This window comes from Lissotriton vulgaris, chromosome 7 (assembly GCF_964263255.1).
Source record: "Lissotriton vulgaris chromosome 7, aLisVul1.2, whole genome shotgun sequence".
In the NCBI taxonomy this organism is placed as follows: domain Eukaryota; kingdom Metazoa; phylum Chordata; class Amphibia; order Caudata; family Salamandridae; genus Lissotriton; species Lissotriton vulgaris.
Genome location: NC_141695.1, coordinates 1,416,860,385 through 1,418,013,817, shown reverse-complemented (window position 1 = coordinate 1,418,013,817; position 1,153,433 = coordinate 1,416,860,385). Strand labels below are relative to the sequence as shown.

At 47.1% G+C, this 1,153,433-nt stretch overlaps 1 protein-coding gene and 1 pseudogene across 7 annotated transcripts; both read left to right on the top strand.

Moving 5' to 3' along the window:
- The first annotated feature begins 231,890 nt into the window (after positions 1–231,890).
- LOC147705753 (eukaryotic translation initiation factor 3 subunit C-like) lies at positions 231,891–870,131 on the top strand. Of its 6 annotated transcripts, XM_086932195.1 has the most exons (23): positions 231,891–232,004; positions 240,610–240,716; positions 241,910–242,003; positions 267,021–267,149; positions 310,280–310,345; positions 342,313–342,502; positions 344,679–344,804; positions 345,178–345,232; positions 365,830–365,924; positions 432,252–432,373; positions 432,761–432,926; positions 433,361–433,464; positions 433,582–433,723; positions 492,488–492,613; positions 492,893–492,986; positions 531,384–531,571; positions 532,018–532,242; positions 581,021–581,384; positions 724,620–724,779; positions 725,399–725,464; positions 729,875–729,962; positions 839,714–839,879; positions 869,429–870,131. In XM_086932195.1, the coding sequence occupies exons 4-23, from the start codon at positions 267,049–267,051 to the stop codon at positions 869,515–869,517; spliced, it is 2,733 nt and encodes a 910-aa protein (XP_086788321.1). In that variant the 5' UTR covers positions 231,891–232,004; positions 240,610–240,716; positions 241,910–242,003; positions 267,021–267,048; the 3' UTR covers positions 869,518–870,131. The 6 variants fall into 6 exon arrangements, with proteins under 6 accessions (XP_086788321.1, XP_086788319.1, XP_086788323.1 ...); XM_086932197.1 differs by lacking the exons at positions 240,610–240,716; positions 241,910–242,003 and adding an exon at positions 236,244–236,390 and having other exon boundaries at positions 231,924–232,004; XM_086932194.1 differs by lacking the exon at positions 241,910–242,003 and having other exon boundaries at positions 231,927–232,004.
- On the top strand, positions 452,690–455,592 carry LOC147705754 (uncharacterized; annotated as a pseudogene). The gene has a single exon (XR_015297135.1). The product of XR_015297135.1 is annotated as an uncharacterized LOC147705754 (transcript).
- Positions 870,132–1,153,433: the final 283,302 nt, after the last annotated feature.

Here is a 1,153,433-nt window from a genome sequence, read left to right as displayed (position 1 = left end):
ACTTACTCCTTTATTTTTTTTTTTTTAAATTGGGGTTAGCTCCCGGTTCGGGAACCGGCGAGCGAACCGGAAAGCGAACTAAAAAAAAACAGCTTGCCAGAGTGTTACACATTCTAGCAATTTTTGTAAAAAGGGGAGGTAGTTCTGAAAATAACTTTTTTTTTATTTTTTTGTTGTTTTATATTTTTTTTTCTTTTTTGAACATTATTTGTTTTTTTGTATTTTTTGAACACTTTTTTGTTTTTTTGTTTTTTTTCAAAGGGAAAGAACAAAAAGAGGCATTGAAAAGGGCTCAACAGGAGCAAAAAAAAAAATTTAACCTTGGGGCGTTTGGAGCATCGGTGTTTCTCGAATGCTAAATTAATTAATTTCACACTCATGTTTGCGCATGAAATTAAAGTCCCACAATGTAAGCAAGTGAGCTTCATATGGACAAAATTTCTTTGAATATTGGGCACTGTTTCGCTTGCCTCTGCAACTGTGAGAGAAATATCAGTAGATGTTCTGGCCACCGAAGTTGGGAGGTTCTCTTGTAGTTCACGCATCTCTGCCCGACTATAATTTAATGGATGCCACCTCTGCATATGTTGGTGCATCGTGTGGTTTCCATAGCTGTATTTCTTATCTGTGCCCCTGGATAATTTATCTTTGCATATAAGGCACGTAGCATATCGTGCATTGACTTTTTTCTCTCCAGGTGGAATGGAAAAAAATTGCCAAATAAAGCTATTTTTGTGATGAGATACCCGGGGTAACTCTTTGACAAATTGTGGTGCCTCTTCTTCCTCTCCCTCTTCTGGATCTTCTTCCTCCTCTGGATTGCCAAGAAACTGTGCAGGTGGTCCTCTCTTCCTATGAGGAGATGGTGGTGGTGCACCAGCTGAAGCTACTATTGAAGCCATTTTTTAATCAGAGCAAATGATCAGGTCTTCCTTTCTCAAAGTTGAAAGTCAGAGTGAGAAAAAAGGTGGGGGCTTTCATCATTTGGGAAAAAAATAGTTCTAAACCAATGAAAAGTGTTATTTTTAGGTCACATGACCTAGTCTTACATCATTAGGAAACCAATAGTGAAATGAACCAATGAAAACTTTTATAAACAAGTCACATGACCTGTTCCGCTCACGTTACGCGGTGCGCGCCGCGCACCGGATCGCTTCCGGTTCGTGGTCCGGAGCACTTCCGGGAGCGCTAACGCGGCACGTCATAAGACGCATTACGCGACAACGTGATATGTCGCGTTTCCGCGACGCGTCACGATGTTGATTTCTGATGCGGTAGTTGCGCAAACGGAACGTTTACCGGTTAGCGGACCGGGTCGCGGCATCAAATTGAGCTAACGGAAAGCTTCCCGGTTCGCGAACTAGGAGCGAACCCAAAAAATATTTTTTTTTAAAATTAATCATAAACATATAAAATATAATTTGGGATATAAAGAAAAAGACATTTTACAGCTACAGATATTAGCATTTAAAAAACCATTGAAATTCAATGAAAAAACCATAGGTTATAGACCATATATAGTTAGGAATTAGCATTTACAAAACCATATTTTACTCACACAAAACCATTGAAATTCGCATATATAGTTAGTTGCACTAACTATATATCGCGCACCCGCAATCCACTGCTGATGATGTCACATATTACATCATTCATGACATGGTCAGTGACATCACTGATGACATCACTGATGACATCATCCAGTGACTGTATGTTTCTGTAAAGTTAAAATACTCGCCAGTAGGTATATATAGTTAGGATTTTTTCCCTATGGGATTTCTGAAAATTCTATGTCTAATAACTTTGGCATTTGTGGACGGAATTGGCTGAAATTTTCAGGAAAATTGCACATATTGTTTCTGAGCAGCCCCTGAAAATGTGGGGGGTGTTCGGCAAGGGGGGGCTGAGAAAAAAGGGGGGTCCCAAAACGCGTTTTTCCCATGTTAATTTCCATAGGGCGGTTGGCCTCACTTTTAGCCCGAACGGCTGAATGGATTTGCACGAAACTTGGCAAAATTGTAGGGACTGTTAGCCTGATGTGCCTTTGCTAGGTCTCAATATATGTGCTCCAGTGGATTTTGAGAAATTAACGTTCAAAGTAAGATATATATCTGTAACAGCGCTCCGGGTAGCGATCCGGTTCGCGTACTTTTCGCGTAACGGAACTTTGCGATGCGAAGCTGATTGGCTTTCCGGTGTCTGTCAACATTCTAAACAGTCCGGAGCGGCTGCCATCTTGTCTCTCGGTAGGATCGAGAGACAAGAGGAGGCCAAAATAAAGGGGGAAATTACCATAAGGGCGCATAGTAGATCCTCGTTGACCCCCTAGGTTTTATGTGGAGGTTTTAAAAGGTCCCAGCAGGGCAAAAAAAAAACATTTTTTTTTTTTTGCGTGGTGAGCGCCTAGTACGCGAACCGGAAAGCGTTCTGGGCAGCGTACTATAAGGAAAAAAGAATGATAGACTTTTCAAATACTGTATGTTAATTGTTTGTTGTTTTTGTTGTTTTTTTTTGTTTTCTTTATTTTTAAAGTATTTTTTTTTATTTTGATTGTGTTTCATAATTCATTAAACTTTCTAACATTTCAGTGTCAGAAATTTCATAATTGAATATAGGGTGTAACATGTCCTCATTTTGAAGCAGGTTATCCACTGCTTCAACACATTGTAGCAGTTGCTGGTCTCTACTTTGATCCATAAAATCATCAATTTTGTCTTGGCTGCTCTCCTCCAGTACAATTGTAAATTTAACTTGTTGCTCGCCTTCCATTTTGCCTGAAATTATGATTAAAAAAATATATATTAGTAGAGATAGGGCACTGTTGGGAATAATTTTGGATAGGCAGTTTTTATCAGTGAATTTTTCTTTTGGCAGTGTATAGTATCAGAGTGGAAATAGGACTATAAAAAAGTGTATGTGATTTAACCAAGACAAGCCTAATTCCATTCATAACTATAACAGAGAAGTCTATCTAAATCCATAACTACTACAGAGGGATAGTGTATATCTATCAGAAAAAGTCTACCATATTAAGTTATAGTGCACAATATACTTCAGTTTTAAAAATAACAACTTACCTTCACAAACAAGTTGAAGTGTTTGGTAGCTATTCAAATGTGATGTACAACAAGAAGTAGTAGTCAAAATGGCTGTGTTTTCTTCTCTTCCTTTATATATATTCAGGTATATAACCAATCAAATGTCAGGTAATATAAGTAGAAAATGAAAGTAACATTTTCATTGGCTGTCAATTCCAACACTTCAGATGTGTTTTGTGAAGTAATTTACCTCACGGTATTTAGAGAGGTCTACAGACTTAATGGCTAAATGGAATTTCAATGAAATTTGTGAAAATGAAAGGGATTGTTATGTAGTATAAGCTAATCTATATTTGGTGAGAGTGTCTCCAGTCTTTTTTCTGTGAATTACTTTCCCACCTTTTTTTTTGGACTGCTTCCCGGGAAGCGGTCCGGTCCGCGAACTAGGAGCGTAACGGGAGTCCACCATTTTGTGTTTCGGTCGAATTAAGATATAAAATGGAGGGCAAATAATGTTCAGAATGGGTAGAAGGGGGCACAGTACAAGTATTTTGACCCCCTAGGTTTTCTGAGGGTGGCTGAGGAGGACCATATGTGCGGAGAAAAAACATTTTTTTTTAAATTTTGCGCGGTTAGCTTCCAGTTTGCGTACCGGGTAGCGCTCTTTGAGCGTAGTTTGTTGAAAATTACAGAAAAAAGTTAGAGAAAAATAATAATTGTGAGTGATCAGATGAAGGGTAGCTCTGAGAAGAGCTTTTGGGTTTATGGTACATTTAGGTACTTATAAGTAGGTACCAATGCACAGTCTTAAATTCAGAATGGAAATTCTGTTGCCCTCATCTGAGAAGTGAACTCCATCTCCTCCGTAGATATCTTGCATGTAGTAACGGAAGTTATTGTTGTACAAGGAGCCCATTCCATGGTCTCTCATGTAAGCTGAAAACAGATTTGTTTACATGCTTCCTCGCTTTCTCAATTTGTGGACAAAATTGGTTGGACCACCTCCATTTCTGTCTTTGACATATATTGGAATATACCAAGGCAGTTTGAGGAAAAAGTGCCATTAATTGCTCAAAGGTGTCCTTTAAAAGCATTTCCAGACCTACCCCAGTCAAAGTGCCCAAATCATTACCTCCACAGTGCACTATTAACAGGTCAGGTTTTGGCAAATGCATAAAGGTTTTCACCAATGGTATCAATTGGTGACATTTTAATCCTCTTTGGCCCAACCATTTAATTTCCACATCTTGTAAATTGAGGTTAGGTAAATTTCTGTTCTCAGCATACCTTTGAGCCCAGTGGATGTAACTATGTCCAACAATCCAGACCTTAAACATTGTGGGAGAAGGTTGTGCTGCAGTCAGATGAAGTGTGGTAATGAAAGGGCAGTTGAAACAGTAGGAGTTTGTAAAGAAAAAAAAACTGTGGATTTCCAGTGCTAATGATTCATTAGCAGTGATTGGTGCATTTCCATTTCTGAAAACAGAAAGTTAGGGTGCATGGATGTGTTCTTTGAAAGATGTAATTTGAATGGTCAAGGAAGAAACATTTAATGAAAGATTGCACTGGATACGCAGGTGCACTGAGAGTTCAGAGTTCAATTGAAACATTGTTGTGTGAACTTGCAAACATGAGAGGTCTTCCAGGAGGTGGTTGCTATGGAAAAAAGGCAGAGAGGGCAGAGGGGGGAAGGGTTTTGATTTGAAAAAAGTGAGGGAAGAGTTATGATTGGCTAATATGAGAGATATGTGAAATGAATATCTGTATTTCTGTGCTTTCAATAGCTGCAGCCTCTGGAGTGCATCCTCTTTCTTCTGCTGAAGACAATTTGGTGTATTTCTGAGACTGTTTTCAAAACTCAAAAAGTATTTGCTAAGGTGAGAAAAGATTTATTTAATTTAGATAGAGAATAGTATGATTTAAGGAGAAAATGATGAAGAAAGCTGTGTTTTTAAAATGTGACTTTGTCTCTAGTGATATACAAATAGATTTTGGTTTTAAATTTTAATTGCATATTCGGTGTAGCATTCTGGCATGCAGTAACACAAGTTATTGTTGTACATGGAGCCCATTCCATGGTCTCTTATGTAAGCTGAAACAGATATGTTGTTTTTAAAAATGATTTTTGAAAACAATTACATTTCGGGATATGTACTGCTAGAGCTTCATAGGTTGTTTTGGGTCATATTTATAAGGCATTTGAGTGTCTATGATGTTATTTTTCCCTTTCTAAATGGAAAGCGTTCCTCATGGTGCAAGTTTCTTGTAAATACGCTCCCACCTGTGCTTGGCAAATTTAGATTTTGATTATGGGAGTTACATAGCCATGTTAATAATGTCTCATAAATGGTGCTAGGGCATTCCACAAAACACTTTCATGTGTCTCAAGGACATTTTCAGTCATTTCCTCTTGAATGCAGGTATACAATTGATTTATATGCTGTGTTTAAAAACGATTTTTTGAAATCAATTACATTTCTGGATATGTACTGCTAGAGCTTCATAGGTTGTTTTGGGTCATATTTATAAGGCATTTGAGTGTCTATTATGTTATTTTACCCTTTTTAAATGGAAAGCGTTCCTCATGGGGCAAGTTTCTTGTAAATACGCTCCCACCTGTGGTTGGCAAATTTAGATTTTGATTATGGGAGTTACATAGCCATGTTAATAATGTCTCAAAAATGGTGCTAGGGCATTCCAAAAAACGCTTTCATGTGTCTCAAGGACATTTTCAGTCATTTCCTCTTGAATGCAGGTATACAATTGATTTATATGCTGTGTTTAAAAATGATTTTTTGAAATCAATTACATTTCTGGATATGTACTGCTAGAGCTTCATAGGTTGTTTTGGGTCATATTTATAAGGCATTTGAGTGTCTATGATGTTATTTTTCCCTTTCTAAATGGAAAGCGTTCCTGATGGGGCAAGTTTCTTGTAAATACGCTCCCACCTGTGCTTGGCAAATTTAGATTTTGATTATGGGAGTTACATAGCCATGTTAATAATGTCTCAAAAATGGTGCTAGGGCATTCCAAAAAATGCTTTCATGTGTCTCAAGGACATTTTCAGTCATTTCCTCTTGAATGCAGGTATACAATTGATTTATATGCTGTGTTTAAAAACGATTTTTGAAATCAATTACATTTCTGGATATGTACTGCTAGAGCTTCATAGGTTGTTTTGGGTCATATTTATAAGGCATATGAGTGTCTATGATGTTATTTTTCCTTTTTAAATGGAAAGCGTTCCTCATGGTGCAAGTTTCTTGTAAATATGCTGCCACTTGCGGTTGGCAAATTTAGATTTTGATTATGGGAGTTACATAGCCATGTTAATAATGTCCCAAAAATGGTGCTAGGGCATTCCAAAAAACGCTTTCATGTGTCTCAAGGACATTTTCAGTCATTTCCTCTTGAATGCAGGTATACAATTGATTTATATGCTGTGTTTAAAAACGATTTTTTGAAATCAATTACATTTCTGGATATGTACTGCTAGAGCTTCATAGGTTGTTTTGGGTCATATTTATAAGGCATTTGAGTGTCTATTATGTTATTTTACCCTTTTTAAATGGAAAGCGTTCCTCATGGGGCAAGTTTCTTGTAAATACGCTCCCACCTGTGGTTGGCAAATTTAGATTTTGATTATGGGAGTTACATAGCCTTTTTATTAATGTCCCAAAAATGGTGCTAGGGCATTCCAAAAAACGTTTTCATGTGTATTATGGATATTTTAAGTCAATGAGGAAACACAGGTGATGTAATTCTGAAATGAGGAAAAGAAACTCCACATTTTTCAATTACATCACTAGTGTTTCCTAGGTTTATGAATGACATTGTGCAGATGAAGTTTAGGTGTGACCACAGATTCAAAAGAGGTCTGCCCTTTGTTCAAGAGTGAAGAGGACATGACTTACTTCATTGGTAGGCCTTCACATGTATTATCTCCTTTGTTTTCTTCAGTGAAAATCTTATCTGCAACCATGTGTTGGCCTCACCTCAAACAAACAAAACAGGTGATGGACCGAATGTGGATCAATGACACACATTCACCCCAGTCCAAAGATCTGGGCCTAAACAAACCTTTAGGTAGGCCACACCTTTTCATCATCCTGAATTAATCATTTAAAATGTTAGGGAGAGATTTATGATAGGTGTATGCCTGTTTTGTACCACTGTGTGTCATTTTTGTGACGCAGTGCTGGTGCAAAAGATTTGCTATGTTAAATAATAAGTAGGGCGTTAAGTTTTTGATGACTGTTATTCATTTACTGTTTGGTAATAGTGGTTAATAACATTTTTTATTATATTTTTCCACAGATTCAACTGCAGATCTTTTCTAAATTTGAAAAATGCCAACTAAAAATCGAATTAGAAAGGCTAGAAAACGTCAAAGACAGCAGGATGATCTTTTATTGCAGCAGTCCTCTTCCCAAAATACTTTTGAAATCACCAAGAAAGCTCCGGGTAAGAGCACGAAATCATTCTTAAGAAATATTTGTAGTAAAAAAAGTATTTATCCAAAAAATGTTTCAGTTCAGAAAAAGAAAAGCAATTTAAGTGGTAAGGAAAGACCAATCAAAAATGTTACTGGTAGAGCAAGAGATAACTCTGTGCATGATAGTAGAAGGAAACAACAGTTTAGGGACATTCGAAAACGAATGTTCCGCAATAGGATAATAGTTAATTTATTAAAAAATATTAAGAAAGGCCAACAGAAAGTGGCATTTTATAAGAAGAAGAAAAATGTAGAGAAAATTATTGATCATGCTTTTGAAATTAAGCGAAAGTTGTTTATTTTGGTAATCAATAGAATTAGGAAACTAAGCAAGGTAATTTTTGATTTCAAAACAAAAAGTAGATGGAAGAGAGTACTAAATCGGAGTAACTTTTGTGAAGTTTTTTCCGGAGAATGGATGCATAGTTCAAGTTGTGAGGCATTTTTTAATGAGGAGAGTTATTTTCAGGATAATGATTTGGTGTTTGCAGTTGACACCAGTGGTGGAGCTTATGAAGTGAAGGATGGTTGTCCAGTTGAAAAAGAAAAACTTGTGACAACAGAGACAGAAGAGGCGCTAAGTGATGAGGTTTTAGGAAGACGTCCTAAGGGTCCTGTGTACATTTGGAAGTGTAGTTCTATTTGCAGTGTGCGACAGGTTTCCATCAATTTGCTTTGTGATTTTATACGGACATTTAATACGAAAAGTTTGAAGCAGAAAATGAAGTTGTTGCAAGATTTAGATCCTTGCAGAGTGAGACAAATGACAGGTTTGCGTGGTCATTCACTGGCTTGTCTTTCCAGGAGAGTATGCCAGAGTGTTTTTCATCATTTCAGGATGCTAGCAGTGCATCATAATAAAGTGAGAAAATTAGTGAGAATGTTGTATTATGCTAAGAGTCCAGCAATTATGCTTAAACAATTATGTGCTGCTCTTTTGCATGGTTCTGAAATAGATGTGAAGAATATTTATGAAGAAATTGAGTTTTGTTACTTTGGTAATAAAGATGAGAATGTTCAAATTGACCCAGAAGTAGAGGGTAATGTTGAAGATAATGTACAGGTTTCCAGTACAGATAATTTTCAGAAGGAAATTGCCACGTTTCAGATGAAATCAAGTGAGAGGCCTAATTTCACTTGTGTGTGTTGTCGACGCACTTATTACAAGAATCAGATTAAGTTAGTGGATTTATATGCAAAAAGTGAAAGGGAAAATAATAGTGAATGGAAGGATTTTGCCACATACTTGATGGTAGAAAATTATTTTAATTTGGGATCGGATCAACGTGTGTGTACTTATTGTTGTAACAAATTAAACAAAAAACAGATGCATGCTAGGGCGGTTCATAATAATCTTGAATTGGTTGAGATTCCTTCTCAATTGAAGGATTTAAATACTTATGAATCTATTTTGATTCAAAGTATCCATCCCTTTCAGGCTATTGTAAGAATGGAGCCAAAGACAGGGAAGTTGCCTCCAGCAGATTTACAGAGAGGATTAAAGGGAAGAGTTGTTTATTTGCCTCTAGATTTGAACAAAAACATTAACACAATTGGAGTAGAAAAAGTGGAAGAGGAACCTTTGGTTATCTTGGTTAATGGTGTTCCGACAAAGAATAAGAAAATATGGCAAGATTTAGTGGATGTTAGGAAAGTCAAAAAGGCAACATTGTATTTGAAGAAAAATAATAAGTACTATATAAATGTATATGTTGCAGAAGAGGAAGTAAGTGATGAAGAGGATAGCGATTTGTGTGCTGGCCAAATTGAGAAAGTAGAGGCCTCTAAAAGTGAAGAAATATATGAACATTATAGTGTTCATCCTTTGCATTCCAAGGAAGTCATGGGGAATGCAATTGAGTTGTTTCAAATGAAACAAGCCAAAGGGAGTCCCATTAGTGTTTGGGAGGAAAGTTTGGAAGCTCGGTGTTTCCCACAGCTATTTCCCACAGGTCGAGGAGGAAGATATGATGAGCGACCTCATCAAATTCCTGCGTCTGAATACCGGACTTTACGATTGTATGCAGAAGATCCTAGGTTTCGTCAATGCATTCCCTATTTGTTTCATCTCCTGTTTGAAAGCGATCTGTCTGGACTGTCATATGCAGTGAACCACATCTTAAAAAGTGGTATACAGATGCGAAACATCTCGGCAAGTGACTTTATGCATAAAGTCAATGTCCAAGACAGTATTTTGGATTCTCACTTAATTAATCTCATGGCGTGTCAGCGTGGTACTAATGAGTACTGGTACCGTCGTCATGGTGATTTAAAATGTATGCTGAGGAACTTAGGAACTCCAACATGGTTCCTTACTCTGAGCTGTGCCGAGTATGGCTAGGAAGACTTACTTGAATTTCTACGAGAGGCATATGGAAAAATTGAAAACATTGAATTCAAGACACCTGGAGAACTGTGTTCTTTGGATCCAGTGAATGTATGCAGGTACTTCAATCATAGATTTGAAGCTATGATGTCTTTTATCACAAATAAGAAGAATCCACCTCTTGGAGAGGTGTTGGATTTCTTCTGGAGAAAGGAGTACCAAGCAAGAGGTGCTCCTCATATACATATGTTGTTGTGGATCAAGGGTGCACCTAAATTTGGAACAGATCTGGATGACTTAGTGATGAATTTCATAGAACAGTATTCTACGTGTGCTGTTCCAAACACAACGGAGAAGAAAAGCCTAAGAGAACAAGTTCTACGTTTCCAAAGCCATCGTTGTGGAAAGTACTGTCGTCGTAAATTCAGAAACAAGGACAAGTTCTACACCAAATGTCGTTTCAACTTTCCACGACCGGTGATTTCAAAAGGAAGAGTGAACAGTTTGATGTCTTCGCTGCGACATAATGTGACGAGGAAATCACCCAAAAATACATACAATTTGAAAAGGAACGAAGAGTCCATGTACATCAACGACTACAACCCAGTGATTTTGTCCATGTGGAATGCTAACATGGATATACAGTTTGTGGCTGACAACTGTACGGCTGTGGCTCGGTATGTGACATCTTACATCACCAAAAAAGAAAAGACAGAATTGAAGGATATGTGGGAGGACATATCCCATGAAAAGAGCCTCAGCAAGAAGTTGTACAGTTTCAGTCTGAAGATGTTGTCGCATCGAGAAATCGGAGCTTACGAATGTTGTGACCGGTTGTCTTCAGCAAGTCTCTATGCCAAATCCAGGAGTATCGTTTGGGCGAGTCTTGGTCTTGCTGCAACGCGAAATCGAGTTCTAAAACCTGTCCGGGAAATTGAGTATTTTTGCAGAAAAGGAACCAAACAGTACCGACATTTTGAAGACCAACATGTTGGATACATATTATCCAAATCGAAGCAGTCACCTTGAGAATGTTTGTCTATATGCGGTTCTACAAAATTATATATTCAAGAGGAACATCAAAGAAGATATTGAGAAAGGAGTGTATGCTGTAATTGGAAGTGAGGGATGTCTGGTCAAGCAAAGAAAATGCCAATTAGTAAACCATCGAAAATTGAGTGGCGAATCTTCAGAAAAAAAGGAGTTCTTCTATTTAGCACTTTTGCAACTTTTCAAGCCTTGGCGTGCAGAAGAGGAACTGCTTGGAGATTTCCTCTGTTACGAAGACTCTTTCACTGCTGCTAAGGAGACCATAGAATGTCCTGCTTTTCCCAAATATCAAGAAATGTTGACTTTGGAAATTGAGCAGGAAGCAACAATTGCAGCCGAGATTGCCAGAGACAGTTCTCAGGACAGTCAGAGTTCTGTTTCATTGAGTCAGGATCCACTAGGAGGACCTATTATCGAAAATGAAGCTGCCACTGCTATGAATGAAGTGGAAAGAGCCATGGCACATGCTCAGGAGGATGCAGTTAACTTAGAAGACTTGGAAAAACAACTCAACGTTGAGCAGAGGAAAATATATGAAGAAGTTTCCAAGCAAATTGAGCATGGATTAAGTCATGAGAAGAAAGAGTGCTCATGTACATCGTTGAAGCCTGTCCGACTGTACGTGAGTGGAGAAGCGGGAACTGGAAAAAGTTTCCTCATTAAAGCAATTTCTTGTTATTTGCAGGAAAGGACTGAGACATTGTTGTCTTGTGTTGTTACTGCTCCTACTGGATTGGCAGCACATAACATTAAAGGGATTACTTTGCATCGTCTACTGATGCTGCCGGTGGAGCATGACAACAAATTACAATACCACAAGTTATCTGGAGATGCTTGTTGTGAAGTTTCAAGAATCTTGAGGAAAATGAAACTTCTTATCATTGACGAAGTAAGCATGGTTTCCAATGTCATGCTTGCCTTTGTGCATTTGAGAATGCAAGTAGTTCTTAAAACTGAATATGATGTGTTATTTGGTGGCAAACACATCATTGTTTTTGGAGATCTTCTGCAGCTGACACCAGTGAAAGGACAACCTGTGTTCAAAATACTCACGCATGAAGATACCAGGAAGTGCCTAGGGAGCATTGGCAACGTTAATATATGGTTAAATTTCAATTATGCTGAACTGCATGAAAATATGCGTCAGGCGAAGGATGAAGATTACAAGAATATTCTACAAGATATTAGAATTGGAAAAGTGACGGAGCATGGGAAAGAAGCTTTAAATGCACGATTACTGTCAAATTTATATCCCGAACAAGACATTGTGCCTGAGAATATTTTTCAGAAAATTACTGAGAAGAAATCCGGAATATGTTTGATGCCAACTCTTGCAGAATGTGCCATCTTCAACAACAAAATGTTGAATTTAGAAAAGCAAGAGATTGTAAAACTTGAAGCTATTGACAAAATAGAGCATATGGGATCAACAATTATTTTGTCTGAGAATTTGAAATCAAAATTGGATTCATTAGAGAAGACTATATCTAAAACAGCGGGTTTTGAAAAGACTTTGAATGTGTGTTTAAATTGCCGAATCATTTTGAGAAGGAATTTACATGTTGAAAGAGGTCTGGTAAATGGATCAATGGGTAATGTTGTTGATTTTGAGAAATACAGAAGTAGAGATGGTATTGAATTTTTAAAAATTAAATTTGATGGCATTGAGGAAGTACAGCTAATTGGTCGTTGTTCTGCTAGGTTTTTGCTTGTTAAAGATTTATATGTTCGCCGTAAACAGTTTCCTGTTTGCTTGGCATATGCGGTGACAATCCATAAATCGCAAGGTTTAAGTGTAGATACTGCATTGGTGAATGGCAGTTCTGTGTTCAAGGAGGGTATGGCATATGTGGCATTGTCACGAGTTAGAACTTTATCGGGATTGTACCTGATTGACTGTGATGTCACAAACATTTGTGCGGATCTAGATTGTGTTAAGGAATACAATAGGTTAAGAAAAGAGTATGCGCCACATTTGCCTCAATATCCTTTGTTTGAGAAACGTGTGGTAGGCCTGAAACGAAGAAATATCAGTAATAGTAGGGAGGTTGTAGCAAAAAGCCCAAAAGTCGATGAGCCGAAAATTGTAAGCAGAAAGAAAGTGGATTCTGTTGAAGATGTTGTCGGTTTTCAATTTGAAAACAGTTCTGGTGTCAACTGCTATGCAAATGTAGTGGTTAATGTTCTCTTTTCACTAGAGACTTTAAAAGAACAGATTGTGTTCAATTCGGAACAAAGTTTATGCTGCTTGTTGAATTCTGTGTTAGAGAAATGTAGCACTGATCAAACAAAAGTAGAAAGTGTGTCTGAAGTTCGTTATCTGTTCAGGTCAAACAGACTTTTCTGAAAATAATCAGCAGGATTGTCAGGAGTTTTTAATGTATATGCTTGATGTATTGCAAGATGAGGGTGTAGATGTAGATCACCTGTTTAGGCTTTCTTATCAATGGCAGCATGACTGCGAGAACTGTATGGTATCAAGTACTACTAGTGTAGACTCAGAAAGATTTATATATTTAACTTTGCCAGACAGTAAATCAGTCTCCTTTAATAAGCTAGTAAATGCAGCGGATCACAACATGGAGTGTAGCCAATGTAAATCTAAAATGATGTCAACATTATTTATACGTAGATATGGCCAGTATGTCATTTTAATGATCCAACGATGTAGGCCTGATGGATCAAAATTGTCAACTTTAATAAAACATTTTGTGGCTTCTCAGCTGTCAATATCAGGAAGGACTTTTGTAACTGTAGCAATTATCTATCACAATGGTCCTTCAACAACATCAGGACATTACACAGCTTATTTAAAGTCTCGAAACGGCTGGTCATTCTGCAACGATTCTGTTGTAACTTTCAAAAAAAAAATGCAGTTTGACCTTAAAAATTCTTACCTGGTGTTTTTAAAACCAAAATTTTAAGGAAAGAATCTCGGGATTTCCTCTGAGGAATTGCAAAAGGTTCATGCAGTAGAGGGAATGTAAGTCTGCAATACTATCTAGATTATTGGTCCAAAACTTTTAATTATAATGTCAATTTAAAAATCCAACTATATAAACCTGATGCAAGTAAGTCTGCTTCTTAGTAAGCAGTATCAGTGTCATAGGAAAAGGAGAACATGAGTGAGAAAGAAGGGTAAGATATTAGTAGTCCAGGATTGTGAAAATAATCTTAAATGTTTTCTTTTTGAAAGTTGCGAAAATAGTAAATGACGGGATTTGATTGGAAGAATTACAAGAGTTGTGAATCGCTGCAACATGATTTGGCCAAGTGGAAACATGTGGTAGAATGTGAGAAGTCTTTTATCGTATGTAACATATTTTTCAAAACGATGGAGGTTTTCTTTCAGAAAGTGGCCGGCTGAAAATATTTATAGCACAGCAGAGTGAACGCTGTTCATAGGACATCCTTCGACGTTATGGAAAGTAAGTTAATTTTAAGGAGTTTTGAATTCAGATTTCTTAGGTTTTATGGGTTTTTTAAACACAATCATTTTGATTGTGTTTTTTTTTCCCCGCTGTTACATGATGAATACCTTCAAGTCACTGATTTAAGTGAAATTTGATACATTCTGAGAACAGCAAAAATAAACCATTTAACATGTATAATTAATGTTCTACTTTTTGTACTTATGATATACATTTAGAAATGTGAGGTAGATATGGAGAAACTGAGGCTTCTGTAAGTGTCAAAGTTAATGCTTACAGTGCTGCACTTCTGGGTACTGTTTTTTTTAAAAAACTGAATAGGCCTCACCTCAAAGAAACCTCTTGAAAGGACACATCTTATTTGCATCATGAAACAATCATTTACAATGTTAAACACAATTTTATGATGGCTTTACATCTCTTTTGCGCTGCTATTGCATCACTATTGTGAGACATCAGCAGTGCAAAAGATGCACCATGTTCCAAAAAAGGCCTCACTTCATCAGCATGAAGATACTGTTTGTTTAAAATATATATCTTTAGGATTGTGTAGGGGACGTAGAGAAGCAGAGGCTTCTGTAAATGTCAAAGTTGTTGAAAAACTGTTTGTTTTTGAACCTTTTCCCTTCTCTTTTCTAATTTTTAAATACATGTTTTAATATTTTTGGAAATGTTTGTTCTCTCTTTCACAGATTGAAAGTATGAAAAAAGAATTGAAAAAATTAACAAGAATTATAAGGTAAATGTTTTCTACTCTTTTTGTTACATTTCAATCACATTCACCTACTTTAGGGCTTCAGACTATAGAGCTTTAAACAAAGAGTATTTAAATGTGCAAATTTGGAGCTGTGCCCGTGGGTTTTGGTTCAATACACAAGTGCATTGACGTAAAATGCGTGGCACATTACCAAATCGCCGTCTGTTTCCTCAGGCATACTCCTCCCACACCTTTGAAGTGAAGTTTAGCTTCACTATAAACGCCCCGGCTGCTTTACCTTCTCATTCTACTGTCCTTGCTTCGTCCCCTCTCCTGTCTGCCGTGTGCATTTCTCCTCTCCCCCCCCATCACAGTAACGTCACTCACACACGCAACGCCATTCACACACGCAACACCATTCACACACGCAATGCCACTCACACACACAACGCCACTCTCACATACAACGTCACTCACACACACTATGCCATTCACACACGCAATTCATCCACGCAATGCCACTAATCCACGCAATACCACTCATCGACGCAATACCAATAATCCACACAACGCCAATTATCCACGCAATGCCTCTCATCCACACAACGCCACTCATCCATTTGCAAAACCAAACAAACAAACTCTTCTATTGTGAAACCTATTGCATTTTCAATGCTTCATTCTTTCACTTCCTTATGTATTTTGTTTTCCACAAATATATCTTTTTACTTCTCTTCTTAGGTAAATAAATCTATTAAACACCATTTCTGGTTTAAATCCTATAGCTGTCTTTCTTTTTACATCACTCTCTGTTTTCTTCTCTTGTACTTACTCCTTTATTTATTTATTTTTTTAATTTTGGGGTTAGCTCCCGGTTCGCGTACCGGCGAGCTAAACAGAAAGCGAACTAAAAAAAACAGCTTGCCAGAGTGTTACACTTTCTAGCAATTTTTGTAAAAAGGGGAGGTAGTTCTGAAAAGAACTTTTTTTTAATTTTTTTTTTTTTTTTTTTTTTTTACTTTTTTGAACATTATTTCATTTTTTTGTATTTTTTGAACACTTTTTTTTTTTTTTTTTTTTTTTTTAAAGGGAAAGAACAGAAAGAGGCATTGAAAATGGCTCAACAGGAGCAAAAAAAAAATTAAAACTTCTTGCGTTTGGAACATTGGTGTTTCTCAAAAGCCAGATTAATCAATTTCACACTCATGTTAGCGCATGAAATTAGTGTTCCACAATACAAGCATGTCAGCTTCATATGCACAAATTTTTTTTGTATGTTTGGCACTGTTTCGTTTGCCTCTGCCGCTGTCAAAGAGAGATCAGAAGATGTTCTAGCCACTGAAGTTGGGGGGTTTTGTTGTAGTTCGCGCATCTCTGCACGACTATAGTTAATTGGATGCCACCTCTGCATATGTCGGTGCATCGTGTGATTTCCAAAACTGTATTTTTTATTTGTTCCCCTGGATAACTTCTCTTTGCAGATAAGGCACGTAGCATACCGTGCATTGACTTTTTTTTCTCCAGAAAGAATGCTAAAAAATTGCCAGATGAAGCTTTCTTTCCGATGAGATACCCGGGGTAACTCTTGGAGAAATTGTGGTCCCTCTTCTTCCTCTCCGTCTTCTTCTTCCTCTTCCTCCTCTATGTTTCCAATAAATTGAGCAGGGGGTCCTCTCTTCCTATTAGGAGATGGGGGTGGTGGTGGTGGGGGTGCAGAAGCTGAAGCTACTATTGAAGCCATCAGAGAACATTTTCAGGTCTTCCTTTCTCAAAGTTGAAAGTCAGAGTGAGAAAAAAGGTGGGGGCTTTCATCATTTGGGAAAAGAAATAGTTCTAAACCAATGAAAAGTGTTATTTTTAGGTCATATGACCTAGTGTTACATCATTAGGAAACCAAAAGTGAAATGAACCAATGAAAACTTTAATGAATAAGTCACATGACCTGTTCCGCTCACGTTACGCGGAGCGCGCCGCGCTTCGAATCGCTTCCGGTTCGCGTTCCGGAGCACTTCCGGGAGCGCTAACGCGGCGCGTCATAAGACGTATTACGCGACAACATGATATGTCGCGTTTCCGCGACGCGTCACGATGTTGATTTCTGATGCGGTAGTTGCGTGAACGGAACGTTTACCGGTTAGCGGACCGGGTCGCGGCATCAAATTGAGCTAACGGAAAGCTTCCCGGTACGCGAAAAAGGAGCGAACCCGAAATTTTTTTTTTTTTTAAATAATCATAAACATATAAAATATAATTTGGGATATAAAGAAAAAGACATTTTACAGCTACAGATATTAGCTTTTAAAAAACCATTGAAATTCAATGAAAAAACCATAGGTTATAGACCATATATAGTTAGGAATTAGCATTTTCAAAACCATATTTTACTCGCATAAAACCATTGAAATTCCATATATAGTTAGTTATATATCGCGCACCCGCAATCCACTGCTGATGATGTCACATATTACATCATTCATGACATGGTCAGTGACATCACTGATGACATCACTGATGACATCTCAAATGACATCACTGATGACATCACTGATGACAACATCCAGTGACTGTATGTTTCTGTAAAGTTAAAATATGTCTTACATATTGAAGAATGAGTGGATGTATAAGTGTCTGGATGAAGGATTTAGTAGGTGTATCACTGACTGTTTGAGTGAGTGATTAAATGTGTCTCACTGAGTGCATGGGTTAGTGACTAAACTGTCTTAATTTGTGCATCATTATGTCTGTTGTACTGTAAACTGCTGCATGTGTTGATCAGTAGCTTTATGATTAAGTATATGGGTTATTGATTGGTTGCCCAAGTATTTGTATGGGAGACTGAGTGTGTGTGTGGGTGGCTAGGAGGGGTATGACTCTGTGCATTGATGTGTGAGCAGTTGATTCACTAGATGTATGGGTTCAAAAGTGCATGTGGAAACAGCTGTATGAGCGGTTGACTGTGTGCATGAGTGTATTGGTGAGTGAATGGATATCTCAGTGCTACATGTCAAAGTAAGTACATATGTAAAACACAGTACATGTGAGAGTTGACATATATAAATAACTGTGCATAAGAGCCAGTGAATGTGTGAGCGGCTGTATGGATCATTGTGAACTTGTATCAGGGATTGTATAAGAGAGTAAATATGTGTTAGTATATGTTTGAATAAGTAAAGTTTGTATAACTGTATAGTTGAGGAAATGGAGGTGTGATAGATTCTTTGCATGACTGACTAGGTGTGTGAGTAACTCCTTGGATGAGTAACAGTCTGTGAGTGTCTGTTTACACTGATTGTATCTAAGGTTATATTAGAGTCTGAAGAGGTTCATCGTATTATCACATGAATGATATCATCAGTGATGTGATCAGTAATGTCAAATGAGATGTCATCAGCGATGTCATCAGTGATGTCATTTGAGATGTCATCAGTGATGTCATTTGAGATGTCATCAGTGATGTCATCAGTGATGTCACTGACCATGTCATGAATGATGTAATATGTGACATCATCAGCAGTGGATTGCGGGTGCGCGATATATAGTTAGGGCAACTAACTATATATGGAATTTCAATGGTTTTATGCGAGTAAAATATGGTTTTGAAAATGCTAATTCCTAACTATATATGGTCTATAACCTATGGTTTTTTCATTGAATATATATATATATATATTACCTACTGGCGGTCGCCAGTAGGTAGTTATAGTTAGGACCTAGTTTCCATAGGAAATCCTCAACATTCTATTTGAAATAACTTTGGCCCTGGTGGATGAGTCTTTGCGAATTTCTCAAAGAAGATGGCTCGGTCCGCTGCGCTCCTTCCCTGAAAGTTTGGGGGGGATTGGGCAAGTGGGGGCTGAGATATAAGGGGGGTCCCAAAACGTGTTTTCTCCATGTTATTTTCCATAGGACCTTTAGACTCGGCTACAGGTCGAACGGCTGAATGGATTTATAAGAAATTTGCCAAAACTGTAGAGTCTTGTTCGCAGATTACGCTTTTTTTGGAATGGTGTAAATCCGTTCAGTAGTTGTTGAGAAAATAAAAGTTAAAGTCAATTATATATCTATAGGCGCGCACACGTGCGCGCACCCAAGCGGCTGCGCGTGAGCGGAATTTTTTTTGGCTGCGTGACGTCTGTTAACGTTCGATTCGAAGGAAATCAGGAAGTTTTGTCCGCCATTTTGTCATTGCGAGTAAATATATTGTTCATTTCAAAGCGTTGAAACATGGAAAGGGGAGAAGGTAGAGATTGTTTTGCTGCGTAGCTTTTCTCGGGGTGTGCAGTAATGTCCTTAAACGCGAAAAGATATAATTTTCCCTCGAAAAAAAAATACGGGGTGCGCGCACCCGGTCGCGCACACCTATTTACAAGAGTGTGAAAATGGAGATAAATCAGAAGTTTGAGTGCTTAGATATAAGGTGGCTCTAAAAAGAGCCCTTGTGTTACTTGAGTGTTTTCTGCATTTATAAGTAAGTACCGATGCAGAGCCTGATGTTGCAGAGGAAGATTCTGTTTCCCTCATTCGTGAAATGAACACCGTCTCTCCTATAGACGTCTTGCATGTGGTATCGCAAGTTGTTGTGGTAAATAGAACCCATGCTATAATCTCTGAGGAACGCAGAAACAGATTTATTTACATGTCTCCTTGCTTTCTCAAATTGTGCACAATGTTGATTGGACCAATTCCATTTCTGTCTTTGGCATATATTGGAATATACCAAGGCAGATCGAGGAAAAAGTGTCATCAATTGTCGAAAGGTGTCTTTTAGAAGCATTTCCAGACCTACCCCAGTGATTGTGCCTAGATCGTTCCCACCACAGTGCACAATTATAAGGTCTGGTTCTGGGAGATGCATAAAAGTTTTCACCAATGGAATCAATTGGTGACATTTCAATCCTCTTTTGGAAATCCATGTTATGTGTACATTTGGTAAGCTGAGGTTGCAAATTCGTCTGCTTACTGCATATTTTTCACTCCAGTGAATATAACTGTGTCCTATTAGCCAGACCTTCATTTTCAAGGGATTTGTAGTCGTCCTCCGATCGGTTCTGGAAGTGGAATGGTAGTTAGAAGTTGAAATTCTAAATAAAGAAAAAGGAAGAGGCTGGGTGTGGTTTAAAAAATAAAAATGATTGGTTGATTGTAACAAGTGGAGATTGAACAGGTTAATGTTTATGTTAAAGGAAAAGTACTATTGGGTGTGAAAAAACAAGATATGTAACAGAGCTGTGTATTGGCAGGTGTTTCTGGAGGGAAAATAGTGTTCTTAGTTTGTTGTAGAACGTTAAGACATGAACTTTTGACCTGTGCCTTCAGCAAGGTGCAGAATGAGGTGTAACCATGGAAACAGCCGGAGATGGCAGTTGGTGATGGGTTCACTCTTTGGGGCCTCTGCATCTGAGTCTGTTCTCTGGTGGCAGGCGGACAACTGTTTGTTATTGTGGAGATGAAAGGGTGATAAGGAGAGAAATATGACATAGCGTCTGGCCTGTAGAAGCGTGGGAGCAGTGATTAACTCTGAGTGAAGCGGAACTGTGTCGGTGCTTAGTAACAGAAAAAAAAAATGTTAACAGTGGTATAACTGTCTTTACGGTGCGCGACCTACTAAGAAAGAGATCACGGGCCGTAATTGGCTTGCAGGTTCTAGTATCAGTAAGTTAGGTCGAGAAAAGAAAACACTCAGGACTTTATTTATGAAGGCCTTGCGCCACCGGTGCGTTACTTTTTCCCATTTTAAAAAATGAGGCACTGGCGGCGGAAGGTCTTCATAAATAAGGTCCTCAGTGACTACAGTTAAGGTTATGTGGAATCCATGAATAGTTTTTCAATATGAAATCATTTCAGTTGAGATTATGGATTAAAAGAGAAACCGTGAATATTTGAAATGTTATTTAGAAATGTACTGTTTTAAAGGCAAATCATTATGTAATAAGAGTACAGAAATTGCAAAAAACACAGTAATTGGTATTGTCAGTAGTACATGGAATACAAACGCTATAGTTGAAGAAAAATGAATATAGTTGGAAAAAAACATTGTACAGTCTTATAAGGAAGTATATTATATTTTAATAAATGGAAGAAGGTTTCTGGCCTTTCAGTTTAGGAACGATATATGAAAATGCAAGTGGTTATACATCATTACTTTATGAATCAGCTGTCAAACAACACGAAATTATAATGTCCACTGTTAGTAAAGCAAATAGGTCTGTTCTTCAAAAGAAAATATGGAAAAGAACGTGAAGAATATAGAAAACCAAAAGGAAATGAGGACGTCAATGGCTTGTTTGAGAGTTATTGAAGCATTGTTTAGGCAAAATAGGTAGCTTCTGCTTGTAACAGGAAATCAGTTTTATCATTTGAAAGTATGTCAGCTATCCAATGGAAAAGAGTAAAGCAGTACTGATAATCTGTTATAATCGGAGCCTCTTTTACCATCAGACTGCAGGTCGGTGGGTTTTCGATGTAGCTCGCTGTTAGGAAAGAGTTAACCGTCCATTGTGTAGGAAAAGTATGCAGCAAGTGCCTCTAACATGAAATCATTGTTATCATCTGAAAACATGTCAGCCATCCAATTGAGAAGATCAAAGGAGCATTCATGATCTGTCATTATTGGAGCGTCTTTTACCATCATTGGGTAGCTCGGTGGGTTTTCGATGTAGCTCTCTGTTAGGAAATCTTGCGCCGCTGCGAATATATTCCAATGACCCAGAACTCCTTGTATCGCTGCAAAGGCCATAAACCCTCCGTTGTAACAAAGCTGTTCATGATCAAGTAACGGATTCATGAGGTGATTGTAATTCGGTTCAGGAGGTACCAAATTGCAGAGACATAAATCCAGGGCCCACGTGAAATCACAGCTCAGGCAATGAAATACAGGCTGCACACAGGTGAAATACGAATATCGAAATGATAATCGATATGAAGTATTCAAAGTTGAGAGTGGTAAGGTGCCGTAGTACAGAAGCATTCTCTGTCGAAATAGTTCTAAGTGGCCCGGCTTGTTTGCGAAGGCAGGAGGGACTACCATTTTGAATTTCCCAAGATGGTAAAGGAAACGGCGCAGCACCGCTGGTTGTATAGCAACTCCACAGAATTAGGTCGCCGTTATGCAGTGGAGAGGCGCAGAATGACTTGATACATTTTCTAGGAGTCTAGTCACTTATATATTGTTTAGTAGTTATCCAAAAAGTAGCTTTTTTTGAACTGGAGGATGCGTTAAAAAATAAGGGAGTGATTTGAGGGAGTTGTAAAGCAAGGTCAATTTTTTTTTAGATCAATGCTGTTTTCTGTGAATGTTAGCTTAGTGAAAGATATGTGTGTGAGCAGATGCAACGTTCAGTTTTAAATGTGACAATGGCGGTCTTGTTCATGTCTTCCGATTCAAGGTCGGTATTCGCTGCCAAATACAAAGATTAAGAAACGCATGCGTGGGGTACATAGTGTGCATTCTTAAAGGAAAGCAAATGAAGGGTTATTTTTACCGCGTTAGCATTGTCGTTTAAAAAGTTATAGTGATTTCTATTATATGTGAAGAAAGTGTCACTGATGAAGACTGAAAATAAATCCTTATAAATGATAGGGACTGGTGTATTTTAGAAAAGGTGTGTAACATTACATGAATTGTGGAAAAAAAAATAATGTAATTGAAAGTGTATGGTTTGAAAATGAAGAGTAGAGGTTTATAGTTCATGTTTTGAAAGTAGTTCTAGAGGGTCAGATGAAAGTGTATGGTTTGAAAATGAAAAGTAGAGGTTTATAGTTCACGTTTTGAAAGCAGTTCTAGAGGGTCAGATGCATGATAGATTTATAAAAAATAGAACATGTTTTTAAATAGTATTTTGGAAAAAGTATGTGCCTTTATGTACTATTTACATTATCTGCCTGTTGCGTATTCTTTGAGTTTTAGTAATGCTGTGTCTTATAAGTTTTCTAGGGGCGGTTTGAGGTTCATGGTGGGTTTGGGCAGGGAGGGTAGGTTGGGGGTTTGTAATAGGGGGTTCGGGTGGGGTGGAGTGCGGAGTTTAGTGAAAAGTGAGGGGGGCGGGGAGTTACGGTGTTTGGTAATGGAGCAGAGTCAGAGGACGCCACATTTGTGTTATGGGGTGCCACGGAAATATGTATTTATTCTCAGAGGTTTATTATATTAAGGATACATATCAGTATGGTGGCTCTTGTCGTTTTGTGGTTCTGTGTATGTTTATAATGCTGGCCCTGTAGTTTTTGTTTATGGACCTCATTACGACACACAGGGGAGCTACGTTGCACAGTTGGAGATCAGAGACTTAGGAAATAAAACTTTATAATTGTAAGGGCTGTAAGGGATAGAAATCGCCCGTTATCGGTGTAAAAAATATCACCGCTATTGGTGGTATTTTCTACGGTGTTAGTATTCGAAGGAGAATAGTAACATATATGTGAAATAAAATTATGTAATAGGCTCAGCATTTCACATTATCGCGTGAAAACAAAAGTTGCTTTTACATAGCAATAAGTCTCTTATAATTAAGGGACGGAGTGTATATAGTGCTATTTAGTACTCTGCTATGTGATTGATGTCGAATATTTCATAAGAGGAGGCTTTAAAAGTTTTTCGATAAACTGGTTTTCTAGGGAAGTGGGTGGAGTGTTCCGTGTAAATTGCAGAATAGAAACTAGTAAGAACCAATTGGAAGTGTTGTTTTAAAGTCACATGACTGCACATGCGTGTCTCGACGCGATAGGTGGGTGCGCGCACCCGGTCGCGCACTATAAGAAAGCGGCGAGAAAATATCAGCTAATATGCTCTTGAAGCTTGTTTTGGTACAAAGAGTTAGTTCTGAAAAGAACTTTTTTTTTTTTTTTTTTTTTTTTGGAAACAAGTGTTATGATGCTTTTGATTTCTTAAAGTTGCTACAACATTTTTCAGTATGTTATACTATCCAAATAAAGTGAAGAAATTTAACTTTTCTTGGAGCATTTATGACTGTCAATTTTGTGTTTAATTAGAGTAAAGCTTTGCTCTCCGTATACAAGAAGTTCTCCACAGTTGTTGCATTTTATGTGCACCTTCGCCAGACATGGTTTCAAGTCCATTTCAGCACTCGATGGAGATACAGGTCGTCCACCGGAAGATGTGCTGATTACTTCTGATGGTAATAGCGTGGCCTCCGTTTTTCTTGTCAAAGGTGGTCGCTCATCTCCTTCAGATTCGGAAGATGAATGCGGAACGGTAGCCATTGTACCGAAGTCTTCGGGAAGATGTTCGACGTTGTTGTCTCTTGAGAGTAGAAAAGAAAGTGATGGAAGTGGGTGGAGTGCTGTGTGTAAATTCCAGAATAGAAACTACCAAGAACCAATTAGAAGTTTCGTTTAGAAGTCACATGACTTCACATGCAAGTGTCAGGTCCTGTACGCGATAGGAGGGTGCGCGCACCTGGTCTCGCACTAAAATAAAGCGGCGAAAAAACATCTTACAATATGCTCTTGGAGCATGTTTTGGTGGAAAGAGTTAGTTCTGAAAAGAACTTTTTTTTTTTTTTTTGGAAACAAGTGTTTTGATGCTTTTGATTTCTTAAAGTTGCTACGACATTTTTCAGTATGTCATACTATCCAAATAAAGTGAAGAAATTTAACTTTTCTTGGAGCATTTATGACTCTCAATTGTGTGTTTAATTAGAGTAAAGCTTTGCTCTCCGTATACAAGAAGTTCTCCACAGTTCGTGCATTTCATGTGCACGTTCGCAAGATATGGTCTGAAGTCCATTTCAGCACTCGATGGAGATACAGGTCGTTCTCCGGAAGATGTGCTGATTACTTCTGATGGTAATAGCGTGGCCTCCGTTTTTCTTGTCAAAGGTGGTCGCTCATTTCCTTCAGATTCGGAAGATGAATGCGGAACGGTAGCCATTGTAGCGAAGTCTTCGGGAAGATGTTCGACGTTGTTCTCTCTTGAGAGTAGAAAAGAAAGTGATGGAAGTGGGTGGAGTGCTGCGTGTAAATTCCAGAATAGAAACTACCAAGAACCAATTAGAAGTGTTGTTTAGAAGTCACATGACTTCACATGCAAGTGTCAGGTCCTGTACGCGATAGGAGGGTGCGCGCACCCGGTCGCGCACTACAATGAAGCGGCAAAAAAACATGTCATAAGATGCTCTTGGAGCATGTTTTGGTAGAAATAGTTAGTTCTGAAAAGAACTTTTTTTTTTTTTGGAAACAAGTCGTATGATGCTTTCGATTTCTTAAAGTTGCTACTACATTTTTCAGTCTGTAATACTATGAAAATGAAGTAAAGAAATTTATCCTTTCTTGGGGCATTTATGACTTTCAATTTTGAGTTGAATAAGAACCAGGCTCTGCTCTCCGTACAAAAGAATTTCTCCACACTCGTTGCATTTCATGTGCACCTTCGCAAGATATGGTCTCAAGTCCATCTCAGCACTCGATGGAGATACAGGTCGTCCACCAGAAGATGTGCTGGCCACCTCTGATGATAATAGCGTGGCCAGGGCTCTTGTCGATGCTTTTGCATAATGCTCAGGATGCCTTTGTTTAACATGCCGCAGCATGGTGTGTATAGAAAAGGAATATTTTCTATTTGGATTTCCCCTTGAGAGCTCCGAATTGCATATCGTGCAGGTTACTTTTGGCGCATTCACTTTCTTTTGATCTTCAGGATAAGTAAAAAATTGCCAAATGAAAGATTCCTTTTTTCTTCCTAACGGTGGTCGCTCATTTCCTTCAGATTCGGAAGATGAATGCGAAAGGGCAGCCATTTCAGCAAAGTTTTCCGGAAGATGCTCGATGTTGTTGTCTCTTGAGAGTAGAAAAGATTGTGAGGAAAGTGGGTGGAGTGCTTCGTGTAAATTCTAGAACAGAAACTACTAAGAACCAATTGGAAGTCTTGTTTTCAAGTCACATGACTTTACATGCGCTTCTCAGGACGTGTAGGCGGTGACACTATCTAGTTACGAACGTGATTTCATACTTAGGAACTAGCATTAAAAAAAACTATGAAATTCACTGAAAAAACCATAGGTTTTACACGCGTTATAGTTAGGAAATAGCATTTGAAAAACCTATGAAATTTACTGAAAAAACCATAGGTTTGACACCAGTTATAGTTAGCTGGAAATTTTACTGACAGAAAACCAATGAAATTCCACGTTATAGTTAGTTGGACTCACTATAACTTGCGCGTGTAATGCACTGCTGATGACATTACATATTACATCACTCATGACATGGTCAGTGACATCACTCATGACATCACTGATGACAGACCTCCTTTAAGTGTAATGTAACCCTTAAAACACATATTGGAAAATAGAAATTAACATTTTCAAAAAAATGGAGATACCCATACCAGTTACAACAACCAATTCAGTAATTCCACCATCTATATACACATTCTCTCATTCACCAACAGTTCTATATAGTCACTCATACATATACTCACTCATCATATGTAGTGATACACCTATACATCCTGTTACACACCGACAATCATCCAAAAGTTACTCACACACATACTCACACATGCAAATAAACTATTGAACATCCATTTATTTGCATATACAACTATACACACACTACCACGTTACTTCTAAGGAAACTTATATATACTTACTCTCTTAAACAATCTATAGAAACACATACTTATTTAAACATGAACTCTTTCTATCTCTTAGTCTCACATATACTAACTTATATATATCAATACTCACATATACTAAATTAAAACATATCTCGTTACTGATAAAGACACTAGTGAGGCAGGCATTCACTCACTAACACACACATATACACACTCATCCACCCATACAGTCCTGCACATATGCTGTCTTCAAAAAATATAGAAGCAGTGAGTCAGTCATTGATGGATCTATATGATAAGAAACACCCCCACCAAACCATAGAGACACTCATACTGATACTAAAAAACATCTAATAACCCATATACACACACATGTAGGTACTCATGAACCCATGCAGCCACTTATTCACAAAGTGAAACACTGATACATATATTTAAATATTTTAACATTACTCGCTAATATATGTATTCACTAAGATACACTTAATAAGCCAGTTAACCAATCTTTTTTTTTTAAAAAACATTCATTAAAACATTTATTTAAACATTTATTCTTCCATCGACCTTTACATATACATATATAAAAAATATTTATTTTTCAGTAAGATACACATTCACTGGATGGTGTCATCAGTGATGTCATGAGTGATGTCACTGACCATGTCATGAGTGATGTAATATGTAATGTCATCAGCAGTGCATTACACGCGCAAGTTATAGTGAGTCCAACTAACTATAACGTGGAATTTCATTGGTTTTATGTCAGTAAAATTTCCAGCTAACTATAACTGGTGTCAAACCTATGGTTTTTTCAGTGAATTTCATAGGTTTTTCAAATGCTATTTCCTAACTATAACGCGTGTAAAACCTATGGTTTTTTCAGTGAATATATATATACATATATATTACAGGTAACTCCTTTGCCATTTCCTCGTGGCACGAGAAAGAAAAGAGCGCGGACCACGTTAGCTGGTTATCTTCAAGTTAATTTATTTCCATCCGAGGTGCAACAGCAGCCATGATGCGTTTCGTCCCTCCAAGGGGACTTGATCACATGACGCGCTCATGGTAGCACAATTGGTTTAAATACTTTTTAATTTTTTTCAACTTTTTTTTCCCCTGCACAAACCATGTGACGGAGATATTAAAGTGACAGTGCATAAAACATAATAAAAAGTGCAAAATACCATATATACATGGATTGGTGTCAGTACAACGCATGTTATTACAACGCATGCTTTTACATCGGATTTTTTACAACGCAACTGTTATTACAACGCGTTTTTTTTACAACGCATGCTATTACATCGTAAAATAGTGTTACTGATTCAAAAGTACTATTACAACGCATTTTAATACAACGCATACCATTACATATATATATATTTTTTTTTTGTAAAATAAAATCTGGCACGGGATGCAGGGAAATTAGGGGTTTTGGGTGGGTAAGTGTATTAAAAAACGGGTCATTAAACTACTATAATATTACGAAATCGGTTTATTTATTTAATAAATTAATACCCGAGTATTAAAAAACAAATTTATTTATTTAATAAATTAAAACCCGAGTATTAAAAAATAATACATTTCAAAGCATACCATTACATATATTTTTTTTATTTTTGTAAAATAAAATCTGGCACGGGATGCAGGGAAATTAGGGGTTTTGGGTGGGTAAGTGTATTAAAAAACGGGTCATTAAACTACTATAATATTACGAAATCGGTTTATTTATTTAATAAATTAATACCCGAGTATTAAAAAACAAATTTATTTATTTAATAAATTAATACCCGAGTATTAAAAAATAATACATTTCAAAGCATACCATTACATATATATATTTTTTTTTTTTGTAAAATAAAATCTGGAACGGGATGCAGGGAAATTAGGGGTTTTGGGTGGGTAAGTGTGTTTAAAAACGGGTCATTAAACTACTATAATATTACGAAATCGATTTATTTATTTAATAAATTAATACCCGAGTATTAAAAAAATAATACTATTTAACATCGATGACTGTAAAGAAACACCAAAAAATAAATACATAAATTTTATTAAATAATACGTAGAACTGCTTACATGCAAAATAGAGTTTAGGGGTGGCTAAATATGTTTAAAAATGGGTTCAAAAATAAAAATAATAACACGATACCGATTTAGACCATTAATAAATTAATACTCGATTACATATAAAAATACTGTATACCATGGAATTCTTTAACAACGCAAAAGAATATATATATATTTTAAGAATATAAAGAAGAAATAAGAGTTTCCAATACTCGATAGACAAAAATAATGACCTTACGAAGAAATGAACGCCATTTTAAACACAGCAATGAAAAATAATGTCCATCTACTATGTCAATGCCCTCCAATGTCAACAAGACATTCAAAATGGATGCTAAAACGGAACGAAAGTTTGTTGAGCATACTTTTAAATAAAACAATTTAAATTATAGGTTTCCTCATGAAATGAATCCCCAAAAAAAATGAAAGACAACAATATAATTTATGAAAAATATAATGCTATTTAAGAAAAGTTATAAATAGACGTAACCCACCATTTTGAAAACAGTTGATTATCAACTAGCAGAGTAATCAGACGTGAAAACCTGACCCTCTGACCTCTTGTGATAAATATCACCGAAAGCGACCGTAGAAGCATTTCTATTTCATAGAACAGTAAGTTATTTAAAACGATTTAGTAAAATGATGTAGGTTAACATATTATTAGCGAAATATTTCCTAAAACTGTTTCAATTTTGTATTAATTAATATAGTAGTATACATTAATTTAGTAATACTTAGAACATAATATGTTAGGTTGATTCGTTTTTTTGTTAACATAGTGAACGGTAATAAGAGTTAAAAAATATTTTAAGAGAAATAAATGTATATAATGAACGATAAACAAAATATAATTAATTCAACGATTTAAAATATTTCGTGAAGTAATAAACTTTTAAAAAATTTATTTATAGAAACGCCAACATTTCTAAACTAATGAGAGATGGCTTAAAAGTAATATTTCTTAAATTCGTACATCCAAATGCATGATAAACGATTTAATAATAACTAATACATATATTTCAAAAGAGGAACAACAATTACAACGCAACTATTATTCCATTTCAAAAATTTCTTGAAATAATATCTCAGCCAGACCTAACTGGAAAGCAAAAATTGATAATTGCATTAAATAAAGTGGATTATTGAAAAATATTTTCCATATAATTGGAACATTAAATGTATATTAAAAAAATCGTAATGAAATAACTGCTTATAAAAATATAAATGGTTTGTTTAAATTATTTTATTTAATCGAAAATAACAAAGCACGTAAAAAAAGAACAGTCTATATACCCCCACTCAGTTCATTAAATAACCTGAAATACTAAAAATAAATATGATTAAACGATAAAGGAAAAACAGTGTAAAGAGTTTGTATATATGTATATATAAAAAAATAAGGTTCCATTCAATCGGAAAAAATTAAAAAGCTAATACAAAATCGTACGATAATGTGCAGTAATATATTATTTTTCAAATTATAAATGATTCAAAAACACCACATTTAATTTAAACTTGTGAAATTGTATTATTTATAGCCAAACTGAAGAAGTAGCAAAACTCACAGAACGTCGAAAAAACAACCAAAATCGAGAGTATTTTGAAGAATTTCCAAAAAACCACCTTCCAAAAACAAAGGTAATTTCCATGAATATATATATTGCATTTACAGATTTCATAGCAAATAAAAAACAATGTAGTAAAGATTATAAGTGCAGTATAATAATAATATTTACCATATTTCTAAACATCCTTCAAAGTAAATGTTTTTCCCCCACATATATATATAGAACAGCCAAAAAAATGGTACATTTTCTAAGCATTGAACACCTTTTGTACTTGTTTTCTTCACAGCCTACCAGAAACCACTGCAAGGCAGATATCGACAAAAAGCCAGCCTATTCCACAACTACATACAACAGTTTTTCGAAAAGAATCTTCCGAAACCCAAGGTAATTTTCGTAAATAAACACATCTGCGTATCATATTTCTCAACAATTAAAAATCATTGTAAAACACATTATAAGTGCAGAAAAATAACTAGAAAAATTTTTCAATTTCTATCCCAACTCTGTGAAAGTGCAAGAGTAGGGAAAGTGCAGGATAGTGTCCAAGTGCCATTTACTATTGTAACTCCAGGTGAGTGCATATTCAGAGAAAGTGCTGGTTAGTGAAAAAGTGCCAATTACTATTTCTACTCTGTTAAAGTGAAAGAGAAGGGAAAGTGCTGGATAGTGTCCAAGTGCCATTTACTATTCTAACTCCAAGTGAATGCATATTCAGAGAAAGTGCTGGTTAGTGAAAAAGTGCCAATTACTATTTCTACTCTGTGAAAGTGCAAGAGTAGGGAAAGTGCTGGATAGTGTCCAAGTGCCATTTACTATTATAACTCCAAGTGAATGCATATTCAGAGAAAGTGCTGGTTAGTGAAAAAGTGCCAATTACCAAAGTGCATGTGTAGGGAAAGTGCCGGATAATGTCCAAGTCCATTTACAAGTCTAACTCCAGGTAAGTGCCTATTCTGAAAAAGTGCTGGATACTGAAAATGTACCCCTTACTATTCCTACTCTGTGCAAGTGCATGTGTCGTAAAGTGCAGAATAGAGTTAAAGGGCCTCTTACTATTTAAACACCACATCATTGCATATTGAAAGAAAGTGCAGTTTAATGATAACATGTGCCATATTTATAAACATGCATAAAGGTAAATGCTTTTTCCCCCACATATATGTAGATCAGCCAATAAAATAATACATTTTCTAAGCATTGACCACCTTTTGAACTTGTTTTCTTCACAGCCCACCAGAAACCACTGCAAGGCAGTTATCCACAAAAAGCCAGCCTATTCCACATCTATATACAACAGTTTTTCGAAAAGAATCTTCCGAAACCCAAGGTAAATTTCCTAAATAAACACATCTGAGTATCATATTTCAGAACAATTAAAAATCATTGTGAAACGCATTATAAGTGCAGAATAATAACCAGAAAAATTATTCAATTACTATCCCAACTCTGTGAAAGTGCAAGAGTAGGTAAAGTGCAGGATAGTGTCCTATTGCTAGTTACTATTCTAACTCCAGGTAAGTGCATATTCAGAGAAAGTTCTAACTCCAGGTGAGTGCATATTCAGAGAAAGTGCATGGTTAGTGAAAAAGTGCCAATTACTATTTCTACTCTGTGAAAGTGCAAGAGTAGGGAAAGTGCTGGATAGTGTCCAAGTGCCATTTACTATTCTAACTCCAAGTGAATGCATATTCAGAGAAAGTGCTGGTTAGTGAAAAAGTGCCAATTACCAAAGTGCATGTGTAGGGAAAGTGCCGGATAATGTCCAAGTGCCATTTACTATTCTAACTCCAGGTAAGTGCCTATTCTGAAAAAGTGCTGGATACTGAAAATGAACCCCTTACTATTCCTACTCTGTGCAAGTGCATGTGTTGGAAAGTGCAGAATAGTGTTAAAGTACCTCTTACTATTTAAACACCACATCATTGCATATTGAAAGAAAGTGCAGTTTAATGATAACATGTGCCATATTTATAAACATGCATAAAGGTAAATGCTTTTTCCCCCACATATATATAGATCAGCCAATAAAATAATACATTTTCTAAGCATTGACCACCTTTTGAACTTGTTTTCTTCACAGCCCACCAGAAACCACTGCAAGGCAGTTATCCACAAAAAGCCAGCCTATTCCACATCTATATACAACAGTTTTTCGAAAAGAATCTTCCGAAACCCAAGGTAAATTTCCTAAATAAACACATCTGAGTATCATATTTCAGAACAATTAAAAATCATTGTGAAACGCATTATAACTGCAGAATAATAACCAGAAAAATTATTCAATTACTATCCCAACTCTGTGAAAGTGCAAGAGTAGGTAAAGTGCAGGATAGTGTCCTATTGCTAGTTACTATTCTAACTCCAGGTAAGTGCATATTCAGAGAAAGTTCTAACTCCAGGTGAGTGCATATTCAGAGAAAGTGCATGGTTAGTGAAAAAGTGCCAATTACTATTTCTACTCTGTGAAAGTGCAAGAGTAGGGAAAGTGCTGGATAGTGTCCAAGTGCCATTTACTATTCTAACTCCAAGTGAATGCATATTCAGAGAAAGTGCTGGTTAGTGAAAAAGTGCCAATTACTATTTCTACTCTGTGAAAGTGCAAGAGTAGGGAAAGTGCTGGATAGTGTCCAAGTGCCATTTACTATTCTAACTCCAAGTGAATGCATATTCAGAGAAAGTGCTGGTTAGTGAAAAAGTGCCAATTACCAAAGTGCATGTGTAGGGAAAGTGCCGGATAATGTCCAAGTGCCATTTACTATTCTAACTCCAGGTAAGTGCCTATTCTGAAAAAGTGCTGGATACTGAAAATGTACCCCTTACTATTCCTACTCTGTGCAAGTGCATGTGTTGGAAAGTGCAGAATAGTGTTAAAGTGCCTCTTACTATTTAAACACCACATCATTGCATATTGAAAGAAAGTGCAGTTTAATGATAACATGTGCCATATTTATAAACATGCATAAAGGTAAATGCTTTTTCCCCCACATATATATATAGATCAGCCAATAAAATAATACATTTTCTAAGCATTGACCACCTTTTGAACTTGTTTTCTTCACAGCCCACCAGAAACCACTGCAAGGCAGTTATCCACAAAAAGCCAGCCTATTCCACATCTATATACAACAGTTTTTCGAAAAGAATCTTCCGAAACCCAAGGTAAATTTCCTAAATAAACACATCTGAGTATCATATTTCAGAACAATTAAAAATCATTGTGAAACGCATTATAACTGCAGAATAATAACCAGAAAAATTATTCAATTACTATCCCAACTCTGTGAAAGTGCAAGAGTAGGTAAAGTGCAGGATAGTGTCCTATTGCTAGTTACTATTCTAACTCCAGGTAAGTGCATATTCAGAGAAAGTTCTAACTCCAGGTGAGTGCATATTCAGAGAAAGTGCATGGTTAGTGAAAAAGTGCCAATTACTATTCCCACTCTGTGAAAGTGCATGTGTAGGGAAAGTGCTGGATAGTGTCCAAGTGCCAATTACTATTCTAACTCCAAGTGAGTGCATTTTCAGAGAAAGTGCATGGTTAGTGAAAAAGTGCCAATTACTATTTCTACTCTGTGAAAGTGCATGTGTAGGGAAAGTGCAGGATAGTGTCCAAGTGCCATTTACTATTCTAACTCCAGGTGAGTGCATATTCAGAGAAAGTGCTGGTTAGTGAAAAAGTGCCAATTACCAAAGTGCATGTGTAGGGAAAGTGCTGGATAGTGTCCAAGTGCCATTTAATATTCTAACTCCAGGTAAGTGCCTATTCTGAAAAAGTGCTGGATACTGAAAATGTACCCCTTACTATTCCTACTCTGTGCAAGTGCATGTGTTGGAAAGTGCAGAATAGAGTTAAAGTGCCTCTTACTATTTAAACACCACATCATTGCATATTGAAAGAAAGTGCAGTTTAATGATAACATGTGCCATATTTATAAACATGCATAAAGGTAAATGCTTTTCCCCCCACATATATATAGAGCAGCCAATAAAATAATACATTTTCTAAGCATTGAACACCTTTTCAACTTGTTTTCTTCACAGCCTACCAGAAACCACTGCAAGGCAGATATCCACAAAAAGCCAGCCTATTCCACAACTATATACAACAGTTTTTCGAAAAAAAATCTTCCGAAACCCAAGGTAATTTTCCTAAATAAACACATCTAAGTATCATATTTTAGAACATTTAAAAATCATTTGGAAACGCATTATAAGTGCAGAATAATAACTAGTAAAAATATCCAATTACTATCCCAACTCTGTGAAAGTGCAAGAGTAGGTAAAGTGCAGGATAGTGTCCTATTGCTAGTTACTATTCTAACTCCAGGTAAGTGCATATTCAGAGAAAGTGCTGGTTAGTGAAAAAGTGCCAATTACTATTCCAACTCTGTGAAAGTGCATGAGTAGGGAAAGTGCTGGATAGTGTCCTATTGCCATTTACTATTCTAACTCCAGGTGAGTGCATATTAAGAAAAAGTGCATGGTTAGTGAAAAAGTGCCAATTACTATTCCCACTCTGTGAAAGTGCATGTGTAGGGAAAGTGCTGGATAGTGTCCAAGTGCCAATTACTATTCTAACTCCAAGTGAGTGCATTTTCAGAGAAAGTGCATGGTTAGTGAAAAAGTGCCAATTACTATTCACACTCTGTGAAAGTGCATGAGTAGGGAAAGTGCTGGATAGTGTCCAAGTGCCATTTACTATTCTAACTCCAAGTGAGTGCATATTCAGAGAAAGTGCTGGTTAGTGAAAAAGTGCCAATTACTATTCCCACTCTGTGAAAGTGCATGAGTAGGGAAAGTGCTGGATAGTGTCCAAGTGCCATTTACTATTCTAACTCCAAGTGAGTGCATATTTTGTGAAAGTGCTGGTTAGTGAAAAAGTGCCAATTACTATTCCCACTCTATGAAAGTGCATATGTAGGGAAAGTGCAGGATAGTGTCCAAGTGCCATTTACTATTCTAACTCCAGGTGAGTGCATATTCAGAGAAAGTGCAGGTTAGTTAAAAAGTGCCAATTACCAAAGTGCATGTGTAGGGAAAGTGCTGGATAGTGTCCAAGTGCCATTTACTATTCTAACTCCAGGTAAGTGCCTATTCTGAAAAAGTGCTGGATACTGAAAATGTACCCCTTACTATTCCTACTCTGAGCAAGTGCATGTGTCGGGAAAGTGCAGAATAGTGTTAAAGTGCCTCTTACTATTTAAACACCACATCATTGCATATTGAAAGAAAGTGCAGTTTAATGATAACATGTGCCATATTTATAAACATGCATAAAGGTAAATGCTTTTCCCCCCACATATATATAGAGCAACCAATACAATAATACATTTTCTAAGCATTGAACACCTTTTCAACTTGTTTTCTTCACAGCCTACCAGAAACCACTACAAGGCAGATATCCACAAAAAGCCAGCCTATTCAACAACTATATACAACAGTTTTTCCAAAAGAATCTTCCGAAACCCAAGGTAATTTTCCTAAATAAACACATCTGAGTATCATATTTCAAAGCAATTAAAAATCATTGTGAAACGCATTATAAGTGCAGAATAATAACCAGAAAAATTATTCAATTACTATCCCAACTCTGTGAAAATACAAGAATAGGGAAAGTGCTGGATAGTGTCCTATTGCTAGTTACTATTCTAACTCCAGGTAAGTGCATATTCAGAGAAAGTACTGGTTATTGAAAAAGTGCCAATTACTATTCCAACTCTGTGAAAGTGCATGAGTAGGGAAAGTGCAGGATAGTGTCCAAGTGCCATTTAGTATTCTAACTCCAAGTGAGTGCATATTAAGAAAAAGTGCTGGTTAGTGAAAAATTACCAATTACTATTTCTACTCTGTGAAAGTGCAAGAGTAGGGAAAGTGCTGGATAGTGTCCAAGTGCCATTTTCTATTCTAACTCCAAGTGAGTGCAAATTCAGAGAAAGTGCTGCTTAATGAGAAAGTGCCAATTACTATTCCAAATAAAGTGAAAGTGCATGAGTGGGGAAAGTGCAGGATAGTGTCCAAGTGCCATTTACTATTCTAACTCCAGGTAAGTGCATATTCAGAGAAAGTGCTGGTTAGTGAAAAAAAGCCAATTACTATTCCAACTCTGTGAAAGTGCATGAGTAGGGAAAGTGCTGGATAGTGTCCAAGTGCCAATTACTATTCTAACTCCAGGTAAGTGCATATTCAGAGAAAGTGCTGGTTAGTGAAAAAGTGCCAATTACTATTCCAACTCTGTGAAAGTGCATGAGTAGGGCAAGTGCTGGATAGTGTCCAAGTGCCAATTACTATTCTAACTCCAAATGAGTGCATATTCAAAGAAAGTGCTGGATAGAGTAAAAGTGCCACTTACAATTCCAAGTAGAAAAAAGTACATTTCAAACTTAAAATCAACAGTAAAAGCAAATAAATATTTTTCAAATTATGTTTAAATAAGAAACTTCAAAAATGTGTGTATCTTAAATAGAATATAATTTATATTTCCTTTTTTCAACAGGAAATGGCAAGCCAAAATACTGCAACTTACACCAAATCTCGAAAAGGGAACAGACTCCTGAAACATTGTGGGTATATATACTGTAATGAGAGGCTAAGTGAACCCAGGAGACATTGGAGGTGTGTACAATATTATACCGCCCATTGCAGCGGCAGAGCGGTTACTGTTGGTGAGATAGTGGTAAGAACCACAGAACATAACCACTCTGCCTCTGCAATGGAGATTGAGATACGCGATACTATCAATGAAATGAAAGATATTGCATCCACCTCCAATCAAACTCCTGGTCAGATTTTGAGAGAGGTTGCTCAACATGTCCCTGGACATGTTGCTTGTAATATGCCCACAATCCCAAATTTGCGTAGAATTATTCAAAGAAAAAAGCAGGCAAGTAACACCCAAACTGTTACTCCTCAAACTTTTGCTGACATTGTAATTCCTCATGATTTAACCCTTTCCTTCTCTAATGAACCTTTTCTACTGTATGATAACCAAAACCCTCTCAAACGCATGTTAATATTTAGCACTCCCCGTAACCTTTTTAAATTAGAAAATACAGAAATTTGGATGATGGATGGGACGTTTAAAAGTACGCCCCATCCATTCACCCAAATTTACAGTATTCATGCTCAAATTAATAATAATGTAGTACCTTTAGTATACAGTTTATTACCAGATAAGCAATCAGCAACCTATACTGAGTTTTTATCAGTTATTAAAGAAAAAACTTCAGGAATAAGTCCTAGGAAAATCATATTAGATTTTGAATTGACAATGATGAATGTCATCAACACATTGTACACGGATACCCAAATTCAGGGATGTTTTTTCCATTTTTCCCAGGCATATTGGCGTAAGCTTCAAAAAACATCCCTGGTTGCTGATTACTCGTCTGATAGCAAATTACAAGTCGAACTTAAAAAATTAACTGCACTTTGTTTTGTACCACCTGATAGTGTAGATGACTACTACACAGCAATTTCAGAGTCAGAATATTTTGTAGAACATGAGGAAAAATTGGCACCCATTTTAAATTATTTCGAAGACACATGGATTGGACGTCTAGGCAGATCGGGTCGCAGGAGGAAGCCACGTTACCATGTGGAGTGGTGGAATTGCTACTCAACCTGCTTAGAAGGTGGTGCAAAAACAAATAATGCCATAGAGGGATGGCATAACTCCTTCAGTCACACGATTGGCAAACACCATCCTAATTTCTACTCTTTCCTGAAAACTTTGAAGAAGGAGCAAAGTTTTCAAGAAATGAGACTTGCTCAGGCATTGTCAGGTATTCTAAACCCACGTCCTTCAAGGCAAACAAAGGAAATGTCTGAGAGACTATTGGGTGTACTACAACAATTTTCGTTGTGTGTGGCTTTGGATTACCTAGAGAATGTTGCTAATATTTTACATTTTTAACTATTTTTTATTTAACTTACTTTCCTGCTTTGCCCTAAATTAATTTTTCAATATTTTAATTCATTTGAAATTTTTTTAAAAATTTTTAAATTATTACTTGTCGGGTTCCCTTACCTTTTTTAGATTTTTTTTTCTCTAAGTACACCTGTTAAAAATAAGAAAAAATTATTTTCTTATCTCTTTCAAAAGAAGAAAACCCTAACATAATAGTTGTTAAAAATCTTTATGACAACTAAAATGGAAATAATTTGCATTCCATTTTTTTTTTAAATGTTGTAAACATTCTGAACGTACCAATAAAATTTATAGAATACAAAATGACACCCCTTTATTTTAGAAAATTGATGCTGGCTTGTGATAAATTATATTAGTAAACTGGTATTATTATAGAAAAAAATATCTGTTTCTTTATTATATTTTGCAAAAATTTCTGTGCTATTTCAAACAGAAATATTTTTTGTAAAAGATAAAATACTTTATTTTTCTAAGCTTAAGTTAAAAGCATTATTTTATGTGTTTTATCAAATTTACCCCTATAAATTTGACTTTTTCATTATTTATTTCACACCAACCTAACTGCAGTTTTTCTCGCTAACTAAACAACCTAACTGCAGTATTTCTCACTAACTAAAAAATTCAAATTGGCATTTTTTCAAAAAATAATTACTCCTTTCAATGAAAATCCTTTTTTTCCCAATATGTAAACAATTTATTCTAAAATAACGGACCTCGATATCAACTTTCTCAAACAAATCGATAACATCAAAATGTAACCAAATCAATCAATTATGAACATTTTTCTAAATTCTCAAAAAAGCAAATAAACGAAACCTTGCATGGTATTTAAACAACGAACTGTCTTTTAAATTCCAAAAAACCAGTTTTCTCTTATACAAAACAAGCCAAATGCAATCAGTTTTCCAAAACATTGTTTCTAACATTTCCTATCTGTGTTCATCTAATGGAAAGAATCCAAACTATTCTACCACTACACAAAACATATTACGTTCAAAATGTATACAATATAAATCATCACTCTATGTATTTAAACATATTTACCCTTTATTTGTCCCGAAAAATAAACCCGACAATGGCATATAACAGTGAAATGTTCGACGACATGTTGTAATATAATCAAAACAACTATTAGTTTAATAAGCAACCTCTACTTAACCTCTCATTACATTATATATATCTATTTAAATATGTTTTAGTGTAAAATAAGTTCGAAAAGTTTCCTACCTTTAGCGCAGATCAGCTTCCTGCTACTTCCAGCAATCGGAAAATCCAAGATGGCGGTTTGCGTCGACGTTAACGTGAAGACGTCATCCAAAAACATCAAAATAGAAAATGGACAATTACATTATAATCTATTATATGTTTATATTTTTTTCAAATTCATTTATTTGTTAATAAAAAAAATATTAAAAATATTTGCAATTGAAATGAAAATATATATATTTTTTTACATTTAATATCATCAATAAACAAAATTTGAATCGAACTAAATGTGGTTTCTACTTTTATTATTTTTAATTTAAACGTTATTAATTACAATAAACTCATTAAAAATTATCTTTTTTATCACTTACCTTTTGCCTACCCTTATTTCCTTCTTCTCCCTCCTGCATCCGTTGTTTTAAAAGCATAGCAAACTGTCCCGCGGATCCCATTCAAGACGTCAACGAAATAAATGAAGGACAAAACGCTTCATTGAAATCAATAGAAAAGCGTGGGAAAAAGTATAAATATGAATCTATAAATAGTTTTAAAAATATTTTTATTTCATTAAAAATATTATAAACACTAAACAATATTAAATAGATTTACTTATTACTAATGTACCATTTTACAATATTAAATTCTTTTTTTAAATAAAACCTGAGTATTAATACTTGATTTTTTAATCTTCTTTACTTTTTTAAATGAATTAATATTTAATTTAAACTACCAAAAAATAAAGTATTAACAAACATGATATTTATGTTGTAAAAAGTACCTGAGTATTAATACTTAAATTTTAATTTTTAATAAATAATTACCTAAATATTAATACTTCCTACATTTTTTAAATTTTAATACACTAAATATATATATATATATATATATATATATATATATATCTAAAAAAATTAATGAAATTATTATAAATAAATGTTTATCTTAAAACCCCCATATTCATTATTTAAAAAAAAATATATATATAAATATCTATATATCTGTAATAATCACTAAGTATTATAAATAATTTAAATAAAAAATAATGTAATAACAAACATGATATTTATCTTGTAAAAAGTACCTGAGTATTAATACTTAATTATTTATTTATAATACATAATTTCCTAAATACTAATACTTCCTACATTTATGAAATACTAATACACTAATTCAATATATATATATAAATATTAATACTTTCTACATTTTTTAAATTTTAATAAACTAAATATATATATATATATATTCACAGAAAAAACCATAGGTTATAGACCATATATAGTTAGGAATTTGCATTTACAAAACCTTGAAAATTCACTGAAAAAACCATAGGTTATAGACCATATATAGTTAGGGATTAGCATTTAAAAAACCTTATTTTATTTGCACAAAACCATTGAAATTCCATATATAGTTAGTTGCACTAACTATATATCGCGGACCCGCAATCCACTGCTAATGATGTCACATATTACATCATTCATGACATGGTCAGTGACATCACTGATGACATCACTGATGACATCTCAAATGACATCACTGATGACATCACTGATGACATCTCAAATGACATCACTGATGACATCACTGACATCTCATTTGACATTACTGATTACATCACTGATGATATCATTTATGTGATAATACATCTTCAGACTCTAATATAACCTTAGATACACTCAGTGTAAACAGGCATTCACAGACTGTCACACATCCATGGAGTTACTCACACACCTAGTCAGTCATGCAAAGAATCAATCACATCTCCATTTCCTTAACTATACAGTTATACACACCTTACTTATTCAAACATATACTAACACATATTTACTCTCGTATACAATCCTTGATACAAGTTCACAATGATTCATACAGCCACTCTCACATTCACTGGCTCTTATGTTCAGTTATTTATATATGTCAACTCTCACATGGAGTGTGTTTTACATATGTACTTACTTTGACATGTAGAACTGAGATATCCATTCACTCACCAATATACTCATGCACACAGTCAACTGTCCATACAGCTGTTTCTACATGCACTTTTGAACCCATACACCTAGGGAATCAACTGCTCACACATCTATGCACAGAGTTATACACCTCCCAGCCACCCACACACATACTCAGTCTCCCATACAAATACTTGGGCAACCATTCAATAACCCATATAGTTACTGATATAGCTACTGATTTAAACATGCAGCAATTTACAGAAGAACATAAATAATGATTGCCAAATTAAGACACTTTAATCACTAACCCATGCACTCAGTGAGACACATTTAATCATTCTCTCATACAGTCAGTCATGCACCTACTAAATCCTTCATCCAGACACTTATACATCCACTCATTCTTCAATATGTAAGACATATTTTAACTTTACAGAAACATACAGTCACTGGGTGTTGTCATCAGTGATGTCATCAGTGATGTCATTTGAGATGTCATCAGTGATGTCATCAGTGATGTCACTGACCATGTCATGAATGATGTAATATGTGACATCATTAGCAGTGGATTGCGGGTCCGCGATATATAGTTAGTGCAACTAACTATATATGGAATTTCAATGGTTTTGTGCAAATAAAATAAGGTTTTTTAAATGCTAATCCCTAACTATATATGGTCTATAACCTATGGTTTTTTCAGTGAATTTTCAAGGTTTTGTAAATGCAAATTCCTAACTATATATGGTCGATAACCTATGGTTTTTTCTGTGAATTTCATTGGTTTTTTAAAAGCTAATATCTATAGCTGTAAAATGTATTCTTTATTAAGTGACGTATCACGTAGCCCGTGAGACGCCTCATGATGCATCGCATAACCGTGACGTATCGTCTCTGCAGCGCAAACCAAACCCAAAACGTAAGCGCGCCAGAACACGCTTAAAGATATATATATATTTTTTTAACCTTAATTAGACAAAATCCACACGTGCACATATCACAAACGTTCAAAAAACACAATATGTCGGACTCCCGTTACGCTGCCGGTTAGCTGCCTGGTTAACGTACCAGGAAGCACCTTTACCGCGAAAAATCGCAATTTTTTTTTTTTCACCCCCCAGGGAACTTTAATAGCCCCCTCATCAATCCTAGGGGTTCAGGAGGGGTCTGCCTTACCCCTTTCATTCATTTACACCTTTTTTTTTCCACCTCTTGTCTCTCGATCCCACAGAGAGACAAGATGGCGGCCGCTCCAGACTGTTTACAATGATAACAGCCAATCAGCTTCTCCTCAGACTCCCGTTACACTGCCGGTTAGCTTCCCGGTTAGCTGCCCGGTTAGCTGCCCAGTTCGCGTACCAAGACGCGTCTCTACGGCGAAAAAATCGGATTTTTTTTTGTTTTTTTTTTGGCCCCGCGTGGCTTTATAATATCCCCCTCATCAATCCTAGGGGGTCAGAAGGAGTCTACCTTGCCCTCTTTCCTTCATTTCCCCCTTTGTTTTGGCCTCCTCTTGTCTCTCGATCCTACCGAGAGACAAGATGGCGGCCGCTCCGGACTGTTTACAATATTGACAGCCAATCAGCTACTCCTCAGACTCCCGTTACACTGCCGGTTAGCTTCCCGGTTAGCTGCCCGGTTAGCTGCCCGGTTCGCGTACAAAGACGCGTCTCTACGGCGAAAAAATCGGATTTTTTTTTTTTTTTGGGTTACACTGCCGGTTAGCTTCCCGGTTAGCTGCCCGGTTAGCTGCCTGGTTCGCGGACCAAGACGCGTCTCTACGGCGAAAAAATCGGAATTTTTTTTTTTTTTTTGGGCCCGGCGTGGCTCTATAATATCCCCCTCATCAATCCTAGGGGGTCAGAAGGGGTCTACCTTGCCCTCTTTCCTTCATTTCCCCCTTTGTTTTGGCCTCCTCTTGTCTCTCGATCCTACCGAGAGACAAGTTGGCGGCCGCTCCGGACTGTTTACAATATTGACAGCCAATCAGCTACTCCTCAGACTCCCGTTACACTGCCGGTTAGCTTCCCGGTTAGCTGCCCGGTTAGCTGCCCGGTTCGCGTACCAAGACGCGTCTCTACGGCGAAAAAAATCGGATTTTTTTTTTTTTTTTTTTTTGGGTTACACTGCCGGTTAGCTTCCTGGTTAGCTGCCCGGTTAGCTGCCCGGTTCGCGAACCAAGACGCGTCTCTACGGCGAAAAAAATAGGAATTTTTTTTTTTTTTTTTGGGGCCCGGCGTGGCTCTATAATATCCCCCTCATCAATCCTAGGGGGTCAGAAGGGGTCTACCTTGCCCCCTTTCCTTCATTTCCCCCTTTGTTTTGGCCTCCTCTTGTCTCTCGATCCTACCGAGAGACAAGATGGCGGCCGCTCCGGACTGTTTAGAATGTTGACAGACACCGGAGAGCCAATCAGCTTCGCTTCGCAAAGTTCCGATACGCAAAAAGTTCGCGAACCGGAGCGCTGCCCGGAGCGCTGTTACAGATATATATCTTGTTTTAAACGTTAATTTCTCAAAATCCACTGAAGCACATATATTGAGACCTAGCAAAGGCACATCGGGCTAACAGTCCCTACAATTTTGCCAAGTTTCGTGGAAATCCATTCAGCCGTTCGGGCTAAAAGTGAGGCCAACCGCCCTATGGAAATTAACATGGGAAAAACGTGTTTTGGGACCCCCCTTTTTTCTCAGCCCCCCCTTGACGAACCCCCCCCAAATTTCCAGGAGCTGCTCAGAAACAAAATGTGCCATTTTCCTGAAAATTTCAGCCAATTCCGTCCACAAACACCAAAGTTATTAGGCATAGAATTTTCAAAAGTTCCATAGAGAAAAAATCCTAACTATATATACCTACTGGCTATCGCCAGTAGGTAATATATATATATATATATATCTAAAACAATTAATGAAATTATTAAAAATAAATGTTTATCTTAATACCCCCATATTAATTATTAATAAAAAAATAAATATATAAATATCTATATATCTGTAAAACCCAAAATCTACTAATAATCACTAAGTATTATAAATAATTTAAATAAAAAATAATGTAATAACAAACATGATATTTATCTTATAAAAAGTACCTGAGTATTAATACTTAATTATTTATTTATAATACATAATTTCCTAAATACTAATACTTCCTACATTTATGAAATACTAATACACTAATTCAATATATATATATATATATATCACTTATTAATAATTAAATAAATAAATAAATAAATAATTCTATATATATCTATAATACCCAAAATCTACTAATAATCACTAAGTATTATAATTAATTTTATTAAAATAATAATAATTTTATAAAATAATTATATAAATAACTATCTATCTAGATACACAAAATAAATTAAAAAAATGAAAATACGATGTAAAAACATGCGTTGTAATAGCATTAGCGTTGTAACACCATGCGTTGTAAAAACATGCGTTGTAATAGTAATTACGTTGTAATACCTGCGTTGTAATAGCACTACGTTGTAATAGTTGCGTTGTAATGGATGTTCCCCATATACATATATCCCTGAACAATAATCTGCCGAATTGAGAGATCATGACATAAATTAATGCTATATATATATATATTCACTGAAAAAACCATAGGTTATAGACCATATATAGTTAGGAATTAGCATTTACAAAACCTTGAAAATTCACTGAAAAAACCATAGGTTATAGACCATATATAGTTAGGAATTAGCATTTACAAAACCTTAATTTACTCGCACAAAACCATTGAAATTCCCATATATAGTTAGTTGACTAACTATATATCGCGCACCCGCAATCCACTGCTGATGATGTCACATATTACATCATTCATGACATGGTCAGTGACATCACTGATGACATCACTGATGACATCTCAAATGACATCACTGATGACAATATCCAGTGACTGTATGTTTCTGTAAAGTTAAAATATGTCTTACATATTGAAGAATGAGTGGATGTATAAGTGTCTGGATGAAGGATTTAGTAGGTGCATGACTGACTGTATGAGTGAGTGATTAAATGTGTCTCACTCTCACTGAGTGCATGGGTTAGTGACTAAACTGTCTTAATTTGTGCATCATTATGTCTGTTGTTCTGTAAACTGTTGCATGTGTTGATAAGTAGCTATATGAGTAACTATATGGGTTATTGATTGGTTGCCCAAGTATTTGTATGGGAGACTGAGTGTGTGTGTGGGTGGCTGGGAGGTGTATGACTCTGTGCATAGATGTGTGAGCAGTTGATTCACTAGATGTATGGTTTCAAAAGTGCATGTGGAAACAGCTGTATGGGCGGTTGACTGTGTGCATGAGTGTATTGGTGAGTGAATGGATATCTCAGTGCTACATGTCAAAGTAAGTACATATGTAAAATACAGTACATGTGAGAGTTGACATATATAAATAACTGTGCATAAGAGCCAGTGAATGTGTGAGTGGCTGTATGGATCATTGCGAACTTGTATCAGGGATTGTATAAGAGAGTAAATATGTGTTAGTATATGTTTGAATAAGTAAAGTTTGTATAACTGTATAGTTGAGGAAATGGAGGTGTGATTGATTCTTTGCATGACTGACTAGGTGTGTGAGTAACTCCATGGATGAGTGACAGTCTGTGAGTGTCTGTTTGCACTGAGTGTATCTAAGGTTATATTAGAGTCTGAAGAGGTTCATCGTATTAGCACAAAAATGATGTCATCAGTGATGTGATCAATGATGTCAAATGAGATGTCATTTGAGATGTCATCAGTGATGTCATTTGAGATGTCATCAGTGATGTCATCAGTGATGTCACTGACCATGTCATGAATGATGTAATATGTGACATCATCAGCAGTGGATTGCGGGTGCGCGATATATAGTTAGTGCAACTAACTATATATGGGAATTTCAATGGTTTTGTGCGAGTAAATTAAGGTTTTGTAAATGCTCATTCCTAACTATATATGGTCTATAACCTATGGTTTTTTCAGTGAATTTTCAAGGTTTTGTAAATGCTAATTCCTAACTATATATGGTCTATAACCTATGGTTTTTTCAGTGAATTTCATTGGTTTTTTAAAAGCTAACATCTGAAGCTGTAAAATGTATTCTTCTTTAAATCCAAAAATATATTTTAGATGTTTATTAATAATTTTTTTTAAATATTTTTTGCTTCGCTTTCGGTTCGCGAACCGGGAAGCTTTCCGTTAGCTCATCTTAATGCCGCGACCTAGTCCGCGAACCGGTAAACGTTTCGTTTGCGCAACTGTGACGCTTTGCGGAAGCGCGACGTATCACTTTGTCGCGTAATGCGTCTTATGATGCGCCGCGTTAGCGCTCCCGGAAGTGCTCCGGACCGCGAACTGGAAGCGATCCGGGACGCGGCGCGCACCGCGTAACGTGAGCGGAACAGGTCATGTGACTTGTTTATAAAACTTTTCATTGGTTCATTTCACTTTTGGTTTCCTAATGATGTAATACTAGGTCATGTGATCTAAAATTAACACTTTTCATTGGTTTAGAACTTTTGCTTTTCCCAAATGATGAAAACCCCTCCTTCTTTCCTCACTCTGACTTTCATCTTGGTGAGAGAAAGACCATTTACCTATAATTGAGCAATGGCTTCTGTACTTGCTTCAGCTGGTGCACCCCCACCACCACCTCCACCTCCTCATGAGAAGAGAGGACCATCATCTCGGTTCATCGCCAACACAGAGGAGGAGGAAGAGGATGAACTTGAAGAAGAGGAGAGAGAAGAACAAGAGTTCTTACAGGAGTTGCCCCGTGTTTCCCGTCGGAAAACTAGTTTTATCTGGCAGTTTTTTTCAATCCCTCGAGGGGAGAAGAAAGTCAATGCAAAATATGCCACCTGCCTTATCTGTAAAAAAAGGCTATCAAGAGGCACTGAAAAAAAGTATAGCATGGGAAACTATACCATGCATCGCCATATGACCAGGTGGCATCCACTCAACTACAGCCGTGCAGAGTTGCGTGACCTGCAGGATAATCCCCCAACAACTCCTGTGGCCAGGTCAACCTTGCATATCTCTTTGACTGGAGGAGAGGCACAGGAAACCGTGCCAAACATTCAAAAGAACTTTAAACACATGAAACTAACCTGCTTGTATTGCGGGGCATTACTTTCATGTGGGAACATGAGCATAAACTTAATGAACATTGCTTTCGAAAATCACAATTGCCCTAACCAACCCAGACAATAATTTTTTTTTTTGCTCCTGTTGAGCCCTTTTCAATGCCTGTTTTTTGTTGTTTCCCCTCCATGAAAAACAAACAAAAACATAAGACTGTTCAAAAAATACAAAAAAAACAAAAAATGTTTAGAAAAAAAAAAAAAAACAACAAAAACATTTTAAAAAGTTCTTTTCAGAACTACCTCCCCTTTCAAATAAAATTGCTAGAATGTTTAGCACTCTGGCAAGCTCTATTTCTTTTAGTTCGCTTTCCCGTTCGCTGCCCGGTTCGCGAACTAGAAGCAAACCAAAACATTTTTTTTTTTTTAAAAAGAAGAGTTAGTATAAGGGAAGTAAACAGAGAGTAATGTTAAAAGAAAGACAGCTATAGGGAGTAAACCAGAGATACTGTTTAATAGATCTATTTAACGAAGAAAAGATGGAAGAGGGTATAATTGCGAAAAACAAAATGGATAAGGGCGGTACTCTAGATACGGAGAAAATCTTTGGCACTTCAGAATAAATACGTTGGTGAAGACAAGAATAAAAACATTGGTGAAGACAAGAGAGCTCAGATCACCTTGACCAGTGATCTATATTGAGCAAGATCGAGTGAGGCGAACAAATATAAATTACGGACATCACAGATACCAGAATCGCCCCTGATGAAGGCACCGTAGAGGCGCCGAAATGCATTGGGCTCATATGTTAATCAATGTTCATTGTATGAAAATATATAATGCCAAAGTACTGAATATGTAAATAAGTACCAATGTTTGTAAAACTGAGTAAATGAATCATGTGCTTGTGTTATGACAAATGAAAATAATATACAAGTAGATGAAAAGGATGAAAACCTTAAAATAAGAATAAAAACATCAATAACAGCAAAAAAGTGTGCGATGAATAATTAAGGTGCGGAGCACCAAGTGAACAGTGCACGATTAGGTGGATCTAAAAACCCATCATAACTACCATTAAATCACAGGAGTGACTACCCTGATTAATCGTAGCACCAGTGGATAAAAAGGACAATTTGACAAAAAATAACGGAGTGCTCCTCACGCTCTCCATTTTCTCATATGAGCCCTTTTCAATGCCTGTTTTTTGTTGTTTCCCCTCCATGAAAAACAAAAAAAAACATAAAACTGTTCAAAAAATACAAAAAAAACAAAAAATGTTTAGAAAAAAAATAAATAAATAAAACAACAAAAACATAAAAAAAGTTCTTTTCAGAACTACCTCCCCTTTCAAATAAAATTGCTAGAATGTTTAGCACTCTGGCAAGCTCTATTTCTTTTAGTTCGCTTTCCCGTTCGCTGCCTGGTTCGCGAACTAGAAGCGAACCAAAAAAATTGTTTTTTTTAAAAAAGAAGAGTTAGTATAAGGGAAGTAAACAGAGAGTAATGTTAAAAGAAAGACAGCTATAGGGAGTAAACCAGAGATACTGTTTAATAGATCTATTTAACGAAGAAAAGATGGAAGAGGGTATAATTGCGAAAAACAAAATGGATAAGGAAGTGAAAGAAAAAAAAGAGAGTAGAACAATAACAAAGAAGAGTTTCTTGGAGAATGTGAGTGAATGTTCAAAATAAGATTAAAACATGTGGAATAACAGAGAGAAAAAATAGAAAACAGAAAAGAAAAAATAACAGAAAAAGATTAATTGAAACAGCAAAGAAATGTAAATAAGATAGAGCCATATCATCAACATAGGCAATAAAAGTTTTGCATTTTTTATCAGCAGAAATATGTCGCCAAAGCATTCTAATTAGCTTGATACATATGACCCCAAGTGAGGCCTGTCTTGCAACATGGTGCATCTTTTTCATCACTGCTGCATCGGTTTCATGTGGCACGGTTTTAAAACAGCATGACACATTTGCCTAGATGCATCAATTTGTAATTTTGACGTCTCATAACATATCTTTTGCACCGCCACTACGTCACAAAACTGATGCACAGTGGCGCAAAAGAGGCATACATATATCATAAATCTGTCCCTAACATTTTAAATAATTAATTCAGGATGACGATAAGGTGTGGTCTCTCCTGAGGTTTGTTTAAGGTAAGACCTACTCAGGGTTACAGATCAATTTTACACTTGTTGAAGAATACAGAGGAGATAATACATGTGAAGGCCTACCAATGAAGTAAGTCATGTCCTCTTATTACATCATTCATGACATGGTCAGTGACATCATCAGCAGTGCATTGCGGGTAAAAAGAGTAGAAAACATTTACCTTATAATTCTTGTAAACTTTTAAAAATATTTTTTCATACTTTCAATCTGTAAAAGAGAGAACAAACATTTCCAAAAATATTAAAACATGTATTTAAAAATTAGAAAAAAGAAGGGAAAAGGTTCAAGAAGAAACAGCTTTTCAACAACTTTGACATTTACAGAAGCCTCTGCTTCTCTACGTCCCCTACACAATCCTAAAGATATATATTTTAAACAAACAGTATCTTCATGCTGATGAAGTGAGGCCTATTTTGGAACATGGTGCTTCTTTTGCACTGCTGATGTCTCACAATAGTGATGCAATAGCAGCGCAAAAAAGATGTAAAGCCATCATAAAATTGTGTCTAACATTTTAAATGATTGTTTCAGGATGCAAATAAGATGTGTGCTTTCAAGAGCTTTCTTTGAGGTGAGGCCTATTCAGTTTTTTTTAAAAAAACAGTACCCAGAAGTACAGCACTGTAAGCATTAAAATTGACACTTACAGAAGACTCAGTTTCTCCATATCTACCTCACATTTCTAAATGTATATCATAAGTACAAAAAGCAGAACATTAATTATACATGTTAAATGGTTTATTTTTGCTGTTCTCAGAATGTATCAAATTTCACTTAAATCAGTGACTTGAAGGTATTCATCATGTAAAAGCGGGGAAAAAAAACACAATCAAAATGATTGTGTTTAAAAAACCCATACAACCTAAGAAATCTGAATTCAAAACTCCTTAAAATTAACTTACTTTCAATGACGTCGAAGGATGTCCTATGAACAGCGTCCACTCTGTTGTGCTATAAATATTTTCAGCCCGCCACTTTCTGAAAGAAAACCTCCATCGTTTTGAAAAATATGTTACATACAAGAAAAGACTTCTCACATTCTACCACATGTTTCCACTTGGCCAGCGATTCACAACTCTTGTAATTCTTCCAATCAAATCCCGTCATTTTCTATTTTCGCAACTTTCAAAAAGAAAACATTTAAGATTATTTTCACAATCCTGGACTACTAATATCTTACCCTTCTTTCTCACTCATGTTCTCCTTTTCCTATAACACTGATACTGCTTACTATGAAGCAGACTTACTTGCATCAGGTTTATGTAGTTGGATTTTTAAATTGACATTATAATTAAAAGTTTTGGACCAATAATCTAGACAGCATTGCAGACTTACATTCCCTCTACTTGATGAACCTTTTGCAATTCCTCAGAGGAAATCCCGAGATTCTTTCTTTAAAATTTTGGTTTTAAAAACACCAGGTAAGAATTTTTAAGGTCAAACGGCAATTTTTTTTTTAAAGTTACAACAGAATCATTGCAGAATGGCCAGCCGTTTTGAGACTTTAAATAAGCTGTGTAATGCCCTGATGTTGTTGAAGGACCATCGTGATAGATAATTGCTACAGTTACAGAAGTCCTTCCTGATATTGACAGCTGAGAAGCCACACATTTTTTAATTAAAGTTGACAATTTTGATCCATCAGGCCTACATCGTTGGATCATTAAAATGACATACTGGCCATATCTGTGTATAAATAATGTTGACATCATTTCAGATTTACATTGGCTACACTCCATGTTGTGATCCGCTGCATTTACTAGCTTATTAAAGGAGACTGATTTACTGTCTGGCAAAGTTAAATATATAAATCTTTCTGAGTCTACACTAGTAGTACTTGATACCATACAGTTCTCGCAGTCATGCTGCCATTGATAAGAAAGCCCAAACAGGTGATCTACATCTACACCCTCATCTTGCAATACATCAAGCATATACATTAAAAACTCCTGACAATCTTGCTGATTATTTTCAGAGAAGTCTGTTTGACCTGAACATTCATCTAACAGATAACGAACTTCAGACACACTTTCTACTTTTGTTCGATCAGTGCTACATTTCTCGAAAACAGAATTCAACAAACAGCATAAAATTTGTTCTGAATTCAACAGAATCTGTTCTTTTAAACTCTCTAGTGAAAAGAGAACATTAACCACTACATTTGCATAGCAGTTGACACCAGAACTGTTTTCAAATTGAAAACCGACAACATCTTCAACAGAATCCACTTTCTTTCTGCTAACAATTTTCGGTTCATTGACTTTTGGTCTTTTTGCTACAACCTCCCTACTATTACTGATATTTCTTCGTTTCCGGCCTACCACACGTTTCTCAAACAAAGGATATTGAGGCAAATGTGGCGCATACTCTCTTCTTAACCTATTGTATTCCTTAACACAATCTAGATCCGCACAAATGTTTGTGACATCACAGTCAATCAAGTACAATCCCGATAAAGTTTTAACTCGTGACAATGCCACATATGCCATACCCTCCTTGAACACAGAACTGCCAATATTCACCAATGCACTATCTACACTTAAACCTTGCGATTTATGGATTGTCACCGCATATGCCAAGCAAACAGGAAACTGTTTACGGCGAACATATAAGTCTTTAACAAGCAAAAACCTAGCAGAACAACGACCAATTAGCTGTACTTCCTCAATGCCATCAAATTTAATTTTTAAAAATTCTATTCCATCTCTATTTCTGTATTTCTCAAAATCAACAACATTACCCATTGATCCATTTACCAGACCTCTTTCAACATGTAAATTCCTTCTCAAAAATGATTCGGCAATTTAAACACACATTTAAAGTCTTTTCAAAACCCGCTGTTTTAGATATAGTCTTCTCTAATGAATCCAATTTTGATTTCAAATTCTCTGACAAAATAATTGTTGATCCCATATGCTCTATTTTGTCAATAGCTTCAAGTTTCACAATCTCTTGCTTTTCTAAATTCAACATTTTGTTGTTGAAGATGGCACATTCTGCAAGAGTTGGCATCAAACATATTCCGGATTTCTTCTCAGTAATTTTCTGAAAAATATTCTCAGGCACAATGTCTTGTTCGGGATATAAATTTGAAAGTAATCGTGCATTTAAAGCTTCTTTTCCATGCTCGGTCACTTTTCCAATTCTAATATCTTGTAGAATATTCTTGTAATCTTCATCCTTCGCCTGACGCATATTTTCATGCAGTTCAGCATAATTGAAGTTTAACCATATATTGACGTTGCCAATGCTCCCTAGGCACTTCCTGGTATCTTCATGCGTGAGTATTTTGAACACAGGTTGACCTTTTACTGGTGTCAGCTGCAGAAGATCTCCGAAAACAATTATGTGTTTGCCACCAAATAACACATCATACTCAGTTTTAAGAACTTCTTGCATTCTCAAATGCACAAAGGCAAGCATGACATTGGAAACCATGCTTACTTCGTCAATGATAAGAAGTTTCATTTTCCTCAAGACTCTTGAAACTTCACAACAAGCATCCCCAGATAACTTGTGGTATTGTAATTTGTTGTCATGCTCCACTGGCAGCATCAGTAGACGATGCAAAGTAATACCTTTAATGTTATGTGCTGCCAGTCCAGTAGGAGCGGTGACAACACAAGACAGCGATGACTCAGTCCTTTCCTGCAAATAACAAGAAATTGCTTTAATGAGGAAACTTTTTCCAGTTCCCGCTTCTCCACTCACGTACAGTCGGACAGGCTTCAACGATGTACATGAGCACTCTTTCTTCTCATGACTTAATCCATGCTCAATTTGCTTGGTAACTTCATCATATATTTTCCTCTGCTCAACGTTGAGTTGTTTTTCCAAGTCTTCTAAGTTAACTGAATCCTCCTGAGCATGTGCCATGGCTCTTTCCACTTCATTCATAGCAGTGGCAGCTTCATTTTCGATAATAGGTCCTCCAAGTGGATCTTGACTCAATGAAACAGAACTCTGACTGTCCTGAGAACTGTCTCTGGCAATCTCGGCTGCAATCGTTGCTTCCTGCTCAATTTCCAAAGTTAGCATTTCTTGATATTTGGGAAAAGCAGGACATTCTATGGTCTCCTTAGCAGCAGTGAAAGAGTCTTCGTAACAGAGGAAATCTCCAAGCAGTTCCTCTTCTGCACGCCAAGGCTTGAAAAGTTGCAAAAGTGCTAAATAGAAAAACTCCTTTTTTTCTGGAGATTCGCCACTCAATTTTCGATGGTTTACTAATTGGCATTTTCTTTGCTTGACCAGACATCCCTCACTTCCAATTACAGCATACACTCCTTTCTCAATATCTTCTTTGATGTTCCTCTTGAATATATAATTTTGTAGAACCTCATATAGACAAACATTCTCAAGGTGACTGCTTCGATTTGGATAATATGTATCCAACATGTTGGTCTTCAAAATGTCGGTACTGTTTGGTTCCTTGTCTGCCAAATACTCAATTTCCCGGACAGGTTTTAGAACTCGATTTCTCGTTGCAGCAAGACCAAGACTCGCCCAAACGATACTCCTGGATTTGGCATAGAGACTTGCTGAAGACAAGCGGTCAGAACATTCGTAAGCTCCGATTTCTCGATGCGACAACATCTTCAGACTGAAACTGTACAACTTCTTGCTGAGGCTCTTTTCATGGGAAATGTCCTCCCACATATCCTTCAGTTCTGTCTTTTCTTTTTTGGTGATGTAAGATGTCACATACCGAGCCACAGCCATACAGTTGTCAGCCACAAACTGTGTATCCATGTTAGCATTCCACATGGACAAAATCACTGGGTTGTAGTCGTTGATGTACTTGGACTCTTCGTTCCTTTTCAAACTGTATGTATTTTTGGGTGATTTCCTCGTGACATTATGTCGCAGCGAAGACATCAAACTGTTCACTCTTCCTTTAGAAATCACCGGTCGTGGAAAGTTGAAACGACATTTGGTGTAGAACTTGTCCTTGTTTCTGAATTTACGACGACAGTACTTTCCACAACGATGGCTTTGGAAACGTAGAACTTGTTCTCTTAGGCTTTTCTTCTCCGTTGCGTTTGGAACAGCACACGTAGAATACTGTTCTATGAAGTTCATCACTAAGTCATCCGGATCTGTTCCAAATTTAGGTGCATCCTTGATCCACAGCAACATATGTATATGAGGAGCACCTCTTGCTTGGTACTCCTTTCTCCAGAAGAAATCCAACACCTCTCCAAGAGGTGGATTCTTCTTATTTGTGATGAAAGACATCATAGCTTCAAATCTATGATTGAAGTACCTGCATACATTCACTGGATCCAAAGAACACAGTTCTCCAGGTGTCTTGAATTCAATGTTTTCAATATTTCCATTTGCCTCTCGTAGAAATTCAAGTAAGTCTTCCCAGCCATACTCGGCACAGCTCAGAGTAAGGAACCATGTTGGAGTTCCTAAGTTCCTCAGCATACATTTTAAATCACCATGACGACGATACCAGTACTCATTAGTACCACGCTGACACGCCATGAGATTAATTAGGTGAGAATCCAAAATACTGTCTTGGACATTGACTTTATGCATAAAGTCACTTGCCGAGATGTTTCGCATCTGTATACCACTTTTTAAGATGTGGTTCACTGCATATGACAGTCCAGACAGATCGCTTTCAAACAAGAGATGAAACAAATAGGGAATGCATTGACGAAACCTAGGATCTTCTGCATACAATCGTAAAGTCCGGTATTCAGACGCAGGAATTTGATGAGGCCGCTCATCATATCTTCCTCCTTGACCTGTTGGAAATAGCTGTGGGAAACACCGAGCTTCCAAACTTTCCTCCCAAACACTAATGGGACTCCCTTTGGCTTGTTTCATTTGAAACAACTCAATTGCATTCCCCATGACTTCCTTGGAATGCAAAGGATGAACACTATAATGTTCATATATTTCTTCACTTTTAGAGGCCTCTACTTTCTCAATTTGGCCAGCACACAAATCGCTATCCTCTTCATCACTTACTTCCTCTTCTGCAACATATACATTTATATAGTACTTATTATTTTTCTTCAAATACAATGTTGCATTTTTGACTTTCCTAACATCCACTAAATCTTGCCATATTTTCTTATTCTTTGTCGGAACCCCATTAACCAAGATAACCAGAGGTTCCTCTTCCACTTTTTCTACTCCAATTGTGTTAATGTTTTTGTTCAAATCTAGAGGCAAATAAACAACTCTTCCCTTTAATCCTCTCTGTAAATCTGATGGAGGCAACTTCCCTGTCTTTGGCTCCATTCTTACAATTGCCTGAAAGGGATGGATACTTTGAATCAAAATAGATTCATAAGTATTTAAATCCTTCAATTCAGAAGGAACCTCAATCAATTCCAGATTATTATGAACCGCCCTAGCAGGCATCTGGTTTTGGTTTAATTTGTTACAACAATAAGTACACACACGTTGATCTGATCCCAAATCAAAACAATTTTCTACCATCAAGTATGTGGCAAAATCCTTCCATTCACTATTAATTTCCCTTTCACTTTTTGCATATAAATCCACTAACTTAGTTTGATTCTTATAATAAGTGCGTCGACAACACACACAAGTGAAATTAGGCCTCTCACTTGATTTCATCTGAAACGTGGCAATTTCCTTCTGAAATTTATCTGTACTAGAAACCTGTACATTATCTTCAACATTACCCTCTACTTCTGGGTCAATTTGAACATTCTCATCTTTATTTCCAAAGTAACAAAACTCAATTTCTTCACAAATATTCTTGACATCTATTTCAGAACCATGCAAAAGAGCAGCACATAATTGTTTAAGCATAATTGCTGGACTCTTAGCATGATACAACATTCTCACTATTTTCCTGACTTTATTATGATGCACTGCTAGCATCCTGAAATGATGAAAAACACTCTGGCATACTCTCCTGGAAAGACAAGCCAGTGAATGACCATGCAAACCTGTCGCTTCTCTCACTCTGCAAGGATCTAATTCTTGCAACAACTTCATTTTCTGCTTCAAACTTTTCTTATTAAATGTCCGTACAAAATCACAAAGCAAATTGATGGAATCCTGTCGCACACTGCAAATAGAACTACACTTCCAGGTGTACACAGGACGCTTAGGACGTCTTCCTAAAACCTCATTACCTAAAACCTCGTCTGTTGTCACAAGTTTTTCTTTTTCAACTGGACAACCATCCTTCACTTCATAAGCTCGACCACTGGTGTCAACTGCAAACACCAAATCATTATCCTGAAAATAACTCTCCTCATTTAAAAATGCCTCACAACTTGAACTATGCATCCATTCTCCGGAAAAAACTTCACAAACGTTACTACGATTTACTACTCTCTTCCATCTACTATTTGATTTGAAATCAGAAATTACCTTGTTTAGTTTCCTAATTCTATTGATTATCAAAATAAACAACTTTCGCTTAATTTCAAAAGCATGATCAATAATTTTCTCTACATTTTTCTTCTTCTTATAAAATGCCACTTTCTGTTGGCCTTTCTTAATATTTTTTAATAAATTAACTATTATCCTGTTGCGGAACATTCGTTTTCGAATGTCCCTAAACTGTTGTTTCCTTCTACTATCATGCACAGAGTTATCTCTTCCTCTACCAGTAACATTTTTGATGGGTCTTTCCTTTCCATTTAAATTGCTTTTCTTTTTCTGGACTGAAACATTTTTGGGAGAAATACTTTTTTTACTACAAATATTTCTTATGAATGATTTCGTGCTCTTACCCGGAGCTTTCTTGGTGATTTCACGAGTATTTTGGGTAGAGGACTGCTGCAATAATACATGATCTTGCTGTCTTTGACGTTTTCTCGCCTTTGTAATACGATTTTTAGTTGGCATTTTTTCAATTTAGAAATGATGTGCAGTTGAATCTGTGGAAAAATATAATAAAAAACTGTTATTAACCACTATTACCAAACAGTAAATGAATAACAGTCATCAAAAACTTAACACCCTACTTATTATATAACATAGCAAATCTTTGGCACCACCACTGCGTCACAAAAATGACACACAGTGGTATAAAACAGGCATACAACAATCATAAATCTCTCCCTAACATTTTAAATGATTTATTCAGGTTGACGATAAAGTGTGGCCTATCTAGAGGTTTGTTTGGGCCCAGATCTTTGGACTGGGTTAAATGGGTGTCATTGATCCACATTCGGTCCATCACCTGTTTTGTTTGTTTGAGGTGAGGCCAACACACGGTTGCAGATGAGATTTTCACTTGTTGAAGAAAACAAAGGAGATAATACATGTGAAGGCCTAGCAATGAAGTAAGTCATGTCCTCTTCACTCTTGAACAAAGGGCAGACATCTTTTGAATCTGTGGTCACACCTAAACTTCATCTGCACAATGTCATTCATAAACTTAGGAAACACTAGTGATGTAATTGAAAAATGTGAAGTTTCTTTTCCTCATTTCAGAATTACATCACCTGTGTTTCCTTATTGACTTAAAATGTCCTTAATGCACATGAAACCGTTTTTTAGATTGCCCTTGCACCATTTTAGGGTCATTTTGAACATGGCTATGTTACTCCCATAATCAAAATCTAAATTTGCCAACGACAGGTGGGAGCGAATTTACAAGAAACTTGACCCATGAGAAACGCTTTCCATTTAAAAAGGGAAAAATAACATCATAGACGCTCAAATGCCTTATAAATATGACCCAAACAACCTATGAAGCTCTAGCAGTACATATTCAGAAATGTAATTGATTTAAAAAAACGTTTTGAAACACAGCATATAAATCAATTGTATACCTGCATTCAAGAGGAAATGACTGAAAATGTCCTTGAGACACATGAAAGCGTTTTATTGAATGCCCTTGCACCATTTTTGGGACATTATTAACATGGCTATGTAACTCCCATAATCAAAATCTAAATTTGCCAAGCACAGGTGGGAGCGTATTTACAACAAACGTGCCCCATGAAGAACGCTTTCCATTTACAAAGGGAAAAATAACATCATAGACACTCAAATGCCTTATAAATATGACCCAAACAACCTATGAAGCTCTAGCAGTACATATTCAGAAATGTAATTGATTTAAAAAAAACATTTTGAAACACAGCATATAAATCAATTGTATACCTGCATTCAAGAGGAAATGACTGAAAATGTCCTTGAGACACATGAAAGCGTTTTATTGAATGCCCTTGCACCATTTTTGGGACATTATTAACATGGCTATGTAACTCCCATAATCAAAATCTAAATTTGCCAAGCACAGGTGGGAGCGTATTTACAACAAACTTGCCCCATGAGGAACGCTTTCCATTGAAAAAGGGAAAAATAACATCATAGACACTCAAATGCCTTATAAATATGACCCAAAACATCCTATGAAGCTCTAGCAGTACATATCCAGAAATGTAATTGATTTGAAAAAATCGTTTTTAAACACAGCATATAAATCAATTGTATACCTGCATTCAAGAAGAAATGACTGAAAATGTCCTTGAGACACATGAAAGCGTTTTATTGAATGCCCTTGCACCATTTTTGGGACATTATTAACATGGCTATGTAACTCCCATAATCAAAATCTAAATTTGCAAAGCAAAGGTGGGAGCGTATTTACAACAAACTTGCCCCATGAAGAACGCTTTCCATTTAAAAAGGGAAAAATAACATCATAGACACTCAAATGCCTTATAAATATGACCCAAACAACCTATGAAGCTCTAGCAGAATATATCCAAAAATGTAATTCTTTTCAAAAATCGTTTTTAAACACAACATATCTTTTTCAGCTTACATGAGAGACCATGGAATGGGCTCCATGTACAACAATAACTTGTGTTACTGCATGCCAGATTGCTACACAAAATATGCAATTAAAATTTCTCAAAGAAACAAAATCTATTTGTATATCACTTGAGACAAAGCCACATTTTAAAAACACAGCTTTCTTCATCATTTTCTCCTTAAATCATACTATTCTCTATCTAAATTAAATAAATCTTTTCTCACCTTAGCAAATACTTTTTGAGTTTCAAAACAGTCTCAGAAATACACCAAATTGTCTTGAGCAGATCAAACAGGATGCACTCCAGAGGCTGCAGCTAGTGAAAGCACAGAAATACAGATATTCATTACACATATCTCTCATATTAGCCAATCATAACTCTTCCCTCACTTTTTTCAAATCAAAACCCTTCCCCCCTCTGCCCTCTCTGCCTTTTTTCCATAGCAACCACGTCCTGGAAGACCTCTCATGTTTGCAAATTCACACAACAATGTTTCAATTGAACTCTGAACTCTCAGTGCACCTGCGTATCCAGTGCAATCTTTCATTAAATGTTTTTTCCTTGACCATTCAAATTGCATCTTTCAAAGAACACATCCATGCACCCTAACCTTCTGTTTTCAGAAATGGAAATCCACCAATCACTGCTAATGAATCATTAGCACTGAAACTCCACAGTTTTTTTTCTTTACAAACTCCTACTGTTTCAACTGCCCTTTCATTACCACACTTCATCTGACTGCAGCACAACCTTCTCTCACCATGTTTAAAGTCTGGATTGTTGGAAATAGTTACATCCACTGGGCTCAAAGGTATGCTGAGAACAGAAATTTACCTAACCTCAATTTACAAGATGTGGAAATTAAGTGGTTGGGCCAAAGAGGATTAAAATGTCACCAATTGATACCATTGGTGAAAACCTTTATGCATTTGCCAAAACCTGACCTGTTAATTGTGCACTGTGGAGGTAATGATTTGGGCACTTTGACTGGAGTAGGTCTGGAAATGCTTTTAAAGGACACCTTTGAGCAATTAATGGCACTTTTACCTCAAACTGCCTTGGTATATTCCAATATATGCCAAAGACAGAAATGGAGGTGGTCCAACCAATTTTGTCCACAAATTGAGGAAGCATGTAAACAAATCTGTTTCAGCTTACATGAGAGACCATGGAATGGGCTCCTTGTACAACAATAACTTGCGTTACTACATGCAAGATATCTACAGAGGAGATGGAGTTCACTTCTCAGATGAGGGCAACAGAATTTTCATTCTGAATTTAAGACTGTGCATTGGTACCTACTTATAAGTACCTAAATGTACCATAAACCCAAAAGCTCTTCTCAGAGCTACCCTTCATCTGATCACTCACAATTATTATTTTTTTCTAACTTTTTTCACTAATTTTCCACAAATTACGCTCCCCGGGGCGCTACCCGGTTCGCGAACCGAAAGCTAACCTCGCGGAATTTTTTAAAAAAATGTTTTTTTTCCGCACATATAAGCCTCCTCAGCCACCCTCAGAAAACCTAGGGGGTCAAGATAAGTCTACCATGACCCCTTCTACCCATTCTAAACATTATTTGTCCTCCATCTTGTATCTTAATGCGACCGAAACACAAAATGGTGGACTCCCGTGACGCTTAAAGTTCGCGAACCGAGCCGCTTCCCGGGAAGCGGTCCAAAAAAAAGGTGGGAAAGTAATTTACAGAAAAACGACTAGAGACACTCTCACCAAATATAGATTAGCTCATACTACATAACAATCCCTTTCCTTTTCACAAATTTGATTGAAATTCCATTTAGCCATTAAGCCTGTAGACCTCTCTAAGTACCGTGAGGTAAATTACTTCACAAAACACATCTGAAGTGTTGGAATTGACAACCAATGAAAATGTTACTTTCATTTTCTACTTTTATTACCTGACATTTGATTGGTTATATACCTGAATATATATAAAGGAAGAGAAGGAAACACAGCCATTTTGACTACTACTTCTTGTTGTATATATCATTTGGAATATCAGTAATCACTTCAACTTGTTTCTAAAGGTAAGTTGTTATTTTTAAAAATGAAGTATATTGTGCACTATAAGTAAATATGGTAAACTTTTTCAGATAGTTATATACTATCCCTCTGTAGTAGTTATAGATTTAGATAGACTTCTCTGTTATAGTTATGGATGGACTTAGACTTCTCTTGTATAATTATGAATATACTTACGTTAAATCACATACACTTTTTTATATTCCTACTTCCACTCTGATACTATACACTGCCCAAAGATAAATTCACTGATAAAAAATGCCTATCTAAAATTATTCCCAACAGTGCCCTATCTCTACTAATATATATTTTTTTAATCCAAATTTCAGGCAAAATGGAAGGCGAAAACCAAGTTTCTTTTGAAATGGACCTGCAAGAGAGCAGCCAAGAATTGATTGATGCAATTGATCAAATTGACATGGAATTTATGGAAGAAACTTTGGATAAAGAACTGCTGCAATGTGTCCAAGCAGTAGATGACCTCCTTGAAAATGAGGACATTTTACAACCTCACAGATTGCAAACAATATTCCAAGAAAATAATGACATTTCAGACACTGAAATGTTAGAAAGTTTAATAAATAATGAAAAACAATTAAAATAAAAAAAATACTTTAAAAATAAAGAAAACAAAAAAAACAACAAAAACAACAAACAATGAACATACAGTATTAGAAAAGTCTATCATTCTTTTATCCTTATAGTACGCTGCCCAGAACGCTTCCCGGTTCGCGAACTTTGTGCTCACCACGCAAAAAAAAAAAAAACATTTTTTTTTTGACCCTCCTGGGCCCTTTTAAAACCTCCACATAAAACCTAGGGGGTCAACGAGGATCTACTATGCCCCCTTATGGTAATTTCCCCCTTTGTTTTGGCCTCCTCTTGTCTCTCGATCCTACCGAGAGACAAGATGGCGGCCGCTCCGGACTGTTTAGAATGTTGACAGACACCGGAGAGCCAATCTGCTTCGCTTCGCAAAGTTCCGATACGCGAAAAGTTCGCGAACCGGAGCGCTGCCCGGAGCGCTGTTACAGATATATATCTTGTTTTAAACGTTAATTTCTCAAAATCCACTGAAGCACATATATTGAGACCTAGCAAAGGCACATCAGGCTAACAGTCCCTACAATTTTGCCAAGTTTCGTGGAAATCCATTCAGCCGTTCGGGCTAAAAGTGAGGCCAACCGCCCTATGGAAATTAACATGGGAAAAACGCGTTTTGGGACCCCCCTTTTATCTCAGCCCCCCCTTGCCGAACACCCCCCAAATTTCCAGGAGCTGCTCAGAAACAAAATGTGCCATTTTCCTGAAAATTTCAGCCGATTCCGTCCACAAACGCCAAAGTTATTAGACATAGAATTTTCAGAAATCCCATAGGGAAAAAATCCTAACTATATATACCTACTGGCGACCGCCAGTAGGTAATATATATATATTTCAACCACTCCTGACTTCCTTCTCAGTAATCGGACTCCGACACAGGAATGAGCTTTGCCATTAAGCTTAGTTTATTTTCTTCAGCTTGACGCGTTTCGGCACACCTGTCTTTTCACACACACACACACATATATATATTACCTACTGGCGGTCGCCAGTAGGTATATATAGTTAGGATTTTTTCTCTATGGAACTTTTGAAAATTCTATGTCTAATAACTTTGGCGTTTGTGGACGGAATCGGCTGACATTTTCAGGAAAATGGCACATTTTGTTTCTGAGCAGCCCCTGAAAATTTGGGGGGGTTTCGTCAAGGGGGGGCCGAGAAAAAAGGGGGGTCCCAAAACGCATTTTTCCCATTCATTTTTCCATAGGGCGTTTGGCCTCACTTTTAGCTCAAACGGCTGAATGGATTTACACGAAACTTGGCAAAATTGTAGGGACTGTTAGCCCGATGTGCCTTTGCTGGGTCTCAATATATGTGCTCCAGCGGATTTTGAGAAGTTAATGTTTAAAAAAACAGATATATCTGTGACAGCGTCCCAGATAGCGCTCCAGATCGCGTACTTTTCGCGTAACGGAGCTTTGCGGTGCGGCCGCCATCTTGTCTCTCGGTAGGATCGAGAGACAAGAGGAGGAGAAAAATGAAGGGGGAATTTAATGAAAGGGGGCAAGGTAGACTCCTCTTGACCCCCTAGGAATGATGTTGGGGTTATTAAAGGGTCCCGTGGGGCAAATAAAAAAAATTTGATTTTTCGCGGTAGAAGCGCTTCTCGGTTCGCGAACCGGGTTGCAAACTGGTAGCGAAACGGGAATTTTGTCATTTTGTGTTTCGATTTAATTAAATTACAAGATGGAGGAAAAGCAATGTGAGTATTGGGTATAAGGGGGTGTGGGAGACGTATCCTGACCCCCTATGTTTTCTGAGGGTGGTTGAGGAGGCTCATATATGTTGATACTTGTCTTCCGGCGGTTGCGCGTGAGCGTTTTTTTTTTTTGCCGCTTGACTTCTGTTAACGTTCGATTCGAAGGAAATCAGGAAGTGTTGACCGCCATTTTGACACTGCGAGTAAATATATTGTTAAAAATAATTGTTATAAATTAATTCGTATTGATAAACATTGTCTGCGCCATCTTGCTTTTTTTCCAATGCCATACTTTTGTCGTGCACGGCAGCCATTTTAGATGCCTTGACCAGACCCACTCTCTGCACGCCGCCGATCCTCAGCATGGCTCCCCACCCTCGCAAGCATCTCCCCCACGCACTGGTCACCCCCGCTCTCTGTCTTATGCATGGGCCATAAACCTCCCCCATCTGCGCTGCTCTTCCCTGAGAATCACACCCTGTGCCCGCCCGACACCACCCTTTCACCCTATTCACTACCGCACCCTCTGACACTCCTCTTCCTCTGTGTCCGATTGTCCAGGCCGGTCCCAGGCTATCACCTAGCCCTGCGGATGTAGTTTATGGCCCCAACTGTAAAGAATCACCCCTGTTCAAAGGAGTTACAGTAGATCAAGGCCCCCACCTCATGAGATCCGTCACACCACACGCGTTCCTACTATCTGATAACGATCCTGTATTGTGATTGGGGAGGGGATTCTCACTGTAAGGGTGTGTGGGACCGAGCCTGAAGCGGAAGATTCCAGGGATGCCTTTTTGTGCATCAAAGTCTTCACAATTATGTGTCACATTAAAAATATATAGCACTCCAACAAAGTAGTAGTATTATAACACTTTAATAACTTATAAATATATACAACGCTCCAACATAGTAAACACGTTAAAAAAAAACTTTTTAAAGAACTATTTACATGACATTGCTTTAACCAGGATAGACAAAGAAATGACACAGTGATGTAAAAGTTTCTGAAAGAAATGCCAAGAACGTCCCATGTGAAAGTGAATTTTATCTGGCAATTTTTTTCTTTTCCTTCTCATGAAAAGAAAGTTAATGCCAGGTTCGTTACCTGCCTCATCTGCAAAAAAAAAACTCTCGAGAGGGACCGAAAAAAAATATAGCTATGGTAATCATACCATGCATCGGCACATGGAGAGGTGGCACCCTCTTAATTATTCTAAAGCACAACTTCGAGATTTGGTGGATAATCCCCGACCGGCAAAAACATCCACCAATGACTTAGCAATAAGTGAGTCAGAGGCAAGGGAAACGGTCCCAAATCTGTAAAAGAACTTTAGGCAGATGAGATTGACTTGTGTAGCATGTGGAAAATTAATTTCATGCGGAGAGATGAGTATTACTTTAATAAATAGATCATATGAAAATCATCAATGTCCAAAACGTCCTAGAAAGTAATTTTTGTCATTTTTGAGGAAGAGAGATAACCTACAGTGGTACGGGGTCGTTTTCGTTCGTACTAGGGGGGGCCAGGTGACATTCGTTCAGGGTGGTTTAGGGGCATTTAAAACAACTTCCCTGATACAGGTAGCATATAAAGTAGAGGCTAAATACCAGGATCTTTATCGATTGCTTTATGCTGTACAAAAATGAAAAACACATACAACAAACCTGGACCATTCATATTTTCAATGTTTCTGCGTACTATACTTTTTAACCCTTAACTAATTGAGCTGCTTCATTTCACCTGCGTTTTTAAAAAAAAAAAAAAAATCGGAAACAGTGGCCATTTATTCGAAACTTACCAATCTACGCGTTACAACTACGTTTGCTTTTTCAAAAACCTTTAATAAAAATGTTGGTGCCCAAATACGGGCCTACAACCACGTGGGCCGGCCACGGAGCAGGCTGGAACTGTAAATGGGGGGGGGGGTATTTATTTGTGGAAAACATAACAGAGAGTCAGTGGTCGTTGATTTCATAGTAAAAAGTGCGACAAGTGCAACAAAATCATATCGATAATTCATTGTGAGCAAGTACCAAAAGTGTCGACAATTCGAACCTTCAATAATAAATACAGTAATCAATGATGCATTAGAACTTAATATCAATTCATTGTTCGAACGTGTAATCAGTACCCGTCCCATGTCAATTCATTGTTCGAACGTATAATCAATACCCATCCTGGATCAATTCATTGTCCGAACATATAATCAGTCTTATTCCATATCAATTCATGTGCTAAAAACTGCATACATATCTCATGATATCAAGGCTGAGCAATCGGGGCACAACAAGGAGTTGAGAGTTTCATTTGTACCGGCGCTATTTTGGGTGAGGTCAGGAAGGTCCAAGTATAGTCAAAATGTCTCCACCAACTCGTGGTTGGACCGGGACCTCTTTCGGCAGTCCAAAAGTTTTTGTTGAAGGGTAGCAGAGGGGACTGCCGACATGAACCATCAGTCAAAGTGGGGTGGGAGGCAACAATCTCTCCTACCGGGTCATACTGGTGTCCCACCGGAACTGATCAAGTTGGTAGTCTTGCAGGATTTTGGTCATTTCAAGACTGAGGCCGGCGCCGGCTTGAGCGCGCCGACGTCCCGCGGCTACATCGTGGTCGTTCCGTGGGTGATCATGGCAGTCATTTCCCATCGGGGGTGTCTGCGGGGGTCGGGGGCCCCCTTGGCTCTTATAGAATCTTCAAAGTTGAGGAGAACATTTCTGGACGCAGGACTCATTTTATAGTTGAACTCAGAAGCGTCATTGCACCGGAACAGTGGACGAGACCCCCGCTGGGTGAGCGGAGCATCATTGCCTCGCAATAGTGGACGAGACCTTTTGTTGGGTGAGTGGAGCGTTGGGGGTGCAGCTGAGGGGCCCCCACCTGGGGGGGTGGGAGAGGCCCGTTCGCGCCGCCTCTCCCTCCCAGCGCACCCCACGCCGATACCTGGTGTTGATATCCGTGATGTCCGGACCAGGCGATAAGAGGGGGGGGGGTCGGAGGCAGAGGCAAGACATCCCCCGTGGCCTGCAGGGCGCCGCTTCAGGACTGAACGGGGAGCTCATACCAAGCCGGGGCCAGACCAGGAGATAGGAGGGGAGGGGGGGGGTCGGTGGCATGTGCAAGACATTCCTCTCCAGTGTTGTCGCAGCCAAAGATCCCGTCGGCCTCGCCTCCTCTCCTGGTGCACCTTACGCGACGACCCTTTTGATGGGTGAGTGGAGCGTTGGGGGTGCAGCTGAGGGGCCCCCACCTGGGGGGGTGGGGGAGGCTCGTTCGCGCCGCCTTTCCCTCCCAGCGCACCCCACGCCGACACCTGGCGTTGATATCCGTGATGTCCGGACCAGGCGATAAGAGGGGGGGGGTTGGTGGCATGTGCAAGACATCCCCCCCCAGTGTTGTCGCAGCCATTATTGAAGAAAGAAGAAGATACCGTCGGCCTCGGCTCCTCTCCTGGTGCACCTTATGCGACGACCCTTTTGTTGGGTGAGTGGAGCGTTGGGGGTGCAGCTGAGGGGCCCCCACCTGGGGGGGTGGGAGAGGCTCGTTCGCGCCGCCTCTCCCTCCCAGCGCACCCCACGCCGACACCTGGCGTTGATATCCGTGATGTCTGGACCAGGTGATAAGAAGGGGGGGGTCGGAGGCAGAGGCAAGACATCCCCCCGTGGCCTGCAAGGCGGCAGAAGAAGGGAATCGGAAGACCAGTACATTTCGGCCCATCCACGCCATGGCTGATGGCGGTTAGCTGGGCCCCGCCCTGCACGTGTCGAGGCCTCATCTTCCGGATGGGCATAACCGTGGCCCTGTTGCACTTCGGGAGTTTCCGGAATGGGGGTAGGTATCTGCTGATTTGTATCTATTTCATGTTACCATTAATGGGCGTGGCGGGCGGTGGGACAGACATGCTTGGAGCAGTGGGGGGGTGGCGGAGCCTAGCTACCTCATGGCTGCCGTAACGTCAAGCTTGGCTTCTTTCACTACTTTCATGTTTCTTATTTCTAGCGAAGTCAAAAACTCATCAGTGGCCTACTGATTTTGTTCGATTTCTTTCCCTTCCTTTTCAAGTGTGTTTCATGCTAAAGTTTCTGTTTAACAGGATACAGTGATTACTTCGTTTTTTACATATGTCTTCTTTATTAGGGGTACTCTCCGGTTGAGCCAGATGATGTACCTCTAATAAATGGTCCGGGTGGAACTAGTTTCTCAATCAGTGGGGAGTAGATGGGCATGACAGATTACAACGGGGGACAAAGGTCCGCATTACCCACCCTTCACTACTTGCAAAGACTAGACAGAATATTTCTATTCCACGTTATTTGCAAACAGAGAATACCTCGAGAGAACTATTCCTTGAACAATAAATGTCCAGCCAATCAATCAATCAGTGGGGAGAAAAACAGGCATGACGGATTATAACGGGGGACAAAAGTCCGCATTACCTATCCTTCACTCTCTGCAAAGGGAGACAGAATATTCCTATTCTTCTCTGTTTGTAGACAGGGAATATCTCAAAGAGCAATAATCGATAAAAAATTAGTAGGATTATAACACTTTAATAACTTATAAATATATACATCGCAACAAAAACAGTAAACACCTTAAAACATTTTTTATTAAAACAGAAGCAAAAATGACAACTAACAGTAGTGATATCCTGGGCGGGTGATGGAACTGGGATTGTTAATGGAAAAAGATCTACAGAGAAAGGTATTGGTGAATTATACTTCTCCGGAAATTTAAAACTCACAAATGTTTTATTTGTGTAATCGTTTCAGGTCAAACGGATTGTGGGACAATGTTCAGAATGGAAGAGTCACCAAAAGGCAAAAAGTTCCGCTTGACCCCGGGAGCCGGCCGCCTATGTCGGGTGCGATCTCAGGCCACACCAGGGCAACAAGACTTGGGGAGGGGGTCGGAGCCAAGCGCCTTCTCCGAGTCCGCGCCATCACACCGCCCCTCGGGGGACTCCGTCAAGCGGTTTAGGGAGGTACCGTATCACATTGTTTTCAAATGCAGTCAGGTCCACAAACGGCCCCCACTTACTTTGAGAATAGTGAAGCGGCAGCAGGTGAAAATAAGCTTTAGACAGTGTTACAAGCGCTGCTCAGAACTCTGAACTATGGCACCCAACATCCAGGACTTATGCCATTTGTGCAAGGCAGTGATATCGAAGCAACTCAGGGACCAAAACCATGAACGTACACTCATGTATGAAAATCTTACTATTGATGCTTGACTGAGGCCAAGGAGATCAGAGTGCATGAGTCTCATGCTCGATCGATTGAGCTAGCCGGATCGGGCAACTAAAAGTATAAAATAGTTATGTAAATAGTTATTTAATAAAATGTTTTACCCTGTTACTTTGCTGGTGTGTTGTATATATTTATAATATTTGCATAGGGTTTGTCGTTATTTTGGGTGGGGTGGGTGGCGGAGCCGAGCTGTCTTGCAGCCATCATCGTGTGGAGCTCAGTTCATATCACTAGTTTCGTATTTCTCATGAGGGGTTGTTCTTAATATTTCTATTTTAGCGAGGTCAAAAAGAAATCCCATTAGTGGCCTACTGATTTTGCTCGATTCCTTTTGTTTTTTTAAAACGATTTTTCACTATCTGCAAAGACTAAACAGAGTATTGCGACTCTGTGCTTGTTTGTAAATAGAGAATGAACCAAAGAGAACCAATTCTAAAACAGTAAATGCTTGGATAACAATCAATCAAATGGAGAGAGAAGCAGGCACGACGGATTACAACGGGGGCAAAGGCCTGCGGTAAGTACCCTTCACTATCTGCAAAGAGAGAGTGCTCCTAAGAGAAAAGCGGGGGGGGGGGGGCAGCGTTCAAAGTACATCAGCGTGCATAAACACGAAAATGTCATGAATTATGTAATATGTGACATCATCAGCAGTGGATTGCGGGTGCGCGATATATAGTTATTGCAACTAACTATATATTCGAATTTCTATGGTTTTGTGCGAGTAAATTAAGGTTTTGAAAATGCTAATTCCTAACTATATATGGTCTATAACCAATGGTTTTTTCAGTGAATATATATATTACCTACTGGCGGTCGCCAGTAGGTATATATAGTTAGGATTTTTTCCCTATGGGATTTCTGAAAATTCTATGTCTAATAACTTTGGCGTTTGTGGACGGAATTGGCTGAAATTTTCAGGAAAATGGCACATTTTGTTTCTGAACAGCCCCTGAAAATTTGGGGTGTGTTCGGCAAGGGGGGCCGAGAAAATAGGGGGGTCCCAAAACGCGTTTTTCCCATGTTAATTTCCATAGGGCGGTTGGCCTCACTTTTAGCCCGAACGGCTGAATGGATTTGCACGAAACTTGGCAAAATTGTAGGGACTGTTAGCCCGATGTGCCTTTGCTAGGTCTCAATATATGTGCTCCGGTGGATTTTGAGAAATTAACGTTCAAAATAAGATATATATCTGTAACAGCGCTCCGGGTAGCGCTCCAGTTCGCGTACTTTTCGCGTAACGGAACTTTGCGATGCGAAGCTGATTGGCTCTTCGGTGTCTGTCAACATTCTAAACAGTCCGGAGCGGCCGCCATCTTGTCTCTCGGTAGGATCGAGAGACAAGAGGAGGCCAAAACAAAGGGGGAAATTACCATAAGGGGGCATAGTAGATCCTCCTTGACCCCCTAGGTTTTATGTGGAGGTTTTAAAAGGGCCCAGCAGGGCAAAAAAAAAAATTATTTTTTTTTTTGCGTGGTGAGCGCCTAGTACGCGAACCGGAAAGCGTTCTGGGCAGCGTACTATAAGGATAAAAGAATGATAGACTTTTCTAATACTGTATGTTAATTGTTTGTTGTTTTTGTTGATTTTTTTTTGTTTTCTTTATTTTTAAAGTCTTTTTTTTATTTTGATTGTGTTTCATAATTCATTAAACTTTCTAACATTTCATTGTCAGAAATTTCAAAATTGTCATTGAATATATTTTGTATTCTATGAGGGTGTAACATGTCCTCATTTTTAAGCAGGTTATCCACTGCTTCAACACATTGTAGTAGTTCCTGGTCTCTACTTTGATCCATAAATTCATTTTGATTTTCATCAATGTTTCCTTGGCTGCTCTCTTGCAGTACAATTTTAAATTGAACTTGCTGCTCGCCTTCCATTTTGCCTGAAATTTGGATAAAAAAAATATATATTAGTAGAGATAGGGCACTGTTGGGATTAATTTTAGATAGGCAGTTTTTATCAGTGAATTTATCTTTTGGCAGTGCATAGTATCAGAGTGGAAATAGGACTATAAAAAAGTGTATGTGATTTAACCAAGACAAGCCTAACTCCATTCATAACTATAACAGAGAAGTCTATCTAAATCCATAACTACTACAGAGGGATAGTATATATCTATCAGAAAAAGTCTACCATATTAAGTTATAGTGCACAATATACTTCAGTTTTAAAAATAACAACTTACCTTCACAAACAAGTTGAAGTGTTTAGTAGCTATTCAAATGTAATGTACAACAAGAAGTAGCAGTCAAAATGGCTGTGTTTTTTTCTCTTCCTTTATATATATTCAGGTATATAACCAATCAAATGTCAGGTAATAAAAGTAGAAAATGAAAGTAACATTTTCATTGGTTGTCAATTCCAACACTTCAGATGTGTTTTGTGAAGTAATTTACCTCACGGTATTTAGAGAGGTCTACAGGCTTAATGGCTAAATGGAATTTCAATCAAATTTGTGAAAATGAAAGGGATTGTTATGTAGTATGAGCTAATCTATATTTGGTGAGAGTGTCTCCAGTCGTTTTTCTGTGAATTACTTTCCCACCTTTTTTTTGGACCGCTTCCCGGGAAGCCGTCCGGTCCGCGAACCAGGAGCGTAACGGGAGTCCACCATTTTGTGTTTCGGTCGAATTAAGATACAAGATGGAGGGCAAATAATGTTCAGAATGGGTAGAAGGGGGCACGGTACAAGTATCTTGACCCCCTAGGTTTTCTGAGGATGGCTGAGGAGGACCATATGTGCGGGGAAAAAACATTTCTTTTAGAAATTTTGCGCGGTTAGCTTCCAGTTCGCGTACCGGGTAGCGCTCTTTGAGCATAGTTTGTTGAAAATTACAGAAAAAAGTTAGAGAAAAATAATAATTGTGAGTGATCAGATGTAGGGTAGCTCTGAGAAGAGCTTTTGGGTTTATGGTACATTTTGGTACTTATAAGTAGGTACCAATGCACAGTCTTAAATTCAAAATGAAAATTCTGTTGCCCTCATCTGAGAAGTGAACTCCATCTCCTCTGTAGATATCTTGTATGTAGTAACGCAAGTTATTGTTGTACAAGGAGCCCATTCCATGGTCTCTCATGTAAGCTGAAACAGATTTGTTTACATGCTTCCTCGCTTTCTCAATTTGTGGACAAAATTGGTTGGACCACCTCCATTTCTGTCTTTGGCATATATTGGAATATACCAAGGCAGTTTGAGGAAAAAGTGCCATTAATTGCTCAAAGGTGTCCTTTAAAAGCATTTCCAGACCTACCCCAGTCAAAGTGCCCAAATCATTACCTCCACAGTGCACTATTAACAGGTCAGGTTTTGGCAAATGCATAAAGGTTTTCACCAATGGTATCAATTGGTGACATTTTAATCCTCTTTGGCCCAACCACTTAATTTCCACATCTTGTAAATTGAGGTTAGGTAAATTTCTGTTCTCAGCATACCTTTGAGCCCAGTAGATGTAACTATGTCCAACAATCCAGACATTAAACATCGTGAGAGAAGGTTGGGCTGCAGTCAGATGAAGTGTGGTAATGAAAGGGCAGTTGAAACAGTAGGAGTTTGTAAAGAAAAAACACTGTGGATTTCCAGTCCTAATGATTCATTAGCAGTGATTGGTGTATTTCCATTTCTGAAAACAGAAAGTTAGGGTGCATGGATGTGTTCTTTGAAAGATGTAATTTGAATGGTCAAGGAAGAAACATTTAATGAAAGATTGCACTGTATACGCAGGTGCACTGAGAGTTCAGAGTTCAATTGAAACATTGTTGTGTGAACTTGCAAACATGAGAGGTCTTTCAGGAGGTGGTTGCTAAGCAAAAACAGGCAGACAGGGCAGAGGGGGAAGGGTTTTGATTTGAAAAAAGTGAGGGAAGAGTTATGATTGGCTAATATGAGAGATATGTGTAATGAATATCAGCATTTCTGTGCTTTCTATAGCTGCAGCCTCTGGAGTGCATCCTCTTTGTTCTGCTGAAGACAATTTGGAGTATTTCTGAGACTGTTTTGAAACTCAAAAAGTATTTGCTAAGGTGAGAAAAGATTTATTTATTTTAGATAGAGAATAGTATGATTTAAGGAGAAAATGATGAAGAAAGCTGTGTTTTTAAAATGTGGCTTTGTCTCAAGTGATATACAAATAGATTTTGTTTTTTTGAGAAATTGTAATTGAATATTCGGTGTAGCATTCTGGCATGCAGTAACACAAGTTATTGTTGTACATGGAGCCCATTCCATGGTCTCTCATGTAAGCTGAAACAGATATGTTGTGTTTAAAAACGATTTTTGAAAACAATTACATTTCTGGATATGTACTGCTAGAGCTTCATAGGTTGTTTGGGTCATATTTATAAGGCATTTGAGTGTCTATGATGTTATTTTTCCCTTTTTAAATGGAAAGCGTTCTTCATGGGGCAAGTTTCTTGTAAATACGCTCCCACCTGTGCTTGGCAAATTTAGATTTTGATTATGGGAGTTACATAGCCATGTTAATAATGTCCCAAAAATGGTGCAAGAGCATTCAAAAAAACGCTTTCATGTGTCTCAAGGACATTTTCAGTCATTTCCTCTTGAATGTAGGTATACAATTGATTTATATGCTGTGTTTAAAAACGATTTTTTGAAATCAATTACATTTCTGGATATGTACTGCTAGAGCTTCATAGGTTGTTTTGGGTCATATTTATAAGGCATTTGAGTGTCTATGATGTTATTTTTCCCTTTTTAAATGGAAAGCGCTCTTCATGGGGCAAGTTTCTTGTAAATACGCTCCCACCTGTGCTTGGCAAATTTAGATTTTGATTATGGGAGTTACATAGTCATGTTAAAAATGTCCCAAAAATGGTGCAAGGGCATTCAAAAAAACGCTTTCATATGTCTCAAGGACATTTTTAGTCATTTCCTCTTGAATGTAGGTATACAATTGATTTATATGCTGTGTTTAAAAACCATTTCTTGAAATCAATTACATTTCTGGATATGTACTGCTAGAGCTTCATAGGTTGTTTGGGTCATATTTATAAGGCATTTGAGTGTCTATGATGTTATTTTTCTCTTTTTAAATGGAAAGCGTTCCTCATGGGGCAAGTTTCTTGTAAATACGCTCCCACCTGTGCTTGGCAAATTTAGACTTTGATTATGGGAGTTAAATAGCCATGTTAATAATGTCCCAAAAATGGTGCAAGGGCATTCAAAAAAGCGCTTTCATGTGTTTCAAGGACATTTTCAGTCATTTCCTCTTGAATGTAGGTATACAATTGATTTATATGCTGTGTTTAAAAACGATTTTTTGAAATCAATTACATTTCTGGATATGTACTGCTAGAGCTTCATAGGTTGTTTGGGTCATATTTATAAAGCATTTGAGTGTCTATGATGTTATTTTTCCCTTTTTAAATGGAAAGCGTTCTTCATGGGGCAAGTTTCTTGTAAATACGCTCCCACCTGTGCTTGGCAAATTTAGATTTTGATTATGGGAGTTACATAGTCATGTTAAAGATGTCCCAAAAATGGTGCAAGGGCATTCAAAAAAACGCTTTCATGTGTCTCAAGGACATTTACAGTCATTTCCAACTGAATGTAGGTATACAATTGATTTATATGTTGTGTTTAAAAACGATTTTTGAAATCAATTACATTTCTGGATATGTACTGCTAGAGCTTCATAGGTTGTTTGGGCCATATTTATAAGGCATTTGAGTGTCTATGATGTTATTTTTCCCTTTTTAAATGGAAAGCGTTCCTCATGGGGCAAGTTTCTTTTAAATACGCTCCCACCTGTGCTTGGCAAATTTAGATTTTGATTATGGGAGTAACATAGCCATGTTCAAAATGACCCAAAAATGGTGCAAGGGCAATCAAAAAAACGCTTTCATGTGCATTAAGGACATTTTAAGTCAATGAGGAAGCACAGGTGATGTAATTCTGAAATGAGGAAAAGAAACTTCACATTTTTCAATTACATCAGTAGTGTTTCCTAAGTTTATGAATGACATTGTGCAGATGAAGTTTAGGTGTGACCACAGATTCAAAAGAGGTCTGCCCTTTGTTCAAGAGTGAAGTGGACATGACTAACTCCATTGGTAGGCCTTCACATGTATTATCTCCTTTGTTTTCTTCAACAAGTGAAAATCTCATCTGCAACCATGTGTTGGCCTCACCTCAAACAAACAAAACAGGTGATGGACCGAATGTGGATCAATGACACACATTCACCCCAGTCCAAAGATCTGGGTCCAAACAAACCTCTAATTAGGCCACACCTTATCGTCATCCTGAATCAATCATTTAAAATGTTAGGGAGAAATTTATGATAGGTGTATGCCTGTTTTGTACCACTGTGTGTCATTTTTGTGACGCAGTGGTGGTGCAAAAGATTTGCTATGTTAAATAATAAGTAGGGTGTTAAGTTTTTGATGACTGTTATTCATTTACTGTTTGGTAATAGTGGTTAATAACATTTTTTATTATATTTTTCCACAGATTCAACTGCAGATCATTACAAAATTTGAAAAATGCCAACTAAGAATCGAATTAGAAAGGCTAGAAAACGTCAAAGACAGCAAGATCATCTATTATTGCAGCAGTCCTCTCCCCAAAATACTCGTGAAATCACCAAGAAAGCTCCGGGTAAGAGCACGAAATCATTCTTAAGAAATATTTGTAGTAAAAAAAGTATTTCTCCAAAAAATGTTTCAGTCCAGAAAACGAAAAGCAATTTAAATGGAAAGGAAAGACCAATCAAAAATGTTACTGGTAGAGCAAGAGATAACTCTGTGCATGATAGTAGAAGGAAACAACAGTTTAGGGACATTCGAAAACGAATGTTCCGCAACAGGATAATAGTTAATTTATTAAAAAATATTAAGAAAGGCCAACAGAAAGTGGCATTTTATAAGAAGAAGAAAAATGTAGAGAAAATTATTGATCATGCTTTTGAAATTAAGCGAAAGTTGTTTATTTTGGTAAACAATAGAATTAGGAAACTAAACAAGGTAATTTCTGATTTCAAATCAAATAGTAGATGGAAGAGAGTAGTAAATCGTAGTAACTTTTGTGAAGTTTTTTCCGGAGAATGGATGCATAGTTCAAGTTGTGAGGCATTTTTTAATGAGGAGAGTTATTTTCAGGATAATGATTTGGTGTTTGCAGTTGACACCAGTGGTCGAGCTTATGAAGTGAAGGATGGTTGTCCAGTTGAAAAAGAAAAACTTGTGACAACAGAGACAGACGAGGTGTTAGGTAATGAGGTTTTAGGAAGACGTCCTAAGGGTCCTGTGTACATTTGGAAGTGTAGTTCTATTTGCAGTGTGCGACAGGATTCCATCAATTTGCTTTGTGATTTTATATGGACATTTAATAAGAAAAGTTTGAAGCAGAAAATGAAGTTGTTGCAAGAATTAGATCCTTGCAGAGTGAGACAAATGACAGGTTTGCGTGGTCATTCGCTGGCTTGTCTTTCCAGGAGAGTATGCCAGAGTGTTTTTCATCATTTCAGGATGCTAGCAGTGCATCATAATAAAGTGAGAAAATTAGTGAGAATGTTGTATCATGCTAAGAGTCCAGCAATTATGCTTAAACAATTATGTGCTGCTCTTTTGCATGGTTCTGAAATAGATGTCACGAATATTTGTGAAGAAATTGAGTTTTGTTACTTTGGAAGTAAAGATGAGAATGTTCAAATTGACCCAGAAGTAGAGGGTAATGTTGAAGATAATGTACAGGTTTCTAGTACAGATAAATTTCAGAAGGAAATTGCCACGTTTCAGATGAAATCAAGTGAGAGGCCTAATTTCACTTGTGTGTGTTGTCGACGCACTTATTATAAGAATCAGACTAAGTTAGTGGATTTATATGCAAAAAGTGAAAGGGAAAATAATAGTGAATGGAAGGATTTTGCCACATACTTGATGGTAGAAAATTATTTTGATTTGGGATCGGATAAACGTGTATGTACTTATTGTTGTAACAAATTAAACCAAAACCAGATACCTGCTAGGGCGGTTCATAATAATCTGGAATTGGTTGAGGTTCCTTCTGAATTGAAGGATTTAAATACTTATGAATCTATTTTGATTCAAAGTATCCATCCCTTTCAGGCTATTGTAAGAATGGAGCCAAAGACAGGGAAGTTGCCTCCATCAGATTTACAGAGAGGATTAAAGGGAAGAGTTGTTTATTTGCCTCTAGATTTTAACAAAAACGTTAACACAATTGGAGTAGAAAAAGTGGAAGAGGAACCTCTGGTTATCTTGGTTAATGGGGTTCCGACAAAGAATAAGAAAATATGGCAAGATTTAGTGGATGTTAGGAAAGTCAAAAAGGCAACATTGTATTTGAAGAAAAATAATAAGTACTATATGAATGTATATGTTGCAGAAGAGGAAGTAAGTGATGAAGAGGATAGCGATTTGTGTGCTGGCCAAATTGAGAAAGTAGAGGCCTCTAAAAGTGAAGAAATATATGAACATTATAGTGTTCATCCTTTGCATTCCAAGGAAGTCATGGGGAATGCAATTGAGTTGTTTCAAATGAAACAAGCCAAAGGGAGTCCCATTAGTGTTTGGGAGGAAAGTTTGGAAGCTCGGTGTTTCCCACAGCTATTTCCAACAGGTCAAGGAGGAAGATATGATGAGCGACCTCATCAAATGCCTGCGTCTGAATACCGGACTTTACGATTGTATGCAGAAGATCCTAGGTTTCGTCAATGCATTCCCTATTTGTTTCATCTCCTGTTTGAAAGCGATCTGTCTGGACTGTCATATGCAGTGAACCACATCTTAAAAAGTGGTATACAGATGCGAAACATCTCGGCAAGTGACTTTATGCATAAAGTCAATGTCCAAGACAGTATTTTGGATTCTCACCTAATTAATCTCATGGCGTGTCAGCGTGGTACTAATGAGTACTGGTACCGTCGTCATGGTGATTTAAAATGTATGCTGAGGAACTTAGGAACTCCAACATGGTTCCTTACTCTGAGCTGTGCCGAGTATGGCTGGGAAGACTTACTTGAATTTCTACGAGAGGCAAATGGCAATATTGAAAACATTGAATTCAAGACACCTGGAGAACTGTGTTCTTTGGATCCAGTGAATGTATGCAGGTACTTCAATCATAGATTTGAAGCTATGATGTCTTTCATCACAAATAAGAAGAATCCACCTCTTGGAGAGGTGTTGGATTTCTTCTGGAGAAAGGAGTACCAAGCAAGAGGTGCTCCTCATATACATATGTTGTTGTGGATCAAGGATGCACCTAAATTTGGAACAGATCCGGATGACTTAGTGATGAATTTCATAGAACAGTATTCTACGTGTGCTGTTCCAAACGCAACGGAGAAGAAAAGCCTAAGAGAACAAGTTCTACGTTTCCAAAGCCATCGTTGTGGAAAGTACTGTCGTCGTAAATTCAGAAACAAGGACAAGTTCTACACCAAATGTCGTTTCAACTTTCCACGACCGGTGATTTCTAAAGGAAGAGTGAACAGTTTGATGTCTTCGCTGCGACATAATGTGACGAGGAAATCAACCAAAAATACATACAATTTGAAAAGGAACGAAGAGTCCAAGTACATCAACGACTACAACCCAGTGATTTTGTCCATGTGGAATGCTAACATGGATATACAGTTTGTGGCTGACAACTGTATGGCTGTGGCTCGGTATGTGACATCTTACATCACCAAAAAAGAAAAGACAGAATTGAAGGATATGTGGGAGGACATTTCCCATGAAAAGAGCCTCAGCAAGAAGTTGTACAGTTTCAGTCTGAAGATGTTGTCGCATCGAGAAATCGGAGCTTACAAATGTTCTGACCGGTTGTCTTCAGCAAGTCTCTATGCCAAATCCAGGAGTATCGTTTGGGCGAGTCTTGGTCTTGCTGCAACGCGAAATCGAGTTCTAAAACCTGTCCGGGAAATTGAGTATTTGGCAGAAAAGGAACAAAACAGTACCGACATTTTGAAGACCAACATGTTGGATACATATTATCCAAATCGAAGCAGTCACCTTGAGAATGTTTGTCTATATGAGGTTCTACAAAATTATATATTCAAGAGGAACATCAAAGAAGATATTGAGAAAGGAGTGTATGCTGTAATTGGAAGTGAGGGATGTCTGGTCAAGCAAAGAAAATGCCAATTAGTAAACCATCGAAAATTGAGTGGCGAATATCCAGAAAAAAAGGAGTTTTTCTATTTAGCACTTTTGCAACTTTTCAAGCCTTGGCGTGCAGAAGAGGAACTGCTTGGAGATTTCCTCTGTTACGAAGACTCTTTCACTGCTGATAAGGAGACCATAGAATGTCCTGCTTTTCCCAAATATCAAGAAATGTTGACTTTGGAAATTGAGCAGGAAGCAACGATTGCAGCCGAGATTGCCAGAGACAGTTCTCAGGACAGTCAGAGTTCTGTTTCATTGAGTCAGGATCCACTAGGAGGACCTATTATCGAAAATGAAGCTGCCACTGCTATGAATGAAGTGGAAAGAGCCATGGCACATGCTCAGGAGGATGCAGTTAACTTAGAAGACTTGGAAAAACAACTCAACGTTGAGCAGAGGAAAATATATGATGAAGTTACCAAGCAAATTGAGCATGGATTAAGTCATGAGAAGAAAGAGTGCTCATGTACATCGTTGAAGCCTGTCCGACTGTACGTGAGTGGAGAAGCGGGAACTGGAAAAAGTTTCCTTATTAAAGCAATTTCTTGTTATTTGCAGGAAAGGACTGAGACATCGTTGTCTTGTGTTGTTACCGCTCCTACTGGACTGGCAGCACATAACATTAAAGGTAATACTTTGCATCGTCTACTGATGCTGCCAGTGGAGCATGACAACAAATTACAATACCACAAGTTATCTGGGGATGCTTGTTGTGAAGTTTCAAGAGTCTTGAGGAAAATGAAACTTCTTATCATTGACGAAGTAAGCATGGTTTCCAATGTCATGCTTGCCTTTGTGCATTTGAGAATGCAAGAAGTTCTTAAAACTGAGTATGATGTGTTATTTGGTGGCAAACACATCATTGTTTTCGGAGATCTTCTGCAGCTGACACCAGTAAAAGGACAACCTGTGTTCAAAATACTCACACATGAAGATACCAGGAAGTGCCTAGGGAGCATTGGCAACGTCAATATATGGTTAAATTTCAATTATGCTGAACTGCATGAAAATATGCGTCAGGCGAAGGATGAAGATTACAAGAATATTCTACAAGATATTAGAATTGGAAAAGTGACCGAGCATGGGAAAGAAGCTTTAAATGCACGATTACTGTCTAATTTATATCCCGAACAAGACATTGTGCCTGAGAATATTTTTCAGAAAATTACTGAGAAGAAATCCGGAATATGTTTGATGCCAACTCTTGCAGAATGTGCCATCTTCAACAACAAAATGTTGAATTTAGAAAAGCAAGAGATTGTGAAACTTGAAGCTATTGACAGAATAGAGCATATGGGATCAACAATTATTTTGTCTGAGAATTTGAAATCAAAATTGGATTCATTAGAGAAGACTATATCTAAAACAGCGGGTTTTGAAAAGACTTTGAATGTGTGTTTAAATTGCCGAATCATTTTGAGAAGGAATTTACATGTTGAAAGAGGTCTGGTAAATGGATCAATGGGTAATGTTGTTGATTTTGAGAAATACAGAAATAGAGATGGAATTGAATTTTTAAAAATTAAATTTGATGGCATTGAGGAAGTACAGCTAATTGGTCGTTGTTCTGCTAGGTTTTTGCTTGTTAAAGACTTATATGTTCGCCGTAAACAGTTTCCTGTTTGCTTGGCATATGCGGTGACAATCCATAAATCGCAAGGTTTAAGTGTAGATAGTGCATTGGTGAATATTGGCAGTTCTGTGTTCAAGGAGGGTATGGCATATGTGGCATTGTCACGAGTTAGAACTTTATCGGGATTGTACTTGATTGACTGTGATGTCACAAACATTTGTGCGGATCTAGATTGTGTTAAGGAATACAATAGGTTAAGAAGAGAGTATGCGCCACATTTGCCTCAATATCCTTTGTTTGAGAAACGTGTGGTAGGCCGGAAACGAAGAAATATCAGTAATAGTAGGGAGGTTGTAGCAAAAAGCCCAAAAGTCGATGAACCGAAAATTGTAAGCAGAAAGAAAATGGATTCTGTTGAAGATGTTGTCGGTTTTCAATTTGAAAACAGTTCTGGTATCAACTGCTATACAAATGTAGTGGTTAATGTTCTCATTTCACTAGAGACTTTAAAAGAACAGATTGTGTTCAATTCGGAACAAAGTTTATGCTGTTTGTTGAATTCTGTGTTAGAGAAATGTAGCACTGATCGAACAAAAGTAGAAAGTGTGTCTGAAGTTCGTTATCTGTTAGATGAATGTTCAGGTCAAACAGACTTCTCTGAAAATAATCAGCAGGATTGTCAGGAGTTTTTAATGTATATGCTTGATGTATTGCAAGATGAGGGTGTAGATGTAGATCACCTGTTTGGGCTTTCTTATCAATGGCAGCATGACTGCGAGAACTGTATGGTATCAAGTACTACTAGTGTAGACTCAGAAAGATTTATATATTTAACTTTGCCAGACAGTAAATCAGTCTCCTTTAATAAGCTAGTAAATGCAGCTGATCACAACATGGAGTGTAGCCAATGTAAATCTGAAATGATGTCAACATTATTTATACGAAGATATGGCCAGTATGTCATTTTAATGATCCAACGATGTAGGCCTGATGGATCAAAATTGTCAACTTTAATAAAAAAAATTGTTGCTTCTCAGCTGTCAATATTAGGAAGGACTTTTGTAACTGTAGCAATTATCTATCACGATGGTCCTTCAACAACATCAGGACATTACACAGCTTATTTAAAGTCTAGAAACGGCTGGTCATTCTGCAACGATTCTGTTGTAACTTTCAAAAAAAATTGCCGTTTGACCTTATAAATTCTTACCTGGTGTTTTTAAAACCAAAATTTTAAGGAAAGAATCTCGGGATTTCCTCTGAGGAATTGCAAAAGGTTCATGAAGTAGAGGGAATGTAAGTCTGCAATGCTGTCTAGATTATTGGTCCAAAACTTTTAATTATAATGTCAATTTAAAAATCCAACTATATAAACCTGATGCAAGTAAGTCTGCTTCATAGTAAGCAGTATCAGTGTCATAGGAAAAGTAGAACATGAGTGAGAAAGAAGGGTAAGATATTAGTAGTCCAGGATTGTGAAAGTAATCTTAAATGTTTTCTTTTTGAAAGTTGCGAAAATAGAAAATGACGGGATTTCATTATAAGAATTACAAGAGTTGAAAAACGCTGCAACATGATTTGGCCAAGTGGAAACATGTGGTAGAATGTGAGAAGTCTTTTATTGTATGTAACATATTTTTCAAAACGATGGAGGTTTTCTTTCAGAAAGTGGCGGGCTGAAAATATTTATAGCACAACAGAGTGTACGCTGTTCATAGGACATCCTTCGACGTTATGGAAAGTAAGTTAATTTTAAGGAGTTTTGAATTCAGATTTCTTAGGTTGTATGGGTTTTTTAAACACAATCAGTTTGATTGTGTTTTTTTTTCCCCGCTGTTACATGATGAATACCTTCAAGTCACTGATTTAAGTGAAATTTGATACATTCTGAGAACAGCAAAAATAAACCATTTAACATGTATAATTAATGTTCTACTTTTTGTACTTATGATATACATTTAGAAATGTGAGGTAGATATGGAGAAACTGAGGCTTCTGTAAGTGTCAAAGTTAATGCTTACAGTGCTGCACTTCTGGGTACTGTTTTTTTTGAAAACTGAATAGGCCTCACCTTAAAGAAACCTCTTGAAAGGACACATCTTATTTGCATCCTGAAACAATCATTTAAAATGTTAGACACAATTTTATGATGGCTTTACATCTTTTTTGTGCTGCTATTGCATCACTATTGTGAGACATCAGCAGTGCAAAAGATGCACCATGTTTCAAAATAGGCCTCAGTTTTTCAGCATCAAGATACTGTTTGTTTAAAATATATATCTTTAGGATTGTGTAGGGGACGTAGAGCAGCAGAGGCTTCTGTAAATGTCAAAGTTGTTGAAAAACTGTTTGTTCTTGAACCTTTTCCCTTGTCTTTTCTAATTTTTAAATACATGTTTTAATATTTTTGAAATGTTTGTTCTCTCTTTTACAGATTGAAAGTATGAAAAAATATTTGAAAAAGTTAACAAGAATTATAAGGTAAATGTTTTCTACTCTTTTTACCCGCAATCCACTGCTGATGATGTCACTGACCATGTCATGAATGATGTAATAAGTGGACATGACTTACTTCATTGGTAGGCCTTCACATGTATTAATGCATACACTGCTGCACTTCTGCGTACTGTTTCATATGCTGGACTACATCTGCACTATGAGATACCTAAGCAAAGGCAACACAGGTGATGTGATTGTGAAATGAGCAAAAGAAACTCCACATTTTTCAATTACATTACTTGTGTTTTCTAAGTTTACGAATGACATTGTGCAGATGAAGTTTAGGTCTGTCTATGGACACAGAAGAGGTCTGGCCGTTGTTCAAGAGTGAAGTGGACATGTTTTACTTCAATGGTAGGCCTTCACATGTATTATCTCCTCTGTATTCTTCAACAAGCATAAATTTGATATGCAACCCTGAGTAGAACTCACCTTAAACAAACTTTTGGAGAGGCCACACCTTATCGTCATCCTGAATCAATCATTTAATCTATCACATTTAACATCTATTAGTTCTACTGCTTCATTTCTTTAATCCTTACTTTCCTGCGTTTGCTACTTCCCTCATTCCTTTCTCTATTACTTAATTATTCTACTCCTTCCAGTATTTTTCTCAGTCCCTCTCTTCTCATACTTCTTCATTCTTATTTACTCATTCTGTCTCTATTAATGTTACTGTTTCTGAATGATCTCAAAACATTTTTTAAAACAAGAACAGTAAGTATAAGGGTAGGAAACAGACAGTTATGTTACAAGAAAGACAGCTATAGTAAGTAAACAAAAGATACTGTTACTCGCAATCCACTGCTGATGATGTCACTGGCCATGTCAAGAATGATGTAATATGTGACATGATCAGCAGTGGATTGCGGGTAACAGTATCTTTTGTTTACTCCCTATAGCTGTCTTTCTTGTAACATAACTGTCTGTTTCCTTCCCTTATACTTACTGTTCTTTTTTTTTAAAAAAAATTTTGGTTCGCTTACGGTTCGCGTACCGGAGTGCGAACCAGGAGCGAACTAAAAAAAATAGAGGTTGGCAGAGTTTCAAAAATTCTACCAATTTTTTTTATAATGGGGAGGTAATTCTGAAAAGAACTTTTTTTTTTGTTTTTGTTGTTTTAAATTTTTTTTATTATTTTTCTGAACATTTTTTTATTTTTTTGTATTTTCTGAACATTTTGATATTTTTTTGTTTTTTTGGGGGGAGGGGGGAAACAAAAATGATTCATTGAAAAGGGCTCAACAGGAGCAACGAAAAAAAGAAGAATTTATTTTTTGGGGCGTTTCGGGCAAACATGATTATTGATAGCTTTCACTATTAGAGTAATGCTACTTTCTCTGTAGCAAATTATTTGGTTACACCGCACGCACACTTGCTTTACTTCCCCAAAGTTCATTTGAATGTTCGGGACCACCTCCCTCGCCTCTGGTCCCGACACTTCTTGGACAACAGATCTTCTTGCCATCGCAGGGGGATTTTGCTGTTCATCACGAAGCTGGGCAGCACTATAATTGTTTGGGTGCCACCTACTCATATGCCTGTGCATCGTGTAATTTCCGAAGCTGTATTTCTTGTCAGTCCCCCTTGACAGTCTATCGTCGCAAATACGGCAAAACACATATCTTGCATTCACTTTTTTTTGCCCTTCAGGAAATTAAAAAAATTGCCAGATGTAGTTTTCTTTTCTATTGTACCTCCTGGGCTCCTCTGGCAAAAACTCAGGCTCTCCCTGCTCTTCCTCCTCTTCTTGATCTTCCTCTTCTTCTATGATTACTTGAGCAGGTGGTCCTCTCTTCCCATGAGGAGGTGGAGGTGGTGGTGGGGGTACACTAGCTGAAGCAACTACTGAAGCCATTGCTCAACAATGAAAAAGGGTCTTTCTCTCACCAAGATGAAAGTCAGAGTGAGGAAAGAAGGAGGGGTTTTCATCATTTGGGAAAAGCAAAAGTTCTAAACCAATGAAAAGTGTTAATTTTAGATCACATGACCTAGTATTACATCATTAGGAAACCAAAAGTGAAATGAACCAATGAAAAGTGTTATTACCGAGTCACATGACCTGCTGTGTTTACGTTTCGCGCTTTGCTCCGCTTTCCGGTCCGCTTCCGGGTCCGCTAACTTGGCGCGTCCAATGACGTATTACGCGACAACGCAAAACGTCATGCTAACGTAACAGTTACGCTAAAGGAACGTTTACCGGTTCGCGGACCGAGCCGCGGCTTTAAATTGAGCTAACGGGAAGCTGACGGGTTCGCGGACTGGGAGCGAAACATAATTTTTTTTTTTTAAATTGTATAAAAAACATGTAAAATATATTTTAAGATTTAAAGAAGAATACATTTTACAGCTACAGATATTAGCTTTTAAAAAACCATTGAAATTCACTGAAAAAACCATAGGTTATAGACCATATATAGTTAGGAATTTGCATTTACAAAACCTTGAAAATTCACTGAAAAAACCATAGGTTATAGACCATATATAGTTAGGAATTCGCATTTACAAAACCTTATTTTACTCACACAAAACCATTGAAATTCCATATATAGTTAGTTGCACTAACTATATATCGCGCACCCGCAATCCACTGCTGATGATGTCACATATTACATCATTCATGACATGGTCAGTGACATCACTGATGACATCACTGATGACATCTCAAATGACATCACTGATGACATCACTGATGACAACATCCAGTGACTGTATGTTTCTGTAAAGTTAAAATATGTCTTACATATTGAAGAATGAGTGGATGTATAAGTGTCTGGATGAAGGATTTAGTAGGTGCATGACTGACTGTATGAGTGAGTGATTAAAGGTGTCTCACTGAGTGCATGGGTTAGTGACTAAACTGTCTTAATTTGTGCATCATTATGTCTGTTGTTCTGTAAACTGTTGCATGTGTTGATAAGCAGCTATATGAGTAACTATATGGGTTATTGATTGGTTGCCCAAGTATTTGTATGGGAGACTGAGTGTGTGTGTGGGTGGCTGGGAGGTGTATGACTCTGTGCATAGATGTGTGAGCAGTTGATTCACTAGATATATGGTTTCAAAAGTGCATGTGGAAACAGCTGTATGGGCGGTTGACTGTGTGCATGAGTGTATTGGTGAGTGAATGGATATCTCAGTGCTACATGTCAAAGTAAGTACATATGTAAAACACAGTACATGTGAGAGTTGACATATATAAATAACTGTGCATAAGAGCCAGTGAATGTGTGAGTGGCTGTATGGATCATTGTGAACTTGTATCAGGGATTGTATAAGAGAGTAAATATGTGGTAGTATATGTTTGAATAAGTAAAGTTTGTATAACTGTATAGTTGAGGAAATGGAGGTGTGATTGATTCTTTGCATGACTGACTAGGTGTGTGAGCAACTCCATGGATGAGTGACAGTCTGTGAGTGTCTGTTTACACTTAGTGTATCTAAGGTTATATTAGAGTCTGAAGAGGTTCATCGTATTATCACATAAATGATATCATCAGTGATGTGATCAGTAATGTCAAATGAGATGTCATCAGTGATGTCATTTGAGATGTCATCAGTGATGTCATCAGTGATGTCACTGACCATGTCATGAATGATGTAATATGTGACATCATCAGCAGTGGATTGCGGGTGCGCGATATATAGTTAGTGCAACTAACTATATATGGAATTTCAATGGTTTTGTGTGAGTAAAATAAGGTTTTGTAAATGCGAATTCCTAACTATATATGGTCTATAACCTATGGTTTTTTCAGTGAATTTTCAAGGTTTTGTAAATGCAAATTCCTAACTATATATGGTCTATAACCTATGGTTTTTTCAGTGAATATATATTATAGTTAGGATTTTTTTCAATGCAAAATCTCAAAATTCTATTGTGAATAACTTTGGCGTCGGTTGACGAATCTACCTGAAAATTTCCTCAAATTTGCCTCGTCGAGCCCCGGTCCTTCCCTGACAGTTTGGGGGGGATTTGTCAAGCGGCGGCCGAGATAAAAGGGGGGTCCCAAAACGTGTTTTCTCCATGTTAATTTCCATAGGGCGGTCGACCTCACTTTTAGCCCGAACGGCTGAATGGATTTCCACCAAACTTGGCAAAATTGTAGGGACTGGTAGCCCGATGTGCCTTTGCTATGTCTCAAGATATGTGCTCCAGTTGATTTTGAGTAATTTAGGTTCAAAAATATATATATATCCATGGCAGCGCCCCGGTACGCGCAGCGGGGAGCGCATCGGGCGCGCCACGCGACTTGCACACGGAAAACTGATTGGCTCTTGGGTGTCTGTAAACATTCGAAACAGTCCGTAGCGGCCGCCATCTTGTGTCTCGGTAGGATCGAGACACAAGAGGTGGCCAAAACAAAGGGGGAAATGACCATAAGGGGGCAGGGTAGACCCCCCTGACCCCCTAGGTTTGATGTGGGGGCTTTAAAAGGACCTGCGGGGCAAAAAAAAGATTTTTTTTCTTTCATTTTGCGCGGGGGAGCGCCCGGTACACGCACCGGGGAGCGCACCAGGGAGCGTACCATGGGGAAAAAAGAATGACAGACTTTTCAAAAATGGTATGTTTATTAATTGTTCTTTTTGTTGTTTTTTTTATTTTTATTAAGTACCAACATGTAGGTACCAATGCAGAGTCTAAAATTTAATATACACCGTCTCCTTTGTAGATATCTTGCATGTTGTTACAGAAGTTATTGTGGTATATGGAATTCATACCATAGTCTGTCAGGAAAGCAGAAACAACATGGAGGCAGGAGATGATAAAGAGATGTTAAATACACATTGGAGATAATATGGTGGGAGAAAGGAAGTAACTATGAGCAAACTTACTATGTAACACAAAAAAGTTGCACAGTATATATAAGTCTCACTTAATATTATAAACATTTTGGAACTACTTGATGAATTACATATAAAAATGAATAATGTCTCAAACAATTTTTGATTATCAAAATGTAATAAAACTTCTAACAATATATTGTCTGGAATGTCCTCATTTTCATTATGTGATTCTATTGATTCCACACACTGAACTAATTGATGGTCCAGAGACTCATCCATAAAATCAAAGTTACCATTCTCAGCAATTTTTTCTTCAGGGTTGTTGTCCAAAACTATTTCGAAAGAAATATTCTGTTCTCCTTCATTTTGTTGCTGTAAATTGCATAAAAAATAAATATATCAGTAGAGATAGGGCACTGTTGGGTTTAAGTTCAGACAGGTACTTGTGAATTTTTAACAGTGAAGTTATCTTTGGGCAGTGTATGGTTTCAGGCAGGAAGTAGAACTATTAAAAAGTGCCTGTGATGAAGCCTAAGTAAATTCATAATTATACCAGAGAAGCCTAACTCAATCCATAATTATAACAGAGAAGCCTATCTCAATCTCTAACTCTTACAGAGGGACAGTATATAACTATCTGAAAACGTTTTCCCAAATTAATTTAAAGTGCATAACATAGTTCTCCTTTCAAATTAACAACTTACCTATTTCAAAGTAGTTGAAGTTTTCTTTCAAAATTCTTTCCAAATGTACCTTAGGTAGTGTTAGTCAAAATGGCTGTGTTTCCCTCTAATTTTTCATATATATTCATGTACTTAACCAATCAAATGTCAGCACTTAAAAGTACAAAATGTAAGTAACATTTGAATTGGTTGAAAATTCAAACAGTTTCATATGTGTTTTTGTCATGTAATTTACCTCAGGATATTTAGACAGGGCCACAGCCCAAATGGCTCAATGGAATACCACCAAATTTGGGTAAATGGTAGGGACTGCTATGTAGTAGGGCCTATTCTATAGTTGGTGTAAGTGTCTCCAGTAGTTTTTATGTAAATTACTTTCCCACATTTTTGGGGGAGCGCTTACCGGTGCGTGCCCCGGTACGCGCACCGGGAGCGCTACGGAAGTCCGCCATTTTGTGTTTCTGTAGAATTGAGACACAAGATGGAGGACAAACAATGTTGGGAATGGGCGAAGCGGGCACGGTAGACACTTCCTGACCCTCTAGGTTTTCTGAGGGGGGTTTAGGAGGCCCATTTATTTCCCCCCCCCCCCAAAAAAAAACATTTTAAAATTTTTCACGGGGTGAGTGCCCGGTACGCGCACCGGGAAGCGTACCGGGGAGCGTACTCTAGTGAAAAACAGTGAAAAAAGTTAGAAAAAGAAAATCATTATGAGTGATCAGAGGTAGGGTAGCCCTGAAAAGAGCTTTTGGGTTCTGTGGCTGATTTAAGTACCTACAAGTAGGTTCCAATGCACAGTCTTAAATTCAGGAGGAATATTCTATTCCCCTCATCTGAGAAGTGCACACCATCTCCTCTGTAGATGTCTTGCATGTTGTAACGCAAGTTATTGTTGTATATTGAACCCATTCCATAGTCTCTCATGTAAGCAGAAACAGATTTATTCACATGTTTCCGTGCTTTCTCAAATTGTGGACAAAATTGGTTGGACCAGTTCCATTTCTGTCTTTGGCATATATTGGAATATACCAAGGCAGTTTGTGGAAAAAGTGTCATCAATTGATCAAAGGTGTCCTTTAAAAGCATTTCCAGACCAACCCCAGTCATAGTGCCCAAGTCATTTCCACCACAGTGCACTATTAAGAGGTCAGGGTTTGGCAGATGCAAAAAGGTTTTCACCAATGGTATCAATTGGTGACATCTCAATCCTCTCTGGCCAATCCACTTGATTTCCACATTTGATAAATCAAGGTTGTGAAAATGTCTGCTAGCTGCATACCTTTGAGCCCAGTGGATGTAGCTATGTCCAATAATCCACACAGAATACATGATGAGAGAAGGTTCTGGTGCAGTCAGATGAAGAGTGGGAATGAAATGGCAGTTGGAACAGTAGGAGTTTACAAAAAAATAAATGTGGAGTTTCTCTGCTCTTGAATCACAAGCAATGATTGGTGGATTCAGATAGTTGAAAATTGAAAGTTAGGGTGCATGGTTGTGTTGTGTGAAAGAAGCAATTTGAATGGTTAAGAAAAAGTCACTAAAAGCAATAATGCCCTGGATAAGCTGGTGTATTGAGAGGTCAAACATCCTTGCTGACTTAATTTGCAACATTGTAGAATAAACTTTTGAACCTGAGAGTTCAGTTTGGAGGGAGTTGCTATGGTAACAGATAGAAAGGTCTGAGAGGGGGAAGGGTGTTGGTTTGAAAAAAGTGAGGGAAGAGTTTTGATTGGTTGAAATGAGGCATATCTGTGTAGAATTAGAGGTTTTCTCTGCCAGTCTTGGTTTCAGTGTATTGAGTGCACACCTTTTGCTCTGCTAAAGAAAAATTGGTGTGTGTGTCTGACACTGTTCTCAATCTCCCAAAGCATTTGTAAAGGTAAGTAATAATTCATTTAATTTAGATAGAGACTTGTTTGCTCTATGGAAAATATTTGGAAGCAGATAGTGAAGTTTCAGTAGTAAAATTGAATGCTTGTACATAGGACTTGTGCTGTGTTTGTAAAAAGTTATTTAAAAAACGATTTTGGGGTAAATGGATGGCTTATATTTTTGAGAAGAAATTAATAGTGTTTGCCCCATCAAATAAATATATTTGAACCTTTTAGAATGATGTCACTTGCATTACCTCAGATTTGGAAGCAGATTGAGATTCTTTCTTATTGGTTTGTGGCATGTTTTTTGGAAATGCTTGCTATGAATATTTGCAAGATAGGGGATTTGTATTTTGTGAAACAGTGAGGTTTCAGTAGTGAAATTGAATGCTTGTACATAGGTCCTGTGTTTTGTTTCTTAAATGTTATTCCAAAAACGAATTTAGGGGCAAATCAATGGTATTTACATTTGGGTGTTATTTATGATTGCCTTGTGGCGCCGGTGCGTCACTTTTAACATGGGAAAAAAGTGACGCACCGGTGGCGCAAGGCCTTCATAAATAAGGTTCTGAGTTTCTTTGCTGTTGTTTTCTTTCTTACTTTTTGATAATGCTTGCTATGAACATTTGCAAGATAGAGGATTTGTATTTTGTGAAACAGTGAGGTTTCAGTAGTGAAATTGAATGCTTGTACATAGGTCCTGTGTTGTGTTTCTTAAATGTTATTCTAAAAACGATTTGGGGGGCAAATCAATGGTATTTACATTTTGGCCTTATTTATGATTGCCTTGTGGCGCCGGTGCGTCACTTTTAACATGGGAAAAAAGTGACGCACTGGTGGCGCAAGGCCTTCATAAATAGGGCCCTGAGTTTCTTTGCTGTTGGTTTGTGTCTTGCTTTTTGATAATGCTTGCTATGAACATTTGCAAGATAGGGGATTTGTATTTTGTGAAACAGTGAGGTTTCAGTAGTGAAATTGAATGCTTGTACATAGGTCCTGCGCTGTGTTTCTAAAATGTTATTCAAAAAACGATTTTGGGGGCAAATCAATGGTATTTACATTTTGGTCTCATTTATGATTGCCTTGTGGCGCCAGTGCGTCACTTTTAACATGGGACAAAAGTGACGCACCGGTGGCGCAAGGCCTTCGTAAATAAGGCCCTGAGTTTCTTTGCTGTTGGTTTGTGTCTTGCTTTTTGATAATGCTTGCTATGAACATTTGCAAGATAGGGGATTTGTATTTTGTGAAACAGTGAGGTTTCAGTAGTGAAATTGAATGCTTGTACATAGGTCCTGTGCTGTGTTTCTAAAATGTTATTCCAAAAACGATTTTGGGGGCAAATGAATGGTATTTACATTTGGGTCTTATTTATGATTGCCTTGTGGCGCTGGTGCGTCACTTTTAACATGGGAAAAAAGTGACGCACTGGTGGCGCAAGGCCTTCATAAATAAGGCCCTGAGTTTCTTTGCTGTTGGTTTGTGTCTTGCTTTTTGATAATGCTTGCTATGAACATTTGCAAGATAGGGGATTTGTATTTTGTGAAACAGTGAGGTTTCAGTAGTGAAATTGAATGCTTGTACATAGGTCCTGCGCTGTGTTTCTAAAATGTTATTCAAAAAACGATTTTGGGGGCAAATCAATGGTATTTACATTGTGGTCTCATTTATGATTGCCTTGTGGCGCCAGTGCGTCACTTTTAACATGGGACAAAAGTGACGCACCGGTGGCGCAAGGCCTTCGTAAATAAGGCCCTGAGTTTCTTTGCTGTTGGTTTGTGTCTTGCTTTTTGATAATGCTTGCTATGAACATTTGCAAGATAGGGGATTTGTATTTTGTGAAACAGTGAGGTTTCAGTAGTGAAATTGAATGCTTGTACATAGGTCCTGTGCTGTGTTTCTAAAATGTTATTCCAAAAACGATTTTGGGGGCAAATGAATGGTATTTACATTTGGGTCTTATTTATGATTGCCTTGTGGCGCCGGTGCGTCACTTTTAACATGGGAAAAAAGTGACGCACTGGTGGCGCAAGGCCTTCATAAATAAGGCCCTGAGTTTCTTTGCTGTTGGTTTGTGTCTTGCTTTTTGATAATGCTTGCTATGAACATTTGCAAGATAGGGGATTTGTATTTTGTGAAACAGTGAGGTTTCAGTAGTGAAATTGAATGCTTGTACATAGGTCCTGCGCTGTGTTTCTAAAATGTTATTCAAAAAACAATTTTGGGGGCAAATCAATGGTATTTACATTTGGGTCTTATTTATGATTGCCTTGTGGCCCCGGTGCGTCACTTTTAACATGGGACAAAAGTGACGCACCGTGGCGCAAGGCCTTCATAAATAGGGCCCTGAGTTTCTTTGCTGTTGGTTTGTGTCTTGATTTTTGATAATGCTTGCTATGAACATTTGCAAGATAGGGGATTTGTATTTTGTGAAACAGTGAGGTTTCAGTAGTGAAATTGAATGCTTGTACATAGGCCCTGTGCTGTGTTTCTTAAATGTTATTCCAAAAACGATTTTGGTGGCAAATCAATGGTATTTACATTTGGACCTCATTTATGATTGCCTTGTGGCGCCGGTGCGTCACTTTTAACATGGGAAAAAAGTGACGCACCGGTGGCGCAAGGCCTTCATAAATAAGGTTCTGAGTTTCTTTGCTGTTGTTTTCTGTCTTACTTTTTGATAATGCTTGCTATGAACATTTGCAAGATAGAGGATTTGTATTTTGTGAAACAGTGAGGTTTCAGTAGTGAAATTGAATGCTTGTACATAGGTCCTGTGCTGTGTTTCTAAAATGTTATTCCAAAAACGATTTTGGGGGCAAATGAATGGTATTTACATTTGGGTCTTATTCATGATTGCCTTGTGGCGCGCGGTGCGTCACTTTTAACATGGGAAAAAAGTGACGCACTGGTGGCGCAAGGCCTTCATAAATAAGGCCCTGAGTTTCTTTGCTGTTGGTTTGTGTCTTGCTTTTTGATAATGCTTGCTATGAACATTTGCAAGATAGGGGATTTGTATTTTGTGAAACAGTAAGGTTTCAGTAGTGAAATTGAATGCTTGTACATAGGTCCTGCGCTGTGTTTCTAAAATGTTATTCAAAAAACGATTTTGGGGGCAAATCAATGGTATTTACATTTGGGTCTTATTTATGATTGCCTTGTGGCGCCGGTGCGTCACTTTTAACATGGGACAAAAGTGACGCGCCGTGGCGCAAGGCCTTCATAAATAAGGCCCTGAGTTTCTTTGCTGTTGGTTTGTGTCTTGCTTTTTGATAATGCTTGCTATGAACATTTGCAAGATAGGGGATTTGTATTTTGTGAAACAGTGAGGTTTCAGTAGTGAAATTGAATGCTTGTACATAGGTCCTGTGCTGTGTTTCTTAAATGTTATTCCAAAAACAATTTTGGTGGCAAATCAATGGTATTTACATTTGGACCTTATTTATGATTGCCTTGTGGCGCCGGTGCGTCACTTTTAACATGGGAAAAAAGTGACGCACCGGTGGCGCAAGGCCTTCATAAATAAGGCCCTGAGTTTCTTTGCTGTTGGTTTGTGTCTTTCTTTTTGATAATGCTTGCTATGAACATTTGCAAGATAGGGGATTTGTATTTTGTGAAACAGTGAGATTACAGTAGTGAAATTGAATGCTTGTACATAGGTCCTGTGCTGTGTTTCTAAAAAGATAATTTCTCTATGCAGCAAAATGTTTTAACCAAGCATTATCCAAAAATATGAGTAATCTGAGGAAACATAGATGACATGATTGTGAAATGTGTTAATATATTTCTTGAATCATGCATATACTATCTAATCAACCTTTTTCTTTGTAATATTCTAGCCTTGAGTTACTCTCTATTACACCTTTTGTCTGTTTTATACCGTCTCTCTTTCTCTTTCTGACTTTTTTTTCTCTCTTCCTGTTACACCCTCTGTCCGTCCTATTTCTTGTAACATCCTGTCTCTGATTTACTTCCTCTTACACCCTCTCTGAAACTTACTCTCTGTCTCTTCCTTTACAGGCTCTCTCTGTTTTTGTCTCTTTTACAACCTTTTCTCTTCTAACACCCTCTCTCTGTGTTAGTTCCTGTTACACCCTTTCTCTATTTTATACCCTGTTACATCCTTTTTCTGATTTACTCCCTTTTTTTGACTGACTCCCTTTCCCTATTACATCCTTTTTCTGACTTTCAACATATTATACACTCTCTTTGTCTTAGTCCTTTTGTATGTTTTATTCCCTCTACCTGTTTCTTTGTCTGAGTCTCTCTGTGTTTTTGTGTTACTCCCTCTAGCTGTTTTTCTGTGTCTTACTCCTAGTTATATAGTTGCTGTGGTATAAACTTAGATATGTTGCAAATTAGTGTTTATATCGTTTGCTTATTGTGATTGCTTTGTTGTTTGCTAATAGTGGTCTATAATGTGTTATTTTTTTCTTTACCACAGATTGAAATCAACATTTAAAAAGTATGCAAAAATGCCGTCAAGGCAAAGGAGAAGAAAAAATACCATACGGAAAAAAACTAAATTAGCAACGGAAGTAAAGGAATCCTCTACAACAAGTACTTCTAAAAACACCCAAAAAAGGCCCTGGTAAGGCAACTAATTCTTTTTTTTGCAACATATGTAAAACAAAAACAAATGTTAACGGTAATGTGAAGATTCAGAAGGAGAGAGCAAATTTGAAAAGGAAGGAGAGGCCCTCAAAAAATGTCTCCATTGGAGCAGGAGAGAAGAATATGGATAGCAATAGAAGGTTAAATTAATTTAGGGACATTCGTAGACGAATATTTTGCAATAGGGTAGTTTTAAATTTGCTAAAAAATGAAAAGAAAGGTAAACAGAGAGCTGCTTTTTACAAGAAAAAAAAAAGTGTAGAGAAGATTGTTGATCAGGCTTTTGAAGTTAAGAAAAAATTATTTATTTTAGTAATCAATAGAATTAGGATACTCAATAAGGCAATTGATGTTTTCAAATCGAACAGTAGATGGAAAAGAATAATTAATCGGGCTAATTTTTGTGAAGTATTTTCTGGAGAATGGATGCATAGTTCAAGTTCTGAGCCATTTTTTAATCAGGAAAATGATTTGGTGCATGCAGTTGACACCAGTGGTCGAGCATATGAGGTGAAAGATGGTTGTGTGATAAAAAAAAGAGAAACTTGTGTCTAGAGATACAGAAGAGGTGTTAGCTGATGAAGTTTTAAGGAGACGTACTAAGGGTCCAGTGTACACATAGAAGTGCAGTAGTGTTTGTAGTGTGCGACAGGATTCAATCGATTTGCTTCGAAATTTCTTACGTACACATAGTAAGAAAAGTGTAAAACAAAAAGTGAAGATCTTGCAAGAGTTAGATCCTTGCAGAGTGAGAAAAAACACAGGTTTACATGGGCATTCACTGGCTTGTCTTTCTAGAAAAGTATGTCAGAGTGTTTTTCATCATTTAAGGATGTTAGCAGTGCATCATAATAAGGTGAGGAAATTAGTGAGAAGGTTGTATTATGCAAAAAGTCCAGCACTTAAGCTTAAACAGTTAAACAGTGCTCTTTTGCATGGATCTGAAGTAGATGTGAAGACTATTTGTGAAGAAATTGAGTTTTGTTATTTTGGGAACAAAGAGGACAGTGTAGAAATGGATATAGTAATGGATGGTAATGTGGAAGACAATGTACAGATTTCAAGTACAGAAAAATTTGACGAGGAAATTACCAAGTTTAAGGTGAAATCAAGTGAAAGGCCTAATTTAACTTGTGTGTGTTGTCGACGGACTCATTATAAGATTCAGACTAGGTTAGTTGATTTATATGCAAAATGTGAATTGGAAAATAATAGTGAATGGAAGGATTTTGTAAGTTATTTGTTGGTGGAGGATTCTTTTGATTTGAGTTTTGATCAGCGTATTTGTAATTATTGTTTGAAAAAATTAAATGAAAATAGAATGCCTGCTAGAGCTGCTCATAATATTCTTCAGTTGATAGATATTCCTTCTGAATTGATGGATTTAAATACTTATGAATCAATTTTGATTCAATGTGTCTATCCTTTTCAAGCTATTGTTCGCATGGAGCCTAAGATAGGGAAATTACCTCCTACAGATTTACAAAGAGGATTTAAGGGAAGAGTTGTTTATTTGCCTCTAGATGTCAAGAAAAATATTGATACAATTGGTGTAGAAAGAGTAGAAGAGGATCCTCTGGTTATTCTAGTTAATGGGGTTCCGACAAAGAGTAAGAAATTCTGGCAAGATTTAGTGGATGTTAGGAAAGTCAAAAAGGCAACGTTGTATTTGGTCAAAAACAATGAGTACTATAAAGATGTAAGTGTTGGAGCAGAGGAAACAGCTACAGAAGAAGACAGTGATTGTTCAGTTGGCCAAATTGAAAAAGTTGATGTGTCTAGAAGTGAAGAAACATATGAACATTATACTGTTCATCCTTTGCATTCCAAAGAAGTAATGGGGAATGCAATTGACTTGTTTCAAATGAAAGCAGCAAAAGGAAGTCCTATTAGTGTATGGGAAGAAAGTTTGGAAGCTCGTTGTTTTCCACAGTTATTTCCAAAAGGTCGAGGTGGACGATATGACGATCGGCCAGTTCAAATTCCTGCAGCTGAATACCGGACTTTAAGATTATATGCTGAAGATCCAAGGTTTCGTCAATGCATTCCGTATTTGTTTCATCTACTTTATGAAAGTGATTTGTCTGGGCTTTCTTATGCAGTTAATCATATACTGAAAAGTGGAGCTCATCTGCAAAATGTTTCGGCGAGGGACTTTATGGAGAAAGTCAATCTGCAAGACAGTATTTTGTAATCTCTGCTAATCAATCTCATGGCATGTCAGCGTGGTTCCGTCGTCATGGGGAATTGAAATGTATGCTAAGAAACTTAGGAACTCCTACATGGTTCCTCACTCTTAGCTGTGCTGAGTATGCATGGGATGACTTACTTCAATTTCTACGAGAGGCAAATGGAAACATACAAAATATAGAATTGAAAACACCTGGAGAACTGTGTTCTTTGGATCCAGTGAATGTTTGCAGATATTTTAATCATAGATTTGAAGCTATGATGTCTTTTATTACCAACAAAAAAAATCCTCCCCTTGGAGAGGTTTTGGATTTCTTTTGGAGGAAGGAATATCAAGCGAGAGGTGCTCCTCATATACATATGTTGTTATGGATTAAAGATGTACCCAAATTTGGAACTGATTCGGATGACACAGTGATGAGTTTCATTGAAGAATATTCAACATGTGCTGTTCCGAAAACTACTGAAGAAAACAGTTTAAGGTAACAAGTTTTACGTTTTCAATCTCATCGTTGTGGAAAGTACTGTCGTCGAAAATTTTCAAACAAGGAGAAATTCTTCACGAAATGTCGTTTCGCGTTTCCACGACCAGTCATTTCTAAAGGAAGAGTAAATAATTTGATGTCTTCTCTGTGACATACTGTGACAGGGAAATCACCCAAAAATACATACAATTTAAAAAGAAATGAAGAGTCCAAGTATATCAACGACTACAACCCAGTGATTTTATCCATGTGGAATGCTAACATGGATATTCAGTTTGTTGCTGACAACTCTATTGCTGTGGCTCGATATGTGACATCTAACATCACAAAAAAAGAAAAGACTGAACTGAAGGAAATGTGGGAAGACATTTCACATGAAAAGAGTATAAGTAAAAAATATACAGTTTCAGTCTGAAGATGTTGTCGCATCGAGAAATTGGAGCATATGAATGTTCTGATCGGTTATCATCAGCAAGTCTCTATGCCAAATCAAGAACAATCATTTGGGTGAGTCTAGGTCTTGCTGCAACACGAAACCGAGTTTTGAAATCTGTACAAGAAATTGAATATTTGGCGGAGAAAGAACCAAACAGTACAGATATTTTGAAGACAAACATGTTGGATACATACTATCCAAATAGAAGTACTCACCTTGAGAACACTTGTTTGTATGAAGTTCTGCAAAACTACAGTTATAAGAGGAACGTCACAGAAGATATCAATAATGGAAAATATGCTGTCATTGGGTATGAAGGATGTCTAGTGAAGCAGAGAAAAGGCCATTTGAATAATCATCGAAAATTGAGTTGCGAAGCTCCAGACAAAAGAGAATTTTACTATTTAGCTCTTTTGCAACTCTTTAAGCCATGGCATATAAAAGAGGAACTACTTGGAGATTTTCTTTGTTATGAATACTCTTTTAACCCCTTCGCTGCTAGGCCTTTTCCCCTCCTGTGCTAAGGCTTTTTTTGGCGTTTTGTGGTAGTGCGCGCTTAGGCCCTTGTAACTTTTTGACCACATAAGGTATCCACGTCAATTTTGCGTCCTTTTCTTCCAACATCATATGGATTCTAAAGGCGCCCAGGGTTTGTGGATTCCCTTGGAGGGGTCCCAGAAATTAACCAAAATATAGTGATTTTTTTGTTTTTTTTCAGACAAATGGGAAAAACGGGCTGCAAATGAAAGCTTCTGGCTTTTTCCCTGTAAATGTTATCAAAAAAGGGTTTGTGGGGCTGAAATCTCCATTTTCTCAGCTTTTAGGGAATGACAGTCTTTTGTCAGAGAACCGACATTTTTCACACAGTTTTGGCATTTTTCTGGGACATAGCCTATTTTTGCTATTTTTAGAGCTTTCCACCTCCTTCCAGTTAATGGTAGAAATGAGTTTGAAAGCAATAATGGATCATAGAAAGCTGTACATTTTCGAAAAGTAGACAAAATTATAAATTCAGAAAGGGGTCATTTGTCTGAATCCATGAAGGTTTCTTTATATAAACTAACAGTTAAATATTGGAATATTTGAAAATTTGTTGAAAAAAACAGCCTTTTGTCTCAACGTTTTCACCTATAACTTTTTCTAATTTTGACAGCGCTTGGAAAGCAATATACCGTTATATCCGTTAGCCCTTCCTGGTTGTGGGGATATATAAGACTTGTAGTTTCACCAAGAATCCGATGAACCCAGATCCAAAAACTGAGCAGCAACTTGCAATGGTATTTTTTCATTTACTGGGTATAGAGCACTTTTTCTTGGAAAATGTATACATGGAAAAATCTGTATGAAAGACACCTATGTATTTATGAATTGGGTACAAATTATAGAGTTCAGAAACAGTATATAATTGCACATTTTCAAAATTGGGAATACTCATACTAGCATGAGAATCATTGGTCATTTTTAAAAAATATGTTTTTTTTACACAATGTCTTTCATTGAAAGGGAGAAATGCATTAAAGCCTAATTGGTAATAACATTTGATTTACAAATCTGAATTACCCCAAGTCTCCTGCTAAAAACGGTACCTCACTTGTGTGGGTCGGCCTTGTGCCTGCGACAGGAAACGGCGCAAAATGCAACGTGGTCACACCTAAATTTTGCAGTTACAAATTGACCCTTTTTTGGTAAAGTGCCTACCTGTAGTTTTTGCACCCTAGCTCTGCCGGCACCTAGGGAAACCTAGCAAACCTATACATTTTTGAAAAGTAGACATCCAGGGAAATTTGAGGATGGGGTGACTCGACTGCCTACCACCAGGTTTTGTTACCCAGAATCCCTTGCAAAGCTAAGATTTTGACCAAAAAAAAAACCATTGGAAAGTTCTGGAATCTGCGTGGATCAACAAATTTCCACCGACCCAGTGTTTCCCCAGTTCTCCTGAAAAAAATGGTACCTCACTTGCGTGGGTAGGCATAGTGGCTACGACACGAAAGAGCGCAAAACGCAACGTGGTTGCACCTCAATTTCCCAGTGAAATCTTGCGCTCTTTGGACAAAGAGACTACCTTTTGTTTTTGAGCCCTAGCTCTGCCAGCACCTAGGGAAACCTAGCAAACCTATACATTTTTGAAAGGTAGACACCCAGGGGAATTCAGGATGGGGTTAATCGACTGCCTACCACCAGGTTTTGTTACCCAGAATTCCTTGCAAAGCTAAGAATTTGACAAACAAAAAACACATTTTCCTCACATTTCTGTGGTGGAAAGTCCTGGAATCTGTGTGGATCAACAAATTTCCACCAACCCAGCGTTCCCCCAGGTCTCCTGAAAAAAATGGTACCTCACTTGCGTGGGTAGGCATAGTGGCTGCGACATGAAACAGCGCAAAACACAACGTGGACGCACCTCAATTTCCCTGTGAAATTTTGCGCTTTTTAGACAAAGAGACTACCTTTTGTTTTTGCGCCCTAGCTCTGCCAGCACCTAGGGAAACCTAGCAAACCTATAAATTTTTGAAAACTAGACACCCAGGGAAATTCAGGATGGGGTGTCTCGTCTGCCTACCCCCAGGTTTTGTTACCCAGAATACCTTTCAAAGCTAAGATTTTGACAAAAAAAACACATTTTCCTCACATTTCTGTGGTGGAAAGTTCTGGAATCTGCGTGGATCAACAAATTTCCACCCACCCAGCGTTCCCCCAGTTCTCCTGAAAAAAATGTTCCTCACTTGCGTGGGCAGGCATAGTGGCTGCGACATGAAACAGCGCAAAACGCAACATGGTCGCACCTCAAATTCCCAGTGAAATCTTGCACTTTTTGGACAAAAAGACTACCTTTTGTTTTTGCGCCCTAGCTCTACCAGCACTTAGGGAAACCTAGCAAACCTATACATTTTTGAAAACTAGACACCCAGGGGAAATGAGGATGGGGTGACCCGTCTGCCTACCCCCAGGTTTTGTTACCCAGAATCCCTTGCAAAGCTAAGATTTTGACAAAAAGAACACATTTTCCTCACATTTCTGTGGTGGAAAGTTCTGGAATCTGCGTGGATCAACAAATTTTTACCCACCCAGCGTTCCCCTAGGTCTTCGAAAAAAAATGGTACCTCACTTACGTGGGTAGGCATAGTGGCTGCGACATGAAACAGCGCAAAACGCAACATGGTCGCACCTCAATTTCCCAGTGAAATCTTGCACTTTTTGGACAAAAAGACTACCTTTTGTTTTTGTGCCCTAGCTCTACCAGCACCTAGGGAAACCTAGCACACCTATACATTTTTAGAAACTAGACACCATGTGGAATTCAGGATTGGGTGACTCGTCTGCCTACCCCCAGGTTTTGTTACCCAGAATCCCTTGCAAAGCTAAGATTTTGACAAAAAAAACACATTTTCCTCACATTTCTGTGGTGGAAAGTTCTGGAATCTGCGTGGATCAACAAATTTTCACGCACCCAGCGTTCCCCCAGGTCTCCTGAAAAAAATGGTACCTCACTTGCGTGGGTAGGCATAGTGGCTGCGACATGAAACAGCGCAAAACGCAACATGGTTGCACCTCAATTTCCCAGTGAAATCTTGCACTTTTTGGACAAAAATACTACCTTTTGTTTTTGCGCCCTAGCTCTACCAGCACCTAGGGAAACCTAGCACACCTATACATTTTTAAAAACTAGACACCATGGGGAATTCAGGATTGGGTGACTCGTCTGCCTACCCCCAGGTTTTGTTACCCAGAATCCCTTGCAAAGCTAAGATTTTGACAAAAAAACACATTTTCCTCACATTTCTGTGGTGGAAAGTTCTGGAATCTGCATGGATCAACAAATTTTCACCCACCCAGCGTTCCCCCAGGTCTCTTGAAAAAAATGGTACCTCACTTGCGTGGGTAGTCATAGTGGCTGCGACATGAAACAGCGCAAAACGCAACATGGTTGCACCTCAATTTCCCAGTGAAATCTTGCACTTTTTGGACAAAAAGACTACCTTTTGTTTTTGCGCCCTAGCTCTGCCAGCACCTAGGGAAACCTAGCACACCTATACATTTTTTACAACTAGACACCCAGGGGAATTCAGGATGGGGTGACTTGTCTGCCTACCCCCAGGTTTTGTTACCCAGAATCCCTTGCAAATCTAAGATTTTGACCAAAAAAACACATTTTCCTCACATTTCTGTGGTGGAAAGTTCTGGAATCTGCGTGGATCAGCGAATTTCCATGCACCCAGCGTTCCCCCAGGTCTCCCAAAAAAAATGGTACCTCACTTGCGTGGGTAGGCATAGTGGCTGCGACATGAAACAGCGCAAAACGCAACATGGTCGCACCTCAATTTCCCAGTGAAATCTTGCACCTTTTGGACAAAAAGACTACCTTTTGTTTTTGCGCCCTAGCTCTGCCAGCACCTAGGAAAACATAGCACACCTATACATTTTTGACAACTAGACACCCAGGGGAATTCAGGATGGGGTGACTCGTCTTCCTACCCCCAGGTTTTTTTACCCAGAATCCCTTGCAAGCTAAGATTTTGACAAAAAAACACATTTTCCTCACATTTCTGTGGTGGAAAGTTCATGAATCTGCGTGGATCAACAAATTTCCACCCACCCAGCGTTTCCCCAGGTCTCCCAAAAAAATGGTACCTCACTTGCGTGGGTAGGCATAGTGGCTGCGACATGAAACAGCGCAAAACGCAACATGGTCGCACCTCAATTTTCCAGTGAAATCTTGCACTTTTTGGACAAAAAGACTACCTTTTGTTTTTGCGCCCTAGCTCTGCCGGCACCTAGGGAAACCTAGCACACCTATACATTTTTAAAAACTAGACACCCAGGGGAGTTCAGGATGGGGTGACTTGTCTGCCTAACCCCAGGTTTTGTTACCCAGAATCCCTTGCAAAGCTAATATTTTGACAAAAAAACACATTTTCCTCTCATTTCTGTGGTGGAAAGTTCTGGAATCTGCGTGGATCAACAAATTCTACCCACCCCGCGTTCCCCCAGGTCTCCCAAAAAAAATGGTACCTCACTTGCGTGGGTAGGCATAGTGGCTGCGACATGAAACAGCGCAAAACGCAACATGGTCGCTGTGAGAAGTTGGCCTGGTATATAATGCTCACTAATTCTTAGTGATAACTTTGTACCATGCCAAGCAAGCCTTATGATGATGGTTGTAATTCAACCTTTGTGACCAGTTATCCTAGTGGTAACGTGGACAAAGCAGTCTTAGGCTAAACTCTGAAAGGCATGTGAAGCCAGCTGTTATACCATACACAACCCCCTTGAATACCAAATGAAAGGGACACCACACAGATGTATATTGAAAATATATATTGATTTATTAACTATAAAATCCCCTGGACTCTTTATGAGCACAGAAGCACAAGCGTTAAATCACAAGAATTTAAAATACACAAAAGTTGCACAATATGGATGAGCCCTAGGGGCCACCTAAACCATATACTAAGAAAGTGGTATAAGAGGTACCAATAGGAAAGGGAAGAGGCCTAGGGCCTTGGGAATCGCTGGAGCTATTCGAGACTGGCAATGATTAAGTCGGGAAAGGCCCACGGGACTCGGGTGCAGTGTTCAAAGTGCACGCACTTTCCAATGCAAAGTCTATGGTGCGTAAAAAGTACAAAGTTAGGAAGTTAGGAACCTTCCGAGTGACCTACGGAGTTAAAACTTAAGACACAGGCCCTTGAGATGTGTAGCAGTGCAGGAGCGCCGGCAGAGCTGAGTTACCTCACCCACAGGAAGCGGGTGCACAGGGTCGAAGTAGTGTCGGGTTTCGTCACGCTGGTCGATGGTGCTTGGAGCTGAAGATGCTGCAGGCGGCTCGATGTGAAGAGTTCCGGTGGATCCAAGGGTGGATCTGAAGATGTGAAGACCTGAAAGCAGAGGGGACAGTGTTCAAAGTCACTAAACAGTGACTACCGTGGAACCAGATTGGAACCAGGCGATGTCGGGTGCAAACAGGCGTTGTCGGGTAGCTTCTTTCTGCAGCCACGTGGATACCCGGGGTCGAGGACGTCCAGGAGTCGGTCACGAGCTGTCCCACGCAGGCTTCTCGCTGTTGGCGGTGTCGGCAACTTGATCGGAGCAAACAGGCCTTGGCAAAGGCAAGCCAGGCAGAAGTTGAAAGATGCTTAACACTCGGACCAGCAAGGTCAGAGCGGGTGCTCCTTTTTACAGGGGCTTGGGTAGGTCTGGAGCAACCAGACCTGCTGTGTAAATTGTCGGTTTCGTCGCCAAGATGGCCGCTGACCACGTGGCTAGTGGCCGAGATGGCGCGTCGAGTGGCACAATGCAAAAGGGCCCCACGCAGATCGTGGAGATGCTGGAGGGCTGATCTTCGGTGCAAGAGCTGCTCGGTGGTGGGGGTTCTCAGTCCCCAAAGCACAACGTCGAGGATGCCTCAGAAGCTGCACAGTCAGCTTTTCGAGTGTCTTCCAAGAGGTCCGGTCCCACGTCACTCGGTGCCTCCACGGGTCCCTTCTTTGCAGGGACCGTGGATCGGGCTCTGAGAGGTCTGGGAGTCTGGTTCTTGTCAGGCTCTGTGCTCGGGCTCTGGCGGGAGGCGGCGGCAAAGCAGACGTCGAGTTGCTGGTTGGTACCTGTGTTCACAGGGTGGCCACTCCTAGGCCACAAGGGAGATTCTCTTCAGTCTTCTGTGCAGCAGAATGTCGAAGTCCAGTCTTCTTCTTCGTGTAAAGTTGATTCAGGATGATCTGCTGTGCAATGGCACTGCTCCCACTCTTATTCCCAATCTGAGGTGTGGATCACCTACTAGGTCCCTCCTCTGGGAGGAACCAGGAAGGGGGGCGGTTACACCCCCTTGCCTTTGTCCAGTTCCGCGCCAAGCCTGGGTCTGGAAAGTCCCAGGACCGGTTTGGACTGGCCTATGCACGGGGACACCTTGTGTGCCCCGGGCATGTCTGATTCTATTCAGCCCTGTCCTACCCAATACACAAAACCCTGTCTGGGGTGGTGCTCGCACCTCCCAAGGCAGGAAACCCTTTGTCCAGGCCACCATCTGCCGAGTTTCGGTCAGCAGCAGGAGGCCAGACTCGTGTCTGTGGTGGCAGCATCCATTTTGTGATGCTGAGGCTCTGTTTAACTTTAACCGGGGTTAAGGCTACACACATGTCGTGTCCCTCTAGAAGGGTGGAATGCTATCCCCGTCGCCAGAATTGGCGAGGGGATAGTATTCCAATTCGTATGACACCTTACTCGACATGTTTTGATAAAGCCAAACCAAAGATAGCAAATAACCGCGAGGATTATAATGCACTTAAGAGTATATGGTATGGCAATATCCCGGAACAGCTTAGGGAGTTGTTCCCGACAGCTGCAGACAGGCTCAGCTCGTGCCAGAGCACCATCTCACATATTTCCAAGCACTCTGCCTCCAGGATTGATGAGGCCTTCCATAGGAGTGGCTGATAGGAACATATGTGTCCAGTTTAGGGTTAGGCACAGACATACTGTACCTAAGTAAGAGGTGATTACACCAACTTACCCCAGCTGAGTGATCAGCCAGTTGTGTCAAATATGGAGGCCAGGCCAGGGGTGGCATAATACATGCTGCAGCCCCTGGTAGGCCTTGGATACACCTATGCCCTGGGCACCTATGGTGCACTGATACAGGGGCTCACAAGGTGAACCAGTTCCAATTCGTAATGCACCTAAAGTGCATTGGCAGTAATTTAGAGAGAGAACAGCAGGCTGTGGGTCTGATTAGCAGGCCCACAGCCACATTAAGTCAGAAACCAGTGAAGCAAAAAGCAAAAATTTGGGGTGACCATAGGATAGCAGACCCTACTCTCCTACATAACCCCCCCAAACGCAGGGACATTAGACTAACCTTGACCAGTTGTGTCTTCATGTTCTAAGTGGAAGTACCTGGAGAGACCATCTGCGTTGCCATGGTCAGTCCCTGGGCGGTGCTCCACTGTAAAGTCCATCCCCTGTAGGGAAATGGACCACCTGAGTAGTTTGGGGTTTTCACCCTTCATCTGATTAAGCCATAAGAGGGGCTTATGGTCGGTCTGAATCTTGAAGTGAGTACCAAACAAGTATGGCCTCAACTTCTTCAGGGCCCACACCACAGCAAAGGCCTCCCTCTCTATAGCTGACCAACGTTTCTCTCTGGGGGTCAGCCTTCTGCTAATGAAAGCAATGGGCTGGTCCTGGCCATCTACATTAATCTGTGAAAGCACTGCTCCCACTCCCAACTCAGAAGCATCTGTTTGGACAATGAACTCTCTTGAGTAGTCAGGACTCTTCAGGATAGGTGCAGAGCACATGGCCTTCTTCAGGTCATCAAATGCCTTTTGACAGATTTCTGTCCACTGAACCTTTTTGGGCATCTTCTTGGATGTCAGATCATTAAGAGGAGTCACAATGGACCCATAGTTCTTAACAAACTTCCTGTAGTACCCAGTCAGGCCCAAGAAAGCTCTGACCTGAGTCTGGGTGGTTGGAGGGGACCAGTCCTTGATGGTCTGGATCTTACTCTCCAGTGGTTGAACTTGGCCTCCACCTACAAGGTGGCCCAGGTATACAACCTTACTCTGCCCTATCTGGCACTTGGTTGCCTTGATAGTGAGGCCTGCCTTCTGCAGAGCCTCAAGCACTTCCTTCAGGTGGACCAGGTGATCCTCCCAGGTGGAGCTAAAGACAGCAATATCATCCAGATAAGCTGCACAAAAGTCATCCAACCCAGTGAGGACTTGATTCACCAACCTTTGGAAGGTGGCAGGTGCATTTTTCAAACCAAAGGGCATCACCACAAACTGATAATGCCCACTAGGGGTAGAAAATGCTGTCTTGGCTTTAGACTCCTCAGCTAACCTGATTTGCCAGTAGCCAGCTGTGCTCAAATATTTGGCAGAAGCCAACTTGTCAATGAGCTCATCGGCCCTTGGAATAGGGTGTGCATCTGTCCTGGTGACAGCATTGAGTCCTCTGTAATCCACACAGAACCTCATCTCTCTCTTGCCATCTTTGGTGTGAGGTTTGGGGACCAGAACCACTGGGCTAGCCCAGGGGCTCTCTGAAGGCTCAATGACACCTAATTCCAGCATCTTTTGCACCTCAGTCTTTATACAGTCCCTGACGTGGTCAGGTTGCCTGTAAATCTTGCTCTTTACAGGAAGACTGTCACCAGTGTCCACCACATGTGTACACCAGTTAGTCTGACTGGGTGTCAATGAGAACATATGCCTGTATGCCTGTAGAACTTGTCTGCAGTCATGTTGCTGATGTTCAGTGAGGCTGCCACCTAAGGCCACACCATCAACTGAGCCATCCTCAGGGTTCTGAGTGAGCAGGTCTGGGAGAGGATCACTTTCTTCCTCCTGTCCCTCATCTGTAGCCATGAGCAAGCCCATGTCTGCCCTGCTGACATATGCCTTCAATCTGTTCACATGGACCACCCTGTGGGGGCTCCTGGGAGTTCCTAGGTCCACCAAGTAGGTAACCTCTCCCTTCTTCTCCAGAATTGTATGGGGTCCAGACCATTTGTCTTGGAGTGCTGCTGGGGCCACTGGCTCCAACACCCATACCTTCTGTCCAGGCTGAAATTCAACAAGGACAGCCTTTTGGTCATGCCAAGCTTTCTGTAATTCTTGGCTAGCCTCAAGGTTTTTGGATGCCTTTTCCATGTACTCTGCCATCCTGGAGCGGAGACCAAGTACATAGACCACTATGTCTTGCTTAGGCTTTTTGAGAGGTAACTCCCATCCTTCCTTCACCAGACACAGGGGTCCTCTTACAGGGTGCCCAAACAACAATTCAAAGGGGCTGAAGCCAACCCCCTTTTGAGGGACCTCTCTGTAAGCAAACAAAAGGCAGGGCAGTAGGATGTCCCATCTACGCCTGAGCTTTCAGGTAATCCTTTAATCATGCCCTTTAGGGTCTTTTTAAATCTCTCAACAAGCCCATTGCATTGTGGGTGATAAGGAGTGGTGAACTTGTAGTTGACACCACATTCCTTCCACATAGCTGTCAAATATCCTGACATGAAGTTGGCACCTCTATCAGATATTACCTCCTTAGGAAACCCCACTCTGGAGAAAACTCCAAGTAAGGCCCTGGCCACAACAGGAGCTGTTGTGGTCCTAAGGGGAATTGCCTCTGGGTACCTGGTGGCATGATCCACTACCACCAGTATGAATCTGTGCCCAGATGCTGTAGGGGGATCCATTGGACCAACAATATCAATCCCCACTCTTTCAAAGGGAACCCCCACCACAGGTAGTGGTATCAGGGGGGCCTTTGTTGTTCCACCTGCTTTACCACTGGCTTGGCAGGTTTCACAGGAGCGACAAAACTCCTTGGTGTCTTCAGACATGTGAGGCCAGTGAAAGTGAGGGACAAGCCTGTCCCAGGTCTTGTTCTGGCCTAAGTGTCCTGCTAGAGGAATATCATGGGCTAAGGTGAGAAGGAAACCCCTAAATTGCAGAGGTATAACCAACCTCCTGGTTGCACCAGGCTTGGGGTCTCTACCCTCTGTGTAAAGGAGTCCTTCATCCCAATAAACTTTATGGGCACCTTCAGCATTCCCAGCAGCCTCAGCAGCAGCCTGCTGTCTGAGGGGTTCAAGAGAAGGACAGGTTAACTGAGCCTGCCCCAAGTCTGCCCTAGAAGGTCCCCCTGTCCCCAGAAACTCAACCTGATCAGGTTCCAGTTCTTCAGAGACAGTTCCTTCAGGGGTCTCAAGATCAGTTTCCTGTGAAGCCTGATCCTCACTGGTAGGCAGTTGGGAAGGCGCAGCCTTAACCCTCCTGTTCTTCTTCTTGGAAGGTACTTGGTCCATTGTTCCAGGATCCAAGACCTGAGGTTCAGAGAGGCACTTTTTGGCCTGTGACCTGGTCACAGCAAGGACATGTGATGATATCCCTAACATCTCTGCATGAGTCCTGTACTCAACTTCTGACCATAGAGAGTTCTCCTGGTCATTGCCCAACAAACATTCTACTGGGAGATCAGCACTAACCACAACTTTCTTTAGGCCAGTTACCCCTCCCCAGGAAAAGTTAACAAGTGCCACACTATGTGCAGTAGTGACATTGCTGGCATTGGTCACCAGGTAATCATCGCCTGGCATGTATTGTCCAGGGTCCACAAAGTTAGGTGTCACCATAGTGACACTGGCACATGTGTCCCTGTAAGCTTGAGCCACTTTATTGTTGATCAAAGGTGTCTGTCTGTATTTGCCCAGGTTACTGGGACTTATGTCAGGGGTCAAATCTATGTCCCCTTCACAAACCAGAACAGCCTGTGTAAGGGTTCTGACTAGGTCAGAATCTCCTTCAGTTCCCAAAGTGATACCCACTAATCCCTTGGTTTGAGGACCAGCACTGCTAACTGTACTAGTGGGTGCAGGTGCCTTAGGGGCTGCAGTGCTGGGGGCTCCACCCTTTTTACACTCACTTGTCCAGTGAGAGGTGTTCTTACAAGTTTTACACCAGGGTTTCTTCTGACCTTCTTTCTTCTTCTTCTTGGAAGTTTGGGACCCACCCTCTGTCTCAGTTTGGGGCCCTGTTGAAGACTTCTGGTCTTTAGCTTTCTGCTCCCCACCCTTCTGGTCTGTTTTCTTCTGGTCACCACCCTGGTTCTGGTTCTGGTTCTTTTGCTTAACTCTGGTTCTTACCCATTTATCTGCCCTCTTTCCCAATTCCTGGGGAGAGGTCAAATCTGAGTCAACCAAATGTTGATGCAACTGCTGGTTCTGACAATTATTTAAAATGTGTTCTCTCATCAGCAAATTATACAATCCTTCATAGTCTGTAACCTTGCTTCCCAGCAACCATCCCTCCAGAGCCTTAGTGGCACACTCAACAAATTCAGACCAGTCCTGAGTCTGTGTCTTCTGGGTATCTCTGAACATTAACCTGTACTGTTCAGTGGTTAAGCCTAACCCATCAATCAGAGCACTCTTCAGGACCAGGTAGTTTCTAGAATCCCCATCACTAACTGTGAGGAGTCTGTCTCGGCCTCTACCTTCAAAGGAGAGCCACAAGATTGCTGCCCACTGCTCCTGAGGGATCTGCTGTACTCTGCAGGCTCTCTCCATTGCAGTAATCCATGTATGGATATCATCCCCAGCTTTGTAGGGGGGCACAATCTTACTCAGGTTTCTGTTATCAAAAGACCTGTCTTTATCCTTGTGGATATTGCTGCCACCAGTGGGTTCTATTACCCCACTCTCTCTAGGCTGTCTTGCTCTAGCAAGTTTCTCTTGGGCCAGGGCAATCTCTAACTCTTGTCTCTGGACTCTCAATTCAGCCTCTCTAATTTGAGATTCTCTCAATTTGGCCTCATGTTCCCTTCTCTGAGGGCTAGTCATCCTCCTTCTGGAGTGACCATGAGAACCTCTAGAAGCATGGGAGTTGTCGGAGTCACCTGAGTGAGTCCTTCTCCTCCTAGGCTCCTGGTTAAGTCCACCTGGGGGTCTGAATGGGTTGTTACCTGATTCATTCCCAAGTAAGCTTAAGTTAGCCTGGTTCAGTCTACTGACCAGCACCTGACTATTTCTGTCATCATCTGACTCACTGCTTTCCACCTCCTCCTCTTCCTCTTCCTCTTCCTCCTCATCTACCTGAGGAGCTCCAGTGGTGGAGGCTTCCTCATCTACCAGGATGATAGGGGCAGGGGTGTCTACAGTGTCATCCTCTGAAGGATGGCCTCCTTCAACATTCCCTGTGGGGTTTGCTTTAGAGGGCTTTAGAGTCTCAGACTGGTCTAAGAGCTCTCTTAGGTGGTCTGTAGTAGGGGAAGGCCCTGTCTTGAGACCCCTTAAGACACAAAGCTGTCTTAATTCCTTAAAGGAAAAAATAGCAAATTTGGATGGTGCCCTTGGAGGGTCACTCTCAACAGGAGTAAGTCCATTGGACCCCTCTGCTCCAGACATTGCTCTAGTGTGGGTGGATGTGTTGCAATCTACCTACACTGGTGTTTACCTACTAAACCTATCTAGTAGTTGTAGCTAGGGTGTGCTACTCCATTTGCTCTACAACAACTAAGTTCAGTAGAACTTAAGTATACTAGTCTTGTTTTATATGTACCTAGCAGGTACCTGTATGATCTTTCAAATGATAATCTCAAAGATTATAATGGTAAAACAACAGCAAGCTCAGATCCCAATCCGCTGCTCACCAATGTGAGAAGTTGGCCTGGTATATAATGCTCACTAATTCTTAGTGATCACTTTGTACCATGCCAAGAAACCATTATGATGATGGTTGTAATTCAACCTTGTAGACCAGTTATCCTAGTGGTAACGTGGACAAAGCAGTCTTAGGCTAAACTCTGAAAGGCATGTGAAGCCAGCTGTTATACCATACACAACCCCCTTGAATACCAAATGAAAGGGACACCACACAGATGTATATTGAAAATATATATTGATTTATTAACTATAAAATCCCCTGGACTCTTTATGAGCACAGAAGCACAAGCGTTAAATCACAAGACAGTTTAAAATACACAAAAGTTGCACAATATGGATGAGCCCTAGGGGCCACCTAAACCATATACTAAGAAAGTGGTATAAGAGGTACCAATAGGAAAGGGAAGAGGCCTAGGGCCTTGGGAATCGCTGGAGCTATTCGAGACTGGCAATGATTAAGTCGGGAAAGGCCCACGGGTCTCGGGTGCAGTGTTCAAAGTGCACGCACTTTCCAATGCAAAGTCTATGGTGCGTAAAAAGTACAAAGTTAGGAAGTTAGGAACCTTCCAAGTGACCTACGGAGTTAAAACTTAAGTCACAGGCCCTTGAGATGTGTACCAGTGCAGGAGCGCCGGCGGAGCTGAGTTACCTCACCCACAGGAAGCGGGTGCACAGGGTCAAAGTAGTGTCGGGTTTCGTCACGCTGGTCGATGGTGCTTGGAGCTGAAGATGCTGCAGGCGGCTCGATGTGAAGAGTTCCGGTGGATCCAAGGGTGGATCTGAAGATGTGAAGACCTGAAAGCAGAGGGGACAGTGTTCAAAGTCACTAGCCAGTGACTACCGTGGAACCAGATTGGAACCAGGCGATGTCGGGTGCAAACAGGCGTTGTCGGGTAGCTTCTTTCTGCAGCCACGTGGATACCCGGGGTCGAGGACGTCCAGGAGTCGGTCACGAGCTGTCCCACGCAGGCTTCTCGCTGTTGGCGGTGTCGGCAACTTGATCGGAGCAAACAGGCCTTGGCAAAGGCAAGCCAGGCAGAAGTTGAAAGATGCTTAACATCGGACCAGCAAGGTCAGAGCGGGTGCTCCTTTTTACAGGGGCTTGGGTAGGTCTGGAGCAACCAGACCTGCTGTGTAAATTGTCAGTTTCATCGCCAAGATGGCCGCTGACCACGTGGCTAGTGGCCGGGATGGCGCGTCAAGTGGCACAATGCAAAAGGGCCCCACGCAGATCGTGGAGATGCTGGATGGCTGATCTTCGGTGCAAGGGCTGCTCGGTGGTGGGGGTTCTCAGTCCCCAAAGCACAACGTCGAGGATGCCTCAGAAGCTGCGCAGTCAGCTTTTCGAGTGTCTTCCAAGAGGTCCGGTCCCACGTCACTCGGTGCCTCCACGGGTCCCTTCTTTGCAGGGACTGTGGATCAGGCTCTGAGAGGTCTGGGAGTCTGGTTCTTGTCGGGCTCTGGGCTCCGGCGGGAGGCGGGAGGCGGCGGCAAAGCAGACGTCGAGTTGCTGGTTGGTACCTGTGTTCACAGGGTGGCCACTCCTAGGCCACAAGGGAGATTCTCTTCAGTCTTCTGTGCAGCAGAATGTCGAAGTCCAGTCTTCTTCTTCGTGTAAAGTTGATTCAGGATGATCTGCTGTGCAATGGCACTGCTCCCACTCTTATTCCCAATCTGAGGGGTGGATCACCTACTAGGTCCCTCCTCTGGGAGGAACCAGGAAGGGGGGCGGTTACACCCCCTTTCCTTTGTCCAGTTCCGCGCCAAGCCTGGGTCTGGAAAGTCCCAGGACCGGTTTGGACTGGCCTATGCACGGAGACACCTTGTGTGCCCCGGGCATGTCTGATTCTATTCAGCCCTGTCCTACCCAATACACAAAACCCTGTCTGGGGTGGTGCTGGCACCTCCCAAGGCAGGAAACCCTTTGTCCAGGCCACCATCTGCCGAGTTTTGGTCAGCAGCAGGAGGCCAGACTCGTGTCTGTGGTGGCAGCATCCATTTTGTGATGCTGAGGCTCTGTTTAACTTTAACCGGGGTTAAGGCTACACACATGTCGTGTCCCTCTAGAAGGGTGGAATGCTATCCCCGTCGCCAGAATTGGCGAGGGGATAGTATTCCAATTCATATGACACCTTACTCGACATGTGTTGATAAAGCCAAACCAAAGATAGCAAATAACCGCGAGGATTATAATGCACTTAAGAGTATATGGTATGGCAATATCCCGGAACAGCTTAGGGAGTTGTTCCCGACAGCTGCAGACAGGCTCAGCTCGTGCCAGAGCACCATCTCACATATTTCCAAGCACTCTGCCTCCAGGATTGATGAGGCCTTCCATAGGAGTGGCTGATAGGAACATATGTGTCCAGTTTAGGGTTAGGCACAGACATACTGTACCTAAGTAAGAGGTGATTACACCAACTTACCCCAGCTGAGTGATCAGCCAGTTGTGTCAAATATGGAGGCCAGGCCAGGGGTGGCATAATACATGCTGCAGCCCCTGGTAGGCCTTGGATACACCTATGCCCTGGGCACCTATGGTGCACTGATACAGGGGCTCACAAGGTGAACCAGTTCCAATTCGTAATGCACCTAAAGTGCATTGGCAGTAATTTAGAGAGAGAACAGCAGGCTGTGGGTCTGATTAGCAGGCCCACAGCCACATTAAGTCAGAAACCAGGGAAGCAAAAAGCAAAAATTTGGGGTGACCATAGGATAGCAGACCCTACTCTCCTACAGTCGCACCTCAATTTCCCAGTGAAATCTTGCACTTTTTGGACAAAAAGACTACCTTTTGTTTTTGCGCCCTAGCTCTGCCAGCACCTAGGGAAACCTAGCACACCTATACATTTTTGAAAACTAGACACACAGGGGAATTCAGGATGGGGTGACTCGTCTGCCTACCCCCAGGTTTTGTTACCAGAATCCCTTGCAAAGCTAAGATTTTGACAAAAAAAAAAAATCCTCACATTTCTGTGGTGGAAAGTTCTGGAATCTGCGTGGATCAATAAATTTCCACCCACCCAGAGTTCCCCCCTGGTCTCCCAAAAAAAATGGTACCTCACTTGCGTGGGTAGGCATAGTGGCTGCAACAGGAAACGGTTCAAATCGTACTGTGGTGAATTTACAATACCCAATTGCAAAACAACCTTGATTTTTGGGGGGGGCACCTGAGTTTTTGGTCCAGGGCTCGGTGGTATTTTTTGGAAAGTACCAAACCCGAACAGTTCTGAAAAGTAGACACCCGGGGCAGTCCAGGGAGGTATGGCATGTGTGGGTCCCCCAATGTTTTCCTACCCAGAACTCCTTGCAAACCTTAAAATTAGGTAAAAATATCACTTTTCCAAACTTTTTAGCGTGGGATCTCCGTGCCGGCAAAAATGTCCTACCACCCAGCGTTCCCCTTGTTCTTCCGAGTAAAAGGATACCTCACTTGTGTGGGTGCCCCAAAGCAGAACAGGCCAAAAATGAATTTTGAAAAAAGTAGTATTTAAGTTTTACAAGTTAAGCTCCCCTGCCTTAGTCACAGGCCTTTGGCCCACCCACACAAGTGAGGTATCATTTTACTCGGGAGAACAAGGGGAACGCTGGGTGGTAGGACATTTGTGCCGACACGGAGATCCCACGCAAAAATGTATGGAAAACTGTTTTTTTAACCTAAATTTATGGTTTGCAGGGATTTCTGGGTAGGAAAACATTGGGGGACCCACACATGCCATACCTCCCTAGACTCCCCCGGGTGTCTACTTTTCAGAACTGTTTGGGTTTGGTAGTTTCCAAAGATGCCCGCCGAGCCCCGGGCCAAAAGCTCAGGTGACCCCCCCAAAAAATAAGGTCATTTTACTAAAGGTAATTTTTAAGTCTCCACCGTAAAAATTGGGCATTTTCCTGTTGCAGCCACTATGCCTACCCACGCAAGTGAGGTACCATTTTTATTGGGAGAGCTGGGGTAACGCTGGGAGTGTGGAAATTTGTGTGAGCCCAGTGATGCCACGCTTTCCCACACAAAAAAAGTGTGAAAAACTGATTTTTTCTGCAAAAATTGAGGTTTGCAAGGGATTCTGGGTAACGGAACGTTGGAGGATCCATACAAGCCATACCTCCTTGGAAGCCCCCAGGTGTCTACTTTTCAGAAATATGTGGGTTTGGTAGGTTTCCCTAGATGGCAGTCTAGCACGGGGCCAAAAACCCAGGTAACCCCTCTTGCAAAAGCTGGTGGTATTGACATTCAATACCACCAGTATGTCAATAAATAAATGCATGAAAATCGTGAGCTGTAAAGCCACAACAAGGCACCAACCGTTTTACAGGCCATTCACTCACCTTTCATACCTGATACACACCAGACCATTGACACCATCCGGAAGGAAAAGTAACACATTACAACATTCACAAAAAGGGACAAGCTACACCCTACTTCTGAAAGAGAAAAAAAACAAATATTACTGGACAGCCACCTAAACCGCAAGCACACACACATACTGGTTGGATTTGGCACGAGGATGAGTGATGATTCAGTACATACAATTTTATTTGCAAGTAATTTCACAAAAATGAAATACACTGCGTATAATTGAAAGTATGATAAACTGAACCACTGACTCACAGCTCGTGAGCTGTAAAGCCACGTCAAGGCACCAACCTCTTTACAGGCCATTCATACACCTTTCATACGTGTGAAACATACTAAATATTCACACCGCCAGCCGCGGACCCATCACATTACAACACTCACACCAGCAGACAGCGCCATTCAAGGGCCCATCACTTTCACACCCCCATGCATCTGCCACAGCAACTACACAAAATGATGGACTGCGTAGAGTGTCACTCAACTAGCAGTGTGTGTAGTGACCAACAGAAAGTTAGTACTCACACACCGCCAGCCGAGCGCCAGTCCACCCATACCACCATCCAAGCACCAGACCATGCACACCGCCAGCCAAACACCACTCAGCGCACACCGACAGCCAAGTACCACTCCACACACACGGCCAGCCAAGCACCACTCGTGCACAGACAGCAAAGTACCACTCCACACACACCATCCAGCCAAGCGCCACTTCACACACACCGCCAGCCAAGCACCACTCCGTGCACAGACAGCTAAGTACCACTCAACGCACACGACCAGCAAAGCGCCACTCCACACACACCGCTAGCCAAGCACCGCTCCACGCACACTGCAAGCCAAGCGCCACTCCAGGCACACCGCCAGCCAAGCACCACTCCACGCACACCGCCAGCCAAGCACCACTCCGTGCACAGACAGCCAAGTACCACTCCACGCAAACCATCCAGGCATGCGCCACTCCACACACACCGCCAGTCAAGCAGCACTCCGTGTACAGACAGCCAAGTACCACTCCACGCACACCATCCAGCCAAGCGCCACTCCACACACACCACCAGCCAAACACCACTCCACACACTACACCAGCCAAGCACCACTGCACACACACCACCAGCCAAGCACCACTCCACACACAAGACCAGCCAAACACCTCTCAGCGCACACCGACAGCCAAGTACCACTCCACGCACACCATCCAGCCAAGCCCCACTCCACACACACCACCAGCCAAACACCACTCCACACACTACACCAGCCAAGCACCACTGCACACACACCACCAGCCAAGCACCACTCCACACACCACAAGCCAAGCACCACTCCACACACAAGACCAGCCAAACACCACTCAGCGCACACCGACAGCCAAGTACCACTCCACGCACATCATCCAGCCAAGCACCACTCCACACACAAGACCAGCCAAACACCACTCAGCGCACACTGACAGCCAAGTACCACTCCACGCACACCATCCAGCCAAGCACCACTCCACACACACCGCCAGCCAAGCACCACTCCGTGCACAGACAGCCAAGTACCACTCCACGCACACCATCCAGCAAAGCGCCACTCCACGCACACCGCCAGCCAAGCACCACTCCGTGCACAGACAGCAAAGTAGCACTCCATGCACACTACCAGCCAAGCGCCACTCCACACACACCGCCAGCCAAGCAGCACTCCGTGCACAGACAGCAAAGTACCACTCCACACACACCACCAGCCAAGCGCCACTCCATGCACAGACAGCCAAGCACCACTCCACGCTCACTGCAAGCCATGGCGTCACTCCACGCACACCGCCAGCCAAGCACCACTCCACGCACACCGCTAGCCAAGCAGCACTCTGTGCACAGACAGCAAAGTAGCACTCCATGCACACCACCAGCCAAGCGCCACTCCACACACACCGCCAGCCAAGCACCACTCCATGCACAGACAGCCAAGTACCACTCCACGCACACCACCAGCCAAGCGCCACGCCATGCACACCGCCAGCCAAGCACCACTCCGTGCACAGACAGCAAAGTAGCACTCCATGCACACCACCAGCCAAGCGCCACTCCACACACACCGCCAGCCAAGCAGGACTTCATGCACAGACAGCAAAGTACCACTCCACACACACCACCAGCCAAGCGCCACTCCACACACACCGCCAGCCAAGCACCACTCCATGCATAGATAGCCAAGTACCCCTCCACGCACACCGCCAGCCAAACACCACTCAGCGCACACCGACAGCCAAGTACCACTCCGCACACACCGCCAGCCAAGCACCACTCCATGCACAGACAGCAAAGTACCACTCCACGCACACCATCCAGCCAAGCGCCACTCCACACACACCGCCAGCCAAGCACCACTCCGTGCACAGACAGCCAAGTACCACTCAACGCACACCACCAGCCAAGCGCCACTCCACACACACCGCCAGCCAAGCACCACTCCACGCACACTGCAAGCCAAGCGCCACTCCACGCACACTGCAAGCCAAGCGCCACTCCACGCACACCACCAGCCAAGCACCACTCCACATATACCACCAGCCAAGCGCCACTCCACACACACCACCAGCCAAGCGCCACTCCACACACACCACCAGCCAAGCACCACTCCGTGCATAGCTAGCCAAGTACCCCTCCACGTACACCGCCAGCCAAACACCACTCAGCGCACACCGACAGCCAAGTACCACTCCACACACACCGCCAGCCAAGCACCACTCCGTGCACAGACAGCAAAGTGCCACTCCATGCACACCATCCAGCCGAGCGCCACTCCACACACACCACCAGCCAAGCACCACTCCGTGCACAGACAGCCAAGTACCACTCAACGCACACCCCCAGCCAAGCGCCACTCCACACACACTTCCAGCCAAGCACCACTCCATGCACACTGCTAGCCAATCGCCATTCCACAAACACCGCCAGCTAAGCGCCACTTCACACACACCACCAGCCAAGCGCCACTCCACACACACCGCCAGCCAAGCACCACTCCGTGCATAGATAGCCAAGTACCCCTCCACCCACACCGCCAGCCAAATACCACTCAGCGCACACCGACAGCCAAGTACCACTCCAATCACATGCCAGCCATGCACCACTCCGTGCACAGACAGCAAAGTACCACTTCACGCACACCATCCAGCCAAGCGCCCCTCCACACACGCCGCCAGCCAAGCACCACTCTGTGCACAGACAGCCAAGTACCACTCAACGCACACCACCAGCCAAGAGCCACTACACACACACTGCCAGCCAAGCACCACTCCATGCACACTGCAAGCCAAGCGCCACTCCACGCACACCGCCAGCCAAGCACCACTCCATGCACACCGCCAGCCAAGCACCACTCCATGCACAGACAGCCAAGTACCACTCCACGCACACCATCCAGCCATGCGCCACTCCACACACACCGCCAGCCAAGCAGCACTCCGTGCACAGACAGCCAAGTACCACTCCACGCACACCATCCAGCCAAGCGCCACTCCACACACACCACCAGCCAAACACCACTCCACACACAACACCAGCCAAACACCACTCCACACACAACACCAGCCAAGCACCACTGCACACACACCACCAGCCAAGCATCACTCCACACACAACACCAGCCAAACACCACTCAGCGCACACCGACAGCCAAGTACCACTCCACGCACACCATCCAGCCAAGCGCCACTCCACACACACCGCCAGCCAAGCACCACTCCGTGCACAGAGAGCAAAGTACCACTCCACGCACACCACCAGCCAAGCGCCACTCCACGCACACCGCCAGCTAAGCACCACTCTGTGCACAGACAGCAAAGTAGCACTCCATGCACACCACCAGCCAAGCGCCCCTCCACACACACCACCAGCCAAGCGCCACTCCACACACACCGCCAGCCAAGCACCACAATGTGCATAGATAGCCAAGTACCCCTCCACGCACACCGCCAGCCAAACACCACTCAGCGCACACCGACAGCCAAGTACCACTCCACACACACCGCCAGCCAAGCACCACTCCACGCACACCAACAGCCAAGCACCGCTCCATGCACACCATCCAGCCAAGTACCACTCCCCACACACCGCCAGCCAAAAACCACTCCTCACACACCACCAGCCAAGCACCACTCCGTGCACAGACAACCAAGTACCACTCCATGCACACCACCAGCCAAGCGCCACTCCACACAAACCGTCAGCCAAGCAGCACTCCGTGCACAGACAGCAAAGTAGCACTCCACGCACACCACCAGCCAAGCACCACTCCACACACACCGCCAGCCAAGCACCACTCCGTGCACAGACAGCAAAGTAGCACTTCACACACACCACCAGCCAAGCGCCACTCCACACACACCGCCAGCCAAGCACCACTCCGTGCATAGATAGCCAAGTACCCCTCCACGCACACCGCCAGCCAAACACCACTCAGCGCACACCGACAGCCAAATACCACTCCACACACACATCGCCAGCCAAGCACCACTCCACGCACACCGCAAGCCAAGCGCCACTCACCGCCAGCCAAGCACCGCTCCATGCACACCATCCAGCCAAGTACCACTCCCCACACACCGCCAGCCAAACACCACTCCGTGCACAGACAACCAAGTACCACTCCACGCACACCACCAGCCAAGCGCCACTCCACACACACCGCCAGCCAAGCAGCACTCCGTGCACAGACAGCAAAGTAGCACTCCACGCACACCACCAGCCAAGCGCCACTCCACACACACCGCCAGCCAAGCGCCACTCCACACACACCGCCAGCCAAGCACCACTCCGTGCACAGACAGCAAAGTAGCACTCCACGCACACCACCAGCCAAGCGCCACTCCACAAACACCACCAGCCAAGCACCACTCCGTGCACAGACAGCCTAGTACCACTCCACACACACCACCAGCCAAGCACCACTCCACATACACCGCCAGCCAATCACCACTCCGTGCATAGATAGCCAAGTACCCCTCCACGCACACCACCAGCCAAACACCACTCAGCGCACACCGACAGCCAAGTACCACTCCACACACACCGCCAGCCAAGCACCACTCTACGCACACCGCAAGCCAAGCGCCACTCACCGCCAGCCAAGCACCGCTCCACGCACACCATCCAGCCAAGTACCACTCAACACACACCACCAGCCAAACACCACTCTGTGCACAGACAACCAAGTACCACTCCACACACACCATCCAGCCAAGCACCACTCCACACACACCGCCAGCAAAGCAGCACTCCGTGCACAGACAGCCAAGTACCACTGCACGCACACCATCCAGCCAAGCGCAACTCCACACACACCGCCAGCCAAACACCACTCCACGCACACTGCAAGCCAAGCTCCACTCCACACACACCGCCAGCCAAGCACTACTCCTTGCCCAAGGGGTCGCTTCCTAAAAACTAAATTTAAATTCCCTGGTGCTAGTGGGTATTTTCTGCCCCCCCCCCCCCGGGGGCAAAATGGCAAAAACAACAGGCCGATTTGCCCCCAGGGTGGACAGAAAAACAAAAACACAATCATGGCCACCTGGAAGCGACCCTTACCCAAGGGGTCGCTTCCCAAAACAAACACAGTGCCCCAACAAATATCCATGGTGCTAGTGGGAAATTTCTGCCCCCCCCCCCCTGGTGGCAAAACGGCCAAAAAACAGGCCGATTTGCCCCCAGGGGGGGCAGAAAAACAAAAAGTTAAGTGTGAGGCCACCTGGAAGCAACCCTTGCCCAATGGGTCGCTTCAAAAGCTAAAAACAAAATCCCTGGTGCTAGTGGGCATTTTCTGTCCCCCGTGGGGGGGAAACAGCAAAAAAAACGGGCCATTTGCCCCCAGGGGGGACAGAAGAACATAAACAAAAAATATGGCTGCCATCTTGGCTCCAAAAAATAACCCTGGTGCTAGTGGGGAATTTCTGCCCCCCCCTGGGGGCAAAACGGCCGAAGAAACGGCCGATTTGCCCCCAGGGGGGGCAGAAAAACGAAAACATTATCAGAGCCCACCTGGAAGCGACCCTTGCCAAAGGGGTCGCTTCCTATAATCTAAAATTACATCCCTGGTGCTAGTGGGGGCATTTCCGCCGCACAATCGCGACGCTGTGCGCGATCATGAGACAGAAATGCCCTGCAAAGAGACATCAGGGGAGAGGAAAAACTCTTTCCTCTCCCCTGATTTCTCTTTGCTGCCCCAAACCCCCGCCAGACACTAGAAACCTACCTTTTCCCCAGACGCGCAGGAAGCAAATGGCTTCCCGAGCCCTGGGAATCCCTGATGATGTCAGCGCGCGCTGTGCACGCTGATGTCATCTGGGATTCCCATGGGGGGGGCGGGGCGGCAGCGGAAGGTCTTCCGCTGCCGCCCCCAGCAAAACAACGAAGATCGGAGACCCTCGGGGGGAGCGCCAGCGCTTCCCCCGAGGGTGGGGCTGATGACGAGCTGGCCTTCTTATCAGCGCACGGCAGGTAAGCGCCATGACGAGCCCAGCTCGTCATTAGCCCCGAAGGGGTTAATGCAACCAAGGATACCATAGAATGTCCTGTTTTTCCAAATTATCTGCAAATGTTGAACGAAGAAATAGAGCAAGAAACCACAATTGCTGAAGAGATTGCTAGAGACAGTTCTCAAGACAGTCAGAGTTCTACTTCATTGAGTCAGGATCCACTAGGAGGACCAATTATCCAAAATGAAGCTGCAACTGCCATGGATGAGGTGGAAAGAGCTATGGAACAAGTTCAAGAGGATGTAGTTAACTTAAAAGATTTGGTAAAGCAACTAAACGTTGAGCAGAAAAAGATATATGACGAAGTCACAGAACAGATTGAGCATGGATTCAGACATGAGAAAAAAGTGTGCTCATGTACATCATTTAAGCCTGTTCGACTGTACGTAAGTGGAGAAGCGGGAACAGGAAAACGTTTTCTAATTAAAGCCATTGCAACTTATTTGCAGAAAAGGACTGAATCACCGCTGTCTTGTGTTGTAACCGCTCCAACTGGACTGGCAGCATATAACATTAAAGGGATTACTCTACATCGTTTACTGATGCTGCCAGTTGAGCATGATAATAAATTGCATTACAACAAGCTATCTGGAGATGCGTGTTCTGAAGTTTCCAGAGTCTTGAAGAAAATGAAACTTCTTATCATTGATGAAGTAAGCATGGTCTCAAATCTAATGCTTGCTTTTGTGCATTTGAGAATGCAAGAAATTCTTAGAACAGAGTATAATGTGTTATTTGGAGGAAAACACATTATTGTTTTTGGAGATCTACTGCAGTTGACTCCAGTAAAAGGACAACCAGTGTTTAAAATGCTTATGCATGAAGATACCAGGAAGTCCCTTGGAAGCATTGGAAACGTTAATATATGGTTAAATTTTAAATATGCTGAACTGCTTCAAAATATGCGACAGGCAAAGGATGAAGATTATAAAAATATTCTACAAGATGTAAGAATCGGAAAAGTAAGTGAGCTTGGGAAAGAAGCTTTACATGCTCGATTAATTTCAAATTTGTATCCAAATGAAAACATTCTTCCAGAGAATATTTTTTTAAAAATGACTGAGAAGAAATCTGGGATATGTTTGATGCCAGCTCTCCAATAATGTTCCATCTTCAACAACAAAATGTTAAAGTTAGAAAATGAAGAAATTGTGAAACTGGAAGCAATAGATAAAATAGAGCATATGGGTGCAACAATTCTTTTGTCAGAAAATTTGAAAACAAAATTGGATTCATTAGAGAAAAGTATTTTTAAAACAGCTGGTTTTGAAAAGACTCTGAATGTGTGTTTAAATTGTCGTATCATTTTGAGAAGGAATTTAAATGTTGAAAGAGGTCTGGTAAATGGAGCAATGGGTTATGTTGTTGATTTTGTGAATTATAGAAATAGAGATGGAAATGAATTTTTAAAAATAAAATTTGATGGCATTGAACAAGTACAACAAATCAGTCGTTGTTCTGCTAGATTTTTGCTTGTAAAAGACTTATATGTTCGCCGAAAACAGTTTCCTGTTTGTTTGGCATATGCGGTGACAATTCATAAATCTCAAGGTTTAAGTGTAGATGGTGCTTTGGTGAACATTGGAAGATCTGTGTTTAAAGAGGGCATGGCATATGTGGCATTATCACGAGTCAGAACTTTATCAGGATTGTACTTGATTGAGTGTGATGAGACAAAGATTTGTGCAGATCTAGATTGTGTTAAAGAATGCAATAGGTTAAGAAGAGAGTATGCTCCACATTTGCCTCAATATCCTCTATTTGAAAAACGTGTAGTAGGCCGAAAAAGAAGAAATGAGAATAATTGCAGTGAGGTAGTAGCAAAAAGACAAAAAGTAGATGAAAATGTAATTCAAAACAGAAAGAAAAGGGATTCTGATGAAAATGTTGTTGGATTTCAGTTTGAAAACAGTTCTGGTGTCAACTGCTATGCTAATGTAGTGGTTAATGTTTTTTTTCTTCAAACTTTACAAGAACAGATTGTTGAAAATCGGGATCAAAGATTGTGTGGTTTATTGAATTATGTGTTTGAGAAATGTAGCAGTTATAGAGCAAAAATAGAAAGTGTAACAGAAATTCGAAATATTTTAGACATGTGTTCTGGTCAAGATAAATTTTCACAGGACATTCAGCAGGATTGTCAGGAATTTTTAATGTATATGTTTGGTGTTTTGGAAGATGAAGGTGAAGATGTAGAAAATCTTTTTAGCCTTTCTTATCAATGGCAGCATGACTGCCACAACTGTAGTTCATCAAGTACTACTAGAATAGACACTGAAAGATTTATAAATTTGACTTTACCGGACTGTAAATCAGTGTTATTTAATAATCTAGTTAAAGCAGCAGATCATAATATGCTGTGTACCCAATGTAAGTGTACAATGCTGTCCACATTATTTATACAAAGTTATGGTCAATACATCATTTTAGTTTTCCAACGATGTAGACCTGATGGAACTAAATTGACAACTTGTATCAACAATTTTGTGGCTTCTCAGTTATCAATTTCAGGAAGAACCTTTACAACTGTAGCTATTATTTAAGATGACGGTCCTTCGACAACATCAGGACATTATACATGCTACTTAAAATGTCAAAAAGGTTGGAGTTACTGCAAAGATTCTCATTTGACTTATAAACAACGTTTGACTTATGACTTTAAAAATTCTTACCTAGTGTTTTTAAAACCAAAGTTTTAGTAAAGGTAATTGGCCTTTGAAGACGGGAGTAGTTAATAAAAGTTAGTTAGTTAGTTAGTCTAATGTTTACAATTATTTATCTCATATAGGTACTGTAAGTGGATCTCATAGTAAGTGATATCAGTTTTATAGGAAATGTTGAACATGAGTGATCAAAAAAGAGAATATGAATTTTAAAACATTGTGAAAATGTCATATGAGCTTTTCTTTGAAAACTTCGGGTAAACGGTAATTTCAGAGTTTAATTAGACAAAATTCAAAATATACTCATATATCTGGCACTATTTGGCCGTAAGGAAAATTCAAGGTATGAGTAATAAGTCATAACTTAACACAAGGAGGAAAATGAAAAAGTTGAGAATTATTTCAGATGTTCTTAGATCTTTTTTTCATAGGAAATCGATGAAATGGAAGTTTTAGAGAACAGCAGACTTTTTTTCTACCAAAAGGACCTTCACTATCTACTATTTGGCCTCAAGGAAAAGTACGTGAATCAGCGATTAGTGTACATATATGATTTGTAAGTTTATATGTTTTTTTTTAAACACAATCTTTTAGATTGTGTTTTTTTTCCCGCTGTTATATGATGAAGAGTTTGAACTCACTGTTTTAAGTGAAATTCAATATATTCTGATAACAGCAAAAATAAACAATGTAACATATTGTATAAGTCATTCTATATTTTGCATTGTGTAATTTATATTGTATTCCCATTGTCTCACACTCATTTTCCCTTTTCCACCCTTATTCAGCTCTCTTTACTCACTTACACTGCCTTTCTTTCACTTTGTTTCATCGCTGTTCCTTTACTCCACTTCTTTCACAACTCCTCAATCCAATTTCAACTGTCTGCATTTCCTCTCTCCCTTGCACCACTTTTCAGCTTTCTCACATTCTCTCAGTACCACTGCTTTAGTTCTCTTCCCCTCTCTTTCCTTATTTTGCTCCTTTACTCTTTTTCCTTTCTTCACTCATTGTACTGCAGTTCACTCAGTCCTTCCCTTTGTCTTTATGTGTACTTACTTCCTCACTCCTTTTTCCTCTATTGTTCTATATTAACCTCATTCCTTTCATCCCTTCACTCTGTGACTCCCCTTCACTCACTCTCAGTCATCTTCCATTCCTCTTTCTTATTAATGGATCCTCATTTAGACTCCTTTCCCTTTCACTCATTTTCCTTTTACTTTCTTCTCTTTCCTGATTTCGTTTTGGTATCTCACATTCTTTTAGTATCTTACTTATCTTCAGTAATTTGTTCTTCTTCTATTTCTTTTTCCCTCTTTTTTGTCTTTCTACATTACTTTATTTCTGTTTCTGTATCCTTCACTCTTGCTTTATTTCTTAGTACACTTTTTTTGATTTTTTACCTCTTGACCTGTTTCTTCTATTTTAAAATATATATTTTACTAATTATAACTTGTTTTTTCTTTTGTCTTTCACAGATATAAAGTGTAGTTTAAACATGCAATTAAGTTTTCATTAATTATATGGTAAGTGTGACTACAAAATGTAGTTTGTCATCACCCTTTGCTTTAACCTCACTACTTTTCTCTCACCCTACCTTCCTACCACATTCAACTTCTTTCAGTGCCCCTGCTCACCCACACCCCCTCACTTTCCTTTTTTTCTGGTTTACTTAGTCCCTTTCTGACACTCCTTCCTTTATTCTCTCTGTTCTTTCTTTCTTTCACTCCCCACGTCTTACCCTTATTCACTTTTATCCACCCTCTTTCACTCCTCTTTACTTACACTCACTGCTATTTTCTTTCCCAGCGTCACCGCTGTTCCTTTTCTCTGTTTCCATCACTACCCGTCATTCCCCATCCTTTACTCTCCTTCCTTTTACTTTCATCACCCATTCACATTCTCCCAGAACCTCTGCTTTAGTCTTCTTCCTCTTTCTTCTCTTCTTTTGCTCCCTTATTAATTTTCCTTTTCTCAGTTACTTCCTCTTATACCTTTTCCCTGTTTTACTATCTATTACACAGTCCCTCTGTGTTCCTCCCTCTAGCTCTCTTTCTCTTAACACCACTGTTTCTGTCCCCTTTGCTCATGCTCACTCCTTCATTATTTTTTTTTATTTTTTTTTTGGGTGCGCTAACGGGACGCGCCCCGGTACGCGTACCGGGGCGCGCCGATGTACCATAGGTTTCACACCAGTTATAGTTACCTGGAAATTTTACTGACATAAAACCATGGAAATTCCCACGTTATAGTTAGTTGGACTCACTATAACTTGCGCGTGTAATGCACTGCTGATGACATCACATATTACATCACTCATGACATGGTCAGTGACATCACTCACGGTTGACTTATTATTTGTTGGTGAACCCAGGGCCCCCACAACTCCAGCCAGCTCTCCAGAGCAGCACCAGTCCTCTGGTCAGCACAGTTCTGGGAGCTCGTGCTGGGCAAGAGGTGGACTACAGAGATCTAGCCCTCCGCCTTTCTTCTAGCAAGCCTGGCTAATTATCAGATACTCAGATACAGACTTTCTTATTAACCCCTTTCTTTTACAACAACTAAGTCACTCACTGTTGGATTCTCATTTTGTGTGGTGGGGTCTATGTTCCCTTGGCTGGGTAGCAAGGTAAATGACTTGCCCCACTTGGTTGGGGGGTACAAAGGCTTGGAATCTCATGAGTCAGGTTGCATGAAGACTGGAAATAAGCAACAGATTAGTAAATAATACATGGCAAAATAATTGATGCTCCATTTGCATAGGATTTCTGATCGGATTGTGAATGTAAAGTAATAAAGATTCAAGGTGCCAGAGTACCGCCCAGCACCCATATGCAACATGTAATGTTGCAGATATTCACTGCAGACCAACATTGAAATGGGTGAATTTATAACCTGCACGCACACACGAAAAAGTTCCGCTTAATTGACTTCAGTGGACTAAAAATCACTTTCTCACCCTGCTTGGAGTCTTGAAACGTTGGACAGCTGACAGTTAAAACACAAATTCCTGCTTTTATTGATGACCTATCTACACAGAAAGACACTGCCAGGTAAGGAAGGCACCAGTGATATCCCTAGCAATTACCAGCACTTCTCTATTAACAAATAGTCGACAAGCATGATGTGCGACGTGTGCTTTAAGAATGAACTGAAAACACATGCCTGTAGATGTACTGCCTTCCATTTGTTAATAGGGCAAAGCTGCAGGCCACTTGTGTGCCTTTGTTAAAGTAATCATGTTAATTGCAGCGCATGATGGGCGCTGCGATTAACATGATTAATTTAACATAGGCGCACAATCTGACTGTTTTTGCAACGCACGCATTTTAAAAGTGGAGGCGCAGCGGTCCTCAGTTGCCTGTGTGTGCTTTGTAATTTACAATGCGCGTGCCAGGAGACATAGGTGCGTACCCGCGAATGCGCGTACATTAGAGGTAACAGTGGTCAGAACACAGCCCTGGTGCACACCCCTCCTGACTGGAAACTTATCTGTAAGCTCCCCTCCTGTGCCCCAACGTACCTTGGCGAAATTGCCCTCATGTAACCTTATAATTTGATTTAGGATCTCCTCTGGCACTCCCTGCCCATCTCCTTTGGGATTGCAAGCACCTACAGCAATATTGGTCTCAAATCATAGACGAGTTTGACGAGCATCTTGACACAGAACTCCCCAGATTTCCGGTTTATGTTCCTTTGGGTGTCCCGAACCCCCTCACATACCCCCTAACGTCCAGAAAAGGACAACAGATAGCAATCGCACTGGGCACAGCCACACAAAACATACTACAACATTGGAAGACGCCTAGGCTCCCCATACATACAGGTTGACTTCAACGTCTGTGGCACATATTAGGGATGGAAAAGATTTCACTCATGCTGGCAGGGAAAAGCTCGAAGTTTAGCGAGCTCTGGCAACCATTCTCTACTCTCCCGGCCCAAGAATTTTGAGAACTATCCTGCCGCAGATATCTCAGTTTGCTACGCCTTACCTGAACAGGCACGAAGGTCCAGCCGGACCTGCCATTGCTGAGACACCACGCAACGCAACACTACTCCCAACAAGCAATGGACCGGCGGTGGGGGGATCGGGGGTAGGGTATGTTATTATTTACCTTATGTTTACATTTTCGGAATAAGGCCAGCGCTATATGTCCATTTCTGGTCTCTGCGCAGCCCTCATGATGAACCTGTTTGCATAACATACAGCTTCTTTAGCAGCTGAGTGAATACAAATATTTAAACCATAAAACCTTCCCAAGGTGGATCAGGTGATCCCGCCAGGTGGAGCTAAAGACGGCAACATCATCTAGATAAGCTGCACTACAGGATTCCAATCCAGCAAGAACTTGATTCACCAACCTCTGGAATGCCAATATGCCAGTACACTGCAGTTAAGTAAAGGTGCTTAGAAACTTGGCTGCACTTACTTTGTCTATCAACTCATCTGCTCTTGGGATAGGCTGAGCATCTGTCTTGGTGACAGAGTTGAGCACTCTATAGTCCACAAAGAACCTCATTTCTCTCTTTCCACCCTGTGGATGAGGTTTGGGGACCAGAACCACTAGGCTGGCCCAGGGACTGTCAGAGGGTTCAATAACCTCCAACTCCAGCATCTTGCTGACTTCATCTCTGATGCTTTCCTTGACTTGATTTTAGTGTAGTTCCTATTTTCCCAATAGGCTCTGCGCATTGGAATAACATAAACAACAGTGTAGACGTAGGACTGAGGTCATCTAGGTCTCTACTGACTATGTTAAACTTAATTTAGGTTTGCGCCAGCTAGCTCAGAGGTCACTGGAAACTTTCTTGAATGAATAGGGAGGGACAACCTCCCCTGGCTCAAACAAGAAGGGATTCAGTTTCCGACAACCGCATAAACATGACAACTTTGCTCCCTCAGAATAAGAGTATATCTCTAGAGTCATGTGAAAACAATAGACAGACATTTCACTCAGTCAGCAGTGCATACTTAGTTTCACCAGAGTGCAGAGAAATAGAGAGACGGGGGTTTTCAATAAAAAGGTGTTATTTATTGAGCAGTCTTCCTTCTCATGCAAGAGAAATGAATTGCCACAATTGCAATACTTAAAGTATGGTAAAGTGCGTACAGTAAAAGTAGTATTATGAAATAATACTGTAAAAGCATTGATACGGTTTCTTAGCCATATGATACTTTAAAATGGATAAAATATATACATACATAAATACATTGACTAAAAGGCTCAACTGGTGCTTCTAACTACGCCTACCCCGGTGTACCTGACCTAAGCCTAATACGTGGGAAGGGACAAGTAAGTAGCGATGTTAAGTTCAGTTGGTTAAGATAATTTTGCCAAGAATCTGCATCAAGAATTCTCCTAAGGGTCTAGTCAGCTCCGTACCTTGGCAATAGAATGTGGGAGGTCTGGTATATCTTTCCTCAGGACTCGATATCCCAGCAACCTGCAAGGGTAGGCTGGAAACACCGGAGCTGGATTTTCTCGGCTGGAGAAAAAGACAGCGTCTCTCTCAGTGCGACAAACAGGAGGGGCGGCTTCCCCGGGCACTCGCATCAGCTGGGCTCTCGGGCAAGTAGATGGGCACTCTGCTCCAAACCACCGTGTGTTTGCTTAAGGCAACTGTTGGTATTTTATACCTGAAAGGTGCCGGGTTTGACGTAAGGTTGGACATAAGACTTCACCAAGAACTAACAGTTCTTGCAGGACTTTAGGAGTTCTTGTTCAAATCAAAACAAAAGTAGGGGGGGTTTTCCCGGGCTGCTCGAGGCTTGGTTTGTTTAAAGTACGCGTTGTGCTTTCTAGGAGTCGATGGGAGTAGCTGTGCTGTGCTTTGGATTGCATGGGCTATTACTGAATATGAATCTGATTCTTATGCCTTTGTCAGGACATTATTGATTATAACCTCACAAGGGCATAAATCGGGAATATCGAATTAGGTTCCTAGATAAGAACACGACATGATCAGACTGTCAATACATTTTGTTTTTGACAGGTCAACTGTCACCAGTGTCCACATCATGGGTACACCAGTTTGTCTGACCAGGGGTCAAGGAAAAGAGCTTTGCACACTGCTGCAAGAATTGCTTGCAATCAGTCTTCTGCATTGAGGGTATTTGAAAAGACAACCCATCTTTGGGGCTGCATGAGAGGAGGTCAGGGAGAGGTTCACTCTGTCTCCTGATCCTCATCAGTCACCATCAGCATGGTGATGTCAACCCTATCATGGAAAATCAGTTTTCTTCTCTAAGATGGGGGTAAGGGCCAATCCATCTGTCCTGGAGAGCCCTTGGTGCCACTGGCTCCAAAAAATCCACACCGTTTGCCCTGGTTAAAAATCTGCCAGTGTAGCTTTTTGGTCATGCCATGCTTCAGAAACTCTTGGCTGGCTTAAAGATTCTTGCATGCCTTTTCCATTTACTCATCCATTCCGGACCTTAGGCCTAGCACACAGTCCACAATATCTTGTTTAGGTTCTTGGAGAGGCTTCTCCCAACCCTCTTTTCATGACAAAGTGGTCCCCTCACAGGATGGTGAACCAGATGTTAAAAGAGGGAAACCCCTACTCCCTTCTGAGGCACCTCTCTGTAAGCAAAAAGCAAGCATGGCAAGAGGACATTCCATCTTCTTTTGAGCTTTTTAGGGAGCCCCATAATCATGCCTTTCAATGTCTTGTTGAATCTCTCAACAAGACCATTGGTTTGTGAGTGATAGGGTGTAGTAAACTTGTACTCCAATCCACATTCTTTCCACATGTGTTTTAGGTATACAGACATGAAGTTGGAACCTCTGTCTGAAACCACCTTCTAAGGAAACCCTACTCTGGCGAAGACACCAATGAGGGCCTTAGCTACTGCAGGAGCTGTAGTAGTCCTAAGGAGAATTGCCTCAGGATACCTAGTGGCATGATCCACTACCACTAGAATTGATCTGTTTCCTGATGCTGTGGGAGAGTCAAGTGGACCCACTATGTCCACACCTACCCTTTCAACACACCGGCTCAGGGATATCCAGCATTGCTGCATGGGTTTTCAATTCTACCTCAGCCCATGCTGAGGTTTACAGGTCATTGTCAAGCAGACATACAGCTGGAAGCTTTGGAGAGACCACTACCTGTTTCAGGCCAGTAACCCCCCCCCCTCAAGTCTATAGTCACTTTCGGCATTGAATGGTTAATGGTAACATTGTCAGCATTGGTGACTGGTTAAGTTCTCCCTATCAAGTATTGCTCTGGGTAAACCAGTTTATCTCTCACCATAGTGACACTGGCACCTGTATCCCTCAGGGCTTCTATCCTAGTTCCATTGATCCAAGGGTATTGTAAGTATTTCTTTAACTTGGGTGGCCACACAGCTAAAGTGGCAAACTCAACTTCCCCTTCTGTGACTAGAACTGCTTCAGTGACCAACCCGATTTGCTCTTGGCACACTGTTGATCCCTTCTGAAGACTGGCTACATCAGGAGTAGCTGTAGTAAGACTATGTGGCTTCTTGTTAGGACAGTTAGCATCTCCAGTTAAGTGTCCCTATTTTCTATAGTTATTACACCAGGCCTTTGCAGGATTAAAGTTCTTTCCCTGTACTTAGTAGTAGTTTGGGAAGGGTTTTGGGACCTACCCCCCCTGTGCAGGTTTATGGGGCCCTTTTGAAGTCTCAGGCTTTTTAACTTGGGTATTCTTACCACCTTTACCCTGGGGAGGTTTTGTAACCCCTTTCTTTTGGTCACCCCCAGTGGTTGTTTTTGTCACCCTTGTTGTTCCCAGGGGTTTGTGGTAAACTTTTACAACGCAGTTCGGGAGATCGAGATCGAGGACTCATGGAGACTGACGCGTTCGATTGATCAAGTCTGGACATCTGAGAACTCTATGCTCTAAGCTCTTGTTACGGATGCGAGGAAGAGCCGCAGCAGTGGGGGGGGGCGAGCAGCGACAATAGAGAAAGACGGAGGCGGTTAGCCCTTGAGATGCGGAGCTCTGGGGAGTCCGTCACTGAGCTGGGAGCCATGAGTTCCTGAGCAGCCTAGGTATTGTTAGAGCCCCCGAGTGACTGGGAAAAGACCCTCACTCAGTTACAAGGCCCTCACCCCACGTGTATACAAGTCATGTCCTAGCGGATCGAGTAGAACCTGCTAAGAGCAACGGAGCAATCGAGGGAAACGGAGGTGAGCTGTCTGCCCCTATTCAGTAGACTGTTGTGGACTGCTGTGTTAGGTGTAAGTTGTGTCAGTTATCCTACCCTTTCTCCACTTTACTTCTGATTGGCTGTCTGGCACAGGTTAAACCACAGGTTACCTTAGCCCTTCTTGTCAACAGCAACTGCACAGCAGACCCCTGCAGTTATGGCCTGTGTCTCCACTGCTGCCGCCACCGCCACAGCCACCACACCCAGTGCCACCTGCAGCACCCTCCCTGTCCCAGGGGATGTCCAGCCCAGACCAACAACTGTGAACGGCAGGGAGAGTGTGCGGGGATCCACAGTGGCGAGGCAAAAGGTCCATGGCAGCAGGGCAGGTGAGAGGGCCAGGGTCACCCCCAGACCTCAGGAGGTTGGCACACCATCCCTGGACAACTTCACTTGAGTCATCGGGGCCTTCGAGCAGGTCCAGGGACAAAGTGGCCGGTCTGACAAACTATTACGTGAGCTCATCCTGCTGATGAGGCCCATCGACTCCCGCATGGGACAAATGGTGGACCTCATGACCCAGCAAGAGGCGTTACTGAGGGACAGGCCTGCGTCCCAAACAACACCCCTGCCCCCCTCTGTTGTGCTGCAGGATAAGAGTGCACCATCCTCCCCTGCCGCCACAGAGAGGGGTGAGTCCTCAGACACTGCTGGCCATGCAGCAGGATCCTCCCTGCCCAAGCGACCAAGGGGGTGTCCAAAGAAGAGCTTGGGAGTCTATGGTGGCAAAGCACCAGCCAAATGCCAGTCACGGAGCCAGCCATGATGGCAACCCTCTTCCCCACTGCATTGACTGTTTGGACTGTCCTTCCCCACACTGACTTGTGAATGGCACCTGTCTGTTGGACTGGGTCACCACATCCGTGTGGTGTCTACTCTTACATCTCAGTTACCATGACTGTCAACTCACTGCTCCATCCCCACCTTCATGTAAATCTGCCTACAGCCCTCACATGTCAACTTTGTAAATAAAATACCTCATACACTTCAATTGGTGCATATTTGTCTTTAGTGCAATATATACAGTGTTCTAAATGTCCATGATGTATTCCAGAAGATGTACAGTACGTAGGCCTGGAACATTTCGAGGCACCTAAGGAGACACAACAGAACAATAGTCATTGGCGTCAGTGTGGCATCACAGACATTACACTACACCAACCATCCACACAAGTCAATAGGCAGACAACACAATGTGGAACACTTGTCAACAAACAAACAGAGTTCTGTATACGATCAGCAGTGAAATGTCACTGCCACATTTCCACACACAGGTGACTCCACATATGCCTGTCTGACCCATCCGCACATAGGCCTTCACGACAACAGCAATCACACCAGACAATGTACAAGTTGTACCTCGTCACACACCTTCAAGTGAAGTAGCGGTTGATGAGCTGTTGCGCATGCAGTATTGGACCTAGTCTGTAATAACCCTAACATTTCTAAAATAGCAGCCCCCGTTGTCAAATATTGCCCGCTGTGTTTACAACATAACCCTGGAGGTAGAGAATCTGTTCTGAGTGGCAATTTTGCCCCGCCATCCTTGCCCTTTGAAGTCCTACAGATAGATTTTATACAAATGGAACGTGTGAATAACTTGAAATACGTATTGGTGGTGGTATGTGCTTTCAGTAAATGGGTCGAGGCCTACCCCACCATAGATGCCACTGCAATTACCACTGCTAAAGTCCTAATTAAGGAGTTTTTTCCTAGATTCTGTTTGCCCCGAATTATCTGGTCGGATAACGGGCCCCACTTTAATGCCCTACTTGTACAAAGTGTCTGTGACGGATTAAAAGTAAGGGAAAAATTTCACGCTGCTAGACACCCACAATCAACAGGTCTGGTCAAAAAATATAATGGCATCTTGAAGCTCAAAATGGCCAAAATCTGTGCAGACACTAGATTGAAGTGGCCTGATGCCCTCCCATTAGCTTTACTATCCCTTAGAATGACTCCTCATTCTAGGACTGGTCTGTCTCCATATGAAGTTATATTTGGCCGTCCAGCGAATGTGTGGGGAGTCCCTAGGCCCAGATCTTTAGGGATATGGATTATCCTTTGATGACAGATTACTTTCATGCGTTGACTAAAGATCTGCGTTCTATTCATCAACAGATATTGGACACATTGCAGCCACTACCGGAGGGTCCTGGACATCGTTTGGAGCCTGGCCAGTGGGTGCTGGTGAAGAATTATCAACAGACATCGAGTTTGGAGCCCAGGTGGTCCGGGCCCTCCAAATCCTCTTGGTGGCAAGGACGGCGGTGAAGGTGCATGGCCGCAAGCACTGGATTCATGCGAGCCACGTCAAGCGCCTCCCGCTGCCCCTGACCCCTGACCGGCAGAATAAAGACGGAGTGCTGAGTCAGGAAGGAGAATTAATCCAGAGTTTTGTGCCCTTTTCGGATGCTCAAGAAAAAGGGGAATCAAGTGGAGTGTTGCCTGAAGGGGAAGGTGAGATAGCTCAATCAGAAGCAGATGCCAGTCCCGAGGCAGCACAAGAGGTGACCGAGTCTGTTACCCATGCCACTGAATTGTTTTCGGACCAGGAGCAACCTGGCCATTGTCGATACGATCTGCGGCCCCGAAAACAGCGTGATACCCCACTCTCTAATGGAAGGAATTAAATCAAGACTTTGTGATAAAAAACATCGAGTAGAGTGATTGGGGTACTGAGCGAGACACTGGACTGGAATCGTAGAGAGCTTGGAACATTGTGTCATAGGCTCTGTTCAGAAAGACTGAGATAAGGGCCGCGATCGTGTTTTTGGAATCTGAAAGTTTGCTTTTTCCTTGGATGAGAGATATAAGGGTCTGCCTGTGAGGCTCTGAAAAATGGACACAGGAAAGAAGAAACCCTCTGGTGGTGTGCGTGCTTTGTGGATACGAAGATTCGTTGTGGACTTTTAGCAAGGGACCGAAATAGATTTAAACTTTTAGAGAGCATGTTTCCCTTTCAACTTATGATGGAAGATGAACGACCACTTGCCCCTCGACGTCATTTCTATAATATGCTATTGTTTTCCGGATGGCCCACCAGAGTGAAGGTGGCATTCGTTGCTTGTATTGTTCTAATCACTGTAATAATGATGTGTGTGTTCATATATCTGGAAATTCAACACCCAGTGCAAAAATTGTTAAAGACCATTCCTGCCCCAGAAGAACACCTCTTTTATTCTCTGCCTCCGCATAAGGCTAGGCACAGGGAAACGTAATCGAAAAATGTCTTCATTGAAATGATACACCAAACCCACAGTACCACGAACAAAACAAATTGCTGGGTTTGTGGTCTGCTACCGTCAGTTATACATCAGCATGAGTTTTTCAACTTTCTCCCTTTATCGTATTTAGCCAGTTGTGAAGCCTGGTGGCAACTGCTATCGTTAATGTATTCCCACTATGTTGTAAATCCTAAAATATATTCTGAAAGGGATTATGAAGCCATTTTAAAATATATAGAGCGACACCAAGGATTTGATGCTGAAGGAGATGAAGGACAGGGTTCCCTAAATACAAACGCTTGTATGAATGTATATATTGATACAAAAAATGATACCTGGTTGCAAAAAGAAATGCAGGATTTTGAACTTTTCAATTCTACGTTGTATTTCCAGCATTTTAAAGAACGCAATGTTACCAATGATAGAGCCCTGCCAATCCCCATCATAAATTCCACCTCTTTGTTTTGTATTAGGGGGCGAGGTCATATTAAGGTAGGGAGTAATAGATGTAATTACACTTATACGTTGCAGACTGACAGCACTCCCCCGATGATCACTCCCCCTAATGTATATTTTGTGTGCAGAGAAAGTGCTTATACTTGGCTCCCACGAGGATGGGCAGGACGGTGTTATCTGTCCTTTCTTTATCCCCCTGTCTATATTGCTCCTTCAGACTACCATAAAAATCATCAGCTAATGAAGAGAGAAATAGAATCTAAACAGACTATTAGGATCTATGACACTGATAGTACTGACCAGACAGATGCCTCACTACAGCAATTCGAAGACATCTCCAAGGGCCTAGTCCCATTCTGGGGTCCGATTATTAAAAGCCGAACTATAAGGCGCTTGTCCAGAATAGAGGAAAATGTGGTTCAAACCACTACTGAAATTTTGACCAATCTCACTGTAGAGCTTCAGGCTACGAGACTTGTTTCTCTTCAGAATCGGATGGTGTTAGACGTCATCCTGGCAGATAGGGGCGGAGCTTGTCGCGTGATCGGCAGCTCTTGTTGTGTTTTTATTCCTGATTCGGCCCCTACTATACATCTCGCTATTAAAAAATTACATCGACTAGCTAGTGAGTTGCATGAAGAGAACGGTACTTGGTCCCTTAGTGGGTGGTTCTGGGGCCTTTTAGCTACATGGGGTTGGAAGATATTCATGATCTTGGCAGGAGTGTTTGGAATAATTTTTACCTGCTGCTTAGGCCTCCATTGTGGTCCGGCATGCTGTTCCTTTTGTGCTGCTAAGATAACGTCTGCTCTGACCCTTTCTCGATGAGAAAAGGTAGAAAAACAAATGATTCAAAAGGAAGTAACAGGGGTGTAAGGGGCAAGATGGCCGCTGCACCGTTGTGCTGAGAGGTCGCACTTTTCCTCTCTCCCACAATGAACTAACATATTGAGAGAAATGCCGTGCTACCCATGAAGGAGATTCTTTAATGGAGACCGGGCTCAGTTGGATTAACAGAGTATCCCCTAAGAAGCAGGCATTGCGGATTGGACAGGCTTGGGTCCGTATAAGGGAAGCAGTATTGAGTTTCTTAACCAAGCATCACCATATGGCTCCTAAACCACCCACTCGCGTGGTTAACCAGGAGAAGGGAAGCGAGAGGGGTAAGAAACTACCTGACACCCCTGCGCTAATGAAGATAGGAGCTGCTGGTAGCTCAAAGGCGGACACCTTAGCAGGAAAGAATACCGGCGCGATCAGAAAGATAATCCCCCCCCCGGCGGAGAAAGTAAAGAAGGGAGAATTGCGGAAACAGAGCGTGAATCCCAAACCAAGCCAAACAGGCGAAAGCCGATGTGCGAGCAAAAGCAACTCATCGAAAGGAGACGAGCAAAGGTCTCGTGAAATGGGAATGCGCCAACCTACTATGACGGAGATCCTGTCAGTAAAACTCCCCGAAGCAGGTATAGTAGAGATGCCAGATTCCCTCAGCGAAACAGACGCTGTCACTCTGGTTGCTGGAAACGTCCTCGAGGACGTAGCTGACGGAGAAGACGCTGTCAGGGCGGTTGCCAGGCAACGGGCTGAGCCGGCGCGGAGAGCAAGTCAGAGTATTGCAGCATCGCAGGCTGACGGAGCACACGCTGGAGCAGAGCAGCTGGCTAGAGACGAAGGTAAAGGGGAGAGCGAGGGGGAGCTCGACACTGGAGGCATTGGAGAGGGGAACACAGGCACAATTGGAGGCACTACAGCGGATATGCTCGGAGCCCTAATGCAAGTAGAAAAGGAGATAAATGATTCAAAAAAAAAGACTGGTTCATGGGGCAGCCGAGAAAGCTTAGTAAGACAAAATCTTCTAGGAGAAGTAAATAACACCAAACATCCCCAGGGGGGGGGAGACTGCACTTCCCTAGAGGGGGAAGGCGAGTTTTATTCAGTAAATGAAGATTCAGAGTCAATATCATCGTCAGAATCTAACACAGAGGAGGATGAGGGCACCGAATCAGGTATAAGTACGTCTGGCAAAGAGTCTACAATGAGGAAGAAGCATGCCAAAATAGAGAAACGACTCCTATGGGACTACTCAGCGACCTCACAAGTATACCAGGAGGAGGACGCACACGCAAGCATGACGGAGGGAGCAACTGCTGGCAATACCCCCTCCCAACGAGACCCTTTCCATACTCTATTTGTGACTCTTAAACAGATGCAAAGCGAAGCAAGAGCAGAGAGTCGCAGAGCGAGGCAGGCGTCAAAGAAAATTCAGAACAGTCTAAGGAAGGTCAATAAATTATATGATGAACCGGTGGACCGGGTGACAGAGGTTGAGGAGCGCACAGGCAAGCTGGAAGATGATGTTGGGAGATGGCAGTCATTTAAGTCAGAGCAGGAGAAAATGGCAGAGGACATGCGTTGGAAGATGGAGGACTTTGAAAATAGACAGAGGAGGAATAATGTCCGTCTGCTGGGTGTGGCAGAAGGGTCAGAAGGGCAGGATGTCAGACAGTTCGTGATAAATCTCTTGAGGGGCGCATTTCCAGAATCCCAGTGGCAGTGGGAAACAGAAATACAGAGGGCGCAAAGGTTCCCATTCACAGTAAGGAAAACGGGGGGTACAGGAGGAGCAGGGAGAGACGGGCAGAAAAACCACCCGAGGGCAATACTAGTGTATATTGGAAACTTCTTGCTCAGAGAGGAGATTTTGAGTAAAGCAAGGCCAGAGAATAGGAGGACCTTTGAGGACAACATCTTTTTTGCCAGGCCTGACTTCTGTCACTTCACTGTAGAGAGGAGGTGGAAGTTAAGGCAGTTGATTGCACCCTTTCAGGCTCTCGGTATGGAGGCATATCTACTCTATCCTGCTAGACTTAAAGTAATTGTGAGAGGGAAAACCTGGATGTTCACCTCTGATATCAAAGCAGAGCTCTTTTTAGAAGAGATGAGAAAGCAGAAAGGGGGGTAAGAGGTACAGACACTAATAATGAATCCGGATAGGAGATAGTGGGATTTACGGGTGGCACGGCAAGGTAACTGATTGGGGGAGGGAAGCGACTTGCACAACATAAGGCGGGCACACATAGGTCAGTTGACCTATTTGCCTGTAAAGGGGAGGGGAGGGGAGGGCAGAGCAGGGGTGGAAAGGGAGGGAGGGGGTGAGTGTGGGGGGGGGGGGGGGGGTGGAATGGCAACAGTTTCTTTATGATTTTGCACATTGTTATGTTTTTGAGAGTCATTGAAAGTATACAGTCTGGTTTGTTGATGATAAATAATGCTCATCATGTGTGGTATCTACCGATGTTAACACAATGGCATGTAGGATAGCATCAATTAATGTATGTGGTTTAAATGACCCAAATAAGAGGATGAGAGTGGCTGCGTACTTAAAAACTTTGCGATTGGACTTGATATGTTTGCAAGAAACCCATATAGAGCTAAGTAGGGTAAATCTTTTGGAGCAACTGGGGTTCAAGCTATTGGCTAGCTCCAAACAAGAAACTAGGACCAGAGGCGTAGCAATTCTAGGTAGACAAAGGGATGTGGTAGTAGGGAAGACGAAGGAAGATAAATGGGGAAGATGGGCCATCGCAGAAATATGCTTCAGGGGTCAGAAATTAACACTAGTTACAATCTATGGATCTAACGAAGATGACCCAGAGGTATTTCAGTTTCTAGATGCAGAGTTAGCCCAGTGGCCTGAACCCATAGTTTGCCGTGGAGATTTTAATATTCACGACCTAGAGAGCTCATTCACACGAACAGATGCAGCCCATAGAGGGAGGAAAAGGAAAGTGTTTAGGGCTCTGGCAGATATGGTTTTGCATAATGCCCTGATTGACCCTTGGGTAAAACTACATCCTCACCTTGATGGAAGCACCTTCTTCTCTGCCCCACATAAAGTATTGGTTAGGCTTGACTATTTTCTGATAACTAGCTGCTTATTATCTGAGACACAAGTGGAGAAGCTTCCCAGGGTGATTTCAGATCACAGTCCAGTGATTCTTACCATTAAAAGTAATCAAACACCAAGAACACCCACACAGTGGACTTTTGAGAGAGGTCTGTTAAAGGATCCTATATATAGGGAGCACATGACGGAGTGGATTAAATGGTTTTGGGATATTAATAGGGGGACAGCAGCCTCAGGAATAGTCTGGGACACATTCAAGGCGGGAATAAGGGGAAAAACAATTAGCTTCGTCCTAGGAAGACAAAAAAGAGAAAAGGAAAGGAGAGAGGTGGTAGAACATAGACTAATAAGAGAGGAAGGAAACCTAAGTAGGGCTATAAGACACAATCTACCCCTAGAGGATTGTCTGCTTAGAATTATAGCTCTAAAAGCTGAAGCAGTGGAAGGACTGGCTAGGCAGGCGGCAGACAACTTTTTGACTAAAAAGGAAAAAACATACGAGCTTAGTGAGAAGGTGGGGCGTGTGTTGGCAATTAGAACTAGGCAGAGAGCAGCTGAAGCGGGAGTTAAAGAAATACGGGATGCACAGGGAAATTTGGTCATGGAGACTAACTTAATAAGAGATGCCTTTAGGAAATTCTATGCAGACTTATATACTCCAGAAGATCCACCGAACCTAGAGGAGATTGACAAATATTTGAGCGATATATCCCCACTGATGTTATCCGAAGAGGATAGGGAAATATTAGATGGACCGATACAGCTAGAAGAACTGGAGGAAGCTCTTGGTAGCTTGCGGATAGGTAAAGCGGCAGGGTCAGACCAAATTCCGCTCGACTTTTAGCAAATATTTAAAAATGTGATCCTGGCAGATATGTTTTTAATAATGCAACAAGCACAGATAGGGGAACCCAGTCCGGAGTCATGGGGAGGGGCTGATATAATAGTTATGATGAAAAAAGGAAAGCCACCAGAAATTCCGGGGTCGTATAGACCAATTACATTAATGAACTCGGATATCAAAATATATTCCAAAATTTTAGCAAAAAGACTGGCTGGGATTATCGAGCAGCTAGTAACCCCTATCCAACATGGATTCATTCCTGGAAATGGGACTACGCAGCATGTAAGTACTGTGATTACGATGCTTGATTCTGCAGACATCTTAGGGGACCCTGTCGCAGCACTCTTTCTTGATGCCGAGAAGGCATTCGACAGGGTCGCCTGGGAGTATCTTTGGCATGTTATGAGGTGGTGTGGGATGGGAGAACCTTTTATAAAAGCTATACGGGTACTCTACAACAACCCAACAGCAAGAATAAGAGTGAACGGGGGGCTCTCTGACAAAGTAAAAATTGCTAGGGGGACTAGACAGGGATGTCCCTCCTCTCCTCTGCTGTTTGCGCTATATTTGGAACCATTACTGCGAAGGCTGGAAGTTAATGAAGAGATACCACCAATGAGGATAAATGGCTGCACGGTGAAGTCCTTAGCCTACGCAGATGATGTAGCAATTTTAACTCCTAACCCTACTTCAGCTATAAAAGAGGTGGAGATAGAGGCTCAGAGGTTCGGAAAGATATCAGGGTATAGTTTAAATAGAACAAAAACTCAGATTATTAAGAATAGATATACTGCATGTGCTGATGACAGGGTGGTTAATTCAGCAGTATATCTAGGAGTGTTATTAACTGCGAGCCTGGATAGGATAGTAGAGATGAATCTGGCCCCTCTAATAGATAAAGTCAAAAAAGACCTAGAGAGGATGAACAACTTGCACCTCTCTCTCATGGGATGCACGAATGTTATCAAAATGCTAATCTTGCCTAAATTTTTGTATTTTTTTCGCACTATCCCTTTAGTTTTTGAGGTTAGATGGTTTAATTTGTTAGAAAGGGTGCTCAATAGATTCATCTGGGCACATGGAAAAACCAGAAGAGCTTACAGATACATGACCCTACCAAGAGAGAGGGGGGGGTGGGGGCCCCCGACTTTAGGCTGTATCAGATGGCCACAGCATTGCAGTATAAGCAGGGTTTAATCGGAGGTGGAGGAAGCGATATAGGGGTTACGACTATGTCCACAGAAGTCTATGCTATCATACTGGGGGCAGAGGCAGAAAATAATTTTTTTAATAGGGTTGAGTTTGGATAACATAAAAGGACTAGGTTCAAGACTGTAGTGGCAGCATGTAGGATATGGAATGCATTCCTTAAAAAAATGGGGCTGGGAAGATATAATAGGTACGTTAGGCTTTACAAGAACAAATCTTTCCCGGCAGAAGTATTTGCAGATTCAACAATGCTGGGTTGGACACAGAAAGGGATAGAACAGATTGGGGATTTAATGGATGGGGACGGGATAGTCCAGTTTGCAGACCTTACTGTTAAGTATGGGATTGAGAGGAAGGACTTCTTTAAATACCTGCAGGTAAGGAGCTTCCTCTGTCATAAGCAAGGTGGTAGTGTGGGGTTTAATAGTAATGAAGTATTGGAAAAGATAAAAGTAGGAGGGGACTGTACAATTAGATCTTTTTATGCAAGTCTAGCAAAAGGGAAGATGGATGACTTGGAGAAAGTTAGCAACAAATGGGCCGGAAAATTGGGTGGGGAGCCCGGAAGCCTTCAAGAATCCTTGGATCTGGGATGTAATATTTTATGTTCGGGTCCCCTGCAATCGCAGCATTACAAGACATTATTTTCGCTGTATCATACCCCCGCCAGAATAGCTAAATGGGGAGGCACCACTGGCACTACCTGTCCACGCTGTAATGCAGGAGATATTATTCATATGTTTGCTACCTGCCCTCAGCTTTACACCTTGTTTAAAAGCGTAGAAGATTTTCTTAGTAATACTCTTGATATAGGAATTAAACTGACACCTCGGATGATATTGTTTGGGATAGACAATCAAGATGGATTTGACCAGAAAGAATTTATGTTTATAGCTATTGCAGTTCTGAGATTGACAATAGCAAGAGCATGGTTAGACATGGTACCCCCTGGAATGCAAGTCTGGTTGGCAAACCTACTAGCCAGCTACAACCTTGAGAAAGCTATATATGCACGGAAGGGGAAAAAGGGAAGGAGACTTGGGCTGAAAATTTGGGAACCAATAACCAAATGGAAAGAAAGGATGGCATTATAAGATAATGCAAAAGAATAATGAATCTTAAATTGTGCTTCATGATACCTTTATATTGTTTATATTGTTTTGAAAACTTCAAACCAGAGACATGCAAAAATATTGGATGTAATTTGCAAAATGTATAAAAGTATGACGTGTAATACAATGTGCATGTTAAGAAAAAATAAAAAATCTTTTAAAAAAAATTTAAAAAAACAAAAGGAAGTAACAGACCTCATGCAGATAGATGAAGGGGTATTTGTTGAGTAGAATAGTTATATTGGCCATAGTGGGCCAAAAAGGCCGTCTGTTGAGATATAAAAATATATATTTTTATGATTGGCCCACTATGTACCATATAACCTTATATCAGTATGAATAACCGCAGAATATTAGACAATATATTTAGATTTAATAATAGGTTCATGTAAGCCCGTTTAGACCTATTGACATAGTCAGAGCCGCTTTGTTTCGTTTCTTCTTCTTCATGTACGGTTTCCCTGAAGTCACGTGGTTCAGTTCGTGGTACGAAGCCATGCTAAATTGCTTTATCTGCTTCTCTGTACTTTTGTGTGTAGCTCAGGGAAACCCAAGGTCACACCTGCCTTTCTAATGGGATGCGCACATTCTAGCAGGGCCCGTTCCTGACTCCCCGGGTCTAAGATAGACAAGAGGGCGCCTTACTGACCTACCCCCGTAATAGCTTTTAGCTTAGCCACTGACAATTAGTAAGTACCTTATATGGGCTTTCCTGCTGGCCAACTGACAACTTGTGTTCTTCCTTGTAGGGTGTTAACCTGAATATGTAAAACGTATATATGCTTTGTATCATGCGTGTTTCGTTAAGTCTCCTCTGCGTACCTCCATGGGTCGTGTAGACCGAGGCTCCCCTGTCAGGGCCTGTATTTGATTTGAATAAACGATTCGACCTTCTCCATTGCCGACTGCCTTATTATTCCTTTATGATATGTGGGCTATTGGTAAGTATAGTCCGGGTTTGTACATTTTGGTTCCTTCAGTTGGCGACTCCGCCGGGACTCCGCGATAGGGTCGCCCCCTCCTGTAAACAGGAGTAGAAGGGACAGGGAGGAGTTCTGGCCAAGTGGGTGGACACGACGTATTTTGATCCAAATCACTCGCTAGCGGTTAGTCAATTGGAGAGTCCGCCCTCGAGCCCAGTATTCCTCCCAGCTGCTGAAGACCCTACGCCGGAGTCCTACGGGCCTAACCCGAGAGAAACACAGACTGTGTTGGTCTGTTTAGAAATCGGCAGTGGAGAAGTTGGGATCGGCCTGAGTGCACCAGGTGAGTGAACCTTTTGAGTAAACTTGGAAACGGACGCTTGGAAGAAGTGTCCATTTGGAACTAGAAACTTGGAAACGGATGCTTTGAAGAAGTGTCCATTTGGAAATAGCAGTCTGCTTTTTGAAGGTGGTCGGGGAAGCCGGTCCACAAGGGAATCAAAGGGTCTGACGCTGCGGTGCAGGGGCTGCTCGGGCAGACACCTTTTTGGATTTTGCTTTGAGAATAATACTTGGTGCCCTGCGAAGCCTGGAGTGCTCGCTCGGCCAGATTCACTCCAGGGAAACCCTGGGAACAGCTGGGTAAGATAGGGTTCGAGAGCCTTTGCTCCGAAACACCGGCCCAACCAGAATGCGACCAGTGGAGACCTAGGGAGTGGGTTTGTGGTTTTTCCTACCAAGTGGTTTATTCATGGTTGAATTTCGGATTGGTCTGGAATTCTTTTTGAATTGATTCTCCAAGCAGGAGTCGACGGGCTCTGTTCGTATTTGAAGACATGTCATTTGCATTTGCATTTGAATTTGTATTGAGCTCATTTTGAAACCCTGATGCACTTGCAGCACTTTATATGATCAAAGGAGTAAAAGAGGATAAAAGAATGACTGGTGAAAGGGCGCGCCCACATGAAAGATATGATTGAGTACGTGTAGATGAGAATTGCAAACTTATTGTCAGTATGTCCTGTTTCAGCAAAATATGTTTAGGGTACTGCTGTCGGAGAGGTGCTCGGCTGGAAGAAAGACAGCCCGCCCCTCCCGAGGGAAGCCCCAGGTTTGATATGTATGTCAAACATGGTCTTACACCCATTTTGTTTAATACTTTGTGGCACAAATACACAAAGGATAATACTGAATTGCAATGGCCTTTAACAGGGTCGTTTGATGAGAAAAAGATTAATTATTTGCAAAATAAAATGTTTATGAAGAAAAGTCGCCAGTCAATGTTTGACTCCCTGAATCTATGGCTGAAGGAGGCTAAACGACGGCGAATAAGGGAAGAAAAATTGGGAAAGATTAAATCTGGACAGACTGTAACCCAAAAAGCCATAGCTTAAAAATAAAAAAAAAGTGGAGGAAAATATTGTTCAAATGGACAGACAGTTCCGTTTGGAAACCGATAAGAGTTATGTGGCCCGACCCGATACAGGAGATGAGATAGAGGATTTATTGGAAACTCGTCTGCCTCCTCCATATGCTCCACAGGGTTTATACCCAGCAGTACCCGTGGCCCGAATAGATCGCCCGGGAGCTGCATCGGTCCTTAAGGACCCTGCGGGGGCAGCGGCTACAGCCCCGCCGGACGGGCCTGTACGGAGTGCGCTGCTTCCCCCTCCCTCACTCCGACCATCTACCTCACCTCTAATTACGCTACAGCCAGATTCTGTTGTCCCTTCTGTTCTGCACCCAGTATTTCTCTCCCCTCCGGCTCGAAGAGCTATAGATCCTCGAGCTTTGGCCACCTTAGATACTACGCCCAAGCGCTTTGGGTCTGATTAGAAAGACCAACGGATCTTCACTAGATCCTCGTTAGGAATGGAAGAGAGGAAGGCTATAGTAAACCAGGCATCCCAATGGAGGCGGAATGCTATATATACAATGGAGGATATTTGGAGTACAATGAAGGATTTTGAGCCCGTTGCTCAGCAACTGGCCTTAGAAAATATGGCTATTTGATTGATTTCATTATGGGAACAGTGTTTTGAGGAAGGGTTCGCTCCTCAGATATTAAAAGATATAAGAGATCGAGCCCACAAATTCCAATTACAAACTGACGAAGTATATCAAAACGTAGCAACCCTTTTGCAGTATCGAGAGCGAATGCATCGGAAATGTGCTGATTGGGGAACGCAGAATCCTATGAGAGAGGTATATCCTCTCTTCTTCCCAGAATTACCTGAAATTAAGGATAACGGGGGCAATGTAACCAGAGCAAGGGTGGACGCAAGGCTTCAGGAACAATGGGTTTATACCCCTTGGAAACGAAGTGAGGTCCTTACATTAAAAGTCCAGCTCCCAGACCCTCGTAAAAACCCAACTGCTTATTACAAGGAATTGGCAGAGGCTGCCAATTCCGCAATTATGATTATACCTGACATTGAGTTATTTTTCGGCCTTTTGATCCCGGTTGATATTTGGAGGCAGATACATGATACGGATCACGCTCCCGAGTTAGGAGGGACCTGGACTCAACTGAAGAATTGGGATAAGGAACGTAAACCTGGAGAAAAGCTGCAAGATGAAGTTTTAGCGGTACCAGATAAAATCATTACATGTATGAAAACCCTCCTGCCTCCTAGGAAAATAGATTGGGATAAGCTAGCTGCATGTAGACAGAAGAAGGATGAGAGTGTCTCAGATTTCTTCACCAAGTTTGAAAAAACATTTATAGATTTTAGTGGACAGGATTTATCCACAGATGGGGGAATACGACTGTTTGTAAATAGGTTTGTGACAAATCTGTTACCGGAGATTATGTCTCGCCTCCAGGCAGCTGAGAGTATGTGGACTACGGCCACCCCGTCCGTGATCCTCAGTATGGCTCAGTACTATGAGCATCGAGAAAATGAAAGCAAAGAAAAGAGTGAAAAGAAAACAAAAGACTTAAAGACTAGAGTCTTGTTGCAGCAAGTTAGTAGAGGACGGTAATTTAGAGAAAAAATGCGCATATTGTGCTTTCACCGTCATAAGAAACCTGGGATCAAGACATAAAGGGAAGATATTGAACCTGGCCTTACTAAATTACAGTTCCCTAGGTAAACACAAGATGGAGGTGCACGACTACCTAACTGATGGTTGAACTGATGCCCTCTTCCTCACGGAAACGTGGCTAAACGCCACTTCGGCACCTGACATTCTGATGGCCCTCCCACCAGGATACGACATCAAAAGAATAGACAGACCAAAGGGAAAAGGGGGAGGAATCGCTATAATTCATAAACAGGACTTGACCTGCACGCTAGAGGGAAGGGATCTTGACAAAAGCGAAACTGGCCTCTTCTCCATCTCAGTTCACCAGGGATACTGCATTAGGGGATATCTTATATATCGCCCCCCTGGCCCCGTAGCCACTTTCCCCACCCAACTGCTGGAAAAGCTTACACTCTCGGCTCTAGAACATGAAAGACTTCTTCTGTTAGGGGACTTAAATTATCATTTTGATGACCTCAAGAACAACGAGGCCCAGGAAATTAAACAGGAATTAGCTGGCATCCAGATGCTACTCAAATCAGAACAACCTACTCACTGTCAGGGACATCTCTTAGACCCCATCTTTGCCAATTGAGATGCCTTAACCATAGACCCTCCCACGCCAGTTATATGGTCCGATCACCTCCTTGTAACTTTTAGGGTGTCGGTACCAGATGATGGACTACACAAGGAACCCGCCTACTCCAATAAACGCAGGAAATGGGATAAATTTTCCACAGAGGACTTCAATAAAATTATAACACTCGAAGCTCCCCCTGGAGACAAAGATATAGAATCCGCCTGCTTAAATCTTAATAAACTGATCGTAAAGGCGCTGGACCATACAGCACCATGGACATATGAGGCCCGGGCAAGACGAACCAAATCCTCTCCTTGGTTCAATGGTGAACTCCGAGACCAAAAAGCTAAATGCAAAAATTACAAGAGGAAATGGTGGTTACACTACCATGAGGCAGACAGAATTGAGTACAAGAACAGGCTCAAAATATACCACGCACTCATTCGGAAAACTAAGAAGGCCTACCTCTGTACTAGAATCAAAGACACTGACAATTCCATGATGGAAATGTTCTTAGTGTACAGGGAACTCTCTGATCTCACTTCACTAGCCACCCCCATGACGGGATCAGTCAAATCGTGCGACCTAATAGCCGAGTTCTTTGCTAACAAAGTGGACAAAATTTACGCCTGCTTCCCAGACAAGGCCAGAGCCGGCAGGGAACAGGCAGACAACCACTTACAGATACAGGAGGATAAATGCCTCTCAGCATTTATAGTTCCGCCCAAAGAAACCCTATGCAGTATAGCTAACAGCATCAAATCTGGATCACCGAATGACCCAGCAACACCTAAAAGACTCTATGGCAGCATCACCAGCCTGGAACCCCATATCAGCCACCTCCTGGCTCTCTCTTTCAGTACAGGGCAAGTCCCCACCACATGGAAAAAAGCGATTGTCCTACCTCTGAGGAAAAAACCCAATATTAGCATTGACAAATTGGATAACCTCAGACCCATCTCTCTCCTTCCCTATTTCGCTAAAATCACGGAGAAAGCTGTAAATACACAGCTTTCAGCATTTTCTGAAGCTAGTGGACTCCTCCATCCCTCTCAGTCTGGTTTTCGAGCCCATCACTCGACCGAGTCAGCCCTGTTGTCCTCAACAGAAGCCCTACAAGGATATGCTGGCAAGGGCCAGACGGCGGCATTAATTCTCCTTGACCTTAGTGCCGCTTTCGACACTGTAGCCCATCACACTCTGCTACAGTGCCTGAAAAAGGGAGGAGTGAGAGGAAAAGCCTGGGAATGGATGAAATCCTTCCTAACCGACCGAACCTTCCAGGTCGCCCAGGGACAGTTCAAGTCTAAGGAAATAGAACTCAATCAGGGAGTGCCACAGGGCTCCAGTCTCAGCCCCACTCTTTTCAATCTCTATGTAGCCCCCATAGGAGGAATTACAGAGATGTTTGGGGTTGATATAGTGTTGTATGCGGACGACACACAACTGACTGTAACCCTTACACAACCTGAGAAGCAAAGCGCCTCCAACTTTGCAGCTTGCATGCAGAAAGTAGCACTCTGGATGGCAGACAATTGCCTACGTTTGAATGGCAACAAAACAGAGGTACTGATTATAGGCAAGGCTCCATCAGTATGGACTTCAGCGTGGTGGCCGGAAGAGCTGGGTGATCTGCCAACACCTAGCCATTTAGTAAAGAACCTAGGGGTCTGGCTAGACAAAAACCTCACGCTCGATCACCAGACCAAACAGGTAGCAGGAACCCTTTTCGGGATACTACGAGTCCTTAGGAAAACGCTTGACCTTATGCCTGTATCAGTGCGCCAGACCATAGTCCACAGCCTAATAACATCTAGACTGGACTATGGGAACGTTCTGTATCTTGGAGCCAATGAAAAAAGCCTTTCTAGACTCCAACGAATACAGAACGCAGCGGCCCGTCTGATCCTACAACTACCCAGGAGCGGTTTCATCTAAAAGAGCTCTGAAAACCCTCCACTGGCTCCCAATTAGGGAACAGGTGACTTTTAAGGCCTTATGTACAGGTCATCGCATTCTCCATGACAAAGGTCCGAGATACCTTCGCAGTCTTCTGCAATGGTATGAACCCACCCGACAACTGAGATCATGTGGGACGGGACAGGTGCATGTCCCGAGGGTCCAGACAGCCAAAATGGGCGGAAAATCCTTCAGAGTCCAAACGGCCAAGAAATGGAATCAACTGCCAGTGGAACTGCGTACTGAACCCTCAGAAGCTAAATTCAGGAAAGACCTGAAAACAATACTTTTCCCCAAAAACTAAAATCGTAGGAAGCATCAGCAACGAACAACTCTATTAGCATTTACAGCGCGGGGACACACTTGCTAGTGTAACCAGGCGCTTTACAAAATACTAATAAATAAATAAATAAATAAAGTACGGGATGGGGTGGGCGTGGTTCCTTCCAAAGGGGAATAGCAGGCAAAGGAAGAGGAGGTCTCCCGAATATTGGTTTAAATCAATGTTCGTACTGTAAGCAGGAAGGGCATTGGAGGGCGGACTGTCCTCTGTTAATGGAAAGTAGCGGCCCTAGTAGAGGAAGAGGACGGGCCGGGGAAATATTGATCGAAATAGCATACGGTGGAATTATGAGGATTCTAGGAAGAACTATTTTGATAGTCCGCAGAATCGGCAGTACTATAATGAGGATTACAGGGACAACGGTACGATGGACAAGACTATGCATGAGACAGCCAAGGACAGAGAGGGGGCCACATTACAGTACCAGTTGACCAAGAGGGACCTTATGTACAAGGGGAACTGTTGGGTGCATCGGGAAAATTCCTATTGGATACTGGAGCAATGAATAGTTCAGTTGCTCATACAATGGTCCCAGGGGCTGCTCTGTCTGGCCAAAATAATGTATCGGTAGGATTCTCTGGAATACCTGTGGTAAGCCCCGTTTCTAAACCCTTGCCTTTCACCGTAGGTCCTACTTCCATACAGTCACCTTTCCTGTTCACATCCAATTGTGGTGAGAACATATTGGGTTTAGATATTTTGAAAAAATTACATGCTCTGATTTATTGCTCACCTGGTGGTGTATATTTGACAATGCAGAAACCTTCTTTGACGGACGCCCAGTATTTTACGAAAAATGAGCGTCTTCCCCCTGAATTCTCTACGATTTAGGTATGGGCGGAAAATCCGTTCCGCTCGCGGATTTTCGGGAAATTCGCAATCCGCGAGATTCGCGAATCTCCCGCAAAATCTGCAAATCCGCGAGCAGCGGATTTTGCTCGCACTGCTCGCACTGTTCGCGTGAGTTCGCGGCTTCCCAGTACAACTTCGCGCCCCGCGAATAAGTGCTAAATTGCAGAAATACGATCTTAGCAAAACTGAAACTACTTACCAGGTTCAAAAGTTCAGGCTCATCATTAGTAGCCATTTCCTGTAGTGCTTCCTGAGGGGCCCCTCCAGAGTTCAGTTGCCAGTTGCAACTATTATGTGACCCTGCTCTGAACCTTAGAATAGTTACACATATGCCACAAAGGTCCTGAATTACAGCTAAGGGAGACAAGCAGGAGCCAGGCTGGAAGTTAAAATCCATTAATCAGCCCCTAATTCATTATTGTCAGTTGGGGCAGGGCAGGTGTTGTAACTAATTTTGCAACAATGAAAGCACTTAGCAAGTGCAAAAGATCACTAATCAGGGCGCACTAAGGAAGCAGGTGCCAGCTAAAAAAATATTCTGTGACACATTAATCAGCCCCAAATTAATTCAGGTCACTTGAGGCAGGGAAGGTGTGCTTTGCTTTGCCGAAAATAATGTACACTGGACAACCAGAGGGTGTGGTGATGAAACAGAGGGTGGCATGGGTGGGCCAGAGGGTGGCATGAGTAGTTAGAGAGTGGCAGTGGTGACAGAGAGTGGCAGTGATGAAGAAGAGTGTCCCAAACAGGCTGGACACGTAGAAACAACAGGTTCGCAAAACTTGCGACCCGACAGGTAAGTTCGCAAATTGCGAAATTGTAAAAACCCTCGCGAACTGGCAGAAACACGGGCGAACACAAAAAAAAAAAAATCCGCAAATTCGCGGGAATTCGCGGATTTTGCGGATTGCGAGTTCGCAAATCAGCAAAATTCGCGAACGCGAGATCCGCAAAATTCGCCCATGGCTACTACGATTCCTCAGAGGTTGTGGGCAATGGGAGACACCGATGTAGGTCTGTTAAAGATAGCCCCCGTGTCCATTACTCTGAAACCTAATGCGCAGCTGCCTCGCATTCCACAGTATAAAATTTCACCTGAAGGTGAACGGGCTATGTTAAACATTATTCGAGACCTTATTCAAAAGGGGGTAGTGGAGGAAACGGCAGCGAATACTTGTAATAGTCCGATTTTACCGATCTTGAAGAAAACACCAGTTGATGGTGCCCCAGATTATAAGAATACATATCGTTTCGTGATTGAATTGCGGGCAGTTAATAAAATAGTAGTCCCACAGTATCCTGTGGTACCCGATATAACTGCCATTTTGACAATGATTCCCCCCACAGCCCAGTATTTCTCTGTAATAGATCTGAAGAATGCCTTCTTTAGCATCCCGATTCATCTAGATAGCAGGCATATCTTCGGATTCTCATTGGCTGGCCAAAGTTTTAGATTTACACACGCTCCCCAAGGCTATACTGAAAGTCCCAGTATTTATAGCCAAGCTCTAAAAGCAGTTCTTGACGAATTAATTCTGCCAGCCAGAAATACCATCATTCAGTATGTCGATGATATACTAGTGGCCTCTGATACTAAAGAGGGATGCAAAGAGGCTACGGTCAAATTGTTACACCATTTGGCTAAGAAAGGGAATAAAGTATCTCTCTCTAAATTTCAATATTGTCGACAGGAAGTGACCTACTTAGGCCATTTTCTGTCGAAAGCGGGGAGGCGATTAACTCCTGAATGAATATCTGTTATTACTAACATGTCTGTACCTCGTACTCAACGTTATGTTTGTGCTTTTCTTGGCATAACCTCTTACTGTCGCCAATGGATTCCTAATTATTCACTTCTTTCTAAACCCTTGTTGCAATTGACAACCAAAGATGTGCATGAACCCCTACCCTGGACGGACGAATGTCAAGAAGCCTTTGAATCTTTAAAGTCTGCTCTTTGTTCTGCACCTGTGTTGGGAACTCCAGATTACCGAAAGCCTTTTTCACTTTATGTGCATGAGGTGGACGGTTGTTCATTATCTGTGTTAACACAGACTTTTGGTGGAAAACAGAGACCTTGTGCATTTTTCTCTTCAGTTCTAGACACTGTTGCCCGAGCTCTCCCAAGTTGTCTGAGGGCCACTGCTGCAGTAGCACTGGCCATCCGACAATCAGAAGGGATAGTTCTGAACACTGATCTCACAGTCATGGTACTGCATGCTGTGGATATCCTTTTGAATAGAACAAAGACCCAACACCTTACGAGTGCTAGATTGACAGGATATCAATTGACATTGTTTGCCCCTCATATTACTATTAAAAGATGCACCACTTTGAATCCTTCCACGTTATTGCCTCTCCCTGAGAAAGATGAAAGAGTTGATGTCCATGATTGTGTATTTAGAACAGAAGAGGAAACAAAAGGGCGTGTAGATTTAACTGACACCCCTTTACTTGAACCAGATGGTGAATTATATGTGGACGGCTCTTGCTTTAAATTACCAGATGGTACTGAAACAGCTGCATATGCCATTACTACTTTGAAGACCGTGGTGGAAACCGCAAAGATTTTACACCACTCAGCTCAAGCAGCTGAACTAATAGCTTTGTTAAGAGCCTGTGAAATGAGTGAAGGTCTGAGGGTGAACATTTTTACAGACAGCCAGTACGCTTTTGGCGTCGCCCATAGTTTTGGGAGGCTGTGGAGGGAGCGGGGTTTCTTTACTACACATGGCCAGAAAATTCAACATGGTCCCTTGATTGATCGATTGTTATTTGCTTTAACTTTACCAAAGAAGTTAGCTATTATTAAATGCAGTGAATACAAGAAAGTCATAGATTCCACTGGGAAGGGGAATGCTTTGCCGATTCAGTAGCAAAAGAAACGGCTCAGGCTAAAGGAAGTCCCATGTTTCCTAATACATCTGCCAGGTGGCCCACCGAAACATCCCTTTTTGATAAAACCCTTGAAAGTGTGGAAGAGTTGCAGAAAGAAGCAACTATTGAGGAGATGCAAAGGTGGGAACGGGAGGTTGGGAAACTGGATGAGAATGGATGTTGGATAGACCAATCTGAGAAGCAGCGATGGTTGCTCCCTAATGCATTGGTATATGCAGTAGTTACTATGGCGCATGGCCCGGCCCATATTAGTGCTAAAGGAATTAGTGCAGTATTAGACCCAGTCTGGGATAACCCTAACATTTCAAAAATAGCAGCCCACGTTGTCAAATATTGCCCGGTGTGTTTACAACATAACCTTGGAGATAGAGAATCTGTTCTGAGTGGCAATTTTGCCCCGCCATCCTTGCCCTTTGAAGTCCTACAGATCGATTTGACACAAATGGAACGTGTGAATAACTTGAAATACGTATTGGTGGTGGTATGTGCTTTCAGTGAATGGGTCGAGGCCTACCCCACCAAAGATGCCACTGCAATTACCACTGCAAAGTCCTAATTAAGGAGTTTTTTCCTAGATTCTGTTTGCCCCGAATTATCTGGTCAGACAACGGGCCCCACTTTAATGCCCTACTTGTACAAAGCGGCTGTGACGGATTAAAAGTAAGGCAAAAATTTCACGCTAATAGACACCCACAATCAGCAGGTCTGGTCGAAAAATATAATGGCATCTTGAAGCTCAAAATGGCCAAAATCTGTGCAGACACTAGATTGAAGTGGCCTGATGCCCTCCCATTAGCTTTACTATCCCTTAGAACGACTCCTCATTCTAGGACTGGTCTGTCTCCATATGAAGTAATATTTGGCCCTCCTGCAAATGTGTGGGGAGTCACTAGGCCCAGATCTTTTAGGGATATTGATTATCCTTTGATGACAGATTACCTTTATGCATTGACTAAAGATCTGCGTTCTATTCATCAACAGATATTGGACACATTGCAGCCACTACCGGAGGGTCCTGGACATCGTTTGGAGCCTGGCCAGTGGGTGCTGGTGAAGAATTATCAACGGTCATCGAGTTTGGAGCCCAGGTGGTCCGGGCCCTACCAAATCCTCTTGGTGGCGAGGACGGTGGTGAAGTTGCATGGCCGCAAGCACTGAATTCATGCGAGCCACGTCAAGCGCCTCCCGCTGCCCCTGCCCACTGACCGGCAGAACAAAGACGGAGTGCCGAGTCAGGAAGGAGAATTAATCCAGAGTTTTGTGCCCTTTTTGGATGCTCAAGAAAAAGGGGAATCAAGTGGAGTGTTGCCTGAAGGGGAAGGTGAGATAGCTCAATCAGAAGCAGATGCCAGTCCCGAGGCAGCACAAGAGGTGACCGAGTCTGTTACCCATGCCACTGAATAGTTTTCTGACCAGGAGCAACCTGGCCATTGTCGATATGATCTGCGGCCCCGAAAACAGCGCGGTACCCCACTCTCTAATGGAAGGAATTAGATCAAGACTTTGTGATAAAAAACATCAAGTAGAGTGATTGGGGTACTGAGCGAGACACTGGATTGAACTCGTAGAGAGCTTGGAACATTGTGTAATAGGCTCTGTTCAGAAAGAAAGACTGAGATAAGGGCCGCGATCGTGTTTTTGGAATCTGAAAGTTTGCTTTTTCCTTTAATGAGAGATATAAGGGTCTGCCTGTGAGGCTCTGGAACACAGGACACAGGAAAGAAGAAACCCTCTGGTGGTGTGCGTGCTTTGTGGATACGAAGATTAGTTGGGGACTTTTAGCAAGGGACCGAGATAGATTTAGACTTTTAGAGAGCATGTTTCCCTTTCAACTTATGATGGAAGATGAACGACCACTTGCCCCTCTACGTCATGTCTATAATATGCAATTGTTTTCCGGATGGCCCACCAGAGTGAAGGTGGCATTCGTTGCTTGTATTGTTCTAATCACTGTATTAATAAAGTGTGTGTTCGTATATCTGGAATTTCAACACCCAGTGCAAAAATTGTTAAAGACCATTCCTGCCCCAGAAGAACACCTCTTTTATTCTCCGCCTCCGCATAAGGCTAGGCACAGGGAAACGTATTTGAAAAATTTCTTCATTGAAATGCTACACCAAACCCACAGTACCACGAACAAAACAAATTGCTGGGTTTGTGGTCTGCTACCATCAGTTATGCATCAGCATGAGTTGTTCATCTCTCTCCCTTTATCGTATTTAGCCAGTTGTGAAGCCTGGTGGCAACTGCTATCTTTGATGTATTCCCACTATGTTGTAAATCCTAAAATATATTCTGAAAGGGATTATGAAGCCATTTTAAAATATATAGAGCGACACCAAGGATTTGATGCTGAAGGAGATGAAGGACAGAGTTCCCTAGATCCAAACGCTTGTATGAATGTATATACTGATACAAAAAATGATACCTGGTTGCATCCGATGATCACTCCCCCTAATGTATATTTTGTGTGCGGAGAAAATGCTTATACCTGGCTCCCACGAGGATGGGCAGGACGGTGTTATCTGTCCTTTCTTTATCCCCCTGTCTATATTGCTCCTTCAGACTACCATAAAAATCATCAGCTAATGAAGAGAGAGATAGAATCTAAACGGACTATTAGGATCTATGACACTGATAGCACTGACCTCACTACAGCAATTCGAAGACATCTCCAGGGCCTAGTCCCATTCTGGGGTCCGATTTTTAATAGCCGAAATATAAGGCGCTTGTCCAGAATAGTGGAAAATGTGGTTCAAACCACTACTGAAATTTTGACCAATCTCACTGTAGAACTTCAGGCTACGAGACTTGTTTCTCTTCAGAATCGGATGGTGTTAGACGTCATCCTGGCAGATGGGGAGGAGCTTGTCGCGTGATCGGCAGCTCTTGTTGCGTTTTTATTCCTGATTCGGCCCCTACTATGCATCTCGCTATTAAAAAATTACATCGACTAGCTAGCGAGTTGCATGAAGAGAACGGTACTTGGTCCCTTAGTGGGTGGCTCTGGGGCCTTTTAGCTACATGGGGTTGGAAGATATTCATGATCTTGGCAGGAGTGTTTGGAATAATTTTTACCTGCTGCTTATGCCTCCATTGTGGTCCGGCATGCTGTTCCTTTTGTGCTGCTAAGATAACGTCTGCTCAGACCCTTTCTCGACGAGAAAAGGTAGAAAAACAAATGATTCAAAAGGAAGTAACAGACCTCATGCACATAGATGAAGGGGTATTTGTCGAGTAGAAGAGTTATATTGGCCATAGTGGGCCAAAAGGGCCGTCTGTTGAGATATAAAAATATATATTTTTATGATTGGCCCACTATGTACCATATAACCGTATATCAGTATGAATAACCGCAGAATATTAGACAATATATGTAGATTTAATAATAGGTTCATGTAAGCCCGTTTAGACCTATTGATATAGTCAGAGCCGCTTTGTTTTGTTTCTTCTTCTTCATGTACGGTTTCCCAGAAGTCACGTGGTTCAGTTCGTGGTACGAAGCCATGCTAAATTGCTCCGTCTGGTTCTTTGTACTTTTGTGTGTACCTCAGGGAAACCCTAGGTCACACCTGCCTTTCTAGTGGGATGCGCATATTCTAGCAGGGCCCGTTCCTTTACTCCCCGGGTCTAAGATAGACGAGAGGGTGCCTTACTGACCTACCCCCGGAATAGCTTTTAGCTTAGACACTGACCATTAGTAAGTACCTTATATGGGCTTTCCTGCTGGCCAACTGACATCTTGTGTTCTTCCTTGTAGGGTGTTAACCTGAATATGTAAAACGTATATATGCTTTGTATCATGCGTGTTTCGTCAGTCTCCTCTGCGTACCTCCATGGGTCGTGTAGACTGAGGCTCCCCTGTCAGGGCCTGTATTTGATTTGAATAAACGATTCGACCTTCTCCATTGCCGACTGCCTTATTATTCCTTTATGATATGTGAGCTATTGGTAAGTATAGTCCGGGTTTGTAAATTTTGGTTCCTTCAGTGCCATGGACACTGGCCCTGTGGTTATGCATTGTTGTGCTCTCCCTGTGCCATGGACACTGGCCCTGTTGCTCTGCTGTGTTGTGCTGTAGAAGCTCAGTATTTAACTGTGAGAATAAAAAGGTCAATGACAACACTGCAATAAACAATTTGCTCTCAGCACATTTGTTTGCAAGATTTATTGGGAACCCAATCAGAATGCAATCACAATGCAATATACGTGCAGCACGGAGACCTCAGCAAAGCTTACTGAGTGTCCAATTGGCATGACAGTGCAGAGACATTTTATAGGCAGAGAACTCTACTGGATGGGCATCATAGCATACGTAACCTAGATCAGAATATGTCCTGCTGGACCAATCAATGAAGGGCGACTGTGGCATGATACCCTTTTAAGGCTCGAAGTATGTCTATACCCTAGTGTTGCTGCCCACGTGTCATCTACAAGAGCAGATTTGGGTTTTCCCCTAAAGGTGAAATCTGTGTCTCAGGTATACGTGGACTTGGCACGTACGTACGTGACCGGCCAGGCCTGCAGGTCATGTCGACATGATTTACTGAAAATGTGCGGTTTTGCAATAGCTAGCTGGAAGCGGGCATGTTTATTCTCGGAAAAGCCTTGCGTTGCTTGCACGTTGCAGCTGACTGAGACTGACTGACACACAAAATGGAGCGTGCAACCATTTTGTGGATTTCTGCTGGTGTCTTTCTTTAGTAGCTCAAAGAAGACTATAGGCCTGAAAACATATGTATTTGGTGTCATAGAAATGTCCGCTTCGTCATCCCCAAATCTGATACTAAATCATATGTTAATCAGAAGTCATCCATCCTTATCATCTCCTGTCCCTCATCCTCATCCTTATGGGTGTGGTGTGGTGAATCACCTTTCCTGAATATGCAGTTGACACAGGAGCTGGAAATTGCTGCACAACAAGAAGGGCATATTTTTATCAGAAGGCACAGTGTTAAAAAGGCTGCTACCTCTATTATAATTGCCTCAAGTATCCAAGAGCCCCAGTCTGTGAACCAGTTTATCACATCTTTACATAGGCCGCCTGTGTGTATACCGTGGGCCTCATCTCGAATGTCTTTAATCTTTTTTTTAGCTTTGATTATATTCCCACTGTTATTCGGAATAAATACACAGCATTGGCTCTGAGCCAGGGAAGATGCTGGGGAAGATGCCTCATGGAGGACGGAACAGACTCCTCCCTCCTTGGCCAGAATGATATCGAGAGCAATCCTGTTTTGTATTATGACAGCCCTCATGGAGGTGAGCTCTTCTGTTATATTTCCTAAGGCATCAGTGGTAGAGTCCGCTAGATCCTCAATCATCCTGGATAACTGGCGTATCCTTTCTGAGGTATAGATATTGCCTAGTACTGGGATCATTGCCCCAACACCTGTTAACATTTGTGAAGTGGGTCATCTGTGGGATGATGGATGCCAGGTAGCAACTTCCATACCATCCTGGGGGCAGGTAGAAGTATGCCCACGGACCACAGACAAAGAAAAGGCCCTTGTAACCTACCAGACCTGGTGACGGCTCATCACGACTCCTAACTCGAGTTAGTCTGGTTGTGTGGTTACAGCTGCTCATTCCCATGTAAATCTGGGGCACTGCCTTGGTGGGTAGTATGCCTTTTATCTTGTTTATCCTGTCCTCACAGTCAAATAAACCCTGCTCTCCTCGAGCAACTTACTCGAAGGTGCATCCAAACGAAATGCACTAAAACCAGTTGTCTTTGGACAGCAGTTCTGAAAAAGTGCATGTTCTGGTAGCTCCTTTCGGAAAAACCGGTATTCTTTTGGGTGTTACTACTTCATCCTTGAGGATGCAGGAGGGGGCTGAAACTTCCCCTACCCTGAACCTTGGTATTTTCAAGTGGCCTGTTTCTATGTCATCCCAGCCTGCTCAGCCTTTCCATTCTTCATTTCTAGAAGCCCTGTCAAATCCTTTTAGCATCTCCAAGTCTCCCTTAGTTGGCTGCATATTCATACAAGGGATCCTCTTAGATCAGAGAGGATGGTCTGTTATTTTTCTGCTATAGCTATAGCCACTGCTACCGCTGGGATCAACAGTCAGTATTTCAAATGAGGGTGTACCTATCGATACTGACACAGACATGCTGTGTTGACTTTGTAACATGTCTCGCAACAGGACACAGCCTACATATTTGGATACTGGCAGAACGTGGTACTTCAAACTATGTGTGGCGTCTGTGGGTAGGTGTGTGCAAACATAGCAGTTAGATATATTCAAAATTGTCACATACAGTTTCAGCATTTCTATGTACTGGTTTCCTTCGTATGTATCCCACAATCCTTCTTGGTCCCCTTTATTCACATCCACCCCCACATCAGTAATGTTCATTGTTATATTTTGTTCATAGTCTCTTGTGAGTTTTGTTGGCTCAGTTCCATCACTACCATCCCCCACCCTTCCATTAAGATGTGGTATTTCAAGCTCAGCTGAATACACTATTATTATTGCTGTTACTATAATCGCTGGTACTGGTAACAATATTGCAAGAATCACTGCTCTCCAGTTACATGTGTGTCTTTCAGTGGACTGCATGACTCTGTACAAACCTTTCCCTTCCCTATGCTATGCAATCTTCTTGTGAATAGGCCCTAAGTTTATTCTTGGTCCACTCGGGCTTGTGAATAGGCCCTAATTTTGATCTTCTTCCTCTTGGCGCTATGCTAGCTGTCCCTTAGAGCCAAGCATTTAACCACTGTTCTTCTCTTATTTTTAATGTCTCGAATAGGTCTAGGACCAGTGACCTCTGTTGCAAAAACGGCACAATGGATAATGTTCAAGGTTTTGAATAATGCTAGAACCAGTACTTTCTATTGCAAAAATTGCACCATTGAGAATGTCAAAACGTAGATCTGTTAATTCTTGCTCAGGGACTTGCTCTGGGCCAGTTGGAAATGCAATGTCATTAAAAATTAATCTTATTAGCTCACTGAGCAATAGTGGCCTCGGGACAAGTAATGTTAGAGTTGCAGTTATGTCTCTTCCTGGGCACAAAATGGTTAATCGTATCCTGGACCGTTGTCCGCAGGCTTGTATTGTCACAGATCGAAGTCTGTCTGTCCGGAGCATTTGCATTTAGCCAGCAGTCCGTTAATCATTAGTCTATTTCTTCAGCTTTCTGTTTGCTGGAGGAGCGAAGGTTATATCCTTGGCCAGGCTCTGCTGCTGGTATCTGAATCGGTGGGGTCCTTTCTCCGTCCCCGGGCATCACTTTTTTCGTGTGGGACGCGTGGATCCACGAAGTTAGACCCGTCACACTTGACTGCTGTAGCCGTTGTCAGATGACCTGCCTTGGCCCCCTCCATCTGGGCTGCAAACAATTCCTCCGTGTGTGGGCTTTGACCCAAATCCAGTCCCCGGGCTGCAGATCGTGGGCTGGTGGCGTTGCGGCCTCTGGAAGGGATTTCAGCACCTGACAATGGAGGTAACATAAAATATCGGTTAACTTCTTACAGTAACACAATAATAAGTCATCCGTTACTGACAGTGGAGCTGTGGACATATGTTCTGGTATTTGCATGGGTCTGCCAAATATGATGTCATGTGGGCTTAACTTTGTTACTCTGTCTGGTGTACATCTCATTGCTAGAAGCGCTAAAGGCAGCGCATCTACCCATGAGAGGTCTGTTGACGCACAAATTTTGGCAATCTTATTTTTCAAAACTCCATTTTTCCTTTCGACAGTGCCTGCTGCTGGGGGATGATAAGCACAATGTAACCTTTGTTTTATGGCACATCCCTTGCATAGTCCCTTTATGACATTGGAAATTAATGCAGGCCCATTGTCGGACGCCAGAAGGGAGGGTACCCCAAACCTTGGCAGTAGATCCTTAAGTAGACACTTGGCCACGCTCTGTGCATCACAATGTTTGGTGGGGTAGGCCTCTGTCCATTTGCTAAAAATACAGACAATGACCAAAACATATTTATATGACTGGGTGGGGGGCATGTCTATAAAATCAAGCTGAAGGCTTTCAAATGGCCCATGGGGAGGTGGGAAGTGGTCAGGCGCAGTTGGGGTACCTTTTCCAGTGTTATACTGGGCACAGACAGAACACTGCTTGCACAGCCTTTCTGCTGTCTGGCGGAATTTTGAGTTATACCAACACTGGGAAAACAATCTGATCATGCCATCACGTCCTACATGTAAGGGCCCATGGAACAATCTGGTCATTGAAGGGAGCAAGGTGGAAGGCAAGCATATCCTGCCGTTAGGCCCTACCCAAAGTCCCTCCTTTGTTTGTGTGCACCCCTGTTGCTCCCACTCCTCTTTTTCGTTGTTAGCTGTATTCCTCTGAATATGTATTGGGTCAAAATGCAGTGAACCACTATCCTCTTTTGTGTCTGTCCTGTTGTCTACTAATTGTACCATGGCTCGCTGGTAGCCTGTAAGTGCTATTCTCTTCGCCTCTTGGTCAATGAAAGCATTGCCTCTGGAAATGGGGTCTTTTGATGAGGTTTGGGCAGCACATTTTATAATAGCCACTTTGAGAGGTAGTAGCAGAGCTTGGAGGAGGTCATAAATCAATTGTGCATGCTGTATCTGCTGGCCTGCTGATGTAAGGAACCCCCTCATTGCCCATAGCTGGCCAAAGTCGTGGACCACCCCAAAGGCATACTGGCTGTCCATGTATATATTCACTTTCTTTCCTTCAGCCCACGCACATGCCCGTGTAAGTATCATGAGTTCAGCTGCCTGTGCACTCTTTGCTGCTGTCAGCCTTCCCCCTCCAATAATTTAGTAGCTGTGCCCACCGCATAAGATGCTTGTAATACTCCTGTGTCATCCCTTAAGCATGACCCATCTACAAATAAATCTCCTTGAGCATCTGGGAGTGGTGTATCTTTAAGGTCTGGGCGTATCTTAGTATGCCTATCTATGGCCAAGGCACAATCATGAAAGGAATCATCTGAATTGACATCCACAAGCATGCAGGGTTCAAAGTTGTACATCTCTTGATGATAATGTGCGGTGTCAAGAGTACCAACTCATACCTGGTGAGGCGTGCATTGGTGAGGTGCTGTGTCTTAGTGGATGTGAGAAGTGTGTCCACGGCATGTGGAACGTGTAGTACTAGTGTGTGTCCTAATACTAAGTTGTCTGACTGTTCCACGGCAAGTGCTGCAGCTGCCACCGCTTTCAGACACGGTGGGAGCCCTGCAGCCACTGAGTCTAGCGTGGCAGAGTAATATGCCACGGGCGGTAGAAAGCTCCATGTTTCTGAGCCAAGGCCCCCATTGAACACCCACCCTTCTCGAGGCAAAACAAGTGAAAATCTTTGGTATAATCTGGTATGCCTAGCGCTGGTGCTTCCTTCAATCCTCTTTTCAGCTCATTGAAGGCTGTCTCGCATTCTTGTGACCAGGGTACATTATCAGGTATACCTTCGTGTGTCAGTGCCTGTAGGGGTTTCGCAATGAGAGAGAAATTCGGTATCCAGTGACGACAATATCCTGCAACCGCTAGGAACGCCCTAACTTCCTTCTGAGTGCGGGGTCTGGGAAAATGTGTTATTGTCGAGATTCTGTCTGGCAACAGTTTTCTTGTTCCTTTTGTCAACTCATGGCCTAAGTATTTCACAGAGGTGAGGCAAAACTGTAACTTCTTTGGGGAGACTTTGTATCCCTTTAGTGCTAAGTGGCATAGGACAGCGATGGTGTCCTTTACACAAGCCTTCTTTGAAGGCGAGGCCAATAGCAAATCGTCAATATACTGGATAAGTGTTGACCCCTCCTTCAGTACCAGGGAGTCTAAATCTGTTTTTAGGGAATGTGTAAACATTGATGGTGACTCTGTATAGCCCTGCACCAGCCTTGTCCAACAAAACCTCTTCTGTCTAAAACTAAAGGAGAAGAAATGTTGGCTGTCAGGGTGCAAGGGGATGGTAAAGAAGGCGGAGCTAAGATCCATCACTGTGAAGGTGGTAGCTGACACTGGTATATTAGATAATATTGTTGCTGGGTTTGGGACCACCGGTAAAGATGGCAACACAATTTTGTTCAATTCTCTCAGGTCTTGAGTGAATCTGTAGACAGGGGCCCCGTTCGGGCCCTTGGAGGCTTTCTTCACTAGAAGAATTGGGGTGTTACATTGACTGTATTGAATCTCTCTTAAAATTCCTTGCTTCAGGAGGTCTTGTATCACTGGTGCAATGCCTTCCTCCCCCTCTTTGGAGATCTTGTATTGTGGCACTCTTGGGAGAATTGCCCCTGGCTTCAGTTTTATCTGTACCGGTGGGTAGTTCAATACCCGCCCTACGTCATTGGCACTTTTTGCCCAGACCTCAGGCGGCACACAATGGCATAGTTCTGGTGGTATTTTGGTGTCTGTGCATTTCATGAAGGCCTGTACCATCAGGCCATTTGCCTTGCTCTCCAGAAGGACTCCTACTGGTGAACAGTGTATGGTGCATTGCAATTTGCATAACAAATCTCTCCCCAGCAAATTCACGGGGCAAAACCTGCTAAAAATAAACTGGTGGTGCACTGTTATTGTGCCTACTACAAACTGTAGTGGCTCAGTAAGGTATTCTGTAATAGGTTGGCCAGTCATGCCTACTGCGGTTATCGTAGTCCTAGAAAGTGGAGCTTCAGGCGTTGTTAGTGCCTTCAGCATTGATCTTTGAGCCCCTGTGTGAATTAGAAATGGAACAACCCTGCCCAATATCTTTCCCTCTACATATAGTCCGGATTGATCTACTGCTATTGCTGGTGCTATCACGCAGTTTCCCACTCTCAGGCATCCCTAGAATGATGCTGGGGGTGGGGGTGGGGGCCAGTCAGTCATTACTGGAGTCCATCCTTCCCCCCCTGTCCAATAATGCTGGGACTCATTTTCCTGTTGCGGGTTGTCTCGGTACCCTGTGTGCCGAGTGTAGTTGGCGTGCTGATGTCTGCCCTCTTGCCCGCTGTTCTGTTTGTACCTACTGTCCTCATTTCTTTTCTTTAATATTGGACAATCTGCTTTCCAATGATTGGGGTCCTTACAATAGAAGCATGCTGTTCCTTGTGGTGGCAGGGAGGTTGATCTGCGGGATAAGGAAGGTGTCCTACTGGTCTGCTGTCTTCCTATGCCTCGCACCCCCCTCTGCTCCTTTCCCTACCCCTGATATTGCTGTAAAACCGTTCTTGTGCTACCATTAACCTCACTTTTTCTTTCTTTAATTTTTCTGTCTCCATCGCCTGCGCACTAGACTGGAAATCTGAGCAGTACTTGGCATTCGAAAGCACCTTCTCTATCGGCTCTTGTTGCCAGTAGACAAAAGAAGTCTGCAAGTGTGTTCTGATGGGTGGTGTGATGTTTTGTACAAATGTAGTTACCAGGGCTGGCATTGCATCTCCCATAGGATCTTTCAATCCACTGTTCTGCCTATATACTTGCAGGAGGCGGTCAAAGTATGTATTCACACTTTCATCTTTCTCCTGTTTGGTACTTGTAATTTTGCTCCAATCAACCCTATCTTCAGGTACCTTCTCCTTCAAGTGTTCCACCACTTTTTTGTATAACTCCTCTACTTCTGGGCCTGGCGTCCCTCCTTTGCCCCTCCTTGGTTCCACATATGGCCAATCAACCTTTCTTTTACAATCTTCCCAAAGGTCCTTTGGGATGATGATATTGAATAACGTGTCGAGGTCTCTCCATAATAAACCTCCTAACGCTGCCATTCTACTAAGCTCTTCATACCATCTTCGCGGTTCTTCTCTAAGCCTGGGAAAGTCTCTGCTGAAAGTGCTAATGTCCTGCCTTGGCCATGGGACATAAACATATACTAAATCATTTGGTGCGCTGCCAGGTGGTGGCAGTATCTCTCGTAGGGGCATGATAAGTGATGGGAACTCTGTTGTCGTAGAGTTGCCTGTTGTGTTGGCTGTGGTGATGGAGTGGGCAAGAGAGTGAGCTACATCAATTACTGCACATGTGTGTATTAGCTGCTTCCATTGTTGTAATTTATCTATAGCATATTTAAGCGTGTCCTGCAACTTAGACTCCTCCCATGTTATTAAATCTGAGTCTGTGAATCCGAACTTCCCTACTTCCCAATCATATTTTTCTGGTAGTTGGGCACAACTGCCTGTGGTTGTTTGGGCGTCGGCTTGCCTAGCATATGCTAAGTGGGCCTGGGGTGCTTTGTTCATTAACTCTGCTCATGCTAAGGTCAGTGTTTTCTCTAATTACCTCCTATTCTGTGATTGTATAAAGGAGTCCACTGTTAGTGAGCCCTCCACGAGCCGCTGTAGTAGCGCTTGACAATTTAAAGAATCACTCTTTAACATCAATTTTGGTGAGTTTGGATTGGATGCAGAAGCTCCTCCCACCATTCCCCCCAAACTTCCTCTTCTTTTGCTCTCTGGAGCTGACTCTGTTTCTGCCAAACACTGCTCTAGTGTTGAAATGTCGTGTTCAGTGTGATGGACATATGTAAATGCATCCCATATTAGTGAGTGCCACTGTTGCTGGCTGAATGAGTCATCCTGTGATTCATCGTCAAATAATTGCTGCCACGGTCTGTCTATTAGTTTCGGTGTTTTAACCTGTTTCTTAACACATTCTTTGAGAATACTGTGTTTATTCTCGTTGTAGTCTGAAGCGGCTTTGACCGCTGTTTCTCTCATTAGTTTCAGAGTACCCAGGTCTTGGATAGACTCCAATTCCAGTCTTGCAACCTTATCTTTCAATGCTCTGTGTACAAAGGTTATGGCTGCCTCTCGTTCCCCGGGAGTTAGCTCAGTGTGTTCTGGCTCAGGTGCATGCAGTGGTGAATCACCACCCAGGCATCCCAAGAGAATATCTTCTAAGAGTTGGTCTTCCACCCCTGCCCCACCTTCTACCTTCTCTTCTTCTTTAACTTGGACGCATGGGAATGCGCCTACTGTGTCTAACTAATCTTTTCTCCATCTGCCCTCCAGTTTTGCCTGTAATACTTTCTTTTTAATGTCCATAAGTTCACTGTGGACCTTTGATTTGACTGCCCTTGTTGAACGCATCTCGCTTAACACAAAGTCCCAATTATGGAAAGCCTCCCACTCCAAACTTCTAATCTTCTTTCCCTTTATATTTAACATCTGGTGCAAGTATGACAGTTTTGCCATGTCATATGTGCCATTACATGGGAACTGGAGATCCGGGTTTTTAGATGTGAGATCATGCCACTTGTGTGTGTACATAATTGAGCTTAGGCCTCTTTTTATAGCCACATTATATGCAGGTGAGTTCTTGGGTGGGGCTGGCTGAGCCGCATATAAATTCTTTTTACTATTGATGTTTCCCATGGTTGAGTCGTGTGTAGCAGCTAGTCCTAAACGCCTTACAAATAAATGTTCAAGTATACCAGACAGATGGGTTGCAGGGTAGATTTCAACACGGTAACATGTGACACAATAGGTTGACAGAAATACTTCACATATATATTTCAGCCGCACAGTATTTGCAAGAGGGCAACAAGAAAGCCATACATCAATCACCCCAACAGGTCATGTAGTGCCAAATCACCAAATAATGTTCACAAGGAAGAAAGAAGCCAGATCCTGGTTTGTTTGTTTGAGCCTTGACGGCCTGTGAAACAAGTAAGATAGAAAAACAGACCCTGTCTGTGGCTGTGCCACAGGGTGCTGACATTCAAGAATAGAGCAAAAGTGGTGAATTGCTTCGTGCAGTTCAGACAATCACATAAAACATCTAGGACAAATACTGGGGATCCTACGCGGCAGCGCTGTAGAAAAAACCCTTTGTGCAGAGAATGTGTGTGGGTCTGCTGTACTTAACCCCAAAGGAGTGAGGGGAATAACAGAAATTCTATTTAAGGTTTTGGAAATTTAGAGAGGTGCACTTTAACCGGTCTTTCCAGCCAGTCCCTTTCCGAGGCCAGAGAGTATTATGGGCGGGACTACTTATTTGGCAACGTTGGTAACTGGGTATGTGAGGTGAAGGTTTTCTACCAGATTTCCGTCAAGTAACGTTCTAATACCCAGATTAAATGAATAAACTGGCAAAGGTAACCTAGAACCTAGCACTAGGCAAAAATACTCCACATGCCTAGCAATATTTGGCCACTACATAGGCCAAGCACATCACAAGTACACAATAAAAAAATGTAATGAAACCTATAATGATGGAGAAAAGAAACACTGGTGTACCAAGCGTCACACCCCCCTCTTCGTGCCGAGAAGAACCCCTAGGCACGAACCTAGACTACTCTGGCCCCTAGGTGGACGTCTCCAGGGGAGGGTGGAGGCGGAACCCAGGCAGGGCGACGGGTGTCAGACAAAGAGCCAGGAGTGCCCGGGGCGTTCCTCATAAATGCCAAAATATTTGGCCAGCGGCGCGTTGGCGATGGTGCTGGACCCAAGTCAGAGCTCATGAGAACAAATAAAATCACGATCAACAAATACACAGTAGAAACAACAAAATCTAGTAGCCAACCTGGCCACTTGTATCGCAATACCAAACAGGCACAAACACTATGTGCCAATCTGGGGAGCGAAATTGCCACACCCTAAAACGGCGTGCTACCTACTACCACCCACAGGGGAGCAAACACTGCCACAGCTCAACAATGAGGGGCCAACTGCTACAACCCAATACCGGAGGATGAAAATCCCCCCCCCCCAAGTGTACTCACCGGGCTTCGTCCAGTCAGTTAGAGCATACCGACGTCCGCTACACCCGATGGGAATGGTCTGGCGAGGGTATCCCGCATCCCAGCGGCCGGTGACTCTCTGTGGCGGGGGGAGGGTTGCAGACCTTCGCCCTCAATGGCTGGCCAAGGGCCTACTGATACCAAAATCACCAAAGAGTTACTGCCGGCCAGGAATCCTGCAGAAGCTCGCCCTCACCAGCCAGCCAGGGAACGCAGGGGACCAAGGCCAGACCCTATAGAATAAAAAAAATGTATGTGAGAAAAGGCAGCGGACTTCAGGTAGCAATGACAGAGGCGAACACACGCCCGTGGCACAGGAACTAAGAAAGGTCAACAGCACAGAGAGCAAGAGAAAGAGAGTGAGAGAGAGAGCTAGACAGGAGTTACCTCCTGGGCCGTGTGGTGACAAAAACAAAAATAAACCATCAGAGCCAAGAACAGCAGAATGAAGAAAGCGATCAGAAAAGGAACCACGAAAGACATGGAATCTGAACAAGCTGTGTAAATATCCCCAGGACACAGGCACACTTGGTCAGACATAGAGAGTCAAGAATAAGAAGAGTGAGAAGAGGCAGAAGCACAACACAAGCGTGCCGAGAGCAAAAAGAGCAGGACAACACCAAAGACAACAGAGAGGCCACAAACAGACCATCCACCGGATCCGACCCCCTCCAGCAACCAACAAGACCGGGGAGAGATAAACAAACAGAACGTTATCACCTCAAATCCCCGCCCTCAGAAGGGTGCCAAAGGGTCCGAACACCTGTGTCCGCTCCATCGGTGTAGCCAGTCAGTTGTAATGGGTCAAGAGCAGATTTGGGTTTTACCCTAAAGGTAAAATCTGTGTCTTTGGTATACGTGGACTTGGCACGTACGTACGTGACCGGCCAGGCCTGCAGGTCATGTCGACATGATTTACTGAAAATGTGCAGTTTTGCAATAGCTAGCTGAAAGCTGGAAGCTGGCATGTTTATTCTCGGAAAAGCCTTGCGTTGCTTGCACGTTGCGGCTGACTGAGACTGACTGACACACAAAATGGAGTGTGCGACCATTTTGTGGATTTCTGCTGGTGTCTTTCTTTAGTAGCTCAAAGAAGACTATAGGCCTGAAAACATATGTATTTGGTGTCATAGAAATGTCCGCTTCATCAGTGCTATCACCTGTGCCATGGACACTGGCCCTGTTGCTCTGCTGTGTTGGACTCTCCCCTGTGCCATGGACACTGGCCTTGTTACTCTGCTGTGTTTGACTCTCCCCTGTGCCATGGACACTGGCCCTGTTGCTCTGCTGTGTTGGCCTATTCCCTGTGCAGCCTCTCATGTACTTGCTGTGCCACCTGCCATGGACACCGGCTCTGTTGCTCTGCTGTGTTGGACTCCCCCCTGTGCCATGGACACTGGCCCTGTTGCTCTGCTGTGTTGTGCTTTCCCCTGTGCCATGGACACTGGCCATGTTGCTCTGCTGTGTTGGACTTAACCCTGTGCCATGGACACTGGCTCTGCTATGTTGGACTTTCCCCTGTGCCAAGGACACCGGCCCTGTTGCTCTGCTGTGTTGGACTCTCCCCTGTGCCATGGACACTGGCCCTGTTGCTCTGCTGTGTTGTGCTCTACCCTGTGCCATGGACACTGGCCCTGTTGCTCTGCTGTGTTGTGCTCTCCCCTGTGCCATGGACACTGGCCCTGTTGCTCTGCTGTGTTGTGCTCTCACCTGTGCCATGGATACGGGCCCTGTTGCTCTGCTGTGTTGGACTTTCCCCTGTGCCATGGACACTGGCCCTGTTGCTCTGCTGTGTTGGCCTATTCCCTGTGCAGCCTCTCATGTACTTGCTGTGCCACCTGCCATGGACACCGGCCCTGTTGCTCTGCTGTGTTGGAATCTCCCCTGTGCCATGGACAATGGCCCTGTTGCTCTGCTGTGTTGTGCTCTCCCCTGTGCCATGGATACTGACCTTGTTGCTTGCTGTGTTGTGCTCTCCCCTGTGCCATGGACACTGGCCATGTTGCTCTGCTGTGTTGTGCTCTCCCCTATGCAATGGACACTGGCCCTGTTGCTGTGCTGTGTTGGACTATCCCCTGTGCCATGGACACCGGCCCAGTTGGTCTGCTGTGTTGGCCTATTCCCAATGCAGCCTCTCATGTACTTGCTGTGCCACCTGCCATGGACACTGGCCCTGTTGCTCTGCTGTGTTGGACTCCCCCCTGTGCCATGGACACTGGCCTTTCGGTTTGTAGTTAGCCTGTGCAGATTATCATGCATTTGATCAGCATTTTATGCCTTGCTCTTGTCTACTGTTGTTTTATTTATTTATTTATTAAAGTGTTTTGTATAGCGCGAACAAGACATGTGGGTATCAGAGCGCTTTACAATAAGTGGTCCGTTCAAGAATAAACATGTATAGTAACAATTTAAGAGCAAACAGATATGCGGTAGATAATTATATGGCTTTAGGAGGAGAGTATATAAATATATATACATAACATGAGCGTTTACATTATGAGATAGGTTAAAGGTTAGCATATATAGAAGATGGTTTTAAAGCAAACAAATATGAGGTAGGTAATTATAAGGCATTCAGGCGGTGAGTATATAAATATAAGTATTCATATTAGCATGAGGTAGCAGTAAGGATACAACTAGGTCCCAAGGAGTGACTCCTGTCCTGAGTCATCGTTTGCATTTATCTTTGTTCAAGTCGGCGTCTTTCCGTTCTAGCGACGTAGATGCTCTGTATCAGGGCAACAATAGATCCTATCTGTGATCAGCAGTCTTCACTATGTGAGGTATTTACTCATGTAAATGTAAATGTGGGTGTACTTGTAAAGCGCACTGCTACTCCATCGGAGTGTCCTGGCGCTGAAGACCGCTGGGGAACCCGTCCTGGTTTTCCCTGTGAGATGGTCCCTTTCTGGGTATCTCCAAGGTGAATTCAGGCATCCCCGGCGTCTGTGGGGGGCCGTTGTAGAGATGAGGCAAGCTTAATGCCCAGAGTTGCCGAGTGTGTTCCCTGGTTAGAGTAGGCACCGAGGCGAGAATTATCAAGTCCGTTGACCCTGGTCCACGACCCTGCCGCGTCGGGAATTGAATCCTGGTCCCGGGCCGTTCTTGGCTTACGGGTCTGCCGCCTCTAACCAGTGAGCCACACCACTCCACTCAAGATGCTTTTCACTTCCCTCTTAAATGTTGCTGTATTTTAAATCTTTCTAATGTTTGGAGGGAGTGAATTCCAGATTCTGGGGGCTGCTCCCGAGAACGCACGGTCGTAAGTTTTTTTTCTTCCGGAAAATGGCTGGCCGCAACAGCAGCTCCTTGGCACTCCTGGCTGGTCTGTTTCCTCCTGATAGTTAAATTTTCCCAGTCTAGGTATCTTGGTGTGTTGTAGTGGAGCGCTTTATGGGTGATACACGCTATTTTTAGTTGAATTCTGGCTTCATAGGGTAGCCAGTTTAATGCTTTCAGGTGAGGAGAGATATGGTCGAATTTCCTCGATCCAGTGATAAGCCTTGCCGCTGTGTTGAGACATGCTTTTAGTGGTGCTGTGGACGTTTTGGTAAACCGGCTAAGGTGGTGCACCCATATTCAATCCTTGAGATAACTAAGGATTGGACTGCCAGTTTAAGATCCGCCTCTGTGATGAATGTAGTTCAAGTGGAAACGGGCACTTTTAGCCATTGATTTAATGTGGGCTTGCATGTCGAGGTTCTCATCTAATGTGATTCCTAGCGATTTCGCTGAGTTGACTAGGGTTGGGGTGCAGCTTAGCGCTGTCACCAGCTTGGTCCATTCCTTCATTTCCGTATGGCTCCTTGGTGATGCAATTAATAGGAACTCAGTTTTGTGGGCATTCAGCTTCAGATGATTGGTTGTTAGCCATTGCAATGTCATTTCTAACGTCTCATTCATTAGTTCAATGTCTTCCAGGGACGCGATCTTTATGTATATTTGCGTGTCATCCGCGTACATGGAATAAGATATCTGTGAGTTACGGAGAATTTCTGTAAGAGGTTCGACATACAAGTTAAACAGATCTGGGATAATGTCGATCCTTGAGGGACTCCAATTGAGTTAGGGCCTGATGGTGAGAGTGATTGGTTGACCAGGAATCTCTGTGTTCTGTTTCGCAGGAATGATATAAACCATTTCAGCACATTTCCAGACATTCCCATCCTATACTGCAGCCTGGACAGTAATGCTTTGTGGTTTACAGTGTCAATGCAGAAGATAGGTCCAGGAGAATCAGTAGGCATGCTCGATTTTGATCTAGGGCCTGTAGTGCGCCGTCAATAATATGGAGGATTGCTGTTTCCCTGCTATGTCCTGCTCTGAATCCTGATTGGTAATTGTCTAGTAGGGAGAAGTTGGTGATGTGTTGGCTCAGTTGGCCTTGCACGCATTTCTCAATTAGTTTGGCAAGTAAAGGGATGTTGGTCACTGGGGGAAAATTATTCGGATCTGTTGCATCCGCTGTAGGTTTTTTGATTATGGGGACAACTTGTCCTGTTTTTAGGCAGTCTGGGAGGATCCCTTGTGATAGCGATGCATTTATAATTTTGGTCCAGATTGGAACCACAATATGGCTGATTTCTTTTAGGCATTTCGTGGGTAGAGGGCCGTGATAGTGGTTATTAGATTTGATATCCGAGAGCGTTTTGGCGATGGTATTCTGGTCATATAATTTGAAGGTATCCCATTGTGCCTTGTTTTTGGCCTTATTACAATCTGTTTTCAAGCTGGTATCGATTGTAGATACTGGTTGGGTGGGTAGGTTATCCGAAGTGCTTTTAAGCTCTTTCTCAAGCGAGTTGGCCTTCTCCGTGAAAAATGTTGAGAATTCTTCGCAGCTTAGTAGAGTTTTCGTGTTCTCTTGGGCAGATTTTGCTAGTTTATTTGATTGTTGCTTTAAGATTCCTTGGTCTGTTTTTGGCATTTTCAAGTTCTGATCTTATAAATTCCTTTTTGTAATTGATGATCTTTTTGTTATATTGGTTTCTGATTTTTCTGAGGGATTTCAGCTTGGGGGCTGATGGGTGTTGTCTCCATTTTCTTTCAGCTTTTCTCAGTTTTCGCCTTTCTTCGTTCAGTGACCCATTAAACCATGGATTTTTTATCTTCTCTGAGACTCTTTTCAGTTTTAGTGGCATGGTGTTGTTGACAATTTCCGAAACTGATGTTGTGTAGTGATCTGTCAGATCATTTACATTCTGCAGGTTGCTAGGAAGCTTTAGGTCTCTCTCACAGCAATCTACTAGTAGCTCAATATTCTCCTCTTTTGTGTCTCCTCTTTTGTTGTTCTACTGTTACATCTGTGCAATTTGTGAATAAAGACAGTTACTCCTGTTGTGTGGTTTGTCTGTGTCCTTGCTGATTAAAGTTCTTTTGATGTGTGCATTTGGTTGCCTGTGCAAAATGCTCTGTGTGTCACTTCAACATTGCCAAGATCTTTGCCCGCATCACAATTTTATACTGTTCCTGGTTGTCGACCGGTCCATTCAGACACTGATACTAGTGTTATCTGTGATGGCTATTGTTCCTGTCATGCAGTTCTCTTTTCATTGTTTTGCTATTGTTGGCTACATTGTTGCCATGTCAGGTTGGGTGTCACTGCCAGCACAGGGTGTGATGCTGTGCACAGGTTTGCATGCAGGCTGGCCAATGTCATGATGTATGTGTGTTATTCCTTTATGTGTTCCCAGCTGTGTGTGTGTCTGTTCATCTTGTGTTGGCCCTTAGTCCTGGTCCCATGGCCTACATGAGATGTGCGGTCTTGGGTGGTCAAGAGGTGTGCAGAGTGAAGGGTGTGACTTTGTAGTTAGTGTGGATTGTGATAGACACACATGTGTCACCCAGGAGTTGTGTGCCTGTTGTTTGGATTGTCCTGCCCTGTGTAAATGATTGTATGCACATGTGTGAGTTGTCTGTTGTGCACTGTGCAGTGTGTTGGTGTGTCCATGCAGTTCTGTCTGACTCCTCCTTGTAGTTTTGGTCACTTAGAAGTGTGTAAAGTGTGTGAGTTGCACATCAGTGTTGTGTTTGTTTGATCATCAATGTGTCTTGGGTGTGTTTGTGTAGACTGTGTGGCCCTGCTGCTCCACACTGCCATTGTGGTTGTGTTTGTCATGCATTGCAGGCACATGGTGCCTTTTATCCTCCTGTATGGCATGGTATTTGTGGTGTAATGCCATCCCCTATGCGTGCCACTTGTGCCTAGCCATTGTGGGTCTGCACTCCCTCTATTTGTATATGGTACACCCCTTACATGTCTACTACTGACCTGCAAGTCAGTTCACTTTGATGTCAGCTGTCCCCTTGGTTGCCATGTGTGTGTGCCTCCCCATCACTTCATTTGTGACACTGTGCTTTGTGGTGCAGTTCTTGGGCCAAGAGTGATGGTCCACTCTGGACATTGCCCCAATGGTTTATGTTTGATGTTCTTGTGCTATTAGTCATTCAGGGTTGGTCATGTGCACTTCAGCTGTGTGTGCTGCCCAGTGCTCTGGTGAAGATGGTTGTACTCTTGTGTCCCAGAGTGGTGCATCTGTTGTTGTTGTGTTGGATGTATGTGTGTTGTCTGTGGTATTACTACACTTCCTGGGTGTGCTGTTGTATTTGTGCTGTGCTGATTTGTGGTGTGTGTGTTGAGGTTGTGTCAGTCATGTCTGTGTGTGGCTGTTGTGCTTGGTGTGCACACACTGCTTGTTGTGCATACGGTGCTGTGTGCATGTGGGCTTGGCATTGCCTGATGTGCATCCCCTAATGTCCTGTGGTGTTTGTTGATTTCAATTTCATGTGCATCTGTGGTTGGTTTGATGTGGCAGTGTAGGTCTGTGCTGGTGCACTTCTTGTGGGATTAGTGTTATGTTGTGTGTGTTTTATTCCTGAGTGATGAGGTTGTGCACTCATGTTGTGTTTGTGCTCCCATTGCCTTTCCACAGTTTGACTGACAGGGTATGTCTGTTTCTGTTGGGGTTCTGTGTGTGTTCCTGTAGTGTTTGTGTGTTGTTTTTGGGCAGGCATCTGTTCAGGCTTCCCTGTGTGTGTGTTATGGTTGTGGCTACACCCAGGGTGTGTGTTTGTATGTGTGGGTATGTGCTGGCAAGGATTGTCAGACTTCAGTGTGTGTGGCACTGGTGTTGTGTGTTCCTTGTCAGCCACTCCTGCAGTGGCTGTTTCCCTGGTTGTGTGTTGTGTGGTGCAGGGTGTGTATTGGTCTTGCTTGTTGCAGTGCTTGTTGCTGTGCATGGGGTTGCACAGGATGGGCACCTGGCCTGTGACTTGATGGGATGTGTTGATGTGTGGTTGCGGGGGTGTGTCCTTGTGGTCTTTGTGCCCTGCCCATGCCTTGGACCGGCCCAGCCTTCTGCATTGTGCGCATGTGTTGGCTGCTACGGTGACGTGACCGGGACATTGCTGCAAGTTCACAGTGGATGTGTGTCCGGGATGCAGTGGGGTGACTTCTTGGCAGGTGGGTCATGTGTGGGTGCCCTTGTGGATGTGTTGTACCCCCCAGCAGGGTGTCTGTGGTAGAATTGTACCCTGTGGCGGCCCGTGTGTTGTGTGTTGTATTTGTGTAGTTGCGTACCTGTGGCGTCGTCCACGGCAGGCCATCTGATGATAATGGTGTAGCAGGTACAGCACCAGAAACACATGTAGAGCTGGGTCCATGGCGGTTGTGACCGGGTGGTGTGGACCGGGACTCTGGTATCGCGCACCGCTGTCGAGTTTCCGCCGTGTCAGGTTGGGCGGTGTCTCCGCTGCGGTGCGTCTGCTTGTTTGGGCCATCCTAATTTGTGGAGCGGGGCGGACGTCATTCCGCACGGCGGTGAGTCTCCATTGGCTCCCACCTCCGCTGTGGCAAGCACACTTTGATGGCGGTGCGCGTTGCTCCGTGGCGGACGGGAATTGACCTATGTTTTGCTATACTAATATGCCGGACGTGATTCCGGCTGCTCGCGGGTGGAAAAAGACCTTTTTCCGCACCGCCAGCACCGCGGTGGTACCACCGCCCGACATCCTAATGGACCCCTATATTTTTAACATCGATATTTTTGACAACAATATTTTTTTCTCAATATTTTTGTACTTACCTTTATGTAGATTGGACTTCGATATTTTTGACTTCGATATTTCTGTGTTGATATTTTTGTAGGTCGATTTTCTGTCCGTCTATATTTTGTCAGACATTCGCCACTGGGTTGTGGGAGCAAAGCTCCTGGACTTAAGCGCAGGGCAAATGGGGGTTCTAGCCAGCACAAAAGATACACCCTCATTGGCGCTGGGGCGGCTGGGTGCAGAGTGCAGTTTTCCCATCAGGGCACCCTGTAGCTTACAATGGAGAGTCTCCGGTTTGCAAACAAATTGCAGGCTCGGAGACAAAGGTTTTCTGGCACCGTCGGTTGGGCCACCCAAGGCTGTGGGTCGTCTGGTGTAGGGGTGCCTTTTAGGGTCGGATCTTCTTACCAACTCTTGTTCGCGGTTGGGGGGACCTTCTGGTTTGAGGCTGCAGGCCTCGCTGGAGGCTTGAGGCAGGTCAGGGGTCACCGGATCTCGGGTCAATCAATCAAATCAATCAAGGATTGCCGGGGAGACCTCCTCTTAGTGTTGGGCCACTCAAACGCGGGCCGGGGTCGCTGGGTGCAGAGTGGTGCAGACTCGCAGACTTTGCCGGACCTGGAGTCTATTGGTGAAATAATCCGGTGTACACAGGTGTCATGACGCCCCCTGCATCACCACATGACATGGTATGGTGCTCCTAAAATAGCTTATCCCATCATGAAACCCACCCTGTCCTGTGCATCCTAAACACCAAATTTGTATAATGTGATAGTCATATAGTGATTGAAATACAATTTGATTTGTGCCTTGAACATATGTGAAATTCCATTGACCAATGGGTAGAGAAACGTTTTTATCGATGTATAACTTTATTAATAATTCGTATTAGTTTAGGAATTGGAAAAGTGCAATATGTAAGTAATTTGCTATCAAAACATAGGTTTACAGTTCAGATCGCAAAAGCGGGAGAACCTCCTTTGTGTACCATGATTACCGGCATAATGAAAGCTCAGACGTAAGGCGCACGTTGTAGAAATGTGCGCGATGCGTCAGCGACCGTTTGGGTGTGGCAAAGGTATACATAGCCACACCCAACAATGCAGAGACGTTTTGCCTTCCACCGCACACCCTGAAGACTTACCTGAGTTCCTGATTCCCGTCGGAGGATCCATTCATCATTTCAACGACACTGGATTCTGCCGAAACTGCTGAATTTTCTTCATGAAACTGCAAGAAAAAGAAGAGAATGCTAAGTGAACGTTTTTCCTTGTTCAAAGACAGGCGCCCACTACAAGCAAGTTGCAATGAAGTATTAATATACTTACTTGGCAATGAAACGACAGCAGTCATTTGGAACTGAATCTGAAAGACAAAAGACATTTAAAAGATTTGAGAACATAGCGCTTGCAAGATTTTTGACAGATAACATTTCTTGCACGTACAGAGATGCTTAACATTCTTGATATTCTTTGGTGTATGTTTTATTATTAATTTTTTATACAAAAATACAGTTTGTGAAGATAAGAAAGCTCGAGATTGAAAGGAGTAAGTGAAACAGGAGTTAGAAGGTAATAGTTATCTAGCACAGAAAAAAACATAGGAAAAATCAGTAACTTATTCTAATGTTTAATTCTTCACATAGGTGATCACAACTTATTCTACAAACTGTTCTCCTCTGATCACCAAGAAGACAGTCTTCACTTCACAACGACAACAAGGACGCAACGTAAGACATTCCTAGATCGCAGGTAGGGTACTCTTTGAGTGAAAACAAAGTAATAACTGTATAGAACTTAGTGAAGGAAGTTAGCTAGATAGGAAGTTTTGTTATCATAATCTTCTTTCCTTGTTGCCTCGCAGGTCGACAACCAGGAACAGGTAGCGTCCCCGATCCGGCCCTCCTCCCTAAATTCTACCTACTAACCTTAGTGTTTAAAGTACATCACAGGGTGTTAGAGTGAAGGAAGTCGGTCCATAACGTCTCTGTGAAATCTATCAGCAAGCAACCAACAGGTAAGATTGCTTCTAATACTGACAGAAAGCAAAGCCCACGTACATAAATTTTGCCCAGGTGTTATGGATCAGACAACCCCAGTTTCCTTGCAGGATATAGCGACTATTTTGGCTGACATAAAATCTGAAAATGCAGCCCTTCGGAGAGATATTACGGCCCTACAAACTAGTGTACAAAATCCTAATGTTCCAAGTCCAAGCGCCTGGAGTTTCTCAGCCACACAAAAACCTGTGGTAAAACCACCCACGTTTCAGCCAGGGTTTCAAACTTTACACAGTAGTTCTACAACTTCATCCACCCAAATTCAGGTTTTGAGTCCTGTCACAGTTCCTTTGGCACAACCAGAAAGGTTTTATGGGGATAGTAGTAAGTTCTCTATCTTTTTGAACCAATGTAATTTACACTTTATAGCCAAACCTACGGCTTTTCCAGATGACTCATCTAAGATTGCCTTTATACTATCATATTTAGGAGGTGATGCAGCTCTTTGTTTTGTACCAATTGTTGAACGAGACGATGCAATTTTGTATGATCTCAGACGATTTAAAGGTACAATGAAAAAATGATTCGCTAAACATGTATTTGTACAATCTGCAGATCATGAACTATTACATCTTAAACAAGGTTCGTAAGATTTACTGCATTATATTTCTCAGTTCAACAGGTTAGTGATAGATGCAGAATGGCCAGAAGAAAAGAGGGTTTCTCTTTTTTATGAAGGGCTAAGAGAAGAGGTAAAGGATATGATTACACAGATTCTAGATCCCCTGAAGATATTTAAGAATTCATTGACCTAGTAGTAAAACTTAATCACTGTTTATCTGAACGTAAGGGTGAAAAAGGAAAATCCGACCATAAAGTGGTTTAATTTAAAGGAAGGACTAGTTTTAAATAAAACCTACATCAAAGTTAGATTTAGGAGAACCTATGCAGATAGGTACGATTAAAGGGCCTCTCTCTAAGGAAGAGAAAGAAAAAAGAAGAAAGTTAAATCAATGCCTTTACTGTGGTAAAACAGGACATTTCGTAAAAGAATGCCCAACTCGTCCCAATAAACCTAAAGGTAAATCTAATGACGCAGGTTTAATTCAACAGTCGGAAAACTGATGTGCTCGACAAAACAAGAGGTCTGTTTTTCGGGTGAATTAACTAGTTTGGCCTCCATGACTCCTGACATAGTATTTCAACATCTCAGTATAAAAGTGACATTACAGTCTAAATTTAAAGAATGAAAAAGCTGGTCAGTTGATGCTCTAATAGATTCAGGAGCCACAGGTAACTTTATTGACACACTTTTTACAGGAATTAGGTTTAAAGACAGAACCCAAACTTCATCCTGAGGTCGTTAGAGCAGTTGACGGTGAGGAATTATCTTCCGGACTGATACAACACCATACCGAAAACCTTGTTATGACATGCTCTACAATACATAAAGAAAATATAACATTTGTCATTATAGATGCTCCACAATTTCGCCTTATTTTAGGAGTCCCTTGGCTTGTGAAGCATAATCCAAAGATCGATTGGGTGCAAAAAACAATTTTATTCAATACTGATTTTTGTCACTCTACTTTGCCTACCACATCAAGTGTCTGAACTTTTAGTTCAAGGATATGATTTCCAAAAAACTCTAACAATGTTTTATTGTTGGAAGGAGTCCCGCTAGAATAATCAGATCTCATTGATGTATTTGATAAAAAAAAGGCAGATACACTACCTCCGAACAGAGATTTTGATTGTCGGATAGACTTAATGCCAGGAGCTAATTTACCATGTAGCAAAATATATACTCTCACAGAGAAGGAAAACAAGGTATTGTGAGATTTTTGAGACGTTTGTTGTGTTGTTTACATAGATGATATTCTAATCTATTCAAAGAGTACTACAGAGCATGTAAAACAAGTAAGAGCGATTCTTTTTTTAAACAATTCTTTTTATTGACAAGAAAAATCAACAATACAATTCACAAACATTGACCAGGGTGTATTGAGTGACCACAGTTACTAATATATGTGTGCAGCTCCCAACAATAACAGCGAGAGATTAAGAAGAAGGAAACGGGCCTTGGCGTCCTCCCGGTTCACATCTGTAGGTTCGAGTTCCGGCGGTTCACATATATCACCACGATAAGCATTCCAGGTTCCCCAGATCTTGACCCATTTGCGGGTTCGCCCCTTGGAGACATACACTGACTTCTCACGAAACATACACTAATCAAGATCTTCCACCCATTTTCTTACCCGAGGCGCCCGAGAGGCACCCCAGAGCTGCGCTATATTCTGTTTGGCAATCACACACGCGAGAGCCACCCAGAACTTGCCATGACTTGGCAGGTCCGTAGGCTCCCACACGTTCAACAAGCATCTCCTTGCCTCCAGCTCGACATTCACTCCCCAAACTTCCCTCATTTTTGAGTGTATCTTGGTCCAGAAGTCACAAACCCACTCACACTCCCTCAATATGTGCATGAACGTTCCAGGCAGCCAGCACCCTCTTCGGTAGTCAGCAGACCCAGCCAAGCCCATCATCTGCAATCTCGGACCCGTGACATAGGAGCGATGCAGAATTCTAAGTTGAACCAAACGGAGCCTCATGGGGACCGCGACTTCCTTAGGGGACGCCGCCGCCTCCCTCCAATCCTCGTCATCAAAGACAAAGCCACCAGCAACCCACTGCCTACGTAACAACACCAAAGGCTCATCGGTGTGGTTGATCAACTTACTATACGTTAAGGAGATCGCCCTAGTGGGTACTAGACCATCGAGCAGACGATCCTCCAGTGGAGAGGCCACTGGAGGCGTCTCACCTCTGGGAACAACGGCGCTCAAAGCGTGACTGACCTGAAGGTACCTAAACCGTTCTGTCTCATTCAGCTGGTATTTAGCTTGCAATTCCTTGAATGTCAGCAACGTATTCTTACCCCATACGTCTCGGACTTGCGTTATACCGATCAGGTCCCAACGGTCAAACCCCTTAGATTTCCAGAGCATTCCCAACATCTCAGAACTCCACAAGGGAGTAGCCAATGTCAAGTGTCCAGCCCATTTGAGGTCTTTGTTGGCCTCATGCCATACTCTAGTAGAGATCGAGGGAGGCCCCACCAACGGGAACCGACCGCGCTTTGCATACAGGACTCGGGTGTACTCTCCCCCCGGCACCTGACCGCGATCCATCGCATATCCGGGGTCCACCGGCGAGCCATATATAGCATGGTTTATGGGGGCCAGCTGAGACGCCCAATAGTACTTCCGAATGTTGGGCAGACCAATTCCTCCGTCGTACCATGGCAGCATCAATTTCGACAGAGCAATGCGTGGCCTCCCCTCTCACAGGAGGCTACACTGTAGAGACTCAATTTCGCTGAAGTACGACTGCGGCACAGGGTCGAAGGAGTTCTGTAATGCATATAGGAATCGTGGGAGAGCCATCATTTTGAAAAGGATGGCCCGGCCCAGGAGGGAGAGTGGGAGCGTTTTCCAACGCGCAACATCTGACCGGAGTCTAGCTAAGGGAGGCAACAGGTTCAACCGGAAGCGCACCTTGGGATCTACAGAAATCTGGATCCCGAGATAGCGAAAGCTAACTGACTTCAGTCGTACAGGACAGTTCTCGGGTACTCTAGGGGGGTATCCGCTCAACACAAAGAGGACGGACTTCGCCCAATTAATCGCAAATCCCGAATACCTGCAGAAGATGGCCAGAACATCCATGAAAACAATAAGGGAACTGCGTGGGGAGGTCAAGTATAGCAAAATATCATCAGCATAAAGCGAAATCTTGTCCTCCCAGTCCGCAGTCCAACGCAACCCTCTGATAGAGCGATCCCACCGCACCCAGGCCGCAAGTGGTACCATAAGAGCGATTCTTCAACAGCTTCTAAAAAACTCTCTATTCATTGAGTTAGAAAAAAGTAGTTTTCACACCACAAAAGTGGAATTCCTAGGATATGTCCTCAGTCCTGAAGGAATAGAAATGGATCTGAAAAAGATTCAGGCAGTTCTTGATTGGCCCTGTCCATCCACTGTGAAACAAATCCAAAGTTTTTTGGGATTCGCCAATTTCTATAGGGGGTTAATTTGTAATTTCTCCCAGATAAATACACCTATTACCCAATTTTCACGATTTTTTTTTAAATTTGAATGGACAAAAGAAGCAGAATCAGCTTCTCAAAATCTAAAAGATCAATGTACTTCTGCTCCAATCCTAATGCATCCTGATCCTTCCGTTCCCTTCATAGTAGAAGCTGATGCTTCTCAATTTAGTATTGGAGGAATTTTGTCTCAAAGACACAAAGATACTGGTCAGATGCTTCCAACAGCATATTACTCAAGAAAATTACCCTCAACAGAACAAAATTACGCCGGAGATAGAGAGTTATTAGCTATCAAAGCTGTGTTTGAAGAATGGCGTCATTACTTGTTAGGAGCTAGACATCCTGTAACAATGTATACAGACCATCAGAATTTACAGAGTTAACGATCTGTTAAAGCTCTTACTCCATGGCAATTGCGTTGGACACTCTTTTTAATGACTACAATTTGGTTATTACTTATCGTCCAGGAAAAGAAAATCAAAAGGCTGATGCTTTGTCTCGTATAGGGATTCCTAATGAAACATGTTTTCTACCTGATGTTGTACGTCCTATATTATCTGAACAATCTTTTCAAATTGGAGCTATTTATACTGATTTTTTTATTGATATTAAGAAAGAATTACAAGGAAAACAAATGCAAGAGTGGCAAAAGAAATATCCTTTATTACAATATAATGATGAGCTATTATTCATGAATGAACACATTTTTGTACCCACTGCATCTTTGCAATCACAAGTGATACAATTACACCCTGATACAATTATGTCAGCACATCCTGGTATAACAAAAACCTACCATTCAATCAAAAGAAAGTTTTGGTGGCCTTCTATGTTAGTAGATGTGCAAAAATATGTCGAAACGTGTCTTATTTGTATTCAGAATAAGTCACAACATCAAGCACCTAGTGGTCTTCTACTCTCACTTCCAATACCACCTCAACCTTGGCATACCGTCTCTTTAGATTTTATAGTCGAGCTTCCTAGAACCAAAAATGGTTTCACCGCCATTTTAACTGTTGTTGAGCACTTTTCTCGTATGGCTCATTTTGTCCCACTAAAAAAATTACCTTCAGCAAAAGAATTAACTCAAATATTTTCAAGAGAAGTGATTCGTTTACACAGAATTCCCTCAGTGGTGATTTGAGATAGAGGCCCCCAACTTATTTCTCATTTTTGGCAACATTTAGGAAAAACTTTAAACATGGATGTGCGTACCTCTTCTAGCTATCACCCTCAAACTGATGGTCTTACAGAAAAAAACTAATCAAACCATAGAACAGTTGTTACGATGTGTATTAATAGATGATGAACTAGAATGGTCAGAAGTGTTATGGGTATTGGAGTTTGCTTATAATAATATGGACAACTCCTCTACTGGTCTGTCTTCATTTTTAGGTCTCGTAGAGAGACCTATTGCAGTCAAACCAGAAAGCTGAGGATTTGTAGAAGTTCACGTGCTCGTGAACGCGCTTCTATCTCCCTGCCTTGCTCTTCAAAGGCTCCCCCTACCATTTCCTTGCTCCTGCCTCCCCACCCACTGCTTCACACTTCACGGCCACCAGGCCGTGACTCGCATTTCTGCACAGCAGCTTCAAAGGGATCTGGTTCCCCGCCCACTGCTTCACACTTCACGGCCTGGCGGCCGTGACTCGCATTTCTCCTTCCCCCTCCCCACAGCAATGCCAAGAGCTTGTTTTTTCTTCTGTCTTCTGTGATTTGCAGCAGACACAGCTGACTATTGTTCTCTCAACCATCGGCATGTCACCAAAGGACTGCGGTGACAAGACGCCGGGGTGAGAACTTGACTCCAGCGCACACAACCTTGTCTGCAGCGCTACTGTAAACACAATTCACTCTTCCAGCATTGCGTTGCAAAAGGGGGTTCGTGCGCGGTTTATCAACATTCCTATTTACCCACTTTTCTGTAGGTGTCTCTTCAGCTCGCTCACTTGAACCAAACCATTCAACCTTTTGCAGCAGCTAACAGAGTAGAAGTAAAGCCTTTTGTTTTTTATCGCACTCCATCTATCCTTTCTCTCCTCCTTCAGAAGCACCTACCTATATACATTCTTCCATCTATTCCTCTCATTTACTGTTTTCTTCTGCATTTGCTCTCTTTCTCTCTTCACTCATCTGTCTCTTGTCCCTCTTAGCTCTTTCCACCATTGTTCGCCTCCTTCTTCAGCCTCCCTCAGCAGCTGCCTGCCCCCCTGTCTCTATCTCAGATCCTTAGGTCTGCTGATAAGAGTCCCCCAGCCAGTAGTAGGGCGTCATGCCAGACACTGTCCAATGAATCATAGATGCTGCCTCGGCGCTGGTTGTTCTCACAGTCTGAGTACTAAGAATTCCAGACTCACGAGAATAATAAAATATTTCCGCCTTCTGTGCCTATGACCTTCCAAAGAGATCTGTACACCTAGGCATCATTCTAAAGGAGCACAGTACACGAAACAATCACCAGGTCAGCGTACACAAAATATCTCTAAGAGTACTGACTTCACTGAGCTCTGAACACCAGAGCGTCTACAGGGAGCCGTGCATCCAAGTATCTACAGGGCTCTGTACGTCTAAAACACACAAGCATATTTATAGGGCTTCTCAACCTGCAGGGCCCTGTACACCATGCAGCCTTGGTAAACATTTACAAAACACACACATGTACATACATATCTAAAAGGCTGTCTACACCAACGCATCTATTGGGCTCTGTACACCAAAGTAAATAAAATCTGCTGGTCCCCTAAACAAAGAAACCACTATAGAGCTCTGTACGCCTAGAATCTATAGAGATCCGCACACTTGAAACAATCATTCACAAATCTCAGTAAAAACACACACACATACAATAATGTACACCAAAATATCTCTGGGGCACTATCCAACAAATATCTATAGGGGTCTTGTCTTCTATACCAGGCCAGTCCGAGGGCTCTGAACCAAAATATCTATAGGGCACTATACAACAAATATCTATAGGGTTCTTGTCTTCAATACCCGGCCAGTCCGAGGGCTCTGAACCAAAATATCTCCAGCAGAGAGTAGAGTAGACTCGCTTAACCCAGTTCTCACAATCCAGCACCTTTCGCCAGCACCCAAAACAAACATCCAATTCACAGAAGCGCCTAGTGGGAAGTTGACAGGCCGAGGCATGAGATGCAAACACTGTCTCTGAAAGGACATGCAGTAGCCATTTTTAGGTCTCGCGCCTAGCGATGCACTTCTCGCGCAGCTAGAGTCCTTTTGACCGGGGTTTCATAACGGAGCCTGGACTACCAGCTTGTGGAAAAAGGTAGGGCCGATGACCTTTTTCAGAGTTGCCCGGCGTTAACCGCCTCTATACCCACTCAAGTTACCAAACAAAGAGGCAGGCGCTGGAGACTGGAAGGCAGGAAACAGAAGTTTAATTCCGACGGAGCAGAACACATCAAATCAGACAACAGGGTATCTTCTCGAGGTGCTCTAACCGCATCTCTGAGGCCTGGCCTCTTATACACAGGTTTATGATTCTTTATTGCATGTCACACATTCTTGTAATGCTTTGAAGTATGAAAGGACATCCTCGGAATCCCCGCTTCAGGCCCGTTCCCACACACATTTACAGTTGAAGTCCCCCCCCCCCTGGTCACAACAGGTGATGATTATCGCGCAGCTGGACATTCCGCCGATTCACGGAATGTATGTGGTTGATCGGATCTCATGGGGTGGGGGCTTTGATCAACTCGTGGATCCTTTGATGGGGGAAGCTTCCTACTGTATAGGGGGCAATAAACAGTATCCGCAGGGCCAGGTGGCGGCCTGGGAACGAGTAAGACAAACGGGCACAGAGGAAAGGGGTTTTATCAAAGGACCCGGGATCATGAAAGGAATGAAGGGAGGTGTCGCGATGGGAACAGGATGGGGTTCTGAGGCAGAGTTGTGCTGAAGAGGGGTTTATGGCCCAAGGTATGTGAGAGCGGGGGCCGTCAGCGCGGGGGGGATGCTTGCGAGGTCAGGAGAGAGGGAAAAAGACGCGCTGGCTGTCGGCGATGGGCAGAGAGGCCATGGTACTTAAAATGGCTGCCGCTTACGCGCACGAATGGGCTCGAAAAGGGGGCAAGATGGCGCCGATAATGTTGACACTGCAGTCTAGGTTTTAACAGTCCTCCCTTTTCAACATATCTAGCCAGCTTGCCTACTCAACGTCAATCTGCATTAAATTCCTAACCTCAGCATCATATAATGCTCCCATGCGTTCCTTTCCAAAGTCCACAGTCTTAGGGCAAATACAATTCGCACATAATGAACACAAAGGCGGCAGGCATTGAATTCCTAAGCATAACCCACATATTATAACTACAGGAATCAGGATAATGGTAAACAGTCTCCAGCCCCAGTTCTTAACAGTACTCCAGAACCATCCACCAAGCGACCATTCTTCCTGCTCCTGGTGAACTTCTGAGGAGAGTCTGTGGAGATGTTCGATGGCCTTGTACACTGAGGGTGAATTGTCCGGTATATATGCACAGCAGCTGGACCCAATAATGCGGCACGCTCCACCACGGTCCGCTAGAACCACATCTAGAACAAGGCGGTTCTGGAGAGCCACCAGGCGGACCGCTTGAAGCTCGGCTGTGTTGTTGGCAAGGATACCAGCTGTAATGTTCATTGTTGTCTCGACTGCCTGAGTCAGATGTCGGATGGCACGGCTGTTTGCCATCAGGCCCCAGAGTGGGACAAGTCCCTTCATAGCATCGAGGAACTGTGCTCCTGTTGAGTCGGCTTGTTCAATGTCCTTGGCTCGTTTTTGTCTATGGTGATTCGCTGGAGCCACATAGGTCGGAGGAAGGATGAAGGAGATAAAATAAGTGCCCCCCCCAGCCTTTGGGGAGCCAGGTGTAAGCCTTTGTGCCGCAAACAAAGTACATGTTTGGAGAGGATACGAAGGAAGGTGGATCGGTAGAGTCCAAAGTTCTGGTGAAGCGGCACGCACTTCGGCCCACCAGCTGTGTCCCAAGCCCTTCTATGCACATATGGCCTGTGACGTTGATGACAGATAGAGCCACAGTCAGAGTGGCAGCTGTTCGCTTCCGTAGGTAGGAGAAGGTGGGTCTGGTTGGATTGTTGAACACCTGCATTTCAATTTGTTCTTTAGCAGGGATGTCCATGTGGATAGAGTCGTTGGAGGTCTGCGGGCAGAAGTGTGTCTTTGTTTTGTTTCGCCAGACCTCATGAAAGAAATGTGTCATGGTTTTGCTGGAGGTGGCATTGTCCTTATAGCTTTCTTGCAGGAGGATCAGCCAAGCAAGGCAGGAGCCGTGAATTGAGAAGGGTGAAGGGATGAAAGGTATCGAATGTCCAGTGGCGTGGAGTATCAACCCACAGATCCAGCAGTTGGTGGCATTGGTGGCAAGATTGTGCTGGTGCAGCAGCTGCACAAAGGAGTTGTTCCAAAACTCCTTTCGCCTTTCTCTGAGTTGAGGAGAGAGCGAGATCAGATAATGTTCCTTCATGGTGGTAGGCTGTGCAGTGGTCAGGAATGTTTCATGGGCAGGTGCATTTTCTTCCACAATCCAGAGCGTGGTCATGAGGAGAAAGCAGAAAAGGATTGTGATGAAAAGTGCAATTGTCTTTGAACTGTGGAGTCTGTCTGTCTTTGGGTTTCTGTAGCGAATTTTCAGATGTCCGGTTGCTTCCATCACCTTCTTATCGGGCGCTCCCATCACCTTCTTATCGGGCGCTTCCATCACCTTCTTATCGGGCGCTTCCATCACCTTCGAGGGAGCTCGGTAGCGGGCAGAACCAAAGACCTCGTCTGGCTTTCTCTCCTGACAGCCCTTGTTGTGTTAGGCCACCGATCTGAGAATTATGACTTAGTCAACGGTCTGCTTAGCCGAAACTCTCTCCTTTCGTCGCAGGTTATACCCTTCTTTGGATGGCACGGTGGGGTCAGGAATCTTTGAAAGTTCAAGTGTCTCTGTGTCTGGGTAGCAATCCAGCGATGGTCGATCTTTGTTCAGGAGCTCTTCCTGGGTGGTCACGTCTTCGGTTGTTATCAGGGTCGGGGGATCTTCTTACAATGGTGAGCATGCACCCAGGTCCACTTTCCTTCCACTCGAAGAGCTGTTCGGATGGTGAGTAGGACTTGCCAGGGGCCCGTCCACCGGGGTTCCAGACTCTTGGCGCGCTGGAAGTTCTTTATGAGAATAAAATCCCCGGGTTGCAGGTTGTGTCCGGGACCCCTGGAAGCGTCAGGGATGGCATGCAGCACCTGTTGGTGAATGACAGACAGAGTTTCAGTCAACTTATACAAATAATCAGACATTAGGACGTCCGGGACGTCATGAATGGAAGTCGGTTTTGGTGCAGACCAGATGCTCATGGGTCGGCCGAAAACGACCTCGTAAGGTGTCAAATGGTGTTTGGTAGGGGTGGAACGCATTGATAACAATGCCAGTGGGAGAGCGTCTGGCCATTTCAGTCCTGTGGTAGCCACTATCTTGGCTAGCTTTAGTTTTAGTGTGGCATTGTGTCGCTCGACAAGTCCAGCAGACTGGGGGTGGAAGACTGCGTGGAACTTTTGTTTGATACCCAGCCCCTTTAAGATGAGCTGGAAGACTTCGGCTACGAAGTGGGGGCCATTGTCGCTCCATAAAATTCGACAAAGGCCGTAGCGAGGGAAAAATTCCTTTAACAGTACCTTTGCAGTGGCCATAGCAGTGTTATCACGGGTTGGGTATGCTTCCACCCATTTGCTGAATGCACACACCACTACAAGTACATATTTCAGGCCTTGGCATCTGTCTAGTTGGATGTAGTCCATCTGCAGGACTTCAAACGGGTGATTGGGAACCCCAAACCCTCCCCGGGGAACCACAGTTCCTTTCCCGGGGTTATGTTGTAGGCATATCAGGCATTGTTGGACCAGACGTTTGGCGGAGTCTGTGATTTTGTCGTTGTGCCAAACTCTGGAGACAAGTTCAATCATGGGGGCTGATCCTATGTGAGCAGGGGAGTGTGCCATAGTCAGTATGGGAATCAGGTATGAGTCAGGTAGCAACCATTTGTTCGTGTCTTTTGTCCGCCAGCAGCCTTCATCGTCTTTCAGTCCCACCCGCTCCCATTCAGTTAATTCGTATTGTGTGCTAGCCATTTGAATGTGTCTAATAGTGTCCCTAGCGTCAGTCCATTTCTCTGCTTGTGACCTGGTCACGTACATGCGTGTCGTCGTCCTATTTTCAGCTGTGGTTCGAGCAGTGATGTCGGCTAGTGCATTTCCCTGTCCAATAATGTCTGTCACTTTCTTGTGTGCCTGGCATTTGATGACCGCAAGTCTTTTGGGGAGAAGGACAGCTTCGATCAGGGCGGAAACTAGATCTCCATGTAAGATGGGAGTGCCGTGTGAGGTCAAGAATCCCCTTTCCTTCCAAAGGAGCCCAAAATGGTGAACCACCCCGAAGGCATACTGGCTGTCAGTGTAAATGTTCGCTGTGGTTCCTGCTGCTAGGATGCACGCTCGTGTCAGGGCAATCAGTTCTGCTGCCTGTGCAGATCGTTGTGTAATGCGGGCTGTCTCTACTACAGTTCGGGCCGTGGTGACTGCATAGGCAGCTGAAGTGGTGCCATCGGGGAGTTTGATGCAAGAGCCGTCCACCCACAGCTCTCCGTCAGGGTCAGGAAAAGCTGAGGTCAACTCTACTTCTAGTCTGTTCGTCCGTGAGGGTCACACAGTCATGTACAGGGGGCACGTTGGGATCGTTTTCCGATAGGGGCAACAAAGTTGCTGGGTTCAGTGTGGTGCATCTTTTCAGGGTGAGGTGGGGTGCGAGCAGAGTCAGTTTGTATCCAGTCAGTCTTGCACTCGTCAGGTGTTGCGTCTTGGTTTGGTTCGGGAGAGTGTCAACTGCATGGGGTACTAGTACCGTGAGGGAATTCGAGAGCACGATCCCCTCACTCTGTTGGATAGAGATAGCAGCGGCAGCTACAGCTCGAAGGCAGGCAGGCAAGGCTCTGGCTACGGGGTCAAGAGTGGCAGAGAAGTAAGCGCACGGTCGTTGCTTTGGGCCAATGGACTGGGTCAGGACAGATAAAGCACACCCCTCCCTTTCGTGAGTGTAGAGGGAGAAGGGCTTTGTGTAATCGGGGGTACCTAGGACAGGGGCTGAACAAAGGGCATCTCGTAGCTCAATGAAGGAGGATTGGCATTCAGGGGTCCAAGGGAGGGGGAAGGGGACATCTTTAGCTAGCAGAGAAAGCAGTGGTTTCACAATGAGGCTGAAGTTTGGCAACCACTGCCGACAGAAGGAGGTGAGGCCTAGTAGGGAGCGGACCTGTTTCTGAGTCTTAGGGACAGGGGTTTCAAGGATGGTTTGGATCCGGTCGGGGGTAAGTTTCCTTCCGTCTTTGGACAAAAGGTGGCCTAAGTAAGTGACCAGGGGTTGGCAGAATTGCAACTTCTTCTTGGAGACCTTGTGGCCATTTTCCGCAAGGAAGTGCAGGAGTTGAATGGTGGCTGTGACTGCTAGTGGAGTGGTGTCGGCCGCCAAAAGGATGTCATCGACGTATTGTATTAACACCACTCCATCGGGTAACTGGACCTGATCAAGTTGTCTCTTGAGGGCCTGGCTGTAGATGCTGGGGCTTTCTGTGTAGCCTTGTGGTGCTCGGCAGAACCTATATGAGCGGGCTTTTAGGGTGAAGCCGAAGAGATATCGGCTGTCTGGGTGGATGGGGATAGAGAAGAATGCGTTTTTGAGGTCAATGACAGTGAAGGTGGTGGCAGTAGAAGGAATCAAAGTCAGGATAGTGGTGATGTCTGAGACCACGGGGTACTGGGGTACAACCACTTTGTTGATCTCTCGAAGGTCAATGATGAAGCGGTATGCTTTCTCATCTCCCTCTCCTTGTTTCTTGATGATGGGCAAGATAGGGCTGTTGCAAACGTTGCTAACCACTTCCTCTACCACTCCTGCGTCTATCAGTGACTGAATAATCTTTACCAATGCCTTCTCGCCCTCGGGCGATATCCGATATTGTGGAAGTTTTGGGAGTATTGCGTCCGTTCGAACAGTAATGTGCACTGGGTCAATCATCATGCGTCCTACGTCCGAATCTGTCTTGGCCCACAGATACGGAGGCAGAGTGTCAAGCAGGGACGCATCAGCGTCATTGATAGAAAACATGCGTTGGGAAGGGCAATGTCTAAGCAGAATGGGGTTGTCGTACAGGAAAACTCGAACTCCGTCCTGGGAACATCTAATAGTCACTCGAAAGTGTTTCAGTAAGTCAAGTCCCATAATGGCGTCAGGAGTATTGGCGGAAAGCAAAAACGTCGTGTCAGTGGTATTGTTCTCTAAGTCAAAGGGGATCGGAGTGGACAAAGGGTTAGTGGTGGAGGGCGTTCCATCGAAACCTATCGATGTCACAAGTGAGCCAGACAAGGGTGCCCTTGGAATCAGTCGCTTAGATAACGCACTACGTGTTGCGCCAGTGTCTACCAGAAATGGAGACTTTGTACCCAGGACGTTAGCAGTGACATAAGGGCCTTGCTGGTCAACATAGAGCTCGACTGGATCCCTCCCTTGCCCTTGGCAGTCCTATGCGAAGTTGTGGGCATCGTCGCAGTCAGACTGTTGGTATTGATTCTGTCTGGGTCGGTCAAATGTATTTGGTCTGTTTGATTTATCGTTAGCTGTGCCATTTGCGGGCCCTCGTTGCTGTCCTCTATTTCTCGGTCCACCCGCTACGTCCTTGGGGTCCCTATTTCTGATCATCTCCAACAGGACCGGGCACTGGGATTTCCAATGGCCGAATACTTTACAGAAGGCACACTGGTCCTCGCTAATGTCTGTACGTCCAATGTGGGGTGTCGAGGTGCGGTCTTTAGGAGGTGCGTTCCTAGGGACATTTGTCTGGTAGTTTCCTTTGTATTGCTCTCTTCCTATTGTCACCCCTTGCAGTTGTGCAATCATCACCCTCTCTTTTAAGTCTTTCTTCTTTTTCTCTGTTGCTCTATCGTTTTCATTTTTCTGGTGTTCGTAATATTGGGCCATCTGAAGGATAGCCGCAGGTTTGGAGGCCGCCCAACTACTCTCGCTGGCCTGCAGTTTCTGGGAGACCTCCGGTGACAAACCCTTAACATAATTCTGGACAAACAGATGGTGTCCGGTTGCAGTGGTCATGTCCTGGCCGCTGTAATCGGAGAACAGCGTTTCAAACCGGGAGAAGTAGTCCGATACATCTTCCTGGGGTTTCTGACGACAAGCCGTTACTATCGACCAGTCCACTTTCTTTTCTGGAATCAGGGTTTTCAATTTCTGTACAATTTTATCTGGGAGGTCTAAAATGGATTTCAAAGGCTTCTGTCCAGGCTCTCGTTGTTTATCTATGCCATCGAGTTGTGACCAGGTATGTCCGAACAGCTCAAGGTGGTCGACTTTCCGGATTTGCTTCCACACATCAGCTGGTAGACATAACCCGAAAAACAAGTCAATATCAGCCAGGGTCATAATCGTTGAACCTCGGGCTGTACCTAATTCAGTATAGAAGGCAGTGGGGTTTTTACGTAGATCAGGCAGAGATTTCCGGAACGTCAGAATCTCTTGGCGATCCCATGGCTGGTAGACCCAGTTGTACACTACCCTCCCTCTTGCGTCTTGGTGGTTGACGTCATCGTGTGTTCCTTGACCTCCTGGAGGAACCCAGTAGGGGGCAGCCTCTCTTATTGGCATCATGGTGCTAGCTCGCTCAGTTTGTGTTTCGGTCGCTACGGGTGTCGTGGGTTTAGCTTCCGATTCCTGTTCAGTGAGGTGGCGGAAAACCTCAAGCGTACGCGTAAGGAGGTCCGCCACATCACACTCGCCCTCATCCCCGATATCGACCTTCCTGTACAGAGTTGTTAGGCTCTCGGGACCTTTATCTCGATATCGGTCCTCGTACGCATTCAAGACATGATAACACAGTCGAACGGCAAAATGTCGTCTGTGGCTCCCTGCATACGAGTTGAACATATCCGTGATGTACTCTTCACTTTCCTTTCTTTCTACCAATGTCCTCACTATCTTGTCAATCCCTGCTCACTCATCCTTGCTTAATCTGTTTGTTCTAGCGGAATCAGCCTTTTGGGTCTCAGGGTCATCTAACACTGTCGCTTGTGCTGTATCTAATACAAGGGGTTCGGCAGGCACAGAGGCCATGGGGGCCGAAGCTCTGGTACTACTCTCGTCTGTGCTTGGGGGTGGTGGGTGCTGTGCTAAGGGTTGGGAAGGGGTAGGTAGCGGGTGTTGTGCCAAGGGTTGGGAAGGGGCATATGGAGGGGGCATGTAGATGATCGGAGGACCTAACAAAAGATCATTGTTGGCTCGCTGTTTCAAGGGTAATTCAGGATACAGCGTAGAGGGCGTTCTAACCGGACACTGGCTTGATGTTTCTACCTCTATTTTCTGTTTGGCTTCCTCCTCTTTCCTTAATCTCTTCTTCTAATTTCTTAGCAGCTAGGTGGGCTGCCTTTCGCAGCTCTTTTCCCAACCTACTCTCATTTCTCTTTTTACGCTGTTCGGTTTCTTTGCGCCACATGCCGAGACTATCAAGCATAGTGGGCGTTGTCTTGTGTTTCCCAAGGGCTGTTTCTAGCGCGCTTATTTTATCCTCGTCGAAGGATCCTATCAGTGGCCACTGACTTTCTCGATCCTTTTTCGTATATTTATGCCACCGCTTGCTATAAGCTATAGCGATCAATCCATGCTTCATGAACATGTCCTTATTAGGGGTGCCTTCCAGTGGAGCCGGATGGTTCATCTCTAATAAGCGGTCCGGGCTAAACAGGCTACCAATCAGTGGGGAGAAGATAGGCATGACGGATTACAATGGGGACAAAAGTCTGCGTTACCTATCCTTCACTGCTTGCAAAGAGAGAGCCTATTGTTTCTCCGTTTGCAGACAGTGAATCTCCAAACAAATCAACAAAAGAGTAATACTAGTATTTTCCAAACAATCAAACAATCATTTCGCAATTTGCCGTGTTTACACGACCTTACCCGGACCGCATGGACAGTTTCTTGTCTTCCGAATCCAGCGCCCGATTGTCCTCTATTCTTCGTGATCTTCGCGGCACTCCTGATGGTTCCCAGTCAGGACCGTAGATCACTCGAGAGAGGTCTGTTCGGAACCAGTGAAGTTCGGATGATCGGCTGTCAGATGAGGGTCTATCGGACAGGAGCTCTCCCGATCGTTGCAGTCGTTCACTCTGTCGTCAGGACCTCTCCCACTGGATCCCCGAATCGCTGATGGGCCCCACGTTTGGGACGCCAATTGTGGAAAAAGGTAGGGCCGATGACCTTTTTCAGAGTTGCCCGGCGTTAACCGCCTCTATACCCACTCAAGTTACCAAACAAAGAGGCAGGCGCTGGAGACTGGAAGGCAGGAAACAGAAGTTTTATTCCGACGGAGCAGAACACATCAAATCAGACAACAGGGTATCTTCTCGAGGTGCTCTAACCGCATCTCTAAGGCCTGGCCTCTTATACACAGGTTTATGATTCTTTATTGCATGTCACACATTCTTGTAATGCTTTGAAGTATGAAAGGACATCCTCGGAATCCCCGCTTCAGGCCCGTTCCCACACACATTTACAGTTGAAGTCCCCCCCCTGGTCACAACAGGTGATGATTATCGCGCAGCTGGACATTCCGCCGATTCACGGAATGTATGTGGTTGATCGGATCTCATGGGGTGGGGGCTTTGATCAACTCGTGGATCCTTTGATGGGGGAAGCTTCCTACTGTATAGGGGGCAATAAACAGTATCCGCAGGGCCAGGTGGCGGCCTGGGAACGAGTAAGACAAACGGGCACAGAGGAAAGGGGTTTTATCAAAGGACCCGGGATCATGAAAGGAATGAAGGGAGGTGTCGCGCTGGGAACAGGATGGGGTTCCGAGGCAGAGTTGTGCTGAAGAGGGGTTTATGGCCCAAGGTATGTGAGAGCAGGTGCCGTTAGCGCGGGGGGATGCTTGCGAGGTCAGGAGAGAGAGAAAAAGACGCGCTGGCTGTCGGCGATGGGCAGAGAGGCCATGGTACTTAAAATGGCTGCCGCTTACGTGCACGAATGGGCTCGAAAAGGGGGCAAGATGGCGCCGATAATGTTGACACTGCAGTCGAGGTTTTAACAAGCTGAATGCTCCGCGTTGCATCGACCTTAGGAAGAAAATGGGCTGAGTCAGCCCTACAACAGACTGAACGCTTTGCAGATCTTTGCAGCTGGTGCTTAACCCACCGAGCGATCTCACCAGCTGCTCCAGGCTTTGGAAGCACAAAAGAAATGTCCGTCCTGAGTTTTCTATAGAAAAAAGCGTGCTTTATGGACATTATAGGTAACTTTCCACAGCTTTGACAAACAAAACACAGTTTTTCTGTGCACTGCAAGGAAACCTAATCTCCGTGCCTGCCTGCTGCAGTGAATTGTGTTTGTTGTTAAGGTGTTGACTAACACCCGCCTTGTTTATAATACTACCCTCTATGCATTTGGATTAGATGAGTATTGAAGAGGCCTGTCAGTGAAGAGAATCACGCAGTTCTCTGCTCTCTGTGACACATCTCTAACAATCGCAAATAAAGAATATTGTAGAATGATGTTTTGTTTGATGATGTCTGCCAGGGTTTTTTAATTGATTGTGACGTCGTTCAATGGATAGTTCATAAAGACACATTTCGCTCTAGAAAGACTAATATCCCGAAAAGCACAAGGGGCTAATTGCCAAATATCAATGTTCACAGCAAAATGATCATACTTAGCAACCTATTGTATGTTCAACTGCTCTAGCAATTTTACTGTTTGTTGGATATCAAAGTACGTGGCCTTTAACTTTTCTAAGCTATGTATACCCATATTACACTGACAAATAGGTAAAGTTTGTGATCTCTGCTATCAAAAACCTAAATACGTTTTAAGCAGAAAAACCAGGCTTATTTAAAGCAGCAAAATACAGAGGCCAAAAAATATATTAGAAAAAAGCAAAGCATTTTTCCCATTGACCAAATACAGGGCACGAAAATATAATCTAATGAAATATGTCACAATGTTATTTATTTTCACAGTGAACTACATAAATCATGAGGATATACAAGATCTAGATCTCCCTATTAATGTATATATTTTTGCATGATTGTTACCCTCGTTTATATTTACGTTCGGTTTTAGTGGCTGCTAGGGTTGCTTTGGGTTTACACTGAACAGCTCAGTGCTGGCATGGAGTGGTAAGGTCAGTCAACTGCCGGGTTAAGTTTGGCCAAAGACTATCTCAGGCTGTTAGAGCTGGGAGGAGCCAGTGATGTCAGCCCCATGAGGAAATAGAAATTTTTAGGTAGTCAGTGTGACCCCCACTCGCACCCTAACCATGCACCCGTGCCCCATGTATGTCATGTAATTTCCTTTCCGTGCCTGCAATGAAGACGCATTTGCATTTCCGTCTAACGTTAACATGTCAGTTATTCAGTCCTCCATGATAGCAACGTTAATTTGGCTTTTAGGCCTACGTTTCCAATGCATTTACATGGTGCATATTAAAATAACGCGAAGCACACGTTTTTCTGGCTCAGTCGAGCCAGGCCCTTAATTGAGGCTCCGAGTCTCTTCTGTCTCTGAAAGCTGCAGTTTAGGTATGCATCCCTGACCTCTACCTTACTTCCTGCTCAGACGAGCGGTGCCCGGCTCGGCCTGGCCTGCCTGCCAAGACGGTATTTTGCCTACAAGTTATCTGTTCAGCCTCCGCAAAAACACATTCGAGTTCAGTGAAATAGGTAAACATATTCCAGCCTGCAGAGCAAAGGGCCCAGCTTTCCTGTCTCCTTGCACGTAATTTACTGCACCCGTTACCATGGTAGGCCCATGGCCCCCGCGCATTGCATGAAGAACTATAGGCACGCACTAGCATTCAGTATTGAACGGCCTCTGCCCGAGAGACCTTTTACTTCAGACAACACATCCTCCAAACATAAGATACTAGATATGCTATAGGTGCAGGTCGTTCCGACATCCCAGACACCAGACTCCTCTACTAGTGCTAAAGTCAAGCCCCCCAGCTCTCCCCAGTTACACGTCATGCTCAGTTGCGCACGCATCCAGGGTAAAGGTTTCTGCTGACCCTGCAGAATTTCTCTATGCATCTACCCACGTATGATACTTCTGTGATGCTTCCAGCACACACCTCCGTGTACGCCCCTGTACACGCCTTCTTTTACGCACATGTGTTCTTATCTTCTCTCTTTTTCACTCGTTACGCCTACTGTATTCATTTCCATTATACAGTTTTACTATATATAATGTGTGATGTTAATAAAATGTTGAATATCCCTTCCTGAACCTTAGTGGTGATGGAACCCGATGTCCAGTGTCTCGAGCCACTTAAATAAAGTCCGTATGACTCAGATACCACGGACTCTGCCTCTCATTTTATTGAGCTATTCCTATTGTCATTTAATGCAAAGAAAAATAGTCCCGGTAATTTTATTTACCACATAATCTGGCGCCCGAATAGGGACCCCTCCCCTTCCCCTTCCCCACGCGCCGGCGATGTAACGCAGGCCCCTGACCCCTTCTACAGCCATGACGGACTCCTGTGCACACCTGCGGGTTTTCCTGCTATCTCCCTCAGGCCCACGGAGGAGACGGAGACTGCGGTCCGGCATCCAGACGAGGAGGTGAGGAATGCGGAGAGTCCCGACCAGAGCCCAAGCCGAGAGAGCAAGGTCCGAGGTATCTGGAAGCCCACCTGTTCCGAAGCGCATGCGTAGTAGCAGCCAGACGCCGTAGCAGTCCAGTCCAGTGCAGTGTCGAGTTTCCGAGGCCTTCATTTCTGCTTCCCGGTGAGTACCGTTGCTGGGGCGCATCTAGACGGGTTCATTAATTTGTGCCCGGTCAAGACGGGTCTGGGTACACAGACCCGGTCAAGACGTGTTCACTTAGGTGGATACGGTATGACGTGTCTCTTTATGGGACCGGTATGTCTGTACTGTTTTAGCAGTGCATCTAGTAATCCAGTATTCTAGTATTGTTTCTCGAGATTTTCAGAATTTATGTTTTTCTATGTACCAGGTAGTATCAGTCTGAAATGTTTTAATGTGTTTAATGTCGTGGTATGAATGATTGTTTGCTATTCATTACTGTGTTTATTGTGTTAACGCTCAAGTAAAGTCCAAATATGCCGCTGTTTTCGAAATTACGTCAGATAGGAACCAGGAAAGGGATACTCGAAGAAGCAGTTCCCGTCCCGCCTAGGGACAGTCCCGGACATTTTATGTACCATAAGCATGGCTTAGATGCCATACTGTACTTAGACTTATGGGTTGATTATACCAAAGATCTGGAAGAGAAATATAGATGGCCTGTCTCAGGGACATGGGATGCTGATTGCATCATGAGAGTAGAAGAAGCATTGTGGAAAAAGAAAGCCAGACAATCCCAGAAAGATGCCATAGAATTATGGCGTAAAGAAGCGCATAGAAGAACAGAGAAAGAACTTAGGAAAGCAGAGAAACACAGAGAATCAGCAGAAAAAGCCCAAGAAAAAGAATTACTAGAAGAAGGTGAACGAGTTAGAGCAGAACAATTAGACCGACAAAGAAATGCCCTTATGAAAGGCATGTACCCCCTTCTTGCCGAGGGCCTACCTAAGGCCACCTCGGAAGTACCCAGTAATTTACCGCCACCACTGGTTCCAACTAAACTCCGTCATAAACAGACCGCAGCGGAAATTTTCCTTTCTTCTTACTTAGATGACACTGTCCCAGAATATGCAAATACAAATCCTCCTCGAAATATTAATCCTCCCAACCCTGTTCAAGACACGATTGCCCCCACTGTCCCTCCTGCCACTGGTCCTGGTAATCCCTTTAATGCGCCAGCAGCCCAGGGCCAACCTACATTGCCTACACCTACTTCTACTACACCTACTTTACCAGCTACACTACCACCAGCGACAGCACAACCAGTAATAGTTGACGATCACACTTCAGGAGGAGCAGTAGGAGGTACCCCTATCACCCCGCCTCAAGTAAAACGAACCACACTAAGAGAAGCAGCATTACAATGTACACCAAAAGTAACTACATACGCAGCCCTTAAACAGTACCTCACTGATTGCAGATATGATCTAGTCCCAGGCGAAGACCATATGATTCTATATTCAATACGTCTGCGACGTGTTACAAACTATTTGGCTATTTTACCAGATATGCGGGAACATTTAGACAACATATATCATTTTATTAGAACGGGGGAGAGACCAGAAAGTATTCACGAGGCTATGGCACACAGGAAGGTGGAGACTCAAAATATGATCTTACAGTTTCTGATAAATTGTTTGATAAGGGAACAAGACCAGCCCGGTTATAATAAAGAAGAGATGGATGTCCTGACAAAATGGAGTGATAACATAGCTGATGGTAAACATAGTAGACAGACTTGTATAGAAGCCATGTACAGAAAGATTCGTAAAGTAATTATAGACATACACGAGAGAGAAAGAGCAGCGAGAGAAGCCGATAAAGCGGAAGATGAAGTCTCAGAAGACGATGATATAGAAACTGAAACCCCAAATAGAATAGCGTACGTGGGTAGGGCGAGACCCTTTGACAAACCCATATGCCTAGAATGCAAGAAAAGTTTTCTTTCTCCCATACCAGAACAATGTTCTCTTGAGCATCTATTCCAAGCCACTGATAAAATACTGAAACAACGAATAGGTTACAGTGAACTTAGCTCCATGCATGAACAGGAACTAGCCCGGTCAGCAGTACAATGGGCTGGCAATACTAGTGTATATAAAGATGATTCAGTAGCGCAAACATTTTTGAACCTTTCCCCAGACGAACAGCGATTAGCTGGTATGTACATGATTCAACATCTCATTACATTGTATGAAAATCAACATTCTGATCCAGATCCCCTATATAATATATTGGAAGGGTTACTCCTAGGTAGATGGAGAGGCCTAGGTACCGATTTAATTAATATCATTCTAGAACAGCGACACAAATACAGGACTTTCCTGACTCCACATTTTGTTCCCGTTCCACCCCCAGTACGGAAACCATTTTACATAGACAGACAGAACCCCTTACGAGAAGTTCATCCAGTCCGGAGGACGGATGGTGAGCTTGAACGAGTATTCGTATACACACCCTTAACGAAAATGGAATTATTGGAAATGAAAAAATTAGTACCCTGTCACGATAAAGATCCAGCAGGGTTTCACCGTGAATTAAAAGACATGCTCCGCATGGGGGAGTATACGTATCCCGATATCATTAAAATGCTGAAAGTTCTGTTGCCTGCAGGGATTTACGAAAAACTTAAAGAAAAAGAATGGGAGGTGGGTGAGAAAAAGATTGATTGGGCAGAATTAGAACACGAAGAAAATACGCGAGTCCCTGGTACTGGTCTTGGGGGAAAAGCTAAAGGTTTACCAGAATTATTAGTACAGGTCTTGCCGAGGTTATTGACAACTAAAAAGGAAGACTGGGATGCAATCTCAGCCTGCAAACAGAAACAAGACGAAGACACTAGCGATTTTTATTCCAGATTCGAGAAATGTTTTATTATTAATAGCGGCCTGAAAACAAGTAGTGAATCGTACCCACATCTTTTTGTGACCAAATTAGTAGAGAATTCCTTACCACAGGTTAAAAATAGAATACTAAAAGTAGAGAGTACTTGGCAAGCTAATACCCCTTCCCAAATGTTGCAAATGTTACAGTACCATCAAAACCGAATTAGAGAAGAACACGAACACGAACAGAGACGCATGAAAGACACGAAAATAAAAGTATTAGTTGCTCAGTCTGTCCCAGCTGATGGTCAGAAGAGGGGTACGACACCGACCAGTCATTCTGCAGCTCCTGTTAAAGGGAACTGCAACTACTGTAAACAGCCAGGTCACTATATAAATGAATGTGCCGTTCTGAGACATAATATAGCTACTGGCAAAACGAAAGAAAGACCGCGTCCACCTAGACAAGAACATGTTCCACAAAATATTCCACAGAACACGCAACCTCCACAGAATCCACAACAGACAGTAGCTGTACCCCAGCCCCTACCCATAGCTGCCACACAACATGTTACGCAACAAATGTACCAGTATGCACAGTCAGACTACCCAGATTACCAGCAGTACTCATGAAACAGCCTAGAGAGGGAGGTTGGCTTGCCCCTTATCGAAGTTCCTGTAGATCAGGAGGGTCCCTATGTACATAGTCAGGTATTAGGGAAAGACAGAAAAATTTTGATTGACACAGGGGCGAGCAGAACTACCATCAGTCATGACGAGGTTCCAGGGGCACCCCTCTCAGGCTCACAGAATGTTTCCCTGGGATTTTCAGGAAAGCCTATTGTTAATGAAGTGTCAAAACCAGTCCCCCTAGAAGTTGGTCCGTTATCTCGAACTACAGACTTGTTGCTTGCGAAATCATGTCCTGAAAACTTGCTTGGTATAAAAACGTTGAAAGCACTAGGAGCAGTGATTTGTTGTTCTCCAGAAGGAGTGAGATTGTTTTTACGTGATTTTAAAGGTCATTATGTTTTGAGAGATTTTGATCCCAGACTGCAGAATGTTCCACAGCATTTATGGGCACAAGGCCCAACTGATGTAGGTTGTATGCACATTACACCATACCGTGTCACTCTCAAACAAGGAGTTGTACTACCACGAATCCGGCAATACAAGTTACCACCTGATGCTGTAGAGGCCTTACTGAAAATTGTTGACGAGCTCATTGCACACGGAGTGGTTGTAGAAACTGACTCCAATGTATGTAATTCCCCTATCATTCCTATTCTTAAACGAACTGATCCGAATGCACCACCGGTCTACAGATTGGTGATTGATCTCCGAGAATTAAACAAATGCATAATACCGCAGTACCCTGTGGTCCCAGACATTTCATCACTATTGACTGCTATTGACTCAGAAGCTGCGTTCTTCACTGTAATCGATCTCAAGAACACCTTCTTTAGTGTCCCCATTCACCCAGAAAGCCAGTATCTTTTCGGATTCTGTTTAAATGGCCGAAGCTTCAAATTTGCACGTGCTCCTCAAGGATTCACAGAAAGCCCTAGTATCTACAGCCAAGCTTTGAAACGACAACTTGACAGTATTCACATGCCTACTGACACTGCCCTACTCCAGTATGTTGATGATCTGCTGATCACAGCACGAACAGAACGAGATTGTGAACGTGCATCACTGACAGTCCTATATTTTCTGGCAGAAAAGGGGCACAAAGTGTCCCCTTCAAAGTTACAATTCTGTGCCCAGCAAGTGGTATACCTTGGACACTTGCTGTCCAAGTGGGGTAGACAGTTGACACCTGACCGTATCCAGTTAATTGCACATCTTCCACAGCCCAAGACACAAAAGGAAGTACGGGCCTTCATTGGCCTCACTTCTTACTGCAGACAATGGATTCCTCAGTACGCATATCTAGCAAAGCCACTCATACAGTTGACAACACAGGAGGCAGCGACTTTGACTGTCCTCCCTTGGACTCAGGAACATACACTTGCTTTTGATGAATTGAAGAAAGCCCTATGTCAAGCACCTGTTTTAGCGACACCATGTTACAGCAAACCTTTTACACTTTTTGTCACTGAACGCGATGACACAGCATTATCTGTTCTGACTCAAGATCAAGCAGGAAAACACAAGCCTTGTGCTTATTTTTCTAGTACATTGGATCCAGTAGCCCAGGCTCTGCCTGCGTGCCTAAAATCAGTTGCAGCAACAGCTCTAGAAATCAGACAAAGTGATTCCATAGTATTAGGACATACCCTGACAGTACAAGTTCCCCATTCCGTGGAAGTTCTCCTAAACAGGACACAGACTCAGCACTTGACCATAGCACGACTGACAGGATATGAATGGACACTGTTTCAGCCACACATTGAGATCAGACGTTGCAGTACATTAAACCCTGCTACACTTTTACCCTCGAGCACAACAGACCCTACACCACATGACTGTGTGAACGTCATTAACACAATCACGAAACCAAGACAAGACTTGACAGACATTGCATTACCCGACCCGGACCTGACACTTTATGTGGATGGTTCATGTATGAGAACAAGCACAGGAGAGTTAGTGGCCGCATATGCAGTGACTACTGACACTGAAGTCATAGAAACACATCGTATTGACACACTGTCTGCTCAAGCAGCAGAGCTCATTGCTCTGACCCAAGCCTGTATACGAGCCAAGAACCTGAAAGTAAACATATACACAGATTCACAGTATGCATTCGGAGTCGTACACGACTTCGGCGTTCTCTGGCAAGAGAGAGGTTTTTTGACCTCCCACGGAACCAAGATCCAGCATGGTCCCCTCATTCAAGCTCTGTTAGAAGCAATACATTTGCCTACAGCCATAGCCATCATGAAGTGCAAAGCACATACTAAAGTTACTGACACTATTTCCCAGGGTAACGACCTGGCAGATCGAACAGCCAAGCTTACAGCCCAGACTCAAACAGACATATCGACTGACATGACAAAGACTGAAGTCACTTCACTGACGCATTGCATGACAGTCAGGGATCCCACACAAGATGTACTCGACATACAGACACATGCCACTCCGGACGAAATCAAGAAATGGACTGAACAAGGAGGGGTCCAGACAGATCAGGGATGGTTGCCGAAGGGAAAAGCCACATGGTTTCTCCCCGACTCTATGGTTCAAGTTATCATTAATACAGCACATAGTCCAGCACACTTAGGAGAAAAAGCCATGCTAGATAGCATCCAGAATATTTGGTTCAACAAGCATTTACGTGCAGCAGCAAAACAGAAAGTACGTACCTGCATGATCTGTTGCCAGTTCAATCCAGGCAAAGGCATTCCCGTGGAACAAGGTGGATTCCATCCTCCTGACCATCCTTTTGAAGTCCTCCAGATGGATTATATCCAGATGGACAGATGCTGAGGATTCAAGTATGTCCTCGTAGTTGTATGTGCCCTTTCCAGATGGACAGAAGCGTATCCAGTCCCAGATTACACTGCTGTGACCACTGCCAAGCATTTGGTTCGTGAATTCTTCCCACGATACGGCTTGCCCCATGTCGTGTACTCAGATAATGGACAGCCATTCTCGTCCGAACTCATGAAACAGGTATCACTCCTGTTAGGATATCAGTGGAAATTTCATTGTGTACGACACCCCGAAGCAGCAGGTCTCGTTGAGAGACATAATCAGACCCTGAAAACACGGTTAGCGAAAGTCTGTGCAGAAAAAGGTGTTGATTGGATGGTAGCCTTACCGGTTGCCCTCTTTTACATGCGTATGGTAGCTCATTCCAGAACAGGGCTATCCCCGTACGAAGTGGTCTTTGGCAGACCACTGAATATGTGGGGGACGCCTATGCCGCGTAAGATCACAGATGTTGACAGTAATATGCTGACAGATTACCTGGCTTCCTTGATGTGTGCACTACTATCTTGTCGTTCACAGGTCGCGGCTGCCTTCCCGGACAGCACCCAAGTGAAACCGCATGAAATCGTCCCGGGAGATCTGGTACATATAAGAAATTTCGACCGTTCAAGCCCTCTGGAGCCCAGGTGGAAGGAACCGAAACTGGTGTTGATGACCACGAGGACCGCAGTAAAAATAGAGGGAAGGAAAGGCTGGATCCATTCCAGCCACATCAAGCGTTTTCATGGACTGAGTCCAGAGACTTTACCCAAGGACTGCCCCGTTTCCGATACGGACTCTAAACTCCCTCTGTTAGAGAAAACTCCGCAGCAGGAGTATAAAACAAAGTTGAGGTCTAGTAAGTCAGACAGCGTTTAATTGTTTAAGTCCCCCTCGGGTGAAGCGGTTAGACAGGTTTCTGACATGTATGAGATAGACCCAAATAGTGAGAGAGATAGACAGAAAGTCAAGAAAATGAAATACTGTAAAAGTCTACATAGTAGATGCATCATAACATTGCTTTTTATGTTTTTCTGAGTATTACGATCATATGTATAAGCTGGACGTTACATGTTTTCTTTCCTCCTCTTGGCTCACATGTACATTCTTCTTCCAATGACACCATAGAGCATACTTTCAGTGACCTGCCACCACACGAATTGTCCTATCGTCTAGCACTGCGCAACAACACTTTTATCCGTATGTTACACCATTCTCATCAGACCAGCAATGCCACGAATTGCTGGGTATGCGGCCGACTCCCTCCTTATCAGAAATACAAGGGAGCTCTGCCCCTTTTTCCCTATCCGTTTACACATAATGGTTCGTGGAGTGCATGGTTTACTTTAATGTCCTCCTTAGACAGTGAGTCCAAAGTTTCCCAAGGCAATTGGATATGGGGGAACCTGAATACAGTTATGAATAAAGCATGTTTTCCAGACAAGGACGTTCTTCCCCAAAGGACAGGGACCGATCTAGAAAATGAAGTGTATGGATTAGGAAATTTTACCCTTAACCTCATGATTCTGAACGTCCAGTCCGAGACTAATTCGGACTTACCGTTTATAACAGTATTACCAGTAACAGGCGAATTATGCGTTAAAAAGAATGGTTCAGTACATCTAGGACACAGTGATTGTAATACTGTGGTCGAATTCAGTGATAAAGGAAAGTCTACTTTCAAAGCCTCCCGCCATTCTTATTTTATTTGTGGTCAGACAGCCTATGTACGTCTGCCCTTAGATTGGGATGGAACGTGTTATATTGCATTCCTATTACCACCTGTTTTCCTAGCCCCATCCGATTATCATCGAAATTCACACCTTTTACATATAAGACATAGAAGGGAGATTGAGTCCCCAATTGTCGATCAGACTGAGACAGCGTGGGAACAATATACAGATTTCAATAAAGGATTCTTTTTCTTTGTGGGTCCTGTCCAAAACAGTAAACTGATACGCAAATTAACCAGAACTCTTGAAGCAGTAGTGAACGAAACTACTTCTGCCTTAGGTAACTTAACGGAAGAACAGTCTGCTATGAGACTTGTTGTTCTTCAAAACCGCCTTGTCCTTGACGTCATCCTGGCCGATAGGGGCGGGGCTTGTAGAGTGATCGGATCCAGTTGTTGTGTGTTTATTCCTAATAACGCACCGTCAGTATACAAAGCAATAACAAGACTCCATAAGATTGTTCACCAGATACACCAGAATCCTGGCTCCTGGACATGGTCCGGTTGGCTCTGGAGTGTGATATCCGCCTGGGGATGGAAAGTACTGTCATTCCTAGGAATAATACTGCTCATAGTATTCAGTTGTTGTCTCTGTCTGCAATGTGGGCCAGCGATTTGCGGCTTGTGCGCCACGTCTTGTATTCCCCGTCCAAGTCCACGTTCCCGTTCCCGAATGAAGAAAGATGAGCAAATGATGTTATATGAACAGATAGATGGTCTCATGAAAATAGATATATCCTGAAGGGCGCAGTAGGGGCCAAGGAGGGAATGAGGAAATAGAAATTTTTAGGTAGTCAGTGTGACCCCCACTCGCACCCTAACCATGCACCCGTGCCCCATGTATGTCATGTAATTTCCTTTCCGTGCCTGCAATGAAGACGCATTTGCATTTCCGTCTAACGTTAACATGTCAGTTATTCAGTCCTCCATGATAGCAACGTTAATTTGGCTTTTAGGCCTACGTTTCCAATGCATTTACATGGTGCATATTAAAATAACGCGAAGCACACGTTTTTCTGGCTCAGTCGAGCCAGGCCCTTAATTGAGGCTCCGAGTCTCTTCTGTCTCTGAAAGCTGCAGTTTAGGTATGCATCCCTGACCTCTACCTTACTTCCTGCTCAGACGAGCGGTGCCCGGCTCGGCCTGGCCTGCCTGCCAAGACGGTATTTTGCCTACAAGTTATCTGTTCAGCCTCCGCAAAAACACATTCCGGTTCAGTGAAATAGGTAAACATATTCCAGCCTGCAGAGCAAAGGGCCCATCTTTCCTGTCTCCTTGCACGTAATTTACTGCACCCGTTACCATGGTAGGCTCATGGCCCCCGCGCATTGCATGAAGAACTATAGGCACGCACTAGCATTCAGTATTGAACGGCCTCTGCCCGAGAGACCTTTTACTTCAGACAACACATCCTCCAAACATAAGATACTAGATATGCTATAGGTGCAGGTCGTTCCGACATCCCAGACACCAGACTCCTCTACTAGTGCTAAAGTCAAGCCCCCCAGCTCTCCCCAGTTACACGTCATGCTCAGTTGCGCACGCATCCAGGGTAAAGGTTTCTGCTGACCCTGCAGAATCTCTCTATGCATCCACCCACCTATGACACTTCTGTGACGCTTCCAGCACACACCTCCGTGTACGCCCCTGTACACGCCTTCTTTTACGCACATGTGTTCTTATCTTCTCTCTTTTTCACTCGTTACGCCTACTGTATTAATTTCCATTATACAGTTTTACTATATATAATGTGTGATGTTAATAAAATGTTGAATATCCCTTCCTGAACCTTAGTGGTGATGGAACCCGATGTCCAGTGTCTCGAGCCACTTAAATAAAGCCCGTATGACTCAGATACCACGGACTCTGCCTCTCATTTTATTGAGCTATTCCTATTGTCATTTAATGTAAAGAAAAATAGTCCCGGTAATTTTATTTACCACACTTATGCTACTTTTCGTGTACATCACCATCTATAATTCCCTGGCAGTCAGCGCCCACCCAAGCCATGTCCACATCTGGTATTGTTTGTTACTGCTAACTCTTTCACAAGTACGCACACACGCATACACACACACACACACATTCACAGGAAGATTTTTCTGTGTTTGAAACGCTCGCTGCTGACATCTTCATCTATGTAAGAAAGGTCATCAGTTCACATCCTGGCAGGACCAACTCACACACGTGCTATTTAGTGCTAACTCTTTCACACGTACGCACACACGCATACACACACACACATTCACAGGAAGATTTTTCTGTGTTTTAAAAGCTCGCTGCAGACATCTTCAGTTATGTAAGAAAGGTCATCAGTTCACATCCTGGCAGGACCAACTCACACACGAGCTATTTAGTGCTAATTCGTTCACACACATGCACGCACGCACACACATACACACGCACACACACACACACACACACAGCAAGATTTTTCTGTGTTTTAAACGCTCGCTGCTGACATCTTCAGTTACGTAATAAAGGTCATCAGTTCATATCCTGGCAGGACCAACTCACACACGTGCTATTTAGTGCTAATTCTTTCACACACATGCACGCACACACACACACACACACACACACACACACACACATTCACAGCAAGATTTTTCTGTGTTTTAAACGCTCGCTGCTGACACCTTCAGTTATGTAATAAAGGTCATCAGTTCACATCCTGGCAGGACCAACTCACACACGTGCTATTTAGTGCTAATTCTTTCACACACATGCACGCATGCACGCACACACACACATTCACAGCAAGATTTTTCTGTGTTTTAAACGTTCGCTGCTGACATCTTCAGTTATATAATAAAGGTCATCAGTTGACATCCTGGCAGGACCAACTCACACATGTGCTATTTAGTGCTCATTCTTTCACACACATGCACGCACACCCACACACGCACACACACACACATTCACAGCAAGGTTTTTCTGTGTTTTAAACGCTCGCTGCTGACATCTTCAGTTAGGTAATAAAGGTCATCAGTTCACATCCTGGCAGGACCAACTCACACACGTGTTATTTAGTGCTAATTCTTTCACACACATCAACGCACACACACACACGCACACACACACTCACTGCAAGATTTTTCTGTGTTTTAAATGCTCACTGCTGACATCTTCAGTTATGTAATAAAGGTCATCAGTTCACATCCTGGCAGGACCAACTCACACACGTGCTATTTAGTGCTAATTATTTCACACACACACACACACACTCTCACAGCAAGATTTTTCTGTGTTTTAAACGCTCGCTGCTGACATCTTCAGTTATGTAATAAAGGTCATCGGTTCACACACGTGCTATTTAGTGCTAATCCTTTCACACAAATGCACGCACGCACACACATTCACAGCAATATTTTTCTGTGTTTTAAATGCTCGCTGCTGACATCTTCATTTATGTAATAAAGGTCATCAGTTCACATCCTGGCAGAACCAACTCACACACAAGCTTTTTAGTGCTAATTCTTTCACACACATGCACGCACGCACATACACACACATTCACAGCAAGATTTTTCTGTGTTTTAAAGGCTCGCTGCTGACATCTTCAGTTATGTAATAAAGGTCATCAGTTCACATCCTGGCAGGACCAACTCACACACATGCTATTTAGTGCTAATTCTTTCACACACATGCACGCACACACTCACACATGCGCACACACACACACACACACACACACACATTCACAGCAAGATTTTTCTGTGTTTTAAACGCTCGCTGCTGACATCTTCACTTATGTAATAAAGGTCATCAGTTCACATCTTGTCAGGACCAACTCACACATGTGCTATTTAGTGCTAATTCTTTCACACAAATGCACGTACGCACACACACATACGCACACACACACACACACATTCACAGCAAGATTTTTCTGTGTTTTAAATGCTCGCTGCAGACATCTGCAGTTATGTAATAAAGGTCATCAGTTCACATCCTGGCAGGACCACCTCACACACGTGCTATTTAGTGCTAATTCTTTCACACACCTGCACTCACGCACACACACATACGCACACACATTCACAGCAAGATTTTTCTGTGTTTTAAATGCTCGCTGCAGACATCTGCAGTTATGTAATGAAGGTCATCAATTCACATCCTGGCAGGACCAACTCACACTTCCAGCTTCTAGGGTGGATGAATTGAGTACTGTTACATTGGGTAATAGAGGTTCATTTTCATTGTGTTGTGAGTGCGCCTGCTGGCCAAAATAGACTGCCACGTTAACGCATGCATGCAACACATAGAGCCAGTGGTTCAAAGGCTACGGCTAAGGGGGGATACATTTATCACTTTGTGTACAGACTAATTACTGAGATTCATGCACATCAGCAAAAATTGAGGCCTGCGGGTCTTCAATTCTCATCACATTCTCTGCCTCTCTCGTCATACCGTCACTGTAAATTGCCTGGAATGCGGCTCACACAAAGCCTCCCTTTACCTGGGGAATGCTTCAGAGGACTACGCTGCCGACATCAGAAAATTATTAACTCACTCTATCTGTCTATCCATCGCACTCACTCTATCGCCAGCACTCTATCTATCTATCTCCCTCTATCTATCTATCGCACTCACTATATCGCATCCCCACAGCATCACTCAGCACCACCACAGCATCACTCAGCACCACCACAGCATCACTCAGCACCACCACAGCACCACTCAGCACCACCACAGCACCACTCAGCACCACCACAGCATCACTCAGCACCACCACAGCATCACTCGGCGTCACCCCAGCACTACTCAGCATCACCACATCATCACTCAGCGCTACCCCAGCATCAATCAGCACCACCACATTATCAATCAGCACCACCACATTATCACTCAGCACCACCACAGCACCACTCAGCACCACCACAACATCACTCAGCACCATTACAGCATCACTCAGAACCACCACAGCATCACTCAGCACCACCACAGCACCACTCAGCACCACCTCAGCACCACTCAGCACCACCACAGCACCACTCAGCACCACCACATTATCCCTCAGCACCACCACAGAATCACTCAGCACCACCACAGCATCACTCAGCACTACCACAGCATCACTCAGCACTACCACCGCATCACTCAGTACTACCACAGCATCACTCAGCACTACCACAGCACCACTCAGCACCACCAAAGCATCCCTCAGCACCACCACAGCACCACCACAGCATCACTCAGCACCACCACAGCATCACTCAGCACCACCACATTATCACTCGGCACCACCACAACCTCACTCCGCGCCATTACAGCATCAATCTGTACAACCATTCAACAACAACTGGTTCAATTATGTTCTCTCAATGTTTCAAGCTTTATTACAAATGTCACAAAAAGATGTTAATATTTCACTTCTGTTCTTGGATTTTCATCACAATAAAATACACTGAACATAATCTTCACAAAAGTTATTTACAAAAGTTTAAGCTATTGCCCTTATAAATTACAATCACTTTTATTTAAGTATTAATTATTTAAAAAAATTAAAAGCTGTGGTTATTTGTAATATCAATACATCTAAGACACGTAAATACAAAACATGGTGCATTACAAATGCTATAGGTGTCACATTTGCGAAAGTTATAACTATTGGCATTGTAAATGACAAAGCTATTAATTTAGCTATTTTCAAAACCAACACATAAATAATAAAATTGTCATTTACAAGACCAATAGCTCAAACTTTCATAATGCGAGACCTATTGCATTGCAAATGCTTGTTTAGTACTTATGGTTTTCATCCTAAAAACAATCCCTGACCAATTAGTTCTCCTTTTATTATACCTTTAATTGATAAACATATAAAAAAATTGATTCATATTCAAACACACGCTCAATATCACTTAGCACAAGCAAAAGAAACCCAAAAACGTATTTCTGATTCACATCGATCAACACAACCTGAGTACTCGGTTGGGGACAAGGTGTGATTGAAATACAATTTGATTTGTGCCTGAACATATGTGAAATTCCATTGACCAATGTGTAGAGAAACGTTTTTATCGATGCATGACTTTATTAATAATTTGTATAGTTTAGGAATTGGAAAAGTGCAATATGTAAGTAATTTGGTATCAAAACATAGGTTTACAGTTCAGATCGCAAAAGCGGGAGAACCCCCTTTGTGTACCATGATTACCGGCATAATAAAAGCTCAGAAGCAAGGAGCACGTTCTGGAAATGTGCATGATGCGTCAGCGACCATTTGGGTGTGGCAAAGTATAAATAGCCACACCCAACAATGCAGAGACTCTTTGCCTTCCACCGCGCACCCTGAAGATTTACCTGAGTTCCTGATTGTAAAGTTGCTATACCTCCAATAAAGACAGGACGCTGTATATAGTTGTACGCTGTATTTATTTAACTTCTTCTATACAGAGAGCTCCGAGCCCGTGCAACCGTGCTCCAGGGTTCGCGCCGTTTGCCACACTGGATGGGCGCGCATCCTCTAAGATGGCCGCCGGCACGTCGCGTCGTGACGCGACGTGCAACCACTAAAACGCCAACACTACACTGATTACCGTCGGAGGATCCGTTCATCATTTCGACGATGCTGCATTCTGCCGAAGCTGCTGAATTTTCTTCATGAAGCTGCAAGAAAAAGAAAAGAAAGCTAAGTGAACGTTTTTCCTTGTTCAAAGACAGGCGCCCACTGCAAGCAAGCTACAATCAAGTTTTAGGATACTTTCTTGGCAATAAAACGAAGGCAGTCATTTGGAACTGAATCTGAAAGACAAAAGACATTTAAAAGATTTGAGAACATAGCGCTTGCAAGGTTTTGGACAGACAACATTTCTTGCATGTATAGGGAACTATAGAAGCTTAACATTCTTGATATTCTTTGGTGTATGTTTTATTATTTTTTTTATTAAAAAATGCAGGTTGTGAAGATAGGAAAGCTGGATATTGAAAGGAGTAAGTGAAACAGGAGTTAGAATGTAATATTTATCTAGCACAGAAAAAACATTGGTAAAATCAGTAACTTATTCCAATGTTTAATTCTTCACATAGGTGAACACAACTTCTTTTACAAACTGTTCTCCTCTGATCACCAAGAAGGCAGTCTTCACATCACAACGACAACACGGACGTGACGGCAGACATTCCTAGATTGCAGGAAGGGTACTCTTCGAGTGAATACAAAGTAATAACTGTACAGAACTTAGTGTAGGAGGTTAGCTAGATAGGGAGTTTTGTTATTATATTCTTCTTTCCTTGTTGCCTCGCGGGTCGACAACCAGGAACAGGTAGCGTCCCCGATCGGCCCTCCTCCCTAAATTCTACCTAATAACCTTAGTGTTTTAAGTACATCACAGGGTGTCAGTTAGAGTAAAGGGAAGTCGGTCCATAACGTCTCTGCGAAATCTATCAACAAGCAACCAACAGGTAAGATTGCTTGTAATACTGACAACGGGAGACAGAGTCTTTTCTTTTGAAGGCAGGGCAAGTCTGTAGGGTTCTTGAGGCTGCAGGCTGCAGGGCACACCAGAGTTTCTCTTCTGCAGGTTCGAAGTGGGAACAGGCCGGTAGGGCTGGGGCAAAGTCCATGGGTGTTCTCCTCTTGTTAGCTTCGGCACAGATGTTTGGTCCTTCTTCTTCGTTTCTTCTTCTGATTTCTTGTCTGAGGAAGCAAGGTTCAGGGTTGCCCCGACTAGATTTAGGGGCTTTACAGGTAGGTGACAGGTTGGGACCAATGAGTCCCTTCCCTGTGGTAGGTACACCCCCTATTATGCCACCCTCCAGTGGGAGGGAGGCATATGCCTCACCTTGGTTGTCTGGGTCCCCAAATCTGCAAGATGGTGGGGACTGAGAGTTGTGCTTCACCTTTCCTCCCCCACCTGGGAGGTGGAGTTGGCAGAGGTGGACACACCTCCCTTCCTCACTCTGTTTTCCCACCATTTCTACCGCCCAAAGTGGGGGTCAGAACCGGTGGGGACCAGTTGCTGACTGCAGCAAAAGGTTTGGGGAAGCTCGCAAGCCTTAGAAGATTCCCCTTCGGTACCCTGCCCATCCTGGGGGAGTAGGCTTGGCACCTCGTCCCAGGATGTGCATAGTTTCAGGCCTTGGAGAGCAGCAGGCTCTCGACCCAGGGGTCGAGATACATGTCTGGTGGTGGCAGCTGAAAGCAGCCACTCAACCTGGGCACGAGTGGTTGGTCATTTTTCAGGGGGCATCTCTAAGATGCCCTCTGTGTGCATGTTTCGTTAAATCGCACACTGACATCAGTGTGGGTTTAATTTGCTGAGAAGTTTGAGACCATGCTTCTCAGTTTTCAGTGCAGCCATTATGGTACTGTGGAGTTCGTAATGACAAACTCCCAGCACCATATACTCTTAATGACAGCACTGCACTTACAATGTCTAAGAAAAGGCTCATGCACCTGTACCCTCACCACTGGCATATTGCACCCAGCTAGAAGGGGGGGGGCTGATCTATGCCAGGGCAGTGGGTTGTAGGCATGGCACACGGGGATGTGTGCCATGTCAACTCTTCACTTTGTTCGGCACCAAAACACGCAGGCTGCAAAGTCAGTGTGTGAGTGTAAAGGCACAGGGCCTCTAAGGGTGGCAAAATAAGTGCTGCAGCCCTTTGAGGCCTTCCCTGGTCACAGTGCCCTGGGTACCTGTGGTACCATTTACTAGGGACTGACCTGTGGCCAGAGATGCCAATTGGAATTTGTTTTCAATGCAGTTTTAGGGAAAGAACATAGGCCCTGGGTACCTGACTCGCAGGATCCCAGGGCACACTCAGTCAAAGCACATCAACAGTTCAGCAAAAAGTGGGGGCAACCATGCAGAAAGAAGGCATTTTCTCACAGACCCGACTAGGGCTTATTGTCATGTTGGCGATCTCCCTGTTGCGTGCGGTTGCTACTAAACTCGTGGGGAACAATGCCTAGGGAATGTAACGGGCAGTTAAGAATGTTTGGTGTGATGACAGTTGTACTGCTGCTGACTCAGTTGAGCCTTTGCCGCTCTCCCTTATCCAGGAAAAACTGGGTTTACCACTACACTAAATTATTGGAGTCATACTTGCTGCACTTTGGCGACATCTGGACCTGTGAGCCACGCATGCAGTTTTGGTGGTTTTCGGCTACACAGTATCGGAGGGCCACGTACGCTGCAGGGAGAATTCCTTAATTACCACAGCTTTGTTGCAGTAAGTGGATCCTGTTGACGTCCAACCCCACATTTCGCTTTGGTGTCACCGCTGCGCAAGAGGGAGAGTGGAGAACTTTAGAGGTACTTTCTGAAATTTTTGGGCACTGAGCTGAGGGAAGTTACAGAGGATGTGCTCGTCAGTACATGATACTCCAGCCATATTCTTCAAGCTGTGGTTCGGCCGTTGTGGGTCTGCATGTGCACTTAGCTTCCAGCACCAATGTGGGTAGCAGCTGAAAAGAGTAGGCCGCACATCATCACCAGTACACCTGCAGCCTTGTGGAAGTCCGTTACTTCAGGCCTTGGGTGTCAGGGTGATACGCACACCTTGAGAGGAATTTTCCTTCTTTGCAACATGCTGAGGATTCAGTGACGTGCACATTTGGGGGCGTATTTTAACATTTCCTATACGTGGACGGCTCCCAGTGACGCGCACACCGTAGTGCGTATCTGGTAGTCGCTCACTTGTGGGAAGTTAATGGTGACACACACACCCATTGCTTATTTGGGAAATTTGCAGAGATGCGCAAACTTCAACATTATTAAGAAGTTTACATTCAGGCACGCTCCTCAGATAACTTTCTATTGCACAAGCGGAATATTGTGTTCTTGTTCCCGGCTTATTCTTGTGCGGTCAGTGACGTACACATATCTTCGTGGAGTATATATACATTGTGTGTCTGGGTCAACTATGTGCACCCAAATATGCTCACTTACCCCTTCCTTACCAATTTTACCTGGTCCAGGGGAACCACAAATGAAATGGGAGGAATGGAAGGACTATTTCATGAACTATTTGTCGGCAAAGTTTTACTTCATAATTTAGGTCCTGAGGGATACGTATCTACCTTCAAATGGAGAAGAAGGCCTGGGCAGTAGAAGAAGAGGATATTTTTGTGAATGCTCTAGACGACTTGAATCACTATTATCAACACACAGTTTGTGCAGCCATTGACAGGTTAAACTTCTTTCAGAGGAAGGAAGGCAAATCATAGCCAGTGGAAGACTATGTGCCGGCCTTAAAAAAGTTAGCGGTTACATGTTAATTTGGCAATTTACACGTAATATAATTAGGGATCAGGTCATCATGCATACTAATGACTCCAATGTGCAAGAATGACTTTGAGTGAGTGGAGACTCATTACTCAAGGATGTTATAGCCCTAGTAAAAAAGAGTGAGCTATCTAAAAGGTGTGCCAAAGTAGCTCATTCCTCGTCCACAACTTATGTGGGGGAGTTTAAAGAGGGTGCGGAAGTATGTAAAGTTTCTAAAGAAATGAATTTTAAAAAACTGGCATTTCTGAGACCAAAAGGAAACCTGAAAGTGGTTGGAGAGGCAAAGTTCTGAGTTGCTATAGGTGTGGTAGTAAAGAGCACCTAGCCAGAGACAAGAGCTTCCCTGCTGTTAAAGTGAAATGTTTGTTCTGTGGAGTATGGTAGCTATGCTAAGGTGTACAGGAGAAAAAACAAAGGTGTGCAGTCTGTTAAATTGGTGGATGATAAGTCAGGCTCTGAATAGTCTGATGCTGGCCAAGAAGAGAAAGATGTGGGGCTGCTGTGCATCAAGTGCCCCGTTCTGAACCCAGGCAATTTAGCAAGGAACAAACAGATGTGTGATGTAGATATTGGAGGTGTGACGATAAGCATTATGGCAGACTCGGGTCTACCGTTTATTATTATTATTGCATTTATTGAGCGCACAGCTACCCGGAGGTTTCCCGGCGCTTGCCTTGGGAACCCGTCCTGGCTTTTCCCTGTGAGATAGCCCCTACAGGGCATCCCCAAGGTGAAAGCCAGGCATCCCGCCGCAGGGGGGCCGTTGTGGAGATTAAGCAAGCTTAATGCCCAGAGTTGCAGAGTGAGAACCCATGATTAGAGCAGGCACCGAAGCGAGAATTATCGGGTCCGTGGACATTTGAGCTCAAGACCCTGCCGCGTCGGGAATTGAACCCTGGTCCCGGGTCTGACCTCAGCTTCTGGGTCTGCCTGCTCTACACCGTGAGCCACACTTCTCCACCACACTTCTCCGCTTTGTTCACAGTTTACCACTGTGAACAAAGCTGTATGGAAAGTTAATTTGTGAACGTTGTGGGGATGCAACTAATTGATTCAGACATCCACCCTGTCACCTTCACGGGTGAGAAAATACCAATGTGTGGATATTGTGTGTTACGTTTTAAATTCAAAAGTAGAGTGACAGTGGGAAAACTTTATGTATCTGAGGTTGGTGCTTCGGTATTGGGGTGAAAAGATCAAAAAGCCTTAAACGTTATATTAAACCCTAACAGTGTGGACCAAGTACTAGGAGTAGAAGACACTGAGTTGTGTTTTAAAGACAAGCTTAAGAGACAGTATCCAGAAGTGTTTTCAGGGACAATTGGGAATCTTAAGAACTTTGTTCATAAGATTGTCTTAAAGAAGGATGCTGTACCCATTACTCATTTGGTGAGGAATATTCCTTTCAGAGTGAGGGAAGAGGTAACGAAGGAACTGGAGAACTTAGAATGTAAAGGGAATTTAGAGGCAGTGTAATGTGCAGAGTGGATGGCACCACTTGTGGTGACCTAAAAGAGGAAGAGTAAATTGAGGTTATGTATAGAGTTGAGGGACCTCAACAAAAAATATTGTAGTGGACAAGTTCCCGGTGCCCAAGAGAAATGAATTGCTTGGTCTCTACAATTGATTTAGCACCAGAGTACCACCAGGTGACCTTACATCCTGACAGCAGAGATTTAACTGTGTTTATAACGCCAGTAGGGTGTTTCAGATTTATTTGCATGCCATTCGGTCTGGCCACAGCAGCTACAGACTTCCAAAGACTTATGCATAGACTTTTTAAAGACCTACCATGGGTAGCCTACTTCCAGGATGACATATTGATTATGGGCAAGAGCGTAGGCTGTATTGCGTCTTAGAAAAAGTGAAAGGCTGTGGTTTAACTGCAGAGGTAGACAAGTGTAGGTTTGGGAAACAATTGGTGAAGTACTTGGGGCACAAGTTGTATGGTAGTGGTATCACACCCAATAAGAATATTCTGGAATCAATTAGGTATGCCCCAATCCCATCAAGTAAAGATGAAGTGAGATACATTTTTGACGTAGCCCAATTTTACTCCAAATTTGTTGAATGATTTGTAGTGAAAAGGTATCACCTGAGGCAACTCCTATGCACTAGGCAAGAGTTTGAATGGAGTGAAGTGTGTCAAACGCAATTTGAGCTGGTTAAACATTGCATTTGTGAGGCAATACCTTTAAAAGGATTTGATCTTAGGGCTAAAACGATGATTACCACTGATGCCAGCGGGTAAGGACTTGGTGCTGTCCTGTCCCAGATTTCAAGTGATGGGGTAGAGAGCATCATTTTCTTTGCTTCCAGATACTTGACCTCTCCTAAAGAAAAATATTCTGTAGTAGAACAGGATGTTAGGATGTGTCTGGGCCACAACTACGTTCAGACAGTTTGTGTGGGGTAAAGAGTTCACGATAAGTATGGACCACAAGCCACTGGTGAAGGTGTTAACCATAGAGGGGTCAGGCATTGCAACTCCCCATATAGCTAGAATGTCCCTTCGCTTACTTGATTACGCGTATAATGTTGAGTAATCCCAGGGAAAAAGAACAGAGTAGCCGACTATCTCAGCAGATCGCCATTACAAGGAGATGGTAATGAAGTGTGTGAGTGGGATAGTTGTAGTGTTGCAAGTGTGGAATGTGATGCTGGGAGTATTGCTGAGGCTGATTGGGAAATTGGTTACAAGAAGGACTCTACTTTGAGCAAGGTCAAAGATTACACATTGCAGGGTTGGCCAGATAACCAAATTATTGAAGAAGAATGCAAGAGTTTTGGGGAACTCAGAGGTGAAGGTCATTCCGCTGCAGAGTCTGCGGAAGAAAATACTGGTGTTGACACATGAGGGTCATCAAGGCGTTGTTAAGTCTAAGAATAGACTTAAGAATTCGTATTGGTGGCCCGGTATGGACACTGCTATGGAGAAATTTGTCAGAACATGTTAACATTGTAGTAATGCTGATAAGTCTCTAGGTGCTGAGACCACCCTTGGGCACTAGAGAATTACCTTCAGGTCTGTGGGAGGACTTACCTATTGATATTCTGGCTCCCGAGTTGGATGGTAGGGGTGTGCCTAAATACCTCTTGGCATTGTTATAAACACAGTTAACACAATAACCATCTCAAATTGAATCCCGAAAAGACAGAGTTGGTTCTTTTCGGCAAAAGCAAGCTCTTCTGGGGACCACATTACTGGCCTCCCAAACTCGGCTCACCTCCTAATCCCTCCAAATCAGTGAAGATCCTAGAGGTACTTATTGATGATGAGCTTTCACTGAAGCCTCAAGCCAATGCTGTGGTGTCATCGTGCTTTTTCCAACTTCGGAAAATAAAAAAGATTAGCCGACTGCTCACCCACTCTGCCTTGACCCAGGTTGTAATGGCCTTGGTGCTGTCGCATCTAGACTATGCCAATGCCATTTACCTGGGCCTTCCGGCTGCTTTGAGCAAGCGTCTGCAGCTAGCCCAAAACCAAGCAGCCAGACTCATTTATCGTCTTCCCTGCTGGCAATCTGCAAGACCATTGCTCGGGCAACTTCATTAGCTTCCTGTTACACAACAAATTCTCTTCAAGGTCGCATGCATGACGTTCAAAGCCCATTTCTTACGCAGTCCTAGGTTCATTCAGGAACTGCTGCCCAAATACACACCCTCACGCAATCTTTGGTCTGCCTCTCAAATCCTCTTGACCGTCCCTCGCTTCAAGCTCCAACGTATGGGAGGACGTAGGTTCACCACGCTTGCCACCAAGCTGTGGAACACCCTCACCCTGGACATTCGCTCTTCCACCTCCCTTCTCCAGTTCAGTTAAAACGTGGCTGTTTGTGCAGACACTGGCGTAGTCTTCCTGTTCCCCTCTGAGCATAGTGTTTAAGACCGCTCGGTTAGCGCCAAGAAACTTGCGAGTGAACGTGCGCTATACAAATTTCGGTTAAGATAAGATAAGATTGTTTGACATGTATTCTAAATGGCCTGAGTTGAGTGTCTGTGAGACTTCTGATGCTGCCACTATTGTTACGTTTTTAGAAACTGTATTTCTGAGAGAGGGCATCCCCAAGGCACCTTTGAGTGATAATGGACCACAATTTATTGCTGAGAAGTTTACTTGTTTTTTTAACGAAATGGAATCAAGGAAAAGAAGACTCCTGTGTATCATCCCGCTTGTAATGGTGCTGTTGCTAGGTTCAACTGAGTCATCAATGGGCAGTATTCAAACAGCTAGCAATGCTGGTAAGAATTAGGAGCTGGAATTTAATAAGTTGGTGTGGGCCTATTGCATCCCACCCATGGTAACTGGGTAGAGCCCTTTTAAAATTTTGAGCGGTAGAGATCCTCTCACTAGAGACAATTTGGCATGGAGGACTCAGGAATGGCAGTGCAAATGGTCGCCAGAGGTTGTCAAAACTAATCTTGTGAAAGCCTGCAGCACGTACAAGAGATATTTTGACAAGAAGAAGACTGTCATAATTGTTCCCTTGTGTGAAATTGAGTGCTGGTTAAGTCTTGCAGGTTGGATAGGAAAGGCAGCAGCCACTTTTCAGAACCATTGAGAGTGAGGCTGATTGAGAAATTGGTTACAAGAAGGACTCTACTTTAAGCTGGGCTCCCCAATTAACAAGGACTATTACCCACACTGCTTCTATCATTGGTTGCGCCTCCTTGCATTGCCACCATGAGTTCTGGTAGGACCAGACAAGAGATGAAACCAGGGGGAAAAACCTGCTTGAGGAAAAATAAGAGGGCCCTAGAGATACTTACTTATGGTCTCAATCAGCTCCCACTACTGAAGCTCAAACAACAACACCTTCAGCAACTACAAAAAACTTGATGGGCAGGAAGGTGAAAATCATCGGTTTCCCAACCTCTCCAGGTCCCCAAAATACAGATTTTGCAACATGTCGCTCATTAGCCTCGCAAACTCACATGTTGCCACATGACAACACTAACAACTCTAACATCACTAGTCAACAATTACTTATGAAAGCACAAGTGCATGCATGGAAAACCCAACAACAAATTGGGAAGACATTGCCACACTTTTTCTTGGAGAACACAGTAGTTGGAAGCCGGTCAGCCAATCGAATCACATACAGTCAAGACAGACAAGATAGCGGCCCACTAGAAAGGCTAACATTTGCCTCAATAGAATGGCAGGATTTACTTCTTAGTCCGTTAGAATCAATTCCTGAAGTGGCCAAGGAAACGAACGTGGCACAAAACACCACCATGAACTCCAGGCCCTCCCATGACTTCAACATTCTTCTTTCACTGATAAAGGTCCAGTTGGGGCACAGCAACATTCCCCAACAAAGCAGTCCTCCGGAAAAGGTGCTTTCAGAGGTCAACCTGAGTAACCTAAGCAATACATTTCATCCAAAACAAAGCAATGATATTCAGTACATGGAAGACAGTCAACCACTCTAGGCGCCCTTATGGACTCCATTCATAAACACCATGGAGACCATTTCAACTGCACTTAACTTTCATTCAGAAAAACTAGAGCTCCAAGTAGATATAGCGCATGTTCTAGCCACTGAGAAAGGGTGAATCTTGACCCTTTCGGTCAGTGGTCACCACCTCGAGTGTGGACACAAATCACCAATACAGCATTCCATTGAGAGAGGAGGAATAAAGATGTAAGATACCAGAATTTCAAGTTGGAGTGGCACGTTTATTTTTAGTTCACAAGCAGAAAAATAAATGCATATCAGTTCAGGCTACAATGCAAATTCCTACAAGAGATCCAGACTTCGCCCTGTCTGGAGTAAATGCTAGATGACAAATGCTCAAAATATCGCATGGCAAAACTGGAATAAAAATGTATTACAAAGAACACGATCACAGATGATCAAAGATCCTACGCTACTGAGTACATTGATAGAGAACTCTAGTGCCTAAGGACAAAATATCTAGGACAGATCTATTCTCACAGATTATACACTTCTATCAGGACCCTGAATTATGGGGTCAAGGCAAGGAAGGCACAAGTAGAATTAGCTCAAAATAGAACATTTTGCTATTAAATTCAGTGTCTGGTGGTATCTAGGAATGAGACCAGTCACCTAATGTCTAAAAAGTCTACCATACAGGGAACTAGCTATAAAGAGAGATAGCTAAAGGGTCAGAGATCTAGAGAGAGAAAAGGGTTATCTGCCCTGGGACATCCACAACCTGAGAGAGGCGTCGGTGTCCCAAGTCAGCTATTCGGCTAGCCGGAGAACAGACCACGCTCAATGCCAGGCATCCGCAGGAAAGTTCTGCCTTAAAATCGGACGGTTGGGTCTGATATACCTGAAATTGAGGAACCAAGGTTCTATGGTGACACACTGGCCTGCTGGCCTACGCCCATTCAGTGCAGGCGATGTGACCACATGTGTTCTAGGACACCGGAAGGACATCTTTAAAGAACATTTTGTTACGTACATTTTTAAAAGAGAACATTTTGTACATTTCTAAAAAAAGAACATTTTGTTACGTACATTTCTAAAAAATATCTGCAAGTGCGAAACTTATGATAGGTACTGATTATTGCGAGAGGTTGCTGCTTTTACTTTGTGCAAGCTATGTTTCATAATATTACTTTAGCAATGTTTTCAGGAATCTGTACCAACGTGCACCAGTCTGTGTATGTGTGGGTGTTGGTCTTGAAGCTGGCTGTGGAACTAACTAATCTCTGAAGGCCTAATTTCGCCTTGGTTATTTCAATGCACAGAAACGCATGTTTTTTTTAAATCCTTAGGCCTAGCGGAGTTTAATGTGAGAGGCTGTTATCATAAGATGGTAGCCCCTGGACACGTTTTAGGCCTAAGCATGGTGGGCTCTTGGGCTTTTATTTACTAATGGTGCATGATGAGAGTTAGTCATATTAGCACATTTTCAGATTTCTATCATGCAGGGCCTACATCAGACCTTCATCTTACCAAGGCCGATAGAAATATCCTTTTTGGTGATTTTAGATGGTAGAACGGGACCCTCCATCACCACTCACGTCTCTGGTATCACGAGGAAATTCCAAGATCTAAATTCACTAAATGAACGGGTGCAAAAAAGCTCTAACACTTCATATCATGTGTGTCAATGCACGAGTACCTTAGATCACTTAAAATTAATTCCCATCATTATGACGGACATCTTAGTAGAAGTAAAACCCCAGACCACTACTTCATCAACCAGCACCTCTGCCTTAACAAGCCTGAGTACATTGACCATTTCCCCTAAAAGGAGGACGCCGGCAAATGAAATCGAAGGAGATGGCACATCGGGCCACACAGACAAAATCCAACTACCATTGATGACTTGCATCCTGCAATCATATCAGCTAATCAGCTACGTGGAGGGCCTTCGCCCATAGCATTTTTTTAATGGTTGTGGTTCAGAACAGTACGTCTGTCTCTGAAATGGCAAATCTGTGAGGTTGTGTCTTTGAAACAGCACTTTGTATGCTTTGAATCTGTGTCGATAAAAGCATGCACACCATATTCCAATGCGATTAGTTTAGTGTTGCTGTATCTAGGCTGGTTGAATTTGAAGTAAAAAACTTTTTTACAGCATCGCTGTTTTCATTTAACCTGAACAGATCTGTTGCAATATTGTTGTCAACATGTGAGAGGCATATGCATGGCTGGTGTGGTCATGTGATTTATGTTTCCTTTTGGTCATGTGTGGTATACATGTTTGTGACGAAGCCTTATCTGTCACATACCTGACCATCAAGAAAGCTCAGTGGGCCTCACAAGAGGTAGGACATACTCAGATAGCAGTAAAACACAATGCATCTATCCTGGACTGCAACGTGGCATTAACCCAATGTACATGAAGTTTTCTAACTTGCCATTGGGCTCAGCAGCAAGCACTGTTGCTTGTAGCACTTGGCTTGGCACTCCCAGCTCTGTCACTACAACCTCATTGAGTGTGTCTACACAGGCTGCCAGCAAGTGCTCAACCTGAAGGAAACAGAATGGCACATGCATAAGAACTGTGTGCAGAGATCGCTAGCATCTGCGACCATGGCTGCTGCTTAGTACTGCAACAGAGGGACCCGCAGGAATTTGACAGCTAATACATGCGTGTGGGCATGGCCCTGTAGTGCAGAAACTAAGCCCTGTAGCTCGTGTTTAGAAGAGACTGTACCAGGCTGGCATAAGTCTAGGCATAAGTCTCAGCTCTACAGAGTGAGGTGAGGGTAAACATGGGGTAGGAAAATCAGCTGTCATATGGCTCGTCTCTAAACAGCCACCAAGAACCTAACCAGCAGGAGCACCCCTTTGAGGTAAGTGAAAAAATTGCTTTCTTTGTTTGGAATTTTCTATCCTTTTAAATGTTACTGTTGCCTGTTTTGTTATTAGCCCAAACTGCTGACTAAGCATCAGACTTACAGTATGCCAGTATGCCTGGCATTCGTTTTTTACTTTCTCAGCACATCATACAACTTTATAATAAACATGAACGTTGATGGGATGAGATCCAGACCCAAATCCATGTTAGATCATTCATTCTTTCTGATGTGTTTCTGTTTCAAAAAGTAGTGTCATTATACTGATCTCCAGCCATGAATAAATACATAAATACAGTATTACCTCAATAAAATCTCTTTTGATATAGTCAACATTTTTATATCCCGAAGAGTGGGAGAGATGTGATCTGTAGGTTACTTACAGAAAAACAACAAGTCCAGTTTAGCGTAGTGATTAAACTGTGTGATCCCAGCCAAATCACTTTATTTCCGTTTCTCGCTTCTATAGCTGCATAACTGGCCCTGCCTTAAGGTGGTTCCAGTGCTTAATTGTTCCAACAGGTGACCCACTGACACTCATTCCTGAGAACCAGGACACTTTCACTTTCATAGCAAGTGGGTTTTACTGGAAAATGCATCATATAGGCATTTACTTTCATTTAGCTATATTTTTTCCTCAACTACTCTTGATGTCGTTACACTAGCCAGAAGCTAGTCCTACATCCATTGCTCATCCAGCTGGGAAAGCAATGCTGTGTGAGGTTGTTCTGCTGACACCTGAGCCTCCCTCCATTGGCTAGACAGACTCAGTTGGGGTGGGCCAGGCATTGTCAGCGTAGCACAATTCTTTGTGCCATGTAAGCGCCCTCATTTTAAGCTGTCTTTCCCCATGTGACGAAGTAAAAATGTTGCCCCCCCCCACCCCCTGGAAAAATTTCTGCGGCCGCCCCTGGGTGTCAGCCCTCAGGCTGTTCGCTCTCCACTTCTGGTCTAGCTGCTATCCCCGCTAGTTCTCCTAAACTTTTAACCACAAAAAAAATATTCTGTGAAAGAAGCCTCAGCCCCATTTGTCTCTCCTGAAGTCTCATACCTCCGTGCTGTCCCCATTCTGAAGGAGGGGGAGTGAGACAATGTGTATGTTCTCTTGTACCTTCTCCCTCTGCTCCCCACCTCTTCCCCGCGCGCCTCCCTTCCCCTGCGTGCGACAGTGAGGTCACTAGCTGGAATGTTGACAGCTCGGTGTTCTACTGTGACAGTTTACATGACATTTGCATCTTACAGTTATTCAGTCTTATCGCTTCCCTTGCTGAGCACACCTGCTTTTGGTCTGTTGTCCTAATAACCTAATAAATAACTTATTCTTATTAACTGGTTCGAGTATTACTACTTTACAACAATGGCGACGAGGTACATGGACAACACACCGAAGAACCCACGAGGATAATTTAGAGAAATTACATATGAAAATAATTTGAAGTAAAAAGAAAAGAGAAGAATATTGCAGACCTTCGCAGAAGTAAGAATCATCTGAACACATCATAACGAGGAAGGAATAAGTAAAGGCGAGCTGTTTGAATGTGGAGATGATAGTGAAAAAATATAAAGAAGAATGAAGGCTGTGCAGAAGTGTAGAAGCTTAAACAAGCGGTATCGCTAACCAAAGAATAAAGATAGTAAGAGTGTGCTTATCTGTTTAAAGTACTTATTGACATTGCAGATAAATTTAATTAAGAGCACATCACAACAAGTGTGAGGCTTCACCAGAGGTTGGTTGTGCGAGTTTGAAGACACGATGTGCAGAAGGTGAAGAATACTGCAGTAATCCTTGGAGCTGTGTGGAGCCTGCAAATCCAACGGCGAGGTATTAAATGTGGCAGTGGATGTTTCCGAAGCGGAAAGCTGGTTGAGGTAATCAGTAACTGTGGAAAAAAAAATCTCTTCAGGAGTGTGGCGCATTCGCGAAGGAGCATATGTGAAGTCAGACGCCGGCGTTGGAAGTTAAGGTCGATGGACTAGTTTTTATTTTAGTCTCACGCACAGGAAGCGTGCGTGCCGCCATTTAAAGGAAATCAAAACAAAGTATTGAGGTTACCGGAAAGCTAACCGGAGTACAGAACTTAATCGATGTTATCACACGCTACTTAGCAGAATGAACTGGCAGGCATTCACATTAAGCAAGTATAATGGAAGCGTTTTGAAACAAAGAGGTAAGGATTTGAATAAATGTTCAGCAAATAAAATGTTTTTTTTTTTATTCGAGAAGGAATAATTTATAAGTACAGTTACACCAACTTAATATTGTAATACTGTAAATCTGAGGAGTGTATAACACTTCTAGTGGATTATTTGACTATGGCTTCAGGAAATATATATAATTTGCAGCCACCTGAAGCATTTTTGAAGGGAGCAGGAGTACATCTGGTCAAATGGGAGGACTGGAAGGTGTACTTTTGCAACTACATTTCTACATTTGATAGGGAAGACAAACCACTAAAACCAGAGGAGAAAAAGAAAATACTTTTACACTGTTTGGGAGCAGGTGGGTTAAACGCGTACAACAATATCACAAAAAAAGTGAGAGAAGGAGGTGAAAGAAATGTATTTAATGAAGCCATAGAGGACTTAGATGGCTATTATAAACCTGCCATCTGTGTTGCTGTACACAGATATAAATTTTACAGAAGGAAACAAGGTAAGGAGGAAAGCATAGAAGACTATGTGTCAGCCTTGAAGAACTTAGCGCTCACGTGCAAATTTGATAACAAGTTATTGATATTGTTAAGAAGGCAGAATTGACTGGCCAATGCGCTAAAGAGGTTATAAACGAGAATAAAAATAAAAATGAGGGAGAAAGTGTAGTGGCTAAAATAAGCGGAACCAAAAAGAAAGTTGTTGATTACAAGAAGAAAGAGAAGGAAGAGCAAAGACTGAAAACGTATGAAAAATCAAGATGTTACCAATGTTGTAGCGAAAAACATCTGGCTAATGACTTGAAATGTCCGGCTAGGAATAACAAATGCACTCAGTGTGGTTGTATAGGGCATTTTCAAAAGGCTTGTTATAAGAAAATAAAAGCAAATGTAAAATATGTTGAGAATGAGGAAGAGGACGAGGAAAACTCATAAGATGACTCTGACTACAACTTATGTGTACTGGATGTGACTGAAGTAAAACATAATGGAGAAACAGAGAAAGACAAAATGAAGAAACCCATGTGCATGGTAGAAATAGGAGGTGTGAATATAGAGATAGTGGCTGACTCTGGTTCACCGTGCACGATAATCAACCGTGAGGTGTGGAGAGACAAATTCAAAAAAAAGTTTGGGATGCAAATGGAAAAAACAGATATCACACTTAAAACATTCACGGGCGAACCTATTGAACTCATGGGTTTCAGAAAACTAATGTTTACATTCAAAGAGAGAGAAACTAGCAGCAAGTTGTATGTTGCTATCACGGGCCCCTCTGTGCTTGGATGGAAGGACCAAGGTAAACTAGGCATTACTCTTAACCCGAACAGCTCAGAACCATGAGTTATTGAAATAGAAAGGGCTGTAAAGAACTGCATACAATGTGAGCATTCAGACAAGACTCAGGCAACTTTCAGTCCCCCACTGCAACTGTTGAAATGCACAAACATGCCATGGGAGAGAGTAGATATCGATATAATGGGACCCATAAGATGGAAGGAGGAACAGGTACACGTGATGGTATTTAATTGATCAATTCTCAGAGTGGCCTGAAATAAGGGTTTGAAGGAAGGTGGATGCAACTGACCTAGTCACATTCGTGGATGGCATATTCACGAGAGAAGGCATACCAAAGACTATAGTTAGTGGTAATGGGAGTCAGTTCACAACGGAACATTTTTAAGCAATTCATTGACAGGAATGGTTTTACCCACAAAACCACTTATGTTAACCACCCGGCTGGAAACAGGGCTGTGGAAAGATTTATTAAGGTAATAAAAAGAACAATTCAACTAGCTAACAACAATGGCAAATGTTGGAGGAAGGAAGTTAACAAGATGATTTGGGGGTACAGAATAACAATGGGAGAGGAAACATTAGTAAGCCCTTTCGAAATTATGAGAGGAAGGACACCAAATGCCAAGGAAAATACAGGAGGGATCAAGGCAGCTGGAAAAAGTGAACGGTTGGCGGAAACGGACAGGAAAAGAATCCAAGAGACACAAGCACTGTACAAAGAGAAGCTTGACTGTAAACTTAACTGCAAAGAAATCAACATAAAAGAAGGAGATATGGTGAGAGAGAGAAAGAGTGGACACTTTGTCAAGGGACAGAACAGGTTTAAAGCACCAAAGTCGGATGTTATAAAAAAAAACACTACAGAGCCTAAGCCCAGGGACGAAGGAAAGGATGTGGTAGAACAGGACATCTATAGATGTTTGCGTCAAGGAACATATGAATCGGAGGGAGATGGCGATAGTATAATTACGTCAATAGGCAACAATGGCACCTGTGATGTTCAGGAGAACAAACTTATTGAGTCTATTGATGAATACAGAAACCCAAGTACAGGTGCCTCAGAAGTATCACCTGGCGCAAGTAGTTTTACCACATCAAGATGCATTGAAATTCACATGCGAGAAGAGAGACCTCATCACCAGAGAGACAAGTGGCTCATCAGGTTCGGAAGCTAGCCCTTCACTTGAACCTGAGCAGATGACAGATAGAGACACTATGTTAGAAGAGGCCAACACTAGTAGGGTTGGTCACAGCTTGATTAAACCAAGCAAATACAAAGACTTTGTTTACGACTAGTTAATCTGTTTACTATACTGTACTTCCCCCACTTTAGGTTCCTTTCCCAGGGACTTGAGGGAGGGAGATGTGTTGTGCTCCTGTTTATATTTCAGTACTTTTTCAATTATGGTTTCCTCCTTTGGGGTCCTTAACCCCATCCCACGCTGGTGACGGAACCGCTCCGACACGCCCCTCGGGTGGGCTGTGCTGGTGATGGAACGGTTCCGTCATGGCCTGCTCGCCGCGACCTGCGCGGCGCTGATTTCGCACCTGCGTGGCGCGTTCTATTGAGCGGGCGGGGCTGTGACGGAACCGTTCCGTCACAAGCACAGCTCACCCGAGGGGCGTGACGGAGCAGTTCCGTCACCAGCGTTGGAGCGCCACGCGGCCCCCCCGCCCCTTAGCACTGCGGCGGAATAGCCGCCGCAGCTAAAGGGTTAAGGGAAGGAGATGTGTTTTGTTATAATAACGATGCCTTTTATTTATGTTTTAAAAAACGGAAAAAAGGCATTGTCATTTACAATGCCAATAGCTCAAACTAGCGGAAATGCGACACCTATTGCATTGCAAATGCTTGTTGTTTTGAGAATCTGGTCACCCTATGCTCCTACCTAATCGGCCTTTGAGGGCGGTGGAATGTGCCAGTTAGACCTTCTGTGTCCGTGGTTGTTGTCAATGTAGCAGACATGCCAACCCTCCCGATTCAGGCGTGAGACTACCGATTTCAAGGCTAGTCTCCCGCCTCCCGATTCCTGCAGGCAAAAACCCGATTCCTCTGGGTTTCAGCTGACAGGGCATGGTATTGTGTAAAGTGCCAATTCTTCCAGCAATAGTCAGAGTGGCCATGCAGGGGCTCTAGAAGGGGTGAAAAACCAACAAAGCGTAATTAACTAGGGAATGGTCTTTTAAAGACCTGTGAAGTATTGGTTGGGGAGAGTCTGTGCGTGTGCACAAGAAGCTGTTTTAGCCCGGGCTGTCACACGGGGGTGGGGGGGGCGGGGGGAGCATGCACTGCCAGCAACCTACCAGGCCAGTGCACAACACTGCCTGCTATTGCGCTCCATGCTTCTGAAAGGTATGAAAAAAACGTGCATTTGTGTTTCAAATGCCAAATCCTGCAGCAGCACACTTCCAAAGCCCATACATGCCAGTAACCCGATTCAAGGCCCCATTCTCCCGATTTTTTTTTTTAAATCTCCCTCTTCGCTCTTTTCAAATGTTGGCATGTATGATGTAAGTCACATGCGAGTCGTGGGTCAACAGTCCTACTTCTATGTTGGTGACTCTCGGTTTTTAAGTCAAACTTATCTTCAACTCAATATATACATGCGTTTGATATTTTTCAAATATGTTCCTTTACAAATAACACATTCAACACCACCAGCTGCGCTCGTACTATGATTGATGGTCAGCAAATCACATGCCACCCAAACCGCAAAGTCTCACGCAATTTCCTTAAACCATATGCATCTCATACTCAGAACGCACTACTTCTCCCAGAGGTGTCTGTGAGTTGTCGTAAACGACAGACAAACTCGTGTAGATTATAGCTGGGTTTTATAGTCCACTTGCTGCTCTATCCTTGCCCACTCACGTGTTTTCTGTTTGCTGATGGACTTCAACTACCGACATGCCTCGAGGTGGTTTCGGCTGCCATTTTATGTAGGAAGCAGGGGCGCGTGCGCGCAGTGAATTGTGTCCCCTCCGTTTACGATTCTTTTTCTCGCTCGTGGTCACCGGCGTCGGAGGGAGAGCACAGCAGGTGAGAGGGGGAATGATCCAGGGGTATAGGGAGTGCTTTTTAAGAGTCGCTTGGGCGGGGGAATGTAAAAGGCAGGTGATCCGCAAAAGAGAGAATATGTGAGGGTGGCGGGTCCTTAGGCGAAAAGAGCGCATTTCCTGAGCTGCGTTTTCACTTTTAACCTAGCACCCTTGCCCACCCTGTTACAGTTACCCCTTTCAACAGTAAAAGAGCATGTTGCCCACTCGGGCATGCTGTGGTTCAGTTCCCTTCAGTTTATAGAATGATTCGAGTATGTTTTATTTTTCTAGTTTTCCTCGTTGGGCAGCTTTTTAAAGAAAGACTATAAATTGTTATCAGAACTCATACACAGATGTGTGAAGAGAGTTCACCCAGACCACCAGGTACAACTATCAAAGTAGAATGCTTCAACGTTCTATTTAAGTCGCGATGGATGAAAGAGTGAGGATGTGGCCTAACGGCCAGAGCCGCCAGCTTTTGGGCTGGGGCTCAGCGTCCCGTGAATCTTGAAAAATCATGTAATCTCCCCTGCTTACCTAAAATTAACGTGTCCTTGTGTTACGTAACTGGTGCTCATGTTCAGCTCTCCAATTCCCTGGGTCGAGTTTGCGCTATATGAATCTTAAAGAAAAGGGCAACTGATGAATGGTACGGTGTAAACAGTTATGAAACATAAGCATAACCAACCAACCATTCATCGTGTCCAATTTGTTCTAACTATACTGCTTCCAAACCACAGGCATTTACTGTAAGGGCATTGGGTATGTTGTTCTTTTTAAAATTGTGAACTTGTTCCTGCTCGTATTTCAGCTGTGATCCTTGCCTTTGCGTAGAAACTGCCAAAGAGATTCCATAGTAGTTGCAAAATCTTGCCTGGACCTTGAGTAATATTTGTGCAGCCTGCATGACAGCAAGTGTTCTTTATCTATTTTTTTTATTTTACTAGTTTTATATAGTGCTGGCTAGACCCGGAGGTATCGGTGCGCTTTACATGAGGATCAGAGTTACAAGTTACATTTGTTCCAAGAGCAAAATCAAACATAGGATAAAAAGCAAAGTTACAGAACTTTAGTCAGGGGAGGGGGAGGAAGGGGGGACTGGGAGAAACTGTGCCCAATGTCCCACTGGTTAGGTGATGGCAGAGTGGATGAACCAGGGCCGATCTCTTCTATAGCTGAACAAGGCAGCTCCACTGGGCATCGGACATAATGTTCGGATTCTGCAGGCGGGATAATGATCAGGACCACTCTGAGAATGTCATGATAAAGCGGGGGAGTTGGAGAGATAAGAAACCGCAGTCCGAACAAAATCCAGACGTCGTCTTGAGGTTAGGCACAGTCCTGAGGGGGCTCTGCAAAGAATATTTTGACTTCGAACAAAGTTCCCGGGCCAGATTGTTAAGTCAGGGGGGTTTCCCAGAGATTCCTCCACTGCTATCACATAAATGATGAGATGTGACACAGCAGAGAGGGGAACTCTCATTCCGGACAGGCAGAACTCCACCATTGGATTGTGCAGTGCCCAAAGGAAACCAAGGGAGGATGACAGGCTTTGGGATCCAGCTTTGTATCGGGAGGTCATGCTGCCGTTTCTCTCCCACTTTTTTTTCTTTAGAACCATTAAGTGTGTCCCTTACCTTCGATGGACAGACGTCTCGTTGGCCGTCATTTTAAAGTCAGGCGGTTCGCTTTGGTATCTTGCGCCCAGATATGCAACCTCCAACACCATTTCCTCCCGGCGCGGGTGCTTGCGTTTGCGCTCTGATTCACTGTAAACCACTGGAGAACAAGGATCCTTTCACTGCAGCGGCACTCCGTATGCCGTTTGCAGGGGGCTTACTCCTGATTATGCAGCCCCTGCTCAGTAATACAATGTTAGATTATGTTCTGTATTCATAAAACACAACCTACCCCAATTTCCTCTTTCCATTTTAGTGACCTTTTCTCAATGTCGTCTTCCATCAATGAGTTAAAAAAAATAGTAATTTACCCATACAGACAGGCCTCAGTTATCTACCAATTTCTCAATTATGTCATTTCTGGAGAATCCTATTGGTCAGCTACCTTTATTGTTTAGAAAATCCCTTACTTGGAGGTATTTATAGAAATCTCTTCAATCTATCTCTAAGCACTCTGAGATTTTCGAAAGAGACCAGATCGATTGGCGAGAAAAAAATCCATAGTTTTCAGTCCAACCTCACCCCCACTTCTTAGTCGTGTGAGTTTTAAAAATTTCTGGTGATATGGATTATTTATAAGTGGTGTATAGAAATTGAGCTGACTGACTCCTAATAGTCTTCGAACAGACTTCCAGACTTTAAACCCCCCTTGTAGTGTTTTAAAACTGACTTTTTTAGGTTTTGCCTGGCGAAAGATGCGCTCTGCGCATCTTTTTCGCGCAGGCGAAAACCTAATGAGAATTGTACGGGAGACAGGAACGGCCCCCGTCTTTCATTGGCTAGCTCCATAAATGGACGCTAGCCATTGGAAGACGGGCCTGCCCGTCAATGCCGGACCAGATTCGGGGGCGTTCCCGAGATTTTTTGGCTTTTGGCTACGTCACGCTACGTCAGCCAAAAGCCCTTGGGAACGCCCCCGAATCTGGTCCGGCATTGAGCCGGCACCCGCCTTCCTGCTTGCGTGAGTGCTTTTTGCCTTATGTCCGTGTGTGTCTGTTCCCGCTCCCCCCCCCCCCCCCTCCGCTGTCAGTGTGCGGCCGTTCCCGCCCCCCTCCTGCTGAAGACCTTACCGTCCCCGAAGAAGCGGATGGTGCGAGGCCTGAATACGGGGCGAGCATCAGAAACACTCTTCATGCGAACTTTCTTAGAAAAAAAAGGTACTCGCTCACCCCCGCTTTAAAAATGAGAAGTACCGCACAGCAGTGGCTCGGTTCCTCGCTTTATTAACACCGTAAGCACCAGTTGGAGCCCAGGGAGAGAGTGCTAATATGCTGCTCCATCAATCGTGCGACTTCCTTCCACACCCATAGCTCACTCCTCACCCTAGCAAAAGCCTCCCAGTTTCATCCCAACACAACCTGCCCAGAGAAAGGCCCTTTAACTGCAATCGGACACAATCGTGTACTGCATCCAATCGCCCTGTCGCATTTAATTACTCCGCCCCACTCGCTGCCCCCATCAGACCCAAAAGCACTTCTGTTCCCAGTGGAGCCCTGTTCCTTGTGAGCCCGGTGACGCCCACCACTGGGGAGTTGGAGGCAGTGGATTCCGTCACGGCCCGAATGGTTCACCCTCACAGATAGAACGATAGTTCCAGTGTGGACCCAAATTGACTCCTTTTAGCCACTAATTTGCGTCTTTTTACGTATTGATATGAGGCTTGTTTACCACCGCCCATTGTTAAGTGCAAATTCATGATCGACGTAGGATGACCAGGCAGTTTGCAAAGTTCCTTGTTTGTTACGGAAGGGCCTATTTGGAGATGTGGGCGTCTGCCCTGTTGTTGTTTTGCTGAAGTAGGAGTCGTTATTTATTGGAGTTTGATGTTTTGGAGGTAATCTTACAATTCAATAAAAAATATGGGGAAAGCTTGTACTGTCACCAGTTTCATGAGCGGGGGCGGGTGTGTTCTGGTTTCGCCTCCTTTGTTGTAAGGCTCGCAGATGCAGCTTTTCTTTCCGTTTGGTGGTGCGGCCGTTCATTGTCTGTCCCGGGGGTGTAAGGGGGCGAGGGGAGTTGGCCTGTCCATTATTTCAAAACTGTGTTCTCTCTCTAATAGTCTTCTTCTTTTTTTAATTATTATTATTATATGTATCAACCTGCTGTGATTAGAGGGAATCCCACGCACTATCGATTATTTTATGCTATACGCAACGTTTTTAAAAATTATATCAGAACTGCCCTGGTCATACGCAAACAGATGTGAAGCATTTAAAAGAGCGATTTTCATTCAATGCTGACGTATGGTAACCTCCATTTTAACGCACTTGGTGAAATCTAATTATAACATCCCATGTGCGCTTACAGGCATTTGCATGAAAAATCCCTTGGTATGAATAAAAACAAGCTAGGAAAAGGACCGTGCATTGACTTTCACCCGCCTTTGTCCCATTTCAATTTACAAATGTGGGAGAAACTTCATTGTTTGAAGGGTGCTGAGAAAGGAACGACGTAATTTACATTGCAAATGTAAATGACACCCATAGCGGATTCCGAAACCCTGTGCGTTGTTTTTCTATAGACTCTTATACGTCTCTGACACTACATTTCCCATCCAACAGAGACGTACCGGGATCACGTCATCACGCTCTCTTGCGTTATGCGTACCCGGACATGATAGACCCTCGTAGCACCATATTAGCCTGCTCCTGAATGGCTCTGTACCTTCCCGATGGCTCGGATGACCGTGACGATGTACCGACGGTCAGGTAAGCTGATTGCATGGAGTACGGGAGGTGGTTGTGTGCACTAGTTTGTAGGTAGCAACTTATTTTTCCCCTTTGAATAGACGCGTAAGAAGGAGCTTAAGCGTCAAGAGATTGAGAATGATATTAGACCAAGAGTCCACTGTCCCACAAACGCAATATTGCCCCAATCTGAGTTTAGATGAAGAGCGATTTTTCATTTGTAATAGCACACGTGCAGTTACAGACCAGTATGGGAATGTTTTTAACGTTTATACAGAGCAGGATGTTGCTGGAAGCAATACACGTCCAGATAGAAATCGGGACGTACTTAATAGAGAATTAATAGTTATCAAGATCGATGACTCATCAAAATAAAGAGCTTATAGTAAATTGGGTCATTTGGTACCAAGACCAGTTACTACTTAACCCAGAGTGCATTATACCATACATAAATGCACACAAATCAAAAATTAAAGAGACATAGTGTAAAATTCTGTTGTAAATAATGTGCTCAGGTATGTGTGTATTTGGTAAATTGACCAGTATGGGAATGTTTTTAACGTTTATACAGAGCAGGATGTTGCTGGAAGCAATACACGTCCAGATAGAAATCGGGACGTACTTAATAGAGAATTAATAGTTATCAAGATCGATGACTCATCAAAATAAAGAGCTTATAGTAAATTGGGTCATTTGGTACCAAGACCAGTTACTACTTAACCCAGAGTGCATTATACCATACATAAATGCACACAAATCAAAAATTAAAGAGACATAGTGTAAAATTCTGTTGTAAATAATGTGCTCAGGTATGTGTGTATTTGGTAAATTGTTATAATAAGCTAGAAGACATTAGGAGAGGCAGGGCTTCAAAAAACATGATGAGTTAGTCTGCTTTTTAGGTTTTGACTGTTCTGTTTAAGGAAAGCAAAACAAGTGATGGGTCGACTTCATGAAATAATGTCAGCCACCAGTAATCGTGTGCCCCTGTTGCCTGTGTGTGCCTCCGTGTGCCCCTGTTGCCTGTGTGTGCCTCCGTGTGCCCCTGTTGCCTGCGTGTGCCCCTGTTGCCTGCTTGTGCCTCCGTGTGCCCCTGTTGCCTGCTTGTTGTAATTATTGTCATTTAGGTGCCGCCAACCCCATCCCCAAGCTTCTTCCCCCATTATAAGTTCCAGGGACGTCGGAACCTCTTTATTATCTCTACCATTCAGTTTCTCTTGTATTAATACTAGGTTATGTAGTGGCCCAGTAATAAAGTCTTATATTCTGTAGAGCCCACCCCCCTCTTTCCCTGGGTAATGTAAGGAATTTGTGAGCCTTTCTTGGTTTGGCGTATGCCCAGATGAATCTGGAGAAAAGGTCTTCTATTTTCTTCAGTGAATCAACTGAGAGTTCCAGTGGAATTGCATGCATAAAATACAAAAACTTGGGGGGAAAATAACATTTTGATAATATTTAATCTGTCAATAATAGAAAAATGAAGATTGTGTTGTCTTGACAGATCCTGTTTGATTTTCACTAATAGGGGATCAATATTATCTTAAAGATGTTATACATGTTAGCCAACGATTACATTGAACGCTCTCAATAACTGTTGCAGAAGGCTCTGCAAAATAAAGCTCCACACAGTTTTTACAATGCAAATCAAAACTTGTAAATTCATACACGTTCTTCAAACTATCACACATCTCATTCATTAAAGTTAGAGAGCTCTCCTTAAATGGGTGACAGCTTCTCTCAGTAAATTGTCACTTCTTTTAAAACGCCCAGTTCTTGTAACTCAGTGCATCCCTAGACAATCTATAAACATTTTTTTTTAAACAAGGAACCACGCTGATTGTAGGCTCTTTGGTTGAGATGCCTCACCTAGTCCTTCCTCAATCTAAAGCGGTGGGATCAAATGCAGTTCCAGTTATTCTCGCTAGCACAGTCTTTCTGGACAGTGGCTCACCAACAATATTTAAGGTTCTGCGATGGGTTTGTGAGTGTTCAGAAATGTTTTGGCGCACAACAGGTAGTGGATCGGTCAAAAGAAATGTTAGCTTATGGCTGGTGCAAATGGATCAGAGAAAACCCTAAACTCTGAGAAGCAGGGATGGCGGAAAACCTTCCCTGTAGTTAATTGTAAGCAAAATGATAAGGATGGCGTAACACAGATGTGTTCTTTTTGTGTCGTTTTTTTATTGGAATGCATATATTGAGAACGGCTGGTTTCATGTTCTCAATATATGCATTCCAATAAAAAAACGACACAAAAAGAACACATCTGTGTTACGCCATCCTTATCATTTGTTGGTGATCATTCATATCGCACTGATTTGTTGTGTGCATCGGATTTTGCTTACGGCTCACCAACAATAACTGAAGCCAGAAGCAGGACATTTCGAACATCCACTTGCGTTTGTAACGTTCTGGGAAAAGGACAGGTTAAAAGGTTTTACCTATCTTCCTGAAAATTCACACAAACAGACCAGCAAAGACAGTGTTCCAACATCCTGCCAGGCGCACCAACAGTTCGATGAGTCACATCTAACTAAAGCAGACCACTAATAACAAAATGAAAATGCTGTACTTTCAAAGCCTAATAGAAACCCAAGTGGACAGCTCATCTTGCCCTACTGCGTAACTTGGATTGAAAAATCCTGGAGGAAATCTTGGCATCAAGACTGTAGGTGGTTTTGCCTAAGCAAGTACAACTTTACCAAAACCGGTTTGCACAGAGGACACCTTTTCACACATATGAAGGCTTTTTTCCACTTCCTCAATAATGCACTTGAGACAGTCACGGAATGGTCAGTAGTCTCCATTGGCAGGGAGAAAGCCTTCGACTACATCACATGGTAGTACCTCTTATGTGCTCTAGGGAAGATAGGATTCAAAGATCATTACATATATTAAGTTTGCTGAAATGGGAGGTCTGATTTAGAGCTCCTGGTCTGTGCGACACTAGAGCAACCTTGTTGCCCCTACTATTTGCAACGACCTAGGAGCCACCAGACAGCCACATAGACCAACCATATAATTCCAGTCTTTTCAAGACTGTCCGTGAATTGTGGCGGGATACAGCACCCCCCCCCCCCCCCCCCCCCCCCCCCTCCCGGCAAACTCAAATGCAGAGCTAAAACACATCATTAGATCCATATGGGGTTTTTCAAAGGAGGGTCCCGATGATGATCACACACTACAGACACTACCAGGGATCGTGACCAGCACATGGTAACTCATCTTTGTTTCTCTGAGCCACTCACTCGGTGGGATTGTCTGTTCTTAGAGTTTGCTGAGGAAGCGATTTGGGTTTAACCCTCACAGATATGGAATTGGTAACCACATTAAATATGTGGGAAAGGCTCAAGAATAGACTGCATGAAGTTTCTACAATTTAATTACCTTCATCGCACGTACGTGTCCCAAGCCACAATGCATAAACTACTCCCTGTAGTTCCTAATGTGTCCCAGATGTGCAGGCCCAGATGCCACATTTACATATATGGTTTGGTCATGTACAGCTATTGAGAATTACTGAGTTAAAATTACAGACCGGCTTTCAACCAGGACGAGTAAACAGCAATTATTAGATGCCAAGGCCTACCTTCTGGGTTTTATGCCATGGCCAGAGCGCAATAACATTTCAACTCAATTTCTAGATTTAGCGCTGCTGATACAAACAAGGCTAAAGCAATAACCTGTAAGTCATCTCAGGCACCTCAAACATAAATGGATGCCAGAACTTTTCAAGTGCCCACAGGCAGAGGATGCTACAATCAGTATATCTCGTTTCTACTAGAGGAAACCAGTGGAGCTGACGGATTGGGTCACGAACCTACTCCAAATCAAGCCAAAAATTCGGACAACAAACCATCATTGGATGGTCTTTTTTTCCCGTTATCCTCAACATTAGCATACAAATGTACTTGTACTTAAACCTTTTGTCTCTGATTCAATAATCATTACAATGTAATACGTATCTCTCACTCAACTTGCTTATGTGTTATTGAAGGCATATGTAAAGTTATGCAGCACTATGTCACTCACACGTGTTTAATGGTTCTTTGGTTCGCTTGACAACCTAATGTCTATAGGCTAACCCATAAGAGTACTGTGTGATTTACGTGAGCTACACTTTGTTGAATTTTGAAAAAAAAGAAAACGCATTTTAAAAAAAGTATGTACAGTAGGCTTATTCCAGAATTTTGTTTGTAGACCAAAAGTTGGACTCCTCTTACCCTCTCTTACTACATAGAGCTAAATACTGATGGGCTGGATTCCTGATACATACAAGATTCCTCAAACACACAACCACCATCTGTGACGCAGAGGAACACAAGGAGAAGTGGGACAATGATCTAGGTGAGGAACTAACTGATCAGGTAACTTTTAGTAGCCCAAATAGGTGTAGTCAAGGTATCCAGAAAAGAAAGACTCAAACCAACTCAATTCTATATATTGCACCTACCTAACATCGGGAGGGCTGCGTAAAACGGATCTCTGGGCTGCTCATAACTGCCACAGGTATGGGCATGTCCTCCAATCCAATTTGTTTTGCGGAAAAAGTACCTAATCAAGTAGCCAAATAGATGAACACAGAATTTAAGTAAACCCAAAATCGTTTTTATTAGGAAGTTCTAGTCATCATATATTTGGCACTTTTGCTTGCTAAAAGAGTAATAGCAATGAATTGTAGGTAACTACATGTACCCAGCACAATGTACGTATGTCTTACCGTCTCAAGTTGGCAAGAGCAGAGGATATGGTAAACAGATCATGTCGCCACAAAAGCTGGCAAAAAGACAATAACCAGGGTTTGGAGTGCATGGGTATTCCAATTAGCACCCAAACCAGATGATAAACCACCATGCATACGCTAACACATGGTTGCTTTTATGACAACAGCATGCCTTAAAGAAGTCTTGCTATATCTTTGAAGTCTGTTGCTATATTGAGGCACTCATAAAACGGAATTACTCTGATTTGTACCTGCGAGAGTAAATGATAATAGGTACAGATTAACTTGCACCCAATGACTCACTAAGGTTGTTATTTCACATTTTGCTGACACTGCTTACATTAACACACTGGGCAAACGGGGATCCAATCTCATTTGTTGTTCCACTTAAAAAAAATGTTTTACAAAATACATAAATAGAAGCATCTGGCTCATTTTGCTGTTAATGTGCAAATAGACAACGACAAAGTTATAGGTCTAAATATTGTTTAGCCAGTGCCATCCAGATAGCCCCACACTATGATACTGACGTTTTGCTGACATTCTCTTTCATACCAGAGTGTAGTTCTATTTTAGGGGTTTATGAAAGGCATGACATATCACTAAAACTGCAAAGCACCTGATCAAGATGGGTGAATAAAAGAAGTAACAGTGTAAAGACGGATGAAACATTATAGGTAACTGAAAGTTTCTAGAAGAGTAATGTCTTCAGATTTTTATGAAATGTGAGGAGAACTTTAGTGAATCAAACTTTGAGGAAGAGAGTGCCAAATATAAGCCCAATCAATTGAGAACCTTTTATCTTCCATGACTACAGACCTGAAGGATAGAGGATCTAAAGACTTCCACTTGGATGAATAGAGTGGTCATGCAGTGAGGTCGGCTGGATGAGATCTGAAACTTATTTGGAGGTATGTAGTGCTTTGTGGCCAAGAAGTAGAATTTTAAATCCGCATATTTCTTCAACTGGTCACCAATGGAGAGCTTTGAGACTTAGTTGGATATAATTCTCATGGTCACTATTGGCGATGAGCCAAGTAGCTGCGTTTACAGGATCCTAAGAAAAGAGACACTCGTAGGTTCAAGGAGTGAGCTGGAAAATAACTGATTGACACAATCAAGGCCAGACAGAGCAAATACATGTTTCTCATGGCTGGGTTTATGGAAGATGACTTAATCTCTAAATCAGACTAGGGGTAAAGTTGCCAAAGGCAACCATGCTATTGTGCTCTTCAAGGCAGATCAGAACAGGAGAAAGAGGGTTGGTGGGGGCAGTGCAATCTCTAGACAATTGGCCTATTTTGTGGCAAAGGCTATTGTCAAAAAAACACTGGAATTAAACCGGAAGCTTGTATGATTGAGAGAGAGAGAGCTGGGGCAGCCAAGTATGCAAATCTTTGCATGTGCAATGTAAACACAAAGTAAGTAGTCATTCATAAATGCATTATCCGAACAACCAGCAATCAGCTGGGCTCTGTCTACAGAGGTGTGAAAACCATCCCACAAGAAATGAGGTCTCGTAGGTGAATTAAAAATACTACGGAAAATGGAATAAAGGACTCCAGATAGCCGCCACGCTAAAAACAGATTTTGAAACCATCAGCAGTACTGTCAATTTTAAGTTTATCAACCAGTTTAGGGACTGATCGGATAGTCAGCACCAATTTTGTAGTGTAGTTCCTATTTTCCCACTTTAAAATGGATAAAATAAATACATACATATATCTACATTGGCTAACGTGCTCAACTGGTGCTTCTAAAATATGCCTACCCCGGTGTACCTGACCTAAGCCTAATACGTGGGAAGGAGTAATTAAGTAGCAGTTTAAGTTAAGTTGGTTTTGCCAAGAATCTGATTCAAGAATTCTCTCTAAGGGTTTAGTCAGCATCGTACCTTGGGAATAGAATGCAGGAGGTCTGGTATCTCTCTTTCAGGACTCGATATCCCAGTCACCCGCAAGGGTAGGCTGGAAACGCCGGAGCTGGATTTTCTCGGCAGGAGAAAAGACAGCGTCTTTCTCAGCGCGTCAAAGAGGTTGGGCAGCGTCCGTGGGCTTTTCGCATCAGCTGGGCTCTCGGCAAGTAGATAGCTGCTCTGCTCCAAAACCCCACTGTGTGTTTGCTTAAGGCAACGTTGGTATATTTATACCTGAAAGGTGCCGAGTTTGACGTAAGGTTTGGACATAAGACGTAAATAAAGATGTCACTAAGAACTGGCCGTTCTTACAGTGCTCGCAGGAGTTCTATTACAAATCAAAACAAAGCAAGTGGGGATTTCCCAGGTTGCTGGAGGTTTGGTGTGTTGAAAGAACTCATTGTGCTTTCTAGGAATCTAAGGAAGTAGCTTTTGCCGTGCCTTGGACTGCAAGGGCGATTTACTGAAATATGGATCTGATTCTTATGCCATTATAGGGATATTATTGATTATAGCCGTACAAGGGCATAAAATAGTAATATTGATTCTGGTTCCTAGATAAAAACACAATACCCACTCCACGATCTAATGTCCATCATTACTAAAAACTAAGCAATAGTAAACATGTAAAGGTGCATGTGTATTCCAACCCACCCCAAAATACATTTTTGCATTCGAAATGGTGTATGCGAAATACACGAAAGATTATTGGTACTGTACGTTTTTTAAGCAGTGTAATCATTCAGTAAAAAAAGGATGCATATATATATTTAGCTAAACGATTTGCGAAAATTACACATGAAATGTCTCTTAATACAGAAAAGAAGGTCGAGACTATTTCATCACATATAAATGCAATTGCTTGTAAGTGTGCTAGAGGCTGAGGTAATATTTTGTCTCTAGAATTACTAAAAATAGAAGCTCTGTTCTTTAAGAATAGTTCTACTTTAAGCAGAGTACATGTGCCAAAAAAAGGAAAATATTTTGGAATTTGGAAAAAAAAGAATTTCGTTTTCAGGGGAGAAAATGGTTCCAAATGTTTTCAGTAGCTTTTGTTTATCAAAGCTGAAGGCCGAATTCAGAGTTCAGGGGAACGCTGTGTGCCGGTTTGCTTAAAAAATTATTCTTTCTGTTCAGGGGAGAACATTACTTCAGACAGATGTGCAAAAAAACAGCCTACAGCTTCAGGTGAAAGTTCGACCATGGTTGAAAATGCTGTAACCGGGCTGTCGTGAGAATGATTGCGATCATCGATGTCAGGATCAGCAATGCTCATAGAAGGTCCTACCTGGGTGATGTTGCTCTCGTTTCTTGCTTCACTGCCACCTAATCGTAGTGGTGAAGTTTCAACGAATGCCGTCATCAGGATTGGTAACCGCTGGGGACAACACGATGCATGAGCCGTTACAGGACTTAGCAATGTATCAATATCCATTGGTACTGCTGATTGTAGTGTAAGACAGGAGTCAAACACGCCTTCTTCTCCGCATAGCATACATCGAAGCACAGGTAAGATGCAGTTCTGCCATATAGGTCTGAATGAAAGAAACCTTGGCACAGAAGTATACCGCTTAGTGATTGTTTACAATTATTACCACTAAGAAATACATTCTGGTTTTTGTCACTAACGGGTGTGTATAAGGTAATTTCCATGATGACTTAATGTACCCTTTACCCAACCTTTCATACTGGCCTGCTGGTATATACTCTTGGCAATTTTTAAATTGGAAAGTTGTTATCGGAATTGTGATTATTCCGTGTATTATCCATTCAATGACAGGTCTTTCTGACATTGTCAATGGTAATCTCTCAAGTTTTTCAATGCTCAGAATCGTATAGTCTGCTCCTTTTTGTGCCAAACTGATTTGTTTATCAGTAAGGTTAAAGATAGAGAACAATGACGTTGTGTTGATTAAACGCCATGGCACATAACCTGAACGTAGGTTTTGCAACGTCCAGCCTAGCTGTACAATAGAACGTAATTGGGACTGACCGTGTTGTAACATTAGCAAGTCCTGATCTATTATATCGATAGCAGATGATACAATACTGTCCAGTGAATATATTCTGGAGGACCGAGTCATTAACCCATTGTCCACAACAAAGCGATTTTTCTAAATTAATACGATCAATTTCTCGTATTTTCTCTGCTGTCTCAATTTGAGTCACTTTCCAAGCTTCGTTGTACGCAGTGTATATACTGGCCGCTATGAAACGTTTTTGACGCTGTTTGCGTGCTCCCATTATGAAATCGCGCAAGTCAGCACCGTCTTTAAGTAAAGTCAAGTGTTGCTTCATTTCTGCCAGTGTGGATGTCTGTAGCCATTCAAGGCATAGTTTCCCTACACTTTATGTTGTTACTATCCCTGGATGTTGTCTCTGGGAGTATCTAGGGTCTGGTCATTTTTAACCCCCAGGAATCTATCTTGACAGTTATTTGTGTCTGTTGGCCAGATTAACCACTTTTTCCAATCAGGATGTGTTCTGCTGTTTTGATGTAAAATTTGGGATACGTCTATCTCAATATCTGTGGATGTATTATCAGGTATTGGCTTTGGAATAGACGGTTTGTTTAAGTCTTTAATCTTGGCTAGGCCAAGACAAGTAGTCTGTTGAATGGTGTCATTCAAGAACATTATTTGTTCTGGGATCATGCAGGCTCGAAATAATGCTTCTAAACCTTGGACCTGCCATTCTTTTGTACCCCAGATGGTTTTTGTTGTTTTTCCAGAAATCAAAACCAAATGTAATCATTTTTTCGTAAAATGTTTCCGAATAAATCAATTAAGTATTTGTCAGCATAGTTTTTGTCCCTGTTTTATCTAATAGTTTATAATAGAATGTTTCTGCATCACTTGTTAAACCCTGAGAAGTATGGGAATTTCTCATAAAATGTTTTCGAACTGCTTTTAGGTGGAGTTGCACAATGTTCCCATTGATTATATTTAAAAACATTTCTAGGTTGAGCAGATTTATGCAAATAGTGATGTGCATAGTGGTTATAGCAGTACATCTGTTCATAGTTCGATGAACCCTGTAAATAATCATGTTCTGTAAATTTTGCTGACATTACTAGATCTGACATCATATTATTTATGCTTTCAAAGTCCCAATCATCAGAGAATGTACTTGGTTTTACAAAGTCACTTAACGAAACCTTGAACTGGTGTGGATATTTCAAGAGTTCGACCGGGCCATAGATTTCGTAATCCGTTTTGTCCCAAACTACCCCGCCGGGTATTGGAATGGCTGTGACATTCACTGATGATGGTTCTCTTTTCTCAATGTGAGATGACTTGTGTGTCTTTAGGACCAAGTTGATGTTCTGACTTGCTGTGTCCATTGTACTGTAATAAATTTTCCTAAAATTAGAACTAAAATTAGACCGAGAAGGAGTATGAGTACGCCTAATATAATCCAAAATTCAATCAATGGTGCATTCAGATATGCTTCTTTGAGTTGATGAAAGAGTTCTTTTGCTTTGTCTTTTAAAGTTCTTGTTGCTGGCGTTTCTTCCGGTTCGCTTGGATCTTAAGAAAAGTTATCGAAATTGATGAACTAGCCAGATGCAGTTCTGTCAATTGTTGGAATTGCTTTTTCAATTTTTCTTTCATTAGCATAGTCTGAGGCTACATCGTTGTAGACTGGTGTTACTTGGCGAACTGTTTCAAGAGGCACAAGTTCCATGGCATTGTTGCATAGTCCTTTTTTATTCACTGCAGGTTTATCAAATGTGATTAGTCTCTCAGTTTGAACCTCTTGGATTGTAGCAAATTTTGGTATTCTGCTATTTCTTGGGAGTCCACTGGGCCTACTACTTATTATTGGCCACATGATTGTGGTTTTACCAGGTCGAAGGATACAACTCGGTTCTCCTTTTTACCAGCAAGGGGCGGTAGTAAAACTGATCTTGTTCCGCTGACAGCTAAGACAGGTACTGCTGTTCTGTAAGAAGGCCCAAATTCCTTCTTCACCGCTATCTTCTCTCTGACCAGAGCCCCAATCTTTGGAATCCAGACAGGTCGTGCTGGGACAGGGGGTGTATCTTCAGTGGTTGTTGGCTGTTGTTTTAACTTTATGTTGCTCAGGGCTTTTCTTGTTTCATTTAAGTTCTATAAAACAGCCAAACGATCTTTGATGTTAAAGCATTTTTTCTTCTCTTCTACCACTGAAGTCTAAATCCTGAATATACATTCTAGTTCCGAACAATAGTTTGTTCGGACTGAAACCTTTTAGAGAATTTCTTGGCAGATTAAGACTACGTTGGACACTTGTTAAATGTTGGACCCACCCATCACCCGAACCTAACACCTTTGCCGTTATAGATTGCTTTATGTCTCGGTTTTTTCTTTCCACAATCCCATTTCCCTCAGGATGGAAGGGGCAAGTGTACCGCAACGCAATGCCCATGCTGGTCATGGCCTCCTTATAAGCTCGAGAGCTAAAAGCAGGACCCTGGTCAGAATGCAGCATGCCAATTGCGTATGTGCCGATAAAGACTCGCAAATCTTTTATAACAGTTCTGGCGTCAGCCGAGCGCTGGGGCCACATTTTTAAGTGAATCTAGTCTTAAAAGGAATTAATGGGACGCTGGATTTTACGTATAGATAGCCTTATGCTAACTACAGAAATGGCCATGGCAATACTCCAGTTGGCTTGTTACTGTGATCTCTGTTGCAGTTTGGACAGCTCTTTGCAAATTTATAATGTTGCAGGCTCATCCCCGGCCACCAGTATTCTGATTGTAATTCTGTCAGATATTCCTTGATCTGTTTGTGCCTTGGACCTTCACCCATGTGTGCGTCTGCTATTAATAAGACTCTCCTGTTCGTGTTTGGAATTACTCTATCCCCCACTCCAGGGATTTGAGCAAAAGGAACGGAGCTTGCGTCAATTACGTATGTATAGTTGAGTGGATAGTTTACGGGTAGTGCTGCAGTCGCCTTTTTGAAGACTTTTTTACCGCCAGCATGGTTTCCCCGTCTATGTATTTTTCTGAATGCTTTTTTGTGGCTACGGAAGCCGGTTTAGTTGCTTCCGCTGTGGCTGTATTAGCCAATGAATTCCCTGCAACGTGAACGCCATCACGTTGATGACTCAGTGTGTGTATCACGTGAGTCTTCTGTAGTTCTTTCTGTAAAAGAACTACTTTTTCCCAAAGCATTTTATGCTTGATTGTGGCACCTGTGTCATCTTTGTAATTGTTTTGAACCCAGTTCTGCAAGTCATTATTGTAAGATTTTACGCAGAAATGCGAATTGCACACTATTAGTATCAGGAATTCTCGATCGGCATTTTCAAGCGCCATCTTTAAGGATCTGATTTCAGCTCGCTGAGCCGAACAGTTTCTCAGTGATTCAGTTTTTGTTCTTTTTGGTCTGAATTTACCACAACGCCAGCGACCTTTAACAATCGCGCATGCTGCATTGTAGGATTTATTATCCACATCGTAATGTTGTACAAATCTGTCCGTATAGATTATACAAGAGTATTGTTGGAGAGGCAGAATTTCGATTGGCAGAGGATATTCTTCTTCATATTTCAAATCATTCAGTTTTTTCATGTTCGGGACAAAATAGTATGTCACGTCTTCTGCAGCAAGAGAATTTTCCCACTGTATCCATTTTGGATCTAGTGCCACCGTTTTTTGCCTTGGGCTCTTTCTTTTGCTACAACAGTCTGAACCGCCTTTACAGTATTTTCTGTAATACTGAATGTTTTTTCAGCTTGTGTGTACAAATGTGATTTGTAAGCTATTGGTACCGTTTCTCCCTCATTAGAGGTCAGGTACGTGAATCCGCATCTTCCTGGGATGACTCTGATTACAAGGTTGCGTGTATTGTCGCGAGTTTCTAATTTTGTTTTAGCTAATATGTCTGTTTGCAATGATCTCAAAATTTCTGTGTTTCTGAGTCCAATTGATTGGTTTAAAATCAGGGTTTATTAATTCGTAGAGAGGTTTAACCCTCTGCATAATTTAGAATGTAAGTTCTTCCGAAATTCAGGAAGCCTAGTATTGATTGTAAGTTCTTCCGCGTTTTTGGTGCTTGGAGTACAGCGCACTTCTCTAAGAAGTTGTCTGCTAGGCTTTTGCCTTCACTTGATAATTCATATCCTAAAAATAGGACAGTTAGATGGGCAATTCGTGACTTTTTAAAGTTGAATTTGTAACCCTCTGCTGCGAACCCAAGTATTATGGTGTTCACTTTTTTCAAGTGAGTATCCAGGTCCTCATCTGTGAGATAGATGTCATCGACATAAGATACTGCCTCATCATCGTACATTTGTAGTAACTCTGTTACTCTTGCTGAGAATAATCCTGGGCTATTCTTCAATCCCTGTGGGAGTCGACAGAAATTTTTCTGTGACCCCATTATTGAGAAAGCGGTTAAATACCTGCTTTCCGGTGCAATATTTTGACAAAAGAACCCATTCGAAATGTCTAATGTTTTGTATTTTTTGCGAACTGTTATTCATTAGTGCCGCACTGTGCGAATTTTGTACCAAAAATGTCTTGCAACATGAGTTAAGGTGTCTGTAGTCCAAGACTAGACGATATAAATCGTCTGGTTTGGAGACAGGAAACAAATGATTGTTCATTTGAGAGGTGCATGTTTCAATCACCCCTTGTGTAGGTAGGTGGCTACCTGACTATGGCTACCCCAGATTTTTTGCCTTGTGTTAAGCTGGTTTTCGACTTAGCCTGGGGCCCTGATTAGCAGGGAACCAGGCCAACTATCTGCTCTCTCCTTAAAATGGACTCCATGCACCCTAGGTGCATAACCTGATTGGTACAGGACACCTTGTCAGCCCCTATATAGTGCACTATAGGTGCCATGGGCATAGGTGCATCCAAGGCCTACCAGAGGCTGCAGCATATCTTTTGCCACCCCTGGCTGGTTCTTAATTTGACACAACTGGCTGATCACTCAGCTGGGGCAAGTTGGTGTAATCACCTCTTGCTTAGATATAGTATACCTATATCTAAACCTATATCGGGACACATATCAACCTGTGAGCCACTCCTATGGAAGGCCTTATCAATCCTGGAGGCAGAGTGCGTGGTTTAATGTGAGATGGTGCTCTAGCATGAGCTGAGCCTGTCTGCAGCCGTCGGGAACAACTCCCTAAGCTGTTCCGGGATAATGCCATACCATATACTATTAAGTGCATTATAATCCTCACGGTTATATGTTAACTTTGGTTTGGCTTTATCAAAACATGTCGTGTAAGGTGTCATACGATTTGGAATACTATCCCCTCAACAGTCCTGTCGACGGGGATAGCATTCCACCCTTCTAGAGGGAGAAGACATGTTACTTTACTGAAACGCTGTTGATTTTAAAAGAGCCTCAGCATCACAAAATGGACGCTTCTGCCACCGACACAAGTCTGACCTGCTGCCGACCGAAACTCAGCACAGAAGGCCTGGACAAAGGCTTTCCTGTCGCGGGGAGGTGTCACACCACCCCAGACAGGAGATAGTGGATTGTAGCAGGGAGGTTTGAAAGAAACCAGACATTGCCTGGGGAGCACAAGGCATCCCCTTGCATAATCCGGTCAAACCGGTTCTGGGGCACACCAGCCCCAGTCCCAGCGCGACCTGGACAAAGGGAAAGGTGTGTAACCACCCCCTTCCTGGGTCCCACCCATAGGAGGGGACCTAGCAGGTAATCCAGCCCCCTAGATTAGTATAAGAATGGGAGCAGTGCCAACGCACTCAGATTATCCTGACTGAAACTTATGAAACAAAACTCTGGACCCTTCGACATCCTACTCGACGTAGAAGACTGAAGAATCTCCCTTGTGGTCAAGGAGTGACTACCCTGTGCAAACAGGCACCATCCAGCACCTCGACTTTTGCTTTATTGCAGTTCCCGCCGGAACTCGAGCGACAGAGATCGACTAGACCAAGCGAGCCTGCCTTCTAACAGCCCGATCCACAGTCCCTGCAGAGCTGAGACTCGTGGAGGCGACCAGAAGCGTGGGGCCCACCATCTTGTAAAGACCACGAGACGCTGACCGTGCAGCCCATGAGTGACCCTCGAAGCTGTACATCGGGGTTTGAGAAGCCCCAGCCCTGAGCCACTCTTGCACCGAAGCTCACCCCTCTACACTCACCGAGTGCTGCGTGGGGCCCTTCTGCATCTTTTGGCTCAACGCGTTGGCCCAGTCACTTGCCTGTTGGCTTGTGGCCCCTGTGCTGACGAACTACGAAATCTTACTTGTGATTCTGGTTGCTCCAGACTTGCACTCGCGCCTCTGAAAAGGAGCACCTGCTCTGACCCTCCTGGTTTGAGTGAGAAGCAATCTTCCAGTCCTGCGTGGATTGCTCTTGCCAAGTGTTTGCTCCAATCCTGAAGCCGACACCGCCGACGGCGAGAGTCTTCGTGGGACAGCTCGTGATCCACTCCTGGACTTCGCAGATGCCCTAGAGTCCACGTGGCAGCGGAGAGCAGCTCCTCGACAACCACCTGATTGCGCCCGACATTGCCTGGTTTCACCCTGGTCACTGCTGAGTGACTCAACTCTGTCCCCTCTGCTTTCAGGTACTCTACAACTCCGATCCACCCCTGGATCACACCGGACACTTCTCCTTCACGACGCCTGCAGCATTTTCAGCTCCAAGCACCATCAACCAACGTGACAAAACCTGACACTACTTCGCGCCTGTGCACCCGCTTTCTGTGGGTGAGGTAACTCAACGCCGGTGTTACCACATTGGTACACACCTCTAGTGTATGTGTCTAAAGTTTCATCTTGCTAGGTTAAGCGGAAGTCTCCTTAAATTATAACTTTATAACTTTTACGCACCATTGACTTTGCATTGGTGCGTGCGTGTGCTTTAAGCGCTGCATCCGAATCCCGTGGGCTTTTCCCGACTTCAGCATTTCTAGTCCCGACTGCTCCCAGCGATGCCCTAGGCCCTAGGCCAAACCACTGTTAGATTGGTATCTCTTATACCACTTTTTTAATATATGGTTTGCGTGGCCCCCCGGCCTCATCCATAATTGTGCAACTTTCATATGTTTAACTGTGCTTTTGTTTTAACGCTTGTGCCTCTGCACTCACAAAGAGTACAGAGGATTATTTTAGAAATAAATACATATATTTTTATATATAACTTGTGTGGTGTCCTTTCATTTGGTATTTCAGGATTGTGATTGGTAGAACAGCTCGCTTAACGCGACCTCTTGAGTTTAGCCTTTAAGGCTGCTTAGTCCATGCTACCACTAGGATAGCTTGTCTATAAGGTTGACTTACAACCAGACACCAAAAGGGATTGTTTGGACTGATACAAGGCGGTTCCAGAATTGGAAACATCACATATCAGGCCAACTTCTCACACCTTGGTATTCAAGTTGATCTAAGATCTCCCTGACCTGTTTTTTAGCTTCTTGCTTAATTGGGTACTGTCTTTGTGCAGTTGGTTGACATTTTAACTGGATTTTGTGAGGAGGAGAGTCCTCATCCCATCCTACATGATTCTTATATAATGCAGGTGCTTGAGCTACTGCCCATTTTTTCCGCATATATGTATTTTCTATGTATTGGAATATGATTTGAGAAGGCAGGCATAATCATTTCTTCGCCATGAGGGCACTCCCTGACAAACTCCGGTGGCCAGTCTTTCTCAGCTAATAGAATGTCATAGCCTTTTTGAGAGGTTATCCCAAAACAGACCCCTTACCATCCTAGTCGTATCTCCCTCTATACGTAATGTTATTTAGTATATTTTATGAGGTTCGCTAACTCTGGTATCTGCAGTTTCCACCTGAATGTATTCATTCGTGTCCACTGTCTCCAGATGATTCATCAGGATCTTGTGAGCTATGGTCACTTCTGCTGCGCTGTCTAGCATGGTCTGTGCCCACTCTCCGTTTTTCAGCTGTGTTCTCAGGATCCTCGGCATGTTTGATTATTTTAATACTGGCTACCTTCTTTCTTGGAAATCGTAATTTTTTTATTTTGAGCAGGTTCCTTGTCTTTGGACTTGACGTGCTCTTCCCTGTGTTCTGACCGTCCTCTTCTTTCCGATTTCTGCGAGGAAGTCTGAAAAGATCGAGAGTGACGTGTATCAATATCTTGATATCTATCAGGCTTTTTCAAATTATCCCTATTTCTAAGGTGGTATCTTTTCTCAGAGGGCTCCCTTTGGGGAGACTTGTGTTCTCGGTTCGGAGTTCTTTCCCTCCGCCGAGGAGACCTTCCTCTGGACTGGAATCTTTTTTTCTTTGGGAGTGGATTTTTTATTTCCATCCCAGCTCTTTTTAGGAATGTTTAGATTATTTTTAATAAATATCTTTTCAGGATTTTCAAGTAGTTGGGGTTTTACCGGTTTCCCACCCAAACTATCTCTACCTAGTTCTTCGTAGGATTTTTCTATGATTCTGGCAAGTTCAATTGGTTGATCTGCTATATCTGTTTCTTTCAATTTTTGGCGGATCGCCACCGATGCTGCTTCTCCTTTTATGTTGGCTAGTAATATAGCCGAGACCAGCTTGAAGTATTTCAGTAATTTCATACCAAGAGTTAAAGCAGGTTCTGGACCGTATTCATTTTGAATCTGTCTTAGTGCATCTGGTATCACCGCCAGAGACGGAACACCATGTGTTTTTGTGTAAATGGAAGCAAAGACTGTGCCTCAAGTGTCACAATCCTCCACATGTGGTGCGACTCAACTTCCACCTGGAGAACAACAAGGACCGCAACACCGTTACCCTGCTGAACAACCTCGCCAACCTCTGACTCAAGCAACTGGTCAACACCCCCACCCACTACGCCGGCCACATGCTAGATCCCGTCTTCTCATCCAGCAAGCACATCGCCTTCAGCCACTCCACCGGACTGCACTGGACAGACCACAGCTGCGTCCACTTCAGCTTCAGAAAAACCACCACCCACCACCACCCGCAGAAGGTTCCTCACAGAAGCTGGAGCAAGATCACCTCCGACCAACTCACCTCCTCTCTCAGCCACCGGACCCCAACGAAGCAGCCCGCAACTTCACGCAGTGGCTGACCGCCTGCGCCAACGACCTCGCACCACTGAAGAACCCTCCCAGCAACCCCAGAAGCAAGAAGGCCCCCTGGTTCACCGACTAACTCAAGGACTCCAAGAAAACCTGCCGCACCCTCGAGAAAGCCTGGCTCCTCGACCAGACCGCTGACATGACCGCCCTCAAACACGCCACCCGCAAGCACCACCAGCTCATCCGCGCCACCAAGAAGAAATCACTGAAGGATCGACTGGACAATAACGCCCGCGACAGCAAGGAACTCTTCAGCATCGTCAAGGAGTTCTCCAACCCCAGCACTGGCAACAACGACATCACCCCATCACAAGATCTCTGCGACTCCCTCGCCTCGTTCTTCCACCGCAAGATTGCCGACATCCACAACAGCTTCGGCGCACCACCCTCTCACCCAACCGTCGAACCTACGCACCCCACCGCCTCCCTCCGCACCTGGACCGCAGTGACCACCGAAGACACAGCCCGCACGATGAACACCATCCACTCTGGATCTCCGACTGCCCCCTGCCCCCACCACGTCTTCAACAAGGCCGACTCCACCATCGCACCCCAACTCAGACGTCATCAACACCATTGAATGGAGTGGCAGGGCCAATGCAGAATTGGGTAGTGACATGGAATAGGCTTTATACACTGGAAAGAAACATGCCAGGGAAAGTCAGTGTGTTTTACTGTGTTTTCACTTCATTATTCCCCTATGGGGATGTGGTGTCCATGGCTAGAATGACTTCCACAAGGCCTACAGATTCCAGACACGCACTAATATCCCTTGAAGTGGAGGTGAAAAGCAGTATTCTGCTGAGTCCAAAGTCCTATTTGTACTGTTTTTGGGTCGTCCAGAAATGCCATCTTTCTTTGAGTCCCTGGCTGGGGTCTGGCCCTGGCAGGTTAGATTAATTACTTTTTTCCCAGAGCGAAGATCTTCCCTCTAAGGACAAAAGATAGGTGGAGCTACAAGCCAATCCATCAACTGCTGTCGCTGGGTGGCAGGCACCAAGCTTAACCACGGGGAAGGCAGTGAGGGGGGAAGGAGTTGGGTTTCAGAGGCCATGTGGCCAGAGACACTGAACGACGCCATTTTGAAAAAACCCAGAGGCTGGACAAGGGGGGGAGCAGGGGCCGGGAAGTGATGTCGCTGTGTGATGGGACACACAGACTTCCTGCCAGCCCCCTACTCACCTTTTAAAAAGTACTTGCACAGAAAGAGAAGCTCTCTCTGTGGTGTGGTCTGCTGAGGCGGAGGGTGCTGGAGCCTGGCAATAGGCAGTTGGAAGGAGAGACCCCCTGACTGTCACCCAGGCCCCTAACTGTAAAAGAAGAAGCGCCCAGGACCAGTGCTCAGAAGCAGGGGCCTCTGCGCAGGGAGAAGAGAGGCGCAGGGAGCCAGTGAAGACCGCTCCCTGCAGAATGCACCTTGTTAGAGACCCGGAGGGCGAAGGAGAGTACTACCAGGAGCAAGAAGACGCAAAAATGGGGCAGATCGGACCCCCAGGGGCTGAGATATGGCCCCCGAAAGGTAGGCAACCGTGTGGGGTTCTGCCGCCGTTCTCCGAGATGCCCCCGGGGTGGGTCAGGTCCCGAGGGCTGCCCCCCCAAAGAAATAAAGCCGGGGTATGCTGTCGCACACCCCATGGAGCTGCCCCCGCGGGGTGCCAGGTGTGGGAGGAGGGGCCCGGGAGCCCAACTCCGGGCCCCGTGTGAGTAGGCGGGGCGGGAGGCACTGTAGTGTAGTTCCTATTTTCCCAATAGGCTCTGCACATTGGAATAACATAAACAATAGTTTAGACGTAGGACTGAGGTCGACTAGGTCTCTATTGAGTATGTTAGTTAGTTAGGTTTGCCAGCTAGCGCAGAGGTCACTAGAAACTTTCTCGAATGAACAGGGAGGAGTTAATTTCCCTGATTAGACAAGAAGGGATTAGCTTCTGACAACTGCATGAACATGACAACTTTGCTCCCCCAGAATAAGGAGTATATCTCCAGAGTCGTGTGAAAACAATAGATAGTTATTTCACTCTGTCAATCGTGCATACTTAGTTTCACCAGAGTGCAGAGAAATAGAGACGGGCGTTTTCAATAAAAGGTGTTATTTATTGAACAGTCTTCTTTCTCATACAAGAGAAATGAATTGCTATAATTGCAATACTTGTCATAAAGTAATGTGTGTGTATAGTAAAAGGAGTATTATGAAATAATACTGTAAAAGCGTTGATATGGTTTCTGAGCCATGATACTTGAAATGTATAAAATATATACTATTACATACAATGATAAAAGTTGACTAAACGTACTCAACTGATGTTTCTAAATATGCCTACCCCAGTGTACCTAACCTAACCTAAGCCTAGTATGTGGAAGGAGTAAAGGAGTTTTTAACCCCTTTACTGCTAAGGCATTATTCTTCTGCTCATATAATTTCCATTGAAATCAATGGAAAGTCCATGACGAGTTACCCTTGTCATTAGCGGCGAAGAGGTTAAGTTAAGTTAGCTTTGCCAAGAATCTGACTGAAGAATTCTCTAAGGATCTAATCCGCTCTGTACCTTTTTTGTTTTAGAACGAAGGAGGTCTTGTATCTCGCTCTCAGGACTCGATCTCCCAGTAACCTGCAAGGGTGACAGGAAACACTGGAGCTGGATTTTCTCGGCAGGAGAAAAGGACAGCGTCTTTCTCAGTGCGTCAAATGGGAGGGACTGCTTCCTTCGGCACTCGCATCAGCTGTGCTTCGGATAAGTAGATAGCCGCTCTGCTCCAAACCACCGTGTGTTGCTTAAGGCAAACGCTGGTATATTTATACGTGGAAGGTGCCGTGTTTGACGTAAGGTTGGACATAAGACGTCAATAAAAGATGTCACTAAGAACTGCCCGTTCTTTCGGACTCGCAGGCGTTCTAGGACAAATCAAAACAAAAGCATGGGGAATTCCCAGGTTGCTGGAGGTTTGGTTTGTTGAAAGAACTCTTTGTACTTTCTAGGAGTCTAAGGAAGTAGCCTTGACGTATTTGGACTGCATTGGCTTTGACTAAATATGGATGTTATTCTTATGCCTTTATAAGGATATGATTTGTAAAAACCACATAAGGGCATAAATCAGGAATATTTATTTAGGGTCCTAGATACATTCACAACAGCGCCGTCGCGGCCCCGCGAAGAAGACTGGTGGAGGGGCCTGGGACCCCATCTCTGGGCCCCGAAGTGACCAGGATGGAGGGGGGAGTGCCGTTGTGCCCCCCCCCCCCCAAGATGTCTGGGTGCCCGGGGCCCCATCCCCGGGCCCTGAAACGGAGGAGGAGGCCGAGGGAGTGCCGCTGCACTACCCCCGAGGTCCGGCGAAGCCTCGAGCGTGTGCCCGCCAAAGCGGGCAGACCAGAACTGAGTGGCTGGCTCCCGCGGCAGCACGCGAGGGTGCTGGCTGGCCGGCCGGGGAGCCGGCGGGGGCAGCTGGGGGGTGGGCTCCCCGGGCTGCCCTCCAACGTATGGGCATGCGGGGTCCCGGGTGAGACCGGGATCCCCATCGGGAGAAGCCAGAGAGCTGCATGGGGCCTGGGTGAGAGTGGGCCCCCGAACACCAGCAGAGCGGTCGGGGGCCACCCGAGCAGCATCTCCTTACCTGGGGGTCCGGGTGCCAAGGCCCCAGAAAGCAGCGAAGCGCCAGCGCGTCTCTCCCCGGCACAGGCAGAGAGCCGCTCCTCTATTATTCAGGAAGAGGAGCACAATCTCCCCATAATGCCTTGCCAGGCATTTGGAAGTCTGCTGTTTTCGTGCTTGTCACTCCTGCTAGGGTGTCAGACTGTATTTACTGAGTCCTGTCACCTCCCTTGGGTAAGCCGCAGACTGCTCGGCAACGCTACCCTCTGAGAGTCAGGCGCTACAATAAGGTGTTTGGTTCCCAGTGAAGGACAAATGTAGTCCTGTTATTTGTGCAGGCCTCACAGATGCTGCCTCGTTTTCCAACACCTACCCATCCCACTCTTCGTACCATGATAATCTCTTGATGTTTGACACATTGAACCTCTTATTTTTGGACAGCCAATTCACACATTTATTGCACAATTGATCATTATTTTACTCTCTGGTCCTTCTTGTGGGATGGTACCCCTGCCAACACCAAAACATAAGGGCATGCTGCCGGTGGCAGACCCAGCACGTCTGTATTGGGCCGGGGATGGGTCCGACTTGATGGATCAGGAATGATACTAGATGTGCCTGAAGGGTCCTACTCGATGGATCAGGAATGATTTTAGATGTCCCTAGGTTTGGACTTGATCCCGCTTCCATTTGGGTGCAAATAGAATGTCTGGAGTTCCTACTTGACACTGGACCTGAAGTACTGGCACCAGGTGATGATGATTGCATCTAGGAAGACAAACAGTAGTGGGAGGAGCTAGGACGTGGGGGCGGTTTCCTTTTACTGCAGACAAGCTTCCCACGTTTCCTTTATGTTTAGTGGTCGCAGCAATAGCATTTTGAGGGCTCATAACTGGCTGTGTCCTAGACGTGGCATGCACTTGAGCACCGAGGGTGCCTCCACTGGGAAGCAGGGCGTTATTAGAACCAGCTGTCTGGTAAAAGAATTTACTGGGTATGATAGTAGGTGGTAAATCAGCTGATGCCTCTCCAGGTGTCCCTCCATTGTAAACTACCTCATTTTCCAAGGATAGTCTGTACTCCGTTCTATTTCAGAAGACACAATGCTGACCACCCTTTCCACCATACTATCCAGGGTAATGGCAGGACGTGCCGGTGGTTAGCCAGTGCGTTTCCCCATCATGGGTTTTAACCAAGCTATTGCCAGTCCAGTTATTGAGTATACACTCAATTCAGTCCTCCAGGCCTGTAGCGTTTGAAAGAGGATGGGCCCAACCCAGCTGCTGATGGGTGCAGGTACGCCTGCCAGCGTGCGTTTGGCACTGCGGGAAACAGATGTGGTATTTGTTGGAGGGAGGCCCCTCCTCTGCCCTCAAAGGAAGCGAAGCAGGCTGGGGGACAGAGTCCCACCCCAGCAGGCTGCGGCAACGTGTGTAGTGGTGCAGGCTAGCAGAGCCTGGAGTTCCTGTTCAGCGCGTACTTCTGCTTTTAACTGGTAGAAAATATATACTCAACTTGATCTTTGAAAAAGGTCCAGTTGTCAAGATTCCGTACCAGCCCGTTGCTTTCCAAGCTCGAGCCGACTGGGCGAAGAATCTCTTAAAGTTGCGTGTCCTTGGGTTAGACAAGTATGTCCTATCGAAAAAATCTAATTTTATCGTCCCAAGTCTTTAAGTAAATAGTACATGGCTCGCTGAAAAAACAAAGCTGCTAACCTAACCTCCGCTATACTGAAAGAAGCTGAATGGTAGGAGGAAGGCAGTTAATGGTTTAGAGTCCTCCACTAGTTTCACCTGTTGATATGCTTGCCACTGATCACGCATTGGAAATATAACTCCTACATCAAGTAGGGAAATTAGTTCAGTCACTCAGCAATGGATGTTTGAGTGTTTCAAGTCAGGGCTATGAGAGCTACACATGGACTGGGACTTCTTTTGTTCTTCCTTAAAACTGTGTGATACCCATTCCAATGGTTGTCTCTTTAATTATTACTTTAGATAGTAGTTCCTGAAGTAGTTCTTGTAGGGCCGTCCATGTGCATAATGGGGCAAATTTCAGTCTGTTTTACAGGTATGGAACCTTGTTTTAAATTGATTCGGTGCATAAATCCTGCTCGTTTACCCTAAGTACTGCAGAAAGTCTGGAAATTCTTTAACAAATTTTGACCATACAGCTAACTCTTCCTTTTGAAAAGCTAACACTGAGTCAGTAACATTGGGGTTTAAAACCTCTAGTAATTCCAATCCTGTACACAAATACCCTTGTATGTTACATACATTTTGATGGATTCCTTCCTTCATTTGAAGCTCACTTTGATGTTGGAATATGGTGTGTATTGGATTGTCCTTCCATCGAAGGCTACTTCCGTGATGGCAAGGTTAGTGCATTAACTTAAGGTGCAAAATGTAAATCAAAATTTCAAATTATGGTGATTTACTGTGATCCAGATTATATCTTTACTCTTGATTTTAGTACTTGCACAGTGCACTTTGGTGGTTTTTCTTCCTCTTCATTGTTTTTTGATTCTTATATTGGCTTATTTTTATATATAATTCTATACTCTAATTCTTATAGTGACTTAGGTCCATGTTCCAAATTTTTATCCATGTTTTGGTTGGTGACAAACAAAATCTGAGTGCAGCTTTGTCTCTGTGGGTATTGATCATCCTTACATACTCAGCCTAAATGCCCCATACACCCCCAAGTATTAGTAGAGGCTTGGCAGTACTTCTAAGATTCAATCTGTGAGCTGCTGCCACACCTGAAGCAGGCAACTTTGTTTAATTTTTCTTCTGCCTGAAAGGTTCTAATTTTCCTGTCTTCTTGACTACACCACAGTACATATTTCCTTGGTTTTGTTCACAGGTTGCGCTTTGTTGACTTCTCACACGCATGAAATGTATTGCTAATTGCTTTTGGGGATTTAATCTCTTCATCCGGTGTGGGATCTCATGTAACCCACAGATACTCCTGGATGTTTGTAATTAGTGTTGGCCATCAATAGGTCACGTATCATCTCTTCAGTTGCCTCTCAGAAATTGCAGGCGGTTGACAGTCCACTCAATTCTGTAGTCAACAAATCAAAAGATTTTCCTTTGTTTGGTAGTATAGGAATCATAGTGCTCCAGCGTTATGCTTATTGCAGGTTTTAACCTATTTTCTAGCCTCATTAAAGCATCTTTAATGTTATCATAGTTTTCTTCATCTTCAAATGCCTCGGGTTTCAGCAACATGTGGAAATTAATGCCAAGCAAGGCAGAAAGATGCCCTTTCTACATTACACGGACATCTTATTGGCGTTCATGTCTTAAGAAATACGTTAGGAACTCTTCTCCCAACGTTTCCAAGGACCAGGAAGAGCTCCCTTAACTATCTATATATCTAAAAACGAAAGTCTGTCTGTTTGTCCTTTATGCATTACTACACCATTCATCTGATCGCCATGAAACTTAGGGAAGATGTTGAGTATACTCCCGCGAAGGTTTCTGTCAAATTTCTTTTTTTAAATCTGCCCCCCAGGGCCCTCATAATCTTTCAAATACTGAAATAGACAGCGAATTTGCGAGCATCGTCCCAAACGGATATCGATCGGTCAATCTACATCAGAAGCACGAAAGAAAAAGGCATTACGAGCTTCAGAAACAGACAAGCAACGGTAAGTAAGATTAGAAGCTGTTCGAATACAAACTGCTCAAGCCCGTTCTTCTCAAACGAACAAGCAGCCAGAATCCAGATTGGAAGCCAATCTGGGACGCACTGCTCAAGCCACACTTAGAAATGTTTTCAAAAATAAAATGAATAAGTTTCAATAACAATGACACAATGTAAATTTAATGAATTTATTTTTTGGGGAAGTTTTGTATAGCGCTATCTGGATCCAAGGGTATCAGAGCGCTTCACAGCAGGTACAGTTATGAGCAATTTTTGGCAAAGACAAACATCTGCAAGTTACCAGCATATGAGCATTTACAAACAAAGTTACAATACAGAGATCTTCAGGCTGCGGGGTATCAGCAAAAGTAGTTAGTTGTCTTTCCTAGAGTCAATTGTGTAATTCACGTTGCGGTCAAGAGCGCTCAAGGAAGAGGGCTTTGAGAAGGATCTTGAATTTCGGGAAGGAGGTGGTCGTTCTGATGTGGGGGGGGGGGGGGATGGAGTTCCAGATCTTGGGTGCATTTCCCGCAAAGGATTTGTTTGCAGTTTTGAGTTTCCGTGATTTCAGTGAGATGAGTAGAAGTGTGTTAGAGCTTCTGAGGTTTCTGGACTGGCCACCCCTTTTGAGTTTGGCGGCCAGGTATTCTGGTTTACCAGTGTGCAGGTATTTGTGGGTGAGACAGGCTGTACGGAAGTTGGCTCGATGGTCAATAGGAAGCCAATTCAGTTCCTTGAGTGCCTTAGAAAAGTGTTTGAATTTCTTGGGTCCTGTGACCATTCTTGCTGCGGCATTGAGTGTTGAGGTCAGGGGACCCAAGTAGGATTTTGCTGTCCTGGTCAGTGCTGCGATTCCATAATCAATTCTGGGGAGCACCAGTGCCTGGGTGGCTTGTTTAAGATCTTTCGGGGGGAGGAAGGGTTTTATTTTGTATAGTAGTTTCAGATTTAGGAATGCACTTTTGGCAGCTTTTGAAATGTGTTTTTTCATGTCCAGTTTGGGGTCAAGGGTAAAACCTAGGGATTTCACCGAGTCCTTTGGCGCAAGGGCCCCATTGAGGGCATCAATGGCTTTGAGCCATTCTTCGATTTGGGGGTTATCATCTCTGTTAGAAATGAGGAGAACCTCTGTTTTCTCTTGGTTGAGTTTGAGGTGGTTCGCTGAGAGCCAATGTTGGACCTCTTTGAGAGTGACATTTAGTCTGTGTATGTCTTTGATCGTGGTGTTTTCCAGATAAAGTTGTATGTCTGCATAGAGGTGGAAGGGGATGCTAGAGTTCCTGAGAAGAGTGGTGAGGGGTTCCATGTAGATGTTGAAAAGTTGGGGAGAGAAGTAACCCTTGGGGAACTCCTCTGTTGACGGGAAGGGGGTCAGACTCGGCGTTATTGATTTTGATTCTTTGCGTGCAGTTGCGAAGAAAGGAGGAGAACCAATTTAATACAGTCGATTCAATGCCCGCTCTTTCCTGGAGGACTTTGAGGAGCAGGTTGTGATCAACCGTGTCGAACGCGGCCGATAAATCCAGGAGAATGAGAAGGCTGCATTGGTCTGAGTCAAGTGATTAGTGGAGATCGTCTAAGACGTTTAAGATTGCGTCTCAGTACTGCATCCCTTTCTGAATCCTGATTGAAGAGGGTCTAGTAGCTTGATATTCTCTAGGTGTTGGGTTAGCTGTGGAAGAACACATCTCTCAAGAGTTTTGGATAAAAGAGGAAGGTACGATACCTGTCTGAAGTTGTTCATGTCCTCCGAGTCTAGTCTGGTTTTTTTTTAGTAGCGGCGTGACCTGTCCTATTTTGAGGCAGTCTGGAATGATTCCCGAGTTCAGTGAGCTATTGATGATTTTGCACCAAATTGGGGCTTGGGTAAGCTTTAGGGCGCAGATTTATGATGCCCTTGCGCCACAATTGCGTCGCTTTATTTGACGCAACGGCGGTGCAAACAATGCGCCCTATTTACAACGTGACGCATCTAGGAGATGCGTCACGTTGTAAAGCCCTGCGCCATAAGGAGGCGTTCCTGCGCATGGGGGGGCGTTCCTGTGCAGGAACGTCTCCTGAAAGTGGCAGAGTGAAATCTGAGATTTCACTCAGTCACTTTCAGGCCAATGCTGCGTCAAAACCCTGCGCCTGCTTGAAGCAGGCGTAGGTCTTGACGCAGCATTGTGAAGATGGGGCCCCCCGAGCCTTGCTGGAGCTGCGTCGCGATTGCGACGCAACTCCAGCAATGCGCCACATTTCCTGCACAGATGCGTCACGCATCTGTGCCGTTTTTGCACCATGGGTGGCGTAGCTGTGGCACACATTAACTGGCGCATCCCTGGGGATGCGCCAGTTAACATAAATCTGCCCCTACGTCTTTAGCCAGGCTCAAGGGCAGCTGGTCTCGGGAGTGAGATGAGGGTTTCGCAGAGGCGATCAGATTGACTATCTCTTCTACCTGGATAAGGCGGACCAGGTAGTGGGTGTGTTCACTGGGGTGTTGCAGTGTGTTATTGGCCTCAAGTTCTCCATGGGAGTGTCGGGGAGTGTGCTGAGAGAGAGGTCAATTTTGGCGATGTTTTTTTTTTTTTTTTTTTTTTTTAATTTTTTTTTTTTCGTTGAAAAAGTTAGCAAAATTGCTGCAGTGATCTTTGGACGCCACTATTTTAGTGGCTGCCAGTTTGGATGTTTGGTTCCTAATGATGTTAAAGAGTTCCTTGGGGCGTTTTTTTGCATTGTCTTAGGTGGAGCAAAAGAAAGTGGTCTTGTTGTTCCTAATGTGTTTGTTGTAGTTTCTACGTGCATCCTTGAGTTGAACGCGGTGGAGGGCGGAGGGCTTGTTCCTCCACAATCTTTCTTTCTAATGATCAGAGGTGCTTTTTTTCGTCATTGATCTTTGTGGTGAACCAGGACCTGGAGGGGGTCTTTTTAGTTTCAAGGGCGCCAGAAGGTCCAAGGTGAGCGTCATGTTGGAATGGTAGAGAGAGGTGAGTTCGGTGGTTGAGAGAGTTCAGTTTTGCTTGGGAGGAGCGTGCTAAGCCCTTCTATTGCCGCCCGGGGGACTCAAGCTGTGTTCCTGACCCATTTGGGAGGGGCCTGCATCGGGGGTTGAGATATGGCCGGTTGGTTTATGTGGAAAAGAATAATGTGGTGGTCCGACCAGTCTACAGGAATTATATAATCCATAGTGATTGTGGTTCTGTCCGAGATGATTTCGTCTAGTATCGCTCCTCTATGGTGTTTCTTCTAATCAGTGCTGGGTCAAATCGCTATCCAGCAGGAGATTGTTGAGAGATTGGATGAGCGGGTTTTTTTGTTTCGTTCCAACATAAGTTGAGGTCTCCCAGAATTATACTATAATTGTCACTGAGTGCGCATTGGGTGATCAGATCAGAGAGCTGAGTTCCAAATTCGTTGGCGTTGCCTGGAGGATGGTACAGGAGATGGCAACAAACCGATCTGCTCGTGAGCGATTTGATGTTGACCGACAGGCATTTGAAGGTTTAAAAAGGCCCGAGGGGCATTCTGAGATGGAGAGATCACTTCTGTGAATGATTGCTAAGCCCCTGCCTTCTATGTTCATGTCTGTCTTTGTGGATAATTGAGAACCCGGGTGGCACCAGCAAGTCCATGTTGGGGAAGGACAGGGTGTTGAGCCACTTTTCCGTGATGAAAGCTACATCTAGGTCATGGGAGAGGATAGGATGGTTCTGCTATTTCAGTTGCATGTTTAGACGCAGATCTACTGTTGATGAGCATGCAATTGATGGAAGGTTGTTTTTCTAGTTTTGACTTGCTGGGCGGGCTCTAGGTTTGGAGGATAGGTGCACTGGGAGTCTGGTATCTCTCCGTGGGGGATGGTCCCTACCCACTCCAGTGATGACTTGGATCTAGGATTTAGGGGTAGAATTCAACGGCGGGGCCTGTGCTGGGATGTGTGGAGTCGCATAGAGAGTAAGGTTATATCTAACTTTAACCTCTGCCAAACTTCTGGGGTCTGTGGACTCTGTGCGCACTGTACCTATTTTGGAACAGTATATACAGAGCCACTTTCTCACATATTACAACTGTCACAGTATAACGCTGCAATTTTCCATGGAACGTACCAAGTTGTGAGGCACTGGGAAAGACAGGAAAGGGAGAGAAAATGGAAATAAAAAGGGAAGCTTTTAATGGTATAGTGTACTTAATTAGAGCACTTTTACAATAGGATAAACTGTAAATACAACAACTGTAGAACTTCATGAGGCCGAGCCTATTATTGCTGTGTGTTATGCTGATCTATGTTCACATGGGGTAGATGGTCTGAATTCTGAGTTGTGTGATGTAGGTCCGTCTTGAGTGAAACCCCAGCACACTCTTATGGCTTGGTTTCAACCACTGCGCAATTTGTATGGGTGAGACTCCTTAAAACGTCAACCCTTCATGGAGGCTACTTGAGTGTACATCTTCTCGTAAGTAACTCCAGCCTATTGCACAGGTTTAAAGGGTGAGGCTTGCGTATCTCAGTCTCTCTCCAAAGCTTTATAATGTTAATTGTAACTAATTTGGATATTTATTATGCCACTAGAAATGGCGTCACAAAACCATTGCCATTGATTCTGTTGTATTGACGTCATTTAAATTCTAAAAATACAAAAAAACCTAATTAACACTAAATGTAAAATGGTTACAGTTGGTACCAATGCCTCACTAAATAAACTAAGACAAACCGGTACCTGGATACTATATGAAAGTTGTAAGTGTGCCAGAGGGTAGACCTGTAGCCTTATGTGTCTGTCCAGCTTGGCGCTTCCCATTAACCAAAGGTGCTTGAAGACGGTGTCCTCCTGTTGGGGGAAGGTATTCCCACTGTTTGTCCTTCACAAGTCGTTCTGCACATGACTTAAGTCTGAGTAAAGTCAGATGCAGAGTTCTGGTTTTAGCCTTCCTAACAGGTTTGAGTTTAAGCCTGGATTGGGAGATCAATGCAGCCTCTGAACGTGAGTCATGCTTTTGATGAGGGAAACTTGGAGTGTTTATATTTCCTACGCTCTGAAGACTGTCCTACCCCTTGCACCTCATGTTGATTTGGGAAGAGAGACATCGCTTTTTTCCAGCAGTCTGAATAAGCAATCAAAGCACTATGTAGGGTTGGGCCAGATCTGTAAAACATTTTTTAATCTGTATCATGAAAACCTAACTGCTGGTGGACCCTCTAAGTTATTCCAATGAGAGAGCTATATTCTTGATCCTCGCAGTGCTCCAGCAGGAGCCTCTCGTTTTCAAGGAACCAAGTTTCATGGTGCCATGGCTCAGTACTTGGGTGTACTTCTGAAGCTAGTATTATCTTTAATACAGTAGTATCTGAGCTCATCTTTCATTTTGTAGTTCCTGTTTTTTAGAGACTTTTTGTATTTATTTATTTAAAAAGTGCTCGATTGATTTCTTCTGCTGGTGTCAGCCACAAAAACGTAGTTGTCTGCCGCAACAGAAGTTCTCACTTGATAAGTTCTGACTGTTTTCTACTCTATTCCTGTGTTGTATTATCTTTGAAGGATAAACATGCATGATTTTGCAGATTTATTGTTTCTCGTTCTCGAACCATCCTCCTTTCCCATCTTGACCCATGTCTGTCCTTTTATTGCCCTTTTCTGCCTTTCTCTTCCACCTGTCTCTTCTCAAGACTCATGTTTGACTTCTGCTACACCAGAGTTGTTAAAAGTTCTGATTCTCTTATGCGTATTATTTTGACTTTTCTTTTCCTTTTTTTTCCAAGGTTGGCATAGAAGAGTCCTCCACTCAAGATGTCACGTTTTTTTGCTACCGGCTCTGACAGTGAGTCTGAGGAGTCAATCTCCGGAGATGAACTTGTCCCAAAACCTGTCGGAGGCACTTATTCCAAGCCGTAAGTGTATTTCATGTTTGGGATAGTGGATTTCCATGCCTCGACTGTATCCTCTATTGAAGAGGAAGTTGATCACTGTCGCTAGCCATTTGATGATATGTTTCTATCTTTGTTTTTTTTTTTTTTAGCTTCTCTCTGTTTACTAAAATGGGCTTTTATTGGTTCATTGTCACACATGCACAAATAAGTATTGCTGTTCTATAAAAATTGCTTTAAATTATGTTTTGTGTTCTACTTTTTAGTGTCGAATAGGAACCTCCGGAAATATCACATCTAAATTTGAATAATATTGTATCGTTCCTGGTCTATAAAACAGACTTGTTAATACACTACATGATATGCCATATGCTAGCGGTAAATGGTGATATGTGACACCTTATGCTACTGAAGCTGGTAATTTTATACATACATAACAATCACTAATTTCCAAAGTGTCTACATACTGAAACAATAACTTGGTGAAAACATTTAAAGCTGTGTTATCGGTTACCGTGTGATGTATTTCTGACTCATCTGATGCTTCTAATTCTACTCTATCTTTTATGTTAGCTAACTTTCCATTAGTGTCTGTATTATTTTTCTTTTCTACATTCATCAAAAAAGGTATTGCTATGGTTAAAAATAACAAAACTACCATCACTAATACAAGGCTACATACACATATTCTACAACACTACTTTAAGCTATTTCGTTTCGGTCTTACAGCAACTCTTTCTCTAGCCATTTTAAGAAGATTTCGCTTTCTTTCACTTTGGTTTTTTGTAATTTAATTTTTTCTTTATTAGTTCAAGGGGGTCTCACTTCTCCTTTGTCAATCTGTTCAGCAATTATTTCCTCATCACTTTCTTCTTTTAAATCTAAATTCTCAAGTTCTTCTAGAATCACAATGGTCCAGTCAGGGCCTTTGAATTTATTATTCACTATTTTTTGTCTTTGACTTCTTCGTCTGTGTTTCTCAGCTGATGGTCCTGATCGACTAGTAACTTCATTCACTTGTTCAGGTTCTTCATCTATTGTCTTTAGGTGATATTTTAATCTTTTGACACAACTAGGCCAGTTATCACCTTTTCTCACCATTTTTCCTTCCACCGTACTTCAACTATCCTTGTCTCTCTCAAGGGTTATTTTATTTTTGTTAAGTTGTGGCACATTTTGATTTTTAGTCTTCTGAGTCCCTCTCTATTTGTCCTGGTTTAGGGCTTATTTTTGTGGCACCATTCGACTGAACGTGTTTTATCTGATTCTGTTCAGGTTTTACTTCAACCGTTTCTTGTTCTTCCTGAACTTGTTCTTCTTTTCCTAACTGGTCCTGCTCAGGTCTTACTGCTCTTTGCTTGTTTGCATCCTGAATGTGTTCTTCTAATCCTGTCTGTCCCTCCTCAGATTTGTGAATATTTTGGTTCACCTCTGTCTTAGTATGTTTATCTTTCCCTATCTGTTCCTGCTCAGGGTCTCCAACAATCTCTAATTTAATTTCCTGAGCTTGTTCTTTTATACCGGTCTGGTCCTCTGGTTTCTTGTTTTTCTAATCTGGTTCTGTTTCTTGTTTTGATATTCACTGTAGGTACGTCACCATATCCAAACCTCCTGACTTGTGCTTCATTGTTCTTGATCAGCTACTTCAGAGTCTGTTATTCTAGACTCCTCAGCTGCACAACCTTCAGCACCCTCAACTGCTGCTATCAGTTGTGAACTTTCTTCCTCAGGAGCTGGTACTTTCTTGGTAGGACTGGTGTGTATCCAGTTAGGCAAACCTGCACATTTCACTGCTGCTGTTGTAACCAGTATAACCTGTTTTGGGGTATCCACCTGGGTGCTAGGCACTTCTCTCGGGTGTGATTCTTCACACTACCCAGTCTCCAGGATTGAGATCATGTGCTTGATCCAGCTGCCTGGCAACTGCGCCTTCTCCAACCTGATGAGTGGCAGAACGCACCAGTTCAACCAATCTTTTACAATAGTCTAATACCAGATCATCAGTTATACTTAACAGTTTATGTCCTGGTATAAAGGCTAATCTCATTGTTCTTCCCATGAGTATTTCATGGGGACTCACTCCTGTGTTTCTAGGATTGTTTCTGAGTCCCATCAGAACAACGGGGAGTGCATCTGGCCAACAGTGATGTAGATGCGCACACCTTTGCCAGTCTTAATTTTAGTGTGCCATTTAATTGTTCTACCACTCCAGAAGCCTCTGGACGGTAAGCACCGTGCAATTTTTTTCAATTTAAAATGCTTCACCGATTGAGAATTATTTCATTATTAAAGTGAGATCCTCTATCTGATTCCACAGTTACTGGAAAACCAAAACCTGGAATCAGTTCTCTCTAAAGTATTTTTGCAACTGTTATGCTGTCCTTTCTTCTTGTAGGATATGCTTCTACTCATCGCAAGAATAAACATACTATGACAAGAACGTACTTCAATCCTCTCCATGGTGAAAACTGAATAAAATCAATCTGCAAGCCTACAAATGGTCCCTCTGCCTTTCCAATTCTTCCCCAACTGACCACTGTTTTCCTGCTTGGGTTGTTTTGTTGAGCAATTAAACGTCTCTGGCAAAGACTCTCTGCGACAGTCCTAAACTTCGGATTATACCAATTTTGTCTAAAGAGTCTGATCATGGTGTCTCTACCTATGTGATCTCCATGGTACATCCTGGCCATTTGTGAGAGCAAGCAGTCTGGCATGACTGGTCTACCATCAGGATAAATCCAGACATCATCTTCTGCACACCTGTGACGCCCTGTTTTAATTCAACCTTCCTTTTCACTCCCTTCCACCTCATCTTGTAAATGTTTCTAATGCTGAGATTACCATAAGTTGGCATCTGATTCCACTTGTTTCAATTTTGATTACTGCCATTTTGGTTTTGGCACAGTACTGGGCAACTTGGTCAGCGTATCGATTACCACCAGTCACAGTCCTCTCCAGACTGATGTGCAGCACACTTGACCACTGCCACTTCTTTTGGCAATTGTATTGCTTCTAAAAGCTCTTTCACAAATTTCCATTTTTACTAGAGGTTCTTGAAGAAGTCATGAAATCCCTTTGCATCCAGAGTCGGCCAAAGTCATGCACAACCCTGTAACCATACTGACTATCCGTGTTAATGGTTGCTCTCCAATTTTTCCAAATTTAACAGGCTTTAATTAAAGCCATCAATTTGGCTATTTGTGCAGACTTGACTCCTGGTAAATAGGATGCTTAGACTATTCCAGCCAATGTACAGACAGCATAGGCAGCACTTAATCCTCCTTCCTCATGCATGAGCCATCCACAAAAAGCTTGTTTTCATTCTTTCAAAGGCTCTTCCTGTATGTCTGGGCGAGGTTTGGTACAATATTCAGTAACATCTAGACAATCTTGCTCAAAGTCATCCCTCACTTCTTCTCCATGTACATTGGGCAATAGGGTAGCTGGGTGTAGGATTGTACACCTGATTACTGTCACATTTTCTGCTCCCAAAAGAATTCTCTCATACTTAGTCATTCGGCTTGGGGTAAGATACTGAGTTCTTGTTCGAGTCAAAACAATTTCCGCTGAATGCGGGACATAAACTTTCAATGGGTGTCCCATGTAGGAAGGTACCTCCTGACTATGGTTGCCCCCAACTTTTTGCCCTGTGTTTTAGCTGGTTTTGGACATAGTCGACCTGGGACCCTGCCAATCAGGACCCCAGGCCTACTGCTCTCTCTTTAAAATGGATTCCATGTACCCTAGGTGCATTTCCAATTGGTACTGGGCCACCCTATCAGACCCTGTAACTCAGGGCATGGGTGTACCCAGGGCTGCCAGGGGCTGCAGCATGTATTATGCCACCCCTGGCTGGCCTCCTAAATTTGACACAACTGGCTGCTTGACAGCTGGGGCAAAGTCGTGTAATCACCCTTTGCTGTAGATATAGTATACCTATATCTAACCCTAAAATGGACACACAGATTCCTATCAGTCACTCCTATGGCAGGCCTTAACAATCCTGAAGGCAGAGTGCTTGGAATCGTGTGAGATGGTGCTCTGGCATGAGCTGAGCCTGTCTGCAGCTTGCGGAACCAAGTCCTAATAGCTGTTCCATGATATCGCATACCATATACTCTTAAGTGCATTATAATCCTCGCGGTTAAATGCTATCTTTGGTATTGCTTTATCAAAACATGTCGAGTAAGGTGTCATACGAATTGGAATACTAACCCCTCGCCAATTCTGGCGACGGGGTTAGCATTCCACCCTTCTAGAGGGACACGACATGTATGTAACTGTGAACCCCGGTTAAAGTTAACTGAAGCCTCAGCTCCACAAAATGGATGCTGCCACCACAGACACGAGTCTGACCCCCTGCAGCTGGGAGTCCTTCCAGCGAGGGGAGCCTGGACAAAGGGTTTCCTGTCAGGGGCGGTGCTAGCACCGTCCCAGACATGGTTTTGTGTATCCTGGGTAGGCAGGGCTTTTCAGGAAGGTGACTGCTGAGTGGCACCCCGGTGCTCACTACGCATAGGCCAGTCAGAACCAGTTCCAGGGGCACACCAGCCCCTGGCCTGGGGAAGTCCGGCAGGAGAGAGGGGTGTAACCACCCCCCTCCTGGTCCCACCCATAGGCAGGACCTAGTCACCGGGTCAGCCCCCTTTTTTAGTATAAAGATAGGAGCGGGCCCCCTGTTCAAATTAGATCATCTTTGGAATCAAGACACGACTTTCTACGAAAGGACATCAAGATTTCTTCCTCAAGATTCTCCCTTGTGGCTAAGGAGTAGTCACCCTGCATCAAGCGGGCACCATCCTAAAGAACCACTGCGGTCTGCTGCAAGTCCTTCATCACGAATCCGACGACCCAGCTCGACGAGACCCGGCTTCCCTGGCACCTCTGACCTCTACTCACCTCTACAGCAAAGCTGAGAACCGTGAGTGCGACGAGACCTCGAGGGACCGACGATCGCCAAGACTGCACGACATCTTTACTGCAAGCCCACCGTGTCCTCCACTGGTGAGTGCTTTGGGGTCCGAGAAGCCCCGACCCTGCGCAGCTCCAGCACCCAAGGTCAGCCTCCCTGCATCTCCACGATCTGCGTGGGGCCCTTCTGCTGTTTGCTGTGCACCGCGTTGTTTGGCTACTAGCCGGCTGGCTTGTGGCCTTCTGAACGACGCCCGACGACATCTCTGCTGCTGGTCTGGTTGCTCCAGGCTGGCCCTTGCTTCCTTCTTCAAGAGAGGCACCCCGGACCCTCCTGGTCCACTCCAGACGCCATTTTAGGTCCACCGCGTGGGCTTGAATTTGCCAAGGCTTTGTTGCCCAATCCTGGGTCCAGCGACGCCGACAGCTTCTATCTTCGTGGGACAGCTCGATCCTCCATCCTGGTCGCCGACCACGCCTCCTGGTCCGTGAGATCTTCGAGCACAGCGTCACCCACTCACCTTGTCAAGGTGGCTACCATCCGGTGCCCTCCTGGTGCCCACTGACTACTGGCTAGTAGTCTCGAACTTGGTCCCCTCTGCTTTCAGGTGTCATCCATCTTCAAGATCCAGGCTTGGATCCGACTGAACTTTCTTCACTGGTCACCGGCCAGCATCTTTTCTTCCGGCTCCTGGTCCGTCTACGAGGATTCCCGACTGTTATGATGTTAGCACACTAGTAGTTGGGAGTGGGAGGAGCTAGGGGGCGAGAGGAAGAGGAGTAGAGGCAGGATATAGTTAGTTAGAGTAGGGACAGGGGACAGAGAAGACACGTTAAATAAAGCTCTAATTAGTGATCATCCCAAGCGTCTGTCTTTCATTGTAGCTGGACGCTACAACTGGCGACGAGGGTGGGATAGGTGTGCCTGCCACCCACTGAAGCCTGCAAGCCTGCAGGAGCGTCCTGTCCCGAGCAGCATCGAGAAAAGAAAGGTGCTGCTGTAACGAGTGAAGCTGCCGCCTGAAGTGAGAGGCCAGCAGCAGGGGGACCTGCTCACCAGTCAGGAGCGCTTAAGAAGTAAAGCGCTCGTTGGCGCCAAAACGCGAATCACGCGTGATGCGTGAGAATCGGTGTGCCCTGAAAGAACAGAAGTCGGGAGCCCACTCCGACTCTGCCTAGAGCCCTGTCGTGGCGAAAATCGCCGTGGAGAAGAGCGCTGCCCCGGGGAAGCTTTGGCGCGCTGTCGCCGAGTTTAGGAGGCCATCGGCGGAAGAACGCGGGACTGCTGAGGCAAGTCGGGAGCCCACCCCGATCTCACCTGATGTCCGTGGTGATGGTGGAAGAAAAAATCCTGGCGTGAGCTGCCCCAGAAGCCGACCGCCGGTGAGTCCTGAGTGCCCCAGAGTGAATGAGTCTGGAGAGCCAGCCTCGTGTGTGCCTGCAGGAGCGGCGGCCATCTTGAAGCCAGGCGCCTAGTAAGGACAACTCTGTGCAAATCAACGGCGGCCATTTTGAAGTCAGGCGCTGGTGAGAAAACAAGCATTGGCACAATAAACAAGCATTGGCGACTACAAGAAACAAGCATTGGCAAAACAAACAAGCACTGGCGACTACAAGAAACAAGCATTGGCAAAACAAACAAGCACTGGCGACTACAAGAAACAAGCATTGGCAAAACAAACAAGCACTGGCGACTACAAGAAACAAGCATTGGCAAAACAAACAAGCATTGGCGACCACAGGAACCCAGCATTGGCAATACAACAAGTGAGATCGCTGCAGAATGGCAGACGAAGACGCTCAACTTCCACCCAGTGGATCGCTTTTGCGAGCACCCGCCCCTCTCAAGGTAACAACGGAAGGAAGCATGGGCCCCAAATGGCAAGAGTGGCTGGAAGAGTTTGAGGACTATATTGTAGGTTCAGACGTCACTGATGAGGCAAAGAAACTGGTTATCCTGCGCAATTTGGCAGGGCGAGAGATAGTCAAGATACTCAAAGACCTGCCTGCGGCTGACGTAAACACTTATACTAAAGCGTGTGAGGTCCTGAACAAAAAGTTTCTTCACAAGAGAAATGTAGACTATGAGCGACACACCTTTCACTCCGCCAGGCAAGGGAAGGATGAGCCCATGAGTGCCTTCATGGTGCGTCTGCGGAGACTAGCCAAGTACTGTGAATTCGATTCTTTCTCCACTGACGCTGCTATCAAATCCCAAATAATAGATGGATGCCATTCGGATCAACTTAGGAGGCGACTACTGAGGAAACCACATGGATTGGACGAAATAGAGGAGATGACACGAGCTTATGACCAGGCAGAGAAGTACGCCGCCGTCATGGAAACGGAAAACAAAGGGAGTCATGAACAGGCACGACGTGTACACGCCCGGAATGACAGTCGAAGACACTCCAGAGACAAACAATGGAGGTCGCACGCATCGTCACGTCAAGAGCAATCAAGCTATCAACGTCAAGAACCATGGAAGAAGGAGAGACGACAGGAAAAAGTGAGAAAGTGCTACCGATGTGGGTATGATTTCCCTCATGCGGGCAGCTGCCCGGCCTCGGGCCAGAGATGTCGAAAATGTGGTCGCACTAACCATTTCGAAGCGATGTGCGGGGAGTACCACAAAGAGCAACGAAGTGGCCACTCGGGTGCTACACGATCTGACACCCGAAGCAGAGCTCCAAGAGTGTCGCGGTCTGACACCCGAAGACATCATGCGCGAGCTGTCCAAGATCAGACGGAGCGGTCCCCTGAATCGTCACCCTCCAGCAGAGAGTCACGTCGGTCTCGGTGGGAGAGGAGGTCGCCGTCCAGAGAATCCAGACCCTCGTCCCGAGACTGTTGATACCATTAAATACCTGAATTTGGCAGCAGACCCGGACCAACTTAAGAGATACCCTCGGCTGGACATCAAAGTCGGAAATCACGACTCAAAGTTTGTACTAGACTCTGGTGCCTCTCTAAACTACATTCCAGTTACTGAATACGAAAGAATGAGTCCGCGACCCCCCTTGACATTTGCACCTGTGAGAGTCTACACGTGGATGGCTAAGAAGCCCCTTCCTTGTCTCGGGAAATTCTCTACGACGCTTACACACGACGGCACAACCATATCAGCAGTCATCCATGTCATCAAGGGCCCTGAAGCAGACTGCCTTCTGAGTCTACCAACTGCTGAACGACTCCACTTGGTGGAAATTCTCTTCAAAGTCAGCGACATCCGAGACGTGACCTGCCTATTTCCCAGGTTGTTTCAAGGTCTGGGCAAGTTGAGAGACTGTCAAGTACGACTACATATCAACGAACAAGTCAGGCCTGTAGCCCAACACCCTCGGCGAGTACCATTTCACCTACAGGCCGCTGTAGAGGAAGAACTCCAAGATCTATTGGCTGCGGACATCATCGAACGCACTGATGGCCCGACTCCATGGGTTTCGCCGGTCGTCATTGTTCCCAAAAAGGGCACGGCCAACAAAGTCAGGCTCTGTGTGGACATGCGGTTGCCCAACACTGCGATAGAACGAGAGCGGCACCCGGGGCCACACTTGAGCGACATGATCGCAGCACTGAACGGAGCCACTATGTTTTCCAAATTGGATTTGAACAAAGGTTATCATCAACTGGAATTGGAAGTGGGGTCTAGGTACATCACTACTTTTGCAACTCACATGGGGTTGTTCAGATACAAAAGACTGAGCTTCGGTGTGTCCTCGGCAGCTGAGATCTTTCAGGAAATGATCCGGCAAGTCATTCAAAATATTCCAAACACGCTCAACTATAGCGATGACATTCTTGTCTATGGTTCTGATGTCAGAGAACACGACATTGCACTCAATCGTGTCTGCCATGCCTTAGTAGCAGCCAACTTGACTTTGAACAAAGAGAAATGCGAGTTTCACCAGGCTACGCTGAAGTTCTTCGGTCACATCTTCTCGGGTGCTGGCATGAAACCTGATCCCGACAAAATCATGACTCTGAACAACACCAAGAGTCCCCAAGACGTCAGCGATCTCAGATCGTTCCTGGGAATGGCCAGCTATTGTGCTCGCTACATTAAGGACTACGCTACTATCAGCTACCCCCTCCGCATGCTAACCAAGCAGGGTCAATCGTTTGAATGGACTCCCCAATGTGAGCAGGCATTCAAGGAAATCAAGAAAGCGGTAGAATCGGCAAATCACTTGTCATATTTCAACCCGAAACGGAAAACTGAGAACTGTCGATGCGAGTCCAGTGGGACTAGGAGCGATCCTGGCACAATATGAAAATGACTCTGATCAACGCCGCATCATTGCCTACGCGAGTCGTAGTCTGACTGAGCCGGAACGAGCCTACTCCCAACCTGAAAAAGAAAGCTTAGCCGTGGTATGGGCATGTGAACATTTTCACGTCTTTATCTACGGGAAACATTTCACTTTAATCACAGATCATCAAGCCCTCATCACCATCTATGGAAATCCAAGATCCAAAATGCCCCCAAGGATTGAAAGGTGGGGTCTACGGTTACAGGAATATACCTTCACCATACTTCACAAACCAGGGAAGTCTGAAAATCCAGCGGATTACATGTCCCGGCATCCTCTCCCATCATCAGCTTCCAGATCCTCCATTGCGGAAGAGTACATTCACTTTGTAACAGATCAAGCTCTTCCTCCAGCTATCCCTATGGAGACCATTCGGGAGATTACAGCTCAGGACGTCATATTGCAGAGGGTCCTTCACAAAATACGCAACAATCGATGGAGGCATGATCCTCAGGACGGTGAAACTGATTCATCGACTCAACGTGAACTACAAGCCTTCAGACATGTGAGTGGTGAGCTCTCCGTCACGACTGATGGTATATTGCTGCGTGATCAGAGGGTCGTGATTCCTACTCAACTGAGACAGGGAGTGGTCGCTCTTGCACATGAAGGACATCGAGGAATAGTATCGACCAAACGAGCACTAAGGGAGCGAGTGTGGTTTCCGTTCCTTGATCAACTAGTGGAAGCCACCTTGAAAGATTGTCATCTCTGCCAACTCACCAGCAAGAGTGATCCTCCCGCTCCTTTACACATGACCAACTTGCCTGGTGGCGTATGGCAAGAAATCGCCATAGACTTTTATGGACCTTTAGCGTCTGGTAAATATGTGCTGGCCATCATTGATGAGTATTCCAGGTACCCCATTGCCTGTTTTGTGTCGTCCACGAACACTGCCAGTACTCTCAAAATTCTTGATGAAGTCTTTGCAGCATGGGGAGTTCCCAAGGTCGTCAAATCAGACAACGGGCCCCCTTTCAACGGAAATGACTTTGCTGCTTTTGCGAAGCACCTTGACTTTCATCACCGCAGGATCACGCCTCTCTGGCCACAGGCAAATGGGACAATTGAGAGGTTCATGGCCACTCTTAAAAAGACCTTCCAACATGCCACCGTGGAAGGGAAAGACTTACAGACAGCACTCAATGAAGTCCTTCGAGCTTATCGTACAACTCCTCATGCCACGACTGGCCAATGCCCGGCGACCCTCATGCTGGGACGTCCCATGAGGAATCTCATTCCCACATGGGATGGAGCCCTGGAAGCATCATTATCTGAGATGGACTCGCGGGAGATGAGAGCCACTGATGAGCGCAACAAAAGGAAAATGAAGGCCTATGCCGACAACAGGAGGAGAGCACGGTCATTATCATTAAGTGAAGGGGACAATGTTATCGTCAAGCAAGAGACGCAGAAAAAGACCGACTGTCCATTCAAGGATGAACCGCTGGTAGTCACCCGAAGAAAAGGGACTATGGTAACTGCGGAGTCCGAGCAGCGGCGAGTTACGAGAAATATCTCGCACTTCAAGAAACTGCCAATAGACACCTCGAGAACCATGATGAGTGACCTAAACAATCCCTGAGTTGGGGAAACCCAACCAAATGGTCAAGAGAACATTGCTCCAATCACTGATGCAGTGAGCACTGATGGTCCGAGAGCCAGGTCGCCACGACCTCATCGGGACATACGTCCACCCAAGAGACTGATCGTGGAGATGGACTAAGAAGTCAGTATGTTCTGTTTGTTTCTGTTACAAAAGGGGGAGATGTTATGATGTTAGCACACTAGTAGTTGGGAGTGGGAGGAGCTAGGGGGCGAGAGGAAGAGGAGTAGAGGCAGGATATAGTTAGTTAGAGTAGGGACAGGGGACAGAGAAGACACGTTAAATAAAGCTCTAATTAGTGATCATCCCAAGCGTCTGTCTTTCATTGTAGCTGGACGCTACACCGACGTCTTTTCAGACCTATGCAGCTGCAGCCCCTGGGCTAGGTAACTTCGGCATTTCGGTGCCCCAGCATAGCCTCACTATCTAAGGGTCAGGATCCACTGTCATTTTCTCCCTACCAGGTCGGGTTCGCCCGAGAACACTAACTTTGCAATTTCTAGCTATCATAGACTTTTGTCCGCATCTCGCGTGAGAGTGCACACACTGCACCCGAGTCCCCTAGGCCTCCTAGAAGTAATCTAACGATTCCCTAGTCAAGTCCTAGCGATTCCAAAAGCTATTAGTACTGTACTTACCTGCTAGTAATTTCGCATTCCACTTTCAGAGTATATGGTTTTCCGTGCCCCTCGGGCATTTGTATATACTGTGCTAACTTAAGTATTTTTGTAAGAGTTTTGGTTTGTGCTTAGTACCCTGTCCTCATAAAGAGTACAGGGCTGTTGTGATTCTTAATAAATAACTGTTTATTTTCATAACACTTGTGTGGTGTCCTTTCACTTGGTGTTCACGGGGTATATGTGGTATAACAGCTGGCTTAACACGCCCTCTCGAGTCTTTAGCCTTAGACTGCTCGTATCCACGCTACTAGGATAGCTGGTCTATAAGGTTGACTTACAACCAATCATCAATAAGGGTTGCTGGACTGATACATAGTGTTCACTAGAATAGTGACCACTGCATATCAGGCCACCTTCTCACATCCCATCACTATAGACTCGCTCTGTTCTAGACTCATGTAAGCAGCAGCTACTGCTTTTAAGCAGCCTGGTAATGCTGAAGCTACAGGGTCCAAAGTAGTAGAAAAATATGCAACCGGACGTCGCATCAAACCATGTCGCTGTGTTAGTACTGACAAAGCACAATTTTCTCTTTCACACAACCAAATAATGCAAATTCTTTTGTATAATCTGGCATACCTAGGGCAGGTGCTTCACATAGACAATTTCGTAGTCTCACAAAAGCCTCCATGCTTTAATCATCCCAGACTATTGGGTCCTTTGCGCACTTTCTTGTCATTGTATTAATGGTTTGGCTAGTAAGGAAAACCCTACAATACCCTACCACACCAAGAAACATTCTGATTTCCCTCTGGGTTTGTGGTAACAGCATTTGTTTTATTATTTTTATTCTTTCAGGTGTCACTCTTCTCGCTCCTCTTTCTAATCGATGTACCAAATATTTAACTCTAGTCTGACAAAATTATAATTTCTCTGACACCTTGTGTCCTCCATCCGCCAAATGATTTAATAAAGCAGTGGAATCCGTGACACAATCATCTTGTGACTTTGATGCAACTAGCAAATCTTCAATATATTGCACTAAAGCTGAACTCCTGGGCATTACTAGTGTTTCTAAACACATTTTCAGAATCTGAACACAAAAATACAATTTTCATATTTGAATGAAAAAAGATACTGGCAGTCTGGGTGTAATGGGATGGAGAAAAATGCATGACCTAAATCAATTACAGTAAACCATCCTGCTTTCCATGGTATTTGATACAGGATTACTGCTGGGTTCGGCACTACAGGACAAGGCGCCACAATTTTATAAATTTTTCTTAAATTTTGCACTATTTGATATTTCCTGTTCGGTTTCTTAATGTCAATTATAGGTGAATTACAAGGACTGCTTATCACTTTTTTAAAAATGCCTTGTTCAATCATTCCTTCTATTTCTGTCATGACACCTGCTTTAATTTCGGGGCTCATTTTGTATTGTCTCGTGTTTGGGTAGACAGCACCTTCCTTTACAGTCATTTTCACGGTATCTACATCTGCCATCAACCCTACTTCTTTTCCTGTGAAGTCCCACACTTCTGGATTTACTGTTAATTTCATCAGGTAAGTCATCTTTTGTCATCATTGAATACATCTCTTCTACTTCTGTACCTTGTTTGCTAGCATTATTTTATAAATACCATCTTCATCAGGGGTTTGAATTGCAACAACATCCGGTGTGCAATAAATTGTACAATTCATCTTGCACAACAAGTCTCTTCGAGCAAGTTCACTGGACTAGATTTGCATACTACAAATTTGTGCATTTCCCTAAAGTTACCAATGCATACCTCCATGGGTTCTGTGATTGTAGTTCTAATCTTTTTGTTTGAAACACCTACTACTTGAATTGCTTCTCCGAGAGGGGTAGGTTTGGGACATCTGCTGTTCTCAAAGTAGAACGGGTAGCACCAGTATCCAGTAATAAGGTAATATCTTTTCCTTCTACTTTCCCATCAATATGTCGCCCTGATTGATCTACCGGTAAGAGAGCACCAAGTACATACTCCCCTTCCTCCCCCCTTAGGCACCGTCATTGATCGTCTCCAAAAGAACAACTGTTTTGCAAAACAAATTTAGTTCTAGAATTTATCTTACCACTTTCACCTGGAAATCCGGGGTCCACACTGTACTTTGCTCTGTTCATAAAATTTGGCATAGGGGCAGGTGGTAACTGACTTTGTTGATTAACAACCTGTTGATTAACAACCTGTTGCGGTTGACTAATTATCACCTCATTCTGCGCCTTAGATTTAAATTTTGATTTGGGCCATTATTATTTTGAATTTTTTTACACTCTTTTCCAATGCCCCAATTTTTCGCACCTGTGACTAGGACATTTCTTCTTTGCTTCCTCTCTACTCCTTTTCCCGTTCCCCCATTAATTTCATGTTGTCCATATCCTTTTGCTTGATCATTAGTCTGATTATTTAATTCAATCTCTTGCTGTTCTGCTAATTTTACTTGTGCCCACATTACTTTTTCTTTTAACTTTTTACGTCTATTTTCAATTTCATCTCCACAGTATTTTGCATATGTAAGTACCTCATCTAATGGTTTTACTTTCCAGCATAAAATATGGTGCTGAATCATCTGACAAATCTCAGGTCTCAATCCAGATACAAGTAGATACACAAAATGCCCCATCCTTCTTATTTTTTTTTTTTTTTTTTTTTTTTTTTTTTATCTCCAATAGTCTCAAATCCACTATACTGCTTGAACACCTGTAACAAGCGTTCATAATAAGCATGCACAGTCTTATTCTTTTATTGAGTTGTTCTGTCTATTTCTATCCATATGTTTCTTTTGGAGTAATTGTCCCTTTCAAGAAAGTGATCACTTGGTGATATTTCTTCATTACCTCCTCTGAGGGTGTCCCGTTTTCTCATCTCTTGAGTATTCATCACTAGGCGAATCTACTGTAATTTTACATTCAGTCCATAAATCTGTAGGCACTACTATGTGAAATACACCATCTAAATCCTTCAACAAAACTTTAGAAACTTTCACAAACCTTTCAACCTGTCTATACCATTCAACTGGCTTTTCTCTTAATTTCGGGAAGTCATTGGTAAATGACAAAATATCTTGTCTGGTCCATGGAACATGTCAATATCCTCCTATTGGTACCTCTCATTGGGCATAATCTGTCTTTTTGATTTCTCTTAACAAATATTCGGATGAAGTCCTATCTGTGCTTCCTCCTTTTTATTTGCCCACCTAGTTTTCCACCTGTCCAATTCTCCACATATCTGCAAAATTGTCATTAATTCCTTAATCTGTAATTTTCTTCCGGACATATTCATATTTTCTAAGTCTTTGTCAGTAAAATCTGCTCTGTATGGTCTCTGTAATACCTTTGATCTCCCTATTTCTATTCCCGAAGCAAACTCTGTAATTTTTTCATGACATTTGTACATTTCTAGTTCTGCTCCTGCTTATGAACAACAATTCCTCTTTACTGTACAGATTTAGCCTGTCTATTCCTACATTTCCTGCTATTTCTTCCAATTCTACTTTGAATTAAGAAATGTCTCAAATCTTAGGTTGTTGATTCGGTTTGTCTATTACCTGTGCCCACCTTTCTAATTATTCTGGGGATACTATTGTGGCTCTTTTAGCTCCTGTAGATTATTCTAATCTTATTTATTTTGAACAACTGGGAACAACCCTTCTCGGAGTTTCACTTACTTCTTCTCTCGTCTGTAAATCCATTCGAGATATTACCGATTCGCATTCACTGACTTGATCTTCAATTATTATGTTCTCCTTTCAAGGTTCTAATATAGGAGTGGCTATAACTGGGGGCTTTGGGCAATTTCCCTTATCCCCATACAATGGGACAACGGGACCTATAGTTACGGGTATAGTCAAAGCTTCAGGGTGTGCACTTAATTGGGTTATTTTCTGTATTCTTTATTTTTGTTTATTGCTTCTTTATTTTTCCTGTAGTATCCTTCCATTTATTGAGTCATGCTAATCTGGGGAACTAATGCTTTGATTACTGGGGGTAATCTCCATTACTCTTAGTCCTACTCGTCCTCGACCCAGTCATAACACATGAGGTATTCCACACAACAGGAAACAAAACAGGAAACGCTTTTTGACTCCACCCACCCTCCTGTCAGGTGCTATAACACACCTCACCACCAGAAGCAAATCCTGCTGTACCACGCACCAAAGGCCTGGAAAGGGCGGCGGGATGTATGACTGGGTCGAGGACGAGTAGGACTAAGAGTAATGGGGATTACCCCCAGTAATCAAAGCATTACCTCTACGTCCCTCGTCCTCGACCCAGTCATAACACATGAGGCATACCGAAGCAACCCCAAAAAGGCCTTTGGCACACCACAAACAAACAGAATAGACACAAAGGAGTGCAGCAAGACAGAGTTTAATAATAAACAGAAACAAACTGAATCAAACAGAAGGGGGGACCCCCACAGCTTGCAATACACCAGAACCAAAATTAGGGCGGCCAGACTGAGCACAATTCAAGCGATAATGTCGCACAAAAGTTGACTGACGCCCAGGTCCCCGCCCTACAAATCTCCTCAAGGGGAACCCCATGGAAAGCAGCCCAAGAAGCAGACACACCACTGGTAGATCTTGCCTGAACACCAGACGGGCAAGGCAAACCAGAGCCCAGGTATGCCAAAGAGATCACAGCCTTGATCCAACGACCCAAAGTAAGGCGAGAGGCAGCTTTACCCCTACCAGCCAAACCAAAGGTCACGAAGAGGGAGTCAGAAGACCGAAACCCTGCAGAACGTGCAATATAAACAGACAAAGCACGCCTCCCATCCGAAGAATGAAGCAAGATGTCAGAAGGCGAGGAAGGAGAAGGACAGAGAGAAGGAAGAATCAATTCCTGGGAGGAATGGAAACGTGAACGAACCTTAGGCAAAAACCCGGGGTCCAAAGAAAGGACCACCGCGTCGTCCATAAACCTCAAAAAAGGGGGAGAACAGCGCAATGCCGTAAGCTCGCCCAACCTCCGAGCAGAAGTAAGTGACCAAAAAGGCCACCTTGAAAGACAGGAATTTCAAGTCCACGGACTCCAAAGGCTCAAAGGGAGGGGACTGCAAGGCCCCCAAAACCAAAGAAAGATCCCAAGGAGGAACCTGAGAGCGGACAGAAGGAGCAGAAAGAGAGAAACTCAGAAACAGACGGGAAACCAACAACCCGTCCGAAGGCAGAAAAGAAGCCGGATCCCGAAAGGCCCGGATAGCAGCCCACTGACCCTTCAAAGTGGACAAAGCATAGTGTTTTTGAAAGCCATCCAAAAAAAACTGAAGAACAGAAGAAACATCACAGGAGGCAGGGGACAGGCCCAGGGAAGCACACCAAGAAGAAAAAGAACCCCAGTGCTTGGAATAATAGGAAGAGTGGACTTCCGACGAGAAGCCTGCATCACAGTGATGAGGTGGTCGGGCAAACCCCGGACACCAAGAGACAGCCGTTCAACCTCCAGACCGCCAAGGTGAGAGGAACCAACAGAGAGGACGACGGGGAACCCAGAGGAGACGGGTAGCTGGGCAGGATCCACGGAGGGCCCACCGCCAGACTCAGCAGCGAGGCCAATAAGGGAGAACAGCCACCACCTGAGCCCCCACCCGGTGAACCTTCAGCAAGAAAGCAGGGATCAGAGGAAAGGGGGGGGAATGCATAGAGGAACCAGGAAGGCCAAAGGACAGACAAGGCATCCACTCCCCAAGCCCCGACTCAGGAGTCCTGGAGCAGAACAGGGGAAGCAGGGCATCGGTCCGGGAGGCAAACAGATCCAGCACCGGAGTCCCGAATCTCAGGCACAGCAACCTGAAAATCTGAGGGGCCAGACACCGGGAGAGAGAGGACGGGAACCTCCGACTCAAGGAATCTGCAACCACGTTGTCCACACCCTGAATGTGCTGAGCAGAGAGGGCCACCAGATGACACTCGGCCCAACTCGCAATTGCACACACCACCAAGTTCAGGGAAAGGCAGCGGGTACTGCCCTGGTGGTTGATGTAGGCCACGGTCACAGTGTTGTCCGACCTCACCAACACGTTGCACCCCATAAGACGATCCTTGAAAAGGCGAAGAGCCCTCTCCACCGCAGACGGCTCCCTCCAATTCGAAGAACGGCGTGACTCCGAAGGAAGCCAACGCGCCTGCACCGCTGAAGGGCCTAGAGTTGCACCCCATCCGGAAGCGCTGGCATCCGTCGTCAACACCAATGGGGCGGAGGTTGGAACCACATGCCCCGCGACAGATTCGAAGAAACCAGCCACCCCTGGAGAGCAGACACCAACTCCGGAGACACAGGCACAGGAATCGAGAAGTCCCGGTCAGGAAAGGGCACCCACCGCTGAATATGCCACAACAGAGACGGAAGATGAACCCTGGCCCAGGGCACCGTGAACACAGTGGCAGACATGTGGCCCTGAACCACCAGCCACTGCAGGAGAGGAGCCGCCGCTCTGGAAAGCAACTTCCTCAGCAAAGATTGAAGACGCAGAATCCGGGACTCCGGGAGAAGCACAGAGTTGAATACCGCCCCAATGAAGGTCCTCCGAGAAGCAGGATCTAGGTGACTCTTCGGCAAATTGACAAGGAAGCCATGATCCTTGAGCGTACGCATGGTCAAGGAAAGGTGGCGGGACATGACCTTGGGAGACTGAGCCTGCAGCAGCCAATCGTCTAGGTACGGAAACACGGACACCCCCAGGAGATGGAGATGAGCCACCAAGGGAGCAGCCACCTATGTGAACACCCTGGGGGCGGACCGGAGACCGAAGGGAAGGACACAGAACTGCCAATGACGACCCTCCAGGCAGAAGCGCAGGAACCGCTGATCCTTCAAGGCCATCGGAACATGCAGGTGGGCATCCTGGAGATCCAGCAAGGTGAACACCCAACCCTCCTGGACCAGGGGAATCACCTTCTGCAAAGTCTCCATCTTGAATAAGATTTTCTGTACAAATAAGTTCAGGGCCCGAAGATAGATGACAACACGGAAACCCCCCGTGAACTTCGTAACCACAAAAACAACGGAATAAGTCCCCAGTCCACGTTCCAAGGGGGGAACCGGGACAATCGCCCGTTTGTCGAACAGTAATTGAACACCCTCCAGCAACGTTAGACGGCGAGCACGGTCCGAAGATAAAGAGGTCACTACCACACCCGAGGGAGGAGGAGGAGACAGGAACTCTATCCGGTAACCCCAGGAAAGAACATTCAGCACCCACTGGTCCGAGGTCGTCAGCAGCCAAGCATGTAGGAACAGCCGCAGTCTCCCACCAGCCGCGGGCTGACCACCAGCGAGAACGGGCACTGGAATGGCTTAGTCAGGAACGTGGAGCGCCAGACCCACCATCCGGCTGGGGCTTCTTCTGGAACCTCCGAGGAAAGGACCTACGAGCACCACGCTGGCCCTTAAAAGAGGACTGCTGAAATCTGGAAGGCTGGCGAAAGGACCGGGCATTTGAGAAGGAGGACCCCCTTTGAGAAGGAGTATGACGGAATGATAACGAATGCTTCCTCTCCTTGAAGACCTTATGAAGTTTGTCCTCCAGGGCGTCCCCAAAAAGATGAGTACCAGAAAACGGCAACCTCCAGGCAATAGAAAGCTGTGCAGCATCCGTCTTCCAACCTCGCAGAAGTAAGTTCCGACGGGCAGCAACAGAGGAACCACAAGACAGAGCTGAAGCCCTGACTGAGTCAAAGGCGATGTCTGAAAGGAACTCCGATTGACCCTCCATAGATTCCAGCAACTCCGGACAATTGCCCCCCTCTTGCATAGTAGAAAACAAAGTCTTGAAGTCAGCCAACAAAGACTGCGCAACATATGCACCATACACCCCAGACCTAAGAGCCAGGTGAGAGCCAGCATAAGACTTCTTCAGAGCAGAGTCAATCTTTTTATCAACGCCATCCTTGAGGATATTCTCATCAGCCATGGAAGGCCGACAAACCAGAGAAGCAACCACAGAATCCACCTGCACTGAATCAGGCAGGGCAACCTCCATATCCTGTAAAGGATACAGTTTAGACATGAATCTGGGCGTAGAAATATGGTCCGGGTCCTTCCACTCCTTAAGGAGGACATCCATGACAAAGGGGTGGATGGGCAAGGAGGAAGACACAGGCTTCCGAAACTGCGGCAGTACAGTGTCCTGGGAGGTACTGGGCACAGAGTCCATAGGGAAACCCATATTCTCCTGAACATGAGAAAGATCGGGCAGCAGGTTTTTCGAAATATACTTGCCCTGCAGATCCAACGCACCCAAAGTGGACTCATCAGAGAAAGCAGAGGAAGAAATATCCGAATATAGGGGAGCAGCAGTCTCAGAGCGACCCCCAGCACCTTTCCCGGAAGCCTTGATACCGGACAACGTCTCCAAAATGAGGCGCTTCAGCCGCTTAGAGCCACCCAGACCAGCACCCCGAGCAGCAGGGGCAGAATCATCCTCATCACTGTCGGAGTCGGAGTCGGAGTCGGAGTCGGAGTCGGAGTCGGAGTCGGACAACCACCTAACAGGAGAGACATGCTTTCTCTTCCTGTGATTCCGGACGCACTTGAACAGTTGCGTCTCCTGTTGGAGCACCTTGAAACCAGTTACCTTATTCTACCGGCCTTGAACTTGCCACACTTACATCTCTGTAGTGCGCCGTGCCTATTTCACTTGCTCATAGTGCCCTCACTGTTCACGGGGCAGGCAGCACACAAGCTTCAAAATGCAATACGAAGAAATCTCCAAATCGACAGAAGCCCGAGCAGACACACTAGCATTCGACACCGAAGCAACAGAACGAATTTATGCCCTAATAGATGAGGATTTGACTCAAACCACAACCAACAGATCCAAAGAGCAATGCATCAAACAACTTTTGTACTTGTCAAAACGGCGCATTAACCAAAGACTCCACGCCAATACTTTGGTTAAATACCACAAAGTTCTCCGCATTCCCCGAGGCCTACGGATTGCCCTAAAACCGTCGTTATGCAAAAATTCCAAAGCATTCGTTGAACGATGGAACGCCATCCTCAACAAGTGTAGCCTGGATCTCATACTATTAATCGTTGAGGAGCTGTCAGGAATCCTCACTGAACTAACACAAGAAATCACCACCATTGAGAATGAACTTAAAGACTCCATCTCACCTGAAGAATTGACTGCAACCCTCGAGGATATCCAGGCGCAACTAGAAAGACATACCAAAGAGATCAATGACCGCAAAATTCGAAAATTTCGTCGGGACACCTTGGACTACAAGTTAGGGGAGGTATACACGTGGGCGGATGTGTACGCCCAACGTCGTAGGAATAAACCCTTCAACCCTAACACTGACACCTCATCCTCTGGGAGTGACACTTCCAACCGTCCAACCAAGAGAACACCAGCTGGAACCTCATCTTCTTCGACTACACCTAGGAAAACACCCTCAACACTGAATGTTGAGTCAATCGTCACGGAGCCTTTTTTAGAGGTAAGCCCAGACAGAACCGACGACCCAGACGGGGCAAAAGGGCAGGAAAAAGACAACCAAGGTACCCAACAACCTCCAAAAACCAAACCGAAGAGGAATCGTTAGTGATTAACATTTCTGATACTTTGTTAACAAACCATGAAACCCAGATTCTACAAAAGGGAATGTCATTTGTTCCCACAAGCAACACGAACTTACTTGAACTGGAAGTCAGTACTTTTAAACTCACAAGGAAATTACGTTTAAAACACTTCTTTGAAAAAGTCTTAGAACCTCCCAAAGATCCTAAACCAGACTTACTGTTGGGCTTACGACCTTTTAGCTCTTTCATGCCTCCCGCAAGCCGTAAGAGCATCGATACCTTCGAGACCTTGGTGAAACAAGATATCGCCAAAATTAACTACCGGAAGCAATCCCATAAAAACATCACCAACAAGGATTTGGATACCCTAAAGAACATAGCCAGGAATCCCTCCATCAAATGCCTGAAAGCAGACAAGGGGGGCGCCCTTGTCATCCTTAACACGCAATTGTATGACCAACGGATCACAGAACACGTCACGGATCCTAACGTCTATTTACTTCTAGAAGGAAATCCCACCAGGGAGTTCAAAATAGAACTTGGAACAATCATTGATAAAGCGGCATCTGATGACATCATCGATGAGAGGACGAAGAAATACCTGTCAGTAGAACACCCCAGAAGCCCCACCATCACTATGCTTCCAAAAATACACAAGAATTTGATGGACCCTCCATTTCGTCCAATTGTTTCCACTCGAGGTTCGATACATGAGCCAACTGGTAAATTTATAGACCGTTACTTACAACCCATGGTCTCACGTTTACAAAGCTACATAAAAGACACCACAGAGTTTATCAACAAACTGTCTTCCATACAAATCAATGAAAACGAGAAGCTAATCTTGTGCACAGCGGATGTCAAAAGTTTGTACACCTCTATCCCCCACGAAGGTGGGATTGTCGCAGTGGAACAAGCTCTACTTCAATCTGACATTAACGATCCTTTGAAATCCTTCATCCTTGAGTTGATGATATTCACGCTATACCACAGCTACTTTACCCACGAGCAGAAATGGTACCTACAAATGTCCGGGATGGCCATGGGCAATTGTGCGGCTCCCACCTATGCGAACCTGTATATGGGTAACTTTGAATCCAATCACATCTATGGAGAAAAAACCTGGACCGACAATCTCAAACTTTATGTGCGTTACATAGACGATTTGTTCTTCATTTGAAAGAATTCACAGGAGAATCTTGAACTTGCTCTTACTAATCTCAACACCAAAGATGATCGAATAGAGTTCACATGGAACATTAACTCCCAAGAAATCACCTTCTTGGATGTCCTAATCAAGATCACCCCCGAGGGAATTCAGACTTATTTATTCCGGAAACCGACGGACCGGAACAACGCCCTGCTATATAGCAGTTTCCATCAGAACTCCCTGAAAAGACACTTACCCTACAGCCAAATGTTGAGAGTGACTCGTATAGTTTCTGACCCAGACATTAGACTGAACCAAATTCAAACCATGGCGTCACGATTTCAAAAGAGGGGGTACCCGGATGAAATATTGAAGGAAGCAATCAAAAGAACTGTAGCTACGCCTCGCCCTGACACTCTACGAAGTGTTCCCAAAACAGACTCACAGAGGATGGTCCTCGTATCTAGATACTCCACCTCCAGTAAACAGTATAAGAACATTATTCTGAAGCATTGGCGAATTTTGGCATCCGAACCAGACTTTGACGATCTTTTCAGGGAACCTCCCATTTTCGCATACACACGACCCATGAACATCAAAGAAATTCTATCTAAAACCACTCTCACAACTGGCTCTGATCAACACACAGGTACACGTCCGTGTCACCATTGCAACAACTGTAATATCATCATCCAAGGAAATAACATCAACCATCCCATGAGAGGCTTCAATATCAAACTTAATGTGGATGCCACATGTGACTCCTCCAACCTCATTTACCTCCTGAAGTGCCCATGTGGTAAGATCTATGTGGGCAAGACGAGCAGGAAGATAAAGACTCGTTTGAACGAGCACAAATCTAATATTCGCACTAAGAACACTAAATCCAGCGTAGCCACCCACTTTAATGAAGCCAACAATGTGGCTCAACTAAAATACATGGTACTTGAAATTGTCCCCAGAACTGAAGGACGCGACAACAACAAAGTTCTCCTACAAAGAGAAACATCCTGGATTTGTTGACTACAAGCGCAGAAACCATTCGGTCTTAATGACCGGACCGAACTGAGTTGCTATTTATAATGCCCATGTGGCACCTTTTTGATGCTTTGTATCATGTTTCTGTTGTTTGTTTAAATCGCATGACGTTTATTGCCCTCTTCCTAATTTACTTGGTATTCACCTTTTCCCTCTCTAAGATGGCCACTCCACCGACTTATTTTTGTTAGTCCTTTTTTCTTTTCTAGTCTCCTTTGTTGATTTTTACCACTCCGCGTTCATCTCGCGGCGTTTCGAACTTCTGAGCCAGCACCCTGCATGCGGACATCACCAATCCACTCCGTAAGTCACTTCACCGGTTTTCCCGGTTTACTTTCACGATCAGCTCATAACCCGACCCGGGTTCTAACGCTCTGCTGCTCCTTTCAGGACAGCTTCCGCCACCTTGGCGAAAACAGCCACGTAAGCCTCTCCGAGGTTTTCCGTTATTTTCCCCATTACCACGCACGAGCCCCCTTGACACTGCCGGCACGTTTCCGCTCCACTCCCGCACTATACCTTTCACTGTTTACTGTATATTTCAGTCACTTGTCATCTACCACAGTTCACTTTCTCCTTTCTTAGATCCCACGAGCACACTTTGGTTCATCACTTCGGTAAATAACGCTTGGAACTGCACTACTTTTTGTTTATGAATTCTGGGCAGCATGTGGTTGACCCACCGTTCCACTAATGCATATAAGTTATGCCTGTTTAGCCATTCTTTTGATTTGGGCTATCTTCTATTTCTGTTGCAGTGCTCCTTGAAAAAGGACTTTGCCAGTCCGAAATGCATTGGAGCGATTCAGACTTCATAATGCAGAGTTTAATCGATGATCTGATGTCTAAACTGAAATAATAATGAAAACTGAGAGGAAATCAGTTTAAAATAAACTTCATAACGTTTCAACTTGGAACCTGTTTTTGAACTTTATTGGGAATCTAGAGTGTGATTCATCACACAGAGCCCGCATAAGTGTGCCCACCACAGGGATGCGCCTACACTTCTGTAGCGCACTCAACCACTTGGATTCCGGACGCACTTGAACAGTTGCGTCTCCTGTTGGAGCACCTTGAAACCAGTTACCTTATTCTACCGGCCTTGAACTTGCCACACTTACATCTCTGTAGTGCGCCGTGCCTATTTCACTTGCCCATTGCAAACAGTCCACGAGGTACAGCAAATCAGCATAAAGCCACATGGAACGCACAGCAACTCAACAAGCGTCACAGGAGAGAAAGAACACTGAATTCCCGCCATAAATAGGAGGAAAACACTCAACCCACAGCTGCAGCCCCGTTGAAAATCGAGGAGGAAGGAGGGACCGAAAACCAGCATCCCAGGAGCGGCCATCAAAGGAAACAACCAAAGTCACCCAGGCCGAAAGAAGACTAGGACGTCATCGCCACAAGCCGTCCAGCCAATCAGGAGAGTAAGGCAGGGAACCCGGAGACCACCCGGGCGCCCGCCCAGGCAAAAATGAGGAGCTGAAGCCGGGAACTGCTTCCTGCTGACGTCCGACATCCCAGCCCCCTGCAACCTTTGAAGAAACGGCCCCCGCAATCCAGGGGCAACCAAAACTGAAGGGAGGACGTCCCCGAAGCCACTGAGACGAGCGCGTCCAGCCAACCAGAACCGGTAAGGGCAGGACTCGCGGGGCAGCAGCGCGCCCGTCCCAGCAGCAGCCAGTCCACCGGAGCAAGCCGCCAAACAAGGAACAGCGAATCGGGCAGAAAGCTCCGGGGCGCCCCGCAGAATCCAGCGCACCAAACAGCAAAGATCCAGGAGCACAAAGAAATCCACAGGAACCCGAGAAGCCCCGCAACCCAGGGCCCCCGTCAGGAGGAAAGCACAGGAAGCCCAGCAGCCCATCTTTTAAAGTCCCACGGATGTCCACGAGCACCCCCAAGGCCCAGCAAAGGAGGAAACCACAGGACAGTCGTAGCAGGTAAGTGCCTGGCACTCACCCAAGCGTCACCCATCAGTAGTCCAACCGACAGGAAATAAAACAGGATTTTCTTCTGGTGGTGAGGTGTGTTATAGCACCTGACAAGAGGGTGGGTGGAGTCAAAAAGCGTTTCCTGTTTTGTTTCCTGTCGTGTGGAATACCTCATGTGTTATGACTGGGTCGAGGACGAGGGACGTAGAGGTAATGATGTTTCTGAAGTGGTGGCACTTGGAGTAGTTCTACTAGGTTCCTCCTGGTATGGTGGAGGATTGTTTGTTAGGATATCTTCCATAAAGTCATCTTCTGATTCCCCACAACCTGTCATTGTTAAATGCTTAGTTTTTCCGGTTCATTTGCCTCCTGACTGTTCCTCTAACATTAATACAGGATATAGTTCTTCTGTAACCGTTGCCTGTCTCCATTGTTTCATCTGATCTTCATGTGATTCCCGCACTTGTTTAGGATAGAATCTTCTATAACTCCTGGTACTTCTAGATCTGTCCGGTTCAAATGCCTCTGTTTCCCATATTTCTAGAGCTTCATACTGTGTCAACCTAGGTCTGGGCTCTAATTCATTCATCCTTGTTCTTAAATTCTGAAGAATTCTCCCACTGAACGTACCATTTTCTGGGAAAGCTAATATTCTGTCACTATTTGTATATTTAATCCAATTTTCTAACCACACACTGGTAAGGTAGCCTCTTTCCATCATCCTAAATGAGGCAGGAGTTTTAGGAGGTGGGATAAGAATTCCCTCTCTAGTTCGAATAGGTTTATCTTGGAATTTTTGATTTTCTGCACAAGTGACATTTTCCTTTTCTCTCTGTACATTTTAGGAGTAGAACCTCTTATATATTGTTCTCTTGCAAAACCTAAATATCTTCTATCTGGCCATTTCCCTATTAATTTGGATCGTATTTCCACATACAAACTCCACTGTCTAGTACTATTGCTGCTTCTATTTTATTAACCAATTAATCCTTTTGTTTTCACTCTGGTTTCTCCAATCCTATGGCGGGTTTTATTCTTTTGTCCAATCAAGCTAAAATTCACAAAATGTACTCCGCCAATACTAGCAAAGCTCTTTTGTGACGTCAGTATCACTCCTTACTACTGACCCCTCCTTTACAAACCATTGTAGAGCACACACCCGCTTTTTCAACCAATTCCAGCGCAGCACTTTGTGACAGCAGCGCAACTCCTGCAGCTGACCCTCTCTTCTCGAGGTAATACGAAAACTTTTTTTCTTTTAACCTTTCATCAACATTTTCATTAATAAAATAAAAACATTTGCTACTCTGTTTCACTAAACTAATGAATGGTTGATTTCTTTTACTACGAGTAAAATCTTCTGCTTACTCTTCATACACTGCAAGTAAAACCTTTCCTGCTTATTCTTCACCCAAGCTCAGAAGAACCTGCTACTCCTATAGTGTTACCCTTTCTAGGTGATATAACCCCAAAGTTTCACCAGCGAACTCTTTGCTAACAACCACTCTTACTTAAACACAAAACTTAATTACTAAACAGACGAGTAACCTCTCTGCAGTGTGGCTTCCATTCACCACCCGCTATACATTTCCCGGGAATTTCCAGACATGTAACAATATACAAACGGGTTTGTTAAAACATAAATCGATTACCAATGATCACCAAACTAATCAAAAAAAAATATATCTTTGCTACCAGCAAACTAATCCAGCGGGCCTCCAACCTGCGAAAATCTATCACTATACATTCATCCATATACACATTCACTCATATAGGCTGGCTAACACTGCTGGGGGGGGGGGGGGGGAAGTCCATTGTTTATAAATGCTTTAATTCATATCCGTTACCTATCATTGCTCTAATCTTTCACTGATCATAAAGCTTCTCTTTAAGTCAATTGATCTATTTAGTTGAATAGTAATTGATATGACAAAGGTTCGTTTATCTTTACCCTACTAAAAATAACCACAGATTCAGGAAAGTTTTAAATTTTTATGTAATTATTATATGAGCAAAGCAAATTACAGTGTTCACTCCATCTCTCTGAGGAAGTAAGATCTTTACCAAAATTTGTATTGTATTCAACGAGATTATCCCAACAGTACCTTAGGAAAAAGAGAATAGAGAGAGAGAAGTACATTGACACAATACTCGGAGATATATTTACCTAGGATGGTGTGAAAATCAGACCCCTCTGGCATAGAGTTTAATCTTTTCTCTGGGAAAAGACAGTTGACAGGGACTTCAGGGCAGGATAGATGACCTCTTCTGGATTAGACACCTGCGTCTCACCCCTCTCTGAGACTAACTTCCTTCTCGATTCTCCTGCGATCTTCTAATAGTTCTATTACCTCCAAGTTTTCCGTGATCTTCTAATTTATCTTACTCTAAATTTCTAAGTCTTTTTCTTCAGGTATTTGATCAGCATTTGGACAGCATCTCTGTCTCTCAGCATTCTTGATACGACTGCCACAACCGTTCTATCTAAACTACCACAATTATAATTTCCTAATGATATGAACCACCCCTACATGTTTCAACTTTTTTAATCCCTACTTTTGATTGGACACTATAAGGGAATGATCATCACACCATGCTAAGTTTTAATGATTTTCTTTAGTTCATTGTTTTAAGTTCCCACCCATTAATTTGTTCCCCCAAGCTTTATTTCCCACCCATTTTTGCTAATTTTATCAACAATGTATACAATTTTCAGTTGTCCATTGATTCTTCAGGATGCTCAGTTGGTTCCCAGGGCATGTACTGAGAACGTCCTTGGACGAGTTTAAAGATATGTCGTCACTGTTTCGCAATTGTCATTTCTGCGCAAGCAGGAGAAATAACGTGGGTGGTGAACTTTAGCACCGTTCAGAGGCCCAAATATGAACGAATAGAAAAGTCAAAAGACAAACTCTAATCTCATTTACTTATAAAGACTCATCAAGCATTAGCATTTAGTATATAACTCACTTTAGTTTCAGCAAAGCAGATGCTTAGCATGGGAGTTTCCAAGCGGCCATTTTAAATGCATTTGCGCAGAAGCAAAGTTTTCCCTCCAAGCGTAAAGTGCCAGGCTGCGTAGGTGTAGCCTACGCATGCGCAGTAGATTTTCACGCGTTAGCAGCTGTTTTAAGTTACACTCTGGTTACTCGTTAGTTGAACACATATGCAAGCTTCCCCTATTTGTAAAATATATGAAATGCGGTGCATATTAGTATAACATTACATTATTAATACTTTGTTACGGGTTCATATGAGAGGATTGCTTCCAAGCAAGTCTTTTATACGAGTCCTTGCTCCATCAAGTCCGGGGTTGTCTCTCGGGACTGTTTCTCTCCCGGGGTGGTTCTGCTTGTTCTGTGGTGCACGTTTTTTCCTCCTGTGGCTTCTGTATTCCTGTGGTTTGCTGGGATCCTTGGTTACGGTCTCGGGTTGGGTCACCACTGGTGGTCTTGTGCTTCCTCGACCGGGGTCCTGGCTTGGCGCTTTCCTCTGTTTCCTTTGCTTACGAGGGCCCTGTGCTTGTTTTGCCTGGACGGGGCATTAAGCCTGTTGGTGGTGCTCTCCTGAGTTCCTGTCCCTTGGTTTCCGCAACTGTGGGTTTTCCGGGGGTACAGGGTTTTTCAGGGTACAGGGTTTTCCCGGTTCTTCTTTCCCCTTTGCGGACCCTTGCTTCCTGTGAGGATTTTGCATGTTCTTCTTCTTTATCTCTCTGGGGTATTGGTGCCTGCTGACTGGGGCTTGCTCCCTGGTGGTGTTGGCATGTCTTCTGGCTTGTTTTGCCATGATCTTCTTTCCTTCTCCCCATTGGGGTGTTTCTATCTTGACCTTACCTCCCTGTATGCTCCTGGGCCTGGTTAGCGGCCGACTGGGTGGCCGCTTGGGTGCCTGCTTCGGCGGCCTGTGTACTAAAAGTGGGTCGTACAGGTGTACTACAAGTGGGTCGTACAGGGACGGTTTGCTTGAACCCTGCACATGGTGGTCGTGCACTTCAAGCAGCGTTCTTCGTGCTTCTCGATGCTCTCTGCTTCCTTGTGCATGTTAGCCCAGTGTTGGGCCTTCACTTTCCTTTCTGGTGGCTTGGCTTGGGCCCGATCCCTTCTGTTTTCAGGCTCCTTGGGCGGCCTTGCAGGCTTTCCGCAATTTGTCGCATTGGTTCCGTTGGTGGCTGGGTTGATTCGTAGTTTTTCCTGTGGCTTCCGGGGGTGTTCTCTTGTGCCTTCCTGGAGTCTTTTGCTCCCTTCCAGGGGGGGGTCCATGGCCTGTCTGCTTTTTCACAGTGTTGGTGGTGTTATTGGCCTTCATTTCTGCTGGTTGGAGGGGTGCTGGGTTCTTTTCTGCGTTCTCCTTCGTTCTTGCGGGTCCTGCTGGTCCCTCTTGGTTGTGTGTGGTTTCTGCCCTTGGTTCCCTTAGTTGTCCGCCGGTCCTGGTGGGCTGTCCGTACGTTTTTTGGATTTGTGGTGGTTTCTGTTATCTTGCTGTTGGTGGTCCGTTGTACAGTGTTGCTCTGTTTGGGTCGAACTGCGTCTTTTGGTTGCTGTGGCATCTGGTTGTCTGAGTTGCCCTCTTTTTTTTTTTTCTTCGGTTCCGGAGTCTGGGGCTCATGCTTACCTCTCTCTTTGGGCTAGCTGTTGGGCAGATTTGGTGTTTTGGGGCCTTCTGGCCTTTTGTTGCATTATCTCTGTGTGGTCTGTTTCCGTGCCTACTCTGTCCTCCCTTGGTTGTTGGTTCGGGAGGATTTCTGGCGGCCCTACTGGTCTTGAAGGTCCAGGTTTTCGGCCCTTCTGGGGTCTCTGTCCCGGGCTGATTCTTCCTGCTCGTGGTTGCCTTCCTCTTGTGTGTTTGTTTCCACTTGTCTGTGATTGTTGGGTTTACCATGCTTCTTTAGCAACCTCTTCTGGTCCATTTGTTTTTTTTGTGAGTTTCCATGAAGCCTCTTGGCTTTCGTATGTTCTTACTTCGTTATTCATGTGGCGAATAAGAATTACGAGGAGGTAATGCCCCTGTTACCTACTGGTAATCTTCATTTCTCGGAGTATATTCTTCTTTGCCACATGAGTTCCCATCCCTCCCTCCCTGTGAGGCGGAGCCTAGGCTTCAATGCACTGAACACCGCAGGAGCGCAACGGACGCGCCGGCGGACCACCAAAGGCAAGCCCGTCTTCACCCTGAAGGGCCTAGGGACCAGGCACCACAGCCATTTTTTAAAATATTCCTCTGAGGAACTTAGATCTTTTGCTAAACAGTGCTTATCCCTTGATGCAGCCGCCTGTAACCGCATAAGGACTAATGGTATTTTTCAAATACATAGCCCTTACCCTACCCCTACCTGCACTCCTCACCATTCCCCCACTCTTGACCTAACCATTGTTAAACACTCCGCCCTTCGCATCCTGTACCATAACACACGTTCCTTAGTTAAACATCAGCTCAATATTTTCTGATTGCTTTCAGCAGATAAACCAGATGTACTTTTACTCACTGAAACCTGGTTGTCACAGGACTCTATCCCTGATGTTTTGGCCGCCCTACCACAGGACTACTATAGTCTGATCCTCAGGTAGGCCTGGTGGTGGAGTTGCCGCTATAAAAAAAACACAAATTTACTTCTGTATCTCCGCTGGTTCTGCCTGCAGTGGAGAATATAGTCATCAAACTTGATTTCAGCTCTGGAGCTCTTATTTTTGTCTTGCTTTATCGCCCCCCCCCCCCCCCCCCCCCCCCCAGTCCATGCCTAATTTTCCTATGGGAACAGCTGGCCAATCTTGCCATGAATTTTACCAATATCCTCATAGGTGACCTGAACTACTGGTTCAATGACTCCTTAGGCGGGCCTCATGCTGCAGAATTACTGGACCTACTTCCGAACCTGAATTTTGTCCAACATATCTACTCTACCACCCTCATTAAAGGCCACACACTGGACCAAATATGGTCCACTAAACTCACGCTGACCGAACTGACCACCTCTCCATGCATATGGTCAGACCATCATTTAATACAATTTAATGCTTAATAAGACCTAGATCTTCACATCTGAGAGTGGAGTGACAAGAAAATGGGATTAGATAAACAAGCTTTTGTTGAAACACTGGCCAGCTCAGTTCCCACCCACAATTCAGATGTTAACTCTATGGAAGCGAATATTTCTACATGGTTGTCGGCCTGCAATACCCATGCACCACTCACTAAGTTTATCCGTGCCCGCCATTATGACTCCCAAAAATGGTTCTCAGCTGAGCTAAAAAAACAAACTTGAGCTCCGCCACAAAGAATGGAAATGGAGATCATGATATTCCCCTGAAGACAAACACCAGTTCTCATTAGCCCGCAAAGAATATAAAATTGCCATTTTGGAAGCTAAAGCAGCCTACTTTTCACACAGAATACTAGGCGCCCCGAATAAGTCGAAGGAAATCTTCTCAATAGTCAACGACCTATGCAACTCCGAGAAGATCCTTCCCGAACAGACACCCACTCAAGACCCTTGTGATTCTCTGAACAATTTCTTCCTGGGCAAGATCTCTACTATCAAAGCCAGCATTCCCACCATATCGCATAGGGAACTCTTGGATAACCCGATAATTAATGTATCCACTTTGGCTAATTTTTCCATCATTTGACCTCTGACCTTCTCAGATCTACTTACTTGTGTCAAATCCTTCTCCCCTAACGATTGCTGCCCCCCATATTATGAGGGACGTTCTCTCTGCCCTTCCACATAGCGTGTTACCCTTTCTCAAGGAGTCACTCAGGCAGGGCAGGTTCCCTTCTGCCTTTAACCGCATCGCTGCGGCGGGTATTTTTCCGCTGTGCGTCATTTTTAAAAATACCGCGTTACATGACGAGCTCAGCTCGTGATCAGCACACGACCACCGTGTGAGCTCGTCATCAGCAGCGAAGGGGTTAAGAACGCTATAGTCAGACCCCCCAGGATATAGCGGCATGGATTAGCAAATTTAGCGGCACAAAAAATGGAAATTTTGCGGCAATTTTGTGGCATTTTATTTGGCCATTTTTCCTACTACAAACACAGATATCTTAGTTTTTTTAGTTATTTAACAACATGAAGCTATGTATGTATACTAATGTAAGCATTCCTCCATAGAAACACTCTTGATTGTGGGTTTAAGTAATTCCCTTTTCCTACAGCTTGACAGTTACACGAAATGAATGTCCACAATGTAGTGGTAAAGCTCTGGTTTAGGGGTTACTTTTTGTTAAAACCTGAACTCCTACTTGCATACATTGGGAATTTTTGAAAGACGAAAAATGACAGAATTAACTGCACAAGATGCGTTTTTTTTCAAGAAATTATTTTTTTACATTTTCTGTTTTCGACCCTCTGCTCCAGGGGAGAGGGCGGGGCCTCGCCCAGTCACCGGGAGGGTCTCCAGCGGGGAGCCAGACGCGGGAGGGGCACTTCAAAGCCCGTCACAGTGAGCGGCATCCTCCTCCCACTTGGCATCTCAATGTCGTCTTTGCTCAACTAATGAAGGCGCCATTCGAGCCTGTCCATAGGGTGGACTTAGTTTCTGACCTGGAAGGTAGCCCTTCTCCTTGCTCTGACATCTCGTCGTGTGAGTGATCTTCACGCTTTCACTATTAAACCTCCTTTTCTCCAATTCAAATCTGACTGTGTGGTGCTTCGCACCAACCCAAACTTTTTGCTAAAGGTGCCTACGGATTTCCATCTAAATGAACCTGTTTTCTTAAAGACCTTCTTTGCTGATCCTCAATCTCCGGCAGAGCAACGACTGCACTCTTTGGACATCAAAAGGTGCCTTAAATTTTACATCAACAAAACAGCCCCCTTTCGCAGGTCCGATCAACTGTTCATTGCCTATGGACGCATGCGTAAAGGGCGCCCTGTTACCAAACCAACTATTGCATGTTGGATTTCTTAAGCCATTGTCTTCTGCCATCAGCAAGCCGGCAAGCCTCTACAATGTTCAGTGAGGGCTCATTCCACTAGGGCGATGTTTTCCTCTGCCGCCCTGTTTGCTGGTGTGCCGCTTCATCGGATCTGCCGAGCAGCCACGTGGTTCAACAGGCACACGTTCACGAAACACTACTGCCTGGATGCCATCAACGAGGCGGGTACAGCAGTGGGACAGTGTGAGAAGTTGGCCTGATATGATGTCTCCAATTCTGGGGGCACCTTGTATCGGTCCAAACAATCCCTTATGGTGTCTGGTTGTAAGTCAACCTTGTAGACAAGCTATCCTAAGGGTAGCATGGACTAAGCAGCCTTAAAGGCTTAACTCAAGAGGTCGTGTTGAGCAAGCTGTTTTACCAATCACAATCCTGTAATATCAAATGAAAGGAATCCACACAAGTTATATATTATAACAATATATGTATTTATTACTAGAATAATCCCCTGTACTCTTTGAGTGCAGAGGCACAAGCGTTTAAACAAAAGCACAGTTAAACATATAAAAGTTGCACAATTATGGATGAGGCCAGGGGGCTACGCAAACCATATATTAAAGTGGTATAAGTATCACTAATCGAACAGTGGTCAGGCCTAGGGCCTGGGGAATCGCTAGGAGCAGTCGGGACTAGCAATGCTGAAGTCGGGAAAAGCCCGCGGGATTCGGTTGCAGCGCACACACATGCACCAATGCAAAGTCAATGGTGCGTAAAAGTTACAAAGTTACTGTTAAAGGAGTCTTCCGACTAACCTAGAAGGAAACACTTTAGACCTAGACACTAGAGGTGTGTACCAGTGCAGGAGCACCGGCGTTGCTGAGTTACCTCACCCACAGGAAGCGGGTGCACGGGTGCAAAGTAGTGTCGGGTTTCGTCACGCAGGTTGATGGTGGCTGAAGATGAAGAGGCTGCAGGCGTCGAAGAGAAGTGTCCGGTGCCATCCAAGGGTGGATCGAAGCTGTAGAGGACCTGAAAGCAGAGGGGACAGAGTCTGGGTCACTCAGCCGTGACCAGGGTGGAACCAGGAAGGAACCAGGCAATGTCTGGTGCAATCAGGTCGATGTCGTGAAGCTTGTCTCCGCTGCAACGTGGATTCTGGGGCACCAAGGATGTCCAGGAGTGGATCACGAGCTGTCCCACGCAGGCTCTCGCTGTCGGCGGTGTCGCCTTCCGGATTGGAGCAAACAACCCTCGGCAAGCGCAACCCACGCAGGATTCGAAGGTTGCTTCTTACTCGGACCAGGAGGGTCAGAGCGGGTGCTCCTTTTCAGGGGAGCGAGGGCAAGTCTGGAGCAACCAGACTCACAAGTCAAATTCAAAGGTTCGTCGGTACTGAGGCTGCTGGCAAGCGACCGGACCAACGCGTTGAGCCAAAAGATGCAGAAGGGCCCCACGCAGCACTCTGTGAGTGTAGAGGGGTGAGCTTCGGTGCAAGAGTGGCTCAGGGCTAGGGCTTTTCAAACCCCAATGCACAGCTTCGAGGGAGCCTCGGAAGCTGCACGGTCAGCGCCTCGTGGTCTTTCCAAGATGGCCGGCCCCACGCTTCAGGTCGCCTCCACGGGTCTCAGCTCTGCAGGGACTGTGGATCGGGCTGTTAGAAGGCCGGCACGCTGGGTCTTGTCCATCTCTGTCGCTCGAGTTCCGGCGGGAACTGCAACAAAGCAAACGTCGAGGTGCTGGATGGTGCCTATTTGCACAGGGTGGTCACTCCTTGCCCTCAAGGGAGATTCTTCAGTCTTCTACGTCGAGTAGGATGTCGAAGGGTCAATCAATCAATCAATCAATCAGGAGTTTGTTAAAGCGCGACTACTCACCCGTAAGGGTCTCAAGGCGCTAGGGGTGGGGGGGGTGCAGGTTCCATTCCATCAAGGAGGGGGGTATGTCGAAGAGCCAGGTTTTGAGGTTTCTTGCGAAGATGGGTGTGAGAAGGTGGCCTGATATGCAGTGCTCACTATTCTAGTGAACACTATGTATCAGTCCAGCAACCCTTATTGATGATTGGTTGTAAGTCAACCTTATAGACCAGCTATCCTAGTAGCGTGGATACGAGCAGTCTAAGGCTAAAGACTCGAGAGGGCGTGTTAAGCCAGCTGTTATACCACACATATACCCCTTGAACACCAAGTGAAAGGACACCACACAAGTGTTATGAAAATAAACAAGATATTTATTAAGAATCACAACAGCCCTGTACTCTTTATGAGGACAGGGTACTAAGCACAACACAAAACTCTTACGAAAATACTTAAGTTAGCACAGTATATACAAATGCCCGAGGGGCACGGAAAACCATATACTCTGAAAGTGGAATGCGAAATTACTAGCAGGTAAGTACAGTACTAATAGGCTTAGGAATCGCTAGGACTTGACTATAGAACCTTCAGATTACTTATAGGAGGCCTAGGGGACTCGGGTGCAGAGTGTGCACTCTCACGCGTGATGCGGGACAAAGTCTATGGTAGCTAGTAATGACAAAGTTAGTGTTCTCGGGCGAACCCGACCTGGTAGGAGGAAAACGAAAGTGGATTCTGACCCTTGGATAGTGAGGCTATGCTGGGGCACCGGAATGCCGAAGTTACCTAGCCCAGGGGCTGCAGCTGCATAGGTCTCAAAAGACGTCGGGAATCCTCGTAGACGGACCAGGAGCCTGGAAGAAAGAAGTTGCTGGCAGGCGACCAGTGGAGAAAGTTCGATGGATCCAAGCCTGGATCGAAAGAAGATGACACCTGAAAGCAGAGGGGACCAAGTTCGAGACTACTAGCCAGTAGTCAGGTGGCACCAGGAGGGCACCGGATGGTAGTCACCTCGGCTAGTTGAGTGGGTGACGCTGTGCTCGCAGATCTCACGGACCAGGAGGCGTTGTCGGCGACCAGGATGGAGGAGCGAGCTGTCCCACGAAGATTGAAGCTGTCGGCGTCGCTGGACCCAGGATTGGGCAACAAAGCCTTGGCAAATTCAAGCCCACGCGGTGGACTCAAAATGGCGTCTGGAGTGGACCAGGAGGGTCCGGGGTGCCTCTCTTGAAGAAGGAAGCAAGGGCCAGTCTGGAGCAACCAGACCAGCAGCAGTGATGTCGTCGGGCGTCGTGTAGAAGGCCACAAGCCAGCCGGCTAGTAGCCACACAGCGCGGTGAGCACGCAAAAGCAGAAGGGCCCCACGCAGATCGTGGAGATGCTAGAGGGCTGATCTTCGGTGCTGGAGCTGCTCAGGGTTGGGGCTTCTCGTACCCCAAAGCACTCACCAGTGGAGCAAACGGTGGGCTTGTTGCAAAGAAGTCGTGCAGTCTTGGCGATCGTCGGTCCCTCGAGGTCTCGTCGCACTCACAGTTCTCAGCTTTGCTGTAGAGGTGAGTAGAGGTCAGAGGTGCCAGGGAAGCCAGGTCTCGTCGAGCTGGGTCGTCGGATTCGTGAAGAAGGACTTGCAGCAGACCGCAGTGTTCTTAGGATGGTGCCCGCTTGATGCAGGGTGACTACTCCTTAGCCACAAGGGAGAATCTTGAGGAAGAAATCTTGATGTCCTTTCGTAGAAAGTCGTGTCTTGATTCCAAAGATGATCTCATTTGAACAGGGGGCCCGCTCCTATCTCTACACTAAAAAAGGGGGCTGACCCGGTGACTAGGTCCTGCCTATGGGTGGGACTAGGAGGGGGGTGGTTACACCCCTCTGCCATGCCGGACTTCCCCAGGCCAGGGGCTGGTGTGCCCCTGGAACTGGTTCTGACCGGCCTATGCGTAGTGAGCACCGGGGTGCCACTCAGCAGTCAACTTCCTGTAAAGCCCTGCCTACCCAGGATACACAAAACCATGTCTGGGACGGTGCTAGCACCGCCCCTGACAGGAAACCCTTTGTCCAGGCTCCCCTCGCTGGAAGGACTCCCAGCTGCAGGGGGTCAGACTCGTGTCTGTGGTGGCAGCATCCATTTTGTGGAGCTGAGGCTTCGTTTAACTTTAACCGGGGTTCACAGTTACATACATGTCGTGTCCCTCTAGAAGGGTGGAATGCTAACCCCGTCGCCAGAATTGGCGAGGGGTTAGTATTCCAATTCGTATGACACCTTACTCGACATGTTTTGATAAAGCCATACCAAAGTTAGCATTTAACCGCGAGGATTATAATGCACTTAAGAGTATATGGTTTGCGATATCATGGAACAGCTATTAGGACTTGGTTCCGCAAGCTGCAGACAGGCTCAGCTCATGCCAGAGCACCATCTCACACGATTCCAAGCACTCTGCCTCCAGGATTGTCAAGGCCTGCCATAGGAGTGACTGATAGGAATCTGTGTGTCCATTTTAGGGTTAGGTATAGGTATACTATACCTACAGCAAAGGGTGATTACACGACTTTGCCCCAGCTGTCATGCAGCCAGTTGTGTCAAATTTAGGAGGCCAGCCAGGGGTGGCATAATACATGCTGCAGCCCCTGGCAGCCCTGGGTACACCCATGCCCTGAGTTACAGGGTCTGATAGGGTGGCCCAGTACCAATTGGAAATGTACCTAGGGTACATGGAATCCATTTTACAGAGAGAGCAGTAGGCCTGGGGTCCTGATTGGCAGGGCCCCAGGTCGACTATGTCAAAAACCAGCTAAAACACAGGGCAAAAAAGTTGGGGGCAACCATAGTCAGGAGGTACCTTCCTACAATGAGGAGCGATGTTGTCTGTCTGAGGTGGAGCGGAAGGGCGTTCCATGCTTTGGCCGCGAGGAAGGAGAAGGAGCGGCCTCCTGATCTGGTCTTTCTGGTGCGGGGGACCACGGCGTAGGAAAGCTGGGCTGATCGTAGGGTCCTTTGGGGTGCGTGGAATTTGAGTCGGCTGTTCGGGTATGCTGGTCCGGTGCCGTGGAGGGCCTTGTGTGCGTGGGTGAGCATCTTAAAGGTGATTCTCGCCTCGACGGGGGGCCAGTGGAGTGTGCGCAGGTGCTGGGAGATGTGGCAGTGTTTTGGCAGGTTGAGGACCAGTCTTGCGGCGGCGTTCTGGATGTTCTGTAGCTTGCGGATGAGGTTTTTGTTTTTTCCGGCGTAGAGTGCGTTGCCGTAGTCGAGTCTGCTGGTGACCAGGGCGTGAGTGACTGTCTTTCGGTGTTTGAGGGGGATCCATTTGAAGGTCTTACGAAGGAGGCGGAGGGTGTGGAAGCAGGAAGCTCAGACAGAGTTGATCTGTCGGTCCATTTTGAGCTCAGAGTCCAGGATGATTCCCAGGTTGCGTGCGTGGTCTGTGGGGGTTGGCGGGTTTCCGAGGGCGGTGGGCCACCAGGTGTCGCTCCAGGCGTCGGGGTTTGGGCCCATGATGAGTACTTCTGTTTTGTTGGTGTTTAGTTGAAGGCAGCTGTTTTTTATCCATTTGGCGACGGCTTCCATGCCTTCTCGAAAGTTGCGTCTGGCGGTGTTGGGCTCGTTGGATAGGGAGAGGATGAGCTGGGTGTCGTCTGCATATGACACGATGTTGAGTCCGTAGGTTCTGACGATGGGGGCAAGTGGAGCCATGTAGACGTTGAAGAGCGTCGGGCTGAGGGAGGAGCCCTGGGGGACTCTGCAGGTGATCGGTGTGGGGTCCGAGAGGAAAGGGGGGAGTCTGACCCGCTGCGTCCTGCCGGAGAGGAAGGAGCAGATCCAGTCGAGGGCCTTGTCCTGGATTCCTGCATCGTAGAGTCTGCGTATTAGGGTGCGGTGGGAGACTGTGTCCAGGGTCCAGAGTTTCGTTTCATAAGTTTCAGTCAGGATAATCTTATGTGCGTTGGCACTGCTCCCACTCTTATACCAATCTAGTGGGCTTGATTACCTGCTAGGTCCCTCCTATGGGTGGGACCCAGGAAGGGGGTGGTTACACCCCTTTCCCTTTGTCCAGGGTCGCGCTGGGACTGGGGCTGGAGTGCCCCATAAGCGGTTTGACCGGATTATGCAAGGGGAAGCCTTGTGCGCCCCAGGCAGTGTCTAGTTTCTTTCAGCCCTCCCTGCCCCAATACACTATCTCCTGTCTAGGGAGGTGTAGCACCTCCCTGCGACTGGAAACCCTTTGTCCAGGCCTCTTCTGCCAAGTTTCGGTCAGCAGCAGGAGGTCAGACTTGTGTCTGTGGCAGCAGCATCCATTTTGTGATGCTGAGGCTCTGGTTAGGATTAACCGCGTTTTAGTAAAGTAACATGTCTTCTCCCTCTAGAAGGGTGGAATGCTATCCCCGTCGCCAGGACTGGCGAGGGGATAGTATTCCAAATCGTATGACACCTTACACGACATGTTTTGATAAAGCCAAACCAAAGTTAGCACATAACCGCGATGGATTATAATGCACTTAAGAGTATATGGTATGGCATTATCCCGGAACAGCTAAGGGAGTTGTTCCCGACAGCTGCAGACAGGCTCAGCTCATGCTAGAGCACCATCTCACGTAAAACCAAGCACTCTGCCTACAGGATTGTTAAGGCCTGCCGTAGGAGTGACTTATAGGTATATATGTGTCCAGATATAGGTTTAGATATAGGTATACTATATCTAAGCAAGGGGTGATTACACCACCTTGCCCCAGCTGAGTGATCAGCCAGTTGTGTCAATTTAAGGTCCAGCCAGGGGTGGCAAAAGATATGCTGCAGCCCCTGGTAGGCCTTGGATGCACCTATCCCCTGGGCACCTATAGTGCACTGTACAGGGGCTGATAAGGTGTCCAGTACCAGATTGGTTATGCACATAGGGTGCATGGAGTCCATTTTACAGAGAGAGCAGATAGCCTGGGGCCCTGATTAGCAGGGAACCAGCCCAACTAATTTGAAAACCAGCTAAACACAAGGCAAGAAATCTGGGGTAACCATAGTCCGGTGTCCACCCTCCTACAGACAGGCAGTACTGCGTCATCTTTTTAACTAAGGTGAGCCTCTGTCTTCCCTCCTCCATTATGGTTTTATATGATTGCTATCAGTTCTTGCATGACTAATATTGTCTCATTGACTTTCCTCATGCTGTTGCATGGCAATTTGAGCCTCTTCGGCTGTTACTGCTCTCTATTGTATTCAAGCATGTGCATCTATGAAAGATACCCTAAAACTGGAGAAGAACAATTGCTACTTACCTGTTAACAGGTGGTTCTCCAGTATTGGTGTCTTTCATAGATTCACATGCGACCCACCCACCTCCCCTCAGAGGCAAGCTTCTCCTCATCGACTTTTGTCACTCTTGTGCTATGAAAATCTGAGGGACTGAGCTCTGAGGAGAAAGTTCTGGAAGGGTGCTGGCGCCTGATTGGCCATAGTGTGGACTAACATAATGACAGGAATATGTTCCTAGTGTTTTCTCTCTCTACCATGTATTCCTATGTAGGAATTGTTTTTTGAGTATTTGCTATGTTTTTCTAGTATATATTTTGTGTTATGTATTCACCTACATATGTTATTAGTATGTTATTGCTATTTAATTTACCGTGGGACTCCCACTTCGACGACGCAGAGTATTCAAGCATGTGAATCTATGAAAGACCAATACTGGAGAACCGCCTGTTTACAGGTAAGTAACAATTGTTCTTAATTCACAAGCAACCTAGATGGCTATCTGCTAGACCTTTGTTGGACAAACTTAATTGGCTGCCTATTGCCCAATGCGCTGCCTTTAAGTCAGGGTGTATAATCGTAAAGCCCTATACTGCAGGAGCTCTAAATTTATCAGCTGCCAGATAGTAAGGCACGCTCCTCTCCGCAACTTACTGTCAGTGCGCCCATCTTCAGCTCTTGTCTACTCACACCTTCTAGCTCAAACGCCTGGGAGGGCGCTGGAGTTCTGGACTTTTTGGTTCCGTCCAGAGGTGTCAGGGAACAACACCCAAAGACCCCGGAGTTCCACCTGCCTTGGTGCGCAAATGAACAGAAACACGGGCTTCTCGATGGTGGCGTCAAAGACCAAAGGTTTATTACTGCAGGGACACAGAAGTCACAGAAACTACGCATGGGCAGTAACTAGGAGCCTGTTCAAATTGTACAAAGAGGGTTGCTCCTTATATACTGAATTTTGGCCTTCAGGCGAATTCTTCACATGTTGGTACATTCCCAAAACCTTTGTGTCACAAACAATAAATATTTGGCGTACACAGGAACCGTTGATAAAATCTGATACAAAACATCTACGGAGAGGGGTTCCCACTAGTTCATCACAATCCCTTGTCAATATTGCATTCAAGAGCCGGACCGCCTCATCGTAAATTTCGTTACCTCCCCCTAATAAAGATTCAGAAAGAAAGGAACGGAGCCAGGTGTGGAAGATAGAAAAGCGGGATAAGAGATGTTTGTGGGTCGTAAATGGGCAAGGCTACCGGCTTCGGCCACCTAATCGTGATCAGGACAATGGACACGAGAACCAGTTCAGTTGGGCTGGCCTCGGGCAGAGGAGGCAGCCTTTGTCGAGTCATGTAGCTACAGCGTGATCTGGTTTAAGGTGCACGTGTCATGAGAGAGGTGAATCTCCGGCTAAGGCTACGTGTCCTTAATCGAAATGAAGTGATCAGAGGTTATTGCGTATGTGAGGGCAAGAAACACAAAATGGCGGCCATGATCTAAGATGGATGCCGTGGGTAGATCAGAAATGTGTTCATAACAGGAGTGCTCTTGCTCGTAGCATAGCGAAAACACTAGGATATGCTAAATGGATCATTTGCGGTTCGCTGATACCAATATTATGTATTTCCGACAATATTGAAAACACGGGTTCAAATCGTCACGGAACCTCAGCGCAGGTTCTCTTACCTCGCCCCAAAATTCTGGAACTCTTTGCCACTAGCTATCCGGCTGTGCAACAACCTCCTGGGGTTCAGAAGACTGCTTAAGACCTGGCTGTATGAGCAAGCTCTTGCGTAACCTCTCTTCGATGTGACACCTGCCTGATCAGCGCCATGAAACCTCTGGGTGACCGTGCGCTCTATAAATTCCTATTAAGATAAGCTAAGGAAGACTATACTCGGAGTAATGAAGATTACCGGTAAGTAACAGGGGCAACAACAAATCTCTCCATCCAGCATCCACGTTTATATGTAAATACTGCTACACTACCATAACTGTGACAGTTGCGTGCTGTGCAAATGAATTAGGGCAAGCTAGCTCTTTTCTGTACATACCACCACCAAACACTTAGTACCTGGTTGCATCAAATGAGAGATTAAGTAATGTTTAGTAAAAAGAACATAGTACTGTGCTCACATAGCATTCAAGTTCTAACAAACTAGAACCAGTAACAAAGAAATTTCAATCTTGCACTGCATTACAAATCCATTGGTCATTTGTGACTAGGGAGATTGAGAAGAAAGGCATTTCACCCAGGATGTTAAATTAAACTGCAGAGTGCTGTACTAGTAAGACCAATGTATAAATCTGATATTTTAAACTGCTCATTCCTCTGTTCTTGTGCAAGCCCATCCTTTTGTCTGGTGTGTATTGGCCTGCTAGGCTCAGTTTTAATGGCAAAGTAAAGAACTTACCATTGTTTGGTGGTCAACTTGTTATTTTGCATAATTAATGTCTACTGTTGAGCATTTCCATCGGCAAATATCCTCCATGACAATTGAGAGATCTATTTCAGTTTTGTTTTCCATTTGCTCAACCTCACACTCCCAGTCCTGGAATGTCCTCTGTCTTTTTGCTTGGCGTAAGGTTATTGCTGTAACACTAAGGTAAAAAGTGAACAGTTAAGCTTTTATTATTTGAGTCTAGTTTCTCATTTGTGTACTGGCAAGGCTCTCCATTTTGTTTTGGCCTTTATGAAAGTGCCATAAACCAGTTGTTCTATACTATTCTCTTGCTGTGTTAATAAAGTTGAACCACTTACGCAAATGCCAGTTGGCACCCTTGTCTTGCTCTAGGTGCAGTATTGTGACGTATAGGAGCAATCGCTAACCTTGCCGTGAAATTGAATTGTATGCCACACATTGACATTAGATATTCCAGCGTTTACATGTAAATTGCAGAATCTATTTTATGAACACTGCTCCTTCTAAATCAAAGATGAAGTGTTGGCCAATATGTTAATCCCTTTCTGTTTTTCTCCCCAGTCATTTTAACCACTTTGTTTCTTCCTTCGTTTCTCTTTAACTCCTAACCTCTTGCATGTTTGTCCCCAGGCCTGTCCTGCTCAGTGATGATGAGGAGGATACCAAACGGGTTGTGCGCAGTGCCAAGGACAAGAGGTGAGAGCTGTGTGTATGAAGAGCTGTTTCTGCTCTGTGTAAGGAGCCCTTGTCTGAAGCTTCTTTATATGCAGCCTAAAATGTGATCTAATGCGAAGTGCAAAAACGCCCGCAACCTCACACCATACCAGCTGAGACTACCCCTTAAGCAGAGGAAACGTACAGAGCCCCACAACCCCATCCACAACAAACTCCGATGGGGCGATTGAGGGTGAAAATGAAGAGGGGAAATGCTGGCTTTGGAAGCACCTGTGGTTGCATGTGTCTTGTTGGGATCAAATAAAACCCTGTTTCAATTAAATCAGTTTTTAAAACTTATTAAGTTCTAAATTCTAAATTGCTTATTAGATGTTTTTGGAATAAAGTAAGTGTATCGTTGCCCAAGAATTAATCCATGCTGGATCCCTTTTTTAGCAGGGCTTGAGTCCCCTGAGTGACAGGTCCTATTGAATTGTATAGTGTGAGAAAGTGAGTTACTGTTGTAGTACCCCCGGACTTTTTGCCTGATCCCTGATGCACTTTTTCTTGGTGTGCCCCGGGTCCCTGCCAAGCAGGTACCCAGGGCCTGTGTTCCTTCCCTAAAAACTGGACAAAGCCTAAACCCAATTGTGATCTCTGGCCGCATGTCAGCCCCTAGCAAATGGTACCCAGGGCATTGTGACCAGAGAAGACCCCTAATGGCTGCAGCACTTATTGTGCCACCCTTAGGGGCCCTGTACCCTGACGCACACACGTACACGCATATACACACACTATACTCCAGGATCTTTCTGGTACGCAAAAAGGACAAAAACGAGTTCAGGCCCATTCTGGATTTGCGACAAGCAAACAAATGGATTCGCAGGGAGAACTTTTGCATGCTGTCCTTGCACCAGATTTATCCTCGGCTGCAACGAGGAGACTGGCTTTGCGCAATAGATCTGCAGTATGTGTACTTCCATGTGCCCATTGCACTGAAACACCGGAAGTTCCTGCGCTTCCTAGTCGGAACCTATCACTATTGGTACACCATAATACAGTTTGGTCTGAAGTCTGCACCCAGGACTTTTTCAAAATGCGTGGCAGTGGTGGCAGCGTTCCTGAGAAAGAACAATGTGTTTGTCTATCCGTATCTGGACGAATGGTTGATCAAAGCCTCCACCTTCCAGGAAGCAAACTTGAATTTCAACAGGACGGCCGTTCTGTTGAACCAGCTGGGTTTGCACATCAACCTGTCCAAGTCCGTTCCGACTCCTGTTCAGTGCCTGCAGTACTTGGGAGCCTCCAGCAATACACTCAGAACAAGCGTCATGGACAAAGCAGTCTTAGGCTAAACTCTTTTGACATGTGAAGCCAGCTGTTTTACCACATATAACGCCTTGAATACCAAGTGAAAGGACACCACACCGGTTGTTATGAAAATAAACAAGATCTTTATTAACTAACATACACCTCTGAACTCTATGAGATCAGAGGGCTAAGCACATGACAATCTCTTAGGAAAAATACGTTTAAGTTGCACAAATTACAATGGTGCCCTAGGGGCACGACAAACCATATACTAAGTAAGTGGAATGTGAAAGTCGATAACAGGAATGGAGCTGTCCTGAGGCTGTAGGATCGCTGGGACCACGCTATACTAACTCTAGGTAGGTAATAGGAGGACCACGGAACGCGTGTGCAGTGTGAACTCACACGCGAGATGCGTAACAGTGTCTATGGACAGTACAGTTCAAGAAAAAGGTGAGTATGGACAACCCTGACTAGGTAGAACTAAAACGACTGTGGAACTGGACACTAGGAGAGTCAAGCTACCCTTAAGCACCGAAATGCTCGTGTCACCTCACCCACAGGCTGCGGGTGCATAGGTGCCAAGTCGTGTCGGGGTCCGGCGTTGAATTCTATGGAGCCTGGAAGAAAAGATGCTGCAGGCGATCAGGAGGAAGATGTCCGGTGTAATCCAAGGGTGGATCAGTGAAGAGAAGAACCTGAAAGCAGAGGGGACAATGTTCAAAGTCACTAGCCAGTGACTGGAGTGGAACCAGGAGTGGAACCAGATGTCGTCGTCTCGATCAGGTGAGGGTGGACGCATGTCTCTGCAGCCACGTGGACCAGGTGGTGTCTTCGACGACCAGGATGGAGGCACTAGCTGTCCCACGCAGGCTCTCTGTCGGCTTCGGATTCGGAGTCAACAGGCCTTGGCAAAGGCAACCCACGCGGTGAGTGGAAACTGCATCTGGAGTGGACCAGGAGGGTCCGGGGTCCTCCTCTTTTGGAAGGGAGCAAGGGCCAGTCTGGAGCAACCAGACAAGCAGTGAAGATTTCAAGGTTCGTCGTCTAGGAGGTCACTAGCCAGCCGGCAAGTGACCAGACAACGCGTCGAGCAGCAACCAGGCAGAAGGGCCCCACGCAGATCTCGTGGATGCTGGAGGGCTGATCTTTGGTGCAGGAGCTGCTCGGGGTTGGGGCTTCTCAATCCCCAAAGCACTTGGACGAGGTTACCTCAGAAGTCGTGCTGGAGCGAAGTGCTGCTTCTTTCAAGATGCAAAAACAACAGGTGATGGACCGAATGTGGATCAATGTCACACACTCAACCCAGTCCAAAGATCTGGGCCCAAATCCATCGTTTTTTTGCACTCCACACCACCCCGGGTTAGACAATGGCGATATGCAAATCAGCTCTGACCCTGTGCCCCATGGGAACAGTCCAGTCCGAACTACAAAAGCCATGTCCTTCCCAGAACGGAATCAAGCATCCGAGGACCGGACCGGTTTCGAGGTAACACCTCTCATCAGCCCGGCTAGCTTGACTCCAGTGGTGTGGAGTGCCTGGGACCCACGTCTGGGCATCCCCAGCGCACTTAGGGCGGAATTTGCAAAAACAACAGGTGATGGACCGAATGTGGATCATTGTCACACACTCAACCCAGTCCAAAGATCTGGGCCCAAATCCATCGTTTTTTTGCACTCCACACCACCCCGGGTTAGACAATGGCGATATGCAAATCAGCTCTGACCCTGTGCCCCATGGGAACAGTCCAGTCCGAACTACAAAAGCCATGTCCTTCCCAGAACGGAATCAATCCATTTTTGTTTGCAATTGCCGCCATAAGTGCGCTGGGGATGCTCAGACGTGGGTTCCAGGCACTCCACACCACTGGAGTCAAGCTAGCCGGGCTGATGAGAGGTGTTACCTCGAAACCGGTCCGGTCCTCGGATGCTTGATTCTGTTCTGGGAAGGACATGGCTTTTGTAGTTCAGACTGGACTGTTCCCATGGGGCACAGGGTCAGAGCTGATTTGCATATCGCCATTGTCTAACCCAGGGTGGTGTGGAGTGCAAAAAACGATGGATTTGGGCCTAGATCTTTGGACTGGGGTGAATGTGTGACATTGATCCACATTCTGTCCTTCACCTGTTTTGTTTGCAATTGCCGCCATAAGTGCGCTGGGGATGCTCAGACGTGGGTCCCAGGCACTCCACACCACTGGAGTCAAGCTAGCCGGGCTGATGAGAGGTGTTACCTCGAATCCGGTCCTCGGATGCTTGATTCCGTTCTGGGAAGGACATGGCTTTTGTAGTTCGGACTGGACTGTTCCCATGGGGCACAGGGTCAGAGCTGATTTGCATATCGCCATTGTCTAACCCAGGGTGGTGTGGAGTGCAAAAAACGATGGATTTGGGCCCAGATCTTTGGACTGGGGTGAATGTGACATTGATCCACATTCTGTCCATCACCTGTTTTGTTTGCTTCTTTCAAGATGGCCGGTTCCACGTTTCTCGTCGCACCCACGGATCTCAGCTGTGCTGCAGATGTAGGTAGAGGTCGGAGAGGTCTGGGAATCCGGGTCTCGTCGGGCTCTGAAGTCTGGATCCTCGAGGGAAGGCGACAAAGGGAAGCCGCTGGACGCTGATGGTGCCGGCTTGTGCAGGGTGGACACTCCTTGCCCACAAGGGAGATTTCTTCCGTCTTCTGTGGAGCAGAACGTCAAAGTCCAGAGTTTCTTCTTGTAAAGTTGTTCAGGATAATCTAATTTGGAATCGGACCAGCTCCTACCTTTATTCGGCTAAGGGGGCTGTACTACGACTAGGTCCCTCCTCTGGGTGGGACCAGGAAGGGGGGTTGTTACACCCCCTATCCTTTATTTATTTATTTTGAAAGTTTTATATAGCGCGAACAGGATCTTTGCAGATATCAGAGCGCTTTACACGGCTGGGAATGCCAGCAAGAGATTGGGGTTACACATAGGTAGAACAACACATCAATAATACAAATATAACAGTTAAATGTGTGCATAGATAGTCAGTAGCATCGATAATACAGGTGAGATACTTAGTCATAAAGTTCGAACAGCGATTTAAATGTGTGCGTAGATGGTAGTAGCAACAATAATTCAGGTGAAATACATAATCATACATGTTCATACATGCATAGAGTTCGAGCAAAGTAATACAGGACAGAGTAGGGTCTTCCGAAAACCACGCTAATCGGTCAAGTGTATTTGGCCATAAAAATGGCTTTTACTTCTTTCTTAAAAAGAGTGAAGGAGGAGATGAGCCTGGTTTCAGGGGGGAGTGAGTTCCAGATCCTGGGTGCCATTCCTGAGAAAGAGCGTTTATATGTTTTTACCTTCCGGAATCTTCGAGGTTTTAGCAGAAGATTGTCTGTGCCTCTACTGATTCTAGAGCCGCCAGAGATTGACAGCTTCTGAGTGAGGTATCTGGGAGAGCTCAGGTGTAGAGCCTTGTGTGTCATGCAGGCGATTTTCAGATGTATTCTGGCTTCAAAAGGCAGCCAGTCCAGTGTTTTCAGATCAGGGGTGATGTGTGAGTGTTTTTTTGATCCAGTGATGAGTCTGGCTGCAGCGTTTAGAGAGGCTCTTAGGGGTTCAGTGCTGGTTAACGGGAGACCGCAAAGGGCGGTGCTGCCGTATTCAATTCGAGGGATAACTAGAGCTTGTACTGCAGTTTGGAAGTCTTTGGCTGGCAGGAAGGGTTTAAGCTTCCTCAGTGTATTGATTTGGAAGTTCGCTCCCTTAGTAGCCTTGCTGATATGATGTTGCATGTTAAGGTTGGAGTCGAGGGTTATGCCTAAAGATTTCGCTGAGTCCACTATGATGGGTTGGACATTGAGTGCAGTTAACTGTTTAAGCCAGGTTTGCGTGATGGGGATCTTCGCCGGGGGTGAGATCAGCAGGAATTCTGTTTTCAGAGCATTGAGTTTGAGATGATTATCAACAAGCCAGGCTTGGGTGCTTCTGATCGTAGAGTTCAGTAGTAAAATGTCGTTGGGGGATTGTAATTTGAGATATAGTTGGGTGTCATCTGCGTACATGTGAAAGAGTACATTGGATGCTTGGAGCAAGGTGGTGAAAGGTTCCATAACTAGGTTGAACAGGGTTGGTGATAGGGAAGATCCTTGTGGGACGCCTAACGATACAGGTATTGGAGAGGACATCCGGTTGTTACTCTTGAATTTCTGCGACCTGTTGTGTAAAAAGGAGGTGAACCACTTGAGAACAGTCCCAGAAAGACCCATTCTTGTGCTCAGAAGCTCGTAACTTCTCGTGTTTGACAGTGTCGAATGCTGAAGAGAGATCAAGCAGGATGAGGAGGCAGGTATCACCTTGATCTAGAATTTGAAGGGCGTCGTCAATTATGTGCGTCATAGCTGATTCAGTGCTGTGTCCTGCACGGAAACCTGATTGATGCGGGTTGAGGAGATCAAACCGGTCGATATGTTTAGTCAGTTGTAGTTGAGCGCATTTTTCCAGTAATTTGGCGAGAGTGGGAATATTGGTAATGGGACGGTAGTTGTTTAAGTCGGATGGGTCGGCAGTAGGTTTCTTTAGCAACGGTGTGACTTGTCCAATTTTGAGGGAGTCAGGGAAAGTTCCTTCTTGGAGCGAGCTGTTGATGATTTTAGTCCAGAGGGGAAGGAGCAGTGGGATGAAATCTTTGACAGCGTTGGCAGGGTGGGGATCCGAGAGGTGATTGGAAGGTTTCAAGGTGCTGAGCAGTTTGCCTATTTCTTCTTCGGAGTAGGTTTCAAAGGTTGACCAAGTTGCATTGTTTTTAGGTTCGGTGGGTGTTATGCAATTGAGTGCTGTGGAGTCTTGCGTCCGCGCGGAGGTCATTCTTTATGTTGTCAGTTTTTTGGGTAAAGAAAGTGGCGAAGTCATCACATGAGGGTGCTTCGTGCAAGGTACTGAGAGGTTGGGGTTGTTCCTTGGCTTGTGTTCTGATTAACTCAAACAGTTTTCTAGGGCGGTTTTTTGCTTGGTCAAGCTGGAGGCTGAAAAAGTTTGCTTTCGAGCGCTTTATTTTCCTGAAGTAGGCGTTTCTCTTTGTCTTCAGGGTTTTTAGGTGTAGTGCAGAGGGAGCTGTCCTCCAGGTGCGCTCTGCCAGTCTCATGGCTCGTCTATCTTCATTGAGACTCCCGTCGTACCATAGTTTAGAGATTTTAGCGGGGACTCTTTTTAGCTGCATGGGAGCAGCCTCATTAATTATTGAGGTCACTGCACTAAGATAGTGGTCAGTCAGAGATTGGACATCTGTAACGCCAGTAGGGGGGGGGAGTAGGAGGTCGCGACTGTTCTGAGGTAAGGATAATGGGTTGAGTCTTTTCAGGTCTCTTTTCCAGACTTTAGGTCTGGTGGGTTGAACAGAGTTGAGTTTGACTTTTTCATTGATGTGAAATGTAACAATATGATGGTCTGACCAGTCACAGGGTTGAATAGCCTCAAGTTGAATAGCGCCCTCTTTGGCGATGATGAGGTCGAGGATGGAGCCTTTCACGTGGGTCGGGCTGTTGCATAATTGTGTGAGGTCCAGGGCACTGAGGAAGCTTTTAAGACTATTTACCACCGCATCGTTAAGATCGTTCCAATGGAGGTTGAAGTCGCCCAGGTATATTTGGGTGAGCTGGCGTCCTGCGTTGGTTGAAATCAGGTCCATCATTTGCTGGGCGAAGATGAGGTGGTCTCTGGGAGGGTGGTAAATGCTATGGAGAGAGCAAATCGGTTTGCCATCACTGATGATATCGAGGCAGATGTATTCGTATGAAGTTGGAGAGGGTAGGGACGGCACGGGGACTTTCAGAACAGAAAGGCTGTTCCTGTATATGCATGCGATTCCGCCACCTATCTTGCCAGACCTGTCAAGCCTAATGATGTGGTAGTTAGGGGGGACCAGAATGTCCATTATAGGTGTAGAGGATTCGGTTAACCAGGTTTCAGTCAGGATGATTAGGTCAAGGTCTAATCTGAGGATGAGATCAGCGATGGCGGCGGAGTGTTTAGAAGCCGATCTGCAGCTTACTTTGTCCGGTCTTGCGCCAGAGCTGGGGCTGGAGAGCCCCAGGAACTAGTTTAGACCGGTGTATGCACAGGGACACCTTGTGTGCCCCAGGCAGGTCTCATTCCTTTCAGCCCTGTCCTACCTAATACACAAAATCCTGTCTGGGGTGGTGCTAGCACCTCCCAAGGCAGGAAACCCTTTGTCAAAGCCTCCCTCGCTGGAAGGACTCCCAGCAACAGGAGGTCAGACTTGTGTCTGTGGTGGCAGCATCCATTTTGTGATGCTGAGGCTCGAGTTAACTTTAACCGGGGTTCACAGTTACATACATGTCGTGTCCCTCTAGAATGGTGGAATGCTACCCCCGTCGCCAGAATTAGCAAGGGGGTAGTATTCCAATTCGTATGACACCTTACTCGACATGTTTTGATAATGCTATACCAAAGTTAGCAATAACCGCGAGGATTATAATGCACTTAAGAGTATATGGTATAGCGTTATCATGGAAACTGCTAAAGGACTTGGTTCCGAAAGCTGCAGACAGGCTCAGCTCATGCTAGAGCACCATCTCACATAATTCCAAGCACTCTGCCTTCAGGATTGATAAGGCCTGTCATAGGAGTGACTGATAGGAGGATATGTGTCCATTTTAGGGTTAGATATAGGGATACTATATCTAAAGCAAAGGGTGATTACACCACCTTGCCCCAGCTGATTGATCAGCCAGTTGTGTCAGATTTGGATGGCCAGCCAGGGGTCGCGTAATACATACTGCAGCCCCTGGTAGGCCCTGAGTGCACCTATGCCCTGGGTACCTAAGGTACACTGTACAGGGACTGATAAGGTGACTCAGTATCCAATTAGATATGCACCTAAGGTACATGGTTGTCCATTTAGAGGGAGACAGCTAGGCTGTGGGTCTGATTAGAAGGCCCACAGCCAGGGAAAGTTGTAAACCAGTGAATCAAAAAGCAAAAATCGGGGGTGACCATAGGATTGCAGACCCCACTCTCCTACATAACCCCCCCAAACTTAGGGACATTAAACTAACCTTGACCAGGTGAGTCTTCTTGTTCTAAGTGGAAGTACCTGGAGAGACCATCTGCATTGCCATGGTCAGTCCCTGGTCTGTGCTCCACTGTAAAGTCCATCCCCTGTAGGGAAATGGACCACCTAAGAAGTTTGGGATTTTCACCCTACATTTGATTTAGCCATAAGAGGGGCTTATGGTCGGTCTGAATCTTGAAGTGAGTTCCAAACAAGTATGGCCTCAACTTCTTCAGGGCCCAAACCACAGCAAAGGCCTCCCTCTCAATAGCTGACCAACGTTTCTCTCTAGGGGTCAGCCTTCTACTTATAAAAGCAATGGGCTGGTCATGACCATCAATATTCAGTTGAGGATAGAACAGCTCCCACACCCAACTCAGAAGCATCTGTTTGGACAATGAAAGGTTTGGAGTAGTCTGGACTCTTGAATAGGTGCAGTGCACTTGGCCTGCTTAAGGTCATCAAATGCCTTTTGACAGCTAACTGTCCACTGAACTTTCTTTGGTATTTTCTTACTTGTCAGGTAATTAAAAGGGGTCACAATTGTCCCATAATTTCTGACAAATTTCCTGTAGTAACCAGACAGGCCCAAGAAAGCTCTGACCTGTGTCTGGGTGGTTGGAGGAGCCCAGTCCTTTATGGCCTGTATCTTGCTCTCCAATGGTTGAACCTGGCCCCCACCTACAAGGTGGCCAAGGTAGACAACCTGACTCTGCCCTATCTGGCACTTAGTAGCCTTGATAGTGAGGCCTGCCTTTTGCAGGGCCTCCAAAACTTTCCTCAGGTGGATCAGGTGATCCTCCCAGGTTGAGCTAAGACAGCAATATCATCTAGATATGCTGCACAGAAGTCATCCAGCCCAGTGAGAACTTGGTTCACCAACCTTTGAAAAGTGGCAGGTGCATTTTTCAAACCAAAGGGCATCACCACAAATTGGTAATTACCTCCTGGGGTAGAAAATGCTGTTTTGGCCTTGGCATCTTCAGCTAACCTGATTTGCCAATAACCAGCTGTCAGGTCAAATGTACTCAAGAATTTGGCAGAAGCCAATTTATCTATGAGTTCATCTGCTCTTGGTATTGGATGGGCATCTGTCTTAGTGACAGCATTGAGACCCCTGTAGTCTACACAAAACCTCATCTCTCTCTTACCATCCTGGGTGTGAGGTTTAGGCACTAGAACTACAGGACTAGCCCAAGGGCTCTCTGAGGGTTCAACGACTCCCAATTCCAACATCTTTTGTACTTCTTGTTTTATGCAGTCCCTGACGTGGTCATGTTGCCTGTAGATTTTACTCTTTATAGACAGACTGTCACCAGTGTCCACCTCATGGGTGCACCAGTTTGTCTGACTGGGTGTCGGAGAGAACATTTATCTGAAGGACTGAAGAACTTGTTTGCAATCATTTTGCTGATGTTCAGAGAGGCTGTCAGAAAAGACTACACCATCTACTGACCCATCATCCGGGTTCTGAGTGAGCAGGTCTGGGAGAGGGTCACTCTCTTCCTCCTGTCCCTCATCTGTAGCCATGAGCAAGCCCATGTCTTCCTGTTGACAAATGCCTTGAGCCTGTTCACATGAAGTACTCTGTGGGGGCTCCTGGGAGTTCCAAGGTCTACCAGGTAGGTGACCTCCCTTCTGTTCAATGATAGTATGGGGTCCAGACCATTTGTCTTGGAGAGCTGCTGGGGCCACTGGCTCCAACACCCACACCTTCTGTCCAGGCTGGTAAACCGTAAGGACAGCCTTTTGGTCATGCCAAGCTTTTTGCAGGTCTTGGCTGGTCTCAAGGTTTTTAGATGCCTTCTCCATGTACTCTGCCATCCTGGAGCGGAGACCAAGTACATAGTCCACTATGTCTTGCTTAGGCTTTTTGAGAGGTAACTCCCATCCTTCCTTCACAAGACACAGGGGTCCTCTTACAGGATGCCCAAATAGAAGCTCAAAAGGGCTGTAGCCAACCCCCTTCTGTGGTAACTCTCTGTAAGCAAACAGAAGGCAGGGTAAAAGGATGTCCCATCTTCGCCTAAACTTTTCTGGTAACCCTTTTATCATCCCTTTTAGGGTCTTGCTGAATCTCTCCACAAGCCCATTGCACTGTGGGTGATAGGGGGTGGTGAATTTGTAATTGACACCACACTCCTTCCACATTGCAGTCAAGTATCCTGACATAAAGTTTCCACCTCTGTCAGAGACAACCTCCTTAGGAAACCCCACTCTGGAGAAAACTCCAAGTAGGGCCCTGGCCACAACAGGAGCTGTAGGGGTCCTAAGGGGAATAGCTTCTGGGTACCTGGTGGCATGATCCACTACCACCAGTATAGATCTGTGCCCAGATGCTGTTGGGGGGTCCATTGGTCCAACAATGTCAATCCCCACTCTTTCAAAGGGTACCCCCACCACAGGTAGTGGTATAAGGGGGCCTTTGTTGTGCCACCTGACTTGCCACCTGACTTGCCACTGGCTTGGCAAGTGACACATGAGCGACAAAATGCTTTAGTGTCTACAGACATATGAGGCCAGTGAAAGTGTGGGACAAGTCTTTCCCAAGTCTTCTTCTGGCCTAAGTGACCTGCAAGGGAAATCTCATGGGCTAAGGTAAGAAGGAAACCTCTAAGACAAGGGGATAACCAGCCTCCTGGTAGTAGGGGTCTCTTGCCTCAGAGTAAAGGAGTCCATCATCCCAGTACACCTTGTGGGTACCTGTGGCATTCCCCGCAGCCTCAGCAGCAGCCTGCTGTCTGAGGGGTTCAAGAGAGGAACAGTAACTGTGCCTGCCTCAAGTCTGCCCTGGAAGGTCCCCCTGTCCCAAGAAACTCAACCTGTTCAGGCTCAAGCTCTTCTAGGACAGTTCCTTCTGGGGTCTTTGGGTCAGCCTCCTGAGAGCCTGATCCTCACCTTGAGGCAGGGGGGAAGTCACTGCCTTAACCCTACTGCTCTTTCTCTTGGGAAGTGTCTGGTCCATTGTTCCAGGATCCAGCACTTGTTCAGCTGGGCATTGTGTGGCCTGTGACCTAGTCACAGCAAGGACATGTGCTGACAAACCTAACATTTCCACACGAGTCCTATACTCCACATCTGACCATAAGGAGGATTTCAAATCATTGCCCAAAAGACAGTCCACTGGGAGGTCTGAACTAACTACAACCCTTTTGAGGCCAGGTACCCCTCCCCAGGAGAAATTAACAAGTGCCATACCATGGTTGGTAGTGACATTGCTAGCATTGGTCACTAGGTAGTCTGAACCTAGTATTACCTGTCCAGGGTCCACAAATGCTGGTGTCACCATAGTGACACTGGCACAGGTGTCCCTGTAGGCCTGAGCCATTTTTCCATTGATTAAAGGCGTTTGCCTGTACTTGCCCAGAGTACTGGGACTTATTGTAGGGGTCATATCCATGTCCCCAGTACAAACAAGAACAGCCTGAGTAGGTATCCTGACCAAGTCAGAACCCACCTCAGTTCCCAGGGTTAACCCCACCATAGCCTTGGGAGGAGCACTACCACTACTAACTGTACTAGGGGGTGCAGGTCCCTTAGGGGCAGTAGTTGTAGGAGTTGGGCCTTTCTTGGTGCACTCACTAAACCAGTGAGTTTTACTTGTACAGTATTGGCACCATGGTTTCCTCTGACCATCATCATTCTTCTTCTTCTTTTGGGAATTCTGGGACCCACCCTCCGTAGATTGTATCGGGCCCTGTTGAAGACTTCTGGTCATTTTTCTCATTACCCTTCTAGTCTGCTTTCTTCTGGCCACCACCCTGGTTCTGGTTCTGCTGCTTGACCCTTGTCCTGACCCATCTGTCTGCCTTCTTTCCCAATTCTTGGGGAGAGGTCAGATCTGAGTCAATAAGGTGCTGATGCAACAACTGATTCTGACAATTATTTAAGATTTTCTCTCTCATAATTAGATTAGACAATCCTGTGTAATCAGTAACTTTACGTTCGCGGCATATGGGCTGCAGATGGTACATTATGAATAGATCGCCATCTGGTGTTGGGCTCGGATGATTGCACTTTGTTTTTCTCTTGGAGAGTCTTTTGTATCTTGGTGACTCCTCCTTTGGTTGGTAGTGCGCATGGGCATCGGCTCCATCCTTAGATTGTTTTTTTCCGCCATCTGGTTCGGATGAGGATTGAGACGCTCCAGATCGACTTCGAAAAGAAGTGACTTATCGGCGCGTATTCCCTTTCCAATTCGACGGTATTGTTATCGAACGCTTTCATTTCCATTCCGGCGCGTTTCGACTTCAACATCGAAGAAAAAAACTTTGATCTACGTCGACTAACAGGAGGCCTTTCTCGACGCAGTCAAGTCCGGAGTCCATGGAAAGGACTCCATTCAAGAAATGTCCAGCGTGTGGTGCTAAGTTCCCACACAAGGACCTACACGAGGTGTGCAACCTCTGCCTATCGCCTGAACACGAATCCAGGGACTGCGAAGCCTGAGCAGCATTCTCCTCCAAGTCGACGATTAGAAATCGTCGAGCTCGAAGACACGAGGTTTCCAGAATGCAGTCGGAGGCGATCCCGGAGCTGTTCGGAGACTAGCAACTTGAGGAAGAAGAGGATCATGAGGAGCAGTCTGGGTCGGAAGGGGACGAGTCGGATGTCGAAGAACTCGACATGCAACAAACCGTGAGTGACGACGTCCCCTTACCTAAAAAAACGACCCCGTGTGGTAACGACCCCGCCTTCGAGCCCGGTCAAACTGCAGAAAAAAGTTTCTGACGCCCCGCCTTCGGGCCCGGCAACGAAACCGAATCTGAAACCGAAACACTCGGTCTCCCACCATGTCGGATCCGAGAAACGGTCGACATCGACTTCGACACCGAAGCTTCATGCAAGGGAAAGCTCAGCATCGAAACATTCCATGTCGAAACAGAAACATGATTCGACGTCGAAGACTCACTCGACACCGAATAAGTCGGAATCGAGTAAACACTCGGTGCCGAAAACACAGAACATTGACGATCGAAAACAAAAGCACCTTTCGGAACCAAGGCCTTCGGTACCGATACAGGAGCAGCAGACAGATCCCAAACAAAAGATTTTGTTTATCGATCCGCAAACTGGCAAAGTAGTGACGAAGAAGAGGAAGAATGAACAGATAGAAGACAAATCTCTTCCTTCAAAAAAGAGAACACTGGGGACAAATACAACTCCTCCTACTTCTCCTCGACCTAAAGTCACACCCTCTTCTCCTATTCCTCACACTATGCCAAATATTCCTGCACCTTCTACACCAAGACCATCTACACCTCAGTCTGATGTAGACAGTGGTCCAGGGGAGGGAGAACCTCAAGGGGATGATATAACTATACCAGATGAGGATGACCCATGGGGAAATTATAACGTAGGGTCAGATGATAACAACGACCCAGAGTTATATCCCTCAAAGCCTTCACCACCTGATGATAACACAGGGTTTGTACAGCTCATTAATAGGGCAGCAAAATATCATAAGGTAGATATACATACAGAACCTCTAATAGAGGACTTCCTATTAGAGACTCTACCTAATGCACAAAGAACATCAGGTACTCTACCTATGCTGAAGGGTCTTCTCCGTCACACAGAAGAAATATTTAAAGACCCAGTGAGGGCTAGGGTGTTAAACCCAAGAATTGATAAAAAATATAAGGCGGCTCCAAAGGATCCAATATTTATCAAAGGGCAGGTACCTCTGGACTCGCTTGTAGTTTCACACGCTCGTAAAAGAGCGAACTCATTATCTACAGGAGAGGCTCCTCCACCTGATAAAGAGTCGAAATTAATAGAAGCATCAGGCAAGAGAGTAGCATCACAAGTGGCAAATAGCTGGCGTATAGCCAATACACAGGCACTACTTGCACGTTATGACAGGGCACATTATGATGAATTAGAAAAACTCATCACACATCTCCCCAAAGAACATCAAAAAAGGGCAGATCAGTTAATACAGGAAGGAAAGATAATAACTAATACTTCCATTAAGTGCACCCTAGACGCAGCAGACACTGCAGCAAGATCCATCAACACCAGTGTCATGTTAAGGAGACATGCATGGCTTAGAATCTCAGGATTCAAACAGGAAGTACAAACATCCTTATTGAACCAACCCTTTGATCAAAAAACACTTTTTGGCTCAAGCACAAATGAGACCTTAGAAAAAATGAAAAAAGATACAGAAACGGCTAAGTCAATGGGAGCATTGCAACAGCCAACACAAAGAGGTTCCTTTTGTAGATCCACCTATAAAGGAGGCTCAAAAAATACAGGAACAAATCAGCAATCCACCTCTTTCACACCTACATCACCCAAAGGTAATTCAAGAGTTAGTTACAGGGGTAACAACAACAAAGGTAGAGGCCGTGGAAACAATAACAACCGCAACGCCTCAACCCCAAAACAGTGACTTAATAGAACTTCCCCCAGACCACATAACACCGGTCGGGGGACGTCTATCACAGTTCCTACCTGTCTGGGAAAACATCACATCAGACAAGTGGGTGAGACAGATTATCCAACATGGTTATTGCCTAGAACTCACAGCTACCCCACCAAACATCCCCCCCAAACAGCGTCCAATGAGTCAAGATCATCTGACATTATTAAAGGAAGAAGTACTAGCACTGCTACAAAAGCATGCAATAGAGAAGGTTCCAAAACATCAACAAGGGACAGGAGTATACTCTCTATACTTCCTAATCCCCAAAAAAGATGGGTCCCTAAGACCAATCTTAGACCTAAGACCTCTCAATGCATACATAAATTCGGAACATTTCTACATGGTCACGCTCCAACAGGTACTCCCTTTACTGAAGAAAGGGGACTTTCTTTCTACACTGGATCTAAAAGACGCTTACTTTCATATCCCAATTCACAAAGCCCACAGGAAATACCTAAGGTTTGTAGTGGAAGGACAACATTATCAATTCAAAGTCCTTCCGTTCGGGGTCACAACGGCACCAAGAGTGTTCACAAAATGCCTAGCTGTGGTGGCAGCACACCTAAGAAGACAACAAATACATGTCTTCCCATACTTAGACGATTGGATAATAAAGGCCAAGTCACAAGAAGAATGTCTTCACAACACACAGAAGACAATTCAATTGCTGCACCACCTAGGGTTTACGGTGAACTACAAAAAATCACACCTGCAACAAAACAAAATTCAGCAATACCTGGGGGCTACTATAGACACAGAAAGAGCCATAGCATACCCCAATCCGATCAGGATACAAACAATGGTCGGGTTAATACAAAGATTTCAACCACAACACTCACTACCAGCACGAGTGTTTATGCAACTGTTAGGCATGATGTCCTCCTGCATACTGCTAATACCACATGCCAGACTACAAATGCGTCCACTACGGGAGTGTCTAGCGACACAGTGGAATCAGGCTCAAGGTCAGATTACAGATCTGGTGTTGGTAGACGACCGTACGCATCGCTCTCTGAAGTGGTGGAACACAACAAACATTTCCAAAGGACGGTCGTTCCTAGAACCGATTCCACAAGTGATAATAACAGGGGACGCATCGCTCTCCGGATGGGGAGCGCATATGGACAAATACACAGTGCAGGGGAAGTGGAGTGTGCAGCAAAAGAAACTGCACATCAACTACTTGGAACTATTCGCGATATTTCTAGCGCTAAAAGCTTTCCAAATGCAAATAACAAACAAGGCAGTCCTGATCAGAACAGACAACATGACTGCAATGTATTATATTCAAAAACAGGGGGGACACACTCTCTCCAACTATCCAAACTAGCACAGGACATTTGGAGATGGGCCATTCCTCAAAAGATCCATCTGTTAGCAGAACACCTACCAGGAGTTCAAAATCAGATAGCAGACATCCTAAGCAGACAGTCAGAACAAGTACACGAATGGGAGCTGCACGACCAAATACTGCAGCCATTCTTCCAAAGATGGGGGCAACCAGAGATAGATCTGTTTGCCAATCATCAGAACGCAAAATGCCAAAACTTCGCATCCAGGTACCCACACCAACTGTCCCAGGGCAATGCACTATGGATAAATTGGTCCAACAAATTTGCTTACGCTTTTCCCCCTCTCCCACTAATTCCATTAGTGGTTCGGAAACTGCAGCAGCACTCAATGACAATGATACTAGTGGCACCCATGTGGGCAAGACAGCCGTGGTTCACCACGCTACTACAACTCTCACAGGTGCCACATCAAAAGCTAAGATTATTACCCATGCACCTTACACAGAACCATGGAGAAATAATGCACCCAGATCCCAAACAATTGAACCTAGCGATCTGGCTCCTGAGGTCATAGAGTTTGGATATTTAGATTTACCACCAGAATGTATGGAAATCATTAAACAAGCAAGACGTCCTACCACCAGAGCATGCTATGCAGCAAAGTGGAAAAGGTTTGCTATACACTGGAACAGTAAGCACATCAACCCTCTGGACGCATCCACTAAACAGATCATTTGCTATTTACTACACTTGCAGCAATGTAACTTAGCATACACCTCTATCAGATTTCATCTCGCAGCTATAGCGGCGTACCTACAAAACAGGCAACATCTTTCCCTGTTTAAAGTACCGGCAATTAAAGCTTTCATGGAGGGACTCAAAAGAGTCATTCCACCAAGACGACCACCTTCCCCAGTCTGGAATCTCAACATAGTACTTACCAGACTAATGGGGCCACCATTTGAACCTATGCATAGGTGTGAAATCCAATTCCTCACATGGAAGGTGGCCTTCCTTATAGCTATCACGTCACTTAGAAGAGTAAGTGAGTTGCAGGCTTTTACGATTCAAGAACCATTCATGCAGTTACACCAAAATAAAGTGGTTCTTAGAACAAACCCAAAATTCCTACCAAAAGTAATTTCTGCATTCCACATCAATCAGTCAGTGGAATTACCGGTTTTCTTTCCAAAACCACAAACGGTAGCGGAAAGGGCCTACATACATTGGATGTCAGAAGGGCAATATTGTACTATATAGAAAGAACACAAACTTTCAGAAAGACAAAACAGCTATTTGTTGCGTTTTCTCCTACACATAAGGGCAATCCCATCTCTAAAGCGGGCATTGCCAGATGGATTGTAAAATGTATTCAAATATGCTACTTAAAAGCAAAGAGAACATTAACTGTTCCTCCTAGAGCTCACTCTACACGTAAACTAGGAGCATCTATGGCATTCTTAGGAAACATTCCACTAGATGACATATGCAAAGCAGCTACCTGGGTTACACCGCACACCTTCACAAAGCACTATTGTGTAGATGTGCACACAACACAACAAGCTAGAGGGGGACAAGCTGTATTAAAGACTTTATTTCAGACAGTTGCAACAGACACGGGCGACCACCGCTAGGGAGAGAACTGCTGTATAGTCTATTCATAATGTACCATCTGCAGCCCATATGCCTCGAACGGAATATGCTACTTACTAGTATGCATCTGTTCTTGGCATAGAGGGCTGCAGAGTGGTACATGCCCTCCCAGCCTCCCTGGAAACCTGTGTCTGCTCCAACATTATCTTATTTAGATACACTTACATGGGCATCCATATCTGTATTCTATCATACTACTCCATCTAACCCTACTATGGCAAAACAATCTAAGGATGGAGCCGATGCCCATGCGCACTACCAACCAAAGGAGGAGTCACCAAGATACAAAAGACTCTCCAAGAGAAAAACAAAGTGCAATCATCCGAGCCCAACACCAGATGGCGATCTATTCATAATGTACCACTCTGCAGCCCTCTATGCCAAGAACAGATGCATACTAGTAAGTAGCATATTCCTTCCCAGTAACCAGCCTTTAAAAGCCTTAGTGGCACAATCAACAAAGTCAGCCCAATCCTGAGGCTGAATTTTCTGGGTGTCTCTGAACAGCAACCTGTACTGCTCAGTTGTTAAGCCAAACCCATCAATCAGTGTATTCTTCAGGACTTGGTAATTGTTAGCATCCTCAGCTCTAGTAGTGAGGAGCTTATCTCTACCTTTACCTTCAAAGGAGAGCCACAATATAGCTGCCCACTGACTCTGGGGGATGCACTGGACAGTGCAGGCCCTCTCCAGAGCAGTCATCCATTTGTGGATGTCATCCCCTTGCTTAAAGGGGGGCACTATTTTACTCGGGTGTCTAGTATCAAAACTCCTGTCTCTATCTCTAGGGATAATGCTGCCACCAGTGGGGTCTGCCCCACTCAATTTCTGCTCTCTGGCAAAGGCAAGTCTTTCTTTGGCAAGGGCAAGTTCTTCCCTCTCAATCCTCAGATTGACTTCCCTCATCTTAGCTTCATGCTCACTTATCTGAGGGGATTTCATCCCTCTCTGAGAAGATGCCTGAGACATGGGTGTGAATAGATCTGTTAAAGCCTCTGGAGTGAGAAATAACTCGTCTATTCCCAAGGTTAAGCCTGCCTGAGGATGGGCCTGGGGCTCCCCCAGTTCCATTCTCATGTATGCTTAAGTTGGCCCTGGTAAGTCTGCTGACTCCTCCCTGGCCATGGTTTACCTCTCCATCAGATGAGTCTCCTTCTTCCTCCACTTCTTCAGTTTCAGGGAGATTAGAGTCCTCCTCTACTGGGTGTATGCTTCCCTCTGTAGGGTCAGATGGGCCTGGATTAGAAGCCCTTCTGGCATCAAATGTCTCTAAGAGACCTATCAGGAAAGGAAGGGTAGGGTTTGAACCTGTTTTAGCTTCCTGGAGGTACACAATTGTCTCATCTCCTGGAAGCTAAGGGCTGCATATCTTGACATGACCTGTGGACGGTCAATATCACCAAGGGGAGCCACTGTGTTCTCTCCTGTGATAGACATGCTTTTCTAGTGAGGTCTAAGTGGTGCACTTACCTACACTATGCGTTTTCCTACTGTTCCCTTGCTAAGAGTTGTAGTCGGGGTGTGCTACTCCCTTTCTACTACAACAGCTGGTTCAGTAGAACTCAGAGTATTTCTAAGCTTGTTAAATGTACCTATGGTACCTTATGTGATCTTTCAAATGATATCTCAAGATTATATTTGGTAAAAACAGCAAGCTAAAATCCCACCGCTGCCACCAATGTGAGAAGTTGGCCTGATATATGATGCTCACTAGTTCTAGTGATCACCTTGTATCAGTCCAAACAACCCCTATGGTGATTGGTTGTAAAGTCAACCTTATGGACCAGCTATCCTAATGGTAGCATGAACAAAGCAGTCTTAGGCTAAACTCTTTTGGCATGTGAAGCCAGCTGTTTTTCCACATACAACCCATTGAATACCAAGTGAAAGGACACCACACAGGTTATGAAAATAAACAAGATCTTTATTAACTAACATACACCTCTGAACTCTATGAGATCAGAGGGCTAAGCACATGACAATCTCTTTGCAAAAGTACGTTTAAGTTGCACAAATTACAATGGTGCACTAGGGGCACGACAAACCATATACTAAGTAAGTGGAATGTGAAAGTCGATAAAAGGAATGGAGCTGTCCAGAGGCTGTAGGATCGCTGGGACCACGCTATACTAACTCTAGGTAGGTAATGGGAGGCCCAAGGAACGCGTGTGCCGAGTGAACTCACACGCGAGATGCGTAACAGTGTCTATGGACAGTACAGTTCAAGAAAAAGGTGAGTACGGACAACCCTGACTAGGTAGAACTAAAACGACTGTGGAACTGGACACTAGGAGAGTCAAGCTACCCTTGAGCACCGAAATGCTTGTGTTGCCTCACCCACAGGCTGCGGGTGCATAGGTGCCAAGTCGTGTCGGGTTCTGGCGTTGAAGTCTATGGAGCCTGGAAAAAAAGATGCTGCAGGCGATCAGGAGGAAGATGTCCGGTGTGATCCAAGGGTGGATCAGTGAAGAGAAGAACCTGAAAGCAGAGGGGACAATGTTCAAAGTCACTAGCCATTGACTGGAGTGGAACCAGGAGTGGAACCAGATGTCGTTGTCGCGATCAGGTGAGGGTAGACACTTGTCTATGCAGCCACGTGGACCAGGTGGTGTCTTCGACGACCAGGATGGAGGCACGAGCTGTCCCACGCAGGCTCTCGCTGTCGGCGGTGTCGGCTTCGGATTCGGAGTCAACAGGCCTTGGCAAAGGCAACCCACGCGGTGAGTGGAAACGGTGTCTGGAGTGGACCAGGAGGGTCCGGGGTGCTCCTCTTTTGGAAGGGAGCAAGGGCCAGTCTGGAGCAACCAGACCAGCAGTGAAGATTTCAAGGTTCGTCGTCTAGGAGGTGACTAGCCAGCCGGCAAGTGACCAGACAACTCGTCGAGCAGCAACCAGGCAGAAGGGCCCCACGCAGATCTCGTGGATGCTGGAGGGCTGATCTTCGGTGCAGGAGCTGCTCTGGGTCGGGGCTTCTCAATCCCCAAAGCACTTGGACGAGGTTACCTCAGAAGTCGTGCAGGAGCGAAGTTCTGCTTCTTTCAAGATGGCCGGTCCCACGTGTCTCGTCGCACCCACGGATCTCAGCTGTGCTGCAGATGTAGGTAGAGGTCGGAGAGGTCTGGGAATCCGGGTCTCGTCAGGCTCTGAAGTCTGGATCCTCGAGGGAAGACGACAAAGGGAAGCCGCTGGACGCTGATGGTGCCTGCTTGTGCAGGGTGGACACTCCTTGCCCACAAGGGAGATTTTTTCAGTCTTCTGTGGAGCAGAACGTTGAAGTCCAGAGTTTCTTCTTGTAAAGTTGTTCAGGATAATCTAATTTGGAATGGGACCAGCTCCTACCTTTATCCGGCTAAAGGGGGCTGTACTACGACTAGGTCCCTCTGGGTGGGACCAGGAAGGGGGGTGGTTACACCCCCTATCCTTTGTCCGGTCTTGCGCTAGAGCTGGGGCTGGAGAGCTCCAGGAACTTGTTTAGACCGGTTTATGCACACCTTGTGTGCCCCAGGCATGTCTCATTCCTTTCAGCCCTGTCCTACCTAATATACAAAATCCTGTCTGGGGTGGTGCTAGCACCTCCCAAGGCAGGAAACCCTTTGTCAAAGCCTCCCTCGCTGGAAGGACTCCCAGCAGCAGGAGGTCAGACTTGTGTCTGTGGTGGCAGCATCCATTTTGTGATGCTGAGGCTCGAGTTAACTTTAACCGGGGTTCACAGTTACATACATGTTGTGTCCCTCTGAAAGGGTGGAATGCTACCCCCGTCGCCAGAATTGGCGAGGGGGTAGTATTCCAATTTTTTTGACACCTTACTCGACATGTTTTGATAATGCTATACCAAAGTTAGCAATAACAGCGAGGATTATAATGCACTTACGAGTATATGGTATAGCGTTATCATGGAAACAGCTAAAGGACTTGGTTCCGAAAGCTGCAGACAGGCTCAGCTCTTGCTAGAGCACCATCTCACATAACTCCAAGCACTCTGCCTCCAGGATTGTTAAGGCCTGCCATAGGAGTTACTTATAGGAGTATATGTGTCCATTTTAGGTTTAGATATAGGGATACTATATCTAAAGCAAAGGGTGATTACACCACCTTGCCCCAGCTGATTGGTCAGCCAGTTGTGTCAGATTTGGATGGCCAGCCAGGGGTGGCATAATACATGCTGCAGCCCCTGGTAGACCCTGAGTGCACCTATGCCCTGGGTACCTAAGGTACACTGTACAGGGACTGATAGGGTGACTCAGTATCCAATTAGATATGCACCTAAGGTACATGGTTGTCAATTTAGAGAGAGACAGCTAGGCTGTGGGTCTGATTAGCAGGCCCACAGCCAGGGAAAGTCGTAAACCGGTGAAGCAAAAAGCAAAAATGGGGGGTGACCATAGGATTCCAGACCCCACTCTCCTACACTCGGCTGCAACGAGGAGACTGGCTTAGCGCAAGAGATCTGCAGGATGCGTACTTCCATGTGCCCATTGCACTGAAACACCGGAAGTTCCTGCGTTTCCTAGTCTGAACCAATCACTATAGGTACACCATAATATTGTTTGGTCTGAAGTCTGCACCCAGGACTTTTTCAAAATGCATGGCAGTGGTGGCAGCGTTCCTGAGAAAGAACAAGGTGTTTGTCTATCTGTATCTGGACGAATGGTTGATCAAAGCCTCCACCTTCCAGGAAGCGCACTTGAATTTCAACAGGACGGCCGTTCTGTTGAACCAGCTGTGTTTGCACATCAACCTGTCCAAGTCCGTTCCGACTCCTGTTCAGTGCCTGCAGTACTTGATAGCCTCCAGCAATACACTCAGAACAAGCGTGTTTCCTTCATAGGAGCGACGCTTATCGATCCTTCAGAAGGCTCAGGCTCTCATGTCCGTTCCATCAACGACAGTGAGGACGGTTTCTTCACTTCTGGGGTCCATGGCCTCTTGCATCTTCCTCACACCACATGCATGCCTCCACACACCACGTGGAGTGTCAATGGTGAGAGCGGCAGACCCTGATGCAGAGGTCTAGCCCGGGACCAGGGTTCAATTCCCCGCCTCGGCGGGTCTTGGGCTCAAAAAATCCACGGACCTGATAATTCTCGCCTCAGTACCTATTCTAATTATAGAGTCCCACTCTGCAACTCTGGGCAATAGCTTGCTTAATCTCCACAACGCCCCCCACAACGCTAAGGATGCCTGGCCTTCACCCTGGGGGTGCCCAAGAGTGTATAATCATGGGGATGGGGGAGGCAGAGTGAGAATCCTTTCAGTCTCCGTAGTTAACTTTCTTAATCAGAAGGGGGAAAGGATCACTTGTCCTGCTTAAACCTTGGGTTCACAAATCGAGGAACTGGTATCTCCCAACAAATATGACCCTCATACACGTGTATGTTGGTAATTTCTCTTCAGCAGTATATACTGTGTCCCCGCTTTTCTACACGTGCGTGCGTAATCATTGAGTCATTTTTTGTCTTGTGCACCCTCCACCAGGAGGTTTTGCCTTAGGTTTAAGGCAGTAGTGATCGTGGAAAGTGGGGGGTCTAGTGGTGGTGTCGTTATTAAAAATCCGGACAGCCAGACAGAGGCAATTTAATAAGTCTGGATTCGGACTATGAATAAAATTTCTGGTGCACTCTTCGAATTGGTAAGGGATTCAAGTGCACTATATATATAAAGTTTAAAAAGAGGTCAACATGTTTCAGCCTTTGGTAGTCAGAGGATCTATCGGCTTTCGTCAGGACCAATGGGAGTGAGTAAGTAGTGAAAAAATTGTGAGAAGAATAAAGGGTTATTGACCTGAATCTTCGTGAGTTAAGGTTTCATTGTACCTTATTATTTCGGGAAATTGCTTCCTCGGGGATTTAGGCTGATCGAGAGAGGCCTTACTTAGTGCCTTCTTACTCGGTCCTGGCAGCATGTGCTGACTCGGTCTGTCGTCACCCGGAACTACCCAAGAGTGGACACCTCACAGGGAAAGCCAGGACGGGTTCCACAGCGGTATTCGTACAAGCACCTTGAGACCCTTGCGGGTGAGTAGTGTGATATACAAGTATCAATTTACATTTACATGCATGCCTCCACATGAGACCGCTGCAGGAATGTCTAGGATCAGTGGGACCAGAAACGAGGGAGCTGGGACGACAGGATCCAACTGTGTCTATACGCTGAAGCTCAAAAGTCCTTGAGATGGTGGTGTTCAGCAGAGAATCTCCTCAAGGGGGGTCCATTCCACAAGGACATTCCCATACAGACTATTGTGACGGATGCTTCTCTCCACGGCTGGGGAGCGCATTTAGACCAAGGAACGTGGTCCCAGGCGGAATCCACTTTGTGAGAAGGTGGCCTGATATGCAGTGCTCACTATTCTAGTGATCACTATGTATCAGTCCAACAACCCTTATTGATGATTGGTTGTAAGTCAACCTTATAGACCAGCTATCCTAGTAGCGTCGATACGAGCAGTCTTCGGGCTAAACTCTAGAGGGCGTGTTAAGCCAGCTGTTATACCATCACATATACCCCTTGAACACCAAGTGAAAGGACACCACACAAGTGTTATGAAAATAAACAGTGTATTTATTTAGATCATAACAGCCCTGTACTCTACTCTACTAAGCACACAACAAAACTCTTACGAAAATACTTTAGGTTGCACAATTTACACAAATGCCCGAGAGGCACCATATACTCTAAAAGTGGAATGTGAAATTACTAGCAGGTAAGTACTGTACTAATAGGCTTTGGAATCGCTAGGACTACGTTACTGAACCTTCAGATTACTAGTAGGAGGCCTAGGGGACTCGGGTGCAGAGTGTGCACTCTCACGCGGGATGCGGGACAAAGTCTATGGAGGCTAGTAAAAGCAAAGTTAGTGTTATCGGGCGAACCAGACTAGATAGGCTGAACAACGAAAAGGATCTGGACCCTTGGATAGTGAGGCTATGCTGGGGCACCGAAATGCCGAAGTTACCTAGCCAGGGGCTGCAGCTGCATAGGTCTGAAAAGACGTCGGGAATCCTTGTTGCAGTCTATGGAGCCTGAAGAAAGAAGTTGCTGGCAGGCGACCAGTGAAGATAGTTCGATGGATCCAAGCCTGGATCGAAGATGGATGACACCTGAAAGCAGAGGGGACCAAGTTCTTAATCACTAGCCAGTGATTGTGTGGGCACCAGGATGGCACCGGGCGAAGTCACCTCGACCAGGTGAGTGGGCGACGCTGGGCTCTGCAGTCTCACGGACCAGGAGGCGTTATCGGCGACCAGGATGGAGGTGCGAGCTGTCCCACGATGGTTGATGCTGTCGACGTCGCTGGACCCAGGATTGGGGCAACAAGTCTTGGCAAATTCAAGCCCACGCGGTGGACCTAAAATGGCGTCTGGAGTGGACCAGGAGGGTCCGGGGTGCTCCTCTTTTGGAAGGGAGCAAGGGCCAGTCTGGAGCAACCAGACCAGCAGTGGTGATGTCGGTCGTCGTCGGGAAGGCCACAAGCCAGCGGGCTAGTAGCCAGACAATGCGGTGAGCAGCCACAAAGCAGAAGGGCCCCACGCAGATCTCGTGGATGCTGGGGGGCTGGACTTCGGTGCAGGAGCTGCTCAGGGTCGGGCTTCTCGGACCCCAAAGCACTCACCAGAGGATCCCTCGGCGGTCGTGCTGGATGGAAGTCGTGCAGTTCTGATGATGGCCGGTCCCTCAAGGTCTCGTCGCACCTACGGTTCTCAGCTTAGCTGTAGAGGTAGGTAGAGGTCAGAGGTGCCAGGGAAGCCGGGTCTCGTCGAGCTGGTCAGTCTGATTCCGGAGGAAGGACGTGCAGCAAACCGCAGAGTTCTTAGATGGTGCCTGCGGATGCAGGGTGACTACTCCTTAGCCACAAGGGAGAAATCTTGAGAAGAAGTCGAGAGTTCCTTTCGTAGAAAGTAGTTTCTTGATTCAAAGATGATCTAATCTGGAAGGGTCCCCGCTCCTGCCTTTATCCTAAAGAAAGGGGTGGGTACGCGACTAGGTCCTGCCCTAGGGGTGGGACCAGGAAGGGGGGTGGTTACACCCCTCTCCCATGCCGGACTTTCCCCAAGCCAGGGGCTGGTGTGCCCCTGGAACTGGTTCTAGCCGGCAGATGCGTAGTGAGCACCGGGGTGCCACTTGCAGTCACCTTCCTGTAAAGCCCTGCCTACCCAGGATACACAAAACCCTGTCTGGGATGGTGCTAGCACCGCCCCTGACAGGAAGCCCTTTGTCCAAGCTCCCCTCGCTGGAAGGACTCCCAGCTGCAGGGGGTCAGACTCGTGTCTTTGGTGGCAGCATCCATTTTGTGATGCTGAGGCTTGAGTTAACTTTAACCGGGGTTCAAAGTTACATACATGTCGGGTCCCTCTAGAAGGGTGGAATGCTAACCCCGTCGCCAGAATTGGCGAGGGGTTAGTATTCCAATTCGTATGACACCTTACTCGACATGTTTTGATAAAGCGATACCAAAGATAGCATTTAACCGCGAGGATTATAATGCACTTCAGAGTATATGGTATGCGTTATCATGGAACAGCTATTAGGACTTGGTTCCGCAAGCTGCAAACGGGCTCAGCTCATGCCAGAGCACCATCTCACACGATTCCAAGCACTCTGCCTTCAGGATTGTCAAGGCCTGCCATAGGAGTGACTGATAGGAATCTGTGTGTCCATTTTAGGGTTAGATATAGGTATACTATATCTAAAGCAAAGGGTGAATACACTACCTTGCCCCAGCTGTCGTGCAGCTAGTTGTGTCAGATTTAGGTGGCCAGCCAGGGGTGGCATAATACATGCTGCAGCCCCTGGTAGGCCCTGGGTACACCTATGCCCTGAGTTACAGGGTCTGATAAGGTGGCCCAGTACCAATTGGTAAATGCACCTAGGGTACATGTTGTAATTTAGTGAGAGAACAGCTAGGCTGTGGGTCTGATTGGCAGGCCCACCGCCAGGGATGGTCGTAAACCAGTGAAACAAAATCAAAAAATCTGGGTGATCATAGGATTGCAGACCCTACTCTCCTACACACGTATCACATCAATTTTCTGGAACTCGGAGCTGTTCATTTGGCGCTGAAAACCTTCCATCCGTCTTTCCAGACCAACTCCTTGCTTGTACAGACGGACAATACGACCACAATGTATTACCTCAACAAGCAGGGGGGTTCTAGATCGCGCACACTATCCCAGGAAGTGCAGGCGAATTGGCACTGGCTGCTAGCCCGAGGACTTACGGTAACGGCTACCCATCTACCAGGTGTGCAGAATGCTCAGGCGGACGCACTCAGCAGGCTGGTCCTGGAAAGCCACGAGGGAGTCCTAAACGACGAGGTGCTAGGAAGATGGGGCACGCCAGAAATTTCTGTTCGCCACCGCCGAAAACAGAAAATGCCGAGACTTCGACTCCAGGTTTTACCAACCGGGGACTCTGGGGAATGCGCTATGAATCAGCTGGTCGAACAGCTTTCTATACGCTTTTCCACCCATTCCCCTGATTCCGGCAGTACTCATCAAGCGGTCTCCATCCAGAGCACGAATGATCCTCATTGCTCCAGAGTGGCCTCAACAGTGGTGGTTGACGGACCTGCTCCACCGGTCTCTCCAACCCCATCTGTAGCTTCCATGTCGGCCGGACCTTCTCACGAAGTTCTGGGGGTAGATGGTGCACCCCAACCTCTCATCGTTGAGATTGGCGGCATGGCTCCTGAGATAGTATAGTATGGACACTTGAACTTGCCTGACAACTGCATGGAAATACTCAAGGAGGCTAAGAGACCATCCGCCAGGACTTCCTATGCCTACAAGAGGCAAAGGTTTTTCATCTGGTGCACGTCCAAGAACGCTGATCCTACCTCTTGCAAGGAAGATGTCATCCTTCCATATCTCTTGCATTTAGCTCAATCTGCCCTTAATTTCCATTCTATTAAGGTTCACCTCGCAGCATTAACTGCGTATAGGAAATGCCCTTCACAAACATCCTTCTTCCAAATTCCTGTAATTAAAGATTTTTTGGAGGGATTGAAGAAGGTATTTCCCCCTGTTAGGCGTCCGTCGCCTTCATGGGAACTGAATGTGGTGCTGTCACGGTTGATGAAGTAACCTTTTGAACCTATTCATAAGGCTTCTCTACAGCATTTATCCTTGAAGGCGGCCTTCCTTGTGGCTATAACATCGGCCCGCAGGGTGAGTGCGATCCAGGCCTTGTGTTGCCAAGAGCCTTATACTGTATTTCATGCTTCTAAGGTTGTCATGAGGACTCACCCTAAGTTCCTTCCTAAAGTGATTTCTGATTTTCATGTCAATCAGACAATACCTTTACCTATGTTTTTTCAACATCCTTCCTCTCCGGTGGAGAGGTCTCTTCATTCCCTGGATGTGAGAAGGGTGTTGAAATTCTACTTAGATAAGACCTAGGACATTCGTAGGTCAGACCAATTGTTTGTCAATTATGGTTCGGTCAGGACTGGTCTCGCCACATCTAAACAGTCCATCTCTAAGTGGATTGTGTCCTGTATCCAGTTATGTTACCAAAAGGCTAACAAGACCTTAGGGGGTAAGCCTAAGGCTCAATCCACCAGGGGAAAGCGGATAAAACGGCTTTGCTACGTAATGTTCCCATTGCAGATATCTGTAGGGCTGCCACCTGGAAGTCGTTCCATACCTTTGACAAACTTTACTGCCTGGACTCTGAGGCCAGAGCGGACGCTCAGGTTGGGCAGGCTTTGTTGAGAAATCTGTTTGCACAGTAGTGGTTTTGTCCGTTTCCTCCACCGCTGGTTTGTTGGGATGGGCTTGCCATTCTATTCACATGATTGACTATACACAGAGATCTGTAACTCCAGTTCTGTAGTAGGGGTATCTCTGTTTTAGTCATAAGCGCCCGCCCTCCTCCCCGGTGGATGAAACGATAATGTACTGAATGCTACAAGCCTGGCTTTATACACCTAAAAAAAAAACTGAAAGTAACTTGCCTTTGGCTGTGCATCCTGGGATACCGAGGGTCTCTGGAGAGTTCTTAAAGGCACGGTATCCCTTTTCTAGACACATAATGGCCGCCTATGGGGCTTGTCTGTCCAACCCTTCCTCTCTATCATGACAAAGGATTTTTGTGAAGGGGAGTTTCTCTTGGTGTGAAACTTAAAGTGTGTAAAATGTTATATTATTGGACTATCTTTTTCACTTTGAGATGAAGTGCTGGCCAATGTAGCCTTGTAGTTTGTAGGCTGCAATATTTGTATTGGATTTTCTCTTAAGTGTCTATGCAGGACTGCAGATTCATACAGCAGTATCTGGGTGCGACGATAAACACTCTGGCAGCTACAGCACTGCCGATTTCAGTGAGGGTCAGCAGCATTCAATCGCTGATACAAAGATTCAGACCTCAACACTCGCTTCCAGCGCGAGTGTTCATGCAGTTGATAGGCATGATGGCCTCCTGCATCTCCATAGTCCCGCACGCGAGACTACATATGCGTCCGCTTCAGGAGTGCTTAGCACGTCAGTGGACTCAGGCTCACGGACAGTTGAAAGACCTAGTGTTGGTGAGCGGTCGGGCATAAAACTCTGCATTGGTGGAATCCACAAAACCTTTGCAAGGGACGACCGTTCCAGGACCCTGTGCCAAAGATCATCCTGACGACGGATGCTTCTCTCCAGGGATGGGGAGCTCATGTACTCCACTACACTGTGCAGGGACTATGGACACCGCAGCAAAGGAAGATGCACATCAATGTTCTAGAACTGATGGCGATCTTCATGGCACTAAAAGCCTTCAAAGTACATCTGTGCAACAAGGTCGTCTTGATCCGGACGGACAACATGACGGCCATGTACTACATTCAGAAGCAGGGAGGAACACACTCTCCACAGTTGTCTCATCTGGCTCAGAGCATGTGGAAGTGGGCCATTCAGAGAAACATCTTCCTCATGGCAGAACACCTCCCAGGCAAGGACAATCAGATGGCAGACCTGCTCAGCAGGTACTGCTACCAAATGCACGAGTGGGAGATGCATCCATCAGTACTCCAACCGTACTTCCAAAGGTGAGGTCATCGAGAGATAGACCTGTTCGCCACAAAGGAGAATGCAAAATGCCGAAGCTTTGCCGCCAGGTTGCCACACCCACTCATGCAAGGCAATGCGATATGGATGAACTGGTCAGGCAAATTTGCGTACGCTTTCCCCCCAGCACCTCTAATACCGCTGGTGTGGCGCACAAGCTGAAGCAGCACTCGATGACTCATCCTGGTTGCTCCGACGCGGGCTCGCCAACCATGGTACACCACGTTTCTGGAACTGTCCGTGGTACCGCATCAAAGGCTGCGCCTCACACCCAGGCTTTTGACGCAGAGCCATGGCGACATTCAGCATCCAGATCCGCAACAGCTCAACCTGGCGATCTGGCTCTTGAAGTCCTAGAGTTTGGCTACCTAAACTTACCTCCTGACTGTATGGACATCATCCGGGAGGCAAGGAAGCCCACCACCAGAGCATGCTATGCGGCGAAGTGGAAGTGGTTTGTCATTTATTGTGCAGACCACAACATTAACCCGCTGGATGCATCTATTCAAAACATAATTTGTTATCTCTTACATCTGTACAAATGTAATCTGGCCTATTCTTCCATTCGTATACATTTATCCGCAATGGCTGCTTATCTCCAAAACAGATGGCACCTCTGACTTTTCAGGGTGCCTGCCATTAAGGCCTTTCTGGAAGGACTCAAACCAGTCATTCCTCCGCGGACGCCACCAGCTCTGGAGTGGAACCTCAATGTGGTCCTCACCAGGCTGATGGGTCCCCCTTTTGAACCACTGCATTCCTGCGAGATTCAATTCTTGACGTGGAAAGTGGCTTTCCTTATAGCGATCACGTCGCTACGACGAGTTAGTGAACTCCAGGCACTATCTATCCAAGAGCCTTTTATTCAAATTCATTCTAACAGGGTGGTGCTTCGCACTAACCCTAAATTCCTTCCTAAGGTAGTGTCTCAGTTCCATATCAACCAGACTATAGAACTACCTGTGTTCTTGCAAAATCCTGAGTCACTTGCGGAGAGAATGCTCCACACATTTGACGTCAAAAGGGCCCTAATGTACTACATTGATAGGACCAAAGATTTTAGGAAGACTAAACAACTATTTGTTGCCTTTGCGCCACAACACAAAGGTAACCCCATTTCCAAGGCTGGTATAGCCAGGTGGATCGTTAAATGTATTCAGATCTGCTATCAGAAAGCCAAGCGCACTCTCACCATTCCACCACGGGCCCGCTCCAACCGAAAGTTGGGGGCCTCCATGTCTTTCCTTAGAAATATTCCTGTGGAAGACATATGTAGAGCAGCCACATTGTCTACCACACACACATTTACAAAACACTACTGTGTGGATGTGCACTCCAAACAGCAGGCAGCTGTAGGGCAGGCTGTTCTCAAAACACTTTTCCAAACTGCTGCAGCTGGCACGGGCGGCCGCCGTTAATGGAGGGACTGCTATGTATTCTATGCACAGATATGAATTCAGCAACCCACATGCCTCGAACCGAATATGCTACTTACCAGTATGCATCTGTTCTTGGCATGTAGGGCTGCTGACATTCATATCGCCCGCCCTCCTCCCTGGCGCCTGTAGCGGCTGCAGCATTCACACATACTTCTGGCATGGTCATCATTCACTTAGTTTCACTCCATCTTGGCCACAATGGCTAAAAACAATCTGAGGATGGAGTCGATGCCCATGCGCACTGTAGTCCATGGAGGGAGCCACCTATCTCGTGATACTTTGAAGAGACTTCCAGGACAACAATGTGCGATCATCCGGACCCAACACTAGGCGGCGATCTATGCACAGATATGAATGTCAGCAGCCCTACATGCCAAGAACAGATGCATACTGGTAAGTAGCATATTCGTTCTGGCGTGGAAAAGCTGTGTATAAGAATGGACGTCAGCGCGCGGAGTCGGCGTCTAAGTACTCCGACGTCATCACGGCGCCGACGACTGACGCGGAGCCGCGGGCGACGCCTACCGACGCGCATGGGTACTGCTACGCAAACATTTCCGGATCCAGTCTGACGCCTGGGGATATTCTAAGGTAAGAAATGTAATACTAACTACTGTTTCTTGCAGATATATCGTTACCGAAGGTAAGTAACTTGTACATCTGGAAGACTTTGTGTCCCCAGTGCAAAGTGCTAGTTGCAATCTCTGGTAGTACTTGAATATTATGATGTTGGGCTCTAGGAAGCATCTTGAATCCTTCCCTGTTTGTGTATTTCTTTTCAAAATAGGTTTGATGAGCTGTCTAACCTGATCAAGACGATCCGCAATGCTATGAAGATCCGGGATGTCACTAAGTGCCTTGAAGAATTTGAGTTGCTGGGCAAGGCATACTCCAAGGCCAAAACTATTGTGGACAAGGAGGGTGTCCCTAAATTTTATATCCGGCTCTTAGCAGATCTGGAGGACTACCTCAATGAGGTAAGTGATTAAGTTCTTCTAGATCAGCTGTGAGCTAGCAGGGCTGGCAAAAGACCTCGGATAAGGTCTGCCTCTGGACTCATTGGTGGAAGGCTGCAGGTTTTGTCAGTGGGGTGAAGGATATCATGGAGGACCTTTTCAGTGGCTTGATGAAAACTGGAGTATTTGGTTAATGACCAAGGGAAACTGATTTCTTCAAGATATTCAGTTTTGGTTAAGTGGACAAAATTCTTGGGAGATTTACTCCACGGTGCAGAAGAGTTACTAAACCTACCTTGAGAACATTGTGAGATCACATTGATGAAGAATGCAAAGAGTCTTCTGTGGTTTCCAGGGTACAGGCAGTTGGTGAAATGTTCTCTGTACTGTTTTCATGCATGTATATGAAAGACGTGTGCATGTTTTTTTTTGTTTTTTTTTAAAGGAAAGTGGCCAAAATTGTCTTCAACGAGTTTGTTCACCTATTTCTCCAGCAGTGCCACTGAGTAGGCTGCTTCTTTCAAGATTTCTGTATCGTGTAGAGGCTATTGCAAACTCTTAATTTGAACAAAGGTTCTACATTAACATTTGCTTCAACCCTCTCTTTTTAGGTCTCAAGCTAGTGTGGCTGTGCAAATGCGCAGCTCGCTCGGCGAGATTTTGTTTTTGAGTAGCTTTCAGTAAAGGGCTTTAAGCCGCGCCCCTCTTTTCCATTGGCTGGCGTCACCGTTTATGCTAAACGGTGGCCAGCCATTGGAAAAGAGCTTTTTGTCACGTGTAGTTTCGGCTTTATCAGATGGCCCACTTGGACGGGCTGGTCTGCCATCCATGCATCATGAAAGGTTTCTTATCTTTATGGGGCCATGTGTTTCAAACACATGGCCCCATAAAGACAAGAACTCGTTTTGCTCCAGACGAAAGTGAAAGCGGAGCGTGCTTGTTATCCAAGGGTTTCCCAGAGGCCAGGCAGAGACTGCAAATGCTCAGCGACCATTTGCATTCCGACAGCTTCTGTTTCTGAACTTGCCCGGAGGTTAAATCCCCAATATCAAGCACTCTGCTGAGAGCAGGTTATTACCACATATAACAATCGCTGATGCTTTACGAAGTGTGTCAATGTATTTTTTTATTTCTCATACTCATGATAAGCGAAAAAAGTACAAATCCCTACATGCAAAGCGCTGTTGGCTTGCGCTGAGCAGCAGCCAGGATGCTTTAAAAGTCCCTATGTATATCTAGTCTGACAACATAAGAGTGTCAGCAACTCGCGCACACACTCCTCCGGGTAAGGCGAGGTATGCAGAGCTCACTGAAGGGTCAGGTCATTCCCACACAGAGGAACACACCATGAGGACTCGAGGGGCACAGCGATCAGGCTGCGGAGCTCTCACTTATATATGCAGACCTTTTCTTTTAAAGACGGACAATCCCAAATATATACAAAGGCAATTTTATTTTACTGGATTACTTTCTCCTTCTTAAACTAATCCTCACTCTAATACGATTTAATAGATCAATACAATTTGTAACTTCCCCCAACAAGTCGCAGTGTCCTCCTTACCCTGTGCAGGAACGCAGCAAAAACATTCTGACCTGTTACATGGCGTAGGGTGGGCATACACAGGTACCCCAAGGGTAAGACTGGCAGCAACAGTTCACACCAGGGCACGAGCCTCCGCTTCCAGTGACACCTCCCTGCGTAGCTGTAACACACTGCCTGATTGGTTCCCCCTGACATCTTCCCCTGATCGGCCAGTCTCCTACCCACCTCCCGCTTGCTTTCACTTGTATGCTTGAGGCACTTGGCTGTGCCCGGGTCACGTGCACCTGGTGACACTTGTTCGTCTCAGGGTGACAGCACAAAACTACGTAGGGACATTTGCACCTGGTGGCATTTTGACACACTGTGGGTGACAGGGAAGAGAATAGTGTAGGAGCAGAGGTTCGGGCCACTGGTGGCAGCTGTTGTACACCCAGGCTGACAGAGGCATAAGAGTGCCTGTTTTCTTTAGGTTGAGAAAATCGGTTAATTTTTGCCTCTGTACAACTTTGCTAGTCCTAAAACAACCTGCCGTGATCTTGCTAGATTATTCTTCAGTTGATCCCTCCCACTCCACATTCATTCCTCGCATATTACTGTTATGTACGCAATTGTCAATTCTTGTTTTCTCTGCTACAATTTATTTACTTTTGGCAGATCTGGGAGGATAAGGAGGGTAAAAAAAAGATGAACAAAAACAATGCGAAGGCCCTGAGCACTCTGCGTCAGAAAATCCGGAAGTACAACAGGGACTTCGAAGCACAGATCACTGCTTATAAACAGGTGAGGTGAAAGGCACTACTGCACTATGAGGTATTGATTACTACAGGAAAGGTCTGGTTGTGGTGTTGAGGTTTTATGCTTGGTCATGCTGGATGAACATTAGGTTTACAGCTGGAAAATAAAAGTGTTGCTCAGTATAGGAGGACAAATAAAAAGCTGGACTATTGAAGTTAAATGCTGACTGCTAGGATGACACCATCTTAAGTTTAAGATGTTACTGCCGTTTGCAAATGGGAGAGATGCTGCTGCTTTTCCAAGTTTGGGTAATACCATTTCTTAGATATTAAATAGATATTGTTATATATTCATTTATTGCACTTCACTAGTTTTTGGATCACCTGTCAGTCTGAGTCATTTATTTTGTTTCTTCAAGAATCCAGAAGAGTCTGCTGATGAAGATGAGGAGAAGAATGAAGAAGATTCTGAAGGTAATGGAGAATAGTTTGGTTATTGCAGAGCTCTGGATCCCACCCACATATGAAGCAAACAATCGGAAAATGCTTGCTCCTAATTAAATCTGGAATTTAGGTAGAGGAGAATGCTATTTATTGACTGGCTTGCACACAGGACTTTTAAACAGTAAATCAACATAGGCTGTATGCCCTCCCTATACCGAATAAGCTGCCCACGGATTTTGATATAATCTCCAGAATATCTGTATATGTTTAAGCCCAACTTTAACGGTGTAAGACATTGATACATGTGTTGGGCCGTAGGATGAATATTCCTTTGTGATTCAGAGTTGCTGCTTCCGTTGTAGGACCTGTCCATCTCGCTGCAATGTGCACTTATTTAATTCACTCTACCAATGTCCTTGGGTCTAACATCATTGTCCCTTTATTCCTTCTCTGAATTTTTCTTTTCCTAAGGCCTCTTTTTATAAACCCTCATTCTGATTCTGAAGTTTGACTGAACCAATCTTTCTCACTTCCCATTACTACACTTTGGGAGAATCATTTGGTTTCGTCTTAAATATTTTTTCTTACAATTAGTTCAGTACAGGAGGTGCAATAACAAAATAGGTACTTACCAATTGGAGTGTGTTTTTTGGGGTGGTAAAAACACTTATTGATTTTAACAAACCGCTCCCATAGAAGGCCTTAAGGCACACGAAACAGTGTCTTTTTGTCAACTTAGCAGCCAAACATTAGGGCAACAATGTATAAAACATAGTACAACGACACATGACTGCATGATAAACTGAGCCCATCTCGCCTGAGCCAATGCGCCAAAACGGCTGCGGAACGCATACAGTTCATGTGATCTATGCACGTGCACACCACCGCCAGCCACATAACACACCACAATTTGTCTGTACCTCGGCATCAGACTTCAAACGCTGCCGTCCCCGCATGCACATAGCACACCACCATTTGTCTGTGCCTTAGCATCAGACTTCAAACCCCCCCCCCCCAGCATTGCCGAGAGCTTATTTCTGGCCGAAAGTGAAAGCCTATGGTGCTTGTTTACTGTAGCCTTGCTCCTCAAATGCTGTTGCTGTGTTGACATCTCTCTAGGACCCTCAGCTTGAAAACACTTGACTTGCTAGCTGCAATGCTACATCCGCTATGCTTTGCCTCTAGACACGTTGATCCCTCGCTCTACACCTCCTGATTCTGAAACGGACCAACGCAGTCACCACGCAGTCTCTTCTCTCTGTCTTATGTCTGCCCTCCCACCATTTACTTCGGACCCTCACAGACCATCACACACCCTCACACACCCTCACACACCCTCACAGACCCTCACACACCCTCACACACCCTCACAGACCCTCACACACCCTCACCCTCACAGACCCTCACACACCCACCCCCATCACCCTTACCCCCATCACCCTTACCCGGCCGGGGGTTCGGTTGACACCGCCCACGCGGCTACTTCGGAGTCGTGGGTGTCTTCGGGCCCAGCGGACCCGTCTAGGGGCCCTAGCGGGTTGGGGGCTTCGACCCCGACGCAGTCGGGTGCCTCGGCCTGACGCCGCCGGCGCCTTCGGGCCCGGCGCCGCAGGGCCCCACGATCCGGACACCGCCGGTGCCTTCGGACCCGGCGCCGCAAGGAACGGCGGCTCTGGCGCCGCCGTCTCCTTCGGGCCCGGTGCCGCGGGACGCCGCTGGCCCTTTCTCGGGCTCTGGATCGTCACTGGTGGACCTTACGACCCCCGCGGTGTCGGTCCGTCAAGTGTCACCTCCGGCGCAGTCCTAGGGCGGCGCCGCCCCCGATGCCTCCTTTGCTTCGGTTCCGACGTCGGAGAGGCGCCGCACCTGACGCCGTTTGGAGATTTCCACTTCTACGAACCTAACCCATTCAATTACAACCCTGAGTCTCAGGAGATGGGTGAAGAGGAGGATTGGGAGGGGTCTGAGGACCCTCTGACCAAGGAGTGTCAGTCTCATGAGGACTGGGCAGGAGACCTTGGGGAGGCCAGTGGCCTGGACACCTCTCCAGACACTGGTTTTGTCTCTTCTCCTACCGTGGCTTCGGAGGAGGGGGCTACCTATGGTGTGGTGTTGACGAGGGCTGCCAAGGCCTTGGGCCTTGAGCTCCCCGTCGCGGCCGTGAGGACTAACCTCCTCACAGAGGTCCTTAAACCGCAGTTTGGGGCACTTGGTCCAGGCCCGCTACGGGTTCGCCCGTAGATAGGAACGTGGCCAGAAGCCACCGCCCGGCTCCGGGCGACCCATGTTTCCTGTCCTCCCACCCCACCCCGGGAGTCTGGTCATCCAGGCCTCTAATTCCCAGACTGCATTCCCGACGGCTCCGCCGGACCGGGAATCCAAGAGGTATGAGAATTATGGTAAAAAGATATTCTCCTCCCTTAGTTTGGGACTGCGGTGTTCCAACACCGCATGCCACTTGGGCCGCTACACACACTCTCTGTGAGAGACGGTGGTGGAGGTGCTGCCAGAGTGTCCGTTGGAGGTACGGGCCAAACTCTGCCAAGCCCTTGTGGAGGGCCGAGATGCAGCCAAGTATTCGATCAGGTGTGGGCTGGATACCACCGACTCGCTAGGCAGAGCGATGGCTACGACGGTGGCGGTGAGACGCCACGCCTGGCTAAGATCCGCCAATTTTTCGGCAGATGTCCAGAACACTCTGATGGACATGCCATTCGATGGCCGTCGCCTTTTTGGCGACAAGGCAGACCACGCGCTTGAGCGCTTTAAGGACTCCAGGGCTACGGCCAAGTCCTTGGGCCTCTCGGCCCCGCGCCAGCAAACGGGTGCCTTTCGCTCCTTTCGTGACCAAGGAAGGGGCGTCCCCACACGTGCCGCCAGCCACTCGCCGCAGGCTGTCATCCAGCGCGGCGGCGACGGCGGCCGTGGAAACCGCCGTGGAGGCGGTCGGGGAAACCGGCGAGGTCAGTCCACACCTTCCCCCGCAGCATCCGCCTCTAAACCCTCGTCGTCCGTGCTTTTCGGCCCATGTGACGCCAGTGGGAGGCAGGGTTTGCCATCACCACTCTCACCACTCTCACTGGCGCACTGTCACTTTGGACAGGTGGGTGCTGCAGATCGTCCGGAGGGGCTACTCCCTCCTGTAGGAGAGTAGGGTCTGCAATCCTATGATCACCCAGATTTTTTGCTTTTGTTTCACTGGTTTACGACTTTCTCTGGCTGTGGGCCTGCTAATCAGACCCACAGCCTAGCTGTTCTCTCACTAAATTACAGCGTGTACCTTAGGTGCATTTACCAATTGGTACTGGGCCACCTTGTCGGACCCTGTAACTCAGGGCATAGGTGTACCCAGGGCCTACCAGGGGCTGCAGCATGTATTATGCCACCCCTGGCTGGCAATCTAAATCTGACACAACTGGCTGCACGACAGCTGGGGTAAGGTGGTGTAATCACCCTTTGCTATAGATATAGTATGCCTATATCTAACCCTAAAAATGGACACACAGATTCCTATCAGTCACTCCTATGGCAGGCCTTGACAATTCTGAAGGCAGAGTGCTTGGAATCGTGTGAGATGGTGCTCTGGCATGAGCTGAGCCCGTTTGCAGCTTGCGGAACCAAGTCCTAATAGCTGTTCCATGATAAGGCATACCATATACTCTTAAGTGCATTATAATCCTCGCGGTTAAATGCTACCTTTGGTATTGCTTTATCAAAACATGTCGAGTAAGGTGTCATACGAATTGGAATACTAACCAATTGTGGCGGCGGGGTTAGCATTCCACCCTTCTAGAGGGACACGACATGTATGTAACTGTGAACCCCGGTTAAAGTTAACTCAAGCCTCAGCATCACAAAATGGATGCTGCCACCACAGACACAAGTCTGACCCCCTGCAGCTGGGAGTCCTTCCAGCGAGGTGAGCTTGGACAAAGGGTTTCCTGTCAGGGGCGGTGCTAGCACCATCCCAGACAGGGTTTTGTGTATCCTGGGTAGGCAGGGCTTTACAGGAAGGTGACTGCAAGTGGCACCCCGGTGCTCACTACGCATCTGCCGGCTAGAACCAGTTCCAGGGGCACACCAGCCCCTGAGCTGGGGAAAGTCCGGCATGGGAGAGGGGTGTAACCACCCCCCTTCCTGGTCCCACCCCTAGGGCAGGACCTAGTCGCGTACCCACCCCTTTCTTTAGGATAAAGGCAGGAGCGGGGACCCTTCCAAATTAGATCATCTTTGAATCAAGAAACTACTTTCTACGAAAGGAACTCTCGACTTCTTCTCAAGATTCTCCCTTGTGACTAAGGAGTAGTCACCCTGCACCCGCAGGCTCCATCTAAGAACTCTGCGGTTTGCTGCACGTCCTTCCTCCGGAATCCGACTGACCAGCTCGACGAGACCCGGCTTCCCTGGCACCTCTGACCTCTACCTACCTCTACAGCTAAGCTGAGAACCGTAGGTGCGACGAGACCTCGAGGGACCGGCCATCATCAGAACTGCACGACTTCTATCCAGCACGACCGCCGAGGGATCCTCTGGTGAGTGCTTTGGGGTCCGAGAAGCCCCGACCCTGAGCAGCTCCAGCACCGAAGTCCAGCCCCCCAGCATCCACGAGATCTGCGTGGGGCCCTTCTGCTTTGTGGCTTCTCACCGCGTTGTCTGGCTACTAGCCCGCTGGCTTGTGGCCTTCCCGACGACGACAGACGACATCACCACTGCTGGTCTGGTTGCTCCAGACTGGCCCTTGCTCCCTTCCAAAAGAGGAGCACCCCGGACCCTCCTGGTCCACTCCAGACGCCATTTTAGGTCCACCGCGTGGGCTTGAATTTGCCAAGACTTGTTGCCCCAGTCCTGGGTCCAGCGACGTCGACAGCATCAACCATCGTGGGACAGCTCGCACCTCCATCCTGGTCGCCGACGATGCCTCCTGGTCCGTGAGACTGCAGAGCCCAGCGTCGCCCACTCACCTGGTCGAGGTGACTCCATCCGGTGCCATCCTGGTGCCCATCTGATCACTTGCTAGTGATTCAGGACTTGGTCCCCTCTGCTTACAGGTGTCTTCTATCTTCGATCCAGGCTTGGATCCACCGAACAATCTTCACTGGTCGCCTGCCAGCAACTCCTTCTTTCAGGCTCCTGGTTCGTCGACTAGGATTCCCGACGTCTTTTCAGACCTATGCAGCCGCAGCCCCTGGGCTAGGTAACTTTGGCATTTCGGTGCCCCAGCATAGCCTCACTATCCAAGGGTCCAGATCCACCTTTGTTTTCAACCTACCTTATCGGGTTCGCCCGAGAACACTAACTTTGCTTTTACTAGCCTCCATAGACTTTGTCCCGCATCCCGCGTGAGAGTGCACACTCTGCACCCGAGTCCCCTAGGCCTCCTACTAGTAATCTGAAGGTTCAGTAACGTAGTCCTAGCGATTCCAAAGCCTATTAGTCCAGTACTTACCTGCTAGTAATTTCGCATTCCACTTCCATAGTATATGGTTTTCCGTGCCCCTCGGGCATTTGTGTAAATTGTGCAACTTAAAGTATTTTCGTAAGAGTTTTGTTGTGTGCTTAGTACCCCGTCCTCATAAAGAGTACAGGGCTGTTGTGATCTAAATAAATACACTGTTTATTTTCATAACACTTGTGTGGTGTCCTTTCACTTGGTGTTCAAGGGGTATATGTGATGGTATAACAGCTGGCATAACACGCCCTCTAGAGTTTAGCCCGAAGACTGCTCTTGTCCATGCTACTAGGATAGCTGGTCTATCGGTTGACTTGCAACCAATCATCAATAAGGGTTGATTGGACTGATACATAGTGATCACTAGAATAGTGAGCACTGCATATCAGGCCAACTTCTCACACCTCCCCTTCGAGACGACTCCTCAAGCCATGCCACCGCAACACCACCGCGTGTCGGGGGATCACTTGGGGCTCCTGCAGGAGGAAGTTTCGGCCCTCTTGGCCAAGGGGGCCATCGAGCGCGTTCCTGGGCCAGAAGTAGGACGTGGTTGCTACTCCCACTACTTTCTAGTACCCAAGAAGGGCAAAGAGGGCCTACGCCCTATCTTGGATCTGAGGAACGTCAACGGCTTCCTCCGGTAGGAGAAGTTCAAAATGCTGACTCTGGCTCAGGTCTTAGCTGCCCTAGACCCAGGAGACTGGATGGTAGCGTTGGACTTGCAGGACGCGTATTTCCACATCCCAGTCCTGCCGGCCCATCGGCGTTACCTGCGGTTCACGGTAGGCCACGAGCACTTTCAGTTTACCGTGCTCCCCTTAGGCCTTACCAGCGCCCCACGGGTGTTCACGAAGGTGATGGCGGCGGTCGCAGCTCATCTGAGCAGGTTGGGGGTCTCAGTCTTCCCCTATCTCGACGACTGGTTGTTGAAGGCGGGCTTGCCCCAGACAGTCGTCAGCCACCTCCAGACTACGGCGGATCTCCTGCACCAGCTGGGGTTCTCCATCAATGTGCCGAAGTCACACCTGTGTCCCTCTCAGAAGCTCCTTTTCATCGGAGCGGTTCTCGACTCGGCGCAGTTTCGGGTTTATCCGCCCGAACAGCGGGTTCGGGATATACAGGCTCTGATTCCAATCTTCCGGCCTTTATCCCGGGTTTCGCTCAGGTTGACGCTGCGGCTTCTGGGGCTGATGGCCTCCTGCATCCTTCTGGTGCATCACGCCAGGTGGCGGATGCGGGCTCTGCAGTGGGACCTGAAGTTTCAGTCGCCCCAGCATCAGGTCAACCTGTCCAACCATGTCCTGATCTCGGAGGGCACTGCGAGACAGCTGCAGTGGTGGCTCACGGACCGCGATTGGGTCAACGGCAGATCCCTCTCCCTTCCCCAACCGGAGCACGTAGTTGTGACGGACGCGTCCCTCCAGGGCTGGGGAGGCCACATGGGAGAGGCGGAGATCAGAGGCCTCTGGTCTCCGGCGGAGTCCCGGCTCCATATCAACCTTTTGGAGCTGCAGGCGATTCGTCTGGCACTGAAGGCATTCCTCCCGTCAGTCCGAGGGAGTGTAGTGCAGGTGTTCACAAACAATACCACCGCCATGTGGTACTGCAACAAACAAGGCGGGGTGGGGTCGTGGACCCTTTGCCCGGAGGCTCTGCGCCTCTGGCAATGGCTGGAACATCAGGGTGTGACTCTGATGGCTCAACACCTGGCAGGCTCTCTGAATGCCAGGGCAGACTAACTCAGCCGTCGGTGCATGATGGATCACGAATGGCGTCTGAACTCGGACGTGGCGCAAGGTCTTTCTGCAGTGGGGAGAGCCTTGGTTAGATCTATTCGCCACCGAAGAGAACGCGCAATGTCATCAGGTCTGGCAGTGTTTGGGTGTCAAGGTACAGGGCCCCTAAGGGTGGCACAATAAGTGCTGCAGCCCTAAGGGGTCTTCTCTGGTCGCAGTGCCCTGGGTACCTAGGGTACCATTTATCAGGGGCTGACCTGTGGCCAGAGATGCCAATTGGGTTTAGGTTTCAACACAGTTTTAGGGAAGGAACACAGGCCCTGGATACCTGGTTGGCAGGAACCCAGGGCACACTCAGTCAAAGTACATCAGCCATTCAGCAAAAAGTGGGGGCATACCATGCAAGAAAGATGGCACTTTCTCAGACTCATGCACTCCGAAGTCCTTATGTAATGTAACTGGTCCTTTTGTAAAGCGCTTTGACACCTTCGGGTAAAGTTCCTGCTATATAAAATCGCTTTAAATAAATACTCAGGCCTGATAGATCCGGATTAAATCCCGAGGGGTGGCCACCTCTGTGTACCTTCCAGGGGTGCCCTTCAACTTTCATTACGCCACTGCATGGGACTGTAAAAGATGTATTTTTTTCACTCCCTTTTCTGTGCTGACAATTCCTTCTTGCCCTGCGCGGCAGAGACCCGGAGTTGCTCCTCGCCCTGGTGACTTGCATTTTGGCATTGCTATTCAGTCTGTGTTGGGCTGTATCCCGTCACTACTGTAAATTCCATCTCACCCGAGCGACAACCCTCATCTGCCAGACCAGGGTCGTGCTGGGACACGAAATAGACGCATGCATCCAAATAAAAATGACCCTCATTAGTGAAGGAGTTAGCTAAAAAATCAGGTCAAATGGGGACTCAGAAAGACACACTGTCTGGGTATTTTGCAAGGTATGGGAGTCTGCATGCACATGTTTGCTGCTGCCAATGCTTGTAGTAATAACAAGGAAATCAAAAGTTAAGAAGTCTATTTGGTCCTAAAACATGCCCACCAACTGCAAAAAGCCGGCTGACACACTGACCTGTCAGACCAGTCCGCCTGACACTGCCTTATTGCCCCATAGGCCACTCCAACCCTGTACCGGTTTACAACTCCTCAGTTAATAATTTCTTCTTCTGCTTCGCTTTCCCTCTGTGCTGACGATGTTCTGTGGCTCAGAAGCAGCAGGGGCTGCTGCACTCTCTCCCCACACTGCTGCCCAACATTAATAGGTCTGCGCTGTGTTTAGATTCCTCCCAGCACTCAGATTCCTCTCAGACGGCTGCAGCCCCACACATAAGAACCCCCCCTTCTTTCCATGACTTGTCTTTTAATATTAATGTAATTATTGTGGGAGGAGCTCACTTCTTTAGTTGCTGGCACCTTGCAGCAGCAGGGGGGGTGGAGCTCCCTTATGTAAGGCGCTTTCCAATGTTCATTTAACTGGCATGGGATGTGTGCAGTTTTTCTTGGTGCTGGCACCTTCTTTCAGGTTGTACCGGGGCCGCAAGTGCCCCTCACTAGCATGCCCTGTGCATGTGCCATTCATATTGTTTAGAATCCATTTAATGCTGTCTTTTGATCCAAAATCCTTCAGCAGCAAAGTTGGAGGACTCTGCTTGGCTCGTGCTGCCCCTTCCAATGGGACCTGCAGGATCCCAGCGCGCACTTCAACGCCACGACTTGTCTTGTGATATTAATACAGCGTCTCAGTTGTTTAGTTTGCTCCTCCACTTTCTCCCGGATCTGCAGTCTGGCAGGCGGCTCCTCTTCAGGAATGGTAACATTTTTCTTATGAAAGCATGACGGCGAGAGTACACTTCGAGTTTGAAATGTACCTTTAGTCTGATGGGTAGAGAAGCTGGGATTGGTGCCCCGGGGCAGGAGATGCCCCAGAGGAGCCTCCCACTCTGCCATGACGACTGCCAACCCCGCAGGCCACGGCTGCAGCACACATGGCTCCCCTCCCCCTTTTATTAACAGTCCACCTTAGTGAAACCGTGCCCTTCAAGTGACTTACTAATAGTGCACTTTAGTGAGTTACTCACTTATTCCAAAAGTGCCTAAATGGAAGGCTTTCTAATGGGGAGTGTCAGACGCTTCATGTTTCATTCATTGGCTGTGTCCCTGCATCAGACCAGCCTTTGGTGACCAGACAAAATGGTTGAGTTGATATTCATGCAGTCTCATAGCTGTGGATTCTCACGTTTCAAGTCCTGGAGAATTTGCGTAATTTTTGGCTGAAACATTCTTGTTTATCTTTTCGCTACATGTCTGGAATTCCAGCTTTGGTGTGGGACACTAGCGTCCCTCTGAGTCTTGTAAGTTGTTCCGGTTTGCAGTTCATGACATATGACCCAAGGCCCCTCTCACTTGCATCCTTTCCACTCCAGGTGCAAGAGGCATCCTTTTACCCCTCTGCTGCCAGAAACAAGGTGGCTAGACATAGCTTCATCTCTGGTTCTTCTGATTCCCTGCTGTCTAGTTCTATTCAAAGGAGGGTATCTCAACTCAGTGACCTCAGTAGGCCCACCTTAATTTTTCTCTCATTGGCTGAGCCTCGGGCAATCTGCAACTTGGAGTCACTCTGTGATTAGCTGAAACTGTGACAGCCTTAAATAGCTACCTCTGTGCACAAACTAGACTTACCCCAGGGCACAGTCAGACTGGCGCTGGACAGATGATGGAACTAAGACCATCCAGGACACTCCGGAAGGTAATTGATAATTATCAGACCGTTTTCAAATAATTATTTTGGTTTTTGTGATACATTGGCTATACTCCTAATGTGTAGCATTGCTTCTGTAGTAGGGGATGTAGGAGAGTAGGGTCTGCAATCCTATGATCACCCAGATTTTTTGCTTTTGTTTCACTGGTTTACGACATTCTCTGGCTGTGGGTCTGCCAATCAGACCCACAGCCTAGCTGTTCTCTCACTAAATTACAACGTGTACCCTAGGTGCATTTACCAATTGGTACTGGGCCACCTTATCAGACCCTGTAACTCAGGGCATAGGTGTACCCAGGGCCTACCAGGGGCTGCAGCATGTATTATGCCACCCCTGGCTGGCCATCTAAATCTGACACAACTGGCTGCACGACAGCTGGGGCAAGGTGGTGTAATCACCCTTTGCTTTAGATATAGTATACCTATATCTAACCCTAAAATGGACACACAGATTTCTATCAGTCACTCCTATGGCAGGCCTTGACAATCCTGAAGGCAGAGTGCTTGGAATCGTGTGAGATGGTGCTCTGGCATGAGCTGAGCCCGGTTGCAGCTTGCGGAACCAAGTCCTAATAGCTGTTCCATGATAACGCATACCATATACTCTTAAGTGCATTATAATCCTCGCGGTTAAATGCTATCTTTGGTATCGCTTTATCGAAACATGTCGAGTAAGGTGTCATACGAATTGGAATACTAACCCCTCGCCAATTCTGGCGACGGGGTTAGCATTCCACCCTTCTAGAGGGACCCGACATGTATGTAACTGTGAACCCCGGTTAAAGTAAACTCCAGCCTCAGCATCACAAAATGGATGCTGCCACCGCAGACACGAGTCTGACCCCCTGCAGATGGGAGTCCTTCCAGCGAGGGGAGCTTGGACAAAGGGTTTCCTGTCAGGGGCGGCGCTAGCACCATCCCAGACAGGGTTTTGTGTATCCTGGGTAGGCAGGGCTTTTCAGGAAGGCGACTGCAAGTGGCACCCCGGTGCTCACTACGCATCTGCCGGCTAGAACCAGTTCCAGGGGTACACCAGCCCCTGGCCTGGGGAAAGTCCGGCATGGGAGAGGGGTGTAACCACTCCCCTTCCTGGTCCCACCCCTAGGGCAGGACCTAGTCGCGTACCCACCCCTTTCTTTAGGATAAAGGCAGGAGCGGGGACCCTTCCAAATGAGATCATCTTTGAATCAAGAAACTACTTTCTACGAAAGGAACTCTCGACTTCTTCTCAAGATTTCTCCCTTGTGGCTAAGGAGTAATCACCCTGCATCCGCAGGCACCATCTACGAACTCTGCGGTTTGCTGTATGTCCTTCCTCCGGAATCCGACTGCCCAGCTCGATGAGACCCGGCTTCCCTGGCACCTCTGACCTCTACCTACCTCTACAGCTAAGCTGAGAACCGTAGGTGCGACGAGACCTCGAGGGACCTGCCATCATCAGAACTGCACGACTTCTATCCAGCACGACCGCCGAGGGATCCTCTGGTGAGTGCTTTGGGGTCCGAGAAGCCCCGACCCTGAGCAGCTCCTGCACCGAAGTCCAGCCCCCCAGCATCCACGAGATCTGCGTGGGGCCCTTCTGCTTTATGGCTGCTTACCGCGTTGTCTGGCTACTAGCCCGCTGGCTTGTGGCCTTCCCGACGACGACCGACGACATCACCACTGCTGGTCTGGTTGCTCCAGACTGGCCCTTGCTCCCTTCCAAAAGAGGATCACCCCGGACCTTCCTGGTCCACTCCAGACGCCATTTTATGTCCACCGCGTGGGCTTGAATTTGCCAAGACTTGTTGCCCCAATCCTGGGTCCAGCGACGTCGACAGCATCAACCATCGTGGGACAGCTCGCACCTCCATCCTGGTCGCCGACAACGCCTCCTGGTCCGTGAGACTGCAGAGCCCAGCGTCGCCCACTCACCTGGTCGAGGTGACTTCGCCCGGTGCCATCCTGGTGCCCACACAATCACTGGCTAGTGATTAAGAACTTGGTCCCCTCTGCTTTCAGGTGTCATCCATTTTCGATCCAGGCTTGGATCACTTCGAACTTCAACACTGGTCGCCTGCCAGCAACTTCTTTCTTCAGGCTCCATAGACTGCAACGAGGAACCCGACGTCTTTTCAGAACTATGCAGCTGCAGCCCCTGGGCTAGGTAACTTCGGCATTTCGGTGCCCCAGCATAGCCTCACTATCCAAGGGTCCAGATCCTTTTTCGTTTTCAGCCTAACTAGTCGGATTCGTCCGATATCCTTAACTTTGTGAAATCTAGCTACCATAGACTTTGTCCCGCATCCCGCGTGAGAGTGCACACTCTGCACCCGAGTCCCCTAGGCCTCCTACTAGTAATCTGAAGGTTCAGTAACGTAGTCCTGGCGATTCCAAAGCCTATTAGTATAGTACTTACCTGCTAGTAATTTCGCATTCCACTTTCATAGTATATGGTTTTTCGTGCCCCTCTGGCATTTGTGTAAATTGTGCAACTTGAAGTATTTTCGTAAGAGTTTTGTTGTGTGCTTAGCACCCTGTCCTCCTAAAGAGTACAGGGCTGTTGTGATCTAAATAAATACACTGTTTATTTTCATAACACTTGTGTGGTGTCCTTTCACTTGTTGTACAAGGGGTATATGTGATGGTATAACAGCTGGCTTAACACGCCCTCTAGAGTTTAGCCCGAAGACTGCTTGTATCCACGCTACTAGGATAGCTGGTCTATAAGGTTGACTTACAACCAATCATCAATAAGGGTTGTTGGACTGATACATAGTGATCACTAGAATAGTGAGAACTGCATATCAGGCCACCTTCTCACAGGGGATCTCTGTGTATAGTCATAATCTAGTGAATAGTCCCGCCCATGTGCGTGGACTCCGGACCAATCAAAAATAATCTCTTAAAGTGTCGAAAAAATGCAGAACTGCCCAGACACTGAAGAGAGAATTTAAAGACATATAATGCAGCCTATAACAGGCTACACTGTCCAGTACTTCATCTAGAAATTCCACCACAAATCCACAAACAGCAAAGCCTGTCCAGATTTCCTTTGCCTTCGGCAAAAACCCCTCTGGATGATAGAGAGGAAGACATGGACAGACAAGCCCCATAGGCTGCCATTATGTGGCTCAGAATAGGATACTGTGCCTTTAAGAGAACTTTCCAGAACTTCACAGTATCCCAGAATGCCCTGCAGGTCCCTCTTACTTTCAGTTCTTTTTTCCGGCTCCTGCTAGCAGGACCCTGGAGCATTGAGCTTTCCCTTTTTTGGACTTATTTGGTGTTTTTTCACTGATTTTCGATGTTTTAGTACTTTATTGTGCTGTGGGGCCTTTCTTCTTGGTTTTCTCACTCTGTTTTTGTCGAAGATGCCTGCCTTATTCGACAAATGCCCGGAGTGCTCCAGGAAAAAGGCCAGGTCGAACCACCATTAGGTGTGTATGCTTTGCCTTCCAGCTTCTCATGTTCCAGAGGAGTGTGTTATCTGCCAAAGCTTCTCTGGAAGGACCCTGAGGGAAAGGAAGAAGATCAGACTTCAGGGTCTCAAGGAAAGAAGACTGAAGGCTCAAGGTGGGTCTGGAGTGGCTTCTTCTGCCCATGCTGAGGCCCCTGGGGGGCTCCCCAGGGGCAGGAAGACCAGCAAACGTCACCATTCTCCGCCGGGGTCCATTGCGCCCACTACGGCGTTGAGAGGAATGACTGCGGTCTGTTCCCCATCGTCTGAGACGAAACGTCGTTGAGGCTCGGCGTTGAGGGATGTTACCAGACATTCGGAGTCTCCGGTGTCTGTGTCATCGTCGGCGCTCGCCGTCGAGGCGATACCGCCGTTCGCCGTCGAGGTGATACCGCCGTTCGCCGTCGGTGAAGAGGAGGCGGGCGTCGTCGGTGAGTTCCTCGCCGTCAAGGTCGCCGTCTAAGCCCAGGTCGCCGTCGAGGCGCTTGAGGTCGCCGTCGAGGCGCATGAGGCCGCCGTCGAGGCGCATGAGGTCGCCGTCGAGGCGCATGAGGTCGCCGTCGAGGCGCATGAGGTCGCCGTCGAGGCGCATGAGGTCGCCGTCGAGGCGCCAAAGGCGTTCGACGCCGAGGAAGAGACGCTCTACGTCCAGGGGCCGACGCTCGCCGTATGGTCGCCGTTCTTCGACGCCGAAAAGAGGCGGAGGTAGACCTGACACCGTGGGAGGTTCGCCTACGTCCCAGGCTGGAAAAGAAGGGGGTTCGCCGCGCTCGGTGTATTCCGAGGTGTATACCCCTTCGGGGAAGATGACTCCCCCCTTCCCCCCCCTCCTCAATTACCGAGGGGTCCCCGTCCAAGGACTCCTACGCCGCCTCCGTTGCCTCCACCGCAACCTGGATCTGGGTTGCCTAAGGGAGCCACCTCCGGTTCCTCCGAGGTCGACCTCGTTGCCTAAGCTTCCGACGCCTCCGAAGGGTACGCCTAGACCAAAGACTCCGTCTAAACCCAAATCACCCGTTCCGGTGTTCCCGGTTGATCGTCCTCGGCCGAGGAGGTCCCGTTTACGCTCCGGACGGAGAGGAAGATCAAGGAGTCGCCATAGATCCTCCACCAGATCAAGGCGCCGCCATAGGAGGAGGTGGTCCAGGTCACGCGCGGACTCTTACAGGACCCATACTTCCTACTCGCCGACCTTATCGGACTCTCCAGAGACCAGGATCTCTCCAGTGGACGACATTGCCACGTTCCAGGAGGTTCTCCTGAGGGGGGCTGCGAAGTTTGGTATCACGGTGACGGCTCCAACACCTACGACGTCCGTGATATTCGAGACGCTTCACAAAAAGCACTTGTCTCGCCCTCTTCTGCCTCTGGTGCCTGGATTGAAGGAACCTGCGGAGGAGCTGTTCCTCACGCCAGCGGTGGTGAAGGCTGCTCCGTCCCGGCTTCGGAAGAAGTACAGGGCCCCGGATTCGGACCCTGCATTCCTGAGGATGGATCCGGTACCGGATTCGGTGATTGTGACGGCGGCCAGGAAATTACATTCTACCTCCCCGTCATTCACTGTGCCGCCAGATAAGGAGAGTCGGTGGATCGACTCAGCAGGAAGGAAAGCGTGTGGGACCGCTTCCGCAGCCATGAAAGCTGCCAGCGATACAGCTCTGCTAGGCCGTTACGACCGGGCGCTGTGGCACTCCCTACAACAGTTCGTGGAACTGCTTCCGAGAGACAAGAGGGAGGACTTCCAGGAGATCCTCAAGGAAGGGATGCTGGTTTAAAACCAGGTGATCAGTGCAGCGGCGGACACCTCCCTGTTGGCCGCACATGGTTACTGCCATGGAATCAACCAGGGCCGGCATGCCTGGCTACGGCTCACGTCACTCAAGCCGGAGGCCCAGCAGCGGGTGGCCTATCTGCCCTTTTCCGGAGAGACCCTTTTCGGTAAACGCGCAGATGAGATGGCCCGCATGAAGGCAGAGACCCTGACGGCTGTGGGCTTGGAGAAGCCCAAAGAGAAGAAATCAGTCAGGCCTTTCCAGAGGCACTACGGCGCACAGGGAAGAGGACGGGGCAGTCTTCGGGACAGCAGCAGCAACAACAGCAGCAGTTCCGGAGACCCTTCCAGAAACGTCAGAAGGGTAGAGGTGGACAACAGTCCTCTACCGCGAACAAGGGTCCGGCTGGGTCTCGACCCTGAGCGGTTACTTCCCCGTCATCCGTTACACGCTCCGGTGGGGGGGGGGGGGGGGGGGGAGCGAGTGTTAAATTTTTTCTGGCAGGGTGGAGAAAAATTACTCAGGACAAGTGGGTGCTGAATATTGTTTGCAATGGATACAGTCTTCGGTTCATCAGCCCTCCTCCAGCGATCCCTCCGGTCAGCTCGCAGTATCAACTGCGCCAGCTCCAGGCGGAGGCCGATATCCTGTTAAGGAACAGGGCGATAGACGTACCTCTGTCTCAAAGAGGAAAAGGTCTGTACTCCTGGTTCTTTCTGGTTCGCAAGAAGGACAAGAACGAGTTCAGGCCCATTCTGGACTTGGGGCAGGCAAACAAATGGATTCGCAGAGAAAAGTTTTGCATGCTGTCGTTGCATCAGATTTATCCACAGTTGCAACAGGGGGACTGGCTTTGTGCCATAGACCTACAGGATGCGTACTTCCACGTGCCCATCGCGTACAAACACAGGAAGTTTCTGCGATTTTCAAGTCGGCACCAACCATTACCAATACACAGTGCTGCCTTTCGGGCTGAAATCTGCGCCCAGGACATTCTCGAAGTGCATGGCAGTGGTAGCGGCACACTTCAGGAAGAACAAGGTGTTTGTCTACCCGTACCTGGACGATTGGTTGATCAAGGCCTTCTCCTTCTCGGAAGCTCAAGCAGACTTCCAGAAGACGTGCGTTCTCTTGAACAAGTTGGGGTTGCACATCAACATGTCCAAGTTTGTTCCGATCCCGGTCCAGTGCATTCAATACTTGGGAGCCACCATCAATACGCTGTCAGCAAGCGTGTCTCCTTCGGAGGAGCGACGGCGATCGATCCTTCGGAAGGCTCAGGCTCTTATGACCACTCCATCTACAACAGTGAGGACGGTGTCTTCTCTACTCGGGTCGATGGCCTCTTGTATCTTCCTCACTCCTCATGCACGACTACACAGGAGACCTCTGCAGGAGTGCTTGGAGGACCAATGGGACCAGAGGAGAGGATCTTGGGACGACCGAATACGACTGTCTCTGCATGCTCTTCAGTATCTGAAGTGGTGGTGTTCAGCGGAGAATCTCCTCAGAGGGGTTCCCTTCCACAAGGACATTCCTACTCAGACTATCGTGACGGATGCTTCTCTCCAAGGCTGGGGAGCGCATTCGGGAGACTTACAGATTCAAGGAACGTGGTCTCAGACGGAGTCCACGTACCGCATCAATTTCCTGGAACTCCGAGCTGTTCAATTGGCACTGAAGGCCTTTCATCCGTCCTTCCGGACCAACTCTCTGCTTGTACAGACGGACAATACGACCATGATGTATTACCTCAACAAGCAGGGGGGGTTGAGATCGCGTACCCTGTCTCGGGAGGCGCAGACGATCTGGCGCTGGCTTCTGGCCAGAGGATTGACGATAACGGCTACCCATCTGCCAGGTGTGCAGAATGTTCAGGCGGACGCACTGAGCAGACTGATTCAGGAAAAACCACGAATGGGTCTTCGAAAGGTGGGGGACTCCAGACGTAGATCTGTTCGCCACCGCCGAAAACAGCAAATGCCGAGACTTCGCCTCCAGGTACTACCAGCAAGGGACGCTGGGGAATGCACTCTGGATCAACTGGTCGAACAGCTTTGTTTATGCTTTTCCGCCCATTCCCCTGATTCCAGCGGTGCTCAACAAGCTGTCCCGGTCCAGGGCACGGATGATCCTGATTGCCCCGGAACGGCCCAGACAGTGGTGGTTCACGGACCTTCTACACCGGTCCCTCCTTCCACACATACGGTTGCCGTGCAGGCTGGACCTTCTCACGAAGTTCGGGGGGCAGATGTTGCACCCCAACCTCTCGTCCTTGAGTTTGGCGGCATGGCTCCTGAGAGAGTGCAATATGGCCATTTAAATCTGCCCGAAGATTGCATGGACATACTGAAGGAGTCTAAGAGACCTTCCACTCGGACGTCCTACGCTTACAAGTGGAAGAGGTTTTGTATCTGGTGTGTGTCCAGGAACTTTGACCCAACGACGTGTAAGGAAGATGTCATCCTTCCTTACCTTCTGCATTTGGCGCGGTCTGGCCTTAATGTTCATTCCATTAAGGTTCATCTCGCTGCATTGACTGCCTACAGGAAAAGCCCTTCACAGACTTCCTTCTTCCAGATCCCTGTGATCAGACTTTTTGGAAGGCTTGAAGAAAGTGTTCCCTCCTGTCAGGCTTCCTTCGCCTTCATGGGAATTGAATGTGGTGCTGTCCAGTTTGATGAAGGAGCCTTTTGAACCCATTCATGAGGCTTTGTTGCAGCACCTGTCCTGGAAGGCGGCGTTCCTCGTGGCCATTACATCGGCCCGCAGGGTGAGTGTAATTCAGGCGTTTTGTTGTAATGAACCTTATACTGTATTTCATGCTGCTAAGGTTGTTATGCGTACTCACCCTAAATTTCTTCCCAAGGTTATTTCTGACTCTCTTGTCAACCAAACTATAACTTTGCCTACGTTTTTTCAGAATCCTTCATCTCCAGCGGAAAGGTCTTTACATTCCCTGGATGTTAGGAGGGTGTTGAAATTTTATCTGGATAAGACCAAAGGTATTCGTAGGTCAGACCAATTGTTTATCAATTATGGATCGTCAGGACGGGTCTTGCGACCTCTAAGCAATCCATCTCTAGGTGGATTGTGCCCTGCGTACAACTATGTTACCAGAAAGCTAATAAGACCTTAGGAGGTAAGCCTAAGGCTCATTCCACCAGGGGCAAAGCTGCCACGACAGCCTTGCTCCGTAATGTGCCGATTGCAGAAATTTGCAAGGCCGCCACTTGGAAGTCGGTTCATACCTTTGCTAAGCATTACTGTCTGGACACTGATGCCAGGGCGGATGCTCCGGTTGGACAGGCTTCGCTGCGGAATTTGTTCGCACAATAGTGGTGTTTGTTTCTTTTCTCCACCGCCGCTTTGGTGTGGGGATGGGCTTGCCATTCTATTCACTAGATTATGACTATACACAGAGATCCCCTACTACAGAAGGAGTAGTTTCTTTTCTGTAACTCCAGTTCTGTAGTAGGGGTATCTCTGTTATAGTCATAAGCGCCCACCCTCCTCCTCGGTGGAGACAGATATTTATGTAAGGAATGCTACAGGTCTGGCGTGTTACGCCTTCAAAAAGAACTGAAAGTAAGAGGGACCTGTAGGGCATTCTGGGATACTGTGAAGTTCTGGAAAGTTCTCTTAAAGGCACAGTATCCTATTCTGAGCCACATAATGGCAGCCTATGGGGCTTGTCTGTCCATGTCTTCCTCTCTATCATCCAGAGGGGTTTTTGCTGAAGGCAAGGGAAATCTGGACAGGCTTTGCTGTTTGTGGATTTTTGGTGGAATTTCTAGCTGAAGTACTCGACAGTGTAGCCTGTTATAGGCTGCATTATGTCTTTAAATTCTCTCTAAAGTGTCTGGGCAGTTCTTCATTTTTTTGACACTTTAAGAGATTATTTTTGATTGCTCCGGGGGTCCACGCACATGGGCGGGGACTATTCACTAGATTATGACTATAACAGAGATACCCCTACTACAGAACTGGAGTTACAGAAAAGAAACTACTCCTAAATACTTATAAGGTCCCAAAGGTGAGACCTATTGGGTATGTCAATGCTTGTTCTAAACTGGTGTGGTGTCCATTTGTAGTGTTTTCACTATTACTGTACGTGTACACAAATCCTTTACACTCTGCCTCTGAGATGAGCCTGTCTGCTTGTGCCAAGCTACCAAGGGGGTGAGCAGGGGTTCTTTTAGGAGTTTACTCCCCTTAATCGGACTAGAAGAATGGGTCCCTATTTGGACAATGGTGCAAACCATTGCCAACTAGAGACCCTCATTTCTAACATATGCATTTTGTGAACGCCCTTGGTGCTTATTTTATGCCTAAGGGGTAGCACCCTGAACTGGTAGTGTACATTGTCTAAGACAAATCCAATGTTCCACCTATGTCTTTGGTTGTTTGGTATGTATAGATAGGCATCCATTTGGTCCATGGTGGCAATGTGGTCTACCTTCCTTAGGAGTGGGATCATCTCTTGTAGTGTTGTCATCTTGAATTGTTGCATTCATAAAGTTTGTTCAAGTATCCAACATCTAGTGTATGTCTTACTGTTGGGTCCTGTTTTGGTACAAGGAAGGACACAAAGTAGATGCTGTCTCTGGTCTTTAATTGCAGTACTGTTTCTATGACTCGTTTTCTTTTCAGCTCTTTGACTTCCTGCTGCAGTTGTATGAGTTCTTGTTCCCGGAATGATTTTCACTTTGTGGAATTGGTAGGCGGTTACTTAATGACTTCTATGCTGTAATTGTGTTTTGATATTTAGTGTTCAATTGTCTTTGTTTATTGACTTCCAATCTTAGAGAAATCCTGCAATTAGCGGACCCCGCCCACCCCAGCCCTCTGCGTTCAAGTTTGAAATTCTCCCTTTTCTTTCTGCTTTACATGTTACTGCCCACAAAGTCAATCCTCTGGCTGTCTTTTCCTAGATGTTGCTGCGATTATGGAATCTGCTGCCATGTTTCCCTCAATCTGAGGATCTTTTGAGGAGTAATTATTTCTTAAACTCTGTATTCTTCATGCCTCTGCGATCCCCGGCCACGAGGTATTCATTGGTGGCTCTCCCTTCAGGGTTGAGAAGGCTCTGCTTCTCTTTCCTTCAACTTTTTGTGTCTTTTCAGTGATCTTTAGTGTGTTTTTGGTTGGAAAACTTTACTGTTAATCGGGACTCCTCCATCATACTTCCAGACCCAGTAGCGGAAAAAAGAATCTCAAGATGGTGAGCATTCACAGGAACTTCTGAGGTGCAGTTCTGACGTCGCACATGGGATGGATGTGCTACCAATTGGTGGGCGGCGATGCCAGAGGGTGGTGGGGGGAGTGTGGGGTGGAAGAGTAAAGAGAAGAAACATAATTCCAGACATAAACAGTAGATGGTGGAATAGATGCACAGCATGTGAACCCAGAAAAGCATTCATGCTGCAAAACCTAATTTCTCTTTCTGTTTTGTTTTGGCCAGCTTCTTCCTCAGATGATGATGCAGGCATAAGCGCCACAAACTTCTTGAAAAAGTCTGGCCCCACTGCAGCTGAAACAAAGAAGAAGAAGGTGGAGGTAAGACATTTGGTAAAGCACAGCTGTTTGCGATTCCTGATGGTATCTGTGAGGTACGTTTTTATTAAGTAGATTCATTGGCAGTGATGCATGCCATAATCTCTCTATGATGTAGAGTGTGCTTTCTTGGGCCATGGTTCACCGTGAACTTTACAAAGAACTGTGCATTAGTCAATCAATCGGAATTGAGAAGCACACTACTCGCCCGTGAGACTGTACCCAATCGGATGAAAATTCACTGACCCGGTTAAAACCGAGTGCCACTGATTTTCATAGTTTTTGCGCCACTTGGCCATTTGACCGAGCCTAAGCATTACAATCATTGGCCTACCTGTGATGGCCTGGCGCGGTGGTGTCGGGGTAAAACACTGCTTCTGCACATGGGGAGCTGCGGTGTGAATGGCCCAAGGGACAGAGCAACACCAGGCCCCCTGCCTGGCTCACGTGGGGGGAGAGGAGCTGTTGTGGTCTGCCTTATGTCTTACTGCGGCTGCACCCGAGTACTTCACAGGTCTTTAAAAAGACCCTTTACTTTACAAAGCTTTGTTGTTAATAAAGGAGTGGGCGACGTGGGACGGGCACCGGAGAAAAATGCGGCACAAGTTTTTTGCTTGTTTTTTAAATGTGCTGTATATTTGCTATTATCTCCACATTACAAGCTTCCATGACATATTCTGCCTATCAATAATGGAGACTGGAGAAGGAGTGTAGTAGTTGTAAAACATCACTCAGAACAGTAGCCTCATTACCATGGAGTTAAAATACTATTTAAAGAGACAGCGAATGTACAATGCTCGGACACACACACACACGTCTAAAAAAAAAAAAAAAAGAAATCCCTTGGAAAGAGTCTATCTGAAATGTTGACAAGTGCAAACTGACTTTTAATGCATCAGTTTTTCAAGCAACACATTCCTCACAATTCTGTAATTACACAATTTTTTTTCCTCAGTGCAATTAATTTCGCTTCTCCCATTGACAGGCTGACTTCGAGTCATTAAACCGCTTCCTTGCGCGGTCTTGGCCGTGTTTGTGTAAATTAGGTGAACACTATAAATATTCAGGACAACAATGTGCAATCATCCGGACCCAACACTAGGCGGCGATCTATGCACAGATATGAATGTTAGCAGCCCTACATGCCAAGAACAGATGCATACTGGTAAGAGGCATATTCCTTATATGTGCCATATATATATATATATATATATATATATATATATATATATATATATATATATATATATATATATATATATATATATATATATATATATATATATATATATTACCTACTGGCGGTCGCCAGTAGGTATATATAGTTAGGATTTTTTCCCTATGGGATTTCTGAAAATTCTATGTCTAATAACTTTGGCGTTTGTGGACGGAATTGGCTGAAATTTTCAGGAAAATGGCACATTTTGTTTCTGAGCAGCCCTTGAAAATTTGGGGGGGTTTCATCAAGGGGGGCCCGAGAAAAAAGGGGGGTCCCAAAACGCGTTTTTCCCATGTTAATTTCCATAGGGCGGTTGGACTCACTTTTAGCCCGAACGGCTGAATGGATTTGCACGAAACTTGGCAAAATTGTAGGGACTGTTAGGCCGATGTGCCTTTGCTAGGTCTCAATATATGTGCTCCAGTGGATTTTGAGAAATTAACGTTTAAATCAAGATATATATCTGTAACAGCGGTCCGGGCAGCGATCCGGTTCGCGTACTTTTCGCTTATCGGAACTTTGCGCACGGAAAGCTGATTGGCTCTTCGGTGTTTGTCAACATTCTAAACAGTCCGGTGCAGCCGCCATCTTCTCTCTCGGTAGGATCGAGAGACAAGAGGAGGCCAAAACAAAGAGGGAAATTTCCATAAGGGGGCATAGTAGATCCTCCCTGACCCCCTAGGTTTTATGTGGTGTTTTTAAAAGGGCCCAGCAGGGTCCAAAAAAATATATATATTTTTTTTTTTCGCGATGAGCGTCTAGTACGCGAACCGGAAAGCGTTCTGGGCAGCGTACTATAAGGATAATAGAATGATACACTTTTCAAAGACTGTATGTTAATTGTTTGGTTTTTTTTCTTTTTTTTTTTTGTTGTCTTTATTTTTAAAGTTATTTTTGTTATTTTCATTGTTTTTCATACTTTATTAAATTTTCTAACATTTCATTGTCAGAAATGTCATAATTTATTATAGGGTGTAATTGTTTTTCATTTTCAAGCAAGTTGTCTACTGCTTCAACACATTGTAGAAGTTCGTGGTCTCTACTGTCATCCATAAAGTCATCAAGTTTGTCTTGGCTGCTCTCCTTCAGTTCAATCGAAAATGAAATTTGTTGTTCGCCTTCCATTTTGCCTGAAATTTTGAATAAGAAAATATATATTAGTAGAGATAGGGCACTGTTGGGATTAATTTTAGATAGTCATTTTTTATCAGTGAATTTATCTTTTGGCAGTGTATAGTATCAGAGTGGAAATAGGACTATAAAAAAGTGTATGTGATTTAACCAAGACAAGCCTAACTCCATTCATAACTATAACAGAGAAGTCTATCTAAATACATTACTACTACAGAGGGATAGTGTATACGTAGCAGAAAAATTCTATTATATTAAGTTATAGTGCACAATATATTTCGTTTTTAAAAATTATATCTTACCTTCACAAAGAAGTTGAAGTTTTTGGAAGCTATTAAAAGGTGTTGTACAACAAGAAGTAGTAGTCAAAATGGCTGTGTTTTCTTCTCTTCCTTTATATATATTCAAGTATATAACCAATCAAATGTCAGGTAATAAAAGTAGAAAATGAAAGTAACATTTTCATTGGTTGTCAATTCCAACAGTTCAGATGTGTTTTGTGAAGTAATTTACCTCACGGTATTTGGAGAGGTCTAAAGGCTAAATGGCTAAATGAAATTTCAATCAAATTTGTGAGAATGAAAGGGATTGTTATGTAGTATGAGCTAATTTATATTTGGTGAGAGTGTCTCTAGTCGTTTTTCTGTAAATTACTTTCCCGCCTTTTTTTTGGACCGCTTCCCGGATAGCGGTCCGGTCCGCGTACTTGGAGCGTAACGGGAGTCCACCATTTTGTGTTACGGTCGAATCAAGGTATAAAATGGAGGGTAAATAATGTTCTGAATGGGTAGAAGGGGGCATGGTACAAGTATTTTGCCCCCCTACGTTTTCTGAGGGTGGCTGAGGAGGACTATATTTGCGAAGAAAAAACTTTTTTTTGAAATTTTGCGCGGTTAGCTTCCAGTTCGCGTACCGGATAGCGCTCTTTAAGCGTAGTTTGTTGAAAATTACAGAAAAAAGTTAGAAAAAAAATAATAAAAGTGTGTGATCAGATGAAGGGTAGCTCTGAGAAGAGCTTTTGGGTTTATGGTACATTTAGGTACTTATAAGTAGGTACCAATGCACAGTCTTAAATTCAGAATGAAAATTCTGTTGCCCTCATCTGAGAAGTGAACTCCATCTCCTCTGTAGATATCTTGCATGTAGTAACGCAAGTTATTGTTGTACAGAGAGCCCATTCCATGGTCTCTCATGAAAGCTGACACAGATTTGTTTACATGCTTCCTCGCTTTCTCAATTTGTGGACAAAATTGGTTGGACCACCTCCATTTCTGTCTTTGGCATATATTGGAATATACCAAGGCAGTTTGAGGAAAAAGTGCCATTAATTGCTCAAAGGTGTCCTTTAAAAGCATTTCCAGACCTACCCCTGTCAAAGTGCCCAAATCATTACCTCCACAGTGCACTATTAACAGGTCAGGTTTTGGCAAATGCATAAAGGTTTTCACCAATGGTATCAATTGGTGACATTTTAATCCTCTTTGGCCCAACCACTTAATTTCCACATCTTGTAAATTGAGGTTAGGTAAATTTCTGCTCTCAGCATACCTTTGAGCCCAGTGGATGTAACTATGTCCAACAATCCAGACGTTAAACATGGTGGCTGAAGGTTGTTCTGCAGTCAGATGAAGTGTGGTAATGAAAGGGCAGTTGAAACAGTAGGAGTTTCTAAAGAAAAAAAACTGTGGATTTACAATGCTAATGATTCATTAGCAGTGATTGGTGCATTTCCATTTCTGAAAACAGAAAGTTAGGGTGCATGGATGTGTTCTTTGAAAGATGTAATTTGAATGGTCAAGTAAGAAACATTTAATGAAAGATTGCACTGGATACGCAGGTGCACTGAGAGTTCAGAGTTCAATTGAAACATTGTTGTGTGAATTTGCAAACATGAGAGGTCTTCCAGGAGGTGGTTGCTATGGATACAAGGCAGACAGGGCAGAGGGGGGAAGGATTTTGATTTGAAAAAAGTGAGGGAAGAGGTATGATTGGCTAATATGAGAGATATGTGAAAAGAATATCTGTATTTCTGTGCTTTCAATAGCTGCAGCCTTTGGAGTGCATCCTTTTTCTTCTGCTGAAGACAATTTGGTGTATTTCTGAGACTGTTTTCAAAACTCAAAAAATATTTGCTAAGGTGAGAAAAGATTTATTTAATTTAGATAGAGAATAGTATGATTTAAGGAGAAAATGATGAAGAAAGCTGTGTTTTTAAAATGTGGTTTTGTCTCTAGTGATATACTAATAGAATTAGTTTCAAAGAGAAATTATAATTGCATATTTGGTGTAACATTCTGGCATGCAGTTACACAAGATATTGTAATACATGGAGGCCATTTCATGGTCTGTTATGTAAGCTGAAACAGATATGTTGCTTTTAAAAACGATTTAAGAAATCAATTACATTTCTAGATATGTACTGCTAGAGCTTCATAGGTTGTTTTGGGCCATATTTATAAGGTATTTGAGTGTCTAAGATGTTGTGTTCGCCTTTTAAAATGTAAAGTGTTCCTCATGGGACAAGTGTCTTGTAAATACGCTCCCACTTGTGCTTGGCAAATTTAGATTTTGATTATGGGAGTTACCTAGCCATGTTAATAGTGTCCCAAAAATGGTGCTAGGGCATTCCAGAAAACACTTTCATGTGTCTCAAGGACATTTTTAGTCATTTCTTCATGAATGCAGGTATACAATTGATTTATATGCTGTGTTTAAAAACGAATTTTGAAATGAATTAAATTTCAGGATATGTACTGTTAGAGCTTCATAGGTTGTTTGGGGTCATATTTAGAAGGCATTTTAGTGTCTTTGAAGTTATTTTTCCCTTTTTAAATGGAAAGCGTTCCTCATGGGGCCCTGAGCAGTTCTTAGCCATGTTATTTAATAGGAAGTGGATAACATGGCTAAGAGCATTTGCTGGGAAATGCATGAATATCGTTGATTTTTCTGCTATATTCATGCATTGTGGCCGTTTTTTTTCACATTGCTTCATAGGTTGTTTGGGTTCATATTTAGAAGGCATTTTAGTGTCTTTGATGTTATTTTTCCCTTTTTAAATGGAAAGCGTTCATCATGGGGCCCTGAGCAGTTCTTAGCCATGTTATTTAATAGGAAGTGGATAACATGGCTAAGAGCATTTGCTGGGAAATGCATGAATATCGCTGATTTTTTTGCTATATTCATGCATTGTGGCCGTTTTTTTTCACATTGCTTCATAGGTTGTTTGGGTTCATATTTAGAAGGCATTTTAGTGTCTTTGATGTTATTTTTCCCTTTTTAAATGGAAAGCGTTCCTCATGGGGCCCTGAGCAGTTCTTAGCCATGTTATTTAATAGGAAGTGGATCACATGGCTAAGAGCATTTGCTGGAAAATGCATGAATATCGCTGATTTTTTTGCTATATTCATGCATTGTGGCCGTTTTTTTCACATTGCTTCATAGGTTGTTTGGGTTCATATTTAGAAGGCATTTTAGTGTCTTTGATGTTATTTTTCCCTTTTTAAATGGAAAGCGTTCCTCATGGGGCCCTGAGCAGTTCTTAGCCATGTTATTTAATTGGAAGTGGATAACATGGCTAAGAGCATTTGCTGGGAAATGCATGAATATCGCTGATTTTTCTGCTATATTCATGCATTGCGGCAGTTTTTTTTCACATTGCTTCATAGGTTGTTTGGGTTCATATTTAGAAGGCATTTTAGTGTCTTTGATGTTATTTTTCCCTTTTTAAATGGAAAGCGTTCCTCATGGTGCCCTGAGCAGTTCTTAGCCATGTTATTTAATAGGAAGTGGATAACATGGCTAAGAGCATTTGTTGGAAAATGCATGAATATCGCTGATTTTTCTGCGTTATTCATGCATTGCAGGCCTTTTTTTATCACATTTGCAAGCACTTCTTAGCCATGTTATCCAATGGGAGGTGGATAACATGGCTAAGAGAATTTGCTTCAAAGGTTGTTTGGGGTTATATACCATTTTTGGGAAATTATTAACATGCCTATCTAACTCCCATAATCAAAATCTAAATTTGCCAACCGCAGGTGGGAGCGTATTTACAATAAATTTGCACCATGAAGAATGTAAAATAGCATACTAGATACTCAAATAACTTATAAATATGATCCAAAACATCTTATGAAGCACTAGTAGTGCATATTTCCAGAAATGTATTGGTTTTCATTTAATGATTTACTTCATTGGTAGGCCTTCACATGTTTTTTTACCTTGGTTTTTTTTCAGTGAAAATCTTATCTGCAACCATGTGTTGGCCTCACCTCAAATAAACAAAACAGGTGATGGACTGAATGTGGATCAATGACACACATTCACCCCAGTCCAAAGATCTGGGCCTAAACAAACCTTTAGATAGGCTACATCTTATCGTCATCCTGAATTAATGATTTAAAATATTAGGGAGTGATTTATGAGTGTTGTATGCCTGTTTTGTACCATTGAGTGTCATTTTTGTGATGCAGTGCTGGTGGAAAATATTTGCTATGTTAAATAATTAGTACGGCATTAAGTTTTAGATGACTGTTATTTATTTACTGTTTGGTAATAGTGGTTAATAACATTTTATATTATATTTTTTCACAGATTCAACTGCAGATTCTTTCATAGTTTGGAAAATGCCTTCCAGAAGTCGAATACGAAAGGCTAGAAAACGTCAAAGACAGCAGGATGATGTTTTATTGCAGCAGTCCTCTTCCCCAAATACTTGTCAAAACACCAAGAAAGGTCCGGGTAAGAGCATGAAATCATTCTTAAGAAATATTTGTAGTAAAAAAAATTTTGCTCAAAAAAATGTGTCTCTTAACAAAAAGAGAAGTAATTTAAATGGAAAGGAGAGACCCATCACAAATGTTACTGGTAGAGGAAGAGATAACTCTGTGCATGATAGTAGAAGGAAACAACAGTTTAGGGACATTCGACAACGAATGTTCCGTAATAGGATATTAGTTAATTTATTGAAAAATATTAAAAAGAAAGGCCAACAGAAAGCGGCATTTTATAGGAGGAAGAAAAATGTAGAGAAAATTATTGATCATGCTTTTGAAATCAAGCGAAAGTTGTTTATTTTGGTAATCAATAGAATTAGGAAACTAAGCAAGGTAATTTCTGATTTCAAAACAAAAAGTAGATGGAAGAGAGTAGTAAATCGTACTAACTTTTGTGAAGTTTTTTCTGGAGAATGGATGCATAGTTCAAGTTCTGAGGCATTTTTTAATGAGGAGACTTATTTTCAGGATAATGATTTGGTGCATGCAGTTGACATCAGTGGTCGAGCTTATGAAGTGAAGGATGGTTGTCCAGTTGAAAAAGAACAACTTGTGACAACAGAGACAGAAGAGGCGCTAAGTGATGAGGTTTTAGGAAGACGTCCTAAGGGTCCTGTGTACATTTGGAAGTGTAGTTCTATTTGCAGTGTGCGACAGGTTTCCATCAATTTGCTATGTGATTTTATACGGACATTTAATAAGAAAAGTTTGAAGCAGAAAATGAAGTTGTTGCAAGATTTAGATCCTTGCAGAGTGAGACAAATGACAGGTTTGCGTGGTCATTCACTGGCTTGTCTTTCCAGGAGAGTATGCCAGAGTGTTTTTCATCATTTCAGGATGCTAGCAGTGCATCATAATAAAGTGAGAAAATTAGTGAGAATGTTGTATTATGCTAAGAGTCCAGCAATTATGCTTAAACAGTTATGTGCTGCTCTTTTGCATGGTTCTGAAATAGATGTGAAGAATCTTTGTGAAGAAATTGAGTTTTGTTACTTTGGTAGTAAAGATGAGAATGTTCAAATTGACCCTGAAGTAGAGGGTAATGTGGAAGATAATGTACAGGTTTCCAGTACAGATAATTTTCAGAAGGAAATTGCCACGTTTCAGATGAAATCAAGTGAGAGGCCTAATTTCACTTGTGTATGTTGTCGACGCACTTATTATAAGAATCAGACTAAGGTAGTGGATTTATATGCAAAAAGTGAAAGGGAAAATAATAGTGAATGGAAGGATTTAGCCACATACTTGATGGTAGAAAATTATTTTGATTTGGGATCGGATCAACGTGTGTGTACTTATTGTTGTAATAAATTAAACCAAAACCAGATGCCTGCTAGGGCAGTTCATAATAATCTGGAATTGGTTGAGATTCCTTCTGAATTGAAGGATTTAAATACTTATGAATCTATTTTGATTCAAAGTATCCATCCCTTTCAGGCTATTGTAAGAATGGAGCCAAAGACAGGGAAATTGCCTCCAGCAGATTTACAGAGAGGATTAAAGGGAAGAGTTGTTTATTTGCCTCTAGATTTGAACAAAAACATTAACACAATTGGAATAGAAAAAGTGGAAGAGGAACCTCTGGTTATCTTGGTTAATGGGGTTCCGACAAAGAATAAGAAAATATGGCAAGATTTAGTGGATGTTAGGAAAGTCAAAAAGGCAACAGTGTATTTGAAGAAAAATAATAAGTACTATAAGAATGTATATGTTGCAGAAGAGGAAGTAAGTGATGAAGAGGATAGCGATTTGTGTGCTGGCCAAATTGAGAAAGTAGAGGCCTCTAAAAGTGAAGAAATATATGAACATTATAGTGTTCATCCTTTGCATTCGAAGGAAGTGATGGGGAATGCTATTGAGTTGTTTCAAATGAAACAAGCCAAAGGGAGTCCCATTAGTGTTTGGGAGGAAAGTTTGGAAGCTCGGTGTTTCCCACAGCTATTTCCCACAGGTCAAGGAGGAAGATATGATGAGCGACCTCGTGAAATTCCTGCATCTGAATACCGGACTTTACGATTGTATGCAGAAGATCCTAGGTTTCGGCAATGCATTCCCTATTTGTTTCATCTCCTGTTTGAAAGCGATCTGTCTGGACTGTCATATGCAGTGAACCACATCTTAAAAAGTGGTATACAGATGCGAAACATCTCGGCAAGTGACTTTATGCATAAAGTCAATGTCCAAGACAGTATTTTGGATTCTCACTTAATTAATCTCATGGCGTGTCAGCGTGGTACTAATGAGTACTGGTACCGTCGTCATGGTGACTTAAAATGTATGCTGAGGAACTTAGGAACTCCGACATGGTTCCTCACTCTGAGCTGTGCCGAGTATGGCTGGGATGACTTACTTGAATTTCTACGAGAGGCAAATGGAAATATTGAAAACATTGAATTCAAGACACCTGGAGAACTGTGTTCTTTGGATCCTGTGAATGTATGCAGGTACTTCAATCATAGATTTGAAGCTATGATGTCTTTCATCACAAATAAAAAGAATCCACCTCTTGGAGAGGTGTTGGATTTCTTCTGGAGAAAGGAGTACCAAGCAAGAGGTGCCCCTCATATACATATGTTGCTGTGGATCAAGGATGCACCTAAATTTGGAACAGATCCGGATGACTTAGTGATGAATTTCATCGAACAGTATTCTACGTGTGCTGTTCCAAACGCAACGGAGAAGAAAAGTCTAAGAGAACAAGTTCTACGTTTCCAAAGCCATCGTTGTGGAAAGTACTGTCGTCGTAAATTCAGAAACAAGGACAAGTTCTACACCAAATGTCGTTTCAACTTTCCACGACCGGTGATTTCTAAAGGAAGAGTGAACAGTTTGATGTCTTCGCTGCGACATAATGTGATGAGGAAATCACCCAAGAATACATACAATTTGAAAAGGAACGAAGAGTCCAAGTACATCAATGACTACAACCCAGTGATTTTGTCCATGTGGAATGCCAACATGGATATACAGTTTGTGGCTGACAACTGTATGGCTGTGGCTCGGTATGTGACATCTTACATCACCAAAAAAGAAAAGACCGAACTGAAGGATATGTGGGAGGACATTTCCCATGAAAAGAGCCTCAGCAAGAAGTTGTACAGTTTCAGTCTGAAGATGTTGTCGCATCGAGAAATCGGAGCTTACGAATGTTCTGATCGATTGTCTTCAGCAAGTCTCTATGCCAAATCCAGGAGTCTCGTTTGGGCGAGTCTTGGTCTTGCTGCAACGCGAAATCGAGTTCTAAAACCTGTTCGGGAAATTGAGTATTTGGCAGAAAAGGAACCAAACAGTACCGACATTTTGAAGACCAACATGTTGGATACATATTATCCAAATCGAAGCAGTCACCTTGAGAATGTTTGTCTATATGAGGTTCTCCAAAATTATATATTCAAGAGGAACATCAAAGAAGATATTGAGAAAGGAGTGTATGCTGTAATTGGAAGTGAGGGATGCCTGGTCAAGCAAAGAAAATGCCAATTAGTAAACCATCGAAAATTAAGTGGCGAATCTCCAGAAAAAAAGGAGTTTTTCTATTTAGCACTTTTGCAACTTTTCAAGCCTTGGCGTGCAGAAGAGGAACTGCTTGGAGATTTCCTCTGTTACGAAGACTCTTTCAATGCAGCCAAGGAGTCCATAGAATGTCCTGCTTTTTCTAAATATCAAGAAATGCTAACTTTGGAAATTGAGCAGGAAGCAACGATTGCAGCCGAGATTGCCAGAGACAGTTCTCAGGACAGTCAGAGTTCTGTTTCATTGAGTCAAGATCCACTTGGAGGACCTATTATCGAAAATGAAGCTGCCACTGCTATGAATGAAGTAGAAAGAGCCATGGCACATGCTCAGGAGGATTCAGTTAACTTACAAGACTTGGAAAAACAACTCAACGTTGAGCAGAGGAAAATATATGATGAAGTTACCAAGGAAATTGAGCACGGATTAAGTCATGAGAAGAAAGAGTGCTCGTGTACGTCGTTGAAGCCTGTCCGACTGTACGTGAGTGGAGAAGCGGGAACTGGAAAAAGTTTCCTCATTAAAGCAATCTCTTGTTATTTGCAGGAAAGGACTGAGTCATCGCTGTCTTGTGTTGTCACCGCTCCTACTGGACTGGCAGCACATAATATTAAAGGTATTACTTTGCATCGTCTATTGATGCTGCCGGTGGAGCATGACAACAAATTACAATACAACAAGTTATCTGGAGATGCTTGCTGTGAAGTTTCAAGAGTCTTGAGGAAAATGAAACTACTTATCATTGACGAAGTAAGCATGGTTTCCAATGTCATGCTTGCCTTTGTGCATTTGAGAATGCAAGAAGTACTTAAAACTGAATATGATGTGTTATTTGGTGGGAAACACATCATTGTTTTCGGAGATCTTCTGCAGCTGACACCAGTAAAAGGTCAACCTGTGTTCAAAATACTCACGCATGAAGATACCAGGAAGTGCCTAGGGAGCATTGGCAACGTCAATATATGGTTAAACTTCAATTATGCAGAACTGCATCAAAATATGCGTCAGGCAAAGGATGAAGATTACAAGAATATTCTACAAGATATTAGAATTGGAAAAGTGACCGAGCATGGGAAAGAAGCTTTAAATGCACGATTACTGTCAAAATTATATCCCAAACAAGAGATTGTGCCTGAGAATATTTTTCGGAAAATTACTGAGAAGAAATCCGGGATATGTCTCATGCCAACTCTTGCAGAATGTGCCATCTTTAACAACAAAATGTTGAATTTAGAAAAGCAAGAGATTGTGAAACTTGAAGCTATCGACAAATTAGAGCATATGGGATCAACAATTATTTTGTCAGACAATTTGAAATCAAAATTGGATTCATTAGAGAAGACTATATCTAAAACAGCGGGTTTTGAAAAGACTTTGAATGTGTGTTTAAATTGCCGAATTATTTTGAGAAGGAATTTACATGTAGAAAGAGGTCTGGTAAATGGATCAATGGGTAATGTTGTTGATTTTGAGAAATACAGAAATAGAGATGGAATAGAATTTTTAAAAATTAAATTTGATGGCATTGAGGAAGTACAGCAAATTGGTCGTTGTTCTGCTAGGTTTTTGCTTGTTAAAGACTTATATGTTCGCCGTAAACAGTTTCCTGTTTGCTTGGCATATGCGGTGACAATCCATAAATCGCAAGGTTTAAGTGTAGACTGTGCATTGGTGAATATTGGCAGTTCTGTGTTCAAGGAGGGTATGGCATATGTGGCATTGTCACGAGTTAGAACTTTATCGGGATTGTACTTGATTGACTGTGATGTCACAAACATTTGTGCGGATCTAGATTGTGTTAAGGAATACAATAGGTTAAGAAGAGAGTATGCGCCACATTTGCCTCAATATCCTTTGTTTGAGAAACGTGTGGTAGGCCGCAAACGTAGAAATAGCAGTAATAGTAGGGAGGTTGTTGCAAAAAGACCAAAAGTCAATGAACCGAAAATTGTTAGCAGAAAGAAAGTGGATTCTGTTGAAGATGTTGTCGGTTTTCAATTTGAAAACAGTTCTGGTGTCAACTGCTATGCAAATGTAGTGGTTAATGTTCTCTTTTCACTAGAGAGTTTAAAAGAACAGATTCTGTTGAATTCTGAACAAATTTTATGCTGTTTGTTGAATTCTGTTTTCGAGAAATGTAGCACTGATCGAACAAAAGTAGAAAGTGTGTCTGAAGTTCGTTATCTGTTAGATGAATGTTCAGGTCAAACAGACTTCTCTGAAAATAATCAGCAAGATTGTCAGGAGTTTTTAATGTATATGCTTGATATATTGCAAGTTGAGGGTGTAGATGTAGATCACCTGTTTGGGCTTTCTTATCAATGGCAGCATGACTGCGAGAACTGTATGGTATCAAGTACTACTAGTGTAGACTCAGAAAGATTTATATATTTAACTTTGCCAGACAGTAAATCAGTCTCCTTTAATAAGCTAGTAAATGCAGCGGATCACAACATGGAGTGTAGCCAATGTAAATGTGATATGATGTCAACATTATTTATACGTAGATATGGCCAGTATGTCATTTTAATGATCCAACGTTGTAGGCCTGATGGATCAAAATTGTCAACTTTAATAAAAAATTTTGTGGCTTCTCAGCTGTCAATATCAGGGAGGACTTTTGTTACTGTAGCAATTATCTATCACGATGGTCCATCAACAACATCAGGACATTATACAGCTTACTTAAAGTCTGGAAACGGCTGGTCATTCTGTAATGATTCCGTTGTAACGTTCAAAAAAAAATTGCCGTTTGACCTTAAAAATTCTTACCTGGTGTTTTTAAAACCAAAATTTTAAGTAGAGGGAATGTAAGTCTGCAATGCTGTCTAGATTAAAAATCCAACTATATAAACCTAATGCAAGTAAGTCTGCTTCATAGTAAGCAGTATCAGTGTCATAGGAAAAGGAGAACATGAGTGACAAAGAAGAGTAAGTTATTAGTAGTCCAGGATTGTGAAAATAATCTCAAATATTTTATTTTTGAAAGTTGCGAAAATAGAAAATGTCGGGATTTGATTGGAAGAATAACAAGACTTGCGAATCGCGGCAACATGATTTGGCCTAGTGGAAACATGTGATATAATGAGAGAAGTCTTTTTTTCTATGTAACATATTTCACGTATCGATGGAGGTTTTCTTTCAGAAAGTGGCGGGCTGAAAATATTTGTAGCACAACAGAGTGGATGCTGTTCATAGGAGATCGTTCGACGTCATTGAAAGTAAGTTAATTTTAAGGAGTTTTGAAATCAGATTTCGAAGGTTGTATGGGTTTTTTAAACACAATCATTTTGATTGTGTTTTTTTTTTCCCGCTGTTACATGATGAATACCTTCAAGTCACTGATTTAAGTGAAATTTGATACATTCTGAGAACAGCAAAAATAAACCATTTAACATGTATAATTAATGTTATGATTTTTGAAATTATGATATATATTTAGAAATGTGAGGTAGATATGGAGAAGCAGAGTCTTCTGTAAGTGTCAATTTTAATGCTTACAGTGCTGTACTTCTAGGTATTGTTTTTTTTTAAAAAAAAGAAATAGGCCTCACCTCAAAGAAAGCTCTTGAAAGCACACATCTTATTTGCATCCTAAAACAATCATTTAAAATGTTTGACACAATTTTATGATGGCTTTACATCTTTTTTGCGCTGTTATTGCATCACTATTGTGAGACATAAGCAATGCAAAAGAAGCATCATGTTTCAAAATAGGCCTCATTTCATCAGCATGAAGATACTGTTTTTTTAAAATAAATATCTTTAGGATTGTGTAGGGGTCGTAGGGAAGTAGAGGTTTCTGTAAATGTCAAAGTTGTTTAAAAACTGTTTCTTCTTGAACCTTTTCCCTTCTTTTTTCTAATTTTTAAATACATGTTTTAATATTTTTGGAAATGTTTGTTCTCTCTTTTACAGATTGAATGTATGAAAAATTTGCTTGAAAAGTTAACATGAATTATAAGGTAAATGTTTTCTACTTTTTTAACCTACATTCCACTACTGATGATGTTACTGACTATGTTATGATTGATGTAATAAATGGGCATGTTTTACTGCAATGGTAGGTCTTCACATCTATTATCTCGTCTGTATTCTTCAACAAGCATAAATTTGATATGCAACCCAGAGTACGGTTCACCTTAAACAAACTTTTAGAGAGGACACACCTTATCGTCACCCTCACTCAATCATTTAATCTATCACATTTAACATCTATTAGTTCTACTGCTTCATTTCTTTAATCTTTACTTTCCTGTGTTTGCTACTTCTCTCCTTCCTTTCTCTATTACTTAATTTTTCTATTCCTTCAAGTATTTTTCTCAGTCCCTCTCTTCTCATACTTCTTCATTATTATTCACTAATTCTGTCTCTATTAATGTTACTGTTTCTGAATGATCTCCAAAAATTTTAAAAACAAGAACAGTAAGTATAAGGATAGGAAAAGACATTTATGTTACAAGAAAGACAACTATAGGAAGTAAACAGAAAAAACTGTTACTCGCAATCCACTGCTGATGATCTCACTGACCATGTAAAAAATTATGTAATATATGACATGATCAGAAGTGAATTGCGGGTAACAGTATCTTTTCTTTACTCCCTATAGCTGTCTTTTTTTGTAACATAACTGTCTGTTTCCTTTCCTTATACTTACTGTTCCTTTTTTTAAAAAAAATTTTTTGGTACGCTCAAAGTACGCGTACCGGAGTGCGAACTGGTAGCGAACTAATAGAAATAGAGCTTGGCAGAGTTCAAAGAATTCTACCAATTTTTTTAATAATGGGGAGGTAGTTCTGAAAAGAACTGTTTTTTTTTGTTTTTGTTGTTTTAAATTTTTTTTATTAGTTTTCTGAACATTTTTTATATTTTTTTGTTTTTTTCTGAACATTTTGTATTTTTTTTTATTTTTGGGGGGGAGGGGGGAAACAAAAATGATTCATCGAAGACGGCTCAACAGGAGCAACAAAAAAAAAAAGAATTTACTTTTTGGGGCGTTTTGGGCACACATGATTGGTGATGGCTCTCATTATCAGGGTAATGCTACTTTCGCGGTAGCAAAGTGTCTGGTTGCACCACACACAGACTTGCTTCACTTCTCCCATGTTGATTTGGATGTTCGGGATCACCTCCCTCGCCTCCGGTCCCGATACCTCCTGAACAACAGATCTTCTTGCCATTTCTGGCGGATTTTGTTGTTGGTCGCGAAGTTGTGCATTGCTGTAATTGTTAGGGTGCCATCGACTCATGTGCCTGTGCATTGTATGATTGCCAAAACTGTACTTTTTGTCTGTGCCCCTTGAAAGACGATCGCCGCAAATGCGACAAAAGACGTATCTGGCATTTACTTTCTTTTGGTCAGCAGGAAATTTAAAAAATTGCCAGATATAATTTTCTTTCCTATTATATCTTCTGGGCTCCTCTGGCAAAAACTCGTCATTTTCTTGCTGTTCTTCCTCTTCTTGATTTTCCTCCTCTTCTATAATTAGTGAAGCAGGTAGTCTTTTCTTCCCATGAGGAGGTGGAGGAGGTGGTGGGGGCACACTGGCAGAAGCAACCATTGAAGCCATTGCTGATGAATCAAAAAAGGTCTTTCTCTCACCAAGATGAAAGTCAGAGTGAGGAAAGAAGGAGGGGTTTTCATCATTTGGGAGAAGGAAAAATTCTAAACCAATGAAAAGTGTTAATTTTATATCACATGACCAAGTATTACATCATTAGGAAACCAAAAGTGAAATGAACCAATGAAAAGTGTTATTTTCGAGTCACATGACCTGCTGTGTTTACGTTTCGCGCTTTGCTCCGCTTTCCGGTCCACTTCCGGGTCCGCTAACTTGGCGCGTCCAACGAGGTATTACGCGATAACGCAAAACGTCATGCAAACGTAACAGTTACGCTAAAGGAACGTTGACCGGTTCGCGTACTAAGCCGCGGCTTTAAATTGAGCTAACGGGAAGCAGACCGGTTCGCGGACTGGGAGCGGAACAAAAAAAAATGTTTTAAAAAAATTGTCTAAAGAACATGAAAAATATATTTCAAAATTTAAAGAACAATACATTGTACAGCTACAGATATTAGCTTTTAAAAAACCATTGAAATTCAATGAAAAAACCATAGGTTATACTCCATATATAGTTAGGAATTAGCATTTACAAAACCTTATTTTACTCGCATAAAACCATTGAAATTCCATATATAGTTAGATGCGCTAACTATATATCGCGCACCCGCAATCCACTGCTGATGATGTCACATATTACATCATTCATGACATGGTCAGTGACATCACTGATGACATCACTGATGACATCTCAAATGACATCACTGATGACATCTCAAATGACATCACTGATGACATCACTGATGACATCTCAAATGACATCACTGATGACATCACTGATGACATCACTGATGACATCTCAAATGATATCACTGATGACATCTCATTTGACATCTCATTTGACATTACTGATCACATCACTGATGATATCATTTATGTGATAATACAATGAACATCTTCAGACTGTAATATAACCTTAGGTACACTCAGTGTAAACAGACAGTCACAGACTGTCACACATCCATGGAGTTACTCACACACCTAGTCAGTCATGCAAAGAATCAATCACACCTCAATTTCCTCAACTATACAGTTATACAAACTTTACTTATTCAAACATATACTAACACATATTTACTCTCTTATACAATCCCTGATACAAGTTCACAATGATCCATACAGCCACTCACACATTCACTGGCTCTTATGCACAGTTATTTATATATGTCAACTCTCACATGTACTGTGTTTTACATATGTACTTACTGTGACATGTAGCACTGAGATATCCATTCACTCACCAATACACTCATGCACACAGTCAACCGCCCATACAGCTGTTTCCACATGCACTTTTGAAATCATACATCTAGTGAATCAACTGGTCACACATCTATGCACAGAGTCATACACCTCCCAGCCACCCACACACACACTCAGTCTCCCATACAAATACTTGGGCAACCAATCAATAACCCATATAGTTACTCATATAGCTACTTATCAACACATGCAACAGTTTACAGAACAACAGACATAATGATGCACAAATTAAGACAGTTTAGTCACTAACCCATGCACTCAGTGAGACACATTTAATCACTCACTCATACAGTCACTCATGCACCTACTAAATCCTTCATCCAGACACTTATACATCCACTCATTCTTCAATATGTAAGACATATTTTAACTTTACAGAAACATACAGTCACTGGATGTTGTCATCAGTGATGTCATCAGTGATGTCACTGACCATGTCATGAATGATGTAATATGTGACATCATCAGCAGTGGATTGCGGGTGCGCGATATATAGTTAGCGCATCTAACTATATATGGAATTTCAATGGTTTTATGCGAGTAAAATAAGGTTTTGTAAATGCTAATTCCTAACTATATATGGAGTATAACCTATGGTTTTTTCATTGAATATATATATATATATATATATATATATATATATATATATATATATATATATATATATATATATATATATATATATATATATATATATATATATATATATATATATATATATATATATATATATATATATATATATATATATATATATATATATATATATATATATACACCTACTGGCGATAGCCAGTAGGTATATATAGTTAGGATTTTTTTTCCTATGGGATTTTTGAAAATTCTATGTCGAATAACTTTGGCTTATGAGGACAGAATTGGCTGAAATTTTCAGGAACATGGAACATTTTGTTTCTGAGCAGCCCCTGAAAATTTGGGGGGTTTTCGTCAAGGGGGGGTCCCAAAACGTGTTTTTCCCATGCAATTTTCCATAGGGCGGTTGGCCTCACTTTTAGCCTGAACGGCTGAATGGATTTACACCAAACTTGGCAAAATTGTAGGGACTGGTAGCCCGATGTGCCTTTGCTATGTCTCAAGATATAGGCTCCAGTGGTTTTTACGAAAATTAACTTTGAAAAATATAAATTGGGCTACATTGGGCTATATATATGTTGGAGCCCAAATGTAGCCCAATGTAGCCCAAAGATGGCCACCAGAGACAAAAAACCAAATGTAGCCCAAATATCAGCCAGATGTAGCCCAACTATAGCCCAATGACAGATTGTCCCAGAGTGTTCTAAAGAACAACTAGAGTGCTAACAGTCCTACTTATTACAAAGGTATGGCACACCTGAAGCCATCTTGATTGGAATAAAGTGGTAACTCTTAAAACATTTAATTTAAAAAGGAACAAAATGAGGGGGTTCATTTTGCCATAGAAAGTATGATTAGCGAATATATGACGAAATCCCGCATACCATCAGTCCGTAAAAAAAATCCCGCATGTACTATTAGGCCGCAAATTAAAATAACGAAAACTTTTAGAACGAATATGCCTTTAGCATACACTAAACAACTAAACTACCCTAAACCCTAAAACACTACCCCCAGCATGACCCTACACTACACAAACAGTACAACACTACCCTAAACCCTAAAACACTACCCCCAGCATGACCCTACACTACACAAACACTACAACACTACCCTAAACCCTAAAACACTACCCCCAGCATGACCCTACACTACACAAACACTACAACACTACCCTAAAACACTACCCCCAGCATGACCCTACACTACACAAACACTACAACACTACCCTAAACCCTAAAACACTACCCCCAGCATGACCCTACACTACGCAAACACTACAACACTACCCAAAACCCTAAAACACTACACCCCAGCATGACCCTACACTACAACACTACCCTAAACCCTAAAACACTACCCCCAGCATGACCCTACACTACGCAAACACTACAACACTACCCTAAACCCTAAAACACTACCCCCAGCATGACCCTACACTACGCAAACACTACAACACTACCCTAAACCCTAAAACACTACCCTCAGCATGACCCTACACTACGCAAACACTACAACACTACCCAAAACCCTAAAACACTACCCCCCAGCATGACCCTACACTACGCAAACACTACAACACTACCCAAAACCCTAAAACACTACCCCCAGCATGACCCTACACTACGCAAACACTACAACACTACCCTAAATCCTAAAACACTACCCCCAGCATGACCCTACACTACGCAAACACTACAACACTACCCAAAACCCTAAAACACTACACCCCAGCATGACCCTACACTACGCAAACACTACAACACTACCCTAAACCCTAAAACACTACCCCCAGCATGACCCTACACTACGCAAACACTACAACACTACCCAAAACCCTAAAACACTACACCCCAGCATGACCCTACACTACGCAAACACTACAACACTACCCTAAACCCTAAAACACTACCCCCAGCATGACCCTACACTACGCAAACACTACAACACTACCCTAAACCCTAAAACACTACCCTCAGCATGACCCTACACTACGCAAACACTACAACACTACCCAAAACCCTAAAACACTACCCCCAGCATGACCCTACACTACGCAAACACTACAACACTACCCAAAACCCTAAAACACTACCCCCCAGCATGACCCTACACTACGCAAACACTACAACACTACCCAAAACCCTAAAACACTACCCCCAGCATGACCCTACACTACGCAAACACTACAACACTACCCAAAACCCTAAAACACTACCCCCAGCATGACCCTACACTACGCAAACACTACAACACTACCCAAAACCCTAAAACACTACACCCCAGCATGACCCTACACTACGCAAACACTACAACACTACCCAAAACCCTAAAACACTACACCCCAGCATGACCCTACACTACGCAAACACTACAACACTACCCAAAACCCTAAAACACTACCCCCAGCATGACCCTACACTACGCAAACACTACAACACTACCCTAAACCCTAAAACACTACACCCCAGCATGACCCTACACTACGCAAACACTACAACACTACCCAAAACCCTAAAACACTACCCCCAGCATGACCCTACACTACGCAAACACTACAACACTATCCTAAACCCTAAAACACTACGCCCAGCATGACCCTACACTACGCAAACACTACAACACTACCCTAAACCCTAAAACACTAGCCCCAGCATGACCCTACACTACGCAAACACTACAACACAACCCTAAACCCTAAAACACTACCCCCAGCATGACCCTACACTACGCAAACACTACAACACTACCCTGAACCCTAAAACACTACCCCCAGCATGACCCTACACTACGCAAACACTACAACACAACCCTAAACCCTAAAACACTACCCCCAGCATGACCCTACACTAAACAACCACCACAACTCTACACTACACTAACACAACACTACACTACACAACACTACACTACACTACACTACACAATCACTAACCCACGAAAAAATTAACACAAACCCACTTACCTCTCTCGTCATCGTGGTTTTCACAACGCAAATGCATTTACCATACATGCCTTTAAAACGTAATTCTTTGTAAAGGCATGCGCGATAAATGCACATGCGTTTTGAAAAAATGCCGGATAATGGTATGCGAGCTCAATGACCTTGCGGGATAATGGTATGCGGACTGAAAGCCTGCGGGATAAAAAATGCGGGAAAATGGCTGCAAACCATGATTAGCAGCAGACTTCCCTGGTGAGCACTAGCTTTACTACAGTGATCTAATGAGCAACTATAGTGCTAACATTCAGAATTTATGGCAAATGTGTGACACATCTGAATGCCTTCTTGATAGAACCAAAGTAAACAAGCATTGAAAATGCAATAGATCTCGCCCTCGTTTAAGTTAAAGCCATTCTGTTTGTAATGAGGTGGCTTTTTAGCTTTGCTTTTATTAGTGTTTTTAAAACTTTCATGTAAATACCATGCATATGTATGCATATATGTATATGTATGCATGCATTTATATTTATATAGATATGCAGATTACATATGTTTATATATGTATATTACCTACTGGCGATAGCCAGTGGGTATATATAGTTAGGATTTTTTCTCTATGGGATTTCTGAAAATTCTATGTCTAATAACTTTGGCGTTTGTGGACGGAATTGGCTGAAATTTTCAGGAAAATGGCACATTTTTTTTCTGAGCAGCCCCTGAAAATTTGGTGGGGTTTCGTCAAGGGGGGGCCGAGAACAAAGGGGGGTCCCAAAACGCGTTTTTCCCATTCATTTTTCCATATGGCGGTTGGACTCACTTTTAGCTCGAACGGCTGAATAGATTTACATGAAACTTGGCAAAATTGTAGATATGGTTTGCCCGACGTGCCTTTGCTATGTCTCAATATATGTGCTCCAGTGGATTTTGAGAAATTAACGTTTAAAAAAATATATATATCTGTGACAGCGCTCCGGTTAGCGCCCCGGTTCGCGTACCTGACGCGTAACGGAACTTCGCGAAGCGAATCTGATTGGCTCTCCGGTGTCTGTCAACATTCTAAACAAACCGGAGCGGCCGCCATCTTGTCTCCCGGTACGATCGAGAGACAAGATGTGGTGAAAAACGAAGGGGGAAATGAAGGAAAGGGGGCAAGGTAGACCACTCCTGACCCCCTAGGATTGATGAGGGGGATATTAAAGTGCCCCGCGGGGCAAAAAATTTTGCGATTTTACGCCGTAGAGGCGCGTCCCGGTACGCGAACCGGGCAGCTCACCGGGCAGCTAACCGGGCAGCTAACCGGCAGCGTAGCTGTCAACATTGTAAACAGTCCGGAGCGGCCGCCATCTTGTCTCTCGGTAGGTTCGAGAGACAAGATGTGGTGAAAAAAGAAGGCGGAAATGAAGGAAAGGGGGCAAGGTAAACCCCTCCTAACCCCCTAGGATTTATGAGGGGGATATTAAAGTCCCCCGCGATTTTTCACGGTAGAGGCGCTTCCCGGTACGCGAACCGGGCAGCTAACCGGCAGCGTAACGGGAGTCCGCCATCTTGTGTTTTTGGAGCGTCCGGTTCGCGTACCGGGTAGCGTCCCGGTAAGCGTAACAAGGGGAAAACCAAGAGAAACAGTAAAAAAAAAATTAAGGGAATAGATTTCCAGCAAACTTGGCAAAATTGTAGGGACTGTTTGTTTGATGTGCCTTTGCAAGGCCTCAAGATATGTGCACGTGTGGATTTTGTCTGATTAAGGTTAAAAAAAATATATATATCTGTAAGCGTGCTCCGGCACGCTTACGTTACGGGTTTTGTTTGCGCTGCAGAACCGATACGTCACGGTTATGCGACGCGTCATGAGGCGTCTCACGTGGCTACGTGATACGTCACGTAATAAAGAATATATTTTACAGCTATAGATATTAGCTTTTAAAAAACCAATGAAATTCACTGAAAAAAACCATAGGTTATAGACCATATATAGTTAGGAATTTGCATTTACAAAACCTTGAAAATTCACTGAAAAAACCATAGGTTAGAGACCATATATAGTTAGCTGGACATTTTATTGACAAAAAACCAATGAAATTCCATATATAGTTAGTTGCACTAACTATATATCGCGCACCCGCAATCCACTGCTGATGATGTCACATATTACATCATTCATGACATGGTCAGTGACATCACTGATGACATCACTGATGACATCTCAAATGACATCACTGATGACATCACTGATGACATCTCAAATGACATCAGTGATGACATCATGACACACCAATACCAGTTACTACATACGCACTCACTGATTCCTAAGTCTACACACACATTCACTCATTCACCCATACAATCACTCATACATACAGTCACTCATTATCACACTATCATATGCACTCATACACCTATGCAGACACTCACACACTGCCACTCATCCATGGAGTTACTCACACACCTAGTCAGTCCTGTAAAGAATCAATCACACTTCCATTTCCTCATCTATACAGTTAAACACAGAACACCATACTTCAGTGACATCACTGATGACATCACTGATGACATCTCAAATGACATCACTGATGACATCTCAAATGACATCAGTGATGACATCATGACACACCAATACCAGTTACTACATACGCACTCACTGATTCCTAAGTCTACACACACATTCACTCATTCACCCATACAATCACTCATACATACAGTCACTCATTATCACACTATCATATGCACTCATACACCTATGCAGACACTCACACACTGCCACTCATCCATGGAGTTACTCACACACCTAGTCAGTCCTGTAAAGAATCAATCACACTTCCATTTCCTCATCTATACAGTTAAACACAGAACACCATACTTCAGTGACATCACTGATGACATCACTGATGACATCTCAAATGACATCACTGATGACATCTCAAATGACATCACTGATGACATCATGACACACCAATACCAGTTACTACATACGCACTCACTGATTCCTACGTCTACACACACATTCACTCATTCACCCATACAATCACTCATACATACAGTCACTCATTATTACAACACTATCATATGCACTCATACACCTAGTCAGTCCTGTGAAGAATCAATCACACTTCGATTTCCTCATCTATACAGTTAAACACAGAACACCATACTTTTCACACATATACTAACACATACTTACTCTCTTATACAATCACTGATACAAGTACACATTGATATGCACAGAGTCACACACCTCCCAGCCAGCCACACACACACTCAGCCTTCCATACATCCACTCATTCTTCAATATGTAAAACATATTTAAACTTTACAAAAACACACAGACACTAGATGATGTCATCAGTGATGTCATTTGAGATGTCATCAGTGATGTCATCAGTGATGTCACTGACCATGTCATGAATGATGTAATATGTGACATCATCAGCAGTGGATTGGGGGTGCGCGATATATAGTTAGTGCAACTAACTATATATGGAATTTCATTGGTTTTTTGTCAATAAAATGTCCAGCTAACTATATATGGTCTCTAACCTATGGTTTTTTCAGTGAATATATATATATATATATTCACTGAAAAAACCATAGGTTTCACACCGGTTATAGTTAGGAATTAGCATTTAAAAAACCTATTAAATTCACTGAAAAAACCATAGGTTTCACACCAGTTATAGTTAGCTGGAAATTTTACTGATATAAAACCATTGAAATTCCCACGTTCTAGTTAGTCGGACTCACTATAACTTGCGCGTGCAATGCACTGCTGATGACATCACATATTACATCACTCATGACATGGTCAGTGACATCACTCATGACATCACTGATGACACCATCCTTGTGACACAGTGACAGACCTCCTCTCAGTGTAAAGTAACCCTTGAGACACATATTCAAAAATAGAAACTGAAATTTTTAAAAAATGGACATACCTATATCAGTTACAACAAGCAATTCTGTACTTCCACTATCTATATACACATCCACTCATTCACCAACAGTTCTATATAGTCACTCATACATATACTCACTCATCATATGAAGAGATACACCTATACATCCTGTTACACACCGACATTCATCCAAAAGTTACTCACACACATATTCACACGTGCAAATAAACTATTGAACAACCATTTATTTGAATATAGAGTTATACACACACTTCCACCTTACTTCTATTGAAAATTACACATATTTATTCTCTTAAACAATCACTTATAGAAACACATACTTATTTAAAGAGGAAATCTTACAATCTCTTACTCTCACATATACTCACTTATATACATCAATATTCATATATACTAGATTAAAACATATGTAGTTACTGATAAAGACACTAGTGAGACAGTCATTCACTCACTAACAAACACATATAGACACTCATCCACCCATACAGTCCTGTACATATGCTGTCTTCAAAACACATACAAAACAAAGAGTCAGTCACTCATGCATCTATGTGCTAAGTAATACCCCCACCAAACCATATAGACACTCATACTGATACTAATAAAAATATCAAATAACCCATATACATATGCATGTAGCTACTTATCAACACATGTAGCCACTTATACACAAAGTGAAACACTAATATATGTATTTAAATATTTAAACATAACTCACTAATATTTATTTTTCAGAAAGACACATATTCACTGGATGGTGTCATCAGTGATGTCATGAGTGATGTCACTGACCATGTCATGAGTGATGTAATATGTGATGTCATCAGCAGTGCATTGCACGCGCAAGTTATAGTGAGTCCGACTAACTATAACGTGGAATTTCATTGGTTTTATATCAGTAAAATTTCCAGCTAACTATAACTGGTGTGAAACCTATGGTTTTTTCAGTGAATTTAATAGGTTTTTTAAATGCTAATTCCTAACTATAACCGGTGTGAAACCTATGGTTTTTTCAGTGAATTTCATAGGTTTTTTAAATGCTAATTCCTAACTATAACCGGTGTGAAACCTATGGTTTTTTCAGTGAATTTCATAGGTTTTTTAAATGCTAATTCCTAACTATAACTGGTGTGAAACCTATGGTTTTTTCAGTGAATTTCATAGGTTTTGTTAATGCTAATTCCTAACTATAACCGGTGTGAAGCCTATGGTTTTTTCAGTGAATTTCATAGGTTTTTTAAATGCTAATTCCTAACTATAACTGGTGTGAAACCTATGGTTTTTTCAGTGAATTTCATAGGTTTTGTTAATGCTAATTCCTAACTATAAGTTTCACTTTATAAATAAGACTGTTAGCACTCTAGTTGTTCTTTTTAACACTCTGGTACATTCTGTCATTGGGCTACAGTTGGGCTACATCTAGTTGAAATTTGGGCTACATTTACAATTTTTGGTCTCTGGTGGCCATCTTTGGGCTACATTGGGCTACTTTGGGCTACATTTGGGCTACATTTTGGCTCTAACATATATTAAGCCCAATGTAGCACAATACATATTTTTCTAAAGTTAATTTTTTTACAAACCACTTCAGAATAGGGCTACCTGTCCCTACAATTATCCCATTTTTTTTTTTTTAATTTTTGGGGGGAGCGCTCCCGGAGCGCCCCGAAAAGCGTATTTCTGAAAAGCGCCCCGGGGAGCGTCCCGTGAGCGCCAATATCGCGAACGAAAACATGATCGTGACGTATCGCGTAGCCGCGACCGCGTGATACGCACGGCGTAAGCGCACCCGGAAGTACTCGAGCGAATACGATCGCACAACGTAAACTTCCGACGCGCTTACGCTAAGCGCGTCGGGTCATGTGAGCAGAAAATAACACTTTTCATTGGTTCATAACAGTTTTAGTTTCATAATGATGAAGCCCCTGGTCTTGTGACCTGAAAATAACACTTCTCATTGGTTCAGGACAGTTTTTTTTTCTAAATGATGAAAGACCCCACCTTTTTTCCTTATTCTGACTTTGTCCTTTGACTGAGGAAGACCTGTTTGTTGCTCTCTCTACTTTTTTGCTCCAAATAATGGCTTCAGTAGTAGCATCAGCTGGTGCATCTGCCCCACCACCACCACCACAACCACCAAGAGGACCAGCTCCAAATTATATTGGTGGTCAAGAACAGGAGGAGGAGGAAGAGGAAGAGGAGGAGGGGAGAAGAAGATGGCTGCCAGAAGAAAATACCCCTTACAAACCCAAACCACACATTGTATGGCAGTTTTTTTCAATCCCAGAGGGGAAAAAAAAGGTGAATGCGCCCAAGGTGACTTGCCTCATCTGCAATGATGAACTTTCACGGGGCAACCCAAACAAAAAATATTCTTTTGGTAACTATACCATGATTCGGCACATGACCAGAAAGCACCCAAACAACTACTCTTGTGCAGAGTTAAGGGAACTGGCCAGTAACCTCCCCCAGTCATCAAGGACCCCCTCCCAAAGAAACCAACCCACTTCATCAGAACCAGAAACATCCGAGGTGATGCCTTGCATTCAGCCGAGATTTGCTGATTTTAAAATCACTTGTTCTGCATGTGGCAAGCTTATCGCCTATGGCGAAAAAAGCGTTAAGCTCATCGTCCTTGCAGGTGATAATCACAAGTGCCCCAAAAAGAAGTAATTTTTTGGGTTTTTTGTTTTTTTGCTCCAGTTGAGCCAGTTTCAATTCCCTTTTTTTGTTTCTCCCCCTAAAAAAATACAAAAAAAAATAAAACTGTTTTGAAAAGCCAAAAAAAGTTCAAAAAGTTCAAAAAACACAAAAAAAACATAAAACAACAAAAAGAAGAAAAAAAAAAGTTCTTTTTAGAACTACCTCCAATTTCTAAATCAAAACTTCATTTTTTAAAAACTCTGTCACCTTTTTCCTCATAGTACGCTCCCAGGGCCGCTCCCCGGTGCGCGCACCGGGCGCTTCCCCCGCGCAAAACGAAAAAAAAAAATATTTTAAATGCCCCGCGGGGCCCTTTTATAGCCCCCACATCAAACCTAGGGGGTCAAAGGGGTCTATCCCTGACGCCTTATGGTCAGTTCCCCCTTTGTTTTAGCCACCTCTTATGTCTCGATTTTACCGAGACACAAGATGGCGGCCGCTCTGGACTGTTTCGAATGTTTACAGACACCCGAGAGCCAATCAGCTTTCCATGCGCACCTCGCGTCACGCGCCCGGAGCGCTCCCTGGTGCGCGCACCGGTGCGCTGCTATAGATATATATATTTTTTGGAACCTAAATTACTCAAAATCCACTGCAGCACATATCTTGAGACATAGCAAAGGCACATCGGGCTACCAATCCCTACAATTTTGCCAAATTTGGTGGAAATCCATTCAGCCGTTCGGGTTAAAAGTGAAATCGACCGCCCTATGGAAATTAACATGGGGAAAACGCGTTTTGGGACCCCCCTTTTATCTCGGCCCCCGCTTGACGTATCCCCCCCAAACTTTCAAGGAAGGACCGGAGCTCGACGAGGCCATTTTCAGGAAATTTTCAGGCAGATTCGTCAACCGGTGCCAAAGTTATTCCAAATAGAATTTTGAGATTTAACATTGAAAAAAATCCTAACTATAACTACCTACTGGCGACCGCCAGTAGGTTATTTTTTTATATATATATATATATATATATATATATATATATATATATATATATATATATATAAAAATAACCTACTGGCGGTCGCCAGTAGGTAGTTATAGTTAGGATTGTTTTCCATAGGAAATCCTCAACATTCTATTTGGAATAACTTTGGCCCTGGTGGATGAGTCTTTGCGAATTTCTCAAAGAAGATGGCTAGGTTCGCTGCACTCCTTCCCTGAAAGTTTGGGGGGGATTGGTCAAGTGGGGGCTGAGATATAAGGGGGGTCCCAAAACGTGTTTTCTCAATGTTATTTTCCATAGGACCTTTAGACTCGGCTTCAGTTCGAACGGGTGAATGAATTTATAAGAAATTTGCCAAAACTGTAGTCTTGTTCGCAGATTACGCTTTTTTTGGAATGGTGTAAATCCGTTCAGTAGTTGTTGAGAAAATTAAAGTCAATTATATATCTATAGGCGCGCACACGTGCGCGCACCCAAGCGGCTGCGCGTGAGCGGAATTTTTTTTGGCTGCGTGACGTCTGTTAACGTTCGATTCGAAGGAAATCAGGAAGTTTTGTCCGCCATTTTGTCACTGCGAGTAAATATATTGTTCATTTCAAAGCGTTGAAACATGGAAAGGGGAGAAGGTAGAGATTGTCTTCCTGCGTAGGTTTTCTCTGGGTGTGCAGTAAGGCCCTTAAACGCGAAAAGATATAATTTTCCCCCGAAAAAAATAACGGGGTGCGCGCACCCGGTCGCGCACGCCTATTTACAAGAGTGTGAAAGTGGAGGTAAATCAGAAGTTTGAGTGCTTAGATATAAGGTGGCTCTGAAAAGAGCCCTTGTGTTAATTGAGTGTTTTCTGCATTTATAAGTAAGTACCGATGCAGAGCCTGATGTTGCAGAGGAAGATTCTGTTTCCCTCATTCGTGAAATGAACACCGTCTCTCCTATAGACGTCTTGCATGTGGTATCGCAAGTTGTTGTGGTAAATAGAACCCATGCTATAATCTCTGAGGAACGCAGAAACAGATTTATTTACATGTCTCCTTGCTTTCTCAAATTGTGCACAATGGTGATTGGACCAATTCCATTTCTGTCTTTGGCATATATTGGAATATACCAAGGCAGATCGAGGAAAAAGTGTCATTAATTGTCGAAAGGTGTCTTTTAGTAGCATTTCCAGACCTACCCCAGTGATTGTGCCTAGATCGTTCCCACCACAGTGCACAATTATAAGGTCTGGTTCTGGGAGATGCATAAAAGTTTTCACCAATGGAATTAATTGGTGACATTTCAATCCTCTTTTGGAAATCCATGTTATGTGTACATTTGGTAAGCTGAGGTTGCAAATTCGTCTGCTTACTGCATATTTTTCACTCCAGTGAATATAACTGTGTCCTATTAGCCAGACCTTCATTTTCAAGGGATTTGTAGTCGTCCTCCGATCGGTTCTGGAAGTGGAATGGTAGTTAGAAGTTGAAATTTTAAATAAAGAAAAAGGAAGAGGCTGGGTGTGGTTAAAAAAATAAAAATGATTGGTTGATTGTAACAAGTGGAGAGTGAACAGGTCAATGTTTATGTTAAACGAAAAGTACTATTGGGTGTGAAAAAACAAGACATGTAACAGAGTTGTGGATTGGCAGGTGTTTCTGGAGGGAAAATAGTCTTCTTAGTTAGCTGTAGAACGTTGAGAGATGAACTTTTGACCCGTGCCTTCAGCAAGGTGCAGAATGAGGTGTAACCATGGAAACAGCCGGAGATGGCAGTTGGTGATGGGTTCACTCTTTGGGGCCTCTGCATCTGAGTCTGTTCTCTGGTTGCTGGCGGACAACTGTTTGTTATTGTGGAGATGAAAGGGTGATAAGGAGAGAAATACGACATAGCGTCTGGCCTGTAGAAGCGTGGGAGCAGTGATTAACTCTGAGTGAAGCGGAACTGTGTTGGTGCTTAGTAACAGTAAAAAAAAAAATGTTAACAGTGGTATAACTGTCTTTACGGTGCGCGACCTACTAAGAAAGAGTTCACGGGCCGTAATTGGCTTGCAGGTTCTAGTATCAGTAAGTGAGGTCGAGAAAAGAAAACATTCAGGACTTTATTTATGAAGGCCTTGCGCCACCGGTGCGTTACTTTTTCCCATTTTAAAAAATGAGGCACTGGCGGCGGAAGGTCTTCATAAATAAGGTCCTCAGTGACTACAGTTAAGGTTATGTGGAACCCATGAATAGTTTTTCAATATGAAATCATTTCAGTTGAGATTATGGATTAAAAGAGAAACCGTGAATATTTGAAATGTTTATTTAGAAATGTACTGTTTTAAAGGCAAATCATTATGTAATACGAGTACAGAAATTGCAAAAAACACAGTAATTGGTATTGTCAGTAGTACATGGAATACAAACGCTATAGTTGAAGAAAAATGAATATAGTTGGAAAAAAACATTGTACACTCTTATAAGGAAGTATACTATATTTTAATAAATGGAAGAAGGTTTCTGGCCTTTCAGTTTAGGAACGATATATGAAAATGCAAGTGGTTATACATCATTACTTTATGAATCAGCTGTCAAACAACACGAAATCATAATGTCCACTGTTAGTAAAGCAAATAGGTCTGTTCTTCAAAAGAAAATATGGAAAAGAACGTGAAGAATATAGAAAACCAAAAGGAAATGAGGACGTCAATGGCTTGTTTGAGAGTTATTGAAGCATTGTTTAGGCAAAATAGGTAGCTTCTGCTTGTAACAGGAAATCAGTTTTATCATTTGAAAGTATGTCAGCTATCCAATGGAAAAAAGTAAAGCAGTACTCATGATCTGTTATAATCGGAGCCTCTTTTACCATCAGAGGGCAGCTCGGTGGGTTTTCGATGTATCTCGCTGTTAGGAAAGAGTTAAGCGTCCATTGTGTAGGCAAAGTATGCAGCAAGTGACTCTAACATGAAATCATTGATATCATCTGAAAACATGTCAGCCATCCAATTGAGAAGATGAAAGGAGCATTCATGATCTGTCATTATTGGAGTGTCTTTTACCATCATAGGGCAGCTCGGTGGGTTTTCGATGTAGCTCTCTGTTAGGAAATCTTGCGCCGCTGCGAATATATTCCAATGACCCAGAACTCCTTGTATCACTGCAAAGGCCATAAACCCTCCGTTGTAACAAAGCTGTTCATGATCAAGTAACGGATTCATGAGGTGATTGTAATTCGGTTCAGGAGGTACCAAATTGCAGAGACATAAATCCAGGGCCCACGTGAAATCACAGCTCAGGCAATGAAATACAGGCTGCACACAGGTGAAATGCGAATATCGAAATGATAATCGATATGAAGTATTCAAAGTCGAGAGTGGTAAGATGCCGTAGTAGTCAAGCATCCTCTGGCGAAATAGTTCTAAGTGGCCCGGCTCGTTTGCGAAGGCAGGAGGGACATCTATTTTGAATTTCCCAAGATGGTACAGGAAACGGCGCAGCACTGCCGGTTGTATAGCAACTCCACAGAATTAGGTCGCCGGCTATGCAGTGGAGAGGAGCAGAATGACTTGATAAATTTTCTAGGAGTCTAGTCACTTATATATTGCTTAGTGGTTATTAAAAAAAGTAGCTTTTTTTTAACTGGAGGATGCGTTAAAAAATAAGGGAGTGATTTGAGGGAGTTGTAAAGCAAGGTCAATTTTTTTTTTACATCAATGCTGTTTTCTGTGAATGTTAGCTTAGTGAAAGATGTGTGTGAGCAGATGCAACGTTCAGTTTTAAATGTGACAATGGCGCTCTTGTTCATGTCTTCCGATTCAAGGTCGGTATTCGCTGCCAAATACAAAGATTAAGAAACGCATGCGTGGGGTACATAGTGTGCATTCTTAAAGGAAAGTAAATGAAGGGTTATTTTTACCGCGTTAGCATTGTCGTTTAAAAAGTTATAGTGATTTCTATTGTATGTGAAGAAAGTGTCACTGATGAAGACTGAAAATAAATCCTTATAAATGATACGGACTGGTGTATTTTAGAAAAGGTTTGTAACATTACATGAATTGTGGAAAAAAAATAATGTAATTGAAAGTGTATGGTTTGAAAATGAAAAGTAGAGGTTTATAGTTCACGTTTTGAAAGCAGTTGTAGAGGGTCAGATGCATGATAGATTTATTAAAAATAGAACATGTTTTTAAATAGTATTTTGGAAAAAATGTGTCTATGTACTATTTACATTATGTGCCTGTTGCGTATTCTTTGAGTTTTAGTAATCCTGTGTCTTATAAGTTTTCTAGGGGCGGTTTGAGGTTCATGGTGGGTTTGGGCAGGGAGGGTAGGTTGGGGGTTTGTAATAGGGGGTTTGGCTGTGGTGGAGTGCGGAGTTTAGTGAAAAGTGAGGGGGGCGGGGAGTTACGGTGTTTGGTAATGGAGCAGAGTCAGAGGACGCCACATTTGTGTTATGGGCTGCCACGGAAATATGTATTTATTCTCAGAGGTTTATTATATTAAGGATATATATTAGCATGGTGGCTCTTTTCGTTTTGTTGTTTTGTGTATGTTTATAATGCTGGCTCTGTAGTTTTTGTTTATGGACCTTATTGCGACACACAGGGGATCTACGTTGCACAGTTGGAGATCAGAGACTTAGGAAATAAAACTTTATAATTGTAAGGGCTGTAAGCGATAGAAATCGCCCGTTCTCGGTGTAAAAAATATCACCGCTATTGGTGGTATTTTCTACGGTGTTAGTACTCGAAGGAGACTAGTAACATATATGTGTAATAAAATTATGTAATAGGCTCAGCATTTTACATTATCTTGTAAAACAAAAGTTGATTTTACATAGCAATAAGTCTCCTATAATTAAGGGACGGAGTGTATATAGTGCTATTTAGTACTCTGCTATGTGATTGATGTCGAATATTTCATAAGAGGAGGCTTTAAAAGATTTACGATAAACTGGTTTTCTAGGGAAGTGGGTGGAGTGTTCCGTGTAAATTGCAGAATAGAAACTAGTAAGAACCAATTGGAAGTGTTGTTTTAAAGTCACATGACTGCACATGCGAGTCTCGACGCGGTAGGTGGGTGCGCGCACCCGGTCGCGCACTATAAGAAAGCGGCGAGAAAATATCAGCTAATATGCTCTTCAAGCTTGTTTTGGTACAAAGAGTTAGTTCTGAAAAGAACTTCTTTTTTTTTTTTTTTTTTTTTTTTTTTTTTTTGGAAACAAGTGTTATGATGCTTTTGATTTCTTAAAGTTGCGACGACATTTTTCAGTATGTCATACTATCCAAATAAAGTGAAGAAATTTAACTTTTCTTGGAGCATTTATGACTCTCAATTATTTGTTTAATTAGAGTAAAGCTTTGCTCTCCGTATACAAGAAGTTCTCCACAGTTCGTGCATTTCATGTGCACGTTCGCCAGATATGGTCTCAAGTCCATCTCAGCACTCGATGGAGATACAGGTCGTCCACCGGAAGATGTGTTGATTACTTCTGATGGTAATAGCGTGGCCTCCGTTTTTCTTGTGAAAGGTGGTCGCTCATTTTCATCAGATTCGGAAGATGAATGCGGAACGGTAGCCATTGTATCGAAGTCTTCGGGAAGATGTTCGACGTTGTTGTCTCTTGAGAGTAGAAAAGAAAGTGATGGTAGTGGGTGGAGTGCTGCGTGTAAATTGCAGAATAGAAACTACCAAGAACCAATTAGAAGTGTTGTTTAGAAGTCACATGACTTCACATGGGAGTGTCAGGTCCTGTACGCGATAGAAGGGTGCGCGCACCCGGTCTCGCACTAAAATAAAGCGGCGAAAAAACATCTTATAATATGCTCTTCGAGCATGTTTTGGTGGAAAGAGTTAGTTCTGAAAAGAACTTTTTTATTTTTTATTTTTTGGAAACAAGTGTTTTGATGCATATGATTTCTTAAAGTTGCTATGATATTTTTCAGTATGTCATACTATCCAAATAAAGTGAAGAAATTTAACTTTTCTTGGAGCATTTATGACTCTCAATTTTGTGTTTAATTAGAGTAAAGCTTTGCTCTCCGTATACAAGAAGTTCTCCACAGTTGTTGCATTTCATGTGCACGTTCGCCAGATATGGTCTCAAGTCCATCTCAGCACTCGTTGGAGATACAGGTCGTCCACCGGAAGATGTGTTGATTACTTCTGATGGTAATAGCGTGGCCTCCGTTTTTCTTGTGAAAGGTGGTCGCTCATTTTCATCAGATTCGGAAGATGAATGCGGAACGGTAGCCATTGTACCGAAGTCTTCGGGAAGATGTTCGACGTTGTTGTCTCTTGAGAGTAGAAAAGAAAGTGATGGAAGTGGGTGGAGTGCTGCATGTAAATTCCAGAATAGAAACTACCAAGAACCAATTGGAAGTGTTGTTTTGAAGTCACATGACTTCATATGCAAGTGTCAGGTCCTGTACGCGATAGGAGGGTGCGCGCACCCGGTCTCGCACTAAAATAAAGCGGCGAAAAAATATCTCATAATATGCTCTTGGAGCACGTTTTGGTAGAAAGAGTTAGTTCTGAAAAGAACTTTTTTTTTTTTGGGGGGGGGGAAAGAAGTGTTATAATGCTTTCGATTTCTTAAAGTTGCTACTACATTTTTCAGTATGTAATAGTTTGAAAATGAAGTGAAGAAATTTATCTTTTCTTGGGGCATTTGTGACTGTCAATTTTGAGTTTAATAAGAACGAGGCTCTGCTCTCCATATAAAAGAATTTCTCCACACTTGTTGCATTTCATATGCACCTTCGCAAGATATGGTCTCAAGTCCATTTCAGCACTCGATGGAGATACAGGTCGTACACCAGTAGATGTGCTGGCCACCTCTGATGGTAATAGCGTGGCCAGGGCTCTTGTCGATGCTTTTGCATAATGCTCAGGATGCCTTTGTTTAACATGCCGCTGCATGGTGTGTGCAGAAAAGGAATATTTTTTATTTGGATTTCCTCTTGAGCTCCGAATTGCATATCGTGCAGGTTACTTTTGGCGCATTCACTTTCTTTTGATCTTCAGGATAAGTGAAAAATTGCCAAATGAAAGATTCCTTTTTTCTTCTTAACGGTGGTCGCTCATTTCCTTCAGATTCGGAAGATGAATCTGGTAGGGCAGCCATTTCAGCAAAGACTTCCGGAAGATGCTCGACGTTGTTGTCTCTTGAGAGTAGAAAAGATTGTGAGGAAAGTGGGTGGAGTGCTTCGTGTATATTCCAGAACAGAAACTACTAATAACCAATTGGAAGTTTTGTTTTCAAGTCACGTGACTTTACATGCGCTTCTCAGGACGTGTAGGCGGTGACACTATGTAGTTACGAACGTGATTACATACTTAGGAACTAGCATTCAAAAAAACTATGAAATTCACTGAAAAAACCATAGGTTTTACACACGTTATAGTTAGGAAGTAGCATTTGAAAAACCTATGAAATTCACTGAAAAAACCATAGTTTTGACACCAGTTATAGTTAGCTGGAAATTTTACTGACATAAAACCAATGAAATTCCACGTTATAGTTAGTTGGACTCACTATAACTTGCGCGTGTAATGCACTGCTGATGACATTACATATTACATCACTCATGACATGGTCAGTGACATCACTTATGACATCACTGATGACAGACCTCCTAGTGTAAAGTAACCCTTAAAACACATATTGGAAAATAGAAATTAACATTTTCAAAAAAATGGACATACCCATACTAGTTACAACAACCAATTCAGTAATTCCACCATCTATATACACATTCTCTCATTCACCAACAGTTCTATATAGTCACTCATACATATACTCACTCATCATATGTAGTGATACACCTATACATTCTGTTACACACCGACAATCATCCAAAAGTTACTCACACACATACTCACACATGCAAATAAACTATTGAACATCCATTTATTTGCATATAAAACTATACACACTCAACCACCCATACAGTCCTGCACATATGGTGTCTTCTAAACACATACAAAGAGAGAGTTAGTCATTCATGCATCTATGTGATAGTAATACCCCCATGAAACCATAGAAACACTCATACTGATACTAAAAAAACATCTAAGAACCCAAATACCTACACATGTAGGTACTCATCAACCCATGCAGCCAGTTATTCACAAAGTGAAACACTGATACATATATTTAAATATTTAAACATTACTCGCTAATATATGTATTCACTAAGGTACACTTAATAAGCCAGTTATCCAATCATTTCTTTTTGAAAAAAACATTCATTAAGACAATAATTTAAACATTTATTCTTTCCTCGACCTTTACATATACATATATAAAACATATTTATTTTTTAGAAAGACACACATTCACTGGATGGTGTCATAAGTGATGTCACTGACCATGTCATGAGTGATGTAATATGTAATGTCATCAGCAGTGCATTACACGCGCAAGTTATAGTGAGTCCAACTAACTATAACGTGGAATTTCATTGGTTTTATGTCAGTAAAATTTCCAGCTAACTATAACGTGTGTAAAACCTATAATTTTTTCAGTGAATATATATATATATATATATTCACTGAAAAAACCATAGGTTTCACACCAGTTATAGTTAGGTGGAAATTTTACTCGCATAAAACCATTGAAATCCCCACGTTATAGTTAGTTGGACTCACTATAACTTGCGCGTGCAATGCACTGCTGATGACGTCACATATTACATCACTCATGTCATGGTCAGTGACATCACTCATGACATCACTCATGACATCTCAAATGACATCACTCATGACAACATCCTTGTGACAAAGTGGCAGACCTCCTATCAGCATAAAATAACCTTTGACACACACATTCAAAAATAGAAACTAACATTTTCTTAAAAAAGGAGAAACCAATACCAATTACAACAACTTATTAGGTAATTCCAACATCTACATACACATCCACTCATTCACCAACAGTTCTATATAGTCACTCATGCATGTACTTACTCATCATATGTACTCATACACCTATACTTCCTGTTACACACTAATACTCATCCATATAGTTACTCGCACACAAATTCACACATGCAAATAAACTATCAAAAAACCATGTTCGAGGCATGTGGGCTGCTGAATTCATATCTGTGCATAGATCGCCGCCTAGTGTTGGGTCCGGATGATTGCACATTGTTGTCCTGGAAGAGTCTTCGAAGTATTACGAGATAGGTGGCTCCTCCCCTGGACCACAGTGCGCATGGGCATGTTCACGCTTCAGGTCCAAGAAGACGCTTAAGCTCCGAAGAGCTGAGCGCCAGGAGGCCCAGCAAGCTGCACCGGCGCCTGTGGACATCTTCGATGCAGGGGATGTCAAGGACGAATCTATCTAGGACATTTCTGGGTCAAACCCCGCGTCGGACGTAGACTATGACTACGACGCGGATGCCGAGATGTTCGAGGGTGAAGAAGTCGTCGACGAGGTAGGGGACGACGACGGGGCCCTCGGGGCCATGGAGGATAGCTCGGATGAGGAGCTTCCTCAAACTGACTCTGGGGCCGTACCAATTTATAAGGCCCAGGTCGAGGGATCGCCTTCGGGCCTTACCCAAGATCTCGCTATGGGTTCTACGGCCCGCCTTCGGGCTCTGCCATGGACATTGCTGCCTAGCCACTTCCTGGCAAAACGAAACCGAAAGCGAAACCTACGGTCTCGACGCCAGATATTGCGCAGGTGCCAGCCTCGAAACCGAAAGTGCGCATCGCTTTGGTCGGCTCCAAGGCCTCGGAGGCTTCGGCGCCGAAGAAGCAGAAGGTGGCTGTCGAACCGAAGGCTCAAGTCAAGGGCGTTGAGACGAAGTCTGCCGCGCCGAAGACTAAAGTGAAGGTGGTGGAGCCGGGCGCGTCTGCGCCGAAGATGGTCGACACCGCCAAAAGCCTTGGCGACCCGAAGAAGACTGTCGGCGACCCGAAGAAGACTCTCGGTGACCCGAAGAAGCTGCTGGATGACCCGAAGGTCCTCACAACCCCACGTCCGCAGGAAAAGGCCAAGGGCGCTGCACCCAGAGAGTCGACTCCAAAAGTGACCTCGACGGATCCCGTTGAACCGGCGCGCCCATCCGCCGCGTTCACCAAGAAGGTGACGGACTCCCTGCAGCGCATCAGGGACGGCACCGCGTCGGTCGGTCCGAAGGATCCTCCGTCAGCGAAACCTGTGGAGAAACCACTTAAGGCGCGTCCACGCCCATCCACTTCACATTGCCGCCGAAGACGGCGCCGAAGGCCTTCGCTCCTAAGGCTGTGGCCGGCGTGCCCGAAAAGGTCTCATCGGCGCCGAAGGCGTCATTGGTGGTCCCCGGCCCGCGACCTCGACGACCTTCGGGGACGAGAGTCAGGAACACTTCATCGACGCTGAAACGGGCAAGCTTTCCCTCCTCAAGCGGAAAATCGCCCCAGAACGCCCACTGGAGTCCTACAAGATCCCTCCCAAGAAAAAGGACTCTGCTTGCTCTCCCGTCTTGGTGGAACCACTTTCCCCACAGACTCATGTTTCCCCCACTTACTCGGATGTGGACGCTGGTGAGGGGTATGATGAGGATGAATACAGTTATCCTGTCTATACAGACCCTGAGGATACCAATGAACCCTGGGCAGCTGGTGGTGACCCTGGGGATCCCCAATCAGGACAAGACCCTCAACTTTTTTCTGCTAAACCGTCCCCTACAGAAGACTCTGCAGCTTTCAATGCCCTCATTGAGCGGGCAGCTAACAATCACAACGTCCAGCTACATACTGACCCTGTGGATGTCGATTTCCTTTTTGACACCTTTTCAGTCTCAGAAAAAACTGTTAAGACTCTGCCTATGCTGAAAGGTGTTTTAAAGCATGCTGCTGAGATCTTTAAAGAACCTACCAGGGCGAGGGTGATAAACCCTAGGATTGACAAAAAATACAAGTCGGCGCCTACTGATCCTACCTACATCAAAGGAAAGTTGCTTCTGGACTCCCTTGTCGTCTCGAATGCCCGGAAGAGTGCTAATTCTCAGACTTCGGGTGATGCGCCTCCCCCAGACAAAGAATCCAAGGTCTTTGAGCCTTCGGGGAAGAGGGTAGCAGCACAGGCAGCCAACATCTGGCGCATTTCTAACACACAAGCGCTTCTGGCGCGCTATGACAGGGCACACTACTGGAGACCCTGTTGCAGCACCTGCCTGATGAATACAAGGAGGCGGCTGAGATGCTGATTCAGGAAGGGAAGCTCATCTCTAACGCTTCAATTAAGTGCGCTCTGGACGCAGCGGATACCGCTGCCAGAGCTATAAAAACTAGTGTTATGCTACCGCGACATGCCTGGCTGAGAATCTCTGGATTTAAGCCACAAATCCAAACCACCATCCTTAACCAAACAGTCAACCCAGATCACCTGTTTGGCCCAGAGGTCGACACCACCCTAGAAAAGATAAAAAAGGACACTGAGACTGCAAAATCCATGGGTGCCTTACAGTCCCAGCAGTTTCGAGGTGGGTCTTTTCGTCGCTCCAGCACTAGAGGTGTTTCCAGGGGCCAGCACTCCCAGTCCACGCAGTACTACAAGGGCAACACTCAGACCACTTACACCAACAAGAGTCGAGGTGGATATCGTGGCAACGGCGCCAAGGGCAGAGGACGTGGAAACAACAACTCCAGATCCTCTGCCACCAGCAAACAGTGACGCCTTGTCACTGCCCCCCGACCACACAACAACAGTCGGGGGGGAGACTCCAGCTGTTCCTGCCCGTCTGGAAGTCCATCACCACGGACAGGTGGGTCAGAAAACTTATCCAATACGGTTATTGTCTGGAGTTAACATCCACTCCACCCAACATGCCCCAAGACACCGTCCTATGTCGGACGAGCACTTGCACTTATTGCAGCAGGAGGTCCCCGTCATGCTGCAAAAAGGAGCAATAGAGCTCGTGCCAGTGCAGGAAAGAGGCACAGGGGTCTACTCCCTGTACTTCTTAATACCGAAAAAGGACGGGTCCCTCAGGCCCATCCTGGACCTCAGGCCACTCAACTACTACAGCCTGTCGGAGCACTTCCATATGCTGACCCTGCAGCAAGTGCTCCCGTTGCTCAGTCAGGGGGATTTTCTTGCAACTTTAGACCTAAAGGATGCGGACTTTCACATACAAAACCAGCACTACCAGTTCAAGGTTTTGCCTTTCGGAGTCACCACGGCACCCAGGGTGTTAACAAAATGCCTGGCGACAGTGGCGGCGCATCTCAGGAGACGTAACATCCAGGTCTACCCTTATCTGGACGACTGGCTCATCCAAGCAAAGTCAGCCCAGCAGTGTGCCGCCCACATGTCCCACACCATTCACCTCCTGCACGATCTGGGATTCTCACTGAATTACCCAAAATCCCACCTCCAGCCTGCCCACATACGGCAGTATCTGGGTGCGACCATAAACACTCTGGCGGCCACAGCACAGCCGAATTCAGTGAGTCAGCAGCATTCAATCGCTGATACAACAATTCAGACCTCCACACTCGCTTCCAGCAAGAGTGTTCATGCAGTTGATAGGCATGATGGCCTCCTGCATTTCCATAGTCCCGCACGCGAGACTACATATGCGCCCGCTTCAGGAGTGCTTAGCACGTCAGTGGACTCAGGCTCACGGGCAGTTGAAAGACCTAGTGTTGGTGAGCGGTCGGGCATACAACTCTCTGCATTGGTGGAATCCACGAAACCTTTGCAAGGGCCGACCGTTCAAAGAGCCTGTGCCACAGATCATCCTGACAACGGACGCCTCTCTCCAGGGATGGGGAGCTCATGTACTCCATTACACTGTGCAGGGACTATAGACGCTACAGCAACGGAAGATGCACATCAATGTTCTCGAACTGATGGCGATCTTCATGGCACTCAAAGTACATCTGTGCAACAAGGTTGTGTTGATCCGGACGGACAACATGACAGCCATGTACTACATTCAAAAGCAGGGAGGAACGCACTCTCCGCAGCTGTCTCATCTGGCTCAGAGCATGTGGAAGTGGGCCATTCAGAGGAACATCTTCCTCATGGCAGAACACCTCCTGGGCAAAGACAATCAGATGGCGGACCTGCTCAGCAGGCACAGCCACCAAATGCACGAGTGGGAGATACATCCATCAGTACTCCAACCGTACTTCCAAAGGTGGGGTCATCCAGAGATAGACCTGTTCGCCACAAGGGAGAACGCAAAATGCCAAAGCTTCGCCGCCAGGTTCCCGCACCCACAGTCGCAGGGCAATGCGATATGGATGAACTGGTCAGGCAAATTTGCGTACGCTTTTCCCCCAGCACCTCTGATACCGCTGGTGGCACGCAAGCTCAGGCAGCACTCGATGACTCTCATCCTGGTGGCTCCAACGTGGGCTCGCCAACCATGGTACACCATGTTTCTAGAACTGTCCGTGGTACCGCATCAGAGGCTACGTCTCACACCCAGCCTTCTAACGCAGAGCCATGGCGACATTCAGCATCCAGATCCGCAACAGCTCAACCTGGCGATCTGGCTCCTGAAGTCTTAGAGTTGGGCTACCTGCACTTACCTTCTGACTGTATGGACATCATTCGGGAGGCAAGGAAGCCCACCACCAGAGCATGCTATGCAGCGAAATGAAGCGGTTTGTCATTTATTGTGCAGACCACAACATTAACCCGCTAGATGCGCCTATTCAGAATATCATCTGTTACCTTTTCCATCTGTACCTATGCTTCCATTCGCATACATTTATCTGCGATGGCCGCTTATCTCCAGAATAGGCAGCACCTCTCACTCTTCAGGGTGCCTGCCATTAAGGCCTTTCTAGAAGGACTCAAACGAGACATTCCTCCGCGGACTCCACCAGCTCCGGAGTGGAACCTCAATGTGGTCCTCACCCTGCTGATGGGTCCTCCCTTTGAACCACTGCATTCCTGCGAGATTCAATTCTTGACGTGGAAAGTGGCTTTCCCCATAGCGATTACATCGCTACGGCGAGTTAGTGAACTGCAAGCCCTCACTATCCAAGAGCCATTTATTCAAATTCATTCTAACAGGGTAGTGCTTCGCACTAACCCTAAATTCCTTCCTAAGGTCGTGTCTCAATTCCATATCAACCAGACTATTGAATTGCCTGTTTTCTTCCAAAATCCGGAGTCATTGGCGGAGAGAATGCTCCACACCCTTGACGCCAAAAGGGCCCTGATGTATTACATCGACAGGACCAAAGATTTTAGGAAGACTAAGCAACTCTTTGTTGCCTTTGCACCACACCACAAAGGTAACCCTATTTCCAAGGCTGGTATTGCTAGGTGGATCGTTAAATGTATCTAGATCTGCTATCTGAAAGCCAAACGTACTCTCACCATTCCACCTAGGGCCCACTCCACCAGAAAGTTGGGGGCCTCTATGGCATTCCTTGGGAACAATCCTTTGGAAGACATATGTAGAGCAGCCACATGGTCTACCACACACACATTTACAAAGCATTATTGTGTTGATGTGCTCTCCAAACAGCAGGCAGCTGTAGGGCAGGCTGTTCTCAAAACACTTTTCCAAACTGCTGCAGCTGGCACGGGCGGCCGCCGTTAATGGAGGGACTGCTATGTATTCTATGCACAGATATGAATTCAGCAGCCCACATGCCTCGAACCGAATATGCTACTTGCCAGTATGCATCTGTTCTTGGCATGTAGGGCTGCTGACATTCATATCGCCCGCCCTCCTCCCCGGCGCCCGTAGCAGCTGCAGAATGCACACATACTTCTAGCATGATAATCATTCACTTAGTTTCACTCCATCTTGGCCACAATGGCTAAAAACAATCTGAGGATGGAGTCGATGCCCATGCGCACTGTAGTCCAGGGGAGGAGCCACCTATCTCGTGATACTTCGAAGACTCTTCCAGGACAACAATGTGCAATCATCCGGACCCAACACTAGGTGGCGATCTATGCACAGATATGAATGTCAGCAGCCCTACATGCCAAGAACAGATGCATACTGGTAAGTAGCATATTCCTTTCGTTCGGTGCGCAATCCCTCACCAGTTTCAGACTTTGTCTTGAACGCGTTTCCCATCTCCCCGCAATCTCAATATTTTCAAAGTCTTCGATTCCGGTCGTCGACAAAGGCCTTAGGGACTACCTAGGCTTTATCTTCTGGCTCATGGAAAGGACGCCATTCAAGAAGTGTCCTAGATGTGGGTCGAAGTTTCCCCACACCGTTCTCCATGAGTTGTGCAACCTTTGCCTCTCACCAGAGCAAAAGGCCAGAGACTGTTCAGCGTGTGCCTCTTTCTGCCCCAAGAAGACCATTCAGGATCGAGCTCGAAGAACTATGGCTCGCTCATCAGCTTTGATCCCAGACTACCTCTTTGAAGAGGGCGTCGACTTGACATAGCAGCGGGCCGAAGAAAGCGCCAGCTACTCTGATGCCGACGACTCAGACTTCTAGGACATCACTCCAGCTCAGTGGGTCGTAAGTACACACGTCGGCCCCACCCTTCCTCGATGCCCTCCAAAAAGGCTTTGATCACACTCTAACCTTCGGGCCAGGGTGCACACGGAGAGACAGCTTCCCATGCCCTGCCTTCGGGCTCTGCAAAGAAGCCTACTAAGCCTTCGGCGGGTCGGGCTCGAGTCAGCCTACTCCCGGTGCCGATAAGTTAGCGACACCGAAAAAGAAGTGCTCCTCCTCATCCACGCCGGCTGCTGCTTCGTCACCCAAGCACTCGGCGCCGAAGACTGGCACCGGCTCATCAACCCCAAAACCGCACCTAGGAGCCGATCAAAAAACTGCCTAAAGGCCCCAGCTCCCATGCTTCAGAGCCGAAAAAGCCCCCGGAACCGAAAAAACACGTTCTGTCCAAGGACTCCGCTAAAAGTCACGGTTCTAAGCCAAAAGACCCTAGAGCAGCTACTGAGTTGGTGCCGAAAAAGCCTTCAGAACCGAGAACTTCGACACCGAAGGATCTGCCTTCCACAGAAGAGCTTTTTACACCAGATCCTACTCAAAAGAGGCTGCCGGTTGCAGAGCATGCTGTTTCGACGTCGGGCGCCCTGTGGTTTCCAAAGGAGAACCTCCCGTTTGCAAAAGCACTGCAGGCAGGGAGACAAAGGTCTTCTGGGTGCGACCACCACTTCGAAAGGTAAGTTGGGAAGTTATGGGTTGGTTCAGCACTGTTGGTTTGGGCTCACAAGGTCATGGAGCGTCGGGTGCAGGAGTGCCTTTTGGGGTCTGATCTCCTTTTTCGTGGTTAGGGGTGGCCTGATGGATTTAGGCTGCAGGTGTCTGCAGGAGGCTTGACGCAGGTCATGGTTGTAGGAAGGTGGATACCTGACTATGGTTGCCCCCAACTTTTTTGCCTGGTGTTTTGCTGGTTTTCCGACTTAGTTGGCCTGGGACCCTGCCAGTCAGGACCCCAGGCCTACTGCTCTCTCTCTAAAATGGATTCCATGTACCTTAGCTACATTTCCAATTGGTACTGGGCTTTATCAGACCCTGTAACTCAGGGCATAGGTGTACACAGGGCCTACCAGGGGCTGAAGCATGTATTATGCCACCCCTGGCTGGCCATCTAAATCTGACACAACTGGCTGCACGACAGCTGGGGCAAGGTGGTGTAATCACCCTTTGCTGTAGATATAGTATACCTATATCTAACCCTAAAATGGACACACAGATTCCTATCAGTCACTCCTATGGCAGGCCTAGACAATCCTGAAGGCAGAGTGCTTGGAATCGTGTGAGATGTTGCTTTGGCATGAGCTGAGCCCGTTTGCAGCTTGCGGAACCAAGTCCTAATAGCTGTTCCATGATAACGCATACCATATACTCTTAAGTGCATTATAATCCTCGCGGTTAAATGCTATCTCTGGTATCGCTTTATCAAAACATGTCGAGTAAGGTGTCATACGAATTGGAATACTAACCCCTCGCCAATTCTGGCGACGGGGTTAGCATTCCACCCTTCTAGAGGGACACGACATGCATGTAACTGTGAACCCCGGTTAAAGTTAACTCAAGCCTCAGCATCACAAAATGGATGCTGCCACCACAGACACGAGTCTGACCCCCTGCAGCTGGGAGTCCTTCCAGCGAGGGGAGCTTGGACAAAGGGTTTCCTGTCAGGGGCGGTGCTAGCTCCATCCCAGACAGGGTTTTGTGTATCCTGGTTAGGCAGGGCTTTACAGGAAGGTGACTGCAAGTGGCACCCCGGTGCTCACTACGCATCTGCCGGCTAGAACCAGTTCCAGGGGCACACCAGCCCCTGGCCTGGGGAAAGTCCGGCATGGGAGAGGGGTGTAACCACCCCCCTTCCTGGTCCCACCCCTAGAGCAGGACCTAGTCGCGTACCCACCCCTTTCTTTAGGATAAAGGCAGGAGCGGGGACCCTTCCAAACTAGATCATCTTTGAATCAAGAAACTACTTTCTACGAAAGGAACTCTCGACTTCTTCTCAAGATTTCTCCCTTGTGGCTAAGGAGTAGTCATCCTGCATCCGCAGGCACCATCTAAGAACTCTGCGGTTTGCTGCACGTCCTTCCTCCGGAATCCGACTGACCAGCTCGACGAGACCCGGCTTCCCTGGCACCTCTGACCTCTACCTACCTCTACAGCTAAGCTGAGAACCGTAGGTGCGACGAGACCTCAAGGGACCGGCCATCATCAGAACTGCACGACTTCTATTCAGCACGGCCGCCGAGGGATCCCTTGGTGAGTGCTTTGGGGTCCGAGAAGCCCCGACCCTGAGCAGCTCCTGCACCGAAGTCCAGCCCCCCAGCATCCACGAGATCTGCGTGGGGCCCTTCTGCTTTGTGGCTGCTCACCGCGTTGTGTGGCTACTAGCCCGCTGGCTTGTGGCCTTCCCGATGACGACGACATCACCTCTGCTAGTCTGGTTGCTCCAGACTGGCCCTGGCTCCCTTCCAAAAGAGGAGCACCCCGGACCCTCCTGGTCCACTCCAGACGCCATTTTAGGTCCACCGCGTGGGCTTGAATTTGCCAAGACTTGTTGCCCCAATCCTGGGTCCAGCGACGTCGACAGCATCAACCATCGTGGGACAGCTCGCACCTCCATCCTGGTCGCCGACAACGCCTCCTGGTCCGTGAGACTGCAGAGCCCAGCGTCGCCCACTCACCTGGTCGAGGTGACTTCGCCCGGTGCCATCCTGGTGCCCACACAATCACTGGCTAGTGATTAAGAACTTGGTCCCCTCTGCTTTCAGGTGTCATCCATCTTAGATCCAGGCTTGGATCCATCGAACAATCTTCACTGGTCGCCTGCCAGCATCTTCTTTCTTCAGGCTCCTGGTTCGTCAACGAGGATTCCCGACGTCTTTTCAGACCTATGCAGCTGCAGCCACTGGGCTAGGTAACTTCGGCATTTCGGTGCCCCAGCATAGCCTCACTATCCAAGGGTCCAGATCCACCTTTGTTTTCAACCTACCTTATCGGGTTCGCCCGAAAACACTAACTTTGCCTTTACTAGCCTCCACAGACTTTGTCCCGCATCCCGCGTGAGAGTGCACACTCTGCACCCGAGTCCCCTAGGCCTCCTACTAGTAATCTGAAGGTTCAGTAACCTAGTCCTAGCGATTCCAAAGCCTATTAGTACAGTACTTACCTGCTAGTAATTTCGCATTCCACTTCCATAGTATATGGTTTTTCGTGCCCCTCGGGCATTTGTGTAAATTGTGCAACTTAAAGTATTTTCGTAAGAGTTTTGTTGTGTGCTTAGTACCCTGTCCTCATAAAGAGTACAGGGCTGTTGGGATCTAAATAAATACACTGTTTATTTTCATAACACTTGTGTGGTGTCCTTTCACTTGGTGTTCAAGGGGTATATGTGATGGTATAACAGCTGGCTTAACACGCCCTCTAGAGTTTAGCCCGAAGACTGCTCGTATCCATGCTACTAGGATAGCTGGTCTATAAGGTTGACTTACAACCAATCATCAATAAGGGTTGTTGGACTGATACATAGTGATCACTAGAATAGCGAGCACTGCATATCAGGCCACCTTCTCACAATGGTTGTAGGAAAGTGGCTATATATATATGTATATATCTATCCAAAGTATGGTACAGTGTGTATAGAGTCCCCTGAGGTTTGGCAGAGGCTTAAGTTAGGTGTAACCTTACTCTCTAAAGGGGTAGCTTGGTCGAGCAGTAAGGCAGTATCAGAGGACCGTGTAAAACATTAGTTGTACACACTCAGTCAGCAAATGGTCTCACACACTCAAGAACTAAACTCTAGGCCAATAGTTTTATATCAAAAGATATAGTAGTTTTATTTTAGAACCAACAAGGTATCGAAATATACTTTCTCAGAATGAGTTACCTTAGTTGAATACTTTTCAAATAGACATTAGACTTTTGGAATCCAATGGTTAGAGGTTGTTGCAATTGGATGTTCAAGATTAGAGAGGCGTAGCAGCCGGACGTATCAGGGGCACATGACCTCATGGAATTCTGAGGCCAGTAGGAACAACAAGGGTTGCCATAGCTCTGCATATCTGGACCCCTCTCCCGCTAAGGTCAGTGAAATCTTCTCCATCCCCAGCACATGTCATAGACGATGAAGCCAGCCATTGAACGTAGGAATACGTGCGGTTCGCGAGTGTGCAAGTATATTCTGCATTGCAGATTCCAGCGCGATACCCTCTACGCTCTCGCAGAGGTCGTCTGATGGCTATGTCAAGGAATTTGGGAGTCCCAGAAGGTCATATGAGGGAAGGCGCGGAATCTGTCTCAAAATACGTGTCCATCTCGTCCAGTATTTGCTTCTAATAGGCTTGGAGATGAACACAATCCCACAGTAAGTGGACCAATGTACCCACTTGCCCGCAACCCCGCCGGCATGTTGCCTCTTTGGTGTGATCCATTGCTTGGAGAAGCGCAGGTGTGTAATACCAGTAGGTTGCGATTTTAGTGAGTCAGTGAGCCCCATGTGATACGCGGAATACCCCCTCCCATTCCTTATGGCTAAGTTTCCTACCCAACTCCTTCTCCCAGCGCTCCTTGCCGGCACTGTAGGTATGAGCGTATATTTTATATATATCTGAGATTAATTTCTTGTCTATCGTACGTGCAATCAGCCAACGTTCGTAGGGCAGGAGTTGTCTATCAGCCGCTGAGTGCACCTGCTCGTTGAGTGCCCAATGTCGCATTTGAAGGTAGCGCAGCCTCTCAGTCTACGGCATCTCGTATGTTTGCCGGAACTGGGTGAAAGGAATCACCCCCTCCACTGAATACATGTGGAAGAGATATCGGCAATAAGCGGCTGCCATCTCGCGTAGGCCACTGAATAGTTAGTACGATTTTTAAAGAATATTTGTAGTTTGCAAACATCGACACAGAAGAAATTTCACAGAAAATCAGTCAATGGTTTCCTATGGAAGAAAATTCAAGTTACTGGTAAGTACGGTAAAAATTACTTTTAAGGTTTTGTGCTGGGCTAAAAGATGCAGCAGTGTTGTCTCTCCTGATAACAGGTGAGTAAATCGGAATTAGTTGTTCGCCTGATTTTAGGTGAATATTTTAAAGTTCCAAAACTCCACACTTGGAATTTCTGAGTGAAACCAGTCAATGTTAGCCTATGGAAGAAAAGTGAATTGGCGTATTTTAGGCAAGCACTCGACTGGCAGAGTTAAGGTTCTGGGCATGGACTCGGGGGGGGGGGGGTCTCCCAGGGTCAGGTAGGTACAGTTGGTTCACCCTCAGCAGCACAGGGACTCCCACTGACTTGGCCCCAGCCCTACAGGCCTGTCTTCCCTCGAACCTGCTCCTACCAAACCTCGGTGTGTCCTGCAGAAAGCTTCCTCAAAAACCTTGGAAGACCTGCCTGCTTTCGCTTCCAAAGACTGCTTCACCTGTGAACATCAGATTTGTTCAACTGCACCATCTGGCAGCGCCGTAAACTGCGAATCCAACCCACTCTCCACCCGGCCCGAGCTTGAGTATAGAGCGCACTGTCACCAGACAGTCACCTTGCGGTGTCCCCTATTCGGCTTCCTGGCGCTGATACTCATACCGCTGTGGAACCCCTCCTGGCTTTCCCTGTGAAGTGTCCACTCCTGGGCACCCCCAAGGTGAAGCCAGGCATCCTTAGCGCAGTTGGGGCCGGTGTGGAGGCTAAGCAAGCTATTGCCCAGAGTTGCAGCGTGGGGCCCGTGAATTGAATAGGCACCGAGGCAAGAATCAACAGGTCCGAGGAAATTGAGCCCGATACCCCACAGAGGCGGGAATCGAACCCTGGTCCCTGGCCAGAAATCAGGGTCTGCCACTCTAATCATTGAGCCACACAGCACGAGATGGTCACCCCGGCGATCCTGTACGGCTTCGTCGACGGCGGCTTCGTCAACGGCTGTGGTTTTGCCATAGACTGCTTCGTCGGCGTTGGTTGTCCCGTCGACGGTGTTACTGTTGTCGACGTCTACCTTCGCATCATTGCCTCTTGTGCCACTTTCTTCATACGGTTCTGCGGCTCCTGCTGTTGACCCTCTACACCAGCGTTGACATGTGCCTTTGGATCAGCCTCCGATTCCACGCCACTCTCCGCCTCAATCACTTCTTTTGTGCCACAGGTTCGGAACATGACTGCTTCTGATGAGGAGCAAGATGACAGATTCCGGGCAGCTCGAAGTCCTTCGGAGCTGTTTATTAAATGTCAGGACTATGAGGACGATCAGGAAAATCTTTACTTCCATGAGGAGGAACTTTCAGCACAAATACCGCTCTTCCTCATTTCTAATCTCCAGTACATGTTGGAGGATTCTAATAGAAGATTTCCACCTTATCACCAGGGGTCTCCTCAACCTAAGGTGCCTGTCACTACAGCAGCTCCTCACTCTACTGCACTGTCAGAACCATCTGCACCATCTACAACAACTATTCAGGTCCATGCAACTGTTTAGGAGGATGACGTTGTTCGCCCAGATCGGGAAGACAGCTAAGTTGATGATGATGATGCCAACATGGCGGATTGGGATGATAACCAGATCCAGACACCGTCGCTGCCACCTTCAGGTCCAGGCGATTCCCCTCCTCTGGATATAGCTGGTTTCACCAACTTATGGAATAAGCGGTGCTGCGCTTTAAACTACCTATGGGTCTGAAGGATGAGGACTGTTTTCTTTATGATTTCAACAGTCAACCTTTTAAACAGGTCCGGACAGTGCCCATAATTGACTTGATTTGGAATGAGGGTGTCAAACTGATGCAGACACCAAATTCTATTCCGGCGCTGCTTCCTTGTTTGGAGAAGAAATATAGGGCGCCCAGGGTTCTCCAGCTTGCCTGGTGTCGCAGCCTAAACCAGATTCCGTGATTACCCAGGCTGCACAGCGCTGTTCCAGGAATCCGTCTTCTATTACCGCTCCTCCTGACCTTGAGGGACGTCGTCTTGATGCCATTGGACGAAATTTCTCCACTATGGCTTCTACCACCGTGAGGGCTGCAAATTCTCTGGCCATTCTGGGGCGCTACGACCACCAGATGTGGTCGGATATGTCTTCTTTTATCGACCTCATTCCTGAGCCCTCCAGAGCAGTAGCTCTCAAAATTCTTCAGGAGGGTGAGCGAGCGTCATCAGAGATTGACTTCTCTGTGGGCATTGCGTGCACTGGTTTTCGTGGTTTTCGTCCGCTTTAGTCAGCTTGCGAGGGCAGCTGTTTTACGTCGACAGAGCTGGCTTCGTTCCACCTCTTTTTGCCAGGAGGTTCAGGCGAAGAGCCTCGACATGCCCTATGACGGCAAATCGCTCTTTGGCCAGCATGTGGATGACTCACTTCAAACCATAAAGGATACCGAGACAGCTCGTGCCCTAGGCACTTTGCAGTTTCGCAAGCAGCCTTTTCGTGGTGAGCGCGGACACAGCACCTCCTTTTCGCGGCGGATCTAACCAGTACCGTTCATACGGCCAAGGAAATCCGAGATAATCTGACCAGTCACAGCAGTCCTATCAACAAGTCTTCCAAGTAGTACAGGGGAAAGTCTTCCCTCAGAGGCTCTGCCTCTAAGAAGCAATGACCTTCCTTCCTCGCTCAAAGTTGGAGGTCGAATCTCCCTTTTCTTTTCCAATTGGTCTTCAATCACCTCGGACCGTTGGGTGCTGGACATAGTATCAGAATGCCATGCTTTGCAGTTAGTCATGGTCCCTCCGGCTCACCTCAAGGAGCTTTTTCAACAGATTCGACTCGTGATTCAGAAAGGTGCCATCGAAGTGGTTCCCAAGTTTCAGAAGGGGATGGGATTCTATTCCCGTTTTTTCCTCGTCCTCAAGAAGTCTGGCGAATGGCGTCCGATCCTCGACTTAAGAGCCCTATACAAGTACCTGAAGTGCCAATCCTTCCGCATGCTCGCGGAAATTCTTCGCCTTCTCTCGAAGGACGATTTCATGACCACCATCGATCTCCAGGACGCTTATTTCCACGTGCCGATACTTCCAAGACACCGGTAGTACTTGCGCTTCCGGGTGGGACGCAGAGACTTTCAATTCAAGGTTCTGCCTTTCGGCCTTCGCTCCGCCCCTTGAGTCTTCACGAAAGTCCTGGCTCCGGTGGTGGCATATCTACGTTTGAAGGGCGTTCAAAACTTTCCCTACCTGGACGACTCATCAAGTCGCAATCTTGTCATCAGCCGTCTCTGGACTCTCGATTCTGTCAAACTCTATTCCACTCCCTCGGTCTGTCCATCAACACCGAGAAGTCTCAGGTTGATCCAGCTCCCTGCAGGACCTTTCTAGGCGCCACTCTGGATACTTCGTTGGCAAAGGCATTTGTGTCTCACGAGTGTCAGCTGCGGATTCTACACATAGTGGCTCTCATCTCTTATCACAATGGACAAGGGTCAGATCTGCCATCCGGACCCCTCCTCTCTCAAATTATCGGCCTGGAACCTGAGCACCTTGAATTTGCCCACTTGAATATTTCACCAGCATGTAGAGACGTTCGTGCCAATGCAAGAGCTCCGTCCACAGTAAAGACTTACAAGCTAAAGTGGAAAAGTTTCTGTCACTGGTGTGCATCTGCCAACATCCATCCCGTGCACTCCTCTCCTGCTCAGCTTCTGCCGTTCTTTCTGCAGTTGGCTCATTCAGGACTTTCCCACTCCACTTTGAAGGTCTTCCTAGGGGCAATATCTCGTTTTTGGCAGGATGGGTCTTCCTCTCTCTACTCTTCCAGAATCATTCAACAGTTTTTCAAGGGGCTATTCAGGATGTTCCTGCCCATTCAGCGTCCTCCTCCTACCTGGCATGTTTTGGCGCAATTGATGAAGGCGCCTTTTGAGCCCATCCACAAAGCGGATTTAACATTTTTGACCTGGAAGGTGGCCCTTCTTCTTGCCTTGACCTCCTCACGTCGTGTGAGTGATATCCACGCCTTTACCATTCATCCTCCTTTCCTTCCATTCAAATCGGACTGTGTTGTACTTCGCGCCAACCCGGCATTCATGCCTAAGGTGCCAATTGATTTTCACCTCAATAAACCAGTGTTTTTAAAGACTTTCTTCGCTAATCCCCAATCTCCGGCGGAGCAACGTTTGGATTCTATGGATGTTAAAAGATGTCTTAAATTCTACATCGACAGGACAGTGCCACCAAATAATGAACCAGACATCCTTGATCTTCAGTACTACCCAACAAAACCTTCCCCTACAGAGGACAGTGTTGGTCTTAATCATTTGTTAAACAGAGCTGCACTTTACCATGGGGTTCCCATGCACTCTGATGACATTGAGGAGGACTTCTTGTTAGACACTTTCGAACAGTCACAAAGGTCTACTCAAATATTACCAATGATTAAGGGAGTCATAAAACATGCTCCAGAGATTTTTAAAGATCCAGTAAGGTGTAGGGTGTTAAATCCTAGAATCGAGGCCAACACCAGCTGATCCAGTATACATTAAGGGTCATCTGCGACTAGACTCCTTGGTAGTGTCTAATGCCCGCAAAAGGGCCAATTCTCAAACTTCTGGGGACACACCCCCGCCGACAAAGAGTCCAAGATCATTGATGCGTCAGGGAAACTAATTGCTGCACAAGCAACAAACATATGGCGCATAGCTAACACACAGGCTTTACTCTCGCGCTACAACTGGGCCCATTACGATCAACTAGAAAAGTTAATGGAACACCTACCAGATCAACACAAGGATCTAGCAGCGGAGCTTTTACAAGAAGGCAAATTAATTTCAAATGCCTCAATTAAATGTGCACTAGATGTAGCTGACACAGCATCCAGAGCAGTAAACACTAGTGTTATTCTCAGGCGTCACGCGTGATTACGCATCTCAGGTTTTAAACTAGAGGTACAAACTACCATTCTAAACCAGCCCTTTAATCAGAGCCAATTGTTCGGGCCGGAGGTAGATAACACATTAGAAAAGATGAAGGACACCGATACCGCCAAGTCTATGGGGGCGTTACAATACACCCAAGCTAGAGGTTCCTTTCGCCGCTCCTTTTAGGGGAGGCTCCAAGCAGACCGGCGCTGACACATCTTTTAAAACACACACGCAGACCTCCTCTGATAGAGGATTTTTTAGAGGAGGATACAGAGGCAATAACAACAAAGGAAGAGGTAAAGGTAGTAACACCAACCGCTCCTCTTCCGCTCCTAAACAATGACTTCCCTCTGCCTCCCCTACAGCACTCCACTCCTGTGGGGGGCAGACTCTCACAGTGCCTACCTGTCTGGAACTCCATCACAACAGACAGGTGGGTAAGACAAATTATCCAACATGGCTATTGCCTAGAACTCACAGCAACCCCCCCAAATATACCACCCCGGCAGCGTCCAATGTCTGCAGAACACATAACTCTGCTTCAACAGGAAGTTCTAGCACTCCTACAAAAAGATGCTATTCAAGTAGTTCCATTAGAAGAACAAGGAACAGGAGTCTACTCCCTGTACTTCCTAATTCCAAAGAAAGACGGGACTTTAAGACCAATTCTCGACCTCAGGCCACTCAATCACTACATTCAATCAAATTATTTTCACATGATCACTTTACAACAGGTACTCCCGTTACTACAACAGGGAGATTTACTGTCCACACTAGACCAAAAGGACGCCTATTTTCACATTCCAATACATCCTGCGCAAAGGAAGTATTTAAGGTCTGTCATACAAGGACAACACTATTAGTTCAAAGTCCTTCCATTCGGGGTTACAACAGCACCACACGTGTTTACAAAGTGCTTAGCAGTAGTGGCAGCACATCTCAGAAGACAACAAATACATGTCTTCCTCTACCTAGACGATTGGCTCATAAAAGCAAGATCGTACAACCAGTGTGCACAACACACAAAGCAAACAATTCAAACACTGCACAACTTAGGGTTTACGATAAACTACACAAAGTCGCACCTAGAGCCTTCTCACGTTCATCAATATCTAGGCGCTACTATAAACACATCAGTAGCTCAAGCCTATCTCAGTCAAGCCAGGATTCAAAGTATTAAGAACCTAGTCTCCCTTTTTCAATGCCAGCACTCTCTACAAGCCAGAGTGTTCATGAAATTAATAGGGATGATGGCGTCTTGCATCTTCATAGTTCCCCACGCAAGACTGCAAATGCGTCCACTACAGGAATGCCTAGCACAACAGTGGAATCAGGCTCAAGGTCAGCTTACAGGCCTGGTGTTGGTGGACAGCCGTACATATCGCTCTCTACAATGGTGGAGCTCCAAAAATTTGACAAAGGGACGGCCGTTCCTAGAACCTGTTCCACAAGTAGTGCTCACGACAGACGCATCCCTCACAGGATGGGGCGCACATCTACTGCATTATACCGCACAAGGTCAGTGGAACAATCAACAAACAGTTCCACATCAACCACCTAGAGCTGCTAGCAATTTTCCTAGCACTCAAAACTTTTCAAGTACAAATCCAGAACAAAGCTGTCTTAGTCCGAACGGACAATATGACAGCCATGTACTACATACAAAAACAGGGGGGGACACTGTAGGAGAGTAGGGTCTGCAATCCTATGATCGCCCCAGATTTTTGCTTTTTGCTTCACTGGTTTACGACTTCTCTGGCTGTGGGCCTGCTAATCAGACCCACAGCCTTGCTGTTCTCTCACTAAATTGACACGTGTACCTTAGGTGCATTTACCAATTGGTACTGGGCCACCTTATCAGACCCTGTAACTCAGGGCATAGGTGTACCCAGGGCCTACCAGGGGCTGCAGCATGTATTATGCCACCCCTGGCTGGCCATCTAAATCTGACACAACTTGCTGCACGACAGCTGGGGCAAGGTGGTGTAATCACCCTTTGCTTTAGATATAGTATACCTATATCTAACCCTAAAATGGACACACAGATTCCTATCAGTCACTCCTATGGCAGGCCTTGACAATCCTGAAGGCAGAGTGCTTGGGATCGTGTGAGATGGTGCTCTGGCATGAGCTGAGCCCATTTGCAGCTTGCGGAACCAAGTCCTAATAGCTGTTCCATGATCACGCATACCATATACTCTTAAGTGCATTATAATCCTCGCGGTTAAATGCTATCTTTGGTATCGCTTTATCAAAACATGTCGAGTAAGGTGTCATACGAATTGGAATACTAACCCCTCGCCAATTCTGGCGACGGGGTTAGCATTCCACCCTTCTAGAGGGACACGACATGTATGTAACTGTGAACCCCGGTTAAAGTTAACTCAAGCCTCAGCATCACAAGATGGTTGCTGCCACCACAGACACAAGTCTGACCTCCTGCTGCTGGGAGTCCTTCCAGCGAGGGAGGCTTGGACAAAGGGTTTCCTGTCAGGGGCGGTGCTAGCACCATCCCAGACAGGGTTTTGTGTATCCTGGGTAGGCAGGGCTTTAGAGGAAGGTGACTGCAAGTGGCACCCCGGTGCTCACTATGCATCTGCCGGCTAGAACCAGTTCCAGGGGCACCCCAGCCCCTGAGCTGGGGAAAGTCCGGCATGGGAGAGGGGTGTAACCACCCCCCTTCCTGGTCCCACCCATGGGCAGGACCTAGTCGTGTGCCAGCCCCTTTTCCTAGTATAAAGATAGGAGCGGGCCCCCTTCCAAATTAGATCATCTTTGAATCAAGAAACTACTTTCTACGAAAGGAACTCTCGACTTCTTCCTAAGATTTCTCCCTTGTGACTAAGGAGTAGTCACCCTGCACCCGCAGGCACCATCTAAGAACACTGCGGTTTGCTGCACGTCCTTCCTCCGGAATCCGACCGACCAGCACGACGAGACCCGGCTTCCCTGGCACCTCTGACCTCTGCCTACCTCTACAGCTAAGCTGAGAACCGTAGGTGCGACAAGACCTCGAGGGACCGGCCATCATCAGAACTGCACGACTTCTATCCAGCACGACCGCCAAGGGATCCTCGAGTGAGTGCTTTGGGGTCCGAGAAGCCCCAACCCTGAGCAGCTCCAGCACCGAAGTTCAGCCCTCCAGCATCCACCAGATCTGCGTGGGGCCCTTCTGCTTTTTGATGCTCACCGCGTTGTCTGGCTACTAGCCCGCTGGCTTGTGGCCTTCCCGACAACGACCGATGACAACAACACTGCTAGTCTGGTTGCTCCAGACTGGCCCTTGCTCCCTTCCAAAAGAGAAGCACCCCGGACCCTCCTGGTCCACTCCAGACGCCATTTTGAGTCCACCGGGTGGGCTTGAATTTGCCAAGACTTGTTGCCCCAATCCTGGGTCCAGCGACTTCGACAGCAGCAACCATCGTGGGACAGCTCGCACTTCCATCCTGGTCGCCGACAAAGCCTCCTGGTCCGTGAGACTGCAGAGCCCAGCGTCGCCCACTCACCTGGTCGAGGTGACTCCATCCGGTGCCATCCTGGTGCCCATCTAATCACTGGCTAGTGATTCAGAACTTGGTCCCCTCTGCTTGCAGGTGTCTTCCATCTTCGATCCAGGCTTGGATCCACCGAACAATCTTCACTGGTCGCCTGCCAGCAACTTCTTCTTTCAGGCTCCATAGACTGTAACGAGGATTCCCGACGTCTTTCCAGACCTATGCAGCCGCAGCCCCTGGGCTAGGTAACTTCGGCATTTCGGTGCCCCAGCATAGCCTCACTATCCAAGGGTCCAGATCCTTTTTCGTTTTCAGCCTAACTAGTCGGATTCGTCCGATATCCTTAACTTTGTAAATTCTAGCACCCATAGACTTTGTCCTGCATCCAGCGTGAGAGTGCACACTCTGCACCCGAGTCCCCTAGGCCTCCTGCTAGTAATCTGAAGATTCAGTAGTCAAGTCCTAGCGATTCCAAAGCCTATTAGTCCAGTACTTACCTGCTAGTAATTTCGCATTCCACTTTTGTAGTATATGGTTTTTCGTGCCCCTCGGGCACTTGTGTAAATTGTGCAACTTAAAGTATTTTCGTAAGAGTTTTGTTGTGTGCTTAGTACCCTGTCCTCATAAAGAGTACAGGGCTGTTGTGATCTAAATAAATACACTGTTTATTTTCATAACACTTGTGTGGTGTCCTTTCACTTGGTGTTCAAGGGGTATATGTGATCGTATAACAGCTGGCTTAACACGCCCTCTAGAGTTTAGCCCGAAGACTGCTCGTATCCATGCTACTAGGATAGCTGGTCTATAAGGTTGACTTACAACCAATCATCAATAAGGGTTGTTTGGACTGATACATAGTGATCACTAGAATAGTGAGCACTGCATATCAGGCCAACTTCTCACAGACACACTCTCTGCAACTGTCCCAACTTGCACAGAACATTTGGAGATGGGCCATTCCTCAAAACATACATCTGCCAGTAGAACACCTTCCAGGGATTCACAACCAGATAGCAGATCTGTTAAGTTGTCAATCTCAACAGATTCACGAATGGGAGTTGCACCCACAAGTACTTCAACCATTCTTTCAAATGTGAGGGCATTCACAAATAGACCTGTTTGCCACCCATGAGAACTCAAAATGCCCAACCTTCGCCGCCAGGTTTCCACACCCACGGTCGGAGGGGAATGCAATATGGATGAATTTGTCAGGCAGATTTGCGTACGCTTTTCCGCCTCTCCCACTCATTCCACTAGTAGTACGCCAGCTCAGACAACAGTCCCTCAAGCTGATACAGGTGGCCGCCTCTCCCACTCATTCCACTAGTAGTACGCAAGCTCAGACAACAGTCCCTCAAGCTGATACTAGTGGCCCCTACATGGGCACGTCAACCGTGGTTCACCACGCTACTAGATCTCTCAATGGTTCCACATCAAAAATTACAGCTCACGCCATACCTGTTAACATAGAACCATGGAGAAATAAGACACCCAGAACCGAGCCAACTGAATTTGGCAATCTGGCTCCTGAAGTCCTAGAGTTTGGTTACTTAAACCTACCACCAGACTGTATGCTGCTAAGTGGAAACAATTTGCAATATACTGTAACAACAATCACCTTGATCCTTTGGACGTTTCCATCCAAAATATGATTTGCTACCTTCCACATTTACAAAGGTCCAATTTGGCTTACTCTTCCATACGCCTGCATCTAGCAGCTATTGCAGCATATTTACAAAATAGACAACATCTATCTCTATTTAGAGTACCTGCAATAAAAGCATTTATGGAAGGATTAAAGAGGATAATCCCACCCAGGTTACCGCCTGCTCCAGTATGGAACCTAAATGTAGTCCTTACAAGACTCATGGGACCCCCCTTTGAACCGTTACATATATGTGAACTACAATTTCTAACATGGCAAACTGCTTTCCTTGTTGCCATTACCTCTCTCAGAAGAGTTAGTGAAATCCAAGCATTCACAACATGTAGAGCTGCAGAATCCTACATGCCATCCCGCCTCCCCGGGACTTGTATCCGTTCCACTTGTCTGTGGTTATTTTTCTCCACTCCTGGAGAAAAAATCTCAGCCTGCCTCCTACTGGTGTTACATGTTCTTTTGTGTCTTGTCCGTGTAGCCCTCTCCTCCTTTTCAATACTCTCCGCGCGTGAGTCCTCTCTATGCCGGCTGTGTGAGGCAGCCTGGGTATTTAGAACGCGGAAATGCAATATCGTCTATGGCGGCATCCTGAAGCACCGTGAGGCTCAGATGTTTATACGGTCAATTTACCGAACAAATCGGCACCTTGAAAAACGAGTAGGAGTATCTTGTATCATCGGCTTGCCTGTGAAGAAGTAATTTTAAATCCAGTGATTTGAACCCAGGAGTAGGAGTCCGAAAATTAGGACCCACCCATTTAGGTGCATTGAATTCACCACTACAAGTGACCTGAAATCATCAACAGGAACTCTTGATTAAAGACATTTACATCAAGGTACCTATTCGCCATGTTATATACATGAAGTATCGGCTTCCTTACATGGATGAGGCTATGGGCTCAAGGATATCTGTTGGGAAGTTGCAAATTTGGATCTACTCCCACCGCTTGCTCTAGTTTGAAGGGGTTATTAAAAATCCCTTGGTTGCCCCTGTTTGTTCCTATGGTCCTGATGAAGACTCGCAATCCCCAGGTCTAAATCACCGTTCGGGTATAAGTCGAGTCGAAACGTCGACATCTTCATTACACAACCTTGGACCAATTGTTCATCAGCATTGTATACAGTCCAAAATATAGGATATATAGGCCCATGTATTACAATGTTTGTGATTGCAATAATATAAACTATATTTTTGGCCAGGTACTCAATACGGCAAATTATATGTCCGATATTGATTGCAAAATAATGTGAATAATTTCTTGTCCACCGCTGTGTATTTCCTTTCCTTTCACTTGTCTCATTTTCCTGATCACATCTTTTCTTTGCACGCTCCTGTTTAGGGGCAACCTATGTGTTTTTTACCTACTTGAAAAAAATATATTGTTAAAATATGAATACAGAAATGAAATTTAAAAATAAAATAGGAATATATTTTCTTTAACCGCGGTGTAAGGTTTCTCTCAGTATAATTAAGTATTTGAGTACTATAGAGCAGACTGGACAGTGTTATTGATTCATTATTGATTAAGTCTCCTGCATGTTCAACTGCTTCAGGACCCTCACCAAACCCACTTCCTCCACACACATCTCCGAACCCAACCGCCTGAAATGCATCCTACTGAACACCCGCTCGGTCCACAGACATGCAACAGAACTCTGGGACCTAATCGACACTGCGTCACCTGACATCGCCTTCCTTACTGAAACATGGATGAACGCATCTTCTGCTCCCGACATCGCCATAGCCATACCGGACGCTTACAAGATTATCCGAAAAGACCGCACCAATCAAACTGGAGGAGGCATCGCCATCGTCCACAGAAACACCATCAAAATTACAACCAGCTCCGACGACAATCTTGCATCCGCCGAACACCTCCACTTCCAGATCCACACCGACCCCAGGACCACCCTTAGAGACACCCTCATTTACAGGCCTCCAGGCACCCGCACTCAATTCAGCGACGACATCACAGACTTCGTCAGCCCGCACGCCCTCGCCTCAGAGAACTACATTCTTCTAGGAGACCTCAACTACCACCTTGAAAACATACTCGACAGCAACACCACCACCCTTCTGGACAACCTGGCCAATCTTGGACTCAAACAACTGGTTGACACCCCCACTCACACAGCCAGACACACGCTCGACCCGATCTTCACCTCCAGCAAGCACATCTCCTTCGATCGCACTACAGCTCTCCACTGGACGGATCACAGCTGTGTTCACTTAAACTACAAAACCACCCTGATCCACAACAGTCCACAACCCATTCCCCGGAGAAACTGGAACAAAATCACCATCGACCGACTCCTCACATCACTCAACCAAAACCCTCCCGCCCTCTCAATGGACCCAGACCAAGCGGCCACCAACCTCAGGCAATTGATTACCCACAGTGCGGACGAATTAGCACCCCTGAAAAAGCACCAGTTGAAATCAGCCAGCAAAAAGGCTCCCTGGTTCAATGATGAACTTAAAAAATCCAAGAAGCTGTGCCGCACCATCGAGAAGAATTGGAGAAAAAACCCAACCTCAGACAACATGGCCTCCCTCAAGACAGCCACCCGCAAACACCACCAACTGATTCGATCCGCCAAGAAATCAGCATTCAAGGACCGTCTCGACAACAATTCTCATAACAGGAACTCTTCAATATCGTCAAAGAATTCACTAACCCCACCGCAGCATCCAACGACATCACTCCCTCCCAAGACCTCTGCGATGCGCTATCCTCCTTCTTCTACAACAAAATTGCCGACATCCACAACAGCTTCAAGCATACTCCCTGTGATCAACCCGCCCCACCCCCTTCAGATCCCACTCCTCCAACTAACAACCTCAGTGCCTGGAACCCAATCACCACTGAAGACACCATTCGCATCATGAACTCAATCCACTCTGGCTCGCCTTCTGACCCCTGTCCCCACCACATCTTCAACAAAGCTGACTCCATCATCGCACCCCATCTCCGAGATGTCATCAACTGCTCTTTCAACTCTGCCACCTTCCCAGAAATCTGGTAACACGCCGAACTTAGTGCCCTGCTGAAAAAACCCACAGCAGACCCCTCAGAACTGAAAAACTACCGACCCATATCCCTCCTCCCTTTCCCGGCCAAAGTCATTGAGAAAGCCGTCAACAGCCAGCTCGCCGCCTTCCTTGAATCCAACAACTCCCTTGATCCATCTCAATCCGGATTTCGAGCCAAACACAGCACTGAAACCGCCCTCATTGCAGCGACCGACGACATACGAGCACTCTTGGACAACGGAGAAACAGTGGCCCTCATCCTACTCGACCTCTCTGCCGCTTTCGACACAGTCTGCCACAGCACCCTTATACAAAGGAAAAGCCTTGGACTGGATCATCTTGTTCCTAGCTGGGAGAACTCAGAGAGTCCGACTTCCCCCATTCTACTCAGAGGCCACCGAAGTCATCTGCGGCGTACCTCAAGGATCCTCACTCAGTCCCACCCTCTTCAACGTGTACATGAGTCCTCTCGCCTCTATCGCGCGTCAACACAACCTCAACATCATCTCTTACGCCAACGACACCCAGCTAATCCTTTCCCTCACCAAAGACCCCAACACCGCCAAAACCAATCTTCACGAAGGCATGAACGAAGTAGCCGAATGGAGGAAACGGAGCCGCCTAAAACTCAACTCAGACAAAACAGAGGTGCTCATCCTAGGATCCTCCCCCTCAGCTTGGGACGACTCTTGGTGGCCTTCCGCTCTGGGCACAGCACCCACACCCACAGACCATGCACGTAACCTTGGCTTCATTCTAGACTCCTCTCTCTCAATGTCCAGACAAGTCAACGCAGTCTCGTCGTCCTGCTTCAACGTCCTTCGCATTCTCAAAAAGATCTTCCGAAAGATCCCCCTCGAGACAAGAAAGACTGTCACCCATGCACTGGTCACGAGTCGTCTGAATTATGGCAACACACTTTACGCCGGAATTACAGCAAAATTACAGAAAAAACTCCAGCGCATCCAAAACGCGTCTGCGAGACTCATATTAGACATCCCGCGCCAAGATCACATCACCGGACACCTAAAAGACCTCCACTGGCTTCCCGTCAGCAAAAGAATTACTTTCCGCCTTCTCACCCACGCACACAATGCCCTTTATAATCTAGGACCCGAATGCCTCAACACTCGACTGTCCTTCTGCAAACCCACACGCCAACTAAGATCATTCAATCAAGCCCTCGCCGCAGTCTCGCGCATCCGAAAATCCACCATGGGTGGCAGATCCTAAGGACTGTGGTCAGTGTAGTTTAGTATTCCGCAATGTATCCTTCTTCGCCATCCCTGGACACGTGTTTCGGGGTATTTACCCCTCATCAGCAGGGAATAGGCCATCTTCTTATCTTCTGGGGTTGCCGGTGGCTGCCAAATATTGCCAGGTCTAGTACCACTCAAGCGCAGGTGCGGGGTCCCAGGCTCATCAGCCCGACAGCTCGAGGGAGCTTTAAACATTTCAAAAGGGGGTGGGGTCGCACACCACTCACGCACCAGCGGGATCGCCCCTAAGGACTGTGGTCAGTGTAGTTTAGTATTCCGCGATGTATCCTTCTTCGCCATCCCTGGACACGTTTCGGGGTATTTACCCCTCATCAGCAGGGAATAGGCCATCTTCTTATCTTCTGGGGTTGCCGGTGGCTGCCAAATATTGCCAGGTCTAGTACCACTCAGGCGCGCAGGTGCGGTGTCCCAGGCTCGTCAGCCCGACAGCTCGAGGGAGCTTTAAACATTTCAAAAGGGGGTGGGGTCGCACACCACTCACGCACCAGCGGGATCGCCCCTAAGGACTGTGGTCAGTGTAGTTTAGTATTCCGCGATGTAGCCTTCTTCGCCTTCGCGAAGATAGCAAGATCAAAAGATGATGCATCGCGAACACTCTACTACAATGACCAGAGACCTTAGGGGCAACTTCCGCCGGTGTGTGAGTAGTGTGCGACCCCACCCCCTTTTTGTAACTTTAAGCTCCCTTGTGCAGCGGGCTGACGAGCCTTGGATCCCGCACCTACGCGCCGGAGTGGTACTATACCTGGCAGATATTGGCAGCCATCGGCGACCCCAGAACACTGCCTATCCCTGCTGACGAGGGTTGAAAACCCGAAACACGTGTCCAGGGATGGCGAAGACAGCGAAGATAGCAAGATCGAAAGATGATGCATCGCGAACACTCTACTACAATGACCAGAGTCCTTAGGGGCAACTTCCGCCGGTGTGTGAGTAGTGTGCGACCCCACCCCCTTTTTGTAACTTTAAGCTCCCTTGAGCAGCGGGCTGACGAGCCTGGGATCCCGCACCTACGCGCCGGAGTGGTACTATACCTGGCAGATATTGGCAGCCATCGGCGACCCCAGAACACTGCCTATCCCTGCTGACGAGGGTTGAAAACCCGAAACACGTGTCCAGGGATGGCGAAGATAGCAAGATCGAAAGATGATGCATCGCGAACACTCTACTACAATGACCAGAGTCCTTAGGGGCAACTTCCGCCGGTGTGTGAGTAGTGTGCGACCCCACCCTCTTTTTGTCACTGTACCTATTGTGTTTACAAAGTTCATTGCCTTCCTGCAAAGTACTAATCTGAGATCACGCATGCTGAGAAAGGTATATTTTGATACCTGTTGGTTCTAAAAAAACAACTATATCTTTTGATATAAAAACAATTGGCCTGGAGTTCAGTCCTTGAGTGTGTGAAACCTTTTGCTGACTGAGTGTGTACAACAAATGCTTTACACTGTCCTCTGGTACGGCCTTACTGCTCAACCAAGCTACCACTTTAGAGAGTAAGGTCACACCTGGCTTTAACCTCTGTTATACCTCTGGGGATTGTGGACTCTATACACACTGTACCTTACTTTGGTCCAGTATATATAGTGCCACTTTCTCACACCTACTTTAAGTCCTGAAGAACAGTCCTGAAGAGTTATTGATAAGTGGTCCTATGCAGTGTATGTTGTCCCCATAGGTTCACATTACCCAAATACAGTATTGTCTATGTAAATACTTAAAGTCTATCTTAAAAAGTACTTATCTGATCAGGAAGATCTTGGTGCCTAAAATAATATAAAAAACAGTTTATACAAATTGGTGTCTGATTTCTTTGAGCGTGTTCCATTTGAGTGTGTACACAAATGCTCAAAACTACCACAAATTAGAGCACTTGACATTTTTGAAGAAAGCCCTGTAAACCAATAAGGGATGCCGGGACACTCTACAGTGTACTTTGTTTTAGTGCACTATAGAGAGCCAGCTTCCTACAGCATGGGTGCCACCAGGTCTCTGAATTGTGTGGGACACTACAGATGCAGACCAATGGCTCCTTCACCATGCATCCACATAGCTGTGCAGTACCCACGTCACAGGCACTGCCATCTACTCACTCTTGGCGCCAGGGGCATCTTCTGCAACGCCTCGCCTCCATCAGCTGCAGTCTGTCTCTCTTCAGTCCAAACCAAACACCCACCCACTCCACTTCTCCACTGTATGGGGTCTCCCCACCACACTCCTTCTATGGCTTCAAGGGTAGGGAAGGCACCCTCCGGTGTGGTTCGCAACGTTCCTTTGCAGCCCACCACAGCCCCCCTGCACCAGCCAAGGACACTGTGTGCTTCTTCCAGAGCCACACCTGGCAAGCCCCGCAGATCTCCTATGCAGCATATGGGGGACTCTGCCAGATGCAGATCACTTGTGAGAGGCTGCAGCTTTTTCAGACGAACCAGGTATCCTCTCTCCTAAATGTGCATCCACAGCCATGTCGCTGTTTTTGTGCTCCTGACAGTATATTTTTATCCCCATAGCGGTTCTCCAGCCGCAGAATGGCGAGGAATACTGGGCAGGCATCTGGGAGCTTAGGTATATGCAACCCTGTTTGTGCGCGGCTAGGCAGATCCCCTGCACAGCATTGATTTTTAACCTATTTTGTAAAGAAAATTAATTGCAGAACAAGTGATCTGTTTACAGATTTGCAGAAAAACAAAGATTCTACCAACATCTCCAAATCTGGCAGGGTAGACTTCCATAGAGGACAAAAAAAAAACTGTATGGAAAACCTACGCAGTCTGAAAATGGCAGCTAAACAATGATGATCTAGGATGTAACCACTGGCGAACTCATTCCACCCAGATTGTTAATGTTCACGCATCAAGACTATGCAAGCCTTGCTGAAAAATGAAAGATAGAATTTCCCACAAGTATTTCAAATGTTGGTTGATGGGTATATGGTTTGTAGTAGCTCATTCTCATTAGGAAGGTTAGCCCTTCTCATGTGCGTTGAGCTCAGTGGTGGATTCTATAACCTATTACTCTTCCCCCCCCAGGAAGAAGATGAGGAAGAAGAATCTTCTGATGAAGATTGGGGCTCTGAATCGGATGAATCAGATTCCTCCTCTGATGATGAAGAAGGCAAATACGCGTCTCTGGCAGTCAAGTTCTTGAAAAAGTATGTTTCCTTTTCTCCTTTCATTAGGATTTCTTTTTCTCATTTAATCTCCAAGAAAATGCATTTGAACACAAGTGGTTTTGTGGTGGTGAGGTGTTGAGATCCCCATACTGATGAGTGGATTCAGGAAATTATATAAATCAGGTAATTGGCAGAGGCTGAGAAATAGGCTCCAAATACCTTCTATTTGAAGTTGTCCTGCTTCTAAAGTTACACCGTAAAAGTTGGATACCACCCACCTAGTCACATTGCCTGCTGTTACTGCTCCCACTTCCATGGAGTTGAAGAGCAAATTCTCTTTTGCAGCCTGGTTTTCTCACTCCTTTTACGTTAAATTGAAGGATCCCTGTTTAATTTAAGGAGCCTGTGTTTTCATCCCACCCCTAGGCCCATGACAGAGGAGGGCAAGAAGGCTGTCGAGAAGAAGAAAGAAGAAAAAGTTAAAAAGAAGCATGACCGAAAAGGTAAAAAGACTCAAGATGAAGAAGAGGAGCATGAAGAAGAAGCAGGTGGCGAATGGGAGAAAGTTAAAGGTGGTGTTCCATTAGTCAAGGTAAGCTTGTGAAGAGGGGTCCCACTATATCATTCTGCTTTTCTGCCATTGCAGTATCATTCTTGGACTTATCTCTACTACTGACATCTTTCCCAAATGTTAAAGGGTTTGTTCACTTATGTAAATTTCTTTCATTGTTTCTTCTCACTTCCAGGTCACTCTTGCCAAGTGTGTTTTTCGTCCGTGCTATTCCCTTGCCCTCCCCCTCTCTTCATAGATTTAATTGCTTAGATCCTGTACTCTGGTAATGGATCAGGCAGATACTTGCCTCAAGTTGAAGATTAGTGCTTAACGGTGTGCAACCCTAGTAAAAGTACCAGTGCTAGTTATACAAATTGGTAGTTTTCCCTTTTTCCTCTTCTCCCTAACCACATTGTCTTCTCTTCTTACCATGTTTACTGATCATTAGGCTGATGCATTTGTTCCTTTTTTAGGAGAAGCCCAAAATGTTTGCCAAAGGAACGGAAATCACCCCGGTCATAGTGGTAAAGAAACTTAATGAGATCCTCCAGGCACGAGGCAAGAAGGGGACTGACAGGTGTGTGTGTGTGTGTGTTCACCAGACTCGAGACCTATGACCTTGGGAATTCTTCCTCTGAGAAATGCAAAAAATGTACACCAGTGAACAGTCTCATATAATATCTTCCTTCCCTAGGGCGGCACAGATTGAGCTGCTTCACCTTCTGGCCAACATAGCGGCGGAGAACAACCTGGGCGAGGGTATCTCTGTAAAGATCAAATTCAACATTGTGGCTTCATTGTACGACTACAATCCCAACCTGGCAACCTTCATGAAGGTAAGCACATCTACCCCCTTTTTTAACAGACCATATCCTAGTGTTTTTCTGTCTACATTTTGTCTTCTTCACCCATGCTGCTCCTTCTCCCTGCAAGTCATCTACTTCTCCTTCCTTGTCCCTAAAAAAAAAAAACAGCTCCCCAACTTTGACAATTCGCTGAAGGTGTTCGATGGTCTTTGCTCTTTGAGCACTTTTGTTTGTCAGATTTATATAATTGTGTTTTATGTTTTTTAAAAACCTTAATGAGCTTCTGCATACAGTACGCCTAGTATTTTTACTACCTTTAAACAAAACAATCCAATATAAAAAAGCAGAATGCCGATAGATCTCAAAAGCCTTTCAAAGAATGCTTAATCATTGCAATGTTTCCTTTATCTTCTACCTCCTTCCTTTATGGATAAACATTTTATTGAGTAATGTGCACAATAAACTATAAAACTGAACCAGTCAAAAGCCCTACTTCAGTGTTTTTCCTTCTCTTGCTGACTCATTAGCACCACCTTTTCTCATAAACAAAATTCTATGACATTTTTTTCCACCCACTCTTGGTGTACTATAGGTTGAAGCTATTGTGAAGATGTTTAGTACTTCAGAGTACTTGACATTATGGATGTTTCTCTGTTATCCTGATAACTGTACCAAAGCCAGTTGATGAAAACCCGTCTCTGAGAAAGTATTTTTAGAACCAACAGGTATCAAAATATACTGTTTGAGGCATGTGGGATGCTGAATTCATATCGGTGCATAGATCGCCGCCTAGTGTTGGGTCCGGATGATTGCACATTGTTGTCCTGGAAGAGTCTTCGAAGTATCACGAGATAGGTGGCTCCTCCCCTGGACTACAGTACGCATGAGCATCCTCTCCATCCTCAGATTGTTTTTTTCCGTCATTGGGTTTGGATGTACTTTCGATACTCTGAGTTCGGAAATAGATTAAAAACTTTCTAAAGGCCTACGGGGCCTACGTCTGTATTGTTCTTCAATCGGTACCAACTACTTATTCCTGTTCTTTCTACTCAGGACGTCGAATCGGGCCGCGTGGCCTTCTCGACACCAGAGCCAATCGTCGATGGAACAAAGTCCTTTCAAGCGATGCCCCAACTGTAATTCAAAATACTCATACATTGATAAACACCCAGTCTGCAACAAGTGTTTATCTCCAGAACACAACGAAGCCGACTGCTTAGCTTGTGCTCAATTTCGGTCCAAGAAGACACTTCGGGTTCGACGAGCAGCGAGGCAGACGATGCAGAAGTCAGCGCCTGAGCCAGAGATCATCTTTGAAGACGACGAAGAAGTCGTCGAGCCTGAAGACTCGGATCAGCAGGCGGAGCAGCAGTTGGAACATGACTCCAACTACTGCGTGGATGACTAAGAAGACACCGTCGGGGTAGGGGACGACGATCCAGGCATTGGAGCCGTCGAGGACGACTCCGGGGAGGACGCTGGGCCAACCGTGAGTACAGAGCCCAATATATTCGCAGGATCTGAAAGAGACACGTTAGTGATAGATACCTTACCTTAGAATATCCCCAGGCGCCAGACTGGATCCAGAATTTTTTTGCGTAGCAATACCCCTGCGCGTCGGTAGGCGTCGTCTGCGGCTCCACGTCAGTCGTCGGCGTCGTTAGCGCCGGAATGACGTCGTCGGAGTACTTAGACGCCGACCATGCGCGCTGACGTCAGTTCTTCTTTTTTCCGCGCCAGCTAGCGCAGATCCGGAAGAAGCTCTACCCCCAGTCAATTTTTGACTGAACTTTTTGATCTTTTGATCACTCTGTTTCTTCGAGGCTTCGACTCTATCGGTGCCGGTAGGGATGCCCGGGTACAAGCCCTGCTCGAAGTGCGATCGACTGATGTCGGTCACGGACCCCCATCGCCGGATCCTGAAGTGCTTAGGCCTCGACCATGACGATCGAACCTGCTCCTACTGCCGGGCCCTGACGTCGAAGGCTAGGCGGGAGCGGTCCCGCAAGCAACTCGAGCTGAGGCAGTCGGCCCGGCGCCGCTCCAGGTCCCGGTCCCAGTCCCACGGGAGGTCGAGGGACAGGTCGCGAGGTCGGAGTCATCGAAGCTCCGGGAGTGGACACCGGTCGTCAGGTTCCAAGTCCTCAGATAAGAGGCATAAGAGGTCGGAGCGACGTTATCGTTCCTCCAACCCACCCCGACGCTCTCACGATGCGGCCGGGGGCTCGGGCGACACCGCCCACGCGGCTCCGCGGGAGTCTCAAGCGTCGCCGCCTGCCCCACACCTTCGGGTCCCTGGCGCCGGAGGAGATCGAGCGGTACCTCATGGCCATGAGGACCCTCCCTCCTCAGTCGGTTTCCGTGATGCCTTCGGGCCCAACGGTTCCGTCTGGAGGTCCTAACGGGTCGGGTGCTTCGGCCCCGACGCCGTCGGTTGCTTCGGCCCTGGCGCCGCCGGCGACTTCGGTCTCTGCGCCGCGGGGCATCGCCGGTCGACCTTACGACCTTACGACCTCACCGGTGCCGTCTCCACAGGTGTCGTCCCCGGCGCCCATTGTGGGTGCCGTCCCCAATGTTTCCTGCGGTCCGACTCCGGCGTCGGAACGGCGCCGCTGGGCGCAGATTCCGTCGGCCTTTGGAGATTTTTCTCCATGAGGAGGCCCTGTCTACTAATCCTGGTTTACAGGACACAGGTGACGAGGAGGATTGGGAGGGGTCCGAGGACCCTCTGGCACAGGAGTGTTAGTCTCAACAGGACTGGACATATGAGCTTGGGGAGGCCAGTGGTATTGACACATCGCCAGACACTGGATTTGTCTCCCCTCCGACTGTGGCTTCGGAGGAGGATCTAGATATAGCGTAGTGTTGACTAAGGCAGCCAAGGCCTTAAACCTTGAGCTCCCCGTCGCGGCCGTGAGGACTAACCTCCTCACTGAGGTCCTCAAACCGCAGTCAAGCTCGGCCGAATCTCTGCTGCTGTTCAATGAGGCCTTGTGTGACGTTCTTGTGGGCACTTGGTCCAAGCCCACCACAGGTCCGCCTGTGGATAGGAACGTGGCCAGACGCTACCGCCCCGGGCGACCCATGCTTTTTGTCCACCCATCCCACCCCCGAGAGCCTGGTCATCCAGGCCTCCAATTCCCAGACCGCATTCCCGTCGGCCCGCCTGACAGGAAATCCAAGAGATATGAACAGTTCGGGAAGAAGGTGTTCTCGTCCGTTAGCCTAGGGCTGCGGTCTGTTAATACCGCCTGTCTCTTGGGCCGCTACACCCACACTTTGTGGGACACGGTTGCGGACGTGCTGCCACAATGCCCGGAGGAGGTCCGGGCTAAACTCGCCCAAACCCTTGCGGCGGGACAAGATGCAGCGCGTTATTCCATTCGGTGTGGGCTGGATACAACGGACTCACTGGGCAGGGCAATGGCAACGACGGTGGCGGTTCGACGCCACGCCTGGTTGAGGTCCTCCAACTTCTCGGCCGATGTCCAGGCCACTCTTCTGGACATGCCGTTCGATGGCCGTCGCCTCTTCGGCGACAAGGCAGACCATGCGCTGGAACGTTTCAAGGACTCCAGGGCTACGGCCAAGTCCTTGGGCCTCTCGGCCCCACGCCAGCAATCGGGTGCCTTTCTCTCCTTTTGTGGCCACGGAAGGGGCGCCCCCACACGTGCTGCCAGCCACGCGCCGCAGAATGTCCAACAGCGCGGTGGCGGCCGTGGAAACCGCCGTGGCGGCGGTCGGGGACAACGGCAAGGCCAGTCCACACCTCCCTCCACAGCACCCGCCTCAAAACCTTCCTAGTCAGTTTTCAGGCCCATGTGACACCTGTGGGAGGCAGGGTTCGCCATCACCTCTCCCACTGGCGCACTATCACATCGGACAGGAGGGTGCTGCAGATCGTCCGAAGGGGCTACTCCCTCCACTTCGAGGCGACCCCTCCATCCATGTCGAGCAAAGATAGACTAGGCTGTTCCTACAAATTAGAAGTTAAGAAAAGTTAGATGAGATTAAGGTATGGTCACAAGGAGGGTAAGGGTAGTGCTCTGTGGAGGACTACTCTGGGTATCCAATATGTTGGTAATAATGGCCTCACACACCCTTGCGAGTGTCATGCTTCATCATTGGCGTTTGCTCCTCGTTGGGCAGGCGGTGCAATACCCAACGGGCTCACCTCAGAGAGGGGCTCTTTGGCGGAGATCTTTTTACCAACTGCCTAAGGGTGAAGTGTGGGTGAGGGGCCAGAAAGGAAAGGATAGTGTAAATACGTGAATTAAAATGTGGCACAAGGTACCGGAGACCAATTTATTCTGGTGGTCCCTTGCCACATGTAAAAACAGTGGGTAGCCTATGATTGCTGGAAATTATGATTCCTTATCACGATCTAGGACTACAAGACTTATCGTGAGGTCAACATGTTTCTCGCCTATGCACACTGGCTGCGATTCTTCAGGACCTAGTGGTTACATCTATCTCTAATATAACGTGACCTAGACTAGTGTCAGTTAAAAATAGTTGTACTACCTGAATGGGACAGCTCTTGCCTACGGTCAAGGTGTCTAGGTGTCAACAGTACCCGGTAGGTTTTACATCAAGGGAAAAGAACCATAGGGGTTTAAGGTTCAAGAAGCCTTGGTAAAAGCACGATTTGCCTACCCATCTCACCCCTCCATCCATGCCACCGCGTGTCGGGGGATCACTTGCAACTTCTGCAAGAGGAAGTCACGGCCCTCTTGGCCAAGGGGGCCATCGAGCGCGTTCCTGGGCCAGAAGTAGGGTGTGGATGTTACTCCCACTACTTTCTGGTACCCAAGAAGGGCAAAGGGGGCCTACACCCTATCTTGGACCTACGGAACGTCAACGGCTTCCTCCGGAAGGAGAAGTTCAAGATGCTGACTTTGGCTCAGGTCCTAGCTGCCCTGGACCCGGGAGACTGGCTGGCAGCGTTGGACTTGCAGGACGCTTATTTCCACATCCCCGTCCTGCCGGCCCACCGGCGTTACCTGCGGTTCACGGTAGGCCAAGAGCACTTTCAGTTTACTGTGCTCCCCTTCGGCCTTACCAGCGCCCCACGGGTGTTCATGAAGGTGATGGCGGTGGTCGCAGCTCATCTGCGCAGGTTAGGGGTATCAGTCTTTCCCTACCTAGGCGACTGGTTGTTGAAGGCGGGCCCGCCCCAGACAGTCGTCAGCCACCTCCAGACTACTGCCGACCTCCTGCACTTGCTGGGGTTCTCCATCAATGTGCCGAAGTCACACCTGTGTCCCTCTCAGAAGCTCCTCTTCATCGGAGCGATTCTCGACTCGGCGCAGTTTCGGGTTTACCCACCCGAACAGCGGGTTCGGGATATACAGGCTCTGATTCCCATCTTTCAGCCGTTATCCCGAGTCTCGGTCAGGTTGACGCTGCGGCTTCTGGGGCTGATGTCCTCCTGCATCCTTCTGGTGCATCACACCAGGTGGCGGATGCGGGCTCTGCAGTGGGACCTGAAGTTTCAGTGAGCCCAGCATCAGGGCAACCTGTCCGATCATGTCTTGATCTCGGAAGGGGCACGGCGAAACAACTGCAGTGGTGGCTCACGGACCGCCACTGGGTCAGTGGCAGATCCCTCTCCCTACCCCACCCGGAGCACGTGGTTGTGACGGACGCGTCCCTCCAGGGCTGGGGAGGCCATATGGGAGAGGCGGAGATCAGAGGCCTCTGGTCTCCGGCGGAGTCCCGGCTCCATATCAACATGTTGGAGCTGCGGGCGATTCGTCTAGCACTGAAGGCATTCCTCCCCTCTGTCCGGGGGAGTGTAGTGCAAGTGTTCACCGACAACACCACAGCCATGTGGTACTGCAACCAACAAGGCGGGGTGGGGTTGTGGACCCTATGCCAGGAGGCTCTGCGCCTCTGGCAATGGCTGGAACATCAGGGCGTGACCCTGGTGGTTCAACACCTGGCAGGCTCTCTGAATGCCAGGGCAGACTAACTCAGCCGTCGGTGCATGATGGATCACGAATGGCGTCTGAACTCAGAAGTGGCGCAAGGTCTCTTTCAGCAATGGGGAGAGCTTTGGTTAGATCTATTCGCCACCGAAGAGAACGCGCAATGTCATCAGTTCTGCGCGTTGGAATTTCCAAGGCGGCACTCGCTCGGAGACGCTTTTCGTCGCGAGTGGAGTTGCGGTCTATTGTACGCCTTTCCGCCTATACCACTTCTGCCCAGAGTGCTGAAGAAGATCAGGCGCGACCGGGCCCAGGTTATCCTTGTGGCTCCGGACTGGGCACGAAGATACTGGTATCCCGAGCTACTCAGCATGTCAGTCGATCCCCCGATTCGTCTGCCTCTTCGGGAGGACCTTCTGTCGCAGCAGCAGGGGACGGTGCTGCACCCGAACCTGTCCAGTCTCCACCTACAAGCTTGGAGATTGAGCGGCGACAGTTGAGGCCATTTGACTTGCCTCCTGAAGTCTGTGATATCATTCTGGCAGCCAGGCGTCCCTCCACTAAGTCGGTATACGCCTGCTGGTGGAACAGATTTGTGGCATGGTGCGCAGCAAAGGCTGTGGATCCTCTCTCTGCACCCCTTTCGGAAGTGCTGCTTTTCCTTCTTTCCCTGGCCCAGCAGGGCTCTGCTCTGGGCACTCTTAAAGGGTACCTTTCTGCTCTTTCCGCCTTCTTACGGCTACCTGATCAGCCTTCCTTATTCAAGTCCCCCATTGTAAATAGGTTTCTGAAGGGCATCACACACATGTTCCCTCCTGTTCCCTTCGTGATGCCCCAGTGGCACTTGAATCTTGTTCTCACTTATCTGATGTGTGCTCCCTTTGAGCCGCTCCATAACTGTCCTCTCCGTCTTCTCACATTGAAGACTGCTTTCCTGGTCGCCATCACCTCTGCCAGGAGGGTGAGCGAGCTCCAGGCTCTTTCTTCTACTCCACCTTTCCTATCTGTTCATCCAGACAAGGTGGTGGTGCGTACACGACCTTCCTTTCTGTCCAGGGTTGTCACGGCCTTCCACATCGGGCAGTCCATTACTTTGCCCACCTTCTTTCCGCCTCCGCATCCCACGCAAGAGGAAGAGAGGCTCCACCGGCTGGATCCAAAACGTGCGCTCTCCTATTACCTAGATCGCACACGCCAATTCCGGGTGGATGACCAACTCTTTGTTGGTTACGTGGGCGCGAAGAAGGGAAAGGCAGTACACAAGAGGACCATTTAGCGGTGGATCATCTTGTGTATTCAGGCATGTTACTCCATGGCGAAAAAGGAGCACCCTGCTGGATTGCGGGCTCATTCCACTCATGCCACGGCAACGACAACTGCCCTGGGCCGAGGAGTCCCCTTACAGGACATTTGCCAGGCAGCGACGTGGGCCTCGCTGCACACGTTCGCAAGACACTACTGCCTGGAATTCAAGCCGGAGGGATTGCTTCTTTGGCCGTGCCGTTCTCCAGGACTTTCTGGTGTGATATTGGTTCGCAGACCCACCACCGGGGTTGGTATTGCTGGGGTATCTATTCTAAGGTAAGGAATCTATCATGAACGTGTCTCTTTCAGATGCACAAGTTACTACTTGTGTAACGATATATCTGTAAGAGACATTAGTTAGTGATAGATTCCTTACCGACCCACACATCCTCCCCGTTCTCCGAACCGATATCTAGGGTTAAGGTCATCCCCTTTCAGGGCCCTAGTTTCGTGGCACCAGTGTTGGTTCTATCATGGCTCTGCGTATCTGGCGTGGAAAAGCTGTGTATCAGAACTGACGTCAGCGCGCATGGGCGGCTAAGTACTCCGACGTCATTCCGGCGCTGCCGACGACGGACGCGGAGCTGCAGACGACGCCTACCGACGCGCAGGGGTATTGCTACGCAAAAAAATTCCGGATCCAGTCTGACGCCTGGGGATATTCTAAGTTAAGGAATCTATCACTAACTAATGTCTCTTACAGATATATTGTTACACAAGTAGTAACTTGTGCTTCAGATCCAGAGGCTCAGGTCGAGGCATCGCCGGAAGGCCTTAGCCAAGATCAAAACGACGATTCTAGAGCCCCACAGTTAAGCCCGGTTAAGAATATAATACAAGAGCCATCGGTGCGATATTACCAAACTTTGGGGATATCGAAACCGAAAGTGATAGAACCTAAACGGAAACCGAAACTGATCGACATCCCATTCTTCGGACCGAAAATGGGGGATCCGTCGAAGCCGACCAAACAAAAACAGGTCGTTGACCCGTCGAGGCCGCATGTAAAGGTTGTCGAGGCCAGAGCCAATACACCCATGTCCGCAATTAAGCTGAAGGCCGTCGAGCCGACAACATCTACGTCGACGCCAAGCAACACAAATAAAGGACTCGAACGGACAACGGTTGTCGATCCCAAAGGTCGAACCACCGAGGCAAGTGCACACAAAGACACTCAAGCCAAAATAAAGACTCTAGTCGACGGACTCCGTCGAAACAAGGCAACAAAACATCGCTCCGAAGCAGCAAGCTCTGAAGTAGACACCGGGCCACAGAAGGGTTATCTAACAACCAAAAACAGTTGGATCGATAACCACGGCTTGGAAAACAAAGAGGAGAGTAAGGAGTTGCGTCCGTAGTCGTCGGACGGGGAATACTCCTGATTCCCTGGTCAAGGTTCAGAAGAACAAAATGGAGGAGTACTACCCGATGAGGGTAACAGAAGGCTTTTGTCTACACTCAGGAAACATTGTTCCTTTGTTAGGAAACCCCTCACTCACCACCTAGTGGTGACTTGCTTCATCATCGGGCCCACCCAAGTGGCCTAGCGTCACTTGGGTGTGCTTCAACACCTGCAATTGCAGTGGAGCTGGTAGTGAAGTGTGGGGTGCGAACAAAAAAGAGTGTAAATGTTAAAATTGTCCTGGTTAATGCTTTTATACAATGTTTAATAAAAAAGTAACTGGACAAAATTAAAAATATAGGTGAGATGATAGTAGGGAAGTTACGATCTACTTATCTCTGTTTATGTGTTGGTCGACATGTTTCTACCATAAGGGGAAAATCCCCGGTATTCCTCAGGACCAAAACAAGGAAGTGGGTGGTATGTGCCCCCTAAAAGACACACCCAGCCCTAATTCCTTGGACATCCAGAAGAAAAATATATACTTCTGGGTAAGCACGCCTAGGGTTAAGGGTGCTAAAAACAATGCTGGGGCTCTAGTCGAGCTGCATCAGGCAGGAGTAGGGCGCTACACCGGTTACAACATAATAGTTACGTGTGGCGAAATCAGGCGGATCACCTACTTCTCCGTACTCGCTGCTAGGTAGCAACCTTCGGGCTCGAAGCATGGAGTGTCTAGGTCTCCCCCACCTGAATACAGGACAGCTTCGAGACTATCAATGTAGGAAGGTAACTCCTGACTATGGTTGCCCCCAACTTTTTGCCCTGTGTTTTAGCTGGTTTTTGGACATAGTCGACCTGGGACCCTGCCAATCAGGACCCCAGGCCTACTGCTCTCTCTGTAAAATGGATTCCATGTACCTTAGGTACATTTCCAATTGATACTGGGCCACCTTATCAGACCCTGTAACTCAGGGCATAGGTGTACCCAGGGCCTACCAGGGGCTGCAGCATGTATTATGCCACCCCTGGCTGGCCTCCTAAATTTGACAACTGGCTGCATGACAGCTGGGGCAAAGTCGTGTAATCACCCTTTGCTGTAGATATAGTATACCTATATCTAACCTTAAAATGGACACAGATTCCTATCAGTCACTCCTATGGCAGGCTTTAACAATCCTGAAGGCAGAGTGCTTGGAATCGAGTGAGATGGTGCTCTGGCATGAGCTGAGCCTGTTTGCAGCTTGCGGAACCAAGTCCTAATAGCTGTTCCATGATAACGCATACCATATACTCTTAAGTGCATTATAATCCTCGAAGTTAAATGCTATCTTTGGTATCGCTTTATCAAAACATGTCGAGTAAGGTGTCATACGAATTGGAATACTAACCCCTCGCCAATTCTGGCGACGGGGTTAGCATTCCACCCTTCTAGAGGGACACGACATGTATGTAACTGTGAACCCCGGTTAAAGTTAACTCAAACCTCAGCATCACAAAATGGATGCTGCCAACACAGACACGAGTCTGACCCCCTGCAGCTGGGAGTCCTTCCAGCGAGGGGAGCTTGGACAAAGGGTTTCCTGTCGGGGCGGTGCCAGCACCATCCCAGACAGGGTTTTGTGTATCCTGGGTAGGCAGGGCTTTACAGGAAGGTGACTGAAAGTGGCACCCCGGTGCTCACTACGCATCTGCCGGCTAGAATCAGTTCCAGGGGTACACCAGCCCCTGGCCTTGGGAAAGTCCGGCATGGGAGAGGGGTGTAACCACCCCCCTTCCTGGTCCCACCCCTAGGGCAGGACCTAGTCGCGTACCCACCCCTTTCTTTAGGATAAAGGCAGGAGCGGGGACCCTTCCAAATTAGATCATCTTTGAATCAAGAAACTACTTTCTACGAAAGGAACTCTCGACTTCTTCTCAAGATTTCTCCCTTGTGGCTAAGGAGTAGTCACCCTGCATCTGCAGGCACCATCTAAGAACTCTGCGGTTTGCTGCACGTCCTTCCTCCGGAATCCGACTGACCAGCTCGACGAGACCCGGCTTCCCTGGCACCTCTGACCTCTACCTACCTCTACAGCTAAGCTGAGAACCGTAGGTGCGACGAGACCTTGAGGGACCGGCCATCATCAGAACTGCACGACTTCTATCCAGCATGACCGCCGAGGGATCCTCTGGTGAGTGCTTTGGGGTCCGAGAAGCCCCGACCCTGAGCAGCTCCTGCACCGAAGTCCAGCCCCCCCGCATCCACGAGATCTGCGTGGGGCCCTTCTGCTTTGTGGCTGCTCACCGCGTTGTCTGGCTACTAGCCCGGTGGCTTGTTGCCTTCCCGACGACGACCTCACCACTGCTGGTCTGGTTGCTCCAGACTGGCCCTTGCTCCCTTCCAAAAGAGGAGCACCCCGGACCCTCCTGGTCCACTCCATACGCCATTTTAGGTCCACCGCGTGGGCTTGAATTTGCCAAGACTTGTTGCCCCAATCCTGGGTCCAGCTACGTCGACAGCATCCACCATCGTGGGACAGCTCGCACCTCCATCCTGGTCGCCGACAACGCCTCCTGGTCCGTGAGACTGCAGAGCCCAGCGTCGCCCACTCACCTGGTCGAGGTGACTTCGCCCGGTGCCATCCTGGTGCCCACACAATCACTGGCTAGTGATTAAGAACTTGGTCCCCTCTGCTTTCAGGTGTCATCCATCTTCGATCCAGGCTTGGATCACTTCGAACTTCAACACTGGTCTCCTGCCAGCAACTTCTTTCTTCAGGCTCCATAGACTGCAACGAGGATTCCCAACGTCTTTCCAGACCTATGCATCCGCAGCCCCTGGGCTAGGTAACTTCGGCATTTCGGTGCCCCAGCATAGCCTCGCTATCCAAGGGTCCAGATCCTTTTTCGTTTTCAGCCTAACTAGTCGGGTTCGCCCGAGAACACTAACTTTGCTTTTACTAGCCTCCATAGACTTTGTCCCGCATCCCGCGTGAGAGTGCACACTCTGCACCCGAGTCCCCTAGGCCTCCTACTAGTAATCTGAAGGTTCAGTAACTTAGTCCTAGGGATCCCAAAGCCTATTAGTCCAGTACTTACCTGCTAGTAATTTCGCATTCCACTTTCATAGTATATGGTTTTTCGTGCCCCTCGGGCATTTGTGTAAATTGTGCAACTTGAAGTATTTTCGTAAGAGTTTTGTTGTGTGCTTAGTACCCTGTCCTCATAAAGAGTACAAGGCTGTTGTGATCTAAATAAATACACTGTTTATTTTCATAACACTTGTGTGGTGTCCTTTCACTTGGTGTTCAAGGGGTATATGTGATGGTATAACAGCTGGCTTAACACGCCCTCTAGAGTTTAGCCCGAAGACTGCTCGTATCCATGCTACTAGGATAGCTGGTCTATAAGGTTGACTTACAACCAATCGCCATAAGGGTTGTTTGGACTGATACATAGTGATCACTAGAATAGTGAACACTGAATATCAGGCCAACTTCTCACAGCTCGCACCTCCATCTTGGTCGCCGACAACGCCTCCTGGTCCGTGAGACTGCAGAGCCCAGCGTCGCCCACTCACCTGGTCGAGGTGACTCCATCCGGTGCCATCCTGGTGCCCATCTAATCACTGGCTAGTGATTCAGAACTTGGTCCCCTCTGCTTACGGGTGTCTTCCATCTTCGATCCAGGCTTGGATCCATCCGAATCTCTTCACTGGTCGCCTGCCAGCAACTTCTTCTTTCAGGCTCCATAGACTGCAACGAGGATTCCCGACGTCTTTCCAGACCTATGCATCCGCAGCCCCTGGGCTAGGTAACTTCGGCATTTCGGTGCCCCAGCATAGCCTCACTATCCAAGGGTCCAGATCCTTTTTCGTTTTCAGCCTAACTAGTCGGATTCGTCCGATATCACTAACTTTGTAAATTCTAGCATCCATAGACTTTGTCCCACATCCCGCGTGAGAGTGCACACTCTGCACCCGAGTCCCCTAGGCCTCCTGCTAGTAATCTGAAGGTTCAGTAGTCCAGTCCTAGCGATTCCAAAGCCTATTAGTACAGTACTTACCTGCTAGTAATTTCGCATTCCACTTTTGTAGTATATGGTTTTCCGTGCCCCTCGGGCACTTGTGTAAATTGGACAACTTAAAGTATTTTCGTAAGAGTTTTGTTGTGTGCTTAGTACCCTGTCCTCATAAAGAGTACAGGGCTGTTGTGATCTAAATAAATACACTGTTTATTTTCATAACACTTGTGTGGTGTCCTTTCACTTGGTGTTCAAGGGGTATATGTGATGGTATAACAGCTGGCTTAACACGCCCTCTAGAGTTTAGCCCGAAGACTGCTCGTATCCATGCTACTAGAATAGCTGGTCTATAAGGTTGACTTACAGCCAATCATCAATAAGGGTTGTTGGACTGATACAAAGTGCTCACTAGAATAGTGAACATTATATATCAGGCCAACTTCTCACAGTTACCCTATTAAATAGAAAAGCCAGACCTGACACTAACGTTGAGTCTTACAGAATACCTCTAAAAAGAAAGACACTTCAACATCTCCAGTTCTTTTTGAGACTATCACACCATATGTGCAGGAAACCTATACGTACTCGCCCACATGCACAGATGACTATGGGGAGTATGAAGACAATGAACAGTACAATTATCAAATGGATAATGACCAGGACATACAAACTCAGCCATGGTCTGACCCTGTGGATCCTGGAGACTCTCAGACAATTCCTGACAATACTGCAAACCCTGTTAAAACATCGCCTACAGAGGACACAGCTGCCTTCAACGCTCTAATAGAAAGGGCAGCATATAATCACCATGTGGAAATGCATGCAGATCCCATTGATGAAGACTTCCTCTTTGACACTTTCATCACCTCTGAGTAGAACGTCAAAACATTGCCAATGCTAAAAGGGGTGCTTAAGCATGCAGGGGACATATTTAAAGACACAACCAGGGCACGGGTTATTAACCCTAGGTTAGAGAGAAAATACAGCCCAGCACCGGTTGACCCTACATACATTAAGGGACAACTGCCTTTGGACTCTTTAGTCGTCTCCAATGCACGTAAATGTGCTAATTCTCAAACCTCTGGCAAAACTCCACCTCCAGACAAAGAGTCCAAAATTCTGGAGGCTTCAGGCAAAAGGGTGGCTGCTCAAGCAGCTAACATATGGAGAATTGCAAACACGCAGGCCCTGTTAGTCGGGTATGACAGGGCGCACGATGACACACTGGAGCAAATCTTCCAACATCTACCAGACCTTTATAAGGAACAGGCAGAATTCCTTTAAGTCACAGGTAAAGTAGGTTCTCGTTACTTTTGTAATCCAGGACGGGACTCCTAGGTTCAGTACTTGGGTCTCTACCTTAGACAGGTAAATAATTGTTTTAGTAGTTGGTAGCAGTTTCTGCAGAATTTAAAGGGTCTGGAGCCCTCAGAACACGAAGAGGAAGAGGACCTCTATTACACAGAGGGTGAATATGGGGAGCAGCAGCCAAGCTACGGCTCGGGATCCTCGACGGCCCAAGACCAGGAATGGCAGGACATCGAGGCCGAAAACCCGGAGGAGGCTGTGGAGACCTACCCCTCGAGGCCTTCGCCGCCGGATGACATTAGGGCATGAGGTTGCCAGGAAGGCAGCAGCAGCTTATGGGGTTAAGCTGGAAGAGGAGAAGCCTAAAGCAGACTTCCTGCTGGAAACATTGCTCCCCACGCAGACAAGAAGCCAGTTCTTGCCCATGCTGAAAAGTATCACGGACCAGGGGAAGGAAGCGTTCAAAGACCCGGCTACATGCAGATCAGTCATGCCGAGGACAGAGAAGAAATACAAATTCTCCTCCCAGGACCCTCCTACATCAAGGGGTCCGTCACAGCAGATTCAATAATCGCTGCAACGGCCAGAAGAAGGGCCAACGTCCCAACAACATCTGGGCCACCACCTGACAAGGAAAGCAGGAGGATGGACCGGACGGGAAGAAAAATTGAGGAACGCCGCAATGCACTGGCGGATGGCTAACTCCAACGCCCTCCTGAACATGCACCAATACCAGCATTGGGATGAGATCAGCCAATTGCTGAAACACCTCCCAGAGCAATACCTTCAGAGGGCATCACACCTTGTGGAAGAGGCGAAAAGCATTGCTAACTCGTGCCTGAAGACAGCCTTGGATGGGGCTGAAACATCCAGCAGACTGATGGCTATAGGCATCACAGAGAGAAGGCAAGCCTGGCTCAGGATGTCAGGCTTCAAAACTGGGGTTCAGAACAACATCATGAACACACCTTTCAATGGAGAAACACTGTTCGGAGCCCCATTTGATGAGAAACTCACCCAACTGAAGAACGACAACGAGACGGCAAGGTCCATGGGGACCCTACAATTGAGAAGAGGCACTCCTACGCGGAGATCGAACGGAAGGGGTGGAAACCAGCAAGGACAATCACACCAGGCGTTCCACCAGAGTCAACAGAGTGACAACCAAGGTCACCAGGGCCAGCAGAAGCAAAACTGGAACTATCAGAACAGGGACCAGTCCTTTCGAGGAAAAGGGAACTGACTAGGCCAGAGAAGGAGAGGTGGTGAACAACCCCCCACTAAGTGACTTCACACGGAAAAAGGTGCTCACCCACTCAAACCCTCCGAGGGAGGAGCACGGGAAAACAAAGAGGAGAGAGCTACACGGACAAGACACAAAAGAACATGTAACACCAGTAGGAGGCTGGCTGAGATGTTTTCTCCAGGAGTGGAAAAAAATAACCACAGACAAGTGGATACTCAACATCATACAGTTCGGATACTGCATAGAGTTGGAAAAGAGACCACCAAAAACAGAAAGCCAAAGAAAAGAGCACTCGGGAAGAGAGCTGCAATTGCTACAAGAGGAAGCTCAGGAACTCCTCCTCAGAGGCAACCGAACCTGGATCTACGGTTCCTAAACAAATATGTAAAGACTTAAAATTCAAGATGACGTCCCTACAAAAGGTCATCCCACAGATAAAGGTCGGGGACTTCTTGTCCACCGTAGACCTCAAAGATGCGTACCTGCACATCCCCATGAATAGGCAACACAAGCACATGCTAAGATTCACAGTAAACAAGGATCACTACCAATTCACAACCCTGGCATTCGGTCTAAAGTCCGCACCAACGTTATTCACCAAATGCCTCGCAGCAGGCCACAGGTCACAAGAACGCTAACAAGCCTGGGATTCTCCATACACTGGGGAAAATGCTCGATGGAACCGGAGCAAGTGAAGATCTTCCTGGGAGCTCAAATCATCACCGTCCAATGCAGGCTGTTACCCAGCGAAAAAAGGACACTCAGCCTACTGAGGAAGAAACGTCACTACCAGAAGGGGCGAGCTCTGACAGTGAGGACAGTGAGCAAGATCTTGGGAATGATGGCGTCATGCATACACCTGGTCCCCAATATACGCCTACAGATGTGACCACTCCAAGAGTGGCTGCAACAGCAATGGTCACAATCTACAGGAAGTTGGGAGGATCTAGTGGTTGTAACGCACAAGGTGCAGGAAGAAATGACGTGGTGGATCAAAGAGAGGATAACAGTAGGTAAGCCTCTAACGCCACCGGACCCAACAGTGACCATCACCACAGACGCATCCCAGAAGGGATGGTGCCCACACACAGGCTCAGAGTGAGGGGTCTGTGGAGCCCAGCGGATGTGGTCAGACACATCAATTACCTGGAGCTGAAAACAGGGTTGCTTGCCCTCAAGGCCTTTCAGAAACAACTGTACAACCAGAAGGTGCTGATACAAACAGACAACACCACAACAATGTTTTACATCAACAAGCAGGGGGGGAACTCCATCATTCCCTCTGTCAAGCTTGGCACAGAAAATCTGGAGATGGGCAATACCACTCAAAATAGACCTGCTAGCCATGCACCTGCTCAGCAGGCAGACTTCAGCATCCCACGAGTGGGAACTCAACATACAGGAAACAGAGAGACTATTCAGGAGGTGGGGCACTCCGACAATAGACCTGTTTGCAACACGCCAGAATGCAAAATGCCAGTACTTTGCATCCAGACAACCAGAGGCACTATCCCAGGAGAATGCCATATGGATAAGCTGGTCAAAAACATTTGCCTACGCTTTTCCCCCGATACCACTGATCCCCAGGGTTCTCAACAAATGCATGACGAGCAACATGACACTCATCCTGGTGGCACCACAATGGGCCAGGCAGACCTGGTACTCACAGATAATGGAGATGGCGCAGGGTCAACCCCACAAGTTCTCAAAAAGAGATCTATTCTCCATGGAAAAGTTCTACACCCATAGCCGGAGAGCCTCAACCTCTCAGCCTGGCTCCTGAGGACTTGGAGTTCGCACATCTAAAACTACCAGAGAGCACCCTGCGGGTGCTGCGAGAGGCAAGAAGGCACAGCACACGCAAGTGCTATGGGGAAAAATGGAAAAGATTCACTTAACGGTGCTGCAAGAAAAAACTCCATAGAAAGCTGACCAGGGAATCAACGGTGCTAAGATACCTCACGCACCTAATAAAAGCTAAGCTCATCCTCGCTGAGGGTACACTTGGCAGCGATTGTGGCATACACAAGAGGAGAAAGAGGGAGAAGCTCCTTTACATCTCAAGTAGTAAAAAGATTCTTGGAAGGAGCGCTCGGGCCCTTCAATAGACAATGCAATTTCCGCACAGGAATGGGTCCAACATTTCCAGGCACTCTACAGTATCACTGTTCCCTTAGACGATCCTATCCTTACAAGATGTACAATGTACACAGACCAAGAGAGGCCTACAAGATGCGGTAAACACATTTTCCCAATATAGGAGTAAAAGTGGGCTTCTTATAAATGTCTCCAAGACCTTCACTATGTCCTGTGGCCCAAAGAAAACCAGAGCACCATGCAATATAATTTTGGAAAATAAACGTGTTGACCTAGCAGATATTTTCTGTTACTTAGGGGTCCACATGGATAGACGACTTAATTGGAAACCTGCAGTCACAGCGAGAGCTTTAGCCTTTACTAAAGCAACAGAAGCACTTTTAAATTTTTCAAAAAAGATAGGATCAAGGCCACCCAGGGAGCTCCTTCAAATTTATAAACCCAAATGCGTTTCCATTGGCACCTATGGTGCAGGGTTATGGGGGATGCAGTCTCTGGAAACTATTCAACGAATAGAGAATACATTCTTAAGGTATGTTCTGGCAATGCCTAACAGCACATCAACATATGTACTGCACGCTGAGCTTGCCATACAACATATCTCCGATATCATTAAGATGGCACCAATTTTACTGTGGCATAACATATGGACCAATCCAGCCACAATATTGAATAGAACGGTAATAGAGGACTGTTTGCTATGCAATGGGGTAAAACGTATTGCTTGGCTCGCCTACATTAAGAACTCCTTTTCTGACATTGGTCATCCAGAATATTTCTCTAATCCAACCATAATGGATTCTGTTTCCAGACCCAGTTTAAAAAGAACACTGTTGGAACACTTTGAATCGATCAGATGGAAAAATGAACGGTCCAAGATATCAGTCATAAACCATGACTAAGTGACATTACATAGAAACATCCAGCTGTATCTTGTTGTTGACCAACCTTTTTTTTTTTATTGTAGAATATGAACATCTTTTCGATTTGAAACGTTTTTTAGATTTATAACTCTCCCAAGGTGTAACAATTGGTCCAAGGATAAACTTATCTGCCCCTGTGATGAGACATCAACTCAATCCCATATCCACTGTACTTTATATTGCACTTTATATTCTTACCCAAGGCGTCAAATACTAAGGCCTCTCTTGCTAACATGGGGATTAAGAAATTCAAGAGAGGCCTATAATAAACTACGGGCTTTGGAAGATCATTACACGATCAATACTGTAACGATGTACTTAAGAGCAATAATGAAACTAAGACGGACCATTATATTCGAAGAATTTTTTGTACCCCTGATGAAATAATGCTATGTACTTGCCGCGTTTAAACCTATTTGCCCCTATTTTAATGTCTAGTGTTATCTGTTTAAAAACACTGAATATGGATTTTAAAATTGGTTATTCGTGTTTTTTTATAAAAATGTAACCATAATGAATTTTAATGACTGTGATTGTAGTGTATGCTTTTATGAATTGTTTTTACACTTCGAATAAAGCTTTTTGAACTTGAAACAACTGTTTGTGTCCTTTTCACCTCCACATAAAGGCAATCCTATTTCTAAATCAGGCATTGCAAGATGGATTAAGTGCATACAAGTTCGAGGCATGTGGGCTGCTAAATTCATATCTTAGCATTAGATCGCCGCTGGAAGAGTCTTCGAAGTATCCTGAGATAGGTGGCTCCTCCCCTGGACTACAGTGCGCATGGGCATCGGCTCCATCCCCAGATTGTTTTTTTCCGCCATTGGGTTCGGATGCGGTCTCGACGTCTCTCTGTCGGAACCGAGAAAACATAACTTTAATCGGCCAAAAAACCTTGTATTTATTACGTCGGTATTGTTTGCGTGCGGTCTCGAGTTCTTCCGTCTCTCGGAGCCGGAATCAGCGGAGTTTGGCTCTTCGGACATCGAGGCCTTCTCATCGCGACTCGACAGCGACTTTTCCAGCATGGAGCGGAGTCCGTTTAAGCTCTGTCCGCTCTGTGGGGCCAAATACCCACATATAGACGTGCACCCGGTCTGTAACAAATGCCTTTCACCAGACCATAACGAAGAAAACTGCAGGGCCTGTGCAAGTTTCAGGTCCAAGAAGACACTCAAGATTCGGCGCGCGGTGCGCCTTGAGGCCCACCAAACGGCCCCGGAACCGGACGACATCTTCGACGAGCAAGAAGAGGAGGACCAGAGCCATCATCTTCAAATCTCCCCGCCCGAGACGGAGGTCGAGGCGGATCCGGAAGACGACGACGGAGTCGTGGATCAAGGCCTTGAAAACGTCGACGAGGTAGGGGACGTCGAAGAGGTTTATGGGGCCGCGGAAGATAGCTCAGGGGATGAGCTATGCCCCGAAGTTTACGGACATACAGAACGGGTCACGGGATCGCCTGTCGGCCTTACCCAAGACCCCGTCGCGCAAGCCACGGCCCCGCCTTCAGGCCCGGCCACGGACATACTTGCTGCGCAGACGGTATCAAAACCGAAACTGAAACCTGCGGTATCGACTACACCTAAAATGGCCGAACCGAAAACGAAACTGAAACTTAAGGACTCCAGCGTCCCTAAGATGGCGGCCGTACCACCAAAAACAAATAAAAACGCTGCTTCATCGACTCCCTCGACCTCCGGTCCACAGAGATCGAAGAAATCTGTCGATTCCACAGTGTCGAAATCGGTGCCAGAGGGGGGATCCTCTAAGAAGGGCGGCACGCACAGGTCAACCGCTGCGACGCCGGTAAAGCCCGCCAAAGACAGCGGCACGGCTCCGACTGGGACGTTGGTCGGACGCGTGGTAGAAACAGAGCCGTCGAAGTCACACGGATCGAAGGCTGGCACATCTGCGTATCGATCCAGGGCCTCTGGGTCGGCGGACGCGGCATCATCGTCCAAGACTCAGAAGGGCCAACAGAACGTCGGATCCGAAGGCAAAGTCAAGGATTCCTCGTCGGTGCCAAAGGCCACTGTGAATGAAACGCCCCTCGTCGCTTCTTCACTACAAAGAATTAGCGAGAAAGCCGCTGTTTCGTCAGCGCCGACGCCATCGCCACTGAAGGCGATAGACGTTCCGGTCAAGTCTGCCAGTAAACTCCTCTTCCTTCTGCCGCCAAAAGAAGCGCCGAAGGCCTTCTCAACAAAATCGACACCAAAGAAGTCTGATTCTTCAACGGCAGGGGCACTTTCAGGTCGAGTACTCGACTCAGAAGAGGATTTGGAGTGTTTTATCGACGCTGATACAGGCAAATTGACCCTTTACAAAAGGAAGATAACTTCACAGCCGGTGGACTCCTATGTCATCCCCCTGAAGAAGAAAAAGTATCCACAGGACGCCTCAGGCCTCATGGAACCTATCCAGTCCCCTCTAAGAGGGAGCCCAACTCCGTCTCCAGACCCCTCTGAGGGTGAGGGATATGGTGAAGATGACCAATACACTTTCCCAGTCAATGAACCAGATGCACAGCCGGATTCATATGATGACTTTGGTGACCAAGACACCCATAATGTGGGACAAGACCCACAGCCTTTCAGTACACGTGCATCCCTAACAGAGGATTCTGCAGGTTTCCATGCACTCATTGAAAGGGCAGCTGCTAATCATGATGTGGACATGCATGCTGACCCTGTTGAAGAGGATTTTCTATTTGACACTTTTTCAGTTTCCGAAAGAACTGTAAAAACACTGCCTATGCTCAAAGGGGTCCTCAAGCATGCGGCGGACATCTTTAAAGAGCCTACCAGGGTGAGGGTGGTCAATCCACGTATTGAAAAAAAGTACAGACCAGCACCTGCAGACCCTGCATACATTCGGGGACAGTTGCCGCTTGACTCCCTGGTGGTCGCAAATGCCCGAAAGAGGGCCAACTCCCAAACAACGGGTGAAGCTCCTCCCCCGGATAAAGAGTCCAAAGTGCTAGAGGCAGGAGGCAAAAGGGTAGCTGCGCAGGCTGCCAATTTCTGGCGTATTGCAAATACACAGGCACTATTGGCACGTTATGATAGGTCGCATTACGACACCCTAGAGCAAATTGTGCAACACCTTCCTCCACAGTTTCAAGAGGGCACCAAAATGATTATACAGGAAGGACAACTGATCTCCAACGCGGCCATAAAGTGTGCACTTGATGCCGCGGACACAGCCGCTAGGACCATTAACACTAGCGTCATGCTGAGACGACAGGCGTGGCTCTGCATATCGGGGTTTAAACCTGACATTCAGACAACCATACTTAATCAACCAGTCAATCCTGATAGACTGTTTGGTCCAGATGTTGACACCACCCTAGAAAAAATTAAAAAAGACACCGAAACTGCCAAATCTATGGGGGCCCTTCAATCACAACAGTTTCGTGGCAATACTTTTCGTCGCTCAGGTGCACGTGGAGTCACCAGAGGACAGATGGGTCAGCAGTCACAATTCTCTAGAGGTGGAGCACAATCCTCGTACCCCAAACAGAACAAGGGGGGCTACAGAGGAAACAGCACCAGAGGACGCGGTAAAGGGAACAACAACTCACGCTCCTCTACCCCAAGCAAACAGTGACTCTCTGTCACTGCCCCCCGACCACTTAACACCTGTCGGGGGGAGACTACAGCAGTTCCTGCCCGTCTGGTTCAACATCACCACAGACAGGTGGGTGCGACAACTTGTCCAGTACGGTTATTGTCTAGAGTTAAAATCCACTCCACCCAACATTCCACCAAGACAAAGGCCTATGTCCGCAGAGCACTTGCACTTATTGCAGCAGGAAGTGGTGGTAATGCTGCAAAAAGGAGCAATCGAGCTCGTGCCAGTGGGGGAGGAAGGCACGGGGGTATATTCCCTGTACTTCCTTATTCCAAAGAAGGACGGATCTCTCAGACCGATTCTGGATCTCCGTCCACTCAACCTGTATATACTGTCAGAACATTTCCATATGCTTACACTGAAACAGATTCTTCCCTTGTTAAACCAAGGGGACTTCTTAGCAACCTTAGACCTCAAGGATGCTTATTTCCACATTCCACTACACCCGTCCCACAGAAAATACCTCAGGTTCACTATCCAAGGCAGGCATTATCAGTTCAAGGTCCTACCCTTCGGAGTCACCACGGCCCCAAGGGTGTTTACCAAGTGCCTGGCGACAGTGGCAGCGCACCTCAGGAGGCAGAACATCCATGTCTACCCCTACCTGGACGACTGGCTCGTTCAAGCCAAGTCGGAACAACAGTGCGCCGCGGACATGTCGACTACCATTCACCTCCTTCACGACTTGGGTTTCTCGTTGAATTACCCAAAGTCGCATCTTCAGCCGGCACATGTCCGGCAGTTTCTAGGTGCGACAATCGATACCCTGACGGCCAAAGCTCAACCAAACCAAGTCAGGATAGAGAGCATGCAGTCTCTAATCCAAAGGTTCAGACCACAACACTCACTTCCAGCGAGAGTGTTCATGCAGTTGATAGGCATGATGGCCTCCTGCATCTTCATAGTCCCTCACGCACGGTTGCATATGCGCCCGCTCCAGGAGTGCTTAGCAAATCAGTGGACACAGGCTCAGGGACAATTGACAGACCTAGTGTTGGTTACCAGTCGGGCATACGACTCTCTGCATTGGTGGACTCCACACAACCTTTGCAAGGGCCGACTGTTCCAGGAGCCAGTGCCACAGATTATCCTGACAACGGACGCATCTCTCCAGGGATGGGGAGCTCATCTGCTCAATTTCACAGTGCAGGGACTATGGACGACGCAGCAACAGAAGATGCACATCAACTATCTAGAACTGATGGCGATCTTCATGGCGCTCAAGTCCTTCATTGTACATCTATGCAACAAAGTGGTGTTAGTCCGGACGGACAACATGACCGCGATGTACTACATCCAGAAGCAGGGGGGCACCCACTCACCGCAGCTGTCTCATCTGGCTCAGAGCATGTGGAAGTGGGCCATTCAGAGGAACATCTTCCTCATGGCAGAACGCCTCCCAGGGAAGGACAATCAGATGGCGGATCTGCTCAGCAGATACAGCCATCAAATGCACGAGTGGGAGATACATCCATCAGTACTCCAGCCGTACTTCCAAAGGTGGGGTCATCCAGAGATAGACCTGTTCGCCACAAGGGAGAACGCAAAATGCCAAAGCTTCGCCGCCAGGTTCCCACACCTGCAATCGCAGGGCAATGCGATATGGATGAACTGGTCAGGCAAATTTGCGTACGCTTTTCCGCCGACACCTCTGATACCACTGGTGGCGAAAAAACTAAGGCAACACTCGATGACACTCATCCTAGTTGCTCCAACGTGGGCGCGCCAGGCCTGGTACACCACGTTCCTCGAACTCTCAGTGGTACCGCATCAAAGACTGCGCCTCACGCCCAGGCTTTTGACGCAGAACCATGGAGAAATTCAGCATCCAGATCCGCAACAGCTCAACCTGGCGATCTGGCTCCTGAAGTCTTAGAGTTTGGATACCTCAACCTACCTCCTGAATGCATGGACATCATCAAGGAGGCAAGGAAGCCAACAACCAGAGCATGCTATGCGGCAAAATGGAAGCGTTTTGTCATTTACTGCACGACCAATGACATCAACCCGCTAGATGCATCTATCCCTAACATCATTTGCTAGCTGTTGCATCTTTACAAGTGCAAGCTAGCGTTCACTTCTATTCGGATACATCTATCCGCTATCGCAGCTTACCTTCAGAATAGGCAGCATCTCTCTCTCTTCAGAGTGCCTGCCATTAAAGCTTTCCTTGAAGGTCTGAAACAAGTCATTCCCCCAAGAACACCGCCAGCTCCGGTGTGGAACCTCAATGTGGTCCTCACCAGACTGATGGGACCACCATTTGAGCCACTGCACTCGTGTGAACTACAATTCCTAACGTGGAAAGTAGCTTTCCTGATTGCTATTACGTCACTGAGGCGTGTTAGTGAGCTACAAGCGCTCACAATACAAGAGCCATTCATTCAGATTCATCCAAATAGGGTAGTGCTACGTACTAACCCCAAATTCCTTCCAAAGGTGGTGTCACATTTTCATCTCAACCAAACTATAGACTTGCCGGCATTCTTCCAAAACCCACAAACGGTGGCGGAAAGAATGCTCCATACGTTAGACGTGTGAGAAGGTGGCCTGATATGCAGTGCTCACTATTCTAGTGAACACTATGTATCAGTCCAGCAACCCTTATTGATGATTGGTTGTAAGTCAACCTTATAGACCAGCTATCCTAGTAGCATGGATACGAGCAGTCTAAGGCTAAAGACTCGAGAGGGCGTGTTAAGCCAGCTGTTTACCACACATATACCCCTTGAACACCAAGTGAAAGGACACCACACAAGTGTTATGAAAATAAACAGTTATTTATTAAAGATCACAACAGCCCTGTACTCTTTATGAGGACAGGGTACTAAGCACAAACCAAAACTCTTACAAAAATACTTAAGTTAGCACAGTATATACAAATGCCCGAGGGGCACGGAAAACCATATACTCTGAAAGTGGAATGTGAAATTCCTAGCAGGTAAGTACAGTACTAATAGCTTTTGGAATCGCTAGGACTTGACTAGGGAATCGTTAGATTACTTCTAGGAGGCCTAGGGGACTCGGGTGCAGTGTGTGCACTCTCACGCGAGATGCGGACAAAAGTCTATGGTAGCTAGGAAATAGAAAGTTAGTGTTCTCGGGCGAACCCGACCTGGTAGGGAGAAAACGAAAGTAGATTCTGACCCTTGGATAGTGAGGCTATGCTGGGGCACCGAAATGCCGAAGTTACCTAGCCCAGGGGCTGCAGCTGCATAGGTCTGAAAAGACGTCGGGAATCCTCGTAGACGGACCAGGAGCCGGAAGAAAAGATGCTGGCCGGTGACCAGTGAAGAAAGTTCAGTTGGATCCAAGCCTGGATCTCGAAGATAGATGACACCTGAAAGCAGAGGGGACCAAGTTCGAGACTACTAGCCAGTAGTCAGTGGGCACCAGGAGGGCACCGGATGGTAGCCCCCTCGACAAGGTGAGTGGGTGACGCTTGACTCGAAGATCTCACGGACCAGGAGGCGTTGTCGGCGACCAGGATGGAGGATCGAGCTGTCCCACGAAGATAGAAGCTGTCGGCGTCGCTGGACCCAGGATTGGGCAACAAAGCCTTGGCAAATTCAAGCCCACGCGGTGGACTTAAAATGGCGTCTGGAGTGGACCAGGAGGGTCCGGGGTGCCTCTCTTCAAGAAGGAAGCAAGGGCCAGTCTGGAGCAACCAGACCAGCAGTCGTGAAGTCGTTGGGCGTCGTTCAGAAGGCCACAAGCCAGCCGGCTAGTAGCCAAACAACGCGGTGCACAGCAAACAGCAGAAGGGCCCCACGCAGATCGTGGAGATGCAGGGAGGCTGACCTTGGGTGCTGGAGCTGCGCAGGGTTGGGGCTTCTCGGACCCCAAAGCACTCACCAGTGGAGGACACGGTGGGCTTGCAGTAAAGATGTCGTGCAGTCTTGGCGATCGTCGGTCCCTCGAGGTCTCGTCGCACTCACGGTTCTCAGCTTGGCTGTAGAGGTGAGTAGAGGTCAGAGGTGCCAGGGAAGCCGGGTCTCGTCGAGCTGGGTCGTCTGATTCGTGATGAAGGACTTGCAGCAGACCGCAGTGTTCTTTAGGATGGTGCCCGCTTGATGCAGGGTGACTACTCCTTAGCCACAAGGGAGAATCTTGAAGAAGAAATCGTGAAGTCCTTTCGAAGAAAGTGGTATCTTGATTCCAAAGATGATCTAATTTGAACAGGGGGCCCGCTCCCATCTTTATACTAAAAAAGGGGGCTGACCCGGTGACTAGGTCCTGCCTATGGGTGGGACTAGGAGGGGGGGTGGTTACACCCCTCAGCCATGCCGGACTTCCCCAGGCCAGGGGCTGGTGTGCCCCTGGAACTGGTTCAGACCGGCCTATGCGTAGTGAGCACCGGGGTGCCACTCAGCAGTCACCTTCCTGTAAAGCCCTGCCTACCCAGGATACACAAAACCATGTCTGGGACGGTGCTAGCACCGCCCCGGACAGGAAACCCTTTGTCCAGGCCTCCCTCGCTGGAAGGACTCCCAGCAGCAGGAGGTCAGACTCGTGTCTGTGGTGGCAGCATCCATTTTGTGGAGCTGAGGCTTCAGTTAACTTTAACCGGGGTTCACAGTTACCTACATGTCGTGTCCCTCTAGAAGGGTGGAATGCTAACCCCGTCGCCAGAATTGGCGAGGGGTTAGTATTCCAATTCGTATGACACCTTACTCGACATGTTTTGATAAAGCAATACCAAAGTTAGCATTTAACCGCGAGGATTATAATGCACTTAAGAGTATATGGTATGCGATATCATGGAACAGCTATTAGGACTTGGTTCCGCAAGCTGCAGACAGGCTCAGCTCATGCCAGAGCACCATCTCACACGATTCCAAGCACTCTGCCTTCAGGATTGTCAAGGCCTGCCATAGGAGTGACTGATAGGAATCTGTGTGTCCATTTTAGGGTTAGGTATAGGTATACTACACCTACAGCAAAGGGTGATTACACGACTTTGCCCCAGCTGTCATGCAGCCAGTTGTGTCAAATTTAGGAGGCCAGCCAGGGGTGGCATAATACATGCTGCAGCCCCTGGCAGCCCTGGGTACACCCATGCCCTGAGTTACAGGGTCTGATAGGGTGGCCCAGTACCAATTGGAAATGTACCTAGGGTACATGGAATCCATTTTAACGAGAGAGCAGTAGGCCTGGGGTCCTGATTGGCAGGGTCCCAGGTCGACTATGTCAAAAACCAGCTAAAACACAGGGCAAAAAGTTGGGGGCAACCATAGTCAGGATGTACCTTCCTACACAACCCCCCCCCCCAAACGAAAGGAGATAAGGCTATCCTTGTCCAGGTAAGCCTCTATTACCTAAGTGGCCATATAAGGAAGGACCAGCTCTGGCTTGGTTTCCCCCTGTGTCATGGTCCACTAGGCAACCCCTCACCCTAAGGGTATCTGAGGGTCTCCACCATAGGGAATCTCTGTCTCTGGTGTGTCTGGGGAAAGAAGAAGGCTGATGCTGGGATGGAGTACTGAAGTGAGGCTCCTCTACCTTTGGGCTCAACTGCCTCCAATCACCATCCATCATGTGTGCCTTTCTTTCTTTAGCTGAGATGCACTGAGCTCTCAGGGTCAGCCTCTGGCTACCTAAAGCTGGAGGCTGAGTCCCTCTGTTTGGCTTACTGGAGGGACAGGTCAGGTCTGGGGTTTTTAGGCCCCATGTTTGGCTGTGCCCAACAGTGTCCAGCTGTGGGAGTTCCCTAACTACTTTTAAGGGGGATCCCTCAGGAGTATGTTCTATTTTCACTTGGCTAGGGTTACTAGCTTCAGTGATCCTAATCTGCTGATTAAGGGGTTCTTTTGGACAGGGGGCCCTTTGGGGTCCACCACTGGCCTCCCTGTCCTCTTCAGCCCTGGGCTGACTGAGGCAGGGTAGAGAGGTGCAGGTTACCTGCTCCAGACTGGGTCCCACCTGGGAAGGTTCCACTGCCATCAGGGGCTCTGCCAGGCTAGGCCTGACTACCTCTGGGGCAGTTCCTTCAACAGGGGTAGAGTCAGTTCCCTGAGGAGGCTGGCTCTCACCTAGTGTCTGGGAGGGGGAAGACTCTTCTTCCTCCTCAATGCTCTCTGTTTGAGTGGAGTGATCCATTGTTTCAGGCTTCACAACCTCACTATCTGTTTGAGTAGAGGCTGAGACCATTTCAACCTTGCCAACCTTTTCAGGAGGGCACTCAGTTTGTGTTTGGGCTGTGACTGTCACAGCCCTCCTATCCTGCTCTGGAAAGTCTGTCTGAGCCTGGGCAGTGGCTACCACTGCCCTTCCAACCTTTTCAGGGAGGAATGGTGCTTGGACTGGGGCTGTAGCTATTACTGCCCCACTAACCTGTCTGGATAGGCCTATCATTCTGGAGTGAGTTTCTTGCTCCACCTCAGCCCATGCTGAGAGTTCCAGGTCATTCCCCAGTAAGCAATCTACAGGTAGGTTATCTGTCACTGCCACCCTCATGGGCCCTGTGACATTACCCCAACTGAGCTTGACTACTGCCATGGGATGCCTTCTCTTCACTCCATGAATGTCTGTCACCTGATAAGTAAAACCAGGGGTCAGTTGAGCAGAGGGGACCAGATGGTCACTCACCATGGTGAGGCTGGCCCCTGTGTCTCTGAATGCCTCAACTTTCTGACCATTCACTAAAACTTCTTGTCTATACTTTCCCAAAATGTGGGGTCCAGTAGTGAAGTTGGCAAACCCCATGCCAGTCTCACAGACAAGAGTGTGGTCAGGGAACCTGGCTAGGCCATAGTCCTCCTGATTGCCCAAAGTAATGCCCACCACATTCTTGGGGGCACTCCCATCACCTGGGGGATTACCACTAGTGGTAACAGGAGGATCTGAAAGAAACACGTTAGTGTTAGATTCCTTACCTTAGAATATCCCCAGGCGTCAGTCTGGATCCGGAAACTTTTGCGTAGCAGTACCCCTGCGCGTCGGTAGGCGTCGTCTGCAGGCGTCCCCTGCGGCTCCGCGTCCGTCGTCGGCGTCGTGCGCCGTGATGACGTCGCTGGAGTACATAGACGCCGCCTCCGCGCGCTGACGTCAGTTCTTCTTTTTTCCGCGCCGGTGGACGCAGATCTGAAGAGCAGTACTCCGGTCTTTGACCAAGTTTTTCAATTGTTTTTTCCTCTACGGTGCCTGATAGGATGCCTGGGTTTAAGAATTGCGATGACTGTGAGCGCACGATGTCGGTCACAGACCATCACCGCCTCTGCCTCCGGTGTCTGGGCCCTGACCACGACGTGGACTCCTGCGTCGACTGCCGGGCCCTTACCAACAAGGCTAGGCGGGAGCGGTCCCGCAAGCTGCTGGAGCTCCGGGTGTCGGCCCCACGTCGGGACCGGGAGCGGTCCCGGTCCGGCCGGAGGTCGAGAGAGCGTTCGAGGGAGCGGTCGCGGAGCCGCGCCGGGCGCTCCGGAAGTCGACACCACTCGTCAGGCTCGTCAGGTAAGAAGCACAAGAAGTCGGGGCGTCGTCATCGTACCCCCGACTCCCCCCGACGCTCGCGCGATGCGGCCGGGGGCTCGGGTGACCCCAACCCCGCGGCTCCGCGAGAGTCGCCGGCGCGGCCTGCCTCATACCCTCCGGTCCCTGGGCATGGCGCGACGCCTGAGGAGATCGAGGCGTTCCTCATGGCCATGAGGGCGCTCGCTTCTCCGACGGGGCCTACGGCGCCTTCGGGCCCAGTGCTACCGTCTGGGGGCCCTAGCGGTTCGGGTGTCCCTGCCTCGGCGCCGTCGGGTGCTCCGGCCCCGGCGCCGCCGACGGCTCCGACCCCGGCGCCGCAGGGGCCTTCGGGATCGGCGCCGGCTGGTCTTCCGGCCTCCCCGGCGCCGTTGCCATCGGGGTTACCCCCGACGCCGCCCCCGCGCGGTGCCGGTTCTCCACTGCCGGTTCCGGCCGGCGGTGGGGTTCCGGCGCCGGCTCCGGGCGGCGCCGTCCCCTTACCTTCTCCGACGCCGGACGCGGCGCCGGACGGGCGTCGCACGACGCCGGTCCCGGCGCCGATGGGGCCCATGAACCCCGAGGAGCCGGTCTTCATCATTGACTCCGAATACGGAGAGGATGAGGAGTACGGTGAAGGTTGGGAGGGGTCCGAGGACCCTCTGGCTCGCGAGTGCCAGTATGACCCGGACTGGACAGGTGACTTGGGGGATGCCAGTGGTTTGGACGACTCCCCTAACCCTGGTTTGATCTCTCCTCCAACCGTGGCATCGGTGGAGGGAGCTGCCTATTCTGTGGTGCTGATGAGGGCTGCCAAGGCCTTACACCTTGAGCTCCCCGTCGCGGCCGTGAGGCCTAACATCCTCACCGAGGTTTTCAAACCGCAGTCATGCCCAGTGGAGCCACTGCTGCCGTTTAATGAAGCCTTGTCTGACGTTCTGTTGGGCACGTGGTCCAGGCCCGCTTCAGGTGCGCCTGTTGATCGGAACGTGGCCAGGCGCCACCGTCCTTGTCCGGACGACCCCAAGTACCTGTCTACCCACCCCACTCCTGAGAGTCTGGTGATCCAGGCCTCGACCTCCCAGTCCGCATTCCCGTCGGCCCCGCCCGACCGGGAATCCAAGAGGTATGACCAGTTTGGCAAAAAGGTCTTCTCGTCCATTAGTTTGGGCCTGCGGTCTTGCAACACCGCCTGCCTCTTGGGCCGCTACACCCACTCTGTGTGGGATACGGTCGCGGAGCTGCTGCCAGAATGCCCCATGGAGGTGCGGGCAAAGCTCGGTCAGGCTGTGGCTGAGGGCCGAGATGCAGCGAAATATTCAATTCGGTGTGGTCTTGATACGACCGACTCGCTGGGCAGGGCTATGTCTACGACGGTGGCGATTCGTCGCCACGCCTGGCTGAGATCCGCCAATTTTTCGGCTGATGTCCAGAATGCCCTGATGGACATGCCGTTTGATGGCTGTCACCTGTTCGGTGACAAAGCGGACCACGCGCTGGAACGCTTCAAGGACTCCAGGGTCACGGCCAAGTCCTTGGGTCTCTCGACCCAGCGTCAGCAACCGGGTTCGTTTCGTCCCTTTCGTGGCCAAGGAAGGGGCGCCCCCACACGTGCTGCCAGCCACGCGCCGCAACAATCCTTCCAACGCGGTGGCGGCCGTGGAAACCGCCGTGGTGGCGGTCGGGGACAACGGCGGGGTCAGACCACACCTTCCCCCGCAGCATCTACCCCAAAATCCTCCTAGTCCGTGCTTTCGGCCCCATGTGACGCCAGTGGGTGGCAGGGTTCGCCATCACCACGCTCACTGGCGCACGATCACTTCGGACAGGTGGGTGCTGCAAATCGTCCGAAGGGGCTACTCCCTCCCCTTCGAGACCTCTCCTCCAGCCATGCCACCGCAGAACCACCGTGTGTCGGGGGACCACTTGACGCTTCTGCAGGAGGAAGTTACGGCCCTCTTGGCCAAGGGGGCCATCGAGCGCGTTCCTGGGCCAGAAGTAGGGCGTGGTTGTTATTCCCACTACTTTCTGGTGCCCAAGAAGGACAAGGGGGGCCTACGTCCTATCTTGGATCTAAGGAACGTCAACGGCTTCCTCCGGAAGGAGAAGTTCAAGATGTTGACGTTAGCTCAGGTCTTGGCTGCTCTAGACCCACAAGACTGGATGGTAGCGTTGGACTTGCAGGACGCCTATTTTCACATCCCCGTCCTGCCGGCCCACCGGCGTTACCTGCGGTTCACGGTAGGCCAGGAGCATTTTCAGTTTATCGTGCTTCCCTTCGGCCTTACCAGCGCCCCACGGGTGTTCACAAAGGTGATGGCGGTGGTCGCAGCCCATCTGCGCAGGTTGGGGGTTTCAGTCTTCCCCTACCTAGACGACTGGTTGTTGAAGGCGGGCTCGCCCCAGACAGTCGTCCACCACCTTCAGATGACGGCAGACCTCTTGCACGACCTGGGGTTCTCCATCAATGTGCCGAAATCACACCTGTGTCCCTCTCAAAAGCTCCTTTTCATCGGAGCGGTTCTGGACTCGGCGCAGTTTCGGGTTTATCCTCCGGAACGGCGGGTTCGGGATATTCAGGCTTTGATTCCCATCTTTCAGCCGCTATCCCGGGTTTCGGTCAGGTTGACGCTGCGGCTGCTGGGACTGATGGCTTCCTGCATCCTTCTGGTGCATCACGCTCGGTGGCGGATGCGGGCTCTGCAGTGGGACCTGAAGTTTCAGTGGGCCCAGCATCAGGGCAACTTGTCCGACCACGTCTTGATCTCGGAGGGCACTGCGAGACAACTGTAGTGGTGGCTTGCGGACCGCGATTGGGTCAGGGGCAAGTCCCTCTCCCTTCCCCAACCGGAGCACGTTGTCGTGACGGACGCGTCCCTCCAGGGCTGGGGTGGCCACTTGGGAGAGGCAGAGATCAGAGGCATCTGGTCTCCGGCGGAGTCCCGGCTCCATATCAACCTGTTGGAGCTGCGGGCGATTCGTCTGGCACTGAAGGCATTCCTCCCCTTTGTCAACGGGAGTGTGGTGCAGGTGTTCACCGACAACACCACCGCCATGTGGTACTGCAACAAACAGGGCGGTGTGGGGTCGTGGACCCTTTGCCAGGAGGCTCTGCGCCTCTGGCATTGGCTGGAACGTCAGGGCGTGACTCTGACGGTTCAACACCTGGCAGGTTCTCTGAACGCCAGGGCGGACGAACTCAGCCGTCGGTGCTCGATGGATCACGAATGGCGTCTGAACTCGGACGTGGCGCAAGGCATCTTTCTGCAATGGGGAGAGCCTTGGTTAGATCTATTCGCCACCGAAGAGAACGCGCAATGTCATCAGTTCTGCGCGTTGGAGTTTCCAAGACGGCACTCGCACGGCGACGCCTTTCGGCGCGAGTGGAGTTGCGGTCTGTTATACGCCTTTCCGCCTATACCACTTCTGCCCAGAGTGCTGAAGAAGATCAGGCGCGACCGGGCCCAAGTTATCCTTGTGGCTCCGGACTGGGCTCGAAGATACTGGTATCCCGAGCTACTCAACATGTCAGTCGGTCCCCCGATCCGCCTGCCCCTTCAGGAGGACCTTCTGTCGCAGCAGCAGGGGACGGTCTTCCACCCGAACCTGTCCAGTCTCCACCTCCATGCTTGGAGATTGAGCGGCGACAGTTGAGGCCATTTGACTTGCCTCCTGAAGTCTGTGATGTTATTCTGGCAGCCAGGCGTCCCTCCACTAAGTCGGTATACGCCTGTCGGTGGAACAGATTTGTGGCATGGTGCACAGCAAAGGCTGTGGATCCTCTTTCTGCCCCTCTTTCGGAGGTTCTTCTGTTTCTTCTTTCTCTTGCCCAGCAGGGCTCTGCTTTGGGCACTATCAAGGGCTACCTTTCTGCCCTTTCAGCCTTTTTAAGGCTTCCTGATCAGCCTTCTTTGTTCAAATCCCCGATTGTAACTCGATTCTTGAAAGGCATCACTCACATGTTTCCACCTGTTCCGTTTGTGATGCCTCAGTGGGATTTGAACCTGGTTCTGACCTTTCTAATGTGTGCTCCCTTTGAGCCCCTTCATTCTTGTCCTCTCCGTCTCCTGACTTTAAAGACGGCTTTCCTGGTTGCCATCACCTCTGCCAGGAGAGTGAGTGAGCTCCAGGCTCTTTCTGTCCAACCTCCTTTCCTGTCCATTCATCCTGATAAGGTGGTTCTGAGGACTAGGCCTTCTTTCCTGCCCAAGGTTGTTTCGGCCTTTCACATCGGGCAGTCCATTACCCTCCCTTCCTTCTTCCCGCCTCCGCATCCTTCGAAGGATGAAGAGCGGCTCCATCGTCTGGACCCAAAACGTGCGCTTTCATTTTACATGGATCGCACACGCCAGTTCCGGGTGGATGACCAACTGTTTGTTGGCTACGTGGGTGCGGAGAAGGGACGGGCGGTCTGTAAACGAACCATCTCTCGATGGGTCGTCCTCTGCATCAAAGCGTGCTACTCTTTGGCTCGGAAGGAGCCTCCTGTTGGGCTGAGGGCCCATTCCACTCGGGCCACGGCGGCTACCACTGCCCTGGGCCGGGGAGTCCCCTTGCAGGACATTTGCCAAGCGGCTACGTGGGCCTCGCTGCACACCTTTGCGAGGCACTACTGCCTGGACAGCCAAGTCCGGAGGGATGGCTTCTTTGGCCGTTCTGTCCTCCAGGACTTTCTGGTGTAGTTGTATTGGTTCGCAGACCCACCACCGGGGTTGGTATTGCTGGGGTATGTATTCTAAGGTAAGGAATCTAACACTAACGTGTTTCTTTCAGATGAACAAGTTACTTACCTTCGGTAACGATATATCTGTAAGAAACATTAGTTAGTGTTAGATTCCTTACCGAACCCACCCATCCTCCCCGTTCTGCGAACTGATACCTAGGGTTAAGGTCATCCCTTTCAGGGCCCTAGTTTTTACATGGCACCAGTGTTGGTTCTCTCATGGCTCTGCGTCTCCTGGCGCGGAAATGCTGTGTGCAAAGAACTGACGTCAGCGCGCGGAGGCGGCGTCTATGTACTCCAGCGACGTCATCACGGCGCACGACGCCGACGACGGACGCGGAGCCGCAGGGGACGCCTGCAGACGACGCCTACCGACGCGCAGGGGTACTGCTACGCAAAAGTTTCCGGATCCAGACTGACGCCTGGGGATATTCTAAGGTAAGGAATCTAACACTAACTAATGTTTCTTACAGATATATCGTTACCGAAGGTAAGTAACTTGTTCTTTAGGAGTATTACCTGGGGGTATGTTTCCCTTATTACCATTTTTAGGGCAACTGGCATCACTTTTGTAATGACCCACCTGTTTACAGGTATGGCAATAAGGTTTCTTCTGTTCTGAAGGAGTGTTCTGGGACCCACCACCCTTGTTGGAGTTTTGGGGCCCTTGGGAAGTCTTCTCTGTGGATTTATCCCCACCCTTCTCTTGAGGCTTGGTTGATTCCTTTTTCTGGTCACCACCCTGGTTTTTAGGCCTAACCCTGGTTCTGACCCATTTGTCTGCCCTCTTACCCAATTCCTGTGGAGAGGTCAGATCAGAGTCTACCAGGTGCTGATGTAATAACTGGTTCTGACAATTATTTAAGATTTGCTCCCTCATAATTAGATTATACAATCCTTTAAAATCAGTAACCTTACTACCCAGTAGCCAGCCTTCAAAAGCCTTAGTGGCACAATCAACAAAGTCAGTCCAATCTTGAGACTGAGTTTTCTGGGTGTCTCTGAACAGCATCCTGTATTGTTCAGTGGTTAAACCAAACCCGTCAACCAGTACATTCTTCAAGATTTTGTAATTGTTAGCATCCTCCACCCTTGTGGTGAGGAGCTTATCTCTACCTTTACCATCAAAGGAGAGCCACAAGATAGCTGCCCACTGACTTTGGGGAACACCCTGCACAGTGCAGGCTCTCTCCAAAGCAGTAATCCATTTGTGGATGTCATCCCCTTCTTTAAAGGGGGGCACTATCTTATTCAGGTGCTTTTTATCAAAACTCCTTTCCCTATTGCTAGGATTATTGCTGCCACCAGTGGGCTGTAGCCCACATAATTCTTGCTCTCTAGCAAGGGCGAGTCTCTCTTTGGCCAGGGCAAGTTCTTCCCTTTCAATCCTCAGTTTGACTGCCCTTTCTTCAGCTTCATACACTCTCCTCTTAGGGGAAGACATTCCTCTGTGAGAAGAGTTGAGAGAGCCATTGGTTCGAAAGGATCTGTTAGAGCCTCTTGATAGAGACCTAACTCGTCCATTCCCAATGTTAAGCTGACCTGAGAGTGGGCCCAGGGGTCCCCCAGTACCAAGCTCATGTCTGCTTAAGTTGGACCTGCTTAGTCTACTGACTTCTAGCTGTCCCTTATCTGCCTCATCCCCAGACAACTCATCCTCAGCATCATCGGCCTCATGGAGGGGATGGATATCAAAGGGACCCTGTAAGGAGGGCATACTTCCTTCTGGATTAGAAGGGTCTGGGTTACCAGCCCTACTGGCATCATAAGCCTCTAAGAGACCAATCAGAAAGGAAGTGGTGGGGTTAGACCCCTGTTTTAGTTTCCTGAGAGTACACACTTGTCTCATCTCATGGAAGCTAAGAGCAGTATATTTAGAAGGGACCTGTGGAGGGTCCACTGACACAAGGGGATACTCAGAGTTTCCTCCTTTGTCCGACATACTGTTTCTAGTGTGGTGTAAGTGATGCACCTACCTACACTATGTGTTTTCCTACTGATCCCTTGCTAAGAGTTGCAGCCAAGGTGTGCTAAGCCTTGAGGAGCTACAACAGCTGGTTCAGTAGAACTCAGAGTATTCTAAGCTTTAGTTATATGTACCTAACAGTACTTATGTGATCTTTCAACAAGATATTCTTAGGATACGTGTGGTAAAACAACAGCAAGCTCAAATCCCAACCGCTGCTCACCAATGTGAGAAGGTGGCCTGATATGCAGTGCTCACTATTCTAGTGAACACTATGTATCAGTCCAGCAACCCTTATTGATGATTGGTTGTAAGTCAACCTTATAGACCAGCTATCCTAGTAGCATGGATAAGAGCAGTCTAAGGCTAAAGACTCGAGAGGGCGTGTTAAGCCAGCTGTTTACCACACATATACCCCTTGAACACCAAGTGAAAGGACACCACACAAGTGTTATGAAAATAAACAGTTATTTATTAAAGATCACAACAGCCCTGTACTCTTTATGAGGACAGGGTACTAAGCACAAACCAAAACTCTTACAAAAATACTTAAGTTAGCACAGTATATACAAATGCCCGAGGGGCACGGAAAACCATATACTCTGAAAGTGGAATGTGAAATTCCTAGCAGGTAAGTACAGTACTAATAGCTTTTGGAATCGCTAGGACTTGACTAGGGAATCGTTAGATTACTTCTAGGAGGCCTAGGGGACTCGGGTGCAGTGTGTGCACTCTCACGCGAGATGCGGACAAAAGTCTATGGTAGCTAGGAAATAGAAAGTTAGTGTTCTCGGGCGAACCCGACCTGGTAGGGAGAAAACGAAAGTAGATTCTGACCCTTGGATAGTGAGGCTATGCTGGGGCACCGAAATGCCGAAGTTACCTAGCCCAGGGGCTGCAGCTGCATAGGTCTGAAAAGACGTCGGGAATCCTCGTAGACGGACCAGGAGCCGGAAGAAAAGATGCTGGCCGGTGACCAGTGAAGAAAGTTCAGTTGGATCCAAGCCTGGATCTCGAAGATAGATGACACCTGAAAGCAGAGGGGACCAAGTTCGAGACTACTAGCCAGTAGTCAGTGGGCACCAGGAGGGCACCGGATGGTAGCCCCCTCGACAAGGTGAGTGGGTGACGCTTGACTCGAAGATCTCACGGACCAGGAGGCGTTGTCGGCGACCAGGATGGAGGATCGAGCTGTCCCACGAAGATAGAAGCTGTCGGCGTCGCTGGACCCAGGATTGGGCAACAAAGCCTTGGCAAATTCAAGCCCACGCGGTGGACTTAAAATGGCGTCTGGAGTGGACCAGGAGGGTCCGGGGTGCCTCTCTTCAAGAAGGAAGCAAGGGCCAGTCTGGAGCAACCAGACCAGCAGTCGTGAAGTCGTTGGGCGTCGTTCAGAAGGCCACAAGCCAGCCGGCTAGTAGCCAAACAACGCGGTGCACAGCAAACAGCAGAAGGGCCCCACGCAGATCGTGGAGATGCAGGGAGGCTGACCTTGGGTGCTGGAGCTGCGCAGGGTTGGGGCTTCTCGGACCCCAAAGCACTCACCAGTGGAGGACACGGTGGGCTTGCAGTAAAGATGTTGTGCAGTCTTGGCGATCGTCGGTCCCTCGAGGTCTCGTCGCACTCACGGTTCTCAGCTTGGCTTTAGAGGTGAGTAGAGGTCAGAGGTGCCAGGGAAGCCGGGTCTCGTCGAGCTGGGTCGTCGGATTCGTGATGAAGGACTTGCAGCAGACCGCAGTGTTCTTTAGGATGGTGCCCGCTTGATGCAGGGTGACTACTCCTTAGCCACAAGGGAGAATCTTGAAGAAGAAATCGTGAAGTCCTTTCGAAGAAAGTGGTATCTTGATTCCAAAGATGATCTAATTTGAACAGGGGGCCCGCTCCCATCTTTATACTAAAAAAGGGGGCTGACCCGGTGACTAGGTCCTGCCTATGGGTGGGACTAGGAGGGGGGGTGGTTACACCCCTCAGCCATGCCGGACTTCCCCAGGCCAGGGGCTGGTGTGCCCCTGGAACTGGTTCAGACCGGCCTATGCGTAGTGAGCACCGGGGTGCCACTCAGCAGTCACCTTCCTGTAAAGCCCTGCCTACCCAGGATACACAAAACCATGTCTGGGACGGTGCTAGCACCGCCCCGGACAGGAAACCCTTTGTCCAGGCCTCCCTCGCTGGAAGGACTCCCAGCAGCAGGAGGTCAGACTCGTGTCTGTGGTGGCAGCATCCATTTTGTGGAGCTGAGGCTTCAGTTAACTTTAACCGGGGTTCACAGTTACCTACATGTCGTGTCCCTCTAGAAGGGTGGAATGCTAACCCCGTCGCCAGAATTGGCGAGGGGTTAGTATTCCAATTCGTATGACACCTTACTCGACATGTTTTGATAAAGCAATACCAAAGTTAGCATTTAACCGCGAGGATTATAATGCACTTAAGAGTATATGGTATGCGATATCATGGAACAGCTATTAGGACTTGGTTCCGCAAGCTGCAGACAGGCTCAGCTCATGCCAGAGCACCATCTCACACGATTCCAAGCACTCTGCCTTCAGGATTGTCAAGGCCTGCCATAGGAGTGACTGATAGGAATCTGTGTGTCCATTTTAGGGTTAGGTATAGGTATACTACACCTACAGCAAAGGGTGATTACACGACTTTGCCCCAGCTGTCATGCAGCCAGTTGTGTCAAATTTAGGAGGCCAGCCAGGGGTGGCATAATACATGCTGCAGCCCCTGGCAGCCCTGGGTACACCCATGCCCTGAGTTACAGGGTCTGATAGGGTGGCCCAGTACCAATTGGAAATGTACCTAGGGTACATGGAATCCATTTTAACGAGAGAGCAGTAGGCCTGGGGTCCTGATTGGCAGGGTCCCAGGTCGACTATGTCCAAAACCAGCTAAAACACAGGGCAAAAAGTTGGGGGCAACCATAGTCAGGATGTACCTTCCTACAAGACGTACGGAGGGCGTTGATGTACTACATAGACAGGACACAACACTTTAGGAAAACAAAACAGCTTTTTGTTGCCTTCTCACCACAACACAAAGGCAACCCGATTTCCAAAGCAGGAATAGCCAGATGGATTGTTAAGTGCATCCAAATTTGTTATCACAAGGCCAAGCGCACTTTAACAATACCCCCAAGGGCGCACTCCACATGCAAATTGGGGGCATCCATGGCTTTCCTAGGGAACATTCCTGTAGAGGACATTTGCAGAGCAGCCACGTGGGTTACACCACATACCTTTACAAAACACTACTGTGTTGACGTGCATTCCAAGCAGCAAGCTGCTGTAGGACAGGCTGTTCTCAAAACACTTTTTCAGGTTTCTGCAGCTGGCACGGGCAACCGCCGCTGATGGAGGGACTGCTATGTATTCTATGCTAAGATATGAATTTAGCAGCCCACATGCCTCGAACTGAATATGCTACTTACTAGTATGCATCTGTTCTTGGCATGTAGGGCTGCTAACATTCATATCGCCCACCCTCCTCCCCGGTGCCTGTCGCAGCTGCAGATATACTATTGTATTCAATCATTAGCATGGACATCATTTACACTTTTCACTCCATCTTCTGCCACAATGGCGAAAAACAATCTGGGGATGGAGCCGATGCCCATGCGCACTGTAGTCCAGGTGAGGAGCCACCTATCTCAGGATACTTCGAAGACTCTTCCAGCGGCGATCTAATGCTAAGATATGAATGTTAGCAGCCCTACATGCCAAGAACAGATGCATACTAGTAAGTAGCATATTCAATTTGTTACCAAAAGGCAAAACGCACACTATCCATTCCTCCTAGAGCTCATTCTACTCTCAAATTAGGAGCATCTATGGCATTTCTAGGAAACGTACCATTAGATGACCTCTGTAAAGCAGCTACATGGTCTACTCTGCACACATTTACAAAACACTACTGTGTAGATGTGCAAGCAAAACATCAAGCTAGTGTGGGCCAGGCTGTACTCAAAACATTATTTCAAACTACTGCAAAAGATACGGGTAATCTATGCTATTGTGTGTGGTGTGCAGCCCATATGTCTTGAACGGAAAATGCTACTTACCAGTAAGCATCTGTTCTTGGCATGTAGGGCTGCAGAACCGCACACGCCCACCCTGCTACCTGTATCTGTTTCCAGTATTATCTTATTTAGATACACAACACATGGACATCTTTACCTGTATTCATCCAAACTCCATCATTTGCCCACTGGCGAAAACAATCTGAGGATTGAGTCGATGCCCATGTGCACTATGATCTAAGGGAGGAGTCACCCAACAGACAAAGACTCTTCCAAGACAACAATGAATTATAATCATCCGGGCCCACCACCAGATGGTGATCTAATGCTATAGTGTGTGGTTCTGCAGCCCTACATGCCAAGAACAGATGCATACTGGTAAGTAGCAGTTCGAAGCATATGGGCTGCAGATGGTACATTTATGAATAGATCGCCATCTGGTGTTGGGCTCACCGACACAGGAGCAGCAGACAGATCCAAAACAAAAGACTTTGTTTATCGATCCGCAAACTGGCAAAGTGGTGACAAAATTACCTAAAAAGAGGAAGAATGAACAGCTAGATGACAAAGCTCTTCCTCCTAAAAAGAGAACAATGGGGACAAATGCAACTCCTCCCCTTCCTCCTCGACCTAGAGACACACCCTCTTCTCCTCTTCCTCACACTATGCCAGCTATTCCTCCACCTTCTACACCAAGACCATCTCACCTCAAACAGATGTAGACAGTGATACAGGGGAGGGAGAACTTCATGGGGATGACGACACTGTCCCAGATAAACCAGACCCATGGGAGAATTATAATGCAGGGTCAGATGATAACGACCCAGAATTATACCCCTCAAAACCTTCACCACCTGATGATAATACAGGTTTTGCACAGCTGATTAATAGGGCAGCAAAATACCATAAGGTAGATTTACACGCAGAACCTCAAATAGAGGATTTCCTTTTAGAAACGCTACCTGCTGCACAAAGAACATCAGGAACACTACCTATGCTGAAGGGTCTTCTCAATCACACAGCAGACATATTCAAAGACCCTGTGAGGGCTAGGGTATTAAACCCAAGAATTGATAAAAAATATAAGGCAGCCCCAAAGGACCCAATATTTATCAAGGGACAGGTACCTCTGGACTCTTTTAGTCACAAACGCTCGTAAAAGAGCAAACTTATTATCTACAGGAGAAGCTCCGCCTCCTGATAAGGAGTCCAAGTTAATAGATGCATCGGGCAAAAGAGTAGCATCCCAAGCAGCAAACAGCTGGCGCATAGCTAATACACAAGCATTACTTGCACGCTATGATAGAGCGCATTATGATGAGTTAAAAAAACTCATTACACATCTCCCTAAGGAACATCAAAAGAGGGCAGACCAGCTCATACAAGAAGGGAAGATAATAACCAACACTTCCATTAAGTGCGCCTTAGACGCGGCAGACACTGCAGCAAGATCCATCAACACCAGTATCATGTTAAGAAGACATGCATGGCTTAGGGTCTCAGGGTTCAAACAAGAAGTACAAACATCCTTATTGAACCAACCTTTTGATCAAAAAACACTTTTCGTTTCAGGTACAGATGAGACTTTAGAAAAGATGAAAAAAGACACAAACGGCTAAATCAATGGGAGCATTACAACAGCCAACTCAAAGGGGTTCCTTTCGTAGGTCCACCTATAGAGGCGGGTCAAAGAATACAGGCACAAGCCAGCAATCTACCTCTTTTACACCAACATCACCCAGAGGTAATTCAAGAGGCAGTTACAGAGGTAACAACAAGGGTAGAGGTCGCGGAAATCACAACCGCAACTCCCCAACCCCAAAACAAAGACTTCATACAGCTCCCCCCAGACCATATAACACCGGTCGGGGGACGTCTATCACAGTTCCTACCTGTCTGGGAAAACATCACATCAGACAAGTGGGTGAGACAAATTATCAAACATGGTTATTGCCTAGAACTCACAGCTACCCCATCAAACATCCCCCCCAGACAGCGTCCAATGAGTCAAGATCATCTAACATTGTTAAAACAGGAAGTACTATCACTGCTACAAAAGCATGCTATAGAGCAGGTTCCAAAACATCAGCAAGGGACAGGAGTATACTCTCTATACTTCCTAATTCCCAAAAAAGACGGGTCTCTAAGACCAATTTTAGACCTCAGACCTCTCAATGCATACATAAATTCGGAACATTTCCACATGGTCACGCTCCAACAAGTACTTCCTTTACTGAAGAAAGGGGACTTTCTTTCTACACTGGATCTAAAAGACGCTTACTTTCACATCCCAATTCACAAAGCCCACAGAAAATACGTCTGGTTTGTAGTAGGACAACATTATCAGTTCAAAGTCCTTCCGTTTGGGGTCACAACAGCACCAAGGGTGTTCACAAAATGCCTAGCAGTAGTTGCAGCACACCTAAGAAGACAACAAATACATGTCTTCCCTTACTTAGACGATTGGCTAATAAAAGCCAAGTTACAAGGAGAATGTCTTCAAAACACACAAAAGACCATTCAATTGCTGCACCAGCTAGGGTTTACGGTGAACTACACAAAATCCCACCTACAACCAAACAAAGTTCAACAATATCTAGGGGCTACTATAGACTCAGAAAGAGCCAAAGTATACCCCAATCCAATCAGGATCCAAACAATGATCACGTTGATCCAAAGATTTCAACCACAACACTCACTAACAGCTCGAGTGTTCATGCAGCTGTTAGGGATGATGTCCTCCTGCATACTGCTAATACCATATGCCAGACTACAAATGCGTCCACTGCAAGAATGTCTAGCAACACAGTGGAATCAGGCTCAAGGTCAGATTACAGATCTGGTGTTGGTAGACAACCGCATACCTCGCTCTCTGAAGTGGTGGAACACAACAAACATTTCCAAGGGGCGGTCGTTCCTAGAACCGATTCCACAAGTGATACTAACAGCGGATGCATCGCTCACCGGATGGGGAGCGCATATGGAGAAATATACAGTGCAGGGAAAATGGAGTGTACAGCAGAAAACACTGCACATCAATTATCTGGAACTACTAGCAGTGTTTCTAGCATTAAAAGCTTTTCAAATGCAAATCCTCCACAAAGCAGTCCTTATCAGAACAGACACCATGACTGCAATGTATTATATTAAAAAACAGGGGGGACACACTCTGTCCAACTATCCAGACTAGCGCAGGACATTTGGAGATGGGCCATTCCTCAAAAGATCTATCTGTTAGCCGAACACCTACCAGGAGTTCAAAATCAGATAGCAGATATCCTAAGCAGAGATTCAGAACAAATACACGAATGGGAACTGCACAACCAAATACTGCAGCCATTCTTCCAAAGATGGGGACAACCAGAGATAGATCTCTTTGCCACTCATCAGAACGCAAAATGCCAAACCTTCGCATCCAGGTACCCACACCACCTGTCCCAGGGCAATGCGTTATGGATAAATTGGTCCAACAAATTTGCTTACGCTTTCCCCCTCTCCCACGAATTCCATTAGTGGTTCGAAAACTGCAACAACATTCAATGACAATTATACTAGTAACACCCACGTAGGCAAGACATCCGTGGTTCACCACGCTACTGCAACTCTCATAGGGGCCACATCAAAAGTTAAGAATATTACCCATGCACCTTACACTGAACCATGGAGAAATAATGCACCCAGTTCCCAAACAATTGAACCTAGCGATCTGGCTCCTGAGGTCATAGAATTTGGATACTTAGATTTACCTTAAAACTGTATGGAAATCATTAAGCAAGCAAGACGTCCTACCACCAGAGCATGCTATGCAACAAAGTGGAAAAGGTTTGCTGTATACTGTAACAGTAACAACATCAACCCTCTGGACGCATCCACTAAATTGATTATTTGCTATTTACTACACTTGCAGCAATGTAACCTTGCTTACACCTCTATTAGAGTACATCTTGCAGCTATAGCAGCGTACATGCAAAACAGGCAACATCTTTCCCTGTTTAAAGTGCCAGCAATAAAAGCTTTCATGGAAGGCCTCAAAAGAGTCATTCCACCAAGACTACCGCCTACCCCAGTCTGGAACCTATGCATAGGTGTGAAATACAATTCCTCACATGGAAGGTGGCTTTTCTTATAGCTATTACTTCACTCAGAAGAGTAAGTGAATTACAAGCATTCACAATACAAGAACCATTCCTGCAGTTACACCAAAATAAAGTGGTTCTTAGAACAAACCCAAAATTCTTGCCTAAAGTAATTTCAGCATTCCACATCAATCAGCCAGTGGAACTACCAGTCTTCTTTCCAAAACCACAGACGGTAGCAGAAAGGGCCCTACATACATTAGATGTCAAAAGGGCGATATTGTACTACATAGAAAGAACACAAACTTTCAGAAAGACAAAACCACTATTTGTAGCGTTTTCTCCTACACATAAGGGCAATCCTATCTCTAAAGCAGGCATTGCCAGGTGGATTGTAAAATGTAAACAAATGTTACTTAAAAGCAAAAACGACATGAACTGTTCTTCCTAGAGCTCACTCTACACGTAATCTAGGAGCATCTATGGCATTCTTAGGAAACATTCCTCTAGATGACATATGCAAAGCAGCTACCTGGGTTACACCGCATACCTTCACAAAACACTACTGTGTCGATGTGCAGGCAACACAACAGGCTAGAGTGGGACAAGCTGTACTAAAAACTTTATTTCAGACTGTTGCAACAGACACTGGTAACCACTGCTAGGGAGATAACTGCTTTATAGTCTATTCATAAATCTACCATCTGCAGCCCATATGCCTCAACGGAATATGCTACTTACCAGTATGCATCTGTTCTTGGCATAGAGGGCTGCAGAGTGGTACATGCCCTCCCAGCCTCCCCGAAAACCTGTGTCTGTTCCAACACTATCTTATTTAGATACACTTACATGGGCATTTCTATCTGTATTCTATCATACTACTCCATCTAACCCTACTATGGCAAAACAATCTAAGGATGGAGCCGATGCCCATGCGCACTAGCACCCAAAGGAGGAGTCACCAGTCTCGTGACGACAAAAGACTTCTCCAAGAGAAAAACAAGTGCAATCATCCGAGCCCAACACCAGATGGCGATCTATTCATAAATGTACCACCCTGCAGTCCTCTATGCCAAGAACAGATGCATACTGGTAAGTAGCATATTCCTTTTCCTTCCCCAGCTACGAACTGCCTGTGATGTAAGGGAAAACTTAACTGTTGCTGAAAACAGCCTTTGACTGTGCTGGCTTAGTGCACACGTATTCTCAATGGTGCTCCTGTCAGCATAGATATTTGTTCTCTCATTGGTGCTAGTGCATTTAGCTTTGTGAGGTTAGCGATAGTGCCCTGGTATATTGAGTACCCATTCTCAATGTTGATCCTAGCATCACAGCAATCTGTGCGCACTCAGATGTGTTTGCATAGCACTCACTGCTTTATATGGTGCTAGTGTGTTGCTGATTGGCTTTCTAAATTCTCTGGTGGCAATGTGCTGGGATAATGTAAATTTGCTCTGAATGGTGCTCAGTATCGTTATGTTCGAGGCATGTGGGCTGCTGAATTCATATCTGTGCATAGATCGCCGCCTAGTGTTGGGTCCGGATGATTGCACATTGTTGTCCTGGAAGAGTCTTCGAAGTATCACGAGATAGGTGGCTCCTCCCCTGGACTACAGTGCGCATGGGCATCCTCTCCATCCCCAGATTGTTTTTTTCCGCCATTGGGTTTGTATGTACTTTCTCGACTCCAGTTCGGAAACTTAGTTATAACTCTTTACTAAGGCCAAAAGGCTTTCGGGGCGTCGGTATTGTCGTTCGGTGCCTGTTTTTCTCCAGTTCTTCGAACAGGACGTCGAAGTTAGCTCTTGACTTTCAACACCAGAGGCCCAAACTACGACAACGATGGAACGGAGCCCGTTCAAACGATGCCCCGTCTGCAACTCTAAATACCCTCACATTGATGTGCACTCAGTGTGCAATAAATGTTTATCCCCGGACCACGACTAGGCCAGCTGTATGGCCTGCTCGAAGTTCCGGTCCAAGAAAACGCTTCGAGTTCGACGCGCAGCAAGACAGTCAGCGCAGAAGTCGCACCAGAGCCGGACAACATCTTCGAGGCCGGTGACGAGGAAGGCGCTGACTAAGAAGATCCTGACCAGCAGTCGGACCCAGCGTCGGAGCATGACTCCAACTTCGATGTGGACGAAGAAGATGAGGACTACGTCCATGAAGACGTCGTTGAGGTAGGGGACGACGCAGAGGCCACCGGGGCCGTCGATGACGACTCCAGTGATGAGCCAGGCCCAACCGCAGTAGCGGGGCCTAATAATGACATTCTGTAGTAGGGGATCTCTGTGTATAGTCATAATCTAGTGAATAGTCCCCAACCATGTGCATGGACCCCGGAGCAATCAAAAATAATCTCTTAAAGTGTCGAAAAAATGCAGAACTGCACAGACACTGAAGAGAGAATTTAAAGACATATAATGCAGCCTATAAACAGGCTACACTGTCCAGTACTTCAACTAGAAATTCCACCAAAAATCCACAAAACAGTAAAGCCTGCCCAGATTTCCCTTGCCTTCAGCAAAAACCCCTCTGGAATGATGGAGGAAGACATGGACAGACAAGCCCCATAGGCTGCCATTATGTGGCTCAGAACAGGATACTGTGCCTTTAAGAGAACTTTCCAGAACTTCACAGTATCCCAGAATGCCCTGCAGGTCCCTCTTACTTTCAGTTCTTTTTTCCGGCTCCTGCTAGCAGGACCCTGGAGCATTGAGCTCTCCATTTTTGGGACTTATTTGGTGTTTTTTCACTACTTTTCGAAGTTTTAGTACTTTATTGTGCTGTGGGGCTTTTCTTCTTGGTTTCTCACTCTGTTTTTTTGTCGAATATGCCTGCATTATTCGACAAATGCCCGGAGTGCTCCAGGAAAAAGGCCAGGTCGGACCACTATGAGATGTGTATCCTCTGCCTTCCAGCTTCTCATGTTCCAGAGGAGTGTGTTATCTGCCAAGGCTTCTCTGGAAGGACCCTGAGGGAAAGGAAGAAGATCAGACTTCAGGGTCTCGAAGAAAGAAGACTGAAGGCTCAAGGTGGGTCTGAAGGGGCTTCTTCTGCCCATGCTGAGGCCCCTGGGGGGCTCCCCAGGGGCAGGAAGACTAGCAAGCGTCACCATTCTCCGCCTGGGTCCATTGCGCCCACTACGGCGTCGAGAGGAATGACTGCGGTCTGTTCCCCATCGTCGGAGACGAAACTACGTCGAGGCTCGAAGTCGAGGGATATCCTTAGACCTTCGAAGTCTCCGGTGACTGTTTCATCGTCATCCTCGTCGGCGTCTAGTGATCGACGTAGACGAGCCAGGTGTGGGTGATGGATACGGTCAGATGGCATTCACTTATCATACTGACACTGACACTGACCAAGAAGAACCTCAGCAATGGACTGATGCTGCAGACCCTGACGATCCACAAGCTGCACCGGACATTCAGTCCTACTGAAGACACAGCGGCGTTTAACGCTTTACTAGAAAGGGCGGCCCTCAACCATGACGTGGAAATGCACGCAGAACCAGTGGAAGAAGATTTCCTATTTGATACTTTCTCCACCTCTGAAAAATCGGCAAAAACATTGCCTATGCTGAAAGGAGTCCTCAAACATGCTGCGGACATTTTCAAAGAGCCCACAAAGGCAAGGGTTGTCATCCCAAGGATTGAAAAGAAGTATAGACCTGCGCCTGTGGACCCTACCTACATCAAGGGCCAGCTCCCATTGGACTCCCTCGTAGTGGCCAATGCTCGTAAGAGGGCGAACTCGCAAACTAGTGGTGATGCACCTCCTCCGGACAAAGAATCAAAGATCTTGGAGGCTTCAGGGAAGCGGGTGGCAGCACAGGCTGCTAATATTTGGAGGATTTCAAATACACAGGCCCTATTGGCTAGATACGATAGGGCTCACTAAGACACATTAGAACAGCTGTTGCAACACCTGCCTGATGTTTACAAAGAGGGAGCAGAAATGATCTTACAGGAGGGGAAGTTAATTTCTAATGCATCCATCAAATGTGCTCTGGATGCTGCAGACACGGCAGCTAGGGCCATTAACACTAGTGTAATGTTGAGACATCACGCCTGGCTCCGCATCTCTGGGTTTAAACCAGAGATTCAAACAACTTTGCTCAACCAGCCTGTTAACCCTGACTTCCTTTTTGGTCCCGATGTAGACACGACCCTCGAAAAAATTAAGAAGGACACAGACCGCAAAATCCATGGGGGCTCTGCAGTCAAAGCAGTTTCGGGCAGTTCCTTTCGTCGCTCCGGTAATAGGGGAGCCTCTAGAGGACAAGCTTTACAGCAAGCCCAGTACAACAAGGGGAGCAGGCAAACCACCTATACAATAATAACAGGGGTGGATATCGTGGGAACAGCGCCAAGGGCAGAGGACCTGGAAATAACAATGCCAGATCCTCCGCTCCCAACAAACAGTGACGCCTTGTCACTGCCCCCCGACCATTTAACACCAGTCGGGGGAAGACTCCAGCAGTTCCTGCCGGTCTGGGAAGGCATTACCACAGACAGGTGGGTGGGACAACTTATCCAATACGGCTATTGTCTGGAACTAACCTCCACTCCCCCCCAACCTACCCCCAAGGCACCGTCCTATGTCCGCAGAGCACTTGCACTTATTGCAGCAAGAAGTACTCTCCATGCTGCAAAAATGGGCAATAGAACTCGTGCCTGTAAAAGAGCAAGGTACAGGGGTGTACTCTCTGTACTTCTTAATCCCAAAAAAGGACGGTTCCCTGCGGCCCATTCTAGACCTCAGACCCCTCAACCAATACATACTGTCAGAACACTTTCATATGTTAACCTTACAGCAGGTCCTGCCATTGCTCAGTCAGGGCGACTTCCTAGCAACCCTGGACCTCAAGGATGCATATTTCCACATTCCCATTAACCCAAGTCACAGGAAATATCTCAGATTCACCATCAACAACCAGCATTACCAATTCAAGGTCCTGCCTTTCGGGGTCACCACTGCCCCCAGAGTGTTCACCAAGTGCTTAGCAACTGTGGCTGTGCACCTTCGGAGACAGCACATCCATGTCTATCCCTACCTGGACGACTGGCTTGTTCAAGTAAAGTCGACCCAGCAGTGTGTCAGCCACATGTCCCGCACAATTCACCTCCTACACAGTCTAGGATTCTCACTAAACTACCAAAAGTCGCACCTTCAGCCCGCTCACGTGCAACAGTACCTGGGGGCGACAATAAACACTCTAACCGCAACAGCGCAGCCAAACTCTGCCAGAGTCATCAGCATGCAGCTGCTAATTCAGAAATTCAGGCCTTAACAATCGCTCCCAGCGCAAGTATTCATGCAGCTGATAGATATGATGGCCTCCTGCATATTCATAGTCCCGCACGCGAGGCTACACATGCGTCCCCTTAAAGAATGCTTAGCACGACAGTGGAACCAGGCTCATGGGCATCTGAAAGACCTAGTGTTGGTGACCGGTTGTGCATACAACTCTCTGCATTGGTGGAACACACAAAACCTGTGCAGGGGACGACCGTTCCAGAAGCCTGTCCCACATGTAGTGCTGACAACGGACGCATCTCTCCAGGGCTGGGGGGCCCATGTCCTCCATTACACTGTGCAAGGACTATGGACTTCACAGCAGCAAAAGATTCATATCAATCTTTTGGAGCTGATGGCAATCTTCATGGCAATGAAAGCGTTCAAGTTGCACCTGTGCAACAAGGTCGTGTTGATCCGGATGGACAACATGACTGCCATGTATTACATACAGAAACAGGGAGGCACACACTCCCCGCAGCTATCTCACCTAGCCCAGAGCATGTGGAAGTGGGCCATCCAAAGGAACATCTTCCTCATGGCGGAACATCTCCCAGGCAAGGACAACCAGATGGCGGACCTGCTCAGCAGGCACAGTCATCAGATGCACGAGTGGGAGATTCACCCCTCAGTGCTCCAACCATATTTCCAGCAGTGGGGTCATCCAGAGATAGACCTCTTCGCCACAAAGGAGAACGCAAAATGCCAAAACTTCGCCGCCAGGTTCCCACACCCGCAGTATCAGGGCAATGTGATATGGATGAACTGGTCAGGCAGATTTGTGTACGCTTTTCACCCAGCTCCGCTCATACCGCTAGTGGCACGCAAACTGCGGCAGCACTCCATGACGCTCATCCTGTTGCTCCAACGTGGGCATGGCAGGCTTGGTGCACCACGTTCCTGGAACTTTCAGTGGTGCCTCACCAGCGGCTACGCCTCAAGCCCAGTCTCCTCACTCAGAGCCATGGAGACATACAGCATCCAGATCCGCAACAGTTGAGCCTTGCGATTTGGCTCCTGAGGTCATAGTTTGGCTACCTCAACTTGCCCCCTGACTGTATGAACATCATCAAAGAGGCAAGGCGACCTACAACTAGGGCGTGCTATGCAGCCAAATGGAAACGTTTTGTCATCTACTGTTCCAATAATGACATTAATCCGCTAGATGCGTCCACACAAAACATCATATGTTACTTGCTGCATCTATATCGATGCAATCTAGCGTATAGTTCCATTAGGATACATTTGGCCGCCATAGCAGCTTATCTTCAAAACAGGCAGCATCTTTCCCTCTTCAAAGTACCTGCCATTAAAGCCTTCTTGGAAGGACTCAAAAGAGTGATCCCTCCCAGACACCCTCCTTCACCTGTCTGGAATCTAAACATCGTTCTCACCAGGCTCATGGGGCCACCCTTTGAGCCTCTTCATTCTTGTGAGATACAGTTTCTACATGGAAAGTGGGTTTTCTGATAGCCATCACATCGCTACGAAGAGTTAGTAAGCTTCAAGCCCTAACAATTCAAGAGCCCTTCCTACAAATTCATACTAATAGGGTAGTGCTGCGCACCAACCCCAAATTCATGCCTAATGTGGTCTCGCAGTTCCACATTAATCAAACCATAGAACTGCCAGTTTTCTTGCCAAACCCAGATTCAGTGGCAGACCGGGCACTGCAGACCTTAGATGGTAAAAGAGCTCTGCTGTGTTCGAGGCATGTGGGCTGCTGAATTCATATCTGTGCATAGATCGCCGCCTAGTGTTGGGTCCGGATGATTGCACATTGTTGTCCTGGAAGAGTCTTCGAAGTATCACAAGATAGGTGGCTCCTCCCCCAGATTGTTTTTTTCCGCCATTGGGTTCGGATGTGTTTCGGTTCCCTCTGTCGGAATCGATAGTTGTTTAACTTTCCTTACTTGAGACCAAAAGGTCTTTAGGACTCGCGTCGGTATTGTCCATCGTTCGGGTTGGTTTATTCATTGGCTCCGAACACTTGCTGCCCTTCCGCGTGCTGTCGGCGCGGACGGGCCTACACGACGCTCCAGACTATTCAACATGGAACGAACTCCGTTTAAGAGGCGCCCAGTGTGTGCCTCAAAGTATTCACACCTCGACGTGCACCCAGTGTGCAACAGATGCTTGTCGCCGGACCACGACGAGGCCAGGTGTATGGCCTGCTCCAAGTTCCGGTCGAAGACTCTCAAGCTACGTCGGGCCGCAAGACTGCAGGCCCAGTTATCGGCACCCCCACCAACCAACATCTTTGAAGAAGACGTTGAAGACGACACCGTCCTACAAGTTTCGGACTCTGACCCGGCGTCTGAGGATGAAAACTCCGACGCGGGAGATGAGTTCGAGGAAGTCGTCGAGGAGGTAGGGGACGACGACGGGGCCATTGCCACCGTGGAGGATAGCTCGGAAGATGAGCATCCTCCTACTGACTCCAGGGCCGAACCCCAGCATAAGGCCCAGGTCGAGGGATCGCCTTCGGGCCTTACCCAAGACCTCAATATCCGTCCCTCAGCCCCGCCTCCGGGCCCGGCCACGGACATTGGTGATGCGCCACTCCCGGTACAGAAACCGAAAGTGAAACCATCAGGGTCCGCACCATCTGTATCGAAACCGAAAGTGCAAGTCGCAATGGTGGGATCAAAGGCTCCAGAGGCCTCGGTGCCGAAGAAATACAAAATGGCCGCCGAGATCAAGAGCCACGCCAAACTGGCCGACCCGAAGAGCACAGTGTCGAAACCGAAGGCAAAAACGCCGGACGCGGCTGCGTCGGCGCCGAAGCTGGCCGACGCTCTGAAGAGCTGCGTCGACGCCAAGAAGGTCGATGACCCTAAGAAGGCCTCCAAAAAGCGTCAGGACAACCCCAAGGCTCTGGCTGCACCGATCCCGGTCGACAAAGCCAAGGGCGGTGCTGTGTCGGCTCCGAAGACTGCTCCTTTGGTCGCCGAACCGAATCCGGACTCTGAGGACTCGCTCGAGCCAGTCCAGCCCTCCCCGTCCTTTACCAAAAAGGTCACGGAGTCCCTTCAACGTATTCGGAAGGAGGACGTGGCTCTCGGGCCGAAGAATGTGGCGACGAAGCCTCCACAGAAACCGGCGAAGGCGCAGGCTCCGATCCACTTCACGCCGCCACCGAAGACGACGCCAAAGGCTTTCGCTCCAAAAGATGGGGCCGGGGTGCCCTTGAAGCTGGTGTCTACGCCTAAACCATCCTTGGTGGTGCCGAAGCCACAGCACCAACCACTAGTGGAAGAGGAGCGTCGAGAGGTTGTCATCGACGCCAACACAGGCAAGCTCTATCTCCTTAAAAGGAAGATCACCCCGGAGCCGGTGTTGGAGCATTTTCATATTCCACTTAAAAAGAAGTTGGACTCTGCGGGCGCTTCTGCCCCTATAGAGCCTGCATCTCCACAAGGTCTGGGACTCTCACCCACTCACTCGAACGCTGGGGAGGGTGACGACGACGAGGAGGAGGAGTACAATTATCCAGCGTACGCGGATCCAGAGGAGGTAAATGAGCCATGGTCTGCTGGAGGCGACCCTACGGACCCTCAGACAAGGCACGAGCCGCAGCTTTTTGCTGCAAAGACTTCACCAACGGAGGACTCTGCAGCCTTTAACGCTTTGATTGAAAGAGCTGCAGCCAACCATGATGTCGACCTCCACGCCGACCCAGTGGATGTCGATTTTCTTTTTGACACTTTCTCAGTGGCTGAAAAGACCGTCAAGACATTGCCAATGCTCAAAGGTGTGCTAAAGCATGCGCCAGAGGTTTTCAAGGAGCCCACCTGGGCAAAAGTCATCAATCCTCGCATTGATAAAAAATACAAGGCGGCGCCCACTGACCCAACATACATCAAGGGACAGTTACCACTGGACTCTTTGGTTGTCTCCAACGCACGTAAAAGAGCCAATTCACAGACCACTGGTGATGCTCCTCCCCCTGACAAAGAATCAAAGTTGTTTGAGGCATCAGGGAAACGTATTGCTGCGCAGGCAGCCAATATATGGCGCATATCAAACACGCAGGCGCTACTTGCACGCTACGATAGGGCGCACTATGACACCCTAGAAACACTTCTACAGCACTTGCCAGATCAGTATAAGGAGGGTGCAGAGATGCTGATTCAGGAGGGTAAACTCATTACCAATGCCTCCATCAAGTGTGCTCTAGATGTGGCTGATACCGCCTCGCGAGCCATCAATACTAGCGTTCTGCTTCGCCGGCATGCGTGGCTCAGAATTTCAGGCTTTAAACCAGACATTCAGACCACCATCCTCAACCAAACAGTAAATCCAGACCACCTGTTTGGACCTGAAGTAGATGCCACACTCGAAAAAATGAAAAAGGACACTGACACCGCTAAATCTATGGGTGCCCTTCAGTCCCAGCAGTTTCGGGGTGGTTCCTTTCGCCGCTCCAATAGCAGAGGCACCTCAAGGGGTCAAGTGTCACAATCCACGCAATTCTATAAAGCTAACACCCAAACCTCATACACCAACAAAGGTAGGGGTGGATACCGTGGCAACAACGTCAAGGGCAGAGGACGTGGAAATAACAGCTCCAGGTCCTCCACCGCCAGCAAACAGTGACGCCTTGTCACTGCCCCCCGACCACACAACACAGGTCGGGGGGAGACTCCAGCAGTTCCTGCCCGTGTGGAGGTCCATCACCACGGACAGGTGGGTCAAATCTCTTATTCAGTACGGTTATTGTCTGGAACTCACTTCCATCCCACCAAACATACCTTCAAGGAACCGTCCTATGTCCGGCGAGCACTTGCACTTGTTGCAGCAAGAAGTTCAAGTCATGCTGCAAAAAGGGGCAATAGAGCTCGTTCCACTGCAGGAACGGGGAACAGGGGTTTACTCCCTGTACTTTTTAATCCCAAAAAAGGACGGATCTCTCAGGCCCATCCTGGACCTCAGACCTCTCAACATGTACATTCTGTCAGAGCATTTTCATATGCTTACTCTGCAACAGGTTCTCCCACTGCTCCAGCAAGGGGACTTCCTGGCAACTCTGGACCTCAAGGATGCATATTTTCACATTCCTCTGCATCCTTCGCACAGGAAGTATCTGAGGTTCACCATTCAAGACCAGCACTACCAGTTCAAGGTCCTGCCCTTTGGGGTCACCACAGCGCCCAGGGTCTTCACAAAGTGCCTGGCGACAGTGGCGGCGCACCTAAGACGTCAGAACATCCACGTATACTCCTATCTGGACGACTGGCTCATTCAAGCAAAGTCGTACAAACAGTGCGCCGACCACGTGTCCCAAACCATTCACCTTCTGCACGATCTGGGATTCTCACTGAATTACCCAAAGTCCCATCTCCAGCCCGCTCACATACGGTAGTATCTGGGCGCGACCATAAATACTCTGGTGGCTACAGCCCAGCCAGATTCAGTGAGGATCAACAGCATTCTATCGCTGATTCAAAAATTCAGACCTCACAACTCACTTCCAGCACGAGTGTTCATGCAGTTGATCGGCATGATGGCCTCCTGCATCTCCATTGGCCCGCACGCGAGACTACATATGCGCCCGCTTCAGGAGTGCTTAGCACGTCAGTGGACTCAGGCTCATGGGCAATTGAAAGACCTAGTGTTGTTGAGCGGTCGGGCATACAACTCTCTGCATTGGTGGAATCCACAAAACCTTTGCAAGGGCCGACCGTTCCAGGAGCCTGTGCCACAGATTATCCTGACGACGGACGCCTCTCTCCAGGGTTGGGAAGCGCATGTACTCCACTACACAGTGCAGGAACTATGGACACCACAGCAGAAGAAGATGCACATCAATGTGTTGGAACTGATGGCAATCTTCATGGCCTTAAAGGCGTTCAAAGTACATCTGTGCAACAAGGTCGTGTTGATCCGGACGGACAACATGACAGCCATGTACTACATTCAGAAACAGGGCGGGACACACTCTCCACAGTTGTCTCATCTGGCTCAGAGCATGTGGAAGTGGGCCATTCAAAGGAACATCTTTCTCATGGCTGAACACCTCCCAGGCAAGGACAACCAGATGGCGGACCTGCTCAGCAGGCACAGCCACCAGATGCACGAGTGGGAGATACACCCATCAGTACTCCAGCCATACTTTCAGACATGGGGTCATCCAGAAATAGACCTGTTCGCCACAAGGGAGAACGCAAAATGCCAAAGCTTTGCCGCCAGGTTCCCACACCCGCAATCGCAGGGCAATGCGATATGGATGAACTGGTCAGGCAAATTTGCGTACGCTTTTCCCCCAGCACCCCTGATACCGCTGGTGGCACGCAAGCTCAGGCAGCACTCGATGACCCTCATCCTGGTTGCTCCAACATGGGCTCGCCAACCATGGTACACCACGTTTCTGGAACTGTCCGTGGTACCGCATCAAAGGCTTCGCCTCACACCCAGCCTTCTGACGCAGAGCCATGGCGACATTCAGCACCCAGATCCGCAACAGCTCAACCTGGCAATCTGGCTCCTGAAGTCCTAGAATTTGGCTACCTCAATCTTCCCCCGGATTGCATGGACATCATTCGGGAGGCAAGAAAGCCCACTACTAGAGCCTGTTATGCGGCCAAATGGAAGCGGTTTGTCATTTATTGCGCAAACCACAACATCAATCCACTAGATGCTTCCATTCAGAACATCATTTGTTACCTGTTTCATCTGTACCAGTGTAATTTGGCTTATACTTCCATCCGCATTCACCTGTCTGCGATGGCCGCATACCTACAAAATAGACAGCACCTTTCACTTTTCAAGGTGCCTGCTATCAAAGCTTTTCTGGAAGGACTCAAAAGGGTCATTCCACCACGGACCCCTCCAGCCCCAGAATGGAACCTCAATGTGGTTCTTACACGGCTGATGGGTCCTCCCTTTGAGCCACTACATTCCTGCGACATTCAATTCTTGACTTGGAAGGTGGCTTTCCTAGTAGCAATTACATCGCTACGGAGGGTGAGTGAGCTGCAGGCCCTCACAATTCAGGAACCTTTCTTCCAGGTCCATGCTAACAGGGTAGTGCTCCGCACTAATCCTAAATTTCTACCCAAGGTTGTGTCTCAATTCCACATAAACCAGACAATTGAGTTGCCAGTGTTTTTCCAAAATCCTGAGTCACTGGCAGAGCGGATGCTCCACACCCTTGACGTCAAGAGGGCACTAATGTATTACATTGACAGAACCAAAGATTTTAGAAAGACTAAGCAGCTTTTCGTTGCCTTTGCGTCACACCACAAAGGTAACGCTATTTCCAAGGCTGGTATTGCTAGGTGGATCGTGAAGTGTATTCAGATCTGTTACGCAAAAGCTAAACGTACTCTTACAATTCCACCAAGAGCCCACTCCACCAGAAAGTTGGGGGCCTCTATGGCCTTCCTTGGAAACATTCCCTTAGAGGACATATGTAGAGCAGCCACATGGTCTACCACACATACATTTACAAAACATTACTGTGTAGACGTGCACTCTAAACAGCAGGCAGCTGTAGGGCAGGCTGTTCTCAAGACACTTTTCCAAACTGCTGCAGCTGGCACGGGCGGCCGCCGCTAATGGAGGGACTGCTATGTATTCTATGCACAGATATGAATTCAGCAGCCCACATGCCTCGAACTGCAAATGCTACTTACCAGTATGCATCTGTTCTTGGCATGTATGGCTGCTGACATTCATATCGCCCGCCCTCCTCCCCGGCGCCTGTAGTAGCTGCAGTGTTCATGTATATGCTCATAGCATGGTCATCACTCACATAGTTCACTCCATCTCGGCCACAATGGCTAAAAACAATCTGGGGATGGAGGCGATGCCCATGCGCACTGTAGTCCAGGGGAGGAGCCACCTATCTCGTGATACTTCGAAGACTCTTGCAGGACAACAATGTGCAATCATCCGGACCCAACACTAGGCGGCGATCTATGCACAGATATGAATGTCAGCAGCCCTACATGCCAAGAACAGATGCATATTGGTAAGTAGCATTTGCAATTACATCGACAGGACAAAAGACTTTAGAAAGGCTAAACAACTGTTTAATGCCTTCTCTCCACAACACAAAGGCAACCCTATTTCCAAATCAGGTATATCCAGATGGATTGTTAAGTGCATACAAATCTGTTATCAAAAAGCTAAACGCACTTTAACAGTTCCCCCAAGAGCGCATTCCACACGCAAGCTAGGGGCATCCATGGCTTTCCTAGGTAACATTCCTCTAGAGGACATATGTAGAGCAGCCACATGGTCCACCATACATACATTTACCAAACACTACTGCGTAGATGTACACTCCAAGCAGCAAGCCGCTGTAGGACAGGCTGTTCTCAGAACTCTTTCAGACTGCTGCAGCTGGCACTGGCAACCGCCGCTAAGGAGGTAACTGCTATTTATTCTATGCACAGATATGAATTCAGCAGCCCACATGCCTCGAACGGAATATGCTACTTACCAGTATGCATCTGTTCTTGGTATGTAGGGCTGCTGACATTCATAGACCAGAGCACATAGACTTCACAGGTTGGCGCCTTTGCACCTTCCTACTGTCCTCCCTAAGGGAAAAAACAATCCTGAGGTGAAGTCCGTGTCCAGCTACATTGTCTGTTTTGAGGGAGGTGTCAGGTCAACTCAGAACCTCTTCTATGAAGAAAAAAAAACGTGTAAAATATACACCCAAACTAGATTGTAAGAGTGTGCAGAGCACATACATCAACAACTCAAAAAGCTGCAATCCAGTTGTGACCGGTAATGTTATATTTATTTCTCTGGATCTTGTCAAAACCTATTTCTAATGTATTTGTGTTTATACACAATCAGTGGACAGAAGGAATTCACTTGGGAACTGGCATGCATGTGTTGTTGTGGTGTGAAAGTTTTGGTGACATTTTATTAAGCCCAAGGAGAAAAGGTGTTGCAATAGAGTAGCAGATGTCCCTGATGATTGTGCTCCTGAAACTTTTCATATTACAATAGATGCATGGAGGCTCACATAAAATTGGTCCTTACTTTTTCCTTATGAAAATCCTCAAGCTGCTAATGTATCTCATTAGTTTTGTTCTGCTTGTCGAGAAAGCAGAGCTCAAATCCTATTAAGACCTTTCTAATAGTACTGTGGATAGTATTCAAGGTGTGTACTTGTAACAGTGCAAATGGAATGTGTGCTCCGCTTTTTGTTTATAGGAACCTTCCATGAGATGGACATGCAGTTGAAAATCCTCCCAACTTTGTAGAATGAGGATAACTCCCTATCTGCCGTAGAACACTCTGCCCTTACCCATCCCTTTACTCCTTCCTAATCAAAATGTGTTGTTGTGGGTCTGAAATGGACTCCTTTTCCTCTGCCTTCCTCTCCTTTTAATACATATTGTCTCCTGTCCTCGTTCCCTTGCTCTGCTGTCTTCCCCATTTGTCTTTGCATCTTTCTTGTGCAGTCTAAAGCCAGGTACAATCTTTTGGTTTCTGTCAACAGCCCGAAATGTGGAAGAAATGCCTGGACTGCATTAATGAACTGCTCGACATTCTCTTTGCCAACTCCAATATGTTCATTGGAGAAAACATCACTGAGGATTCGGAGAACTTGACAAATATGGAACAGGTAACACCATGCAAGAGTGTATGCACGGCTAGTACTAAGGTGAATGCGTAACATATAGGTCATAGGGGCACACAAAGGAAGTGCAAACAAATACCATACAGCTGAATTGCTAATGCTTTAAAAAATTACATTTGTGGAATCCTTATAACATGGCAGCAACTAAATGCTACAGGAATGGTGATTGCTTAATATTAGCATTTGTTACAGGTATGCCCATATGCATTCGAAAGCTGTTAAAGACTTCCTGTACTCATTGATTGTTTCTCTTGTCTCCTGCAGCCTCTGCGTGTAAGAGGTTGCATCCTGACACTTGTGGAGCGGATGGATGAGGAGTTCACCAAGATCATGCAGAACACCGACCCACATTCTCAGGGTGAGTTGGAGGTCTTGTGGTGCTATAGTATTATTTTTTAACCATTTGTATTGTTTTATTACAGCACAGCACAGGTTTATGCATGCATTCAACACACATCACCACAATTAGATCCTACTTATAGGCATTATGCATAACTTGTGTGGCATCTGGGTTAAAAGGAGTCATTGATTCATTAAGAAGATAATCAAAATGAGAAACTTAGGAACCTGCCATGCCCACTACATCTATGCTCTAAAGGGCAATCTCCAAAGAAAGTAGTTCTCCCCATGTCAACTATCCTCAGCCTCCCTTCCCAGAGTCAGAAATGTGTATGTAAAGGGCCCTTGTTTTCATGTCCTGCATACCTACCTATTCACACCGCCAGTCCAACAGTCCCGAAGAAAGGGGAGGACCGTTGATGTCACCCTTGGTGCTACCCTCTAAATAGCTAATTGGAAGCTTCATTGATGGTTAAAGAAACACTGCTAGGCCATCTGTAACTCATTCAAGAAGCCCTCCCAGTGTACTACGGTCAGCATCCTACGCAAACCCTGTGCCTCCTCACCATGAAGCGCCACTGCCTCAGCCCTACCCAACTAAAGTGTTGCTGTTCCAAGGCGGGCAGCACGACTGCCTTCCAGTTCATGGTTATTAATCTGCGCACCATCAACATCACCAGTCAAAGAAGCGAGTTGCAGCACTTCCTGCATTCCTACCTCTAAACAACCCTGTGAGAAAATGGGGTTCTGTTGCAGCCCTCCACCCCACCACTTTGCCGGGCTTTTGATGCATCTTTGACTGTGGAGTACCGGGTCCCTGCTGTCCAGGTTTCCAATAAAAGTGCTCTTTCCCCAAAACAAACCCCCAATTGATACTTCTGCCAAAAGTCCCTGGTAAATGTTACCCTGGGTACCTAGGGCCTGGGGACTGAAGAGGGTCCCTTCTCTTGGAAAATGCCACTGCCCTTGCAGCCTGTGTGTCCCTGTGAAACCGACAGTCAACATGGCACGCTCCCTGGGTGCCGTGGAAGCCACCTATGCTTGACAGCATAGGTAAGTCACCCCTCTAGCCAGCTTCACAGCCCTGACTCTGATACACATACTACAGGTGAGGGCAGATCTGCATGAGCAGATACGCTTCTACAATATTAGGCCCCATTGCCTAATGGAAGTGCAAGTGAAGCCGTAAGAGTACATGGAATGGTAACTCAATAACTTGAGTTCCACAGCACCACGATGGCCGCCCATCCCCAACTGGTTTGGTTAATATGACTCCGATGCTCGGAGGCACCCCTACACTGGAATCCCCTGGGTCTTGGTGAGCTGAACAGACTGTGCTCCTATGACCCCTTACATCCCAACTTACCTTTGCTGTCATTGGGCTCCCTCGATTGCAGGGGGTACGCCTGCAGCCTCTTGGCCGAAAGAATAATTGATATGCATTGAGCGCCCAACTTTGATTTGGCACCCTGGACCTGGCCACCCTTGTGCCGCTGGTGGTGTATGTTTATGGCAGCTGTCTGCCCCTGTGCTTGTGCTAACTATTAAAGCTTGGACCCTGCAACCGATTTACTTACCTGCAAGCATTGTGGCTCCAGGCACCCCTGGTCTCCATTGGAAAGCATTAGGTCGAACTGCGATTTCTACCTCTGCACCCAGCTGCCACTGTGCCACTGGTGGTGTAGTTTGGTACTTACCTGGCCCTTCCTGACTTGTAAGTTGAAACTGTATAACCACAATATTGTTTTCCCCATAGGATAACATTGGACTGTGTTTTTTCAAAGCGAAAAGCTTTTTTTATTCAAAACGTACTTACCTGTTTACGAAGATGTGAGTCTTAAAGTACAAAGTAATTTTTTTTTATAAAATTGGTCTGGATCACCTTGAGCCATGTGGCGATTATTGATCACTGTTGTGTAATGAGTGCCTTACACTTCTCTGTTAGGCCTAAGGCTGCTCGCCCACACTACCACTAACAAAGCACTTTGAGTTTTACATTGGGCCCTGGACACTTTTGCGAAACCTGTGGACTGTGCACTGTATTACCACCTAGTGGCAATATCTAATACAGAGCCAGCTTCCTACAAGCTCCAAGAGACCGCTTGCCATGGAATTAAGGTCAGTTCTCCCCATTATGCCAGCTAATGTATTTGTTACCGCCTGCCACGATTCCACACCTACAGGGCAAAGGCAGAATATATGTGCCATGTCAGCATCTGGGGCCTGACGCCTCTCGCAATTGAAGCAAGAACCAAATATTCTGTGAAGTCTGGATGGGGTGATATACTCCCTGTGTAATATGTTGTGCTGGACATATTGGAATTTAGCATTGCCAGCAGGGGGTTCTTGTGACGTTAGCGACAGTGCTCGCCTGAGCCATGTGATCAAGCAGGGACCATCACCTATGGTATTCAACGTGTGCATCAGAGGGTGTTGCTCTGGTTCAGTATCAGTGATGCGCCACAAGCGGCCGAGTTCAGCCACTAATCTGCCCTGATCCAGAAAGTGACCCACTGGGAGATCATTGTCAATCTGCAGCTTTTCAAAGGGGATGAGTGCTCCATCCCAGAGCAATGATTCAGAAAAGGGGGTGGTGATGAACAGAGTGTCTGAATTAAGCAGACCACTCTTTCCCAGTCCAAAGATCAGGGCTTGATCCATCACCGTTATTTAGCTCACTGCACCATCCCAGCTCAGAACCTGGCTACATGCAAATTAGTCTGTTCCTGTCCCAGTGCATGATGGGAACAGGGCAAACCAAACTACCAAGCCAATTCTTATACGGGGAAGGAAACAAGCTTCCGGGGACCGGTTTCTGGCATTTCAGCCGTCGTCGGCCCGGCTTGCTTGAATCCTGATGGTGCAATGAGCAAGGGACTCACATCTGAGTATACCCTTCCACGCTTATGGTGGACAAAATGATTCAGAAAAGGGGGTGGTGTTGAACAGAGTGTCTGAATTAAGCAGACCACTCTTTCCCAGTCCAAAGATCAGGGCTTGATCCATCACCGTTTTTTAGCTCACTGCACCATCCCAGCTCAGAACCTGGCTACATGCAAATTAGTCTGTTCCTGTCCCAGTGCATGATGGGAACAGGGCAAACCAAGCTACCAAGCCAATTCTTATACTGGGAAGGAAACAAGCTTCCGGGGACCGGTTTCTGGCATTTCAGCCGTCGTCTGCCCGGCTTGCTTGAATCCTGATGGTGCAATGAGCAAGGGACTCACATCTGAGTATACCCTTCCACGCTTATGGTGGACAAAATGATTCAGAAAATGGGGTGGTGATGAACAGTGTCTGAATTAAGCAGACCACTCTTTCCCAGTCCAAAGATCAGGGCTTGATCCATCACCGTTTTTTAGCTCACTGCACCATCCCAGCTCAGAACCTGGCTACATGCAAAGTAGTCTGTTCCTGTCCCAGTGCATGATGGGAACAGGGCAAACCAAACTACCAAGCCAATTCTTATACTGGGAAGGAAACAAGCTTCCGGGAACCGGTTTCAGGCATTTCAGCCGTCGTCGGCCCGGCTTGCTTGAATCCTGATGGTGCAATGAGCAAGGGTCCCCGGAAGCTTGTCTCCTTTCTGGTGAAGAATTGGCTTGGTAGTTTGGTCTGCCCTGTTCCCATCATGCACTGGGACAGGAACAGACTAATTTGCATGTAGCCAGGTTCTGAGCTGGGATGGTGCAGTGAGTATAAATCGGTGATGGATCAAGCCCTGATCTTTGGACTGAGTAAGAGTGTTCTGCTTAATTCAGACACTCTGTTCATCACCACCCCCTTTTCTGAATCGTTTTTGGCCCCTATAGGTGTGGCAGGGTATACTCAGACATGAGTCCCTTGCTCACTGCACCATCAGGATTCAAGCAAGCCGGGCCGACGACGGCTGAAATGCCAGAAACCGGTCCCCGGAAGCTTGTCTCCTTTCTGGTGAAGAATTGGCTTGGTAGTTTGGTCTGCCCTGTTCCTATGATGCACTGGGCCAGGGACGGACTAATTTGCATATAGCCAGGTTCTGAGCTGGGATGGTGCAGTGAGCTAAATAACGGTGATGGATCAAGCCCTGATCTTTGGACTGGGTAAGAGTGTTCTGCTTAATTCAGACACTCTGTTCATCACCACCCCCTTTTCTGAACCATCCCAGAGCAAGGCACCCAGAGTCTCAATGCCAGCAGTCTCCCACATCTCCCAGCCATTCCCTGGATTTCTAAAGTACCAGAGGGAGTCCAGTCGAATCTCAAGCATGTACAGGGGTATAGCTGGGATGATGAGCAGTTCTCTTAGGACGCTGGCATGTGCCTCGCAAAAGGCTGTTGGGCCCTTAGGGGATCTTCCCCCATAGCAGAAAGGCCTTCCTCAACAAACACTTTACTTGATCTCCGGCAGGCGCACCTAGCTCCCCCTCCCAGTCACACTGCCTACGAGCAAGCAGGCTACTGCAACTGTGCTGCCAGATAGTGTTTGAAGAAGTTGCTCGCAGGCCCTCTTTCTCTTCCAGGGGATACTCATTAATAGTCATAAGCACTGAATTATCTCCGCCCATGAGCGGGAACCCGGAACACAAACAATATACATATATATGTGTAAATATAACCAAAAGTACATAGTACTAACTAATTATACACATGTATAATAACCATAATATGCAGCCTAACATATATACATAGGCTAATAAAGCCAAACCTTACACACGTTCTGAAGCATGAAAATATGCTATATATAAATGCAATAAACAGGCATGAGCCTAAAGTGCATTTCATAACCATGAAAACCCCTTTATTTTCACCAACGAACCTGCTGTAAACAGTTATTAGCCTACAAGGCTGCATATGAAAAAATGTCTGTGCACAGAAAATCAGACTGGCACCCTGCCTTTAAGGCCCCAGAGAATCTGCACACTTTGCCTTTAAGGCCTCCAGGAGAACTCTGTTCCCATCATGCACCATAGGTGACAGTTAGATCAGTTCTTTTTTCTGGCTTGTTCTGTGAGGAACCTGGAACTTGAGCTCTGCTCATTTGTAGTTTTTTCTGTCAGAAATTGGTTTTTCTTGTTTTTTTGACAATATATTACTTTGGTGGTGGCTTAATATCTTTTTCTGACTGAACTGTTGGTGTTTTTTAGTCAGAATGCCACCTTTATTTTACAAATGTCCCTCCTGTGGGAAGAAGATGTCAAAAACGGATCCACACTCTGTTTGTGTGGTTTGTCTTCCAGCTTCTCATAAGGTGGAAGAGTGTTATCACTGCCTCAACCTTTCTAGCAGGACTTTGAGAGAAAGGGAGAAAATTAGGTTGCTGGACCTTTTGGAGAGAGAAAACCGTGGTGAGAAGAGTTCCAAGAGGTTCGAGGCATGTGGGCTGCTGAATTCATATCTGTGCATAGTCCGCCACCTAGTGTTGGGTCCGGATGATTGCACATTGTTGTCCTGGAAGAGTCTTCGAAGTATCACGAGATAGGTGGCTCCTCCCCTGGACTACAGTGCGCATGGGCATCGCCTCCATCCCCAGATTGTTTTTTTCCGCCATCGGGTTCGGATGTGTTTCGGTACCCTCTCTCGGGACCGATAGTTTGTTCTACTTTTCTCGAGACCAAAAGGTCTTTAGGCTGGGCGTCGGTATTGTTGCGTTTCGGGTTTCCTTACTGACTCTCAGCTCCGATCTCCTACTGCCCCTCCACGTGCTTCGACGCGGACGGGCCTACACTACACTCTTGCTATGGAGCGGACGCCATTCAAAAAGTGTCCGCTGTGTCACTCAAAGTATTCTCACCTTGACGTGCACCCCGTGTGCAATACATGTTTGTCACCGGATCATCGTGAGGACACTTGCATGGCGTGTTCAAAATTTAGGAGCAAGAAAACTTTGAAGATTCGCCGGGCTAATCGGCTCCAGGCTCAATTGTCGGCTTCGGCACCCCCACCTGATGATATCTTCCAGGAATCGGTTGAGGGAGAGGACGACGTACAAGAATCGGACTCCGGCCCCGCGTCCGAAGAAGAGACCGGCGACGCGGGTGATGAGGCCTATGACGAAGTCTCCGACGAGGTAGGGGACGACGACCGGGCTTGTCCCGCAATGGGTGATAGCTCGGACGAAGAGCATCCCCAACAAGACTCCGGGGTTACTCCCCGTTATACGGCCCAGGTCGAGGGATCGCCTTCGGGCCTTACCCAAGATCTAACGACCAGTCCTACGTCCCCGCCTCCGGGCCCGGTCACGGACATTTCTCACAAAAAACCGAAAGTGAAGCCAACTGGTCTCGCACCCTCGGATGCGAAAACAAAACCAAAAGTGGCGCTGGTGAAGAAGGTTCTGGAGGCGTCAACTTCCAAGAAACCCAAAATGGCCGACTTGAAGAGCCACGCCAAAATGGCTGACCAGAGGAGCCGCGCAAAGGTGGCCGACCCAAAGCCATCTGGGTCGGCGCCGAAGGTGAAGGCGTCCGACGCGGCTGCGTCGGCACCGAAAGGGGTCGCGGACCCGAAGACGGCTTCTAAAAAGCGTCACGCCGACAGTGCGCCAGGCCATGGGGCGTCGGCGCCGAAGAAGAGGCTTACCGTCGAACACGCTCTCGAAGACGAAGATTCGCTCGAGTCGTTTGAGCCCTCGGCGTCCCTTACCAAGAAGGTGGGAGAATCCTTACAGCGGATCCAGCAGTCTGTGGTTCCCAGCCAGGACCCTGCGGGGCCTAGGCCCTCGACGAAGCCTGCCAAGGGGAAAACGCCCATTCGTTTTACCCTTCCTCCCAAGTCGGCGCCGAAAGCCTTCGCGCCTAAGCAGAGCGGACACTCTCAGGACATCTTGTCGCCGAAGGCTGCCTTGGTGGTGTCAAAGCTTCGGCTCCAGCCGCTCGCGGCGGAAGAACGTCGGGCGGTGCACATCGACGCCAACACGGGAAAATTGTCGCTCCTCAAGAGGAAGATTACATCGGAGCCGACCTTGGAACCTTTTAAGATTCCACTCTAGAGCAAAAAGTACTCTGCGGACTCTTCGGCTCTGATGGAACCACTGTCTCCACAAGCCCTGGAACACTCGCCGGCCCATTCCCCCGTGCCTGACGTCGACGAGGAAGAGGCCGAGTACACTTATCCTGCGTACTCGGATCCGGACGAGGAGCAGGTGCCCTGGACAGCAGGCGACGACGCAAACGACCCGCAGTCGGGGCAGGACACTCAACTTTTTGCCGCAAAGACGTCCCCGACGGAGGACTCGGCGGCATTCAATGCACTGATAGAGAGAGCTGCGGCGAACCATGACGTCGAGCTCCACTCGGATCCAGTGGATGCGGACTTTTTGGTCGACACCTTCTCAGTCGCCGAGAAGCAAGTCGAGACGCTTCCAATGCTTAAAGGAGTGCTGAAGCATGCACAGGAGGTGTTCAAGGAGCCCACCCGGGCGCGGGTGGTCAATCCTCGCATCGACAGGAAGTATAAAGCGGCGCCCACGGATCCCACTTATATTAAGGGACACTTGCCATTGGACTCCCTGGTGGTTTCCAACGCTCGAAAGAGGGCAAATTCGCAAACGACTGGTGACGCTCCTCCCCCTGACAAAGAGTCCAAAATCTTTGAGGCATCAGGCAAACGCATTGCTGCACAGGCAGCAAACATCTGGAGGATCTCTAACACTCAAGCCCTGCTCGCACGTTATGATAGGGCCCATTATGACACATTAGAGGCCATCCTTCAACACTTGCCTGACCAGTATAAGGAGGCGGGGGAGATGCTCATTCAGGAGGGTAAACTTATTACAAATGCGTCCATCAAGTGTGCCCTAGATGTAGCTGACACTGCCTCAAGGGCCATCAATACAAGTGTTTTACTTAGACGTCATGCCTGGCTTCGTATTTCAGGGTTCAAACCCGACATACAGACCACAATATTGGGGCAGACAGTGAATCCTGACCATCTGTTCGGCCCAGAGGTGGATGCCTCCCTAGAAAAAATGAAAAAAGATACTGAAACTGCCAAATCTATGGGAGCTTTACAAAGCCAGCAGTTTCGGGGTGGTTCTTTTCGACGCTCCAACTCAAGAGGCACCTCAAGGGGCCAGGCATCCCAATCCTCGCAATACTATAAGAGTGGCTCCCAGTCCTCGTATAACAACAACAAGGGCCGGGGTGGCTACAGAGGCAACAATATCAAAGGCAGGGGACGTGGAAACAATACATCCAGGTCCACCACCACCAACAAGCAGTGACGTCTTGTCACTTCCCCCCGATCACACGACACCTGTCGGGGGGAGACTCCAACAGTTCCTGCCGGCGTGGAGATCCATCACCACGGACAGGTGGGTGAGGTCTCTTATCCAGTACGGGTACTGTCTAGAACTTACATCTATTCCACCAGACATACCGCCAAGAAGCCGTGCTATGTCCGACGAGCACTTGACCTTGTTGCAGCAAGAAGTTCTGGTCATGCTGCAAAAAGGGGCTATAGAGCTCGTTCCATTGCAGGAACGGGGAACGGGGGTTTACTCCCTGTATTTCCTAATCCCCAAGAAGGACGGATCACTCAGGCCGATCCTGGACCTCGGGCCGCTGAACTGGTACATCAACTCGGAGCACTTCCATATGCTCACATTGCAGCAGGTGCTTCCCCTGCTTCAACAGGGGGACTTCCTAGCGACGCTGGATCTGAAGGATGCCTATTTTCATATTCCCCTGCATCCTTCCCACAGAAGGTTTCTCAGATTCAAAATTTTAGACCAGCACTACCAGTTCAGGGTCCTGCCGTTCGGGGTCACCACGGCACCAAGAGTTTTTACAAAATGCCTAGCGACGGTGGCGGCGCATCTCCGTCGCCAGCACGTCCATGTCTTTCCATACCTGGACGATTGGCTTATTCAGGCAAAGACGGAACAGCAGTGCGTAGACCACGTGTCACGCACCATTCACCTCCTGCACGATCTGGGATTCTCTCTGAACTACCCAAAGTCCCATCTCCAGCCCGCCCACGTGCGACAGTATCTGGGCGCGACTATCAACACTCTGGCAGCCACTGCGCAGCCAAATTCAGTGAGAATCGCCAGTATCCAGGCGCTGATCCAACGATTCAGACCCCAACACTCGCTTCCAGCGAGGGTGTTCATGCAGTTGATAGGCATGATGGCCTCCTGCATCTCCATTGTCCCGCACGCGAGACTACATATGCGTCCGCTTCAGGAGTGCCTTGCACGTCAGTGGACTCAGGCTCATGGGCGACTGACAGACCTAGTGTTGGTGAGCGGTCGGGCATACAACTCTCTGCATTGGTGGAATCCACAAAACCTTTGCAAGGGCCGACCATTCCAGGAGCCTGTCCCACAGATCATCCTGACGACGGACGCCTCTCTCCAGGGATGGGGAGCGCATGTACTCCACTACACTGTGCAGGGACTGTGGACACTTCAGCAAAGGAAGATGCACATCAATGTGTTGGAACTGATGGCAATCTTCATGGCCCTAAAGGCGTTCAAAGTACATCTGTGCAACAAGGTCGTGTTGATCCGGACGGACAACATGACGGCCATGTACTACATCCAGAAGCAGGGAGGTACACACTCTCCACAGCTGTCTCACCTGGCTCAGAGCATGTGGAAGTGGGCCATTCAGAGGAACATCTTCCTCGTGGCAGAGCATCTCCCGGGCAAGGACAATCAAATGGCAGATCTGCTCAGCAGGCACAGCCATCAGATGCACGAGTGGGAGATACATCCATCAGTACTCCAACCGTACTTCCAAAGGTGGGGTCATCCAGAGATAGACCTGTTCGCCACAAAGGAGAACGCAAAATGCCAAAGCTTCGCCGCCAGGTTCCCACACCCCCAATCACAGGGCAATGCGATGTGGATGAACTGGTCAGGCAGATTTGCGTACGCTTTTCCACCAGCGCCTCTGATACCGCTGGTGGCACGCAAGCTCAGGCAACACTCGATGACGCTCATCCTGGTTGCTCCAACGTGGGCTCGCCAACCATGGTACACCACGTTTCTGGAACTCTCCGTGGTACCGCATCAGAGGCTTCATCTCACTCCCAGCCTTCTGACGCAGAGCCATGGCGACATTCAGCACCCAGATCCGCAACAGCTCAACCTGGCGATCTGGCTCCTGAAGTCCTAGAGTTTGGCTACCTCAATCTTCCCCCCGATTGTATGGACATCATTCGGGAGGCAAGGAAGCCCACTACGAGAGCTTGTTATGCGGCTAAATGGAAGAGGTTTGTCATCTACTGTGCGAACCACAGCATTGACCCGCTAGATGCTTCCATTCAGAACATCATATGTTACCTCCTTCACCTGTATCGATGTAATCTAGCGTACTCTTCCATCCGCATTCACCTGTCTGCCATGGCAGCATACCTCCAAAATAGGCAGCACCTGTCACTCTTTAAAGTCCCTGCTATCAAGGCCTTTCTGGAAGGACTCAAAAGGGTCATTCCACCAAGGACCCCACCAGCTCCAGAATGGAACCTCAATGTGGTTCTTACAAGGCTGATGGGTCCTCCCTTTGAGCCACTGCACTCTTGTGAGCTCCAGTTCTTGACTTGGAAGGTTGCGTTCCTAGTAGCAATTACATCGCTGCGGAGGGTGAGCGAGCTGCAGGCACTCACTATCCAAGAACCTTTCTTCCAAATACATGCTAACAGGGTGGTGCTCCGCACTAACCCTAAATTCTTACCCAAAGTAGTCTCACAGTTCCACATGAACCAGTCAATTGAATTGCCAGTGTTTTTCCAAAACCCAGAGACGCTGGCGGAGCGCATGCTCCACACTCTTGATGTGAAAAGGGCCTTGATGTATTATGTGGACAGGACAAAGGATTTCCGCAAAACCAAACAACTCTTTGTTGCTTTTGCCACACAACACAAGGGAAATGCAATATCCAAAGCGGGGATTGCTAGATGGATAGTCAAGTGCATTCAGATCTGTTATGCTAAAGCTAAGCGCACTCTTACTATCCCACCTAGGGCCCACTCCACTAGAAAGTTGGGGGCCTCTATGGCCTTCCTAGGTAACATTCCCTTGGAAGACATCTGTAGAGCAGCCACATGGTCTACCACACATACCTTCACTAAGCACTACTGTGTAGACGTGCATTCCAGACAGCAGGCAGCTGTTGGTCAGGCTGTTCTGAAAACGCTTTTTCAAACTGCTGCAGCTGGCACGGGCGGCCGCCGTTAATGGAGGGACTGCTATGTATTCTATGCACAGATATGAATTCAGCAGCCCACATGCCTCGAACTGCAAATGCTACTTACCAGTATGCATCTGTTCTTGGCATGTAGGGCTGCTGATATTCATATCGCCCACCCTCCTCCCCGGCGCCTGTAGCAGCTGCAGTATTCATTCATATACACATATGCTCATAGCATGGTCATCACTCACTTTCTTCACTCCATCTCTGCCAATGGCTAAAAACAATCTGGGGATGGAGGCGATGCCCATGCGCACTGTAGTCCAGGGGAGGAGCCACCTATCTCGTGATACTTCGAAGACTCTTCCAGGACAACAATGTGCAATCATCCGGACCCAACACTAGGTGGCGGACTATGCACAGATATGAATATCAGCAGCCCTACATGCCAAGAACAGATGCATACTGGTAAGTAGCATTTGCACTTCTCTGCGAAGCCATCTTCTCAACCCAAACGTCGAAGAACAGCTTCTCCAGAAGGTAGAACTAAAAAACATCGACTCCAGGGAGCGTCGCCGTCAAAAAAGGTGCGCTCGACGTCGAGATCCAGATCGCCGTCAGTGTCGGCGTCGAAGAGAGCTCCATCGACGTCAAGGACTTCGCCGGTGAGGCAAGGTTCGACAGTCGCCGTCGAAATCTGTTTCGACGTCGAGACATCTGGTGTAGATTGCAGTAAGGACGATGTTGAGGGCTCAACGTTTGACGTCGAAGGATCGTATGAGATCGACGTCGAGGGAAGAGAGGCGTCCGACGTCGAAGGATCGAGTGTCGACGTCAAAGGGTGCAACGTCGAGAGGGAGTCATTGATCGACGTCGAAGGAAAGACTGAGGTCGAGAGAGAGACGTACGTCGTCGTCGAGGAAAAGGTCGACATCGAGAGGAAGAACGACATCGAAGGATTTGACGTAGAGACCTAAAAGGAGAAGATCAAGGTCTCCATCGCGACGTAGGTCGACGTCGAAGCTTGCTTCGGGCTCGAAGCATGGAGTGTCTAGGTCTCCCCCACCTGAATACAGGACAGCTTCGAGACTATCAATGTAGGAAGGTACCTCCTGACTATGGTTGCCCCCAACTTTTTGCCCTGTGTTTTAGCTGGTTTTTGGACATAGTCGACCTGGGACCCTGCCAATCAGGACCCCAGGCCTACTGCTCTCTCTGTAAAATGGATTCCATGTACCTTAGGTACATTTCCAATTGATACTGGGCCACCTTATCAGACCCTGTAACTCAGGGCATAGGTGTACCCAGGGCCTACCAGGGGCTGCAGCATGTATTATGCCACCCCTGGCTGGCCTCCTAAATCTGACAACTGGCTGCATAACAGCTGGGGCAAAGTCGTGTAATCACCCTTTGCTGTAGATATAGTATACCTATATCTAACCCTAAAATGGACACAGATTCCTATCAGTCACTCCTATGGCAGGCTTTAACAATCCTGAAGGCAGAGTGCTTGGAATCGAGTGAGATGGTGCTCTGGCATGAGCTGAGCCTGTCTGCAGATTGTGGAACCAAGTCCTAATAGCTGTTCCATGATATCGCATACCATATACTCTTAAGTGCATTATAATCCTCGCGGTTAAATGCTAACTTTGGTATTGCTTTATCAAAACATGTCGAGTAAGGTGTCATACGAATTGGAATACTAACCCCTCGCCAATTCTGGCGACGGGGTTAGCATTCCACCCTTCTAGAGGGACACGACATGTATGTAACTGTGAACCCCGGTTAAAGTTAAACGAAGCCTCAGCTCCACAAAATGGATGCTGCCACCACAGACACGAGTCTGACCCCCTGCAGCTGGGAGTCCTTCCAGCGAGGCGAGCCTGGACAAAGGGTTTCCTGTCGTGGGCGGTGCTAGCACCGTCCCAGACAGGGTTTTGTGTATCCTGGGTAGGCAGGGCTTTACAGGAAGGTGACTGCTGAGTGGCACCCCGGTGCTCACTACGCATAGGCCAGTCAGAACCAGTTCCAGGGGCACACCAGCCCCTGGCCTGGGGAAAGTCCGGCATGGGAGAGGGGTGTAACCACCCCCTCCTAGTCCCACCCATAGGCAGGACCTAGTCACCGGGTCAGCCCCTTTTCTTAGTATAAAGATAGGAGCGGGCCCCCTGTTCAAATTAGATCATCTTTGGAATCAAGACACGACTTTCTGCGAAAGCCCTCAAGATTTCCTTCTTCAAGATTCTCCCTTGTGGCTAAGGAGTAGTCACCCTGCATCAAGCGGGCACCATCCTAAGAACACTGCGGTCTGCTGCAAGTCCTTCTTCACGAATCCGACGACCCAGCTCGACGAGACCCGGCTTCCCTGGCACCTCTGACCTCTACTCACCTCTACAGCAAAGCTGAGAACTGTGAGTGCGACGAGACCTCGAGGGACCGACGATCGCCAAGACTGCACGACTTCTTTGCAACAAGCCCACTGTGTGCTCCACTGGTGAGTGCTTTGGGGTCCGAGAAGCCCCAACCCTGAGCAGCTCCAGCACCGAAGATCAGCCCTCCAGCATCTCCACGATCTGCGTGGGGCCCTTCTGCTTTTGCGTGCTCACCGCGCTGTGTGGCTACTAGCCGGCTGGCTTGTGGCCTTCTTCACGACGCCCGACGACATCACTGCTGCTGGTCTGGTTGCTCCAGACTGGCCCTTGCTTCCTTCTTCAAGAGAGGCACCCCGGACCCTCCTGGTCCACTCTAGACGCCATTTTGAGTCCACCGTGTGGGCTTGAATTTGCCAAGGCTTTGTTGCCCAATCCTGGGTCCAGCGACGCCGACAGCTTCAATCTTCGTGGGACAGCTCGCTCCTCCATCCTGGTCGCCGACAACGCCTCCTGGTCCGTGAGATCTGCGAGCACAGCGTCACCCACTCACCTAGTCGAGGTGACTACCATCCGGTGCCCTCCTGGTGCCACCTGACTACTGGCTAGTAGTCTCGAACTTGGTCCCCTCTGCTTTCAGGTGTCATCTTCCTTCGATCCAGGCTTGGATCCATCGAACTTTCTTCACTGGTCGCCTGCCAGCAACTTCTTTCTTCCAGGCTCCTGGTCCGTCTACGAGGATTCCCGACGTCTTTTGAGACCTATGCAGCTGTAGCCCCTGGGCTAGGTAACTTCGGCATTTCGGTGCCCCAGCATAGCCTCACTATCCAAGGGTCAGAATCCACTTTCGTTTTCCTCCTACCAGGTCGGGTTCGCCCGAGAACACTAACTTTGTCTTTACTAGCTACCATAGACTTTGTCCCGCATCACGCGTGAGAGTGCACACTCTGCACCCGAGTCCCCTAGGCCTCCTAGAAGTAATCTGAAGATTCTATAGTCAAGACCTAGCGATTCCAAAGCCTATTAGTACTGTACTTACCTGCTAGTAATTTCGCATTCCACTTTCAGAGTATATGGTTTTCCGTGCCCCTCAGGCACTTGTATATATATACTGTGCTAACTTAAGTATTTTCGTAAGAGTTTTGTTTTGTGCTTAGTACCCTGTCCTCATAAAGAGTACAGGGCTGTTGTGATTTTAATAAATACACTGTTTATTTCCATAACACTTGTGTGGTGTCCTTTCACTTGGTATTCAAGGGGTATATGTGTGGTATAACAGCTGGCTTAACACGCCCTCTCGAGTCTTTAGCCTTAGACTGCTCGTATCCACGCTACTAGGATAGCTGGTCTATAAGGTTGACTTACAAACAATCATCAATAAGGGTTGTTGGACTGATACATAGTGATCACTAGAATAGTGAGCACTGCATATCAGGCCAACTTCTCACATTGGTGAGCAGCGGTTGGGATTTGAGCTTGCTGTTGTTTTACCACACGTATCCTAAGGATATCATTGTGAAAGATCACATAAGTATTTAAGGTACATATAACTTAGCTTAGTATACTCTGAGTTCTACTGAACCAGCTGTTGTAGTTTAACAAGGCTTAGCACACCTTGACTACAACTCTTAGCAAGGGATCAGTGTGAGAAGGTGGCCTGATATGCAGTGCTCACTATTCTAGTGAACACTATGTATCAGTCCAGCAACCCTTATTGATGATTGGTTGTAAGTCAACCTTATAGACCAGCTATCCTAGTAGCGTGGATACGAGCAGTCTAAGGCTAAAGACTCGAGAGGGCGTGTTAAGCCAGCTCTTATACCACACATATACCCCTTGAACACCAAGTGAAAGGACACCACACAAGTGTTATGAAAATAAACAGTTATTTATTAAGAATCACAACAGCCCTGTACTCTTTATGAGGACAGGGTACTAAGCACAAACCAAAACTCTTACAAAAATACTTAAGTTAGCACAGTATATACAAATGCCCGAGGGGCACGGAAAACCATATACTTGAAAAGTGGAATGCGAAATTACTAGCAGGTAAGTACAGTACTAATAGGCTTTGGAATCGCTAGATCTTGACTATAGAATCTTCAGATTACTTCTAGGAGACCCAGGGGACTCGGGTGCAGAGTGTGCACTCTCACGCGTGATGCGGGACAAAGTCTATGGTAGCTAGTAATGACAAAGTTAGTGTTCTCGGGCGAACCCGACCTGGTAGGAGGAAAACTAAGGTGGATTCTGACCCTTGGATAGTGAGGCTATGCTGGGGCACCGAAATGCCGAAGTTACCTAGCCCAGGGGCTGCAGCTGCATAGGACTCAAAAGACGTCGGGAATCCTCGTTGCCGGACCAGGAGCCTGGAAGAAAGAAGTTGCTGGCAGGCGACCAGTGAAGAAAGTTCGGTGGATCCAAGCCTGGATTGATGGAAGATGACACCTGAAAGCAGAGGGGACCAAGTTCGAGACTACTAGCCAGTAGTCAGTGGGCACCAGGAGGGCACCGGATGGTAGCCACCTCGACTAGGTGAGTGGGTGACGCTGTGCTCGAAGATCTCACGGACCAGGAGGCGTTGTCGGCGACCAGGAAGGAGGAGCGAGCTGTCCCACGAAGATTGAAGCTGTCTGCGTCGCTGGACCCAGGATTGGGCAACAAAGCCTTGGCAAATTCAAGCCCACGCGGTGGACCTAAAATGGCGTCTGGAGTGGACCAGGAGGGTCCGGGGTGCCTCTCTTGAAGAAGGAAGCAAGGGCCAGTCTGGAGCAACCAGACCAGCAGCAGTGATGTCGTCGGGCGTCGTGTAGAAGGCCACAAGCCGGCCGGCTAGTAGCCAAACAGCGCGGTGAGCACGCAAAAGCAGAAGGGCCCCACGCAGATCGTGGAGATGCTGGAGGGCTGATCTTCGGTGCTGGAGCTGCTCAGGGTTGGGGCTTCTCGGACCCCAAAGCACTCACCAGTGGAAGACTCGGTGGGCTTGTTACAAAGAAGTCGTGCAGTCTTGGCGATCGTCGGTCCCTCGAGGTCTCGTCGCACTCACGGTTCTCAGCTTTGCTGTAGAGGTGAGTAGAGGTCAGAGGTGCCAGGGAAGCCGGGTCTCGTCGAGCTGGGTCGTCGGATTCGTGAAGAAGGACTTGCAGCAGACCGCAGTGTTCTTAGGATGGTGCCCGCTTGATGCAGGGTGACTACTCCTTAGCCACAAGGGAGAATCTTGAAGAAGAAATCTTGATGTCCTTTCGAAGAAAGTCGTGTCTTGATTCCAAAGATGATCTAATTTGAACAGGGGGCCCGCTCCCATCTTTATACTAAAAAAGGGGGCTGACCCGGTGACTAGGTCCTGCCTATGGGTGGGACTAGGAGGGGGGTGGTTACACCCCTCTGCCATGCCGGACTTTCCCCAGGCCAGGGGCTGGTGTGCCCCTGGAACTGGTTCTGACCGGCCTATGCGTAGTGAGCACCGGGGTGCCACTCAGCAGTCACCTTCCTGAAAAGCCCTGCCTACCCAGGATACACAAAACCATGTCTGGGACGGTGCTAGCACCGCCCCTGACAGGAAACCCTTTGTCCAGGCTCCCCTCGCTGGAAGGACTCCCAGCTGCAGGGGGTCAGACTCGTGTCTGTGGTGGCAGCATCCATTTTGTGGAGCTGAGGCTTCAGTTAACTTTAACCGGGGTTCACAGTTACATACATGTCGTGTCCCTCTAGAAGGGTGGAATGCTAACCCCGTCGCCAGAATTGGCGAGGGGTTAGTATTCCAATTCGTATGACACCTTACTCGACATGTTTTGATAAAGCAATACCAAAGATAGCATTTAACCGCGAGGATTATAATGCACTTAAGAGTATATGGTATGCGATATCATGGAACAGCTATTAGGACTTGGTTCCGCAAGCTGCAGACAGGCTCAGCTCATGCCAGAGCACCATCTCACACGATTCCAAGCACTCTGCCTTCAGGATTGTCAAGGCCTGCCATAGGAGTGACTGATAGGAATCTGTGTGTCCATTTTAGGGTTAGGTATAGGTATACTACACCTACAGCAAAGGGTGATTACACGACTTTGCCCCAGCTGTCATGCAGCCAGTTGTGTCAAATTTAGGAGGCCAGCCAGGGGTGGCATAATACATGCTGCAGCCCCTGGCAGCCCTGGGTACACCTATGCCCTGAGTTACAGGGTCTGATAAGGTGGCCCAGTACCAATTGGTAAATGCACCTAGGGTACATGTTGTAATTTAGAGAGAGAACAGCCAGGCTGTGGGTCTGATTAGCAGGCCCACAGCCAGAGAAAGTCGTAAACCAGTGAAACAAAATCAAAAAATCTGGGTGATCATAGGATTGCAGACCCTACTCTCCTACAATCAGTAGGCAAACAAATAGTGTAGGTAGGTGCGTCACTTACACCACACTAGAAGCATGTCTAACCAAGGAGAGTCTTCAGAGACCCCTCTTGTGGTTGTGGACCCTCCACAGGTCCCTTCCAGATATGCTGCTCTTAGCTTCCAGGAGATGAGACAAATCTGTACATCCAGGAAGCTAAAACAGGGTTCTAACCCTACCATTCCTTTTCTGATTGGTCTCTTAGAGACTTATGATGCCAGGAGGTCTGCCAACACAGATCCTTCTCATCCAGATGGGAATCTGCCCCCCTTAGAGGGACCCTTTACTAACCCTGACCACCCCTCCAGGCAGCAGATGATGCTGAGGAGGAGGAGGAGGAGGAGGAGGAAGAGGAGTTATCAGAGGATGAGGCAGACAAAGGTCAGGTAGAAGTCAGTAGACTCACTAGGACCAACTTAAGTAGGCATGAGAATGGATTTGGAGGACTCCCAGGGCCACTCTCAGGCAGACTTAACATTGGGAATGGGCGAGTTAGGTCTCTATCTAGAGGCTCTAACAGATCCATTCGAACCAATGGCTCTCAGACCTCTTCTCATAGAGGGATGTCATCCCCTAAGAGAAGGGAGCATGAAGCTAAGATGAGGGAAGCCAATCTGAGGATTGAAAGGGAAGAACTTGCCCTGGCCAAAGAGAGGCTTGCCTTTGCTAGAGAGCAAAAGTTAAGTGGGTTAGATCTCACTGGTGGCAGCATTCTCCCAAGAGAAAAATACAGGGGTTTAGACACTAGACACCTGAGTAAGATAGTGCCTCCCTTTAAACAAGGGGATGACATCCACAAATGGATGACTGCTTTGGAGAGGGCTTGCACTGTACAGTGTGTCCCCCAGAGTCAGTGGGCAGCTATCTTGTGGCTCTCCTCTGAATGTAAAGGTAGAGATAAGCTCCTCACTACTAGAGCTGAGGATGCTAACAATTACCAAGTCCTGAAGAATACACTGATAGATGGGTGTGGCCTAACCACTGAGCAGTACAGGTTGCTGTTCAGGGATACCCAGAAAACTCAGTCTCAGGATTGGTCTGATTTTGTAGATTGTGCCACTAAGGTTTTGGAGGGCTGGTTGCTAGGCAGTAAGGTTACTGATTATACAGGATTGTACAATCTGATCATGAGGGAAAAGATTTTAAACAATTGTCAGAACCAGTTGTTGCATCAGCACCTTGTTGACTCAGATCTGACCTCTCCCCAAGAATTGGGAAAGAAGGCAGACAGATGGGTCAGAACAAGGGTTAAGCAGAACTAGGGCCAGAACCAGGGCGGTCAGAAGAAAGCAGACCAGAGGGGTAAAGATACAAAAGGTGAACAAAATGACCAGAAGTCTTCAACAGGTCCCCAACAAAACAAAGATGGTGGGGGTCAGGCTTCCCAGAAGAAGACTCAAGAAGGCCAGTCAAAAAGGTGGTGCCAATGCTGTAAAAGTAAAACTCACTGGTTTAGGGAGTGCACCAAGAAAGGAGGGCAAACTCCTGCCACTGCAGCCCCTATGGCAACTGCACCCCCTAGTACAGTCAGCAGTGGTAGTGCACCTCACAAGGGATTAGTTGGGTTAACCTTGGGTTCTGAGGGGTATGACAACTTAGTTGGCAAACTCACTCAGGCTGTCCTTGTCTGTACAGGGGATGTGGATATATCCCCTGATGTCAGTCCCAATACTTTGGGCAAATACAGGCAGACACCTTTGATAAATGGCAAAATGGCTCAGGCCTATAGGGACACTTGTGCCAGTGTCACCATGGTGACACCTAACTTTGTGGACCCTGGACAGATCATGCCAGGTACAGATTTCCTGGTGACCAATGCCAGCAACGTCACTACCAGTTATAATATGGCGATTGTTGCTTTCTCCTGGGGAGGGGTAAATGGCCAAAAGAAGGTTGTAGTTAGTTCAGACCTCCCAGTGGATTGTTTGTTGGGCAATGATTTGGAGTCATCACAATGGTCAGGAGTGGAGCAGAGGACTCACATGGAAATGTTAGGCTTGCCAGCACATGTGCTTGCTGTGACTAGGTCACAGGCCAGAAGATGCCCCACTGAACAGGTGCTGGATCCTGGAACAATGGACCAGACACCTTCCAAGAAGAAGAGCAGTAGGGTTAAGGCATTGCCTTCCCCCTAGCCCCAGGTTGAGGATCAAGTCTCAGAGGAGGCTGACCTACAGGACCTGAGGGAAACTGAGCCTAAAGAATTTGAACTTGATCAAGTTGAATTTCTGGGCTCAGGGGGACCCTCCAGAGAAGACCTGGGGAAGGAACAATTAGACTGCCATTCTCTTGAACCCCTCAGACAGAAGGCTGCTGATGAGGCTGCAGGGAACGCCACAGGTACCCACAAGGTATACTGGGATGATGGACTCCTGTACACTGAGGCAAGAGACCCCAAACCTGGTTCAACCAGGAGGCTGGTTACCCCCTTGTCTCAGAGAGGTTTCCTTCTTACCTTGGCCCATGAGATTCCCTTAGCAGGACACTTAGGCCAGACAAACACTTGGGACAGGCTTGTCTCACACTTTCACTGGCCTCACATGAATGGAGATACCAGGGAGTTTTGTCGCTCCTGTGTCACTTGCCAAGCCAGTGGTAAGTCAGGTGGCACAACAAAGGCCCCCCTTATACCAATGCCTGTGGTGGGGGTACCCTTTGAAAGAGTGGGGATTGACATTGTTGTTCCAATGGAACCCCAGACAGCATCAGGGCTCAAGTTTATACTGGTGGTGCTGGACCATGCCACCAGGTATCCTGAAGCTATTCCCCTTAGGACCACTACAGCACCTGTTGTGGCAAGAGCCCTAGTTGGAGTGTTCTCCAGAGTGGGCTTCCCTAAGGAGGTTGTCTCTGACAGAGGTGCAAACTTCATGTCAAGCTACTTAACTGCTATGTGGAAGGAATGTGGTGTCAACTACAAGTTCACCACACCCTATCACCCACAATGCAATGAGCTTGAAAGGGATGATTCATGGACTACCTGAAAAGCTCAGGCGTAGATGGGATGTCCTGATACCCTGCCTTTTGTTTGCTTACAGAGAGGTCCCACAGAAGGGGGTTGGCTTCAGCCCTTTTGAACTTCTGTATGGGCATCCTGTGAGAGGACCCTTGTGTTTGGTGAAGGAAGGATGGGAGAAACCTCTCAAAAAGCCTGCAACCAACATAGTGGACTATGTACTTCGTCTCCGCTCCAGGATGGCTGAGTATATGGAAAAGGCATCTGAAAACCTTAAGGCCAGCAAAGAACTCCAAAAAGCTTGGCATGACCAAAAGGCTGTCCTGACTGTGTATCAGCCTGGACAGAAGGTGTGGGTGCTGGAGCCAGTGGCCCCAGCAGCACTCAAAGACAAATGGTCTGGGCCCCACACAATCCTTGAGCAAAAGGGAAGAGGTCACCTATCTGGTGGACCTTGGAACTCCCAGAAGCCCCCACAGGGTGCTTCATGTGAACATGCTCAAAGCATATGTTGACAGGAAGGACATGAGCTTGCTCATGGCCACAGATGAGGGACAGGAGGAAGAGAGTGACCCTCTCCCAGACCTGCTCACTCAGAATCCTGATGATGGATCAGTAGATGGTGTTGTCTTTTGTGGCAGCCTCTCTGACCATCAACAGAAGGATTGTAAACAGGTTCTTCAATCCTTCAGACATATGTTCTCTCTGACACCCAGTCAAACCAATTGGTGCACCCATGAGGTTGACACTGGTGACAGCCTGCCAGTTAAGAGTAAAATCTACAGGCAGCCTGATCATGTTAGAGACTGCATCAAAACAGAAGTGCAGAAAATGTTGGAGCTAGGAGTCATTGAGCCCTCAGATAGCCCTTGGGCTAGTCCAGTAGTTCTAGTGCCAAAGCCTCACACCCAGGGTGGTAAGAAAGAGATGAGGTTTTGCGTAGACTACAGGGGTCTCAATGCAGTCACTAAGACTGATGCCCACCCAATACCAAGGGCAGCTGAGCTTATAGATAGATTGGCTTCTGCCAACTACTCAGCTCACCACACCCTCAGATTCCAAACCGCGCTCCGACCCCAACCATCTGAAGTGCATCCTGCTCAACACTCGCTCGGTCCACAGTAACGCCATCGAACTATGGAACCTACTTGACACCACAGCGCCGGACATCGCCTTTCTCACAGAAACATGGATGAACACATCCTCAGCACCCGACATCGCCATTTCCATTCCGGACGGCTACAAGATCATCCGAAAAGATCGCACCACCAAACAATCAGGAGGAGTCATCGCCATCGTCCACAAGAACACCATCTGCATCTCTACCAGCTCCGACGATAACCTCGCTACCGCCGAACACCTCCACTTCCAGATCCACACCGACCCGAATTCCACACTCAGAGGAACCCTCATCTACAGACCACCAGGATCCCGCGCACAATTCTGCGAAGACATCACTGAATTCATCACCCCTCACGCCCTCCCCTCCGAGGACTACATCCTGCTAGGAGACATCAACTTCCACCTAGAAAAGAACAATGACAGCAACACCACCACCCTCCTGGACAACCTCGCCAATCTCGGACTCAAACAACTTGTCAACACCCCCACTCACAACGCAGGGCACACGCTCGACCCAATCTTCACCTCCAGCAAGCATATCTCCTTCGACCACACCACAGCCCACCAATGGACGGACCACTGCTGCGTACACTTCAGCTACAAAAAGACTACAACCCACAACCTCCCTCAACCAATTCCGCGCAGAAACTGGAACAAAATTACTACCGACCAACTCTTCACATCACTGCAACAAAACCTCCCTGGAAAAACATCGGACCCAAACCTTGCAGCAACCAACCTCAATCAATGGATCGCCCATAGCGCGGATGAATTAGCACCCTTGAAAAAACAGCAATCCAAACAAATCAACAATAAAGCCCCTTGGTTTAATGAGAACCTCAAAAACTCAAAGAAGACCTGCCGCACCCTCGAGAAAGCCTGGAAAAAAGACCGAACCTCAAGACAACCAAGCAGCCTTCAAGAACGCCATCCGCAAACACCACCAACTGATCCGATCCACCAAGAAATCAGCACTCAAAGACCGACTCGACAACAACGTCCAAAACAGCAAGGAACTATTCAACATTGTCAAAGAATTCACCAACCCCCCCGCCGGCACGAACGACATCACCCCCTCCCAAGACCTCTGCGACTCCTTAGCCTCATTCTTCCACAACAAAATCGCAGACATACATAACAGCTTCGCAAATGAGACCGGAATCCAAGCCCCACCACCCTCACCTGAACCTAAACACCCCTCTAACAACCTCTGCGCCTGGAACCCAATCACCACTGAAGAAACTATCCGTCTGATGAATTCCATCCACTCAGGATCACCAACCGACCCATGTCCCCACCACATCTTCAACAAAGCAGACTCCGTTATCGCACCCCATCTCCGAGATGTCATCAACTGCTCCCTAAACGCTGCCACCTTCCCAGAAAGCTGGAAACACGCCGAACTCAGCGCCCTCCTGAAGAAACCCACAGCAGACCCCACCGAACTCAAGAATTACCGACCCATCTCACTCCTTCCTTTCCCTGCCAAAGTCATCGAGAAAGCCATCCATAATCAGCTCGCCGCCTTCCTTGAATCCAATAAATCCCTCGACCCTTCACAATCCGGCTTCCGAGCCAAACACAGCACAGAGACCGCCCTCATCGCAGCAACGGACGACATTCGAACACTACTGGACAATGGAGAAACAACCACACTCATCCTACTTGACCTCTCCGCAGCATTCGACACAGTCTGCCATACCACCCTTATCAAACGCCTTAGCAACGTCGGGATACAAGGTAAAGCACTAGACTGGATAATCTCGTTCCTCGCCGGAAGAACTCAGAGTCCGCCTTCCCCCTTTCAGATCAGAGGCCACCGAAGTCATCTGTGGCGTACCACAAGGATCCTCACTCAGCCCCACCCTCTTCAACGTATACATGAGTCCCCTCGCATCCATCGCACGCAAACACAACTTCAACATCATCTCCTACGCAGATGACACACAGCTCATCCTCTCCCTCACCAACGATCCCAGCTCCGCCAAAACCAACCTACACGAAGGAATGAAAGAAGTAGCCGAATGGATGAAAGACAGCTGCCTAAAACTAAACTCGGACAAAACTGAAGTCCTCATCTTAGGGTCATCCCCCTCCGCCTGGGACGATTCTTGGTGGCCACCGGCCCTGGGAAATGCACCCACACCTGCTGACCACGCACGCAACCTAGGCTTCATCCTAGACTCCTCCCTCTCAATGACCAGACAAGTCAACGCCGTCACCTCATCTTGCTTCAACATCCTACGCATGCTTAAAAAAATCTTCCGCTGGATCCCCACTGAAACAAGAAAAACGGTCACCCACGCACTGGTGACCAGCCGACTGGACTACGGAAACACACTCTACGCCGGAACCACCGCCAAACTCCAGAAAAAACTCCAACACCAACGCATCCAAAACGCCTCAGCCAGACTTATACTGGACCTCCCCCGCCGAACTCACATCTCCGAGCACCTAAAAGACCTCCACTGGCTTCCCGTCAACAAGAGAATAGCGTTCCGCCTCCTTACCCACGCACACAAAGCTCTCTACGACCTAGGACCCGACTGCCTCAACACACGCCTGTCCTTTTACACCCCCCCGCCAACTACGATCATCCACACAAGCCCTCGCCGTTATTCCACGCATCCATAAATCCACCATGGGTGGAAGATCCTTCTCCCACTTAGCGGCCAAAACCTGGAACTCTCTCCCCACCCATCTCCGCCTTACCCAGAACCACCTCACCTTCAGAAAAGAACTAAAAACTTGGATATTCGACAAATAAACTTCCCCTTCCCCAAGCGCCTTGAGACCCTCTGGGTATATAGGGCGCTATGCAAATGCCAAACTTGAACTTGAACTTTAAGTACATTTGACCTGACAGCTGGGTATTGGCAAATCAGGTTAGCTGAGGATGCCAAGCCCAAGACAGCATTTTCAACCCCTGGTGGGCATTATCAATTTATGGTAATGCCCTTTGGTCTGAAAAATGCACCTGCCACCTTCCAAAGGCTGGTGAATCAAATTCTCACTGGGCTGAATGACTTCTGTGCAGCATATCTTGATGATATAGCGGTCTTTAGTTCCACCTGGTCCACCTGAGGAAAGTGTTAGAGGCACTGCAAGCAGCAGGTCTCACTATCAAGGCCACAAAGTGCCAGATAGGGCTGACACAGGTTGTATACTTGGGCCACCTTGTAGGTGGAGGCCAAGTTCAGCCACTGGAGAGCAAGATACAATCCATCAGGGATTGGGCTCCTCCAACCACCCAGACTCAGGTTCGAGCTTTCTTGGGCCTGACTGGTTACTACAGAAAGTTTGTCAGAAATTATGGATCAATTGTGACTCCACTTAATGAACTGACAAGTAAAAAGATGCCAAAGAAAGTTCAGTAGACAGCAGGCTGTCAAAAAGCATTCGATGACCTAAAGCAGGCCATGTGCACAGCACCTATCCTAAAGAGTCCAGACTACTCCAAACCATTCATTGTCCAAACAGATGCTTCTGAGTTGGGTGTGGGAGCTGTTCTATCTCAACTGAATTTTGATGGTCATGACCAGCCCGTTGCTTTTATAAGCAGAAGGCTGACCCCCAGAGAGAAAAATTGGTCAGCTATTGAGAGGGATGCCTTTGCTGTGGTTTGGGCCCTGGAGAAACTGAGGCCATACTTGTTTGGCACTCATTTCAAGATTCAGACCGACCATAAGCCCCTCTTGTGGCTAAATCAGATGAAGGGTGAAAACCCCAAACTGCTTAGGTGGTCCATTTCCCTACAGGGGATGGATTTTACAGTGGAGCATAGACCTGGCACTGATCATGGCAATGCAGATGGGCTCTCCAGGTATTTCCACTTAGAGCAAGAAGACTCACCTGGTCAAGGTTAGTTTATTGTCCCAAAGTTTGGGGGGGTCATGTAGGAGAGTAGGGTCTGCAATCCTATGATCACCCAGATTTTTTGCTTTTGTTTCACTGGTTTATGACTTTCTCTGGCTGTGGGCCTGCTAATCAGACCCACAGCCTAGCTGTTCTCTCACTAAATTGACATGTGTACCTTAGGTGCATTTACCAATTGGTACTGGGCCACCTTATCAGACCCTGTAACTCGGGGCATAGGTGTACCCAGGGCCTACCAGGGGCTGCAGCATGTATTATGCCACCCCTGGCTGGCCATCTAAATCTGACACAACTGGCTGCACGACAGCTGGGGCAAGGTGGTGTAATCACCCTTTGCTTTAGATATAGTATACCTATATCTAACCCTAAGATGGACACACAGATTCCTATCAGTCACTCCTATGGCAGGCCTTGACAATCCTGAAGGCAGAGTGCGTGGAATCGTGTGAGATGGTGCTCTGGCATGAGCTGAGCCCGTTTGCAGCTTGCGGAACCAAGTCCTAATAGCTGTTCCATGATAACGCATACCATATACTCTTCAGTGCATTATAATCCTCGCGGTTAAATGCTATCTTTGGTATCGCTTTATCAAAACATGTCGAGTAAGGTGTCATACGAATTGGAATACTAACCCCTCGCCAATTCTGGCGACGGGGTTAGCATTCCACCCTTCTAGAGGGACACGACATGTATGTAACTGTGAACCCCGGTTAAAGTTAACTCAAGCCTCAGCATCACAAAATGGATGCTGCCACCACAGACACAAGTCTGACACCCTGCAGCTGGGAGTCCTTCCAGTGACTGCAAGTGGCACCCCGGTGCTCACTACGCATCTGCCGGCTAGAACCAGTTCCAGGGGCACACCAGCCCCTGAGCTGGGGAAAGTCCGGCATGGGAGAGGGGTGTAACCACCCCCCTTCCTGGTCCCACCCCTAGGGCAGGACCTAGTCGCGTACCCTTTCTTTAGGATAAAGGCAGGAGCGGGGACCCTTCCAAATTAGATCATCTTTGAATCAAGAAACTACTTTCTACGAAAGGAACTCTCGACTTCTCAAGATTTCTCCCTTGTGGCTAAGGAGTAGTCACCCTGCATCCGCAGGCACCATCTAAGAACACTGCGGTTTGCTGCACGTCCTTCCTCCGGAATCCGACCGACCAGCACGACGAGACCCGGCTAAGCTGAGAACCGTAGGTGCGACGAGACCTCGAGGGACCGGCCATCATCAGAACTGCACGACTTCTATCCAGCACGACCGCCGAGGGATCCTCTGGTGAGTGCTTTGGGGTCCGAGAAGCCCCAACCCTGAGCAGCTCCAGCACCGAAGTCCAGCCCCCACCAGATCTGCGTGGTGCCCTTGCTCCCTTCCAAAAGAGGAGCACCCCGGACCCTCCTGGTCCACTCCAGACGCCATTTTAGGTCCACCGTGTGGGCTCGAATTTGCCAAGACTTGTTGCCCCAATCCTGGGTCCAGCGACGTCGACAGCAGCAACCATCGTGGGACAGCTCGCACCTCCATCCTGGTCGCCGACAACGCCTCCTGGTCCGTGAGACTGCAGAGCCCAGCGTCGCCCACTCACCTGGTCGAGGTGACTCCATCCGGTGCCATCCTGGTGCCCATCTAATCACTGGCTAGTGATTCAGAACTTGGTCCCTCTGCTTACAGGTGTCTTCCATCTTCGATCCAGGCTTGGATCCACCGAACAATCTTCACTGGTTGCCTGCCAGCAACTCCTTCTTTCAGGCTCCATAGACTGCATCAAGGATTCCCGACGTCTTTTCAGACCTATGCAGCCGCAGCCCCTGGGCTAGGTAACTTCGGCATTTCGGTGCCCCAGCATAGCCTCACTATCCAAGGGTCCAGATCCTTTTTCCTTTTCAGCCTAACTAGTCGGATTCGTCCGATATCCTTAACTTTGTAAATTCTAGCTTCCATAGACTTTGTCCCGCATCCCGCGTGAGAGTGCACACTCTGCACCCGAGTCCCCTAGGCCTCCTACTAGTAATCTGAAGGCTCAGTAACGTAGTCCTAGCGATTCCAAAGCCTATTAGTCCAGTACTTACCTGCTAGTAATTTCGCATTCCACTTTTGTAGTATATGGTTTTTCGTGCCCCTCTGGCATTTGTGTAAATTGTGCAACTTAAAGTATTTTCGTAAGAGTTTTGTTGTGTGCTTAGTACCCTGTCCTCATAAAGAGTACAGGGCTGTTGTAATCTAAATAAATACACTGTTTATTTCCATAACACTTGTGTGGTGTCCTTTCACTTGGTGTTCAAGGGGTATATGTGATGGTATAACAGCTGGCTTAACACGCCCTCTAGAGTTTAGCCCGAAGACTGCTCGTATCCACGCTACTAGGATAGCTGGTCTATTAGGTTGACTTACAACCAATCATCAATAAGGGTTGTTTGGACTGATACATAGTGATCACTAGAATAGTGAGCACTGCATATCAGGCCAACTTCTCACAGGCGCCTCCAAGACCACTGGCACAGACACTTCTTCCACTTATAAAGCCCCACTCAAACTTCCCCTAACAGAGGATATTTTCAAGGGACTTAAAGAGGCAATAACAACCGGGGCAGAGGACGTGGTTTTAACACCCGCAACTCCCCCCCACCACAAAACAGTGACTTCCCACTACTCCCCCCAGACTACTCCACTCCAGTCAGGGGAAAACTATCACAGTTCCTACCTAACAAATTATCCAGTATGGTTACTGCCTGGAACTTACTTCTACCCCCCCCCCCCCCCCCCCCCCCCTCCTCATACACACACTCTCCTCCCAAAGAACGTCCAATTTCCACAGAACATCGAACGCTTATCAAGAGGTTCTCTCTCTTTTGCAAAAACATGCAATAGAACTGGTTCCCCACGCCAGCAAGGCACAGGGGTTTGCTCCTTTTATTTCCTCATTCCCAAAAAGGACGTCTCTCTCAGGCCAATATTAGACCTCGGACCGTTTAGAATGTACATACAATCCAACCACTTCCACATGGTCACACTACTAACAAGTCATCCCGCTGCTTCAACAAGGCAATTTACTTGCCACTCTAGATCTCAAGGACGCCGATTTCCACATTCCTATTCACCCTGCTCACAGAAAATACCTACAGTTCATGTTGGATGGACTACAACACCAATTCAAAGTCCTTCCATTCGGTGTCACAACAGCACCCAGAGTCTTCACAACATGTCTTGCAGTGGTAGCAGCCCAATTAAGAAGACAACATATTCATGTTTCCTTACCTGGACGACTGGCTCATAAAAGTCAAGTCGCGCATTTGTGTGCAACAAACACAACACACAATCCAGCTGCTGCACAACTTAGGATTCACAATAAACATCACCAAGTCACATCTCCAACCGTCTCTTACTCAACAGTATCTAGGCGCAACAGTAGATACTTCCAAAGCCCTAGCATACCCCAATCCAGCCAGGATAGCCAGTATGCTAGCCCTCATAACAGAATTTCAACTACAACACTCGCTACCAGCTCGAGTGTTCATGCACACAAAATCTTTCCAAAGGGCGGCCGTTCTTCGACCCGGTTCCACAAATAGTACTAACAGCGGATGTATCGCTCATCGGCTGGGGAGCTCATCTCTTGAACCACACCAGTCAAGGTATGTGGACCCCTCAACAAAACTCCTCCACATCAATCACCTGGAGTTACTAGCCATATTTCTCGCCCTAAAGTCATTCCAGAAACATCTCATAGGCAAAGCTGTCCTTATCCGGACGGACAACATGACAGCAATGTATTATATACAAAAGCAGGGGGGGACACACTCTCTGCACCTATCACGCCTAGCACAGAGCATTTGGAGATGGACCATTCCTCAAAAGATATACCTCTTATCAGAGCATCTACCTGGGATACATAATCAAATTGCGGATCTGCTCATTCGTCAACAGCAGATTCACAAATGGGAACTTCATCCGTAAGTTCTTATCGTTTTTTAAAATTTGGGACCACCCAGACATAGATCTGTTCGCCACACATTTAAACACAAAATGCACAAACTTCGCCTGCAGGTATCCACACCTTGTCCAAAGGCAATGCAATATGGATAAACTGGTCAGGCAGATTTGCGTACGCTTTTCCGCCTCACCCACTCATTCTGTTACTGGTGCGCAAACTCAAGCAACAGTCACAAACGATGATCCTAGTTATCCAACATGGGCCCGACAACCATGGTTCACGACACTGCTAGAACTCTCTGTAGTTCTGCAGCAAAAACTGCACCTCTCCCCAAAGTTTCTCACACAGGACCATGGATAGATCAGACATCCAGAACCAGCTCAACTGAACCTAGCAATCTGGCTCCTGAAGTCTTAGAGTTTGGTTACCTCAATCTCCCACCAGCCTGTATGAACGTCATTAAAGAAGCTAGACGGCCTACCACTGGAGCATGCTATGCTATAGCAGCTTACTGACAAAACAAACAACACTTCATCAAAGCATTCATGGAAGGCTTTAAAAGAATATTCCTCCTAGAATTCCACCCTCTTCAGTATGGTATTTAAACGTTGTCCTTACTAGGCTCAAGGGTTCCCCAGTTGAACTTTTACATAAATGTGAATTGCAATTCCTCACATGGAAACTGACTGTTCAAGGCATATGAGCTGCAGATGGTACATTTATGAATAGATCGCCATCTGGTGTTGGGCTCGGATGATTGCACTTGTTTTTCTCTTGGAGAAGTCTTTTATCGTCACAAGACTGGTGACTCCTCCTTTGGGTGCTAGTGCGCATGGGCATCGGCTCCATCCTTAGATTGTTTTTTTCCGCCATCGGGTTCGGATGAGGATCGAAGCGCTCCGGATCGACTGCAAGAAAGTGATATTTTGGCGCGTATTCCCTTTCCAATTTGACAATATTGTTATCGAACGCGATTTCATTTCCATTCCGACGCGTTTCGACTCCAACAATAAACATTTTCTTCTACGTCGACGAGACCGGGAGGCCTTTCTCGACGTAGTCCAGCCCGGAGTCCATGGAAAGGACTCCATTTAAGAGATGACCAACGTGTGGTGCTAAGTTCCCACACTAGGACCTACACGAGGTGTGCAATCTTTGCCTATCACCTGAACACGAATCCAGGGACTGCGAAGCCTGCGCAGCATTCGCCTCCAAGTCGACGATTGGAAACCGTCGAGCCCAAAGACACGAGGTATCGACAATGCAGTCGGAGGCAATCCCGGAGCTGTTCGAGGCCCAGCACCCTGAAGGAGGAGAGGAAGATGAGGACGAGTCTGGGTCGGAAGTGGACGAGTCTGATGTCGAAGAAATCGACGCTCAACAAACCGTTAGTGACGACGTCCCCTTACCGAAAAACCGACCCAGTGTGGTACTGACCCCGCCTTCGAGCCCGGTCAGACTATCGAAGAAAGTTTCCGACGCCCCGCCTTCGGGCCCGGCAACGAAACCGAAACACTCTGCCTCCCACCATGTCGGATCCGAGAAACGGACGACATCGACACCGAAGCTCGATACAAAGGAAAGCTCTCAGTCGAAACATTCCATGTCGAAACCGAAACATGCTTCAACGTCGTAGACTTACTCGACACCGAAAAAATCGGAATCGAGCAAATTCTCGGTGCTGAAAAAGCACAGCACATTGACGGTCAGAAGCAAAGGCACCTTTCGGAACCAAAAACTTCGGTACCGACACAGGAGCAGCAGACAGATCCAAAACAAAAGACTTTGTTTATCGATCCGCAAAGTGGTGACAAAATTACCTAAAAAGAGGAAGAATGAACAGCTAGATGACAAAGCTCTTCCTCCTAAAAAGAGAACAATGGGGACAAATACAACTCCTCCCCTTTCTCCTCGATCTAGAGACACACCCTCTTCTCCTCTTCCTCACACTATGCCAGCTGCTCCTCCACCTTCTACACCAAGACCATCTCACCTCAAACAGATGTAGACAGTGATACAGGGGAGGGAGAACTTCATGGGGATGACGACACTGTCCCAGATGAAGCAGACCCATGGGAGAATTATAATGCAGGGTCAGATGATAACGACCCAGAATTATACCCCTCAAAACCTTCACCACCTGATGATAATACAGGTTTTGCACAGCTGATTAATAGGGCAGCAAAATGCCATAAGGTAGATTTACACGCAGATCCTCAAATAGAGGATTTCCTTTTAGAAACGCTACCTGCTGCACAAAGAACATCAGGAACACTACCTATGCTGAAGGGTCTTCTCAATCATACAGCAGACCTATTCAAAGACCCTGTGAGGGCTAGGGTATTAAACCCAAGAATTGATAAATATAAGGCAGCCCCAAAGGACCCAATATTTATCAAGGGACAGGTACCTCTGGACTCGCTTGTAGTCACAAACGCTCGTAAAGGAGCAAACTCATTATCTACAGGAGAAGCTCCGCCTCCTGATAAGGAGTCCAAGTTAACAGATGCATCGGGCAAAAGAGTAGCATCCCAAGCCAAGGTCTTGGCTCTTGAGTTCCCGGTCGCGGCTGTGAGAACTAACCACCTCACTGAGGTGCACAAACCGCAGGCAAGCTCCTCTGAGCCTCTACTGCTGTTTAACAAAGCCCTCAATGACGTTCTAATGGGCACCTGGTCCAAGCCCTCTACAGGGCTTCCTGTGGATCGGAGCGTGGCCCGACGCCGGCTCCGGGCGACCCCTGCTTTCTGTCCACCCACCCCACCCCTGAGAGTCTGGTTATCCAGGCCTCAACGTCCCAGACCGCATTCCCGACCACTCCACCGGATCGGGAATCTAAAAGGTATGATCAGTTTGGGAAGAAACTGTTCTCCTCTGAGTTTGGGGCTGCGGTCTGTCAACACCACTTGCCTTTTGGGCCGTTACACCCACTCACTGTGGGATACGGTTGCGGTCGTGCTGCCGCAGTGCCTGGAGGAGGCCCGGGTAAAGCTCGCCCAAGCCCTTGCTGAGGGGCGGAATGCAGCACCTTACTCCATTCAATGTAATCTGGATACCACAGACTCGCTGGGCAGAGCGATTTCCCCGACGGTGGCGGTATGTCGCCACGCCTGGCTCAGGTCCGCCAATTTCTCGGCTGATGTCCAGGCCACGCTCATGGACATGCCCTTCGATGGCCGTTTCCTTTTTGGTGGCAAGGCAGACAGTGCGCTTGAGCGTTTCAAGGACTGCAGGGCTACGGCCAAGTCCTTGGGCTTGTCGGGCCAGCGCCATCAAACTTCTGCATTTCGCGGCAAAGGAAGGGGTGCCCCCACACGTTCGCTTAGCCACTGGCCGCAAAACCAACCTCAACGCGGCGGTGGACGTGGTAACCGCCGTGGCGGTGCCAGGGGACAGAGGCAAGGTCAGTCCACATCCACCCCCGCAGCATCCGCCTCTAAGCCTTCCTAGTCCGTGCTTTCAGGCCCATTCGATGCCAGTATGAGGCAGGGTTCGCCATCACCTACTCCACTGGCGTACCATCATGTCGGACAGGTGGGTGCTGCAAATCGTCCGAAGGGACTACTCCCTCCCCTTCGAGGCGACCCCTCCAGCCATGACACTACAGTACCGCCGCATGTTGGGGGATCACTTGCAACTTCTGCAGGAGGAAGTTATGGCCCTCTTGGCCAAGGGGGCCATCGAGCGCGTTCCTGGGCCAGAAGTAGGACGTGGTTGCTACTCCCACTACTTTCTGGTACCCAAGAAGGGCAAAGGCGGCCTATGCCCTATCTTGGACCTCCGGAGCGTCAACTGCTTCCTCCGGAAGGAGAAGTTCAAGATGCTGACTTTAGCTCAGGTCCTAGCTGCCCTGGAGACTGGATGGTGGCGTTGGACTTGCAGGATGCGTATTTCTATATCTCTGTCCTGCAGGCACTACTGGCGCTACCTGCGGATCACGGTAGGCCACGGGCACTTTCAGTTTACCGTACTCCCCTTCTGCCTTACCAGCGCCCCTCGGGTGTTCACAAAAGTGTTGGTGGTGGTCGCAGCTCATCTACGCAGATCAGGGGTTTCAGTCTTCACTTATCTCGACGACTGGTTGTTGAAGGCGGGCTCGCCCCAGACAGTCGTCTCCCACCTCCAGACTTCAGGCGGCCTCCTGCATTTGCTGGGGTTCTCGATTAGCGTGCCGAAGTCGCGCCTGTGCCCCTCTCAGCAGCTCCTTTTCATCAGAGCGGTTCTAGACTCTGCGCAGTTTCGGGTTCCCCCCCCCCCTGAACAGCGGGTTCGGGATATTCAGGCTCTGATTCCGATCTTTCAGCCTTTATCCCGAGTTTCGGTCAGGTTGACGCTGCAGCTCCTGGAGCTGATGGCCTCCTGCATCCTTCTGGTGCATCACGCCAGGTGGTGGATGCGGGCTCTGCAGTTGGACCTGAAGTTTCAGTGGGCACAGCATCAGGGCAACTTGTCTGACAACGTCCTGATCTCAGAGGGCACTGCGAGTCCGTTGCAGTGGTGGCTCACGAACCGCGATTGTGTCAGCGGCAGATCCCTCTTCCCTACCCCAACCGGAGCACGTAGTTGTGATGGATGCGTCCCTCCTGGGTTGGGGGGCCACATGTGAGAGGCGGAGATCAGAGGCCTCTGGTCTCCGGCAGAGTGCCGGCTCCATATCAATCTTCTGGAGCTGCGGGCGATCCAGCTTGCACTGAAGGCATTCCTTCCCTCTGTTCGGTGAAGTGTAGTGTAAGTGTTCACGGACAACACCACCGCCATTTGGTACTGCAACAAACAGGGCGGGTGGGGTTGTAGACCCTATGTCAGGAGGCTCTGCGCCTCTGGACATGACTGGAACATCAGGGCATCACCCTGGTGGTTCAACACCTGGCTGGTTCCCTGAACGCCAGGGCGGAAAAACTCTGCCGCCGATGCAAGATGGATCACGAATGGCATCTGAACTCGGACGTGGCTCAAGATCTTTCAGCGGTGGGGAGAGCCATGGTTAGATCTATTTGCCTCCGAAGAGAACGCACAATGTCATCAGTTCAGCGCGTTGGAATTTCCAAGGCGGCACTCGCTCGGAAACGCTTTTCGTTGCGAGTGGAGCTGCGGTCTGTTGTACCCCTTTCCGCCTATACCACTTCTACCCAGAGTGCTGAAGAAGATCAGGCGAGACCGGGCTCAAGTCATTGTTGTGGCTCCGGACTGGGCTCGAAGATACTGATATCCCGAGCTACTCAGCATGTCAGTCGATCCCCCCGATTCGTCTGCCTCTTCAGGAGGACCTTCTGTCGCAGCAGCAGGGGACGGTCCTCCACTCGAACCTGTCCAGCCTCCACCTACATACGTGGAGGTTGAGCGGCAACAGTTGAGGCCATTTGACTTGCCTCCTGAAGTCTGTGATGTGATTCTGGCAGCAAGGCGTCCCTCCACAAAATCGGTATACGCCTGCAGGTAGAACAAATTTGTGGCATGGTGAACAGCAAACCCTGTGGATACACTCTCTGCCCCCCTTTCAGAGGTTCTCCTTTTTCTTCTTTCTCTTGCCCAGCAGGGCTCTGCTCTGGGCACTATTAAAGGCTACCTCTTGGCCATTTCAGCCTTATTGAGGCTTACTGATCAGCCTTCTCTTTTCAAGTCCCCTGTTGTAAATAGATTCTTGAAAGACATCACGCACATGTTTCCTCCTGTTCCTTTCGTGATGCCTCAGTGAGACTTGAACCTGGTACTGACTTATCTGATGTGGGCTCGCTTCAAGCCACTTCATAACTGTTTCTACGTCTTCTGACTCTTAAGACTGCTTTCCTGGTTGCCATCACCTCTGCCAGGAGAGTGAGTGAGCTCAAGGCTCTGCCTTCTAAACCTCCTTTCTCTCTGTTCATCCGGACAAAGTTGTTCTGAGAACTCGTCCTTCTTTCCTGCCCAATGTGGTTACAGCCTTTCAGATCGGGCAGTCCATCCTTCTTTCCGCCTCCGCATCCTTCGAAAGAGGAAGAGAGGCTCCACCATCTGGACCCAAAACGTGCGCTCTCCTATCTTGATGGCACGCGCCAGTTCCGGGTTGGCGACCAGTACTTTGTTAGTTACGTGGGCGCTAAGAAGGGACGGGCAGTGCACAAACAAACCATCTCTCGGTGGGTCGTGTTGTGCATCAAGGTCTGTTACTCCTTGGCGAAAAAGGAGCCTCCTGTTGGGCTGAGGGCTCATTCCACTCTGGCCACGGCGGCTACTACTGCCCTGGGTCGGGGAGTCCCTTGCAGGACATGTCAGGCAGCTACGTGGGCCTTGGGCAAACGTTTGCTAGGCACTACTGCCTGGACAGCCAAGTCCGGAGAGATCTTTTTCGGCCGTTCCGTTCTCAGGACTTTCTGGTGTGATCTTGGTTCGCAGACCCACCACCGGGGTTGGTAATGCTGGGGTATCTATTCTAAGGTAAGGAATCTTAACACTAACCTGTTTCTTCCAGATGCACAAGTTACTTACCTTTGGTAACGATATATCTGTAAGAAACAGTAGTTAGTGCTAGATTCCTTACCGCCCCACCCATCCTCCCCGTTCTGCGAACCGATATCTAGGGTTAAGGACATCCTTTTCAGGGCCCTAGTTTCATGGCACCAGTGTCGGTTTCTATAATAGCTCTGTGTTTCCGGCGCGGAAATCTATGTACAGAACTGACGTCTGCGCGCGAGGGCAGCGTCTAAGTACTCCGACGTTATCCCGGCGATCACGTCACGGCGACGGACGCGGAGCCGCAGACGATGCCTACCGACGTGCAAGGGTACTGCTGACTAGAACTTTCCGGATCCAGCCTGACGCCTGGGGATATTCTAAGGTAAGGAATCTAACACGGACTACTGTTTCTTACGGATATATCATTACCAAAGGTAAGTAACTTGTGCATCTATTCTCCCTAAAGTGCATTCCACATGCAAAATAATAGCATCCATGGCATTCTTAGGAAACATCCCCATGGATGACATTTGCAAAGCCGCAACATGGTCTACACTGCACACTTTCACAAAACACTACTGTGTAGATGTGCAGGCAAAACAACAAGCTAGTGTAGGCCAGGCTATACTAAGAACACTTTTTCAAACTACTGCAATGCATACCAGGTAGCCACCGCAAACAGGGGAACTGCTGTATAGTCTATGCAAAAGTATGTGACCTACAGCTCTTATGCCTCAAACGGAAAATGGTACTTACCAGTAAGCATCTGTTCTTGACATGTAGAGCTGTAGATCCACATACACTGGCCCACCTGCCTGGACACCTATGTGTTGCAGTACTATATTACTTCGATACATTTCACATGGACATCTTTCTATTTTTAACTAACTCCATCACCCTTAGTGGCAAAACTATCTAAGGATGGAGTTGATGCCCATGTGCAATACTAACCAGATGAAGAGTCGCCTATCTCGTGACTACAAACACTTCTACAATAACAAAGTGCAAAGATCCAAGCCCAACAGATAGCGAGCTATTCAAAAGTATGCAGATCTGCAGCTTACATGCCAAGAACAGATGCATACTGGTACGTAGCATTTTCCTTTCTGGCTGTTCATCGGATAAGGTTGTCCTCCGAACCTGTACTTCCTTCCTTTTCAAAGTGGTTACTTCTTATTGGACAGACAATCACTTTGCCCACCTTCATTTCGCCTCCACATCCTTCCAAAGAAGAAAAGCTCCACTGTCTGGTTCCAAAACATGCGCTTTCATTTTATTTCAATCGCACAAAACAATTCCGGAGCAATTAAGGGTGGATGACCAGCTCTTTGTTGGCTACGTTGGCCCCCAAAAAGTTTGACCGTGCACAAATGGAACATCTCTACATCGGTCGTTTTGTGCATCAAAACCTGTTATTTCTTGGTAAAGAAGGAGCCTCCAGTGGGGTGATGCGCCCATTCCACCAGGGCGACGGCAGCTGCCACTGCTTTGGGACGTGGAGTCCCCCTTAATGACATCTGTCAGGCAGCGAATTGGACATCGCTGCACACGTACACAAAACACTACTGCCTGGACAGCCAAGTCCGGAGAGACCGCTTTTTTGGCCGTTCAGTTCTCCAGGACTTTCTGGTGTGAACTAGGTTCGCAGGCTCACCTCCGCGGTTGGTATTGCTGGGGTATCGATTCTAAGGTAAGGAGTCTAAAACTAATTGTCTCTTTCAGATGTTTAAGTTACTTACCTTTGGTAATGATATATCTGTAAAACATAGATTAGTTATAGATTCCTTACCGCCTCACCTATCCTCCCTGTTCTGAAAACTTATTTCCAGGGTTAAGCACTCCCTTTAAGGGCCCTAGTTTTGAGCACCAGTGGTCAGTGTCTTGCATGTCTCTGCTCTTCTGGCGTGGAGAGTCATGTACAGAACTTATGTCCGCGCATGAGGGCGGTGTCTAAGTAGCTACTGTGACGTCATCCCGGCAACCACGATACCAATGACTAACGCGAGTCAACCGATGCCACCTTTCAACGCGCAGGGGTACTGCTGACGAAAAACTTTCCATATCCAGTCTGACGCCTGGGGGTAATTCTAAGGTAAGGAATCTATAACTCATCTGTCTCTTACAGATATTGTTACCGAAGGCAAGTAACTTGTTCTTCTGCTTCCCATTCTAAGTTTCTGTAGTTGTACTAGCTTTGACACTCCTTGTTCAGGATTGAGAACACTTTCTCATTACAGAGTATGTGGATAACCTGAAGGATGAGGCTTTAGTGTGCCAGGTGATTGACCGTGCACTCGAGTACCTAGAGGAAAAAGGCACAACTGAGGAAATCTGCCGCATCTACCTCCGCCGCATCATGCACACCTATTTCAAATTTGACTACAAGGCTCACCAACGCCAGCTTGCCAAAGCACAAGAGTCTAAGGTATGTAAGCTTGCACAAGTGTTTAGCTTGGGAATTGGGATCAGGTTGGTTGGGATGATACTGTGTGAAAATTGACGGTCCGTAAGTAGGGCCTGTACAAGCCACTAGCAAGGGGATGTTGTATGGCAGCCTCGCCCACGTGTTCAGTTGTGTTTTGCAGGGGTTCAGTTTGGGCTTCTGTGTCGATATCCTCTGCCAGGTTGAAGTCCTCTGGAGTGGAGCCCTAGCGGAGTCCTGTTGCTGGATTTCGGCGTATACCAGTTCTGCTTCTGACTCCTTCGTTTTAATAGCAGTTCTCACTAAATTTTCCACTAGCTGATGCTGGCTTATTACAGTAACTGGTGACCCACTCTATTAGGGCCATAAACTCCTTTAATTTCTTGAGGACATTAGGGTTAGAGACGTTGATTGTTAAAGAAAAGGTTTCACATCTTCTTTTGTCTTAGTCTGAACAGGATCAGGCAGAGAATGAGGCAGAGGACAGTGCTGTGCTGATGGACCGGCTTTGCAAGTACATTTATGCCAAGGATCGCACTGATCGTATTCGTACATGTGCTATTCTGTGTCACATCTACCACCACGCCCTTCACAACCGCTGGTTCCAAGCACGGGACCTCATGCTAATGTCCCACCTGCAGGACAACATCCAGCATGCTGATCCCCCTGTGCAGGTAAGGTTGCTCTTTCTTCTGTATAGGTAATTCTAGAATTCAGGATGCAAACTCTGCTTGGGCCATCCATTTTAGCTTTCCTCCCCTTGTGTCATGTGTGAGAGTGCCCTCTTTCTGCATGGTTGCCCCCACTTTTTGCTGAACTGCTGATGTACTTTGACTGTGTGTGCCCTGGGCTCCTGCCTATCAGGTACCCAGGGCCTATGTTCTTTCTCTAAAACTGCATTGAAGACCAAACCTAATTGGCACTCTCTCACCACAAAATAGCCCATGGTAAATGGTACCACAGGCACATAGGGCACTGTGACCAGGAAGGCCTCTAAGGGCTGCTGCACTTATTGTGCCACCCTTAGAGACCCTGTACCTTTACACTCACACAGTGCCCTTGCAAGCTGCATGTTTTGGTGCAGAACAAAGTGAAGAGTCGACATGGCTCACATCCCTGTGTGCTGCGCCCACAACACACTGCCCTGGCATATCTCAGGCAAGCCTCTAGTTGGGTGTACCATACCAGTGGTGAGGGTACAGGTGCAATTCTTAGCAGTAATGCAGTAATGTCATTAAAAGTATATGGTGCTGGGAGTTTGTCATTAGGAACTCCACAGCATCATAATGCTTTACTGAAAATTGAGAAGTTTGTTATTAAACGTCGCAGCACATTAAACCCACACTGATGTTAGTGTTGGATTTAATGAAAAATGCACACGAGGGCATCTTAAAGATGCCCCCTGAAAAATGACCTAACACTAGTGTCCAGGCTGAGTGTCTGCTCCCCAGCTCCTGCCACCAGACCTATTTCTGGACCCCTAGGTCGAGAGCTGTAGGAAAGTGGGTTTCTGTTGTAGTAACCCCCCCCCCCCCCCCCCCCCCCTCCGAACACATACATACATACACACACACACTTTTTGCGAGATTACTGATGCACTTGTGACATGATGTGCCCTGGGTCCCTGCCAATCAGGTTTCCAGGGCCTGTGTTCTTTCCCCAAAACTAACCCAATTGGCATCTCTGCCCACAGGTCAGCCACTGGTAAATGGTACCACAGATACCCATGGCACTGTGACCAGGTAAGACCTCTAAGGGATATAGCACTTATTGTGCCACCCTTAGAGGCAGGCTGCATGTTGTGGTGCAGAACAAAGAACATTTGACATGGCACACATTCCTTTGTGCCATGCCCACAACCCACTGCCCTGGCATAGATCATTCACCCCTCTAACTGGGTGCCCTATGTAGGAAGGTGGATACCTGACTATGGTTGCCCCCAACTTTTTGCCTGGTGTTTTGCTGGTTTTCCGACTTAGTTGGCCTGGGACCCTGCCAATCAGGACCCCAGGCCTACTGCTCTCTCTGTAAAATGGATTCCATGTACCTTAGGTACATATCCAATTGGTACTGGGCCACCTTATCAGACCCTGTAACTCAGGGCATAGGTGTACCCAGGGCCTACCAGGGGCTGCAGCATGTATTATGCCACCCCTGGCTGGCCATTTAAATCTGACACAACTGGCTGCACGACAGCTGGGGCAAGGTGGTGTAATCACCCTTTGCTCTAGATATAGTATACCTATATCTAACCCTAAAATGGACACACAGATTCCTATCAGTCACTCCTATGGCAGGCCTTGACAATCCTGAAGGCAGTGCTTGGAATCGTGTGAAATGGTGCTCTGGCATGAGCTGAGCCCGTTTGCAGCTGGCGGAACCAAGTCCTAATAGCTGTTCCATAATAACGCATACCATATACTCTTAAGTGCATTATAATCCTCGCGGTTAAATTCCAACTCTGGTATGGCTTTATCAAAACATGTCGAGTAAGGTGTCATACGAATTGGAATACTAACCCCTCGCCAATTCTGGCGACGGGGTTAGCATTCCACCCTTCTAGAGGGACACGACATGTATGTAACTGTGAACCACGGTTAAAGTTAACTCAAGCCTCAGCATCACAAAATGGATGCTGCCACCACAGACACAAGTCTGACCCCTGCAGCTGGGAGTCCTTCCAGCGAGGGGAGCTTGGACAAAGGGGTTCCTTTCAGGGGCGGTGCTAGCACCATCCCAGACAGGGTTTTGTGTATCATGGGTAGGCAGGGCTTTAGAGGAAGGTGACTGCAAGTGGCACCCCGGTGCTCGCTATGCATCTGCCGGCTAGAACCAGTTCCAGGGGCACACCAGCCCCTGAGCTGGGGAAAGTCTGGCATGGGAGAGGGGTGTAACCACCCCCCTTCCTGGTCCCACCTGTGAGAAGTTGGCCTGATAGCAGTGCTCACTATTCTAGTGATCACTATGTATCAGTTCATACAACCCTTATTGATGATTGGTTGTAAGTCAACCTTATAGACCAGCTATCCTAGTAGCATGGATACGAGCAGTCTTCGGGCTAAACTCTAGAGGGCGTGTTAAGCCAGCTGTTATACCATCACATATACCCCTTGAACACCACGTGAAAGGACACCACACAAGTGTTATGAAAATAAACAGTGTATTTATTTAGATCACAACAGCCCTGTACTCTTTATGAGGACAGGGTACTAAGCACACAACAAAACTCTTACGAAAATACTTTAAGTTGCACAATTTACACAAGTGCCCGAGGGGCACGGAAAACCATATACTACAAAAGTGGAATGCGAAATTACTAGCAGGTAAGTACTGGACTAATAGGCTTTGGAATCGCTAGGACTACGTTACTGAACCTTCAGATTACTAGTAGGAGGCCTAGGGGACTCGGGTGCCTAGGGGACTCGGGTGCAGAGTGTGCACTCTCACGCGGGATGCGGGACAAAGTCTATGGAAACTAGTAAAAGCAAAGTTAAGGATATTGGACGAATCCGACTAGTTAGGCTGAAAACGAAAAAGGATCTGGAACCTTGGATAGTGAGGCTATGCTGGGGCACCGAAATGCCGAAGTTACCTAGCCCAGGGGCTGCGGCTGCATAGGTCTGAAAAGACGTCGGGAATCCTCGTTGCAGTCTATGGAGCCTGAAAGAAGTTGTTGCTGGCAGGTGACCAGTGAAGATTGTTCGGTGGATCCAAGCCAGGATCGAAGATGGAAGACACCTGTAAGCAGAGGGGACCAAGTTCTGAATCACTAGCCAGTGATTAGATGGGCACCAGGATGGCACCGGATGGAGTCACCTAGACCACACAACACCGGACCTACATACCTCAACGACCGACTCAGCTTCCAGACCCGCAGCCTCCGCTCTTCCAACCTCGCCCTCGCCTCAGTTCCCCGTATCCGGAAAACCACCGCCGGTGGCAGATCCTTCTCCTACCTCGCTGCCAAGACCTGGAACACTCTTCCCTACCAGCCTACGACAGACCCAGGACTTCAGAAGACTTCTCAAGACCTGGCTCTTCGATCAGTAGGAACCCCCCCCGTCCCCCCCCTTCCCCAGCGCCTTGAGACCCTCACGGGTATGTAGCGTGCTTTAGAAATAGTGATAGATTGAAAACAGCACCCAGCACCCAAATGCCACTGCGGGTGCACTTTGTATGCTAAACTGGATCCCCTTTGCCTAACACTGGGAGCTTGCCTCCCACAACCTCTTGGCCTGCTGATCCGCAACCACCATTCGGAGGCCCCCTATCCCCCATTGGATAACATTGGGCCTCAACACTCTGCATTGAACCACAACAATTACTCCAACTGACCGTGTGATTGTCAATCCGAAATGCACTTAGATGGGGAGAACTAAAGCTTATAGTGTGTGAAGGAAGGTGTAGCTTAACCACTCGGTGAGGAAGGAAAGCGTTCCTTTTTATTTAGTTACCTCACACACCCTAGTGGTGTCATGCTTCATCATCGGGTCACAGAACACCTAGAAGTCTGGGTGGGCTCAACCACAGTGTTGGGAGCTCTTTGAAGTTTGTAGAAGACCAGGGGGGCTAAAGATGTAAAAAAAACCTGTGACAGAACCCCAGTTTCCCTTTATGTTAGAGGCATGTGGGCTGCTGAATTTAAATCTGTGCATAGATCGCCGCCTAGTGTTGGGTCCGGATGATCGCACATTGTTGTCCTGGAAGAGTCTTTGAAGTATCACGAGATAGGTGGCTCTTCCCCTGGACTACAGTGCGCATGGGCATCCTCTTCATCTTCAGATTGTTTTTTTCCGCCATTGGGTTCGGATGTTATTATCTTACCTCAAGTTAGGAAAACTTTCTACAAAGCCAAAAGGCTTTCGACGGCGTCGGTATCGTTTCGTTCGGTACCGGTAACTTTGTTTCGAGAGGACATCGGGGAATCGGACCGTTTTCTTTCCACACTTGACCCGATCTTCGATCTAAAATGGAAACAAGCCCAGTCAAGAGGTGTCCACTTTGCAATGCAAAATACCCGCACATCGATGTCCACTCGGTGTGCAACAAGTGCCTGTCCCCGGATCACAACGAAGCCAACTGTATGGCCTGTGCTCGGTTCAGGTCGAAGAAAACTCTCCGGATTTGACACGCGGCTCGATTGGAGTCGAAGAAGTCAGCGCCTGTTCCCGAAAACATCTTCAGGACCGAAGACTAGGAGGTCGTTTATCTGGAGGATCAAGAATACCGCTCCGATCCGGCTTCGGGCCATGACTCAGAGTATGACGCCGAAGACGAAGAGGTGCAAGAAGAAGACGAAAACGTTGTCGAAGAGGTAGGAGATGCCGCAGAGGCCCTTGGAGCCGTAGAAGATAGCTCAGGGGAGGAGCTAGGCCCAACCGGCTATACGGGGGCCAAAGATGACGCATTCAATAAGGCTCGGATCGAGGGATCGACACTAGGCCTTACCCGAGATCTACAGTCTCGTTCTACAGCCCCGCATAACATTACTAAAGAGCCATCGGTTTCAAAACCGCCATCGGTCGATCCAAAGAAATCGAAACCGAAAGCATCACTGCCGAAACCGAAAGTGCAACTAACTCTGGTTGGCTCCAAGGCCTCAAACCCCTCGGAGCCAAAGAAAAAGAAAATGGCCGTCGATGCCGAAAAGCTCAAGAAGGTCATCGAACCGACGGTTGGGGCACCGAAGACCAAGGTCAAGGCTGTCGAACCACCAAGGCCGACGCCAAAGGGAGTCGACACACACAAAAGACTCGAACCGAAAGACGGGATCGATCCTCAGTCGAGGCCTGCGGACAAGACGAAGACTGGCTCCAAGGACCCTGTCGAGTCGACGCGGCCCAGTCCATTCATAGCCAAGGAAGTGTCGGAGTCACTCCAACGCATCAAGGACAAGGCTACAGCGGTCGGGCAAAAGAAGGCTCCGACACCAAAGCTGGTCCAACACGTTCAGACCGCGTCAACGCCGATCAAATTCGGGTTGCCACCCTCAGTGCGTCCGAAGATGTTCGAGCCAAAACAAGGTATCAGCGCCATTAAGAAAGTGTCGACTGAAATGGAGGCTACAGAGGAGCCTGAAGAAGAGGAGTCGAGGCAATTCATCGACTCGTAAACTGTCCATATATAAAAGGAAAATAATACCAGAAACACCCATGGAGTCATATAAGATTGCGTGCTAGACTCAGCTGACACTGCAGCCAGGGAATAACACTAGCGTTATGTTAAGGAGACATGCCTGGTTGAGAATCTCGGGATTCAAACCTGAAATACAAACTTCTATCCTCAATCAACCAGTTAACCCGGACTTCTTATTTGGACCTGAGGTTGATGCCACCCTTGAGAAAATTAAAAAAGATACAGAGACTGCAAAGTCTATGGAGGCTCTGCAGTCACAGCAGTTTCGGGTTGGCTCCTTTCGTCGCTCCAATACTAAAGGCCCCTCAAGAGGCCAGTCCACACAACAGACACAGTACAATAAAGGAGGTACACCATCCACCTACAATAAGAACAACCGGGGTGGATATCGTGGAAACAACATTAAGGGCGAAGGCAGAGGAAACACCAGTTCCAGATCCTCTGCCAATAACAAACAGTGACTCCCTGTCACTGCCCCCGACCATATAACACCTGTCGGGGGGAGACTACAACAATTCCTGCCAGTCTGGAAATCCATCACCACAGACAGGTGGGTGAGAGACATTGTCCAGTACGGGTATTGTCTGGAATTACCATCCACTCCACCAAGACACCGTCCTATGTCCGCTGAGCACCTACTCTTATTGCAGCAGGAGGTCGTCAGCATGCTGCAAAAAGGGGCCATAGAGCTCGTGCCTGTAGAAGACCAAGGCTCAGGGGTGTACTCTCTGTACTTTTTAGTACCCAAGAAGGACGGGTCTCTCAGACCTATACTGGACCCCAGGCCTCTAAACAGTTAAATTTTGTCAGAGCATTTTCATATGCTCACCTTTCAACAGGTTCTGCCGTTACTCAGTCAGGGAGACGTCCTCGCAACGCTGGATCTAAAAGATGCGTATTTCCATATACCCATACACCCATCACACAGACTGTATCTCAGGTTCACTATCCAAAACCAACATTATCTGTTCAAAGTCCTCCCTTTCGGAGTAACGACGGCACCCAGGGTGTTCACAAGGTGCCTGTTCACAAAGTGCCTGGCGACAGTAGCAGCACACCTAAGGAGACAGCACATACATGTCTACCCTTATCTGGACGACTGGCTTATTCAAGCAAAGACGGCCCAGCAGTGTGCCAGCCACATGTCCCACACCATTCATCTTCTTCACAGTCTGGGATTCTCGCTGAATTATCCAAAGTCACATCTCCAGCCCGCCCACGTGCGACAGTACCTGGGCGCGACAATAAACACTCTGGCAGCCAAAGCTCAGCGAGAATAAACAGCATGCTCTTGCTGATACAAAAATTCAGACCTCAACACTCGCTTCCAGCAAGAGAAGTGCCAGAAGAAGGGGTAGACACATACCCTTCGAGGCCTTCACCACCCGACGATATAGGGATTTGCAATATGGTGGTTGTGAGAAGTTGGCCTGATATGCAGTGCTCACTATTCTAGTGATCACTATGTATCAGTCCAAACAACCCTTATTGATGATTGGTTGTAAGTCAACCGTAGACCAGCTATCCTAGTAGCGTGGACAAGAGCAGTCTTTAGGATAGACTCTAGAGGGCGTGTTAAGCCAGCTGTTATACCATCACATATACCCCTTGAACACCAAGTGAAAGGACACCACACAAGTGTTATGAAAATAAACAGTGTATTTATTTAGATCACAACAGCCCTGTACTCTTTATGAGGACAGGGTACTAAGCACACAACAAAACTCTTACGAAAATACTTTGTTGCACAATTTACACAAGTGCCTGAGGGGCACGAAAAACCATATACTCTAAAAGTGAAATGCGAAATTACTAGCAGGTAAGTACTAATCTCATAGGGTTTGGAATCGCTAGGACTGGACTACTGAACCTTCAGATTACTAGCAGGAGGCCTAGGGGACTCGGGTGCAGAGTGTGCACTCTCACGCGGGATGCAGCACAAAGTCTATGGTTGCTAGGAATTACAAAGTTAGTGTTCTCGGGCGAACCCGACTAGGTTGGTCAAAAACGAAAGTAAATCTAGGCACTTAGAGAGTTGTTCTACGCTGGAGCACCGGGGTACTCGGTTTACCTAGCCCAGGGGCTGCGGCTGCATAGGGTTCAAGTGTTGTCGGAAACCCTCGTTGACGAACCAGGAGCCTGAAAGAAGTTGTTGCTGGCAGGCGACCAGTGTTGAAGTTCGAAGTGATCCAAGCCTGGATCGAAGATGGAAGACACCTGTAAGCAGAGGGGACCAAGTTCTGAATCACTAGCCAGTGATTAGATGGGCACCAGGATGGCACCGGATGGAGTCACCTCGACCAGGTGAGTGGGTGACGCTGGGCTCTGCAGTCTCACGGACCAGGAGGTGTTGTTGGCGACCAGGATGGAGGTGCGAGCTGTCCCACGATGGTTGCTGCTGTCTACGTCGCTGGACCCAGGATTGGGGCAACAAGTCCTGGCAAATTCAAGGTCACGCGGTGGACTCAAAATGGCGTCTGGAGTGGACCAGGAGGGTCCGGGGTGCTCTTATTTTGGAAGGGAGCAAGGGCCAGTCTGGAGCAACCAGACCAGCAGTGTTGATGTCGTCGTCGTTCGTCGTCGGGAAGGCCACAAGCCAGCGGGCTAGTAGCCAGACAACGCGGTGAGCAGCAAAAAGCAGAAGGGCCCCACTCAGATCTGGTGGATGCTGGAGGGCTAAACTTCGGTGCTGGAGCTGCTCAGGGTTGGGGTTTCTCGGACCCCTAAAGCACTCACTCGAGGAACCCTCGGCGGTGGTGCTGGGCAAGAGTCGTGCAGTCTTGAAGATGGCCGGTCCCTCGAGGTCTCGTCGCACCCACGGATCTCAGCTGAGCTGACGATGTGAGTAGAGGTCAGAGGTGCCAGGGAAGCCGGGTCTCGTCGTGCTGCTCAGTGGGATTCCCGGGGAAGGACATGCAGCAAACCGCAGTGTTCTTGGATGGTGCCTGCGGGTGCAGGGTGACTACTCCTTAGTCACAAGGGAGAAATCTTGAGAAGAAGTTGAGAGTTCCTTTCGTAGAAAGTGGTTTCTTGATTCAAAGATGATCTAATTTGGAAGGGGGCCCGCTCCTATCTTTATACTAGGAAAAGGGGCTGGCACGCGACTAGGTCCTGCCCATGGGTGGGACCAGGAAGGGGGGTGGTTACACCCCTCTCCCATGCCGGACTTTCCCTAGCTCAGGGGCTGGTGTGCCCCTGGAACTGGTTCTAGCCGGCAGATGCATAGTGAGCACTGGGGTGCCACTTGCAGTCACTTTCCTCTAAAGCCCTGCCTACCCAGGATACTCAAAACCCTGTCTGGGATGGTGCTAGCACCGCCCCTGACAGGAAACCCTTTGTCCAAGCTCCCCTCGCTGGAAGGACTCCCAGCTGCAGGGGGTCAGACTTGTGTCTGTGGTGGCAGCATCCATTTTGTGATGCTGAGGCTTGAGTTAACTTTAACCGGGGTTCACAGTTACATACATGTCGTGTCCCTCTAGAAGGGTGGAATGCTAACCCCGTCGCCAGAATTGGCGAGGGGTTAGTATTCCAATTCGTATGACATTCTCACAGACATGTTTTGATAAAGCGATACCAAAGATAGCATTTAACCGCGAGGATTATAATGCACTTCAGAGTATATGGTATGCGTTATCATGGAACAGCTATTAGGACTTGGTTCCGCAAGCTGCAAACGAGCTCAGCTCATGCCAGAGCACCATCTCACACGATTCCAAGCACTCTGCCTTCAGGATTGTCAAGGCCTGCCAGAGGAGTGACTGATAATCTGTGTGTCCATTTTAGGGTTAGATATAGGTATACTATATCTAAAGCAAAGGGTGATTACACCACCTTGCCCCAGCTGTCGTGCAGCCAGTTGTGTCAGATTTAGATGGCCAGCCAGGGGTGGCATAATACATGCTGCAGCCCCTAGTAGGCCCTGGGTACACCTATGCCCTGAGTTACAGGGTCTGATAAGGTGGCCCAGTACCAATTGGTAAATGCACCTTGTGAGAAGGTGGCCTGATATGCAGTGGTCACTATTCTAGTGCCCACTATATATCAGTCCAGCAACCCTTATTGATGATTGGTTGTAAGTCAACCTTATAGACCAGCTATCCTAGTAGCATGGATACGAGCAGTCTAAGGCTAAAGACTCGAGAGGGCGTGTTAAGCCAGCTGTTTACCACACATATACCCCTTGAATACCCAGTGAAAGGACACCACACAAGTGTTATGAAAATAAACAGTTATTTATTAAAGATCACAACAGCCCTGTACTCTTTATGAGGACAGGGTACTAAGCACAAACCAAAACTCTTACAAAAATACTTAAGTTAGCACAGTATATACAAATGCCCGAGGGGCACGGAAAACCATATACTCTAAAAGTGGAATGTGAAATTCCTAGCAGGTAAGTACAGTACTAATAGCTTTTGGAATCGCTAGGACTTGACTAGGGAATCGTTAGATTACGTCTAGGAGGCCTAGGGGACTCGGGTGCAGTGTGTGCACTCTCACGCGAGATGCGGACAAAAGTCTATGGTAGCTAGGAAATGAAAAGTTAGTGTTCTCGGGCGAATCCGACCTGGTAGGGAGAAAACGAAAGTAGATCCTGACCCTTGGATAGTGAGGCTATGCTGGGGCACCGAAATGCCGAAGTTACCTAGCCCAGGGGCTTCAGCTGCATAGGTCTGAAAAGACGTCGGGAATCCTCGTAGACGGACCAGGAGCCGGAAGAAAAGATGCTGGCCGGTGACCAGTGAAGAAAGTTCAGTTGGATCCAAGCCTGGATCTCGAAGATGGATGACACCTGAAAGCAGAGGGGACCAAGTTCGAGACTACTAGCCAGTAGTCAGTGGGCACCAGGAGGGCACCGGATGGTAGCCACCTCGACAAGGTGAGTGGGTGACGCTGTAGCTCGAAGATCTCACGGACCAGGAGGCGTTGTCGGCGACCAGGATGGAGGATCGAGCTGTCCCACGAAGATAGAAGCTGTCGGCGTCGCTGGACCCGGGATTGGGCAACAAAGCCTTGGCAAATTCAAGCCCACGCGGTGGACCTAAAATGGCGTCTGGAGTTGACCAGGAGGGTCCGGGGTGCCTCTCTCGAAGAAGGAGGCAAGGGCCAGCCTGGAGCAACCAGACCAGCAGAAGAGTTGTCGTCGGGCGTCGTTCAGAAGGCCACAAGCCAGCCGGCTAGTAGCCAAACAACGAGGTGCACAGCAAACAGCAGAAGGGCCCCACGCCGATCGTGGAGATGCAGGGAGGCTGACCTTGGGTGCTGGAGCTGCGCTGGGTCGGGGCTTCTCGGACCCCAAAGCACTCACCAGTGGAGGACACGGTGGGCTTGCAGTAAAGATGTCGTGCAGTCTTGGCGATCGTCGGTCCCTCGAGGTCTCGTCGCACTCACGGTTCTCAGCTTGGCTGTAGAGGTGAGTAGAGGTCAGAGGTGCCAGGGAAGCCGGGTCTCGTCGAGCTGGGTCGTCGGATTCGTGATGAAGGACTTGCAGCAGACCGCAGTGTTCTTTAGGATGGTGCCTGCGGATGCAGGGTGACTACTCCTTAGCCACAAGGGAGAATCTTGAAGAAGAAATCGTGAAGTCCTTTCGAAGAAAGTGGTATCTTGATTCCAAAGATGATCTAATTTTAACAGGGGGCCCGCTCCCATCTTTATACTAAAAAAGGGGGCTGACCCGGTGACTAGGTCCTGCCTATGGGTGGGACCAGGAGGGGGGTGGTTACACCCCTCTCCCCTGCCGGACTTCCCCAGGCCAGGGGCTGGTGTGCCCCTGGAACTGGTTCTGACTGGCCTATGCGTAGTGAGCACCGGGGTGCCACTCAGCAGTCACCTTCCTGAAAAGCCCTGCCTACCCAGGATACACAAAACCATGTCTGGGACGGTGCTAGCACCGCCCCTGACAGGAAACCCTTTGTCCAGGCTCCCCTCACTGGGAGGACTCCCAGCTGCAGGGGGTCAGACTTGTGTCTGTGGTGGCAGCATCCATTTTGTGGAGCTGAGGCTTTGCTTAACTTTAACCGGGGTTCACAGTTACATACATGTCGTGTCCCTCTAGAAGGGTGGAATGCTAACCCCGTCGCCAGAATTGGCGAGGGGTTAGTATTCCAATTCGTATGACACCTTACTCGACATGTTTTGATAAAGCAATACCAAAGATAGCATTTAACCGCGAGGATTATAATGCACTTAAGAGTATATGGTATGCGTTATCATGGAACAGCTATTAGGACTTGGTTCCGCAAGCTGCAGACAGGCTCAGCTCATGCCAGAGCACCATCTCACACGATTCCAAGCACTCTGCCTTCAGGATTGTCAAGGCCTGCCATAGGAGTGACTGATAGGAATCTGTGTGTCCATTTTAGGGTTAGGTATAGGTATACTACACCTACAGCAAAGGGTGATTACACGACTTTGCCCCAGCTGTCATGCAGCCAGTTGTGTCAAATTTAGGAGGCCAGCCAGGGGTGGCATAATACATGCTGCAGCCCCTGGCAGCCCTGGGTACACCTATGCCCTGAGTTACAGGGTCTGATAAGGTGGCCCAGTACCAATTGGTAGATGCACCTAGGGTACATGAGGTAATTTAGAAAGAGAACAGCCAGGCTGTGGGTCTGATTGGCAGGCCCACAGCCAGAGAAAGTCGTAAACCAGTGAAACAAAAGCAAAAAATCTGGGTGATCATAGGATTGCAGACCCTACTCTCCTACACACCTAAGGTACACGTGTCAATTTAGTGAGAGAACAGCAAGGCTGTGGGTCTGATTAGCAGGCCCACAGCCAGAGAAGTCGTAAACCAGTGAAGCAAAAAGCAAAAATCTGGGGTGATCATAGGATTGCAGACCCTACTCTCCTACAGTGGTCAACAATGCTGCACAGACATATGGGGTAAAATTGGAGAAGGAGAACACCAAGACTTGCTTTCTCCTGGAGACTCTTACCCACACAAACAAGAAGTCAATTCCTGCCCATGCTCCCTAGTGTGCTGGACCAGGGCAGAGAGGCTTTCAGGAAACCAGCTATATGTAAATCTGTGACCCCAAGGACAGAGCAGCACAAGCACTCCTCAAAGGACCCTGCATACATTCAAGGATCGGTGCCAGCGGATTCAATAATTACTGCAACGGCTAGAAAAAGGGCCAATGTGCCCACAAATGCAGGACCACCTCCTGACAAGGAGAGTAGGAGAGTAGACCTCTCGGGGAGGAAAGTAGAACGGAGTGCGTCAATCCAATGGCTCATCGCCAACTAACGCCCTAATCAACAGAAATGCATACCAGCACTGGGCAGAAGTAGGGCAAATCCTGAAGCACCTACTGGATCAGTACCAGCAAAGGGCAACCCACCTGGTAGAGGAGGGAAAAACATGGCAAAGACATGTTTAAAGTCGGTCTTGGACGCAGCAGAGACGCCCAGCAGGCAGATGATTGGGGTGACCGAGAGAAGGCACGCATGGCTTAGAATTTCGGGCTTCAAGTCTGAGGTACTGTATAACATCATGAACACGCCCTTCAACGGAGAACAACTTTTTGGGACATTGGTTGACAAAAAGTTAACTCAACTGAAGAAAGACGATGAAACTGCAAGGTCCATGGGAGCACTGCAGTTCAAAGGAATGAGAAGGGGTACGCCCTCAAGAAGGCCAAATGGTAGGGGAGGCAACCAACCAACTACCTCACACCAAACATTCCAACAAGGTTATCAGGGAAACGGCCAGAGACAGCAGCAGCAGAACTGGCAGTACCAGCCACAGGGCCCGTCCTTTCGAGGTCGCTCAAAAGGACGAGGACCGGCACGGAGAGGAGGTCAACTACCTGCCTCAAAGTGACTTTGCCAAAAGGCAGTCTCCCACCTAAATAACGCCTCAAGGGGGCATCCTAAGAGAAAAAAAAAGTCCAAGAACAGGTTTCACAAGACAAACAGTTCCCCTAACATATAACGCCAGTAGGAGGCAGAATAAGAGACTTCCTCAAAGAATGGAAGGTCACAACGGACAAATGGATACTAAACATCATATAATACGGATACTATATAGAACTAATAAAACAACCTCCAAACAAGAAGCCAAGCAACAAGTCCTACTCGGCAAAAGAACGTTCACTCTTGCCACTAGAGGCACAGGAACTGCTCAACAAGGAGGCAATAGAGATGGTACCGTACAGGGAAAGAAACAAGGGTGTTTATTCCAACTACTTCCTCGTACCAAAGGTAGACTAAACACTAAGGCCTATCTTGGACCTAAGGTTCTTTTTTCTTTTTCTTTTTTTTAAATTTCAAGTATTTTATACATTTTTATAAACCAGTACATTAGCATTTCTGTTACAAGGTTCCAGCCAAACATGGTTGGTGTTGCAGTAATTACAGGTTCGAGGCATGTGGGCTGCTGAATTCATATCTGTGCATAGATCGTCGCCTAGTGTTGGGTCCGGATGATTGCACATTGTTGTCCTGGAAGAGTCTTCGAAGTATCACGAGATAGGTGGCTCCTCCCCTGGACTACAGTGCGCATGGGCATCGACTCCATACCCAGATTGTTTTTTTCCGCCATTGGGTTCATATGTCTTTGGTTCCCTATTGTCGGAATCGATAGAAATTAACTTTACTTGAGACCAAAAGGTCTTTAGGACTTGCGCCGTAATTGTCTTGCGTTCGGCTTCGCAACTTTCCTCGGCTCCGAACCGAGATTGTTCTTCCGCGTGCTTTCGGCGCGGATGGGCCTAGTCGACGCTCCAGACTCTTCAACCACCCATCATGGAACGAAGTCCATTCAAACGATGTCCGGTGTGTGCCTCAAAGTACCCACATATCGACCTCCACCCGGTGTGCAACAAGTGCTTGTCGCCGGACCACGACGAGGCCAAGTGTATGGCCTGTTCCCGGTTCCGGTCCAAGAAAACACTCCAGCTCCGTTGAGCTGCGCGCCTGGAGGCCCAGCAATCTGCACCACCGCCTACGGACTTTTCCGATGCTGGGGAAGTCGAGGACGACGATATCCAGGACATCACGGAATCTAACCCCGCGTCGGAGGTCGAGGATGACTACGACGCAGAGACCGAGGATTTCGGTGAAGTCGTCGAGGAGGTAGGGGACGACGACGGGGCCCTTGCCACCGTGGAGGATAGCTCGGACGAGGAGCTTCCTCAAACTGACTCCGGGGCCGTCCAAATTAATAAGGCCCAGGTCGAGGGATCGCCTTCGGGCCTTACCCGAGACCTTGTTATGAGTTCCTCGGCTCCGCCTACTAGCCCGGCCACGGACATTGGTACCGATTCACTCCCGGTAACACAGAAACCGAAAGTGAAACCAACGGTCTCGACACCAGAGATATCGAAACCGAAAGTGCGCATCGCACTGGTCGGATCGAAGACTTCGGAGGCCGCGGTGCCGAAGAAATCGAAGATGGCTGTCGAGCCGAAGAGCCACGTCAAAATGGCCGACCCGAAGGCTACTACATCAAAGCCGAAGGTTAAGGGGTCGGACGCAGCCGCATTGGCGCCGAAGACTGTCGACGCCAGCAAGGGTCGACTCGATCACAAAAAGACGGTCGAAGACCCCAAGAAGTCTCTTACCGACCCGAAGATGCGGCCAGACGACCCGAAGTCCCTCTCTGCCTCGCTTCCACACGACAAGGCCAAGGGAGCTGCGCCGAGTGCGTCGATCCGAAGGGAACATCGTCGGTCTCCGCTCCGAAACCAGCCGCTATGGACTCTGTTGAATCGGCGCGTCCATCCGCCGCGTTCACAAAAAAGGTTACGGAGTCCCTACAGCGAATTAGGGACGGCACCGCAGCAGTCGAGCCGAAAGACCCTGCGCCAACCAAGCCTCTGGAGAAACCGGCGAAGGCGCCCACGCCGATCCTTTTCACCTTGCCGCCTAAGACGGCGCCGAAAGCTTTCACTGCTAAACCGGGGGCCGGCGTGCCCGAAAAGGTGTCTTCGACGCCGAAACCGTTGTTGGTGGTCCTCGGCCCACGGCATCGACAACTGGCAGAGGAGGAGAGTCAGGAGCATTTCATCGACGCCGAAACTGGCAGACTTTCCCTCCTGAAGAGGAAAATCACCCCTGAGCCCCCATTGGAGTCGTACAAAATCCCACTCAAACGAAAGATGGACTCTGCTGGTGCTCCTGCCTTGGTGGAGCCCATTTCGCCACAGGCTCACAAACTCTCGCCCACTCATTCCAATGTCGACGCTGGTGAGGGTGACGACGAAGATGAGTACAGCTATCCCGTCTACACAGACCCAGAGGATGTCACTGAGCCCTGGTCTGCTGGTGGCGATCCTGGGGACCCGCATTCTGGACAGGACCCTCAGCTTTTCTCAGCCAAAACTTCCCCCACTGAGGACTCTGCGGCTTTCAATGCCCTCATTGAGCGGGCAGCGGCCAATCACAACGTTGAGATGCATGCTGACCCTGTGGACGTCGACTTCCTATTTTACACCTTTTCTGTCTCTGAAAAGACTGTAAAAACTCTGCCAATGCTGAAGGGTGTTTTAAAGCACGTGGCTGAGGTCTTCAAAGAACCCACCAGGGCGAGGGTCATCAACCCAAGAATCGACAAATACAAAGCAGCGCCCACAGATCCAACTTATATTAAGGGACAGTTGCCTCTGGACTCCCTGGTTGTCTCCAATGCCCGGAAAAGAGCCAACTCGCAGACTACGGGTGATGCTCCTCCCCCAGACAAGGAATCAAAAGTCTTTGAGGCTTCGGGGAAGAGGATGGCAGCTCAGGCAGCCAACATATGGCGCATCTCCAACACGCAGGCGCTCCTGGCGCGTTATGACAGGGCACACTATGATACTCTAGAGACCCTTTTGCAACATTTGCCCGATCAATATAAAGAAGCGGCTGAAATGTTAATACAGGAGGGGAAGCTAATCTCCAACGCTTCCATAAAGTGCGCTCTGGACGTGGCTGACACCGCCGCACGCGCAGTTAACACTAGCGTTATGCTTCGTAGACATGCATGGCTGAGGATATCTGGGTTCAAGCCAGACATTCAAACCACCATCTTGAACCAAACAGTCAACCCAGATCACCTGTTTGGCCCTGAGGTTGACACCACCCTTGAAGATTAAAAAGGACACCGACACTGCAAAATCTATGGGTGCCATGCAGACCTAGCAGTTTCGGAGTGGGTCCTTTCGTCGCTCCAATACTAGAGGCACCTCAAGGGGGCAACTTTCGCAGTCAGCGCAGTTCTACAAAGCAACACCCAGACTACTTATACCAACAAGGGTCGAGGTGGATACCGCGGCAACAACCCCAAGGGCAGAGGACGTGGCAACAGCTCCAGGTCCTCCACCGCCAACAAACAGTGACGCCTTGTCACTCACTGCCCCCCGACCACGCAACACCGGTCGGGGGGAGACTCCAGCAGTTCCTGCCCGTGTGGACGTCCATCACCACGGACAGGTGGGTCAGAAAACTTGTACAATTCGGTTATTGTCTGGAGCTCACATCCACTCCACCCAACATACCCCCAAGGCACCGTCCTATGTCCGGCGAGCACTTGCACTTATTGCAGCAGGAAGTCACAGTCATGCTGCAAAAAGGGGCAATAGAGCTTGTGCCCTTGCAGGAAAGAGGTGCGGGAGTTTACTCCCTGTACTTTCAGATTCCAAAGAAGGACGGATCCCTCAGGCCCATCCTGGATCTCAGGCCCCTCAACTTTTACACTGCTTCAACAGGGGGACTTCCTAGCGACTCTGGACCTGAAGGATGCGTACTTCCACATTCCGCTACATCCTTCACACAGAAAATACCTCAGGTTCACCATCCAAAACCAGCACTACCAATTCAAGGTTTTGCCTTTTGGGGTCACCACGGCACCCAGGGTTTTCACAAAGTGCCTGGCGACGGTGGCGGCGCATCTGACGTCAAAACATCCACGTATAGCCCTATCTGGACGACTGGCTCATTCAGGCGAAGTCGGCCCAGCAGTGCGCCGACCACGTGTCCCACACCATTCACCTTCTGCACGATCTGGGGTTCTCACTGAATTACCCAAAATCCCATCTCCAGCCCGCCCACATACGGCAGTATCTGGGTGCGACCATAGACACTCTGGCGGCCACAGCACAGCCGAATTCAGTGAGAGTCAACAACATTCAGTCGCTGATCCAAAGATTCAGACCTCAACACTCGCTTCCAGCAAGAGTGTTCATGCAGTTGATAGGCATTATGGCCTCCCGCATCTCCATTTTCCCGCACGCGAGACTACATATGCGTCCGCTTCAGGAGTGCTTGGCACGTCAGTGGACTCGGGCTCACAACCAGTTGAAAGACCTAGTGTTGGTGAGCGGTCGGGCATACAACTCTCTGCATTGGTGGAATCCACGAAACCTTTGCAAGGGCCGACCGTTTCAGGAGCCTGTGCCACAGATTATCCTGACAACGGACGCTTCTCTCCAGGGATGGGGAGCGCATGTACCCCAATACACTGTGGAGGGACTATGGACGCCGCAACAGGGGAAGATGTACATCAATGTTCTGGAACTGATGGCGATCTTCATGGCACTAAAGGCTTTCAAAGTACACCTATGCAACAAGGTCGTGTTGATTCGGACGGACAACATGACGGCGATGTACTACATTCAGAAGCAGGGAGGCACACACTCTGCAGCTGTCTCATCTGGCTCAGAGCATGTGGAAGTGGGCTATTCAGAGGAACATTTTCCTCATGGCAGAGCATCTCCCAGGCAAGGACAATCAGATGACGGACCTGCTCAGCAGGCACAGCCACCAAATGCACGAGTGAGAGATACATCCATCAGTACTCCAGCCGTACTTCCAAAGGTGGGGTCATCCAGAGATAGACCTGTTCGCCACGCAGGAGAACGCAAAATGCCAAAGCTTCGCCGCCAGGTTCCCACACCCACTGTCGCAGGGCAATGCGATATGGATGAACTGGTCAGGCAAATTTGCGTACGCTTTTCCCCCAGCACCTCTGATACCGCTGGTGGCACGCTAACTCAGGCAACACTCGATGACTCTCATCCTAGTTGCTCCAACGTGGGCTCGTCAACCATGGTACACCACGTTTCTGGAACTGTCCGTGGTACCGCATCAAAGGCTACGTCTCACACCCAGCCTTCTGACGCAGAGCCATGGCGACATTCAGCACCCAGATCCGCAACAGCTCAACCTGGCGATCTGGCTCCTGAAGTCCTAGAGTTTGGCTACCTGAACTTACCTCCCAATTGCATGGACATTTATTTATTTATTTATTTATTAAGCAATTTGTATTGCGCAGACTAAACCCGAAGGTATCAAGGCGCCTATCAAAATCAATATCATCATTATCAACATCATTCGGGAGGCGAGGAAGCCCACTACTAGAGCCTGCTACGCGGCAAAATGGAAGCGGTTTGTCATTAATTGTGCGAACCACAACATTAACCCGCTGGACGCTTCTATTCAGAACATCATTTGTTACCTGTTCCATCTGTACAAGTGTAATCTAGCCTATACTTCCATTCGCATTCATCTGTCTGCAATGGCCGCGTATCTCCAAAATAGACAACACCTTTCAATCTTCAAGGTGCATGCCATCAAAGCATTTTTGGAAGGCCTCAAACGAGTCATTCCGCCACGGACTCCACCAGCTCCTGAGTGGAACCTCAATGTGGTTCTTACCAGGCTGATGGGTCCTCCTTTTGAGCCACTGCATTCCTGCGAGATTAAGTTCTTGACATGGAAAGTGGCTTTCCTCGTAGCAATTACATCGCTACGGAGGGTTAGTGAATTGCAAGCCCTCACAATCCAAGAGCCATTTATCCAAATTCATTCCGCACCAACCCTAAGTTTCTGCCCAAGGTTGTGTCTCAGTTCCACATCAACCAAACAATCAAATTACCTGTTTTCTTTCAAAATCCTGAGTCAGTGGCGGAGCGGATGCTCCACACCCTTGACGTTAAACGGGCCCTAATGTATTACGTCCTTTCGAGGTCGCTCAAAAGGACGAGGACCGGCACGGAGAGGAGGTCAACTACCTGCCTCAAAGTGACTTTGCCAAAAGGCAGTCTCCCACCTAAATAACGCCTCAAGGGGGCATCCTAAGAGAAAAAAAAAGTCCAAGAACAGGTTTCACAAGACAAACAGTTCCCCTAACATATAACGCCAGTAGGAGGCAGAATAAGGGACTTCCTCAAAGAATGGAAGGTCACAACGGACAAATGGATACTAAACATCATATAATACGGATACTATATAGAACTAATAAAACAACCTCCAAACAAGAAGCCAAGCAACAAGTCCTACTCGGCAAAAGAACGTTCACTCTTGCCACTAGAGGCACAGGAACTGCTCAACAAGGAGGCAATAGAGATGGTACCGTACAGGGAAAGAAACAAGGGTGTTTATTCCAACTACTTCCTCGTACCAAAGGTAGACTAAACACTAAGGCCTATCTTGGACCTAAGGTTCTTTTTTCTTTTTCTTTTTTTTAAATTTCAAGTATTTTATACATTTTTATAAACCAGTACATTAGCATTTCTGTTACAAGGTTCCAGCCAAACATGGTTGGTGTTGCAGTAATTACAGGTTCGAGGCATGTGGGCTGCTGAATTCATATCAGTGCATAGATCGTCGCCTAGTGTTGGGTCCGGATGATTGCACATTGTTGTCCTGGAAGAGTCTTCGAAGTATCACGAGATAGGTGGCTCCTCCCCTGGACTACAGTGCGCATGGGCATCGACTCCATACCCAGATTGTTTTTTTCCGCCATTGGGTTCATATGTCTTTGGTTCCCTATTGTCGGAATCGATAGAAATTAACTTTACTTGAGACCAAAAGGTCTTTAGGACTTGCGCCGTAATTGTCTTGCGTTCGGCTTCGCAACTTTCCTCGGCTCCGAACCGAGATTGTTCTTCCGCGTGCTTTCGGCGCGGATGGGCCTAGTCGACGCTCCAGACTCTTCAACCACCCATCATGGAACGAAGTCCATTCAAACGATGTCCGGTGTGTGCCTCAAAGTACCCACATATCGACCTCCACCCGGTGTGCAACAAGTGCTTGTCGCCGGACCACGACGAGGCCAAGTGTATGGCCTGTTCCCGGTTCCGGTCCAAGAAAACACTCAAGCTCCGTTGAGCTGCGGGCCTGGAGGCCCAGCAATCTGCACCACCGCCTACGGACTTTTCCGATGCTGGGGAAGTCGAGGACGACGATATCCAGGACATCACGGAATCTAACCCCGCGTCGGAGGTCGAGGATGACTACGACGCAGAGACCGAGGATTTCGGTGAAGTCGTCGAGGAGGTAGGGGACGACGACGGGGCCCTTGCCACCGTGGAGGATAGCTCGGACGAGGAGCTTCCTCAAACTGACTCCGGGGCCGTCCAAATTAATAAGGCCCAGGTCGAGGGATCGCCTTCGGGCCTTACCCGAGACCTTGTTATGAGTTCCTCGGCTCCGCCTACTAGCCCGGCCACGGACATTGGTACCGATTCACTCCCGGTAACACAGAAACCGAAAGTGAAACCAACGGTCTCGACACCAGAGATATCGAAACCGAAAGTGCGCATCGCACTGGTCGGATCGAAGACTTCGGAGGCCGCGGTGCCGAAGAAATCGAAGATGGCTGTCGAGCCGAAGAGCCACGTCAAAATGGCCGACCCGAAGGCTACTACATCAAAGCCGAAGGTTAAGGGGTCGGACGCAGCCGCATTGGCGCCGAAGACTGTCGACGCCAGCAAGGGTCGACTCGATCACAAAAAGACGGTCGAAGACCCCAAGAAGTCTCTTACCGACCCGAAGATGCGGCCAGACGACCCGAAGTCCCTCTCTGCCTCGCTTCCACACGACAAGGCCAAGGGAGCTGCGCCGAGTGCGTCGATCCGAAGGGAACATCGTCGGTCTCCGCTCCGAAACCAGCCGCTATGGACTCTGTTGAATCGGCGCGTCCATCCGCCGCGTTCACAAAAAAGGTTACGGAGTCCCTACAGCGAATTAGGGACGGCACCGCAGCAGTCGAGCCGAAAGACCCTGCGCCAGCCAAGCCTCTGGAGAAACCGGCGAAGGCGCCCACGCCGATCCTTTTCACCTTGCCGCCTAAGACGGCGCCGAAAGCTTTCACTGCTAAACCGGGGGCCGGCGTGCCCGAAAAGGTGTCTTCGACGCCGAAACCGTTGTTGGTGGTCCTCGGCCCACGGCATCGACAACTGGCAGAGGAGGAGAGTCAGGAGCATTTCATCGACGCCGAAACTGGCAGACTTTCCCTCCTGAAGAGGAAAATCACCCCTGAGCCCCCATTGGAGTCGTACAAAATCCCACTCAAACGAAAGATGGACTCTGCTGGTGCTCCTGCCTTGGTGGAGCCCATTTCGCCACAGGCTCACAAACTCTCGCCCACTCATTCCAATGTCGACGCTGGTGAGGGTGACGACGAAGATGAGTACAGCTATCCCGTCTACACAGACCCAGAGGATGTCACTGAGCCCTGGTCTGCTGGTGGCGATCCTGGGGACCCGCATTCTGGACAGGACCCTCAGCTTTTCTCAGCCAAAACTTCCCCCACTGAGGACTCTGCGGCTTTCAATGCCCTCATTGAGCGGGCAGCGGCCAATCACAACGTCGAGATGCATGCTGACCCTGTGGACGTCGACTTCCTATTTTACACCTTTTCTGTCTCTGAAAAGACTGTAAAAACTCTGCCAATGCTGAAGGGTGTTTTAAAGCACGTGGCTGAGGTCTTCAAAGAACCCACCAGGGCGAGGGTCATCAACCCAAGAATCGACAAATACAAAGCAGCGCCCACAGATCCAACTTATATTAAGGGACAGTTGCCTCTGGACTCCCTGGTTGTCTCCAATGCCCGGAAAAGAGCCAACTCGCAGACTACGGGTGATGCTCCTCCCCCAGACAAGGAATCAAAAGTCTTTGAGGCTTCGGGGAAGAGGATGGCAGCTCAGGCAGCCAACATATGGCGCATCTCCAACACGCAGGCGCTCCTGGCGCGTTATGACAGGGCACACTATGATACTCTAGAGACCCTTTTGCAACATTTGCCCGATCAATATAAAGAAGCGGCTGAAATGTTAATACAGGAGGGGAAGCTAATCTCCAACGCTTCCATAAAGTGCGCTCTGGACGTGGCTGACACCGCCGCACGCGCAGTTAACACTAGCGTTATGCTTCGTAGACATGCATGGCTGAGGATATCTGGGTTCAAGCCAGACATTCAAACCACCATCTTGAACCAAACAGTCAACCCAGATCACCTGTTTGGCCCTGAGGTTGACACCACCCTTGAAGATTAAAAAGGACACCGACACTGCAAAATCTATGGGTGCCATGCAGACCTAGCAGTTTCGGAGTGGGTCCTTTCGTCGCTCCAATACTAGAGGCACCTCAAGGGGGCAACTTTCGCAGTCAGCGCAGTTCTACAAAGCAACACCCAGACTACTTATACCAACAAGGGTCGAGGTGGATACCGCGGCAACAACCCCAAGGGCAGAGGACGTGGCAACAGCTCCAGGTCCTCCACCGCCAACAAACAGTGACGCCTTGTCACTCACTGCCCCCCGACCACGCAACACCGGTCGGGGGGAGACTCCAGCAGTTCCTGCCCGTGTGGACGTCCATCACCACGGACAGGTGGGTCAGAAAACTTGTACAATTCGGTTATTGTCTGGAGCTCACATCCACTCCACCCAACATACCCCCAAGGCACCGTCCTATGTCCGGCGAGCACTTGCACTTATTGCAGCAGGAAGTCACAGTCATGCTGCAAAAAGGGGCAATAGAGCTTGTGCCCTTGCAGGAAAGAGGTGCGGGAGTTTACTCCCTGTACTTTCAGATTCCAAAGAAGGACGGATCCCTCAGGCCCATCCTGGATCTCAGGCCCCTCAACTTTTACATCCTATCAGAGCATTTCCACATGCTCACACTGCAGCAAGTTCTCCCACTGCTTCAACAGGGGGACTTCCTAGCGACTCTGGACCTGAAGGATGCGTACTTCCACATTCCGCTACATCCTTCACACAGAAAATACCTCAGGTTCACCATCCAAAACCAGCACTACCAATTCAAGGTTTTGCCTTTTGGGGTCACCACGGCACCCAGGGTTTTCACAAAGTGCCTGGCGACGGTGGCGGCGCATCTGACGTCAAAACATCCACGTATAGCCCTATCTGGACGACTGGCTCATTCAGGCGAAGTCGGCCCAGCAGTGCGCCGACCACGTGTCCCACACCATTCACCTTCTGCACGATCTGGGGTTCTCACTGAATTACCCAAAATCCCATCTCCAGCCCGCCCACATACGGCAGTATCTGGGTGCGACCATAGACACTCTGGCGGCCACAGCACAGCCGAATTCAGTGAGAGTCAACAACATTCAGTCGCTGATCCAAAGATTCAGACCTCAACACTCGCTTCCAGCAAGAGTGTTCATGCAGTTGATAGGCATTATGGCCTCCCGCATCTCCATTTTCCCGCACGCGAGACTACATATGCGTCCGCTTCAGGAGTGCTTGGCACGTCAGTGGACTCGGGCTCACAACCAGTTGAAAGACCTAGTGTTGGTGAGCGGTCGGGCATACAACTCTCTGCATTGGTGGAATCCACGAAACCTTTGCAAGGGCCGACCGTTTCAGGAGCCTGTGCCACAGATTATCCTGACAACGGACGCTTCTCTCCAGGGATGGGGAGCGCATGTACCCCAATACACTGTGGAGGGACTATGGACGCCGCAACAGGGGAAGATGTACATCAATGTTCTGGAACTGATGGCGATCTTCATGGCACTAAAGGCTTTCAAAGTACACCTATGCAACAAGGTCGTGTTGATTCGGACGGACAACATGACGGCGATGTACTACATTCAGAAGCAGGGAGGCACACACTCTGCAGCTGTCTCATCTGGCTCAGAGCATGTGGAAGTGGGCTATTCAGAGGAACATTTTCCTCATGGCAGAGCATCTCCCAGGCAAGGACAATCAGATGACGGACCTGCTCAGCAGGCACAGCCACCAAATGCACGAGTGAGAGATACATCCATCAGTACTCCAGCCGTACTTCCAAAGGTGGGGTCATCCAGAGATAGACCTGTTCGCCACGCAGGAGAACGCAAAATGCCAAAGCTTCGCCGCCAGGTTCCCACACCCACTGTCGCAGGGCAATGCGATATGGATGAACTGGTCAGGCAAATTTGCGTACGCTTTTCCCCCAGCACCTCTGATACCGCTGGTGGCACGCTAACTCAGGCAACACTCGATGACTCTCATCCTAGTTGCTCCAACGTGGGCTCGTCAACCATGGTACACCACGTTTCTGGAACTGTCCGTGGTACCGCATCAAAGGCTACGTCTCACACCCAGCCTTCTGACGCAGAGCCATGGCGACATTCAGCACCCAGATCCGCAACAGCTCAACCTGGCGATCTGGCTCCTGAAGTCCTAGAGTTTGGCTACCTGAACTTACCTCCCAATTGCATGGACATCATTCGGGAGGCGAGGAAGCCCACTACTAGAGCCTGCTACGCGGCAAAATGGAAGCGGTTTGTCATTAATTGTGCGAACCACAACATTAACCCGCTGGACGCTTCTATTCAGAACATCATTTGTTACCTGTTCCATCTGTACAAGTGTAATCTAGCCTATACTTCCATTCGCATTCATCTGTCTGCAATGGCCGCGTATCTCCAAAATAGACAACACCTTTCAATCTTCAAGGTGCATGCCATCAAAGCATTTTTGGAAGGCCTCAAACGAGTCATTCCGCCACGGACTCCACCAGCTCCTGAGTGGAACCTCAATGTGGTTCTTACCAGGCTGATGGGTCCTCCTTTTGAGCCACTGCATTCCTGCGAGATTAAGTTCTTGACATGGAAAGTGGCTTTCCTCGTAGCAATTACATCGCTACGGAGGGTTAGTGAATTGCAAGCCCTCACAATCCAAGAGCCATTTATCCAAATTCATTCCGCACCAACCCTAAGTTTCTGCCCAAGGTTGTGTCTCAGTTCCACATCAACCAAACAATCAAATTACCTGTTTTCTTTCAAAATCCTGAGTCAGTGGCGGAGCGGATGCTCCACACCCTTGACGTTAAACGGGCCCTAATGTATTACATTGATAGGACCAAGGATTTTTGAAAAACTAAGCAACTCTTTGTCGCCTTTGCGCCACACCACAAAGGTAACCCTATTTCCAAGGCTGGTATTGCTAGGTGGATCGTTAAATGTATCCAGATCTGCTATGCAAAAGCAAAACGCACTCTTACCATTCCACCAAGAGCCCAGTCCACCAGAAAGTTGAGGGCCTCTATGGCTTTCCTTGGAAACATTCCCTTAGAGGACTTATGTAGAGCAGCCACATGGTCTACCACACACACATTTACTAAGCATTACTGTGTTGATGTGCACTCCAAACAGCAAGCAGCTGTAGGGCAGGCTGTTCTCAAGACACTTTTCCAAACTGCTGCAGCTGGCACGGGCGGCCCCCGCTAATGGAGGGACTGCTATGTATTCTATGCACAGATATGAATTCAGCAGCCCACATGCCTCGAACCGAATATGCTACTTACTAGTATGCATCTGTTCTTGGCATGTAGGGCTGCTGACATTCATATCGCCCGCCCTCCTCCCCGGCGCCTGTAGCAGCTGCAGTATTCACATATATACTCATAGCATGGTCATCATTCACTGAGTTTCACTCCATCTTGGCCACAATGGCTAAAAACAATCTGGGGATGGAGTCGATGCCCATGCGCACTGTAGTCCAGGGGAGGAGCCACCTATTGCGTGATACTTCGAAGACTCTTCCAGGACAACAATGTGCAATCATCCGGACCCAACACTAGGCGGCGATCTATGCACAGATATGAATGTCAGCAGCCCTACATGCCAAGAACAGATGCATACTAGTAAGTAGCATATTCGGTACTTTGGTATATGGGTTTAGCTGAACCCCTCTACATTGACTTGCTGGGAAATTAGGGACAGGATGATGGAAAGAGAGGGGATAGGAAAGAAAGAGTGGAGATGGGATACAAGAAGTGGTCTATAGAAATCCGCCTTGTCTGGGTTTGTGGCCTTGTGTGGAAACAGACTGGGCAGTAGAAGATAAGATGTGCTAGGGAGGTATGTCAATACCGGCACCAGCTGCGGTAGAGATTAAGCAAGGGACCCGCGCTGCGGGGGCCCAAAGATGGTTTTAAGGCGCCTCCTGGCGCTTGTTGATCACATATTAACAACGCTAGCCAAAAGCAAAAAACCCTTTTTTCTATAGTTAAATCCTTTACCAAACCCAAAGCACTTCAACCGGAAATCCCCCCCTCCCAAGAATTCTGTGACAAAATTTCGGACTATTTTGATGACAAAATCACTCTCATCCACAAAAATTTCCCTCCCCCACCCCCAGCTCCTTTACCACGGGACCTGGACCATGTTAACCAGCCTACAAATAGTTTCAAAAGCTTTACTCCGGTTACCTTGTCCCAGACCAGAGACGCGATCCTTGCTTGCAAATCTGGCTCCCCCTCTGACCCCTGTCCACCTAGGATTCTCCACCTTATCATCGACGAAATTAACCCTTCCATCAACACCATAATCAATCAATCAATCTCTCTCATCCGGCTTAGTACCATGCTCCTGGAAACAAGGGGTGGTCAAGCCGCTCTTGAAAAAGTCGAACAAACCCCCCTCCGACCTGACCAACCTCCGTCCAATCACCCTCCTACCTGCACTAGGTAAAATAACGGAACAGTTAGTCCATAAGGAGCTCAAGACCTTTCTGGACTCAAATAATTTACTTCACCCCCAACAATCCGGTTTCCGGCCGAAACATTCCACTGAGACGGCCCTGATCGAGCTGACCGACACAATCAAAACCCTTCAAGATCAAAGGAAGAAGGCTATCCTGATCCTTCTTGACCTCACGGCAGCTTTCGACACTATTTCCCATTCCATCCTGATCAAGAGACTCTCAGATATCGGCATTTCCAACTCTGCCCTATCTTGGATCAGCTCTTTCCTCAGTGACAGGTTCCAGACCGTCTCACTTGGCCCCTACCAATCCAAGGAGAAAAAGGTGTTCTGCGGCGTCCCCCAAGGTTCCATCCTGAGTCCCCTCCTCTTTAATATCTACCTTATCCCTCTCCTTACCCTCATTGAGTCGTTCGGCATAACGGTCACTTCTTATGCCGACGATACTCAGCTGATCATCCCCCTTGATGAAAATACCAACACGGCTGAGCTCAACCTGAAACACTGCCTTACAGCAGTCTTCCAATGGATGGACACCAATCACTTGCGCTGCAACTCGAACAAAACCGAGATTCTTCCCATCGGAAAAAATGCATCCTTCTGCCCTGCCCTGTGGTGGCCGGACAACTCTGCCGCCCCTCCTCAAACAGTCTCATCAGCTAGGAACCTCGGTGTCCTCTTCGACTCCGAGCTATCCTTCGACCTCCACGCTTAGAACACGGCAGGTAAATGCTTCGGCATAATAAAGTCATTAAGGAAATTCTTTGACTTCCTCCCGCTCGAAGCGAGAAAAACGGTAGCGGTAGCCCTCATTCTGTCCCGAGTCGACTACTGCAACGGACTCATGGCAGGGACCAAAAAATCGACCCTTGCCAAATTGCAAAGTGTCTTGCACACTGCCGCCCGGCTTGTCCTGAAACTTCCACGAAAATCTTCCATCTCCGCAGCCCTTAAGTCCCTGCACTGGCTCCCCCTACACAAGAGAATTCTCTTTAAAATTCTCATTGTAGCTTTTCGAGCCTTCAACAAAACCGGCCCTTCCTACCTAACCAAACGTTTCCCCCATTACACTCCGTGCCGATCCCTAAGATCTGCACAAGACAACCTCATGACCTTGTCTAAATTCAATCTAAAATCCAAAGGCGGAAAAACTTTAAGCAACCTATCCATAAAAGCCTGGAACAGTATGCCAAGGCACCTCAGGCTTCAAACATCTGAGAAACCATTCCGGAAGCTGCTCAAAACCTGGATCTTCACGCTCCCTGACGACTGGTCCAAAGCCGCCATTTAGCCTCCCCCATTCCCCTCTGACTGGAATCAGGACCTACAGCGCCATGATGCTCCTTCCGGAGCGACCGTTTGCGCTTTATAAATACCACTCCAAATTTCCAAATTTCCAAATAGAATGCGGGCGTCGCGGGGGGACTCTGGGAAATGGAGTCCTCACACCCGCTACTTCCCCAACAGAAAGCGTTGCCACAAGAATACGGCGCATTCCCCGCAGACTGTTTCAGGGAGGTATGTCAATACCGGCACCAGCTGCGGGAGAGTGAGCAAGGGATAGACTTGTTAACTTTCTAATCAAATCCTCTTGAAGGTAGACTAACAGACTGAAATGCTCTGATTTACAATAGCACTTCCAGTCTTAAAGCTGTGACTTTTACTTGTTTTTCACTACTTGACATATTTTATATTTAAACCTAAAGATTTTGTATTGTATATTGGATTTATATAGCGCCTTATCACCCAGGGGTCTCTAAGCGCTTAGCAGAGGATGAGCACAGTACTAATAGGGGAGAGAGTTGGACATTACCCCATGCCTCCTGAAACAGCAGTTTTTAGCTTTTTCCTAAAAGGTAGTAGGCTTGTTTCTTTGCGCAGGCTCTCTGGCAGTTTATACCATGCACTGGGAATTGTATGGGAAAAAGTGCGCCCTCCCAAAGAGGATAGTTTAAATCGCGGACAGACCAACAGTGCAGCATCTGTTGATCGTAAATTCCTGCTGGGAGCGTACGGGACTAAACGTTCCTTGATGTATTTTGGGGCATGCCCGTACAGGGCTTTATGCGTAATGCATAGGCCCTTGAATTTGGCCCGCTGTTTCACCAGCAGCCAATGGAGTTTGTGAAGGAGAGCGATGGCGTGGGTCCTTCTGGGTTTGTTGAAGATTAGCCTGGCGGCAACGTTCATGACTATCTGAAGTCTGCTCAGCAATTTTTGAGGGATACCGACATACAAAACGTTGCCGTAGTCCAGACGTGCCAGGATCAGTGCTGATACTGCTTGTGAGAAGTTGGCCTGATATGCAGTGCTCACTATTCTAGTGATCACTATGTATCAGTCCAAACAACCCTTATTGATGATTGTTTGAAAGTCAACCAATAGACCAGCTATCCTAGTAGCATGGACAAGAGCAGTCTTCGGGCTAAACTCTAGAGGGCGTGTTAAGCCAGCTGTTATACCATCACATATACCCCTTGAACACCAAGTGAAAGGACACCACACAAGTGTTATGAAAATAAACAGTGTATTTATTTAGATCGCAACAGCCCTGTACTCTTTATGAGGAAAGGGTACTAAGCACACAACAAAACTCTTACGAAAATACTTTAAGTTGCACAATTTACACAAATGCCCGAGGGGCACGAAAAACCATATACTATGGAAGTGGAATGCGAAATTACTAGCAGGTAAGTACTGGACTAATAGGCTTTGGAATCGCTAGGACTACGTTACTGAACCTTCAGATTACTAGTAGGAGGCCTAGGGGACTCGGGTGCAGAGTGCGCACTCTCACGCGGGATGCAGGACAAAGTCTATGGAGGCTAGTAAAAGCAAAGTTAGTGTTCTCGGGCGAACCCGACTAGTTAGGCTGAAAACGACAGTGGATCTGGACCCTTGGGTAGTGAGGCTATGCTGGGGCACCGAAATGCCGAAGTTACCTAGCCCAGGGGCTGTGGCTGCATAGTTCTGAAAAGACGTCGGGAATCCTCGTTGACGAACCAGGAGCCTGAAAGGAGGAGTTGCTGGCAGGCGACCAGTGAAGATTGTTCGATGGATCCAAGCCTGGATCGAAGATGTAAGACACCTGTAAGCAGAGGGGACCAAGTCCTGAATCACTAGCCAGTGATCAGATGGGCACCAGGATGGAGTCACCTCGACCAGGTGAGTGGGCAACGCTGGGCTCTGCAGTCTCACGGACCAGGAGGCGTTGTCGGCGACCAGGATGGAGGTGCGAGCTGTCCCACGATGGTTGATGCTGTCGACGTCGCTGGACCCCGGATTGGGGCAACAAGTCTTGGCAAATTCAAGCCCACGCTGTGGACCTAAAATGGCGTCTGGAGTGGACCAGGAGGGTCCGGGGTGCTCCTCTTTTGGAAGGGTGCAAGGGCCAGTCTGGAGCAACCAGACCAGCAGTGGTGATGTCGGTCGTCGTCGGGAAGGCCACAAGCCAGCTGGCTAGTAGCCAGACAACGCAGTGAGCAGCCACAAAGCAGAAGGGCCCCACGCAGATCTCGTGGATGCTGGGGGGCTGGACTTCGGTGCAGGAGCTGCTCAGGGTCGGGGCTTCTCGGACCCCAAAGCTCTCACCAGAGGATCCCTCGGCGGTCGTGCTGGATAGAAGTCGTGCAGTTCTGATGATGGCCGGTCCCTCGAGGTCTCGTCGCACCTAGGGTTCTCAGCTTAGCTGTAGAGGTAGGTAGAGGTCAGAGGTGCCAGGGAAGCCGGGTCTCGTCGAGCTGGTCAGTCGGATTCCGGAGGAAGGACGTGCAGCAAACCTCAGAGTTCTTAGATGGTGCCTGCGGATGCAGGGTGACTACTCCTTAGCCACAAAGGAGAAATCTTGAGAAGAAATTGAGAGTTCCTTTCGTAGAAAGTAGTTTCTTGATTCAAAGATGATCTAATCTGGAAGGGTCCCCGCTCCTGCCTTTATCCTAAAGAAAGGGGTGGGTACGCGACTAGGTCCTGCCCTAGGGGTGGGACCAGGAAGGGGGGTGGTTACACCCCTCTCCCATGCCGGACTTTCCCCAGCCCAGGGGCTGGTGTGCCCCTGGAACTGGTTCTAGCCGGCAGATGCGTAGTGAGCACCGGGGTGCCACTTGCAGTCACCTTCCTGTAAAGCCCTGCCTACCCAGGATACACAAAACCCTGTCTGGGATGGTGCTAGCACCGCCCCTGACAGGAAACCCTTTGTCCAAGCTCCCCTCGCTGGAAGGACTCCCAGCTGCAGGGGGTCAGACTTGTGTCTGTGGTGGCAGCATCCATCTTGTGATGCTGAGGCTTGAGTTAACTTTAACCGGGGTTCACAGTTACATACATGTCGTGTCCCTCTAGAAGGGTGGAATGCTAACCCCGTCGCCAGAATTGGCGAGGGGTTAGTATTCCAATTCGTATGACACCTTACTCGACATGTTTTGATAAAGCGATACCAAAGATAGCATTTAACCGCGAGGATTATAATGCACTTAAGAGTATATGGTACGCGTTATCATGGAACAGCTATTAGGACTTGGTTCCGCAAGCTGCAAACGGGCTCAGCTCATGCCAGAGCACCATCTCACACGATTCCAAGCACTCTGCCTTCAGGATTGTCAAGGCCTGCCATAGGAGTGACTGATAGGAATCTGTGTGTCCATTTTAGGGTTAGATATAGGTATACTATATCTAAAGCAAAGGGTGATTACACCACCTTGCCCCAGCTGTCGTGCAGCCAGTTGTCAGATTTAGATGGCCAGCCAGGGGTGGCATAATACATGCTGCAGCCCCTGGTAGGCCCTGGGTACACCTATGCCCTGAGTTACAGGGTCTGATAAGGTGGCCCAGTACCAATTGGTAAATGCACCTAAGGTACACGTTGTAATTTAGTGAGAGAACAGCTAGGCTGTGGATCTGATTAGCAGGCCCACAGCCAGAAAAAATCGTAAACCAGTGAAACAAAAGCAAAAAATCTGGGTGATCATAGGATTGCAGACCCTACTCTCCTACACTGCTCTCCTGAGCGTGTCTACCGACGTGATAGGGGAGAGTTTACGCAGTTGTCTCATTAGGCCCACACATGTGCCCACTACGGTTGAGACCACGGCTGACATAGTGAGGTTGGCATCTACGATCAGACCTAGGCTTTTCACTGCTGCTGGTACTGGCAATGGCCCTAGTTCAGTGGGCCACAAGAGATCGTTCCAGGGGCTAGATGCCGTTGTGATCGCCAGCACCTCGGTCTTGTCAGGATTTATTTTTAATGAGTTGGCCGTCATCCAGTTCACGGTGAATTTTAAGATGTTTTGCATTCTCTGATATGCCAATGGACAGTTGTCAATTTGGATGATGATCTGCGTATCGTCGGCGTAGTTGTATATACTGCAGTCCATCTGATTTAGTGTTGAAATAAGAGGTTGCTGGTAAGCATTAAACAGTAGGGGTGATAATGCTGAGCCCTGAGGGACTCCACATGTGATACCTGCTGCCTCCAATACCAGGTCAGCCAATTGCACTCTCTGAACCCGTTCGCCAAGGAAGGAGGTCAGCCAGGCATGGGCGGTGCCCTGGATACCGAGATCCCACATCCCCACATCCCACATCATTGAAATTATTAAATCTCTCTTACTATGTAAATGTATGTTATTATTTAACTGCCATATCATCTTTTAGGAATATGGTGTTTTCCAAGGCATTACCAGGGGCAGACTTGTTGACTTGTTAATCGAAACCCCTTGAAGGCAGACAAATGAATTGAAATGCTCTTCTGTACAGTAGCCCTTCCAACCTAAAGCTGTGACTCTTACTCGTTTTTACTATTTCTCATATTTTAAATTGCATAGTTTTATTATTGGAATTATTGCCTTACTATGTAAATATGTATTATCTAGTACAACTTGTATTGCAATGGTTTTAAGTAGCCTTACAATTGTTTAAATAAACTTTAAAAATGGTGACCTAGTTCACTCAGATCGGTACCTGATCGAAAGGTCCTATCCAGTCACAAATGCTCACAATGTCACCAGACTCCATCCCATTGCTATTGTCACCTTGGACTGGGTCGCGAGTATTTGGACAAAAAAATGGTTGTGTCCGCTCATGTTCCTGTAGATTGTCTGCTTGGAAATGACTTGGAGACTTCTCCTTGGATTTAAGCCGAACTGAGGACCTATGGCAGCATGACAGGTCTCTCAGGATGGGCTTGTTTCACAACCTGAGTGCAGAGCTCTGAGTGAAAGAGATGCTGGACCCTGGTAGAATGGACCAGCCGTACAAGAGAAAGGGCAAGAAGACTGGGGACCAGCTTCTAAACCGATCCCAAGTCAGAACCCCTCCTCTCAGGCAGATGACTTGGAATTCCCAGAGGGAACTGAGCCTGAAGTTATTGGGCCTTACCAGGCATCTCTTGGGCCCAGGGGGCCATCTAGGATGGATCAGAGCCGGGGGCAAGAAACCTGTCTCACTGTTGAAATTCTGAGGCAGTAATCTGTTGCACAGGAAAAGGATGATGTCCTTTGCACCAACAGGGTCTGTTTGGGAGGATGGTCCCCTATGCACTGAGGCCAGAGACCCTAAACCTGCTGCAACCAGGGGAAAGGTAGTGCCTCAGAGGTTTAGAGTTTCTCCTTACTTTGGCCCATGATATCCCCTTAGCTGGGCACCTTGGCCAGGATTAAACTTGGAATAGGTTAGTTAACCACTTCTACTGGCCAGGGGTGTCTCAGAAGTTGAAGGACGTTTACCATTCCTGTGGCACCTGCCAAGCCAGTGGCAAGGCAGGGGACCACAGAAAGGCCCCCTTAATTCCACTTCCAGTGGTTGGGGTACCCTTTGAAAGGGTAGGGGTCTACATTGTTGACCCCCTGGATCCTCCAACAACGCCGGGACCAAATATATTTTGGTGGTTGTGGATCATGCCACCAGGTACCCTGAAGCTATTCCCCGAAGGGCCACCACTGCTCTAGTGCTGGCAAAGGCCTCCTTGGTGTAGTCACCAGGGTTGGTTTCCCAAAGTAGATGGTATCAGACAGGTACAATCTTCATGTCTTCATACCTAAAACACGTGGGATGAGGGTCGAGTGAACTATAGATTCACCATACCCTATCATCCTCAGACCAATGGCCTGGTGGAGAGATTCAACCAGACATTAAAAGGCATGATTGGTGGGCTACCTGAAAAACTCAGGAGTAGATGGGATGTATGTATTAAAGTGGGTTTCTGTTGCAGTAACCCCCCACTTTTGCCAGACAATTGATACACTTTGACTTGATGTGCCCTGGGTCCCTGCCAGTCAGGTTCCCAGGGCCTGTGTTCTTTCCCCCAACCTAACCCAATTTGCATCTTTGGCTACTGGTCAGCCCCTGGTAAATGGTACCACAGGAGCCCAGGGCACTGTGACCAAGAAAGACTCAAAGGGCTGCAGCACTTATTGTGCCACCCTTAGAGGCCCTGTACCTTTACACACACACACACAACCTTTGCAGGCTGCGTGTTTTGGTGCAGAATAAAGTGAAGAGTCAACATGGCACACATCCCTGTGTGGCATGCCTACAACCCACAGACTTGGCATAGATCAGTCACCCCTCTAGCTGGGTGCCCTATACCAGTGGTGAGGGTAGGATCGCTGGGGGGAGCTCTCTGGATTATTGGGCCACTCGGGCCGTGGGTGTCTGGTGCAGAGTGGTGAGGACTCTCAGATCTTGCTGGATCTGGAGTCCTGGTTTGGGTTGGTGTTGGACAAATCATGTGTTCAAATGAGATAGGAGTTCTTTAAGAAGGTAGGGCAGGTCCCCAAGGTTCTTGGAGGCTTCAGGAAAGGCTGGGTTAAGCTGGCAGGGGTTCAGAGTAGGAGATAGGCCGGTAGGGCTGGGGCCAAAGCAGTTGTCCTCTTCTGGAACAGGGCTCTTCAGTCCTTCTAGTCATGTCGAATCTGAAGAGGCAAAGTTCAGGGATGCCCCTAAATACTAGATTTAGGGAGTTATTGGGTGTGCAGGTTGGGCCAATGGGTCTTTTCCCTGGGGCGTCTACACCCCCTATTGTGCCACCCTCCAGTGGGAGGGGGGGGCATAGGCATCTTCCTGATTGGAGGCCCCCCCCCCCTTCCACAAGATTGCGCTGACTGAGATGTGTCACCTTGCCTCCCCCACCTGAGTGGTGGAGTTGGCAAAGGTGAGCACACCTCCCTTCCGGACTAGGTTTTCCAGCTGGTTCTCGCACCCAAAATGGTGTTCGGAACCAGTGGGAGCCAGTTGCTGATAGCAGCAAAAGGCTGGGGGTAGCTAACCTAGGCAGCAGGCCTTTGAAGCTCCCTCTTCGAGGACCCTCTCCATCCTGGGGGAGTAGGCATGACACCTTTGCCCAGGATGTGCTTTGTTCACGGGGAGGAGAGGGCCCCCTACCCAGGGGTCCAGAAATCTGACTGGTGGTGGCAGATGGCTGGGAGCCAGTCAGAAACCACACCAGAGTTGGTTGTTTTTCAGGGAGCATCTCTAAGATGCTCTCTGTTAGCATTTTTCATTAAATCCAACAATAACATCAGTGTAGGTTTAATGTGCTGGGAAATTTGATACCCAACTTCCCAAACTTTGGTAAAGCCATAATTGAGCTATAGAGTTTGTGTTGAACTCCCAGCCCTTGTATTCAAAATGGCTTCACTGCACTTACAATGTGTGTTAATGGCACAGACACTGTAGGGGCATATTGCTCTTGGAGCTATGCCGTCACCTGGACATGGTGCACCCTGCCTTTCGCACAGTAAGGCCTGCTAGAGGTATGACTTACACATGCCACATGCAGTGTTGGTGGGCATGGCAAACGGGGATGTGTGCCACGTCGACTCCTTAGTTTGTTCTGCACCAAAAACACCCAGCCTGCACTGGCAGGGTGGGGTGTTAAGGTGTGGGGTCTCTGAGGGTGGCATAATACATGCTGCATCCCTCGGAGGCCTTCTCTTGTCACAAAGCCTTTGGTACGAGGGTACCTGTTACAAGGGACTTACAGGTGGCCCAGAGGTGTGCCAATTGTGGGTGCAAAGGTACAGTTTTAGGAAAAAACATGTGCTGGAGCATTGTTAGCAGGTTCCCAGCACACACTTGGTCAAATTCAAATACAATGAGTTAGTAGTGGTTACGGCAGTGGGGTAGTAGTGGTTAAATTATTGCACCGGGTTAATGTAACATGAGAACAATTGTTGGGAAAGATAGTCGGTGTTTGAGGCATGTGGGCCGCTAAATTCATATCTTGTGCATAGATCGCCGCCTAGTGTTGGGTCCGGATGATTGCACCTTGTTGTCCTGGAAGAGTCTTTGAAGTATCACGAGATAGGTGGCTCCTCCCCTGGACTACAGTGCGCATGGGCATTCTCTCCATCCTCAGATTGTTTTTTTCCGCCATTGGGTTCGGATGTGTTCTGTGACTCTCGTTCGGAACCTATAGGAAAAACTTGTTTTTCTTCAGGCCAAAAGGCCTCTTTAAGCGTCTGTATTGTACTTCGTTCGGTTCTGAGTTAACTTATCCGGTTTCCCGGATACTTGAGTACGTATGCTCCCAGCTTTTTAGGCCCGATCGAAGATTGACATCGACGATGGAATTTCAGGTCCCGTTTAAACGTTGCCCAGTGTGTAACGCGAAGTACCCTCTCTCAGACGTGCACCCTGTGTGCAACAGATGTCTGTCTCCAGACCACGACGAGGAGAGTTGCTTGGCCTGTTCGAAATTCAGGTCGGAAGAGGCGCTCGCTCTTCGACGTGAGGAGAGGCTACCGGCGCGGAGAGCGTCGGATGTGAAGGTTATCTTCGAGGCTGGGGACGACGAGGGCGTCCAAGAGGAGGAACCGGAGCACTTCCCCGACCCGGCCTCCTGTCAAGAATCTTACTACGGAGAAGAGGTAGATGATGAGCACATCGAAGACGATTAAGTTGTCGAGGTAAGAGGCGACGGTATGGCTATTGGAGCCGCAGAGGGCGGCTCCAGCGATGAGCAAGACCCAACCGAACATTTGGGGGTCGAAAGTGACACTGTCTTGTCAACGGCTCAGGTCGAAGCATCGCCGGAAGGCCTTAGCCAAGATCTTTATACTCATTCTACAGCCCCGCAACCTGGCCCGGCTAAGAATATTTCAGAGCCTTCGGTGGGTACGCCTTCGAAACCGAAACTGACTAAAGACATATCGAAACTGAAACTGGTCAAACCAGTCTTCGTTTCGCAAAGCCTCGTTCCATCGGATCCTAAGAAGGCTCAGCGTGTCATTGCCCCTTCGGGGTAACAGATGGGTGCCAACCCAAAGATCGGTACATCCAAGAAGGTGCCCAAAGAGACGAAGCGATGTCATCTAAGGCTGCCCTCGGGGGAGTGGACACTGAAGACGGACTTGAGTCGCAGCAGCCCCTCAATCTGAATGCATACAAGTTGATGCTGGTGAAGGTTCTCGAAGACAAGCACAAAATGGCCGCGCTGGGACGTGAAGCATCAAGCCGCGGCCATTTTGGGAATCCCAGCGCAACACCTGGCTCGAAGTTGGCGATGGCCGTGAAAAAAGTCAAACAGCCATCGGGGCCTCCGCCTATAGTTTTTGGACTGCCTCTGACTGCAAGACCTAAAACATCTAAGCCGGCACAGGGCACCGACCCTGGTAAAATGATGTCAAAACTTAAAGGAACGACCGCCACCCCTGATGGCGTCGGTTCCACTCCACCTTCTTCTGAAAGCTCAAAGAAGTTGTACATTGACTCTGCAACCGGAAGACTCACCCTTTTCAAACGGAAGATCTTGCCGGAGAAGCCAATGGAATCCTATCAAATTCCACTCAAAAGGAAAAGAGACTCTGCTTCCTCGCCAGTTCTTTTCGAGTCCGTAAGGCCTTATGGACAAGCCTTTACTCATTCCCCCACACGCACTGAGGATGGTGGGGGGGGATGACCAGAATGACTAGCAATTCAACTATCCTGATGAATCTAATCCGGATGACTTGCAGGATGTGCTCGACGATCAAGGCACGGTGGACACCCAGTCTTACCAAGTACAGACAGCCCCCGCAGAGGATACTGCGGCGTTCAACACTCTAATTGAAAGGGCAGCGTTGAACCATGATGTGGTCATGCATGCAGACCCAGTTGAGGAGGATTTTCTGTTTGATACCTTCTCTGCGTCGGACAGATCAGTGAAGACGCTGCGGATGCTGAAGGGTGTCCTTAAGCACGCCAATGACATTTTCAAGGACACAACCAAAGCAAGGGTGGTGAACCCACGTATTGAAAAGAAATACAGGCCTGCTCCTGTGGACCCTACGTATATAAGGGGTCAAATGCCATTGGACTCTTTGGTGGTCTCCAATGCCCGGAAGAGGGCGAACTCACAAACAAGTGGTGATGCTCCTCCCCCAGACAAAGAATCTAAAGTATTGGAAGCCTCTAAGAAGCGGGTTGCTGCGCAGGCAGCGAATATTTGGAGAATAGCCAATACACAAGCTCTACTGGCTAGATTCGATAGGGCTCACTATGATACCCTAGAGCAATTGTTGCGACACTTGCCTGATGCATATAGAGAGGGGGCGGAAATGTTGATACAGGAAGGAAAACTGATATCAAACGCTTCTATCAAGTGTGCCCTAGATTCAGCAGACACTGCAGCCAGGGCCATTAACACTAGTGTGATGCTAAGGAGGCAGGCATGGTTACGAATTTCAGGGTTTAAGCCAGAAATACAAACAAGTTTGCTCAATCACCCCGTTAACCCGGATTTCTTGTTTGGGCCTGACGTTGACACGATTCTTGAAAAGATCAAGAAGGACACCGAGACGGCTAAGTGGGGGCCTTGCAGTCTCAACAGTTCAGAGGGGGTTCTTTTAGTCGCTCAGGTAATAGAGGGCCGTCAAGGGGGCAAACATCTCAGCAAACACAATACAATAAAGGTGGTGCACAGACCACCTTTAACAAGAACAATAGAGGTGGATACCGTGGTAACAGCACCAAAGGCAGAGGACGCTGAAATAATAAAACCAGGTCCTCAGCAAATACCAAACAGTGACGTCTTGTCACTGCCCCCAGACCATATAACACCGGTCGGGAGACGACTCCAGCAGTTCCTGCCAGTCTGGGAAGGCATTACCACAGACAAGTGGGTGAGGCAACTTATCCAGTACGGGTATTGTTTAGAACTGACATCCACTCCACCCGACATACCACCAAGACACCATCCTATGTCCGCAGAGCACTTAACCTTATTACAGCAAGAAGTGGCCAGCATGCTGCAAAAAGGGGCCATAGAACTGGTGCCTCTAGAGGAGCACGGAACAGGGGTGTACTCTCTCTATTTCTTAGTCCCAAAGGACGGGTCTCAGACCCATTCTGGAACGGAGACCCTTGAACCTATACATCATTTCAGAACATTTCCACATGCTAACTCTGCCATTGCTCAGTCAGGGGAATTTCCTGGCAACTCTGGATCTGAAGGATGCATATTTCCATATACCCATACATCAGGCACACAGGAAATACCTCAGGTTCACTATACAGAACAAGCATTACCAGTTCAAGGTGCTACCCTTTGGAGTGACCACTGCTCCCAGAGTGTTCACCAAGTGCTTGGCGACAGTGGCGGCACACCTTCGGAGACAACACATTCATGTCTACCCTTACCTGGACGACTGGCTTGTGCAAGCGAAGTCGGCCCAGCAGTGCGCCAGCCACGTGTCCCGCACAATTAATCTTCTGCACAGTTTGGGATTTTCTCTGAACTATCCCAAGTCGCATCTTCAACCCGCTCAAGTACAGCAATACTTGGGAGCGATGTTGGGCACTGTGACAGCTACAGCCCAGCCAAACTCAGTGCGAATCGACAGCATGCAACTGCTGATTCGCAAATTCGGGCCACAACACTCACTACAGGCGCGTGTGTTTCTGCAGTTGATAGGCATGATGGCCTCCTGCATCTTCATAGTCCCGCACGCGAGACTGCATATGCGTCCGCTCCAAGAGTGTTTAGCACGACAGTGAAATCAGGCTCAAGGACAATTGAAAGACCTAGTGTTGGTGACCGGTCGTGCGTACAACTCTCTGCATTGGTGGAATCCACGCAACCTTTGCAAGGGACGACCGTTCCAAGAGCCTGTACCACAAGTAGTGCTCACGACGGACGCATCCCTCCTGGGGTGGGGGGCGCATCTCCATTATACAGTGCAGGGACTATGGTCGGATCAACAGAAGAGGATGCACATCAATCTGCTAGAATTTATGGCAATCTTCATGGCACTGAAGGCTTTCAAGATACATCTGTGCAACAAGGTCGTGTTGTTCCGGACGGACAACATGACGGCCATGTATTACATTCAGAAGCAGGGAGGTACTCACTCTCCACAGTTGTCACACTTGGCTCAGAGCATGTGGAAGTGGGCCATTCAGAGGAACATTTTCCTCATGGCGGAGCACCTCCCGGGCCAGGACAACCAGATGGCGAATCTGCTCAGCAGACACAGCCATCAGGTGCACGAGTGGGAGATTCATCCCTCGGTGCTGCAACCGTACTTCCAGCAGTGGGGACATCCAGACATCGACCTGTTCGCCACAAACGAGAACGCAAAATGCCCAAACTTCGCCGCCAGGTTCCCACACCCGCGGTCTCAGGGCAATGCGATATGGATGAACTGGTCCGGCAGATTTGCGTACGCTTTTCCGCCGGCCCCGCTCATACCTCTGGTGGCACAGAAACTCAGACAGCACTCGATGACTCTCATCCTGGTTGCTCCTACGTGGGCGAGGCATGCATGGTACACCACGTTCCTAGAACTTTCTGTGGTGTCTCATCAAAGACTGCGTCTTACACCCAGTCTTCTCACCCAGAGCCATGGCGAAGTTCAGCACCCAGATCCGCATCAGTTAAACCTTGCGAAATGGCTCCTGAAGTCATAGAATTTGGGTATCTGAATCTGCCTCCTGATTGTATGGACATCATCAAGGAGGCAAGACGGCCTACCACTAGGTCCTGTTATGCTGCCAAATGGAAACGATTTGTCATTTACTGTTCCAACCATGACATAAACCCGCTGGATGCATCAACACAGAACATTTGTTACTGGTTACATTTATACAGATGCAATCTGGCATACAGTTCTATACATATTCATTTGGCGGCAATAGCGGCTTACTTACACAACAAGCAACACCTTTCACTGTTCCGAGTGCCAGCCATAAAGGCTTTTATGGAGGGGCTCAAACGAGTCATTCCACCCAGAAGACCACCTTCACCGGTCGGAATCTTAATATAGTTTTGACCAGACTGATGGGACCTCCTTTCGAACCTCTCCACTCTTGTGAGATACAGTTCCTATCTTGGAAGGTTGCCTTCTTAGTAGCGATTGTCGCTGAGACGGGTTAGCGAGCTGCAAGCCCTAACCATTCAAGAACCTTTTATACAGGTTCACGCAAATAGGGTGGTGCTACGCACTAACCCTAAATTCATGCCCAAGGTAGTTTCTCAGTTCCACATTAATCAAACTATTGAACTGCCAGTTTTCTTCCCTAATCCAGACTCAGTAGCAGAAAGATCACTGCACACATTAGACGTCAAACGAGCTCTCCTGTACTATATAGACAGGACGAGGGATTTCAGAAAGACTAAACAACTCTTTGTTGCTTTTTCACCACAGCACAAGGGCAAACCCATTTCCAAATCAGGTAGAGCCAGATGGATTGTTAAGTGTGTTCAGATTTGTTATCAGAAGGCTAAATGCACACTAACAGTCCCCCCAAGAGCGCATTCCACACGCAAGCTAGGGGCATCCATGGCTTTCCTGGGTAACATTCCATTAGAGGACATGTGTAGAGCAGCCACATGGAATAACATACATACATTCACCAAACACTACTATGTTGATGTACATTCCAAGCAGCAAGCTGCTGTAGGACAGGCTGTTCTTAAGTCCCTCTTTCAGGCTGCTGCAGCTGACTCGGGCAACCACCGCTAAGGGAGAAACTGCTATTTATTCTATGCACAAGATATGAATTTAGCGGCCCACATGCCTCGAACGGAATATGCTACTTACCAGTATGCATCTGTTCTTGGCATGTAGGGCCGCTAACATTCATATCGCCCGCCCATCCTCCCTGATGCCTGTCGCAGCTGTAGTAGTCAGAACTATTTGTAAGCATGGTCATCTTGTATTGTATTGGACTCCAGCTCTGCCACAATGGCGAAAAACAATCTGAGGATGGAGAGGATGCCCATGCGCACTGTAGTCCAGGGGAGGAGTCACCTATCTCGTGATACTTCAAAGACTCTTCCAGGACAACAAGGTGCAATCATCCGGACCCAACACTAGGCGGCGATGTATGCACAAGATATGATTGTTAGCGTCCCTACATGTCAAGAAAAGATGCATACTGGTAAGTAGCATATTCCTACGAGACAATTAAAAGTTTGGCAGTGCTGTAATGTTTAGGACACCTACTTGCCAAGATGCAATTATATACACCGACAAAGTAAATGAATCTTAATGTAAATTATACAAAAACTAAAGCACTCTCCAATGAATGTAATATCCAGACAGTAAGGGCTTTCCTTAAATAAACAAATTTCTTCCGTTTATTATAGCATTTATATGTTAAAACACTGGCACATTTAAAAAATGTTCAAGATATGATATAGAAGATGAAACGCAGCCTTCGTTCATGTTGAGACGTCCAGAGGAGGCATAGCCAACACGCATATCCTCATATCATGACTTTCTCAAGGCTCATAAGTAGTAGTGAGGCTAGTACAGCACCCTGCAACCGGACGTCCCAGCGCCGCTGTGGGTGCAACGTTTGTTCTAAAGTAGATCCCCCTTTGCCCTGAGCTTAAGTCCAGGAACTTTGCTCCCACAACCTCATGGCCTGCTTGTAAGCAGCCACCAACTGGAGCCCCCTATCCCCCATTGAATAGCATTGGCCCTCAGTACTTTGCACCCGGCCATGCTAGTGCAGCTGAGGATATCCTCGGCCCTGAGGGAACCCTGGTTCTAACCCCCGAATACCAACTTCCCAAAGAAGTACCTATCTGGAAACCGTTAACTTCATTTGTCTCTATATGCATATGAATTAAAAGTGAATTAATTCCCTTTTGTCTAGGAGATATCTCAGTGTAATATCTAGGCATATCACACTGGTTAGCAAAAGTAATCTGGAAAATAACGTACAAAATAATCTGTAAAGTAACTGAAAAGTAATTTGACTTACCTAAAATTCAACCAACTGCATTTCAACTATATATTATTGCATAAGATTTTGCAAAGTACTATTTCACTTACCTCCACCAGACTAGGCTTGGTTCTAGAAATAAAAGAACAAAATATTTTGATACAAACAAATTGCTTTGAGCTGTCTTAGAGTGTAACATTTGCTGCCTGTGTGTACAACAATTGCTTAACACTACCCTCAGATAAAGCCTTACTGCTCACCCAGACTACCACAAATAGAATAAGGTGATTTTACCACTGCCTACCTTTGGGGTTCCACTGGACTCTGCAAACTATACATAAGTTTGGTATAGTATGTACAGAGCCAGCTTCCTACATTGGTGGATCAGCGGTGGGATATGCAACTATGCATTTGTTGGACTGACGTGGTCCGCACCTGATCACACAAAAGAACTCTTAAATTGTCTTTAGATTACTGATTTTTGAATTAGACAAATCTTTCCAAATTACTAAGTCTTGTTAGGGTCTTGGTTAAGTCCCTTTAGAATGTTAGAAAAATACAAGCTCAATTTAGTTAGGGGTAAGAAGGGTTAGAAGGTTTTCTTTTCAATGACTCTTAACAAGAATCCAGTTAGTGTAAATATAACAAATGACCTAGAGGATAGAGTTGAGTAGCTTGACCTCACCCCTTATCTTCACTTACAAATCAGGAAGTTATGGTCTCTATGTAAACTTAAACATATTAACATGGGGTTCCATCCTTCCAAACAAAAGCTCCGGGAGCTGTTGGCAGAGTATGCTAAGGAGCATCCCTCTGAGAATGGTGAAGCCCTCTCAGAGGGGGAAGAAGATGGAGGGGGGATAGGCATACCTTTCACACCCCACCCCCGCCCCCACCCCTCTCCCCACTTCTTAAGGAGAAAAGGGCCCCAGTGGCCCTGACTTAAAGAATGCACCCCTCAGCACCTAGAGCCAACACAGGTGGGTCAGGTGCTTCTGAGTCTATTGAGGACAGACTCCATGAAGAGTCTTGCTAAAAGATTAGACCTAGAGACCAGACTCCTGGCTCTAGCAAAAAAAAGAGCAGAGATGGGCCTAGCTCCCTTCAATGGTGGTAGCAACCTAATAAATAGGGTCAGAAAGCAATCTTATGATCTCAAAATCCCTAAAGGGATTGTCCATAAATTTGAGGATGGTAACGAAGTCACCAAATGGTTCACAGCCTTTGAATGGGCTTATAGTCAGAAAAGTGAAGAGAACTCACTGGAGGGCACTCCTCTGAGAACTGTTCTCTGGTAAGTGCAGAGACATAGTTCGGACCCTTAGTGGAGCAGAAGTAGAGTCCTATGAACTCATGAAGGGCACTCGGATTGACTAATCAATGAAAACACTAGATGACTGGTTGACTGGAAGTAAAGTGCAAGATTATGATGGTCTTCATTATATTTATGAAAGAGCACATATTAAGTAAGTGCATTGATGAAAAGTTGCATCAATATCTGGTAGATCTAGGTCCACATTCTGCCCAAGAATTGGTAAAGAAGGCGGACCACTGGGTCAAGTGGGTCAAGACAATGGTGACCAGGACATCCACAGGGGGTGACCAAAAGAAAGGGGTTACTAAACCTTCTCAGAGGAAAGACCGTGAGCATCCTAAATGGAAGATGGGCCCAAAAGGTGAATTGGAGATTCCAGAGGGGAGTATACTTCCACAACCTACTGGTGAATGGAATCCCAGCCACTGCCCTGAGAGATACCTTTGTCAGTCACACTGTGGTGCATAACAGGTTGGTACTCTAAAACCACTATGTCCCAGGGGAAACAAAAAGTAAGGGCTATCCCAGTGAACCTGAGGTGCACCTACGTCCCAGAGCCCTTCAACCTACCTGCCCAGCTGTTGTTTCCTCCTGAAACTCTTCCTGGACCGAGCCTGCAGACAACAGCACCCTGCACCCAGCCGCCCTTGCGCCACTGCAGGTGCACCTTGTGTGCTAACTCTGATCCCCCTTTGCCCGAGCCTAACACTAGGAGCTAGGCTCCCGCAACCTTGTCACATGCTTGTAAGCAGCCACCAACTGGAGGCCCCCTATTCCCTATTGGATAACATTGGGCCTCTGCACCCGGCCACCCTAGTGCCTCTGAGGGTGTTTCAGGAGTGCATCTTTGACCCTGGGAGAAGCCTGGTTCTAAACCCAGAATACCAACTCCCACAATCTTGTACTTACCTGCACACCTTTAATTTCATTTTTCTCCATAGGAATACATTGACTGTTTTTCCTTGAAAATGGTTCTAAGTGTGTAGTTTGTTTGTATGAAACACTGAAAAACTGCAAATGTACAAAAACTGATTTACTTACCCTTTCACTAGGAAATGTTGCATTGTGATATCTAGGCATATCCCACTGAGTAGAATAAGTAACTTAAAAAGTTATGTACAAAGTAATTGTAAATTATCTCAAAAGTAATTTCGAAACATTGACATAATAATTCAATCAACTGCGTTTGAAATTGCATTCATCTGTAAAACATTGCATAAGATTTTGCAAAGCATTTATTTCACTTACCTGCCCCAGACTTGGCTTGGTTCTAGAAATATAATAACTTCATATATTTTATACAAATTGGTCTGAGCTCTGGGTTCGGGTGTGTGACATTTCCTGCCCAAGTGTGTACAACCAATGCTTAATGCTACCCACTGATAGCCTTACTGCTCGCCCAAACTACCACAAATAGAGAGTAAGATGCTATCTACTTTTACCTCTGTCTACCTTTTGGGGTTCCAATCTACTCTGTGCACACTATACCTCATTTTGGTATAGCATATACAGAGCCAGCTTCCTACAAGGGGTCCCTCATCTTCAAGATGGCGAGGACTGAAATGTGTGGGTCACCTCACTTCCCCCACCTTAGGGGTGGGGATGGCAGAGGCGGGCAGACCTATATTTTTCAAAATTTCCTGCTGGCTTTCTTGCACTTGTGATGCCAGTGTGGGATTTAATGTAAAATGCACAACAGCGGGCATCTTAGAGATGCTCCCTGAAACTCAACCAACTTCTAGTGACCTGACTGAGTGGCTGCTCAGACTGCCACAAACAGACATGTTTCTGGACCCCTGGGTCAAAAGCCTGTTGCTCTCGGGGACCTGAAGCAAAGCACACCTGGGGACGAGGTACCAAGCCTCCTCCCACAGGATGGCCAGGGTTTACGAAGGGGAAGCTTCAAAGGCATGCCGCCTTCGTGAGCCTCCCCAGACCATTTTCTGCTTTCAGCAACTGGTCCCCACTGGTTCTACCCCCCATTTTGAGCGGGAGAACCAACGTGAAAAAACAAGTGAGGGAAAGAGGTGTGCCCACCTCTGCCAACCCCACCCCTCAGGTGGGGGAGCAGAGGTGAAGCACAACTCAGTCCCTGCCATCTTGAGGATGGGGGGACCTAGCCAACCAGGGACAGGCTCCGGCCCCCTCCCACTGGAGGGTGGCACGATAGGGGGTGTACCCACCCCAGGGAAGGGACCTATTGGTCCATGCCCTTACCTACCTGTAACTCCCTTAAATCTAGTATTTACGGGGGCACCCTGACAACAAGAAGAAAAAAAGGACCGAACAGCCGTGCAGCCAGCCAACAAGAGAAAGATGCCCACTGACTTGGCCCCAGCCCTACCCCCCTCAAACCTGCTTCTGCGAAATCCCACTGTCCTGCAGCCAGCATCCTCAAACCATGGAGGACCTGCCTGCCTTAACTTCGAAAGACTGCTTCTCCCGTGAACACCGGATTTGTTCAACCTGCAACCTCTGGCAGCAGCCAGAGACCGCGAATTCAGGCCACTCTGCACCCGCCGAACCAGGCTCAAGCTCGAGTGGAAAACACCACGAGGAGGGCACCCTGGCGATCCTGACCTGAGATCCGGCGATCCCTGACCTGCCTCAAGCCTCCAGCCAACGCCTGCAGCCTAAATCCAGAAGGCCCCCCTAACCGCGACCAGGAGCTGGTAAGGCGATCCGATCCCAAAAGGCACCCCTGCACCAGACGCCCCACTGCCTTGTGTGCCCAAACTGACGGTACCTAACCAACCCTTAACTTCCCAGCTTACCTCTCCAAGTGGTGGTCGCACCCAGAAGTCATTAATCTCCCTGCCTGCAGTGCTTTTGCAAAAACCGATGGTTCTCCATAGAAAACAGGGTGCCCGAAGTTGAAACAGCACTCTGCAACCGGCCGCCCCAGTGCCACTGAGGGTGCAACAGTGTATCACTGACCCTAGGGGACCCTTGAGTCTAACCCCAGAACCTTAACTCCCACCGTCGATTACTTATCTGTGAACCGATAACCTATTTCCCCTCCATAGGATAATATTGACAATTTTCCTCCAAAAAGTTTGTGTGGAGTTTTGATATCTAAACATTTTCTTTAAAAATCGCACGAATAACCAAAACTTATTTATTTACCTGTTTACAGGAAATGTCCCAGTGCTGAGTCCAGGTATCCAGCACTGAGTAAGAAAAGTAACGTACAAAGTAACTTACCTGTAATTTACTGAAAAAGCCTGTTCATTTGAATGTACTGTATTTGTGAAGTGTTGCAACCAACTGCATCCCCTGTAAATCAAACGAAGAACAAGTTTTATTGCATTTTCAAACTATTCTACAATCTGCTACTTAATAATGAAAGTATTTAATGCATACCTGTGCCAGGCTTGCTTGGCTCTAAAAATAAAACAGTATATATTTTCATACAAAAACAATTTGCCTAGAGTTCAGTTTTTGAGTGTGTGAATTGATTTGCTGACTGATTGTGTACATCAAATGCTTAACACTGTCCTCTGATACTGCCTTACTGCCTGACCACTCTACCACAAATAGAGAGTAAGGTTCTATCTAACTTTAACCTCTGCCTACCTCTGAGGTCACCTCAACTCTATACACACTATACCTCACTTTGGTGTAGTATATATAAAGCCAGCTTCCTAAAGTATTGTCTATGGTCAGGTTGATAATTGCCTACACTACTAAATCATTGTGTTGTGGATAAAATGAGTAGCATATGTCAGTTTTCTGAGTTGGTGGAAGCTGCAATTGACTAAAATAGGTTTGCTGGCTTATAGAGGAATGAGAATCAAAGTGGCCACCAGAATGAAAAGAGCAGGGTGTACGGGGAAGGAGTCTCTCCCTTTGGTAGCAAAAATGTGTAGTGCTGTCAGCGTTGTGGAATCCTGGGTAAATTTAATGTATACATATCCATCATCAGCTTTGGCTTACACAAATGCTTGCTGATCCAAAAATTCTCAAATATGTGGGTCCAGTATTTACCAAATGGCATTGGAAACAGAAATAGGATCCCTATGTTAACTACCCCACTAAAGAGGGTGACCTTGTTAGCACGAAGGTAGCCAAGAGGGACTATCCAAAAGTGGCTGTCTAAAAATGGTTGGTTACTCTTCCCTCACCATATCTCTGCTTCTTTTCTATTTAGATACTGTACAATCGGACCATGGTGCAACTGGGCATCTGTGCCTTCCGTCAAGGCATGATCCGTGATGCTCACAATGCTCTGCTGGATATCCAGTCCAGTGGCCGAGCCAAGGAGCTCCTTGGCCAGGGCCTGTTGATGCGTAGCATGCAGGAGCGCAACCAGGAGCAGGAGAAGATTGAGAAGAGGCGACAAGTGCCCTTCCACATGCACATCAACCTGGAGCTGCTTGAGTGTGTCTACTTGGTGTCTGCCATGCTCCTTGAAATCCCCTACATGGCCGCCCATGAGTTTGATGCCCGTCGTCGAATGATCAGCAAGCAGTTTCACCACCAACTGCGAGTGGGAGAACGGCAGCCGTTATTAGGTGAGAGCTTTTCCTATGCTTTAGTGGTGGTGAGGGAGGGGGGGCAGAGGTTTAGCTGCTGCTGCATGAGAGAGAAATAGTACAAAATCAAAACATTTTAAAGAAAACTCAAGAAAAATGCAAGTTTGAGGCATATGAGCTTCAGATCTCACACTGAGCATTAGATCGCCACCTGGTGTTGGGCTCGGATGATTGCATGTTGTTGACTTCTTGGAAGAAGTCTTTGTAGTCACGAGATAGGTGACTCCTCCCTTGGACAATATTTGGCATGGGCATCGACTCCATCCGTAGATTGTTTTTTTCCTCCACTGGGTTCGGATGAAACTTTTCTGCTCTGGTTCGAAATCTACTTTTCAAGTAATTTGACGTGTAAAAATGTATTCAAACTTCACCAAACAACTTTCGATATCAACAAACATCGACTCTACTTCATCAGCTCGATTCCGGTCGTCGACCCGGGCCGTTGGTCCTATCCACGCCGTGGTAAGGACACCATTCAAAAGATGCCCGGATTGTGGAGCAAAATTTCCACACAGTGACCATCACGAGGTCTGTAACCTTTTGCTTATCGCCTGATCATGACGTGTACAGCTGTACAGCCTGTGCTTCTTTTCGATCCAAGAAGACCATTCGGGATTGGAGGGCCTGTCGACACGATATGCAGAGATCAGCTCCGGACCAGTGGATGTCTTCGACGAAGAACCATGAGTTCCAGAAGAGGATTCAGACGATCTCCAAATCGTATCCGAGACAGACTACTCAGATGACTCCATACCTTCGGGCCAACGAGTGAGTACCACTGCCCCAGCACCAAAATCGAAGGCAAAGGTCAACACTCTGCCTCCGGGGCCCAGTCGCGACCGAAAAACTACTTCGAAAGCCCCGCCATCGAGCCCGGCTCCGAAGACAATAATGAAGCCTTCCGGTAGCTCCATACTGAGCAAACCGCATTTGCTGATACTACCAGCCCCCTCGGCACCTAAACCGAAAGAAGTCACGTTCCGAAAGACACTTGCAAACCGTCGACTCCGAGAGACAAGATAGCTCCGAAAGCGATAAAGCCTGCTCTGATGCCTCTAAGCTGACAGCTTTGACTTAGAAAACAATACCTTTGATACCGAAGCCCACAAAGCCTGCTCCCGACGATACCGAGTCCTCGAAACAGGCTTCGGCTCCTACGACAATACCTCCGGTGCCGAAATCTACGCAAAGGGACTCTACACTGGCTCCTAAAGCGAAAAACAAGCAAAAACCTTGCCCGGAACTGAAAAAATCGGCACAGAAAGTGGTTCCTCAACAAGAAGAGCTTTTTACACCAGATCCTTTACCAAAAAAAGGATCTACATTGATGCAAAAACAGAACATGTCTCTACTTTACCCCACAGGAAGAGGAAATCAGACACAGCGCCTACACCTCAAGTGCCTGTCAAGAAGAAACATTGTGCCACATCTCCTATGCACCCTTCTTCTACTCCTACACCTCCTTCTCCTTCACCTCCTATTCCCTCAGACCTATCACCTCAAACTTCTCCTCCTCATTCTTTACCACGTACACATCCTCAGAATGAGGACGAGTATAGCCTAGGGGGAGGGGGAGACCCAGATGAGCCTTTTCCATACCCAAGCGTCACACCAGACTGGGAATACCCAAACCCTAAAGATGTACCAGATATTCCTGACCCACATATTTATCCATCCAAACCTTCCCCTCCAGAAGACAACATTGGGTTTGGACACTTTATAGGGCTGCCATCTATCACAATGTCAAAATGCATTCAGGTGAGGCAGAGGAAGATTTTTTATTAGACACTTTTGAACAATCACAAAAATCTGTTCAAATACTTCCAATGATTAAGGGAGTCATTAAGCATGCACCAGAAGTGTTTAATGATCCTGTAAGGGCTAGACTCATAAACCCAAGGATAGAGAATAAGTACAGGCCTGCTCATTGGGACCCTGCCTATATTAAGGGACAGCTACCCTTAGACCTAGTCGTTTCAAATGCTAGGAAAAGAGCAAATTCCCAAACATCAGGCAAAGCACCACCTTGTGGTAAATATTTGATTTACCGTCCTAATTTCTATGCAGGTAAGTACTTAATCAATAATAACTCAATCGGAAAGAAAGAGACAGAGTCCGTGGTGTTAGAGTTCTTAGGGGTTTTATTCCTTAAAAAGGAATGGTTCTTGAACCGGATATCATATTCCTGCCACCACAGGGGTGCAGGAAGGGATAGAGCAATATTTTATTGACAATACATAGCTTATATACTTAAACCGTATTATAGAAACCAATACAGTAGGCGTAACAGCTGAGAGAAACAAGATAAAACACACACGTGGTAGTGATACGTAATTAGAAGGCGTGAACTAGGCGTGAACATAGAGGTGTGTACTAGAAACGTCACATGTAAGTGTCATAAGTGGGTGGCAACAAAAGCAGAATCTTGCAATGTCAGCAGAAATCTGAGGCCTGGATGCGCGCGCAGCTGCATGACGTGTGATTGACGTGAAGCTGGAGGGTGCAGGGGACTTGACATTTACACTAACGGAAAGAGACAGAAGTCTGGCATGTCAGATCAACTTGTACCATTATCATATCTGATATCTGATGTTTAGGAACCATATTATCTGGACGGAAAGGTCTCTGGGGCAGAAGCTATTCTATACTGACTGTGAGTGCGTGTATAAGCGTCTAAGTGTCTGCATGAGAAGCGTGGGGGCATGGGCCTTCCATGGTAACAGAGGCTATGAATTACTTGCACGGAGACAGTGAGGCCGAGCCCTTTGCTCTGCAGCTGGGGGAATGTTTACTTAAACTAGTAGGCAGGAATGTATTTTCGAGGAGCGGAACAGATAATTCGAAGGTTGAATACAGTCTTGGCAGGCAGCAGGCTGAGCCAAGCGCGGTGAGCCGTGCAGGGAGTAAGACAGAGGTCACGGGTACAGAGACAGCCTGGGCTGAGGCTTTCAGAGTCAAGAGGCAGAAAAGAAGGCTCGATGGCAGAATTCAGGGCCTACATCGCCAGAGCTGAAAAACGTGTAAAGTACACCACAAAAAGACGTTGGCATGGCATACTTAGAAACTGAATATGGAACCCGTTCATGGCGGGTCTGAAAGAGGACATGTTAACGTTGAACGCAAATGTATTTGCGTCTTCATAGCTGGCACAGGAGGGAAGTTACATGCACTTTAAACTCGTACATGGAGACGGTGGGGTACACGCTAGGGAACATTTCTTGACCATAAAATTTATATTTCCTCATTCCCTCCTTGTTCCCTACGGACCCTTCATGATATATCGATCCTCATGAATCGATCAGTCTGTTCTTGTAACATCATTTGCTCTTCTTTCTTCTTTTTGCGTTTTGAGTGAAAACTGGAATGTGCAATGCACGATGTGGCGCACAGTCCGCAAATCGCTGGCCCACATTGTAGGCACAGGCAGCAACTGAATACTATGACAAGGGCAACGCCTAGGAAGGATAGGATCTTCCATCCCCAAGCAGTCAACGTTGTCCAGAACCAACCGGACCAAGTCCAGGTGCCTGGATTCTGATGTATCAGACCTGCAATTTTATGAAGACGTGTAATAGCTTGATATACCATTGGCGCGTTTTCTGGAATGAAAACACAGCAACTTGACCCGATGACCTTACAAGCTCCGCCTCTATCTGCCAAGATGACGTCAATAACGAGACGGTTTTGAAGAACAACAACCCGCATGGCGGACTGCTCCTCTGTTAAGTTGCCTAGAGCGGAGGCAGTTTCATTCACTACTGCTTCGAGTGTTCTAGTTAATCTTCGTATTAGTTTACTGTTTTGGACGGGGCCTGTGAAGAAAAAGAATCCCTTATTGAAATCTGTGTATTGCTCCCATGCCGTTTCAGTATAGTCGACAATCGGGAGATCTCTTCTGAGTCTACTCTTTACTAGATTTGTATTTCTGTGATAATCAGGAGGGGCTAGGAAAACAGGTGGCAGAAGGAAGGCAATTTAACAGGTACCATCCCAATCTGGAGGTAAGCGTATGTATGCGGTATGGCCACAAACAAAATAGGAATGACGAGTAGCTCTAAAGGAAGACTTGCCATGATCACTGAATTCGACCACGGTAGTACATTTGCTATGACCTAAGTGTACTGAACCCTTCTTTCTGACACATAAGTCACCTGTGACTGGTAATACTGACATAGCAGGGAGAACTGGTGCAGCTTCGGATTCAACAGTAAGAATCATGAGGTTAATTGTATAATTACCTAATCCATATACTTCATTTTCTAGATCAGTTCCTCTCCTAATGGGGAGTCCCTTTTTGTCAGGGTAGCAGACGTTGAGCAGAACTAGGTTCAGGTTTCCCCAAATCCAATTCCCCTCGAAAACAGCAATATCAGAATCTAAGGAATTAATTAATCTAAACCATGCACCACAGGAGCCATTGTGAGTGAACGGGTACGGAAAGAGAGGCAGAACTCCCTTATATTTCTGATAGGGAGGGAGTCGGCCACATATCCAACAGTTGGTAGCATTGTTAGTCTGATGGGAATGATGTAACATACTAATGAATGTGTTGTTGCGCAGTGCAAGTCTGTAGGACAGTTCGTGAGGCGGTAATTCACTAAAAGAATGTTCAGCAGAAACATTGTAAGCAGATTGTTCACGCTTGAAGATAGGGTAGTATATCGGCAATAGTATACTAGCAACAATAATCAGAAGACTTAGGAAAAACATAATAATGTCACTATACAGTGACTGCGGAGTGATTTACAGTATGTACGTTTCTTGAGTTGTCTCTCTTTCTCTCTATCTCGATCTAGGGGATACATGTCAGAAACTATTTAACCGATTCACCTAGGGGAGGACTTAAACAATTAAACTGTCTGACTTGCTAGATCGGAGTTTCTTTCGGTACTCCTCTTGGGGAGTTTTTTCTCGCTTAGGAATTTTACAGTCACTAGATTCGAGGCAGTCCTTGGAGGGGGTGGACGAGTCTGTTTCTGGCATCAGTTCGTTGCATTTTTTAATATGACTCGTGTGGATCCACCCCTTTCGGCCTTCCACCTTGATCGCGGTCCTCGTTGTAAGAAGGACGGTTTTCGGCTCTTTCCAACGGGGCTCCAGCGGGCTTTTCCTGTCGAAGTTCCTAATTAGGACTGTATCCCCAGGGCGGACATCGTGTGGCTTTACATCAGTGTTGTCAGGGAAGGCTGCAGCAACCTGTGAACGACATGATTGGAGTGCAGACATCAAGGAGGCAAGATAATCTGTCAGCATATTACAGTCAACATCGGTAATTTTCTTAGGCATGGGCGTCCCCCACATATTCGGTGGTCTGCCAAAAACCACTTCATACGGGGCTAGCCCTGATCTCGAATGAGGAACCATCCTCATATAGAACAATGCAACTGGCAGGGCGACTATCCAGTCGACCCCTTTCTCTTTACAGATCTTTGCAAGGCGTGTTTTCAATGTCTGGTTGTGCCTTTCTACAAGGCCAGCTGCTTCGGGATGTCGGACACAATGGAATCTCCACTGGTATCCTAGCAGAAGGGAAACCTGTTTCATGAGTTCGGATGAGAACGGCTGTCCGTTATCTGAGTACACGACACGAGGCAAGCCGTACCGTGGGAAGAATTCTCGAACCAGCTGCCTGGCAGTGGTCGGGGCAGTGTAATCTGGGACTGGATATGCTTCGGTCCAACGGGAAAGTGCACAAACAACTACGAGGACATACTTAAATCCTCGACAACGGTCCATCTGGATATAATCCATCTGGAGGACTTCAAAAGGGTGATCGGGAGGATGAAATCCACCTTGCTCTACAGGGACGCTTTTACCTGGATTGAACTGAAAACAGATCATGCAAGTACGCACTTTCTGTTTTGCTGCTGCTCGTAAGTGTTTGTTATACCAGAGATTCTGTAAACTGTCTAACATAGCTTTCTCTCCTAGATGTGCCGGACTATGTGCTGTATTTATTATGACTTGAACCATAGAGTCAGGGAGAAACCATGTAGATTTTCCCTTCGTCATCCATCCTTGATCTGTCTGAATCCCTCCTAGTTCAGTCCATTTCTTGATTTCATCTGGAGTGGCATGTGTCTGAATATCGATTACATCTAGTGTGGGATCCCTAACTGACATACACTGTGTCGGTACTATTGTCTTTGTCACATCAGTAGTCTGGGTGTGAGTCAATGCTGTATGTTTTGCTGTCTGGTCTGCCAGGTCATTACCCTGGGAAACAGAATCCGTAACTTTAGTATGTGCTTTACACTTCATGACGGATATGCCCGAGGGCAGATGTATTGCTTCCAACAGTGCTTGAATGAGGGGACCATGTTGGATCTTGGCACCATGAGAGGTCAAAAAACCTCGTTCTTGCCATAACATTCCGAAGTCATGTACGACTCCGAACGCATAGCGGGAATCTGTGTATATGTTAACATTTCTGTTCTTGGCTAGTATACAGGCTCGGGTCAGAGCGATGAGCTCCGCCGCTTGAGCAGACAGTGTGTCAATACGATGTGTTTCTTTAACTTCAGTTTCAGTGGTCACTGCATACGCGGCCACTAACTCTCCTGTACTTGTTCTCATGCATGAACCATCCACGTAAAGTGTCAGGTCTGGATTTGTCAGTGGAACATCTGTTAAGTCTCGTCTAGGCTTTGTTACTGCATTAATGATCTCTATACAATCATGCGGGGCTGGATCTGTCATACTCGAAGGTAACAATGTTGCGGGGTTTAGGATGCTACAGCGTCTGATCTCTATGTGTGGCTGGAATAGTGTCAATTCATAACTTGTCAATCGTGCTATAGTCAAGTGTTGAGTCTGGGTTCTGTTTAAAAGAACCTCTACAGAATGTGGAACTTGAACTGTTAATGGATGTCCTAAAACAATTGAATCGCTCTGTCTGATTGCTAAGGCTGTCGCTGCAACTGACTTTAAGCACGCAGGGAGTGCCTGGGCTACTGAATCCAATGTACTTGAAAAATAAGCGCAAGGCTTATGTGAACCAGCTTGGTCTTGAGTGAGGACAGACAATGCTGTACCATCACGTTCTGTAACAAAAAGTGTAAACGGTTTGCTGTAACATGGTGTCGCTAGAAGGAGTAGTTTCTGTCCTGTAACTCCAGTTCTGTAGTAGGGGTATCTCTGTTATAGTCATAATCTAGTGAATAGTCCCACCCATGTGCGTGGACCCCGGCAATCAAAAATAATCTCTTAAGTTGTCAAAATCATGCAGGAACTGCAAAGACACTTAGAAGAGAATTTAAAGACAAATAATGCAGCCTATATCCACAGGCTACACTGTCCAGTACTTCAACTAGAAATTCCACCAAAAATCACCACACACAGCCCAGCCTGCTAGTTTCTACCATAGAGAAACCTGCCTCCCCCAGTCCAAGACTCAGGAATGATAGAGAGGAAGGTAGGGACAGACAAGCCCCATAGGCTGCCATTATGTGGCTTAAATAGGATACTGTGCCTTTAAGAGAACTTTCCAGACTTCTCCCAGTATCCCAGAATGCATAGCAGGTCCAACTTACTTTCAGTTCTTTTTGAAGGCGTATAAAACGCCAGACCTGCAGCATTGTTCACATAAAGAATTCTCCACCGGGGAGGAGGGAGGGCGCTTATGACTATAACAGAGATACCCCTACTACAGAACTGGAGTTACAGGACAGAAACTACTCCTTCTGTAGTAGGGGATCTCTGTGTATAGTCATAATCTAGTGAATAGAACGGCAAGCCCATCCCCACAACTAAGCGGCGGTGGAGAATAAATACATAATGCCACTATTGTGCGAACAAATTCCGCAGCGAAGCCTGTCCAACCTGAGCGTCTGCCCTGGCGTCAGTGTCCAGGCAGTAATGCTTAGCAAAGGTATGAACCGACTTCCAAGTGGCTGCCTTGCAGATTTCAGCAATCGGCACGTTACGGAACAGAGCCGTCGTGGCAGCTTTGCCCCTGGTGGAATGAGCCTTAGGCTTACCTCCTACGGTCTTATTAGCTTTCTGATAACACAATTGTATGCAGGACACAATCCACCTAGAGATGGACTGCTTAGAGGTCGCAAGACCTGTCCTGACCGATCCATAATTGATAAACAACTGGTCAGACCTACGGATATCTTTGGTTTTATCCAGATAAAATTTCAACACCCTCCTAACATCCAGAGAATGGAGAGACCTCTCCGCTGGGGATGAAGGGTTCTGAAAGAACGTAGGTAAAGTTATAGTCTGGTTGACATGAAAGTCAGAAATAACCTTGGGAAGAAATTTAGGGTGAGTACGCATAACAACCTTAGCAGCATGAAATACAGTATAAGGTTCATTACAACACAACGCCTGAATTTCACTCACCCTGCGGGCCGATGTAATGGCCACGAGGAACGCCGCCTTCCAGGACAGGTGCTGCAACGAAGCCTTATGAATAGGTTCAAAAGGTTCCTTCATCAATCTGGACAGCACCACATTCAATTCCCATGAAGGCGAGGGAAGCCTGACAGGAGGGAATACTTTCTTCAATCCTTCCAGAAAATCTTTGATCACGGGGATCTGGAAAAAGGAAGTCTGTGAAGGGCATTTCCTGTAGGCAGTCAATGCAGCCAGATGAACCTTAATGGAATGCACATTAAGGCCAGACTGCGCCAAATGTAAAAGGTAAGGAAGGATGACATCTTCCTTACAGGTCGTAGGATCATGGTTCTTAGACTGGCACCAGATACAAAACCTCTTCCACTTGTAAGCGTATGAAGTCCGAGTGGAAGGTCTCTTGGACTCCTTCAGTATGTCCATGCAATCGTCGGGCAGATTCAGATGGCCATATTGCACTATCTCAGGAGCCATGCCGCCAAACTCAAAGACGAGAGGTTGGGGTGTAACATCCGTCCCCCGAACTTCGTGAGAAGGTCCGGCCTGCACGGCAACCGGATGTGAGGAAGGAGAGACCGGTGAAGTAGGTCCGTGAACCACCACTGCCTGGGCCACTCCGGGGCGATGAGTATCATCCGAGCCCTGGACCGGGCCAGCTTGATGAGCACCGCCGGAATCAGGGGAATGGGAGGAAAGGCGTACAGAAAGCTGTTCGTCCAGTCGATCCATAACGCATTCCCCAGCGTCCCTTGCTGGAAGTACCTGGAGGCGAAGTCTCTGCACTTGCTGTTTTCGGCGGTGGCGAACAAATCTACGTCTGGAGTTCCCCACCTTGCGAAGACTTCTCCTAGTACTTCGTCGTTTATGACCCATTCGTGGTTTTCCTGAAGCAGTCTGCTCAGTGCGTCTGCCTGAACATTCTGCACACCTGGTAGATGGGTGGCCGTTATCGTCAGTCCTCTGGCTAGGAGCCAGTGCCAGATCGCTTGCGCCTCCTGCGACAGAGTGCGCGATCTCGAGCCCCCCTGCTTGTTGAGGTAATACATTGTGGTGGTATTGTCCGTCTGTACAAGCAGAGAGTTGGTCCGGAAGGACGGAAGAAAGGCCTTCAGCGCCAAGTGAACAGCTCTGAGTTCCAGGAAATTGATGTGATACGTGGCCTCCATCGGTGACCACGTACCTTGAATCTGCAGAGTCCCGGAGTGCGCTCCCCATCCCAGAAGAGACGCATCCGTCACGACAGTCTGCGTGGGAATGTCCTTGTGAAAGGGAACCCCTCTGAGGAGATTCTCCGCCGAACACCACCACTTCAGGGACTGAAGAGCATGCAGCGACAGGCGAATCTTGTCGTCCCAAGATCCTTTCCTCTGATCCCACTGGTCCTCCAAGCACTCCTGCAACGGTCTCATGTGCAGCCGTGCGTGCGGCGTCAGGAAGATACAAGAGGCCATCGATCCCAGTAGAGAAGACACCGTCCTCACTGTTGTAGATGGAGTCGTCATAAGAGCCTGAGCCTTCCGAAGGAGCTTGTTCAAGAGAACGCACGTCTTCTGGAAGTGTGCTCGCGCTTCCGAGAAGGAGGATGCCTTGATCAGCCAATCGTCCAAGTACGGGTAGACGAACACCTTGTTCTTCCTCAGGTGTGCCGCTACCACCGCCATGCACTTCGAGAATGTCCTTGGCGCAGACTTCAGTCCGAATGGGAGTACTGTGTATTGATAGTGATTGGTGCCGACTTGGAACCGCAGGAACTTCCTGTGTTTGTGTGCAATGGGCACATGGAAGTAAGCATCCTGTAGGTCTATAGCGCAAAGCCAGTCTCCCTGTTGCAACTGAGGGTAGATCTGGTGCAACGACAGCATGCGGAACTTTTCTCTGCGAATCCACTTGTTTGCCTGTTGCAAATCCAGAATGGGCCTGAACTCGTCCTTGTCCTTCTTGCGAACCAGAAAGAACCGGGAGTACAGACCTCTTCCTCTCTGAGACAGAGGTACGTCTTCTATCGCCCTTTTCCTCAACAGGATATCCGCCTCCGCCTGAAGCTCGCGCAGCTGAAACTGCGAGCTGACCAGGGGAATCACTGGAGGAGGGCTGGTGAACCAAAGACTGTATCCATTGCAAACAATATTCAGCACCCACTTGTCCTGAGTAATTTTTCTCCACTCTGCCAGAAAAAGTTGGATGCTTCCCCCTACCGGAGTGGGTAACGGATCCGGGGGAAGTAAGTTCCTAGGGCCTAGACCCCGCCTGGCCCTTGGGCGCCGGAGCCGACTGCTGGCCTCCTCTGCCCTTCTGCCGCTTCTGGAACGGCTTACGGAACGGCTGCTGCTGTTGCGAGTGCCCCGAAGCCTGTCCCCGTCCTCGGCCTTGTCCTCCGAACCGCCGTTGGAAAGGGCGGTACTGCTTCTTGGTTTCCTTGGGCTTTTCCAGGCCCACAGCCGTCAGCGTTTCGGCCTCCGCCTTCATGCGGGCCATTTCATCATCTGCGTGCTTCCCGAAGAGGGTCTCCCCGGAAAACGGCAGATTGGCCACCCTCTGCTGCGCGTCCGGTTTCAGGGACGTCAGCCGGAGCCAGGCGTGGCGCCGTTGGTTGATCCCGTGGCGGAACCCGTGAGCAGCCAACAGGGAAGAGTCCGCAGCCGCGCTGATTATCTGGTTGGCCACCAGAATCCCCTCACTCAGGACTTCCATGAAGTCTTCACGCTGCTCCCGAGGTAGATGCTCCGCAAAGCGCTTGAGGGAGTCCCAGAGGGCGCGGTCGTAACGCCCCAACAGAGCCGTGGCACTCGCCGCTTTCATGGATGTCGCGGAAGTCCCACAGATTTTTCGCCCCGCCGAGTCCATCCACCTAGACTCCTTGTCCGGGGGAACCGTGGAGGTCGGAGTGGTGGCGTGCTGCTTGCGGGCCGCCGTGACGATGACGGAGTCAGGCGGAGGCTCCGCTCTCAAGAAGGCCGGATCCGAGTCGGGAGCCCGGTATTTCTTTAGTAGTCTGGACGGGGCCGCTCTCGTCACAGCCGGGGTGAGAAACAGCGCCATAGCCTGTTCTTCCAAGCCCGGCACCAAGGGCAGGAGGGGACGAGACATGTGCCTCTGATGTAGAGTCTCGAAAATGACGGACGTCTTCGGAGTAGGCACTGTCAGTGTAATGCCTAGCTTCGCCGCGCCCCTCAACAGGACGTCTTGAAAGGCAACCAGGTCATCTATCGGGGACACTCTGGTGTCCGGTGACCCCGACAGCGTAGGTGAATAGTCCCTGGTCCCAGACAATCTCATGCGAGAGCGAGATTCGCGCCTCCTATGGCGGTGTCTCGACCTCGTGGAAGATCTGCGCCTAGAGCGAGAACGAGACCTGCCAGCTCTAGGGCGCTCCTTCGGTTTGCGAGGAGGGGTCTTCCGTGGCTTCTCACGGGGACTCTTCGGATCCACCCGGGGCTTCGGTTTCGGGGTCCCCTTGGGAGGAGCAGGCAGTGACGGCAGTGAAGTGGACCTCGGCGGAGGAACCACCGGCTGCGGGGTGGGCCCATGCGGCGGGACCGGAGGTGGAGCAGGATCCCCCGTAGGAAGTGGTGGTATGGGCGGAGGGTCCTCCTTCGGCACGGGTGGAGGAGTAGGAGTCCTGGGTCGAGATGGAGTGTACACTTCCGAGTACACCGAGCCCGGTGACCCTTTAGGGGACGGGTGCGGAGATCCATCCCCATCCGCAGGCAACCTCTTCCTCTTGCGTCCACTGGAAGCGGCGTGACTCCTGGGGCTAGAGCCCCCACTGCGTCGTTTGGGAGAGGGTGACCTACTCCTCGACGCTGACCGCTGTCTGCTGGACGCAGAACGACGCTTCTCCGGCGTCGAACGGCGCTTCCTGGACTCCGGCGTCGAACGTCGTCCCCTCGACGTCGACCCTCTCATCCTCGGCGTCGAACGTCGACTCCTCGACGTCGATCCCCTCTTGCGCGACCTCTCACGTCGCCCTCTCGACGTCGGGCGGTCCGCCCTCGACGTCGATCGCCGTCGTCGTCTTGATGTCCCCGACGTCGAGGAGCCCCTCGACGACGATCGGCGGTGTCGCCTCGACGACGATCGGCGGTGTCGCCTCGACGACGATCGGCGGTGTCGCCTCGACGACGACCGACGGTGTCGCCTCGACGGCGAGCGTCGGTGCCGCTTCGACGGCGAGCGCCGATACACGTCCCTGCGCCTTCGGCGTCGGTATGAAGACCTCGACGAAGACGATGACGTCGACGGCGGCTTCGACGTCGGCTTCTCCTTCGCCGTCGAGCCGTCTCGACCCGGAGCCCCGGGGAGACGGGGAGCACGCCGTCGTCATCCCTCTCGACGCCGTCGTCGAAGCCCTCGACGTCGACGGAGAATGGGATCGTTGGCTGGACTTCCTGCCCCCGGGGAGCCCCCCAGGGGCCTCAGCAGAGGCAGAGGGATCCCTCCCAGGCTGCCCAGACCCACCTGCAGCACGTTGGCGCCTATCCTCCAGGCCAGCCAGCCTGATCTTCAATCTGTCCCTGAGGGTCCTAGCCGAAAGTTGCTGGCAGATAACACACTCCTCAGGGCCATGATCTTCTGGAAGGCACACGATGCAGACATCATGGGGGTCGCTTTTGGCCTTCTTCCTCTCACATGCTGGGCACTTAACAAAAAGGCCAGGCATTTCGGAGCCCCAAAACGCCTAAAAAACAGCACAAAAGTGAGAAGAGAACACCAAGCAGTAACTGCAACACTTTTAAAGTCAAAAAGTGCAAAAACGAATTCAATAAACCCTTGAAAAAGGGAGAGCTCAATGCCAGGGTCCTGTAAGCAGGAGCCGGAAAAAAGAACTGAAAGTAAGTTGGACCTGCTATGCATTCTGGGATACTGGGAGAAGTCTGGAAAGTTCTCTTAAAGGCACAGTATCCTATTTAAGCCACATAATGGCAGCCTATGGGGCTTGTCTGTCCCTACCTTCCTCTCTATCATTCCTGAGTCTTGGACTGGGGGAGGCAGGTTTCTCTATGGTAGAAACTAGCAGGCTGGGCTGTGTGGTGATTTTTGGTGGAATTTCTAGTTGAAGTACTGGACAGTGTAGCCTGTGGATATAGGCTGCATTATTTGTCTTTAAATTCTCTCTTAAGTGTCTTTTCAGTTCCTGCATGATTTTGACAACTTAAGAGATTATTTTTGATTGCCGGGGTCCACGCACATGGGCGGGACTATTCACTAGATTATGACTATACACAGAGATCCCCTACTACAGAACTGGTGCTTGACATAAAGCTTTCTTTAATTCCTCAAAAGCCTGTGTATGTTCCTGAGTCCAAGGGAGGGCAGTCGAAGTCGCTGCCTCCTGTGTTAACTGAATCAGTGGTTTAGCTAGAAATGCATACTGGGGAATCCATTGTCTGCAGTACGAGGTGAGGCCTATAAAGGCCCGCACTTCCTTTTGTGTCTGGGGTTGTGGCATATTTACAATTAACTGGATGCGATCTGGAGTGAGCTGTCTCCCCACTTTGGACAGCAAGTGACCCAAGTACACAACTTGCTGAACACAGAATTGTAGCTTCGAAGGAGACACCTTGTGTCCCTTGTCGGCCAGAAAATGTAGAACCGTCAGTGATGCTTGCTCACATTCGGGCTCACTTCGTGCGGTGATCAGCAGATCATCCACGTATTGCAGTAAAGCAGTGTTAACTGGCATTTGAATACAATCAAGTTGTCTTTTCAGTGCTTGGCTATAGATGCTGGGGCTTTCTGTGAATCCTTGAGGTGCGCGTGAAAATTTGAAACTTCGTCCATTTAAACTGAATCCGAAGAGATATTGGCTCTCTGGATCAATGGGCACACTGAAGAAGGCGTTCTTGAGGTCAACCACAGTAAAGAACGTTGCTTTTGAATCAATGGCAGTCAATAAGGATGAGATATCGGGAACCACAGGGTACTGTGGAACAATGCATTTATTCAGCTCTCGTAAATCAATCACCAGCCGATATACTGGCGGTGCATTGGGATCAGTACGTTTAAGAATCGGAATGATAGGGGAATTACAGGTTTGAGGCATGTGGGCTGCTAAATTCATATCTTAGCATTAGATCGCCGCCTAGTGTTGGGTCCGGATGATCGCACATTGTTGTCCTGGAAGAGTCTTCGAAGTATCCTGAGATAGGTGGCTCCTCCCCTGGACTACAGTGCGCATGGGCATCGGCTCCATCCCGAGATTGTTTTTTTCCGCCATTGGGTTCGGATGCGGTCTCGACGTCTCTCTGTCGGAACCGAGAAAACATAACTTTAATCGGCCAAAAGGCCTTGTATTTATTACGTCGGTATTGTTTGCGTGTGGTCTCGAGTTCTTCCGTCTCTCGGAGCCGGAATCAGCGGAGTTTTGCTCTTCGGACATCGAGGCCTTCTCATCACGACTCGACAGCGACTTTTCCAGCATGGAGCGGAGTCCGTTTAAGCTCTGTCCGCTCTGTGGGGCCAAATACCCACATATAGACGTGCACCCGGTCTGTAACAAATGCCTTTCACCAGACCATAACGAAGAAAACTGCAGGGCCTGTGCAAGTTTCAGGTCCAAGAAGACACTCAAGATTCGGCGCGCGGTGCGCCTTGAGGCCCACCAAACGGCCCCGGAACCGGACGACATCTTCGACGAGCAAGAAGAGGAGGACCAGAGCCATCATCTTCAAATCTCCCCGCCCGAGACGGAGGTCGAGGCGGATCCGGAAGACGACGACGGAGTCGTGGATCAAGGCCTTGAAAACGTCGACGAGGTAGGGGACGTTGAAGAGGTTTATGGGGCCGCGGAAGATAGCTCAGGGGATGAGCTATGCCCCGAAGTTTACGGACATACAGAACGGGTCACGGGATCGCCTGTCGGCCTTACCCAAGACCCCGTCGCGCAAGCCACGGCCCCGCCTTCAGGCCTGGCCACGGACATACTTGCTGCGCAGACGGTATCAAAACCGAAACTGAAACCGGCGGTATCGACTACACCTAAAATGGCCGAACCGAAAACGAAACTGAAACTTAAGGACTCCAGCGTCCCTAAGATGGCGGCCGTACCACCAAAAACAAATAAAAACGCTGCTTCATCGACTCCCTCGACCTCCGGTCCACAGAGATCGAAGAAATCTGTCGATTCCAAAGTGTCGAAATCGGTGCCAGAGGGGGGATCCTCTAAGAAGGGCGGCACGCACAGGTCAACCGCTGCGACGCCGGCAAAGCCCGCCAAAGACAGCGGCACGGCTCCGACTCCGACTGGGACGTTGGTCGGACGCGTGGTAGAAACAGCCGTCGAAGTCACACGGATCGAAGGCTGGCACATCTGCGCATCGATCCAGGGCCTCTGGGTCGGCGGACGCGGCATCATCGTCCAAGACTCAGAAGGGCCAACAGAACGTCGGATCCGAAGGCAAAGTCAAGGATTCCTCGTCGGTGCCAAAGGCCACTGTGAATGAAACGCCCCTCGTCGCTTCTTCACTACAAAGAATTAGCGAGAAAGCCGCTGTTTCGTCAGCGCCGACGCCATCGCCACTTAAGGCGATAGACGTTCCTGTCAAGTCTGCCAGTAAACTCCTCTTCCTTCTGCCGCCAAAAGAAGCGCCGAAGGCCTTCTCAACAAAATCGACACCAAAGAAGTCGGATTCTTCAACGGCAGGGGCACTTTCAGGTCGAGTACTCGCCTCAGAAGAGGATTCGGAGTGTTTTATCGACGCTGATACAGGCAAATTGACCCTTTACAAAAGGAAGATAACTTCACAGCCGGTGGACTCCTATGTCATCCCCCTGAAGAAGAAAAAGTATCCACAGGACGCCTCAGGCCTCATGGAACCTATCCAGTCCCCTCTAAGAGGGAGCCCAACTCCGTCTCCAGACCCCTCTGAGGGTGAGGGATATGGTGAAGATGACCAATACACTTTCCCAGTCAATGAACCAGATGCACAGCCGGATTCATATGATGACTTTGGTGACCAAGACACCCATAATGTGGGACAGTACACGTGCATCCCCAACAGAGGATTCTGCAGGTTTCCATGCACTCATTGAAAGGGCAGCTGCTAATCATGATGTGGACATGCATGCTGACCCTGTTGAAGAGGATTTTCTATTTGACACTTTTTCAGTTTCCGAAAGAACTGTAAAAACACTGCCTATGCTCAAAGGGGTCCTCAAGCATGCGGCGGACATCTTTAAAGAGCCTACCAGGGCGAGGGTGGTCAATCCACGTATTGAAAAAAAGTACAGACCAGCACCTGCAGACCCTGCATACATTCGTCGCTCCCAAACAACGGGTGAAGCTCCTCCCCGGATAAAGAGTCCAAAGTGCTAGAGGCAGGAGGCAAAAGGGTAGCTGCGCAGGCTGCCAATTTCTGGCGTATTGCAAATACACAGGCACTATTGGCACGTTATGATAGGTCGCATTACGACACCCTAGAGCAAATTGTGCAACACCTGCCTCCACAGTTTCAAGAGGACACCAAAATGATTATACAGGAAGGACAACTGATCTCCAACACGGCCATAAAGTGTGCACTTGATGCCGCGGACACAGCCGCTAGGACCATTAACACTAGCGTCATGCTGAGACGACAGGCGTGGCTCCGCATATCGGGGTTTAAACCTGACATTCAGACAACCATACTTAATCAACCAGTCAATCCTGATAGACTGTTTGGTCCAGATGTTGACACCACCCTAGAAAAAATTAAAAAAGACACCGAAACTGCCAAATCTATGGGGGCCCTTCAATCACAACAGTTTCGTGGCAATACTTTTCGTCGCTCAGGTGCACGTGGAGTCACCAGAGGACAGATGGGTCAGCAGTCACAATTCTCTAGAGGTGGAGCACAATCCTCGTACCCCAAACAGAACAAGGGGGGCTACAGAGGAAACAGCACCAGAGGACGCGGCAAAGGGAACAACAACTCACGCTCCTCTACCCCAAGCAAACAGTGACTCTCTGTCACTGCCCCCCGACCACTTAACACCTGTCGGGGGGAGACTACAGCAGTTCCTGCCCGTCTGGTTCAACATCACCACAGACAGGTGGGTGCGACAACTTGTCCAGTACGGTTATTGTCTAGAGTTAAAATCCACTCCACCCAACATTCCACCAAGACAAAGGCCTATGTCCGCAGAGCACTTGCACTTATTGCAGCAGGAAGTGGTGGTAATGCTGCAAAAAGGAGCAATCGAGCTCGTGCCAGTGGGGGAGGAAGGCACGGGGGTATATTCCCTGTACTTCCTTATTCCAAAGAAGGACGGATCTCTCAGACCGATTCTGGATCTCCGTCCACTCAACCTGTATATACTGTCAGAACATTTCCATATGCTTACACTGAAACAGATTCTTCCCTTGTTAAACCAAGGGGACTTCTTAGCAACCTTAGACCTCAAGGATGCTTATTTCCACATTCCAAAACACCCGTCCCACAGAAAATACCTCAGGTTCACTATCCAAGGCAGGCATTATCAGTTCAAGGTCCTACCCTTCGGAGTCACCACGGCCCCAAGGGTGTTTACCAAGTGCCTGGCGACAGTGGCAGCGCACCTCAGGAGGCAGAACATCCATGTCTACCCCTACCTGGACGACTGGCTCGTTCAAGCCAAGTCGGAACAACAGTGCGCCGCGGACATGTCGACTACCATTCACCTCCTTCACGACTTGGGTTTCTCGTTGAATTACCCAAAGTCGCATCTTCAGCCGGCACATGTCCGGCAGTTTCTAGGTGCGACAATCAATACCCTGACGGCCAAAGCTCAACCAAACCAAGTCAGGATAGAGAGCATGCAGTCTCTAATCCAAAGGTTCAGACCACAACACTCACTTCCAGCGAGAGTGTTCATGCAGTTGATAGGCATGATGGCCTCCTGCATCTTCATAGTCCCTCACGCACGGTTGCATATGCGCCCGCTCCAGGAGTGCTTAGCAAATCAGTGGACACAGGCTCAGGGACAATTGACAGACCTAGTGTTGGTTACCAGTCGGGCATACGACTCTCTGCATTGGTGGACTCCACACAACCTTTGCAAGGGCCGACTGTTCCAGGAGCCAGTGCCACAGATTATCCTGACAACGGACGCATCTCTCCAGGGATGGGGAGCTCATCTGCTCAATTTCACAGTGCAGGGACTATGGACGACGCAGCAACAGAAGATGCACATCAACTATCTAGAACTGATGGCGATCTTCATGGCGCTCAAGTCCTTCATTGTACATCTATGCAACAAAGTGGTGTTAGTCCGGACGGACAACATGACCGCGATGTACTACATCCAGAAGCAGGGGGGCACCCACTCACCGCAGCTGTCTCATCTGGCTCAGAGCATGTGGAAGTGGGCCATTCAGAGGAACGTCTTCCTCATGGCAGAACACCTCCCAGGGAAGGACAATCAGATGGCGGATCTGCTCAGCAGATACAGCCATCAAATGCACGAGTGGGAGATACATCCATCAGTACTCCAGCCGTACTTCCAAAGGTGGGGTCATCCAGAGATAGACCTGTTCGCCACAAGGGAGAACGCAAAATGCCAAAGCTTCGCCGCCAGGTTCCCACACCCGCAATCGCAGGGCAATGCGATATGGATGAACTGGTCAGGCAAATTTGCGTACGCTTTTCCGCCGACACCTCTGATACCACTGGTGGCGAAAAAACTAAGGCAACACTCGATGACACTCATCCTAGTTGCTCCAACGTGGGCGCGCCAGGCCTGGTACACCACGTTCCTCGAACTCTCAGTGGTACCGCATCAAAGACTGCGCCTCACGCCCAGGCTTTTGACGCAGAACCATGGAGAAATTCAGCATCCAGATCCGCAACAGCTCAACCTGGCGATCTGGCTCCTGAAGTCTTAGAGTTTGGATACCTCAACCTACCTCCTGAATGCATGGACATCATCAAGGAGGCAAGGAAGCCAACAACCAGAGCATGCTATGCGGCAAAATGGAAGCGTTTTGTCATTTACTGCACGACCAATGACATCAACCCGCTAGATGCATCTATCCCTAACATCATTTGCTATCTGTTGCATCTTTACAAGTGCAAGCTAGCGTTCACTTCTATTCGGATACATCTATCCGCCATCGCAGCTTACCTTCAGAATAGGCAGCATCTCTCTCTCTTCAGAGTGCCTGCCATTAAAGCTTTCCTTGAAGTTCTGAAACGAGTCATTCCCCCAAGAACACCGCCAGCTCCGGTGTGGAACCTCAATGTGGTCCTCACCAGACTGATGGGACCACCATTTGAGCCACTGCACTCGTGTGAACTACAATTCCTAACGTGGAAAGTAGCTTTCCTGATTGCTATTACGTCACTGAGGCGTGTTAGTGAGCTACAAGCGCTCACAATACAAGAGCCATTCATTCAGATTCATCCAAATAGGGTAGTGCTACGTACTAACCCCAAATTCCTTCCAAAGGTGGTGTCACATTTTCATCTCAACCAAACTATAGACTTGCCGGCATTCTTCCAAAACCCACAAACAGTGGCGGAAAGAATGCTCCATACGTTAGACGTACGGAGGGCGTTGATGTACTACATAGACAGGACACAACACTTTAGGAAAACAAAACAGCTTTTTGTTGCCTTCTCACCACAACACAAAGGCAACCCGATTTCCAAAGCAGGAATAGCCAGATGGATTGTTAAGTGCATCCAAATTTGTTATCACAAGGCCAAGCGCACTTTAACAATACCCCCAAGGGCGCACTCCACATGCAAATTGGGGGCATCCATGGCTTTCCTAGGGAACATTCCTGTAGAGGACATTTGCAGAGCAGCCACGTGGGTTACACCACATACCTTTACAAAACACTACTGTGTTGACGTGCATTCCAAGCAGCAAGCTGCTGTAGGACAGGCTGTTCTCAAAACACTTTTTCAGGTTTCTGCAGCTGGCATGGGCAACCGCCGCTGATGGAGGGACTGCTATGTATTCTATGCTAAGATATGAATTTAGCAGCCCACATGCCTCGAACTGAATATGCTACTTACTAGTATGCATCTGTTCTTGGCATGTAGGGCTGCTAACATTCATATCGCCCACCCTCCTCCCCGGTGCCTGTCGCAGCTGCAGATATACTATTGTATTCAATCATTAGCATGGACATCATTTACACTTTTCACTCCATCTTCTGCCACAATGGTGAAAAACAATCTGGGGATGGAGCCGATGCCCATGCGCACTGTAGTCCAGGGGAGGAGCCACCTATCTCAGGATACTTCGAAGACTCTTCCAGGACAACAATGTGCGATCATCCGGACCCAACACTAGGCGGCGATCTAATGCTAAGATATGAATGTTAGCAGCCCTACATGCCAAGAACAGATGCATACTAGTAAGTAGCATATTCAATATTGGAGTCGGTCTCTACGACCACTCCTTGGGTAATGAGCTCTTCAATGATTTCCAGTAAAGCCACTACAGCATCGGGTGGTAACTTGTATTGTCTGATTCGAGGTAAAACAACACCTGGCTTGAGTGTAACACGATATGGGGTAATATGCATGCAGCCTACATCAGTTGGGCCTTGTGCCCACAGGTGTTCTGGTACATTTTTCAATCTGACATCAAACTCTCATAATACATAGTGACCCTTGAAGTCTCGCAGGAAGAGTCTAACTCCTTCCGGAGAGCAGCATATTACGGCTCCTAGAGCCTTTAGCGTTTTGATACCTAACAAGTTTTCTGGACATGATTTCGTGAGTAACAAGTCTGTAACACGTGATAATGGCCCTACTGCTAAGGGGATAGGTTTCGATACTTCATTTACAATAGGCTGTCCTGAAAAACGAAGGGAAACATTCTGTGAGCCAGAGAGGGGTGCCCCTGGGACTTCATTATGACTGATTGTTGTGCGGCTTGCCCCTGTGTCAATTAAAAACTTTCTGTCTTTTCCCAATACTTGACTGTGTACATAAGGACCCTCTTGATCTACAGGAATCTCAATAAGAGGCAAACCAAACTCCCTCTCTAGGCTGTTTCATGTGTAACGTGGATAATCGGGGTAATCAGATTGGGCATACTGGTACATCTGCTGTGACACTTGCTGAGTCGCGGCAATAGGCTGTGGCTGTGACTGTGGTACTGCTATGGTCTGTACTGAATGTGGTGATGCATGCATAGGCTGTGTATTCTGCATGGGCTGTATATTCTGTGAAGTCTGTTGCTGAACATGATCTTGTCTAGGCGGACGCGGTCTTTCTTTAGTTTTACCTGTTGATATATTGTGTTTCAGGACTGGGCATTCATGTACGTAGTGACCTGGCTGCTTGCAATAGTTGCATGTCCCTTTAACGGGAGCTGCTGAATTCTGGGTCTGGGTCGTACCCTTTCTCTGGCCGTCGGCTGGAACCGACTGGGCCACTAACATTTTCATTTTCGTGTCTTTCATGCGTTTCTGTTCATGATCCTGTTCTTCTCTGATTCTGTTCTGATGGTATTGTAACATTTGCAACATCTGGGATGGCGTATTTGCCTGCCATGTACTTTCAACCTTGTATACGCGGTTCTTGACCAGTGGCAGGGAATTCTCGACTAATTTTGATACAAAAAGGTGCGGGTACGACTCGCTACTTGGTTTAAGGCCACTATTAATAATAAAACATTTCTCGAATCTTGAATAGAAGTCACTAGTATCTTCATCGTGTTTCTGTTTACAGGCTGAGATTGCGTCCCAGTCTTCCTTTCTAGTTGTCAGTAATCTTGGCAGAACCTGCACTATTAAACCTGGTAATGCTTTAGTTTTCTCCCCAAGGCCTAGCCCTGGCGTACGAAGTTTCTCCTCGTCTTCTATTTCTGCCCATATAATCTTTTTGTCTCCCACCTCCCACTCTCTTTCCTTCAGTTTCTCGTAGATGCCGGTGGGCAACAATACTTTTAACATTTTCATGATATCTGCATATGTGTAATCTCCCATCAGTAACATGTCTTTAAGTTCTCTGTGAAAACCTGCAGGGTCTTTATCGTGACAGGGTACTAGTTTCTTCATTTCCAATAGTTCTAACTTGGTCAGAGGTGTGTGTACATACACACGTTTCAGGGTATGGTCGGTACCCATGACTGGGTGTACTTCTCGTAATGGGTTCTGACTATCAATGCCATGAAGACGCTCCATATGATACATTTTCCTTTCTGGGGGCGGAGCGAGAACGTATTGTGAGCTTAAGAAAGTGTTATATCTGTGCCGTTGTTCTAGAATTATTTGAATTAACTTGGTACTTAGGCCTCTCCATCTATCCATGAGTAGTGCTTCTAATGTATCGTGTAAGGGACCTGGATCAGAATGTTGATTTCTGTATAACGTGAGGAGGTGCTGAATCATGTATACACCTGCTAATTTCTGTTCGTCTGGGGAAAGGTTCAGAAATGTCTGTGCTACTGTGTCATTATTGTATATATTAGGATTGTCAGCCCACAGTACTACTGACCTGGCTAGTTCTTGTTCATCCATAGAATTGAGTACATGGTACCCCATTCGTTCTCGAAGCATTTTATCAGTGTCTTGAAACTGATGTTCAGGAGAATTCGGTTTTGATATGCCAGAGAGAAAAACTCTCTTGCTTTCTGGACGAATGCCCTTCCTAAGGTAAGTTCCCTTACCTACATACGCTATTGTGTCTGTAGTCTTTTCTGGTTCTTCAGATCCTTCCTCCTCCTCAGAGGAAGCTTTTTCTTTCTCTTTTTCGTGTATCACTATTACTGTTTTTCTTATTTTCTTGTACATACTGGCTATACAATTCTGTTTATCATGCTTTCCTTCGGATATATTTTGACCCCACTTGGTTAGGGCATCCATTTCATCCTGTTCTGTCCCAGGCCTGTCTCGTTCTCTTATTAAGCAATTTATGAAAAAACGTAGTATATATGCTTGAGTGTCAACTTTCTGATGTGCCATGGCCTCCTTAATACTTTCAGGGCCTTCCCCAGTCTGGACAAAATGATATATCCTATCTAGGTGCTCTTTCATTCCTGAGAATAACACTAGGTAATCTGTAGCTTGTCGTAAACGTAGCGATGCTATCAACATCCTATCGTCTTTACCGGGTACGGGATCGTATCTGCAAACTTGAAGCGGTTCTTTGAGTATGTCGAGACGGGGTGATTGGAGCATAGGGTGCTTCTGCATGTCTCTAAGGTGTAATCTGTGTGTTGCTGGCGGGGTCTGGTAACCCCCGGTCGCACCTCCTGAGGCTGAAGTTTGAGCATTATCTCTCTGTGGAGTCTGTATCTGTATTTGAACTTGTCTCTTAGTAGGATCAGGCGCAAACGGATTTGGTATCTTAACCTTAGGTGAGGGAAGTGGTGGAGGTGGAGGAACGACAGGCTGTCGGACGGGAGAAACTTGTTGCGGTAATGGCGGGGTATGGTCTGGAGGCGGGTTGCCATCTCCGTCACCGTCAGTAGGCGGGACGTGGGCACGTGGATTGGTGTAAGCGGGTGCTACATCGTTTAGATAGGAATTCAGAAATATGTCTTTAGTAGTCCTGTGGTTTACTTTAGTTGGAACCAATGGTGGCGGCAGATTTTTCGGTATTTCTGAATTGGCTTCAGGCGAACCCTCGGCCACTAAGTACATACCATTTACGAGATTGTTTCGTGCACGGTCTACCTGTTCGGCTTTTACTCGAATCCCTTCATTAACTAATTCGTTTTCTCGGACTCTATCCGGTGCTTCTCTAAGTCTATCTTCTCTTCGGAGTTCTTTTTCGGCTCGTTTATGCGATTCTTTACGCCATAACTCTATAGCATCTTTCTGTGATTGTCTGGCTTTCTTTCTCCACAGTGCTTCTTCTACTTTCAGGATGCACTCGGCATCCCATGTTCCCGTAGCGGGCCATCTGTATTTTTCTTCTAGGTGCTTAGTATAATCGGCCCATAAATCTAGGTACAGTATGGCGTCTATGCCATGCTTGTGGTACATGTAATTTCCAGGCGTGTCCCTAGGGGGGATAGGAATTTCTTCCTCTAGCATCCCTTTCCTAGTTCCTATCTGTTTCAACTTATTGAAAAACGGCATCTTGTCTACTTAATACTGGATACTTGATCCTTTCTACCTGAACCCTGAACACAATTAGTTACACAAAAACACAATAATGCACATTAAACAATCACTCATACCACGACATTGATCACATGAGAGAACATTTAGAAACATATATCTCTACCTTCGGAACCAGATGTACTGCTAAACAGCACAGATACACTGTCAAAGACAGTGCAAGAACTTGAGTAACGGATATACTGCTAAACAGTACAGATACACTGTCTAAAACAGTGCAGACCGAATTTGTGTACCCAAACCCGTCTTTACCGGATACATAATAATGCACCCGTCTAGATACGTCCCAGCAATGGTACTCACCGGGAAGCACGGAAACAGAAGGCCTCGGAAAACTCGACTGGACTGGACTCGACTCGACTCTGCACGTGGATACTTCGGAAAACTGGTGGGCCTCTTCACACCTCGGACCTTGCTTCTTTCGGCTAGGCTCTGGTCGGGATCCTCCGCACTCCTCACCGCCTCGTCTGGGTGCTGATCGCAGTCTTCGTCACCTCCGTGGGTCAGAGGGAGATACAGGAAATCCTGCCAGTACGCGTAGTTCCGTCTAACTGATGGCAGGGGACAGAGCTTGCAACGCACCAACCGGCGCGTGAGGTGGGGGAGGGGTCCCTGTTCGGGCGCCAAATTATTGTGGTAAATATTTGATTTACCGTCCTAATTTCTATGCAGGTAAGTACTTAATCAATAATAACTCAATCGGAAAGAAAGAGACAGAGTCCGTGGTGTTAGAGTTCTTAGGAGTTTTATTCCTTAAAAAGGAATGGTTCTTGAACCGGATATCATATTCCTGCCACCACAGGGGTGCAGGAAGGGATAGAGCAATATTTTATTGACAATACATAGCTTATATACTTAAACCGTATTATAGAAACCAATACAGTAGGCGTAACAGCTGAGAGAAACAAGATAAAACACACACGTGGTAGTGATACGTAATTAGAAGGCGTGAACTAGGCGTGAACATAGAGGTGTGTACTAGAAACGTCACATTAAGTGTCATAAGTGGGTGGCAACAAAAGCAGAATCTTGCAATGTCAGCAGAAATCTGAGGCCTGGATGCGCGCGCAGCTGCATGACGTGTGATTGACGTGAAGCTGGAGGGTGCAGGGGACTTGACATTTACACTAACGGAAAGAGACAGAAGTCTGGCATGTCAGATCAACTTGTACCATTATCATATCTGATATCTGATGTTTAGGAACCATATTATCTGGACGGAAAGGTCTCTGGGGCAGAAGCTATTCTATACTGACTGTGAGTGCCTGTATAAGCTTCTAAGTGTCTGCATGAGAAGCGTGGGGGCATGGGCCTTCCATGGTAACAGAGGCTATGAATTACTTGCACGGAGACAGTGAGGCGGAGCCCTTTGCTCTGCAGCTGGGGGAATGTTTACTTAAACTAGTAGGCAGGAATGTATTTTCGAGGAGCGGAACAGATAATTCGAAGGTTGAATACAGTCTTGGCAGGCAGCAGGCTGAGCCAAGCGCGGTGAGCCGCGCAGGGAGTAAGACGGAGGTCACGGGTACAGAGACAGCCTGGGCTGAGGCTTTCAGAGTCAAGAGGCAGAAAAGAAGGCTCGATGGCAGAATTCAGGGCCTACATCGCCAGAGCTGAAAAACGTGTAAAGTACACCACAAAAAGACGTTGGCATGGCATACTTAGAAACTGAATATGGAACCCGTTCATGGCGGGTCTGAAAGAGGACATGTTAACGTTGAACGCAAATGTATTTGCGTCTTCATAGCTGGCACAGGAGGGAAGTTACATGCACTTTAAACTTGTACATGGAGACGGTGGGGTACACGCTAGGGAACATTTCTTGACCATAAAATTTATATTTCCTCAACCTCCTGATCAGGAATCAAAAATAATAGATGCTTCAGGCCAAAGAATAGCTGCCCAAGCAAGCAACACATGAATAGCCAACACACAAGCCCTACTTGTAAGATATGACAGGGCTCACTATGATCAATTAGAGACACTCTTACAGCATCTACCTGACCAATATAAGGCACAAGCAAATGACCTTATACAAGAGGGTAAGCTTATCTCAAACGCTTCTATTAAATGCACACTTGATGTAGCAGACACTGCATCCAGAGCAATAAACACCAGTGTCCTCCTGAGACGTCATGCGTGGCTACGCATTTCCGGATTTAAGCAAGAAGTGCAAACTACAATCTTAAACCAACCATTCAACCAACAGCAGTTTTTTGGACCAGAGGTAGACCCAAAACTCGAGAAAATGAAAAAAGACACTGACACCGCCAAAACTATGGGTGCTCTGCAATCCACTCAAGCACAAGGCTCTTTTCGTTGCTCCTTTTATAGAGGAGGCTCCAAACAAGCTGGAGCAGACAATTCAACTTCCTTTAAAACAAATACACAAACATCCTCCAATAAAGGATATTTTAGAGGAGGTTATAGAGGCAACAACAATAAGGGAAGGGGTAGAGGAAACAACAATAATCGAACCTCTCCCACAACAAAACAGTGACTTCCTTCTATTTCCCCAACAGCATTCCACTCCTGTAGGGGGCAGACTAACACAGTTCCTACCTGTCTGGAATTCCATCAGAACAGACAAGTGGGTAAGACAAAGTTCGAGGCATGTGGGCTGCTGAATTCATATCTGTGCATAGATCGCCGCCTTGTGTTGGGTCCCGATGATTGCACATTGTTGTCCTGGAAGAGTCTTCGAAGTATCACGAGATAGGTGGCTCCTCCCCTGGACTACAGTGCGCATGGGCATCGACTCCATCCTCAGATTGTTTTTTTCCTCCATTGGGTTCGGATGTCTTTAATTCCCTCTTGTCGGAATCGATAGAAAATCTTACTTGAGACCAAAAGGTCTTTAGCCTATACATCGGTATTGTCTTGCGTTCGGCTTACTTCTTCTAGCTCGGCTCTGAGCCAGATTCTGTACTTCCGCGTGCTCTCGGCGCGGAAGGCCTAGTCGACGCTCCTGACCTATCGACCATCCATCATGGACCGGAGTCCATTCAAGAGATGTCCGGTCTTCAACTCGAAGTACCCCCACATCGACGTCCACCCGGTGTCTGTCGCCGGACCACGATGAGGCCAAGTGTATGGCCTGCTCACGCTTCAGGTCCAAGAAGACACTTAAGCTTCGGCGAGCTGCGCGCCTGGAGGCCCAGCAATCTGCTCCGGCGCCTGCAGACATTTTCGATGCTGGGGATCTCGAGGAGTCGTCGAGGAGGTAGAGGACGACGACGGTGCCCTCGGGGCCATGGAGGATAGCTCGGACGAGGAGCTTCCTAAAACGGACTCTGGGGCCGTGCCTCTTTATAAGGCCCAGGTCGAGGTATCGCCTTCGGGCCTTACCCAAGATCTCGATATGGGTTCCACGGCCCCGGATATTGTTACAGAGCCACTCCCTGGCAAATCGAAACCGAAAGTGAAACCTACGGTCTCGACGCCAGATACTGCGCAGGGGCAAGCATCGAAACCGAAAGTGCGCATCGCTTTGGTCGGATCGAAGACTTCGGAGGCTTCGGCGCCGAAGAAGCCAAAGACGGCTGTCGAGCCGAAGAGCCAAGTCAAAGGCGTCGAGACTAAGTCTGCCGCGCCGAAGACTAAGGCAAAGGTGGTCGATACTGGCGTGCCGAAGACGGTCGACGCCGGCAAGGGCCTTGTCGACCCGAAGAAGGCTGTCGACGAACCGAAGAAAACTCTTGGTGACCCGAAGAAGCGGATCGATGACCCGAAGGTCCTCTCTGCCCCTCGGTAGCACGACAAGGCCAAGGGCGCTGCGCCTCGTGAGTCGACTACGAAAGCGGCCTCGAAGGACTCGACCCCAAAGGTGACCTCGAAGGACTCCGCTGAACAGGTGCGTCCGTCCCCCGCTTTCACCAAAAAGGTGACGGACTCCCTGCAGCGCATCAGGGACGGCACCGCGGCGGTCGAACCGAAGGATCCTCTGCCTCAGAAGCTTGTGGAGAAACCAGTTAAGGCGTCCACGCCGATCCTCTTTACGTTGCCGCCTAAGACGGTGCCGAAAGCCTTCGCGCCTAGGACAGTGGCCGGCGTGCCCGAAAAGATCTCCTCGACGCCGAAGGCGTAGTCAGTGGTCCCCGGCCCGCGACCTCGACGACCTTCGGGGGATGAGCGTCAGGAGCACTTCGACGCCGAAACGGGCAGGCTTTCCCTCCTGAAGGGGAAAATCACCCCTGAACCCCACCTGGATTCTTACAAGATCCCTCTCAAAAAGGACTCTGCTTGCTCTCCAGTCTTGGTGGAACCCCTTTCACCACAGACTCATGATGTGTCGCCCACTTACTCCGATGTGGACGCTGGTGAGGGAGATGATGAGGATGAATACAGTTATCCAGTCTATACAGACCCTGAGGATACAACTGAGCCCTGGGCAGCTGGTGGTGACCCTGGAGCTCCTCATTCAGGCCAAGACCCTCAACTCTTTTCCGCAAAGGCTTCACCTACAGAAGACTCTGCTGCTTTCAATGCCCTCATTGAACGGGCTGCTAACAATCACAATGTCCAGCTGCATGCTGACCCTGTGGATGTGGATTTCCTCTTTGACACTTTTTCAGTATTGGAAAAGACTGTAAAAACTCTGCCTATGCTCAAAGGTGTTTTAAAGCATGCTGCTGATGTGAGAAGGTGGCCTGATATGCAGTACTCACTATTCTAGTAAACACTATGTATCAGTCCAGCAACCCTTATTGATGATTGGTTGTAAGTCAACCTTATAGACCAGCTATTCTAGTAGCGTGGATACGAGCAGTCTAAGGCTAAAGACTCGAGAGGGCGCGTTAAGCCAGCTGTTTACCACACATATACCCCTTGAATACCAAGTGAAAGGACACCACACAAGTGTTATGAAAATAAACAGGATATTTATTAAGAATCACAACAGCCCTGTACTCTTTATGAGGACAGGGTACTAAGCACAAAACAAAACTCTTACGAAAATACTTAAGTTAGCACAGTATATACAAATGCCCGAGGGGCACGGAAAACCATATACTCTGAAAGTGGAATGCGAAATTACTAGCAGGTAAGTACAGTACTAATAGGCTTAGGAATCGCTAGGACTTGACTATAGAATCTTCAGATTACTTCTAGGAGACCCAGGGGACTCGGGTGCAGAGTGTGCACTCTCACGCGTGATGCGGGACAAAGTCTATGGTAGCTAGTAAATGCAAAGTTAGTGTTCTCGGGCGAACCCGATGTGAGAAGGTGGCCTGATATGCAGTGGTCACTATTCTAGTGCCCACTATGTATCAGTCCAGCAACCCTTATTGATGATTGGTTGTAAGTCAACCTTATAGACCAGCTATCCTAGTAGCATGGATACGAGCAGTCTAAGGCTAAAGACTCGAGAGGGCGTGTTAAGCCAGCTGTTTACCACACATATACCCCTTGAATACCCAGTGAAAGGACACCACACAAGTGTTATGAAAATAAACAGTTATTTATTAAAGATCACAACAGCCCTGTACTCTTTATGAGGACAGGGTACTAAGCACAAACCAAAACTCTTACAAAAATACTTAAGTTAGCACAGTATATACAAATGCCCGAGGGGCACGGAAAACCATATACTCTAAAAGTGGAATGTGAAATTCCTAGCAGGTAAGTACAGTACTAATAGCTTTTGGAATCGCTAGGACTTGACTAGGGAATCGTTAGATTACAACTAGGAGGCCTAGGGGACTCGGGTGCAGTGTGTGCACTCTCACGCGAGATGCGGACAAAAGTCTATGGTAGCTAGGAAATAGAAAGTTAGTGTTCTCGGGCGAACCCGACCTGGTAGGGAGAAAACGAAGATAGATTCTGACCCTTGGATAGTGAGGCTATGCTGGGGCACCGAAATGCCGAAGTTACCTAGCCCAGGGGCTGCAGCTGCATAGGTCTGAAAAGACGTCGGGAATCCTCGTAGACGGACCAGGAGCCGGAAGAAAAGATGCTGGCCGGTGACCAGTGAAGAAAGTTCAGTTGGATCCAAGCCTGGATCTCGAAGATAGATGACACCTGAAAGCAGAGGGGACCAAGTTCGAGACTACTAGCCAGTAGTCAGTGGGCACCAGGAGGGTACCGGATGGTAGCCACCTCGACAAGGTGAGTGGGTGACGCTTGACTCGAAGATCTCACGGACCAGGAGGCGTTGTCGGCGACCAGGATGGAGGATCGAGCTGTCCCACGAAGATAGAAGCTGTCGGCGTCGCTGGACCCAGGATTGGGCAACAAAGCCTTGGCAAATTCAAGCCCACGCGGTGGACCTAAAATGGCGTCTGGAGTGGACCAGGAGGGTCCGGGGTGCCTCTCTTGAAAAAGGAAGCAAGGGCCAGCCTGGAGCAACCAGACCAGCAGAAGAGTTGTTGTCGGGCGTCGTTCGGAAGGCCACAAGCCAGCCGGCTAGTAGCCAAACAACGCGGCGCACAGCAAACAGCAGAAGGGCCCCACGCCGATCGTGGAGATGCAGGGAGGCTGACCTTAGGTGCTGGAGCTGCGCAGGGTCGGGGCTTCTCGGACCCCAAAGCACTCACCAGTGGAGGACACGGTGGGCTTGCAGTAAAGATGTCGTGCAGTCTTGGCGATCGTCGGTCCCTCGAGGTCTCGTCGCACTCACGGTTCTCAGCTTGGCTGTAGAGGTGAGTAGAGGTCAGAGGTGCCAGGGAAGCCGGGTCTCGTCGAGCTGGGTCGTCGGATTCGTGATGAAGGACTTGCAGCAGACCGCAGTGTTCTTTAGGATGGTGCCTGCGGATGCAGGGTGACTACTCCTTAGCCACAAGGGAGAATCTTGAAGAAGAAATCGTGAAGTCCTTTCGAAGAAAGTGGTATCTTGATTCCAAAGATGATCTAATTTGAACAGGGGGCCCGCTCCTATCTTTATACTAAAAAAGGGGGCTGACCCGGTGACTAGGTCCTGCCTATGGGTGGGACCAGGAGGGGGGTGGTTACACCCCTCTCCCCCTGCCGGACTTCCCCAGGCCAGGGGCTGGTGTGCCCCTGGAACTGGTTCTGACTGGCCTATGCGTAGTGAGCACCGGGGTGCCACTCAGCAGTCACCTTCCTGAAAAGCCCTGCCTACCCAGGATACACAAAACCATGTCTGGGACGGTGCTAGCACCGCCCCTGACAGGAAACCCTTTGTCCAGGCTCCCCTCACTGGGAGGACTCCCAGCTGCAGGGGGTCAGACTCGTGTCTGTGGTGGCAGCATCCATTTTGTGGAGCTGAGGCTTTGCTTAACTTTAACCGGGGTTCACAGTTACATACATGTCGTGTCCCTCTAGAAGGGTGGAATGCTAACCCCGTCGCCAGAATTGGCGAGGGGTTAGTATTCCAATTCGTATGACACCTTACTCGACATGTTTTGATAAAGCAATACCAAAGTTAGCATTTAACCGCGAGGATTATAATGCACTTAAGAGTATATGGTATGCGTTATCATGGAACAGCTATTAGGACTTGGTTCCGCAAGCTGCAGACAGGCTCAGCTCATGCCAGAGCACCATCTCACACGATTCCAAGCACTCTGCCTTCAGGATTGTCAAGGCCTGCCATAGGAGTGACTGATAGGAATCTGTGTGTCCATTTTAGGGTTAGGTATAGGTATACTACACCTACAGCAAAGGGTGATTACACGACTTTGCCCCAGCTGTCATGCAGCCAGTTGTGTCAAATTTAGGAGGCCAGCCAGGGGTGGCATAATACATGCTGCAGCCCCTGGCAGCCCTGGGTACACCCATGCCCTGAGTTACAGGGTCTGATAGGGTGGCCCAGTACCAATTGGAAATGCACCTAGGGTACATGGAATCCATTTTAAGAGAGAGCAGTAGGCCTGGGGTCCTGATTGGCAGGATCCCAGGTCGACTATGTCCAAAACCAGCTAAAACACAGGGCAAAAAGTTGGGGGCAACCATAGTCAGGATGTACCTTCCTACACAACCCCCCCCCAAACGAAAGGAGATAAGGCTATCCTTGTCCAGGTAAGCCTCTATTACCTAAGTGGCCATATAAGGAAGGACCAGCTCTGGCTTGGTTTCCCCTTGTGTCATGGTCCACTAGGCAACCCCTCACCCTAAGGGTATCTGAGGGTCTCCACCATAGGGAATCTCTGCCTCTGGTGTGTCTTGGGAAAGAAGAAGGCTGATGCTGGGATGGAGTACTGAAGTGAGGCTCCTCTACCTTTGGGCTCAACTTCCTCCAATCACCATTCATCATGTGTGCCTTTCTTTCTTTAGCTGAGATGCACTGAGCTCTCAGGGTCAGCCTCTGGCTACCTAAAGCTGGAGGCTGAGTCCCTCTGTTTGGCTTACTGGAGGGACAGGTCAGGTCTGGGGTTTTTAGGCCCCATGTTTGGCTGTGCCCAACAGTGTCCAGCTGTGGGAGTTCCCTAACTACTTTTAAGGGGGATCCCTCAGGAGTCTGCTCTATTTTCACTTGGCTGGGTTTACCAGCTTCAGTGATCCTAATCTGCTGATTAAGGGGTTCTTTTGGACAGGGGGCCCTTTTGGGTCCACCACTGGCCTCCCTGTCCTCTTCAGCCCTGGGCTGACTGAGGCAGGGTAGAGAGGTGCAGGTTACCTGCTCCAGACTGGGTCCCACCTGGGAAGGGTCCACTGCCATCAGGGGCTCTGCCAGGCTAGGCCTGACTACCTCTGGGGCAGTTCCTTCAACAGGGGTAGAGTCAGTTCCCTGAGGAGGCTGGCTCTCACCTAGTGTCTGGGAGGGGGAAGACTCTTCTTCCTCCTCAATGCTCTCTGTTTGAGTGGAGTGATCCATTGTTTCAGGCTTCACAACCTCACTATCTGTTTGAGTAGAGGCTGAGACCATTTCAACCTTGCCAACCTTTTCAGGAGGGCACTCAGTCTGTGTTTGGGCTGTGACTGTCACAGCCCTCCTATCCTGTTCTGGAAAGTCTGTCTGAGCCTGGGCAGTGGCTACCACTGCCCTTCCAACCTTTTCAGGGAGGAATGGTGCTTGGACTGGGGCTGTAGCTATTACTGCCCCACTAACCTGTCTGGATAGGCCTATCATTCTGGAATGAGTTTCTTGTTCCACCTCAGCCCATGCTGAGAGTTCCAGGTCATTCCCCAGTAAGCAATCTACAGGTAGGTTGTCTGTCACTGCCACTCTCATGGGCCCTGTGACATTACCCCAACTGAGCTTGACTACTGCCATGGGATGCCTTCTCTTCACTCCATGAATGTCTGTCACCTGATAAGTAAAACCAGGGGTCAGTTGAGCAGAGGGGACCAGATGGTCACTCACCATGGTGAGGCTGGCCCCCTGTGTCTCTGAATGCCTCAACTTTCTGACCATTCACTAAAACCTCTTGTCTATACTTTCCCAAAATGTGGGGTCCAGTAGTGAAGTTGGCAAACCCCATGCCAGTCTCACAGACAAGAGTGTGGTCAGGGAACCTGGCTAGGCCATAGTCCTCCTGATTGCCCAAAGTAATGCCCACCACATTCTTGGGGGCACTCCCACCACCTGGGGGATTACCACTAGTGGTAACAGGAGGTTTAGGAGTATTACCTGGGGGTATGTTTCCCTTATTACCATTTTTAGGGCAACTGACATCACTTTTGTAATGACCCACCTGTTTACAGGTATGGCAATAAGGTTTCTTTTGTTCTGAAGGAGTGTTCTGGGACCCACCACCCTTGTTGGAGTTTTGGGGCCCTTGGGAAGTCTTCTCTGTGGATTTATCCCCACCCTTCTCTTGAGGCTTGGTTGATTCCTTTTTCTGGTCACCACCCTGGTTTTTAGGCCTAACCCTGGTTCTGACCCATTTGTCTGCCCTCTTACCCAATTCCTGTGGAGAGGTCAACTCAGAGTCTACCAGGTGCTGATGTAATAACTGGTTCTGACAATTATTTAAGATTTGCTCCCTCATAATTAGATTATACAATCCTTTAAAATCAGTAACCTTACTACCCAGTAGCCAGCCTTCAAAAGCCTTAGTGGCACAATCAACAAAGTCAGTCCAATCTTGAGACTGAGTTTTCTGGGTGTCTCTGAACAGCATCCTGTATTGTTCAGTGGTTAAACCAAACCCATCAACCAGTGTATTCTTCAAGATTTGGTAATTGTTAGCATCCTCCACCCTTGTGGTGAGGAGCTTATCTCTACCTTTACCATCAAAGGAGAGCCACAAGATAGCTGCCCACTGACTTTGGGGAACACCCTGCACAGTGCAGGCTCTCTCCAAAGCAGTAATCCATTTGTGGATGTCATCCCCTTCTTTAAAGGGGGGCACTATCTTATTCAGGTGCTTTTTATCAAAACTCCTTTCCCTATTGCTAGGATTATTGCTGCCACCAGTGGGCTGTAGCCCACATAATTCTTGCTCTCTAGCAAGGGCAAGTCTCTCTTTGGCCAGGGCAAGTTCTTCCCTTTCAATCCTCAGTTTGATTGCCCTTTCTTCAGCTTCATACACTCTCCTCTTAGGGGAAGACATTCCTCTGTGAGAAGAGTTGAGAGAGCCATTGGTTCGAAAGGATCTGTTAGAGCCTCTTGATAGAGACCTAACTCGTCCATTCCCAATGTTAAGCTGACCTGAGAGTGGGCCCAGGGGTTCCCCAGTACCCATCTCATGTCTGCTTAAGTTGGACCTGGTTAGTCTTCTGACTTCTACCTGTCCCTTATCTGCCTCATCCCCAGACAACTCATCCTCCTCATCAGCATCATCTGCCTCATGGAGGGGATGGATATCAAAGGGACCCTGTAAGGAGGGCAAACTTCCTTCTGGATTAGAAGGGTCTGGGTTACCAGCCCTACTGGCATCATAAGCCTCTAAGAGACCAATCAGAAAGGAAGTGGTGGGGTTAGACCCCTGTTTTAGTTTCCTGAGAGTACACACTTGTCTCATCTCATGGAAGCTAAGAGCAGCATATTTTGAAGTAAGGACCTGTGGAGGGTCCACTGACACAAGGGGATACTCAGAGTTTCCTCCTTTGTCTGACATGCTGATTCTAGTGTGGTGTAAGTGATGCACCTACCTACACTATGTGTTTTCCTACTGATCCCTTGCTAAGAGTTGCAGCCAAGGTGTGCTAAGCCTTGAGGAGCTACAACAGCTGGTTCAGTAGAACTCAGAGTATTCTAAGCTTTAGTTATATGTACCTAACAGTACTTATGTGATCTTTCAACAAGATATTCTTAGGATACGTGTGGTAAAACAACAGCAAGCTCAAATCCCAACCGCTGCTCACCAATGTGAGAAGGTGGCCTGATATGCAGTGGTCACTATTCTAGTGCCCACTATGTATCAGTCCAGCAACCCTTATTGATGATTGGTTGTAAGTCAACCTTATAGACCAGCTATCCTAGTAGCATGGATACGAGCAGTCTAAGGCTAAAGACTCGAGAGGGCGTGTTAAGCCAGCTGTTTACCACACATATACCCCTTGAATACCCAGTGAAAGGACACCACACAAGTGTTATGAAAATAAACAGTTATTTATTAAGAATCACAACAGCCCTGTACTCTTTATGAGGACAGGGTACTAAGCACAAACCAAAACTCTTACAAAAATACTTAAGTTAGCACAGTATATACAAATGCCCGAGGGGCACGGAAAACCATATACTCTGAAAGTGGAATGCGAAATTACTAGCAGGTAAGTACAGTACTAATAGGCTTTGGAATCGCTAGATCTTGACTATAGAATCGTTAGATTACTTCTAGGAGACCCAGGGGACTCGGGTGCAGTGTGTGCACTCTCACGCGAGATGCGGGACAAAGTCTATGGTAGCTAGAATTTGCAAAGTTAGTGTTCTCGGGCGAACCCGACCTGGTAGGGAGAAAACGAAAGTGGATCCTGACCCTTGGATAGTGAGGCTATGCTGGGGCACCGAAATGCCGAAGTTACCTAGCCCAGGGGCTGCAGCTGCATAGGACTCAAAAGACGTCGGGAATCCTCGTTGCCGGACCAGGAGCCTGGAAGAAAGAAGTTGCTGGCAGGCGACCAGTGAAGAAAGTTCGGTGGATCCAAGCCTGGATCGATGGAAGATGACACCTGAAAGCAGAGGGGACCAAGTTCGAGACTACTAGCCAGTAGTCAGTGGGCACCAGGAGGGCACCGGATGGTAGCCACCTCGACTAGGTGAGTGGGTGACGCTGTGCTCGGAGATCTCACGGACCAGGAGGCGTTGTCGGCGACCAGGATGGAGGATCGAGCTGTCCCACGAAGATAGAAGCTGTCGGCGTCGCTGGACCCAGGATTGGGCAACAAAGCCTTGGCAAATTCAAGCCCACGCGGTGGACCTAAAATGGCGTCTGGAGTGGACCAGGAGGGTCCGGGGTGCCTCTCTTGAAAAAGGAAGCAAGGGCCAGCCTGGAGCAACCAGACCAGCAGAAGAGTTGTTGTCGGGCGTCGTTCGGAAGGCCACAAGCCAGCCGGCTAGTAGCCAAACAACGCGGCGCACAGCAAACAGCAGAAGGGCCCCACGCCGATCGTGGAGATGCAGGGAGGCTGACCTTAGGTGCTGGAGCTGCGCAGGGTCGGGGCTTCTCGGACCCCAAAGCACTCACCAGTGGAGGACACGGTGGGCTTGCAGTAAAGATGTCGTGCAGTCTTGGCGATCGTCGGTCCCTCGAGGTCTCGTCGCACTCACGGTTCTCAGCTTGGCTGTAGAGGTGAGTAGAGGTCAGAGGTGCCAGGGAAGCCGGGTCTCGTCGAGCTGGGTCGTCGGATTCGTGATGAAGGACTTGCAGCAGACCGCAGTGTTCTTTAGGATGGTGCCTGCGGATGCAGGGTGACTACTCCTTAGCCACAAGGGAGAATCTTGAGGAAGAAATCTTGATGTCCTTTCGTAGAAAGTCGTGTCTTGATTCCAAAGATGATCTAATTTGAACAGGGGGCCCGCTCCTATCTTTATACTAAAAAAGGGGGCTGACCTGGTGACTAGGTCCTGCCTATGGGTGGGACCAGGAGGGGGGTGGTTACACCCCTCTCCCCTGCCGGACTTCCCCAGGCCAGGGGCTGGTGTGCCCCTGGAACTGGTTCTGACTGGCCTATGCGTAGTGAGCACCGGGGTGCCACTCAGCAGTCACCTTCCTGAAAAGCCCTGCCTACCCAGGATACACAAAACCATGTCTGGGACGGTGCTAGCACCGCCCCGGACAGGAAACCCTTTGTCCAGGCCTCCCTCGCTGGAAGGACTCCCAGCAGCAGGAGGTCAGACTCGTGTCTGTGGTGGCAGCATCCATTTTGTGGAGCTGAGGCTTCAGTTAACTTTAACCGGGGTTCACAGTTACATACATGTCGTGTCCCTCTAGAAGGGTGGAATGCTAACCCAGTCGCCAGAATTGGCGAGGGGTTAGTATTCCAATTCGTATGACACCTTACTCGACATGTTTTGATAAAGCAATACCAAAGATAGCATTTAACCGCGGGGATTATAATGCACTTAAGAGTATATGGTATGCGATATCATGGAACAGCTATTAGGACTTGGTTCCGCAAGCTGCAGACAGGCTCAGCTCATGCCAGAGCACCATCTCACACGATTCCAAGCACTCTGCCTTCAGGATTGTCAAGGCCTGCCATAGGAGTGACTGATAGGAATCTGTGTGTCCATTTTAGGGTTAGGTATAGGTATACTACACCTACAGCAAAGGGTGATTACACGACTTTGCCCCAGCTGTCATGCAGCCAGTTGTGTCAAATTTAGGAGGCCAGCCAGGGGTGGCATAATACATGCTGCAGCCCCTGGCAGCCCTAGGTACACTCATGCCCTGAGTTACAGGGTCTGATAGGGTGGCCCAGTACCAATTGGAAATGCACCTAGGGTACATGGAATCCATTTTACAGAGAGAGCAGTAGGCCTGGGGTCCTGATTGGTAGGGCCCCAGGTCGACTATGTCAAAAACCAGCTAAAACACAGGGCAAAAAGTTGGGGGCAACCATAGTCAGGATGTACCTTCCTACAGCAGGCGACCAGTGAAGAAAGTTCGATGGATCCAAGCCTGGATCGGAAGGAGATGACACCTGAAAGCAGAGGGGACCAAGTTCGAGACTACTAGCCAGTAGTCAGGTGGCACCAGGAGGGCACCGGATGGTAGTCACCTCGACTAGGTGAGTGGGTGACGCTGTACTCGCAGATCTCACGGACCAGGAGGCGTTGTCGGCGACCAGGATGGAGGAGCGAGCTGTCCCACGATGGATGAAGCTGTCGGCGTCGCTGGACCCAGGATTGGGCAACAAAGCCTTGGCAAATTCAAGCCCACGCGGTGGACTCAAAATGGCGTCTGGAGTGGACCAGGAGGGTCCGGGGTGCCTCTCTTGAAGAAGGAAGCAAGGGCCAGTCTGGAGCAATCAGACCAGCAGCAGTGATGTCGTCGGGCGTCGTGAAGAAGGCCACAAGCCAGCCGGCTAGTAGCCACACAGCGCGGTGAGCACGCAAAAGCAGAAGGGCCCCACGCAGATCGTGGAGATGCTGGGGGGCTGATCTTCGGTGCTCGAGCTGCTCAGGGTTGGGGCTTCTCGGACCCCAAAGTACTCACCAGTGGAGCACACGGTGGGCTTGTTGCAAAGAAGTCGTGCAGTCTTGGCGATCGTCGGTCCCTCGAGGTCTCGTCGCACTCACAGTTCTCAGCTTTGCTGTAGAGGTGAGTAGAGGTCAGAGGTGCCAGGGAAGCCGGGTCTCGTCGAGCTGGGTCGTCGGATTCGTGAAGGACTTGCAGCAGACCGCAGTGTTCTTAGGATGGTGCCTGCGGATGCAGGGTGACTACTCCTTAGCCACAAGGGAGAATCTTGAAGAAGAAATCTTGATGTCCTTTCGTAGAAAGTCGTGTCTTGATTCCAAAGATGATCTAATTTGAACAGGGGGCCCGCTCCCATCTTTATACTAAAAAAGGGGGCTGACCCGGTGACTAGGTCCTGCCTATGGGTGGGACTAGGAGGGGTTGGTTACACCCCTCTCCCATGCCGGACTTCCCCAGGCCAGGGGCTGGTGTGCCCCTGGAACTGGTTCAGACTGGCCTATGCGTAGTGAGCACCGGGGTGCCACTCAGCAGTCACCTTCCTGTAAAGCCCTGCCTACCCAGGATACACAAAACCATGTCTGGGACGGTGCTAGCACCGCCCCTGACAGGAAACCCTTTGTCCAGGCTCCCCTCGCTGGAAGGACTCCCAGCTGCAGGGGGTCAGACTAGTGTCTGTGGGGGCAGCATCCATTTTGTGGAGCTGAGGCTTTGCTTAACTTTAACCGGGGTTCACAGTTACATACATGTCGTGTCCCTCTAGAAGGGTGGAATGCTAACCCCGTCGCCAGAATTGGCGAGGGGTTAGTATTCCAATTCGTATGACACCTTACTCGACATGTTTTGATAAAGCAATACCAAAGATAGCATTTAACCGCGAGGATTATAATGCACTTGAGTATATGGTATGCGATATCATGGAACAGCTATTAGGACTTGATTCCGCAAGCTGCAGATAGGCTCAGCTCATGCCAGAGCACCATCTCACACGATTCCAAGCACTCTGCCTTCAGGATTGTCAAGGCCTGCCATAGGAGTGACTGATAGGAATCTGTGGGTCCATTTTTAGGGTTAGATATAGGTATACTATATCTACAGCAAAGGGTGATTACACGACTTTGCCCCAGCTGTCATGCAGCCAGTTGTGTCAAATTTATGAGGCCAGCCAGGGTGGCATAATACATGCTTCAGCCCCTGGTAGGCCCTGGGTACACCTATGCACTGAGTTACAGGGTCTGATAAGGTGGCCCAGTACCAATTGGAAATGCACCTAGGGTACATGGAATCCATTTTACAGAGAGAGCAGTAGGCCTGGGGTCCTGATTGGCAGGGCCCCAGGTCGACTGTCAAAAACCAGCTAAAACACAGGGCAAAAAGTTGGGGGCAACCATAGTCAGGAGGTACCTTCCTACAGCTGAGATCTTTAAAGAGCCTACCAGGGCAAGGGTGATAAACCCTAGAATTGACAAGAAATACAAGTCAGCACCTACTGATCCTACGTACATTAAAGGACAGTTGCCTCTGGACTCCCTTGTCGTCTCGAATGCCTGGAAGAGGGCCAACTCTCAAACGACGGGTGACGCTCCTCCCCCAGACAAAGAATCCAAGGTCTTTGAGGCTTCAGGGAAGAGGGTGGCAGCACAGGCAGCCAATATCTGGCGTATTTCTAACACCCAAGCATTCTGGCGCGCTATGACAGGGCACACTACGATACACTAGAGACCCTGTTGCAACACCTGCCTGATCAATACAAGGAAGGGGCTGAGATGCTGGTTCAGGAAGGAAAACTAATCTCGAACGCTTCCATTAAGTGCGCTCTAGACGTGGCTGATACCGCTGCCAGAGCCATAAACACCAGTGTTATGCTTCGGAAACATGCCTGGCTGAGAATCTCTGGATTTAAGCCAGATATCCAAACCACCATCCTCAACCAAACGGTTAACCCAGATCACTTGTTTGTCCCAGAGGTTAACACCACCCTAGAGAAAATGAAAAAGGACACAGACACTGCTAAGTCCATGGGTGCCTTACAGTCTCAGCAGTTTCGGGGTGGGTCCTTTCGTCGCTCCAGCACTAGAGGCGTCTCAAGGGGTTAGCTTTCACAGTCCACGCAATACTACAAGGGCAACACCCAGACTACTTACACCAACAAGAGTCGAGGTGGATATTGTGGCAACAGCGCCAAGGGCAGAGGACGTGGCAACAACAGCTCCAGGTCCTCTACCACCAGCAAACAGTGACACCTTGTCACTGCCCCCCGACCACACTACACTGGTCGGGGGGAGACTCCAGCAGTTCCTGCCCGTCTAGAAGTCCATCACCAGACAGGTGGGTCAGAAAACTTATCCAATACGGTTATTGTCTGGAGTTAACATCCACTCCACCCAACATGCCCCCAAGGCACCGTCCTATGTCGGACGAGCACTTACACTTATTGCAGCAGGAGGGCACCGTCATGCTGCAAAAAGGAGCAATAGAGCTCGTGCCAGTGCAGGAAATAGGCACAGGGGTCTACTCCCTGTACTTCTTAATACCAAAGAAGGACGGGTCCCTCAGGCCCATCCTGGACCTCAGGCCCCTCCTGGACCTCAGGCCCCTCAACTACTACATCCTGTCAGAGCACTTCCATATGCTGACCCTGCAGCAGGTGCTCCCGTTGCTCAGGCAAGGGGATTTTCTCGCAACTTTGGACCTAAAGGATGCGTACTTTCACATTCCACTGCACCCTTCTCACAGGAAATACCTCAGGTTCACCATCCAAAACCAGCACTACCAGTTCAAGGTTTTGCCCTTCGGTGTCACCACGGCACCCAGGGTGTTCACAAAGTGCCTGGCGACAGTGGCGGCGCATCTCAGGAGACAGAACATCCATGTCTACCCCTATCTGGACGACTGGCTCATCCAGGCAAAGTCGGCCCAGCAGTGTGCCGCCCACATGACCCACACCATTCACCTCCTGCACGATCTGGGATTCTCACTGAATTACCCAAAATCCCACCTCCAGCCCGTCCACGTACGGCAGTATCTGGGTGCGACCATAAACACTCTGGCGGCCACAGCACAGCCAAATTCAGTGAGGGTCAGCAGCATTCAGTCGCTGATCCAAAAATTCAGACCTCAACACTCGCTTCCAGCAAGAGTGTTCATGCAGTTCATAGGCATGATGGCCTCCTGCATTTCCATAGTCCCGCACGCGAGGCTACATATAAGTCCGCTTCCGGAGAGCTTAGCATGTCAGTGGACTCAGGCTCACGGGCAGTTGAAAGACCTAGTGTTGGTGAGCGGTCGGGCATACAACTCTCTGCATTGGTGGAATCCACGAAACCTTTGCAAGGGCCGGCCGTTCCAAGAGCCTGTGCCACAGATTATCCTAACGACGGACGCTTCTCTCCAGGGATGGCGAGCGCATGTACTCCAGTACACTGTGCAGGGACTATGGACGCATCAACAAGGGAGATACACATCAATGTTCTAGAACTGATGGCAATCTTCATGGCACTAAAAGCCTTCAAAGTACATCTGTGCAACAAGGTCGTGTTGATCCGGACGGACAACATGACAGCAATGTACTACATTCAAAAGCAGGGAGGAACACACTCTCCGCAGCTGTCTCATCTGGCTCAGAGCATGTGGAAGTGGGCCATTCAGAGGAACATCTTCCTCATGGCAGAGCACCTCCCGGGCAGGGACAAATCAGATGGCGGACCTGCTCAGCAGGCACAGCCACCAGATGCACGAGTGGGAGATACATCCATCAGTTCTCCAGCCGTACTTCCGAAGGTGGGGTCATCCAGAGATCGACCTCTTTGCCACAAGGGAGAACGCAAAATGCCAAAGCTTCGCCGCCAGGTTCCCACACCCACAGTCGCAGGGCAATGCGATATGGATGAACTGGTAGGGCAAATTTGCGTACGCTTTTCCCCCAGCACCTCTGATACCGCTGGTGGCACGCAAGCTCAGGCAACACTCGATGACTCTCATCCTGGTTGCTCCAACGTGGGCTCGCCAACCATGGTACACCACGTTTCTAGAACTGTCCGTGGTACCGCATCAGAAGCTACATTTCACACCCAGCCTTCTGACGCAGAGCCATGGCGACATTCAGCAACCAGATCCGCAACAGCTCAACCTGGCGATCTGGCTCCTGAGGTCCTAGAGTTTGGCTACCTGCACTTGCCTTCCGACGGTATGGACATCATTCGGGAGGCAAGGAAGCCCACCACCAGAGCATGCTATGCGGCAAAATGGAAGAGGTTTGTCATTTATTGTGCGGAGCACCACATTAATCCGCTGGATGCTTCCATTCAAAACATCATCTGTTACCTTTTCCATCTATACAAGTGTAATCTGGCCTATGCTTCCATTCGCATTCATCTGTCTGCAATGGCCGCTTATCTCCAAAATAGGCAGCACCTCTCCCTCTTCAGGGTGCCTGCCATTAAGGCTTTTCTGGAAGGGCTCAAACGAGTCATTCCGCCAAGGACTCCACCAGCTCCTGAGTGGAACCTCAATGTGGTCCTTACCAGGCTGATGGGTCCTCCCTTTGAACCACTGCATTCCTGCGAGATTCAGTTCTTGACGTGGAAAGTGGCTTTCCTCATAGCAATTACGTCGCCAAGGAGGGTTAGTGAATTGCAAGCCCTCACTATTCAAGAGCCATTTATTCAAGTTCATTCCAACAGGGTAGTGCTTCGCACTAACCCTAAGTTTCTTCCCAAGGTTGTGTCTCAATTTCATATCAACCAAACTATCGAATTACCTGTTTTCTTTCAAAATCCTGAGTCACTGGCGGAGCGGATGCTCCATACCCTTGACGTTAAGTTAATGTATTACATCGATAGGACCAAGGATTTTAGGAAAACTAAGCAACTTTGTCGCCTTTACACCACACCACAAAGGTAACCCTATTTCCAAGGATGGTATTGCTAGGTGGATCGTGAAATGTATCCAGATCTGCTATCTGAAAGCAAAACGTACTCTTACCATTCCACCAAGAGCCCACTCCACCAGAAAGTTGGGGGCCTCTATGGCATTCCTTGGATACATTCCTTTGGAAGACATATGTAGAGCAGCCACATGGTCTACCACACACACATTTACTAAGCATTATTGTGTTGATGTGCACTCCAAACAGCAGGCAGCTGTAGGGCAGGCTGTTCTCAAAACACTTTTCCAAACTGCTGCAGCTGGCACAGGCGGCCGCCGCTAATGGAGGGACTGCTATGTATTTTATGCACAGATATGAATTGAGCAGCCCACATGCCTCGAACCGAATATGCTACTTACCAGTATGCATCTGTTCTTGGCATGTAGGGCTGCTGACATTCATATCGCCTGCCCTCCTCCCCGGCGCCTGTAGCAGCTGCAGTATTCACGTGTACTGATAGCATGGTCATCATTCACTGAGTTTCACTCCATCTTGGCCACAATGGCTAAAAACAATCTGGGGATGGAGTCGATGCCCATGCTCACTGTAGTCCAGGGGAGGAGCCACCTATCTCGTGAAACTTCGAAGACTCTTCCAGGACAACAATGTGCAATCATCCGGACCCAACACTAGGCGGCGATCTATGCACAGATATGAATGTCAGCAGCCCTACATGCCAAGAACAGATGCATACTGGTAAGTAGCATATTCAATACAAAAACAGGGGGGGGACACACTCTGCACAAGACATCTGGAGATGGGCCTTTCCACAAAAGATATATCTATTGGCAGAACACCTTCCAGGAGTTCACAATCGGATAGCAGATCTGTTAAGTCGACTGACACAACAGATTCCCGAATCGGAACTACATCCACAAGTTCTCCTACCATTCTTTCAAAAGTGGGGTCAACCAGACAGATATGTTCGCCACACACGAACGCAAAATTCCCAGTCTTCGCCGCCAGGTTTCCACACCCGCTGTCCAAGGGCAATGTGATATGGATGAACTGGTCAGGCAGATTTGCGTACGCTTTTCCGCCAACCCCACTAATACCACTAGTAGTGCGCAAACGAAGACGACAATCTCTCAAAATGATCTTAGTAGCTCCCACATGGGCACGGCAACCGTGGTTCACAACACTGCTGGAACTCTCACTAGTTCCACACCAAAGACTGTCTCACACACCATCAATGCTAACGCAGAACCATGAAGACATACATCCACATCCAAGTCAACTGAATCTATCAATCTGGCTCCTGAAGTCTGAGTTTGGTTACCTTAACCTACCACCAGACTGTATGAATATCATTAAAGAAGCCAGAAGACCTACTACTAGAGCTTGTTATGCAGCAAGATGGAAATGATTTGCCATTTACTGCACTAATAACCAAATTGATCCCCTGGATGCTTCTATCCAGATTATCATTTGCTACCTTTTACATTTACAAAGATGTAACCTAGCGTATTCATCTATACGGCGTCATCTTGCATCCATTGCTGCGTACCTACAAAATAGACAACATCTGTCATTATTTAGAGTACCTGCAATAAAAGCATGTTCGAGGCATGTGGGCTGCTGAATTCATATCTTGGGCATAGATTGCCACCTAGTGTTGGGTCCGGATGATTGCACTTTGTTGTCTTGGAAGAGTCTTCGAAGTATCACGAGATAGGTGACTCCTCCCCTGGACTACAGTGCGCATGGGCATCCTCTCCATCCTCAGATTGTTTTTTTTCCGCCATTGGGTTCGGATGCAAACTCCTATACTCCAACTTTGGAATCTAAAACAAAACTTTTCTAATGGCCAAAAGGCCTTCGATACGACGGTATTGTTCTCGCTCGGTACCTCTCTACTCGATCCAGCCTTCCATCTCCAAGCGGTCGTCGACGCGGGCCGTTGGGCTTTTTTCGATGCCACCTGAACCAACCGTCGATGGAAAGAAGCCTGTTTAAAAGGTGCCCACAATCCCACTCCAAGTTCCCACATACTGATAAGCACTCAGTATGCAACAAGTGCCTTTCCTCAGACCATAAGGAGGAAAGCTGTCCAGCCTGCGCACAGTTTCGATCCAAGAAAACTATTCGGAACAGACGTGCCGCCAGGCAGGAAATGCAGCGTCAGGCACCAGACCCGGACAACATCTTTGATGATGACCAAGATCTACAGGAAGCGCCAGACTCTGACCTAGAGATCGTCACCGTACAGGACTACTCTGACTCCGATGACGACATCCCACCGGGGCAAACCATGAGTACCCTGCCCCCAACACCATCTACCCGGTTAACAACGGCTCCGGTCAAGGTATCGCCAATAGGACTTAGCCAAGATCATAAAGTTTTGCTTGCCCCGCCATCCGGCTCGGCTCCGAAACTGAAACCTTCCGAAACCCCAGGGCCCAGTAACATCGACCCAAAGAAGGTTTCAGAGCCAAATAAGGTTGTCGACCCGAAGGGCGTCGATCCGAAAACGGCCGCACAGCCAAAAAACGTCGAGCCGAAAAAGGCTGTCGACTCCAAGAAGGCAGCCCAAACTTGTCGAACCAAAAGTGGTTGTCGAACCGAACAAGCCCACACAACCAAAGGGCACCGAACCAAAAAAGGTCGCCGACCCAAACAAGCCTTAGGCACCAAAATCCGTCCGTCGACCTGTCAAAAGCCGCCGTACCTGAGCCCGCGTCGAAGCCAGAACGACCTATCGGCTCAAACACCGGCTCCGAAGAGACCAGTCGATCCAAAAAAGACAATTGACTCGGGAAAGGACACTCATCCAAAAAAAAAAACGAAGTCTCCAGTCGATCCGAACAGGAACATCGACTCTGAAGAGGACGCCCCTCAAAAGAAGCCTAAGAGCACAAACAACGCGTCGACCCGAAAGTGACGGTCGACCCGAAAAAAGGCCCGAGCCGAAAAAATCGGCTGCTAAACCAAAAGTCGTCGAGAAACCAAAGTCGAACACTAAACCCAGGACTGTTGAGGAAGAACGCTTCCACCCAGATCCCTCTGACGACCAAGCAAAAATTTATATCAACCCAGAGACTGGTAAAGTTACCATCCAGCATAGGAAAAAGAGGCCTTTGGACTTTGAACCTCAGTCCCCTATTCCACTGAAGAAAAAGTACTTTGGGACTTCTCCTTCTAGACCCTTCATTCCTTTTCTACCTATCATGCCTACTACTCCTTTTAATCCATACACTCCTTATTCTCCTTCTCATCACGGGGACGACTAAGGTAACACAGGGGATGAGCTACAGCCTCAATATGACTTCCCACAGGACCCTGACCAACCAGGGGAAGCATGGGAAGAGCCAACTGACCCTTACGACACCCATCCCATCCCTGATATGTCTTCGTTCGAGGCATGTGGGCTGCTGAATTCATATCTGTGCATAGATCGCCGCCTAGTGTTGGGTCCGGATGATTGCACATTGTTGTCCTGGAAGAGTCTTCGAAGTATCACGAGATAGGTGGCTCCTCCCCTGGACTACAGTGCGCATGGGCATCGCCTCCATCCCCAGATTGGTTTTTTCCGCCATTGGGTTCGGATGTGTTTCGGTCCCGCTGTCGGAACCGATAGTACTTTTCTGTTTCTACTTGAGACCTAACGGTCTTTAGGCTGGGCGTCGGTACTGTTTCGTTCGGGTTATCTTATTCTCAGCTCTGAACACTCTCTGCCCCTCCGCGTGCTCTCGGCGCGGACGGGCCTACTCGACGCTCGAAGTTCCTATCATGGAACGTACTCCGTTCAAGAAGTGCCCGGTGTGCAATTCCAAATATTCACACCTCGACGTGCAACAAGTGTTTATCACCGAAACATGACGAGACCAGGTGTATGGCCTGTTCAAAGTTCCGGTGCAAGAAGACCCTAAAGCAGCGTCGCGCCGCTCGGCTCCAGGCCCAGTTGGCGGAACCCCCTGCGAGCCTTCCGGACAACATCTTCGAAGGTTTTGAAGTTTCGGACTCTAACCCTGCGTCGGAGGAAGAGGAAACCGCCGACGCGGAAGATGCGGACTTTTATGAAGCCGGCGACGAGGTAGGGGACGACGATGAGGCCATTGCCACCGTGGGGGATAGCTCGGAGGAAGAGCATCCCCAAACTGACTCAGGGGTTAATCCCCAAGACACGGCCCAGGTCGAGGGATCGCCTTCGGGCCTTACCCAAGACCTCGTTACTAGTCCAGCAGCCCCGCCTCTCGGCCCGGCCACGGACATTTCGGAGGGGCCACTCCCGTTGAAGGAAGCGAAAGTGAAGCCATCGGGATCCACGCAGTCGGTTTCAAAACCGAAAGTGAAAGCTCCATTGATGGTGCAGAAGGCTCGGGAGGTGTCAACACCTAAGGCAATCAAGATGGCCGACTTGAAGAGCCACGCCAATATGGCCGACCCCAAGGCCTCGGGGTCGACGCCGAAACCAAAGGCGGCCGACGCGGCTGCGTCGGCGCCGAAGACATTGGGGGTCGACGACCCAAAAAAGGCTCCGAAGAGACGCCAAAGCGATTCCACGGCTCCGGCTGTACCGGCTCCGACCGTCGGAACCAAGGATGGAAAGGTGTCGACTCCGAAGACACTGCCCCCGGCTGACTCGACTCCCGACTCCGGGAGAGCTCACAAGCCAGTCAAGCCCTCTCCGGTGTTGGCGAAGAAGGTAGTGGAATCCCTCCAACGGATTCGAAGCGCTGAAGTTCTCGAGCCGGAGGGAGGGAAGCCGAAGCCCGCATCGAAGCCGGCGAAGGCGCAGACGCCTATTCGCTACACCCTGCCGCCGAAATCGGCGCCGAAGGCCTTCGCTCCGAAGCAGGGGGCGGACGTGCCCTCGAAAGAGACATCGACGTCCAAGGCGGCGTTAGGGGTGTTGAAGCCTCGGCTCCAGCCACTCGCAGAGGAAGAGCGCCGAGAGGTCGTCATCGGCGCGAATACTGGGAAATTGTCCCTCCTCAAGAGAAGAATCACCGCGGAACCGGTGCTGGAGCATTTTCGGATTCCTCTTAAGAACAAGAAGGACTCGATGGGTGCTTCGGACCCTATGGAGCCTTCGTCTCCCACACATGTAGAACGTTCTCCTACTTGTTCTAATGCAGGGGAAGGTGACGATGAGGAGTACGACGAGTACAACTATCCGGCGTACTCGGATCCGGAGGAGGAACCTGCTCCTTGGTCTGCCGGAGCCGACCCAGACGACCCGCAATCGGGTCAGGAACCGCAGCTATTTGCGGCAAAGACCTCACCGACGGAGGACTCAGCGGCCTTCAACGCTCTCCTCGAGAGAGCTGCGGCTAACCACGACATCGAGCTACACTCGGACCCGGTGGATGTGGACTTTTTATTTGACACTTTCTCAGTAGCCGAAAAGTCAGTCAAGACACTGCCGATGCTTAAGGGGGTGCTAAAACACGCAACGGAGGTCTTCAGGGAGCCCACCCGGACGCGTGTCATCAACCCTCGCATTGACAGAAAATATAAGGCAGCGCCCTCGGATCCCACATACATCAAGGGACACTTGCCACTGGACTCGTTGGTTGTATCCAACGCTCGAAAGAGGGCGAACTCGCAGACCACTGGTGACGCTCCTCCCCCAGACAAAGAGTCCAAGATCTTCGAGGCCTCTGGGAAACGAATTGCTGCACAGGCAGCAAACATTTGGAGAATCTCAAACACACAGGCCCTACTTGCACGCTATGATAGGGCTCATTATGATACCTTAGAAACACTACTGCAACACCTGCCTGACCAGTACAAGGAGGCAGGAGAAATGCTTATTCAGGAAGGCAAGCTCATCACAAATGCATCCATAAAATGTGCGCTGGATGTGGCTGATACAGCCTCCAGGGCAATCAACACCAGTGTGTTACTTAGACGGCATGCTTGGCTGAGAATTTCAGGGTTCAAGCCCGATATTCAGACAACAATACTGAACCAAACTGTTAATCCTGACCACCTATTTGGCCCTGAGGTGGATGCCACGCTGGAACAGATGAAAAAAGATACGGACACTGCCAAGTCGATGGGGGCCCTCCAGTCCCAGCAGTTTCGGAGCGGTTCCTTTCGTCGCTCCAATTCCAGAGGCACCTCGAGGGGTCAGGCATCGCAGTCCACTCAGTATTACAAAAGTAACACCCAACCCTCATACAACAACAAGGGTAGAGGTGGCTACAGAGGCAATAACATCAAGGGCAGGGGACGTGGAAACAACAGCTCCAGGTCCACCACCACCAACAAACAGTGACGTCTTGTCACTGCCCCCCGACCATACAACACCGGTCGGGGGGAGACTCCAGCAGTTCCTGCCCGCGTGGAAATCCATCACCACGGACAGGTGGGTCAAGTCTCTTATCCAGTACGGTTACTGTCTGGAACTTACTTCCATTCCACCAAACATACTCCCAAGAAGCCGTCCTATGTCCGGCGAGCACTTGACCTTGTTGCAGCAGGAAGTCCTTGTCATGCTGCAAAAAGGGGCAATAGAGCCCGTTCCATTGCAGGAAAGGGGAACAGGGGTTTACTCCCTGTATTTTCTAATCCCCAAAAAGGACGGATCCCTCAGGCCCATCCTGGACCTAAGGCCCCTCAACTGGTACATTCTCTCGGAGCACTTCCATATGCTCACGTTACAGCAAGTACTCCTTCTGCTTCAGCAGGGGGACTTCCTGGCTACGCTGGATCTGAAAGATGCATATTTTCATATCCCACTGCATCCTTCCCACAGGAAGTATCTCAGGTTCACGATTCAGGACCAGCATTACCAGTTCAGGGTTCTGCCGTTCGGGGTCACCACGGCGCCGAGGGTATTTACAAAGTGCTTGGCGACCGTGGCGGCGCATCTCCGGCGCCAGAACGTCCATGTCTACCCCTACCTGGACGACTGGCTCATTCAAGCAAAGACAGAACGACAGTGCGTCGACCATGTGTCACGCACCATTCATCTCCTGCACGATCTGGGATTCTCTCTGAACTACCCCAAGTCCCATCTCCAGCCCTCCCACGTGCGACAGTATCTGGGCGCGACTATCGACACTCTGGCAGCCACTGCGCAGCCAAATTCAGTGAGAATCGCCAGTATTCAGGCGCTGATCCAACGATTCAGACCTCAACACTCGCTTCCAGCGAAAGTGTTCATGCAGTTGATAGGCATGATGGCCTCCTGCATCTCCATCGTCCCGCACGCGAGACTACATATGCGTCCGCTTCAGGAGTGCCTTGCACGTCAGTGGACTCAGGCTCATGGGCAACTGACAGACCTAGTGTTGGTGAGCGGTCGGGCATACAACTCTCTGCATTGGTGGAATCCACAAAACCTTTGCAAGGGCCGGCCGTTCCAGGAGCCTGTGCCACAGATTGTTCTGACAACGGACGCCTCTCTCCAGGGATGGGGAGCGCATGTACTACAGTACACGGTGCAGGGACTATGGACACTACAGCAAAGGAAGATGCACATCAATGTGTTGGAACTGATGGCAGTCTTCATGGCCTTAAAGGCGTTCAAAGTACATCTGTGCAACAAGGTCGTGTTGATCCGGACGGACAACATGACGGCCATGTACTACATCCAGAAGCAGGGAGGCACACACTCTCCACAGCTGTCTCATCTGGCTCAGAGCATGTGGAAGTGGGCCATTCAGAGGAACATCTTCCTCATGGCAGAGCATCTCCCGGGCAAGGACAATCAGATGGCGGATCTGCTCAGCAGGCACAGCCATCAAATGCACGAGTGGGAGATACATCCATCAGTACTCCAACCGTACTTCCAAAAGTGGGGTCATCCAGAGATAGACCTGTTCGCCACGAAAGAGAACGCAAAATGCCGAAGCTTCGCCGCCAGGTTCCCACACCCGCAATCACAGGGCAATGCGATGTGGATGAACTGGTCAGGCAGATTTGCGTACGCTTTCCCCCAGCACCTCTGATACCGCTGGTGGCACGCAAACTCAGGCAGCACTCGATGACTCTCATCCTGGTTGCTCCTACATGGGCTCGCCAACCATGGTACACCACGTTTCTGGAACTCTCCGTGGTACCGCATCAGAGGCTTCATCTCACCCCCAGCCTTCTGACGCAGAGCCATGGCGACATTCAGCACCCAGATCCGCAACAGCTCAACCTGGCGATCTGGCTCCTGAAGTCCTAGAGTTTGGCTACCTCAATCTTCCTCCCGATTGCATGGACATCATTCGAGAGGCAAGGAAGCCCACTACTAGAGCTTGCTATGCGGCTAAATGGAAGAGGTTTGTCATCTACTGTGTTAACCACAATATTGACCCGCTGGATGCTTCCATTCAAAACATCATTTGTTACCTGTTCCACCTGTATCAATGCAATTTGGCGTACTCTTCCATCCGCATTCACCTGTCTGCTATGGCAGCATACCTCCAGAATAGGCAACATCTGTCGCTCTTTAAAGTCCCTGCGATCAGGGCTTTTTTGGAAGGACTCAAGAGGGTCATTCCACCAAGGACACCACCAGCTCCAGAATGGAACCTCAATGTGGTTCTTACCAGACTGATGGGTCCTCCCTTCGAGCCTTGCACTCTTGTGAGCTTCAGTTCCTAACTTGGAAGGTTGCGTTCTTAGTAGCAATCACATCGCTACGGAGGGTTAGCGAGCTGCAGGCGCTCACCATCCAAGAACCTTTCTTCCAGGTACACGCTAACAGGGTTGTGCTCCGCACTAACCCTAAATTCTTACCCAAGGTGGTATCTCAATTCCATATGAACCAGACAATTGAGTTGCCAGTGTTTTTCCAGAACCCAGAGACGCTGGCGGAGCGGATGCTCCACACCTTTGACGTTAAGAGAGCCTTGATGTACTATGTAGACAGGACAAAGGATTTTCGCAAAACAAAGCAGCTTTTCGTTGCTTTTGCCACACACCACAAGGGAAACGCTATCTCCAAAGCTGGGATCGCTAGGTGGATAGTGAAATGCATTCAGATCTGTTACGCTAAAGCTAAACGCACTCTCACAATTCCACCAAGAGCCCACTCCACTAGAAAGTTGGGGGCCTCTATGGCTTTCCTAGGTAACATTCCCTTGGAAGATATTTATAGAGCAGCTACATGGTCAACCACACATACTTTCACAAAGCATTACTGTGTAGATGTGCACTCTAAACAGGCAGCTGTTGGCCAGGCTGTTCTCAAAACGCTTTTTCAGACGGCTGCAGCTGGCACGGGCGGCCGCCGCTAATGGAGGGACTGCTATGTATTCTATGCACAGATATGAATTCAGCAGCCCACATGCCTCGAACTGCAAATGCTACTTACCAGTATGCATCTGTTCTTGGCATGTAGGGCAGCTGACATTCATATCGCCCGCCCTCCTCCCCGGCGCCTGTAGCAGCTGCAGCATTCATTTACATATATTTATATGCTCTTAGCATGGGCATCATTCACATACTTCACTCCATCTCTGCCAATGGCTAAAAACAATCTGGGGATGGAGGCGATGCCCATGCGCACTGTAGTCCAGGGGAGGAGCCACCTATCTCGTGATACTTCGAAGACTCTTCCAGGACAACAATGTGCAATCATCCGGACCCAACACTAGGCGGCGATCTATGCACAGATATGAATGTCAGCAGCCCTACATGCCAAGAACAGATGCATACTGGTAAGTAGCATTTGCATTATCCTACTAAGCCGTCACCTACTGATGACACCGTAGTTTTTAATCAACTCTTAGACAGGGCTGTACAGTTCCACAATGTGGATATGCATAACGACCCTGTTGAAGAAGACGTCTTGTTTGACACCTTCCCTACATCAGACAAAAGTGTCTAAACACTTCCCATGTTAAAGGGAGTTCTGAAACATGCACCTGACATATTTAAGGATACAGCCAGGGCAAGGGTAATCAACCCCAGAATAGAAAAAAAAAAAGTATAGGCCGGCTCCTACCGACCCTACTTACATCAAAGGACAGTTACCACTTGATTTCCTGGTAGTGGCCAACGCACGTAAGAGCCAACTCCCAAACCACTGAGGAGGCACCTCCCCCAGACAAGGAGTCAAAAATACTAGAGGCATCAGGGAAAAGAGTAGCAGCACAAGCCTCCAACTCGTGGAGGATCGCTAATACACAAGCACTACTGGCTCGTTACGACAGGGCACATTACGACCAGCTAGAGACCCTAATGCAACTCCTACCTGAGCCTTTCAAAGCACAAGCCCAAGATCTCATACAGGAGGGAAAATTTATAATAAACGCCTCCATCAAATGCTCGCTTGACGCAGCAGACACTGCAGCTATGTCGATCAACACTAGCGTTCTACTCCGCAGACCTGCATGGCTGCGTATTTCTGGCTTTAAAAATGAGGTGCAGTGCTCTATCCTTAACCAGCCAGTTAATCAGGATTTTCTATTTGGCCCTGCTGTCGACACCATTTTGGATAAAATGAAAAAGGACACAGACGGCAAAATCAATGGGCGTATTACAATTTCAGCAACATAGGGGCTCCTTTCGTCGCTTCTCGTACAGGGCGAATACACGAGGACTTACTTCGATGCTGGGGATGTCGAGAACGACGATATCCAGGAGATCACGGAATCTAACCCCGCGTCGGAGGTCGAGGACTAATACGACGCAGAGGCCGAGGATTTCGATGAAGTTGTCGAGGAGGTAGGGGACGACGACGGGACCCTTGCCACCGTAGAGGATAGCTCGGACGAGGAGCTTCCTCAGACTGACTCCGGGGCTGTCCAAACTCATGAGGCCCAGGTCGAGGGATCGCCTTCGGGCCTTACCCGAGACCTTGATGTACGTTCCACGGCTCCGCCTTCCGGCCCGGCCACGGACATCGATACAGAATCACTCCCGGTGCCTCCAAAACCGAAAGTGAAACCTACGGTCTCGACGCCAGAAAAATCGAAACCGAAAGTGCGGGTCGCACTGGTCGGGTCGAAGACTTCGGAGGCCTTGGCGCCGAAGAAATCTAAGATGGCCGTCGAGCCGAAGAGCCATGTCAAAATGGCCGACCCGAGGGCTACTGCTTCGAAGCCTAAGGTTAAGGGGTCCGCCGCAGCAGCATCGACGCCGAAGAAGGTCAACGCCGCAATGGTCGACTCGAAGACAAGAAAACGGTCGACGACCCCAAAAGGTCCACTCTCGACCCGAAGAAGCGGCAGGACGACCCGAAGTCCCTCTCTGCCTCGCCAAGTGCGTCGACTCCGAAGGGTGCATCCTCGGTCTCCGCTCCAAAGCCAGCCGCTAAAGACTCTGTCGAACCGGCGCGTCCATCCGCCTCGTTCACTAAAAAGGTTACGGAGTCCCTGCAATGAATCAGGGAAGGGGCCGCAGCAGTCGAGCCGAAGGACCCTGTGCCGCCCAAGCCTCTGGAGAAACCGGCGAAGGCGCCTACGCCGATACTTTTCACCTTGCCGCCTAAGATGGCGCCGAAGGCTTTCGCGGCTAAACCAAGGGCCGCCGTGCCCAAGAAGGTGTCGTCGACGCCGAAGCAGTCGTTGGTGGTCCCTGGCCCACGGCAACCACCACTTGCAGAGGAGGAGCGTCAGGAGCATTTTATCGACGCCAACACAGGCAGGCTTTCCCTCCTGAAAAGGAAAATCACCCCTGAACCACTATTGGAGTCATACAAGATTCCACTCAAAAGGAAGATGGACTCTGCTGGTACTCCTGCCTTGATGGAGCCCATTTCGCCACAGGCTCACGAACTCTCGCCCACTCATTCCAATGTCGAGGCAGGTGAAGGCGACAACGAGGATGAGTACAGCTATCCCATCTACACAGACCCAGAGGATGTGACTGAACCATGGTCTGCTGGTGGCGATCCTGGGGACCCGCATTCTGGACAGGAGCCTCAGCTTTTCTCAGCCAAAACTTCCCCCACTGAGGACTCTGCAGCCTTCAATGCCCTCATTGAGAGAGCAGCAGCCAATCACAACGTCCAGCTCCATGCTGACCCAGTGGACGTCGACTTCCTCTTTGACACCTTTTCGTCTCTGAAAAGACTGTAAAGACTCTGCCAATGCTGAAGGGTGTTTTGAAGCACGCAGCTGAGGTGTTCAAAGACCCCACCCGGGCGAGGGTCATCAACCCGAGAATCGACAAAGTACAGGGCGGCGCCCACTGATCCAACTTATATCAAGGGACAGTTGCCTCTGGATTCCCTGGTTGTCTCCAGTGCCCGCAAAAGAGCCAACTCACAGACTACGGGTGATGCTCCTCCCCCAGACAAGGAATCAAAAGTCTTTGAGGCTTCAGGGAAAAGGGTGGCAGCACAGGCAGCCAATATGTGGCGTATATCTAACACGCAGGCACTACTGGCACGTTATGACAGGGCACACTATGATACTCTAGAGAAACTTTTACAGCATTTGCCAGATCCATATAAGGAAGCAGCAGAAATGTTGATACAGGAGGGGAAGCTTATCTCCAATGCTTCCATAAAGTGCGCGCTAGACGTGGCTGACACCGCCGCACGCGCTATTAACACTAGCGTTATGCTTCGTAGACATGCATGGCTAAGGATATCTGGGTTCAAGCCGGACATTCAAACTACCATCTTGAACCAAACGGTCAACCCAGATCACCTGTTTGGCCCTGAGGTTGATACCACCCTTGAAAAGATGAAGGACACCGACACCGCAAAATCGATGGGTGCCTTGCAATCCCAGCAGTTTCGGAGTGGGTCCTTTCGTCGCTCCAATACTAGGGGCACCTCAAGGGGTCAACTCTCGCAGTCAGCGCAGTTCTACAAGAGCAACACCCAAACTTCTTATTCCAACAAGGGTCGAGGTGGCTACCGCGGCAACAACACCAAGGGCAGAGGACGTGGCAACAACAGCTCCAGGTCCTCCACCGCCAACAAACAGTGACGCCTTGTCTCTGCCCCCCGACCACGCAACACCGGTCGGGGGGAGACTCCAGCAGTTCCTGCCCGTGTGGAAGTCCATCACCACGGACAGGTGGGTCAGGACACTTGTCCAATTCGGTTATTGTCTGGAGCTCACATCCACTCCACCCAACATACCCCCAAAGCACCGTCCTATGTCCGGCGAGCACTTGCACTTATTGCAGCAGGGGGTCGCAGTCATGCTGCAAAAAGGGGCAATAGAGCTCGTGCCCTTGCAAGAAAGGGGTACAGGAGTTTACTCCCTGTACTTTCTTATTCCAAAGAAGGACGGATCCCCCAGACCCATCCTGGATCTCAGGCCCCTCAACTTTTACATCCTATCAGAGCATTTCCACATGCTCACACTGCAGCAGGTTCTCCCGCTGCTTCAACAGGGGGACTTCCTGGCAACTCTGGACCTGAAGGATGCCTACTTCCACATTCCACTACATCCTTCACACAGAAAATACCTCGGGTTCACCATACAAGACCAGCACTACCAGTTCAAGGTTTTGCCTTTTGGGGTCACCACGGCACCCAGGGTTTTCACAAAGTGCCTGGCGACGGTGGCGGCACATCTCAGACGTCAAAACATTCACGTCTACCCCTATCTGGACGACTGGCTCATTCAGGCGAAGTCGGCCCAGCAGTGTGCCGACCACGTGTCCCACACCATTCACCTTCTGCACGATCTGGGTTTCTCACTGAATTATCCAAAGTCCCATCTCCAGCCCGCCCACATACGGCAGTACCTGGGTGCGACTATAAATACTCTGGCGGCCACAGCACAGCCGAATTCAGTGAGAGTCAACAACATTCAGTCGCTGATCCAAAGATTCAGACCTCAACACTCGCTTCCAGCAAGAGTGTTCATGCAGTTGATAGGCATGATGGCCTCCTGCATCTCCATTGTCCCGCACGCGAGACTACATATGCGTCCGCTTCAGGAGTGCTTAGCACGTCAGTGGACTCAGGCTCACAACCAGTTGAAAGACCTAGTGTTGGTGAGCGGTCGGGCGTACAACTCTCTGCATTGGTGGAATCCATGAAACCTTTGCAAGGGCCGACCGTTTCAGGAGCCTGTGCCACAGATTATCCTGACAACGGAAGCTTCTCTCCAGGGATGGGGAGCGCATGTACTCCAATACACTGTGCAGGGACTATGGACGCAGCAACAGGGGAAGATGCACATCAATGTTTTGGAACTGATGGCAATCTTCATGGCACTAAAGGCCTTCAAAGTACATCTATGCAACAAGGTCGTGTTGATCCGGGCGGACAACATGACAGCAATGTTCTACATTCAGAAGCAGGGAGGCACACACTCTCCGCAGCTGTCTCATCTGGCTCAGAGCATGTGGAAGTGGGCCATTCAGAGGAACATCACCAAATGCACGAGTGGGAGATACATCCATCTGTACTCCGGCCGTACTTCCAAAGGTGGGGTCATCCAGAGATCGACCTGTTCGCCACTCAGGAGAACGCAAAATGCCAAAGCTTCGCCGCCAGATTCCCACACCCACTGTCGCAGGGCAATGCGATATGGATGAACTGATCAGGCAAATTTGCATACGCTTTTCCCCCAGCACCACTGATACCGCTGGTGGCACGCAAACTCAGGCAACACTCGATGACTCTCATCCTGGTTGCTCCAACATGGGCTCGTCAGCCATGGTACACCACGTTTCTGGAATTGTCCGTGGTACCACATCAGAGGCTACGTCTCACCCCCTGCCTTCTAACGCAGAGCCATGGTGACATTCAGCACCCAGATCCGCAACAGCTCAACCTGGCGATCTGGCTCCTGAAGTCCTAGAGTTTGGCTACCTAAACTTGCCTCCAAATTGCATGGACATCATTCGGGAGGCAAGGAAGCCTACTACTAGAGCCTGCTACGCGGCAAAATGGAAGCGGTTTGCCATTTATTGTGCAAACCACAACATTAACCCGCTTGATACTTCCATTCAAGACATCTGTTACCTGTTCCATCTGTACAAGGGTAATCTGGCCTATACTTCCATTCGCATTCATCTGTCTGCGATGGCTGCGTATCTCCAAAATAGACAACACCTTTCGCTCTTCAAGGTGCCGGCCATCAAAGCTTTTTTGGAAGGCCTCAAAAGAGTCATTCCGCCACGGACTCCACCAGCTCCTGAGTGGAACCTCAATGTGGTTCTTACCAGACTGATAGGTCCTCCCTTTGAACCACTGCATTCCTGCGAGATTCAGTTCTTGACGTGGAAAGTGGCTTTCCTCGTAGCAATTACATCGCTACGGAGGGTCAGTGAATTGCAAGCCCTCACAATCCAAGAGCCATTCATCCAAATTCATTCCAACAGGGTCGTGCTCCTCGCTAACCCTAAGTTCCTGCCCAAGGTTGTGTCTCAGTTCCACATCAACCAAACAATCGAATTACCTGTTTTCTTTCAAAATCCTGAGTCACTGGCGGAGCTGATGCTCCACACCCTTGACGTTAAGCGGGCCCTATTGTATTACATTGATAGGACCAAGGATTTTAGAAAGACTAAACAACTCTTTGTCGCCTTTGCGCCACACCACAAAGGTAACCCTATTTCCAAGGCTGGTATTGCTAGGTGGATCGTTAAATGTATCCAGATCTGCTATGCAAAAGCAAAACGCACTCTTACCATTCCGCCAAGAGCCCACTCCACCAGGAAGTTGGGGGCCTCTATGGCCTTCCTTGGAAACATTCCCTTAGAGGACATATGTAGAGCAGCAACATGGTCTACCACACACACATTTACTAAACATTACTGTGTTGATGTGCACTCCAAACAGCAGGCAGCTGTAGGGCAGGCTGTTCTCAAGACACTTTTCCAAACTGCTGCAGCTGGCACGGGCGGCCGCCGTTAATGGAGGGACTGCTATGTATTCTATGCACAGATATGAATTCAGCAGCCCATATGCCTCGAACTGAATATGCTACTTACTAGTATGCATCTGTTCTTGGCATGTAGGGCTGCTGACATTCATATCGCCCGCCCTCCTCCCCGGCGCCTGTAGCAGCTGCAGTATTCACATATATACTCATAGCATGGTCATCTTTCACTAAGTTTCACTCCATCTCGGCCACAATGGCTAAAAACAATCTGGGGATGGAGTTGATGCCCATGCGCACTGTAGTCCAGGGGAGGAGCCACCTATCTCGTGATACTTCGACGACTCTTCCAGGACAACATGGTGCAATCATCCGGACCCAACACTAGGCGGCGATCTATGCACAGATATGAATGTCAGCAGCCCTACATGCCAAGAACAGATGCATACTAGTAAGTAGCATATTCATTACTGCAACAATAACCAAATCAATCCATTAGACGCATCAATACAGAACATTATATGTTACCTGCTGCACCTACAGAGATGTAACTTAGCATACTCTTCAATACGGCTACACCTTGCTGCCATTGCAGCATACCTTCAAAATAGACAACACCTTTCACTGTTTCGAATACCAGCAATCAAAGCTTTCATGGAGGGTCTAAAAAGGGTGATTCCTCCTAGGCACCCCCCTTCCCCAGCCTGGAATCTCAATATAGTGCTTACCAGACTCATGGGCCCTCCTTTCGAACCTTTACATTCTTGCAAAATACAATTCCTAACGTGGAAAGTTGCTTTTCTAGTGGCCATCACCTCACTCAGAAGAGTGAGTGAATTACAAGCGCTTACAATTCAAGAACCTTTCATGCATGTACACGCCAACAGGGTGGTTCTTAGAACAAACCCTAAATTCATGCCGAAGGTTGTATCCAATTTCCATATCAACCAATCAATGGAACTGCCAGTGTTCTTTAAAAATCCACAGTCAGTAGCTGAGAGAACCCTGCACACATTAGACGTAAAGAGAGCTCTACTTTACTATGTGGACAGAACTAAATCCTTTAGGAAAACAAAGCAACTGTTTGTTGCCTTTGCACCACAACACAAGGGGAATCCAATTTCAAAATCAGGAATAGCCAATGGATAGTTAAATGCATTCAGATATGCTATCAAAAGGCAAAACGCACTTTAACCGTCCTGCCAAGAGCACACTCCACTAGGAAAATAAGGGCATCCATGGCTTTCCTAGGAAATAGTCCTCTTGAAGATATCTGTAAGGCAGCCACATGGACCACCATACACACCTCCACAAAACACTACTGTGTAGATGTGCAAACAAAACAGCAAGCTGCAGCTGGCACAGGTAGCCACCGCTAGAGGAGATGCTGCTGTACAGTCTATGCACAAGATATGAATTCAGCAGCCCACATGCCTCGTACGGAATAAGCTACTTACCAGTATGCATCTGTTCTTGGCATGTAGGGCTGCTGACATTCATATCGCCTGCCCTCCTCCCCGGTGTCTATAGAGTGAAGCATGTTTATTGATAAACTGTGCGATTACTTAAAATCATTACAGTGTATAAAAATGCAGTTTGATTCAGATAAAATGCAGTAAAATACCCCCCCCCCCCCCCCCCCCTGCTCGACCTACACCGGTCAGGGACCATTGGTGCAGCTATGTGGTCTCGATACTGACTGTGTGCACTGGTACTGTACATTATTAATACTAAAAGGAATTACAATTTTTAGAGTCATCATGAGGCCGTGCTTTACTAGAGTCTAGAAGGCGTGTAAAAGTTCGACATCCTCAGTTGCACTGTGGGCTTTATTGGCCCCTGAGTCGGCCCCAGCTTTTCGGCGACTCCCTGTGTTATCTGTGGATTACCAACTTTAGGGCGGCGGGTCACAGGGCTCTTCGGGATGGTGTCCTTTAGTTGGTTTTCAAGTGCCGTTTTAACTAGATGAATGAACTTGCCTATCCTGGCTAATAAACATGTTGTGGTTTCAGAGAAACACCAATCCGAGGCCTCTCTGCAAGTTCTGAGACCCAGGATACGTAGTGCCGAACGTAACAATCGCTGTCGGTCACTGGCCATCTTAGGGCAGCAACATAGCAAGTGTAGCCAGGATTCTCTGCGATATTGGCAAAGTCGGCAGGCAGTGGCTCCGTCCAAGCGTGCCCAACGTGGGTAAAAGTCCATTATCCTGAGGGCCAAGAGGCGCATAGACAGAATTTTTTGTCTTGCTTCGGTTGTTAGTGAGTCTTATAAGTATGGCTGGGGTTTACCAGGAATGTAGGACTTGTCCAGGGCCAACGTTAGCGGGTTGGGCCGGAGCGAGGAGAGGTCTAGCTCAAAGGAAATAGACTGGACTTTGGCGCTTGACGGCTTTTGCCCAGGCGGAATATGGGATTTCGTGTAAGTGCAGATTCCGCCCCTCGATTTTCAGAAGGTCAATGGCTAGTTCCACCTTGGCTTGCCATGGGGAGCCTTCTTCCCCAAAGATGATTTTTAGCGAGTGCTTCAAGGTGTTTTCAGGCGACTTCAGAACTCTGATGTAGTATTTTAGCAGTTCCCCCAGTAGTACCAGTTCAGGACGTTTCAGGCCCATTTCCAGTCTCACCCTGCTATTCCGCGCCTATTTGGGGGCTCGTAGCACCAACTTATAAGCTTTCACCTGTGCCGCTTGGACCACTTTCTCAAAAGCCCCTGGATAGGCTATATGGCCGTACGTGATTGCGGGCATCAGTTTAGCCCGAAGTACTGTCGGCATCGGATCTGCAGAGGGACTGGCCAGGCCGTGGCTTAGACGTCTTAGAGATGTAATTATTTTAACAAGTTTTGGTTTAAGCGTCTTCAGATGTTTGAGTGTCGTGGCCCTCTCTGATGCCCATGTGCCCAGGTAGTTGTAGGATGGGGCCGTGGTGATACGGTGTTCCCCCAAAGACCATAAAGCTTTTGTTTTGTGTGGATGTTTGCCAAAGATTATTATCTTAGTCTTGCTCACATTAATGAGTAGCTCGTTCTCCTTGTTATACGTGGCGAGACTGTTTAAGGCTCTTTGGAGTCCTACCCTGGTGTGGTCCATAATTACTGTCGTTATCAAGAGGGAGAGAGAGGACCAGTTAGCTAGTCCATATCCCCAATTTATATAGAGTTTAATCAAAAAGAGACTAGCTAAGTTTGGGAGGGGGTTTTAACAAGATTTTAATTTAAAATCTAAGTGACTCAGTCTTGTTTTGTTAAGGGGTTGTGGCACCTGGTAGGTGTGCTCATGAAGCCCTCACCCACCAACCTAGTTGGTGGCATGCTTCATCATCGGGCCCACCCAGTGACACCCAGCATGTCCCGGGTATGCTACGACGCCTGGTTACAGCGGAGCAGGTATGTCGCTGTGTGTGCGGTGAAGGGTGTTTTGAATGTGAATTAAAACGGCTTGGCGGGGGTCCCAGTACCCGAAGGTTGAAAAAACTTTAATACCTGGGCCTCCGTCAGCGGTTAAAAATAAGGCTGAGGGACGTTGGAGGCGAGTTACGACCTCCCACGTCCTTTGGTGGGTCAACATGTTTCAGCCAGTGCCTTATGAATATGCTGGCTTTCTTCAGGACAGATTAAAGGTGTGTGCAATTAAAACTAGTGGGTGTGTGATACAGACTATGTGTCTACACGCCCTGTAGTGCCTCCTTCGCAGAACCGGTTCTGCGAAGGAGGCACTACAGGTCCAAAGCAGGCTCTGGCCAGAAATCCTGACCAATCCCTTGCCACTTCAATAACCTTGAAGAAAAACTCCTTAAAACTAGCGTGTTCTTGAGAAGGGAATCCCCCTCTCACACATAGATACACTTTAGGGCGTGTAGACACATAGTCTGTATCACACACACCCACTAGTTTTAATTGCACACACCTTTTATCTGTCCTGAAGAAAGCCAGCATATTCATAAGGCACTGGCTGAAACATGTTGACCCACCAAAGGACGTGGGAGGTCGTAACTCGCCTCTAACGTCCCTCAGCCTTATTTTTAACCGCTGACGGAGGCCCAGGTATTAAAGTTTTTTCAACCTTCGGGTACTGGGACCCCCGCCAAGCCGTTTTAATTCACATTCAAAACACCCTTCACCGCCCATAATTACTGTGTCATCTGCATACTGGAGCGTGCCCAGAACCAGCTTCCCCAGTCTGGGTGGTGCTAGGTTTGCATCTTTCAGGGCTTGCTCCATGTCTGCAGTGTACAAGTTGAAAAGCAGGGGGGCCAGGACACACCCCTGCTTTAATCCCGAGTTAGTGGCAATTCTTGTGGTTGCAGATGTAGCGCTTAGTTTCACCTGAACCCAGGTTCCCTCGTAAAGGGCTTTTATGGCCATTAGAAGATCTCTGGGGATCCCCCAGGGCTCTAGTTTTGCCCAGAGCCGACTTCTGTTCACGCGGTCAAAGGCCGTTGAATAATCGATAAAGCAGCAGAACAAGGGCAGCTTATTCCGCATGTTGGCCTTCTTAGCGAGGTACGAAAGCGCTATGATGTTATCCAGCGTAGAACAGTTAGTTCTGAAGCCAGTCTGTGAGGGCGGGAGTATGCCGTTCTTATCTACCCAAGTTTCCAGGTCCTTAAGTAGGAGGCGGGCATAGACCTTAGCTTCAATGTCAAGGAGGGCTATCAGTCTGCAATTAGCCGGGTTAGAGTGGTCGCCTTTTTTATGTATAGGAAAGAGGATTGAACCTTTCCAGGAAGATGGCAGGGTTGCGGTTGCAAATGTGTGGTTAAATAGAGGAGTAAGTTTGGAAGCGAAGAATGCAGGATCTTTCTTAAAAACCTGTGCGGGGATCCCGTTAGGTCCAGGGGCACCATCGGTTCTGATGGCTTTGATGAGCTTTACAATCGCCGCCTCCGAGAATTTTCCAGATCGAGTTGGACTTAATTCTTCATTCGGGGCACTTTCAGAGCTGATGGTAGCTGCTGCCGCCTTGGACCAGCCGGATATGCAGTGAGACATCCGATTTGGCTCACAGATGTACAGCCCCTTTGCATACTGTTCCCATACTTTTCCTCCAACACTGTTAACCTTGTGTACGCCTCCTGATGACAAGCTGTTGATGTAGCGCCAGAGCTTGCTATTATCTTTGCCTTTGCTTATGGAAAACACTGTCAACCAGTTCTGATCGGTCCGTTTTCTTTTCAAATCCCAAATGTTCTTTTTGTACTTAGCTCGCAAAACAGCAATGGGGGGCCCCCCTGGCGGGTAGATACCTTTCTTGTTTGCTCTCACTGTCTTGTTAAGCGCCTGCTTAGCCAGCTTAAGACTGTGGGATTTTTGGTAGCCTGGGATGACATTTTTTTGACCGCTTCTTGATTGGTGAGTGTTGCCCAGGTGCTTCAATAAGTCATTGGTCAGAGTTTCCCATAGATGTGTTATACTGTCTTGTGGACTTGGAACAGTCACCCAATTGGCTACGAATGCGTTAAGTCTGTGGCTAAGATTGGTCGACCATTTTATTCGTTTGAGGACTAAATGGTGTTCTTCGCCTGTGGTCATACCAATTGTGGCGTGCGTAGGGGTCCGCCTGTTCTCGTGTCAGGTTGAATGTGACACGGAGGGGCCTATGGTCGCTTTCGGCTCTGTCGTCCACAGTAAAATTGCGAAGTTTGTTGGCCAGTCCTGCATTGATGAAGATGTAGTCTATAGTGGAGACATTCCTGAAGGTCGGGTGGGCGGACCATGATCAGTTGCGCGTTTTTTGTATCCCGTGGGTGGATTGCAAGGTGTAATTTGCTAAAAGTTCAATCAGTTGATCTGACTTCCTGCTAGGTGTAGTCATGGGTAGCAGGTCCAGGCCTCTCAGGTTAAAGTCACCAACTATGATTACATCGTGGTGCAAGCGGCTTATTAATAGATCTTCCAGGGCAGTGGTAAATGATTCCAAGCCGTGTGGGGAATGAAGTTTTGCAGGGTTGAGATAGCAGTTGATTAATAAAAGCGGGCGGGTTGTTTGATCCGCTCAGTCCTTCTATTGAGATAGCTTGTAGGTCAGGTGGCTCCAGAGATAGTTCTTTTACGTTAAATTTGCAGGCGTGGCTTACAAAGATTGACAGACCCCCTGACGGGCGTCCAAATATCGTCCTTTTGGTTGCTGATTTAAAGTATTCGTGGAAGCCAGCAATTGGTGAGGTGGACCTCGCCCAGGTCTCCTGGATACATAATATGTCCCCCTGTGCGAGATAGTCATGGGTGGCAGTAGCCCTGTGGATGTTATTTAACCCTGCAATGTTCCATGAGATGATGCTAAGGTTACGATCCAGGCCTGTTGATGGGCATGCGCGACTGATGTTTTCATATGAGTGGGAGGGGTTAGGAGCCCCGTCTCCATGTGTCCTCTGGGGGGGCCAGTCCTTGCTGAGGACGCTGGACGAAGCGCTGTTTTTCTTTAAGCAAGATTTTTATTTTTAGCGGGGATCTAGGCCTCCCAGATTTCACTCCCCCATCTAAACTTGTGTAATTTGTGCCTTTGAGAACAGAGATGGATTGTTGTAGGCCATACTGTGGTCTGAGGACGTGCGGATATTTTAGAACTATGGGGGCGGTGACTTCTATACCCCATTCTGCCAGTTGCAAGGCTTCATGGAGGACAGCTTTTTGGGCTTGCTGGTTTGCTAGTCCGACTATGGTGGAATCACCATGAGTGTCTGTCTCCAGGCACTTTAACTTCACCCATTCGATCATCCCCGAAGTGATGTGTGCCAGGGAGTCAATGTGGCCGAAGAGTCGTACGATGTTTGACCTGTTCAGAATGTCAAAGGAGCCCATGGCTGTAAACCTGGGGGTGAACAGCAGCTCGTAAATAACTGGTGGCTTATTATTTTCTGGGGAGCGCCGTTGTGCCTCTGCGCCAGGGGACTCCTGCCTCTGATGAATTGGATGTGCAGTGATTGTGTGGTGGTCACCTGGGCACTGTCTGTCTGAGATCTTAATCGGGGGACTTGCCTCTCTTGACTGTCCATGCGGCTCATCGTTAAGAGCGCTCGGGTGTGGGGGGTTATTATATATGGCTCCAGATTGCTGGCTACCTGGAGCCTCAGTTGGTGGACCTACCGGACAGGGCAGTCCCAACTGCGCTCCCAAATACAGTGGGCGTGTTGATTCTATCTTATGTTGGGGGACCCAATCAATTGGACCATTGATGCTGGAAAGTCCTCCGGAAACAACTTGTGAGGGCTGTGGAATAACCTCCACATTACAGTAGCCCTCCGGAGGAGGGATTGAGTGCCTGGGGGCCACACAAGGGACAGGTGGTACATCACTTGGCTTAACGGTCTTCAGTGCACAATTTAGGGTGAAGATAGGAAAAGGTGTTTTGAGAGAACTTTCAGTTATAGTGGCGCCGAAAGTTATTATGGCTGGTGGTATGATCCTGCTTTTGGTTTTAAGTTTCTTTAGTTGTTTTTTTAGTCTTTTTTTTGCTCTCCGTGACAGCGGTGCATTTGCACCAGCCAATGCACATTTGGCCTTTTCCGAGAGAGGAATGCTGACGGACGAGTCGTCGCTTTCGGTGTCAGGGTCCAAAACCACAAGGTCCCCGCTTCCTTGTTCTGGCATGGTGAGCTTGCTGCGTGACAAGGCCATTGAACCTTTTAGTGAGCTGCTGACCGTGTTGCAGGGGTCCTTCAGTAAATCATGCACTCTTGTCAAATCTGGTGGCTTTTGAGTCAACTGTGATTGTGGGGACCTCTCTCCAAGGCCCTTGGCTAATGTGAGCATATCTTTTAAAACTTCGGGTAGGCTTGCCCATTTTTCTATAATGGCGGCACCAGAGTTGATGTTGACCGCGTGGGCTTCAAATAGCACTTCTAATTTTGCTAGTCTGTCGTCTTGGCGCACTAAGTGCTGGGCGATTGAGTGCAGCAGATCAACTTGAACCTCCATCTTCGTGGACTGCCACAATAAGGCCCTGGCCATGGTGTCCTGCACTTCTCTTATTATGGACAGGTTTAGTTCTTTGACCGTGACCTCATCGACTGAGTCTTGATGTTGTGTTAGGCCCAGGGGGCTCCATGCCTCCGTCTGCTGCGAGCTCCTGGGATTAATTCTGGGTGGGTGTATGGGGGTGTCTTCTAGTGTACGCTCTATTGAGTGTTCTAGTTTTTGCAGGAACGATGCCGTTAGCGCGGCCATACCCGGGGTGGTCGTCTCCGTTGTTGCCCGGGGTGTAACTGACGTGCACAGGTGCGTCCCAGGGCTCGTTGGGGGCGAGGGTGCGGTGCCCCTCTTTTGCTTTGCGCTACCTGTCTCCTCCTGTACACCCTCGGACGCATTCCTGTGAACTTCAGCTAGGATCCTTAACGGGCTTTTTGCTCTGACAGTAGAGTGAGGTAGGACTTCCTTGCTTTGAGCGTCTTCCGGGCTTAGGGCTTTTCCGGAATCTGCGGGCTCGCAAGAGTAACTGCGGGAATGGTCTTGCTTCGATATTGACAACCTCGATGTGCCTCTACCCTCGGGTCCTTGTAGACTCATGTCCGTGGCTATCAGGCCACTGGGGGCCTGAAAGAAATGAGTGATGAGACCCTGTGGGAGGGATTTGCCCGGGACTGAGTCCTGTGAATTTTGGAGGTTGGTACCTTTAGTACTCCTGGTTGTCCTTCTTAGTGCCGTGTTTTCAGGGTTCGCCTCCGCCCCCACCTCCTCCTCCTCCTTCGTGCTTGTCTTGAATTTTTTAAGCGTCATCCTTTACACACCTTTAGGCACTGTAAACTGGGGCTATATGATGTGGGAGGGTGGTAGGGCCCACTTGCTTATATTCCTGGTTGTTGAGGTGAGTCCCCTGTAAGGGCCTAGAGCATATTGAGCTTATTGTGTGAGTCTAGGGAAAGTTACTAGCTCTCTGTGTGAGCAGTGCAATACTGGGCAGCCTCTTTTTTCAGGGGGAGAGGGTGGCGGCAAGCGGAGCGCACAGGGGGACCGCAGGCTGGGAGACCTAGTCAGGCAGCCCCTTGGTCCGCACCCTCGGCTCTTACTTTGCGACTGCCTCTAATGGCTGCCGCGCTCACCACTGCCACTTGCCTCCGTCTGGGGTGGCAATTGTACTAGCAACAGGCAACCGGCTATCCGGTAGAAGGGAATGTGAGAACTCCGTGTTTCCAGCGGCTTAAACTGGACTCTCTGCAGCTTGGTAGTAAAGTCAAGGTACGTCCTCTTGTGGGGGGATGTTATTTCATTGTTAGTTTGTGTGCATTAGTAATCAAATCGTTTATTCTAAAGTCTTGTGCTGGTTTTCTCAAACACAACCTCAGACATTCAGACTCTGGGCAGCATTTCTCCAGGCACAGGTGGTACAGGCTGTAATACCACCTGCAGCAAAACAAAATGAAGTAGAAGTAAAGTAGAGAAAAACTTGCAGCACTTGCTAATATTGCACGCCGCCGCTCCCACCCTCAAGCTGCCAAAATCACTGCGGGCCGGTGTGGGATCGGTATGGCCGCCTTATTGTTCAAAGCGGCCAGAGCTGCCAAAGTCAATGAAACAGAGTGTAAAGTTCTCACCGGAATCACTGCTCCCTCTGCTGCTTTGGTGCTCGGGGCTCGGAACTCAGATGCGATGCGCAGAACCTGCTGAGCCGAGAAACCGGAAAGATCTCTCCGAGGTCATTGCAGGGCGGCCCCCCATCGGAGCTTAGAGCGGCGCACAGAGAACCACTCTTATCTCTGGCTCCACGGTGCACCGCGGCGCACTCCGAACCGCCACCGACCAACTTGCGGACCTCGGGAGCTTGCTCTGCTTCTCCCTTTGCTTCCGCCTTCCTTCCTTCGTGTCCCTCGTCCTGGCTCCTCCGTCCTGGCTCCTCGCCGTGCTGCGTAGCTCCTGTCTGCTGCTCACGACCGCACTCTAGTGGCGACTGCAAAACCAGCTTGCTTGCAGGAACGGTAATGAAATATTCCATTACCGGTGTCTATAGCAGCTGCAGCATTCTCTCTGGCATGGCCATCTCTTACTTTACTATCTCCATCTCTGCCACAATGGCGAAAAACAATCTGAGGATGAAGAGGATGCCCATGCGCACTGTAGTCCAGGGGAGGAGTCACCTATCTCGTGATACTTCGAAAACTCTTCCAAGACAACAAAGTGCAATCATCCGGACCTAACACTAGGCGGCGATCTATGCACAAGATATGAATATCAGCAGCCCTACATGCCAAGAACAGATGCATACTGGTAAGTAGCATATTCCTTATGGAAGGATTAAAAAGATTAATTCCTCCTAGGTTACCACCCTCTCCAGAGTGGAACCTAAACATTGTTCTTACCAGGCTCATGGGAGACCCCCCTTTGAACCTTTACACAAATGTGAGCTGCAATTCCTCACATGGAAAACAGCATTCCTTATTGCTATCACCTCTCTAAGGAGAGTTAGTGAAATTCAAGCCATCACTATAGAAGAACCATTCCTACAGTTACACCGTAGCAAAGTGGTCCTAAGAACAAATCCAAAATTCCTTCCTAAAGTCATTACGTCTTTTCATCTAAACCAATCAGTAGAGTTACCAGTCTTTTTTCAAAACCCAGACTCTGTAGCAGAAAGAGCTCTACACACCCTAGATGTCAAGAGAGCACTTCTCTATTACATTGACAGAACCAAAGCCTTTCGAAAAACGAAACTATTATTTGTAGCTTTCTCACCACCACATGAAGGCAACCCCATCTCCAAAACTGGAATTGCTAGGTGGATTGTGAAATGTATACAAATATGCTATCAGAAAGGTAAATGTGCACGAACAGTTCCTCCTGGGCGCTCTCCACCTGCAAACTAGGATCCTCTATGGCTTTCTTAGGAATCATTCCTCTAGAAGACATATGTAGGGCAGCAACATGGTCTACCATACATACCTTCACAAAACACTATTGTGTTGATGTACAAGCAAAGCAGAAAGCTGCTGTAGGCCAAGCTGTCCTCAAAACTCTATTTCAAACTACTGCATCAGATACAGGCGACCACTGCTAAGGGAGATACTGCTGTATAGTCAAGGCTGTGTGAGATCTGCAGCTCATATGTCTTGAACGGAAAATGCTACTTACCAGTATGCATCTGTTCTTGGCATGTAGAGCTGCACATTCTCACACACCCACCTGCCTCCCCGGGACCTGTATCTGTTCCAGTTTTTATCCTAATTAGATCTACACACTCCATCATTTCCCAACATGGCGAAAAACAATCTAAGGATGGAGTCCATGCCCATGCGCACTATTGTCCAAGGGAGGAGTCACCTATCTCGTGACTACAAAGACTTCTTCCAAGAAGACAACATGCAATCACCCGAGCCCAACACCAGGTGGCGATCTAATGCTCAGTGTGAGAATCTGCAGCTCTACATGCCAAGAACAGATGCATACTGGTAAGTAGCATTTTCCTTTCCGATCACTCAGCGACTATCTCAAATTAAGCAGTGTACCGAAATGGCTCAATTAATATTCCACCAACACATAAAAAGCTGCCAAGAGGGCAAGGATTCTTCAGATACAAAGGGGAGGGTGCTTCACACCTGGAAGTGCTGATGAGAACATCCTACTGGAAAATTTTGTCCTCGATTTGGAAATCTCAATCCCAAGATCATACTTGAAAACATTTTTGCTCCTTCCTCAATGCATATCCGGTATGTAGGAATCTGGCTCTGTGTATATACTATACCAAAGTAAGTTAAAGTGTGTACAAATTCCAGCGAGTCTCCAGAGGTATAGCATAGGCTAAATTAGCTAAGTATTAACAGCTCTCTGTGTTAGTGTGGGTAAGCAGTTCGGCTTATTCGAGGGTATGTTAAGCATTTATTGTATTCGCTCAATTAAGACTTATGGGACACACTCGGACACAGAACTCAGACCAATTAGGTAAGTATAAAAAAGGTATATGTACGTTTTATTTTTATACTTTCAAGTGCACAACTGTTCAAGTAAATTCAGTTGTGCTTGAAATTGCAATTGTTACAGGTTTGTATCACTTTAAAATGCAGTTTGAATTATATAGTACGTAATTTGAGATTACTTTTCGATTACTTTGAGTAGAGGGGGTGGTATGCCTGGGTACCACACTTTAAGATCTCTCAATGCAAGGTAAGTGTGACTTTTTATACTTTGCAATTAAGTTCTCTTTTCTTCATACAACAAAAGTTCAACATTTAAAAAATTTCGGCCCAAAATCTCTTAACACGGGTGCCTATGAGAGAAAAATGGTTATTTGTTTCACAGGGAAGTAAACGTCTTACAAGTTGGAGTTTTGGGGGTTAGGACCAAAGTTCCCCAAGGTCCAGGTGTGAGAAAGTGCCCTATTTCTGCATGGTTCCCCCCACCTTTGTGCTTAATTGCTGATGTGCTTTGACTGAGTGTGCCCTGGGCTCCTGCCAATCAGGTGCCCAGGGCCTATGTTATTTCCCTAAACCTGCATTAAAAACCAAACCCATTTGGCATCTCTGGCAACAGGTCAGCCCCTGGTAAATGGTATCACAGGGCACTGTGAGCAGGGAAGACCTCTAAGGGCTGCAGCACTTATAGTGCCACTCTTCGAGGCCCTGTACCTTTGCACTACTCTCACACTGCCTTTGCAGGCTGCGTGTTTTGGTGCAGAACAAAGTGAAGAGTTGACATGCCTACAACCCACTACCCTGGCATAGATCAGTCACCCCTCTAGCTGGGTGCACTATACCAGTGGTGAGGATACAGGTGCATGAGACCTGTACCCCTACAGTGTCCACGTCCATTCTTAGACTTTGCAAGTGCAGTGCTGCCATTAAGAGTATGTGGTGCTGGGAGTTTCATTCCAAACTCAACAGCACCATAATGGATATAGTGAAAACTGAGAAGTTTGGTATACTTCTCAGCACATTAAACCCACACTGATGCCAGTGTGGGATTTAATTAAAAAAAATGCACACAGGGGGCATCTTGGAGATGCCCCCTGAAAAACGACCTACTACTAGTTTCCAGGCTGAGTGGCTGCTTTCAGCTGCCACCACCTGACCTGTTTCTGGACCCCTGGGTCGAGAGCCTGCTCCTCTCAGGGGGCCTGAAACAATGCACATCGTGGGACGAGGTGCCAAGCATCCTCTCTCAGGATGGGCAGGGTTCACAAATGGGAAGCTTCAAAGGCTTGCTGCCTTTGTTAGCTTCCCCAGGCCACTTGCTGCGTTCAGCAACGGGTCCCCACTGGTTCTGACTGTAGGAAGGTGGATATCTGACTATGGTTGCCCCCAAGTTTTTGCCTGGTGTTTAGCTGGTTTTCGACTTAGTTGACCTGGGTCCCTGCTATTCAGGACCCCAGGCCCTCTGCTCTCTCTGTTAAAATGGATTCCATGTACTCTAGGTACATACCAATTGGAACCTGGATCACCTTGTTGAGCCCCTGTACAGTGTACCCTAGGTACCCAGGGCATAGGTGCATCCAAGGCCTAACAGGGGCTGCAGCACGTATTGTGCCACCCCTGGCTGGCCATCCAAATCTGACACAATTGGCTGATCAATCAGCTGGGGCAAGGTGGTGTAATCACCCTTTGCTTTAGATATAGTATACCTATATCTAAACCTAAAATGGACACATATACTCCTATAAGTAACTCCTATGGCAGGCCTTAACAATCCTGGAGGCAGAGTGCTTGGAATTATGTGAGCTAGTGCTCTGGCATGAGCTGAGCCTGTCTGCAGCTTTCAGAACTAAGTCCTTTAGCTGTTTTCATGATAACGCTATACCATATACTCTTAAGTGCATTATAATCCTCGCGGTTATTGCTAACTTTGGCATAGCATTATCAAAACATGTCGAGTAAGGTGTCATACGAATTGGAATTCTACCCCCTCACCAATTCTGGCGACGGGGCTAGCATTCCTCCTTTTTAGAGGGACACAACATGTATGTAACTGTGAACCCCGGTTAAAGTTAACTCGACCCTCAGCATCACAAAATAAATGCTGCCACCACAGACACAAGTCTGACCTCCTGCTGCTGGGAATCCTTCCAGCGAGGGAGGCCTGGACAAAGGGTTTCCTGCCTTGGGATGTGCTAGCACCACCCCAGACAGGATTTTGTGTATTGGGTAGGACAGGCCTGAAAGGAATGAGACATGCCTGGGGCACACAAGGTGCCCTGTGCATGCACCGGCTCAAACCAGTTGCTGGGGCACTCCAGCCCCAGCTCTGGCGCAAAACCCGACAAAGGATAGGGGGTAACCACCCACCCTTCCTGGTTCCACCCATAGGAGGGACCTAGTGATAGTACAGCCCCCTTTAGGAGAATAAAGGTAGGAGCTGGTCCCATTCCAAATTAGATTATCCTGAATTGAATCTACAAGAAGAAACTCTGGACTTCGACGTTCTGCTCCACGGAAGACTGAAGAAATCTCCCTTGTGGTCTAGGAGTGACCACCCTGCACAAGCAGGCACCATCAAGCGTTCCAGCGGTTCACTTTGTCCTCTTCCCTGGTGGATCCAGACTTCAGAGCCCGACGGACTTCCAGACCTCTCCGACCTCAACTCCCATCTGCAGCACAGCTGAGATCCGTGGGTGCAACAAGACACGTGGGACCAGCCATCTTGAAGAAACTGCACTTCGCTTCCAGCACAACTTCAGAGGCATCCTCAATGAAGTGCTTTGGGGATCGAGAAGCCCCAGCCCCGAGCAGCTCCTGCACAGAAAATCCGCCCTCCAGCATCCACGAGATCTGCGTGGGGCCCTTTTGCTTGATTGCTGCTCGACCCGTTGCCTGGTCACTTGCCGGCTGGCTAGTGGCCTCCTAGACGACGATCCACGAAATCAACACTGCTGGTCTGGTTGCTCCAGACTGGCCCTTGCTTCCTTCCAAAAGAGAAGTACCCCGGACTCTCCTGCTCCGCACCAGACTCCTTTTCTATTCACCGCGTGGGTTGCCTTTGCCAAGGACTGTTGACGCCGAATCCGGAACCAACACCGCCGACAGCGAGAGCCTGCGTGGGACAGCTCTTGCCTCCATCTTGGTCGTCGAAGACACCTCCTGGTCCACGTGGCTGCAAAGTCAAGCGTCCACTCTTTACCTGATCGCGACAACAGCATCTGGTTTCTTCCTGGTTCCACTCCAGTCACTGGCTAGTGACTGTGAACATTGTCCCCTCTGCTTTCAGGTCTTCATCTTCCTTGATCCACCCTTGGATCACTCCGGACATCTTCCTCCTGGTCGCCTGCAGCATCTTTTCTTCCAGGCTCCATAGACTTCAATGCGGAAACCCGACACATTTTGACACCTATGCACCTGCAGCCCGTGGGTGAGGTAACAAGAGCATTTTGGTGCTAAAGGGTAGATTAACTCTCCTAGTGTCCAGATTTCCAGTTGTTTTAGTCCTACCTAGTCGGAACTGTCTAATACTTACGTTTTCGTAATTTGTACTGTCCATTGACTTTGTTACACATCTCGCGTGTGAGTTCACACTCTGCACACGTGTCCCGTGGGCCTCCTATTACTTACCTAAAGGGGTTGGGGGGACCCAGCCAACCCGGGAAAGGCTTATGCCCCCCTCCCATTGGTCCTAACCTTTTTACCTACCTGTAACCCCCCTAAATCTAGTATTTAGGGCCCCCCTCAACCTTGCTTACTCAGACAAGAACCTGCAAGAAGAAATGGACCGAACAGCCATGCCGAAGCGAACAAGAGGCAGACGCCCACTGACTTGGCCCCAGCCCTAGCAGCCTGTCCCCACCTCGAACCTGCTCCAGCGAAATCCTGGAGTCCTGCAGCCAGCAACGTCAAGAAACCCGAAGGACCTGCTGTAGGAAGCTGGCTTTGTATATACTATACCAAAGTGAGGTATAGTGTGCACAGTCCAACGGATCCACAAAGGTAGGCAAAGGTAAAGTTAGATAGCACCTCACTCTCTATTTGTGGTAGTGTGGACGAGCAGTAAGGTAGTATCAGAGGACAGTGTTAAGCATTTGCTGTGCCCACTCAATCACCAAATGATTTCACTCAAAGACTGAACATAAGACCAATTGGCTTTGTACACAAATATTATTTTAGTGTTTGTATTTTCTAGAAACAAGCAAGCCTGGCACAGGGAAGTTGATAAATACTTTGCAGTAAATATACAGTTTGAAATGCAAATATAAATGTACTTTGAAATATTTACAGTTTGAATTACTGGTAATTCAATACTATGAAATGCTGTACGTATACCCTGTATGGACTTTGCAATGAAAGTTACTTTTACATTACTTTTGAGATTACTTTTGAGACTATTTTTTCCCTACTCAGTGTGATATGCCTAGATATCACACTGGAACATTTCCTAGAGAAAAAGTAAGTAAAATCAATTTTGCACAATTATTTTTCAAGTTTCCATTCAAATCAACTCCACACTTGGAACATTTTTCAGAGAAAAGCAGTCAATAGGTTCCTATGGAGAAAAATGAAGTTAACAGTTACCAGGTAAGTAGTAGGCCTTTGGAGAAGAGGTTTTGGAACTAGGCTTCCCCTAGGGTCAAGGTTGCACTCTCGTTACACTCTCAGCTGCATTAGGGCAGGCGGATGCAGTGCGCTGAGGCCCAATGTTATCCAATGTGGAATAGGGTGCCTCTGGTTGGTGGTGGCTGGCAAGCAGGCCAAGAAGTTGTGGGAGCCAAGCTCCTGGTGTTAGGCTCAGGGCAAAGGGGGATCTGATTTAGCACACAAAGTGCCTAAGGGGGATCTGATTTAGCACACAAAGTGCACCTGCAGGGGCCGCTGGGAGCAGGGTGCTGTTTTGGTGTCGGGTGCCCTGTTGTTTTCAATGGGGGTTTTCAGTTTTGGTTTTTAGCTGCAGGCTCTGTCCAGGAAGACTTCCGGGAGGAACCAACAGCTGGGCAGGTAAGTTGGAGGGCTCAGGGACGTCCGTGCGCCTCAGTTTCCTTTCTCCAGGGCGGCCTGATGCAGGGGTGTCTTTTGAGGTATGATTTCACCTTACCGAGCCACTCGCGGGGGTAGTGACTACGTACAGAGGCTGCAGGCGACGTCGGGGAGTCCTGAAGGGGTCAACCCACAGTGGACTCGGACTCTGGAGCGCCGAGGGACCTCGCTGGGACCGATGGGCCACTTAAACTTGGTCTGTAGGCGACGGGTGCAGTGTTGGTTCCAGGCGTCTGGTTTCTTTTTTTTTTTCCTCAGCATGCTCGAAGTCTTTGTTTGGTGTTTCCTTTGAACAGAGCTCTGTTCACAGGAGATCCGGTCTTTGTTGTAGGCAGTCCCCCTCAGGGTTCTGGAGGTCGCTGGCTGCAGGATAATACCATTTTTGGCTCAGGATCTCCGGAAACTGCAGACGGGCCATTAAGGCTGGGGCCAAGTCAGTTGTTCTCTGCAGTCTCCTTTGCTTGGGCGTCGTCTTTCATCCATTTTAGGTCGAGGACCGTAGGCTGCGACAGCGCAGTTCGGTCCGAAGATTTTATGTCTTCTAGGTAGGGGGCTTGAACCCGCCCCTCTTCTCCATTGGTTGGCTTCCTAAACGGAGGCCAGCCATTGGAGGAAAGGGGCGTCACTCGGATCAAGCCTCGTCTCTTTCGGATTCGGGGGGGTGTTTTTTGCGTTCTTTCTATCTAACGTCATCCGTCACTCCGCTAAAAACACGCCCCGGAATCCGAGCTTAATCCGAGCTTAATCTGAAGCTGTTTGGTGCAACCCTGTGGCCTGACGGTCCCTTCACAGCATGAGAAGCAGGTTCCAAAGTTCGTGGACCCTGGCCGTGTTTGAGGACACATTTCGTCGGGTTCATATCTTTCACTAAGGCAACGTAATCCTGCCCGAAACGTGTGCGGGATATTATTCTCGCTTCTGAGAGAGCCAGAAAGGGGGAAAGAGAGGCTCGGCCAGCCTGCACGCAAAATAAGATGCGCGGTTCTTTCTCCAGCTGCGCTGCGGAGGACCGGGCTTTTAAATGGGCAGTTTTTTTTTTTTTTACATTTCAGGTTGACTTCCAAAGATGGATGTGGGACTGGGAGTACAGCCCTCCGAGTAATCACTTATCAACAATTTATCATTGACCTCTTGCCAAAAAAGAAAGAGCTACTGGCTTATTAACACTTCAGTGGCGGTTAATAGACGTTCGTGATTAGGCGTTTTCACCTACTGGGGGGGGGGGGGGGGGGGGGGGGTCACAGATGTGATCTCGTTGGGTAGAAGTACCTGATGTTATTGGGATCCTGCCACTGGCACCAGCGAAGTTGTGGGGACTTGGGTGCTTGATTGAAGGAAAGGCTGGTCGAGCACCCCCTGCCGGGACTGGCTGCGCCAAAAAAAGGCAGGGTGAAGATGCGCTTTATAGACGTTTGGGCCTTGTCAAGTGAAGTTAACGTGTTAACAAATTTACCTAACTCCTGATGGAAGGTTTCACCGAAGAGGTTGCCCTCCACCACCTGTCCAGCTTCAGAAGTGGCCATCTCTCTTAACTTAGTTTAATTTTGTCGGCTACAACCTGCTTTGTTCGGTGGATATTACTGCATTAGCATTCCCTAAGAATATAATAATAATAATAATACTGAGTTTTATAGAGCGCAACAGCTACCTCCGTAGGAAGTGTCCCGGCGCTGGCATGGGCAGTGAGAGTCATGATGCAAGAGAGAAGAGATTTATTGCGTGAAAAGCCATGTTTTCAGTAGGCTTCTGAAGCAAGGTTCAGAGGGTGCTTGTTGGATTTCCTGAGGCAAGGTGTTCCAAAGCCGTGCCGTACTTACGGAAAAAGTTCTTCCGCCTAAGCGTGCCCTTTTCACTCGAGGAACGTGGAGATGGACCTTATAGCTAGACCTTAGGAGTCTGGCCTGAGAATATCTAGGCAGCCGTTTTTTTAAGTAATTTGGGCAGGTCCCATAAAGGGCTCTGTAGGCCAAGGTGAGCGCCTTGAATTTTATGCGACTTGCCACAGGCAACCAGTGTAGCATGCGCAAATGGGGAGAAATGTGATGTCTAAAAGGGACCTGCCTGAGTAATCTAGCCGCTGAATTCTGCACGATTTGCATCTTTTGCAACAAAAACTTCGGAAGGCCTAAATAGAGGCCATTGGCATAGTCAAGCCTTGAAGTGATTGTGGCATGGATAATCGTTTTGCGGCAGCTCACTGGGAGCAGTCGGAGAAATCTGCGTAGGCTCCTCAGTTTACCAATGCATCCTCCGACGACCTTCTGTATCTGGGGAGCAAAGGATAGGCCATTATCCCATGTAACCCCCAAATTCTTTGCCTTTATGCTCGGAGATGGAGCGGGACCCATCTCTTCCGGCCACCAAAACTCAGCGGGGGGTGGTCGCTTGTGCCAAAGAAGATCAACTCCGTTTTGCCTGCGTTTAATTTCAGTTTGTTGGTATTCATCCAACAGGCCACGTCGCGGAGGCAGCCCTTGCAGTTAGAAAATGCTGCCTCCGAAACCTCAGAAAATGGGAAGACCAGCTGGGTGTCATCAGCGTAGGAAATTGCAGTGACTCCCCAATTGGCAATTAGTGTGAACAGCGGGGCCAAGTAAATATTAAAAAGCAGCGGGCTCAGGGCAGAGCCCTGTGGGACCCCGCAGTTCAAGCTCCTGGAAACTGAGGAGAAGGTACCAAAAGCCACCTTCTGCGATCTGTTGGACAGATAGGAGTGGAGCCAGCCTAATGCCTGGGCTTGGAGGCCGATCCCAGCCAGGCGTTGTAATAGCCTGTCGTGATCCACCGTATCAAAGGCGGCCGATAGATCCAGGAGCACCAGCATTGCCGATGCTCCTGAATCCAGCGACCACCTGACTGACTCGGCCACCTCAATCAGGGCGGTCTCGGTGCTGAAACCGGCTCTAAAGCCTGATTGTGATCCATGCAGAGCGTTGCTGTCCTCCGTGAATTTATTTAGCTGCCGCTGGATTAATTTCTCAAGCATTTTACCCGGCGCTGCCAGTAAGGAAATGGGACGAAGATTACTCAAGTCTTCTGGGGCCCAGTTTGGCTTTTTTTTCAACGGGAGTAGAGTAGCATGCTTCCAGCACTCAGGGAACACTCCAGAAGAAATGGACACATTCCAAATGTGCTGGAGAGTGGGTGCCACAAAATCCGCCATCACACTCCAGAGTTTCGGTGGGCAAGGATCATCAGGAGATCCTGATTTGCAACTGTTAATTTCCTGTATAACAGCCTCACGTGTGACTGCTCTCTGCGCCCAGTTAGTAAGTGCCTCTGGAGAGATAAGCGTGCCTGAGGTTTTTACTTCGTCTGCAGAGTCTAGTATCTTCGCAAGAGGACCCGCTGTGTACAGGAGTTTGTTCTGGCACACCCGCCAGGAACAGTCTATGCCCTTCTTTGGATCACGGATGACCTTGGCAAGGAAAGTGGCCATCTTAGGGGCCACCTCTGTTCGGAGGCAACTTCTAACCTCCTTTCGAGTGGTTTACGAAGCCTGGCAGCCATATAAGCTGCTACCTTAGGGGCAGGAGTCCATTCCCCTGACCTTGTGTATAAAAAATCATCCGGGTTCAACATATCCTCCTCTGCGTCGGGTTCTACGTCCTGACCTGCCTTAACAGTACGCCATGGCCTGCCGGACTCCACATCTCTGTCTGAGGTCTGGGAGGGCTCATCCAGATCCTCCGTAGGCAAAATATCAGGGTACCCTGAGGGTCGAGCAGGACTTGAAGGGGCCTGGGAATCCATAAAGGCTTTCTTTAAGCGAGCAAACGTGTCCACCCTAGCGTCCTCCGCATGCTTTCGGTTGGTGTCTGTGGCAGCAGTGGAGGGCTGCCCTGTAGGTGGGGAGTGGAGGGGGGGGTCTGAGCCCCAGATGGGTCTTTGAGGGGATTTTGGCACTGGCCCTGAAGTTGAATTATCTTCCTCTCTAAGGGTGCTACCACCTGGGAGACCTCCTTGAGGATAGAGCGGTCCATAACCTGGCAAAGTTATTATCTATGGGAAGGTAAGTAACCTCTTCCTCCTCTTCATAATAGTCTTCAAAGTCCTCGATGGAATAGACAGTGGAGACTATGGGTGATAGGGGATAATATAGGGAGTTACCCTGGGCCAGCGTTGATGACCCTTAGGGTGCTGATGGAGGCGAGAGGGCTTGGACCACTCCTCCCTTCTTTTTTTGGAGGGTTGTGACTGCCTGGGCAGGTCCCTTCAGTATTGGTGCTATTTATCCTACCTGAGTCACAGGTGTCAAGCTCCAGGCAGGGTCTCACTTGACAAGGAAAAAAAGCGTCAAAGGCAATCAAGTGTAATTGACTTCCCACTTGTGTGTAGCAGCAAAAACGACCGTGTGAGTCTCTCCGCATTTGAAACTGAGTGGAAGGAAGTCTTGCCAGTTGTGCAGGGGGGTACAGATTCACTCAAGCACGAAAATTGAGTTCGCACGGTCCACTAGAGGCTGCACCACGCTGAGAGCCTTCCAGTCAAGAGTGAAGGAAGCAAGACACACTCCTGCGGTCTTCGAACGAGCAAAATTGTAATGGCACAATATGCAAGTGCTAATCAATCCATTCGTAAAAAACAAGGACCCCCTGAGTAGTAGTATAACCAACTCCTAGGACAGGGAAAAAATGTATGAGTATAACTTCCTAGGCAGTTGCAAATGGAAACAAGTAAAAGAAAACAAAGCAAGAAGGAAACAAAACTTATATAAAAAAAATCATAATTTTAATAAGCAAAGTTAAAAATCATGTAGTGTGCTAGATAGCATAAACTACCTGACATCAAGCAAAGAAAATTAAAAAACATTAATTTTTAAGACTTCAAATGCAATTTAAAATTTTAGACACACAACTATTTTCAATGGTATCTAACTGAACAGTGGCACTGTTGTATGTTGTATGCTTGATGTCAGGTAGTTTATGCTATCTAGCACACTACATGATTTTTAACTAAGTTTTGTGTTCGAGGCATGTGGGCTGCTGACATTCATATATGTGCATAGATCGCCGCCTAATGTTGGGTCCGCATGATTGCACATTGTTGTCCTGGAAGAGTCTTCGAAGTATCACGAGATAGGTGGCTCCTCCCCTGAACTACAGTGCGCATGGGCATCCTCAGATTGTTTTTTTTCCGCCATTGGGTTCGGATGTACTTTCTTGACTCAAGTTCGGAATCGACATAAAACTCTTTGCGCAAGGCCAAAAGGCCTTTGGGGCGTCGGTATTGTCTCGTTTGGTGCCTATACTTCATCCAGTTCTTCGAACAGGACGTCGAAGGCCGTTTGCCTTTTCGACACCAGGCCCCAACTTCGACGACGATGGAACGGAGCCCGTTCAAGAGATGCCCCGTCTGCAACTCAAAATACCCTCACATTGATGTGCACCCAGTGTGCAATAAATGTTTGTCCCCGGACCACGACGAGGCCAGCTGTATGGCCTGTTCAAAGTTCCGGTCGAAGAAGACGCTTCGAGTTCGACGCGCCGCGCGACAGTCGGCGCAAAAGGCGACGCCTGACCCGGAGAACATCTTCGAAGCCGATGACGATGAAGGCGTCGATGAAGAGGTTCCAGACCAGCAGTCAGACCCGAGTCGGAGCGAGATTCTACCTTCGGTATGGACGACGATGAAGACTACGTCCATGAAGAAGACGTCGTCGAGGTAGGAGACTATGCAGAGGCCATTGGAGCCGTCGATGACGACTCAGCGATGAGCAAGGCCCACCCACAATCGTGGGGCCTAATGACACTGTACTCTCTAAGGCTCAGGTCGAGGCATCGCCGGAAGGCCTTAGCCGAGATCCTAAGTTACATTCTATAGCCCCGCGTCAAGGCCCGGCTAAGAATACGTCTACGGAGCATCGGTCGATCTACAAAAACCGAAACCAACAGAGACAAAAACGAAACCGAAACTGGTGAAAGCAGTCCTCGGATCGACGCCCTCGAGCTTCTCGGCTCCAGTCAAGTCTACTAACGTCATCGACCCTTCGGGGCCACAAGGCGGCGCCGACCCCAAGAGCGGGCGCCGAAGCCAGTCTCGACAGTCAAGCACGTCAGCCTGACGCCGTCTACGTCCAAACATGGCGACACTGCCAAAGGTCTCCAGGCTAAAAAGACTGTCGAACCGATCTTGCAGCCTCAAAGACTCTATTCAGTAAGGCCCTTGAGTCGAAGACCAAACCCGACCCGAAGGAGCATGTCCGTGGAAGACCAAGACCGTACCTGCTGCGCACCATCAGCTCGGGTCGACGCAAGGCCGCAAGCATGCTGGTGATACATCGAAGCCAATTGGATCGAAGAAGACATCGATCCCTAAGGCGGTTGGTTCGTCTCCGGTGCCTCCACCACCAATTAAATACGGACTGCCCCCAACCGCTCGACCCAAAACGCTTGAGCCACAAAGGAGCGCCGAACCCTCCAAAAAGGTATCGGGACCTTCTAAATCTGTCCATTCCGGAGGAGGGAATGTTCCAGGCACCCTCGTATGACAATCAGTCGAAGCTGGTATAGTTCTAATATTGCTCGTAACAAGTTCGGAGGAGTGCCCCAATTGTCCAATTTTTGCCATAGGATCTCCATTGGGACAGTGTTGAAGGCCGCCTTTAGGTCAACGAAACAGGTGTACAATTTTGTTGACCTTTCCTTTGCTCTTTCGACAAGGAGGTTTAGTGCTAGAAGATTACATGTGGTGTTGGTTCCGGGCCTAAACCCCGTATGGGTGATTGGGAGGATAAGTTTGGAACTAACCCAGTCTTCCAGATCTCTCAGGGGAGATTAAATGTGTAAATATTTGCCTCCACGTCGATTAGGGCCATCAGCCTATAATTGGCTGGGTCTGTTCTTGCACCTGCTTTAAATATTGGGTGTAAAATGCTCCCTCTCCATGATGTAGGAATGTTTCCTGTTTGAAAGGCATTGTTGAACAAGGGAGTAAGGTATTCCGCCCAAAAGGATTGGTCAAATTTAAAGAGGCCGTTTTGCAAACCGTTTGGGCCTGGCACACCTTTTGACCTTAGTTTTTTGATGACCATATGAACTTGGGATGGCGTGATCCGATGTTCTTCGCAGTTTTGGGCCGCTTCTTGATTGTCGTATTGTTGGTGCGAGAAATGAATTGAATCCCATGATTGAAGTTTGGTCTGTTATGTTGGCTCCAAACGCTGGATCCAGTCTTCCTGTAGAATGTTTGAATTAATGGTCTGTGCGGCTCGGTTTGCTACTTTGTTGATATCTGCCCAAAATGTCCTGTTATGTGATTTTCTTGATTCTAATAGTTGTTGCCAAATTTCTGTTTGTTGTTTTGATTTTTCTAGCCACACGTCTTATTTTATATTTTTGCCGTAGGTTGTAGATTTGACGCTTGGTGTCGTCACCCTTTATCGTGCCTTTTCTTGATAACTTTCTTGATTTAGAATCCTTTTTTTGCTCGGTATTGGGCCCAAGGGCGCCTGGAATGCCTTGCAGGGTTTCCTTTTGTTTGTGTGTGTTTGGTGGCCAAATCTTTCCGTTAGGGTGATGATGATCTTTACCCAGTTGTCCTGAAGAGACGTTTGACTGTTCCCGGTAACCTCCGCATGCGCTCTTTTCGCATGTGCCGTGATTTCTTCAGCGTTCTTTCCGTTCCATACTAATCGCTTGAGATTGTACAGACACGAAGGTTCGGTCAGATCATTGCATGCTGATGCCCTAATGTGTAGATGACTGAGTACAATTAATTGTGGGCTGTGGTCGCTCTCCAACCGGCGAGTTATGCTGAAGGAAACTATTGTTTGTAAGACCTCTGAGTCCACTATGGTGTAGTCTAGAACAGCTTGAGCCTGTTTGGTTATTCTGGTTAGGAACGCAGGTTGATCTTGGGGAAAGCGGCCATTCAGGACGATAAGACCGACGTCGGTGAGCATTTACGCGCACTGCTGGCCGTGCTGATCCTTTTTTTGATGGTTTGATACCATTGGAGGGATGGATTCATCATTCCGTTTATTTTGGTTGCTGTTGGGGGCGTGGTCCTAAGTAGAAGGAACATATTCAGATCTCCTGACACCACCAGCCCCGCCTGTGGGTAAGTGGATTGCATTGATTTAATTAGCGCCCTTAGGGTCAGGATTTTCTCTGGTTTCTTCTTTACATCCGGGTGTATGTAGGTGTTAAAAATTACCAGTTGCCGGGACTCTTGAGGGCCAAAAGGACTTGAAGAACGATTGGGAGGTAACTTGATTTTTATACACTGGATCCATGTTTGTACTGTTTCAATGGTAACGTGAGACCAAGGAATGCTGGTGTTCAGGTAGCTCGATAGGCCTCCTGCGGCCCTGCCTGTGTTACCTCTTCTAATGGCCTGTAGTTGAATTTCTTTAAAGCAGTCCATTTGTTCCGCAGTGGTTGACCAAGTCTCCTGAAGTAAGATGATGTCAAATTTATTTAGAAATGCTAGTAAGTCAGTGTCTTTTGTTTTGCCTCCCAACCCGTTTATATTCCATGAACATATTTTCAGATTTTGTGTTCACGCTTCATTCGTCATATGGGCTGCTGGACTAGCTGTTGGGGGTAAGATTTAGCGTCTCTCAGTTGGTCCACCTAACGTGCCGTGGTGGATGATTTGTAGGTTGGACCATCCTCCCTTGTTACTCTCCGAGCAGCCGACTGCCCCCCGAAGTACTCCACTGTAGGAGAGTAGGGTCTGCAATCCTATGATCACCCAGATTTTTTGCTTTTGTTTCACTGGTTTACGACTTTCTCTGGCTGTGGGCCTGCCAATCAGACCCACAGCCTGGCTGTTCTCTTTCTAAATTACCTCATGTACCCTAGGTGCATCTACCAATTGGTACTGGGCCACCTTATCAGACCCTGTAACTCAGGGCATAGGTGTACCCAGGGCTGCCAGGGGCTGCAGCACGTATTGTGCCACCCCTGGCTGGCCTCCTAAATTTGACACAACTGGCTGCATGACAGCTGGGGCAAAGTCGTGTAATCACCCTTTGCTGTAGGTGTAGTATACCTATACCTAACCCTAAAATGGACACACAGATTCCTATCAGTCACTCCTATGGCAGGCCTTGACAATCCTGAAGGCAGAGTGCTTGGAATCATGTGAGATGGTGCTCTGGCATGAGCTGAGCCTGTCTGCAGCTTGCGGAATCAAGTCCTAATAGCTGTTCCATGATATCGCATACCATATACTCTTAAGTGCATTATAATCCTCGCGGTTAAATGCTATCTTTGGTATTGCTTTATCAAAACATGTCGAGTAAGGTGTCATACGAATTGGAATACTAACCCCTCGCCAATTCTGGCGACGGGGTTAGCATTCCACCCTTCTAGAGGGACACGACATGTATGTAACTGTGAACCCCGGTTAAAGTTAACTGAAGCCTCAGCTCCACAAAATGGATGCTGCCACCACAGACACGAGTCTGACCCCCTGCAGCTGGGAGTCCTTCCAGCGAGGGGAGCCTGGACAAAGGGTTTCCTGTCAGGGGCGGTGCTAGCACCGTCCCAGACATGGTTTTGTGTATCCTGGGTAGGCAGGGCTTTACAGGAAGGTGACTGCTGAGTGGCACCCCGGTGCTCACTACGCATAGGCCGGTCTGAACCAGTTCCAGGGGCACACCAGCCCCTGGCCTGGGGAAGTCCGGCATGGCTGAGGGGTGTAACCACCCCCCACCTAGTCCCACCCATAGGCAGGACCTAGTCACCGGGTCAGCCCCCTTTTTTAGTATAAAGATGGGAGCGGGCCCCCTGTTAAAATTAGATCATCTTTGGAATCAAGATACCACTTTCTTCGAAAGGACTTCACGATTTCTTCTTCAAGATTCTCCCTTGTGGCTAAGGAGTAGTCACCCTGCATCCGCAGGCACCATCCTAAAGAACACTGCGGTCTGCTGCAAGTCCCTCATCACGAATCCGACGACCCAGCACGACGAGACCCGGCTTCCCTGGCACCTCTGACCTCTACTCACCTCTACAGCAAAGCTGAGAACCGTGAGTGCGACGAGACCTCAAGGGACCGACGATCGCCAAGACTGCACGACATCTTTATTGCAAGCCCACCGAGTCTTCCACTGGTGAGTGCTTTGGGGTCCGAGAAGCCCCAACCCTGCGCAGCTCCAGCACCCCAGATCAGCCTCCCTGCATCTCCACGATCGGCGTGGGGCCCTTCTGCTGTTTGCTGTGCACCGCGTTGTTTGGCTACTAGCCGGCTGGCTTGTGGCCTTCTGAACGACGCCCGACGACATCTCTTCTGCTGGTCTGGTTGCTCCAGGCTGGCCCTTGCTTCCTTCTTCGAGAGAGGCACCCCGGACCCTCCTGGTCCACTCCAGACGCCATTTTAGGTCCACCGCGTGGGCTTGAATTTGCCAAGGCTTTGTTGCCCAATCCTGGGTCCAGCGACGCCGACAGCTTCTATCTTCGTGGGACAGCTCGATCCTCCATCCTGGTCGCCGACAACGCCTCCTGGTCCGTGAGATCTTCGAGTCAAGCGTCACCCACTCACCTAGTCGAGGTGGCTACCATCCGGTGCCCTCCTGGTGCCCACTGACTACTGGCTAGTAGTCTCGAACTTGGTCCCCTCTGCTTTCAGGTGTCATCTATCTTCAAGATCCAGGCTTGGATCCGACTGAACTTTCTTCACTGGTCACCGGCCAGCATCTTTTCTTCCGGCTCCTGGTCCGTCTACGAGGATTCCCGACGTCTTTTCAGACCTATGCAGCTGCAGCCCCTGGGCTAGGTAACTTCGGCATTTCGGTGCCCCAGCATAGCCTCACTATCCAAGGGTCAGAATCTACTTTCGTTTTCTCCCTACCAGGTCGGGTTCGCCCGAGAACACTAACTTTCTAATTCCTAGCTACCATAGACTTTTGTCCCGCATCTCGCGTGAGAGTGCACACACTGCACCCGAGTCCCCTAGGCCTCCTAGAAGTAATCTAACGATTCCCTAGTCAAGTCCTAGCGATTCCAAAAGCTATTAGTACTGTACTTACCTGCTAGGAATTTCGCATTCCACTTTCAGAGTATATGGTTTTCCGTGCCCCTCGGGCATTTGTATATACTGTGCTAACTTAAGTATTTTTGTAAGAGTTTTGGTTTGTGCTTAGTACCCTGTCCTCATAAAGAGTACAGGGCTGTTGTGATCTTTAAATAAATAACTGTTTATTTTCATAACACTTGTGTGGTGTCCTTTCACTGGGTATTCAAGGGGTATATGTGTGGTAAACAGCTGGCTTAACACGCCCTCTCGAGTCTTTAGCCTTAGACTGCTCGTATCCATGCTACTAGGATAGCTGGTCTATAAGGTTGACTTACAACCAATCATCAATAAGGGTTGCTGGACTGATACATAGTGTTCACTAGAATAGTGAGCACTGCATATCAGGCCACCTTCTCACATTGGTGAGCAGCGGTTGGGATTTGAGCTTGCTGTTGTTTTACCACACGTATCCTAAGAATATCTTGTTGAAAGATCACATAAGTACTGTTAGGTACATATAACTAAAGCTTAGAATACTCTGAGTTCTACTGAACCAGCTGTTGTAGCTCCTCAAGGCTTAGCACACCTCGGCCGCAACTCTAGCAAGGGACCAGTAGGTAACACATAGTGTAGGTAGGTGCATCACTTACACCACACTAGAAACAGTATGTCGGACAAAGGAGGAAACACTGAGGTTCCCCTTGTGTCAGTTGACCCTCCACAGGTCATCTCTTCAAGATATACTGCGCTTAGCTTCCATGAGTTACGACAAGTGTGTACCTCTAGGAAGATTAAGCAGGGGTCTAACCCCACAACTGCCTTTCTGATTGGTCTCTTAGAGACTCATGATGCAAGGAGGGCTGGTAACCCAGACCCTTCTAATTCAGATGGCAACATGCCCTCCTTACAGGGTCCCTTTGATGCCCAGGACCATCCTCTTCAGGCAGCAGATGATGCTGATGATGAGGATGATGATTTGGTATCAGGGGATGAGGCAGAAAAGGAACAGGTAGAAGTCAGCAGACTAACCAGGTCCAACTTAAGCAGACATGAGATGGGCACTAGGGGACCCTTGGGGCCACTCTCAGGTCAGCTTAACATTGGGAATGGACGAGATAGATCTCTATCAAGAGGCTCTATCAGATCCCTTCATACCAATGGCTCTCAACGTTCCTCTCAAAGGGGAATGACATCTCCCCAGAGGAGAATGTATGAAGCTAAGGAAAAGGCAGCCAATCTGAGGATTGAAAGGGAAGAACTTGCCCTGGCCAAAGAGAGGCTTGCCTTTGCTAGAGAGCAACAATTGAGTGGGACAGTCCCCACTGGTGGCAGCATTGTACCTAGCAATAGGGAAAGGAGTTTTGATACAAAACACCTTGGTAAGATAGTGCCCCCCTTTAAACAAGGGGATGACATCCACAAATGGATTACTGCTTTGGAGAGGGCCTGCACTGTGCAAGGTGTTCCCCCAAGTCAGTGGGCAGCTATCTTGTGGCTCTCCTTTGAGGGTAAAGGAAGAGACAAGCTCCTCACCACAAGGGTGGAGGATGCTAATGATTACCAAGTCTTGAAAAATGCACTGGTTGATGGGTTTGGCCTAACCACTGAGCAGTACAGGGTGCTGTTCAGGGATACCCAGAAAACTCAGTCTCAAGATTGGGCTGACTTTGTAGATTGTGCCACTAAGGCTTTTGAGGGCTGGTTGCTGGGCAGTAAGGTTACTGATTATAAAGGATTGTACAATTTGATGATGAGAGAGCAAATTTTAAACAATTGTCAGAACCAGTTGTTGCATCAGCATCTTGTTGACTCAGATCTGACCTCTCCCCAAGAATTGGGAAAGAAGGCAGACAGATGGGTTAGAACAAGAGTTAAACAGAACCAGGGCCAGAATCAAGGTGGTCAGAAGAAAGCAGACCAGAAGGGTAAGGATTCGAAAGGGGAACAAAATGACCAGAAGTCTTCGACAGGTCCCCAACAACCCAAAGAGGGTGGGGGTCAGGCTCCCCAAAAGAAGAAAGAAGGCCAATCTAAAAGGTGGTGCCAATACTGTAAAAGTAAAACTCACTGGTTTAGTGAGTGCACCAAGAAAGGAGGAGGGCAGACTCCTGCCACTGCAGCCCCTAAGGCACCTGTGCCCCCTAGTACAGCCAGCAGTGGTAGTGCACCTCCCAAGGGTTTAGTAGGGTTAACCCTGGGTTCTGAGGGGTGTGACAACTTAGTTGGTACACTCACTCAGGCTGTCCTTGTTTGTACAGGGGATGTGGATATGTCCCCTGACATAAGTCCCAATACTTTGGGCAAATACAGACAGACACCTTTTATTAATGGAAAAATGGCTCAGGCCTATAGGGACACTTGTGCCAGTGTCACAATGGTGACACCTAGCTTTGTGGACCCTGGACAGATCATGCCAGGTACAGAATTCCTGGTGACCAATGCAAGCAATGTCACTACCAATCATAGTATGGCAATTGTAGCTTTCTCCTGGGGAGGGGTAACTGGCCAAAAGAAGGTTGTAGTTAGTTCAGACCTCCCAGTGGATTGTTTGTTGGGCAATGATTTGGAGTCATCACAATGGTCAGAAGTGGAGCAGAGGACTCATCTGGAAATGTTAGGTTTGCCAGCACATGTGTTTGCTGTGACTAGGTCACAGGCCAGAAAATGCCCCACTGAACAGGTGCTGGATCCTGGAACAATGGACCAGGCACCTTCCAAGAAAAAGAGCAGTAGGGTTAAGGCTGTGCCTTCCCCCTTGCCCCAGGTTGTGGATCAAGTCTCAGAGGAGGCTGACCTGCAGGAATTGAGGGAAACTGAGCCTAGAGAGTTTGAACTTGATCAAGTTGAATTCTTGGGTTCAGGGGGACCCTCAAGGGAAGACCTGGGGAAGGACCAGTTAGGCTGCCCTTCTCTTGAACCCCTCAGGCAGCAGGCTGCTGCTGAGGCTGCTGGGAACGCCACAGGTACCCACAAGGTATACTGGGAAGATGGACTCCTGTACACTGAGTCAAGAGACCCCAAGCCTGGCATGACCAGGAGGCTGGTAGTACCCTTGTCTCAGAGAGGTTTCCTACTTACCTTGGCCCATGAGATTCCCTTAGCAGGACACTTAGGCCAGACAAAGACTTGGGACAGGCTTGTCTCACACTTTCACTGGCCTCACATGAATGAGGATACCAAGGAGTTTTGTCGCTCCTGTGTCACTTGCCAAGCCAGTGGTAAGTCAGGTGGCACAACAAAGGCCCCCCTTATACCAATGCCTGTGGTGGGGGTGCCCTTTGAAAGAGTGGGGATTGACATTGTTGGTCCAATGGAACCCCAGACAGCATCAGGGCACAAGTTTATACTGGTGGTAGTGGATCATGCCACCAGGTATCCTGAAGCTATTCCACTTAGGACCACCACAGCACCTGTGGTGGCAAGGGCCCTAGTTGGAGTGTTCTCCAGAGTGGGCTTCCCTAAGGAGGTTGTCTCTGACAGAGGTGCAAACTTCATGTCAAGCTATTTAACTGCTATGTGGAAGGAGTGTGGTGTCAATTACAAATTCACTACACCCTATCACCCACAATGCAATGGGCTTGTTGAAAGATTCAACAGGACCCTAAAAGGGATGATTCATGGACTACCTGAAACACTCAGGCGTAGATGGGATGTCCTGATGCCCTGCCTTCTGTTTGCTTACAGAGAGGTCCCACAAAAGGGGGTTGGCTACAGCCCTTTTGAACTTTTGTATGGGCATCCTGTGAGAGGCCCCTTGTGTTTGGTGAAGGAAGGATGGGAGAGACCTCTCAAAAAGCCTGCAACCAACATAATGGACTATGTACTTGGTCTCCGCTCCAGGATGGCTGAGTATATGGAGAAGGCATCAGAAAACCTTAAGGCCAGTCAAGAACTTCAAAAAGCTTGGCATGACCAAAAGGCTGTCCTGACTGTTTATCAGCCTGGACAGAAAGTGTGGGTGTTGGAGCCAGTGGCCCCAGCAGCACTCAAAGACAAATGGTCTGGGCCCCACACAATTCTTGAGCAAAAGGGAGAGGTCACCTACCTGGTGGACCTTGGAACTCCCAGGAGTCCCCACAGGGTACTCCATGTCAACAGGCTCAAAGCATATGTCGACAGGAAGGACATGAGCTTGCTCATGGCCATAGATGAGGGACAGGAGGAAGAGAGTGACCCTCTCCCAGACCTGCTCACTCAGAATCCTGATGATGGGTCAGTAGATGGTGTTGTCTTTTGTGGCAGCCTCTCTGAACATCAGCAGAAAGACTGTAAACAGGTTCTTCAGTCTTTCAGACATATGTTCTCTCTGACACCCAGTCAGACCAATTGGTGTACCCATGAGGTTGACACTGGTGACAGCCTGCCAGTCAAGAGTAAAATCTACAGGCAGCCTGATCATGTTAGAGACTGCATAAAAACTGAAGTGCAGAAAATGTTGGAATTGGGAGTCATTGAACCCTCAGATAGCCCTTGGGCTAGTCCAGTAGTTCTAGTGCCAAAGCCTCACACCCAAGATGGTAAGAGAGAGATGAGGTTTTGCGTAGACTACAGGGGTCTCAATGCAGTCACTAAGACTGATGCCCATCCAATACCAAGGGCAGATGAACTTATAGATAGATTGGCTTCTGCCAACTACTTAAGTACATTTGACTTAACAGCTGGGTATTGGCAAATCAGGTTAGCTGAGGATGCCAAACCCAAAACAGCATTTTCAACCCCTGGTGGGCATTATCAATTTGTGGTAATGCCCTTTGGTCTGAAAAATGCACCTGCCACCTTCCAAAGGTTGGTGAATCAAGTCCTTACTGGGCTGGATGACTTCTGTGCAGCATATCTAGATGATATTGCTGTCTTTAGCTCCACCTGGGAGGATCACCTGGTCCACCTGAGGAAAGTGTTAGAGGCTCTGCAAGCAGCAGGCCTCACTATCAAGGCCACCAAGTGCCAGATAGGGCAGACACAGGTTGTATACCTGGGCCACCTTGTAGGTGGAGGCCAGGTTCAGCCACTGGAGAGCAAAATACAGTCAATCAGGGACTGGGCTCCTCCAACCACCCAGACTCAGGTTCGAGCTTTCTTGGGCCTGACTGGATACTACAGAAAATTTGTCAGGAACTATGGTTCCATTGTGACACCATTAAATGAACTGACAAGTAAGAAAATGCCAAAAAAGGTTCAGTGGACAGCAGGCTGTCAAAAAGCATTCGATGACCTAAAGCAGGCCATGTGCACAGCACCTATCCTTAAGAGTCCAGACTACTCCAAACCATTCATTGTCCAAACAGATGCTTCTGAGTTGGGTGTGGGAGCTGTTCTTTCTCAACTGAATTTTGATGGTCAGGATCAGCCCATTGCTTTTATAAGCAGAAGGCTGACCCCCAGAGAGAAGAATTGGTCAGCTATTGAGAGGGAGGCCTTTGCTGTGGTTTGGGCCCTGAAGAAGCTGAGGCCATACTTGTTTGGCACTCACTTCAAGATTCAGACCGACCATAAGCCCCTCTTGTGGCTAAATCAGATGAAGGGTGAAAACCCCAAACTGCTTAGGTGGTCCATTTCCCTACAGGGGATGGACTTTACAGTGGAACATAGGCCTGGTACTGATCATGGCAATGCCGATGGGCTCTCCAGATATTTCCACTTAGAACAAGAAGACTCACCTGGTCAAGGTTAGCTTATTGTCCCAAAGTTTGGGGGGGGGTCATGTAGGAGAGTAGGGTCTGCAATCCTATGATCACCCAGATTTTTTGCTTTTGTTTCACTGGTTTACGACTTTCTCTGGCTGTGGGCCTGCCAATCAGACCCACAGCCTGGCTGTTCTCTTTCTAAATTACCTCATGTACCCTAGGTGCATCTACCAATTGGTACTGGGCCACCTTATCAGACCCTGTAACTCAGGGCATAGGTGTACCCAGGGCTGCCAGGGGCTGCAGCACGTATTGTGCCACCCCTGGCTGGCCTCCTAAATTTGACACAACTGGCTGCATGACAGCTGGGGCAAAGTCGTGTAATCACCCTTTGCTGTAGGTGTAGTATACCTATACCTAACCCTAAAATGGACACACAGATTCCTATCAGTCACTCCTATGGCAGGCCTTGACAATCCTGAAGGCAGAGTGCTTGGAATCATGTGAGATGGTGCTCTGGCATGAGCTGAGCCTGTCTGCAGCTTGCGGAATCAAGTCCTAATAGCTGTTCCATGATATCGCATACCATATACTCTTAAGTGCATTATAATCCTCGCGGTTAAATGCTATCTTTGGTATTGCTTTATCAAAACATGTCGAGTAAGGTGTCATACGAATTGGAATACTAACCCCTCGCCAATTCTGGCGACGGGGTTAGCATTCCACCCTTCTAGAGGGACACGACATGTATGTAACTGTGAACCCCGGTTAAAGTTAACTGAAGCCTCAGCTCCACAAAATGGATGCTGCCACCACAGACACGAGTCTGACCCCCTGCAGCTGGGAGTCCTTCCAGCGAGGGGAGCCTGGACAAAGGGTTTCCTGTCAGGGGCGGTGCTAGCACCGTCCCAGACATGGTTTTGTGTATCCTGGGTAGGCAGGGCTTTACAGGAAGGTGACTGCTGAGTGGCACCCCGGTGCTCACTACGCATAGGCCGGTCTGAACCAGTTCCAGGGGCACACCAGCCCCTGGCCTGGGGAAGTCCGGCATGGCTGAGGGGTGTAACCACCCCCCACCTAGTCCCACCCATAGGCAGGACCTAGTCACCGGGTCAGCCCCCTTTTTTAGTATAAAGATGGGAGCGGGCCCCCTGTTAAAATTAGATCATCTTTGGAATCAAGATACCACTTTCTTCGAAAGGACTTCACGATTTCTTCTTCAAGATTCTCCCTTGTGGCTAAGGAGTAGTCACCCTGCATCCGCAGGCACCATCCTAAAGAACACTGCGGTCTGCTGCAAGTCCCTCATCACGAATCCGACGACCCAGCACGACGAGACCCGGCTTCCCTGGCACCTCTGACCTCTACTCACCTCTACAGCAAAGCTGAGAACCGTGAGTGCGACGAGACCTCAAGGGACCGACGATCGCCAAGACTGCACGACATCTTTATTGCAAGCCCACCGAGTCTTCCACTGGTGAGTGCTTTGGGGTCCGAGAAGCCCCAACCCTGCGCAGCTCCAGCACCCCAGATCAGCCTCCCTGCATCTCCACGATCGGCGTGGGGCCCTTCTGCTGTTTGCTGTGCACCGCGTTGTTTGGCTACTAGCCGGCTGGCTTGTGGCCTTCTGAACGACGCCCGACGACATCTCTTCTGCTGGTCTGGTTGCTCCAGGCTGGCCCTTGCTTCCTTCTTCGAGAGAGGCACCCCGGACCCTCCTGGTCCACTCCAGACGCCATTTTAGGTCCACCGCGTGGGCTTGAATTTGCCAAGGCTTTGTTGCCCAATCCTGGGTCCAGCGACGCCGACAGCTTCTATCTTCGTGGGACAGCTCGATCCTCCATCCTGGTCGCCGACAACGCCTCCTGGTCCGTGAGATCTTCGAGTCAAGCGTCACCCACTCACCTAGTCGAGGTGGCTACCATCCGGTGCCCTCCTGGTGCCCACTGACTACTGGCTAGTAGTCTCGAACTTGGTCCCCTCTGCTTTCAGGTGTCATCTATCTTCAAGATCCAGGCTTGGATCCGACTGAACTTTCTTCACTGGTCACCGGCCAGCATCTTTTCTTCCGGCTCCTGGTCCGTCTACGAGGATTCCCGACGTCTTTTCAGACCTATGCAGCTGCAGCCCCTGGGCTAGGTAACTTCGGCATTTCGGTGCCCCAGCATAGCCTCACTATCCAAGGGTCAGAATCTACTTTCGTTTTCTCCCTACCAGGTCGGGTTCGCCCGAGAACACTAACTTTCTAATTCCTAGCTACCATAGACTTTTGTCCCGCATCTCGCGTGAGAGTGCACACACTGCACCCGAGTCCCCTAGGCCTCCTAGAAGTAATCTAACGATTCCCTAGTCAAGTCCTAGCGATTCCAAAAGCTATTAGTACTGTACTTACCTGCTAGGAATTTCGCATTCCACTTTCAGAGTATATGGTTTTCCGTGCCCCTCGGGCATTTGTATATACTGTGCTAACTTAAGTATTTTTGTAAGAGTTTTGGTTTGTGCTTAGTACCCTGTCCTCATAAAGAGTACAGGGCTGTTGTGATCTTTAAATAAATAACTGTTTATTTTCATAACACTTGTGTGGTGTCCTTTCACTGGGTATTCAAGGGGTATATGTGTGGTAAACAGCTGGCTTAACACGCCCTCTCGAGTCTTTAGCCTTAGACTGCTCGTATCCATGCTACTAGGATAGCTGGTCTATAAGGTTGACTTACAACCAATCATCAATAAGGGTTGCTGGACTGATACATAGTGTTCACTAGAATAGTGAGCACTGCATATCAGGCCACCTTCTCACATCCACTGCCTGGACGTGAACGTTCCTCGACCAGCCAGGATAACGGGCCCGGATATCTCTCCAATGGAACCGGTCTGATTTCTATTCCCCATTTTGCGAATGTCTGTTTTGCCAAAATTCCTTGGCTATCCTGGGATCCTTCCATGTTGCCACTGTCATTTCTCTCCCGTTAGTATTTGCAATTGGATGAAATTCGATGCTTTCAATGTGGTTGGTGTTCAGATGACTGAGGTTCTATCAGATTGGTTAGTTTTAGGATGGCGCTCCGATTGAGAATATCGTGCTTCCCCCTTAAACTATAGTTCGGAATAATTTTGTGTTTAAGTGAGCCTGCTGGGTACATTAAGTCTGCATCTTCTTCTTGCTCCTTGTTCCTTATTTCAGTGATTGTTTTGGCTATGTTGACTGAGTTGCTCTGGAATGGAACAATGGACTGGGCTGCTAGTTCAGGGGCGGGAGCATACTGGAGGGATATAGGGGGTCGCGACTTACGGTAGAGGGTCTTTGATGCTGCACCTTAAGGCGAGGATTTCCTTTTTTTACCTTTGCCATGTTCGGGAAGTAGTGCGTAATGCTTTTTTGTTCTGTCTGGGGATTCTGCACAGAAGAGCCGCACTCCGGTTGCATCTTTAGATGGTCTTGTGTGGGAGTATGTACACTGTGGCAGCTGGCCGATTCTATTGATGTGACTGTGTGGGGCAAACTTGGCCTGCCAGGTTTCCCCTTGCTCCTCCTGAACCTTTGTGCTTGCGTCTTTGAACTTTGGTTCTTGAGGAGTTGTTTCTGGGGTCAAATTTGTTTTTTGACTGCAGGCCCCCAGGGGATCTTGGCCCTGGTGCCTGTTGGGCTGTGGTGTTTTTTGTTTTCTTTGCAGCTTCTTTTGCCTGGATTTCCTTAATCACTTGCGTTCTCGTTTTGTTAAGGAGGTGAATTGTTTTTGTTGCCCGTAGGGTAGAGGGCCAGGATCCTCGCTCCCTAGGTTAGCTGGGTCCTGAATGCGGTTGTCTTGGGGCGTAGGGTCTTCTAGAAGTGCAATGTGTGCTGTTGATAAATGATCTGTCGTTGGGAGTCCTTCCGTTGCGTCTGGCCCAAAGTCCTCACCAATTGAGATGTCGCCGCTGATTATGCTTGTCAAGATGTCAGAGACTGTATCGATGGGGTGAATTTCCATGATGTCTTGGTGCTATTTTGATTTGTTTTGGACTTCCCATAGAATGTCTGTTAGACTGGTCGGTAAGACTTTCAGTTGGTTCATTGCTTCCGAACACTGGCATTCGTGGAACGTTGTGTGTGGGTCTTTCTGTACCCTCCCTATGAGAGAATTAAGCTCTAGTATCTTGCTGTCTTACCAACCACTTGAGATGCCAAAATTTGTAGGAGGTCTATCTGTAGCTCAAATTTTTCAGAGTGTCTGAGTAGTGCTGAGGAAATGGTTTCCATGATACAGATGAATGGCGGCCGCAGCGTTGCCTGCGCTGATGGCTGGTTTTCTGTTTGGTTGCTGGTGGATTGTGAACTGGTCCTGACTTTGACCCCTGGCTTATTCCGAACCAGCACTCGAGGATCTCAAACCCTGACCTGTGCCTGGGGTTAGTGTTCCATGTTCCCTTGTTTTTCTGGGCTCAGGACCTTTAGGAGGGGTTGTTTTGGTCGGTGAACAAATAAAGTAATGAAGGGGGAATAGTCCCAACGGACCATTTGGTGTTTGACAGTTTGCCTCATGGTGAATTATTAGACTACCTGAACGAATGTAATTGTTAGCTTCCCGTGTTTCTGGACGTGGGGGGGATTGAGGTTTTGATGTTATTTGTTCCTTCGGTTTGCCATCGGGGCCATCTGTGCATTGTCGTCCCTGCTGTGCCATGACTCTTTCCAGTTTAGGGGGGGAACATTGCCTTTTCTGTGTTCGTCCCGATAGTCCTGGTCGTCTTGATGCCTTTCGACCATTCCTGTGCCGGTTACGTCCTTATCTAGTATGTTACTTATGTCCGTTCTTGAGGCTGAGTTTGCGGTCCCAGGGTCAGTCTCTGTCGTGCAAAAGTAGGAACCCAGACTTAATGAGCGACGCTTCGTTGGGAAATTTGGTGTTTTTACTGTTGATACCGTCGCATGGGCGTTTGCATGGGTTGCTGCTTCTTTTAGGTTTGTTTGTGCTTTAACTGTGAGTTTGTTGGGTGTTTTCCAAGGGTTATAACTGATCTTTCGTGGGGTGTTGCTCAGAGGCTGCAAAACTGACATCGACATCGAACCCACTGACTGAGATGTTCTCTTTTTGCTATTAGTGAGTGTGGGCTTCTGCAGCACGGATGGCGATGAGGGAAGGATTAAAAAGTCTGTGATCTTAGAATTTTTTAGATGTGAGGTTGGTTGTGATGTCGTTTCTGTGGGGTAGTTGGCAATTGTATCTTGCACTTCTGCTGGGTCTTCATCGGAGGAATCGTGGGTTCCTTCGCTCATTTTTCTGGAGTGTGATTGGTTTCTTTTCTTGATTGTGGGGTCTATTCTAATTTTCCCGGATCTCATGATGGTACAGAGGTACAGATGTTTCTTTGGGAGAGCCCGCTTCCTTCCCTTTTTTTTTCTTTGCTCCCTTCGGCCACTCCGCCTTCCGTTCCGCACCCTTGAGCTGACAGGGGCGGGAGGCTCTTGAGCTCTTGAATAGAGATGATATGTAGTAGATTAGTAGTTGTGAATTGGTAACGACTTGGGGAGGCCAGCCCTGATTCGGGGGTGGGTGGATTGTGCTCTCTCCGGCAGGGGCTGAGGGGGTGGGTTACTCTTGCTGCCCCGGTGGACCACTATCTCTATGCGCGGCTACAGGAGGTTGCAGGATCGCTGGAGCACAGGTATAGGGGCAGGCACCAGTCCTCCGTCCTCAGTGGCACTCCGCTCTCTGTGCTCTCTATGCTCTGGGCTCCTGGGCAATGGCCTGGGTTGGGTTGGGCTGGGCTACGGCCTGGCTTTGTTCACACAGTGTTGGTGCAATGTCCGCTTAGCCTGGGATCACACGCCTGCATGCCCAACTACGTATGTGCTGCCGACCGCGAGCGCTGCTGCCCACCCTGGCGCACCGACTCACCGAGTACCGGCTGCTGCTGCTGCGGCTTGCAGGCTTCCCTGGCGGCTTTGTGGCTTTTCCGCAGCTTTTCCTGGCGTTAAAGTTCCTCCCTGCAGCTCAGGGCTAGCGGCGGTGTTGTTCTCACAGCGCGGGACCCAGCGCTCACACCTGCACGCGGCTTGCAGCCTGACTCCGCTGGTCTTCTCTGACAGACTGACGAACTGGTAAGCGAGCTGCAAAACCTGGCGTTGGAACTGGTTCTCCTCCTGGAACTCCAATGTGTAGAGGTTTGCTGGATTAAGTGCTACCGCGCTCCTCGCGGCCCCTGACACCTGATGGTTCGCGACTCCCAGCTGACGCTGCTGCCAGGCCGCCAGGCTCTTCTCCCGTGGCTCGCGCTTCTCCGCACAAGCACCGGCGCAGGACTGAAAGTGGGCAGGTGGGCAGGCAAGTAGGGTTGGCAGCGGCACTTGTAGCTCCTCCAGGTCGCGGCTCGCTGCCTCAACACCCCAGCTACAACGGCTCAGTTCGGCTCGGCTCAGGTCAAAATGCCGGCTTGAGCAACACGTCGCTGACGCTCGACTTCCTCGCTCGCAGAAACGTTGAGCTCCGTGGAAACCGTGGACTGGATCTCAAGTGAAAAGAGTGTACTTCAACTTTCCATGGGAAATACTCTTTAGGGAAGCTGAGTCTTAAAAAATATATATATATGTATGTGCTTTCTTCGTGTGGAGGCCCCTGTAAATCGGACAGAGGCAGCTGGTCTTTCCTAAAATGAGAAGGAGATATTTCCCTGGGGCGGAGGCAGTGCCGATAACTGTAGGATGAGGAAGCTTCTGGGTCTCGGGGTCTGCGTGCGCCTGTCAAGCGTCAACTGACGACTGAACCTCCACCAGCGGCAAGGTAACAGTTTACCGCAAAAAGAAAAGACCAGTGGACACAACCTTCTTCACCAATTCCTCTAAAGAAAAAGAAAGACTCTGCCACTTCTCCACTTAAACCTTTCGAACCTGTCTCTCCTACTATGCCTACCACGCTTTATGCCCCTTACTCTCCTACACAGTCAGAGTATAATGTAGATTATGCAGAAGAGGATCCTGAGCAGGATTATAACTATTCACACGACCCAGAGACACAGGATAACACATGGGACAATCCACAAGACCCATATGATACACATCCCATCCCGGACACCTCCTCCTACCCAGTTAAACCATCACCCACAGATGATACCGTAGCATTTAACCTACTAGTGGACAGGGCCGCACTATACCACAATGTTGATATGCATAGTGACCCAATAGAGGAGGATTTCCTTTTTGACACATTTGCCACTTCTGAGAGAACAGTTAAAACACTCCCTATGTTAAAGGGTGTACTGAAACACGCCACTGATATCTTCAAGGATACAGCTAGAGCACGTGTTATCAACCCTAGGGTTGAGAAAAAAAATAGGTCTGCCCCTACAGACCCCACATACATTACAGGTCAACTACCACTTGATTCACTAGTTGTAGCTAATGCACGAAAAAGGGCTAACTCCCAAACAACTGGAGAAGCACCACCTCCCGATAAAGAATCAAAAATCCTTGAAGCCTCAGGAAAAAGAGTGGCTGCACAGGCAGTCAATTCATGGAGAATAGCTAACACGCAGGCTCTACTAGCTCGCTACGATAGGGCACACTACGATAGACTAGAGAGTATACTGCAACATCTACCTGAGCCTTTCAAAGAACAAGCTGATGCTCTTATTCAGGAGGGGAAGCTAATCACAAATGCTTCCATTAAATGTGCATTAGACGCAGCAGATACCGCAGCAAGATCCGTTAACACTAGTGTCTTGCTAAGATGACACGCATGACTACGCATCTCAGGCTTTAAAAGCGAGGTGCAATCTACTATTCTAAACCAGCCGGTCAAGCCAGACTTCCTCTTTGGACCAGCAGTAGATAATATTCTGGATATAATGAAAAAAGACACAGACTGCAAAATCAATGGGTGCGCTGCAGTTCCAACAGCATAAAAGCTCCTTTTGGCGCTCATCATACAGAGGAGCTGCACGAGGCAACACGTCACAGGGTGCCTCAGCATATAAAGCCAATAACCAGCCCACCTTCAATGAAGGTCCCAATCGAGGTGGATACAGAGGAAATAGCAATAAGGGGAGAGGACGTGGAGGCAATAACAGAGCATCCACTGCCACAAAACAGTGACTTCAATACACTACCTCCAGACCACAGAACACCGGTCGGAGAAAGAATACAACAGTTCCTACCAGTCTGGAACAACATTACCACAGACAGGTGGGTAAGACAAATTATCCAGTATGGCTACTGTCTAGAACTGACTTCTAATCCACCCAGACAATGTCCAATGTCCACGGAACACATCGCCCTGTTACAACAAGAGGTGAAAAGTATGCTGGAAAAGGGGGCCATAGAGCCAGTTACTTTCCAGCACCAAGGAACAGGAGTATACTCACTATACTTCCTCATTCCCAAGAAGGACGGGTCCCTCAGACAAATATTGAACCTCAGACCCCTAAACCAGTATATACTTTCGGAGCACTTCCACATGATCACTCTACAGCAAGTCCTCCCGTTGCTAAGGCAAGGAGACTTCCTAGCAACCTTAGACCTCAAGGATGCATACTTCCACATACCTATACATCCTTCTCACAGGAAGTATCTCAGGTTCACAATCCAAAACCAGCACTATCAATTCAAAGTTCTCCCCTTTGGGGTGACCACAGCTCTGAGAGTGTTCACAAAATGTCTAGCGACAGTAGCTGCACATCTAAGGAGACAACACATTCACGTTTATCCATACCTGGACGATTGGCTGATACAAGCAAAATCGTACGAACAGTGCAAGAGTCATATGTCTCAAACACTTCAGCTGCTACACAGCTTAGGCTTTCCCATAAACTACCCAAAATCCAACCTACAGCCATCCCACATACAGCAATATCTGGGAGCAACTATAAACACCTCGCTGGCAAAGGCATATCCAAACGCAGCGAGGATAGCCAGTATGCAAATGCTCATTCGCAAATTCCAACCACAACACTCCCGGTCAGCTCGAGTGTTCATGCAGCTCATAGGCATGATGGCCTCCTGTATTTTCATTGTCCCTCATGCCCGACTTCACATGTGTGCACTGCAGGAATGCCTAGCAAAACAGTGGAACCAAGCTCAAGGACTATTAATGGACCTAGTGTTGGTAAACAGTCGTGCATACAACTCTCTGCAGTGGTGGAACCCACAAAACTTTTCCAAGGACGACTGTTCCAAGAGCAGGTTCCACAAATAGTGATAACAGCAGACACATCACTGTTAGGTTGGGGAGCCCACGTACTCCAATACACAGTGCAAGGGCTTTGGATAACCCAGCAGAAAAAATTGCATATCAACCATTTGGAGTTGCTAGCAATATTTCTAGCTCTAAAAGCATTCCAGAAACACCTGTACAACAAGACTTTGTTGATCCGGACGGACAACATGACAGCCATGTACTGCATACAGAAACAGGGAGGAACGCACTCTCTACAACTGTCTCACTTAGCGCAAAGCATATGGAAATGGGCAATTCCAAAAAACATCTTTCTCCTGGCAGAACACCTCCCAGGGAAGGACAATCAGATAGCGGATCTACTCAGCAGACACAGCCAGCAACTACACGAATGGGAGATTCACCCTCAAGTCCTCCAACCATTCTTTCAACAAGCATTTACAATGCAATGGTTTTGCCTTTGTTAAAGTTAGAGCTATTGGCATTGCTCTTGACATTATTTTTATTTGTTTTTTTTAAACATAAATAAATGGCAATCATTTACAATGCCAATGGCTTAATCTCTCGCAAATGACACACACAAACACCCACAGAGCCCCCCCCCCACACACACAGAGCCCCCTCACACACACACACCCACACAGAGCCCCCCACACACACACAGAGCCCCCCCCCACACCCACTGCGAGCCCCCCTCACACTGCGAGCCCCCCTCACACTGCGAGCCCCCCCACACACTGCAAGCCCCCCCACACACTGCGAGCCCCCCCCCACACACTGCGAGCCCCCCCCACCCCCCCCCCCCCCCCCACACACACACACTACAAGCCCCACACACTGTCTGGCAATGTACATCAGGCCCTCAGAGTTCCATACAGCTTTGGAGAGAGTTATTCTGCAACTGTTTATTATAAAGAATATATTTTTTCCCAACTATATACGTTAAAATGATATTGCAAGACACCTGCAGTTCCAAGACCTTTTTAAGTAACCCGCTTTCAGACTCTTTCCCCTAGAAGGTCACAATGCTCCTTGGGGACTTGAATTGCCCATATTACAAATGTTATGGGGGACAATATATCCCATACAAGCCAACAGACCCGATTCAGGAGGACCGCGTCCAATTTTTTAGCAAAAGGGGCTTTCGGGTAGCTGTCTGCCATCTGACATTTACTGTTAGTCCGTGAGGAAAATAAATTCCAGTTCAGTCTTAATTTTTCCTGTCTGTAAATATTGGCATGATAGACTGTTGTTATTCAGAAAAGCAGCCTGCATATCAACTATCCTCACAAACCTAACACCCTGAAAGAACCACTCTCAAACCCCGTGAAGAACCATTCTTACACATAAAAATAACACCCACTCTTACACACCTGCAGATGGACTCGGATACACAAGAACAGCTCACTGCCAGGAGAGCACCCGTCTACAATCACCTACATAGCACCTGGCCTCACTACCCACTTAATGAACAGCCACCTCACACAGCTGCCATGCACCCACTCTTGCATCTGGAAAGTACCTATGCCAATACACCTAGGGAATACACACTCCACACGCCCGCTGAGCACCTAACACGCCTGCAGACCATCCACCCTCACACACCCTGAGTCACACTATCCTTACCTCACAAATCTGCAAGGCCCCATGCTTCCGTACACGCAAAGCATCCTGGGAGCACGTGAGCTGCATCCCTGCAGACACGAAGACGCAGGGCACCCACCACCCTTGCAGACCCCTAGAAAAGCCACTCTCACAAACCCAGAGAACGACTCTCACACATGTCCATGGCGACCACTCTTGAGCCTAAGGAGAGACCACTTACTAAACACTTACTCAACCCCTTCCAGACCACCCACTCCCAAACACCTGCAAAGCAACCAAAGACACACATAGAAATAACACACACTCTACAGAGACCAACCTCCTTACACCATTCTATAATTGCAAATCACCCCTGGGTCACGTGACCAGCACCCTCACATCCCTGCAGAGTACATTGTGAATCCCACCACTTGCCTCAGCGTCCAGGCAACCAGGCAATCTGTGTCTTCAGACACCTGTAGGGGCACTCTGAATAAGGGAGACACAGGCCTGCACACTGGTGTCACACTACATCTTGTCCCAGCACACGTGTGCATGACAGGTACATTCCTGTTTTTTAAGTTGAACCCTGCAGAAAGAGGTCACCTCTTGTGCATGGTATAGTTTCACACCTACAAGTCCTAGTTGCAGAGCAAGTCACTTGAATGTGCTCCCCCACACTCAAGGGTGGGGGAGCCCAGACGCAAACCTTACAATGCCAGTATGTGTGACTGGACCAGAAGATGCATCTATCTATGTAGTGTTTGGAACAATATCTTTAAGCCAGCTACAGTGTGTCTTATTAGTAGCTCTTGCATATCGCTTGTTACCCCGTGTGAGGCGCTGAGGCGCTTAATGCTAGCTCACATCTTCACGCACCCAGGTGCGAGTTTGCCCAGTAAAGATTACACTGAGCAAACCAGGCACACCCCAAATACAAAACGTGTTGCCTGGTGTGTAAAATATCAACCAAACATGTTTTTAAGCATGGTGTGGGGAACCAGGCCAGTCACACCCTGAACACATTTGCACTGGAGGGTGAACCCCAGCGGTTTTCTGTAAACCCAGCTCTCATTGCATAAACTTTCAAAGGGAGTATTCGGCAAGTGTGAAAAATATCAGCTGCTTTAAGAAAACTCAGAGGGTGGCAGCCTCTGTCAGCAGCCTTCAGGGGTAGTAGGCGCTATAGAAATGCAATTACAATTCAATACAATACATGGCTTCTGGCCCTTTACTCCGAGTACTATTTTTTGCCTGCCCCCCTACAATTCAATAGGTCTTGCGTAAATGCGACCCCTATTGCATTGCAAATGCTTGTTTTAAGTTAAGATATCCCTACTGAGATCAGGCTGGTGTTTTACGAATGCGTCATTATTTTTAGGCACAGGACGCTTTGCTTCTATTTATACCTACCAGCCACGAATCGCTCCCCATGCTGGACAGGACGAGGCTTCTATTGCTTTCTGAATGACGTAAACATTTAAACTGAATATCCCAAAGATGTAGATTAACAGTGGCAGAAATGAGCTGATCTATAAATGAACTTCTCTTCAAAGACATACGTTTTGGAGATTGCGGGGATCGATCGCATGCTAAACTAGCGTTACCTCTCGCATGCTAAGCTAGCGTTCTGCCAACTGAGCAAAGCACGAGCTGCTTACTAGATTGTGACGGAGTCCGCTGATGTGATCAGGTTTCAGTGGCGTTCTTCCCACTCTTACAAGTAAGTGATCATCTGTCAACCCAGAACATGTTTTCACAGAAAGTGGAATACAACAGAGAAACTGTGCTAGACTTTTACTCTCAATCGCTACAACGGGCAACTATACCATCTAAAAGCGCAGATTTATTGACTTTAGCATTCCGGATACAGCCGGCTTGGTTTTACCTGCGCTGTGGTAACCTTGGTAAGGAAAAAAACAGAGCACTCACCTGTGGTCTGCATGGAAGAGGAGGGGGAGAGGGGGCGGGAAAGGTGACCACGCGAGCAGGAAGGCGGGTGCCGGCTCAATGCCGGACCAGATTCAGGGGCGTGCCCGAGGGCTTTTGGCTGACGTAGCGTGACGTCGCCAAAAGCCAAAAATTCTCTGGAACGCCCCCGAATCTGGTCCGGGATTGACGGACAGAGCCGTCTCCCAATGGCTAGCCTCCATTTATGGAGCTAGCCAATGGGAGAGTGGGGACGGTCCAGTCCTCACACACAGAAATCATTAAGTTTTTTCTAGCGCATGCGTACTTCGTACGCACTGGCTAGGCAAAAAACTAAAAATGGGTGCACCCAGAAATAGACGTGTTTGCCACAAAAGAAAACTCAAAATGACAGTACTTTGCCGCCAGGTTCCCACATCCATTGTCACAGGGCAATGCGATATGGATGAACTGGTCAGGCGGATTTGCGTACACTTTTCCCCCAGCTCCACTAATTCCACTAGTGGCACGCAAACTCCGTCAACAGTCACAATGATCCTAATTGCTTCAACATGGGCAAGGCAACCATGGTACACAACGTTCCTAGAACTCTCAGTAGTGCCTCATCAAAGACTAAAACTCATACCCAGTCTTCTGACTCAGAGCCATGGAGAAATCAAACACCCAGATCCCAATCAGTTGAAACTAGCGATCTGGCTCCTGAAGTCTTAGACTTCGGATACCTTAACTTGCCTCCCGTCTGCATGAACATCCTTAAGGAGGCAAGAAGGCCAACTACTAGGGCATGTTATGCAGCTAAATGGAAAAGATTTGTTATTTACTGTAACAATAACCAAATCAATCCATTAGATGCTTCTATACAAAACATCATATGCTACCTAGTGCACCTTCAAAGGTGCAACCTAGCCTATTCTTCTATAAGACTACACTTAGCTGCTATAGCAGCATACCTCCAAAACAGACAACACCTTTCACTGTTAAGAGTACCAGCAATAAAAGCGTTAATGGAATGCCTCAAAAGAGTAATTCCTCCAAAAAACCCACCTTCACCAGTCTGGAATCTAAACGTTTTACTCACCAGACTTATGGGGCCTCCTTTTGAACCCCTACATTCATGTAAACTACAATTTCTCACATGGAAGGAGGCTTTCCTTATTGCTATTACCTCACTTAGAAGAGTTAGCAAGCTACAAGCACTAACTATTCAAGAATCCTTTATGCAAATGCACGCAAACAGGGTAGTACTTAGAACAAACCCTAAGTTTATGCCAAAAGTCATATCCAATTTCCACATCAACCAATTTATAGAACTGCCAGTGTTCTTCCAAAATCCACAGTCAGTAGCTGAAAGAGCCCTACACACCCTAGATGTCAAAAGAGCTCTGCTATATTATGTTGACCGGACCAAGGCATTCAGAAAAACAAAACAGTTGTTTGTTGTTTTCGCACCACAACATAAAGGAAATCCCATATCAAAGTCAGGAATAGCCAGGTGGATAGTTAAATGCATTCAAATATGCTATCGAAAAGCTAAACGCACTTTAACAGTCCCCCCAAGAGCACACTCCACTCGCAAAATGGGGGCATCCATGGCTTTCCTAGGGAATATTCCCCTTGAGGATATCTGTAGAGCAGCCACATGGTCTACCATACACACTTTCACAAAACATTATTGTGTAGACGTACATTCCAAACAGCAATCTGCTGTAGGACAGGTTGTTCTTAAAACTCTTTTTCAAACTGCTGCAGCTGGCACAGGTGACCACCGCTAGAGGAGATACTGCTATACAGTCTATGCACAGATATGAATTCAGCAGCCCACATGCCTCGAACGGAATATGCTACTTACCAGTATGCATCTGTTCTTGGCATGTAGGGCTGCTGACATTCATATCACCCCCCCCTCCTCCCCGGTGCCTGTTACAGCTGTAGCACTCTTTTGCATGGACATTTCTTACTTTACTATACTCCATCTCTGCCACAATGGCGAAAAACAATCTGAAGATGGAGAGGATGCCCATGCGCACTGTAGTCCAAGGGAGGAGCCACCTATCTCGTGATACTTCGTAGACCCTTCCAGGACAACAAGGTGCAATCATCCGAACCCAACACTAGGCGTAGATCTATGCACAGATATGAATGTCAGCAGCCCTACATGCCAAGAACAGATGCATACTGGTAAGTAGCATATTCCTTTTACCATATGTAACCCCTTTAATACCAAATGAAAGGACACCACACAGGTTATATATAAAATATATATGTATTTATTACTAACACAACCCCTCTGAACTCTTTGAGGTCAGAGGCACAAGCACATAAGATACTCAATTATCATACAATAAGTTGCACAATATACAATAGGGCCGTAGGGGCACATAAAACCATATACTAAAATAGTGGTATAAGAACCACGTCCTGAACAAAGGATAGGCCTAGGGCCTAGGGAATCGCTGGGGCTACGCTGTACTACCAAAGGATAGGAAGCAGGAGGCCCACGGGAGGCGTGTGCAGTGTCTTATTACACATGCGAGTTACCATAGAGTTATAATGGGAACGAAAGAAATGGAAACTAGTTCTTTTAGGAAAAAGCTACTGAAAACTAGGACACTAGGATAGATAATACCCACAGGAGCACCGGAGTACTCGCGTTACCTCACCCACAGGAAGCTAGTGCATAGGTGTCAAAGTGTCTGGTTTCGTCGCTGAATCCTATGGAGCCTTGGAGAAAGATGCTGCAGGCGACCAGGAGAGAAGTGTCCGGTTGGATCCAAGGGCGGATCAAGGATGAAAAGTACCTGAGAGCAGAGGGGACAGAGTCTGGGTCACTAGCCAGTGACCAGGAAGGAACCAGGCGATGTCGCGAAGCAATCAGGTGATGTCATGAAGCTTGTCTCTGCAGCCAGGAGGTGTCGACGACGACCAGGAGCTGGGCACGGACTGTCCCACGAAGGATCTCGCTGTCTGCGGTGTCTGCTTCCGGATTGGAGTCAACAAGCCTTGGTAAAGGCAACCCACGCAGGAATCGAAGATGGCTTCTTGGTCAGACCAGCAAGGTCTGATGGGCTTCTCCTTTTCAGCGAAGCAGGGGCCTGCCTGGAGCAACCAGGCAAGCGGTGTAGATTCATAGGTTTGTCGCAGAGGCCACTAGCCAATGGGCAAGTGACCGGACAGACGCGTCGAGCACAAAAACACTAGCAGGCCCCACGTGGCACTCGTGGTGTGTGGAGGGCGGTGCGTAGGTTCAGAAGGTGCTCGGGGCTGGGGCTTCTCAATCCCCAATGCACAGCTTCGAGGGTGCCTCGGGAGCTGTACAGGTAGCAAAGTGCAGGTTTTCCAAGATGGCCGGTCCCGCGTCTCTCGTCGCCTCCACGGGTCTCAGCTTTGCTGTGGCTGTTGATCAGGCTCAGGGAAGTCTGGTTCTTGTCAGGCTCTGTGGTCGTGCTCCGGCGGGAGCGTCGACAAAGCAAACTGCAGATCGCTGGATGGTGCCTGTTTGAACAGGGTGGTCACTCCTTGACCACAAGGGAGATTCTTCAGTCTTCTATGTTCAGTAGAATGTCGAAGGTCCAGAGTTTTGTTTCAAGTTTCAGTTCAGGATAAATCTAAAGTTCGAGGCATGTGGGCTGCTGAATTCATATCTGTGCATAGATCGCCGCCTAGTGTTGTGTCCGGATGATTGCACATTGTTGTCCTGGAAGAGTCTTCGAAGTATCACAAGATAGGTGGCTCCTCCCCTGGACTACAGTGCGCATGGGCATCGCCTCCATCCCCAGATTGTTTTTTTCCGCCATTGGGTTCGGATGTGCTTCGGTTCCCTCTGTCGGAATCGATAGTTGTATAACTTTCCTAACTTGAGACCAAAAGGTCTTTAGGACTCGCGTCGGTATTGTCCATCGTTCGGGTTGGTTTATTCATCGGCTCCGAACACTTGCTGCCCTTCCGCGTGCTGTCGGCGCGGACGGGCCTACACGACGCTCCAGACTACTTCAACATGGAACGAACTCAGTTTAAGAAGTGCCCGGTGTGTGCCTCTAAGTATTCACATCTAGACGTGCACCCAGTGTGCAACAGATGCTTGTCGCCGGACCACGACGAGGCCAGGTGTATGGCCTGCTCCAAGTTCCGGTCAAAGAAGACTCTCAAGCTACGTCGGGCTGCGAGACTGCAGGCCCAGTTATCGGCACCCCCTCCAGCCAACATCTTTAAAGAAGACGTTGAAGACGACACCGTCCTACAAGTTTCGGACTCTGACCCAGCGTCGGACGATGAGAATTACGACGCGGGAGATGAAGAGTTCGAGGAAGTCGTCGGGGAGGTAGGTGACGACGACGGGGCCATTGCCACCGTGGAGGATAGCTCGGAAGAAGAGCATCCTCATATTGACTCTGGGGCCGAACCCCAGCATAAGGCCCAGGTCGAGGGATCGCCATCGGGCCTTACCCAAGACCTCAATACTCGTCCCACGGCCCCGCCTCCGGGCCCGGCCACGGACATTAGTGATGCGCCACTCCCGGGACAGAAACCGAAAGTGAAGCCATCAGGGTCCGCACCATCCGTATCTAAACCAAAAGTGAAAGTCGCACTGGTGGGACCAAAGGCTCCAGAGGCCTCGGCGCCGAAGAAGTCCAAAATGGCCGCCGAGATCAAGAGCCACGCCAAAATGGCCGACCCGAAGACCCCGGTGTCGAAGCCGAAGGAGGAAGACGCCAGACGCGGCTGCGTCGGCGCCGAAGATGGTCGACGCTCTGAAGAGCCGCGTCGACACCAAGAAGGTCGATGACCCCAAAAAAGCCTCGAAGAAGCGTCGGGACGACCCCAACGCCCTGGCTACGCCGATCCCAGTCGACAAAGCCAAGGGCGGTGATGTGTCGGCTCCAAAGACCGTGCCTTTGATCACCGACCCAAATCAGGACTCGGAGGACTCGCTCTAGACGGTCCAACCCTCGCCGTCCTTTACCAAGAAGGTCACGGAGTCCCTTCAACTTATTCGGAAGGAAGCACTGGCTCCCGAACCGAAGGATGTGGCGCCGAAGCCTCCACAGAAACCGGCAAAGGCGCAGACGCCGATCCACTTCACGCTGCCGCCAAAGACGACGCCGAAGGCTTTCGCTCCGAAGCATGGGGCTGGGGTGCCCTTGAAGCTGGTGTCCACGCCTAAAGCATCTTTGGTGGTGCCGAAGCCTCGGCTCCAGCCACTCACGGACGAAGAGCGTCGAGAGGTTGTCATCGACGCCAACACAGGCAAGCTCTCTCTCCTTAAAAGGAAGATCACACCGGAGCCAGTGTTGGAACATTTTCGGATTCCACTCAAAAAGAAGTTGGACTCTGCGGGTACTTCTGCCCCTATGGAGCCTGCATCTCCGCAAGGTCTAGAACTCTCACCCACTCGCTCTAACGCTGGGGAGGGTGACGGAGACGAGGAGGAGGAGTACAATTATCCTGCGTACTCGGATCCGGAGGAGGTCAATGAGCCATGGTCGGCTGGAGGCGACCCTGAGGACCCTCAGTCAGGACACGAGCCGCAGCTTTTTGCTGCAAAAACTTCTCCAACAGAGGACTCTGCAGCCTTCAACGCTCTAATTGAGAGAGCTGCGGCCAATCACGATGTCGACCTCCATGCGGACCCAGTGGATGTCGATTTTCTGTTTGACACTTTCTCAGTGGCTGAAAAGACTGTCAAGACATTGCCAATGCTCAAAGGAGTGCTAAAGCACGCGCCAGAGGTTTTCAGGGAGCCCACCCGGGCGCGAGTCATCAATCCTCGTATTGACAAAAAATACAAGGCAGCGCCCACTGATCAAACGTACATCAAAGGACACTTGCCACTGGACTCTTTGGTTGTATCCAACGCACGCAAGCGGGCAAACTCGCAGACCACGGGTGATGCTCCTCCCCCAGACCAAGAATCAAAGATCTTTGAAGCCTCAGGAAAACGTATTGCTGCGCAGGCAGCTAATATTTGGCGCATTTCAAACACGCAAGCCCTACTTGCACGCTACGATAGGGCACACTATGACACCCTAGAAACCCTTCTACAGCACTTACCTGATCAGTACAAAGAGGGAGCTGAAATGTTAATTCAGGAGGGGAAGCTCATCACCAACGCTTCCATTAAGTGCGCACTGGACGTGGCTGATACCGCCTCCAGAGCTATAAACACTAGCGTGCTACTGCGTAGGCATGCATGGCTTAGGATATCAGGCTTTAAACCAGACATACAGACAACCATCTTAAACCAAACAGTTAATCCAGACCACCTGTTTGGGCCAGAAGTGGATGCAACCCTTGAGAAAATGAAAAAAGACACTGACACTGCTAAGTCTATGGGGGCCCTACAGTCCCAGCAGTTTCGGGGTGGTTCCTTTCGCCGCTCCAATAACAGAGGCACCTCAAGGGGTCAGGCATCACAATCCACGCAATACTATAAAAGCAACACCCAGACCTCATACAGCAACAAGGGTAGAGGTGGTTACCGGGGCAACAACGTCAAAGGCAGAGGACGTGGAAATAACAGCTCCAGGTCCTCCACCGCCAACAAACAGTGACGCCTTGTCACTGCCCCCCGACCACACAACACCAGTCGGGGGGAGACTCCAGCAGTTTCTGCCCGCGTGGAAAGCCATCACCACGGACAGGTGGGTCAAATCTCTTATCCGATACGGTTACTGTCTGGAACTCACTTCCACTCCACCAAACATACCTCCAAGAACCTGTCCTATGTCCGGCGAGCACTTGCACTTGTTGCAGCAGGAGGTCCAAGTCATGCTGCAAAAAGGGGCAATAGAGCTCGTTCCACTACAAGAAAGGGGAACAGGGGTTTACTCTCTGTACTTTCTAATCCCCAAAAAGGACGGATCCCTCAGGCCCATCTTGGACCTCAGGCCCCTCAACTGGTACATTCTGTCAGAACATTTCCATATGCTCACGTTGCAGCAGGTTCTCCCTCTGCTTCGGCAGGGGGACTTCCTGGCTACTCTGGATCTCAAGGATGCATACTTTCACATTCCCCTGCATCCTTCACACAGGAAGTACCTCAGGTTCACAATTCAAGACCAGCACTACCAGTTCAGGGTTCTGCCTTTCGGGGTCACCACAGCGCCCAGGGTCTTTACAAAGTGCCTAGCGACTGTGGCGGCGCATCTAAGACGTCAAAACATCCACGTATACCCCTATCTGGACGACTGGCTCATTCAGGCAAAGTCGGAACAACAGTGCGCCGACCACGTGTCCCGCACCATTCATCTCCTGCACGATCTGGGATTCTCACTGAATTACCCAAAATCCCATCTCCAGCCCGCCCACATACGGCAGTATCTGGGCGCGACAATAAACACTCTGGCAGCCACTGCGCAGCCAAATTCAGTGAGAGTAGCCAGTATTCAGACGCTGATCAAACGATTCAGCACTCGCTTCCAGCGAAGGTGTTCATGCAGTTGATAGGCATGATGGCCTCCTGCATCTCCATTGTCCCGCACGCGAGGTTACATATGCGTCCGATCCAGGAGTGCCTAGCACGTCAGTGGACTCAGGCTCACGGGCAACTAACAGACCTAGTGTTGGTGAGCGGTCGGGCGTACAACTCTCTGCATTGGTGGAATCCACAAAACCTTTGCAAGGGTCGACCGTTCCAAGAGCCTGTGCCACAGATTATCCTGACGACGGACGCTTCTCTCCAGGGATGGGGAGCGCATGTACTCCACTACACAGTGCAGGGACTATGGACACTACAGCAAAGGAAGATGCACATCAATGTATTGGAACTGATGGCAATCTTCATGGCCTTGAAGGCATTCAAAGTACATCTGTGCAACAAGGTCGTGTTGATCCGGACGGACAACATGACGGCCATGTACTACATTCAGAAACAGGGGGGCACACACTCTCCGCAGTTGTCTCATCTGGCTCAGAGCATGTGGAAGTGGGCCATTCAGAGAAACATTTTCCTGATGGCAGAACATCTCCCAGGCAAAGACAATCAGATGGCGGACCTGCTCAGCAGGCACAGCCACCAAATGCACGAGTGGGAGATACATCCATCAGTACTCCAACGGTACTTCCAAAGGTGGGGTCATCCAGAGATAGACCTGTTCGCCACAAGGGAGAACGCAAAATGCCAAAGCTTCGCCGCCAGGTTCCCACACCCGCAATCGCAGGGCAATGCGATATGGATGAACTGGTCAGGCAAATTTGCGTACGCTTTTCCCCCAGCACCTCTGATACCGCTGGTGGCACGCAAGCTCAGGCAACACTCGATGACTCTCATCCTGGTTGCTCCAACGTGGGCTCGCCAACCATGGTACACCACGTTTCTGGAACTTTCCGTGGTACCGCATCAAAGGCTTCATCTCACACCCAGCCTTCTGACGCAGAGCCATGGCGACATTCATCACCCAGATCCGCAACAGCTCAACCTGGCGATCTGGCTCCTGAAGTCCTAGAGTTTGGCTACCTCAATCTTCCCCCCGATTGCATGGACATCATTCGGGAGGCGAGAAAGCCCACTACTAGAGCATGTTATGCGGCTAAGTGGAAGCGGTTTTTCATTTATTGTGCAAACCATGACATTAACCCGCTGGATGCTTCCATTCAGAACATCATATGTTACCTGTTCCATCTGTACCAATGCAATTTGGCGTATTCTTCCATCCGCATTCACCTGTCTGCGATGGCCGCATACCTCCAGAATAGGCAGCACCTATCACTTTTCAAGGTTCCTGCTATCAAGGCTTTTCTGGAAGGACTCAAAAGGGTCATTCCACCACGGACACCACCAGCTCCAGAATGGAACCTCAATGTGGTTCTTACAAGGCTGATGGGTCCTCCTTTCGAGCCACTACACTCTTGTGAGCTTCAGTTTCTGACTTGGAAAGTGGCTTTCTTAGTAGCAATTACATTGCTACGGAGGGTTAGTGAGTTGCAGGCCCTCACCATCCAAGAACCTTTTTTCCAAGTCCATGCTAACAGGGTGGTGCTCCGCACTAACCCTAAATTTCTACCCAAGGTGGTATCTCAATTCCACATAAACCAGACAATTGAATTGCCAGTGTTTTTTCAAAACCCTGAATCGCTGGCGGAGCGGATGCTCCACACCCTTGACGTTAAAAGAGCCCTGATGTACTACATTGACAGGACAAAGGATTTTCGAAAGACTAAGCAGCTTTTCGTTGCCTTTGCATCACACCACAAGGGTAACGCTATTTCCAAAGCTGGTATCGCTAGGTGGATCGTGAAATGTATTCAGATCTGTTACGCTAAGGCTAAACACACTCTTACAATTCCACCAAGAGCCCACTCCACCAGAAAGTTGGGGGCCTCTATGGCTTTCCTTGGGAACATTCCCTTAGAGGATATATGTAGAGCAGCCACATGGTCTACCACACATACATTTACTAAACATTACTGCGTAGACGTGCACTCTAAACAGCAGGCAGCTGTTGGTCAGGCTGTTCTCAAAACACTTTTCCAAACTGCTGCAGCTGGCGCGGGCGGCCGCCAATAATAGGAGGACTGCTATGTATTCTATGCACAGATATGAATTCAGCAGCCCACATGCCTCGAACTGCAAATGCTACTTACCAGTATGTATCTGTGTAGGAAGGTACATCCTGACTATGGTTGCCCCCAACTTTTTTGCCCTGTGTTTAGCTGGTTTTGGACATAGTCGACCTGGGACCCTGCCAAACAGGACCCCAGGCCTACTGCTCTCTCTTTAAAATGGATTCCATGTACCCTAGGTACATTTCCAATTGGTACTGGGCCACCCTATCAGTCCCTGTAACTCAGGGCATGGGTGTACCCAGGGCTGCCAGGGGCTGCAGCATGTATTATGCCACCCCTGGCTGGCCTCCTAAATTTGACACAACTGGCTGCAGGACAGCTGGGGCAAAGTAGTGTAATCACCCTTTGCTGTAGGTGTAGTATACCTATACCTAACCCTAAAATGGACACACAGATTCCTATCAGTCACTCCTATGGCAGGCCTTGACAATCCTCAAGGCAGAGTGCTTGGAATCGTGTGAGATGGTGCTCTGGCATGAGCTGAGCCTGTCTGCAGCTTGCGGAACCAAGTCCTAATAGCTGTTCCATGATAACGCATACCATATACTCTTAAGTGCATTATAATCCTCGCGGTTAAATGCTAACTTTGGTATTGCTTTATCAAAACATGTCGAGTAAGGTGTCATACGAATTGGAATACTAACCCCTCGCCAATTCTGGCGACGGGGTTAGCATTCCACCCTTCTAGAGGGACACGACATGTATGTAACTGTGAACCCCGGTTAAAGTTGACTAAAGCCTCAGCTCCACAAAATGGATGCTGCCACCACAGACACGAGTCTGACCCCCTGCAGCTGGGAGTCCTTCCAGCGAGGGGAGCCTGGACAAAGGGTTTCCTGTCAGGGGCGGTGCTAGCACCGTCCCAGACATGGTTTTCTGTATCCTGGGTGTAGGAAGGTACATCCCGACTATGGTTGCCCCCAACTTTTTTGCCCTGTGTTTTAGCTGGTTTTGGACATAGTCGACCTGGGACCCTGCCAATCAGGACCCCAGGCCTACTGCTCTCTCTTTAAAATGGATTCCATGTACCCTAGGTGCATTTCCAATTGGTACTGGGCCACCCTATCAGACCCTGTAACTCAGGGCATGGGTGTACCCAGGGCTGCCAGGGGCTGCAGCATGTATTATGCCACCCCTGGCTGGCCTCCTAAATTTGACACAACTGGCTGCATGACAGCTGGGGCAAAGTCGTGTAATCACCCTTTGCTGTAGGTGTAGTATACCTATACCTAACCCTAAAATGGACACACAGATCCCTATCAGTCACTCCTATGGCAGGCCTTAACAATCCTGAAGGCAGAGTGCTTGGAATCGTGTGAGACGGTGCTCTGGCATGAGCTGAGCCTGTCTGCAGCTTGCGGAACCAAGTCCTAATAGCTGTTCCATGATAACGCATACCATATACTCTTAAGTGCATTATAATCCTCGCGGTTAAATGCTAACTTTGGTATTGCTTTATCAAAACATGTCGAGTAAGGTGTCATACGAATTGGAATACTAACCCCTCGCCAATTCTGGCGACGGGGTTAGCATTCCACCCTTCTAGAGGGACACGACATGTATGTAACTGTGAACCCCGGTTAAAGTTAACTGAAGCCTCAGCTCCACAAAATGGATGCTGCCACCACAGACACGAGTCTGACCTCCTGCTGCTGGGAGTCCTTCCAGCGAGGGAGGCCTGGACAAAGGGTTTCCTGTCCGGGGCGGTGCTAGCACCGTCCCAGACATGGTTTTGTGTATCCTGGGTAGGCAGGGCTTTTCAGGAAGGTGACTGCTGAGTGGCACCCCGGTGCTCACTACGCATAGGCCAGTCAGAACCAGTTCCAGGGGCACACCAGCCCCTGGCCTGGGGAAGTCCGGCAGGGGAGAGGGGTGTAACCACCCCCCTCCTGGTCCCACCCATAGGCAGGACCTAGTCACCGGGTCAGCCCCTTTTTTTAGTATAAAGATAGGAGCGGGCCCCCTGTTCAAATTAGATCATCTTTGGAATCAAGATACCACTTTCTTCGAAAGGACTTCACGATTTCTTCTTCAAGATTCTCCCTTGTGGCTAAGGAGTAGCCACCCTGCATCCGCAGGCACCATCCTAAAGAACACTGCGGTCTGCTGCAAGTCCTTCATCACGAATCCGACGACCCAGCTCGACGAGACCCGGCTTCCCTGGCACCTCTGACCTCTACTCACCTCTACAGCAAAGCTGAGAACCGTGAGTGCGACGAGACCTCGAGGGACCGACGATCGCCAAGACTGCACGACATCTTTACTGCAAGCCCACCGTGTCCTCCACTGGTGAGTGCTTTGGGGTCCGAGAAGCCCCGACCCTGCGCAGCTCCAGCACCCAAGGTCAGCCTCCCTGCATCTCCACGATCGGCGTGGGGCCCTTCTGCTGTTTGCTGTGCACCGCGTTGTTTGGCTACTAGCCGGCTGGCTTGTGGCCTTCCGAACGACGCCCGACGACAACTCTTCTGCTGGTCTGGTTGCTCCAGGCTGGCCCTTGCTTCCTTTTCCAAGAGAGGCACCCCGGACCCTCCTGGTCCACTCCAGACGCCATTTTAGGTCCACCGCGTGGGCTTGAATTTGCCAAGGCTTTGTTGCCCAATCCTGGGTCCAGCGACGCCGACAGCTTCTATCTTCGTGGGACAGCTCGATCCTCCATCCTGGTCGCCGACAACGCCTCCTGGTCCGTGAGATCTTCGAGCTCCAGCGTCACCCACTCACCTTGTCGAGGTGGCTACCATCCGGTGCCCCCCTGGTGCCCACTGACTACTGGCTAGTAGTCTCGAACTTGGTCCCCTCTGCTTTCAGGTGTCATCTATCTTCGAGATCCAGGCTTGGATCCAACTGAACTTTCTCCACTGGTCACCGGCCAGCATCTTTTCTTCCGGCTCCTGGTCCGTCTACGAGGATTCCCGACGTCTTTTCAGACCTATGCAGCTGCAGCCCCTGGGCTAGGTAACTTCGGCATTTCGGTGCCCCAGCATAGCCTCACTATCCAAGGGTCAGAATCTATCTTTGTTTTCTCCCTACCAGGTCGGGTTCGCCCGAGAACACTAACTTTCTATTTCCTAGCTACCATAGACTTTTGTCCGCATCTCGCGTGAGAGTGCACACACTGCACCCGAGTCCCCTAGGCCTCCTAGTCGTAATCTAACGATTCCCTAGTCAAGTCCTAGCGATTCCAAAAGCTATTAGTACTGTACATACCTGCTAGGAATTTCGCATTCCACTTTCAGAGTATATGGTTTTCCGTGCCCCTCGGGCATTTGTATATACTGTGCTAATTTAAGTATTTTTGTAAGAGTTTTGGTTTGTGCTTAGTACCCTGTCCTCATAAAGAGTACAGGGCTGTTGTGATCTTTAATAAATAACTGTTTATTTTCATAACACTTGTGTGGTGTCCTTTCACTGGGTATTCAAGGGGTATATGTGTGGTAAACAGCTGGCTTAACACGCCCTCTCGAGTCTTTAGCCTTAGACTGCTCGTATCCATGCTACTAGGATAGCTGGTCTATAAGGTTGACTTACAACCAATCATCAATAAGGGTTGCTGGACTGATACATAGTGTGCACTAGAATAGTGACCACTGCATATCAGGCCACCTTCTCACATTGGTGAGCAGCGGTTGGGATTTGAGCTTGCTGTTGTTTTACCACACGTATCCTAAGAATATCTTGTTGAAAGATCACATAGAGTACTGTTAGGTACATATAACTAAAGCTTAGAATACTCTGAGTTCTACTGAACCAGCTGTTGTAGCTCCTCAAGGCTTAGCACACCTTGGCTGCAACTCTAGCAAGGGATCAGTAGGTAACACATAGTGTAGGTAGGTGCATCACTTACACCACACTAGAATCAGCATGTCAGACAAAGGAGGAAACTCTGAGTATCCCCTTGTGTCAGTGGACCCTCCACAGGTCCTTACTTCAAAATATGCTGCTCTTAGCTTCCATGAGATGAGACAAGTGTGTACTCTCAGGAAACTAAAACAGGGGTCTAACCCCACCACTTCCTTTCTGATTGGTCTCTTAGAGGCTTATGATGCCAGTAGGGCTGGTAACCCAGACCCTTCTAATCCAGAAGGAAGTTTGCCCTCCTTACAGGGTCCCTTTGATATCCATCCCCTCCATGAGGCAGATGATGCTGAGGAGGAGGATGAGTTGTCTGGGGATGAGGCAGATAAGGGACAGGTAGAAGTCAGAAGACTAACCAGGTCCAACTTAAGCAGACATGAGATTGGTACTGGGGGACCCCTGGGCCCACTCTCAGGTCAGCTTAACATTGGGAATGGACGAGTTAGGTCTCTATCAAGAGGCTCTAACAGATCCTTTCGAACCAATGGCTCTCTCAACTCTTCTCACAGAGGAATGTCTTCCCCTAAGAGGAGAGTGTATGAAGCTGAAGAAAGGGCAATCAAACTGAGGATTGAAAGGGAAGAACTTGCCCTGGCCAAAGAGAGACTTGCCCTTGCTAGAGAGCAAGAATTATGTGGGCTACAGCCCACTGGTGGCAGCCATAATCCTAGCAATAGGGAAAGGAGTTTTGATAAAAAGCACCTGAATAAGATAGTGCCCCCCTTTAAAGAAGGGGATGACATCCACAAATGGATTACTGCTTTGGAGAGAGCCTGCACTGTACAGGGTGTTCCCCAAAGTCAGTGGGCAGCTATCTTGTGGCTCTCCTTTGATGGTAAAGGTAGAGATAAGCTCCTCACCACAAGGGTGGAGGATGCTAACAATTACAAAATCTTGAAGAATGTACTGGTTGATGGGTTTGGTTTAACCACTGAACAATACAGGATGCTGTTCAGAGACACCCAGAAAACTCAGTCTCAAGATTGGACTGACTTTGTTGATTGTGCCACTAAGGCTTTTGAAGGCTGGCTACTGGGTAGTAAGGTTACTGATTTTAAAGGATTGTATAATCTAATTATGAGGGAGCAAATCTTAAATAATTGTCAGAACCAGTTATTACATCAGCACCTGGTAGACTCTGATCTGACCTCTCCACAGGAATTGGGTAAGAGGGCAGACAAATGGGTCAGAACCAGGGTTAGGCCTAAAAACCAGGGTGGTGACCAGAAAAAGGAATCAACCAAGCCTCAAGAGAAGGGTGGGGATAAATCCACCGAGAAGACTTCCCAAGGGCCCCAAAACTCCAACAAGGGTGGTGGGTCCCAGAACACTCCTTCAGAACAGAAGAAACCCTATTGCCATACCTGTAAACAGGTGGGTCATTACAAAAGTGATGACAGTTGCCCTAAAAATGGTAATAAGGGAAATATACCCCCAGGTAATACTCCTAAACCTCCTGTTACCACTAGTGGTAATCCCCCAGGTGGTGGGAGTGCCCCCAAGAATGTGGTGGGCATTACTTTGGGCAATCAGGAGGACTATGGCCTAGCCAGGTTCCCTGACCACACTCTTGTCTGTGAGACTGGCATGGGGTTTGCCAACTTCACTACTGGACCCCACATTTTGGGCAAGTATAGACAAGAAGTTTTAGTGAATGGTCAGAAAGTTGAGGCATTCAGAGACACAGGGGCCAGCCTCACCATGGTGAGTGACCATCTGGTCCCCTCTGCTCAACTGACCCCTGGTTTTACTTATCAGGTGACAGACATTCATGGAATGAAGAGAAGGCATCCCATGGCAGTAGTCAAGCTCAGCTGGGGTAATGTCACCGGGCCCATGAGAGTGGCAGTGACAGATACCCTACCTGTAGATTGCTTACTGGGGAATGACCTGGAACTCTCAGCATGGGCTGAGGTGGAACAAGAAACTCATTCCAGAATGATAGGCCTATCCAGACAGGTTAGTGGGGCAGTAATAGCTACAGCCCCAGTCCAAGCACCAGTCCTCCCTGAAAAGGTTGGAAGGGCAGTGGTAGCCACTGCCCAGGCTCAGACAGACTTTCCAGAGCAGGATAGGAGGGCTGTGGCAGTCACAGCCCAAACACAAACTGAGTGCCCTCCTGAAAAGGTTGGCAAGGTTGAAATGGTCTCAGCCTCTACTCAAACAGATAGTGAGGTTGTGAAGCCTGAAACAATGGATCACTCCACTCAAACAGAGAGCATTGAGGAGGAAGAAAAGTCTTCCCCCTCCCAGACACTAGGTGAGAGCCAGCCTCCTCAGGGAACTGACTCTACCCCTGTTGAAGGAACTGCCCCAGAGGTAGTCAGGCCTAGCCTGGCAGAGCCCCTGATGGCAGTGGCACCTTCCCAGGTGGGACCCAGTCTGGAGCAGGTAACCTGCACCTCTCTACCCTGTCTCAGTCAGCCCAGGGCTGAAGAGATCAGGGAGGCCAGTGGTGGACCCCAAAGGGCCCCCTGTCCAAAAGAACCCCTTAATCAGCAGATTAGGATCACTGAAGCTGGTAAACCTAGCCAAGTGAAAATAGAGCAGACTCCTGAGGGATCCCCCTTAAAAATAGTTAGGGAACTCCCACAGCTGGACACTGTTGGGCACAGCCAAACATGGGGCCTAAAAACCCCAGACCTGACCTGTCCCTCCAGTAAGCCAAACAGAGGGACTCAGCCTCCAGCTTTAGGTAGCCAGAGACTGACCCTGAGAGCTCAGTGCATCTCAGCTAAAGAAAGAAAGGCACACATAATGAATGGTGATTGGAGGAAGTTGAGCCCAAAGGTAGAGGAGCCTCACTTCAGTACTCCATCCCAGCATCAGCCTTCTTCTTTCCCAAGACACACCAGAGACAGAGATTCCCTATGGTGGAGACCCTCAGATACCCTTAGGGTGAGGGGTTGCCTAGTGGACCATGACACAGGGGGAAACCAAGCCAGAGCTGGTCCTTCCTTATATGGCCACTTAGGTAATAGAGGCTTACCTGGACAAGGATAGCCTTATCTCCTTTCGTTTGGGGGGGGGTTGTGTAGGAAGGTACATCCCGACTATGGTTGCCCCCAACTTTTTTGCCCTGTGTTTTAGCTGGTTTTGGACATAGTCGACCTGGGACCCTGCCAATCAGGACCCCAGGCCTACTGCTCTCTCTTTAAAATGGATTCCATGTACCCTAGGTGCATTTCCAATTGGTACTGGGCCACCCTATCAGACCCTGTAACTCAGGGCATGGGTGTACCCAGGGCTGCCAGGGGCTGCAGCATGTATTATGCCACCCCTGGCTGGCCTCCTAAATTTGACACAACTGGCTGCATGACAGCTGGGGCAAAGTCGTGTAATCACCCTTTGCTGTAGGTGTAGTATACCTATACCTAACCCTAAAATGGACACACAGATCCCTATCAGTCACTCCTATGGCAGGCCTTAACAATCCTGAAGGCAGAGTGCTTGGAATCGTGTGAGACGGTGCTCTGGCATGAGCTGAGCCTGTCTGCAGCTTGCGGAACCAAGTCCTAATAGCTGTTCCATGATAACGCATACCATATACTCTTAAGTGCATTATAATCCTCGCGGTTAAATGCTAACTTTGGTATTGCTTTATCAAAACATGTCGAGTAAGGTGTCATACGAATTGGAATACTAACCCCTCGCCAATTCTGGCGACGGGGTTAGCATTCCACCCTTCTAGAGGGACACGACATGTATGTAACTGTGAACCCCGGTTAAAGTTAACTGAAGCCTCAGCTCCACAAAATGGATGCTGCCACCACAGACACGAGTCTGACCTCCTGCTGCTGGGAGTCCTTCCAGCGAGGGAGGCCTGGACAAAGGGTTTCCTGTCCGGGGCGGTGCTAGCACCGTCCCAGACATGGTTTTGTGTATCCTGGGTAGGCAGGGCTTTTCAGGAAGGTGACTGCTGAGTGGCACCCCGGTGCTCACTACGCATAGGCCAGTCAGAACCAGTTCCAGGGGCACACCAGCCCCTGGCCTGGGGAAGTCCGGCAGGGGAGAGGGGTGTAACCACCCCCCTCCTGGTCCCACCCATAGGCAGGACCTAGTCACCGGGTCAGCCCCTTTTTTTAGTATAAAGATAGGAGCGGGCCCCCTGTTCAAATTAGATCATCTTTGGAATCAAGATACCACTTTCTTCGAAAGGACTTCACGATTTCTTCTTCAAGATTCTCCCTTGTGGCTAAGGAGTAGTCACCCTGCATCCGCAGGCACCATCCTAAAGAACACTGCGGTCTGCTGCAAGTCCTTCATCACGAATCCGACGACCCAGCTCGACGAGACCCGGCTTCCCTGGCACCTCTGACCTCTACTCACCTCTACAGCAAAGCTGAGAACCGTGAGTGCGACGAGACCTCGAGGGACCGACGATCGCCAAGACTGCACGACATCTTTACTGCAAGCCCACCGTGTCCTCCACTGGTGAGTGCTTTGGGGTCCGAGAAGCCCCGACCCTGCGCAGCTCCAGCACCCAAGGTCAGCCTCCCTGCATCTCCACGATCGGCGTGGGGCCCTTCTGCTGTTTGCTGTGCACCGCGTTGTTTGGCTACTAGCCGGCTGGCTTGTGGCCTTCCGAACGACGCCCGACGACAACTCTTCTGCTGGTCTGGTTGCTCCAGGCTGGCCCTTGCTTCCTTTTCCAAGAGAGGCACCCCGGACCCTCCTGGTCCACTCCAGACGCCATTTTAGGTCCACCGCGTGGGCTTGAATTTGCCAAGGCTTTGTTGCCCAATCCTGGGTCCAGCGACGCCGACAGCTTCTATCTTCGTGGGACAGCTCGATCCTCCATCCTGGTCGCCGACAACGCCTCCTGGTCCGTGAGATCTTCGAGCTCCAGCGTCACCCACTCACCTTGTCGAGGTGGCTACCATCCGGTGCCCCCCTGGTGCCCACTGACTACTGGCTAGTAGTCTCGAACTTGGTCCCCTCTGCTTTCAGGTGTCATCTATCTTCGAGATCCAGGCTTGGATCCAACTGAACTTTCTCCACTGGTCACCGGCCAGCATCTTTTCTTCCGGCTCCTGGTCCGTCTACGAGGATTCCCGACGTCTTTTCAGACCTATGCAGCTGCAGCCCCTGGGCTAGGTAACTTCGGCATTTCGGTGCCCCAGCATAGCCTCACTATCCAAGGGTCAGAATCTATCTTCGTTTTCTCCCTACCAGGTCGGGTTCGCCCGAGAACACTAACTTTCTATTTCCTAGCTACCATAGACTTTTGTCCGCATCTCGCGTGAGAGTGCACACACTGCACCCGAGTCCCCTAGGCCTCCTAGTCGTAATCTAACGATTCCCTAGTCAAGTCCTAGCGATTCCAAAAGCTATTAGTACTGTACTTACCTGCTAGGAATTTCGCATTCCACTTTCAGAGTATATGGTTTTCCGTGCCCCTCGGGCATTTGTATATACTGTGCTAATTTAAGTATTTTTGTAAGAGTTTTGGTTTGTGCTTAGTACCCTGTCCTCATAAAGAGTACAGGGCTGTTGTGATCTTTAATAAATAACTGTTTATTTTCATAACACTTGTGTGGTGTCCTTTCACTGGGTATTCAAGGGGTATATGTGTGGTAAACAGCTGGCTTAACACGCCCTCTCGAGTCTTTAGCCTTAGACTGCTCGTATCCATGCTACTAGGATAGCTGGTCTATAAGGTTGACTTACAACCAATCATCAATAAGGGTTGCTGGACTGATACATAGTGTGCACTAGAATAGTGACCACTGCATATCAGGCCACCTTCTCACATTGGGTAGGCAGGGCTTTTCAGGAAGGTGACTGCTGAGTGGCACCCCGGTGCTCACTACGCATAGGCCAGTCAGAACCAGTTCCAGGGGCACACCAGCCCCTGGCCTGGGGAAGTCCGGCAGGGGAGAGGGGTGTAACCACCCCCCTCCTGGTCCCACCCATAGGCAGGACCTAGTCACCAGGTCAGCCCCCTTTTTTAGTATAAAGATAGGAGCGGGCCCCCTGTTCAAATTAGATCATCTTTGGAATCAAGATACGACTTTCTTCGAAAGGACTTCACGATTTCTTCATCAAGATTCTCCCTTGTGGCTAAGGAGTAGTCACCCTGCATCAAGCGGGCACCATCCTAAGAAACACTGCGGTCTGCTGCAAGTCCTTCTTCACGAATCCGACGACCCAGCTCGACGAGACCCGGCTTCCCTGGCACCTCTGACCTCTACTCACCTCTACAGCAAAGCTGAGAACCGTGAGTGCGACGAGACCTCGAGGGACCGACGATCGCCAAGACTGCATGACATCTTTACTGCAAGCCCACCGTGTCCTCCACTGGTGAGTGCTTTGGGGTCCGAGAAGCCCCGACCCTGCGCAGCTCCAGCACCCAAGGTCAGCCTCCCTGCATCTCCACGATCTGCGTGGGGCCCTTCTGCTGTTTGCTGTGCACTGCGTTGTTTGGCTACTAGCTGGCTGGCTTGTGGCCTTCTGAACGACGCCCGACGACATCACTGCTGCTGGTCTGGTTGCTCCAGGCTGGCCCTTGCTTCCTTCTTCAAGAGAGGCACCCCGGACCCTCCTGGTCCACTCCAGACGCCATTTTAGGTCCACCGCGTGGGCTTGAATTTGCCAAGGCTTTGTTGCCCAATCCTGGGTCCAGCGACGCCGACAGCTTCTATCTTCGTGGGACAGCTCGATCCTCCATCCTGGTCGCCGACAACGCCTCCTGGTCCGTGAGATCTCCGAGCACAGCGTCACCCACTCACCTAGTCGAGGTGGCTACCATCCGGTGCCCTCCTGGTGCCCACTGACTACTGGCTAGTAGTCTCGAACTTGGTCCCCTCTGCTTTCAGGTGTCATCTTCCATCGATCCAGGCTTGGATCCACCGAACTTTCTTCACTGGTCGCCTGCCAGCAACTTCTTTCTTCCAGGCTCCTGGTCCGGCAACGAGGATTCCTGACGTCTTTTGAGTCCTATGCAGCTGCAGCCCCTGGGCTAGGTAACTTCGGCATTTCGGTGCCCCAGCATAGCCTCACTATCCAAGGGTCAGGATCCACTTTCGTTTTCTCCCTACCAGGTCGGGTTCGCCCGAGAACACTAACTTTGTCATTCTAGCTACCATAGACTTTGTCCCGCATCTCGCGTGAGAGTGCACACACTGCACCCGAGTCCCCTGGGTCTCCTAGAAGTAATCTAACGATTCTATAGTCAAGTCCTAGCGATTCCAAAGCCTATTAGTACTGTACTTACCTGCTAGTAATTTCGCATTCCACTTTCAGAGTATATGGTTTTCCGTGCCCCTCGGGCATTTGTATATACTGTGCTAACTTAAGTATTTTTGTAAGAGTTTTGGTTTGTGCTTAGTACCCTGTCCTCATAAAGAGTACAGGGCTGTTGTGATTCTTAATAAATAACTTTATTTTCATAACACTTGTGTGGTGTCCTTTCACTTGGTGTTCAAGGGGTATATGTGTGGTAAACAGCTGGCTTAACACGCCCTCTCGAGTCTTTAGCCTTAGACTGCTCGTATCCATGCTACTAGGATAGCTGGTCTATAAGGTTGACTTACAACCAATCATCAATAAGGGTTGCTGGACTGATACATAGTGTTCACTAGAATAGTGAGCACTGCATATCAGGCCACCTTCTCACAATCTGTTCTTGGCATGTAGGGCTGCTGACATTCATATCGCCCGCCCTCCTCCCCGGCGCCTGTAGCAGCTGCAGTATTCATGTATATGCTCATAGCATGGTCATCACTCACATAGTTCACTCCATCTCGGCCACAATGGCTAAAAACAATCTGGGGATGGAGGCGATGCCCATGCGCACTGTAGTCCAGGGGAGGAGCCACCTATCTCGTGATACTTCGAAGACTCTTCCAGGACAACAATGTGCAATCATCCGGACCCAACACTAGGCGGCGATCTATGCACAGATATGAATGTCAGCAGCCCTACATGCCAAGAACAGATGCATACTGGTAAGTAGCATTTGCAGTCTCTTGACTCCGCTCCTACCTATATACCAATCTGAGAGGCTTGATTACCTGCTAGGTCCCTCCTATGGGTGGGACTAGTGAAGGGGGTGGTTACACCCCTTTCCCTTTGTCCAGTTTCGCACCAGAGCTGGGGCTGGAGTGCCCCAGCAACTGGTTTCAACCGGACTATGCATGGGACACCTTGTGTGCCCCAGGCAGTGTCATTTCATTCAGCCCTCCCTGCCCAAATACACTATGGCCTGTCTGGGGTGGTGCTAGCACCTCCCCAAGACAGGAAACCTATTGTCCAAGCCTCCCTCGCTGGAAGGACTCCCAGCAGCAGGAGGTCAGACTTGTGCCTGTGGCAGCAGCATCCATTTTGTGATGCTAAGGCTCTGGTTAACTTTAACCGGGTTTACTAGGAACAACATGTCTTCTCCCTCTAGAAGGGTGGAATGATACCCCCGTCGCCAGAACTGGCGAGGGGGTAGTATTCCAAAGCGTATGACACCTTACACGACATGTTTTGATAAAGCCAAACCATAGTTAGCATTCAACCGCGAGGATGATAATGCACTTAAGAGTACATGGTATGGCTATATCATAGAACAGCTATAAGGACATGGTTCTGAAAGCTGCCGACAGGCTCAGCTCATTATAGAGATTCATCTCATAAAACCAAGCACTCTGCCTCCAGGATTGTTAAGGCCTGCCATAGGAGTGACTTATAGGTGCATATGTGTCTATATATAAGGTTAGATATAGGTATACTATATCTAAAGCAAAGGGTGATTACACCACCTTGCCCCAGCTGAGTGATCAGCCAGTTGTCAATGTGAATGGCCAGCCAGGGGTGGCATAATACATGCTGCAGCCCCTGGTAGGCCTTGGATGCACCTATGCCCTGGTTACCTAAGGTACACTATACAGGGGCTCATAAGGTGACCCAATGTCCAATTGGAGATGTACCTAAAGTGCATGGAGTCCATTTTACAGTGAGAGCAGATAGCCTGGGGCCCTGATTAGCAGGATCCCAGGCCAACTAAGTTGAAAACCAGCTAAACACTTGGCAAAAAATCTGGGGTAACCATAGTCGGGTATCCACCTTCCTACAGTTCATACTAATGTAGGCCCCCCACAACAATCTAGGGTGGCCCACAGGTCATCTGGGAGCGCAAAAAGAAAATCGAAGACCTTGGGAAGTCAAGCTTAAAAAAATATATATATATTTCCTCCAAGCGAAGTCCAGAAGATGTTGGTATTTGCTTTGCCAGTAGCAAAAACAGCCCAAACGGCCATGACGGAAGATCTTATAGCAACTATGAGTTGCATGTTAGATACAAAGCTGAGTCCCATCTTGGATAGGCTAAACTCTATAGAGAAAGCTCTAGCAGAACATAAAATGTCTACAGCACCCACTCAAATTCCTCAATCCTTAGTCTGAGATGTCTAGTGCTAACACGGCCCCTGGAACCGCGCATATGCCTGGGCCTGCTCGATCACCCTGGCCGGCCAGTGGAGTCCAGCCCTGTGGCAAAAATGTGGCTTCTAAAGTCCTAGGGGGACTGGTTGATGTTTCAAGAGAAGGACAGGTCTCTATTGTGCGTACATCTATTCACCCCCCAGGGTCTGCCTTCCCAAAGTTCAGGAATCCTACTAGAAGAGGGACGGGGTCATCTAACAAATGCTGCACAGAACCTAGAGGTTATTAATCTCACACCCCAATCTACTCCGCTTGTGATCATTCTGGGTAATGTTCCTCCACTTTCACCAGGGTTCAATGAGTATTTCACTCAAATCAAAAACAAGGTTACCCACTGGTTGTCGAATAACACATCTGTGCGTTGTGTGGGGTGCTTAGGGAGTTCAAGGAAATTCGGAGCGGGATACTGTATCGTTGTGAACTTTAACAGCCCTTCCCTTGTGGATAACATTTTTCAGGAGGTTCACCATCCCCACACACACTGTGCTTCTGGTATTCAGGTTCTCCTACTGGGCTTTTTTTTATAAGGTTGATTATACAAGGCGCTCAAACACAAGTATTCTACGTGTTTGGTGGTTTCAAAAACCCCCTGAGGTTATGGGTGGGAGTCACTTATTAGCTCAGTGGGGTTATCCCCGTTCGACTGGTTACCAGCCGGTTACCCGGTTGGAGTTATTTTTCAGCCCTGTCGAGGTTGGACGAGTGCGACTGATTAACCGCGAATTCAGAGCCCGCTGGTGAGTTATCACATTAACAGGGGTCCCCGTGCCTTCCCATGGGAGATGTGTCCAGTGCTACGGAGAGTTCTGGGAAGGTCAGCACTCAGCAGCAGCTGCTTTTACCAGTTTTAGATCAAGGGAAGATTGCAAGTGCAGATCTGTATAATGTTCAGTCATGGAACATAGCAGGACTGATGGGAAAATTTCGGGATCCGTTTTGGATGCAGTTCATCAGACAATTCCCTGTGATTTGTCTCCAGGAGACCTGGCTCGTGAACTGTAATCTGTTCTTGGAGGGCTACAAAGCCGCCTTTGTTCCTGCGTCCCCGTCCCCATGCGGTAGAGCTAGGGGTGGTCTAGTGATCTATATATTGCTGGCTGTGCCCTGTAGGATACAACAACTCTCTACTGATAAGGGTTTTCAAGTAATTATCCTAAGGCGAGGAGACGACAGTATGGACATCATTAATTTTTATAATGCAATAAGCGTGCAGGGGGAGTGCACGATCGCCCAGCTGAGTTAGCTTATAAGACAGTCCTGTGGCTTTGTTGCACATAAGGTTATAGTGGCCGGGATTTTAATATTCACCCCTGTGGAGATCCTAAATCCAGAATCATGTCTGAGTTGGGTTGTGCCAAGACGCAGGGTTTCCATTTTGAGCATTCTGTCCAGGGGGACATATTAAACCACTTGCTCAATGAATTTGATCTGCTTTCATCAATGTCTTTATCTGCCCCCCTTAGCAAACAGCCCGTCCCCTCTTTTAAAGGATGTAGTAGCGGTTCTTTTATAGATCATATACTGATCTCCACTGGTCTTCAGTCCAGCTTCCGCAGGTTTACTATTATGAATAGTATTTTTAGTGATCATAACCCTGTCTGTATGCACCTGGAAGTAAGACTACTGACAACAGCAGCTAGGGTGACAGTGGGACTGAGACCCGTGGACGGAAGTCGCCGTTTAAAGTGGTCGCAGATATCTCCAGACTCAATTTACCGCAAAGGTCTTGTGCATCAGAACTAGCCTATTGTCTGTCATCTGATCCTCATCCGGAGGGAAGTCCTCAAGGCTTTTGATTGCATTATTACCAAGGTAGGGTCTCTTCTATTCGTTCCATCAAATAGGACGGTGTCATCGGACCCCAGGTGGTTCAACCCACTACGCTCTAAGGCAGCGAGACAATTAAAAGATGCCCTAAAAGCCACTCCGAGAAACCGTCCTTTTATTTGTGCCCGTCGTCTCGAATACAAACGAGCATTGGCCACCCGTAAAGGTGCATTGAAGGAGAAAAGGTGGAGAGACCTTCTGGAGGCAAGCAACTTGGTGAATAGTGCAAGGTGGTTTTGGGGCATTATTAACCGACCTCTATTTGAAAGGGCAGCGGACGGAAAAGTAGGCACTAATATAACGGAGGACGAATGGGCGTCTTACTTTCAAACCATCTTCGCCTGCCCTATGGCTCACCACCAAATCCGTGGTAGGGCAAACACCATCGACCCAGTAATGTTTGAACAGAAAGAGGTCTAGAAGGGTATTTTAGGGCTGACCTGCAACTAGGCCCCAGGCCCGAATGGTATTCCCCCGGATCTTTTCAAATCAAATCCACTCCTATGGGCTCCAGTCCTGATGGCGGTGCTTAATGTGGCGGCCAGGATCGGCTGCCCGCCTCCTGGGGCACCTCGACCATCGTGCTGGTTTTCAAGAACGGCCTTAGCACCTTGTGTTATTGCCCAATCTCCCTTCTTGATTCCGTGGTTAAGGTTGTGGGTGGGGTGTTATTGGGAAGATTATCCTCATGGGCGGCAGAGAATAAGATCATCTCCGACTTCCAATACGGGTTCCGCCCAGGGCGGTCTACCTTGGCCCAATGCCTTAACCTGTTTATGATCCTGGGGAAGTATATAATCGCCCGCCAAGGTACAATCTTCATGGATCTTTCCTCCGCTTTCGACTGTCAATCGGGGGAAACTCTGGTAATCCATGAGGTCCATTGGGGTGGAAGACAATTTGGTTGACTTCCTGGTGGATCTACAAAGGGACACCAAGGCCAATCTTAGATTTGCCAAGGATCTTCGTGTATCCAGGGATTTCAAAATAGAGAGGGGGTTAGGCAGCGATGCATCCTGACCCCTTCTTATTCAACCTATTTATCAACGACCTTCAAAATACCCTGGTAAAAACAGGGGTCGATTTCCCCTACATGGGGCGACAGGGTCTGCCCGTCCTGCTATATGCGGACAACACGGTCCTCGTCGCTTGGACGGCAAGGGGACTCCAGACCCTGCTTGACACATTCCAAAGTTTCATGAACGACCGCGACCTTGCAATTAACAATTCTAAATCTTATATCATGCAGGTCGGGATTCGCCCGAAGAAACAGTACCCTTTTAAAATGGGTAATGTGAATGTTCCGGTGACTACGATATTTTCTTACCTGGGTGTCTTGGTAGATGACCGGCTAAACTGGGGGGCCCTGATTAATGGATAAGTGCCCAATCGCGGCAATGTTAAAGATATACCAGGCCAAACGTGTTGCCATTGCTAGTTTTGGAAGTTAAATTTGGGGCTATGTAGCATCTGATGCTTTGCAGGTGGCGGAGAATGTTTTTTTAAAAACGCATTTTAAAGGTGCCTAGCGGAACTTCAAACCTGGTAGTTCATGAGGAACTGGGGTTGCCCTACTTAGGGGATACTCTGGCAAAGCGCCCCTTGTTGTTCTGGCTTAATTGCTGGTTAAATAAAGATCTAGCTCTTAACCATCAGATTTTAAGAGAGAACATGAGCCTTGATCACATGACACGCATTCCATGGTTAAACTATATTAAGGGATGCTGTGAAGAGCTGGGACGGCCGGACCTGTTTTTAAAGCCTGATTCTATTACCCTGAAGGATGTGGAATTTGTAAAGAAAACTTTCACTACCTTAAAGATTGGTAGAGATGACTTAGAACTTGGGAAAACAAGTGTCCGCAAACATGATGCTCAAAACATCGCCATCCATTGAGCCCTACCTTTTGTGGCCTCTTTCATCTCATGAGCGGTTTCTATTGATCAGGTTTCGTTTAGACTATTTCCATTTGCTGCTTGCCGTCCCTAAAGGGAGCTGCAGAGGTCAGGTGTTAGCATCCTGTGGCTGCGACTGAGTGTCTCCTCAGGATTTGCTATTTTTTTGTACATTTTTTGAAGTAATTTACAGATCTTTTTTAACATCTTTTAAAGAAGTTGAATTTTATCCAGGTCCACCCAGCCCTTTTTTATCTACAATTGCTGAAACCTGAATTTGTGTCTTTGATAGTAGGTTTTTTTAAATCGGCATTGTGATCCAGGATTTGTACAGAGCTAGTAAACCCCGATCATTTGTAGTCACTCGCCTTGGGTGCTTTCCCCGTTTGATAAGTCTTTTGTACCAGATGTATATATTGCTGTTTTATATGGAATTTCTATTCATTTTTATTGTTATCCTTTGTATGTTTTACCTGCTTTATGGATTTATTTAACTTTTATGGTTTTAACTCTAAAACCGAATAAAGTATATTTAATTTGATTTGACACGCTTTCAGCATCTATATCCGCCATCTCGCTCCCCGATCCCCCTCATGTTGAACTTCTCCTGCAGGACCCGGCTGCCTGTACATCCCATGCCCCACGATGGCGTCTGCCTCCGCACATTTTACGGGACCCAGTGGATGTGGAGAGCAAGTTCAAGTTTAAAATTTGTATAGCACACTACTCACCCAGAGGGTCTCAAGGCGCTTGAGGGAGGGGGGGTACTTTACTTATCGAATATCCAAGTTTTTAGTTGTTTTCTGAAGGAGAGGTGGTTTTGTGTAAGGCGGAGGTAGGTGAGGAGATAATTCCAGGTCTTGGCCGCTAAGTAGGAGAAGGATCTTTCCCCCCCTATGGTGGATGTTTGGATGCATGGAATTCGGCGAGGGCTTGATTGGACGATCGTAGTTGGCGGGTGGGGGTGTAAAAGGACAGGCGCGTGTTGAGGTATTCGGGTCCTAGGTCGTAGAGGGCTTTGTGTGCGTGGGTGAGGTGACGGAACGTTATTCTCTTGTTGATGGGGAGCCAGTGGAGGTCTTTCAGGTGACCGGAAATGTGAGCATGGCGGGGATGTCTAGGATGAGTCTGGCTGAGTGTGAGAAGGTGGCCTGATATGCAGTGCTCACTATTCTAGTGAACACTATGTATCAGTCCAGCAACCCTTATTGATGATTGGTTGTAAGTCAACCTTATAGACCAGCTATCCTAGTAGCATGGATACGAGCAGTCTAAGGCTAAAGACTCGAGAGGGCGTGTTAAGCCAGCTGTTTACCACACATATACCCCTTGAACACCAAGTGAAAGGACACCACACAAGTGTTATGAAAATAAACAGTTATTTATTAAAGATCACAACAGCCCTGTACTCTTTATGAGGACAGGGTACTAAGCACAAACCAAAACTCTTACAAAAATACTTAAGTTAGCACAGTATATACAAATGCCCGAGGGGCACGGAAAACCATATACTCTGAAAGTGGAATGCGAAATTACTAGCAGGTAAGTACAGTACTAATAGCTTTTGGAATCGCTAGGACTTGACTAGGGAATCGTTAGATTACTTCTAGGAGGCCTAGGGGACTCGGGTGCAGTGTGTGCACTCTCACGCGAGATGCGGACAAAAGTCTATGGTAGCTAGAAATTGAAAAGTTAGTGTTCTCGGGCGAACCCGACCTGGTAGGAAGAAAACGAAAGTAGATTCTGACCCTTGGATAGTGAGGCTATGCTGGGGCACCGAAATGCCGAAGTTACCTAGCCCAGGGGCTGCAGCTGCATAGGTCTGAAAAGACGTCGGGAATCCTCGTAGACGGACCAGGAGCCGGAAGAAAAGATGCTGGCCGGTGACCAGTGAAGAAAGTTCAGTTGGATCCAAGCCTGGATCTTGAAGATAGATGACACCTGAAAGCAGAGGGGACCAAGTTCGAGACTACTAGCCAGTAGTCAGTGGGCACCAGGAGGGCACCGGATGGTAGCCACCTCGACAAGATGAGTGGGTGACGCTGTACTCGAAGATCTCACGGACCAGGAGGCGTTGTCGGCGACCAGGATGGAGGATCGAGCTGTCCCACGAAGATAGAAGCTGTCGGCGTCGCTGGACCCAGGATTGGGCAACAAAGCCTTGGCAAATTCAAGCCCACGCGGTGGACCTAAAATGGCGTCTGGAGTGGACCAGGAGGGTCCGGGGTAGCAATACCAAAGATAGCATTTAACCGCGAGGATTATAATGCACTTAAGAGTATATGGTATGCGATATCATGGAACAGCTATTAGGACTTGGTTCCGCAAGCTGCAGACAGGCTCAGCTCATGCCAGAGCACCATCTCACACGATTCCAAGCACTCTGCCTTCAGGATTGTTAAGGCCTGCTATAGGAGTGACTGATAGGAATCTGTGTGTCCATTTTAGGGTTAGGTATAGGTATACTACACCTACAGCAAAGGGTGATTACACGACTTTGCCCCAGCTGTCATGCAGCCAGTTGTGTCAAATTTAGGAGGCCAGTCAGGGGTGGCATAATACATGCTGCAGCCCCTGGCAGCCCTGGGTACACCTATGCCCTGAGTTACAGGGTCTGATAAGGTGGCCCAGTACCAATTGGAAATGTACCTAGGGTACATGGAATCCATTTTAAAGAGAGAGCAGTAGGCCTGGGGTCCTGATTGGCAGGGTCCCAGGTCGACTATGTCCAAAAACCAGCTAAAACACAGGGCAAAAAAGTTAAGGGCAACCATAGTCAGGATGTACCTTCCTACACTGAGGCGTTCTGGATGAGTTGGAGTTTTTTCTGTAGTTTGGCTGTGGTTCCGGCGTAAAGGGTGTTTCCGTAGTCCAGTCGGCTTGTGACCAGTGCCTGGGTGACCATCTTTCTTGTTTCGGTGGGGATCCAACGGAAGATATTTTTGAGCATACGTAGGATGTTGAAGCATGATGATGAGACGGCGTTGACTTGTCGTCATCGAGAGGGAGGAGTCCAGGATGAAGCCCAGGTTACGTGCGTGGTCCGTTGGTAAGGGTGCGTTTCCCAGGGCCGGTGGCCACCATGAGTCGTCCCAGGCGGTGGGGGATGATCCTAAGATGAGGACTTCCGTTTTGTCAGAGTTCAGTTTTAAACGGCTGTTCTTCATCCACTCCGCTACTTCTTTCATCCCTTCGTGTAGGTTGGTTTTGGCGGTGTTTGGGTCTTTGGTGAGGGAGAGGATCAGCTGGGTGTCGTCTGCGTAGGAGATGATGTTGAGGTTGTGTTGGCGTGCTATGGATGCGAGAGGACTCCTGTATACATTGAAGAGGGTTGGACTGAGTGATGATCCTTGTGGTACACCGCATATGACTTTGGTGGCCTCTGATCTAAAAGGGGGGAGGCGGACTCTCTGGGTTCTTCCGGCGAGGAACGAGATGATCCAGTCCAATGCTTTTCCTTGTATTCCGACGTTGCTGAGGCGTTGTATAAGGGTGCTATGACAGACTGTGTCGAAGGCTGCGGAGAGGTCAAGTAGGATGAGGGCAGCTGTTTCTCCGTTGTCCAGTAGAGTTCGAATGTCGTCTGTTGCTGCGATGAGGGCGGTCTCGGTGCTGTTTGGCTCGGAAGCCGAACTGTGAAGGGTCGAGGGATTTGTTGGATTCGAGGAAGGCGGCAAGCTGACTGTTGACGGCTTTCTCAATGACTTTGGCAGGGAATGGGAGGAGCGAAATGGGGCGGTAGTTCTTAAGTTCAGTGGGGTCTGCTGTGGGTTTCTTCAGGAGGGCGCTGAGTTCGGCATGTTTCCAGCTTACCGTGAAGGAAGCGGTGTTGAGGGAGCAGTTGATGACGTCTCGGAGATGGGGTGCGATAATGGAGTCTGCTTTGTTGAAAATGTGGTGAGGACAAGGGTCGGTTGGCGATCCTGAGTGGATGCAGTTCATCAGGCGGATGGTGTCTTCAGTGGTGATTGGGTTCCAGGCGCAAAGGTTGTTGGTGTGTTTTAGTTTGGAGGTGGGTGGGGTGGACTGGTCTCCGAAGCTGTTATGTATGTCAGCGATTTTGTTGTGGAAGAACGAGGCTAGTATGGGATGCCTTTAAGGCTACGATCTGCGATCATATCACATCCCTGGCAATTACGCGGGCGCGTGAGTCCCGCCTCCTGGAGGATAATCTCTCCAAGGACATTAAAGATCTAGAGAGAACGGACCAGGGATGCCCCACACTCGCACGTAAACAACGCCTTGCAAACCTTATGGGGCAACTTCGTTCTCGCCGCACTAATGAGGCTGAGAGGGCCCTCTTAGCGTTATAGCAGCGACACTAAAGGGTGGGGGGGGGGACAAGGTGGGTAGGTTGCTGGCGAAACGCCTGAGAGCACGCACTGCGAGGGCACACAGCTAACATCCAGCTACCTGGCGGTAAGAGGGCCACTGCAGAAAAAGCCAAACTGGAGGCATTTATGGCATATTATTCAGCCCTATACGAGGCGGATGAGCCTTCCCCGGATCAGATCAAGGCTATCCTTGACCAAAGTCCCTGGACCCCACTAAGCCCCCATCACGCCAAACAGTTGGAGGAACCCCTCACAAAAGAGGAATTGGCGACGGCGCTAAAGGACCTCCCTCCTGGGAAATCACAGTGCCCATATGGCCTTCCACTGGCCTTCTATCGCCTGTTCCTAACACAACTCCAACCCTATCTCCTGCGGCTGTTTAATTATTTCTCTGACACGGAGGGACCGTAGACCTCCATGGGCATGGCAGAAATAGCCCTTATTCCGAAGCCGGGGAAGGATCCCACATTGTGCTCATCCTACCGTCCTATAGCCCTACTGAACACAGACCTTAAACTCTAGACCAAAATTCTGGCCAAACCCCTTGACCCCCACATGCCTGGTCTTGTAGAACTGGATCAGGTCAGTTTCATCCGGAATCTACAGGGAGCAGATAATGTACGCAGAATTGCCCCCGTCCCCTCTGTTGTTTGCTCTCGTGGTAGAGCCCCTAGCTGTGATGATTAGGGAAGCTGCAGACATACATGGCCTCTTCCTCGGGGGACGGCAGAACAAACTGGCACTCTTTGCCGATGATCTCATCCTTACGTTAACTCGCCTGCACACATCCCTCTCAGCGTTTAATCATGGGAAGTGTTGGGCCCTGAACCTTACAATCCCTGAGGCGGAGATACCGATCCTGCAAGCACTCGTCCCATACCAGTGGGCCACCAACTCCATTCAATATTTAGGGCTCCAGCTGACCCCTTATCTTGCAACATGGACCCAAACGAATTGGCAGGAATTTAGGAAAGTGGTCTTGGAAGACCTGAGGGGTTGGAAATCTCTGACCCTCTCCAGGCTAGGCCGTCTAAACGCTATAAAAATGTTGATACTCCCAAGAATACTGTATTTGTTCCAATGCCTACCCACCTCCATCTCACAACACCAGATCCAGAGCCTTCAGCGAGATCTCACCAGTTTCATACAGTTTCCCACAAAGTCCTCATGCTCCCACGGGATAGAGGAGGGCTAGTGTGCCCCAATCTACTGGGGTACTATTGGGCCTCCCTTCTTCGTATCATTTCGGAATGGACAACGACTGAGAGCGAGAAGATCTGGTTTCATATGAATAGGGGTAACCAGATGAACCATCTAGGTTTTTTTTTGGCTCCATCGGACTGCACGCGCTTGCAGTGCTTGTTTTGCCGTGCCCACCAAGACAGTGTTAAATATATATGGGAATATATATGGGACAAAGTGGCTGTATCTAAGGGGCTTACGACCTTTCCCTCCCCTCACACTCCCTTTGCAGGCAACCCGTTATTCCCTCCGCCCCTTAACCTGCAGGGGTTTTCACAATGGCTGGAAGGTGGCTGCAGAACGATCAGCAACTGTAAGAAAGTTTCTCTGTATATACTGGACCAAAGTAAGGTACAGTGTGCACAGAGTCCGCAGTCCCCAGAGGTATGGCAGAGGCTAAAGTTAGATATAACCTTTCTCTCTAAAGTGGTAGCTTGGTCGAGCAGTAAGGCAGTATCAGAGGACAGTGTAATGCATTTGTTGTACACAGTCAGCAAATGGTCTCACACACTCAAGAACTGAACTCTAGGCCAATTGTTTGTATAAAAATATTTAGTTTAATTTTAAAACCAACACTAGGTATCAAAATATACTTTCTTAGAATGAGATACTTTAGTTAAATACTTTTCAAATGGGCAATAGACTTTTGAGTACAATAGCTACAGTTGTAATAGGCAACACAATTTCAAACACAATGTGACATTGAGCTCAATGGAATTTACTAGTTAAATGCAACTAATTACTTTATGGACTACTTTTCTAAGCACAGGACTGGATCCTAGATTCAGTCCTGGGACATCTCCTGTAAACAATTGAGTAAAATCGTTTTGGTTACAGTTGTGATTTTTAAGGAATATTATTGTATTTTAAAAGTTGAAACGTGGTAACTTTTTCACATAAAATCACCAATGTTATCCTATGGGAGGAAATTCACTTAGCAGGTAAGTAATGTTATCGTTTCTTTTTCTTACTCAGTGTTGGATCCTGGATCCCTCACTGGTGTATCTCCTGTAAACAATTGAAAGAATGCGTTTAAGTCATACAGGCGATTTTTGGGGGGGATTTATTTTTAAGGAATATTTGTAGTTTTAGAAATTAGACACTTAGAAGTTGTTCTGGTGAAAACCAGACAATGGTTTCCTATTGAGGAAAATTAAGTAAATCACGGTTATAATTATTTTTCAGGTTCAGTGCTGGGCTGAAAGATACCTCATTGGGTTCTCTCCTGATAACAGGTGAGTAAATCGGAATTCGTTCGACTGATTTTAGATGAATATTTTAAAGTTTCAAAACTCTACACTTAGAAGAAATTCGGAGTGAAACCAGTCAATGTTACCCTTTGGAAGAAAAGTGATTTATCGGCTTTTGGGTAAGTAATCGACTGGCAGAGTTAAGGTTCTGGGCATAGATTCGGGGATCTCCCAGGGTCAGGTAGGTACAGTTGTTACACCCTCAGCGGCACAGGGGCAGCCGGGTGCAGAGAGAGTAGGCCTAATGTTATCCTATGGAGGATAGGGGGCCTTCGGTTGGTGGCTGCTAGCAGGCAGGCCAAGCGGCTGTGGGAGCTGGGCTCCTGGTCACTTGCTCAGGGCAAATGGGGAAGTAGATTAGGACAAAGGTTGCACTCCCAGGGGCACTCGGGCGGCTGGGTGTAGGGTGCTTTTGAGCCGTCTGGCGCTCCATGTTATTCAATGGGAGACTTGGAAGTTGAACAAAGGCTGCAGGCTCTGGGACGGAGATTCTTCAGGTGCGACCAACACTTCGAGAGGTAAGTTGGGATCTTGGAGGATAGGTAGACACCCAGGAGTTGGGCACAGGAGGCCGTGGAGCGCTGGGTGCAGGGGTGTCTTTGGACATCGGGAAATCTTACCCTGGTCGCGGTTTGAGGAGTCCCTTGTTGTGAGGCTGCAGGCGTCTGGATCGTCAATGAGGGTCCTTGGGCACTGGATTCCGGGTCACAGTCGGCGGGGGGACGTCCTCAGGGTCTTTGTCCGCACGGGCCGGGCAGGGCAGGTGCAGAGTGCTGGATTCGCAGTTCCTGGCTGGCACCAGGCGTTGTTGCTGTTTGAGCAGAACCACTTCTCATGGAAGTCACACTCTTTAGATGAGCAAGGCAAGCAGGTCCTCCAGGGTTTTCGAGGTTGCTGTCCGCAGGAGACGCCGGGGTTTAGCAGGTTCAAGGATCAACAAGCCTGTAGGTTTCTGGGGCCAAGTCAGTTGGTGTCTACCTCTTCTTGTTAGCACCTGCACGGCAGGTCGTCTTGTTTCTTGTTCTCCTTGTTTCCAAATTGGGATCTGAGGAAGGAAGGTTCAGGGTGCCCCTAAATACTAAATTTAGGGGTGTTGCAGGTAGGGCAAGGGCAGGGACCAATGGGTCCCTGTCCTGGGGTGAGTACACCCCCTATCCTGCTCCTCTCCTGTGGGAGGGGGGCAGGTGCCTAGCTCTGATTAAGTAGGGCTCCCCATCCTCAAGATGGCGGTAGATCGGAGTTGTGCTTCACCTCTCCTCTCCCACCTGAGGGTTGGAGTTGGCACAGGCTGTCACACCCCCTTTTCTCACTTAGGGTTTTCCGCCTGTCTTCCCGCCAAAGTGGGGTCAGAACCGGTGGGGGCCAGTTGCTGAGTTCACCAATTGGCCTGGGGAAGCTCACAAAAGGCCGCATGCCCATGAAACTTCCTTTTTCACTACCCACTTGGTATATTTATTTCAATCTTCCTTTAGGTTTAGCAAGTTTTACTTTTGAAAGATGGTATATACATTGATATGCATGATGATAAAATTCCATGGAAATGTATTTCAATCTGCTGAGTGATGATGGCTATTACACAGTGTGCTGAAAGAAAAAAGATTAAAAATGTTCATTATTTGTTTTTTTAGTGCCCCTGACGAAGGGATGTCTTCCCGAAATGCATTGGGAGAGAAAAAATATTATTTCATTTGATTTATGAATGTGTTATGAGAACTATTTCAATGATTTGAAGTTCAACAGTAATTGAAGAAACAAGTATTATTTTGAAAAGAACTGCAATGAATGAGTTTCGAAAATTTGGAAAAACCAAAAGAATAAACTTGATTTGCAAAATATAAACAAAGTTTACTTATTGGATTACAAAGGCAGATGGATTTCAGCCAAATGTAGTGCGGACAGGGTCTAATGACGACAGTCACTAGTATTATTCCATGAAGCTTCCCCTGCCATCCTGGGGGAGGTGGCTTAGCACCTCGTCCCAGGATGTGCATTGTTTCAGGCCCCCAGGGGTCCAGAAACATGTCTGGTGGTGACCGCCTCGGTAGCCACGCAGTCAGGACACTGGGAGTTGGTAAGGTTTCGGGGGGCATCTCTAAGATGCGCTCTGTAGTGCATTTGGCATTACATCCCACACTGGCATCAGTGTGGGTTTAATGTGCTGAGAAGTTTGATATCAAACTTGTCAGTCTGTAGTGTAGCCATTAAAGGTGCTGTGGAGATCGTAATGACAACCTCCCAGCACCATATACTTTTAATGGCATCACTGTACTTACAATGCCCAGGAATGGCCCTGGGTACTGTAGGGGCACAGGCCTCATGCACCTGTGCCCCCACCACTGGCATAGTGCACCCAGCTAGAGGGGTGACTCTTGTATGCCAGGGTAGTGTTTGTGGGCATGGCACACCGGGATGTGTGCCATGTCGATTCTTTGTTTAGTTCGGCACCAAGACACTCACCCTGAAAAGGCAGTGTGTGTGTCAGGATACAGGGCCAATAAGGGTGGGACAATAACTGCTGCAGCCCTTAGGGGTCTTCTCTGGTCACACTGCCCTGGGTACCATTTACCATGGGCTGACATGTGGCCAGAGATGCCAATTGGGTTTGTTTTTGGGGAAGGAACACAGGCCCTGGGAACCTAATTGACAGGGACCCTGGACACACCAAGAAAAAAGTCCATCCGCTATTAGGCAAAAAGTGGGGGGGGGGGGTTACTGCAACAGAAACCCACTTCCCTACAGAGACCTGTACGCTGGGGGCACGCTTAAAACATTTGCTTAACGCAGAGAGGAGTTCCAACTACCAGTGGGAGCAGGGCTTCAATATGCACAGCTGCGAGATTGGTTATCCTCGCCCGAGATGCAGTAGGCTGTCAACTGCCCATTCACCCCCTTTGAGCGATTGGTACGCTCCTTTGATGAGTCAAAGGGTCTTATCTCTCGTACGTACCAGATCCTGTAACACCCCCTGCTAGTAACCATTCACGCATATCAGCGCCAGTGGCAATCAATGCCCCCCACGGAAATTACGCTAGCTCAGTGGAGCCGCCTGTGGCGGTACATACCGAAGGTCTATCGCAGTATATCGCAGCTAGAAACTGCGTTAAAGATCACAACGCAGTGGTACTATACACACTCTTGATTGCACAGGATGTTTCCCGCATCCTCACCGTTGTGCTGGAAATGTTCGAATGCCTCTCGAGACTTAATTCACATCTGGTGGGCGTGTCCTCTTCTGATCCTGTTCTGGAAGGAAGTTCTTAGTCATATTAAGGAGGTATTGGGCTTCCCTCTGCCTGAATCCACAGCCACGGTCCATTTAGGCCTTAAGCCTGACAAACTAAAAGCGCTTACTCGTAGTGACTGGCACATGGCTTTCCATATGCTAGGAGCCACTAAGCAACTCCTAGCGCTATACTGGAAAAAAGCTGGGGCACCCCCCCCCCCCTTTATTGCTGCCTGGTTTGTGCGCCTTTGGCACGTAGTGACTATGGAACTATTCACCGCACGACTGCAGTCCCGCGACACCTGCTTTGACCAAAATCTGGAATCCATTAGTTACATATCTCTGTAAAATAGAGCATGCGCGCCTCTTGCCTCCGAAACTCCGGGCCCTACGCCAATTTGAAGATGCTGTAACTCCACCCGAACCTAATAGATTGCCTTAACAACCATAGCCTGGCTAGTATGCAACATTGGCTCCCCTCTCTCCCCCCGCGCTCTTCTGCTCTTTCCCCATCATCGTCTTCCCAACATAGCGTCCTCGCCATAGGGGCCTTTCTCTCTCTTGCTACTTACCTTTCTGCTTCTCACCACTTTCTTTCCGTAGATCTTTTGCCTACACCCACTGTCCCTCTTTTTGGTAGGTTATTGTCTAGGTTCACTATGGGTCTTGAAACTCACCCACGATTATAAGTCTAATGCTATGCTACATACATCACGCGGCTGGCCCAACAAGGGTTGTAGGCGACATGCTGTGTACAAGCTGTTCTGATAAGCCTCCCCCAAATCTCTTGTGACATTTCTGAATTGTGCTGCTGGCCCTACATAGGTTTGTGGGCCCTGTGCTGTGTGTACCTAGACCCCCATTTTGTTCTCTATATGAAAATAAAAAAGAGATGTAAAAATATTAAAATTGTCATGAATCTATAGAGCCCTTTGGTTAAACAAATTCCACTCTCTTGACTCTATTTATGCCTCTAGGCCCTCCGGAGAGCATGCGTGAGCATGTAGTTGCTGCCTCAAAGGCCATGAAGATGGGTGACTGGAAGACGTGTCGGACCTTCATCATCAATGAGAAGATGAATGCAAAAGTGTGGGACCTCTTCCCTGAGGCTGACAAAGTGCGTGACCTGTTGATCAGGTGAGTCGGATGTGGCAACATGAGGAAATTGAGCTTCATGGCAGACTGCACTTGTCGTGTTATAATTTTGCTACAATGGGGTAGGGTTCTTTATAACCTCAGGCCATTCAGAGCTTGCTGGCCATATGACGGCAATGCGTTTGGGTCGGAGCAGGGAGATTAGGGGTAGCAGCTTGTTTTCTGGGGAAACAACTGATCTTTTAGGCAGACTGTATAGGCCACTTGTTTGGGCTAGCAGGAGTCCCAAGTTATATGGTGAAGATGGCTTTCATCTAATATAGGGAGTTCGCTGGAGCCACTTGGCTGAGGCAATGTTGGTTGCAGGGGAGGATTTTTGTTATATATGCTGAAGTTGCCTCTTACCCATGGATGGTGTAGTGGTTGGAGAGGAAGGTGGTCTTCTGGAGTCGGGTCAAGGTCTGTAATCTTTCTAAATGTAATGGGGCTGATTATGCAAGAGGCAGAGAAGCAGACAAATGGTTGTTTTTGCAGTTAGTGAATGTCAAAGATGTAGCTCTCTTGCACCTGTGGAGCAGATGATGGATATGACTGGAGCCCCGAGAGAGCGCGAAGATGGCAGCTGTTTAATGCATTGTATTTTGTTCTCTTCCCATTTCAGAAAGATCCAGGAAGAATCTCTTCGCACCTATTTATTCACCTACAGCAGCATCTACGACTCCATCCGGTAAGATTCCGATCTCCCACAAGCCCCCTTCCAGTCCCACCCCGCCTTGTTGACCTAATTTGCACTGATTTCTTACCTTTCCACTTCCATACCCCATAGTTCTTGCTACGGTTTTGCAGAACTTGAACATTCAGATTTCAATGGAATGTCTAACTACAGCTGGACTTTGCTGGTTTTAGACCTGTGCCATTTCTGCCTTCAAAGCATTTAAATCCCAGCTTCCCTCCCCTAAACCTCAGTCTCCAATTACTGCCGGAGGGCAGTGGTGAGGGATAACTTCTTTAAAGTGCAGTAAAAAAAAGTCTATTTACATTATTGTTCATTTAGGTGCTTTTGTTTTTGGAGGGACATGTATGCAGATTTTTTCAGTGCTTCTACATAATGATGTAAGACCTGCTCATCAGTCTGTGTCCTTATCGGGCATTGCAATTTGTGTAGGACTATTTTCAATTTCACTGTAGCTCAAAGTAAGGGGCAATGTTTCGGAGATGTTCAACCAAGAAAGCTCCAGAGTACTTTAGAGTTCCTAAAGGATCATAGTATGAGTGTTTTTAGGTCTCGCCTGTCGATGCGCATGCGCATCGAGCAAGCGAGACTATTGCGAGTTATCCACTCTTTATCCACACTGCAAGGAATCGTGGCGATTCCTTGCAGTGCCCGTGACTTTTAAGGTCAATGCGCATGCGCATTGAGCTTATGCGCATGCGCATTGACCTTAAAAGCGCGTGCGCGTGCACGTCCGTTCCCTAACAACACACACACACCCTCTCCCCCGCTCCGCCCCCTCCCGCCGTGTCGCATTTCTCTTTCTCCTCCCCCTCCCCTCTCTTCCTTCCGTCTAACGCCGTGTCGCACCTCTCCCCTCTCCGCCCCCTCCCCGCTCCGCCCCCTCCCCTTCCCTCTGTGTCGCATTTCTCCTCTCCCCTCTCCGCCCCCTCCCCTGCCCGCCGTGTTATTTGTTTATTCCACCAAGCTCCATACTGCAGCAATCAGCTTTTCCATAAATCCCAAACTGAATTATACGGGTGCCCAGTTCTAAGGCCTTTCCATACATCCTTCTTTCAAATGCCAGCTGGTGCAAAATATGACAGGGCGATTCTATGCTGGCCTGCAGGCATCTGAAGTGCACACAGGCCCCAAAGGAGAGGAAAATAAACGCTGAGATTATCCCCAGAGCATTCAGATTCCTCATTGAAATTGCGGACCCAAACCAATGCAAAACCTCGACAGTTAAACATCCAACAGAGGTCTCCTCCTCACCAGGGGTCTCCTCGCTCACTACCCAGGTCTATAATCTGCAGACTCCATTGTGCCGACACAACATGATGGTCTACCCTGGATTCGTTCAGCGAGCCATAAAAGCACACTTGGTTCTTTCTCCTAAATTCACCCCACACTCTCGCTATAACCTGCAGGGTGTGATGCACACTGATGTCGCACCTCTCCCCTCTCCGCCCCCTCCCCGCTCCGCCCCCTCCCCTTCCCTCCGTGTCGCATTTCTCCTCTCCCCTCTCCGCCCCCTCCCCTGCCCGCCGTGTTATTTTGTTTATTCCACCAAGCTCCATACTGCAGCAATCAGCTTTTCCATAAATCCCAAACTGAATTATACGGGTGCCCAGTTCTAAGGCCTTTCCATACATCCTTCTTTCAAATGCCAGCTGGTGCAAAATATGACAGGGCGATTCTATGCTGGCCTGCAGGCATCTGAAGTGCACACAGGCCCCAAAGGAGAGGAAAATAAACGCTGAGATTATCCCCAGAGCATTCAGATTCCTCATTGAAATTGCGGACCCAAACCAATGCAAAACCTCGACAGTTAAACATCCAACAGAGGTCTCCTCCTCACCAGGGGTCTCCTCGCTCACTACCCAGGTCTATAATCTGCAGACTCCATTGTGCCGACACAACATGATGGTCTACCCTGGATTCGTTCAGCGAGCCATAAAAGCACACTAGGTTCTTTCTCCTAAATTCACCCCACACTCTCGCTATAACCTGCAGGGTGTGATGCACACTGATGTCGCACCTCTCCCCTCTCCGCCCCCTCCCCGCTCCGCCCCCTCCCCTTCCCTCCGTGTCGCATTTCTCCTCTCCCCTCTCCGCCCCCTCCCCTGCCCGCCGTGTTATTTGTTTATTTTACCCGCCGTGTCTCTGCTGCTTCCCCCTGTCCTGTCTCTCCTCCTCTCTCTCTCTATACCCTCCCCCTCCTCCCCACCACTCCCATCAAGTCCCTCTGGCCCTTCCCTCCTCCCCGGACCCCTCCTCCCCTGCCCCCTCCACCCTTTCTTGTTCGGATTTGAGGTTGAACTGCGTTTGCTCACGCATTTTTTGCTGTTTGCTTTTTGCTTTACTATGAGGTAAAGCACAGGGCTGAGTTGGTTTCTAAAGTCTCCTGCCACATTGCCGCCTCCTCCCCTCCCTGCAAGTGCATTTGTCGTGTTGTCGATTGTCGTGGTACACACTCACACGAGGTCAAGTTCTGATAATTTTACCGTTGTAATTTGCACATCTCCGCCTAAAGCGCCTTTTACTATTTCCACAGTAATTTCTTTATGTTCCATCAGTTCTGCTTTGTCCAGCTCTTTTGAAGAGGTCAGGTGTTTCTCTTCTTTCTTGATCTGCCTCCTTGTTTGTAAATATCTCTTCACGCATGTAAGCTCGGGTGAAATGCTGTTACCGGCTGTTGTGCAAGTTAGTCTGCTCTTTTAATTTGTGTGGCTTTTGAAGTCTACCCACATAATACAAAGTTACATTTTGCTGTAATCAGGAGGTTCTCTGGGAAATGTTGGCATTTTGGCAGTTTTATTTATCCTGGTATTTGCTACAGAATCGCGAAATTCCAGGAATATTTGAATACTGCTTCTTTCGGGTGTGTTTTTGTGTAGCCAAGCAGCTGTTCATCACCCCACCCAGAGGAGACTTCGAACAGATCTTCTGTCCCAAAGTAAAGTGTTGATTGTCAGGGCAGGACTGGGGAACCAAAACCTCACTCACCCTGAACCCCTCACCCTCACTCACCCTCACCCTCAACCCCTCACCCTCAACCCCTCACCCTCAACCCCTCACCCTCAACCCCTCACCCTCAACGCCTCACCCTCACTCCCTCACCCTCAACCCCTCACCCTCAAACCCTCACCCTCACTCACCCTCACTCACCCTCACTCACTCACCCTCAACCCCTCACCCTCACTCACCCTCACCCTCACTCACCCTCACTCACTCACCCTCAACCCCTCACCCTCACTCACCCTCACCCTCAACCCCTCACCCTCAACCCCTCACCCTCAACCCCTCACCCTCAACCCCTCACCCTCAACCCCTCACCCTCAAACCCTCACCCTCACTCACCCTCAAACCCTCACCCTCACTCACCCTCACTCACTCACCCTCACTCACCCTCACTCACCCTCACTCACTCTCACTCACTCACCCTCACTCCCCCTCAACCCCTCCCCCTCGACCCCTCCCCCTCAACCCCTCACTCACCCTCAACCCCTCACTCACCCTCAACCCCTCACTCACCCTCAACCCCTCACCCTCAACCCCTCACTCACCCTCACTCTCACTCATCCTCACTCACCCTCAACCCCTCACCCTCACTCACCCTCACTCACCCTCACTCACCCTCACTCACCCTCAACCCCTCACCCTCACTCACCCTCACTCTGACTCACCCTCACTCAGCCTCAACTACTCCCCCTCACTCACCCTCACTCTCACTCATCCTCACTCACCCTCAACCCCTCACCCTCACTCACCCTCACTCACCCTCAACCCCTCACCCTCACTCACCCTCAACCCCTCACCTTCAACCCCTCACTCACCCTCACTCTGACTCACCCTCACTCAGCCTCAACTACTCCCCCAAAACCCCTCACTCACCCTCACCCTCACCCTCACTCACCCTCACCCTCACTCACCCTCAACACCTCACCCTCAACACCTCACCCTCAACACCTCACCCTCAACCCCTCACCCTCAACCCCTCACTCACCCTCACTCACCCTCACTCACCCTCACTCACCCTCACTCACCCTCACTCACCCTCACTCACCCTCACTCACCCTCACTCACCCTCACTCACCCTCACTCACCCTCACTCACCCTCAACCCCTCACCCTCACTCACCCTCACTCACCCTCAACCCCTCACCCTCAACCCCTCACTCACCCTCACTCACCCTCAACCCCTCAGCCTCACCCTCACTCACCCTCAACCCCTCACCCTCACTCACCCTCAACCTCATGCTAAAGATTTACAAAAAAACCCATAAACAATTCTAAAAGCACTAACTCTAATGCTGCGAGACCTATTGCATTTCTAATGCTTGTTTTATGATTGTTTTTCTTAGTTTTCTTTCTGTTCCCGTGCATGTCATGGCTTTAACTCAGCCTCCCATTCTCTCCATAGAATGGAAATCCTGGCTGATATGTTCCAGCTGGACCTTCCCACTGTTCACAGCATTATCAGCAAGATGACCTTCAGCGAGGAGCTCATGGTGAGTGTAGGAAGCTGGTTCCGAATATCGTGTTACCACTAGGTGGTTATACCGTGCATAGAGTCCAGGGTTTCCCCAAAAGTGTATAGCGCCTAATGTAAAACCCAAAGTGCTCGACTAGTGGTAGTGTGGGCGAGCAGCCTTAGACCTAACCCAGAGGAGTGTAAGACCTTAATTGCACAGCAGTGATCAATAATGGACACAGGACTCAAGAAGGAGGTCCAGACCAATTTTAGAAAATTATACTTTAAGACCTTGATCTTCCCAGTAACGTAAGTACGTTCTTAAATAGAAATACTTAACACTTGATAACTTTTCAGAACAGTTCAATGTTATCCTATAGGGAAAACAATCTTGCCGTTAAAGAAGGAAGTAAGGCATTTACAAATTCAGTCTTCGGACCCAAAAGTCGGCAAGGGTCAGGTTAGTACCAAAACTGCACCACCAGCGGCCAGGTGCAGAGGTCAAAATCTGAGTTCGGCTCAATGCTTTGCAATGGAGACTGAGGATGCCTGGAACCACACTGCTTGCAGGTAAGTAGATTGGTTGCAGGGGTTAGGTTAAGCGGGGGGCCCACAATTCAGCACCAAAGGTACACCACCAGCAGCACAGGGGCAGCCGGCTGCAAGGTGCAATTTTCAACGTTTGGTGCCCAATGAGTTTCAAAGAAGATTCTTATTTTGGCAAACAGGCTTCAGGCATGGAACCGGAGGTTGCAGGAGGGAGACTCACCTCAGAGGTAAGTAGAGATGTAGGGGATCGTAGGGCCACTGATGGTTCAGCTCACCAAGGCCCAGGGGTTTCGGGTGCAGGAATGCCTTTCGATGTCCAAGTCTTCTTACTGGAACCAGTCGTGGTTGTGGGAACCTCTGGATTCAAACTGCAGGCGCCGCCGTGGAGATCAGGAGAGGTCCGCCAGCGTGGGACATGAGATCAGGATAGCAGGCGAGACTTCACTGTACATGTGAGCCGCGTGGGCGTCTGGTGCAGAGTGTTAAGGAGTTAATTGTTGCTTGGACAGGTCCACTGACCTCAAGAGTGGAGTCTTTTTCGAAGGAAGCAGTCCTCCCAGAGTTTTCATAGGTCACTGGCTGCAAGACTGTTCGCAGGTTCGCAGAGGCTGCGGGCAGGCCGGTGGGGCTGAGGCCAAGGCAATCGCATTTTTCAATCATCTCTGTAGAGTTGTTTTCTTAGATAGTCGCAGATCTAATTTCCAAGTCTGGGGAAGCCGCCTAAATAGTAAATTTAGGAGGCAGTTTAAGGGAGTTGCAAGTAGGGCCAATGGGCACCTTACCTGGGGTGACTTCATCCTCTATTATGCCACCCTCCTGTGGGAGGGGACATAGACCTAGCCCTTATTGAAGGGGTCCCCTCATCTTCAGGATGGCGGGGACTGAAACGTGTGCTTCACCTCTCCTCTTCCACCTTAGGGGTGGAGTTGGCACAACTCCTATTCTCCTAAGTTTTCCCACTGGTTTCCCTGCCTGAAGTGGGGGTGTAAACAGGGGCTGCCATCTGCTTCTAACTGTAGAGGCTGTGGGTTGCATTACAAAGGCGATCGGATTTTGAAGCTTCTCTCTTCACACACTGGCCCATCCCGAAGTGGAGGTTTAACACCCCTGCCCAGGATATACATTGTTTCTGGTCCCAGAGAGTAGGGGTTCACTTCCCAGGGTTCCAGAAAAATGTTTGGTGGTGGCCGGCTTCCTACAGCCGTTCAGAGACCACACTAGGCTGGCAGGTTTTCAGGAGGCACCTCTGAAGTGCCTTCTGAGAACATGTTTTAAAAAATCTCACTGGCATCAGTGTGGATTTATTACAAGGAGCTGTTTGGTACCAAACACTCCTGGGTTCAGTGAAGCCATTATGGTGCTGTTGTAGGAAGCTAGCTCTGTATGTACTTCAAAGTGAGGTGTAGTGTGCACAGAGTTCAGTGGAACCCTAAAGGTAGGCAGAGGTAAAGTTAAAGTTAAGTTAAAGTTTGCGGTACTTATATAGCGCACGGCTACCCCTAACGGGGTGTCCCGGCGCTTTTGCATTGGGAACCCGTCCTGGCTTTTCCCTGTGAGATAGCCCCTACAGGGCATCCCCAAGGTGAAAGCCAGGCATCCCGCCGCGGGGGGCCGTTGTGGAGATTAAGCAAGCTAATGCCCAGAGTTGCAGAGTGAGAACCCATGACTAGAACAGGCACCGAAGCGAGAATTATCGAGTCCGTGGACATTTGAGCTCAAGACCCTGCCGCGACGGGAATTGAACCCTGGTCCCGGGTCTGACCTCAGCTTCTGGGTCTGCCTGCTCTACACCGTGAGCCACACTTCTCCACAAAAGTAAAGTAGATAGCATCTCTCTCTATTTGTGGTAGTGTGGTCGAGCAGTAAGGCTTTATCAGAGGACATTGTTAAGTATTTGTTGTACACACTCAGTCAGCAAATGAATTCACATACTCAGTCAAATCAAGCTTTATTCGGATCATACAAAAATGTCCACAAAAACATACTATAAAATACAATAAAAGTAAACAAGTTCATTCCTTTGTTTCATTGCCAACATTATATAACAGAGTTCGAGGCATGTGGGCTGCTGAATTCATATCTGTGCATAGATCGCCGCCTAGTGTTGAGTCCGGATGATTGCACATTGTTGTCCTGGAAGAGTCTTCGAAGTATCACGAGATAGGTGGCTCCTCCCCTGGACTACAGTGCGCATGGGCATCGACTCCATCCCCAGATTGTTTTTTTCCCCATTGGGTTCGGATGTGTTCGGTTCCCTCTGTTGGAATCGATAGTTGTTAACTTACTTTGTTCAAGACCAAAAGGTCTTTAGGACTTGCGTCGGTATTGTCTCTCGTTCGGGTTTGTAATTTCCTCGGCTCCGAACCGACATTGCCCTTCCGCGTGCTTTCGGCGCGGACGGGCCTGCTCGACGCTCCAACCTCTTTTATCATGGAACGAAGTCCATTTAAACGGTGCCCGGTGTGTGCCTCGAAGTATCCGCATATCGATGTACACCCGGTGTGCAACAAGTGCTTGTCGCCGGACCACGACGAGGCCAAGTGTATGGCCTGTTCCAAGTTCCGGTCCAAAAAGACACTCAAGCTCCGCCGAGCTGCGCGCCTGGAGGCCCAGCGATCTGCACCACCTCCTACGGACATCTTCGACGCTGAGGATGTCGAGGACGACGCTATCCAGGAGATCACGGAATCTAACCCAGCGTCGGAGGTCGAGGAAGACTACGACGCGGAGGACGAGGATTTCGGTGAAGTCGTCGAGGAGGTAGGGGACGACGACTGGGCCCTTGCCACCGTAGAGGATAGCTCGGACGAGGAGCTTCCTCAGACTGACTCCGGGGCCACCCGCCATTATGAGGCCCAGGTCGAGGGATCGCCTTCGGGCCTTACCCAAGACCTTGATTCCCGTCCCACGGTTCCGCCTTCCGGCCCGGCCACGGACATTAATACGGCGCCACTCCCGGTGCCGCCAAAACCAAAAGTGAAACCAACGGTCTCGACGCCAGACTTATCGAAAGCATGGATCCCGCTGGTCGAGTTGAACACTTCGGAGGCCTCGGCGCCGAAGAAATCTAAAATGGCCGTCGAGCTCAAGAGCCACGCCAAAATGGCCGACCCGAAGGCTACTGTATCGAAGCCGAAGGCTAAGGGGACCGACGCAGCTGCATCGGCACCGAAGACGGTCGACGCAAATAAGGGTCGACTCGATCCCAAAAAGAAGGTCGACGACCATAAGAAGTCCACTATCGACCCGAAGAAGCGGCAGGACGACCCCAAGTCCCTCACTGCCTCGCTTTCACTCGACAAGGCCAAGGGGGCAACGGCGTCGACTCCAAAGGGCGCATCGTCGGTCGCCACCCCGAAACCAGCTGCAATAGACTCTCTCTCGAGCCGGCGTGTCCCTCCGCCTCGTTCACTAAAAAGGTGACGGAGTCCCTTCAACGTATTAGGGAGGGGACCGCAGCAGTCGAGCCAAAGGACCCTGTTTCGCCCAAGCCTCTAGAAAAACCGGCGAAGGCGCCGACGCCGATTCTTTTCACCCTGCCACCGAAGACGGCGCCGAAAGCTTTCGCAGCGAAGTCAGGGGCCGGAGTACCCGTGAAGGTGTCTTCGACGCCGAAGCCAGCGTTGGTGGTCCCTGGCCCACGGCCACGTCAACTGACGGAAGAAGAGCGTCAAGAAGTTTTCATCGACGCCAACACGGGCAGGCTCTCTCTCCTTAAAAGAAAGATCACCCCCTGAACCACAAGTAAAGCCTTACAAGATTCCACTTAAAAGAAAGATGGACTCTGCTGGTGCCTCTGCCCTTATAGAACCCGTATCACCACAGGCTCAAGAACTTTCACCCACTCATTCCCATGTCGAGGAGGGTGACTGCAACGACGAGGATGAGTATAGCTACCCCGTCTACTCAGACCCAGAGGATGTGACTGAACCATGGTCTGCAGGGGGCGATCCTGGGGACCCGCATTCAGGGCAGGAGCCTCAGCTTTTCTCAGCCAAAACGTCCCCAACAGAGGATTCTGCAGCCTTCAATGCCCTCATTGAGAGGGCGGCAGCCAATCACGACGTCGACCTCCATGCTGACCCAGTGGACGTCGACTTCCTCTTTGACACCTTTTCGGTCTCTGAAAAAACTGTAAAAACTCTGCCGATGCTGAAAGGGGTGTTGAAACATGCGGCTGAGGTGTTCAAAGAGCCCACCCAGGCAAGAGTCATCAACCCACGAATCGACAAGAAGTACAAGGCAGCGCCAACCGATCCTACTTATATCAAGGGACAGTTGCCTCTGGATTCCCTGGTTGTCTCCAATGCACGCAAGCGAGCCAACTCACAGACTACGGGTGATGCTCCTCCCTCAGACAAGGAATCAAAAGTCTTTGAGGCTTCTGGGAAGAGGGTGGCGGCGCAGGCAGCCAACATATGGCGCATATCCAACACGCAGGTGCTACTAGCGCGTTATGATAGGGCACACTGATACTCTAGAGACCCTTTTACAGCACTTACCCGATCAATATAAGGAAGCGGCAGAGATGTTGATACAGGAGGGGAAGCTTATCACCAATGCTTCCATTAAGTGCGCTCTGGACGTGGCTGACACCGCCGCACGCGCTATTAACACTAGCGTTCTGCTTCGTAGACATGCATGGCTACGGATATCTGGGTTCAAGCCGGACATTCAAACCACCATCTTAAACCAGACGGTCAACCCAGACCACCTGTTTGGCCCCGAGGTTGATACCACCCTCAAAGATGAAAAAGGACAACGACACTGCGAAGTCTATGGGTGCCTTGCAATCCCAGCAGTTTCGGGGTGGTTCCTTTCGTCGCTCCAATACTAGAGGCACCTCAAGGGGTCAACTTGCACAGTCAACGCAATTCTACAAAAGCAACACCCAAACTTCTTATACCAATAAAGGTCGGGGTGGATACCATGGCAACAACGTCCAAGGCAGAGGACGTGGGAACAACAGCTCCAGGTCCTCCACCGCCAACAAACAGTGACGCCTTGTCACTGCCCCCCGACCACGCAACACCGGTCGGGTGGAGACTCCAGCAGTTCCTGCCCATGTGGAAGTCCATCACCACGGACAGGTGGGTCAGAAAACGTATCCAATACGGTTATTGTCTGGAGCTCACATCCACTCCACCCAACATACCCCCAAAAAACCGTCCTATGTCCGGCGAGCACTTGCACTTATTGCAGCAAGAAGTCAACGTCATGCTGCAAAAAGGGGCAATAGAGCTCGTGCCCTTGCAGGAAAGAGGTGCGGGAGTTTACTCCCTGTACTTTCTGATTCCAAAGAAGGACGGATCCCTCAGGCCCATTCTAGACCTCAGGCCACTCAATTTTTACATCCTCTCGGAGCATTTCCACATGCTCACGCTGCAGCAGGTTCTTCCACTGCTTCAACAGGGGGACTACCTGGCGACTCTGGATCTGAAGGATGCGTACTTCCACATTCCACTACATCCTTCACACCGAAAATACCTCAGGTTCACCATACAAAACCAACACTACCAGTTCAAGGTTTTGCCTTTTGGGGTCACCACGGCACCCAGGGTTTTCACAAAGTGCCTAGCAACGGTGGCGGCGCATCTCAGACGTCAAAACATTCACGTCTACCCCTATCTGGACGACTGGCTTATTCAAGCGAAGTCGGCCCAGCAGTGTGCCGACCACGTGTCCCAAACCATTCACCTTCTGCACGATCTGGGGTTCTCACTGAATTACCCAAAGTCCCATCTCCAGCCCGCTCACATACGGCAGTATATGGGTGCGACCGTAAACACTGGCAGCTACAGCACAGCCGAATTCAGTGAGGATCAACAGCATTCAATCGCTGATCCAAAAATTCAGACCTCAACACTCGCTTCCAGCACGAGTGTTCATGCAGTTGATAGGCATGATGGCCTCTTGCATCTCCATTGTTCCGCACGCGAGACTACATATGCGTCCGCTTCAGGAGTGCTTAGCACATCAGTGGACGCAGGCTCACAACCAGTTGAAAGACCTAGTGTTGGTGAGCGGTCGGGCATACAACTCTCTGCATTGGTGGAATCCACGAAACCTTTGCAAGGGCCGACCTTTTCAAGAGCCTGTGCCACAGATTATCCTGACAACGGACGCTTCTCTCCAGGGATGGGGAGCGCATGTACTCCAATACACGGTGCAGGGACTATGGACGCAACAGCAAAGGAAGATGCACATCAATGTTCTGGAACTGATGGCGATCTTCATGGCCTTAAAGGCATTCAAAGTACATCTGTGCAACAAGGTTGTGTTGATCCGGACTGACAACATGACGGCCATGTACTACATTCCGAAGCAGGGAGGCACACACTCTCCGCAGCGGTCTCATCTGGCTCAGAGCATGTGGAAGTGGGCCATTCAGAGGAACATTTTCCTCATGGCAGAGCATCTCCCAGGCAAGGACAATCAGATGGCGGACCTGCTCAGCAGGCACAGCCACCAAATGCACGAGTGGGAAATACATCCATCGGTACTCCAACCTTACTTCCAAAGGTGGGGTCATCCGATTATAGACCTGTTCGCCTCAAGGGAGAACGCAAAATGCCAAAGCTTCGCCGCCAGGTTCCCACACCCACAGTCGCAGGGCAATGCAATATGAATGAACTGGTCAGGCAAATTTGCGTACGCTTTTCCCCCAGCACCTCTGATTCCGCTGGTGGCACGCAAACTCAGGCAGCACTCGATGACTTTCATCCTAGTTGCTCCAACTTGGGCTCGCCAGCCATGGTACACCACATTTCTGGAACTGTCCGTGGTACCGCATCAAAGGCTACATCTCACACCCAGCCTTCTGACGCAGAGCCATGGCGACATTCAGCACCCAGATCCGCAACAGCTCAACCTGGCATCTGGCTCCTGAAGTCCTAGAGTTTGGCTACCTCAACCTTCCTCCCACTTGCATGGACATCATTCGGGAGGTTAGGAAGCCCACTACTAGAGCCTGCTATGCGGCGAAATGGAAGCGGTTTGTCATCTATTGGGCAAACCACAACATTGATCCGCTAGATGCTTCTATTCAGAACATCATCGGTTACCTGTTCCATCTATACAAGTGTAATCTGGCCTATACTTCCATTCGCATTCACCTGTCTGCGATGGCCGCATACCTCCAAAATAGACAGCATCTTTCACTTTTCAAGGTGCCTGCCATCAAAGCATTTCTGGAAGGCCTCAAAAGAGTCATACCGCCACGGACTCCCCCAGCTCCTGAATGGAACCTCAATGTGGTTCTTACAAGACTGATGGGTCCTCCCTTTGAGCCACTACATTCCTGCGAGATTCAGTTCTTGACATGGAAAGTGGCTTTACTTGTAGCAATTACATCGCTACGAAGGGTTAGTGAACTGCAAGCCCTCACAATCCAAGAGCCTTTCTTCCAAGTTCATTCAAACAGGGTAGTGCTCTGCACTAACCCTAAATTTCTACCCAAGGTTGTGTCTGTTCCACATCAACCAAACCATTTAGTTGCCGGTGTTCTTTCAAAATCCTGAGTCACTGGCGGAGCGGATGCTCCACACCCTTGACGTTAAACGGGCCCTAATGTATTACATCGACAGGACCAAGGATTTTAGGAAGACTAAGCAGCTTTTTGTCGCCTTTGCGCCACATCACAAAGGTAACCCTATTTCCAAGGCTGGTGTTGCTAGGTGGATCGTGAAATGTATTCAAATCTGCTATGCAAAGGCAAAACGCACTCTTACCATTCCACCAAGAGCCCACTCCACCAGAAAGTTGGGGGCCTCTATGGCTTTCCTTGGAAACATTCCCTTAGAGGACATATGTAGAGCAGCCACATGGTCTACCACACACACATTTACTAAGCATTACTGTGTAGACGTGCACTCCAAACAGCAGGCAGCTGTAGGGCAGGCTGTTCTCAAGACACTTTTCCAAACTGCTGCAGCTGGCACGGGCGGCCGCCGCTAATGGAGGGACTGCTATGTATTCTATGCACAGATATGAATTCAGCAGCCCACATGCCTCGAACTGCGAATGCTACTTACCAGTATGCATCTGTTCTTGGCATGTAGGGCTGCTGACATTCATATCGCCCGCCCTCCTCCCCGGCGCCTGTAGCAGCTGCAGTATTCACATATATACTCCTAGCATGGTCATCATTCACTGAGTTTCACTCCGTCTTGGCCACAATGGCTAAAAACAATCTGGGGATGGAGTCGATGCGCATGCGCACTGTAGTCCAGGGGAGAAGCCACCTATCTCGTGATACTTCGAAGACTCTTCCAGGACAACAATGTGCAATCATCCGGACCCAACACTAGGCGGCGATCTATGCACAGATATGAATGTCAGCAGCCCTACATGCCAAGAACAGATGCATACTGGTAAGTAGCATTTGCATTACTGCATTGCAGACTGATATTTTTTCTAAATTTCGTAAATAATTAAAAGCAGTTTTATAGGAGAACAGGCTATTAAACTTAAAAATTGGAAGAAGATACATTTTCCTAATCTGTATAAAAATTACAAAATAATAAAAAGTGAAGGGTGCTTTGTTTGTACCTGCCGTCACATGGACAGATTGGAAGTTTGGAGCACCACTTACCCCTTTTGGGGAAAGCAAATAAATAATGTAATGTGCTCAGCCTTAGTCTGGTTAGGTAGAATCTATGTTGTACGTTAGTTATAAAAATGAGGTATAGTTGTAAGCCCATAGCAATTGGTCCCTCAAGATAAGATGCAACAGTTTTCTTGGACCTTAAACCCTCATCTCTTTAGGCTGCCCTCACACTCAAACTCCTTTTTAATTCAACCTTACTAATATGTTGTACATCATGTTGAATATCATTCACAGTTAGATTACATTCATCCAAAAGGCCAATAATGTAACTTAACCAGGGTATTTTCTTACATTGATCTTGGGATAAACAGTCTAGAATAATATCCCTCTAAAAATAAGTTTATTCCCTAGTCCAAACACAGTGCCACAAATTTAAAGCGGCCATACTGTAGGAGAGTAGGGTCTGCTTTCCTATGGTCACCCCACTTTTTGCTTCACTGCTTTTCGACTTAATGTGGCTGTGGGCCTGCTAATCAGACCCACCGCCTGCTGTTCTCTCTAAATTCACCACCATGTACCTTAGGTGCATTACCAATTAGGTATTGGGTCACCTTATCAGCCCCTGTACAGTGTACTATAGGTACCCAGGGCATAGGTGCATCCAAGGCCTATCGGGGCTGCAGCATATCTTTTGCCACCCCGTGCTGGCCATCCAGTCTGACACAACTGGCTGGGGCAAGGTCGTGGAATCACCCCTTGCTTGGATATAGTATACCTATATCTAAACCTATATCTGGACACATGTATACCTATAAGTCACTCCTATGGCAGGCCTTAACAATCCTGGAGGCAGAGTGCTTGGTTTTATGTGAGGTGGTGCTCTAGCATGAGCTGAGCCTGTCTGCAGCTTTCGGAACCAAGTCCCTTAGCTGTTCTGGGATATTGCCATACCATATACTCTTAAGTGAATTATGAACCTTGCGGTTCACTGCTAACTTTGGTTTAGCTTTATCAAAACATGTCGTGTAAGGTGTCATACGTTTTGGAATACTACCCCCTCGCCAGTCCTGACGGGGGTCGCATTCCACCCTTCTAGAGGGAGAAGACATGTTACTTTGCTTAAATGCGGTTAAATCTAACCGGAGCCTCAGCATCACAAAATGGATGCTGCTGCCACAGACACAAGTCTAGCCTCCTGCTGCTGACCGTAACTCCGGCAGGGGAGGCCTGGACAAAAGTTTCCTGTCACAGGGAGGTGTTACACCACCCCAGACAGGAGATAGTGGATTGGGGCAGGGAGGGCTGAATGAAACTAGACACTGCCTGGGGTGCACAAGGTGTCCCAGGCAAAGCCCAGCTCAAACCGGTGCTGGGGCGCCCCAGCTCTGGCGTGAAACTGGACAAAGGGAAAGGGGTGTAACCACCCCCTTCCTGGGTCCCACCCATAGGAGGGACCTAGCAGGTGATCCAGCCCCTTGATTTGGAATAAAGGTAGGAGCTGTGCCAATGCACATCAGATCATCCTGACTGAAACTTTGAAACAAAACTCTGGACCCTTCGACATCCTACACCTCGTAGAAGACTGAAGAATCTCCCTTGTGGTCAAGGAGTGGCCCCCCTGTGCAAGCAGGCACCATCAGTGCTCTAAAGTTTTCTTTGCCGTTGCTCCAGCCGGAGCTCGAACGACAGAGACCGACAAGACCTGGACTCCCAGACTTCCAACAGCCCGATCCACAGTCCTACCAAAGCTGAGACCCGTGGAGGCGACGTGAGACGTGGGAGCGGCCATCTTGGAAAGCCAGCGAAGTGTTTCCCGCGCAGCTCCTGAGGTCCCCTCGAAGCTGTGCATTGGGGTTTGAGAAGCCCCAGCCCCGAGCAGCCTGTGCACCAAAGATCACCTCTCCACACTCGGAGTTCTGCGTGGGGCCCTTTTGCATTTTCCTGCTCGACGCATTGTCCGGTCGCTTGCCCGTTGACTAGGGGCCTCTGTGACGACGATCCATCGAAACTACACTGCTGGTCTGGTTGCTCCAGACTGGCCCCAGCTCCCCTGAAAAGGAGCCACCGATCTGACCTTCCCGGTCCGATCCAGAAGACATCTTCGAATCCTGCCAAGGCTTGGTGCCTCCGATTTGAGAACCGACAGCAAGAGCCTTCGTGGGGCAGTTCGTGTCCACCAGCTGGTCATCCTCGATCCTTCCTGGTCCACGTGACAGCGGAGACCAACAACTCGACATCGCATGATCGCAACCCGACATTGCCTGGTTCCGTCCTGGTTCCATCCTGGTCACTGGCTAGTGACCTAGACTTTGTCCCCTCTGCTTTCAGGTACTCTACATCTTCGATCCACCCTTGGATCCAACCGGACTCTTCTCTCCTGGTCACCTGCAGCATCTTCATCTCCAGGCTCCATAGAAGTCCAGGACGAAAGCCGACACACTTTGACACCTATGCACCCGCTTCATGTGGGTGAGGTAACGATATAACTCCTGTAGTGGTTTACACCTCTAGTGTCCCAGTTTTAAGTGGCTAAGTTCTAGTCCAGTCGGAAGACTCCTAAACCTATAACTTTCTGATTTTTACGCACCATTGACTTGTATGGTAAACGCGGTTGCCTATAGACACTGCACCCGCATCCTGTGGGCCTCCTATGTCCTAACCTTTGTTAGTCCAGTGTAGGCCCAGCGATTCCCAAGGCCCTAGGCCTCTTCATTGTTCGTGACATGGTACTTATACCTTTTTCTTAATATATGGTTTGAGTGGCCACCCGGCCTATCCATATTTGTGCAGCTTATTGTATGTTATACTGTGTTCTTTGTTTAACACTTGTGCTTCTGTGCTCATAAAGAGTATAGGGGATTATTCTAGAAATAAATGCATATATTTTGTAATATATAACTTGTGTGGTGTCCTTTCATTTGTTATTTAAAGGATTGCATATGGTAAAACAGCTGGCTTCACATGCCCTCTTGAGTTTAGCCTAAGACTGCTTTTGTCCATGCTACCCCTAGGATAGCTGGTCTATAAGGTTGACTTACAACCAATCATTATAAGGGTCGTTTGGACTGGTGCAAGATGCTCACTAGAATTAGTGATCATCATATACCAGGCCAACTTCTCACACATACCAATCGAGTTGTGTATGTACGGGGTTCCAGTTTCTTTATGCAAGATAATTGAAGGGGTAGAAACATGGACGGCTAACAAGCGGCTTAAAGTTGTTCTCAAGAATTTGTAGTGGCGAGGTGTCCGTCTTACCCCTTAGGGACCCCATGTAACAACTCCCTGTAATACATTTAGCTCCGTACAATTTAAGAATCTCCCGGACAGGTTTATTACCAATTTTTTGGGAGAATCTAAAAATAGCCTCCACTATTTTCACAAATTTCAACTTGCATAAAGTTACGTGTGTATTACAATTACCTTTACTATTAAAAAGAATCCCTAAGCAAGAGAATGTAAATGTTCTCGCTATTAATTTCCTGTTAATAAAATGGGATTTTGTTTTAATGTTCCTTTTACCACAGGACATAGCCAAAGTCTTACTCAAGTTAATTTTTAAATGTTTTTCCGTCATATAAATTATCCATCAGTCTCTGTAGGCCGTTTGCTGTCATGGAAATTAGGACAGCGTCATCGGCGTACAGTAATATGGGTGTAGCCCGCTTACAATCATTGGGACATCTACCCCTAAATTCTATAATAAAATATCAACACCATTTATATTAAAGTGAAAACAAAAGGAGGGCAAGAGTACAGCCCTGTCTTATTCCGCGAGTGATTTTAAAGTGCTTCGTACATTCCCCATGTATCCCTTAACGTATTTTTGCGGACAGTTGAGCATAAATCTGAGCTAAAAAAATCAATAATTTCCTCCGGGTCACCCATCCCTCCCAGTGTCTCCCATAACTTTGAATGATTCACGAAGTCAAATGCACTTGACAAATCTACAAAGCAAAGGTGGAGGGAGCCCTCCCTTGCAAAGATACATTTTCCTATTATTAGTTCTAGATTCAGACACTGTTCAACTGTCCCAACGCCACGTCTGAAGCCATACTGAGCTACAGATGTTCGGCCCATGACTTTAGATGTTGAGTCAAGCAAAGATATTGGGCGGTAGCAACTAGCACTACTTCTATCCCACTTTTTAAAAATGGGAACTATCAGACTCTCCGCCCATGTGGCAGGTATCACCCCATCAATTGCTGCATTGAAAAATTTAAACAAGCCTGGTACCCAAAAATCCATATTATATTTAAATACTTCAATTGGGACTCCATCGGTGCCTGTTGCCTTACCACTGGCGCTATTCTTAAGGGCTGTTATGATTTCGTCTTGACTTATGCTCCCTACTTTGGTTTTATTCAAGATTATGATAATTTTATTCTCATGGTTTAAAATACCCTGATTGGATTCATTAAAAATTGCTTCAAAATGGGTTAACCATTCCGCAGGGGTCACTACCGTGTCAATCTTTACTGATTGAACATCTTTGAATAAAGGTTAATCCAAAGTTTTCCAAAAGAGAACCGAATATTTAAGGTCAGCAGCTTTAATCCAGCTTTCCCATGCATTATCCCTAGTCTCCGATTTTCTTTGTATGATTTCCGTAATATACTGATCTCCTCCAAATTGCACAGGATAGTTTTTAATGCAGACTTTAATTCTCTGTTTAATCTAGAGCAGTGGTTGTCGAACCATCTTGGGGAATGTGATAGTTGTATTACAATTCCTTCGCAAGTTATCAGAAATTACAGTAGAGGTACTTAAGAAGGCCTTAACTATATCCGTACTGTTTGTGGATTCATCAAGACAGCTTCTGATAGAATCCTACTAAAAACTAATGATTATGTTTGTGAAAACTTCTGGATCCAAGCCTGCCCATTTAATTAAAATCCCATTCTCCCCCTGTGTTTTTATTACTACTTCGTGGATATCTAATTGAGGTTGTTTTCTAGACGAAGTTCTCAAAGTTATTAACACAGGATGATGATCACTCAAACTTGGGGAGACAAAACATTCAGATATAAGGGGCCTAAGGCTTATTGAGGTAATGAAGTGGTCAATACAGGAGGACGATCTTACTCCTTCAAAAGTGTAGATGTTACCTCTATCCTCACGTCCCTTCCCTTTTAAAGCCTTCTCTGTGATTTCTAAATTATATTTGGACAGGATAACATTTATTTTTTCACCATAATTATGTGGAAAATGTACAGGAGCACTACCTAGTTCCTCTTCATATCCACATTGAATTCCTGCTATGAGATTACATGGTTCTATATTCAAGTCTCCAGCCCAAATTAGGGAAGAGTCCCGACCTACAATCTTCATAAAGTCTGTCAGCTCTTTGTCCAAAGATATATTGACCTCATGTCTCGAAGCCTTAAAGATATTATTATAAAAAAATGAATAACTATAAAATCCTGTAATCCTGCTGAAAAAAATAGAAACTGGAAATTTGGAGCCTTGTATAAGACTTTTTTTGAATCCGCCTAGAAGACAATGAAATAAGTACTGCTAAACCACCACTAGCCCTGCCTGCCTTTGATGGAATAGCATTTGTTACAATCGTCTTGAACCCATTTACGAATAAATCTATTCTGTAATGACCCCTCTCTTACATCCAACTATACTAGCCTCACTAACTTCGATATTCTGACTCAAGGTCGTCCCTGCGTCCCCTGATATGTTTAACTGGATGGACAAGTTAGTCACGGGAGACAGAGGAGACTGAGCGATGAAATTCTCCAACGGAGTGGGACTTAAAAGATGTAGTCAATCGCAACAGTCTAAACCAGACAATGGAGCAAATCTATTAACTAAGTTTAAAAAAGGTGGTCTCTGAGTAAATCCCTGTAATACTCTCTGGTTATTTGGTGCAAGAGGTGTCCGCCATCCATTCTGAATAAAATGTGGTATATAAAAGAACCCCAGTGGCAAGACAAATTTTACTTGGACAAAACTCTAAATTTATGCTCCCTAAACGACTTAACAAAAGTCCCACAACTCGCTCATTATTAAAATTTGCAACTATACAATCCCCTCTTCCTTCCTTCCTTCCTAGAATTTCCAATCCAAGCACAACGTCTAACCATGATCATCTGCTTACCGATGTCCAGGTCCCACACCCCAACATCCTTCAAATGAGTGGAAAGCCAGTGCATGGTTTTCGCCATCAATTGATCAGTGGTTTTTGTCTGGCCTGCCTGTAAAGCTGGGACGTTCTGCAGAACCACTACCAACGGGGCAGCAGCTGAGGGGAGATGTAAGACCTGGGAGCCCTCTAGGGCTAAACTACGATCCCTTCCCATGGGCATCTGTTGCGATTCTTGATGCAGAGGCCCTGATATCAAACTAGGTAATTAATCACCCCTAGACCTCGCACGTGGTCCACATGCCTTCCCTCCCCGAACACAAGAGCTGGCCTGGGGGGGTCCGCCAGAGTTAGCCCCTGGCTCATCCACCTCACCGCCCACTTGCACTGTACCGGCATCGTGATTACCCACAACATCCACATTCCTTCCAGGCAACTTTGATGTTAATGGTATTTGCCTTACTACAAGGTAATTAGGAGAAGGGAGATTTCCAGATACCACATTGCTAGATTTGTTAGATCTATTAGCCATTGCCCCTTTACTAGATGCTGATGAACCCTCTAGTTTACCAAAATTCTGCATAACCTTTGATTCAAAAACTGTTAATTTTTCCTCTATTTTGGACAACCTATACAAAATTGGAGACGAAGACGATGTAAGTCAAGTCAAGTCAGAGAATTTATATAGCGCACTACCTACCCAGAGGGTCTCAAGGCGCTTAGAAAGGGGAGGAGGATTACTTGTCAAATATCCACGTTTTAAGTTGCTTTCTGAATGCTAGGTGGTTCTGGGTGAGGCGAAGGTAAGCGGGGAGTGAGTTCCATGTTTTAGCAGCCAGGTATGAGAAGGATCTGCCTCCCATGGTGGTCTTGTTGATGCGAGGTACAGTGGCGAGGGCTTGGCTGGAAGAACGTAGTTGGCGGGAGGGGGTGTAGAAGGACAGTCGTGAGTTGAGGGATTCTGGTCCGATGTCGTAGAGTGATTTGTGTGCGTGGGTTAGCAGTCGGAAAGTGATTCTCTTATTGACGGGTAGCCAGTGGAGGTTTTTCAGGTGACCAGAGATGTGTTCGTTGCGCGGGATGTCTAATATGATCCTGGCTGAGGCGTTTTTGATTCGTTGGAGTTTCTTCTGGAGTTTAGCGGTAGTACCTGCGTAGAGGGTGTTTCCGTAGTCCAGTCGGCTCGTGACTAGAGCATGGGTGACTGTTTTCCTTGTTTCGGTGGGGATCCAGCGAAATGTTTTTCTGAGCATGCGAAGAATGTTGAAGCAGGATGAGGATACGGCGCTGACTTGTCTGTTCATTGAGAGTGAAGAATCCAGGATGACGCCTAGGTTCCGTGCGTGGTCTGTCGGGATGGGTGCTTTTCCAAGGGCTTCCGGCCACCAAGAGTCGTCTCATGCAGAGGGGGATGTACCTAAGATGAGGACTTCTGTTTTGTCTGAGTTCAGTTTCAGACGGCTTTGTTTCATCCATTCGGCAACTTCTTTCATTCCTTCGTGTAGGTTAGTTTTGGCGGTGCTGGGGTCATTGGTGAGAGAAAGGATTAGTTGAGTGTCATCTGCGTAAGAGATGATGTTGAGGTTGTGTTGACGGGCGATGGCCGCGAGGGGGCTCATGTATACGTTGAAAAGGGTGGGGCTGAGTGAAGATCCTTGTGGTACGCCACAGATGACTTCAGTGGCCTCGGACTTGAATGGTGGGAGGTGGACTCTTTGGGTTCTTCCGGTGAGGAACGAGGTGATCCATTCAAGTGCTTTTCCTTGTATTCCGGTGTTATTGAGGCGTTGTAACAGGGTGCTGTGGCAGACTGTGTCGAATGCTGCAGAGAGGTCGAGGAGGATGAGGGCGACTGTGTCTCCATTGTCCAGTAGAGTTCGAATGTCGTCTGTTGCTGCGATGAGGGCGGTCTCAGTGCTGTGTTTTGCTCAGGAGCCAGATTGTGAGGAGTCGAGGGATTTGTTGGCTTCGAGGAAAGCGGCGAGCTGGTTGTTGACAGCTTTCTCGATGACTTTGGCCGGGAATGGAAGGAGCGAAATGGGGCGGTAATTTTTGAGTTCGGTGGGGTCCGCTGTGGGTTTTTTCAGAAGGGCGGTGAGTTCAGCGTGTTTCCAGTCTTCCGGGAAGGTGGCGGAGTTGAAGGAGCAGTTGATGACGTCTCGGAGGTGCGGTGCTATGACGGAGTCTGCTTTGTTGAAGATGTGATGAGGACATGGGTCTGTGGGTGATCCTGAGTGGATGGAATTCATCAGGCGGATTGTGTCCTCAGTGGAGATTGGGTTCCAGTCGTTAAGGGTGTTCACGGGGGGAGAATGTTCAGCAAATGGTTGGGTGGGTTGGTCTCCGGGTTGGTTGTCGAAGCTGTTGTGGATGTCTGCAATCTTGTTGTGGAAGAATGAGGCTAGGGAGTCGCAGTGGGCTTGAGAGGGGGTGATGTCGTTGGAGTTGGCCGAGGGGTTGGAAAATTCCTTGACGATGTTAGAGTTCCTTGCTGTTGTGGGCGTTGTTGTCAAGTCGATCTTTGAATGCTGTTTTCTTGGCCTTTCGGATAAGTTGGTGGTGAGTGCGGGAGGCGTTTTTGAAGGCGTCCTTGGTGCTAGTGGTTGGGTCTTTTTTCCAGGCCTTTTCAAGGGAGCGGCAGAGTTTCTTGGACTTCTTAAGATCATCGTTGAACCATGAGGCCTTCTTGCTGCCCGGTTTGCTTTGACGTTTTTTCAGTGGTGCTAAGGTGTCGGCGGTGCTGGATAACCATAGGGTGAGGTTGGCGGCGGCTTGGTTTGGGTTAGAAGAGTGGGCTGGGGTGTTTAGAAGGAGCGATGCGGAGATCTGGTCGGTGGTGATTTTGTTCCAGTTTCTTTGCAGAGTTGGATGGAGGTGGTTGGTGGGTTTTGGCTTGTTGTAGGTGAAGTGAACGCAGCTGTGGTCAGTCCAGAGGAGATCCGTAGTGTGGCTGAAGGAGACATGATTGCTGGAGGTGAAGATGGGGTCGAGTGTGTGACCTGCGATGTGGGTGGGTGAAGTGACTAGTTGTTTAAGTCCGAGGTTGGCGAGGTTGTCCAAGAGGGTGGTGGTGTTGCGGTCGTTGATCTTTTCAAGGTGAAAGTTGAGGTCTCCCAGAAGGATGTAGTCTTTGGAGGGGAGCGCGTGTGGAGTGATGAAGTCCGTGATGTCTTCACTGAATTTAGCGCGGGGTCCTGGTGGTCTGTAGAGGAGGGTGCCTCTGAGTGTGGTCTTGGGGTCGATGTGTATTTGGAAGTGAAGGTGTTCGGAGTTGGCGAGGTTGGCGTCAGAGCTGGTTGAGATGCGGATTGATTTCTTATGGACGATAGCGATTCCTCCTCCTGTGTGGCCGGTACGGTCCTTGCGTGTGATCTTAAAGTCTTCAGGGATGGCAATGGTGATGTCTGGGGCGGAGGAGGCGTTCATCCATGTTTCTGTTAGGAAGGCGACGTCTGGAGAGATGGTGTCTAGTAGATTCCATAGGTCAATGGCGTGTCTGTGGACCGAGCGGGTGTTGAGAAGTATGCATTGTAGGTGGTTGGGGTCGGGAATCTGTGGTGTGGTCGTAGCGGAGATGCAGTTGGTGCCGCTGAATTTGCAGGAGTAGCAGGAGAAAGGTCCATGAGTGTGTCCAGGAGCTGCTTGGACGCAGTTGGGGGCGCGACCGGGGTTAAGGGCTAGGAGGGCGGCGGCATCGTAGGTGATGCGGGAGGGCAGCGCAGCGCGGGGGCCAGGGGGTATGGCGCTGGGCGCGGACCAGGCGCGGACGGGCGTAGACGGGCTTACCTTTGGCGCACCTTCGGCGTGTACGTAGCGCGTGGACGCTGCGCGTGGGGACATTGGCCATAAATGGATGTTGGAGGGGGCGGAGCGTGGGGGGGGCAGCAGCTGGGAGGCGGTAGCGGGGAGGAGGGGCGGGCCAGGAAACTGCAACCAACAAAATGGAGGGTGAAAGTGAAAGTGAGGCAGGGGCAGCAAATGGACCAGCAGGTCGGATAACAAACTTCTCAAATAACGAGCTGCCAAGCGAGCAACACAGCGCTAAACAGGGGAGCACAATTAAAGAGCACAACCACAATGTTACAGCTGATGGTGATCACGCACAGCGCTAGTTAATGTTAGACGCTCGTAGGAACTAAACACAGCGTCGGCACAAAGTACAGCGCTAGTCAGTATTGGAAGCTAATGGGCAAACAAATGCAGCGTAAGCACACAGGCACAGCGCTATTTAAAATCGGGCGCTTAAGGGCTAATAATACAGTGTAAGCACACAGGCACAGCGCTATTTAAAATCGGGCGCTTAAGGGCTAAAAATACAGCGTTAGCACAAGAGCACGGCGCTTATGGGGAAAAAAAACAGCGTCAGTCGCTTTCAGAGTCTTTCACTGCGCAAATAACGATACCCAAATTCGAGCTGCGGCGCCCACAGTGCGTGAGACCAGCGAGGGAGGGAGGGAGCGACCGTTCAGGAGCAGGTCCAGGCGGTTAAATGTTCGAGGCATATGAGCTGCAGATTCTACACTTTGCATTAGATAGCCATCTGGTGTTGGTCTTGGATGATTGCTTGTTGTTGTCGTCTTGGAAGAAGTCTTTGTAGTCACAAGATAAGTGACTCCTCCCTTGGACGATGGTGCGCATGGGCATAGACTCCATTCTTAGATTGTTTTTTTCCGCCACTGGGTTCGGATGAAACTTTTCCGCTCCAGCTCGAATTCTACTTTCCAAGTACTTTGATGCGGAAAAACGTAACTAAACTTCACCAAACTATTTTCGATATCATAGAAGTCTGCTCCACTCCCTCAGCTCGATTGCGGTCGCCGCCGTGGGCCGTTGGGCCTATCCACGCCGTGAGGCCTACACCTCATGGAAAGGACGCCATTCAAAAGATGCCCCGAGTGTGGAGCGAAGTTTCCCCACAGCGACCAGCACGAAGTCTGTAACCTGTGCTTGTCACCAGAATACATTTAATCCAGCTGCACAGCCTGTGCATCCTTTCGATCCAAGAAAACCATTCGAGATCGGAGGGCTCGTAGACACGACATGCAGAAATCAGCTCCGGAACCAGTGGATATCTTCGACGAGGAGGCTCCACTCATTCCAGAAGAAGATTCAGACGATCTCCAAATGGTATCCAAAGCAGACGAATCCAATGACTCCATACCTTCGGGTCAACGCGTGAGCACCACAGCCCCTGTCCCAGCACTGAAACCAAAATTGAAGGCAAAGGTCAACACTCCGCTTCCGGGACCCAGTCGAGACCGAAAAAACACTTTGAAAGCCCCGCCATCGAGCCCGGTTCCGAAGAAAATACTCAAGCCTTCCGGTAGCTCTTACTGAGCAAGCCGCACGTGCCGATCCCACCAGCTCCCTCGGCACCTAAAGAAGTCCTGGCTCCAAACCCGCAGACTTCGAAAGACAAAAATATGAAGCCAGCGTCCGACGCCTCGAGCCGACCAGACCAGCTTCAACCGATACCGACAAGGCCTGATTACGATGCGCTCAAGCCCTCGAAACAGCCTAAGACACCAAAAACAATACCTTTGGTGCCGAAATCTACGCCAAAGGATATAACTACTCATAAGGCTAAAGACAAACTGCAACCACGCTCGGACCCGAAAAAATCGGCGCCGGCTAAGATTCCTCAAGGAGAAGACCTTTTACAACCTGCTCCTCTACAAAAGATCTACATTGACCCAAAGACAGGTCATGTATCTACTACACCACACAGGAAAAGGAAATCCGACACCGCACCTTCACCTGCAGTGCCTGTCAAGAAGGACTCTGCCACATCTCCCATGCACCCTTCCTCTCCTATACTTCCTTCTCCTTCATCTCCTATTCATCCTAACACTTCACCTCAGAATTCACCTGAGAACTCTCTTCATCATTCTTCAACACACACACACCTACAAATGATGATGAGTACAGTGTGGGTGGAGGGGTAGACCCAGATGAGCTTTTCCCCTATGACCCAGATTGGGAGTACCCAAACCCACAGGATTTGCCAGATATCCCTGACCCACATTCATATCCATCAAAGCCTTCTCCACCAGAAGACAATATTAGGTTTGTGCACTTATTAAATAGGGCTGCCATCTATCATGAGGTCACCATGCACTCAGATGAGAAAAGAAATACAGACTAGCTCCTAGGGATCCAGTATACATTAAAAGTCAGCTACCCTTAGACTCCCTGGTAGTTTCAAATGCTAGGAAGAGGGCAAATTCGCAAACATCAGGTGATGCTCCACCTCCTGACAAAGAGTAAAAAATCATAGATGCTTCAGGGAAAAGAGTAGCAGCACAAGCTAGTAATACATGGCGTATTGCTAAAACTCAGGCCTTTCTTGTAAGATACGACAGGGCTCACTATGATCAGTTAGAGAAGTTCGTACATCTACCTGACCAGTATAAGGCACAAGCAGAGGACCTCATACAAGAGGGTAAACTTATATCAAATGCCTCAATTAAATGTGCACTGGATGTAGCAAACACTGTATCCAGAGCAATTAACACTAGTGTCCTCCTTAGACGCCGCACCTGGCTACGTATTTCAAGGTTTAAGCAGGAGGTGCAAACTACTATCTTAAACCAACCATTCAATCAACAACAATTGTTTGGTCCAGAAGTAGACACAACACTTGAAAAGATGAAAAAAGACAGACACAGCCAAGTCTATGGAAGTTCTGGAGTCTACTCCAACAAGAAGCTCCTTTCATTGCTCCTTCTACATAGGAGGCTCCAAACAAACTGGAGCAGACAATTCAACCTCCTTCAAAACAAATTCACTGGCATCCACTGGTAAGGGATACTTTAAAGGGGGCTACAGAGGTAACAACAATAAGTGAAGAGGTCGAGGTAACAACAACAATCGATCCTCTTCCACCACTAGACAGTGACTTGCTTCTGCTCCCCCAACAGCATACCACTCCTGTCGGGGGGGGGAGAGTATTAACACAATTCCTACCAATCTGGAACTCGATCACAACAGACAAGTGGGTAAGACAAATTATCCAGTATGGCTACTGCCTGGAGCTTATAGCAACCCCCCCACATATACCTCCCAGACAGCGTCCAATGTCCACAGAACATCTAACGCTGCTCCAACAAGAAGTTCTCTTATTGCTGCAAAAAAACGCAATAGAGCTAGTTCCGTTAAGACATCAAGGTACAGGGGTTTACTCACTCTTTCCTAATACCCAAAAAGGACGGAACACTAAGACCAATCTTAGACCTAAGACCTCTCGATTGCTATATACATTCAGATCATTTTCACATGATAACGTTACAACAAGTGCTTCCCTTGTTGCAACAAGGCGATTTCCTAACCACTCTAGACCTCAAGGACGCCTACTTCCACATTCCCATACATCCTTCTCACAAGAAGTATCTCAGATTCGTACTAGAAGGACAGCACTATCAGTTCAAAGTCCTTCAATTCGGAGTCACAACTGCACCAAGAGTGTTTACGAAGTGCCTAGCAGTAGTAGCAGCACATCTCGGAAGTCACCATATCCATGTCTTCCCATATCTAGACGATTGGCTCATAAAAGCCAAGTCATTCAATCAATGTGTCCAACACACATCTCAAACGATTCAAACTCTGCACAACTTGGGGTTTACGATCAACACAAAATCACATCTCCAGCCCTCTCACGTACATCAGTACCTAGGGGCTACCATAAACACCAAAACAGCTCTAGCTTATCCCAGTCCAGCCAGGATACAGAGCATTCAAGCCTTAGTTGCAAGGTTTCCCAACCAATACTCTCCCAGCCAAAGTGTTCCTGCAATTAATAGGCATGATGGCATCTTGCATTTTTATTGTACCATATGCAAGACTGCAAATGCGCCCATTACATGAATGTCTACCACATCAGTGGAATCAGGCACAAGGACAACTAACAGATCTGGTGTTGGTGGACAGCCGCACAAATCGCTCTCTGCAATGGTGGAGGGCTGCCGTTCTTAGGGCCAGTTCCACAGATAGTGCTGACAACAGATGCATCCCTGACAGGATGGGAAGCACATCTGCTACACCACACAACTCTGGGACGATGAACCGCTCAACAAAAGGTGCTTCACGTCAACCACATAGAGTTGTTGGCCATATTTCTAGCACTAAAGTCATTTCAAGTGCACATAGTGAACAAAGCTGTTTTGATCCAGACGGACAACATGACAGCCATGTATTACATACACAAACAAGTAGGCACCCATTCATTGCAACTGTCCCAACTCGCACAACAAATTTGGAGATGGGCCATTCCACAAAACATATATCTGCTTGCAGAACACCTTTCAGGAGTTCACAATCAGATAGCAGATCTGTTAAGTCGACAGACACAACAGATACGCGAATGGGAAATTCATCTACAAGTTCTTCTACCATTCTTTCAAAAGTGGGGTCATCCAGACATAGATCTGTTTGCCACACAAGAAAACACAAAATGCCCAACCTTCGCCGCCAGGTTTTCACGCCCGTTGTCCAAGGGCAATGCGATATGGATGAACTAGTCAGGAAGATTTGCGTACGCTTTTCCGCCAATCCCACTAATACCACTAGTAGTACGGAAGCTCAGACAGCAGTCTCTCAAAATGATCCTGGTAGCTCCCACATGGGCACAGCAACCGTGGTTCACCATACTGCTAGAACTTTCTCTAGTTCCACACCACAAACTGTCTCTGACACCATCCATGCTAACGCCGAACCATGGAGACATCAGTCACCCAGATCCAAGTCAATTGAATCTGGCGATTTGGCTCCTGAAGTCTTAGAGATTGGTTATCTTAACCTACCACCAGACCTAATGAATATTGATAACGAACCCAGAAGACCTACTACTAGAGCTTGCTATGCTGCTAAATGGAAAAGATTTGCCATTTACTGTACTAATAATCAAATTGATCATTTGGATGCACCCATCCAGAATATTATCTGTTACCTTCTTCATTTACAAAGATGTAATCTAGCAAATTCATCTATACGATTACACCTAGCAGCCATTGCAACATATCTACAAAACAGACAACATATGTCGTTGTTTATAGTGCCAGCAATAAAAGCTTTCATGGGAGGATTAAAACAAATCATTCCTCCAAGGTGGAACCTAAACATTGTTCTTACCAGGCTCATGGGACCCCCTTTTGAGCCTTTACACAAATGTGAGTTACAGTTTCTCACATGGAAAGCAGCTTTCCTTATTGCTATTACATCTCTCAGAAGAGTTAGATACAAGCTTTCACTATACAAGAACCATTCTTATAATTACACCGTAATAAAGCGGTTCTAAGAACTAATCCAAAATTCCTTCCTAAAGTAATTACTCCTTTTCCTTTAAACCAAACTGTAGAATTACCTGTGTTTTTTCAAAACCCATATTCTATAGCAGAGAGCTCTACACACATTAGATGTCAAAAGAGCTCTTCTATATTACATTGATAGGACAAAATCCTTTCGCAAAACGGAGCAACTATTTGTAGCTTTCTCTCCACCACTTAAAGGCAACCCTATTTCTAAGTCAGAAGCAACTAGAGAACAATGTCCCGAAAGGTAAAAAGTTAATAGACAAATCTAGATAGCATGCACATAGCATTACTCAAGTGGACAAGGAGAATATTAATTTTTCAGTCAAAAGATAATTATTCATCTTTATGTGGTAGCATTAGTTTTAAGGTCGGGCATATACAGTTAAGAACAGCACTGCATTTAGAATGTATGACATCCACATAAAGCTTGGTGCAGCAAACGTGAAAAAAGGTGCAGGTGGCGACGCAAGTGAAAAGAAGACCGCGTTGTTGGCGCACTGTGCATAAAGTGCAAACTATTTACAGTGAGTGGCTTAGCGCATGTGACATTGTGATATCACAGTGAGCACAGTTGATTTCATTTGAGTCTGGAGCCACGTAGAAGTGCGCCTATTGGTCAGGCTGTTAGGTCGACGGCGTTTCGATCCAGAGCATTTTGGATCATCTTCAGGACTGGTTGTCTGAATGGGAGAGTGCTGGACGGGTCCTGGATGTAATTAACCTTGTGACCCACGAATGGAGGATAACTTGAGGCAGCTTTGGGAGTCGCAGTCTAAGCAAAGTATGGACTGCTGGGGAGATCTGGCTGGAGACTTCAATGTTCTAACCAGCCGTTGGGTCAGCCGTGTTTGATATGTATTTTTAGGCTGGGGAGTTTGGATGTTCGCCGGTCATAGAAATCGGCCGTGCTGCGTCTGATTAAATCAGCTCGAGTCAGCGGTTGCAGAAGTCAGCCGTTTCTAAGTCAGGCATTGCAAGGTGGATTGTTAAATGTATACAAATATGCTATCACAAAGCGAAACGCACATTAACAGTTTTGCAGCGTGAATCTTTATGGATTCACTATGCTGTGCATATTCCGCGGTCTTGTGCTTGGGTCCGGATTCGTAGTCCCTCCTTGGGTGTATTTCCGGTGACGTCGGCATGCTTCCTGCAGAAGCTCCCACTGTTGGGTGCCATCTTCAGATTCTTTTTTCCGCTGTCGGGTCTGGATCGTTCCCGTTGGGCTCCAGACATTTTTGGAGAAAGTACTAGGAAAAGACTGAAATTGGAGAAGATATCGAAAGAAGACGACTACAGAAGACTTCGCCGACCACTGACGAGCGAAAGGAAGGAGAAATCATCGAGGACTTCGACGATCGTCGACGTCCACGCGGCCAGGGGGGCCTGAACACTCGATGATGGATAACACGCCGTTCAAGTTCTGCCCAAACTGCCACAACAAGTACGCGCAGAAAGACAAGCACCCGGTTTGCAACTTTTGCCTACCGGTAGACCACAGAAGCGAGGACTGCAACGCCTGCTCCGCCTTCGCCCCGAAGACCCTTTCGTGTGAGGAAGAGCCAGAGGGTAGCGCACGCCACCCTCCAAGGAAAACCCCTTGACGCCATCGCTGTACCAATACATCTGATAAGGTAGGAGACTCGTCGTTCCCCAAGAACACGAGAGACTGAGTCTCGAAAAAACGAGGGCAAGACCCCGAAAGCGCCGACGCAGAGACACCTGGCGTCCGCGGCTACCCAAAGGCACAGCGGATCCTCTGAGAAGGAGTCCCTGGCGCAGAGAGCTGTTGAACAGCAGAAGTTGTCGAAGATCGTCCCCGAAAAGGACCGATCAACGTCGAGGGAGAAAAACCCTAAAGCCCCGACGCCATCCAGGGACCCGAAACCCAGTTCGACGTCCAAGTCCTCGGCACCGAAAATCTCACAGCCGAGCCAGGCGCCGAAGAGAGGGGACGAACAATCCGGTGCGGACAACGCGGCCGAGATGGAAAAGAAAAGACGGCGACTAGAAGCCGAAATGGAAAACATCTTGCTTTTTTTTATTTTTAAATATTTTTTATTTTGCAGTTACACATAATCTTAACGTCAGGAAGCTTTTCATTTTAAATGTCGCCCCCTCCCTCCCCCGCCCACCCCTGGGAGCCCGGTATTCCTTGGTGCTAATTGTTCCCCGAATAATGACAATCAAAAATTTAAAAATCAAAAAACAAACAACAAAAAAAACAACAAACATCGTGTTATGCGTGTACAAAATAATGTATGGAAGTAGTTATTGACAGCAGAAAAGAGGTGAAAAATTAAAGAATTAAGGAAAGGAAAAGAGCCATACGAGTTTCAAACATATTTTACATGTAACATTCTCCTATAGATTTACTGAGCCTAATTGCCCCCGTTGCTCTGTCCTGGAGGAGAATCTTTCCCATATTTCCAACCCTATCTTCTTTTTCCTTCTTCCTTTCCTGGCATAGACTGCTTTTTCTAGGTGGAAAGTGGCAGCCAGCCTAGCCAGCCATTGCGCGTGGGAGGGTGTGTCTGCGTCTAGCCAGCTTGAGGAGATACATAGTCTCCAAATGGCCATGGCGATAAATACCAGCCCTTCTTCCTTTATTCTTGGTGAGTCGGATTGTGTACCAAGAAGATTAATTGTGGGGTTTAAGGAGATTGGGTGTTTCATTATTTCGCTAAGTGTGTTTTGTATTTTAAGTAGTGTCGGAGCTATAGTTAGACATGTCGCAAAGATGTGTACCGAGTCAGCCCCAATTTCAGAGCAGCGTGGGCATAATGTTCCTTTACCAGTCCCCCATTTGATAATCCTACTGGGTGTCATGTATAAAAAGAAGATAGTTTTAAAGTGTTGTGCTTGCAGCTTGGCAGATATTAAAATCTGTTGTGATAATGCGAGGGAGTTGTAAAAGATACTTTCTGGTGAATTAAGTTTGAGGTGCCATTTTGCAGCAATAGCCTCTAGGTCATCGGGGGTTTATCTATTGAGTATATTATACAGAGAACCAATGCGGGGGGTGGAAGTGTTTCGAAGTGTGTTTAAAAATTCAACTTCTGAGAAACCCGAGGCTCCTCCGACTTTGTTGGAAAGAAAGGCGTGGATAGACAGGTATTTGAAGGAGTCTTGGTTTCTCAGGTTGAATTTGGCTTGTAAGTTTGCAAAAGGTTTGATTCCCTCTGTGGTAATCAGGTCCCCAAGTTTAACTATTCCGGCCCGGTACCACTCTGAAAAGTATGATGTGTCAAAGATAGCTGGTAAATAATTATTGTTAAGTATGGGTGAGTAGAAATTAAATCTGCCTATCCCATATATTCTTCGGATGTTACGGAATACTTTGAAGGAGTTCAATAAGGTCTTAAATTTGACCCGGTTGTAGTAGCCGTAAGTTGTTTCTCGAAGTAATCGCCCCCAATGTTGATCCCCCAGTAGGATCTGGAAGGGTGAGGGCAGACCAACTGTAGAGAGAGTAGGTTCCATAACCAGCTCTGAGCTATACTGCGCGACTGATGCCCAGTAATAGAGAATGATGTTAGGGAGGGCCCAGCCACCTCTTTCTTTCGACAAAGTAAGATGTTTAAGGGCGCGTCTGGGTTGAGCGTATGCCCAGATGAATTGAGTAAAAATTTGTTGGAATTTAAGTAGGTGATTTTTGGTGAATTCTAGGGGTATACTACGGAAAAAGTACAGTAGTTTAAGGAAATACGTCATTTTAATAACGTTGCATCTTCCCACTAGCGTTAAATGCAAGTTGTCTATTTGTTGTAAGGCTTTCCTTGTTTGGGCTGCGAGGGGTATTAGATTCTCTGCTACAATGTTCTCCAGTTTAGGTGAGATTTGGACCCCTAGGTAATTAGCATTGGGTGCCACCCGTTCATCAGTCCATGTGATTTTCGAGTTTACCAAAATCTGTGTTTTATTTTTATTGAGGGCATATCCTGCCAATTTGCCAAATTTCTGGGCCTCGAGTTCTAAAGCCTGAATAGAGCTGGCAGGATCTGTGGAGGTGATGGCAAGATCGTCGGCATATGCCAAAATTTTACAGCAATTTTGGTGATAGCATACCGGGGATCTGCTCTCGTTTTTTTCTATCTGTTTGATAAAGGGGTCCAGGTATAGAGCAAACAGCAAGGGGGAGCAGGGACAGCCCTGTCTCGTCCCTCGAGATATGTTAAAAGGGTCTGTAAGTAGTCCGTTTATGGTGACGCTAGCCCTTGGTTTGTTATAGAGTGCCTGTATTGCCCGAATAATTTTATTTCCGAACCCCATCTTGCTCATAACTTTCCACAGATATCGCCAGGACACTCGATCGAAAGCCTTTTCGGCGTCGAGTAAAATGAGTGACATTGGGTCTCCGGCGACCTGTGCGGCGTCAAATTGAGTGATCACTCTTCTAACGTGTTCGGTAGTTCCTTTCTTGGGAATGAACCTGTGTTGCCAATCAGATACTAGAGATTCCACTATTTGAGAGATCCTGGAGGCTATTACTTTGGAAAAAATGTTGGAATCGCTATTGATGAGGGTAATGGGCCTATAAGAACTCATGTCCAAAGGGGATTTATCTTTATTTAGAAAGATAGAAATCCTGGCATGAGCCCATGAGTCCGGTGGAAGAGCCCCATTGAAGATGGATGATATTATGTCCGAAAATATTGTTTTAATTTGTGGAGCAAAGATTTAAAAAAATTCTGTGGGGATGCCGTCTGGACCAGGGGCTTTCCCATCTGGTAACCTTGTGAGAGCTTCCTGGATTTCCTCCCAGGTAGGAGTTCGGTCTAAGGACTCGCTAACCATGGGGTTGAGTTGCCCCAATTCGCACTCGCTAAGATAACTAGAGATTTCGCGGTCTAGGGTATCTCCCCCGGAGCAGATTTCCTCAGTATGTAGTTTAGAATAATATTCCTGAAATCCCTTCCGGATAAGAGAAGGGTCTGTGGTTTCAACGCCAGAGGGGAGTTTAATTGTGTGTATTTAGCTGTTAGATACCTGCTGTCTTGTCCTAACAGCAAGATGGTGCCCAATACTATCACTGCACTCGTAGCTTTTTACCCTAGTGGCAGCACACTTGGCTGCAATTTTTTCCATGTAAACAGTGCCTATTTCTGCCTTGGCAAGTATTGCTTCCTCTTGAATAGATTGGCAATCCAATCCTGCATGTATTGATTGCGTTAGTTTAATCTCAATGTTCCTTAGTTTATCCTGTAGCTCGCTAATACGTTTTCTTTCCATAAAGTTTTTCTGAAAAGAGAATCTCAGGGTCTCACCTCTGATCCCCGCCTTTAGAGTGTCCCACACTGTCATTTGAGAGGCGGTGCCGTTGTTGATTTCCAGGAATTCCTGGATCCAACCCTGCATATGAACTACATAGTTATTATCCTGTAGTATTGCTTTCTCAAAGCTCCACTTTGTGGGTTCCTTCTGTGGTAATACCCCTTTTAGCGTGACTATAAGTGGATTGTGGTCGGACAAAAAGCGGGGTGCTATGTCAATTGTGAAATTGTTCATTAATGAAGCGGAGATAAGAAAGTAGTCTAGCCTGGCTAGGGTTTTGTGTGGGGCTGAATAAAACGTGTATCCGGGCTGGGTGGGATTTTTGTTAGCCCACCCATCAATTAGGCCGTGGGTCTGCATAAGGTTGTTCAGAGCTTGACAGACTTTGGGTTTTCTGCCTTTATATTTTTGTGTTGAGTTTGAAGCCCAATTGCTGGGTAGGTGGATATTAAGATCCCCACAGAGAACTATCGGGGTGGGCCAATGTGCTAACTCCCCAGATACAAGATTGATAACCCCGGGTTCGTCGAGGTTACTTCCATATACCGAGCAGAGAGTGATAGAAGAATTATTGGGAAGTACAATCTCTGAGATAACCCACCTCCCTAGAGGGTCGGATTTGCTGCGGGGGCAGTTAATGGCGAGTTTTCTATCTAGTATGATTCCTACCCCCTTGGTTTTAGCACCTTGTGAAGTTGCACCCACCAGTTTGTATCCTAGAGTTTCTAGTAGCTGTTTTTGAGAGTGTTCTATATGCGTTTCTTGCATACATATGATGCTCCCACCCAGTGTTCGTAGACCCAGCGCCACTTTTTGTGTCTTAGTTGGATTATTTAATCCACATACATTTATAGACATTATTCGTAAGGAATCTACCCTAGCCATCTTACAATATAAGGTTGAAGGGCTGCGGGACGTTCCTTTTTTGATTTAAACGTTTTATTAGTTTGACTTTTCTTTTGACAAGAGATATCTAAATTTGGAGATATGGTTGTGTCGTTGTGAGCGTATTGCCTAAAAAAAAGAATTATTTTTTGTTGTTTGGTTTTTGTTTTTCCCTTTCTGCACCGAAGTGTCCTTGCCGAGACCCCTCCCACCCCCCCCCCCCCCCACCCTCCTGTCCCCCCCACCCTACCCCCTTGTGTGAGCAATCAGGCAGAGCCTGAATGGTGGTGTTCAGTCGTAAGCCACGGCTGCTGGAGCCGCCAGTCAGTCCTGTAAAGGAAGAAGTCTAAGTCCGTGACCGGCAAAAAGTGCTGCTGCGTGAGGTTGCAATACAGTGAGTGGGTGCATATGTGACTTGCGGACATGTGTCAACCCGTTTAATCAATAGAAGTAACCAAGATGTATAGATGAGGAGACAGATAGGAGTGGAGACATATCCAAATACAGGATAGATTTATAGATTTGTGAGCGTTATCTAGTCTTTATGTCCTTTTTTGGCTTTAATTTCGTCAAGGTACTCTTTAGCCTTGATTTCTGATAGAAAGACTCTGGTAGACCCTTTATGAACAACTTTCAGTCTGGCTGGGTTCATAAGATATACTTCCGCGCCTTGTTGCTGGAAAGGGGAAATAAGTTGCCTCAGGTGCCATCTCCGCTCCACAGTTTGATGACAAAAGTCTGGTTTAGCGAAGAACAGGATCCTGTTAGCCCCTTTTTTGCAGTTTGGTCGGGCTTGGTCGTAGATCAATTGTCTTAAAAGAAAGTTGCCAAAGTAAACCAGGAATACTCTGGATTGGCCACCAGTCGAGTTACTGCCATTCTGTTGTCGTTTTTGAAAGAATGGGAAGTGGTGTGCTCGCTGTACCTCTCGATTCCAGTCCCACCCAGGGTGGTCAGGGAAGGATTCACGTAGTAGATTAACTATGAATTGTCGGGGGTCATCCCCTTCTTTCTCTTCTGGAATGCCTAGTAAGCGGAGGTTGTTTCTTCGTTGCCGATTTTCTTGTTCCTCCATCTTTACCATTATGTCTGTAAGGCAGGCGGAATGGGATTCGCTCAATTGTTTAGTAGCCGCCGCTTCAGTTTCTAAGTGTTCAGTCCGTGCTTCCACCATGCTTACCCTGTCGCAGATATCTATACAGGTCTTGTTCAGCCTTCTTAGGCTTCCCTGGAGTTTTTTGGCTGCGCTCTTAGCGGACCGACTATCGGCCCTCACCTCTTCTTGGAAGTCCTTGATGGAAGCTAGTATGGCTGCCAATGATGGTTCCCCTGGTTCTGTTGCCTTAGGTTGCTGATTCCCCAGACTGTTCCACTGCAGCTGGGTTGAGTTGTCCTCCTCCAGAGGTTACGACATCCTTGTATCAGAATAGTCCCATCTAAGTTGGCTTCGTCGTTTGCTCTTATTCTTAATTTTCTTGGGCCGGACGGTTGTATCAGGATTAACGTGTGAGTCCCCGCTCTCCTCTTCGCTGAAGCTGGGGGTGCCTGCCTCGTCGTCGTCATCCGTCTCCTCTTCTCCCTCACTGGATGTACTAGGAGTGCTATCAGAAATGGTGTAGAAGTCCTCCTGCCCAACCTCTGGAGTCCAGGGGTTGTGTGCGCCAGCCGTAGTCTCCAGATTTTGAAAGGTAAACTCAACCCCTGTAGGATTAAAGCCGGCGCCAAAGGTGACTAAAGGAGTAACAGCCCCTTGGTGGTTAGATTCTTCACTTAATGGCTGCTGCTCTTGGGGGGAGGATGAAACAGGCAGTGGGGCACCCAATGGAATGTGAGGGCTAATGGAGCAGGGGACCTCTGTGGGTTGAGACAGGCTGAGCTCTGAGCTTTCAATGGGCATATGGTTGCAGGCAGGGGGTGCTGGTGCAGGTACAGAGATATTACTTGGAAAGGTGGCCAGATTTTCTGTTATACTTGAGTTATTGAGACAGGGTTTTTTGGAGCCCCCGTTGTCTGTAGTAATCTCTGGCGGTGGTAAGTTCTTAGGCGGTGAAGCGGGCTGTTTACTCTTTAATCCGGCCTGAGATTTGGCTACATTAAATATTTTGGCGGGGGAGGATTAGAACGCTGGTTAGACATAGGGGTTTTATTATCTTTGGTGTCTTTGTTAACCTTAGAGTCTTTGTTAACAACCCCCCCACTTTTAGCCAGAGCGTTTTTCTTTGCACCACTGACCTGGTCTGTATTTGTCTTGCCGGTAGCCTTTTCTGCGGGGGCATCCTTCAATAGACCCGGAGTCTTTTGCTTGATTCCCCTCTTAGCTCCACGAGCACTCATGACTGGGTAAAGGAAAAACGTGGAGATTGAAGTTTCTTTATTTCCTGTCACTGATTTCTGTTTCCCAATGAACCGGCGGGTCAGGATGATTAATATCAGGAAAATTAAGTTTCCACCGAGTGCCTCTCTCCAGGTTGAAATCTGCGAGGGGGAGGCAAGAGCGCTTCCACCAGGGCTCGCTCCCGTTACTGCTCCGCCCTGATGAACACAAACGGCGTAGGTAAGAGAGAGAAGGCAAAGAAGCTCCGAGTGCGCCTGAAGAGAGCTTGCCCCCTCGCTCTCTGTTGTTGTTATGCTGTGTAGTCTGCTCCTTTTCGCCGCAGACCACGAGTCAGGCCATCGCTGTCTCCGCCTCGGAGGGAAGTGTTGCCGTGCACCGTTACCGAGCATCTTTGACGCAGGGCAGCAAGCCGATCAGTTCTGCCTGCGTGACTGGCGTGCGCAGCCAGACAGCACGGTGCTCACGCTGTCCCCATCTTTGCTCCTCTGTTCAATGGAAAACATCTTGCAGCGGTAAAAAGATTTCGACGCCAAGATGAGAGCCTTCACGATTCCCCACAAGACCAAGCCACCCGTGCTAGAACTGGTCGAGGAGGAAGACAAACACGTCGAGGAACATGAGCCTGGCGCCGAAATGGTCGACGACCAGGAAGAGGAAGAGAATCCTTACGAGACTTAAAGCTATGAGGAGGAAGAGGACAGCAGGTTGGACGCAGAGTCGGCCACCTCTGACCCGCAGGAGGAGGATTACCTGGATGTCGACACCGAGAGCCCGGAAGAGGCGGTCGACACATACCCCTCGAGGCCATCGCCGCCGGACGACATCGGGGCCTACAACTCGGTGATAAGGTCTGCGGCAGCAGCTTTCAAACTCAAGCTCGACGAGGAGAAGCAGAAAGCGGACTTTCTTCTCGAGGCATTACTCCCCACGCAAACAAGGAGCCAGTATCTACCTATGCTCGACAGCGTCTTGGCGCAGGGGATGGAAGCATTCAGGGAGCCCGCAACATGCAAGGCAGTCACTCCCAGAACGGAAAAGAAGTACAAGCATTCATCAAAGGACCCAGCCTACATTAGAGGCGTGGTCTCAGCTGACTCCATCATCACGGCCACAGCAAGGAAGAGGGCTAACGTGGCCACTACTTCTGGACCACCTCCTGATAAGGAGAGCAAAAGGATGGACTTAGTGGGCAGAAGGATCGAACGGAATGCCGCGACCCAATGGCGCATGGCTAATTCCAATGCCCTCATAAACAGGCACAAGTACCAGATCATGGAGGAGCTAGGAAAACTGGTGAAGGACCTGCCCCAGGAGGCCAAGCAGAAGGCCAAGAAACTGGTGGAAGACGGGAAGATTGCGGCAAATTGTTGCCTCAAGACGGCCCTAGATGGAGCAGACACCTCCAGCAGGCTCATGATGATGGGTGTCACGGAAAGAAGACACGCATGGCTCAGAATCTCGGGCTTCAAGCCAGAGGTGCAACACAGCATCTTGAACACTCCGTTCAAGGGCGAGACGCTGTTCGGGACAACAGTTGACGAAAAACTCAGTCAACTAAAGAAAGACAATGAAACTGCACGATCCATGGGAGCTTTGCAGTTCAGAGGCAACAAGAGGGGCACCCAGTCACGGAGGCCCGGCGGAAGAGGTGGAAACCAGCCAGGTACTTCACACCAGGCTTTCCAACAGACGCACCAGGCGGACTCGCAGGCGCAACCGAGTCAGCAGAAGCAGTCCTGGCAGTACCAGTCAAGGGGCCAGTCCTTTTGAGGGAGAGGAAATGGACGAGGACAGCATAAAAGAGGGGGCCAGCAGCCCGCCTCTAAATGACTTCAAAGACATCCGTGTGCCCGCCCACAGAAAAGATCCCAGGGGGCAGCACGTACAAAGGGGTCAGGACAAAATGGACAACTACCACCACATAACACCAGTGGGTGGAAGATTAAGATTCTACCTCCAGGAATGGAGAGAGATCACATCAGACAAATGGATACTAAACATCATCCAATTCGGGTACTGCATAGAATTGGAGGGAAGGCCAGCAAGCAGGAGACCAAGGAGAAAGCCACTAGCAAACGAACAGCTACAGCGGCTTCAGGAAGAAGCAAAAGAGCTCCTACAAAAGAAGGCCATAGAACGGGTTCCCTTCAAAGAAAGAAGCAAGGGAATATACTCAACGTATTTCCTCGTGCCAAAGGTCGACGAGACAATGAGACCCATTCTGGACCTCAGGTTCCTGAACACATTCATAAGAACACAAAAATTCAAAATGACCTCCCTGCAGGAGGTGCTACCGCAATTGCAGATTGGAGACTTCATGGTCACGATAGACCTCAAGGACTCCTACCTGCACATACCAATGAACGTAAAGCACAAACATATGCTCAGGTTCACGGTCGGAGAAAGCCACTACCATTTCACAACACTAGCCTTCGGCCTAAAATCAGCACCGAGGGTCTTCACAAAGTGCCTTGCGGCAGTCGCAGTGCACTTCCGAAGGCAGGGAATACACGTATACCCTTACCTGGATGACTGGTTAGTGAAAGCAAACTCGTACCAGAAATGCAGGAAAGACGCACATACAGTGACGAGCACGCTGATAAACCTGGGGTTCTCCATCCATTGGAAAAAATCGTCAATGGAGCCGGAACAAGTAAAGATCTTCCTGGGGCGCACAGATCAACACCTTACAGGGCAGGGTGTTCCCCAGCGACAAGAGAGCGGGGGCCCTGGTGAGGGAAATTCGCCTCTACCGGAAGGGACAAGCTCAGACAGTGAGGTCTGCGAGCAAGATCTTGGGGATGATGGCATCATGCATCCACCTGGTACCAAATGTACGACTTCACATGAGACCCACCAAAGAATGGCTCCAGGAACAATGGTCACAAGCTTCAGGAAGTTGGGAGGATCTAGTGGTTGTGACGCACGCAGTGCAGAAGGAAATGGCATGGTGGACCATGGAGAACATAACAAAGGGAAAGCCTCTAACACCCCCATCACCAACAGTGACCATCACCACAGACGCATCCCTGAAGGGATGGGGCGCTCACATGGAGGAGCTCAAAGTGAGGGGTCTGTGGACACCAACAGATGCGACAAAGCACACCAATTACCTAGAATTGCAAACAATCTTCCTTGCACTGAAAGCCTTCCAAACAAGACTGTACAAGCACAGGGTGTTTCTGCAGTCAGACAACACCACAGCGATGTTCTACATCAACAAGCAGGGTGGAACACAGTCAACAATGCTTTCGACACTGGCGCAGGAGATTTGGAGATGGGCCATCCCCCTCAGGATAGACCTACTGGCCATACACCTACCGGGGAAGGAGAACATTCAGGCAGACTGGCTCAGCAGACAGACATCGGGATCCCACGAGTGGGAGCTCAATGCTCAGGAGACGAAGTGGTTGTTCAACAAGTGGGGAACGCCATCAGTGGACCTGTTTGCAACACGCCAGAATGCCAAATGCCAAAGCTTCGCGTCCAGACAACCCGAAGAGGGGTCCCTTGGGAATGCCCTATGGATAGATTGGTGCGGGACATTTGCTTACGCTTTTCCCCCGATACCACTGATACAGAGTACTGAGCAAGTGCAGAGCGAGCAACATGACCCTGATACTGGTCGCACCACAGTGGGCCAGACAGACATGGTACTCGCTGTAGGAAGGTACATCCTGACTATGGTTGCCCCCAACTTTTTGCCCTGTGTTTTAGCTGGTTTTTGACATAGTCGACCTGGGGCCCTGCCAATCAGGACCCTAGGCCTACTGCTCTCTCTGTAAAATGGATTCCATGTACCCTAGGTACATTTCCAATTGGTACTGGGCCACCTTATCAGACCCTGTAACTCAGGGCATAGGTGTACCCAGGGCTGCCAGGGGCTTCAGCATGTATTATGCCACCCCTGGCTGGCCTCCTAAATTTGACACAACTGGCTGCATGACAGCTGGGGCAAAGTCGTGTAATCACCCTTTGCTGTAGGTGGAGTATACCTATACCTAACCCTAAAATGGACACACAGATTCCTATCAGTCACTCCTATGGCAGGCCTTGACAATCCTGAAGGCAGAGTGCTTGGAATCGTGTGAGATGGTGCTCTGGCATGAGCTGAGCCTGTCTGCAGCTTGCGGAACCAAGTCCTAATAGCTGTTCCATGATATCGCATACCATATACTCTTAAGTGCATTATAATCCTCGCGGTTAAATGCTATCTTTGGTATTGCTTTATCAAAACATGTCGAGTAAGGTGTCATACGAATTGGAATACTAACCCCTCGCCAATTCTGGCGACGGGGTTAGCATTCCACCCTTCTAGAGGGACACGACATGTATGTAACTGTGAACCCCGGTTAAAGTTAACTGAAGCCTCAGCTCCGCAAAATGGATGCTGCCACCACAGACACGAGTCTGACCCCCTGCAGCTGGGAGTCCTTCCAGCGAGGGGAGCCTGGACAAAGGGTTTCCTGTCAGGGGCGGTGCTAGCACCGTCCCAGACATGGTTTTGTGTATCCTGGGTAGGCAGGGCTTTTCAGGAAGGTGACTGCTGAGTGGCACCCCGGTGCTCACTACGCATAGGCCAGTCTGAACCAGTTCCAGGGGCACACCAGCCCCTGGCCTGGGGAAGTCCGGCATGGGAAAGGGGTGTAACCACCCCCCACCTAGTCCCACCCATAGGCAGGACCTAGTCACCGGGTCAGCCCCCTTTTTTAGTATAAAGATCGGAGCGGGCCCCCTGTTCAAATTAGATCATCTTTGGAATCAAGACACGACTTTCTTCGAAAGGACTTCAAGATTTCTTCTTCAAGATTCTCCCTTGTGGCTAAGGAGTAGTCACCCTGCATCAAGCGGGCACCATCCTAAGAACACTGCGGTCTGCTGCAAGTCCTTCTTCACGAATCAGACAACCCAGCTCGACGAGACCCGGCTTCCCTGGCACCTCTGACCTCTACTCACCTCTACAGCAAAGCTGAGAACTGTGAGTGCGACGAGACCTCGAGGGACCGACGATCGCCAAGACTGCACGACTTCTTTGTAACAAGCCCACCGAGTCTTCCACTGGTGAGTGCTTTGGGGTCCGAGAAGCCCCAACCCTGCGCAGCTCCAGCACCCAAGATCAGCCTCCCTGCATCTCCACGATCTGCGTGGGGCCCTTCTGCTGTTTGCTGTGCACCGCGTTGTTTGGCTACTAGCCGGCTGGCTTGTGGCCTTCTGAACGACGCCCGACGACATCACTGCTGCTGGTCTGGTTGCTCCAGGCTGGCCCTTGCTTCCTTTTTCAAGAGAGGCACCCCGGACCCTCCTGGTCCACTCCAGACACCATTTTAGGTCCACCGCGTGGGCTTGAATTTGCCAAGGCTTTGTTGCCCAATCCTGGGTCCAGCGACGCCGACAGCTTCTATCTTCGTGGGACAGCTCGCTCCTCCATCCTGGTCGTCAACGCCTCCTGGTCCGTGAGATCTCCGAGCACAGCGTCACCCACTCACCTTGTCGAGGTGGCTACCATCCGGTGCCCACTGACTACTGGCTAGTAGTCACGAACTTGGTCCCCTCTGCTTTCAGGTGTCATCTTCCATCGATCCAGGCTTGGATCCACCGAACTTTCTTCACTGGTCGCCTGCCAGCAACTTCTTTCTTCCAGGCTCCTGGTCCGGCAACGAGGATTCCCGACGTCTTTTGAGTCCTATGCAGCTGCAGCCCCTGGGCTAGGTAACTTCGGCATTTCGGTGCCCCAGCATACCCTCACTATCCAAGGGTCAGAATCCACTTTCGTTTTCCTCCTACCAGGTCGGGTTCGCCCGAGAACACTAACTTTGCAATTCCTAGCTACCATAGACTTTGTCCCGCATCTCGCGTGAGAGTGCACACACTGCACCCGAGTCCCCTGGGTCTCCTAGAAGTAATCTAACAATTCTATAGTCAAGTCCTAGCGATTCCAAAGCCTATTAGTACTGTACTTACCTGCTAGTAATTTCGCATTCCACTTTTCAAGTATATGGTTTTCCGTGCCCCTCGGGCATTTGTATATACTGTGCTAACTTAAGTATTTTTGTAAGAGTTTTGGTTTGTGCTTAGTACCCTGTCCTCATAAAGAGTACAGGGCTGTTGTGAATCTTAATAAATAACTGTTTATTTTCATAACACTTGTGTGGTGTCCTTTCACTTGGTGTTCAAGGGGTACATGTGTGGTAAACAGCTGGCTTAACACGCCCTCTCGAGTCTTTAGCCTTAGACTGCTCGTATCCACGCTACTAGGATAGCTGGTCTATAAGGTTGACTTACAACCAATCATCAATAAGGGTTGCTGGACTGATACATAGTGTTCACTAGAATAGTGAGCACTGCATATCAGGCCACCTTCTCACATTTGACAATTATTTAAGATTTGCTCCCTCATAATTAGATTATACAATCCTTTAAAATCAGTAACCTTACTACCCAGTAGCCAGCCTTCAAAAGCCTTAGTCGCACAATCAACAAAGTCAGTCCAATCTTGAGACTGAGTTTTCTGGGTGTCTCTGAACAGCATCCTGTATTGTTCAGTGGTTAAACCAAACTCATCAACCAGTACATTCTTCAAGACTTGGTAATTGTTAGCATCCTCCACCCTTGTGGTGAGGAGCTTATCTCTACCTTTACCATCAAAGGAGAGCCACAAGATAGCTGCCCACTGACTTTGGGGAACACTCTGCACAGTGCAGGCTCTCTCCAAAGCAGTAATCCATTTGTGGATGTCATCCCCTTCTTTAAAGGGGGGCACTATCTTATTCAGGTGCTTTGTATCAAAACTCCTTTCCCTATTGCTAGGTTTATTGCTGCCACCAGTGGGCTGTAGCCCACATAATTCTTGCTCTCTAGCAAGGGCAAGTCTCTCTTTGGCCAGGGCAAGTTCTTCCCTTTCAATCCTCAGTTTGATTGCCCTTTCTTCAGCTTCATACACTCTCCTCTTAGGGGAAGACATCCCTCTGTGAGAAGAGTTGAGAGAGCCATTGGTTCGAAAGGATCTGTTAGAGCCTCTTGATAGAGACCTAACTCGTCCATTCCCAATGTTAAGCTGACCTGAGAGTGGGCCCAGGGGTCCCCCAGTACCAATCTCATGTCTGCTTAAGTTGGACCTGGTTAGTCTTCTGACTTATACCTGTCCCTTATCTGCCTCATCCCCAGACAACTCATCCTCCTCCTCAGCATCATCTGCTTCCTGGAGGGGATGGTCCTGGCTATCAAAGGGTCCCTGTAAGGAGGGCAAACTTCCTTCTGGATTAGAAGGGTCTGGGTTACCAGCCCTACTGGCATCATAAGCCTCTAAGAGACCAATCAGAAAGGAAGTGGTGGGGTTAGACCTCTGTTTTAGTTTCCTGAGAGTACACACTTGTCTCATCTCATGGAAGCTAAGAGCAGCATATTTTGAAGTAAGGACCTGTGGAGGATCCACTGACACAAGGGGATACTCAGAGTTTCCTCCTTTGTCTGACATGCTGATTCTAGTGTGGTGTAAGTGATGCACCTACCTACACTATGTGTTTGCCTACTGATCCCTTGCTAAGAGTTGCAGCCAAGGTGTGCTAAGCCTTGAGGAGCTGCAACAGCTGGTTCAGTAGAACTCAGAGTATTCTAAGCTTAGTTATATGTACCTGAAGTACTTATGTGATCTTTCAACAAGATATTCTTAGGATACGTGTGGTAAAACAGCAAGCTCAAATCCCAACCGCTGCTCACCAATGTGAGAAGGTGGCCTGATATGCAGTGCTCACTATTCTAGTGAACACTATGTATCAGTCCAGCAACCCTTATTGATGATTGGTTGTAAGTCATCCTTATAGACCAGCTATCCTAGTAGCGTGGATACGAGCAGTCTAAGGCTAAAGACTCGAGAGGGCGTGTTAAGCCAGCTGTTTACCACACATGTACCCCTTGAACACCAAGTGAAAGGACACCACACAAGTGTTATGAAAATAAACAGTTATTTATTAAGATTCACAACAGCCCTGTACTCTTTATGAGGACAGGGTACTAAGCACAAACCAAAACTCTTACAAAAATACTTAAGTTAGCACAGTATATACAAATGCCCGAGGGGCACGGAAAACCATATACTTGAAAAGTGGAATGCGAAATTACTAGCAGGTAAGTACAGTACTAATAGGCTTTGGAATCGCTAGGACTTGACTATAGAATCGTTAGATTACTTCTAGGAGACCCAGGGGACTCGGGTGCAGTGTGTGCACTTTCACACGAGATGCGGGACAAAGTCTATGGTAGCTAAGAATTGCAAAGTTAGTGTTCTCGGGCGAACCCGACCTGGTAGGAGGAAAACGAAAGTGGATTTTGATCCTTGGATAGTGAGGCTATGCTGGGGCACCGAAATGCCGAAGTTACCTAGCCCAGGGGCTGCAGCTGCATAGGACTCAAAAGACGTCGGGAATCCTCGTTGCCGGACCAGGAGCCTGGAAGAAAGAAGTTGCTGGCAGGCGACCAGTGAAGAAAGTTCGGTGGATCCAAGCCTGGATCGATGGAAGATGACACCTGAAAGCAGAGGGGACCAAGTTCGTGACTACTAGCCAGTAGTCAGTGGGCACCGGATGGTAGCCACCTCGACAAGGTGAGTGGGTGACGCTGTGCTCGGAGATCTCACGGACCAGGAGGCGTTGTCGACGACCAGGATGGAGGAGCGAGCTGTCCCACGAAGATAGAAGCTGTCGGCGTCGCTGGACCCAGGATTGGGCAACAAAGCCTTGGCAAATTCAAGCCCACGCGGTGGACCTAAAATGGCGTCTGGAGTGGACCAGGAGGGTCCGGGGTGCCTCTCTTGAAAAAGGAAGCAAGGGCCAGCCTGGAGCAACCAGACCAGCAGCAGTGATGTCGTCGGGCGTCGTTCAGAAGGCCACAAGCCAGCCGGCTAGTAGCCAAACAACGCGGTGCACAGCAAACAGCAGAAGGGCCCCACGCAGATCGTGGAGATGCAGGGAGGCTGACCTTGGGTGCTGGAGCTGCGCAGGGTTGGGGCTTCTCGGACCCCAAAGCACTCACCAGTGGAAGACTCGTGGGCTTGTTACAAAGAAGTCGTGCAGTCTTGGCGATCGTCGGTCCCTCGAGGTCTCGTCGCACTCACAGTTCTCAGCTTTGCTGTAGAGGTGAGTAGAGGTCAGAGGTGCCAGGGAAGCCGGGTCTCGTCGAGCTGGGTCGTCGGATTCGTGAAGAAGGACTTGCAGCAGACCGCAGTGTTCTTAGGATGGTGCCCGCTTGATGCAGGGTGACTACTCCTTAGCCACAAGGGAGAATCTTGAAGAAGAAATGTTGAAGTCCTTTCGAAGAAAGTCGTGTCTTGATTCCAAAGATGATCTAATTTGAACAGGGGGCCCGCTCCGATCTTTATACTAAAAAAGGGGGCTGACCCGGTGACTAGGTCCTGCCTATGGGTGGGACTAGGTGGGGGGTGGTTACACCCCTTTCCCATGCCGGACTTCCCCAGGCCAGGGGCTGGTGTGCCCCTGGAACTGGTTCAGACTGGCCTATGCGTAGTGAGCACCGGGGTGCCACTCAGCAGTCACCTTCCTGAAAAGCCCTGCCTACCCAGGATACACAAAACCATGTCTGGGACGGTGCTAGCACCGCCCCTGACAGGAAACCCTTTGTCCAGGCTCCCCTCGCTGGAAGGACTCCCAGCTGCAGGGGGTCAGACTCGTGTCTGTGGTGGCAGCATCCATTTTGCGGAGCTGAGGCTTCAGTTAACTTTAACCGGGGTTCACAGTTACATACATGTCGTGTCCCTCTAGAAGGGTGGAATGCTAACCCCGTCGCCAGAATTGGCGAGGGGTTAGTATTCCAATTCGTATGACACCTTACTCGACATGTTTTGATAAAGCAATACCAAAGATAGCATTTAACCGCGAGGATTATAATGCACTTAAGAGTATATGGTATGCGATATCATGGAACAGCTATTAGGACTTGGTTCCGCAAGCTGCAGACAGGCTCAGCTCATGCCAGAGCACCATCTCACACGATTACAAGCACTCTGCCTTCAGGATTGTCAAGGCCTGCCATAGGAGTGACTGATAGGAATCTGTGTGTCCATTTTAGGGTTAGGTATAGGTATACTCCACCTACAGCAAAGGGTGATTACACGACTTTGCCCCAGCTGTCATGCAGCCAGTTGTGTCAAATTTAGGAGGCCAGCCAGGGGTGGCATAATACATGCTGCAGCCCCTGGCAGCCCTGGGTACACCTATGCCCTGAGTTACAGGGTCTGATAAGGTGGCCCAGTACCAATTGGAAATGTACCTAGGGTACATGGAATCCATTTTACAGAGAGAGCAGTAGGCCTGGGGTCCTGATTGGCAGGGCCCCAGGTCGACTATGTCAAAAACCAGCTAAAACACAGGGCAAAAAGTTGGGGGCAACCATAGTCAGGATGTACCTTCCTACACTCGCAGATCATGGAGATGGCACAGAGTGCACCCCACAGATTCGGCAGAAGAAAAGACCTGCTCTCCATGCACAACGGAGAGGTACTGCACCCAGAGCCAGAGAGCCTGAGCCTAGTGGCGTGGCTCCTGAGGACATAGAATTCGCACACTTGAGGCTGCCAGAGAGCACCCTCAGGGTCCTTCGGGAGGCACGAAGGCCCAGCACACGGAAGTGCTACGTGGCAAAGTGGAAGAGATTCACAATATGGTGCAGGAAGGAAAGACTTCACAATAAAATGAAGGACTCCACAGTGCTAAAATACCTCGCGCACTTACTGGAGAAAAAACTCAGCTCGTCCTCCTTAAGAGTCCACTTGGCAGCGATGGTCGCCTACACAAGGGGTGAGATGGGCAGGAGTTTCTTCACGTCACAGGTTGTGAAGAGATTCCTGGAAGGAGCGAAGAGGATCGCACCACCCAAGCGCGTGCCGCCACCGGCATGGAACTTGAACATAGTCCTGACGGAACTCATGAAGGAGCCCTTTGAACCACTCCACAAGGCCTCACTAGAAATGCTGACCATGAAGACGGCTTTCTTGGTTTCAATAACGTCCTTACGCCGAGTAAGCGAACTTCAAGCGCTAACGCTGCAGGAACCATACATACAAATACACAATGACAGGGTTGTGATGAGGACCGACCCACACTTCTTGCCAAAGGTTGTGTCCAAATTCCACATGAACCAGTCCATACAGATACCGAGTTTTTTCCAAAAACCAACAAATAGCGCAGAGCGAGCCCTACACACCCTAGACGCCAGAAGGGCGTTCATGCACTATATCGAGAGGACAAAGGGACACAGGAAGACAAAGCAGTTCTTCGTGTCATTCGCCAACAGTTTCATGGGAAAGGCTGTAACCAAGAACACTATTGCACGATGGATCGCGCAAACAATCCAACTCTGCCACAAACGGGCAGGACAAGAACTAGCAGAGGGGCCACGTGCCCACTCCACTAGGAAAAAAGGTGCTACAATAGCCTTCCTGGCTAATACACCCATACAAGACATATGCCTGGCGGCAACATGGGCTTCGGTGCACACATTCACGAAGCACTACTGCTTGGATGTTCAGATGAACAGAGAAGCACAAGTCGGACAAAAGGTGCTCCAGCACATATTCATAAACCAAAGCTCATCTTCCACCCAGCCGCCACAGAAATGAGAAACCGCTACAAAATCTATGCACAGCATAGTGAATCCAGAAAGATTCACGCTGCAAAACTAATAGTTTCTTACCTGTCGGTGTAGTTTTGCAGCTTGACGATCTTGCTGGATTCACTAGCGAACCCACCCACCTCCGCCAGAAAGATGAGGCTGGAGAGGAAAGAGGTGGTCAAAAAAAAAAAAACAGAAATTACTTTATATACAAAGCGGTTAAAAGAAGTTTCACCTACATAGAACATTGCCATCACTTCGGAGACGAAAGAAACACGGAAAAAAGAATCCGAAGATGGTGCCCAAGGGTGGGAGCTTCCGCAGGAAGCATGCCGACGTCACCGGAAATACACCCAAGGAGGGGTGACGCCGACGCCCACCTGGGCGACGAAAAAAAAAAAAAAAAACCAAAGAAAAGACTACGAATCCGGACCCAACCACAAGACCGCGGAATATGCACAGCATAGTGAATCCAGAAAGATCATCAAGCTGCAAAACTACACCGACAGGTAAGAAACTATTTGTTCCTCCTAGAGCGCACTCAACACGCAAACTAGGAGCCTCCATGGCCTTGTTAGGTAACATTCCTTTACAAGACATTTGAAGAGCAGCAACATGGTCTACGACACACACCTTCAGTAAACACTATTGTGTTGATGTGCAGGCCAAGCAACAAGCTGCAGTAAGCCAAGCTGTCCTCAAAACTCTTTCAAACTACGGCAACGGATACAGGTGACCACCGCTAGGGGAGGCACTGCTGCACAATCTATGCAAAGTGTAGAATCTGCAGCTCCTATGCCTCGAATGGAAAATGCTACTTACCAATATGCATCAGTTGTTGGCATGTAGCGCTGTAGATTTCTACACCCCCTCCCTGGGACCTGTATCTGTTCCAGTTTTATCTTAATTAGATATACACGCATGGACATCATTTTCTTACTTTCTACTAACTCCATCATTTCCCATCATGGTGAAAAACAATCTAAGGATGGAATCGATGCCCATGCGCACTATCGTCCACGGGAGCAGTCACCTATCTTGTGACTACAAAGACTTCTTCCAAGACGACGACAACAAGCAATCATCCGAGCCCAACACCAGGTGGCGATCTAATGCAAAGTTTAGAAATCTGTAGCTCTACATGCCAAGAACAGATGCATACTGGTAAGTAGCATTTTCCTTTCCAATCTAGACCACATGACATTGTTTTACAGAGGAATCGCCTAAAACATCTAAATTCGAGTCCCCAAGTAAATTTGGCAGACTAGACTGTGGATCCACCTTTACTGGGGATTGTGATGCTGCAGTTCCTCCGTTTTTATTCGTCATTTTAATTTTTGTCGGTTTCTGTCTCTGTGGGCCTCCTCACCGATTTCTCTTTTGCAAAGGATCTAAAATTACATCTGGGGGGACAATTTTACCATGGGGGGGGCAGATCTTGTGGCAATGCGTGAAGGTGGTGTACTTCGGGTATTTTCAATAACCGATTCAACAGATGGTAAAACATTTTGTGTTCCCTGTCCACACTGTATTTCCAGTGATTTATTCAAAGACAATCCAGGATTGCTTCCTTTAACAAGGGGATCAACATCTGCAACCAGGGAGCAGTCTGGAGTACGTGCACAAGCTATAGCACCCAGGGATGAACATTTTGCTGTTTGTATAATCGGGGATATACGACGCTCTGTTAGTGCTATCTCTTGAGCAAGGACAGAGCTAGCTCTAATTAAGAACTGATCCAAAGTCCCCACAACACTACCAGAGGGCTGTACAGTTCTGCCTTTGGCCTCACGCGAATTCATTCTCACTTTGCTTCTTAGGATGGCGAAAGAATCAAATAAATAACAACTTAAGAAAGACAGCCACCCTAATTAATTACACCTTCTCTGGGGCCAACCATATATCAAGTTGAACTTACCTTGTAGCGATGACCAGGTTAGAGGGTGGGCCTGGCCTCATCTGGTCTCGAACTGGCTCAAATGGGCCCGCCCTTGGTGCCTCGAGGAGTGAAGTAGCGGCTGTGGGAGGGGCTGATGCAGCACAGGTGGCGTCAGGACCAAAGGCTCCTGGAACGTGGACTCCGGTAAATGAAAGTATCCCCCAGTAAGGTCTCCTCCAGCGATGCGGCACCCGCGCAGCGGGTGCCACGAGGAGTGAAGAAGCGGCTATGGGAGGGGCTGATGCAACTCAGGTGGCGTCAGGACCAAGGGCTCCTGGAACGTGGAGTCCGGTAAATGAAAGTAGCACCCAGCAAGGTCTCCTCCAGCGATGCGGTGCCAAGATGCGGTTCAGTTTAGTGGTCTGGGCGCTGTGTGGACGCTCACACTCGCTTAGAGCCTCCTTAAACGGCAATCCTTGTGACAGTAAGTGATTCTCCATCCGCCCAGCCTCCCATACTCAAAGACTGAACTTAAGACCAATTATTTTTGTATATAAATATTCTTTTAGTTATTTTATGTTCGAGGCATGTGGGCTGCTGAATTCATATCTGTGCATAGATCGCCGCCGAGTGTTGGGTCCGGATGAATGCACATTGTTGTCCTGGAAAAGTCTTCGAAGTATCACGAGATAGGTGGCTCCTCCCCAGGACTACAGTGCGCATGGGCATCCTGTCCATCTTCAGATTGTTTTTTCCCGCCATTGGGTTCGGATGTACTTTCTTGATTCAAGTTCGGAATCGATATAAAACACTTTTCGCAAGGCCAAAATGCCTTTGGGGCGTCTGTATTGTCTCTCGTTCGGTGCCTGTACTTGATCCAGTTCTTTGAACAGGACGTCGACGGCCGTTTGCCTTTCGACACCAAAGGCCCCATCAACGATGGAACGGAGCCCGTTCAAGAGATGCCCCGTCTGCAACTCCAAATACCCTCACATTGATGTGCACCCAGTGTGCAATAAATGTTTATCTCCGGACCACGACGAGGCCAGCTGTATGGCCTGTTCCAAGTTCCGGTCAAAGAAGACGCTTCGACTTCGACGCGCCGCACAACAGTCGGTGCAGATAACGGCGCCCGACCCGGAGAACATCTTAGAGGCCGATGACGATGAAGGCGTCGGAAGAGGATCCTGACCAGCAGTCGGACCCTGCGTCGGAGCAAGACTCTACCTTCGATGTGGATGAAGAAGAAGATTACGTCTGTAGGAAGGTACATCCTGACTATGGTTGCCCCCAACTTTTTGCCCTGTGTTTTAGCTGGTTTTGGACATAGTCGACCTGGGACCCTGCCAATCAGGACCCCAGGCCTACTGCTCTCTCTTTAAAATGGATTCCATGTACCCTAGGTACATTTCCAATTGGTACTGGACCACCCTATCAGACCCTGTAACTCAGGGCATGGGTGTACCCAGGGCGGCCAGGGGCTGCAGCACGTATTGTGCCACCCCTGGCTGGCCTCCTAAATTTGACACAACTGGCTGCATGACAGCTGGGGCAAAGTCGTGTAATCACCCTTTGCTGTAGGTGTAGTATCCCTATACCTAACCCTAAAATGGACACACCGATTCCTATCAGTCACTCCTATGGCAGGCCTTGACAATCCTGAAGGCAGAGTGCTTGGAATCATGTGAGATAGTGCTCTGGCATGAGCTGAGCCTGTCTGCAGCTTGCGGAATCAAGTCCTAATAGCTGTTCCATGATATCGCATACCATATACTCTTAAGTGCATTATAATCCTCGCGGTTAAATGCTATCTCTGGTATTGCTTTATCAAAACATGTCGAGTAAGGTGTCATACGAATTGGAATACTAACCCCTCGCCAATTCTGGCGACGGGGTTAGCATTCCACCCTTCTAGAGGGACACGACATGTATGTAACTGTGAACCCCGGTTAAAGTTAACTGAAGCCTCAGCTCCACAAAATGGATGCTGCCACCACGGACACGAGTCTGACCCCCTGCAGCTGGGAGTCCTTCCAGTGAGGGGAGCCTGGACAAAGGGTTTCCTGTCAGGGGCGGTGCTAGCACCGTCCCAGACATGGTTTTGTGTATCCTGGGTAGGCAGGGCTTTTCAGGAAGGTGACTGCTGAGTGGCACCCCGGTGCTCACTACGCATAGGCCAGTCAGAACCAGTTCCAGGGGCACACCAGCCCCTGGCCTGGGGAAGTCCGGCAGGGGAGAGGGGTGTAACCACCCCCCTCCTGGTCCCACCCATAGGCAGGACCTAGTCACCGGGTCAGCCCCCTTTTTTTAGTATAAAGATGGGAGCGGGCCCCCTGTTAAAATTAGATCATCTTTGGAATCAAGATACCACTTTCTTCGAAAGGACTTCACGATTTCTTCTTCAAGATTCTCCCTTGTGGCTAAGGAGTAGTCACCCTGCATCCGCAGGCACCATCCTAAAGAACACTGCGGTCTGCTGCAAGTCCTTCATCACGAATCCGACGACCCAGCTCGACGAGACCCGGCTTCCCTGGCACCTCTGACCTCTACTCACCTCTACAGCCCAGCTGAGAACCGTGAGTGCGACGAGACCTCAAGGGACCGACGATCGCCAAGACTGCACGACATCTTTACTGCAAGCCCACCGTGTCCTCCACTGGTGAGTGCTTTGGGGTCCGAGAAGCCCCGACCCTGCGCAGCTCCAGCACCCAAGATCAGCCCCCCTGCATCTCCACGATCTGCGTGGGGCCCTTCTGCTGTTTGCTGTGCACCGCGTTGTTTGGCTACTAGCCGGCTGGCTTGTGGCCCTCTGAACGACGCCCAACGACTTCACGACTGCTGGTCTGGTTGCTCCAGGCTGGCCTTTGCTTCCTTCTTCAAGAGAGGCACCCCGGACCCTCCTGGTCCACTCCAGACGCCATTTTAGGTCCACCGCGTGGGCTTGAATTTGCCAAGGCTTTGTTGCCCAATCCTGGGTCCAGCGACGCCGACAGCTTCTATCTTCGTGGGACAGCTCGATCCTCCATCCTGGTCGCCGACAACGCCTCCTGGTCCGTGAGATCTTCGAGTCAAGCGTCACCCACTCACCTAGTCGAGGTGGCTACCATCCGGTGCCCTCCTGGTGCCCACTGACTACTGGCTAGTAGTCTCGAACTTGGTCCCCTCTGCTTTCAGGTGTCATCTATCTTCAAGATCCAGGCTTGGATCCGACTGAACTTTCTTCACTGGTCACCGGCCAGCATCTTTTCTTCCGGCTCCTGGTCCGTCTACGAGGATTCCCGACGTCTTTTCAGACCTATGCAGCTGCAGCCCCTGGGCTAGGTAACTTCGGCATTTCGGTGCCCCAGCATAGCCTCACTATCCAAGGGTCAGAATCTACTTTCGTTTTCTCCCTACCAGGTCGGGTTCGCCCGAGAACACTAACTTTCTAATTCCTAGCTACCATAGACTTTTGTCCCGCATCTCGCGTGAGAGTGCACACACTGCACCCGAGTCCCCTAGGCCTCCTAGACATAATCTAACGATTCCCTAGTCAAGTCCTAGCGATTCCAAAAGCTATTAGTACTGTACTTACCTGCTAGGAATTTCGCATTCCACTTTCAGAGTATATGGTTTTCCGTGCCCCTCGGGCATTTGTATATACTGTGCTAACTTAAGTATTTTTGTAAGAGTTTTGGTTTGTGCTTAGTACCCTGTCCTCATAAAGAGTACAGGGCTGTTGTGATCTTTAAATAAATAACTGTTTATTTTCATAACACTTGTGTGGTGTCCTTTCACTTGGTATTCAAGGGGTATATGTGTGGTAAACAGCTGGCTTAACGCGCCCTCTCGAGTCTTTAGCCTTAGACTGCTCGTATCCACGCTACTAGGATAGCTGGTCTATAAGGTTGACTTACAACCAATCATCAATAAGGGTTGCTGGACTGATACATAGTGTTCACTAGAATAGTGAGCACTGCATATCAGGCCACCTTCTCACATTGGTGAGCAGCGGTTGGGATTTGAGCTTGCTGTTGTTTTACCACACGTATCCTAAGAATATCTTGTTGAAAGATCACATAAGTACTGTTAGGTACATATAACTAAAGCTTAGAATACTCTGAGTTCTACTGAACCAGCTGTTGTAGCTCCTCAAGGCTTAGCACACCTTGGCTACAACTCTAGCAAGGGACCAGTAGGTAACACATAGTGTAGGTAGGTGCATCACTTACACCACACTAGAAGCAGTATGTCGGTCACAGGAGGAAACACTGAGTCTCCCCTTGTGTCAGTTGACCCTCCACAGGTCATCCCTTCAAAATATACTGCTCTTAGCTTCCATGAGATGAGACAAGTGTGTACTCTCAGGAAACTAAAACAGGGGTCTAACCCCACCACTTCATTTCTGATTGGTCTCTTAGAGGCTTATGATGCCAGTAGGGCTGGTAACCCAGACCCTTCTCATCCAGATGGAAGTTTGCCCTCCTTACAGGGTCCCTTTGATATCCATCCCCTCCTTGAGGCAGATGTTGCTGAGGATGAGGATGAGTTGTCTGGGGATGAGGCAGATAAGGGACAGCTAGAAGTCAGTAGACTAAGCAGGTCCAACTTAAGCAGACATGAGCTTGGTACTGGGGGACTCCTAGGCCCACTCTCAGGTCAGCTTAACATTGGGAATGGACGAGTTAGGTCTCTATCAAGAGGCTCTAGCAGATCCTTTCGAACCAATGGCTCTCTCAACTCTTCTCACAGAGGAATGTCTTCCCCTAAGAGGAGAGTGTATGAAGCTGAAGAAAGGGCAGTCAAACTGAGGATTGAAAGGGAAGAACTTGCCCTGGCCAAAGAGAGACTTGCCCTTGCTAGAGAGCAAGAATTATGTGGGCTAGTTCCCACTGGTGGCAGCAATAAACCTAGCAATAGGGAAAGGAGTTTTGATAAAAAGCACCTGAATAAGATAGTGCCCCCCTTTAGGGAAGGGGATGACATCCACAAATGGATTACTGCTTTGGAGAGAGCCTGCACTGTGCAGGGTGTTCCCCAAAGTCAGTGGGCAGCTATCTTGTGGCTCTCCTTTGATGGTAAAGGTAGAGATAAGCTCCTCACCACAAGGGTGGAGGATGCTAACAATTACCAAGTCTTGAAGAATGTACTGGTTGATGGGTTTGGTTTAACCACTGAACAATACAGGATGCTGTTCAGAGACACCCAGAAAACTCAGTCTCAAGATTGGACTGACTTTGTTGATTGTGCCACTAAGGCTTTTGAAGGCTGGCTACTGGGTAGTAAGGTTACTGATTTTAAAGGATTGTATAATCTAATTATGAGGGAGCAAATCTTAAATAATTGTCAGAACCAGTTATTACATCAGCACCTGGTAGACTCTGAGTTGACCTCTCCACAGGAATTGGGTAAGAGGGCAGACAAATGGGTCAGAACCAGGGTTAGGCCTAAAAACCAGGGTGGTGACCAGAAAAAGGAATCAACCAAGCCTCAAGAGAAGGGTGGGGATAAATCCACAGATAAGACTTCCCAAGGGCCCCAAAACTCCAACAAGGGTGGTGGGTCCCAGAACACTCCTTCTGAACAAAAGAAACCTTATTGCCATACCTGTAAACAGGTGGGCCATTACAAAAGTGATGCCAGTTGCCCTAAAAATGGTAATAAGGGAAATACACCCCCAGGTAATACTCCTAAACCTCCTGTTACCACTAGTGGTAATCCCCCAGGTGGTGGGAGTGCCCCCAAGAATGTGGTGGGCATTACTCTGGGCCAACAGGAGGACTATGGCTTAGCCAGGTTCCCTGACCACACTCTTGTCTGTGAGACTGGCATGGGGTTTGCCAACTTCACTACTGGACCCCACGTTTTGGGCAAGTATAGACAAGAAGTTTTAGTGAATGGTCAGAAAGTTGAGGCATTCAGAGACACAGGGGCCAGCCTCACCATGGTGAGTGACCATCTGGTCCCCTCTGCTCAACTGACCCCTGGTTTTACTTATCAGGTGACAGACATTCATGGAATGAAAAGAAGGCATCCCATGGCAGTAGTCAAGCTCAGCTGGGGTAATGTCACAGGGCCCATGAGAGTGGCAGTGACAGATAACCTACCTGTAGATTGCTTACTGGGGAATGACCTGGAACTCTCAGCATGGGCTGAGGTGGAACAAGAAACTCATTCCAGAATGATAGGCCTATCCAGACAGGTTAGTGGGGCAGTAATAGCTACAGCCCCAGTCCAAGCACCATTCCTCCCTGAAAAGGTTGGAAGGGCAGTGGTAGCCACTGCCCAGGCTCAGACAGACTTTTCAGAACAGGATAGGAGGGCTGTGACAGTCACAGCCCAAACACAGACTGAGTGCCCTCCTGAAAAGGTTGGCAAGGTTGAAATGGTCTCAGCCTCTGCTCAGACAGATAGTGAGGTTGTGAAGCCTGAAACAATGGATCACTCCACTCAAACAGAGAGCATTGAGGAGGAAGAAGAGTCTCCCCCCTCCCAGACACTAGGTGAGAGCCAGCCTCCTCAGGGAACTGACTCTACCCCTGTTGAAGGAACTGCCCCAGAGGTAGTCAGGCCTAGCCTGGCAGAGCCCCTGATGGCAGTGGACCCTTCCCAGGTGGGACCCAGTCTGGAGCAGGTAACCTGCACCTCTCTACCCTGCCTCAGTCAGCCCAGGGCTGAAGAGACCAGGGAGGCCAGTGGTGGACCCCAAAGGGCCCCCTGTCCAAAAGAACCCCTTAATCAGCAGATTAGGATCACTGAAGCTGGTAAACCTAGCCAAGTGAAAATAGAGCAGACTCCTGAGGGATCCCCCTTAAAAGTAGTTAGGGAACTCCCACAGCTGGACACTGTTGGGCACAGCCAAACATGGGGCCTAAAAACCCCAGACCTGACCTGTCCCTCCAGTAAGCCAAACAGAGGGACTCAGCCTCCAGCTTTAGGTAGCCAGAGGCTGACCCTGAGAGCTCAGTGCATCTCAGCTAAAGAAAGAAAGGCACATATGATGGATGGTGATTGGAGGAAGTTGAGCCCAAAGGTAGAGGAGCCTCACTTCAGTACTCCATCCCAGCATCAGCCTTTTACTTTCCCAAGACACACCCGAGACAGAGATTCCCTATGGTGGAGACCCTCAGATACCCTTAGGGTGAGGGGTTGCCTAGTGGACCATGACACAGGGGGAAACCAAGCCAGAGCTGGTACTTCCTTATATGGCCACTTAGGTAATAGAGGCTTACCTGGACAAGGATAGCCTTATCTCCTTTCGTTTGGGGGGGGGTTGTGTAGGAAGGTACATCCTGACTATGGTTGCCCCCAACTTTTTGCCCTGTGTTTTAGCTGGTTTTGGACATAGTCGACCTGGGACCCTGCCAATCAGGACCCCAGGCCTACTGCTCTCTCTTTAAAATGGATTCCATGTACCCTAGGTACATTTCCAATTGGTACTGGACCACCCTATCAGACCCTGTAACTCAGGGCATGGGTGTACCCAGGGCGGCCAGGGGCTGCAGCACGTATTGTGCCACCCCTGGCTGGCCTCCTAAATTTGACACAACTGGCTGCATGACAGCTGGGGCAAAGTCGTGTAATCACCCTTTGCTGTAGGTGTAGTATCCCTATACCTAACCCTAAAATGGACACACCGATTCCTATCAGTCACTCCTATGGCAGGCCTTGACAATCCTGAAGGCAGAGTGCTTGGAATCATGTGAGATAGTGCTCTGGCATGAGCTGAGCCTGTCTGCAGCTTGCGGAATCAAGTCCTAATAGCTGTTCCATGATATCGCATACCATATACTCTTAAGTGCATTATAATCCTCGCGGTTAAATGCTATCTCTGGTATTGCTTTATCAAAACATGTCGAGTAAGGTGTCATACGAATTGGAATACTAACCCCTCGCCAATTCTGGCGACGGGGTTAGCATTCCACCCTTCTAGAGGGACACGACATGTATGTAACTGTGAACCCCGGTTAAAGTTAACTGAAGCCTCAGCTCCACAAAATGGATGCTGCCACCACGGACACGAGTCTGACCCCCTGCAGCTGGGAGTCCTTCCAGTGAGGGGAGCCTGGACAAAGGGTTTCCTGTCAGGGGCGGTGCTAGCACCGTCCCAGACATGGTTTTGTGTATCCTGGGTAGGCAGGGCTTTTCAGGAAGGTGACTGCTGAGTGGCACCCCGGTGCTCACTACGCATAGGCCAGTCAGAACCAGTTCCAGGGGCACACCAGCCCCTGGCCTGGGGAAGTCCGGCAGGGGAGAGGGGTGTAACCACCCCCCTCCTGGTCCCACCCATAGGCAGGACCTAGTCACCGGGTCAGCCCCCTTTTTTAGTATAAAGATGGGAGCGGGCCCCCTGTTAAAATTAGATCATCTTTGGAATCAAGATACCACTTTCTTCGAAAGGACTTCACGATTTCTTCTTCAAGATTCTCCCTTGTGGCTAAGGAGTAGTCACCCTGCATCCGCAGGCACCATCCTAAAGAACACTGCGGTCTGCTGCAAGTCCTTCATCACGAATCCGACGACCCAGCTCGACGAGACCCGGCTTCCCTGGCACCTCTGACCTCTACTCACCTCTACAGCCCAGCTGAGAACCGTGAGTGCGACGAGACCTCAAGGGACCGACGATCGCCAAGACTGCACGACATCTTTACTGCAAGCCCACCGTGTCCTCCACTGGTGAGTGCTTTGGGGTCCGAGAAGCCCCGACCCTGCGCAGCTCCAGCACCCAAGATCAGCCCCCCTGCATCTCCACGATCTGCGTGGGGCCCTTCTGCTGTTTGCTGTGCACCGCGTTGTTTGGCTACTAGCCGGCTGGCTTGTGGCCCTCTGAACGACGCCCAACGACTTCACGACTGCTGGTCTGGTTGCTCCAGGCTGGCCTTTGCTTCCTTCTTCAAGAGAGGCACCCCGGACCCTCCTGGTCCACTCCAGACGCCATTTTAGGTCCACCGCGTGGGCTTGAATTTGCCAAGGCTTTGTTGCCCAATCCTGGGTCCAGCGACGCCGACAGCTTCTATCTTCGTGGGACAGCTCGATCCTCCATCCTGGTCGCCGACAACGCCTCCTGGTCCGTGAGATCTTCGAGTCAAGCGTCACCCACTCACCTAGTCGAGGTGGCTACCATCCGGTGCCCTCCTGGTGCCCACTGACTACTGGCTAGTAGTCTCGAACTTGGTCCCCTCTGCTTTCAGGTGTCATCTATCTTCAAGATCCAGGCTTGGATCCGACTGAACTTTCTTCACTGGTCACCGGCCAGCATCTTTTCTTCCGGCTCCTGGTCCGTCTACGAGGATTCCCGACGTCTTTTCAGACCTATGCAGCTGCAGCCCCTGGGCTAGGTAACTTCGGCATTTCGGTGCCCCAGCATAGCCTCACTATCCAAGGGTCAGAATCTACTTTCGTTTTCTCCCTACCAGGTCGGGTTCGCCCGAGAACACTAACTTTCTAATTCCTAGCTACCATAGACTTTTGTCCCGCATCTCGCGTGAGAGTGCACACACTGCACCCGAGTCCCCTAGGCCTCCTAGACATAATCTAACGATTCCCTAGTCAAGTCCTAGCGATTCCAAAAGCTATTAGTACTGTACTTACCTGCTAGGAATTTCGCATTCCACTTTCAGAGTATATGGTTTTCCGTGCCCCTCGGGCATTTGTATATACTGTGCTAACTTAAGTATTTTTGTAAGAGTTTTGGTTTGTGCTTAGTACCCTGTCCTCATAAAGAGTACAGGGCTGTTGTGATCTTTAAATAAATAACTGTTTATTTTCATAACACTTGTGTGGTGTCCTTTCACTTGGTATTCAAGGGGTATATGTGTGGTAAACAGCTGGCTTAACGCGCCCTCTCGAGTCTTTAGCCTTAGACTGCTCGTATCCACGCTACTAGGATAGCTGGTCTATAAGGTTGACTTACAACCAATCATCAATAAGGGTTGCTGGACTGATACATAGTGTTCACTAGAATAGTGAGCACTGCATATCAGGCCACCTTCCCACAACGTCCATGAAGAAGACGTCGTCGAGGTAGGAGACGAAGCAGAGGCCATCGGAGCTGTCGATGACGACTCAAGCGATGAGCAAGGCCCACCCGCAGTTGCGGGCCCAATACTGACACTGTACTCTCTACGGCTCAGGTCGAGGCATCGCCCGAAGGCCTTAGCCAAGATCTTAATCCACATTCTACAGCCCCGCGTCAAGGCCCTGCTAAGAATCCTTCTAAGGAGCCATCGGTCGATCCGCTAAAACCGAAACCGACAGATGCACAATCGAAACTGAAACTGCTGAAGTCAGTTCTCGGATCGACGCCCTCTGATTCGTCGGCTCCGATCAAGTCTAAAAGTGTCATCGACCCTTCGGGGTCACAAGGGGGCGTCGGCGTAAAGAGCGGGGCGCCGAAGCCTGTCTCGATGGTTCAGCACATCGCTTTGTCGACGTCCAAACATGGCGACACTGGCAAGGGACTCGAGGCTAAAATTACTGTCGATCCGAAGCTTACAGCCTCCAAGCCACTGTTAAGCAAGGCCTTCAAGTCGAAGAACAAACCCGACCCGAAAGAGCATATCGCGTCAAAGCAAAAGACCGTGCCTGCTGCGCACCAGGAGCTCGAGTCGACACAAGGCCGCAAGCAAGCTGGTGATCCATCGAAGTCAGTCGGATCGAAGACAACGCCACCCTCAAAAAAGGTTGGTTCGTCTCCAGTGCTTCCTCCACAATTTAAATACGGACTGCCCCCAACCGCTCGACCCAAAGCGTTCGAGCCACAGAAGACTACTGAGACGTCCAAGAAGGTGTCGGTACTTTCCAGGTCTCAGTCCATTCAGGAGGAGGTGGTGTTCCAGGCACCCTCATATGACAATCAGTCGAAGCTGTTCATCGACTCGGATTCTTGCAGACTCACCATTCACAAATGGAAAATTGCTCCAGAACATACTTTGGAGTCATACAAAATCCCTCTCAAAAGGAAAAGGGATTCTGCCACCTCACCTGTTCTCTTTGAACCTGTGGAGTCATATGCACACTATGCCTATTCTCCCACACGCACCAATGAGGATGTGGGGGAAGGATACAATGAGGATGAATTTACTTATCCTGCTGACGCAGATCAGGAGGAACCTCAACCCTGGACTGACCCTGATGAGCCACACACCACGCCTGATACTCAGTCCTATAATGTCAAGACCTCGCCTACTGAAGACACGGCGGCGTTTAACGCATTGATTGAAAGGGCGGCCCATAACCATGACATGGAAATGCACGCTGATCCAGTGGAGGAAGATTTTCTGTTCGATACTATCTCCACCTCAGAAAGGACAGTAAAGACATTGCCTATGCTAAAGGGTGTCCTTAAACATGCTCCTGACATCTTCAAAGAGACCACAAGGGCAAGGGTTGTAAACCCAAGGATTGAGAGGAAATACCGCCCTGCGCCTGTGGACCCAACGTATATCAAGGGCCAGCTCCCGTTGGACTCCCTAGTAGTGGCTAATGCTCGCAAGAGAGCAAACGCTCAAACAAGTGGTGATGCTCCTCCGGACAAAGAATCCAAAATCTTGGAAGCTTCTGGCAAACGTGTAGCGGCTCAAGCAGCTAATATTTGGAGGATCTCAAATACACAGGCCCTATTTGCCAGATATGATAGGGCTCACTAAGACACGTTAGAGAAGCTAATGCAACACCTGCCTGATGTTTATAAGGAGGGAGCAGAAATGCTAATACAGGAAGGAAAGTTGATTTCAAATGCATCCATCAAGTGTGCACTTGATGCAGCAGACACAGCAGGTAGGGCCATCAACACTAGCGTCATGCTGAGACGTCATGCCTGGCTCCGCATCTCTGGTTTTAAACCAGAGATCCAAACAACTTTGCTCAATCAGCCAGTTAACTCCTGACTTCCTTTTTGGTCCTGATGTAGACACGACCCTTGAAAAAATTTAAAAAGACAGACCGCAAAATCCATGGGGGCTCTGCAGTCACAACAGTTCAGGGGCGGTTCCTTTTGTCGCTCCGGTAACAGGGGAGCCTCAATAGGTCAAGCATCGCAGCAAGCCCAATACGCAGACCACCTTTAACAAGAATAACAGGGGTGGATATCGCGGGAACAGCACCAAAGGCAGAGGACGTGGAAATAATATTGCCAGATCCTCTGCCACCAATAAACAGTAACGCCTTGTCACTGCCCCCAGACCATATAACACCAGTCGGGAGAAGACTCCAGCAGTTCCTGCCAGTCTGGGAAGGCATTACCACAGACAGGTGGGTGAGACAACTTATCCAATACGGCTATTGTCTGGAACTAACCTCCACTCCTCCCAACATACCCCCAAAGCACGTCCTATGTCCGCAGAGCACATGCACTCATTGCAGCAAGAAGTAATCTGCATGCTGCAAAAAGGGGCCATATCTCTCGTGCCTTTAGAACAGCAAGGTACAGGGGTGTACTCACTATACTTCTTAATCCCAAAAAAGGACGGTTCTCTGCGGCCCATTCTAGACCTCAGACCCCTGAACCAGTACATCTTGTCAGAACATTTTCACATGCTAACTTTACAGCAAGTTCTACCATTGCTCAGTCAGGGGGACTTCCTAGCAACCCTAGACCTACGGGACGCATATTTCCACATTCCCGTTCACCCAGGACACAGGAAATATCTCAGGTTCACCATAAACAACCAGCATTACCAGTTCAAGGTCCTGCCTTTCGGGGTCACTACTGCCCCCAGCGTGTTCACCAAGTGCTTAGCGACAGTGGCTGCGCACCTTCGGAGACAACACATCCATGTCTATCCTTACCTGGACGACTGGCTTGTCCAAGCGAAGTCAGCCCAGCAATGTGCCAGCCACATGTTACGCACAATTCACCTCCTACACAGTCTAGGTTTCTCACTAAATTACCCGAAATCACACCTTTAGCCCACACATGTACAACAGTACCTAGGTGCGACAATAAACACTGACAGCAACAGCGCAGCCGAACTCTGCCAGAGTCAGCAGCATGCAATTGCTAATTCAGAAATTCAGGCCCCAACACTCGCTCCCAGCGCAGGTATTCATGCAATTGATAGGTATGATGGCCTCCTGCATCTTCATAGTCCCACACGCGAGGCTACACATGCGTCCTCTCCAAGAGTGCTTAGCACAACAGTGGAACCAGGCTCATGGACATCTAAAAGACCTAGTGTTGGTGACCGGCCGTGCATACAACTCTCTGCATTGGTGGAACACATAAAACCTTTGCAGGGGACGACCGTTCCAAGAGCCTGTACCACAAATAGTGCTGACGAGGGACGCATCTCTCCAGGGCTGGGGAGCGCATGTCCTCCATTATACAGTGCAGGGACTATGGACGACGCAGCAGCAAAAGATGCACATCAACCTGCTGGAACTGATGGCAATCTTCATGGCGATGAAGGCGTTCAAATTGCATTTGTGCAACAAAGTCGTGCTGATCCGGACAGACAACATGACTGCCATGTATTACATCCAGAAGCAGGGAGGGACGCACTCTCCACAATTGTCACATCTAGCCCAAAGCATGTGGAAGTGGGCCATTCAAAGAAACATGTTCCTCATGGCAGAACACCTCCCAGGCAAGGAGAACCAGATGGCGGACCTGCTCAGCAGGCACAGCCATCAAATGCACGAGTGGGAGATACACCCCTCGGTGCTCCAACCATATATCCAGCAGTGAGGTCATCCAGAGATCGACCTATTCGCCACACAGGAAAACGCAAAATGTCAAACCTTCGCCGCCAGGTTCCCACACCCGCAGTCTCAGGGCAATGCGATATGGATGAACTGGTCAGGGAGATTTACGTACGCTTTTCCTCCAGCACCGCTCATACCGCTCGTGTCACGCAAACTGCGGCAGCACTCCATGACACTCATCCTGGTGGCTCCAACGTGGGCAAGGCAGGCCTGGTACACCATGTTCCTGGAATTTTCAGTGGTGCCTCGCCAACGGCTGCGCCTCACGCCCAGTCTCCTCACTCAGAGCCATGGAGACATTCAGCACCCAGATCCACAACAGTTGAGCCTTGCGATATGGCTCCTGAGGTCAGAGTTTGGATATCTCAATCTGACCCCTGACTGTATGAACATCATCAACGAGGCAAGGCGACCCACAACTAGGGCATGCTATGCGGCCAAATGGAAGCGATTTGTCATTTACTGTTCCAATAATGACATTAATCCGCTAGATGCGGCCACGTAAAACATCATGTTATTTGTTGCATCTATACAGATGCAATCTGGCATATAGTTCCATCAGGATACATCTGGCCGCCATGGCAGCATATCTTCAAAACAGGCAGCATCTTTCCCTTTTCAGGGTGCCTGCCATTAAAGCTTTTATGGAAGGACTCGAGTGATCCCTCCCAGGCATCCCCCCCCCCCCCCCCCAACCTGTCTGGAATCTAAACATAGTTCTCACCAGACTGATGGGACCACCCTCTGAACGTCTTCGCTCTTGTGACATAGTTTCTTACATGGAAAGTGGCCTTTTTGGTAGACATCACATCGCTAAGAAGAGTTAGTGAGCTTCAAGCCCTAACTATTCAACAGCCTTTCATACAGATTCATGCTAATAGGGTGGTGCTACGTACCAACCCTAAATTCATGCCTAAGGTGGTGTCGCAGTTCCACATTAATCAAACCATAGAACTGCCAGTCTTCTTCCCCAATCCAGATTCTGTAGCAGACCGAGCACTGCACACCTTAGATGTTAAGAGCTCTCCTGTATTACATTGACAAGACAAAAGATTTTAGAAAGACTAAACAACTGTTAGTTGCCTTCTCCACAACACCAAGGCAACCCCATTTCCAAATCGGGTATAGCCAGATGGATTGTTAAGTGCATACAGATCTGTTATCAAAAAGCTAAACGCACATTAACAGTCCCCCCAAGAGCGCATTCCACACGCAAGTTAGGGGCATCCATGGCTTTCCTAGGTAACATTCCACTAGAGGATATATGTAGAGCAGCCACATGGACCACCATACATACATTTACCAAACACTACTGCGTAGCTGTGCACTCCAAACAGCAAGCTGCTGTAGGACAGGCTGTTCTCCACACCCTTTTTCAGACTGCTGCAGCTGGCACGGGCAACCACTTCTAAGGAGATAACTACTATTTATTCTATGCACAGATATGAATTCAGCAGCCCACATGCCTCGAACGGAATATGCTACTTACCAGTATGCATCTGTTCTTGGCATGTAGGCCCCGTTTAAAAGATGCCTACAGTGTGCATCTAAATTTCCACACAGTGACCAGCATAAAGTATGCAACAGGTGCCTATCTCCGGAGCACAACGAAGAAAACTATCCGGAACCGAAGAGCAGCTCGACAAGCGATGCAGCGGCAGGCACCAGACCCAGAAAACCTATTTGACTAACATGAACTCCCAGAGGTGGAGGGCTCCGACGACCTGGAGATAGTCACCGTAGAGGACCAGTCGGACTCCAATGACCAGATCACACCGGGGCAAACCGTGAGTACCAAAGCCCCTACCCCGCCTCCACCTCCAGACAAGGCTCCGGTCAAAGCATCGCCTAAAAGCCTTAGCCGCGACCGAAACACCACTTCAGAAGCCCCGCCTTCCGGCACGGCTCCGAAGACCACACCCAAGCCTTCCGGTACCCCGGGACTAAGCAAAACACTTCCCAAAGTGGCCTCGGCATCGAGCAAAACCGCTCAACCCAAAGCGGGCGTCAACACCAAGAAAGTAGTCTATTCGAAAAAGGCCGTCAGCCCCAAGAAGGTCGCAGATCCGAAAAAGGGCGTTGACCCAAAGACTGCCGTCGGTCCGAAGACTGCCGTCGGTCCGAAGACTGCCGTCGATCCGAAGAAGGCAGTCGAGCCGAAAAAAGACGTCGCGCTGAGAAAGGCCATCGAGCCAAAGAAGGCTTCCCATCATACAAAAGACGTCCAGCCTAAAAAGACACTCAACCCAAACAAATCTGTCGAGCCGAAAAAGCTCCTCACACAAGGGTCCTGGAGTCCGAAACTCACCCGAAAACAAAAAAGGACAAGCAGGCGACCGATCCAAAAACCTTGGCGCCGAATCCAAGGACAGTGAGGGTAGAACTTTTTCTTCCAGATCCAGTTTCCCCAGAACAGAGACTGTATGTACACCCTGATACAGGACATATAGCACTCTACTATAAAAACAAGAGAAGACTGGACACTGAAGCCCCTTCTCCTGTTCCTCCTAAGAAAAAGGACTTTGCCACATTCCCCTCAAGACCTTTCACACCTCCTCCTTTCACTCCTAACATGCCTTATGTTCCATATTCTCCTACACCTATGGAATATGATGAGGAAGAAGACATGGGTGAAGATCCTCAGAATGATTTTATACAACCTGACGATCAAGAAACCAGGGTGACACATGGAGTGACCATAATGATCCTGATGACACATATTATACACAACCCATACCCGATCCCTCTCCATACCCCACAAAGCCCTCTCCTACTGACAACACTGTCACTTTTAACCAGCTAGTGGACAGAGCAGCTCAGTATCATGGCGTACACATGCACACTGACCCTATAGAAGAGGATTTTCTATTTAACACCTTCCCAACATCAGAGAAGGGTGTACGTGTACTCCCTATGCTAAAAGGAGTACTAAAGCACGCACCAGACATCTTTAAAGACCCTGCCAGGGCGCGTGTCCTCAATCCAAGAATTGAGAAAAAATATAAACTGGCCCCTACAGACCCCTCTTATATCAGGTCTCAGCTACCACTAGACTCCCTAGTCGTATCTAATGCTAGGAAAAGAGCAAAGGAGTCAAACATTTTAGAAGCCTCAGGGAAAAGAATGGCCTCTCAGGCAGCAAGTACCTGAAGGATTGCCAATACCCAAGCTATCCATAAAATGCGCCTTTGATGTAGCTGAAACAGCCGCTAGGTCTGTCAACACTAGTGTATTACTACGCCGGCATGCCTGGCTCTACATTTCTGGATTTAAAAATGAAGTGCAATCTACCATACTCAATCAACCCATTAACCAGGATTTCTTATTTGGCCCTGCGGTTGATACCATCTTAAGAAAGATTAAAAAAAAGATACTGCCACCATTAAGTCCATGGGTGCACTTCAATTTCAACAGTCTAGGAGCTCCTTTCGAAGCTCCTCCTTTCGAAGCTCAGGCAGAGGCAACACATCCCAAACTTCTTCATCATTCAAGAGCACTATACAAGGCACCTTTAATAAAGGCTCCAATAGAGGAGGTTATAGAGGGAACAATAACCAGGGCAGAGGGCGTGGTAATTATAACACCCGAGCCTCAACCGCCACCGAACAGTGACTTTTCCACTTTCCCTCCAGACCACTTAACACCAGTCGGAGGCAGAATAACACAATTCCTACCAATCTGGAACGCTATCACTACAGACAGGTGGGTGAGACAAATTATCCAGTATGGTTACTGCCTGGAACTCACTTCTACTCCAACCGCCCAAACACTGTCCAATGTCCAAAGAACACATCACATTGTTACAACAGGAGGTGCTATCCATGCTGGAAAAGGGTGCCATAGAGCCAGTCCACTTACAACATCCAGGGACAGGGGTATACTATACATACTTCCTCATTCTCAAAAAAAGGCGGCTCCCTCAGACCAATATTAGACCTCAGACCTTTTAACCAGTACATACTCTCAGATCATTTCCATATGATCACTCTACAACAGGTATTCCCACTACTCCAACAAGGCGACTTCCTCGCCATGTTAGACCTCAAGGATGCATACTTTCACATCCCCATACATCCAGCTCACAGGAGATACCTCAGGTTCACAATAGAGGGTCAGCACTATCAATTATAAGTTCTCCCCTTCGGGGTAACTACAGCACCAAGGGTTTTTACAAAATGCCTAGCAGTAGTAGCAGCACACCTCAGGAGGCAACACATCCATGTGTTCCCCCTACCTCGACGATTGACTTATAAAAGCCAGCTCATACGCACAGTGTGCCAGCCATACCTCACAGACAATCCAGCTACTGCACAGTTTAGGATTTTCCATAAATTACCCAAAATCACATCCGCAACCCTCCCACATACAGCAATATCTGGGAGCAACAATAGACACCTCCGTGGCAAAGGCATATCCAAATCCAGCCAGGATTGCCAACATACAATCTCTCATTAAAAAATGTCAGCTACAACACTCCCTGCCAGCTCGAGTGTTCATGCAGCTTATAGGCATAATGGCCTCCTGCATATTCATTGTCCCTCATACTCTGCTTCATATGCGCCCCTTACAGGAATGCCTAGCACACCATTGGGACCAAGCTCAAGGAAAACTAAAAAAACCTAGTGTTGGTAGACAGTCGCACTTACCGCTCTCAGTGGTGGAACCCACAAAACCTTTCCAAGGGGCAACTTTTCCAAGAGCCGGTTCCACAGGTAGTTTTAACAGCGGACGCATCACTGACAGGTTGGGGAGCCCATCTTCTTCAATATACAGTCCAAGGTCTTTGGACAGTCAAACAAAAGACACTACATATAAACCACTTAAGAGTTACTAGCAGTATTACTAGCAATGAGAGCCTTTCAGAAATACTTGCTTAACAAGGCTGTGTTTATCCGGACGGACAACATGACAGCTGCGTACTACATCCAGAAACGGGGACACACTCTCTGCAACTATCTCACCTAGCACAGAGCAAATGGAAGTGGGCAATTCCACAAAACATTTATCTCCTGGCAGAACACCTCCCAGGAATAGACAACCAGATAGCAGACCTACCAAGCCGACACAGTCAGCAAGTACACGAATGGGAGATTCATATTCAAGTTCTCCAACCATTCTTCCAAAAGTGGGGGCATCCAGACATAGATCTGTTTGCCACAAACGAAAACTCAAAATGCCCGTCCTTCGCCGCCAGGTTCCCACACCCGTTGTCACAAGGCAATGCGATATGGATGAACTGGTCAGGCAGATTTGTGTACGCTTTTCCACCAACCCCAATGATTCCATTAGTGGCACGCAAACAAAGGCAACAGTCACTCACAATGAACCTGGTTGGGCAAGACAACCATGGTACACAACTGACCTAGAACTCAGTGGTTCCTCACCAAAGACTGCGCCTGTCGCCACAACTGCTAACACAGAACCATGGAGAAATCAGGCACCCAGATCCCAATCAGATGAACCGAGCGATCTGGCTCCTGAGGTCTTAGAGTTTGGATACCTTAACTTGCCCCCAGACTGTATGAACATTATCAAGGAAGCAAGGCGTCCCACTACCAGAGCATGCTATGCAGCTAAATGGAAAAGATTTGTAATTTATTGTAATAACCAAATCAATCCATTAGAAGCCTCCATCCAAAATGTAATCTGTTACCTGCTACATCTTCAGAGATGTAACCTAGCATACTCATTCCTAAGGCTACACCTCGCTGCTATAGCAGCATATCTTCAAAACAGACAACATGTGTCCCTATTCAGAATCCCACCTATCAAAGCTTTTATGAAGGGACTTAAAAGAATTATCCCTCCAAAGCATCCACCTTCTCCAGTCTGGAACTTAAACATATTACTTACCAGACTCATGGGACCCCCCTTCGAACCACTTCATTCATGTGAACTACAGTTCTTAACATGGATGGTGGCATTTTTAATTGCTATTACCTCCCTCAGGCGAGTGAGAGAGCTACAGGCACTAACCATTTAGGGACCTTTCATGCAAATACACCACAATAAAGTAGTGCTTCGTACAAACCCTATGTTTATTCCAAAAGTTATATCCACTTTCCACATCAATCAGTCCATAGAATTGCCAGTTTTCTTTCAAAACCCGCAATCTGTGGCTGAAAGAGCTCTACACACACTAGACGTTTAAAGAACTCTGTTATATTACGTTGACAGAAAAAAATCATTCAGAAAGACAAAGCAACTATTTGTCGCTTTTTCACCACAACATAAGGGTAATCCCATTTCCAAGACAGGAATAGCCAGATGGATAGTTAAATGCATTCAAATATGCTATGGGGGCATCCATGGCTTTCCTAGGCAATATTCCCTGAGAAGACATATGTAGGGCAGCTACATGGTCTACCATACACACTTTCACTAAACACTACTGTGTTGATGTGCAAGCTAAGCAACAAGCTGCTGTGGGCCAGGCTGTCCTTAAAACTCTTTTTCAAACCACTGCAGCTGATACAGGCAACCACCGCTAGACGAGAAACTGCTATACAGTCTATGCTAAGATATGAATTCAGCAGCCCACATGCCTCGAACGTCAAATGCTACTTACCAGTATGCATCTGTTCTTGGCATGTTGGGCTGCTGACCTTCATATACCCACCCTCCTCCCCGGTGCCTGTCACAGCTGCATGGTTATCTTCCTTACATACATTTACATAGTCATCTCTTACTTTCCTATACTCCATCTTTGCCACAATGGCGAAAAACAATCTGAAGATGAAGATGCCCATGCGCACTGTAGTCCAGGTGAGGAGTCCCCAATCTCGTGATACTTCGAAGACTTTTCCAAGACAACAAGGTACAAACATCCGGACCCAACACTAGGCGGCGATCTATGCTAAGATATGAATGTCAGCAGCCCTACATGCCAAGAACAGATGCATACTGGTAAGTAGCATTTGCCTTCTTACACAGTGCAGTATGCCGGGATACTGCACAGCAACATTTGCTGTAAACAGGTGTGAGAAAGTGGCTCTTTATATACTGGACCAGAATAAGGTACAGTGTTAATAGAGTCCACAAACCCAAGAGGTATAACAGAGGGTTTGAGGCATATGAGCTGCAGATCGTACACTATGCATTAGATCGCCACCTGGTGTTGGGCTTGGATGATTGCAGGTTGTTGTCTTCTTGGAGAAGACTTTGTAGTCACGATATAGGTGACTCCTCCCTTGGACAATACTGCGCATGGGCATCGACTCCATCCTTAGATTGTTTTTTTCCGCCACTGGGTTCGGATGAAAGTTTCTCCGCTCCGGCTAGAAAAACTTTTTCAGCAACTTTGAAGTGCAAAAACTTCCTACAACTAATATCGACATCGAATATACAACTTTCTACGCAATCAACTCGATTCCGGTTCATCGACGCGGGCTGTCGGGCCTATCTATGCCGTGTGGCCTACACCACATGGAAAGAACTCCGTTCAAAAAATGCCCGGTATGTTGAGCAAAATTTCCATAGTGATCATCACGAGGTCTGCAACCTCTGTCTATCGCCAGATCACCATGAGTCGACCTGCACAGCTTGTGCATCCTTCCGATCGAAAAAGACCATCCGGGATCGGAGGGCCCGTCGACACGAGATGAGATCAGCCCCAGCACCGGAGAATATCTTCGATGACGAGGTTCCGCTCGTTCAGAAGAGGATTCGCCTGATCATCAGATTCGAGGCAGAAGTCTCATGTGACTCGATTCCATCACGTCAACCCGTGAGTACTCCTGCCCCTGCACCACATACACTGCCCAAGCCAAAGGCAAAGGTCGGCACTCCTCCCAAGGGGCCCAGTCGAGACCGAGTACTTCCTCCTAAAGCCCAGCCTTCGGGCTCGGCTCCGAGGAAAACTACGCCTTCAGGTGCTTCGGCACCGAGCAAACCACACGTGCCGATTCCAACACCTCCATCCGCACCGAAGCCCAAAGATCCTTCGACACAGAGGCCAAAAGACCTTTCGGCACCGAAAGCGAAAGATCCTTCGGCACCGAAGCCTAAAGAGGTACAGGCACCGAAAGAACTCCGGCTCCGAAGCAGTCGACTTCCAAAACTAGAGCGGGAAATCCAGCGTCCGACGCCACAAAGCCGACAAGGCCAGTTTCCACTCCGAAGACTCCCGCTTCAGTGCCAAACCCCACAAAGCCTGATTCCGAGGTTCCTAAGTCCTCGGACACGCCTGCCAAGTGGAAAACACCACCTTCGACACCGAGAACTTTGCCACAGGACGCTGTAAAACCTCCCAAGGCAAAACGCCCAAAACAACCTCTGTCGGAACCGAAAAAATCTACGCCGAAGAAGGTTGTAGAGGAAGAAGAACTGTTTAAACCAGATCCTAAACAAAGAAATCTCTCCTGTCCCTTCTCCTGAATCATCACATTCGCCACAAACTGATGAGGAGTATGACTTGGGTGGTGGAGAGGATCCACAGGCAGATCCAAATACATATCCTATAGATGAGGATATCTATATGTTCGAGGCATGAGGGCTGCTGAATTCATATCTGTGCATAGATCGCCGCCTAGTGTTGGGTCCGGATGATTGCACATTGTTGTCCTGGAAGAGTCTTTGAAGTATCACGAGATAGGTGGCTCCTCCCCTGGACTACAGTGCGCATGGGCATCCTCTCCATCCTCAGATTGTTTTTTTTCCGCCATTGGGTTCGGATGTCTAATCTCGACTCCAGTTCCAAAACTTGTACTCTTTCTATTCCTAAGGCCAAAAGGCCTTCACAGCGTCTGTATTGTATCGTTCGGTGCCTGTCACTTTCGAGTTCTTCGATCGACGTCGAAAGAAGTGATTTTTGACGACAACACAGGCCCAGACTACATAGACGATGGAACGGACCCCGTTTAAGCGGTGCCCAGTTTGTAATTCCAAATACTCTAACTTAGATGTGCACCCAGTGTGCAATACATGTTTGTCCCCCGACCACGACGAGTCAAAATGTTTCGCCTGCTCGAAGTTCCGCTCAAAGAAAACTATTAAACTTCGACGCGAGGCAGTCGGCCCAACAGTCGGCACCAGCACCTGCGAACATCTTCGATGCCGGAGACGAGGAACTCTTCCAAGATGAGGAAGAAGAGGACGTTCCCGAAGAAATGACGGAACCGGCGTCAGAGCAGGACTCCAATTTCGAGGTGGACGAGCAAGCCAAAGAATACGTCCACGACCAAGACGTCGTCGAGGTACGGGGCGACGATGAGGCCCTTGCGGCCGTTGATGACGACTCCGGTGGTGAGCAGAGTCCGCCCACAGTTACGGGGCCTATCATTAACATTCCGCCCCCTCCGGCTCCGGTCGAGGCATCGCCGAAAGGCCTTAGCCAAGATCCTTCCACACGGTCCACAGCCCCGCGCCAAAGCCAGGCTAAGACACTTTCAAAGGAGCCATCAGTCGATTCTACGAAATCGAAGCCGAAACAATCGGAGCCTAAATCGAAACCGAAACTACTCAAGATGGTGGTCGGTTCGACGTCGACGCCCGCTCCCACAAAGACTGTCGACGATCCTTCGGCATCGAAGATGCCAGTCTGCTCCAAGACTGGGAGGTCGAAGCAGGCCTCGACCAGTAATCACGTCGCCTCGAAGGGCTCGGCACCGACGTCGACGAGCAAACATGGCGAGAAGGGCAAAGGCCTGCAGTTGAAGAAAAGTCTCGAGCCACTCCTCTCAGGACTCAAGGCTGGGCTTGGGAAACGGGTTGAACCCACAACCAAGGACTCCCCGAAAGTGTTGTCGACGCCCAAAGATGGAGGCGCACAGCGCCGGGAGCTCGATTCGACGCAGTCAAGCGAGCGGCCTACACAGGCGTCGAAGAAACCCGAAACAGCCGCTTCAAGTTCGAAACCTGCGGGCTCTGCGCCATTAAAGTTTGGACTTCCGCCCAAAGCATCTCGAACGCCATGACACCGCCGAGGTCTACAAGACGTCGAAGGTGTCCTCCAAGTCCTCACACGAACAGGTTGTCTATCACAAGCCTTCTTATGACAACCAGGCAAAATTGTTTATCGACTCGGAGTCGGGCAGGCTTACCGTCCACAAGCGGAAGATCACACCTGAACATCCATTGGTAGGTTACAAGATTCCCCTCAAAAAGAAGATTGTCTCTTCTACCTCTCCGATTCTTTTTGAGCCCCTTCAGGACTATTCGCAACAAATACCTCATTCCCCAGTACAGAGTGAGGAGGATTTGAATGTAGACTATGGCCAAATAGCCTTCTCTTACCACACAGACGCTGATCAGGATGTCTCGTATCAATGGTCAGGGGCAGGGGATCAAGGCGATGACCCTGATGACCCCCATACCACTCCGGACTCTCAGTCCTACAATGTCAAACCATCTCCAACTGAGGACACCGCAGCATTTAATGCCTTGATAGAGAGGGCAGCCCTTAACCATGACGTCGACATGCATGCCGAGCCAGTGGATGAGGACTTCTTATTCAACACCTTCTCCACATCTGAACGCTCCACTAAGACTCTACCCATGCTTAAAGGGGTCCTCAAGCATGCAACAGACATTTTCAAGGAGCCAACCAAAGCCAGGGTTATCAACCCCCGGATCAACAAGAAATACAGGTCTGCCCCAGTGGACCCCACCTATATCAAAGGCCAGCTCCCCTTGGCCTCCCTCGTGGTGGCTAATGCGCACAAAAGGGCTAACTCTCAATCCAGTGGTGACGCTCCCCCTCCGGACAAAGAGTCAAAGATCTTTGAAGCGTCTGGAAAGCGTGTGGCAGCGCAGGCCGCTAACATTTGGAGAATAGCCAATGCACAGGCCCTGTTGGCTAGATACGACAGGGCGCACTAAGACACCCTAGAACAGTTACTGCAGCACATGCCTGATGTGTACAAAGAAGCTGCAGAAATGGTTATACAAGAGGGGAAACTGATCTCCAATGCGTCAATCAAATGCGCACTGGACGCAGCAGACACAGCAGCAAGGGCAATAAATACTAGCGTAATGCTGCGACGCCATGCATGGCTGCGCATCTCAGGGTTTAAATCCGAAATCCAAACTACTCTTCTCAGTCAGCCGGTTAACCCGGACTTCCTGTTTGGACCGGAGGTTGACACAACACTTGAGAAAATGAAAAAAGACACTGAGACGGCGAAGTCCATGGGGGCTCTGCAGTCCCAGCAGTTTCGGGGCAGTTCCTTTCGTCGCTCCGGTAACAGGGGAGCAACAAGAGGACAGGCTCTACAGCATTCCCAGTACGCCAAGGGCAACACGCAATCTACCTACACAAGAAACACCAGGGGTGGATACCGTGGGAACAGCGCCAAAGGGAGAGGCCGTGGCAATAACAACGCCAGGTTCTCCGCTCCCAACAAACAGTGACTTCTTGTCACTGCCCCCCGACCATCTAACACCTGTCGGGGGAGACTCCAGCAGTTCCTGCCACTCTGGGAAGACATTACAACAGACAGGTGGGTGAGACAACTTATCCGGTACGGCTATTGTCTAGAACTGACCTCCACCCCCCCAACATACCCCCAAGAAACCGTCCTATGTCCGCAGAGCACACGCACTTATTGCAGCAAGAAGTAATCTCCATGCTGCAAAAAGGAGCCATAGAACTCGTGCCTGTAGAAGAGCGGGGTACAGGGGTGTACTCTCTGTACTTCTTGATTCCAAAAAAGGACGGGTCCTGCGGCCCATTCTAGACCTCAGACCCCTCAACCAATACATCCTTTCAGAACACTTTCACATGCTAACCTTACAACAGGTCCTGCCGCTGCTCCGTCAGGGCGACTTCCTAGCCACCCTGGACCTCAAGGATGCATATTTCCACATTCTCATTCACCCAAGTCACAAAACATATCTCCGGTTCACTATTAACAATCACCATTACCAGTTCAAGGTTCTGCCGTTCGGGGTCACTACTGCTCCCAGGGTCTTCACCAAGTGCTTAGCGACTGTGGCAGCGCACCTTCGCAGGCAAGGTGTCCACGTGTATCCCTACCTGGACGACTGGCTCGTTCAGGCCAGGTCAGCCAAGCAGTGCGGCCGCGATATGTCGCGGACCATTCACCTCCTTCACAGTCTGGGGTTCTCACTCAACTACGCGAAGTCTCACCTGCAGCCAGCCCATGTGCAACAGTACCTAGGGCGACACTAAACACCCAGTCGGCCACAGCACAGCCGAACCCTGCCAGGGTCAACAGCATGCAGCTGCTCATTCGGAGGTTCCATCCTCAACGATCCCTCCCAGCGCAGGTGTTCATGCAACTGATCGGTATGATGGCATCCTGCATATTCATAGGCCCGCACGCGAGACTGCACATGTGTCCCCTTCAATAATGCTTAGCCCGACAGTGGAACCAGGCTCATGGCCATCTAAAAGACCTAGTGTTGGTGACCGGTCGTGCTTACAACTCTCTGCATTGGTGGAATCCACGAAACCTTTTCAGGGGACGACCGTTCCAAGAGCCTGTCCCACAACTAGTGCTAACGACGGACGCATCTCTCCAGGGTTGGGGAGCGCATGTCCTCCACTACACGGTGCAGGGACTATGGACAACACAACAGCAGAAATGCATATCAATGTGTTGGAGCTGATGGCAATCTTCATGGCACTGAAGGCATTCAAGTTGCACCTGTGCAACAAGGTCATGTTAGTCCGGACGGACAACATGACCGCCATGTATTACATCCATAAGCAGGGAGGCACGCACTCCCCGCAGCGGTCTCACCTGGCCCAGAGCATGTGGAAGTGGGCCATTCAGAGGAACATCTTCCTCATGGCGGAGCATCTCTCCGGTGTCGACAACCAGATGGCGGACCTGCTCAGCAGGCACAGTCATCAGATGCACGAGTGGGAGATCCACCCGTCAGTACTCCATCCATACTTCCAACGGTGGGGTCATCCAGACATCGACCTCTTCGCCACAAGCGAGAACGCAAAATGCCCAAACTTCGCCGCCAGGTTCCCACACCCGCAGTCTCAGGGCAATGCAATATGGATGAACTGGTCAGGCAGATTTGCGTACGCTTTTCCGCCAGCCCCCTCATACCTCTGGTGGCGCGCAAACTGCGACAGCACTCCATGACACTCATCCTGGTTGCCCCAACGTGGGCACGGCAAGCTTGGTACACCACGTTCCTGGAACTGTCGGTGGTGCCTCACCAGCGGCTGCGCCTCACTCCCAGCCTCCTCACTCAGAGCCATGGCGACATTCAGCACCCAGATCCCCAACAGTTAAACCTTGCGATTTGGCTCCTGAGGTCATAGAGTTTGGATACCTGAACTTGCCTCCTGAGTGCATGAACATCATCAAGGAGGCAAGACGACCAACTACCAGGGCCTGCTATGCAGCCAAATGGAAGCGGTTTGTTATTTACTGCTCCAACAATGACATTAATCCGTTGGACGCGTCTACGCAAAACATCATATGTTACTTATTGCATCTATACCAATGCAACCTGGCATACAGTTCACTCAGGATCCATTTGGCGGCCATAGCCGCTTACCTTCAAAACAGACAGCACCTTTCCGTCTTCAGGGTGCCTGCTATTAAAGCCTTTTTTGAAGGACTTAAGAGAGTAATCCCTCCCAGACACCCCCCTTCACCAGTCTGGAACCTAAATATCGTTCTCACCAGACTCATGGGGCCACCCTTTGAGCCACTCCATTCCTGTGAAATACAGTTTCTTACCTGGAAGGTGGCCTTCCTAATAGCTATTACATCGCTGCGGAGGGTCAGTGAGCTGCAAGCCCTCACTATTCAAGAACCCTACCTGCAAATTCATGCAAATAGGGTGGTGCTTCGCACCAACCCTAAATTCATGCCAAAGGTGATTTCGCAGTTCCACCTTAACCAAAACATAGAACTGCCAGTTTTCTTTCCTAACCCTGACTCAGTGGCAGACAGAGCACTGCACACCTTAGATGTCAAAAGGGCTCTCCTGTATTACATTGACAGGACAAAAGACTTTCGAAACACTACACAGCTGTTCGTTGCCTTCTCTCCACAACATAAAGGCAACCCCATCTCCAAGTCAGGTATAGCCAGGTGGATTGTTAAGTGTATCCAGATCTGTTATCAAAAGGCTAAACGCACGTTAACAGTTCCCCCTAGAGCGCATTCCACACGCAAGTTAGGGGCTTCCATGGATTTCCTGGGTAACATTCCTCTAGAGGATATATGTAGAGCAGCCACATGGACCACCATACATACATTTACCAAACACTACTGCGTAGATGTACACTCCAAACAGCAAGCTGCTGTAGGACAGGCTGTTCTCAGAACTCTTTCAGACTGCTGCAGCTGGCACGGGCACCCGCCGGTAAGGAGGTAACTGCTACTCATTCTATGCACAGATATGAATTCAGCAGCCCTCATGCCTCGAACTGAATATGCTACTTACCAGTATGCATCTGTTCTTGGCATGAAGGGCTGCTGACATTCATATCGCCCACCCTCCTCCCCGGTGCCTGTCGCAGCTGTAGCTCTCAGAATCATTTTCAGGCATGGTCATCACTTTCAGTATTACACTCCATCTCTGCCACAATGGCGAAAAACAATCTGAGGATGGAGAGGATGCCCATGCGCACTGTAGTCCAGGAAAGGAGCCACCTATCTCGTGATACTTCGAAGACTCTGTGAGAAGTTGGCCTGATATGCAGTGCTCACTATTCTAGTGATCACTATGTATCAGTCCAAACAACCCTTATTGATGATTGGTTGTAAGTCAACCTTATAAACCAGCTATCCTAGTAGCATGGACAAGAGCAGTCTTCGGGCTAAACTCTAGAGGGCGTGTTAAGCCAGCTGTTATACCATCACATATACCCCTTGAACACCAAGTGAAAGGACACCACACAAGTGTTATGAAAATAAACAGTGTATTTATTTAGATCACAACAACCCTGTACTGCTTATGAGGACAGGGTACTAAGCACACAACAAAACTCTTACGAAAATACTTCAAGTTGCACAATTTACACAAATGCCCGAGGGGCACGAAAAACCATATACTATGGAAGTGGAAAGCGAAATTACTAGCAGGTAAGTACTGGACTAATAGGCTTTGGAATCGCTAGGACTACGTTACTGAACCTTCAGATTACTAGTAGGAGGCCTAGGGGACTCGGGTGCAGAGTGTGCACTCTCACGCGGGATGCGGGACAAAGTCTATGGAGGCTAGTAAAAGCAAAGTTAGTGTTCTCGGGCGAACCCGATAAGGTAGGTTGAAAACAAAGGTGGATCTGGACCCTTGGATAGTGAGGCTATGCTGGGGCACCGAAATGCCGAAGTTACCTAGCCCAGGGGCTGCGGCTGCATAGGTCTGAAAAGACGTCGGGAATCCTCGTTGACGAACCAGGAGCCTGAAAGAAGGAGTTGCTGGCAGGCGACCAGTGAAGATTGTTCGGTGGATCCAAGCCTGGATCGAAGATGGAAGACACCTGTAAGCAGAGGGGACCAAGTCCTGAATCACTAGCCAGTGATCAGATGGGCACCAGGATGGCACCGGATGGAGTCACCTCGACCAGGTGAGTGGGCGACGCTGGGCTCTGCAGTCTCACGGACCAGGAGGCGTTGTCGGCGACCAGGATGGAGGTGCGAGCTGTCCCACGATGGTTGATGCTGTCGACGTCGCTGGACCCAGGGTTGGGGCAACAAGTCTTGGCAAATTCAAGCCCACGCGGTGGACCTAAAATGGCGTCTGGAGTGGACCAGGAGGGTCCGGGGTGCTCCTCTTTTGGAAGGGAGCAAGGGCCAGTCTGGAGCAACCATACCAGCAGTGGTGATGTCGTCGGTCGTCGTCGGGAAGGCCACAAGCCAGCGGGCTAGTAGCCAGACAACGCGGTGAGCAGCCACAAAGCAGAAGGGCCCCACGCAGATCTCGTGGATGCTGGAGGTGCTGGATTTCGGTGCAGGAGCTGCTCAGGGTCGGGGCTTCTCGGACCCCAAAGCACTCACCAGAGGATCCCTCGGCGGTCGTGCTGGGAAAGCGTCGTGCAGTCTTAAAGATGGCCGGTCCCTCGAGGTCTCGTCGCACCCACGGGTCTCAGCTGAGCTGACGATGTGGGTAGAGGTCAGAGGTGCCAGGGAAGCCGGTTCCCGTCGAGCTGGGCAGTCTGGATCCGGAGGAGAGACTTACAGCAGACCGCGATGCTTGGATGGTGCCTGCGGATGCAGGGTGACTACTCCTTAGCCACAAGGGAGAAATCTTGAGAAGAAGTCGAGAGTTCCTTTCGTAGAAAGTAGTTTCTTGATTCAAAGATGATCTAATTTGGAAGGGTCCCCGCTCCTGCCTTTATCCTAAAGAAAGGGGTGGGTACGCGACTAGGTCCTGCCCTAGGGGTGGGACCAGGAAGGGGGGTGGTTACACCCCTCTCCCATGCCGGACTTTCCCCAGCCCAGGGGCTGGTGTGCCCCTGGAACTGGTTCTAGCCGGCAGATGCGTAGTGAGCACCGGGGTGCCACTTGCAGTCACCTTCCTGTAAAGCCCTGCCTACCCAGGATACACAAAACCCTGTCTGGGATGGTGCTAGCACCGCCCCTGACAGGAAACCCTTTGTCCAAGCTCCCCTCGCTGGAAGGACTCCCAGCTGCAGGGGGTCAGATTTGTGTCTGTGGTGGCAGCATCCATTTTGTGATGCTGAGGCTTGAGTTAACTTTAACCGGGGTTCAGTTACATACATGTCGTGTCCCTCTAGAAGGGTGGAATGCTAACCCCGTCGCCAGAATTGTAACCACCCCCCTTCCTGGTCCCACCCCTAGGGCAGGACCTAGTCGCGTACCCACCCCTTTCTTTAGGATAAAGGCAGGAGCGGGGACCCTTCCAAATTAGATCTTTGAATCAAGAAAATACTTTCTACGAAAGGAACTCTCGACTTCTTCTCAAGATTTCTCCCTTGTGGCTAAGGAGTAGTCACCCTGCATCCGCAGGCACCATCTAAGAACTCTGCGGTTTGCTGCACGTCCTTCCTCAGGAATCCGACCGACCAGCACGACGAGACCCAGCTTCCCTGGCACCTCTGACCTCTACCTACCTCTACAGCTAAGCTGAGAACCGCAGGTGCGACGAGACCTCGAGGGACCGGCCATCATCAGAACTGCACGACTTCTATCCAGCACGACCGCCGAGGGATCCTCTGGTGAGTGCTTTGGGGTCCGAGAAGCCCCGACCCTGAGCAGCTCCAGCACCAAAGTTCAGCCTCCCAGCATCTCCACGATCTGCGTGGGGCCCTTCTGCTTTTTGCTGCTCACCGCGTTGTTTGGCTACTAGCCCGCTGGCTTGTGGCCTTCTTAACCACGCCCGACAACATCACTGCTGCTGGTCTGGTTGCTCCAGACTGGCCCTTGCTCCCTTCCAAAAGAGGAGCACCCCGGACCCTCCTGGTCCACTCCAGATGCCATTTTGAGTCCACCGCGTGGGCTTGAATTTGCCAAGACTTGTTGCCCCAATCCTGGGTCCAGCGACGTCGACAGCTTCATCCATCGTGGGACAGCTCGCACCTCCATCCTGTTCGCCGACAACGCCTCCTGGTCCGTGAGATCTGCAGAGCCCAGCGTCGCCCACTCACCTAGTCGAGGTGACTACCATCCGGTGCCCTCCTGGTGCCACCTGACTACTGGCTAGTAGTCACGAACTTGGTCCCCTCTGCTTTCAGGTGTCATCCATCTTCGATCCAGGCTTGGATCACTCGAACAATCTTCACTGGTCGCCTGCCAGCAACTTCTTTCTTCAGGCTCCTGGTTCGTCTACGAGGATTCCCGACGTCATTTGAGACCTATGCAGCTGCAGCCCCTGGGCTAGGTAACTTCGGCATTTCGGTGCCCCAGCATAGCCTCACTATCCAAGGGTCAGGATCCACTGTCGTTTACGATCTACCTAGTCGGGTTCGCCCGAGAACACTAACTTTGCCTTTACTAGCTCCCATAGACTTTGTCCCGCATCCCGCGTGAGAGTGCACACTCTGCACCCGAGTCCCCTAGGCCTCCTACTAGTAATCTGAAGGTTCAGTAACGTAGTCCTAGCGATTCCAAAGCCTATTAGTACAGTACTTACCTGCTAGTAATTTCGCATTCCACTCTTAGAGTATATGGTTATTGTGCCCCTCGGGCATTTGTGTAAATTGTGCAACTTGAAGTATTTTCATAAGAGTTTTGTTGTGTGCTTAGTACTTAGGCTGTTGTGAGCTAAATAAATACACTGTTTATTTTCATAACACTTGTGTGGTGTCCTTTCACTTGGTGTTCAAGGGGTATATGTGATGGTGTAACAGCTGGCTTAACACGCCCTCTAGAGTTTAGCCCGAAGACTGCTCGTATCCACGCTACTAGGATAGCTGGTCTATAAGGTTGACTTACAACCAATCATCAATAAGGGTTGTTGGACTGATACATAGTGTTCACTAGAATAGTGAGCACTGCATATCGGGCCACATTCTCACAGACATGTTTTGATAAAGCGATACCAAAGATAGCATTTAACCGCGAGGATTATAATGCACTTAAGAGTATATGGTACGCGTTATCATGGAACAGCTATTAGGACTTGGTTCCGCAAGCTGCAAACGGGCTCAGCTCATGCCAGAGCACCATCTCAAACGATTCCAAGCACTCTGCCTTCAGGATTGTCAAGGCCTGCCATAGGAGTGACTGATAGGAATCTGTGTGTCCATTTTTAGGGTTAGATATAGGTATACTATATCTAAAGCAAAGGGTGATTACACCACCTTGCCCCAGCTGTCGTGCAGCCAGTTGTGTCAGGTTTAGATGGCCAGCCAGGGGTGGCATAATACATGCTGCAGCCCCTGGTAGGCCCTGGGTACACCTATGCCCTGAGTTACAGGGTCTGATAAGGTGGCCCAGTACCAATTGGTAAATGCACCTAAGGTACACGTTGTAATTTAGTGAGAGAACAGCTAGGCTGTGGGTCTGATTAGCAGGCCCACAGCCAGAGAAAGTCGTAAACCAGTGAAACAAAAGCAAAAAATCTGGGTGATCATAGGATTGCAGACTCTACTCTCCTACAGACTCTTCCAGGACAACAATGTGCAATCATCCGGACCCAACACTAGGCGGCGATCTATGCACAGATATGAATGTCAGCAGCCCTTCATGCCAAGAACAGATGCATACTGGTAAGTAGCATATTCCATTTCCACCACACAATGTGCCTGATGTCCCTGATCCACAGGTTCGAGGCATGTGGGCTGCTGAATTCATATCTGTGCATAGATCGCCGCCTAGTGTAGGGTCCGGATGATTGCACATTGTTGTCCTGGAAAAGTCTTCGAAGTATCACGAGATAGGTGGCTCCTCCCCTGGACTACAGTGCGCATGGGCATCGACTCCATCCCCAGATTGTTTTTTTCCGCCATTGGGTTCGGATGTCTTTGGTTCCCTCTTGTCGGAATCAATCAGTATTAGCTTAACTTAACTTTGAGACCAAAAGGTCTTTAGGACTTGCGTCGGTATTGTCTTGCGTTCGGCTTCGCAACTTTCCTCGGCTCCGAGCCGAGCTCTGTACTTTTGCGTGCTTTCGGCGCGGAGGGCCTATTCGACGCTCCAGACTCATCTACCATCATGGACCGAAGTCCATTTAAAAGATGTCCGGTGTGTTACTCGAAGTACCCACACATCGACGTCCATCCGGTGTGCAACAAGTGCCTGTCGCCGGACCACGACGAGGCCAAGTGTATGGCCTGTTCAAGGTTCCGGTCCAAGAAGACACTCAAGCTCCGTCGAGCTGCACGCCTGGAGGCCCAGAGATCTGCTCCGGCGCCTCCGGACATTTTCGATGCTGAGGAGGTCGAGGATGAAGATCTCCTGGACATCTCAGAATCTAACCCCACGTCGGAGGTCGAGGACGACTACGATGCAGAAGCCGAAGGGCGGGGTCCTTGGGGCCATGGAGGATAGCTCGGACGAGGAGCTTCCTCAATCTGACTCTGGGGCCGTTCCGATCAATAAGGCCCAGGTATCGCCTTCGGGTCTTACCCAAGACCTTGATGTGAGTTCCTCGGCCCCGCGTCATGGCCCGGCCACGGACATTGGTACCGATTCACTCCCGGTGAAACAGAAACCGAAAGTGAAATCTACGGTCTCGACGCCAGAGATATTGAAACCGAAAGTGCGCATCGCATTGGTCGGATCGAAGACTTCGAAGGCCTCGGCGCCGAAGACAACTAAGATGGCCGTTGAGCCGAAGGGCGGCGTCAAAATGGCCGACCCGAAGGCTAATACATCGAAGCCGAAGGTGAAAGGGTCGGACACGGCCGCATCGGCGCCGAAGACGGTCGACGCCGGCAAGGGTCGACTCGATCGCAAGAAGACGGTCGACGACCCCAAGAGGTCTTCTACCGACCCAAAGAAGCGGACCGACGACCCGAAGGCCCTCTCTGCCCCGCTTCCACGCGAAAAGGCCAAAGGGGCCGTGCCAAGTGTGTCGACTCCGAAGGGGACCTTGAAGGACTCCACTCCGAAGCCGACCTCTAAAGACTCCGTCGAACCGGCACGTCCATCTGCCGCGTTCACGAAAAAGGTCACGGAGTCCCTGCAGCGCATAAGGGACGGCGCCGCAGCAGTCGACCCGAAGGACCCTCCGCCGGCCAAGCCTCTGGAGAAACCAGTGAAGGCGCCCATGCCGATCCTTTTTACCTTGGCCCCTAAAACGGCGCCGAAGGCTTTCGCTGCTAAACCGGGGGCCGGCGTGCCCGAAAAGGTCTCTTCGACGCCGAAGGCATCGATGGTGGTCCATGGCCCACGGCCTCGGCGACTTTCAGAAGAGGAGCATCAAGAACATTTCATCGACGCCGAAACGGGTAGGCTTTCCCTCCTTAAGATGAAAATCACCCCGGAGCCCCAAATGGAGTCGTACAAGATCCCACTAAAGCGGAAGATGAACTCTGCTGGTACTCCAGCCTTGGTGGAGCCCATTTCACCACAGGCTCACGAGGTCTCGCCCACTCACTCCGATGTAGACGCTGGTGAGGGCGATGACGAAGATGAATATAGCTAGCCAGTCTACACAGATCCAGAGGAGGTGACAGAGCCCTGGTCTGCTGGTGGTGAGCCTGGGGACCCACATTCCGGACAAGACCCTCAGCTCTTCTCCGCTAAAACTTCCCCCACTGAAGACTCTGCGGCTTTCAATGCCCTCATCGAGCGGGCAGCAGCCAATCACAATGTCCAGCTGCATGCTGACCCTGTGGACGTAGACTTCCTCTTTGACACCTTTTCTGTCTCTGAAAAGACTGTGAAAACTCTGCCAATGCTGAAGGGTGTTCTAAAGCACGCTGCTGAGGTCTTCAAAGAGCCCACCAGGGCGAGAGTCATCAACCCGAGGATCGACAAAAAATATAAGGCAGCGCCCACAGATCCAACTTATATTAGGGGACAGTTGCCTCTGGACTCCCTGGTTGTCTCCAATGCCCGGAAGAGGGCCAACTCGCAGACTACGGGTGATGCTCCTCCCCCAGACAAAGAATCAAAGGTCTTTGAAGCTTCAGGGAAGAGGGTAGCAGCGCAGGCAGCCAACATATGGCGCATCTCCAACACGCAGGCGCTCCTTGCGCGTTATGACTACGATACCCTAGAGACCCTTTTGCAACACCTGCCCGATCAATATAAGGAAGGGGCTGAGATGCTAATACAGGAGGGGAAGCTAATCTCCAACGCTTCCATAAAGTGCGCTCTGGACGCGGCTGACACGGCCGCACACGCCATTAACACTAGCGTTATGCTTCGTAGGCATGCCTGGCTAAGAATATCTGGGTTCAAGCCGGACATTCAAACCACCATCTTGAACCAAAATGTCAACCCAGATCACCTGTTTGGCCCTGAGGTTGATACCACCCTTGAGAAAATGAAGGACACCGACACTGCAAAATCCATGGGTGCCTTACAGTCCCAGCAGTTTCGGAGTGGGTCCTTTCGTCGCTCCAATACCAGGGGCACCTCAAGGGGTCAACTTTCGCAGTCCGCGCAGTTCTACAAAGGCAACACCCAAACTACTTATGCCAACAAGAGTCGAGATGGATACCGCGGCAACAGCGCCAAAGGCAGAGGACGTGGCAACAGCTCAAGGGCCTCTACCGCCAACAAACAGTGACGCATTGTCACTGCCCCCCGACCACATGACACCGGTCGGGGGGAGACTCCAGCAGTTCCTACCCGTGTGGAAGTCCATCACCACGGACAGGTGGGTCAGAAAGCTTATCCAATTTGGTTATTGTCTGGAGTTAACATCCACTCCCCCCTGTAGGAAGGTGGATACCTGACTATGGTTGCCCCCAACTTTTTGCCTGGTGTTTTGCTGGTTTTCCGACTTAGTTGACCTGGGGCCCTGCCAATCAGGACCCCAGGCCTACTGCTCTCTCTCTAAAATGGATTCCATGTACCTTAGGTACATTTCCAATTGGTACTGCGCCACCTTATCAGACCCTGTAACTCAGGGCATAGGTGTACCCAGGGCCTACCAGGGGCTGAAGCATGTATTATGCCACCCCTGGATGGCCATCTAAATCTGACACAACTGGCTGCACGACAGCTGGGGCAAGGTGGTGTAATCACCCTTTGCTTTAGATATAGTATACCTATATCTAACCCTAAAAATGGACCCACAGATTCCTATCAGTCACTCCTATGGCAGGCCTTGACAATCCTGAAGGCAGAGTGCTTGGAATCGTGTGAGATGGTGCTCTGGCATGAGCTGAGCCCGTTTGCAGCTTGCAGAACCAAGTCCTAATAGCTGTTCCATGATAACGCATACCATATACTCTTAAGTACATTATAATCCGCGCGGTTAAATGCTATCTTTGGTATCGCTTTATCAAAATATGTCGAGTAAGGTGTCATACGAATTGGAATACTAACCCCTCGCCAATTCTGGCGACGGGGTTAGCATCCACCCTTCTAGAGGGACACGACATGTATGTAACTGTGAACCCCGGTTAAAGTTAACTGAAGCCTCAGCTCCACAAAATGGATGCTGCCACCACAGACACGAGTCTGACCCCCTGCAGCTGGGAGTCCTTCCAGCGAGGAGAGCTTGGACAAAGGGTTTCCTGTCAGGGGCGGTGCTAGCACCATCCCAGACAGGGTTTTGTGTATCCTGGGTAGGCAGGGCTTTACAGGAAGGTGACTGCAAGTGGCACCCCGGTGCTCACTACGCATCTGCCGGCTAGAACCAGTTCCAGGGGCACACCAGCCCCTGGGCAGGACCTAGTCGCGTACCCACCCCTTTCTTTAGGATAAAGGCAGGAGCGGGGACCCTTCCAAATTAGATCATCTTTGAATCCTGAAACTACTTTCCACGAAAGGAACTCAAGACTTCTCAAGATTTCTCCCTTGTGACTAAGGAGTAGTCACCCTGCATCCGCAGGCACCATCTAAGAACTCTGCGGTTTGCTGCACGTCCTTCCTCAGGAATCCGACCGACCAGCACGACGAGACCCAGCTTCCCTGGCACCTCTGACCTCTACCTACCTCTACAGCTAAGCTGAGAACCGTAGGTGCGACGAGACCTCGAGGGACCGGCCATCATCAGAACTGCACGACTTCTATCCAGCACGACCGCCGAGGGATCCTCTGGTGGGTGCTTTGGGGTCCGAGAAGCCCCGACCCTGAGCAGCTCCAGCACCGAAGTCCAGCCTCCCAGCATCTCCACGATCTGCGTGGGGCCCTTCTGCTTTTTGCTGCTCACCGCGTTGTTTGGCTACTAGCCCGCTGGCTTGTGGCCTTGCTACCGACGCCCGACGACATCGCTGCTGCTGGTCTGGTTGCTCCAGACTGGCCCTTGCTCCCTTCCAAAAGAGGAGCACCCCGGACCCTCCTGGTCCACTCCAGACGCCATTTTGAGTCCACCGCGTGGGCTTGAATTTGCCAAGACTTGTTGCCCCAATCCTGGGTCCAGCGACGTCGACAGCTTCATCCATCGTGCGACAGCTCGCACCTCCATCCTGGTCGCCGACAACGCCTCCTGGTCCTTGAGATCTGCAGAGCCCAGCGTCGCCCACTCACCTAGTCGAGGTGACTACCATCCGGTGCCCTCCTGGTGCCACCTGACTACTGGCTAGTAGTCACGAACTTGGTCCCCTCTGCTTTCAGGTGTCATCCATCTTCGATCCAGGCTTGGATCACTCGAACTCTCTTCACTGGTCGCCTGCCAGCAACTTCTTTCTTCAGGCTCCTGGTTCGTCTACGAGGATTCCCGACGTCTTTTCAGACCTATGCAGCTGCAGCCCCTGGGCTAGGTAACTTCGGCATTTCGGTGCCCCAGCATAGCCTCACTATCCAAGGGTCAGGATCCACTGTCGTTTTCGATCTACCTTATCGGGTTCGCCCGAGAACACTAACTTTGCCTTTACTAGCTCCCATAGACTTTATCCCGCATCCCGCGTGAGAGTGCACACTCTGCACCCGAGTCCCCTAGGCCTCCTACTAGTAATCTGAAGGTTCAGTAACGTAGTCCTAGCGATTCTAAAGCCTATTAGTACAGTACTTACCTGCTAGTAATTTTGCATTCCACTTTCATAGTATATGGTTTTTCGTGCCCCTCGGGCATTTGTGTAAATTGTGCAACTTGAAGTATTTTCATAAGAGTTTTGTTGTGTGCTTAGTACCCTGTCCTCATAAAGAGTACAGGGCTGTTGTGATCTAAATAAATACACTGTTTATTTTCATAACACTTGTGTGGTGTCCTTTCACTTGGTGTTCAAGGGGTATATGTGATGGTATAACAGCTGGCTTAACACGCCCTCTAGAGTTTAGCCCGAAGACTACTCGTATCCACGCTACTAGGATAGCTGGTCTATAAGGTTGACTTAAAATCAATCATCAATAAGGATTGTTGGACTGATACATAGTGTTCACTAGAATAGTGAGCACTGCATATCAGGCCACCTTCCCACACCCCCAACATACCCCCAAGGCACCGTCCTATGTCGGGCGAGCACTTGCACTTATTGCAGCAGGAGGTCAACGTCATGCTGCAAAAAGGGACAATAGAGCTCGTGCTTATGCAGGAAAGAGGCACAGGAGTTTACTCCCTGTACTTCCTGATTCCAAAGGAGGACGGGTCCCTCAGGCCCCTTAACTTCTACATCCTGTCAGAGCACTTCCACATGCTAACACTGCAGCAAGTGCTCCCGCTGCTCCAACAGGGGGACTTTCTCACAACTTTGGACCTAAAGGATGCGTACTTTCACATTCAACTACATCCTAAACACAGAAAATACCTCGGGTTCACCATCCAAAACCAGCACTACCAATTCAGGGTTTTGCCTTTTGGGGTCACCACGGCACCCCGGGTGTTCATGAAGTGCCTGGCGACGGTGGCGGCACATCTGCGACGTCAGAACATCCACGTCTACCCCTATCTGGACGACTGGCTTATTCAAGCGAAGTCAGCCCAGCAGTGCGCAGACCACGTGTCCCACACCATTCACCTCCTGCACGATCTGGGGTTCTCACTGAATTACCCAAAATCCCACCTCCAGCCCGCCCACATACGGCAGTATCTGGGTGTGACAATAGACACACTAGCGGTCACGGCACAGCCGAATTCAGTGAGAGTCAGCAGCATTCAATCGCTGATCCAAAAATTCAGACCTCAACACTCGCTTCCAGCAAGAGTGTTCATGCAGTTGATAGGCATGATGGCCTCCTGCATCTCCATTGTCCCGCACGCGAGACTACATATGCGTCCGCTTCAGGAGTGCTTGGCACGTCAGTGGACTCAGGCTCGCAACCAGTTGAAAGACCTAGTGTTGGTGAGCGGTCGGGCATACAACTCTCTGCATTGGTGGAATCCACGAAACCTTTGCAAGGGCCGACCGTTCCTGGAGCCTGTGCCACAGATTATCCTGACGACGGACGCTTCTCTCCAGGGATGGGGAGCGCATGTACTCCAATACACGGTGCAGGGACTATGGACGCAACAGCAAGGGAAGATGCACATCAATGTTCTGGAACTGATGGCAATCTTCATGGCATTAAAAGCATTCCAAGTACATCTGTGCAACAAGGTCGTGTTGATCCGGACGGACAACATGACGGCAATGTACTACATTCAAAAGCAGGGAGGAACACACTCTCCGCAGCTGTCTTATCTGGCTCAGAGCATGTGGAAGTGGGCCATTCAGAGAAACATCTTCCTCATGGCAGAGCATCTCCCGGGCAAGGACAATCAGATGGCGGACTTGCTAAGCAGGCACAGCCACCAGATGCACGAGTGGGAGATGCATCCATCAGTACTCCAGCCGTACTTCCAAAGGTGGGGTCATCCAGAGATAGACCTGTTCGTCACAAAGGAGAACGCAAAATGCCGAAGCTTCGCCGCCAGGTTCCCACACCCACAGTCGCAGGGCAATGCGGTATGGATGAACTGGTCAGGCAAATTTGCGTACGCTTTTCCCCCAGCACCTCTGATAGCGCTGCTGGCAATCAAGCTCAGGCAGCACTCGATGACTCTCATCCTGGTTGCTCCAACGTGGGCTCGCCAGCCATGGTACACTACGTTTCTAGAACTGTCCGTGGTACCGCATCAAAGGCTACATCTCACGCCCAGCCTTCTGACGCAGAGCCATGGCGACATTCAGCACCCAGATCCGCAGCAGCTCAACCTGGCGATCTGGCTCCTGAAGTCCTAGAGTTTGGCTACCTGCACTTACCTCCCGACTGTATGGACATCATTCGGGAGGCGAGGAAGCCCACTACTAGAGCCTGCTATGCGGCAAAATGGAAGCGGTTTGTCATTTATTGTGCGAACCACAACATTAACCCGCTGGATGCTTCTATTCAGAACATCATCTGTTACCTTTTCCATCTGTACAAGTGTAATCTGGCCTATGCTTCCATTCGCATTCATCTGTCTGCAATGGCCGCTTATCTCCAAAATAGGCAGCACCTCTCCCTCTTCAGGGTGCCTGCCATCAAGGCTTTTTTGGAAGGCCTCAAACGAGTCATTCCGCCACGGACTCCACCAGCTCCTGAGTGGAACCTCAATTTGGTCCTTACCAGGCTGATGGGTCCTCCCTTTGAACCACTGCATTCCTGCGAGATTCAGTTCTTGACATGGAAAGTGGCTTTCCTCATAGCAATTACATCGCTACTTAGGGTTAGTGAATTGCAAGCCCTCACAATCCAAGAGCCATTTATCCAAATTCATTCCAACAGGGTGGTGCTCCGCACTAACCCTAAGTTCCTGCCCAAGGTTGTGTCTCAGTTCCACATCAACCAAACAATCGAATTGCCTGTTTTCTTTCAGAATCCTGAGTCACTGGCGGAGCGGATGCTCCACACCCTTGACGTTAAACGGGCCCTAATGTATTACATTGATAGGACCAAGAATTTTAGGAAAACTAAGCAACTCTTTGTCGCCTTTGCGCCACACCACAAAGGTAACCCTATTTCCAACGCTGGTATTGCTAGGTGGATCGTTAAATGTATCCAGATCTGCTATGCAAAAGCAAAACGCACTCTTACCATTCCACCAAGAGCCCACTCCACCAGAAAGTTAGGGGCCTCCATGGCTTTCCTTGGAAACATTCCTTTAGAGGACATATGTAGAGCAGCCACATGGTCTACCACACACACATTTACTAAGCATTACTGTGTTGATATGCACTCCAAACAGCAGGCAGCTGTAGGGCAGGCTGTTCTCGAGACACTTTTCCAAACTGCTGCAGCTGGCACGGGCAGCCGCCGCTAATGGAGGGACTGCTATGTATTCTATGCACAGATATGAATTCAGCAGCCCACATGCCTCTAACCGAACATGCTACTTACCAGTATGCATCTGTTCTTGGCATGTAGGGCTGCTGACATTCATATCGCCCGCCCTCCTCCCCGGCGCCTGTAGCAGCTGCAGTATTCACATATATACTCATAGCATGGTCATCATTCACTGAGTTTCACTCCATCTTGGCCACAATGGCTAAAAACAATCTGGGGATGGAGTTGATGCCCATGCGGACTGTAGTCCAGGGGAGGAGCCACCTATCTCGTGATACTTCGAAGACTCTTCCAGGACAACAATGTGCAATCATCCGGACCCAACACTAGGTGGCGATCTATGCACAGACATGAATGTCAGCAGCCCTACATGCCAAGAACAGATGCATACTGGTAAGTAGCATATTCGTTATGCCCGTCAAAACCTTCTCCTCCAGAAGACAGCATTGGTTTTAATCACCTCTTAAACTGAGCTGCTCTCTACCACTAAGTCACAATGCATTCTGATGACGTTGAGGAAGATTTTCTGTTAGATACATTTGAGCCATCACACAGATCTACTCAAATTCTTCCCATGATTAAAGGAGTCATTAAGCATGCTCCAGAGATATTCAAAGATCCTGTACACACTAGGGCATTAAATCCAAGAATAGAAAAGAAATATAGGACTGGACCCTCTGATCCAACCTATATTAAAGGACATCCTCCACTAGACTCTTTAGTAGTGTCCAATGCAAGAAAAGGGAGAATTCACAGACTTCTGGTGAAACGCCCCCACCTGACAAAGAATCCAAAGTTATTGATGAGTCAGTTAAAAGAATAGCTGCACAAGCTACAAATATATGGCTCATAGCAAATACACAAGCCCTTCTCTCACGTTATGACAGAGCTCATTACGACCAATTAGGGACACTACTACAACACCTCCCAGATCAATATAAAGATCAGGCAACAGAGCTCATACAAGAAGGCAAATTAATTTCAAATGCCTCAATAAAATGTGCACTAGATGTCGCAGACACAGCAGCTAGAGCCGTAAATACTAGTGTCATACTCAGAAGACATGCGTGGTTGCACATTTCAGGGTTCAAACAAGAGGTGCAAACCACTATTTTAAACCAGCCTTTTAATCAAAACCAATTATTAGGCCTAGAAGTAGACACTACACTGGAGAAAATGAAAAAAGACAGACACTGCAAAGTCTATGGGAGCTCTACAGTCCACACAGACTAGAGGTTCTTTTCGTCGCTCCTTTTATAGAGGAGGCTCCAAACAAACTGGAGCAGATACAACAACATCTTTCAAGACGCAAACACAAACATCCTCTAACACAGGGTATTTTAGAGGAGGATACAGAGGCAATAATAGTAAGGGAAGAGGTTGCGGTAACAACAACAATCGCTCCTCTTCCACGACTCAACAGTGACTTCCCTCTGCTCCCCCAACAGCATTCCACTCCTGTGGGGGGCAGAATAACACAGTTCCTGCGTGTCTGGAACTCCATCACAACAGACAGGTGGGTGAGACAGATTATCCAACAAGGCTACTGCCTAGAACTTACAGCAACCCCACCAAACATACCACCCAGGCAGCGTCCTATGTCTACAGATCACCTGACTCTGTTTCAACAAGAAGTTCTAGCACTTCTACAAAAAGATGCTATTCAACTAGTCCCATTAGAAGAACAGGGAACAGGGGTTTACTCGCTGTATTTTCTAATTCCCAAAAAGGACGGGACATAAAGACCAATTCTCGACCTCAGGCCCCTCAACCATTACATACAATCAGATCATTTTCATATGATCACTCTGCAACAAGTGCTCCCACTACTGCAACAAGGAGATTTCCTTTCAACGCTAGACCTGAAGGACGCCTATTTTCACATTCCAATACATCCTGCTCACAGGAAGTACCTAAGGTTTGTAATACAAGGGCAACACTATCAATTCAAAGTCATTCCGTTTGGTGTCCCAACAGCACCACGGGTGTTCACAAAGTGCTTAGCAGTAGTAGCAGCACATCTCAGAAGACAACAGATACACGTCTTCCCTTATCTGGACGATTGGCTCATAAAAGCCAAATCATTCCACCAATGTGTACAACACACACAGCAGACAATTCAACTGTTGCACAATTTAGGGTTCACGATCAACTACACAAAGTCGCACCTAGAGCCTTCGCACGTGCATCAGTATCTAGGAGCTAGCATAAACACATCTACAGCTCTAGCGTATCCCCAGTCCAGCCAGAATACAGAGCATTCAAGCCTTAGTCTCCACTTTTCAACACCAACAGTCTCTCCAAGCAAGAGTGTTCATGAGATTATTAGGCATGATGGCATCTTGATTCTTCATAGTACCACATGCAAGACTGCAAATGCGTCCATTACAAGAATGTCTGGCACAACAGTGGAATCAGGCTCAAGGTCAGCTCACAGACCTGGTGTTGGTAGATAGCTTACGCATCGCTCTCTGCAATGGTGGAACACCAAAAACTTGACAACAGGACGTCCGTTCCTCGAGCCTCCTCCACAAATAGTGCTCACAACAGACGCATTCCTCACAGGATGAGGAGCCCATCTCTTACACCATACTACTCAAGGTCAATGGACCAACCAACAACAAATGTTCCACATCAACCATCTAGAGCTGCTAGCGATATGCTTAGCACTCAAAACTTTTCAACTTCAAGTGCAGAAAAAAGCTCTTAATCCGGACGGACAATGACAGCAATGTACTATATACAAAAACAGGGGGGACACACTCTCTGTAACTGTCCCAGCTCGCACAGAACATTTGGAGATGGGCCATTCCACAAAACATATCTGTTAGCTGAACACCTTCCAGGAGTTCACAATCAGATAGCGGATCTGTTAACTCAGCAGTCACAACAGATCCACAAATGAGAACTGTGAGAAGTTGGCCAGATATATGATGCTCACTAGTTCTAGTGATCACCTTGTATCAGTCCAAACAACCCTTATGGTGATTGGTTGCAAGTCAACCTTATAGACCAGCTATCCTAATGGTAGCATGGACAAAGCAGTCTTAGGATAAACTCTTTTGGCATGTGAAGCCAGCTGTTTTACCACATATAACCCCATGAATTCCAAATGAAAGGACACCACACAGGTTGTTATGAAAATAAACAAGATATTTATTACTAACAAAACACCTCTGAACTCTTTATGAGATCAGAGGGCTAAGCACATGACAAGTCACTAGCCAGTGACTGGAGTGGAACCAGATGCTGTTGTCGCGATCAAGTGAAGAGTGGATGCTTGACTCTGCAGCCACGTGGGCCAGGAGGTGTCTTCGACGACCAGGATAGAGGCACAAGCTGTCCCACGCAGGCTCTCGCTGTCGGCGGTGTCTGTTCCGTATTCGGCGTCAACAGGCCTTGGCAAAGGCAACCCACGCGGTGAGTGGAAAAGGCGTCTGGTGCGGACCAGGAGGGTCCGGGGTGCTTCTCCTTTGCAGGGAAGCAAGAGCCAGTCTGGAGCAACCAGACCAGTGGTGTAGATTTCGTGGATCGTCGTCTAGGAGGCCACTAGCCAGCCGGCAAGTGACCAGACAACGCGTCGAGCAGCAATCCAGCAAAATGGCCCCACGCAGATCTCGTGGATGCTGGAGGGCTGATCTTCTGTGCAGGAGCTGCTCTGGGCTGGGGCTTCTCAATCCCCAAAGCACTTTCTCGAGGATGCCTCTGAAGTCGTGCAGGAAGCGAAGTGCAGTTTCTCCAAGATGGCTGGTCCCACGTGTCTCGTCGCACCCACGGATCTCAGCTGTGCTGCAGATGTAGGTAGAGGTCGGAGAGGTCTGGAAGTCCGGATCTCGTCGGGCTCTGAAGTCTGGTTCCGGCAGGAATGACGACAAAGTGAACCGCTAGGGCGCTTGATAGTGCCTGCTTGTGCAGGGTGGTCACTCCTTGGCCACAAGGGAGATTTCTTCAGTCTTCTGTGGAGCAGAACGTTCAAGTCCAGAGTTTCTTCTTTGTAGTTTCAAATCAGGATTAATCTAATTTGGAATGGGACCAGCTCCTACCTGTATTCTCCTAAAGGGGGCTGTACTACCACTAGGTCCCTCCTATGGGTGGGACCAGGAAGGGGGGTGGTTACACCCCTATCCTTTGTCCGGTTTCGTGCCAGAGTTGGAGCTGGAGTGCCCCAGCAACTGGTTTGAACCGGGGTATGCACAGAGACACCTTGTGTGCCCCAGGCATGTCTCATTCCTTTCAGCCTACCCTACCTCAATACACAAAATCCTGTCTGGGGTGGCGCTAGCACCTCCCAAGGCAGGAAACCCTTTGTCCAGGCCTCCCTCGCTGGAAGGACTCCCAGCAGCAGGAGGTCAGACTCGTGTCTGTGGTGGCAGCATCCATTTTGTGATGCTGAGGCTCGAGTTAACTTTAACCGGGGTTCACAGTTACATACATGTCGTGTCCCTCTAAAAGGGTGGAATGCTACCCCCGTCGCCAGAACAGGCGAGAGGGTAGTATTCCAATTCGTATGACACCTTACTCGACATGTTTTGATAATGCTATGCCAAAGTTAGCAATAACCGCGAGGATTATAGTGCACTTAAGAGTATATGGTATAGCGTTATCATGAAAACAGCTAAAAGACTTGGTTCCGAAAACTGCAGACAAGCTCAGGTCATGCTAGAGCACCATCTCACATAATTCCAAGCACTCTGCCTCCAGGATTGTTAAGGCCTGCCATAGGAGTGACTTCTAGGAGGATATGTGTCCATTTTAGGGTTAGATATAGGTATACTATATCTAAAGCAAAGGGTGATTACACCACCTTGCCCCATCTGTGTTACCAGCCAGTTGTGTCTGTTTAGATGGCCAGCCAGGGGTGGCACAATACATGCTGCAGCCCCTGGTAGGCCTTGGGTGCACTTATGCCCTGGGTACCTATGATACACTGTACAAGGACTTACAAGAGTGACTGAATACCAATTGGTAAATGCACCTAAAGTACATGGATGTCAATTTAGAGAGAGAACAGCTAGGCTGGGGGTCTGATTAGCAGGCCCACAGCTAGGGAAAGTCGTAAACCAGTGAAGCAAAAAGCAAAAATCTGGGGTGACCATAGGATTGCCGACCCTACTCTCCTACAGGAACTACATCCACAAGTTCTTCAGCCATTCTTCCAACGGTGGGGGCATCCACACATAGACCTGTTTGCCATCCACGAAAATTCAAAATGCCCAACCTTCGCCGCCAGGTTCCCACACACAGTCCGAGGGCAATGCAATATGGATGAACTTGTCAGGCGATTTGCGTACGCTTTTCCGCCTCTCCTCCTCATTCCACTAGTAGTGCGCAAGCTCAAACAGTCTCTCAAGCTCATACTAGTAGCTCCCACATGAGCACGCCAACCGTGGTTCACCACACTACTAGATCTCTCTCTGGTTCCACATCAAAAGTTACAGCTCACACCCTCGTCGTAACACAGAACCATGGAGAAATCAGACACCCAGACCCAAACCAACTGAATTGACTATCTGGCTACTGAAGTCTTAGAGTTTGGTTATCTTGACCTACCGCCAGACTGTATGAATATCATTAAAGAGGCTAGGAAACCCACTACTAGAGCGTGGTATGCCGCCAAATGGAAAAGATTTGCAATATATTGCAAAAATAATCACATTGATCCACTGGATGCTTCCATCCAAAATATAATTTGTTACCTTTTACATCTACAAAGGTCTAATTTGGCATACTCTTCCATACGCCTACATCTTGCAGCAATTGCAGCCTATTTACAAAAAAGGCAACACCTGTTTCTTTTTAGGGTACCTGCAATCAAAGCATTTATGGAAGGATTAAAAAGAATAATCCCTCCCAGGTTGCCACCTTCTCCAGTATGGAACCTGAATCTTGGCCTTACGAGACTCATGGGACCCCCTTTTGAGCCTCTACATAAATGTGAACTGCAATTTCTAACATGGAAAACTGCTTTCCTTGTTGCCATCACCTCTCTCAGAAGAGTAAGTGAAATACAAGCGTTTACTATACAAGAACCATTTTTTCAAATACATCCTAATAAAGTGGTTCTTGGGTCTAATCCCAAATTTCTTCCAAAGGTTATCACACCTTTTCACCTAAACCAATCTGTAGAGTTACCTGTGTTTTTCCAAAACCCAGAATCTGTAGCAGAAAGGGCCTTACACACATTAGATGTTAAAAGAGCACTGCTATACTACATAGATAGAACTAAATCCTTTAGAAAGACAAAACAATTGTTTGTATCTTTCTCTCCTCCACACAAAGGCAACCCTATCTCTAAAGGTGGGATTGCAGGTGGATTGTAAAATGTATAGAAATATGCTATCAAAAAGCTAAACGTACACCAACAGTCCCTCCTAGAGCAAACTCCACTCGCAAACTAGGATCCTCTATGGCTTTCTTAGGAAATATACCATTAGAGGACATATGCAAGGCAGCAACATGGTCTACACCACACACCTTCACTAAACACTATTGTGTTGATGTGCAAGCCAAGCAGCAAACTGCAGGCCAGGCTGTCCTTAAAACACTATTTCAGACTACTGCAATGGATACAAGCGACCACCGCTAGGGGAGACACTGCTGCACAATCGATGCATAGTGTACGATCTGCAGCTCATATGCCTCGAACGGAAAATGCTACTTACCAGTATGCATCTATTCTTGGCATGTAGACCTGCAGATTGGTACACGCCTTCCCGCCTCCCCGGGCTTGTATCCATTCCAGTTCTCATCTTACTTAGATGCACACGCATGGACATCCTTTTTTTTTCTCTTCACTTATACGAACTCCATTTCCCATCATCTCGAAAAACAATCTAAGGATGGAGCCGATGCCCATGTGCAGTATTGTCCAAGGGAGGAGTCACCCAAATCGTGACTACAAAGACTTCTCCAAGAAGACAACAACCTGCAATCGTCCGAGCCCAACACCAGGTGGCTATCTAATGCATAGTGTACGACTCTGCAGCTCTACATGCCCAGAACAGATGCATACTGGTAAGTAGCATTTTCCTTAAAGTCAGGGCTGACCGTACTCTCCAAAGTGGTAGCTTGGTCGAGCAGTAAGGCAGTACCAGAGGACAGTGTAAAGCCTTTGTTGTACACACTGTCAGCAAAGGATTTCACACACTCAAGGACTGAACTCCAGGCCAATTGTTTTTATATCATAAGATATAGTTGTTTTATTTCTAGAACCAACAGGCATAAAAATATACTTTTCTCGATATGAGTACTCTCATGTAATTACTTTCCAAAGAGGCAATACATTTTGTAAATACAATAGATCCAGGGTTTGCAGTAGGCAACACCGTTCTAAACAACCTATAGCATTGAATTCAATGGGGTTTCCTCATATAAGTACAGTTGATTACTTTGTAAATTACTCTAGCAGGTTCAGGACTAGATCCTAGATTCAGTCCTGGGGTCTAAGCTGAAACCAATTTAGTAAAATCGTTTTAGTTACGGTAGTGATTTATCAGTAATATAAAGCTGTTTTAAAAGTTCACACTTCGAAACTTTTCAAGGAAAATCTGACAATGTTATCCAATAGGAGAAAATTCAGGTTGCTTGTAAAGAATGATCTCTTTACTTTTGTAATCTAGTACTAGGCTCCTTGGTCCAGTACTGGGGTCTCCACTTAAAACAGCTAAGTAATTGCGTTTCAGTATTTCGTATGATTTTTAAAGAATATTTAATGTTTTCAAAAGTAGACAGAAGAAATTTCATAGAAAAGCAGACAATGGATTCCTATGGAGAAAATGTCGATTACTAGTAAACCCGGTAGGGATTACTTTTACGGTTCAGTACTGGGCAACAAGGTACAGTACTGGCTTCTCCCCTGATCACAGGTGAGTACTTCGGAATTCGGGTGATTTTATATGAATATTTTTAGTTTCCAAAACTTCACACTTAGAAGATTTTTCGAGTCAAACCAGTCAATGTTATCCAATGGCAGGTAAGTGAGTTATCGGTTTCCAGGTGAGTACTTGGCTGGTGAAGTCAGGGTTCTGGGCATAGACTCGGGGGGGTCCCCCAGTGTCAGGTAAGTATAGTTAGTTCACCCCCAGAGGAACAGGGGCGGCCGGGTGCAGAGGTAGTTAGGCCCAATGTTATCCAATGAGGGAAATGGGGCCTCCGGTTGGTGGCTGCTGGCTAGCAGGCCATGCGGCTTTGGGAGCTGGGCTCCTGGTCACTTGCTCAGGGCAAAGAGGGAAGTAGTATAGGACAAAGGTGGCACAGCCAGCTGCACTCGGGTGGCTGGGTGCAGGGTGCTTTTGAGCCGTCGGGCACTAAATGTTATCCAATGGGAAAGGTCAAAAGCGAACAAAGGCTGCAGGCTCGGGGACGGAGACTCTCCAGAGCCGACCAGTACTTAGAGAGATATGCTGGGATCTTGGAGCACAGGTAGGTACCCCAAAGGGAGGCACAGGGGGCTGTAGGGTGCCAGGTGCAGGGGTGTCTTTGGGTGTCGGAAAAGCTTACCCTCAGCTGGTCGCGGTTGGGGTGGCCCCTGGTTCTGAGTCTGCAGGCGTCGTCTGGTTCATCGAGGAGGGTCTTTGGGAACTGGACTTCGGGTCCCAGTCGCCGGGGGGACGTCCTCGGGGTCTAGGTTCACTTGGACACGGGCCGGGCTCGGTGGGTGCAGAGTGGGCTGGTCCGGAGCTTCCTGGCTGGTACCAGGGGGGTTGTTGCAGCAGAGCCTCTGCTGATGGGAGTCCCAATCTTTAACCCCATCGCTGCGGCGGCAATTCCGCCGCAACGCTGGGGGAGGGGGGGGGGGGCAGAGCGGCGGCTGCATGCTCGTGACGGAGCCGCTCCGTCACAAGCCGCGGTTGCGCTGTGCTCATGACGGAGCGGTTCCGTCATGGCCCCGCCCGCATAATAGAACGCGCCGCGCAGGCGCGAAATCAGCGCCGCGCAGGCGCGGGGGCAGGGCCATGACGGAACCGCTCCGTCGTGAGCACAGCGCAACCGCGGCTCATGACGGAGCGGCTCCGTCATGAGCATGCAAGGAGTTAAGAGGGTCAAGGCAGGCAGGTACTCTGGGTGTCCCACGTTTGCTCTCCGCAGGAGTCACCGGCATTAGGCAGGAGCAGGCTCCAGGATCGACAGGCCAGGTAGGGCTGGGGCCAAGTCAGTTGTTGTCGTCCTGTTAGCAGCTGCACGGTGGGTCTTCTTCTTGATCTTCTTTATTCTTTTCTTATCGGGATCTGAAGAAGGAAGGTTCAGGGAGCCCCTAAATACTGACTTTATGGGCGTTACAGGTAGGGCAAGGGCAGGGATCAATAGGTCCTTGTCCTGTGGTGGGTACACCCCCTAACCTGCTTCTCTCCTGTGGGAGGGGGGCAGGAGCCTAGCTGTGATTGGGCAGGGCTCCCCATCTTCAAGATGGCCGGGGCCCGGGGTTGTGCTTCACCTCGCCTCCCCCACCTGAGGGGTAGGTTTGGCACAGGCTGGCACCACCCCTTCCTGATGTAGTTTTTCCCACCAGAGTCGGGGTCAGGACTGGGGGGGGGGGGTAAGGGTGGGGGTCTGGTTGCTGGGTACAGCAAATGGTCTGGGGAAGCTCACAGAGGCGGCATGCCTTTAGAAGCCTCCCCCTGCCCATCCTGGGGGAGGAGACTTAGCACCTCGCCTAGGATGTGCATTGTTGCAGGCCCAGGAAAGCCGGGGCTCTTCTACCCAGGGGTCCAGCAACATGTCTGCTGTGTGGCAGCCTCTGCAGCCATTCAGCCCAGACGTAGATTGTAGGTTAGGTTTTCAGGTGGCATCTCTAAGATGCCCTCTGGTGCATTTTACATTAAATCCCACACTGGCATCAGTGCGGGTTTATTGTGCTGAGAAGTTGGGTTCCAAACTTGTCGGTCTTCAGTGTAGCCTTTATGGTGCTGTGGAGTTCGTAATGACAACCTCCCAGCACCATATACTCTTAATGGCATCACTGCACTTAGTGCCCAGGAATGGCCCTGGGCACTGTAGGGGCACAGGGCTCATGCACCTGTGCCCACACCTCTGGCATATGGCACCCAGCAAGAGGGGTGACTGAAGTATGCCCGGGCAGTGGGTTCTGTGGGCATGGCACACAGGGATGTGTGCCATGTCGACCCTTTGTTTGGGTCTGTACTTAGACACTCAGCCTGCAAAGACAGTGAGTTGGTATCAGGGTACAGGGCCCCTGAGGGTAGCACAATAAGTGCTGCAGCCATCAGGAGCCTTCCTTGGTCACCATGCCCTGGGTACCTAGGGTACCATTTACTAGGGGCTGACAGGTGGCCATAGATGCCAATTGGGTTTTAGTTTCAGCACAGTTTTAGGGAAGGAACACAGGCCCTGGGTACCTGGTTGGCAGGAGCCCAGGGCACACTCAGTCAAAGCACATCAGCAGTCAGAAAAATGTGGGGGCATACCAAGGCATGAAAGATGGCACTTTCTCACAACCGGTAAGTACAAGCGGTTTTGTTAGTACAATTTTAAAGAATTTCTTTAGGTTTTCCAACTCCACACTTTTCATAGAAAAATAGTCAGTATTATCCTATGGAGGAAAATAGTATTATCGGTTTAAAGGTAAGTACTTGGTTGTGGAAGTTGTTCTAGGGTTAGACTCGAGTCCCCCAGGGTCAAGGATGCACTCTTCTTAAACCCTCAGCGGCACTAGGGCAGCCGGGTGCAGAGTGCTGAGGCCCAGTGTTATCCAGTGGGGGATAGGGGGCCTTTGGTTGGCAGGTGCTTACGAGCATGCCCCTGGGTTGTGGGAGCAAAGCTCCTGGACTTAAGCTCCGGGCAAATGGGGGTTTAGGCTAGCACAAAAGATGCACCCTCAGCGGCACTGCAGAGTGCTGTTTTGGCGTCTGGTGCCCTGTAGCTTTGAATGGGAAGTCTCCGGTTTGCAGAAAACCCTGCAGGCTCGGGACGAAGGTCTTCTGCCTGCGATCACCATTAAAACCCTGCAGGCTCGGGGATTAAGATCTTCTGGCTCCGACCACCACTTAGCAAGGTAAGTTGGGATGCTGGAGGTTGGTTAGACACTGTTGGTTGGGCCACCCAAGGCAGTGGGGCGTCGGGTGCAGGGGTGCCTTTTAGGGTTCAATCTTCTTACCAGCTCCTGGTCGTGGTTGGGGGACCTTCCGGTTTGAGGCTGCAGGTGTCGCCTGGAAGCTTGAGGCAGGTCAAGTGTCACTGGATCTCTGGTCAGGATCGGCGGGGGGCTCCTCTTGGTGTTGGGCCACTCTGACTCTGACTCGGGCCTGGGCGTTGGGTGCAGAGTGGTGCTGATCCGTGCAGAACTGGGGTCTGTTTGAACAAATCCGGTGTTCACCGGAGTCATAGTCTTGAAGTCTATGAAGGCAGGCAGGTCCGCTGGGCTTTTCGAGGTTGCTGGCTGCAGGACACTGGGATTTCGCAGGAGGAGGTCTGAGGTGGAGACAGGCCCGTAGGGCGGGGCCAAGTCAGTGGGCGTTTTCCTCTTGTTGGCTTCGGCACAGCTGTTCATCCTTCTTTTCATATATGTCTGAGGAAGCAAGTTTTAGGGGTGCCCCGAAGTACTAGATTTAGGGGTGTTACAAGTAAATAAAAAGGTTAGGACCAATGGCTCCCTTCCCTGGGCTGGGTACACCCCCTAATATGCCACCTTCAAGTGGGAGGGGGTCATAAGCCTTTCCCTGGTTGTAGGAAGCGGGCTCTGGATATACCATACCAAAGTGAGGTATAGTGTGCACAGTCCAGTTCGACCCCAAAGGAAGGCAGAGGTTAAGTTAGATAGCACCTCACTCTCTATTTGTGGTAGTATGGTCGAGCAGTAAGGCAGTATCAGAGGACAGTGTTGCACATGTGTTGTACACACTTGTCAGCAAATGAATTCACACACTCAAAGACTGAACTTCAGACCAATTGTTTTTGTAACAAAAAGATTATTTTAGATATTTTATTTTCTAGAACCAAGCAAGTCTGGCACAGGTAAGTTGATAAATATTTTGCAGTAAATATACAGTTTGAAATGCAATTGTAAATGTACTTTAAAGTGCTTACAGTTTGAATTACTGGTAATGCAATACTGTGAAATGCTGTACATATACTTTTTATCGACTCTGCAATGAAAATTAGAGGTAATTTACTTTTATGTTACTTTTGAGATCCCTTTTTCTACTCAGTGTGATATGCCTAGTTCTCTTCCAGGGGATCCTCATCAATAGTCATAAGCACTGAATATTCCCGCCCATGTGCGGGACCCCGGAAACAATATAAAAATATATATGTAAAAACACATATATCTCGCTCCACATATATGTACGTACATAAATTATTTTTCTCACACCAATGCAGCCCCAAAACTGAGGCTAAAATAATGTAATCACATGTACATGTCCTGAAATTAGTAAGGAAATAAAAACAAAATCACATTAGGTCAAATATCCCTTGAACTTTGTGTTTTAATGAGTAAAACCACTCCTAAATCCTGAAAATTGCTAATAAATAGACATTGTTAGCCCTCAGGCTGCATTGTAAAACAATAGCATAGAAAATGAAACCATTTTCAACATAACTGGTACCGTGCCTTTAAGGCATCCATTACCCCAGGCTTCCCATCATGCCTCAGGGGTGACTGTTAGGTCAGTTGTTCTTTCCGGCTCCTTCAGTCAAGACCCTGGTGAAACAGCTCCCTTTTCTTTTTGACTTTCTGTCAAAAAATATTCTAATTTAACTACAGTTTTTGCTTTCACTCGACGTCTTTTGGTTACTGCTACATTTTTAGGCTTAAAAAAGTAATTTTTCTGTCAAAATGCTTTCCCTCTTTGACAAATGCCCTTCATGTTGAAGGAAGAAGGCCCAGACTGACACTCATCCAGTGTGTATCTTGTGCCTGCCAGACTCTCTCATTCTTCAAGTTCCTGCGAACACTGCCAGGTTTTATCGTCCAGAACTCTCGAAGACAGAGAGAGAATTCGTATTTATGGGCTTTTTGAGAGAGGAAGATCTCCCAAGAAGCAGAAAAGTCGCAGGACGCGGTCGTCTTCTAGAGGAATCCCGACTTGTTCACCTTCGGTGTCGGGATCAGCGTCTAAGAAGCAATCGGCGACGAAGAAGAAATCTTCAGTGGCGAGAGACAAGGTACCTCCGCTACAGACAGCGTCGAGGGATAGGTCGCCGTTGGAGCAGAGGAGCTTGACGGCGAGCCAACCGGCGTCGAGGCAGCATCGTCATGCTGTGACGTCCAAGCCTTCTCCGGCGTTCGAAGTCGAGACAGCCTCCGCCGACGACTAATCGTGGTCGTTCGGCGTCGAGGGAGCATCCGTCTAAGATCAAGCATCGTCGCTCGACGTCGAAACAGCCTACGTCGACGCCCCGTCAACGGCGTTCGTCGTTGAGGCAACCTCCGTCGGAGTCGGCCCAGCAGCATTTGAGGTCGAGGCATTCCTTTGTCGCCAGATCATCGGCGTACGACGTCGAAGCAGCCTCTGTCGTCATCTGGCAAAAAGCCCTAAACGTCGAGGAATTCTCCGTCGAGGGACAGTCATCGTCACTCGAGGTCGAGGGAGCATTCGAAGTCGGAGCAGCGGCGCTTGACGTCTGAGCATCCTCCGCCGTCTCCCAGACACCGGAGATCGGCGTCGAGGAGATCACGGTCGACGTCGAGAGGGCGCAGGTCATCTACACGACATCGACATTAGACGTCGAAGCAACCACCGTCGACGGGTCAGCGGAGATCCAGAGAGCAGGGTGGCCCGAATTCCAGGCATGTCTCCCCTGCAAAATCACAGGGAAGGTCACCTTTGCAGCAGGTGGTGCAAGAGTTGGATAGTCAATCATTAGACCATCCTCAGGCCCTTACATCTCAGCTGGGTTCCCCAAGATCAGCATCTGCTGCGGAGGTGGAGCAGCCCTCTGTACAGGATCCTCCCAACAAAAGGAGAAGGGTCTCAGATGAGGGAAGTTGGTCGAGGTCTTCCTCTAGACAGTCTCTGGTGAGCCTGTCTTCATCCTCCTCTGCATCTCGCAGTAACAGATCTTCGGCTGGGGAGGTCAGCTCCTCAGACAGTGAGAGGTCCAGGCATTTTCTTCCAAGGTCGCAGCATGGACATGCAGATCAAGCTCCTCCGGCACGTTCGCCAGTGAGAGATCGCACCCAGAAGTCTCCTCCTGTTCGTCTTTCCCCAAGATGGTACAAACCACTTCACCACTGGGCAGCGGACAAGGAGACGGCGGACCGTTTGAGGGGGTATCAAACAAGCCTCCCGCCCCAAAGAGCCGTTGCGCTCTAGAGTGCGCTCCAGTAAGAGAAAGTCTAGGTCCAGGAGCAGAAGGCGGTCTCATAGATCTTCAAGTTAATCGAGGACCCGCTCTCACAGGAATTACTTTCCGACTCTAACAGACAGCCCACAATCGAGAATATCCCCAACTGAGGATATTTCTTTGTTCCAAGACATCTTGGGCAGGGGAACCCTGAAGCTAGGAGTGCATATGACGCGCTCCGCAGTTCAAGACGACGGTCATCTTTGAAACCCTGCAGCACAGATCGGCACCCAAACCTTTGCTGCCATTTGTCCTGGGCATCATGGATCCGGGGAATGAGGTTTTCCTGACTCCGGCGACGGTGAAGTCTGTCCCAGCGAGGATTCTTAAAAAAATTCGCTTGCCTGAAGAGGATCCTCTGTTCCTCAAGTCAGACCCACCACCAGATTCAGTAATCATTGCGACTGCTAAAAAAATCCAATGCGGTGGCCTCCTCATCCACGGTACCGCCGGATAAGGACAGCAAATTGCAAGACTCATGGGGGAGAAGAGTGTGTAACACCTCAGCCTCTTTTCTCAAGGTCGCCAATGCGGAAGCTCTACTGGGCAGATACGATAGATCTCTGTGGGACTCGCTTCAGAGGTTTTCTGGAAAGCTTCCTCCGGAAGATAGAAAGGACTTTGAAGAGATTCTGATGGAGGGAAGTCAAGTCTCCAATCAGGTTATAGGGACGGCAGCAGATGGAGCTACTCTGGCTGCGCATGGGATCACAGCAAGGAGATCCTCATGGTTGCGCCTGACAGCCTTAAAACCCGAAGCTCAAGCCAGAATCCTAAAGTTTCCTTTTTCGGGCAGATCTCTCTTTGGGGCGAGTGCTGATGAAGAGATGCAACGGATGAAAACGGAGTTAGACACCCTTAAAGCCGTGGGGCTTGAAAAGAAAAAGGAATTCCGGAAGAAGTTCCTCTCTGACAACAAGGGCTCTTCGAAGCAGAGGGTTCAAACCCCTCACTGGCAGAAGGGCCAGAACCAACAAGGCCAACAAAAATCACTATTAAAAGGCAAGCGCATTTCCAAAGGAGGAGGAAATCAGCGCCAAGGCAACAGCTTCAATAAGCCTCAGCAGAAACAATGAGTCTTCACTTCCCCCAGCGCCGTTCTCCACTCCAGTGGAGGGAAGCATTGCACATCACAGGGCAGAGTGGCAGGCCATTACAAAAGATCAATGGGTGTTGTCTACGCTGCAGAATGGGTACTGTCTTCGTTTTCATCGTCTACCTCCATCCGGTCCTCCGATGCCAACGTCAAGCCACCAGGTACAACTGCTAAAGCAAGAAGTAGTGACACTCCTCGAAAAATCAGCCATCGAGAGGGTGCCGGTGGCTCAACGGGGGAATGGAGTCTATTCAAGGTATTTTCTGGTCAGAAAAAAGGGCCAGAAGGCAGACTACAGGCCCATTCTGGACTTGAGGACACTCAATCTACATGTCAGAAAAGAAAAGTTTCGCATGTTGGCGCTTCATCAAATATATCCACATCTCAGGAAGGGGGATTGGATGTGTTCGCTGGACCTTCAAGATGCATACTTTCATGTCCCAATACGGCTCGATCACAGGAGATTCCTTCGGTTCCTGGTGGGGACCTCCCACTACCAGTACAAAGTCCTACAGTTTGGGTTGAAGTCGGCTCCCAGGGTGTTCACTAAGTGTGTCGCAGTGGTGGCGGCAGCTCTACGCCTCAGGGGGGGGTTCGTATACCCATACCTAGACGATTGGCTGTTGAAAGGTCCTTCCCCAGACAACGTAAGGAATCAATTCCAGACCTGTATAGAACTGTCAGCGGCTGGGCCTACATGTCAACTACAGCAAATCTGTCTCCCAACCTGCTCAGAAGATTCTCTTCCTAGGAGCTCTGCTAGACTCCGAGTTAGGAAAAGTGTTTCCTTCGGAGGAGAGACAGTTTTCTATAACGCTAAAGTGCCAGCAAGTTCTTCGCAGCAGGACTCAAAGTGCGGAAAATAGCCTCCCTCCTAGGGTCGATGGCGTCATGCATTTTCTTGGTACCGAATGCCAGACTTCGGATGCGTCCTCTTCAGCAGGATCTGGAGGACAAATGGGACCAGCAATGAGCTCGCTGGGAAGATCGGATCTTTGTCAGAGGTGGCTCAAGCTTCTATCCCGTGGTGGACAAAGAAGCAGAACATGCAGGTGGGAGTACTCTTCCATCAACCTCCTCCTGCTCAAACAATAATCACAGATGCCTCTCTACAAGGCTGGGGAGCGCACATGGGACCTCTCCAAGTGCAGGGTCTGTGGTCTTCCAAAGAGAGCACCTACCACATCAACTTGCTGGAATTGAGAGTAGTCCACCTGGCCCTAAAAGCGTTTCTTCCCTCGCTTCAGGAGGCAGTGGTTCTAGTACAAACGGACAACACCACCACAATGTACTACTTGAACAAGCAGGGAGGAACACGCTCAAGGACGCTATCACTGGAAGCTCAGCGCATCTGGCATTGGCTTCTGGCTCGCAAGTTGTCTGTTCAAGCAGTCCACCTCCCAGGGGAGCAGAATGTGAGGGTGGACGCACTACGTCGGCACTTCGAAGACAGAGAGGACTGAGTTCTCAACGACGAAGTGCTAGAAGGTATTTTCCAGTCTTAGGCTCGTCCTTCTATAGACCTCTTCGTGAACGACGTAAACAGCAAATTCCCAAGCTTCGCCTCAAGGTTCTACCGGCCAGGAACAAGAGGGAATGCTCTATTGATCGACTGGTATGGGGAATTTGTGTACGCTTTTCCACCCCTTCCGTTGATCCCGAAGGTGGTGAGCAAGCTGAACCACTCGTGCACATCAAAGATCCTGATTGCCCCCGACTGGCCGAGGCAATGGTGGTACACAGACCGGCTTCACCTGTCAGTGGCTCCTCACAGGAGGCTTCCATGCAGGCCGGACCTGTTATCGAAGATGAACGGGAGGATTCACCATCCCAACCTTCCGTCACTGAGCTTGGCAGCATGGCTCCTGAGGTCATTCAATACGGCCATCTAGATGCACAACGGCCTTCCACAAGACATTCTTACGCATGCAAGTGGAAGCGGTTCTATATGTGGTGTATGCAAAATGGGCATAATCCGGTGAAGGGTCAGGAAGAAGCAGTTCTTCCCTACTTGTTGTACCTGGTTAAAGCAGGGTTGAAGTTCAATTCCATTAAGGTGCATTTAGCTGCTATAACAGCTTATAGGCGATCACCTTCACAAACTTATTTTTTCCAGTTGCCAGTAGTGAAGGATTTCTTGCAGGGTCTGAAAAAGGTGTACCCTCCAATACTTCCTTCTCCTCCCTGGGAGCTGAACCTAGTACTATCAAAATTGATGGGCCCTCCTTTTGAGCTCATTCATAAAGCGACTTTACAGCATATTTCCTGGAAAGCTGCTTTTTTGGTTGCGATTAAGTCAGCTCGTAGGGTAAGCGAGATTCAGGCTCTCTGTACCAAGGAACCATATACAGTGTTTCATTTGAATAGAGTGGCGCTGTGAACACACCCTTCTTTCCTGCCGAAAGTGGTGTCAGATTTTCATGTCAATCAGTCGATTTCTCTGCCCACTTTCTTTCCCAATCCTTCTACTCCAGCTGAGAGGGCTTTACACTCTTTGGACCTGAAAAGGGTTTTAAAGTTATATCTGGACAGGTCCAAGTCTATTCGGCATTTTGATCAGTTATTTGTTAACTATGGATCGATCAGAACTGGTCATGCGGCATCGAAACGTTCCATTTCCAGATGGATTGTTTCGTGTATCAAACTTGCTTACCAATTGGTGCAAAAACCTCTGGGGTTTACCCCTAAAGCGCATTCCACTAGAGGTAGAGCTGCCACGGCGGCTTACCTGCATAATGTGCCCATGTCTGAGATTTGTAAAGCGGCGACCTGGAGGTCTGTCCATACATTTACCAGACATTACTGTCTAGATTCTGACACGAGAGCAGATACCCAGGTTGGCCAGGCCTCCCTGAGGAATCTGTTTAACAGCTGAGTTATTGGCTGTTATGATTTCGTTGGGTTATGTAATTCTCATTTACCTGCAGGTGGTTGATGGGCTTGCTATTCTATTCAGTGCTTATGCCTATTGATGAGGATCCCCTAGAAGAGAAGGATAAATTACTTACCTGTAATCCTAGTTCATCCTAATTCTCTTCCAGGGGTATCCTCATCAAAGTCATAAGCAACCCACATGCCTCCCCAGGTAAATGAGTTTCGTTACTAGTACAATCTTATGGTTGAGCCCTGTCTTCAGGGTTATGCAGAGAACAACTGACCTAACTGTCACCCCTGAGGCATGATGGAAAGCTCTGGGGTCATGGCTGCCTTAAAGGCACGGTGCCAGTTTTGTTGAAAATGGTTTCATTTTCTATGCTATTGTTTTACAATGCAGCCTGAGGGCTAACAATGTCTATTTATTAGCAATTTTCAGGATTTGAGTGGTTTTACTCATTAAAACACAAAGTTCAAGGGATATTTGACCTAATGTGTTTTTTTTTATTTCCTTACTAATTGCAGTACATGTACATGTGATTACATTGTTTTAGCCTCAGTTTTGGGGCTGCATTGGTGTGAGAAAAATAATATATGTACGTACATATATGTGGAGCGAGATATGTGTTTTTACATATATATTTTTATATTGTTTCTGAGGTCCCGCACATGGGTGGGAATATTCAATGCTTATGACTTTGATGAGGATACCCCTGGAAGAGACCTAGGATTACAGGTAAGTAACTTATCCATATCACACTGGGACATTTCTTAGCGAAAAGGTAAGTAAAATCAGTTTTGCACAATTGTTATTTTTCTGGTTTCCATACAAATCAACTGCACACTTAAAACATTTTTCTGAGAAAAACAGTCATTGGATTCCTATGGAGAGAAATGAAGTTAGCGGTTACCAGATAAGTAATTGGTCTTTGGAGTTGAGCTTCTAGGGTAAGAACAAGGGTTCCCCCCCCATGGTCAAGGATGCACTCTTGTTAAACCCTCTGCTGCACTAGGAAGGCTGGGTGCAGAGTGCTGAGGCCCAGTGTTATCCAATGGGGGATAGGGGGCCTCCAGCTGGTGGCTGCTGGCAAACAGGCCACTGGTTTGTGGGAGCAAAGCTCCTGGAGTTCAGCTCAGAGCAAGCAAATGGGGAAACAAATTAGCACCAAAGGTGCACCCTCAGCGGCACTAGGGCAGGTGGGTGCAGGGTGCTGTTTTGACGTCGGGCGCCCTGTTGGCTCCGGGACAAAAGTCTTCTGGGTGCGACCACCACTTCGAGAGGTAAGTTTGTAAGTTAGGGGTGTTAGGCACCTTTTGTTTGGGCACACAAGGCCGTGGGGCGTCGTCGGCTGCAGGGGTGCCTTTTGGGGTTGGTTCTTACGAGCTCCTGGTCACGGTTGGGGGGACCTTCCGGATTTAGACTGCAGGTGTTAGCTGGAAGTTTCAGGCAGGTCAGGGGTTGCCAGATTTCTGGTTAGGATTGCTGGGGGGACCTCCTCGTGGTGTTTGCCCACTTGAGCTCGGGCCGTGGATGGTGGGTGCAGAGTGGGGCGGATTCGTGGTGTCTCGCCAGAGGTTGGAGATGAACAAATCCAGTGTTCACAGGAGACCGTCTTTGTGGTTGAAGGCAGGCAAGTCCTCCGGGGTTTTCAAGGTTGCTGGCTGCAGGACACATCAGGATGTTGCAGGAGCAGTTTTGAGGTAGAGACATGCTGGTAGGGCTGGGGCCAAGTCAGTGGGCGTCTTCCTCTTGTTAGTTTCGGCACGGCTGTTCAGTCCTTATTTTCTTGTTGCGGGTTCTTGTCTGAGGAAGCAAGGTTCAAGGGTGCCCCTAAATACTAGATTTATTGGGCTTACAGGTAGGTAAAAAGCAGGGACCAATGGGTCCCTTCCCTGGGGTGGGTACACCCCCTATTATGCCACCCTCTAGTGGGAGAGGGGCATGAGCCCGACCCTGGTTGCCTGAGTCCCCTTATCTTCAAGATGGCGTGGACTGAGTTGTGCTTCACCTTGCCCTCCCCCACCTGAGGGATGGAGTTGGCCGAGGTGAGCACACCTCACTTGTTTTTCCCGCCGGTTCTCCCACCCAATGTGGGCGTCAGAAACAGTGGGGACCAGTTGCTGAGAGTAGCAAGTGGCCTGGGGCAGCTCACAAAGGCGGCAATTCTTTGAAGAGTCCCATCTTGGGGGAGGAGTCTTGGCACCTCGTCCCAGGATATGCATTGTTTCATGCCTCAAAGAGCAGCAGGCTCTCAACCCAGGGGTCCAGAAACATGTCTGGTGGTGGCTGCTGAGAGCAGCCACTTAGCCAGGTCTCTAGAGGTGGGTTAGTTTTCAGGGGGTATCTCTAAAATGCCCTCTGTGTGCATTTTTCGTTAAATCCCACACTGTCATCAGTGCGGGTTTAATGTGCTGAGAAGTTTGATAGCAAACTTCACAGTTTTCAGTGTAGCCATTATCGTGCTGTGGAGTTCATAACGACAAACTACCAGCACCATATACTCTTAATGGCAGCACTGCACTTACAATGTCTAAGAATAGACATGGACACTGTAGGGGTACAGGGCTCATGCACCTGTACCCTCACCACTGGTATAGTGCACCCAGCTAGAGGGGTGATTGATCTATGCCAGGGCAGTTGTTTGCAGGCATGGCACACAGATGTGTGCCATGTCGACTCTTCACTTTGCAGGCTGCATGTTTTGGTGCAGACCAAAGGCAGTGTGTGTGTGTGTGTGTGTGTGTGTGTGTGTGTGTGTGTGTACACACATGTACACATGTACATGACCTCTAAGGGTGGCACAATAAGTGCTGCAGCCCCTAGAGGCCTTCTCTGGTCACTGTGCCCTGGGTACCTGTGGTGCCATTTACCGGAGGCTGACCTGTGGCTAGAGATGTCAATTGGGTTTAGGTTTCAATGCAGTTTTAGGGAAAGAACGTAGGCCCTGGGTACCTGATTAGCAGGAGCCCAAGGCACACTCAGTCAAAGCACATCAGCAAGTCAGCAAAAAGTGGGGGCAACCATGCAGCAAGAGGGCACTTTCTCACAGGGGTTTTAACCAATTAAAACAAATGAGTAACAATCTAAAAAAAAAAAGTGTACAAATAAAAAAAAGAAAAAATACAGATCACCAATTCAAGGATGCAGAATAAACTTCATGATTGACAAAAAATGTAAAAGCTGGCGCTAAACGTTTATAAAAGAAAAATCCGTACAGAAATGTACTGATGCCAAAGATGACAGACGTACTTGGATTTTAAGACTGTTGTCCGTTAGTTGGCACTTCTTAGTTTGTGGATTGTTGCTCTACAAGGTGTCCAGCAGAAGGCACTTTTATAGGTATGTGGGCACAGCTCTGAGTTACCTAGGATGGGAGGTTGCTAACCTGTGATGTGTGTGTATTGCTTTGGCTTTAGTGCAAAATGTACTACATGGATTGTATTAAGGTCCAGGTGAAGAAAATGTTAGATAACGTGTGCACGACTAATCAAATATGGGGACTTCTGTAGGACATAGATGGATTGAGTACAGAGTTAGTTATCAATGTGAAACCATAGGAATTGGAGGTTTTGTGCTTAAGAAGGACTTTTTTTTTTCCATCATAGACTAATTTATTGTTTTGTTCAACTTAGGCATCCTTGGACCAGCCAACCGCAACAGTGGTGATGCATCGTACGGAACCTACGTCCCTGCAAAACACAGCACTTCAGCTCGCAGAAAAGTTAGGAAACCTGGTGGAAAACAATGAACGTATTTTTGACCACAAACAAGGGCAATATGGAGGCTATTTCAACCGAGGTGAGTCTGTAAGCAGGGCAGATCAACACTCATGTTATGAGTATATAGGAGGCTGGCTTAGTATGTGGGTCACACTTAAGTGAAGCACCTTTCACTAATGCAGACAACCCCTATGATGATTTTCGTGGTCTTAGACTACCATAGAAAGCTCTCGAAGTGGTAGCTGTGAAGAGCAGCTTCAGGCTTAGTCCAGAAGTGTTAAGCAGCTCGTTTTACCAGTACTAATCATGTAATGTAGGTTAAACGAAGAAGAACCGCACAGTGTGGTTATAAAAATAGTTCTATTTATTATACACACTCACTAACACAGTATATCTCCTACCTGGAGATATAAACACAATACATACAATATTTCAATAGATGAACAGGTAAGTAGTACAAATACGCAGTGGTTTTCAGGCAGAGATCAAACCATATACTAATAAAGTGGAATTACAACTACGACCGCAGTCCAGACTTGACCCAGAAGACTTCGAAAAGTTGTGGGCCCAAGGAACCACCCAAGGTAAGTACCCGGGAACCCCACGGAGGCCTGTGCAGAGTGGAAACACAGCTGCGTTCTCCATGCAAGTCAATTGGGAAGTTGCAGTTTTCAAGATTAAGAACCCAGAAGACGCCTCGTGGAAGATGGAAGGTTGGGGAGTTACCCCACCTGTTGATACTCAGGAACCAGTATACCTACCCCAAGGAAGCTGGTGCATAAGGGCCTTTGGATACTGCTGTAGGTCACAATGGAGGACTTCGGTGAAGATGCTGCTGGCGAAGAAGGTGAAAGTCCGGTGGAATCCAAGGGTGGATTCTTGAAGAGGAATAGCTGCAAGCAGAGGGGACAATCTATGCCACGCTGGAGTGACCAGGAGGCACGGAAGACCAATGACCATCGATAACTGAAGTTGCAGGAGAGTTGACGGTGACATTGTTCCTGCAGCTATGAGGACCAGGCGATCCTGTGGAAGACCAGGAGCCGTTCACAAGCTGTCCTACGTCAGTAGAAGAGAACCAGGGAAGTTGGTGTACTCCAAGAGCATCAATAAGCCTTGGCAGCAGCAACAGTTGTTTAAACCGAAGAAGGTGCTATGTCGGGACCAGCAAGGTTCAAGGGACTAGTCAGAGCAAGCAGGGGAGCCTACTGAAGCCAAAGAAGACTCTCGAGAGGACCTACAGGCCAAAGGCACCGGAGTCTAGCAGCTCACCAAAGATGCAGTCCCACTGTGCAGAGGATGCGGTGAAGAAAAAGATCTTGGCAGGAAGAGATGCTGGAGGCAAGAGTTTGCTGGAGCCTGAAGATCTCTGGAGAAGAGTCAACAAGCCTTGGCAATGGTATGTTGATGCGCTGCAAAGGGGAGCTTTTCCAGCGGTTCCAAAGAGGGATACTTGCCTCCAACTCTGTGAGAAGACCGTGCAGGCATCGAGGGAGTTGCGGAACTACCACCTGTGTTGCTAGTCCTTTCGAAGTCCGAAGGCCGTCAGGAGCAGCAGACCGGTCAGCTTAGTTGCAGTACCTGCAAATGCAGGGGAGTGGCACCTTCACTCTAAGGAACATTCATTCAGGTGTCTTTGATGCCCACAGGCCTCAAGAAGAACTTGTATAAAACACAGGCACAGAAGACGCAGAGGACTGGCAGGACATGACCAGGAGCAGCAGTAGTCTTCCCAAATGCAGCCTCAGTTCCCAAAGCGAAGTCCAAATTGCCCAGACGGTAGAAGTGGTTTAGAACCTGAATCTTGTCCCACGACTAATCTGGCGAGCTACCCACAGGTAAGCCCATAAGTAAACAAAGGTAATGGTTGGGAAAATTCAGGGGTTCCTCCCAGAGGAGGGGCTGAACAGAGGGGAGGATACTACCATGTCCTTTGTCCAGCGTTGTCCGAACAGGAACCAGCGGCTTCCTAAACATGTGACAACTGGAGTATGCAAGGAGGGCACCAAGTGTGCCCTTCAAAGCAGTCTAGTGTCGCTAACCGGGATCCCCACCCTAGCCCAGTACACTAAGTTCTGTCTAGAAGGTGGTCACATTTCTCTGTGACAGGAAACCTGCAGCAGGAGGACAGAATTGTGTCTTTAGTCGGCAGCAGCCCTAGCTTGCTGTTAGACTCTGAAAAGCTGATACCAGGAATCCCTAGGGGAGTCCCCCAGTACAAAGGATCCTATATCCAACACTGGAACCAGTGTTGGGGTAGGTTTCCAACTTGTTTGACACCAAGCATTTTGCAGCCAAAATATAGATAGGCCTCTCGTAATTGACTTGATGTCCACTATATGTATAAAATGGCTGACTGCGTTTTCAAAGCTTGGAGAATGGACTCCTGGATTTGTAGGGAGTCTCTTACTCACACTTGTAACCAAGAACCATGCCTTCATGATTGAAAGGCCTGCCTTAGGGGTGACTTACAGGTTTTAAGTGCAGTGGAAACTTATATCTGTTACGTGATGCTAGCACCAGCTCACACAAGCTGCAATGGCCGGTCTGTAGTCAGTTTGAGTGGTCTCTCATAGGTAGTAAAATACATGCTGCAGCCCATGGGAGACCCCTGGTGTACCGATGCCCTGGGTACCATTTATTAGGGATCATTGTCTCCACTACTCAGTCGGCAAAAGATTCTGCCCTTAAATTTCGTGCATGTATGGAGGCAGTCTCGCAATGGATGGTGCAAAACTATCTAAAATTAAATGGGGAAAAGACTGAGGTTTTGATTTTTGGAGGAAACCAAGACATCTGGTCTGGGGATTGGTGACCTCCCTCCTTGGGGGATTGCCCCCACCCCACCCATTCAGCCAGGAATTTGGGCGTACTAATTGATCAGTTCCTCTCCTTTGACCCTCAGGTCAACAGAACAGTGTCCACCTGCTGTGCCATCATCCGGATGCTTAAAAAGATTGCCCCATATCTGTCGCCTGAAGCCCGCAAACAGTCAACAGTTGCCCTGGTTTCCTCCAGGCTCGACTATTGTAATGCGCTCTATGGTGGCATTAATAAGAAGTCTCTCCATCGCCTCCAGATGGTGCAGAATGCCACAGCCAGGATAGTCCTGAACCTCCCTAGGCTTGCATCTGCAACCCAGGCCAGGAAAGATCTCCACTGGCTACCGATCCAGGCCAGGATTTCTTTCAAGCTTATCTGCCTGGCCCGTAGGGCAGTTTTTGGATCAGTTTCTGAAGGTATCGGGTCCCTTGTCAGCCCCTACAATCCCAGCAGAACCCTTCGCTCGGCCTCTAAGAATCTTCTTTCTGTGCCCAGATTTAAAAGGGCAAAGTGGGGAGGAAGTGCCTTTTCCATCCTGGCCCCTCAACTGTGGAATTCTCTTCCCCTTGAACTTTTCGTTCAGCCCTCACTGGGGATTTTCCGTAAACTCTTAAAGACCTGGCTCTTTTCTCAGGTCTACTAATTCTGTGCTACCTTCCTTGCTGAGACCCTATGTTAGTTTGTTGTCTGTGCCTTGATGCCCTTTGGGTTAAGTTTGCACATTACAAGATCCCCATTAATTCATTCATTCAAGAAGGGTACACCAGAAGCCAATTAGGAAGTTACCAAAGTACTTAACATTGTCAAATTTAGGGAGGAAGCAGAGTGACTGGGGTCCTGCTTAGCAGGATCCCAGTCAGACTAGTCCAATACATACCGACACCAGGCAAAACGTGGGGGTATCTGAAAGAAACAGGTTAGTGTTAGATTCCTTACCTTAGATTCCTTACCTTCGAATACCCCCAGGCGTCAGACTAGATCCAGAATGTTTTACGTAGCAGTACCCCTGCGCGTCAGTACGCGTAGTCTGCGGCTCTGCGTCCGGCGTCGTGATTGCCGGGATGACGTTGTCAGAGTACTTAGACGCCACCTTTGCACGCTGGCCTCCGTTCTTTTTTTCCGCACCAGCAAGCGCCGATCTGGGAAGAGCAGTACTCCTAGTCAATTTTTGACTAACTTTTTGATCTGTTTTGAATCTTTTCTCGAGTCGACTTCGACTCACGCTGCCAGTAGGATGACTGGGTTTAAGCCTTGCGAGGACTGTCCCCGCTTGATGTCGGTGACCGACCCCCACCGTCTGTGCCTTTACTGTCTCTGGGCCGACCATTATAAGTCATGCCCCGACTGCCGGACCTTGACCTCGAAGGAAGTGGTCCAGTAAGTGGCTCGAGTTCCGGCAGTCTGCCCGGTCGAGGGACCAGTCACGGGGCCGTAGTCCTGGCCGCTCGACGAGTCACCACCACTCGTCTGGCTCCAAGTCCTCAGGTAAGTCGAGGCACTCGAAAAAGAAGTCGAAGAGGTGTCATCGCTCTTCTGACGCCTCCCGACGCTCGCGTGACGCGTCCGGGGGTTCGGGTGACACCGCCTACGTGGCTTTGCCGGAGCTACAAGCGGCGTGTCCAGCTCCACACCCACCGGCCCCTGGGCTGTACGCGATGCCGGAGGAGATGCGTGACTTTCTCGTGCCATGTGGACTTACTTCCCTCCGTCGGACCCTGTTGAGGCACCTGGGAGCCCTAGCAGTCCGGCGCTGTCGGGTGCTTCGGCGCCGTTGACTACTCCGGTCCCGACACCGCAGGGCCCCACGATATCAGAGTTCGGATCCCGGTCGTCACCATTCGACCTTACAACTCCTCCGCTGGCGCCGGCCCCGAGGATGTCGCCCACGACGCCGTCCCCGGACGACATCGTTCCCAGCCCCAATCCGGGTCCGGCGTTGGGCCGGCGCCGTCTTCAATGCCGAGAGGTGAGCAATTCACCTACGACACTGCTCCATCATTTTTCCCTGACTATCAGGAGATGGATGTCGAGCAGGACTGGGAAGGGTCTGAGGACCCTTTGGCACAGCAGTGCCGGTTGAGCCAGGACTGGGCAGACGAGCTAGTGGTCTGGACACGTCGCCCGACACTGAATTTGTCTCCCCTCCTACCGTGGCTAAGGAGGAGGGGGCTGCTTACAGCGTGGTGTTGACTAGGGCGGACAAGGCTATGGCTCTTAAACTCAATGTCGTGGCCGTGAGGACTAACCTCACTGAGGTGCTCAAACCACAGGCAAGCTCCTCTGAGCCTCAACTTCTGTTTAACGAAGCCCTCACTGACGTTCTGCTTGGCACCTGGTCCAAGCCCTCTACAGGCCTTCCTGTGGATCGGAACGTGGACCGACACCACTGCCCGGCTCCGGGCGACCCCTGCTTTCTGTCCACCCACCCCACCCCTGATAGTCTGCTTATCCAGGCCTTAACTTTCCAGACTGCATTCTTGACTGCTCCACCAGATCGGGAATCCAAAACTTATGATCAGTTTGGTAAGAAACTGTTCTCCTCACTGAGTTTGGGGCTGCGGTCTGTCAACACCGCTTGCCTTTTGGGCCGTTACACCCACTCCCTGTGGGATGCGGTTGCGGACGTGCTGCCACAGTGCCCGGTGGAGGTCCGGGCAAAGCTCGCCCAAGCCCTTGCGGAAGGGCAGGATGCAGCACGTTACTCCATTCGATGTGGGCTGGATACCACGGACTCGCTGGGCAGAGCGATTTCAACGACTGTGGCGGTTCGTCACCACGCCTGGCTCAGGTCCGCTAATTTCTCTGCTTATGTCCAGGCCATGCTCATGGACATGCGTTTTGATGGCCGTCGCCTTTTTGGCGACAAGGCAGATAGTGGGCTTGAGCGTTTCAAGGACTCCACGGCTACGGCCAAGTCCTTGGGCTTGTCGGGCCAGCGCCAGCAAACTTCTGCCTTTCGCCCCTTTCGTGGCCAAGGAAGGGGCACCCCCACACGTCCTGCCTGCCACAGGCCGCAAAACCAACCTCAGCGCCGCGGCAGACGTGGTAACCGTCGTGGCGGTGCCAGGGGACAGCGGCAAGGCCAGTCCACATCCACCCCCGCAGCATCCGCCTCAAAGACCTCCTAGTCCGTGCTATCAGACCCATTCGACGCCAGTGGGGGGCAGGGTTCGCCATCACCTATCCCACTGGCGCACCATCACATCGGACTGTGGGTGCTGCAAATCGTCAGAAGGGGCTACTCCCTCCCCTTCGAGGCGACCCCTCCAGCCATGCCACCGCAGGACCACTGCGTGTCGGGGATCACTTGCAACTTCTGCAAGAGGAAGTTACGGCCCTCCTGGCCAAGCGGGCCATCAAGCGCGTTCCTGGGCCAGAAGTAGGGTGTGGTTGTTGTTCCCTCTACTTTCTGGTTCCCAACGAGGGCAAAGGGGGACTACGCCCTAACTTGCACCTCCGGAACGTCAACGGCTTCCGAAAGGAGAAGTTCAAGATGCTGACATTGGCTCAGGTCTTAGCTGCCCTAGACTCTGGAGACTGGATGGTGGCGTTTGACTTGCAGGACGCTTATTTCCACATCCCCATCCTGCCGGCCCACCAGCGGTACCTGTGGTTCACGGTAGTCCACGAGCACTTTCAGTTTACTGTGCTCCCCTTCGGCCTTACCAGCGCCCCACAGGTGTTCACAAAAGTGATGGCAGTGGTCGCAGCTCATCTGCTCAGATCAGGGGTTCCAGTCTTCCCCTATCTCGACGACTGGTTGTTGAAGGTGGACTTGCCCCACGCAGTCGTCTCCCACCTCCAGACTACGGCCGACCTCCTGCACCTGCTGGGGTTCTCCATCAACGTGCCGAAGTCGCACCTGTGCCCCTCTCAGAAGCTCCTCTTCATCGGAGTGGTTCTGGACTCGGCGCAGTTTCGGTTTTATCCTCCCGAGCAGAGGGTCTGGGATATTCAGGCTCTGATTCCGATCTTTCAGCCTTTATCCTGGGTCTCGGGTCAAGGTTGCTGTCCGCAGGAGTCGCCGGGAATTAGGCAGGAGCAGGTTCCGGGATCGACAGTGATGGGGCCAAGTCAGTTGTTGTCGTCCTGTTAGTAGCTGCACGGCGGGTCTTCTTGATCTTCTTTCTTTCTTTTCTTATCAGGATCTTGGAAGGAAGGTTCAGGGAGCCACTAAATACTGGATTTAGGGGCGTTACAGGTAGGGCAAGGGCAGGGACCCTGGGGTGGGTACACGCCCTAACCTGCTCCTCTCCTGTGGGAGGGGGGCAGGAGCCTAGCTGGGATTGGGCAGGGCTCCCCAGCTTCGAGATGGCCGGGGCCAGGGGTCGTGCTTCACCTCGTCTCCCCCACCTGAGGGGTGGGGTTGGCCAGGCTGGCACACCCCCTCCTTGATGTAGTTTTTTCCGCCAGAGTCGGGGTCAGGACTGGTGGGGGCTGGTTGCTGGGTACAGCAAATGGTCTGGGGAAGCAGTTTCCCCCAGCCTACCCTGGGGGAGGAGACCTAGCATCTCTAAGATGCCCTCTGGTGCATTTTACATTAAATCCCACACTGGCATCAGTGCAGGTTTAATGTGCTGTGAAGTTTGGTACCAAACTTGTCAGTCCTCAGTGTAGCCATTATGGTGCTATGGAGTTCGTAATGACAACCTCCCAGCACCATATACTCTTAATGGCATCACTGCACTTACAGTGCCCAGGAATGGCCCTGGGCACTGTAGGGGCACAGTGCTCATGCACCTGTGCCCACACCTCTGGAATAGGGCACCCAGCTAGAGGGGTGACTGAAGTATGCCAGGGCAGTGGGTTCTGTGGACATGGCACACAGGGATGTGTGCCATGTCGACTCTTTGTTTGGGTCGGCAGCCACAGACTCCAAGCACTCGTAGTCCTACTCTGCAAGATCACGCCACTCCAGAATCCATCATCATCTCCTCCACAGGACTCCGCATTGGACAAGTGGGTCTTGCAGGCCATTCAGGAGGGATATTCTCTGCCTTTTGTTTCTTTTCCTCCTCCTATTCCGCCAAATCAAGAATGACTGGCAAAGGATCATTTAAAATTGCTCCAAGCGGAAGTAACAGCTCTGCTGGCCAGGAGGGCTACAGAGAAGTTTTTCAGTGGCTGTTAATACCCACTACTTTCTGATTCCGAAGAACAAAGGGTTACAGCACATTTTAGATCTTCGGACGATCAATCTCTTCCCCAAGGAGGAGAGGTGTACGATGCTTACTTTATCTCAGGTCTTGTCTGCCCTAGACCAAGAAGACTGGATAGTAGCGTTGGGCCTACAGGATGTGTATTTTCACATCCCCATCCTGCTGGGCCACAGGAGTTACTTTTGGTTCAAATTGGAAACAAGCATTTTCAGTTTACTGTGCTCCCCTTCCTACTTACCAATGCCCCTCTGGTTTTCACCAAGGTGATGGTTGAAGCTTATCTGCGCAGGTTAGGGTTTTGATCTTTGCCTACCTCTACAACTGTCTGTTGAAGGAGTCCTCACCCCAACCTGTCCTCTCCCACCTTTAGACTACGGCGGACCTCCTGCATTTGCTGCAGTTCTCTATCAAAGTGGGTTTCTGTTGTTACCTCCCCCCCCCACACACACACAGACACACACAACCACACACACACACACACACACACACACCTTTTGCCAGACTACTGATACACTTTGACTTTGAGCCCTGGGTGCCTGCCAATCAGGTTCCCTGGGCCTGTCTTCTTTACCCAAGCCTAACCCAATTGGCATCTATGGCCACAGGTCAGCCCCATGTAAATGGTACCACAGGTACCCAGGGCACTGTGACCAGGAAAGACCTCTAAGGGCTGCAGCACTTATTGTGCCACCCTTGGAGGCCCTGTACCTGTACACACACACACGCTGCATTTGCAGGCTGCGTGTTTTTGGTGCAGAACAAAGTGAAGAGTTGACATGGCACACATCCCTGTGTGCCATGCCTACAACCCACTGCGCTGGCATAGATCAGTCACCCCTCTAGCTGGGTTCCCTATACCAGTGGTGAGGGTACAGGTGCATAAGCCCTGTACCCCTGCAGTGTCTAAGTCCATTCTTAGACATTGTAAGTGCAGTGCTGCCTTTAAGTATATATGGTGCTGGGAGCTTGTTATTACGAGCTCTACAGCACCACTATGGCTACACTAAAAACTTTGGTATCAAACTTCTCAGCACATTAAACCCACGCTGATGCCAGTGTGGGATTTAATGAAAAATGCACACAGAGGGTATCTTACAGATGCCCCTTAAAAAATTACCAGCCTCTGGTGGGTTCCGTGACTGGTACACACCAACCTGCCACCATGAGACATGTTTCTGGACCCCTACGATGGGAGCCTTCTCTCCCTGAGCCCAGAAACAAAGCATTTCCTGGGAGGAGGTGTTCACACCTCCCCCAGGCCAAGAAGAGCCATCTGTGGCAGGGGAGCTTCAAAGGCCTGGCAGCCTTTGTAATGCGATCCCAAGCCTCTCCTGCTATCACGAGCAGTCCCACTTCCTGTCTCACCTCCTTTTCAGCTGGAAGACAGGTGGGAAAAACTGGCCAGCCCAGGTGTGCCTGTAGGAAGGTGGATACCCGACTATGGTTGCCCCCAACTTTTTGCCTGGTGTTTTGCTGGTTTTCCGACTTAGTTGGCCTGGGACCCTGCCAATCAGGACCCCAGGCCTACTGCTCTCTGTAAAATGGATTCCATGTACCTTAGGTACATTTCCAATTGGTACTGGGCCACCTTATCAGACCCTGTAACTCAGGGCATAGGTGTACCCAGGGCCTACCAGGGGCTGCAGCATGTATTATGCCACCCCTGGCTGGCCATCTAAATCTGACACAACTGGCTGCACGACAGCTGGGGCAAGGTGGTGTAATCACCCTTTGCTTTAGATATAGTATACCTATATCTAACCCTAAAATGGACACACAGATTCCTATCAGTCACTCCTATGGCAGGCCTTATCTGAAAGAGACACGTTAGTGATAGATTCCTTACCTTAGAATATCCCCAGGCGTCAGACTGGATCCGGAAATTTTTGCGTAGCAATACCCCTGCGCGCTGGTAGGCGTCGTCTGCGGCTCCGCGTCCGTCGTCGGCGTCGTGAGCGCCGGGATGACGTCATCGGAGTATATAGACGGCGCCCATGCGCGCTGACGTCAGTTCTTCTTTTTTCCGCGCCAGCTAGCGCAGATCCGGAAGAAGCTCTACCCCCAGTCACTTTTTGACTGAAAACTTTTTTGATCTTTTTGATCCTCTATTTAGTCGCTTCTCGACTATAGGTGCCAGGGATGCCCGGGTTCAAGCCTTGCTCGAAGTGCGGCCGACTCATGTCGGTCACGGACCCCCATCGCCGGTGCCTGAAGTGCTTAGGCCTCGACCACGACGATCGAACCTGTGACGACTGCCGGGCCCTGACGTCGAAGGCTAGGCGGGAGCGGTCCCGCAAACGTCTCGAGCTGAGGCAGTCGGCCCCGCGCCGCTCCAGGTCCCGGTCCCACGGGAGGTCGAGGGACAGGTCGCGAGGTCGGAGTCATCGACGCTCCGGGAGTGGTCACCGATCGTCCGGTTCCAAGTCCTCAGGTAAGAGGCATGAGAGGTCGGAGCGACACCATCGATCCTCCGACCCGCCCCGTCGCTCGCACGATGCGACCGGGGACTCGGGCGACACCGCCCACACGGCTCCGCGGGAGTCGCAAGCGTCGCCGCCTGCCCCACACCTCCGGGTCCCTGGGCACGGCGCGTCGCAGGAGGAGGTCGAGAGGTACCTCATGGCCATGAGGGCCCTCCCTCCTCAGTCGGTTCCCGTGGCGCCTTCGGGCCGATCGGCTCCGTCTGGAGGTCCTTCCGGGTCGGGCGCTTCGGCCCCGACGACGTCGGGTGCTTCGGCCCCGGCGCCGCGCGACCTCGCTGGATCCGGCTCCGGATCCGGGACCTCGCCGGTCGACCTTACGACCTCACCGGCGCCGTCCCTTCAGGTGTCGTCCCCGGCAGCCGATGTGGTTGCCGACCCCAATGCTTCCTACGGTCCTACTCAGGTGTCGGAGGGGCGCCGCTGGGCGCCGATTCCGTCGGCCTTCGGAGACTTCTATCTCCACGAGGAGGCCCTGGCTGTTAATCCTGGTCTCCAGGAGCCGGGTGACGAGGAGCAATGGGAGGGGTCCGAGGACCCTCTGGCACGCGATTGCCAGTCGCATCAGGACTGGACATATGAGCTTGGGGAGGCCAGTGGTATTGACACCTCGCCAGACACTGGATTTACATCGCCCCCGACTGTGGCTTCGGAGGCGGGTTCTGCTTACAGCGTAGTGTTGACGAAGGCAGCTAAGGCCTTAAACCTTCAGCTCCCCGTCGCGGCCGTGAGGACTAATCTCCTCACTGAGGTCCTCAAACAGCAGTCCGGTTCCACGGAGCCCCTTCTGCCGTTCAATGAGGCCTTGTGTGACGTTCTGCTGGGCACTTGGTCCAAGCCCGCCACAGGCCCCCCTGTGGACAGGAACGTGGCCAGACGCTACCGCCCGGCACCGGGCGACCCATGCTTTTTGTCCACCCATCCCACCCCCGAGAGCCTGGTCATCCAGGCCTCTACCTCCCAATCCGCATTCCCGTCGGCCCCGCCCGACAGGGAATCCAAGAGATATGAGCAGTTCGGGAAGAAGGTCTTCTCGTCTGTGAGCCTGGGGCTACGGTCAGTGAACACCAACTGTCTCTTGGGCCGCTACACCCACACTCTGTGGGACACGGTTGCGGAGGTGCTGCCACAATGCCCTGAGGAGGTCAGGGCTAAACTCAGCCAAACCCTTGCGGACGGCCGAGATGCGGCACGCTTTTCTATCCGGTGTGGGCTGGATACCACGGACTCACTGGGCAGGGCGATGGCAACGACGGTGGCGGTTCGACGCCACGCCTGGTTGAGGTCCGCCAACTTCTCGGCCGATGTCCAGGCCACCCTCCTGGACATGCCGTTTGATGGCCGTCGCCTCTTTGGCGACAAGGCAGACCATGCGCTGGAACGTTTCAAGGACTCCAGGGCCACGGCCAAGTCCTTGGGCCTTACGGCCCCACGCCAGCAATCGGGTGCCTTTCGCTCCTTTCGTGGCCACGGAAGGGGCGCCCCTCCACGGGCCGCCAGCCACACGCCGCAAAATGTCCAGCAGCGCGGTGGCGGACGTGGGAACCGCCGTGGCGGTGGTAGGGGTCAGCGGCGCGGCCAGTCCACACCTCCCTCAGCAGCCCCCGCCTCAAAACCTTCCTAGTCCGAGTTTTCAGGCCCATGTGACGCCTGTGGGAGGCAGGGTTCGCCATCACCTCTCCCACTGGCATACAGTCACTTCGGACAGGTGGGTGCTGCAAATTGTCCGAAGGGGTTTCTCCCTCCCCTTCGAGTCTTCCCCTCCATCCATGCCACCTCAATACCACCGTGTGTCGGGGGATCACTTGCAACTTCTGCAGGAGGAAGTTTCGGCCCTCTTGGCCAAGAGGGCCATCGAGCGCGTTCCTGGGCCAGAAGTAGGACGTGGTTGTTACTCCCGCTACTTTCTGGTGCCCAAGAAGGGCAAAGGGGGCCTACGCCCTATCTTGGATCTGCGGAACGTCAACGGCTTCCTCCGGACGGAGAAGTTCAAGATGCTCACTTTAGCTCAGGTCCTGGCTGCCCTGGACCCAGGAGACTGGATGGTAGCGTTGGACTTGCAGGACGCCTATTTCCACATCCCCGTCCTGCCGGCCCACCGGCGTTACCTGCGGTTCACGGTAGGCCTAGAGCACTTTCAGTTTACCGTGCTCCCCTTCGGCCTTACCAGCGCCCCACGGGTGTTCACAAAGGTGATGGCGGTGGTCGCAGCCCATCTGCGCAGGCAGGGGGTATCAGTCTTCCCCTACCTCGACGACTGGTTGTTGAAGGCGGGCTCGCCCCAGACAGTCGTCAGCCACCTCCAGACTACGGCGGACCTCCTGCACTTGCTGGGGTTCTCCATCAATGTGCCGAAGTCGCACCTGTGTCCCTCTCAGAAGCTCCTTTTCATCGGAGCGGTTCTCGACTCGGCGCAGTTTCGGGTTTACCCACCCGAACAGCGGGTTCGGGATATTCAGGCTCTGATTCCTGTCTTCAGACCGTTATCCCGAGTCTCGGTCAGGTTGACGCTGCGGCTTCTGGGACTGATGGCCTCCTGCATCCTTCTGGTGCGTCACGCCAGGTGGCGGATGCGGGCTCTGCAGTGGGACCTGAAGTTTCAGTGGGCCCAGCATCAGGGCAACCTGTCCGATCATGTCCTGATCTCGGAGGGCACTGCGAAGCAACTGCAGTGGTGGCTCACGGACCGCGAATGGGTCAGTGGCAGACCCCTCTCCCTACCCCAGCCGGAGCACGTAGTTGTGACGGACGCGTCCCTCCAGGGCTGGGGAGGCCACATGGGAGAGGCGGAGATCAGAGGCCTCTGGTCTCCGGCGGAGTCCCGGCTCCACATCAACCTTCTGGAGCTGCGGGCGATTCGTCTTGCACTGAAGGCATTCCTCCCCTCTGTCAGGGGAAGCGTGGTGCAAGTGTTCACCGACAACACCACCGCCATGTGGTACTGCAACAAACAGGGCGGTGTGGGGTCGTGGACCCTTTGCCAGGAGGCTCTGCGCCTCTGGCAGTGGCTGGAACATCAGGGCGTGACCCTGGTGGTTCAACACCTGGCAGGCTCTCTGAATGCCAGGGCGGACGAACTCAGCCGCCGGTGCATGATGGATCACGAATGGCGTCTGAACTCGGACGTGGCGCAAGGTCTCTTTCGACAGTGGGGAGAGCCTTGGTTAGATCTATTCGCCACAGAAGAGAACGCGCAATGTCAGCAGTTCTGCGCGTTGGAGTTTCCAAGGCGGCACTCGCTCGGAGACGCTTTTCGTCGCGAGTGGAGCTGCGGTCTGTTGTACGCCTTTCCGCCTATACCACTTCTGCCCAGAGTGCTGAAGAAGATCAGGCGCGACCGGGCCCAGGTCGTCCTTGTGGCTCCGGACTGGGCACGAAGATACTGGTATCCCGAGCTACTCAGCATGTCAGTCGATCCCCTGATTCGTCTGCCTCTTCGGGAGGACCTTCTGTCGCAGCAGCAGGGGACGGTCCTGCACCCGAACCTGTCCAGTCTCCACCTACAAGCTTGGAGATTGAGCGGCGGCAGTTGAGGCCATTTGACTTGCCTCCCGAAGTCTGTGACATCATTCTGGCAGCCAGGCGTCCCTCCACTAAGTCGGTATACGCCTGCCGGTGGAACAGATTTGTGGCATGGTGCGCAGCAAAGGCTGTAGATCCCCTCTCTGCACCCCTTTCGGAAGTGCTGCTCTTTCTTCTTTCCCTTGCCCAGCAGGGCTCTGCTCTGGGCACTCTTAAAGGGTACCTCTCTGCTCTTTCAGCCTTCTTGAGGCTACCAGATCAGCCTTCTTTGTTCAAGTCCCCTATAGTGAGTAGATTTCTGAAGGGCATCACACACATGTTCCCTCCTGTTCCCTTCGTGATGCCCCAGTGGGACTTGAACCTTGTTCTCACCTATCTGATGTGTGCTCCCTTTGAGCCACTTCATACCTGTCCTCTTCGTCTCCTTACACTGAAGACGGCCTTCCTGGTTGCCATCACCTCTGCCAGGAGGGTGAGTGAGCTCCAGGCTCTTTCTTCTTCTCCGCCTTTCCTGTCTGTTCATCCTGATAAGGTGGTGTTGCGTACACGACCTTCCTTTCTGCCCAAGGTTGTCACGGCCTTCCACATCGGGCAGTCCATCACCTTGCCCACCTTCTTTCCGCCTCCGCATCCCTCGAAAGAGGAAGAGAGGCTCCACCGTCTGGATCCAAAACGTGCGCTCTCCTACTACCTGGACCGCACTCGCCAATTCCGGGTGGATGACCAACTCTTCGTTGGTTACGTGGGCGCGAAGAAGGGAAAGGCTGTACACAAGAGGACCATCTCCAGGTGGATCATCTTGTGCATCCAAGCATGCTACTCTATGGCGAGGAAGGAGCCCCCGGCTGGATTGCGGGCTCACTCCACTCGGGCCACGGCAACGACAACTGCCCTGGGCCGCGGTGTCCCCCTGCAGGACATCTGTCAGGCAGCCACGTGGGCCTCACTGCACACGTTCGCAAGACACTACTGCCTGGACAGTCAAGTCCGGAGGGATGGCTTCTTTGGCCGTTCCGTCCTCCAGGACTTTCTGGTGTGATATTGGTTCGCAGACCCACCACCGGGGTTGGTATTGCTGGGGTATCTATTCTAAGGTAAGGAATCTATCACTAACGTGTCTCTTTCAGATGCACAAGTTACTACTTGTGTAACGATATATCTGTAAGAGACATTAGTTAGTGATAGATTCCTTACCGCCCTCCCATCCTCCCCGTTCTGCGAACCGATATTTTGGGTTAAGGTCATCCCCTTCCAGGGCCCTAGTTTCAATGGCACCAGTGTTAGTTCTATCATGGCTCTGCGTATCTGGCGCGGAAAAGCTGTGTTATCAGAACTGACGTCAGCGCGCATGGGCGCCGTCTATATACTCCGATGACGTCATCCCGGCGCTCACGACGCCGACGACGGACGCGGAGCCGCAGACGACGCCTACCAGCGCGCAGGGGTATTGCTACGCAAAAATTTCCGGATCCAGTCTGACGCCTGGGGATATTCTAAGGTAAGGAATCTATCACTAACTAATGTCTCTTACAGATATATCGTTACACAAGTAGTAACTTGTGCGACAATCCTGAAGGCAGAGTGCTTGGAATCGTGTGAGATGGTGCTCTGGCATGAGCTGAGCCCGTTTGCAGCTTGCGGAACCAAGTCCTAATAGCTGTTAAAAGCTCAACCGAAGATGGCCGCCGGGTAGGAGCTCCTGGTCGGAGCTCCGAGTGCTTGGGATTCCAATTTTGGATTTAATCCCTGTTAGCACTCAGTATCCCGGGTATCCGTAGTTACGCAACTGAATGTAACTACAACAAGTAACTAGATCATTATCTTATTATCTTATCGGCGCGGGAGAAGACCTAATCGCCCCCGCCTTTACCGGACACCGGGCTGCTACTGTCCATCGCAGGAGCTTAGAACGGACGTCTGACTGCCTGGAGCGTGCAGGGGCGCTGACCGGAGCCAGCAGGGGAGACCAGATTGGGACCAGAGACACCCGCTGTGAGCCTGCTGGGGCGCTGACTGGAGCCGGCAGAGGATTCCAGACGGGGATCGAGACACCCGCTGTTAGCCTGCTGGGGCGCGGTCCGGAGCGGCAGGGGAGACCAGACTGGGACCAGAGACGCCCCTGGTGAGGGACTGCGAGGGAGCTGCCCTCTTACTGCGCGGCGGTTCTGCCCGGACTCATGCGGCGCCCATAGGAGAGTGGGCGTTCAGGCTCGGTGGGGTCGACTGAGCTGGCCCCCAACCACAACGGACGGCGGGAACCGGCTGCTGGGGCGCTGATCGGAGCCAGCAGGGGATACCTGACTGCTGACTGGGAGCAGAGACGCCCCCTGTGAGGATCTGCGAGGGAGCTGCCATCATATTTTCTCGGCGGATTCTACCCGGGCTCATGCGGTAAGAGTGGAGTCCCGAGGCTAAAGGCGAGGAAAGCGGGAGACACCCGACATCGCCTAGCGAGGCGGGAGGGGTTGCAGCTTAGGAGCTCTGGCCGATTTGCGGGCAACAGCGAGGTTCCTTCGGCGGACGTGACTCCCCCTCTCATGCTGCTGCAAGGGCCCTAGTAGCGGACCTGCGGAGCAGACTTGCAGACCTACAGCCTTCTTGCGGTGTTGGCGGGGACCGAGGATCGGGCTTGGGGTCTAGCATGCAGCCTGCCAGTAGTTCACCCCATCTTGCTTACTTCACTTCTTGCCTAGACCCTTAATGCCTGCAAAGCGTGATATCTGCAATACTGCACTCTCAACGCTAAGGTGCCTACGGAACTGATAATAACCATAAGGTATTTTATTTATTTCACTCGCCCCACATTTTTAAACCTCCATTGTTCATAAGGGCAGGGGTCACTAACTGAACACATAAATCTCTGCCTGTACCTCCAGATACCCACGAGGCTCCTCGGCATAACTCCTCCACACAGGGCCACCAAAATAGAGATAAGGCTCCCTCCCAGAAGGCTAAGATCTGGGCTTACCCAAATAGAATGTGAAACTGCCCTTCCCTGCTCTCAAGGCAAGAACAACTAACAGAGGACTACTGTCTCCGACTCCCCTTCTTGGCGGCCATGTTAGATTGACTCTCTCAGTGGCGGCCATCATGGACTTAGTCAATCTCACCATTGGAGCATGACCTGAGAACCGGACGCATAGACTAATTTCTACTACCGTGCACCTCCTCAGACTGTATCGACATGCTCTTGTGATAGTGTCTGCCCTCTATTGCAGCACCTTTACACCTATTCGTTTTTATGCAATTGTTTTTTACCTGTAATGCACCGACTACTAAAACATATATTCTTGGGTGCTCACAGTGTACAACTACCTGTTTTTTATGTATTGGTCCTATAACTGTTTTTATGTAATTGTTTTTACCTGTAACGCACCGACTGCTACCTCATATATTCTTGGGTGCTCACAGTGTACAACTATTTGTTTTTACGTATTGGTCCTATAACCTGTTTTTATGTAATTTATGTAATTGTTTTACCTGTAATGCACCGATTGCTATCTCATATATTTTTAGGTGCTCATAGCCTACAACTATCTGTTTTTATGTATTGGTTTTATAACCTGTAACGAACCGACTGCTACCTCATATTTTTTACTTATGGGTGCTCACTAGTTCACCTGGTACATGTAACTCCTGTACTGCAACATTTGCTACCGCATATATCTTTTGGTTGCCCGCTAATGTCACTTGCGATTCATGTAACTTACTGTTGCTTTTGTATTTTGCTCCAGTATACTGACACCATACTTATACTTGTATTCTGTACATTTAGGCAAACTGCACCCGTTTAACTTTTAATTCTTAACCTCCTGTAATGCACCGATGACTCAAATCACCGTCACACCCTTCACCCCGGACTCCACTACTCTCACCCGCAACCCCACCCCCTCCCCACGCACCAACCCTCAGACCTCTACACATACCATTAACACTCATCTCTCCCCTGACTTCACAGCTCCCACCCACACTGCTCTCACCCACAACCCCACCCCTTCCCCTCCTACCAACTCTCAGACCTCCACACATACCATTAACACTCCTCTCTCCCCTGACATCACAGCTCCCACCCACACTCCTCTCTCCCCTGACAGCACCCTCAACTCTGCCCCTACCAACCCTCGGACCTCCACACATACCATAAACACTCCTCGCTCCCCTGACATCACAGCTCCCACCCACACTCCTCTCTCCCCTGACAGCACCCTCAACTCTGCCCCTACCAACCCTCGGACCTCCACACATACCATAAACACTCCTCGCTCCCCTGACATCACAGCTCCCACCCACACTCCTCTCTCCCCTGACATCACAGCTCCCACCCACACTCCTCTCTCCCCTGACAGCACCCTCAACTCTGCCCCTACCAACCCTCGGACCTCCACACATACCATAAACACTCCCCCCCCCCCCCCTGACATCACAGCTCCCACCCACACTCCTCTCTCCCCTGACATCACAGCTCCCACCCACAACCTAGCTCAGCTCCGGAACGTCACACACAACGACAATTCCAACCCTTTATTCCCTCCCATCCTCAGTCCCCACTACCCTCTGACTAAATACGCAGAACACACTTCCTCTCTCTACTTAACTCCCCCACCTCTCAACAGGTCCACCATCAATCCCATTTCCCCCCCCCACTCTCAGTTCTCACTACCATTACTGCACTCCCACCACCACTAACTTACACCCAGCCTCCACCTTGCTCTCTCTGCCTTCCACCAACCCCCTCTCTACCTCATCCACACCCCCCCCCCCCCCCCCCCCCCCCACACAAACACTCTCTCCTCCCTAACTCCGTCCCGTACATGGACACTGACACAATGGAGCCCTGCACGAACACCAGACTAGCCCCCTCGCTAATTCACAGGTCAGTCATGCACCTCTGATCCCCGCTCCCACCTCCATCGCATACCCCACGCTGGACAAGATAATGCCCACCCTCATCCAGGTCAAAGAAGACTTGCACACCATCAAAGAACTTCTCTCCACAAACCCCATACAACTCTCACCCAACTCAACCCAACCCACCAAGTAGTTCAAGTGTACTAAATACACTTGAACTACTACCTCGGACTCTTAAAGAATATGCACAGACCTTACTCCCTGTTCGACCCTTTGTTTATTTGTATTATCTGTATTTTTGATTTACATCTATTTGTGCTGTTAGCTTTACTGACTTAGCTGGTTGACTAGGATCATGTACTCTCGCTATGTAAAGCGCTCTGATATCTGCAAAGATCTTGTTCGCGCTATATAAAACTTTCTAAATAAATAAAATAAATAATAACGCATACCATATACTCTTAAGTGCATTATAATCCTCGCGGTTAAATGCTATCTTTGGTATCGCTTTATCAAAACATGTCGAGTAAGGTGTCATACGAATTGGAATACTAACCCCTCGCCAATTCTGGCGACGGGGTTAGCATTCCACCCTTCTAGAGGGACGCGACGTGTATGTAACTGTGAACCCCGGTTAAAGTTAGCTCAAGCCTCAGCATCACAAAATGGATGCTGCCACCACAGACACAAGTCTGACCCCCTGCAGCTGGGAGTCCTTCCAGCGAGGGGAGCTTGGACAAAGGGTTTCCTGTCAGGGGCGGTGCTAGCACCATCCCAGACAGGGTTTTGTGTATCCTGGGTAGGCAGGGCTTTACAGGAAGGTGACTGCAAGTGGCACCCCGGTGCTCACTACGCATCTGCCGGCTAGAACCAGTTCCAGGGGCACACCAGCCCCTGAGCTGGGGAAAGTCCGGCATGGGAGATGGGTGTAACCACCCCCCTTCCTGGTCCCACCCCTAGGGCAGGACCTAGTCGCGTACCCACCCCTTTCTTTAGGATAAAGGCAGGAGCGGGGACCCTTCCAAATTAGATCATCTTTGAATCAAGAAACTACTTTCTACGAAAGGAACTCTCGACTTCTTCTCAAGATTTCTCCCTTGTGACTAAGGAGTAGTCACCCTGCACCCGCAGGCACCATCTAAGAACACTGCGGTTTGCTGCACGTCCTTCCTCCGGAATCCGACCGACCAGCACTACGAGACCCGGCTTCCCTGGCACCTCTGACCTCTACCTACCTCTACAGCTAAGCTGGAACCGTAGGTGCGACGAGACCTCGAGGGACCGGCCATCATCAGAACTGCACAACTTCTATCCAGCACGACCGCCGAGGGATCCTCTGGTGAGTGCTTTGGGGTCCGAGAAGCCCCAACCCTGAGCAGCTCCAGCACCGAAGTTCAGCCCTCCAGCATCCACCAGATCTGCGTGGGGCCCTTCTGCTTTTTTGCTGCTCACCGCGCTGTCTGGCTACTAGCCCGCTGGCTTGAGGCCTTCCCGACGACGACCGACGACATCACAACTGCTAGTCTGGTTGCTCCAGACTGGCCCTTGCTCCCTTCCAAAAGAGGAGCACCCCGGACCCTCCTGGTCCACTCCAGACACCATTTTAGGTCCACCGCGTGGGCTTGAATTTGCCAAGACTTGTTGCCCCAATCCTGGGTCCAGCGACGTCGACAGCAGCAACCATCGTGTGACAGCTCGCACCTCCATCCTGGTCGCCGACAACGCCTCCTGGTCCGTGAGACTGCAGAGCCCAGCGTCGCCCACTCACCTGGTCGAGGTGACTCCATCCGGTGCGATCCTGGTGCCCATCTAATCACTGGCTAGTGATTCAGAACTTGGTCCCCTCTGCTTACAGGTGTCTTCCATCTTCGATCCAGGCTTGGATCCACCGAACAATCTTCACTGGTCGCCTGCCAGCAACTTCTTCTTTAAGGCTCCATAGACTGCAACGAGGATTCCCGACGTCTTTTCAGACCTATGCAGCCGCAGCCCCTGGGCTAGTTAACTTCAGCATTTCGGTGCCCCAGCATAGCCTCACTATCCAAGGGTCCAGATCCTTTTTCGTTTTCAGCCTAACTAGTCGCATTCGTCCGGTATCCTTAACTTTGCTTTTACTAGCCTCCATAGACCTTGTCCCGCGTGAGAGTGCACACTCTGCACCCGAGTCCCCTAGGCCTCCTACTAGTAATCTGAAGGTTCAGTAACGTAGTCCTAGCGATTCCAAAGCCTATTAGTCCAGTACTTACCTGCTAGTAATTTCGCATTCCACTTTTGTAGTATATGGTTTTCCGTGCCCCTCGGGCACTTGTGTAAATTGTGCAACTTAAAGTATTTTCGTAAGAGTTTTGTTGTGTGCTTAGTACCCTGTCCTCATAAAGAGTACAGGGCTGTTGTGATCTAAATAAATACACTGTTTATTTTCATAACACTTGTGTGGTGTCCTTTCACTTGGTGTTCAAGGGGTATATGTGATGGTATAACAGCTGGCTTAACACGCCCTCTAGAGTTTAGCCCGAAGACTGCTCGTATCCATGCTACTAGGATAGCTGGTCTATAAGGTTGACTTACAACCAATCATCAATAAGGGTTGTTTGGACTGATACATAGTGATCACTAGAATAGTGAGCACTGCATATCAGGCCAACTTCTCACAGTGCCCACCTTTGCCAACTCCACCCCAAAGGTGGGGGAGGCAAGGGGAAGCCCTCTTCAGTGCCCGCCATCTTGCAGATGGCAGGCACTCCCCAATCAGGATTAAGGATTGTGCTCACTCCCCCACGTGGGGAAGCACACCAAGGGTGTAATCACCCTACAGTCAGTAGCCCATTGGCTACTGGCCTCAAGAACCCTAAAATTCCCTATAAATACAGTATTTAGGGGGCAGCCCTGAGCCAAGAAAGCAGATTACTGCAACCTAAGAAGAAAAAGGACGGAGATAGACGCCCTGCAGAGAACTGACTTGGCCCCAGCGTTACCAGCCCGTCTGCAGTTTCCAGAGATCCTGCACCAAAAATAGTCTTGTCCTGAACCCAGCGACCTCCAGAACCCTGGGAGGAGTGACTGCCTTCAACAAAGACCGGATCCCCTGTGAACAGAATCTCTGTTCAGAAGAAACACCAAAAAAAGACTCAGCCTGCTGAGGAAAAAGAAACTTGACACCTGGAACCACCACTTCACCCGTCGCCTACGGTTTGAGTTGACCACCGGTCCTAGCGAGGTCCCCAGGGCTCCAGAGTCTGAGTCCACCGTGGGTTGACCGTTCCAGAACTCCCCGAGGTCACCTGCAGCCTCTGCACGAAGACCGGGCCCCGGCCAGTGGCCCAATAAGATGAAATCTGACCTCAAGACACCCCTGCATCCAGCCGCCCTGCACCCTGGAGAAAAGAACCTGAGGTGTGCCTACATCCCCGAGCCTTCAACTTACCTGCCCAGCTGTTGGTTCCTCCCGGAAGTCTTCCTGTTCCGAGCCTGCAGCTGAAAACCAAAGCCGAAAATCCACATTGAAAACCGGGCACCCGATGCTTAAACAGCACCCAGCCGCCACTGCAGGTGCACATTTTATGCTAAACTGGATCCCCTTTGTCCTGAGCTTAACTTCGGGAGCTTGGCTCCCACAACCTCTTGGCCTGCTCATCAGCAGCCACCAACCGGAGGCCCCATTTTCCCCCATTGGATAACATTGGGCCTCAACACTCGCCACCCGGCTGCCCTATTACGACTGAGGGTGTAACAAGAGTGCATCCCTGAACATGGGGGGACCCCTGAGTCTACCCCCGGAACCTCAACTCCCCCTACTGAATACTTACCCTAATATCGATGACACTATTTTCCTTCATAGGATTACATTAACTGTTTTTCTTGGACAAGCTTCTAAGTGTGGAGTTTGAAAACTTAAATTCTTTAAAATTGTACTATTGAACCAAAACTATTTTACTTACCTGTTTACAGGAAAGGTCACAGAGTAGTATCCAGGCATATACTATGCTGGGTAAGAAAAGTAATCTAAAAAGTTACTTGCCTGGTGAAGCCCTCTTCAGTGCTAGCCATCTTGCAGATGGCAGACACTCCCCAATCGGGATTAGGGATTGTGCTCACTTCCCAAGAGGGGTGAGCACACCAAGGGTATAGTCACCCAAAGGTCAGTAGTCCATTGGCTACTGACCTCAAGACCCTTAAATACATTATTTAGGTACCTCCCTGAAACAAGAAAGCATATTCCCGCAACCTTAGAAGGAAAAGGACAAAAGAAGACGCCCAGCAGAGGAGATTGCAGAGAACTGACTTGGCCCTGGCCCTAGTTGCCAGTCTGCAGTTTCCAGAGATCCTGCTCCAAAAATCTTCTTTTCCTGCAGCCAGCAACCTCCAGAACCCCGGGGAGGACAGACTGCCTTCCACAAAGACCGGACCTCCTGTGAACAGCAGCTCTGTTCAAAAGAAACACCAAACAAAGACTCTGAGCCTGCTGAGGAAAAAGAAACCTGATGCCTGGAACCACCACTGCACCGTCTCCTACAGAAAGAGCTCAGTTGGCTCACAGGTTCCAGCGAGGTCCCCCAGCGCTCCAGAGTCCGATTCTACCGTGAGTGGACCCTTCCAGGACTCACCGACGTCGCCTGCAGCCTCTGCACGGAGAAACATCCCCCCCCCCCCCCCCCCCCCCCTCCCCAACTGTGAGTTGCCCGGTAAGGTGAAATCCGACCTCAAATGAACCCCCTGCGTCCAACCGCCCAGTGCCGTAGAGAAAGGAACTAGAGATGCACCTATGTCACCGAGCCCTCCAACTTACCGGCCCAGCTGTTGGTTCCTCCCGGATGTCTCTCTGGACCGAGCCTGCAGCTAAAAACCAAAACTGAACATTCCTATTGAAAACAGGGCACCCAACGCCAAAACAGCACCCTGCACCCTGCACCCAGCCGCCCCTGCCCTGCTTTGGGTGCACTTTGTGTGCTAAAGCGGATCCCCCTTTGCCGTGAGCCTAACACCAGGAGCTTGGCTCCCACAACCTTGTGGCCTGCCGGCCAGCAGCCACCACCTAGAGGGCCCCCCCACCCCCCCCCCAATACCTCATTGGATAAAATTGGGCCTCAGCACTGTACCTGGCTGCCCTAGTTTAACTGAGAGTGTAACTAGTGCATCCTTGACCCTGGGGGAACACTTGTTCTAACCCCAAAAGCTCAACTCCAAAGACCGATTACTTACCTGTTAACCGTTAACTTCATTTCTCTCCACGGAATCCATTGACTGTTTTTCTCTGAAAATGTTTTAAATGTGGAGTTGATTTGCATGGAAACAAGAAAAATAACAATTGTGCAAAACTGAGTTTACTTACCTTTTCTCTAGGAAATGTCCCAGTGTGATATCTAGGCATATCACACTGAGAAGAAAAAGTAATGTAAAAAGTAACCTAAAAGTAAGTTGCCTGTAATTTTCATTGCAAAGTCAATACAAAGTATATGTACAGCTTTTCACTGTATTGCATTACCAGTAATTCAAACTGTAACCATTTCAAAGTAGATTTATAATTGCATTTCAAACTGTAGATTTACTGCGAAGTATTTATCGACTTACCTGTGCCAGGCTTACTTGGTTCTAGAAAATAAAATGACTAAAAGAATATTTTTATACAAAACCAATTGGTCTGAAGTTCAGTCTGAGTGTACGAAATAATTTGCTGATTGAGTGGGTACAACAAATGCTTAACACTGTCCTCTGATACTGCTTTACTGCTCGCCCACACTGCCACAGATAGAGAGTGAGGTGCTATCTAACTTTACCTCTGCCTACCTTTTGGGATCCACTGGACTCTGGCACGTTATAGGAAGCTGGCTCTGTATAGACTATACCAAAGTGAGGTATAGTTTGCACAAAGTCACACCTCCCTTTCATAGGAGCTGTTCTGGACACACTATAGTTCCGGCCTATGCTTCCGAGCAGCGAGTCCAGGATATTCAGTTTATGATTCTGATGGTTCAGTCTCTATCCTGTATTTTGGTGTAACTGACTCTGAGGCTGTTAGGCTTCATGGCTTCCAGCATCCTGTTGGTAAAGCAAGCCCAGTGGTGTAAGCGGGCTCTGCAGTGGGACCTGAAGTTCCAGTGGGCACAGCATCACGGAAATCTCACCGACATGGTCCAGATCTCAGAAGGAACAGCAAGAGATCGGCAGTGGTAGTTTATGAACCGTGATTGGGTCAAAGGCAGACCCCTCTCTGTGCCCCAATCAAACAATACAGTAGTGATCAATGTGTCACTCCTAAGATGGGGCGGCCATCTGGGAGAGGTGGAGATAAGGGGACACTTGTCTCCGGCTGAGTCGGAGCTCCACATCAATTTGTTGGAGCTTAGAGCGATTCGGTTGGCATTGAAAGCTTTTCTTCCCTCTGTCAAAACTAAGTTAGTGCAGGTGTTCACGGACAACACCACCACACTGTGGTACTGCAAAAACTTGGCAGGCAGGTTCATGGACCCTATGTCAAGAGGCCCTGCATCTCTGGACATGGCTGGAACAGCTACGCATAAACCCTGGAAGTTCAACACCTAGGTTCTCAGAAGATGAACTTAGCCACCAATGCCTAGCAGATCACAAATGGCATCTCCAGTTGGAGGTGGGGCATGGTCTCTTTCAACAGTGGGGAGATCCTTGGTTGGATCTGTTTGCCTCCAAAGCGAACGTGCAAGGTCAGCTGTTTTGTGTGCTGGAGTTTCCAAGGCGGCTATCACTCGGCGATGCTTTTTGTCGCAGGTGGAGCTTAGGCCTGTTGTATGCCTTTCCGCCCATTCTGAAGAAGATTTAAAATGTCTGGGCCCAAGTCATTCTTGTGGCTCTGGACTGGGCAAGGAGAGAAAGTATCAGAGTCTAAAATGAGTATTGATCCTCCAATCAGGCTGCCCCTTCGGTAGGATCTTCTGTCCAGCAGGGAAGGGTCATACACAGGACCTGTCAACTCTCCGCCTCCATGCATGAAGATTGAGCTGCGGCAGTTGAGGGCTTTAGATCTTCCTCCCGAAGTATGCAACGTTATTTTGGTGGCTGGGCAGCCCTCCACGAAGACCGTATGTCTGCCATTGGCAAAAGTTTGTATCATATTCTACAGAAAGGTCTATTGGCCCTCTTTCTGCTTCTGTCTCCTTTTCTTTTATTCTTACCCGTGCCCAGCAGGGCTCTGCGTTGGGCACTCTAAAGGGTTATGTGTCTGCTCTATCTGTTTTTTGGGGCTGTCAGATCAACCCTTTGTGCCACAGTGGGACCTTAATTTGGTCCTCACTTTTCATGTGTGGGCCTTTCGAGCCTTTGTACACCTGTCCCCTCTGGCTGCTTACCATGAAGACAGCCTTTCTGGTGGTGATAACATCTTCCCGGAGGGTGAGTGAGTTGCAGATGAGATCATGTGAGCCCTGCTACATGATGACTTTTGCTGATAAAGTGGTGACCCCATTCCATCTGGGTCAATTTATCACGCTGCCCACCTTTTTTGCTCTTTTGTATCCCTCTAAAGAAGAAGAGCATCTCCACCGGCTGTATCCGAAAAGTGTTGCCTTCTACCTTAACCGCACAAAAGAGTTCCAAATGGATAACCAACTTTTTGTGGGGAACGTGGGCGCTAAGAAAGGTCTGGCAGTGCAGAAAAGGACCATTTCTCGCTGGGTCGTTGGCTGCATAAAAATCCTTATGCTTTGGCTAAGAAGCAGCCCCCTGAGGGTTTAAAAGCCCGTTGCACCAGGGGAAACGGAACTACGGCCTTGGCTTTGGGTGACCAGTCCCGGACATTAGTCAGGCAGCAACACGTTTGCCAAGCACTACTGCCTTGACAGTCCGGTCCGCAGGGATGGGCATTTTGCCATTTGGTCCTGCAGGACTTTCTTGTGTGAGAAATTTGTCTGCAGCCCACTGCCAGGAGGGTATGGCTTGGATATCTATATTCTAAAGTAAAGATTTGAAGCTTGAAGTCTCTATCAGATGAACAAGGTACTTACCTTTGGTAACGCATTATTTGGTAGAGAAAATATCTAGCTGCAGATTCCTTACAGACCCATCCATGCCTTCCCCCTTTGCGGGCTTATGTGTTAGGGTTAGTTCCTTTGTCAGTGTAAGGCACAAACCTATGTCACTTCATTGTTCTGCCCTTCTGGTGTCAGAAAGTATAAAGTACTGGCATCAGCATGCCTGGGTGGCGCCTATATAGGTGATCGTGACTTCCTAACCACCTCGATTGAGGCAGACAAGGTTATGCAGAGCCAAATGAAGCCACCTGACTGAGCGCGCAAGGGGTATTGTACAAAAAAAGGTTTCCGGATCCAGCGTGACACCTGTGAAATTCTAAGGTTCGGAATCCGCAGCTAGACATTGTCTCTATCATATAATGCGTTACCAAAGGTAAGTAACTTGTTCTTCAATATGATTATTCGTAGGATTAGTATAAACTTAATTATTAATACTTATTTGCTTCTGAATACACATGTTTAGCAGACCCTTTCCCGGTTCCTCTGCCTTTCTTGAATAAAATAGTTTAGATATGCCGGATCAACAAATGTAGACCGCTTCTTCAAACCAATGTGAGCTAGGAGTACAGATTTACTTAGCTTAAAAACTGATTGGAGTCCAGTTGTTGACTGCTACCCAGTAAACCATTTAATTTACCTTTAACTGGAAAGTCCTTGAGTGCCATTGCTAGTCCTCCATGCCTTTAAGCATGAGTTGGACTTAGTTGTCTTGTATCACTGAGTCTTTTCAGGTTGATAATTTTATGACCAAGTAAACCCCATCACTGCATTTAATAGCACAGTGTGCAGCCAATTCGATCAATGCAGCATAATATTACGAAATGAATAATGGTTTTCATTTGTGAACAGCTTACTGATTCATGCAGAGGCATACCAACATTATTGTGCAATTATAAGTAGACCCATTCACATTCTTTTCAATTATCGCCGAGAGTCACTACACTTTAGGGATAAAGCGTGTGATTACTTTAAATCCATTAACATGACATTTTACATTTCCTCAGATGCAAACTGACCTATCAAAAATATTTTGTAACTTGATTGGTTAAAAACTTGCAGACAAATAAGTTCTAGAGGAATTTGAATTGCTGTTCAGGTCAATCCCCATAACCTATTCACAGAAATCTAGCGATAGCTTTTGCCACAGAGTACAACACTTCTGAAAATAGTCCAGTAGAGAAGGGCTGCAGTAAGAACCAGGGCGCACAGAGCCGAGAAGCAGAATATGAAGATCACAAAGCCCAAAGTTCCATCACAGAATGAAAAAAGGACTACAGAAGTAGGTGCAGTGTCGGCCATGAAACTTTACATTGGAACTGTCTAGTTGTATAGTAGGTTATTCAGGAACTGGGAGAAAGGCTACCTGCCTCGACCTCTCGCAGTCTGGCTTCCGGGCCAACTACAGCACCGAGACCGCCCAGATCGCAGCCACCGATGACATCCGAGCCCTGCTTGACAACGGAGAAACAGCAGCCCTCATCCTCCTAGACCTCTCCGCGGCCTTCGACACTGTCTGCCACCGTACACTAGTGCAGCGCCTCAGCAACGTCGGAATCCAGGAGAAGGCACTGGAGTGGATCATCTCCTTCCTCGCCAGAAGGACACAGAGTCCGCCTCCTCCCGTTCAGATGTGAAGCCACCGAAGTCATCTGCGGCGTTCCTCAAGGCTCCTCGCTCAGTCCAACCCTCTTCAACGTCTACATGAGCCCCCTCGCAGACATCGCACGCCAGCACAACCTCAACATCATCTCCTACGCTGACACCCAGCTGATCCTCTCCCTCACCAACGACCCCGCCACCGCCAGAGCCAACCTTCACGAAGGGATGAAAGAGGTAGCCGAATGGATGAAGAACAGCCGCCTGAAACTGAACTCGGACAAGACGGAAGTCCTCATCCTGGGAGCTTTACCCTCCGCCTGGGACGATTCCTGGTGGCCCCAGCCCTAGGCAGCGCACCCAAACCAACAGACCACGCACGCAACCTGGGCTTCATCCTGGACTCCTCCCTCTCTATGACCAGACAAGTCAACGCCGTCTCCTCGTCGTGCTTCAACATCCTGCGCATGCTACGTAAGATCTTCCGGTGGATCCCCACCGAGACCAGGAAGACGGTCACCCAGGCCCTCGTCACCAGCCGTCTGGACTACGGCAACTCCCTCTACGCCGGAACCACCGCCAAACTCCAGAAGAGACTCCAGCGGATCCAGAACGCCTCAGCACGACTCATCCTGGACATCCCCCGTCGCAGCCACATCTCCGGACACCTGAGAGACCTGCACTGCCTCCCGGTCAACAAGAGAATCACCTTCCGTCTCCTCACCCACGCACACAAAGCCCTACACAACCAAGGCCCAGGATACCTCAACAGCCGCCTCAACTTCTACGCTCCCAAACGCCAGCTTCGATCGACCGGCCACGCCCTCGCCGCCGTCCCCCGCATCCGAAGAGCCACCACAGGGGGACGGTCCTTTTCCTACCTCGCCGCCAAGACATGGAACTCCCTCCCGACCCACATCTGCCTGACCCAGGACCACCTCGCCTTCAGGAAGCAACTCAAGACCTGGCTGTTCGAGCAGTAGCGGACCCCCCCTCCCCTAGCGCCTTGAGACCCTCTGGGTGAGTAGCGCGCTATATAAATGCTTTGATTGATTGATTGAAAGTTCTGTTGCTGGTCTAATGTTTGTAAAAGGTAGAGCAGTGCGAGTGGAAGGGAAGAAGAGGGGGTTCTTGCGTATCTGCTGCAGGTAATAATGTCTCCTTATTTCTCCTCTTTCTTTTTTTTTTTTTTTTTTGCAGATCAAAAAGATGGCTACCAGCGCAAGGAGGGAGGGTACATGAGGAGAGGTGGGTACAGAGGGAACCAGCATAACCAAGGAGGGTACTGATTCTGCACACCAGGCACAGGCTGGTCCTTCCACCTGCCCATAGCTACTCAAAGTGCACCAGAAGGATAGTCACTGTCTCCTTCACTCAAGATCCATGGACTGTCTGGAGCAAAGGTTGCCAAGCACTTCACAAATCTGCATTATCACCATCCCCTGCACAGAATGTACCTCAGGCCACTAAAAGCAACGTTGATAATTACCCAGAATATTATGTGTGTCCCCCCCATGGAAACATCAACTCTGTATCATCTGCTTGCATCATGTTAAATGTTGTAGCAGGACTGCCTAGCCAGTCCAAACAAAAGTCTTCCTCTTGTGTTCTGCTATTCTTTTCAAAAGGTGCCCTGATACTGCCTCTGAACTACTGCAGTGATCTTTTTCATCCTCAAAATGTCTCCTAACCTCCTTATACTGTCGTTCCCCCATTGGGTTGTTCCTGCCCTTATGTGAGATCCCACATTTTCCTAAAGTGTCTGCTTTGCTCTACTGTCACAGTTGCATCAGTGATGTCCATAGGATAACCACGACAATTGCTTCTCCCTGAAGAGTTATATTATTGCTGGGTCTTCTTTTGGGCGCCTCATTTGAGATTAATAAAAAAGTGTGAACTCGAAGATTTTCTGCTGTGTGTTTACAGAGCAGGTGTTTTGAATGTGGCTTCTCACCAATAAGCCACACCCAATCACTACACTCCCACCTGGGAGACAAATATATCATTATACCTTTGAAAAATATATACTTTTAAGCATGTCTTACCACCCCTGGCACAGCAAGACTGCAACACAAAACAAACAGCTCCTTTTTGAAAAGGAGTTTTATTTAACAAAATGCAAAGACCATCACTTTTAGAATAAGGCTTGGGATTTAGTACATAATACTCTCCAAACAAAGGCTGTCTTAGATACCAAATGCACTAGATTCAAATATATGTAGCAAACCTATAATCTACAGGCATGAATCAATAACTGAGCAAACTTCTAATCTAAATGGCATGAATCAATAATTATACTGATTAATAAACAAGCAATAACTGATATAAGGTAAGATCCAGTGGACGTCCTGCAAGAGATCAGAAAGATATATATATACAGCGTAGAGGATCACTCTGGATGTACACCTCCCACACCACAAAGAAACACCTCAAACGATCACATCCACTGGCTCACCTCACAATGGCAATAATCACAAAACTCAATACATCACCTGATGCATATACTGCCCACTTATGGCCGGGGGAAGCCTTCACACAGCTGGGGATCAGAGCTCAGCAATCAGGGTTCAATCCGAGATAGACAGGTCTGCCCTCACTCGGAATCCAAACTCCCAAACCTTCCACTTCCAACTTCCACCAGACCAGTGGAAGCTCCCCCCCTTTAATACAAGTGAAAACGTTGGTCGAAGCTTCTAGCAAGCCCCGCCTCCTTTTCCCATCAGATTCCTGTACAACTTCGTACCAAAGCCAATAGTAAGAACTCATAATTCTCACGACTGACACATTCCTACACAACTGCACACCTTCAGATGCACATGCCACACGCTCTGCTCTTGGCAAGACTGTTCCACTCAATAACAGCTCCCACTGAAAGACAGCAAAATTACAGAACAGAAGAGAAACAGGCAAATGCAGGACCGTCCTACATTAAAGGCTAGGGTAAAATAACACACTAAAATCAATTAAAATGGTGATAGTTGGAGGTCATCATAGTGTGCCAGACTACAAAAGTGGCTCTTTCACTACATTCCAACCCATGACCTTCGACTATCACCATTCACATATATCAAATATTGAATCACTCAACTAAAGACATAACTATCAATGAAAAACTGCATTTCTCAACTAAAAAAACACAACTATGATTGAAAAACTCAATAAAACCACAAAAGCATATGTCAAAGCAAGTCTCAACTGAAAGTCACAATTGTCATTTCTCAATTGAAATCAAACCATCTAAAACTACATGTATAAGCAAAATAAATGAACTTCTACTGCTAAGGCAGCCAAACGATTATGAATTGCCTGCTGAAAAATAAAAGCATTTCAGTCTCTAGGTCAGAAAATATCTGCTCAAATATCAGCACAACATCTCAGTAGTTCACCTTCTTTAGTGTTCAAACTAACCGTTCTTCTGTGTGAAAGACACAAAGCTCTCATGTATTATATTTTCATCTCATGACAATGTCAATAAAACCGCTTCCATCGCAGCACATTCTGCTGCTCCCTATACACCTGAAAATCAACAGTCTGTCTTTGCGAAAGGCACACCGCCTTCTTGCTAGTCGCATCATTTCCATCTCCAACATATCTGTTCAGTTCGCTTGGCATAAAAGGACCACACCCGGTCCATTCTGCAAAGGTAGACCCCATCCGGTCAGCCACTGAACATCAGCTTCCCTCAGCCACAGGATACCACCTCCCATCAGTCACAGGACATCAGCTTCCAACATCCGGCTCGTCCGCTCCAGGCTTGAGGGGGCTGGGGGGGGGCGGGGGGGGGAATCCTACTCATCTGGGCGCCACATGCACCCCAAGGCGCTGCATATGATCTGAAAAAAAGCATTTATCATCACTATCTGCACAGCTCTCTTCTAGCTCTGAGGAATTGCATGAGAATTCTACCCACGCTTTAATCTCTAAATCCTTGGTATGAGAATGAAACTCTTTTTCTCTGCACATCAATAAGGGCTGGGGCATTATCCTGACGATTTGTCCACTCACTGCTGGAAACGTGCTCCCTTTATCTATTGGCAGAAACCCAGGAAACTTAATCTGCTTCGGTAATTTTCCTTTCCTCAACCGGCATTTCACTTTCTATGGGACTTGTCTGGCTTGTGTATTCTGGCACATAATCACAATTCTGATTGAATCTAGGAGAAATCCCCTCATTTTCTACCCACCTGCTTGTATGATCTTTACCTCCTAGGTGCTCGTATTTAGGTATGCACACCAAATCTGAATCATGTCTCCAAGACTTTAGCCTTTTCATCTGTAAGGAAATCAAAGGTTCAGTCATGTTCCGTCCGCACACTCTGGGGAATCTTATGCTCTCAATCTCTACCCCTGGACTTTTCATGAGGACCTGAGAAATCACATTGTGTTTCATTGTAATACTCTGTCCAGTATCTGTCAATGCGCAATAACACAAAAGTATCTAACTTTTAAAAACATATATTTTCTTTCCCTATTCCTTACAAAAACTATTTAAAAAAATGTCTCTTGAACTGGCACACAAAATATACTGTCACATTTCTAAATTGCTGCATTCATTCCCTAAGATAACATTCCTCCCTGTAAAAACAAAATTCATTATTCACCAACATGTCTAATTTATACCTATGAACAACTCAAATAAAAAAAAACTGGTTTGTTCATTTTCCTCACGTTTTCTAAACTCAAATTATTTCACATCTGACTCATCCTAGCTGGTCAAAAGAAATGGCTTGAATACACGTGTAATTCTCTCTTTAAAAAAAACAACTTGTTTTCAGATTGCTTTAAAAATACAACTAATGTTTAAATCTGTTCCAAGGATGGCAAAAGGACACCTTTTAACTCCTATTCTCTACCTTTTTCCTACTTCATCTTTTTCCTTCAAACGATCAAAAGCTGCTCTCTGTGTGCTGTCTCTCAATCCACCTTAAGCGCTGCACCTCCCTTCTCTGGCATGGGACCAGCAGGTTCCTCAGTAGCCTAAGATAACAAGCAGAGCCTTCTTTCTGGCCCCACCTTATCTCCTCCAAGGCCGAAGCGCCATGCAAACTTGCCACCTTTCGTCTGCTTCTATCTGCTCTGCGACTCTCCTCATGAGGGGAGAGGAAACCTGGGCCTTTGCAAGCCTCCCAAACATCTATGTCCAGGAAGCTGTCTGTCTGCTGGGGCGAGGAGCTGGGATGGTCCCTCCCGTGGGAATTCAACCGCAGTCTTCACAGCACCATCACTGGCTGTGTATTTCATTTCTCTTCCTGCACCAGATTTTTACGTGCCATCCACTCCCAGGACACATTTCATGTCTGAGACGAAAAACAGCCTAACAATTTTTTTCTCAACCCTTTCACCTCTCGGTATAATAAAATAGAATTCACAAGCTAAACATTTTATTCAACGCTAATACACCTCTGTCTCCCTTTCTTTTGTTCTTATCTCAAAGCTATAAACTACCCCATGTCAGACCAGGAGTCTGTATTTCACTTGCCCTAGTGAACATTTAAATGCGTGTCTGTGCAGCACAAATTCACACTTCAAGTTGAATCACTTCCTATGTTAAAATAATGTACACTCTAGTACTTCTAATCAGACCATATTTTAACATTTATTACATTTTACAAATCAAGAACAACCAGGACAACAAGAAACACTTTCCAGGCATTTTCAGAAAAGGACCTAATTTATTAATTTGCCTGGGAAAGTAATTACAAATGCTCCTTTTATTTTATCATGTTCTCAAAGAAACCAAACAATGTTAAGCACTTTTCCCAAATATGTCAAACAAAGAACATCCCACATTTCAGGATTCCAGTCAATTCCAACCTTTACTTATTTTGCAATTTATTCTGACAGGCTAACATTGCAGAGGAATGTTTGGCTCCACAAACCATGTCTCTCATGTCTTAAATTCACACTGCAGCTGAACATGTTTTGCATACATTTCTTACTAAACGCTTGAAAGTGATCCAGCCCTTTCTGCCTAACGTAGCAAATTATTCATAAGCACTTTTTACAAAATGCACTTAAACACACACTCCAATTCTCACTCAACCCAGCCCGATTAGCTCACTCACGGGCAAGCACACCACATGGGCTACCTCCCATCCAAATATATACATATATCAATTGGTATCTGAGTCTGCTTTTAATTTCTAGAAAACATATTTCTTCCCCTTTTAAAACAATGTTCATATTCTGCAACCGACTACGCCAAAAATGTTTTGAATGTGGCTTCTCACTAATAAGCCACACCCAATCACTACACTCCCACCTGGGAGGCAAATATATCATTATACCTTTGAAAAATATATACTTTTAAGCATGTCTTACCACCCCTAGCACAGCAAGACTGCAACACTAAACAAACAGCACCTTTTTAACACCTTGGCTGCTAAGGGGTTTTCCCGCTGGGTGCTGATTATTTACGAACCCCATTGTTCATGACAAGGTCATCTCGTCATAAGCACAGGGCAGGTAAAACCCATGACGAGTTGACCTGGTCATGAGCACTGAAGGGGTTAAAAGGAGTTTTATTTAACAAAATGCAAAGACTATCAATTTTAGAATAAGGCTTGGGGTTTAATACATAATACTCTCTAAACAAAGGCTGTTTTAGATACCAACTGCACTAGATTCAAATATATGTAGCAAACCTATAATCTACAGGCAAGAATCAATACCTGAGCAAACTTATAATTTAAATGGCATGAATCAATAATTATACTGATTAATAAACAAGCAATAACTGATATAAGGTGTGGAGAAGTGTGGCTCAATGGTTAGAGCGGCAGACCCTGATGCAGAGGTCTAGCCTGACCAGGGTTCAATTCCCCGCCTCGGCGGGTCTTGGGCTCAAAAATTCCACGGACCTGATAATTCTCGCCTCGGTGCCTATTCCAATCATGGAGTCCCACTCTGCAACTCTGGGCAATAGCGTGCTTAATCTCCACAACGGCCCCCACAACGCTAAGGATGCCTGGCCTCCACCATGGGGGTGCCCAGGAGTGGACGCCTCACAGGGAAAGCCAGGATGGGTTCCACAGTAGTATTAGTACAAGCGCCTTGAGACCCTTGCGGGTGAGTAGTGCGCTATACAAGTATCAATTTACATTTTTGTAAGGTAAGATACACTGGAGGTCCTGCAAAAGATCAGAAAGATATATATATACAGAGTAGAGGATCACTCTGGATGTGCACCTCCCACACCACAAAGAAACACCTCAAACGATCACAGCCACTGGCTCACATCACAATGGCAATAATCACAAAACTCAATACATCACCTGATGCATATACTGCCCACTTATGACTGGGGGAAGTCTTCACACAGCCGAGGATCAGAGCTCAGCAATTGGGGTTCAATCAGAGATAGACACGTCTGCCCTCACTCGGAATCCAAACTCGCAAAACTTCCACTTCCAACTTACACCAGACTAGTGGAGGCTCCCCCCTTTAATACAAGTGAAAACGTTGGTCGAAGCCTCTAGCAAGCCCCTCCTTTTCCCATCAGATTGCTGTACCACTTTGTACCAAGGTCACACCTCCGGTTGATCAGGCCTTTGTTATGACTCCGGCATAGTGAGCACATTCCTCTGACAAGATCCGGTTTCTACTAGCACACAGAGTGCAGAAAACAAATGAAAGCAAAACATCACTTCTCACCTAGAAAGGCTCAGAAGATGGAGTCGCTTAAGCATAGGGCACTAATGCAAGATGGCATAAGAATATGCCAAAGTCAATAGGCAAGCCCTGCCATTAAGCAAGATAAAGTCAGAAAACCGAATGGTCAAAGCCAATAGTAGGAACTCCAATTTCTCACCACTGACACATTCCTACACAACTGCACACCTTCAAATGCACATCCCACACGCTCTGCTCTTGGCAAGACTGTTCCACTCAGTAACAGATCCCCCACTGAAAGACCGCAAGATTACAGAACAGAAGAGAAACAGGCAAATACAGGACCACCCTGCATTAAGGCTAGGGAATAATAACACTAAAATCAATTAAAATTGTGATAGTTGGAGGTCATCATAGTGTGCCAGACTACAAAAGTGGCTCTTTCACTACAGAAGGTCCGTCCTTGCAGTCTGTCGTAGCTGCACCCTGCGAGTTCATGTTGAAAGGTACGTGTTTTAAGTTTGTTTGCCTTCTTTTCTGCAGTTCTGTATAAGAGAAGTGTCAAGGTGTTCAGTCTTCTTTATAAAATATGGTTTGGGGTTTGATGAAAAGTATCTAAAAAAGGAAATAGTTCTTTCTGGTGTACTCAGCCTTGCTATAAATAAAATGTGAATGTGGCATTACATTTGACCCATTGGAAAATTGTCATAGTGAGAAGAACCTAGGAGAAAATTAGACAGTTGACAAATCAGTATTTAATATTCTTGCCATCATTTTTTTATACCATCTAATTGCCTCTTTATTTTTGTTAGCTTGGACCTCTTTTCTCAATATTGTAGTATTCCCTCACACGTATTAGTTGTAGCCTCATAAGCTGTGAATATTCACAGCAGTTTGTTTAGAATATTAATGTCTTGTGAATTTCCAAAAGATGTTCATGCCAGATACGTTTAGTACAGTGCACATCTGAAAGAGACACGTTAGTGATAGATTTCTTACCTTAGAATATACCCAGGCGTCAGACTGTGTGGTACTGAAAATTCTGGACCCCGCCATTGTGTGGTGCCGAATCTCTGCACTCGTGTCATAAATATCATCGTATCATGACGATTTTGGTATTGGCAGACCGGTAATGATTGGGATACTATACATAAGCATTTGCGTCATGATCGAGTGACGAAATCACCCTGAAATCGTAGTTTTCGTCTTGAACCCTCGGGTTCCATTTTGTGAGCGGCCGCCATTTTGTGGTTGCCCTTACATAGTCAAATGACTACGGCCGAATTCGATCTGAAAGGACACGTACACCTCTGCTGACTCCTCTGTGACCTGGGCGAGCTGACTCCATTGCCTCCAGCCAAACCTGTTCGGGCAGTTCCTTCTCCCAGTGGCCGAACGAGATTAGTATCAAGGCACAACATGTCATAAACCGTTCATCGCATACAAGCCATGTTTAATCTCACAGACACCTGTCCCTGTTTCTTCTTTATGACCTGTTTTACAAGGAGGAGGTGCCCGATTTTATTAGGGGTCTGTCGATATCTGATGAAAGTTCTGGGCCTTGCCGGGTAATCTATCATGAACTGGACAAACTGAAATGTGTGCTTGTCATCATGACTCTGCTTTTTCTTTGTAGTAGAAATATTTGTATGACCAACTGTAAAAACAAGGAATTCTTGCCTAAAGCTCATTATTTAGTATAAAAAGAGAAGGCTGGTTCTGTAAAAACGAGCAGTCTCCTGAGAACATACATGTCATTGTACTTCTAGGATACCTGTTACTGGTTGCAGCCAATAAATCCGATATTTGACTACTCCTAGAAGACTCTGTGTTTCTGTGGTCCGAAACAGGAAGGACTCTAGGTCTTTGGGTGTTCTCCCTGGCACCGCCGGGTCCATAAAAACCCGGTACCTCAACTGGATCCGGAAACTTTTGCGTAGCAGTACCCTTGCGCGTCGGTAGGCGTCGTCTGCGGCTCCGCGTCCGTCGTCGCCGTCGTGGGCGCCGTGATGACGTCGTCGGAGTACTTAGATGCCGCCTCCGCGTGCTGACGTCAGTTCTTCTTTTTTCCGCGCCAGCCAGCGCAGATCTGGAAAGAGCAGTTACCCTAGTCAATTTTTGACAAAGTTTTTGGTGATCTTTTTGATCCATTTCGAAGTCTGTACGACTCCGACGGTGCCGTAGGGATGCCCGGCTTCAAGCATTGCGACGAGTGCGACTGTACCATGTCGGTTACAGATCCCCACCGCCTGTGCCTGACGTGTTTGGGCGTCGACCATGTGTCAAGATGCCCGTAATCCACAGGAGCCGATGCTGATCCCAACGCCCCTCCACCTCAGTTGCCGCCCAACAATAAATGTTGAAGCAACCCCTAAAGCAGAAGGGAAAGAGGAAGTGGATAAAATAATAAATTGAGAGAGAGTGAGACAACCTATGGTGATGGATGCGGCACCTCTGCTGGTTCCGTCGGGCTCTTGAGTTTGCACCCTGCAGGGAAAAAACACATGTACCACACAGAACAACCAATTTTGTGTAAAACTCCACTAACACTTGAAATTATGTCTTACCTCAGAACCATAGGCTATTGCTGTTCTCTCTGGATAGAATTTTTTGGCTTTCAGAATCTGTAGTACTGTAATAACATAATACATCACACATTAGTACATTCCCATGCAGTTTGGCCTAATTTTAAAACTCAAAAATTAGGGTTAGAATTACCTGCCACATATTCTGTCGTCTTATTAATTCTTCAACTGAACGGACTTCTAAACACTGCCCTAGTTAATATTTTAGACACTAAGGGCCTAATTTGAAGTCCTAACTATGAGTAACTAAAAAGATGAAGTGGGAGTTAGTTTCACTCCATGTGTCGGGGAAAAAATATTTCGAAATTTAACTTTGATAAGTTCCTTTTGAGAGCATAAATGACAGTTCAAAATCACCCTGAAGACCAGGCTCTGAAGTATTTCGGAAGAAGACAGTTTTCAACTCTGATTCCAAGTCGTGCTAGAGTTTTCTGTAGGAAAATATTCACAGTCTTAAATTTAAACTAGAGTTTCCTTACTAGAATCCCTTGTTGCGCATGCAATAGATTTCGTAGTCTTTATTCGCAGGATACTCGATAAATAATGAGCTCAGGAACGACGCTGCTGCTCGCGGTCAGGATACAGTTGAAGTGCGCAGATAGAAATCAAAGCGCGCGCCTCATACAGCTGTGAGCTGCGTGACTCTAAACACTAGAGCGGCAACCTTTGAGGTTACCGCGGCGCACAGCACTCTCCATTTTCTGCCCCTGAGCTCTAAGTGTGGCTCACTGGTTAGAGGCGGCAGACCCGAGAGCAGAGGACGGCCCGGGACCAGGGTTCGATTCCCGGCGCGGCAGGTTTCTGGACTAGGGTCAGCGGACTCGATAATTCTCTCGCCTCGGTGCCCACTCTGATCAGCGATCACACTCGGCAACTCTGGGCATTAGCTTGCCTCATCCTCACTAACGGCCCCACCAGACCGCCGGGGATGCCTGGTCTCACCCTGGAGATACCCATTAAGGGACCATCTCTCAGGGAAGCCAGGAAGGGTTTCGCAGCGGTCGAAGCGCCTTGGGACCCTCCGGGTAAGTAGTGCGCTATATAAATGCCTATACATTTACATTACATTACATTTACATTTAATACTGAGCAAACACCGTCTGAGGAAATAAACTGACACCACATGATGTCTTTTACATCGTCGATATTTTAAAGGGGTTTTCCTCAGAAGGCTTTTCTTGGAGATTTGCCTGTCCATTTTAACTGCAGCCAGAGTGGTCTTGACAGTACCTCCCTCCAAAGTGGGTTCCCCCAAATTGGGTTTCTTTGGATATGCCTTAGGATAATTTTTAACCAGTCTTAGAGCATGTACATTCGTGGATGGCTCCCAAGATCTTTCCTCGGGTCCAAAGCCCTTCCATTCCGCCAAATAATACAGTCTCTTTTTTACTATTTTGGAATCAAGAATCCTACTGACTTCAAATTCTTCACCTGACTCCAACCTTGTAGGTGAAGGAGTTTCTTTGAGCCTTGCATTTTCTGGGTTCTTTTTTAGAAGTGAAACATGAAAGGTTGAGTGAACCTTTAAGGTTTTTGGGAGCATCAGTTTCACTACCACTGGATTTATGATTTTTGACACCTTAAATGGACCTATGAATCTTGGCTGGAACTTCCTATTCCCTTTTAATTTCAAATGTTTAGTGGACAACCACACCTGATCACCCACCGCAAAACTTGGTCCAACCCTCCTTTTCTTGTCAGCCTGTCTTTTATATGACTCTTTTGCTTTACTCAAATTCTTTTGAGCCTTATTGTAAGATGCCTTTAAATCTGTCATGACCTTAGCAATTTCGGGTACTGTTTCATCTGATTTACCCACCACCAGATTTGGGTGTCTGCCTGAATTGAGATAGAATAGTGAATAACCAGTTGAATCGTGTACCGCATTATTGCAAGCAAATTCTGCTGTCCACAGCAATTCTGACCAGTTGCCCTCCTGTTCCAACAGATAAAGCCTAAGATATTGTTCTCCTTCCTGATTTACTCTTTCTGTTTGGCCGTCTGTTTCAGGATGGAAACTGGTAGAATATCGTGTGTCCACTCCCAGACCTTTGGGATTCCATGAACACGTACTATGTGTTGATTAAAGATCTGCACTAACTGCGGGGCTGTGGGCACAGATTTTAAAGGAATGAAATGTCCCATTTTAGAGAATGAATCAACCAACACTAAAATGACAATATAACCCAAACTAGCTGGAAGATCTACTATTAGGTCTAATGTCACCGTGTGCCAGGGATGTGGTGCATTGGGCAAAGGTTGCAGTAATCCCTGTGGGGCTCTTCGACTAGGTTTTCCCTTAATACACAATTCACAGGTCGATACATACTGTCCTATCTGAGCCGCCATGCCTGGCCACCAAAAATGCCTCTTGACCAACTCCAACGTTTTCTTTACTCCTCGATGACCAGCTAGAGGATCACCATGACAACTTCTTATGGCCTTTTCTTGCATTTCCTTAGTAGGCAAGTACAACTTGTTTTCGTAAAATGGTAGACCACCATCAACAGATTTCTTTACATCTGAATCAGCCCAGTTTTTTAGTTCGTCAGAGTGATTTTTTAGGATATCCTCTGTGAACTCTTGAAGAAGGATCCCTCCTATGATTTTGCTCAAAGGAATGATTGGTTCTGGAAGTGAAGGCTTAGTTTCTGCTGAAGCATTCATTCTGGATAGAGCATCAGCCTTACCATTTTTAGCACCTGGTTTATAAGTGATCACGAAGTCAAACTCAGAAAAATATAGAGACCACCTTAGTTGTCGAGGGGTGAGCGTGTTTGCAGATTTCAAAAATTGTAAATTTCTATGGTCAGTGAACACGGTCACGCAATGTTTGGCTCCTAATAAATAGTGACGCCAATCCTGAAACGCCTCCTTGACTGCCAACAATTCTTTGTCTGCAATTGAGTAATTACATTCTGGCTCAGATAATTTCCTGGACCGATAGGCCACAGGGTGAAGTTGTCCGGTAAGTTTATCTCTTTGTGACAAAATTCCACCTGTAGCAAAATCAGAAGCATCAGTTTCCACATAAAGTTCCTGAGCAGGATCTGGGTGCATTAAAACAGGAGTGGTCACAAAAGCCTTTTTTAAAGTTTGGAAAGCCTTCTCAGCTTCATTGGACCATTCAAATTTCTTCCCCTTTTTCAGCAGTTGAGTTATAGGTGAAACCTTGTCTGAGAAGTTGGGAATAAATCTTCGATAGAAATTAGCGAATCCAATGAAGCTTTGTATCTCTTTCACACATTTTGGCGAGGCCCAATCTTGAATGGCTTGAACCTTGGAATCATCCATCTCTACACCGTCTGCAGACAGAACAAAACACAAAAATTCCACTCGTTCCGCATGAAACGAGCACTTTTCCAGCTTTACGTACAATTGATTCTCTAACAATCTTTGCAGTACTGCTCTCACATGTACAACATGTTCCTCTATGCAATTGGAGAAGATCAAGATGTCATCTATATATACAACTGCCACTCGATCCAAGAACTCACGTACGACATCATTGACCAAGTGCTGAAAAGCTGCGGGGGCATTACTCAATCCGTAAGGCATCACCTGGTATTCGAACAGCCCATACTTGGTTCTAAACGCTGTCTTCCATTCATCTCCCTCAGCAACTCTTACCAGATGATACGCTCCTCGAAGGTCTAGTTTGGTATAGATCTTAGCCCCTGTTACTTGGTCTAAAAGTTGAGAAATTAATGGCAGTAGATATCTGTTCTTCACTGTGACTTGATTCAGGGCCCTGTAATCGATACAAGTTCGAAGAGTCCCATCTTTTTTGGGCCGGAAAAACAGAGGCGAGGACACCGGTGATTGAGATGGTCTGATAAATCCGATTTTTAAATATTCATCCAAATATTCTTTGAGATAAAGATTCTCATTTTCAGTTAATGCATAGATGGGACTGCAAGGTAGTATCGCTCCCGTTTCCAGTTCAATTTTGCAGTCATACTCCCTATGAGGGGGTAATTTTACAGCATTTCTTTTGTCGAACACATCAAACAGATCATGATACTCTTTAGGAATTGACTGTGTTCCGACTACACAAATATTTGCACTGAGCAGTGCGAGTGTTGAAGCTGATGATTCCATCATTTTAGGTTTGATTCCGGAGAAACAGTTCGAACGACAATGTTCAGAATTCATATTCACAGTACGACGCTCCCAATCAATAGTGGGGTTGTGCTCAGACAACTACGGTAATCCCAAAATTAATTGAAATTGGGGGGCATCAATAAGATTAAATCTTATAAATTCCCGATGACCCTGCAATCCCACCAACTCCAACGTCTCAGTTTCTTCCACAATGGGACCAGTGGTAAGATTGGTACCATCAACTGCCTTGACGACTTCAGGATTTTTCTTCTTAATCGAGTTGAAGCCCATTTCTTTGGCGTAGCTCAAATCGCAAAAATTCCCTGTGGCTCCCGAGTCAATCATTACAGATACTCCTTTAATCTCATGCAAACCAAATTTCACGGTAAAAGAGAAGGTGAGATGGGGAGCCGACGACTGCAAGGTGTTGACCACTTGTTGATGTTCTCGAGTTGACTCACTGTTATATCCCACCAGGGCAACTCCCTCTACTGGTGGGATCTGTCTTTTAAACCTTGATTGAATTTTGGTTTTTTAGGACACTCCTTCACAAAATGACCTGAAGCGCCACAATATAGACATAGTTGATTATTCCTCCGCTTCTCTTTCTCCTCTTTGGACAGTGGTCCTCTTATCGACCCAATTTGCATAAGTTCATCACCTGTATTCACATCAGTCTTGTTACTTTCAGTTTTTATACGATCTAGTCGAGGTATGAACGGTTTAAAATCTTTTCTCTTCTCGGATCGTCTTTCATACAGCCGATGATCAATCTGGAGGACCAAGTCAATTAACTCTGAAATCTCTTGTGGTCTCTTAGGGATCTGCGCGAGGGCGTCTTTTAATTCATCTTTGAGGCCTCGATAAAATATAGCGGAGCGTTTCTCATTTGGCCAGTCTGTCTCTACAATCAATCTGTTGAATTGAGCTATATAAGCGATTACGTCGCAATGCCCTTGTTTAATGTCCAAAAGTTCATTATCAGTAGCTTGATTGGCAGTTCTTCTGTCAAATATCCTCAGGAACTCCTTTTTGAACAGCTCAAAATCGTACAAGGCGGGGTCATTGCGAGTGATCAAAGGCATGGACCAGGCTGCGGCATCACCACTCATATACAACAGCATGAAAGCGACCCTAACGTGATCCTCTTTAAACACCACTGACCTACACAAGAAATGTAGTGAGCATTGAGTAAGTAAGATTTGGGCCTTATTAGGATCCCCACTGAACCTTTCCGGATTTGCCAAGGGAACTACCGGAGCCACTGAATGTATAACCTGTGTAGTTGCTTCTGCCGCTGAACTGTTGATAGAACTTATTCTAGGCAGGGGGGTAGTCTCTGCCATAAACCTTTCCATTTGTAATTTTACCTGATGAGTTTCTTGTTGGGAGCGTTTTATTTCATCCCTAAGGGCTCTGTTCTCTTCAGCTGATTGAGATAACGGATTTTGTAATCCCTCTAATATCCCTGCTAAGGACTTTAAATCCAACCCCTCAGCCATATCGACTCAGGTGGACAGTTGGCACTTCAATCTGTCAAGATGCCAGTAATCCACAGGAGCCGATGCTGATCCCAACGCCCCTCCACCTCAGTTGCCGCCCAACAATAAATGTTGAAGCAACCCCTAAAGCAGAAGGGAAAGGGGAAGTGGATAAAATAATAAATTGAGAGAGAGAGAGAGACAACCTATGGTGATGGATGCAGCACCTCTGCTGGTTCCGTCGGGCTCTTGAGTTTGCGCCCTGCAGGGAAAAAACACATGTACCACACCGAACAACCAATTTTGTGTAAAACTCCACTAACACTTGAAATTATGTCTTACCCCAGAACCATAGGCTATTGCTGTTTTCTCTGGATAGAATTTTATGGCTTTCAGAATCTGTAGTACTGTAATAACATAATACATCACACATTAGTACATTCCCATGCAGTTTGGCCTGTTTTTAAAACTCAAAAATTAGGGTTAGAATTACCTGTCACATATTCTGTCGTCTTATTAATTCTTCAACTGAACGGACTTCTAAACACTGCCCTAGTTAATATTTTAGACACTAAGGGCCTAATTTGAAGTCCTAACTATGAGTAACTAAAACTATGAAGTGGGAGTTAGTTTCACTCCATGTGTCAGGAAAAAATTTAACTTTGATAAGTTCCTTTTGATAGCATAAATGACAGTTCAAAATCACCCTGAAGACCAGGCTCTGAAGTATTTCGGAAGAAGACAGTTTTCAACTGATTCCAAGTCGTGCTAGAGTTTTCCGTAGGAAAATATTCACAGTCTTAAATTTAAACTCGAGTTTCCTTACTAGAATCCCTCGTTGCGCATGCAATAGATTTCGTAGTCTTTACTCGCAGGATACTCGATAAATGTTGTGCTCAGGAACGACGCTGCTGCTCGTGGTCAGGATACAGTTGAAGTGCGCAGATAGAAATCAAAGCGCGCGCCTCATACAGCTGTGAGCTGCGTGACTCTAAAACACTAGAGCGGCAACCTTTAAGTTTACCGCGGCGCACAGCACTCTCCATTTTCTGCCCCTGAGCTCTAATACTGAGCAAACACCGTCTGAGGAAATAAACTGACACCACATGATGTCTTTTCCATCGTCGATATTTTGAAGGGGTTTTTCTCAGAAGGCTTTTCTTGGAGATTTGCCTGTCCATTTTAACTGCAGCCAGAGTGGTCTTGACACCATGACGACTAGGCCTGCCCCGACTGTCGGGCCCTTTCGAGGAAAGCCAGGCGGGAGCGGTCCCGCTGGCGGCTCGAACTCCGGCAGTCGGCCCCGTGCCGTGTGAGGTCCCGGTCCCACTGGAGGTCGAGGGACAGGTCGCGGGGACGGCGCCACTCCTCCGGGTCCAAGTCGTCAGGTAAGAAGCATAAGAAGTCGAAGAGGCATCATCGCTCTTCTGACTCCCCCCGACGCTCGCGCGATGCTGCCGGGGGTTCGGGTGACACCGCCCACGCGGCTCCTCGGGAGTCGCGGACGTCGCGTCCGGCCCCATACTCTCCGGTCCCTGGGCTGAACGCGACGCCGGAGGAGATTGAGCGTTTCCTCATGGCCATGAGGTCCCTTTCTCCTCTGACGGGTTCCGCGGCGCCTTCGGGCCCAGCGAACCCGTCTGGGGGCCCTAGTGGGTCGGGGGCTTCGACCCCGACGCCATTGGGTGCTTCGGCACCGACGCCTTCGGGCCCGGCGCCGCAGGACCCCACGATCCCGACACCGCCGGTGCCCTCTGGCCCGGCGCCGCAGGGTACAGCGGCTCCGACGCCGCTGGACCTTCCTCGGGCACTGGATCGTCACTGGTGGACCTTACGACCCCCCCCCCCCCCCCCCGGCGTCGGTCGGTGTGGTGTCACCTCCGGCGCCGTCCTAGATACCTCCTTTGCTTCGGTTCCGACGTCGGGACGGCGCCGCACCCGATGCCGTTTGGAGATTTTTACTTCGCTTTACGGCGTTCATACATCCACGAGGAGGAGCGGCGGAGAACGGAGACCTCTCTATAGGTACCTTTGCGTACTAACGCATCACATCCTACTTTCGAGCCGGTTACTCTACCGAGCACCCCGACCCCCCCCCTCCACCTTGGAGTTTCCCCTAAGGAATACATCCTGGTCCACGGTGACCACTCTTATACATCAGTTTCCTAGGAGTGACCTCACCTAGGATTCCTGCATGGACCTGATGATTCTTTTGTACTTGCCCTGATGAAATTCCCTAGGCACGAATGGGAATGAAACGCGTTGGCTGTGCCGTTGTATATGAAAATAAAGAACACTTTTTGAATAAGAACAGAAGATCTACGCTTTTCTTTGGACTTTCTTAGAACATTGACTTCATTGAGTGCGCCTCTCTATTTCTCTATACCGTTTGGAGATTTTTACTTCTACGAACCGACCTCATACAATTACAACCTTGAATCTCAGGAGATGGGTGATGAGGAGGATTGGGAGGGGTCTGAGGACCCTCTGACCAAGGAGTGTCAGTCTAATATGGACTGGGCTGGAGACCTTGGGGAGGCCAGTGGCCTGGACACCTCTCCAGACACTGGATTTGTCTCTCCTCCTACCGTGGCTTCGGAGGAGGGAGTTACCTATGGTGTGGTATTGACGAGGGCTGCCAAGGCCTTAAACCTTGAGCTCCCCGTCGCGGCCGTGAGGACTAACCTCCTCACAGAGGTCCTTAAGCCGCAGTCATGCTCCATGGAGCCTCTGCTGCCGTTTAATGAGGCCTTGACCGACGTTCTTTTGGGCACTTGGTCCAGGCCTGCTACGGGTTCGCCCGTAGATAGGAACGTGGCCAGACGCCATCGCCCGTCTCCGGGCTACTCATGTTTCCTGTCCTCCCACCCCCAATAGTCTGGTCATCCAGGCCTCTAATTCCCAGACCGCATTATCGACGGCCCCGCCGGACAGGGAATCCAAGAGGTACGAGAATTATGGAAAGAAAATATTCTCATCCCTTAGTTTGGGACTGCGGTCTTCCAACACCGCATGCCTCTTGGGCCGCTACACCCACTCTCTGTGGGAGACGGTGGCGGAAGTGCTGCCAGAGTGTCCGTTGGAGGTACGGGCCAAACTCGGCCAAGCCCTTGTGGAGGGCCGGGACGCAGCCAAGTATTCCATCAGGTGTGGGCTGGATACTACTGACTCGCTGGGCAGAGCGATGGCTACGACAGTGGCGGTGAGACGCCACGCCTGGCTGAGATCTGCCAATTTTTCGGCAGATGTTCAGAACACCCTTATGGACATGTCGTTCGATGGCCGTCGCCTCTTTGGCGACAAGGCAGACCACGCGCTTGAGCGCTTTAAGGACTCCAGGGCTACGGCCAAGTCCTTCGGCCTCTCGGCCCCGCGCCAGCAAATGGGTACCTTTCGCTCCTTTCGTGGCCAGGGAAGGGGTGTCCCCACACGTGCCGCCAGCCACTCGCCGCAGACTGTCGTCCAGCGCGGCGGCAGACGTGGGAACCGCCGCCGCGGCAGTCGGGGGACCAGGCGGAGTCAGTCCACACCTGCCCCCGCGGCATCCACCTCTAAACCCTCCTAGTCCGTGCTTTTCGGCCCATGTGACGCCAGTGGGAGGCAGGGTTCGCCATCACCACTCTCACTGGCGCACTGTCACTTCGGACAGGTGGGTGCTGCAGATCGTCCGGAGGGGCTACTCCCTCCCCTTCGAGACGACTCCTCAACCCATGCCACCGCAACACCACCGCATATCGGGGGATCATTTGCGGCTCCTGCAGGAGGAAGTTTCGGCCCTCTTGGCCAAGGGGGCCATCAAGCGCGTTCCTGGGCTGGAAGTTGGACGTGGTTGCTACTCCCACTACTTTCTGGTACCCAAGAAGGGCAAAGGGGGCCTACGCCCTATCTTGGATCTGAGGAACGTCAACGGCTTCCTCCGGAAGGGGAAGTTCAAAATGCTGACTCTGGCTCAGGTCTTAGCTGCCCTAGACCCAGGAGACTAGATGGTAGCATTGGACTTGCAGGACGCGTATTTCCACATCTCCGTCCTGCCGGCCCAACGGCGTTACCTGCGGTTCACGGTAGGCCACGAGCATGTTCCGTTTACTGTGCTCCCCTTCGGCCTTACCAGTGCCCCGCGGGTGTTCACGAAGGTGATGGCGGTGGTCGCAGCTCATCTGCGCAGGTTAGGGGTGTCAGTCTTCCCCTACCTAGACGACTGGTTGTTGAAGGCGGGCTCGCCCCAGACAGTCGTCAGCCACCTCCAGACTACGGCGGATCTCCTGCACCAGCTGGGATTTTCCATCAATGTGCCGAAGTCACACCTGTGCCCCTCTCAGGAGCTCCTTTTCATCGGAGCGGTTCTCGACTCTGCGCAGTTTCGGGTTTATCCGCCCGAACAGCGGGTTCGGGATATACAGGCTCTGATTCCGATCTTCCGGCCTTTATCCCGAGTTTCGGTCAGGTTGATGCTGCGGCTTCTGGGGCTGATGGCCTCCTGCATCCTTCTGGTGCATCACGCACGGTGGCGGATGCGGGCTCTGCAGTGGGACCTGAAGTTTCAGTGGGCCCAGCATCAGGGCAACCTGTCCGACCATGTCCTGATCTCTGAATAATAAAGTGAACGAAATATCTGAAAATGGAAACACTTTTTGACCTCCGATTTTCTCCAAACCACTTTTATCCGGTATTAGACCTTCCTAGCAATGCCCCCAGACCCATCAACCCAGGCGGAAACAAGTTTAACACCCCCAAACAGCCAAAAAGCAAAACCGCAAAAAGTGAGACTTAGAATAATTTAGCCCTCAATCCCAATTCAGAATAATTTAGCCCTCAATCCCAATTCACTCCGTGCGCGCTCTGCAGCTAGGCCCTAACTCCCCTTTGCCACCATGGATTTTCTCCAAACCACTTGCAATCAAACGTATCCATACCCACCGTTGCTCTAAGACCCCAAACCCCCCCACATAATCACCAGGAACGCCCCCGACAAAGATAAAGTGAGTGAAATATCTGAAAATGGAAAAACTTTCCACCATGGATTTTCTCCAAACCACTTTTATCCGGTATTAGACCTTCCCAGCAATGCCCCCAGACCTGTCAACCCGAGCGAAAACAAGTTTAACACCCCAAACAGCCAAAAAGCAAAATCGCAAAAAGTGAGACTTAGAATAATTTAGCCCTCAATCTCAAATCACTCTGTGCATGCTCTGCAGCTAGGCCCTAACTCCTCTTTGCCACCATGGATTTTCTCCAAACCACTTGTAATCAAAACTATCCATACACAGAGTTGCACGAAGACCCCCCAACCCCACATAACACCAGGAACCCCCCAAGCAGGCCGCCGAAACACAAAAGTGAGCAAAAACTCTGAAAAGTGAAAAACTTTTCCACAATGGATTTTCTCCGAAACACTTTTATCCGGTATTAGACCTTCCCAGCAATACCCCCAGACCCGTCATCCCAGGCGGAAACAAGTTTAACACCCCCAACCAGCCAAAAAGTAAAACCGCAAAAAGTGAGACTTAGAATAATTTAGCCCTCAATCCCAAATCACTCCGTGCGCGCTCTGCAGCTAGCCCCAACTCTCGTTTGCCACCATGGATTTTCTCCAAACCACTTGCAATCAAAAATATCCATACGCAGCGTTGCTCCAAGACCCCAAACCCCCCCCCACAAACACCAGGAACCCCCCAAACAGCCCCCCGAAAACGCTAAAGTGAGCGAAATGTCTGAAAATGGAAACTTTTCCACCTCCGATTTTCTCCAAACCACTTTAATCAGGTAATACACCTTCCCAGCAATACCCCCAGACCCTTCAAACCGAGGCGGAAACAAGTTTAACACCCCCAAACAAACAAAAAGCAAAACCGAAAAAAGTGAGACTGAGAATAATTTAGCCCTCAATCCCAAATCACTCCGTGCGCGCTCTACAGCTAGGCCCTAACTCCCGTTTGCCACCATGGATTTTCTCCAAACCACTTGCAATCAAAAGTATTCATACCCAGCGTTGCTCAAAGACCCCAAACCCCCCCCCCCCACACAAACTCTAGGAACCCCCCAAACAGCCCCCTGAAAACACTAAAATGAGCGAAATGTCTGAAAATGGAAAAAAGTTTTTCACCTCCGATTTTCTCCAAACCACTTTTATCCGGTAATAGGCCTTCCCAGCAATGCCCCCAGACACGTCAACCCAGGTGAAAACAAGTTTAACAACCCCAAACAGCCAAAAAGCAAAACCGCAAAAAGTGAGACTTAGAACAATTTAGCCCTCAATCCCAAATCACTCCATGCGAACTCTCCAGCTAGGCCCTAACTCCCCTTTGCCACCAGGGATTTTCTCCAAACCACTTGCAATCAAAACTATCAATACCCAGCGTTTCTCCAAGACCCCCCAACCCCCCAAACACCAGGAACCCCCCCAAGCAGGCCCCCGAAACACAAAAGTGAGCAAAAACTCTGAAAAGTGAAAAACTTTTCCACAATGGATTTTCTCCAAAAAGCTTTTATCCGGTATTAGACCTTCCAAGCAATGCCCCCGGACCCCGTCAACCCAGGTGGAAACAAGTTTAACACCCCCAAACAGCCAAAAAGCAAAACCGTAAAAAGTGAGACTTAGAATACTTTAGCCCTCAATACCAAATCCCTCTGTGCACACTCTGCAGCTAGGCCCTAACTCCCCCTTTCCACCATGGATTTTCTCCAAACCACTTGCAATCAAACGTATCCATACCCAGCGTTGCTCTAAGACCCCCAAAACCCCCCACAAACACCAGAAACCCCCCCCCCCCAAACAGCCTCCCGAAAACGAGAAAGTGAGGTTTCTCCAAACCACTTTTATCCGGTATTAGACCTTCCTAGCAATGCCCCCAGACCCATCAACCCGGGCAAAAACAAGTTGAACACCCCCAAACAGCCAAAAAGCAGAACCACAAAAAGTGAGACTAAGAATAATTTAGCCCTCGATCCCAAATCACTCTGTGCGTGCTCTGCAGCCAGGCCCTAACTCCCCTTTGCCATCATGGATTTTCTCCAAACCACTTGCAATCAAAACTATCCATACCCAGCGTTGCTCCAAGATCCCCCAACCCCCCAAACACCAGGAACCCCCCAAACAGCCTCCCGAAAACGAGAAAGTGAGCGAAATATCTGAAAATGGAAACACTTTTTCACCTCCGATTTTCTCCAAACCACTTTTATCCGGTATTAGACCTTCCTAGAAATACACCCAGACCTGTCAACCCGGGCGAAAACAAGTTTAACACCCCCAAACAGCCAAAAAGCTAAACCGCAAAAAGTGAGACTTAGAACAATTTAGCCCTCAATCCCAAATCACTCTGTGCATGCTCTGCAGCTAGGCCCAACTCCCCTTTGCCACCATGGATTGTCTTCAAACCACTGGCAATCAAAACCATCCATACCCAGCGTTGCTCCAAGAACCCCCAACCCGCCCCTAAACACCATTAACCCCCCAAGCAGGCCCCCGAAAACACGAAAGTGAGCGAAAACTCTGAAAAGTCAAAAACTTTTTCACCATCGATTTTCTCCAAAACACTTTTATCCGGTATTAGACCTTCCAAGCAATGCCCCCAGACCCGTCAACCCGGACGAAAACACATTTAACACCCCCAAACAGCCAAAAAGCAAAACCGTAAAAAGTGAGATTTAGCAATTTTCGGGCCTACCTGGAATTCAGTCCAAATGCGCTTTGCCGCTAGGCCCTAACTCCCCTTTTCCACCATGGATTTCCTGAAAAACAAATGCAATCAACATTAGACTGTGCCAGCAGTACTCCCGGACCCCAAACCCTCCCACAAAAACCTAGAAGCCCCCAAACAGCACCCCAAAGACAGGCAAGTGAGCAAAAACGCAAAAACTTTTTCACCTCCGATTTTCTCCAAACCACCTTTAACCGGTATTAGACCTTCCCAGCAATGCCCCCAGACCAGTTAACCCAGGTGGAAAAAAGTTTAACACCCCCAACAGCCAAAAAGCAAAACCGCAACAAGTGAGACTTGGAATAATTTAGCCCTCAATCCCAAATCCATCCGTGCGCACTCTGCAGCTAGGCCCTAACTCCCGTTTGTCACCATGGATTTTCTCCAAACCACTTGCAATCAAAAGTATCCATACCCAGCGTTGCTCCAAGACCCCAAAACCCCCCACAAACACCAGGAACCCCCCCCCCCAAAAAGCCTCCCGAAAACGAGAAAGTGAGGTTTCTCAAACCACTTTTATCCGGTATTAGACCTTCCTAGCAATGCCCCCAGACCCATCAACCCGGGCAAAAACAAGTTGAACACCCCCAAACAGCCAAAAAGCAGAACCACAAAAAGTGAGACTAAGAATAATTTAGCCCTCGATCCCAAATCACTCTGTGCGTGCTCTGCAGCCAGGCCCTAACTCCCCTTTGCCATCATGGATTTTCTCCAAACCACTTGCAATCAAAACTATCCATACCCAGCGTTGCTCCAAGATCCCCCAACCCCCCAAACACCAGGAACCCCCCAAACAGCCTCCCGAAAACGAGAAAGTGAGCGAAATATCTGAAAATGGAAACACTTTTTCACCTCCGATTTTCTCCAAACCACTTTTATCCGGTATTAGACCTTCCTAGAAATACACCCAGACCTGTCAACCCGGGCGAAAACAAGTTTAACACCCCCAAACAGCCAAAAAGCTAAACCGCAAAAAGTGAGACTTAGAACAATTTAGCCCTCAATCTTAAATCACTCTGTGCATGCTCTGCAGCTAGGCCCTAACTCCCCTTTGCCACCAGGGATTTTCTCCAAACCACTTGCAATCAAAACTATCAATACCCAGCGTTGCTCCAAGACCCCCCAAACACCAGGAACCCCCCCAAGCAGGCCCCCGAAACACAAAAGTGAGCAAAAACTCTGGAAAGTGAAAAACTTTTCCACCATGGATTTTCTCCAAAAAGCTTTTATCCGGTATTAGTCCTTCCAAGCAATGCCCCCGGACCCCGTCAACCCAGGTGGAAACAAGTTTAACACCCCCAACAGCCAAAAAGCAAAACCGCAACAAGTGAGACTTGGAATAATTTAGCCCTCAATCCCAAATCCATCCGTGTGCACTCTGCAGCTAGGCCCTAACTCCCGTTTGCCACCATGGATTTTCTCCAAACCACTTGCAATCAAAAGTATCCATACCCAGCGTTGCTCCAAGACCCCAAAACCCCCCACAAACACCAGGAACAACCCCCAAACAGCCTCCCGAAAACAAGAAAGAGAGGTTTCTCCAAACCACTTTTATACGGTAATAGGCCTTCCCAGCAATGCCCCCAGACCCATCAACCCGGGCAAAAACAAGTTTAACACCCCCAAACAGCCAAAAAGCAAAACCACAAAAAGTGAGACTTAGAATAATTTAGCCCTCAATCCCAAATCACTCTGTGCACGCTCTGCAGCTAGGCCCTAACTCCTGTTTGCCACCATGGATTTTCTCCAAACCACTTGCAATCAAAAGTATCCATACCCAGCGTTGCTCCAAGACCCCAAACCCCCCCCCCCCACAAACACCAGGAACACCCCCAAACAGCCCCCCGATAACGCTAAAGTGAGCGAAATGTCTGAAAATGGCAACACTTTTTCACCTCCGATTTTCTCCAAACCACTTTTATACGGTATTACACCTTCCCAGAAATGCCCCCAGACCCGTCAAACCGAGGTGGAAACAAGTTTAACACCCCCAAACAACCAAAAAACAAAAAAAAAGTGAGACTAAGAATAATTTAGCCCTCGATCCCAAATCACTCTGTGCGTGCTCTGCAGCCAGGCCCTAACTCCCCTTTGCCACCATGGATTTTCTCCAAACCACTTGCAATCAAAACTATCCATACCCAGCGTTGCTCCAAGATCCCCCAACCCCACAAAACACCAGGAACCCCCCCAAGCAGGCCGCCGAAAACACAAAAGTGAGCGAAATCTCTGGAAAGTGAAAAACTTTCCACCATGGATTTTCTCCAAAACACTTTTATCTGGTATTAGACCTTCCAAGCAATGCCCCCAGACCCGTCAACCCGGACGAAAACACATTTAACACCCCCAAACAGCCAAACAGCAAAACCGTAAAAAGTGAGATTTAGCAATTTTCGGGCCTACCTGGAATTCAGTCCAAATGCGCTTTGCCGCTAGGCCCTAACTCCCCTTTTCCACCATGGATTTCCTGAAAAACAAATGCAATCAACATTAGACTGTGCCAGCAGTACTCCCGGACCCCAAAACCCTCCCACAAAAACCTAGAAGCCCCCCAAACAGCACCCCAAAGACAGGCAAGTGAGCAAAAACGCAAAAACTTTTTCACCTCCGATTTTCTCCAAACCACCTTTAACCGGTATTAGACCTTCTCAGCAATGCCCCCAGACCAGTTAACCTAGGTGGAAAAAAGTTTAACACCCCCAACAGCCAAAAAGCAAAACCGCAACAAGTGAGACTTGGAATAATTTAGCCCTCAATCCCAAATCCATCCAGGCGCACTCTGCAGCTAGGCCCTAACTCCCGTTTGCCACCATGGATTTTCTCCAAACCACTTGCAATCAAAAGTATCCATACCCAGCGTTGCTCCAAGATCCCAAACCCCCCCACAAACACCAGGAACCCCCCCCCCCCCAACAGCCTCAGAAAACGCTAAAGTGAGCGAAATGTCTGAAAATGGAAAAACTTTTTCACCTCCGATTTTCTCCAAACCACTTTTATCCGGTAATAGGCCTTCCCAGCAATGCCCCCAGACATGTCAACCCGGGTGAAAACAAGTTTAACAACCCCAAACAGCCAAAAAGCAAAACCGCAACAAGTGAGAGTTAGAACAATTTAGCCCTCAATCCCAAATCACTCCATGCGAACTCTCCAGCTAGGCCCTAACTCCCCTTTGCCACCAGGGATTTTCTCCAAACCACTGGCAATCAAAACCATCCATACCCAGCGTTGCTCCAAGAACCCCCAACCCGCCCCTAAACACCAGGAACCCCCCAAGCAGGCCCCCGAAACACAAAGTGAGCGGAAACTCTGGAAAGTGAAAAAAAATTCCACCATGGATTTTCTCCAAAAAGCTTTTATCCGGTAGTAGACATTCCAAGCAATGCCACCAGACCCGTCAACCCGGGCGAAAACACATTTAACACCCCCAAACAGCCAGAAAGCAAAACCGTAAAAAGTGAGATTTAGCAATTTTCGGGCCTACCTGGAATTCAGTCCAAATGCGCTTTGCCGCTAGGCCCTAACTCCCCTTTTCCACCATGGATTTCCTGAAAAACAAATGCAATCAACATTAGACTGTGCCAGCAGTACTCCCGGACCCCAAACCCTCCCACAAAAACCTAGAAGCCCCCAAACAGCACCCCAAAGACAGGCAAGTGAGCAAAAACGCAAAAACTTTTTCACCTCCGATTTTCTCCAAACCACCTTTAACCGGTATTAGACCTTCCCAGCAATGCCCCCAGACCAGTTAACCCAAGTGGAAAAAAGTTTAACACCCCCAACAGCCAAAAAGCAAAACCGCAACAAGTGAGACTTGGAATAATTTAGCCCTCAATCCCAAATCCATCCGTGCGCACTCTGCAGCTAGGCCCTAACTCCCGTTTGTCACCATGGATTTTCTCCAAACCACTTGCAATCAAAAGTATCCATACCCAGCGTTGCTCCAAGACCCCAAAACCCCCCACAAACACCAGGAACCCCCCCCCAAAAAGCCTCCCGAAAACGAGAAAGTGAGGTTTCTCCAAACCACTTTTATCCGGTATTAGACCTTCCTAGCAATGCCCCCAGACCCATCAACCCGGGCAAAAACAAGTTGAACACCCCCAAACAGCCAAAAAGCAGAACCACAAAAAGTGAGACTAAGAATAATTTAGCCCTCGATCCCAAATCACTCTGTGCGTGCTCTGCAGCCAGGCCCTAACTCCCCTTTGCCATCATGGATTTTCTCCAAACCACTTGCAATCAAAACTATCCATACCCAGCGTTGCTCCAAGATCCCCCAACCCCCCAAACACCAGGAACCCCCCAAACAGCCTCCCGAAAACGAGAAAGTGAGCGAAATATCTGAAAATGGAAACACTTTTTCACCTCCGATTTTCTCCAAACCACTTTTATCCGGTATTAGACCTTCCTAGAAATACACCCAGACCTGTCAACCCGGGCGAAAACAAGTTTAACACCCCCAAACAGCCAAAAAGCTAAACCGCAAAAAGTGAGACTTAGAACAATTTAGCCCTCAATCTTAAATCACTCTGTGCATGCTCTGCAGCTAGGCCCTAACTCCCCTTTGCCACCAGGGATTTTCTCCAAACCACTTGCAATCAAAACTATCAATACCCAGCGTTGCTCCAAGACCCCCCAAACACCAGGAACCCCCCCAAGCAGGCCCCCGAAACACAAAAGTGAGCAAAAACTCTGGAAAGTGAAAAACTTTTCCACCATGGATTTTCTCCAAAAAGCTTTTATCCGGTATTAGTCCTTCCAAGCAATGCCCCCGGACCCCGTCAACCCAGGTGGAAACAAGTTTAACACCCCCAACAGCCAAAAAGCAAAACCGCAACAAGTGAGACTTGGAATAATTTAGCCCTCAATCCCAAATCCATCCGTGTGCACTCTGCAGCTAGGCCCTAACTCCCGTTTGCCACCATGGATTTTCTCCAAACCACTTGCAATCAAAAGTATCCATACCCAGCGTTGCTCCAAGACCCCAAAACCCCCCACAAACACCAGGAACAACCCCCAAACAGCCTCCCGAAAACAAGAAAGAGAGGTTTCTCCAAACCACTTTTATACGGTAATAGGCCTTCCCAGCAATGCCCCCAGACCCATCAACCCGGGCAAAAACAAGTTTAACACCCCCAAACAGCCAAAAAGCAAAACCACAAAAAGTGAGACTTAGAATAATTTAGCCCTCAATCCCAAATCACTCTGTGCACGCTCTGCAGCTAGGCCCTAACTCCTGTTTGCCACCATGGATTTTCTCCAAACCACTTGCAATCAAAAGTATCCATACCCAGCGTTGCTCCAAGACCCCAAACCCCCCCACAAACACCAGGAACACCCCCCAAACAGCCCCCCGATAACGCTAAAGTGAGCGAAATGTCTGAAAATGGCAACACTTTTTCACCTCCGATTTTCTCCAAACCACTTTTATACGGTATTACACCTTCCCAGAAATGCCCCCAGACCCGTCAAACCGAGGTGGAAACAAGTTTAACACCCCCAAACAACCAAAAAACAAAAAAAAAGTGAGACTAAGAATAATTTAGCCCTCGATCCCAAATCACTCTGTGCGTGCTCTGCAGCCAGGCCCTAACTCCCCTTTGCCACCATGGATTTTCTCCAAACCACTTGCAATCAAAACTATCCATACCCAGCGTTGCTCCAAGATCCCCCAACCCCACAAAACACCAGGAACCCCCCCAGCAGGCCGCCGAAAACACAAAAGTGAGCGAAATCTCTGGAAAGTGAAAAACTTTCCACCATGGATTTTCTCCAAAACACTTTTATCTGGTATTAGACCTTCCAAGCAATGCCCCCAGACCCGTCAACCCGGACGAAAACACATTTAACACCCCCAAACAGCCAAACAGCAAAACCGTAAAAAGTGAGATTTAGCAATTTTCGGGCCTACCTGGAATTCAGTCCAAATGCGCTTTGCCGCTAGGCCCTAACTCCCCTTTTCCACCATGGATTTCCTGAAAAACAAATGCAATCAACATTAGACTGTGCCAGCAGTACTCCCGGACCCCAAAACCCTCCCACAAAAACCTAGAAGCCCCCCAAACAGCACCCCAAAGACAGGCAAGTGAGCAAAAACGCAAAAACTTTTTCACCTCCGATTTTCTCCAAACCACCTTTAACCGGTATTAGACCTTCTCAGCAATGCCCCCAGACCAGTTAACCTAGGTGGAAAAAAGTTTAACACCCCCAACAGCCAAAAAGCAAAACCGCAACAAGTGAGACTTGGAATAATTTAGCCCTCAATCCCAAATCCATCCGTGCGCACTCTGCAGCTAGGCCCTAACTCCCGTTTGCCACCATGGATTTTCTCCAAACCACTTGCAATCAAAAGTATCCATACCCAGCGTTGCTCCAAGATCCCAAACCCCCCCACAAACACCAGGAACCCCCCCCCCCCCCAACAGCCCCAGAAAACGCTAAAGTGAGCGAAATGTCTGAAAATGGAAAAACTTTTTCACCTCCGATTTTCTCCAAACCACTTTTATCCGGTAATAGGCCTTCCCAGCAATACCCCCAGACATGTCAACCCGGGTGAAAACAAGTTTAACAACCCCAAACAGCCAAAAAGCAAAACCGCAACAAGTGAGAGTTAGAACAATTTAGCCCTCAATCCCAAATCACTCCATGCGAACTCTCCAGCTAGGCCCTAACTCCCCTTTGCCACCAGGGATTTTCTCCAAACCACTGGCAATCAAAACCATCCATACCCAGCGTTGCTCCAAGAACCCCCAACCCGCCCCTAAACACCAGGAACCCCCCAAGCAGGCCCCCGAAACACAAAGTGAGCGGAAACTCTGGAAAGTGAAAAAAAATTCCACCATGGATTTTCTCCAAAAAGCTTTTATCCGGTAGTAGACATTCCAAGCAATGCCACCAGACCCGTCAACCCGGGCGAAAACACATTTAACACCCCCAAACAGCCAGAAAGCAAAACCGTAAAAAGTGAGATTTAGCAATTTTCGGGCCTACCTGGAATTCAGTCCAAATGCGCTTTGCCGCTAGGCCCTAACTCCCCTTTTCCACCATTGATTTCCTGAAAAACAAATGCAATCAACATTAGACTGTGCCAGCTGTACTCCCGGACCCCAAAACCCTCCCACAAAAACCTAGAAGCCCCCCAAACAGCACCCCAAATACAGGCAAGTGAGCAAAAACGCAAAAACTTTTTCACCTCCGATTTTCTCCAAACCACCTTTAACCGGTATTAGACCTTCTCAGCAATGCCCACAGACCAGTCAACCCAGGTGGAAAAAATTTTAACACCCCCAACAGCCAAAAAGCAAAACCGCAAAAAGTGGGACTTGGAATAATTTAGCCCTCAATCCCAAATCCATCCGTGCGAGCTCTGCAGCTAGGCCCTAACTCCCCTTTGCCACCATGGATTTTCTCCAAACCACTTGCAATCTAACGTATCCATACCCAGCGTTGCTCCAAGACCCCCCAACCCCCCAAACACCAGGAACCCCCCCAAGCAGGCCCCCGAAACACAAAAGTGAGCGAAAACTCTGGAAAGTGAAAAACTTTTCCACCATGGATTTTCTCCAAACCACTTGCAATCAAAACTATCAATACCCAGTGTTGCTCCAAGACCCCCCAAACACCAGGAACCCCCGAAGCAGGCCCCCGAAACACAAAAGTGAGCGAAAACTCTGGAAAGTGAAAAAAATTCCACCATGGATTTTCTCCAAACCACTTGCAATCAAAAGTATCCATACCCAGCGTTGCTCCAAGACCCCAAAACCCCCCACAAACACCAGGAACCCCCCCAAACAGCCTCCCGAAAACGAGAAAGTGAGGTTTCTCCAAACCACTTTTATCCGGTATTAGACCTTCCTAGCAATGCCCCCAGACCCATCAACCCGGGCAAAAACAAGTTTAACACCCCCAAACAGCCAAAAAGCAAAACCACAAAAAGTGAGACTTAGAATAATTTAGCCCTCAATCCCAAATCACTCTGTGCGCGCTCTGCAGCTAGGCCCTAACTCCTGTTTGCCACCATGGATTTTCTCCAAACCACTTGCAATCAAAAGTATCCATACCCAGCGTTGCTCCAAGATCCCGAACCCCCCCACAAACACCAGGAACCCCCCAAACAGCCCCCGAAAACGCTAAAGTGAGCGAAATGTCTGAAAATGGAAAAACTTTTTCAACTCCGATTTTCTCCAAACCACTTTAATCCGGTATTACACCTTCCCAGCAATGCCCCCAGACCTGTCAAACCGAGGCGGAAACAAGTTTAACACCCCCAAACAACCAAAAAGCGAAACCGAAAAAAGCGAGACTAAGAATAATTTAGCCCTCAATCCCAAATCACTCTGTGCAAGCTCTGCAGCTAGGCCCTAACTCCCCTTTGCCACCATGGATTTTCTCCAAACCACTTGCAATCAAAACTATCCATACCCAGCGTTGCTCCAAGACCCCAAAACCCCCCACAAACACCAGGAACCCCCCCAACAGCCCCAGAAAACGCTAAAGTGAGCGAAATGTCTGAAAATGGAAAAACTTTTTCACCTCCGATTTTCTCCAAACCACTTTTATCCGGTAATAGGCCTTCCCAGCAATGCCCCCAGACATGTCAACCCGGGTAAAAACAAGTTTAACAACCCCAAACAGCCAAAAAGCAAAACCGCAAAAAGTGAGACTTAGAACAATTTAGCCCTCAATCCCAAATCACTCCATGCGAACTCTCCAGCTAGGCCCTAACTCCCCTTTGCCACCAGGGATTTTCTCCAAACCACTTGCAATCAAATCTATCAATACCCAGCGTTGCTCCAAGACCCCCCAACCCCCCAAACAGCCTCCCGAAAATGAGAAAGTGAGGTTTCTCCAAACCACTTTTATCCGGTATTAGACCTTCCTAGCAATGCCCCGAGACCCATCCACCCGGGCAAAAACAAGTTTAACACCCCCAAACAGCCAAAAAGCAAAACCACAAAAAGTGAGACTTAGAATAATTTAGCCCTCAATCCCAAATCACTCTGTGCGCGCTCTGCAGCTAGGCCCTAACTCCTGTTTGCCACCATGTATTTTCTCCAAATCACTTGCAATCAAAACTATCCATACCCAGCGTTGCTTCAAGACCCCAAACCCCCCCCCACTAACACCAGGAACCCCCCCCCAAACAGCCTCCCGAAAACGAGAAAGTGAGCAAAATATCTGAAAATGGAAACACTTTTTCACCTCCGATTTTCTCCAAACCACTTTTATCCGGTATTAGACCTTCCCAGCAATGCCCCCAGACCCGTCAAACCGAGGCGGAAACAAGTTTAACACCCCCAAACAACCAAAAAGCAAAACCGAAAAAAGTAAGACTTAGAATAATTTAGCCCTCAATCTCAATCACTCTGTGCATGCTCTGCAGCTAGGCCCTAACTCCCCTTTGCCACCATGGATTTTCTCCAAACCACTTGCAATCAAAACTATCTATACACAGCGTTGCACCTAGACCCCCCAACCCCACAAAACACCAGGAACCCCCCAAGCAGGCCGCCGAAAACACAAAAGTGAGCGAAATCTCTGGAAAGTGAAAAACTTTCCACCATGGATTTTCTCCAAAACACTTTTATCCGGTATTAGACCTTCCCAGCAATACCCCCAGACCCGTCATCCCAGGCAGAAACAAGTTTAACACCCCCAACCAGCCAAAAAGTAAATTCGCAAAAAGTAAGACTTAGAATAATTTAGCCCTCAATCCCAAATCACTCCGTGCGCGCTCTGCAGCTAGCCCTAACTCTCGTTTGCCACCATGGATTTTCTGCAAACCACTTGCAATCAAAAGTATCCATACGCAGCGTTGCTCCAAGACCCCCAAACCCCCCCACAAACACCAGGAACCTCCCAAACAGCCCCCCGAAAACGCTAAAGTGAGCGAAATGTCTGAAAATGGAAAAACATTTTCACCTCCGATTTTCTCCAAACCACTTTTTTCAGGTATTATACCTTCCCAGCAATGCCCCCAGACCAGTCAACCCAGGTGGAAAAAGGTTTTACACCCCCAACAGCCAAAAAGCAAAATCGCAAAAAGTGAGACTTAGAATAATTTAGCCCTCAATCCCAAATCCATCTGTGCGCGCTCTGCAGCTAGGCCCTAACTCCCCTTTGCCACCATGGATTTTCTCCAAACCACTTGCAATCAAACGTATCCATACCCAGCGTTGCTCTAAGACCCCCAAAACCCCCCACAAACACCAGGAACCGCCCCAAACAGCCTCCCAAAAACGATAAAGTGAGTGAAATATCTGAAAATGGAAACACTTTTTCACCTCCGATTTTCTCCAAACCACTTTTATCCGGTATTAGACCTTCCTAGCAATGCCCCCAGACCCGTCAACCCGGGCGAAAACAAGTTTAACACCCCCAAACAGCCAAAAAGCAAAAACGCAAAAAGTGAGACAGAATAATTTAGCCCTAAATCACTCCATGCGCACTCAGCTAGGCCCTAACTCCCCTTTGCCACCATGGATTTTCTCCAAACCACTTGCAATCAAAAGTATCCATACCCAGCATTGCTCCAAGACCTCAACCCCCCCCCCCCCCACAAACACCAGGAACCCCCCAAATAGCCCCCTGAAAACACTAAAGTGAGCGAAATGTCTGAAAATGGAAAAAAAGTTTTTCACCTCCGATTTTCTCCAAACCACTTTTATCCGGTAATAGACGTTCCCAGCAATGCCCTCAGACCCGTCAACCCGGGCGAAAACAAGTTTAACACCCCCAAACAGCCAAAAAGCAAAAACGCAAAAAGTGAGAAAATAATTTTGGCCTCAATCCTAAATCACTCCGTGCACACTCTGTAGCTAGGCCCTAACTCCTCTTTACCACCATGGATTTTCTCCAAACCACTTGCAATCAAAACTATCAATACCCAGCGTTGCTCCAAGACCCCCCAATCCCCCAAACACCAGGAGCCCCCCCAAGCAGGCCCTCGAAACACAAAAGTGAGCGAAAACACTGGAAAGTGAAAAACTTTTCCAGCATGGATTTTCTCCAAACCACTTGCAACCAAACGTATCCATACCCAGCGTTGCTCCAAGACCCCAAAACCCCCCACAAACACCAGGAACAACCCCCAAACAGCCTCCCGAAAACAAGAAAGAGAGGTTTCTCCAAACCACTTTTATCCTGTATTAGACCTTCCTAGCAATGCCCCCAGACCCATCAACCCGGGCAAAAACAAGTTTAACACCCCCAAACAGCCAAAAAGCAAAACCACAAAAAGTGAGACTTAGAATAATTTAGCCCTCAATCCCAAATCACTCTGTGTGCGCTCTGCAGCTAGGCCCTAACTCCTGTTTGCCACCATGGATTTTCTCCAAACCACTTGCAATCAAAAGTATCCATACCCAGCGTTGCTCCAAGATCCCAAACCCCCCCCACAAACACCAGGAACCCCCCCAAACCGCCCCAGAAAACGCTAAAGTGAGCGAAATGTCTGAAAATGGAAAAACTTTTTCACCTCCGATTTTCTCCAAACCACTTTAATCCGGTATTACACCTTCCCAGCAATGCCCCCAGACCCGTCAAACCGAGGCGGAAACAAGTTTAACACCCCCAAACAACCAAAAAGCAAAACCGGAAAAAGTGAGACTTGGAATAATTTAGCCCTCAATCCCAAATCCATCCGTGCGAGCTCTGCAGCTAGGCCCTAACTCCCCTTTGCCACCATGGATTTTCTCCAAACCACTTGCAATCTAACGTATCCATACCCAGCGTTGCTCCAAGACCCCCCAATCCCCCCAAACACCAGGAACCCCCCCAAACAGCCTCCCGAAACCAAGAAAGAGGTTTCTCCAAACCACCTTTATCCGGTATTAGACCTTCCTAGCAATGCCCCCAGACCCATCAACCCGGGCCAAAACAAGTTTAACACCCCCAAACAGCCAAAAAGCAAAAACGCAAAAAGTGAGAAAATAATTTTGGCCTCAATCCTAAATCACTCCGTGCACACTCTGTAGCTAGGCCCTAACTCCTCTTTACCACCATGGATTTTCTCCAAACCACTTGCAATCAAAACTATCAATACCCAGCGTTGCTCCAAGACCCCCCAATCCCCCAAACACCAGGAGCCCCCCCAAGCAGGCCCTCGAAACACAAAAGTGAGCGAAAACACTGGAAAGTGAAAAACTTTTCCAGCATGGATTTTCTCCAAACCACTTGCAACCAAACGTATCCATACCCAGCGTTGCTCCAAGACCCCAAAACCCCCCACAAACACCAGGAACAACCCCCAGACAGCCTCCCGAAAACAAGAAAGAGAGGTTTCTCCAAACCACTTTTATCCTGTATTAGACCTTCCTAGCAATGCCCCCAGACCCATCAACCCGGGCAAAAACAAGTTTAACACCCCCAAACAGCCAAAAAGCAAAACCACAAAAAGTGAGACTTAGAATAATTTAGCCCTCAATCCCAAATCACTCTGTGTGCGCTCTGCAGCTAGGCCCTAACTCCTGTTTGCCACCATGGATTTTCTCCAAACCACTTGCAATCAAAAGTATCCATACCCAGCGTTGCTCCAAGATCCCAAACCCCCCCCACAAACACCAGGAACCCCCCCAAACCGCCCCAGAAAACGCTAAAGTGAGCGAAATGTCTGAAAATGGAAAAACTTTTTCACCTCCGATTTTCTCCAAACCACTTTAATCCGGTATTACACCTTCCCAGCAATGCCCCCAGACCCGTCAAACCGAGGCGGAAACAAGTTTAACACCCCCAAACAACCAAAAAGCAAAACCGGAAAAAGTGAGACTTGGAATAATTTAGCCCTCAATCCCAAATCCATCCGTGCGAGCTCTGCAGCTAGGCCCTAACTCCCCTTTGCCACCATGGATTTTCTCCAAACCACTTGCAATCTAACGTATCCATACCCAGCGTTGCTCCAAGACCCCCCAATCCCCCCAAACACCAGGAACCCCCCCCAAACAGCCTCCCGAAACCAAGAAAGAGGTTTCTCCAAACCACCTTTATCCGGTATTAGACCTTCCTAGCAATGCCCCCAGACCCATCAACCCGGGCCAAAACAAGTTTAACACCCCCAAACAGCCAAAAAGCAAAAACGCAAAAAGTGAGAAAATAATTTTGGCCTCAATCCTAAATCACTCCGTGCACACTCTGTAGCTAGGCCCTAACTCCTCTTTGCCACCATGGATTTTCTCCAAACCACTTGCAATCAAAACTATCAATACCCAGCGTTGCTCCAAGACCCCCCAACCCCCCAAACACCAGGAGCCCCCCCAGGCAGGCCCCCGAAACACAAAAGTGAGCGAAAACACTGGAAAGTGAAAAACTTTTCCAGCATGGATTTTCTCCAAACCACTTGCAACCAAACGTATCCATACCCAGCGTTGCTCTAAGACCCCAAAACCCCCCCCACAAACACCAGGAACCCCCCCAAACAGCCTCCCGAAAACGAGAAAGTGACCGAAATATCTGAAAATGGAAACACTTTTTCACCTCTGATTTTCTCCAAACCACTTTTATCCGGTATTAGACCTTCCTAGCAATACCCCCAGACCCATCAACCGGGCGAAAACAAGTTTAACACCCCCAAACAGCCAAAAAGCAAAAACGCAAAAAGTGAGACAGAATAATTTAGCCCTAAATCACTCCATGCGCACTCAGCTAGGCCCTAACTCCCCTTTGCCACCATGGATTTTCTCCAAACCACTTGCAATCAAAAGTATCCATACCCAGCATTGCTCCAAGACCTCAACCCCCCCCCCCCCACCACAAACACCAGGAACCCCCCAAATAGCCCCCTGAAAACACTAAAGTGAGCGAAATGTCTGAAAATGGAAAAAAAGTTTTTCACCTCCGATTTTCTCCAAACCACTTTTATCCGGTAATAGACGTTCCCAGCAATGCCCTCAGACCCGTCAACCCGGGCGAAAACAAGTTTAACACCCCCAAACAGCCAAAAAGCAAAACCACAAAAAGTGAGACTTAGAATAATTTAGCCCTCAATCCCAAATCACTCTGTGCGCGCTCTGCAGCTAGGCCCTAACTCCTGTTTGCCTCCATGGATTTTCTCCAAACCACTTGCAATCAAAAGTATCCATACCCAGCGTTGCTCCAAGATCCCAAACCCCCCCACAAACACCAGGAACCACCCCAACAGCCCCAGAAACACAAAAGTTAGCAAAAACTCTGGAAAGTGAAAAACTTTTCCATCATGGATTTTCTCCAAAAAGCTTTTATCCGGTAGTAGACCTTCCAAGCAATGCCCCCGGACCCCGTCAACCCAGGTGGAAACAAGTTTAACACCCCCAAACAGCCAAAAAGCAAAACCGTAAAAAGTGAGACTTATAATAATTTAGCCCTCAATACCAAATCCCTCTGTGCACACTCTGCAGCTAGGCCCTAACTCCCCTTTTCCACCATGGATTTTCTCCAAACCACTTGCAATCAAACGTATCCATACCCAGCGTTGCTCTAAGACCCCCAAAACCCCCCACAAACACCAGGAACCCCCCCAAACAGCCTCCCGATAACGATAAAGTGAGCGAAATATCTGAAAATGGAAACACTTTTTCACCTCCGATTTTCTCCAAACCACTTTTATCCGGTAATAGACCTTCCCAGCAATGCCCCCAGACCCGTCAACCCGGGCGAAAACACATTTAACACCCCCAAACAGCCAAAAAGCAAACAGTAAAAAGTGAGATACAGCAATTTTCGGGCCTACCTGGAATTCAGTCCAAATGCGCTTTGCCGCTAGGCCCTAACTCCCCTTTTCCACTATGGATTTCCTGAAAAACAAATGCAATCAACATTAGACTGTGCCAGCAGTACTCCCGGACCCCAAAACCCTCACACAAAAACCTAGAAGCCCCCCAAACAGCACCCCAAAGACATGCAAGTGAGCAAAAACGCAAAAACTTTTTCACCTCCGATTTTCTCCAAACCACCTTTAACCGGTATAAGACCTTCCCAGCAATGCCCCCAGACCTGTCAAACCGAGGCGGAAACAAGTTTAACACCCCCAAACAACCAAAAAGCAAAAGCGAGACTAAGAATAATTTAGCCCTCAATCCCAAATCACTCTGTGCAAGCTCTGCAGCTAGGCCCTAACTCCCGTTTGCCACCATGGATTTTCTCCAAACCACTTGCAATCAAAAGTATCCATACCCAGCGTTGCGCCAAGACCCCCCAATCCCCCAAACACCAGGAACCCCCCCCCAAGCAGGCCCCCGAAATACAAAAGTGAGCGAAAACTCTGGAAAGTGAAAAACGTTTCCACCATGGATTTTCTCCAAACCACTTGCAATCAAAAGTATCCATACCCAGCGTTGCTCCAAGACCCCAAAACCCCCCACAAACACCAGGAACAACCCCCAAACAGCCTCCAGAAAACGAGAAAGTGAGGTTTCTCCAAACCACTTTTATCCGGTATTAGACCTTCCTAGCAATGCCCCCAGACCCATCAACCCGGGCAAAAACAAGTTTAACACCCCCAAACAGCCAAAAAGCAAAACCACAAAAAGTGAGACTTAGAATAATTTAGCCCTCAATCCCAAATCACTCTCTGCGCGCTCTGCAGCTAGGCCCTAACTCCTGTTTGCCACCATGGATTTTCTCCAAACCACTTGCAATCAAAAGTATCCATACCCAGCGTTGCTCCAAGATCCCGAACCCCCCCACAAACACCAGGAACCCCCCAAACAGCCCCCGAAAACGCTAAAGTGAGCGAAATGTCTGAAAATGGAAACTTTTTCAACTCCGATTTTCTCCAAACCACTTTAATCCGGTATTACACCTTCCCAGCAATGCCCCCAGACCTGTCAAACCGAGGCGGAAACAAGTTTAACACCCCCAAACAACCAAAAAGCAAAACCGAAAAAAGCGAGACTAAGAATAATTTAGCCCTCAATCCCAAATCACTCTGTGCAAGCTCTGCAGCTAGGCCCTAACTCCCCTTTGCCACCATGGATTTTCTCCAAACCACTTGCAATCAAAACTATCCATACCCAGCGTTGCACCAAGACCCCCCAACCCCACAAAACACCAGGAACCCCCCAAGCAGGCCGCCGAAAACACAAAAGTGAGCGAAATCTCTGGAAAGTGAAAAACTTTCCACCATGGATTTTCTCCAAAACACTTTTATCCGGTATTAGACCTTCCCAGCAATACCCCCAGACCCGTCATCCCAGGCGGAAACAAGTTTAACACCCTCAAACAGTCAAAAAGCAAAACCGCAAAAAGTGAGACTTAGAATAATTTAGCCCTCAATCCCAAATCACTCTGTGCGTGCTCTGCAGCTAGGCCCTAACTCCTGTGCCACCATGGATTTTCTCCAAACCACTTGCAATCAGAAGTATCCATACCCAGCGTTGCTCCAAGACCCCAAACCCCCCGCCCCAACAAACACCAGGAACACCCCCCAAACGATGGGGGCAAGATGGCCGCTGTAGCTCTGTAGAGAGTAGTCGCACTTTTACTCTCTCCTATCCTAAGATGTTGAAGTATTGCTGAATCCAGGGATGTGGGGTCTGGTTAACCTGGTTCATCATGGTACGGCAGATATACTTAACCCAGGCTGGTTGTGGGGTCTCACGGCAAAGAAAGTGACAAAGAAGATGATAAAGTGGCTGAATTGTTGGAGTAGTGCGATAAGCTCCGTGAAAGTGCCCTTCAAGATGTCCCAAAGAGCTAAGGCGGACAGAGACAAACTAGCAAACACAGGACCGACTAAAGCCTCAGCCGCCGCGGTGAGAGAGGGGGCAGTCCCAAAAACTATCCCTCTGAAGAAAGCAACGGAACTTCCTAATCGGTCCTCAAAGAATATAACAGCAAAGAAAATCGAAAAACAAGAAAGGAAATCTGAGGCGGGTCCGGAGACTCGCTCGGTAATGACTAAATCGGCGAGGGAGATAGCATTGGAAGGAAAAGCTCAGCGCGTACAAACGGCGCTGACGACTACAAAGGATCAGAAGCGGCAAGCGACCCTACCTGAGTCTTTCACGCCAAGAGCACCTCCAGCTGTCCCACGGATAGAGATCCAAGAAATCGATCTGCGCCAGGAGAGTCTGCTGGCCGGGAGGGTAGCGCTGCCGCTGTCGGCTGTCGGCGTCCAGGGAGACAGATGGGAGGTGAATGCGGAAGCAGAGTCGGCGGACCGCGAGGACGCAAGCGTCGGAGGCGGCTTGGTTGCTGGGCAACCACCGAGCATTGCAGGAGACGGCTCGATGCAAGCAGAGCAGAAGGCAGAAGCCGTAGAAGCCGCGGAAGCCGGGAAGGCGAACAAGGAGGCTGGTAAGAACAACAGTCTCGAGGACAATGTTTCAAAAACGCTAGAAAACCAAAATAATATGTTGATGTTGGACGCTCTTCTGGCTGTGGAGATAGAGCCACATAGTAATCCTATGCAGGGCGCAGAGTCAAGCTGGGGCAGTACCCAGAGTTTAACGGAGCAGAAAGGGCTGCATTTGGAGCAAGACACTGGCAGAAACATTAAAAGTACAGATAGAAGTATGAGGGGAGGCTCTCCTGAGTTTTTTTCGGTCTATGAGGGATCGGATTCATCAAATGCTAGTGAGCAGGAGTCAGAGGAAGAGGAGAGTACTGAGCGCACCTCTGATTCAGATACTAGTAAGGGTTCTAGTGAATTTGTGACGAAAAAGAGAAAAGGATTTGGCGGTGGCAAAAAAAGGAATGGAAGAGGATCAAGGAGTAGCATGACTAAGAAATTATCATGGGACTACGCCGCTACTTCAGAGACCTACAAGGAAAACGAGCAGGAAGGAGGGGAAAAGGAGGAGAGACAGAATACCCAAAATGTAACCCTCGAAATGTTGTTTGGGACTTTGAAACAGATGCAGAAGGAGGCAAGAATTGAGAGTAGAAGGGCAAAAAGAGACACAAAAAAACTTCAAGCGTCACTAAGGAAAGTAAGCAGAAAACAGGAAGAGGTTGAGGGGAGAGTCTCACAAGTTGAGGAAAGGACAAGCAGGGTGGAAGACGAAGTGACAGACTGGCAATCTTTTAAAGTGGATCAAGAGAAGGTGGTTGAAGATCTCCAATGGAAGCTAGAAAGCTTTGAAAATCGTCAAAGGAGAAACAATGTGAGACTTTTGGGACTGGAGGAAGGAAAGGAGGGGCAGGATCCCAGAGGTTATGTGGTTAAGATTCTGGAAGAGGCCTTTCCCGAGTCAAAATGGCATTGGGATGTTGAAGTGCAGAGAGCACATAGGTACCCATTGTTCAAGAAAAATCGGGGAGGGCAAGAGAAGGAGCTCCCAAGAGCAATGTTGGTTTTTCTAGGTAATTTTCTAGCAAGACAGGAAATAATAGATAAAGCTAGGCCGGACTCAAGAAAGACAGCTGACGGGAACACCTTTTTCTCCAGGCCAGACTTCTGCCACGTTACTGTGGAAAGAAGGTGGAAACTAAGGCAGCTGATAGGGCCTTTCCAAAAGCAAGGGGCAGAAGCGTATCTATTGTTCCCGTCAAGGCTGAAAGTAATCAGGAAAGGTTATACCAGAATGTTTACATCTGAGGTAAAAGCAGCAGAATATCTAGCAGAAATGTCGGAAGCTGGTAAAGGCAAGGAGAGTAGAACTAGATCCAGAACCCCACCAAGGTCTCCTATGAGAACTCCACCAAAGACCCCGTAAGATGGTAAGATGGTAATGCTAAAGAAAGGTATTTAGCAATGCTGGACAGAGAGGAAAACAGGATAGGAGAGAGTAGCGATTCTGCAGACTACAGGGGGCTACACATAGGCCAGGATTGGCCTATTTGCCTGTAGCAAGGGGGGGCTCCTAAGGGGTGGGGGGTAAGGGGGGGAGAGGGGAGGGTGGCGGGGGGGGGAGACAAACACACTGGTCTTGGGCACAAACATGGTGAAGGAGAAAGAGGTAAAAAAGATACACAAAAAGTTGCATGGGGTAAGATACACAAGCGAATTCAAGGAAAAAACGTAGGGGAAATTTCAAAGATAATTACTAAATCTTGCTGGTTCAGATGGAAATTTGAAATAGGAAGAACTGTGAAATATAATGACCTGTAGAATAGTCTCAATAAACATATGTGGACTTAATGAGTTAAATAAGAGGTTAAAATCTGCTTCTTTGTTAAAATCGCTAAAACCGGATCTAGTGTGCCTTCAGGAAACACACATTGAGGGTACTAAGGCCTATTTACTTGATCAACTTGGCTTCAATGTTTTAGCAAAAACCAACCAGAATACCAAGACAAAAGGGGTGGTAATTCTGGGCAAGAGACAGGACACACTAGTTAAGAGGAAGTTGGAGGATCAATGGGGAAGATGGGCTATAGCAGAACTAACGTTTAGGGGAGAAACTTTTACGCTTGTTTCAGTGTATGGGTCTACTGGAGATGATCCAGATATTTTTCAATTTTTAGATGCGGAACTTGCACAGTGGCCAGAGCCTATTATTTTATGTGGTGACCCGAATCTCCATGATGCAGATAGTAGCTTTTTAGATTCTAACAGGAAATATACGGGGAGAAAAAAGAGAACCTACAGGGCCTTAGCGGATATGGCAAGGAATAACACTCTAGAGGATCCATGGCTAAATTACCATCCGAATCTGGATGGGAGTACCTTTTTTCAGCTCCCCACCAGATTTTAGTTAGGCTGGATTATTTTCTGATCACAAGAGGTTTGGTAGATGGTGCAACGATAGTAAGAGAACCTAGGATCATTTCAGATCATAGCCCATTAGTGTTAACTGTAAATCTTGGGCAAAAGAGAAACAAGGAGCCGACACAATGGACATTTGACAGAATGCTTCTCCAGGATCAAACTTATAGGGTGAGAATGTCTGAATGGATTAAGGAATTTTGGGAAATTAATAGAGGTACCTCAACACCAGGGATTGTGTGGGATGCTTTTAAAGCCGGAATAAGAGGAATGACCCTGAGCTATGTTATTAGTGCACAAAAAAGGGAGAGGGAAAAAGCAGAGAGAGATAACGAATTAATTAGAGAGGCAGAGGAGGAACTTATGTTGGCTATAAATGCGCACTCACCAATTGAGCAGATTTTATTGAAGTTAGTCGCTCTTAAAGCAGAGGTTATGGATGGGATGGCAAAAAGGACAGTGGAGAAGTACGTGGCTAATAAAGAGAAGGCGTATGAACTCAGTGAGAGAGTTGGTCATATATTAGCGGTACGAGCTAGACAAAGAGATGGGATGGCTGACATTAAGGAGATTAAAAATAGTCAAGGAGCCAAAGTTAAGGGAGCAGAACAGATCAGAGAGGTTTTTAGGCAGTTTTATATGGCACTGTATCAATCAGATGGAGATGGAGGAGAGGAGGACATAAGGGCTTATCTCAGGGAGATAGAGCCCTCAAAGTTGGAGGAGGCAGACAGAAAAGAGCTGGAAGAGAAATTCAAGGTGGATGAACTGATTGAGGCCTTGAGCGAGCTGCCATCTGGGAAGGCCGCTGGCCCGGACCAGATCCCAGTTGAATTTTATAAAATCTTCCAATCCTCCTTGTTAGCAGATATGTATAATCTGATGTTGTTAGCACAATTGGGTGAGTCTGTTCCACACTCTTGGGGAGGCGCAGACATCATTGTTATTCCAAAAAAAGGCAAACCGACAGATGTCCCGGGCTCCTACCGACCTATTACTTTAATGAACGCCGATGTCAAGGTGTTTTCCAAAATGTTAGCAAAAAGGTTATCCAGCAAAATTGAATCGTTGGTTACTCCCTCTCAGCATGGATTTATCCCAGGTAAGGGAACAACCCACCACACTAGGTTAGTAATTACGCGTTTGATGTAGCAGATACCCTGGAAGACCCAATGGCAGCGGTGTTTCTCGACGCTGAAAAAGCATTCGATAGGGTCTCATGGAGATATTTATGGGATGTTTTGAGGTGGCACGGTATAGGACCAGGATTTATAAAGGCTTTGCAGACACTATACATAAATCCGACGGCCAAGATAAGAATCAATAGAGGTTTTTCGGCCGCAGTTAACATTCAGAGAGGCACAAGGCAGGGTTGCCCCTCTTCTCCTCTGCTTTTTGCTCTATACCTTGACCCCTATATACGAAAATTGGAAACTAATCAACAGATATCACCATTAGTGCTAAATGGTCGTAGACTTAAATCACTAGCCTATGCGGATGACGTCGCTATCTTGACTCCAGAACCCTCAGTTGCCATCAGGGCAATTGAAGCAGAAGCTGAGAGGTTTGGTCAGTTCTCTAGATATAGTTTGAACACCACTAAAACACAGATAGTTAAAAATCAATGGGTAATTTGTAATGATGATAGAGTGACGAATATGGCAACCTACCTAGGGGTACAAATGACAGCAGAAGTAAGTAAAATTGTGGAAAAAAACATGGATCCTTTGATTGTTCAAATGAAAAAAGATCTGGAAAGAATGAACAATTTACACCTGTCGCTAGTTGGATGTACAAATATCATCAAAATGATGATTTTACCCAAATTTTTGTATGTGTTCAGGGCTGTACCCTTGCTGATTGAAGCCAGCTGGTTTAATGGTATAGAGGCTATATGTAATAGGTTTATATGGGCCCAAGGTAAAACCCGGAGAGCTTATAGGTATATGACGCTTCCCAGAGAAAAAGGAGGATGGGGGGCACCAGATTTTCGTTTATATTACATGGCTACTGTGCTGCAATACATCCAAGGTCTTATTGGTGGAAACTCTGATGATGTAAGACTGCAGAAGATGTCTACAGAGGTTTATGCTGTCGCACTCTGGGTAAATGCTGAGAACTGTTTTTTAAAATGTATTGACTATAGTTACTTTAAGAGGACTAAGTTCAAAACTGTAAAAGCGGCAGTGACGATCTGGAATGCATTTTTAAAGAAAGTAAAGATTGGGAGGTATAACAGGTATGTCCTAATAATTAACAACAGGTCACTCCCTAAGGAAATCTTTGCAGATCATACTATGGCAGAGTGGGCTCTAAGGGGGGTTACGCAAATTGGAGATTTATTCTCACAGGATGGTTTTAAGCAATTTTCAGAGCTAAGAGACACATATGGTTTAGATAATAGGGGATTTTTCAAATATCTACAGGTTAGAAGTTTTCTTAACAACAAAGTCGGAGGTCCAGCAGGTTTTAATAAAATAGAAATAATGGAGAAAATAAAACTGATGGGGGATTGTTCTATCAAATCCTTTTATGCAGTATTGGTGGAAAATAAGCAGGATGATTTAGTTAAATTCAGCAAGAAATGGGAGGATAAATTGGGAGTTGATAGTAGCTTGTTTTATGATTCTTTGAATTTGGGATGCACGATACTATGTGCTGCCCCGCTGCAATCTCAGCATTATAAAACACTATTCTCTGTACTTTACTCCTGCAAAGATTGCAAAATGGGGGGGGAATCAAGGAATCAATTGTCCTAGATGTAATGAGTTGGAAGCAGATAGCGTACATATTTTTGCGTCATGCCCCCAATTACGAACATTGATTAGTGAGATTGAGGGGTTTTTGGCAAGATCATTGGGTATTGAGATATCCCTTATGCCGGCTTGGATTATGCTAGGTGTGAATAATGAAGAGCAGGTTCAATATGCTGAATTTCTGTTTGTAATAATGGCTGTCTATAGACTTACAATAGCTAGGGCTTGGCTAGATAAAAGCCCTCCGAACTTGCAAAGCTGGCTGGCAAATACCCTGTATGCATATAATATAGAGGAAAAAATTTATGCTTGAAAGGGGAGAAGTGGAAGACGATTGGGGAGAAAAATTTGGGAGCCAATATGTAAATGGAAAGAGAGGCAAAGAAGGAGTAACTAGGGGAGGGGGGCGGGAAGATGTTATCATTACTGCTTTCGGTTTTCTTCTTTTTTATTTCTTGTGTCGACTTTGGATTTTGCTTTCTTATTATAGCTGAACTGCATAATGTGTATGCTTTCTTTGTGTAGCTGTATTGTATAATCTGTATGCTAGTACTAAAGGGTGGAGTTTAAATAACGCAAAAAATACTGTAAAGGATAAAATTGTGATATATGTAATGCTCATAATGATATGTTGTAACGAAGAAAAATAAAAAAATAAAAACAGGAAAAAAAAAAAAAAGGAACACCCCCCAAACAGCCCCCCGATAACGCTAAAGTGAGCGAAATGTCTGAAAATGGAAAAACTTTTTCACCTCCGATTTTCTCCAAACCACTTTTATACGGTATTACACCTTCCCAGAAATGCCCCCAGACCCGTCAAACCGAGGTGGAAACAAGTTTAACACCCCCAAACAACCAAAAAACAAAAAAAAAGTGAGACTAAGAATAATTTAACCCTCAATCCCAAATCACTCTGTGCATGCTCTGCAGCTAGGCCCAACTCCCCTTTGCCACCATGGATTTTCTTCAAACCACTGGCAATCAAAACCATCCATACCCAGCGTTGCTCCAAGAACCCCCAACCCGCCCCTAAACACCATTAACCCCCCAAGCAGGCCCCCGAAAACACGAAAGTGAGCGAAAACTCTGAAAAGTCAAAAACTTTTTCACCATCGATTTTCTCCAAAACACTTTTATCCGGTATTAGACCTTCCAAGCAATGCCCCCAGACCGTCAACTCGGACGAAAACACATTTAACACCCCCAAACAGCCAAAAAGCAAAACCGTAAAAAGTGAGATTTAGCAATTTTCGGGCCTACCTGGAATTCAGTCCAAATGCGCTTTGCCGCTAGGCCCTAACTCCCCTTTTCCACCATGGATTTCCTGAAAAACAAATGCAATCAACATTAGACTGTGCCAGCAGTACTCCCGGACCCCAAAACCCTCCCACAAAAACCTAGAAGCCCCCCAAACAGCACCCCAAAGACAGGCAAGTGAGCAAAAACGCAAAAACTTTTTCACCTCCGATTGTCTCCAAACCACCTTTAACCGGTATTAGACCTTCTCAGCAATGCCCCCAGACCAGTTAACCCAGGTGGAAAAAAGTTTAACACCCCCAACAGCCAAAAAGCAAAACCGCAACAAGTGAGACTTGGAATAATTTAGCCCTCAATCCCAAATCCATCCGTGTGCACTCTGCAGCTAGGCCCTAACTCCCGTTTGCCACCATGGATTTTCTCCAAACCACTTGCAATCAAAAGTATCCATACCCAGCGTTGCTCCAAGACCCCAAAACCCCCCACAAACACCAGGAACCCCCCCAACAGCCCCAGAAAACTCTAAAGTGAGCGAAATGTCTGAAAATGGAAAAACTTTTTCACCTCCGATTTTCTCCAAACCACTTTTATCCGGTAATAGGCCTTCCCAGCAATGCCCCCAGACATGTCAACCCGGGTGAAAACAAGTTTAACAACCCCAAACAGCCAAAAAGCAAAACCGCAAAAAGTGAGACTTAGAACAATTTAGCCCTCAATCCCAAATCACTCCATGCGAACTCTCCAGCTAGGCCCTAACTCCCCTTTGCCACCAGGGATTTTCTCCAAACCACTTGCAATCAAATCTATCAATACCCAGCATTGCTCCAAGACCCCCCAACCCCCCAAACAGCCTCCCGAAAACGAGAAAGTGAGGTTTCTCCAAACCACTTTTATCCGGTATTAGACCTTCCTAGCAATGCCCCCAGACCCATCCACCCGGGCAAAAACAAGTTTAACACCCCCAAACAGCCAAAAAGCAAAACCACAAAAAGTGAGACTTAGAATAATTTAGCCCTCAATCCCAAATCACTCTGTGCGCGCTCTGCAGCTAGGCCCTAACTCCTGTTTGCCACCATGTATTTTCTCCAAATCACTTGCAATCAAAACTATCCATACCCAGCGTTGCTTCAAGACCCCAAACCCCCCCCCCACAAACACCAGGAACACCCCCCAAACAGCCCCCGATAACGCTAAAGTGAGCGAAATGTCTGAAAATGGAAAAACTTTTTCACCTCCGATTTTCTCCAAACCACTTTTATACGGTATTACACCTTCCCAGAAATGCCCCCAGACCCGTCAAACCGAGGCGGAAACAAGTTTAACACCCCCAAACAACCAAAAAGCAAAACCGAAAAAAGTGAGACTAAGAATAATTTAGCCCTCAATCTCAAATCACTCTGTGCATGCTCTGCAGCTAGGCTCTAACTCCCCTTTGCCACCATGGATTTTCTCCAAACCACTTGCAATCAAAACTATCCATACCCAGCGTTGCTCCAAGATCCCCCAACCCCCCAAACACCAGGAACCCCCCCAAACAGCCTCCCGAAAACGAGAAAGTGAGCGAAATATCTGAAAATGGAAACACTTTTTCACCTCCGATTTTCTCCAAACCACTTTTATCCGGTATTAGACCTTCCTAGAAATACACCCAGACCTGTCAACCCGGGCGAAAACAAGTTTAACACCCCCAAACAGCCAAAAAGCTAAACCGCAAAAAGTGAGACTTAGAACAATTTAGCCCTCAATCTTAAATCACTCTGTGCATGCTCTGCAGCTAGGCCCTAACTCCCCTTTGCCACCAGGGATTTTCTCCAAACCACTTGCAATCAAAACTATCAATACCCAGCGTTGCTCCAAGACCCCCCAAACACCAGGAACCCCCCCAAGCAGGCCCCCGAAACACAAAAGTGAGCAAAAACTCTGGAAAGTGAAAAACTTTTCCACCATGGATTTTCTCCAAAAAGCTTTTATCCGGTATTAGTCCTTCCAAGCAATGCCCCCGGACCCCGTCAACCCAGGTGGAAACAAGTTTAACACCCCCAACAGCCAAAAAGCAAAACCGCAACAAGTGAGACTTGGAATAATTTAGCCCTCAATCCCAAATCCATCCGTGTGCACTCTGCAGCTAGGCCCTAACTCCCGTTTGCCACCATGGATTTTCTCCAAACCACTTGCAATCAAAAGTATCCATACCCAGCGTTGCTCCAAGACCCCAAAACCCCCCACAAACACCAGGAACAACCCCCAAACAGCCTCCCGAAAACAAGAAAGAGAGGTTTCTCCAAACCACTTTTATACGGTAATAGGCCTTCCCAGCAATGCCCCCAGACCCATCAACCCGGGCAAAAACAAGTTTAACACCCCCAAACAGCCAAAAAGCAAAACCACAAAAAGTGAGACTTAGAATAATTTAGCCCTCAATCCCAAATCACTCTGTGCACGCTCTGCAGCTAGGCCCTAACTCCTGTTTGCCACCATGGATTTTCTCCAAACCACTTGCAATCAAAAGTATCCATACCCAGCGTTGCTCCAAGACCCCAAACCCCCCCCCCCCACAAACACCAGGAACACCCCCAAACAGCCCCCCGATAACGCTAAAGTGAGCGAAATGTCTGAAAATGGCAACACTTTTTCACCTCCGATTTTCTCCAAACCACTTTTATACGGTATTACACCTTCCCAGAAATGCCCCCAGACCCGTCAAACCGAGGTGGAAACAAGTTTAACACCCCCAAACAACCAAAAAACAAAAAAAAAGTGAGACTAAGAATAATTTAGCCCTCGATCCCAAATCACTCTGTGCGTGCTCTGCAGCCAGGCCCTAACTCCCCTTTGCCACCATGGATTTTCTCCAAACCACTTGCAATCAAAACTATCCATACCCAGCGTTGCTCCAAGATCCCCCAACCCCACAAAACACCAGGAACCCCCCCAAGCAGGCCGCCGAAAACACAAAAGTGAGCGAAATCTCTGGAAAGTGAAAAACTTTCCACCATGGATTTTCTCCAAAACACTTTTATCTGGTATTAGACCTTCCAAGCAATGCCCCCAGACCCGTCAACCCGGACGAAAACACATTTAACACCCCCAAACAGCCAAACAGCAAAACCGTAAAAAGTGAGATTTAGCAATTTTCGGGCCTACCTGGAATTCAGTCCAAATGCGCTTTGCCGCTAGGCCCTAACTCCCCTTTTCCACCATGGATTTCCTGAAAAACAAATGCAATCAACATTAGACTGTGCCAGCAGTACTCCCGGACCCCAAAACCCTCCCACAAAAACCTAGAAGCCCCCCAAACAGCACCCCAAAGACAGGCAAGTGAGCAAAAACGCAAAAACTTTTTCACCTCCGATTTTCTCCAAACCACCTTTAACCGGTATTAGACCTTCTCAGCAATGCCCCCAGACCAGTTAACCTAGGTGGAAAAAAGTTTAACACCCCCAACAGCCAAAAAGCAAAACCGCAACAAGTGAGACTTGGAATAATTTAGCCCTCAATCCCAAATCCATCCAGGCGCACTCTGCAGCTAGGCCCTAACTCCCGTTTGCCACCATGGATTTTCTCCAAACCACTTGCAATCAAAAGTATCCATACCCAGCGTTGCTCCAAGATCCCAAACCCCCCCACAAACACCAGGAACCCCCCCCCCCCCAACAGCCTCAGAAAACGCTAAAGTGAGCGAAATGTCTGAAAATGGAAAAACTTTTTCACCTCCGATTTTCTCCAAACCACTTTTATCCGGTAATAGGCCTTCCCAGCAATGCCCCCAGACATGTCAACCCGGGTGAAAACAAGTTTAACAACCCCAAACAGCCAAAAAGCAAAACCGCAACAAGTGAGAGTTAGAACAATTTAGCCCTCAATCCCAAATCACTCCATGCGAACTCTCCAGCTAGGCCCTAACTCCCCTTTGCCACCAGGGATTTTCTCCAAACCACTGGCAATCAAAACCATCCATACCCAGCGTTGCTCCAAGAACCCCCAACCCGCCCCTAAACACCAGGAACCCCCCAAGCAGGCCCCCGAAACACAAAGTGAGCGGAAACTCTGGAAAGTGAAAAAAAATTCCACCATGGATTTTCTCCAAAAAGCTTTTATCCGGTAGTAGACATTCCAAGCAATGCCACCAGACCCGTCAACCCGGGCGAAAACACATTTAACACCCCCAAACAGCCAGAAAGCAAAACCGTAAAAAGTGAGATTTAGCAATTTTCGGGCCTACCTGGAATTCAGTCCAAATGCGCTTTGCCGCTAGGCCCTAACTCCCCTTTTCCACCATGGATTTCCTGAAAAACAAATGCAATCAACATTAGACTGTGCCAGCAGTACTCCCGGACCCCAAACCCTCCCACAAAAACCTAGAAGCCCCCAAACAGCACCCCAAAGACAGGCAAGTGAGCAAAAACGCAAAAACTTTTTCACCTCCGATTTTCTCCAAACCACCTTTAACCGGTATTAGACCTTCCCAGCAATGCCCCCAGACCAGTTAACCCAAGTGGAAAAAAGTTTAACACCCCCAACAGCCAAAAAGCAAAACCGCAACAAGTGAGACTTGGAATAATTTAGCCCTCAATCCCAAATCCATCCGTGCGCACTCTGCAGCTAGGCCCTAACTCCCGTTTGTCACCATGGATTTTCTCCAAACCACTTGCAATCAAAAGTATCCATACCCAGCGTTGCTCCAAGACCCCAAAACCCCCCACAAACACCAGGAACCCCCCCCCAAAAAGCCTCCCGAAAACGAGAAAGTGAGGTTTCTCCAAACCACTTTTATCCGGTATTAGACCTTCCTAGCAATGCCCCCAGACCCATCAACCCGGGCAAAAACAAGTTGAACACCCCCAAACAGCCAAAAAGCAGAACCACAAAAAGTGAGACTAAGAATAATTTAGCCCTCGATCCCAAATCACTCTGTGCGTGCTCTGCAGCCAGGCCCTAACTCCCCTTTGCCATCATGGATTTTCTCCAAACCACTTGCAATCAAAACTATCCATACCCAGCGTTGCTCCAAGATCCCCCAACCCCCCAAACACCAGGAACCCCCCAAACAGCCTCCCGAAAACGAGAAAGTGAGCGAAATATCTGAAAATGGAAACACTTTTTCACCTCCGATTTTCTCCAAACCACTTTTATCCGGTATTAGACCTTCCTAGAAATACACCCAGACCTGTCAACCCGGGCGAAAACAAGTTTAACACCCCCAAACAGCCAAAAAGCTAAACCGCAAAAAGTGAGACTTAGAACAATTTAGCCCTCAATCTTAAATCACTCTGTGCATGCTCTGCAGCTAGGCCCTAACTCCCCTTTGCCACCAGGGATTTTCTCCAAACCACTTGCAATCAAAACTATCAATACCCAGGGTTGCTCCAAGACCCCCCAAACACCAGGAACCCCCCCAAGCAGGCCCCCGAAACACAAAAGTGAGCAAAAACTCTGGAAAGTGAAAAACTTTTCCACCATGGATTTTCTCCAAAAAGCTTTTATCCGGTATTAGTCCTTCCAAGCAATGCCCCCGGACCCCGTCAACCCAGGTGGAAACAAGTTTAACACCCCCAACAGCCAAAAAGCAAAACCGCAACAAGTGAGACTTGGAATAATTTAGCCCTCAATCCCAAATCCATCCGTGTGCACTCTGCAGCTAGGCCCTAACTCCCGTTTGCCACCATGGATTTTCTCCAAACCACTTGCAATCAAAAGTATCCATACCCAGCGTTGCTCCAAGACCCCAAAACCCCCCACAAACACCAGGAACAACCCCCAAACAGCCTCCCGAAAACAAGAAAGAGAGGTTTCTCCAAACCACTTTTATACGGTAATAGGCCTTCCCAGCAATGCCCCCAGACCCATCAACCCGGGCAAAAACAAGTTTAACACCCCCAAACAGCCAAAAAGCAAAACCACAAAAAGTGAGACTTAGAATAATTTAGCCCTCAATCCCAAATCACTCTGTGCACGCTCTGCAGCTAGGCCCTAACTCCTGTTTGCCACCATGGATTTTCTCCAAACCACTTGCAATCAAAAGTATCCATACCCAGCGTTGCTCCAAGACCCCAAACCCCCCCACAAACACCAGGAACACCCCCCAAACAGCCCCCCGATAACGCTAAAGTGAGCGAAATGTCTGAAAATGGCAACACTTTTTCACCTCCGATTTTCTCCAAACCACTTTTATACGGTATTACACCTTCCCAGAAATGCCCCCAGACCCGTCAAACCGAGGTGGAAACAAGTTTAACACCCCCAAACAACCAAAAAACAAAAAAAAAGTGAGACTAAGAATAATTTAGCCCTCGATCCCAAATCACTCTGTGCGTGCTCTGCAGCCAGGCCCTAACTCCCCTTTGCCACCATGGATTTTCTCCAAACCACTTGCAATCAAAACTATCCATACCCAGCGTTGCTCCAAGATCCCCCAACCCCACAAAACACCAGGAACCCCCCCAGCAGGCCGCCGAAAACACAAAAGTGAGCGAAATCTCTGGAAAGTGAAAAACTTTCCACCATGGATTTTCTCCAAAACACTTTTATCTGGTATTAGACCTTCCAAGCAATGCCCCCAGACCCGTCAACCCGGACGAAAACACATTTAACACCCCCAAACAGCCAAACAGCAAAACCGTAAAAAGTGAGATTTAGCAATTTTCGGGCCTACCTGGAATTCAGTCCAAATGCGCTTTGCCGCTAGGCCCTAACTCCCCTTTTCCACCATGGATTTCCTGAAAAACAAATGCAATCAACATTAGACTGTGCCAGCAGTACTCCCGGACCCCAAAACCCTCCCACAAAAACCTAGAAGCCCCCCAAACAGCACCCCAAAGACAGGCAAGTGAGCAAAAACGCAAAAACTTTTTCACCTCCGATTTTCTCCAAACCACCTTTAACCGGTATTAGACCTTCTCAGCAATGCCCCCAGACCAGTTAACCTAGGTGGAAAAAAGTTTAACACCCCCAACAGCCAAAAAGCAAAACCGCAACAAGTGAGACTTGGAATAATTTAGCCCTCAATCCCAAATCCATCCGTGCGCACTCTGCAGCTAGGCCCTAACTCCCGTTTGCCACCATGGATTTTCTCCAAACCACTTGCAATCAAAAGTATCCATACCCAGCGTTGCTCCAAGATCCCAAACCCCCCCACAAACACCAGGAACCCCCCCCCCCCCCCCCCAACAGCCCCAGAAAACGCTAAAGTGAGCGGAATGTCTGAAAATGGAAAAACTTTTTCACCTCCGATTTTCTCCAAACCACTTTTATCCGGTAATAGGCCTTCCCAGCAATACCCCCAGACATGTCAACCCGGGTGAAAACAAGTTTAACAACCCCAAACAGCCAAAAAGCAAAACCGCAACAAGTGAGAGTTAGAACAATTTAGCCCTCAATCCCAAATCACTCCATGCGAACTCTCCAGCTAGGCCCTAACTCCCCTTTGCCACCAGGGATTTTCTCCAAACCACTGGCAATCAAAACCATCCATACCCAGCGTTGCTCCAAGAACCCCCAACCCGCCCCTAAACACCAGGAACCCCCCAAGCAGGCCCCCGAAACACAAAGTGAGCGGAAACTCTGGAAAGTGAAAAAAAATTCCACCATGGATTTTCTCCAAAAAGCTTTTATCCGGTAGTAGACATTCCAAGCAATGCCACCAGACCCGTCAACCCGGGCGAAAACACATTTAACACCCCCAAACAGCCAGAAAGCAAAACCGTAAAAAGTGAGATTTAGCAATTTTCGGGCCTACCTGGAATTCAGTCCAAATGCGCTTTGCCGCTAGGCCCTAACTCCCCTTTTCCACCATTGATTTCCTGAAAAACAAATGCAATCAACATTAGACTGTGCCAGCTGTACTCCCGGACCCCAAAACCCTCCCACAAAAACCTAGAAGCCCCCCAAACAGCACCCCAAATACAGGCAAGTGAGCAAAAACGCAAAAACTTTTTCACCTCCGATTTTCTCCAAACCACCTTTAACCGGTATTAGACCTTCTCAGCAATGCCCACAGACCAGTCAACCCAGGTGGAAAAAATTTTAACACCCCCAACAGCCAAAAAGCAAAACCGCAAAAAGTGGGACTTGGAATAATTTAGCCCTCAATCCCAAATCCATCCGTGCGAGCTCTGCAGCTAGGCCCTAACTCCCCTTTGCCACCATGGATTTTCTCCAAACCACTTGCAATCTAACGTATCCATACCCAGCGTTGCTCCAAGACCCCCCAACCCCCCAAACACCAGGAACCCCCCCAAGCAGGCCCCCGAAACACAAAAGTGAGCGAAAACTCTGGAAAGTGAAAAACTTTTCCACCATGGATTTTCTCCAAACCACTTGCAATCAAAACTATCAATACCCAGTGTTGCTCCAAGACCCCCCAAACACCAGGAACCCCCGAAGCAGGCCCCCGAAACACAAAAGTGAGCGAAAACTCTGGAAAGTGAAAAAAATTCCACCATGGATTTTCTCCAAACCACTTGCAATCAAAAGTATCCATACCCAGCGTTGCTCCAAGACCCCAAAACCCCCCACAAACACCAGGAACCCCCCCAAACAGCCTCCCGAAAACGAGAAAGTGAGGTTTCTCCAAACCACTTTTATCCGGTATTAGACCTTCCTAGCAATGCCCCCAGACCCATCAACCCGGGCAAAAACAAGTTTAACACCCCCAAACAGCCAAAAAGCAAAACCACAAAAAGTGAGACTTAGAATAATTTAGCCCTCAATCCCAAATCACTCTGTGCGCGCTCTGCAGCTAGGCCCTAACTCCTGTTTGCCACCATGGATTTTCTCCAAACCACTTGCAATCAAAAGTATCCATACCCAGCGTTGCTCCAAGATCCCGAACCCCCCCACAAACACCAGGAACCCCCCAAACAGCCCCCGAAAACGCTAAAGTGAGCGAAATGTCTGAAAATGGAAAAACTTTTTCAACTCCGATTTTCTCCAAACCACTTTAATCCGGTATTACACCTTCCCAGCAATGCCCCCAGACCTGTCAAACCGAGGCGGAAACAAGTTTAACACCCCCAAACAACCAAAAAGCGAAACCGAAAAAAGCGAGACTAAGAATAATTTAGCCCTCAATCCCAAATCACTCTGTGCAAGCTCTGCAGCTAGGCCCTAACTCCCCTTTGCCACCATGGATTTTCTCCAAACCACTTGCAATCAAAACTATCCATACCCAGCGTTGCTCCAAGACCCCAAAACCCCCCACAAACACCAGGAACCCCCCCAACAGCCCCAGAAAACGCTAAAGTGAGCGAAATGTCTGAAAATGGAAAAACTTTTTCACCTCCGATTTTCTCCAAACCACTTTTATCCGGTAATAGGCCTTCCCAGCAATGCCCCCAGACATGTCAACCCGGGTAAAAACAAGTTTAACAACCCCAAACAGCCAAAAAGCAAAACCGCAAAAAGTGAGACTTAGAACAATTTAGCCCTCAATCCCAAATCACTCCATGCGAACTCTCCAGCTAGGCCCTAACTCCCCTTTGCCACCAGGGATTTTCTCCAAACCACTTGCAATCAAATCTATCAATACCCAGCGTTGCTCCAAGACCCCCCAACCCCCCAAACAGCCTCCCGAAAATGAGAAAGTGAGGTTTCTCCAAACCACTTTTATCCGGTATTAGACCTTCCTAGCAATGCCCCGAGACCCATCCACCCGGGCAAAAACAAGTTTAACACCCCCAAACAGCCAAAAAGCAAAACCACAAAAAGTGAGACTTAGAATAATTTAGCCCTCAATCCCAAATCACTCTGTGCGCGCTCTGCAGCTAGGCCCTAACTCCTGTTTGCCACCATGTATTTTCTCCAAATCACTTGCAATCAAAACTATCCATACCCAGCGTTGCTTCAAGACCCCAAACCCCCCCCCACTAACACCAGGAACCCCCCCCCAAACAGCCTCCCGAAAACGAGAAAGTGAGCAAAATATCTGAAAATGGAAACACTTTTTCACCTCCGATTTTCTCCAAACCACTTTTATCCGGTATTAGACCTTCCCAGCAATGCCCCCAGACCCGTCAAACCGAGGCGGAAACAAGTTTAACACCCCCAAACAACCAAAAAGCAAAACCGAAAAAAGTAAGACTTAGAATAATTTAGCCCTCAATCTCAATCACTCTGTGCATGCTCTGCAGCTAGGCCCTAACTCCCCTTTGCCACCATGGATTTTCTCCAAACCACTTGCAATCAAAACTATCTATACACAGCGTTGCACCTAGACCCCCCAACCCCACAAAACACCAGGAACCCCCCAAGCAGGCCGCCGAAAACACAAAAGTGAGCGAAATCTCTGGAAAGTGAAAAACTTTCCACCATGGATTTTCTCCAAAACACTTTTATCCGGTATTAGACCTTCCCAGCAATACCCCCAGACCCGTCATCCCAGGCAGAAACAAGTTTAACACCCCCAACCAGCCAAAAAGTAAATTCGCAAAAAGTAAGACTTAGAATAATTTAGCCCTCAATCCCAAATCACTCCGTGCGCGCTCTGCAGCTAGCCCTAACTCTCGTTTGCCACCATGGATTTTCTGCAAACCACTTGCAATCAAAAGTATCCATACGCAGCGTTGCTCCAAGACCCCCAAACCCCCCCACAAACACCAGGAACCTCCCAAACAGCCCCCCGAAAACGCTAAAGTGAGCGAAATGTCTGAAAATGGAAAAACATTTTCACCTCCGATTTTCTCCAAACCACTTTTTTCAGGTATTATACCTTCCCAGCAATGCCCCCAGACCAGTCAACCCAGGTGGAAAAAGGTTTTACACCCCCAACAGCCAAAAAGCAAAATCGCAAAAAGTGAGACTTAGAATAATTTAGCCCTCAATCCCAAATCCATCTGTGCGCGCTCTGCAGCTAGGCCCTAACTCCCCTTTGCCACCATGGATTTTCTCCAAACCACTTGCAATCAAACGTATCCATACCCAGCGTTGCTCTAAGACCCCCAAAACCCCCCACAAACACCAGGAACCGCCCCAAACAGCCTCCCAAAAACGATAAAGTGAGTGAAATATCTGAAAATGGAAACACTTTTTCACCTCCGATTTTCTCCAAACCACTTTTATCCGGTATTAGACCTTCCTAGCAATGCCCCCAGACCCGTCAACCCGGGCGAAAACAAGTTTAACACCCCCAAACAGCCAAAAAGCAAAAACGCAAAAAGTGAGACAGAATAATTTAGCCCTAAATCACTCCATGCGCACTCAGCTAGGCCCTAACTCCCCTTTGCCACCATGGATTTTCTCCAAACCACTTGCAATCAAAAGTATCCATACCCAGCATTGCTCCAAGACCTCAACCCCCCCCCCCCCCACAAACACCAGGAACCCCCCAAATAGCCCCCTGAAAACACTAAAGTGAGCGAAATGTCTGAAAATGGAAAAAAAGTTTTTCACCTCCGATTTTCTCCAAACCACTTTTATCCGGTAATAGACGTTCCCAGCAATGCCCTCAGACCCGTCAACCCGGGCGAAAACAAGTTTAACACCCCCAAACAGCCAAAAAGCAAAAACGCAAAAAGTGAGAAAATAATTTTGGCCTCAATCCTAAATCACTCCGTGCACACTCTGTAGCTAGGCCCTAACTCCTCTTTACCACCATGGATTTTCTCCAAACCACTTGCAATCAAAACTATCAATACCCAGCGTTGCTCCAAGACCCCCCAATCCCCCAAACACCAGGAGCCCCCCCAAGCAGGCCCTCGAAACACAAAAGTGAGCGAAAACACTGGAAAGTGAAAAACTTTTCCAGCATGGATTTTCTCCAAACCACTTGCAACCAAACGTATCCATACCCAGCGTTGCTCCAAGACCCCAAAACCCCCCACAAACACCAGGAACAACCCCCAAACAGCCTCCCGAAAACAAGAAAGAGAGGTTTCTCCAAACCACTTTTATCCTGTATTAGACCTTCCTAGCAATGCCCCCAGACCCATCAACCCGGGCAAAAACAAGTTTAACACCCCCAAACAGCCAAAAAGCAAAACCACAAAAAGTGAGACTTAGAATAATTTAGCCCTCAATCCCAAATCACTCTGTGTGCGCTCTGCAGCTAGGCCCTAACTCCTGTTTGCCACCATGGATTTTCTCCAAACCACTTGCAATCAAAAGTATCCATACCCAGCGTTGCTCCAAGATCCCAAACCCCCCCCACAAACACCAGGAACCCCCCCAAACCGCCCCAGAAAACGCTAAAGTGAGCGAAATGTCTGAAAATGGAAAAACTTTTTCACCTCCGATTTTCTCCAAACCACTTTAATCCGGTATTACACCTTCCCAGCAATGCCCCCAGACCCGTCAAACCGAGGCGGAAACAAGTTTAACACCCCCAAACAACCAAAAAGCAAAACCGGAAAAAGTGAGACTTGGAATAATTTAGCCCTCAATCCCAAATCCATCCGTGCGAGCTCTGCAGCTAGGCCCTAACTCCCCTTTGCCACCATGGATTTTCTCCAAACCACTTGCAATCTAACGTATCCATACCCAGCGTTGCTCCAAGACCCCCCAATCCCCCCAAACACCAGGAACCCCCCCAAACAGCCTCCCGAAACCAAGAAAGAGGTTTCTCCAAACCACCTTTATCCGGTATTAGACCTTCCTAGCAATGCCCCCAGACCCATCAACCCGGGCCAAAACAAGTTTAACACCCCCAAACAGCCAAAAAGCAAAAACGCAAAAAGTGAGAAAATAATTTTGGCCTCAATCCTAAATCACTCCGTGCACACTCTGTAGCTAGGCCCTAACTCCTCTTTACCACCATGGATTTTCTCCAAACCACTTGCAATCAAAACTATCAATACCCAGCGTTGCTCCAAGACCCCCCAATCCCCCAAACACCAGGAGCCCCCCCAAGCAGGCCCTCGAAACACAAAAGTGAGCGAAAACACTGGAAAGTGAAAAACTTTTCCAGCATGGATTTTCTCCAAACCACTTGCAACCAAACGTATCCATACCCAGCGTTGCTCCAAGACCCCAAAACCCCCCACAAACACCAGGAACAACCCCCAGACAGCCTCCCGAAAACAAGAAAGAGAGGTTTCTCCAAACCACTTTTATCCTGTATTAGACCTTCCTAGCAATGCCCCCAGACCCATCAACCCGGGCAAAAACAAGTTTAACACCCCCAAACAGCCAAAAAGCAAAACCACAAAAAGTGAGACTTAGAATAATTTAGCCCTCAATCCCAAATCACTCTGTGTGCGCTCTGCAGCTAGGCCCTAACTCCTGTTTGCCACCATGGATTTTCTCCAAACCACTTGCAATCAAAAGTATCCATACCCAGCGTTGCTCCAAGATCCCAAACCCCCCCCACAAACACCAGGAACCCCCCCAAACCGCCCCAGAAAACGCTAAAGTGAGCGAAATGTCTGAAAATGGAAAAACTTTTTCACCTCCGATTTTCTCCAAACCACTTTAATCCGGTATTACACCTTCCCAGCAATGCCCCCAGACCCGTCAAACCGAGGCGGAAACAAGTTTAACACCCCCAAACAACCAAAAAGCAAAACCGGAAAAAGTGAGACTTGGAATAATTTAGCCCTCAATCCCAAATCCATCCGTGCGAGCTCTGCAGCTAGGCCCTAACTCCCCTTTGCCACCATGGATTTTCTCCAAACCACTTGCAATCTAACGTATCCATACCCAGCGTTGCTCCAAGACCCCCCAATCCCCCCAAACACCAGGAACCCCCCCCAAACAGCCTCCCGAAACCAAGAAAGAGGTTTCTCCAAACCACCTTTATCCGGTATTAGACCTTCCTAGCAATGCCCCCAGACCCATCAACCCGGGCCAAAACAAGTTTAACACCCCCAAACAGCCAAAAAGCAAAAACGCAAAAAGTGAGAAAATAATTTTGGCCTCAATCCTAAATCACTCCGTGCACACTCTGTAGCTAGGCCCTAACTCCTCTTTGCCACCATGGATTTTCTCCAAACCACTTGCAATCAAAACTATCAATACCCAGCGTTGCTCCAAGACCCCCCAACCCCCCAAACACCAGGAGCCCCCCCAGGCAGGCCCCCGAAACACAAAAGTGAGCGAAAACACTGGAAAGTGAAAAACTTTTCCAGCATGGATTTTCTCCAAACCACTTGCAACCAAACGTATCCATACCCAGCGTTGCTCTAAGACCCCAAAACCCCCCCCACAAACACCAGGAACCCCCCCAAACAGCCTCCCGAAAACGAGAAAGTGACCGAAATATCTGAAAATGGAAACACTTTTTCACCTCTGATTTTCTCCAAACCACTTTTATCCGGTATTAGACCTTCCTAGCAATACCCCCAGACCCATCAACCGGGCGAAAACAAGTTTAACACCCCCAAACAGCCAAAAAGCAAAAACGCAAAAAGTGAGACAGAATAATTTAGCCCTAAATCACTCCATGCGCACTCAGCTAGGCCCTAACTCCCCTTTGCCACCATGGATTTTCTCCAAACCACTTGCAATCAAAAGTATCCATACCCAGCATTGCTCCAAGACCTCAACCCCCCCCCCCCACCACAAACACCAGGAACCCCCCAAATAGCCCCCTGAAAACACTAAAGTGAGCGAAATGTCTGAAAATGGAAAAAAAGTTTTTCACCTCCGATTTTCTCCAAACCACTTTTATCCGGTAATAGACGTTCCCAGCAATGCCCTCAGACCCGTCAACCCGGGCGAAAACAAGTTTAACACCCCCAAACAGCCAAAAAGCAAAAACGCAAAAAGTGAGAAAATAATTTTGGCCTCAATCCTAAATCACTCCGTGCACACTCTGTAGCTAGGCCCTAACTCCTCTTTACCACCATGGATTTTCTCCAAACCACTTGCAATCAAAACTATCAATACCCAGCGTTGCTCCAAGACCCCCCAATCCCCCAAACACCAGGAGCCCCCCCAGGCAGGCCCCCGAAACACAAAAGCGAGCGAAAACACTGGAAAGTGAAAAACTTTTCCAGCATGGATTTTCTCCAAACCACTTGCAACCAAACGTATCCATACCCAGCGTTGCTCCAAGACCCCAAAACCCCCCCACAAACACCAGGAACCCCCCCAAACAGCCTCCCGAAAACAAGAAAGTGAGGTTTCTCCAAACTACTTTTATCCTGTATTAGACCTTCCTAGCAATGCCCCCAGACCCATCAACCCGGGCAAAAACAAGTTTAACACCCCCAAACAGCCAAAAAGCAAAACCACAAAAAGTGAGACTTAGAATAATTTAGCCCTCAATCCCAAATCACTCTGTGCGCGCTCTGCAGCTAGGCCCTAACTCCTGTTTGCCTCCATGGATTTTCTCCAAACCACTTGCAATCAAAAGTATCCATACCCAGCGTTGCTCCAAGATCCCAAACCCCCCCACAAACACCAGGAACCACCCCAACAGCCCCAGAAACACAAAAGTTAGCAAAAACTCTGGAAAGTGAAAAACTTTTCCATCATGGATTTTCTCCAAAAAGCTTTTATCCGGTAGTAGACCTTCCAAGCAATGCCCCCGGACCCCGTCAACCCAGGTGGAAACAAGTTTAACACCCCCAAACAGCCAAAAAGCAAAACCGTAAAAAGTGAGACTTATAATAATTTAGCCCTCAATACCAAATCCCTCTGTGCACACTCTGCAGCTAGGCCCTAACTCCCCTTTTCCACCATGGATTTTCTCCAAACCACTTGCAATCAAACGTATCCATACCCAGCGTTGCTCTAAGACCCCCAAAACCCCCCACAAACACCAGGAACCCCCCCAAACAGCCTCCCGATAACGATAAAGTGAGCGAAATATCTGAAAATGGAAACACTTTTTCACCTCCGATTTTCTCCAAACCACTTTTATCCGGTAATAGACCTTCCCAGCAATGCCCCCAGACCCGTCAACCCGGGCGAAAACACATTTAACACCCCCAAACAGCCAAAAAGCAAACAGTAAAAAGTGAGATACAGCAATTTTCGGGCCTACCTGGAATTCAGTCCAAATGCGCTTTGCCGCTAGGCCCTAACTCCCCTTTTCCACTATGGATTTCCTGAAAAACAAATGCAATCAACATTAGACTGTGCCAGCAGTACTCCCGGACCCCAAAACCCTCACACAAAAACCTAGAAGCCCCCCAAACAGCACCCCAAAGACATGCAAGTGAGCAAAAACGCAAAAACTTTTTCACCTCCGATTTTCTCCAAACCACCTTTAACCGGTATAAGACCTTCCCAGCAATGCCCCCAGACCTGTCAAACCGAGGCGGAAACAAGTTTAACACCCCCAAACAACCAAAAAGCAAAAGCGAGACTAAGAATAATTTAGCCCTCAATCCCAAATCACTCTGTGCAAGCTCTGCAGCTAGGCCCTAACTCCCGTTTGCCACCATGGATTTTCTCCAAACCACTTGCAATCAAAAGTATCCATACCCAGCGTTGCGCCAAGACCCCCCAATCCCCCAAACACCAGGAACCCCCCCCCAAGCAGGCCCCCGAAATACAAAAGTGAGCGAAAACTCTGGAAAGTGAAAAACGTTTCCACCATGGATTTTCTCCAAACCACTTGCAATCAAAAGTATCCATACCCAGCGTTGCTCCAAGACCCCAAAACCCCCCACAAACACCAGGAACAACCCCCAAACAGCCTCCAGAAAACGAGAAAGTGAGGTTTCTCCAAACCACTTTTATCCGGTATTAGACCTTCCTAGCAATGCCCCCAGACCCATCAACCCGGGCAAAAACAAGTTTAACACCCCCAAACAGCCAAAAAGCAAAACCACAAAAAGTGAGACTTAGAATAATTTAGCCCTCAATCCCAAATCACTCTCTGCGCGCTCTGCAGCTAGGCCCTAACTCCTGTTTGCCACCATGGATTTTCTCCAAACCACTTGCAATCAAAAGTATCCATACCCAGCGTTGCTCCAAGATCCCGAACCCCCCCACAAACACCAGGAACCCCCCAAACAGCCCCCGAAAACGCTAAAGTGAGCGAAATGTCTGAAAATGGAAACTTTTTCAACTCCGATTTTCTCCAAACCACTTTAATCCGGTATTACACCTTCCCAGCAATGCCCCCAGACCTGTCAAACCGAGGCGGAAACAAGTTTAACACCCCCAAACAACCAAAAAGCAAAACCGAAAAAAGCGAGACTAAGAATAATTTAGCCCTCAATCCCAAATCACTCTGTGCAAGCTCTGCAGCTAGGCCCTAACTCCCCTTTGCCACCATGGATTTTCTCCAAACCACTTGCAATCAAAACTATCCATACCCAGCGTTGCACCAAGACCCCCCAACCCCACAAAACACCAGGAACCCCCCAAGCAGGCCGCCGAAAACACAAAAGTGAGCGAAATCTCTGGAAAGTGAAAAACTTTCCACCATGGATTTTCTCCAAAACACTTTTATCCGGTATTAGACCTTCCCAGCAATACCCCCAGACCCGTCATCCCAGGCGGAAACAAGTTTAACACCCTCAAACAGTCAAAAAGCAAAACCGCAAAAAGTGAGACTTAGAATAATTTAGCCCTCAATCCCAAATCACTCTGTGCGTGCTCTGCAGCTAGGCCCTAACTCCTGTGCCACCATGGATTTTCTCCAAACCACTTGCAATCAGAAGTATCCATACCCAGCGTTGCTCCAAGACCCCAAACCCCCCGCCCCAACAAACACCAGGAACACCCCCCAAACGATGGGGGCAAGATGGCCGCTGTAGCTCTGTAGAGAGTAGTCGCACTTTTACTCTCTCCTATCCTAAGATGTTGAAGTATTGCTGAATCCAGGGATGTGGGGTCTGGTTAACCTGGTTCATCATGGTACGGCAGATATACTTAACCCAGGCTGGTTGTGGGGTCTCACGGCAAAGAAAGTGACAAAGAAGATGATAAAGTGGCTGAATTGTTGGAGTAGTGCGATAAGCTCCGTGAAAGTGCCCTTCAAGATGTCCCAAAGAGCTAAGGCGGACAGAGACAAACTAGCAAACACAGGACCGACTAAAGCCTCAGCCGCCGCGGTGAGAGAGGGGGCAGTCCCAAAAACTATCCCTCTGAAGAAAGCAACGGAACTTCCTAATCGGTCCTCAAAGAATATAACAGCAAAGAAAATCGAAAAACAAGAAAGGAAATCTGAGGCGGGTCCGGAGACTCGCTCGGTAATGACTAAATCGGCGAGGGAGATAGCATTGGAAGGAAAAGCTCAGCGCGTACAAACGGCGCTGACGACTACAAAGGATCAGAAGCGGCAAGCGACCCTACCTGAGTCTTTCACGCCAAGAGCACCTCCAGCTGTCCCACGGATAGAGATCCAAGAAATCGATCTGCGCCAGGAGAGTCTGCTGGCCGGGAGGGTAGCGCTGCCGCTGTCGGCTGTCGGCGTCCAGGGAGACAGATGGGAGGTGAATGCGGAAGCAGAGTCGGCGGACCGCGAGGACGCAAGCGTCGGAGGCGGCTTGGTTGCTGGGCAACCACCGAGCATTGCAGGAGACGGCTCGATGCAAGCAGAGCAGAAGGCAGAAGCCGTAGAAGCCGCGGAAGCCGGGAAGGCGAACAAGGAGGCTGGTAAGAACAACAGTCTCGAGGACAATGTTTCAAAAACGCTAGAAAACCAAAATAATATGTTGATGTTGGACGCTCTTCTGGCTGTGGAGATAGAGCCACATAGTAATCCTATGCAGGGCGCAGAGTCAAGCTGGGGCAGTACCCAGAGTTTAACGGAGCAGAAAGGGCTGCATTTGGAGCAAGACACTGGCAGAAACATTAAAAGTACAGATAGAAGTATGAGGGGAGGCTCTCCTGAGTTTTTTTCGGTCTATGAGGGATCGGATTCATCAAATGCTAGTGAGCAGGAGTCAGAGGAAGAGGAGAGTACTGAGCGCACCTCTGATTCAGATACTAGTAAGGGTTCTAGTGAATTTGTGACGAAAAAGAGAAAAGGATTTGGCGGTGGCAAAAAAAGGAATGGAAGAGGATCAAGGAGTAGCATGACTAAGAAATTATCATGGGACTACGCCGCTACTTCAGAGACCTACAAGGAAAACGAGCAGGAAGGAGGGGAAAAGGAGGAGAGACAGAATACCCAAAATGTAACCCTCGAAATGTTGTTTGGGACTTTGAAACAGATGCAGAAGGAGGCAAGAATTGAGAGTAGAAGGGCAAAAAGAGACACAAAAAAACTTCAAGCGTCACTAAGGAAAGTAAGCAGAAAACAGGAAGAGGTTGAGGGGAGAGTCTCACAAGTTGAGGAAAGGACAAGCAGGGTGGAAGACGAAGTGACAGACTGGCAATCTTTTAAAGTGGATCAAGAGAAGGTGGTTGAAGATCTCCAATGGAAGCTAGAAAGCTTTGAAAATCGTCAAAGGAGAAACAATGTGAGACTTTTGGGACTGGAGGAAGGAAAGGAGGGGCAGGATCCCAGAGGTTATGTGGTTAAGATTCTGGAAGAGGCCTTTCCCGAGTCAAAATGGCATTGGGATGTTGAAGTGCAGAGAGCACATAGGTACCCATTGTTCAAGAAAAATCGGGGAGGGCAAGAGAAGGAGCTCCCAAGAGCAATGTTGGTTTTTCTAGGTAATTTTCTAGCAAGACAGGAAATAATAGATAAAGCTAGGCCGGACTCAAGAAAGACAGCTGACGGGAACACCTTTTTCTCCAGGCCAGACTTCTGCCACGTTACTGTGGAAAGAAGGTGGAAACTAAGGCAGCTGATAGGGCCTTTCCAAAAGCAAGGGGCAGAAGCGTATCTATTGTTCCCGTCAAGGCTGAAAGTAATCAGGAAAGGTTATACCAGAATGTTTACATCTGAGGTAAAAGCAGCAGAATATCTAGCAGAAATGTCGGAAGCTGGTAAAGGCAAGGAGAGTAGAACTAGATCCAGAACCCCACCAAGGTCTCCTATGAGAACTCCACCAAAGACCCCGTAAGATGGTAAGATGGTAATGCTAAAGAAAGGTATTTAGCAATGCTGGACAGAGAGGAAAACAGGATAGGAGAGAGTAGCGATTCTGCAGACTACAGGGGGCTACACATAGGCCAGGATTGGCCTATTTGCCTGTAGCAAGGGGGGGCTCCTAAGGGGTGGGGGGTAAGGGGGGGAGAGGGGAGGGTGGCGGGGGGGGGAGACAAACACACTGGTCTTGGGCACAAACATGGTGAAGGAGAAAGAGGTAAAAAAGATACACAAAAAGTTGCATGGGGTAAGATACACAAGCGAATTCAAGGAAAAAACGTAGGGGAAATTTCAAAGATAATTACTAAATCTTGCTGGTTCAGATGGAAATTTGAAATAGGAAGAACTGTGAAATATAATGACCTGTAGAATAGTCTCAATAAACATATGTGGACTTAATGAGTTAAATAAGAGGTTAAAATCTGCTTCTTTGTTAAAATCGCTAAAACCGGATCTAGTGTGCCTTCAGGAAACACACATTGAGGGTACTAAGGCCTATTTACTTGATCAACTTGGCTTCAATGTTTTAGCAAAAACCAACCAGAATACCAAGACAAAAGGGGTGGTAATTCTGGGCAAGAGACAGGACACACTAGTTAAGAGGAAGTTGGAGGATCAATGGGGAAGATGGGCTATAGCAGAACTAACGTTTAGGGGAGAAACTTTTACGCTTGTTTCAGTGTATGGGTCTACTGGAGATGATCCAGATATTTTTCAATTTTTAGATGCGGAACTTGCACAGTGGCCAGAGCCTATTATTTTATGTGGTGACCCGAATCTCCATGATGCAGATAGTAGCTTTTTAGATTCTAACAGGAAATATACGGGGAGAAAAAAGAGAACCTACAGGGCCTTAGCGGATATGGCAAGGAATAACACTCTAGAGGATCCATGGCTAAATTACCATCCGAATCTGGATGGGAGTACCTTTTTTCAGCTCCCCACCAGATTTTAGTTAGGCTGGATTATTTTCTGATCACAAGAGGTTTGGTAGATGGTGCAACGATAGTAAGAGAACCTAGGATCATTTCAGATCATAGCCCATTAGTGTTAACTGTAAATCTTGGGCAAAAGAGAAACAAGGAGCCGACACAATGGACATTTGACAGAATGCTTCTCCAGGATCAAACTTATAGGGTGAGAATGTCTGAATGGATTAAGGAATTTTGGGAAATTAATAGAGGTACCTCAACACCAGGGATTGTGTGGGATGCTTTTAAAGCCGGAATAAGAGGAATGACCCTGAGCTATGTTATTAGTGCACAAAAAAGGGAGAGGGAAAAAGCAGAGAGAGATAACGAATTAATTAGAGAGGCAGAGGAGGAACTTATGTTGGCTATAAATGCGCACTCACCAATTGAGCAGATTTTATTGAAGTTAGTCGCTCTTAAAGCAGAGGTTATGGATGGGATGGCAAAAAGGACAGTGGAGAAGTACGTGGCTAATAAAGAGAAGGCGTATGAACTCAGTGAGAGAGTTGGTCATATATTAGCGGTACGAGCTAGACAAAGAGATGGGATGGCTGACATTAAGGAGATTAAAAATAGTCAAGGAGCCAAAGTTAAGGGAGCAGAACAGATCAGAGAGGTTTTTAGGCAGTTTTATATGGCACTGTATCAATCAGATGGAGATGGAGGAGAGGAGGACATAAGGGCTTATCTCAGGGAGATAGAGCCCTCAAAGTTGGAGGAGGCAGACAGAAAAGAGCTGGAAGAGAAATTCAAGGTGGATGAACTGATTGAGGCCTTGAGCGAGCTGCCATCTGGGAAGGCCGCTGGCCCGGACCAGATCCCAGTTGAATTTTATAAAATCTTCCAATCCTCCTTGTTAGCAGATATGTATAATCTGATGTTGTTAGCACAATTGGGTGAGTCTGTTCCACACTCTTGGGGAGGCGCAGACATCATTGTTATTCCAAAAAAAGGCAAACCGACAGATGTCCCGGGCTCCTACCGACCTATTACTTTAATGAACGCCGATGTCAAGGTGTTTTCCAAAATGTTAGCAAAAAGGTTATCCAGCAAAATTGAATCGTTGGTTACTCCCTCTCAGCATGGATTTATCCCAGGTAAGGGAACAACCCACCACACTAGGTTAGTAATTACGCGTTTGATGTAGCAGATACCCTGGAAGACCCAATGGCAGCGGTGTTTCTCGACGCTGAAAAAGCATTCGATAGGGTCTCATGGAGATATTTATGGGATGTTTTGAGGTGGCACGGTATAGGACCAGGATTTATAAAGGCTTTGCAGACACTATACATAAATCCGACGGCCAAGATAAGAATCAATAGAGGTTTTTCGGCCGCAGTTAACATTCAGAGAGGCACAAGGCAGGGTTGCCCCTCTTCTCCTCTGCTTTTTGCTCTATACCTTGACCCCTATATACGAAAATTGGAAACTAATCAACAGATATCACCATTAGTGCTAAATGGTCGTAGACTTAAATCACTAGCCTATGCGGATGACGTCGCTATCTTGACTCCAGAACCCTCAGTTGCCATCAGGGCAATTGAAGCAGAAGCTGAGAGGTTTGGTCAGTTCTCTAGATATAGTTTGAACACCACTAAAACACAGATAGTTAAAAATCAATGGGTAATTTGTAATGATGATAGAGTGACGAATATGGCAACCTACCTAGGGGTACAAATGACAGCAGAAGTAAGTAAAATTGTGGAAAAAAACATGGATCCTTTGATTGTTCAAATGAAAAAAGATCTGGAAAGAATGAACAATTTACACCTGTCGCTAGTTGGATGTACAAATATCATCAAAATGATGATTTTACCCAAATTTTTGTATGTGTTCAGGGCTGTACCCTTGCTGATTGAAGCCAGCTGGTTTAATGGTATAGAGGCTATATGTAATAGGTTTATATGGGCCCAAGGTAAAACCCGGAGAGCTTATAGGTATATGACGCTTCCCAGAGAAAAAGGAGGATGGGGGGCACCAGATTTTCGTTTATATTACATGGCTACTGTGCTGCAATACATCCAAGGTCTTATTGGTGGAAACTCTGATGATGTAAGACTGCAGAAGATGTCTACAGAGGTTTATGCTGTCGCACTCTGGGTAAATGCTGAGAACTGTTTTTTAAAATGTATTGACTATAGTTACTTTAAGAGGACTAAGTTCAAAACTGTAAAAGCGGCAGTGACGATCTGGAATGCATTTTTAAAGAAAGTAAAGATTGGGAGGTATAACAGGTATGTCCTAATAATTAACAACAGGTCACTCCCTAAGGAAATCTTTGCAGATCATACTATGGCAGAGTGGGCTCTAAGGGGGGTTACGCAAATTGGAGATTTATTCTCACAGGATGGTTTTAAGCAATTTTCAGAGCTAAGAGACACATATGGTTTAGATAATAGGGGATTTTTCAAATATCTACAGGTTAGAAGTTTTCTTAACAACAAAGTCGGAGGTCCAGCAGGTTTTAATAAAATAGAAATAATGGAGAAAATAAAACTGATGGGGGATTGTTCTATCAAATCCTTTTATGCAGTATTGGTGGAAAATAAGCAGGATGATTTAGTTAAATTCAGCAAGAAATGGGAGGATAAATTGGGAGTTGATAGTAGCTTGTTTTATGATTCTTTGAATTTGGGATGCACGATACTATGTGCTGCCCCGCTGCAATCTCAGCATTATAAAACACTATTCTCTGTACTTTACTCCTGCAAAGATTGCAAAATGGGGGGGGAATCAAGGAATCAATTGTCCTAGATGTAATGAGTTGGAAGCAGATAGCGTACATATTTTTGCGTCATGCCCCCAATTACGAACATTGATTAGTGAGATTGAGGGGTTTTTGGCAAGATCATTGGGTATTGAGATATCCCTTATGCCGGCTTGGATTATGCTAGGTGTGAATAATGAAGAGCAGGTTCAATATGCTGAATTTCTGTTTGTAATAATGGCTGTCTATAGACTTACAATAGCTAGGGCTTGGCTAGATAAAAGCCCTCCGAACTTGCAAAGCTGGCTGGCAAATACCCTGTATGCATATAATATAGAGGAAAAAATTTATGCTTGAAAGGGGAGAAGTGGAAGACGATTGGGGAGAAAAATTTGGGAGCCAATATGTAAATGGAAAGAGAGGCAAAGAAGGAGTAACTAGGGGAGGGGGGCGGGAAGATGTTATCATTACTGCTTTCGGTTTTCTTCTTTTTTATTTCTTGTGTCGACTTTGGATTTTGCTTTCTTATTATAGCTGAACTGCATAATGTGTATGCTTTCTTTGTGTAGCTGTATTGTATAATCTGTATGCTAGTACTAAAGGGTGGAGTTTAAATAACGCAAAAAATACTGTAAAGGATAAAATTGTGATATATGTAATGCTCATAATGATATGTTGTAACGAAGAAAAATAAAAAAATAAAAACAGGAAAAAAAAAAAAAAGGAACACCCCCCAAACAGCCCCCCGATAACGCTAAAGTGAGCGAAATGTCTGAAAATGGAAAAACTTTTTCACCTCCGATTTTCTCCAAACCACTTTTATACGGTATTACACCTTCCCAGAAATGCCCCCAGACCCGTCAAACCGAGGTGGAAACAAGTTTAACACCCCCAAACAACCAAAAAACAAAAAAAAAGTGAGACTAAGAATAATTTAACCCTCAATCCCAAATCACTCTGTGCATGCTCTGCAGCTAGGCCCAACTCCCCTTTGCCACCATGGATTTTCTTCAAACCACTGGCAATCAAAACCATCCATACCCAGCGTTGCTCCAAGAACCCCCAACCCGCCCCTAAACACCATTAACCCCCCAAGCAGGCCCCCGAAAACACGAAAGTGAGCGAAAACTCTGAAAAGTCAAAAACTTTTTCACCATCGATTTTCTCCAAAACACTTTTATCCGGTATTAGACCTTCCAAGCAATGCCCCCAGACCGTCAACTCGGACGAAAACACATTTAACACCCCCAAACAGCCAAAAAGCAAAACCGTAAAAAGTGAGATTTAGCAATTTTCGGGCCTACCTGGAATTCAGTCCAAATGCGCTTTGCCGCTAGGCCCTAACTCCCCTTTTCCACCATGGATTTCCTGAAAAACAAATGCAATCAACATTAGACTGTGCCAGCAGTACTCCCGGACCCCAAAACCCTCCCACAAAAACCTAGAAGCCCCCCAAACAGCACCCCAAAGACAGGCAAGTGAGCAAAAACGCAAAAACTTTTTCACCTCCGATTGTCTCCAAACCACCTTTAACCGGTATTAGACCTTCTCAGCAATGCCCCCAGACCAGTTAACCCAGGTGGAAAAAAGTTTAACACCCCCAACAGCCAAAAAGCAAAACCGCAACAAGTGAGACTTGGAATAATTTAGCCCTCAATCCCAAATCCATCCGTGTGCACTCTGCAGCTAGGCCCTAACTCCCGTTTGCCACCATGGATTTTCTCCAAACCACTTGCAATCAAAAGTATCCATACCCAGCGTTGCTCCAAGACCCCAAAACCCCCCACAAACACCAGGAACCCCCCCAACAGCCCCAGAAAACTCTAAAGTGAGCGAAATGTCTGAAAATGGAAAAACTTTTTCACCTCCGATTTTCTCCAAACCACTTTTATCCGGTAATAGGCCTTCCCAGCAATGCCCCCAGACATGTCAACCCGGGTGAAAACAAGTTTAACAACCCCAAACAGCCAAAAAGCAAAACCGCAAAAAGTGAGACTTAGAACAATTTAGCCCTCAATCCCAAATCACTCCATGCGAACTCTCCAGCTAGGCCCTAACTCCCCTTTGCCACCAGGGATTTTCTCCAAACCACTTGCAATCAAATCTATCAATACCCAGCATTGCTCCAAGACCCCCCAACCCCCCAAACAGCCTCCCGAAAACGAGAAAGTGAGGTTTCTCCAAACCACTTTTATCCGGTATTAGACCTTCCTAGCAATGCCCCCAGACCCATCCACCCGGGCAAAAACAAGTTTAACACCCCCAAACAGCCAAAAAGCAAAACCACAAAAAGTGAGACTTAGAATAATTTAGCCCTCAATCCCAAATCACTCTGTGCGCGCTCTGCAGCTAGGCCCTAACTCCTGTTTGCCACCATGTATTTTCTCCAAATCACTTGCAATCAAAACTATCCATACCCAGCGTTGCTTCAAGACCCCAAACCCCCCCCCCACAAACACCAGGAACACCCCCCAAACAGCCCCCGATAACGCTAAAGTGAGCGAAATGTCTGAAAATGGAAAAACTTTTTCACCTCCGATTTTCTCCAAACCACTTTTATACGGTATTACACCTTCCCAGAAATGCCCCCAGACCCGTCAAACCGAGGCGGAAACAAGTTTAACACCCCCAAACAACCAAAAAGCAAAACCGAAAAAAGTGAGACTAAGAATAATTTAGCCCTCAATCTCAAATCACTCTGTGCATGCTCTGCAGCTAGGCTCTAACTCCCCTTTGCCACCATGGATTTTCTCCAAACCACTTGCAATCAAAACTATCCATACCCAGCGTTGCTCCAAGATCCCCCAACCCCCCAAACACCAGGAACCCCCCCAAACAGCCTCCCGAAAACGAGAAAGTGAGCGAAATATCTGAAAATGGAAACACTTTTTCACCTCCGATTTTCTCCAAACCACTTTTATCCGGTATTAGACCTTCCCAGCAATGCCCCCAGACCCGTCAAACCGAGGCGGAAACAAGTTTAACACCCCCAAACAACCAAAAAGCAAAACCGAAAAAGTAAGACTTAGAATAATTTAGCCCTCAATCTCAAATCACTCTGTGCATGCTCTGCAGCTAGGCCCTAACTCCCCTTTGCCACCATAGATTTTCTCCAAACCACTTGCAATCAAAACTATCCATACACAGCGTTGCACCTAGACCCCCCAACCCCACAAAACACCAGGAACCCCCCAAGCAGGCCGCCGAAAACACAAAAGTGAGCGAAATCTCTGGAAAGTGAAAAACTTTCCACCATGGATTTTCTCCAAAACACTTTTATCCGGTATTAGACCTTCCCAGCAATACCCCCAGACCCGTCATCCCAGGCAGAAACAAGTTTAACACCCCCAACCAGCCAAAAAGTAAAACCGCAAAAAGTAAGACTTAGAATAATTTAGCCCTCAATCCCAAATTACTCCGTGCGCGCTCTGCAGCTAGCCCTAACTCGTTTGCCACCATGGATTTTCTGCAAACCACTTGCAATCAAAAGTATCCATACGCAGCGTTGCTCCAAGACCCCCAAACCCCCCCACAAACACCAGGAACCTCCCAAACAGCCCCCCGAAAACGCTAAAGTGAGCGAAATGTCTGAAAATGGAAAAACATTTTCACCTCCGATTTTCTCCAAACCACTTTTTTCAGGTATTACACCTTCCCAGCAATGCCCCCAGACCAGTCAACCCAGGTGGAAAAAAGTTTTACACCCCCAACAGCCAAAAAGCAAAATCGCAAAAAGTGAGACTTAGAATAATTTAGCCCTCAATCCCAAATCCATCTGTGCGCGCTCTGCAGCTAGGCCCTAACTCCCCTTTGCCACCATGGATTTTCTCCAAACCACTTGCAATCAAACGTATCCATACCCAGCGTTGCTCTAAGACCCCCAAAACCCCCCACAAACACCAGGAACCGCCCCAAACAGCCTCCCAAAAACGATAAAGTGAGTGAAATATCTGAAAATGGAAACACTTTTTCACCTCCGATTTTCTCCAAACCACTTTTATCCGGTATTAGACCTTCCTAGCAATGCCCCCAGACCCATCAACCCGGGCGAAAACAAGTTTAACACCCCCAAACAGCCAAAAAGCAAAAACGCAAAAAGTGAGAAAATAATTTTGGCCTAAATCACTCCATGCGCACTCAGCTAGGCCCTAACTCCCCTTTGCCACCATGGATTTTCTCCAAACCACTTGCAATCAAAAGTATCCATACCCAGCATTGCTCCAAGACCTCAACCCCCCCCCCCACAAACACCAGGAACCCCCCAAATAGCCCCCTGAAAACACTAAAGTGAGCGAAATGTCTGAAAATGGAAAAAAAGTTTTTCACCTCCGATTTTCTCCAAACCACTTTTATCCGGTAATAGACGTTCCCAGCAATGCCCTCAGACCCGTCAACCCGGGCGAAAACAAGTTTAACACCCCCAAACAGCCAAAAAGCAAAAACGCAAAAAGTGAGAAAATAATTTTGGCCTCAATCCTAAATCACTCCGTGCACACTCTGTAGCTAGGCCCTAACTCCTCTTTACCACCATGGATTTTCTCCAAACCACTTGCAATCAAAACTATCAATACCCAGCGTTGCTCCAAGACCCCCCAACCCCCCAAACACCAGGAGCCCCCCCAGGCAGGCCCCCAAAACACAAAAGTGAGCGAAAACACTGGAAAGTGAAAAACTTTTCCAGCATGGATTTTCTCCAAACCACTTGCAACCAAACGTATCCATACCCAGCGTTGCTCCAAGACCCCAAAACCCCCCCACAAACACCAGGAACCCCCCCAAACAGCCTCCCGAAAACAAGAAAGTGAGGTTTCTCCAAACCACTTTTATCCTGTATTAGACCTTCCTAGCAATGCCCCCAGACCCATCAACCCGGGCAAAAACAAGTTTAACACCCCCAAACAGCCAAAAAGCAAAACCACAAAAAGTGAGACTTAGAATAATTTAGCCCTCAATCCCAAATCACTCTGTGCGCGCTCTGCAGCTAGGCCCTAACTCCTGTTTGCCTCCATGGATTTTCTCCAAACCACTTGCAATCAAAAGTATCCATACCCAGCGTTGCTCCAAGATCCCAAACCCCCCCCCCACAAACACCAGGAACCACCCCAACAGCCCCAGAAACACAAAGGGGAGCAAAAACTCTGGAAAGTGAAAAACTTTTCCATCATGGATTTTCTCCAAAAAGCTTTTATCCGGTAGTAGACCTTCCAAGCAATGCCCCCGGACCCCGTCAACCCAGGTGGAAACAAGTTTAACACCCCCAAACAGCCAAAAAGCAAAAACGCAAAAAGTGAGAAAATAATTTTGGCCTCAATCCTAAATCACTCCGTGCACACTCTGTAGCTAGGCCCTAACTCCTCTTTACCACCATGGATTTTCTCCAAACCACTTGCAATCAAAACTATCAATACCCAGCGTTGCTCCAAGACCCCCCAACCCCCCAAACACCAGGAGCCCCCCCAGGCAGGCCCCCGAAACACAAAAGTGAGCGAAAACACTGGAAAGTGAAAAACTTTTCCAGCATGGATTTTCTCCAAACCACTTGCAACCAAACGTATCCATACCCAGCGTTGCTCCAAGACCCCAAAACCCCCCCACAAACACCAGGAACCCCCCCAAACAGCCTCCCGAAAACAAGAAAGTGAGGTTTCTCCAAACCACTTTTATCCTGTATTAGACCTTCCTAGCAATGCCCCCAGACCCATCAACCCGGGCAAAAACAAGTTTAACACCCCCAAACAGCCAAAAAGCAAAACCACAAAAAGTGAGACTTAGAATAATTTAGCCCTCAATCCCAAATCACTCTGTGCGCGCTCTGCAGCTAGGCCCTAACTCCTGTTTGCCTCCATGGATTTTCTCCAAACCACTTGCAATCAAAAGTATCCATACCCAGCGTTGCTCCAAGATCCCAACCCCCCCCCACAAACACCAGGAACCACCCAACAGCCCCAGAAACACAAAAGTGAGCAAAAACTCTGGAAAGTGAAAAACTTTTCCATCATGGATTTTCTCCAAAAAGCTTTTATCCGGTAGTAGACCTTCCAAGCAATGCCCCCGGACCCCGTCAACCCAGGTGGAAACAAGTTTAACACCCCCAAACAGCCAAAAAGCAAAACCGTAAAAAGTGAGACTTATAATAATTTAGCCCTCAATACCAAATCCCTCTGTGCACACTCTGCAGCTAGGCCCTAACTCCCCTTTTCCACCATGGATTTTCTCCAAACCACTTGCAATCAAACGTATCCATACCCAGCGTTGCTCTAAGACCCCCAAAACCCCCCACAAACACCAGGAACCCCCCCAAACAGCCTCCCGATAACGATAAAGTGAGCGAAATATCTGAAAATGGAAACACTTTTTCACCTCCGATTTTCTCCAAACCACTTTTATCCGGTAATAGACCTTCCCAGCAATGCCCCCAGACCCGTCAACCCGGGCAAAAACACATTTAACACCCCCAAACAGCCAAAAAGCAAACAGTAAAAAGTGAGATACAGCAATTTTCGGGCCTACCTGGAATTCAGTCCAAATGCGCTTTGCCGCTAGGCCCTAACTCCCCTTTTCCACTATGGATTTCCTGAAAAACAAATGCAATCAACATTAGACTGTGCCAGCAGTACTCCCGGACCCCAAAACCCTCCCACAAAAACCTAGAAGCCCCCCAAACAGCACCCCAAAGACATGCAAGTGAGCAAAAACGCAAAAACTTTTTCACCTCCGATTTTCTCCAAACCACCTTTAACCGGTATAAGACCTTCCCAGCAATGCCCCCAGACCTGTCAAACCGAGGCGAAAACAAGTTTAACACCCCCAAACAACCAAAAAGCAAAACCGAAAAAAGTGAGACTAAGAATAATTTAGCCCTCAATCCCAAATCACTCTGTGCAAGCTCTGCAGTTAGGCCCTAACTCCCGTTTGCCACCATGGATTTTCTCCAAACCACTTGCAATCAAAAGTATCCATACCCAGCGTTGCTCCAAGACCCCCCAATCCCCCAAACACCAGGAACCCCCCCCAAGCAGGCCCCCGAAACACAAAAGTGAGCGAAAACTCTGGAAAGTGAAAAACTTTTCCACCATGGATTTTCTCCAAACCACTTGCAATCAAAAGTATCCATACCCAGCGTTGCTCCAAGACCCCAAAACCCCCCACAAACACCAGGAACAACCCCCAAACAGCCTCCCGAAAACAAGAAAGAGAGGTTTCTCCAAACCACTTTTATCCGGTATTAGACCTTCCTAGCAATGCCCCCAGACCCATCAACCTGGGCAAAAACAAGTTTAACACCCCCAAACAGCCAAAAAGCAAAACCACAAAAAGTGAGACTTAGAATAATTTAGCCCTCAATCCCAAATCACTCTGTGAGCGCTCTGCAGCTAGGCCCTAACTCCTGTTTGCCACCATGGATTTTCTCCAAACCACTTGCAATCAAAAGTATCCATACCCAGCGTTGCTCCAAGATCCCAAACGCCCCCCACAAACACCAGGAACCCCCCCAAACCGCCCCAGAAAACGCTAAAGTGAGCGAAATGTCTGAAAATGGAAAAACTTTTTCACCTCCGATTTTCTCCAAACCACTTTAATCCGGTATTACACCTTCCCAGCAATGCCCCCAGACCCGTCAAACCGAGGCGGAAACAAGTTTAACACCCCCAAACAACCAAAAAGCAAAACCGGAAAAAGTGAGACTAAGAATAATTTAGCCCTCAATCTCAAATCACTCTGTGCATGCTCTGCAGCTAGGCCCTAACTCCCCTTTGCCACCATGGATTTTCTCCAAACCACTTGCAATCAAAACTATCCATACACAGCGTTGCACCTAGACCCCCCAACCCCACAAAACACCAGGAACACCCCCCAAACAGCCCCCCGGAAACTCGAAAGTGAGCGAAATGTCTGAAAATGGAAAAACATTTTCACCTCCGATTTTCTCCAAACCACTTTTATCCGGTATTAGGCCTTCCTAGCAATGCCCCCAGACCCATCAACCCGGGCGAAAACAAGTTTAACACCCCCAAACAGCCAAAAAGCAAAAACGCAAAAAGTGAGACAGAATAATTTAGCCCTAAATCACTCCATGCGTGTATGTGTGTGTATTGGCATTTATATAGCGCACTACTTACCCGTAGGGTCCCAAGGCACTTCGACCGCTGCGAAACCCTTCCTGGCTTCCCTGAGAGATGGTCCCTTAATGGGTATCTCCAGGGTGAGACCAGGCATCCCCGGCGGTCTGGTGGGGCCGTTAGTGAAGATGAGGCAAAGCTAATGCCCAGAGTTGCCGAGTGTGATCGCTGATCAGAGTGGGCACCGAGGCGAGAGAATTATCGAGTCCGCTGACCCTGGTCCAGAAACCTGCCGCGCCGGGAATCGAACGCTGGTCCCGGGCCGTCCTCTGCTCTCGGGTCTGCCGCCTCTAACCAGTGAGCCACACTACTTCACATGCGCACTCAGCTAGGCCCTAACTCCCCTTTGCCACCATGGATTTTCTTCAAACCACTGGCAATCAAAACCATCCATACCCAGCGTTGCTCCAAGAACCCCCAACCCGCCCCTAAACACCAGGAACCCCCCAAGCAGGCCCCCGAAACACAAAAGTGAGCGAAAACTCTGGAAAGTGAAAAAAAATTCCACCATGGATTTTCTCCAAAAAGCTTTTATCCGGTAGTAGACATTCCAAGCAATGCCACCAGACCCGTCAACCCGGGCGAAAACACATTTAACACCCCCAAACAGCCAGAAAGCAAAACCGTAAAAAGTGAGATTTAGCAATTTTCGGGCCTACCTGGAATTCAGTCCAAATGCGCTTTGCCGCTAGGCCCTAACTCCCCTTTTCCACCATTGATTTCCTGAAAAACAAATGCAATCAACATTAGACTGTGCGAGCTGTACTCCCGGACCCCAAAACCCTCCCACAAAAACGTAGAAGCCCCCCAAACAGCACCCCAAATACAGGCAAGTGAGCAAAAACGCAAAAACTTTTTCACCTCCGATTTTCTCCAAACCACCTTTAACCGGTATTAGACCTTCTCAGCAATGCCCACAGACCAGTCAACCGGGTGAAAACAAGTTTAACACCCCCAAACAGCCAAAAAGCAAAACCGCAAAAAGTGAGACTTCGAACAATTTAGCCCTCAATCCCAAATCACTCCATGCGCACTCTGCAGCTAGGCCCTAACTCCCCTTTGCCACCATGGATTTTCTCCAAACCACTTGCAATCAAAACTATCAATACCCAGTGTTGCTCCAAGACCCCCCAAACACCAGGAACCCCCGAAGCAGGCCCCCGAAACACAAAAGTGAGCGAAAACTCTGGAAAGTGAAAAAAAATTCCACCATGGATTTTCTCCAAACCACTTGCAATCAAAAGTATCCATACCCAGCGTTGCTCCAAGACCCCAAAACCCCCCACAAACACCAGGAACCCCCCCAAACAGCCTCCAGAAAACGAGAAAGTGAGGTTTCTCCAAACCACTTTTATCCGGTATTAGACCTTCCTAGCAATGCCCCCAGACCCATCAACCCGGGCAAAAACAAGTTTAACCCCCCCAAACAGCCAAAAAGCAAAACCACAAAAAGTGAGACTTAGAATAATTTAGCCCTCAATCCCAAATCACTCTGTGCGCGCTCTGCAGCTAGGCCCTAACTCCTGTTTGCCACCATGGATTTTCTCCAAACCACTTGCAATCAAAAGTATCCATACCCAGCGTTGCTCCAAGATCCCGAACCCCCCCACAAACACCAGGAACCCCCCAAACAGCCCCCGAAAACGCTAAAGTGAGCGAAATGTCTGAAAATGGAAAAACTTTTTCAACTCCGATTTTCTCCAAACCACTTTAATCCGGTATTACACCTTCCCAGCAATGCCCCCAGACCTGTCAAACCGAGGCGGAAACAAGTTTAACACCCCCAAACAACCAAAAAGCGAAACCGAAAAAAGCGAGACTAAGAATAATTTAGCCCTCAATCCCAAATCACTCTGTGCAAGCTCTGCAGCTAGGCCCTAACTCCCCTTTGCCACCATGGATTTTCTCCAAACCACTTGCAATCAAAACTATCCATACCCAGCGTTGCACCAAGACCCCCCCAACCCCACAAAACACCAGGAACCCCCCAAGCAGGCCGCCGAAAACACAAAAGTGAGCGAAATCTCTGGAAAGTGAAAAACTTTCCACCATGGATTTTCTCCAAAACACTTTTATCCGGTATTAGACCTTCCCAGCAATACCCCCAGACCTGTCATCCCAGGCGGAAACAAGTTTAACACCCTCAAACAGCCAAAAAGCAAAACCGCAAAAAGTGAGACTTAGAATAATTTAGCCCTCAATCCCAAATCACTCTGTGCGTGCTCTGCAGCTAGGCCCTAACTCCTGTTTGCCACCATGGATTTTCTCCAAACCACTTGCAATCAAAAGTATCCATACCCAGCGTTGCTCCAAGACCCCAAACCCCCCCCCCCACACAAACACCAGGAACACCCCCCAAACGATGGGGGCAAGATGGCCGCTGTAGCTCTGTAGAGAGTAGTCGCACTTTTACTCTCTCCTATCCTAAGATGTTGAAGTATTGCTGAATCCAGGGATGTGGGGTCTGGTTAACCTGGTTCATCGTGGTACGGCAGATATACTTAACCCAGGCTGGTTGTGGGGTCTCACGGCAAAGAAAGTGACAAAGAAGGTGATAAAGTGGCTGAATTGTTGGAGTAGTGCGATAAGCTCTGTGAAAGTGCCCTTCAAGATGTCCCAAAGAGCTAAGGCGGACAGAGACAAACTAGCAAACACAGGACCGACTAAAGCCTCAGCCGCTGCGGTGAGAGAGGGGGCAGTCCCAAAAACTATCCCTCTGAAGAAAGCAACGGAACTTCCTAATCGGTCCTCAAAGAATATAACAGCAAAGAAAATCGAAAAACAAGAAAGGAAATCTGAGGCGGGTCCGGAGACTCGCTCGGTAATGACTAAATCGGCGAGGGAGATAGCATTGGAAGGAAAAGCTCAGCGCGTACAAACGGCGCTGACGACTACAAAGGATCAGAAGCGGCAAGCGACCCTACCTGAGTCTTTCACGCCAAGAGCACCTCCAGCTGTCCCACGGATAGAGATCCAAGAAATCGATCTGCGCCAGGAGAGTCTGCTGGCCGGGAGGGTAGCGCTGCCGCTGTCGGCGTCCAGGGAGACAGATGGGAGGTGAATGCGGAAGCAGAGTCGGCGGACCGCGAGGACGCAAGCGTCGGAGGCGGCTTGGTTGCTGGGCAACCACCGAGCATTGCAGGAGACGACTCGATGCAAGCAGAGCAGAAGGCAGAAGCCGTAGAAGCCGCGGAAGCCGGGAAGGCGAACAAGGAGGCTGGTAAGAACAGTCTCGAGGACAATGTTTCAAAAACGCTAGAAAACCAAAATAATATGTTGATGTTGGACGCTCTTCTGGCTGTGGAGATAGAGCCACATAGTAATCCTATGCAGGGCGCAGAGTCAAGCTGGGGCAGTACCCAGAGTTTAACGGAGCAGAAAGGGCTGCATTTGGAGCAAGACACTGGCAGAAACATTAAAAGTACAGATAGAAGTATGAGGGGAGGCTCTCCTGAGTTTTTTTCGGTCTATGAGGGATCGGATTCATCAAATGCTAGTGAGCAGGAGTCAGAGGAAGAGGAGAGTACTGAGCGCACCTCTGATTCAGATACTAGTAAGGGTTCTAGTGAATTTGTGACGAAAAAGAAAAAAGGATTTGGCGGTGGCAAAAAAAGGCATGGAAGAGGATCAAGGAGTAGCATGACTAAGAAATTATCATGGGACTACGCCGCTACTTCAGAGACCTACAAGGAAAACGAGCAGGAAGGAGGGGAAAAGGAGGGGAGGCAGAATACCCAAAATGTAACCCTCGAAATGTTGTTTGGGACTTTGAAACAGATGCAGAAGGAGGCAAGAATTGAGAGTAGAAGGGCAAAAAGAGACACAACAAAAACTTCAAGCGTCACTAAGGAAAGTAAGCAGAAAACAGGAAGAGGTTGAGGGGAGAGTCTCACAAGTTGAGGAAAGGACAAGCAGGGTGGAAGACGAAGTGACAGACTGGCAATCTTTTAAAGTGGATCAAGAGAAGGTGGTTGAAGATCTCCAATGGAAGCTAGAAAGCTTTGAAAATCGTCAAAGGAGAAACAATGTGAGACTTTTGGGACTGGAGGAAGGAAAGGAGGGGCAGGATCCCAGAGGTTATGTGGTTAAGATTCTGGAAGAGGCCTTTCCCGAGTCAAAATGGCATTGGGATGTTGAAGTGCAGAGAGCACATAGGTACCCATTGTTCAAGAAAAATCGGGGAGGGCAAGAGAAGGAGCTCCCAAGAGCAATGTTGGTTTTTCTAGGTAATTTTCTAGCAAGACAGGAAATAATAGATAAAGCTAGGCCGGACTCAAGAAAGACAGCTGACGGGAACACCTTTTTCTCCAGGCCAGACTTCTGCCACGTTACTGTGGAAAGAAGGTGGAAACTAAGGCAGCTGATAGGGCCTTTCCAAAAGCAAGGGGCAGAAGCGTATCTATTGTTCCCGTCAAGGCTGAAAGTAATCAGGAAAGGTTATACCAGAATGTTTACATCTGAGGTAAAAGCAGCAGAATATCTAGCAGAAATGTCGGAAGCTGGTAAAGGCAAGGAGAGTAGAACTAGATCCAGAACCCCACCAAGGTCTCCTATGAGAACGCCACCAAAGACCCCGTAAGATGGTAAGATGGTAATGCTAAAGAAAGGTATTTAGCAATGCTGGACAGAGAGGAAAACAGGATAGGAGAGAGTAGCGATTCTGCAGACTACAGGGGGCTACACATAGGCCAGGATTGGCCTATTTGCCTGTAGCAAGGGGGGGGGGGCTCCTAAGGGGTGGGGGGTAAGGGGGGGAGAGGGGAGGGTGGCGGGGGGGGAGACAAACACACTGGTCTTGGGCACAAACATGGTGAAGGAGAAAGAGGTAAAAAAGATACACAAAAAGTTGCATGGGGTAAGATACACAAGCGAATTCAAGGAAAAAACGTAGGGGAAATTTCAAAGATAATTACTAAATCTTGCTGGTTCAGATGGAAATTTGAAATAGGAAGAACTGTGAAATATAATGACCTGTAGAATAGTCTCAATAAACATATGTGGACTTAATGAGTTAAATAAGAGGTTAAAATCTGCTTCTTTGTTAAAATCGCTAAAACCGGATCTAGTGTGCCTTCAGGAAACACACATTGAGGGTACTAAGGCCTATTTACTTGATCAACTTGGCTTCAATGTTTTAGCAAAAACCAACCAGAATACCAAGACAAGAGGGGTGGTAATTCTGGGCAAGAGACAGGACACACTAGTTAAGAGGAAGTTGGAGGATCAATGGGGAAGATGGGCTATAGCAGAACTAACGTTTAGGGGAGAAACTTTTACGCTTGTTTCAGTGTATGGGTCTACTGGAGATGATCCAGATATTTTTCAATTTTTAGATGCGGAACTTGCACAGTGGCCAGAGCCTATTATTTTATGTGGTGACCCGAATCTCCATGATGCAGATAGTAGCTTTTTAGATTCTAACAGGAAATATACGGGGAGAAAAAAGAGAACTTACAGGGCCTTAGCGGCTATGGCAAGGAATAACACTCTAGAGGATCCATGGCTAAATTGCCATCCGAATCTGGATGGGAGTACCTTTTTTTCAGCTCCCCACCAGATTTTAGTTAGGCTGGATTATTTTCTGATCACAAGAGGTTTGGTAGATGGTGCAACGATAGTAAGAGAACCTAGGATCATTTCAGATCATAGCCCATTAGTGTTAACTGTAAATCTTGGGCAAAAGAGAAACAAGGAGCCGACACAATGGACATTTGACAGAATGCTTCTCCAGGATCAAACTTATAGGGTGAGAATGTCTGAATGGATTAAGGAATTTTGGGAAATTAATAGAGGTACCTCAACACCAGGGATTGTGTGGGATGCTTTTAAAGCCGGAATAAGAGGAATGACCCTGAGCTATGTTATTAGTGCACAAAAAAGGGAGAGGGAAAAAGCAGAGAGAGATAACGAATTAATTAGAGAGGCAGAGGAGGAACTTATGTTGGCTATAAATGCGCACTCACCAATTGAGCGGATTTTATTGAAGTTAGTCGCTCTTAAAGCAGAGGTTATGGATGGGATGGCAAAAAGGACAGTGGAGAAGTACGTGGCTAATAAAGAGAAGGCGTATGAACTCAGTGAGAGAGTTGGTCATATATTAGCGGTACGAGCTAGACAAAGAGATGGGATGGCTGACATTAAGGAGATTAAAAATAGTCAAGGAGACAAAGTTAAGGGAGCAGAACAGATCAGAGAGGTTTTTAGGCAGTTTTATATGGCACTGTATCAATCAGATGGAGATGGAGGAGAGGAGGACATAAGGGCTTATCTCAGGGAGATAGAGCCCTCAAAGTTGGAGGAGGCAGACAGAAAAGAGCTGGAAGAGAAATTCAAGGTGGATGAACTGATTGAGGCCTTGAGCGAGCTGCCATCTGGGAAGGCCGCTGGCCCGGACCAGATCCCAGTTGAATTTTATAAAATCTTCCAATCCTCCTTGTTAGCAGATATGTATAATCTGATGTTGTTAGCACAATTGGGTGAGTCTGTTCCACACTCTTGGGGAGGCGCAGACATCATTGTTATTCCAAAAAAAGGCAAACCGACAGATGTCCCGGGCTCCTACCGACCTATTACTTTAATGAACGCCGATGTCAAGGTGTTTTCCAAAATGTTAGCAAAAAGGTTATCCAGCAAAATTGAATCGTTGGTTACTCCCTCTCAGCATGGATTTATCCCAGGTAAGGGAACAACCCACCACACTAGGTTAGTAATTACGGCATTTGATGTAGCAGATACCCTGGTAGACCCAATGGCAGCGGTGTTTCTCGACGCTGAAAAAGCATTCGATAGGGTCTCATGGAGATATTTATGGGATGTTTTGAGGTGGCACGGTATAGGACCAGGATTTATAAAGGCTTTGCAGACACTATACATAAATCCGACGGCCAAGATAAGAATCAATAGAGGTTTTTCGGCCGCAGTTAACATTCAGAGAGGCACAAGGCAGGGTTGCCCCTCTTCTCCTCTGCTTTTTGCTCTATACCTTGACCCCTATATACAAAAATTGGAAACTAATCAACAGATATCACCATTAGTGCTAAATGGTCGTAGACTTAAATCACTAGCCTATGCGGATGACGTCGCTATCTTGACTCCAGAACCCTCAGTTGCCATCAGGGCAATTGAAGCAGAAGCTGAGAGGTTTGGTCAGTTCTCTGGATATAGTTTGAACACCACTAAAACACAGATAGTTAAAAATCAATGGGTAATTTGTAATGATGATAGAGTGACGAATATGGCAACCTACCTAGGGGTACAAATGACAGCAGAAGTAAGTAAAATTGTGGAAAAAAACATGGATCCTTTGATTGTTCAAATGAAAAAAGATCTGGAAAGAATGAACAATTTACACCTGTCGCTAGTTGGATGTACAAATATCATCAAAATGATGATTTTACCCAAATTTTTGTATGTGTTCAGGGCTGTACCCTTGCTGATTGAAGCCAGCTGGTTTAATGGTATAGAGGCTATATGTAATAGGTTTATATGGGCCCAAGGTAAAACCCGGAGAGCTTATAGGTATATGACGCTTCCCAGAGAAAAAGGAGGATGGGGGGCACCAGATTTTCGTTTATATTACATGGCTACTGTGCTGCAATACATCCAAGGTCTTATTGGTGGAAACTCTGATGATGTAAGACTGCAGAAGATGTCTACAGAGGTTTATGCTGTCGCACTCTGGGTAAATGCTGAGAACTGTTTTTTAAAATGTATTGACTATAGTTACTTTAAGAGGACTAAGTTCAAAACTGTAAAAGCGGCAGTGACGATCTGGAATGCATTTTTAAAGAAAGTAAAGATTGGGAGGTATAACAGGTATGTCCTATTAATTAACAACAGGTCACTCCCTAAGGAAATCTTTGCAGATCATACTATGGCAGAGTGGGCTCTAAGGGGGGTTACGCAAATTGGAGATTTATTCTCACAGGATGGTTTTAAGCAATTTTCAGAGCTAAGAGACACATATGGTTTAGATAATAGGGGATTTTTCAAATATCTACAGGTTAGAAGTTTTCTTAACAACAAAGTCGGAGGTCCAGCAGGTTTTAATAAAATAGAAATAATGGAGAAAATAAAACTGATGGGGGATTGTTCTATCAAATCCTTTTATGCAGTATTGGTGGAAAATAAGCAGGATGATTTAGTTAAATTCAGCAAGAAATGGGAGGATAAATTGGGAGTTGATAGTAGCTTGTTTTATGTTCTTTGAATTTGGGATGCACAATACTATGTGCTGCCCCGCTGCAATCTCAGCATTATAAAACACTGTATTCTCTGTACTTTACTCCTGCAAAGATTGCAAAATGGGGGGGGAATCAAGGAATCAATTGTCCTAGATGTAATGAGTTGGAAGCAGATAGCGTACATATTTTTGCGTCATGCCCCCAATTACGAACATTGATTAGTGAGATTGAGGGGTTTTTGGCAAGATCATTGGGTATTGAGATATCCCTTACGCCGGCTTGGATTATGCTAGGTGTGAATAATGAAGAGCAGGTTCAATATGCTGAATTTCTGTTTGTAATAATGGCTGTCTATAGACTTACAATAGCTAGGGCTTGGCTAGATAAAAGCCCTCCGAACTTGCAAAGCTGGCTGGCAAATACCCTGTATGCATATAATATAGAGGAAAAAATTTATGCTCGAAAGGGGAGAAGTGGAAGACGATTGGGGAGAAGAATTTGGGAGCCAATATGTAAATGGAAAGAGAGGCAAAGAAGGAGTAACTAGGGGAGGGGGGCGGGAAGATGTTACTGCTTTCGGTTTTCTTCTTTTTTATTTCTTGTGTCGACTTTGGATTTTGCTTTCTTATTATAGCTGAACTGCATAATGTGTATGCTTTCTTTGTGTAGCTGTATTGTATAATCTGTATGCTAGTACTAAAGGGTGGAGTTTAAATAACGCAAAAAATACTGTAAAGGATAAAATTGTGATATATGTAATGCTCATAATGATATGTTGTAACGAAGAAAAATAAAAAAATAAAAACAGGAAAAAAAAAAAAAAGGAACACCCCCCAAACAGCCCCCCGATAACGCTAAAGTGAGCGAAATGTCTGAAAATGGAAAAACTTTTTCACCTCCGATTTTCTCCAAACCACTTTTATACGGTATTACACCTTCCCAGAAATGCCCCCAGACCCGTCAAACCGAGGTGGAAACAAGTTTAACACCCCCAAACAACCAAAAAACAAAAAAAAAGTGAGACTAAGAATAATTTAACCCTCAATCCCAAATCACTCTGTGCATGCTCTGCAGCTAGGCCCAACTCCCCTTTGCCACCATGGATTTTCTTCAAACCACTGGCAATCAAAACCATCCATACCCAGCGTTGCTCCAAGAACCCCCAACCCGCCCCTAAACACCATTAACCCCCCAAGCAGGCCCCCGAAAACACGAAAGTGAGCGAAAACTCTGAAAAGTCAAAAACTTTTTCACCATCGATTTTCTCCAAAACACTTTTATCCGGTATTAGACCTTCCAAGCAATGCCCCCAGACCGTCAACTCGGACGAAAACACATTTAACACCCCCAAACAGCCAAAAAGCAAAACCGTAAAAAGTGAGATTTAGCAATTTTCGGGCCTACCTGGAATTCAGTCCAAATGCGCTTTGCCGCTAGGCCCTAACTCCCCTTTTCCACCATGGATTTCCTGAAAAACAAATGCAATCAACATTAGACTGTGCCAGCAGTACTCCCGGACCCCAAAACCCTCCCACAAAAACCTAGAAGCCCCCCAAACAGCACCCCAAAGACAGGCAAGTGAGCAAAAACGCAAAAACTTTTTCACCTCCGATTGTCTCCAAACCACCTTTAACCGGTATTAGACCTTCTCAGCAATGCCCCCAGACCAGTTAACCCAGGTGGAAAAAAGTTTAACACCCCCAACAGCCAAAAAGCAAAACCGCAACAAGTGAGACTTGGAATAATTTAGCCCTCAATCCCAAATCCATCCGTGTGCACTCTGCAGCTAGGCCCTAACTCCCGTTTGCCACCATGGATTTTCTCCAAACCACTTGCAATCAAAAGTATCCATACCCAGCGTTGCTCCAAGACCCCAAAACCCCCCACAAACACCAGGAACCCCCCCAACAGCCCCAGAAAACTCTAAAGTGAGCGAAATGTCTGAAAATGGAAAAACTTTTTCACCTCCGATTTTCTCCAAACCACTTTTATCCGGTAATAGGCCTTCCCAGCAATGCCCCCAGACATGTCAACCCGGGTGAAAACAAGTTTAACAACCCCAAACAGCCAAAAAGCAAAACCGCAAAAAGTGAGACTTAGAACAATTTAGCCCTCAATCCCAAATCACTCCATGCGAACTCTCCAGCTAGGCCCTAACTCCCCTTTGCCACCAGGGATTTTCTCCAAACCACTTGCAATCAAATCTATCAATACCCAGCATTGCTCCAAGACCCCCCAACCCCCCAAACAGCCTCCCGAAAACGAGAAAGTGAGGTTTCTCCAAACCACTTTTATCCGGTATTAGACCTTCCTAGCAATGCCCCCAGACCCATCCACCCGGGCAAAAACAAGTTTAACACCCCCAAACAGCCAAAAAGCAAAACCACAAAAAGTGAGACTTAGAATAATTTAGCCCTCAATCCCAAATCACTCTGTGCGCGCTCTGCAGCTAGGCCCTAACTCCTGTTTGCCACCATGTATTTTCTCCAAATCACTTGCAATCAAAACTATCCATACCCAGCGTTGCTTCAAGACCCCAAACCCCCCCCCCACAAACACCAGGAACACCCCCCAAACAGCCCCCGATAACGCTAAAGTGAGCGAAATGTCTGAAAATGGAAAAACTTTTTCACCTCCGATTTTCTCCAAACCACTTTTATACGGTATTACACCTTCCCAGAAATGCCCCCAGACCCGTCAAACCGAGGCGGAAACAAGTTTAACACCCCCAAACAACCAAAAAGCAAAACCGAAAAAAGTGAGACTAAGAATAATTTAGCCCTCAATCTCAAATCACTCTGTGCATGCTCTGCAGCTAGGCTCTAACTCCCCTTTGCCACCATGGATTTTCTCCAAACCACTTGCAATCAAAACTATCCATACCCAGCGTTGCTCCAAGATCCCCCAACCCCCCAAACACCAGGAACCCCCCCAAACAGCCTCCCGAAAACGAGAAAGTGAGCGAAATATCTGAAAATGGAAACACTTTTTCACCTCCGATTTTCTCCAAACCACTTTTATCCGGTATTAGACCTTCCCAGCAATGCCCCCAGACCCGTCAAACCGAGGCGGAAACAAGTTTAACACCCCCAAACAACCAAAAAGCAAAACCGAAAAAGTAAGACTTAGAATAATTTAGCCCTCAATCTCAAATCACTCTGTGCATGCTCTGCAGCTAGGCCCTAACTCCCCTTTGCCACCATAGATTTTCTCCAAACCACTTGCAATCAAAACTATCCATACACAGCGTTGCACCTAGACCCCCCAACCCCACAAAACACCAGGAACCCCCCAAGCAGGCCGCCGAAAACACAAAAGTGAGCGAAATCTCTGGAAAGTGAAAAACTTTCCACCATGGATTTTCTCCAAAACACTTTTATCCGGTATTAGACCTTCCCAGCAATACCCCCAGACCCGTCATCCCAGGCAGAAACAAGTTTAACACCCCCAACCAGCCAAAAAGTAAAACCGCAAAAAGTAAGACTTAGAATAATTTAGCCCTCAATCCCAAATTACTCCGTGCGCGCTCTGCAGCTAGCCCTAACTCGTTTGCCACCATGGATTTTCTGCAAACCACTTGCAATCAAAAGTATCCATACGCAGCGTTGCTCCAAGACCCCCAAACCCCCCCACAAACACCAGGAACCTCCCAAACAGCCCCCCGAAAACGCTAAAGTGAGCGAAATGTCTGAAAATGGAAAAACATTTTCACCTCCGATTTTCTCCAAACCACTTTTTTCAGGTATTACACCTTCCCAGCAATGCCCCCAGACCAGTCAACCCAGGTGGAAAAAAGTTTTACACCCCCAACAGCCAAAAAGCAAAATCGCAAAAAGTGAGACTTAGAATAATTTAGCCCTCAATCCCAAATCCATCTGTGCGCGCTCTGCAGCTAGGCCCTAACTCCCCTTTGCCACCATGGATTTTCTCCAAACCACTTGCAATCAAACGTATCCATACCCAGCGTTGCTCTAAGACCCCCAAAACCCCCCACAAACACCAGGAACCGCCCCAAACAGCCTCCCAAAAACGATAAAGTGAGTGAAATATCTGAAAATGGAAACACTTTTTCACCTCCGATTTTCTCCAAACCACTTTTATCCGGTATTAGACCTTCCTAGCAATGCCCCCAGACCCATCAACCCGGGCGAAAACAAGTTTAACACCCCCAAACAGCCAAAAAGCAAAAACGCAAAAAGTGAGAAAATAATTTTGGCCTAAATCACTCCATGCGCACTCAGCTAGGCCCTAACTCCCCTTTGCCACCATGGATTTTCTCCAAACCACTTGCAATCAAAAGTATCCATACCCAGCATTGCTCCAAGACCTCAACCCCCCCCCCCACAAACACCAGGAACCCCCCAAATAGCCCCCTGAAAACACTAAAGTGAGCGAAATGTCTGAAAATGGAAAAAAAGTTTTTCACCTCCGATTTTCTCCAAACCACTTTTATCCGGTAATAGACGTTCCCAGCAATGCCCTCAGACCCGTCAACCCGGGCGAAAACAAGTTTAACACCCCCAAACAGCCAAAAAGCAAAAACGCAAAAAGTGAGAAAATAATTTTGGCCTCAATCCTAAATCACTCCGTGCACACTCTGTAGCTAGGCCCTAACTCCTCTTTACCACCATGGATTTTCTCCAAACCACTTGCAATCAAAACTATCAATACCCAGCGTTGCTCCAAGACCCCCCAACCCCCCAAACACCAGGAGCCCCCCCAGGCAGGCCCCCAAAACACAAAAGTGAGCGAAAACACTGGAAAGTGAAAAACTTTTCCAGCATGGATTTTCTCCAAACCACTTGCAACCAAACGTATCCATACCCAGCGTTGCTCCAAGACCCCAAAACCCCCCCACAAACACCAGGAACCCCCCCAAACAGCCTCCCGAAAACAAGAAAGTGAGGTTTCTCCAAACCACTTTTATCCTGTATTAGACCTTCCTAGCAATGCCCCCAGACCCATCAACCCGGGCAAAAACAAGTTTAACACCCCCAAACAGCCAAAAAGCAAAACCACAAAAAGTGAGACTTAGAATAATTTAGCCCTCAATCCCAAATCACTCTGTGCGCGCTCTGCAGCTAGGCCCTAACTCCTGTTTGCCTCCATGGATTTTCTCCAAACCACTTGCAATCAAAAGTATCCATACCCAGCGTTGCTCCAAGATCCCAAACCCCCCCCCCACAAACACCAGGAACCACCCCAACAGCCCCAGAAACACAAAGGGGAGCAAAAACTCTGGAAAGTGAAAAACTTTTCCATCATGGATTTTCTCCAAAAAGCTTTTATCCGGTAGTAGACCTTCCAAGCAATGCCCCCGGACCCCGTCAACCCAGGTGGAAACAAGTTTAACACCCCCAAACAGCCAAAAAGCAAAAACGCAAAAAGTGAGAAAATAATTTTGGCCTCAATCCTAAATCACTCCGTGCACACTCTGTAGCTAGGCCCTAACTCCTCTTTACCACCATGGATTTTCTCCAAACCACTTGCAATCAAAACTATCAATACCCAGCGTTGCTCCAAGACCCCCCAACCCCCCAAACACCAGGAGCCCCCCCAGGCAGGCCCCCGAAACACAAAAGTGAGCGAAAACACTGGAAAGTGAAAAACTTTTCCAGCATGGATTTTCTCCAAACCACTTGCAACCAAACGTATCCATACCCAGCGTTGCTCCAAGACCCCAAAACCCCCCCACAAACACCAGGAACCCCCCCAAACAGCCTCCCGAAAACAAGAAAGTGAGGTTTCTCCAAACCACTTTTATCCTGTATTAGACCTTCCTAGCAATGCCCCCAGACCCATCAACCCGGGCAAAAACAAGTTTAACACCCCCAAACAGCCAAAAAGCAAAACCACAAAAAGTGAGACTTAGAATAATTTAGCCCTCAATCCCAAATCACTCTGTGCGCGCTCTGCAGCTAGGCCCTAACTCCTGTTTGCCTCCATGGATTTTCTCCAAACCACTTGCAATCAAAAGTATCCATACCCAGCGTTGCTCCAAGATCCCAACCCCCCCCCACAAACACCAGGAACCACCCAACAGCCCCAGAAACACAAAAGTGAGCAAAAACTCTGGAAAGTGAAAAACTTTTCCATCATGGATTTTCTCCAAAAAGCTTTTATCCGGTAGTAGACCTTCCAAGCAATGCCCCCGGACCCCGTCAACCCAGGTGGAAACAAGTTTAACACCCCCAAACAGCCAAAAAGCAAAACCGTAAAAAGTGAGACTTATAATAATTTAGCCCTCAATACCAAATCCCTCTGTGCACACTCTGCAGCTAGGCCCTAACTCCCCTTTTCCACCATGGATTTTCTCCAAACCACTTGCAATCAAACGTATCCATACCCAGCGTTGCTCTAAGACCCCCAAAACCCCCCACAAACACCAGGAACCCCCCCAAACAGCCTCCCGATAACGATAAAGTGAGCGAAATATCTGAAAATGGAAACACTTTTTCACCTCCGATTTTCTCCAAACCACTTTTATCCGGTAATAGACCTTCCCAGCAATGCCCCCAGACCCGTCAACCCGGGCAAAAACACATTTAACACCCCCAAACAGCCAAAAAGCAAACAGTAAAAAGTGAGATACAGCAATTTTCGGGCCTACCTGGAATTCAGTCCAAATGCGCTTTGCCGCTAGGCCCTAACTCCCCTTTTCCACTATGGATTTCCTGAAAAACAAATGCAATCAACATTAGACTGTGCCAGCAGTACTCCCGGACCCCAAAACCCTCCCACAAAAACCTAGAAGCCCCCCAAACAGCACCCCAAAGACATGCAAGTGAGCAAAAACGCAAAAACTTTTTCACCTCCGATTTTCTCCAAACCACCTTTAACCGGTATAAGACCTTCCCAGCAATGCCCCCAGACCTGTCAAACCGAGGCGAAAACAAGTTTAACACCCCCAAACAACCAAAAAGCAAAACCGAAAAAAGTGAGACTAAGAATAATTTAGCCCTCAATCCCAAATCACTCTGTGCAAGCTCTGCAGTTAGGCCCTAACTCCCGTTTGCCACCATGGATTTTCTCCAAACCACTTGCAATCAAAAGTATCCATACCCAGCGTTGCTCCAAGACCCCCCAATCCCCCAAACACCAGGAACCCCCCCCAAGCAGGCCCCCGAAACACAAAAGTGAGCGAAAACTCTGGAAAGTGAAAAACTTTTCCACCATGGATTTTCTCCAAACCACTTGCAATCAAAAGTATCCATACCCAGCGTTGCTCCAAGACCCCAAAACCCCCCACAAACACCAGGAACAACCCCCAAACAGCCTCCCGAAAACAAGAAAGAGAGGTTTCTCCAAACCACTTTTATCCGGTATTAGACCTTCCTAGCAATGCCCCCAGACCCATCAACCTGGGCAAAAACAAGTTTAACACCCCCAAACAGCCAAAAAGCAAAACCACAAAAAGTGAGACTTAGAATAATTTAGCCCTCAATCCCAAATCACTCTGTGAGCGCTCTGCAGCTAGGCCCTAACTCCTGTTTGCCACCATGGATTTTCTCCAAACCACTTGCAATCAAAAGTATCCATACCCAGCGTTGCTCCAAGATCCCAAACGCCCCCCACAAACACCAGGAACCCCCCCAAACCGCCCCAGAAAACGCTAAAGTGAGCGAAATGTCTGAAAATGGAAAAACTTTTTCACCTCCGATTTTCTCCAAACCACTTTAATCCGGTATTACACCTTCCCAGCAATGCCCCCAGACCCGTCAAACCGAGGCGGAAACAAGTTTAACACCCCCAAACAACCAAAAAGCAAAACCGGAAAAAGTGAGACTAAGAATAATTTAGCCCTCAATCTCAAATCACTCTGTGCATGCTCTGCAGCTAGGCCCTAACTCCCCTTTGCCACCATGGATTTTCTCCAAACCACTTGCAATCAAAACTATCCATACACAGCGTTGCACCTAGACCCCCCAACCCCACAAAACACCAGGAACACCCCCCAAACAGCCCCCCGGAAACTCGAAAGTGAGCGAAATGTCTGAAAATGGAAAAACATTTTCACCTCCGATTTTCTCCAAACCACTTTTATCCGGTATTAGGCCTTCCTAGCAATGCCCCCAGACCCATCAACCCGGGCGAAAACAAGTTTAACACCCCCAAACAGCCAAAAAGCAAAAACGCAAAAAGTGAGACAGAATAATTTAGCCCTAAATCACTCCATGCGTGTATGTGTGTGTATTGGCATTTATATAGCGCACTACTTACCCGTAGGGTCCCAAGGCACTTCGACCGCTGCGAAACCCTTCCTGGCTTCCCTGAGAGATGGTCCCTTAATGGGTATCTCCAGGGTGAGACCAGGCATCCCCGGCGGTCTGGTGGGGCCGTTAGTGAAGATGAGGCAAAGCTAATGCCCAGAGTTGCCGAGTGTGATCGCTGATCAGAGTGGGCACCGAGGCGAGAGAATTATCGAGTCCGCTGACCCTGGTCCAGAAACCTGCCGCGCCGGGAATCGAACGCTGGTCCCGGGCCGTCCTCTGCTCTCGGGTCTGCCGCCTCTAACCAGTGAGCCACACTACTTCACATGCGCACTCAGCTAGGCCCTAACTCCCCTTTGCCACCATGGATTTTCTTCAAACCACTGGCAATCAAAACCATCCATACCCAGCGTTGCTCCAAGAACCCCCAACCCGCCCCTAAACACCAGGAACCCCCCAAGCAGGCCCCCGAAACACAAAAGTGAGCGAAAACTCTGGAAAGTGAAAAAAAATTCCACCATGGATTTTCTCCAAAAAGCTTTTATCCGGTAGTAGACATTCCAAGCAATGCCACCAGACCCGTCAACCCGGGCGAAAACACATTTAACACCCCCAAACAGCCAGAAAGCAAAACCGTAAAAAGTGAGATTTAGCAATTTTCGGGCCTACCTGGAATTCAGTCCAAATGCGCTTTGCCGCTAGGCCCTAACTCCCCTTTTCCACCATTGATTTCCTGAAAAACAAATGCAATCAACATTAGACTGTGCGAGCTGTACTCCCGGACCCCAAAACCCTCCCACAAAAACGTAGAAGCCCCCCAAACAGCACCCCAAATACAGGCAAGTGAGCAAAAACGCAAAAACTTTTTCACCTCCGATTTTCTCCAAACCACCTTTAACCGGTATTAGACCTTCTCAGCAATGCCCACAGACCAGTCAACCGGGTGAAAACAAGTTTAACACCCCCAAACAGCCAAAAAGCAAAACCGCAAAAAGTGAGACTTCGAACAATTTAGCCCTCAATCCCAAATCACTCCATGCGCACTCTGCAGCTAGGCCCTAACTCCCCTTTGCCACCATGGATTTTCTCCAAACCACTTGCAATCAAAACTATCAATACCCAGTGTTGCTCCAAGACCCCCCAAACACCAGGAACCCCCGAAGCAGGCCCCCGAAACACAAAAGTGAGCGAAAACTCTGGAAAGTGAAAAAAAATTCCACCATGGATTTTCTCCAAACCACTTGCAATCAAAAGTATCCATACCCAGCGTTGCTCCAAGACCCCAAAACCCCCCACAAACACCAGGAACCCCCCCAAACAGCCTCCAGAAAACGAGAAAGTGAGGTTTCTCCAAACCACTTTTATCCGGTATTAGACCTTCCTAGCAATGCCCCCAGACCCATCAACCCGGGCAAAAACAAGTTTAACCCCCCCAAACAGCCAAAAAGCAAAACCACAAAAAGTGAGACTTAGAATAATTTAGCCCTCAATCCCAAATCACTCTGTGCGCGCTCTGCAGCTAGGCCCTAACTCCTGTTTGCCACCATGGATTTTCTCCAAACCACTTGCAATCAAAAGTATCCATACCCAGCGTTGCTCCAAGATCCCGAACCCCCCCACAAACACCAGGAACCCCCCAAACAGCCCCCGAAAACGCTAAAGTGAGCGAAATGTCTGAAAATGGAAAAACTTTTTCAACTCCGATTTTCTCCAAACCACTTTAATCCGGTATTACACCTTCCCAGCAATGCCCCCAGACCTGTCAAACCGAGGCGGAAACAAGTTTAACACCCCCAAACAACCAAAAAGCGAAACCGAAAAAAGCGAGACTAAGAATAATTTAGCCCTCAATCCCAAATCACTCTGTGCAAGCTCTGCAGCTAGGCCCTAACTCCCCTTTGCCACCATGGATTTTCTCCAAACCACTTGCAATCAAAACTATCCATACCCAGCGTTGCACCAAGACCCCCCCAACCCCACAAAACACCAGGAACCCCCCAAGCAGGCCGCCGAAAACACAAAAGTGAGCGAAATCTCTGGAAAGTGAAAAACTTTCCACCATGGATTTTCTCCAAAACACTTTTATCCGGTATTAGACCTTCCCAGCAATACCCCCAGACCTGTCATCCCAGGCGGAAACAAGTTTAACACCCTCAAACAGCCAAAAAGCAAAACCGCAAAAAGTGAGACTTAGAATAATTTAGCCCTCAATCCCAAATCACTCTGTGCGTGCTCTGCAGCTAGGCCCTAACTCCTGTTTGCCACCATGGATTTTCTCCAAACCACTTGCAATCAAAAGTATCCATACCCAGCGTTGCTCCAAGACCCCAAACCCCCCCCCCCACACAAACACCAGGAACACCCCCCAAACGATGGGGGCAAGATGGCCGCTGTAGCTCTGTAGAGAGTAGTCGCACTTTTACTCTCTCCTATCCTAAGATGTTGAAGTATTGCTGAATCCAGGGATGTGGGGTCTGGTTAACCTGGTTCATCGTGGTACGGCAGATATACTTAACCCAGGCTGGTTGTGGGGTCTCACGGCAAAGAAAGTGACAAAGAAGGTGATAAAGTGGCTGAATTGTTGGAGTAGTGCGATAAGCTCTGTGAAAGTGCCCTTCAAGATGTCCCAAAGAGCTAAGGCGGACAGAGACAAACTAGCAAACACAGGACCGACTAAAGCCTCAGCCGCTGCGGTGAGAGAGGGGGCAGTCCCAAAAACTATCCCTCTGAAGAAAGCAACGGAACTTCCTAATCGGTCCTCAAAGAATATAACAGCAAAGAAAATCGAAAAACAAGAAAGGAAATCTGAGGCGGGTCCGGAGACTCGCTCGGTAATGACTAAATCGGCGAGGGAGATAGCATTGGAAGGAAAAGCTCAGCGCGTACAAACGGCGCTGACGACTACAAAGGATCAGAAGCGGCAAGCGACCCTACCTGAGTCTTTCACGCCAAGAGCACCTCCAGCTGTCCCACGGATAGAGATCCAAGAAATCGATCTGCGCCAGGAGAGTCTGCTGGCCGGGAGGGTAGCGCTGCCGCTGTCGGCGTCCAGGGAGACAGATGGGAGGTGAATGCGGAAGCAGAGTCGGCGGACCGCGAGGACGCAAGCGTCGGAGGCGGCTTGGTTGCTGGGCAACCACCGAGCATTGCAGGAGACGACTCGATGCAAGCAGAGCAGAAGGCAGAAGCCGTAGAAGCCGCGGAAGCCGGGAAGGCGAACAAGGAGGCTGGTAAGAACAGTCTCGAGGACAATGTTTCAAAAACGCTAGAAAACCAAAATAATATGTTGATGTTGGACGCTCTTCTGGCTGTGGAGATAGAGCCACATAGTAATCCTATGCAGGGCGCAGAGTCAAGCTGGGGCAGTACCCAGAGTTTAACGGAGCAGAAAGGGCTGCATTTGGAGCAAGACACTGGCAGAAACATTAAAAGTACAGATAGAAGTATGAGGGGAGGCTCTCCTGAGTTTTTTTCGGTCTATGAGGGATCGGATTCATCAAATGCTAGTGAGCAGGAGTCAGAGGAAGAGGAGAGTACTGAGCGCACCTCTGATTCAGATACTAGTAAGGGTTCTAGTGAATTTGTGACGAAAAAGAAAAAAGGATTTGGCGGTGGCAAAAAAAGGCATGGAAGAGGATCAAGGAGTAGCATGACTAAGAAATTATCATGGGACTACGCCGCTACTTCAGAGACCTACAAGGAAAACGAGCAGGAAGGAGGGGAAAAGGAGGGGAGGCAGAATACCCAAAATGTAACCCTCGAAATGTTGTTTGGGACTTTGAAACAGATGCAGAAGGAGGCAAGAATTGAGAGTAGAAGGGCAAAAAGAGACACAACAAAAACTTCAAGCGTCACTAAGGAAAGTAAGCAGAAAACAGGAAGAGGTTGAGGGGAGAGTCTCACAAGTTGAGGAAAGGACAAGCAGGGTGGAAGACGAAGTGACAGACTGGCAATCTTTTAAAGTGGATCAAGAGAAGGTGGTTGAAGATCTCCAATGGAAGCTAGAAAGCTTTGAAAATCGTCAAAGGAGAAACAATGTGAGACTTTTGGGACTGGAGGAAGGAAAGGAGGGGCAGGATCCCAGAGGTTATGTGGTTAAGATTCTGGAAGAGGCCTTTCCCGAGTCAAAATGGCATTGGGATGTTGAAGTGCAGAGAGCACATAGGTACCCATTGTTCAAGAAAAATCGGGGAGGGCAAGAGAAGGAGCTCCCAAGAGCAATGTTGGTTTTTCTAGGTAATTTTCTAGCAAGACAGGAAATAATAGATAAAGCTAGGCCGGACTCAAGAAAGACAGCTGACGGGAACACCTTTTTCTCCAGGCCAGACTTCTGCCACGTTACTGTGGAAAGAAGGTGGAAACTAAGGCAGCTGATAGGGCCTTTCCAAAAGCAAGGGGCAGAAGCGTATCTATTGTTCCCGTCAAGGCTGAAAGTAATCAGGAAAGGTTATACCAGAATGTTTACATCTGAGGTAAAAGCAGCAGAATATCTAGCAGAAATGTCGGAAGCTGGTAAAGGCAAGGAGAGTAGAACTAGATCCAGAACCCCACCAAGGTCTCCTATGAGAACTCCACCAAAGACCCCGTAAGATGGTAAGATGGTAATGCTAAAGAAAGGTATTTAGCAATGCTGGACAGAGAGGAAAACAGGATAGGAGAGAGTAGCGATTCTGCAGACTACAGGGGGCTACACATAGGCCAGGATTGGCCTATTTGCCTGTAGCAAGGGGGGGGGGGCTCCTAAGGGGTGGGGGGTAAGGGGGGGAGAGGGGAGGGTGGCGGGGGGGGAGACAAACACACTGGTCTTGGGCACAAACATGGTGAAGGAGAAAGAGGTAAAAAAGATACACAAAAAGTTGCATGGGGTAAGATACACAAGCGAATTCAAGGAAAAAACGTAGGGGAAATTTCAAAGATAATTACTAAATCTTGCTGGTTCAGATGGAAATTTGAAATAGGAAGAACTGTGAAATATAATGACCTGTAGAATAGTCTCAATAAACATATGTGGACTTAATGAGTTAAATAAGAGGTTAAAATCTGCTTCTTTGTTAAAATCGCTAAAACCGGATCTAGTGTGCCTTCAGGAAACACACATTGAGGGTACTAAGGCCTATTTACTTGATCAACTTGGCTTCAATGTTTTAGCAAAAACCAACCAGAATACCAAGACAAGAGGGGTGGTAATTCTGGGCAAGAGACAGGACACACTAGTTAAGAGGAAGTTGGAGGATCAATGGGGAAGATGGGCTATAGCAGAACTAACGTTTAGGGGAGAAACTTTTACGCTTGTTTCAGTGTATGGGTCTACTGGAGATGATCCAGATATTTTTCAATTTTTAGATGCGGAACTTGCACAGTGGCCAGAGCCTATTATTTTATGTGGTGACCCGAATCTCCATGATGCAGATAGTAGCTTTTTAGATTCTAACAGGAAATATACGGGGAGAAAAAAGAGAACTTACAGGGCCTTAGCGGCTATGGCAAGGAATAACACTCTAGAGGATCCATGGCTAAATTGCCATCCGAATCTGGATGGGAGTACCTTTTTTTCAGCTCCCCACCAGATTTTAGTTAGGCTGGATTATTTTCTGATCACAAGAGGTTTGGTAGATGGTGCAACGATAGTAAGAGAACCTAGGATCATTTCAGATCATAGCCCATTAGTGTTAACTGTAAATCTTGGGCAAAAGAGAAACAAGGAGCCGACACAATGGACATTTGACAGAATGCTTCTCCAGGATCAAACTTATAGGGTGAGAATGTCTGAATGGATTAAGGAATTTTGGGAAATTAATAGAGGTACCTCAACACCAGGGATTGTGTGGGATGCTTTTAAAGCCGGAATAAGAGGAATGACCCTGAGCTATGTTATTAGTGCACAAAAAAGGGAGAGGGAAAAAGCAGAGAGAGATAACGAATTAATTAGAGAGGCAGAGGAGGAACTTATGTTGGCTATAAATGCGCACTCACCAATTGAGCGGATTTTATTGAAGTTAGTCGCTCTTAAAGCAGAGGTTATGGATGGGATGGCAAAAAGGACAGTGGAGAAGTACGTGGCTAATAAAGAGAAGGCGTATGAACTCAGTGAGAGAGTTGGTCATATATTAGCGGTACGAGCTAGACAAAGAGATGGGATGGCTGACATTAAGGAGATTAAAAATAGTCAAGGAGACAAAGTTAAGGGAGCAGAACAGATCAGAGAGGTTTTTAGGCAGTTTTATATGGCACTGTATCAATCAGATGGAGATGGAGGAGAGGAGGACATAAGGGCTTATCTCAGGGAGATAGAGCCCTCAAAGTTGGAGGAGGCAGACAGAAAAGAGCTGGAAGAGAAATTCAAGGTGGATGAACTGATTGAGGCCTTGAGCGAGCTGCCATCTGGGAAGGCCGCTGGCCCGGACCAGATCCCAGTTGAATTTTATAAAATCTTCCAATCCTCCTTGTTAGCAGATATGTATAATCTGATGTTGTTAGCACAATTGGGTGAGTCTGTTCCACACTCTTGGGGAGGCGCAGACATCATTGTTATTCCAAAAAAAGGCAAACCGACAGATGTCCCGGGCTCCTACCGACCTATTACTTTAATGAACGCCGATGTCAAGGTGTTTTCCAAAATGTTAGCAAAAAGGTTATCCAGCAAAATTGAATCGTTGGTTACTCCCTCTCAGCATGGATTTATCCCAGGTAAGGGAACAACCCACCACACTAGGTTAGTAATTACGGCATTTGATGTAGCAGATACCCTGGTAGACCCAATGGCAGCGGTGTTTCTCGACGCTGAAAAAGCATTCGATAGGGTCTCATGGAGATATTTATGGGATGTTTTGAGGTGGCACGGTATAGGACCAGGATTTATAAAGGCTTTGCAGACACTATACATAAATCCGACGGCCAAGATAAGAATCAATAGAGGTTTTTCGGCCGCAGTTAACATTCAGAGAGGCACAAGGCAGGGTTGCCCCTCTTCTCCTCTGCTTTTTGCTCTATACCTTGACCCCTATATACAAAAATTGGAAACTAATCAACAGATATCACCATTAGTGCTAAATGGTCGTAGACTTAAATCACTAGCCTATGCGGATGACGTCGCTATCTTGACTCCAGAACCCTCAGTTGCCATCAGGGCAATTGAAGCAGAAGCTGAGAGGTTTGGTCAGTTCTCTGGATATAGTTTGAACACCACTAAAACACAGATAGTTAAAAATCAATGGGTAATTTGTAATGATGATAGAGTGACGAATATGGCAACCTACCTAGGGGTACAAATGACAGCAGAAGTAAGTAAAATTGTGGAAAAAAACATGGATCCTTTGATTGTTCAAATGAAAAAAGATCTGGAAAGAATGAACAATTTACACCTGTCGCTAGTTGGATGTACAAATATCATCAAAATGATGATTTTACCCAAATTTTTGTATGTGTTCAGGGCTGTACCCTTGCTGATTGAAGCCAGCTGGTTTAATGGTATAGAGGCTATATGTAATAGGTTTATATGGGCCCAAGGTAAAACCCGGAGAGCTTATAGGTATATGACGCTTCCCAGAGAAAAAGGAGGATGGGGGGCACCAGATTTTCGTTTATATTACATGGCTACTGTGCTGCAATACATCCAAGGTCTTATTGGTGGAAACTCTGATGATGTAAGACTGCAGAAGATGTCTACAGAGGTTTATGCTGTCGCACTCTGGGTAAATGCTGAGAACTGTTTTTTAAAATGTATTGACTATAGTTACTTTAAGAGGACTAAGTTCAAAACTGTAAAAGCGGCAGTGACGATCTGGAATGCATTTTTAAAGAAAGTAAAGATTGGGAGGTATAACAGGTATGTCCTATTAATTAACAACAGGTCACTCCCTAAGGAAATCTTTGCAGATCATACTATGGCAGAGTGGGCTCTAAGGGGGGTTACGCAAATTGGAGATTTATTCTCACAGGATGGTTTTAAGCAATTTTCAGAGCTAAGAGACACATATGGTTTAGATAATAGGGGATTTTTCAAATATCTACAGGTTAGAAGTTTTCTTAACAACAAAGTCGGAGGTCCAGCAGGTTTTAATAAAATAGAAATAATGGAGAAAATAAAACTGATGGGGGATTGTTCTATCAAATCCTTTTATGCAGTATTGGTGGAAAATAAGCAGGATGATTTAGTTAAATTCAGCAAGAAATGGGAGGATAAATTGGGAGTTGATAGTAGCTTGTTTTATGTTCTTTGAATTTGGGATGCACAATACTATGTGCTGCCCCGCTGCAATCTCAGCATTATAAAACACTGTATTCTCTGTACTTTACTCCTGCAAAGATTGCAAAATGGGGGGGGAATCAAGGAATCAATTGTCCTAGATGTAATGAGTTGGAAGCAGATAGCGTACATATTTTTGCGTCATGCCCCCAATTACGAACATTGATTAGTGAGATTGAGGGGTTTTTGGCAAGATCATTGGGTATTGAGATATCCCTTACGCCGGCTTGGATTATGCTAGGTGTGAATAATGAAGAGCAGGTTCAATATGCTGAATTTCTGTTTGTAATAATGGCTGTCTATAGACTTACAATAGCTAGGGCTTGGCTAGATAAAAGCCCTCCGAACTTGCAAAGCTGGCTGGCAAATACCCTGTATGCATATAATATAGAGGAAAAAATTTATGCTCGAAAGGGGAGAAGTGGAAGACGATTGGGGAGAAGAATTTGGGAGCCAATATGTAAATGGAAAGAGAGGCAAAGAAGGAGTAACTAGGGGAGGGGGGCGGGAAGATGTTACTGCTTTCGGTTTTCTTCTTTTTTATTTCTTGTGTCGACTTTGGATTTTGCTTTCTTATTATAGCTGAACTGCATAATGTGTATGCTTTCTTTGTGTAGCTGTATTGTATAATCTGTATGCTAGTACTAAAGGGTGGAGTTTAAATAACGCAATAAATACTGTAAAGGATAAAATTGTGATATATGTAATGCTCATAATGATATGTTGTAACGAAGAAAAATAAAAAAATAAAAACAGGAAAAAAAAAAAAGGAACACCCCCCAAACAGCCCCCCGATAACGCTAAAGTGAGCGAAATGTCTGAAAATGGAAAAACTTTTTCACCTCCGATTTTCTCCAAACCACTTTTATACAGTATTACACCTTCCCAGAAATGCCCCCAGACCCGTCAAACCGAGGTGGAAACAAGTTTAACACCCCCAAACAACCAAAAAAAAAAAAAAAAAGTGAGACTAAGAATAATTTAGCCCTCAATCCCAAATCACTCTGTGCATGCTCTGCAGCTAGGCCCAACTCCCCTTTGCCACCATGGATTTTCTTCAAACCACTGGCAATCAAAACCATCCATACCCAGCGTTGCTCCAAGAACCCCCAACCCGCCCCTAAACACCATTAACCCCCCAAGCAGGCCCCCGAAAACACGAAAGTGAGCGAAAACTCTGAAAAGTCAAAAACTTTTTCACCATCGATTTTCTCCAAAACACTTTTATCCGGTATTAGACCTTCCAAGCAATGCCCCCAGACCGGTCAACCCGGACGAAAACACATTTAACACCCCCAAACAGCCAAAAAGCAAAACCGTAAAAAGTGAGATTTAGCAATTTTCGGGCCTACCTGGAATTCAGTCCAAATGCGCTTTGCCGCTAGGCCCTAACTCCCCTTTTCCACCATGGATTTCCTGAAAAACAAATGCAATCAACATTAGACTGTGCCAGCAGTACTCCCGGACCCCAAAACCCTCCCACAAAAACCTAGAAGCCCCCCAAACAGCACCCCAAAGACAGGCAAGTGAGCAAAAACGCAAAAACTTTTTCACCTCCGATTTTCTCCAAACCACCTTTAACCGGTATTAGACCTTCTCAGCAATGCCCCCAGACCAGTTAACCCAGGTGGAAAAAAGTTTAACACCGCCAACAGCCAAAAAGCAAAACCGCAACAAGTGAGACTTGGAATAATTTAGCCCTCAATCCCAAATCCATCCGTGTGCACTCTGCAGCTAGGCCCTAACTCCCGTTTGCCACCATGGATTTTCTCCAAACCACTTGCAATCAAAAGTATCCATACCCAGCGTTGCTCCAAGACCCCAAAACCCCCCACAAACACCAGGAACCCCCCCAACAGCCCCAGAAAACGCTAAAGTGAGCGAAATGTCTGAAAATGGAAAAACTTTTTCACCTCCGATTTTCTCCAAACCACTTTTATCCGGTAATAGGCCTTCCCAGCAATGCCCCCAGACATGTCAACCCGGGTGAAAACAAGTTTAACAACCTCAAACAGCCAAAAAGCAAAACCGCAAAAAGTGAGACTTAGAACAATTTAGCCCTCAATCCCAAATCACTCCATGCGAACTCTCCAGCTAGGCCCTAACTCCCCTTTGCCACCAGGGATTTTCTCCAAACCACTTGCAATCAAATCTATCAATACCCAGCGTTGCTCCAAGACCCCCCAACCCCCCAAACAGCCTCACGAAAACGAGAAAGTGAGGTTTCTCCAAACCACTTTTATCCGGTATTAGACCTTCCTAGCAATGCCCCCAGACCCATCCACCCGGGCAAAAACAAGTTTAACACCCCCAAACAGCCAAAAAGCAAAACCACAAAAAGTGAGACTTAGAATAATTTAGCCCTCAATCCCAAATCACTCTGTGCGCGCTCTGCAGCTAGGCCCTAACTCCTGTTTGCCACCATGTATTTTCTCCAAATCACTTGCAATCAAAACTATCCATACCCAGCGTTGCTTCAAGACCCCAAACCCCCCCACAAACACCAGGAACACCCCCCAAACAGCCCCCCGATAACGCTAAAGTGAGCGAAATGTCTGAAAATGGAAAAACTTTTTCACCTCCGATTTTCTCCAAACCACTTTTATACGGTATTACACCTTCCCAGAAATGCCCCCAGACCCGTCAAACCGAGGCGGAAACAAGTTTAACACCCCCAAACAACCAAAAAGCAAAACCGAAAAAAGTGAGACTAAGAATAATTTAGCCCTCAATCTCAAATCACTCTGTGCATGCTCTGCAGCTAGGCCCTAACTCCCCTTTGCCACCATGGATTTTCTTCAAACCACTTGCAATCAAAACTATCCATACCCAGCGTTGCTCCAAGATCCCCCAACCCCCCAAACACCAGGAACCCCCCCAAACAGCCTCCCGAAAACGAGAAAGTGAGCGAAATATCTGAAAATGGAAACACTTTTTCACCTCCGATTTTCTCCAAACCACTTTTATCCGGTATTAGACCTTCCCAGCAATGCCCCCAGACCCGTCAAACCGAGGCGGAAACAAGTTTAACACCCCCAAACAACCAAAAAGCAAAACCGAAAAAGTAAGACTTAGAATAATTTAGCCCTCAATCTCAAATCACTCTTTGCATGCTCTGCAGCTAGGCCCTAACTCCCCTTTGCCACCATGGATTTTCTCCAAACCACTTGCAATCAAAACTATCCATACACAGCGTTGCACCTAGACCCCCCAACCCCACAAAACACCAGGAACCCCCCAAGCAGGCCGCCGAAAACACAAAAGTGAGCGAAATCTCTGGAAAGTGAAAAACTTTCCACCATGGATTTTCTCCAAAACACTTTTATCCGGTATTAGACCTTCCCAGCAACACCCCCAGACCCGTCATCCCAGGCAGAAACAAGTTTAACACCCCCAACCAGCCAAAAAGTAAAACCACAAAAAGTAAGACTTAGAATAATTTAGCCCTCAATCCCAAATCACTCTGTGCGCGCTCTGCAGCTAGCCCTAACTCTCGTTTGCCACCATGGATTTTCTGCAAACCACTTGCAATCAAAAGTATCCATACGCAGCGTTGCTCCAAGACCCCCAAACCCCCCCACAAACACCAGGAACCTCCCAAACAGCCCCCCGAAAACGCTAAAGTGAGCGAAATGTCTGAAAATGGAAAAACATTTTCACCTCCGATTTTCTCCAAACCACTTTTTTCAGGTATTACACCTTCCCAGCAATGCCCCCAGACCAGTCAACCCAGGTGGAAAAAAGTTTTACACCCCCAACAGCCAAAAAGCAAAATCGCAAAAAGTGAGACTTAGAATAATTTAGCCCTCAATCCCAAATCCATCTGTGCGCGCTCTGCAGCTAGGCCCTAACTCCCCTTTGCCACCATGGATTTTCTCCAAACCACTTGCAATCAAACGTATCCATACCCAGCGTTGCTCTAAGACCCCCAAAACCCCCCACAAACACCAGGAACCGCCCCAAACAGCCTCCCAAAAACGATAAAGTGAGTGAAATATCTGAAAATGGAAACACTTTTTCACCTCCGATTTTCTCCAAACCACTTTTATCCGGTATTAGACCTTCCTAGCAATGCCCCCAGACCCATCAACCCGGGCGAAAACAAGTTTAACACCCCCAAACAGCCAAAAAGCAAAAACGCAAAAAGTGAGACAGAATAATTTAGCCCTAAATCACTCCATGCGCACTCAGCTAGGCCCTAACTCCCCTTTGCCACCATGGATTTTCTCCAAACCACTTGCAATCAAAAGTATCCATACCCAGCATTGCTCCAAGACCTCAACCCCCCCCCCCCACAAACACCAGGAACCCCCAAATAGCCCCCTGAAAACACTAAAGTGAGCGAAATGTCTGAAAATGGAAAAAAAGTTTTTCACCTCCAATTTTCTCCAAACCACTTTTATCCGGTAATAGACGTTCCCAGCAATGCCCTCAGACCCGTCAACCCGGGCGAAAACAAGTTTAACACCCCCAAACAGCCAAAAAGCAAAAACACAAAAAGTGAGAAAATAATTTTGGCCTCAATCCTAAATCACTCCGTGCACACTCTGTAGCTAGGCCCTAACTCCTCTTTACCACCATGGATTTTCTCCAAACCACTTGCAATCAAAACTATCAATACCCAGCGTTGCTCCAAGACCCCCCAACCCCCCCAAACACCAGGAGCCCCCCCAGGCAGGCCCCCGAAACACAAAAGTGAGCGAAAACACTGGAAAGTGAAAAACTTTTCCAGCATGGATTTTCTCCAAACCACTTGCAACCAAACGTATCCATACCCAGCGTTGCTCCAAGACCCCAAAACCCCCCCACAAACACCAGGAACCCCCCAAACAGCCTCCCGAAAACGAGAAAGTGAGCGAAATATCTGAAAATGGAAACACTTTTTCACCTCTGATTTTCTCCAAACCACTTTTATCCGGTATTAGACCTTCCTAGCAATACCCCCAGACCCATCAACCGGGTGAAAACAAGTTTAACACCCCCAAACAGCCAAAAAGCAAAACCGCAAAAAGTGAGACTTAGAACAATTTAGCCCTCAATCCCAAATCACTCCATGCGCACTCTGCAGCTAGGCCCTAACTCCCCTTTGCCACCATGGATTTTCTCCAAACCACTTGCCATCAAAACTATCAATACTCAGTGTTGCTCCAAGACCCCCCAAACACCAGGAACCCCCCAAGGAGGCCCCCGAAACACAAAAGTGAGCGAAAACTCTGGAAAGTGAAAAAAAATTCCACCATGGATTTTCTCCAAACCACGTGCAATCAAAAGTATCCATACCCAGCGTTGCTCCAAGACCCCAAAACCCCCCACAAACACCAGGAACCCCCCCAAACAGCCTCCCGAAAACAAGAAAGTGAGGTTTCTCCAAACCACTTTTATCCTGTATTAGACCTTCCTAGCAATGCCCCCAGACCCATCAACCCGGGCAAAAACAAGTTTAACACCCCCAAACAGCCAAAAAGCAAAACCACAAAAAGTGAGACTTAGAATAATTTAGCCCTCAATCCCAAATCACTCTGTGCGCGCTCTGCAGCTAGGCCCTAACTCCTGTTTGCCACCATGGATTTTCTCCAAACCACTTGCAATCAAAAGTATCCATACCCAGCATTGCTCCAAGATCCCAAACCCCCCCACAAACACCAGGAACCACCCCAACAGCCCCAGAAAACGCTAAAGTGAGCGAAATGTCTGAAAATGGAAAAACGTTTTCACCTCCGATTTTCTCCAAACCACTTTAATCCGGTATTACACCTTCCCAGCAATGCCCCCAGACCCGTCAAACCGAGGCGGAAACAAGTTTAGCACCCCCAAACAACCAAAAAGCAAAACCGAAAAAAGTGAGACTAAGAATAATTTAGCCCTCAATCTTAAATCACTCTGTGCATGCTCTGCAGCTAGGCCCTAACTCCCCTTTGCCACCAGGGATTTTCTCCAAACCACTTGCAATCAAAACTATCAATACCCAGCGTTGCTCCAAGACCCCCCAACCCCCCCAAACACCAGGAACCCACCCAAGCAGGCCCCCGAAACACAAAAGTGAGCAAAAACTCTGGAAAGTGAAAAACTTTTCCATCATGGATTTTCTCCAAAAAGCTTTTATCCGGTAGTAGACCTTCCAAGCAATGCCCCCGGACCCCGTCAACCCAGGTGGAAACAAGTTTAACACCCCCAAACAGCCAAAAAGCAAAACCGTAAAAAGTGAGACTTAGAATAATTTAGCCCTCAATACCAAATCCCTCTGTGCACACTCTGCAGCTAGGCCCTAACTCCCCTTTTCCACCATGGATTTTCTCCAAACCACTTGCAATCAAACGTATCCATACCCAGCGTTGCTCTAAGACCCCCAAAACCCCCCACAAACACCAGGAACCCCCCCAAACAGCCTCCCGAAAACGATAAAGTGAGCGAAATATCTGAAAATGGAAACACTTTTTCACCTCCGATTTTCTCCAAACCACTTTTATCCGGTAATAGACCTTCCCAGCAATGCCCCCAGACCCGTCAACCCGGGCGAAAACACATTTAACACCCCCAAACAGCCAAAAAGCAAACAGTAAAAAGTGAGATACAGCAATTTTCGGGCCTACCTGGAATTCAGTCCAAATGCGCTTTTCCGCTAGGCCCTAACTCCCCTTTTCCACTATGGATTTCCTGAAAAACAAATGCAATCAACATTAGACTGTGCCAGCAGTACTCCCGGACCCCAAAACCCTCCCACAAAAACCTAGAAGCCCCCCAAACAGCACCCCAAAGACATGCAAGTGAGCAAAAACGCAAAATCTTTTTCACCTCCGATTTTCTCCAAACCACCTTTAACCGGTATAAGACCTTCCCAGCAATGCCCCCAGACCTGTCAAACCGAGGCGGAAACAAGTTTAACACCCCCAAACAACCAAAAAGCAAAACCGAAAAAAGCGAGACTAAGAATAATTTAGCCCTCAATCCCAAATCACTCTGTGCAAGCTCTGCAGCTAGGCCCTAACTCCCGTTTGCCACCATGGATTTTCTCCAAACCACTTGCAATCAAAAGTATCCATACCCAGCGTTGCTCCAAGACCCCCCAATCCCCCAAACACCAGGAACCCCCCCCAAGCAGGCCCCTGAAACACAAAAGTGAGCGAAAACTCTGGAAAGTGAAAAACTTTTCCACCATGGATTTTCTCCAAACCACTTGCAATCAAAAGTATCCATACCCAGCGTTGCTCCAAGACCCCAAAACCCCCCACAAACACCAGGAACAACCCCCAAACAGCCTCCCGAAAACAAGAAAGAGAGGTTTCTCCAAACCACTTTTATCCGGTATTAGACCTTCCTAGCAATGCCCCCAGACCCATCAACCCGGGCAAAAACAAGTTTAACACCCCCAAACAGCCAAAAAGCAACACCACAAAAAGTGAGACTTAGAATAATTTAGCCCTCAATCCCAAATCACTCTGTGTGCGCTCTGCAGCTAGGCCCTAACTCCTGTTTGCCACCATGGATTTTCTCCAAACCACTTGCAATCAAAAGTATCCATACCCAGCGTTGCTCCAAGATCCCAAACCCCCCCCACAAACACCAGGAACCACCCCAACAGCCCCAGAAACACAAAAGTGAGCAAAAACTCTGGAAAGTGAAAAACTTTTCCATCATGGATTTTCTCCAAAAAGCTTTTATCCGGTAGTAGACCTTCCAAGCAATGCCCCCGGACCCCGTCAACCCAGGTGGAAACAAGTTTAACACCCCCAAACATCCAAAAAGCAAAACCGTAAAAAGTGAGACTTATAATAATTTAGCCCTCAATACCAAATCCCTCTGTGCACACTCTGCAGCTAGGCCCTAACTCCCCTTTTCCACCATGGATTTTCTCCAAACCACTTGCAATCAAACGTATCCATACCCAGCGTTGCTCTAAGACCCCCAAAACCCCCCACAAACACCAGGAACCCCCCCAAACAGCCTCCCGATAACGATAAAGTGAGCGAAATATCTGAAAATGGAAACACTTTTTCACCTCCGATTTTCTCCAAACCACTTTTATCCGGTAATAGACCTTCCCAGCAATGCCCCCAGATCCGTCAACCCGGGCGAAAACACATTTAACACCCCCAAACAGCCAAAAAGCAAACAGTAAAAAGTGAGATACAGCAATTTTCGGGCCTACCTGGAATTCAGTCCAATTGCGCTTTGCCGCTAGGCCCTAACTCCCCTTTTCCACTATGGATTTCCTGAAAAACAAATGCAATCAACATTAGACTGTGCCAGCAGTACTCCCGGACCCCAAAACCCTCCCACAAAAACTTAGAAGCCCCCCAAACAGCACCCCAAAGACATGCAAGTGAGCAAAAACGCAAAAACTTTTTCACCTCCGATTTTCTCCAAACCACCTTTAACCGGTATAAGACCTTCCCAGCAATGCCCCCAGACCTGTCAAACCGAGGCGGAAACAAGTTTAACACCCCCAAACAACCAAAAAGCAAAACCGAAAAAAGCGAGACTAAGAATAATTTAGCCCTCAATCCCAAATCACTCTGTGCAAGCTCTGCAGCTAGGCCCTAACTCCCGTTTGCCACCATGGATTTTCTCCAAACCACTTGCAATCAAAAGTATCCATACCCAGCGTTGCTCCAAGACCCCCCAATCCCCCAAACACCAGGAACCCCCACCCAAGCAGGCCCCCGAAATACAAAAGTGAGCGAAAACTCTGGAAAGTGAAAAACGTTTCCACCATGGATTTTCTCCAAACCACTTGCAATCAAAAGTATCCATACCCAGCGTTGCTCCAAGACCCCAAAACCCCCCACAAACACCAGGAACAACCCCCAAACAGCCTCCCGAAAACAAGAAAGAGAGGTTTCTCCAAACCACTTTTATCCGGTATTAGACCTTCCTAGCAATGCCCCCAGACCCATCAACCCGGGCAAAAACAAGTTTAACACCCCCAAACAGCCAAAAAGCAAAACCACAAAAAGTGAGACTTAGAATAATTTAGCCCTCAATCCCAAATCACTCTGTGAGCGCTCTGCAGCTAGGCCCTAACTCCTGTTTGCCACCATGGATTTTCTCCAAACCACTTGCAATCAAAAGTATCCATACCCAGCGTTACTCCAAGATCCCAAACCCTCCACAAACACCAGGAACCCCCCCAAACCGCCCCAGAAAACGCTAAAGTGAGCGAAATGTCTGAAAATGGAAAAACTTTTTCACCTCCGATTTTCTCCAAACCACTTTAATCCGGTATTACACCTTCCCAGCAATGCCCCCAGACCCGTCAAACCGAGGCGGAAACAAGTTTAACACCCCCAAACAACCAAAAAGCAAAACCGGAAAAAGTGAGACTAAGAATAATTTAGCCCTCAATCTCAAATCACTCTGTGCATGCTCTGCAGCTAGGCCCTAACTCCCCTTTGCCACCATGGATTTTCTCCAAACCACTTGCAATCAAAACTATCCATACACAGCGTTGCACCTAGACCCCCCAACCCCACAAAACACCAGGAACACCCCCCAAACAGCCCCCCGGAAACTCGAAAGTGAGCGAAATGTCTGAAAATGGAAAAACATTTTCACCTCCGATTTTCTCCAAACCACTTTTATCCGGTATTAGGCCTTCCTAGCAATGCCCCCAGACCCATCAACCCGGGCGAAAACAAGTTTAACACCCCCAAACAGCCAAAAAGCAAAAACGCAAAAAGTGAGACAGAATAATTTAGCCCTAAATCACTCCATGCGTGTATGTGTGTGTATTGGCATTTATATAGCGCACTACTTACCCGTAGGGTCCCAAGGCGCTTCGACCGCTGCGAAACCCTTCCTGGCTTCCCTGAGAGATGTTCCCTTAATGGGTATCTCCAGGGTGAGACCAGGCATCCCCGGCGGTCTGGTGGGGCCGTTAGTGAAGATGAGGCAAGCTAATGCCCAGAGTTGCCGAGTGTGATCGCTGATCAGAGTGGGCACCGAGGCGAGAGAATTATCGAGTCCGCTGACCCTGGTCCAGAAACCTGCCGCGCCGGGAATCGAACCCTGGTCCCGGGCCGTCCTCTGCTCTCGGGTCTGCCGCCTCTAACCAGTGAGCCACACTACTTCACATGCGCACTCAGCTAGGCCCTAACTCCCCTTTGCCACCATGGATTTTCTTCAAACCACTGGCAATCAAAACCATCCATACCCAGCGTTGCTCCAAGAACCCCCAACCCGCCCCTAAACACCAGGAACCCCCCAAGCAGGCCCCCGAAACACAAAAGTGAGCGAAAACTCTGGAAAGTGAAAAAAAATTCCACCATGGATTTTCTCCAAAAAGCTTTTATCCGGTAGTAGACATTCCAAGCAATGCCACCAGACCCGTCAACCCGGGCGAAAACACATTTAACACCCCCAAACAGCCAGAAAGCAAAACCGTAAAAAGTGAGATTTAGCAATTTTCGGGCCTACCTGGAATTCAGTCCAAATGCGCTTTGCCGCTAGGCCCTAACTCCCCTTTTCCACCATTGATTTCCTGAAAAACAAATGCAATCAACATTAGACTGTGCGAGCTGTACTCCCGGACCCCAAAACCCTCCCACAAAAACGTAGAAGCCCCCCAAACAGCACCCCAAATACAGGCAAGTGAGCAAAAACGCAAAAACTTTTTCACCTCCGATTTTCTCCAAACCACCTTTAACCGGTATTAGACCTTCTCAGCAATGCCCACAGACCAGTCAACCGGGTGAAAACAAGTTTAACACCCCCAAACAGCCAAAAAGCAAAACCGCAAAAAGTGAGACTTCAAACAATTTAGCCCTCAATCCCAAATCACTCCATGCGCACTCTGCAGCTAGGCCCTAACTCCCCTTTGCCACCATGGATTTTCTCCAAACCACTTGCAATCAAAACTATCAATACCCAGTGTTGCTCCAAGACCCCCCAAACACCAGGAACCCCCGAAGCAGGCCCCCGAAACACAAAAGTGAGCGAAAACTCTGGAAAGTGAAAAAAAATTCCACCATGGATTTTCTCCAAACCACTTGCAATCAAAAGTATCCATACCCAGCGTTGCTCCAAGACCCCAAAACCCCCCACAAACACCAGGAACCCCCCCAAACAGCCTCCAGAAAACGAGAAAGTGAGGTTTCTCCAAACCACTTTTATCCGGTATTAGACCTTCCTAGCAATGCCCCCAGACCCATCAACCCGGGCAAAAACAAGTTTAACCCCCCCAAACAGCCAAAAAGCAAAACCACAAAAAGTGAGACTTAGAATAATTTAGCCCTCAATCCCAAATCACTCTGTGCGCGCTCTGCAGCTAGGCCCTAACTCCTGTTTGCCACCATGGATTTTCTCCAAACCACTTGCAATCAAAAGTATCCATACCCGGGGGAGGAGCCAAGATGGCGACCGGAGCGGACGTGTGAGCTCCCGGCTCCGCCAGTCCTTGTGCCCCGTGAACGATCCTGCCTGATATCCTGCCTACCTCTTCGGCTGTTTTGACGGGGGCGACGGGCTGATCTCGCCCATGTTTGTCCGGACTCTCAGCTCGTCCGGAGGGCTGCAATACCCCGGTGCTGGCCCCGACGCCATTGTCTCGGCGCTCCTCGCTGCCCGCCGCCGGACCTCGGCGGAGTGAAGCAGCGCTACTCGCTCGAGGGGCACCGACATCCTGGAAGGGGCTGCTTTCCCTGAAACGGAGGAAGCAGGGACCCGGGCGCCGTGGAGTACTGGACATCGCGCTTGCAACGCGATCGCTGGGCAGATTGCGCGGCGCTCCGGCTCCAGTGAGACGAGTCGGAAGGAGACGACCTGGATCCGCTGCGGGACTCGCCCGCACGCTGCCGCCTGCCCGTTCGCCTACGCTGCCTGGCTCTGTTGCAGTGGGCACCTTGCTGACGCTACTGCGAGGTGGCTCACGGTGGTGGCGGTCGGCATAATTTCTGGTTCCATCGCGCCCCCCCCCTGTTTCTGTGCCAGCTGCTGGGAGCCATGGAAGTCCCAGTTGACCCGCGGGACGATGGAGACAGTCCGCCATTGCCCCTTGTCTGTGCTGGCGCGGTGACACCGGAGATTGATTTGCCTGCCCTTCCTGAAAACGAGTGCGGGGGGGGCGCGCTGCCTGGCCCGACCTACAGAGATGTCCTGCACGCCCTCCGAGAACTGAGGGCGACAATTCGACAAGACTCCCAGGAACTTTGTAATGAGCTCGACGACATAGCCCTGGACCTGGCGCAGATTCGGAGAGACTGCTCCCAACATGGACAGCTTGCCGCCTGGAGGGCTCCTGCTGAAGCTACTGATCGGCCGAGGGTTTCAAGTGAGACTATGTTTCGCCCTGCCATGCCTGGAATTGATACATGGTCGCATGTCGACTCCGCCGAGGATACATTGTCTTTGGGCCCGGCTACTGTTTCCCTAACATCGCTGCTCACGCCGGAGGTGGGACAGCTGGCTATTTTACTCCTGTTCCCCTTGCAAACTCTTCTATTGGAACTCTCGCCTTCTCCCCTGCAGGACTTGATTTCTCCGGAGAATTGTGGGGCATTATGTACGGTGACCGACTTATTATTGCTTTGGTGGTGCCGTCCATTTAGGGTTGGTGTCCCTCCCCCTTCCTCTTTGCTCCCATTTTGCTTCTCTGTTGATGAGGGGGTCGACGTGTGTGGAGGGCAGTGTGTTGCGGGACGCCTGAAATCAGGTCAGGGCTAGAATGCATGACTGTAGCACTGCTCTCTTGCCTGAGGGGGGTCGGGCTCATAATGCTGTGTGGGGAGAATGTGTGGACTGTACGCGGTGTGCAAAATGACTTTTTCCGGCTGGTTGGAATTTATTTGATATCATTGGGCACCCGCTCTTAGCGCCTCCTTCCTGTTATCGTAGTCTTGTTCGCAGCACGGTCGGACCCACACTCGACTATCCTGATACCTAATGAGCCGTTGGCCCGGCTCAACTTTTGGGGTGTCTGACTTGCCAACAGTGACCAGTGGTACGGGGGGTGGCCTGTGTAGGATGGCGTCCATTTTGATTCTCTTTGTTCTTTGCGCTACCCGAGATTGCCATCTTGGTTTCTTCTCTGGCTGGGGCGGGGTTTGGGCGGGTGCCGTGGTGTTCGTGTCGCTTGCGACTTCGACAGCACTAGAAGGCCCGGATATCGCCTTGTGTTGGTCTGCTTGATATGATTGAATGATGCCGTGATCTCCAGTATGGGTTGGAAGGGATATGGAATCGCTCCTGCGCATGTAGTGCGTGCGTATTGTGGGCTGGTTTTCTCCATCTCTCCCACTGTGGCAATTCGATACAGTGCTGGTGCTTTCGAATGAGGTGTTTTTCAGCGTAGGGCGCAGTGGATGGCTGGGGTCCCGGGAGCTCTGCTGCTAAGTGGGCTCCTCCCCCCACCTTTTCTTCAGGGAAGGGCGGATTGGCTTGTCCTTTTCTCCCTCCCTGTATTCAATAGTGACATTTTTTCTTCCTTTCCTTTTTTTTTTTCTTTTGTCTCTTTTTCCTTTTTCTGTGCTTCCGACTGTATTTTCTCCCTTTTTCCGACTGTTCTTCTTCCTAAATTTCGGGTTTACGGGGCGACAGACACGCTGCTAGGGGGGGGGTAGGCCATAGCCTCTGCATGTGTGTAGGGTGGGGGGTTATCTTTCATTTTTGTTAATTTCTATGGGACCTGTTTTGTTCTTCTTTCTGGTTTTTACTTTATATCCATGTTTGGGAGTGCTGGGTGTGGGTGGCAGTGGTGTTGTGACGGGGTCATAGATGCTGTTCTGTAGCGTACCTACTGTGTAACCATCCTGCCTGGCGGGGACCTACTTATCGCTCTTCAATTTGCTCGATATGGTTGCTACCATTATGTCCCACCTGCATGGACTTTGCCCTTAACTTTCTTTTATCGTATGGAACATTACGGCCTGTTTTTGATAGTCGCATAAAAAAAAACTTAAAATTTAACCTGCATTTATTCTGGGACAAGGTGCTGCGATATCCTTCAGTCTTTATTCCTTATATGTTTGTGATTTTGCTACAGTACTATGTCGCCGCATCGTCAGCTGCTGTGCTAAATGATTCTTCGTGGCCGGCCGGATGGTTGTAGGCCCGTATGTGTAACTCTTCCTCATGCACAATAAAGGTTTTCAAAAATAAAAAAAAAAAAAAAAAAAGTATCCATACCCAGCGTTGCTCCAAGATCCCGAACCCCCCCACAAACACCAGGAACCCCCCAAACAGCCCCCGAAAACGCTAAAGTGAGCGAAATGTCTGAAAATGGAAAAACTTTTTCAACTCCGATTTTCTCCAAACCACTTTAATCCGGTATTACACCTTCCCAGCAATGCCCCCAGACCTGTCAAACCGAGGCGGAAACAAGTTTAACACCCCCAAACAACCAAAAAGCGAAACCGAAAAAAGCGAGACTAAGAATAATTTAGCCCTCAATCCCAAATCACTCTGTGCAAGCTCTGCAGCTAGGCCCTAACTCCCCTTTGCCACCATGGATTTTCTCCAAACCACTTGCAATCAAAACTATCCATACCCAGCGTTGCACCAAGACCCCCCAACCCCACAAAACACCAGGAACCCCCCAAGCAGGCCGCCGAAAACACAAAAGTGAGCGAAATCTCTGGAAAGTGAAAAACTTTCCACCATGGATTTTCTCCAAAACACTTTTATCCGGTATTAGACCTTCCCAGCAATACCCCCAGACCCGTCATCCCAGGCGGAAACAAGTTTAACACCCTCAAACAGCCAAAAAGCAAAACCGCAAAAAGTGAGACTTAGAATAATTTAGCCCTCAATCCCAAATCACTCTGTGCGTGCTCTGCAGCTAGGCCCTAACTCCTGTTTGCCACCATGGATTTTCTCCAAACCACTTGCAATCAAAAGTATCCATACCCAGCGTTGCTCCAAGACCCCAAACCCCCCCCCCCCACTAACACCAGGAACACCCCCCAAACGATGGGGGCAAGATGGCCGCTCTAGCTCTGTAGAGAGTAGTCGCACTTTTACTCTCTCCTATCCTAAGATGTTGAAGTATTGCTGAATCCAGGGATGTGGGGTCTGGTTAACCTGGTTCATCGTGGTACGGCAGATATACTTAACCCAGGCTGGTTGTGGGGTCTCACGGCAAAGAAAGTGACAAAGAAGGTGATAAAGTGGCTGAATTGTTGGAGTAGTGCGATAAGCTCCGTGAAAGTGCCCTTCAAGATGTCCCAAAGAGCTAAGGCGGACAGAGACAAACTAGCAAACACAGGACCGACTAAAGCCTCAGCCGCCGCGGTGAGAGAGGGGGCAGTCCCAAAAACTATCCCTCTGAAGAAAGCAACGGAACTTCCTAATCGGTCCTCAAAGAATATAACAGCAAAGAAAATCGAAAAACACGAAAGGAAATCTGAGGCGGGTCCGGAGACTCGCTCGGTAATGACTAAATCGGCGAGGGAGATAGCATTGGAAGGAAAAGCTCAGCGCGTACAAACGGCGCTGACGACTACAAAGGATCAGAAGCGGCAAGCGACCCTACCTGAGTCTTTCACGCCAAGAGCACCGCCAGCTGTCCCACGGATAGAGATCCAAGAAATCGATCTGCGCCAGGAGAGTCTGCTGGCCGGGAGGGTAGCGCTGCCGCTGTCGGCTGTCGGCGTCCAGGGAGACAGATGGGAGGTGAATGCGGAAGCAGAGTCGGCGGACCGCGAGGACGCAAGCGTCGGAGGCGGCTTGGTTGCTGGGCAACCACCGAGCATTGCAGGAGACGGCTCGATGCAAGCAGAGCAGAAGGCAGAAGCCGTAGAAGCCGCGGAAGCCGGGAAGGCGAACAAGGAGGCTGGTAAGAACAACAGTCTCGAGGACAATGTTTCAAAAACGCTAGAAAACCAAAATAATATGTTGATGTTGGACGCTCTTCTGGCTGTGGAGATAGAGCCACATAGTAATCCTATGCAGGGCGCAGAGTCAAGCTGGGGCAGTACCCAGAGTTTAACGGAGCAGAAAGGGCTGCATTTGGAGCAAGACACTGGCAGAAACATTAAAAGTACAGATAGAAGTATGAGGGGAGGCTCTCCTGAGTTTTTTTCGGTCTATGAGGGATCGGATTCATCAAATGCTAGTGAGCAGGAGTCAGAGGAAGAGGAGAGTACTGAGCGCACCTCTGATTCAGATACTAGTAAGGGTTCTAGTGAATTTGTGACGAAAAAGAAAAAAGGATTTGGCGGTGGCAAAAAAAGGAATGGAAGAGGATCAAGGAGTAGCATGACTAAGAAATTATCATGGGACTACGCCGCTACTTCAGAGACCTACAAGGAAAACGAGCAGGAAGGAGGGGAAAAGGAGGGGAGGCAGAATACCCAAAATGTAACCCTCGAAATTTTGTTTGGGACTTTGAAACAGATGCAGAAGGAGGCAAGAATTGAGAGTAGAAGAGCAAAAAGAGACACAAAAAAACTTCAAGCGTCACTAAGGAAAGTAAGCAGAAAACAGGAAGAGGTTGAGGGGAGAGTCTCACAAGTTGAGGAAAGGACAAGCAGGGTGGAAGACGAAGTGACAGACTGGCAATCTTTTAAAGTGGATCAAGAGAAGGTGGTTGAAGATCTCCAATGGAAGCTAGAAAGCTTTGAAAATCGTCAAAGGAGAAACAATGTGAGACTTTTGGGACTGGAGGAAGGAAAGGAGGGGCAGGATCCCAGAGGTTATGTGGTTAAGATTCTGGAAGAGGCCTTTCCCGAGTCAAAATGGCATTGGGATGTTGAAGTGCAGAGAGCACATAGGTACCCATTGTTCAAGAAAAATCGGGGAGGGCAAGAGAAGGAGCTCCCAAGAGCAATGTTGGTTTTTCTAGGTAATTTTCTAGCAAGACAGGAAATAATAGATAAAGCTAGGCCGGACTCAAGAAAGACAGCTGACGGGAACACCTTTTTCTCCAGGCCAGACTTCTGCCACGTTACTGTGGAAAGAAGGTGGAAACTAAGGCAGCTGATAGGGCCTTTCCAAAAGCAAGGGGCAGAAGCGTATCTATTGTTCCCGTCAAGGCTGAAAGTAATCAGGAAAGGTTATACCAGAATGTTTACATCTGAGGTAAAAGCAGCAGAATATCTAGCAGAAATGTCGGAAGCTGGTAAAGGCAAGGAGAGTAGAACTAGATCCAGAACCCCACCAAGGTCTCCTATGAGAACTCCACCAAAGACCCCGTAAGATGGTAAGATGGTAATGCTAAAGAAAGGTATTTAGCAATGCTGGACAGAGAGGAAAACAGGATAGGAGAGAGTAGCGATTCTGCAGACTACAGGGGGCTACACATAGGCCAGGATTGGCCTATTTGCCTGTAGCAAGGGGGGGGGGCTCCTAAGGGGTGGGGGGTAAGGGGGGGAGAGGGGAGGGTGGCGGGGGGGGGAGACAAACACACTGGTCTTGGGCACAAACATGGTGAAGGAGAAAGAGGTAAAAAAGATACACAAAAAGTTGCATGGGGTAAGATACACAAGCGAATTCAAGGAAAAAACGTAGGGGAAATTTCAAAGATAATTACTAAATCTTGCTGGTTCAGATGGAAATTTGAAATAGGAAGAACTGTGAAATATAATGACCTGTAGAATAGTCTCAATAAACATATGTGGACTTAATGAGTTAAATAAGAGGTTAAAATCTGCTTCTTTGTTAAAATCGCTAAAACCGGATCTAGTGTGCCTTCAGGAAACACACATTGAGGGTACTAAGGCCTATTTACTTGATCAACTTGGCTTCAATGTTTTAGCAAAAACCAACCAGAATACCAAGACAAGAGGGGTGGTAATTCTGGGCAAGAGACAGGACACACTAGTTAAGAGGAAGTTGGAGGATCAATGGGGAAGATGGGCTATAGCAGAACTAACGTTTAGGGGAGAAACTTTTACGCTTGTTTCAGTGTATGGGTCTACTGGAGATGATCCAGATATTTTTCAATTTTTAGATGCGGAACTTGCACAGTGGCCAGAGCCTATTATTTTATGTGGTGACCCGAATCTCCATGATGCAGATAGTAGCTTTTTAGATTCTAACAGGAAATATACGGGGAGAAAAAAGAGAACCTACAGGGCCTTAGCGGATATGGCAAGGAATAACACTCTAGAGGATCCATGGCTAAATTGCCATCCGAATCTGGATGGGAGTACCTTTTTTTCAGCTCCCCACCAGATTTTAGTTAGGCTGGATTATTTTCTGATCACAAGAGGTTTGGTAGATGGTGCAACGATAGTAAGAGAACCTAGGATCATTTCAGATCATAGCCCATTAGTGTTAACTGTAAATCTTGGGCAAAAGAGAAACAAGGAGCCGACACAATGGACATTTGACAGAATGCTTCTCCAGGATCAAACTTATAGGGTGAGAATGTCTGAATGGATTAAGGAATTTTGGGAAATTAATAGAGGTACCTCAACACCAGGGATTGTGTGGGATGCTTTTAAAGCCGGAATAAGAGGAATGACCCTGAGCTATGTTATTAGTGCACAAAAAAGGGAGAGGGAAAAAGCAGAGAGAGATAACGAATTAATTAGAGAGGCAGAGGAGGAACTTATGTTGGCTATAAATGCGCACTCACCAATTGAGCAGATTTTATTGAAGTTAGTCGCTCTTAAAGCAGAGGTTATGGATGGGATGGCAAAAAGGACAGTGGAGAAGTACGTGGCTAATAAAGAGAAGGCGTATGAACTCAGTGAGAGAGTTGGTCATATATTAGCGGTACGAGCTAGACAAAGAGATGGGATGGCTGACATTAAGGAGATTAAAAATAGTCAAGGAGCCAAAGTTAAGGGAGCAGAACAGATCAGAGAGGTTTTTAGGCAGTTTTATATGGCACTGTATCAATCAGATGGAGATGGAGGAGAGGAGGACATAAGGGCTTAACTCAGGGAGATAGAGCCCTCAAAGTTGGACGAGGCAGACAGAAAAGAGCTGGAAGAGAAATTCAAGGTGAATGAACTGATTGAGGCCTTGAGCGAGCTGCCATCTGGGAAGGCCGCTGGCCCGGACCAGATCCCAGTTGAATTTTATAAAATCTTCCAATCCTCCTTGTTAGCAGATATGTATAATCTGATGTTGTTAGCACAATTGGGTGAGTCTGTTCCACACTCTTGGGGAGGCGCAGACATCATTGTTATTCCAAAAAAAGGCAAACCGACAGATGTCCCGGGCTCCTACCGACCTATTACTTTAATGAACGCCGATGTCAAGGTGTTTTCCAAAATGTTAGCAAAAAGGTTATCCAGCAAAATTGAATCGTTGGTTACTCCCTCTCAGCATGGATTTATCCCAGGTAAGGGAACAACCCACCCCACTAGGTTAGTAATTACGGCATTTGATGTAGCAGATACCCTGGAAGACCCAATGGCAGCGGTGTTTCTCGACGCTGAAAAAGCATTCGATAGGGTCTCATGGAGATATTTATGGGATGTTTTGAGGTGGCACGGTATAGGACCAGGATTTATAAAGGCTTTGCAGACACTATACATAAATCCGACGGCCAAGATAAGAATCAATAGAGGTTTTTCGGCCGCAGTTAACATTCAGAGAGGCACAAGGCAGGGTTGCCCCTCTTCTCCTCTGCTTTTTGCTCTATACCTTGACCCCTATATACGAAAATTGGAAACTAATCAACAGATATCACCATTAGTGCTAAATGGTCGTAGACTTAAATCACTAGCCTATGCGGATGACGTCGCTATCTTGACTCCAGAACCCTCAGTTGCCATCAGGGCAATTGAAGCAGAAGCTGAGAGGTTTGGTCAGTTCTCTGGATATAGTTTGAACACCACTAAAACACAGATAGTTAAAAATCAATGGGTAATTTGTAATGATGATAGAGTGACGAATATGGCAACCTACCTAGGGGTACAAATGACAGCAGAAGTAAGTAAAATTGTGGAAAAAAACATGGATCCTTTGATTGTTCAAATGAAAAAAGATCTGGAAAGAATGAACAATTTACACCTGTCGCTAGTTGGATGTACAAATATCATCAAAATGATGATTTTACGGTTTACCCAAATTTTTGTATGTGTTCAGGGCTGTACCCTTGCTGATTGAAGCCAGCTGGTTTAATGGTATAGAGGCTATATGTAATAGGTTTATATGGGCCCAAGGTAAAACCCGGAGAGCTTATAGGTATATGACGCTTCCCAGAGAAAAAGGAGGATGGGGGCACCAGATTTTCGTTTATATTACATGGCTACTGTGCTGCAATACATCCAAGGTCTTATTGGTGGAAACTCTGATGATGTAAGACTGCAGAAGATGTCTACAGAGGTTTATGCTGTCGCACTCTGGGTAAATGCTGAGAACTGTTTTTTAAAATGTATTGACTATAGTTACTTTAAGAGGACTAAGTTCAAAACTGTAAAAGCGGCAGTGACGATCTGGAATGCATTTTTAAAGAAAGTAAAGATTGGGAGGTATAACAGGTATGTCCTATTAATTAACAACAGGTCACTCCCTAAGGAAATCTTTGCAGATCATACTATGGCAGAGTGGGCTCTAAGGGGGGTTACGCAAATTGGAGATTTATTCTCACAGGATGGTTTTAAGCAATTTTCAGAGCTAAGAGACACATATGGTTTAGATAATAGGGGATTTTTCAAATATCTACAGGTTAGAAGTTTTCTTAACAACAAAGTCGGAGGTCCAGCAGGTTTTAATAAAATAGAAATAATGGAGAAAATAAAACTGATGGGGGATTGTTCTATCAAATCCTTTTATGCAGTATTGGTGGAAAATAAGCAGGATGATTTAGTTAAATTCAGCAAGAAATGGGAGGATAAATTGGGAGTTGATAGTAGCTTGTTTTATGATTCTTTGAATTTGGGATGCACGATACTATGTGCTGCCCCGCTGCAATCTCAGCATTATAAAACACTGTATTCTCTGTACTTTACTCCTGCAAAGATTGCAAAATGGGGGGGGAATCAAGGAATCAATTGTCCTAGATGTAATGAGTTGGAAGCAGATAGCGTACATATTTTTGCGTCATGCCCCCAATTACGAACATTGATTAGTGAGATTGAGGGGTTTTTGGCAAGATCATTGGGTATTGAGATATCCCTTACGCCGGCTTGGATTATGCTAGGTGTGAATAATGAAGAGCAGGTTCAATATGCTGAATTTCTGTTTGTAATAATGGCTGTCTATAGACTTACAATAGCTAGGGCTTGGCTAGATAAAAGCCCTCCGAACTTGCAAAGCTGGCTGGCAAATACCCTGTATGCATATAATATAGAGGAAAACATTTATGCTCGAAAGGGGAGAAGTGGAAGACGATTGGGGAGAAGAATTTGGGAGCCAATATGTAAATGGAAAGAGAGGCAAAGAAGGAGTAACTAGGGGAGGGGGGCGGGAAGATGTTACTGCTTTCGGTTTTCTTCTTTTTTATTTCTTGTGTCGACTTTGGATTTTGCTTTCTTATTATAGCTGAACTGCATAATGTGTATGCTTTCTTTGTGTAGCTGTATTGTATAATCTGTATGCTAGTACTAAAGGGTGGAGTTTAAATAACGCAATAAATACTGTAAAGGATAAAATTGTGATATATGTAATGCTCATAATGATATGTTGTAACGAAGAAAAATAAAAACAGGAAAAAAAAAAAAAAGGAACACCCCCCAAACAGCCCCCCGATAACGCTAAAGTGAGCGAAATGTCTGAAAATGGAAAAACTTTTTCACCTCCGATTTTCTCCAAACCACTTTTATACGGTATTACACCTTCCCAGAAATGCCCCCAGACCCGTCAAACCGAGGTGGAAACAAGTTTAACACCCCCAAACAACCAAAAAACAAAAAAAAAAGTGAGACTAAGAATAATTTAGCCCTCAATCCCAAATCACTCTGTGCATGCTCTGCAGCTAGGCCCAACTCCCCTTTGCCACCATGGATTTTCTTCAAACCACTGGCAATCAAAACCATCCATACCCAGCGTTGCTCCAAGAACCCCCAACCCGCCCCTAAACACCATTAACCCCCCAAGCAGGCCCCCGAAAACACGAAAGTGAGCGAAAACTCTGAAAAGTCAAAAACTTTTTCACCATCGATTTTCTCCAAAACACTTTTATCCGGTATTAGACCTTCCAAGCAATGCCCCCAGACTGGTCAACCCAGACGAAAACACATTTAACACCCCCAAACAGCCAAAAAGCAAAACCGTAAAAAGTGAGATTTAGCAATTTTCGGGCCTACCTGGAATTCAGTCCAAATGCGCTTTGCCGCTAGGCCCTAACTCCCCTTTTCCACCATGGATTTCCTGAAAAACAAATGCAATCAACATTAGACTGTGCCAGCAGTACTCCCGGACCCCAAAACCCTCCCACAAAAACCTAGAAGCCCCCCAAACAGCACCCCAAAGACAGGCAAGTGAGCAAAAACGCAAAAACTTTTTCACCTCCGATTTTCTCCAAACCACCTTTAACCGGTATTAGACCTTCTCAGCAATGCCCCCAGACCAGTTAACCCAGGTGGAAAAAAGTTTAACACCGCCAACAGCCAAAAAGCAAAACCGCAACAAGTGAGACTTGGAATAATTTAGCCCTCAATCCCAAATCCATCCGTGTGCACTCTGCAGCTAGGCCCTAACTCCCGTTTGCCACCATGGATTTTCTCCAAACCACTTGCAATCAAAAGTATCCATACCTAGCGTTGCTCCAAGACCCCAAAACCCCCCACAAACACCAGGAACCCCCCCAACAGCCCCAGAAAACGCTAAAGTGAGCGAAATGTCTGAAAATGGAAAAACTTTTTCACCTCCGATTTTCTCCAAACCACTTTTATCCGGTAATAGGCCTTCCCAGCAATGCCCCCAGACATGTCAACCCGGGTGAAAACAAGTTTAACAACCTCAAACAGCCAAAAAGCAAAACCGCAAAAAGTGAGACTTAGAACAATTTAGCCCTCAATCCCAAATCACTCCATGCGAACTCTCCAGCTAGGCCCTAACTCCCCTTTGCCACCAGGGATTTTCTCCAAACCACTTGCAATCAAATCTATCAATACCCAGCGTTGCTCCAAGACCCCCCAACCCCCCAAACAGCCTCACAAAAACGAGAAAGTGAGGTTTCTCCAAACCACTTTTATCCGGTATTAGACCTTCCTAGCAATGCCCCCAGACCCATCCACCCGGGCAAAAACAAGTTTAACACCCCCAAACAGCCAAAAAGCAAAACCACAAAAAGTGAGACTTAGAATAATTTAGCCCTCAATCCCAAATCACTCGCTGCGCGCTCTGCAGCTAGGCCCTAACTCCTGTTTGCCACCATGTATTTTCTCCAAATCACTTGCAATCAAAACTATCCATACCCAGCGTTGCTTCAAGACCCCAAACCCCCCCACAAACACCAGGAACACCCCCCAAACAGCCCCCAGATAACGCTAAAGTGAGCGAAATGTCTGAAAATGGAAAAACTTTTTCACCTCCGATTTTCTCCAAACCACTTTTATACGGTATTACACCTTCCCAGAAATGCCCCCAGACCCGTCAAACCGAGGCGGAAACAAGTTTAACACCCCCAAACAACCAAAAAGCAAAACCGAAAAAAGTGAGACTAAGAATAATTTAGCCCTCAATCTCAAATCACTCTGTGCATGCTCTGCAGCTAGGCCCTAACTCCCCTTTGCCACCATGGATTTTCTTCAAACCACTTGCAATCAAAACTATCCATACCCAGCGTTGCTCCAAGATCCCCCAACCCCCCAAACACCAGGAACCCCCCCAAACAGCCTCCCGAAAACGAGAAAGTGAGCGAAATATCTGAAAATGGAAACACTTTTTCACCTCCGATTTTCTCCAAACCACTTTTATCCGGTATTAAACCTTCCCAGCAATGCCCCCAGACCCGTCAAACCGAGGCGGAAACAAGTTTAACACCCCCAAACAACCAAAAAGCAAAACCGAAAAAGTAAGACTTAGAATAATTTAGCCCTCAATCTCAAATCACTCTGTGCATGCTCTGCAGCTAGGCCCTAACTCCCCTTTGCCACCATGGATTTTCTCCAAACCACTTGCAATCAAAACTATCCATACACAGCGTTGCACCTAGACCCCCCAACCCCACAAAACACCAGGAACCCCCCAAGCAGGCCGCCGAAAACACAAAAGTGAGCGAAATCTCTGGAAAGTGAAAAACTTTCCACCATGGATTTTCTCCAAAACACTTTTATCCGGTATTAGACCTTCCCAGCAATACCCCCAGACCCGTCATCCCAGGCAGAAACAAGTTTAACACCCCCAACCAGCCAAAAAGTAAAACCACAAAAAGTAAGACTTAGAATAATTTAGCCCTCAATCCCAAATCACTCTGTGCGCGCTCTGCAGCTAGCCCTAACTCTCGTTTGCCACCATGGATTTTCTTCAAACCACTTGCAATCAAAAGTATCCATACGCAGCGTTGCTCCAAGACCCCCAAACCCCCCCACAAACACCAGGAACCTCCCAAACAGCCCCCCGAAAACGCTAAAGTGAGCGAAATGTCTGAAAATGGAAAAACATTTTCACCTCCGATTTTCTCCAAACCACTTTTTTCAGGTATTACACCTTCCCAGCAATGCCCCCAGGCCAGTCAACCCAGGTGGAAAAAAGTTTTACACCCCCAACAGCCAAAAAGCAAAATCGCAAAAAGTGAGACTTAGAATAATTTAGCCCTCAATCCCAAATCCATCTGTGCGCGCTCTGCAGCTAGGCCCTAACTCCCCTTTGCCACCATGGATTTTCTCCAAACCACTTGCAATCAAACGTATCCATACCCAGCGTTGCTCTAAGACCCCCAAAACCCCCCACAAACACCAGGAACCGCCCCAAACAGCCTCCCAAAAACGATAAAGTGAGTGAAATATCTGAAAATGGAAACACTTTTTCACCTCCGATTTTCTCCAAACCACTTTTATCCGGTATTAGACCTTCCTAGCAATGCCCCCAGACCCATCAACCCGGGCGAAAACAACTTTAACACCCCCAAACAGCCAAAAAGCAAAAACGCAAAAAGTGAGACAGAATAATTTAGCCCTAAATCACTCCATGCGCACTCAGCTAGGCCCTAACTCCCCTTTGCCACCATGGATTTTCTCCAAACCACTTGCAATCAAAAGTATCCATACCCAGCATTGCTCCAAGACCTCAACCCCCCCCCCCCCCACAAACACCAGGAACCCCCAAATAGCCCCCTGAAAACACTAAAGTGAGCGAAATGTCTGAAAATGGAAAAAAAGTTTTTCACCTCCGATTTTCTCCAAACCACTTTTATCCGGTAATAGACGTTCCCAGCAATGCCCTCAGACCCGTCAACCCGGGCGAAAACAAGTTTAACACCCCCAAACAGCCAAAAAGCAAAAACGCAAAAAGTGAGAAAATAATTTTGGCCTCAATCCTAAATCACTCCGTGCACACTCTGTAGCTAGGCCCTAACTCCTCTTTACCACCATGGATTTTCTCCAAACCACTTGCAATCAAAACTATCAATACCCAGCGTTGCTCCAAGACCCCCCAACCCCCCCAAACACCAGGAGCCCCCCCAGGCAGGCCCCCGAAACACAAAAGTGAGCGAAAACACTGGAAAGTGAAAAACTTTTCCAGCATGGATTTTCTCCAAACCACTTGCAACCAAACGTATCCATACCCAGCGTTGCTCCAAGACCCCAAAACCCCCCCACAAACACCAGGAACCCCCCAAACAGCCTCCCGAAAACGAGAAAGTGAGCGAAATATCTGAAAATGGAAACACTTTTTCACCTCTGATTTTCTCCAAACCACTTTTATCCGGTATTAGACCTTCCTAGCAATACCCCCAGACCCATCAACCGGGTGAAAACAAGTTTAACACCCCCAAACAGCCAAAAAGCAAAACCGCAAAAAGTGAGACTTAGAACAATTTAGCCCTCAATCCCAAATCACTCCATGCGCACTCTGCAGCTAGGCCCTAACTCCCCTTTGCCACCATGGATTTTCTCCAAACCACTTGCCATCAAAACTATCAATACTCAGTGTTGCTCCAAGACCCCCCAAACACCAGGAACCCCCCAAGGAGGCCCCCGAAACACAAAAGTGAGCGAAAACTCTGGAAAGTGAAAAAAATTCCACCATGGATTTTCTCCAAACCACGTGCAATCAAAAGTATCCATACCCAGCGTTGCTCCAAGACCCCAAAACCCCCCACAAACACCAGGAACCCCCCCAAACAGCCTCCCGAAAACAAGAAAGTGAGGTTTCTCCAAACCACTTTTATCCTGTATTAGACCTTCCTAGCAATGCCCCCAGACCCATCAACCCGGGCAAAAACAAGTTTAACACCCCCAAACAGCCAAAAAGCAAAACCACAAAAAGTGAGACTTAGAATAATTTAGCCCTCAATCCCAAATCACTCTGTGCGCGCTCTGCAGCTAGGCCCTAACTCCTGTTTGCCACCATGGATTTTCTCCAAACCACTTGCAATCAAAAGTATCCATACCCAGCATTGCTCCAAGATCCCAAACCCCCCCACAAACACCAGGAACCACCCCAACAGCCCCAGAAAACGCTAAAGTGAGCGAAATGTCTGAAAATGGAAAAACGTTTTCACCTCCGATTTTCTCCAAACCACTTTAATCCGGTATTACACCTTCCCAGCAATGCCCCCAGACCCGTCAAACCGAGGCGGAAACAAGTTTAGCACCCCCAAACAACCAAAAAGCAAAACCGAAAAAAGTGAGACTAAGAATAATTTAGCCCTCAATCTTAAATCACTCTGTGCATGCTCTGCAGCTAGGCCCTAACTCCCCTTTGCCACCAGGGATTTTCTCCAAACCACTTGCAATCAAAACTATCAATACCCAGCGTTGCTCCAAGACCCCCCAACCCCCCCAAACACCAGGAACCCCCCCAAGCAGGCCCCCGAAACACAAAAGTGAGCAAAAACTCTGGAAAGTGAAAAACTTTTCCACCATGGATTTTCTCCAAAAAGCTTTTATCCGGTATTAGTCCTTCCAAGCAATGCCCCCGGACCCCGTCAACCCAGGTGGAAACAAGTTTAACACCCCCAACAGCCAAAAAGCAAAACCGCAACAAGTGAGACTTGGAATAATTTAGCCCTCAATCCCAAATCCATCCGTGTGCACTCTGCAGCTAGGCCCTAACTCCCGTTTGCCACCATGGATTTTCTCCAAACCACTTGCAATCAAAAGTATCCATACCCAGCGTTGCTCCAAGACCCCAAAACCCCCCACAAACACCAGGAACAACCCCCAAACAGCCTCCCGAAAACAAGAAAGAGAGGTTTCTCCAAACCACTTTTATCCGGTATTAGACCTTCCTAGCAATGCCCCCAGACCCATCAACCCGGGCAAAAACAAGTTTTACACCCCCAAACAGTCAAAAAGCAAAACCACAAAAAGTGAGACTTAGAATAATTTAGCCCTCAATCCCAAATCACTCTGTGCGCGCTCTGCAGCTAGGCCCTAACTCCTGTTTGCCACCATGGATTTTCTCCAAACCACTTGCAATCAAAAGTATCCATACCCAGCGTTGCTCCAAGATCCCAAAACCCCCCCACAAACACCAGGAACCCCCCCCAACAGCCCCAGAAAACGCTAAAGTGAGCGAAATGTCTGAAAATGGAAAAACTTTTTCACCTCCGATTTTCTCCAAACCACTTTAATCCGGTATTACACCTTCCCAGCAATGCCCCCAGACCCGTCAAACCGAGGCGGAAACAAGTTTAACACCCCCAAACAACCAAAAAGCAAAACCGGAAAAAGTGAGACTAAGAATAATTTAGCCCTCAATCTCAAATCACTCTGTGCATGCTCTGCAGCTAGGCCCTAACTCCCCTTTGCCACCATGGATTTTCTCCAAACCACTTGCAATCAAAACTATCCATACACAGCGTTGCACCTAGACCCCCCAACCCCACAAAACACCAGGAACACCCCCCAAACAGCCCCCCGGAAACTCGAAAGTGAACGAAATGTCTGAAAATGGAAAAACATTTTCACCTCCGATTTTCTCCAAACCACTTTTATCCGGTATTAGGCCTTCCTAGCAATGCCCCCACACCCATCAACCCGGGCGAAAACAAGTTTAACACCCCCAAACAGCCAAAAAGCAAAAACACAAAAAGTGAGACAGAATAATTTAGCCCTAAATCACTCCATGCGCACTCAGCTAGGCCCTAACTCCCCTTTGCCTCCATGGATTTTCTCCAAACCACTTGCAATCAAAAGTATCCATACCCAGCATTGCGTCAAGACCTCAAACCCCCCCACAAACACCAGGAACCCCCCAAATAGCCCCCTGAAAACACTAAAGTGAGCAAAATGTCTGAAAATGGAAAAAAGTTTTTCACCTCCGATTTTCTCCAAACCACTTTTATCCGGTAATAGACCTTCCCAGCAATGCCCTCAGACCCGTCAACCCGGGCGAAAACAAGTTTAACACCCCCAAACAGCCAAAAAGCAAAACAATAAAAAGTGAGACTTAGAATAATTTAGCCCTCAATCCCAAATCACTGCGTGCGCACTCTCCAGCTAGGCCCCTACTCCCCTTTGCCACCATGGATTTTCTCCAAACCACTTGCAATCAAACGTACCCAGACCCAGCGTTGCTCTAAGACCCCCCAAACCCCCCCAAACACCAGGAGCCCCCCCAAGCAGGCCCCCGAAACACAAAAGTGAGCGAAAACACTGGAAAGTGAAAAACTTTTCCACCATGGATTTTCTCCAAACCACTTGCAATCAAAACTATCCATACCCAGCGTTGCTCCAAGACCCCAAACCCCCCCACAAACACCAGGAACACCCCCCAAAAAGCCCCCCGATAACGCTAAAGTGAGCGAAATGTCTGAAAATGGAAAAACTTTTTCACCTCCGATTTTCTCCAAACCACTTTTATACGGTATTACACCTTCCCAGAAATGCCCCCATACCCGTCAAACCGAGGTGGAAACAAGTTTAACACCCCCAAACAACCAAAAAAACAAAAAAAAGTGAGACTAAGAATAATTTAGCCCTCGATCCCAAATCACTCTGTGCGTGCTCTGCAGCCAGGCCCTAACTCCCCTTTGCCACCATGGATTTTCTCCAAACCACTTGCAATCAAAACTATCCATACCCAGCGTTGCTCCAAGATCCCCCAACCCCCCAAACACCAGGAACCCCCATAAACAGCCTTCCGAAAACGAGAAAGTGAGCGAAATATCTGAAAATGGAAACACTTTTTCACCTCCGATTTTCTCCAAACCACTTTTATCCGGTATTAGACCTTCCTAGCAATACACCCAGACCCATCAACCCGGGCGAAAACAAGTTTAACACCCCCAAACAGCCAAAAAGCAAAACCGTAAAAAGTGAGACTTAGAATAATTTAGCCCTCAATCCTAAATCACTCCGTGCGCACTCTGCATCTAGGCCCCAACTCCCGTTTGCCACCATGGATTTTCTCCAAACCACTTGCAATCTAACGTATCCATACCCAGCGTTGCTCCAAGACCCCCCAATCCCCCAAACACCAGGAACCCCCCCAAGCAGGCCCCCAAAACACAAAAGTGAGCGAAAACTCTGGAAAGTGAAAATCTTTTCCACCATGGATTTTCTCCAAACCACTTGCAATCAAAAGTATCCATACCCAGCGTTGCTCCAAGACCCCAAAACCCCCCACAAACACCAGGAACAACCCCCAAACAGCCTCCCGAAAACAAGAAAGAGAGGTTTCTCCAAACCACTTTTATCCGGTATTAGACCATCCTAGCAATGCCCCCAGACCCATCAACCCGGGCAAAAACAAGTTTAGCACCCCCAAACAACCAAAAAGCAATTCCGAAAAAAGTGAGACTAAGAATAATTTAGCCCTCAATCCCAAATCACTCTGTGCAAGCTCTGCAGCCAGGCCCTAACTCCCCTTTGCCACCATGGATTTTCTCCAAACCACTTGCAATCAAAAGTATCCATACCCAGCGTTGCTCCAAGATCCCAAAACCCCCCCCACAAACACCAGGAACCCCCCCCAACAGCCCCAGAAAACGCTAAAGTGAGCGAAATGTCTGAAAATGGAAAAACTTTTTCACCTCCGATTTTCTCCAAACCACTTTAATCCGGTATTACACCTTCCCAGCAATGCCCCCAGACCCGTCAAACCGAGGCGGAAACAAGTTTAACACCCCCAAACAACCAAAAAGCAAAACTGGAAAAAGTGAGACTAAGAATAATTTAGCCCTCAATCTCAAATCACTCTGTGCATGCTCTGCAGCTAGGCCCTAACTCCCCTTTGCCACCATGGATTTTCTCCAAACCACTTGCAATCAAAACTATCCATACACAGCGTTGCACCTAGACCCCCCAACCCCACAAAACACCAGGAACCCCCCCAAGCAGGCCGCCGAAAACACAAAAGTGAGCGAAATCTCTGGAAAGTGAAAAACTTTCCACCATGGATTTTCTCCAAAACACTTTTATCTGGTATTAGACCTTCCAAGCAATGCCCCCAGACGCGTCAACCCGGACGAAAACACATTTAACACCCCCAAACAGCCAAACAGCAAAACCATAAAAAGTGAGATTTAGCAATTTTCGGGCCTACCTGAAATTCAGTCCAAATGCGCTTTGCCGCTAGGCCCTAACTCCCCTTTTCCACCATGGATTTCCTGAATAACAAATGCAATCAACATTAGACTGTGCCAGCAGTACTCCCGGACCCCAAAACCCTCCCACAAAAACCTAGAAGCCCCCCAAACAGCACCCCAAAGACAGGCAAGTGAGCAAAAACGCATAAACTTTTTCACCTCCGATTGTCTCCAAACCACCTTTAACCGGTATTAGACCTTCTCAGCAATGCCCCCGGACCAGTTAACCCAGGTGGAAAAAAGTTTAACACCCCCAAACAACCAAAAAAACAAAAAAAAGTGAGACTAAGAATAATTTAGCCCTCGATCCCAAATCACTCTGTGCGTGCTCTGCAGCCAGGCCCTAACTCCCCTTTGCCACCATGGATTTTCTCCAAACCACTTGCAATCAAAACTATCCATACACAGCGTTGCACTTAGACCCCCCAACCCCACAAAACACCAGGAACCCCCCAAGCAGGCCGCCGAAAACACAAAAGTGAGCGAAATCTCTGGAAAGTGAAAAACTTTCCACCATGGATTTTCTCCAAAACACTTTTATCCGGTATTAGACCTTCCCAGCAATACCCCCAGACCCGTCATCCCAGGCAGAAACAAGTTTAACACCCCCAACCAGCCAAAAAGTAAAACCGCAAAAAGTAAGACTTAGAATAATTTAGCCCTCAATCCCAAATCACTCCGTGCGCGCTCTGCAGCTAGCCCTAACTCTCGTTTGCCACCATGGATTTTCTGCAAACCACTTGCAATCAAAAGTATCCATACGCAGCGTTGCTCCAAGACCCCCAAACCCCCCCACAAACACCAGGAACCTCCCAAACAGCCCCCCGAAAACGCTAAAGTGAGCGAAATGTCTGAAAATGGAAAAACATTTTCACCTCCGATTTTCTCCAAACCACTTTTTTCAGGTATTACACCTTCCCAGCAATGCCCCCAGACCAGTCAACCCAGGTGGAAAAAAGTTTTACACCCCCAACAGCCAAAAAGCAAAATCGCAAAAAGTGAGACTTAGAATAATTTAGCCCTCAATCCCAAATCCATCTGTGCGCGCTCTGCAGCTAGGCCCTAACTCCCCTTTGCCACCATGGATTTTCTCCAAACCACTTGCAATCAAACGTATCCATACCCAGCGTTGCTCTAAGACCCCCAAAACCCCCCACAAACACCAGGAACCGCCCCAAACAGCCTCCCAAAAACGATAAAGTGAGTGAAATATCTGAAAATGGAAACACTTTTTCACCTCCGATTTTCTCCAAACCACTTTTATCCGGTATTAGACCTTCCTAGCAATGCCCCCAGACCCATCAACCCGGGCGAAAACAAGTTTAACACCCCCAAACAGCCAAAAAGCAAAAACGCAAAAAGTGAGAAAATAATTTTGGCCTCAATCCTAAATCACTCCGTGCACACTCTGTAGCTAGGCCCTAACTCCTCTTTACCACCATGGATTTTCTCCAAACCACTTGCAATCAAAACTATCAATACCCAGCGTTGCTCCAAGACCCCCCAACCCCCCAAACACCAGGAGCCCCCCCAGGCAGGCCCCCGAAACACAAAAGTGAGCGAAAACACTGGAAAGTGAAAAACTTTTCCAGCATGGATTTTCTCCAAACCACTTGCAACCAAACGTATCCATACCCAGCGTTGCTCCAAGACCCCAAAACCCCCCCACAAACACCAGGAACCCCCCCAAACAGCCTCCCAAAAACAAGAAAGTGAGGTTTCTCCAAACCACTTTTATCCTGTATTAGACCTTCCTAGCAATGCCCCCAGACCCATCAACCCGGGCAAAAACAAGTTTAACACCCCCAAACAGCCAAAACGCAAAACCACAAAAAGTGAGACTTAGAATAATTTAGCCCTCAATCCCAAATCACTCTGTGCGCGCTCTGCAGCTAGGCCCTAACTCCTGTTTGCCTCCATGGATTTTCTCCAAACCACTTGCAATCAAAAGTATCCATACCCAGCGTTGCTCCAAGATCCCAAACCCCCCCACAAACACCAGGAACCACCCCAACAGCCCCAGAAACACAAAAGTGAGCAAAAACTCTGGAAAGTGAAAAACTTTTCCATCATGGATTTTCTCCAAAAAGCTTTTATCCGGTAGTAGACCTTCCAAGCAATGCCCCCGGACCCCGTCAACCCAGGTGGAAACAAGTTTAACACCCCCAAACAGCCAAAAAGCAAAACCATAAAAAGTGAGACTTAGAATAATTTAGCCCTCAATACCAAATCCCTCTGTGCACACTCTGCAGCTAGGCCCTAACTCCCCTTTTCCACCATGGATTTTCTCCAAACCACTTGCAATCAAACGTATCCATACCCAGCGTTGCTCTAAGACCCCCAAAACCCCCCACAAACACCAGGAACCCCCATAAACAGCCTCCCGATAACGATAAAGTGAGCGAAATATCTGAAAATGGAAACACTTTTTCACCTCCGATTTTCTCCAAACCACTTTTATCCGGTAATAGACCTTCCCAGCAATGCCCCCAGACCCGTCAACCCGGGCGAAAACACATTTAACACCCCCAAACAGCCAAAAAGCAAACAGTAAAAAGTGAGATACAGCAATTTTCGGGCCTACCTGGAATTCAGTCCAAATGCGCTTTGCCGCTAGGCCCTAACTCCCCTTTTCCACTATGGATTTCCTGAAAAACAAATGCAATCAACATTAGACTGTGCCAGCAGTACTCCCGGACCCCAAAACCCTCCCACAAAAACCTAGAAGCCCCCCAAACAGCACCCCAAAGACATGCAAGTGAGCAAAAACGCAAAAACTTTTTCACCTCCGATTTTCTCCAAACCACCTTTAACCGGTATAAGACCTTCCCAGCAATGCCCCCAGACCTGTCAAACCGAGGCGAAAACAAGTTTAACACCCCCAAACAACCAAAAAGCAAAACCGAAAAAAGCGAGACTAAGAATAATTTAGCCCTCAATCCCAAATCACTCTGTGCAAGCTCTGCAGCTAGGCCCTAACTCCCGTTTGCCACCATGCATTTTCTCCAAACCACTTGCAATCAAAAGTATCCATACCCAGCGTTGCTCCAAGACCCCCCAATCCCCCAAACACCAGGAACCCCCCCCAAGCAGGCCCCCGAAACACAAAAGTGAGCGAAAACTCTGGAAAGTGAAAAACTTTTCCACCATGGATTTTCTCCAAACCACTTGCAATCAAAAGTATCCATACCCAGCGTTGCTCCAAGACCCCAAAACCCCCCACAAACACCAGGAACAACCCCCAAATAGCCTCCCGAAAACAAGAAAGAGAGGTTTCTCCAAACCACTTTTATCCGGTATTAGACCTTCCTAGCAATGCCCCCAGACCCATCAACCCGGGCAAAAACAAGTTTAACACCCCCAAACAGCCAAAAAGCAAAACCACAAAAAGTGAGACTTAGAATAATTTAGCCCTCAATCCCAAATCACTCTGTGAGCGCTCTGCAGCTAGGCCCTAACTCCTGTTTGCCACCATGGATTTTCTCCAAACCACTTGCAATCAAAAGTATCCATACCCAACGTTGCTCCAAGATCCCAAACCCCCCCCCACAAACACCAGGAACCCCCCCAAACCGCCCCAGAAAACGCTAAAGTGAGCGAAATGTCTGAAAATGGAAAAACGTTTTCACCTCCGATTTTCTCCAAACCACTTTAATCCGGTATTACACCTTCCCAGCAATGCCCCCAGACCCGTCAAACCGAGGCGGAAACAAGTTTAACACCCCCAAACAACCAAAAAGCAAAACCGGAAAAAGTGAGACTAAGAATAATTTAGCCCTCAATCTCAAATCACTCTGTGCATGCTCTGCAGCTAGGCCCTAACTCCCCTTTGCCACCATGGATTTTCTCCAAACCACTTGCAATCTAAACTATCCATACACAGCGTTGCACCTAGACCCCCCAACCCCACAAAACACCAGGAACACCCCCCAAACAGCCCCCCGGAAACTCGAAAGTGAGCGAAATGTCTGAAAATGGAAAAACATTTTCACCTCCGATTTTCTCCAAACCACTTTTATCCGGTATTAGGCCTTCCTAGCAATGCCCCCAGACCCATCAACCCGGGCGAAAACAAGTTTAACACCCCCAAACAGCCAAAAAGCAAAAACGCAAAAAGTGAGACAGAATAATTTAGCCCTAAATCACTCCATGCGTGTATGTGTGTGTATTGGCATTTATATAGCGCACTACTTACCCGTAGGGTCCCAAGGCGCTTCGACCGCTGCGAAACCCTTCCTGGCTTCCCTGAGAGATGGTCCCTTAATGGGTATCTCCAGGGTGAGACCAGGCATCCCCGGCGGTCTGGTGGGGCCGTTAGTGAAGATGAGGCAAGCTAATGCCCAGAGTTGCCGAGTGTGATCGCTGATCAGAGTGGGCACCGAGGCGAGAGAATTATCGAGTCCGCTGACCCTGGTCCAGAAACCTGCCGCGCCGGGAATCGAACCCTGGTCCCGGGCCGTCCTCTGCTCTCGGGTCTGCCGCCTCTAACCAGTGAGCCACACTACTTCACATGCGCACTCAGCTAGGCCCTAACTCCCCTTTGCCACCATGGATTTTCTTCAAACCACTGGCAATCAAAACCATCCATACCCAGCGTTGCTCCAAGAACCCCCAACCCGCCCCTAAACACCAGGAACCCCCCAAGCAGGCCCCCGAAACACAAAAGTGAGCGAAAACTCTGGAAAGTGAAAAAAAATTCCACCATGGATTTTCTCCAAAAAGCTTTTATCCGGTAGTAGACATTCCAAGCAATGCCACCAGACCCGTCAACCCGGGCGAAAACACATTTAACACCCCCAAACAGCCAGAAAGCAAAACTGTAAAAAGTGAGATTTAGCAATTTTCGGGCCTACCTGGAATTCAGTCCAAATGCGCTTTGCCGCTAGGCCCTAACTCCCCTTTTCCACCATTGATTTCCTGAAAAACAAATGCAATCAACATTAGACTGTGCGAGCTGTACTCCCGGACCCCAAAACCCTCCCACAAAAACCTAGAAGCCCCCCAAACAGCACCCCAAATACAGGCAAGTGAGCAAAAACGCAAAAACTTTTTCACCTCCGATTTTCTCCAAACCACCTTTAACCGGTATTAGACCTTCTCAGCAATGCCCACAGACCAGTCAACCGGGTGAAAACAAGTTTAACACCCCCAAACAGCCAAAAAGCAAAACCGCAAAAAGTGAGACTTCGAACAATTTAGCCCTCAATCCCAAATCACTCCATGCGCACTCTGCAGCTAGGCCCTAACTCCCCTTTGCCACCATGGATTTTCTCCAAACCACTTGCAATCAAAACTATCAATACCCAGTGTTGCTCCAAGACCCCCCAAACACCAGGAACCCCCGAAGCAGGCCCCCGAAACACAAAAGTGAGCGAAAACTCTGGAAAGTGAAAAAAAATTCCACCATGGATTTTCTCCAAACCACTTGCAATCAAAAGTATCCATACCCAGCGTTGCTCCAAGACCCCAAAACCCCCCACAAACACCAGGAACCCCCCCAAACAGCCTCCAGAAAACGAGAAAGTGAGGTTTCTCCAAACCACTTTTATCCGGTATTAGACCTTCCTAGCAATGCCCCCAGACCCATCAACCCGGGCAAAAACAAGTTTAACCCCCCCAAACAGCCAAAAAGCAAAACCACAAAAAGTGAGACTTAGAATAATTTAGCCCTCAATCCCAAATCACTCTGTGCGCGCTCTGCAGCTAGGCCCTAACTCCTGTTTGCCACCATGGATTTTCTCCAAACCACTTGCAATCAAAAGTATCCATACCCAGCGTTGCTCCAAGATCCCGAACCCCCCCACAAACACCAGGAACCCCCCAAACAGCCCCCGAAAACGCTAAAGTGAGCGAAATGTCTGAAAATGGAAAAACTTTTTCAACTCCGATTTTCTCCAAACCACTTTAATCCGGTATTACACCTTCCCAGCAATACCCCCAGACCTGTCAAACCGAGGCGGAAACAAGTTTAACACCCCCAAACAACCAAAAAGCGAAACCGAAAAAAGCGAGACTAAGAATAATTTAGCCCTCAATCCCAAATCACTCTGTGCAAGCTCTGCAGCTAGGCCCTAACTCCCCTTTGCCACCATGGATTTTCTCCAAACCACTTGCAATCAAAACTATCCATACCCAGCGTTGCACCAAGACCCCCCAACCCCACAAAACACCAGGAACCCCCCAAGCAGGCCGCCGAAAACACAAAAGTGAGCGAAATCTCTGGAAAGTGAAAAACTTTCCACCATGGATTTTCTCCAAAACACTTTTATCCGGTATTAGACCTTCCCAGCAATACCCCCAGACCCGTCATCCCAGGCGGAAACAAGTTTAACACCCTCAAACAGCCAAAAAGCAAAACCGCAAAAAGTGAGACTTAGAATAATTTAGCCCTCAATCCCAAATCACTCTGTGCGTGCTCTGCAGCTAGGCCCTAACTCCTGTTTGCCACCATGGATTTTCTCCAAACCACTTGCAATCAAAAGTATCCATACCCAGCGTTGCTCCAAGACCCCAAACCCCCCCCCCCACTAACACCAGGAACACCCCCCAAACGATGGGGGCAAGATGGCCGCTGTAGCTCTGTAGAGAGTAGTCGCACTTTTACTCTCTCCTATCCTAAGATGTTGAAGTATTGCTGAATCCAGGGATGTGGGGTCTGGTTAACCTGGTTCATCGTGGTACGGCAGATATACTTAACCCAGGCTGGTTGTGGGGTCTCACGGCAAAGAAAGTGACAAAGAAGGTGATAAAGTGGCTGAATTGTTGGAGTAGTGCGATAAGCTCCGTGAAAGTGCCCTTCAAGATGTCCCAAAGAGCTAAGGCGGACAGAGACAAACTAGCAAACACAGGACCGACTAAAGCCTCAGCCGCCGCGGTGAGAGAGGGGGCAGTCCCAAAAACTATCCCTCTGAAGAAAGCAACGGAACTTCCTAATCGGTCCTCAAAGAATATAACAGCAAAGAAAATCGAAAAACAAGAAAGGAAATCTGAGGCGGGTCCGGAGACTCGCTCGGTAATGACTAAATCGGCGAGGGAGATAGCATTGGAAGGAAAAGCTCAGCGCGTACAAACGGCGCTGACGACTACAAAGGATCAGAAGCGGCAAGCGACCCTACCTGAGTCTTTCACGCCAAGAGCACCTCCAGCTGTCCCACGGATAGAGATCCAAGAAATCGATCTGCGCCAGGAAAGTCTGCTGGCCGGGAGGGTAGCGCTGCCGCTGTCGGCGTCCAGGGAGACAGATGGGAGGTGAATGCGGAAGCAGAGTCGGCGGACCGCGAGGACGCAAGCGTCGGAGGCGGCTTGGTTGCTGGGCAACCACCGAGCATTGCAGGAGACGGCTCGATGCAAGCAGAGCAGAAGGCAGAAGCCGTAGAAGCCGCGGAAGCCGGGAAGGCGAACAAGGAGGCTGGTAAGAACAACAGTCTCGAGGACAATGTTTCAAAAACGCTAGAAAACCAAAATAATATGTTGATGTTGGACGCTCTTCTGGCTGTGGAGATAGAGCCACATAGTAATCCTATGCAGGGCGCAGAGTCAAGCTGGGGCAGTACCCAGAGTTTAACGGAGCAGAAAGGGCTGCATTTGGAGCAAGACACTGGCAGAAACATTAAAAGTACAGATAGAAGTATGAGGGGAGGCTCTCCTGAGTTTTTTTCGGTCTATGAGGGATCGGATTCATCAAATGCTAGTGAGCAGGAGTCAGAGGAAGAGGAGAGTACTGAGCGCACCTCTGATTCAGATACTAGTAAGGGTTCTAGTGAATTTGTGACGAAAAAGAAAAAAGGATTTGGCGGTGGCAAAAAAAGGAATGGAAGAGGATCAAGGAGTAGCATGACTGAGAAATTATCATGGGACTACGCCGCTACTTCAGAGACCTACAAGGAAAACGAGCAGGAAGGAGGGGAAAAGGAGGGGAGGCAGAATACCCAAAATGTAACCCTCGAAATGTTGTTTGGGACTTTGAAACAGATGCAGAAGGAGGCAAGAATTGAGAGTAGAAGAGCAAAAAGAGACACAAAAAAACTTCAAGCGTCACTAAGGAAAGTAAGCAGAAAACAGGAAGAGGTTGAGGGGAGAGTCTCACAAGTTGAGGAAAGGACAAGCAGGGTGGAAGACGAAGTGACAGACTGGCAATCTTTTAAAGTGGATCAAGAGAAGGTGGTTGAAGATCTCCAATGGAAGCTAGAAAGCTTTGAAAATCGTCAAAGGAGAAACAATGTGAGACTTTTGGGACTGGAGGAAGGAAAGGAGGGGCAGGATCCCAGAGGTTATGTGGTTAAGATTCTGGAAGAGGCCTTTCCCGAGTCAAAATGGCATTGGGATGTTGAAGTGCAGAGAGCACATAGGTACCCATTGTTCAAGAAAAATCGGGGAGGGCAAGAGAAGGAGCTCCCAAGTGCAATGTTGGTTTTTCTAGGTAATTTTCTAGCAAGACAGGAAATAATAGATAAAGCTAGGCCGGACTCAAGAAAGACAGCTGACGGGAACACCTTTTTCTCCAGGCCAGACTTCTGCCACGTTACTGTGGAAAGAAGGTGGAAACTAAGGCAGCTGATAGGGCCTTTCCAAAAGCAAGGGGCAGAAGCGTATCTATTGTTCCCGTCAAGGCTGAAAGTAATCAGGAAAGGTTATACCAGAATGTTTACATTTGAGGTAAAAGCAGCAGAATATCTAGCAGAAATGTCGGAAGCTGGTAAAGGCAAGGAGAGTAGAACTAGATCCAGAACCCCACCAAGGTCTCCTATGAGAACTCCACCAAAGACCCCGTAAGATGGTAAGATGGTAATGCTAAAGAAAGGTATTTAGCAATGCTGGACAGAGAGGAAAACAGGATAGGAGAGAGTAGCGATTCTGCAGACTACAGGGGGCTACACATAGGCCAGGATTGGCCTATTTGCCTGTAGCAAGGGGGGGGGGGCTCCTAAGGGGTGGGGGGTAAGGGGGGGAGAGGGGAGGGTGGCGGGGGGGGAGACAAACACACTGGTCTTGGGCACAAACATGGTGAAGGAGAAAGAGGTAAAAAAGATACACAAAAAGTTGCATGGGGTAAGATACACAAGCGAATTCAAGGAAAAAACGTAGGGGAAATTTCAAAGATAATTACTAAATCTTGCTGGTTCAGATGGAAATTTGAAATAGGAAGAACTGTGAAATATAATGACCTGTAGAATAGTCTCAATAAACATATGTGGACTTAATGAGTTAAATAAGAGGTTAAAATCTGCTTCTTTGTTAAAATCGCTAAAACCGGATCTAGTGTGCCTTCAGGAAACACACATTGAGGGTACTAAGGCCTATTTACTTGATCAACTTGGCTTCAATGTTTTAGCAAAAACCAACCAGAATACCAAGACAAGAGGGGTGGTAATTCTGGGCAAGAGACAGGACACACTAGTTAAGAGGAAGTTGGAGGATCAATGGGGAAGATGGGCTATAGCAGAACTAACGTTTAGGGGAGAAACTTTTACGCTTGTTTCAGTGTATGGGTCTACTGGAGATGATCCAGATATTTTTCAATTTTTAGATGCGGAACTTGCACAGTGGCCAGAGCCTATTATTTTATGTGGTGACCCGAATCTCCATGATGCAGATAGTAGCTTTTTAGATTCTAACAGGAAATATACGGGGAGAAAAAAGAGAACCTACAGGGCCTTAGCGGATATGGCAAGGAATAACACTCTAGAGGATCCATGGCTAAATTGCCATCCGAATCTGGATGGGAGTACCTTTTTTTCAGCTCCCCACCAGATTTTAGTTAGGCTGGATTATTTTCTGATCACAAGAGGTTTGGTAGATGGTGCAACGATAGTAAGAGAACCTAGGATCATTTCAGATCATAGCCCATTAGTGTTAACTGTAAATCTTGGGCAAAAGAGAAACAAGGAGCCGACACAATGGACATTTGACAGAATGCTTCTCCAGGATCAAACTTATAGGGTGAGAATGTCTGAATGGATTAAGGAATTTTGGGAAATTAATAGAGGTACCTCAACACCAGGGATTGTGTGGGATGCTTTTAAAGCCGGAATAAGAGGAATGACCCTGAGCTATGTTATTAGTGCACAAAAAAGGGAGAGGGAAAAAGCAGAGAGAGATAACGAATTAATTAGAGAGGCAGAGGAGGAACTTATGTTGGCTATAAATGCGCACTCACCAATTGAGCAGATTTTATTGAAGTTAGTCGCTCTTAAAGCAGAGGTTATGGATGGGATGGCAAAAAGGACAGTGGAGAAGTACGTGGCTAATAAAGAGAAGGCGTATGAACTCAGTGAGAGAGTTGGTCATATATTAGCGGTACGAGCTAGACAAAGAGATGGGATGGCTGACATTAAGGAGATTAAAAATAGTCAAGGAGCCAAAGTTAAGGGAGCAGAACAGATCAGAGAGGTTTCTAGGCAGTTTTATATGGCACTGTATCAATCAGATGGAGATGGAGGAGAGGAGGACATAAGGGCTTATCTCAGGGAGATAGAGCCCTCAAAGTTGGACGAGGCAGACAGAAAAGAGCTGGAAGAGAAATTCAAGGTGGATGAACTGATTGAGGCCTTGAGCGAGCTGCCATCTGGGAAGGCCGCTGGCCCGGACCAGATCCCAGTTGAATTTTATAAAATCTTCCAATCCTCCTTGTTAGCAGATATGTATAATCTGATGTTGTTAGCACAATTGGGTGAGTCTGTTCCACACTCTTGGGGAGGCGCAGACATCATTGTTATTCCAAAAAAAGGCAAACCGACAGATGTCCCGGGCTCCTACCGACCTATTACTTTAATGAACGCCGATGTCAAGGTGTTTTCCAAAATGTTAGCAAAAAGGTTATCCAGCAAAATTGAATCGTTGGTTACTCCCTCTCAGCATGGATTTATCCCAGGTAAGGGAACAACCCACCCCACTAGGTTAGTAATTACGGCATTTGATGTAGCAGATACCCTGGAAGACCCAATGGCAGCGGTGTTTCTCGACGCTGAAAAAGCATTCGATAGGGTCTCATGGAGATATTTATGGGATGTTTTGATGTGGCACGGTATAGGACCAGGATTTATAAAGGCTTTGCAGACACTATACATAAATCCGACGGCCAAGATAAGAATCAATAGAGGTTTTTCGGCCGCAGTTAACATTCAGAGAGGCACAAGGCAGGGTTGCCCCTCTTCTCCTCTGCTTTTTGCTCTATACCTTGACCCCTATATACGAAAATTGGAAACTAATCAACAGATATCACCATTAGTGCTAAATGGTCGTAGACTTAAATCACTAGCCTATGCGGATGACGTCGCTATCTTGACTCCAGAACCCTCAGTTGCCATCAGGGCAATTGAAGCAGAAGCTGAGAGGTTTGGTCAGTTCTCTGGATATAGTTTGAACACCACTAAAACACAGATAGTTAAAAATCAATGGGTAATTTGTAATGATGATAGAGTGACGAATATGGCAACCTACCTAGGGGTACAAATGACAGCAGAAGTAAGTAAAATTGTGGAAAAAAACATGGATCCTTTGATTGTTCAAATGAAAAAAGATCTGGAAAGAATGAACAATTTACACCTGTCGCTAGTTGGATGTACAAATATCATCAAAATGATGATTTTACGGTTTACCCAAATTTTTGTATGTGTTCAGGGCTGTACCCTTGCTGATTGAAGCCAGCTGGTTTAATGGTATAGAGGCTATATGTAATAGGTTTATATGGGCCAAAGGTAAAACCCGGAGAGCTTATAGGTATATGACGCTTCCCAGAGAAAAAGGAGGATGGGGGGCACCAGATTTTCGTTTATATTACATGGCTACTGTGCTGCAATACATCCAAGGTCTTATTGGTGGAAACTCTGATGATGTAAGACTGCAGAAGATGTCTACAGAGGTTTATGCTGTCGCACTCTGGGTAAATGCTGAGAACTGTTTTTTAAAATGTATTGACTATAGTTACTTTAAGAGGACTAAGTTCAAAACTGTAAAAGCGGCAGTGACGATCTGGAATGCATTTTTAAAGAAAGTAAAGATTGGGAGGTATAACAGGTATGTCCTATTAATTAACAACAGGTCACTCCCTAAGGAAATCTTTGCAGATCATACTATGGCAGAGTGGGCTCTAAGGGGGGTTACGCAAATTGGAGATTTATTCTCACAGGATGGTTTTAAGCAATTTTCAGAGCTAAGAGACACATATGGTTTAGATAATAGGGGATTTTTCAAATATCTACAGGTTAGAAGTTTTCTTAACAACAAAGTCGGAGGTCCAGCAGGTTTTAATAAAATAGAAATAATGGAGAAAATAAAACTGATGGGGGATTGTTCTATCAAATCCTTTTATGCAGTATTGGTGGAAAATAAGCAGGATGATTTAGTTAAATTCAGCAAGAAATGGGAGGATAAATTGGGAGTTGATAGTAGCTTGTTTTATGATTCTTTGAATTTGGGATGCACGATACTATGTGCTGCCCCGCTGCAATCTCAGCATTATAAAACACTGTATTCTCTGTACTTTACTCCTGCAAAGATTGCAAAATGGGGGGGGAATCAAGGAATCAATTGTCCTAGATGTAATGAGTTGGAAGCAGATAGCGTACATATTTTTGCGTCATGCCCCCAATTACGAACATTGATTAGTGAGATTGAGGGGTTTTTGGCAAGATCATTGGGTATTGAGATATCCCTTACGCCGGCTTGGATTATGCTAGGTGTGAATAATGAAGAGCAGGTTCAATATGCTGAATTTCTGTTTGTAATAATGGCTGTCTATAGACTTACAATAGCTAGGGCTTGGCTAGATAAAAGCCCTCCGAACTTGCAAAGCTGGCTGGCAAATACCCTGTATGCATATAATATAGAGGAAAAAATTTATGCTCGAAAGGGGAGAAGTGGAAGACGATTGGGGAGAAGAATTTGGGAGCCAATATGTAAATGGAAAGAGAGGCAAAGAAGGAGTAACTAGGGGAGGGGGGCGGGAAGATGTTACTGCTTTCGGTTTTCTTCTTTTTTATTTCTTGTGTCGACTTTGGATTTTGCTTTCTTGTTATAGCTGAACTGCATAATGTGTATGCTTTCTTTGTGTAGCTGTATTGTATAATCTGTATGCTAGTACTAAAGGGTGGAGTTTAAATAACGCAATAAATACTGTAAAGGATAAAATTGTGATATATGTAATGCTCATAATGATATGTTGTAACGAAGAAAAATAAAAAAATAAAAACAGGAAAAAAAAAAAAGGAACACCCCCCAAACAGCCCCCCGATAACGCTAAAGTGAGCGAAATGTCTGAAAATGGAAAAACTTTTTCACCTCCGATTTTCTCCAAACCACTTTTATACGGTATTACACCTTCCCAGAAATGCCCCCAGACCCGTCAAACCGAGGTGGAAACCAGTTTAACACCCCCAAACAACCAAAAAACAAAAAAAAAAGTGAGACTAAGAATAATTTAGCCCTCAATCCCAAATCACTCTGTGCATGCTCTGCAGCTAGGCCCAACTCCCCTTTGCCACCATGGATTTTCTTCAAACCACTGGCAATCAAAACCATCCATACCCAGCGTTGCTCCAAGAACCCCCAACCCACCCCTAAACACCATTAACCCCCCAAGCAGGCCCCCGAAAACACGAAAGTGAGCGAAAACTCTGAAAAGTCAAAAACTTTTTCACCATCGATTTTCTCCAAAACACTTTTATCCGGTATTAGACCTTCCAAGCAATGCCCCCAGACCGGTCAACCCAGACGAAAACACATTTAACACCCCCAAACAGCCAAAAAGCAAAACCGTAAAAAGTGAGATTTAGCAATTTTCGGGCCTACCTGGAATTCAGTCCAAATGCGCTTTGCCGCTAGGCCCTAACTCCCCTTTTCCACCATGGATTTCCTGAAAAACAAATGCAATCAACATTAGACTGTGCCAGCAGTACTCCCGGACCCCAAAACCCTCCCACAAAAACCTAGAAGCCCCCCAAACAGCACCCCAAAGACAGGCAAGTGAGCAAAAACGCAAAAACTTTTTCACCTCCGATTTTCTCCAAACCACCTTTAACCGGTATTAGACCTTCTCAGCAATGCCCCCAGACCAGTTAACCCAGGTGGAAAAAAGTTTAACACCGCCAACAGCCAAAAAGCAAAACCGCAACAAGTGAGACTTGGAATAATTTAGCCCTCAATCCCAAATCCATCCGTGTGCACTCTGCAGCTAGGCCCTAACTCCCGTTTGCCACCATGGATTTTCTCCAAACCACTTGCAATCAAAAGTATCCATACCCAGCGTTGCTCCAAGACCCCAAAACTCCCCACAAACACCAGGAACCCCCCCAACAGCCCCAGAAAACGCTAAAGTGAGCGAAATGTCTGAAAATGGAAAAACTTTTTCACCTCCGATTTTCTCCAAACCACTTTTATCCGGTAATAGGCCTTCCCAGCAATGCCCCCAGACATGTCAACCCGGGTGAAAACAAGTTTAACAACCTCAAACAGCCAAAAAGCAAAACCGCAAAAAGTGAGACTTAGAACAATTTAGCCCTCAATCCCAAATCACTCCATGCGAACTCTCCAGCTAGGCCCTAACTCCCCTTTGCCACCAGGGATTTTCTCCAAACCACTTGCAATCAAATCTATCAATACCCAGCGTTGCTCCAAGACCCCCCAACCCCCCAAACAGCCTCACGAAAACGAGAAAGTGAGGTTTCTCCAAACCACTTTTATCCGGTATTAGACCTTCCTAGCAATGCCCCCAGACCCATCCACCCGGGCAAAAACAAGTTTAACACCCCCAAACAGCCAAAAAGCAAAACCACAAAAAGTGAGACTTAGAATAATTTAGCCCTCAATCCCAAATCACTCTGTGCGCGCTCTGCAGCTAGGCCCTAACTCCTGTTTGCCACCATGTATTTTCTCCAAATCACTTGCAATCAAAACTATCCATACCCAGCGTTGCTTCAAGACCCCAAACCCCCCCACAAACACCAGGAACACCCCCCAAACAGCCCCCCGATAACGCTAAAGTGAGCGAAATGTCTGAAAATGGAAAAACTTTTTCACCTCCGATTTTCTCCAAACCACTTTTATACGGTATTACACCTTCCCAGAAATGCCCCCAGACCCGTCAAACCGAGGCGGAAACAAGTTTAACACCCCCAAACAACCAAAAAGCAAAACCGAAAAAAGTGAGACTAAGAATAATTTAGCCCTCAATCTCAAATCACTCTGTGCATGCTCTGCAGCTAGGCCCTAACTCCCCTTTGCCACCATGGATTTTCTTCAAACCACTTGCAATCAAAACTATCCATACCCAGCGTTGCTCCAAGATCCCCCAACCCCCCAAACACCAGGAACCCCCCCAAACAGCCTCCCGAAAACGAGAAAGTGAGCGAAATATCTGAAAATGGAAACACTTTTTCACCTCCGATTTTCTCCAAACCACTTTTATCCGGTATTAGACCTTCCCAGCAATGCCCCCAGACCCGTCAAACCGAGGCGGAAACAAGTTTAACACCCCCAAACAACCAAAAAGCAAAACCGAAAAAGTAAGACTTAGAATAATTTAGCCCTCAATCTCAAATCACTCTGTGCATGCTCTGCAGCTAGGCCCTAACTCCCCTTTGCCACCATGGATTTTCTCCAAACCACTTGCAATCAAAACTATCCATACACAGCGTTGCACCTAGACCCCCCAACCCCACAAAACACCAGGAACCCCCCAAGCAGGCCGCCGAAAACACAAAAGTGAGCGAAATCTCTGGAAAGTGAAAAACTTTCCACCATGGATTTTCTCCAAAACACTTTTATCCGGTATTAGACCTTCCCAGCAATACCCCCAGACCCGTCATCCCAGGCAGAAACAAGTTTAACACCCCCAACCAGCCAAAAAGTAAAACCACAAAAAGTAAGACTTAGAATAATTTAGCCCTCAATCCCAAATCACTCTGTGCGCGCTCTGCAGCTAGCCCTAACTCTCGTTTGCCACCATGGATTTTCTGCAAACCACTTGCAATCAAAAGTATCCATACGCAGCGTTGCTCCAAGACCCCCAAACCCCCCCACAAACACCAGGAACCTCCCAAACAGCCCCCCGAAAACGCTAAAGTGAGCGAAATGTCTGAAAATGGAAAAACATTTTCACCTCCGATTTTCTCCAAACCACTTTTTTCAGGTATTACACCTTCCCAGCAATGCCCCCAGACCAGTCAACCCAGGTGGAAAAAAGTTTTACACCCCCAACAGCCAAAAAGCAAAATCGCAAAAAGTGAGACTTAGAATAATTTAGCCCTCAATCCCAAATCCATCTGTGCGCGCTCTGCAGCTAGGCCCTAACTCCCCTTTGCCACCATGGATTTTCTCCAAACCACTTGCAATCAAACGTATCCATACCCAGCGTTGCTCTAAGACCCCCAAAACCCCCCACAAACACCAGGAACCGCCCCAAACAGCCTCCCAAAAACGATAAAGTGAGTGAAATATCTGAAAATGGAAACACTTTTTCACCTCCGATTTTCTCCAAACCACTTTTATCCGGTATTAGACCTTCCTAGCAATGCCCCCAGACCCATCAACCCGGGCGAAAACAAGTTTAACACCCCCAAACAGCCAAAAAGCAAAAACGCAAAAAGTGAGACAGAATAATTTAGCCCTAAATCACTCCATGCGCACTCAGCTAGGCCCTAACTCCCCTTTGCCACCATGGATTTTCTCCAAACCACTTGCAATCAAAAGTATCCATACCCAGCATTGCTCCAAGACCTCAACCCCCCCCCCCACAAACACCAGGAACCCCCAAATAGCCCCCTGAAAACACTAAAGTGAGCGAAATGTCTGAAAATGGAAAAAAAGTTTTTCACCTCCGATTTTCTCCAAACCACTTTTATCCGGTAATAGACGTTCCCAGCAATGCCCTCAGACCCGTCAACCCGGGCGAAAACAAGTTTAACACCCCCAAACAGCCAAAAAGCAAAAACGCAAAAAGTGAGAAAATAATTTTGGCCTCAATCCTAAATCACTCCGTGCACACTCTGTAGCTAGGCCCTAACTCCTCTTTACCACCATGGATTTTCTCCAAACCACTTGCAATCAAAACTATCAATACCCAGCGTTGCTCCAAGACCCCCCAACCCCCCCAAACACCAGGAGCCCCCCCAGGCAGGCCCCCGAAACACAAAAGTGAGCGAAAACACTGGAAAGTGAAAAACTTTTCCAGCATGGATTTTCTCCAAACCACTTGCAACCAAACGTATCCATACCCAGCGTTGCTCCAAGACCCCAAAACCCCCCCACAAACACCAGGAACCCCCCAAACAGCCTCCCGAAAACGAGAAAGTGAGCGAAATATCTGAAAATGGAAACACTTTTTCACCTCTGATTTTCTCCAAACCACTTTTATCCGGTATTAGACCTTCCTAGCAATGCCCCCAGACCCATCAACCGGGTGAAAACAAGTTTAACACCCCCAAACAGCCAAAAAGCAAAACCGCAAAAAGTGAGACTTAGAACAATTTAGCCCTCAATCCCAAATCACTCCATGCGCACTCTGCAGCTAGGCCCTAACTCCCCTTTGCCACCATGGATTTTCTCCAAACCACTTGCCATCAAAACTATCAATACTCAGTGTTGATCCAAGACCCCCCAAACACCAGGAACCCCCCAAGGAGGCCCCCGAAACACAAAAGTGAGCGAAAACTCTGGAAAGTGAAAAAAAATTCCACCATGGATTTTCTCCAAACCACGTGCAATCAAAAGTATCCATACCCAGCGTTGCTCCAAGACCCCAAAACCCCCCACAAACACCAGGAACCCCCCCAAACAGCCTCCCGAAAACAAGAAAGTGAGGTTTCTCCAAACCACTTTTATCCTGTATTAGACCTTCCTAGCAATGCCCCCAGACCCATCAACCCGGGCAAAAACAAGTTTAACACCCCCAAACAGCCAAAAAGCAAAACCACAAAAAGTGAGACTTAGAATAATTTAGCCCTCAATCCCAAATCACTCTGTGCGCGCTCTGCAGCTAGGCCCTAACTCCTGTTTGCCACCATGGATTTTCTCCAAACCACTTGCAATCAAAAGTATCCATACCCAGCGTTGCTCCAAGATCCCAAACCCCCCCACAAACACCAGGAACCACCCCAACAGCCCCAGAAAACGCTAAAGTGAGCGAAATGTCTGAAAATGGAAAAACGTTTTCACCTCCGATTTTCTCCAAACCACTTTAATCTGGTATTACACCTTCCCAGCAATGCCCCCAGACCCGTCAAACCGAGGCGGAAACAAGTTTAGCACCCCCAAACAACCAAAAAGCAAAACCGAAAAAAGTGAGACTAAGAATAATTTAGCCCTCAATCTTAAATCACTCTGTGCATGCTCTGCAGCTAGGCCCTAACTCCCCTTTGCCACCAGGGATTTCCTCCAAACCACTTGCAATCAAAACTATCAATACCCAGCGTTGCTCCGAGACCCCCCAACCCCCCCAAACACCAGGAACCCACCCAAGCAGGCCCCCGAAACACAAAAGTGAGCAAAAACTCTGGAAAGTGAAAAACTTTTCCATCATGGATTTTCTCCAAAAAGCTTTTATCCGGTAGTAGACCTTCCAAGCAATGCCCCCGGACCCCGTCAACCCAGGTGGAAACAAGTTTAACACCCCCAAACAGCCAAAAAGCAAAACCGTAAAAAGTGAGACTTAGAATAATTTAGCCCTCAATACCAAATCCCTCTGTGCACACTCTGCAGCTAGGCCCTAACTCCCCTTTTCCACCATGGATTTTCTCCAAACCACTTGCAATCAAACGTATCCATACCCAGCGTTGCTCTAAGACCCCCAAAACCCCCCACAAACACCAGGAACCCCCCCAAACAGCCTCCCGAAAACGATAAAGTGAGCGAAATATCTGAAAATGGAAACACTTTTTCACCTCCGATTTTCTCCAAACCACTTTTATCCGGTAATAGACTTTCCCAGCAATGCCCCCAGACCCGTCAACCCGGGCGAAAACACATTTAACACCCCCAAACAGCCAAAAAGCAAACAGTAAAAAGTGAGATACAGCAATTTTCGGGCCTACCTGGAATTCAGTCCAAATGCGCTTTGCCGCTAGGCCCTAACTCCCCTTTTCCACTATGAATTTCCTGAAAAACAAATGCAATCAACATTAGACTGTGCCAGCAGTACTCCCGGACCCCAAAACCCTCCCACAAAAACCTAGAAGCCCCCCAAACAGCACCCCAAAGACATGCAAGTGAGCAAAAACGCAACATCTTTTTCACCTCCGATTTTCTCCAAACCACCTTTAACCGGTATAAGACCTTCCCAGCAATGCCCCCAGACCTGTCAAACCGAGGCGGAAACAAGTTTAACACCCCCAAACAACCAAAAAGCAAAACCGAAAAAAGCGAGACTAAGAATAATTTAGCCCTCAATCCCAAATCACTCTGTGCAAGCTCTGCAGCTAGGCCCTAACTCCAGTTTGCCACCATGGATTTTCTCCAAACCACTTGCAATCAAAAGTATCCATACCCAGCGTTGCTCCAAGACCCCCCAATCCCCCAAACACCAGGAACCCCCCAAGCAGGCCCCTGAAACACAAAAGTGAGCGAAAACTCTGGAAAGTGAAAAACTTTTCCACCATGGATTTTCTCCAAACCACTTGCAATCAAAAGTATCTATACCCAGCGTTGCTCCAAGACCCCAAAACCCCCCACAAACACCAGGAACAACCCCCAAACAGCCTCCCGAAAACAAGAAAGAGAGGTTTCTCCAAACCACTTTTATCCGGTATTAGACCTTCCTAGCAATGCCCCCAGACCCATCAACCCGGGCAAAAACAAGTTTAACACCCCCAAACAGCCAAAAAGCAACACCACAAAAAGTGAGACTTAGAATAATTTAGCCCTCAATCCCAAATCACTCTGTGTGCGCTCTGCAGCTAGGCCCTAACTCCTGTTTGCCACCATGGATTTTCTCCAAACCACTTGCAATCAAAAGTATCCATACCCAGCATTGCTCCAAGATCCCAAACCCCCCCCACAAACACCAGGAACCCCCCCAAACCGCCCCAGAAAACGCTAAAGTGAGCGAAATGTCTGAAAATGGAAAAACTTTTTCACCTCCGATTTTCTCCAAACCACTTTAATCCGGTATTACACCTTCCCAGCAATGCCCCCAGACCCGTCAAACCGAGGCGGAAACAAGTTTAACACCCCCAAACAACCAAAAAGCAAAACCGGAAAAAGTGAGACTAAGAATAATTTAGCCCTCAATCTCAAATCACTCTGTGCATGCTCTGCAGCTAGGCCCTAACTCCCCTTTGCCACCATGGATTTTCTCCAAACCACTTGCAATCAAAACTATCCATACACAGCGTTGCACCTAGACCCCCCAACCCCACAAAACACCTGGAACAGCCCCCCGGAAACTCGAAAGTGAGCGAAATGTCTGAAAATGGAAAAACATTTTCACCTCCGATTTTCTCCAAACCACTTTTATCCGGTATTAGGCCTTCCTAGCAATGCCCCCACACCCATCAACCCGGGCGAAAACAAGTTTAACACCCCCAAACAGCCAAAAAGCAAAAACACAAAAAGTGAGACAGAATAATTTAGCCCTAAATCACTCCATGCGCACTCAGCTAGGCCCTAACTCCCCTTTGCCTCCATGGATTTTCTCCAAACCACTTGCAATCAAAAGTATCCATACCCAGCATTGCGTCAAGACCTCAAACCCCCCCACAAACACCAGGAACCCCCCAAATAGCCCCCTGAAAACACTAAAGTGAGCGAAATGTCTGAAAATGGAAAAAAGTTTTTCACCTCCGATTTTCTCCAAACCACTTTTATCCGGTAATAGACCTTCCCAGCAATGCCCTCAGACCCGTCAACCCGGGCGAAAACAAGTTTAACACCCCCAAACAGCCAAAAAGCAAAACAATAAAAAGTGAGACTTAGAATAATTTAGCCCTCAATCCCAAATCACTGCGTGCGCACTCTCCAGCTAGGCCCCTACTCCCCTTTGCCACCATGGATTTTCTCCAAACCACTTGCAATCAAATGTACCCAGACCCAGCGTTGCTCTAAGACCCCCCAAACCCCCCCAAACACCAGGAGCCCCCCCAAGCAGGCCCCCGAAACACAAAAGTGAGCGAAAACACTGGAAAGTGAAAAACTTTTCCACCATGGATTTTCTACAAACCACTTGCAATCAAAACTATCCATACCCAGCGTTGCTCCAAGACCCCAAACCCCCCCACAAACACCAGGAACACCCCCCAAAAAGCCCCCCGATAACGCTAAAGTGAGCGAAATGTCTGAAAATGGAAAAACTTTTTCACCTCCGATTTTCTCCAAACCACTTTTATACGGTATTACACCTTCCCAGAAATGCCCCCATACCCGTCAAACCGAGGTGGAAACAAGTTTAACACCCCCAAACAACCAAAAAAACAAAAAAAGTGAGACTAAGAATAATTTAGCCCTCGATCCCAAATCACTCTGTGCGTGCTCTGCAGCCAGGCCCTAACTCCCCTTTGCCACCATGGATTTTCTCCAAACCACTTGCAATCAAAACTATCCATACCCAGCGTTGCTCCAAGATCCCCCAACCCCCCAAACACCAGGAACCCCCATAAACAGCCTTCCGAAAACGAGAAAGTGAGCGAAATATCTGAAAATGGAAACACTTTTTCACCTCCGATTTTCTCCAAACCACTTTTATCCGGTATTAGACCTTCCTAGCAATACACCCAGACCCATCAACCCGGGCGAAAACAAGTTTAACACCCCCAAACAGCCAAAAAGCAAAACCGTAAAAAGTGAGACTTAGAATAATTTAGCCCTCAATCCTAAATCACTCCGTGCGCACTCTGCATCTAGGCCCCAACTCCCGTTTGCCACCATGGATTTTCTCCAAACCACTTGCAATCTAACGTATCCATACCCAGCGTTGCTCCAAGACCCCCCAATCCCCCAAACACCAGGAACCCCCCCAAGCAGGCCCCCAAAACACAAAAGTGAGCGAAAACTCTGGAAAGTGAAAATCTTTTCCACCATGGATTTTCTCCAAACCACTTGCAATCAAAAGTATCCATACCCAGCGTTGCTCCAAGACCCCAAAACCCCCCACAAACACCAGGAACAACCCCCAAACAGCCTCCCGAAAAAAAGAAAGAGAGGTTTCTCCAAACCACTTTTATCCGGTATTAGACCATCCTAGCAATGCCCCCAGACCCATCAACCCGGGCAAAAACAAGTTTAGCACCCCCAAACAACCAAAAAGCAATTCCGAAAAAAGTGAGACTAAGAATAATTTAGCCCTCAATCCCAAATCACTCTGTGCAAGCTCTGCAGCCAGGCCCTAACTCCCCTTTGCCACCATGGATTTTCTCCAAACCACTTGCAATCAAAAGTATCCATACCCAGCGTTGCTCCAAGATCCCAAAACCCCCCCACAAACACCAGGAACCCCCCCCAACAGCCCCAGAAAACGCTAAAGTGAGCGAAATGTCTGAAAATGGAAAAACTTTTTCACCTCCGATTTTCTCCAAACCACTTTAATCCGGTATTACACCTTCCCAGCAATGCCCCCAGACCCGTCAAACCGAGGCGGAAACAAGTTTAACACCCCCAAACAACCAAAAAGCAAAACTGGAAAAAGTGAGACTAAGAATAATTTAGCCCTCAATCTCAAATCACTCTGTGCATGCTCTGCAGCTAGGCCCTAACTCCCCTTTGCCACCATGGATTTTCTCCAAACCACTTGCAATCAAAACTATCCATACACAGCGTTGCACCTAGACCCCCCAACCCCACAAAACACCAGGAACCCCCCCAAGCAGGCCGCCGAAAACACAAAAGTGAGCGAAATCTCTGGAAAGTGAAAAACTTTCCACCATGGATTTTCTCCAAAACACTTTTATCTGGTATTAGACCTTCCAAGCAATGCCCCCAGACGCGTCAACCCGGACGAAAACACATTTAACACCCCCAAACAGCCAAACAGCAAAACCATAAAAAGTGAGATTTAGCAATTTTCGGGCCTACCTGGAATTCAGTCCAAATGCGCTTTGCCGCTAGGCCCTAACTCCCCTTTTCCACCATGGATTTCCTGAAAAACAAATGCAATCAACATTAGACTGTGCCAGCAGTACTCCCGGACCCCAAAACCCTCCCACAAAAACCTAGAAGCCCCCCAAACAGCACCCCAAAGACAGGCAAGTGAGCAATAACGCAAAAACTTTTTCACCTCCGATTGTCTCCAAACCACCTTTAACCGGTATTAGACCTTCTCAGCAATGCCCCCGGACCAGTTAACCCAGGTGGAAAAAAGTTTAACACCCCCAAACAACCAAAAAAACAAAAAAAAGTGAGACTAAGAATAATTTAGCCCTCGATCCCAAATCACTCTGTGCGTGCTCTGCAGCCAGGCCCTAACTCCCCTTTGCCACCATGGATTTTCTCCAAACCACTTGCAATCAAAACTATCCATACACAGCGTTGCACTTAGACCCCCCAACCCCACAAAACACCAGGAACCCCACAAGCAGGCCGCCGAAAACACAAAAGTGAGCGAAATCTCTGGAAAGTGAAAAACTTTCCACCATGGATTTTCTCCAAAACACTTTTATCCGGTATTAGACCTTCCCAGCAATACCCCCAGACCCGTCATCCCAGGCAGAAACAAGTTTAACACCCCCAACCAGCCAAAAAGTAAAACCGCAAAAAGTAAGACTTAGAATAATTTAGCCCTCAATCCCAAATCACTCCGTGCGCGCTCTGCAGCTAGCCCTAACTCTCGTTTGCCACCATGGATTTTCTGCAAACCACTTGCAATCAAAAGTATCCATACGCAGCGTTGCTCCAAGACCCCCAAACCCCCCCACAAACACCAGGAACCTCCCAAACAGCCCCCCAAAAACGCTAAAGTGAGCGAAATGTCTGAAAATGGAAAAACATTTTCACCTCCGATTTTCTCCAAACCACTTTTTTCAGGTATTACACCTTCCCAGCAATGCCCCCAGACCAGTCAACCCAGGTGGAAAAAAGTTTTACACCCCCAACAGCCAAAAAGCAAAATCGCAAAAAGTGAGACTTAGAATAATTTAGCCCTCAATCCCAAATCCATCTGTGCGCGCTCTGCAGCTAGGCCCTAACTCCCCTTTGCCACCATGGATTTTCTCCAAACCACTTGCAATCAAACGTATCCATACCCAGCGTTGCTCTAAGACCCCCAAAACCCCCCACAAACACCAGGAACCGCCCCAAACAGCCTCCCAAAAACGATAAAGTGAGTGAAATATCTGAAAATGGAAACACTTTTTCACCTCCGATTTTCTCCAAACCACTTTTATCCGGGATTAGACCTTCCTAGCAATGCCCCCAGACCCATCAACCCGGGCGAAAACAAGTTTAACACCCCCAAACAGCCAAAAAGCAAAAACGCAAAAAGTGAGACAGAATAATTTAGCCCTAAATCACTCCATGCGCACTCAGCTAGGCCCTAACTCCCCTTTGCCACCATGGATTTTCTCCAAACCACTTGCAATCAAAAGTATCCATACCCAGCATTGCTCCAAGACCTCACCCCCCCCCCACAAACACCAGGAACCCCCCAAATAGCCCCCTGAAAACACTAAAGTGAGCGAAATGTCTGAAAATGGAAAAAAAGTTTTTCACCTCTGATTTTCTCCAAACCACTTTTATCCGGTAATAGACGTTCCCAGCAATGCCCTCAGACCCGTCAACCCGGGCAAAAACAAGTTTAACACCCCCAAACAGCCAAAAAGCAAAAACGCAAAAAGTGAGAAAATAATTTTGGCCTCAATCCTAAATCACTCCGTGCACACTCTGTAGCTAGGCCCTAACTCCTCTTTACCACCATGGATTTTCTCCAAACCACTTGCAATCAAAACTATCAATACCCAGCGTTGCTCCAAGACCCCCCAACCCCCCAAACACCAGGAGCCCCCCAGGCAGGCCCCCGAAAACGCTAAAGTGAGCGAAATGTCTGAAAATGGAAAAACTTTTTCAACTCCGATTTTCTCCAAACCACTTTAATCCGGTATTACACCTTCCCAGCAATGCCCCCAGACCTGTCAAACCGAGGCGGAAACAAGTTTAACACCCCCAAACAACCAAAAAGCGAAACCGAAAAAAGCGAGACTAAGAATAATTTAGCCCTCAATCCCAAATCACTCTGTGCAAGCTCTGCAGCTAGGCCCTAACTCCCCTTTGCCACCATGGATTTTCTCCAAACCACTTGCAATCAAAACTATCCATACCCAGCGTTGCACCAAGACCCCCCAACCCCACAAAACACCAGGAACCCCCCAAGCAGGCCGCCGAAAACACAAAAGTGAGCGAAATCTCTGGAAAGTGAAAAACTTTCCACCATGGATTTTCTCCAAAACACTTTTATCCGGTATTAGACCTTCCCAGCAATACCCCCAGACCCGTCATCCCAGGCGGAAACAAGTTTAACACCCTCAAACAGCCAAAAAGCAAAACCGCAAAAAGTGAGACTTAGAATAATTTAGCCCTCAATCCCAAATCACTCTGTGCGTGCTCTGCAGCTAGGCCCTAACTCCTGTTTGCCACCATGGATTTTCTCCAAACCACTTGCAATCAAAAGTATCCATACCCAGCATTGCTCCAAGACCCCAAACCCCCCCCCCCACTAACACCAGGAACACCCCCCAAACGATGGGGGCAAGATGGCCGCTGTAGCTCTGTAGAGAGTAGTCGCACTTTTACTCTCTCCTATCCTAAGATGTTGAAGTATTGCTGAATCCAGGGATGTGGGGTCTGGTTAACCTGGTTCATCGTGGTACGGCAGATATACTTAACCCAGGCTGGTTGTGGGGTCTCACGGCAAAGAAAGTGACAAAGAAGGTGATAAAGTGGCTGAATTGTTGGAGTAGTGCGATAAGCTCCGTGAAAGTGCCCTTCAAGATGTCCCAAAGAGCTAAGGCGGACAGAGACAAACTAGCAAACACAGGACCGACTAAAGCCTCAGCCGCCGCGGTGAGAGAGGGGGCAGTCCCAAAAACTATCCCTCTGAAGAAAGCAACGGAACTTCCTAATCGGTCCTCAAAGAATATAACAGCAAAGAAAATCGAAAAACAAGAAAGGAAATCTGAGGCGGGTCCGGAGACTCGCTCGGTAATGACTAAATCGGCGAGGGAGATAGCATTGGAAGGAAAAGCTCAGCGCGTACAAACGGCGCTGACGACTACAAAGGATCAGAAGCGGCAAGCGACCCTACCTGAGTCTTTCACGCCAAGAGCACCTCCAGCTGTCCCACGGATAGAGATCCAAGAAATCGATCTGCGCCAGGAGAGTCTGCTGGCCGGGAGGGTAGCGCTGCCGCTGTCGGCTGTCGGCGTCCAGGGAGACAGATGGGAGGTGAATGCAGAAGCAGAGTCGGCGGACCGCGAGGACGCAAGCGTCGGAGGCGGCTTGGTTGCTGGGCAACCACCGAGCATTGCAGGAGACGGCTCGATGCAAGCAGAGCAGAAGGCAGAAGCCGTAGAAGCCGCGGAAGCCGGGAAGGCGAACAAGGAGGCTGGTAAGAACAACAGTCTCGAGGACAATGTTTCAAAAACGCTAGAAAATCAAAATAATATGTTGATGTTGGACGCTCTTCTGGCTGTGGAGATAGAGCCACATAGTAATCCTATGCAGGGCGCAGAGTCAAGCTGGGGCAGTACCCAGAGTTTAACGGAGCAGAAAGGGCTGCATTTGGAGCAAGACACTGGCAGAAACATTAAAAGTACAGATAGAAGTATGAGGTGAGGCTCTCCTGAGTTTTTTTCGGTCTATGAGGGATCGGATTCATCAAATGCTAGTGAGCAGGAGTCAGAGGAAGAGGAGAGTACTGAGCGCACCTCTGATTCAGATACTAGTAAGGGTTCTAGTGAATTTGTGACGAAAAAGAAAAAAGGATTTGGCGGTGGCAAAAAAAGGAATGGAAGAGGATCAAGGAGTAGCATGACTAAGAAATTATCATGGGACTACGCCGCTACTTCAGAGACCTACAAGGAAAACGAGCAGGAAGGAGGGGAAAAGGAGGGGAGGCAGAATACCCAAAATGTAACCCTCGAAATGTTGTTTGGAACTTTGAAACAGATGCAGAAGGAGGCAAGAATTGAGAGTAGAAGAGCAAAAAGAGACACAAAAAAACTTCAAGCGTCACTAAGGAAAGTAAGCAGAAAACAGGAAGAGGTTGAGGGGAGAGTCTCACAAGTTGAGGAAAGGACAAGCAGGGTGGAAGACGAAGTGACAGACTGGCAATCTTTTAAAGTGGATCAAGAGAAGGTGGTTGAAGATCTCCAATGGAAGCTAGAAAGCTTTGAAAATCGTCAAAGGAGAAACAATGTGAGACTTTTGGGACTGGAGGAAGGAAAGGAGGGGCAGGATCCCAGAGGTTATGTGGTTAAGATTCTGGAAGAGGCCTTTCCCGAGTCAAAATGGCATTGGGATGTTGAAGTGCAGAGAGCACATAGGTACCCATTGTTCAAGAAAAATCGGGGAGGGCAAGAGAAGGAGCTCCCAAGAGCAATGTTGGTTTTTCTAGGTAATTTTCTAGCAAGACAGGAAATAATAGATAAAGCTAGGCCGGACTCAAGAAAGACAGCTGACGGGAACACCTTTTTCTCCAGACCAGACTTCTGCCACGTTACTGTGGAAAGAAGGTGGAAACTAAGGCAGCTGATAGGGCCTTTCCAAAAGCAAGGGGCAGAAGCGTATCTATTGTTCCCGTCAAGGCTGAAAGTAATCAGGAAAGGTTATACCAGAATGTTTACATCTGAGGTAAAAGCAGCAGAATATCTAGCAGAAATGTCGGAAGCTGGTAAAGGCAAGGAGAGTAGAACTAGATCCAGAACCCCACCAAGGTCTCCTATGAGAACTCCACCAAAGACCCCGTAAGATGGTAAGATGGTAATGCTAAAGAAAGGTATTTAGCAATGCTGGACAGAGAGGAAAACAGGATAGGAGAGAGTAGCGATTCTGCAGACTACAGGGGGCTACACATAGGCCAGGATTGGCCTATTTGCCTGTAGCAAGGGGGGGGGGGGCTCCTAAGGGGTGGGGGGTAAGGGGGGGAGAGGGGAGGGTGGCGGGGGGGGGAGACAAACACACTGGTCTTGGGCACAAACATGGTGAAGGAGAAAGAGGTAAAAAAGATACACAAAAGTTGCATGGGGTAAGATACACAAGCGAATTCAAGGAAAAAACGTAGGGGAAATTTCAAAGATAATTACTAAATCTTGCTGGTTCAGATGGAAATTTGAAATAGGAAGAACTGTGAAATATAATGACCTGTAGAATAGTCTCAATAAACATATGTGGACTTAATGAGTTAAATAAGAGGTTAAAATCTGCTTCTTTGTTAAAATCGCTAAAACCGGATCTAGTGTGCCTTCAGGAAACACACATTGAGGGTACTAAGGCCTATTTACTTGATCAACTTGGCTTCAATGTTTTAGCAAAAACCAACCAGAATACCAAGACAAGAGGGGTGGTAATTCTGGGCAAGAGACAGGACACACTAGTTAAGAGGAAGTTGGAGGATCAATGGGGAAGATGGGCTATAGCAGAACTAGCGTTTAGGGGAGAAACTTTTACGCTTGTTTCAGTGTATGGGTCTACTGGAGATGATCCAGATATTTTTCAATTTTTAGATGCGGAACTTGCACAGTGGCCAGAGCCTATTATTTTATGTGGTGACCCGAATCTCCATGATGCAGATAGTAGCTTTTTAGATTCTAACAGGAAATATACGGGGAGAAAAAAGAGAACCTACAGGGCCTTAGCGGATATGGCAAGGAATAACACTCTAGAGGATCCATGGCTAAATTGCCATCCGAATCTGGATGGGAGTACCTTTTTTTCAGCTCCCCACCAGATTTTAGTTAGGCTGGATTATTTTCTGATCACAAGAGGTTTGGTAGATGGTGCAACGATAGTAAGAGAACCTAGGATCATTTCAGATCATAGCCCATTAGTGTTAACTGTAAATCTTGGGCAAAAGAGAAACAAGGAGCCGACACAATGGACATTTGACAGAATGCTTCTCCAGGATCAAACTTATAGGGTGAGAATGTCTGAATGGATTAAGGAATTTTGGGAAATTAATAGAGGTACCTCAACACCAGGGATTGTGTGGGATGCTTTTAAAGCCGGAATAAGAGGAATGACCCTGAGCTATGTTATTAGTGCACAAAAAAGGGAGAGGGAAAAAGCAGAGAGAGATAACGAATTAATTAGAGAGGCAGAGGAGGAACTTATGTTGGCTATAAATGCGCACTCACCAATTGAGCAGATTTTATTGAAGTTAGTCGCTCTTAAAGCAGAGGTTATGGATGGGATGGCAAAAAGGACAGTGGAGAAGTACGTGGCTAATAAAGAGAAGGCGTATGAACTCAGTGAGAGAGTTGGTCATATATTAGCGGTACGAGCTAGACAAAGAGATGGGATGGCTGACATTAAGGAGATTAAAAATAGTCAAGGAGCCAAAGTTAAGGGAGCAGAACAGATCAGAGAGGTTTTTAGGCAGTTTTATATGGCACTGTATCAATCAGATGGAGATGGAGGAGAGGAGGACATAAGGGCTTATCTCAGGGAGATAGAGCCCTCAAAGTTGGACGAGGCAGACAGAAAAGAGCTGGAAGAGAAATTCAAGGTGGATGAACTGATTGAGGCCTTGAGCGAGCTGCCATCTGGGAAGGCCGCTGGCCCGGACCAGATCCCAGTTGAATTTTATAAAATCTTCCAATCCTCCTTGTTAGCAGATATGTATAATCTGATGTTGTTAGCACAATTGGGTGAGTCTGTTCCACACTCTTGGGGAGGCGCAGACATCATTGTTATTCCAAAAAAAGGCAAACCGACAGATGTCCCGGGCTCCTACCGACCTATTACTTTAATGAACGCCGATGTCAAGGTGTTTTCCAAAATGTTAGCAAAAAGGTTATCCAGCAAAATTGAATCGTTGGTTACTCCCTCTCAGCATGGATTTATCCCAGGTAAGGGAACAACCCACCCCACTAGGTTAGTAATTACGGCATTTGATGTAGCAGATACCCTGGAAGACCCAATGGCAGCGGTGTTTCTCGACGCTGAAAAAGCATTCGATAGGGTCTCATGGAGATATTTATGGGATGTTTTGAGGTGGCACGGTATAGGACCAGGATTTATAAAGGCTTTGCAGACACTATACATAAATCCGACGGCCAAGATAAGAATCAATAGAGGTTTTTCGGCCGCAGTTAACATTCAGAGAGGCACAAGGCAGGGTTGCCCCTCTTCTCCTCTGCTTTTTGCTCTATACCTTGACCCCTATATACGAAAATTGGAAACTAATCAACAGATATCACCATTAGTGCTAAATGGTCGTAGACTTAAATCACTAGCCTATGCGGATAACGTTGCTATCTTGACTCCAGAACCCTCAGTTGCCATCAGGGCAATTGAAGCAGAAGCTGAGAGGTTTGGTCAGTTCTCTGGGATATAGTTTGAACACCACTAAAACACAGATAGTTAAAAATCAATGGGTAATTTGTAATGATGATAGAGTGACGAATATGGCAACCTACCTAGGGGTACAAATGACAGCAGAAGTAAGTAAAATTGTGGAAAAAAACATGGATCCTTTGATTGTTCAAATGAAAAAAAATCTGGAAAGAATGAACAATTTACACCTGTCGCTAGTTGGATGTACAAATATCATCAAAATGATGATTTTACGGTTTACCCAAATTTTTGTATGTGTTCAGGGCTGTACCCTTGCTGATTGAAGCCAGCTGGTTTAATGGTATAGAGGCTATATGTAATAGGTTTATATGGGCCCAAGGTAAAACCCGGAGAGCTTATAGGTATATGACGCTTCCCAGAGAAAAAGGAGGATGGGGGGCACCAGATTTTCGTTTATATTACATGGCTACTGTGCTGCAATACATCCAAGGTCTTATTGGTGGAAACTCTGATGATGTAAGACTGCAGAAGATGTCTACAGAGGTTTATGCTGTCGCACTCTGGGTAAATGCTGAGAACTGTTTTTTAAAATGTATTGACTATAGTTACTTTAAGAGGACTAAGTTCAAAACTGTAAAAGCGGCAGTGACGATCTGGAATGCATTTTTAAAGAAAGTAAAGATTGGGAGGTATAACAGGTATGTCCTATTAATTAACAACAGGTCACTCCCTAAGGAAATCTTTGCAGATCATACTATGGCAGAGTGGGCTCTAAGGGGGGTTACGCAAATTGGAGATTTATTCTCACAGGATGGTTTTAAGCAATTTTCAGAGCTAAGAGACACATATGGTTTAGATAATAGGGGATTTTTCAAATATCTACAGATTAGAAGTTTTCTTAACAACAAAGTCGGAGGTCCAGCAGGTTTTAATAAAATAGAAATAATGGAGAAAATAAAACTGATGGGGGATTGTTCTATCAAATCCTTTTATGCAGTATTGGTGGAAAATAAGCAGGATGATTTAGTTAAATTCAGCAAGAAATGGGAGGATAAATTGGGAGTTGATAGTAGCTTGTTTTATGATTCTTTGAATTTGGGATGCACGATACTATGTGCTGCCCCGCTGCAATCTCAGCATTATAAAACACTGTATTCTCTGTACTTTACTCCTGCAAAGATTGCAAAATGGGGGGGGAATCAAGGAATCAATTGTCCTAGATGTAATGAGTTGGAAGCAGATAGCGTACATATTTTTGCGTCATGCCCCCAATTACGAACATTGATTAGTGAGATTGAGGGGTTTTTGGCAAGATCATTGGGTATTGAGATATCCCTTACGCCGGCTTGGATTATGCTAGGTGTGAATAATGAAGAGCAGGTTCAATATGCTGCATTTCTGTTTGTAATAATGGCTGTCTATAGACTTACAATAGCTAGGGCTTGGCTAGATAAAAGCCCTCCGAACTTGCAAAGCTGGCTGGCAAATACCCTGTATGCATATAATATAGAGGAAAACATTTATGCTCGAAAGGGGAGAAGTGGAAGACGATTGGGGAGAAGAATTTGGGAGCCAATATGTAAATGGAAAGAGAGGCAAAGAAGGAGTAACTAGGGGAGGGGGGCGGGAAGATGTTATCATTACTGCTTTCGGTTTTCTTCTTTTTTATTTCTTGTGTCGACTTTGGATTTTGCTTTCTTATTATAGCTGAACTGCATAATGTGTATGCTTTCTTTGTGTAGCTGTATTGTATAATCTGTATGCTAGTACTAAAGGGTGGAGTTTAAATAACGCAATAAATACTGTAAAGGATAAAATTGTGATATATGTAAAGCATTGCCCCCAGACCGGTCAACCCGGACGAAAACACATTTAACACCCCCAAACAGCCAAAAAGCAAAACCGTAAAAAGTGAGATTTAGCAATTTTCGGGCCTACCTGGAATTCAGTCCAAATGCGCTTTGCCGCTAGGCCCTAACTCCCCTTTTCCACCATGGATTTCCTGAAAAACAAATGCAATCAACATTAGACTGTGCCAGCAGTACTCCCGGACCCCAAAACCCTCCCACAAAAACCTAGAAGCCCCCCAAACAGCACCCCAAAGACAGGCAAGTGAGCAAAAACGCAAAAACTTTTTCACCTCCGATTTTCTCCAAACCACCTTTAACCGGTATTAGACCTTCTCAGCAATGCCCCCAGACCAGTTAACCCAGGTGGAAAAAAGTTTAACACCGCTAACAGCCAAAAAGCAAAACCGCAACAAGTGAGACTTGGAATAATTTAGCCCTCAATCCCAAATCCATCCGTGTGCACTCTGCAGCTAGGCCCTAACTCCCGTTTGCCACCATGGATTTTCTCCAAACCACTTGCAATCAAAAGTATCCATACCCAGCATTGCTCCAAGACCCCAAAACCCCCCACAAACACCAGGAACCCCCCCAACAGCCCCAGAAAACGCTAAAGTGAGCGAAATGTCTGAAAATGGAAAAACTTTTTCACCTCCGATTTTCTCCAAACCACTTTTATCCGGTAATAGGCCTTCCCAGCAATGCCCCCAGACATGTCAACCCGGGTGAAAACAAGTTTAACAACCCCAAACAGCCAAAAAGCAAAACCGCAAAAAGTGAGACTTAGAACAATTTAGCCCTCAATCCCAAATCACTCCATGCGAACTCTCCAGCTAGGCCCTAACTCCCCTTTGCCACCAGGGATTTTCTCCAAACCACTTGCAATCAAATCTATCAATACCCAGCGTTGCTCCAAGACCCCCCAACCCCCCAAACAGCCTCCCGAAAACGAGAGAGTGAGGTTTCTCCAAACCACTTTTATCCGGTATTAGACCTTCCTAGCAATGCCCCCAGACCCATCCACCCGGGCAAAAACAAGTTTAACACCCCCAAACAGCCAAAAAGCAAAACCACAAAAAGTGAGACTTAGAATAATTTAGCCCTCAATCCCAAATCACTCTGTGCGCGCTCTGCAGCTAGGCCCTAACTCCTGTTTGCCACCATGTATTTTCTCCGAATCACTTGCAATCAAAACTATCCATACCAAGCGTTGCTTCAAGACCCCAAAACCCCCCCCACAAACACCAGGAACACCCCCCAAACAGCCCCCCGATAACGCTAAAGTGAGCGAAATGTCTGAAAATGGAAAAACTTTTTCACCTCCGATTTTCTCCAAACCACTTTTATACGGTATTACACCTTCCCAGAAATGCCCCCAGACCCGTCAAACCGAGGCGGAAACAAGTTTAACACCCCCAAACAACCAAAAAGCAAAACCGAAAAAAGTGAGACTAAGAATAATTTAGCCCTCAATCTCAAATCACTCTGTGCATGCTCTGCAGCTAGGCCCTAACTCCCCTTTGCCACCATGGATTTTCTCCAAACCACTTGCAATCAAAACTATCCATACCCAGCGTTGCTCCAAGATCCCCCAACCCCCCAAACACCAGGAACCCCCCCAAACAGCCTCCCGAAAACGAGAAAGTGAGCGAAATATCTGAAAATGGAAACACTTTTTCACCTCCGATTTTCTCCAAACCACTTTTATCCGGTATTAGACCTTCCCAGCAATGCCCCCAGACCCGTCAAACCGAGGCGGAAACAAGTTTAACACCCCCAAACAACCAAAAAGCAAAACCGAAAAAGTAAGACTTAGAATAATTTAGCCCTCAATCTCAAATCACTCTGTGCATGCTCTGCAGCTAGGCCCTAACTCCCCTTTGCCACCATGGATTTTCTCCAAACCACTTGCAATCAAAACTATCCATACACAGCATTGCACCTAGACCCCCCAACCCCACAAAACACCAGGAACCCCCCAAGCAGGCCGCAGAAAACACAAAAGTGAGCGAAATCTCTGGAAAGTGAAAAACTTTCCACCATGGATTTTCTCCAAAACACTTTTATCCGGTATTAGACCTTCCCAGCAATACCCCCAGACCCGTCATCCCAGGCAGAAACAAGTTTAACACCCCCAACCAGCCAAAAAGTAAAACCGCAAAAAGTAAGACTTAGAATAATTTAGCCCTCAATCCCACATCACTCTGTGCGCGCTCTGCAGCTAGCCCTAACTCTCGTTTGCCACCATGGATTTTCTGCAAACCACTTGCAATCAAAAGTATCCATACGCAGCGTTGCTCCAAGACCCCCAAACCCCCCCCCACAAACACCAGGAACCTCCCAAACAGCCCCCCGAAAACGCTAAAGTGAGCGAAATGTCTGAAAATGGAAAAACATTTTCACCTCCGATTTTCTCCAAACCACTTTTTTCAGGTATTACACCTTCCCAGCAATGCCCCCAGACCAGTCAACCCAGGTGGAAAAAAGTTTTACACCCCCAACAGCCAAAAAGCAAAATCGCAAAAAGTGAGACTTAGAATAATTTAGCCCTCAATCCCAAATCCATCTGTGCGCGCTCTGCAGCTAGGCCCTAACTCCCCTTTGCCACCATGGATTTTCTCCAAACCACTTGCAATCAAACGTATCCATACCCAGCGTTGCTCTAAGACCCCCAAAACCCCCCACAAACACCAGGAACCGCCCCAAACAGCCTCCCAAAAACGATAAAGTGAGTGAAATATCTGAAAATGGAAACACTTTTTCACCTCCGATTTTCTCCAAACCACTTTTATCCGGTATTAGACCTTCCTAGCAATGCCCCCAGACCCATCAACCCGGGCGAAAACAAGTTTAACACCCCCAAACAGCCAAAAAGCAAAAACGCAAAAAGTGAGACCGAATAATTTAGCCCTAAATCACTCCATGCGCACTCAGCTAGGCCCTAACTCCCCTTTGCCACCATGGATTTTCTCCAAACCACTTGCAATCAAAAGTATCCATACCCAGCATTGCTCCAAGACCTCAACACCCCCCCCCCACAAACACCAGGAACCCCCCAAATAGCCCCCTGAAAACACTAAAGTGAGCGAAATGTCTGAAAATGGAAAAAAAGTTTTTCACCTCCGATTTTCTCCAAACCACTTTTATCCGGTAATAGACGTTCCCAGCAATGCCCTCAGACCCGTCAACCCGGGCGAAAACAAGTTTAACACCCCCAAACAGCCAAAAAGCAAAAACGCAAAAAGTGAGAAAATAATTTTGGCCTCAATCCTAAATCACTCCGTGCACACTCTGTAGCTAGGCCCTAACTCCTCTTTACCACCATGGATTTTCTCCAAACCACTTGCAATCAAAACTATCAATACCCAGCGTTGCTCCAAGACCCCCCAACCCCCCAAACACCAGGAGCCCCCCCAGGCAGGCCCCCGAAACACAAAAGTGAGCGAAAACACTGGAAAGTGAAAAACTTTTCCAGCATGGATTTTCTCCAAACCACTTGCAATCAAACGTATCCATACCCAGCGTTGCTCTAAGACCCCCAAAACCCCCCACAAACACCAGGAACCCCCCCAAACAGCCTCCCAAAAACGAGAAAGTGAGCGAAATATCTGAAAATGGAAACACTTTTTCACCTCTGATTTTCTCCAAACCACTTTTATCCTGTATTAGACCTTCCTAGCAATGCCCCCAGACCCATCAACCCGGGCAAAAACAAGTTTAACACCCCCAAACAGCCAAAAAGCAAAACCACAAAAAGTGAGACTTCGAACAATTTAGCCCTCAATCCCAAATCACTCTGTGCGCGCTCTGCAGCTAGGCCCTAACTCCTGTTTGCCACCATGGATTTTCTCCAAACCACTTGCAATCAAAAGTATCCATACCCAGCGTTGCTCCAAGATCCCAAACCCCCCCACAAACACCAGGAACCACCCCAACAGCCCCAGAAAACGCTAAAGTGAGCGAAATGTCTGAAAATGGAAAAACGTTTTCACCTCCGATTTTCTCCAAACCACTTTAATCCGGTATTACACCTTCCCAGCAATGCCCCCAGACCCGTCAAACCGAGGCGGAAACAAGTTTAGCACCCCCAAACAACCAAAAAGCAAAACCGAAAAAAGTGAGACTAAGAATAATTTAGCCCTCAATCTTAAATCACTCTGTGCATGCTCTGCAGCTAGGCCCTAACTCCCCTTTGCCACCAGGGATTTTCTCCAAACCACTTGCAATCAAAACTATCAATACCCAGCGTTGCTCCAAGACCCCCCAACCCCCCCAAACACCAGGAACCCACCCAAGCAGGCCCCCAAAACACAAAAGTGAGCAAAAACTCTGGAAAGTGAAAAACTTTTCCATCATGGATTTTCTCCAAAAAGCTTTTATCCGGTAGTAGACCTTCCAAGCAATGCCCCCGGACCCCGTCAACCCAGGTGGAAACAAGTTTAACACCCCCAAACAGCCAAAAATCAAAACCGTAAAAAGTGAGACTTAGAATAATTTAGCGCTCAATACCAAATCCCTCTGTGCACACTCTGCAGCTAGGCCCTAACTCCCCTTTTCCACCATGGATTTTCTCCAAACCACTTGCAATCAAACGTATCCATACCCAGCGTTGCTCTAAGACCCCCAAAACCCCCCACAAACACCAGGAACCCCCCCAAACAGCCTCCCGAAAACGATAAAGTGAGCGAAATATCTGAAAATGGAAACACTTTTTCACCTCCGATTTTCTCCAAACCACTTTTATCCGGTAATAGACCTTCCCAGCAATGCCCCAGACCCGTCAACCCGGGCGAAAACACATTTAACACCCCCAAACAGCCAAAAAGCAAACAGTAAAAAGTGAGATACAGCAATTTTCGGGCCTACCTGGAATTCAGTCCAAATGCGCTTTGCCGCTAGGCCCTAACTCCCCTTTTCCACTATGGATTTCCTGAAAAACAAATGCAATCAACATTAGACTGTGCCAGCAGTACTCCCGGACCCCAAAACCCTCCCACAAAAACCTAGAAGCCCCCAAACAGCACCCCAAAGACATGCAAGTGAGCAAAAACGCAAAAACTTTTTCACCTCCGATTTTCTCCAAACCACCTTTAACCGGTATAAGACCTTCCCAGCAATGCCCCCAGACCTGTCAAACCGAGGCGGAAACAAGTTTAACACCCCCAAACAACCAAAAAGCAAAACCGAAAAAAGCGAGACTAAGAATAATTTCGCCCTCAATCCCAAATCACTCTGTGCAAGCTCTGCAGCTAGGCCCTAACTCCCGTTTGCCACCATGGATTTTCTCCAAACCACTTGCAATCAAAAGTATCCATACCCAGCGTTGCTCCAAGACCCCCCAATCCCCCAAACACCAGGAACCCCCCCCAAGCAGGCCCCTGAAACACAAAAGTGAGCGAAAACTCTGGAAAGTGAAAAACTTTTCCACCATGGATTTTCTCCAAACCACTTGCAATCAAAAGTATCCATACCCAGCGTTGCTCCAAGACCCCAAAACCCCCCACAAACACCAGGAACAACCCCCAAACAGCCTCCCGAAAACAAGAAAGAGAGGTTTCTCCAAACCACTTTTATCCGGTATTAGACCTTCCTAGCAATGCCCCCAGACCCATCAACCCGGGCAAAAACAAGTTTAACACCCCCAAACAGCCAAAAAGCAACACCACAAAAAGTGAGACTTAGAATAATTTAGCCCTCAATCCCAAATCACTCTGTGTGCGCTCTGCAGCTAGGCCCTAACTCCTGTTTGCCACCATGGATTTTCTCCAAACCACTTGCAATCAAAAGTATCCATACCCAGCGTTGCTCCAAGATCCCAAACCCCCCCCACAAACACCAGGAACCCCCCCAAACCGCCCCAGAAAACGCTAAAGTGAGCGAAATGTCTGAAAATGGAAAAACTTTTTCACCTCCGATTTTCTCCAAACCACTTTAATCCGGTATTACACCTTCCCAGCAATGCCCCCAGACCCGTCAAACCGAGGCGGAAACAAGTTTAACACCCCCAAACAACCAAAAAGCAAAACCGGAAAAAGTGAGACTAAGAATAATTTAGCCCTCAATCTCAAATCACTCTGTGCATGCTCTGCAGCTAGGCCCTAACTCCCCTTTGCCACCATGGATTTTCTCCAAACCACTTGCAATCAAAACTATCCATACACAGCGTTGCACCTAGACCCCCCAACCCCACAAAACACCAGGAACAGCCCCCCGGAAACTCGAAAGTGAGCGAAATGTCTGAAAATGGAAAAACATTTTCACCTCCGATTTTCTCCAAACCACTTTTATCCGGTATTAGGCCTTCCTAGCAATGCCCCCAGACCCATCAACCCGGGCAAAAACAAGTTTAACACCCCCAAACAGCCAAAAAGCAAAACCACAAAAAGTGAGACTTAGAATAATTTAGCCCTCAATCCCAAATCACTCTGTGCGCGCTCTGCAGCTAGGCCCTAACTCCTGTTTGCCACCATGGATTTTCTCCAAACCACTTGCAATCAAAAGTATCCATACCCAGCGTTGCTCCAAGATCCCAAACCCCCCCCACAAACACCAGGAACCACCCCAACAGCCCCAGAAAACGCTAAAGTGAGCGAAATGTCTGAAAATGGAAAAACGTTTTCACCTCCGATTTTCTCCAAACCACTTTAATCCGGTATTACACCTTCCCAGCAATGCCCCCAGACCCGTCAAACCGAGGCGGAAACAAGTTTAGCACCCCCAAACAACCAAAAAGCAAAACCGAAAAAAGTGAGACTAAGAATAATTTAGCCCTCAATCTTAAATCACTCTGTGCATGCTCTGCAGCTAGGCCCTAACTCCCCTTTGCCACCAGGGATTTTCTCCAAACCACTTGCAATCAAAACTATCAATACCCAGCGTTGCTCCAAGACCCCCAACCCCCCCAAACACCAGGAACCCACCCAAGCAGGCCCCCGAAACACAAAAGTGAGCAAAAACTCTGGAAAGTGAAAAACTTTTCCATCATGGATTTTCTCCAAAAAGCTTTTATCCGGTAGTAGACCTTCCAAGCAATGCCCCCGGACCCCGTCAACCCAGGTGGAAACAAGTTTAACACCCCCAAACAGCCAAAAAGCAAAACCGTAAAAAGTGAGACTTAGAATAATTTAGCGCTCAATACCAAATCCCTCTGTGCACACTCTGCAGCTAGGACCTAACTCCCCTTTTCCACCATGGATTTTCTCCAAACCACTTGCAATCAAACGTATCCATACCCAGCGTTGCTCTAAGACCCCCAAAACCCCCCACAAACACCAGGAACCCCCCCAAACAGCCTCCCGAAAACGATAAAGTGAGCGAAATATCTGAAAATGGAAACACTTTTTCACCTCCGATTTTCTCCAAACCACTTTTATCCGGTAATAGACCTTCCCAGCAATGCCCCCAGACCCGTCAACCCGGGCGAAAACACATTTAACACCCCCAAACAGCCAAAAAGCAAACAGTAAAAAGTGAGATACAGCAATTTTCGGGCCTACCTGGAATTCAGTCCAAATGCGCTTTGCCGCTAGGCCCTAACTCCCCTTTTCCACTATGGATTTCCTGAAAAACAAATGCAATCAACATTAGACTGTGCCAGCAGTACTCCCGGACCCCAAAACCCTCCCACAAAAACCTAGAAGCCCCCCAAACAGCACCCCAAAGACATGCAAGTGAGCAAAAACGCAAAAACTTTTTCACCTCCGATTATCTCCAAACCACCTTTAACCGGTATAAGACCTTCCCAGCAATGCCCCCAGACCTGTCAAACTGAGGCGGAAAAAAGTTTAACACCCCCAAACAACCAAAAAGCAAAACCGAAAAAAGCGAGACTAAGAATAATTTAGCCCTCAATCCCAAATCACTCTGTGCAAGCTCTGCAGCTAGGCCCTAACTCCCGTTTGCCACCATGGATTTTCTCCGAACCACTTGCAATCAAAAGTATCCATACCCAGCGTTGCTCCAAGACCCCCCAATCCCCCAAACACCAGGAACCCCCCCAAGCAGGCCCCTGAAACACAAAAGTGAGCGAAAACTCTGGAAAGTGAAAAACTTTTCCACCATGGATTTTCTCCAAACCACTTGCAATCAAAAGTATCCATACCCAGCGTTGCTCCAAGACCCCAAAACCCCCCACAAACACCAGGAACAACCCCCAAACAGCCTCCCGAAAACAAGAAAGAGAGGTTTCTCCAAACCACTTTTATCCGGTATTAGACCTTCCTAGCAATGCCCCCAGACCCATCAACCCGGGCAAAAACAAGTTTAACACCCCCAAACAGCCAAAAAGCAACACCACAAAAAGTGAGACTTAGAATAATTTAGCCCTCAATCCCAAATCACTCTGTGTGCGCTCTGCAGCTAGGCCCTAACTCCTGTTTGCCACCATGGATTTTCTCCAAACCACTTGCAATCAAAAGTATCCATACCCAGCGTTGCTCCAAGATCCCAACCCCCCCCCCCACAAACACCAGGAACCCCCCCAAACCGCCCCAGAAAACGCTAAAGTAAGCGAAATGTCTGAAAATGGAAAAACTTTTTCACCTCCGATTTTCTCCAAACCACTTTAATCCGGTATTACACCTTCCCCGCAATGCCCCCAGACCCGTCAAACCGAGGCGGAAACAAGTTTAACACCCCCAAACAACCAAAAAGCAAAACCGGAAAAAGTGAGACTAAGAATTATTTAGCCCTCAATCTCAAATCACTCTGTGCATGCTCTGCAGCTAGGCCCTAACTCCCCTTTGCCACCATGGATTTTCTCCAAACCACTTGCAATCAAAACTATCCATACACAGCGTTGCACCTAGACCCCCCAACCCCACAAAACACCAGGAACAGCCCCCCGGAAACACGAAAGTGAGCGAAATGTCTGAAAATGGAAAAACATTTTCACCTCCGATTTTCTCCAAACCACTTTTATCCGGTATTAGGCCTTCCTAGCAATGCCCCCAGACCCATCAACCCGGGCGAAAACAAGTTTAACACCCCCAAACAGCGTAAAAAGAAAAAACGCAAAAAGTGAGACAGAATAATTTAGCCCGAAATCACTCCATGCGCACTCAGCTAGGCCCTAACTCCCCTTTGCCACCATGGATTTTCTCCAAACCACTTGCAATCAAAAGTATCCATACCCAGCATTGCGTCAAGACCTCAACCCCCCCCCACAAACACCAGGAACCCCCCAAATAGCCCCCTGAAAACACTAAAGTGAGCGAAATGTCTGAAAATGGAAAAAAGTTTTTCACCTCCGATTTTCTCCAAACCACTTTTATCCTGTAATAGACCTTCCCAGCAATGCCCTCAGACCCGTCAACCCGGGCGAAAACAAGTTTTACACCCCCAAACAGCCAAAAAGCAAAAACGCAAAAAGTGAGAAAATAATTTTGGCCTCAATCCTAAATCACTCTGTGCACACTCTGTAGCTAGGCCCTAACTCCTCTTTGCCACCATGGATTTTCTCCAAACCACTTGCAATCAAAACTATCAATACCCAGCATTGCTCCAAGACCCCCCAACCCCCCAAACACCAGGAGCCCCCCCAGGCAGGCCCCCGAAACACAAAAGTGAGCGAAAACACTGGAAAGTGAAAAACTTTTCCGGCATGGATTTTCTCCAAACCACTTGCTACCAAACGTATCCATACCCAGCGTTGCTCTAAGACCTCAAAACCCCCCCACAAACACCAGGAACCCCCCCAAACAGCCTCCCGAAAACGAGAAAGTGAGCGAAATATCTGAAAATGGAAACACTTTTTCACCTCCAATTTTCTCCAAACCACTTTTATCCGGTATTAGACCTTCCTAGCAATACACCCAGACCCATCAACCCGGGCGAAAACAAGTTTAACACCCCCAAACAGCCAAAAAGCAAAACCGCAAAAAGTGAGACTTAGAACAATTTAGCCCTCAATCCCAAATCACTCCATGCGCTCTCTACAGCTAGGCCCTAACTCCCCTTTGCCACCATGGAGTTTCTCCAAACCACTTGCAATCAAAACTATCAATACCCAGCATTGCTCCGAGACCCCCCAACCCCCCCAAACACCAGGAACCCCCCCAAGCAGGCCCCCAAAAACACAAAAGTGATCGAAAACTCTGGAAAGTGAAAAACTTTTCCACCATGGATTTTCTCCAAAACACTTTTATCTGGTATTAGACCTTCCCAGCAATGCCCCCAGAACCGTCAACCGAGGCGGAAACACGTTTAACACCCCCAAACAGCCAAAAAGCAAAACTGAAAAAAGTGAGACAGAATAATTTAGCCCTCAATCCCAAATCACTCTGTGCATGCTCTGCAGCTAGGCCCTAACTCCCCTTTGCCACCATGGATTTTCTCCAAACCACTTGCAATCAAAACTATCCATACACAGCGTTGCTCCAAGACCCCCCAACCCCCCAAACACCAGGAACCCCCCAAGCAGGCCCCCGAAACACAAAAGTGAGCGAAAACTCTGGAAAGTGAAAAAAAATTCCACCATGGATTTTCTCCAAAAAGCTTTTATCCGGTAGTAGACATTCCAAGCAATGCCACCAGACCCGTCAACCCGGGCGAAAACACATTTAACACCCCCAAACAGCCAAAAAGCAAACAGTAAAAAGTGAGATTTAGCAATTTTCGGGCCTACCTGGAATTCAGTCCAAATGCGCTTTGCCGCTAGGCCCTAACTCCCCTTTTCCACCATTGATTTCCTGAAAAACAAATGCAATCAACATTAGACTGTGCCAGCTGTACTCCCGGACCCCAAAACCCTCCCACAAAAACCTAGAAGCCCCCCAAACAGCACCCCAAATACAGGCAAGTGAGCAAAAACGCAAAAACTTTTTCACCTCCGATTTTCTCCAAACCACCTTTAACCGGTATTAGACCTTCTCAGCAATGCCCACAGACCAGTCAACCCAGGTGGAAAAAAGTTTAACACCCCCAACAGCCAAAAAGCAAAACCGCAAAAAGTGAGACTTGGAATAATTTAGCCCTCAATCCCAAATCCGTCCGTGCGAGCTCTGCAGCTAGGCCCTAACTCCCCTTTGCCACCATGGATTTTCTCCAAACCACTTGCAATCTAACGTATCCATACCCAGCGTTGCTCCAAGACCCCCCAATCCCCCAAACACCAGGAACCCCACCAAGCAGGCCCCCGAAACACAAAAGTGAGCGAAAACTCTGGAAAGTGAAAAACTTTTCCACCATGGATTTTCTCCAAACCACTTGCAATCAAAAGTATCCATACCCAGCGTTGCTCCAAGACCCCAAAACCCCCCACAAACACCAGGAACAACCCCCAAACAGCCTCCCGAAAACAAGAAAGAGAGGTTTCTCCAAACCACTTTTATCCGGTATTAGACCTTCCTAGCAATGCCCCCAGACCCATCAACCCGGGCAAAAACAAGTTTAACACCCCCAAACAGCCAAAAAGCAAAACCACAAAAAGTGAGACTTAGAATAATTTAGCCCTCAATCCCAAATCACTCTTTGCGCACTCTGCAGCTAGGCCCTAACTCCTGTTTGCCACCATGGATTTTCTCCAAACCACTTGCAATCAAAAGTATCCATACCCAGCGTTGCTCCAAGATCCCAAACCCCCCCCACAAACACCAGGAACCCCCCAAACAGCCCCAGAAAACGTTAAGTGAGCGAAATGTCTGAAAATGGAAAAACTTTTTCACCTCCGATTTTCTCCAAACCACTTTAATCCGGTATTACACCTTCCCAGCAATGCCCCCAGACCCGTCAAACCGAGGCGGAAACAAGTTTAACACCCCCAAACAACCAAAAAACAAAAAAAAAAGTGAGACTAAGAATAATTTAGCCCTCGATCCCAAATCACTCTGTGCGTGCTCTGCAGCCAGGCCCTAACTCCCCTTTGCCACCATGGATTTTCTCCAAACCACTTGCAATCAAACATATCCATACCCAGCGTTGCTCTAAGACCCCCAAAACCCCCCACAAACACCAGGAACCGCCCCAAACAGCCTCCCAAAAACGATAAAGTGAGTGAAATATCTGAAAATGGAAACACTTTTTCACCTCCGATTTTCTCCAAACCACTTTTATCCGGTATTAGACCTTCCTAGCAATGCCCCCAGACCCATCAACCCGGGCGAAAACAAGTTTAACACCCCCAAACAGCCAAAAAGCAAAAACACAAAAAGTGAGACAGAATAATTTAGCCCTAAATCACTCCATGCGCACTCAGCTAGGCCCTAACTCCCCTTTGCCACCATGGATTTTCTCCAAACCACTTGCAATCAAAAGTATCCATACCCAGCATTGCTCCAAGACCTCAACACCCCCCCCCACAAACACCAGGAACCCCCCCAAATAGCCCCCTGAAAACACTAAAGTGAGCGAAATGTCTGAAAATGGAAAAAAAGTTTTTCACCTCCGATTTTCTCCAAACCACTTTTATCCGGTAATAGACGTTCCCAGCAATGCCCTCAGACCCGTCAACCCGGGCGAAAACAAGTTTAACACCCCCAAACAGCCAAAAAGCAAAAACGCAAAAAGTGAGAAAATAATTTTGGCCTCAATCCTAAATCACTCCGTGCACACTCTGTAGCTAGGCCCTAACTCCTCTTTACCACCATGGATTTTCTCCAAACCACTTGCAATCAAAACTATCAATACCCAGCGTTGCTCCAAGACCCCCCAACCCCCCAAACACCAGGAGCCCCCCCAGGCAGGCCCCCGAAACACAAAAGTGAGCGAAAACACTGGAAAGTGAAAAACTTTTCCAGCATGGATTTTCTCTAAACCACTTGCAACCAAACGTATCCATACCCAGCGTTGCTCCAAGACCCCAAACGCCCCCCACAAACACCAGGAACCCCCCAAACAGCCTCCCGAAAACGAGAAAGTGAGCGAAATATCTGAAAATGGAAACACTTTTTCACCTCTGATTTTCTCCAAACCACTTTTATCCGGTATTAGACCTTCCTAGCAATACCCCCAGACCCATCAACCGGGTGAAAACAAGTTTAACACCCCCAAACAGCCAAAAAGCAAAACCGCAAAAAGTGAGACTTAGAACAATTTAGCCCTCAATCCCAAATCACTCCATGCGCACTCTGCAGCTAGGCCCTAACTCCCCTTTGCCACCATGGATTTTCTCCAAACCACTTGCCATCAAAATTATCAATACTCAGTGTTGCTCCAAGACCCCCCAAACACCAGGAACCCCCCAAGGAGGCCCCGAAACACAAAAGTGAGCGAAAACTCTGGAAAGTGAAAAAAAATTCCACCATGGATTTTCTCCAAACCACGTGCAATCAAAAGTATCTATACCCAGCGTTGCTCCAAGACCCCAAAACCCCCCACAAACACCAGGAACCCCCCCCAAACAGCCTCCCGAAAACAAGAAAGTGAGGTTTCTCCAAACCACTTTTATCCTGTATTAGACCTTCCTAGCAATGCCCCCAGACCCATCAACCCGGGCAAAAACAACTTTAACACCCCCAAACAGCCAAAAAGCAAAACCACAAAAAGTGAGACTTAGAATAATTTAGCCCTCAATCCCAAATCACTCTGTGCGCGCTCTGCAGCTAGGCCCTAACTCCTGTTTGCCACCATGGATTTTCTCCAAACCACTTGCAATCAAAAGTATCCATACCCAGCGTTGCTCCAAGATCCCAAACCCCCCCACAAACACCAGGAACCACCCCAACAGCCCCAGAAAACGCTAAAGTGAGCGAAATGTCTGAAAATGGAAAAACGTTTTCACCTCCGATTTTCTCCAAACCACTTTAATTCGGTATTACACCTTCCCAGCAATGCCCCCAGACCTGTCAAACCGAGGCAGAAACAAGTTTAGCACCCCCAAACAACCAAAAAGCAAAACCGAAAAAAGTGAGACTAAGAATAATTTAGCCCTCAATCTTAAATCACTCTGTGCATGCTCTGCAGCTAGGCCCTAACTCCCCTTTGCCACCAGGGATTTTCTCCAAACCACTTGCAATCAAAACTATCAATACCCAGCGTTGCTCCAAGACCCCCCAAACACCAGGAACCCACCCAAGCAGGCCCCCGAAACACAAAAGTGAGCAAAAACTCTGGAAAGTGAAAAACTTTTCCATCATGGATTTTCTCCAAAAAGCTTTTATCCAGTAGTAGACCTTCCAAGCAATGCCCCCGGACCCCATCAACCCAGGTGGAAACAAGTTTAACACCCCCAAACAGCCAAAAAGCAAAACCGTAAAAAGTGAGACTTAGAATAATTTAGCCCTCAATACCAAATCCCTCTGTGCACACTCTGCAGCTAGGCCCTAACTCCCCTTTTCCACCATGGATTTTCTCCAAACCACTTGCAATCAAACGTATCCATACCCAGCGTTGCTCTAAGACCCCCAAAACCCCCCACAAACACCAGGAACCCCCCCAAACAGCCTCCCGAAAACGATAAAGTGAGCGAAATATCTGAAAATGGAAACACTTTTTCACCTCCGATTTTCTCCAAACCACTTTTATCCGGTAATAGACCTTCCCAGCAATGCCCCCAGACCCGTCAACCCGGGCGAAAACACATTTAACACCCCTAAACAGCCAAAAAGCAAACAGTAAAAAGTGAGATACAGCAATTTTCGGGCCTACCTGGAATTCAGTCCAAATGCGCTTTGCCGCTAGGCCCTAACTCCCCTTTTCCACTATGGATTTCCTGAAAAACAAATGCAATCAACATTAGACTGTGCCAGCAGTACTCCCGGACCCCAAAACCCTCCCACAAAAACCTAGAAGCCCCCCAAACAGCACCCCAAAGACATGCAAGTGAGCAAAAACGCAAAAACTTTTTCACCTCCGATTTTCTCCAAACCACCTTTAACCGGTATAAGACCTTCCCAGCAATGCCCCCAGACCTGTCAAACCGAGGCGGAAACAAGTTTAACACCCCCAAACAACCAAAAAGCAAAACCGAAAAAAGCGAGACTAAGAATAATTTAGCCCTCAATCCCAAATCACTCTGTGCAAGCTCTGCAGCTAGGCCCTAACTCCCGTTTGCCACCATGGATTTTCTCCAAACCACTTGCAATCAAAAGTATCCATACCCAACGTTGCTCCAAGACCCCCCAATCCCCCAAACACCAGGAACCCCCCCCAAGCAGGCCCCTGAAACATAAAAGTGAGCGAAAACTCTGGAAAGTGAAAAACTTTTCCACCACGGATTTTCTCCAAACCACTTGCAATCAAAAGTATCCATACCCAGCGTTGCTCCAAGACCCCAAAACCCCCCACAAACACCAGGAACAACCCCCAAACAGCCTCCCGAAAACAAGAAAGAGAGGTTTCTCCAAACCACTTTTATCCGGTATTAGACCTTCCTAGCAATGCCCCCAGACCCATCAACCCGGGCAAAAACAAGTTTAACACCCCCAAACAGCCAAAAAGCAACACCACAAAAAGTGAGACTTAGAATAATCTAGCCCTCAATCCCAAATCACTCTGTGTGCGCTCTGCAGCTAGGCCCTAACTCCTGTTTGCCACCATGGATTTTCTCCAAACCACTTGCAATCAAAAGTATCCATACCCAGCGTTGCTCCAAGATCCCAAACCCCCCCCCACAAACACCAGGAACCCCCCAAACCGCCCCAGAAAACGCTAAAGTGAACGAAATGTCTGAAAATGGAAAAACTTTTTCACCTCCGATTTTCTCCAAACCACTTTAATCCGGTATTACACCTTCCCAGCAATGCCCCCAGACCCGTCAAACCGAGGCGGAAACAAGTTTAACACCCCCAAACAACCAAAAAGCAAAACCGGAAAAAGTGAGACTAAGAATAATTTAGCCCTCAATCTCAAATCACTCTGTGCATGCTCTGCAGCTAGGCCCTAACTCCCCTTTGCCACCATGGATTTTCTCCAAACCACTTGCAATCAAAACTATCCATACACAGCGTTGCACCTAGACCCCCCAACCCCACAAAACACCAGGAACAGCCCCCCGGAAACTCGAAAGTGAGCGAAATGTCTGAAAATGGAAAAACATTTTCACCTCCGATTTTCTCCAAACCACTTTTATCCGGTATTAGGCCTTCCTAGCAATGCCCCCAGACCCATCAACCCGGGCGAAAACAAGTTTAACACCCCCAAACAGCCAAAAAGAAAAAACGCAAAAAGTGAGACAGAATAATTTAGCCCGAAATCACTCCATGCGCACTCAGCTAGGCCCTAACTCCCCTTTGCCACCATGGATTTTCTCCAAACCACTTGCAATCAAAAGTATCCATACCCAGCATTGCGTCAAGACCTCAACCCCCCCCACAAACACCAGGAACCCCCCAAATAGCCCCCTGAAAACACTAAAGTGAGCGAAATGTCTGAAAATGGAAAAAAGTTTTTCACCTCCGATTTTCTCCAAACCACTTTTATCCTGTAATAGACCTTCCCAGCAATGCCCTCAGACCCGTCAACCCGGGCGAAAACAAGTTTAACACCCCCAAACAGCCAAAAAGCAAAAACGCAAAAAGTGAGAAAATAATTTTGGCCTCAATCCTAAATCACTCTGTGCACACTCTGTAGCTAGGCCCTAACTCCTCTTTGCCACCATGGATTTTCTCCAAACCACTTGCAATCAAAACTATCAATACCCAGCATTGCTCCAAGACCCCCCAACCCCCCAAACACCAGGAGCCCCCCCAGGCAGGCCCCCGAAACACAAAAGTGAGCGAAAACACTGGAAAGTGAAAAACTTTTCCGGCATGGATTTTCTCCAAACCACTTGCTACCAAACGTATCCATACCCAGCGTTGCTCTAAGACCTCAAAACCCCCCCACAAACACCAGGAACCCCCCCAAACAGCCTCCCGAAAACGAGAAAGTGAGCGAAATATCTGAAAATGGAAACACTTTTTCACCTCCGATTTTCTCCAAACCACTTTTATCCGGTATTAGACCTTCCTAGCAATACACCCAGACCCATCAACCCGGGCGAAAACAAGTTTAACACCCCCAAACAGCCAAAAAGCAAAACCGCAAAAAGTGAGACTTAGAACAATTTAGCCCTCAATCCCAAATCACTCCATGCGCTCTCTACAGCTAGGCCCTAACTCCCCTTTGCCACCATGGAGTTTCTCCAAACCACTTGCAATCAAAACTATCAATACCCAGCATTGCTCCGAGACCCCCCAACCCCCCCAAACACCAGGAACCCCCCCAAGCAGGCCCCCAAAAACACAAAAGTGATCGAAAACTCTGTAAAGTGAAAAACTTTTCCACCATGGATTTTCTCCAAAACACTTTTATCTGGTATTAGACCTTCCCAGCAATGCCCCCAGAACCGTCAACCGAGGCGGAAACACGTTTAACACCCCCAAACAGCCAAAAAGCAAAACTGAAAAAAGTGAGACAGAATAATTTAGCCCTCAATCCCAAATCACTCTGTGCATGCTCTGCAGGTAGGCCCTAACTCCCCTTTGCCACCATGGATTTTCTCCAAACCACTTGCAATCAAAACTATCCATACACAGCGTTGCTCCAAGACCCCCCAACCCCCCAAACACCAGGAACCCCCCAAGCAGGCCCCCGAAACACAAAAGTGAGCGAAAACTCTGGAAAGTGAAAAAAAATTCCACCATGGATTTTCTCCAAAAAGCTTTTATCCGGTAGTAGACATTCCAAGCAATGCCACCAGACCCGTCAACCCGGGCAAAAACACATTTAACACCCCCAAACAGCCAGAAAGCAAAACCGTAAAAAGTGAGATTTAGCAATTTTCGGGCCTACCTGGAATTCAGTCCAAATGCGCTTTGCCGCTAGGCCCTAACTCCCCTTTTCCACCATTGATTTCCTGAAAAACAAATGCAATCAACATTAGACTGTGCCAGCTGTACTCCCGGACCCCAAAACCCTCCCACAAAAACCTAGAAGCCCCCCAAACAGCACCCCAAATACAGGCAAGTGAGCAAAAACGCAAAAACTTTTTCACCTCCGATTTTCTCCAAACCACCTTTAACCGGTATTAGACCTTCTCAGCAATGCCCACAGACCAGTCAACCCAGGTGGAAAAAAGTTTAACACCCCCAACAGCCAAAAAGCAAAACCGCAAAAAGTGAGACTTGGAATAATTTAGCCCTCAATCCCAAATCCATCCGTGCGAGCTCTGCAGCTAGGCCCTAACTCCCCTTTGCCACCATGGATTTTCTCCAAACCACTTGCAATCTAATGTATCCATACCCAGCGTTGCTCCAAGACCCCCCAATCCCCCAAACACCAGGAACCCCACCAAGCAGGCCCCCGAAACACAAAAGTGAGCGAAAACTCTGGAAAGTGAAAAACTTTTCCACCATGGATTTTCTCCAAACCACTTGCAATCAAAAGTATCCATACCCAGCGTTGCTCCAAGACCCCAAAACCCCCCACAAACACCAGGAACAACCCCCAAACAGCCTCCCGAAAACAAGAAAGAGAGGTTTCTCCAAACCACTTTTATCCGGTATTAGACCTTCCTAGCAATGCCCCCAGACCCATCAACCCGGGCAAAAACAAGTTTAACACCCCCAAACAGCCAAAAAGCAAAACCACAAAAAGTGAGACTTAGAATAATTTAGCCCTCAATCCCAAATCACTCTGTGCGCGCTCTGCAGCTAGGCCCTAACTCCTGTTTGCCACCATGGATTTTCTCCAAACCACTTGCAATCAAAAGTATCCATACCCAGCGTTGCTCCAAGATCCCAAAACCCCCCCACAAACACCAGGAACCCCCCAAACAGCCCCAGAAAACGTTAAGTGAGCGAAATGTCTGAAAATGGAAAAACTTTTTCACCTCCGATTTTCTCCAAACCACTTTAATCCGGTATTACACCTTCCCAGCAATGCCCCCAGACCCGTCAAGTTTAACACCCCCAAACAACCAAAAAGCAAAACCGGAAAAAGTGAGACTAAGAATAATTTAGCCCTCAATCTCAAATCACTCTGTGCATGCTCTGCAGCTAGGCCCTAACCCCCCTTTGCCACCATGGATTTTCTCCAAACCACTTGCAATCAAAACTATCCATACACAGCATTGCACTTAGACCCCCCAACCCCACAAAACACCAGGAACCCCCCAAGCAGGCCCCCGAAAACACGAAAGTGAGCGAAAACTCTGAAAAGTCAAAAACTTTTTCACCATCGATTTTCTCCAAAACACTTTTATCCGGTATTAGACCTTCCCAGCAATACCCCCAGACCCGTCATCCCAGGCGGAAACAAGTTTAACACCCTCAAACAGCCAAAAAGCAAAACTGCAAAAAGTGAGACTTAGAATAATTTAGCCCTCAATCCCAAATCACTCTGTGCGTGCTCTGCAGCCAGGCCCTAACTCCCCTTTGCCACCATGGATTTTCTCCAAACCACTTGCAATCAAAACTATCCATACCCAGCGTTGCTCCAAGATCCCCCAACCCCCCAAACACCAGGAACCCCCCAAACAGCCTCCCGAAAACGAGAAAGTGAGCGAAATATCTGAAAATGGAAACACTTTTTCACCTCCGATTTTCTCCAAACCACTTTTATCCGGTATTAGACCTTCCTAGAAATACACCCAGACCTGTCAACCCGGGCGAAAACAAGTTTAACACCCCCAAACAGCCAAAAAGCTAAACCGCAAAAAGTGAGACTTAGAACAATTTAGCCCTCAATCCCAAATCACTCTGTGCATGCTCTGCAGCTAGGCCCAACTCCCCTTTGCCACCATGGATTGTCTTCAAACCACTGGCAATCAAAACCATCCATACCCAGCGTTGCTCCAAGAACCCCCAACCCGCCCCTAAACACCATTAACCCCCCAAGCAGGCCCCCGAAAACACGAAAGTGAGCGAAAACTCTGAAAAGTCAAAAACTTTTTCACCATCGATTTTCTCCAAAACACTTTTATCCGGTATTAGACCTTCCAAGCAATGCCCCCAGACCCGTCAACCCGGACGAAAACACATTTAACACCCCCAAACAGCCAAAAAGCAAAACCGTAAAAAGTGAGATTTAGCAATTTTCGGGCCTACCTGGAATTCAGTCCAAATGCGCTTTGCCGCTAGGCCCTAACTCCCCTTTTCCACCATGGATTTGCTGAAAAACAAATGCAATCAACATTAGACTGTGCCAGCAGTACTCCCGGACCCCAAAACCCTCCCACAAAAACCTAGAAGCCCCCCAAACAGCACCCCAAAGACAGGCAAGTGAGCAAAAACGCAAAAACTTTTTCACCTCCGATTTTCTCCAAACCACCTTTAACCGGTATTAGACCTTCCCAGCAATGCCCCCGGACCAGTTAACCCAGGTGGAAAAAAGTTTAACACCCCCAACAGCCAAAAAGCAAAACCGCAACAGATGAGACTTGGAATAATTTAGCCCTCAATCCCAAATCCATCCGTGCGCACTCTGCAGCTAGGCCCTAACTCCCGTTTGCCACCATGGATTTTCTCCAAACCACTTGCAATCAAAAGTATCCATACCCAGCGTTGCTCCAAGACCCCAAAACCCCCCACAAACACCAGGAACCCCCCCCAAACAGCCTCCCGAAAACGAGAAAGTGAGGTTTCTCCAACCCACTTTTATCCGGTATTAGACCTTCCTAGCAATGCCCCCAGACCCATCAACCCGGGCAAAAACAAGTTTAACACCCCCAAACAGCCAAAAAGCAAAACCACAAAAAGTGAGACTTAGAATAATTTAGCCCTCAATCCCAAATCACTCTGTGCGCGCTCTGCTGCTAGGCCCTAACTCCTGTTTGCCACCATGAATTTTCTCCAAACCACTTGCAATCAAAAGTATCCATACCCAGCGTTGCTCCAAGATCCCAAACCCCCCCACAAACACCAGGAACCACCCCAACAGCCCCAGAAAACGCTAAAGTGAGCGAAATGTCTGAAAATGGAAAAACTTTTTCACCTCCGATTTTCTCCAAACCACTTTAATCCGGTATTACACCTTCCCAGCAATGCCCCTAGACCCGTCAAACCGAGGCAGAAACAAGTTTAGCAACCCCAAACAACCAAAAAGCAAAACCGAAAAAAGTGAGTCTAAGAATAATTTAGCCCTCAATCTTAAATCACTCTGTGCATGCTCTGCAGCTAGGCCCTAACTCCCCTTTGCCACCAGGGATTTTCTCCAAACCACTTGCAATCAAAACTATCAATACCCAGCGTTGCTCCAAGACCCCCCAACCCCCCCAAACACCAGGAACCCCCCCAAGCAGGCCCCCGAAACACAAAAGTGAGCAAAAACTCTGGAAAGTGAAAAACTTTTCGACCATGGATTTTCTCCAAAAAGCTTTTATCCGGTATTAGTCCTTCCAAGCAATGCCCTCGGACCCCGTCAACCCAGGTGGAAACAAGTTTAACACCCCCAACAGCCAAAAAGCAAAACCGCAACAAGTGAGACTTGGAATAATTTAGCCCTCAATCCCAAATCCATCCGTGTGCACTCTGCAGCTAGGCCCTAACTCCCGTTTGCCACCATGGATTTTCTCCAAACCACTTGCAATCAAAAGTATCCATACCCAGCGTTGCTCCAAGACCCCAAAACCCCCCACAAACACCAGGAACAACCCCCAAACAGCCTCCCGAAAACAAGAAAGAGAGGTTTCTCCAAACCACTTTTATCCGGTATTAGACCTTCCTAGCAATGCCCCCAGACCCATCAACCCGGGCAAAAACAAGTTTAACACCCCCAAACAGCCAAAAAGCAAAACCACAAAAAGTGAGACTTAGAATAATTTAGCCCTCAATCCCAAATCACTCTGTGCGCGCTCTGCAGCTAGGCCCTAACTCCTGTTTGCCACCATGGATTTTCTCCAAACCACTTGCAATCAAAAGTATCCATACCCAGCGTTGCTCCAAGATCCCAAAACGCCCCCACAAACACCAGGAACCCCCCCCCAACAGCCCCAGAAAACGCTAAAGTGAGCGAAATGTCTGAAAATGGAAAAACTTTTTCACCTCCGATTTTCTCCAAACCACTTTAATCCGGTATTACACCTTCCCAGCAATGCCCCCAGACCCGTCAAACCGAGGCGGAAACAAGTTTAACACCCCCAAACAACCAAAAAGCAAAACCGGAAAAAGTGAGACTAAGAATAATTTAGCCCTCAATCTCAAATCACTCTGTGCATGCTCTGCAGCTAGGCCCTAACTCCCCTTTGCCACCATGGATTTTCTCCAAACCACTTGCAATCAAAACTATCCATACACAGCGTTGCACCTAGACCCCCCAACCCCACAAAACACCAGGAACACCCCCCAAACAGCCCCCCGGAAACTCGAAAGTGAGCGAAATGTCTGAAAATGGAAAAACATTTTCACCTCCGATTTTCTCCAAACCACTTTTATCCGGTATTAGGCCTTCCTAGCAATGCCCCCACACCCATCAACCCGGGCGAAAACAAGTTTAACACCCCCAAACAGCCAAAAAGCAAAAACACAAAAAGTGAGACAGAATAATTTAGCCCTAAATCACTCCATGCGCACTCAGCTAGGCCCTAACTCCCCTTTGCCACCATGGATTTTCTCCAAACCACTTGCAATCAAAAGTATCCATACCCAGCATTGCGTCAAGACCTCAAACCCCCCCACAAACACCAGGAACCCCCCAAATAGCCCCCTGAAAACACTAAAGTGAGCGAAATGTCTGAAAATGGAAAAAAGTTTTTCACCTCCGATTTTCTCCAAACCACTTTTATCCGGTAATAGACCTTACCAGCAATGCCCTCAGACCCGTCAACCCGGGCGAAAACAAGTTTAACACCCCCAAACAGCCAAAAAGCAAAACAATAAAAAGTGAGACTTAGAATAATTTAGCCCTCAATCCCAAATCACTGCGTGCGCACTCTCCAGCTAGGCCCCTACTCCCCTTTGCCACCATGGATTTTCTCCAAACCACTTGCAATCAAACGTACCCAGACCCAGCGTTGCTCTAAGACCCCCCAACCCCCCAAACACCAGGAGCCCCCCCAAGCAGGCCCCCGAAACAGAAAAGTGAGCGAAAACACTGGAAAGTGAAAAACTTTTCCACCATGGATTTTCTCCAAACCACTTGCAATCAAAACTATCCATACCCAGCGTTGCTCCAAGACACCAAACCCCCCCACAAACACCAGGAACACCCCCCAAACAGCCCCCTGAAAACACTAAAATGAGCGAAATGTCTGAAAATGGAAAAAAGTTTTTCACCTCCGATTTTCTCCAAACCACTTGCAATCAAAACTATCAATACCCAGCGTTGCTCCAAGACCCCCCAACCCCACATAACACCAGGAACCCCCCAAGCAGGCTGCCGAAAACACAAAAGTGACCGAAATGTCTGAAAATGGAAACACTTTTCCACCTCCGATTTTCTCCAAACCACTTTTATCCGGTATTAGACCTTCCTAGCAATACACCCAGACCCATCAACCCGGGCGAAAACAAGTTTAACACCCCCAAACAGCCAAAAAGCAAAACCGCAAAAAGTGAGACTTAGAATAATTTAGCCCTCGATCCCAAATCACTCCATGCGCTCTCTACAGCTAGGCCCTAACTCCCCTTTGCCACCATGGATTTTCTCCAAACCACTTGCAATCAAAAGTATCCATACCCAGCATTGCGTCAAGACCTCAAACCCCCCACAAACACCAGGAACCCCCCCAAGCAGGCCCCCAAAAACACTAAAGTGAGCGAAATGTCTGAAAATGGAAAAAAGTTTTTCACCTCCGATTTCCTCCAAACCACTTTTATCCGGTAATAGACCTTCCCAGCAATGCCCTCAGACCCGTCAACCCGGGCGAAAACAAGTTTAACACCCCCAAACAGCCAAAAAGCAAAAACGCAAAAAGTGAGAAAATAATTTTGGCCTCAATCCTAAATCACTCCATGCACACTCTGTAGCTAGGCCCTAACTCCCCTTTGCCACCATGGTTTTTCTCCAAACCACTTGCTATCAAAACTATCAATACCCAATGCTGCTCCAAGACCCCCCAACCCCCCAAACACCAGGAACCCCCCCAAGCAGGCCCCCGAAACACAAAAGTGAGCGAAAACTCTGGAAAGTGAAAAACTTTTCCACCATGGATTTTCTCCAAAAAGCTTTTATCCTGTATTAGACCTACCCAGCAATGCCCCAGGACCCGTCAACCCAGATAGAAACAAGTTTAACACCCCCAAACAGCCAAAAAGCAAAACGATAAAAAGTGAGACTTAGAATAATTTAGCCCTCAATCCCAAATCACTGCGTGCGCACTCTCCAGCTAGGCCCCTACTCCCCTTTGCCACCATGGATTTTCTCCAAACCACTTGCAATCAAACGTACCCAGACCCAGCGTTGCTCTAAGACCCCCCAACCCCCCCCCCCCAAACACCAGGAGCCCCCCCAAGCAGGCCCCCGAAACACAAAAGTGAGCGAAAACACTGGAAAGTGAAAAACTTTTCCACCATGGATTTTCTCCAAACCACTTGCAATCAAAACTATCCATACCCAGCGTTGCTCCAAGACACCAAACCCCCCCCACAAACACCAGGAACACCCCCCAAACAGCCCCCTGAAAACACTAAAATGAGCGAAATGTCTGAAAATGGAAAAAAGTTTTTCACCTCCGATTTTCTCCAAACCACTTTTATCCGGTAATAGGCCTTCCCAGCAATGCCCCCAGACACGTCAACCCGGGTGAAAACAAGTTTAACAACCCCAAACAGCCAAAAAGCAAAACCGCAAAAAGTGAGACTTAGAACAATTTAGCCCTCAATCCCAAATCACTCCATGCGAACTCTCCAGCTAGGCCCTAACTCCCCTTTGCCACCAGGGATTTTCTCCAAACCACTTGCAATCAAAACTATCAATACCCAGCGCTGCTCCAAGACCCCCCAAACACCAGGAACCCCCCCCCAAGCAGGCCCTCGAAACACAAAAGTGAGCGAAAACTCTGGAAAGTGAAAAACTTTTCCACCATGGATTTTCTCCCAAAAGCTTTTATCCGGTATTAGACCTTCCCAGCAATGCCCCCGGACCCGTCAACCCAGGCGGAAACAAGTTTAACACCCCCAAACAGCCAAAAAGCAAAACCGTAAAAAGTGAGACTTAGAATAATTTAGCCCTCCATCCTAAATCACTCCGTGCGCACTCTGCAGCTAGGCCCCAACTCCCGTTTGCCACCATGGATTTTCTCCAAACCACTTGCAATCAAAACTATCCATACACAGCGTTGCACCTAGACCCCCCAACCCCACAAAACACCAGGAACCCCCCCAAGCAGGCTGCCGAAAACACAAAAGTGAGCGAAATCTCTGGAAAGTGAAAAACTTTCCACCATGGATTTTCTCCAAAACACTTTTATCCGGTATTAGACCTTCCCAGCAATACCCCCAGACCCGTCATCCCAGGCGGAAACAAGTTTAACACCCCCAACCAGCCAAAAAGTAAAACCGCAAAAAGTGAGACTTAGAATAATTTAGCCCTCAATCCCAAATCACTGCGTGCGCACTCTCCAGCTAGGCCCCTACTCCCCTTTGCCACCATGGATTTTCTCCAAACCACTTGCAATCAAACGTACCCATACCCAGCGTTGCTCTAAGACCCCAAACCCCCCCACAAGCACAAGGAACCCCCCAAACAGCCCCCCGAAAACGCTAAAGTGAGCGAAATGTCTGAAAATTGAAAAACTTTTCCACCTCCGATTTTCTCCAAACCACTTTAATCCGGTAATACACCTTCCCAGCAATACCCCCAGACCCTTCAAACCGAGGCGGAAACAAGCTTAACACCCCCAAACAAACAAAAAGCAAAACCGAAAAAAGTGAGACTAAGAATAATTTAGCCCTCAGTCCCAAATCACTCCGTGCGCGCTCTGCAGCTAGGCCCTAACTCCCGTTTGCCACCATGGATTTTCTCCAAACCACTTGCAATCAAAAGTATCAATACCCAGCGTTGCTCCAAGACCCCCCAACCCCCCAAACCCCAGGAACCCCCCCAAGCAGGCCCCCAAAACACAAAAGTGAGCAAAAACTCTGGAAAGTGAAAAACTTTTCCACCATGGATTTTCTCCAAAAAGCTTTTATCCGGTATTAGACCTTCCAAGCAATGCCCCCGGACCCCGTCAACCCAGGTGGAAACAAGTTTAACACCCCCAAACAGCCAAAAAGCAAAACCGTAAAAAGTGAGACTTAGAATAATTTAGCCCTCAATACCAAATCCCTCTCTGCAGCTAGGCCCTAACTCCTGTTTGCCACCATGGATTTTCTCCAAACCACTTGCAATCAAAAGTATCCATACCCAGCGTTGCTCCAAGACCCCAAACCCCCCCACAAACACCAGGAACACCCCCCAAACAGCCCCCCGATAACGCTAAAGTGAGCGAAATGTCTGAAAATGGAAAAACTTTTTCACCTCCGATTTTCTCCAAACCACTTTTATACGGTATTACACCTTCCCAGAAATGCCCCCATACCCGTCAAACCGAGGTGGAAACAAGTTTAACACCCCCAAACAACCAAAAAAACAAAAAAAAAGTGAGACTAAGATTAATTTAGCCCTCGATCCCAAATCACTCTGTGCGTGCTCTGCAGCCAGGCCCTAACTCCCCTTTGCCACCATGGATTTTCTCCAAACCACTTGCAATCAAAACTATCCATACCCAGCGTTGCTCCAAGATCCCCCAACCCCCCAAACACCAGGAACCCCCATAAACAGCCTCCCGAAAACGAGAAAGTGAGCGAAATATCTGAAAATGGAAACACTTTTTCACCTCCGATTTTCTCCAAACCACTTTTATCCGGTATTAGACCTTCCTAGCAATACACCCAGACCCATCAACCCGGGCGAAAACAAGTTTAACACCCCCAAACAGCCAAAAAGCAAAACCGTAAAAAGTGAGACTTAGAATAATTTAGCCCTCAATCCTAAATCACTCCGTGCGCACTCTGCATCTAGGCCCCAACTCCCGTTTGCCACCATGGATTTTCTCCAAACCACTTGTAATCTAACGTATCCATACCCAGCGTTGCTCCAAGACCCCCCAATCCCCCAAACACCAGGAACCCCCCCAAGCAGGCCCCCAAAACACAAAAGTGAGCGAAAACTCTGGAAAGTGAAAATCTTTTCCACCATGGATTTTCTCCAAACCACTTGCAATCAAAAGTATCCATACCCAGCGTTGCTCCAAGACCCCAAAACCCCCCACAAACACCAGGAACAACCCCCAAACAGCCTCCCGAAAAAAAGAAAGAGAGGTTTCTCCAAACCACTTTTATCCGGTATTAGACCTTCCTAGTAATGCCCCCAGACCCATCAACCCGGGCAAAAACAAGTTTAGCACCCCCAAACAACCAAAAAGCAAAACCAAAAAAAGTGAGACTAAGAATAATTTAGCCCTCAATCCCAAATCACTCTGTGCAAGCTCTGCAGCCAGGCCCTAACTCCCCTTTGCCACCATGGATTTTCTCCAAACCACTTGCAATCAAAAGTATCCATACCCAGCGTTGCTCCAAGATCCCAAAACCCCCCCACAAACACCAGGAACCCCCCCAACAGCCCCAGAAAATGCTAAAGTGAGCGAAATGTCTGAAAATGGAAAAACTTTTTCACCTCCGATTTTCTCCAAACCACTTTAATCCGGTATTACACCTTCCCAGCAATGCCCCCAGACCCGTCAAACCGAGGCGGAAACAAGTTTAACACCCCCAAACAACCAAAAAGCAAAACCAAAAAAAGTGAGACTAAGAATAATTTAGCCCTCAATCTCAAATCACTCTGTGCATGCTCTGCAGCTAGGCCCTAACTCCCCTTTGCCACCATGGATTTTCTCCAAACCACTTGCAATCAAAACTATCCATACACAGCGTTGCACCTAGACCCCCCAACCCCACAAAACACCAGGAACCCCCCCAAGCAGGCCGCCGAAAACACAAAAGTGAGCGAAATCTCTGGAAAGTGAAAAACTTTCCACCATGGATTTTCTCCAAAACACTTTTATCTGGTATTAGACCTTCCAAGCAATGCCCCCAGACGCGTCAACCCGGACGAAAACACATTTAACACCCCCAAACAGCCAAACAGCAAAACCGTAAAAAGTGAGATTTAGCAATTTTCGGGCCTACCTGGAATTCAGTCCAAATGCGCTTTGCCGCTAGGCCCTAACTCCCCTTTTCCACCATGGATTTCCTGAAAAACAAATGCAATCAACATTAGACTGTGCCAGCAGTACTCCCGGACCCCAAAACCCTCCCACAAAAACCTAGAAGCCCCCCAAACAGCACCCCAAAGACAGGCAAGTGAGCAAAAACGCAAAAACTTTTTCACCTCCGATTTTCTCCAAACCACCTTTAACCGGTATTAGACCTTCTCAGCAATGCCCCCAGACCAGTTAACCTAGGTGGAAAAAAGTTTAACACCCCCAACAGCCAAAAAGCAAAACCGCAACAAGTGAGACTTGGAATAATTTAGCCCTCAATCCCAAATCCATCCGTGCGCACTCTGCAGCTAGGCCCTAACTCCCGTTTGCCACCATGGATTTTCTCCAAACCACTTGCAATCAAAAGTATCCATACCCAGCGTTGCTCCAAGATCCCAAACCCCCCCACAAACACCAGGAACCCCCCCCAACAGCCCCAGAAAACGCTAAAGTGAGCGAAATGTCTGAAAATGGAAAAACTTTTTCACCTCCAATTTTCTCCAAACCACTTTTATCCGGTAATAGGCCTTCCCAGCAATGCCCCCAGACATGTCAACCCGGGTGAAAACAAGTTTAACAACCCCAAACAGCCAAAAAGCAAAACCGCAAAAAGTGAGACTTAGAACAATTTAGCCCTCAATCCCAAATCACTCCATGCGAACTCTCCAGCTAGGCCCTAACTCCCCTTTGCCACCAGGGATTTTCTCCAAACCACTTGCAATCAAATCTATCAATACCCAGCGTTGCTCCAAGACCCCCCAAACCCCCCCAAACACCAGGAACCCCCCCCAAACAGCCTCCCGAAAACGAGAAAGTGAGGTTTCTCCAAACCACTTTTATCCGGTATTAGACCCTCCTAGCAATGCCCCCAGACCCATCAACCCGGGCAAAAACAAGTTTAACACCCCCAAACAGCCAAAAAGCAAAACCACAAAAAGTGAGACAGAATAATTTAGCCCTCAATCCCAAATCACTCTGTGCACGCTCTGCTGCTAGGCCCTAACTCCTGTTTGCCACCATGAATTTTCTCCAAACCACTTGCAATCAAAAGTATCCATACCCAGCGTTGCTCCAAGATCCCAAACCCCCCCACAAACACCAGGAACCACCCCAACAGCCCCAGAAAACGCTAAAGTGAGCGAAATGTCTGAAAATGGAAAAACTTTTTCACCTCCGATTTTCTCCAAACCACTTTAATCCGGTATTACACCTTCCCAGCAATGCCCCTAGACCCGTCAAACCGAGGCAGAAACAAGTTTAGCAACCCCAAACAACCAAAAAGCAAAACCGAAAAAAGTGAGTCTAAGAATAATTTAGCCCTCAATCTTAAATCACTCTGTGCATGCTCTGCAGCTAGGCCCTAACTCCCCTTTGCCACCAGGGATTTTCTCCAAACCACTTGCAATCAAAACTATCAATACCCAGCGTTGCTCCAAGACCCCCCAACCCCCCCAAACACCAGGAACCCCCCCAAGCAGGCCCCCGAAACACAAAAGTGAGCAAAAACTCTGGAAAGTGAAAAACTTTTCGACCATGGATTTTCTCCAAAAAGCTTTTATCCGGTATTAGTCCTTCCAAGCAATGCCCTCGGACCCCGTCAACCCAGGTGGAAACAAGTTTAACACCCCCAACAGCCAAAAAGCAAAACCGCAACAAGTGAGACTTGGAATAATTTAGCCCTCAATCCCAAATCCATCCGTGTGCACTCTGCAGCTAGGCCCTAACTCCCGTTTGCCACCATGGATTTTCTCCAAACCACTTGCAATCAAAAGTATCCATACCCAGCGTTGCTCCAAGACCCCAAAACCCCCCACAAACACCAGGAACAACCCCCAAACAGCCTCCCGAAAACAAGAAAGAGAGGTTTCTCCAAACCACTTTTATCCGGTATTAGACCTTCCTAGCAATGCCCCCAGACCCATCAACCCGGGCAAACACAAGTTTAACACCCCCAAACAGCCAAAAAGCAAAACCACAAAAAGTGAGACTTAGAATAATTTAGCCCTCAATCCCAAATCACTCTGTGCGCGCTCTGCAGCTAGGCCCTAACTCCTGTTTGCCACCATGGATTTTCTCCAAACCACTTGCAATCAAAAGTATCCATACCCAGCGTTGCTCCAAGATCCCAAAACGCCCCCACAAACACCAGGAACCCCCCCCAACAGCCCCAGAAAACGCTAAAGTGAGCGAAATGTCTGAAAATGGAAAAACTTTTTCACCTCCGATTTTCTCCAAACCACTTTAATCCGGTATTACACCTTCCCAGCAATGCCCCCAGACCCGTCAAACCGAGGCGGAAACAAGTTTAACACCCCCAAACAACCAAAAAGCAAAACCGGAAAAAGTGAGACTAAGAATAATTTAGCCCTCAATCTCAAATCACTCTGTGCATGCTCTGCAGCTAGGCCCTAACTCCCCTTTGCCACCATGGATTTTCTCCAAACCACTTGCAATCAAAACTATCCATACACAGCGTTGCACCTAGACCCCCCAACCCCACAAAACACCAGGAACACCCCCCAAACAGCCCCCCGGAAACTCGAAAGTGAGCGAAATGTCTGAAAATGGAAAAACATTTTCACCTCCGATTTTCTCCAAACCACTTTTATCCGGTATTAGGCCTTCCTAGCAATGCCCCCACACCCATCAACCCGGGCGAAAACAAGTTTAACACCCCCAAACAGCCAAAAAGCAAAAACACAAAAAGTGAGACAGAATAATTTAGCCCTAAATCACTCCATGCGCACTCAGCTAGGCCCTAACTCCCCTTTGCCACCATGGATTTTCTCCAAACCACTTGCAATCAAAAGTATCCATACCCAGCATTGCGTCAAGACCTCAAACCCCCCCACAAACACCAGGAACCCCCCAAATAGCCCCCTGAAAACACTAAAGTGAGCGAAATGTCTGAAAATGGAAAAAAGTTTTTCACCTCCGATTTCCTCCAAACCACTTTTATCCGGTAATAGACCTTACCAGCAATGCCCTCAGACCCGTCAACCCGGGCGAAAACAAGTTTAACACCCCCAAACAGCCAAAAAGCAAAAACGCAAAAAGTGAGAAAATAATTTTGGCCTCAATCCTAAATCACTCCATGCACACTCTGTAGCTAGGCCCTAACTCCCCTTTGCCACCATGGTTTTTCTCCAAACCACTTGCTATCAAAACTATCAATACCCAATGCTGCTCCAAGACCCCCCAACCCCCCAAACACCAGGAACCCCCCCCAAGCAGGCCCCCGAAACACAAAAGTGAGCGAAAACTCTGGAAAGTGAAAAACTTTTCCACCATGGATTTTCTCCAAAAAGCTTTTATCCGGTATTAGACCTTCCCAGCAATGCCCCAGGACCCGTCAACCCAGATAGAAACAAGTTTAACACCCCCAAACAGCCAAAAAGCAAAACGATAAAAAGTGAGACTTAGAATAATTTAGCCCTCAATCCCAAATCACTGCGTGCGCACTCTCCAGCTAGGCCCCTACTCCCCTTTGCCACCATGGATTTTCTCCAAACCACTTGCAATCAAACGTACCCAGACCCAGTGTTGCTCTAAGACCCCCCAACCCCCCCCCCAAACACCAGGAGCCCCCCCAAGCAGGCCCCCGAAACACAAAAGTGAGCGAAAACACTGGAAAGTGAAAAACTTTTCCACCATGGATTTTCTCCAAACCACTTGCAATCAAAACTATCCATACCCAGCGTTGCTCCAAGACACCAAACCCCCCCCCACAAACACCAGGAACCCCCCCCAAACAGCCTCCCGAAAACAAGAAAGTGAGGTTTCTCCAAACCACTTTTATCCTGTATTAGACCTTCCTAGCAATGCCCCCAGACCCATCAACCCGGGCAAAAACAAGTTTAACACCCCCAAACAGCCAAAAAGCAAAACCACAAAAAGTGAGACTTAGAATAATTTAGCCCTCAATCCCAAATCACTCTGTGCGCGCTCTGCAGCTAGGCCCTAACTCCTGTTTGCCACCATGGATTTTCTCCAAACCACTTGCAATCAAAAGTATCCATACCCAGCGTTGCTCCAAGATCCCAAACCCCCCCACAAACACCAGGAACCACCCCAACAGCCCCAGAAAACGCTAAAGTGAGCGAAATGTCTGAAAATGGAAAAACGTTTTCACCTCCGATTTTCTCCAAACCACTTTAATTCGGTATTACACCTTCCCAGCAATGCCCCCAGACCTGTCAAACCGAGGCGGAAACAAGTTTAGCACCCCCAAACAACCAAAAAGCAAAACCGAAAAAAGTGAGACTAAGAATAATTTAGCCCTCAATCTTAAATCACTCTGTGCATGCTCTGCAGCTAGGCCCTAACTCCCCTTTGCCACCAGGGATTTTCTCCAAACCACTTGCAATCAAAACTATCAATACCCAGCGTTGCTCCAAGACCCCCCAACCCCCCCAAACACCAGGAACCCACCCAAGCAGGCCCCCGAAACACAAAAGTGAGCAAAAACTCTGGAAAGTGAAAAACTTTTCCACCATGGATTTTCTCCAAAAAGCTTTTATCCGGTATTAGACCTTCCAAGCAATGCCCCCGGACCCCGTCAACCCAGGTGGAAACAAGTTTAACACCCCCAAACAGCCAAAAAGCAAAACCGTAAAAAGTGAGACTTAGAATAATTTAGCCCTCAATACCAAATCCCTCTCTGCAGCTAGGCCCTAACTCCTGTTTGCCACCATGGATTTTCTCCAAACCACTTGCAATCAAAAGTATCCATACCCAGCGTTGCTCCAAGACCCCAAACCCCCCCACAAACACCAGGAACACCCCCCAAACAGCCCCCCGATAACGCTAAAGTGAGCGAAATGTCTGAAAATGGAAAAACTTTTTCACCTCCGATTTTCTCCAAACCACTTTTATACGGTATTACACCTTCCCAGAAATGCCCCCATACCCGTCAAACCGAGGTGGAAACAAGTTTAACACCCCCAAACAACCAAAAAAACAAAAAAAAAGTGAGACTAAGATTAATTTAGCCCTCGATCCCAAATCACTCTGTGCGTGCTCTGCAGCCAGGCCCTAACTCCCCTTTGCCACCATGGATTTTCTCCAAACCACTTGCAATCAAAACTATCCATACCCAGCGTTGCTCCAAGATCCCCCAACCCCCCAAACACCAGGAACCCCCATAAACAGCCTCCCGAAAACGAGAAAGTGAGCGAAATATCTGAAAATGGAAACACTTTTTCACCTCCGATTTTCTCCAAACCACTTTTATCCGGTATTAGACCTTCCTAGCAATACACCCAGACCCATCAACCCGGGCGAAAACAAGTTTAACACCCCCAAACAGCCAAAAAGCAAAACCGTAAAAAGTGAGACTTAGAATAATTTAGCCCTCAATCCTAAATCACTCCGTGCGCACTCTGCATCTAGGCCCCAACTCCCGTTTGCCACCATGGATTTTCTCCAAACCACTTGTAATCTAACGTATCCATACCCAGCGTTGCTCCAAGACCCCCCAATCCCCCAAACACCAGGAACCCCCCCAAGCAGGCCCCCAAAACACAAAAGTGAGCGAAAACTCTGGAAAGTGAAAATCTTTTCCACCATGGATTTTCTCCAAACCACTTGCAATCAAAAGTATCCATACCCAGCGTTGCTCCAAGACCCCAAAACCCCCCACAAACACCAGGAACAACCCCCAAACAGCCTCCCGAAAAAAAGAAAGAGAGGTTTCTCCAAACCACTTTTATCCGGTATTAGACCTTCCTAGTAATGCCCCCAGACCCATCAACCCGGGCAAAAACAAGTTTAGCACCCCCAAACAACCAAAAAGCAAAACCAAAAAAAGTGAGACTAAGAATAATTTAGCCCTCAATCCCAAATCACTCTGTGCAAGCTCTGCAGCCAGGCCCTAACTCCCCTTTGCCACCATGGATTTTCTCCAAACCACTTGCAATCAAAAGTATCCATACCCAGCGTTGCTCCAAGATCCCAAAACCCCCCCACAAACACCAGGAACCCCCCCAACAGCCCCAGAAAATGCTAAAGTGAGCGAAATGTCTGAAAATGGAAAAACTTTTTCACCTCCGATTTTCTCCAAACCACTTTAATCCGGTATTACACCTTCCCAGCAATGCCCCCAGACCCGTCAAACCGAGGCGGAAACAAGTTTAACACCCCCAAACAACCAAAAAGCAAAACCAAAAAAAGTGAGACTAAGAATAATTTAGCCCTCAATCTCAAATCACTCTGTGCATGCTCTGCAGCTAGGCCCTAACTCCCCTTTGCCACCATGGATTTTCTCCAAACCACTTGCAATCAAAACTATCCATACACAGCGTTGCACCTAGACCCCCCAACCCCACAAAACACCAGGAACCCCCCCAAGCAGGCCGCCGAAAACACAAAAGTGAGCGAAATCTCTGGAAAGTGAAAAACTTTCCACCATGGATTTTCTCCAAAACACTTTTATCTGGTATTAGACCTTCCAAGCAATGCCCCCAGACGCGTCAACCCGGACGAAAACACATTTAACACCCCCAAACAGCCAAACAGCAAAACCGTAAAAAGTGAGATTTAGCAATTTTCGGGCCTACCTGGAATTCAGTCCAAATGCGCTTTGCCGCTAGGCCCTAACTCCCCTTTTCCACCATGGATTTCCTGAAAAACAAATGCAATCAACATTAGACTGTGCCAGCAGTACTCCCGGACCCCAAAACCCTCCCACAAAAACCTAGAAGCCCCCCAAACAGCACCCCAAAGACAGGCAAGTGAGCAAAAACGCAAAAACTTTTTCACCTCCGATTTTCTCCAAACCACCTTTAACCGGTATTAGACCTTCTCAGCAATGCCCCCAGACCAGTTAACCTAGGTGGAAAAAAGTTTAACACCCCCAACAGCCAAAAAGCAAAACCGCAACAAGTGAGACTTGGAATAATTTAGCCCTCAATCCCAAATCCATCCGTGCGCACTCTGCAGCTAGGCCCTAACTCCCGTTTGCCACCATGGATTTTCTCCAAACCACTTGCAATCAAAAGTATCCATACCCAGCGTTGCTCCAAGATCCCAAACCCCCCCACAAACACCAGGAACCCCCCCCAACAGCCCCAGAAAACGCTAAAGTGAGCGAAATGTCTGAAAATGGAAAAACTTTTTCACCTCCAATTTTCTCCAAACCACTTTTATCCGGTAATAGGCCTTCCCAGCAATGCCCCCAGACATGTCAACCCGGGTGAAAACAAGTTTAACAACCCCAAACAGCCAAAAAGCAAAACCGCAAAAAGTGAGACTTAGAACAATTTAGCCCTCAATCCCAAATCACTCCATGCGAACTCTCCAGCTAGGCCCTAACTCCCCTTTGCCACCAGGGATTTTCTCCAAACCACTTGCAATCAAATCTATCAATACCCAGCGTTGCTCCAAGACCCCCCAAACCCCCCCAAACACCAGGAACCCCCCCCAAACAGCCTCCCGAAAACGAGAAAGTGAGGTTTCTCCAAACCACTTTTATCCGGTATTAGACCCTCCTAGCAATGCCCCCAGACCCATCAACCCGGGCAAAAACAAGTTTAACACCCCCAAACAGCCAAAAAGCAAAACCACAAAAAGTGAGACAGAATAATTTAGCCCTCAATCCCAAATCACTCTGTGCACGCTCTGCTGCTAGGCCCTAACTCCTGTTTGCCACCATGAATTTTCTCCAAACCACTTGCAATCAAAAGTATCCATACCCAGCGTTGCTCCAAGATCCCAAACCCCCCCACAAACACCAGGAACCACCCCAACAGCCCCAGAAAACGCTAAAGTGAGCGAAATGTCTGAAAATGGAAAAACTTTTTCACCTCCGATTTTCTCCAAACCACTTTAATCCGGTATTACACCTTCCCAGCAATGCCCCTAGACCCGTCAAACCGAGGCAGAAACAAGTTTAGCAACCCCAAACAACCAAAAAGCAAAACCGAAAAAAGTGAGTCTAAGAATAATTTAGCCCTCAATCTTAAATCACTCTGTGCATGCTCTGCAGCTAGGCCCTAACTCCCCTTTGCCACCAGGGATTTTCTCCAAACCACTTGCAATCAAAACTATCAATACCCAGCGTTGCTCCAAGACCCCCCAACCCCCCCAAACACCAGGAACCCCCCCAAGCAGGCCCCCGAAACACAAAAGTGAGCAAAAACTCTGGAAAGTGAAAAACTTTTCGACCATGGATTTTCTCCAAAAAGCTTTTATCCGGTATTAGTCCTTCCAAGCAATGCCCTCGGACCCCGTCAACCCAGGTGGAAACAAGTTTAACACCCCCAACAGCCAAAAAGCAAAACCGCAACAAGTGAGACTTGGAATAATTTAGCCCTCAATCCCAAATCCATCCGTGTGCACTCTGCAGCTAGGCCCTAACTCCCGTTTGCCACCATGGATTTTCTCCAAACCACTTGCAATCAAAAGTATCCATACCCAGCGTTGCTCCAAGACCCCAAAACCCCCCACAAACACCAGGAACAACCCCCAAACAGCCTCCCGAAAACAAGAAAGAGAGGTTTCTCCAAACCACTTTTATCCGGTATTAGACCTTCCTAGCAATGCCCCCAGACCCATCAACCCGGGCAAACACAAGTTTAACACCCCCAAACAGCCAAAAAGCAAAACCACAAAAAGTGAGACTTAGAATAATTTAGCCCTCAATCCCAAATCACTCTGTGCGCGCTCTGCAGCTAGGCCCTAACTCCTGTTTGCCACCATGGATTTTCTCCAAACCACTTGCAATCAAAAGTATCCATACCCAGCGTTGCTCCAAGATCCCAAAACGCCCCCACAAACACCAGGAACCCCCCCCAACAGCCCCAGAAAACGCTAAAGTGAGCGAAATGTCTGAAAATGGAAAAACTTTTTCACCTCCGATTTTCTCCAAACCACTTTAATCCGGTATTACACCTTCCCAGCAATGCCCCCAGACCCGTCAAACCGAGGCGGAAACAAGTTTAACACCCCCAAACAACCAAAAAGCAAAACCGGAAAAAGTGAGACTAAGAATAATTTAGCCCTCAATCTCAAATCACTCTGTGCATGCTCTGCAGCTAGGCCCTAACTCCCCTTTGCCACCATGGATTTTCTCCAAACCACTTGCAATCAAAACTATCCATACACAGCGTTGCACCTAGACCCCCCAACCCCACAAAACACCAGGAACACCCCCCAAACAGCCCCCCGGAAACTCGAAAGTGAGCGAAATGTCTGAAAATGGAAAAACATTTTCACCTCCGATTTTCTCCAAACCACTTTTATCCGGTATTAGGCCTTCCTAGCAATGCCCCCACACCCATCAACCCGGGCGAAAACAAGTTTAACACCCCCAAACAGCCAAAAAGCAAAAACACAAAAAGTGAGACAGAATAATTTAGCCCTAAATCACTCCATGCGCACTCAGCTAGGCCCTAACTCCCCTTTGCCACCATGGATTTTCTCCAAACCACTTGCAATCAAAAGTATCCATACCCAGCATTGCGTCAAGACCTCAAACCCCCCCACAAACACCAGGAACCCCCCAAATAGCCCCCTGAAAACACTAAAGTGAGCGAAATGTCTGAAAATGGAAAAAAGTTTTTCACCTCCGATTTCCTCCAAACCACTTTTATCCGGTAATAGACCTTACCAGCAATGCCCTCAGACCCGTCAACCCGGGCGAAAACAAGTTTAACACCCCCAAACAGCCAAAAAGCAAAAACGCAAAAAGTGAGAAAATAATTTTGGCCTCAATCCTAAATCACTCCATGCACACTCTGTAGCTAGGCCCTAACTCCCCTTTGCCACCATGGTTTTTCTCCAAACCACTTGCTATCAAAACTATCAATACCCAATGCTGCTCCAAGACCCCCCAACCCCCCAAACACCAGGAACCCCCCCCAAGCAGGCCCCCGAAACACAAAAGTGAGCGAAAACTCTGGAAAGTGAAAAACTTTTCCACCATGGATTTTCTCCAAAAAGCTTTTATCCGGTATTAGACCTTCCCAGCAATGCCCCAGGACCCGTCAACCCAGATAGAAACAAGTTTAACACCCCCAAACAGCCAAAAAGCAAAACGATAAAAAGTGAGACTTAGAATAATTTAGCCCTCAATCCCAAATCACTGCGTGCGCACTCTCCAGCTAGGCCCCTACTCCCCTTTGCCACCATGGATTTTCTCCAAACCACTTGCAATCAAACGTACCCAGACCCAGTGTTGCTCTAAGACCCCCCAACCCCCCCCCCAAACACCAGGAGCCCCCCCAAGCAGGCCCCCGAAACACAAAAGTGAGCGAAAACACTGGAAAGTGAAAAACTTTTCCACCATGGATTTTCTCCAAACCACTTGCAATCAAAACTATCCATACCCAGCGTTGCTCCAAGACACCAAACCCCCCCCCACAAACACCAGGAACCCCCCCCAAACAGCCTCCCGAAAACAAGAAAGTGAGGTTTCTCCAAACCACTTTTATCCTGTATTAGACCTTCCTAGCAATGCCCCCAGACCCATCAACCCGGGCAAAAACAAGTTTAACACCCCCAAACAGCCAAAAAGCAAAACCACAAAAAGTGAGACTTAGAATAATTTAGCCCTCAATCCCAAATCACTCTGTGCGCGCTCTGCAGCTAGGCCCTAACTCCTGTTTGCCACCATGGATTTTCTCCAAACCACTTGCAATCAAAAGTATCCATACCCAGCGTTGCTCCAAGATCCCAAACCCCCCCACAAACACCAGGAACCACCCCAACAGCCCCAGAAAACGCTAAAGTGAGCGAAATGTCTGAAAATGGAAAAACGTTTTCACCTCCGATTTTCTCCAAACCACTTTAATTCGGTATTACACCTTCCCAGCAATGCCCCCAGACCTGTCAAACCGAGGCGGAAACAAGTTTAGCACCCCCAAACAACCAAAAAGCAAAACCGAAAAAAGTGAGACTAAGAATAATTTAGCCCTCAATCTTAAATCACTCTGTGCATGCTCTGCAGCTAGGCCCTAACTCCCCTTTGCCACCAGGGATTTTCTCCAAACCACTTGCAATCAAAACTATCAATACCCAGCGTTGCTCCAAGACCCCCCAACCCCCCCAAACACCAGGAACCCACCCAAGCAGGCCCCCGAAACACAAAAGTGAGCAAAAACTCTGGAAAGTGAAAAACTTTTCCATCATGGATTTTCTCCAAAAAGCTTTTATCCAGTAGTAGACCTTCCAAGCAATGCCCCCGGACCCCGTCAACCCAGGTGGAAACAAGTTTAACACCCCCAAACAGCCAAAAAGCAAAACCGTAAAAAGTGAGACTTAGAATAATTTAGCCCTCAATACCAAATCCCTCTGTGCACACTCTGCAGCTAGGCCCTAACTCCCCTTTTCCACCATGGATTTTCTCCAAACCACTTGCAATCAAACGTATCCATACCCAGCGTTGCTCTAAGACCCCCAAAACCCCCCACAAACACCAGGAACCCCCCCAAACAGCCTCCCGAAAACGATAAAGTGAGCGAAATATCTGAAAATGGAAACACTTTTTCACCTCCGATTTTCTCCAAACCACTTTTATCCGGTAATAGACCTTCCCAGCAATGCCCCCAGACCCGTCAACCCGGGCGAAAACACATTTAACACCCCTAAACAGCCAAAAAGCAAACAGTAAAAAGTGAGATACAGCAATTTTCGGGCCTACCTGGAATTCAGTCCAAATGCGCTTTGCCGCTAGGCCCTAACTCCCCTTTTCCACTATGGATTTCCTGAAAAACAAATGCAATCAACATTAGACTGTGCCAGCAGTACTCCCGGACCCCAAAACCCTCCCACAAAAACCTAGAAGCCCCCCAAACAGCACCCCAAAGACATGCAAGTGAGCAAAAACGCAAAAACTTTTTCACCTCCGATTTTCTCCAAACCACCTTTAACCGGTATAAGACCTTCCCAGCAATGCCCCCAGACCTGTCAAACCGAGGCGGAAATAAGTTTAACACCCCCAAACAACCAAAAAGCAAAACCGAAAAAAGCGAGACTAAGAATAATTTAGCCCTCAATCCCAAATCACTCTGTGCAAGCTCTGCAGCTAGGCCCTAACTCCCGTTTGCCACCATGGATTTTCTCCAAACCACTTGCAATCAAAAGTATCCATACCCAGCGTTGCTCCAAGACCCCCCAATCCCCCAAACACCAGGAACCCCCCCCAAGCAGGCCCCTGAAACATAAAAGTGAGCGAAAACTCTGGAAAGTGAAAAACTTTTCCACCACGGATTTTCTCCAAACCACTTGCAATCAAAAGTATCCATACCCAGCGTTGCTCCAAGACCCCAAAACCCCCCACAAACACCAGGAACAACCCCCAAACAGCCTCCCGAAAACAAGAAAGAGAGGTTTCTCCAAACCACTTTTATCCGGTATTAGACCTTCCTAGCAATGCCCCCAGACCCATCAACCCGGGCAAAAACAAGTTTAACACCCCCAAACAGCCAAAAAGCAACACCACAAAAAGTGAGACTTAGAATAATCTAGCCCTCAATCCCAAATCACTCTGTGTGCGCTCTGCAGCTAGGCCCTAACTCCTGTTTGCCACCATGGATTTTCTCCAAACTACTTGCAATCAAAAGTATCCATACCCAGCGTTGCTCCAAGATCCCAAAACGCCCCCACAAACACCAGGAACCCCCCAAACCGCCCCAGAAAACGCTAAAGTGAACAAAATGTCTGAAAATGGAAAAACTTTTTCACCTCCGATTTTCTCCAAACCACTTTAATCCGGTTTTACACCTTCCCAGCAATGCCCCCAGACCCGTCAAACCGAGGCGGAAACAAGTTTAACACCCCCAAACAACCAAAAAGCAAAACCGGAAAAAGTGAGACTAAGAATAATTTAGCCCTCAATCTCAAATCACTCTGTGCATGCTCTGCAGCTAGGCCCTAACTCCCCTTTGCCACCATGGATTTTCTCCAAACCACTTGCAATCAAAACTATCCATACACAGCGTTGCACCTAGACCCCCCAACCCCACAAAACACCAGGAACACCCCCCAAACAGCCCCCCGGAAACTCGAAAGTGAGCGAAATGTCTGAAAATGGAAAAACATTTTCACCTCCGATTTTCTCCAAACCACTTTTATCCGGTATTAGGCCTTCCTAGCAATGCCCCCACACCCATCAACCCGGGCGAAAACAAGTTTAACACCCCCAAACAGCCAAAAAGCAAAAACACAAAAAGTGAGACAGAATAATTTAGCCCTAAATCACTCCATGCGCACTCAGCTAGGCCCTAACTCCCCTTTGCCACCATGGATTTTCTCCAAACCACTTGCAATCAAAAGTATCCATACCCAGCATTGCGTCAAGACCTCAAACCCCCCCACAAACACCAGGAACCCCCCAAATAGCCCCCTGAAAACACTAAAGTGAGCAAAATGTCTGAAAATGGAAAAAAGTTTTTCACCTCCGATTTCCTCCAAACCACTTTTATCCGGTAATAGACCTTACCAGCAATGCCCTCAGACCCGTCAACCCGGGCGAAAACAAGTTTAACACCCCCAAACAGCCAAAAAGCAAAAACGCAAAAAGTGAGAAAATAATTTTGGCCTCAATCCTAAATCACTCCATGCACACTCTGTAGCTAGGCCCTAACTCCCCTTTGCCACCATGGTTTTTCTCCAAACCACTTGCTATCAAAACTATCAATACCCAATGCTGCTCCAAGACCCCCCAACCCCCCAAACACCAGGAACCCCCCCCAAGCAGGCCCCCGAAACACAAAAGTGAGCGAAAACTCTGGAAAGTGAAAAACTTTTCCACCATGGATTTTCTCCAAAAAGCTTTTATCCGGTATTAGACCTTCCCAGCAATGCCCCAGGACCCGTCAACCCAGATAGAAACAAGTTTAACACCCCCAAACAGCCAAAAAGCAAAACGATAAAAAGTGAGACTTAGAATAATTTAGCCCTCAATCCCAAATCACTGCGTGCGCACTCTCCAGCTAGGCCCCTACTCCCCTTTGCCACCATGGATTTTCTCCAAACCACTTGCAATCAAACGTACCCAGACCCAGCGTTGCTCTAAGACCCCCCAACCCCCCCCAAACACCAGGAGCCCCCCAAGCAGGCCCCCGAAACACAAAAGTGAGCGAAAACACTGGAAAGTGAAAAACTTTTCCACCATGGATTTTCCCCAAACCACTTGCAATCAAAACTATCCATACCCAGCGTTGCTCCAAGACACCAAACCCCCCCCCACAAACACCAGGAACCCCCCCCAAACAGCCTCCCGAAAACAAGAAAGTGAGGTTTCTCCAAACCACTTTTATCCTGTATTAGACCTTCCTAGCAATGCCCCCAGACCCATCAACCCGGGCAAAAACAAGTTTAACACCCCCAAACAGCCAAAAAGCAAAACCACAAAAAGTGAGACTTAGAATAATTTAGCCCTCAATCCCAAATCACTCTGTGCGCGCTCTGCAGCTAGGCCCTAACTCCTGTTTGCCACCATGGATTTTCTCCAAACCACTTGCAATCAAAAGTATCCATACCCAGCGTTGCTCCAAGATCCCAAACCCCCCCACAAACACCAGGAACCACCCCAACAGCCCCAGAAAACGCTAAAGTGAGCGAAATGTCTGAAAATGGAAAAACGTTTTCACCTCCGATTTTCTCCAAACCACTTTAATTCGGTATTACACCTTCCCAGCAATGCCCCCAGACCTGTCAAACCGAGGCGGAAACAAGTTTAGCACCCCCAAACAACCAAAAAGCAAAACCGAAAAAAGTGAGACTAAGAATAATTTAGCCCTCAATCTTAAATCACTCTGTGCATGCTCTGCAGCTAGGCCCTAACTCCCCTTTGCCACCAGGGATTTTCTCCAAACCACTTGCAATCAAAACTATCAATACCCAGCGTTGCTCCAAGACCCCCCAACCCCCCCAAACACCAGGAACCCACCCAAGCAGGCCCCCGAAACACAAAAGTGAGCAAAAACTCTGGAAAGTGAAAAACTTTTCCATCATGGATTTTCTCCAAAAAGCTTTTATCCAGTAGTAGACCTTCCAAGCAATGCCCCCGGACCCCGTCAACCCAGGTGGAAACAAGTTTAACACCCCCAAACAGCCAAAAAGCAAAACCGTAAAAAGTGAGACTTAGAATAATTTAGCCCTCAATACCAAATCCCTCTGTGCACACTCTGCAGCTAGGCCCTAACTCCCCTTTTCCACCATGGATTTTCTCCAAACCACTTGCAATCAAACGTATCCATACCCAGCGTTGCTCTAAGACCCCCAAAACCCCCCACAAACACCAGGAACCCCCCCAAACAGCCTCCCGAAAACGATAAAGTGAGCGAAATATCTGAAAATGGAAACACTTTTTCACCTCCGATTTTCTCCAAACCACTTTTATCCGGTAATAGACCTTCCCAGCAATGCCCCCAGACCCGTCAACCCGGGCGAAAACACATTTAACACCCCTAAACAGCCAAAAAGCAAACAGTAAAAAGTGAGATACAGCAATTTTCGGGCCTACCTGGAATTCAGTCCAAATGCGCTTTGCCGCTAGGCCCTAACTCCCCTTTTCCACTATGGATTTCCTGAAAAACAAATGCAATCAACATTAGACTGTGCCAGCAGTACTCCCGGACCCCATAACCCTCCCACAAAAACCTAGAAGCCCCCCAAACAGCACCCCAAAGACATGCAAGTGAGCAAAAACGCAAAAACTTTTTCACCTCCGATTTTCTCCAAACCACCTTTAACCGGTATAAGACCTTCCCAGCAATGCCCCCAGACCTGTCAAACCGAGGCGGAAATAAGTTTAACACCCCCAAACAACCAAAAAGCAAAACCGAAAAAAGCGAGACTAAGAATAATTTAGCCCTCAATCCCAAATCACTCTGTGCAAGCTCTGCAGCTAGGCCCTAACTCCCGTTTGCCACCATGGATTTTCTCCAAACCACTTGCAATCAAAAGTATCCATACCCAGCGTTGCTCCAAGACCCCCCAATCCCCCAAACACCAGGAACCCCCCCCAAGCAGGCCCCTGAAACATAAAAGTGAGCGAAAACTCTGGAAAGTGAAAAACTTTTCCACCACGGATTTTCTCCAAACCACTTGCAATCAAAAGTATCCATACCCAGCGTTGCTCCAAGACCCCAAAACCCCCCACAAACACCAGGAACAACCCCCAAACAGCCTCCCGAAAACAAGAAAGAGAGGTTTCTCCAAACCACTTTTATCCGGTATTAGACCTTCCTAGCAATGCCCCCAGACCCATCAACCCGGGCAAAAACAAGTTTAACACCCCCAAACAGCCAAAAAGCAACACCACAAAAAGTGAGACTTAGAATAATCTAGCCCTCAATCCCAAATCACTCTGTGTGCGCTCTGCAGCTAGGCCCTAACTCCTGTTTGCCACCATGGATTTTCTCCAAACTACTTGCAATCAAAAGTATCCATACCCAGCGTTGCTCCAAGATCCCAAACCCCCCCCACAAACACCAGGAACCCCCCAAACCGCCCCAGAAAACGCTAAAGTGAACGAAATGTCTGAAAATGGAAAAACTTTTTCACCTCCGATTTTCTCCAAACCACTTTAATCCGGTATTACACCTTCCCAGCAATGCCCCCAGACCCGTCAAACCGAGGCGGAAACAAGTTTAACACCCCCAAACAACCAAAAAGCAAAACCGGAAAAAGTGAGACTAAGAATAATTTAGCCCTCAATCTCAAATCACTCTGTGCATGCTCTGCAGCTAGGCCCTAACTCCCCTTTGCCACCATGGATTTTCTCCAAACCACTTGCAATCAAAACTATCCATACACAGCGTTGCACCTAGACCCCCCAACCCCACAAAACACCAGGAACACCCCCCAAACAGCCCCCCGGAAACTCGAAAGTGAGCGAAATGTCTGAAAATGGAAAAACATTTTCACCTCCGATTTTCTCCAAACCACTTTTATCCGGTATTAGGCCTTCCTAGCAATGCCCCCACACCCATCAACCCGGGCGAAAACAAGTTTAACACCCCCAAACAGCCAAAAAGCAAAAACACAAAAAGTGAGACAGAATAATTTAGCCCTAAATCACTCCATGCGCACTCAGCTAGGCCCTAACTCCCCTTTGCCACCATGGATTTTCTCCAAACCACTTGCAATCAAAAGTATCCATACCCAGCATTGCGTCAAGACCTCAAACCCCCCCACAAACACCAGGAACCCCCCAAATAGCCCCCTGAAAACACTAAAGTGAGCGAAATGTCTGAAAATGGAAAAACGTTTTTCACCTCCGATTTTCTCCAAACCACTTTTATCCGGTAATAGACCTTACCAGCAATGCCCTCAGACCCGTCAACCCGGGCGAAAACAAGTTTAACACCCCCAAACAGCCAAAAAGCAAAACAATAAAAAGTGAGACTTAGAATAATTTAGCCCTCAATCCCAAATCACTGCGTGCGCACTCTCCAGCTAGGCCCCTACTCCCCTTTGCCACCATGGATTTTCTCCAAACCACTTGCAATCAAACGTACCCAGACCCAGCGTTGCTCTAAGACCCCCCAACCCCCCAAACACCAGGAGCCCCCCCAAGCAGGCCCCCGAAACAGAAAAGTGAGCGAAAACACTGGAAAGTGAAAAACTTTTCCACCATGGATTTTCTCCAAACCACTTGCAATCAAAACTATCCATACCCAGCGTTGCTCCAAGACACCAAACCCCCCCACAAACACCAGGAACACCCCCCAAACAGCCCCCTGAAAACAAGAAAGAGAGGTTTCTCCAAACCACTTTTATCCGGTATTAGACCTTCCTAGCAATGCCCCCAGACCCATCAACCCGGGCAAAAACAAGTTTAACACCCCCAAACAGCCAAAAAGCAAAACCACAAAAAGTGAGACTTAGAATAATTTAGCCCTCAATCCCAAATCACTCTGTGCGCGCTCTGCAGCTAGGCCCTAACTCCTGTTTGCCACCATGGATTTTCTCCAAACCACTTGCAATCAAAAGTATCCATACCCAGCGTTGCTCCAAGATCCCAAAACCCCCCCACAAACACCAGGAACCCCCCAAACAGCCCCAGAAAACGTTAAGTGAGCGAAATGTCTGAAAATGGAAAAACTTTTTCACCTCCGATTTTCTCCAAACCACTTTAATCCGGTATTACACCTTCCCAGCAATGCCCCCAGACCCGTCAAGTTTAACACCCCCAAACAACCAAAAAGCAAAACCGGAAAAAGTGAGACTAAGAATAATTTAGCCCTCAATCTCAAATCACTCTGTGCATGCTCTGCAGCTAGGCCCTAACCCCCCTTTGCCACCATGGATTTTCTCCAAACCACTTGCAATCAAAACTATCCATACACAGCATTGCACTTAGACCCCCCAACCCCACAAAACACCAGGAACCCCCCAAGCAGGCCCCCGAAAACACGAAAGTGAGCGAAAACTCTGAAAAGTCAAAAACTTTTTCACCATCGATTTTCTCCAAAACACTTTTATCCGGTATTAGACCTTCCCAGCAATACCCCCAGACCCGTCATCCCAGGCGGAAACAAGTTTAACACCCTCAAACAGCCAAAAAGCAAAACTGCAAAAAGTGAGACTTAGAATAATTTAGCCCTCAATCCCAAATCACTCTGTGCGTGCTCTGCAGCCAGGCCCTAACTCCCCTTTGCCACCATGGATTTTCTCCAAACCACTTGCAATCAAAACTATCCATACCCAGCGTTGCTCCAAGATCCCCCAACCCCCCAAACACCAGGAACCCCCCAAACAGCCTCCCGAAAACGAGAAAGTGAGCGAAATATCTGAAAATGGAAACACTTTTTCACCTCCGATTTTCTCCAAACCACTTTTATCCGGTATTAGACCTTCCTAGAAATACACCCAGACCTGTCAACCCGGGCGAAAACAAGTTTAACACCCCCAAACAGCCAAAAAGCTAAACCGCAAAAAGTGAGACTTAGAACAATTTAGCCCTCAATCCCAAATCACTCTGTGCATGCTCTGCAGCTAGGCCCAACTCCCCTTTGCCACCATGGATTGTCTTCAAACCACTGGCAATCAAAACCATCCATACCCAGCGTTGCTCCAAGAACCCCCAACCCGCCCCTAAACACCATTAACCCCCCAAGCAGGCCCCCGAAAACACGAAAGTGAGCGAAAACTCTGAAAAGTCAAAAACTTTTTCACCATCGATTTTCTCCAAAACACTTTTATCCGGTATTAGACCTTCCAAGCAATGCCCCCAGACCCGTCAACCCGGACGAAAACACATTTAACACCCCCAAACAGCCAAAAAGCAAAACCGTAAAAAGTGAGATTTAGCAATTTTCGGGCCTACCTGGAATTCAGTCCAAATGCGCTTTGCCGCTAGGCCCTAACTCCCCTTTTCCACCATGGATTTGCTGAAAAACAAATGCAATCAACATTAGACTGTGCCAGCAGTACTCCCGGACCCCAAAACCCTCCCACAAAAACCTAGAAGCCCCCCAAACAGCACCCCAAAGACAGGCAAGTGAGCAAAAACGCAAAAACTTTTTCACCTCCGATTTTCTCCAAACCACCTTTAACCGGTATTAGACCTTCCCAGCAATGCCCCCGGACCAGTTAACCCAGGTGGAAAAAAGTTTAACACCCCCAACAGCCAAAAAGCAAAACCGCAACAGATGAGACTTGGAATAATTTAGCCCTCAATCCCAAATCCATCCGTGCGCACTCTGCAGCTAGGCCCTAACTCCCGTTTGCCACCATGGATTTTCTCCAAACCACTTGCAATCAAAAGTATCCATACCCAGCGTTGCTCCAAGACCCCAAAACCCCCCACAAACACCAGGAACCCCCCCCAAACAGCCTCCCGAAAACGAGAAAGTGAGGTTTCTCCAACCCACTTTTATCCGGTATTAGACCTTCCTAGCAATGCCCCCAGACCCATCAACCCGGGCAAAAACAAGTTTAACACCCCCAAACAGCCAAAAAGCAAAACCACAAAAAGTGAGACTTAGAATAATCTAGCCCTCAATCCCAAATCACTCTGTGTGCGCTCTGCAGCTAGGCCCTAACTCCTGTTTGCCACCATGAATTTTCTCCAAACCACTTGCAATCAAAAGTATCCATACCCAGCGTTGCTCCAAGATCCCAAACCCCCCCACAAACACCAGGAACCACCCCAACAGCCCCAGAAAACGCTAAAGTGAGCGAAATGTCTGAAAATGGAAAAACTTTTTCACCTCCGATTTTCTCCAAACCACTTTAATCCGGTATTACACCTTCCCAGCAATGCCCCTAGACCCGTCAAACCGAGGCGGAAACAAGTTTAACACCCCCAAACAACCAAAAAGCAAAACCGAAAAAAGTGAGTCTAAGAATAATTTAGCCCTCAATCTTAAATCACTCTGTGCATGCTCTGCAGCTAGGCCCTAACTCCCCTTTGCCACCAGGGATTTTCTCCAAACCACTTGCAATCAAAACTATCAATACCCAGCGTTGCTCCAAGACCCCCCAACCCCCCCAAACACCAGGAACCCCCCCAAGCAGGCCCCCGAAACACAAAAGTGAGCAAAAACTCTGGAAAGTGAAAAACTTTTCGACCATGGATTTTCTCCAAAAAGCTTTTATCCGGTATTAGTCCTTCCAAGCAATGCCCTCGGACCCCGTCAACCCAGGTGGAAACAAGTTTAACACCCCCAACAGCCAAAAAGCAAAACCGCAACAAGTGAGACTTGGAATAATTTAGCCCTCAATCCCAAATCCATCCGTGTGCACTCTGCAGCTAGGCCCTAACTCCCGTTTGCCACCATGGATTTTCTCCAAACCACTTGCAATCAAAAGTATCCATACCCAGCGTTGCTCCAAGACCCCAAAACCCCCCACAAACACCAGGAACAACCCCCAAACAGCCTCCCGAAAACAAGAAAGAGAGGTTTCTCCAAACCACTTTTATCCGGTATTAGACCTTCCTAGCAATGCCCCCAGACCCATCAACCCGGGCAAAAACAAGTTTAACACCCCCAAACAGCCAAAAAGCAAAACCACAAAAAGTGAGACTTAGAATAATTTAGCCCTCAATCCCAAATCACTCTGTGCGCGCTCTGCAGCTAGGCCCTAACTCCTGTTTGCCACCATGGATTTTCTCCAAACCACTTGCAATCAAAAGTATCCATACCCAGCGTTGCTCCAAGATCCCAAAACGCCCCCACAAACACCAGGAACCCCCCCCCAACAGCCCCAGAAAACGCTAAAGTGAGCGAAATGTCTGAAAATGGAAAAACTTTTTCACCTCCGATTTTCTCCAAACCACTTTAATCCGGTATTACACCTTCCCAGCAATGCCCCCAGACCCGTCAAACCGAGGCGGAAACAAGTTTAACACCCCCAAACAACCAAAAAGCAAAACCGGAAAAAGTGAGACTAAGAATAATTTAGCCCTCAATCTCAAATCACTCTGTGCATGCTCTGCAGCTAGGCCCTAACTCCCCTTTGCCACCATGGATTTTCTCCAAACCACTTGCAATCAAAACTATCCATACACAGCGTTGCACCTAGACCCCCCAACCCCACAAAACACCAGGAACACCCCCCAAACAGCCCCCCGGAAACTCGAAAGTGAGCGAAATGTCTGAAAATGGAAAAACATTTTCACCTCCGATTTTCTCCAAACCACTTTTATCCGGTATTAGGCCTTCCTAGCAATGCCCCCACACCCATCAACCCGGGCGAAAACAAGTTTAACACCCCCAAACAGCCAAAAAGCAAAAACACAAAAAGTGAGACAGAATAATTTAGCCCTAAATCACTCCATGCGCACTCAGCTAGGCCCTAACTCCCCTTTGCCACCATGGATTTTCTCCAAACCACTTGCAATCAAAAGTATCCATACCCAGCATTGCGTCAAGACCTCAAACCCCCCCACAAACACCAGGAACCCCCCAAATAGCCCCCTGAAAACACTAAAGTGAGCGAAATGTCTGAAAATGGAAAAAAGTTTTTCACCTCCGATTTTCTCCAAACCACTTTTATCCGGTAATAGACCTTACCAGCAATGCCCTCAGACCCGTCAACCCGGGCGAAAACAAGTTTAACACCCCCAAACAGCCAAAAAGCAAAACAATAAAAAGTGAGACTTAGAATAATTTAGCCCTCAATCCCAAATCACTGCGTGCGCACTCTCCAGCTAGGCCCCTACTCCCCTTTGCCACCATGGATTTTCTCCAAACCACTTGCAATCAAACGTACCCAGACCCAGCGTTGCTCTAAGACCCCCCAACCCCCCAAACACCAGGAGCCCCCCCAAGCAGGCCCCCGAAACAGAAAAGTGAGCGAAAACACTGGAAAGTGAAAAACTTTTCCACCATGGATTTTCTCCAAACCACTTGCAATCAAAACTATCCATACCCAGCGTTGCTCCAAGACACCAAACCCCCCCACAAACACCAGGAACACCCCCCAAACAGCCCCCTGAAAACACTAAAATGAGCGAAATGTCTGAAAATGGAAAAAAGTTTTTCACCTCCGATTTTCTCCAAACCACTTGCAATCAAAACTATCAATACCCAGCGTTGCTCCAAGACCCCCCAACCCCACATAACACCAGGAACCCCCCAAGCAGGCTGCCGAAAACACAAAAGTGACCGAAATGTCTGAAAATGGAAACACTTTTCCACCTCCGATTTTCTCCAAACCACTTTTATCCGGTATTAGACCTTCCTAGCAATACACCCAGACCCATCAACCCGGGCGAAAACAAGTTTAACACCCCCAAACAGCCAAAAAGCAAAACCGCAAAAAGTGAGACTTAGAATAATTTAGCCCTCGATCCCAAATCACTCCATGCGCTCTCTACAGCTAGGCCCTAACTCCCCTTTGCCACCATGGATTTTCTCCAAACCACTTGCAATCAAAAGTATCCATACCCAGCATTGCGTCAAGACCTCAAACCCCCCACAAACACCAGGAACCCCCCCAAGCAGGCCCCCAAAAACACTAAAGTGAGCGAAATGTCTGAAAATGGAAAAAAGTTTTTCACCTCCGATTTCCTCCAAACCACTTTTATCCGGTAATAGACCTTCCCAGCAATGCCCTCAGACCCGTCAACCCGGGCGAAAACAAGTTTAACACCCCCAAACAGCCAAAAAGCAAAAACGCAAAAAGTGAGAAAATAATTTTGGCCTCAATCCTAAATCACTCCATGCACACTCTGTAGCTAGGCCCTAACTCCCCTTTGCCACCATGGTTTTTCTCCAAACCACTTGCTATCAAAACTATCAATACCCAATGCTGCTCCAAGACCCCCCAACCCCCCAAACACCAGGAACCCCCCCAAGCAGGCCCCCGAAACACAAAAGTGAGCGAAAACTCTGGAAAGTGAAAAACTTTTCCACCATGGATTTTCTCCAAAAAGCTTTTATCCTGTATTAGACCTTCCCAGCAATGCCCCAGGACCCGTCAACCCAGATAGAAACAAGTTTAACACCCCCAAACAGCCAAAAAGCAAAACGATAAAAAGTGAGACTTAGAATAATTTAGCCCTCAATCCCAAATCACTGCGTGCGCACTCTCCAGCTAGGCCCCTACTCCCCTTTGCCACCATGGATTTTCTCCAAACCACTTGCAATCAAACGTACCCAGACCCAGCGTTGCTCTAAGACCCCCCAACCCCCCCCCCCAAACACCAGGAGCCCCCCCAAGCAGGCCCCCGAAACACAAAAGTGAGCGAAAACACTGGAAAGTGAAAAACTTTTCCACCATGGATTTTCTCCAAACCACTTGCAATCAAAACTATCCATACCCAGCGTTGCTCCAAGACACCAAACCCCCCCCACAAACACCAGGAACACCCCCCAAACAGCCCCCTGAAAACACTAAAATGAGCGAAATGTCTGAAAATGGAAAAAAGTTTTTCACCTCCGATTTTCTCCAAACCACTTTTATCCGGTAATAGGCCTTCCCAGCAATGCCCCCAGACACGTCAACCCGGGTGAAAACAAGTTTAACAACCCCAAACAGCCAAAAAGCAAAACCGCAAAAAGTGAGACTTAGAACAATTTAGCCCTCAATCCCAAATCACTCCATGCGAACTCTCCAGCTAGGCCCTAACTCCCCTTTGCCACCAGGGATTTTCTCCAAACCACTTGCAATCAAAACTATCAATACCCAGCGCTGCTCCAAGACCCCCCAAACACCAGGAACCCCCCCCCAAGCAGGCCCTCGAAACACAAAAGTGAGCGAAAACTCTGGAAAGTGAAAAACTTTTCCACCATGGATTTTCTCCCAAAAGCTTTTATCCGGTATTAGACCTTCCCAGCAATGCCCCCGGACCCGTCAACCCAGGCGGAAACAAGTTTAACACCCCCAAACAGCCAAAAAGCAAAACCGTAAAAAGTGAGACTTAGAATAATTTAGCCCTCCATCCTAAATCACTCCGTGCGCACTCTGCAGCTAGGCCCCAACTCCCGTTTGCCACCATGGATTTTCTCCAAACCACTTGCAATCAAAACTATCCATACACAGCGTTGCACCTAGACCCCCCAACCCCACAAAACACCAGGAACCCCCCCAAGCAGGCTGCCGAAAACACAAAAGTGAGCGAAATCTCTGGAAAGTGAAAAACTTTCCACCATGGATTTTCTCCAAAACACTTTTATCCGGTATTAGACCTTCCCAGCAATACCCCCAGACCCGTCATCCCAGGCGGAAACAAGTTTAACACCCCCAACCAGCCAAAAAGTAAAACCGCAAAAAGTGAGACTTAGAATAATTTAGCCCTCAATCCCAAATCACTGCGTGCGCACTCTCCAGCTAGGCCCCTACTCCCCTTTGCCACCATGGATTTTCTCCAAACCACTTGCAATCAAACGTACCCATACCCAGCGTTGCTCTAAGACCCCAAACCCCCCCACAAGCACAAGGAACCCCCCAAACAGCCCCCCGAAAACGCTAAAGTGAGCGAAATGTCTGAAAATTGAAAAACTTTTCCACCTCCGATTTTCTCCAAACCACTTTAATCCGGTAATACACCTTCCCAGCAATACCCCCAGACCCTTCAAACCGAGGCGGAAACAAGCTTAACACCCCCAAACAAACAAAAAGCAAAACCGAAAAAAGTGAGACTAAGAATAATTTAGCCCTCAGTCCCAAATCACTCCGTGCGCGCTCTGCAGCTAGGCCCTAACTCCCGTTTGCCACCATGGATTTTCTCCAAACCACTTGCAATCAAAAGTATCAATACCCAGCGTTGCTCCAAGACCCCCCAACCCCCCAAACCCCAGGAACCCCCCCAAGCAGGCCCCCAAAACACAAAAGTGAGCAAAAACTCTGGAAAGTGAAAAACTTTTCCACCATGGATTTTCTCCAAAAAGCTTTTATCCGGTATTAGACCTTCCAAGCAATGCCCCCGGACCCCGTCAACCCAGGTGGAAACAAGTTTAACACCCCCAAACAGCCAAAAAGCAAAACCGTAAAAAGTGAGACTTAGAATAATTTAGCCCTCAATACCAAATCCCTCTCTGCAGCTAGGCCCTAACTCCTGTTTGCCACCATGGATTTTCTCCAAACCACTTGCAATCAAAAGTATCCATACCCAGCGTTGCTCCAAGACCCCAAACCCCCCCACAAACACCAGGAACACCCCCCAAACAGCCCCCTGATAACGCTAAAGTGAGCGAAATGTCTGAAAATGGAAAAACTTTTTCACCTCCGATTTTCTCCAAACCACTTTTATACGGTATTACACCTTCCCAGAAATGCCCCCATACCCGTCAAACCGAGGTGGAAACAAGTTTAACACCCCCAAACAACCAAAAAAACAAAAAAAAAGTGAGACTAAGATTAATTTAGCCCTCGATCCCAAATCACTCTGTGCGTGCTCTGCAGCCAGGCCCTAACTCCCCTTTGCCACCATGGATTTTCTCCAAACCACTTGCAATCAAAACTATCCATACCCAGCGTTGCTCCAAGATCCCCCAACCCCCCAAACACCAGGAACCCCCATAAACAGCCTCCCGAAAACGAGAAAGTGAGCGAAATATCTGAAAATGGAAACACTTTTTCACCTCCGATTTTCTCCAAACCACTTTTATCCGGTATTAGACCTTCCTAGCAATACACCCAGACCCATCAACCCGGGCGAAAACAAGTTTAACACCCCCAAACAGCCAAAAAGCAAAACCGTAAAAAGTGAGACTTAGAATAATTTAGCCCTCAATCCTAAATCACTCCGTGCGCACTCTGCATCTAGGCCCCAACTCCCGTTTGCCACCATGGATTTTCTCCAAACCACTTGTAATCTAACGTATCCATACCCAGCGTTGCTCCAAGACCCCCCAATCCCCCAAACACCAGGAACCCCCCCAAGCAGGCCCCCAAAACACAAAAGTGAGCGAAAACTCTGGAAAGTGAAAATCTTTTCCACCATGGATTTTCTCCAAACCACTTGCAATCAAAAGTATCCATACCCAGCGTTGCTCCAAGACCCCAAAACCCCCCACAAACACCAGGAACAACCCCCAAACAGCCTCCCGAAAAAAAGAAAGAGAGGTTTCTCCAAACCACTTTTATCCGGTATTAGACCTTCCTAGTAATGCCCCCAGACCCATCAACCCGGGCAAAAACAAGTTTAGCACCCCCAAACAACCAAAAAGCAAAACCAAAAAAAGTGAGACTAAGAATAATTTAGCCCTCAATCCCAAATCACTCTGTGCAAGCTCTGCAGCCAGGCCCTAACTCCCCTTTGCCACCATGGATTTTCTCCAAACCACTTGCAATCAAAAGTATCCATACCCAGCGTTGCTCCAAGATCCCAAAACCCCCCCACAAACACCAGGAACCCCCCCAACAGCCCCAGAAAATGCTAAAGTGAGCGAAATGTCTGAAAATGGAAAAACTTTTTCACCTCCGATTTTCTCCAAACCACTTTAATCCGGTATTACACCTTCCCAGCAATGCCCCCAGACCCGTCAAACCGAGGCGGAAACAAGTTTAACACCCCCAAACAACCAAAAAGCAAAACCAAAAAAAGTGAGACTAAGAATAATTTAGCCCTCAATCTCAAATCACTCTGTGCATGCTCTGCAGCTAGGCCCTAACTCCCCTTTGCCACCATGGATTTTCTCCAAACCACTTGCAATCAAAACTATCCATACACAGCGTTGCACCTAGACCCCCCAACCCCACAAAACACCAGGAACCCCCCCAAGCAGGCCGCCGAAAACACAAAAGTGAGCGAAATCTCTGGAAAGTGAAAAACTTTCCACCATGGATTTTCTCCAAAACACTTTTATCTGGTATTAGACCTTCCAAGCAATGCCCCCAGACGCGTCAACCCGGACGAAAACACATTTAACACCCCCAAACAGCCAAACAGCAAAACCGTAAAAAGTGAGATTTAGCAATTTTCGGGCCTACCTGGAATTCAGTCCAAATGCGCTTTGCCGCTAGGCCCTAACTCCCCTTTTCCACCATGGATTTCCTGAAAAACAAATGCAATCAACATTAGACTGTGCCAGCAGTACTCCCGGACCCCAAAACCCTCCCACAAAAACCTAGAAGCCCCCCAAACAGCACCCCAAAGACAGGCAAGTGAGCAAAAACGCAAAAACTTTTTCACCTCCGATTTTCTCCAAACCACCTTTAACCGGTATTAGACCTTCTCAGCAATGCCCCCAGACCAGTTAACCTAGGTGGAAAAAAGTTTAACACCCCCAACAGCCAAAAAGCAAAACCGCAACAAGTGAGACTTGGAATAATTTAGCCCTCAATCCCAAATCCATCCGTGCGCACTCTGCAGCTAGGCCCTAACTCCCGTTTGCCACCATGGATTTTCTCCAAACCACTTGCAATCAAAAGTATCCATACCCAGCGTTGCTCCAAGATCCCAAACCCCCCCACAAACACCAGGAACCCCCCCCAACAGCCCCAGAAAACGCTAAAGTGAGCGAAATGTCTGAAAATGGAAAAACTTTTTCACCTCCAATTTTCTCCAAACCACTTTTATCCGGTAATAGGCCTTCCCAGCAATGCCCCCAGACATGTCAACCCGGGTGAAAACAAGTTTAACAACCCCAAACAGCCAAAAAGCAAAACCGCAAAAAGTGAGACTTAGAACAATTTAGCCCTCAATCCCAAATCACTCCATGCGAACTCTCCAGCTAGGCCCTAACTCCCCTTTGCCACCAGGGATTTTCTCCAAACCACTTGCAATCAAATCTATCAATACCCAGCGTTGCTCCAAGACCCCCCAAACCCCCCCAAACACCAGGAACCCCCCCCAAACAGCCTCCCGAAAACGAGAAAGTGAGGTTTCTCCAAACCACTTTTATCCGGTATTAGACCCTCCTAGCAATGCCCCCAGACCCATCAACCCGGGCAAAAACAAGTTTAACACCCCCAAACAGCCAAAAAGCAAAACCACAAAAAGTGAGACAGAATAATTTAGCCCTCAATCCCAAATCACTCTGTGCGCGCTCTGCTGCTAGGCCCTAACTCCTGTTTGCCACCATGAATTTTCTCCAAACCACTTGCAATCAAAAGTATCCATACCCAGCGTTGCTCCAAGATCCCAAACCCCCCCACAAACACCAGGAACCACCCCAACAGCCCCAGAAAACGCTAAAGTGAGCGAAATGTCTGAAAATGGAAAAACTTTTTCACCTCCGATTTTCTCCAAACCACTTTAATCCGGTATTACACCTTCCCAGCAATGCCCCTAGACCCGTCAAACCGAGGCAGAAACAAGTTTAGCAACCCCAAACAACCAAAAAGCAAAACCGAAAAAAGTGAGTCTAAGAATAATTTAGCCCTCAATCTTAAATCACTCTGTGCATGCTCTGCAGCTAGGCCCTAACTCCCCTTTGCCACCAGGGATTTTCTCCAAACCACTTGCAATCAAAACTATCAATACCCAGCGTTGCTCCAAGACCCCCCAACCCCCCCAAACACCAGGAACCCCCCCAAGCAGGCCCCCGAAACACAAAAGTGAGCAAAAACTCTGGAAAGTGAAAAACTTTTCGACCATGGATTTTCTCCAAAAAGCTTTTATCCGGTATTAGTCCTTCCAAGCAATGCCCTCGGACCCCGTCAACCCAGGTGGAAACAAGTTTAACACCCCCAACAGCCAAAAAGCAAAACCGCAACAAGTGAGACTTGGAATAATTTAGCCCTCAATCCCAAATCCATCCGTGTGCACTCTGCAGCTAGGCCCTAACTCCCGTTTGCCACCATGGATTTTCTCCAAACCACTTGCAATCAAAAGTATCCATACCCAGCGTTGCTCCAAGACCCCAAAACCCCCCACAAACACCAGGAACAACCCCCAAACAGCCTCCCGAAAACAAGAAAGAGAGGTTTCTCCAAACCACTTTTATCCGGTATTAGACCTTCCTAGCAATGCCCCCAGACCCATCAACCCGGGCAAACACAAGTTTAACACCCCCAAACAGCCAAAAAGCAAAACCACAAAAAGTGAGACTTAGAATAATTTAGCCCTCAATCCCAAATCACTCTGTGCGCGCTCTGCAGCTAGGCCCTAACTCCTGTTTGCCACCATGGATTTTCTCCAAACCACTTGCAATCAAAAGTATCCATACCCAGCGTTGCTCCAAGATCCCAAAACGCCCCCACAAACACCAGGAACCCCCCCCAACAGCCCCAGAAAACGCTAAAGTGAGCGAAATGTCTGAAAATGGAAAAACTTTTTCACCTCCGATTTTCTCCAAACCACTTTAATCCGGTATTACACCTTCCCAGCAATGCCCCCAGACCCGTCAAACCGAGGCGGAAACAAGTTTAACACCCCCAAACAACCAAAAAGCAAAACCGGAAAAAGTGAGACTAAGAATAATTTAGCCCTCAATCTCAAATCACTCTGTGCATGCTCTGCAGCTAGGCCCTAACTCCCCTTTGCCACCATGGATTTTCTCCAAACCACTTGCAATCAAAACTATCCATACACAGCGTTGCACCTAGACCCCCCAACCCCACAAAACACCAGGAACACCCCCCAAACAGCCCCCCGGAAACTCGAAAGTGAGCGAAATGTCTGAAAATGGAAAAACATTTTCACCTCCGATTTTCTCCAAACCACTTTTATCCGGTATTAGGCCTTCCTAGCAATGCCCCCACACCCATCAACCCGGGCGAAAACAAGTTTAACACCCCCAAACAGCCAAAAAGCAAAAACACAAAAAGTGAGACAGAATAATTTAGCCCTAAATCACTCCATGCGCACTCAGCTAGGCCCTAACTCCCCTTTGCCACCATGGATTTTCTCCAAACCACTTGCAATCAAAAGTATCCATACCCAGCATTGCGTCAAGACCTCAAACCCCCCCACAAACACCAGGAACCCCCCAAATAGCCCCCTGAAAACACTAAAGTGAGCGAAATGTCTGAAAATGGAAAAAAGTTTTTCACCTCCGATTTCCTCCAAACCACTTTTATCCGGTAATAGACCTTACCAGCAATGCCCTCAGACCCGTCAACCCGGGCGAAAACAAGTTTAACACCCCCAAACAGCCAAAAAGCAAAAACGCAAAAAGTGAGAAAATAATTTTGGCCTCAATCCTAAATCACTCCATGCACACTCTGTAGCTAGGCCCTAACTCCCCTTTGCCACCATGGTTTTTCTCCAAACCACTTGCTATCAAAACTATCAATACCCAATGCTGCTCCAAGACCCCCCAACCCCCCAAACACCAGGAACCCCCCCCAAGCAGGCCCCCGAAACACAAAAGTGAGCGAAAACTCTGGAAAGTGAAAAACTTTTCCACCATGGATTTTCTCCAAAAAGCTTTTATCCGGTATTAGACCTTCCCAGCAATGCCCCAGGACCCGTCAACCCAGATAGAAACAAGTTTAACACCCCCAAACAGCCAAAAAGCAAAACGATAAAAAGTGAGACTTAGAATAATTTAGCCCTCAATCCCAAATCACTGCGTGCGCACTCTCCAGCTAGGCCCCTACTCCCCTTTGCCACCATGGATTTTCTCCAAACCACTTGCAATCAAACGTACCCAGACCCAGCGTTGCTCTAAGACCCCCCAACCCCCCCCAAACACCAGGAGCCCCCCCAAGCAGGCCCCCGAAACACAAAAGTGAGCGAAAACACTGGAAAGTGAAAAACTTTTCCACCATGGATTTTCTCCAAACCACTTGCAATCAAAACTATCCATACCCAGCGTTGCTCCAAGACACCAAACCCCCCCCCACAAACACCAGGAACCCCCCCCAAACAGCCTCCCGAAAACAAGAAAGTGAGGTTTCTCCAAACCACTTTTATCCTGTATTAGACCTTCCTAGCAATGCCCCCAGACCCATCAACCCGGGCAAAAACAAGTTTAACACCCCCAAACAGCCAAAAAGCAAAACCACAAAAAGTGAGACTTAGAATAATTTAGCCCTCAATCCCAAATCACTCTGTGCGCGCTCTGCAGCTAGGCCCTAACTCCTGTTTGCCACCATGGATTTTCTCCAAACCACTTGCAATCAAAAGTATCCATACCCAGCGTTGCTCCAAGATCCCAAACCCCCCCACAAACACCAGGAACCACCCCAACAGCCCCAGAAAACGCTAAAGTGAGCGAAATGTCTGAAAATGGAAAAACGTTTTCACCTCCGATTTTCTCCAAACCACTTTAATTCGGTATTACACCTTCCCAGCAATGCCCCCAGACCTGTCAAACCGAGGCGGAAACAAGTTTAGCACCCCCAAACAACCAAAAAGCAAAACCGAAAAAAGTGAGACTAAGAATAATTTAGCCCTCAATCTTAAATCACTCTGTGCATGCTCTGCAGCTAGGCCCTAACTCCCCTTTGCCACCAGGGATTTTCTCCAAACCACTTGCAATCAAAACTATCAATACCCAGCGTTGCTCCAAGACCCCCCAACCCCCCCAAACACCAGGAACCCACCCAAGCAGGCCCCCGAAACACAAAAGTGAGCAAAAACTCTGGAAAGTGAAAAACTTTTCCATCATGGATTTTCTCCAAAAAGCTTTTATCCAGTAGTAGACCTTCCAAGCAATGCCCCCGGACCCCGTCAACCCAGGTGGAAACAAGTTTAACACCCCCAAACAGCCAAAAAGCAAAACCGTAAAAAGTGAGACTTAGAATAATTTAGCCCTCAATACCAAATCCCTCTGTGCACACTCTGCAGCTAGGCCCTAACTCCCCTTTTCCACCATGGATTTTCTCCAAACCACTTGCAATCAAACGTATCCATACCCAGCGTTGCTCTAAGACCCCCAAAACCCCCCACAAACACCAGGAACCCCCCCAAACAGCCTCCCGAAAACGATAAAGTGAGCGAAATATCTGAAAATGGAAACACTTTTTCACCTCCGATTTTCTCCAAACCACTTTTATCCGGTAATAGACCTTCCCAGCAATGCCCCCAGACCCGTCAACCCGGGCGAAAACACATTTAACACCCCTAAACAGCCAAAAAGCAAACAGTAAAAAGTGAGATACAGCAATTTTCGGGCCTACCTGGAATTCAGTCCAAATGCGCTTTGCCGCTAGGCCCTAACTCCCCTTTTCCACTATGGATTTCCTGAAAAACAAATGCAATCAACATTAGACTGTGCCAGCAGTACTCCCGGACCCCAAAACCCTCCCACAAAAACCTAGAAGCCCCCCAAACAGCACCCCAAAGACATGCAAGTGAGCAAAAACGCAAAAACTTTTTCACCTCCGATTTTCTCCAAACCACCTTTAACCGGTATAAGACCTTCCCAGCAATGCCCCCAGACCTGTCAAACCGAGGCGGAAATAAGTTTAACACCCCCAAACAACCAAAAAGCAAAACCGAAAAAAGCGAGACTAAGAATAATTTAGCCCTCAATCCCAAATCACTCTGTGCAAGCTCTGCAGCTAGGCCCTAACTCCCGTTTGCCACCATGGATTTTCTCCAAACCACTTGCAATCAAAAGTATCCATACCCAGCGTTGCTCCAAGACCCCCCAATCCCCCAAACACCAGGAACCCCCCCCAAGCAGGCCCCTGAAACATAAAAGTGAGCGAAAACTCTGGAAAGTGAAAAACTTTTCCACCACGGATTTTCTCCAAACCACTTGCAATCAAAAGTATCCATACCCAGCGTTGCTCCAAGACCCCAAAACCCCCCACAAACACCAGGAACAACCCCCAAACAGCCTCCCGAAAACAAGAAAGAGAGGTTTCTCCAAACCACTTTTATCCGGTATTAGACCTTCCTAGCAATGCCCCCAGACCCATCAACCCGGGCAAAAACAAGTTTAACACCCCCAAACAGCCAAAAAGCAACACCACAAAAAGTGAGACTTAGAATAATCTAGCCCTCAATCCCAAATCACTCTGTGTGCGCTCTGCAGCTAGGCCCTAACTCCTGTTTGCCACCATGGATTTTCTCCAAACTACTTGCAATCAAAAGTATCCATACCCAGCGTTGCTCCAAGATCCCAAACCCCCCCCACAAACACCAGGAACCCCCCAAACCGCCCCAGAAAACGCTAAAGTGAACGAAATGTCTGAAAATGGAAAAACTTTTTCACCTCCGATTTTCTCCAAACCACTTTAATCCGGTATTACACCTTCCCAGCAATGCCCCCAGACCCGTCAAACCGAGGCGGAAACAAGTTTAACACCCCCAAACAACCAAAAAGCAAAACCGGAAAAAGTGAGACTAAGAATAATTTAGCCCTCAATCTCAAATCACTCTGTGCATGCTCTGCAGCTAGGCCCTAACTCCCCTTTGCCACCATGGATTTTCTCCAAACCACTTGCAATCAAAACTATCCATACACAGCGTTGCACCTAGACCCCCCAACCCCACAAAACACCAGGAACAGCCCCCCGGAAACTCGAAAGTGAGCGAAATGTCTGAAAATGGAAAAACATTTTCACCTCCGATTTTCTCCAAACCACTTTTATCCGGTATTAGGCCTTCCTAGCAATGCCCCCAGACCCATCAACCCGGGCAAAAACAAGTTTAACACCCCCAAACAGCCAAAAAGAAAAAACGCAAAAAGTGAGACAGAATAATTTAGCCCGAAATCACTCCATGCGCACTCAGCTAGGCCCTAACTCCCCTTTGCCACCATGGATTTTCTCCAAACCACTTGCAATCAAAAGTATCCATACCCAGCATTGCGTCAAGACCTCAACCCCCCCCACAAACACCAGGAACCCCCCAAATAGCCCCCTGAAAACACTAAAGTGAGCGAAATGTCTGAAAATGGAAAAAAGTTTTTCACCTCCGATTTTCTCCAAACCACTTTTATCCTGTAATAGACCTTCCCAGCAATGCCCTCAGACCCGTCAACCCGGGCGAAAACAAGTTTAACACCCCCAAACAGCCAAAAAGCAAAAACGCAAAAAGTGAGAAAATAATTTTGGCCTCAATCCTAAATCACTCTGTGCACACTCTGTAGCTAGGTCCTAACTCCTCTTTGCCACCATGGATTTTCTCCAAACCACTTGCAATCAAAACTATCAATACCCAGCATTGCTCCAAGACCCCCCAACCCCCCAAACACCAGGAGCCCCCCCAGGCAGGCCCCCGAAACACAAAAGTGAGCGAAAACACTGGAAAGTGAAAAACTTTTCCGGCATGGATTTTCTCCAAACCACTTGCTACCAAACGTATCCATACCCAGCGTTGCTCTAAGACCTCAAAACCCCCCCACAAACACCAGGAACCCCCCCAAACAGCCTCCCGAAAACGAGAAAGTGAGCGAAATATCTGAAAATGGAAACACTTTTTCACCTCCGATTTTCTCCAAACCACTTTTATCCGGTATTAGACCTTCCTAGCAATACACCCAGACCCATCAACCCGGGCGAAAACAAGTTTAACACCCCCAAACAGCCAAAAAGCAAAACCGCAAAAAGTGAGACTTAGAACAATTTAGCCCTCAATCCCAAATCACTCCATGCGCTCTCTACAGCTAGGCCCTAACTCCCCTTTGCCACCATGGAGTTTCTCCAAACCACTTGCAATCAAAACTATCAATACCCAGCATTGCTCCGAGACCCCCCAACCCCCCCAAACACCAGGAACCCCCCCAAGCAGGCCCCCAAAAACACAAAAGTGATCGAAAACTCTGTAAAGTGAAAAACTTTTCCACCATGGATTTTCTCCAAAACACTTTTATCTGGTATTAGACCTTCCCAGCAATGCCCCCAGAACCGTCAACCGAGGCGGAAACACGTTTAACACCCCCAAACAGCCAAAAAGCAAAACTGAAAAAAGTGAGACAGAATAATTTAGCCCTCAATCCCAAATCACTCTGTGCATGCTCTGCAGGTAGGCCCTAACTCCCCTTTGCCACCATGGATTTTCTCCAAACCACTTGCAATCAAAACTATCCATACACAGCGTTGCTCCAAGACCCCCCAACCCCCCAAACACCAGGAACCCCCCAAGCAGGCCCCCGAAACACAAAAGTGAGCGAAAACTCTGGAAAGTGAAAAAAAATTCCACCATGGATTTTCTCCAAAAAGCTTTTATCCGGTAGTAGACATTCCAAGCAATGCCACCAGACCCGTCAACCCGGGCAAAAACACATTTAACACCCCCAAACAGCCAGAAAGCAAAACCGTAAAAAGTGAGATTTAGCAATTTTCGGGCCTACCTGGAATTCAGTCCAAATGCGCTTTGCCGCTAGGCCCTAACTCCCCTTTTCCACCATTGATTTCCTGAAAAACAAATGCAATCAACATTAGACTGTGCCAGCTGTACTCCCGGACCCCAAAACCCTCCCACAAAAACCTAGAAGCCCCCCAAACAGCACCCCAAATACAGGCAAGTGAGCAAAAACGCAAAAACTTTTTCACCTCCGATTTTCTCCAAACCACCTTTAACCGGTATTAGACCTTCTCAGCAATGCCCACAGACCAGTCAACCCAGGTGGAACAAAGTTTAACACCCCCAACAGCCAAAAAGCAAAACCGCAAAAAGTGAGACTTGGAATAATTTAGCCCTCAATCCCAAATCCATCCGTGCGAGCTCTGCAGCTAGGCCCTAACTCCCCTTTGCCACCATGGATTTTCTCCAAACCACTTGCAATCTAATGTATCCATACCCAGCGTTGCTCCAAGACCCCCCAATCCCCCAAACACCAGGAACCCCACCAAGCAGGCCCCCGAAACACAAAAGTGAGCGAAAACTCTGGAAAGTGAAAAACTTTTCCACCATGGATTTTCTCCAAACCACTTGCAATCAAAAGTATCCATACCCAGCGTTGCTCCAAGACCCCAAAACCCCCCACAAACACCAGGAACAACCCCCAAACAGCCTCCCGAAAACAAGAAAGAGAGGTTTCTCCAAACCACTTTTATCCGGTATTAGACCTTCCTAGCAATGCCCCCAGACCCATCAACCCGGGCAAAAACAAGTTTAACACCCCCAAACAGCCAAAAAGCAAAACCACAAAAAGTGAGACTTAGAATAATTTAGCCCTCAATCCCAAATCACTCTGTGCGCGCTCTGCAGCTAGGCCCTAACTCCTGTTTGCCACCATGGATTTTCTCCAAACCACTTGCAATCAAAAGTATCCATACCCAGCGGTGCTCCAAGATCCCAAAACCCCCCCACAAACACCAGGAACCCCCCAAACAGCCCCAGAAAACGTTAAGTGAGCGAAATGTCTGAAAATGGAAAAACTTTTTCACCTCCGATTTTCTCCAAACCACTTTAATCCGGTATTACACCTTCCCAGCAATGCCCCCAGACCCGTCAAGTTTAACACCCCCAAACAACCAAAAAGCAAAACCGGAAAAAGTGAGACTAAGAATAATTTAGCCCTCAATCTCAAATCACTCTGTGCATGCTCTGCAGCTAGGCCCTAACCCCCCTTTGCCACCATGGATTTTCTCCAAACCACTTGCAATCAAAACTATCCATACACAGCATTGCACTTAGACCCCCCAACCCCACAAAACACCAGGAACCCCCCAAGCAGGCCCCCGAAAACACGAAAGTGAGCGAAAACTCTGAAAAGTCAAAAACTTTTTCACCATCGATTTTCTCCAAAACACTTTTATCCGGTATTAGACCTTCCAAGCAATGCCCCCAGACCCGTCAACCCGGACGAAAACACATTTAACACCCCCAAACAGCCAAAAAGCAAAACCGTAAAAAGTGAGATTTAGCAATTTTCGGGCCTACCTGGAATTCAGTCCAAATGCGCTTTGCCGCTAGGCCCTAACTCCCCTTTTCCACCATGGATTTGCTGAAAAACAAATGCAATCAACATTAGACTGTGCCAGCAGTACTCCCGGACCCCAAAACCCTCCCACAAAAACCTAGAAGCCCCCCAAACAGCACCCCAAAGACAGGCAAGTGAGCAAAAACGCAAAAACTTTTTCACCTCCGATTTTCTCCAAACCACCTTTAACCGGTATTAGACCTTCCCAGCAATGCCCCCGGACCAGTTAACCCAGGTGGAAAAAAGTTTAACACCCCCAACAGCCAAAAAGCAAAACCGCAACAGATGAGACTTGGAATAATTTAGCCCTCAATCCCAAATCCATCCGTGCGCACTCTGCAGCTAGGCCCTAACTCCCGTTTGCCACCATGGATTTTCTCCAAACCACTTGCAATCAAAAGTATCCATACCCAGCGTTGCTCCAAGACCCCAAAACCCCCCACAAACACCAGGAACCCCCCCCAAACAGCCTCCCGAAAACGAGAAAGTGAGGTTTCTCCAACCCACTTTTATCCGGTATTAGACCTTCCTAGCAATGCCCCCAGACCCATCAACCCGGGCAAAAACAAGTTTAACACCCCCAAACAGCCAAAAAGCAAAACCACAAAAAGTGAGACTTAGAATAATTTAGCCCTCAATCCCAAATCACTCTGTGCGCGCTCTGCTGCTAGGCCCTAACTCCTGTTTGCCACCATGAATTTTCTCCAAACCACTTGCAATCAAAAGTATCCATACCCAGCGTTGCTCCAAGATCCCAAACCCCCCCACAAACACCAGGAACCACCCCAACAGCCCCAGAAAACGCTAAAGTGAGCGAAATGTCTGAAAATGGAAAAACTTTTTCACCTCCGATTTTCTCCAAACCACTTTAATCCGGTATTACACCTTCCCAGCAATGCCCCTAGACCCGTCAAACCGAGGCAGAAACAAGTTTAGCAACCCCAAACAACCAAAAAGCAAAACCGAAAAAAGTGAGTCTAAGAATAATTTAGCCCTCAATCTTAAATCACTCTGTGCATGCTCTGCAGCTAGGCCCTAACTCCCCTTTGCCACCAGGGATTTTCTCCAAACCACTTGCAATCAAAACTATCAATACCCAGCGTTGCTCCAAGACCCCCCAACCCCCCCAAACACCAGGAACCCCCCCAAGCAGGCCCCCGAAACACAAAAGTGAGCAAAAACTCTGGAAAGTGAAAAACTTTTCGACCATGGATTTTCTCCAAAAAGCTTTTATCCGGTATTAGTCCTTCCAAGCAATGCCCTCGGACCCCGTCAACCCAGGTGGAAACAAGTTTAACACCCCCAACAGCCAAAAAGCAAAACCGCAACAAGTGAGACTTGGAATAATTTAGCCCTCAATCCCAAATCCATCCGTGTGCACTCTGCAGCTAGGCCCTAACTCCCGTTTGCCACCATGGATTTTCTCCAAACCACTTGCAATCAAAAGTATCCATACCCAGCGTTGCTCCAAGACCCCAAAACCCCCCACAAACACCAGGAACAACCCCCAAACAGCCTCCCGAAAACAAGAAAGAGAGGTTTCTCCAAACCACTTTTATCCGGTATTAGACCTTCCTAGCAATGCCCCCAGACCCATCAACCCGGGCAAAAACAAGTTTAACACCCCCAAACAGCCAAAAAGCAAAACCACAAAAAGTGAGACTTAGAATAATTTAGCCCTCAATCCCAAATCACTCTGTGCGCGCTCTGCAGCTAGGCCCTAACTCCTGTTTGCCACCATGGATTTTCTCCAAACCACTTGCAATCAAAAGTATCCATACCCAGCGTTGCTCCAAGATCCCAAAACGCCCCCACAAACACCAGGAACCCCCCCCCAACAGCCCCAGAAAACGCTAAAGTGAGCGAAATGTCTGAAAATGGAAAAACTTTTTCACCTCCGATTTTCTCCAAACCACTTTAATCCGGTATTACACCTTCCCAGCAATGCCCCCAGACCCGTCAAACCGAGGCGGAAACAAGTTTAACACCCCCAAACAACCAAAAAGCAAAACCGGAAAAAGTGAGACTAAGAATAATTTAGCCCTCAATCTCAAATCACTCTGTGCATGCTCTGCAGCTAGGCCCTAACTCCCCTTTGCCACCATGGATTTTCTCCAAACCACTTGCAATCAAAACTATCCATACACAGCGTTGCACCTAGACCCCCCAACCCCACAAAACACCAGGAACACCCCCCAAACAGCCCCCCGGAAACTCGAAAGTGAGCGAAATGTCTGAAAATGGAAAAACATTTTCACCTCCGATTTTCTCCAAACCACTTTTATCCGGTATTAGGCCTTCCTAGCAATGCCCCCACACCCATCAACCCGGGCGAAAACAAGTTTAACACCCCCAAACAGCCAAAAAGCAAAAACACAAAAAGTGAGACAGAATAATTTAGCCCTAAATCACTCCATGCGCACTCAGCTAGGCCCTAACTCCCCTTTGCCACCATGGATTTTCTCCAAACCACTTGCAATCAAAAGTATCCATACCCAGCATTGCGTCAAGACCTCAAACCCCCCCACAAACACCAGGAACCCCCCAAATAGCCCCCTGAAAACACTAAAGTGAGCGAAATGTCTGAAAATGGAAAAAAGTTTTTCACCTCCGATTTTCTCCAAACCACTTTTATCCGGTAATAGACCTTACCAGCAATGCCCTCAGACCCGTCAACCCGGGCGAAAACAAGTTTAACACCCCCAAACAGCCAAAAAGCAAAACAATAAAAAGTGAGACTTAGAATAATTTAGCCCTCAATCCCAAATCACTGCGTGCGCACTCTCCAGCTAGGCCCCTACTCCCCTTTGCCACCATGGATTTTCTCCAAACCACTTGCAATCAAACGTACCCAGACCCAGCGTTGCTCTAAGACCCCCCAACCCCCCAAACACCAGGAGCCCCCCCAAGCAGGCCCCCGAAACAGAAAAGTGAGCGAAAACACTGGAAAGTGAAAAACTTTTCCACCATGGATTTTCTCCAAACCACTTGCAATCAAAACTATCCATACCCAGCGTTGCTCCAAGACACCAAACCCCCCCACAAACACCAGGAACACCCCCCAAACAGCCCCCTGAAAACACTAAAATGAGCGAAATGTCTGAAAATGGAAAAAAGTTTTTCACCTCCGATTTTCTCCAAACCACTTGCAATCAAAACTATCAATACCCAGCGTTGCTCCAAGACCCCCCAACCCCACATAACACCAGGAACCCCCCAAGCAGGCTGCCGAAAACACAAAAGTGACCGAAATGTCTGAAAATGGAAACACTTTTCCACCTCCGATTTTCTCCAAACCACTTTTATCCGGTATTAGACCTTCCTAGCAATACACCCAGACCCATCAACCCGGGCGAAAACAAGTTTAACACCCCCAAACAGCCAAAAAGCAAAACCGCAAAAAGTGAGACTTAGAATAATTTAGCCCTCGATCCCAAATCACTCCATGCGCTCTCTACAGCTAGGCCCTAACTCCCCTTTGCCACCATGGATTTTCTCCAAACCACTTGCAATCAAAAGTATCCATACCCAGCATTGCGTCAAGACCTCAAACCCCCCACAAACACCAGGAACCCCCCCAAGCAGGCCCCCAAAAACACTAAAGTGAGCGAAATGTCTGAAAATGGAAAAAAGTTTTTCACCTCCGATTTCCTCCAAACCACTTTTATCCGGTAATAGACCTTCCCAGCAATGCCCTCAGACCCGTCAACCCGGGCGAAAACAAGTTTAACACCCCCAAACAGCCAAAAAGCAAAAACGCAAAAAGTGAGAAAATAATTTTGGCCTCAATCCTAAATCACTCCATGCACACTCTGTAGCTAGGCCCTAACTCCCCTTTGCCACCATGGTTTTTCTCCAAACCACTTGCTATCAAAACTATCAATACCCAATGCTGCTCCAAGACCCCCCAACCCCCCAAACACCAGGAACCCCCCCAAGCAGGCCCCCGAAACACAAAAGTGAGCGAAAACTCTGGAAAGTGAAAAACTTTTCCACCATGGATTTTCTCCAAAAAGCTTTTATCCTGTATTAGACCTTCCCAGCAATGCCCCAGGACCCGTCAACCCAGATAGAAACAAGTTTAACACCCCCAAACAGCCAAAAAGCAAAACGATAAAAAGTGAGACTTAGAATAATTTAGCCCTCAATCCCAAATCACTGCGTGCGCACTCTCCAGCTAGGCCCCTACTCCCCTTTGCCACCATGGATTTTCTCCAAACCACTTGCAATCAAACGTACCCAGACCCAGCGTTGCTCTAAGACCCCCCAACCCCCCCCCCAAACACCAGGAGCCCCCCCAAGCAGGCCCCCGAAACACAAAAGTGAGCGAAAACACTGGAAAGTGAAAAACTTTTCCACCATGGATTTTCTCCAAACCACTTGCAATCAAAACTATCCATACCCAGCGTTGCTCCAAGACACCAAACCCCCCCCACAAACACCAGGAACACCCCCCAAACAGCCCCCTGAAAACACTAAAATGAGCGAAATGTCTGAAAATGGAAAAAAGTTTTTCACCTCCGATTTTCTCCAAACCACTTTTATCCGGTAATAGGCCTTCCCAGCAATGCCCCCAGACACGTCAACCCGGGTGAAAACAAGTTTAACAACCCCAAACAGCCAAAAAGCAAAACCGCAAAAAGTGAGACTTAGAACAATTTAGCCCTCAATCCCAAATCACTCCATGCGAACTCTCCAGCTAGGCCCTAACTCCCCTTTGCCACCAGGGATTTTCTCCAAACCACTTGCAATCAAAACTATCAATACCCAGCGCTGCTCCAAGACCCCCCAAACACCAGGAACCCCCCCCCAAGCAGGCCCTCAAAACACAAAAGTGAGCGAAAACTCTGGAAAGTGAAAAACTTTTCCACCATGGATTTTCTCCCAAAAGCTTTTATCCGGTATTAGACCTTCCCAGCAATGCCCCCGGACCCGTCAACCCAGGCGGAAACAAGTTTAACACCCCCAAACAGCCAAAAAGCAAAACCGTAAAAAGTGAGACTTAGAATAATTTAGCCCTCCATCCTAAATCACTCCGTGCGCACTCTGCAGCTAGGCCCCAACTCCCGTTTGCCACCATGGATTTTCTCCAAACCACTTGCAATCAAAACTATCCATACACAGCGTTGCACCTAGACCCCCCAACCCCACAAAACACCAGGAACCCCCCCAAGCAGGCTGCCGAAAACACAAAAGTGAGCGAAATCTCTGGAAAGTGAAAAACTTTCCACCATGGATTTTCTCCAAAACACTTTTATCCGGTATTAGACCTTCCCAGCAATACCCCCAGACCCGTCATCCCAGGCGGAAACAAGTTTAACACCCCCAACCAGCCAAAAAGTAAAACCGCAAAAAGTGAGACTTAGAATAATTTAGCCCTCAATCCCAAATCACTGCGTGCGCACTCTCCAGCTAGGCCCCTACTCCCCTTTGCCACCATGGATTTTCTCCAAACCACTTGCAATCAAACGTACCCATACCCAGCGTTGCTCTAAGACCCCAAACCCCCCCACAAGCACAAGGAACCCCCCAAACAGCCCCCCGAAAACGCTAAAGTGAGCGAAATGTCTGAAAATTGAAAAACTTTTCCACCTCCGATTTTCTCCAAACCACTTTAATCCGGTAATACACCTTCCCAGCAATACCCCCAGACCCTTCAAACCGAGGCGGAAACAAGCTTAACACCCCCAAACAAACAAAAAGCAAAACCGAAAAAAGTGAGACTAAGAATAATTTAGCCCTCAGTCCCAAATCACTCCGTGCGCGCTCTGCAGCTAGGCCCTAACTCCCGTTTGCCACCATGGATTTTCTCCAAACCACTTGCAATCAAAAGTATCAATACCCAGCGTTGCTCCAAGACCCCCCAACCCCCCAAACCCCAGGAACCCCCCCAAGCAGGCCCCCAAAACACAAAAGTGAGCAAAAACTCTGGAAAGTGAAAAACTTTTCCACCATGGATTTTCTCCAAAAAGCTTTTATCCGGTATTAGACCTTCCAAGCAATGCCCCCGGACCCCGTCAACCCAGGTGGAAACAAGTTTAACACCCCCAAACAGCCAAAAAGCAAAACCGTAAAAAGTGAGACTTAGAATAATTTAGCCCTCAATACCAAATCCCTCTCTGCAGCTAGGCCCTAACTCCTGTTTGCCACCATGGATTTTCTCCAAACCACTTGCAATCAAAAGTATCCATACCCAGCGTTGCTCCAAGACCCCAAACCCCCCCACAAACACCAGGAACACCCCCCAAACAGCCCCCCGATAACGCTAAAGTGAGCGAAATGTCTGAAAATGGAAAAACTTTTTCACCTCCGATTTTCTCCAAACCACTTTTATACGGTATTACACCTTCCCAGAAATGCCCCCATACCCGTCAAACCGAGGTGGAAACAAGTTTAACACCCCCAAACAACCAAAAAAACAAAAAAAAAGTGAGACTAAGATTAATTTAGCCCTCGATCCCAAATCACTCTGTGCGTGCTCTGCAGCCAGGCCCTAACTCCCCTTTGCCACCATGGATTTTCTCCAAACCACTTGCAATCAAAACTATCCATACCCAGCGTTGCTCCAAGATCCCCCAACCCCCCAAACACCAGGAACCCCCATAAACAGCCTCCCGAAAACGAGAAAGTGAGCGAAATATCTGAAAATGGAAACACTTTTTCACCTCCGATTTTCTCCAAACCACTTTTATCCGGTATTAGACCTTCCTAGCAATACACCCAGACCCATCAACCCGGGCGAAAACAAGTTTAACACCCCCAAACAGCCAAAAAGCAAAACCGTAAAAAGTGAGACTTAGAATAATTTAGCCCTCAATCCTAAATCACTCCGTGCGCACTCTGCATCTAGGCCCCAACTCCCGTTTGCCACCATGGATTTTCTCCAAACCACTTGCAATCTAACGTATCCATACCCAGCGTTGCTCCAAGACCCCCCAATCCCCCAAACACCAGGAACCCCCCCAAGCAGGCCCCCAAAACACAAAAGTGAGCGAAAACTCTGGAAAGTGAAAATCTTTTCCACCATGGATTTTCTCCAAACCACTTGCAATCAAAAGTATCCATACCCAGCGTTGCTCCAAGACCCCAAAACCCCCCACAAACACCAGGAACAACCCCCAAACAGCCTCCCGAAAAAAAGAAAGAGAGGTTTCTCCAAACCACTTTTATCCGGTATTAGACCTTCCTAGTAATGCCCCCAGACCCATCAACCCGGGCAAAAACAAGTTTAGCACCCCCAAACAACCAAAAAGCAAAACCAAAAAAAGTGAGACTAAGAATAATTTAGCCCTCAATCCCAAATCACTCTGTGCAAGCTCTGCAGCCAGGCCCTAACTCCCCTTTGCCACCATGGATTTTCTCCAAACCACTTGCAATCAAAAGTATCCATACCCAGCGTTGCTCCAAGATCCCAAAACCCCCCCAAAAACACCAGGAACCCCCCCAACAGCCCCAGAAAATGCTAAAGTGAGCGAAATGTCTGAAAATGGAAAAACTTTTTCACCTCCGATTTTCTCCAAACCACTTTAATCCGGTATTACACCTTCCCAGCAATGCCCCCAGACCCGTCAAACCGAGGCGGAAACAAGTTTAACACCCCCAAACAACCAAAAAGCAAAACCAAAAAAAGTGAGACTAAGAATAATTTAGCCCTCAATCTCAAATCACTCTGTGCATGCTCTGCAGCTAGGCCCTAACTCCCCTTTGCCACCATGGATTTTCTCCAAACCACTTGCAATCAAAACTATCCATACACAGCGTTGCACCTAGACCCCCCAACCCCACAAAACACCAGGAACCCCCCCAAGCAGGCCGCCGAAAACACAAAAGTGAGCGAAATCTCTGGAAAGTGAAAAACTTTCCACCATGGATTTTCTCCAAAACACTTTTATCTGGTATTAGACCTTCCAAGCAATGCCCCCAGACGCGTCAACCCGGACGAAAACACATTTAACACCCCCAAACAGCCAAACAGCAAAACCGTAAAAAGTGAGATTTAGCAATTTTCGGGCCTACCTGGAATTCAGTCCAAATGCGCTTTGCCGCTAGGCCCTAACTCCCCTTTTCCACCATGGATTTCCTGAAAAACAAATGCAATCAACATTAGACTGTGCCAGCAGTACTCCCGGACCCCAAAACCCTCCCACAAAAACCTAGAAGCCCCCCAAACAGCACCCCAAAGACAGGCAAGTGAGCAAAAACGCAAAAACTTTTTCACCTCCGATTTTCTCCAAACCACCTTTAACCGGTATTAGACCTTCTCAGCAATGCCCCCAGACCAGTTAACCTAGGTGGAAAAAAGTTTAACACCCCCAACAGCCAAAAAGCAAAACCGCAACAAGTGAGACTTGGAATAATTTAGCCCTCAATCCCAAATCCATCCATGCGCACTCTGCAGCTAGGCCCTAACTCCCGTTTGCCACCATGGATTTTCTCCAAACCACTTGCAATCAAAAGTATCCATACCCAGCGTTGCTCCAAGATCCCAAACCCCCCCACAAACACCAGGAACCCCCCCCAACAGCCCCAGAAAACGCTAAAGTGAGCGAAATGTCTGAAAATGGAAAAACTTTTTCACCTCCGATTTTCTCCAAACCACTTTTATCCGGTAATAGGCCTTCCCAGCAATGCCCCCAGACATGTCAACCCGGGTGAAAACAAGTTTAACAACCCCAAACAGCCAAAAAGCAAAACCGCAAAAAGTGAGACTTAGAACAATTTAGCCCTCAATCCCAAATCACTCCATGCGAACTCTCCAGCTAGGCCCTAACTCCCCTTTGCCACCAGGGATTTTCTCCAAACCACTTGCAATCAAATCTATCAATACCCAGCGTTGCTCCAAGACCCCCCAAACCCCCCCAAACACCAGGAACCCCCCCCAAACAGCCTCCCGAAAACGAGAAAGTGAGGTTTCTCCAAACCACTTTTATCCGGTATTAGACCCTCCTAGCAATGCCCCCAGACCCATCAACCCGGGCAAAAACAAGTTTAACACCCCCAAACAGCCAAAAAGCAAAACCACAAAAAGTGAGACAGAATAATTTAGCCCTCAATCCCAAATCACTCTGTGCGCGCTCTGCTGCTAGGCCCTAACTCCTGTTTGCCACCATGAATTTTCTCCAAACCACTTGCAATCAAAAGTATCCATACCCAGCGTTGCTCCAAGATCCCAAACCCCCCCACAAACACCAGGAACCACCCCAACAGCCCCAGAAAACGCTAAAGTGAGCGAAATGTCTGAAAATGGAAAAACTTTTTCACCTCCGATTTTCTCCAAACCACTTTAATCCGGTATTACACCTTCCCAGCAATGCCCCTAGACCCGTCAAACCGAGGCAGAAACAAGTTTAGCAACCCCAAACAACCAAAAAGCAAAACCGAAAAAAGTGAGTCTAAGAATAATTTAGCCCTCAATCTTAAATCACTCTGTGCATGCTCTGCAGCTAGGCCCTAACTCCCCTTTGCCACCAGGGATTTTCTCCAAACCACTTGCAATCAAAACTATCAATACCCAGCGTTGCTCCAAGACCCCCCAACCCCCCCAAACACCAGGAACCCCCCCAAGCAGGCCCCCGAAACACAAAAGTGAGCAAAAACTCTGGAAAGTGAAAAACTTTTCGACCATGGATTTTCTCCAAAAAGCTTTTATCCGGTATTAGTCCTTCCAAGCAATGCCCTCGGACCCCGTCAACCCAGGTGGAAACAAGTTTAACACCCCCAACAGCCAAAAAGCAAAACCGCAACAAGTGAGACTTGGAATAATTTAGCCCTCAATCCCAAATCCATCCGTGTGCACTCTGCAGCTAGGCCCTAACTCCCGTTTGCCACCATGGATTTTCTCCAAACCACTTGCAATCAAAAGTATCCATACCCAGCGTTGCTCCAAGACCCCAAAACCCCCCACAAACACCAGGAACAACCCCCAAACAGCCTCCCAAAAACAAGAAAGAGAGGTTTCTCCAAACCACTTTTATCTGGTATTAGACCTTCCTAGCAATGCCCCCAGACCCATCAACCCGGGCAAACACAAGTTTAACACCCCCAAACAGCCAAAAAGCAAAACCACAAAAAGTGAGACTTAGAATAATTTAGCCCTCAATCCCAAATCACTCTGTGCGCGCTCTGCAGCTAGGCCCTAACTCCTGTTTGCCACCATGGATTTTCTCCAAACCACTTGCAATCAAAAGTATCCATACCCAGCGTTGCTCCAAGATCCCAAAACGCCCCCACAAACACCAGGAACCCCCCCCAACAGCCCCAGAAAACGCTAAAGTGAGCGAAATGTCTGAAAATGGAAAAACTTTTTCACCTCCGATTTTCTCCAAACCACTTTAATCCGGTATTACACCTTCCCAGCAATGCCCCCAGACCCGTCAAACCGAGGCGGAAACAAGTTTAACACCCCCAAACAACCAAAAAGCAAAACCGGAAAAAGTGAGACTAAGAATAATTTAGCCCTCAATCTCAAATCACTCTGTGCATGCTCTGCAGCTAGGCCCTAACTCCCCTTTGCCACCATGGATTTTCTCCAAACCACTTGCAATCAAAACTATCCATACACAGCGTTGCACCTAGACCCCCCAACCCCACAAAACACCAGGAACACCCCCCAAACAGCCCCCCGGAAACTCGAAAGTGAGCGAAATGTCTGAAAATGGAAAAACATTTTCACCTCCGATTTTCTCCAAACCACTTTTATCCGGTATTAGGCCTTCCTAGCAATGCCCCCACACCCATCAACCCGGGCGAAAACAAGTTTAACACCCCCAAACAGCCAAAAAGCAAAAACACAAAAAGTGAGACAGAATAATTTAGCCCTAAATCACTCCATGCGCACTCAGCTAGGCCCTAACTCCCCTTTGCCACCATGGATTTTCTCCAAACCACTTGCAATCAAAAGTATCCATACCCAGCATTGCGTCAAGACCTCAAACCCCCCCACAAACACCAGGAACCCCCCAAATAGCCCCCTGAAAACACTAAAGTGAGCGAAATGTCTGAAAATGGAAAAAAGTTTTTCACCTCCGATTTCCTCCAAACCACTTTTATCCGGTAATAGACCTTACCAGCAATGCCCTCAGACCCGTCAACCCGGGCGAAAACAAGTTTAACACCCCCAAACAGCCAAAAAGCAAAAACGCAAAAAGTGAGAAAATAATTTTGGCCTCAATCCTAAATCACTCCATGCACACTCTGTAGCTAGGCCCTAACTCCCCTTTGCCACCATGGTTTTTCTCCAAACCACTTGCTATCAAAACTATCAATACCCAATGCTGCTCCAAGACCCCCCAACCCCCCAAACACCAGGAACCCCCCCCAAGCAGGCCCCCGAAACACAAAAGTGAGCGAAAACTCTGGAAAGTGAAAAACTTTTCCACCATGGATTTTCTCCAAAAAGCTTTTATCCGGTATTAGACCTTCCCAGCAATGCCCCAGGACCCGTCAACCCAGATAGAAACAAGTTTAACACCCCCAAACAGCCAAAAAGCAAAACGATAAAAAGTGAGACTTAGAATAATTTAGCCCTCAATCCCAAATCACTGCGTGCGCACTCTCCAGCTAGGCCCCTACTCCCCTTTGCCACCATGGATTTTCTCCAAACCACTTGCAATCAAACGTACCCAGACCCAGCGTTGCTCTAAGACCCCCCAACCCCCCCCCAAACACCAGGAGCCCCCCCAAGCAGGCCCCCGAAACACAAAAGTGAGCGAAAACACTGGAAAGTGAAAAACTTTTCCACCATGGATTTTCTCCAAACCACTTGCAATCAAAACTATCCATACCCAGCGTTGCTCCAAGACACCAAACCCCCCCCACAAACACCAGGAACACCCCCCAAACAGCCCCCTGAAAACACTAAAATGAGCGAAATGTCTGAAAATGGAAAAAAGTTTTTCACCTCCGATTTTCTCCAAACCACTTTTATCCGGTAATAGGCCTTCCCAGCAATGCCCCCAGACACGTCAACTCGGGTGAAAACAAGTTTAACAACCCCAAACAGCCAAAAAGCAAAACCGCAAAAAGTGAGACTTAGAACAATTTAGCCCTCAATCCCAAATCACTCCATGCGAACTCTCCAGCTAGGCCCTAACTCCCCTTTGCCACCAGGGATTTTCTCCAAACCACTTGCAATCAAAACTATCAATACCCAGCGCTGCTCCAAGACCCCCCAAACACCAGGAACCCCCCCCAAGCAGGCCCTCGAAACACAAAAGTGAGCGAAAACTCTGGAAAGTGAAAAACTTTTCCACCATGGATTTCTCCCAAAAGCTTTTATCCGGTATTAGACCTTCCCAGCAATGCCCCCGGACCCGTCAACCCAGGCGGAAACAAGTTTAACACCCCCAAACAGCCAAAAAGCAAAACCGTAAAAAGTGAGACTTAGAATAATTTAGCCCTCCATCCTAAATCACTCCGTGCGCACTCTGCAGCTAGGCCCCAACTCCCATTTGCCACCATGGATTTTCTCCAAACCACTTGCAATCAAAACTATCCATACACAGCGTTGCACCTAGACCCCCCAACCCCACAAAACACCAGGAACCCCCCCAAGCAGGCTGCCGAAAACACAAAAGTGAGCGAAATCTCTGGAAAGTGAAAAACTTTCCACCATGGATTTTCTCCAAAACACTTTTATCCGGTATTAGACCTTCCCAGCAATACCCCCAGACCCGTCATCCCAGGCGGAAACAAGTTTAACACTCCCAACCAGCCAAAAAGTAAAACCGCAAAAAGTGAGACTTAGAATAATTTAGCCCTCAATCCCAAATCACTGCGTGCGCACTCTCCAGCTAGGCCCCTACTCCCCTTTGCCACCATGGATTTTCTCCAAACCACTTGCAATCAAACGTACCCATACCCAGCGTTGCTCTAAGACCCCAAACCCCCCCACAAGCACAAGGAACCCCCCAAACAGCCCCCCGAAAACGCTAAAGTGAGCGAAATGTCTGAAAATTGAAAAACTTTTCCACCTCCGATTTTCTCCAAACCACTTTAATCCGGTAATACACCTTCCCAGCAATACCCCCAGACCCTTCAAACCGAGGCGGAAACAAGCTTAACACCCCCAAACAAACAAAAAGCAAAACCGAAAAAAGTGAGACTAAGAATAATTTAGCCCTCAGTCCCAAATCACTCCGTGCGCGCTCTGCAGCTAGGCCCTAACTCCCGTTTGCCACCATGGATTTTCTCCAAACCACTTGCAATCAAAAGTATCAATACCCAGCGTTGCTCCAAGACCCCCCAACCCCCCAAACACCAGGAACCCCCCCAAGCAGGCCCCCAAAACACAAAAGTGAGCAAAAACTCTGGAAAGTGAAAAACTTTTCCACCATGGATTTTCTCCAAAAAGCTTTTATCCGGTATTAGACCTTCCAAGCAATGCCCCCGGACCCCGTCAACCCAGGTGGAAACAAGTTTAACACCCCCAAACAGCCAAAAAGCAAAACCGTAAAAAGTGAGACTTAGAATAATTTAGCCCTCAATACCAAATCCCTCTCTGCAGCTAGGCCCTAACTCCTGTTTGCCACCATGGATTTTCTCCAAACCACTTGCAATCAAAAGTATCCATACCCAGCGTTGCTCCAAGACCCCAAACCCCCCCACAAACACCAGGAACACCCCCCAAACAGCCCCCCGATAACGCTAAAGTGAGCGAAATGTCTGAAAATGGAAAAAATTTTCACCTCCGATTTTCTCCAAACCACTTTTATACGGTATTACACCTTCCCAGAAATGCCCCCATACCCGTCAAACCGAGGTGGAAACAAGTTTAACACCCCCAAACAACCAAAAAAACAAAAAAAAGTGAGACTAAGATTAATTTAGCCCTCGATCCCAAATCACTCTGTGCGTGCTCTGCAGCCAGGCCCTAACTCCCCTTTGCCACCATGGATTTTCTCCAAACCACTTGCAATCAAAACTATCCATACCCAGCGTTGCTCCAAGATCCCCCAACCCCCCAAACACCAGGAACCCCCATAAACAGCCTCCCGAAAACGAGAAAGTGAGCGAAATATCTGAAAATGGAAACACTTTTTCACCTCCGATTTTCTCCAAACCACTTTTATCCGGTATTAGACCTTCCTAGCAATACACCCAGACCCATCAACCCGGGCGAAAACAAGTTTAACACCCCCAAACAGCCAAAAAGCAAAACCGTAAAAAGTGAGACTTAGAATAATTTAGCCCTCAATCCTAAATCACTCCGTGCGCACTCTGCATCTAGGCCCCAACTCCCGTTTGCCACCATGGATTTTCTCCAAACCACTTGCAATCTAACGTATCCATACCCAGCGTTGCTCCAAGACCCCCCAATCCCCCAAACACCAGGAACCCCCCCAAGCAGGCCCCCAAAACACAAAAGTGAGCGAAAACTCTGGAAAGTGAAAATCTTTTCCACCATGGATTTTCTCCAAACCACTTGCAATCAAAAGTATCCATACCCAGCGTTGCTCCAAGACCCCAAAACCCCCCACAAACACCAGGAACAACCCCCAAACAGCCTCCCGAAAAAAAGAAAGAGAGGTTTCTCCAAACCACTTTTATCCGGTATTAGACCTTCCTAGTAATGCCCCCAGACCCATCAACCCGGGCAAAAACAAGTTTAGCACCCCCAAACAACCAAAAAGCAAAACCAAAAAAAGTGAGACTAAGAATAATTTAGCCCTCAATCCCAAATCACTCTGTGCAAGCTCTGCAGCCAGGCCCTAACTCCCCTTTGCCACCATGGATTTTCTCCAAACCACTTGCAATCAAAAGTATCCATACCCAGCGTTGCTCCAAGATCCCAAAACCCCCCCACAAACACCAGGAACCCCCCCCAACAGCCCCAGAAAATGCTAAAGTGAGCGAAATGTCTGAAAATGGAAAAACTTTTTCACCTCCGATTTTCTCCAAACCACTTTAATCCGGTATTACACCTTCCCAGCAATGCCCCCAGACCCGTCAAACCGAGGCGGAAACAAGTTTAACACCCCCAAACAACCAAAAAGCAAAACCAAAAAAAGTGAGACTAAGAATAATTTAGCCCTCAATCTCAAATCACTCTGTGCATGCTCTGCAGCTAGGCCCTAACTCCCCTTTGCCACCATGGATTTTCTCCAAACCACTTGCAATCAAAACTATCCATACACAGCGTTGCACCTAGACCCCCCAACCCCACAAAACACCAGGAACCCCCCCAAGCAGGCTGCCGAAAACACAAAAGTGAGCGAAATCTCTGGAAAGTGAAAATTTTTCCACCATGGATTTTCTCCAAAACACTTTTATCTGGTATTAGACCTTCCAAGCAATGCCCCCAGACGCGTCAACCCGGACGAAAACACATTTAACACCCCCAAACAGCCAAACAGCAAAACCGTAAAAAGTGAGATTTAGCAATTTTCGGGCCTACCTGGAATTCATTCCAAATGCGCTTTGCCGCTAGGCCCTAACTCCCCTTTTCCACCATGGATTTCCTGAAAAACAAATGCAATCAACATTAGACTGTGCCAGCAGTACTCCCGGACCCCAAAACCCTCCCACAAAAACCTAGAAGCCCCCCAAACAGCACCCCAAAGACAGGCAAGTGAGCAAAAACGCAAAAACTTTTTCACCTCCGATTTTCTCCAAACCACCTTTAACCGGTATTAGACCTTCTCAGCAATGCCCCCAGACCAGTTAACCTAGGTGGAAAAAAGTTTAACACCCCCAACAGCCAAAAAGCAAAACCGCAACAAGTGAGACTTGGAATAATTTAGCCCTCAATCCCAAATCCATCCGTGCGCACTCTGCAGCTAGGCCCTAACTCCCGTTTGCCACCATGGATTTTCTCCAAACCACTTGCAATCAAAAGTATCCATACCCAGCGTTGCTCCAAGATCCCAAACCCCCCCACAAACACCAGGAACCCCCCCCAACAGCCCCAGAAAACGCTAAAGTGAGCGAAATGTCTGAAAATGGAAAAACTTTTTCACCTCCGATTTTCTCCAAACCACTTTTATCCGGTAATAGGCCTTCCCAGCAATGCCCCCAGACATGTCAACCCGGGTGAAAACAAGTTTAACAACCCCAAACAGCCAAAAAGCAAAACCGCAAAAAGTGAGACTTAGAACAATTTAGCCCTCAATCCCAAATCACTCCATGCGAACTCTCCAGCTAGGCCCTAACTCCCCTTTGCCACCAGGGATTTTCTCCAAACCACTTGCAATCAAATCTATCAATACCCAGCGTTGCTCCAAGACCCCCCCAAACACCAGGAACCCCCCCCAAACAGCCTCCCGAAAACGAGAAAGTGAGGTTTCTCCAAACCACTTTTATCCGGTATTAGACCCTCCTAGCAATGCCCCCAGACCCATCAACCCGGGCAAAAACAAGTTTAACACCCCCAAACAGCCAAAAAGCAAAACCACAAAAAGTGAGACAGAATAATTTAGCCCTCAATCCCAAATCACTCTGTGCATGCTCTGCAGCTAGGCCCTAATTCCCCTTTGCCACCATGGATTTTCTTCAAACCACTGGCAATCAAAACCATCCATACCCAGCGTTGCTCCAAGAACCCCCAACCCACCCCTAAACACCAGGAACCCCCCAAGCAGGCCCCCGAAACACAAAAGTGAGCGGAAACTCTGGAAAGTGAAAAAAAATTCCACCATGGATTTTCTCCAAAAAGCTTTTATCCGGTAGTAGACATTCCAAGCAATGCCACCAGACCCGTCAACCCGGGCGAAAACACATTTAACACCCCCAAACAGCCAGAAAGCAAAACCGTAAAAAGTGAGATTTAGCAATTTTCGGGCCTACCTGGAATTCAGTCCAAATGCGCTTTGCCGCTAGGCCCTAACTCCCCTTTTCCACCATTGATTTCCTGAAAAACAAATGCAATCAACATTAGACTGTGCCAGCTGTACTCCCGGACCCCAAAACCCTCCCACAAAAACCTAGAAGCCCCCCAAACAGCACCCCAAATACAGGCAAGTGAGCAAAAACGCAAAAACTTTTTCACCTCCGATTTTCTCCAAACCACCTTTAACCGGTATTAGACCTTCTCAGCAATGCCCACAGACCAGTGAACCCAGGTGGAAAAAAGTTTAACACCCCCAACAGCCAAAAAGCAAAACCGCAAAAAGTGGGACTTGGAATAATTTAGCCCTCAATCCCAAATCCATCCGTGCGAGCTCTGCAGCTAGGCCCTAACTCCCCTTTGCCGCCATGGATTTTCTCCAAACCACTTGCAATCTAACGTATCCATACCCAGCGTTGCTCCAAGACCCCCCAACCCCCCAAACACCAGGAACCCCCCCAAGCAGGCCCCCGAAACACAAAAGTGAGCGAAAACTTTGGAAAGTGAAAAACTTTTCCACCATGGATTTTCTCCAAACCACTTGCAACCAAACGTATCCATACCCAGCGTTGCTCTAAGACCACAAAACCCCCCCACAAACACCAGGAACCCCCCCAAACAGCCTCCCAAAAACGAGAAAGTGAGCGAAATATCTGAAAATGGAAACACTTTTTCACCTCTGATTTTCTCCAAACCACTTTAATCCGGTATTAGACCTTCCTAGCAATACCCCCAGACCCATCAACCGGGTGAAAACAAGTTTAACACCCCCAAACAGCCAAAAAGCAAAACCGCAAAAAGTGAGACTTCGAACAAGTTAGCCCTCAATCCCAAATCACTCCATGCGCACTCTGCAGCTAGGCCCTAACTCCCCTTTGCCACCATGGATTTTCTCCAAACCACTTGCAATCAAAACTATCAATACCCAGTGTTGCTCCAAGACCCCCCAAACACCAGGAACCCCCGAAGCAGGCCCCCGAAACACAAAAGTGAGCGAAAACTCTGGAAAGTGAAAAAAAATTCCACCATGGATTTTCTCCAAACCACTTGCAATCAAAAGTATCCATACCCAGCGTTGCTCCAAGATCCCGAACCCCCCCACAAACACCAGGAACCCCCCAAACAGCCCCCGAAAACGCTAAAGTGAGCGAAATGTCTGAAAATGGAAAAACTTTTTCAACTCCGATTTTCTCCAAAACACTTTTATCCGGTATTAGACCTTCCCAGCAATACCCCCAGACCCGTCATCCCAGGCGGAAACAAGTTTAACACCCCCAACCAGCCAAAAAGTAAAACCGCAAAAAGTGAGACTTAGAATAATTTAGCCCTCAATCCCAAATCACTGCGTGCGCACTCTCCAGCTAGGCCCCTACTCCCCTTTGCCACCATGGATTTTCTCCAAACCACTTGCAATCAAACGTACCCATACCCAGCGTTGCTCTAAGACCCCAAACCCCCCCACAAGCACAAGGAACCCCCCAAACAGCCCCCCGAAAACGCTAAAGTGAGCGAAATGTCTGAAAATTGAAAAACTTTTCCACCTCCGATTTTCTCCAAACCACTTTAATCCGGTAATACACCTTCCCAGCAATACCCCCAGACCCTTCAAACCGAGGCGGAAACAAGCTTAACACCCCCAAACAAACAAAAAGCAAAACCGAAAAAAGTGAGACTAAGAATAATTTAGCCCTCAGTCCCAAATCACTCCGTGCGCGCTCTGCAGCTAGGCCCTAACTCCCGTTTGCCACCATGGATTTTCTCCAAACCACTTGCAATCAAAAGTATCAATACCCAGCGTTGCTCCAAGACCCCCCAACCCCCCAAACACCAGGAACCCCCCCAAGCAGGCCCCCGAAACACAAAAGTGAGCAAAAACTCTGGAAAGTGAAAAACTTTTCCACCATGGATTTTCTCCAAAAAGCTTTTATCCGGTATTAGACCTTCCAAGCAATGCCCCCGGACCCCGTCAACCCAGGTGGAAATAAGTTTAACACCCCCAAACAGCCAAAAAGCAAAACCGTAAAAAGTGAGACTTAGAATAATTTAGCCCTCAATACCAAATCCCTCTCTGCAGCTAGGCCCTAACTCCTGTTTGCCACCATGGATTTTCTCCAAACCACTTGCAATCAAAAGTATCCATACCCAGCGTTGCTCCAAGACCCCAAACCCCCCCACAAACACCAGGAACACCCCCCAAACAGCCCCCCGATAACGCTAAAGTGAGCGAAATGTCTGAAAATTGAAAAACTTTTTCACCTCCGATTTTCTCCAAACCACTTTTATACGGTATTACACCTTCCCAGAAATGCCCCCATACCCGTCAAACCGAGGTGGAAACAAGTTTAACACCCCCAAACAACCAAAAAAACAAAAAAAAAGTGAGACTAAGAATAATTTAGCCCTCGATCCCAAATCACTCTGTGCGTGCTCTGCAGCCAGGCCCTAACTCCCCTTTGCCACCATGGATTTTCTCCAAACCACTTGCAATCAAAACTATCCATACCCAGCGTTGCTCCAAGATCCCCCAACCCCCCAAACACCAGGAACCCCCATAAACAGCCTCCCGAAAACGAGAAAGTGAGCGAAATATCTGAAAATGGAAACACTTTTTCACCTCCGATTTTCTCCAAACCACTTTTATCCGGTATTAGACCTTCCTAGCAATACACCCAGACCCATCAACCCGGGCGAAAACAAGTTTAACACCCCCAAACAGCCAAAAAGCAAAACCGTAAAAAGTGAGACTTAGAATAATTTAGCCCTCAATCCTAAATCACTCCGTGCGCACTCTGCATCTAGGCCCCAACTCCCGTTTGCCACCATGGATTTTCTCCAAACCACTTGCAATCTAACGTATCCATACCCAGCGTTGCTCCAAGACCCCCCAATCCCCCAAACACCAGGAACCCCCCCAAGCAGGCCCCCAAAACACAAAAGTGAGCGAAAACTCTGGAAAGGGAAAATCTTTTCCACCATGGATTTTCTCCAAACCACTTGCAATCAAAAGTATCCATACCCAGCGTTGCTCCAAGACCCCAAAACCCCCCACAAACACCAGGAACAACCCCCAAACAGCCTCCCAAAAAAAAGAAAGAGAGGTTTCTCCAAACCACTTTTATCCGGTATTAGACCTTCCTAGTAATGCCCCCAGACCCATCAACCCGGGCAAAAACAAGTTTAGCACCCCCAAACAACCAAAAAGCAAAACCGAAAAAAGTGAGACTAAGAATAATTTAGCCCTCAATCCCAAATCACTCTGTGCAAGCTCTGCAGCCAGGCCCTAACTCCCCTTTGCCACCATGGATTTTCTCCAAACCACTTGCAATCAAAAGTATCCATACCCAGCGTTGCTCCAAGATCCCAAAACCCCCCACAAACACCAGGAACCCCCCCCAACAGCCCCAGAAAACGCTAAAGTGAGCGAAATGTCTGAAAATGGAAAAACTTTTTCACCTCCGATTTTCTCCAAACCACTTTAATCCGGTATTACACCTTCCCAGCAATGCCCCCAGACCCGGCAAACCGAGGCGGAAACAAGTTTAACACCCCCAAACAACCAAAAAGCAAAACTGGAAAAAGTGAGACTAAGAATAATTTAGCCCTCAATCTCAAATCACTCTGTGCATGCTCTGCAGCTAGGCCCTAACTCCCCTTTGCCACCATGGATTTTCTCCAAACCACTTGCAATCAAAACTATCCATACACAGCGTTGCACCTAGACCCCCCAACCCCACAAAACACCAGGAACCCCCCCAAGCAGGCCGCCGAAAACACAAAAGTGAGCGAAATCTCTGGAAAGTGAAAAACTTTCCACCATGGATTTTCTCCAAAACACTTTTATCTGGTATTAGACCTTCCAAGCAATGCCCCCAGACGCGTCAACCCGGACGAAAACACATTTAACACCCCCAAACAGCAAAACCGTAAAAAGTGAGATTTAGCAATTTTCGGGCCTACCTGGAATTCAGTCCAAATGCGCTTTGCCGCTAGGCCCTAACTCCCCTTTTCCACCATGGATTTCCTGAAAAACAAATGCAATCAACATTAGACTGTGCCAGCAGTACTCCCGGACCCCAAAACCCTCCCACAAAAACCTAGAAGCCCCCCAAACAGCACCCCAAAGACAGGCAAGTGAGCAAAAACGCAAAAACTTTTTCACCTCCGATTTTCTCCAAACCACCTTTAACCGGTATTAGACCTTCTCAGCAATGCCCCCAGACCAGTTAACCTAGGTGGAAAAAAGTTTAACACCCCCAACAGCCAAAAAGCAAAACCGCAACAAGTGAGACTTGGAATAATTTAGCCCTCAATCCCAAATCCATCCGTGCGCACTCTGCAGCTAGGCCCTAACTCCCGTTTGCCACCATGGATTTTCTCCAAACCACTTGCAATCAAAAGTATCCATACCCAGCGTTGCTCCAAGATCCCAAACCCCCCCACAAACACCAGGAACCCCCCCCAACAGCCCCAGAAAACGCTAAAGTGAGCGAAATGTCTGAAAATGGAAAAACTTTTTCACCTCCGATTTTCTCCAAACCACTTTTATCCGGTAATAGGCCTTCCCAGCAATGCCCCCAGACATGTCAACCCGGGTGAAAACAAGTTTAACAACCCCAAACAGCCAAAAAGCAAAACCGCAAAAAGTGAGACTTAGAACAATTTAGCCCTCAATCCCAAATCACTCCATGCGAACTCTCCAGCTAGGCCCTAACTCCCCTTTGCCACCAGGGATTTTCTCCAAACCACTTGCAATCAAATCTATCAATACCCAGCGTTGCTCCAAGACCCCCCAAACCCCCCCAAACACCAGGAACCCCCCCCAAACAGCCTCCCGAAAACGAGAAAGTGAGGTTTCTCCAAACCACTTTTATCCGGTATTAGACCCTCCTAGCAATGCCCCCAGACCCATCAACCCGGGCAAAAACAAGTTTAACACCCCCAAACAGCCAAAAAGCAAAACCACAAAAAGTGAGACAGAATAATTTAGCCCTCAATCCCAAATCACTCTGTGCATGCTCTGCAGCTAGGCCCTAACTCCCCTTTGCCACCATGGATTTTCTTCAAACCACTGGCAATCAAAACCATCCATACCCAGCGTTGCTCCAAGAACCCCCAACCCGCCCCTAAACACCAGGAACCCCCCAAGCAGGCCCCCGAAACACAAAAGTGAGCGGAAACTCTGGAAAGTGAAAAATAATTCCACCATGGATTTTCTCCAAAAAGCTTTTATCCGGTAGTAGACATTCCAAGCAATGCCACCAGACCCGTCAACCCGGGCGAAAACACATTTAACACCCCCAAACAGCCAAAAAGCAAAACCGTAAAAAGTGAGATTTAGCAATTTTCGGGCCTACCTGGAATTCAGTCCAAATGCGCTTTGCCGCTAGGCCCTAACTCCCCTTTTCCACCATTGATTTCCTGAAAAACAAATGCAATCAACATTAGACTGTGCCAGCTGTACTCCCGGACCCCAAAACCCTCCCACAAAAACCTAGAAGCCCCCCAAACAGCACCCCAAATACAGGCAAGTGAGCAAAAACGCAAAAACTTTTTCACCTCCGATTTTCTCCAAACCACCTTTAACCGGTATTAGACCTTCTCAGCAATGCCCACAGACCAGTGAACCCAGGTGGAAAAAAGTTTAACACCCCCAACAGCCAAAAAGCAAAACTGCAAAAAGTGAGACTTGGAATAATTTAGCCCTCAATCCCAAATCCATCCGTGCGAGCTCTGCAGCTAGGCCCTAACTCCCCTTTGCCACCATGGATTTTCTCCAAACCACTTGCAATCTAACGTATCCATACCCAGCGTTGCTCCAAGACCCCCCAAACACCAGTAACCCCCCCAAGCAGGCCCCCGAAACACAAAAGTGAGCGAAAACTTTGGAAAGTGAAAAACTTTTCCACCATGGATTTTCTCCAAACCACTTGCAACCAAACGTATCCATACCCAGCGTTGCTCTAAGACCACAAAACCCCCCCACAAACACCAGGAACCCCCCCAAACAGCCTCCCGAAAACGAGAAAGTGAGCGAAATATCTGAAAATGGAAACACTTTTTCACCTCTGATTTTCTCCAAACCACTTTTATCCGGTATTAGACCTTCCTAGCAATACCCCCAGACCCATCAACCGGGTGAAAACAAGTTTAACACCCCCAAACAGCCAAAAAGCAAAACCGCAAAAAGTGAGACTTCGAACAAGTTAGCCCTCAATCCCAAATCACTCCATGCGCACTCTGCAGCTAGGCCCTAACTCCCCTTTGCCACCATGGATTTTCTCCAAACCACTTGCAATCAAAACTATCAATACCCAGTGTTGCTCCAAGACCCCCCAAACACCAGGAACCCCCGAAGCAGGCCCCCGAAACACAAAAGTGAGCGAAAACTCTGGAAAGTGAAAAAAAATTCCACCATGGATTTTCTCCAAACCACTTGCAATCAAAAGTATCCATACCCAGCGTTGCTCCAAGACCCCAAAACCCCCCACAAACACCAGGAACCCCCCCAAACAGCCTCCCGAAAACGAGAAAGTGAGGTTTCTCCAAACCACTTTTATCCGGTATTAGACCTTCCTAGCAATGCCCCCAGACCCATCAACCCGGGCAAAAACAAGTTTAACACCCCCAAACAGCCAAAAAGCAAAACCACAAAAAGTGAGACTTAGAATAATTTAGCCCTCAATCCCAAATCACTCTGTGCGCGCTCTGCAGCTAGGCCCTAACTCCTGTTTGCCACCATGGATTTTCTCCAAACCACTTGCAATCAAAAGTATCCATACCCAGCGTTGCTCCAAGATCCCGAACCCCCCCCACAAACACCAGGAACCCCCCAAACAGCCCCCGAAAACGCTAAAGTGAGCGAAATGTCTGAAAATGGAAAAACTTGTTCAACTCCGATTTTCTCCAAACCACTTTAATCCGGTATTACACCTTCCCAGCAATGCCCCCAGACCTGTCAAACCGAGGCGGAAACAAGTTTAACACCCCCAAACAACCAAAAAGCGAAACCGAAAAAAGCGAGACTAAGAATAATTTAGCCCTCAATCCCAAATCACTCTGTGCAAGCTCTGCAGCTAGGCCCTAACTCCCCTTTGCCACCATGGATTTTCTCCAAACCACTTGCAATCAAAACTATCCATACCCAGCGTTGCACCAAGACCCCCCAACCCCACAAAACACCAGGAACCCCCCAAGCAGGCCGCCGAAAACACAAAAGTGAGCGAAATCTCTGGAAAGTGAAAAACTTTCCACCATGGATTTTCTCCAAAACACTTTTATCCGGTATTAGACCTTCCCAGCAATACCCCCAGACCCGTCATCCCAGGCGGAAACAAGTTTAACACCCTCAAACAGCCAAAAAGCAAAACCGCAAAAAGTGAGACTTAGAATAATTTAACCCTCAATCCCAAATCACTCTGTGCGTGCTCTGCAGCTAGGCCCTAACTCCTGTTTGCCACCATGGATTTTCTCCAAACCACTTGCAATCAAAAGTATCCATACCCAGCGTTGCTCCAAGACCCCAAACCCCCCCCCCCACAAACACCAGGAACACCCCCCAAACGATGGGGGCAAGATGGCCGCTGTAGCTCTGTAGAGAGTAGTCGCACTTTTACTCTCTCCTATCCTAAGATGTTGAAGTATTGCTGAATCCAGGGATGTGGGGTCTGGTTAACCTGGTTCATCGTGGTACGGCAGATATACTTAACCCAGGCTGGTTGTGGGGTCTCACGGCAAAGAAAGTGACAAAGAAGGTGATAAAGTGGCTGAATTGTTGGAGTAGTGCGATAAGCTCCGTGAAAGTGCCCTTCAAGATGTCCCAAAGAGCTAAGGCGGACAGAGACAAACTAGCAAACACAGGATCGACTAAAGCCTCAGCCGCCGCGGTGAGAGAGGGGGCAGTCCCAAAAACTATCCCTCTGAAGAAAGCAACGGAACTTCCTAATCGGTCCTCAAAGAATATAACAGCAAAGAAAATCGAAAAACAAGAAAGGAAATCTGAGGCGGGTCCGGAGACTCGCTCGGTAATGACTAAATCGGCGAGGGAGATAGCATTGGAAGGAAAAGCTCAGCGAGTACAAACGGCGCTGACGACTACAAAGGATCAGAAGCGGCAAGCGACCCTACCTGAGTCTTTCACGCCAAGAGCACCTCCAGCTGTCCCACGGATAGAGATCCAAGAAATCGATCTGCGCCAGGAGAGTCTGCTGGCCGGGAGGGTAGCGCTGCCGCTGTCGGCTGTCGGCGTCCAGGGAGACAGATGGGAGGTGAATGCGGAAGCAGAGTCGGCGGACCGCGAGGACGCAAGCGTCGGAGGCGGCTTGGTTGCTGGGCAACCACCGAGCATTGCAGGAGACGGCTCGATGCAAGCAGAGCAGAAGGCAGAAGCCGTAGAAGCCGCGGAAGCCGGGAAGGCGAACAAGGAGGCTGGTAAGAACAACAGTCTTGAGGACAATGTTTCAAAAACGCTAGAAAACCAAAATAATATGTTGATGTTGGACCCTCTTCTGGCTGTGGAGATAGAGCCACATAGTAATCCTATGCAGGGCGCAGAGTCAAGCTGGGGCAGTACCCAGAGTTTAACGGAGCAGAAAGGGCTGCATTTGGAGCAAGACACTGGCAGAAACATTAAAAGTACAGATAGAAGTATGAGGGGAGGCTCTCCTGAGTTTTTTTCGGTCTATGAGGGATCGGATTCATCAAATGCTAGTGAGCAGGAGTCAGAGGAAGAGGAGAGTACTGAGCGCACCTCTGATTCAGATACTAGTAAGGGTTCTAGTGAATTTGTGACGAAAAAGAAAAAAGGATTTGGTGGTGGCAAAAAAAGGAATGGAAGAGGATCAAGGAGTAGCATGACTAAGAAATTATCATGGGACTACGCCGCTACTTCAGAGACCTACAAGGAAAACGAGCAGGAAGGAGGGGAAAAGGAGGGGAGGCAGAATACCCAAAATGTAACCCTCGAAATGTTGTTTGGGACTTTGAAACAGATGCAGAAGGAGGCAAGAATTGAGAGTAGAAGGGCAAAAAGAGACACAAAAAAACTTCAAGCGTCACTAAGGAAAGTAAGCAGAAAACAGGAAGAGGTTGAGGGGAGAGTCTCACAAGTTGAGGAAAGGACAAGCAGGGTGGAAGACGAAGTGACAGACTGGCAATCTTTTAAAGTGGATCAAGAGAAGGTGGTTGAAGATCTCCAATGGAAGCTAGAAAGCTTTGAAAATCGTCGAAGGAGAAACAATGTGAGACTTTTGGGACTGGAGGAAGGAAAGGAGGGGCAGGATCCCAGAGGTTATGTGGTTAAGATTCTGGAAGAGGCCTTTCCCGAGTCAAAATGGCATTGGGATGTTGAAGTGCAGAGAGCACATAGGTACCCATTGTTCAAGAAAAATCGGGGAGGGCAAGAGAAGGAGCTCCCAAGAGCAATGTTGGTTTTTCTAGGTAATTTTCTAGCAAGACAGGAAATAATAGATAAAGCTAGGCCGGACTCAAGAAAGACAGCTGACGGGAACACCTTTTTCTCCAGGCCAGACTTCTACCACGTTACTGTGGAAAGAAGGTGGAAACTAAGGCAGCTGATAGGGCCTTTCCAAAGGCAAGGGGCAGAAGCGTATCTATTGTTCCCGTCAAGGCTGAAAGTAATCAGGAAAGGTTATACCAGAATGTTTACATCTGAGGTAAAAGCAGCAGAATATCTAGCAGAAATGTCGGAAGCTGGTAAAGGCAAGGAGAGTAGAACTAGATCCAGAACCCCACCAAGGTCTCCTATGAGAACTCCACCAAAGACCCCGTAAGATGGTAATGCTAAAGAAAGGTATTTAGCAATGCTGGACAGAGAGGAAAACAGGATAGGAGAGAGTAGCGATTCTGCAGACTACAGGGGGCTACACATAGGCCAGGATTGGCCTATTTGCCTGTAGCAAGGGGGGGGGGGCTCCTAAGGGGTGGGGGGTAAGGGAGGGAGAGGGGAGGGTGGCGGGGGGGGAGACAAACACACTGGTCTTGGGCACAAACATGGTGAAGGAGAAAGAGGTAAAAAAGATACACAAAAAGTTGCATGGGGTAAGATACACAAGCGAATTCAAGGAAAAAACGTAGGGGAAATTTCAAAGATAATTACTAAATCTTGCTGGTTCAGATGGAAATTTGAAATAGGAAGAACTGTGAAATATAATGACCTGTAGAATAGTCTCAATAAACATATGTGGACTTAATGAGTTAAATAAGAGGTTAAAATCTGCTTCTTTGCTAAAATCGCTAAAACCGGATCTAGTGTGCCTTCAGGAAACACACATTGAGGGTACTAAGGCCTATTTACTTGATCAACTTGGCTTCAATGTTTTAGCAAAAACCAACCAGAATACCAAGACAAGAGGGGTGGTAATTCTGGGCAAGAGACAGGACACACTAGTTAAGAGGAAGTTGGAGGATCAATGGGGAAGATGGGCTATAGCAGAACTAACGTTTAGGGGAGAAACTTTTACGCTTGTTTCAGTGTATGGGTCTACTGGAGATGATCCAGATATTTTTCAATTTTTAGATGCGGAACTTGCACAGTGGCCAGAGCCTATTATTTTATGTGGTGACCCTAATCTCCATGATGCAGATAGTAGCTTTTTAGATTCTAACAGGAAATATACGGGGAGAAAAAAGAGAACCTACAGGGCCTTAGCGGATATGGCAAGGAATAACTCTCTAGAGGATCCATGGCTAAATTGCCATCTGAATCGGGATGGGAGTACCTTTTTTTCAGCTCCCCACCAGATTTTAGTTAGGCTGGATTATTTTCTGATCACAAGAGGTTTGGGAGATGGTGCAACGATAGTAAGAGAACCTAGGATCATTTCAGATCATAGCCCATTAGTGTTAACTGTAAATCTTGGGCAAAAGAGAAACAAGGAGCCGACACAATGGACATTTGACAGAATGCTTCTCCAGGATCAAACTTATAGGGTGAGAATGTCTGAATGGATTAAGGAATTTTGGGAAATTAATAGAGGTACCTCAACACCAGGGATTGTGTGGGATGCTTTTAAAGCCGGAATAAGAGGAATGACCCTGAGCTATGTTATTAGTGCACAAAAAAGGGAGAGGGAAAAAGCAGAGAGAGATAACGAATTAATTAGAGAGGCAGAGGAGGAACTTATGTTGGCTATAAATGCGCACTCACCAATTGAGCAGATTTTATTGAAGTTAGTCGCTCTTAAAGCAGAGGTTATGGATGGGATGGCAAAAAGGACAGTGGAGAAGTACGTGGCTAATAAAGAGAAGGCGTATGAACTCAGTGAGAGAGTTGGTCATATATTAGCGGTACGAGCTAGACAAAGAGATGGGATGGCTGACATTAAGGAGATTAAAAATAGTCAAGGAGCCAAAGTTAAGGGAGCAGAACAGATCAGAGAGGTTTTTAGGCAGTTTTATATGGCACTGTATCAATCAGATGGAGATGGAGGAGAGGAGGACATAAGGGCTTATCTCAGGGAGATAGAGCCCTCAAAGTTGGAGGAGGCAGACAGAAAAGAGCTGGAAGAGAAATTCAAGGTGGATGAACTGATTGAGGCCTTGAGCGAGCTGCCATCTGGGAAGGCCGCTGGCCCGGACCAGATCCCAGTTGAATTTTATAAAATCTTCCAATCCTCCTTGTTAGCAGATATGTATAATCTGATGTTGTTAGCACAATTGGGTGAGTCTGTTCCACACTCTTGGGGAGGCGCAGACATCATTGTTATTCCAAAAAAAGGCAAACCGACAGATGTCCCGGGCTCCTACCGACCTATTACTTTAATGAACGCCGATGTCAAGGTGTTTTCCAAAATGTTAGCAAAAAGGTTATCCAGCAAAATTGAATCGTTGGTTACTCCCTCTCAGCATGGATTTATCCCAGGTAAGGGAACAACCCACCACACTAGGTTAGTAATTACGGCATTTGATGTAGCAGATACCCTGGAAGACCCAATGGCAGCGGTGTTTCTCGACGCTGAAAAAGCATTCGATAGGGTCTCATGGAGATATTTATGGGATGTTTTGAGGTGGCACGGTATAGGACCAGGATTTATAAAGGCTTTGCAGACACTATACATAAATCCGACGGCCAAGATAAGAATCAATAGAGGTTTTTCGGCCGCAGTTAACATTCAGAGAGGCACAAGGCAGGGTTGCCCCTCTTCTCCTCTGCTTTTTGCTCTATACCTTGACCCCTATATACGAAAATTGGAAACTAATCAACAGATATCACCATTAGTGCTAAATGGTCGTAGACTTAAATCACTAGCCTATGCGGATGACGTCGCTATCTTGACTCCAGAACCCTCAGTTGCCATCAGGGCAATTGAAGCAGAAGCTGAGAGGTTTGGTCAGTTCTCTGGATATAGTTTGAACACCACTAAAACACAGATAGTTAAAAATCAATGGGTAATTTGTAATGATGATAGAGTGACGAATATGGCAACCTACCTAGGGGTACAAATGACAGCAGAAGTAAGTAAAATTGTGGAAAAAAACATGGATCCTTTGATTGTTCAAATGAAAAAAGATCTGGAAAGAATGAACAATTTACACCTGTCGCTAGTTGGATGTACAAATATCATCAAAATGATGATTTTACCCAAATTTTTGTATGTGTTCAGGGCTGTACCCTTGCTTATTGAAGCCAGCTGGTTTAATGGTATAGAGGCTATATGTAATAGGTTTATATGGGCCCAAGGTAAAACCCGGAGAGCTTATAGGTATATGACGCTTCCCAGAGAAAAAGGAGGATGGGGGGGCACAAGATTTTCGTTTATATTACATGGCTACTGTGCTGCAATACATCCAAGGTCTTATTGGTGGAAACTCTGATGATGTAAGACTGCAGAAGATGTCTACAGAGGTTTATGCTGTCGCACTCTGGGTAAATGCTGAGAACTGTTTTTTAAAATGTATTGACTATAGTTACTTTAAGAGGACTAAGTTCAAAACTGTAAAAGCGGCAGTGACGATCTGGAATGCATTTTTAAAGAAAGTAAAGATTGGGAGGTATAACAGGTATGTCCTATTAATTAACAACAGGTCACTCCCTAAGGAAATCTTTGCAGATCATACTATGGCAGAGTGGGCTCTAAGGGGGGTTACGCAAATTGGAGATTTATTCTCACAGGATGGTTTTAAGCAATTTTCAGAGCTAAGAGACACATATGGTTTAGATAATAGGGGATTTTTCAAATATCTACAGGTTAGAAGTTTTCTTAACAACAAAGTCGGAGGTCCAGCAGGTTTTAATAAAATAGAAATAATGGAGAAAATAAAACTGATGGGGGATTGTTCTATCAAATCCTTTTATGCAGTATTGGTGGAAAATAAGCATGATGATTTAGTTAAATTCAGCAAGAAATGGGAGGATAAATTGGGAGTTGATAGTAGCTTGTTTTATGATTCTTTGAATTTGGGATGCACGATACTATGTGCTGCCCCGCTGCAATCTCAGCATTATAAAACACTGTATTCTCTGTACTTTACTCCTGCAAAGATTGCAAAATGGGGGGGAATCAAGGAATCAATTGTCCTAGATGTAATGAGTTGGAAGCAGATAGCGTACATATTTTTGCGTCATGCCCCCAATTACGAACATTGATTAGTGAGATTGAGGGGTTTTTGGCAAGATCATTGGGTATTGAGATATCCCTTACGCCGGCTTGGATTATGCTAGGTGTGAATAATGAAGAGCAGGTTCAATATGCTGAATTTCTGTTTGTAATAATGGCTGTCTATAGACTTACAATAGCTAGGGCTTGGCTAGATAAAAGCCCTCCGAACTTGCAAAGCTGGCTGGCAAATACCCTGTATGCATATAATATAGAGGAAAACATTTATGCTCAAAAGGGGAGAAGTGGAAGACGATTGGGGAGAAGAATTTGGGAGCCAATATGTAAATGGAAAGAGAGGCAAAGAAGGAGTAACTAGGGGAGGGGGGCGGGAAGATGTTATCATTACTGCTTTCGGTTTTCTTCTTTTTTATTTCTTGTGTCGACTTTGGATTTTGCTTTCTTATTATAGCTGAACTGCATAATGTGTATGCTTTCTTTGTGTAGCTGTATTGTATAATCTGTATGCTAGTACTAAAGGGTGGAGTTTAAATAACGCAAAAAATACTGTAAAGGATAAAATTGTGATATATGTAATGCTCATAATGATATGTTGTAACGAAGAAAAATAAAAAAATAAAAACAGGAAAAAAAAGGAACACCCCCCAAACAGCCCCCCGATAACGCTAAAGTGAGCGAAATGTCTGAAAATGGAAAAACTTTTTCACCTCCGATTTTCTCCAAACCACTTTTATACGGTATTACACCTTCCCAGAAATGCCCCCAGACCCGTCAAACCGAGGTGGAAACAAGTTTAACACCCCCAAACAACCAAAAAACAAAAAAAAAAGTGAGACTAAGAATAATTTAACCCTCAATCCCAAATCACTCTGTGCATGCTCTGCAGCTAGGCCCAACTCCCCTTTGCCACCATGGATTTTCTTCAAACCACTGGCAATCAAAACCATCCATACCCAGCGTTGCTCCAAGAACCCCCAACCCGCCCCTAAACACCATTAACCCCCCAAGCAGGCCCCCGAAAACACGAAAGTGAGCGAAAACTCTGAAAAGTCAAAAACTTTTTCACCATCGATTTTCTCCAAAACACTTTTATCCGGTATTAGACCTTCCAAGCAATGCCCCCAGACCCGTCAACCCGGACGAAAACACATTTAACACCCCCAAACAGCCAAAAAGCAAAACCGTAAAAAGTGAGAATTAGCAATTTTCGGGCCTACCTGGAATTCAGTCCAAATGCGCTTTGCCGCTAGGCCCTAACTCCCCTTTTCCACCATGGATTTCCTGAAAAACAAATGCAATCAACATTAGACTGTGCCAGCAGTACTCCCGGACCCCAAAACCCTCCCACAAAAACCTAGAAGCCCCCCAAACAGCACCCCAAAGACAGGCAAGTGAGCAAAAACGCAAAAACTTTTTCACCTCCGATTGTCTCCGAACCACCTTTAACCGGTATTAGACCTTCTCAGCAATGCCCCCAGACCAGTTAACCCAGGTGGAAAAAAGTTTAACACCCCCAACAGCCAAAAAGCAAAACCGCAACAAGTGAGACTTGGAATAATTTAGCCCTCAATCCCAAATCCATCCGTGTGCACTCTGCAGCTAGGCCCTAACTCCCGTTTGCCACCATGGATTTTCTCCAAACCACTTGCAATCAAAAGTATCCATACCCAGCGTTGCTCCAAGACCCCAAAACCCCCCACAAACACCAGGAACCCCCCCAACAGCCCCAGAAAACGCTAAAGTGAGCGAAATGTCTGAAAATGGAAAAACTTTTTCACCTCCGATTTTCTCCAAACCACTTTTATCCGGTAATAGGCCTTCCCAGCAATGCCCCCAGACATGTCAACCCGGGTGAAAACAAGTTTAACAACCCCAAACAGCCAAAAAGCAAAACCGCAAAAAGTGAGACTTAGAACAATTTAGCCCTCAATCCCAAATCACTCCATGCGAACTCTCCAGCTAGGCCCTAACTCCCCTTTGCCACCAGGGATTTTCTCCAAACCACTTGCAATCAAATCTATCAATACCCAGCGTTGCTCCAAGACCCCCCAACCCCCCAAACAGCCTCCCGAAAACGAGAAAGTGAGGTTTCTCCAAACCACTTTTATCCGGTATTAGACCTTCCTAGCAATGCCCCCAGACCCATCCACCCGGGCAAAAACAAGTTTAACACCCCCAAACAGCCAAAAAGCAAAACCACAAAAAGTGAGACTTAGAATAATTTAGCCCTCAATCCCAAATCACTCTGTGCGCGCTCTGCAGCTAGGCCCTAACTCCTGTTTGCCACCATGTATTTTCTCCAAATCACTTGCAATCAAAACAATCCATACCCAGCGTTGCTTCAAGACCCCAAACCCCCCCCCCACAAACACCAGGAACACCCCCCAAACAGCCCCCCGATAACGCTAAAGTGAGCGAAATGTCTGAAAATGGAAAAACTTTTTCACCTCCGATTTTCTCCAAACCACTTTTATACGGTATTACACCTTCCCAGAAATGCCCCCAGACCCGTCAAACCGAGGCGGAAACAAGTTTAACACCCCCAAACAACCAAAAAGCAAAACCGAAAAAAGTGAGACTAAGCATAATTTAGCCCTCAATCTCAAATCACTCTGTGCATGCTCTGCAGCTAGGCTCTAACTCCCCTTTGCCACCATGGATTTTCTCCAAACCACTTGCAATCAAAACTATCCATACCCAGCGTTGCTCCAAGATCCCCCAACCCCCCAAACACCAGGAACCCCCCCAAACAGCCTCCCGAAAACGAGAAAGTGAGCGAAATATCTGAAAATGGAAACACTTTTTCACCTCCGATTTTCTCCAAACCACTTTTATCCGGTATTAGACCTTCCCAGCAATGCCCCCAGACCCGTCAAACCGAGGCGGAAACAAGTTTAACACCCCCAAACAACCAAAAAGCAAAACCAAAAAAAGTAAGACTTAGAATAATTTAGCCCTCAATCTCAAATCACTCTGTGCATGCTCTGCAGCTAGGCCCTAACTCCCCTTTGCCACCATGGATTTTCTCCAAACCACTTGCAATCAAAACTATCCATACACAGCGTTGCACCTAGACCCCCCAACCCCACAAAACACCAGGAACCCCCCAAGCAGGCCGCCGAAAACACAAAAGTGAGCGAAATCTCTGGAAAGTGAAAAACTTTCCACCATGGATTTTCTCCAAAACACTTTTATCCGGTATTAGACCTTCCCAGCAATACCCCCAGACCCGTCATCCCAGGCAGAAACAAGTTTAACACCCTCAAACAGCCAAAAAGCAAAACCGCAAAAAGTGAGACTTAGAATAATTTAGCCCTCAATCCCAAATCACTCTGTGCGTGCTCTGCAGCTAGGCCCTAACTCCTGTTTGCCACCATGGATTTTCTCCAAACCACTTGCAATCAAAAGTATTCATACCCAGCGTTGCTCCAAGACCCCAAACCCCCCCCCCCACAAACACCAGGAACACCCCCCAAACGATGGGGGCAAGATGGCCGCTGTAGCTCTGTAGAGAGTAGTCGCACTTTTACTCTCTCCTATCCTAAGATGTTGAAGTATTGCTGAATCCAGGGATGTGGGGTCTGGTTAACCTGGTTCATCGTGGTACGGCAGATATACTTAACCCAGGCTGGTTGTGGGGTCTCACGGCAAAGAAAGTGACAAAGAAGGTGATAAAGTGGCTGAATTGTTGGAGTAGTGCGATAAGCTCCGTGAAAGTGCCCTTCAAGATGTCCCAAAGAGCTAAGGCGGACAGAGACAAACTAGCAAACACAGGACCGACTAAAGCCTCAGCCGCCGTGGTGAGAGAGGGGGCAGTCCCAAAAACTATCCCTCTGAAGAAAGCAACGGAACTTTCTAATCGGTCCTCAAAGAATATAACAGCAAAGAAAATCGAAAAACAAGAAAGGAAATCTGAGGCGGGTCCGGAGACTCGCTCGGTAATGACTAAATCGGCGAGGGAGATAGCATTGGAAGGAAAAGCTCAGCGCGTACAAACGGCGCTGACGACTACAAAGGATCAGAAGCGGCAAGCGACCCTACCTGAGTCTTTCACGCCAAGAGCACCTCCAGCTGTCCCACGGATAGAGATCCAAGAAATCGATCTGCGCCAGGAGAGTCTGCTGGCCGGGAGGGTAGCGCTGCCGCTGTCGGCTGTCGGCGTCCAGGGAGACAGATGGGAGGTGAATGCGGAAGCAGAGTCGGCGGACCGCGAGGACGCAAGCGTCGGAGGCGGCTTGGTTGCTGGGCAACCACCGAGCATTGCAGGAGACGGCTCGATGCAAGCAGAGCAGAAGGCAGAAGCCGTAGAAGCAGCGGAAGCCGGGAAGGCGAACAAGGAGGCTGGTAAGAACAACAGTCTCGAGGACAATGTTTCAAAAACGCTAGAAAACCAAAATAATATGTTGATGTTGGACGCTCTTCTGGCTGTGGATATAGAGCCACATAGTAATCCTATGCAGGGCGCAGAGTCAAGCTGGGGCAGTACCCAGAGTTTAACGGAGCAGAAAGGGCTGCATTTGGAGCAAGACACTGGCAGAAACATTAAAAGTACAGATAGAAGTATGAGGGGAGGCTCTCCTGAGTTTTTTTCGGTCTATGAGGGATCGGATTCATCAAATGCTAGTGAGCAGGAGTCAGAGGAAGAGGAGAGTACTGAGCGCACCTCTGATTCAGATACTAGTAAGGGTTCTAGTGAATTTGTGACAAAAAAGAAAAAAGGATTTGGCGGTGGCAAAAAAAGGAATGGAAGAGGATCAAGGAGTAGCATGACTAAGAAATTATCATGGGACTACGCCGCTTCTTCAGAGACCTACAAGGAAAACGAGCAGGAAGGAGGGGGAAAGGAGGGGAGGCAGAATACCCAAAATGTAACCCTCGAAATGTTGTTTGGGACTTTGAAACAGATGCAGAAGGAGGCAAGAATTGAGAGTAGAAGGGCAAAAAGAGACACAAAAAAACTTCAAGCGTCACTAAGGAAAGTAAGCAGAAAACAGGAAGAGGTTGAGGGGAGAGTCTCACAAGTTGAGGAAAGGACAAGCAGGGTGGAAGACGAAGTGACAGACTGGCAATCTTTTAAAGTGGATCAAGAGAAGGTGGTTGAAGATCTCCAATGGAAGCTAGAAAGCTTTGAAAATCGTCAAAGGAGAAACAATGTGAGACTTTTGGGACTGGAGCAAGGAAAGGAGGGGCAGGATCCCAGAGGTTATGTGGTTAAGATTCTGGAAGAGGCCTTTCCCGAGTCAAAATGGCATTGGGATGTTGAAGTGCAGAGAGCACATAGGTACCCATTGTTCAAGAAAAATCGGGGAGGGCAAGAGAAGGAGCTCCCAAGAGCAATGTTGGTTTTTCTAGGTAATTTTCTAGCAAGACAGGAAATAATAGATAAAGCTAGGCCGGACTCAAGAAAGACAGCTGACGGGAACACCTTTTTCTCCAGGCCAGACTTCTGCCACGTTACTGTGGAAAGAAGGTGGAAACTAAGGCAGCTGATAGGGCCTTTCCAAAAGCAAGGGGCAGAAGCGTATCTATTGTTCCCGTCAAGGCTGAAAGTAATCAGGAAAGGTTATACCAGAATGTTTACATCTGAGGTAAAAGCAGCAGAATATCTAGCAGAAATGTCGGAAGCTGGTAAAGGCAAGGAGAGTAGAACTAGATCCAGAACCCCACCAAGGTCTCCTATGAGAACTCCACCAAAGACCCCATAAGATGGTAAGATGGTAATGCTAAAGAAAGGTATTTAGCAATGCTGGACAGAGAGGAAAACAGGATAGGAGAGAGTAGCGATTCTGCAGACTACAGGGGGCTACACATAGGCCAGGATTGGCCTATTTGCCTGTAGCAAGGGGGGGGGCTCCTAAGGGGTGGGGGGTAAGGGGGGGAGAGGGGAGGGTGGCGGGGGGGAGACAAACACACTGGTCTTGGGCACAAACATGGTGAAGGAGAAAGAGGTAAAAAAGATACACAAAAAGTTGCATGGGGTAAGATACACAAGCGAATTCAAGGAAAAAACGTAGGGGAAATTTCAAAGATAATTACTAAATCTTGCTGGTTCAGATGGAAATTTGAAATAGGAAGAACTGTGAAATATAATGACCTGTAGAATAGTCTCAATAAACATATGTGGACTTAATGAGTTAAATAAGAGGTTAAAATCTGCTTCTTTGTTAAAATCTCTAAAACCGGATCTAGTGTGCCTTCAGGAAACACACATTGAGGGTACTAAGGCCTATTTACTTGATCAACTTGGCTTCAATGTTTTAGCAAAAACCAACCAGAATACCAAGACAAGAGGGGTGGTAATTCTGGGCAAGAGACAGGACACACTAGTTAAGAGGAAGTTGGAGGATCAATGGGGAAGATGGGCTATAGCAGAACTAACGTTTAGGGGAGAAACTTTTACGCTTGTTTCAGTGTATGGGTCTACTGGAGATGATCCAGATATTTTTCAATTTTTAGATGCGGAACTTGCACAGTGGCCAGAGCCTATTATTTTATGTGGTGACCCGAATCTCCATGATGCAGATAGTAGCTTTTTAGATTCTAACAGGAAATATACGGGGAGAAAAAAGAGAACCTACAGGGCCTTAGCGGATATGGCAAGGAATAACACTCTAGAGGATCCATGGCTAAATTGCCATCCGAATCTGGATGGGAGTACCTTTTTTTCAGCTCCCCACCAGATTTTAGTTAGGCTGGATTATTTTCTGATCACAAGAGGTTTGGTAGATGGTGCAACGATAGTAAGAGAACCTAGGATCATTTCAGATCATAGCCCATTAGTGTTAACTGTAAATCTTGGGCAAAAGAGAAACAAGGAGCCGACACAATGGACATTTGACAGAATGCTTCTCCAGGATCAAACTTATAGGGTGAGAATGTCTGAATGGATTAAGGAATTTTGGGAAATTAATAGAGGTACCTCAACACCAGGGATTGTGTGGGATGCTTTTAAAGCCGGAATAAGAGGAATGACCCTGAGCTATGTTATTAGTGCACAAAAAAGGGAGAGGGAAAAAGCAGAGAGAGATAACGAATTAATTAGAGAGGCAGAGGAGGAACTTATGTTGGCTATAAATGCGCACTCACCAATTGAGCAGATTTTATTGAAGTTAGTCGCTCTTAAAGCAGAGGTTATGGATGGGATGGCAAAAAGGACAGTAGAGAAGTACGTGGCTAATAAAGAGAAGGCGTATGAACTCAGTGAGAGAGTTGGTCATATATTAGCGGTACGAGCTAGACAAAGAGATGGGATGGCTGACATTAAGGAGATTAAAAATAGTCAAGGAGCCAAAGTTAAGGGAGCAGAACAGATCAGAGAGGTTTTTAGGCAGTTTTATATGACACTGTATCAATCAGATGGAGATGGAGGAGAGGAGGACATAAGGGCTTATCTCAGGGAGATAGAGCCCTCAAAGTTGGAGGAGGCAGACAGAAAAGAGCTGGAAGAGAAATTCAAGGTGGATGAACTGATTGAGGCCTTGAGCGAGCTGCCATCTGGGAAGGCCGCTGGCCCGGACCAGATCCCAGTTGAATTTTATAAAATCTTCCAATCCTCCTTGTTAGCAGATATGTATAATCTGATGTTGTTAGCACAATTGGGTGAGTCTGTTCCACACTCTTGGGGAGGCGCAGACATCATTGTTATTCCAAAAAAAGGCAAACCGACAGATGTCCCGGGCTCCTACCGACCTATTACTTTAATGAACGCCGATGTCAAGGTGTTTTCCAAAATGTTAGCAAAAAGGTTATCCAGCAAAATTGAATCGTTGGTTACTCCCTCTCAGCATGGATTTATCCCAGGTAAGGGAACAACCCACCACACTAGGTTAGTAATTACGGCATTTGATGTAGCAGATACCCTGGAAGACCCAATGGCAGCGGTGTTTCTCGACGCTGAAAAAGCATTCGATAGGGTCTCATGGAGATATTTATGGGATGTTTTGAGGTGGCACGGTATAGGACCAGGATTTATAAAGGCTTTGCAGACACTATACATAAATCCGACGGCCAAGATAAGAATCAATAGAGGTTTTTCGGCCGCAGTTAACATTCAGAGAGGCACAAGGCAGGGTTGCCCCTCTTCTCCTCTGCTTTTTGCTCTATACCTTGACCCCTATATACGAAAATTGGAAACTAATCAACAGATATCACCATTAGTGCTAAATGGTCGTAGACTTAAATCACTAGCCTATGCGGATGACGTCGCTATCTTGACTCCAGAACCCTCAGTTGCCATCAGGGCAATTGAAGCAGAAGCTGAGAGGTTTGGTCAGTTCTCTGGATATAGTTTGAACACCACTAAAACACAGATAGTTAAAAATCAATGGGTAATTTGTAATGATGATAGAGTGACGAATATGGCAACCTACCTAGGGGTACAAATGACAGCAGAAGTAAGTAAAATTGTGGAAAAAAACATGGATCCTTTGATTGTTCAAATGAAAAAAGATCTGGAAAGAATGAACAATTTACACCTGTCGCTAGTTGGATGTACAAATATCATCAAAATGATGATTTTACCCAAATTTTTGTATGTGTTCAGGGCTGTACCCTTGCTGATTGAAGCCAGCTGGTTTAATGGTATAGAGGCTATATGTAATAGGTTTATATGGGCCCAAGGTAAAACCCGGAGAGCTTATAGGTATATGACGCTTCCCAGAGAAAAAGGAGGATGGGGGGCACCAGATTTTCGTTTATATTACATGGCTACTGTGCTGCAATACATCCAAGGTCTTATTGGTGGAAACTCTGATGATGTAAGACTGCAGAAGATGTCTACAGAGGTTTATGCTGTTGCACTCTGGGTAAATGCTGAGAAATGTTTTTTAAAATGTATTGACTATAGTTACTTTAAGAGGACTAAGTTCAAAACTGTATAAGCGGCAGTGACGATCTGGAATGCATTTTTAAAGAAAGTAAAGATTGGGAGGTATAACAGGTATGTCCTATTAATTAACAACAGGTCACTCCCTAAGGAAATCTTTGCAGATCATACTATGGCAGAGTGGGCTCTAAGGGGGGTTACGCAAATTGGAGATTTATTCTCACAGGATGGTTTTAAGCAATTTTCAGAGCTAAGAGACACATATGGTTTAGATAATAGGGGATTTTTCAAATATCTACAGGTTAGAAGTGTTCTTAACAACAAAGTCGGAGGTCCAGCAGGTTTTAATAAAATAGAAATAATGGAGAAAATAAAACTGATGGGGGATTGTTCTATCAAATCCTTTTATGCAGTATTGGTGGAAAATAAGCAGGATGATTTAGTTAAATTCAGCAAGAAATGGGAGGATAAATTGGGAGTTGATAGTAGCTTGTTTTATGATTCTTTGAATTTGGGATGCACGATACTATGTGCTGCCCCGCTGCAATCTCAGCATTATAAAACACTGTATTCTCTGTACTTTACTCCTGCAAAGATTGCAAAATGGGGGGGGGAATCAAGGAATCAATTGTCCTAGATGTAATGAGTTGGAAGCAGATAGCGTACATATTTTTGCATCATGCCCCCAATTACGAACATTGATTAGTGAGATTGAGGGTTTTTTGGCAAGATCATTGGGTATTGAGATATCCCTTACGCCGGCTTGGATTATGCTAGGTGTGAATAATGAAGAGCAGGTTCAATATGCTGAATTTCTGTTTGTAATAATGGCTGTCTATAGACTTACAATAGCTAGGGCTTGGCTAGATAAAAGCCCTCCGAACTTGCAAAGCTGGCTGGCAAATACCCTGTATGCATATAATATAGAGGAAAAAATGTATGCTCGAAAGGGGAGAAGTGGAAGACGATTGGGGAGAAGAATTTGGGAGCCAATATGTAAATGGAAAGAGAGGCAAAGAAGGAGTAACTAGGGGAGGGGGGCGGGAAGATGTTATCATTACTGTTTTCGGTTTTATTCTTTTTTATTTCTTGTGTCGACTTAGGATTTTGCTTTCTTATTATAGCTGAACTGCATAATGTGTATGCTTTCTTTGTGTAGCTGTATTGTATAATCTGTATGCTAGTACTAAAGGGTGGAGTTTAAATAACGCAAAAAATACTGTAAAGGATAAAATTGTGATATATGTAATGCTCATAATGATATGTTGTAACGAAGAAAAATAAAAAAATAAAAACAGGAAAAGAAAAAAAAGGAACACCCCCCAAACAGCCCCCGATAACGCTAAAGTGAGCGAAATGTCTGAAAATGGAAAAACTTTTTCAGCTCCGATTTTCTCCAAACCACTTTTATACGGTATTACACCTTCCCAGAAATGCCCCCAGACCCGTCAAACCGAGGTGGAAACAAGTTTAACACCCCCAAACAACCAAAAAACAAAAAAAAAAGTGAGACTAAGAATAATTTAACCCTCAATCCCAAATCACTCTGTGCATGCTCTGCAGCTAGGCCCAACTCCCCTTTGCCACCATAGATTTTCTTCAAACCACTGGCAATCAAAACCATCCATACCCAGCGTTGCTCCAAGAACCCCCAACCCGCCCCTAAACACCATTAACCCCCCAAGCAGGCCCCCGAAAACACGAAAGTGAGCGAAAACTCTGAAAAGTCAAAAACTTTTTCACCATCGATTTTCTCCAAAACACTTTTATCCGGGATTAGACCTTCCAAGCAATGCCCCCAGACCTGTCAACCCGGACGAAAACACATTTAACACCCCCAAACAGCCAAAAAGCAAAACCGTAAAAAGTGAGATTTAGCAATTTTCGGGCCTACCTGGAATTCAGTCCAAATGCGCTTTGCTGCTAGGCCCTAACTCCCCTTTTCCACCATGGATTTCCTGAAAAACAAATGCAATCAACATTAGACTGTGCCAGCAGTACTCCCGGACCCCAAAACCCTCCCACAAAAACCTAGAAGCCCCCCAAACAGCACCCCAAAGACAGGCAAGTGAGCAAAAACGCAAAAACTTTTTCACCTCCGATTGTCTCCAAACCACCTTTAACCGGTATTAGACCTTCTCAGCAATGCCCCCAGACCAGTTAACCCAGGTGGAAAAAAGTTTAACACCCCCAACAGCCAAAAAGCAAAACTGCAACAAGTGAGACTTGGAATAATTTAGCCCTCAATCCCAAATCCATCCGTGTGCACTCTGCAGCTAGGCCCTAACTCCCGTTTGCCACCATGGATTTTCTCCAAACCACTTGCAATCAAAAGTATCCATACCCAGCGTTGCTCCAAGACCCCAAAACCCCCCACAAACACCAGGAACCCCCCCAACAGCCCCAGAAAACGCTAAAGTGAGCGAAATGTCTGAAAATGGAAAAACTTTTTCACCTCCGATTTTCTCCAAACCACTTTTATCCGGTAATAGGCCTTCCCAGCAATGCCCCCAGACATGTCAACCCGGGTGAAAACAAGTTTAACAACCCCAAACAGCCAAAAAGCAAAACCGCAAAAAGTGAGACTTAGAACAATTTAGCCCTCAATCCCAAATCACTCCATGCGAACTCTCCAGCTAGGCCCTAACTCCCCTTTGCCACCAGGGATTTTCTCCAAACCACTTGCAATCAAATCTATCAATACCCAGCGTTGCTCCAAGACCCCCCAACCCCCCAAACAGCCTCCCGAAAACGAGAAAGTGAGGATTCTCCAAACCACTTTTATCCGGTATTAGACCTTCCTAGCAATGCCCCCAGACCCATCCACCCGGGCAAAAACAAGTTTAACACCCCCAAACAGCCAAAAAGCAAAACCACAAAAAGTGAGACTTAGAATAATTTAGCCCTCAATCCCAAATCACTCTGTGCGCGCTCTGCAGCTAGGCCCTAACTCCTGTTTGCCACCATGTATTTTCTCCAAATCACTTGCAATCAAAACTATCCATACCCAGCGTTGCTTCAAGACCCCAAACCCCCCCCCACAAACACCAGGAACACCCCCCAAACAGCCCCCCGATAACGCTAAAGTGAGCGAAATGTCTGAAAATGGAAAAACTTTTTCACCTCCGATTTTCTCCAAACCACTTTTATACGGTATTACACCTTCCCAGAAAGGCCCCCAGACCCGTCAAACCGAGGCGGAAACAAGTTTAACACCCCCAAACAACCAAAAAGCAAAACCGAAAAAAGTGAGACTAAGAATAATTTAGCCCTCAATCTCAAATCACTCTGTGCATGCTCTGCAGCTAGGCTCTAACTCCCCTTTGCCACCATGGATTTTCTCCAAACCACTTGCAACCAAAACTATCCATACCCAGCGTTGCTCCAAGATCCCCTAACCCCCCCAAACACCAGGAACCCCCCAAGCAGGCCGCCGAAAACACAAAAGTGAGCGAAATCTCTGGAAAGTGAAAAACTTTCCACCATGGATTTTCTCCAAAACACTTTTATCCGGTATTAGACCTTCCCAGCAATACCCCCAGACCCGTCATCCCAGGCAGAAACAAGTTTAACACCCCCAACCAGCCAAAAAGTAAAACCGCAAAAAGTGAGACAGAATAATTTAGCCCTCAATACCAAATCCCTCTGTGCACACTCTGCAGCTAGGCCCTAACTCCCCTTTTCCACCATGGATTTTCTCCAAACCACTTGCAATCAAACGTATCCATACCCAGCGTTGCTCTAAGACCCCCAAAACCCCCCACAAACACCAGGAACCCCCCCAAACAGCCTCCCGATAACGATAAAGTGAGCGAAATATCTGAAAATGGAAACACTTTTTCACCTCCGATTTTCTCCAAACCACTTTTATCCGGTAATAGACCTTCCCAGCAATGGCCCCAGACCCGTCAACCCGGGCGAAAACACATTTAACACCCCCAAACAGCCAAAAAGCAAACAGTAAAAAGTGAGATACAGCAATTTTCGGGCCTACCTGGAATTCAGTCCAAATGCGCTTTGCCGCTAGGCCCTAACTCCCCTTTTCCACTATGGATTTCCTGAAAAACAAATGCAATCAACATTAGACTGTGCCAGCAGTACTCCCGGACCCCAAAACCCTCCCACAAAAACCTAGAAGCCCCCCAAACAGCATCCCAAAGACATGCAAGTGAGCAAAAACGCAAAAACTTTTTCACCTCTGATTTTCTCCAAACCACCTTTAACCGGTATAAGACCTTCCCAGCAATGCCCCTAGACCTGTCAAACTGAGGCGGAAACAAGTTTAACACCCCCAAACAACCAAAAAGCAAAACCGAAAAAAGCGAGACTAAGAATAATTTAGCCCTCAATCCCAAATCACTCTGTGCAAGCTCTGCAGCTAGGCCCTAACTCCCGTTTGCCACCATGGATTTTCTCCAAACCACTTGCAATCAAAAGTATCCATACCCAGCGTTGCTCCAAGACCCCCCAATCCCCCAAACACCAGGAACCCCCCCCAAGCAGGCCCCCGAAACACAAAAGTGAGCGAAAACTCTGGAAAGTGAAAAACTTTTCCACCATGGATTTTCTCCAAACCACTTGCAATCAAAAGTATCCATACCCAGCGTTGCTCCAAGACCCCAAAACCCCCCACAAACACCAGGAACAACCCCCAAACAGCCTCCCGAAAACAAGAAAGAGAGGTTTCTCCAAACCACTTTTATCCGGTATTAGACCTTCCTAGCAATGCCCCCAGACCCATCAACCCGGGCAAAAACAAGTTTAACACCCCCAAACAGCCAAAAAGCAAAACCACAAAAAGTGAGACTTAGAATAATTTAGCCCTCAATACCAAATCCCTCTGTGCACACTCTGCAGCTAGGCCCTAACTCCCCTTTTCCACCATGGATTTTCTTCAAACCACTGGCAATCAAAACCATCCATACCCAGCGTTGCTCCAAGAACCCCCAACCCGCCCCTAAACACCAGGAACCCCCCAAGCAGGCCCCCGAAACACAAAAGTGAGCGAAAACTCTGGAAAGTGAAAAGAAATTCCACCATGGATTTTCTCCAAAAAGCTTTTATCCGGTAGTAGACATTCCAAGCAATGCCACCAGACCCGTCAACCCGGGCGAAAACACATTTAACACCCCCAAACAGCCAGAAAGCAAAACCGTAAAAAGTGAGATTTAGCAATTTTCGGGCCTACCTGGAATTCAGTCCAAATGCGCTTTGCCGCTAGGCCCTAACTCCCCTTTTCCACCATTGATTTCCTGAAAAACAAATGCAATCAACATTAGACTGTGCGAGCTGTACTCCCGGACCCCAAAACCCTCCCACAAAAACCTAGAAGCCCCCCAAACAGCACCCCAAATACAGGCAAGTGAGCAAAAACGCAAAAACTTTTTCACCTCCGATTTTCTCCAAACCACCTTTAACCGGTATTAGACCTTCTCAGCAATGCCCACAGACCAGTCAACCCAGGTGGAAAAAAGTTTAACACCCCCAACAGCCATAAAGCAAAACCGCAAAAAGTGAGACTTGGAATAATTTAGCCCTCAATCCCAAATCCATCCGTGCGAGCTCTGCAGCTAGGCCCTAACTCCCCTTTGCCACCATGGATTTTCTCCAAACCACTTGCAATCTAACGTATCCATACCCAGCGTTGCTCCAAGACCCCCCAATCCCCCAAACACCAGGAACCCCCCCCAAACAGCCTCCCGAAACCAAGAAAGAGGTTTCTCCAAACCACTTTTATCCGGTATTAGACCTTCCTAGCAATGCCCCCAGACCCATCAACCCGGGCAAAAACAAGTTTAACACCCCCAAACAGCCAAAAAGCAAAAACGCAAAAAGTGAGAAAATAATTTTGGCCTCAATCCTAAATCACTCCGTGCACACTCTGTAGCTAGGCCCTAACTCCTCTTTGCCACCATGGATTTTCTCCAAACCACTTGCAACCAAACGTATCCATACCCAGCGTTGCTCTAAGACCACAAAACCCCCCCACAAACACCAGGAACCCCCCCAAACAGCCTCCCGAAAACGAGAAAGTGAGCGAAATATCTGAAAATGGAAACACTTTTTCACCTCTGATTTTCTCCAAACCACTTTTATCCGGTATTAGACCTTCCTAGCAATACCCCCAGACCCATCAACCGGGTGAAAACAAGTTTAACACCCCCAAACAGCCAAAAAGCAAAACCGCAAAAAGTGAGACTTCGAACAAGTTAGCCCTCAATCCCAAATCACTCCATGCGCACTCTGCAGCTAGGCCCTAACTCCCCTTTGCCACCATGGATTTTCTCCAAACCACTTGCAATCAAAACTATCAATACCCAGTGTTGCTCCAAGACCCCCCAAACACCAGGAACCCCCGAAGCAGGCCCCCGAAACACAAAAGTGAGCGAAAACTCTGGAAAGTGAAAAAAAATTCCACCATGGATTTTCTCCAAACCACTTGCAATCAAAAGTATCCATACCCAGCGTTGCTCCAAGACCCCAAAACCCCCCACAAACACCAGGAACCCCCCCAAACAGCCTCCCGAAAACGAGAAAGTGAGGTTTCTCCAAACCACTTTTATCCGGTATTAGACCTTCCTAGCAATGCCCCCAGACCCATCAACCCGGGCAAAAACAAGTTTAACACCCCCAAACAGCCAAAAAGCAAAACCACAAAAAGTGAGACTTAGAATAATTTAGCCCTCAATCCCAAATCACTCTGTGCGCGCTCTGCAGCTAGGCCCTAACTCCTGTTTGCCACCATGGATTTTCTCCAAACCACTTGCAATCAAAAGTATCCATACCCAGCGTTGCTCCAAGATCCCGAACCCCCCCCACAAACACCAGGAACCCCCCAAACAGCCCCCGAAAACGCTAAAGTGAGCGAAATGTCTGAAAATGGAAAAACTTGTTCAACTCCGATTTTCTCCAAACCACTTTAATCCGGTATTACACCTTCCCAGCAATGCCCCCAGACCTGTCAAACCGAGGCGGAAACAAGTTTAACACCCCCAAACAACCAAAAAGCGAAACCGAAAAAAGCGAGACTAAGAATAATTTAGCCCTCAATCCCAAATCACTCTGTGCAAGCTCTGCAGCTAGGCCCTAACTCCCCTTTGCCACCATGGATTTTCTCCAAACCACTTGCAATCAAAACTATCCATACCCAGCGTTGCACCAAGACCCCCCAACCCCACAAAACACCAGGAACCCCCCAAGCAGGCCGCCGAAAACACAAAAGTGAGCGAAATCTCTGGAAAGTGAAAAACTTTCCACCATGGATTTTCTCCAAAACACTTTTATCCGGTATTAGACCTTCCCAGCAATACCCCCAGACCCGTCATCCCAGGCGGAAACAAGTTTAACACCCTCAAACAGCCAAAAAGCAAAACCGCAAAAAGTGAGACTTAGAATAATTTAACCCTCAATCCCAAATCACTCTGTGCGTGCTCTGCAGCTAGGCCCTAACTCCTGTTTGCCACCATGGATTTTCTCCAAACCACTTGCAATCAAAAGTATCCATACCCAGCGTTGCTCCAAGACCCCAAACCCCCCCCCCACAAACACCAGGAACACCCCCCAAACGATGGGGGCAAGATGGCCGCTGTAGCTCTGTAGAGAGTAGTCGCACTTTTACTCTCTCCTATCCTAAGATGTTGAAGTATTGCTGAATCCAGGGATGTGGGGTCTGGTTAACCTGGTTCATCGTGGTACGGCAGATATACTTAACCCAGGCTGGTTGTGGGGTCTCACGGCAAAGAAAGTGACAAAGAAGGTGATAAAGTGGCTGAATTGTTGGAGTAGTGCGATAAGCTCCGTGAAAGTGCCCTTCAAGATGTCCCAAAGAGCTAAGGCGGACAGAGACAAACTAGCAAACACAGGATCGACTAAAGCCTCAGCCGCCGCGGTGAGAGAGGGGGCAGTCCCAAAAACTATCCCTCTGAAGAAAGCAACGGAACTTCCTAATCGGTCCTCAAAGAATATAACAGCAAAGAAAATCGAAAAACAAGAAAGGAAATCTGAGGCGGGTCCGGAGACTCGCTCGGTAATGACTAAATCGGCGAGGGAGATAGCATTGGAAGGAAAAGCTCAGCGAGTACAAACGGCGCTGACGACTACAAAGGATCAGAAGCGGCAAGCGACCCTACCTGAGTCTTTCACGCCAAGAGCACCTCCAGCTGTCCCACGGATAGAGATCCAAGAAATCGATCTGCGCCAGGAGAGTCTGCTGGCCGGGAGGGTAGCGCTGCCGCTGTCGGCTGTCGGCGTCCAGGGAGACAGATGGGAGGTGAATGCGGAAGCAGAGTCGGCGGACCGCGAGGACGCAAGCGTCGGAGGCGGCTTGGTTGCTGGGCAACCACCGAGCATTGCAGGAGACGGCTCGATGCAAGCAGAGCAGAAGGCAGAAGCCGTAGAAGCCGCGGAAGCCGGGAAGGCGAACAAGGAGGCTGGTAAGAACAACAGTCTTGAGGACAATGTTTCAAAAACGCTAGAAAACCAAAATAATATGTTGATGTTGGACCCTCTTCTGGCTGTGGAGATAGAGCCACATAGTAATCCTATGCAGGGCGCAGAGTCAAGCTGGGGCAGTACCCAGAGTTTAACGGAGCAGAAAGGGCTGCATTTGGAGCAAGACACTGGCAGAAACATTAAAAGTACAGATAGAAGTATGAGGGGAGGCTCTCCTGAGTTTTTTTCGGTCTATGAGGGATCGGATTCATCAAATGCTAGTGAGCAGGAGTCAGAGGAAGAGGAGAGTACTGAGCGCACCTCTGATTCAGATACTAGTAAGGGTTCTAGTGAATTTGTGACGAAAAAGAAAAAAGGATTTGGTGGTGGCAAAAAAAGGAATGGAAGAGGATCAAGGAGTAGCATGACTAAGAAATTATCATGGGACTACGCCGCTACTTCAGAGACCTACAAGGAAAACGAGCAGGAAGGAGGGGAAAAGGAGGGGAGGCAGAATACCCAAAATGTAACCCTCGAAATGTTGTTTGGGACTTTGAAACAGATGCAGAAGGAGGCAAGAATTGAGAGTAGAAGGGCAAAAAGAGACACAAAAAAACTTCAAGCGTCACTAAGGAAAGTAAGCAGAAAACAGGAAGAGGTTGAGGGGAGAGTCTCACAAGTTGAGGAAAGGACAAGCAGGGTGGAAGACGAAGTGACAGACTGGCAATCTTTTAAAGTGGATCAAGAGAAGGTGGTTGAAGATCTCCAATGGAAGCTAGAAAGCTTTGAAAATCGTCGAAGGAGAAACAATGTGAGACTTTTGGGACTGGAGGAAGGAAAGGAGGGGCAGGATCCCAGAGGTTATGTGGTTAAGATTCTGGAAGAGGCCTTTCCCGAGTCAAAATGGCATTGGGATGTTGAAGTGCAGAGAGCACATAGGTACCCATTGTTCAAGAAAAATCGGGGAGGGCAAGAGAAGGAGCTCCCAAGAGCAATGTTGGTTTTTCTAGGTAATTTTCTAGCAAGACAGGAAATAATAGATAAAGCTAGGCCGGACTCAAGAAAGACAGCTGACGGGAACACCTTTTTCTCCAGGCCAGACTTCTACCACGTTACTGTGGAAAGAAGGTGGAAACTAAGGCAGCTGATAGGGCCTTTCCAAAGGCAAGGGGCAGAAGCGTATCTATTGTTCCCGTCAAGGCTGAAAGTAATCAGGAAAGGTTATACCAGAATGTTTACATCTGAGGTAAAAGCAGCAGAATATCTAGCAGAAATGTCGGAAGCTGGTAAAGGCAAGGAGAGTAGAACTAGATCCAGAACCCCACCAAGGTCTCCTATGAGAACTCCACCAAAGACCCCGTAAGATGGTAATGCTAAAGAAAGGTATTTAGCAATGCTGGACAGAGAGGAAAACAGGATAGGAGAGAGTAGCGATTCTGCAGACTACAGGGGGCTACACATAGGCCAGGATTGGCCTATTTGCCTGTAGCAAGGGGGGGGGGCTCCTAAGGGGTGGGGGGTAAGGGAGGGAGAGGGGAGGGTGGCGGGGGGGGAGACAAACACACTGGTCTTGGGCACAAACATGGTGAAGGAGAAAGAGGTAAAAAAGATACACAAAAAGTTGCATGGGGTAAGATACACAAGCGAATTCAAGGAAAAAACGTAGGGGAAATTTCAAAGATAATTACTAAATCTTGCTGGTTCAGATGGAAATTTGAAATAGGAAGAACTGTGAAATATAATGACCTGTAGAATAGTCTCAATAAACATATGTGGACTTAATGAGTTAAATAAGAGGTTAAAATCTGCTTCTTTGCTAAAAATCGCTAAAACCGGATCTAGTGTGCCTTCAGGAAACACACATTGAGGGTACTAAGGCCTATTTACTTGATCAACTTGGCTTCAATGTTTTAGCAAAAACCAACCAGAATACCAAGACAAGAGGGGTGGTAATTCTGGGCAAGAGACAGGACACACTAGTTAAGAGGAAGTTGGAGGATCAATGGGGAAGATGGGCTATAGCAGAACTAACGTTTAGGGGAGAAACTTTTACGCTTGTTTCAGTGTATGGGTCTACTGGAGATGATCCAGATATTTTTCAATTTTTAGATGCGGAACTTGCACAGTGGCCAGAGCCTATTATTTTATGTGGTGACCCTAATCTCCATGATGCAGATAGTAGCTTTTTAGATTCTAACAGGAAATATACGGGGAGAAAAAAGAGAACCTACAGGGCCTTAGCGGATATGGCAAGGAATAACTCTCTAGAGGATCCATGGCTAAATTGCCATCTGAATCGGGATGGGAGTACCTTTTTTTCAGCTCCCCACCAGATTTTAGTTAGGCTGGATTATTTTCTGATCACAAGAGGTTTGGGAGATGGTGCAACGATAGTAAGAGAACCTAGGATCATTTCAGATCATAGCCCATTAGTGTTAACTGTAAATCTTGGGCAAAAGAGAAACAAGGAGCCGACACAATGGACATTTGACAGAATGCTTCTCCAGGATCAAACTTATAGGGTGAGAATGTCTGAATGGATTAAGGAATTTTGGGAAATTAATAGAGGTACCTCAACACCAGGGATTGTGTGGGATGCTTTTAAAGCCGGAATAAGAGGAATGACCCTGAGCTATGTTATTAGTGCACAAAAAAGGGAGAGGGAAAAAGCAGAGAGAGATAACGAATTAATTAGAGAGGCAGAGGAGGAACTTATGTTGGCTATAAATGCGCACTCACCAATTGAGCAGATTTTATTGAAGTTAGTCGCTCTTAAAGCAGAGGTTATGGATGGGATGGCAAAAAGGACAGTGGAGAAGTACGTGGCTAATAAAGAGAAGGCGTATGAACTCAGTGAGAGAGTTGGTCATATATTAGCGGTACGAGCTAGACAAAGAGATGGGATGGCTGACATTAAGGAGATTAAAAATAGTCAAGGAGCCAAAGTTAAGGGAGCAGAACAGATCAGAGAGGTTTTTAGGCAGTTTTATATGGCACTGTATCAATCAGATGGAGATGGAGGAGAGGAGGACATAAGGGCTTATCTCAGGGAGATAGAGCCCTCAAAGTTGGAGGAGGCAGACAGAAAAGAGCTGGAAGAGAAATTCAAGGTGGATGAACTGATTGAGGCCTTGAGCGAGCTGCCATCTGGGAAGGCCGCTGGCCCGGACCAGATCCCAGTTGAATTTTATAAAATCTTCCAATCCTCCTTGTTAGCAGATATGTATAATCTGATGTTGTTAGCACAATTGGGTGAGTCTGTTCCACACTCTTGGGGAGGCGCAGACATCATTGTTATTCCAAAAAAAGGCAAACCGACAGATGTCCCGGGCTCCTACCGACCTATTACTTTAATGAACGCCGATGTCAAGGTGTTTTCCAAAATGTTAGCAAAAAGGTTATCCAGCAAAATTGAATCGTTGGTTACTCCCTCTCAGCATGGATTTATCCCAGGTAAGGGAACAACCCACCACACTAGGTTAGTAATTACGGCATTTGATGTAGCAGATACCCTGGAAGACCCAATGGCAGCGGTGTTTCTCGACGCTGAAAAAGCATTCGATAGGGTCTCATGGAGATATTTATGGGATGTTTTGAGGTGGCACGGTATAGGACCAGGATTTATAAAGGCTTTGCAGACACTATACATAAATCCGACGGCCAAGATAAGAATCAATAGAGGTTTTTCGGCCGCAGTTAACATTCAGAGAGGCACAAGGCAGGGTTGCCCCTCTTCTCCTCTGCTTTTTGCTCTATACCTTGACCCCTATATACGAAAATTGGAAACTAATCAACAGATATCACCATTAGTGCTAAATGGTCGTAGACTTAAATCACTAGCCTATGCGGATGACGTCGCTATCTTGACTCCAGAACCCTCAGTTGCCATCAGGGCAATTGAAGCAGAAGCTGAGAGGTTTGGTCAGTTCTCTGGATATAGTTTGAACACCACTAAAACACAGATAGTTAAAAATCAATGGGTAATTTGTAATGATGATAGAGTGACGAATATGGCAACCTACCTAGGGGTACAAATGACAGCAGAAGTAAGTAAAATTGTGGAAAAAAACATGGATCCTTTGATTGTTCAAATGAAAAAAGATCTGGAAAGAATGAACAATTTACACCTGTCGCTAGTTGGATGTACAAATATCATCAAAATGATGATTTTACCCAAATTTTTGTATGTGTTCAGGGCTGTACCCTTGCTTATTGAAGCCAGCTGGTTTAATGGTATAGAGGCTATATGTAATAGGTTTATATGGGCCCAAGGTAAAACCCGGAGAGCTTATAGGTATATGACGCTTCCCAGAGAAAAAGGAGGATGGGGGGGCACAAGATTTTCGTTTATATTACATGGCTACTGTGCTGCAATACATCCAAGGTCTTATTGGTGGAAACTCTGATGATGTAAGACTGCAGAAGATGTCTACAGAGGTTTATGCTGTCGCACTCTGGGTAAATGCTGAGAACTGTTTTTTAAAATGTATTGACTATAGTTACTTTAAGAGGACTAAGTTCAAAACTGTAAAAGCGGCAGTGACGATCTGGAATGCATTTTTAAAGAAAGTAAAGATTGGGAGGTATAACAGGTATGTCCTATTAATTAACAACAGGTCACTCCCTAAGGAAATCTTTGCAGATCATACTATGGCAGAGTGGGCTCTAAGGGGGGTTACGCAAATTGGAGATTTATTCTCACAGGATGGTTTTAAGCAATTTTCAGAGCTAAGAGACACATATGGTTTAGATAATAGGGGATTTTTCAAATATCTACAGGTTAGAAGTTTTCTTAACAACAAAGTCGGAGGTCCAGCAGGTTTTAATAAAATAGAAATAATGGAGAAAATAAAACTGATGGGGGATTGTTCTATCAAATCCTTTTATGCAGTATTGGTGGAAAATAAGCATGATGATTTAGTTAAATTCAGCAAGAAATGGGAGGATAAATTGGGAGTTGATAGTAGCTTGTTTTATGATTCTTTGAATTTGGGATGCACGATACTATGTGCTGCCCCGCTGCAATCTCAGCATTATAAAACACTGTATTCTCTGTACTTTACTCCTGCAAAGATTGCAAAATGGGGGGGAATCAAGGAATCAATTGTCCTAGATGTAATGAGTTGGAAGCAGATAGCGTACATATTTTTGCGTCATGCCCCCAATTACGAACATTGATTAGTGAGATTGAGGGGTTTTTGGCAAGATCATTGGGTATTGAGATATCCCTTACGCCGGCTTGGATTATGCTAGGTGTGAATAATGAAGAGCAGGTTCAATATGCTGAATTTCTGTTTGTAATAATGGCTGTCTATAGACTTACAATAGCTAGGGCTTGGCTAGATAAAAGCCCTCCGAACTTGCAAAGCTGGCTGGCAAATACCCTGTATGCATATAATATAGAGGAAAACATTTATGCTCAAAAGGGGAGAAGTGGAAGACGATTGGGGAGAAGAATTTGGGAGCCAATATGTAAATGGAAAGAGAGGCAAAGAAGGAGTAACTAGGGGAGGGGGGCGGGAAGATGTTATCATTACTGCTTTCGGTTTTCTTCTTTTTTATTTCTTGTGTCGACTTTGGATTTTGCTTTCTTATTATAGCTGAACTGCATAATGTGTATGCTTTCTTTGTGTAGCTGTATTGTATAATCTGTATGCTAGTACTAAAGGGTGGAGTTTAAATAACGCAAAAAATACTGTAAAGGATAAAATTGTGATATATGTAATGCTCATAATGATATGTTGTAACGAAGAAAAATAAAAAAATAAAAACAGGAAAAAAAAAGGAACACCCCCCAAACAGCCCCCCAATAACGCTAAAGTGAGCGAAATGTCTGAAAATGGAAAAACTTTTTCACCTCCGATTTTCTCCAAACCACTTTTATACGGTATTACACCTTCCCAGAAATGCCCCCAGACCCGTCAAACCGAGGTGGAAACAAGTTTAACACCCCCAAACAACCAAAAAACAAAAAAAAAAGTGAGACTAAGAATAATTTAACCCTCAATCCCAAATCACTCTGTGCATGCTCTGCAGCTAGGCCCAACTCCCCTTTGCCACCATGGATTTTCTTCAAACCACTGGCAATCAAAACCATCCATACCCAGCGTTGCTCCAAGAA

Excerpts from the sequence above, each read along its gene's own strand:
- LOC147705753 (XM_086932195.1), top strand. The coding sequence starts at position 267,049 with ATGTCACGTTTTTTTGCTACCGGCTCTGACAGTGAGTCTGAGGAGTCA. Across the intron at positions 345,233-365,829 it reads GAATGAAGAAGATTCTGAAG|CTTCTTCCTCAGATGATGAT; the intron begins GTAATGGAGAAT and ends TGTTTTGGCCAG. Across the intron at positions 432,374-432,760 it reads GCAGTCAAGTTCTTGAAAAA|GCCCATGACAGAGGAGGGCA; the intron begins GTATGTTTCCTT and ends TCCCACCCCTAG.